This window comes from Symphalangus syndactylus, chromosome X (genome assembly GCF_028878055.3).
Source record: "Symphalangus syndactylus isolate Jambi chromosome X, NHGRI_mSymSyn1-v2.1_pri, whole genome shotgun sequence".
In the NCBI taxonomy this organism is placed as follows: domain Eukaryota; kingdom Metazoa; phylum Chordata; class Mammalia; order Primates; family Hylobatidae; genus Symphalangus; species Symphalangus syndactylus.
Window position 1 is genome coordinate 24,312,701 of NC_072447.2, and position 896,750 is coordinate 25,209,450.

At 39.4% G+C, this 896,750-nt stretch overlaps 2 protein-coding genes and 1 non-coding gene across 10 annotated transcripts; 2 read left to right on the forward strand and 1 right to left on the reverse strand.

Moving 5' to 3' along the window:
• Positions 1-200,006: 200,006 nt before the first annotated feature.
• Positions 200,007-873,083, reverse strand: MID1 (midline 1). Of its 8 annotated transcripts, XM_063634953.1 has the most exons (13): positions 872,794-873,083; positions 868,845-868,934; positions 855,497-855,661; positions 819,653-819,751; positions 330,265-330,980; positions 285,503-285,598; positions 257,619-257,726; positions 243,606-243,754; positions 235,772-235,899; positions 230,846-230,989; positions 220,394-220,555; positions 209,328-209,535; positions 200,007-204,160 (listed from the first exon to the last, which is right to left on the reverse strand). In XM_063634953.1, exons 5-13 carry the CDS (start codon positions 330,922-330,924, stop codon positions 203,812-203,814), a joined length of 2,004 nt encoding a protein of 667 aa, XP_063491023.1. In that variant the 5' UTR covers positions 330,925-330,980; positions 819,653-819,751; positions 855,497-855,661; positions 868,845-868,934; positions 872,794-873,083; the 3' UTR covers positions 200,007-203,811. The 8 variants fall into 8 exon arrangements, with proteins under 8 accessions (XP_063491023.1, XP_055122898.1, XP_055122900.1 ...); XM_055266923.1 differs by lacking the exons at positions 819,653-819,751; positions 855,497-855,661; positions 868,845-868,934; positions 872,794-873,083 and adding an exon at positions 443,491-443,765; XM_055266925.2 differs by lacking the exons at positions 819,653-819,751; positions 855,497-855,661; positions 868,845-868,934; positions 872,794-873,083 and adding an exon at positions 384,220-384,685 and having other exon boundaries at positions 330,379-330,980.
• Positions 345,874-345,976, forward strand: LOC129476532 (U6 spliceosomal RNA). The gene has a single exon (XR_008654970.1). It is a non-coding gene; the product is annotated as a U6 spliceosomal RNA (small nuclear RNA).
• A 100-nt stretch (positions 873,084-873,183) lies between the features above and the next one.
• HCCS (holocytochrome c synthase) lies at positions 873,184-884,793 on the forward strand. Its single transcript, XM_055266926.2, has 7 exons — positions 873,184-873,427; positions 873,817-873,958; positions 876,598-876,749; positions 879,000-879,148; positions 880,235-880,354; positions 882,633-882,719; positions 883,338-884,793. Exons 2-7 carry the CDS (start codon positions 873,859-873,861, stop codon positions 883,534-883,536), a joined length of 807 nt encoding a protein of 268 aa, XP_055122901.1. The 5' UTR covers positions 873,184-873,427; positions 873,817-873,858; the 3' UTR covers positions 883,537-884,793.
• The last annotated feature ends 11,957 nt before the right edge of the window (positions 884,794-896,750 follow it).

Here is an 896,750-nt window from a genome sequence, read left to right on the forward strand (position 1 = left end):
AGCACTTGGTTGAGATGAACATTCTTGTGTGATTAAATGAGCCCCCTTCTGCTTGGAGCCAAAGCCACATTCCTTGCTTCGGTTTTATCCCAGGTGCTCCTTTTTAATTCCATTTTGTATTCAACTGTGCAGCCACCCCCTTCCCGGAGAGGGCTGGGCCCCTAATCACTACAGTGCTGTTACCACTGCAGCTGGGACTTCAAAGTCCCCAGAAGTCATATTGTAACGTGAGCTCCAAATCGTCCCTGAGATGAACACAGAGAGGCATCATCAGTCAAAACTCATCAAGGGGAAGGGATACCTCTGTGTGGCATGTGGGTGACGGAATTCAGCCTCCCCCTCCACAGCATTGCCATTCCCGATCTGAAAACCACACCAACATATACATAATTCAAGGCTGTGCACTGATTGCCCAGAGCGAGGGGACAGAAATGTATGCCCGGGAAAGAATGTTTGTTTCAAGCAAACGTTCACAGCACCAGCTGCCAATGGGGGAAGACAGGCAGAGGGGGCTCCTGCAGACAGACATGGGAAAGTACAAACGATGATTACAGGCTCCGAAAAGGAGCTGTTGTTGGGGGAAATCACAGCATCTGATTTGGGTTTTGCTTTTGTAATTACTGGACTCAGAGAATGTAACTGCAAAGCACATGCTGTTTCCAAAATGGGTGGGACCATGTGAGCTCAGGATGGCTTCAAATCTGCACTTTGACATTCAAGTTTAACTCCAGGAGTTAACAAGAGCAGGCCCTGCTTTACATAGTAGCTTCATTGGAAGTTCCAAAGCTCAGTCCCTGGAAGCAGGTGGGGTAACTTGTGATTCTATTTTATTTCTTTAGCCTGGAGCCAATATAGAATATTGATTTCTAATGTGGGAATTCTGAAGAGGGAAAAACTAGGGTTGACTTTTTTTGGGGGGTCAAACCTATGAGTTTCTCAAGGCCGAAGAGCTGTGTCTCCATTATCTTTCTTCAGTGTCAGTTCTAGTATGTCGTATATTGATGATAAACAATATAATGTATGCTTTTGAACAATGGATAAATGCTGAAAACCTGTTCTTTAGCTGTGACCTTTTAGAATAAATCAGGAAAATAACCCTGGCAGAGTTTTCTGGAGACATGGAGCATTTCCCCAAAAGAGACCCATCTGCCATTGTGTGAAATGTCACATAAAACACTAGGTGTCAAAAGAAAACAGTAATCGGCTTGGTGTTTCATGGCCTGAGAGGAGCTGCTTAGTTCAGACACCCTGAGCTTCCAAAGAATGAATATAAAAGTGGAATCTGAAGACACTGTGTGCCCCGGTGTATCTTTGATCAAACTGAACCTGCAAAGAAGTGTGGCAGGCTCTAAAAGCTGTGGTGACTAACCGCTCAGGAAACCCATCCCAGTGACTTTACTGAACATGTCACATCAAAGGGGAAAAGTGCCCCACTGACTGGAAAGTTCTTTTGGTATTCAATGTTGAGAGAGAATAGAAATGAGATAAAATTTCAGTATTTCTGAATTTGGTTAATAGATTCTCTCTCTCTTCCAAATATAAGAACTTTAAGTGATTCTGTTGACTTAGTAGAAAAATATCCAAAGGGCACATCTAATAATGAAGTCTAAGGGGAATGAAAATATAAGACTATAGATAAGAGAGTATCGTAATCTTTAGAGAAGTAGTTCAAAAATTTTTTTCAGCTGTGACATCCAAGATGATGTCCAGACACTGAGACGGGTAGACCCTGGCTTTGTAGGCACATCCCAGGACACTATCTGCAACTTGACTCTGAGGGAGCTAAGAATATGCCACCCCAAAATATGCTGCTCTGGCATATTGACTATTTTTAATTAAAGGAACTTAACAACAGAAAAATCAGGTGCAAGAAGTTCACTCTGATCATTTTGTTTCTTAAAAGCAGGAGATTAAATTCTCATGTGAAAGACATCCTACTTACACAAAAAGAAAAAACAGTCTTATCAAGGATGGGAAGTTGAAACTGACAGAATTCCATACAGACCTTGTTACAATAACTCTTATCTTTTTAGCCTCCCCACATAATGTAGTTGCTTTTTTCACAACTTAACTATTCCCTGTCTGATTCAGTATGTAAGTGACTGACTTGTAACTGCTTCTTTGGGCCTTCATAACCTTATGAGGGCTCCTGTGCTACGTAAAACTTGGCATTAAATGAATCTGTATGCTTTTCTCCTGTTGAGCTGTCTTATTGCAATTTAATAATCAGGCCCAGCAGGGACCCTAGCTGCTCTGGGCCAGAGGGCTAAGCTCTCTTATTTTCTCTCTCCTCCCTTCCGAGGGCCTGGCTCCATTCCACCACTCCTTCTATGCTTGAGATAGAAAATGCCATTTCCCTCCAGTCTGTGCCAGCCAAAGTGTCCCCAGTCACCTTGGATTGTCACATTCTTCAGAGGGAAGCAACTACAAGTTAAATCAGTCCCTGTTTGCTAAAACCCGTCACTTCTTACAAGTTGTGTTGATGGGGCCATTCATTAAAACTTCAGCCTCACTCATTTGGGCTAAGAGAGCTGGGAGGGGCAGGTCAAAAACTGTGTCTTGCCAAAGGAACATTTCTTTAGCTGGTATCTGATTTAGCATCATAACACCTCTGGCCACCATTGTTTATAGAGGTGAAGTCAGGTGAAAGTGATCTATTGAAGGGCTTTAACTTTGGCATAAGACTGACATAGTTTTGAATCCAGGCTCTGCTACTTCCTAGCTGTGTAACCCTGGGCAAATCGTTTAACCCCTCTAAGCTTTGATTTTCTCATCTATAAAATATGGTAATTCGTCTACCCATACAAACTTGTTGGGCACAGCAGATGGCAGAGCATGAATGCCCAAAAATGTGATTGTAGCAGAGATAGCTGATGCTCACCAAATCTGTGTTCTCCTTTTCTTCATGGGTCCACAGCTGGACTATATTTCCCAGCTCCCTTGGCAGTTAGGTGTGGTCAATACTGGTTCTAGCCAATGGAATGTAAGCAGGAGTGAAGCCTGGAGAGCCCATGAGCAATCCCCTGCAGTCTTCCTCTCTGCTGGTCCGGAATGGAGATGACCCAGTATGACCTTGGAAGCCATGTGTTGAAGATGGCAGCTCTGCTGTCAGCCTGGGCCTCTGTGGAAGAGGACTTCCCAGTGACTTCTTTACCTGCCCAGTACTGTCTTGTGAATAAGAAACAAAGCTCTGTGGTACTGAGCCATTTTCCACTTTGGGGTCAATCTGATAAACAGATAGTGTACCCAGACTATGCAGTTATTACCACTATAAATTCCTAGAATGCTGGGTAGTGGCATGATGAAGCTAGCTTGTACCAGCTCTCAAGAGCTGATGGTTACATTTGCAGGCATTTTATGGGCCAGTTGATGTCATATTCCTACCTTGAAATCAGCCATGGTGGAAATGTTTACATCACAGAAATTGGCAAATACTGTGAACCAGTCTTTCCTCCTCTCCCTCATTGGAGCATTTACTAGCACACTACCGACTAAGAATATATCTTTTTCCTCTTTGCCTTATCCCAAAGCCTCATAACCTAGTGCATTACATATTTGAATAGCTCAAAAAGTGTTTGTGGCTACGACTCAAGACCAGGCTTGAATAAATTGAAAGAGGAGACATTGTGAAAGGATGAAAGCTAATACTTAGGGTTAGATAGGGCATATGGTGAAGGGGGAAGAACAGTCTAATCTTTGCCTTTCTGAAATAGGAATATCTGGGGCTAAGGATAGATTTTAGTGTGTTGGGTCTCTTTGTGATTCAGGCCTTTAACCTCTTTTATCTCCCCTGTCTGGACTGGTTGTCACTGCTCCATGAGCAAGTGGATGTCTTCCAAAGTACAGTGATTCTCCCCTCACTCCCAAGCACTCCATAATGACAGGCACTGGAGAAAGTGTTTTATCCCCTTCATGTTCCTCTAAGGGAGGCTGCGGCCAGTACAGAGGGGGCTGTCTCAGTCTGGGTTCCCCTAACAGCAGAATCCCCTCTCTCGGGGTATTCAAGTGCAAGTCATTTATTTGGAAGGTGACGCCAGGAAACAGCATGGCAGAGTGGGGAAGAGGTGAAACAGAGAAGGAAAGGCAACCAACAAAGTGTGCTTTCTTCAGCAAATTGCTGCTGCTGTTGGCTGCTGGAGACAGTTTAGAACATGTGTCTCAGAGTTATCACTGCAGAAAGGAAGAAGGGTACCGGGGTATTTATTAGCTCTCTTGAGTCAGTGTGGCGCCATCTGCCTGAGATGCTCATAACCTGTCCAGACAACCAGACTGTCTCTGTTCTTTCATTACCTAGCCCCTGAGAATCTCTTTACTCCACCAAGACTTCCTTGCTTCACCAGAGGTGAGCTGACTCCTTTATTCAGACCTCTCAGTATGGATGTCACGTGTATTCTCTTAGCTGCCCTTGGCCCTGACTCTGATAATATATTCACCCTGACCTCTGTATGCCTTCAGTGCCCTTCAGTGCATTCATGGATAAGAAGAATGCTTTGAATCACAGTCTCAAAAATGACAGAACTGGAGGGTTCTTCTCTTACCATCCAACATGATTCTGACCATCCTGGATTAGATAGACACTTCGCCAGGATTTCTGCACTGTGGTAGACACAAAAATCACCCCCAAGGATGTTTACATCCGAATCCCTGGAACCTGTGAATATGTTACCCTACATGGCAAAAGGACTTTGAAGATGTGATGAAGTTAAGGACCTTGAGATTGGGAGGTGATCCTGGGTGGACCAAGTGGGCCAATGTGATCATGAGGATCCTTAGAAGAAAGAGGCAGGAGGGTCCAAGTCAGAGAAGGAGACGTAACAATGGAAATAGACTAGAGTGATGTGGAGCCATGAGCCAAGAAACGTGGGAAGCTTCTAAAAGCTAGAAAAAGTGAGGAACAGATTGCTCCTCTAAAGTCCCAAGAGAGAATGCAGTTGTACCAACACTTTGGTTTTTAACTCGTAAGATCCATTCAGACTTCTGCCTTCTGGAACTATGAGATAATAAATCTGTGATGTTTTAAGCCACTAAATTTGTGGTAATTTGTTACAGCAGTGATACGAAACTAATACAACCACTATTCACATTTTTAAAAATTACATATTTTTGACTTGTGTTTTGGAGATCCAGTGTCATTGTGATGTTTAGCTGTCCTTTTAGCTTTCAGAAATCAGCTTTGGGGACTATTGTAACCAAATCAAGGTCAGGGTTGGCTACTCTCTGAGGCTTTCTGTCATGAATCTGCTGGCGGCCTCTCAGGGCAGAGACCCTGACCTCGCATGTAGGTAGGTTATCTATTGCTGGGAGTGAGATCTGTGTTGATGGCATTTGCTGATTGTAGTTCAGTTATTTCTGGATTAACTTCTGCTTTTGATTACCCACGCTATTTTTTTGTGTGGATAATCCTTTATCCAAATAATCAAAAATTCAATGCCAAAACATGTTCCATTTTGGGGCACTTGGAATCCAAAGGTTTTGTAGCTCTGTTCCTCTGGTAGTGCCTTCAAAGCAGAAATATTTTATGTTCTCACCAGATTGGTTGGCTAATTCATGAATGTTCTTCATTCTGGGTAATAATAGCAAATATTTCCTGAACACTTTACTATGCCAGTCAAACTGTAGGCTGAGGCTGTTTGATATTCATTACATTTTGAATACTCGCTCTAAGCTGAGCACACCGTGGCTACCCCCATTTTACAGATGAGAACATGAGGGCTGGAAAGGTTTTGTGGCTTGAGAATGCTCACACAGCTAGTGCAAGGCAGAGCTCTGCTCTGAAGCCAGGCAGCCTGATTCTCAAGCTCACACTTCTACCCAGCAACAACACTGCTACACTCTTTTTGGAAGTGGCCCAAGTTCACTCCCAGAAACAGAGGTAAAGTTAACATCTTGCTTTAACTGGTAGTGGAAGAGGCCAAGAGTCAGGAGGCAAAAGCAATGCCTTTGTTGCACTTTCTCCATGACACACGCTTGTGTGACGGGAGGGACTCCCGGTCCGCGTGATGGTCACTAGTTTCCTTTCTATTTCTAGGACATTGGTCTCACCTCCTACCTCGCAAAGAAGTGAAGACAATAATTCTCTTAATGTTTTGTGATCAAAATGGATTAAAAAGGGTTCCTGCTGTGTCTAGTGGTGGTTTACAGAGAATGTCTGTGTCAACAAAATGTCTGAGTCAACAAAAAAGAAAGTTCCTGGTCGTTTCTGCATTTCAACTCCCTCAGTTTGGTTACATTTCCCATCTGCCTCACATGTCAATGGTATTCACCTGCTGTTCACTTTGTAGGCTGGCTGGGCAGCCTTCACAGAGCTCCAGAATTCCTTCCTTTCAGATTGGAGGGCATAGTGCTCACACAGTGGTTCTCAGCCAGGAGCGATTTTGTTCCTCAGGGGACATTTGGCAATATCTGGAGACATTTTTGATTGTCACAACTGGGGTAGGACGCGACTGGTATCTAGTAGGTTGTATTCGTTTCCTGATGTTGTTGTATGTATCAAACTACCACAAACTTGGTGGCTTAAAACAACAGAAATTTATTCTCTCACAATTCTGGAGGCCAGAAATCTGAAAAGAAGATATCAGCAGGGTTGGTCCCTTTAGAATCCTTTCTGTGCCTCTCTCCTAGGTCTGGCTGGTCACTCACAGTCATTGACATTCCATGGCTTATAGCAGCAGCACTCCAGTCTCTGTCTCTGACTCCACACGGCCTTCCCCTCTGTGTCTTTGCATCTCAAATCATCCTCTCATTTCTCTTACATGGACACCTGCATTGGATTTAGGACCCACCCTAAATCCAGCATAATCTCATCCTGAGGTCCTTAACTTGATGACATCTGCAAAGACATGCTATTTCCAAATAAGGTTACATTCACAGGTACTGGGGTTTAGGTCTTGGAAGTATCTTTTCAGAGGACACTATTCAATCTACTACATGAGTAGAGGCCAGGGAGGCTGAGATACATCTGACAGCACAGGACAGCCCTCTCACAAAGAGGCTGAGAAACTCGGCATGAGTGAGAAATTTGATTGCCACAGAGAATACCTTTCTCTGTACTTCAAGCCCTTCAGCCAGCTGTGGTGTGCAGTGTGACACAGTGCGGGCAATGCAGTCAGATGCCAGCTATTACCTCCTGTTTTTTCAAGTGTGAACAATCATTTCCAATGAGTAGAGGCCATTTGTGCCCAGTAGGTGGCATTCAAATACCCCACATAACCAAGCCTGGTGTGCGGATGACACAACAAGTAAGAAATGAATGCAACTTGCAGAAGTTTGTGGATTCAGTTATATAAATCTATAGTTTGCATCTTTCTCTTAAATGCATGTTATGAACCTCTGATTTCCCAACATAGGCCCTCAGGGCTTTCTCCTTCTCCAGCCTCTTCCTCACCTTAATGATTACTCTATTTGGATCCAGTGTTTTATGGGAATTGATACCAAGGGTCCTGAACTTTTCCTGCAAAGAGCCAGATGGTAAATATTTTAGGCTTTGCAGGCCAAAAGGCAAAACTGAGAATACCATGTGAATTCTGAGATAACAAGAGAGAGAAGTCCTGTGGCTTCCTGCCCCATTTGATTAGGGTGGCTGGTCCTGGGTGGCAGGCAGCTTTCTGCCCAGGTGTGTTCTACTGCAGACTTTCTCTAGGGGAAAAGTGACAGCCCTTTGAATCTGAACCATAGGCTCTGGGAGGAAGGGGGAGGGCCTGGAGCTGGGGAATGATCGCTACCATGATCTGTTTTGCTCTCTGCCCTGGTGACATCCTGGTGCACTTTTCTCTCCTCTTGGAGAGCTGGGCCATCTGAACTTGGGCAGCTGACTGGAGGGTCCTGGACTGCTTGATGCCCAGCAGTTGCCCACAGCAGGGACCTCACTGTGTAGATGGTGTCCAGTGTGGGCCCTGATCAGTGCCACTGGCCTGGGAGGCAGGTTATGGGAACAGAGGGGGAAATAGGGGGCAGAGGGTGATGCTCTGGCTGGTCTCCCCACTCACAGTGGCAGCTTGCTCCATCAAGGTCTGTGGGCCACACAAACCCAGGTGGTGGGATGGATTTGGCCCACGGGCCATAATTTGCCAGCCTCTGGTTTGATTGTATGGCAGATACTCAATTAGTCCTTTTCGGCTTGAGAAACTGTATAACTCATTTGCAAATGTTGCAAATGAGTTGAAAGCAGTAAGAACCATTTGACACCTCTGTGCTAAGCTAGTCCACAGGTTTTTTTTTAATTTACATATTAATACGTCAAGGCTTAGAAAAATGGGCACTGCCAAGCTTCTCTTTGCAAATTAACATGCAGGCCAAAGAGATATCCAAGATCAGGGAGCTGAAACGAATGTTTTTGCCCTTTGCATCTTGAAGTTTAGCTCCTCTACTCTTCCACACCCCCAACCATCTTACTGGAGTACACAATCCTGCAAAATGCAAAAGCACCAGGGATCCGATTCTATTTATTCTTGTGATACATAGTTCAGTTTTGGCCAACTAATGTTTTGGGAACAGTGACCAATGAATTTATCTTGTCTTTTATGATATAATCTTCAAAGACAAATATTAGAAGCGGTATGTTTAGAAAGAATTAAAAGAGCAGTGAACTCCAACATCCAAAGTTTCAAATGTCGTGACTGTGTGCTGCCTGTGCTGTCTGGCATTTGCAATATGGATGCTTTGCTTAAGACAAAATGCTTTCCTAGTCAAAGCCCCAGAAAATTGTCTGCTATCACAGTATTGACTGCTGTCTGTCAGCAAGTATTTTTTCCTTGCTTAGAAACTTCATCAAAATGCCTTCTCAAAAACCAGCTGTCACCTCCCCTTCTATTCAGCTAACCTTACACTGTATCCTCCTCGGGATGCACACTTACTAATCCTCTTGAAGCCAAGTTAGACCAGGTTTGTGGGACGTCAGCTCTTGCCCTCTCCCTTTGGAAATTCCTCCTGATGCAATTTGAGCTGAAGACATTTCCAGAGTCCTTCATTGTGCACAAATTCCAAATGAAATAGATTTCAGGTCTATCGCTCTGCCATGGAAGTAATCAATAGCCACCAGAAACGGATATTTTTAATGAAGAAATGGAAAATATAGGACAAAAAATGAGAGATTTGAGTCTAGGAGAGGGCAGAAAATGAGTTTTAGGCTCCGAAACCGTGTTCCTGCCTCAGTCAAAAATAGCCTTTAGTGATCTGATTGGCACTGACAAAAGAGCTATCTCAGAGGGAAGATTCATGCCTATCGTGTGGCTGACGATGCTGAAATGGCTCTCTTGCACCTCCAGATCCAGATTCTTGCCAATGCCCAGACAGATGGGGGTCCCTGTGTGAGGAAAGGAGCACTCAGTGTGGGTCCTGCTACCTCCTGAATCCTTTTCCACCTTCTGTGGCACCTGCTATTTTGCTGCTGAGGTTTCTTCTGGGCCTATATGACATGCCCGTAATTTTGAGGTAATTGACAATGAGCAATGCCCTCCTCCTACCCATAAATATGGGCTTGCAGGGCTCCAGCCTTGCCTTCTCATCTGTACAAGCTCTGTCTGCTACCTTAGCCAGGGTCTTGGTTTTGACCATCCCTCCCCAGTCTCTGACCTTGGTCTGTCTCCAGAACTCCAGATTGCCTTCTTTAACTTCCTGTTTGTATGCAGCTGAAGATCCCTCAGGCACTTCAAACTCAGTGTGCCATTTACAAGAGACACACTTTAGATTCAAAGCCACCGAAAGGTTGAAAGATTTCATATCTGGAGGCGATTTGGCATCTCCAAGATTTGGCATCCCCATACCTGTGGGATGAGATGGATGAGGAGGAGTCAATTATGATACTTCATCTTACTAGAGCTAACTGGGAGGGTAGAGGGATGTTGGAAAGGTAGAAGTGGTGGTGGACCGTGATGGAGGTATGATGGCGACTAAGAAGAGGAATATGGAGTTGTGTTGATAAGTTCTTTTTTGGTTGCAAATCACAAAGACTTAAATTAGCTTAAACACACATGCACACTCCAAACCACCCCTCCCCCCCCCCACACACCCCAAACGAAAAAAAAAACTTTATAACTTTGTTGGCTCAAGGAACTAGGAAGTCCAAAGAAGTAGTTTGAAGAACAGCTGGATCCAGGTATTCAAACAGTGCTGTCATAGACTGGGTTCCCCCATCAAGGAGGCTGAGACAAAGGCTTGTGTGAGGGTAGTTTATTTGGGAGCAGCATGGGAAAGGGAATGCAAGAGACCTAAGAGAAGGATGCAAAAATGAGTTGGCTGGCACCATGGGAAACTGGAGCTCAATGCCATATGGGATCTTCAGGAGAGCCTTATGGAACCCATCTCAGGACTGCCCTTCTTGGAGACAAAGGGGGAAGCATTTATTCATCAGCTCTGTCCCTCATTCATCAAGTGTGACCCCCAGGGTATTGATACCCCTCATATGGATGGGTTGCACAGGTGAGTGCTTAGCTAGTTCCACAGGTGTCTTATGAGAGAGAAGCTGCAGAGTAGAAAATGAACTCATAGCAGTCTCAGAGGAGTCTCAGGGTGGAAAACACTGTCAGGTTGCACCTGCATGAGGCTGGTCAAAGCCTACATGGAACTGGTGTCAGTAGCAGTGGGTGGAGTCAGGGCAGAGGCCAAGAGGATTTGAAGTGGCCCATAGGTGTCTTATCCGTAACCAGCAGGTCTCTATTTTCTTGTCTCTTGTTCCATCTCTTGATTCTGCTTGCCTCAGCCTGATTCTTAGATAGGTATATCCACATGGTGACAAGACATCCCCAAGAAGCTCCAAGTTATATGGTCCTTAGAGTTACTGCAGAGAAAGAGACCTTGGCCACCCCATGCCTAATGTTCAAAATTGATTGGGATTGACCTATCCTGGGGTGTGTGCTCAGTCTGTGACCAGGAAAGAAAGGGGGTCTTGACTCCTTGCCCTGTTAGAATTACATGAATTTGAGAGTGGACCTACTTCCCAGTGGAAGGGTGGCTGGTCACGGCAGACGTGAAGATGTGATGCTCAGATCCTTTCTCAAGCTTCAAGAAAAAATCTTGCTGCTAAGCTTTGAGGAGTGCATTTCATTCACTCTATTAGCTTTAGAGCCAAGGACATGCACTTCTTAGAGCAGTCGCTGGCCAAGGACTGAACAAGACAATAAAGGCTCTAGCCATTTCTGCCCAATGTGAGACTCCTCTAAGGGTAATCTTTACTCTAGAGCTCCCTGTTGGGTTGATGGAGAAGTTGCCAGGTGAACGTCACAGTCTGGAAGCTTCCTCTGCCCAATTCTTCCTCAGGTGTTACTCTCCAACATACATGTTGCATTTCTAACTCCATCTCTGTGCGTGCTTCTTGGAGAACCCAGCTGACACACGGGCAGATGAAGAAATAACCAATGTTCTCTCAAGAGATGAGGTAACTTGGAAGATGAAGGGAGGAGGAATGAGAAAATCCCAAGTTCTGAGTGGGTACAGCAAAAGGCTTCCAATACTCTCTTCTCTGGCACTTCTCCTCAGAACCACTTCCAAAAATGGCCTATGTACAGCACTGAAAATGGCCCTGGAAATAAAAGGCAGACCTGGCACTTGAAATCTAGGCCTTCAGGTTTTGATATCATACCAGCTGCAGGGCCTGCACTGCACTGTTGTAAGACAGTGGGCTGCATATAGACAGGGAGATAAATACAGACAGTACATGCTCTCAGGGCAAGCCATATGCGGGCAAGGCTGCTTCTCCTTGCAGAGGCATTGACTCTGCGTAGAACCTCATGTAGAATCACATGGATTCCCAAAACCACTTTCCATACGAGTTGCCTTCTGCCAGCAGGCACATGAGGGAAGAGAATGGAACTGCTTTGTGTGTAGGTTGGCCCTGCTAAGTTGCTGAAATTCACCGTCTGAGAAAGAGTCAAGAAACATGTTAACCTAGACTCAAATGTTCTCATTTCTCTGAGACTACTCTGTCTAATGTGTCTCCAAACACCTGGTTCGTGCATCATTGGCCTTGGGTTTACAAATTGGAGTGAGTTTTATAGGAAGGTGGCACATAAAATTATAGGTCTATAAACGGCCATAGTAAGTCATCCAAGTAAAAGGCTTAAATTCCAAGTCATATGGTATGAAGAAACTGAGCTGAAATTCTGTTATTTTCACTGGCAGGAAAACAAAAATGCACAAAATCCTTATTCTTCTGAGTGTACAGGAATCAGAATGCATTCCCATGGTGACTTCTTGTGCCCTACATGCAAGGGAGCAAAACAGAAGTTCTAGTTCACCAATCTGACTTCTAATCTCTGAGATTTGATGTGAATACAAATAATGGTTTTCTGTGGTACCTTCAGAGTGTGCATCACCGGTTGTGTCATAAAATTTTTCTTGTGGTCCTAAGGGAGAAATTTAAGGCAAACGCTATTAGGATCATTTTTGTAGCTGGACAGATTTAACAAGCAAAGGGTTATGTGATTGCTACTTTGTAGTTGAAGGAATTGGGTTCCTTCTGTGCCCATTCCTGTTAAATCACAAGTGACAACAAAGGTGAATGACTTTAGTTTATATAAGTTGTATTGATCTTGGTAAGATCAAGCATTATACCAGCATCATCTTAGGCAGGTCTGGAAAGTGATTATCAACTATTCAATTATGCTACATTCTTAAGCAAGGTGATTTTTAAAAAATTTTATTTTTCATTCTGGGGTACATGTGCAGGATGTACAGGTTTGTTACATGGGTAAATGTGTGCCATCGTGGTTTGCTGCACCTATCAACCCATCACCTAGGTATTAAGCCCACCATGTATTAGCTATTTTTCCTAATGTTCTCCATCCCCACTACCCCACACTGCAACCAGCCCCAGTGTGTGTTGTTCCCCTCCCTGTGTCCATGTGTTCTCATTTTTCAGCCCCCACTTATAAGTCAACATCCCTTCATGTTAAAAACTCTCAATAAACTAGGTATTGAAGGAAAATACCTCAAACTAATAAGAGCCATTAATGACAAACCCACAGCCAATATCATACTGAATGGACAAAAGCTGGAAGCATTCCCCTTGAAAACCGGCACAAGACAAGGATGCCCTCTCTCACCACTCCTATTCAACGTAGTATTGGAATTTCTGCCCAGGGCAATCAGGCAAGAGAAAGAAATGTATTCAAATAGAAAGAGAGGAAGTCAAATTTTCTCTGTTTGCAGACGACATGATCCTATATCTAGAAACCCCCATCGTCTCAGCCCAAAAGCTTGTTAAACTCATAAGCAACTTCAGCAAAGTCTCAGGATACAAAATCAATGTGCAGAAGTCACAAGCATTCCTATACACCAACAACAGGCAAGCAGAGAACCAAATCATGAATGTATTTATTTCTTTAGAGGTAGAATTTCCCCTTGGCTGCGAGAGAGTGCAGGTGCATTCAGGGAAGAAGTCTTTACTGGTACAGTCAGAGAGATGGGAGTTGAGATGAGGCAGTGAACTGACTGTTCAGGCAGTGGAGGAGGTGTTGCTAAGTTTTGGGTTTTCAAGAACAGAAATCCAAGTTGAATGATCTCATCAGACATATTGGGCTGTTGGGAATCGACTCAAGCTAGTTAAACACCTAAAAGACTAAGGGATAACATAGGACACAAATGCAAGCACTACCTGTATGTGGCTGGGGTATTTGTGCCAACCACTCTGAAGCTTTCTGTCCTGGTGTCCAGGCATCCAGGGAATGGGCTTAGAAATGAGAAGACTTGGTGGGTAGCGAGAAATTAGAATTGAGGCTGGTGGATGGTCCCAAGGATTACTCGGTTCAGGTCATGGCAACTCTGGTAAATCATACAACTCTCTCAATAGTATTTATCTCTAAGGAATAAGAGTTTTCATATTAGTCAGATTCAGCACCTGCCTCTTTCCTGGATAGACATTTTCCCGATCTTCAGATAGATTAGTATATCCCACATATTAAAAATAGCCTTTTTTAAAAAGAAATAATGTAACACCATGGAATAGTTTATAATCACTTTCCAGACCTACCTCTCCAGGATAATGATGGTGTAATTCTGGATTTTACCAAGATCAGGGATAACTCCCTCTCCTTGATAGTCCTGACTATGTCATTGGTTTCTGAAAGTTTTGGGATGGGCATTTCAAAATACCAAGAGATAGGCAAACACAAGAGGAGTTTTTCTATAATTGATTCTATTTTTCCTATGAGATAGTATCAAGTAATAATCACATATGAATGAAATTGGGTTTTTAAGTCCTCTATTGGTGAGATTTTTCTTTATCTTTCAAATGTTGGAGCTGGGGGTGCCATTCCAAGATGGGGGTGCAGGCAAATGGAGGTGTGCCAGTAGCCAAGCTTGGCTGGCACATGGCTTTGTTTCACCTGGGGCAGAAATGATGGCAACTGGTGATATCTGTTGTACATAACTCTCATCATGGGAAGCACTGAAGGACAGGCTTTCTCTCCCTTTTCTCTAATAACATCATTAACATAGCAAATTATAATTTTGGAACAGGGGAAGTTTTATCTCAGTAATTTTATACTTCTATTTCCAGTTTTTTTTCCTTTCTGCAGCATGTCTAAATTATATTCTGGGTTGAAACAAGAGTCTTGTAGCACCTTGCGATAATGCCAAAAGTGTCAGTTTAGGAATCCTTTCTTTCCCAGGACAAGGAAAAATGGACACACTGTCAGTGACCTGACCTAGAGCCCCATGCCTGTTAATCTCTAGATTAGCCAATGATTTTCCAGAGCAATACATTGTTCGTGGAGTTCTGGATATCTCCCAGACTCTTTTGTCATCCATTTACACACACACGCACTCCTGACTTCCTGGTTTCATTCATGATATGTGAATGCTGCCTGTCTAATTTTCTGAAAGTAGTCTTATTTCCTTTATAAGGCAAAAGTGGTTAATATTCGTCAAGCTTACAATATGTTCCCCTAAATTTCCCAGCTTCCTTTGAAGTTAAGAGGAGGTCATCTGACAACTTCTACTGAATGAATTCTGTGAAGAAATGGCATATGTTATGTATGGTCCAAAGAAGTGTAGAACTGGTGTGCCTCTTCTATCTTTCTTTTTCAACCATGGCAACCTGAGAATTCACATATTGAGATGGCAGTTTCACCAGATGGAGGAGATTTGGATCCCTGAGTCACCAGATGGAGGCAAGCTCTGGCCAACTTGCATTGGAGTTCACGTAAGTAAGAAATAAACTTATGTTGTGCTAAGCCTTTGAGATTTTTGTTACTGCAGCATAGCCAATCTTATGCTAACTGAACCTTATTTCCACATTCCTATAAAAATACAGTCTTCTCTATGAACTGATTACAGATATAAAAGATTTGGAGATCTCAGACTCAAATATCTGAAGTATCAGAATAGGCTAGGTGGAGAAACATTCTGGCCAGCTTCCTTTAGGACTCAAACTAAACAAGTAAGCAAAAACAAAAGCAAATACAAACCTAAGTTTTCTGCTCAAATAATCTCCTCTTCCAAACTACTCAGGATCCTAGAAGTTATGTGGTTTGTCAATGCAGAACTGAAGAACACTATTGCACTATCTCTTCAGGAATGTTAAGTTATTTACAAGATGGGTCAGAGTTGGCCTGAAGGTGTTAAAGAGTGTCCTTGGTGGGGTAGGGATGGAGGGCTCTATGGAAAATTGTGCATTCTCCAAAGTTTTCTATATTCCTGTCCTTTACCTTCTGGCATTCGTTCTATAGGTAATGGGCTAGACTTGATTATCTGATAGGCAGACTATGCACACACACACACACAAATCATTCTGGGGGGAATTAAATATTTTGAAAAAACAAACCAACAGTCATGAGAAAAATCAGGACTTTGTCGGACTTCCTTATATTTTGGGGATAGGGCTCAGTATTGTTTTTATTTAGGCTGACATTAAGAAAGGGGGTTAGATGTGGATGAACTTTCTGCAATATCTTTCAGAGCTTAACGGCTCTAAAGCTCTTCATAGGAGCCTGCTCAGATATTTCTTCAGAGTTGTATCTTCTATCCAATTCTTCTCAAATGGCTGCTAATAAGCATTAAATACAAATTAAGCATTGTTTAGAAATAGCAGAGGGTGTTTACATTTTAGAAAGGTAGGGATGGGTTGGTAAGAGTTTGTGGCAGAGTCTAACTAGTTGATTACCAAACTGATTTTCTTTTTTTCTGGGACATACAACTTGACTACATTTCCCAGAATTCGTTACAGTTAAGTGGAGAATGCGTTGTACACCATCTCCAGGCCTGGTCCATCAATAGTCTCCATGTGATTCTCCATATCTTTCTCTTTCCTTGAGGGATGACCTAATGCAGAGCACCTAGTGGAGGAGGCCCCAGGGATTTAGAGCCATGTAGATGGGAGGAGCCTGGGTCTTTGAATGATTGTGTGGACCGGAGCCTACCTGATAGCCTGCATTAAACTGATACGTATGAGAAAAAAACAACCGAGAGTTGGGAGTTGTTTGCTGCGGTGGTTAAGCTACCCTGACTAATACAGACCTCTTAGCTAATCATAGTTTATTCTTTCCTAAGAAATGTGCACTGTATGAAGCAGTTTTTTAGGTGCCCTAAACACCTCTGCTAAAGCTGCAGGATTTGAGGGTTACCACAGAGGGTTATCTGTGGAGAATTTTCAGATGCGTCCTTCCAAAAGTGGTATTGATTATTCCTCTTGCCTGACAACATGGTAACAAATTTTTGCCTCTCTTATGTAACCTGTCACACAATATTTAAATTATTGTTAATGGTGTAACTTGACAACCTTATGCAAAAAGGGGGATTTATTTCATACTAGGAAGTGGTCTCCAAAGATGGTTGCCACCAATTCCTGTCTTCCATGTATGGGCATGTGGCTGAACCAACCAAGGAACAGAGTCTATTTCCTCTCCCCTGGAATCTAGACTGGCCTAATGACTTGCTTTGACCAACAGAATATGGAGAATATGACATTCTGGGACTTCTGAGCACAAGCCTTAAGTGGAGTGGTTGCTTTGACAGCATCCCTCTACAAGACAGCTGACACTTAAGAATTCTGACTATCCTGAGACTACCACACTGTGAGAAACCCAAACCAACCACGTGGAGTGCCCACATGGGGAAGCACTTACACACCAGACGTGAGTACAGTCTTCCCTTTTTTTTTTTTTTTTTTTTTTTTTTTTTTTTTTTGAGACAGAGTCTCACTCCATTGCCCAGGCTGGAGTGCAGTGGTGTAATCTTGGCTCACTGTAACCTCTATCTCCTGCATTTAAGCAATTCTCCGGCCTCAGCCTCCTGACTAGCTGAGATTACAGGCATGTGCCACCATGCCCAGCTAATTTTTGTATTTTTAGTAGAGACACGGTTTCACCATGTTGGCCAGGCTGGTCTCCAAACTCCTGACCTCAAATGATCCACCCACTTTGGCCTCCCAAAGTGCTGGGATTACAGGCATGAGCCACCTGAATGAAGTGAGCAGCCATGAGTGAAGCTTTTTTGAACCTTCTCACCCAGCCCAGACACGAGCTGAATATAGCTGAGTGGGTGGCTCTAGTCAAAGCAAAATAGATCAAAAGAACCATCCAGCTGAGTCAACTCACAGAATCATGAGAAAAATACATTGTTGCTAGTTTAAGCCACTATGTTTTGGAGTGGTTATACAGCAACAGATAACTGAAACAGGAGGGATTCTAGGTGTGAAGTTTTGATTGATTAGGAAAAGAATTGTAGTTTCCCTTGGGATTGTTCATTGTTATATTTTAAGTCATGAAGGCAGAAACGTGGCTTTCAAAGAGGTCTGAGAAAGGCCATTGTGCTTGGATGACTGCAGTGGCCACCTTCCCATGCTTATGCTTGGCTCAGGTGAATATTTGTTCAACAAAAGTTTTATTATTATTATTATTGTTTTTAGATGGTGTCTTGCTCTGTTGCCCAGGCTAGAGTGCAATGGCACAATCTCAGCTCACTGCAACCTCCGTCTCCCAGGTTTAAGCAATTCTGCCTCAGCCTCCTGAGTAGCTGGGACTATAGGCACATGCCACCACGCCCAGCTAATTTTTGTATTTTTAGTAGAGATGGCATTTCACCATGTTGGCCAGGCTGATCCAACAAAAGTTTTTTGAGTGAAAGTGATTATTCATTTACCTCTCATTTTCTATCTTAGTAGGGGAATGATCATATGTTGCCTGCGTACAGAACAGTGCCTCAATAAGGGAGCAGGTTTTAAATAAACCTTTAAAAGGTTTATTGACTAAGTTAATGCTGGGCATGGTGGCGGAGACCTCATCCTTTGAGGGAATGAGTAAGTCATGAGGAGCCCTTGGCTTACCCCAAATATCTCACCTAAAGGTCACCTAAATGTCTCACCTAAAGGAAGTGGCTACATGAAGAAAGCTTCGGTGCACCTCAAGAGTTGCAGTAAATCAATAAATATACCACTATGCAATGCAAAAGGGAATTCAGTTGCCACTCAATAGAAAGAAAGAAATTCCTTATCATTAGACCAGAAACCATTATCTGAGGATAAAGATCAATCAAATTGCATTTGAAACACTCTTTGTATTGCTCTTAGAAAGTGTTCTTTTCTTGAGAAATGATTTAGCACTCACTATTGACAACATGATAACCCCTGAGAACAAATAGCAGAGATGGCTCTGCACTAGGAAAAGCAAATGTGAAATGGAGCATACCTGGACAGAAATAAACCCAGTGGAGACAAAATATGCAAGGGCTGTTACTTATCTGTTTTGGCCCACATTCTGGGTATGGCTATTTTGATTTCATTAGCCAGGTAGAGGTAAATCATATATCAATTTATGACATAGCCGGAGGAGTTCTTTAACTTGGAACTTTGTGAAAATAAAAGGATCAGCTGAGAAGAGATGAATCATGCTTTGGAAAGAGAACTATATCCATTTAAATGTTAAGTTGAATAAATCTTTACCACAAACTTTAAAGAATATACTGCAGGGTTCTGTTCCAGTTACTCCTTTTTAAGTAGCTGATAAGAACTTTCAGTTTGTTTGACCAAGGGACCCAGGGTGTTGAATTCAGGGTTTGCTTATCATCCATCCAGCCATTCACCCATCTCCCGTCTATCTGTTTATCCATTTGTCCATTTGTATGAACATTTGCTATTTTCCTGGTGCTGTGTGTGCTGTGCCATTGGTGATATTAACAAGCTGGTAATACAGAGTGTGACTAATGGTTTTCATGTGGGAGCCCATTGTAGCATCACTTTGCTCCTCTTCTGACTGAACTCCAAACTGTTTTCGACCCATTCCATTTCATATCAAGCATGGAAACTTTCTTGCTTGAAGACCCAGTCTATCATTTTGTAGAATCCTATTGGTTTTTTGTTTGTTTGTTTTGCTTTTACAATTGACCAAAGTTTGCTTGAAACACAAAACCTTTAACACTGTGTTGTTAAGGGTGTTTGATCCCTCTGATATGCTCAAATACTGGAAGTTTGTTTCGCTCCTTAATTTGATATAACCTGATGTTAAACGAGACATTTCTTGTTTCCCATTTCAACTGAGGCCTCAAGACTTGAGAATACATCGCAAGTCTCCACGTTCTAGGGAGAAGGGTTGGGTTAGGCCATCTGTGCTGTCATAAAGAAATACCTGAGACTGGGTAATTTATAAAGAAAAGAGATTTAATTGGCTCACGGTTCTGTAGGCTGTACAGAAAGCATGGCACCGGCATCTGCTGGGCTTCTGATGAGGCCTCAGGGAACTTTTACTCATGTGTTACGTGGCATTCGAGGAAACAAGAAAGAGAGGAAGAGGAGCCAGCCTCCCTTAAACAATCAACTGTCGTGTGAACTAACTGAGCAAGAACTCACTCATCACCAAGGGGATGGCACTAAGCTATTCATGAGGGACCCACCCCCATGACCCAAACAGCTCCCACCAAGCCCCACCTCGAACATTAGAGATTCGGAGGGGACAAGCATCTAAAACATATCAGGGATAGATCATGTATGTAGGATAAGGTAAGAGATTATATTTGTCCAGGGGCCTTTAGCCTATCACTCACCTCAAAGGTGTGTGAGGGCAGCTGAGGGTTGATTGAAGAAACTCGAGGCTGTATGGGAAGTGTCAGTAGAAACACATTATCCAGTTATAGCCATGGGACCAGAGGAGAGCTTAGAGTGAAAGTCCATGGAAAATCTGGGCAAATGACCTTCAGAGTTTGGAGGACACAGAGACTACTCTCTGACACCTGCCTGGACATGTCTAAAGTCTGGAGGTTGGCAACTTCTGTGAGGACAGAGAGGAGAGAGAGGGTTGCCATAGGGGCGGCTTGAGGTTTGAATGCTCATCCTGGCAAAGAGGCCGACTTCCAAGGGGTGTACTGGGTACTCAAGGAGGGACCCCTCTCAAGAATACTGCTTGCGGCCTGGTGCGGTGGCTCATGCCTATAACTCCAGCACTTTTGGAGGCTGAGGCGGGCGGATCACTGGAGGTCAGGAGTTTGAGACCAGCCTGGCCAACAACAGTGAAACCCCGTCTCCACTAAAAATACAAAAATTAGCTGGGCATGGGGGGCACGCCTCTGTAGTCCCAGCTACTACTCGGGAGGCTGAGGCAGGAGAATCACTTGAACCCAGGAGGCAGAGTTTGCAGTGAGCCAAGACTGCACCACTGCACTCCAGCCTGGGCGACAGAGTGAGACTCCATCTTAAAAAAAAAAAAAAATACTGCTTACTGCTTGCTTGGGAGAGATGGTCCAGGTAGAAGGAAGCTGCAAGGGGCAATAACCAGGAGTACAGGTGACAAGTGGCCTCTGGAGACTGCATTCTTGAAGCAGAGGAGAGAGAAGAGGGAAGTTCCCAAAGGAGGGTGGGTGTTATGGTCTGAATGTGACCCCAACAATTTATATGTTGAAACTTAGTCACCAATGCAATAGTATTAAGAGGTGGGACCTTTAGGAGGTGATTAAGTTATGAGAGTGGAGACCTCACAGATGAGATTACCACCTTATAAAAGAGTTTGAGGGGATCAGTCTGTTCCTTCTGTCCCTTTGGCCACATGAGGACAACATTCATCCCGTCTGTAGGAAGCAACGTTTATGGTGCCATCTGGCAAACAGAGACCAGACCCTCACCGAATACCAAATCTGCTGGCACCTTGATTTCGGACTTTTCAGTCTCCAGAACTGTAAGAAATACATTTCTGTTCTTTACCAATGATCCAGTCTCAGGTATTTTGTTATAGCAGCCTGAATGAACTAAGACAATGGGTCACTGAAAAACACAACAAAGCATTCTGCAAGAGAGAGTCAGCTTTTGTGCATCTGCAACACCACCAGATTACAAGCACACAGTCAAGTAAGGCCTTTCCCCCCCACCCCACAGCTCTGCTCCTAGCCACTTTGGAGTAGCCAGAGGCAGCATAATGCGTAGGGGACTAGGAGTAGAAGAATAAAGTGGAATTAGAGGAGGGTAGTTTTGCTTTTAGGCTATACTGGGCTACTGGATCTGCAGATTCATTGGTGGAAACACATAAAGTTGTTTCTCAGCTTGGACCCTACCAAATGCAGCTCATTCAATATATTGGGCATATCAGGAATGGTTTTTATGATCCTATTACTCTTTGTCTTAATTTGAGTGGTCTGCTAGCCTCTGTCTGCTGAGTTCTTTGCTGCAATTGGTATTTAATGTGGAGTAGGGATGGGAGATGTATGTTAAGTTCTTTCATTGGAGAGAGTGGGCCAAATTCTGTGTTAGAAATGGATTTAACTATTGGGTGTCATGACATGTCCTCTGGCATCCTTCAATATCCTTTCCTGAGCAAGGTAGGTGACAGGTTGCTTTCCTTTAGCCATTTCATGGCCAACATTTAGGAGGCTTCATGGCCTTTGAGAAAGGCCAGGATATCTGATATCTTAGAAATGGAAAGATTTAGAGGAAACTGGATTATGTGTGGAATCTCATAGTGGAAACCAAGGCAATAATGATAAAGACTCAAGCTAAGGTTGTCGCAGGGTGGAAAAATAATTGGGGATGGATTTGGGGAAGCAGTCTCCCATTTCACTTAGTGCCAGTACTATCCATCTCCTGACCACATCTCTGTCCTTGGAACCATCCTGAACTATTAATACTTCCATATAACTTCATATTCTATTATGTCAAAAAGATTTGATTTATGCCTGAAATGCCTCTCAAATCTTCCTCCTTATTTCCAGTTTCCACTGTTTCTGATGAACTTCACTACTGTTTGCCCTTCCTTTCCAGATAGTTTCCTAACTGGGCACTCTGCTTCCTGCTTCTTTCTTCAGGCCACACTCTGCATTGGAGCTAATCCTTCTAAGAATCTTTCTAAAATGTCAGAGCTGAAGATTGTGGCCTGAGCAAAAGTATTTGGGCCCACTGTGTTAGGCAGAATGTCTCCCTTCCCCCATACCTATGCCTTAATCCCTGAAACCTGTGAGTATGTTACATTACATGCCAAAAAGAACTTTGCAGACATAATTAATGTTATGGACCTTAAACTAGGGAGAGTATTCCGTATTATCCAGGTGGGTCCAATCTAATCATGAGTCCTTAAAAGCAGACAACTTTCCTAGGCTAGATAGAGGTGGGGAGATGTGGCAGAAGAAGAAATTGGAGAGATTCAAAGCTTAAGAGGGACTTAACTCAGGGTTGTAGGAGGGGGCCACAAGGAAAGCACTAAAAGGAATGTGGGCAACAGTTAAAACAGGACCCCGAGCCAACAGCCCACAAGGAAATGAGGACCTTTGTCCTACACCCATAAGGACCTTAACTTGGCCAACAACCTGAATAAGCTCAGAAGCAGATTCATCCTCAGAGCCTTCAGAAAGGAATGCAGTCCTGCCACACCTTGGCTTTGGTCTTGTGAGACCCTAAGCTGAAGACCTGTTGGGCTACATTGTGCCAAAGCTTCTGACATGCAGAACTATAAGCTAATAAATACTTGGAATTATAAGCCACCAAATTTGTGGCTATTTGTTACAGTGGCAGTAGAAAGCTAATACACCTACTCATCTCAACCAAAGGGGATAAACAGAGAAGGATTGGGAGGTTGGGGGGTGCTTATCAAAGGAGGAACTATTTCAACAAATATCTGGGAGCTCTAAAGCAGAACCTGCAAAGCCAGTTGGCAGATGAAAGAGAACAGAGGTGCTACATCCCAGACTCTCCTGTGAAAGTTGCAATGGAGGTGGGAGTCAAATTGTGTCTCACAAACCTGAAGCGACTTTTGGGCTCAAGCATGCAGGTAAAAGAGTGGGAGCAAGAAGTGAGGTTCAAATAAAGGGGACTCACTGAAGCAGAACCTCTCACCTTCACTTGGCCGAAGCAGCCTGGTTAGTACTTACATCCGGGTGCAACAATGAAAATTCTCTAAAGAAAGTGAGCTCAGCATCTCACAGTATCTATGGCTCATCCAGCGGGTGTTCACACCGTGATCATTACAAGGGGGCATCACAAGTGGGGTCCAGCAGGCAGGGGAGAGTGTAATTGGGCAAAATATTCATCTTCCAGAATAGGGTGTCAATATCTATCCCGTCTAGTTGATAAGACAACAGAGTATGAGCTTGTCCTCATTTCCCTCCAGCCCTTAAACCCCCACCCGAACCCTAGCCCAGGAGCTTAGTGCTGTTCTCAGTTGGAATGTCGCCTTTCTGACATTTTTCGATGAGCTATTATTTAGAGTTTTGGTGAGAAATCACAGAACAACTAAAAACAAGAGATTGCCTCCAGGGGCAAGAATGAGGCGGGGGCGGGTAGCAGCAGGGCTAAAGACACTGCTTTTCATTTCATAAGTCCTCACTATTTGACTTTTCATCGCTTAAAATTATTACATTGATGAAAAAGATCAAGTTATTTATAATAACCGCAGAGCTTGTCTGAATCATTTTCGTTTTAAAAATCCCGCAGTCCTCACCACCAATCCTGGGAGCGTCAGTCTCATGGGTCTGTTACCTTGGTGTGGAATGATTTTCTGTTTTCTTTGCTTAGGAAAACCAGATGGAGTTCTTATAGACCAGGTCAACTGTCATCACCCCTATGAAGCCCTCCATGACCCTTGGCACTTAATTAGACTGTTCACGTAGTACACAGTTTCCACATTTGCATGTACATTTCCATTGCTATTTTGTGAGTTTCTTGAAATATATGGCAGTGTCTATTTCATAGTTGAATCCCCATTCTCTGACACAGTGCTGAGTGTTAGGAGAGGCACAATAATCCTTTGCAAACAAGTAGTTGAATATTGCCCTTTGTGACTTTTCCTATCTTATTTTATTTTAATCACAATTTTACCTCCGTCTGATCCTGACATTTAAGCTCTGGTCTCTCTTGATCTGAGGGGGCTTTGAAGTTCATTTTAACCAGATTTCGCCTGAGGAAATGTATTTCAGCAATGGAGGACTTCGTTATCCCGTGTGACTTGCCCCAGGCCCCTAATCCCTCTGGAGATAGTACTAGTTCTTCATGAACACAAACAAGGAATTTTAATGCACATTCAACCGGAAGGCTTTATCAACCTTTGTCCTTTTACTTGCCAAAATAACAGAGCATTTACTGTAGGAAATAAAATTTTAAAAGCTTGCAAAATTAAAAAATAGATTATGACTTGTGCTAAAGTCTTCATTTCCGTATAAGATCGAAAATTAATAAATGCACATATTCAATTTTTCCTTCTTCTACCTTACAAAAGTGTTGAGGCAGCCTGCAAGAAATCAGAACTATCTCTGAGACATTATGATGACCAGTGTGAAAGAACAAGGACTTAGCAACAGAGAATCATCCACCACAAGCTTTATTCCGGTTGTTTGTTCTCATTGTGCATTTAAAATGTGCCTCCATATTCAAAAAATAAATTCACTTCTAATTTTTCTGGACTCTACTTATTGCATAAAGTGAGACACACCTGTAGACAATAAAAAGGGAAACAGACTCTCTTTGCTGACCAGGCAATCAAACACGTGTTCAGTGGAAACCACAAGAAAGAAAAAACCTGCTTGCTTTCTGGGTGGGAAAATAATGAGTCATATACTTGTGATAAATAGAATTATCAATTCATAAATTCCAAGTAATAGGTTTTCACTTGTCAGGGACGAATGACCCATTCTTTTACTTATGGGAAATAGCACTACCCAGCTCCTAGTATGTGCAGCTGCCACCTTAGATTTTGGCATCTGCTGGTCTTTGACCACGTTTAATGAATGAGTTCTGCTTATTTTGATGCTGCCTCCAAACGGAAGGAATAGTAACACCTTATACCAACAGCTGTGGGGGTCGATGTCTTCTTTTTCAAGGGAGGAATGGGCTCCAAATACATTCTCTTTTTTGGCAAAATTTGTTCACGATAAGCCACCAGTAGCCTGATAACAGACTGCCTGACCTTCTCAGAATAGAAAAGGTCATCACAGCCTGCGTATCCCAAAGCTGAGCTAGGCACAGCCTTTCACAATTAGAAAGGTAGGTCTTTTTCTCTCTCCATTCTCTCTGTAGGATATGAACCATGTCCCAGGCCACTGTTTGAGGCCTCAGCTTCAGAGATGAAAATACTTAATGGTGTTGGGTCCACTGATTACTCATCCAAGGAGTTTATTTCGGCCTTAGAATACATGAAAGTTTGTCATACGAACTTTCTTTGCCTATATTTTCCATAGGAAATGAATGATCAAACAGACAAATGTGATATCATAAAATTAATGCACCTTAAAAAAAGAAACCTATGTACGTAGATTCTTAGCTAATACTTGTTATAAGTAACTTTCTTTGTGCCTATATAACCTACAAGCTCATTCTTTCAGTCACTCTTTCTGTGCTGATTAATGTTTTCAGCTCATGAACCATGTGCATTTCCCCTACCTCCTGTTTCCTGTATATTAACATCCCCATACAGATATTGGACATGCTGGCTCCAAGTTTCATCTCCAGCCTGGAACTTCCATTACAGTAAATCCTCACTTAACATTGTCGATAGGTTCTTGGAAAGTGCGATTTTACCTGAAATTACATACAACAGCAGGTCCTTGAATAACATCATTTTCTTCAATGTTGTTTAGTTATAGAGGTGAGAAAAAAAATTGGTTTCATTATACTAACCTGGTGTGGGAACTGGTGTGCTAGCTATGTCTTTTAGACAAACATAGACCTGGAAAGTCTTTATCTAGAAGGCTGGACAGGACTTTTAAGTGTGAAAGCTAGAGAGGTGATGGACAGGAGTGAACTGGCAGGAGACCAGAGTTCTAATTCTTACTCTAGTAATTGCTAAATTTGTGACCTTGGACAATTGACTTAAAACTATCTAGCCTCAACTTCTTCCTCCATAAAAGGAAAGGATTGGCTCAGTGTTCCCAATGAGCCCATCAGTTCTATGATTCTGGTCTCTAGACCTGCACTTATCTATAGTCACCTAAACTAGAGGGTCTAATTCTCTGGAACTTTGCAGTTGTGACTCATGGTTACTGCCTCTGTTTTTGTTTGTTTGTTTTGTTTTGTCTTTTGAGACAGGGTCTCACTCTGTCGCCCAGGCTGGAGTGCAGTGGTGTGATCATGGCTCACTGCATCCTCAACTTCCTGGGCTCGGGTGATCTTCCCACCTCATCCTCTCAAGTAGCTGGGACTAGAGGCATGCACCACTATGCCCAGCTAATTTTTTGTATTTTTTTTTTTTTAATAGAAACGGGGTTTTGCCATGTTCCCCAGGCTGACCTCAAAGTTTTGGGCTTAAGCAGTCCTCCTGCCTTGGCCTCCCAAGGTGTTGAGATTACAGATGTGAGCCACCGCATCAGGCTGGTTGCTGCCTCATACTTATTTCACAAAATTAGTCATTCCTAATGAACTTCAGATCTGTGCCAAATCTCTCTCCCATCTCTATTTTTATTTTCTAAATACTTTTCTTCTAATTGACTCATTTTTTACAGCTTAATATTGAATCATTTCATTACAATAAAGGGATACATGGGTTAGTATTTATGGTAGCAGAAATAACTATAGTGGAAAAACCTAACCATTACCCAGGGGAAGTAACCCAGAATTATTGCTGCAAAGGCTCAGACAAGTAGACCCTCTAGTCTGGGTGATCACTTGTTAATGCAAATCCAGAAACCATTTCAGCAACACTCTCCTTCAAAAATTAAGGAGAAATAGAAATATTTTCAGATAAACTGTGAGAATTCATTGATAGCTGGCCTAAACTACAAGAAATGATAATAGGAGTTCTTTACACTGAAGGGAAATGACACTAGATTACAACTTGGATCTTTAAGAAAGAATGAAGATCAGTTCCCAGTGTGTTAGCTGATGTTGCAGCTATTTCTTTTAGACAGGTATAGGGCTAGAATGTGGCACAGGGAGCAATGTCTGGGACACTATGATGTTGTATAAGGCAGTCAGCAGCTATATTGAGGTGCTTTTCTACAATGTTGATTTTTCCCAGAGACCATATCTAGAACAGCAACCTAAATGCAACCTAAACTAGAGTCGCCATCCAATTTTCCATGATCTGTCTTTTTACCCATCACAATGCAGAGTTTAGTGGAGATGGATAGGAATTCCCATCCTGCATCTTTCAAGTCTCCAATGGTGCTTCCAATCAGTATGATTGCCCTGGGCTTGTGGTGTTGGTCATAATTGCCTTTCTTGCTATGGAGGGAGGACTCTGGAATCTTCCATTTCCCTTCCTACCATAGGTTGGGAGCAAAGTTGGCATTTTGCCTGTTGCCGAGCATACACTCAGGATTTGGGATAATTAAGCTCAGGGTGGGCTTGGGGTTCCACTGAGCTTGCCATTATGTTGGCACAGATCAAATTCTGTTTAACTTCTTATCCCCGTTAAGCCCCAACTCTGACTAATAGGCAACAGAAACACTCTGGTTACCTAGAAATCACTTTTGGCTCAGCATCCAGAAGGGGTTCAAATGCTGGCCACCAAAGGAAAAATATCCCAAACATCTGCTGCTTTCCTTAATATTACGTTCTTATTTATCTCTTCAATGATTATTTTCCTTGTCACGTATTTAGGTCTTACCCCCTACTCTGAGAGCTCTTCATGAGAAGACCCATGTACTTTTTGAATATATTGTGTAACCCTGGATCAGACTTTTACAGAAGCCCCACACATACCTATGATCGAAGCTGCATAGAGAGTTGAGGTTTCATCTGGTGATTCAAATCCAATGCCACTACCTTTGACCATTATTCTAAGTGAAGTAACTCAGGAATGGAAAACTAAACATATATTCTCACTCATCAGTGGGAGCTAAGCTATGAGGACGCAAAGGCATAAGAATGATACAATGGACTTTGGAGACTCAGAGGAAAGGGTGGGAAAGAGTGAGGGATAAAAGACTACACATTGGACACAGTAAACACTGGTTGGGTGATGGGTGCACCAAAATCTCAGAAATCACCACTAAAGAACTTATTCATGTAACCAAACACCTCCTGTTCCCCCAAAAACCTATTGAAATTTTAAAAATCCTTTAAAAATCCAATGCCTCCACCTTTACGAAGTTGGGTGATATGAATAGTATTTTACATTGTTGTACTAGGAACCCAAACCACCCCTGGGATGATGTCTATCTACTCAGAGTTCTCTAAAATGAACTTTTGCTGACAAAGAACCCATCTCCCGGGTGAAATGTAAAAAGAATACAATGACTGTTCCCATTGTCTTTTGGTGGCATTTATAAAGCCCCCACCTGTGGGAACTTAGTACTAAATGTCATACAAAGCAATGTGAAAAGGCACAGACCCTGTTCTCTAAGAGTTATAATTGAAAACGGACCTCTGCATTGACCCTGTTGGCCATGCTAGATGCTGCCTCCAAAAAGTTTCTCTCTGGTCCATGACTCTTAGTGGTAACGCCATTTACACATGGGAAGGAATCAAGTCTGTCTTCTTCCACAAAGCCCTGAGCTTCTGTGATTTCAGCCCCAGCAAAAAGATCTCTAGAGGAATAGGCTGGTGGATGACACACCCCGAATCTCTTCACCCTGACCGAGTTGCTTCTTCCCTCTGGGATTCTCTTACCTGATTTCTATACCCGCTACCATCCTGCTTTCCTTAGAAAAAAAAACGCTAGCTTGCTGTGGACATCCATCCCTTCCTTGGTTCTGATTGACAGAGATGAGAAAGGCTTTACTTTGAATACATTTAATTGTAATAAAGAAATAAGAGAAAAACCAGAATTGCAATTCAGAAAGACTTGACTAACTCCCAAAAGAGCTAAAATTATGTGAAGACAAAAATACATGTATGATAACAACACAGGTTAGCAAGACTAGCTAACTCCTGTATAACCACTGCCTTCCATACCTTATCTTTTGTTATCCATAACAAGCTCCTTTCAATCATACCTGAGTTTATACTAATGAGACGACTTATAGGGCAGGAGGGCTAAACAGCTTCGGGATGAGGCTAGTTGACAGAAAAGCTAATCACATGACTAGAGAGTTAGAACTCTCTGCTGCATCCCCAACCGCTGGTTGGGGAAGAGGATCTGGAGATTCAATTCAATCACCAATAGCCAATGAGTGCGTCAATAGTGCTTACATGAAACCTCAGTAAAAACTGGACAATGAGGTTTGGGGGAACTTCCTGGTCAGTGAATACATCAATGTACTGGGAGGGTGGCATGCCCATCTTTCTGGGAACAGAGGCTTCTGTGCTCAGGGTCCTTCCAGACCTCGCTCAATATACCTCTTTACCTGGCTGTTTGTACCCTTTTTAATAAACTGTTGTAACTATAGCACTTTCCTGAGTTTTGCGAGTCATCTTAGTGAATTATCAAACCCACGTGGGGAGTGAGTCATGGGAACTCCTGAATTTGTAATTGGCTGGGCAGAAGTGCAGGGAGCCTGGTGACCCCATTTGTGGCTAGCGTCTGAAGTGAGAGCAGTCATGTGGGACTGAGCTCTTTACCTGTGGGGTCTATGCTAACTCCAGATAGTTAGTGTCTGAATTGAATTAAATGGTGGGAAACCCAGTTCGTGCTGGATAGTTGATTGTTGTAAAAATGACATAGTGGTTGACAGGACCATTGGGACGTTCAAAATGAAATCTTTTTCTTTTGGTGAAAGCCTAACTGTGGTTACTTATACACCAAAGGTATAGCAAGTCTTTAACAACGATCGTCAAACTGGATGGAACACTGAGGAAACTGTAAGATATTGACTGGGTGCACTGGCTCACGCCTGTAATCTTAGCATTTTGGGAGGCAGAGGTGGGTGGATCGCTTGAGCTCAGGAGTTCGAGAACAGCCTGGGCAGCATGGCAAAACCCCGGCTGCAAAAAAAAAAAAAAATTAACTTGGCGTGGTGGCACGTGCCTGTAGTCCCACCTCAGCTACTTGGGAGCTACTGTAGTCCTCAGCCTCAGCTACTCAGGCGACTGAAGTGGGAGGATTGCTTGAGTCTGGGAGGTCGAAGTTGCACTGAGCCATGATTGTGCCACTGTACTCAGGCCTGGGTGACAGAGTGAGACCCTGTCTCAAAAGATAAAAAAGGGGAAGCTTGTAGGATATTGGTAGAGCATCATTATGTCATTGAATTCGATGCATAATTGTGCATACATAGACAGAAACATTAGTTCTTCTGATTTCACAGATGAACCAATTGTTGCAACAACTGATTAAAGTGGATTAATTCCCTGGTGGGGTACATCCTGTAAATCTATCACAAAAAGGTTCTGTGGCAAAATAATATTCTATTTTCCTTAAAATATCCTAAATATTCAGACAAATTGGTAAGCATGGCCACTTTTGAATGTGGCAGTGTTGTTATAGAAATAAAAGAAATAGTTGTGGGTGGCGGGGGAGAAAGGTACCCTTCCCTTTGGTGGGTGTTCTCTGAGGGAGAACATCTTCAGGCCCAGTGGACTGTGGTCTGCACATAACCTGCAGCATGTAGCACATCTCAATGAGATACAAGTTTTTAACACGGGACTCTATCAGGGGCTGGTTTTGGCCCCTGTGGTCTGGGGACTCTTGACTGAGATAAGAAGGCTGCTATTATTTCTGGTGTATTGGTTTCCTACCACTGCTCTAACAGCTCACCACAAACTTAGTGGCATGAAACAGCACAAGTCCATTATCTTATAGTTTTGGAGGTCAGAAGTCTGAAAATGGGACTAAACAGGACTAAAAGCAAGGCGTCAGCAGGCATGGTTCCTTCTGGAGGCTGTAGAGGACAATCTCTTTATTGTCTTCTCCAGCTTCCTTGGCTCATGGCCCTGTTCTAGCCAGAAAAGGCATTGCTCCAAACTCTCCGTCATCACATCTCCTCTTACTCTCCTGCTCTGCTTTCCCAGTATAAGGACCCTTGTGATTATATTGGGTCACCCAGATAATGAGGATAATTTCCACATCTCAAGATCCTTAAGTAAGTCACATCTGTAATCCCATTTGCCATCTGTATTAGTCAGGGGTTTCTGGGGAAACAGAATTAGTAGAGTGAGTGTGTGTGTGTGTGTGTGTGTGTGTGTGTGTATGAAGATTTATATATTATATATGTATATGTATTATATTGGCTCATGAAATTATGGAGATTGAGAAGTCCCATGATGTGCTATCTGCAAGTTGGAGAACCAGGAAAGCTGGTGGTCTAACTCAGCCCAAGTCCAAAGGTCTGAGAACCAGGAGCTCTAATGTCCAAGGGCAGGAGAAAATGGACCAGAGTTCCATCATGAACTCTCATCCATCACATAGTACCCAGTTCAAGATGAGAGTGAAAGAATTTGCCCTTTCTCTACCTTTTTGTTCAATTTGGGCCCTCAACAGGGTATTCCTTCCTTTTCCTTCCTTTATTCCCCTCACTTCCCTCCTTCCTTTTCTCCTCCTCCTCCTTTGTCTCTTTTCCTCATCTTTTTTCTTCCCTTCTTCCTTCTCTTTTCTCCCTCCCTCCCTCCTTCCCTCCTTCCTTTTCATAAACATTCAGTGAGTGCCCTTAAAAGTCTTCAGTCCACCCACCCCAAATCAGTGCAAATATTTTAGAATAGTTAACTCTTAAAGCTGGGGCAATGAAAAGTCAGGCAAAGTCCGTGTTGTCAACTTTACCCTTTTGTAACATGACCAAGTGGCAGGGGATGAGCTGGGCTAAGAATCTGACATCCTGAAAGAGTACTTATCCCTCCACCCACAGCTCTTTGTCTTTGAACCTTTATTCATCTCTTTCTGTACTGGTTAGAATGGGATAGTAATATTATTTTTTAGGTGGTTGTTAGGGAACAATGTAAAATTCTTAGTAAAAGATGCTGCTGTTGTTTGCCTCAGGCAAAATCTGACCAAGACCTCCCCTTAAACATTGAGAAGACAGAGTAAAGAGTAAAAGTGACTATAAGGGAGTAAGTGTGGCTTTATTTTATCATTATACTTGACCCCCTGGAAGTACCAAGATGGCCTGGCATGAAGAGGTACTAGCACTGCCAGGCCCTTTCTAGCAATTACAGGCCTGGTGTTTGTGAGCTCCAACTGGCCCCATACAGATGGCTGCTTGGCATCTGCTGTGAATGTGCACACAGGCTTTTAGCGGCACACCCTGTTCGATCTGTGTTTGGAATATGATTTCTGTCGCCAGTCTGTCTGCTTGGTACTATGTGACTTTATGAAAAGCAAAATGAAAACTCCCATTGCTTGAAAAATCACCACCCAGATATGGTGTTTTTTTTTTTTCTGACAGATTAGCTAGAAAAAGGTTTGGTATTAAAGAGAAATAATATGAATAGGACCATTGGACCCTGTAATATCAGTGGCCGCCATCCTCAATAGCAGTGACATTTGAGGAGGCTCTGCTGTTTGATCTTTTTTCTTCCAGCTTATATTGACTTTTAAAGCCCACCCTACATCTGAAAATGCCAATGGCAAGAAAATGTGACATTAACCTGAAGGTTATAAAATTGAAAGCAGTTCATTAAAAAAAAAATGGGGGGAGGATGCATTTGTTGTGTTTTCTTGAGATTCTCTTCTGAAAAGCTGAAGTTTAGAGATTGTATAGAGGTGTGCAAAGCACCTATGGATTTCAGGTGAAGGAAATAGTCAAGTTGATTAATAACCCTGCCTCATGAGTGGAGAAAGGTCGGGGGTGGGGGGGGGAGGGGGGCTTGTTATAAATGTAGATCTAAGTCTCTGTCCTTGAGGGTTACAACTCAGTGGGCTTGGGATTGGGCTTGGGAAATTGTATTTTTAAAGCTCCCTGGTGGTTCTTTAGTTTAGCTAGATTTAATACATACTAGACCACACAAGGACGTGTGATCCCCTGGGACAAAGCTAAATATTTTTGGCCAAATATCATTGATTGGCAGTTAAACTGGATCAAGAAGGCAGTGAGTTTTTGGAGAAAAGTTAGTGATTCCAGAGAAAAGAAAGCAGCTAGCAATTCTTGAATACGTATTATGGGTCAGTTACTGTTCTAAGTGCTTTACAGAGATTAATCCTCAGCATTTATTTACTTGTTTACTTATTTCTAGCAAATAAAGAAACCGATACTTACAAAGCTTCTACAACTTGCCAAAGTCATATAGTGACAAGTATTGGAATGATGGCTTGACCCCAAGTGTGTATAACTCCACAGTTCAAAGTCTAAGGGAAAAAGAAAGAAGGTGCTCCCCTCCCAAAAGATACACAATTTTGCTTTGGAAGGAGTTAGATTTATTTACACACAACTTCTGCAAGGGACTGACAAAAGAACATAAAATTAGTTTGAGTTGCCATTAAAATTCTTATTATGTTTGGGAGGATGAATCTTCTTATCTGTGGTCCAGACAAGTTTACTCGTAGGGAAAAATTATAATCAGATATTAAACATCTGTGTGATTGATTTTGTTTGGTTGACACCAGAGGCCAGTGTGTTTATTTTTTGGGTATAGCTTTAAATGTAATAAATTGATGTTTTAAATATAATAAGAGCTGTATAATTTTATTTTGCTTTGTTAGCTTATGCTAGCCCAATAAAATCTGACAATTGAACAAAAGACTCTCCTTGGGGTGATATTTTAATTGTCATAAAAATGTCATATAGATTAAGGGGCCAGCTGAGCCCTTATAGTTTCTCAGGGACTAGAGAAATCATTAAGAAATGCATATGTTATTTCCAAGGTAAAATACTGGCCGAGTCCTGCCATAATTTTTTTTAAATGTGAATTTGCCAAACATAAAGCCCTGAATTTTCCTAATTCTCAGAAATCATCTTCCAAAAGGCCTACATGTGGCTGCATTGCCTCCTAGATTCTATCCCAGCAGAAAGCACCTCCCTCCATGGATGTACTTCTCCTGGGCAAGTCCTTGCCATGGTTCCAGCTCCCTCCAGGCTGCCCCAGCTCCTGGGCTCGGGCTGTACCAACTCCTCACTTTGATCCTCCAGTCCTAAAGAAGGAATGACTTTCTACTAAAGCTCAGACCTTGTCTTAGTCTGTTTTGCATGGCTATAAAGGAATACCCGAGGCTGGGTAATTTATAAAGAGGTTTATTTGGCTCACAGATCTGCAGGCAGTTCTGCAAGAAGTGGCAACAGCATCAGCTTCTGGTAAGGACCTCAGGAAGCTTCCATTCATGGCAGAAGAGGAAGGGGAGCAGGCATCACATGGTGAGACAGGAGGAAAGAGTGAGGGGGGAGGTAGGTGCCAGGCTCCTTTTAGCAATCAGATCTTGGAGGAACTAATAGAGCAAGGACTCACTCATCACCATGAGGACAGCACCAAGCCGTTCATGAGGGATCCGCTCCCATGACCCCAACAACTTCCACCAGACCCCACCTCTAACATTGAGGATCAAATTTCAACGTGAGATTTGGAGGGGACAAACATCCAAACCATATCAGACCCATTCCCCAACCTTCCTTGCTCTGCTCTGACCCCTACAGACTACATTTCCCAGGCTCCCCTGCCCACTGGCTTCCAGTTAGTTTCAACCAATGGGAAACCAGATTAGACACTGGAGGGTGGGAGAAATGCCAGGGTAATTCTCTTCTTTCTTCTGCTTCACTTTCTTGTGTTCTTTTGACTTTACTGTGGTAGAGATATCCCCAAATACCGGTTGACTCTGCAGGATGTTCCCTGATTTGCTTTCTTGTCCTCCTCTTTCCTTTAATTTCCAAAATCTTGAAAGAGCTAATGTTTGACTGTTTTTCCTTCCTTACCAGCCACACTGCTAGATAATACTCTTATTGAATGTGCACTGAGCAGAATTCTCATCAACCTCCTTGTCACCCAACTGTAGGATATTTCCTCAGATTTCCAAAGTGTTCCACAATGTCAACTACCTTCTCCTTCCTAAAATTTCTCCTTTCATTTCTCCTGATTCTCCTATATCTGTGATAATTCCTCTATGGCAGTGGCTCTTCATTTACTGCTTCAGGTTGTCTCTGGAGCACTGACCACTTCTCTAAACATTCTGCAATGCAGAATGTATCTCACACTCGTTTTCTTTAAAACTGAGTCTACTGGCTCATGAGGCCAGCTAATTGGTCTAACTTAGTCTCTGCTGAAACCCAGCACCAGATAGAGAAGGCATTTAGTAAATATTTTGTTGAATGAATTAATGAAATGGTTATATATGCATAAGATTATGAGAATGTTCATGCAGTAATAAATATACAGTGCTTAGCAAAAAGACAGGTGGCCATGGAATACACACCTTTGAGAATGTTTAAGTTAAAATCTAATGACTTGAATGTTTATGGTTTCATTAACATTTAGAACAGTAAATTTTTTTTTTTTTTTTTTTTTTTTTGAGACGGAGTCTTGCTCTGTCGCCCAGGCTGGAGTGCAGTGGCACAATCTCGGCTCGCTGCAAGCTCCGCCTCCCGGGTTCACGCCATTCTCCTGCCTCAGCCTCTCCGAGTAGCTGGGACTACAGGCGCCCGCCACCATGCCCGGCTAATTTTTTTTGTATTTTTAGTAGAGACGGGGTTTCACCGTGGTCTCGATCTCCTGACCTCGTGATCCGCCCGCCTTGGCCTCCCAAAGTGCTGGGATTACAAGCGTGAGCCACCGTGCCCGGCTAAAATTTTTAATATATTGTCAAACGTTTCCCATTTATGATGTGCCTAATTACTTGTGTGAAAAGATTTAAACTCAACAGGCTCTCTGCAAATTCTGCCTTCCTTCCAATAACTTACTTTTGGTTTCTAACATCTGCTCCCAGTGACTTAGTCTCTCATCATGGGTCTGCTAGCCTTTTCTTCACCACCTGGCCCCAACTGTCCGTCCCTTCATATGGCTTCTAGTCAAATACTTGCTTATGTCCTGGCACTCTTAGACATGCACGTGTGCACCTACATTTCAGACTCATAGCCTTCTGTTCAGAAGCCATGCATATGGCAGGCAGATATCCTTTTCATCAGGATCAGGTTCAATGCCATTGTTGCATAAAGTTCACTGGATGATACTCTGGTTTCCTGGTCACTGATATCGGCCTCTCCATTTTAATGAAATCACATTCAGCCAAGTTAGGATTCTCTTTAGCAGGTGGGGCCAGGAGGAATCGGAATAAAGGAAATGCTCAGGTAATTCTTCAACTCCTATACCTTAAGTAGTAGAATAAATGCCTTCACTAAATTCTTAGCTTATTAAGTGCCTGGAGTAACAATTTGCGTCGTGTTTCTCAATAATAATCACAAACATCATAATAACTGATAATGTCTATTCTGGACATCCTGGGGCAGGCCCTCCCTTGACATAGCCCTGTGAGGGAGAAAAAAAGGAAAAACTGGCTGTATTCCTCCTCCTACTCTCTCTTTTCTTGGCTTTTGGCATTCCATTTTTTAAAATAATTTTCAGTTTTATAGTTTTTCATTTTGGAATAGTTTAAAACTTACATGAAGTTGCAAAAATAGTGCAGAGAGTTCCTGTGTACCCTTCACTGAACTTTCCACAATTGTAATATCTTACATAAAGATAGTGCATTGACAAGACCAGGAAATTAACACTGGTACTAATAATGCATTCGTGTGTGTGTGTGTGTGTGTGTATTTCTATGAAATTTCATCCCGTGTAGATTCAAGTGAGCATCACAATCAGAATACAGAACAGAATTGTTGGAACAGAATTGTTCCATCACCACAAGGAAACTCCTTCATGTTACTCTTTAATAGTCACACTCTCCTTGCAACTCTAACTCTTTGCCACTGCCGATCTGTTCTCCCTCACTATAATTTTGTATATAACAACTTCAAGGTGGTTATATAAGTGGAATCATGTATGTGACCTTTTGTGATTAGCTTTTACACTCAGCATACCCTTGAGATCTATCCAAGTTTTGTGCATCAATAGTTTGTTATGTTTTTCATCCTTTATTAAAAGAGACTTTCTTGAAGAGTGCCCTGACTGCAGTGTTCTGATTTCAGCCAATTGTTGCTCATTTCTTCAACATGTAATGAATGGGTAGATTCCTGTTTATGCAAGGTCAGCTATGGGGCAATATGGGATCTAGGAGGCTTGTCTTTGTAAAAACCTTCTGGTTTTGGTCAACCTTTCACTTTTCACCCAAAGTGTATAGTCTCCCTTCAGCACCTCATCTTTTGTTACCCTTGGTTTCCTGCTATCTCGCTCTCTCTTAGCCCCTGAGATTAGGGTCCATGATAAGGACTTAGGTGCAGGTTTTTTGCGAGGTGACTACAGGAAGCAGGAGTGAGAGAGGAGGGAGAGGGAGGAAATGAGGGTGGATAAACTAATAGTACATTAATGAGGGGGTTACAGCTGTGCAAAACTGGGGCTTGGTTCCACCAGGGACTCAGAAGGAACTGTATAGAACATGTCTCAGAATTGCTGCTCTGGAGCATGGGAGCGGGAGGCATGTACTTACTAACTCCCATCCCTTCTTAGTTAAAGGTTGTTTCAAGCACATTGACCCCTGGCACTTCTAGGCAGTGCCCGCACAGTGACCTCCTGGTTCTGCAGAGAAAACTTGGAGCAAACCAAATGGAGAGACCTAGTGTGAGGCTAAGATGAGAGCCCAGCAGTATGCTTGGGAGCTGGCCACCGCCAAGTCACAAAAGTCAGATCCGGGCTGAGGAAATGTGTACAATGTCCTTGGATGGCAAGAACTCTCACTATCTGACAAGTCAACTCCTTTGCTTTGTGTGAGGGTAACTGGTCCTGATTTCCACATTCTTGGACAGCCAGCCCAGGATCTCTCAAGAGGTTCTCTTTTTGCTTACACAGTTAACTGACTCTCCTGCTTTCTAGAGTTGTTCGTGTAACTTACATTGTCAGGCGAACGTGATAACCACTACACTACGGAAACCATGCAACTTACTTTGAAGGCTTATACTTATTCGAATGAATTTTATCTATGTAATTAATCCAGATCTGTTATTAACCCTGAGTAACTTCAAATAATTTAAATAATTATATATTTTTAAAACAAGTTCAGTCCTTAGAGTTCTGAATCACTCCTTCTTTCTCACCCGAGAACTCCAAGTTCTACTCCTTAGACTCTAGCTCATTCTTCTGCATTCTAAAAGGGATCCCTGTACTGATCCCAATGTCTTAACCAAGTTCCCAAACTCTTATTTTACTACAAGAGTCTTTCAGCTTTTTGCATGTGCTACCTTGGGTTACTTCTTAGGGTTTATGTGTTTATCTGCCTCCTCCATTAACCTCCGTGATGTTGGCCTTGGAGTTTTAATCTCTTTGTATCCTGGTCTACTAGCACAGAACTTGACATATAGTTAGCGTCAATAAATGTTTGCAGCTGATATTGGAGATGGTGGCAGCAGTTCAACTGTAAAGGAGGTTTCCCACTTAGCCCTTCAGGGATATAAGAGTGGGTCCTAATTTGGTTCTGGTGGAGCAGTTTTAGGAGGTCTGCTGCCTGGCAATGTGAGATGTGGGAGATTACAATCAGTCATGCCCATGTGTCCAGCCTGGCTTGCCTCTGGTGGCTGGGAAGCTGGGTCATGTGGCTTTGGGGACAAATGTCTTGTCAGTGAAAGGGAGGCAGAATGATATATAGAAAAGAGCAGGGGTATGGAAGCCAATTTTGATCTTAGATAAGTGACTTTACGGAAGTTGCACTAGCAGTCTTACACTGGGAAAAGCCTAACTAGCTCACGGGGTTGGTATGAGGCAGGAATGACTAAGGAGAGAAAGGCAGGTCCTATTGTAGCCAGGGGTCCTTGCTTCTCCTAGGCTTCATTTGTGGCCCTGTTGATAGGCATCTTCTAGACATCCACCTGGCTATCTGGCTATTATGCTTTCCATGTTTGTTTCTTTTTATAAAAATGTTATTAAAAATGGACTAGTCCACTGTTTCAGTAATCTCTTGCTGTGTAACACACTAGCCCAAACCTTAGAACCTTGAAACAGTAACAATTTATTATTTCTCACAATTTCATGGGTCAGGAATTTGGGCAGGGCTCAGATGAATGGCTCTTCTGTTTCATGTGTATCAGATAGGGTCATTTATTTGGTTGTATCACCTGGCGGTGGGCTGGGCCAGAACATCCAAGAAAGGTTTGCTTATATTTTGAGGGCCACAGTCTTCCTCTACTAGGTCAATTAGTCTCTCTCTCTCTCTCCATCTCTCTTTCTCCTTTAATTTCTTTGTCTCTATAGAGGTAGTTTGGTTTTCCTTGAAACATGGTGTAAGGGGTTCGGCTCTTTCTAATCTGGGCAGTGAGACTTCTAACACAGTGGCTTATTTTCAGGAGAAAGGTGGAAATGAAAACTGTCAGTATTAAGTCCTGGGCTCAGAAGTCCCACAACGTGTCTTCCACCACATGCCAAAACAAAGCACAAGTCCAGCCCAGATTCGAGGGAAGGGGAAATAGACTCATCTCTCACTTGGAGGTGGGGCAGGCACATCTGGGGTGGAAAGAACCACTGGGAGCCCTCTCTGGAGACTAGTTAGCCCATGCATCCAATTAGTCCGGCTAGCAGGGGTGGGCTTGACTCAGGAGAGGGTAACACCAGACTGTCCAGGGAACAGCAGTGTGGCCTGGCTTCACAGAGCTACCTGCCATTTTCTGGAGAATTTTGAGTCAAAAACAGAGACAGAGAGAGAGAGAGAGAGAAAGGGAGAAAGAAATAGAGCAAAGCTGAAAAAGAGAGGATCTGTGAGGAAGAGTAGGAGCCATGAGAAGCCACAAGCAAGATGGAGGCATGGGGCCACAGACATGCAGGGAAAAGGGGAGATTCTGGGAGAGATAGATCATGATGCATGTGAGAGAGGCAGAGCGAGAGAGAGTTCTAGTCCCTAAAACTGCCTGGAGGCTTTCAGATTCCAGAGTTAATTCCAATCAGCCCATGTGTATTATACCCCCTTTTACTTGAAATAACCAAGTATGTTTCTTTTCTTTATTTCAGACAAAATGATTCAAGAAATGAATTTCGCAGTACCACATCTGCCACCTCCTGATTTGTGGTAGGTTATTTCTGTGGTTCAATTTTCCTATCTGCAAATGAGAATAACTTTACCTATGTCATATGGTTGTTTTGAGTATTAAATGACTTATATTACAAGGATTAATATATGTGCAAGCCCCTGGAACAATGCCTGGCATGTGGTAAACACCTTATAAGTAATTGTTAAATAAAAAATAAGGTAATGTTTAGAAGTCTTGGGTTGAGAGAACACATGAAGATTCTGCTTTGGAAAGCAAATAAAAGTTTATAGGGGAAAATACATGATTTTCTTCTGTAATCAAGGTAAATCAGTCCTACCATGCTGTTATTGAGTGTCACTGAACTAAAAACATACATCCTGAAAAATCTGGAGCCAAGGTGTCTACCAGGGTAGACGAAACTATGGACATAGTAAATCACAGAGACTGAGGAGTCTTGATCCTTATCAGGAATGCAGAGCTTCTTTGAGCTTGCTATGCTCTTTTTCCATCCTTTTTCTTCTTGCTCATTTCTCCCCTTCCCAAGATAACCCAATTTATAGAATTGCCTCAATATGTGCCGGTTGACATGACATTCTGAGTGGAGGAGAGTGCCAGAGAGACCCAGTTGTAACCTGTTGATTTATGGTCAGCCTGCTCCACTGTTACTTTCTGATTTAACATCAAAAGAATGGATTATGAATGCAATCATGCTGGGCAAACAAATATACTGTTGCAAATGACTTTGCAGAATTTTAAAAATTCTGTCCATGTATAAAATGAGCTAAAAGTGGCTCTTGGTGTAATCATTCAAATACCTTTGGACTCTTGCACCATATGTTCCCTACATTTTCTTTTATCATATGTGATTGTATATTATAATACACAGCAATTCCAAAGGCGAACCAGATGGCTGTGTGTTTCTTAGTTCAGGATTCTTAGGCAGAAGGGAAGAGGGAATCTGGGGCTATATTTGGTTCTGATGAAACTGACAGGCTACCCGAAGTGATAATCAGAGGTATTTAAGGAAGGCTCCCATTTACGATAAAGAGTTTAAGTGCTCAATCACGTCTGAATGTGTCTTTAATGGGCATATCTTTAAAAAACTGATTTAATGTATTCCTTTACATCTGCTCAAGTTGAATACGTGGAGACAAGCAATATTTTAAACTAGTTATTTTTTCAAAAAATACACGTTTCAGAAAAAGCAAATAATTTCTTGGAAAGACAGTTCAAAATATGGCCACTCTTCGGCTCTTGCTTCCTTATTGTTTAGGCTGCTAGACAATTATTTACTGAATAAAAAAAGAGTGGGCTAAGTCAGCAAGAAGGAAGCAGGGAGAGAGGTGACTAGTTTTCTGAATGCAATTGATGGGTTCTCGCACAAGTTGCTTATGTTGTGCCTTCAGCTTCACAGGGGTGAAAACATTTTGTCCTTAAGATTGAGATGGGACAATCACAATTATGTGCAGTAGCCACACAAATTGCACAACATATGTTTCTTGTCTAATTTGCTCTGCAACAGTGTAAAACCAGATGAAAATTTCAAAATGAAAAACAAAAATAAACACAATCTATGAACACGTTGGTGGACTAAACTGATGGTGCTATAGTCAGGTGATATCTGCATGCCAGCCATAGGTATACCTCCCATCCCAACATGTGTTCATATTGAAATGTATGCAGTGAAGAATTTTGAAAATTGAAAATTTGAAAACTCTTGAAAATTGATGATGGTCTCAGTACTCCGGGGGTGAAATACAGATGTGAAAAAAAAAGCACACAACTCTTCAAAAAAAATTCTATTGCTGGGAATTAGAAGAGCTAGGATTTGAACACCAGACTCTGGCAACAATGGCTGTTAAGATGTGCTCTGTGCAGAGCCCCTGCTCTCTTCTCACCACCCTTCAATATCAGAGTTTGCTGGAATTCCTTCCACAGCCCATTTTGTGTCTTGCTCTGCTCCCCGTCTTGGAGATCTCAACCATACTCCTGCTTCCTCTACCACCTGGGTTATTTGCATTCTCTCCCCTAGGACTCCCTCTGATACTCCAAACTGAGTCACCCAGTCTCTTCCAGAAAGCTCCATTTCCAGTCCCATATACACATCCAACTCAAAATGACCCAAACTGGACCCACTCTTTCCCCTTGAATGTCTTTCTTTGCTGATGGCCTTGTTATTTGTTTCATGCTGCAAGAATATTTTTTCAAAAGTAGAATTCTGATCATGGTGTTGCCTTAGTTAAATTCCTCAGGAGAGTCCCATGATGTTCAAACATCACAGCAGGGCCGAGGAGACCCCTCATCGTCTCCTGCACACTTGTCTTTCCTTTCTTCCCTCCATAGGGATCTGGTGAGCTATTTGACATCTTTGCAGTTCCTCAAATATAGCTTACATGTTCACACTTATTTTCACATTTCCTCAAGAGAGAAGTTCCTTCTTTCTCTTCTCCTCTAGTCATTTGTTAAGAACCTTGCATGTCCCGGCATTTTTTATCCCCTTGTTCCAGGTTGTGAGTTCTCATGTCCAGTTGGCAGCACCAGGTGAAGTTGTAACAAGGGAACCATATCCCCAGATGAAGAACACACAGAGACTGATCCTCCTTTGCTCTCACTGGGAGGAAGGTGGGTGGTGAGGTGGGGGTGGTGAGGCAGGGGAAGGGAGTGTCAGCAGAACAGGAGGCAGCAGGGGATGGTGACCACGTTGGGGAACCAGCAGTGGGGCAGGGGCTCTGAGGTTCCATGGACAGAAGAATGGAGGAAGGATCAAGGGTCAGGGAGTGATCTATTTGCCACAGGGCTGTGACCAACCACACCACCCAGCCCTTTCCCTACTTTTTTAAGGTCAACATTTGGTGAGGGCTTTAATGAGCCTGGATTCCGTGCCAAGTACTTCCCTGGAACTGCTCCATTTAATTTTCACAACAATCCTAGGGGTTAGGTACTCATATTCATCCTATATTTGCTAATTTATTTATTTTTGAGATATAATTCACATTCTATAAAAATCACCATTTTAAACTGTACAATTCAGTGTTTTTTAGTATATTCACAAGATTGTCCAACCATCATCACTACCTAATTCTAGAATACTTTTATCACCCTCCACCCAAAAACCTCCATATCCATTAGCAGTCACTCCCCCAGCCCCTGGCAGCCACTGATCTACTGTTTGTCTCTGTAATTCTAGACATATGTATAAATGGAATTACATGATATATAGTCTTTTGTGTCTGGCTTCTTTCACTTAGCATAATGTTTTTGTGGTTCATGTATGTTGTAGCCTATGTTGGGCACTTTGTTTCTTTTAATGTCTAAATAATATTCTAACATATGGATAGACTACATTTTTTTTATGCATTCATCCCTTGATGGACATCGGAGTTGTTTCCACCTTTTGGCTATTGTGAATAGAGCTGCTATGAGCCCTATTTTGTAGGCAAAGAGACTGAGGCTCAGAGAATGTCTCAGTTAGTTCAGGCTGCTACAACAGAATACCATAGACTGGGTGGATTAAACAATAGGAATGTATTTCTCAAAGTTCTGGAGGCTGAAAAGTTCAAAGTGCCAACAGATCTGGTGCCTGGTGAGGGCTCACTTCCTGGATTGCAGATGATTGTCTTCTGGTTGTGTCCTCACATGGCAGAGAGCACTGAGTGGAAGCAAGCTCTCTGGGGACTCTAACAGGGCACTAATCCCATTCATGGGGGCTCCACCCTCGTGACCTCATCTAGTCATAATCACCTCCCAAAGGCCCTACCTCCTAATACTACAGTGGGGGCTTGGGCTTCAACATATGAATTTGGCAGCGGGGGGGGGGTGGGGGGACACAAACATTCAATCCATAACAGATATTGATTAAAACACAATAATTAAAAGCATTGCTTTTTGAAACAAACAGACCTAGATTCAAAACTTAGCTTCTCCACTTCCTAGCCTGTGACTTTGGACCCATTATTCATCTTCTTTAACTTCTATAGTCAATATAAAGACAGTACTTGAGCGTTTAGGTTGGCATGAATACTCTTTATAGTTCACATAAAGGAGTGCTTTCTACATATTAGGACTTTCATGAAGAGTAATGATGGGACCCTCTGCACTTGGCCCTTCATAGGTGCCCAATAACTAATTTTGAATGAACAAATGAATACAAAAGCATGATTTGAATTCGGATTTGGTCATTTATCAACTATGTGACCTTGAACAAGTTACTCATCTGCAAAATTGGGGGATAGTAGTTGCTGTAGTTGTACTAGATGAAATTAAGTGCAAGATCTAGTAGAGTTCCCAGAACGTGATAAAGGCTCAGTAAATACGAGTTCTTTACCTTCATCCAACTCAGTATTTCCTCTTTTATTACAATGCAACATACAGCTTAACCCCACAACTAGGCTTTCAACTGTACATTTATAGTTACCAATAAATTTTCACTTTTGACTTAATAATATTACTCTTCTATATTATTAGGGAAAGAAAAGTATAGCATTAAGGATATAATTTGGGAGCTCCTTATTTGAGTAAACACACAATGTGTTTATGAAACACTTTTGCTTTCAGCTGAATCTTTATTTTTAGCATTTTTGTTAAGGCAAACTTAGCTAAAGTCAATAATATAAAATTAAAGGCATCAAAACATTCCACTTTTGCAGGAAAGCCTAAATGTAAATTGATTATCTGGTGTTCTCAAGGTCTCTGCTTAGTGAGAGAGGCCAAATCTTAATGGAAAAGTCACTACGATGGGCTCCGTTCATTTGGCAAGGAATGAAAAGTAGGTCAGGGGTCGGGGCAGGGTGAAGGAAAATGTCTTTGAAAGAACTCATCAGATGTCACTCAGGGATTATTAATTTACTGAAAAGTATACCTTTGGCCTGGGGATTTACTAAAGTTAGAATGTGCTGGATGTTTCCTTTGAACTCTGCATCCAGGCATCCAGAGGAATGCTGGCTCACTTCTGTGCTGCGACCTCACAAACCTGGCCTGTGTTATCAGCCAGCTCCGGCCTGTTGCAGGTTTTTTTCTATACCTGATGATGATGACATGATTCTGCTCAGACTCCTCAGTAATGTCAGGGTCTCAAAGATGAGGGGAAAAGAAAAAAACGATGGCCTTCATGGTATTTTGGTATTCTGCTGCTGTTACTGGATCATTAGAGTTCTTAAGTCCAAGGAGATGAATGCTACAAAAACTATTTAGCACCTGGTGAGAAATGAGACATGCAGTGTGGGAAGAGGGTGAGAGGGTGTTATGGCAGATTACTTAGCAGCAATATAATATAGTAGGAAATTTTCACCACCATGTGCTACTAGCTTTGATAAATCTCATACTGGTTTGCCCATCTTTTCTATTCTCCTGCAACTGGTTTATAGGTATATTTTTATGCTAGGCTAGTTTAAAGTGTCAATTGGTTTGCATTTATCCACGTAGGCACTTTAAGAAATTGTTGCAAATTCAGAGAGACAGAAAGGAGAATGGTGGTTGCCTGGCTTTGGGACAGGCAGAATGGGGATTCGTTGTTTAATGGTTATAGAGTTTCAGTTTTATAAGATGAAAAGAGTTCTGGAGATGGATGATGGTGATAGTTGCACAACAACGTGAATGTACTAAGTGCTACTGAACTCTACACTTAAAAATGATTAAGATGAGAAATTCTAAGTTATGTGTATTTTACCACAATTGAAAATAATTTTTAAAATTATGCTGCCAATCCTAAAGCTATTAAAAATGTTAAGTTCAAATGCACCAGTTTGGGAATGAAGTGCATTTCTCAGATGCTATTTATTACTATTTCTGCCACGTATATCATTTTAAAACACAAGTTACATAAGAATGCATGTATTTTCTTTTGCAATGATATAATTATACTTGTGTGAAAAGTGAATGCAGGATTTTTACATTAATGGAAGATTGGTAAAATTTTTATTGGATATTCATACCAGAGATATCTAGTTGATACAACTAGCCAAAAAATGTTTAGCGGGTTCCACAGAAAATTAATTTATCTGATCAGCTGAAAATAAGTTTAGCAGAATGTGCTATGACACAGTCATTATTCTTGATGGCACAGCTGGTCACCTTTAGCCCTTGATGTTTCAACAAACCATTTAGAGAAGACCTAAGGAAAGTGGTTCTCAAGTGTAGCCCTAGACCACAGCATCAGCATCAGCATCACTTGGGAACTTGCTAGAAACAGCGTTATTGTTTTTTGTTTGTTTGTTTGTTTGAGACAGAGTCTTACTCTGTCACCCAGGCTGGAGTGCAGTGGCATGATCTTGGCCCACTGCAACCTCCACCTCCTGGGTTCCAGCAATTTTTGTCAGCCTCCCGAGTAGCTGGGATTACAGGCATGCGCCACGATGCCCGGCTAATTTTTGTATTTTTAGTAGAGACGAGGTTTCACAATGTTGGCCAGGCTGGTCTCAAACTCCTGACCTCAAGTGATCCGCCCGCCTTGGCCTCCCAGAGTGCTGGGATTACAGGCATGAGCCACCGTGCCTGACCTAGAAACACAAATTCTTGAGGTCCATCCCAGACCTTCTAAATCAGAAACTCTGGGGATGGGGCCCAGAAATCTGTGTTTTAACAAGCCTGCCAAGTGTTTCTGATGCATGCGGAAGTTTGATAATCAGTTATCTAAGAAAAGAGTAGGAAATCTATAGCGATCTAAGTTTTTTCTTCCGATACCTTATGGTGAGATTAAAAAGACATCTGCACCAAGCTTGCAGAATGAGAGCTTGGTAGACAGAGAAAACCCAAAATAACTGAAAAACCATTAATCTTTGAAATGGTATATCAGAACCGAACATGATAAAATGATATCATGTTGTAGGAAAAATCTTACAATTCTGATCCTAGAGTGATTCAGAAGAATCTTTAATCCAGAGTGCAAAGGAGATCCAGAACAAAATGTAGATGTTTTTACTGAAGAGGAAAGTAGTGTTTAAGTGTAGGAATAATTAAATATTATGGTGGTTAATCTAAAAAGATTTTAGGCCTTGCTAAGGCAGTTGAAGGGTGATTTTCAGGTACTATTGGGTGCAGTTGTGATGTATGCCACCCTTCTAAAGGAGAGTTGCAAATGGTTTAGTTTTTTTGTGGGGCCAGCCCCAGATCCTAGTCCAAAGTACTGAATGGTTGAGGTCTTAAGAATAATTACGAAGAATTAAGGAGCACCAACCACACTCTCAGCCTTGACCCACCAGAAGGATGATAGCGATTAGAGGGCATTTCCGAGTAAGGTTAGAACATGGTATATTGTTAAAATGAAACTCAAGACACCAGGGTTTCCGACACTGCTAAGGTATGCTATGTACTTAGGCTTTCATTATATTCTTTCTAGTACCTTCTATATAAAGTTAGACTAACACGAAATCACCTTAGCAGCCCTTCCTGGCCCCAGGGTTCAATGTACCTCCTTGCCCTGTAGTCTCCCAGTATTTCACATATATGTTTGTCTTTGCACCTTAGTAAATGGCCAAATTTTGTTCATAAATCTGAATCACTCCTGAGAGACTTAAACCCTTCAAGACTAGGAAATTCTCGTCTGTCAGCATCCAGGTTTGCATCTAACACACTAAAAGGCTTCAATAAATGTTGTTGAAAGAAAAGAGTTGATTAGGTTTGGCTCTGTGTCCCCACCCAAATCTCATGTTGAATTGTAATCCCCAATGTTGGGGGAGAGACCTGGTGGGAGGTGATTGGATCATGGGGGGGTGGATTTTCCCTTTTCTTTTCTCATGATAGTGAGTGAGTTCTCATGAGATCTGGTTGTTTGAAAGTGGGTAGCACTTCCCCCTTCAATCTCTTTCTTCCTCCTTCTCTCGCTATGTAAGACATGCTTGTTTCCCCTTTGCCTTCTGCCATGATTGTAAATTGTAAATTTCCTGAGGCCTCCCCAGAAGCAGATGCCTGTGCAGCCTGAAGAACCATGAGTCTATTGAACCTCTTTTCTTTATAAATTACCCAGTCTCAGGTATGTCTTTATAGCAGTGTGAGAATGGACAGGAGTGAATGCATACAGGCTAAAGACTGAGATTAGGGATTAGGATTTTAGAGAAACTGTATGAGGTAATGAGTTTTCATGATGTAAAATAATTTTTAAAAACTTAGAGACTGTGTAGTAGAAATCTTTTGGGAATTTGTGTAGGTCATAAACTATACTCTCCCTTTAAGAACTGTCCAGAAGATTGCAAACATCCATCACTGCTGTGTCCCCAGCATCCAGTCTAGTAGACACTTAATGCGTATTTGTTGAAAGATTGGATCTGTGGATGATCCTCTGGAAAGCCTTGATTATGACATGTTACCATGCCCACTGTGGCTAAAATGGATTAGATCAGGATTGTACACATGACCCAAACTGAGCCAATGCGATTCTCTTCTGAGAACTTAAATTGGCACTGAAAGACAGTTAGTTGGAGTCTGAGTGTTCTTGAAATGATAACACTTAAGTGGATGATCTTTAAGGTTAGATGCCACATGAAGAAGCAGAAAAAGCCAATCAATGGGTATGCAATGTATGCACACATGCAGACACATGCACACAGCCTTTTAAAATTTTGTTTTACCTCCTTTCCGGTTCTTGTTCCCATTCCCTCCCTGAGGTCCAACTTAATTTCTCCCCTTGGTTCTATGAGACACCCTGCAAATACCCCTTCTGCCTAAACCAGCTTAGTTGATTTTTGCTGCATGCAACCTTGCTGCATGCAACCAAAAACTATTAACAAATATACTATCACCATAATTCATTTTCCTTCCTTAGACATTTCAACATTTCTAAGATTTAAAAATCACCCCAGTAAATACTTGTGTTAATTTGAATTGATTTCTATTTCCTTGGACTTCAGCTATTTTGAAATGCCTACTTGGCCTCCTTCCATCTTTTGAAAAGCAAAGCAAAACAGAAAGAACCACAAGCCACTAGCTGATGTGCACTCTTAAGATCTGTGTATAAATTATGCCTTTGAAACACTTGGAATCTTCCTGGGGAACCATTTCCCAGCAGGGGAAGAAAAACTAACAAGTTTCAGAAGTAAACTGGAAATATTACTCATTGCTATGGAAAAGTGCAGCTTTGTAGTAACCAAAGAAGTAAAAACAAATGAATTATCTTTAATGGCAGGATGCATAGTAGTCAAGAATGGGGACCTGGGTCCAGATGACCTGTTTATATGTTACAATCCCCCAACTGGAGGGTACACATTGTAAAACTAGTGTCTGGGTCTTCTCTTTGCCCCCCTTTGCTCTCAGAGGAGGGTATCACTTTAGAAGGTATTCCTTAGATGTTTTTTGAACAAAGACTGAATGATGAAAGAAAGGATAGTGATGAAGTTTGGAGATCAGACTCAGGGAAACTGCCTGGTTCTAGCACTCCTATCTGTGTGACCTTGGGTGTGTTACTTAACTTGTCCTTATCTTGGTTTCTATAACTCTAAAACGAGGATGGTAGTAGAGCTTTTTTTTATATAGTGCTGGTGTGAGTATTAAATGAGTTAATTTATGCAAAACATAGAATTCAATGCATGCAAAGGAGAAGGCAGGCAGTAAATGTTTTAAAATCATTATGTTAAGAGAATAGCTTTTCACTGTTGTGTTTCCTCTGCTTTTAAATTTTATAAAAATGTTGGAAGGAAGAGAATTAGGGACATTTGGCCTGTAAAATAAAGATATTAAAGAAATATATCCCTGTGTAAGGTACAGTAAAAATGTATTGACTTGTTCCCCCCAAAAATGAAATTTTAAGGGAGAATATCAATATAAACCTGACGTGCAACACAGAATTTTAGACCTTAAAAACATCAAAACTTATGTGGCTCATGGGATGGGCCACGTAAGAGGTAAGTTTGGGTGCAAATATTAGATCCTCCATTTTACAGCCAGAAAGCTTAATTAGTTTCTTTGGCTCAAGGGGATCAGCCCAGGTTGGACTCATCCTGGTAGTTGTAGTGGGAGGTATTGGTCTGAAGTCAAATCAACCAGGGTCCTCTCCTCATGCTTCACTCTTGCCATACATGGTGCAAATCTAAGGATCACTCCCTACCTTCCCCATGAGTCCCTGAATAATGTGCCAGGAAATACTGCTTTTTGTGGTCCTCCTCCTCATCATCAAACAATTGAATTATTCCATCTTGAATTGATTCTTCATCTTAAATTACTTTCAGTCCTTTTTGCTGCAGATAGTTATGTATTTGTGGCTCCTTGGGCAGCTTGTCTCAGTGTAAATGGGCTCCTTTATCTCTGTTAGGGTCGCCCTTTACTCCGTATGTCATCTTTTGAATGTCTTTCCGAGGATTTGACTGAGAATGCTCATTCTGTTGGCACAAACACATGGTTATATGATGACAAGGAGGCAGGGCTGACTGGCAAGATGATTATAATGACTGTTACTGTCTAGTCTGGGAAGGCTGGCTCATCGGGACAGTGTGCTAATAAAAGTAAGATTGTAGATTTAGAACCCACATCAGCCAGATTACTCTACTCTGTTCTATTTGTTCTTTTTCAAACAATGTCCTGAGGAAATGGGACAGATAAAAAGTCAATTTAGCGTTGGAGAAGGAAATAATACGTCTAAAATATAGGGGTATGTTGCGGGAAAAGTTTCCCTGAGACAACATCATTAATTTGCAGCCTATGTCACTTTCCTCAGCACATCCAAATGGTTCGTCTGAACTAAGCACTTTAAGACTTGGCTCTTACAAATCCAGTAAATAATACTATTCATTGGTATGGGAACAAATTACAGAAGCAGAGTTGATATGATGAGCCAGCCATGGCGTCTCCTTATCCTGATCCCAGAGTGGACATGTAACATTGTATCTGTATAATGTGGATGATACCAGTTGGGAGATAATTCTCCGTGACTACTTTCATGTTTCTACATGGTTCAGGTTTTCTATGCAAAGGCCTTGGAAACTAGAGCTTGTGTTTCCCTAAAGTTTGAGCCATTCGCTTACATTCGGGGTGGTGAAGCTAGAGACCTTCCCCTACCCCATAATGGGTGAGATTGCTTAATGAGTCATCTTTCTCCCTTTTTGGAGGGGACGATGGGCAGAAGTGCCAGCAGGAGATAGATATCAGCTTCAGATCTCCTAATTGTTGGGTTACAGGTAACATGTGGTGTTTGTTCCATTGCCCCGTGGGGATTAGGGCTTGGGGAATTGGTGCTAAGATTACTATGGCTGTTTTTGTCCTAGTTAATAGATTGTCTGTTCTCTAATCCAGAAAGCCTCTTGCCTCCCATCAGAACAAGACAGATAAGATCTCAGACTCTTCCGTTTCTGACTTAATATGTACTGAATGGAGTTGTTATGGGTGTTTGATCATATAGGCATGGAGGAGCTAAAAGTTTTAGTTTGCTCTTACCTTTCCCAATGATAAACTAATAGGAGCTAACCATTGTTAAGTTTTATTATGGGGCAGACATCGTGTTAAGTATTTTCCATGCACTTTCTTATTTAATTCTCAAAACAACATTAGGAGTCAAGTAAACCACTGTGCGGATTTTGTTTTTTTGAATGAGGACACTAAGGCTCAGAGAGTTGAATTGTTCAGAGCCACAAGGGCTTGTCAGTGGCAAAGCAGGAATTCAACTCAGTCCCTGAGAAAGCAGCATCTAAATCCCTAACCACTTATACTTTCATGCTCCTAGGATGCAATCTCTGATTTTCCCATAGATTTGTAGAACATGACCCTGTAAACATAAGGTTACAAAAGAACGATTCGAGCCATTTGATGCTACCTTATTTAATAATTTATTTGCTCTTGTGCACATGGGTATTTCCTTATTTAGAGTCTAATCTATGAAGTTAATGGGGGTGAAACTACATCAGAATTGCCATCTGCCAGCCTCCCTACTGCAGTATGACATTAACATGGTAATGGCTGATTCCCAATAGGGAGTCTGTTAAAAATTATCCAGGACCTTCGCAAAGCCACCAGCACTCCTGACTGACCATTGTGATCTTGGAAATCTACTTATTCCAACAAAATATTATAATAAGCCCTCTACATTTGAGGATTAGGAAAAACTGTTTCAAATGGCTTAGTTAAAAGCTGAGAGGGAGAGAGAAAGGGAGAAAAAAAGGGATAAGGAAAGAAAACAAAAGAAAAAAGAACATGGGCAGAGTGTGGGAGGGAGTAGCAAGAAAGGAAAGAGGGGGAGGAAGCTGATGGAGCAAGGTAACAGGGCTGGTCAAAGTTGGTATTGATTGAGGATTTAAGGAAATGGACCAGGGGACAGCAAATTAGAAATACATAATGCATAGAGAATGCACCTTCTGGACCAGTCCTAGATCTAAGATCCCACAGAAAGCCTGGAATCCACAAGTTTACTTTTAGTGCTAGAGAAGTTTTCATGAAACTCTGCAGAAAGGCCTGGGAAATTTTCTTTCTTTTTTTTTTTAATGAGAAAATTTTTTTAATTTAATGAAATACATTTAAAGAAAATGAAAGTAAATGGAGCAATATACCATGTTTATAGACTGGAAGACTCAATATAATAAAGATATAAGTTATCTCAAAATTGCTTTATAGATTCAAAGAAATTCCAATCAAATTTCTGAAAAGTTTTTTTAGAATTTGTCAAGCTAATTTTAAAATTTGTATGAAATCATCAAAGCGTTCATGTAAAGAGAATAGCAAAGCGGGGCTACTTGCCTTACCAGATAACAAGAATTATTCTAAAGCTCTTGTAATCAAGACAGTACAATATTGCTGCAATGACAGACAAATCTCCCACAATAAAGAACTCAAGAGCCAGGCCCTATTCTTTCCATTCTATCCACCTGGAATTTCTATTATCTGGATTGGAAATGATGAATATATCTTTCACATTAACTAATATTTCTTTCCATATATTTGCCCTTTTATATCACATTTGGGAGTATTCTTCAACTTGACCTTCTGGCTTGATAATCTGCTCAAATGAACACATTTGTCATATATATCTATATATGAATATATAGATATATATATAAATGAACACATTTGAGGAGCATATTATCATTAGAGGAACTAATTCACTGAGGTTTTGTGTTTGTTTTTGTCTTTTTTTTAAATTAGTGTACTTTAAGTTTTAGGGTACATGTGCACAATGTGCAGGTTTGTTACATATGTATCCATGTGCCATGTTGGTGGGCTGCACCCATTAACTCGTCATTTAGCATTAGGTGTTTCTCTTAATGCTATCCCTCCCCCCTCCCCCCAACCCACAACAGTCCCCAGAGTGTGATGTTCCCCTTCCTGTGTCCATGTGTTCTCATTGTTCAATTCCCACCTATGAGTGAGAACATGTGGTGTTTGGTTTTTTCTCCTTGTGATAGTTTACTGAGAATGATGATTTCCAGTTTCATCCATGTCCCTACAAACGACATGAACTCATCCTTTTTTATGGCTGCATAGTATTCCATGGTGTATATGTGCCACATTTTCTTAATCCAGTCTATCGTTGTTGGACATTTGGCTTGGTTCCAAGTCTTTGTTATTGTGAATAGTGCCGCAATAAACATACGTGTGCATGTGTCTTTATAGCAGCATGATTTATAGTCCTTTGGGTATATACCCAGTAATGGGAAGGCTGGGTCAAACGGTATTTCTAGTTCTAGATCCCTGAGGCATCGCCACACTGACTTCCACAATGGTTGAACTAGTTTACAGTCCCACCAACAGTGTAAAAGTGTTCCTATTTCTCCACATCCTCTCCAGCACCTGTTGTTTCCTGACTTTTTAATGATGGCCATTCTAACTGGTGTGAGATGGTATCTCATTGTGGTTTTGATTTGCATTTCTCTGATGGCCAGTGATGATGAGCATTTTTTCATGTGTCTTTTGGCTGCATAAATGTCTTCTTTTGAGAAATGTCTGTCCATGTCCTTCGCCCACTTTTTGATGGGTTTTTTTTTCTTGTAAATTTGAGTTCATTGTAGATTCTGCATATTAGCCCTTTGTCAGATGAGTAGGTTGCACAAATGTTCTCCCATTCTGTAGGTTGCCTGTTCACTCTGATGGTAGTTTCTTTTGCTGTGCCAGAAGCTCTTTAGTTTAACTAGATCCCATTTGTCAATTTTGGCTTTTGTTGCCGTTGCTTTTGGTGTTTTAGACATGAAGTCCTTGCCCATGCCTATGTCCTGAATGGTAATTCCTAGGTTTTCTTCTAGGGTTTTTATGGTTTTAGGTCTAACATGTAAGTCTTTAATCCATCTTGAATTAATTTTTGTATAAGGTGTAAGGAAGGGATCCAGTTTCAGCTTTCTACATATGGCTAGCCAGTTTTCCCAGCACCACTTATTAAATAGGGAATCCTTTCCCCATTTCTTGTTTTTGTCAGGTTTGTCAAAGATCAGATAGTTGTAGATATGCGGCGTTATTTCTGAGGGCTCTGTTCTGTTCCATTGATCTATATCTCTATTTTGGTACCAGTACCATTCTGCTTTGGTTACTGCAGCCTTGTAGTATAGTTTGAAGTCAGGTAGCATGATGCCTCCAGCTTTGTTCTTTTGGCTGAGGATTGACTTGGCGATGTGGGCTCTCTTTTGGTTCCATATGAACTTTAAAGTAGTTTTTTCCAATTGTGTGAAGAAAGTCATTGGTAGCTTGATGGGGATGGCATTGAATCTATAAATTACCTTGGACAGTATGGCCATTTTCATGATATTGATTCTTCCAACCCATGAGCATGGAATATTCTTCCATTGGTTTGTATCCACTTTTATTTCATTGAGCAGTGGTTTGTAGTTCTCCTTGAAGAGGTCCTTTATATCCCTTGTAAGTTGGATTCCTAGGTATTTTATTCTCTTTGAAGCAATTGTGAATGGGAGTTCACTCATGATTTGGCTCTCTGTTTGTTTGTTATTGGTGTACAAGAATGCTTGTGATTTTTGTACATTGATTTTGTATCCTGAGACTTTGCTGAAGTTGCTTATCAGCTTAAGGGGATTTTGGGCTGAGATGATGGGGTTTTCTAGATATACAATCATGTCATCTGCAAACAGGGACAATTTGACTTCCTCTTTTCCTAATTGAATACCCTTTATTTCCTTCTCCTGCCTAATTGCCCTGGCCAGAACTTCCAACACTATGTTGAATAGGAATGGTGAGAGAGGGCATCCCTGTCCTGTGTCAGTTTTCAAAGGGAATGCTTCCAGTTTTTGCCCATTCAGTATGATATTGGCTGTGGGTTTGTCATAGAGAGCTCTTATTATTTTGAGATACGTCCCATCAATACCTAATTTATTGAGAGTTTTTAGCATGAAGGGTTGTTGAATTTTGTCAAAGGCCTTTTCTGCATCTATTGAGATAATCATGTGGTTTTTGTCTTTGGTTCTGTTTATATGCTGGATTACGTTTATTGATTTGCGCATGTTGAACCAGCCTTGCATCCCAGGGATGAAGCCCACTTGATCATGGTGGATAAGCTTTTTGATGTGCTGCTGGATTCGGTTTGCCAGTATTTTATTGAGGATTTTTGCATCAATGTTCATCAGGGATATTGGTCTAAAATTCTGTCTTTTGGTTGTGTCTCTGCCAGGCTTTGGTATCAGGATGATGCTGCCCTCATGAAATGAGTTAGGGAGGATTCCCGCTTTTTCTATTGATTGGAATAGTTTCAGAAGGAATGGTACCAGTTCGTCTTTGTACCTCTGGTAGAATTCGGCTGTGAATCCATCTGGTCCTGGACTCTTTTTGGTTGGTAAGCTATTGATTATTGCCACAATTTCAGAACCTGTTATTGGTCTATTCAGAGATTCAACTTCTTCCTGGTTTAGTCTTGGGAGGGTGTATGTGTCAAGGAATTTATCCATTTCTTCTAGATTTTCTAGTTTATTTGCATAGAGGTGTTTGTAGTATTCTTTGATGGTAGTTTGTATTTCTGTGGGATCGGTGGTGATATCTCCTTTTTCATTTTTTATTGCATCTATTTGATTCTTCTCTCTTTTCTTCTTTATTAGTCTTGCTAGCGGTCTATCCATTTTGTTGATCTTTTCAAAAAACCAGCTCCTGGATTCATTAATTTTTTGAAGGGTTTTTTGTGTCTCCATTTCCTTCAGTTCTGCTCTGATTTTAGTTATTTCTAGCCTTCTGCTAGCTTTTGAATGTGTTTGCTCTTGCTTTTCTAGTTCTTTTAATTGTGATGTTAGGGTGTCAATTTTGGATCTTTCCTGCTTTCTCTTGTGGGCATTTAGTGCTATAAATTTCCCTCTACACACTGCTTTGAATGTGTCCCAGAGATTCTGATATGTTGTGTCTTTGTTCTCGTTGGTTTCAAAGAACATCTTTATTTCCGCCTTTATTTTGTTATGTACCCAGTAGTCGTGCAGGAGCAGGTTGTTCAGTTTCCATGTAGTTGAGCGGTTTTGAGTGAGTTTCTTAATCCTGAGTTCTAGTTTGATTGCACTGTGGTCTGAGAGACAGTTTGTTATAATTTCTGTTCTTTTACATTTGCTGAGGAGAGCTTTACTTCCAACTATGTGGTCAATTTTGGAATAGGTGTGGTGTGGTGCTGAAAAAAATGTATATTCTGTTGATTTGGGGTGGAGAGTTCTGTAGATGTCTATTAGGTCCACTTTGTGCAGAGCTGAGTTCAATTCCTGGATATCCTTGTTAACTTTCTGTCTCATTGATCTGTCTAATGTTGACAGTGGGGTGTTAAAGTCTCCCATTATTATTGTGTGGGAGTTTAAGTCCCTCTGTAGGTCACTCAGTACTTGCTTTATGAATCTGGCTGCTCCTGTATTGGGTGCATATATATTTAGGATAGTTAGCTCTTCTTGTTGAATTGATCCCTTTACCATTATGTAATGGCCTTCTTTATCTCTTTTGATCTTTGTTGGTTTAAAGTGTGTTTTATCAGAGACTAGGATTGCAACCCCTGCCTTTTTTGGTTTTCCATTTGCTTGGTAGATCTTCCTCCATCCTTTTATTTTGAGTCTGTGTGTGTCTCTGCACTTGAGATGGGTCTCCTGAATGCAGCACACTGATGGGTCTTGACTCTTTATTCAATTTGCCAGTCTGTGTCTTTTAATTGGAGCATTTAGTCCATTTACATTTAAAGTTAATATTGTTATGTGTGAATTTGATCCTGTCGTTATGATGTTAGCTGGTTATTTTGCTCGTTAGTTGATGCAGTTTCTTCCTAGCCTCGATGGTCTTTACAATTTGGCATGATTTTGCAGTGGCTGGTACTGGTTGTTCCTTTCCATGTTTAGTGCTTCCTTCAGGAGCTCTTTTAGGGCAGGCCTGGTGGTGACAAAATCTCTCAGCATTTGCTTGTCTGTAAAGTATTTTATTTCTCCTTCACTTATGAAGCTTAGTTTGGCTGGATATGAAATTCTGGATTGAAAATTCTTTAAGAATGTTGAATATTGGCCCCCACTCTCTTCTGGCTTGTAGAGTTTCTGCCAAGAGATTTGCTGTTAGTGTGATGGGCTTCCTTTTGTGGGTAACCCGACCTTTCTCTCTGGCTGCTCTTAACATTTTTTCCTTCTTTTCAACTTTGGTGAATCTGACAATTATGTGTCTTGGAGTTGCTCTTCTCGAGGAGTATCTTTGTGGCGTTCTCTGTATTTCCTGAATCTGAATGTTGGCCTGCCTTGCTAGATTGGGGAAGTTCTGGATATTATCCTGCAGTGTTTTCCAACTTGGTTCCATTCTCCCCATCACTTTCAGGTACACCAGTCAGACATAGATTTGGTCTTTTCACATAGTCCCATTTTTCTTGGAGGCTTTGTTAGTTTCTTTTTATTCTTTTTTCTCTAGACTTCCCTTCTCACTTCATTTCATTCATTTCGTCTTCCATCACTGATACCCTTTCTTCCAGTTGATCGCAGCTGCTCCTGAGGCTTCTGCATTCTTCACGTAGTTCTCGAGCCTTGGCTTTCAGCTCCGTCAGCTCCTTTAAGCACTTCTGTGTATTGGTTATTATAGTCATACATTTGTCTAATTCTTTTTCAAAGTTTTTAACTTCTTTGACTTTGGTTTGAATTTCCTCCTGTAGCTCGGAGTAGTTTGATCGTCTGAAGCCTTCTTCTCTCAAGTCGTCAGAGTCATTCTCCATCCAGCTTTGTTCCGTTGCTGGTGAGGAACTGCATTTCTTTGGAGGAGGAGAAGTGCTCTGCTTTTTAGAGTTTCCAGTTTTTCTGCTCTGTTTTTCCCCCATCTTTGTGGTTTTATCTACTTTTGGTCTTTGATGATGGTGATGTACAGATGGGTTTTTGGTGTGGATGTCCTTTCTGTTTGTTAGTTTTCCTTCTACCAGACAGGACCCTCAGCTGCAGGTCTATTGGAATTTGCTAGAGGTCCACTCCAGACCCTCTTTGCCTGGGTGTCAGCAGTGGTGGCTGCAGAACAGTGGATTTTCGTGAACCACGAATGCTGCTGCCTGATCGTTCCTCTGGAAGTTTGGTCTCAGAGGAGTATCCGGCCATGTAAGGTGTCAGTCTGCCCCTACTTGGGGGTGCCTCCCAGTTAGGCTGCTCGGGGGTCAGGGACCCACTTGAGGAGGCAGTCTGCCTGTTCTCAGATGTCCAGCTGCGTGCTGGGAGAACCACTACTCTCTTCAAAGCTGTCAGACAGGGACATGTAAGTCTGCAGAGGTTACTGCTGTCTTTTTGTTTTTCTGTGCCCTGCCCCCAGAGGTGGAGCCTACAGAGGCAGGTAGGCCTCCTTGAGCTGTGGTGGGCTCCACCCAGTTCGAGCTTCCTGGCTGCTTTGTTTACCTAATCAAGCCTGGGCAATGGCAGGCACCCCTCCCCCAGCCTTGCTGCCACCTTGCAGTTTAATCTCAGATTGCTGTGCTAGCAATCAGTGAGACTCCGTGGGTGTAGGACCCTCCAAGCCAGATGCGGGATATGATCTCCTGGTGTGCCGTTTTTTAAGCCCGTTGGAAAAGCACAGTATTAGGGTGGGAGTGACCCGATTTTCCAGGTGCCATCTATCACCCCTTTATTTGACTAGGAAAGGGAACTCCCTGACCCCTTGCGCTTCCTGAGTGAGGCAATGCCTCGCCCTGCTTTGGCTCGCACACGGTGCGCTGCACCCACTGTCCTGCGCCCACTGTCTGGCACTCCCTAGTGAGATGAACCTGGTACCTCAGATGGAAATGCAGAAATCACCCGTCTTCTGCATCGCTCACGCTGGGAGCTGTAGACCAGAGCTGTTCCTATTTGGCCATCTTGGAAATTTTCTTTTAGGATCACATCTACGCTAAAGAAATCAGCAAGGTGTTTTCCATAGCACTAGGTAGGACTTCTAGACTTCTAATTTTCCAGATTATTCTTCTGTCAAATAACAGCCGATATAAAGAAAAAATTAGAGGGAGAAAATACCACTATTAGGGAAAGAAAAGTAGGTAGAAAGTTCTTGAAAAATAGCCAAAGCAAAGAAAGACACTGTGAGTGATTGGGAGTTATAGGGAACTTTTGAAATTTGAGTTTCAAAAAAAATACTACCTGAAAAAGTAGCTCCTTCTCCTCCCCCCCTCCTCTCCTCCTCCTCCCCCCCCTCCTCCTCCTCTTCCTCCTTCTGTCCTCCTCCTCCTCCCTCTCCCTCTCCTTCTCTTTCTCCTTCTTCTTCTCTTCTTCTTTCTTTCTTTCTTTCTTCTCCTTCTCCCTCTTCTTCTCTTTCTTTTTTCTTCCTCCTCTTTTTTTTGCATTTCTGTATTGCCTTGGAGATCAGGAACAGTAGGGAGCTGCTAGACCAAGTTCTCTGTCTCTCTGAGACCTTACAAGTTTTGAGGGAATCCGCTCTGTCAGATATCTCACCTGAATTGCAAACAAGAGATTTTGCAGATGATTATAGACATCTAAAACTCCAGGTTGTATTTACATGGGATCTTTGTTTTAAGAAACATTAATTTGCATATGTAACAAAATAGAATAAGGCTGTGTTGGTGTTTGCTACACATTTCTCCAATACATCATCACATTTTCCAAACTGTCAAGGTACAGATGGGTAAGAACTTCCTACCCTTGTCCAAAAGGAGAAGTATGAGACATCCCAATTTATGTTTCTAGGGCTTTCAGTGAGAAATGCTGGATCACATCAGATTTCTTCAATGTATTCATTTCCTACTGCAGCTGTAACAAAATACCACAAACTTAGTGGCTTAATGTAATACAAATTTATCTTATAGTTCTGGATGTCAGAAGTCTAAAATAGATCCACAGGGCTGCATTTCTTCTAAGGTTCTAGGGGAGAATATGTTTCTTTGCCTTTTCCAGCTTCTGGATGTTGCCCACATTTCTTGGCTCATAGCCCCTTCCTTCATCTTCAAAGCCAGCAGTGTAGCAACGTCTCTCCTCTGGAACTCCGCTTCTATCATTATATTCTCTCTCTCTCTCCCTCCCTCCCTCCCTCTCTCACTGTCTCCCTCCCTCCCTCGCTCCCTGTCTCTCTCCCTCCCTCCCTGCCTCTCTCCCTCTCTCCCTCTCTCCCTCTCCCTCTTTCTCTCTTTCTTCACCCCCCTCTCTAATAAGAACCCCATGTGATTATATTGAACTCACTTGAATAATTCAGGGTGATTCTCTCATCTCAAAACCCTTAACTCAATCACATTTGTAAAGTCTCTTTTACCATGTCAGGTAAAATAGTCACAGATTTGGGGGATTAGGAGATGAACATCTCTGGAGTCATCATTCAGCTTATCAAATGCAGTCTTATGTGAGGGTGATATGTTAAAATGCAAGTTATATGAATACATTTTCCATTAAAAAACACATATGTATTAATATTTCATATATTTGATGTAAAAATATGTATTCTCTTTAGCACTTACTATAGCTGTTTTAATGTCATTTGAGTTTTGGTTCTCCAGCTGAAAGGCATGGAATATGTAGTCCAGAAAACAGAGGTGCTGCTGTATTTTTCTTATTTCTTGACTTGTAATTTATTAGCTAAGAAATTCTTCTCAGGCCACATGCCTGGATAAAAGAATAGTGGCAGGGTCCTTAGTTCTCAATATTGATCTATAGATATCTAGATACTGACATACAGATATTCAAATATTGATGTACAGATGTAGACTTTGTTCTAAATATTGACATATATCTAGATATTGGCATACAGAGATTTCAATAACAGTAAAAATACAACACCTATCTATAAGATCACCAATTCTGCTTGGAATTGGACTGGGTATTTTTCATACATTATCTCATTTATTTTTATTATTGTTATTTTTTGAGACAGAGTGTCACTCTGTCCCCCAGGCTGGAGTACAGTGGTGGGATCTCTGCTCACTGCAACCTCTGCCTCCTGGGTTCAATCAATTCTTGTGCCTCAGCCTCCTGAGTAGCTGGGATTACAGGAGTGAGCCACCACACCTAGCTAAGTTTTGTATTTTTAGTAGAGACAGAGTTTCACGATGTTGGCCAGGCTGGTCTTGAACTCCTGACCGCAGGTGATCTGCCCACCTCAGCCTCCCAAAGTGCTGGAATTACAGGTATGAGCCACTGCACCTGGCTCATTTATTATTTACCAGAATTATCTGAGGCCGGTATACATACCTTGATTTTACATATGGGGCAACTGAGGATAAGAAAGAATAAGTAACTTGCTCAAAGTAAAAAAATGATTGTAGTTAGTTGCAATCTCAAGAGAAAGACCTACTGTTCTTTCAGAAAGGGGAATGTGGAGACTCCTCCCCAGTCATATGCAGACACAAATTAGTGTTCTTTAATTTGGCTGAGTTTTTCAGGACACAGGCAAAATCTCTGAATGGGAGTTAACCAGTTGCATTTTGAAAATATGAAGCATCTGAGTCAGGCACAGTGGCTCACGCCTGTGATTCCAGCACTTTGGGAGGCCGAGGCAGGCAGATGGCTTGAGCCCGGGAGTTTGAGACCAGCCTGGGCAATGTGGCAAAACCCCATCTCTACAAAAAATACAAAATTAGCTGGATGTGGTGGCACATGCCTGTAGTCCCAACTATTTGGAAGGCTGAGGTGGGAGGATCACCTGAGCTTGGAAAGTTGAGGTTGCAGTGAGCTGAAATCGCACCACTGCACTCCAACCTGGGCGACAGAGCAAGACCCTGTCAAGAAGAAGGAGAAGGAGAAGGAGATCTATATGAACATTAGATACTTCAAACATAGTTCATCTTTGTTACTCCCCAGTCTTCCCTCCTCCCCTCTTTGTTTTATTTTAGTTTATTATTTTATTTTATTTTTGAGTTGGCTCAGTTCTTGTAGTTGAAATGGTTTGACAGTCATTATTGTTGTGTGAATTTGCTGTTTGATTTTATTGTTTCCTCAGTTCTCACAAATGATGGTAACCTCTCCTTGTTGCCTTCCTCTTTTTTTTAACCTACTGAAAAAAGCTGTCTCCCTGAACATCATGCCACTGGCCAGATTAAACATACTGATATGAAAGAAATAACTTGAAGGCCACACCACTTGAGTGAGAGTAAACAGTGGTGAGTGGGGGCTCCACTAGTTAGCCTCAGGGGCTGAGTTGATGGTCTTTGGTATTATTCAACTCAAATCCAAGGGATCATCAATAATGATGATGATAAAATAGCCTCAATAATAGGGTAGAAAATTGATTGAGACCTTTTGGATGAGTAGCTTTCAAAGCCCCAGGAAAATTAACTGATAGTCCCTAGGGGAGTGCCTCCTATGGAGAGCAATTCTGAAAGAAATTTGCAGACTTCTATTTAGACTGGCTGCCTGGGGAGGAAGGGAAGGAGCAATGAGAGGCAGGAGAGGGAAGGTGGAGAGGTGAAGTAGGGGTGATACTTCAAAGGGAAATCCTTAGGTTTCAAATCAACATTCCAAAGTTATCACAAACAGGTTTGTGTGTTTGCAAAAGAGTCTTCCTTCCTGGGGCTTCCTTCAAGTGCACCCTTGTTTGACCTTCTGCATATTTGTATATTTTCTCTAATTTCATTTAAAATATAACTCAAGGTGGGTTAAGAGAGTCCACACATCATTCCCCTTTCACTTCCAGAGAGCAGCTCTTAGTCCAAGTCATCAAGAGAGCTGAGGCCCTGTGATCTGTCCTATTGCCTTTGTCTGGAGACCAGGCCAAAAACTTGTAATGAATATTCAAATACTAATTTATGTTCTTGTTTATCTTGTACAAAAACACAAAACAGTGCATCCTTCTAGGTTCTTTTCCTGACATTGTAGAGAAGTGAAAAGAACATTGGACTTGGAGTCGAAAGATGTGGGTCTAACACTTGACACTCTACTTGTTAGTCCTGGGACCTCTGTGAACCTCAGTGTTCTCATTTATAAAATGGGGAAAATAATGTCTACTAGGAAGCATTATTATGAAAATCAAATGCAATTGTGCTTGTGAAGGCTTTTGACAAATTATTTAGTGCAATGCAGATATAAGTATTTATTGTTGCATCAGAAAGGAAGCAGACAGTTTTGGAGACTTACAAAATTTAAAGGAATTAGCGTGGAGAAAGTCCCTGAGATAACAAAGAACCACAAATATATAGGGAACAATAGGAAACCATAAATTGTTTTAGAGCTTTAAAGAACCTTAGGAACATCCCTCAAGTTACAGATAAGGAGTTTGAGGCACTACATTTTACCAGGTCCAACACTTCATAGGTCTAGAAGTCAGGTCTTCTATTTCCCAATTCAATGCTTGTTCTGTAGTAAAACAGAGTTCCAAAGGATTAATAAAGGGCCCCTTACGCTGTCCTTTTCAAAATGTCTACACATGGTCATATATGCAAACCCCCAAATAAACAACTGTTTGAAGTAAAACCTTGGAAAAAGAAAAGAGCTAAAGGTTATACACTCAGAGTGCATTCCTAACAAATGGCAATCAATAGATTAGCTCATTAAGCAAATTTTACTTGCACTGTAGCTTTAATTACAGCACTATGTTGAAATTGTATAACCTCCTATGAAGCACACAAGAAAATAATCATTAGCATTAGATAACATTCTTACAGGAGACACAGTTCTTAAAGGACTCACAAACTAAGGAGTTTGTGATGTGAGTTTGTGAGTAATGAAGAGAGAAGAGACATGTACTTCAATTACACAAAGTTCTGAAGCTTGATTGTGTATAGGTTGGATAAGGGAGGGATGCTTTCTTGAGGGGTTGTGGGAAAAGCAACATGGTGGAGATAGTATTTAAGAGGGTCTTGGAGGAAAGACAGGGCTTTCATGATTGGAGCTGAGTGGTAGCAGTGGTCCATCTGTTCAGGAGGAAGAGTTGCCTGGCTGGGGAAGACAAGCAGAGTGGCTGGGCTGGATCACTGGGTTTTTATTGGGGCGTTCTGGGAGATAAGAAAAATAAATATGACAAATCAAAGCATATTCCATAAAGCATTCCTGATGTGTGAACCACATCTAAAATAATTTCTATCATCACTATTCATATTTGCTATTATGAAGTAAAAGTCCTCTAGAAAATGTGTACTATGAATGTAATGGACTGTGACAGCCACAGATTTTGAGCACTTGGCATGTTTGCCCATCTTCCTTTTTCTGGATCCTTTACAAATCTCTTCTCTTCTGTATGATGCTAGTGGGGCTCTTTGTCACTCAAAGGGGAAGTAACATATACCAAGTTTGACCAGCCATGGTACATTACACTAGACATGGTGATTGGTTCAGAGAGGAGCATGGGGACCACACCGGACCAATCAGAGTCATTTTCAACCAGAAGTCTTAGGAATGAGCAGCGTTTGCCCTTGAGTTTGCTAGAACAGGAGGAGGTAAATCTTGACTGGCATGTGGGAGTTACAAAGACTCTCTCCTTCAACAAAATTTAGTTCGGCTCCTCTGAGCCCTCTTCTCAACCAAACCTTGACCTTGGGCTTTTGTGCCTTTTCTGTCCTTGCTGGGCCTGCATTGCCCAATCTTAGCAAGAATCCTGCTAAGTCAGTTTGGCAAGAATCCCTCCACCTTTGATATCTAATCATTCTTGGTATCTGATCAAGTTCTTTAACCCCCACCATTGATGTATAAGTCCTTGATCTGCCTTTAGCAAGAATCCTGTTAGGTTGCTTTAGCAAGTATCTCCCTACCTTTGATGTCTTTTCTAAGTTATTTTTCCATTCACTCACCTCCTCACCCTGCTCCTTGGCTATAAATCTCTACTTATCCTTGTTTACTGGAGTTGAGTCCAATCTCTGTCCTATTGCAGTAGAGTTGACCCTTACTGCAATAGTCTTGAATAAAATCTTCCTTGCCATTTTAACAAGCATAGTGATAAATTTGTTCTTTAACAGAGTGTAGGGTCCCCTCAGTTCCCCCACTTTCTTTCTGTGTCCTGGCTGAAAATCAGAGTGCCTTGACTGCTCTGTGACCCAGGCAGCTGCAGGTTTTTCCCATAGGCTTGAACTCAAACTGGGGCCTTGAAAATTCCCAGGCACAGGTGTGTGATGTTCCCCTTCCTGTGTCCAGGTGTTCTCATTGTTCAATTCCCACCTGTGAGTGAGAACATGTGGTATTTGCTTTTTTTGTCCCTGTGATAGTTTGCTGAGAATGATGGTTTCCAGCTTCATCCTAATGTAAATGACGAGTTAATGGGTGCAGCACACCAACATGGCACATGTACACGTATGTAACAAACCTGCACGTTGTGCACATATACCCTAGAACTTAAAGTATAATAAAAAAAGAAATTGACCGTGATGTCATCACATATATCTGTTGTATTTAAATTTCAAGATTTCATCTATAAATGGATTAAACACTATACTTAAAAAAAAAAAAGAAAGAAAAAAGAAAGAAAATTCCCAGGCACCGATAAAGGTATCTAGGCTGTTTCCCAAAACACTGAAAGAAACTGGCCCTGGCCCTGAGCCAAATTCCTTAAACCCTGACCCCCTCACTGCCAACCTACCCATGTAGAACATCCTTTTCCCCACGCTGTCCATCATGAGGATATGCTGCAGCACTCTGTATGCAAGTTCCCCTAATGAATGCTTTGGGTGGCTCACCCTGGCATTTAGTGCTTCTTTCTTTGGCATTCCAACCGGCCCCATCTCAGGATGGTTTGAGGGACTCCCTGTGGGAACTCCCCTGCCACTGCTTTTGGGGCGATCCAGTGCATTCAGCAGATTAAACACAGGAGCTAACAGAACTCAGCAGTGCTGAAAGATGGGGAGCCAGGTAAATGACCATATTTGAGACCCTGTGCCCAAAAGCCAGATGCATCTAGGACTTTCTAGTTATGTGAGCCACTTGTCTCCTTTTTAATTAGCCTAGATAGTATTGGGTTTCTTTCACTTGTCATTGAAAACGTTTCAATAAATATAACAAATTTTCATTGCTCCAGGAAACTAGACACAGAAAATTGGCCAAGGTAGTATCAAAGACAGAAATCCAAGAATGTCCAGATTTCCTCAGGCTCTCCTCCAATGGCAATGGGAATAACAGTTGGTATTTCTTATGAGTATTTTGTTCTTTCAAAAAATTAACATTTTAAAAACATTTGTTGGAAGACAGATACTGAGCTACATGGTTTTACATAGGCCACTTTATTTAATCCTGCCTTTCACAGAAGTCCTTATTTTACCTAATACATAGATAAGGCACTGAAGTCCAATGTGCTTTAATGAACATTGGACTGTGTGCCTTCAAATTCAAACCACAGGTTCTTTCCTCCACACTTCTCTAAATATCCTTTGACAAGGAATTTTTTTACTTAGTTTCTTTTTTCCCTTTGTTAAAAATTGGGGTGAAAATTTACAATTGCAGCCATTCTACATTGTTTCTTGATTAGTTTCTTCAAACTCATGCAAATATGATAGAAAAGAATGAAACAATCTTAAATTTATCATACTTAATTTCTGTCCTTCCTTTAGTAACAATAAAATGTATACCTAATAAAGTGAAAGGAGGCCTTAATGGGCCAGAGACATTACACACTCCCTAGAAAGCTCTGTGATGTTCCTAGGATTTTACTGCTTGATTGCATTGAAGTGAGAGCCCTAAGTGTAGACATTTGCACAGCACAGGGACAATATTCCACAGCCCTCTCGTGAAGGCACTTTTACTAACTTTCAAACTGGATAAGCAAAGTTTCTATGAGGGTTTTCTTTAGCCAATAACTGTTGTGAATATCTTTGAATCCTAAAGGCATAAGTTTCACAATTGGATACCAAAATTATGTTTCCAATCTTAAACCTGAATAAAGTTACTTACTTTTTAAAATTTATTTTAATTAATTGATTAATATTTTTGAGAAAGTGTCTTACTGTGTTGCCCAGACTGGTCTCAAACTCCTGGGCTCAAGTGATCCTCCTGCCTCAGTCTTCTGAGTAGCTGGGACTACAGGCACAGGCCACCATGCCCAGCACTTATTTTTAATCTGTCTGTGTTTTAAAAACTGTGTGTATCTAATTCATTTTTTCTTTGAGCCAATATATCTTTAAAAATAATTTTCATATGTTTCCTCTAGAAGAAAAAATCCAGATTCATATCTGTTACCTTATAAGGAAGCCATGCCCTTCATAAGTAATGTCTACACAAAAAGCACTATCTGGCATTGTTATTAGCATTGCCAGATAGTTTGTTTGATTTGGGACTGTGAGTGACACATTGTTTAGATGGTTGCATAGCTTGTTAAACTTCTGATGAGGTCTTCCAGTTCATTCTAGAGGGGTCAAACACAGCATTTTGCATAGTACCCTGCATATCTTATACACTCAATAAATGAACCATTGTAATCCAGTCTATTGTGGCTTTGGATGTCTCACTTTCAGTTGGAGCAGAAAACAGGATAGAGAAAAGGTGAATGACAAAGAGATACATCATAGAGACTTACACTGTGATTATAGTCTTACAATATAATTTCAAGTACATAGTATCACAAAATCTGGCAACATTAACTCATCTGTGGCATTGAGTGGGTTGTTATTTACAATTGTTTCTCTTTTCTTGAAAAACAAAGCAATACAAATCAAAACAATACTGCCCATTGCAGGCTTTTGCAAACATGAATATTTTCCAGTAATAACATAGTGTTAAAGTTTCAAATCATGGAAATATAATATTCAAAATAGTTTACATCTCTCTTTTCCCCATCCTTCCCCTCTACCCCCATTTCATCCTTTACAAAATAAAAAAAAACATAAAAGCATATGTCAAGCATGTTTCAGTATGTGTCAATTTTAGGGACAAACCCAGGGTCCATTAATCACTTCAATATGCATTTCCAACATGAAACAACAACCAAATTCCATCTCTTCCTTTTACAAATAGGCAATTTTTAGAGCAGTTTTAGTTTCACAGTGGAAACTGAGCACAAGATACAGAGTTCCCATATAACTTTTGCCCCCATACATGTACAGCTTCCCCAACTAGCAACATCCCCCACTAGAGTGAAACATTTGTTACAATGGATAAATCTACACTGACACATCATTATAACCTAAAGTCCATATATAGTTTACATCAGGGTTCATTCTTTGTGTTGTATATTCTATGGATTTTGACAAATGTATAATGACATGTATCTACGATTATAGTATCACACAGAATAGTTTCACTGCCCTAAAAGTCCTCTGTGCTCCCCATATTCATTTCCTCTCTCCTGCCCCTGGCAGATTTTTTTTTTTTTTTTTAACTGTCCCCATAGTTTTGCCTTTTCCGCAGTGTCATACAGTTGGAGCAAATTCCCCTATAAAGTAACTCAGACCATCAATATTAAATACAATTGTTTACGAATATCTATAAAACCAAAAATCCTTTATGTTTCTCTGCTCCCTAATGTTATAATCATATACTGGATAGGTCAACCACTTTGCGGGAGTTAAATCTTGAATTCTCACTTCTGCTTCCAAAATTGAGACATAATTAGTTTATAAATGAATGCCTAGGTCAGGAATATAAGTTTTTTTAATAAGAGAAAAATCAGTTAATGTTGTTAATTAGAAGAAATATGTAATCATGTCAATAGATGCCTAAAAGGCATTTAATAAAATTCAATATTCATGATTTTAAAATCTTGATAAACAAGGAATAGAAGAAAACTTTTTTAATGTTTCATGAAGAATATTTACAAGTAAATTACAGCAAATTTCACACTTAATGATGACATATTAAATGTATTCCTTTAAAAATCATGTGTACGAGAAGAATTTCTTACTGTCAGTAGTTCTATTCATCATTATATTATTATAGGAATTGGAAAGAAAGAAAAAAGAACTCTCATTATTCATAGATAATATGATTATCTATGTAGAAAACTCCAGATCATTTGCAAATAAAGTTTTACAATTGCTGAATACAAAATAAGCACACAAAATTAACTGTGTGTCTTTTTACCAGTAACACACAGAGGATAGAAGAAAAGGAACAATTATAATAGCATCATAATTTTAAAGTATTTAGGAATGATTTCCACAGAGCTATATGGAAATAATTACAAAGCTTTACTGAATATCATTAAAGAACATTAATAAAATGGAGTATCACACAATATCCATAGATGTGAACACTTAATTATCTCTTGCTGCATAACCAGTTACCCCAAACTTAGTGTTTAAAACAACAAGCATTTATTAACTCACAGTTTCTGCAGGTCAGGTATTCAAGAGAAGCTTAGTTATATGGTTCTGTTCATGGTCTTTTGTGAGGTTGCAATCAAGATGTCAGCTGAGGATGTGGTGACCTGAAAGCTTGACTGGGGTTAGTGGATCTACTTCCAAGCTTACTTACACTGCTGTCTGCAGGAGACTTCAGTTCCTGACTGGCTGTTGGCTGGAGGCATCAGTTCCTCAAAACATAGGTCTTTCCATATGGCAACTTGACAGTTGGCTTCCTCCAGAATCAATGATCCAAAAGAGAAAGTCTCAAAGTCATACATCATCATTTATGCTTTTTCTAACTGTTAAAAACAAGTCACTAAGTCAAGCTCACACTCAAGGGGAGGAGAATTAGTCTCCATCCTTTAAAGGAAATATCAAAGAGTTTTTGGACGTATTTTAAACTACCACAACACTCAATATTATAAAAATATCAGTTGTCTACCAATTTATCCATAGATTCAATGACTCTCAATAAAAAGCTTAATGGATATAGTCTAAAACTTGACAAACTGATTGTTTATATAGAAGTACAAATGGTCAAGAATAGCCCATACAGTCTTGTCCAAAGAAGAACATGATGGGAGAACTTGCCTTTCTAGAAATTCAGAGTATTCTATAGCTCTAATAATTAAGACTGTGACATAGTGCCTAGAGATAAAGAAGTTCACTAGGTTAACACAAGATATAGAGCCACACATCTGGAAATCTGATTTCTGGAACAGGTAGCATTGCAAATCAATAGGGAAAAGGTACACTTTTCAATAAATGATTTGGTGACAATTTTTTATCCATATGTAAAAAATTACATACAAGTTGCTTATAAATGGATGATAAATCTAAATGAAAAAAGCAGAGTATAAGACTTGTAGAATGTAATATAGGAAAATAATTTATTTTTTTAAGAGAAAGGCATGAATATCTTTTATCTGTATACTCAAAATCTAGCACAGGGAGGGCAGAGATGAGAACATCTCTACATTGTATCACATTGAAAAGGTATTATTCATGATCATACAAGAAAAGGTAAAGACAATTTGATATGCATACATTCAGTATTTTTGTTCTTCCCCTGTGGTTCTATACCTTTTAGTGAGATCTCTAAGAACTCCAGGATGAAATTTAAGATTTGTTTGTTTTAACAATTGGGAACAGTCAAGGAGATCTATTTTTCTCTAATACTAAGTGGATGATTAAGAGTTGTAGAATAAAGAGTGGGTTTTGAAAAGTTCTACACATTATAAATAGATAAAGCTTTAAAATAGAAATTTCTCAATTATGCATTTCAGAAGGTAGGATCCTCTTAGGTCCTTAAAGGACATGTGGATTTCTTAAATAAGACATAAAATGTACAAATGATTAAGGAGAAGATTGATAAACATGCCTTCTTTTATTAATAAATTAAGAACTTTTATTTACCAAAAAACATCATAGACTTCCACTTTAAGCCATACTAATTTTCAAACTGGGCAAGCAAGGTTTCTGTTTTGTGAGGATTTTCTTTAACCAAAAAATATGTTGACGCAGTGCAACTGCGATCAACTTGCTTTCTCACCTTAAACAACTACAAAACTGGACAAAATATAGGAAAACAACCATTTTTATCCATTGGACAATAGGTGTAAAGTTGTAATCCATAAAAAGAAGAGAAATAAACAAGATGGGTTCTATGATTACTGTGGCTTTCTACCTGGAGTCACTTTCTGGAATGTCACACAGTATCGGGGAACTCAAGTAGATCACGGCAGTCTCTATAAATTGAGGAAACAGAGATCAGAGTTAAGGAAGATTGGGCAGCTAAAATTTGCAGAGCAGAGTACTGAAGAGGAGAGAACTATGCAGAGACCAAGTTCTAGAAATACCCATGGACTCCTCGAAGTTTTGGCTCAACTGCATACATGTAGGATGAGATTCCACAAGAACCACTACTAGAGAGTGGTAAGCTGAACAATTCTCAGAGTTCGCACGGGGCTGACCAACGTGAGTGGAGAGACCTCACAAAACACGTGGGTATTCAGTAGAGATCCAAAAGTGCTGAGGATGTGATTGAGACCTCTTCTTAGTAGTAGATAAAAACTGGCCCTAGACAAACCTAAACCCACCATAACAAAATTTAAAACCAAGCCTCAAAAGCATCGAACAGATTAACATATAACCACATGCTAAATAAAAACTCAACATTCTTTAAAAGAAGACAACAAAATCCAGAAAACAATGTAAAACTCATAATGTCTGGGATCTATTACAAAATTATAAAAAATGCAAATAACATTTAAATATGACCCATAATCAGGCAAAAACTCAGTTCATAGATACAAGCCCCAAAATGACAGAGATGATGTAATAAGCAGAAGACAAGGACTTTAAAACATAGTTATTATAAATATGGTGAGCAATTTAATAATGAACATAATGAGAAAAATGGAAGATATAACAAGAACCAAATTGAACTTCCATAGAAGAAAAATATGATTTCAAAATTCTCTTGAAGGGCTTAATAGCAGGTTAGACACTGCAGAGGAAAATATCAGAGAACCTGAAGACATAGCAATAAAACCATTCAAACTACAGCACACAGAGAAAAAAGGGCTGAAAAAAGAAAATGGAACTTCAGTGACCAGTGGGACAATATTAAATAGTCTAGCATATGGACAGTTGGAGTCCCAGAAAGAGAGGGAGGCAGGAAAAATACTGGAAGAAATAATGGCCCCAAATTTTCTGTATTTAATGAAAACTATATATTCAAAGAATCTCAACAAAACCCAACCCAGGGGAAACACAAAGGAAATCATATCAACGCATATCATAATCGACTTTCTGAAAACCAGTAATAAAGAAAAAATTAAAGAAGCAGGTAGGGCAAAAAGACATGTTATATATACGAAACGTTGTAAGAATAACTGCTGACCCTCTCAATACAAACAATAGAAGCCAGAAGAAAAGGCACATCTTACAGGGTTTAAAGAAAAATTGGTCAATCTAGAATTCTATATTAATGAAAATATACTTCAAAAAAGTGAAATGATAATCTTTCAGACAAACAAAAGCTGAGAGAATTTGTTGCCAGCAAGTCTGCCCTACAAGAAATCTTAAAGGATGTTCTTCAGGCTGAAGAAAAATAATACCAGATGGAAATGTGGATCTACACAAAAGAATGAACAGCACAGGGTGTGGTGAATATTTGTGTAAATACAAAATATGCTTTCTCCTTTGAAAGAAAAAAAAACCACAGTTCTGTAACAGATAATTGACTGTTTAAAGAAAAAAAAAGTAATGTATTGCAAGTCAAGTTGTCTCCTACATAGAAATAAGATGTATGGCAGCATCAGCCAAAGAACAGGAAGGGGGACCCAGAAGGCTCCTGTTTGAATGTTGGCACACTATCTGTTAAGTGCCTTGATGGTATTTAAAGTGGAGTGGGACAAGTTAAAGATGCGTATTACAAACCCTAGAATAACCACTAAAAAACTAAAACAGAGGAATGACTAATAAGCTCATTGTGGAGATAAAGTGAGGCAGGAAAAGAAAAAAAATAACAAATTGAGACAAATAGAAAATAAATAGAAATCTAGTTAGATCTAAACCCAACCATATTTATGATCCCATTAAGTGAAACGGTCTAAATATTCCAATTAAAAGGCAGAGATTGCCAGACTAGATAAGAGATGCACTTTAAATATATTATAAAGACAGGATTTTAACATGAAAGGTGCAAAAGCTGCCACACAGTGTGTGAAATAAAAACCCAAAATTTGGGAGAAGATACTTGCACCTCAAGTAATTGAAGAAGGATTATTGTCCAGTGTATAAAAATAACTCCTATAAATGAATAAGAAAGAGGTAAATAATCCAATAGAAACAAAAGACAAAAGATTTATGGAAGAACTTCACAGAAGAAAAACCAACCAACATATGAACATATGCCAACTGTATCATAATCGGGAAGTACAAATTAATCTAGGACAGAACAATTTTAATTTAATATATACCTACAAGATTTTAAGAAGTGGAGCAATAATGCACTTCTGCACTGTTGGTGGCGCTGTAAATTTGATCATTTTCTTGGGAAAATATGTTTGCATTATCTGAAAAACTTGAAGATACACATGCTCTATGACTCAGAAGTTCCATCCTAAAGTACAAACCCTTGAGAGACTCTTGGGCTTTGTATATCAAGAGACATGAACATGAATTAAAAAGCAGTATATTTATAACAACAATAAAACTGGTTACAACCTAAACATCCATCAACATTGCACAGATAAATAAAGTTGCAATATATTCACATAATAGGAGACTATACTACAATAAAAATTAATGAAGTAAAACTATACTCAACAGCATACATGAATTTTAGGAACGTAGTATTAACAAAAGTAAATTGTAGAGTCATACAGTTAGGATGATTGTGTTTAATTTTCAAGAAATTCCTCTCATACATGACTCTCATACAATTATGGGAGGAATGTGTAGAAGGAAAAATTATTCAATTCACAAAAGAGAACCAGCAGGATGGCAAAGCTGCTTGAAAGACCATTTGAGGAACAGAGATTTATGTAGTCGGGAGAAGGCTGAAATGCATTTGCAAAGTTAAGAGACAAACCTGGTTATATCCCACAGGGAATAAAATAATAATCTGTGGGGTTATATTCTTTACCCAGCAGAAATACATTTCATCTATGCTGGAAAAAAAATGTGCAGTTCAATATGTAACTTTCCAGAGTCTGGGCCCTGGTCAATAGTAGATAAAGAGAATTATAGTCATCTAGAGAATTTAATGCTCCTTGGTTAGCCTGTTGGGTAATGTTGCAGTACGGCATTGAAAGGACACAAGGTCAGTTGTAAGTTGTGTGTATATTTTTCTTAACAGTTAAGTTTATAAGAGTTTCAAAAAACTTAAAACCAAACAATATTTTTACAAATACAAGTGATAAAAACTACAAGCAAGAAATGAGAAACACAAAATTCAGAATAGGATTTAACTCTAGAGCAGTGGTTCTCAACTAGGGGTGATTTTGGTTCCTGTGGACATTTGGCAATGTCTGGAGACCTTTTTGGTTGTTACTACTGGGGGAGAGGGTGCTACTGACATCTAGTGGGTATGACATCTAGTAGCCAGGGATGACGCTGATGAACATTTGACAACGCACAGGACAGCCCGTACAGCAAAGAATTATCTGGTCTCAAAGATTAGTAGTGCTGAGGTTAAGAAACCTCGAGAAAGGGAGTGAATTTAGGGTGAGGCACATAGGGAACAAAATAATGGTAACATTCATTTTCTGAAATTGATTCAGTGATGCAAACACATGAATATATTTTGAAATGATTTAAAAAACGTAGTTTTTTAAAATTTCTACTCAATAATTAATAAACACAATAAAGAAAAAAATGGGACTGGATGAGGTGGTTCACGCCTGTAATCTCAGCACTTTGGGAGGCCAACGTGGGAGGACTGCTTGAGCCCAGAAGTTTGAGACTAGCCTGGACAACATAGAGACCCCATCTCCACAAAAAATACAGAAATTAGCAAGGTGTGGTGGCACATGCCTGTAGTCCCAGCTACTCGGTAGGCTGAGGTGAGAGGATTGCTTGAGCCCAGGAGGTCAAGGCTGTAATGAGCTTTGTTCATGCCATTGCACTTCAGCTTGGGTGACACAGTAAGAACCTGTCTCAAATAAATAAGAAAATGTTGGGTCAACAGAACTGTGGACTCCTTGGACATGCAGGTTGGGGATGAACTTTCTGTTTCGAGCAATTGGATAAATGGTGGTACCTTTTAAGGCTACACTTTTTTTCCTAAAAGAAAAGCCTGCCCAGAACCTATTTCTAGACACTTAGCATTTTATTGAGATGGAAAAACAGCTCTTCACAATTAGAAATATTGTGAAGATGACCGTAAATGCAGACTGCATTTGTGAACTACGACAAACCTACTAACTTTGAGATTTGTGAGTCAATGTCGTTTTAAATCCTGCTGGCCATGAGTCACTGTTTCACCTTCTCTTGGGGAGAGTCAAAAGAGTAAATCCAGCAGTGAGGCCGAGACCTTTTAGCACTGGAAACATCAAATGAGCAGAGGCCCCCAAGATGTCACAGCTCAGGCGCCTGTTAGCTGACTTCAGTGCCCTCCCGGAGCTAGCTGGCAGCATGAGTCAGCGTCAACTAGAGGATGGAGGCAGGTGAAAGCAATTCCCAGTAAGCCCAAAGCCCAGACCAATCAGATTCTCCAGCGGGTGGGCCTAGGGCATTTCTAGCTTCATTCTGAACTCCCACATAAGTTCGTGGTTACCCTGGGCTTTAAATGAATGAAAATCAAGTTTTCTGTGATTACAAACAAATGCTATATTTGGTGCCACAGTTGCAGAGAGCTGAAGGTCTGCTATGTGTATCTTATACTGGAATGAACCGGAGGAGACAGAATGAGATATGGAATTTAGGGAAACATGTGATCTTTTTTACTTTTGGATTATGCTCTGATTTTCCCCTTAACAGTGTAGTTGAATTTTCACACATGATAACAATAATTTTCCTAGCAGCAGATGGGGCCTTTTATGAAAGGGGTTTGTACCTTATTTTATCTTTCATATGTCTAAAAATTATACATAAAAACCACAAATGTGAGCAGCTCATCTAAACTCTGCCAACCCTTCGTGTTTTTAAACAGCCAACCCGGAGGCAGTGGGACTAGTCAAGTCTCAGAAATGTGTGATGACCCTCATTACAGAAATTTGAAATGCTGTCCAATCTCAACCCAAAATTTTTTTGGGGAAAAAGTCTGCCCAATGCTAGGTTTGGGCACAGCAGGATGATAAATGCTGTGAGTCCAAAGGCCAAGCCAACAGCAGCTCAACAAATGTGGAGCTCGCTCAGGGTTCATTCCATTTAAAACATGTGCCATATTTGAAAATGGGATCCCTACCTGAGTACACGCCCCTGGTAAAGATAACAGCTGTGGCCTTCATCTAATAGGATTGTTTTCCTGGATTTCAGCAGAGTTTTGAAAGTCTAAAAGTATAAAAGATGAAAAAGAGGGAAAGATCCCTTTCGGAAGTAGCCATCATGCTTGGGAAAATTCTTGGGTCACAGAATGGCAGAGACTGAAGAGTTTTCTACCCTGAATTTGAAGGACAGGAATGTATGTAATGAAAGACTGGGTATTAAAAGAATTCTGTCCTACCCGTTAAGTCCCTGTGTGATCCTGAAATTTTCTCCTCCTTGCTCTTGATCCACTTTCCTATTTTGTGAGTTAAGTGTTTCAGACCCGTAATCTCTGGGGTCCCTTCCATCTGTAGCACTCCATGATTCTAACAGCTAATGAAGTTTCATCTGCCAGAACATTCTTTCTTCTCCCACTTTGCTTGCGTTTTAGGGTTCATATGAAGCTATAAAAATTGTATCTATAAGGCTTACTGCCTATAAATTTTGCTGTTAACCCAATATGTGTGAAGTAGCTCAAATGAATTTTGGCGAATTTTGGCAAATTTTGGTGTGGGTCGTTGGACCTCAGAGATGGGAAGTGGTGATGGAAATGGAAGAAATGAAGGGAGATTTAGCCCCTTCTTTGGGTTTGTTTAAAGGCCAGTCAGTACAAAGAGAAAATGATGGATGAATAGGACAGATCTTACCCAGACTTCACAGAGAAAGACACGACTGGGCATGTACTTGGTGCTGGGCAGAGGACAGCAAAACCACTCCATGAATGTCTGGTTTGTGGGAAGCGAGTATGGCTGAAATTTATCATTGTCCAGTTGTATTGCTTGTCTATTGCTGTGTTTGTGTCTTGTGGCATGGCTTAACTGGGTCCTCTGCAAGGCTGTATCAGATTGGTGGCCAGGGAGGTTGGCGCCTCCCAGCTGCAGGTGGGGGCTCTTCCCAGCTCATTCAGGTTGTTGGCAGCATGCAGTTCCTAGCAAGTTGTTGAGCTGAGGGCCCCAGTTTCTCCCAGGCTGATGGCCACTTAGCCACATGGTTCTGTCCACAGGCAACTCACAACATGGCAGCTTGCTTTTTCAAAGCTAGCAAAGAGAGAGGGAGATGCCAAGGAGAGGGGCGCTCTGTCAGATACAGGTAATCATGTCCCTCCTATCACCTTTGCCATAATGAATCTAACCACTCTGTAAGAGGCAAGTTGCAAGTCCTAACCTACACTCAATCAGAGGGAGTTACACAAGAGCGTGGACACTGGGGTCGAGGCAGGGGGGCACGAGGAGCCACACTAGAGCCCGTCTGTCACACCAGCTACTCCCAGGGTGGTCCCTGATAATTAATTATGTAATCAAGCCACTAATCCACTAAACAGACATCCACTGGGCATTTATCATAGATTGGCCCTGTGCTGGGTGCTAGAGCACACGAAGAAAAAGAGCCATGGTCCCTGTTGCAGGAGTACCCAGATGAGGGGGGGTGCCAGCTTCCTCCCACACTTCAGTTCTGCTGTTCTGTGGGCGAACGGGGTGACATTGCAGCTGCAGCTGTGCTGAGCCTGTGTTTGTCACTCCCCTCCGCTCGGGACTGCTAGGCTGGCTGGGAGCTCCTCAGCCTTCAGAGTGTGCTGTCTCAATGACCTCCAAAGCTCGCAGCTCCTCCTTTTGGTCACCTGTTGGCCGGGCTGTCCCTGCTCGGCCCTGACTCACTTCCCAGGAGCCAGAGGGCCCTCCCCGGAGTCCATCCAGCTGCCTTCTCAGAGCTCTTTTCCAGAACCTCTGCTGGCGCGGTGGGTCAGGCTGCAGGGTGGGGATGCTGCATGTTCCCCGAGGTTTCTCTAGACCCAATCCATCCACCTTTGCAAGTAATTCACACCCCTTCTCACAAGATGTGGAATCGGAGATGATTCATGTGAAGGTGATTTTGAGGAAAAACCTATAGGTCAGGGGAGACATGGGACTAGGTTGTGGGGATTAGTGAGGGTGCGGCATCAAACCAAGCCCCATGGAGGGAAGCTCTGGAGATAGAGGAGTTATATTCAGGGCAAGGGACCTGGGGACATTAATTAATTGCCCAATTTCACATATTGCTCTAACACTGTATTTAAATTTCCCCTTTGTATGAGCTCTAACTTAGTCTTTAGAATTTAGATTGAGAACAGGTTTGTCAGTCTCATCACTATTGACATTTGGGGCCAAATCATTCTCTGTGGTGAGGGTCATCCTGTGCACTGCAGGATGTTTAGCAGCATCCCTGGGATCCACAAACAAGATGCAAGGAGCACCCCCCTTCTAGCTGTGACAACCAAAAATGTTTCCGGACATTGCCAAATGTCCCCGCGGGGGCTGGGGTTGGGGACAAAATTGCGTCTGGTTGAGGACCACTGCTTTAGACTGAAAACCCTGCCAAACCTGGACTCCATGTTTCTTGCATGGCACTGCAAGTGATCAGGAAGGGGCAAGCATTGCAGGTTTCCCATCTCCACTATTGAACTAGAAACTTCTTGAGGGTACACCTTGTCTGCCCCAAATAGTGCCCATACTGGTTGCAAAAAAGGTAAAAAATTAAAGGAAACCCCTTCCTATCAAATACAATTTTAATCAGAATCATCTAGTCGGTGATATTATACATCTAGATGCCTTAGATGCTTGTTGAGTACCAGTTTCTGCAACAAAAGAGAGAAGGCTCCACCCCACACAAGTCTCCACTGGTTACTAAAAGCGAAGAGTCCACCGCCTGTCTCCAGAAATAGTAAATGATGAGATCTTGAAGGAAGAGAATCGACTACCTATTTATTCACAACCTGAAACAACATGAATTGAAAGATAACCCAGGTGGAGACCTTTTCAACTGCTGTCTATAAACATTATCATTTTTACTGTGGTTGCTCTCCCTCTTCCCGTCGTGTATACCCTCTGCAAATAGAAAAAGGAGAGGTTGAAACTTCTCCCTCCCTCCCTTCCTTTCTTCCTCTTCCTCTTCACCCACCCCCCCACACACTTCTTCCTTTTCCTTTGATTCTGTTTTGCTGAATTATATATTTAAATCTTTGCCCATAGAATGAATGCTAAGGTCACAGATAGGTTCAGGAAACTAAAACAGAATGAAACTTTACCCACTGGATGAAGGTGGGTGGTGGGCAGGAAGCCACTATTAGTGAAATACCTGTGTGATAGAATTGACTTAGTCAGTTTCAGCCCTGACAAACCAACCCCTCAAATGCATCCATGAAGTGATGAATTTTCATTAGAAGCGTTTGGGAATGGTAGTGGAGATTCGTTAATGTAACTCTTAGTTCTATTATCTTTTTGAATGCCTCCCTGGATTTCAGAATAATTATAAAAGAAAATGAAGGCTTGAAAGAGGCAAAACAGTTTCAGAGTCCTGTGTAATCCCCTCAGTAACATCACTAGGCAAAGGGTATGCAGGCAACATGAAGAATGGGCCACATTTATGTTCCATGGCTATCTGGGCTCGGGTGTCTCCACATCGAGGTTCTCAGAGCATCCAGTTCCCCTTGGGGCACAGATCTGGGTTTCCTCTCCCCTGTGTTTCACATGTTGTGCTTCTTTTTACGTATCTTTAGTAGCCACCTGTGAAAAAGATGTCAGAGGATTTTATTTACATATTTCCAAATCATTCCCAGCAAGGGCTTCCTCTGCCTCCACCCAGGAAATGGAGTTTGCTGAATTTTTCACTTTTCGAATTTGACTCTGTGGATTACAAACATTAGTGTTGCTTCAGTTTCTCTTGCTAGAAAATACAGAATCTGTTTCTTTTTGTAAATTGTGTTTACAAAATGTTTTAGAATTTCTGACTAAGCGAAACTAAATTGTGAAAAGATCAGTTTCCAAAGTGTTTCACCTGGCGTTGAACTAGATGTTAGTGCATCATTTATTTATTGCTGCAGAAAGTCTTTGAAATTTTTTATTTGAAAAGTCCTTTGAAAAAAATTGTTAAGGTTCTGATATAAGTCAGGCATCATACCCAACACTGTGAGTTCAAAGATGTGTACAACAGTGCCCCTGCCCTGTAGTATTTTGTCATCTACTGGGGGAGTCAGAAATATAAATATCCTTTAGAATTATAAGGAGCTTGAAGGCAGGGACTAGCGCCTAAGAGCTCAATCAATGCCCGTTAAGTATCACTAGAATGATGTTAAAAATCAGGCTTGAATAATAAAAAAATGCCAAATATAATGAAACTGCCAAAATAACCATAGAAAGTTTAGAAAATAAACCTTGATGAAACATACAGGAGATAAACAGATGGAAGACAGGAATGTTGAAAACTCTCAGATATTTACTTCATCAAGGCACAGAATTGGACCTAATGTAAGTTTTAGCTCCTGCTGAAAGTTCCGTTGGCATCCCTAGTTGAAGGTTGAATTATCTGAATTATGATTCTGGTCATCTTCACTGATCAAATGAAAAGCCAGTTTTTCATTTGGAATAGATTAGTAGCCTCAAACATGAATTGATTGGAACACCACAGTCAATAATGCAGCGACTGCATTCACAATGACAGCCATTTAGTGCCCTTGTGAAAGTAATAAGGATTTGTTTCCACCACCTATCAGCCTGACTCGGCAGTGAACCCAACCCTAAATTAACTACTCCTCTCATGAAACGAAATGCCAGTGTCTCCCTCTCTGCTATTTTGGTTGTATATCCTTAGTCTTTCATCACTTGGTGAAATTACTGTAGTATTCATGGCTAGCATGCGGAACATCACAGTTTCTGCAGTTCTTATTTCTAGAACCTTGTCCTTCCCACAACTTTAATAAGGCCCAACATTTGTATGCTTTTTAGCATATCTTCTTGGATATACTCAAAAAAGGCAGAGCCGTGTATTTAGAGACTCGAGTCCCTAACTTTGCAAGCAAATAGAAACCAGTTTCCTAAAGATCAAGAAAAGTGAATCCCTTTTCTTTTTTTTCTTTCTTGGAAGTTACATTTTATAAATGGTTTAGCCAGATGCGCTTTAAATTAATAGCACACTTGTGAAAAGTCTTTTCCGTGGAAGCAGATTTCATTACCACCAAATGGCACTAGAGTTTCTTTTTTCCTGAAGTCTGCATAACCTAATTTGTGAAGAGTCAGTTGTGGAGGTGCAGGGTGGGGTGGGATGGCATATGCTTTGCCCTGGGCCTGGCTCAGGGCTGCCATTCGAGAGCAGTCTTCCTCATGTCAAGCTGGTACTGGAGAATCCAGACTGGATACCAATTCAAACTTGCATTGTCCCGTGCTGTGACCTCAAGTTGATTCTGGAAGGGTGCTTTTTACTTCGTGTTCAAGCTCCTTTAGTCTCATTTCTGGACATCCAGTTGTACTTGTCTCTTCCAGGCAATCTTTAAGGTAAACACCTGGTGTTTTATTTTAAGAGCTACAACCTGAGCCCTCTTAATCAGTCTCCGCATTTGGGCTTGCAGCTGGAAAGCATGTTCACTCATGCTGCATTTTTACCATACAGGAAATCCTCCAGGGGATGCTGGGTACATGTGGTACCTTTGAAGTACCACCAGCAATTTTCTCTTTCCTACTTTTCCTCTGTGTTTTGTTACATTATTTTAATTGATGTACTTTGTCTGATGTATTGTATTAAGAGAGCTTGAAGGATGATGTGTTTAGCACACAGTGTCTATTATGATTAAGTTTATTTGCAGAAACACAACACCTACATTATGACTCTGCTCACTACCCCTGGAGCTGGGTTACAATGACGCAAAAAACAATGCTTTACCATGCAGGAAAATCACTCAGACACCCCATATCTCATGTTCCTGCCCCAGAGCTGGAAATTTATAACTCAAATTTGTTTCAAATTTTAAAACTCCATTATTTAAGGCATGTATTTCCTCCCTTTATGGGTCCTGTATGTCTAGGCAAGCCTTTGATGATACAAATTTCTGTGTACATTCATATACAAATGTAGTTTGTGAGTGAAATCAGACTTATTATTTATTGACAGAAGGGCTCCATTGTGCTAATAAAACTGACTTAATTAGCACGTAATTTAAGTCCAACAAAGGTAGAGACAAATATCAATCCTGCTAACGTGCATTTCTGTCAGTTTAAATTTCATTTAATGGTAAGTCCTTGAAACTTAAAAACACTGATATTTTCCTTTCTTCTTTATAGCTGCATCATGCTTGGAAATAAGAAATGTCCAAAGACAACAGCATGATTCTCTCTGCCTTGTAACTTGCTTCAGAGAAGAAAAATGAGAAAGATCCCCTTACTTTGCCAATAATATTTAAGTCCAACCAATTCACAAGGTCTCTGGAAGGAATCTTAAGAATAAAAACACAACATTTATTTAAAACCACCAGGTTGCCAGGTGCGGTGGCTCACGCCTGTAATCCCAGCACTTTGGGAGGCCGAGGCGGGCAGATCACGAGGTCAGGAGATCGAGACCATCCTGGCTAACATGGTGAAACCCCGTCTCTACTAAAAATACAAAAAATTAGCCGGGCGGGGTGGCGGGTGCCTGTAGTCCCAGCTACTCGGGAGGCTGAGGCAGGAGAATGGTGTGAACCCCGGGGGGTGGAGTCTGCAGTGAGCCGAGATCGCACCACCGCACTCCAGCCTGGGTGAAAGAGCGAGACTCCTTCTCAAAAAAAAAAAAAAAAAAAAAAAAAAAAATTAGCCAGGCGTGGTGGCATGTGCCTGTAATCCTAGCTACCCTGGAGGCTGAGGCAGGAGAATCGCTTGAACCTGGCAGGCAGAGGTTGCAGTGAGCCGAGATTGCAGCACTGCACTCCAGCCTGGGTGACAGAACAGACTCCATCTCAAAAAATAAATAAATAAATAAAACCACCAGATTTTCTTGTCATATATATACATACTGGAATACTAGTCAGCCATAAAAAGAATGAGATCCTGTCATTTGCAGCAACATGGATGGAAATGGAGATCCTTATGTTAAGTGAAATAAACCAGGCACAGAAAGACAAATATTACATGTTCCCACTCATATGTGGGGACTAAAAGAATGGATCTCATGGAGGTAGAGAGTAGAATCGTGATTACCAGAGGTTAGGAAAGGAAGAGGGGAGAGAGGATTAAGAGAAGTTGGTTAAGGGGTACAAAAATACAGTTAGAAGGAAGAAGTTCTAGTATTTGGTAGCACAGTAGGGAAATTACTGTTAACAATAATTTATTGTATGTTTCAAAATAGCTGGAAGACAAGATTTATAATGCTCCCAACACAAAGAAAAAGATAAATGTTTGAGGGATGGATATCCCAATTACCCTGATTTGATCATTACACATTGTATACAGGTTTCAAAATACTACAGGTGCTCCCAAAATATGTATAACTATTATATATTAACATTTTAAAAACCACCAATTTTTTTACTTGAGGGAGAACAGCAAAGAGGCACAGCCTCAAATACTATTTTAGAAATAATGCCTGCAGAAGTGGATAAAAATAATTATGTATTTTCTGGCCATTTTGAGCCTTTCTTTGGGAATTTCTGAGTTGCTTTTTATTGTACAAGTGAGACATTGCTCTTAAAAAAACTTCCTCCTTCACATTTTTTCCTTTGATATTTAAATTGTGCTTAAATGAACCTAGAAACATACATTTCTCCATAAAAGCTCCAAATAATGAATTTGTGATGATCTTCTCTCTGCTTAAGTGGTCAGGGAAGCTCTGACCTTTGAAAAGGTGGAATAGTTTTTTGTGTGTTAAGTGAAGCACAAGCAAGAGACTCAATAAGCCAATTTACGTTTGATTTGATCTCAAGCATGTCAGAGTTGATTTATCCAACCCAGATTACAGTGAGAAAGAGGCAGAGAATTGCTGAGTTTGAAACAAATAAGAGTTGTTTTCAGGATGAATAGTGCCTACAAAATCCATAAAGAATTCTTAGATACATTTTCAGTGTAATGAATGAGATTCGGGAATTCAGTGCCATAGGCTGACATGAAGCATAGTTTGGACTACACAGCACAAAAGGTTCTGGAATTCACGAGGTAAATGTTTTATGTTTACTGAGCTCAAAATGGCTACTTCCTAGTTTCTGTTCTAATAATAGGTGCATCTAGCTCCATCTTTTAGGATTTTAAATCTACACATTTAAGAGGAATAGTAGTCCTGTGAGAAAACTTAAGTTGCTTGATTTACAACTTAATTTTTTATTACTCTTGTTTTAAAATAAATTTTATTGTGTATATTTAAGGTATACAGCATGATGTTATGGAATACATAGATAGCAAAAAGATTACTACAGTGAAGCAAATTAACTTCACATATCTATCAAATCACATCGTTACCTTTTTTCATTTTTATTTTTGTGGCAAGAGCAGCTAAAATCTACTTATTTCTTATGAATCCCAAAGTCAGTATAATTTTATGCCACGTAGTCCTCATGTTGTGTGTTAGATCTCCAGATTTGTTCATCCTACATACCTGCTCCTTCCGATCCTCTGACCTCCATCTCCCTATTCCCACCCCTGCTTAACTCCTGATTTACAGCTATCAAAAGGAATCCTCTGCTGCATTATTTACTATAAAACCTAAGTCCACTTAGGATCTGATGAGTCATTTGTTGCCTTTTTTCACTGGGGACCCTTCTCTGCAGCCCAGAATGAATCATCTCTTGGGCCCCACGGGTCCTCACAGCCCCTCACTTCACGGCTGCCTCAGCCTACCCTTCTGCTTAGGTGTCAGGAAGCAGGACCATTCCATGGACATCTGAGAACATAAACTGCCAAAGCTGTTGGTTGTAGGTCTGAGTGTGTCCAGGAACTGTCACAAGAGCAAAATAAGGAATCTTACGGAGTCAGGGTTACTGGTGGAGACAGGGTTTGCAGGAAGGAAGCCAACCCTGGTTTTGTTGTTGCTGGCAGCCCCTTTCCTTCACCTGCCCTCTGCTGCTTCATTGACCCTGGCAACTTGTCCAGGATGCTATGATTGAGAGATGGTGCCACAGAGGGTCTGAATCAATAGCTTCTCAAGCATGCTGGTTATTTTTTTTATCAGTAAGTTTGTCTCTGTTCAAAACTATTGTAAAGCTGAAGTGCTTTTGTTCTGCTAAAGAGATACAAGTCTATTCCTGATTTCACCAAGGACAATTCAGTTTTTCAATAATTTTAATGAAGACTTTAGTTTATTGAAAGATACTTATTAAATAACTGAAAGATGAGCTTTTATTATAACTTTCAGCCTGGTTCTACAACCAACAGATTAGTTGAAATGAGGCTGAATTAACTTATCTTCTTTTTCCAGGGGAATTTGGAGTCAAGGAAAGGCTCATTTCTGCAGGGGTATGGTGGAGAAAATGCAGGGAATAATTGGTTCCATTCATTTTTAAATTCCTTATAAGACCATGCGGAATTAATTCATATTCAAAGAGAATTGAACAAAGTCTAAGAGAAAGCCATTATGTTTTCACAGACTTTTTTCTTGGGGAAGAGCTAACTCTTTTTTTATTATTATACTTTAAGTTCTAGGGTACATGTGCACAACGTGCAGGTTAGTTACATATGTATCCATGTGCCATGTTGGTGTGCTGCGCCCATTAACTCGTCATTTACATTAGGTGTATCTCCTAATGCTATCCCTCCCCCCTCCCCCCACCCCACAACAGTCCTCAGTGTGTGATGTTCCCCTTCCTGCGTCCATGTGTTCTCATTGTTCAATTCCCACCTATGAGTGAGAACATGTGGTGTTTGGTTTTTTGTCCTTGTGATAGTTTGCTGAGAATGATGGTTTCCAGCTTCCTCCATGTCCCTACAAAGGACATGAACTCATCATTTCTTATGGCTGCATAGTATTCCATGGTGTATATGTGCCACATTTTCTTAATCCAGTCTATCGTTGTTGGACATTTGGGTTGGTTCCAGGTCTTTGTTATTGTGAATAGTGCAGCAGTAAACATATGTGTGCATGTGTCTTTATAGCAGCATGATTTATAGTCCTTTGGGTATATACCCAGTAATGGGATGGCTGGGTCAAATGGTATTTCTAGTTCTAGATCCCTGAGGAATCACCACACTGACTTCCACAATGGTTGAACTAGTTTACAGTCCCACCAACAGTATAAAAGTGTTCCTATTTCTCCACATCCTCTCCAGCACCTGTTGTTTCCTGACTTTTGAATGATCGCCATTCTAACTGGTGTGAGATGGTATCTCATTGTGGTTTTGATTTGCATTTCTCTGATGGCCAGTGATGATGAGCATTTTTTCATGTGTCTTTTGGCTGCATACATGTCTTCTTTTGAGAAATGTCTGTTCATATCCTTTGCCCACTTTTTGATGGGGTTGTTTGTTTTTTCTTGTAAATTTGAGTTCATCGTAGATTCCGGATATTAGCCCTTTGTCAGATGAGTAGGTTGCAGAAATTTTCTCCCATTCTGTAGGTTGCCTGTTCACTCTGATGATAGTTTCTTTTGCTGCGCAGAAGCTCTTTAGTTTAATGCGATCCCATTTGTCAATTTTGGCTTTTGTTGCCATTGCTTTTGGTGTTTTAGACATGAAGTCCTTGCCCATGCCTATGTCCTGAATGGAATTGCCTAGGTTTTCCTCTAGGGTTTTTATGGTTTTAGGTCTAACATGTAAGTCTTTAATCCATCTTGAATTAATTTTTGTATAAGGTGTAAGGAAGGGATCCAGTTTCAGCTTTCTATATATGGCTAGCCAGTTTTCCCAGCACCATTTATTAAATAGGGAATCCTTTCCCCATTGCTTGTTTTTGTCAGGTTTGTCAAAGATCAGATAGTTGTAGATATGTGGCATTATTTCTGAGGGCTCTGTTCTGTTCCATTGGTCTATATCTCTGTTGTGGTACCAGTACCATGCTGTTTTGGTTACTGTAGCCTTGTACTCTTGAGCAGTGATGGGCAGAGTTTTTCATAGAAAGTTCATTTGTCAGAATTTCATATATCACACAGGAATCTCCAAGCCCGGTGAGAAAGTTCACCATCTCAGAACTCACATATTTTGTCTTAGGAATGCAACTCATACAAACATGTGTATATATGTGATGTTCAAGTATATTTAGGTCCGTGGTTCTCAATTGTGACTGTGTATCAGAATCACTTCTAGGAATGATTGATTTTGAATAGTATTGGTTATGCTTCAATAACAAATGGTACCCAAATCTCATGACTTACTACAACAAAGACTTAGTTCTTCCTCACAATGTGGATTTATTGTGGATTACCTGTGGCTCTGCTCCATCTTATGTTCACTGTGACACCAAGGTGACAGAGTAGCCTCTAGCTGGAGCATTGCTGGTTGTCATGGCATGGAGAAGAGAAGAGTCTGGCTGACTGCTAGTTGACTCTCACCACCACTGCTCAGTTTCACTGGCCAGGGCAAGTTACAGGGTGCAGCTTAATGGTGGGGCTGAGAGGTCTGATTCTCCACTCCCACCCCTGCCCACCAGCAGCAGTGAATCTTTGTGAATAAAATGCCTTGGTTGACTTCTTACTAAGTGGGAATCTTGGGATGGGACCTGGGGAATGGTATTTTTTAAATTTATCTGGCAAGTATGATGAGTAGGCAAGGTGGGGAAACACTAACTTACGTGAGAAAAGTCTACATTAGGTCATTGCAGGGATCATTATCAGTTTTTACATTTGTTATCAAAAACATCAGATTATGTATATTTTATTTTTATATATTATTAAATAATTAGGAGAATTAGGGGTTTTGCAAGGGTTTTTTTTAAGTTTCAAGTATCTTTTTATGATAAGACACTCTTAATTTGTAAGTATAAAATAATTCAATATTGACATTTGCTTAATGGAACATTGTGATTTATTTGAAGATAAGAACACCCTCTGGTGATAAAGTATGAAATATCCACGGGTAATGGATGGGATCAGTATATGAGTAAAACAGTTCTAATCCATGAAGGTTCTGCCTGGGCAGCCATTTGGCCTTGCCCTCTGACTGTCTGTTTGGGCTCAGTGCTAACTTTGTAGTGACATTTGCATCTCCTGTGTGGGTGAAGTAAATCAACTGTGCTTGCTCATGTGTTTGTAGCTATTGAGTGTTGGGTATTGTGAGCTAATTGTCCACAGATTAATTCCATGTGGATACTCATTGCAGGCATACAACCATAGGAGCCACACTAGTACAATGGAAGGAACCCTGGATGCAAGTTAAAATGTACTTCCTGGATCAACCCTAAATATCCATAACACTTTATTGGGCTGTCTCTTATGACAGTCTTCTCTTTTGCTCTGTATATTAGATATTTATGCAGACAAATATTACACCATACAGTGGATATGGGGGCAGACTCCCCAGTATCCGTTTTACCCCATTCCATTGTGTAGGAGCTATTTGGTTGGCAGCATCAACTCCACTCCAAGCTTCAATGTGAGGGCTCTACTGGCATAAACCAATCCTGACCCCATGGCTTCCATGATTGGTGTAGGTAACCCATACCTAAGTCAATCAGATCATGGTCATCCCTAGCTACAGAGGTTCATTCTGGAGCTGTCCCACCAGAATGAAGCTGAAACTACTTTTGCTGATATTCCAGGAACTCGCCCCCCACCCCCTGCCTTGTGTAGTGTGGGGTTATATCTATGAAACCTGGAATTCTATAACCATTTTCCCAACATGCTAGAAATGAGCCTTAGGATAACGTTGACCCTGCAGAAAGCGGAGTGAAGGGGCTGAAAGAAACTAGGCACCATGATTGAGCCACCCTGGAGCTTCTACTACCTCTGGAATTTGTAGAAATTTGTTGATAAATCCCCTTTATTGCTTAAGCCACTTTGAGGTGCTTTTTCTGTCACTTGTTACTGTTACCAGAAGAGGCCTGAAAACATACACTGTTAGCTCCTTGAGCACAAGCTACGAGGTTTTGATCTGTTTTTTGGTCCTATGCTTAACACAGACCTACTATGTGTCTTTATACTAAGTAGGTCTTTATTGAATAACTAAATCCCAAATCATGGTCTTATATGGCACTAAAGATTAATTCATTGCATATGTAAATAGTATAGAACTGTGAGTGTTTTCCACCATTCACCTGAATCACATATGCTTGGTTTGTGGTGTGCCTGAGAGCCAAAAGAGCTGCTCAGCGACTCCAGAAGAGTCCCAGGAATAGACCGTTGCCTATTTTCTGTTGCCAGCCACTCCTCTTTGAAGATGGTTTATTGGATTCTGATGTACATGAACTGCTCAGTGACTCTCCCAAGAATAGATGGTGGCCTGTGCTGTTGGATCCGTTACTGGACATCACTTTTTTGAGGATGGTTGGTTGAATTGTGGTGAAAATGAGTTGTCAATGTGTCCTGAAGCATGTTTGCCCCACCTACTTGGTGAAGTTGGTGATTTGAGAGGATCAGAACTTTCTTTCACAACTTTGTCAGCTTCAGAAACGTTGGCCTTTTGCTCGTGGTTCCAAAGCAAACATGAAGGTGCTCTGTTAACTTTCTTCTGCTAATTGCACATACCTGGAGCCAGTGGATGCCGAGACTGGCACTTGTTCACCTGTCTTCTTATTTTGCTATGAGACACAATAGGTGTGAGGAGCAGTAATTAGTCCTTGAATCACATACATCAGGCTGTTTTTGGACCTGAAGCCTTTGGTGGGGGAAGGAAGGTAGGGAGAAGGATTGGAAAGGCCCTTAGGCAATATTGACTCTGGGCCCTTAATCTGATAAATCCATAAACTAATGCCTAGAAAAATGAAATATTTTTCCCCAAATGACTACAGAGCTAATACTTCTACAGCTTATGCTCACACGTGTTCTCATTCTTTAGCTACTCCCTTTAGGAAATGCCATATACTGAGAGCGCTTCAACCCAAGGGTACTATTGTTCCTTATCTGAACTACTGTAATGAGCTCCCAACCTCTGGCCCCATGTCTACCATGCTGTCCCTATTTTTATACCAGAGTCTGAGGGAGATCAATACGCCTTCCTTTGAAAGTCTTTTCCTGGTGCTAGCATCCTGAACACTATAGCCAACCCATGTAGCCCATCCTGGACCAATTAATTGATCAACCTTTTCTTTTTTTCTGAGACTAATTAGGTCCCATGGGTTCAAATACCAAGATAAGGGATGCTATCCACTTCTGTGTACTATTTCTCATTTTTTTCTGTCATCCCATTTAATGGTGAGGTCAGTCATTCTCAAATAATCACTTAGCTCTCCTCAAAGTCCCAAGTTATTGATATGATTATAAATATCCTCATATTTATAAGATACCAAGCATAGATATCTTGGCCTGATGAATCTGACTGATTTTTATAACAGGATAATTGGCGCCCAGAGGGCTCATGGAGAATAAACAAAATGTGGCTTTATCTAAGCTTATGTCTGTTTGCGAACATTCATGTTCCATGTAGTATAAACCAACAGTTCCCAACTTGGGATGACGTTAGGAGTCTGGAGACATTTTTTATTGTCATACTGTGTAGGAGGTGCTAGTGTCACCTAGTAAGATCTAAGAGGCCAGGGTTGCTGTTAAACATCTTACAATGTAGAGGGCCACCACCCACAACAAAGAATTGTCTAGCTCAAAATGTCAACAGTGCCAAGGTTCATAAACCTTGGTATAAACCATATGATTTTTATGTTAGCAGGCTGTAGCATAGTATATAAGCAGTTATTTTCTTTTCATGGTGTTACCAATGTGAATAAGTGGATTCTTTCATTTCAGTCAACTTATTTGGCAGGAAATAGAAGTCTACATGCTAGTAGGAGGAGAGAAATATAGAAAAAGTAGAGCGAAGATAAAATGTATAATTTATAGAAGATGAAAATAATAATTAAATTATGGACCTTGCAATCCCTTCTCCATGTAAATTAAAGCAATCAGTTGTTCCAAGAAGCTGTTCCTGGAGGATAAAGGGAGAACACTGTCAACAGCATTGGGCTCATGATTTTTAACTTAACCTGAAGCACAGAATGGCCACAAGCAAGTGTATCCTCAAAATCGATGAAAAAAATCTTCAAGTTAAATGCACCATAGCTGAAAAATAAGAGCATTATGTAGGAAAATATGTTTGTGATACTTTTATTTTTGAAGCTCCTGTAAGACTTCTATATGCAGTAATCATAACCTCTATTTGAGGGCTTCCTGAACACAGCAACTCATAGCTGTGCTCTAGATATTTCTGGAGGTACTTTTATGGGTTAGAAAAAGAGAAAAATGCGACTGAACACAGACAAGCAGAAAGAACATGGGAGAGTAGTGGAATGAAAGGGCAAAGACTGGGAAGATGGCTGGACAGAAAGAAACAGAGATGTTATTGCTGGACTGTGCAGGTGACAGAAGTGTGGGATTGCCCCAAGATCCCAAGATGAGTCCCTTAGGGGAAGTGAGCAGCAGGGGATGACGGCACTGAAGAGAGGCCATGAAGCAGACAGTAGGAAAGTGGGAGATCCAGCAGCCTGGGGAGGCATTCATCATCTTGCAGGACACTGAAGGCTTCTGCAGCTCAGACAACGACAGGCATGCCACCCATAAGGCGCCCTTCCCGCTGAAACCAATGTGGCTTTGTTAGTGTCAGAAAGCTGTGCTTTCAGGAGCTCCTAAAGAAGGCATGGGGAGTGGGAGAAGCCTGAAGTGGACAGGACTGGAGTCCTTGCTCTCATGCAGGACTCCAGTTGAACGACATGAGTTATGAGCGCTGTGAACACAAGTGACTTAGTGTAGCTGATCAGCATACTGACACTTTCAGAAATACTCAGCTCTTTCTTTTTCCCTTTTTGTCATTTGTATCTCTTCTTTTGTAATATGATATTTTTTGAGTTTAACATTGGAGGCCCTCATTTTAAAGCCACGTAAGACATCTTTATTCCTGGTAGAGGTTTTTGGCACGTGACAGGTATTGAGTGAAGGAAAGCCCATCATTATCCATTAACTTCTTATTGGGAATTAATTCATCACCTTAGAGCACACTTCATAATCAGACTGGGGAGTCATGAGTATTGGAAGAGAGTTTCTTTCAGTGAAGCCAGGATATAAAACGTACCAGGTACTTAAGATGAAAAACTAAATCAGAGTGGTCTCTACCCTCCAGAATCTAGCAGTAGTCACAGATTTTGAACAATATTTGCAGTGTCAAGCAAATAAACATTCTCATTTTGTCCATTGCCTTCCAGAGAATCAAGACATGTTGGAATTTCTAATTGTGTTGAAGAGCAAATATAAGCAAAATTTAAAATAAGGCTGGGGTGTGTGAATAGGCCTGGAGGCTTTGCGTTTCTCATAGCATTTGCTGCAACTCTTGTGATGTGATAAAATATTTTGTGTCTTCAAACACCCTCGCACCATGAATCAGTGTGTAAATTGGAACAGCCTTTAGGGAGGACAATTTGGCATAGGTGTCAGAAGTTTTAAAAGCATTCTTATCATTTGAAACACTGATTGCTCATCTAGGAATTCAAGCCAAAGAAACAAATATGTACATACACAAAGGTATATCATCAAATAATGTCATTGAAGCACTGAAAATTTGGAAGACACAATTCAAAGGTCTAGAAAATAGGCTAAATTGGATAAATAAATTATGGAACCTCATTAGATGAAATGCCAGGTCATAAAAACAAACAAATGTGCTTTCAAAGATTATTTAATGATATGGGGCACCTTTCATGATACTTTTAGTGAAGCCATAGCTTATAAAATGGTACACTCAGTAAGTTCCAGTTTTTGTGTAAAAATCAGAGGCCACAACATATGCACAAATGAGTGATTACTGGTGCTTCTCTCCAGGTGGTAGAATGTTTCTTTTTTTGTACTTTCGTATATTCTGCAATTTTTTCATTAACATGAGTTAATTAGGTAATTAGAAAAAATTCTTTCAAAACTCAACTTTGCCTCTTTGCTTTTGTTATAAGATTCACAAGTTAGAACAGTCTCCTGTCCATTTTAGAGGCCATGGGATAAGGTAAAGAATTCTATGAGGACATCAGTTACTGTATCAACAGCTCAGCAACATAGGTACTATCATTATCTCTATTTTACAGATGAGGATGTTTAACTTAGAGAACGTAAGTAATTTTACCATCACACATAGCAAAAAAGGGGGGCAGAGTTGGGACTCCAAGCTGAGTCTACAGAGCCAGGTATACAATACCCAACTCATACTCTACTTCACAAAGTGAGTTTTAAAATATGGGCAGACCTTGTCTTATTGCACTTCACTTTATCACATTTTACAGATAACGGGTTTTTTTTTTTTTTTTTTTTTTTTTTTTTTTTTTTTTTTTTTTTTACAAATTGAAGGTTTGTGGCAACCCTGCGTCCTTCAAGTCTATCAGCACCATTTTTCCGATAGCATGCACTTACTTTATGTCCCTGTGTCACATTTTGGTAATTCTCACAATGTTTCAAACTTTTTCATTGTTACTATATCTATTTTGGTGATCTATGATCAGTCTCTTTGATGCTACTATTATAACTGTTGTGTCACATAGGACAGCAAATTTTTAAATGTTGTGTGTTCTAACTGCTCCACCAACCAGCCGTTTTCTTATCTTTCTCCTTGGGCCTCCGTATTACCTGAGACACAACAATATTGAAATCAAGCCAATTAATAACCCTAAAATGTCCTCTAAGTGTTCAAATGAAAGAAAGAATCACATGTCCCTTACTCTAAATCAAAAGCTAGAAATGATTATGCTTAGTAAGGAAAGTATGTCAAAAGCCAAGATAGGCCAAAAACTAGGCCTCTTGTGTCAGTTAACCAAGCTGAAAATGAAGGAAAAAAAAAAAACAAAACTACTTCAGGGACAATTAAAAGTGCTACTCCAGCAAATGCATGAATAAGAAAGCAAAACAGCCCTATTACTCATGTGGAGATAGTTTGAATGGTTTGGATAGAAGATCAAACCAGCCACAACGTTCCCTTAAGCCAAAGCCTAATCCTGAGCAAGACCTTAACTCACTTCAATTCTATAAAGATCGAGAGAGGTAGGAAGCTGCAGAAGAAAAGTTTGAAGCTAGGAGGGGTTGGTTTGTGAGGTTTAAGGAAAGAAGCTGTCTCCATAACATAAAAGTGCAAGGTGAGGCAGCAAGTGCTGATGGAGAAGCTACAGCAAGTTATCTGAAAGACCTTGCAAAAATCACTGATGAAAGTGGCTACACTACAACAGATTTTCAGTGTAGATGAAATGAGTTTATATTGGAGGAAGATGCTATCTAGGACTTTCATAGCTAGAGAGGATGCCTGGCTTCATAGCTAGAGTCAATGCTTGGCTTCAAAGGATAGGCTGACTCTCTTGTTAGAGTCTAATGCAACTGGTGACTTTAAGTTGAAGCCAATGCTCATTTATCATTCTGAAAATCTTAGGGCCCTTAAGAATGATGCTAAATCTACTCTGTCTGTGCTCTATAAATGGAACAAAAAGCCTGAATGACAGTACATCTGTTTAGAGCATAGGGCATAGTTTACTGAATATTTTAAGCCTACTTTTGAGACCTACTGCTCAGAAAAAAGATTCCTTTTGAAATATTACTGCCCATTGACAATGCACCTGGTCACCCAAGAGCTCTGATGGAGATCTATAAAGAGATTAATGTTGTTTTCATGCTTGCTAACACAACGTGCATTCTCCAGCTCATGGATCAAGGAGTCGTTTCATTCGTAAAGTCTTATCATTTAAGAAATATATTTCATAAGGCTATAGCTGCCATAGATAGTGATTCCTCTGATGGATCTGAGCAAAGTCGATGGAAAGTCTTTTGGAAAGGATTCGCCATTCTAGATGCCATTAAGAACATTTGTGATTAATGGAAGGAGGTCAAAATATCCACATTAACACGAGTTTGGAAAAAGTTGATTCCAGCCCTCATGGATAACTTTGAGGGGCTCAACACTTTGGTGGAGGAAGTAATTGCAGATGTGGTGGAAATAGCAAAAGAACTAGAATTGGAAGTGGAGCCTGAAGATGTGACTGAATTGTGGCAAACTCATGATCAAACTTTCATGTATGAGGACTTTCTTCTTATGGATGAGCAAAGAAAGTGATTTCTTGAGATGGAAACTACTCCTGGTGAAGATGCTATGAAAATTGTGAAAATGACAACAAAAAATTTAAATTATTACAAAAACTTAGTTGCCAAAGTAGTGGCAAGGTTTAAGAAGACTGACTTCAATTTTGAAAAAAGTTTTACTGTGGGTAAAATGCTATCAAATTATACTGGACGCAGAGAAATATTTTGTAAAAGGAAGAGACAATCAACGTGGTGAACTTTATTGTCTTGTTTTAATAAATTGCCTCAGACACCACAACCTTCAGCAACCACCATCCTGAGCAGTCAGCAGCCATCAGCATGCAGGCAAGACCCTCCACCAGCAAAAAGATTACAACTCACTAAAGGCTCAAACGTTAGCATTTTTTAGCAATAAAGTAGTTTTGATTAAAGTATGTTTTTTTAGACATAATGCTGTTGCACACTTAATAGACTACAGTATAGTACAAACATAATTTTTATGTGCACTGAGAAACCAAAAAATTTGTGTGACTCCTTGCTTCATTGTGGTGGTTTGGAGCTGAACCCACAATGTCTCTGAGGAATGCCTGTATGAACTTTCTAATCCCAATGAACATGGGATGTGTCTTAATAAATGCAGTGAAAGAATATTAACCATGAAAACAAGCTCTTGAATTTGAAGACAAGCCTTCACAAGTCAGTTAATCCAGCCCTGCAGTGAAACACGCAATCCATCTTGCTGCCCGAAGTTGTTTCTGTGCAATATGAAAAGTGGAACTAGAAATTTTGGTTGTCTGCTATTTAGTATAGAGTGTTTTGTACTCTGTGATGGTTCAGAAGTTTCCTGCTTTGGTCCTGTCAACTTACCCAGGCTGGCAAAACATAGCCTTCTACCAACTGATGTGATGTTGACTAGATTTGTAGCTAAAAAAAACCCTTAAAACCTTTCTACATCTTCTCAAGGCCCATTGCAACAAATGCTACTTATCAAAAATTTGCTAAAGATAAGGGTTTAGAAAACCACCAATTTTTTTTTATTTTTTATTTTTTATTATTATACTTTAGGTTTTAGGGTACATGTGCACAATGTGCAGGTTTGTTACATATGTATCCATGTGCCATGTTGGTTTGCTGCACCCATTAACTCGTCATTTAGCATTAGGTATATCTCCTAATGCTGTCCCTCCCCCCTCCCCCCACCGCACAACAGTCCCCGGAGTGTGATGTTCCCCTTCCTGTGTCCATGAGTTCTCATTGTTCAATTCCCACCTATGAGTGAGAACATGCGTTGTTTGGTTTTTTGTCCTTGCGATAGTTTACTGAGAATGATGCTTTCCAGTTTCGTCCATGTCCCTGCAAAGGACATGAACTCATCATTTTTTATGGCTGCATAGTATTCCATGGTGTATATGTGCCACATTTTCTTAATCCAGTCTATCGTTGTTGGACATTTGGGTTGGTTCCAAGTCTTTGCTATTGTGAATAGTGCTGCAATAAACATACGTGTGCATGTGTCTTTCTAGCAGCATGATTTATAGTCCTTTGGGTATATACCCAGTAATGGGATGGCTGGGTCAAATGGTATTTCTAGTTCTAGATCCCTGAGGCATTGCCACACTGACTTCCACAGTGGTTGAACTAGTTTCCAGTCCCACCAACAGTGTAAAAGTGTTCCTATTTCTCCACATCCTCTCCAGCACCTGTTGTTTCCTGACTTTTTAATGATGGCCATTCTAACTGGTGTGAGATGGTATCTCACTGTGGTTTTGATTTGCATTTCTCTGATGGCCAGTGATGATGAGCATTTTTTCATGTGTTTTTTGGCTGTATAAATGTCTTCTTTTGAGAAGTGTCTGTTCATGTCCTTCGCCCACTTTTTGATGTGGTTGTTTGTTTTTTTCTTGTAAATTTGTTTGAGTTCATTGTAGATTCTGGATATTAGCCCTTTGTCAGATGAGTAGGTTGCAAAAATTTTCTCCCATTCTGTAGGTTGCCTGTTCACTCTGATGGTAGTTTCTTTTGCTGTGCAGAAGCTCTTTAGTTTAATGAGATCCCATTTGTCAATTTTGGCTTTTGTTGCCATTGCTTTTGGTGTTTTAGACATGAAGTCCTTGCCCACGCCTATGTCCTGAATGATATTGCCTAAGTTTTCTTGTAGGCTTTTAATGGTTTTAGGTCTAACATTTAAGTCTTTAATCCATCTTGAATTAATTTTTGTATAAGGTGTAAGGAAGGGATCCAGTTTCAGCTTTCTACATATGGCTAGCCAGTTTTCCCAGCACCATTTATTAAATAGGGAATCCCTTCCCCATTTCTTGTTTTTGTCAGGTTTGTCAAAGATCAGATAGTTGTAGAAATGTGGCATCACTTCTGAGGGCTCTGTTCTGTTCCATTGATCTATGTCTCTGTTGTGGTACCAGTACCATGCTGTTTTGGTTACTGTAGCCTTGTAGTATAGTTTGAAGTCAGGTAGCGTGATGCCTCCAGCTTTGTTCTTTTGGCTTAGGATTGACTTGGCAATGCAGGCTCTTTTTTGGTTCCATATGAACTTTAAAGTAGTTTTTTCCAATTCTGTGAAGAAAGTCATTGGTAACTTGATGGGGATGGCATTGAATCTATAAATTACCTTGGGCAGTATGGCCATTTTCATGATATTGATTCTACCAACCCATGAGCATGGAATGTTCTTCCGTTTGTTTGTATCCTCTTTTATTTCATTGAGCAGTGGTTTGTAGTTCTCCTTGAAGAGGTCCTTCACATCCCTTGTAAGTTGGATTCCTAGGTATTTTATTCTCTTTGAAGCAATTGTGAATGGGAGTTCACTCATGATTTGGCTCTCTGTTTGTCTGTTATTGGTGTACAAGAATGCTTGTGATTTTTGTACATTAATTTTGTATCCTGAGACTTTGCTGAAGTTGCTAATCAGCTTAAGGAGATTTTGGGCTGAGATGATGGGGTTTTCTAGATATACAATCATGTCATCTGCAAACAGGGACAATTTGACTTCCTCTTTTCCTAATTGAATACCCTTTATTTCCTTCTCCTGCCTGATTGCTCTGGCCAGAACTTCCAGCACTATGTTGAATAGGAGTGGTGAGAGAGGGCATCCCTGTCTTGTGCCAGTTTTCAAAGGGAATGCTTCCAGTTTTTGCCCATTCAGTATGATATTGGCTGTGGGTTTGTCATAGATAGCTCTTATTATTTTGAGATATGTCCCATCAATACCTAATTTATTGAGAGTTTTTAGCATGAAAGGTTGTTGAATTTTGTCAAAGGCCTTTTCTGCATCTATTGAGATAATCATGTGGTTTTTGTCTTTGGTTCTGTTTATATGCTGGACTACATTTATTGATTTGCATATGTTGAACCAGTCTTGCATCCCAGGGATGAAGCCCACTTGATCATGGTGTATAAGCTTTTTGATGTGCTGCTGGATTTGGTTTGCCAGTATTTTATTGAGGATTTTTGCATCAATGTTCATCAAGGATATTGGTCTGAAATTCTCTTTTTTGGTTATGTCTCTGCCAGGCTTTGGTATCAGGACGACGTTGGCTTCATAAAACGTGTTAGGGAGGATTCCCTCTTTTTCTATCAATTGGAATAGTTTCAGAAGGAATGGTACCAGTTCCTCCTTGTACCTCTGGTAGAATTCGGCTGTGAATCTGTCAGGTCCTGGACTCTTTTTGGTTGGTAAGCTATTGATTATTGCCACAATTTCAGAGCCTCTTATTGGTCTATTCAGAGATTCAACTTCTTCCTGGTTTAGTCTTGGGAGGGTGTATTTGTCGAGGAATTTATCCATTTCTTCTAGATTTTCTAGTTTATTTGCATAGAGGTGTTTGTAGTATTCTCTGATGGTAGATTGTATTTCTGTGGGATCGGTGGTGATATCCCCTTTTTCATTTTTTATTGCATCTATTTGATTCTTCTCTCTTTTCTTCTTAGTCTTGCTAGCGGTCTATCAATTTTGTTGATCTTTTCGAAAAACCAGCTCCTGGATTCATTAATTTTTTGAAGGGTTTTTTGTGTCTCTATTTCCTTCAGTTCTGCTCTGATTTTAGTTATTTCTAGCCTTCTGCTAGCTTTTGAATGTGTTTGCTCTTGCTTTTCTAGTTCTTTCAATTGTGATGTTAGGTTGTCAATTTTGGATCTTTCCTGCTTTCTCTTGTGGGCATGTAGTGGTATAAATTTCCCTCTACACACTGCTTTGAATGTGTCCCAGAGATTCTGGTATGTTGTGTCTTTGTTCTCGTTGGTTTCAAAGAACATCTTTATTTCTGCCTTCATTTCATTATGTACCCAATAGTCATTCAGGAGCAGGTTGTTCAGTTTCCATGTAGTTGAGCGGTTTTGAGTGAGTTTCTTAATCCTGAGTTCTAGTTTGATTGCACTGTGGTCTGAGAGACAGTTTGTTATAATTTCTGTTCTTTTACATTTGCTGAGGAGAGCTTTACTTCCAACTATGTGGTCAATTTTGGAATAGGTGTGGTGTGATGCTGAAAAAAATGTATATTCTGTTGATTTGGGGTGGAGAGTACTGTAGATGTCTATTAGGTCCACTTTGTGCAGAGCTGAGTTCAATTCCTGGATATCCTTGTTAACTTTCTGTCTCGTTGATCTGTCTAATGTTGACAGTGGGGTGTTAAAATCTCCCATTATTATTGTGTGGGAGTTTAAGTCCCTTTGTAGGTCACTCAGGACTTGCTTTATGAATCTGGGTGCTCCTGTGTTGGGTGCATATATATTTAGGATAGTTAGCTCTTCTTGTTGAATTGATCCCTTTACCATTATGTAATGGCCTTCTTTGTCTCTTTTGATCTTTGTTGGTTTAAAGTCTATTTTATCAGAGACTAGGATTGCAACCCCTGCCTTTTTTGGTTTTCCATTTGCTTGATAGATCTTCCTCCATCCCTTTATTTTGAGTCTATGTGTGTCTCTGCACTTGAGATGGGTTTCCTGAATACAGCACACTGATGGGTCCTGACTCCTTATCCAGTTTGCCAGTCTGTGTCTTTTGATTGGAGCATTTAGTCCATTTACATTTAAAGTTAATATTGTTATGTGTGAATCTGATCCTGTCATTATGATGTTAGTTGGTTATTTTGCTCGTTAGTTGATGCAGTTTCTTCCTAGCCTCGATGGTCTTTACAATTTGGCATGTTTTTGCAGTGGCTGGTACCAGTTGTTCCTTTCCATGTTTAGTGCTTCCTTCAGGAGCTCTTTTAGGGCAGGCCTGGTGGTGACAAAATCACTCAGTGTTTGCTTGTCTGTAAAGTATTTTATTTCTCCTTCACTTATGAAGCTTAGTTTGGCTGGATATGAAATTCTGGGTTGAAAATTCTTTTCTTTAAGAATGTTGAATATCGGCCCCCACTCTCTTCTGGCTTGTAGAGTTTCTGCCAAGAGATCCGCTGTTAGTCTGATGGGCTTCCCTTTGTGGGTAACCCGACCTTTCTGTCTGGCTGCCCTTAACATTTTTTCCTTCATTTCAACTTTGGTGAATCTGACAATTATGTGTCTTGGAGTTGCTCTTCTCGAGGAGTATCTTTGTGGCGTTCTCCGTATTTCCTGAATCTGAATGTTGCCCTGCCTTGCTAGATTGGGGAAGTTCTCCTGGATAATATCTTGCAGAGTGTTTTCCAACTTGGTTCCATTCTCCCCGTCATTTTCAGGTACACCAATCAGACGTAGGTTTGGTCTTTTCACATAGTCCCAAATTTCTTGGAGGCTTTGTTCATTTCTTTTTATTCTTTTTTCTCTAAACTTCCCTTCTCGCTTCATTTCATTCATTTCATCTTCCATCAGCGATACCCTTTCTTCCAGTTGATCGCATCTGCTACCGAGGCTTCTGCAGTCTTGGCGTAGTTCTCGATACTTGGCTTTCAGCTCCATCAGCTCCTTTAAGCCCTTCTCTCCATTGGTTATTCTAGTTATCCATTCATCTAATTTTTTTTTCAAAGTTTTTGACTTCTTTGCTATTGTTTTGAATTTCCTCCTGTAGCTCAGAGTAGTTTGATCGTCTGAAGCCTTCTTCTCTCAACTTGTCAAAGTCATTCTCCATCCAGCTTTGTTCCGTTGCTGGTGAGGAACTGCGTTCCTTTGGAGGAGGAGAGGTGCTCTGCGTTTTAGAGTTCCCGTTTTTCCCCCATCTTTGTGGTTTTATCTACTTTCGGTCTTTGATGATGGTGGTGTACAGATGGGTTTTTGGTGTGGATGTCCTTTCTGTTTGTTAGTTTTCCTTCTACCAGACAGGACCCTCAGCTGCAGGTCTGTTGGAGTTTACTAGAGGTCCACTCCAGACCCTGTTTGGCTGGGTGACAGCAGCGGTGGCTGCAGAACAGCGGATTTTCATGAGACCACAAATTCAGCTGTCTGATAGTTCCTCTGGAAGTTTTGTCTCAGAGGAGTACCCGGCTGGGTGAGGTGTCAGTCTGTCCCTACTGGGGGGTGCCTCCCAGTTAGGCTGCTCTGGGGTCAGGGACCCACTTTAGGAGGCAGTCTGTCCATTCTCAGATCTCCAGCTGCGTGCTGGGAGAACCACTACTCTCTTCAAAGCTGTCAGTGAGACAGGGACATTTAAGTCTGCAGAGGTTCCTGCTGAATTTTTGTTTATCTGTGCCCTGCCCCCAGAGGTGGAGCCTACAGAGGCAGGCAGGCCTCCTTGAGCTGTGGTGGGCTCCACCCAGTTCGAGCTTCCTGGCTGCTTTGTTTACCTAAGCAAGCTTGGGCAATTGCGGACGCCCCTCCCCCAGCCTCGCTGCTGCCTTGCAGTTTGATCTCAGACTGCTGTGCTAGCAATCAGCGAGACTCCGTGGGCATAGGACCCTCTGAGCCAGGTGCGGGACACAATCTCCTAGTGTGCCGTTTTCCAGGCCCATTGGAAAAGCGCAGTATTAGGGTGGGACTGACCTGATTTTCCAGGTGCCGTCTGTTACCCCTTTCTTTGACTAGGAAAGGGAACTCCCAGACCCCTAGCACTTTCCGAGTGAGGCAATGCCTCGCCCTGCTTTGGCTCACGCACAGTGCCCTTCACCGACTGTCCTGCACCCACTGTTTGGCACTCCCTAGTGAGATGAAATCGGTACCTCAAACAGAAATGCAGAAATCACCCGTCTTCTGTGTCGCTCAGGCTGGGAGCTGTAGTCCGTAGCTGCTCATATTTGGCCATCTTTGCTCCACCCCCCAGAAAACCACCAATTTTTATATTGCACAAAACAAAGGATGAAGGTGGAGTCTTTGAAGATATTATAAAACTGCTGCCTAATATTCATGCATAGAGCTGCTGCTGTTTGTGAAGATTTTAAAAATAAAAACGTAGCACAACTAAAAGGAAAATTTCATAGCTACACCAAAACCTAGGCTTAACAAAAAAAACAATAAACAAAACAAAACAATAAACACATTTTCTTCCAACACAGCCAAACATGGCAATTTTTTTTTTTTTTTTTTTTTGTACAGAGTCTCGCCCTGTTACCCAGGCTGGAGTGCTGTGGCACGATCTCAGCTCACTGCAAACTCTGCCTCCTTGGTTCAAGTGATTCTCATGCTTCAGCCTCCTGAACAGCCGGGATTACAAGCATGTGCCATCATGCCTGACTAATTTTTATGTTTTTAGTAGAGAGGGGGTTTCACCATGTTGCCCAGGCTGGTCTCGAACTCCTGGCCTCAAGTAATCCACCCTCCTTGACCTCCGAAAGTGCTGGGATTACAGGAATGAGCCACCACACCCGGCCCAAATATGGTGATTTTTGTATGCCATATTTGCACTTGGAGATTTTTAGAATGGAAACTAAAGATATGGCTTTCAAAGGAAAGCCTTCTGGCCCAGCAGGTATTAACACTTTATTTATGGGATTTTTGCCTAATCTCCTCCATGGGCCAAACTGCAAAGTGTTTTTTGTCTCCTGTCTCTGAATAATATGCAAACCCCCTTTTTATTTCATTTTTTGTGGTTTGTTTATAGTAAACTCTACAACTGGTAACAATTTCTCCCCATGCCCATGACCATTACCAGCATCTGAATACATACACGTGAGTGCTAATTGGAGTCCAACTGGGTTCCCTGATAAACAGACTGTAAGACAAGGGTTTGGGAGCAAGTATTTATTTGGGAGGTGGCCTCAAGATGCTGGTGGGGTGAGGGGAAGTGAGATAGAGAAGGGAAGGCAAAGCATTGTTGAATATAGTGTTTGATATCAAGTAGATTATCACTGTAATAAACTGGTTTAATTCTGCTGGGCACCCCGAAAATCTGGATAAAGCATGTGCTTCAGAGTCATCCCATCTCAAGAATGAGGGAGCTGAGGTATTGATACTCCAACTCCCATCAGTCATTGATTGAGGGTAGTTCGTAAAGAATATAAATTCCCAGCTTGCCCCAATTGTTATTGCTGCCCCAATAGCAACACTATCTCTGGCAGCCACAGAATGTGCTCAGGCAAAAAGCAATGCAGGTGCTGGCTCTTGGGGGTTGGCTGGCATGTGCTGATGTAATAGGAGTGAGGGGATATGAGTGGGACACTGACAGCTTCTGCTACAGACTCATTTAATAGGAGTGAGGGGATATGAGTGGGACACTGACAGACAGCTTCTGCTACAGACTCATTCATCAAATTAGTATTTGGATCCAAAATATATTTTCTCTCACTGCTCTCTGAAGCTAGGTAGCATACCTAGAAAATTTGGGAGGCTATTTAAAAGAGGGTAAAGTGGTAGTGTCACATTTGACAGTAATTTTTTTCCTCTAGAAATGTTGAGGAGAGGTATATCCTATGACTGATCAATTCTCTCCTAGCCTAAAGAAAGTGTCCCATATGTGCACACAGAGACAAGTACCAAATTTTTATTGCAGCATTTTTTGCAATGGGGAAAAAATGGAAACAACCATATGTCCTGTAATAGAAAAAGTTAAATGCAAAAAGGAAGGTGTTGAATGATGGATCCAGCATATCGTGTATATCATGTTTAAAGCATGCAAAACAGTATTATATATTGTTTATGCATATCTACACATGTTGTGAAAGCACAAGGCATTAATAAGAGTGATCAATGCCAAATTCTGCAAGGCAGTTACCTCTCAGAAGGAAGGGGAAGCAGATGGGATGAGGAAAGAGAGACACAGGGACCTTGAACTGCATCCAAAATTATTTATTTTTTAGAACAATTATTTGGAGCAAATATGGCAAAAGTTTTAAATGTGACAATTTTTTGGTGGGTTGATGGATGATGTTCTTTAGAACATGCTCTGCACTTTTCTGTATTTCTGAAACATCTCATACTAAAACAGGAAAAAGTAAAAACACAAAAATATAGGTTTTTTAGCATTTATATTTTTGCCATTTTTTTGAAGACAAAATTAGGTAACAGAGTGATGGAATTTGGACTTTTCCCTGCAATGGAATTGAAGTCTGAATTTTGAGCTTTGTGGTTTCAATTTTGAATTTTCTAGTTTTAAATTTGAATTCTAATGTTGTGCATACTGTGTGATTGCATTCACTTACAACCTAATTATTTCCTTTCCCTCTCTGGATTTTTGAACCAAGAAATGGAGCTGGTTCAGCAAGGTGTCCGGGACTGCTATCTAGTAGTGTGTTTCTAGTCGAAGCTGTCAGTCAGTAGCACCAAACATAAAACACAGGGCCCAGGCAAGAGAAGGAGAGAGAATTGCTGCTGTTGAAGACTTTGATTCTGGAATTTTGTATGTTTGAGTGTACACCAAATTCCTGTCAAAACACAACCATCTGTGACATTCCAAATTTCTGGGTGAAAAGCAATAATACAAAGAGCCAGTGGATTTGTTATTAGTCACCTGACCAGGTCAGGAGATAGATCACATGGATGATAAATCAGCACTAGCTCACCCAGTCTTTCTTGGACAACCTGGCTTCCAGATTTCTCCATACTCCCTCTCTGCTTGGGGTGAGAACAGCCTTAGGCAAAACCAAGAAGAAAGCAAAGTTTGTCATCCTTGGCTTGCCCTCTTCAGCACTTCCGTGTAAGGTCAACCACAAGCTGACAAACCCTTTTAAAAGATCGACACTATATCACATGGTTTCAAATGCAAAACGTACAAAAGGGTGTACAATGAGAAGTCTCCCTTTCAGCTTCCTTCTGCAAGTACTCAGGTCCCCATCCTAGAGGCAGTCGACATTGACGGAATATTTTATGTACCATTCCAAAAATATGTTAAGGCTACACAAATGAATATATGAATGTGTATTTAAAAAAAACCAGAGAATAATATGTGCATGGTTCAATAGCTTATGTTTTTCCATTGATTATATATCATAGATATTGTATCATACAAGTATATTAAAACTTTCTCATTTGTAAATATAATGTATAATATTATATCGTATGGAGGTACTGTAAGTTATTTAAATAGTTCCTTCCTAATAGGCATGTAAGTTATTTCAAATATTTGGCTATTACAAGTAATGTTGCCATGAATAAGATTCACATGTGCTAGTATTTGTAGAGTATTCGTAGAATAAATTCTCAAAAATAGAATTTCTGGGTCAAAAGGTATATGTATTTATAATTGTGACAGAAATGGCTGGATTGCTCCATAAAAGTGGAACCATTTTATACCCCCACCAGCAATGTGTGGGAGCACTTGTTTTCCCAAGTCTCATCAACAGCCTATTATCAAACTTATATTTGCTGAATTAATACATGAGAAATGGCATCTCAATGTGCATTTAATTTGCATTTCTCTTATTACCTTTTCAATTGAAAGTCATTTTTGACATGGGAAATCTGCTTTCAAGGGTACTAGAAGTTCTAAAAAGCCTGTTGGTGTAACACATCCAGATTTTGGATAAATTATAACATTGTTTTTTAATGCAATTTCTGGTCTGCAGTAAAGGGAAATAAAATTATAGAAGCAAACTGGTAATAATAATAATAACGATGAAAACAAGAGTGATGAGACCAGGGAAGTGGGCAGGAAGCAAACAGAAGTTTTAGAGTTATCTTGGGCATGAATGCCACTATTATGGTGGGGAGGGCTGGGTGGGAAGAGAAAATTGAATAGCAAACCACAGGCTTCTTGAAAATGAGGGTGTTGGCTCAGAGACTCCTGCATTGAGCCAGGCCCCTGGGGACAGGTTTTGGGTTAAAAATAACATTGATGATAATATTAATAAAGATAATGACAATAATGACTATAATGAGGTCTTCCTTGTTAATCTGCAACCACAGACTTGGTATCACTTAGATTCTGGTGTTCAAACTTATACTAGTCCTAAATGTGGATAAATTAAATTAAAGTAGTTTCAGATTAGTAGCTCCTAAGAGTTTATCAGAGGTAAATACAAATATTTGCTAAAGGAAATAGCAATTATGAGCTCATGATAAAAAAATTACTAAACACATAAGGCAACAAGCCAATATGAGTGAGTCAGCAAAACAATAACTAGAAGTTGTTGACTTCTAAGACTGAAGATGTTAGAATTAACAGATAAAGACTATGCAAGGGCTTTATGTCTATAAAATGTTTAAAGATGGAATAACAATGAGCAAGGAGCAGGAGATAATTAAAAAAAATACCTAGGCAGATTTTAAAAATAACCAAATCAAACTCTTAGGAATAAAAAATCATTGAAATTAAAAACTGTGTATGCATACATAGGTAGTAAAACTATAAAGAAAAGCAAGGAAGAGATTGCAGGATATGTCAGGGAAGTGGTTCATATAGTGAGGAAAGAGCAAGAGTGTGAATGAGTAGTGATAAGTGGAGATTTCTGAGTATTTGTAATGTCTTAATTCTTGACCTGGGTGGAGGTTGTGCAGATGTTTGATTTATGGTTACTTAATTTGCAGAATGTTATCTGTCAGAAACTTTTCTGCATATATGTTGTATTTCACAATAAAAATGATTAAAGTAAATGATGTATGTTTTAAACAGCATCCACATAGGTGAAGAAATAATTAAATAAAGACATAAAGAAATCACCCAGAATGAAGCAATGGGTGACAAAGAGCTGGAAAATATGAGAGATTGAAGAAGCAGGGAAGATAGAGAAGGTCTAATGTACATCTAATTGAAGTTCCATAAGGAGAGAACAGAGGAGAGGAAATATTTGTACAGATACTGGCTGAGATTAACCAGAACTGGTGAAAATCATGAACTCACAGATGGAGGAAACACCATGTATACCAAGAATGAGAAATAAAAAGAAATCTGCACATAGACATATAGTTGTAAAGCTGCAGCCCATGAGAGAAGACATTTTCCTCAAAGGAATGGGAGTCAGATGATGGGGAATATCTTTTAAAAAGTTGCCAGAAAACAACTCTCAACCTAGAATTGTGTTCCCAGCAAAAGTATACTTCTAGAACTACTGAGAATTATTGGAACTTCTAAAGGGTTTGTTTTAGGATGAAGAAAAATGAATTCAGAAGAAACGTTTGAGATGCAAGAACAAATGGTGATTATATAAACTTTAAAAATTATATATATGCTCATAAAAGCATATGGAAATATAAACGAACATTATCCTTATAAATTAACAATACATTGATAAAAATATTATCTAAAAAATCTTCAGAAAAGTAGTGTGGCAAGTGGGAAGAAATGATTCGAGTTCTAAGGTCTTTGAATTTGTTAAGAAAAGAGTTTAGATATTTATTAATTTTATACTTTGTTTAGTATGCCTGGTATATTTTTGTGGCTTTAACGTCTAAGTCAGTAGAAGAGAAAATAAAATAAATCAAACAACCTATAAAAACCCCAAATACCCACAACTCAATGGAACCAAAAGATAGCAAAAAAAAAAAAAAAAGAAAGAAAAAAATCAGATAAACATAAACTGAAGAAACAAACAGTGTAAGAACAGATTGTAAAATCACGGCACTCATCTAAAACATAAGAATACAGAAAGAAAAAGAATGGAGAACAATTTTCAAGCCAAATGACAATTCAAAAAAAGCTGGAGCATATTAATAACTGATACTAATATCAGAAAAAGTAGATACTATTACAAAATGTATATAGAGGGTATATATGAAATGACAAAAGCTTTAATTAACAAGAGATGTATAACAGTTCTGAACTTACATATACTTAGTAAAATAGTTTGAGTTTTGTTTCATACTTTGAAAGCTCTTTGACACTCTCAGACCCCAAAAATTACCTTGTGGTTTCTTCTAGTACTTTTATTTTTTAAATATATGTATAATGTAACCATGAAAGTATATATACATATTTCATTTATTTATCTGATACTCATCCTTGTATGACGGATGAGTTATGGAAACTTTTGTATTTTTATTTTTCCCTGATTTTTAACCTGTTACACCACACCCAATTTATCAACTAATTCATAGTTTTTTCATTGATTTGAGATGTCAATTTTATGAGATACTGAAATCCCTGGGTATATCTGGGTCTGAACTTTCTATTTTGGCTCACTTATCTTTTTATATTTCCATACTCCACCCTGTTGAAAGTGCTGTGGTTTTATCTTTATTTTTTGATTTAGAGATGTTTTCTTTATTTATGGTTTTATTTTATTTATGCATTTCAGATAACAAAGAATTATTGCCATCTAATTAATGCATCTGGGTAGTTGTAATCAGTGGTCACTAACATAGTATAAGGACAGACATTATGTACATCCTAATGGAAGTCTACAACACCACTTGTCAATTACTCTCACCATAAAAATGAAAAATGAAAGTGAATCTTATCAAGCCACTAGATCCAACTATTAATTTCTTAAAAATACAGGGGACAGAAGAATATGTTAATAGATAAAGCAGAGATGCATTTAACAAAACAAGTGTTGTGGTTTTATAATATATCTTAGGGCTGGTCTTCCTTTATTTTTCTATTTTTTTTTCAAGAAGTTTTCTGGCTATTTTTTTCTCATTTAGTTTTCCATATCAACTTTAGCTCTTCTATTTAAAAATATTGACATTTTCATTGGGGATGTTGTATACTTTTGGTTTAATTCAGGGCAGCCTGACTTCTTTAGTCTTCCATTCAACAAGTATTCATTATACACTTACTATGTGTCTGTGATGTTCTAAGTGGAGAGATAGAGCAGAGAACAAAACAGCCAAAAAAAAAAAAAAAATGTGCTGCTCCTGAGGACTTTACATTTTAGGTGGGCAAAAGGCAATAAACAAGAAAAATGAAGGACAAATATATAGTATGTTAGGTGGTAATAGGTGTTAAGGAGAAAATTGAAGCCAAGACTGGTCATTAGGAGTTGGGGGATGGGGGGTGGGAATTGGCTGTAATTTTAGGAAAAGTGGCCAGAGGAGGCCTCAGTATGAAGGTCCACTGGAGAAAGATCTGAAGGATTGAGGGAGCAGGCCATGTGGATATTTGGAAAGAGAATTCCAGGCAGAGAGAACAGCTGGTGGAAAGTTCTGGAGCCCTTGTATCTCTGGATCATCCAACTGACAACAAGGAGGCATTGTGGCTGGAGCAGAACAAACAAGGCCAAGTGTGGTGGAGATGATGCAGAGAGGTAACAGGAGCTGGAGCATTCAGAGACTGGTAGGCCATTCTAAGGACTCTGGGGCTTATTATGAATGAGATAGAAGGCTTTGTTGGGAGGGGCTTAAGGAGAGAACTGATATGATCTGACTTTGGCTCTAAAGGATCCTTTGGCTGCCATTTTGGGAATATTATAGAAGGAAAGGGAGACGAGGTGTGAGTGGAGGAGTGGGCAGGCCTATTAGAAGGCTATGAATACAATCTAGCCACAAGAGGATGGTGGTATGTTTCAGGACAATAGTAGCAACAGAAGTGAGGGAAAAGTGGTCAGTCTGTGTATATGAGAATTGACCAAATTGGCTGATGAATTGAAAGCAGGGTGTGAAAGACAGAGAGGAGTCAAACATAACTAAGATTTTTAGCCTAAACAACTGCATTAATAGAGCTGCCATTTACTGAGATGGGAAAGATCATAGAAGAGAGATGATTTGCGTTGAAGGATCAGAAGTTTGTTTTGGATATGTAAAGTCTGACTTGCCTATTACAAACAAGTGGTACTGTCTTGTTAGCAGTTGAATAGAAGATTCCAGAGCCCAGGGAGTTATACATTTGGTGGTTAGCAGCATATATATGCTATTTAAAGACATGAGACTCAATGAGGTCAACAAATTAGTGAATGTAGATAGAAGAGGTATTAGGACTAAGCCCTGGGGTGCTCCAAAGTCAAGAGGTGGGGATGGGGATAAGGAGGAACACAGAAGACTTGGAAGGTGCAAACAGTGCAGTCAGGGTAAGAGGTAACAATGTTGCGGTTTGTTGAAAGTCAAGTGAAGAAAGTGTTTCATGGAGGAAGAAGTGGTCAGCCATGTTGGATACTGCTGATAGGTCAAGTTAAACAAGTACTGAGGTTTGATCATTGGATTTAGCAAAATGGTGATCAAGGGTGATCTTGCAGAGGAGTAAGATCATGGAGGGGCTTAATTGGAATAGGTTTAAGAGAGAATGTAAGGAGACACTAGGACAGATCTTCGAGGTAGCTGCCATTGACAGTTACCTGACAAACTTATCCCTCTGATGCAGTCCCAATTCCCATGTGACTTAGGAAAGGATGACCCTCTCTAAGAGGTAAATCCTGATTGGCCTAAATTAGTAGCTCTCAATCAGGGATGATTCTGCTCCCCAGGGGACATTGGGCAATGTCTGAAGACATTTGGGGTTGTCACAACTGGGGTGTGTGTGTGTGTGCACACACGCATGCATGTGCACACTATTGGCATCTAGTGGGTGGAGATCAGGGATGCTGCTAAACATCCTATAATGCAAAGGCATCCCCTCACCACAAAGAATTATCTAGCCCAAAATGTCAATAGTGCTGAGGCTAGAAACCCTGGTCTAAATTAGTCATTGTGGTTACATTTTCCTTGCTAATGATTAATCTAAATATTGATATGACTCAATTTGGCCAATGAAATAATAACTCTGCTGAGGAGTTTCTGAGAATTATTCCTTAGCTCTTAGAGATATAAGGAATAAATGGTGCCTCTTCTTCGGATAGACACAGTCAAATTGGATATCATGCTTGAACCACAGTAACCTTCCTGCTACCTGTCTGAGATGAAGCAACACCTGGGAATGGCAGAGTTTCTGGCACTTTGAAACCAAAGTATCTGAATTGATTTAACCTCCAACCTAAAAAGGCTGCTTTAGATAACATAGGAAGGTTATTTGAGTCACATCTCTTAGACAGGAATTTAATAGCCAGGTTATCTATTTAAAATCTGCCATAAGGAAGGAAGTTACATCATATTTTTGAGAATGTGTTAAGAATGACTTACTACTATATGCAAAGACTCAAGTTTCATGGTTCAAGTGCCTACTTGAACACCACTACTGCTGTCCCCTCAAATTAGAATTGAAATTTCTTTTTAACTCTCCAGTATTACCTAGCACAGCGCTGGGGAGGTAATTGATACATATTTACTCATTAGAAGTTAGACAGCTTATCTAGATTGGTTATTTTAAAACTTTTGCAATTAGTAGTTGGGTAGAGCGAATCAATTATCTAAAGCTGGAGAGACAAAATAGGAAACATAACTATAATAGAGATGGAGTATAGTCAGGGTACTCAGTTCCAGATAACAGACTATACTTCCATAGTAGCAGACAGAGATTTATCACAGGCAGTAGTGTTCTGGTAAATGTTTATCAGCTCTCAAAAAAATTCCTGATTTAGGCTGGGCACGATGGCTCACTGTGTAATCCCAGCACTTTGGGAGGCCGAAGTGGGTGGATCATTTGAGGCCAGGAGTTTGAGACCAGCCTGGTCAACATGGTGAGACCCTGTCTCTACTAAAAATACAAAAAATAACTGGGCATGGTGGTGTGTGTGCCTGTAGTCCTGGCTACTCTGGAAGCTGAGGCAGGAGAATCGCTTGAACCCAGGAGGTGGAGGTTACAGTGAGTCAAGATTGTGCCATTGCACTCCAGCCTGGGTGACAGAGTGAGACTCTGTCTCAAAAAAAAAAAATCCTGATTTGTAGCATTTTCCAGTTTTCGTGGTGTAAATATACTTCCTTCACGGCAGATTTCAGGCTACCAATATTATGTCACTGATGAGGAATTAGAAAGAGATGCACAAAATTGGCTTTCATAAGCTGGTGTGAGTCCGCTCCAGCAAATCACTGATTACAGGGTATTAGTTAGCTCTCAGAATCCAGAGGACCAGGGATGCTTTAGCTACATAGACAGGTATAATACAAGGAGACAGGGACCACTGATCCAACAGTGTTCTAGAAGAAATTTCCACCCTTCCCTCACAGCCTGTTCATCAATACCCATGTTGCTAAGGTTCGAATGGAGTAACTTCCTAGAAGTTAGCCAAGAAGAACCAAAAGTTTCCACCAAACAATTCTAATATCCTACACATGTCAATCAAATCACGTTTCTTTTTGCTACCTTCCAAAATCTTGGGCTAATCGATCTGTTTGGCAGAATCCTGGGTCCCATGCAAAATGCAAAGAATCTGAAAAAACATTCAAGTTTCCAGCCTTTTTATTACAGAAAATCATGCTGAAAGTCAAATGGAATGAGCATTGGAGAGATGATTTTCCGTACCTCCTTTGTATAGTAAGAAATGGTGATGCAGGGTAGGCAAGCCCCAAACTGGGGCTTAGCCTAGGAGGGTTCTTGGTTTTGCTCAGGAAAGAATCCAAGAGTGAGTGAGCTGGTGGTAGAAGAAAACTTTATTGAGGCAGCAGTGTTACAGCTCCATAACTGCTCCTGCAGAGCAGGGCTGCCCCATGGGCAGTGTGCTGAGACTAGCAGCTCAGAGGCAGCTCTGCAGTCATATTTATATCCACTTTTAATTACATGCAAATTAAGGGGCAGATTATGCAGAAATTTCTAGAAAAAGGGTGGCGACTCCTGAGTCATTGGGTCATTGCCATGGAAAGGGGTAGTAACTTTAGGGTGTCACCATGGCAATGGTAAACTGACATGGCACACTGGTGGGCATGTCTTATGGAAAGGTACTTCTGCCCCCTCTCTGTTTTAGCTAGTCCTCAATTTGGTCCAGTGTCCAATTCCCACCTCCAGAGTCGAGTCTTACCTCCTACCTCAGTGAGAGGAGGGCAAATCAGAATAATAAAGGAAAAGCAGATGCTAACAAGCTGAAAACTAGCCCAGCGTGTGTGTGTGTGTGTGTGTGTGTGTGTAGGGGTGATATTTAAAATGTAAGCCACTTTAAACTAATTTAGTAATTGTCAGATATAAATATATCCTACAAAAGAATTGCAATGTGACCAGGAAAATTTTGGGCACTTTATACAGATAATTATGTGTGAACAGGAACAAACTATGGCATGCGAGTTAGGAAAGGATGAGGAGAGTAGACAGGGAGATGCCAATTCATCTCAAAAATGGGTCAGTTGGTCTAGTGACCAATTTGACTACTGGTGTAATCGCTTCAAATTTATATTTTCATTGATGTGTATTGATTACTGTAGGGGATATGTATCATAGCTGTGGTTACCCATGATCTTTTTAAGAGCATTTCTGTACTTGGGGAAATTCACAGGTCATGAGTCCTCAGCAGAACAACCTATTGTTTCTGGTTGCCTAGGACCGAGGGTTGTCCTGGGATATGGTACTTTAATATTGCTAAAACTAGGCAAGTCCTGGCCAAATTGGGATAAGTCGATCACCCTAGATTTTGCCTGCTAGGTGTAGAATCAGAGCTCAAATTTCCAAGCTCTTTTGCTGCTAGGATGTGGCATGTAACCAAGTCTCTGCTGTTTAGAATCAAAAAGCTGCCCCAGACCTCAGTTCAAAGCTGAGCTAGGAAGGAAAGACACTGCAGTGAGCTTCCATGTTGCCAACAGGGATAGCAGTCCAGCTGGCTGCCTTTCAGGGCAGGGAGCAGTGGCTGCAAGTTAGAGTCCCTGATGCAGAAGAGCTGGAGGCTAGAAGCGCTATCATTTGTAATCAGGCTGAGGTCCTGGCACCTGGGGCTTGCTGGTGGCAGCAGTAAGGCAGAAGTGGCTTCTCCCCCCGCCCCCAAATCAGGCTAATTTTGCTGCATGGTTTTGGCATTTTTCCTGGAAGTGATGCCTTGGATTTATTTCTCCAGCCCTCCCAATGATTGTGGAGCTACTGAATATCTTTCAATAAATCCCTTTCCTGCTTAAACTTGTCAGAGAATGGATCCCATTGTTTGCCAGTCAGAATCCTAACCAATAAAATAAAATTGGAGTATTTCATATATGGGTGATGGATATAGCTCCTTTTAAGTATATGATTTTTAACTGCCTTTTTCTATTAAAAACATCTTTTGATAGCTATTTGCAAGGAGAGGACAGTCAAACTGCTTAAGGGAGATTTTGTCTTAATTTCGTGTTCCTAATATATCTTCATCAAATTTCTGGCACTGCAATTATGATTCTTCATGCTTCTTTTGTTCTTGTTTTTGTTTTTTTTTTTTTTTTGGCTTTTTGACATCCTTGTGCCCCATTGGGTTTACTAAGCAAATAGGTGTATTCTGCAAAGATCCAGTGAGAAAATGTGGCAAATATATGTGTGTTTATTTTCATTGCTCTGTTTTTTTCACTTGTTATATATTAACTTTTTAATATCACTCAAAAAGTTTTTTCTCTTGTTTTCCTAAATTGCAAGACAAATTTTTGTTATTTTCTAAATAAACTTTTTATTTTGAAATAATTTTCTATATACAGAAAAGTTGCCAAGGTGGACACAGTGGCTCATGCCTGTAATCCCAGCACTTTGGGAGGCCGAGGGGGGTGGATCACTTGAGGCCAGGAGTTCCAGACCAGCCTGGGCAACATGACGAAACCTTGTCTCTACTAAAAATACAAAAAATTAGCTGGACATGGTGGTGTGCGCCTATAGTCCCAGCTACTCGGGAGGCTGAGGTAGGAGAATCACTTAAACTTGGGAGGCAGAGGTTGCAGTAAACTGAGATTGTGCCAGTGCACTCTAGCCCAGTTGACAGAGCAAGACTCTGTCTCAAAAAAAAAAAAAAATTTGCCAAGATAGTACAGAGTTCCCATATACTTCATCCAGCCTCCCCTAATGTGAATACCTTACATAATCATGGCATTGCTCTTAATTTCTCATAACACCTAAATTATAAAGAAATATTGGATCTTAAAATATCATGTACTATCAATAATTGGAGAATATCTTCTCATAAATAGAGGGTATTTGTATTTTAACAACAATAGTTTTCTTTATTCTTTGCATCCAATCTTACTATTTATTTTGACATGGAAGCACCTGCTGCCTGCAGCCTTCGCTCCATGTAGAACTCATTCTGGCCTTGCTGTTTCTTGTTGACGTGTGTCAAAATTTAGATGTACTTGGATGGTGTGTGAAGATCATAGCTAAAATATGAAGAGCCAATCAAAGGTACAGTTTGTTGGAGGTAGCCCCTAGTGAACATAACCCCAACATTTCAACACCTAGTTCACACAGCCTGGGGAAAGGAGGAGGGCTTGGCAACAAAGGCTAGATGTCTAATCCCCCTGGACTCATACTATACCATAGCATGGAGATTCTCCAATGTCATTGTACACATGAGACACTCTTGTTCAAATGCAGATCCTGATTTAGCAGGTTTTGGGTGGAACCTGCGTTTCTAATAGGCACCCACTGATGCTTGTACTGCTGGTCCATAGACCACCCTTTGAGTCGCAAGGTCATGGAGACGATTTCATTGGCCATGATGCGGCTATCATAAATGGTATTAAAGGAGCCATCTTTGCCACAGTTGGTGCTAATCCAAAGGCCAGAATCAAAGGAAAATTCAAAGTGACACTGTTCTTTCTTGTAATACAGGTTTGCATCACTGGCTTCTGTATTTCTTTTGATATCTTGTCACCTTTGTTATATTCTATTGGTTAGAAGCAAATTACAGCTTTCACTCACACTCAAAGGGAAGGGATTATACCAGGGTGGGACTCCTTGAGGGCCACCTTGGGGTGTGTCTGCCACAAGACTATATGAACAGTCTCTGAAATTAAATATTACAAAACATCTAATACATTTAGATAACCAATTATGATAATTTAAGTTTAGTCTCTAAGATCCTGGAGAGGAAGTAAACTAAAATTTATGAAACACTTACCACGGGACTTGGTCTTAGAAGATATTGGAAACATTTACGGTTTTTTTGAACTTCAGAGTTGAAAACACCCTCCATAGTCACACATTACATCAAGGATAACACTTGGAATAGAGTGAGTTATTTTGAATTGTGACCTAAGTTGACATTTCATAGAAGACTTTCGTGTAGTTTGATAATACTTTGTGGCCAATTGTGTAAGGAGTACATGACCATGTCCTAGTAGAGCAGATAAGAATAGGGCATTGGGGGATATTTATAAATTAAATCACTTCTCAATGTAGTATAAAGACTTGATCTTACTACTGTTTTAGAATTTTCAAGCCAGATTGAAAGTTTGGCTTGAAATGGAAACTGCTACCCATGATATAAAAACACAACTTCAGTTTAGGAACAAAACAACTATTTTACATCAGAGCGGCTATAATTTGTGAGTGTGTGTTTATGCACAATTTATTTTAAAGGAGCAAAATTTTAAAACCACATGCAACATTTCTATATTTTGTAAGCTATTAAAGTCCCAACTGAGGAAACCAGAATCTATTAAGGAAAAGAACTCAAATGGCACAAAACATGCTGAAGATTACAGTTCTTCCGAATTCATACCTGTGGAGTCTCTCTCCTACCTGGGTATAGGAGAATATTTTCAGACTGTAAACTCCTTGACTGCTATGAGAGTTGAGAATTGTGCTTGAGGGTAACTTTAGTGTAATAATTAATTGAACTGGATAATCACAAAAGAGTCTGTGTGAATTCATGATTCCCAGGGAATTGGTAGGCCTCTGACCATGGGCTGCTGGTGAGGGGGTTGCCCCTTAGAGATTTTCCACTCTGCCAAGGAGACCTCTGAGCAGTGTGCATGTTATTTATAGGAAAAGAGCTGTAAGGGGAGGGGGGAAGACCAGCTTCTTTTCCCTGCTCTATGTTAAAAGCCCACAGCAGGTTTCTCTCTCTGAATAGGACATACCCTACATTCTAATCTATTAGATAATTAAGCTGATGATTAGTTATAATACTACTACTATAATTTAATACAGTGGTGTGTTGGTTTCCTATTGCTGCTTAACAACTTACCACCAATTTACCAGCTTAAAACAACACATATTTATTTTCTCACAGTTTTTTTAGGCCAGAAGTCTGGGCACAGCTGAGCTGGGTCCTCTGCTCAGGGTCTCACAAACTTGCAATCAAGGTGCCAGTGAGGTTGTTGCATTCTCATCAGATGCTCGGCTGGGGAACATTCTGCTTCCAAGTTTCCTCAGGTTGTTGGTGGAATTCATTTCCTTGTGGCTGTAGGACTGAGGTCTCCAGCATCTTCCTGGTTGTTGGCTAGAGGCTGCCCTAAGGTCCTGGAGGCTGCTGGCAGTTCCTGGCCATGTGGTTCTTTCCATAGGTGGTTCATGACATGACTGTTTGCTTATTCAAGGCTGGCAGGAAAGTCTCTCCAGTCCAGTAAGATGGAATCTTATCTATTGGAATCACAGAAGTGCTATCTTGTTACCTTTGCCATATTCTATTGATTAGAAGCAAACTACAGCTTTCACTCGCACTGAAAGGGAGGAGGTTATACCAGGGTGGGACTCCTTGGGGGCTACCTTAGGGTGTGTCCACCACAAGTAATGAGAAATAGAGGCAAAAGCTGGGACACTGCATTGCTGTTTTTGTTTGAATCCTTCTGCTTCATTCCACATCCCCTCCACACAGTGCCTCATTCACCTTTGAGTGCCGGGCTCATAACAGAGGTGTAGTGCCGGACTCATAACAGAGGTGTAGAGCTGGAATCATAACAGAAGTGTAATGCTGGGCTCATAACAGAGGTATGTAATGCATGGAGGGACAGCGATCCTTCTGGAATAGGCTTCCTTTTGCTCCCCTCTCTGAGAGGTGATGTTGGAGGCAAACGGGAGAGAGTAAAAGAGAAAACACTTTTCTTGTGCTGCCTCCCAAATAAAACCCCAAATAATGACATTATCTATAAAGTTATAAGAAAACTTCAAAATCATAAGAAAAATATAAATCTCACTGTTTCCATCACATGACTGGGGGGAATCATTCTATTAGCGTCTGAAGAGTTTTTAAAAAATTATTATGAACAATATTTTTTAATTAACTTGAATCAAGAACTCAGTGAACATGGTGGTGACTTTTGGTAGTTTTGTGCCATTTTTGAAAATTCGTTCATCAATGTAGCTTTTAGATGCCACCATGGCCACAGCATGGAAAGTGAGGCAGTCCAGCATATAGTAGTAGAGACTGTCCACTGTAAACCCCAGGAGTGCTGTTTACAAAACCACACTGTCTGTCCCTCCCCTGGTTATTATTCCTAGTAAGAATATTGTGCATATTAATGGGGGGACATTTAACACAAAATTCCAACTGAGCTTTGGGGTCACCCTTAGAAGTTTTTGGGGCAGGTATGTTATCCTAACCCTACAGATGAGGAAACTGAGGCTGAAAAGTTTATATAACTTGCCTGGTGTCTAATAGTGTAAGGATCAGGGCCAGGGCTGGGACCCAAGACCAAGGATTTTCCTGCAAAAATCCCACTTTACTCTTTATAGAGCTGGGCTTTTGTTTTGTTTTGACTTGTCCTGTCCACAGCTCTTCTTCAAATAAATCAAGGTCATCCACACAGCCCGTGAAGGTGGTTCCCCCTACAGGTGTCAAAAGTTCTCACCCTGTGATATGGTTTGGCTGTGTCCCCACTCAAATCTCATCTTGAATTGTAGTTCCCATGATCTTAACGTGTTGTGGGAGGGACCTGGTGGGAAGTGATTTAATCATGGGAATGGTTACCCTCATGCTGTTCTCGGGATAGTAAGTAAGTTCTCAGGAGATCTGATGGTTTCATAGGGGGCTTCTCCTCTTTTTGCTCAGCACTTCTTGCTGCCACCATGTGAAGAAGGATGTGTTTGTTACCCCTTCTGCCATGATTGTAAGTTTCCTGAGGCCTCCTTAGCCATGCTGAACTGTGAGTCAATTAAACCTCTGTCCTTTATAAATTACCCAGTCACGGGTATGTCTTTATTAGGAGCATGAGAATGGACTAATACATCCTGTTAGAAATTCTTCAGCCAACCCTAATCTACAAAACAGTGGTTAGAAAACTGCATTGCCCTCTAGCATTCAAGCGTGTGGTTCTACATGCCCATTAAATGGTGACTTGTTGACCTTTGGGTGTCTGGCTCATAACAGCTGGGTGGACAATAATCTTTCTAGAATGGGCTTCCCTTTGCTCCCCTTTCAAAAGGACACTGAGCTTAGAATTTGCCAGCTACCTGGCATCTTGAGCAGAATTCATGCTTTTTCAGTTCAGCAAACATTTATTGGGCCCAGTGTTTTAATCGCTGAGCTAAGGGAAAGCTAAGGAAATGAGGGCTTTTTAAATCCTGTCATCAGGGGATTTTAAGTTGCCTTCTCAATTTCCTAGAGTATGATCATGCTGTCCCCAGTACCATAATGATTCCATGCTGGACACATGATTAATTCTGTTACTAGTGGCAGGCTCCACTGTATCTTCAGGGAACGTATTTTTCTTTTTGGCTCTTGCCAGTCAAATGTGGTTAAAGAATCAATGATGGGAATTTAAGAGAGTTTTTTTTAAAAAAAAACACATTAGGAGAGAAAAATATTTGGTCAGCTTTTCAAAGTGGAAATAACCATGGGGAAAAGTGCTGTAGCAGGTATTTCCTTTGATTTTTTTTTTTTTTTGAACTTATACTGCATATGTACTTTAGAAGTAGAACCAGAAAGGAAATGTGAATGGAAATTCTTTATCTAGGGTTTATCACATGAATATGAAAAGAATGACAAAAATTATCAATAGGTTGACTGCTGCTCTCTTGAAATATTTGCAGTTTTCATTTGATTATCATTGTTAGTCTGATATAATTGTATTTAATAGCTGGCAAGATCTTCACTGAGTATAATTACCCATTGTTCCAGCATGATCTGTTAGATTTTTGTTCAGCAAATATTCTTTCCCCTTGCCCCTTTACCCCAACACCTCTGTAGAAAGATATTTCTCTACCCTATTGGGTTTGGCCATGTGATCAGCTTGGACCAATGGAATGAGGGTAGAAGAGATGTCTTAGTTCTGAGGCTAAGTCTTCAGAAGATCAACTCTCTGGGAGCTTCTGACTTCTGCCGTGAGACATATGCCCAGGTAGTTGCCACTCCTTCAGTCTAAGTCTCAGAATAAGATGTATGCAGCACACTTGGATTCAACCTGCCATCTGAAGCAGAAGCCATGAGCAAGCCATGAATAAGAAAGAACCGATTGTCATTGCATATGATGCCACTAAGCTTTCATGTCAGCATATTTCATAGCTAATGTAACACACCTAGTGATAGCATGCCCACAGATGTTACAAGAAAACAGTGATTAATCTTCTCCAGTACTTCTTAGTCTTGAGCTCCCTTTAGAGTCACCTGGAAGATTTGTGAAACACAGATTCCTGGGTCCAACCCCAGAGATTCTAAGTCGATTGGTCTGGGTTGGGATCCCCCCCAATTTGCATTTGTAACAAGTTTCTTGGTGCTGCTGGTGCTGCTGGTCCAAGGACCCACTTTGAGAACCACTGATAGAAATCACTGGATACTAATGGGATTAACCATTTTCAGCAGATGTGCTGCACAGATAGAAATGATTGAGCTCTTTAGATATAGCTACTTTTTGATGTGATATGAGCTGAGAACAGAACCAACTTCTTAGAGGAAATAGACTACAATGGAGAGAATACAAATAGTACTGGTGGTAGAGTGGTGGAGTGAGAGAATCTTGTAAAAATGGATTTTGGCCTCTGAAGGAGTGGAATACAAGGCTCTGAACACAATAATCTAGGGGAGTAGTCCATACAGACCCAGGCACTAAGAGGCTAGAAGGGGGTGGTGGTACTTCGACTGGTATTTTAGTCTTGTTAACAAAACTTTTATTTATGTTCTAGTCTGGAGACATGGAAGATAGGATTGGAAAACTTGGGCTTATTGGGTCGCTTTTAAAATATACAATAAAGACCATGAACATGGGCATCTTTAGCATGAAAAACGAACAACTTAAGGAATCATCTGGAAGTTTTCAAACATCTGCAGACTTGGCCTCATGTTGATTTGCCTGAAAACAATAAGCATGTAATTGGAAATGGGAAGAGACAAGTCTAAAACATTAACTGTTGGATCGTCTTGCGCATTCTGCTGTCAGTGTAGATGAGGTCCCAGCGGCCTGATGCTGACGTATTTATTGATACAATGAGAGGCAGGAAGCTGATCACAGCTTGGCCAGGCACAATTCCCAGGAAAAGGAGTAATGAAATCAGATCACTTATTTGTAAAGTGCATCCAGCTTTGAATTACATGGATTCCCCTGATAGCCTAAATTAGTTATATAAAATAGAAGATTTTATAGAAATCACTTGATAGGTAGATGGTCAATTTGAGTTTTGAATTAATATTAGCCTTATTCGTATTTACCAATAACCTATTTTGAAAGCAGCCATCACTGATCCAACTTAAACCCCCATCTCCTGAACTCTAGAACATTGCATCTCAAACTTTGCAGCATGTTAGATGTCCAGGCCACACTCCAGACCAAGTTCATTAGAATCTCTGGGGGCAGGACCCAGGCATTGGGATTTTTTACATCTTCCCAGCAGATTGCAAGAAGTAGCCTTGTTGGGGTACCAGTACTTAACTTGCTATTCAGAGTGGTGCTTGCATTGGCAGTGTTGGCATCTACTGGGAGTTGGTTAGAAATGCAGTCTCAGGCTGGGCGTGGTGGCTCACGCCTGTAATCCTACCCACTTTGGGAGGCCAAAGCGGGCGGATCACCTGAGGTTGGGAGTTTGAGACCAGCCTGACCAACATGGAGTAGCCTCGTCTCTACTAAACATACAAAATTAGCCGGGCGTGGTGGCTCATGCCTGTAATCCCAGCTACTCGGGAGGCTGAGGTAAGAGAATTGCTTGAGCCTGGGAGGGGGAGGTTGCAGTGAGCTGAGATCACGCCACTGCACTCCAGCCTGGGCAACAAGAGTGAAATTCCGTCTCAAAAATAAATAAATAAAATTGAGAAAAGCAGTCTCAAGCTCCTCCCTGGACCTACTGAGTCAGAATCTACTTTGTAACTAGGTCGCAGGTGATTTACTTGCACATTAAAGTATGGATAGAAGTCACACAGGACAGCGGCAGGTTTCCATCCACCATGGGCCCCAGATCTGTGGACCCTTTCCTAACTTCTAAGCAAAGTGGATCTCTGTACCTGGCAAAAAGCAGAGCACTGATTCTCTTGCCCGTCCTGTCTCCTCTCTCCGTTTACTGAGAGAAGATTGGAATTTTTCAAAGGAACAGAAAGAAAGAAAGAGGAGAGGAAGAGGGAAGGGTGGAGAGAATGAGAGGAATGGCCACCAATACATATTTCTTTCTTCTTTTTTTTTTTTTTTGAGACGGAGTCTCACTCTGTCACCCAGGCTGGAGTGCAGTGGCACAATCTTGGCTCACTGCAACCTCTGCCTCCCGGGTTCAAGCATTTCTCCTGCCTCAGCCTCCCAAGTAGCTGGGACTACAGGCCCATGCCACCAAGCAAGGCTAATTTTTGTATTTTTAGTAGAGACGGGGTTTCACCATGTTGGGCAGGCTGGCCTTGAACTCCTGACCTCAAGTGATCCACCCGCCTTGGCCTTCCAAAGTGCTGGGATTGCAGGCATGAGCCACCGCACCCAGCTACCAATACATATTTCTTATTCTAACTTAAAACATGCCACATCAAGTCTTGGCCAACAGAGATCACAGGGAAACTCCAGTTCCTTTCTACCATTTCAAAAACCAGGAGAAAATTAATCTGCAGGTGGTGTTTCTTCTACCTCAGGGGTTGGCAACCTTTTTTTATAAAGGGCCAGATAGTAAATACTTTTGTCTTTGTGGCCATATGGTCTCTGTCACAACTATTCAACTTTGCCATTGTAGCATGAAAACAGCTGTAGACAATACTCAAAAGAATGGGCATGGCTGTGTTTCAATACAATTTTTTTTCAAAGACAGGCAGTGATTCTACTGCTAGGTATATTCTGAAAAGAATTGAAAACAGGTACTCAGCCTAATCTTTGTACACAAATGCTCATGGCAGCGCTATTCACAATAGCCAAAAAGTATAAATAACCTAAATCCATGAATAAATGAATGAATGAATGAATGAATAAACAAATTATGATATATCCATGCAATGGAATATTATTTGGTCATAAAAAGGAATAAAGTACTGATCCATGCTAAAATATGGATGAACCTCAAAATCATTACGCTAAGTTGAAGAAGCCAGATGTTAAAGGTCATATATTGTATGATTCCATTTATATGAAATATCCAGAATAGGTAAATCCATAGAACGACAGATTGGTGGTTGTCAGGAGCTAGGGGGAGGGGAATGGAGAGTAACAGCTCATAGCTATGGAGTTTTCCTTTGGGGTGATGAAAATGTTTTGAAACTAGATAGAGATGGTTGCACAACACTGTGAATGTAATAAATACCACTGAATTGTTCACTTCAAAATGGTTCCTTTTATATTATGTAAATTATACTACAATAAAAAAAAAACTTAACAAAGCAAAACAAAACCAGGCAGCTGCTAGATTTGACCCAGGGAGTCTTAGTTTGCTGACTCCTGCTGTCCTCCATTCAGACCCTGCTTGATGGTTGATAGACTCTCCAGCTCCACTAAGATCCTGTTTCCAAGTCTTCTCTGTTAGCAGACATTGTATAGCCACATGCTCAAACTCTACCCAGTTGCTCTCATTTCATCTCTATAGCTGCATGTACTCCCTTGGGTCCTGGCCTGGTTCTGACTCTCCAAGTTGGGAAGGAGGCTCCACATCTACTCTAAAGCATCTTCCATTGTGCCTTGTAGGCTTTGGAACTGACCTTGCAGCAGCCTCCCTTCTCTCCATGGGCTCTTCATGCCTTAAGCACCTTCCCTAGCTAGTGTGAGACTTGGCACCTCTCTTTGGTTAAGCTCAGCATCTTCACCCCGGCTAGCTTTTAGGCTTTGAATCTGCCACTTGATGACAGACAGACAATACATCCTAATTCTCTTGGGATCAGCACTGTCATAAACTGACTTCCTACGTTTTTTATGACAAGGGGGCTCTAACTTAGTTCTTGTTTCTTCTCCAAGGAATGTTAGTTCATAGGTTGATCTCAAGCTCTATTGATGCTTGGCCTACACCAAGCACAGTGAATGGCCCAAGACTATCCTATGTAAAAATGATGAGTCTGCTGAAGTAAAGGGTAAGAGATCCAAGCCTTAGTATCAGCCCTGCTAATTCTACTTTTGTGATCTTTGTGCATCATGTAACACCAGGCCTGAATTTTTTTTTTTTTTTTTTTGTCACGAAGAGCACCTGACTCTCATGTATTTCTTCTGTTGGCACCCGAATTAAATTGGTTATACAGTAATAACTGTATAAATGGTAAAACTTGACACTAATAGAAGTATTATCAACTAAAGAATTACTTCAGGAAAGTAATTTATGGTTTTATATTAAGATTATATTCTACATATCAGGAAAGTAATTTATGGTTTTATATTAAGATTATAGTCTACATATACTAATAATAGACATACTTACTAAACTCAAGAGCAATGTCCTTCTCCCTGTATTAGTTAGGATAACACTTTAGGCTATGTTGTGCCAACAAATAAACCTTGAAATATTAGTGACAACACGATAACATTTTCTTATGTCACAGACTGATGCAGATCAGGACACTCTACCAAATGATGACTCAGGGATCTGAAATAGTTCCATCTTGGTTTTTCACCTGGAACATAATCTAAATCTTAGATTGTTGTAGTGACAAAACCCCAGTGAATTATGCCTCCTTTTAAATTCCTTCTCCCATCACCTTTTCTAGTCTCCTCCACATGGATTCTTTTTACTAGAATCTATTCCTCTACCTCATGAAGAGCCCTAGCTAGTCTGCTGGAGGATGAGACTGTATGGAGTAGAGATAAACCCTCCTAAGTTCTGAGGCCCTCTTGATCAACCCGCTCTTTAGTCAATCCCAGCTTAATACAGCCACATGAATAATCCCAAACAAAATCTATGGAAGAATTGCCCAGCTGAGCCCTTCTCAAAGTGCTAAACTGCAGAATCACAAGCAAATAAAATACTGTTGGCCCCTGAACAACATAGGTTGAATTGCTCAGGTCCACTTATACACTGATTTTTTTTCAACCAAACATGGATTGAAAATACAGTATTTGAGGGATGTGAACCTTCCTATAGGGAGGGCCAATGTTTTGTATAGGCAGATTCTGCAGTGCTGGCTGAGGTCTTGATTATGTGGGGATTTGGGTATATATGGGGTTCCTGGAACCAATCCCTTGTGTATACCAAGACATTAACTATATTTGTTTTTGTTTTAAGCCACTAATTTTTAGAGTGGTTATTATGCAACAGAGATGGACTTACAGACACAGCCTCCAAGAATTTTTATATTCCTAGCAAGGAAGAGAAGGTTAAAGGGTTTCATGAGATATTTTTAAGGACTAGAAGGAAAGTAGCTTCCGGCACTACTTATCGGATTCTATCAGCCAGAACTTAGTTATATGGCCCCATTTAACTGCAAGGGAGGCTGGGAAATGTAGACTTCTTATATGCCCAGGAAGAAGATATAGTGTGGTGAACCCTGCATTAGTCTCTGCTGTACATCCATACTACCTACCATAGCTGCTCATATCTCCTTTTCTCCATGTCAGCATCTTACAGCCAACCCCCATGTGTAAATAAGCAGAAAGAAGAAACAGGCCACATTCAATTCATTTTAGGTTGATCTTTTGTTATGAGGCTGATAACCAGAATATCATAAAAGCCAATTCTCTGAGAAGAGGAGGAGTCATTTGGTGAGATGAGAAGAGATTACAGAGATGGAGAGGGGACTGTGATGATGTGCTCCAAAAGCTATTTAATAAAACTCCTTCCCTTGAGGTGTACCATTATATTCAATTCAAAACAAAACAACTAATATTTGTCAAACATTTGTTAAGAGGATGGAGCCAACTTTGATACACCAGAACAAACAGAACTATGTAAGACAGGTCCTGCTTTTCAAGAATGTTTTACTCTGGTATGAAGATAAGACACATATATGAATAATTGTAACACAAAATAGAGTTTGAGAAATTACATGAGACAAGCACACAGTATTTGGAAGGTGGTGGGGGCCAAAATACAGAACTATGGTGTAGTTGCATGAGTCAATCAGAAAAGGCTTAATAAAAGGTGTCATATTCAGGTGAGTCCTGATGACATCTGCTAAACATAATGACAGATAAGTTGTAAGCGTTAAGGTACTGGGGACCATAGCTGGGACCTCTCTGGATTTCCCAGGAGAACATAGTAGAGACAGAGCACAATCTGGCTTGGGGTTGTTACTTTGCTGATCCAATGATGCCCCTCAGCATCATTGGAGGAGGTGATGCAGTATCTCCAGCCCAACTCCAAGGCGTAAGTAATTAGCAGCATGCCATAGATTCATCCCTATCTACCATATAACCTGTTTTCATAGCCCTCCCCAACTCTGTCACTCTAACAACTCACATCCTGCATCCTGCCATAAGTTGAGGGGTTGCATCTATGAAGATTGGAAGGGTAAGCCTCCAAATGATAATTTTACTCTCAATTCAACAGTTATTGAGGGTCTTCTTTGGGCTCTTGGAAATGAGATATATGCATTACCTCTCCGTTTTTACAAAACAGTGCCCCAAAAGGATCCTGACATTCCTGCCAATTTGTCTTGGAGGATAACATTTGGATTCATATGTTTCCTATATAATAACCACCAAGAATATACACATTCTAAGAGTCTTATCTCAAATGTTTAAAGAAGATCATTCTGAGCACAGGAAGTCAATAGAGCCTTAAATATAACAGGATGTAGGATGCTTTAGGGAGCAAATTAATCATCACAAGAGGACTGACCCAAAGAGATAGAAGGAAAGAAGAATCTTGATCACATACTTTTGAGATTTCTACTTTACGTTAAGCTAGGTGCCCCCAGTTCTGATTGATTATCTTTTTTGCACCTCTCCAATATTTCTCAGCCTCTTAGTCCCGTTTCTAGTGCCCAAGTCAGGAATTAGAATAGAATTTGGAGGTTATCACCTAATTGTACCCTCAATGTTGCTGTGGTGGTTTCATCACTCATCACTAAGAGAATCTTGGAATCTGAATCCAATTTTCCTGTTACAAACCAGGAGAAGTTGTTACTGGTGTCTTTATGGCTTTCTGGACATGTTTTCATAGGCCCTGAGGATGTTAGCTTACTTTAATGTAAAAATACTTGTTAGTTTGTTCCTCACTCACTCATCTGGGCCATGGAGAGAAGATGGGAGAACCACAGGGCTAGAAGGGGATGTTGTCCACTCTCTTAGCCAAGTGACCATTTCTTCAAAAAAAAAATCCAGGTGTCCCATATGGGCCAGAAGAGCAGCTCAGTTTGGAAATGAGTAGCTGGTGGTAGGCAGACCCAGCCTATTTCTACCTGGCTTCATCTCCTGATGAGATGCAGAGGAATACCATCCAGCCTCCCAGTTCAACTGCCACCATCTTTGGAAGAGGAGACCCTCAACTCCCTCATGCCCATGCATCCCCTAGGATTTTCTGAGAATCCCCAAAGATTCTCAGAATCTTTGCATGCAACCACATACAACCACAAGGCAGTCTATCTGCTGCAGTCCCCATGGGCGTTTCCAATTTTTCCTCTTTGGCTCTGCATCTAACTTACTCATTCATTGCTCAGAAAGCCACTGGAGACATTTTATAGCTGGTATGACCCCATTTGCAGAGGCTTGTGTCTATACCACCAAAGGTATGATCTCCAGGTGCTTCCCAAACTTCAAATTCTCTAGAGTTGGGTTTATTCAGATGTGAGGAGAAGGGATAAAATTATAGATTTTTAAGGCCAAAGGAAGCCTTAATTCGGTTCAATTCACAGCAAGGAAATTTAATGAAGTTCAATAATGTGGACTAAATGGGTGTTAGAAGATATAGGCAGGAATAAGACCCTTAAATTCCCCTTACATGGGTGTGCCTGCCCAAGGGCTTGCCTAGCTGACTGCCTGTGAATGGTGCTGCTGAGCTTTCCTTGTCATTTTTTCCTTTGGGAGGTGGAGCATGATGATGTTGGTTCTCTTCCCATAAGTGGCACAATGCGACAGCACTGAGGAATCACAGTCTCATTTCTTGACCAAGGCATCTTGCTTATATTAATTTCAAAGCCTCATGAGGTCAGTGTCGAAAATTCTCCAAAAAAAAAAAAAAAATCAGTTAACCAGACCTGGCATTTCCTAATATTCGTATCAGGAAATACTAATAGAAATAAATCTGTACAAAATTGCTCTCCACTCAACACCAAAGCTTCTATCTTAATAATTATTATACCATTCAGTTTTTCCATTGACTTCCTGCCCACCTTCCCGACAACCTTAAAATAATACTTCTTGGTTCCTGTAGTAAGAGAAAATTTTATTTTATTTGCAAAAGTGACAGACACATAGACATATTTACTGTAAACTATTTTAAAAGTTTTTTAATTCAGATAAAACAATGCACAGGAAACATATTCACTGAAGAGCTGAAGTCAACACATTGAAGAGAAACATTTTGAAAGAGGCTGGTTTGAGGTTCAGATTACAGACTTGTTGCCTGTGGTTTGAAGTTCTAAGATGGAAAACTGAAGGCCCCTATGCTTTCACATGTCATGATTTCTCCATCATTATTATAATTTATTATCGTATTAAAATACTAACAGAAAAAATAAAGCCTTTTTTCTGGATAGTGAAGCCCTGCCCATCCTGGTCCCACAGCACAGCTGCTGGTGCAAGGCTGAGGAGATAAAGGAGATTAGCCTGTCACTTCAGGAAAACAGTCCATGGACACACAGAGAATGGATAATGTTAGCATCTTTTCTAAACAGTTTGCATCAAAGAACATCCATTGGGAAGGAAGGATGAAAATGATTACTACTGGAAGCCAATTTAATTTTATTTAGTTTGCTTGTAATGGAGAGGGGTTGTTTGAAAAAGGAGGTTTAAAGGAAAAAAGGTGGTAAAATTATAGAAAGACTAAGCTGAAAAAGAACTTGCCGAGGTTTAGCAAATTTCCTTAATTTAATCCATGTTCAACTCAATTGAATAAAATCAACAAACATTCACTAAGTCTACTATATATCAGCCCTGGGGATGCAATGATAAATAAGACCCAGTTTGCCTTCAAATTTCTCAGTCCTTGGGGGAAGAGACTCAACCTGGAAATCTGAAGTGACTTATATAAGTTTTACAGCTAGTCAGTGGTAAAAGCCAAACTAATGTCCCAGCCTCATGACTCTTGGTTCAGCAATCTGACACCCAAACTATGTTTTTTTATAGCAAGTCAGAGACAAACACTGGTAAACTCATCCAAGTATTCAGATATTTCATCTATGCAATGCTTAAAAGAAACCCGCTAAATGTTCTTCAAGATATTAAATATGAGAGGTGAGATTCTACAAAAAGGGAGAAGGATGAAGGTAATAACAATACCTAAAAAGTTTTGTAGATTTAGACATTGGTGTCAGTTGTATGTGATAATCACTGAATTTCCTGACTTGAAGGAATTATAGTCTCAGTAATAGTTACAGTAATTATAACAGTAAACATCATATAAGGAGATAATACTTCTTGTGTGCATACTATATATCAGTGACTATAGTAAAAGGAATGACTTAAATCATTTAAGTTTAAAAATAAAACAATAAGGTGTTATAATTATGTCCATGTAAGAATTAGCTCTAGCCACACTTCATGTTGCATAACAAATCTTCCCAAAACATGATGGCTCATAACAGCTGTTTATTATGGCTCTTAAGTGTTTGGTCAGGCAGTGGTTCTGCTGATCTTGGCCAGGCTTGCTTATGCATCTGCAGTCAGCTACCTGGGCAGTAGATGTAGGATGGCCTCATCTGGGGTGACTCTACTACATGTAGGCCCTCCTCCATATATCTCTTACATCCCTCCAGCAGGCTAGCTCAGACATTTTGCCTTGCAGAGGGAGGAATGCAAGAACAAGCAATAGGACAAGAAAAAATACACAAGTACTTTTTAAGCCCACTACATCCTGCTTTCTCAAAGTCAAGGGAAGAATTGGGATGATCATTGCATCATCTACCACAGAGGTTAAGTAACTTATTCTTTTAGTTAGGATTTGGGTTAGACTATGTGTAATAGAAGTCCAAAATAACAGTGGAATATTACTATACCATATAGTAGTCCACAGGTAGGCAGTCCAGTCTTATATGCTTGCTGTGCTCGAAAAATCCTCCAAGTGCCTGGGCCCTTTTTGTCTCATTGCTCTGCCTTGCTCTCAAGTGGTGTTCTCATCTGCATGGCCTAAGATTGGCCATAACTCCAACCACGTTCCAAAGCAAAGATGGAGATCAGGGAGGGAATAAAAGCATGCACCTCATCTTCCTTAAGAACATGAGTAGAAATCTCAGAATTTCCACTTCTGGTGATGTGAACTAGGTAATAAGGACCAATCCTCCCAATAATGCAGCTTAAAAAGCTATTTGGATTATTTTTAAAATCTTCTAAAAAGATCAAAGAGCTAATAAGATACTAAGCAATTATTGGGCTGGCTGACATCTTAGACAGGCTGGGAACCCAGAAAAAAATGAGCAAAGACTTGAAACTGCCTTTGCCTTAAGGGCGTCTTCAGCTGAGATGTTTAGCTGTCTTTTGGTGACCCCAAGGGATTAGGGGAATAAATATATAAATCCTCTTTAGGCTGGAATCCAAAGGACTGTGCCCTAGAAGTAAAGGTAAACTGAAAGTAAACTAACTCTTGCATCACCTGAATCCCTGCTTTGTAAAAATCTGATTTTCCATCAGAAAATATCAAATCTGAAACTTGGATCAAGATGGTACTAAACTGCAAGCACTAGTCTCAGACACTTAACAGACATGAACATAACTAAGAAAATGTCACCTTAGTCTTCAAATTATTTCTATAAATAATATTTCTAATATTATGTCCAGGACACAATCAAAGGCAACTGGACACACAAGTAGACAAGACCATACAAGCAAGAACCAACAAAAACAACAGACAATAGAAATAGACCTGCAGACTATAATGATTAGAATACTCAGATACAGACTGCAAAACAACAAAGATCACCAATGTTGTAGAATATAAAAACAAATTTTAAGTAAATTGGCAGGGAACTGGAAAATATAAAACTTGACACAAATTTTGTAAAAGTGCCAAATAGAAATTTTTGATTTGAAAAATATAACAATAGAAAATAACAAAATTAACAGCAGATTCAGACTAAGCTAAAAGAAATAGTTCAAAACGAAGCACAGAAAGCCAAATAATAAAATATTTAGAATGGCAGGGAGACAGAGATAGTGATAAAGTTTAATATCTGTTTAATTGGAATCTCAGAAATAGAAAAGAGAAAGAGAGATTGGGAGATAAGAAATTCTGAAGAGATGAAGGCTGAGAAGTTTTCAGAAATGATTAAAGACATTAATACACAGAAGCCACTGGATTCCAAGCAAGTTAAAAAAAATCCACATATAAATACACCCTACTAAATATCAGAAAAAATCATATTACTTTTGTTGTCATTGGCCAGATCTTGGTCATGTAGGTGCAACTACCTGCAGGAGAAGTTGGGAAATGTAGTTTTTATTCTATGATTTATTCAGAGCTATATGCACCCACAAATATTGAGAATGTTATTACCATAAGTGAGAAGTGAAGCAGTGACATTGACATTGATAACTTTCTAAGGTCACACAACTAATAAGTGGCAGATTGGATATTTGAGTCATCATGGCCTGACTCCACAGCTTGTGCTGTCAGCCACTATGCTATACGTGTGTGTAGAAGACTATGTGTGGTCCAAGGTTCAAGTTTTCAACCATTGATCAGAAATTACCATAGTGTATTGATTAAGCAAAAAGTTTATATAAAGCACATTAGCAACAAGATAACCACACCAGGGTCATAAAAACACTAGCTCATGCTAGTAGAAAGCTATTTCTTCTCAAACATTTTAATGTTGTTTGTGGTCATTAAGAATACACTACTACCAATCACACAAGGTCTGAAAGTGCACAATAGGCTGGAAACATGCCAATTTCAGGAGGGTTAAATTTGCATTGATAACTTTAGGCATTTGATTAATTTCTACAGGTGCAGTGAACAAGCTTTTAGTCTCTTCACGAGTTAACTTTTTAGGCTGCAAAATGAAAGTTCCAAGAATGGAAGTAGTAGGAGAAGGGATGAAAAATTGATTCTTGTTTTTCAACATCTAAAGCCTTTTTTTTTTTTTTTTCCCAAATGTGACCTCAGGTGCATACCAAATAGAATTGGGCATTTTGTTAAGTAGCTCTAAGCCAGGGCCCATAGAAAACCTATGGCCCATGGGCCAAATCCCTCTTGCCATCTATTAATATTTTTGTTAATAAAGTTTTATTGGTGCACAACCACAGCTCTTCATTTATATATTTTCTATGTCTTCTTTTGCCCTAAAGTGGAAGAATTGAGAAATTGTGACAGAAACCACAGGACTTACAAAACCTAAAGTACTGACTTTCTGGTCCTTCTCAGAAAAAAAGTTGGCTGATCCCTGCTCTAAGCCAATGGTGATTTCAGCATACTGGGAAAGATAAATTCATCTTCATATTCAGCCTCATTATGAAGGAATATATGAGGTCTCTTATCTCCTCTTGGCCTTCTTTATTTTCAGGTGGGATATTTTTTAGTATGTGAAACCACCTCATGTTTAGTGAACCCCATGAGTTGAACTTGACAATTTTGGATGTGGTTTTTAATAAAAAAGCATTTCATAAACTCTCAGTTTCTAGTTTGCTTATTTTTTATTGAATTAAATCATTTTCAAATTTAATTTGGTCAAGCAGCTTGATAAGTGTAGGCAAAACAAAACTTTCCTATACAACAAGAACTCGGTCCCCTAAAAGGTCTTTTGGTATAGGTTTCTCAAAAGAAAGGGTGTCATTTTCTCTGCAAGGGATGATTGAACACCAAAGATATGTTTTTCTAAGGTCAGACCATAAGGAATCATAAAATCAATATTGCTAACATTTATGGATTTGATCTCCTTCGTTTTTGGCAATACACGACTTCTTGATTTTTTGAAAGAGGTTTACAAAATGGTGCAGAAAGCTTCTGGGACATGAATAAAATATAGATTTTTTTTATAATTTTAGTGTAAACAAATTCCAAACATATGGATTAGATTTCCTTTTAAAAATAAAGGGTTTTAGTATTTAATGGGAAAAGCGATTTGCAAAATATGCTTTGGATTTTGTCAAAACCAAATCATTCAAAATGTGCAATTAACTCTAAATGAAACCAAATTCAACTGTCCCTGGTTTAAATGACTGAAAAAGACATCTCTCATTGCTGTTCATGCCTTTTGCTTCCCAAGTCTCGAAAGGGAAGTCAGAATGTGCTGTGAAATGTACTGTTCTCCATAAAGTCATGCAGCAAAATGTAGTTTTGCAGAAGAGTGTTTCCCGGGGGAATATGTGTGACCTTCTCAAGTGTAAATCTATTTTGACTAGTTATGATGTTAAGAAGAATTATAGAGAGGAACTGACGTGTTTCCTGGTATGGAATCAAGTTGTTAATTTCTACTGGCTATGAAATACTTATTTTTGTCCTGAGAACTAAATAATCTGACAAAAGCCTTCTACATGTTAATGACCTTTTGTATTTGTAATGAGAGCAGTACAGTGGTAATAAATGCACCATTAAAAAATACATTAGGTTTTTTAAGGTTTTCTCTTAGATCACATTCATTTGCAGAAACAAACATTGCTGTTTTAAAACCAAGTGGGACTGACTAACTAATTGTTAGGATTATACACCAAGGAATACTTTCCTAGTTGCAATTTCCAGTTTTTCTCAGTCGTAGAAATCAAACTGATTGTGGAGTAGGCACAAACCCAGACTGGGAGCCTTGTATCAATGAGTCTGTGTTCTGCTCTTAAAATAATACATGGGCCTCCTTAGTGGAAACATAAAATTATGAATTAGGAGTGTTTTGGAATATGCAAGTAATTCTCATGTGAATTTAAATTTTAAATGAAAGTTATGTAAGGAGAAGATCTATAAGCCATTTGCAAAGAATTGAAGATGGTAATTGAAGAGTACATTATAGTGATGCAAATAAATTTTTAGTTCTGGCAGAACGGGGAAACAAAAGGGCATTATTTAAATATTGAAATCTAGGAGCATAATTAGAACAGATGCAAGCCCACTATATACACAGAAGAAAAAACAATATAAATAAATACTTGTGACAGAGAGGAGGAAAATGATAGAAAAATAAAAAGAGGGAAATAAATGAACACTGCTTGTTTCCCTGCCAGCCTTGTATAACATATTAAAGCATTCATTTTATTGTCTCTCAAGGCATTTCATTTTTCAAAGAACCATCCAGGAATGGGGAATTTTATATTTTTGTATCAATTTCTCCAACTCATGCCACAAAAAGGGCACGATAATAGCAAAACATGTAAATCTGGCATCTCAAAGGTCAATTCTTTCATGTTTCAATAACATTCTTATTGTATTAGCACTTTTAGATTAGCACTTTTAAGAATTCTTTAACAATGCTAGACGTCAATTTTTAAATTGCATGTTTCTTACAAACATCACCCAAGTCCATTAATATTTAGGTTTTGTATTTTCAGTTCTCATCCAAACTGATCTAAATGCAAAACCTACACTCTCGACAGAACAAGGGGCAATAATCACCACTGTTCCTTGTGAATCAAAAGCTTTTGCAGTTCAAGGGATTGGTCCCAGCAGTCACATCATTATTTCTTGAGTTGCCCATTATGTGGTTAAAATTTACATAAATATTAGGCATACTCAGTCCCTTCCCTGTGGCTTTTCCAGAAGGACCACATTCCTGTATATTTATAAGCCGCTTTCAAAGCTTCTTGTTACAACTCGCAGAAAGGAGAAAGAAATATAAAGAAGTCTTAGATTTATATAAATCAGTGCTGTGTTAACAGAATCTTAGGAAGATTTCATAAGTTCATAACCGAACTCTAGAAGGCAGTTGGGATGACAGTAGCCTTCTCTATCTCTCTTTCTGGAAAATATTGTAGATTTTCCCCCTCTCTGGTCATTATATACTTCTTCCCTTCTGCCTTTACTTTTGGGAGTTACTTTCCCTCCTGACATGACACCTTGCCACCTTCCATCAGAGCTCTCTACTTCTCTAACTTTGCCTCTTAAACTTCCCTCTTGGTTTCCCTCTGTTTTCATTTTATCAGGACTCACTGCTTATTTCTGCTGCCTAGTTTATTCCTCCAGTTCTGCTGCTTGCAGAGGTATCAACAAAAAAGTTCACTAAACTGCTTCCATTTCTTCTTGGGCCCACAAGAAGACTCTTGGGTGGAGCAGGCCATGGGATGATGTCTGCATGATGGATTTGTGGTCATGGTGCTGTAGCCCCTTCCAGACCTGGCCTCTTGAAAGTCCTACAACATCTTCTACCTCCACCCTCACTTCATGTATAGACCAGTTAGAGAGGATTCAGCAGTGTGGCTCAAGGCTCTCCAGGATTCTGAGGCTGTAGAAGTTAGTGGAACCACAAAATAGAAGGAGCCTGGTTGAAAGAGATCTGGCCAGGAGAGCTATGTGATGAGGACATCTGCACTGGACTCTGTGTCTGCACAAAAACCTTGACTGTGTTAAGCCACTGAGATTTCAGGCTGTTTGTTCTAACAGTTTGCTGCACTATCGCAGTCATCTCTCTATGACTTTCAAGACTCTTCTCAATAATCATCTCCTCCATGGAGCCTTCCTTCCAATGGGCTTCCACAGCACCTTGGTTTACTATAAGGGTACACAATTTATTCAATCCTATGAGTTGAAACAAATCTTTTACCTCTTGCTCTCCTACCTTGAAGATAGCAACTTTGTATTCTAGCGCTCACTGCTGTGTCTGGCACAGAACAAAAAGATGCTCAGCAAATCTCAATGGATTTCCTCCCTTCCTGAAAACAATGCATCACACATGGGAGAATTTCAGGCCCTGTAGCCCTTGGGGATGGAGGGGGTTTGGGTGATAATTGAAGGGGTGTGTGTGTGTGTGTGTGTGTATGTGGTGGGGTGGTCAGCCGTGTGTGTGTGTGTGTGTGTGAGTGTGATGGGGTGGTCAGCCATGTGTCCCTCAATATAATCACCTTCTCTTTATTACACAAGGAATACTTTGTCATCATTCACTTTCTAGAGAGTATAAAGGCAAGTTTATGTAATAGAATGACTGTGCTTACATAATAATTCATTCAACAAGTATTTATCTTTGCTCAGGCACTGTTCTTGATACTAAGGGAAAAGGAGTGAAGATGACAGACTAGATCCCTGTCCTCTAGGGCTGGCTTCCTGGGTAAACAACTCAATGGTGGGATTTTACTATGATTATGAGGCTTTGCTCCCATTTCTGCAATACCTTGCCCACCTCATTTGTTTCTCAGATATGTGTTTCGATTCTGTTCTTGCTCTAGATTCCTTGGTTTCTCTCCCTTTGGATGGGAATTCTTAACTGAGGCAATATGACCCAACAGCAAACATTTGGCAATGATTAGAGACACTTTTGGTTGTAGCGAGTGAGGAAAGGGGTGCTTCTGGATGCTGCTACACTTCTTACAAAGCATGGGGCATCCCCTCTGCCTGTTCCAGTCCCTTCAGCCTGGAGGAGAGCCAGGGCTCTTCACCACTGACTGGAAAGTCATCCTTTGGGTTCTAAAGAACTGCCTTCTAGGCAGTGCCACCAACAAGACCATTCCGTTCTGGGCAGCCAAATAGTGATTTCTTTTTATGGTGCTTCTTGATTCTTTAATACACACCTTAGCCCGGCAGCAAAGGATAGGACCACATATGAGTTATACTGTCTTAGTCTCTTTTGTGTTGCTATAAAAGAATATCTGAGACTGGGTTATTTATAAATAAAAGAGGTTTATTTAGCTCACAATCCCACATACTGAGAAGTTCAAGGGCATGGCTCTGGCTTCTGGTAAGGGCTTTGTTTTTTGTTTTTTGTTTTTTTTTTTTTTCAGTGTCACAACATGACAGAGAAGGTCAAAAAGGAATTAGACATGTACAAAAAGGGGAAAACCTGATGGGTGTCCTGGCTTTATGATGACCCATTCTCCTGGGAATTAGTTCATACCCATGAGAACTAATCCAGCCTTAGGAGAATGAGAACTCACTCACCATTTTGAGACTGGCACCAAGCCGTTCATGAGGGATCCACCCCTATGACCCAAATACTTCCCATGAGGCCCAGCTTCCAACACCACTACACTGGGGATCAAATTTTAACATGACTTTTAGTGGGGACAAACAAACCATATCCAAACTATAGCATATACTTAACCCTCCATCCTAGCTCACAACATCTAGAACAATGGACCTTTGGGTACCCATTTCTAGACAGAAAGCCAATCACAAACACACAGAGAGAGTGGCAAGAAAAAGTATTCACTTTTTAAATGAGTGGCTTTGTAGTTAAGGTTATTAGATAAAATGCAGACCCCCACTTAAATTTGAATTTCACATAAACAATAAATAGTTTTCTAGTGTATGTCCCATTTAATTGTAGGATGCTAGCAATGCTATAAGGCAATACTTGAGACATATGTTGTAAGTTGTTCATTATTAGAAATTATTATCCATTATTAGAAATTCAAATTTAACTGGACATCCTGTTTTTGTTGTTGTCATTTTTGAGTGTGTGGTTTTGTTTGTTTGTTTCTTGGCTAAATCTGGCAACTCTATTTTCCATACATTCAAGGTAGCATCAGATATGCATCTCTGAGTTCCTTCTCCCTCTGGTGGCTCCTTCCCACTTTTCTCTTCCTTGCCTATGACTTCCTCACCACTCCTTTGAAAACAAGTGCAAACTGTTGCCTTGCATCACTCTCAGACACTCCCCTGAGTAACTCTAACACATTTTTAAAAACCTCTTTCCACCAAAAGTAGATAAGAATGAGGAGTGGTTGTGAGGTAGGCATTGGAAACCTTATTCTGAAAAACACTACATTAGGAAAATGAAATGGATTGAAACTGAATGCAAACATGTTACTATTTGAATCAAACCTGATTCTTAGAAAGTTCTGTTCTACAACAAATATGAATAAGAAAATAATTGAATTCTTCATGCCATTCCTTTGTATATAAAACTGTCCTGGGGCATGCAGTATCTGACTTAATTTACTAATTGAATTATATAATTTTTCAAAAATATGAACTCAAAGAATGTGGGAGAAATAAGTGTGGACAAAAAGATGGGAAAAAGAAATCTGGGGAAAGTAAAAATTTTTATAGCAAAAAAGAAGTCTTGAGCAGTAAATGCCGCAAAGAAAGCTTGGTACTGTACTTGAAGGGAATTATTTGTAAGAAGTATAAAATGAATTTAGAGGAATCTGCAATGTTTTTCTTTCAAATGAATGTAAATAGGTCATTGCATTCAATAAATGTTTGTTGAACTGAATTAAAGAGTCTCCATCTTCAAGGAGGATTAAAAAAAGAAATTTCAACAAAACTTTAAGGAACATTTAAAAGAGGAAAAACAATACAGGTGGAAAAATTAAATTATAAGACTTGTGCAACCCCTGTAACTAGACAATGAACTGTAGCAGATATAATACCGGCAATAGGGGAGGGTATCTTTGAATAGGTACAAGCAATTAGTATTAGATGTTGAGAATAAAAAGAGATTGGAGGGAAGCTGCCAAGCATGTCTTCATGAAAGATTTGGGACTAGAGTTGAGCCTAGAAGGATGGACAAGAAGAAGAAGGGCATTTTGGATAAGAAAGCCACACTTGCAGTGGGACAAAGATGGGATTTTGCTACAGTGGTGAGACTAGGCAAATTGTCATGGGAGGTTTAGACAAGAGAACAATCAGGTGAAATTTAAAGATAAATAAGGGGCAGACTGTGAATGCACTAGATCCCAAGGCTAAAACTTAGGGCTACTTATCACTTAAACACAGATTCAGACCAGGTTGGAATGTTTGACACCCACTGAAAAAAAAACAATTTTTTAAAAACAAATGACTTCCTCAAATCAGTCCCAGATAAGATGGGAAACAAGATGATATGGGATTTGGGGGAACCCAGAGAGGCAGAATTGGCTTGTTAATGGCAGCTGTTTCAACAATTAAAATTAAGTTCAGCACAATGATTCAATTTAGTTTAACAAAATCATGTCTTACATTTCATCTTTTAATAGTTTCCACTCCTCCAGTGAGCCAGGAGAGTTTGGTTTTGGTATAAATCACTGCCAATCTTGTTTAGTCAACATTAAGATAACAAACCAGAAGGAGAATGGCCACTCTTGCTGTCCTGATAAAATAATCAAGTGCCTAATGACTTAATCTCAAGCAACTGGAAGAAGGAGGACACAGCTGACTCATCCATTGAAATTGATAATTTTTATTGTTGGGCTAAACCTTTCCCAAATAGGTCAACAACATTTTGAAATCTCATTAAAACAAACAAAATCCCTCTTTCAGTTAACTCCATCTCTCTGAAAGTTTTGTTTTATAAAAAGGCTGTTTTATTGTACAGGTGAATTTTATTCTATAGATGCTTGCTCCGGAACAGAGGAACCCCCCTGTCTTCGTTGTCTGTTAGAGACAAAGGACCGCTGCTGACACAGTGATCTATTATGCAGCAATGGATTAGAGCCGGTATTCTCTAGTCACAGGTGTTTTCACAGAGGCAAGGTTTTTGGGCTAAAGGCATCTTTGTTCTCAGATTTACCTTCTGGGTTCCTTTAAAGAAAACCTGCTTTATGAAACAAAATAAAAGCAAAGACATTGGCAGATAAGGGTCTGATACCATCTTCAGAACCATGAAATGACTAGAGTAGGAAAAATGGGATACATTATTTTGATCGTCACCAAAGGATTTGAGCTTTGGCTAAGAGTTCTTTGTCTACTTTTTTGGGCGAATTTGGGGAAAACCAAAGTCCCTTGGTTCTTATATTTCCATCACTGTTTGAAATGTTCAGATGCAAAGGCTCATTCTCTCAGATAAATGATAGAATGGCTTTAGGTGGCCAAGCCCCATGTGCTGAGCTGCAGGCAAGGGTGGAGCTGAGGAATCAATGACAAATGATTCTATCAGTAAAGTTCAAGACAGTGTGACATTCTTTTTGTGGTGGACTCAATATATTAATAGAACTTCTTGTTGTTTTGTTGTTGGTGGTGGTGTTCCTGGGGGTGGAATGCAATTTAGAGCTCTGTTTGAAAAAGTTGTCTTCAACTTGCTCAAAAATAGATCAGGAAGATTAAGAAGAGAAACAGAATGTAAATCTACACATACAAAGAGCAATAAAAATGAAACCCGTCATCTTTACTGTGATATTGTGAAATATACATTTGGCCTTTGTTTTGTTTCCTTACAGCTCTTAAAACCCTAAAAATCTCCAGCGTGATGAGTGTCTTTTGTAGGCTAATTAGCTGACTGATGGCTGGGGTCCCCTAAATAGCTTCAGGCTGGGGGCTGGTCACAGGAAAGGTCAGCATGACTAGAGGGTTGGATGGAACTTTCAGCCCCACCCCTCAACCTGGGAGGATGTAGGAGCAGTAGGAGGGAGAGGGGCTGAAGTTGAGTTGATTACCAATGCCCAACGATTTAATCAATCATGCCAACATAATAAATCTTCCATAAAAATCCAAAAGGACTGGCTCAGGCAAGGTAAGCGAACACATCTACATGCTGGAAGGGTGGCACACCCCAACTCCATGGGGACAGAACCCTTTCAGACCTTGCCCTATGTATCTCTTCATCTGGCTATTCGTCTGTGTCCTTTATTAATAAACTGGTAAACGTAACTAGTAGTTCCTTGAGTTCTGTGAGCTGTTCTAGCAAATTAATCAAGCCCAAGGAAGGGGTTATGGGAGCCTCCATTTATAGCTGGTAGGTCAAAAGTCCACGCTACAACCTGTGTGTGCTACTGGCATCTGAAGTGGGGGACAATTTTGTGGAACTGTGGGATCTGATGCTATCTCTAGGAAGATCATGTCAAAATTGAATCAAATTAGAGGATACCTAACTGGTGTCCATTGGAGATTTGGCTGAAAAATTGCTTTGAGTGTGGGGTAAGAAAACCCCATACTTCTGGTGTCAGAAGTGCTGACTGACTATGTGAGAGTGCAGAGAGGGAAGAACACTTTGTTTTTTCCTATATTACTACATTTACAAATGTAACTAATCTCTTTGCAGAGTTGGATTCTATTTTTTTCCATTAGAAAAAAAAGGAAAACCCAAATTTTTGAAAAAGTTATTTTTTCTGAAATAAAAGAAAATAGTCAAAAGAGAACATTTCAACTTAATATGATGGAATTGATATTCTGGAATTTCCAAGGCTAGAACACAAGAAGCCTTGCCAAGTCGTCTTAAAACTCTTGCTCTGAGGGAAGAATGCCACCATGTGAGGGAGCCCAAGCTAGCCACATGGGGAAACTGCATGGAGAGAGATGCCTGACCAACCCCAGCAATCCCAGCCATCCCATACACCACACATGTGACTGCAAAGGCTTCAGATGACCCCAGCCTCAAGATCACCAGACAACTACCATCTGAGACTCTGAGCAAGAACCATCAGCTGAACCTAGTCCATCCACAGAACCACAGGGATAATAATACATGCTTTTAAACCCACTAAGTGTTGGAGTGGTTTTTCATGCAGCAATAGAAAATCGGAGCAGTCCTTGAAAATAACTTCAAAACATGGACTTGATGGTAACCAGAGAAGGTGATACAGAGGTGGCCGCGAGGCACAGCTTTGCTTCCAGACTTCCTGGAGTTGACTCTATGGGTTCAAATCCTGACCCCACCACATTTGGTAATTAGTTGCCCTCTCAAAACATCAGCTTCCTTGTGGGGTGGGGGTAGGGGGGAGGGATAGCATTAGGAGATATAACTAATGTTAAATGACGAGTTAATGGGTGCAGCACACCAACATGGCACATGTATACATATGTAACAAACCTGCACGTTGTGCACATGTACCCTAAAACTTAAAGTATAATAAAAACAAAACAAAACAAAAAACAAATATCAGCTTCTTATTTGTAAAGTGTGATCATGATAATAATAGTCTCTCTTTGAATGGTGGTTGTGAGGTGCAAAGAAATTCATGTAGAGTGGCTAACGTGGCTTGTTAAAGGGTAAGCACTAAATACATTTCATGTGTTTTTATTTTTAACTAAACTGGCCCATAGAAAGTCAAAGGCTTTGGAGGGAAAACAATTTGTTTACTTATTTAGATAAGAGGTTTCTTTTATTTATTTATTTATTTATTTATTTATTTTTTTGAGATGGAGTCTCGCTGTCGCCCAGGCTGGAGTGCAGTGGCGCAATCTCGGCTCACTGCAAGCTCCGCCTCCCGGGTTCGCGCCATTCTCCCGCCTCAGCCTCTCCGAGTAGCTGGGACTACAGGCGCCCGCCACCACGCCCGGCTAATTTTTTGTATTTTTAGTAGAGACGGGGTTTCACCGTGGTGTCGATCTCCTGACCTCGTGATCCGCCCGCCTCGGCCTCCCAAAGTGCTGGGATTACAAGCGTGAGCCACCGCGCCCGGCCGATAAGAGGTTTCTATATTTGGACAATTCATTCTGGTGTTTCCAGTGGGCTGACAGACGTTGTAAAAGAATCACCTCTGCCGGGCGCGGTGGCTCACGCCTGTAATCCCAGCACTTTGGGAGGCCGAGGCGGGCGGATCACGAGGTCAGGAGATCGAGACCATCCTGGCTAACACAGTGAAACCCCGTCTCTACTAAGAATACAAAAAATTAGCCGGGCGAGGTGGCGGGCGCCTGTAGTCCCAGCTACTCTGGAGGCTGAGGCAGGAGAATGGCGTGAACCCCGGGGGGGCGGATCCTGCAGTGAGCCGAGATCGCGCCACTGCACTCCAGCCTGGGCGACAGCAAGACTCTGTCTCAAAAAAAAAAAAAAAAAAAAGAATCACCTCTAAGATGGAAAACGTGGAAAAGGAGCAAGCACATCCAAAGACCATTTTTGGGAAATGATGTACTCTGCCTTACATGGATGAAAAGCTTAATGTTTCTTCTAAAAACCGACCAACAGAGAAGCAAATACAGAAATGAGTCTTAAGGCATCTGTGGCAAAGTTAACTCCACTGGGTGCTGGATAATGTATACTGTACGTTCCCGGAATGGTGCTGCCTAGAAAATTTATTATGTGTAACATTTAATAAAGGGAAGAGCTTAACAAAACACCCTGGAGACCTGCGTTCTAATTGAGTATCTGCTTTGATGTCTGACTCAGGGCAAGTCAGTAGAGCTCTGTCTCTTATTTCTAACTACTATAAAACAGAATTATGAGCACATTTGGAGCACCCCCAGACACTAAAAAATAAAGGTGGGTGGGCAGAGCATCTGAAAACATGGATACATAAAAGAGAATGGCCAGAAGGTATGCATGATAATGCTGTTAGCATCAGGACAATGTAGAGTCCCTCTGGGCTTTCAGCAGGGGCAGACTGGGGAAAGAACATGATGATGTCCTAGAGGCATGGACACCTTTCCAGCCTGTCACTTAGTGATATCAGAATGTTCATATCTGCAGAATGAAGTGATATATATGGTATATGCTGTATGATTCATATACCACATAAATGGCATATACCATATGGTCCATACACCATATCCAGGCATATGGACACTGGGGTATCATTTAGAAAACTCCAATTGAAATCATACCAACCTGGCTCTGATCAAATTCAAGCCTTTCAAATCATTGGAGCCTGTGGTTGACACCTTCTATATGTCTTTGAAAATTCACTCTGTAATAATGAGAAGGTGTCAACTGCAGAGACCATTAGTCATGTTTCACAGGGAGGGGTCCCTTCCACTTTGACACAACTGTCATTCTGAACATGGGAAATGTTTACTTTTCTCTAGTATTTGTATTTAGATTCTTATCTTCTATCTCTTGGTTTGTTGTCTAAGTCACCTTGTTAGCATCATAAGTCTTCCCAAGTTTGGCACATTCTTTTGTAGAGTTCTAAGAAGCACCCCTCTGCCGAAAGCATATGTGAATTTAGAGGACCCCAGATCAGCTGATGTGGAGCTGGAGTAAATAAAAGGCACTTTCATTTAAATATCTTATGGAGAAAGTCATTGGAACCCCAAGTGGCCTCCGAGACTATTAAATAAACCCAGAAACTGGAAGGTCACCGAAGGCAGGTCTAAGTGCTTTGTGTTGTTCACTGCAGAAACTCCAGCACCCAGGATAGTGCCCGGCATACAGTATCTGCTCCATTAATACTTGTTGAAAGGATGGTGACTTAAGATGTGTTAGGCCAGAGAAGCAGCAGTTTGGTGGCAGGTGGAGATGTTAAGGATGTGTGAACATCCAAGGATCTTATTTCAGAAACAACAAAGGACCAAAGAAGACAAGACAGGAGCTTCCATAGGGTCTCTGCCTTGGCCTTTGGGATAGGGAAGGGAGACCCTAAAGCAAAGAAATTATGTGGACAGACTCCTGGGGAACTGCCTGGTAAAAGTTCTGGTGTTTTGAAAAGAGAGTTTCAACCTGAAGTAAGGAAAGAAAGAGTATTGCTTCTTCTGAAAAAGGAGCAGTTCCCAGGATGACCTTGGGTGTGGGAGCCCATGACCGCCCATGACTGATATATGTTACACTGAGCCCAGTGGAAAAACAAGACCCATCTGAGACTCCACAGAGCAGTAAAGGAATCTTTGTTTCCTAAATGATTGACTTAGAATGCAAGCTAGGAATGAAGTTACTAATAAGAGAAGACAGGCAGAGGACCTTATTGTTGGGCCACACTTGTTTGGGATTGCAGAACCTTATCATGCAAAAAGTGTGAGGCTCTTTATATGGGTTTCAAAATACCATCACCACATCAGATGCTCAATAAACTGTGATAATGTAAATCAGTTACCTAATGGTCTAGTCTAAGAGTTGGCAAACTTTTTCTGTAAAGGCTCAGGTTGTACATATTTTCAGCTTTATGGGCTTCACAGTCTCTGTTGTCACTGCTCAACTCTGCATTGCAGCATGAAAGCAACCATTGATGACACATAAAAGAATTAAGCGAGGCTGTGTTCCAATAAAATTTTATTTATAAAAACAGACAGTGGCCCAGATTTAGTCTATGGGCTGGAGTTCGCTGACCTGTGGTCTAGACTCTTGCTATTCAAAGGGTGCTCCATGGACCAGTTGTTCTAACATCATCTGGGAGCTTCTTAGAAATGCAGAAACCCAAACTGGGCATGGTGGCTCACACCTGTAATCCCAGCATTTTGGGAGGCCGAGGTGGGTGGATCCCTTGAGGTCAGGAGTTTGAGACCAGCCTGGCCAACAAGGCGAAACCCTGTCTCTACTAACCATACGAAAATTAGCTGGGTATGGTGGTGCACACCTGTAGTCCCAGCTACTTAGGGGGCTGAGGCACGAGAATTGCTTGAACCGGGGAGGCAGAAGTTGCAGTGAGCTGAGATGGTGCCACTGCACTCCAGCCTGGACGACAGAATGTCAAAAAAAAAAAGAAAAGAGAAAAAGTAATGCAGAATCTCAGATCTCCTGAACTGAATCTGCATTCGAACAGGACCCAGATGATGCATGGGCACATTAAAGTTTGAGCTGCACTGAGCTGAATAGCGTAGGGTTTCATAAGGAAATGATTCCATTTTCCTCCCATCAGGTCCCTCAAATCTACTGTGGTGGGTCTATTTTTCCCATCCTTGTCCCATTGGATCTTCAACAAGCCCCTATTTTTTGTTGTTGTTGTTTCTCCTGGGCATTAGAAATGTCTCATTTTTAGCTATTAATAAGTCCAGTCCAATCTACACTGATATTTTTATATTAAATGCAATTCAAAGGTTCTCAGCTTTCCCATTGCTTAGCTGCATCTTGTGGAAACCTCAGTGAAGCAAAGGGGCAGGGTCTGTTTTCCTCATTTCCATCTTCTACCTTTCTCCTCTCCGGTGGCCTGCAGCTTCTGCCTCCTCCACAGCAGCCAGCTGTATGAAGGAGAGATCAGGGAGCAAAGCTTTCTATTTGTCTTGTGCTTTTACAGGCTAGGGTGTGGGCCCCTTTGGGGCAGCTGTCCAAAAGCTGGCTCTTTCTCATGTGGGATGCTCCCGTGGGATGTGAGGTATCAGACTCCTGTGGGACATCAGAATCTTCTCAGCTTCCCAACTCCAGCCATGCTCTCTCTAGCTTCCCTCTGACCACATGTCCCTCATGAATATTTTGTGTTGAGGTCACCTGGCTCTGGCAGGCATGTCTTTAGGCAGGTCACACTAGCCCAGCCACCTTCAGCATTACTCTCTTAGCCTCAGACAAAGTCAGCCCCTTTACCTGGCAAGCTTTGGTGGTGTGGGCTGTGACGATCCCAGCTTCTGACTTCTCTTGGCCATCATTGGTAAGAGCAGCCAGTACTTCATCTTTAAACTTGCTCAGACAAGAGTCAGGCCCCAGTCTCTGTGGCCCAATGCTGGGACACGGGGAGGATCAGAGGTCCCTGAGGCTGTCTTGTACCCCTGCAGGAGGTAGAGGAAGCACTCAACACTCTCCTGAAAAGGAGGAGAACAAACTCACGACCGTTGTTTCCTCTGTTCATGCCAACCTCTTTCCTCTGTGCCCGGGCTCCCCTCGTATACAGACAGCTAGTAAGTGATGAGTCAGGGTCACAGAGTCAATTTCAAGTCACTTAGCAAATCTTTCATGGAGAGTCTAGTGTCATCTATTGTCTTTAGCTTTGGGTCCCAGCCAAAGTTCCAGACACAGAAATTCCTATACAACAGCTGGTTAAAGTAAATTCACTCCAGTCGCTTTATGCTTAGGAGAACTTTGGCACATAGTTAAGTGACTGGCATAGGTTCACTCGACTAGTAAGGGGAGAGCTGAAGATCTAAACCCCTGACTCCAAGGCTGGGCTCTTCCCCTTCCAAAGCTTATCTTACAGACAATTTCTTCCAATCTTTCTGATTGCTTCAAAGAAGCAAACGAAGCCAGAGTTAAAACTGAAGTTACTTGATTTTCATCTAAGTAACTTTGCCATTACACCACCTTTCTACTTTTTGTGGAGCACAAGATCGAGCAACTCTACAGCAATCAGATAAATAAGAGGGAAATTTTAAAATTCAATCACTTAGGAAAATTCTGCCTTTTACATATTTTCTGCATTGAGAAACCAGGGCTAAATTGACAGGAAAAAACATTCGCTGTACGAAAGAAGCAAGTCTCCGAACAGAGTATGTTAAATGAACCCAGCTTTGTTTTAAAAATATACTCACATGCATATAAAAGTGCCTGGAATAGTACATCATGTGTTACCAGTTCTCGTTGGTTTCTAGGAGGTAGTTTATAAGCTTTTCTATATTTTGACCTATTTCATGTTCTTCCATAGCGTTGGAGGTTTATTCTAATGCTCGTGATTTTTATAATATGGAATAAGGCACATATTTATTTTGACAAAATATAGAAAGGAAAGCTATTTGTTTTTAGCTTTTGTTCCTATCAATTTTCCATTATGCATAATTTCAGTGTCAATTTATAAAAGGGAGAGCAATAACCAGCCTTCAGAATTTTGGTAAGTCCTCCTGTTACCTGGAATCTATAGAAAAAGACAACTGTGAATTTGATGAAATATGATTTTCAGGGAAATGGATGATTTCAGAAAAAATGATTTACCAGAAACAAACAGCAGCAACAAAAAAACACAACACTTCAGAGAGAAAAAGTCCTTGGTGTGTTTAGGTAATTTAGTGTTTGTGTTGATTCTGTGATTGGCAGCAGTTTAGGATTAGAATCTTCTATGTATAAAATGAAGCAGGCAGAAGTGTGACCTGCCTTCACCTTTGATCTGCAGAGGTCAAAGTTTAGACTAGGAGGTTTGTTGATTCTCCTGCAGTATTTATTTCTTGGTTTCCTGATGGCCAGTTTGAAAACCACGAACTCAGCCACAAACCCACAAACTCGATTCAAACTGCCATACTGAATGCTTTTAGGTGATCATTCAGCTTGGTCGCTATAATCCCGAGATGGGTGAATGCATCTCCTCCACAAAGCTGCTACTGCTAGCACTCAACCTCCCGTCCAAATAGGAAGTGGTTTCCCTTTCCTTTAGGATTCCTCTTCACACACGTGGCTATTTATTTGTGTGTCTTACCTCCCCTGTGATGTAAACTTGAGTTTAATGACTATGTGTTATTAATTACTGGATTCTCCAAATAGCACAGGATCTGGCATAAAACACACACTCAGTAGCCTTTCTTTAGCAATGTAGTTACTATTTTTCTGCCAGCCATGCAGGCACACAGTTTAGACAGTTGTATGGTTCCACAGGCTTGATTCAAAAAGCAGCACTCCCCTCCCCATCTCCCCACAGCTTGTTTTCTATTGCCCACAGGCCACTCCCTTAACTGACTATTTTGAAATCCATCTTCATGCTTCTAGGTAACATGCTTATATCACCACTTCCTAATTTTCCCCTTTGTGCATTATCCATCAGCTTCCCATTTTGAAGGTTGAGGATAGGGCTCTCTTCATGTCACCATCTCACTGCCCCCACCGCCCACACGTATACCTCCTGTCCTCCCATCCTCGAAATATAGTCATTCTGTAACTATGGTCAGATCACCATTCAGACTATATGATCGTGAGAAGGCAATGCTGTTGACAATCGAGCCCGCCCAACTGTTCATTCTCTCTGGAGATGGAAATGGTCTTTTTGTTTTCCTAGTTGGCTTAGTTTTCTATGCACGTATCAGATGTGTTCTCAAACACTACCCTGGCTACCTGTCTCTCTTCTCATCATATTCAAACACATTGGGAGTTCTATCCATTTCATCTTCTTGGGAAAATCTCTCCCAAAGCTTCAGCCAGCTTTGTCCCTCCGCCACCCTGATGTATCCCTTCCTCAATGTTGTGATTTTCTCAGCCCCTGGCCCTGGATCTCCTATTTCCTCTCCTTCTTTCCCATTTACTCTTTGTTAGGTAGAGTGCATCCCCGATTGATTCCTGGGAATAAGTGCATGGGTTGTAAATTTTTTGAAACATCACATGGCTGAAAATGTCTTTGCTATTTATCCATAGCTTTGTCTTGGTATGGGATGCCATGCTGGCTGTCATTTCCTTTAGAAATTTGAAGGCATTACTTTAGTTTCTTTTAGCTCTGCTGTTGCTATTGAAACATCCAATGCCATTCTGATTCCTGATCCTTTGAATGGAATTTTTCCCCCCTCCCACCTTCACTCTGAATACTTTGATGATCTTCTGTTTTTTTGTTTTTTGACACGGAGTTTCACTCTGTCCCCAGGCTGAAGTGCAGTGGCACCATCTCGGCTCACTGCAACCTCCGCCACCTCCCAGGTTCAAGCAATTCTCCTGCCTCAGCCTCCCCAGTAGCTGGGACTACAAGTATGCACCACCACGCCCAGCTAATTTTTGTATTTTTAGTAGAGACGAGGTTTCACCATGTTGGCCAGGATGGTCTCAATCTCTTGACCTCGTGATCCACCCGCCTTGGCCTCCCAAAGTGCTGGGATTACAGGCATGAGCCACTGCGCCTGGCCGATGATCTTCTCTTGGTGCTTAATGGTCTTGCATTTCATGATGAGATATCTTTGTGTGTATCTGTGGTCAAGCGTTGTACTAGATGAACTGTGGGGAACGCTTTCAAATTGAAAAACCATGCCTCTCATTTCTGGGAAATTTTCTTGGATTACTTATTTGATAATTTCCAACTCCCTGTTTTAACTGCTCTATACTTTGCAACCCCTGTTTTTTGAATTTTGTGTCTCTGGACTGTCCTTTCCCTTAAAAATATTTTTTTCTTCTCCTATTTTCCTTATCTTTATCTTTCAAGGCTACCTCATGACAGATTTCCTCAACTATCCTTCCAATACATCAAGTCTTTCATTTCTGCTATTACATTTTTAATTCCTAATGGCTGTTATTTTTATTCTCCAAGTGTTCCCTTTTTCACAGCATCTATCCTTATTTCATGCGTGTGATATCATCTGTTATTTCTCCAAGGATATTAGTATCTTTTGAACTTTTCTTCTTGCATAGCATCTTTTTGCTCCAAATTGCTTTTGTAAAGTTCTCTTTTATAGTACATGTCACCTCCCCACCTCCCTCACACGTTTGGCGATCCTTGAGTGCTTGTGTGTAAGAATGGGGCACTAAAACTGACAGGAAGCTCTAAACACATGGGTGGAGTAGTTTTCTGTGGGCTTCCCTTTAGAGAGATATGGTTGGCCTGTTTCATTGGGAGCCTTCTGATGTCAGTCTCTTAGATGTATTTCTCTCAAGCTGGTAGGATTCCTCCGAGAGGACTCCCACCCTCCTATCTGGTAGAAGTATGCTAAGGTACCAGCATTGTGGGAGCTGAGTGGAGGAAGCTGGCAGAAGTAGTGTTGGTGTCTCAGTATGTACAAGACATGTATTTATTAATTTCACTCTTTTCAATATGGAATCCTCTCCCTAACCTAGAGTTTCTGAACCTTAGCACTACTGACCTTTTGGACAGCATGACAGTTGTGTGTGGCTGTGCTGTGCATCATTAGGATGCTACCAATATCCCTGGCCCCTACCCACTAGATGCCAGTAGCATTCATTACCCCACTTATGACAGCCAAAAATGTCTCCAGACATTGGCAAATGTTCCCTGTGGGGCAAACTCACCCTGGGTGGAGAAGCACTGCCCTAACTCCACCGTGTGTTTCCAAGACGAGAGGCTCTCTGTTTGTCCCTTTCCTAAGAATAAACATCTGTTTCTCTTCTGGGTTTGGTGGACATGAGATCTTTAGTTGCTCAGAGGACCTGGAGACTTAACTGTTTCTTCAATAAATATTCCACTAACCCTTCTATTGTTAGATCCCCATTTGCACTCCCCCTCTCCCCGCCACGCAGTACCTGGGCCAATCAATTCCTGAGCCTCTGGAGGTTCCATAATACTAGGTTTTTCCTTGGCTTTCTCCATTGCTGACTGAGGTTCCTGCTTTCTTGGGCCTGCTAAATCAATTAGCATATCCATCTGCTCACCAGCTGCTGAAATTTTGTTCTTATTATCTCCTCTCTTTTTCTTTGTTGTCCTGAATTTCTGCCTTTTGTTTTGCAAATGTCTTTACAGTCATGGGAGTTAAGTAAGGGATTTCAGGAAAGGTAAGAGTACACATGTGTATTCTAATTCACTGTCTTTAATGGGAAGTGGAGTCTATCATTTTCAAGTTGTAGAAATGTAGTCTATAATATAATTTTTTAGGGAGGAGGCAGCAGGGAGAGAGAGCTGTCCTGTTTAAGGATTCCTCCAACAGGAAGGAGCAGTGGCTACTAATTGCATTCAGCCCACCATGTTTAAGTGCTAGTGCTGACTCAAAGGATATATATTGAAGGAATGGATGAATGAATGTTGGTTATTTTGCATAATAGTTTTGTACTAGCTTAAGTAATTTAAAGTCAGCCTATTAAATACTCCCAAGATCACCCAGTGTGTCATGTTTCCACCAAATTATGCGAACAGCATACAAAGCACTTAAAAGTGGAGTAGAGACAGAGAAAACACCAATTACTTGGCTTCCACTTTGCCTCCCTGATAGGACTCTTTAATACATGAACTTCTCTTTCCTTTAGAATGTGGCTTAGAATGGTGTGGTACTAATCCCTTCATGTGTTCCATAATTGGGTTTTGAGGGTCTGTCCTCATCTTTCCTGTCTGAGAAAAGCAGAGAAGAACTGGGTCTCAGGAGAACATGTGAATATAGTGGATGTGACACATCAATTCCAGTTGCATTGGCTTCAGACCTTTCCTTGCTCTCCATGCCCCACCCCCACCTCCTGTCTATTCCAAAGACGGTAGGGAGTTTTTCACTGGCCCCTCCCTTCCACAGCTCCAGATTCTGTCCTCTCATTGGTTTATTTTCCCTTCAGGCCAGGCAGTGGGTAGAAGGATGGGTCTTTTTACTGTGGCTCAGCTGCTTTATCTAACTCAGGGAAACAAAACCAGCAAATCAGAGCAGTCTTCTGACTAGCTTATACTGACTGGTACAAATTTATCACTGATGTGGGATACACTTTACTGCCAAAACACGCTCACTGCCTGAATCTTAAATATGATTACTTTGACTTCTTAACCTCTCTTCTTCCAAAAAAGAGAATCAAAATAATACTTTGTAGGAAAATTGCTGATACAGACTTTCTTCATCCTTTGAGATTAGATCATCCCAAACAGAACTTTGAGTAGCCTCCTATTAATCTTTTTGTACAATATATCTCACATGATTGTGGCTTAAGTAATGTAAATATTATGGGAGTTGTTAGTGCCAAATATTATGAAAGTTATTTCTAATATTAGAATATTAGAAATTTCTAATTCCCTTCTTTCCTGGCATGCCATAGAATTTCACTCCTCTGACTTCTCTGAAGGTAGGTATAGACAGATGATTTGCATTGGTTTTAAAAAAAAGTGAGGAGATGCTTTGAGTCAGTGTGTAACTTAGCATTTACCCTTGCCTGCCTGTCCAAATGGATCGTCCATCAGCCTGATATCTTGAGTGACTGCAATGAGAACACACCCTTGCAAACTTATTTTGAACATGTAATATGAATGAGAATGAAATTTTTGTTGGGTGAAGCACTGAGATTTGGAGTGTATTTGTTACTGTAGCATAATCTAGCATTTGCTGACTAATACAAACTTGATTTTTGATGGAGACTGTATAATTCAGAAATGTTCATAATATTTTACAGTGAAATAGGTATGTTGTGTGCATGTGTGTGTAAGACATAGAAGCAAAACTTTGCTTGAAGTGGGATTAGGAGTCTGGAGTCCTAGCTTGGCCTCTCCTTCCTTCCTGTGGACTGCTGAAATACCTTATCACAATCTTATTGGAAGACAGTTTGAAAGCCATTACCAAAGACTCCCAAGCTAATATCAAGAAAATTTTACAATTAAGAGTTTGATTCTTCCTTTTATTATATAGCAGCAATGTGAAAAATCTGTTCCACAACCACTAAATAATAAGATAAAACTAATTATAATCAGGCAAAGGGAATAAAAACTAAAGCAATGAGAGTCTTTTCCCAGTGAATATATCATAATCACATGCACATGGGTTAAGTATGAAGACAGAGCATGCGTTTGCTTTTCCATGTGAAGCAGAGCTTTGAGAATGGGACTGAATATCAGCATAGGAACCAGGAGACGTCGTGGTAGCTTGTCCTACCCTGGGTCTGCTTTTGTCTTCTCTTCCTCACCTAATTCCTCATCTCAATGTCAGCCCTGCTGTCAGTTCAGTGATTACACTTTAGTCAAAGCTACAGGTTCCAGTGCTTTCAAGCATCCTTAAATGTTATGGTGTCCTAATCCTTTGAAAATCTGAATTAAACCATGGACTCTAGGAAAAAAAAAAAAAAAAAAAAAAAAAAAAACAGATCTACATGCTTAAAATATGCATCAAGTTGCAAGGATTTCAAGACCTGCCTGAATCCCAGCTTAAGAAACCTTGATCAAATGGTTTTTCAAATTTACAGAATGAATTTGGCCTCTGCATTTGGTCAAGATGTGTATGAAATAAGAACACTATAGTAAGTAGTTTCACATACTGGTTAATATTTCAAGGGCATCTCAAAAAGTAGAAATTTTTAATTCCTTTTTTTATTGTGGTAAAAGATACATAGCATAAAATTTACCATTTTGACAATTTTTTAGTTGTGTAGTTCAGTGGCTTTAAGTACATTCACGTTTTTGTGTAATCATCACCACCATCCATCTCTAGAACATTTTTCAGCTTTCCAAACTGAAACTCTGTATCCATTAAGTAATAACTTTCCATTCTCCCTTCCCTCTAGTCCCTGACAACCACCATTCTACTTTCTGTGTTTATGGATTTAATGATTCTCAGTAACTCATATAAGTGGAATTATACAATATTTGTCCTTTTGTGACTGGCTTATTTCACTTAGCATAATGTCTTCAAGGTTCATCTATATGTAGCATGTGCCAGAATTTCCTTTCTTTTTAAGGCTGAATAATATTCCATTGAGTATATATACCATATTTTGTTTACCCATTCATTTGAGCTGCTCCCACCTTGTGGCTATTGCGAATATTGCTGCTATAAACACAAGTGTACAAATATTTGTTCAAGTCATGCTTTCAATTCTTTTGTGTGTATACTTAGAAGTGGACTTCTGGAATATATGGTAATTCTATTTTTGGTTTTTAAGGCTCTACCATACTGATTTCCATAGCGGCTGCATCATTTTACATTTCTATCAGCAGTGCACAAGGGTTCCAATTTCTCCACATCCTTGCCAACACTTGTTATTTTCTGTTTTTCTTCTTTTTAAGTAATAGTCATCCTAATGGGTATGATGCGGTATCTCATTGTGGTTTTGATTTGCATTTCCCTAATTATTAACGATGTTGAATCTCTTTTCACGTGTTTATTGGCCATTTATATATCTTCTTTTGAGAACTGTCTATTCAAGTCCTTTGCCCATTGTATTAGGCCATTCTTGCATTGCTATAAAGAAATACCTGAGACTGGGTAATTTATACTTAGAATTGGCTCATGGTTCCTCAGGCTGTACAGGAAGCATGATGCTGGCATCTGCTAGGCTTCTGGGGAGGCCTTAGGCAACTTACAATAATGGCAGAAGGTGAAGGGGTAGTTGGCACTTCACATGGTGGGAGCAGGAGGAAGAGAAAGAGTGAGGAGGTGCCACACACTTATAAACCACAGATCTCAGGAGAACTCTATCATGAGAACAGCACCAAAGAGAAGATTCTAAACCATTCATGATGGATCCACTCCATCCAATCACCTCCCACCAGGCCCCACCTCCAACATTTGGGATTATAATTCCACATGAGATTTAGACAGGAGCACAAATCCAAACAGAATCACCCATTTTAAAGTGGGTTGTGTTTGTTTTTAGTTGTTTTACTTGTAGGAGTTCTGAATATATTCTGGATATCAACCTCTTATCAGATATATGATATGCAAATGTTTTCTCCCATTCTATGGGTTGCCTTTTCACTCTGTTGATAGTGCCCTTTGATGGGCAAAAGTTTTCAAATTTTTCCATGGTCCAAATTATGGGTTTTTTTCTTTGGTTGCCTGTGCTTTTGGTGTCATATTCGAGAAATCATTGCCAAACTTAATGTCAAGGAGCTTTTCCTCTGTGTTTTCTTCTAAGAGTTTTATAGTTTTAGCTCTTATGTTTACAGATATTTTATCTATTTTTAGTTAATTTTTGTACATGCTGTAAGGTAAGGGTCCAATTTAATCTTTTTGGATGTGAATATCCAGTTTTCCCAAAACCGTTTGTTGAAAAGACTCTCCTTTCTCCATTAAATGGCCTTGGCACCCTTGTTAGAAGTCACTTGACCATATATATAAGGGTTTATATTTCTGGGATCTCTATTCTATTCCATTAGCCTGTATGTCGATCTTTATGTCAGTACCACACTGTTTTGATTACTGCAGTTTTGCAATAAGTTTTGAAATCAGGAATTGTGAGACCTCCAACTTTGTTCTTTTTCAAGTTTGTTTTGACTATCCAGAATTCCTTGAGATTCCATATTAATTTTAGAGTGAATTTTTCTACTTCTGCAAAAAATTTGTTAGGATCTCAATAGTATTTGCATTGAATATGTGGTCATTTTGGAGAGAGCATCTTAACAATATTGTCTTCCAATCCAGAAACATGAGATGTTTTTCCACGTATCTGTGGCCTATTTTTTTTCTGCAATGTTTTGTAGTTTTTTTTTTTTTTTTTTTTTTGACAGGGTCTTGCTCAGTTGCCCAGGCTGGAGTGCAGTGGCACGATCTCGGCTCACTGCAAGCTCCGCCTCCTGAGTTCATGCCATTCTCCTACCTCAGCCTCCCGAGTAGCTGGGACTACAGGTGCCGCCACCACGCCTGGCTAATTTTTTTTTTTTGTATTTTTTAGTAGAGACGGGGTTTCACCATGTTAGCTAGGATGGTCTCGATCTCCTGACCTTGTGATCTGCCCACCTTGGCCTCCCAAAGTGCTAGGATTACAGGCGTGAGCCACCGCGCCTGGCCCAATGTTTTGTAGTTTTTAGTGGAGAAGTTTTTTACTTCCTCAGTTCAGTTTATTCCTAAGTATTTTGTTATTTTTATGCTAATGTAAATAGAATTGTTTTCTTCATTTCCATTTTGGATTGTTCATTGTTAGTGTATAGAAACACAACTGGTTTTTTATGTGCTGATTTTGTGTGTGTGGAATCTTTAGGGTTTTCTATATACAAGATCATGTCATTTGTGAACAGATAATTTTACTTCTTGCTTTCCAAATTGGATGCCTGTTATTCCTTTTTCTTGCCTAATTCCTCTGACTAGGACTTTCAGTCATGTGTTAAATAGAAGGGGCAAAAGCTAGCATCCTTACCTTGTTTCTAATCCTAAAGGAAAAGTTTTCAGTCTTTCACCATTGAGTGTGATATTAGCTGTGGGTTTTTAATATATGGCCTTTATTATGTTAAAGTAGTTTCCTTCTCCTTTTAGTCTGTTGAACATTCTTGTGATAAAAGTGTGTTGAATTTTATCACATGATTTTTCTGCATCAATTAAGATAATCGTGTAGTTTTTTTTCATTATTTTATTATGATGTGTTACATTGATTCAGTTCTCTTCTTAAAACAGGGTTAAAATATTCTCACATAAAATCCAGGCTAAAGGAAGCTTTGATGTGTTGTCTCATTGTTCTATGTGAACCTAGACAAGGCCTCTCCATTCTTCTTTCTAAGAAGTCCTCTGGATTTCTTACACTTCTACCTTTTGCTTCTCACTTTCCTTGTGGGCTCCTCATGAAAATATATTTTCAAGTATAAAAATATTTGCCTCTTGGAAAATATGTAAATCCGCAACCCTAGAATCATAGATGGCTAAGACTGAAAATGGCTTCAGAGTTCATTTGGTTCACTTGTCACAAAAACAGAGAACTTGCTTTGTTTTAAAAAAATGTGCTAATGAAGTATATTTCAACAGTCCAGGTTTCATTTCTCATTACATAATTTAATGTAATGAGGTTTGATACATGCATATAAACAGGGAGAAAAGTGATTACATATAGGACTGGCTATGAGTAGATCAGAAACTATTTCACTTCAACTGGAATATGTCTTCTTCCCAGTGTTACTCTTATGAAATCCATCTGACTAGTTTTATACATCAGTATGCTAAATGAAAAAAATGCAGTTTACCAAAAATATTTCACTTACATCATCTCATTGAGTCCTTCAAACAACCCAGTGAAGTAGATATTATAATTCCCAACAGACACATACAGGTCAAAAGAGTGATTATAGGCCAGGCATGGTGGCTCATGCCTGCAGTACCAATGTTTTGGGAGGCTGGAGAGGGAAGATCACTTGGAGTTTGAGACCAGCCTGGGCAACATAGCTAGATCTTGTCTCTGCAAAAAAAAAAGAAAATTAGCCAGGAGTGGTGGCATACACTTGTAGTCCTAGCTACTTGAGAGGCTGAGGTGGGAGGATCATGCTTATAGGACCAGGAGTTCAAGGCTTCAGTGAGCTATGATCAGGCCGCTACACTCCAACCTGGGTGACAGAGAAAGACTCTGTTTCTTTAAAAAAAAAAAAAAAAAAAAGTGATTACAAAATGATAGTCAAAAAGACGTGGAGAATTCTAGAGAGAAGGAATACATGATTGCAGTTTGAGAAAGGAGTTAAAAGTTTAAGTTGTTAGATGCAAGCAAAAGTTGTAAAAGGATTTATTAGTATTAATATTAAAATGGTAATAACCATATAAAGTCATGGTCTTAAATAGAAAATTATTTCCATTTATGCAGCCAACAGACACGTGAAAAAATGCTCGTCATCACTGGCCATCAGAGAAATGCAAATCAAAACCACAATGAGATACCATCTCACACCAGTTAGAATGGCGATCATTAAAAAGTCAGGAAATGATGGGTGCTGGAGAGGATGTGGAGAAATAGGAACACTTTTATACTGTCGGTGGGAGTGTAAACTAGTTCAACCATTGTGGAAGACAGTATGGCGTTTCCTCAAGAATCTAGAACTAGAAATACCATTTGACCCAGCCATCCTATTACTGGGTATATACCCAAAGGATTATAAATCATGCTACTATAAAGACACACGCACATGTATGTTTATCGTGGCACTATTCACAATAGCAAAGACTTGGAACCAACCCAAATGTCCATCAATGATAGACCGGATTAAGAAAATGTGGCAGATATACACCATGGAATACTATGCAGCCATAAAAAAGGATGAGTTCATGTCCTTTGTAGAAACATGGATGGAGCTGGAAACCATCATTCTGAGCAAACTATCACAAGGACAGAAAACCAAACACCGCATGTTCTCACTCATAGGTGGGAACTGAAAAATGAGAACACTTGGACACAGGGTGGGGAACATCACACACCGGGGCCTGTCCTGGGGTGGGGGGAGGGGGGAGGGGGGAGGGATAGCGTTAGGAGAAATACTTAATGTAAATGACGAGTTAACGGGTGCAGCACACCAACATGGCACATGTATACATATGTAACAAATCTGTACGTTGAAAAAAAAAAAAGAAAAAAATTTTTTCCAGTTCTGTTACTAAAGTGACCTGGAAGCCAACTGCTAGTACACAGGTAGAAATCTTTAATACGTGCTCCCAAAGCCCAGATTTAGGCTTCTAATCTATTGTCCATTAAAAGAGCTTTTTTTTTTTTTTTTTTTTTTTTTTAAGACAGGGTCTCACTCTGTTGCTTAGGCTGGAGTGCAGTTGCACAATCATGGCTCACTGCAGTCTCCATTTCCAGGGCTCAAGTGATCCTCCTGCCTTAGCTTCCTGAGTAGCTGGGACTACAGGCACATGCCACTATGCCTGGCTAAGTTTTGTAGAGATGGGATCTCACCATGCTGCCCAGAATGGTCTCGAAATCCTGGGCTCAAGCGATCTGCCTGCCTTGGTCTCCCAAAGTGCCAGGATTACAGGAGTGAGCCACCCTGCCTGGGCTTCTTTTTTTTTTTTTTTGAAAAGAGCTTTTTTTGGGTGAATATTGGATTTTATATCTGAATGCTGGATGAAAGAGATAGTTTGCAAATGAGCTGCTGATATGCTATGAGTTGCCCCATTTCTCATCAAGAAAATCGAAATAAACTGCGATTTTATTTATGGTGGCAGAACCAGGACGATGTTGCCAGAATGAAGAAGGAATGGGCTATGTGGAGATTGTCTGGAGGGAAAAATAAGATGGGTATGAAACATTAGTTTTTACTAGAAAGTTAAGTCTGAGTCCTTGATGAATACTAAAAAAGAGAACAATTAATATAAAGCATGGAAGAGGAAATCATAATGAAAAAATAGATGATCAGAATAGGAAATGTTTCATTCTATCTTTATTATATGAGGCAATATTCATTTTCAAAGGCATTGTATACTTGTATTAAGCATGTGCTTATTTATATAATATCATTTATGTCTTTTTCCCCTATCTCTTGTAGAGAAGGCTAGCTATAGGTAACTGTAAATAAGCCAACTATTTCCAGAAAAAGTTAGAGCTAGACCAAGATTGATTCACTCTGATGGCCATGTTCAATAATCACATAGAGAATCTAAAAACCAAAAACTAAAAAACATAGAATATACAAACATTTAGGATTTAATGCTGACCTCATGCTTATAGGATCAGGCTTAATAATAAGAGATGGTCTTTGAAGTATTGGAAACAATAGGAAATAATGTATTTTGCATTTAGACGGCAACTATTATTATTGCTTACCAGTGATTAAGAGATCTAGATGACCAATCCCATTTGCTCTACAAGAATTGATTATTGGGATCAGCTATTATAGTTGGTACAAAGAAGCTCTAGGACAGGAGTAGGTTCATCCAGCATTCAGGACAAGATGGAGAAATGAAAATCTCTGAAAACAAAGCTGATGAAAATAAAAAATGGAAAAGACTGGTAAAGCCAAAGAGATAGCTTGCAAATGAGCTGCCGATATGCTATGAGTTGCCCCAACTCTCATCAAGAAAATTAAAATAAACTGCGATTTTATTTATGGTGGCGGAACCAGGACGATGTTGCCAGGATGAGGAAGGGAGGGGTTATGTGGAGATTGTCTATTAAAATTGTAAGGATTTTGCCTTCATGTCATCGGTACTTTTGGGATGAGATGATGTTCTTACCACCCGTCAGACATGCTTCTTCAGGAAAGGTCAAGACCTGGACCTCAGGGAAGGCACTGTAAGAAGGTGTGTACACCTTCTCAGCTGCAAAAGCTGTTCTCTCTCTGAATAAACAGAGAGTCCCACCTTTCTTTGAGGAATATCCACACTACCCTCTCCCCCAAAGCAACAGGGATTTACTCTAGCAGGGAACCTCACTGGAAGCAGAAGAATCAGAATTTCCTGGGGACAAATGTACCATGTCAAAGTCCCCCAAATGATTCTGACCCCCATCCTACTTGGGAGATGCTAACTTTCCAGGTTGTGAATCACACTTCTCACCAACTTAATTGCAAGGGCTTTAACTTTCACAACAGTAAAAGTAATACTCCATGAAACAGCACAGAGTATCTGGTTTCCAAAAGAAACTTGTTATATGAACCCAAAGTTAAAGAATTTAAAACAGGGACATGATGATTTAAATGATTAAAGTGGGCTAATGAAATCATCTTACAGGCTACATGCCAAAGTTCCTAGTTTTTTGGTGTAGATCAAACAATTCCACCAAATTCAGTTAAACTACTGAAGGACATTACTATTGCCAATAAAAATATAATAGTTGAGAAAGATTTTGCATTTTATTAATCTGAGTTTTAAGAAAAATGTGTGGGATGCCAGTAATTCAAAGCAGCAAACTTTTATTTTTTCTGTAATGTGCCTCGGCTAGCCATGAAGAATACATTTTATGTCTTGCGTCAATTACAGTTGACTCCTGTGGCTGTGCTGGGCAGGATGCTCAGACCCACTCTCACTCAGGGAAAGGGGGCTTTAATCAACTGAAGTAGTCTGCCCTTGGCACCAGCACACATTCCCACACCATACTAGGAATTCCTTTCTGTGAAGCGATTAGAAATTACACTCCTTATGCTTGAATAGCTTTTAGTCTGGTTTGGGAATTAAGACCCAAAGAGGTGAGAAAATAGAGCATTTCTCAGGCAATATAGACACTTCCATCAAGCTCTTCTGTGCTCCTCTTGTGGGACTAATTGCTCCTTTCTTGTTACTGCCATGAGCATTTTATGAGCACTGTTACATGGCTACTGCCTTTGTTATTGTTCTTACTTGGTTACCGCTCCCCTGTTAGTTTGCAACACCCTTGAGGGCAGTGACTGCACTCCATTGCTCCAGCTCCATTGCCGTCAGCCCTCAGCACCCTGGTCTGTGCCTCATGAGCTGAGGGGCCCTCCCTGACGAGGGGATGAGCATATGAAGGGGGTTAAAGGAAATCAGGTAAGTGGGGTGGAGATACCAGGCTTTGCTCTCAGCTAACTAGGCCCCCCTTGTTCCCACCCCTAAGTCCCCAGTTTTCTGGGCTTATGTCTACAGCCTTCCCATTGAGTCTATCAGTAAGCAACACTTGGCAACTTTCAAATAAATTCCTCTTCTCTTTAAGTTCCCTGACTTGAGTTTGAGTTGCCTGGGACATTCTTCTACAAAGACTTAGCTTTTTCCTCCGTTCATACCTCTGCTCCCATTACCCACTTCCCTTATGACATGGCATGATAGGAGGTGCAGAATGGAAAGAGCTGATGCAGATTCCCAGAGTGCAGGATTTCCAGTCGGTTGGCTCTGGCATCAAATTCAAGCTCTGCCACCTACTGTATGACTTTGGGCAAGTGATTTGTCCTTGTGGGCACCCAGTTAGCCAGGATGAAGTGGATGCAATGTCTACCTCTGGAAATAGCTACGAGGGTCAAGGCAGTTGATATATCCTAGGCATACAGCTCGGGCGACACTTACTATCCAGCTTCCCTATTCCTCATTTAGCAGTCATTGCCATGTGCATCTTGTATATTGTGACCATTTATATCTTTTATTATTTATCTTCTTATATACTGATGCCTTATTTCCCTCCCTGCAGGGAAAAAGCTTGAGGCCCCCATCCTCACTCCACCCCAGCCTTTGCAAAGTTCTATCCATAGTAGGTGGGTGCTCAGTGTGTACATACGTATGTATGTATATGTTTATATATATTGATTGATTGTCAGCTCGTGGTGTATATTCACAGCCATAGAGTGGGCTCATTTTGCTTTATTCATTGACATCCTGCTGCCTGCTGCCCGCTGCCCATGGTCTTGTTGACTGGCCAGGTTTGCTGTCCCACTCCGGGAGGGCTTCTAGGTATACCACTGGACAGAGTAGGATGGATTTCAGGGTTTTCCTGGTACATATGCTTGCGGACTGATTCTGGAAAGTGTCAATGTCTTCCAGCCAAAGACCTCTAAGAACATATCTGTAGTTGAACAACTTGAATTTCTTACTTGTAGTGAGGGAGTACACACACCTTGGGGACCAGTGGAACATTTAGGGAAGAGGGTGCTAGAAAAGACTTACTGTGCAGAAAAGAGCTAACATAGCAAGCCTGAGACTGCTACCCTTTCAAAGGCCTGCTTGCTAGGTTGGCCCTTGGCCCATTTCTGGGAAGCTGGATTTGGGGAATGTTCCCACCATTCCCTAACTCATAAGAGCAGCCCACTGTGCCTAAAGTGTCTGTACAAACAATATGGTCTATGCTAACACCTGCTTTCCTTCCGGAAGTCTGGTATTTTGGTTTGTGCTAGGCAGAAAGCATCTGTGGAGTCATCCCCCAATAAAACACAGGCACTGAGTCTCCAATGACCTTCCCTGATAACAGTATTTCACACTATTGTCACAACTTGATGCTGCAGGAATTAAGCACATCTTATGCGACTCTGCTGGGAGCTTGGGCCTGGTTTCCTTCGAAAATCACCCCACGTACCTTTTCCCTTTGCTGATTTTGCTGTGTATTCTTTCACAGTAATAAGTCTTAGCTGTGAGTCTGCCAATACGCTGAATCTTCTGATACCACTGGCACATTTATAAGATGTGAGCTTACCTTAGGTGACTTTGGGGAGGATGTAAGGGTGTGAGACTTTGCTCTGGATCCCATCATCTCAAGGAGCAGTGGTAATTCTATAATTGGGTATCTCAATAAATCTTATCTAGGAGGAGGGGAGATTAGAACAAGGACTAGAACAAGGCCAAAGCTGTAATTGGTAAAGAAGCAGCAGTCACTTACATTAGCTGGGGTGGGGAGATATTGTGTATTTTGTGGCTCGAAGAATGTTCTTGTTTTGTTTATGTTCAGACATGATTACGGAGGAGTCTTGCTTCGTCGTGGTCACAGAGTGGCCTTGTTTGAGGTTGATGCTTGGTGAAAATATTCACATTCAACAGAACACCCAGGCCCAACTGTGAGGGCCCATCAGCTCTGCAATGTTGGCGGTTGCTTTTCTCTTTCTCACCAGTAATGCATTCTCAGATTGTCTCGTCTTTGATGTCACAGCTTTCACTTATACGGAAAAGTTTCTCCATAATGGTTTCAGTTTCTCAAGCCTTTATAATTATAGCAGACTTCCAATTTCCTGTATCCATTGAGCGAAAATCCTTCCTGGTGGAGACCAAGTTATTGGAGGAGGCCTAGGAGGCCTAACCCATAGGACAGAGATCAAATGATTTTATTCTTTTTTTTTTTTTTTTTGAGACGGAGTTTTGCTCTTGTTGCCCAGGCTGGAGTGCAATGGCGCGATCTCGGCTCACTGCAACCTCCACCTCCCAGATTCAAGCGATTCTCCTGCCTCAGCCTTCCCAAGTAGTTGGGATTATAGGCATGCGCCACCAAGCCCGGCTAATTTTGTATTTTTAGTAGAGATGGGGTTTCTCCGTGTGGGTCAGGCTGGTCTCGAACTCCCGACATCAGGTGATCCGCCCACCTCGGCCTCCCAAAGTGCTGGGATTATAGGCGTGAGCCACTGCGCCCGGCCTTATTCTTTGTAATAACTGCTAACCAGTGTACTGCTTTCCCCCTGACAGTGGGCTCTCCAAATATTCATTTCAACCTAATTTCATGACTTTTGTCACTGGCATTTATTTTAGCAGTCTCTTGTTGGCTGAGAAGATATAGTTGTATGCACTGAGGCAGCACTGTCCAAGTCTGTTCACAGCTCTCCTTCCCTGCAGCCCAAGGTTAAGATTGTGGCCCTCACGACCACCTCAGGCAGCTAATTGCAATCTTTTGACTGCAGCCTGCAGCTCTAACAGCATCAGTCACTCCGATAAGCATTGCCTCTTTGCCCTTTGCCCTGGGTAAGCCTGCAACTCTAATGCCAATTAATTCCCAGCAACACCAGTTCAGGTGCTGATAGGCACAGGTGGGATCCATCTTTCAAGCCTATCAGGAGCTGTTCCCTCTCTCTCTGTCCATCTGAATATTTCACCCCTCCCCAGGGCTCCCCTTTCTACTCCTGGAACCTGAGCGGGGAGGGCTGAAGGTCTAGTAGCTAAGAAATTATTCCACCTAGGAATAGAATGTTCAGCTCCCATCTTGCAGGCAGTTGTGAGAGATTTCTGCAGGGAGCACTTCTCCTTGGCTTTCAGAATAAATCTGGTCTAGAGGCCCCACCCCTTGCTGGAGAGAGAAGAGTAGCTTGTCTTTAAACCTACATCCCTGAGAATGATCTCTTTGACATCTTCGGGAATTAGGGGATGTTATGCTCATTCTGTTAGCAGAGCCCCACTCAGTGTGTTCCCTGAGTTGGTGACCCTCTGAGCTTAGCCTAGGAGAACCTCATGCCTTTCCAGGCAGTGGGTCCTAACTTCCAGTTCTGGAGAAGGATCCCACTCAGCACTTCACAACACTAATTCTAATTTCATCAGTCAGCAATAATGGAGGACAACATCTTCTTATTAGGAAACTGTTGAGAATTGTGGCAAAGCTTCTGAACTTGCACTGTCCAAAATAGTAGCCACTGGCCCTTGTGGCTGTTGAGCCTTTTGAAACATGACCAGTCTACATTGAAATGTGCTGTCATTGTAAAATACATATCACATTCCAAAGACTTAGTCTAAATAAAGAACATAAAAATCTCAATAATTTCTATATCAATTCTTTGCTCAAATGATAACATTTTTGATACATTGGGTTAAATAACATATTATCGAAATGAATTCTGCTTGTTTCTTTTTAATATTTTTTAAGGCTGCTACTAGAAAGTTTAATGTTAACTATATGACTCACATTATATTTCTATTGGACAGGGCTATTCTAGACCAGGGGTTGAAGAACTATGGCCAACTTAGGCCCATCCATCTTGAGGACTGTTTGTGTAAATAAAGTTTTATTGGAACACAGCCACACCATTTGATTACATATTGCTTGTGATGGCTTTTGTTCTACAATGGCCAAGCTGAGTAGTTGAGACAGAGAAGCCTGGGGAACCCAAAATATTTATTATCTGGTCCTTTGCAAACAAGTTTTGTTGGTCTCTCTTCTAGACTATCAAATAAAATGTATTTTTTTTTTTTTTTTTGAGACACAGTCTTGCTCTGTTGCCCAGGCTGGAGTGCAGTGACGGGATCTCGGCTGACTGCAACCTCCATCTCCCGGGTTCAGGAGATTCTCCTGCCTCAGCCTCCTGAGTAGCTGGGACTACAGGTGCATGCCACCAGGCCCAGCTAACTTTTGAATTTTTAGTAGAGACAGGATTTCACCATGTTGGCCAGATTGCTCTCAAACTCCTAACCTCAGGTGATCCACCTGCCTCAGCCTCCCAAAGTGCTGGGATTACAGGTGTGAGCCACTGTGTCCGGCCTAAAATATGTACTTTAAACTTATGAAACTTATTGAATACTTATTGTTCAATATTAAATATATATTATAGCATTTTAATTAGTAGAAAATGAATGCATTTAGGCCAATCCTATATTAAGCTGGGTAATTGTCATAACACCTTGCTGCTCAAATTAGTGAGTAGCAGAGAATTTCCCTATGAGTTTTATCATGCCAGTATCCTTCTGAGAGTTTGTGCTCACTTCCTCATTGATTGTCCCTGCCACACAGTGCAGTTAATGCCCACCCATGAATTAAGGACCGAACCTGGGGAAAATTGGATTACTACTTTCATATATGTGTCAGTGACTAGAGGGCTCTACATCAAGATAAATTGCCACTGCGGGTGAGCAATAGCCATGATGATTAAATGGAAATGCTTGTCTCAGCCTCAAATCACAGGCTGAAGATATACACTGAAATTACAGTTACACAGAAAACAGTGTTCTTTCAGAATGGAGAATGGAACCTTCCGCATGAGAATCGTATCTAATAACATGTGGTCTCCTTTCTTGAACTCGTGTGGCGGAGCCAGTTGGCGCAAATGATTATACTCTTCATTTCCCTACTGACCTTTCATCTTTTTTATTCTTGTCAATTTTCATTGTGAAGCATTACCGTGTTGGTGGGGGTGTGTATGTCACGAAAGCACGTTCTGCACCACACTAAAAATTATGGCCACAAAACCTCTTTAAATTACACCCTAATAGTATTTCTTTCGAAGTCGTTATGAATTTTGGTTCTTCCTAACCTTTGCCACTGGGGATCAAATAGCACAGCTCAACGTTTCCGTTGCTGCATTTTATAATGGTGGTAATGTAAGAATTTACTGGGGACTTTATATACAGAGACAAAAGCATGCCACTTTACGAAGCTATTAAACACCATGAATTTTCCCACATGAGAGATCAAGCTTATTGTATTTCTCAAGTATCCCAGCAGTTTCCCCCACAGCCCAGCTCCATTGTGTGAGATGGTGTGGTTGGCTCAGCCACTCTCTATCCCAAGGTTGTTAGCATCTTGACTGCAACCCAGCGATATCACGAAGGCATAGCCGCAGAGACAACACTCCGTTCTATCACCACGGCTTGTTACTGCAGGACACCTGGCCTCTAAGCAGGAAAGGTTATGATATTCCCTTTTGACAATGGAAGCTTTTCAAGGGGCCAACAATGCATTTTTTTTATAGCAGAGATTAAAGTTAAAAACATGACAAGCAGAGAGCAGTCTGCTTTTGTGTGCAGACATCCAGACATTTTTAGCCAAAGAAGGCAATAAGCCGCGCGATAAAAATTCTAGCTTGAAACTCCCAGGGTTCTCCAATTAGATGCTTATCTTTTCTTTTATGGCTGAGGCTTTAAGACAAAATTTCTAATGGGGAAAATATGGTTTCACTACTGAAATGCATTTGCTATGGAAATGGCAGGGTGCTGAAACATACAAGGCAAATGATTAACATGAAAAATAAATAAGATACCTTTATGTTTATAAGATCTTAAAATTCAGAATGATACTCTTTCCATTTAGGGCGAGCAGTGGTACTCATTAAGGCTCTCTTTGGGGCTAATTTAGTTATTAAAATCAATTGTATTTTATGGAAATAACCAAAACATTTCTTAGATTTGAGGGTTTGTGTTTTAAAAAAATTAAGAGTTCACTGAATCTGGAGGTATTTATTGTGTGGTTTTAGTCACTGATATAACTCCAAAAATATGTGAAGCTGCCTATGAGATATAAATCATCCGACTGCCAAATGTCCTCATTTCTTCTGCAATTGGAAGAAGAAGTAAGTTTATTTCTAATGGCGGGCTAGTGGGTATAGTAGTCACTGTGGTGACATCAGGACATCCATGTGGAAACTGCAGCGTGCAGTAGCATCTAAATAAATATAAAAAGTGGTATATTGGTTGCGTACGATTAAATCACAATTGGGCAGAGAATCCTGATCTGTTGGATGGACAGTTCACCAAAGGCATGAAGATTTTGTTTCTAATTCACCAAGGTTTACAAAGCACAAGAGTCCACCCAGCGACCTCTGACGCATCGTGTGCTTTTCATTTATTTTCATGATTCCCCAGAGACCTGGGCCCATTCCATTGTGAGCCCGTAGGAAAAGTAATCACATACTGGGAATATTCAACAGTTTTGATTTTGTAGCCCTCGTCCACATAAATTTTCCTTGGGACTCTGAGTTCACAGTCAAGTCCAGTGGGAATGCCTTTAAGCCAGGGAAAGTGAATGCAGCCCTGCTGGTGCTCAGATCTGGAAGGAGTCATAGGACCTGCTGGGTAGAAATGGCTTCTACTGACTTATATTTGCTGACAGGATGCTGTCAGGGGAATCAAGGTGCTGTCGGAAGGACAGACTTGGTGAAGGGGAAATACAAGACATTTTAAGGTCCATCTCCTGAAAAAATAAAAAAGAGTGAAATGATGGAGGACTTGACCCAATCCTCCGGCACTATTCAGGCTGCACATATTTTCAGCATCTGTCATAAAGGCTCACAGTGCTATGAGGAACTCGAAGTTTAATGGTGTGTAAAATTTTTTTTAACTCTCTTGTTGCCTCTTAGCTGCTCCTCGCAAATGTGGAAAAGCTTTTTTTTTCTTTTTCTTTTTTGCATTTAGTTTTAGAAGCACAAAGAGGAAAATACAAAGCACTAACCGCCTTGAGTGAAATGCGCTGAGAATTTTATACTCAGGAAAACATCCAAATGCCAACTCTGCTTGGCTTGTGGAAATTTCCGGACCCCAGGTGCCCAGGGCCGTGATACTAATTTTCTTTTGGCTGCTCAGACTGCCCTACCTTGTCTACCTATTGTTGTTTAGGATCCCAAATCACTGATTCTCTCCTTTTCAAAGCTCTCCAAAGTATCTGGTCACTGTTTGGTGGAGGAAATCAATGTTGAATTCAGCCCTCAGTCACTCACTCAGCCATGCTTGGGAATGTGGGGAATTCTATTCAAGGAGTAATGAGTAGAAAATAATTTTTAATTTCAGAAAGAATCCCAGGTATCTCTACACTGTGGATATATGAATACTGTATAATTTACGAGGTGCTGGCAAATATACTACATTACACAGTACAATTTCATGCAATCCATGGAGCTCCAAATGCCCTTTAGAGTGTTTGAAGCCAACATTACAAATACAATTTTAAATAGAGGATAACTAAATGGGTGTTGTTATTCTGTTCAGAGTCTGCTAACGAATTCTCAAGAATGTCGCATGAATTGGTTGTCAAGGTAATGTCTGGGAAGGTGGCAGAAACTGTCACTAAGCCAAGTGGAAAAATTAAACCCTCTCTCCGTCATATTCCAGGAATCCTCAAGCAAAAAGAAATTCCTAGACACCTCTCAGAGCCTTTTGTGTCCTCCTTTCTTTCATCCCTCAATCCTCTTTTCCATTTCCCCATAGATGACCAAACAAAATAGAATGTTCCCCAAGAAAACTCATTTAAAGAAGTTGAGTTCAGGGTCAGTCTTATTTTATTTTATTTTTTTCCATCTATGGATCTTTCTTTTAGTTTATACCCTCCAGGCTGATTCAAATTAGAAGAGTATTTTCGACTCTACAGAGGACACATGGTGGAATAACCTAAATTGGAAATGCATGTTTCATGATAACAGACATTTCCACTCTTGCTGGGCATTTCCAATTGCTGTAAAGCACCTCTGTGACATGAACTAATCCACAGAACCTCTGGAGACTCAGCAGAGAAACTGAGGCCATGAAAGTGATTACAGGGCCATTAAGCATAAATGGTGGAAAAGAAATTACATTTGAATTTTTTCATGTTCTGCTCTCATACAAATTACATAAGACAATGGAAAGAAAAGACCATCTGGGTTTAGATTTCATAAAACGAGACTCACATCTGCTTTGGTATGTCATATAAATATTCCTTCATTAGAGAGTTCAGTCTATGAAACACTTTTGGTCAAAAAAGCATTTTAAGAAAAAAGAGGGGGAGACTGCTTTTCATGGATGCTGATTATTTTCAAATCCTCAGTCCTAAATATCAACCGGCAAACACCTCAGAGGATTTTTTTTTAACATTTCATAAAACAAGAGTATTTTAATAGAGCAAGAATAAAAAATAGTGGGACATTTTATCTTTAAGCAAAGAAAATTCTTCCTTAGAAAAGATAGTTGCCAATCTAATTCAACATTTATATCTTTCTTTCAAGCTTTCATTTTTTTTATTATTATACTTTGTTTTAGGGTACATGTGCACAACTTGCAGGTTTGTTACATATGAATACATGTGCCATGTTGGTGTGCTGCACCCATCAACCCGTCATCTAACATTAGGTATATCTCCCAATGCTATCCCTCCCCCTCCCCCCACCCCACAACAGGCCCCAGTGTGTGATGTTCCCCTTCCTGCGTCCATGTGTTCTCACTGTTCAATTCCCACCTATGAGTGAGAACATGCAGTGTTTGGTTTTTTGTCCTTGAGATAGTTTGCTGAGAATGATGGTTTCCAGCTTCATCCATGTCCCTACAAAGGACATGGACTCATCATTTCTTTTTTTTTTTTTTTTTTTTTTTTTGAGACGGAGTCTCTGTCGCCCAGGCTGGAGTGCAGTGGCGCAATCTCGGCTCACTGCAAGCTCCGCCTCCCGGGTTCACGCCATTCTCCTGCGTCAGCCTCTCCGAGTAGCTGGGACTACAGGCGCCAGCCACCACGCCCGGCTAATTTTTTGTATTTTTAGTACAGATGGGGTTTCACCGTGGTCTCGATCTCCTGACCTCGTGATCCGCCTGCCTCGGCCTCCCAAAGTGCTGGGATTACAAGCGTGAGCCACCGCGCCCAGTCAAGGGACTCATCATTTCTTATGGCTGCATAGTATGTCATGGTGTATATGTGCCACATTTTCTTAATCCAGTGTATCATTGATGGACATTTGAGTTGGTTCCAAGTCTTTGCTATTGTGAATAGTGCCACAATAAACATACGTGTGCATGTGTCTTTATAGCAGCATGATTTATAATCGTTTGGGTATATGCCCAGTAATGGGATTGCTGGGTCAAATGGTATTTCTAGTTCTAGGTCCCTGAGGAATCCCCACACTGACTTCCACAATGGTTGAACTAATTTACAGTCCCACCAACAGTGTAAAAATGTTCCTATTTCTCCACATCATCTCCTGCACCTGGTGTTTCCTGACTTTTGAATGACCGCCATTCTAACTGGTGTGAGATGGTATCTCATTGTGGTTTTGATTTGCATTTCTCTGATGGCCAGTGATGATGAGCATTTTTTCATGTGTCTTTTGGCTGCATAAATGTCTTCTTTTGAGAAGTGTCTGTTCATATCCTTTGCCCACTTTTTGATGGGGTTGTTTGTTTTTTTCTTGTAAATTTGTTTGAGTTCATTGTAGATTCTGGATATTAGCCCTTTGTCAGATTTTATACAGAGGATTTTATGTAGCTTTATTTTCAGAAATTAAAATATCTTAGGCTGTGTCTACTGTGCCAAGTAATGTACATTGCTTTTTTATTTGTTAAATGGGAGATTTGGTACTTTTTTTAAAATCAAAAATAAGATATTTTGTGTTCAGCTCAGCATTTAAAAAGGGCTGGGTATGGAAAGATGCACATTTGGTCTCATCATACTTGATGAATGTTTCCAGCTCTATTGAATTATTTAGCTCTCCAGCAACCTCTTTTGCCTCCTCCTTTTATCACATGCTATCTCTTGGCTCCATCTACTTTGTGTTGGTTTCACCTCAAAATTCACGTGATAGCAAGATTGTGGCAGCAGGTTCAGACTATGCACGCTCTTAGGTTCAAGCCCACAGGGAAGAGTAAGAAGTGCCTTTTCAGAATCTTATTGATGCTGAATGGGTAATATGCCTATCCTGGATCTAATCACCAATCACAAAGCCTGGGGAATGTGGTATTCTGATTGGCTGAGGCCTAAACACATGCCCCACTCCTGAATCAGGGGAGTCAGTCCCACCCGAAGCTTACAGGCCAAGAGTTAAGGAGGATTGGTCCCTGTAGTAGATAGTTTCTAAGATGGCCCCTAGAAATCCATGCCTCCTGGTATTTATGCTTTTGTGTAATCCCCTCCCCTTGAGTGTGTGCTGGGCCTAGTGACTCATTTCTAACCAATGGAATACAGCAGAGATGATGGGATTAGGTCACATGAGATAGTGACTTCCATCTTGCTAGCAGACTCTCTTTATTACCTTCTTCGTTGGCACATTTTGATGAAGCAAGCTGCCATACTGCAGAGACCCACATGGCCAGGAACTGAGGGTGGTCTTCAGCCAATAGCCATGGAGGAAAGGAGATCCCTATTATAACCACTCTCAAAAAACTGAATCCTGGGAATAGTCATCTAGGTGAGCTTGGAAGCAGATCCTTCGTCAGCCAAGACTTCAGATGAGACCCCAGCCAAGGCTGGTCACTTGATTACAGACTTATGACAGAACATGAAGCAGTGAATCTGGCCAAGCCATGCCCAGACTCCTGACTCGAAGAAACTGTGCATTAATAAATGTATATTGTTTTATGTTGGGATGTTTGTGGTAGTTTGTCATGCAGCAATAGATAACTAATACAGTGCCTCATGAAAATTTGGGGGTACAGCGTAGTTGAAGTGTGGGCAGCAAAAACAACAGCTGCCCACAATAGCACATTGTAGGCATGAGTTAATGAATCCTTCCAACAACCCTATGAGGTGAGGAACAATTGCTTTCCCCTCATTTTTTAAAGATGAGAAGACTAAAGCACAGAGAAATTAAATAACCAGCTCAAAATTACACAGTGAGTCAAAATAGCACTATGAAAATGAGAATGGAGAGGGTAGAATGGGCTATTGGCAGAGCAAATTTTAACCTTAAGTGGTGTGAAATATGATTGCTTCCTAGTCTCTGCATAGTTAAAATTATACTCAGAGAATTTATTTCCAATTTTGGAGATTTTAAGTGCCACACTAAACAGGAGCCTTCTCCATGCAAACTGCTAATCCTTCCAAGCAGCCACACAAGGAGTCTTAAGAATCAACTAAACTTATTGGCCCCAAACTGTCAGGAATAACAAGTCATTGTCACCCGCTGTCAGCCCTGCCTTTCTTCCCCAGCCTACTCGTGAGGCTGCCACAATATGTTCTTTCCAGAGATGTTTCTGGACCAGCCCTAATCAGGATCGAGACTGTCTCATCAATCTCAAGTCCACTAGTGAAGGGCTCTGGAACCAGTTTTGCTTTCCTTGCCCCGGGTCTTCCATGCCAGGTATGGGCCATTAACATGATACAGTGCCTCTGTCACAGCTGTCCCTGCCCCCTCTTCTCCTGCGACGTTAACACTGCCTGCTTGCCTGCCACTGCTGGTTTTCCTGCCACGAACTGCATTTTCCTGACCAGGCAGGGTCCCTGGAAGACAATACATTTGCAAAGAATTGAAAGCTCTCCCCTTCAGGGATGTAATAAAGCAATCCAAGCGTAGGGAAAAGGTTGGGCCAGGTGGATTTTAAGGGCTCTTCCCATCTTGAGAAGCTGTACTTGTCTGTTTGCTTATCTTGCTCTGTCTTGTATTACAGTAGTTTTCATTCTTATTTTATTTCTTCTTTTAGATTGTGACCTTTCTGAGGTCCATGACTTCATGTATCTGGCGCATAAATATTTTTAATTTTAAAAAATATATCATGCTTACTGCTTTGATATTTCTTATTGTGGAGATGGAAATGAATTTAGGGAAAAAGACATTCTGAAGAGAAGTAAGTAATCTCAGAAATAAAAATAGCTTTTTATTTTTAGAAAAAATGTTTCCTTTTCATGTTGTTCTTTTATATTTATCCTTTATGATTCACTCAATAAGCACAGAATTGTAATGACCTGTGCTGTAACTAATAATGATGTATGTTTTTTGTTTCAGGTAAAAACAAACCATCTCACAAAAAAAGGCAAAAGTGTCCATTAATACTGCTGATTATTTATAGCACATTTTGGAGGTCCTACCAAAGATTAGAGACATATTACTTATTTTTATTTTATTTTTATTTATTTATTTTTATTTATTTATTTATTTTTTTGAGATAGAGTCTCGCTGTTGCCCAGGCTGGAGTGCAGTGGTGCGATCTCGGCTCATTGCGGGCTCCGCCCCCCGGGGTTCACCCCATTCTCCTGCCTCAGCCTCCCGAGTAGCTGGGACTACAGGTGCCCGCCATCTCGCCCGGCTAATTTTTTGTATTTTTAGTAGAGACGGGGTTTCACTGTGTTAGCCAGGATGGTCTCGATCTCCTGACCTCGTGATCCGCCCGCCTCGGCCTCCCAAAGTGCTGGGATTACAGGCGTGAGCCACTGCGCCCGGCCTTAGTTTTATTTTTAACATAATGATTGAAATTTTTCACACTGCTTAGCAGAATGGAATGACCCCAGATATTATTTCTTAATATAGAGCAAGGGTTGACAAACTACAGCCCCTAGGCCAAACTTGGGCCACTGCTTATATCTGTAAATAAAGTTTTATTGAAACACCGCCATGTCCATTTGTTTACATATTGCCTATTGTTGCTTTTGCACTACAATAGCAGCATTGAGTAATTGTGACAGAGACCATATAGTCAGACAAGCCAAAAATATTTTTTTGGCCTTCTACAGAAAGCATTTGCTGACCTCTGACAGAGTGTAAACACCGCCCCTTAACTTGAAGGGCAGTTAATAATGTCTAAGCTTTGATTTGGTTCTATGATGCTAATCTCCTTTTGAGCAATAAGCAATTGGTAGTTTTTTAGTGCGTTTTTATGATACCTTCCTGTAAAGAATTTTCAGTCTGTTTGCCTATGGATATGCATATCTGGTACAAGGCTCATAAGCTCTTTTTCCAAACTCAGAGAGGTTAATTGGCCTTCATAAAGTTGCACATACAAATGGTAGAGAGCCCAGAGGAGACCTCGGGTTCACAATTGCAAAGTCATGCTACTTGTGATGGTGATTTGTGTTTGCAGTTGTGATTTCTACCTTGTGCAAAAACCACTGTAAAAGGAATATATTTAGTCAACCACCTGGTTGTCTGTTAACCAGTTAACCTGAATAATACCAATACCAACATCCACGTTAATGCCAAGCAATCACATTTCCAGACAAATGAATCTTTCAAAATGCAATACAAGTGTCATCTAGTCCATGAGGCCTTTCCTAAGTGACTAAGTGAGAATGACACTTCTGCTTTGTACCTCCAGTGTGTCTCTCTCCTAGACCTAGGAGACAGGCTCCTGGGCCTCAAGCTCCAAGGGTCCTCCTCTGTCCACACCTCTCCCCAGGCTCAGGATTCTGTTGGGCTAAGTAGATGAGGAGCCCCCTTCTAGAACATACCCCTTGTAACCTAGACCTAAGAATTCACTGCCCAAATGTCCTAAGCCCACTTCTGAGCCTACTTGGATTCTTCCTGATGTACCTTGTCTATTCAAGGGTGGGGGACAGGCTGTGCTGCTGTGCATACTCCCAGGCCTGAGAGTGGCCCAAGGGGGTGGCAGTTTGCAGAATATTTAGAGTTCAGATGGCATTTGGCTATGCAAGACAAGGTATCCATTCTTATGTGTCTGAGGCCCCTTGTAGTTTGTGATGGAGCTGGGGACAGGAAGAGAAGGGGCTATGCTCTGGACAGGCATCTATTTAAACTCTTGCCTAGGCCCTGCAAACTTATCATGTCACTTAACCATTCTTGCTCTATCTGATTTACAAGCAGTCTTCTGGCTAAACTGAACTCCTGGAATGCAATGTTTTACATGTATGGTACCTGCACAGTGGCTGGGACATTGTGGGTGCTCAGTAGATACTCAAGCACTGAAAGAACAATACCACTGTGTCCATACCAAAGGGAAAGTCAGCGTTCCTTGTTACTAATACTGCCTAACAAACCACCCCAAATTTAGTGCTGTAAAGCAACCCTTTTTTATGTTCTCAATTCTTTGGGCCAAGAATTTGGAAAGAGCACAGTGGAATGGCTTATCCATGCTCCACAGTGTCTAGGGCTCAGCTGGGAAGATTCAAAGGCTGGGGGGTTTTGGGCGGGATGGTGGTGACTCCACAGCTGAGGCTAGAATCATCTAGAGCCTCTCTCACTCATACATCTGGCAGGTGATTCTGGCTGGGACCAAAATACTACATGCAGCCTCTCTCTGTGGCTGCTTGGGCTTCCTCACAGCATGGTGTCTGGGTTCCAAGAGTTACTTTCCTTAAAATAACCAGGCTTGGAAATCACTGCAGTCACAAGCCCACTGAAGTTCAACATGAAGGAATGCAGACTCCCACCTTTTGATGGGAGAAGAGCCTAAGACACATTTTAAGAAGTGCATGTGGGGTAGGAAATATAGTTGTGGTCATCTTTACAAAAACAGAATCTGCCACAGTTAGGTAGATATGCTTTTAGAAAAATCAACACACTACCTTGACCTGTGGGGAGGGAGAGAAAGCTTTTTCAAATAAAGCAAAACAGGAAAGAAATCTACTTTTACTGCGTTTTTGATCAGAGATATTATGAGGAACCTATTGTAAAAAGTATGGATTGCCTCTATGAGGTGAGAGGTCTAAAAATGTGCTCCATTTAAAATAATGATTAGGGGCTTGCAATGGTTTCTTTCTCACTGAGTGGTTGATCGTTTCATTGCATTCACCATGTCCCAGTGGTTTAGAGTTACTTCTATATGAAGTACTAAAATAGCTTTTCAAAACTAAGACAGAAAGTTTCATGCTCTAATGAACTAATATAGTAAAATGTCGATATTATTAACTGAAAAAAGTAGCAGAAAAATGTTTGAGTTGAACTCAGCTGTGAAAGTTCTTTTCTTTGGGAAAGTACTTGTATTGAATAATGCTTAATTTGACTTTATCAAGAAATACAGTCATCACCACTAACACAGAGAAAATGTGTCACAAACAAGGAAACACTGTATGCAAGGATCCCATAAATTTGTTCAAATGATTTAAGTTTTGGGTACATAAACAAAATACAATGTTATAGGAAATCTTAAGAAATTTGAAAATGTATATGTTTTGAAAATAACAAAGTGAATTCAAAGAGAAGGAACAATATGAATTGGTGGAGGCCACTCAGACACACGGTTGCAAAAATCCAAACAGGGTAGCTTCCCACAGTTTCTTAAAATGTTTTATCTAATATGCTTTTATAGGTTCTGAAAGTTGTCTCTCTTAAGAAACTGGAGATGTGTGCTTCCAAGGCAGGATCAGAAGCGATTTTGAGTGGTATCTTCCGGGATCTCCCACAAAGCTTTTCTTTGTATACTTCATCCTTCTTCCAACTCCACCCACTTGGAAGTTAAGCAGCAATGGAGTCCTTGCTTCTCTCTCCTTTTGGGTCTCAGAGTGGGACTGACTCTTAATTCCAGAGCATCTAATCTCCTCCAAGATACCTTTCTACGAATGGAACTTTTAGGTCTTTTCTGACAACCACTAGCCTGCCAGGGTCCTCAGGTGAATAAGCAGAGCAAGTTTACCTTGGAGGTTAAGCACACAACAAAATCAATGAAGAGTACCGTCCAGTTGTGTTAGCCCAGAGGTTTTCAAATCCACTCCACAGAACATCTTTAATGCCCACTTGTGGAGAGGAAAGGGGCCATGGCAGATGGAGTTCTGTGTACCTAGCCAAATTTTAATCAGAATGGCTCTGGGTTTATCTGTTCATGGATCAGGCTTCCTCACTAGCTTTAATGTGAAGAACTTTTGAAAGTTAGCAAAGCACGGCCGGGCGCGGTGGCTCACGCTTGTAATCCCAGCACTTTGGGAGGCCGAGGCGGGAGGATCATGAGGTCAGGAGATCGAGACCGCAGTGAAACCCCGTCTCTACTAAAAATACAAAAAATTAGCCAGGCGTGGTGGCGGGCGCCTGTAGTCCCAGCTACTCAGAGAGGCTGAGGCAGGAGAATGGCGTGAACCCGGGAGGCGGAGCTTGCAGTGAGCCGAGATTGCGCCACTGCACTCCAGCCTGGGCGACAGAGCGAGACTCTGTCTCAAAAAAAAAACAAAAAAAAACAAAGTTAGCAAAGCACTCCACATTTTATGGTTCATTTCCACTTTCACCTCAGTTGATCCTCATAATACTAGTGTTACAGAAGGGCTTCTAAACATCCTCAAATAATTTAAAGAAAGCTCATTTGAGTTCCTCATCTCCCACCCATGGTTTAGCCTAGTTAAGAATTTTTTAACACCAAGAACCATAATAATGATGATAATAATAATAATAACCAAAAGAGGTTAATTGCTGCTGGGATAATGTTGCCAGATGCTCCAGATCTCCTGCCTTTGGTCCCAAAGTAGAAGATTCTCAGGATTTGAACATTCATTTTACTAAGTTATTTAAAATTATTTCATTGTTTAATTATGAAAAATATATAGATGAATATATCTCAAGTTAATGACACATTTTGACTGTGACTTGGTTCTGATTAGAGTCTCACTATTTTGCTTGTTTTATGAGTCAGTTGGGGAAAGAGACAGGCAAGAAGCATCGAGAAGGTCACATTGAATCTCAACATGTCAACTAATGAAGAACTTATTTATCTGAACAAGAAATCTGTGGAATGTGGCAGTCCCATCCTTTGACTGGGACTCTGTTCTTTTATGCTATTCTCCCTAATGCTTTTTCAAGCTAGCTCTTTGTTAATTCCTCTATGTCAAGGCAATCAGTTTATTGCACAGGAGAAAAGAGAATTTATATGTCATTATTGCAACTACTTTGTCTTAATGTGGCTGGCGGGCTGTCTCTAATATGGCCCCCAATGACCCTCACTTCCTGATACTCATGCTATTGTGTAATCCTTTCTTCTTCAGTGTGGGCTGCAATAGTCACTTGCTTCTAATCAATATAATGTGACAAAGATGATGGGAAGTCACTTCCATGATTAAGTTTCAACATGTTGTAGTCTTCAATTTGCTAGCCAGATAGGGGTAGGTGATAAATGTTTGTGTATATCTCAATCAGTTCAGGCTGCTATAACAGAATACCATAGATTGGGTGGCTTACACAACAAGAATTTATTTCTTGCAGTTCTGGAGGCTGGGAAGTCCAAGATAAGTTACCAGCATGGTTGGGTTCTGGTGAGGGCCGACTTCCTGGTCTGCAGATGCCTCCCTTCTTGCTGTTTCCTCATATAGTAAAGAGCAGAGAGAGAGGAAGCAAGCTCTCTCCTGCCTCTTCCTGTAAGTGCACTAATCTCATCATGAGGACTCCACCCTCATGACCTAATTACCTCCCAAAGGCCCCATCTCCACATAGCATCACATTGGGGATTCAGTTTTCAACATATAAGTTTTTGGAAACACAAATATTCAGTCCATAGCAGTGTGGCCTGCCAGATCATCCTAGAATACATCTAATCTGGGGCTCAGGTTTGCATTAGTTTGGGCAGCATAATTGTTACAACAAAATGTCCCATGATGTATATTGGGTCTAATGCAATAGAAGCTTATTTCTTGATCATGAAACAGTATTGGGTAAAAGAAAAGGTTGGCAATCCTTCCTGCCTCATACATTCAGGGGCCCAGAATGACAGAAAATCTGCCATCTTAAATGCAGAACTTCTGAGGTTGCTCTGGGAAGAGGGGAGGGGGTCATCTTTATTCCAGCCAGCTGGAAGGGGAAGAGAACATAGAGTTCCATATAGAAGATTTATAGGCCAGGCCTGGAGGCGGGGTACAATCCTTCTGCTCATATTCCATTGGCCCTATCTCAGTCAACTGACCACATTCTAACCATTAAGGGATGCTTGGAAAAGTACCCTTTGGCTGAGTGGCCACTTCTTAGTGACAACTCTATACTAAGGTGGCAGGCATAAGAATTTTTGGTTCACAGCTACACTTTCTGCCACACTACTTCTGGGAAACTGAACACTTTGCAGTGGGGTAGCCAGGCTAGCATTTAAATGTGACCTGAAAAGTTCTAAGCCCATCAGCAAGGTCTATTATTTCCCAACCTTGTCACCAATACCTCTGTTCTTGCTTCTTCCACTCAAGAACCATCCAACCAAATCTTGGCCACCACCCATGAATCAGTGTTGGAACCAATTCAGGTCATCCATCTTCCCAGGAAAATGGGGAAATGAGATGTCCCACTTGACTGCACATTGAAGGGATGTCTTTTCTCCACTGTCCCTCAGGGCCTCCTGCCATTGGGACTGTAACACCCAGCAATCTGCATCAAACTAGTGCTGGCATATCTCTTATAGACCCACCCTTGATTTTTCCCTCATCAGTGTCACTTCCTTGTTCTCAAACCATTTCTTCCTCTGGTTTCCTTGGATACCACATTTTCCTCATTCCTCAATCCTTTCTCTTTAGGTGATGAGTGATACATTTCTCCTTACATATTTATGACTTCCAATTTTTTATCATTAGCCTTAATTTTTCTTTTGAGCTAAAAACTATAGACTTGACACTTTCAGGTCCTTGCCAATGGGCAGCCCAAATTTGACATGGCCTCCTCAATGATGCCATTCCTGACTACCCATTTACATTAGCCAACTTCTCTCACCTTTTGTCAAATATCCACTTTTATATTTATCACTGTCTGATGTTACCTGTCCACTTATTTGTTTGGTTGTTTATCATCTATACTAAGTATATATACTTCATAGTGCTAAGACTTTGTCTACTTTGTGCAGAGCCTAGCACAGTGCCTGAACAATAGGATGTGCCCCCATAGATATTTATCAAATGAATACATGAAAACTTCATTGTAGGGAGCTCTCCTTGAAGTCACAGGTACGGGTTGAGGGACACGAAGGTGTAAGTAGCAGACATGTGAGTTAGGTGGAGCTGGAAATTACTTTTCCACCAAGACCATTCACAGCAAGGGAAAGTTCATTGCCCATAAGGTTACTAGAGTTCTATCTGATCAGGGGACAGTGTTGAGGCAGGCAAAACCCAACAGATGTTCAGTCAAGTTTGTAATTATTATATAGGAAAAAAATAGAGTATTGAGTCTCTCTATCCCTAGATCAGTGTGGGCAAAATTTTTTCGGTAAAAGGCCAGGCAGTGAATATTTTAGAACCTGTGGGCCACATGGTCTCTGTTGTAACTACTGAACTCTGCCCTTGTAGCAGGAGAGTAGCCATAGATAATATGTAAGCAAATGGGTGTGGCTGTGTTCCGATAAAGCTTCCTTTATAGAAACTGAAATTTGAATTTCATATAATTTTCACATGTCACCATGTATTATTGTTAAGATTTTTTCCAACCATTTAAAAATGTGAAAGTCATTCTGAGCTATTTACATTAGAAAAACAGGCAATGGGCTGGATCTGGCCCAAGGGCCATAGTTTGCTGACCCCTAACCTAGAGTGTCAGAAAACTCAGCCTTGTATATGTTGGGGGTTTTTCCTAGCTCTCATGGCCACTTTATAAATGATGTTGCTTAAAACATTTTCATGCAGTCCTTGAGCTTGAGTCTCCAGCAGTGTTTTGGGTTAGAGGAGGCAATAGGAAGAGAGTCTCCCAGCCCTAAATGGTTAACGTTTATATTGCAACATAAATTATCATTTGCTCCAGATTGCCTGTGGTATCCATGTAGAATGATTAATGTCAAAATGATAAAATGATGCAGTCTCTTGAATTTGATTCCAGCTGTTCCCGTCTTTGATATGATTTGCGAATGACATTTGTATTTTTCACTGGTGATTAGTTAATGCTGGAAAGGACGGCCAGATGATAGCTGTCTAGAATTCTAAAGCCAAAGATTTACTTGGCTGGAAAACTGTTCAATAGAATATCGTTACAATATTTACCACAAATTCATTTAGCATTTGTCATTAGAAGGTGCTTAGCATCCAGATAACAGCCTATAGTTTGAAGAATTTTTTAAACCATTTGATTATACTATGATTACAGAATGCTGGCAACCAAAAAAGACTTCTTTCTACATGATGCATTGCTCCTGTGTAGCACACCAGTGAACTCTTAAAGAACTGATTCATTTTTTTCTGAGAGCCCTTCATTGACTTGTTCACGACTAGAGGAAAACATAGCTGTGCATCACATAGTTTGGATGTCAAGTGTCAAAAGTTCCTGGGTTTAGCTGATGATGATAGCAGTGACCATTTACTGAGCTACTTACGATGTGCCAGCTGCTAAACTATTTTACACTCATTTTGTCTTCACACCAGTGCTTTTAAACATTATATTACATTGTCAGAATATTCGTCCACCCACCAAGTCATTCTAAGGGCAGGTAGTCAGTCTGTGGTCTATTGTTCTCTCTGCATTTTCTTGGCTTCTTAGACTGTGGTTCTCTGTGAATAAGGATGGGGTCAGTTTAATTCAGAGTTTCTTAACTTCAGCACTATTGACATCTAGGATTAGGTCATTCTGTATTGTGGGGCCATCCTGTGCACTGTAGGATGTTTAGCAGCATCCGTGGCCTCTACCCACTAGATGCCTGTAGCAACCTCATGCACCCTCCTCCAACCCGGTTATGACAACCAAAAATGTCTCCAGACACTGCCGATGTCCCCTAGGAAAGAAAATCACCCCAAGGTGAGAACCACTGGTTTCACTCAATCTGCCCAGTGCAGCATTCGAGCATAAGAAATTGTCCCTGGGGCTCAGCTTTCTATTTTCACATCCTCAGTGTGACCAACTAGAGATGAGTTTCTGTTTACTTCGGGAATTAGGATGTAAGCTGCATCTAATTTATTATGAATTCTGCTTCATGGAAAATAGACTTCATTATGATGTTGGCAACAATAACTGGATTCTCTACTCTGGATTCTAATTAGTATTTTAAAAATATCATTTTTGGGATAAAAATAAAAAGCAGATTATGTGGGACTCTCTCTCTCCCCATCTCTGTCTGGGTTGACATCTTCATAGCCTTGAGGTAAATAAATCAGTGTTTTCTCTGCATATGGAATCATGGGCATATTTTTTGTTTTCCTTTGTGCTATTCTTTATTTTCGAAACTTTCTGCAATAAATATATATCATTTTTTAAATCAGAAAAATCCTTGTAAAAATTGAGACACTAATCCACACTTAGATTTCTAGAAGATATTAGTAATTTCTTTGGACAATATGAGACTCTGCTTTCTAATTAGAACACTAGTGCAATTGTAGCTCCAACAATGATGAGACTTCTTAGGGAGAACTTGAGTGGTGGACATAGGAAAATAATATGTTATTTAATCAGGAAAATAAAATTAGAGCAATGTCTTGAAGATTTGAAATGCCAGGGACCTGCAAAAAAAAAAAAATCCCATCGCCAGTTTTGATTTATATAATATTTTCATTAAAGAACAGTGGAGGACAGGAACAGCAGTTGCTTTGAATTCCATGCTATTTGGGATCAGCAATAGTGGATTAACAAGGTTTTACTACATTTCAGATGTTCCTCGATGACTGATTGTCGACATTCATATCTACATATGCTTACCAGTCTCTGGGGGCACAAGCTCTTTGAAACAGAGGCAGGTCTTTTATTGATTCTGCACAAGAGCAGACCACACTGGAGAAGCCCTAATACATTGGCAGAATATTTAGACCATTGATATCAGCGTGCAGACTATTTACCTCAGAATCCCAAGGCCAAGGTGGAAACAGTCTGGGAGCAATGCCTACAAAGGCTTTTTTATGACTAGCCCCTAGCAAGCACACAGCTTTCCCAATCGGCAAAGGCACTTGGCTCCAGCTTGTCATTAAAATGTGGGCATGGTCTCAGGCCTGGATCCGGGAAAGCAGCCACTGTCCTGGTCCATGAGCAGACTTCCATGAGCAGAGCAAGAAACCCTGGCTGCAAGTCCCCTAGAAGCCGAGAATGTCGTCTCCTGAGTGGCCCCAACACCAGTTCCTGTGTGGAGAAGTGGGAGAAGCTTTCAGACTGAGGCCTGCAGAAGCAAAATTCCCCAATTCCCAGCCAGAGAACATAATCTTGAAGTAGAAAAACAAATGAAATTTATACAAACTGAATCTAACAATTCCTTTTCCTCATTGGAAAGGAAATGGTTGGGTGAAGATTTTGGATGAACACTACACAGGGCCATGACTCCTTTCTTCTTATAGCAGAGGCCGGAGTAACGGGGTCAGAAGGTTCAGCTTTTTGGTCCCTCTGATTGGCAGCCTTCTCCTTGGGGCTCCGTGCACCATCATGAGAGGCTTCGTTTGGTTCTTAAATTTTGTTCAGCTTCTGGTTCTTTGACCAATAGAAGCAATTGGATTTCTTAACCAGAATTAAATTGTTAAGTCCCTTATTGCACAAGGGAGGAAACGTTCTCAAGTAATTTTCATTCAGATGAAATGGGGGTAAACTGGTCTTGAAATAGTTAGAAGGAAAGAATTAAAATAGTAACTCTATTCCCAGGTATGTTTTTCTCCCGTAGGAAACAGTGGTTTAAAGTTTATGGAGCAGGTTAATGAGTTGGAGAGCCTTGCCTTTTGGCCCATGTCCTAAAATAAGACTTTTAAACACACTTCAAAAATATACAGCACTTCTCATTAATGGCAAATAAAGAATTGAGTCTTGAATCAGGATGTAAAGGCAGAATGATTCATATAGTATTATGTAGCAAAAATGAGGTTTTTCAGAAATGAAAAATTTCATTCATTAAATGATTCCTGGAATGCTATGGGCATTTATTTTGCTTTTCTTTTTTTCTTTGTGCTCTTTGATATTTTTCAAACAACAACAAGCTCAGAGATGCTCAGGTTTTCCAGTCATACACAGATATCTTCAATAAATATGTATTCGTTGACTAGAGAAAATGAACTAAGTTGGAAAGTTGAAAAATTGATGTAATAGAAAGAAGACCTCATTTCAAGAAGTGGAGAGTTGTCTTCAAAAGTCTGTAGAAAAGGAAAAAAAAAATTTTTTTGTTTTGGCTTTACTTGAAGGCAGTGGGATGGATTTGGAGGACTTTTAAGCTTGTTCTTTTATGCTGGTTTTGTTTATCTTTTGTGGCTCCAAAGCAGAAAACTTTGTTCTCTTTCCTACTATTAAGCTAATGGGACTGTGTATAACTGGAAAACCTGAGCATCTCTGAGCTTGTTGTTTTCTCTTGATGTCAGTTTTTACTCAACTGTATCTCTTGTATCACCTGAACCAGCATATCCATTCATTTGTCCCACATAAGATGCTGCATGTCAGAAGAGCTACTAATCTGTGGGTTTTATGGTGACATACAAGAGTGGGTTAGGCTAAACGTCAGTTGTATAAATTCTTTAGAGCTTGGAACCAATCTTAATAGTATAAAATACAAATGCAACATTGATGCCCCTTCCGTCCCTCATTTTCTTTTTTCCTTTCATCATATTTTCTTGCTTCAATCCCTCCTCTCTTTCTCCCTCTGCCTTTCCCATCCTTTCCTTACTTCGTTCTTTCCTTCCTTCCTTTTTTTTTTTCCCTCCTCCCTTCTTCCTTTCCTTTTTTAGAAAACATTCACTGAAGACATACAACAAACTAGGGACTCTGTTAGGCACCAGAGATATTAAAAAGTAATAATTAAGCACGATCCCTACCCTCAGGGAGCTTACGCACTAAAGGGAAAAAAATCCCTTAAGGGAAGACAACAATTTGTGAATTTGTCTGAACTGTTCAAGGGAGGGAGGAAGGAAGAAAGAAAAGAGAAGATATGAGAGCTATACTTGGGGGCTACCATAGTTTTTTAAAAAAATAGTCCCCTCCCATATTCTACGAAGAATGGGTCTCCAGCGATTAGCAAACACATAAGTATTCTCTCAAGTTAGCCTTGGGAAGAGGAGCTTCATGGCAATAATGAAAGCAGTATTAATAAAATCATTCTTAACATCAGAGCACTAGTGTGACAGAGGTGGCCATGACCAGAGGCAGTGTCTCACCTCAAGGTCTAATTTGAGAGGTGGCAGCACCTGTATTTCCTGCACTGCAAGAAAGTTAAAAAATAATCTGTGCAGTGCAAAGAAATATCTTGAGAAATTTAAGTAAGCTCTTTTTAGATATTTTCTTTCCTAATATTAAGCTAATGGGACTGTGTATAACTGGAAAAGCTGAGCATCTTTGGGCTCGATGTTATTTTCTCTTGAAAATAACACATATTTTATCAATTAAATGTAAATTTAATTAATTCAATGTAAATTTAATTAATTCAATGTAAATTTAATTAATTAATTCAATGTAAATTTAATTAAATGTAAATTTAATTATTTCAATGTTAATTTAATTCATTAAGTCAATGTAAATTAATTTAATTTGTTAAGTCAACGTAAATTTAATTAATTTATTAAATCAATGTAATTTTAATTTAATTTATTAATTTAATGTAAATGTAAAATTAACAACATTGTCTTTTAAAAATAATACAATTTCAACTCCAATCTTTCTCTTTTCACATTAATAATACTTTTAAAATATTGTAAGCAATTATACCAAAAGATTCCTGTATCTGAATTGCATATATGCCTAGAATCAGGTATTTTGCTTGTTGGTGGTCTCCAGATGCTGGAGGTGTTTCTTATTCCCACAGCCCTGCCTCCCTCTTGCCTGACCTTACTGATAGCGCTCTGGGGAAACCCAGAATGTGGACCCAGTGAGTTGGACAATGGCTACGTCATCAACAAACATCCAACAAGTGACCCAGTGGCCTGGAAGCAGAGGAAAGGATAGAAAATTGGTAGGAAGGTGGCATGAGAAGATTCTGTGGAGAAGGAAGTTTCTATCATACTGGCAGGAAGAATGAAGTGGTCATCTAGGCCAGGGGTTGAGCTCTCACACGGGAGCCATGTGCAGTGTCTGGAGACACATTTCGTTGTCACGCTGGGACAGAGATGCTCTTGGCATCTAGTGCGTAGTGCTCAGGGATGCTGCTAAACTTCCTACAATGCACAAGACAGGTCCCCACAACAAAGAATGATCCAGCTTCAAATGTCCATAGTGCTGAGGTAGAGAAATCTTGCTTTATAAAAGAGACAGAAAAGCCTGAGCGATGATGAAAATAGGGGGTCTGAAGACTTTGTCCTCAGAAGTAGAGGTGAGGAAGACAAGGCATGTTCACCAGATCCTGGCTTTCTTGTCCTGCATGTCCACGAAAGTAGAAGATTGTGCTTGGCAATCTCATTAAACCCCAAATGCATAAGCAAACAAAGTCCGTAATATCCTGCCTAAATTGAAAATGAAAACTTGACACCTAGACTGTAATTAGCAAGAATGAACAACTTCCTCATTTCCCCAAATTCAGCAGGGCATTTTAACACTCAGTCATCTCATTTCCTTCCAGAGCTGTAAAGGTGTCATGATTTCAGTCTCCCTGCAGTAGAATTTCTCTGTAACACAGAGCCTGGCCATTCCACTTTGGGGATGTTTTTGACGGCTGTGTCCAACGGCATTAAGGAAAATTGTTCACATTTGTGTCTTAGATGCTGTCGTGAGCTGTATTGATTTTCCTCCAGCCAGAGCTGTCCCTGAGGATTTCCTGGTTTTAAGGGCAAGCCCTGAGGAAGAATGAGCTACCTTTGAAAATCAGCCTTGCCCGCATGTGCAGTAGCTCTCTGAAGTCATTCATACAGATCCCAGAGTGCTGCTTGTGGGTTATTCCAGAAGTGTCTCTTCAGCCTGATTCCCCATGGGGAACAGGAGGCCTGTGGAGTTTCTCTCTGGCTGTTCTCCATGCCTGGGGCATTTCCCATGCCACTACCTGTGAGGACAGTTGTACTCAGCAAATGTTAGCATTGCTCGAGCAAGTCCACTAAGAAAAGATTAACTTGGAAATGGTAAGAATACATGTATTTCAGGGCCTAGAAATGGAACCCAGGAGAGGGAGCAGGCAGCTTTATGTTTTTGGCATCAAATCCCGTGGCATTGCTTAATGAGGACTGCCTTTCCAATGGGATTAAGGGCTTGGGCTCTGCAGGCTGGTTGGCCCCAGTGAGCTCCAAGGTTGAGGGCTCATGCACCGGTACTTGTGCTTCCAGTCAATCATTTGAAGGCTTCAAACATACCCTTGACAGCAACCTTCTCCATTTCAGGATGTCAGGAGTGCCAGGTCTGAATGCAGGGAGGAAGCAAGAGGCAACTGTTAACAGATGCTGTGATTTGGCCACGCTCCCTCCTTTCTCTGCCTACACCCGATTCTCCAGGGCCCCAGGGTCAGAAGCCTTGATTGAGCTCATAGTTCCAAGTTGACAGCTGGAGGTTTATTCTTATCTGTATCTCTTGCTGCTTCTCAATCTGGCCTCACCAAGATGGATTCACCCTAAGGCCTGACCTGGGGATTTAAACCCAAAATATTCATCTCTGTCATCCTCTGCATTAACTTATTTATTGGGTGCTGACTACAGACTCCCCAAAACGGTGGGCTCACCAGACCACTACACAGCCAACTCCATTTGGATAGGCCTGCTTCCACATTTCTAACTCTGGACTCTGTCTTCCTCACTTGACCCTGTCTTCTCTCACTCTCATTCTTTTGGGGATGAAAGAAAATGGGAATAGAAGGGAATCATACTTTATTTGGAAAATGGATAAAACCTAATATAATTGAGGTTGAAGAGCAATAAAGTGAAAGCTAAAATATGCAGAATCATTGTCTTATTTAGAGACACTTGTTGTCTATGTTTTAAAAATTGCTCATCAGGGTTTACATTCTATCACTCCAGGTGAAAGACTTATAGCAGAGCCAGATGATTTTTCCTCCTTTAATTAGAAAAATACGTGCCCTTTGTAACTAATGCAACAACCAAAGATGTGAAAGGAAGACTTAACAATCCACACAGCCCCCCTTCCTACTGCACATCGAAAACCATTGTTAAGAGCTTTGTGGATGTCCTCCACTGCTTTCTCCACATTCATGTAAAAATAGACAAATACAAGTAACTACATTTATTAGTTATATGTTGCTGCATTAGAAATTATCCAAACTTACTGGCTTAACACAACACATATTTATTATCTCATGGTTTCTGTGGGCCAGGCATCTGGGCACAGTTTAGCTGATCTTCTGCTCAAGGTCTCACAAAGCTGCCATCAAGGTGTCAGCTGGGCTGCATTCTCATGTGAGGCCCAACTGGGGAAGAATCTACTTGCAAGCTCACTCAGGTTGTTGGCAGAATTTGTTTTCTTGTGGCTGCAGAAATGCGTTTCTTGCTTGCTGTTGGCTGGAGGTCACTTCAGGTTTCAGAGGCCACTGAGTTTGCTGTCACATGGCTTTCACAATATGGCCACTTTCTTCTTCAAGTCCAGCAATGAGAGTCTCTCTAGTGTGTGCTACCAAGGTGGAGTTTTATATAAATATATCATGATGTAATATCACAAGAGTAGCATTCCATACCCTTTGCCATATTCTACTGGTTAGAAGGAAGTTGCAGGGCCTGCCCACACTCAGGAGGGGGGGTGTTATACAAGGGTGTGAACACCAGGAGGTAGGGATCATGGGGCCCTCCTAGTTTCTAGCCACCACAGCATCCCAGGTGATTCTTGTGTACAAGAGCTGTCTGCAACACTATATAGGGGGTTCTTGGTCATTGCTGTTTGCATTTTTACTCATGGCATTATACCAGTGATGAAGCCTGCAGCTTGCTTTTATTACTTTTTGTTTTTTTTTTGAGGTGGAGTCTCGCTCTGTCGCCCAGGCTGGAGTGCAGTGGTGCGATCTTGGCTCACTGCAAGCTCCACCTCCTGGGTTCACGCCACTCTCCTGCCTCAGCCTCCCAAGTAGCCGGGACTACAGGAACCCACCACCATGCCCAGCTAATTTTTTTTCTGTTTTTTAGTAGAGACGGGGTTTCACCGTGTTAGCCGGGATGGTCTGGATCTCCTGACCTCGTGATCCGCCTGCCTCGGCCTCCCAAAGTGGCTTTTATGACTTTTTAACAGATGTGTAAAGAGTTTGTGGTTCCACATAAATGACAATGTAACTAACCTTTCCGGGGTTGATTTACATTCAGATTGTTTCCAGTTGTTGCCACTGTAGTTGATTATCTTTTTACATAGGTCCTTAATAAGTGGTACTTTCTAGCAGGTATTGGAATACTATGGTCTGTGGACCAAATCTGGCTTGTTACCTGTTTTTGTGCAGCGTGAGTGCTAAGAATAGTTTTTGCATTGTTAGCAGGTTGTAAAAAAATAAATAAATAAAAAAGCAGAAGAAAAATATGTGACAGAGACTATATGTGGTCCTCATCGCCTAAAATATTTACTATTTAGCCCTTTACAGAAAAATTTGCCAATTTATGTCCTATGGAATAGGTTTCAACAGAGTGAGAATATCTTATGCAGTTTGCAATTTTTTTTTTTTTTTAACAGAGTTTCACTCTTGTTGCCCAAGCTGGAGTGCAGTGACGCAATCTTGGCTCACTGCATCCTCTGCCTCCTGGGTTCAAGCGATTCTCCTGCCTCAGCCTCCTGCATAGCTGGGATTACAGGCGCGCGCCACCATGGCTGGCTAATTTTTTGTATTTTTAGTAGAAGTGGGGTTTCACCATGTTAGCCAGGCTGGTCTCGAACTCTTGACCTCAGGTGATCTGCCCGCCTTGGCCTCCCAAAGTGCTGGGATAACAGGTGTGAGCCACCGCGCCCGGCCAGCAGTTTGCAAATTTAATAAACATTACCAGATTACTTTCCCAAAATACCGTAGCAAGTCATGCTCTCCCAGGAAAGTGTTGAGTGTCCAGAGTCTTGATGAATGATGGATATTATTGTTCCTTTTCATTTCAATTAATCTGGTGGATGGCAAATTACATGTTCTATTGTTTCTATTTGAATTTTTAGAACTAGAGAGATTGAACGTTTTTTCAAACATTTATTGTTTTTTTTATAATTTTCTCTTCTTGACATGTATATTCATTCTGTTCCTTCTTTGCTCATTTTTGACTGGATTATTTTTTCCTACATTGCATAAATATGTACTAAGGGTTAATATCGACCGGGCTCAAGTGACCAGGCTCCAAATTTAGCAGCGAATGTACTCTGAAAGCCTTTTAATCATTTTGTAAGAACTCTTATAATAGAATGGATACTAATCCCAAGGAATGGTTCTATATTTTACTTGATTAGTAGTCAAACATATCCAACTTTTCCTATTTAGGAAACTCTCCCCTGTCCCTTATTTATGCACACTTTCTTCTAAAATTTATTTTACTTTTTAAAATGATTTGACTGATCTACTTGATGATTCTTGTACCATTGCCCCACTATTTTAAAAAGAGGGTCTTTCCAATACATGTTAAAATATCATATGGCAAGTTCTCCCTCTTTGCTCTCTTTTTTGGTTATTATTGACTCCTCTTAGGAATTTAATTTTCTAAATGAACCTTAAAATCACTTTAGTTATTCTCACATATGAGTATAATTTTGAATCTTGCTTTTTATCTGTTCTTTAGATTATTCCATTTGTTTCATTAACAGTAACCTATAGAACAATGTTGAATGGTACTGATAAAACTGAGCATTGCTTGTTTCACCCCTGATATGAAAGAAAATCATGCTTGCTATTGACTTGTACAAGTAAGGTCTGTTTTCTCCAAATAATTTCCATTATTCCTATTTAAATAAAATTTTTATTATAAGTGGTTGTTGAAATTTATCAGATTTCTTTTGGAAAGTCTATTAATATTTTATATATTTTTCTTTTTTTAAAAAAGTAATTATGTTGATAGGTTTCCTACTATTGGAATATCCTTCCATGCCTAGAATCAACCCTACCTGGTAATGGTGCTTTTATCTCTCTCTTTTTCTCTCTCTCTCAATCATTTTAAAATAATGCTGGACCTAATTTGCTAATGATGAAATTGCTATACGGATTTCTGGTTGCATCTTTGTCAGGGTTTAGAATAAAGCTTATGCCAGATTCATAAAGTTCATTGGGAATTTTTTGTATTTTGTGTCTTTTGAAACTATTTAAATACATAGCAAGCACCTGTTTTTTTAAATGCTTGCTGGAATTTAGCTCTAAGACTATTATGGCCTGATGTTTAACTGTTAGATCATTGCCAATTTTTCAATATCATCTATGATTATTGTTTTACTTTTTTCATATTTTCTACTCTTTTTCTGGCCAATTTTGGTAATTCATATCTTGCCAGTAAATTATAATTTCCCTTTAAATACTTTCGCTTTTCAATTGTCATTGAGTCGCACAATGTCCTCTTTATAGAAAACTTCCATTTCTATGGTTATATACCCATTTTCATTCCTGACAAAAAATATAGAATATTTTTCTTGAGAGGAACTCATCTATTTTATTTTTAGTTTTTAAAAGTCAAGATTATTGAGGTATACTTTATATACGGTAAAATTTGCCTTTTTAAGAACACAATTCAGTGAGTTTTGGCAAATGCGTACAGTTGTGTAACTACCACTACAATGAAGATAACATTTCTGACACCCTCAAAAGTTCCCTTAGGCCCTTTTGTAATGAACCACTAGCCCCACTGGCAGCCCCTGGCAATCACTGATCTATTCTGTGTCTCCATAATTTTGCTTTTTGCAGGATGACATGTAAATGGAATTATAGAGGATGTGGATTTTACTTAGCATAATGTGTTTGAGTTCAGACACATATGAGTAGTATCTTCCTTTTTATTGCTTTACTTGTGTCTTTATTTATTTGATGTAAGACTTTCTATGTTATCTAATTTTTTCTGTTTTTGAGACAGAGTCTCACTCTGTCGCCCAGGCTGGAGTGCAATGGCGCTATCCCGGCTCACAGCAACCTCTGCCTCCCAGGTTGAAGTGATTCTTCTGCCTTAGCCTCCCGAGTAGCTGGGTTTACAGGCATGAGCCACCACATCCAGCTAATTTTTGTATTTTTAGTAGAGATGGTGTTTGACTATGTTGCCAAGGCTGGTCTCAAACTCCCAACCTCAGGTGATCTGCCTGCCTTGGCCTCCCAAAGTTCTGGGATTACAGGCATGAGCCACTGCACCCGGCCCGTGTTATCTATTTCTTATCGAGTGAGCTTGGCAGTTTGTATCTTTTTTTCTTTTTTGAGACGGAGTCTCGCTCTGTTGCCCAGGCTGGAGTGCAATGGCGTGATCTCGGCTCACTGCAGTCTCGGCTCACTTGAACCTGCCTCCCGGGTTCAAGCGATTCTCCTGCCTCAGCCTCCTGAGTAGCTGGGATTACAGGCACGTGCTACCATGCCCGGCTAATTTTTGTATTTTTAGTAGAGACGGGGTTTCACCATGTTGGTCAGGCTGGTCTCGAACTCCTGACCTTGTGATCCACCCACCTCGGCCTCTGAAAGGGCTGGGATTACAGGAGTGAGCCACCGCGCCCGGCTTGCCGTTTGTATCTTTCAAGAAACTTGTCCATTCATCTAAGTTGTCAAGATTTTAATATTGTCTTATTATCTTTTTAATGTCTATAGGATTTCTTGAGCAGTTCTCTCATATCTGCTATTGTTAATTTTTGTTTCCTTTCCTTTTCTTCCTGTTAGTCTCTCTAGAAGATTATCAATTATATTGAGATTTTCAAAACTCAGATTTTTTATGACACTGATTTTCTCTATTTTTAAAAATTCAATTGATTTCTGCACTTACTCTTAATATTTCCCTCCCTCTGCTTGCTTTGCTTTTAATTTTCTCTTCTTTTTGTAATCACTTATGGTGGAGGCTTAGACAATTGAAGCACTTCTTTTTCTTCAATAGGATCATTTAATGTGCCAATTTAACTGCATCCTGTACAATTTGACATGTTGTATTTTAATTTTTGTTCAATTCAAAATGTTTTCTAATTTCCATTCTGACTTCTTTTATGACCCAGGGGTTATTTAGAAATTTTTTTTATTTCCAAATATTTGGGGATTTACATATATCTTCACATTATTGATTTCTAATTTAATTCTATTGTCATTAAGGTGTATACTTAGTACAATTTCAAATTTTTAAACATTTGTAGAGCTTTGTTCTATGGCCCAGAATATAGTCTAACTTTCTGAATATTCAATGATTACTTAAAAAGAAAGTATTCTGCAGTTATCTATAATGTTAATCAGGTCAAGTTTGTTGGAAATGTGGGTCACTTCCTGATGATATTTTTGTCTACTTGCCTTATTGATTACTAAGTGAAGAATGTTGACATCTCCAACCATGACTGTGGATTTATCCTTTCTTCTTCTTCTGTTTCTCCTCCTCCTCCTCCTCCTCCTTCTTCTTCTTCCTCTTCTTCTTCCACTTCCTCTTCCTCTTCTTCTTCCCCTTCTCCTCCTCCTCCTCCTCCTCCTTTTTGACATTGACTCCCCTCTGTTGTCTAGGCTGGAGTGCAGTGGCACAATCTCTGCTCACTGCAACCTCCACCTCCTGGGTTCAAGCGATTCTCATGCCTCAGCCTCCTGAGTAGCTGGGATTACAGGTGCCTGCCACCACACCTGGCTAATTTTTGTATTTTTGGTAGGGGTGGGGTTTTACCATCTTGGCCAGGCTGGTCTCGAACTCCTGACCTCAAATGATCTACCCACTCTGGCCTCCCAAAGTACTGGGATTACAGACATGAGCCACTGTGCCCAATCTATTTTTTCAAATCTATCTTTTTTTGCTTCATGAATTCTGAAGGTGGCTCAGTCCATTTTATGCTGCTATAACAAAATATTTGAGGCTGGGTAATTTATAAAGAATAGGAATTTATTGGCTTACAATTGTGGAAGCTGGGACATCCATGATCTGGAGGCTGTCATCTGGTGAGGACATTCTTGCTATGTTATCACATAGTGGAAGGCATGCGCACATAGGTGCACACATGTGAGCGAAAGAGAGAGAGAAGGAGGGAGAAAGAAGGGGACTGAACTCACCCTTTAATAACAGACCTACTTCCGTGGTAATGGCATCAATCCATTCATGAGGGAGGAGCCCTTGTGGTCTAATCATCTCTCATTAAGTCCCACCTCCCAATACTGTTGTATTTGAGATTCAGTTTCCAACATATGCTTTTTGCAGGACACATTCAAACCATAGCACAAGGTCTGTTTTTAGATGCATACACTTCAGAGTTGATAGCTTTTCTTGGTGAATTGACCTCTTTATTATGTGATGTCTCTCTTTATCCCTGGAAATGTCCCTTTTTTGGAAGCTTACTTTGCTCTTCGTATAGCCACTCCAGCTTTCTTTTAATTAGTGTTTGGATATTATATCTTTTTCTATCCTATTACTTTTAACCCATCTATGCCTTCATTATTTAAATTGAGTTTCTTATATATTGCAAATAGCCTGGAGTTGTTCTTGAGTTACTGGATCTTTGGGAAATGTGGATGTGACTAGTTCATTTAAAGGGGCTGAAAAGCAGTAACCCTGGGAACATGGTTAACAGATTCTGAAGTGATGAAGGACACAGAAACTGGCCCATGCAAAGAAGCAGGGCAATAGCATTGAGTCGGTAATCTGAGATAGGCATTGAGTGGAGTTCCAAGTAGAAATCCACTGCTGCCTGGAAAATCCAGAGATCACCCTGGAAATCAAGTCAGAAGGAGTTCAAGGCCAGAGAACCAAGCTACTGAGGGGAATTAAGGAGGTTGAGATTGTGATACTGCAATGCAGAATAGGGAGTTTGTTTTCTGGAAAACTGGGTGGAGCTACCAATGAGGTAGGGCACTTCTCCAAGACAAAAGCAGATAGTGATACCTTAGAGCCCACCTTATTTGCATGTGAATTATCTTAAAGTGTAGGGTGAGCTGAGCCAGCAAGTAGGAATTTTGTAAGTGCAATTTCCAACTTAGAATTTAGTGACAGAAGCCAGGCAGGAGATGATAAAATACACTAATGGGCAGGTTTACTTGCCCAAATTCAAGGATTTATCTTTATCAGATGACCTGCAGCCACTATAAAGAGAGGACAGAATTTGCTGGAAGGTAGATGTTCTAGCTTTTATTTTAATATTATTTTTTATTTTGTAAAATATAGGATTGCTGCAAACACGGAGCACTTTTTATAAACACAAGTCTTTTAAAAAGAGAATGGTGGATGCTGTGGGCTTAAGAGAAGGTCACACATAAAACTCATTCATGAGAAATTAGAATTTCACTCTAAATTTTTATAGACCATCTACTATATGGCAAATATTGGGCTATGCCAGTCCTGGTCTAAAATTTCAGGGATATTACAGTCTAATGGGGGGAAATAAACAGAAACGGTAAACAAAATATATACAAATGCTAGGTTGCAACAGTGACAACACTATGAAGGGAGGCATAGTTTGCTTTTTAGATCGATATTAGGGGAATTTGGCTTAGGCAGAGAGATCAGGAAATGGTGGTTGAGAGGCCATCTGAAATATTGGCCTTAGTTAGGAAGGTGAGGGAAGAGTGGTCCAAGTGGAGGTTTGTGGCTGACCAGAACATGGCTACAACAGCCAGTGTGGCCAGAGTGCAGGGGAAAAGAGGAGAATGGTCCAAGATGATGCTGAGGAGATATGCAAGCACAAGACCATGGAGGGGCTTATCAGCACCATGGAAGAGTTTCATGGAAGGTAGGTCAGAAACTTGGAAGGACTTTTAGTCAGTGTATGGGGGTTGGGAGTGGGATGAAAATGATGGAACGAGTGTTCCGAAGTGTGCATGATGTGATATAATTCAGAGATTACCTTGGCTGCTCTGGGAGAGGAATTAAAGGAGAAGATGTAGTGTAGATTACAGGTAGACCAGTTAACAGGTTGTTTCATCTATTTAATCTGTAGATGTGTGACATGTGAAAGCTCATACTTGGAGGTTGAGTGCAGAAGTAGAGAGAACTCGGCCAGTTAAAGAGATATTTAAGAAATAAAATCAACAGGACTTGGTGATGGACTGGACATGGAGGGTGAGGGAGACATCAGACCTGAACCTTTGGTTTTTGGTTCATGAACATGATTGGCCAGGACGAGGTTTTAAGAAGAGATCATGAATGCAGTTTGGATATGTTGAACTTGAGACGGACTTTAGGCACCCAAAACTGATTACTGCAAAAAATAGGTCAATGTGTAGGGCTGAGCTTAGTGGAGAAACCAGACCTAGAGATTTGAATTTGGGAGGCTTCTGCACAAAATGGTGATTGAGTGATGGCGTGAATGGCATTGCCTAAGGAAAGATTTAAAAAGCACGAAATGGTCAACACCTCAAAAGCTGCTGTATGTCAAGATGAGGCCAACAAAACATCTATTAGAATACATATTGATGTAGATGCCATTTTTATTTCAGTGAGCACTATTTTGGTTGAGTGAAGACACTGAACTCCCAGTAGAGTGTGGGGGAGTCGATTCTTCACAACGACGGGTGAGAATCAGAAGCAGCGGGTCTGAACAGCCCTTTGAGAAGCTTGACAGAGAAGAGAAGGTAAGGGAGGGCAGTAGTTGGAGGGAAAATAAGATTGGTGAAGAGGTAAGATAAGCATTATTATTTGAAATGCTTTAGTGAAAATGAACAGCTTTTAATGAACATAATAAAAATTGAGCTTCAAGAATAAATAGACTGTGCAAAAGAACCAGTGTTCATTAAATCATTTTTCTTTGCTACTCCTTAATTGGTAATTGGTTTTCGGCCATGACATATTTGTTCATTAATTGCTCTGCTTCCTATTTAATCATGCTTTAATGATTCTCTTAGGAGAACATGGCTGAAAAAGGCCCAAAGAGAGACCCTAATTCCTTTCCATAAATTGCCCATTACTAAGATAGAACAATTACAAGAAAGGTTGTTCTATAAGTCCTTAACTCCATTTTTATTTTACATTTTTGAATGTGCATTCCATAGTGAGCATGGTACTCAGGAAAAGGGATTTTTTTAGTCCCACCTCTCCCTTTTTGTCCTCCTATTATAATTGTGAGCAATTGCCTTCTTCAACATATTTCACTTGTGTATTTTTTTTTTAAAGGCAAGATGTGGGCTACCCTGTGGAGTGTATGACATGCCCTTCAAGTTGACTTTGAAAGGTAATTAATTATGGTAGTGTCTGTTCTGTTTCAAAAGTTCAAATTAAATATCCTTCAAAACTCTTATCGAAGGGAATATATTTTACACACCTGTCACTTGTGAGAAATGCTGATTTGAGTCAAAATTAGGAAGGAGGTAAAGCTAACCATTAGAATGCTGGCACACCCACCCCGGTCTGTTGAACGAACCCATCTTCTAATACCCATTGAGTGGCCCTGTCTTAAGCACTCCATTACTACTTTTCCAGGAGTTCTGTGATTTCACAGAATTTATGGTAAGTCATTGTTGAAAGGACCTTTAAGAGCTTACAGAGGCCCAGACAAGAAGGGACACGGCTGGGCCCTCAGTGTGTAAGGGGATAGTTAGAGAATGCCCTGAGGGCTTTGAGCTGCCAGTCCAGTACTCTGTCCACTACAGTAGGGGTCGGCAAACTACAGTCCACAGGCCAAATCCAGCTCAATGCCTGTTTTTGTAAATAAAGCTTTATTGGAACACAACCACACCCCTTCATTGACATATCCTTTATGGCTGCCTTTTGTCTATAGCCACAGAATTGAGTAGTAAGTAGTTCAGTATTTGCCATAGAGATAGTATGGGCTGCAAACTTGAAGTATTCACTATTTGACCCTTTATAGAAAAAAATGCTGAGCCCTGTGACTTGCATTGGCTGCCAATCCTGGTTGCACTTCAGAATTGCTAAAAGAAAAAAAAAAAAAAGGAAAGAAAAGTACAGGCTGCTGAGCCATGCTCTTGACCTTCTCATCCCTAATCTTTCAGGATGGGATCCAGGAATCCTCATTTGCAGAAAACACGGTTTAAATGCTCAGTCACGTTAAGAATCACTGCATTACATCCTGCTCTCTCTAAAGCACATTGCCTTGAAAACACATCTCAGGTGGTAAGTGCCTTTCTATATGGGCTATGAGACTGGAAGCAGCTCCCCAGGGCAGTGCTTCACACACTTTCACTAGTATCAAAATCCCCTGGGGTGACTCCACCCCAAAGATTCTGATCAGCAGGTCTCGGGGGAGGCAGGAGAACTGGCATTTCTAACAAGCTCGCAGGTGATGCAGACGCTGCAGATTCCTGGACCACACTTTGCATAGCGCTGACGAAGACCAAAGGCTTGCATATCTAGTGAGAGAAAGTCAGGTCCATGGGATGGGGTTGGGGATATATGTATGGACCAATTGCTAGGATTGTCCTAGATCACACTGTAAAGACTCCCAGTGCTCTGTTCAAATAATCATTGCTCTTCTCTTCCTCACCCCATCTATAAGACTTGAAATCAAGCAAACCTTGTTCTGGGTTTCCACTTCTATACAGGCTTTCTTTTATTGTGTTTTAAAAATTCCCTGGAGAATATTTTGAGTGTTGTAAAAGAATTGTATTTTGAATAGGGAAAGGCAAATGGTGGATGAGAGACAGTAAAAGAAAGTGAATTATATGTCATGAAGTAGTATGAATAAACGGTAGATGTTGAATAAATATTTGTCAACATCATAACTGCAAAAACACAAAATGATGAAAAGGCAACAGAGACAGGCAGAGACAGAGGGTCTTGGTGCCACAAAAATGATTTTATTTTGAACCAGAAAGCAACAGCAATCAAGACAATAGTCAGGGCCAAGGGCTTGGCAGTGTGACTTAAGTACCGGGCATTGAATTTGTCTAGGGGCAAGGAGTGACATAAAGAGAATCAACTTTTCATGTCCAAGCCAAGCTCATACAGATGATGATATTTATCAGTGATTCCCATTTACACAGGCTTGGATTGCTTTTCAGATATCAGATTTTTGTAACTATTTTATAAATATTTTTAAAGGTGAAGGAGCCACCGGAGTGTAGGTGAATTGGTGCCCCTCCCCTTTTCTTTTTGGGTGTATCAAGCATATAATCAATCAATGACAGAAAAGTGAAAGGTTTTTATGAGAGTTTTGCATTAAAAGAAAACCAGCGATCAAGTTTCTACACTGCAGCACTGTTGATATTTGAGCAAGACAACTCTTTGTGGTCGGGGGCTGCGCTTGCACTGTAGGATGTTTAACGGCGTCCATGACCTCTATGCACTAGATGCTGGTAGCTTCCCTTCCCCGGCTGCGACAACCAAAAGTTGCCATTGCATTGCCAAATGTCTCCTGGGGGGCAAAATCGAGCCCTGGTTGAGAAGCGCTGTTTTCAAAAACATCCTCCTGCCCCCATCAGTCTTGGTGTGCTTTTTACCATTCTATTAAGGTAGACCAGATCGTCAACTTCCCAACACCAAATGCACATGTATGCCAGCATATATGCGTGTCTCTTTGCAGGTATCATCTGCATGTTACTGGAGCTGAGATGGAATTCCACGGTCACTGGAGGACGTTAGTTCAGTTCCTCAGCAAGTTTAAGGTCAGTATATCAGTACCGTAATAAAAAAGCCTGTCTGTATTCAAGCTGTTTCTTTTCCTCCAGCAGAAACCATCGTCAATGCAGTCAGTTTTTGAAGTCACTTTCTTTTAAAGCTGGAAAGAATCTTCACCCAGGCCCGCCCTCATCTTAATCCACCATTTAGAGTCCTACTTGAATGACACCGCCAGCAACTTTCAACTTTGGATCCAGATTTCTTTATTCGTATCCACCAGGAAGAGAGGTACCATGTTTCTGAGTTCTTTTATGAGCACTCGCTACGTAATTTGCCAGGCCCAGTGCAAAGTGGAAATGCAGGCCCCTTGTTCAAAAATTATTAAGAATTTCAAGACAGCAACAGCAGAGCTTAGGGCCCTTCTGAACTCCTGGGCTCTGGGCATACCCATGACACCAGACCTGGCAGTCTTGGTTGGTGCTGCATTGATTTTGTTGTATTAATTTAATTGGCACTGCCATCTCTTTTGCCCCTGTATTGCAGTGTTTCCTGTGGTGAGGACCTCAAATAATAAAATACTGTGACCTCAATCAGTTTAAAGAGAATGCAAAATTACACTGCAGCAAATTTTTACAGCATACATTTTTTAGACTTTCAAAAAAAATTCACACGGGAATCTTTTCTACATCATTATAGTAATTAAACACGGTGGCCTTTCACCATATACATATTTTCCTGTAAATATGACAACCTGGAACTAGTAACTGCTACTATCCACAATGCTTTTAAGTTAGCCAAGAGTGAGACTTCCACAACAAAATTATGACATAATCTCTCATGTCCTTATAAAAATAGCCAAAACATACCCTAAATGGCTTACTGTGAAAATTTGAGTAGTAACTTCTTAATATTGAAAAACATTATTTTCATGGAAATATTGTCCTTCTACTAAGTGTTTTATGTTAACATCATAAGGCAAACTGTAGCATTTATTGGTACCTGGAGACCATGATTTTAAAAACTCAGAAGCTGAGTTTTAGACCCTTTTATTTAGAACCTGTTAGTGTACAAAGTGCATTAAAATATCCATTATCCAGTTACCCAAAATGTGTGTAAAAATTACTGAGACAACCCTTTCAGTTTATTCAGAGAAGGCAAACACACATTGCTTTTATATTGTAATAAAAAGAAAAACCTATAAGGTTTCCAGAGAAAGATTAATTGTTTTTTCCATTGAGGTGTCCATCTTTTAGATGTGAAATTGTCTTAGGTATCTATCAAAATATTCATCTGGGTATAAATAATATAGTAAATATATAGAATCTATCTGTTAAGAAAAAGGAGAGTGTCTGCTAGGGAAGAGGATGGAAGGACCCAGGAAGCTGGCTTGGCCTCCCTTGAAATCCAGATTTGCAATCACATGAGCTTTGGCCACGTGATGCTGAAACAATGAGTTCATTGACTTATTTCAGGGAGGCAGTTGGTTGATTTGGTTAAAAACAAAATAACTAAAAACAATGTCTAAATCCACTAGTCTGTTCAGTCAAAATGGCTGACCCAGTATCCCAGGTAAATATTTTAGCAATTGAAACCATTTATAGCGGTCATGCCCTTCATTAAACTAGAACCAATGCCAGAGTTCTGGTCCAAGAACTGCTCAAGAAAGCCTTAATTCATGGACCATTCCAACGCATCAGATTGGCATGCAAAGAATCCCAGCTGACATTTTATAAGCAGGTTCCTGAATAACGAGTTTGAATTTTTTTTTTTTTTTTTTGGTCTTACAACTCTATTGTAAACTATACTAGACTATAGAGGGACTTCTGCATCTTTCAAGATGTGTTTAATAAAGGTCTGTTTATAATAACTTTTGAGGCATGTATCTAGTAAATAGTACTTTATACAATGTCCCTTGTCATTACCGACTCATAAATATTAAGTGTTTTTCAGTGACTTATGTTTGGATGTGGTAGTGGTGATCAGGGCCATGTGCTGATGTCCTGGAGAGCAAAATCAATCCAAAGTGGTGCTGCTATTTGTGACAGAACATGTTTATTTACTCAGCCCCAGAGACAAAAGGAAAATTGATATGGGGGAGGGGGAGATAGGAGAACTATTAAATGTGTGAAGAAATTTCACAGGTCTAAAGGAACTATTAAAAGGAAGGATAAAGTAGATTCTATACGATAAAACAGAATCCTACCTCTGATAAAAGACAAATCAGCCTGCATTTTTGAATAATCAATAGGATTCAAAATGACTATTTTCAATTGCAATCTCATTCTTAATGTTCTTCAGAACCCTTAACCCTGAGAGAAACAGGGCAAAATGTGGCCAAAAGGATTCAGAACCTTTCTTTCCAACATTATCCCATCAGCTATCAGAAGGCAAAGATTTAGCCACGGCAAGGTCCGAGGTCCAAAATCAATTCTTTTCATTCTCTGTCTTGCTCTCCATTTTAGTTGATCTGATACAACTTTTCGACATCACTATTAAAACACTTCAAATTAAACCAGAGTAAGAAAGCCTGTTTCCTCCCCTACTAGGTTCAAACACATCCTGTTATGCACCATCGAGGTGAGAAGACCTACCATGGGATCATTATGAGATATTAGGTAAGAAGGTGAATAACATACAAAACTACAAAAGTTTTTTTTGTTTGTTTTTTTTGCAAGCCCATAGATTGTGATGAAATAGTTGTAAATAGCTGATAAACTTATGGGCCTCTTAATGTGCAAAACCAAGTACTTCCTAAAAGTTGTAATCCTGATTATGTTTCTCTTATAAATAATCTATAGATTTTCCTCTAAATACAAAAAAATTAAAGAAATTATTAAAGCCCGTACTTAATACAAGACACAGTAAAAGGAGAGGAATCTCTTGTTTTGAGCCCTATCTGAGCCGATTTCTGGACACTTTTGGTGAGATTTCATTACACTCATGAAGCCTGTGCTTTCTCAGTCCCCTAAATAGTGGCCTGAACCTTATTGTTCCCCAGAAAGCAGCTCCATGTGGCCAGGTGCTCACGGCAGCTGCTCTGTGCAGTCCAAATGGTCTGGGATAGGAAGCCCAGTGATAATCGTCATACACTTGTTCCACACGGTGAAGGTGGGGCAAACAGGCTGGGCAAATGCGACGTCGAAGGTGTAGAGGTGGATGGAGTTCAAAGCATCATAAAAGGCGATAGAGCCGTTATCATAGTCCAGCAGGATCCCCACGCGCCGGAGGTGGGGGGCAGGCTCAATGGGGATTTCCTTGCTATTGTGTCTCACCACCCAGTTATTGTTGCAGCGGCAGAGCGCCCAGGAAGCAGAGTTCTTCCCAATCCATTCATGCTTCGGGGCTGATTTATAAGCAAGACCAATGGCATACCTGCAGAAACAAAACAGCAACAACAAAAACAATGAGCCATGTTGCACATGCACGTTAAATCCGTTCTGTGGTCTTTTATAACCCCTCAGGGGTTATAAAAACATGATCATTTGTTGTCCCCGTTCATTTTCTTTAAGTGAAAGCTTGGCAAGAACCCCAACATCTGTGTTCATCTCCTTCCCTCCCAAACATATAGTGGGTGGAAAGAAGCGTCGTACTTACCCACATTTCTGTTTTCAGCTCAAACACTACAGAGAATTTGAACTTTGCGTTTTGCTCTTTTTTTCACTCATAAAAATCTACACGATGAATTCGCTAGACCAGTGCTGACCAAAAGAATTTTCTTCAATGATTGAGATGTTCTCCTCTCCTCGATATGATAACCACAAGCCACATATGGCTACCGGGCACTTTAGTTGCAGCTGGTGAGACTGAGGAACTGAACTTTAAATTTATTTAATTTTCATTAAGTTAAATAATTTAAATAGCTGCATGTGGCTCATAGCTACCATACTGGACAGCACAACCCTAGACTTCTCCTTTTGACCTTCTTTTAATTTTTCACTTAACACCATGTCTGTCATTTTCTGATTCTGAATGCACTTTGCCAAGGGCAAGCACAGAAGATGATTCCCATTTGCGGGGATAAGTCCTTTGTCATTACTCAGCCCCAGTTTTCTCATGTATACCACAGGGACAATGAGAGTCTCTGTCTTGCAGTGTTATTTTAAGGAGTAAAGGAGAGAATACATGTTAAGTCCTAGGCACAGGACCTGGCATGTAATATTCAGTAACTGCTATTTTATTATTATTGCCTGATGGCACATATTAACAATAAGTACCAGAATCAGAATTTGAACTTAGGATGACTCAAAACCCACAAACATGAACTACATTCTACAATGCCATCTGTAACCAGAAATTGTGCAGTTCATCACTGCCAAGAGCCTTTCTGATTATATTTCCTACTATACTGGAAAAAAAAATTCTGAACGTGTTTGAGCAGACGGATCTTCTGGTTACTCTAAATGTTCTCTCGCTGCTCAAAAAAATCCAAAGAATGCTTTCTACAATGTTCTAAGCTTCTTAATCTCTTTTTACCCCTCTGAGGCGTGCCTCTGTAATATTCATCGTATTTCAGTTAGTTATTAAGATAAACAAAACCCATCACTCTTAATAAAGAGTAAATGACTCACAGTTGAACTTTTAATATGTTACAGCAGAAACCAGTCTAATTGGATATTAACATATGGTACCTTACCCAATGCAGAGAGAAATATTTCATGGGTCTTTAATAAAATGACATTCTTTAAAAAAATCATACTGGACTTAAAATACAATCACTTTAAGAGTGGTGTGTTTAAAAAGAAAATTAACATAACATGCCATCACTAAATCCAAAAGAAGGATGAATTGATAATCTGCCAAGCCCAGTGTGCAGGCCTGTCTGTCATCAATGTTGCATCCTCTCTTCCCTCCCGTCCATCCTCTCCTGCTTATGAGGAGAATCCAAGTTGCATTTCCCAGAATCTCCTATCCTGTAGGAGTCTGGGTCAGGCTCTGCTATTGCGATGCCTTTGCACAAGATCCAGAAGTGCTTAGAGGCGGGGAAACACTCTTTCCTGATGGCAGACAGTAGACGTGCAGTTGGTGGAAGCTTCTAGATGAGCACCTGAGTACACCTGCCTTGTGCTGTGGGCAACTTTGCAGCAGCTACAGTTCATCACGACTCCGTGAACTAGGGCAGCAGACTCCCTGACTTCATGCCCCAGCCCTTCCAGGGTCCTGTAAGCTTCTGGCTCCCTTCTTCTGTGGAGTGCATCAGGGGTCTCAAATGTCATCTGTTCATTTGATACACTGATGATATGGTTTGGCTGTGTCCCCACCAAATCTCATCTTGAATTCCCACATGTTGTGGGAGGGACCCGGTGGGAGGAAATTGAATCATGGGGGCAGGTCCTTTCAGTGTTGTTCTCGTGATAGTGAATAAGTCTCACAAGATCTGATGGTTTTAAAAAGGGGGAGTTTCCCTGCACAAGCTCTCTTTTTGCCTGCTGCCATCCATGTAAGACGTGACTTGTTCCTCCTTGCCTTCTGCCATGATTGAGGGCTTTCCCAGCCACATGGAACTGTAAGTCCATTATAAACCTCTTTTGCAAATTGCCCGGTCTTGGTTATGCCTTTATCAGCAGCATGAAAACAGACTAATACATACATTTTGGAAAGGTTTTCATTTTGCAATTGTCAGTATCTCCCACCCCCCAAAATGTTCTGTATACCCCAGTGAATAGCGTTTCCATTTTTCAGACAATTTGGAACCTGCATTTGCATCACAAAATCACCACATCTGTATTGTTTCCTTCTTGTTGTGGCACAGCATTTTTATTTTTTATTACTTTGATGTTTATTTCCCATTTGAACCTTAACTGAACCCTATGAAATAGCTGTGGCAGGTATGGCTGACTACATGTGGCAAATAGAAACAGAAGATTAAAATTGGGAGCAAAATCCAGAGTTGTATGCTGCCCCCACCCCTTCTGGTCTAATAATTTTTGCATGAACCTGTTATTACTCGTTTAGTTAACACCATTTCATAAAACACCGAGTGCACATTGGCATTAGAGAGTAAGAAAATAACTAAGTGTATAGTCCATTAAGCAAAGGAAAATACCATTATAGTATCATTAATCTGTGAAACTAGGTACATATTTCCATTGAGCTTGAAAGGTGCAGGCAGAATGTAATGTTCCATTAAGTTACGCAGTGAGACACGGAGAATTCAAAGTATAAAAATTATGTCTCTCAGAGCAATGTTAACATGCCCCATTGCACAGATCATAATGTACACATCAATTTAAAGTCCAGACTATATTTCATAAGCAAATATATGTCATTAGCTGTTGCAAATCAAGATGTCACAGGCATTTAATTGTAGGGGGTGCCCCTTCCTTGCTAATACCCCCCAGGAAATGTAAAGAGACTTTCTACATGAAGATTTTTCTGAAATTGACACGGTCAGGTTTGTAAAGATTAATTGTGTAGCAATTAATTTTAGAATTTCTTTTCCCCCTCATGAGTTAGTTTTGACATCTGGAGGGTGTTTTCAAGGTAATGCTGATCTGTGTTTATATAACTGAAGTGGTCTGATGGAATTTTGCAAATTATTCATCAATGGCAATGAGATCATAATGATCAGGTTTCATTTATCATAAATAATTATTAATAGAGTAATAATCATTTAGACCCTGGATTCTATCCCAGATTAATACAGCACATTAATTAACTAGAAACATTTGCTTTTTTGTACCTGCATCCATTGTGTTTTCCTTTGTGCTTTAATTTTGCCCCACTGCAGCTAAACATTGCAAATGCCAATCTAGCCCAGAGCCTAGTGGGGTGAAGGATTTGTTCTCCATCCTCTGGCAGGATGTTGGAACAGAAAAAGCTTCTAGGCAAAGAGAATTATGAGGATAACAACAAAGGAAAACCTACTCGCTCAACCAATATAGTATGTACCATTATTGGGAAAGACGGTAAGCTTACGATTCACTTCTTAGATTTTTGGCTAATTTCTACCTGCAATATAAGGGACTCAGACATGTCACATTATTTGCATAGGTTTGAATTGAAAGGTTTTTTTAATATATAAATAAGTGTTTTATCATGCTTATATTGAAAGAAACACTGTTATACTCACCATCTTCAGGCTATGCAATTTTGAATGTTGATTTTATTTTTTAAAGCAAGGATTCAGCTATCACTCATTAAGTACACTATCATAAACCCTAGAGAGTAATTATAGCATTTCAAAAATATACCACCCTTTTGTGAATAGCAGCATAGCATGGTGGTTAAGAGCAGGGAACAGCAAACTACTACCCAGGGGCCAACTCTGGCCCTCTGCCTGTTTTTATAAATGAAGTTTTACTGGAACGCAGCCATGTTCATTTGTGTAGGTGTTGTCTGTGGCTGCTTTCCCACTACAACAGAAGAGTCGAGTATTAGTGACAAAAATCATTTGGCGTGCAAAACCAGAAATATTGAATCTCTGGCCCTTTACAGATAATGTTTGTGGACTGCTGGTTAAGAGCCTGACCCTTGACTGCAGACTTGCTGACTCTGCCACCTGTGAGCTTTGTAACCCTGTGATCTTCAGCATATACCTCAGTCACCTCATCCGTAAAGTGGATAATATTAGCACCTACCTTTGTAGGGATGTGAGGCTGAATAAATGAGTTGACATCTGTAAAATGCTTAGACTAGTGCCTGGCACATACTTGCACCATATAAGGGCTTGTTAAATAAAAATAAAATAGCTCCCTTTTTGATCAATAGCAAGCAGGCATTTGTGAGACAGACGGTCAAAAGGGTGCAGTTTGTGGCTGTGGATTAGGCAAGGTTAACTTTGTGAGGTTAACTAATTCCAATGTAATTGTGTCCTGACCTTTGCCCTTATTCTTAGAGAACTCAGTGGGCTAAAGTCACTGGGCTGGATCTAACAGGCCTTTTGAAATTATTCCCAGCCTATGATCACTGCTTCACCCCCACCATTCAGCCCTTAGCTATTTGCACTAATTGGTCCAGTCTAGAACCATAAAACATACAAGGCAACAGAAATTAGTTTTGTATAATGATGAAGAGTGACGTTTTAAAGTAGGGAATGGCAAACTTTTTCTTGAAAGGACCAGAAAGTAAATATTTTTGGCTTCGTAGACCATATGATTCTCTATTAACTACTCGACTCTGCTGTTGTGGCTGAAAGGCAGCCATGGACTATATGTAAAAAAATGGACCTGGCTGTATTCCCATAAAACTTTATTTGCAAAACCAGGTAGCAGGCCAGGTTTGGCTCATGGGCTGTGGTTTGCTGACCCATGTTTCATGACATGAAAGAGCAGTGTTAGCATGGTATAGCTCTTCCAATGACCAGAGCTCTATAATCTTGAACAGAGAACCCACAGATGTGGTTATTAGTAATATATGGTGGTTGTTTGAATCTGCTGAGTTTGGGGGTGTTTGTTATGCAGCATTATCCTAGCAATAGCTGACTAATACAACTTTTCTGCATTTTATTCTTTAAGATGCATTTCAGTATGGGTTGACTCTCTAAGTACAGAGTGAGATGTGCCTTTTTATAACTGCAGGACAATAGATATAAGTTGCCTACCATGTGCTTCCACTTATGACCACTTCCCAATAATGCCGGCCACTATCAATAAACACATTTCCAGCTACTCCATAGCTCCCCTGGCTGGTGAAGCGTTCAGGTGTGTGACTCTTCTTGGATGATGACTCATCACGTTCTACTGTCAAGTTATCATGGGACACCTTCAGTTTTCGATGAGCAGATTTGGGGTCCAGTTTAAATGGTTGGCCTGAAAACAAGTTCACAAAACAGAAAAAGGAAGAGGAAGAGGATTGTTTATTTTATCATAACCAATAGCATATTTTCAAAATCAGATTTAAAAGACAGGAACAAGCCAGCCCTCCCTGAGTCATGCCTCCTATCACAAAGTGGTATCTTACATTTTAATAGTAATTTAAACGTTACAAGCAACTTTCAAAGATATTTGCTTGCAAAGTTTTCATAATATTCAAAAGACAATAGAGAGTAGCAACTCTGTGTAAAGTATAGTACACAGTAAGAGCGAATAAGAACATGTTCCTGCCTTCATAAGCTTTCATAAGGTAGGGATCCAGTGGTGGCATGCCAACTATTCAACAACAGCATGGACAAGGCTTAGCCAGAAAACATAGTGTGAGCTAGCTTCATGGATTCCAGGTGTACACAAGCAGCACAGGTACTGTCAGGCCTCTGAGCCCAAGCTAAGCCATCATATCATCCCCTGTGACCTGCATGTACACATCCAGATGGCCGGTTCCTGCCTTAACTGATGACATTCCACCACAAAAGAAGTGAAAATGACCTGTTCCTGCCTTAACTGATGACATTGTCTTGTGAAATTCCTTCTCCTGGCTCATCCTGGCTCAAAAAGCTCCCCCACTGAGCACCTTGCGACCCCCACTCTGCCAGCCAGAGAACAACCCCCCTTTGACTGTAATTTTCCTTTACCTACCCAAATCCTATAAAACAGCCCCACCCCTATCTCCCTTCGCTGACTCTCTTTTCAGACTCAGCCCACCTGCACCAAGGTGAAATAGCCATGTTGCTCACACAAAGCCTATTTGGTGGTCTCTTCACATGGACGCGAGTGAAATTTGGTGCCGTGACTCGGATTGGGGGACCTCCCTTGGGAGATCAATCCCCTAACCTCCTGCTCTTTGCTCCGTGACAAAGATCCACCTACAATCTCAGGTCCTCAGACCAACCAGCCCAAGAAACATATCACCAATTTCAAATCCGGTAAGCGGCCTCTTTTTACTCTCTTCTCCAACCTCCCTCACTATCCCTCAACCTCTTTCTCCTTTCAATCTTGGTGCCACACTTCAATCTCTCCCTTCTCTTAATTTCAATTCCTTTCATTTTCTGGTAGAGACAAAGGAGACACATTTTATCCGTGGACCCAAAACTCCAGTGCCAGTCACGGACTGGGAAGGCAGCCTTCCCTTGGTGTTTAATCATTGCAGGGACACCTCTCTGATTATTCACCCATGTTTCAAAGGTGTCAGACCACGCAGGGATGCCTGCCTTGGTCCTTCACCCTTAGCCGCAAGTCCCGCTTTTCTGGGGGAGGGGCAAATACCCCAACCCCTTCTCTCCGTGTCTCTACCCCTTCTCTGGGGGAGGGGCAAGTACCCCTCAACCCCTTCTCCTTCACCCTTAGCGGCAAGTCCCGCTTTTCGGGGGGAGGGGAAAGTACCCCTCAACCCCTTCTCCTTCACCCTTAGCGGCAAGTCCCGCTTTTCGGGGGGAGGGGCAAGTACCCCTCAACCCCTTCTCCTTCACCCTTAGCGGCAAGTCCCACTTTTCGGGGGGAGGGGCAAGTACCCCTCAACCCCTTCTCCTTCACCCTTAGCTGCAAGTCCCGCTTTTCCAGGGGGCAAGAACCCCCAATCCCTTATTTCTGTGCCCCAACCCCTTCTTTGCTTTTCTGGAGGGCAAGAACCCCCCCCCCCACCCCTTCTCCGTGTCTCTACTCTTTTCTCTGGGCTTGCCTCCTTCACTATGGGCAAGCTTCCACCTTCCATTCCTCCTCCTTCTCCCTTAGCCTCTGTTCTTAAGAACTTAAAACCTCTCAACTCTCACCTGACCTAAAATCTAAGCATCTTATTTTCTTCTGCAATGCCGCTTGACCCCAATACAAACTTGACAGTAGTTCCAAATGGCCGGAAAACGGCACTTTCAATTTTTCCATCCTATAAAATCTAAATAATTAATTCTTGTCGTAAAAAGGGCAAATGGTCTGAGGTGCCTGACGTCCAGGCATTCTTTTACACATCGGTCCCTCTCTAGTCTCTCTTCCCAATGCAACTTATCCCAAATCTTCTTTCCCTCCCACCTGTCCCCTCAGTCCCAACCCCAAGTGTTGCTGAGTCTTTCTAATCTTCCTAATCTTCCTTTTCTACAGACCCACCAGACCTCTCCCCTCCTCCCCAGGCTGAGCTAGGTCCCAACTCTTCCTCAGCCTCCACTCCTCCAACCCTATAATCCTTTTATCACTGCCCCTCCTCACACCCGGTCCAGCTTACAGTTTGTTTCATTCCGTGACTAGCCCTCCCCCACCTGCCCAGCAATTTACTCTTAAAAAGGTGGCTGGAGCTAAAGGCATGGTCAAGGTTAATGCTCCTTTTTCTTTATCCCAAATCAGATAGTGTTTAGGCTCTTTTTCATCAAATATAAAAACTCAGCCCAGTTCATGGCTCGCTCGGCAGCAACCCTGAGACGCTTTACAGCCCTAGACCCTAAAAGGTCAAAAGGCCGTCTTATTCTCAATATACATTTTATTACCCAATCTGCTCCTGACATTAAATAAAACTCCAAAAATTAAATAATTCCAGCCCTCAAACCCCCAACAGGATTTAATTAACCTCGCCTTCAAGGTGTACAATAATAGAAAAAAGTTGCAATTCCTTGCCTCCACTGTGAGACAAACCCCAGCCACATCTCCAGCACACAAGAACTTCCAAACGCCTGAACTGCAGCAGCCAGGCTTTCCTCCAGAACCTCCTCCCCCCAGGAGCTTGCTACAAGTGCCAGAAATCTGGCCACCAGGCCAAGGAATGCCTGCAGCCCAGGATTCCTCCTAAGCCGCGTGCCATCTGTGCGGGACCCCACTGGAAATCGGACTGTCCAACTTACCTGGCAGCCACTCCCAGAGTCCCTGGACCCCACTGGAAATCGGACTGTCCAACTTACCTGGCAGCCACTCCCAGAGTCCCTGGAACTCTGGCCCAAGGCTCTCTGACTCCTTCCCAGAACTTCTTGGCTTAGCAGCTGAAGACTGACACTGCCCAATTGCCTCGGAAGCCCCCTAGACCAACACGGATGCCAAGCTTTGGGTAACTCACACAGTGGAAGGTAAGTCCATCCCCTTCTTAATCAATATGGAGGCTACCCACTCCATATTACCTTATTTTCAAGGGCCTGTTTCCCTTTGCCTCCATAACTGTTGTGGGTATTGACGGCCAGGCTTCTAAACCTCTTAAAACTCCCCAACTCTAGTGCCAACTTAGACATTACTCTTTTAAGCACTCTTTTTTAGTTATCCCCACTTGCCCAGTTCCCTTATTAGGCCAAGATATTTTAAGCAAATTATCTGCTTCCCTGACTATTCCTGGACTACAGCCATATCTCATTACCACCCTTCTCCCCAACGCAAAGCCTCCTTCGCGTCTTCCTCTCGTATCCCCCCACCTTAACCCACAAGTATGGGACATCTCTACTCCTTCCCTGGCAACCGATCACATGCCCATTACCATCCCATTAAAACCTAATCACCCTTACCCCACTCAATGCCAATATCCCATCCCACAGCATGCTTTGAAAGGATTAAAGCCTGTTATCACTCGCCTGCTACAGCATGGCCTTTTAAAGCCTATAAACTCTCCTTACCATTCCCCCATTTTACCTGTCCTAAAACCAGACAAGGCTTACAAGTTAGTTCAGAATCTGTGCCTTATCAATCAACCAAATTGTTTTCCCTATCCACCCTGTGGTGCCAAACCCATATACTCCCCTATCCTCAATACCTCCCTCTACTACCCATTATTCTGATCTGGATCTCAGACATGCTTTCTTTACTGTCAGGCCTCTGAGCCCAAGCCAAGCCATTGCATCCCCTGTGACTTGCATGTATACATCCAGATGGCCTGAAGTAACTGAAGATCGACAAAAGAAGTAAAAATAGCCTTAACTGATGACATTCCACCATTGTGATTTGTTTCTGCCCCACCCTAACTGATCAATGTACTTTGTAATCTCCCCACCCCGAGAATGTACTTTGTGAGATCCACCCCCTGCCCCCAAAACATTGCTCCAACTCCACCGCTTATCCCCAAACCCATAAGAACTAAAGATAATCCACCACCCTTTGCTGACTCTCTTTTCGGACTCAGCCCACCTGCACCCAGGTGAAATAAACAGCCATGTTGCTCACACAAAGCCTGTTTGGTGCTCTCTTCACACGGACGCGCATGAAATTTACTATTCCTTTGCACTCGTCATCCCAGCCTCTCTTCGCTTTCACTTTGACCCTGACACGCATTAGGCTCAGCAAATTACCTGGGCTGTACTGCCACAAGTCTTCACAGACAGCCTCCATTACTTCAGTCAAGCCCAAATTTCATCCTCATCTCACCCATTAGGCTCAGCAAATTACCTGGGCTGTACTGCCACAAGGCTTCACAGACAGCCCCATTACTTCAGTCAAGCCCAAATTTCATCCTCATCTGTTACCTATCTCAGCATAATTCTCATAAAAACACACGTGCTCTCCCTGCTGATCGTGTTTGATGATTAATCTTCCAAACCTCAATCCCTTACAAAACAACTCCTTTCCTTCCTAGGCATGGTTAGTTCGGTCAGAATTCTTACACAAGAGCCAAGACCACACCCTGTAGCCTTTCTTTCTGTCCAAACAACTTGACCTTACTGTTTTAGCCTATCCCTCATGTCTCCGTGCAGTGGCTGCCGCTGCTTTAATACTTTTAGAGGCCCTAAAAATCACAAACTATGCTCAACTCACTCTCTACATTTCTCATAACTTCCAAAGTTATTTTCTTCTTCATACCTGACGCATATACTTTCTGCTCCCCAGCTCCTTCAGCTGTACTCGTTCTCGAACAATTACCATTGTTCCTGGCCCGGACCTCAATCTGGCCTCCCACATTATTCCTGATACCACACCTGACCCCCAAGACTGTATCTCTCTGATCCACCTGACATTCACCCCATTTCCCCATATTTCCTTCTTTCCTGTTCCTCACCCTGATCACGCTTGATTTACTGATGGCAGTTCCACCAGGCCTAATCGCCACACACCAGCAAAGGCAGGCTATGCTATAGTACAAGCCACTAGCCCGCCTCTTAGAACCTCTCATTTCCTTTCCATCGTGGAAATCTATCCTCAAGGAAATAACTTCTCAGTGTTCCATCTGCTATTCTACTACTCCTCAGGGATTCTTCAGGCCCCCTCCCTTCCCTACACATCAAGCTCGAGGATTTGCCCCCACCCAGGACTGGCAAATTAGCTTTACTCAACATGCCCCGTGTCAGGAAACTAAAATACCTCTTAGTCTAGGTAGACACTTTCACTGGATGGGTACATGCCTTTCCTACAGGGTCTGAGATGGCCACTGCAGTCATTTCTTCCCTTCTGTCAGACATAATTCCTCAGTTTAGCCTTCCCACCTCTATACAGTCTGATAACAGAGCAGCCTTTATTAGTCAAATCAGCCAAGCAATTTTTCAGGCTCTTAATATTCAGTGAAACCTTTATATCCCTTACGGTCCTCCGTCTTCAGGAAAAGTAGAACGGACTAAAGGTCTTTTAAAAACACACCTCACCAAGCTCAGCCACCAACAACTTAAAAAGGACAATACTTTTACCACTTTCACTTCTCAGAAGTCAGACCTGTCCTCAGAATGCTACAAGGTACAGCCCATTTAAGCTCCCGTATAGACGCTCCTTTTTATTAGGCCCCAGTCTCATTCCAGACACCAGACCAACTTAGACTGTGCCCCCAAAAAACTTGTCATCTCTACTATCTTCTGTCTAGTCATACTCCTATTCACCGTTCTCAACTACTCATACATGCCCTGCTCTTGTTTACACTGACAGTTTACACTGTTTCTCCAAGCCAGCACAGCTGATATCTCCTAGTACTATCCCCAAACTGCCACTCTTAACTCTTGAAGGAAATAAATAATTTTTGCTGGCAGGACTATGCTGAATCTCCTTAGGCACTCTCTAATCAGATGTCCTGAGTCGTCCCAATTCTTAGACCTTTAAACCTGTTTTTCTCCTTCTCTTATTCCGTTTAGTTTTTCAATTCATACAAAACTGTATCCAGGCCATCACCAATAATTCTAAATGACAAATGTTTCTTCTAACAACCCCGCAATATCATCCCTTACCACAAAATCTTCCTTCAGTTTAATCTCTCCACTCTAGGTTCCCACGCTGCCCCTAATCCCGCTAGAAGCAGCCCTGAGAAACATCGCCCATTCTCTCGCCATACCATCCCCCAAAATTTTCGCCATCCCAACACTTTACCACTATTTTGTTTTATTTTTCTTATTAATATAAGAAGACAGGAATGTCAGGCCTCTGAGCCCAAGCTAAGCCATCATATCATCCCCTGTGACCTGCATGTACACATCCAGATGGCCGGTTTCTGCCTTAACTGATGACATTCCACCACAAAAGAAGTGAAAATGGCCTGTTCCTGCCTTAACTGATGACATTGTCTTGTGAAATTCCTTCTCCTGGCTCATCCTGGCTCAAAAAGCTCCCCCACTGAGCACCTTGCGACCCCCACTCTGCCAGCCAGAGAACAACCCCCCTTTGACTGTAATTTTCCTTTACCTACCCAAATCCTATAAAACAGCCCCACCCCTATCTCCCTTCGCTGACTCTCTTTTCGGACTCAGCCCACCTGCACCCAGGTGAAATAAACAGCCATGTTGCTCACACAAAGCCTGTTTGGTGGTCTCTTCACATGGACACGAGTGAAAGGTACATACTGGCTGGATAGCATCCTGAAAAGGAGGAATGAGTGAAGACTCCATTTTCAACCACTGCAGTGTTCTATTCCAGCATAAGATGCATTCATGCTCAATATACTTCAGACCAGAAACCAAACAAATCAAGATCTTAGGTCTTAACATATAGAATATTCTAGAAGTTTATATTATTCTGAGATTATTAAAAATTAAAGCATTACTCTTAGGAATTTAGGATGAGAATACAATTTTCAGTCCACAAAATTAGGAAAAAATGTGATAGTAATGCCTGGGTTTTCTACTCATGAAATTATTTATATATAATAAGGCCTTCTCTATTCCATTGCTCATATTTGTATGTTTAAGATTTAAGTATTAAAAAATCTTGGCAGAGTCACACCTGGACATTTTGTCATAGTTGTTACTTGACAATTCAATATTGGTTTGGAGTACTGCCTGTCATTCAACACTGCATTGGGTACAAGGCATTTAAAGGCAGGAAATGAGTTACAACCTGATGCAAATGCCATGGTGTCCAAACTCCACAGCCACTGTTGCAGTTGGCAGGTTCTTTCTGCCCAGTATACAGCTCTCAATCAATCACAGGAAAAGGTTTGGTAAATTCAACTGTGGCAATACACGATGCTGGGTGAGAAACTGACCCAGTGAGTGAGTATAGGACAGTGTGTTGTCACATGTGGGTAGGCCAAAGGATTTCCAGTTGCCTCTTGGATACAAACACAACACCAGCATCTCTAAAATCCTTCCTTTTTAGGTCAGGGACCAGCATACTTTTTCTGCAAAGGGCCTGACAGTAAATATTTTTGGCTATGCAGGCCAGGCCATGTGGTCTCTTTTGTGACTATTCAACTCTTCTCCTATAGTGAGGAGGCAGCCACAGACAATAGGTAAATGAATGGGCGTGGCTATATGCTAATAAAACTTTATTTACAAAATCAGGCAGCCAGATTTGGCCCTTGAGCTATAGTTAGCTGGCTTTTGTTTTAGAAATCTATTTCTGTACATATCAAAGAAAAGCTTAGGCTGGGCTGGTGGCTCATGCCTGTAATGCCTGCACTTTGAGAGGCCAAGGCAGCTGGATCACCTGAGGTCAGGAGTTCAAGACCAGCTTGGCCAACATGGTAAAACCCCATCTCTACTAAAAATACAAAAATTAGCGGGGTGTGGTGGCAGACACCTGTAATTCCAGCTACTCGGGAGGCTGAGGCATGAGTATCACTTGAACCCGGGAGGCAGAGGTTGCAATGAGCCAAGATCGTGCCACTGCGCTCCAGCCTGGGCAACAGAGCAAGACACTGTCTCAAAAAAATAACAATAAAAAAGAAAAGAAAAGCTTTAAAGGGGGAGCAGAGAAAACCCTCAAGTGCTGAGCAGGGATTGGACATTCTCAGAGGCCGTAAGATCTACTGGATTACATGTGTAGTTTAAATTTTGACTTGTAAAAAAAAGTCCTTAGGAATGATCATGCTAGCGACTATCAAACTAGGAACTAAGACAAGAAGAGTATGAAGAGAGTTTTCCTTAAAATATTTCAACTTTTAAAGGTGGAAGGTAGAATATGGATTAAAAATGATACAATACTAATGGGCAGAGCAGGAAGAAATTCCTTAATGGCGCCCATCATGTTCAATGAAGGCCAAGTTCTGCTAGGCCTCCTTCCAGTGAGATATATCAGAATGTCAGAGCCATTGGAAAGACCGGCCTTGTGATGGTGAGATACTGCCTCAAACATCCTGCCGGCCTTGGCTCACACCCTCACCCACCCATGTGTGCAGCAGAATCATGCAATCTTGGTGAGCAAATTCTGCCTGTGCCTCAGATGTGTTTCCCAAATAAACCACTACCTACTCTGCCCAAATTCAAGGCTTTTGCTTCAGTGAAGACAAATTAGTTCAAGAAAGAGATTAATAGCTTACTTTACTAAATAATTCAATTCATTATAATATTTGTATGGGACACGACTCATATTCAGGCCGTTGTTTACTTATATGGACAACTCTTTCAATAATCTTTTGATACTGTGCCCAGCAGCCAGTCTTCCTTCCTTGTAATCCACTCACCACATCATAGTGCAAGAGAGCTTTATTTCATGGAAATTTTCATCCTGCCTGTTTTATTTAAACTCTTCAATCTCTCCGCCAATCATTGGTATACAAAGAAACTCCCTGGTGTGGCCCAGGAGGCTTTCACAATCTGTTCTTGTCTCCAGCTTCCTGGCTCACCTATCCTCCCAACCTAAGACACACTTTAATCACACGGATCAATTTTCTGTTCCATAAATATATTCTCCTTGTCTCCGGGCTTTTGCCTATGCTCTTCCTTCTGCATAGAACACTGTGTCCTCACATCCCCTGCTCCTAACCTATCTTGGAAAGCCTCTCAAGGTTGTGCTGGGGCACCCTGGCTTTGTCAACTTAGAACCTCTCATGGTTATTCCAGTCAGAGATTTCACACATTGAATGTTAATTAGGATTAATGTGCTTTATTCCCCAATAGTCTATGACCTTTTTGAGAGAAGCACACCTTAGGGAGTTGAAGATATTCATAATATCCTTGGCATCTTGCACAGCATCCCAAACACACTTGGTGCTCAAACTTATCTTTTGAAGGAACAAATATTTACATGTTCGAATGCAAATCAAATAATGCTCATCTAAGTGTGCACAGGTATTGTGCCATTTGTTGTATGACTGTAAAGAAACATATCATCATGTTATATTTTCTTATGTACTTAGAATTACTTTGAGATGGTCTTTTTGACAACTCATAACAACCCTCAAGTTGTTAAAATATTCCCATTTTAAAAGTGAAGGAACGCTAAATGCATTGTGGGATCCTGGATTGGGTCTTGGAATAGGAAAAGAACATTAGTGGAAAGCTGCTAAAATCGGAATAAAGTCTGGAGTTTAGTTATGAGTAATGCATCAATGTTAATTTCTTAGTTATGCTAACTGTACCAAGGTTACATAAGATGTTAATATTTGGGCAAACTGGGTTAAGGGTGTACAGAACTCTCTGTATTATCTATGGATTTCCTATAAATCTACAGCTATTCCAAAATAAAAAGTCTATTTAAAAATATGAAGAAACTAGTCATATAGCTATATGGGTACCAAGTGGGAAAGCCACAGTTTTCTCATTCTTAATTCAGTGCGCTCTTTACATCCCTTGTTCTTCCTCTAGGATCCAACACATTCCTCTAGGATACAACTCTTGCGCTGAGAAATAAGGATATAGGTTAAATGAGGGTTCCCCTTGAAAAGCACTTAATTGTTCCTGTTGACTGCCTGGCAACCTCACAACATGGCGCCATACCAACATACTCCAATTTGCTTTCTCTTGGGAGGTCTTATGCAAATAAACACCATGTTACATAACATAATATTCCTAGATCAAAAAGATGTAAAGAAAGAAGAGAGGATAAAACAAAACACATGTGGACAGAGACAGAGAGAGGGAGATAACAGTATCATGAGACACACATAGGCCAGATCATTCTCTGTGACGCGCACTGTCCTGTGTATTGGGGATGTTTCCCATCGTCCCTGGCCTCTACTCACTACATGCCGGTAGCATCCACCCCAGATGTAACAACTAAAAACCTCTTCCAGATATTACTAAATGTCCTGGTAGGGTGGGGTGGAGGGGGAGGAAGAAGTGTCCCTGTTTGAGAACCACAGACTCCGACTGTTTTCTAGAATAAAAGAAAGAATTTCTGAAGAGTGATTAGTTGGCTATTCTGCTATGAAAAATAACACTATTCACCATTTACAGAGCCCCTACTGTGTGTCAGGTCTTATATATACATCTTCTACTTCTCACAAGAATGCCTCCAGGAATATTTATTTAAAAAATGAGAAGACTCAAGTGCAGAGAGAGTAATGGCCTCACGGCTGTGAAGGAATAGAATCAGTTTTGGAACCTAGAGGTATCTGATGCAAATTCCATTATTCCACACTGGCTTTTTACTTGTTTTCGGGGGCTGTCAATGATACCCAAGACAGAGAAAAGGAAAAGAAAGGGGGACAGAGGCAGCTGAAAGAAGAGCAGATAAGACATGACAGCTCTGTTGAGTTCACAGCACTTACTGTTTGTCTTCAACTTCCCAGGCTCACTGCTGCGGCTGCCCGCCTGGTTGATAGCCTTGACCATGAAGATGTACTTGGTGCCGCTCTGCAGACCGTGCACCGTGTAGTGGTTCTGCTTGATGTTGGGTACTATCATCCAGCTATCAGCCGAATTACACAGACCTGCAAAGCCAATCAGACATGGTGCAGTTCTTTGGCACAAGCGGAGCAATGATTACATAATTTTAGGTTGAATAATTTCCATTTATTTGAATAGAGTTGGTAAGCGAAGTGCTTTGTCCTGGTAGTCATGTACGAAAAACTGACTTCACTAACATAGATGTGGCAGATTGCATTTTTGCCTCCAAAATTCTCCCTGCCCTGTATATCCGGGCCCAAATGACTTTGCAGGTGCTCCTTCTAAAGAGGTGCAATATATTTCCCTGTCACGTGGCTTTGAATTTGGTCAAGTGACTTGCTTTGGTCAATAGGATGAGGCTGAAATGACAATGTGCTAGTTGCAAGAGTAGGCATGACAAAACCTTGAGGGTTTCTGTTGACCCTTTGTGTCTGCCGCTGCTCTGGAGAAAATATTCCTAGGATACTCTGTTTATCCCAACAGGATGAGACAGGGAACAGCTTTACCATGCAGCCAACACCCAGCCAGTGCAGGAGTGAACCAAGCAGAGATCAGCCAACCCCAACCGACCTCCAACAGGGAAGCTAAGAAATGATCATCAGGATGGTTTCTGATCCTGTATTAGTGTGGCTGTAACTAACTGATGTAGGAGACCTATTCCTAAGAGAACTCTGGAGCAGCAACACCTCTGGGCAGCTCAGGGTCCGGTGCAGATCTTGGGAAAGCATCCACAGGGATTTCTGACCAGCTGCATCCCTAGGATGACTGGTTTCAGAGTGGAGTGGGGCTGTTGCTCTGGCTGCATCCTGCAGGATGTGGGTTGAGGAGCAGACCGAGGATTTATGACGCTTGGAAGAATATGTAGGAAAAAGAAGCCCATTTTGTTTTGCAGCTGGTTGATGGCTGAAAACATCTCTTTGGTATCAGGTCCAACTCCCCTCTCTCCTTTTTCCACCCATCAATCTCCACTCCAATAGAACCTTTTTCCAAACCCCTGGTGACCAGGCTGTCAAGAAGTTTCCTGACTCTGTTGAATTTCCTTCAGTGGTCCCTGGGAGAGGGCTGGGCCCCCTCCACTTCCAGAGGACTCCAAAGCCACCACCCCACTCCTCTTCCAATTAATTTGCAAGTCAAAGGGTTAGTTCCTTTGATCTTGAGGCAACTTATACTTTACCAGATTCTCAAGAAGCAGTCTCTTAATCTTTTTTTGGTCTCAGCTCTTTGATAATCTAATAAAATCTTTCTGTAGAAAGAAATTCACAAATGCATATACACACCAAACCACAAATATTTGCATAGAATTTCAAGGTAGTCACAGGCTCCCGAAACCTGTCTTTGAATCTTACTGAATACTTTCTCCATCTTTTGAGTTAAAAATTATTCATGGTATTGTCACAGTTAAAAAAAAACTTGAAAGTATTTTGCCAATTGTGAAAATTCACCTTATATGATTTCCATCTTGGGTGCATAGTATTTTCAAGTACACATCAGTGAATTAAATATATATATATATATGTATGTATGTATATATCTAAAGAGATACACACACACTCACACACACACACACACACACACACACACACATATATTTGGTCTTGTGAATTTTCTGTTGCCTCTTTTTTTTTTTTTTTCTACCTGCAAACATTTTCGCCAGTGGACTGCCAGATTTGAAAAAGCCAGCTTGAAGCAAGAATGTAATTTAGGACTCATAGAAAGGTTTGAGTGTGTGTGTGTTTATATTTGGAGATTCAGCAGAGCAATAAGAGGCACAATCCATCCCTCCTCCCCAAATTTATTTTCTCTAATTCTTAGCCCTCTGTTTTCCTACCAATTCTCATTTGTATAAGATGCAGGAAAACATCCACAAATAGTTTAGTAACATGGGAATCTCCTTACTGTATATCCCTTCTGATCTTCCTTCACCTTACCTTTTCCTTGAACATAGCTATAATAAACTCCATACTTCTGGATAATGCCACAGCCAAATATTAGATTTTGATCCAGTCAAAGAAGGGTCATTTTGAACTCTGAGTTCTGGGCCCCAAGAGGCCTATAACTCTCTTTAGGTACTTAATATTATTACAATAGTAATAAAACAAAAAATTAGCTTTTCTATTATGTAGGATAGTGTACTCATATTCCTAGATCTTTGTCAATGGCAGTCGGCCACAAATGAGAACAATTAAGGCGTTCAGTAGATTCAAATGAGAATCGTATCAATTTCACTGCTTTTATACTGTTCTTGTTTAATTGAATATGTTACAATAAAATGACTATTGTGGTCAAAGAAAGCAAGTGTAAAAATGTTTCAATAAACTTTACATCACTGTACAACCCAAAAGCTGGGTTTAATGTGGTGGGGGAACGCTTTCAGCAACATCATAAAGCAGATGTCTGAAATTGCTGAAAACTGTAACTTGGCCTAAAATCCAAAGTCTTAACCCAACAAAGATTTTATGTTTCAGAAACCTTTTCCAAACAAAAAGGGACTCTGACTATCCTAATTATTTTGAAGAAGTCCCTATTTTTTTCCTTGAAAATTAAAAGAACAAAATGTTTATGAAGTAGTAAAATTTCATTGGTTAGCTGTATACTGGGACAATCTACTTTCATGAATACTAACAACTATTACTGTTTAGGTTTACCTTTATGTTATTATTATTGCCAAGATAATAATTGAGAAGTTGATTAAAAATGCCAGGAAAGCAACATTGACAATTTTCTTTTGGGGCTGGAGTAAGTGGGGTGACTTGGAGTGCACCATTACCAGTGTTGGTCTTACGCCAGCACCACCTAACTTCTTGCATATGGCACTGAGTTTGCTTAAGCAAGACTTCTCTGCCTTGACACCCCACTGTGTTAGGACTCTTGACCAGGTTTTATTCATCTCTTTATGAAACACCCACACAACCATCCTGATTGAAACTTCACTTTTCTCCAAACTCATTTTCAATCATCTTTGAGGGTGTTCCAACATTCACCTCCTCCGACTCAGTTTAAAATAACAATGGAGCTTGGAAAATAATTTGTCCACAATGAAACCTAATTGAGTTTTTTGATTTTATACATTTTTTTTCATTCACAATGGGTTAGAAGTATTTCCCTACATAATGTGGCTCATTATAAGATCCTAATTACATCTGGGATTTCAGAGCCTTGTATGGCAACTGTCATCTTGCCACAAAAAATTACGTGTAAAAATGTCACATGATGTGGACAGTCTTAGGAGAGGCTGCACACTGGTTTCTAACATCCTTTGTCTCTTCCAACAGACTGGACAGAAGTGAACATTCCTTTCCTTCTCCTCTGTAAAAATAGTATATGTTTAATAACTTTCATGAATGTTTTCTAAGTGACTACAATAAATTAAAAACAGATAACTACTTAGCCATTAAGGCTTGAAAAAAATGCAGCTTTTGATTTCTGCTAAGAATAGGCTGCTGGGGAAAGGACCCAATTTAAGATTTAAAATGAAGCATCAAAAGTAGTTTTAGAAAAAACGTGGCAAACGTTATAAAATTAAATAAATATCTAGTTATTGATAAGCAATTCATTAACATCTATAGTCATAACTCTATTAATAAAAATTAAAAATAAAAATTAATGTCATTACTTTTGCATTTGAATGTATGTATTTCATTAGTGAAGGCCTTTTCGTAAGATTGAAAAAGCTCCATAGATATTATCTAAGTCTCCTTCACTAACGCCAGTTGAAGGCAATTAACTACAATTTATTAGGATGAGTGAAGGAACCATGACCTAGAGACAGTAAAAGATTTTCTAGTGACATAAGGAGCTACAGCCAGGTTTTGAGCACTGTATCTTCTCATTTTCAGTAGAGTTTTACCATTAGATCTTGTCACGCAATACAACATCTGCAAAGGATACTTCTCCAAATAATAGGACAGATTATTTAACAACATTCAAGGAAAGCCTTTCACATAATGATTGTGTAAAAAGCTATCATGTAGATAATCCTGGAAAATTGCAAATTGCAATTATGGGGCGAGTACAGTCTGTATTTTTGTGGGAATAATAACTTTGAATATCTATGTGCTACTACTGTGGCAAATACAAGACTAAGGTGTTTACTTTTATTATCTCAACCATGTGAAGTTAAAACACTATCCCTTCTTACAGATGAGGAAACGGATTTGGAGGACATTAAATAATTTGCTCAAGACTGCAGAGCTAGTGAGGTCCAAAGTCAAGATTGAAATCCAGGTCTCCCTTGGTCACTACAAATGTGAAAAATATTTAAGAAGAAAATAATTTGAAAATGTTTGCATCTTGGTTAGCTTTTTATCTGAATGAATTCTTTCTTTGTCGCAAATTGATCCTGTAGGCATTAGGACTTCACTATTCTGGTTTAATGGGCATCAAGGGAGGAACACATCCTGATACAAACAACCCGGTGAGAGTATCCCAGTTTGGTCAGCACCAGCAGTTTCACTGTTTTTCTTTTTTTTTTTTTTTTGAGACAGAGTCTTGCTCTGTGTCCCAGCTGGAGTGCAGTGGCATGATCTCAGCTCACTGCAACATCCGCCTCCTGGGTTCAAGCAATTTTCTGCCTCAGCCTCCGAGTAGCTGGGATTACAGGCGTCCGCCACCACGCCCAGCTAATTTTTTTGTATTTTTAGTAGAGACAGGGTTTCACCATCTCGGCCAGGCTGGTCTTGAACTCCTGACCTTGTGATCCACCCGCCTCGGCCTCCCAAAGTGCTGGGATTACAGGCGTGAGCCACCGTGCCCGGCCAGTTTCACTGTTTTTCTTCCATCCTGGGAGAATGGGCCTTTCTGGTATCTATGCATTAAAGGCTGATAATCTTCACTAAAGCCATTTGCATTTCTTTTCTTATGGCAACTGGTTTCTGGGAACAAAACATCTCTGGAATCACCCAACAAAAAGTTCTGAGTTCATTATACTCAGTAGTTTTGCTCTTGTTGAATTTTTTTATGCATGACCTTTTTGCATCATCTATTCTGTTAATGCATCATGTTTGGTATTATTTTTGATGCAAATAGCACAGAAATCAAGTTGGTCACAGTTTAGCCAAGTGAGAAACCCTAAGTTTCAAGCAATAAATATCTTCCTTTCATTTTGGGGATGAGGTGAAGCTCTGGTATTGAGTTAGGGCCTTTTGGCCCCAATTCCTTGCTCCTTCCTTGTAATTTTGCAGGTCTTTGCATCCTCACTCTGGGCTCACCCAGGGGACTTCTTTGACAAACCTCATGTTAGCTAATGTGACACAGACAGGGGCTTAAAAAGAATGTGTGTAATTGGGCCTGCCCTTACTCCTTCATCTCTGCAATCAGGGGGAGAGCAGACTTGAGCTGTATCGTAGGAGGATGAGAGAGATGTGCAGCAGTCAGGTTGCCACAGTTATCAGTCTGCCATGTGAGGGAGCCAAGATCAGCAGGGCTTCCTAGTTGACACTCAGTTGACTCCAGATGCATAAGCAATAAGTTGTTGTTGAATTCTACTTAGGCCCTGTGGTTGTTGGCTATTCAGCAAAAGCCAACGGACACAGAGCCCGTCAGTCAAGGCCAAGGCTACATGTACTCCCAAAATGCCCATGACGATTTGATTTAAGAAATTTCAGGAGAGGGCTGGGTGCAGTGGCTCATGCCTGTAATCCCAACACTTTGGGAGGCCAAGGGGGGTGGATCACTTGAGGCCAGGAATTGAGAACAGCCTGGCCAACATGGCAAAATCCCATCTCTACTAAAAATACAAAAATTAGCCAGGCGTGGTAGCACATGCTTGTAATCCCAGCTACTCAGGAGGCTGAGGCAGGAGAATCATTTGAACTCCGGGGGTGGAGGTTGTAGTGAGCCGAGATTGTGACACTGCACTCCAGCCTGGGCAGCAGAGCAAGACTGTCTGAAATACATATATATAGATATGAAAGAATAAAAGAAAAAAAAGAAATTTCAGGAGAGACATAACCATCTGAGGAAGACATGCCCTAGGATGGTCCCCAGGATTCCAACTCCCTGGTATTCATAACTGTGTAATATTCTCTCCTTAGTGTAAACAGGACCTGTCACCTGCTTCTAACCAACAGAATATGGCAAAGGACAAAGGTCTATCACTTTTATTACTCCTGTGCTTATATTACATTATATGACAAAGGCGAAGGCAAAGGGAGTTTACAGATATAATTAAGGTCCCTAATTATTTGATTTGGAGCTAATCAAATGGCAGATTATTCTGGGTGGGTCTGACTAATCAAGTGAGTCCTTTAAAGACAGGTTTGGAGGTGACAGATTTGAAGTAGCAGACTCTCTCCCTTGCTGGTCTTGACGAAGCAAGCTGCCATGAATTCCACAACCACAATGAAACAAATTTGTCAACAAATGGAGGGAGCTAAGAAGTAGATCCTTCCTTAGTTGAGTCTCCAGATGAATGCAGCCCAGCCAACACCTTAATTTCAGACTGTGACCCCCTAAGAAGAAGACCCAGCTCAACTATGCCAGAATCCTAACCCATGGAAACTGAAATAATAAGTGGGTATTGTTTTAAACTGCTAAGTTTTTGGAAATTTGTTTCACAGCAATAGAAAACTGTTAGCACTTTTCCTGAATCAGACGAAAATGATTTGAGAGAAATATAGCATTTCTCACATGGGCCAAGAACCACTCTTTTGGTATAAAATGACTCCAAATGTTTTCTTTTTCTGGTTAGACTATTCACTCATCAACAGACGTTGGTTCTATCAGTCCTCTCTGTATTTTCAGAGAACCTTCCCTTGGTGTTTTACAATGAATCATCACTCCATTTTCTACCTGCTCTTCTCAGACCTTCACATGCTTCTTTTCTCTTACCTTGGAATTTCTGATCATCTTTTGAATTTCATCTTCTTAAAGTTTGATACAATCCCCGGTTCAGTTTATCCCAAATATGCTAGTGATATTAATCACAAAATATTGAGAAAACAATTCCTTAAGTGAAGACAAAATACATTAATTATATTCCCCCCTTTTTGTTGTGTTTTTCCTTCCATGCTACATAGTATAGTAGTGTGTGTGGATCAGTGTGTTATGGTCCCAGTATTTAGCATGTAATCATGTAGATATTATACATTTACCTTGTTTTAAATTAGGGTTTCTCAACTTCGACACTACTGACATTTTGGGCCAGATAGTTCTCTGTTGTTGGGGGATTTCTTGTGCATTGTGGGAGATTTCCCATCTTTCCTCACTTCTACCCACTAGATGCCAATAGCACCCTCCTCCCAGGTTTTGAGAACCAAAAGTCTCTAGAGACATTGTCAAATGTCCCTTAGGGGGCAAAACTGCCCCTGGTGAGAATCACTGCTTATATGAAGGAGTGACTATTTAGTATGATATTAGCGATCATAGATTAACTTGTGTTTCAGGTTTATGGTGAAGCACAATCAAGGTTTAAAATTTTACTAGACTTTAATTCCATGTTATGTTTATGGTATATGTAGCCAAGATCAGTGAAATATAAGCTCATACAGCTGGAAAAATGCATTTAAAATCATGTCATTTCTCTGAAGGGCAATTTGGCAATGTCAAGTAAAATTAAATGCAAATAATCTTTTCCTAGAAATCGCACCTCAAGAGATTATACTACAGATATAATTCCCCGTGTGTGGAAGGAGAGATATTCAAGGATATCTTGAACATCCTTGGGGATATTGGGGCATTGTTTGTAAGGGCCAAAGATTGGAAACAAGCTAAATACACATCTATAGAAGATGAGATAAATAAATTAGAGCATATCTTTAAATAGGAATATGATACTGCCTCAAAAAGGAATGAGGCAGTTCTTTCTTTGTGCTGAAATGGAATGACATCCCAGACATAATATTTATTGAAAAAAACAAGGTAAAGCATTGTGTATGATATGCACATATAGAAAAATATTTTAGAGAATTAGTATTTCTTTATGATTTGCAGTAGGGCATATAGTCAGGAATGAGGAATGATACCAGAAGAATTCAAAATCCTAGAAGGAGAGCAAAATGTTACTAAACCATTGCTATACAGTCCTTCTCCGACTTGCCCCAAAAAGCACTTCAAATATCTGAGGACAGTGATGATTTTTTCCCAGGGAAATGGGCCAGACGCAGAGAAGCCTTCCTGGAATTATCTTTTCCTTTCCATCTCTGTTGCTGGTGCCATTTGCAGGTCCTGGCTGTTTCTGCCTCAGTGAATTACTATGAAACTTCCCAGCTGATGTCTCTGCTTCTAGTCCTGCCCTGTTCCTCTCCACTCTCCACAGTGCTCCTGAGTCACCTTCTAATTATACCTGTGATTACACTACTGTCCTGCATGACTCTCAAGCCCTCTGCAATCTAGCTCTTGCCTGTGAATTAGGATTAGGTGACGGAGGATTAAGGATTAAGAACATGTGCTTTTTGGAGCTAGGCCACTATAGGTTTGAGCCCTGGTTCTATTTCTCTATCTTCATTTCTCACTGTCGCCCTTTCCTCACTTACCAGCCAGGCTTAATTAGGCAAGACCTCCCAATATGCCCTGCTACGTTACATCTTGATAGGTTTGCTTATGATGACATAGCTGTCCGGTACAGCCTTAACTTGCTAAAATGCACCCGCTTTTTTGCAAGACTTAGTTTCACCACAACTTCCCCCAAGACATTTTTGTCCCACTCACCATTTCTGACCTTTCTATATTCCCTACTGACTCAGGCAGCTTGCCAGAGCTGTTCTTAACATTTCATGACTTTCTCCACTTTCATTTAAAAATTACACATTCTTGGTAAATGGCAAGATTTTAATAAAAGCTTCCAAGGCAGGCCAATTATAGGGTAGAAGGTGAGGGAGTTGAGGAGACAAAGTTGGAGAAATTGGGGAGAGTGGATATAAGGAAGGTAGGGGGAGCCATTTGTTGGTATGGGTCATTTATACTTTAGTCCCTTAGAACTTGGTGTATTTCTGCATCACTCTTTTAATTAATCCTAAATCAAATTTCTATGTTAAGCATCGTATGACTCAGAATTACTTGTGCTAGGAAAGAACAGTTTGTAGTTAAGAGAGAAAAGGTTTATATAATAAAAGCACATTAAATTGATATGAATTTATTCAAAACATCTCTTTGTTGAAACATGATTGCTATTCTATTCTGTTCTATTTTGACATACTGTATTTTTCTTTGTTAAAAAGTTTCAAACTTGCTCCCGTGAAAAACCATGTCTTCTGGTCCATTGCCATTTGCCCAGTTCAATTTGAATAACTCTGTGGGTTGGAGGACTGCTTCTTCTATTATCATCTCTGTGGCCTGCTACTACTGCTATTTGAAATCACCAAGTTATCTCTGATGCCAGATATCAAATAGGCCTCAGTGAGAGCGGGCACCTCTAATGTTTCAGGTAAGGTTGGAAATTCTTCCCAGGTGGGGCCAGTTACTAACATTTTAAGTGATGGGCCCAAGCTCTTCTCTGAATGGGACCAGGTATTTAACATTCTTCGGCTATTTATTTTATTAAATCCTTTCTTTTAAAATATGTGAAGTAACACTCAGGAAAGTACATAAAACTAAATGTATGATAAAATGACTAAAGCATGTAACTTTCACCTAGAAATTGCCATTAACCCCAAGAACCCCCGTATATTTCTTTCCAGTGGTGCCATTTTCCCTTTAATCCTGGAGGTAGCCATCATCCTGACGTTTTATATTTATTTTTTTGAGACAGCATTCTCACTCTGTTGCCCAGGCTGGAGTGCTGTAGTGTGATCTCTGCCCACTGCAACCTCTGCTTCTTGGGCTCAAGCCATCCCCCTGCCTCAGCCTCCTGAGTAGTTGGGACTACAGGTGTGTGTCACCACACTCCGCTAATTTTTGTATTTTTTTTGTATTTTTTGTAGAGATGGGGTTTCACCAGGTTGCCCAGGGTTTATAGTTTTAACACCTATGAGTGCTTCTAGAAGCAAAATAGTTTATTTTGATCTTTAAGTTATGAACCTATATGTGGATTAATACTATATATATATTTGTTTCTATATATATATATTTGTTTCTATATATATATCTATGTATCTATATATATATATTTGTTTCTATATATATATCTATGTATCTATATATATATATTTGTTTCTGGCTTCTTTCCCTTAACATCCATGTGGTTTGCTAGAGGTCATTAATTTTCATCAATATTTAGCCAGCTGTTTTTACTACTATAGTACAAGTGAGTGCTATCACTTTCTTGTTCAAGAAAGACAAGTCAATAAATATTGTGTGTTCTTTCCTTCCTTGTCTTCCTTTGATGTTTAAATTCAGGAATGCAATCAATCTGAAGAAAGCCACCAAAGACAGAAATAAATAGGCCATGAGATACTCACTAACGACGTTGGCTTGTCCGGTGAATATGGTGTACTGGAGCTCGTAGGAGACCACACTGAACTCATCATCGGAGGTCCAATGCACAGTGATGGTGTCATACGAAGCTGTGCAGAGCTCTTCTCTAATTGTGGGAGGGTTGGGAGCTGTGGGGGTCAAGAATGCTTATCAGTGAAAAAGCACACACAACTGGGATACCATTTCGGAGGAGATGTTTGACAGTTAAGCAGGTCTTTCTCAATAGGTCCATCAGGACTACTATCCTAGAGATGGTGACCCCAATCTAAAGAATATTTGATTGGCTGGTTATTGCTTTTGTTTTTAATAAGGAGTGTGACTAGAGTCAGCCAGTATAGACTTTCTGTGTTTATCATGAGATCATGAGAGTATGTTTGGGAGGTTAAACAAATAATACTTTCTTGTGCATGAAGGAAAACTTGTCAAATAAAAAGTAAACCAGATAAAGTTTCATAGTTGCATTCACTTTGGGAGGTTGGCTAACTTTTTCAGTAAAGGCCTTGGTAGTAAATGTTTCCAGCTTTGTGGGCCATACGGTCTCTGTTGCAACTAGTCAACTCTGCCATTGTAGCATGAAAACAGTCACAACTTATATATGTGGGCATGGCCAGGTTCCAATAAAACTTTATTTACAAATATAGGTGGAGGGTCAGATTTGGGCTGCAACCCAAAGTTCACCAACCCCTGACCTATTAATACGTGGTGCCAGATACTTATATATTTAGGCACCCAATTGAAAAAATACTTATGTTTGTTATCCTACAAAAAATCAGCCACATAATTGTTTGAATTTTTCTTTCATTAGATGTTTTGATGACTTATATCAAAAAAGAACTTATTAGTCCAGCCCTATTTTCTTCTCATTTCTCAACTCATGTGATATTTCACATTCAGAAGACCATGATTAATAGTTAATCATATCTAAAAGGTACATTTTCCTTCCCCAAGGAAAAAACTTTTTTTTGGCATTTGGTTAATTTATCATTGTAGAAGGCTGCTGTTTTATTTCTTTAACACATTCTGGAGCAGAGAAGTCTAAGTCCTACCAAAATAATGAGTTTAAAATGACTTCTACTGAATTGATTTCAGTAACTGGTTTTATGAGAAGAGTATGTGAGCAAGGAAAATATGAGAAAATGAGTGCTTTGCATCGTAAACAATATTTTAGAGGGAGGGGTTGGCAAACTGTGACTGTGGGCCAAGTCTGGCCCACTGCCTGTTTTTGTAAATAAAGTTTTATTGGAACACAGCCAGATTCATTCATTTACGTATTGTCTATGGCTGCTTTGGAGCAACAGCAAAGTTGAGTAGTTGTGGCCATATGGACTGCAAAGCCTAAAGTGTCTACTATCTGGTGGTTTGCAGTCAAAGTTTGCTGACCTCTGGTTTAGAGAATTGATCCAGGGCCTTTACTTCCACTCTTCTATCCACTAGAATCGAATTTCAAAAAGAGAAACATATCTGTACTCTACAAACTAAGAGCAACCTTTGCTTATACTCTTTCAGAGGTCTGTCCTGCTCTAAATTATGATTAGAACTGATGAGTCCTAAGCAAACCCAAAGAGGAAGAAAAGTTTATAAAAACTGTAAATTTAAACTCTGCCTTAGTAGTCTTCACTTTGCTTTTTGAATATACCTCTAGGACAAGTATCACAGAAGCAAGTCTACGGTATTAAGTCAATTAGCTTAGCTTTATCTATTGGTTCTGAATTCCAGAAACATTGTTGAGCACCTCCAACGTGACAGGCATGACATTAAATTGTGCATTAAGACAGAAGGGTTCTACATAACCTTTAAAGCATTCTTTCTTGAATATGTATTTGTACATCTGTCTCCTGAAGTACTCACATGTGAGATTTAGTGTCATGTGGTATGACTTGGATGTGCATGAATCAGTGACACCAATCAGGATATGCATTCCATGGAGGAGGTCCAGCTGCATCGTAAAATGTGCTTATTATTGTCTGTGTGGTCCCTGTTGGTGTGGGATCACTCCTGCATGGACCAGTGAAGACATACTTACTCTCTCACAATTTAAACAGTTCATTGAATTATTTCTCCATCAACCATTGTAGAAAAATTTTGTTCTTTCTACATTGCAATATACGATTACATAGAAAGAAAACGTATGTTCAAAATAGGCAAGTAGCTGTGAGACACAAGGTAGTAGCCATAATCAGGAAGAAACTGTCACCTCTACGGGTTATTAACTTGACATAACACTTAGAGGCACGTCATAAGAAAAAAAAAAAATCTTGTTTTTACAATGAGACAGGCTAACCTTATTTTGACTGCAAACCCAATGAGTTTGTCCTGAGAAGTCAATACTCAATTTAGTGTAAATGAGAACAGCAGCATGCTGCCAATTTCAATAGTCATGGAATCAGTACCAGAAGTGTTATTTTCTTGTCTCTGTCACAAACACCACCCAAGGAATGGTGGGCTGATACTCCACAAACACTTCATTTCCTGCTTACAAATGTCATAAACTATTTGGACTTGGCAGTATCAGCCAAGCATCATATGTTATGGTCAGGATCGATGTTATGTCTAGAAATGGACTGAATTTGTATTTGGGGTTGACAGCTCAGAAGACATAATAGCAGGTACCCCATATGGCCTTTAGTTTGAAATAAACAGCCATCGGGATGAAATATGGTGTACGTTACAATTCAGTCTAAACTACTTTCACAATTTCCCCTTTAATCAATACTTTTGCTTCCTATAGAGATTAAAATGGGCATATGTTGTTGAAATACTATGAAATAATTATCGGGAAATGGCAAGGGCACATTCTTGTCAATAAGACTGATTCTGGGCAGAATGGCCATGTGCCTAGGCAAATACTTAATTTTCTAGTCTTTTCTGTCCTTGGACATGACCTTGTAACACAGATACAGCCCACCAGACGTAAGTGGAAGTTTGCTAGGTGGGTCTTCTGATCAAGCTTTTCGTTTTTCTGATAAACAAACTTCGTTGGCAGAGCATTTTGTCCATCGTTTCCCCTCCACCCCTTTCTTTTTGCCTTGAGCTTGAGCATAACACTCGGAGGTGGAGTAGTCATGTTGTGATCACGTGGCAAAAAGGCAACACAATGAAGGCGGCAGAGGAGGAAAAAAGAAAGAGCCTGGGGTCTGAGGTCATCACTGAACCACTGCCCAGCCCTAGAACACAGGCTTCTCTTCTGTGACTGTAATACAAACACTCCATGATGGTTTTATTCACTTGCTAGTTGGATTTTTTGTTGCTTGCAACTAAACTCATTCCCAAATGATATAAGAAAAAGGAGATTTTTAACAGGATGCCATTGTGAAAAACAGCTTAGCTGGAGTAGTCTAGACCTGCACTGTTCAATACCATAGCCACGAGCTCCATGTGGTGGTTTAAATTTCAATTAAATTTAGTTGAAGTTAAATAAAAGTAAAAATTCACTAGCCACATTTCGAGTTTTCAATAGCCCCATGTGTGATGCAGCTAACACTGGATAGTACAGATATAGAACATATCTATCATTAAAGAAAGTTTTATTGGATAGTGTCAGTTTAAATAAATCTCAGAGTTAAAAGCTTAAATAGGAGGGCATTATGTACACAAGTATTTGAAACCAAGTTTAGTTCCGTACGGTAAATGCTTTTTTAGTCAATTTCTTTCTTCCTTAATAGGAGTGGTATGTTTGAAAGAGAGACTTACATAAGATAAGAAGTTTGTGGAATGCCTGCCTTGCTTGACAATGCAGAAAGGCTAAAAACAGCACATTGGGTCCTTGCAAAGAAAAAATGCTCATCTTCTGGGTACAATGCTCCCTGAATATAGAACTCCTGGCCTTCTATCCACAGACTGTAAAAACAAACATCACACAATGTTCCCTTTCTCCTGCTCCACCTTGTTCAATCGCTTTCTCACAAACATGTACACACAAAATTGGAACTGAGAAGCTCATGTCACGCTAAGTTAGAGATGTGGTCTCTTGAAGGCTGTATGTCTTAAGTGCAGCGCACATCTGGCTTCACTGTGTACACTGTGCTTTCCTGAAGTCACAGGCACTGGTGGCTTTGGCTAACACAAATAAGGTTGTCTAAACAGTCCAAGTTCTACCAGTGAATGTTCTCAGTTCCTGCTTTAGAAGTTGACAGCAAAGAAAAGTTTAGAAGCATGCTTAGGAATAGGAGTGGCCTGAGGTTTTTGTTGTTTTGTTGTTGTTTTTGTTTTTTAAGCTCAACCAAGGGAGAAACAAAACAAAACAAAACACCGACCAGGAAGCACACTGAAACACAGCACTAGGAATTCCAATGTAAATTTGTGACCTTTGCCATGGTGACGTTTTGCCAAGATAAAATTCAGTCTTTTACTAGAAAGAGCAGAAGTTTTTGGAGTTTGTACAGGTCCCGGCCAAATTCTAACTCTGTCATTCCCTAGTTATCTGATTTCCAGCAAGACGGCTGATCTCTGTCATTTGCAAAATGGGGATTATAAAGCTTTACCTCAACTCGATGTTGTGCAAATTAAAACAAGATCACAAATACGAGGAGATGAAGCAGCACAGACAACCAATCAGTTAGCTGCCAATTTTTTCTCTGCTAATGTATTGTGAGTTGCTTACTACTATGATATGAGAAATACCAAAGAGAGATACTATTTTTAGCACCCACACCTTGAGAGTGAGGGAAACAGTGGTAAGTATGCTTTTAATGATTGAGATTCGCCTTTTTCTTCTGTCCCCAGTTTAGTAATGGGCTGTGTTGTTTTGATTAAAAACAAAGGGCAATGCACAGAAATTGTTTTTGGAAATATTAGTGCCATTCCTAGGTCAAAAGCCCATTCCTCTGGATATTGGGGAATAACTGATCTGGTGGCAAAGTGTTTATATCACTAAATGTGCACAATATTAAAGAGAACATAAAAGACAATACCTGTAAGGTAATCCAGACATTCTAGCAGTTTCTTCTCTCGGGAAAAATCTAAGGCAAAGGTGTCAAATGTGTCATTGAGGTTGATTTCAGGAATTAGAACCTGGGAGGATGCAGTTGCCATGGAGACTCTGTAATGCAAACAAAACAATGTTTTAGAAATGTCAAGATGACTTTCAACATCACTGCATAGAAATGAAAAAAAAAGGAAAAGAAATATCTCTTAAAAAGTGCTTTTTTACACATGAGTTTTAAGAGGCATCTCAAAATGTCACAACACAGTAACATAAAACAAATGAATGCAAGCTTTAAAAAAAAGTGAAGGAATTGGAGAAAACAACAGAATGGCTTGCCCTCTTCCTTTTTACTATCGGGAAAAAAAATTCCCTGTGAAAGCAAAAGAATATTCATATTTCATGTTGCTGTGTATTTAACAATCTGGCCTGGTCACATCTAACCCCAGCAAGAAGCGCGTAGCTCCAGGCATTTCTTCACACATCTGTCTGGGAAACTGTTTGTTCCTTTCAGACACAACCCTGCTCCACTTCAAAGGAGAGTCTCCAAAATTTCAAACTGCATAAAAGGCAAAGTGAATATTAAAAAAGAATGTTTCCAGATATTGGATTAGTTTAATCAATTACTAGCCTCTCTCTAAAATAAACGTTAAAAAGGGAGTTTTTTGTCTGGCTCATTTTCTTTCTCTTTGTATTCATTTTCTTGTACCATATTCCCAGCAGATGCTGTGGAAAATATTCATGAGCTTCCTCACAAATTCCCCCAGTGGATACTCTATTTCTCTTCTTCATTTAGGTTTTCTGGTTAGAGTTCTCATGTACAAACTAAAAAGCAAGGCACTGGTGTGTCTCAATCTCCTTCTATGTACTCTCAGGTTGATTTGGAAGGTTCAGTTATTAATAATGAACACTTTGATTCAAAAATGCAAGTGATTCTCTTAAAAACAAGAGAATTGTGGCATGAAGCATACCATTTCTGAGCATATCAAATGATGCTGGACTAGTAATCTTGTTGAGTTTGGTATTTCGTTAAGTTCCATAAACAACACTCTTAAGAGCTATTATATGCGGAGTACTGCGTAGGATGCTGGGAATTTTTGAGCAAAGAAACAACCTTGAAACAATTTAGTACTAAATCTAGTTACTTATTTTCTAATTAAGAAAATTGATGCTCATTTACACGAGGCCACAAAGCTAGCTGGCAGCAGCAAGGAGGAGAATTTCAGATCTGTACTTTTCTATTTCATCTAGAAAAATTTCAGGCCAGTTACTCCAAGGGTTATATGATGTCCTTTTGAGTCTCTTAATGGCTCTTAAAGCTTTGGATTTACAAATGTAATATATCTTGGCTCTAAAAATTACATCTGTGGGTATATCTATACAACGGAATATTATTCAGTCATAAAAAGGGATGAAACACTGACACATGCTACAATGTGGATAAAGCCTAAAAACATTATGCTCTGTGAAAGAAGCTATCAAAAAGGCCACGTATTGTATGATCCATTTATATGAAATGTCCAAAAAAGGCAAAACTTCATAAAGACAGGGAGTAGACTGATGGCTGCTAGGGGCTAAGAGGGGAGGGGAGATGGGGAGTAACTGCTTAATGAGTATAAGGCTTACTTTTGGTATGATGGAAGTGTTTTGGAACTTGATAGAGGTGGTGGCTACGCAACAATGTGAATGTTCTAAATGCCACTGAATCATGCATTTAGAAGCAGAGTCTCACTATGTTGCCCAGGTTGGTCTTGAACTCCTGGGCCCAAGCGATCACCCTTTGGGAGGCCTTGGCCTCCCAAAGTGCTGGGATTACAGGTATGAGCCACCACACCCAGCCTTAAAATGGTTAATTTTATGTTGTGTAAATTTCACCCATCTAAAAAAGAATATACATGTAAAATGCTCAAAATTCGTAGAAACAGTTTCTATAGTTATATTTCTGGCAGATTTTCAGTGTTGTACAGGAGGGAAGGAGAGAGGCTAATCAACGATGTCATAAATGTAACGATACCGGGATTGAAAGATGCAAGTGAAGAGGTATAAGCTCTGGAAACAAGAGTTTCAAGTGTTTGAATGAGGGTAGAGAATCTAACTGCATCTCCTGACCCTTTCACCAAGAAGTAGTGAATAGCAGAGTTGAGTGCTTTTGTTGACTAAATATTGCACCCTGGGGGATTGGGCTAATTATTGTTACCAACAGCTGCTAATTTAGACTGATGGATATGGAGATGGTTGCTAGGCATTTTTGATTGATGGTCAAGTTATACTTTAAAAATGCTTTCCTTATGACCCATGAACACAAAAAGTCCTTAAACTTCATAGAGGTCCTAGGATTATTCTCAACAAATATTTATGAAGCCCTTAAACTATGCTACACACCAAAGAGCCCAGAATATATGTATCGATGCAGAAAAGTTAAGAGAAATGCTAAGGTGCCATTTGAACTCTTAAAAGATATTGCAAAGTGAAACACCAATTAATTCTCTGTCATAATGTCTGGCAGGGAGAACTGTTCTGAGCTACTGGGAAACAAGCACCAAACTTGCAATTGCATTTCCCTGGCTCTAGCAGTTTCCCTGCCCACTGGCGGAAACCTCTTTATTCAGGCTCATCCAAAATAGATTTTGTTCCCAAGTTTCTCCTGGTTCCATGGTCTATAAACAATTAAACAAAACATTTTAAATCGAGTGACACTGTTAATAATGTCTACCATCTTGATGGTAGGAACTTTGTTACATGGGAACCAAAAGGATCAAAGTTCCTAGCCTGGGAGGCAAAGGCTGACAGCAAGAATCAGTGGAGATTACTGCAGCTTTTAACATCTACACATTTGTTTTTTGATGGAAGGAAAGATACTTATCTTTGGCTACAACTTCAAATTCCTAATTGGAGTGACAGGCAAGGGGAAATCTGCCAAATTCAACATTTTAGGCCATGTTTTTATTTCCCAAATCCTTATTGCCCATCTTCTGGCCTTTTGGATAAGTTGCCAAAATCCACTAGGGCTGTTAGTGCTATGCCACTTTCTCAACTTCTTGGTTTACGGCCATGTCTGGGACACATGGGGCCAGTTTTCCAGAAGGTGGACGTGTCTAGAGCTATGCTGCTCACAAGGCTTCTGCCAAACAATGTGCATCACCAAAGTAAAACCCAGTGAGGCCTCACAGTAACAAGATAGGTTTACTTTGGTCAGCCCAGGAATTGCCAAGCACATTTGGTCTTGAAAACGTGCAGTTATCTTAATGCCCATGAACACCCTGCAGACACACTTCCAAAACCACTTATCAGATATGCTCTAATTCTTAGAACCAAGCAACATCTTTTCAGAATTGACAACTGGAGTTCTTGGCTTTGTATTCTGGAAAAGATCCCTGAACTGCCTATTGTAGTGAGGAACAGAAGGATCACCTTGAGGAGTCTGAGAACCTCCCAGGTGCTTTGAACAATAGGTACTATTCAGAGGGAATTTCCTTTTTATCACCTTCTTGATACAGAAAAGTTACTGCTACAAGTGATTTTAATTCTAGATTCTTCATAAGCAGACCAACTTTCTTATGCCTGGACTTAGTGAATAGCTTTGCTTATTTAACATAATGCTATAAAGGTGCATATACAATCACACCAAAGACCTATCTACTAGTGTAGCTTGAGAATATAGTACATTATACATTTGCATTCATCTAGTGAGTGGGAAGGAAGAGAACTAGTATTTGTTGCATGTTCATCTTGTGACAGAAACTAGGCTAATGTTTTTACTACATTATTGCATTTTATCCCCACAATAACCATCTTAGGTAGGAATAATTGGTCCTATTTTACAGATTTATGGATCCATTCATTCATTCACTCATTCATTCATGTCAGGCAGCTTGCAATGTGCTGGGGCTATAATGGTAAAAACAAGGTGGCTAGGGTACCTGCCTACTTGGAGTATATGAGCAAAATTAGCCAATGTTAATGCTATCTATAATTACTAAGCAATTAGCACAGAGCCAAACAATCGGTTCCAAAGCAAAAGCATCTCCTACAATGTAAAGCTTGAGGCTCTCTCCCCTTTTGGAGTTGTTTGATGTTTCTGAAATGAAAAAAAAAAATTTACAGTTTTGATTCAGCTTGTAGGAGGACATATCCACTTTAAGTCACTTAACAATGCAGAAAATCTCATCTGTCTCACTGCAAGAATGCCTGCAGGATTAAAAGTTTGTTCTGGGCTCCACACCTGAATTGAAGAATAAAGATTGTTTGGAAGTGTACAGGAGCCAAAGCCCAAGGCAGGCACAATAGGAGACAGAAAAAAGAAGTCATGTCCTAGAGAAGAATGTTAAGTGACAGGTTGATGAATAGGAGCAGGTAGACAGAGAGTAGCATTGGAAAAAAGACACACAAGGCGGGCTAGACTGACATGTTGAAACGTGAAAACAGAAATCCAACTAACACTCATGGAGTAGCTATAATGCTAATGATCTGTTCTTAGGAACTTAAAGCAATGTTATCACGACAGTGACAGCTATTCTGAAACCAATTTTTTTAAGTAATTTTTTATTAGTAAAAACAATTCTTTTGTGGGTACATAGTAGGTGTATATATTTATGGAGTACATGAGATATTTTGATACAGGCATGCAATGTGAAATAAGCACATCACAGAGAATAAGGTATCAATCCCCTCAAGCATTTATCCTTTGGGTTACAAACAATCCAGTTACATTTTTAAGTTTTTTTTTTTTTTAAACATACGATTAAGTTATTGACTATAGTCACCCTATTGTGCTACCAAACAGTAGGTCTTATTCATTCTTTCTTTTTTCCCATTAACCATCCCTACCCACCCCCCACTCCCACAACCCCCTACTACATTTCCCAGCCTCTGGTAACCATCCTTCTACTCTCTATGTCCATGAGTTCAATTGTTTTGATTTTTAGATTCCACAAATAAGTGACAGCATGCAATGTTTGTCTTTCTGTGCCTGGCTTAGTTCACTTAATGATCTGCAGTTCCATCCATGTTGTTGCAAATAACTAGATCTCATCCTTTTTTATGGTTGACTAGTACTCCATTGTGTATATGTACCACATTTTCTTTATTCATTCATCTGTTGATGGACACTTAGGTTGCTTCCAAATCTTAGCTATTGTAAAAGTGCTGCAATATCAGGAGTGAAGATATCTCTTCTATATACTGATTTCGTTTCTTTTGGGTATGTACCTAGCAGTAGGACTGCTGGATTATATGACAGCTTAATTTTTGGATTTTCGAGGAACCTGCAAACTGTTTCTGAACCCAATTTTCTAAGTAGAAAATAGCTCAAAGACCCATAGTTAAAAAGTGGCAGTGCTAGGATTGGAACCCAGGTCTGCCAACTTCTAGTCTAAGCCCAGTATCCTTTTTCTATATCCTAGCTGCTGGAAGGATAGAAAGGCTCAGGAATTAGCCAAGGGGATTGACAAATAGTGATGGAAGGAGAGGGGATTGCAGAAACAGAGACAAGGCTCTTGGCAAATTTTTACAGACTCTGTGAATTCAAACCTGACAGAAGCACATTCTTTGTAGAAAGAGAAATCAAAGTCATGTTCCTGCTCTTGATGAGTTGGGCTTGTTATAGACAGAGCTGAATGGGAGCAGATACGTCCCACTGGAACTGAGGGAGATTGTATGTGGGCATTCCCACACCTGTGCTATACTTCAGATGCATATCTTCTTTCAGCAATAACTGTTATGGGGTCACATCATCTCTGGTCACTAGGTAAGAATTTACTCATGTGACACTTGGTCGAATCTTCAGGGATTGATGAAGAATGCAGTTCATAATAGCCATTTCATCTGGACACCTCAAAGTTCACAGATGGAGAAAAGTACTCTTGGATTCCGGTTGGAAACCGTGACCTAAGTGTAAACGCTATCTACTAGTGTCCTGGGTACACTGGAGTATTAGTGCTATTTGCAGTTTTTAACTTTAAACTGGGCCACTGGATATGGCCCAGGGAAAATAAACATTTGGAACCAAGGAGTCAGGAGGAAAGAAATGGGCCTCTCAGAGTAAGGAGGAGAGCATCTTAAGTACATAACAGGGATGATAGCCAGCTGTTATCCATGCCTTTTAGAAGAGATAAGTATCTAATCAGCTACAAAAGGAATTTTCCTCAAATATAAGAAATAATACAGTCAAGCTGGTTGGATAGTAGACCAGAGTTGTAAAAACACCATACATTACTCTTTAAGAAGAGTGAAAATGGAGATGTCAATGACTACCTCCTCTATGCGATATTTTGAGAATTAACACAAGTTTCCGAAACAAGCAAGCACTCAATAAATGTTAGTTTCCTTTCTCTTTCTTTGAATGCATTTGAGTCATAAGATGGCGAGTATTTTTTTTCCCTAGGCCAGGGGTTGGCAAAATATGGTCTACTGCCTGTTTTTGTAATGGTTTTATTGGCACACAGCCACACCCATTTGTTTCTATATTATCTATGGCTGCTTTACAGCTAGCTACAATGGCAGAGTTGAGTAGCTGTGACCAAGACCTTACAACCTGCAAAGTGGAAAAAATATTTACTTGATGATCCTTTATAGAAACAGTCTGCTGATCTCTGCTCTAGGATGAAGATCAGCATGGATGAGCTCTCTGGGGTCTTCTAGAGATAGGATTCTATTATTGCTTTGGATAAAGGGCAGTTGACTCTGAAAATTAGAATGAATGAAGTCAAGGCCATTATCATCAGTGAGAGATGTCATTTATGTGGCATTGGCTGTACCTGGCCCAGCCTAGTGCTTCTCTTTGTTTTTTCATTTATTTATTTTTTTTGGAGAGAGAGTCTCACTCTGTCGCCCAGGCTGAAGTGCAGTGGCACGATCTCGGCTCACTGCAACCTCCACCTCCCAGGTTCACGCCATTCTCCTGCCTCAGCCTCCCGAGTAGCTGGGATTACAGGTGCCTGCCACCACGCCTAGCTAATTTTTGTATTTTTTTTTTTTTAGTAGGGACCGGGTTTCACCATGTTAGTCAGGCTGGTCTCGAACTCCTGACCTCAGGTGATCCACCCGCCTTGGCCTCCCAAAGTGCTGGGATTACAGGTGTGAGCCACCGTGCCCAGCTAGTGCTTTTCTTTGGATCCACTAGAATTGCTATAGGTGTTTGTGTCAGTGAAGATGAGCAATTTTTATACCAGTCAAGCATGTGTGCTGAAGAAATACTTATCCTTGCCAGGTTTACTGCTGAGCCAACCATTCAGATAACATCACGTTAAAGCTCCCGACCTGAGAATAAAGAGTATTTTAAAAGAAGGCCGTATGAGGTTGACAGTTTGGTCCTTGCTCTCCTGCAGCAGTTGGCCTTGACCTTTTCAGGTGAGGCCAAGCTCCTCAACCAAACGAAAATGGGCCTAACAGAGAACAACACATGTGTGCTTTTAAAAGAAATAGATGAGCCCTGTGATGGAAGATTCCCTTTAATGTTTTTGCCTTCATTTTGACTCTTTGTTATCAAGTGTACGATAACATCACATCGGAGAGTCACAATAAATGCTGGTTTTGTGCCACCAGAAGCTCCCCCTTGTCCAAAAACAGGTTGATTTTATTCTTTCTAACTGGTGGACTCTTGTTTCAAAGGCCTTGAACTCCAGACTCCAGGCTGTTACTGAAAGGGCTTTCACATGTCAAAAGGAAGCATCTTTAGCTGGAACAAAACAGCTCGAAGCCTCTATTCTCTCTGGTACTGAGCCTTGAAAATGAAAATAAAAGCAAGGCGAGGGCAAGACCAACCAATCACACCGCAGATACCAGAGCCTAGCAGCCGAGAAGTTCCCAGGGGCCCCTGCACTCACCTCTCGGTGATATTCTTAGCAGTCTGTAGGAAACGCGCATGATCATTCTCCTTCAGAGAGTGTTCCGCTTGGGAGATGAGTGATGCCGACCGCTCAATGCACTGTTTGCAGTTTGCAATCTGCTGAGCCAGTTTGCGAAGCCTCATCACCTTGAACAAAAGAGGCATGGAGAGAGATGGTTACATGGGTGGTCTTCCTTAATGAATAGGCATCAGGCTGGATCCTTCATTTTGTTGTGTTATCCTTCCATAAAAGTTCAAAAAGTAGGCATCAAAAAGAGATATATCAAAATATGGAAAGCTCCGTTATGGGACTCTGGTTTAGATATTCTTTATCTCATTGGAGAAGCGTTGCTAATTCGTTTTATGAGGAAACACTGAATTGTGAATTGCTTCCCTGTTGATGGGAAAAAAAGGTGTTGCCCAGTGGCAACTTACAAAGGGTCACCAGACCTCTTCCCTGGACTATTCCACACAATGACTGCAAGACTGAGGGAATCCTGGAACTTTCTCTATCTCAGGTTTATCTTCTTTTCATCAAGAAGATAAAACATCTTTATAGGTGGTGAATCGATGGTTTAAATGAAAGCCATTTTCTAAAAAGTTTTTTTTTTTGCAATTCATGTAATAAAATCGAGAATGAAAAGCATTAGGTGTTACTATTTCCCACACTACCTAAAACTCATGTGTTAAATTAATAGAAAGGGAGCATTTTTCCCATTGATTAATATTTTTCCTGTTGAGCAGATGAGAGAAAGCCAAAAAAAGCACAGCTGGGCCATTTCCCCTCACTGGGAACGTCATTTCCAGGCACTTTGTGCTTACTTGATAACTAGGAACTATTTTGATAAGCATTTCCCAGTTGGGATAAAAACGCATGATTGCTTCACAGCCTCCATTCCAATTCCTGATTCTGTCTTGCTTGAAAATGTCCCTCAAACGTAATTGACCATAACCTCCGGGGCAGGCCAAGATAAGTCCAAGGTAACCCACTTGACCGTTCGCTCTGGTGTTTGAAATGTGCTGTGAGATGAAGTCCTCTGGCCAGAAGCCAAGTTAAAATTAGACAGCTAATTGGAATTGCCGTGTGCCTACTGCCCCCAACCACACACCCAGGGACAGGTTTCGGCCGGCTTTATGATAATTCTGGAATGGAAAATGGTCCTGGGTGAAAGGGTACGGAGGAGGCCAGTTAATCTGTCTTACAGACAAGGCTGGCTCAAGGCTCTCTCCAGAATTCCTGCTAATTCTAAGAAATTCCTTCTTTCTCCAAGTCGTCATTATCATCCCTGTATAACTCTAATCTAAGAAAAGGAAGGAAAGAGATGTCAGAACTTGAGGCCTCTAAGGAACATCCAATTCCAAGTGTGTACTATAAGCAAACAAAGGAAATTCATACTGAATTAGAGGCAGCAGGCACAAGATTTCAGGCAAGGGTGAGAAAAATTCCTGAAAGAGTCAGAGAATGAAATGTCAAAACTTTAGGGCAAATAATATATGATTGTGAGCCTGGTAAAAGACTTAATGCATTACAATTATAGTTACTGTCCCCAGTGGATTAATTGTATTCATTAGTGGAATAAAATAACACTTATTTTACACCAAATAGAATTTAGCCTCTGGCATAATTCTATCTGGAGGCAAAGCTAAGGAAGGCATCCAGTGCAGCGCAGGATATTAGAACATGTTCATAGAAACTGTCAGAGGAAGGAAAATTCCAGAAGGAAAACGAATTTATAGTCCATAGAACAAACCAAGTGAACGGAATATTTAATCACACAGCATAAAGAATCATTTAAATTACATGGCAGAATTGCAGATGTTTAATACAATTCCAACAAAAGAAAATAAGGTCAAAATATTCCTTTAGAATAACGTCTTGACAACTACTTATCCTTTAGATATGCCTATTAAAGACCACACATTTCAAATGCGATGATGCTTGAACTCCAGTTTCTTCTTTTCTTTTTCTATCATGATATTGAACATTAAAAGTGACATAACAGGAAAAAGAATAAAAGAACCCTAAATCATGCAAAAATTAAAGCAAGACAAAATGAGAGTCTCCTGTGAAAATATTGGAATGTTCTACAGAGAACAATTTTGGGCATTAATTTTAGTTATAGGTTAGTGTACAATTTCATCTGATACACCTGATTTAAGTTTTGCAAACCTAGTGTGTAAAAGAATCAGCTGGGGATCATTTTGAAGAAAAACAGTAGATGTTTGGGTCTACTCTCCAATATTTGAGTTAAGGAGTTGTAATTCGCAGAGTAGGAGGAATTTGCATTTCAATAAGCAACAAGTGTTTTTAAGCCTGCAGGTGATGAATCATTAGGACAGTCAGGACTAGCCTTTAAAAAACCAAATAGAAGAGGAGAAAAGCAAATAGCAGAGTGCATTCCTGGTAGAAAAGGCAAGTTGGGTTTTGTAAAACCTTTTGTGTGTGTGCATGCATGCACGCTGTATTGTGATGTCATATGTATTTCTTACTGTGGGTTACAGTAAAAAAAAAGAAAAAAGAAAAACACTGCTCTAAGTTAGGTGTTCATAGGCTGTGATCTGTGGGCCAAATCAGCATACAGCCTGTTTGTGTAAATAAAGCTTTATTGGCACACTGCCATACTCATTGGTTACACATAATCTATGGCTGCCTTCTTGCTACAATGTTGTGCAGAAGTGAGTTGCTGCAACAGAGACCGTATGGCAAAGCCTAAAATATTTGTTATGTGGCCCTTGACAGAAAAGTCTGCTGACCCCTGGCTTAAATGATTATAGTCAGATGGCCCTGATTTGCAGCACACTCTGAAACACTGTCCTACTTGTCACAGCACTTCAAACTGAGACACCCAGCATGGAGCGAAGTACTTAGTTTTCCATTAGACAACACTTTTTAATGCATTATTTTTAAAAGCTGACAAGGTGAATAAAATTTGATGTTTAAAACATATTAGATACTGACACATAAGATTCTGTATATGTCTGCCTTGATGCTACAGGGGAAATGTTTTCCAGTCAACTCTTCATTTTTCCTTTGGGAAGTGAGATTACCACATTGTAACTTTTGGAATTTACTCCGTACTAGTCATGGAAATAGTTTGCCTGCTGGAATCTCCTTTTAGCAGGGACACAGGCCTGTTTATATCATTTTATTTGCTGTTTATTATACCTTACACATTCTTTTAAAAGCCGCTTTATTTTGCTTGAATTTTAAACACTTATTTTTATATAAATGCTTTTTACATGTATGTAGGATACACACCCCAAAACAACTGGGTCCAAACAATGCATCCTCAATTCACACAAGTATCCTGAAGATGAGGCCTGTTCTCACCATCTCTTTAAGGCCATGGAGAGCTCAACATTTAGTCCAAGTTAATTTTCTTAAACTTTTAAGATTTAGTGTACATAAAAGGCAGTGAAGAAAAGAGACCCTTATTTTGTTGAGCTTTGGCCTTCAGAAGTCTACCGTAGATCTCCGTGTCTGAACATTAAATGAATGAACTCAATCTGGAGTTAACTCTTTGTGTGTTGACATGAAACTTATCCCCAACTACTGAAAAAAAGAAGAAAATTCTTTCCCAGGGAGCCTCATGGCTTAAGACTCTCCAGTCCATCCACCTATAAAGGCTGTCGAGTTAATTTGTTTCAGAGAATGTACAATGGTCCAAGAGCAGGAATCATCAGTAGGTACTAATGCATAATAATATCACCTGCTTGGTGACCTCATCGATTGCAGAATTTGAGGTGAGTTTGACAGCTGAGTGACTAGTGTCAGAGATAGAAAGGGGCAAAATAAGGCAGTTGATGAAACTCACTTTTGTGGTCTCCACAATTCTGCCTGGTTCTTGCTCTACCTGCCCACTTCCAATTGCTTGTCAGAAGGCCCCACCATCCCTTCTTTAGACTCAATGCCCTCAGTTGCCACTGCCACCCTGGGGTGCAGGGACCCAAGTCCCCCAGTGAACCCCAAGTCCACACTTGCCCTCCCTGTCTGGCACCTCAGATTTCCACGGGTTGGCATTCACACCCTTCCTCTTAAAAACAGGCCTCTGACACAATATGCCCTGGCTAGGGACTTGAGTCACTGTGAGTTTCAGGGTTTGGAATCAACTAGTCCTTGGTCATGTGCCAAAGTACTAACTCAAGAGAAAATGAGTGGGGGCCCTCATCTTTCCCAAGTAACATCTGCTTTCTAAGATTGCCTTCTGAGATAATGTTGCTGAGCAAATGTATACTTTTTAAAAAGTGAAGCATTCCATACATACAAAAAATTTAAGAATATAGTGAACTGTCCTGTACATAGTACCAGGTTTACAAAATCTCAGTATTTTCATCATATGAGCTTCAGAGTTTTCAAAAGGAAGTAAAAAAAGATTTTTTTTGAGACAGGGTCTTGCTCTGTCACCCAGGCTGGAGTGTGGTAGCATGATTACGGATCACTGCAGCTTTGACCTTCCAGGCTCAAGCAATCCTCCCACCTCAGCCTCCTAACTAACTGAGACCACAGGCACATGCCACTACACCTGGCTAATTTTTATTTTCATTTTTATTTTTTGTAGTGATGGGGAACCACTATGTTGCCCAGGCTGGTCTCAAACTCCTGGGCTCAAGTGATCCTCTCGCCTTGGCATCCCAAAGTGCTGGGATTATAGGCGTGAGCCACCACACCTGGTGGTAAAATATTATTGATAGCATTAAAGACCCTGTGTGGCACTTTATAATCTCATGTCTCTCTCCAGAAGAAAAGACCCTCTTGAATTTAGAGCTGATCACTCCCAAACATGTTTATGTACACATACCTAAACAATGTATGGGATTTTTTGGTAGTTTATTAAATTTTATATAATGCTTATCATTACATACAAATAATTATAAAACTTGCTTCTGTTTTTGTGATTTGTCCATGCTAATACATATCACCCTAGTTCATTAATTTTAATTTCTGAAGACTTTTTCATTATATAATACACAATTTATATGTGTAATAAACAGCTGAATTGAGATAGAATTTACATATCATAAACAGTACATACTTAAAGTGCAAATTTGATAATTTTTCAAATATGTATGCACCCATGAAACAGTCACCACAGTCAAGATAATAAACATATATATCATGCCCCACAATTTCCTCCTGCCCCTTTGTAATTAACTGTGCCCATCCTTTCCTGTCATCTCATCCCTAAAAGCACTCATTGATTTGCTTTTTGTCACTGTAGATTAGTAGAAAGTGCCGTTTCTTGAATTTCATATGAATCTACTCATACAGAATATACTACTTTCTGTCTGATTTCTTTCATGCACCCTAATTATACTGAGATCCATCCATGTTGTTGCATTGTAACTAGGGTAACTAGTTCATTCCTTTTTATTGCCAAAGAGTATTTCATTGTATGATTATGACACGAATTGTTTACCCATTCATCTGGGTGAACATTTGGGCCATTTCCAGTTTGGGGCTATTACAAGTAAAATTAACACGAAATTTCACCTACAGGTCTTTTTTTTTTTTTTTTTTTTTTTTTTTTTTTTTTTGATAGGGTCTAACTCTATCACCCAGGCTGGAGTATAGTGGCACCATTTCAGCTCACTGCAACCTCTGCTTCTTGGGCTCAGGCGATTCTCCAGCCTCAGCCTCCTGTGCAGCTGGGATTACAGGAGTGAGCCACCAACACCTGGCTAATTTTTGCATTTTTTGTAGAGACAGGGTTTCACCATGTTGCCTAGGCTGGTCTCAAACTCCTGAGCTCAAAGCAATCCACCTGCCTCGGCCTCCCAAAGTGCTGGGATTACAGGTGTGAGCCACCGTGCCCAGTCTCACCTACAAGTTTTGTATGGGCATAGCTTTCCTTTCTCTTGGTAAATACCTAAATGGCTGGATCATATGGTAAGTGTATGCTTACTTAAGAAACTGCCAGCTTTCCAGCGTATACTACTTTAATTCCCACCACCAGCAGTTTGTGAGAGCTCTAGTTCCTTCACATTCTTGCCAACACTTGGTATGTGCCATCTTTTGAATTTTAATTATTCTAGTAGGTAGGAAGCAGTATCTCATCGAAATTTATTTTGCATTTCATTAATGACTAATGATACTGAACCATCTTTTCATGTGCTTATTTACCATCTGTGATGGTTAATACTGAGTGCCAACTTGATTGGATTGAAGGATGCAAGTATTGATCCTGGGTGTGTCTGTGAGGGTGTCGCCAAAGGACATTAACACTTGAGTCAGTGGGCTGGGGAAGGCAGACCCACCCTTAATCGGGTGGGCACCATCTAATCAGCTGCCTGCGAATATAAGCAGGCAGAAAAACATGAAAAGGCAAGACTGGCTTAGCCTCCCAGTCTACATCTTTCTCCCATGCTGGATGCTTCCTGCCCTCAAACATCAGACTCCAAGTTCTTCAGTTTTGAGACTTGGACTGGCTCTCCTTGCTCCTCTAGCTTGCAGACGGCCTACTGTGGGACCTTGTGATTGTGTAAGTTAATACTTAATAAACTCCTCTCTCTCTCTCTCTATATATATATCCTATTAGTTCTGTTGCTCTAGAGAACCCTAAGTAATACACCATCCACACCTCTTCTTTGGTAAAGTATTCAAATCTTTTATGCATTTTGGTGAAAGGCTTGTTTTCTTTTTTTTTTTTTTTTTTTTTTTTTGAGACAGAGTCTTGCTCTGTCACCCAGGCTGGAGTGCAGTGGCGCGATCTTGGCTCACTGCAAGCTCCGCCTCCCGGGTTCACGCCATTCTCCTGCCTCAGCCTCTCCGAGTAGCTGGGACTACAGGCGCCCGCCACCACGCCCGGCTAATTTTTTGTATTTTTGGTAGAGACGGGGTTTCACCGTGGTCTCGATCTCCTGACCTCGTGATCCGCCCGCCTCGGCCTCCCAAAGTGCTGGGAGCTTGTTTTCTTATTAATGAGTTTTGAGAATTTGTTATATATTCTGGATACAATCCTTTATTAAAATAAATAATTTGTAAATATTTTCTCCTAGTTTGTGGTTGGTCTTTTCAGTCTCTTAACAGCGCATTTTGAAGAGGTTTTTAATTTTGATGAAACCCAACATGTAAGTATTTTCTTTTATGGATAACGCTTTCGTCATTTGTATGTAAAGAATCTTTGCCTAACCCAAGGTCAAGATCTCCTCCACGTTTTCTTCTAGAAGTTTTACAGCTTTTACCTTTTACATTTAGATATATAATCAATTTTGAGTTAAGTCTTGTATATAATGTGAAATATGGATCAAACTTCATATTCTTACATACAGATATCCAATTGCTCCAGCACCAGTAACTAAAAAGACAATCCTCCCTCCACTGAAATTGCCTTTGCATCTTTGTTGAAAATCACTTGTCCATATATGTATGAATCTACTTCTTAAGTCTTTTTGTTGATCCTTTGATCTATTTGTCTATCTTTATGCAAATACCACATTATATTGATTTCTGAAGCCTTATAATAAATCTTGAAATCAGCTGATGTTAGTTCTCCAACTTTGTTATCATTTTCAAAGTTGTTTTTTTTTTTTGTTTTTTTTTTTTTTTTTGAGACAGAGTCTCTCTCTGTCGCCCAGGCTGGAGTGCAGTGGCGCAATCTCGGCTCACTGCAAGCTCCGCCTCCCCGGTTCACGCCATTCTCCTGTCTCAGCCTCCTGAGTAGCTGGGACTACAGGCGCCCGCCACCATGCCTGGCTTATTTTTTGTATTTTTAGTAGAGATGGGGTTTCACCGTGTTAGCCAGGATGGTCTCGATCTCTTGACCTCGTGATCCGCCCGCCTCGGCTTCCCAAAGTGCTGGGATTACAGGCGTGAGCCACCGCACCCGGCCTATTTTTCAAAGTTTTAAATGATTATGCTATATATATCCTTTGTATTCTAGCATGAACTTTAGAATCAGCTTGTCAATTTCTACAAAATAACCTGCTGGAATTTTCATTGAGATTATGTTGAATCTACAGGTTGATGTGGAAAGAACAGAAATCATAACCGTTCTGAGTCTTTACCCCATAACATGATACATAGCTTCATTTTTTAGTCATCTTTAATTTCTCTCAGCAATATTTTGTAGTTTTCAAGGTCTTTCAAGTCTCACCCATCTTTTGTTAGATTTATCACTAAGTATTTCAAATTTGTGAGGCTGTTTTAAATGGAATTTCTTTTTTTTAATTTCAATTTTCAATTGTTACTAATATATTGAAATGAAATTGATTTTCGTATTGTGATCCTATTCTATGTCAAATGTTTCAGTCTTTGCTTTATGGTTCTTTTTTTAAAAATTGTTTGGTCTAAAAAAAAATCCCTCCTACTCTGGGATCATATGTATGTTTCCTGTTAATGTGGTTCTGTTAACAGATATTCTGTAGTTGAGCCATCCTTGTATTATAGGAATAAAGGCTATTTTGATGTGTTTAATAAAACACTGATGGATTACATTTTCTCATATTAAAAAAATATTTTTGTGTCTATATTCATGAGTGATATTTTCTCACTCTAGATTTTTTAATGTTGTATGTATTTGGTATCAAGATCATACACTCTACATAAAATGTCTTCTATTTTCTGAAGTAGTTTATATGAGAATGAGATTATTAGTTCCTGGAACTTCTGTTAAAGTAAGCTATAGAATTGTAGGGGGCTGGTGCCATTTTGGGGCAGAAATGCAAGTTGAGGGACATTTTCAGTGACTTATTAAATGTCTTCTGCTTTTACATTTTTGGTTTATTCAAGTTTTCTACTACTTCTTTACCTAAGTTTTCAAATTATTGGCAGGAAGACATTTACACAATTTTCTTATGTTTAAAAAAGTCTGTATTGTAGTTATGATATATTTGTTTATGGGGACCCACACTCTTTTTTCCTTCATCAACCTTAACTACAGATTGGTCTTTTAAATGATTTTTTACAAGTAAAACTCCTCCTGATTAAGGGCTGGCAAACTTTTCCTGTAGAGGACCAGATAGTCAATATTTTAGGCTTTGAAGACCACATACTATCTCTGTCACACATATATTGTTTGTTTTTCTTTATTATTTTTTTAACAACCTTTTAAAAATGGGGGAAAAGGCACTTTTTTTACTCACAGATGTTTCAAAATCAGGCTGCGAGTTGTTCTTTGCTGACAGCTGTTCTTGTTTGTTTCCTGTTTTTCTTTCATTTACTTTTCTTCCTTTATTTCTTTCCTCTGCTTTCACTGGGTTTATCCTGTTGTGCTTTTTCTAGCTTTATTTGAAAGCTAATTTTTTACTTTTAGTATTATCTTTTTTTGGGGTGGGGGGACAGGGTCTCGCCGTGTTGCCCAGGCTGGTCTTGAACTCCTAGACTCAAGCAATCCTCCTGCCTCGGCCTCCCAAAGTGTTGGGACTACAGGTGTGAGCTACTGTGCCCAGCCTCTTTTTCAAAAGAATTAAAGCCTGTAAGTTTGCCTTCAGATACTTTTTTGCTGCTTACTACTTATGATATAGTTCTTTTACTGTGGTTTACTTCTACATTTAAAAAATATTACTGTGAAAATATATTTATATATGAATAGATTTTAGTGTCCAAAAACTATAGAAACTATTATTTTATTGTTGATAATATCTAATGAGACACAGTGTGTGGTCTTAGAGGCAGGGTTCTATGGTATTCAGTTTTTGAAATTTGCTGAAATACTTGCTTTCAACCAAGTGCATGATTATTATTTTAAAAATGCCCCATGTGTAGGTTTTCATATATACTTTCCTATCTTTTAAGTTCAAACTCAGTCGGCATTTGCCAAACTTTAATGTCACTCAGACATAAAAGAATGCCTTTTATGGCATTCCCAAGGTGGCGACCAAAACTCAGTTTCCAAATTTCCACTGCAGCTGAGTTTTCTTTCTAATTTCAATATCTATATTTTTCCCTCCAAAACCGCTAATTTGTTGCTTTCCTATCTATTTTTTGTATTTCATTTCCTTGTTTTGTGGCTTCACTTTTTTTGCTCTTTTGAAAGAGAAGTTATTCCTTCATTTCTTTCTTTGAACATCTTAAGACTACTTCTTTCAATGTCTTTTTCTGATTTTCCTATAAAATTAATTTTATCTGGGGTAAGATAATGTTGTCTGCTGATTTTGCTGGCTGCATGTTTAGAAATTTAAGATTTCTTTATATGCTTTGAAATTAAACTTACGGTTTCAGTTTTAAAGGGACGTAATTTATAATTCTTTCCTCTCTCACCCTCCTTGCTCAGCCTACCCTACTCTGATAGTTTTCCAGTTGCCTTCACCTGGCCCTTGAGGTCATTATTCAGGAGTCCTATCCTTATCTCTGTGCTCCTGTTCTGTGTGGGTATCAGAAACAGTGTGAACAGGGCCGGGCGCGGTGGCTCACGCTTGTAATCCCAGCACTTTGGGAGGCCGAGGCGGGTGGATCACGAGGTCAGGAGATCGAGACCACGGTGAAACCCCGTCTCTACTAAAAATACAGAAAAATTAGCCGGGCGTGGTGGCGGGCGCCTGTAGTCCCAGCTACTCGGAGAGGCTGAGGCGGGAGAATGGCGTGAACCCGGGAGGCGGAGCTTGCAGTGAGCCGAGATTGTACCACTGCACTCCAGCCTGGGCGACAGAGCGAGACTCCATCTCAAAAAAAAAAAAAAAAAAAAAGAAACACTGTGAACATAGGCTTCAAGCTAACAATGTGACTTTGCTAAAAGCTATGATACGAGGGAAAGGTTGGCAATAATTTTTTTTTTTTTTTTTTTTTTGAGACAGAGTCTCGCTCTGTCGCCCAGGCTGGAGTGCAGTGGCGCAGTCTCGGCTCACTGCAAGCTCCGCCTCCGAGGTTCACGCCATTCTCCCGCCTCAGCCTCTCCGAGTAGCTGGGACTACAGGTGCCCGCCACCACGCCCAGCTAATTTTTTGTATTTTTAGTGGAGACGGGGTTTCACCGTGGTCTCGATCTCCTGACCTCATGATCCGCCCGCCTCGGCCTCCCAAAGTGCTGGGATTACAAGCGTGAGCCACCGCGCCCGGCCAGCAATAATTTTTAACTGAAGCATGAAGCCTTCTGTAGCCCATGGCATTAAATAATGAGCCTGATTTCCATTCCCCATCCCATCTGGAGCACTTCTAGGTCCTTTCCCCAAAGCTTCAAGAACTATTTATCCACAGGAGCTGAAGCCGAAGCTACTTTGGCCTCTTCCAGACCAAATCCCAGTAGCCTGTATCCTCAGCCACAGTCATGGCTTTTCAGTTTTGTCTCATTTCTGGACTGTGGAGATGTTTATCTTGTTTTTGGTCCAGGTATATGTCTTTGCTTTTGCATTTTATTAAGTTCTTTATTACTGACATGTATTTGGGGTAGAACGAGTGCACCAAAGCATAAACTCCATGCATCACTATGGCTGGAACTTGGGGACACCTGCACTACTCTGATCTAGCTCATGAGAGAAACCCTGGTGGTGGGAAGTCCAAGCTAAGTAAGAGAAGGGAAGGCAAGCTAGCCAGCAAGTTGTGGTGGAGTGCCCTTGCAGGCTGAATAAGGACCCTCAATGCTGCCCACATCCTAATCTCAGGAATCTTTGAATATGTTACTTACATGGCAAAAGGGACTTTACAGACATGATTAAGGATCATGAGATGGGGATGTTACCCTGAATTATCCAGGTAATCCCCATGTAGTCACAAGGGTCCTTATAAGAGGAAGGCAGGAAGGCCTGTGTCAGAGAAGACGTGAGGATGGGAGGAGAGGTCAGACTGATGCAAAGAAACCATGAGCCAAAAAACGCAGGCTACCTGTAAGAGCTAGAAAAGGCAAGAAAAAATGGATTTTCCCCTAAAGCTTCCAGAAAGAAACAGCACTGCCAAAACCTTGACTGTCGATTTTGTTTAACCCAGTGAGATTGATGTTTGGATTTCCGAATTTCAGCACACTGAGATAATAAATCCGTGTTGTCTCAAGCCACCAAGTTTACGGTAATTTGTTATGGCAGCAATAAGAAACTAATAAGAGTAAGGTGCAAAGCCTCAATTAGAGAGGAAGAGGAAGTGCTTTTTTAAAAAAATTTATTTATTTATTTATTTATTTTTTACTTTGAGATCTATTGCATGGCACGGTGAAAACAGCAAATAAATAATAATGTATTATACAGTTCAAAATCACTAAGCAAGTAAATTTCAAATGTTCTCACCACAAAAAAAGGCTTTGAGATGATGGATATGTTAATTAGCTTGATTTAGTTATTCCATATATCATCCATAAATTATAACATCACTTTGCATCCCATAAATATATATAACTGTTTGTCAATTTAAAATTAACAATGAAAATAAACTAATATGTGTATTGAGAGCTAATCTCTGCATGCAACCATGTAAAGATAGCAAATTACCTTCTGTATGCATATGAATAATTAATTGTGACTGTACTTCAGGTGGCCATGTGTCTGAGAACCTGGAATATTTCTAGAATTAAGGGATGTGCACCTGTGATGCACGATGAAAGATGATGGAAGATGACATATATCCTGTAAGGATTCCAGATGGACACTCAGTGCTCTTCTAAATTGGACAATTCATATGTGGGGAAAAGTAGCTTTTCAGCACATGTGAGTCCTTGGCCAGGGAATAATTTCATGTTAATCTGTTAATCTACTATACCAGCGTCAATAACTATTTGATTTCACTATTTTTTCAGATCATTTTAATAATTTATGTGCATAAATATTTTGTAATCTATATAGACAAAGTAATCTAAAACATTGTACAATATTAGAAGTACCTGTTAAATTTTGTGGAAAACAGAGAAAACCACATACATTAGCCATGCTTATCTCTGTGTTTCACTTAAAACTTGCTAGTATGTTTTAACTATACATATTTTGTTTTAAAGTACAGCTATGAACAATAATATAGAAATATATGAATTTATTGGATCATAAATAAGCACTTCTATTTTTAAAAATCCATAGAAAAATTATCCTTGGCCAGGCATAGTAGCTCGTGCCTGTCATCTCAGCATTTTAGGAGGAGGAGGCAGGTGGCTTGCTTGAGCCCAGGAGTTCGAGACCAGCCTAGGCAACATGGCGAAACCCTGTCTCTACAAAAAATATAAAAACTAGCCAGGTGTGGTGGCCCATGCCTGTAGTCCCAGTTACTCGGGAGGCTAAGGCAGGAGGATTGTTTGAGCCCGGGAGGAGGCAGTTGCAGTGAGCCATGATCGTGCCACTGCACTCCAGCCTCAGTGACAGATAAAGACTCTCTCAAAAAAAAAAAAAAAAGAAAAAAGAAAGAAAAATTATCCTTGAATGTGGCAGAGAATTGGGTAAAATTAAAAGGATCATAAGTATTTCAATAAAAACATGACTAATTTTAAAATAGAATAAACTGATGGATTATAAAGTGACCAACAGTTTGTGAATGACTTTTGAATAAGAAAATGGCTATAAAGAATGTATGTCAATTTCTCTTAAAAATATAGTTTGCTGTAAAACAATAGGAAATTAAAGCATAGAAACATTAGAAAAGAAGTACTATTACTATATCCACAAAGGAGTATATGGTATAGTGAAACCCCAGGGGTTTTGGGACCATGAAGTTATACCTGTATACATTTCCTCAAAAACATGGGAAAGTACTTCATAATTTCTATAAATAAAGTCAGATTCATTTTTAATTTACATAATGCTATGCTAGTTGCTAGGATATCACAATGAATACAAAATGAACTCTGCCTCCACAGAACCCACCTTCTCATAGACAAGTGAGATAGAAAACAATGGCCATGATAGACAAGACCATTATGCTACCTCCTGGTGCTGGGCAGTGGAGCAGCCCTTGTATCACAGGTCTTCACAGGAGACCATAGTACAAAGAAAAGGATGGAGAAAAAACTGCCAAGCAAAGGCCTTTTAACTAAGTCTTAAAGACTTAAGAGGGAATTATAGAATGTATAGAAAAAGAGGGTTCTCAACATTTCCAAAGTCCCTAGAGTGTATTAGTATTTATTTTCCCCTGGTAGAGAATATGAAATCTTCTGCCCTAGAAATCATACCTTCCCTTCTTTGATCTTGGTTCCAATAATTTGTCGTCTTTGCTGAATGATCTCAATGAGAAGATCACACTCCTCTGTCAATTTGGCTTCTTGACGTGATGCATTGACCTACAGGATAAGTACAATGGTTAAGTGTTAATTTGGCCTTTGTTTTCAGTTAAGTGCTATTTTTAATGTATACTAGGATGTTTCTAGTAATCTCTGAAAAGATATTTTAAATGTTAACTCTTTGTCCGATTACGTAAGGATGGCAAATATAGGACTTACATGGCCACTTCCTAATTTGCATCCTTGGAAAACATTATTATCCAATGACCGCAGTCTTTTCTACCAAGCCAGACTCAGCTGCAGAATCTTTAACATAACATGTACATAGCCATTACCAATTAGTTGGAAAATGATGTGTCATGTGAAATATATTTGCAATTCCTGCTTTTATATTTTAAAAAAGTATCAAATTTGTCCTGTTAAACATGTAAGTTAAAATGTAAGTTAAAAATGTAAGTTAAAAAAAACAACCAATATTATTCTTTTATGGAGGACAGATTACTATCAATCTCTTTTACACAAATTTTCCATAAGCAATGTAGCAAGCCTGTATCACATTTATTTAACATTTCTCTTAAATACAAACATCAATTTTGTATCTAATCACTATAAAACATAAAAAGCACAAAAAGATGGTTCAATAGTTTATTAATCTTTTGACATAATTTAAAATTATACTCCTCGTATACTTCTGAAAGATCAAGGTTCTACAATGAAAGCATACCATTCATGTGGAAAGGTGGATCATTACAGAGTGACTTGTATTTGAAGTTTTTGTGACTTGTATGCAAGGGAGGCTTACAATTAGCTCATTCTTGGCAACTAGGCCTGGGAAATACTCTGCACATGCTATTTCCTCCATCTCATGACAATTCTGAAATGCTTATTCACAAACAGAAACCCAGAAACCACAGCTGTGAGAGATGGAGATAGCAGGCATGAAGTTTATTATTTTAACACAGCCGCAGGAGAAGTTGCAATGTTACAAAGAATGACAATGGCATTGATTATTCTAGCATATCTCAGGGAGGAGACATGGCCCAGTCCCTAGCCTTTTTGATTTGGAAGGCTTTAATTGGAGTAATTTCATTCTCTATGAATGAGATAAACTGGAAGTAGGGTCATGAGTTCAAGATAAAAATCCACTGATGGCTGTTCACAGAAACCATGTCCTGTTTCCAGAGGCCCAGGATTCCTTGAATTTTATTCCTGATCATTGTTCAGACAGAACATAGAGACTACTCAAGACATCTTATTGAGAAGATGATGGTCATTGGCCATTTGCCGTAAACCATGAGATTATGTCCTACATCAGTTTAGCAGACAGAGTTATTTGCTAAGTTTTTGTTTAATGAACAAAGAGAAAAATTAAAAATGCATTGACTGAGAAGTACAAATGTGGAACTCAGGCTAATATTTCAAGGAGGATAATCATTAGGCTTCATTTCTCTTATTGTTATTTTTATGTCATCATTTCTACTTCCCCTTGAGGTTTCTCAAATAAATTTAGCTATTGACATATTTACTTGAAACTTATACTCAGTAAATTTCTTTTGTTTCCTTTTGACCTCAAACTGAATTTAATAACTGACTACAACTGAGTTATGAAAAGGATGGGACCATATTGATAACACGAGCACATTATGATGGAGGAAATAAAATTTCTAGAAAGTAGCACTGACAAATCTTCTTTGCTTGACCAAACTTTAGTCTTGAACTTTCTCCTGGGCCCTTCTGTGCACTGTCTTGTAAACCAGTTTTAGCAAGAACCCTGCTGAGTTGGTTTAGCCAGAATCCTCCATCTCCATATCTGATCACTCTCAGTATCTGATTGGGTTCTTCATCCTTCACCATGCCCCAGGGGATGTCTGATCAACTTGGCCTACCTTCAGCAAGAATCCTTTTAGGTCAGTTTAACCAGACTCCCCCTTGCCCCTGATGTTTCCTCTTAGTAATTTTCCATCCACTTACCATCACCCTGCTCCTTGGCTGTAAATCCCCACTGGTCCACGTGACATTAGGAGTTGAGTCCCATTCTATACTGAGGTCTCTTTCCCCTTATTACAATAGTCCTGAATAAAATCTGTTTTTATAGCTTTAACTACTGTCCAGCTCTAGTTTTTCTTTCACAGACCCCACATTTGAAAATTATCTACTAGAATAAACCCAAAGAGCTAAGTTGTACTTGAGAATACGAGGTAAATCTGATAGAATGTAAGCTCCATATGGGCAGGGATCTTCAGCTGTTGTTTTAAATAAGGTATCTATCCCAAGCACCTGGTGCCATGTCTGGCACAAAATAGGCATTCAAAAAATATTTGTCGAATAAATAAATAGGGAAAATGACCTTCCAAGAAGAGACAGGGCAAAAACGTAATGGAGCAAGTAGTTATCACTAGTAATCACTCAATATGCAGGTAATGGATTGGTTTCCAAGGACTGTGTAGACACAAAATTATGTCCTAAGGATTGTTTTATTTGAGGGGGAGGGAGGAAGGGAGTTGATTTTTTTTGAGACAGGGTCTTGCTCTTGCTCTGTCACTCAGGCTGGAGTGCACTGGTGCCATCACAGCTCACTGCATCCTCGACCTCTCAGGCTCAAGCAATCCTCCCCCTTCAGTCTCCTGAGTAGCTGGGACTATAGGCATATGCCATGACTCCCGGCTAAATTTTTTAAAAATGTATTTTTTTGTAGAGACGAGGTCTTGCTATATTGCCCAGGCTAGTCTCAAACTCCCGGGCTTAAGTGATCCTCCCACCTTGGCCTCTTAAAACTGCTGGGATTACAAGAGTGTGCCACAGCACCTGGCCAGGAATTGATTTTTTAAAACTGCCTTATTGGAATATTTCACATATCATAAAATTTGTCCATTTAAAATGTGCAGTTTTGTGGTTTTTCGTGTATTCACAGATGATTTCATGTGCAATTGTCATCACAATCTAAGCCTAGAACATTTTCAGTGCCCAGAAAAGAAACCCATAATGTGTGCAGTCACTCTACATTTTCCCTACCTGCCCCAGCTCCAGCCCGAGGCAACCACTGGTCTACTTTCTGTCTCTTTATGGATTTGCCTGTTCTGGACGTTTCATATAAATGGAATCAAATAATACATAATCTTTTTTGTTTGGCTTCTTTCACTTAGCATAATGTTTTCAAGGTTCATCTATGTGGTAGCATTTATCAGTACTTCATTCCTTTCTATGCCAAATAATATTTCATTGTATGAATAGGCCACTTTTTGTTTCTCTCTTAATAGATGCATACTGATGTTTCTAGTTTTTGTTCACTATAAATAATATTGATATGAACATTCATGTACAAGTTTTTGTGTGCCCATATATATTCATTTTTCTTTGATATAGGGGTAGAATTGCTGGGTCACATAACTGTGTTTAATGTTTTAAGGAACTGCCTAGCTATTGTTCAAAGTGGCTGCATTATTTTATATTCCCATCAGAAATACATGAGGGTTCCAATTTCTCCACATCCTTGTTAATGCTTGTTATTGTATGTCTTTTTAATTTTATTCATCCTAGTGGGTGTGAAGTGGTATCTCATTGTGGTTTTGACTTACATTTTCCTGATGGCTAATGATGTTGACCATCTTTTCATGAACTTACTGGACATCTGTGTATCTACGTTGGAGATATGACTATTCAGATCTTTTGCTCCTTTTGTAATTGGGTCATTGTCTTTTAATTAATAGACTGTATTATTTCTTTACATATTCAGAATACAAGTCCCTTATCAAATATGTGATTTGCAAATATTACCTTCTGTTCTGTGGGTTATCTTTGCATTTTCTTTATGATACCCTTTAAAGCACAAAACATTTTTAAATTTTAATGAAGTTCAATTTATCTACTTTTCTATTGTTACTTGTGCTTTTGTTGTCGTACCTAAGAAACCATTGCCTATCCCAAGGTCATGGAGACTTACTGTTCTGTTTTCCTCTATAAGTTTTATATTTTATATTTAGGTCTATGAGCCATTTTGAGGTCAGTTTTGTGTATGTTGTGTGGGTAGGCTTCTAACTTTATTCTTCTGCTTATGGATAGCCAGTTGTCTCAGCACAATTTTTTGAAAGACTATTCTTTCTTTCACTGAAGTGTCTGAGAACCTTTGTCGAAAATCAATTGACCACATTGTGAGGTCCTCAAATTTTAATATTGTCACTAACATATTCCACACTTCAAGCTCTTCTGGCTTTGACTAAGTCCAGTGAGAACCCACTGCTAATTCTAGAGTAGGGGCTGTGAAATGAAATGTGGTGTGTAACATACCCACATGGTGACATTAGGAAAATCTTAGGCTATCTCCATTTGTGAGTTTTCCTATTTTGTAAAATGAGCTGAATAATATCTGCTGTCTCAGCCATGTGGAATTATTGTGGTGAATACACGAAATAATATATGAAGAAACACCTAAACTTATGAAGCCATTGACAAATCTGAGGTACTGTTGTCTGCATTGAGAAGGGATTTTGTAAACAGATTATGATTTAGTTTAGGGTCCATTCACTCTCACAATCATTGGGAGTTGAGTTACCGCATGGTAGAAAAAGTATCCCAGTTGCCATTGTAATATGGGGCTCAATTTAATCCAAATTTTGACTATTTGATTTACACAATGGATAGGTTTGCTTTACCAAAAAAGTGGGCTGAAATCTTCTTTGTTGAGGCAAATGTGTTTTGAGAAAACTGATATCAAAATCACCATCACCCCAAAATGTAAATTCCTAGAAATTTGGGAACAGGATCTATTCATTTTAGGCCAAGTATTTTTCCTAGATCTTTCAGAGAATACAGATGTAGCTTTCCTTTTGAAAGCAGGGAAGTTGAATCTTGTTTTCTACTTTGATGAATTTCCAAATTCTTGTAACTCTAGTATTCTTATATTCCAAAAGATACAATAAAACAAGTTAAATACTATTCTATATTTCAAAAATTTTTCTACTACAATGAAGTTTTCCACAGTTTTGCTGTTTCATGTGTCACTTAAACAAAGAATTAACGATTTGATTGGACTTTCTCATTAATTTCTATTAGTTCAAATATGGCAGGGTTTATTGGTTACTTGCAGTTATGTTCTGGTGTTTCTAGTTCCCAGGTTTGGTTTGGAAGCTAGCAGCTCCTGGTTATGATTTTTGCTTTCATCTCTGATTCACATCTTTTGATTCAGAAATCATTGTGGCTGACGGAAGTGCTCTGAGGGCCAATCTAAGGATGCAGAAAACAAGTTCAAACTCTTCTTTCCAGTACTCACACTTCCACTTTTGTGCCATCTGTCTCCTCCTTGGCCCCTAAACTAAGGGCAAGAGTGAGATGAAGATAATTAGGAATGATGTCCAGTGGTGGATAATTACTGTCTCCTGCCTTTGGACCACACTGGAAATGGAGCACTTGACTTCTCAGGACGAAATACAGCTTAAAATTAGGCCTTCCTGGCCGGGCGCGGTGGCTCATGCCTGTAATCCCAGCACTTTGGGAGGCCGAGGCAGGTGGGTCACGAGGTCAGGAGATTGAAACCATCTTGGCCAATATGATGAAACCGCATCTCTACTAAAAATACAAAAATTAGCTGGGTGTGGTGGCACATGCCTATAATCCCAGCTACTCGGGAGGCAGAGGCCGGAGAATCGCTTGAACCCAGGAGTCGGAGGTTACAGTGAGCTGAGATCTCAGGCCAGGCTCCTCAATACTATGGTTTTTTCTCACCTCAAGTACACTCATGAGCAAATATCACATTAGCCTACCAGTATGAGAAACTCAGTCACTTTCACCTCATCTCATTTTTGGCCTCACCCATCTGCTCAGCACATACCTTCTCTACATCTAGAGTCACAGTTTTCTTTCGCATCTTGAAATGCATCTTCTCCCCATCAGTCTTGCCTGTAGGGAGTTGCTGACCCATTTTCTCCTATTCCTAGGGTAATATTGCTGCTTCTCTCTGACAACGACTTTCTGATCCTTTACAGTCTGATGAAAGAGATATTACAAAATTGAATAATGATGTGAACGTAGAAGCAAAACAATCATATCTGGCCTGCCTAGTCCTGAGATGGAATTCAGCATTGAGGGTCACTCGGCTTCATTAATGCTCATATCTGGCACCAGTAATCAGTTGCCGTCCCATGTAAGTTGCAACTGGGTGCGCGGTTTACCTTCCCTTTCTAGAAATGCAGTTACGCATAATCATTCCCCAGATTAGTTAATGATGACATAAATGGATTAGCTATTTTCTCAAGAGCACTTGGTTAGCAACGCCCAAAGTCTCCCTGCTACGTTTTATGGTGTAATAGTGTTACAGTGTTTTGAGGAATGGGTGGGGTAAAGAGGACAATTATTTTTTTCCTTGTCATATATGTATAAACATTAAAGGGATTTAGTTACATACATATACTAGAAATTGGACTAGGTGTCTGTGAAATGTTCTTTAGCAGTCTGTAAGTGGTTTTTAAGTATTATTTCTAAAAACTGGCTCTTTTAATTTGACTTGTATTCAACTACAAAATGAGATGTTCAGTGCAGAGTATAAACATCATTAGATTTCAGACATGTGTGGGCTTAAAATCTTCAGAAATATTTGGAACTCTTAGGATGGAGCATCAGTGAAGGAAAAAAAATATCTGGCCAGTTCTCACAGGTGAAATTGAACTAGCACGCATTTTAGAAACCTTCATTTTCTCATTTTGCAGTGCTTTACTGAAATAAGTTAGCCATCCATAGACTTTCAGAATACAGCCTTATAATTCCTCTTGTGAAAATGACACACTGACTTGATATATCACTTCTTATTCGTACACAGACGGAAACACTGAAGTAAGCTTGGGACAGGATAACCCCAATGTGTTGGAGACAGGATATTCTATTTCTGGGTGTTGAGAAGAGGGTTGCTGCATTGCACAAATCCAGAGGCTACTATTCACTTTGAATTCCGCAAGAATGGTAGACCCCTTGAGTTGTGCCTCTCTCACCCTGGCCCACCATTACTGCACTCTTGAAACTGCACCATCAAACCGTGACCCCTTTAGTTTAAGATTCTGAACCTTGCCATCTTTGAAACCATTACCAAGGAGTTGGGAGTTTAAAAGACAAATGTCTACTTTACAAGTTTGCCTAGATTCGGCCTCACGGCAAAAACGAAAGCTGTTTCATGCCACAGTGAATAAATGTGACCTTCCATTCCAAGGTCACAAATTAAGGTGACCTTAAGAAAGGCTGAAACATTTTTATACATGATGCTAGGTTGACGTTCTTGTTATTGTTTAGACTCAAAAGGACTTTTCTCTATAACTATGTAATTTTGAGTCTGCATCCAAATTTGAAGGGGTTAGTGATACTACATAATGTGGCATAACCATCCCATCTCACTCCAAAGGAAAAACATTGGAGGAATTAATTCCAATTTGCCCAAGGCCAAAGCAACTGAAACACAACAGAACTTTATATAAGCTGATATTTGGCCTGTGGATGAGGGTACAGGGAGAAAATTGTATGCAAGTGGGCTCTACACCCCGCTGTGTACCACTGACCAGGTGCAAAAAGAAATATGATGATATGAGGGTGCTTTGGGTTTTATTGCCAAAGACAGCTGTGATGAACATTCCAGAATCTGGGGCAAAAGTTAGACAGAGCTGCCAGAGGAACAATGAAAGGGATTCTAATACTTCAGTCTGTATATAAAACTGAGCCAAGGAGAATTGAGTAACAGCAGACAATATTACTGTAATTGATATGTTTATATGTAATCTTCACCCTGAAACTCTTTCACACCAAACACTTGTGGACCTGGCTCAAGTGAATGAGAGAGAGAGAATGGCCTGGCTTCTGAGGGCTCTGTCTTTGGAGGACAAACCAGAGTACAGGACAGTATTTTTAATGTTTAATGTGTTAACATTTTTGATCAAACCTTTTTAAACTCCAAGAAAGGCTTTTCAGAAAAATTAAAAATGGAATCCTTTCATAAAGTGTTTTTGGTGGGAAGTAATAGTAGTGATATAGTGATACAACTAGAAGCTACATGTAATCCAGGCTTTAGCATAGTGACATGGTGGAAAATTATTTGGACCAGAGGAGATCAATTATACATATTGATTATCCAGACAGGAATGTGCTATGGGACTAAAAAAATAGCTCCGAGGAACCTCATGATAAGTCCTCTTTTCTTGAGGTTTCTAAGATTATGAAGCTTGAGTGCTGGACAAGGTAGCAAGACACCATCAAAAATGGCAACACACTGTGGTGAGTAGAGCAATTAAATTCTTCCTTATAAATGAAACACAACTGTAATAAGGCAATAAAACTGCCTAGCAAAAAATGCCATTGCTAATGCTTAAAACGTTGAAACTTCACATAAAGGCGTTTTACTTCCAACAGTAGCATACAGAACGTGGCCATTCACGATGTTGTTGATGTCGCTGTTAGTTTTTCAGTAAAGCAAAATCTTCAAACAGGTAAAATAATTTAGAGGGAGCAAGGGCTGATGGAGGCAGTGGCTTGGGGCTCAGGGACTTGAGGAAGTCTTCCTGGGATTGAAACACCAGGTTTTTATTGCTTACTAGTTGTATGTTATTGGGCATTTACTTCAACTATCTACATCTCAAGTTCCCTACCTGCATAATGAGGAAAATAACATTTGTTACCTGGCAGACCAGGTGCGATGCTGCTAAACATCCTACAACACATAAGACAGCCCCCACAACAGTGAAAGGTCCATCCCCAAATCCCACTAGTGTCAAGATTGAGAACCCCTGGGTTAGACTGTGGTGAGAACTAAATGAGTGAATGCATGAAAAGCCCTTGACAAATGCTTGCCATGTAGTAATTACTACATAAATGTGAACGATCACTATTGCTAACAAACTCTTTTTATCTGGAATGTCCATAGAGAATTAAAACGAGAGGTTCTAGGACCAGTCGGCCTGTGCTGGTTACCTGAGGACTTTCTAGCATGAATCAAAACTTTGATGCATCTACATCATCAAAATAATAGCTTTGGAAGCTGTAACATGAGGCTTAACTCCAGAATTTTTGAAGCTACTTTTAAATCCCAACTGGGTTCCTTGAAGGCTGCTTCCTGATGCAATTGGATGGGGGAAGAAGAAGGGTAGAGAACATTCTTCTGTGGTACAGAGCAGGAGTTGGGAAACTTTTTTTTTTTTTGTAAAAGCCTAGATAGTAATTATTTTAGCATTGTGGGCCAGACGGTCTCTGTTGCAGCTACTCAACTCTGCTGTTGTAGTGTGAAAGCAGCCATAGACAATATGGATGCAAATGGACGTGGCTGTGTTACAATAAAACTTTACTTACAAAATAGTCAGATTTAGCATGAGCGTCACAGTTTGCTGACCTCTGGCATAAAGGAAAAATCATGGACTTTATATTCAAAGGACTGCAGGTATGAAAAATATGTTGAATTTCTGTGAGAATATTTCCTCATTTGCATACTTTTGATGAAAATATCTGTAAACAATCTGGTACATAGTAGATGCTCAATAAATATTAGTTTTCTTCTTTTAAGGCATGAACAGCTACAAGTACTGAATTAATGGAATTTCAATTTGAAAATGACAACATACTTGCGGTATGGTTTTTACTTTCCCCATGATGTCCTGCTGACTTCTGTCACAATTATAATAAATGTTACTCCTTCTGTAATGTTTTTCCTAGGCTATACTCAACTGACTTCAATCTTATATTCTTGGCATCAATATCACAGCCTTTTCTTTTTGTGTTTAATGGTAACTTTGTTAGAAGCAGTTCCAAAATGAAGAAGCAGAATGGAAGGGGTTGCTCATAATTCATTGAAAAACAATAAACTCCTCCCTTCCTTTCTCTTATTAATTACACACTTTATAAAACAAATGCTTCACACCCTTCCGTTTGGGCTGGGCACACTGAATGAAAAGAAATCTACTTAACCTGCCATGGGTGTTTGTCTCTATCACGTCTTTTTTGTAAAGTTTCTGAAAAGTAGCGATTTCTATTAAATAATTTTCAACAAATGTGTTTGGCATTTGACATTGTGGTCAGAGGGTAAACAATAACTTTTAGCAGATGACCATTAATGGGGTGCCAGGAAAGATGGAGGTGACGTGTTTCAGGGAAGGGAAGTTATTTCTAATGGAAAGAGGAAACCTCTACTCTATGACTTTACCTTAATCACTTTCAATCTTACATGTTATTTCTCGTTAACTGACATTCCTTTTAGTTGTTGTGCCATTATTCCTGAAAAGTGAAGTACTGGAAAAATACTGAGTTGGACCCCTTTTCGGGCTTCAGTTACTCAGGTATAGAAGCCATCTGCTCCTGCAAAGTTCTGGAAAACAAAGATTGGGTTTCTGCTCTTTGGTATTCCGTACAGTGAGTGAAATACACATGATGACGTCACTGATAGAACTTAACTGGGAGGTACAACTGGAAAATGTTCAGCTTTGTTCTGCCTTCATGATGCACCCACAAGTGATATCTATGAAATATCTTGCCCTGTTGTTGTCATTCTAGAATATCAGGAGAAGTGAGTAGATTGATTTTTAAATATCTTTGATGTCCAGTGATTCATATGTACGTTTATTCAAATACAATGAAAGAGACTTGAGTTTAGAGAAATTGAACATGTGAGCTATAGCCATGACTAGAAAAAGAGACTTGTGCTATCATTTCATTTTAGACATGGTTGGCAGTTGTATCCTCCCCGAGAAGGATATGAGACAAGAATGGATGGTCAAATTGTTTCCAGAAAACACCAGTACCGGGTAGGAAGTGAAACAGGGACAACTATGAAGGCAGTAAAGTGTGACTTACCAAGACCACCTTGGGCAACTGGAGAGTAATCCCATTGGGCAATTCTGGGAAACAGTATAGAACACTCCAGCTAATAAGGAAGAAGCAGAGTATTTATGTAACATCTCCCATCAGGAGCTGGTTGAAAGCTGTTGGGGGAAGGTAGGCATTAACTTCCCTTTGGAATTAGTTGGTCCTGGGAGGGGCAGAAAAAGCTCCCAGGCCAAGGAGATAGGACCTGTGAGTGCTATATGGGTATGGCCTTGACAGCTGTAGGCAGGAGCTCTTACACTAGAGGAGACTACAATATAACCATTTTGAGCTCTCATGGAGGACAGAGAGAGCTGGCATCACAGTCATCCAATTTTTCAGTTCCAATGACTTATGACTAACTGTGGGGCTAAACAGAATTTGCATCGGACAGTGCTTTCTGTACTAGCCTTGGTCATTCCTGACTTCAGGGCCACAATCTACCTACAAGCATTCATTTGCAACTGACTGTAAGTGGGTCTAAGTTTGAGCAACGGTAGGCAAAGTTCCCTGAAAAAGAAAACACATGACATCTAGCGTGTCAGACTAAAATGTATATTTCCTTATCTAGTGACCCCTAACGTCCATCATTTCAACTCACTGTGAAATTATTATTGTCTTTCTGGAACAATGGTTTGAGAACTTGAAGCCTCTGCAGTAAACTTGACTTTTTTAAAGCTTGAATTAAGGATTATTTGGAGAAGTGTCCCTCTCTCTCCCCACTCCCTTTTTTTCCTCCCCACTCCCCGCCCCCATCTCTCGCTCTTTATACATTATCATTAAGGTCAACTATATTTCTATCAACAAACCTGACAGATGTTGCCATCTAACCTTCCTACCTGGGAAACAGAATGGTCTGTTGAGGTTTGTCAGGATCGGGGTCGGGGTTGTGGGAAGGGAGAGGGCAGCCTGCCAGGTAATGGAAACACTGCTTGCTTTAATTTTATTGCCAACAACAAAGCCTTCTTACTGTTTAACAGAACCCTTCAAGGCAGGCCTCATTGGCATAGTTCTAATTTTTTCGAGACCACAAACAAGAGGAATTCTTTAGGGCCACTTCATGAAAAGCAGAAGGAAAAAATAGTTTATTCCGCAAAAATTAAAGCAATCCTTTGTTTCAGTAGCCAGTGCCTGATTTCAGGTTGGCATCTGTATGTGTCCTCTCTACAGGGGCATTTGTTGGCATTGTTTGCATGGGCACCCACTCTTTCATTCAGATTAATTGGAGGTTATGCCCAACATATGAAAGAACTGGACAGAAACCATCTTTTTCTGGCATATCATCCCTTTGGCATCAATACTTTCAGATAATATGCTAAAAGAAGAAATGTTTTGCATCAAAAACAAAGAAGCAAACACTCTCCTCTGGCAAAACCTATTTATAAAACTGGGAACCACACACATCTTCATTCAGTGCTTGTTTTGATTCTGCCAGCAAACTAAACCTTCTATGCAGTCCTTGCTTCTCAGCAGCAAGTTTTACTTCTCTCTCCATTTAAAGTATAGGTGACCAAAGTTTCTGGTTTCCAGAGATCTTTGCAACAGTGTTAGTAGCTAAGGAATGAAAGTGAGAGGAGATGAGGTCATTCTTGTTATTCCATGAATGAGGAAGATGCTATCAGTGTACAGGGATCATCTATGAAGCAAATCTTAGGGATTTGTTGAGTGCCCACAATGTGCAAAGCACCATGCTAAGACCTGTGGTAGAAACAGAACTTGGCCTGCTAGAAAGAATGACTTCACTAGAGAACAAGCAGCAAACATGCCAAGTGCACACATAATTAACTGCTAAACCATGGGCTACAGAAGTTCTACAGCTGTGTGGTCCAATATGGCCACCACTAGCCACTTGTGGTTTTGAGCACTTGAAATATGGTTAATCTGAATTGAGATGTGCTGTGAATATGAAATGCATACATTAATCATTTTTACATTGATTACATGTTGACATGATAACATTTTAAATATATTGGGTCAAATAAAATGTATTAGTACAATTAATTTACCTGATTATTTTTACTTAAAAAATGTGATTACTTGAAAATTTTTCAATTACATATGTGGCTCACATTACACAGTACTTTGATTGGATGATGTGACTCTAGAGAGTTTGAGAAATGAGGCAATTACTGTGTGAGTAGCTGAGGAAGGTTTCATGCCAAATATGAAGGAGGAACTGGTCTTTGGAGATCAGAGTAGGCAAGACAGAGTTAGGAAACCCAGGGGTGAGGAAGATGAGAAAAGGCATCAGGGAAGAGAGGCAAAAGAACATTTTTGCAAGACAGAGGAAATTAAAATTCTATTTCAACAACATGCAGGGTACAGTGGGCATGCATCTTGAACTGGTTATCTGGGAATGGGGAGACAGAAATACCGAAGCCAGTTATATCTTACTGTCCCTTGTGAAAAGGCTTTTGGGGGCCATTTGCAGAGAGCTAGCCATGACTGAGCTCCCATAGAGTCTGGCTAAAACAAAACAGCAAATTGAGGAGTTTAACTTGGGAGTGGGGAGTTCTTCCTTGACCCCCACCTTTTTCTGATTGACTCCCTTTGTATCCTGGTCTTAGTAGGCCTTCAGCATTGATCTTTAAAGCTATCCATGCTTACTTGCTTTCCTGGAGTTTTCTTCTGAAATGGTAGTGGGGCTGGTAAAAGTTACAATGGCAGTAGAAGGGCAGGCAGGAAGGACATTGGAGAGCTGTACAATAGGGGCTTTCACAAAAGGACAGTGAAGAGCAAAGCTAATCTGATCTGGAAGAGAAAAGGAAAGATCACAGCATTTAGATGTCTTTTGGTTGCTAATTTTGAAGTTGTGAGTTTGTGAGTGTGTGTGTGTGTGTGTGTTTGGGAATCATGAGAGACTGATACTGAAAATGTTTTCCTGTTAAGTCATTTTCAGACCTAGGTTGATTAGCCATCTTACATGTGTGGAATTATTATTTATAAGTGTTTTCCCAAGCCTGATTCAAAGTGACTATCTAACTATTTTTTTCTTTTGCAAACCAGAAAAGGTAGAGAAGGTATCCTAGAGAATAAAAGGAAAGGTACAGGTTTATAATAAGGGGGAAGGAAAGACCCACCTTGATCTCTATTCAGGGCTCAGCAACACCCCTGATGGACAGCTCTCCCATTTTTGACTTCCCTTTGTCAACTCCATCCTCTTAGCCCTACCTGGGTGGCAGAGCCCTCAGGCTGGGAGGGAGCTCCTTGTGTGCACTAGCATTACTGATCCTCCAGGGATTTGTGGCTACTGAGGTTTGCTGTCATAGAAACACTGTCCTGTGTACAGTCTTCTCAAGAAGGGTCCTTTCTGCCCTTCAAGGTGTGAGCTTATCAGACATGCTGATCTATGCAAATGAGCTAGTGCTACAAGGAGGACAGAAGGATGATGTAGTTGGCCTCTAGAGGTGTTCCACTCACTCATCAATAGTCAAGTGCTGCATGCTAAATGCAGCATACTAGGAAGACTGTCCTATTTCCCCAGGAGTCCAACCAACTAGGAGAAGGAATAGACACAGACTTACAGACTATCAAGATTTTTGTTCAAGAACTGCATCTATGTCAACAATTCACTATGTAATTTCCCTTAAGCTTTTAAGTTCAAATTATGATTTCATTATTCTATTCATACATCTAATAAATTTTATGAAACCAAGAATAATCACTCTCAGGGGGTCCTTGAATCAATGTTTGATTAACTCAAGTTGAATAGACTCAACTCCATTAAACAATCAATTCTGTCTATAAATTAGCTGATTAAGTTCCTACACACATATTTTTAAATTGCGGTAAAATTTACATGCAAGGAAATGCATAGATCTTAAGGGACAGTTTAATGGATTTTGATAACCAACAGCTCAATCAAGAGATAAAACATTTCTATCACCCCAGAAAGTACCCTCGAGCCCCTCTTCAGGTCAATCCTCACCCCTATGAGGAATCATTGTTCAGATTACTCCTGTAACACTTTAAACTGCATTTATCAATTTAACACATTCGATTTACTTTATAAGCACTTCAAATGCCTACCAAGATAAAATTGAAACCCTAACACATTATACCTTCCCAAGTCCTTAAGTAGCTCTTATAAATCTAAAAAACTAAACTTAAAAAATATGCTGAAACCCGGGCCGGGCATGGTGGCTCATGCCTGTAATCCCAGCACTTTGGGAGGCCAAGGTGGGCAGATCACGAGGTCAGGAGATCGAGACCATCCTGGCCAACTTGGGGAAGTCCTGGTCTCTACTAAAAATACAAAAACTAGCTGGGCATGGGGGCGCACACTTGTAATCGCAGCTACTTGGGAGGCTGAGACAGGAGAATCGCTTGAACCCGGGAGGCGGAGGTTGCAGTGAGCCAAGATCATGCCACTGCACTCCAGCCTGGCAACAGAGCTAGACTCTGTCTCCAAAAAAAAAAAAAAAAAAAAAAAAAAAAAAAAAAAAAAAAAAACCTAAGGTTTTTTGAACATTGCAATATTGCTTTGAAACCTAAACTATCTTACAGATCCAACTTAAAATAACAGTTCTAAAAGAAATTACATGTTAGGCTGGGCGTGGTCGCTCATGCCTGTAATCCCAGCACTTTGGGAGGCCAAGGCGGGCAGATCACTTGAGGTCAGGAGTTCGTGACCAGGCTGGCCAACATGGTGAAACCCCATCTCTACTAAAAATACAAAAATTAGCTGGGCATGGTGGTGGGCACCTGTGATCCCAGCCACTCAGGAGGCTGAGACAGGAGAATCACTTGAACCCCAGGAGGTAGAGGTTGCAGTGAGCTGAGATGACACCAGTGCACTCCAGCCTGGGTGACAGAGCAAGACTCCATCTCAAAAAAAAAAAAAAAAAATTACATGTTTCAAATTAGCATTTCAAAGCAAATCTGTCAAATTTCTGTAATATGTCATATTATCTTAAATGCTACGAACTATTAACATACAAATATTTCAGTCTCAAGTTATAATATACACATTTTTTTAAGTTCAGGGTCTCTGTCTCTGTCACTCAGGCTGTAGTCCAGTGGTACAATCATAGATCATTGTAACCTCCAACTTCTTCTGGGTTCCAGTGATCCTCCTGCTTCAGACTCCTGAGTAGCTAGGACTACAGGCGAGAACCTCCACTCACAGTTGGTTAATTAATTAATTAATTATTTAGTAGAGACAGGGTCTTGTTATGTTGCCCAGGTTGGTTCCAAACTCTTGGCCTCAAACAATCCTCCCACCTTGGCCTCCCAAAGTGCTGGGATTACAGGTGTGAGTCACTGTACCCAGCCATAACCCAAAATATTGATTTTATGCTACAGGTTGAGTATCCCTTATCCTAAATGCTTAGAACCAGAAGTGTTTTGGATTTTGGAATATTTGCACATACATAATGAGATATCTTGGGGATAGGACCCAAGTCTGACCACTAAATTCACTTACGTTCCACATACACCTTATACACATAAGCTGGAAGGTAATTTTATGCAATATTTTCAATAATTTTGTGCATGAAACAAAGTTTGTGTTAAGTACTTGTGTGTGGAATTTTCCTCTTCTCGCGTCATGTCAGTGCTGAAAAAGTTGTGGATTTTAGAGCATTTCGGATTTTGGATTTTCAAATTAGGGTGGCTCAGCCAGTATTATTTAGTTCTTCATCTTTATACACGAATCTCAAACTTCCCGGGAAGGAGGGAAAAAAGGAATTTACTTATTTACTAAAGGAAACAAATTTATCATCTCAAAGAAGTTGAGGTTAGAGGGTCAACGGTTAATAATAAAAGATTTTAGAACATTCATAAGACCTGAAGACTCACTGATTGTACTGGCACTGCAGATGTACACTCGCTGAGCCTTTGTTATGGTGGGTTTAACAGGGTTTCCAATTACCTATCTGATAAGATGTTTCTTGTAATGAGAATTCCCCTGGGAATCTAACTTTCTAATCACCTGGTTTGGGTTCAGTAACCACTCCAGTTACTTATTACTTGGTTAAATTCAACCCATTTCTTTTTTTTTTTTTTTTTTTGAGACAGAGTCTTGCTCTGTCGCCCAGGCTGGAGTGCAGTGGCGTGATCTCAGCTCACTGCAGCCTCCACATCCCGGGTTCAAGCAATTCTCCTGCCTCAGCCTCCTGAGTAGCTGAGATTACAGGTGCCTGCCACCGTGCCCAGCTAATTTTTTTGTATTTTTGGTAGAGACGGGGTTTCACCATGTTGGTCAGGCTGGTCTGGAACCCCTGACCTCGTGATCCACCCGCCTTGGCCTCCCAAAGTGCTGGGATTATAGGCGTGAGCCACTGTGGCCGGCTCAACCCATTTCTTTACTGGCTGATTCTTGTTATATCTGGCTTCAAGCCATGTATCTATAGTTATGTGAATGATGTTTACGTCAAAAGACTATTGGGATAATTAAATCAGGAAGTGACAGTAAGAGCTGGTCAGTGGTCATAATTGCTTGTAGTGCATATCTACATAAGTCCTATCACTTTTTCTTTCTTTACACTACAGTCTGTATGTTGCTGTGAAACTGGAACAGACCTATGCAATAATGCTCCCCTTCCAACATCTGCAAAGATGGACAAGGCACCACCTTCTCAATCCTATGGAAATTGACAGAAGGCTTCCTTGAATGAACTTATCAATCTCAATACCAAGCTTGCCTTGTCAGAGAATTAGACCACTATGATAGTTTTCATGACTTTACATATATGAACTTGATGTTATATCTAGTGAAAATACTTTTAAAAGCATAGTAAAAGCTCTATCATAAATTCCTAGGCCAAGAAGTTACCTCACTTGGTTGTAAAAATCTTTATTTGTGTTGCTCCTCACTGAGCGCCTTGTACATTCCATGGTAGCCTCGGGCGTTTTAAATAGCTGAATTTAAAATTTCATATTTCTATTTCAAACAAAAATAACCAGTACTACAACTGTCTTCTTGTTAACGGACATTTTATATGCATGACTCAATTATTTTGCTGTGGAATTTCAAAATTAGAACAAAGCTCTTCATTTTTTCCTACAACATTTAATTTAGCAAATTAAAAATAGAAGTCAACGGAATCAGGTAAAAAATGATATGTCCGGCTTCTTTCATAATCTGTAATTATTTTATACACAGAGATAATTTCAGCTTGATTGTCATTAGAAGACAATTTTATGTTCATTTATTGAGAAAAATAAACTAGATATTAGACCCAGGAGTAAAAGGTTGGTTCAGTAACAAAATGGTGGATTGATTGTTAGGATTATTCTTGTTTCTGAATGTCATGAATGGGAGCAATAAGGGAACCAAACCTTTTACTTGAGAGTTACCTTCTCACCTGCAATCATTCCATTCCCCTCTGACTCTTTCACCTGAAACCATCCAGCTAAGACCATCTCATATAAAAGTTGAGTTAGAACTAAAAATGGCCATTTTATTTTATTTTATTTTATTTTACGAGACAGAGTCTGGATCTCTTGCCCAGGCTGGAGTGCAATGGCATGATCTCAGCTCACTGCAATCTCTGCCTCCCAGGTTCAAGTGATTCTCCTGCCTCAGCCTCTCGAGTAGCTGGGATTACAGGCGCCTGCCACCGTACCCAGCTAATTTTTGTATTTTAAATAGAGATGGGGGTTTTACCATGTTGGCCAGGCTGGTCTCGAACTCCTGACCTCAGGTGATCCACCCACCTTGGCCTCCCAAAGTGCTGGGATTATAGGCGTGAGCCACTGTGCCTGGCCAACAATGGCTATTTTAAAAAATGTATCACAACCTGTTCCTATTATTTTTTATATCATGCCAGAAACATCTCTGCTGCTTTAGTCAATCACGCATGTAAATATTTTCAGGCAAAGAAGGTTGTGTGTGGAATACTGTAATGGAGACAGGATAAGGAATTCTTGTATTGTGTGGAGGGAGCACAATAAGATATATCAGAAAAAAGCACACTTTGTCTCTAACTTCCTAATGCTCAGCCTTTGGGCCTTCAATTAAGGCCTATCACTTCACATTTAGGTAATTAACCTTGGAAATCTGCACTACCAAATTCAAACATTAGAGGGTTTGTCTTCAGAGGCACGTACAAGTGTTCATACTCCAATGTGAGCCACTAGGTAGGATTCTGTATATGATGCAATAGGTCATACCACCCAAACTAGAAAGATTAGCAGATGATGAAAGGTTTGGATAATGTTTTATATAAAGTTTCAAAACTGAAACTTGGGAATGTCATTCTAAAAGTAATACCAGCTTACTAAGCCTTATATTCATTTATTCATAAGATTAATCTCATTCCAAAATACTCAAAGATTTTTGCTATCTTCTCATTACTCCTCATGAATATGCCCAAGAAAGAAACAGGATCCAATGCCTGTTATGAATCCAATTTTTCTAAGTCAAGGGCACTGAATCCAAAGGGAGACATTCAAATATGTGTTAGATACTTTAATAATTAAATTTAACCTCTACCAAGAAAAACTACATTTGCTTCATGAGTTGTCAATTTTAGTAAACTTGGTAGAGTAAACTATTTCAACTGTTTTACTATTGCATATGAACAGACATTATTCATATGCAATAGTAAAAAAAAATCTTCTCTAGAGATGATAAATTTCTGTGCAGACCAACAGTTCTTTTCTCCTTTGTCATGGGAATCCTAAGACGTGAACTTGGGAAATCAACCATTATTATAGTGGCTCGTCATAATCCAGTTTCTGAAAGCCACCATATTTGCACTATCACATTATCATAATTCTAGAGCCTATTACATGGAGAGCCAGAGCTGACTGTGGGTTGTATGATGTGGTTTAATTAGGCCCAGAATCTGACTCTAATTATACCTTGAAAGCGTTCTCACAGGGGATCAGATCGGGTGGGAATCTGACCCTCATCTGCAAGTGAAAATGGATTATAACTTTGGACATTCATGTCGGCCCCCAGCAGGATATACTTCATCCAAGATCAGACACACGTTCACAAGACACAAATAGCTTGTTTGGTGTTTGCATGCTGGTCTTCATCCAATGACTCCGGATGAAGCCATTCCCAAGTTTTCTATGGAAGAGAATGCTTTGGCATTACAAAACTGCACAACAAAATTAAACAAATGGTTCATCTTTCTTTTTAACCCAGTGATTTTTCATTATTTCAAAGTTTACAAATGAATGCTTTTAGGGCTTGGTGAATTACTGGAAAAGTCTTCTACAGACTCCCATCTGTTTTGCCAAGTGATTTTCTACAATTTCTTACAAGGTACATATCACCCAAGTAACACCTCACTCTCATCCTTTTCAATTTACGAAACTCATCATCTGAGCAGAAATCTAATTAAACAGCCTTAATTCCTCCACAAGAACCTTGTCACTTTACATGACAACTAGCACTGGAGAAACTCAGAGAAAGCCGTATGAGAGCAAACTTTCCATTAAAATAAAACAACAACAAAAATAGATTAAAAACTTAGTGAGAAAAATAATGGCAAAAAGAATTTTAAGAAGTGATTACAAACAAGGCAAGATAAACCAAAGGGGCCAATGCTGGAACTTAGAAGGGAATGTTGGATTAGAAAATGCCCTTCTAGGATGACCTTGGGCAAGAATGGTAAGGACTGCTGAGCCTTTATCCTCTTGAAACCATTATGGCAATTGGCCACCCTTTCCCAGTTGTTCTTGGCCATCACCTTTAGAGTCACAGTCACCTATCATTCCCAAAATGAACATCTATTAAGTGTCAAGGTGTTGTATTTGCTGTAAAAGAACTTGATTATCAGAATGTGCAGAAAATTTGGTACATATCAGTGATTCCAAGTGTTTGCTTAGCTAATAAACTATGTCTTCTGATTTTTCAAAGAAAATGGGAAGAGGAATGTGATGAAGAGATATAGTCCTTATCTGACCTAGAAAAGTTAAGTTCTGCAGGTGACCCAAATTTTGATCATTTCTCATAAGCTTGTCTTTCACTACATATATAATTAACTCCAAACTTGTCTAGTGTAACTACAAACTCATCCATTCTACCTTATTTCTCTCCTGAAGAAAACAAAACAGAGTGGTTGAAAACCCATTAGTTTTTACAGTCCTAGACAAACATTTCTTAGGAGTCTACCTGAAGTTGCTCTTTCTTTTTTTTTTGTTTTTTTTGTTTTTGTTTTTTGAGAAGGAGTCTCGCTCTGTCCCCCAGGCTGGAGTGCAGTGGCGCGATCTCAGCTCACTGCAAGCTCCGCCTCCCGGGTTCACGCCATTCTCCTGCCTCAGCCTCCCGAGTAGTTGGGACTACAGGCGCCTGCCACCACGCCCGGCTAATTTTTTGTATTTTTAGTAGAGACAGGGTTTCACCGTGTTAGCCAGGATGGTCTCGATCTCCTAACCTCGGGATCTGCCCACCTGGGCCTCCCAAAGTGCTGGGGTTACAGGCGTGAGCCACTGCGCCTGGCCTGAAGTTGCTCTTTCAATGTCTTTGCCTCCTGAGTCCCAAACTGTCTTGGCCTTCATACTCTGCTCTCGTGTGTGTGTGTGTGTGTGTGTGTGTGTGTGTTTTAAGAGACAGGGTCTCACTCTGTCACCCAGGCTGGAGTGCAGTTGCACTCCATGGGTCACTGTAGCCTTGACCTCCCAGGCTCAAGCAATCCTCCAGTCTTGGCCTCCTTTGTTACTGGGATTACAGGCACACACCACCACGCCCATCTAGTTTTTTTATTTTTTGTAGAGACGAGGTCTCACTATATTGCCCAGGCTGTTATTGAATCCTTGGGCTCAAGTAATCCTCCTGCCTTGGCCTCCCAAACTATGCTGGGATTACAGGCATGAGCCACAGCATGCCATTCTCTGTTCTCCACCGTTTTAAAAATATTTGGCACTTACAATCAAAAAGCCATTATTTGCTTACCCTCATTTAAAAAACAAGTTATGAAAACAATGTGGCGGGGGTGGGTAGAGTTGGGTGGCTGAAGGGGAACCTTCAAACTGTTTTCCATTCTGAAGAAAAGCAGAGGTAAATCCCTGGGAAGAGATGTGGACTTATAAGGATGTGGCATTTCCTCATGGGTCGTGGGAAGGAATTCATTGATTTAATTTACAACAATTAGGAGGTGCCTCTGTGCTGTGAGTTTTTTTAGCTCCAGCTGGCATGGGAATTATTTTCCCGGGGAATGCTCATACCCAAATACAAGGACACCTTCAGGAAGAGGAAAGGGAAGAAGTACCATCTAGGAACCAAGGATGTGAACCAGGAAATTCTTTTCCACTGCACTGATTTAAAAGAATAGCATTCTGGTGCCTAACAAACTCCATGGCCTTTTTGGAGTTTCCTAGTGCTGTGAAGGTTTCCCTTGGACATGAGATTGTTTTGCATGACAATATCCATATTATTTTCTCAATAACCAAAAATGTCATTTCCTGAAAAGAGTTAGAAATGCCAGTTGTCACTGTGAAACTCACACAGGTCTATGTGTTCCTTGAACCCTCACTAAACCTTGAAAACCCAAAGTACAAATTCAGATGCAATATGAAAGCCTTTCCAGCTCTCATCTCTCCCAAACTAGTTCCTACAGATCCTTCCTTCTTCCACACTTTCCATTTTTCCAGAATGAACTACTTGCTTTCTGTACATACACTCCCCGTCTTTCTATCCCCATGCCTTTATTTGCCTGGCAAGCAGTGCTGTCCCCCTGCTTCCATAAACTCAAATGTTACCTACCCTTGAAGGCAGGCTCAGATCTTGCGCTGCCTTCCCCAGTCCCCAGCTAGAAATAATTTCCTGCTTCTCTGAAAGTTTGAAGTAGATAATCCACACCTTCTTTATGGTAATTATGGCTTTCTACTTTATTTTGTGTTATAAGTGCTCTTCTGTCTTAGTGAAGATAGTAAACTTCCTGTGGGCAGGGTCCTTTGGCACCTAACACAGTGCAACACACACACACAGTGGGTACCCCATCCGCACTACCAAAATGAACAAACTAGAAAGACACTGTAACAAATTAAAGTAACTGTCCACAGGCAAAAATGTACATCGCCTCCCAGAAGTATTTGTTTAGCAAACACTGCTCCTAGACCAACAGTCTCTAGAACAGAAAGTCATGTTAAGCAAAATTATCCAAAACTTGGAAAAAAGAGAAAGAGAAGACTGTGAGCCCTTCCAGAGTCCCAAGAGAGCATATTCCATGAAGTCAGCCTAAGTCAGGGTCATCTGACTCTCCAGATTGGGATGTAACAGAGTCTGACTTTCTATTTACTAGTAGTTAGGGCTTAGACTCTGCAAAGTTAGATGTTAACTTAGAGAAACCCAGTAATATGCAACTTATTTTGTCCAAATGTTTCAGGTTTATTGCCCTGTAGGTCACTAACCAGTTTTGTATCCAAATTAGCTATGCTAGTCTGGCATTCTTTTCCCCCTACTACCCCCTTCCCCACATTTATATGTATCCGTTTCTGGCATCCTCCTTGGAAGCAGCTTTATCATCTTGCTGGTTCCTTCATTAAGAAGTTAAAAAAATCTTTGATGTGGACTAATTCAATCATTATATGAGAATTGGGTGTTCAACTTTTAAAAATTATACTTTCAGAATACTAATAATTAGGAATAAAAACAAATGTAAAAATAGGTACTGTAAGTATCATTATTTTGTACTCATAATTTTTTTAAATTTTTATCTAGAATAAATTTCCCAAATACCAAATTTACTCACCCATAAACATGTGTTTCCATTCCCAAGGATTTATACAAAAACAACAGAGAAAAGAATGAATATTCTTTATTCCTTGTTTAGAATTACTTCTAATGGCATGTATGTGTCTATTTGCAAGTCTGCTACAATCAATTCAGTAATAGCTTTACTTGAAAAGCCTGTATTGCAACTAAAATTATATCTGATCTATTAAAACTAAAATCTCCTTGTAAATTTCTTCAATTTATCTATCATTTGAAATTACTGAACATCTTAGAATGTAATTTTACATCATGTTAGGATGAATAGCATCTTGTAAATTCAAGCCATAATAATATTGCATTAGGAGCAATGCATTTATTCTGAAATCACAACAGGTCATAATGGAAACCAGACATTAATGCTTTAAGGAGTAACTAGCTGAAATTGAATGAAATAATCACCCAATCCATAAAACATTTATAAGATTTACCATAAAGCTCAGGTAATTTTTTTTTTTTTTTTTTACTGAAGAGAAATAATTCTTTCTTACTGTCCTAAACATCAAATGCCATCATATCATAAAAATAAAATATGGCACACAGATTATTCCATTTTGTTCATCCATTTATTCATATAATACATATTAACTTTACCCTATAATAATGAAAACGTTATGCTTGTTCACTATTATTTCCAATGTTGTTTAATCAACAAGGCTCAACATGTTCTCTGGCAAGACGCTTGACAAAAGAGAATCCAGTCTAAGCAGAGGGTTCAAAAGGTCTGGATTCTGCAACACAACTGCTGCCACTGCTGCTGCCTTCACACTCTCAACTTCATCTCAACATGATGAAACACTGATTCTACGCTGACAATCATGTAGCTTTTAAAGCAAGACGGTCTACTAAGTAAACCAATGAGCTCACTGGACAATCCTAATCTGCTCTCTCACCTATGTTTTACTCTAATTCCTCCTTTTCTTTCCTTTTGTATGCCTTTCCCTCTTCCACCTATCATAACCTCCATCAGCACCTCAAATGATGAACAGCTGGAGTAGATGGCTTAGGTAGGAGATGAGAACATCCCTAATTTCTATCTCCCTGGATATTGTCTTTGGAAAACACAACAAATTTGGAGTTGGAAAAAGTTGCTAACTCATGTGTTTCTCTTAGTAACCAGTTTTACATTTCTGATCACAAGGGGAGCACTTGTAAGTAAAAGCACAGACTTTACAAACACAAAGTATTTTAAGCCTTCCACCAAAGCACCAGTGTTTGCATAGTAGACACGCTTTTACACTGATAGGATCTTTCTGAAAGCAATCTTTGCTAATTTCTGCTATGCTGAGGAATGTATCACTGACAAACACCAGTGTGTTGCATAAATAAGCGGACACCTCAATACCTAGGGTACCGAAAAATAATAGTTTTGAAATCTGTAAGAACTGGCTCAAGTCCTGACTCTTCCACAAAGTTTCAGAAAAATTGTACTCACATTTTTTTCTCTTTTAATCCCCCCTTCTCAAACCATACTCCATCTAATCTAAGATACCAGCAACTGTCTCATCTATATTTTGTGCGCCAGGAGGAACAAACAAATGTTGCCCATTAAACTGTCTCACCATTCATTTAAGTTGCAGCTCAATTTCAGCAATATTAGTCTGTAAAAAAATGCTAATCTTAGAATCCATAAATGCAATATTCTACTAGCTGAGCACCTGATTGGCTACTCTACTATTCTTTAAATATGTTGTTCTATGTGTGTACATTGTTCTCTAACATATTGTAATCATTATTACTTGCTACACTGTGCATCTACTGACAGTTATAGGCACATAGGAGGCTATAAACTTATAATTACTGCTTAGACGATCAAAGGGACTTGAAGGAACTCTTACTGCAAAAATGGAGTTAGTGTCAAAAATTTTAAATGCATGCTCAAAATAATTTGCTTCCCCAACTTTAGATATTTTGGGGGAGCTGAACTTGCGAGCATTCAAATAGTGTTCAAAATTTGCCATTTGGAGAGTCATCATGCAAATTCATCTAAAACAAATTCCCTGAGCTCCTACTGTGTGAAAATCATTGCATTAGAGTCTATGAGATACAAAGACAAATTAGATTTGATTCCCATCCTCTAAGACTTCACATTCTGGTTGGAAAAATGGAACTGGTATATGAAAGAATGATAAAGCCATGAGAAGATTATTACTATTCTTGCATTGCTATAAAGAAATACCGGAGACTGGGTAATTTACAAAGAAAAGGGGTTTAATTGGTTCACAGGTGCTGCAGGCTGTACAGGAAGCATGGCACCAGGCATGTGCTCGGCTTCTGATGAGGCCTCAGGAAGCTTTTACACATGGTAGAAGGCAAAGCCAGAACTGGCACGTCACATGGCGAAATTAGGAGCAAGAGAGAGAGTGTGTGTGGGAGGGGGGCGGGCGGCAGTGGCGGGGGGAGTGTCATACACTTTTAAACAACCAGATCTTGTGAGAACTCACTCATTATCATGGAGTCAGCACCAAGCCATGAGGGATCTGCCCCCATGACCCAAACACCTCCCACCAAGCCCCACCTCCAGCATTGGGGATTACAATTCGACATGAGATTGGGGTGGGGACATCTCTCCTTTCTCTGAATCACATACACGGTATCATAAAATGTTATGTGATTCAGAGAAAGGAGCGATGACTCTGGACCAGGGAACCAGAGAAACATTCACAACTGAAGTGCCCCTTGACTTAGGACTTGGAGGATACACAGGAAGCATTCTGACAAATAGACATGGGTTAGAGGAATGGGCCTACCAGTCAGAGGGAACTGCTTGGTTAAGGGCCAGAAGGCTTAAAAGTGTAGTGAATGGCAATTGTTTAGTTTCAGTTCATGGGGTGGGGTGGTAAAAAGACAGTTTGGGAGAAGATGCAAGAGGACTTTGAAAATCACATAAAGGAAGTGGCATCTATTTTTTCCTTATGCAGTGTAGTCATTGTAGGTTCTGCTGTTGTTGCAATTGTGGTTTATTTCATGGAAACACATCTGACAACTAAGATGCATTAATATACACCTGCAGTGGGTTAAATTGTGTCTGCAAAAAGGTATGTTCAAGTCCTAACCCCTGGTACCTGTAAATGGGACCTTATTTGAAAATAGAGTCTTTGTTTTTTCTTTGAGACAAGGTCTCACTCTGTCGCCTAGGCTGGAATGCAGTGGTGCAATCTCAGCTCACTGCAGCCTCGATTTCCCAGGCTTAGGTGATCCTCCCACCTCAGCCTCCCAAGTAGCTGGGACCACAGGTGTGTTCTCCCACACCTGGCCAATTTTTTGTATTTTTTAGTAGAGATGGGTTTTCGCCATGTTGCCCAGGCTGGTCTCCTGAGCTCAAGCGATCCTCCTGCCTTAGCCTCCTGAAGTGCTGGGATTACAGGGTGTGAGCCACCATGCCTGGCCTGAAAATAGAGTCTTCACAGATGTAATCAAGTTAAAGTGAGGTAAGGCTGGAGTAGGGTGGGCTCTTTATAACAATAAGGAAATTTGGACACAAATTCGAGACACAGCAGGAGAATGTGATAACGGAGGAAGAGTTTAGAGCACTGTAGCTGCAAGCCAAAGAACTCCAAGAATTGCCTGCAACTACCAGAAAATGGGAAGAGGCAAGGAAAGATCCTCCCCTAGAACCTTTGGAGGGAGCATGGCCCTGCCCAAATCTTGATTTCAGACTTCTAGCTTCCAAAACTGAGAGGATAAATTAGTCTTGTTTTATACTTTCCCAGTTTGTGGTAATTTGTTATGGCAGCCCTAGTACATTAATACAATATCTTTTTTTTTTTTTTTGAGACAGAGTCTTGATCTGTTGCCCAGACTGAAGTGCAATGGTGCGATCTCAGCTCACTGCAAGCTCCACCTCCTGGGTTCACACCATTCTCCTGCCTCAGCCTCCCAAGTAGCTGGGACTACAGGTGCCCACCACCATGCCCAGCTAATTTTTTATATTTTTAGTAGAGACGGGGTTTCGCCGTGTTAGCCAGGATGGTCGCTATCTCCTGACCTCGTGATCTGCCCGCCTCGGCCTCCCAAAGTGCTGGGGTTACAGGCATGAGCCACCACGCCTGGCCTACAATACCTTTTTTGACTATTCTTTGTAAGGGCAATTAAAATCTACAACATTAGGACTGCTATGTAATGCTAGATCAGCGAAAGCTGTAATGGGAATGGGAAGCAGCCGTGGATGGGAGAGATTCTCTGAAGTTCTAATTCCTTTTAATTTCCTCCATCTTTTATTTTGGCTTTTGCAAAATATTTAATTTTAAGAAAGATTCTTGTTTTAAAATTATAAAGCATGAGGGTATCAAAACCTTGATCTGGCAGTTTTCATATGAAACATACCATACAGAAATACAGAGATACTCACTTCAACATGTTGACAGGTTTGGATGAGTTTAGCCAAAAGGGTCTCCAGTTCTGTGTTCCTCTTAATAAGGTTGGTGAGGTTACTCTCTAAGTTTTGCTGTTCAAAAAAGAAAAAAGAGGAAAAACATTATTCTGCATATTTTTATACTTCAGATATACAAAATTACTCATACTGAGGAAAAACTGATACATTTTTCAGAAACCTTAGTGAAATCAACATAATTTCAAGTATTTATAGATTTAAACTGGATTTTCAAAAGTTGCATTTAAAAGAACCTTTTAGACACACTCAGACTTTATTCTTTTTGTTTCTGCTTCTTGCACTAACTCAGGGATACTTAACAGAATAATTAGTTATAGGTTATCTCTAAGTCACGACCTAGGGAGAAAGGAGGTAATTGGATTTCTATCCCTTTACTTGAATCAGAGCTGGCAATAATATAAGGAATATATTCCCACATCAAATCAACTACCATTGGATTTTTCAGATTTATCCTTTTATGGGCAGGCTGAGGCTAATCCCTTGGAGGAAGGTTTGAATTGTTTAGCTCTTGCTGACAATAAGGTCATTTATAGACATTTATGATAAGTCCTCGTCACACACACATTTGGTCAGTTGTAGTGGAGTTGACTCTCTGTATCCACTGGGTTCCACATACCTGGATTCAACTAATTGCAGATCAAAAATATTGGAAAAAAATGGATGACTGCATCTGTACTGAACATGTACAGACTTTTTTCTTGTCCTTATTCCCTAAACAATAGAATATATCTACTATTTACACAGTATTTACATTGTAATAGGTAATATAAGTTATCTAGAAATGATTTAAAGTATGCAGGAGGACGTGATTAGGTTATATGCAAATAACAGGCCATTTTATATCAGGGACTTGAGCATCCATGATTTTAGTATCTATGAGAGACCCTGAAATTAATCCTTTATGGATACCAACAAACAATTGTACCTTTTATTGTTCATGCTTCTATTCTTTGTCCATCAATGCCAGATCAAATTTCTTTGAACACTATATTTACCACTCATTATCCCGCATAAGACTCTAGAATTATTCCCTATTCCTTTAGAGCATCAAACTTAAAGTTCTCTGGAATGACTATTTAATCCTATTTTCAAACACAATAACTCTCTGTTCTGGGTAAGACTCACTAAGATTTCTCTGTTCCTTCTCATTCACATGCTCTTGATTGCCAGGGGTGTCCAATCTTTTGGCTTCCCTGGGCCACGCTGGAAGAAGAACTGTCTTGGGCCACACATAAAATAACTAACACTAATGACAGCTAATGAGCTAAAAAAAAAAAATCACAAAACAATCTCATAATGTTTTAAGAAAGTTTATGAATTTGTGTTGGGCTGCATTCAAAGTGCTTCTGGGCTGCAGGTGGCCTTGCAGGCCACGTGTTGGACAAGCTTGATTTACACAATTCATTCATTTACTTATGTGTTCCTACCATTCATTCATTTACTTATGTGTTCCTACCATTCATTCATTTACTTATGTGTTCCTACCATTCATTCATTTACTTATGTGTTCACACAACAAGTACTTATGAAGCTTCTACAATATGCCAGACTCTGAAAGAGACAGTGGGGAAATCAAATAAAAATATTAACATCTACTCCCTGTCCACAAGGAAATAGATGACTGTACAAACTGGGAGAAAGATGCTGCAAACAAGAGAAGGGCAAGAGTTGATGGCTGCCGGTTAAAGGTTTCCAAGAGGGCCAAGTCTTGCAGCTGAGGCTTGAAGGATGTCCAGGGGTTTTTTGTTGCACAACAGTGGAAACTTCTTGGAAAGAAAGAAGTGAGCATGTGGAAGAATCTTCCATGGGCAGGGAATAGAACAATGTCGTATGCCAACATCAGAGAGGCTGAGAGGGCAAAAGATTAGGGAAAGTGTGTTTTAGCATCTAGACAGTTCCACAAGTATGGCAAAGATATGGAACAACAGGACATTTCATGGAAAAGAAAACAGACCTCAAATTTATAATGCCATCTGAGAAAGAGGATTTAGAAAGAGTTTGAGGGATTTTGAAAACTAACAAGTTCATAAAGGTGTTAATATTTCATTATGCTGTAAAATTTATGAAAATTTTATCTCATTCTACTTCCCTAAATTTTTTATTTAGAAAAGTATATTAGGCCGGGTGCGGTGGCTCACGCTTGTAATCTCAGCACTTTGGGAGGCCGAGGTGGGCGGATCACGAGGTCAGGAGATCGAGACCACGGTGAAACCCCGTCTCTACTAAAAAAATACAGAAAAATTTGCCGGGCGTGGTGGCAGGCGCCTGTAGTCCCAGCTACTCGGAGAGGCTGAGGCAGGAGAATGGCGTGAACCTGGGAGGCGGAGCTTGCAGTGAGCCGAGATCGCGCCACTGCACTCCAGCCTGGGTGACAGAGCGAGACTCCGTCTCAAAAAAAAATAAAATAAATAAATAAAATAGAAAAGTATATTAAGGAAAAGAACCACTTTTATCTAAGGCTTAAAATGCATATGTCAAAAGCAGAACTTTCTGGTTATTTTTAAAACAAGTTAAACTTATTAATCTGGTTTTATCCTATTGACTGTTTTTAAAATTTTTTAATGAATGCATTTTCATTTCTAGTAGGTTCTTTATCACATCTCCCTTTTCTTATTGAATTTCTGTCTGTTCCTATTACAAAAACACAATTCTCTTCTCCATAATCTCAAGACAACTAAACTTACTTATTCTTAAGCTCTTTTGAGAAAAGGCAATTCTGTATTTCCCTTTGCCTGTTGAATATTTCTCAAGGATCTGATTTTATCTTTGTCCTGTAATTTTTGTCTGACAGCTCATACAATGTAAACTTTGTTCCCTGTGCTGTGATTTGGGGATTGACATAGCCCAGCCAGATGAGAAGCATATTCTGAGGTTAGGGTATGAGGTTGTTTTCCCAAAGAGGACGCTCCCACAAGGCACTCGTGTGCAACAGAGGCACAGATCCTAGTTTGACTCAGTGCCTCTGCTTCCTTCCATGAGAGTTCTGTGTCTGGCTTCAATTCCAGAGAAGATGTCAGGTTCCCTTTGAGTCCAGTCTATGCATGGGGGTCTTGGCCTCCAGGTGTACAAGGCTCTTGCCACATGTAATGTTTACTTCCCTATGTGTCCACTGAAGTCACCATTGCCCCATGTCATCTCCACTTCTTGGGAGTAGCCCAGTGTCAGTCTTCCCTCACACTTTCTTTCATTTCCGGTCCTTGGAGGCTTTCCATATATGTTTACGCTTGGTTATGTATTCATTAAAATACATTTTAAAATATTTTATCTGTAATTCTCATGTGTTCAAAATTCAGAGGAAGGCTTTGTGCACATTTCATCTGGACTGGAAAACCAACAAGAAACCTTCAATTCTGTCTTGGAAACACTCAAAACATTTCAAATATGACAATTTTAAAGGGGAAAAATAACTTTTTCACTTAAAGAATGGGATACAAGAGGCTGAAGAGTCAGAGAATGAACTAGACACAGTGATTTATGTACAACTTGATCTTATGCTTGCATCAAAGAAAAACTTGCTTTTAACAACAACAACAAAAGCCAAAGGTTTTTTTTTATTGTTTGGATTAAATGAATCGCAACTGCTAATCGCTTTATGGTCAGAGACTAGACAATGATTTTGAAGCATCCCATTCTTCAATGTCCTTGATATAGACATAACTATTATAAGGTATATTTGTCAACTTTTTTGGTATGTTAATACTAGGGGATACTTTTCTTTTTGGCTGACCCTTCACAGCAGGAAATTTCTAGGGAAACACATCATCTAACTGTTTACAGTTCAATTGTCATAAGTATGACTTTTCTAAAGCTAGTCAGCAAAAGAGGGCCAAAGAAATGCAATCCAACACATTGAGATTTTACAAACATCTGCTTGCTTCCCCCTCCCTTTATTAAGTATACATCATGCATCAAATCTGTTTTTAATCAACTAATACATAGACTAAAGCCTGTGGTTTAAACACATTGACCTATCCAGATCCTTTGGGGTTATTCAAATTTAAATAGTACAAGTGTTACTGAAGTCTGCAAAGAATTACCGAGTCAGTTAGAAGCATAATAAAGGGAAATTAAGCTGGGAGAGAGACTTGTTTCCAAGTGGTACCAAAGGGGCTGACAAAACTTTTGAAGGGAACCTGGGTAATGGGAAGATAACAAAATCCAGTCCTTAATGAGCCATGCACCCATAAGCTTCCACTACAGGGACTTCTCTGAAGATTTTCTGGAAATTAACTCTATCACTAACATCCTGTGTGGTAGTGGTCAGCAGGCTCCATAATCTCTTGATTTTGACTGTGATTTGTGCAAAACAGAGATCATACTTTTCCATATAAAAGTCATGGGATTAAGCAGATATCAGTTTCTACACTGCCCTATGGATATCTAAAAAAATTCTACAGAGCACAAGAAAAATTGGTTTTAGTTCCCTGTTCTCACCTTGAAAACATCAATATATTGACATCTCCTTACTCAAGCCAAGTTTTGTACAAATCCAAGGAGTCAGGCATGAGTGACCACATATGCAGAGGGAGGAGACTGGGGCTACCATCCCAGCTGGACTCTCTTGGGCAAATGACTGGATGTGTCTTGGGCTCAGTTTTCCCATCCATAATGTATGGATAATGATAAATCTACCTATCTATACTACTGTTAAGATCAAATGAGAAAATGAACGCACTCATCAGAGAACTACATGAATGTCTGTTGAAATTATGAATTGTAAGATGGAACATTTAGTTTGGACACAGTTCCAGACACTAGAAGGGCCCAACCCTGTGCCTCTGGCAGGCACCATTCTCCAGCTTGCTCATGGCTTTTTCCTGCAAGCACCTGTGCCTTTTCACCCCAGGGCCTTACCCGGCTTCAGGCAAGGCAGGTGCTGGGGAGAGTAAGAAGAAGCTGATGCTCCTAGGAGCAGCCCTGAAGTGGCAATTACTGGCAGTTGGTGGATACGCAGCCCAGCTTTTTCACCTCCTGGGTGGAACCACTCTGAGCCTCTGTCTACAAGGGGGAGGCAGCACGTGGGTCCACAGCAACAACCTGCTCATTAACCCTCTTTCCTCTTCATTCTCTTCCCTGTTTGCATCCCCTCTCCCTCCAGGTGCTTCCTGGATCACCTCCCAATTCAAATTCTGAGTCACAGTCTGCTTCTGGGAGAACTCATCTACGATCATCTCCATAGACCACCTAACCCATTTTTGCGTATGCCTTTCTGTGAAGAAGAGCCAAATCAGAAAATATTTTATTGCTTTAGAAAGACATTTGCAAATACAGCAGGTTTTCTCTCTTCCCCCATCTTTCCTCTTTCTGCTTTTTCTAGAGGTTACATATCCTCCAAATTCCAGGCTGTAGATCAGCAGTATCAATAGAAACCTAATGTGAGCCACAAATGTGAGTCACATTTCAAATTTTTCTAGTAGTCACATTAAAAAAATAGAACCAAGAAAAGTTAATTTTAGTAAAATTGTCATTTCCACCTGCAATCAATATTTGAAAACTGATGAGATATTTTACATTTTTTTCTTTCTTTTTACTAAGTCTTTGGAATCTGGTATGTTTTACACTTATGACACATCTCAACTCCAACCAGCCCCATTTCAAACACTTGGGAGCTACATCTGGCCTAGAACAGGGGGTGGCAAACTTGCTATAAAAGATCATGTAGTAAATATTTTAGGCTTTATTGGCCATATGTTCTTGGACACAATGACTCAATTCTGCTGCTGTTTTAGCATGAAAGCAGCCATAGATAACATGTAAATGAGTGGGTAGGACTGTGTTCAATGAAACTTTATTTACCAAAACAAGTGGTGAGTGAGATTTGACCCACAACTGTTGTTTGCCACGCCCCCAGTCTAGAAGGTAAAAATCAAAATGATAATATTGTCTGGGCCACTGATAAACATCTGCTTCTGTTAAACACTAACATTTGTCCCAAACTTTTTGTGTAAGTCTGAAATAGATGCCACTCAATGAACCTCTAGGAAGAATTCTTTCTCTACAAGATGCTAAGAGCACTTTCACTTATGGCCAGAGAGCTTAGCTTGACAGAACCCACAATAATCTGAAGAAAATTAAACAGCATTTTGCCTCGTAGATATTCTAATTTAAGGAGCATAATGGTTAAGTACACAGAACCTGGTGCCAGTCTGCCTGGTTTGAAGTCCTAGCTCTGAGACCTTCAACAAGTTCTTAACCTCTGTGCCTCAGTTTCCTCATGGGGCTGTCAAGATTATTAGAGGAGGAGATACGTGCAAGCCCTAGGAAGAGCACCTGGCTCACGATGTGTTGTATCGGTGCTGGTTAAATAAAATAAAAAACTTGTTTTTCAAGTTTAGAGTTTAGACTGATTTTAAAAAAAAGCTTAATTTGTAACACTCACACCACAACCAAATTAAAAGCATGCCCATACAGTTAATAAAATATTTAAACCACCACCAAATTAAAAGCATGCCCACACACTGCATAAATTATTTCTTCTGTAGATTTTCAATTTAGTAGTACATAGCTACAAGAATATATTTCCCCCTAAGATTACATTTTCCAAAAACACTGATTCCAATTTGCTCAGCTTTCTCATGACGTGATTATTGTCAGAATTCCCATCTGGACTGCGGGTCCCTGTTTTAGACTAAGTGTACATATTTCTAAAATGTGCAATGTCCTAAATCTCAATTAATGCTAATGCTACTATTTGTTGTCATCTCGTCCATGAAGCTCTTCTCATCTGTTAGTTTGAATGGGTAACTCCCTTTCCTTTCACGGTATTACTCATACCTCTTTTCCTCTACTTTCCCCACTCCTGTGCTGTGCTCCTGCCATTGTGAACAAGCTGTTTTATGGATCCAGGCTTGTTTCTGGGTCTGAGCCTGGGCGCAGTCTCGTCCCTTCGCCTGGAATGCATGTGCATAGCAGAAAATTCTACCAGCAAAAAGAGAGTATAATAAAGTGATAGTATGTATTGAGTACTTGCTGTATACCCATCATTGCTTAGTCCCTTCCCACTGTACACACTTAAATATTCAATGATATTTCCAATTAGCATGGAAAACTGAATATTCATTGCACAACCCTTCTGAAATCCAATGTAGTAAATCAACTAATTAGTTAATTTAACAACTAGTATAGATTGTTGAGACAATGTCTTCTCTCAGCTTTGCTAAACAATAGAAAGAAGTCTTCCACGCTTTCAGGCTTTTCTCATTGGTACCATTGAGTCTGACCCCAAGAAGAGGGCCTTGAGAGTTTAGAAGAATTTTTGAGGAATGTTATATAACACTGTCCAGACCACAGGATTCCTGTGAAGGCAAATATAACATTATCAAACAAATTTTTACAAACCAGGATTTATAAAAATAGAAAGATGATATAGCAATTATCACTAACACATCAACTTCAAGTTCCATCTAAACCCAAAGTCAAGTTGCTCCCAGCCTTAATTCATTACCTTTTCCCCAAGTGATATTTTCATAGTGCTCTTATTCTGTGAGGTTTTAGTAAATGTGTTACGACTTGGTGGCATTCAATACTACTCTCCCACCACTACCACCAAAAAAAAGAAATACAAATAATTCAAAATGGTCCTTATAAAAGGCAAGGATACCAGTGGGCAGATTTAGCTTCTTAATATGAAGCCAAGGATTGGGTATAGGTCACATTTGTGGAAGGCAAAGTTATCAAACGTGTTGCTTAAAGAATGAGGCTTCCTTACCTACTTTATGGAAAAAGGGTGATTAATTTTTCTTACCAGTTTTATTTTTAATGCACACATTTTGGATGCATCTTCACAGAGCCACAGTCAACCTCCTTCATGTTAGGTAGTTTTTAGTAAGGCTTATTTGAGCTGATAATTGAACAATTCATGTTGGGACAGCTGATTTTACACCAATCTGAATATGAGCCTTTAGGCATGGATAGGGACACCAGCAGAGAATAGTAAATCCAACTTAACAGATGAGCTTTGTACTTCTACAGACAGTGATACCCAATCAAATAGCAAGGGAAGCAGACAAATGCCCCTAATTTTAGCCTTCGGAGACCTGAACCTAAGAGTCAGGTTGCAGGGAATTAATGACTTGTCATTGAGCACTACTATTAAAATGTATGCTTGAAACAGGAGATTTCAGTAATTCCTTTTGGGTTTGCCCAGGACTTAAAGAATGCTTGTTCTTATTCCGAAGTCAATACTTCAGAATGTCTTTAAAGTATAATATTAGGTCTGGATACCTTTCAAGGCAAACACAGATCTGGCTTGTTTCATTCCATAATATTCAGAGTGACATTCAGCAACTGTGTTCGGAGCCCTCTGGCACCCAGCACCACCACTCCAGCGTGATCAGGATATGGACACGTCAAGTGCCACAACCCATACATTTCTTCTAAGGAACTTTAATCACAATAGTTAATATGAAAACACACCTATATTAACACATGCCACTTGTATAAAAGCATAAATTCTTTATATGTAACCAAATTTTAAAGATGTTTTAATTACACTGCAGGAATCTGAGACTATCTTCAGGTTCGACTCGACAGACCGCAAATACATGTAATTTAGGTTGTTTTAATTTTTTAATGCATTTTTTTCATTGGTTATAATAGCTACCATTTCCAAATGCCCTGGCAAGACAGGCCGCCGAGGGAACTTCAAAAACCTAATAAAATACAATCTGCATATAAATTTAAGTCTAGTATTCCATGGACTACAATTTAAGTCATTTTGATATGTGATACAGTATTTACCTTGTCAGGTTTTATTTGAAATTTCTATATTAACACCACATAATCTGTTCCATATATTTATAAATTCCATCATTAGGAGTTCAGTGTTTATTTTTCTAACCTGGTAGTCAATAACATACAGAGAACAACTTTTAAATACTGTGTATGGTCTAGAAGAGCTTTTATTTTAATGGAGATAAATAGATATCTTAGTATAGTCCTATTCATTTAGTTATAATTTTAGCAGATCCAAAGACGACTAGTTATTTCCAGGTATTAGAGATGTGAATGGCCTTTTTTATTCACTCCTCCTCCCCAGCCCCATTTCTGCCTATAATAAGAGAGGTGAGCAAATGACCAATAAATACATTTGTTGGTTTTGAGAATGGATATCACATGAAGCTGTATTACTAGAATCCTTTCAAATTCTCTAACTTAAAAACAATGATCTCAGTTGCAAAATTTATGCCTGCAGAAAAATGCTTCTAAGAATAAGTCTATAACTTTTATCAGCAGGACATAAAGGAAGCATTTTGTAAGACTATAACACAGCTAGAAGAGCTGTGGATGGTCCAATTGGGCAACTCTCTGGCTGCCCTCTCTGCTCATTTGCCCCTGTTCAACTTCTGAATCCTTCTCAACACAGTACTCTGGGCTGCCATAGCAATATCAAAAGAGGCAACAGGCAGGGCACTGTGGTTCATGCCTGTAATCCCAACACTTTGGGATACCAAGGTGGGAGGATTGCTTTAAATCAGGAGTTCAAGACCAGCCTGGGCAACATAGTGAGACCCCCATCTCTACAAAAACGTTTTTAAAAATTAAAAATTAATATTAAGCCAAGGATTGGGTACAGGTTAAATTTGTAGACTACAGCTGGTGCACATCTGTAATCCCAGTTACTCAGGAGGCTGAGGAGGGAGGATTGCTTGAGCCTGGGAGTTCAACACTTCAGTGAGTTATGATTGCACCACTGGACTCCAGCCTGGGGGACAGAAAGAGGCCCTGTCTCTTAAAATAAATAAATAAATAAATAAATAAATAAATAAATAAATAAATAAAACAAAAGGGGCAATCTACTTGCCAGTTAAGAATTACATGGTGAGGAGAATATTGTAAAACAAACTAATAGTAGTTAATTATTTTTGCTCAAGTGAAAACTTTCAAATCAGGAAGATATTCAATGTCCTAAACCAGAGGTTAGCAAACTATGGTTGGTCCACTGGTCAAATCTTGCCTGCTGCCTGTTTTTGTGTGGCTTGCTAGCTAAGAATGGTTTTTTTTTTTTTTTTTTTTGAGACAGAGTTTCGCTCTTGTTGCCCAGGCTGGAGTGCAATGCGGCGATCTCGGCTCACTGCAACCTCCGCCTCCTGGGTTCAAGCGATTTTTCTGCCTCAGCCTCCCAAGTAGCTGGGATTACAGGCATGTGCCACCATGCCCAGCAAATTTTCGTATTTTTTAGCAGAGAAGGGGTTTCTCCATGTTGCTCAGGCTGGTCTCGAATTCCCAACCACAGGTGATCCACCCGCCTCGGCCTCCCAAAGTGCTGGGATTACAGGTGTGAGCCACCGTGCCCGCCCTTATTTTTGCATTTTTAAATAATTTTTTTTAAATAAAAAGAATAACATTTTGTGACACATGAAAAGTATACAAAACTCACATTTCTGTAGCCATAAAGTATTGTTTACTGTTGCTTTCACAGTACAATGAGAAAGTTGAGGACTTGTACCTACAAAGACCAAAATATCTGCTATCTGGCCATTTGCAGAAAATTGTTTTCCTTATTTAAAAAACAACCTTCTCTTTTTAATAATGAAACAAAGAAAGAAAGAAAGAAAGAAAGAAAGAAAGAAAGAAAGAAAGAAAGAAAGAAAAGAAATCCCTTCTATCCATGTGGATGGTAAAAAAAAAAAAAAAAAGTCCAAATACTTTTTAATTAATTTATACATAACATTTTTTTTCTGTTGCTCCAAGCCATTTTAAAATTTCAATAAAATTCAATTAACTTAACATTTTCAACACCTACTATGGGAGTGTAGGAGGATGCCTCAAATTCCAATCCTTCAGGTACTCAAAATTCTAAAGACTCTTTTTGTTAACCACCAAAATAAATTTTAACTCAGAAAAAAAATTATAGGTAAGATGCCTTAAATTATGGATAAAACGCAATGATTGAATAAATTCCTGTTTTATTTGTGTCTTTTGTCCAGGAAAGCAGGAGCTTCAAACTGAGGAAGAGTAAGAAATGACAATCTTCAATTGGATCAAGGTTGCTATGGCAAAAACATGGTCAAAAGTGAGTAAGGAAGGCACAGCACGAGGATTAGTTAGTTCCCACCACTCTGCAAATAAATATATAAAGCATTGAGTTTTAAGTGCCGACTGGATATTGAATTACTCATTGATTGCTATCTCCCTCAATTCTATTTTCCTGGTCTTTTTTTTTTTCCTCATTCATAAAATACACCTTAAAAGGCAGGCAGGGAGGGTGTAGAGCACTGGATAATTAATGTCTATAAAATCCCCTGATATTGATGGATGTCATACATGTTGTCTGTATAGGCCCCTTCAAGCTTTACTTCCTCCATCACTCAGGGATTGAATAATTTTGATCTTATCCCCTTTCTTCCAACCTAAGCAGATGATAACATTGCCAGATACTCACTAATGAACATGTTCTGGTCTTCCTACTTCAACAGGGTTTTAACTGATACCATCAAACATTTTTACCAGACCTGAATGTCAAATAGTCTCATAGTGGATGCTTAGCCTTGGATGGATGAAAATACATTTTTGTTTTTCAGATACTGTGGGAAAACCAAATCTTTTTCTAAGCCAGCACCACACATTCTGCAGGTACTTCATGTCAGTTAAACTGAATATATTAAACATATTTGAAGCTAAAATAGTTGAAAGTCTTTGATCTAATAATTTTGAATAGATAAGTATGATTTCCCTTTTTTCTATAGGAATTTATCTTCTGAATTTTTTAGGTTTTAGAGGAAAATGCCCTTTTCTGGACCAGCTGCTGAAAATGATTATTAAAATTCAATACACGATCAGCTTTGTTCTTGAATTTATGGCATTCACAGGAAAGGTTCGTAGCTTTCACAATACTCATATCCCCATATGTGTGGTACAAAAAAATATTTAAGGCCAAGGGAGGTTACACTCTTTGGCTCAAAAAATAGATTAAAATTCCATTCCATCCAAAGTGGGTATGATCTGTTAGGAATTTACAAAATCAATATTATGTAAGAGAATTCCCCATTTGGGACATCCTACAGAATCAAAGAAGTATATGAAAGCATGCCATTGTTTTTCAGCTCTGAACCTTCAAAAACAGACCCTTGCCTAAGTTTTGAAGTTTGAATCTCAAATTCTTAAAATTCATTGCATCCTTTGTCCCTGACTTCATCATCTTTACTCAGCCATTTCCTCAACCTTTAGTAGGACCGACACTGCCTTTGTCTATTCAAGATGATTTTGATTGAGTTGAAAGAAATGTGGAAATCATGGAAGGAAAGAAGATGAGGAGTGTCTAACTAGGGGAGTAGTTCCCATTCTGGCCTACACATGGCAATCACCTGGATCTATCCACCCTTCCCAACCAGAGAGTATAAATAACTTCGCCTGAGTGAGGTCCAGGGAGTAGGATTTGTGAAAGCTACCCAGGAGATTCCAACGTGCATCCAAGTTCGAGAACCATTGCTCAAAATGGAGAAACAGGTTCTGTGATACAGTGAAGGAAAATCAATAATTTATTCAATTTACTACTTTTATACTTTAGGATTTATTCAGAATGAAAATATATTTGTAATTCAGCTTATATGCATATAACAAGTACAGGAATAAAATTATATATAGATGTATGTAGAAGTATAAATTTATGTGATTGTATCATAGAAAATCTCAGGAACTTTATTAAAACAGTGCTTAGCAGGGAAACACTGATTGTTGCTGTTAAGGAATTTAGAGGACTTTTTATACTTGAAAATATAAGGGAATGCTTTCTTGCATTCGAGTATTCCCAGTGCCTAAAAAGAACTACTGAATGGTCACTTCAATTTCTAATTTGCCAAAGCATTTGTATACAAATTTGGTCTGTTGATCTTAACAGTAGTTACTTTCACCAGAAACACAACAGAAGTGTACTACAGATGTTTATCATTCAACAATATTTTAACACATTAACTTAAATATTTAGGAAAAACATTAAAAAAAATCTGATGACAAAAGAATAGATTTACTGCTCTACTCACTTTCAAAGGTCAACTCAGGCAAGAGCATTGCCCTGAAGCCTTGTGTAGTCTAAAAGGTAAATTGCAAAATATTCCCAATATTTGGAAACCAAAGTAATAAAGTATTCTGAGGCTGGGCATGGTGACACACACCTGTCCCAGCACTTTGGGAGGCCAAGGCTGGAGGATCACTTGAATCCAGGAGTTTGAGACCAGCCTGGGCAACATAGGGAGACCCTGTCTCAAAAAAAAAAAAAAAAATTAAAAATTAGCTGGGCGTGGTGGCATGCACCTGTAGTCCCAGCAACTCCAGAGGCTGAGGCAGGAGGATCGCCTGAGTAGGTCGAGGCTGCAGTGAGCCACGATCGTGCCACTGCACTCCAGCCTGGGCGACAGAGGGAGACACTGCCTCAAACAAAACAAAACAAAACAAAAACAAAGAAAACCACACCTAGTATTCTGCTTCTTTGATTGATGGCCACCTGCCTGAAAAAAAAAAAAAAAAAAAAAAAAAGATTTTCTGGAAAGTGATTTAATTTGCTGTGTTCTACAAAAAATATTTACTAAGGCATTTTCCCAATAGCATTCATTTGTTTATACATGACTAAAGACAATTTATGGGTCACTGTATTTTGGAAGTGAACTAGCTCTCAGTTCCCTGAACTATATTTGAGTTTACATATACAATGTGTTGCTAAAGCAGAAGTCAAATGATAAATGATACTTTCAAAAACTTTTAAAAACCAAGCCATTTGCTTTTAATCCAGTGAGAGAAAACTGTCCGATACTCAGAAGTGGAAGGAGACTTGCCAGTTATAACAATTACAAATTGCAAAGTCTCATCTTTTCTGTAGAATCTAGAAAGTAGACCAGGAGTTCTCAAAATGTAGCTTGGCCCAGCCACAGCAGTCACCTGGGGAGCCAGTTAAAAATACAAATTGTTGGGCACCTTCCCCTGGGAAAACAGAAAGAGAGGAAAAGCTAAGTAGGAAGTAAGCAATTGCTCTGCTTCTCTCCCCACCTTCCCTTTCTTGTGGACACTTTGTTATCTTATTACTTACTAAGGCTTTGTAATCAGGTCCCATTCTTGGGCCTTTCCCGAGTTCCTTCAGTCTCTACTGCGGAACAGGAAGCAGAACTGAAGAGAGTGCTAGAGAAGGTGTAAGGGGGTTATGAGCCAATGTCATGCCACACAGAAGGTTCAGGCATGGATGCTGCACCTTGATCAGCTGTGCTTTTTAACCCATCTGACTGGCAGTTCTAAATTGCTTTTTCTAATAAAAATGAAGATAGAACTCAGATGTTCACAATATGCCCTCTCTCACACACACACACACAAAAAACAGTCATGCTGAAGTTGCTCCCAGTGTATTCTTGATTACTTATAAATGTTGTTCTTAAAAAAAAAATTAAGTGGTGTTGAAAGGGGGAGAGGGCAACCAGCCAGCAGAGGATCCAGACTCATCTGCTTATGATGAAAAAATAATGCCCCCCCAACCACTGGTTGGAGTCAGTGTACCTCTTCAAAATTCAAAATTCAGCTTGACAGAAAATACATAAAACTGAAAACAAACACATTAAACTTTGCTCTCAGGACTTTTTAGTGTGACTTTTATAATTTGATTTCCAAATGTCTGTGACCTTGGTCCATCACTGTGATAGGACACTCTGGGGAGGCAGTGTCATATGACATCAGACAGCTCAATAATTAAATGGTGATAGTAAATCATAAAGAGGACTTTTGGCCTTCCACAACTGTTATCTTTCTCCAGTGTGCTGTTTTTATTTGAATAAAGTGTCACTGATACAGGTAATGAAAAAATTTTCAAATCGAATGCATTTACTATAATTAAAGGCAGACTTTAGCACTGTGCAATTTTGACTGCAAATGAGTTTTCCACCAGAACATGTTCTATCCAAACAATTATAATAAAACAGTGGCTTCATATGTACATATTCCATCAGCAACAGCATTCTTTTTCCACAGCTTTAACTCCATCCTCTGTCCTGACACGACTCAGATTTTGATCTCAGATCTCAACTCCGACCTAAGCTTTAGTCTCTCACTATCAGCTCAATACCAACTTTCAGCTTTGCTGGTCCCCTGTTATTTTAAACTCAACTTTCTTAAATGCATCATGTGTTCCTTTGAAATTTCTCCCCACCTTCCCTTTATTTATTTATTTATTTTTATTGAGACAGTGTCTCACTTTGTCACCCAGGCTGGAGTACTGCGGTGTGATCTCAGCTCACTGCAGCCTTGACCTCCCAGGTTGAAGCAATCCTCCTGCCTCAGTCCCCCAAGTAGCTGGGACTATAGGTATGTGCCACCACGCCAGTCTAATTTTTGCATTTTTGGTAGAGACGAGGTTTCGCCATGTTGCCCAGGCTGGTCTTGAACTCCTGGGCTCAAGCAACCCGCCCACCTTGGCCTCCCAAAGTGCTAGGATTACAGGCATGAGCCACCATGCCCGGCCTTCATCTTTACAAAAGATATTACTATGCTCTTCATGTCTTCTATCTAATCATTCTCTAAAGATTTTGGGGAGTTGTTTTTTTAAAAGACTCCTTGACCTCAATTTTCCCTTTTCTTCCCAAGGTTTCCATTCTAACAATCTTCCATGAATCACTGGTTTTCATTCCTCTAATTTTTGTCCAGTTGGGTCCACACATGGCCGTCAATGTAATCTTCCCAGTAAGCTTACATCACTCTCAAAACTCCAAAATTTTTCAACTCTTAAAGGATCAAGTTCAAACTCCTGAGTTGGCGTGCAAAGTCATCAAAACTATAGGTTTAAAACTTTCCCAGTAGAAGGCAGCTATAATTACCACCACCTTGCAAAATGAACATTCAACTTCAGCAAAACTGGATTCCTTTTTGGCCAATAAGTGCCATGTCTACTGCTCCTTCCAAGCTCTCAGTTACGTCTTTCTACTGAACTAGTATTTTGTTGTTGTTGTTCCCCCACAACATCTCAGCATCTAGCGGGTTGGCTGTGCAAATAGAGGCATTGATGAATGTTTGCTCAATAACAGTACATAAATAATATTAATGCAACCAAAGATTTCCTGACTATAACAGAAGTCATATGAAGCCAAATCTTAATTCCATTTCAAAATTGGATAGAGTTAAATCAAAACTGGATAGAGTTAAATCATATGGTTCTGAAGACATCAATGCATATTTAAGACATCAAGCCATAGTTAACTGTATTATAAAAACACTTTGATTAAATTAGTTTCAGAAATTGCTCTCTGGCCAAGGAGCTATCTGCTTCACAATGGACCATGCAATAAATCTTAGACTACATGTGCTGACAGGTATAAGATGATTTATTGAATTGCAGGATGAGGAATTGTGAAGCATTACTAAGAAATACACACTTTCTTCCAATGCAACATTATTTTACTTAACAAAATTTAGGAGGAAACTGTACTATCAAGATAATAGCAAACACTTCCCAAACATCTCTAACTCTACATATTAAAAATAATCCAAGAATGAAATCATTAGATCGTGCGGCTGGCTCTAGATCAGACAGATTACTTAATAATGATCCATCTCCCTATAATAAAGCTCACCTCTGTTAATAATCAGAGAATTTATACTACCTGTGACCTTCAATATTGCTTCAATCATGTGCTAGCCCTAGGATTTTTAATCTTTTATTTGATTTTTCTTTGCAATGTTATTCTATTTTACATAATGATGACTAAAGAGATTGAGACTTCACTATAAATTGAGATTCTTAAAATAGAGCTGCTTCTGAATTCAAAACAACAAGAACAAAACCAAACAAACAAAAGAAGAAACTGAGCCACATATGTAACTATCTCTTCATGATTAAAGTTGATTATAATGATCTCCTGAATTTTACCATTTAACTGGTTTTTGAGAATTAACACTGTTTACAGCTATAGTTTCCTCAATAGCCAAAAAAAAATCAAACCTCTCTTTTCTTTTCTTTTCTTTTCTTTTCTTCTTTTCTTTTCTTTTCTTTCTGTTCTTTGAGACAGAGTCTCATTCTGTCACCCAGGCTGGAGTACAGTGGTGTGGTTACAGTTCACTGCAGCCTCCACCTCCCTGGCTCAAGTGATCCTTCCACCTCAGCCTCCTGAGTAGCTGGGACCACAGGTAGGTGCCACCATGCCTGGCTAATTTTTGTGGAGGACACCTGGGTTGGGTGCAGTGTTTCACGCCTGTAATCCTAGCACTTTGGGAGGTGGAGGCGGGCAGATGGCTTGAGGTCAGGAGTTCGAGACCAGCCTGGCCAACATGGTGAAACCCCATCTCTACTAAAAATATAAAAGTTAGCTGGCTGTGATTGCACATGCCTGTGATCCCAGCTACTCAGGAGGCTGAGGCACGAGAATCGCTTGAACCTTGGAGGCAGAGGTTGCAGTGAGCCAAGATTGTGCTACTGCACTCCAGACTGGGTGACACAGTGAGACTCCATCTCAAAAAAGAAAAAGAAAAAAGGATCGTGGAAGACTTGTGGATACTGCCTGCAGGCCTTTAGATAGTATATCCCAGGGCCTTTACAATGTTTCAAGATCTGGGAAATTTCCATATTCTTCCTAACACCAAGTACTTAACAAGGCTAAATAATTCTGCCTGTGACTTTAATCTGTTTCCTGGGCTGTTAGTATTCCACACAAATAATTCTAGTTGTTACCTGCAGAATGTCCTGAGGTTCATAGTAAGAAGTTCACGACTAAACTAGTTTAATTATAAAGCCTGATGCATTGCTTCAAAGTGAGAGTCAGTCTGTCTTTGATTGTCTGAGACCCAGTATTTCATCCGTGGAGTCACAGATCACAAAGGTCTATTATTCCAATTTAGATGGTTCCATCTAAGTTGGATGTGCACCGTGCATAATGATGATCTCATCCAAATAGCCAATTTGGTGAAAATTAAATCGACTAGTGCCAATGTTCTCTAGTAACACATACTGAGATTCTCCCTGCCTTTTCTGACACTTAGACAATTTAGGGCAGAAAAGACTCATGAATTCCCTTAGAAGGAAAGCATCCTTAGGACAAGACCCAGGTTGCTCTCCCTCCCCACTGGATTCAAAGTACCGAACACAGTATCTGCTGCATAGTAGTCTCAACAAATATTTGCTAAAGAAATGGGCAGGTAGACGGGTGAGTAGATGGTTAAGGGTTCCTACAGAGTTTGAGAAAACAATTTGGCACTTTGGTTCCAAATCCTGGGAATGAACTGAGAGTGCAGAGTGCTCTCAAATTTCAGAGCTATGCGGGTGCTGCCAGAGAGTTGAAAGTTTTTCCAGTTCTCTTGAATGGGCACTCAGGTTCTCTTGAGATCTGTCTGGAAGAGTCCAGTTACTTGTCATACTGACATTCTACAGAAGGTACCAAATGCAATAGGCCTAAGCTATCTCCTTCTCTGCTAAAAATCACAATTCTCTCCCGTACATGAGCCGAAAAGAAAGGCCTCACTCTCAGGGCTACCTCTACTGTTTGCCTGGAAAGATGCCGTCACATGTTAGCAGGTGAAATTAGCAGACACTTACTTATTTTTGGATTACAGGTAAACAGAAATCACTAGTTCAGGTGCCAGTAATAGGTCCCCCTGCCCTCCCACCACCCCCCAGTAACTCACAGCTGGTGACTATAACTTCTCCATATCTGAAATCACTAACTTTAAAATGAATATCTGAATAAAATATTATTCAATGTACTCCGAGGCAGGCTATATGCACACCATCTCTTTTGATATTACATATAATTGATATATCATATATCAATTACATATATCAAGACCGAAAAACACAAGGTTGTTGATTGACAAGCATTTTCTTTCCTCCAGTACTGAAGTACAATAGAGGTTTTTTAAATGAAAACTCTACTAAAGTAGTTTCAAATTCTTTGCACTTTGTAGTAGAGAAAAAGTATTTCCTAACACATAAGGCTGGAATTGTAGTTTAGCATCCATTTCAAGCAGCTCTCTAGAAATGTAAAAAGGAAATTGCAAAAACGAGTTCAAATCACAAAATATAAAAATCCCAGTGTGAATTTTCTTAACAACCATGTGCAATTAAGAGACAAATAGAGGAAGGGTGGGAGGGTGAGGGCTTCAAAGGATAAGCACTTTACGCTGAAGTCTTTGGGGACCTCCATTGCTAGGCATCTCTACTGGATTTTCCAGGACTCTGGTTCATTTATTTCCAGACAGCTATTTTACCATACTTAAGAGTCAAATAAATCATGGGAGTTTTACCCCCATTAACGGAACTTAGCGTGGACAGCATTCTAATGGCATAGAATGGAATCTGGCAAAATCAACGGCCATTTAAAATGGTTAACAAATCTGGATAATATCAATTAAATCATTCATAGAATTTTAACCTAAATTAAACATTACCAATGTACACATAAGAAGCATGTTAAAACAAAACAAAACATCCCTCAACTCTATACATCACAAGTATTAATGTGTTTTGCAGACTTTTTAAGGCTGGGATGAATCCAACTTGACCATGTGTAGGCTGTCTTTGGCAATCATATGATTTTCCAAAACAATTATAAAAATAAAAGAAACATTTGCTCATTGCCACTAGTGTATATAGTGTCTCCATAGGGTAATTTGTGTTGCTGGACTAAATGCTCTGAACCTTTAAAAAAAACGTATAGTTCACGACTTAGCAAGGTCTGCCAGTTGTAAGAAATGTGGAAGTCATAATGAGGACTGGAAGGGGAACTTAAGACCCAATTAATGTGGTAATTAATGTCAGAAATAGTGTCTAAACAAAAAGGTGAAGAAAAAAGGGGTGGACTTGAACCTTTACTGTTCTAAATACTTTCTTTTTTTATTATTATTTTACATGTTTAGAATAAAAAGTAAAATGTAAAAAATGACCATAGATTTAATATACTACCCAGATTTACTGGATAGTAACTTACTAATGACAAAGGTATCTTTGTGCTAATCTTAGTGTCTTCCCATCCCTGACTAGGATCAATAAATGTTTGCTGAATTGAATTGGAGTACACACTGACATTAGGTTGGCAGGAGTAATGGAACATTACAAAGATATGGCAATCAGGTCACATTAGAAGGCAGCATCATAATTATATTTGAGTTTACTTTTATTTTGGATGAAAAAAGAATTTCTAATGTAATTCCATTCCAGTTCATTATGTGGAAGTCTTAATTCAATGACTACATACCAAACACATAATAATTCTTCATCACGACACACTCCCTGGTATATAAGTGCTCACAATAATATCCATGTAACAAAGGCTACATACATTGAACCAATTTGAAGTGTGTTAGGTATATGTCAGCTTTGAAAGATCAAATATTGACCATGAGATAAATCTCAACACCCTTGACAATATTCGACTTTGGAAAAATAATTTTCACAGCCACACAAGTACAGCACTGGGAATGTACTCAGGCTCTCCTATCCACGATGGCCCTATCATTCTCCTTAAGTTACTCGTGGGTTTATCTGATTCCAAAACACTTGGTCATTCTCCTATTCCTGCTAGAAAGGTGGGCTACAGTGAGGTAACAACTCATTTGTTTAGAACTGGATAAAGTGACTTCTTTTTCCACAATCCTCCTTGTTTGGCAGTAGAAATAATAGTAGGAGTCATAATAGTAACAATGATAATAGCAGCAGTTTAGTAGTAGCAGCAGCTGTAGTAGTAGTAGTAACAATAGCAGCTACCATTTATTGAACGCATACTACATGCCCAGTATTCTGCATATTTTATCTCTAGTCCTCTTAATAATGTGATAAGGAATGTATGATTACCCTGATTTCTAGTGATGGAGAGATGAACTCAGAGCTGGGTGTGGTGGCTCACATCTGTAATCCAAGCACTTTGGGGGGCTGAGGCGGGTGGATCACCTGAGCTCAGGAGTTTGAGACCAGCCTGGCCAACATGGTGAAACCACGTCTCTACTAAAAATAGAAAAATTAGCTGGGCATGGTGGTGCACATCTGTAATCCCAGCCACTCAGGAGGCTGAAGCAGGAGAATCACTGGAACCTGGGAAGCAAAGGCTGCAGTGAGCTGAGATTATGCCATTGCACTCCAGACTGGGTGACAGAGCGAGACTCTGTTTAAAAAAAAAAAAAAAAAAATTAGCCAGGTGTGTTGGTGTGCACCTGTAATCCCAGCTACCAGGGAGGCTGAGGCAGGAGAATCGCTTGAACCCAGGAGGCAGAGGTTGCAGTGAGCTGAGATCGTGCCACTGCACTCCAGCCTGGGCAACAGAGTGAGATTCTGTCTCAAAAATACAAACAAACAAACAAACAAAATGCACTCAGGCTGTTTCGCAGGGTTACACAGCTAGTGATGCCAGTGCTGGGCCTCCAAACCAGTTCCATTTGATTTCAAAGCCTGTTCTCCCCACACACCATTTGACTTCTGGAGCAAATTTATGTCTTGCTTCTTATGGCATCATTCTTTAATAAGTCAACTCATTTCATTCATTTTTTTTCATCCCTTGTAACATCTCCGGAAAATGCCTGTTATGATTGTTGCACTGGTTTTACAGATTGAGATGCCAAAGACTTAGTGCATCAAAGGGAAAGTTGGGATTTCCCAGGTTACACTTAAGGGTGAAAAAAAACAGTGAGATTTGTTATCTAAGTGATACTGGTTAGAACCAAAGGGATTTGAAATCTTAGTAAACACTAAATGCACAATGTGGAAGGCCTCTTCTGAGGAGGGGAAACAAAAAGCATGCTTGGAATTTCTTACCAGGACTTAATTAAAATACCTTAATTTGGGAAATGTTTTTCTACAATGAATTGAAATCCTTACCAGAAGGCTTTTCAGAAGAAGGGAAATATTGCTACATTTTAATATATAACTCACTCTAAATAAAACCAGCTCTGAGTCATTGACCTAATTTAGTTTCACAAACAGTATTAGGACTGCATCTAATTTAAGGGTAGAAATATATACAGTATTCCATGTCAGCATCCCTTTAATACCACAGGGTTCTCCCAAACTCTTATTATGGGATAATTCTTATCTAGCTCTCTACCAATTATAGGGAGATTTATAGCCTGGCGAAAGTTTTGATTCAAATTTGTAAGGAAAGGCTAATAGATGAGCTCAGATCAGGTGAAAAATGTTGCTGTCCTATATAGTAAAAATGCAACATAATTATGAATTCTAATTTGTGGAAACATAGGCTGTTTCCTTTCAAAGCTAAGTGTTTTGTTTGTTTGTTTGTTTGTTTGTTTTCCTGAGACAGAGTCTTGCTGTCTCGCCTAGGCTGGAGTGCAGTGGTGTGATCTTGGCTCACTGCAACATCCACCTACCAGGTTCAAGTGATTCTCCTGTCTCAGCCTCTCTAGTAGCTGGGACTACAGGCACAGGTACATACCACCATGCTGGGTAATTTTTGTATTTTTAGTAGAGACGAGGTTTCGCCACGTTGACCAGGCTGGTCTCGAACTCCTGACCTCAGGTGATTTGCCCACCTTGGCCTCCCAAAGTGCTGAGATTACAGGCACGAGCCACCACACCCGGCCTCAAAGCTAAGTTTTAAATTACATGTGTACACCTTGACTTACTTCAGAATTTCAACAAGAAAAAATATCTGGATAGAAGTGTTTTTGTAAAACCCAAAGTAAAGAACATTATGGGAAATTTCAGCCTTTCTTTCTTTAGGTGCGGGATCTTGAACGCAGATGAACGAGACTTTAAACATATTGTAGGTTATCATGATCCAGGATGACAAACTCTGAAGGTATTTTTGGGAGCCTGTGTCTTTTGTCCTGCATAATCGACATAAGAAGATAAAACATTGTTCTTCACCCTTTTCCCACTCCACAGTCATATTTTCCTTTAGCACATCCAGTAACCCCTTTGCCTGTGAAAAGGATGAAAGAAAAAATTGTACCAATACTCAGGTTACAAAATTAAAAGGGAGGGAAACATTCCTGGTAAACATCTTCAAAATGGTTTGTTTGCTTGTGGTGGTATGATGATTGCTTCTGAATGAAGGAGAAGGAGAAAGAGCAGGAGGAGGAGGCGGCAGAAACATACCTATTTGAAAGCCCAATAACAAGCTAGTGGTTTGTTTTATTGCTTTTTTAAAACTTTTATTTATCAGTTCATAGTAGTCAGGATTCTCATGCTTATTTTATCTTCATTTTTTTTCTTCTTTAGCTCTATGCAGTGTTGGCTGCTGCAGTAGACGAATAATAGATTTGAATAAGCTATAAGACATAGTTTAGATTTTCACTGCTTTTTTTTTTTAGGATATTGCCAATGTATTTTAAATGGAACTCTCACACAATAGAACATCCTACAGGGATTTCCTATGGTAGTTTAAGACTTTACAAGACAAATGGCTGGGCCCCATGAGGTTGCCTCCTTCATCCTGCCATGGGCATTTTGGGCATGCTTGAAATGTTCTAGCATTACACTCTCTGATTGTTGCCTTTTACTGCATGGAGTTTATTATTTAGAAAAAAAGTTTTTAATATTTTAAGGTAAAAATTATTTCCTGTGCAACAACAGCAAAAACACACACAAACAATATTTAGAAGCTGTAAAATGAAGAACAGTTGATTCAATTTTGAAAGAACAAAAGATGTTCTGAAATGCTTTGGTTTGGTTCCATGAAAATTCTTTGAATTTCAGCCATTTATAAATCATCGTTCAGTAAGTCAACGGCATTTAATGACCACATGATAGATTTATATATTTTTATATATCTTCTTTATAGCTGTTTTCTCAGTGATACTGTGAAACAAACAAACCTATTTTTATAGCACTTTTTTTTATGCCTGTTGCCTGTCCTATAAAGACAATCTCAAGTGTAGAACTTCCCTGGATAAAGATGAGTTCAACCTTCAGCAGTTGTCTTATCACCTAACACTCCCTGTCAGAAGAAACACTTGGTATTAACTCATATCACTCATCTTCTAGAACACTCCTTGGGAACACTTTATTTCATAAAATCCCTTAGGGCTATATAACTCTCAACAGTACTAGAAAATGACTCCCTGCTGAGACTCAAGAATCAAGGATTAAGCCAGTAGTGAAGTTTTACTAGGGTGGAGTGAGCAAACTTAGGTATTGCTGTCCTCACATATGTGGGAGAGATAAAATCATCCTCCAGTCTATTCCTCCCTCTTGCATTTTTCCTACCCATAGACACTTCCTTGATGAAGACAGAACATGCAGCCTAGGCTACGTTATGCCAAAGGGTAGAATAATAGTAATAGTACTACAGGGAATAATTTGTCATCATTGAAAGTTTTGGGGGCCAGATACAGTGGTTCACGCCTATAATCCCAGCACTTTGGGAGGTTGAAGTGGGAAGATCGCTTGAGCCCAGAAGTTTGAGACCAGCCCGAGCAACATGGCAAAATCCCATCTCTACAAAAAAAAACCAAAAATCAGCTGGGCATGGTGGCACATGCCTGTAGTTCCAGCTACTCTGGAGGCTGAGCCAGGGAGGTCGAGGCTGCAGTGAGCCATGATTGCACTCCTGCACTCTAGCCTGGGAGACAGAGCAAGATGTTGTCTCAAAAAAGAAGGAGGCCGGGCACAGTGGCTTATGCCTGTAATCCCAGAGCTTTGGGAGGCCAAGGCAGGCGGATCACCTGAGGTCGGGAGTTTGAGACCAGCCTGACCAACATGGAGAAACACTGTCTCTACTAAAAATACAAAATTAGCCAGCATGGTGGCACATGCCTGTAATCCCAGCTACTTGGGAAGGCTGAGGCAGGAAAATCACTTGAACCCAGGAGGCAGAGGTTGCGGTGAGCCGAGATCACATCATTGCACTTCAGCCTGGGAAACAAGAGCGAGACTCTGTCTCAAAAAAAAAAAAAGGAAGGAAAGAAGGGAGGGAGGGAAAAGAAAGAAAGGAAGAGAAAGAAAGAAGGAAGGAAAGAGAAAAGAAAAGAAAGAAAAAAGAAAAGAAAAAACTAATGAACAAACCAGGCATTCTACTCAATCCTTTAAAGCACAATCTCATATATTCTCAAATAAGCCATGAAAAGCAGTTATTGCTGAACCCACTTTATAATTTGGGAACTCAAATTTAAAGATGTTCAGAAACCTCCCCAGAGTCAAGCTTATCTGAGCAGAGAGAAAATTCAAATTAAGGTTGGTAGGACTGCAAATCACCTCTAACCAAATATGATTAAGGAAACCTTAATAATGCCAGGAGGATCACTGCAGAAAGCTTCAGAGAAAAACCGTTCACTGCAACCGCATTTGCCAGTACCTTCTAAAAGTTGTAAGGCCATGATCACACATATCATAGAACTAGGCAAGAACAGAAAAAAATAGCATGACTTAAGTGTACAATTATGAAAATGACCTGTTGTTATTATGCATATTTTAATTAGTATGGGAAGCCCTCATAAGTTATGATTACTATTATTTATGTGGCCAAATTGATTACTGGATTATTTTAAGCTACCACTGTGTCTTCCATGTCCCCTCTCAAAGGCCCCTCTCCATGAGGCTCCTCTCTATGCAGTTATCATCTCTATGATACCCCTCTCTATGATGTTATTCTCTATGATTTCCCTCTATGGTGCCCCTCTCTATAATGCCCCTTTCAATAACTCCAGTTCAATGATGGCATCATACAGAGGGATGTCAATTTGTGAAAAACAAATTGATTTTGTTTTTCCATCGCTAGTGTTTGTTTATCCCCTCAGGGAAATCATGTATTGAACACCATTTTATAATTGTAAATAAGACAGTTTTGTTTTTTCAGGACAGGAAGCACTTTTATTGAATGTGTTATTTAGATAACTTTAGATAACTTTCTCTGAAAAACATAGATACGAAGTAACTGCCAAATAGAGATAAATTAATCTCCAAGGAAAATGACCAGATCCAGTGGCTTTTTAACGTTTCAGGAACCCTATTTTTATGAGTGTACTTTGGAAGAAAGGCTATACAAACAGTGAAAAATACCCAAAGTGTCATAAGTACCAAACACATAACTCTCCACATTAATTGTGATGGCTTTCTTTCCACTTCTTCAGCCTTAGTCCATGCTGTTTCCCAAGGACTCGTAGGAAGCATCTCTAGCTATTAGATATAATTCATATTCAAATTTACTCAGATGTATTCAAAAGAAATCTGAGATAAAATATCTCCCCATGAGTCATCAGCACAATAAGGAAGAATTAAGAGATTTTCAACTGATTCCTTTACTGGGTGAAAAGAAAATCAGATCTCCATTTTTCTTAGCTGATTTTTTTTTTCTTGCTTGCTTTGGTGGTCTGATCATGCTGTCTCATTTTCTGACTTTTTAGCTGAAAAAATTTCTTGGATAGGAATATTATTGTCTGGATTATTACTTTAGTAAAACACATATACTGTGATTATTACTTTAAATTTGGTAAATACCATCAAAATGCAGACCTCTCATAAAGATACAGATAATGAAAATTTCTGTGCTCTAGACTATGAGTACCTATGCTAAGATATTTGCCTTAACTTATATAAAGGTATTTATTATTTAATCTCTACAGAAATTGGGTATGTTATAGACACTGCTTCAAACAGGAAAACTGCATCTAGTAGAAGGAAGATCATTTGTTGAAAGTTAGTCTATCTGTGGCCTAGCATATGGGTTTCTACTAACCAACTGTGAGATCTAAACCAGGGGTTGGCAAACTATGGCCCATGGGCCAAGTCCGGCCAGTCACCTGTTTTTATAGAGTTTCATTGGCAGCCTGCCACTTCCATTTGTTTCTGAATTGCCTATGGCTGCTTTTGAGCAGTTCCCACAGAAATCATATGGCCTGCAATGCCAGAAAGATTTAGTAGCTAGTCCTTTACGGTGTTTGCTGACTTCTGCCTTTATGAATTAATCTGACCCTCAGTTTACTCATTGTAACTGAGGGACTGGAAAAGAATAAACTTTTTCCACCAAGTTTGCACGTTAGAATCACTTGGGGTAGTTCTGGGGAAACCCCAATGCCTGAGCTGCACCCCAGAAGATCTTGTCCCATTGGGCTGGGCTCCTGCCCAAGGTAATCCCTGTGCAGCCAGGTTGAGAACCACTGGACTAGGTATGCGTGATGGCCCTTCGGGCTCAGCGCTTTCATGACATGAACTTCTTGTGAAATAAGTAGTACCTTCCAGCAGGAACAAACGCTTGGAAATTATGACTGAATAAATTCAGTCTCAGCAATGAAGACTCACATCTGATTTATGCTATTCCAAGTCTCTGACTTGAGGAGTTTAGAATCCACAGTTTTGCAAGGATAAAGACGCAATGCTATATAAACATAAATGGTTCCTTTGGAAGACCAACGTAAAATAGACTAACAGATTTAATGAGTTAACTTTTGATCTATGGAAATAATTCACTTTTAATAATATCACAATTAAAACTATTATACATCAAATATAAGCCATTTGGGCGAAAATCTCAGCTGCCAGCCTGTTCTCTGCAGACTCCCCACTTGGAGGAAAGCCTCAGGCTCTCCTGTCTCTGACACAGATGGCTACACCTGGAAGGTAGTCCTGAAAATGAGCTGCAAACACTAGGAAATCTGGGGGATAGCAGATAATATCAAATACACCTAAATCATGTTTTGGGAAGGGATTAAAGAATATTTCATAAGCCTTTGGAGTTTTAAATACTGTTGAAACAGCCTGAAGGCTGGCATGTGCGGGTCCAGACTGCTCAGAGTTGGGCTGGGGGCATGGGTGAGAGAAGCCCGCTGTGCACAGAACTCTGGGGCTGCTTCCAGGCTGCCAGGCTGCGAGGCTGCCACTCAGGGCATCTGCAGATGGCGGGAGGGGAGCTCTGCAATGTCTCAGCTCTCTACATCTCAAAATAGATTTGGTTTGGGGGTCACACAAACAAGTAAATGTCTGTAAGAGTAAAATTGAGCATTTCTCTTATGTCATTAACAAAGATGCTTTGCTTCGACTCAGGGTATCGCAGCTTTGGCACCACTGACATTTGGGGCTGGATGATTATGTTTGGGGGGCTGTCCTGTGCATTCAGGATGTTTAGCAGCACCCCTGGCCTTGACCCATTGTGCGCCAGTGGCAGCCCCTTCCTCTCCCAAGTTTCAAAAACTAAGCAATTGTATATTGCTGAGTTTACCCTGTGGTCCTCGTGATACCTTACCATCCTGTCTCACAGTGGAATTAAACTCTATTCTGAGGCAGTAGGGAACAAAATATACACACAAAATATATACAGTCGTCCCGAGGTACCTGTAGGGGATTCGTTCCAGGACCCCTGTGAATACCAAAATCCACAGATGCTCAGGTCCCTTATATAAAATGGCATAGTATTTGCATATAACCTATGTATATCCTCCCATATACTTTATCTCCAGATGAATTATAATACCTAATACAATGTAAAAACTTAGTAAATAGTTGTTACATTGTATTGTTTAGAGATTTTTTAAAAGTCTATACATGTTCAGTAAAAACAAATGCAACCATTTATTTATTTTTAATATTTTCAGTCCTCGGGTGGTAGAATACACAGATGTGAAATTCACAGATATGGAGGGCCGATTGTATGTGTACATGGTATTATTTTATCCTATCCTTTGTGAATCACAAATATTTGATCACTGCTGCCTGAATTAAAGTTTTAAAAATTCAAATGGTCTCTTTATAAGATTTTCTTGAAAGAAATCGAGAAGAAACTTGTAGATTCAGAAAGGAGTGCAGAGACCTGAAAGGCATTATTTTGCTTGACTATGTATTTAAAATTTGAAAGAATGGCTGGTGGGCTAGGATTTTCCTTTTTTTTTAATCTGATGGGCAACTTCTACCTACACAATACAAATTATTACAGGCTTTTTCAACTTGTTTCAACAACTATTTACTACTGATAAAATACCTTGTAGCTTTTCAGAATGCTCTTGTCATTGAAAAATGAGTAATCAGATATAAAAGAACACAAAATACAGTCACTGGGCTTGAGAAATTGAAACACGATTAGGGAGGGAAGACTTATGCCCAAAGTATGTTTATTTTTAAATTTTTAATGTTTTAGAGACAGGGTCTTTCTCTGTCATCCAGGCTGGAGTGTAGTGGTGTGATCACGGCTCACTGTAGCCTCCAACTCTGGGCTCAAGCAATCCTCCTGCCTCAGCCTCCAGAGTAGCTGGGACCATAGGCGTGTGCCATCATGCCTGGAATTTTTTTTTTTTTTTAATTTTTTGTAGAGACAAGGTTTCACTATGTTGCCCAGGCTGGTGTTGAACTCCTGGGCTCAAGCAATTCTCCTGCCTCAGCCTCCTGAAGTTCTGGGATTACAAACATAAGCCACTGCACCTGGCCCAAAGAATATTAAATAATACACAAACAGCATGTAATTATGAAGGAGTGGTAAAAAAATAGGGAATGTCGGAGATTAATTTTATTAAAAGTTAAATTAGAGTAGTCCTCCATGAGATTTGAGTTGGTCCTTTAAGAATAATCAAGAGTTGGTAGAGCAAGAGCTGGAAGGATTGAGGATTCACTTACATAAACTGTATTGTTTGACTTTGTATAAGAACATATACGGTCATCCTTCAATATCTACAGGGGGTTGGTTTCAGGACCCTCCCACAGATACCAAAAATCCATGGATGCTCAACTCTCTGATATAAAATGGTGTAATATTTGCATATAACCTACCCATATCCTGCAATACTTTAAATCATCTCTAGGTTACTTATAATAATTAATACAATAATTAACTAATAATACAATTAATAAATAGTCGTTATACTTTTTTATTTGTTTTTAATTATTTTTTAATTGTTTTATTTTTCAAATATTTTTGATTTATGATTGGTTGAATCCTCAGATGCAGAACCCACAAATATGGAGGGCCAACTGCATTGTCCATATAACTACAGAAAAGGCTTAAAATTTAGAATAACGGGGTAAAGACAGAGGCATTCAAGCAATAACAATAGTAACGGAAAGAGGAACCACTATCCTTTGTCCAGGGCTTCCTAGGGGCCAAGCATTATGGAGTTATTACTGAATTATTACCTCTGTTTTACTGATGAGGAATTGAGGCTTGAAAAGTTAGTTTTGTTTTTTTTCCCTTAAGTTCGCACAATTCTAAAATGGCAAGGCCAGGACACAAGTTGAAATCAGACTCTAAACCTGTCTCAGATCTGCTGAATCTTATAAATGGTGGCTCATCATGTAATCCCAGTACTTTGGGAGGCCTAGGTGGGCAGATCACCTGAGGTCAGGAGTTTGAGACCAGCCTGGCCAACCTGGCGAAATCCAGTCTCTACTAAAAATACAAAAATTAGCCAGGCGTGGTGGTGCATGCCTGTAATCCCAGCTACTCAGGAGCCTGAGGCAGGAGAATCACTTGAATGTGGGAGGTGGAGGTTGCAGTGAGCCGAGATCAAGCCACTGGACTCCGGCCTGGGCTATGCAGTGAGACTCTGTCTAAAAAAGAAATTAAAAAAATATATATATATATGTATACACACACACATATATATATGTATGAACCCTGAGTGGCTTTGTGCACAACCATGTTTGAGATATCTTTGTTCTAGAAACCAATTTAAATCTACAATTCTGACTGATTAGCGATCCTAGAAAGAGGAATGAATAACAGATCAAAAAGTTTTATTATTGACTAACACATGGTGACCATTTTTATATGTATCCGTGCTTTGGCATGAATAACTAAATACGAGTATTAACTCATTTTGGTCTCTTAAGAAATCTGAAAGGTTGATCTCATAGACCAAGACTATAAATTTACATTTTTAGCCAGGGTAAATAAATAATCACATTTCAAGTGATGAAATGATTTTAGGGATCATCAGAGATTCATTCATTTATGTTAACACTTAGGTACAGAGAAACTATTGAGTATTGGATAATTCAATATTGCTGTAAGCAAATAAAATGATTCCATATGGATTTCCATATTTCAACTTTGTATTTTTACTTCTTTATTTCTATTAGAGTGGAAACTAGCTCATCTTCAATCATAGTCACCACTTCAAAGGGAACTTCTTTGCTCAGTCCAGGGAGCCTGTGTGTCAAAAGTGAAGGCAAAAATACTTGCTCTCTCCATACTCAAACTCTCTTTCTTTCTCGCTAATTTTTTAAGGGTGCTATGTTTGGACCATAGTTGTTTCTGCTTTAATCATAGGTGACGATTAGTCAAGGGCAAAATGGGGTCCCTGGGTCTGAGCTCCAAAACGTAGTCATCTGACTATAGTTATGCTTTTGAATTTTCCATGGCCTCATGTTCTGCATTGTTAAAGATGGTTCCTATTTACCCAGCTGCTCCCATCCACTAAATGCTAGGCTAGACACTTGGACCTATATTATCTCATTTAATCCTTCCAAGATCCCTAATGAGCAGGTATTATCATTCCCATATTTTTGCAGGAGATACGTGGTTGTTCCAAGGATCAAATAATACTTGAAAGTGCTTTGCAAACTGTCAATCTGGAGATTTACAAATGCTAGTTATTATTCTTGGTAATTGCTGGTTCTTGGTGTTTGATCAACAAACACCCTTGAACCACATCTCAAAACAACTTAAAGCAGCATCTTGACAGATTACTCCACCTTCCTGTACTACCACTCAGCCCTGACCTACAAGACAGTTTTCTAGAAGTATGGAGGCAGCCCCATGGCCTTGCCTAATATGTTATCAGATGAACGTTTTATTGATACATAATATTTGTACATATTTATGGGGTACATGTGATATTTTGTTACATGCATAGAATCTGTAATGATCGAATCAGGGTATTTAGAATGAAAGAGCTACTGGAACCAGTTAACAAGCTGGACACTACAAATAAGTGAGGCCCTTGTTTGCTGGGACCCTCTAGAGCTTAAATCAGCAATCCAGAGGCAAAAATAGCATCTCCCTCCAAGCTCCTTAAGTGAAGTGCGTACGGCTTCCCCATGTCTCCTAGATCTTTCAGACTCACTCACACAGGCCATACTCAGTGTGTGAGTCTAAACGCCTGCCCATTTCACTCTTCTTGGCTTTGAATCTGACCATGTCAACCAAGAGAGACTGAGCTCTAAACAGCTGTGTCAAGGGTCAAAGAAGGGGGAAATAAACACTCTACTAGGTCAGGATATTCATCCTAACACCTAAGTTGGTAAAAATTCCATAACAGATAAAGCAAACCCACCAGCTGGCTTGGTTAACACAATAGCACTTCCGCAAGTTTGCTCCTATAATATCTTCCTAGGGATGGATCCTTTCAAAGTGGAAATGACATAAACTGCTTGTGAGCCTGGATATTTATCTGACCTATTAGCCCTGTTCAGGAAGGAAATGGAGACCTCTGAGGAAAGCACGTGAGAAGGGCTAGCAGTCCAGCCCGTGAACAGTAGACCTTTCATAAGAAAGCATCCAGCCGGCTTTTTTCACGGATTGGAGTCTTCATATTTTGCCCTTACTTGCAATTCCAAAGGACTGAACAGTGTGAATGTCACTGTTTGTTCTCTGTAAATGTTGCTTTTTATTGAAATGTATTTTCACTTAAGCTTTTGGAATTAGGCAATTTCTAGATATCAACACCAAAGTCAGTGGTTTTTTATTATTATGCACATTAAAAATTATCTCATTGATTGAGCTCCATGGAGCTCTTTTCATATCCTGTCTATATATTCTTATTACATGTTATAATGAGCTCTAGACCATGGAAGCAATGACTTATCTTTGTTATTCATTTCTGCGTTCCCAGAATTTACTCAGTGTTTATCTCATAGTAGCTACATAAAATATTCCCTGAGTAAACAAATAAGGTTTTTTCTTTCTTTTTTTTTTTTTAAAAAGCAGGATCTGATAAAGCAGATAGGGAAAAGAATATTTATAAAGGCACAAAAGGAATAGAAGCTGCTCATGATTTCCATATTGTTTCAGTAATAAGAACCTAGTCTATCCCAATGTAAATAAAAACCATATTTTCCGGATTTCCCCCTCAATAAATAGCAAAAGAGATATAAGGAAGGAGGCAGACGATGATACCGCTATTCTAGGCACTCTGCACAACTGGCACAGAAGAGAGAACAGAGAACAAAACACCCCAGGGCCCCTACAATGGAGGGGTTGGAAGCTACCTTCTTCTACAACTCCTTCACTTCAGCGCTTTCCTCCTCCTCCAGTCCCAGTCGATATTGAAGTTCCTCCCTCTTCCTATTCTAAGAGAGACAGCTGCTAACACACAGCCCAGGGCCAACTTGCTTCATCATTTACTCACATACCAAAGGTAGCCCTACAAAAAAAGAAAGCTAGCCCCCTGAGCTCGTCTGACTAGTCTAGGCTTCCTGTGTATCATGTCACCCACCTTTTCCTCATCTGTCTAGATGTGTATAAATGTGACAGCCATAGTATAAACCCAAATGCCAGCTTTTCTTTTCTTGGAAACAGCTGTAGGTGCTCTGATGGCACCTGTGGTGCTGATCCAATCAGATTAATCAGAAACATGAAAGAGCCGCTCCCCTCCGCCCCTGCCACCCTCATCCCCAGACTTCAAATTGGGCCTTGTTTTTAAAGCCATTTCTTTCAATTCACCACTCACTGCTTCATAAAAGTCCATTTTACTACTTAGCTTGGTTTAGAAAGGACAAATCAAAGTTTCCACCCAATTATAATTCTCTCCAGAGTTGTTCAAAGTTTCCCATGTCAGCCAGAAACACATATCAACCCTATAACCACTGAGTAATTTATGATACTGTCAAGAAATCCATGATTGGATTATACCAGTGAAGGTTTTATTGTAACAGTAAATGACCAGATAAAATAATACCTCGTGTACATCCAACACTTACTATGTGCCAGTCACCATGCTCGGCACTTTATAAGCATTTTCCTTTTTGATGTGACACACAAAATGTGTTTTCCTTTGTCAGCTTAAAGGCCATACCTCATGGGTACGCAACAATGTTGTGTCATACCCAAAAGTCCAGAACATAAAGTGCTTAAGTTTTGAATGGATTTTTGCAATTGCATTTGTGTCAGATTTTTCCAGAATGTTTATGCCACATACTGAAAATAAATTAAATCTTTAGCCACATTCACTTTCTCAGACTACTCATGCCCACTTTATGGCAATGTCAAAAAATTTACCAGTCTAACACTTCTCAAAAGAAGACATTTATGCAGCCAAAAAACACATGAAAAAATGCTCATCATCACTGGCCATCAGACAAATGCAAATCAAAACCACAGTGAGATACCATCTCACACCAGTTAGAATGGCCATCATTAAAAAGTCAAGAAACAACAGGCACTGGAGAGGATGTGGAGAAATAGGAACACTTTTACACTGTTGGTGGGACTGTAAACTAGTTCAACCATTGTGGAAGTCAGTGTGGCGATGCCTCAGGGATCTAGAACTAGAAATACCATTTGACCCAGCCATCCCATTACTGGGTATATACCCAAAGGACTATAAATCATGCTGCTATAAAGACACATGTACACGTATGTTTATTGCGGCACTATTCACAATAGCAAAGACTTGGAACCAACCCAAACGTCCAACAATGATAGACTGGATTAAGCAAATGCGGCACATATACCCCATGGAATACTATGCAGCCATAAAAAATGATGAGTTCACGTCCTTTGTAGGGACATGGATGAAGCTGGAAACCATCATTCTCAGTAAACTATCACAAGGACAAAAAACCAAACACCGCATGTTCTCACTCATAGGTGGGAATCGAACAATGAGAACACATGGACACAGGAAGGGGAACATCACACTCTGGGGACTGTTGTGGGTTGGGGGGAGCGGGGAGGGATAGCATTAGGAGATACACCTAATGCTAAATGACGAGTTAATGGGTGCAGCACACCAACATGGCATATGGATACATATGTAACAAACCTGCACATTGTGCACGTGTACCCTAAAACTTAAAGTACAATAATAAAAACAAAACAAAACAAAAAAAATTTACCAGTCTAAGAATAATCTATATATTAAGACATTCAGGAAAACAATTATCCTAAGAAGGGAATTAGTGAGCCCATTAAGTTGCAACCACAATTCCTCTGTTTCCTCATTGACATCACTGTCCTAACTCTGCTTTCTGTTGCAGTGTCCCCGAGGTTGTCTGGGTCCACGTACATGAACACAGCTCCAGGCATGAAGTTTGGCCCTTCAAGACAACCAAATCTACACTGGCTCAGCTACAGAAAACGTCAGCATGGGAGCATCTTCTAGGCAACTTATTTTGGTGGCCCTGGAGGCATCATTCCAAAGCCACAGCTCTGCAATAATTCCCAGATAGCACGGTAAGGCATCATCCTACACCCATGATGCTGGTTTATTGCCAGGCCAAGTGGGCGTTTAAAAATTATCGTAAAATCATTGTGTTTACTCCTGAAAACCTCAGAAGAGACCTCAGAAATTTCAGAACCACTCAAAAGGCAATCTGCCTGTGCTGGCTGGCACTGTTAACCACTGTAGGAAGTAGTAGGAAAGACACAAAACTGGACAGCAGGGAACTGTGCTCTAGTCCTAGTTCAGAGTCACTAACCCACTAGGTCATCACGGAAAACTTCTTTTACTACTCTCAGCCCTACTTTCCTCATCTGCAGAATGAGGATGGAATGACATGAGCTCCAAGGTTGCTTCTGGCTCTAAAACATTATTTTGGTTTATAGTGGGCATTCGGAGGTTTGAACAGCATTCTCCTTATTGTGAATCAAAAAGCCAGAAGAAATAACCATGCATTGTCCCCACTGTGTCTTACTGCACTAGAAAAGCAGGAAAAGAATCACATTTGTGCCTGTACCTAAGAGCCAATCAGCAACGACATTTCCTATTTCTTCCTAGTTTTAAGGGGCAAGACCTTGAATCTCACACTTTTACATGTTTCTGTTGACAGGGTGGTGGTTTTTGACCTGTGATACTACTTCTTTTTGCCAATTAAAAAAGAGACCACAAAATCTAAAGTAATGTGAATGTCTCTTCCCCCTTTTATTTCTTCCATGAACACAGTAACCCTATCCATTCTTATATTCTCACATGAAATTTATTTCAGAAAATACACATTAACCTCTCTAAAAAAGAAAAAAAAAAAACTTCACTATTACTCTATAGAAAATAGTAAAAATGGCCTAAACCCTTAACCTTGCATTTAAAGACTTTCAAGACCTTCCCTCTAGGTGACTCTTCCAACATCCTCTTTCCTGGCTTCCCAGTTGGCACCCTGTGCTCTAGCTAGGATTGTCTAAAATTCCAAAGCTGTCTTGCCTATTCCTGCCGACAGGTCTCTGCTGGTCTCACTCCCGCAGAGCACCTCACTCTTCTTTGATGCATAATCTACAGATCTGTCAAAGCAGCTTAAATCCCACCACCCTGAAGCAAGGTTTATTGTCTACTCAAAAGCAGATTCATCTCTTCCTCCTCCGAATCCCAAAACACTCGTCTAATGCATCAATTCTGCACATGTCCATCAACAAGTGTTTATTAATTGTCACGTCTCTGCCCTTTGGCAGGTGCTTTGGAAACAAAACTACAAAACGCATTAAAGCAACAATATATACTCTTATCTCACATATACATAATACAAGGCAGTGGTTAAAAAATATTTGGCAGTCAGTCTACATCCAATGTCCACACACTTAACCATTACACATCCTGCCTCCTAGTTTCTAACAGTAGTTCTGACATGTGTTGCAGGCTTTCTGTAGGCCAGGCACAATGCTAAGGCACATGAAACACTTTATTTTGCTCTCCCAATTTTCTGTGAAAGTAAGTACTATACATTAGCCCTGTTTTATAGACGAGTAAAATATAGCACAAGAATGTTAACAAGGTGCCCAAGAATTACGTTTACACAGCCACATGATGAAGAGGTACCATGTGTACTTGTTTGTGCATTTTTCGAACTCTCTGAGCTTCCCAAGAATGATTCCAACAATAATAAATCACTAGGCAATAATACATTGCTCTCTGCAGGTGAAGGAGTTGAGAGAGGACTCATCCAGAAAATAGACAGGTGAGGAGGAGGAAAAGGAAGCTGCCTTGAGTTTCCCATTAAGAACATATGCCTGGAGATGCTTTCTTTTATTCCATCTATCATAAATATCCTTGTACCAAACTAACAAAATTAAAATATAGTTTTAATGTATTTTACAAATATTTGGAAATCTTATTTTAATCACATGGAAACTATTAAAAATATATATTGCAACACATTGCATACACGTTTGGAAATATCAGACTGTATCTCATAAAATGCACAATTATTAAGTGTCCAACTAAAAATAAAAGGAAAAAAATATGTGTCTATATTGCAGACTAAACAAATGCTGCCATGAAATTAGTACAAACAGAATTGCATATTGGAGTCGGTTGGAACTGGTGAAACTCCATATAATTACAACATTTTAGAAGACATGTGTCTGAGTTATTCACATACCACATGGTGAAACATCATATAGTGTGTCTGTATTTTAGATTAAAATCAACTGGGAATTATTGTGAACAAGTTCGAAAAACTATATAGGGTTACACAAAGAACATCATACATGGTAAAAAGTTAAAAAGGAATGACTGATAACAGGGATTTTACAGACATCTAGTAAATTCAATATTGTTTTCTAATACAAGGCTTGGAAATGGTAGGTGCAGTGGTCCCTTTTCTGGGAAGCCTTTCTCCATCTCTCAGGACTGGGGTCAGTACCTTTGTTTTGGGTGCAATGTGCTTCCCGCCACCATCAACAGAGAAAGTATTTAGTAGCTGTTGGAATGCCCTACTAGACTATAAGCTCCATGAAGGCAGGGACTGTTACTGTTCATATTATCTTAATTAATAAAACACATATTAATTTTTTATGACCTCTCAAAAAACCTGTATTAACTTTCATTGTGGGTTTTTTTTTTTTTTTTTTTTTGAGACAGGGTCTTGCTGTGTCACCCAGGTTGGAGTGTAGTGGTGTCATCACTGCTCACTGCAGCCCTGATCTCCCAGGCTCAGTGATCCTCTCACCTCAGCCTCCAGAGTAACTGGAACCACACGTACATGCCACCATGCCCAGCTGAATTTTTATTTTTATTTTTATGTTGTCCAAGCTGGTCTCAAACAACCGAGCTCAAGCAATGCTCCTTTTTGGCCTCCCAAAGTGCTAGGATTACAGGTGTGAGCCCCCATGCCCAGCCATATTGTTCTTAATAACATAGGTTCAAAAGGCCTAAAGCAAGCAAAATGACAGAACTATGAAGAGGACTTGAAAATTTCACTCTCGGCAAAAAAAGAAGCTAGAAGCATTCCCTTTGAAAACTGGCACAAGACAAGGATGCCCTCTCTCACCACTCCTATTCAACACAGTATTGGAAATTCTGGCCAGGGCAATCAGGCAAGAGAAAGAAATGATGGGTATTCGAATAGGAGAGAGGAAGTCAAATCGTTTCTATTTGCATATGACATGATTGTATATTTAGAAAACCCCATCGTCTCGGCCCCAAAGCTCCTTAAGCTGATCAGCAACTTCAGCAAAGTCTCAGGATACAAAATCAATGTACAAAAATCACGAGCATTCCTATACACCAATAATCGACAAGGAGAGAGCCAAATCATGAGTGAACTCCCACTCACAATTGCTACAAAGAGAATAAAATACCTAGGAATACAACTTACAAGGGATGTGAAGGACCTCTTCAAGGAGAACTACAAACAACTGCTCAAGGAAATAAGAGATGACACAAACAAATGGAAAAAAATTCCATGCTCATGGATAGGAAGAATCAATATCGTGAAAATGGCCATACTGCCCAAAGTAACTTATAGATTCAATGCTATCCCCATCAAGCTACCATTGACTTTCTTCACAGAATTAGAAAAGCTACTTTAAATTTAACATGGAACCAAAAAAGAGCCCATATAGCCAAGACAATCCTAAGCAAAACGAACAAAGCTGGAGGCATCACACTACCTGACTTCAAACTATACAAGGCTACAGTAACCAAAAACAGCAGGGTACTGGTACCAAAACAGATATATAGACCAACGGAACAGAACAGAGACCTCAGAAATAACACCACACATCTACAACCATCTGATCTTTGACAAACTTGACAAAAACAAGCAATGGAGAAAGGATTCCCTATTTAATAAATGGTGCTGGGAAAACTGGCTAGCCATATGCAGAAAAAAGAAACTGAACCCCTTCATTAAATCTTATACAAAAATTAACTCACGATGGATTAAAGACTTAAATGTACAAACCCAAACCATAAAAACCCTAGAAGAAAACCTAGGCAATACCATTCAAGACATAGGCATGGGCAAAGACTTCATGACTAAAACATCAAAAGCAATTGCAAGAAAAGCCAAAATTGACAAATGGGATCTAATCAAACTAAAGAGCTTCTGCACAGCAAAAGAAATTATCATCAGAGTGAACAGGCAACCTACAGAATGGGAGAAAATTTTTGCAAGCTACCCATCTGACAAAGGTCTAATATCCAGAATCTACAAGGAACTTAAACAAATTTACAAGGAGAAAACAACCCCATCAAAAAGTCGGCAAAGGATATGAATAGACACTTCTCAAAAGAAGACATTTATGTGGCCAACAAACATGAAAAAAAGCTCATCATCACTGGTCATTAGGGAAATGCAAATCAAAACCACAATGAGATACCATCGCATGCCAGTTAGAATGGCAATTATTAAAAAGTCAGGAAACAACAGATGCTGGCGAGGCTGTGGAGAAATAGTAATGTTTTTACACTGTTAGTGGTTGTAAATTAGTTCAACCATTGTGGAAGACAGTGTGGCAATTCCTCAAAAATCTAGAACCAGAAATACCATTTGATCCAGCAATCCCATTACTGGGTAGATACTGAAAGGATTATAAAGCATTCTGCTATAAAGACACACGCACACATATGTTTATTGCAGCACTATTTACAATAGCAAAGACTTGGAACCAACCCAAATGGCCATCAATGATAGACTGGATAAAGAAAATGTGGCACATATACACCATGGAATACTATGCGGGCCTGAAAAACAATGAGTTCATGTCCTTTGCAAGGACATGGACGAAGCTGGAATCCATCATTCTCAGCAAACTAACACAGAAACAGAAAACCAAACACCGCATGATCTCTCTCATAAGTGGAAGTTGAACAATGAGAACACATGGACACAGGGAAGGGAACATCACACACTGGGGCCTGTCGGGGGTGTGGGGCAAGGGGAGGGAGAGCATTAGGACAAATACCTAATGCATTTGGGGTGTAAAACCTAGATGATGGGTTGATAGGTGCAGCAAACCATCATGGCACATGTATACTTATGTAATAAATCTGCACATGTATCCCAGAACTTAAAGTTAAAAAAAAAAAAGAAAATTTCACTCTCTGAGTGGAAGGCCTAAGTGCACCTCTCTTAGTTATTAATTGATTACACAGACTGAAAACATTAACGAGCTTATGGAAATTTTGAAGATACAATAAACTTATTCTAATATTTATTAAAGGATACTGCATCCATAAGTGAGACCATATGCAATTGTCTTGAGCCCTGATCTTAAGGCATTTAAACTAGAAATCAATAAACAGAAAGACACATTTTAAAAAATACACATATTTGTAACTTCAAAAAAAAACCCTTCAAGGTAAGACTCTTCCCACAAAAAATATACCAAGTCCAAAGTTGACTTGTATCCATCTACCAAACATTCAAGGAATAGATAAAATATTTTGAGTGATGGGAATATAGTTATTATTGCTATGTTTGTTGTCATCTCTTGCCTGCAGAATGAAATATCCCTAATGAAAATACTGGTCACTTGAATTTGTCTCCAACTTAGATTCAGGAAGATTAGAATATTAAATAAATAAATAAATGCATGTGTGTATTTGTATATGCAAATATGTGTGTGCATCACACACCATAGCACTAGAACCTGCACTATGCCTGCTACTGGTTTTCAAGAAGAAACAAGTTATAGAAATTATAATAAAAAAAAAGTCTAGCTCAGTATACACTTACAACTTTCCTAGTTGCAAACTGGGAAAGATTTTTCAAACATAGAACCTTACAATCTATAAATTAAACCCAAGAATGAAATCTCATGTCTTCACTTCCAGATAAAAAGTGCTACATAGAAATGCTGAGCTTTAATTTGAACTTTTAAATCAAACTATTAAAAAATTACAATGGGATGATCCGTTGAAACATGCATTATACAAACAAACTTCGTCAGCCAGCCTTTAGAATAAGAATAGCAAAACAATAGTTTGGAACTTCAGCTTCAGCTAATTTGAAGGGGCTATGCTGAAACTGAAAGGCAAGGAAAGGTCAGTTTTTTTCAATTTGTATATTTTTATATGTATAATCAGAGAAAAGAAACAAGAGCCCCAGTCTTGTATGTTGGAACAGAAAAAGAGGAACTACTGCATTTTAATTCCTTGAAAACTCTGGAATGCATTAATTATATTAAATTCTCTTATATGTTATGTAGTTCACAAATCAAATTTTTCCTCTAAGTTTGAAGGACTGAGAGGCTTCTTAAAATTCAATTAAAATGATGTAAAGAAATATCCACAGTATGGATACGCTCCACTTAGAGATCTTTGCCCTTGGCAGGAAAACTTTTCTCTTTTTATCTTAGTAGAGTTTAGGAAATGCTATCTTAATTTTCTCTTTGCTTCAATATTTCATGAGTGCCTCTCAATGCATAGTCTCCGAAAGCGTTAGATTACTGACATGATGCTATTTTACATGATGTGAATGATTTTATTTGTACGAGTTCAACATGTTGGAATTTTTATCTTTTTTTCTTTTACACTTAGAAAAAGATTGTAATGTACAAAATGATATTCTGATTTTTTATATAAACACACATCTCTTATACTGAGATCTAATGAGTAAAATATGTCCCCCAAAGTTTAGCATTATTGCAAGAAATTATTCTTCATAATAATTGCAGAATTCCCTTCTTCATATAATGAACTTGTACTGACAGAAGGACAAAAATGTTTCCAAAGACACCAGGGTCCTTACATATGCAAATTAATAAAGCAAATCTATTGTCTTATCAATGAAAGCATCCTCAAATTCCTCCATGCTTTATCTATGTTCCCACATCATCACAAATCTACATCTATATGAGATCCTAGAGCTACAGAAAAATGCATGTTCAGAGTATATTTCAGACCAAAGTAGTAATTAACAGAAATATACTTCCTTGGTTTTGGTCCTCTTGGTATGCTATTACTTCCTTCAAAAATCAACATTTATATTGTGCTTAGGTTTTAAATAAAACAAGGATGTACATATGTTCATAAGTATGTGATAACTGAAATATCAGACATCCAAATGTCATAATTGTTATTATTTTTAAAGTTCTAACATAAGTGGCATGTTTTAAAACAAACATGCTATGTTGGTAAGTTATTTGTTCAAATGCTCATAAGTATATCTTGTTGAACGGCTGTAAATGGGTTTTGGTGCACTGGATGCTGTTTATATGCTTACATTTCTGTAACTAGGAAATAAAAAGAAACCACATCATTAAATGTCAGGCCCTCCATTTGACAGTACAGCAACCGATAGGCCACTGGCTCAATTAAAGTGTGCAGGGCTCGTAACTGAAGAGTTTCGTTTTTATCACAAAGAAGGCTAGAGCATGACGGACTTCTTCATAAATTTGGAGATGTTATGTAAATATTTAATAACTCTGCTGTGGTACTGAGCAGAACTTGACCACAAGATTTAAATAAATATCAAGCCTAGGAGTTGTTAAATATTGAACACCATTATGATTGTGGTGTTTTAACACACAATCATTAAAAGGTAATGCAAATCCAATCAAAGGAACATTTTTGATAAAGAAACAAAGATCTGGCATGTTTACATTTTGGAAAACAAAAATCAAACATCTCTGTTCAGTTATCCTAAATACTCTCCCTTCAGCTCCACCACCAACAAAAAAAGGGGTAAAAAAAAAAAAAAGATTACCTTGATTTGTAAAAATTAATAGCCTTATCAATTTCTGCAGAATTTGCTCTGGAGGCACAGCTCATACAGGCATTGCCTTTGCTATGATTACCTTTGGTGGTACTTTTCTCCGGTGCTGCCATGCACTGTTCTGGAAAGCCTGTCAGCGGCTGTCTTCTGTTGTCTGTGTCACCTGAGTCCTGGTGCTTGACTTCCTCTACATGGTTTAAAGATGGATTTGCACCAGTAATTCTTTGGATACTTGAAGTGAAACATGCTGCCCAGGTGATGCTTTTGTTGCCCAAGTGACATTGAGAAGCAGGAATTCACTTCAGCATGTCGGCTTCCCTCAACATGTCAAGAAATAGCAAAACCAAATCCCAGATGTGGTCCGTTAATCCCACTGTCACAAAATAAACTATGTGGTCCCAGTAAACACAACCACCCATTAGTGCTAAGGAGAGGTGATAGAAACCATTTGTTAAAGGTGACACTGTTTTCTAAGTGATAACACTCTTTTGATCATGTGATTCATTTTGTTTGCTCAACAACATGGTATGTGTTTTTCCTGAGAGGAAGGACTTCAATATACATTTACTCAGAGCTTTTAATTTATACTTCCTTTCTTTTAATTGGTGATCTAAAATTAGCTGATGAACATAGTATCTCACCCAAACTCTCTCAGCTGAGTTTTCAATAATTAGACCCACCGTTGCCTGAAATTGAACAAACATCTGGAGACTTGGCTTACTATTTCTTCCCTGGTGCTTTCTATCCATACTTAGAGAGTGATTTTTTTTTTTTTTTTTGAGAGAGAGTCTCGCTCTTTCGCCCAGGCTGGAGTGCAGTGGTGCGATCTTGGGTCACTGCAACATCCACCCCCCAGGGTCAAGTGATTCTCCTGCCTCAGTCTCCCGAGTAGCTGAGATTACAGGCACCCACCACCGCACCCAGCTAATTTTTGTATTTTTAGTAGAGATGGGGTTCCGCCATGTTGGCCAGGATGGTTTTGAACTCCTGACCTCAAGTGATTCACTCGCCTTGGCCTCCCAAAGTGCTGGGATTACGGGCATGAGCCACCATGCCCTGCCTAGAAAGTGATCCTTTTATTTCACATATAGTCATATTAATTATTATCCCCCAAGCTGGAGTTAGGTTAATAATTTCATGTAAAAAATGAAGTTCAAATAGTCTTGACTGTAACCTTACTGAATAAAGAGCCTACACGAAAAGGAATTCTTTCATGAAACCTGAGATTGTCAGAGCACTGCATTTCACCAATACACTGGATATCGTTTACACAAGGAATAAAAGGTTACATGTCCTCTAAAATCCCACATTTGCTACAGACATTCTTCCCTCTATTCTTTTGTTTGTGCAGTAACTAGATACAGGTACAATGAGAGTGAATTAGTTTTCCCAGATGAGTGAGAAAAGTAAATGTTCCCCAAATGCCCAAAGCCAGATTTTATCTGTCATTCTCTCTCTCTCTCTCTCTCTCTCTTTCTTTCTCTCTCTCAGAGAGAGGCAGCACTCTCTTTGGAAGAACTGTAAGGATTGAAAATGATCCAGAAAAACTGCACGATTGAAAATGATCCAGATTTTTAGAATTTGCCCTCACCTTGACAACGCTAAAATTACAAGCAGCAGTCAACTTTTACAAGATACCCTTATTGTGTAACATTTATAGGCTGCCAAAAACATGCTAAAACTAATCAGATAACAAAGGTGAGGAGAAAACCTTCACCTGCCATGTAGCTAGCAGTGAATACACTTTTTATTTCCATGACATTTTCTGGCAGAAAGGGGTTGGCTTAAGGCGGATCGGACTAACCTTCAATTTGTCATAGCGCTCACTCAAAGCTGCCACCTGATGATCGCGGTGCCGCCCAACCAGTTTACACAAGGCACAGATTAACTGGTCATCGGTCACACAGTACATATTCACCTTCTCATCCTCATGCTCCAAGCACATCAGCCCCCGGATGTGAGAGTCCGGAATTGGCTCAATCAGACGATGGCCTGTAAAGGGCTTCTTATTCGGGTGAGTGGCTTTCAGGCACTCGTCACAGTAGGATACTTCGCAAGTGACACAGGTCTTCACAGCGTCCTGGGCAGGATCCTGGTCACAAAACTGGCAGAGGACTTTCTCGGCGGAGGTCATGGTGTTGGCGTCAAAGGCCCGCTCCCGACGGGTCTCGCTGGGAGAGTTGGGCCCGCTCACTGATGCTTTCTGGAACCTGTCGATGATGTTCTGTAAGGTGACGTTGCGCTTGAGCCCGTCTAGACCTCGCTGGCTGAGGGTGATGACATGCCGGCAGGTGGGGCACTGGAAGGCAGTGATGGACTCCACGGACTCGTTGGTGGCACAGTGTGACACTAGGATGCGGTGGGCGCAGTTGAAGCAGAGGCTGTGTGCGCAGGGCAGTAGAAGAGGGTCCTCAAAGAGCTCCAGACAAATAGGGCAGGTCAGTTCTGACTCCAGTGTTTCCATCTTCAGGCAAAGCTCTCTTGTGTCATCAGCAAAACCCAAGGAAGCTGATCAGCTATCTGGAAACAAGAATGTAAGATTTGATTAGGCACAGGGAGGTCAACCATAGGGGGGTGTCAGCTTTGAATGCATCTCAGAATAATTCCAAACACAGGTCATGAAAGGGTAAGTGTGTGTACATTCCAAATAATTCTCTTTCTATTCACTGGGGAAAAAAGGAGGAAAAAGCATCCTGAGCCATCATATACCAGTTAACATTTTCTCAAAGTTCAGTAACTGAAAATTTGCAATTTTTTTTTTTTGCAATTTTGTTTTCTAAAAGGCCTCATTCAAAACTAGAAAGTAATTGAAACTGTAATTTCCATAATTTGTATTTAATCAGAATAATCTTATTGTGTCAGAGTCAGGTTTAACCTCGCACAGAAAATTAAAATGTAGAAATATTCATCAATAAACTGGAGTCTTTTATAAATTTGAATTTATAAACTTACATATTAATGTATATGAGATTTAAGGACTTTTACTTTGCAATACCAAACCAGGTTTCAGAACAGTAGGAAGGCAGTAACTATAGAAATGGGCATGAAATGTACATGAAATCAAATGTGGAGATTTCAGCAGAGATGATCATGTTTAAGTGTGGGATGTCATTTTCCAAAATATATTCCTGAGAAAAAACATTGACTTTCACAAAGATGATTGTGATAGAGGCAATATTTTTGGCATGTGTTCATTATGCTTCTGAATAATTCTATTGTTTAATCCGGCAGTGGGATGTTGGTAGGCAGAACGAAGCGGAGAAAAATATCTGGGGGCTTTTTCAGTGGCAGCAGTACCTATGACTAATACTTAGAGCAACAATTTAGTTAATTAGAACAAGGATTTCAGTGGTTATCATATTCATGTGATAAGTTATGTTATGACAATGATAACGATTACAGTTGAGAAAGCAATTTAAGGAGGCTTACAAAACTGCTGAGGGACCCTTTTGGCCAAAAAACTCCCATCACGGGCTTGTCACTGTTGCAGCAACAGGCCAGGCTGGCAGGAGGTCCAGCCTCACACTCAGAGCTGTGTTGGCCTGGGTACGACCTCTGCTAGCTTTGTTGCTCCCCTCCAGGCCACCCGAGGGTGGCCCAGCTGCCTGCTCCCCTCGCCATAAAGACCTGAGTGCTTTTGTGAACTCTCGTCTGCTTTCCCATCAAAAAGAGTAGTAGAAAGAATTCTACACAAACCCCAGTTCATTAAGGGTGAAGAGGCCTCATGCTCATTAGCAGGCCTGGGAACCAAGCCACTTTGAACCTTCTCCCTTTCAAGACCATTAGCAGAGGTCTGCAGACCAGTGATGGGAATATTAGATGTAGCCCATTGCAGGCTGTGGGAGAACAGTGCAGTTCACCCAGTGGTCGGGAGGTTCAAATCACCCACGGGGGTGGTGGGGAGAGCATTCTCAGCCGGATTTACGGGAAGGCTTCACATCCAAAGCTATGTTTAGTGATTCTGACAATCATTTGTATTCACACCTTTGACAATCATTTGTATTCACACCTCCGCTTATTTACAAAATTCACAGCTTCTAGAATGCCCTGACCCCTTCTGAAATAGCATCCCTCAGAAATACCATATGGTGCTTTGGTGAAATTAATGCTCATCTTGCTACCAACTGAATGGTAACTGATCATTAAAAGTATAAAGTATGTCCTGAGCCTGTTAAAAATTAAACAGCTACTGGCTTCATAAAAGCCTGGTATCTTAAAAAATCTTCAACCATTCACTAGCATTTATTACATAGGAAAGAATAAAAGAGCAACTGTGACTTGAAATATTAAAGCTTGTACATCTTTCTACAACCTGCAATGGAAACCCTAGGGTTGCTGTTGTAAGAAACATACCATCCCCACTTGGTCTGTCACCTCTTCCTACAGATGGCTCAGAAGAAATGGAAAGGGTTTTAACTACTAATAATCATTTTGGTTAATCATAGAAAAAATGTAGAATTATCTTTAAATCAAAGTTCTTCTACCTTCTCATCAGAAGCACATAAATTAAAGGAAAAATGTAGCCCTTTTGGTCTGCTTTGTTCTCAGATAAAACAAGAATGTCTACCAATGAATCTCAATAGAAGGATGAGCATCAAATTATGTCTGGAGAGCTATGATGACTGTATTTTTAATGCAGGTGCCAGGATTCCATCCCAGAGAGGTGTGATGAGAATTTCTAGAAAGGATTCCACTGGGGAGACCTCAGTGGAAATACTGACATTTTATTCATTCCTTCAACAGATGTTTACTGTGTGCCAGGCACTGAGTTAGATGAAGAAGCCAGAATCTGGGGTTCACATCACCTCATCTCTATTATCATGGGCCAAGCCAGTATCATCTCTTATGTGGACTATCATAAGACCTTTCTAAATGATCTCTTGGCTTCTGTTCACTCCTGCCCTTTCCCCTATAGTCTATCCTCCACTCAGAAGCCAGAGAGCCTGTTGTTAAAACATGACAGAACATGCATCTCCTCTTGCTCTGCCCTGTAAGGGCTTCCCATTTCACCCAGAGAGAAATTCACCAGAATAAACCAGCCCTAGAAAACACAGACTCAGACAGTGAGCTCACTTCCTCCCACGCTACCCACTCCTTTCTCTGCTCTGGGCACATGGCCTTGTTCTCACTCCTCAAACATGCCAAGCATATCAATCCCCTGCTCGCCCCTGCAAGGTCTTCAAAATCCACATGACTCTCTGCTCCAGTGTCAATTTCTCTCTGAACCCACATAAAACCAATTCCCCTTCTACCACTATACCACCTACCCATCGTGGCAATTCTTCCCCCATCTCGGTTTATTTTTCTTTATAATATTTATCACTGACATATTCTTCTAGTTTGTTTATTGCTCCTTCTGTCCCCACTGTCCTCAACACTAGAATATAAGCTCTGTGAAAGCAGAGATTTTGCTTTGCTCTTTGAAGAACGTACCACCAACACCTAGAACAGCACCCAGCACACAAAAGGACTCAAACATTCATTGATTCCATTCAATGTACTGACTTTTCAGCTAAAACCAAAAAGAATCAAACATAGCCCTCGACTTTAAGGATCTCTCAATATATTTGAACAGAGGTCAACAAACTTTTTCTATAAAGGGTAAAATAGTAGACATTTTTGGCTTTGTGGGCCAAAGGGGCCCTGTTGCAACTACTCAATCTACCACTGTAGTGCAAAAGCAATCAATCAGACACAATACATAAAGGAATGAGTACGGCTGTGTTCCAACATAACCATATTTAGAAAAACAGGTCACAGGCCAGCATTAGCCTGCACATCTTATTTTCTTTTATTGCCATAGCACCTGGCATAGTGCTTTATGCAAGTGTCTACACTGTAAATGGTTAATTGTATTAGGTGAAGACAAAATACTCAGATGTGATAAGTGAAGTTCAGCCAATTTTTTAAATCTTTTGCCTATATGCTACCAAAAAGGAAGGGGTTTTGGTTTGATATCTATAGTGCATCCCACTTTTTCCACTTTTACCCAGATTTTACAATGGTATAGATATTTTTGTTAAATGACTCCACAGTATCTTATTTGTACTCATTCCATTCCTTCTTCTAAAAGAAACTTAGTATGGTTTATTTTCTAGCTTTCTTTAAAATATCTTTTTGGAGAAATTAAAATGCCATTCATTCCTCTTTTTTTTTGCCATTGATTCTTTCACCAAATACTTAAGTTCATCTATGTACTTGGTCCTGAGACAAGTACTGGTAACACCTGGCCCCTGTCTCCATGATCTTATGGTTCATTCCGAGATAGAAAATATGAACAAGGCCAGGTGTGGTGGCTCATGCCTGTAATCCCAGTACTTTGGGAGGCTGAAGTGAGATGATCACTTGATCCCAGGAGTTTGAGACCAGCCTGGGCAACATAGTGAGACCCTATCTCTACCAAAAAATAAAAATAAAAAAATTAGCCAGGAGTGGTGGCACATGTCTGTGGTCCCAGCTACTTGGGAGGCTGAGGCTTGAGCCTGGAAGGCTGAGGCTGCAATGAACCGTGATCATGCCAATGCACTACAGCCTGGGCAACAGAGTGAGCCCATATTGAGAAAAAAAAATGAACAAGGTGTAATGCAACATAAAAAAGATGCATGCCAAAGACAGGGAATAATCAACTCTACATAGGGGGAGAGGAGACAGGGAGAAGCTTCCTGAAGGAGGTAAAGTATGAAGTGGGTTTTAAAAGATGAGCAGGGATTCACCAAGCAGATAGTGGTACATGGGTGGGAATTTTATGCAAAATGTTATCTTTCTTTTGACACGCACACTCTCTCTCTCTCTCTATGTGTGTGTGTATATATATATATATATAAAATACACACACACATACACACACACACATATATATATATATATATAGCTTATATTGTTATTTATATCATAAATAACAATATCAGGCCGGGCATGGTGGCTCACACCTGTAATCCCAGCACTTTGGGAGGCCAAGGTGGGTGAATCACTTGAGGTCAGGAGTTCGAGACTAGCCTGGCCAACATGGTGAAACCCCATCTCCACTAAAAATACAAAAAATTAGCTGGGTGTGGTGGCGTGCACCTGTGATTCCAGCTACTCAGGAGGCTGAGGCAGGAGAATCACTTGAATCCAGGAGGCAGAGCTTTGCAGTGAGCTGAAATCGTGCCACTGCACTCCAGCCTGGGCAACAGAGCAAGACTCTGTCTCAAAACAAAACAAAACAAACAAACAATAAAAAAAAACCCAATATCATAAAACAGCGGCTTTTGCCTTTTCTTAACTGCCATAATGTAATTTCCATGCCTCAAAAAAAAAAAAAAAAAGCTGCTTCATTTTTACTTCAATAAAAGGAAATCACACATGCATATTGTTGTCAGGAAATCCTATAGCTTAACATTTTTGTGAATGGGCAGATTGGTCCTCATTGAGAAGGGGATCTAGATAATCTTGAGAGTCCCTTGCAACAAACTGGGAATGGCAACAAATCACAGCTCACACCTCTGCCTGTCCATGGTTTAGACATCTAGAACAGAGCACAGAATAATGAATGAAAGGGGAGAGAGCTGGACAGGTGACGGGATAATCTAAGACATTCTGCAGTTCTGCTACTTATTAGCTGTCTGCGTATCCATGGGTGAGTGTCCACAGATGTTCCCTACAGTCCCTCTAGCACTCACTCTAATCACTCCCCTAGGCAGGAGAGTCTTTAGTGACAGATTACAGTGAAGCCCCACATTGTGGGAGGCATTGGATACATCTTTTGAAGAAACTTTCTTATAGATTCAAGACTTATGAGGAAAGTACTTCTTTAAAACGGAAAATTAATAAATAGATGTTTTGATGGAAAATAATGATGTAAATGTTTTCACACCTCCCTCTTCTTCCTTTCCTTTCCTCTCTCATGATGTGTATCTTAGTCCATTTTGCATTGCTATAACAGAATACCTGAGGCTGGGCGATTTATAAACAAAAGAGGTTTATTTAGCTCGTGGCTCCACAGGCTGGGAAGTACAAGAAGCATGGTACTGGCATCTGCTCAAGAGAAGGAACTTTGCTTTATAACAACTCCACCCTCATGGGAACTAATCCACTCCTGTGAGAACCAATCTAGTCTCCATGAGAGCAAGAACTGACTACCTCAAGAAGGGCATCAAGCAATTTGTGAAGGATCCATCCCCATGACCCAGACATCTCCCACTAGGCCCCACCTCCCAATGCCACCACATTGGGGATTACATTTCAACATGAGTTTTGGTGGGGACAAACAAACCACATCACTGAATGCCACTGAAGTTGTACTTTTCTAGTTTTCCTCTGTCTAACCACTGCTGACTTCTACCTCTTGCTAATCAAAGCCTAAGTGTTTTCTGATCGTCTATGGTTCCTTTGATAGGGCCATCCAGTTGTTTGTCTCATGTACTGCCTCTCTGAGAATGACTGCTAGGCTTGGTCGAGAACCCCTTTCTGGAACCCAGTTTAGCACTGACAGTTCTTTGCTTCATGTACTGCAATTGCCTCAGACTTGGAATGCACATCATGTGGGATTTATCCTCTTCCCTCATGAGCCTGTCTTTGTCTTCTCTACAGGGCTCCTGGTGTCTCCTCACTCACAGCGCTTCCACCCTCCTGGTCACCAGACAGCAGATACCACGGTTTCTACTCCTCCCTCTTTGGGGGAGGCACAATTATGGTCCCCAAAGATGTCCACAGCCTCCTCCTCAGAGCTTGTGAATATTTTAGGTTATAGAGCAAAGGGGACTGATTGTTGCCGATATAATTAAGATTGCTAAGCAGCTGACCTTGAGATGGGGAGAGTAACATGGATCATCTAGGTGGACCCAAAGGAATCACGAGGCTCTTTAAATGTGGAAGTGGCAGGAATAAGAGTCAGAATCAGAATTATGAGATATCACAAAGACTCGACCAGCCACGCCTGGCCTTGAAGATGGAGGAAGCGGCCACAAGCCAAGGAATACAGGCTAGAAGCTGGAAAAGGCAAGGAAATGAATTCTCCCCAAGGGCCCCCAAAAGGAATACAGCCCTAAAGATACCTTACTCTTAGCCCAGTGAGACCTGTGTCAGACTTCTGACTCTAGAAATGTAAGATAATGAATTTGCATTGTTTAACACCATCAGGTTTGTGCTAACTTGTTACAGCATCCATTAGAATAAGGAGATCGCCCATCATCAGCACATCATCCATAATTTTTATCCCAAATTTCCCTTAATGGAGGCATTGACATTTTTAATCAGAAGGTAAACCCACCTCTCAATGCTTTCCTACAAGTATTCTAGGTTATGTCTGCATACTCCACGAAATACAATTATTTTTCTAATTTGGAGTATATTAAAAAGAACATGCAATTCTATCAATTCTATCAATAATTTTACTTTCAGCCCCTCACTTTGTACAACTCTAAAGCCTTCACTACCAGGGAAATTAGTGAGTCATCAGACCAAGGAATAAATTTGTATGCCAACACTGGGTGGCCTGTGATTAATTGTTAATACCAGGTGGCTGTCAGCCACTGCCCAGATGATTCCCAGGGCACTTCCTCTAGTTCTTTTCCAAATATCCTCTGGACTATAGAGACTAAGTTTATTGTTAAATTTACCAAAACATAACTGAGATGACAAACACACTGTTAAAACTGCACGATGTTACAGCAAGCCACACGAAAATGGTTTCAGAACAGGAAGCTCCTATAAGTATTTCAAACAACAAAAAGCATTGAAAATGTACAAATGAATTATTTGAGAGTCCTAAATTTCAGAAACGAAATCAAGTCAATTTACTTGATTGTCCACTCCTCTTAACCCCTATTCACCTGGGTGATTAGATTTAGTTGACTATTGCTGTTTGGATTTTTGCTATGAGATTATCCTTATTATAGAACTATAGGTGAAATATTTTTTAAAGACTGCAGAATGATGTTTCTATCTTGGACCAGCAGAAATACAGACTTTCAGAGGACTCAAAACTACTGAAGTGTGAAACACTGGAAATCAACCTGAGTTTGGGAGGCAGATTGCAATGGGGACCCAACCCAGAAGGGACTTGCTCTCATCTTAAATAAGCATAATTTCTCAACTCAAAAACTTTCTAAAACAAACTCAATAAAAACTGGCTGCTACATCCAAGATGAATTCATCATAGGGTATTTTGAATAACATAATACAAGCACTCAGCATCTGCATATTCAATTATGCAGTTTAGTATTTGACTTTGAGTGATAAAGACCACCGAATAAAGACACTACCCAAATGTTACTTTACTGATTAGTACTCTGGCCAATTTGAGAAGCAGGTGGGTTAGTAAAGGCACAGTAAAACAGGGCCATGAACTGATGGAAAAAGGGGAGAAGGGGATCCAGCTGGATTTAACTGCATTCTGAAAGACCGGAAATTGATAGCATAGTGTAGGTTGTTTCAGTACAAATGCAAAGTGGTTCTTAAAAACAACAGTATAAATAATACGTCAAGTAAGAACAGGTGAAAAAAGGTGATCCAGTAACATTTTATAGGTAAAGAATGTTACTCTGAACTATCACTGCATTTAGCCTCCAAATATCAGCACACTCCAATTCATTTGCTCAACCAGTAACAGACAACTAAGAATTTCTGCCAAGCAAATTGTAGCGGACCAGAGGGACTGTTTGAAAAAAAAAATGTGACAAGCAGATGAGCACTGAGATGCTAGCCTCAAGTTTTAAAATAATAAATACAATAGATATTTTGAATAACTTGACATTTCTTCTTTAAGAAGTGCTGAAATTATTGTTGTTATTATTATTTTTTTACCTCATACCTGAAGTGAGAACCAGGGAAGACTTTTAATTTCACCAAACACCCACCTGGTGGAATTCATGCAAATCAAATTAGACTGTTAACCAAATCTTTTCTGTACTTTCACATCTGCCTATAACATGCGTATTCTTAGTAATTGGATCTCTAGGACATTCTTTAAAATAATCACATACTCGCCTGACCATGCAACCTGATTAATAATGAATGAACATTCCTGAAAAGAATCACTTCGAAGCATGGCAGATGTCTGTGGGGATATGAAGGCTTTAATGATCAAAATTAAGGGGAAATGGAAGCTGGGTCACACTGTCTGGTTATTTTAATTGAAACCTAGTCTTCCAAATTTACTTAACAGAATACTTAAACACTCCTTCTCGAGGTTCATTTATACAAGCAGACAAGCACAAAGACAAATGGCAATGCAAAAGAACAACCCAGATTCCTGGAGGAACAACCACCCTGTCCTGTTCTGTCCTAATAGTGCAGAAAGCCCCTCAACAGTTTCAGAAATCCAATTTGTTCAATTGAAAGACTGATAAACAGGTTAAAAACAGGAACTAGTACATTGGTCCTTAATAGTTCTTTGAGCACCTCTCTAGATTCTGACAAACAGATCACCTTGAATACCCACCAATGGACTGCACACTAGTTCTTTTTGAAGAAACATCGCCGTAGGCAGAGGATGGGGACCCACGAAATGATAGACAGGCCACCGAGACCAGACGGTGGGTGGCAGGCAGTGCTGGAGCGGTCCTGTGTGTCTGTGAGTGCGTCAACAGTGAAACACAACAGGAAAATCGGTCCAACAATTCCAGGAAGGCCAGCTCCACCTCATCCACTCCGCCAGGGTTGCCCGAGTTGAAGAATCAACTGCCTTTTCCACGGCCCCCGCCACAACTTCCCTATCCTCTGGCCTACTCAATGTTCAACTGAACCCAAATGGAAAGGTAGCTCAGGTCAGCTCAACACCCACTGCCTGGTCCAAAAAAATGATGACTTGGCAACGGGATCTGTACTCTCACATTCCTTACAGGGACCAGCAGCAGCTTGGCCAAATGAGACAGTATCCTGTGGCAGAAGGCTGAATGCTAGCTTTCCATGCCACCAACAGGAGCCGTCCTGCCCAGCTCCTGGGGCTGGGAACAGGCACTAGACTCATTTGCCTTTGGGGCCTTTCAGTATCCTACTGAGCACATGATCACATTATGTTCTGGATGCTGGCTTGTTCATTTAAAAAAAAAATATACACATTATTTTGTGCCTTTATCTTCTGAATTAATGTATAATATCTGGAAGAAGTTTTCTTCAAAGTTACATCAGGAAGAACAATCTCCAGTACAGACACAAAGAACAGTCATTTATTTCTTCCAAAAATAGTGACCTAAATAGCAATCTATCATCCTGATAAACAATTTAAAATATATGTATAAAATATACATATATATATATACACACACACAGGTTTCACATACACAGTATGCATATATTATGTACAAACATATATAAAAACATCATGTGTGTACATATATATTTAATATTGCATACATGGTATATATATAACAGCAAATCTGTGATGGGTGTCCAAAATTTCAGTCTCCAGAATGGCAAAGAAAGGGTGAACTGAGAATGGAAAGTAATCTTTTAAAATTTGATTGACTAAAGGAGGAAGGGGAAGTAGTCTTCCTAAAAGCAAAAAAAAAAAAAAAAAAAAAGTCCTGCACTGCAGTTCTTTGAAGGATATTGCTTATCACTATGCAAGACAAGAAACTGCAAGTAAAGTAAATCATCAGGAAAGTGTTTAAAAAAAGAATCTTGCACAATTCAATTCATAATCCAGACATTTGGACTCCACCAAAGGTGTTTAAGGAACATTCATGATAAAGGGGAAGCAGAGGCAAGAACTGCTTCCTCGGGCTGCCCAGTCTGCACGTCTCAACGTCTACTTTATTACCATTGCAACACTTCACAGTAAATCAAAGCATGCTTCACATGTTAGGACATAAAAATGCAAACATAGATTTTTTTGGCTTATGTCTCTCCAAATTATAACTTCATTTGTCTTTTAACAATGAATAAAAGGATTACTCAATTTCACATATAGATGACTTCCTTAAGAAGTTCTCATTGTCCTCAGAAGAGACACACATAGATCATCAAGTAGAATTCTAAAGAACTTTTCATCAAGACATGGCTTTTGTTAAAACAACACTTAAATTGTCAAAATTCTACAGACCTAACTTTTCCCTATTTTGGCACTGTAGTGGAAAATTAGCCTGAACATCTGAAGTTGAAACATCAGGAAAGAAATATTTACTCCACCCCTCAAGAGAAAATGATAAACAACAAAAAAAATTATAATCTTCTAAAGGGCATAATCTGACAACTTGCAGATGAATTTTCCCACTATCTGAATGTCTCAGACATTTCATGTCTTTTACAGTTTAAGAAATAAAGCATTTAGTTTTAAAGGCACACAGAACCTATTTTACATTACATTGAAAATGACCGATGTTTTCCAGGTCTATGAAAGAATTTGGTTCTGAAGGCAATGATAGCAGACTGGACAGAGAGGAAGAGGGTGAGAGATGGCCACACCTAGTCTCCTGGCACAAGTCTAAATCAACCCTCCTGGTGAACGGACCAACAGCGTGGTGGTAGCAGAAATGGAAGTCACTAATTTCTGTGAAACCAGCCACAGATGAAAAGCATTTAACACTGCCGTCCCTGAATGCTTTCTCAAATGTATTTATAGTTTGATAGGCATTTCTATATATATATATTCATATAACTATGTCTGTATAAAGTCCTATATATGTCCATAATGGAATTAGTTTTTGTAGTTATATATAATGTGTACGTATACACAAGTACACATATACATATACAAAAGCACCTTTTCAGAATTATTTGAGACTGGTTAGAATTCACTCTTCACAAACCCCTCAGTTATAGCATCCCTTCTGCATTACAGAAACATTCTTTCCTCAATGCAAAAACAGAAACCTGTAGATAATGTTTATTTAAAAACAACAACTGCCTGCTCATATCTGCAAAACGTCACCTGGAAATGAGCAAAATGACACAAGTGATCTATTCTCTGAAAGACCAGTCAAGTGGGATTTTTGCAGCAAGTATAATAGATTGTGCCCTGGAGAAAAGCTTGCCACTTGGGGAAACTTTTTCTTACTTTATTTATATAATACTCTCCTAGAAGGCAGAGAAAGTACACACCCTCCCCTTCCCAATTATTACCAGCCAGGAGCAAAATAGTTATTGATGATGGCCAATGCGACATTTCACAATTGTTCTCTGAACACTGGAAAGCTTAAGTTCAAAGACAAGAACAAATACTAGTCTCGTGACTCATGGAGGTAATGACGATCTTATAGAGTAACTGATTCCCATTGTGTGAGCAGACTGGAAATTCTCTCAAATATGATGGCTCCTTTTCTCAAAGAAAATCGCTTTTTCCCTCAACTTCAAAGTCAGCCACACACAAAAACCTTTTGCTCACAATACCCTGAAGCTACCTCGTGATCTTAAAAAGTAAGGAAAATGAACCCTTATTCACAACTCCTGGTTAACTATTACGAATAACATTTCCCCTGATCACTGAAGCTCTGCAGTCAGGGGAAGAAGTCTTTTTTTTTTTTTAAAGGCAACAGAAAGAGGAGTGACTCTTTTGTTCTGAATGTTATTGTAAAGCACCACATGAAAGAAGAGGAATGATGGGAACATGGCAATGAAAAGGACAACAGCGCTGACAAATGAAAACAGGATATTAAGAACAGTGTCGGGACTGTGTGTCTGTACAGAACAAAGCCAGGAGCCTTCTCGGAGAAATTCAAGCAAAAATACTCTTAACACATTTACATGCTAATGGATGAACTGTAGTTTCTCCAGGTGGCACAGATCTTTTAAGTCTGGGACAATAAAATTAGGTTATCATTAAAACACATACACACACACACACACACACTGTAAAGTGTCATAAAATTAAAACTGCTTTCAAATCACATTCAATCACACCACCCCCCCTCTTCAACCAGTGATCTGCTTCTGGAAATTTCTAGATCTATGTTTTTCTCTTTGCAAACTAAGATACTGGTTCTGTCAAATAACTGAGCTAACTTAGTATATAGCCCCAAGGAAAGTGAATTTTTTACAAAAAGAAAAACAATTTTCTCTCCATTCACAGCACACTCTTACACTTTAAATATAACTTTTCAATAGAGCTTTGAAGAACTCCCAGGAAAACTATGCAATGTGTACTGCGTTGAGAAACAATTACGGCAACTAAGTGGCTAACATTAACATAGTATACCAGTTTTGCCAAGTCATGGTGGTAATATCTTAAACTTTTCTTCTGACGCAAATTCCACAAAAGCTGCTAGTATGATGGTACATTTAATAAAACATTATCATAGCTTATTGGACTTATCACATAAGAATTATTATTGTAGTCTCTAAAGAGGTTCAAAAAAGTAAAAAATATGTCTGATTTTGCGTTCCATTAAAAATTTCAGTCTTTTTTTTTTTTCTCTTTTCTATGTTCTGCCACTATTCTCCTTTTCCCCCCTTCCTGATCAGTCCTTTCTATTGTCAGATGAGTGATGAGCTGATGTGCTTTCTTCTTTACTAAAGCATTTCATCCAGCTTTCCCTCTGGCATGCTTTCAGAAAACTTTGGGCTAAGCCCTGAGCTCAAGTGTGCCCAAGTGTTCTTGGTCTAGTTTTGGGCTGACACTGTCAATGTGGTGTCCCGTAAAAAAAAAAAAAAAAAAAAAAAAAAAACACGTAGAGGTCGGGCTCAGTGGCTCATGTCTGTAATCCCAGCACATTGGGAGGCCAAGGCAGGCGGATCGCCTGAGGTCAGGAGTTCGAGACCAGCCTGGCCAGCATAGTGAAACCTCATCTCTAGTAAAAATACAAAAATTAGCTGGTCATGGTGGGGGGTGCCCGTAATCCCAGCTACTCGGGAGGCTGAGGCAAGAGAATCACTTGAACCTGGGAGGCAGAGGTTGCAGTGAGCCGAGATTGCGCCACTGCACTCCAGCCTGGGTGACAGAGTAAAAAAACTCAGTCATACAAAACAAAACAAAAAACAAACAAACAAACAAAAATATGTAGTACCTTGAAGCCAGATAACCTGAGTTCAAATCCTGGCTCTGCCATTTCCTTGCAAAGGCAGATTGGAGCCAGGTACTGTACATATCTTATACTCACAGATGCTCTTCCTATCTTCTACACAGTTTCCTTATCTGAGAGCAATCTTAAGGGTCCTTTGAGGATTAGTGAGGTGAACCTTTTAAAATGCCTGACAAAATTCTCACTCTTCTGGAAGGACAGGGTGGTAGGGGATGGGGGTTGGGGTCCTTCTTCCTTTCTTGTCCTGAATCGCCTCTTCCCACTCTTCTTTGAATAAATTCATTATCTGTGTTTTTTACCAGAAACCTCTTCATACCATTTTTGCAAGCAAGAAGGATATAAATCCATTTATTCAATAACATTCACGGAGCATCTTATGTGAACAAACAGTGTGTGAATGTGAAATGAACTAGCATTTTTATTCTTAATACTAATGACTTATCTTCACATTGGCAATTTCATCTATTTCCTACACTATGACATACCTCTGTTCATTACCACTGATCTCCCAGCATGAACTTGGGGCTTCACTTCTGCTTCCCACTGAAGGTCACCCTGTCCCATATGCATTCTTTGTCAGAATTTTTTATTTTGCAGGAAATAAGGGACCCTGGCATGGATGGAGCATGTGAAACTATCAAGAACAGTGAAATGTTTCAGATTTTTGCTATTTGCCAGTTTCTTTTCATGAATGCTGGCAGAAGACACCTGAATCAAAGAAAAAGGCTTATGTGTTTCATGTTCTGTTGGTTCCCCTTGTCCTCAAAGTCCTATGGAGCATCCTAGGTCCATGTTTGCACACTCGGGAGATTTGCATCATACCTAAGCAACCCCAAGCTTAGGGAATCTGAATCTTTTATAATGGACTGCAAGTTAGCCTGCCCAACTTTTGCCCTGGAGGAAGACGTTGTCTTTAATATAATGAACAACAAACAAAACTGCCTTCTCCTCTGGCGCGAGATACTACCTCTATCTCCCAAGACTGTTTGCTATACAAACATCCTGGGAAATAGTCTGGAATAAAAGCATTCAGTGCTCCAGCTCACAAGAGGTACAAAAAGGTGATAGATCCATGGAAAATTATTTCCTAATAGACACAACTCCTATCTCCTCCTGGGGATATGGCCAATAGTTGTTACTAGAAATCAGATCATCACTGGACTTTCTAGCAGTTACCACAGAGGCAGAATTTCATTTGGCATTGAATGACCCTTGCATCATAGAAGACTAGAGGTAAAAGGAGCCTGCAAGAAAGTGATGAGAACTTCCTTACCAACAGCTCCAAGTTCCTTATCCAACCACCCTCTGACATCAGCTGTTGTACCAGGAAAATTGGCAGAAAGCAGGTAAGCCTCACCCATAGATTTTGCTCAAATAAACAGAGCCCTTAATGTCCTTCATAGTCCCAAAACAGCTTGGGTCTGGTCTGCAACTTCAGCTCTTCACTCTGAACCTAAGCTAATTTAAAGAGTCTGATGCTTGTTTCAGCAGCACATAGACTAAAACTGGAATGATACAAAGAAGATTAGCATGGCCCCAACGCAAGGATGACAAATTCATGAAGCATTCTATAATTTTTTATTATTAAAAGAAATTAATAAAATAAAAGAGTTTGGAAGAGTAAGCTAATTTTGTTACTTTTATGACATTGGAAATCCTATATGTATATCCATTTGGCTTTCTTTAAGCATTAAAAAAAATTAGAACTACTTCTTTTGGAGTAAAACCAGAAGAGTCATTTCTTTCATTACTCTTTCCTTCCACTGGTATTTTTTGAGGTCATTCTGTGTGCCAGGAGCTGCTCTAGGCAGCAGCAAATTGGCGGTAAATATGAGTGCAAAGGCCTGCCCTTGGAGAGCTTACATTTTAATAAAGGAAATAAAAAAATAAAAGGTTTTTAAAAACACAAACATTTCAAAGACTCATACATAAAATGAAAGAAATAAAAAGGATGACATGATAGAAGGTAGATGGGTGGTGCAAATCTACGTTAGCTAAGGTGATATTACTACTCATATTCGTGCTGGCTTTCTTGACATTTTGGCTTTTTCCCTGCCAATAAACAAGCAAAGAGTATCTGAATTTCAGTATAAAACTTGCTGGTGTTTGGTCAGAGAGTTGTGATCTAATTTTTCAAGTTGTTAAATGTTTAGTTTCAGATTGCCTCAAGGATAGAGTTCTTTTTCAAGGGCATAAAAATCCAACTTTTACTATTTCTTACAGGAAAATGCAATGTGATGAATTATTGTAAAGTAGTGACATCTTTATTTATTTTAGCAATAAAATTTTGAAAGAGAAAAGCCATGAAAACTTAGTGGGCCAAAAAAGCAGGAACCATGATGTTTTAGTCCATTTTGTGCTGCTATAACAGAATTCTTGAGACTAAGTAATTTATAAAGAACAGCGATTTAGGCCGGGCACGGTGGCTCACGCCTGTAATCCCAGAACTTTGGGAGGCTGAGGCAGGTGGATCATGACATTAGGAGTTCAAGACCAGCCTCACCAAGATGGTGAAACCCCGTCTCTACTAAAAATACAAAAATTAGCTGGGCATGGTGGCAGACGCCTGTAATCCCAGCTACTGGGGAGGCTGAGGCAGGAGAATTGCTTGAACCCAGATGGCAGAGATTGCAGTGAGCAGAGATTGCGCCACTGCACTCCAGCCTGGGTGACAGACTGAGACTCCATCTAAAAAAAAAAAAAAAGAACAGAGAGCAGGTTAGGGCCTGGTCTCTTTGTTTCCAAGATGGCACCTTGAAGGCTGTGTCCTCTGGAAGGGAGGAATGCTATGTCCTCACATGACAAAAGAGCAGGAGAGGAAGAACCCACTTCCACAAACCCTTTTAATAGCAGCATTAATCCATTCATAAGGGCTTTATCATTAAGCCCCACATCCCAGTACTGCTGCATTGGGGATTAAGTTTCCAACAAATGAATTTTGGGAGACACGTTCAAACCATAGCATATGGTATTCAGAATTACCTGAATATCTTAAGTGTTTGATTCTAGGATGTTAACTCAAAGTTGAAAATAACCATGGATGTACAGTTAAGGTTATAGGGATGGACAGGAAGGAAATGAATAGAGACATTGGAAGAGGCATTGGTTTTGTCAGTACTTACTCACCAGCTTTTGCACCACTAGAAGAGGAAATTTCAGGAAGGAAAGGAAGAAAATGAGGGAAGAGTGCTGGGGGAAATAAACATATGTGACTACAGCTTTATGACCAGTGAGCACCAAAGATGAGTTAAGACTAGATCCCATTGGCTGACAGCCAATGTTTTTTGACATGTCATAATGTCATTTGACAATGACAATAGTATCAAAAAGCATCTCAAAATAAATACATTCACTGGCTAGGTAAAATTGCAACAGCAGCTGGATCATGATTTTTAGAGCCCATCACTTTAAGAAAGGGTTAGAAGGAAAATAATCACAGAGGCAATTGTGTAGCAGGACGAGCCACAGACAAAACTCCTCAGACACCGAGTTAAAGAAGGAAGGGGTTTATTCGGCTGGGGGCATCGGCAAGACTCCTGTCTCAAGAGCCGAGCTTTGTGAATGGGCAATTCCCGTCCCTTTTAAGGGCTCATAACTCTAAGGGGGGTCCGCGTGAGAGGGTTGTGATCGATTGAGCAAGCAGGGGGTACATGACAGGGGCTGTATGAATCAGTGGTTAGAGTGAAATAAAACAGACTGGGAAGTTTTACAATGTCTTCCTATAATCTATAGATAACATCAGTTGCTAGGTCAGGGGTGGAATTTTTACTACCAGGCTTAGGTCAGGCAGGCCCAGGCCTGGTTTCAGGTCTGGTTCCTTGGTTTCGGGTCTAGTTCCTAGGCACCGGGCTACCTGCCTTTAGTTTTGCTTCTCTTTCCTTTTCTGAGTATAAACAATATAAAACAATATGAGAGGGTCTGTCTCTCTTCTCTCATTTCCCCCCTTTGAGACTCTCACTTTTTATTAGTGGGAGTTCTCACTCTTATTTTTGCTACTTATGTCTTCCTGTGCAATAGATTGATAATGATTCATATAGTACACTTGTGCTGATACATAACATGAAGTGACACTGAGAGACTGGGCTATATGCTCGGCTAATTGCAAAAACAAATTTCCTGTTTTTCCTGGAATTTCTGGTACTGGCCCATTCAGTTCATCATAGAAGGTTTGAAATACTGGCTCAGGCCGGGCACGGTGGCTCAAGCCTGTAATCCTAGCACTTTGGGAGGCCGAGGTGGGTGGATCACGAGGTCAGGAGTTCAAGACCATCCTGGCCAACATAGTGAAACCCTGTCTCTACTAAAAATACAAAAAAATTAGCAGGGCGTGGTGGTGGGCGCCTGTAGTCCCAGCTACTCGGGAGGCTGAGGCAGGAGAATGGTGTGAACCCGGGAGGCAGAGCTTGCAGTGAGCCGAGATGGTGCCACTGCACTCCAGCCTGGGCGACAGAGCCAGACTCTGACTAAAAAAAAAAAAAAAGAAAAAAAAAGAAATACTGGCTCAGGAGACCGTTTATAAACTTTTCCTCAAACCACGATATTTATTTGAAGATCCAGTCCAGCTCCATCAATTTTTAGGGTTACATGTTCCTCTTTTTTCTAGCGAGGATTAAGGGGGTTGGTTATTACTAGTTCCAAGGGGTTACACTGACCACTGGTACAGGAACGGCCACTTTTCCCTTGCTGAAGGTGGACAGGATTTTTTCATTTTTTTTTTTTTATCCAAGTAGCCTAAATGACACAAAACCAGTATGCACATTTATTTTTACACAGTCTTAATTTATAATAAATGTACTTATTTTCTGCCATGTAGCCTCTTTCTTAAGAGAACCACATCCTATTTTTAAGTTATTATTATCAATGACAGCACGGGCATCGAATTTCAAGGTGACTTGTTTGGGCACTTCTTTTTTTGTTTTGTTTTGTTTTGGCTAACACTTTACTCGTATCGTTTATGAGCCTCCACCAGTCTTCAGTCCTTAATCTTATTTTAAAAACTGTGGTCATGGGAGGCTCAGATGGGTCATAACACACATCAGGTTGGTCATTTCCTGGGCTACATACCTTGTATAGAGTAACATTATACAAACAAGTTTTTTTTAGAGTTCCAGTACACTTATAATAACTGTAAAATAATAGGACTGTAGCAACCTTTTGTCCTACTTCAGTGACTTGATGTATACACTGGGAACAGCCCTCAGTCTGAGGAAGGTCAGTTGAAGTCCTTACTGTACAAGTCCAAATTTTAAGGAAAATGAGTTCCGCGATGAGTTTCCTCATGTTTCGGCCATGCGTGGACCAGTTAGCTGCTGGGTGTGACTGAAGCAGGACTTGTCGTCTTCTTCAGAGTCACTTTGTAAGGGTTGGCGAAGCTGCTCCTATCCACGTACAGCTCTCAGTCTACTGATGTTTAAGGATGGTCTTGGAGGTTGGGCCCACTAGAATAAACTGAGTCTAATACCTCTACACAGTTATGTTTAACTGGGCTCTCTGATACCAGGAGTAAGGTGGCTGGGTTTAGGGTGTTGCAAACTTCAATTGTTATGCAGGGATTTTCACGGAGCAAGCTTTGGTATCTAGTTAGTCTAGCATTCATTAGCTAATGATGTCCTTTGGTATTTATTAAAGTCACCACAGCATGGGGGGACTTTATGTTTAGGTTTTACCTAAGAGTTAGCTTATCTGCTTTTTGTGCTAACAGGGCTGTTGCTGCTAGGGCCCTTAGACATGGGGGCCAGCCTTTAGAAACCCCGTCTAGTTGTTTTGAGAGATAAGCCACTGGCCTTGGCCAGGGCCTTACAGTCTAGGTTAAAACTCTAACTGCCATTGTTTTCTTTTTCTGACACATAGGGTGTAAAGGGTTTTGTTAGGTCAGGTAGCCCCAGGGCTGGGGCCGACATGAGTTTTTCTTTTAACTCATGAAAAGCTTGCTGCTGTTGGTTGCAATAGACGTAGTTTACTAATCTACATTTTTATTAACTGTCATCTACCAAAATATTGACTTAAATCCTGTAACTATTTGATTTCAAGCTTTACATTGATCTGGTATTCCTCATGGGACTCCAGTTGCGTCTAAATGGACGAGAGAGTCGAAAGATCTATAAGGGGCTTCTCTCGCTTTACAATGTCTTATTTTTTATCCTGCTGGTTGATGAAATGCCAGGGTGAAAGGGATAGCCAATTGGACTAAAGTATAAGTGCCACTCCAGTTATTCGGCAGAGTGCCCAGTAAAGGTCCACCACGATACCACCACACATCTGCTTGAGGATGAACAAGGGCTGACTGATTGATAAGCTCTTGAAAATTCTTAAGCTCATCACATCCCTTCAGGTCTCCAAGGAATGCTAAGTTTCCTCCCTGTCGTGAGAGACAACGAAGTGAACTTAAATGTTGGGAGATGGAGGCTGGATGGCCCTCGGGGGCTGACCCACAGGGTGCCGGACTTTGGGATATAGCAGAGAGAGCTTGGCATGACTTATTACTCCAGACTGTAGAATCCTGGAAAAGAGCTACCATGCAGCCCATGCCTGGTGGACTGGAGGACCACCTTAGTGGAAGGGGGACAATCAGGGCCTCTGGCCTGCCATGTGCACAAGCATAACAATTGCTTTTGTTTAACGTGCAGATGGAATATTTGATCCATTCCAACCAGGCATTTGCATCTTGGTATGCTGTCTTAATTGCCAAAGTTTGTTTTAAGTTTTTAACTTTTATGATATTCTAGTAAAATGAATGTTTCCTTTAGCACCTATTTTTATTAGTTTTAGACCAAAGGAAGCCAAATACCATTTTATATTTAACAATGCTTTCTGTATGATTTTTATACTAGATAAGCTAAATTTTACCTTTATATTAGTGTGTTATTAATGTTAAACTTAATTTTAATAAAACCTTGTAGACATATTTATCTAATTTTTAATGTTTGACCATAAGCAAGATTTTATAGACTCTCTTTAACCTTTTATAATTTTTGTTAAAGAGCAGGTTGGTGCTTTAAGAAAAACCTGCTGCATTTTTATTTTAATGTCCAGTTCACAGAAAAACTGGATGATACCTTTTTAACTTTAGCTAATATGTTTACACACAGAATTTACTTTACAATTAACATTTCAAAACTTGCTTAAACTTTCAAAACAATAATTTTTTTAACCTTTTAATGTAGGTAAAAATCCACATTCTTATGCCTCCTTATAATCCTTTTACCAAAAGTATATTGTACTTTTCTTATACACCTTGCACATAAACTGTTTCTTCAATAGTACTCAGTACTTTCAAATTATACAACATTTTTTGCATAAATTTTTTTTTTCCCCTTTAGCAAAGCAGCTGCCGCTACAGATTAAATGCATCTGGGCCATTCGCGGGTTACTGGGTTAAGGATTTTTGATAGGAAGGCCTCAGTGCTTTCGGGATACTCCCTTGTTGACACTGACAACAAAGTGGTATTAGAGTGTTACAGGGTTACTGAGAATACCTTTAATTATTAATTATAGGTTTTAAATTTACCTTGGCTTTTAAAGGAACAGGGTATACTGTTTTTTTTTAACTACTTGTATAATTTCTCTTTCTCTTTTTCTTTCTCTCTTTGACTTTCTGTCTTTCTCTCTCTCTCTGACTTTCCTTTTGCCTCTGTCTCTTCCTCTCTTTCTGCCTCTCTCTTTCTGTCTGCTGGTCTTTCCTTGCCTCTGCCAGCCACTTATGCTGCTGTTCTCTTAACTACTATAGGGGGGAAGGGGATCTAAAACCAGCTGTAACTGTCTCTGTACGGAAACTGGTCTGGGTGCCTTGGCTTACAGGCTACCTTGTACCATACCTTTGAAACAAGGGACCTGTCTAGGCTTCCTTCTGATGGCCAAGCCACCTCTAATGCTTGCCAGTCTATTTCACACAAAGTTTTAAGTTCTCCTGGTGTCACAGTACTCCATAGTCTTCCTTAAATCCTTTCTTGAAATTTTTCAACATAGTTCCTAGTAGGGTGGGCTTATTTGTGCCTGACGCATGCTTCTTCGAGACAAAACACCACGCTCATACCACACGCACACCACAAAACACAGAACAGGTAAAGAGGACACACACACACTTTTGCAGTTTACACCAAACCAGAATCAAAACCAAAATTAGAGTATCCAGAAATCCAAGCCAGGTCAAAACCAAAACTAAGCAATCCAAGCAATCCAAGTATCAAGCAATCCAAGTCAAGTCAAAAACAAAAACCAAAGTGCTGGTACTGGCACACCGTGGGTGATCAGGCCATGCTTCCACTCAAATGGAGTAGGCAAGTTCCTACTCAAATGGAGTAGGCAAGTTCCCAAGACCAGTCCTATCAAGCAATTCAAACCAAGTCAAAACCAAAACCAACACCAAAGTGCTGATAAAGGCACGCCGTGGGTGATCACTCAAATGGAGTGGGCAAGTTCCAAACACTAGTCTTACCAAGCTTAGATGTCTGGACTCCAAGTGCCAGTTCCTTCCCAGTGTTCAGCCACTGCATTGATCCTCCACGGGGGTCTGCCACACACAGCTCTGGCGAGGCGTCCCACTGGGGCAAATGCCTACCTGGGAGCGCTCTCAGGATCCGCGTCGCTCTGGCTGGTTGGAGTCCCCCGCAGGGATGTTCCACAGGGCAGGCTAAAGCCGCCTAAGGAGCTGCCTCGACCGTCTGTTAATCACCTCGCTTCCCGGTCAGGGAACCAAGAAATGTAGCAAGACAAGTCACAGACAAAAGTCCTCAGACACCGAATTAAAGAAGGAAGGGGTTTATTCAGCTGGGGGCATCGGCAAGACTCCTGTCTCAAGAGCCAAGCTCCCCGAGTGAGCAATTCCTGTCCCTTTTAAGGGCTCACAACTCTAAGGGGGGTCTGCGTGAGAGGGTCGTGATCGATTGAGCAAGCAGGGGGTATGTGACAGGGGCTGCATGCACTGGTGGTTAGAGTGAAACAGAATAGACTGGGAAGTTTTACAATGTCTTTCTATAATCTATAGATAACATCAGTTGCTAGGTCAGGGGTGGAATTTTAACTACCAGGCTTAGGTCAGGCAGGCCCAGGCCTGGTTTCAGGTCTGGTTCCTTGGTTTTGGGTCTGGTTCCTAGGCGCAGGGCTACCTGCCTTTAGTTTTGCTTCTTTCCTTTTCTGAGTATAAAACAATATGAGAGGTTCTGTCTCTCTTCTCCCAGTTGTAGGAGAATAAAGTTGCTATTGTAGCTACAGCAGAGACCAAGAGAAGAGCTTGGGAAGTCTGGGTGGTGGGTGCCCTGTGCCACTCTTCCACAGTGAAGCAAATAAGGTTTGTGGGAGGACAGGGTCGCAGTGTTCCAGGGGAGGGTTATAAAGCAAGTAGTCTTCTGAGGGTGAGTTATTCTCAACCCAAAGACTTTTTGGCCTAAAAACCAAGATTTAGATTTAAACTGTTTATTTGGAGACTTGAGAATTCTGCCCAAAATATATGTAAAAAAAAAAAAAAAAAGTACTCTATATAAGAACAAATCCCATAAATGCTATGAAGCTCCTAATGGCTTTTAAAACATATTCTCAAGGCAGGCTAAAGTCTGAGAGATTCTTCTTATATTATCAAAGTATGCTTCTTTGTTATCTTTGAGATAAATTATAAATGTAATTTGTAAAACACGAATACAAGGCATGAGTTTGGAGTTAATATCAAAAGGTATGACCTTCGGGACTGAAGAGCTTTTTGTTGTTATTTTGCTTTGCATCTTGTTTGTTTATTTAAAATTTAAAGGAAAAAAGTTTCATTTTAAACAATTCAATTCTCATTGAAATGCATTTTAAGTGTGAGTTTCATCCTGTACATTTTATCCATTGAATCAAATTAGACAAGAAGCTGGCTTTTAAACATTAAAAAAAGGCAAAATTAAAAGAACTCAGTACTTAAGATGCAATCTAGGGCTTAAAAATTCACTTACAAAAAAAATCTAGCTTTAAGAACAGTGAGCTTTCAAGGTGGCTAAGCTATATTAAAGTGAAGTTATACTTATTTTTACTATAAATATGAATTCTAATTGGAGAAAGTATCACATAACTATATGAGAACACATTTCATTTTTGAAAAAACAAATCTGAATGCCTGATTTGTCATCTTCATGGTAAAGATATGTCAGTTGTCTCTTTTACGTAGCTCCGTTAGCTTGTCCTTATATAAGTCAACGGGGTCTCTTGATTCAGGGCATAGTTCCGAACAATTCTGCCAGTTGTGTAAATCTATTCTTTCCATTCCAAACTCCAAGTGACTCTTTCTCTTTGAAACACATGCAAATACTTAGTTTCACAACTTTAGTCATTTTCATCCTTAGAATACAGACTGGGAAATTGCACACTCCTGGGGTGCTGGGCAAAGGGTGCCAGACGATGGCAAGGATGCTGGTGACTTCACCGAAGGGAGCTTTGTTGTGCCAGAGCCACTGCCAGCTACCCTCCTCCAAGCACCGACTGCCAAAACATCACAGTCCAAAGAGGGGTGCTCTGTTCTCCCTTCCCACCTCCCCCGCTTCATCTCCCTGCCTATCAGCTTCCAGAAGCAATTCTTTGCATGGGTGCTTCTTCATCCTGATCCTGACTGGCAGCTCCAAGGATTAAACTCAGGTCCTTTGGAGCAGTCGCTTTATGCACATTAGCCCCCTGGGGTGTTGAACTCCAAAACCTCTATTTTTTCCCCCGGGTCTACCCTGTATCTCACAAAACCCTAGTTAGCCACTGTGGTACACAGTCTTTCTTCCATTCCAGGCTATCAAAAGAAAACAAAACAAAACAACAGACCTTACAACAATATGATGGATATGGTAATGATCGAGGGTCTTTAGGGTAGTGGGTAAATTCCAAGTTCTTTCATAACTGAGACTTGGGAACTCATTTTCTTCTTTATCATTAAGACTTCACATTTTCATCAGCAGAATCTTGCTTACAATAGCACAAATGATAATTTGGCTGAATGAAAATGGCTTGTGGTGTGTGTGTGTGTGTGTGTGTCCATTAAAAAAAGTTCCTCAAAACTGCTGAATGAAAATCAAGACCAGTGTCTTCTTAATCAAACAAAATTTCCTGCTTAGGGACTGCATTAAAAAAAAAAAAAAAAAGACCATCTGGCCTCTCTCTGCTATTTGAGGGGTTTTTTCTCCTCCTCACTTCCTGGTTATCTTTAGCAAAACATTATCATTTCTCGTATAAATTGTTTTTACCACAGTGCATTTCCTTCTGTGCATTACTTTAATAAATGGGATAGAAAGCATCGCTCCATTTCTTGAAAAATACTTTTCAGCGCTAAATGGCAGGTTTAAAGGGGGAAAAAATGAAAAATGTGCTTAAAAAAAGGAAGATGGAAGTCAAATCACAGTGAGGGCATTAACTACTCATGTTTCTTTAAATACTTCTGCCAAGGCAAGCTCTTTTTCATATATATATATATATATATATATACACACACACACACATGTATAGGTGTATATATGTGTATATATACACATATATACACATATACGTGTATATATGTATATGTATATATGTATATAGGTATATATGTGTATATGTGTACATATGTATATATGTATCTATGTATATGTATATATGTATATATTATATATGTGTATATATGTATATATGTATATGTATATATGTATATAGGTATATATGTGTATATGTGTACATATGTATATATGTATCTATGTATATGTATATATGTATATATGTATATATGTATATATGTGTATATATGTATATATGTATATGTATATATGTGTATATGTGTATATATGTATATATGTATATGTATATATGTATATACGTATATACACACATATATATGTATATACGTATATACACACATATATATGTATATGTATCTATACACATATACATGTATATATATAGAGAGAGTAATAATTAAAATCCAAAAATGAAAAGCCACCCTACGCACCCTACCCTACTCATTTAAGGTGAAAACTATGCTAAACACCCTCCAAGAAATAAGTCTGAAATGGAATTAATTTCCACGTGGGAACAAAGATGACAATAAAAATACAATCAAATCTCAATTAACTGAAATTCTTTGGAAATGAGAGAGTACTGGTTAATTTAATTTTCTGGTTAACTGAACCCCAGATAGAAAACTTAAAAAAAAACCTAATTGAAACATTTCTACAATGCTTGAGTCTACTTTACTTGCATAACTACAAATCACATATTGGATCTAATTGAAAGGTTTGAGGTAATTTCAAATCTTATTTTTCCTTGAGATCATCATTAAAAAGACCTTTTTTCATTTGATCATAAATAGAGATGATGTAGGAGATTGACTTGAATGTATAATTGTATCCATGATCATGGATTTTTACAGTAATCCATAATATCACCTTCTTCCTTGTATTTCACAAATCTTTAGGAGAAGTATAATGTAGAAAACTTGTGGTTAATAAAGGTTTGATATTTTAGCAAAGTTCAGGTAAGCTGAGGTTTTTGTGCATTTACACGCTAAACAAAATGACAAAGATTCCTGCTTTTCTCACTACTGTTCAGTAACAGTAAAAAATGAATGATAATTTTAATATAGTACTTCCGATCAATTTTGTTAGCACAAACTAAAGACTGTGGAATACTTTGAGAAATATATAAACTAACTAAGAAAGCACTAGTGTTTAGTTTCCCAGTGGAACATAATGGCAGCTCAAGACTGGTCCCAAATGTCCTCCTTCCATGGTGCAGTCACGACCAGTCCAGCTTGGGCTCCCCATTCCAATTTCCCACAGAAATGTATACTGTGCCACCTGAGTTACCAAATAATGACACCATATTGAATCAAATTATTGCCCAACAAAAAGAGACCTCTAGTCTCACATTTTAGCGTTCCACCCTTTGATGAAGGTTATTGTAGAAGAAGCTCCTGTATTGGGTAGGAGATTGGGAAAATGTTAGCTAAGATCACTTCCAGCTCTACAATTCCAAATAGCTTGCATTGTATGAGGGAAGATAAGGATAAGACTGGGACTCATGTACTCTCTTTGAATACCCACACACTCTCACACTCTGTCTCTCTACCTCTGTCTCTGTCCCTCTGACACACACACACACACACACACACACACACACACACCACTTTTTCTTCTGGGGAGAGGAAGACATCACCAAGCCCTCATCCCCCAAAGCAATACTAGGCAAATTTATTTTGAAATATTTTATATGCCAAGAACTCTGACAGCTACTGAGCACACAGTAGGGTTTCATAAGTATTTCCATAAAGGACTGAATGAAGCTGAGGAGATCCGCCATCTCTCACTTATGGGCCTACAAAAGATATTCTTATAGGGAGAAAAGATCAATGATGTCAGATTTAGCCATGGTACTGGTGTTTGTGCCGATGACTATTTTGAAAATAGTACAGTTGTTACACACTAAAAATAGGACTCTATTGTAAGGCATAGATATGTGTGTATATATATATTTATGTATTAATATTATCAACCAGTATGTCTTGGGCACAAATGTGTGAAGAATATTTTGAGGATACATGTATTGAATATATATTTTAGATCTCAATCTGTAACTCAGTTTAGACCTTGCGAAGACAAAATCAGTGGGTCCTTATTTTTGTTCACTTTGTCCTTCTATCTGTACTGTCTTCTCTCAGTATCTTTTCACCAAGCCTTGCCCTGAAGAACGATAATGACAGCAAAACATAGGCACTTTTTCTTTCTAAGAACCCTTCAAGGGATATTATAAACTTAATGTCTTGGGGAATTCTGCAGAGACTTTCCAAACCGGTATACTCAAAATCAGTGTCAAGGCCCTGAGGGTGATTGGGCCCCAACTTCTGTCACCACAGTGATTTCCAGGTTGATTGGGTGCACTTGACATCCTTGGGTCAAGGGTATGGACAAGCAGCCCTGTGCCATATAGAACCACCAAACACTCTTCCAGCCCATAGAAGCAGCATCGGAAAGTACCGCGGATTATTACCTGCTGACTCTGTGTGAAGTTGTCCTTCCAATAAATACTTATTTTCCTTAGAAAAGGGCAACAAGGTCTCATGATACATTACTTAGGTAACTGTTATACCCTAATAGAGTAGCATGCTTGTATTAATTCTTCACCATACAAGACAAAGAATATATATAAAATTTGGTGGCTTAATGGAAATAATATTTATTTAGGGAGTGACAAATTCTAGGCAAAATAAAGAAAGCATCAATATTCCTAACACCCAAATGGTTGACATGTGATGCAATTTACATAAGGCTTCCTTTGAATTTCATTTTTTGGAGCTTTCCTTCATATATCCATAACTGGCATTTAAAAAAATATCTACAATATGCCAGGCACTTTATACAAATTGGGTCTAATCCCTACCCAATCCCTAAATAGTAGGTATCATTTTCCCCCTTCTGCAGATGAGGAAACTGAGACACAGAGTTAAAGCATCTTCTCCAGGGCCACACAACTGGCACATGGCAGAGACCAGTTTAGAATCTGGGTTTTTCTGACTCTTAAAGATCTCTTTCTGGAAGTGAAATTACTATGTCGAAGACACATCCGCATATTCGTGTTTATTGCAGCACTCTTCACAATAGTCAAGATATGGAATCAGCCTAAGTGCCCATCTACGGACAAAAGGATAAAGAAAATATATTTCTTTATGGGGATGATTAGGACAATGGAATACTATTCAGCCATAAAAAGGATGAAATCCTGTCATTTTTGGCAACATGGATGAGCCTGGAGGACATTATGTTAGGTGGAATAAGTCAGGCACAGAAGACAATTACTACATGTAACAAGACTGCGCATTTACCCCTTGAATCTAAAATAAAAATTTAAATTACAAATAAAAGAAAATAAATTTTAAAAACATTAAAAAAGATAAATACCACATGATCTCACTCATATGTGGAATCTAAAGAAGTCAATTTCATAGCGGTAGAGAGTAGAATAGTGGTTCCCAGAGGCTGCTGAGGGTATGGGGGAGGGGAGGAATGGGTAGAGATTGGTCAATAGGTACACAAAGTTAGACAAGAAGAGTAAGTTTTGATGTGCTATCACACAGTAGGGTGACTACAGCAAATAACAATGTAATCTATATTCAAGACAGCTGGAAGAGAATATTTTGACTGTTGTCACCACAAAGAAATAATAAATGTTTAAAATGATGGATATGGTAATTACCCCGATTTGATAATTACACTGTGTATCCACGTACTGAAACATCACATTGTACCCCATAAATATGTACAATTATTAGGTGTCAATTATAAGTACAAATTTTTTTTTAAAAAAATTTCTTTCCTCAGCAACATATTGCTGCTACAGCCTCAAGGAATTGGAAATTTTTGATATACGAATATGAATAAAATGTGGACGCTATAGATTCTGGCAGTATTTCAACTACTTCTAAACTTTAATTTTGAAAAGATGAATAGTTAAGCATTGGTCATGTGTTCTTCACCAGGAGCTATTCAGAAATTTCACAGGCTAAACCCTCCCAGTTCTGTCTTAGAAGGACTGACATCTGGATCATATTGGCAAGGGGGTGCTTTAAACATAAGGGAAAATTAGGAGAAAGACCTAAGACTGGATTACTTTCACGAGTTCACTCACCGATATCCGCCCAAGTACTGTCTTTTTTCTTGTAACTAGCTTGTCATCCATTCTTTCTACTCAGTGAACAATGGCTTGTGACCTCACAGTTAGCGAGTTCACAGGAGAAATATATCAGTTATAATTAATGTTTACTAGAATAAATGTAAACATTTTAAAACATACAAGAGTTCCAAGCACATGTGATTTCCATTTTATTTTATGAAACATTAAAAATCCACTTGTCCACCCCATTAATTATAACCTGCTCCCAGCCCTGACCTGTATATAATTCCTCCTGACATAAATTGGAACAAGGTGCTCAGAATGGAAGCAGCCTACATCCCAACTGGGCTACAAAATGTCAAGTTCCCAAACCTCTCAAAAGTGTAACCTGACATTTTGCTAAGATTAGAGACAGTTTATGAATTTAAAAAGAGGGCTTAAGGACTCACCACAGTTAAACCTACAGTAACTCCTGAAATATCCAAAGTAAATAGGACTAAGGGAGCCCTGGGGACACCAAAACCCTGTTAGAAGAGAAGGAACAGTCTTTAGTGGGTGGTATTTCTTTGCAGAAAATCATGTACATGCATTCAACCAGAATTAAGAAGAATGCAACAATAAACTTTGAGGCTTGAAGCCCTTTAGAGATCTAAAGGAGTCATGAATGGGCCATGTGAAATATTTCTCCTTTTGCTACATGTGAATGATTGAATTTATACTGCCCATTAATCCTAAATGTTGAAGGCAAAAAAAAAAAAAAGAGAGAGAGAATGGCTAACTTTTTAAATAGTATTCTTCTTGACATGAATATAATATGTATTTATTATACATATGTATAATATATATTGGTGAATATTTATAACATTCCCAAAGAGCAAAACACCTACAGAAGGATCTAACCACAAAGAAGCAACATTCCACAGGTTGATCTTTCTAGTCATTTTCTATACCTCTTAGCCACAAAAATGGGATCAGACTTTACATTTTGTTTTGCAAGTTGTTATTTTAAATATAATATATTGGGTGATTTTTCATGTTTAGAGACTCTTCTAACTTTTCAAGATTAATTTTAAGTACCTTTTAGTACAACTAAAGTATTACAGCCACCTTCCAAATCAAATAGACTATATAAGCTGAAGATTTACTAAATATTAAAATGATAGCAATTTTTCCCCATTATAACACGCACTGTCAATAGGGGCAATATTGCCCCCAAGAGGGAGAAAACTAGTACTCAGAGGCAAAAAACAAACAAACAAACAAACAACAACAAACCTTACTCTTTTTATGCACAAAGCACAGATTTATGTATAATAGATATATATTTATATCTATTTATATTTATATCTATATTTATATATTTATGTATAATAGATATATGCTATATTTGTGGTATTAAAATTTCATGCAAGGAGCAATTAGCAAAAAAGGTTTCAACAGGCTCCTTGCGACAGGGGGTTGAAAATGAAAATAGGTTGTAAACACTGCACTACAGCATCAGACTTGTAAAAAGTGGTCTTCATATTGCTAGAATTCAGAAGATGATTTTTTCCATTTTAAATTTATCAACCTTGAATAAATTTTTAACTCATTTCTTAGTTGCAGAAACCAAGGTTCCAAGAAGCAGATTTTTGGAGAGTTAATGTTTTGTGATATCCCCATGGTCAGCGCACGTGATATCTGCCACGTTCTTACTAAAGACTCCTTGGGGTCTGGGTTAGGAGGCACATGTTGAGCGAGAGGATGTTTTGAGGGCAGATGAACACATCATCTCAGAAAGGGCTAGGGCCTACTAAGTCTGCATCTCAACATTTATCAGCTCTTGCTCTGTGCTGCCCTCTTGTGATGTCTGGGCCTCCAGTATGCCTTGATCTCAAAACTTTCAGTTGCCCTAAATTGATGGACCACCTGCCCTCCAGTGCTTCTTGGCACCAACACCAGGAGATGGTCAAGGAAAGAAGAGAACACCAAAAGAAGCAGATTTCCTTAGAGGAAGAAGCCAGTGTCAGAAGAGGAAGAAAAAGTCACAAAACTTCCCTTTGGCCCTTTAACCCTAGGAGAGGGTGGGCCAATTTTCCACAAAGCTGCTGTTATTACAGGCCACACAGCTCACCAAGGGAGCAAGACAGGAGCTGAGATTCTTCATCACCTTCTGTGGTAGGCAGACTTTCTAAAATGGCAGCCCAAAGATGTCCACCTGAATCCCTGGAACTTGTGAATGTGACATCACTCCTTGGATTGTGTTGTGTTACAGAGCACAGTTGATGTTAGAAAGGGAGATGATGCAGGTGGGCCTGACCTAATCACATGAAGCCTTAACTGCTGAGAACGTTTCCTGACTGATGAAAGAGGAATTTAGAGAGATCGTATGTGTGTGAAGGACTCAATGTGCTGTTGCTTTGAGGTTGGAGATGGCCACTTAAGAAGGAATGCAGATGTCCCTTAGAAAGAGTGGACCACAGCTTATAGCTATCGAGGAGTTCAGTCTTACAGCTGCCAGAAAGTGAATTCTGCCAACAACCAGAGCGAGCTTGGCAGCAAATTCTTCCCTAGGGCCTCCAGATAAGAGCTTCGTCTGGCCAACAGCTCGATTTCAGTCTTGTGAGACCCTGAGCAGAGAACACAGCTGGGCCACCCAGACTTGCAACCTACAGAACCACGAGCTAATAAATGGGTGTTGGTTTAATCTGTACATTTGTGCTAATTTGCTATGCAGCAATAGTAAATGAACACACCTTCCCTTCTCTATGACCATCCTGATGGGGGGCATCTTGGCAATGTCTGTCTCCTAGATCACAGATTCTGGTGAGTGACAATCAGTTCAAATACAGTATCCAATCCCGGGCCTCTGACTGACTTCTTAACCCTTCAAGAATCCACACTAAGTCTTGACAGACAAGTCCTAGCTCTTGACCTCTGCTCTGACCAATTGTCCCTTAGGAAGATTTTAATCACCTTCCGCTTAATGATCAATTTCTCAGGGCTCTCCGCTTTCACACCCTCTACCACCTGGCTTATTTAGTGCTTAGCACCTTCTCTAAGTCAAACATCCATCTGGTTGTCTTTTACCTGCTTAGAACCTTTCTTTCTACATCTAGAACATGTTCATTCTGCCTCTTCAAATCTCCAATGCCCTTATTTTCCTATAATGGGCTGCTCAAAGATTATGTAAGAAGAAAAGTGAAAGTCTGAAAACTCTTCCATGTGTTAATTTTCCTGAATTTTCTATAGGGGAAACAGAAACAGTGATGATATGCCATGATCATATGCTATGGTGGAAAGAGAAGGAAAAGGATTAAGACATGGTTGAATGTGAAACTTTCCCAGTATTTTATCACCTCTGCATGTTTTTAAATTTTTCCAGGCCTCACGCTCCTCATTTGTAAAAGAATAATAGTAATACTTAACTCATAGAGCTGCAAGGAAGAATGAAAATGGTAAAGACCCATGTAACAGAAATCAGCACGCACAAACACTTAAATATCACTGTGAGAAGAATTGAGGTGGTTGTTTGTATAAAATACTTTCAATTTTTCAGAGGCTGTAGCTTTGTAAATAATCTTTTTATCTCTTCTATTATCATAAGAACAAAGCCATTGTCACCCTTCCTTAAGGCAGACTTTAGCCTTGACAATTATTGTATAACATGGAAACAATGATTTGACATTAGAATGCTGTATCCATTACTCTGAGAATAAAGAAAGTGAGTTTTAGGATTAGGAATAAAGTTCTTCAGTTGCCACATTTGTTAGGATATTTCTGGGTTTTCTGTAAAGTTGAGTAAACCCTAAGCCCCATGAAGGCAGGGCCCATGCTTAATTCATCCTGAGCATCTACAGGGTTTGGTTGAAAACTGTGTCCTCAGTAAGTGCTTACCCACTTATTCATTTATTTATGCATTGAAAAATCAGTTAAAGAGTAAAATTTAGCTGGGCACAGTGGCACGCCTGTAGTCTCAGCATTTTGGGTGGCTGAGGTGGGAGGATTGCTTGAGCCTAGGAGTTCAAGGCCAGCCTGAGCAACATAGTGAGACCCCATCTCAACAAGGAAAAAAAAAAAAAGAGTAAAATTTTTGCTGAAAACTGTGGTGAGCTCAACATTTTATTTTTCTGAATTCTCCTTATGTTCCTAGTGAACATTTATAACTTTAATTTTTCTTCTAATTAATAAATCTTAATACTTCTCTGATAGAACCAAAGGGGATATTTGGATACTTGGGGGTTGGGGAGGGTGGGACATATGCTCCCCAAAATCTCCAAGTTCTTCAGCTTCTGACTTGTGCTCCAACCTGAAAATAAACCCAGAAAGTGTCATATAAAATGGCCAACTATTTCCAACTGTTTTCTTCCTTTTGTATTTCCAGCTCATTACCCAGGATGCATTTCCAGTGTCCTAGTGGCCCTGTCTTACACCAACTGTTGCTTCCTGCTTCTGAACATCAGGGACTTTAAATTCCAGATTTAAGAGACTTGAGTGTTGAAGAGCTTTTCTCTTTCTGTAAATTACTTGTCATTAAAATAACAAAGGATGCACTCATTAGTCAAATTAAAGATCATCTAACTGGAAGTGTGTCAAATGCAGATAAAGTATAAAGAAGCATTGTTGATAGTTTTTTTTAAAATGTGGACTTAATGAATAACTTTGCTGTTAAAATTCAGCAGCCAAGGGCAATGAAAAATTCCCATGGCTTTAAAATTCACAGCTTTGGCAGACTTCTTAATGGACAAAGTTCAAGAGATTCATAGCTTCCCTAACTTAAAATAAAAATCCCCAAACCACACAAGGTAGCATTATTATACTCTGAATACTCTTTAGAAAAGGTCTTATTAGCTGATTCTTCATAATTATTTGCTAAAAAAGTTGAGTGTTATAATTTAGCCTCTCACTAGCTTAGCCTTTGGACATAATGTAGCATTACTGCTTTAAGTTGTATACTGGCTTAAGGTAAGTAACGTGCTTCACAACAACCTGCTGATTAGTAGAGTCCCTTTCTAAGTCATTACCCTAGAGCAGGGTTCTGCAAACTATAGACCACAGGCTGCCTATGTACCAAATCCAGGCCTCTGCCTGTTTTTGTGTGGCCCACAAGCTAAGAATGGTTCTTACATTTTTAAGTGGTTGAAAAAAAATTGTTTAAATATTATTTTGTGACTTGTGAAAATTATGTGAAATTCAAATTTCAGTGTCTATAAATAAAGCTTTTTTGGAACACAGTTACCTCCAATTGCTTTATATAGTCTATCTATGTCAAGCTGAGGGGTTTGGACAGAGACTGCATGGCCACAAAACCCAAAATATTTACTGTCTGGTCCTTTATGAACAAGGGTGCTGACCCCTGGCCTAGATTCATGCTCTATGAGAACGGTACAAATAGCTTGGCACTTTCTCCCCTAATAGTGTGGGGTTGTCCATAGATCCTGGTAGTCACATGATCCTGCTCTGACTACTGCCCTTGTCACATATGCACACAGACATATACATACACACACATGTACGTGTGCACACACACTTTTTTTTTTCTTCCAATTATTGGGAATGGGGAAGAAGGAGAATGACTAATAGCCAAGCCTACCCCTGTTCCCTAGGGTTGTGGGAATATTCTGCTTGTTCCCTTTGGCGACATGGAATTGGAGTTTTGCTTTTTTGTTGTTGTTGTTGTTGTTGTTGTTGTTGTTGTTGTTTTTGAGGCGGAGTCTCGCTCTGTCGCCCAGGCTGGAGTGCAGTGGCACGATCTCGACTCACTGCAAGCTCCGCCTCCCAGGTTCACGCCCATTCTCCTGCCTCAGCCTCCCGAGTAGCTGGGACTACAGGCGCCCACCACCATGCCTGGCTAATTTTTTGTAATTTTAGTACAGACAGGGTTTCACCATGTTAGCTGGGATGGTCTCGATCTCCTGACCTTGTGATCCGCCCGCCTCAGCCTCCCGAAGTGCGGAATTGGAGTATTTTAATCTGGGATAAAATCTTTGTAACAATTAAGCAAATGGTTTCTGACTTTTTTTTTTATACCACCAATGACCACTTTAAAAAAAATTTTAAATGCTTGGATGCTATGCTTATCATTTTTAAAAACAGCTTTATTGAGATACAATTCGCACATTACAAACATCCACTTCAAGTATATAATTCAGTGGGTTTTAGTATATTCAGAGTTTTGCAACCATCACCACTACTTAATTCCAGAGCATTTTTATCATCCCCAAAAGAAACCCCATACCCATTAGCACTCACTCCGCATTCTCCCCTCCCCTATCCCCTGGCAACCACGAATCTAGTTCCTGGATCTATGAATTTGCCTCTTCTGGACATTTTATATAAATAGATCATACAATATGTGGCCCTTTGTGACTGGCTTCTCTTACTTGGCATAACATTTTTTTTAAAAAACCTTTTCAACTTTTAACTTCATAAATCCTCAGGTTTGGAAGTATTTGATAAAACAATCATTGAAAAAGTAATTGTACAATATCTTCTGGGTTTTTCAAAACGCTGAAAAAAGCCCACAAACTTTTCTTACTGTCCCTAGGGATGCCTATGAGTCTGGGTAATGCCATGTAAGGCATCACTCTGCCACCACATGCTCATTCTGTCATTTACTAAGCAAATATTTACAGAGCACCTGGTATATGCCAAGTGCTTCTCGAGGTGTGGAACAAGACATGCCTCTGAGTTTCAGATCTAAGCTCTTTGTAACCTTCCTTTTCATTAGGCACTGGCTTGTTTTGCCAACCTGTAAACAGCATATTGCCAACACACTGTGCCTACCTATATATTTTCCAGACTTTTAGTGTTTTATATAAAAATGAAAAATGATATCATTTCTTAAATTATTAAAAATGATTTAAGTTGCCTTCAACTTTCCAAGTACCTGGAAAAAGCTCCTGAATCCTCATCCCCTTCTTTTCCTACTTATCTGCCCACATTTTTGTCTTTTCTTCCATCTTAGAACCCCTTTTCTCTTTGATTAATATCCTAAATCCTTTAGCACATGACAATAAGATATTGCAAATAGCCATGGGTTATCAGACAAGCAAAGAAACAAAATTCACACTTTGGTCATTCATGACTTTTTTTCTTAGTATCTAGCTAGATGTCTGTCATCATTGCTATTGCTCACTCACCAGCAAAGGTTCAGAATTTCTATTCCAGAGGTAAACTAGGCAAAGTCTCTACAATCCAGGCAGAGAGAGCTTAAAATTGTGGCATTAAGGTCACTGTGTATTAGAAACTGAATGGTATCTCTTTCCTCTAATCTGGTGAGTCTCTCTTATGAACAGTTCTTTTAAATGCTGGACATTTGTACTTACTAACATGGCTTGATCCTAAAGATAGAGTCCAAATCAAGCACATCTGAGCATATTTAACCTGGAAAAAATGTCCCCAAAAGGCCACGTTAGCTTTGTCTTTGAAGAGCTGTCAGAGAACAGAGTAACTGCACGTGTTCTGTGTTGTAGAGAGGGGGCCAAACAGGGGTAAAAGCTATAGGGAGAGAGACAAATATTTCATCTAGGGACAAACTTTGTCACTGCAAATGATGTCCCTCCTTGGAGTGAGCCTCCTGAAGATCCCCTGTTGTGCTAGCATTCCTGGGGGCCATTAGAAAGGGGTTGCTGGTGATATGATAGGAATTCAACCAGGATAAGGTTTGAGACCAAAGATCTTTAACTCCCATTGATGTAGATTCTGTGGCAAGGGTGATGTTAAGGAACCCGGCTGAGGAGAATTTTGGCTTAAAGCAGCTAGAATGGTTCAATCCCAAAGATTGGTGCACTTTTGTAAGTGAAAGAGATGATGTCTTAATGCCAACGGTAACATACTTTTTAAAGCATTTATGCAGCAATTTAACAAATGAAAAGGAAAGCATTAGTTAACATTTATAGCTAAATGTTGGAGATTTTCAACCTGTCCAGATATTCAATATTATATTCCTTAAAAAAAAAATATTTGAGCCAAAGGCTAAAAATAGTCTTTTGAAATATATATATTTCAAAATACATAGACACACATGCATAAATAATTAGTCTTTAAATATAGATTCTTAAAATGTATTATATGCCTGAATGCTGGATCATTAGACAAGAGCGGCATGAGAAAACCCGAAATTTAAAAACACAGGCAGTATGTACTTTTTACAAGAAAATAATGAGCCACAGGGAGGAACCTATCTTGACATTAATTATGAAGAACATAATACTTTAAAATCTAGTAGGACTTCATTGCCTTAGACTAGAATTAATCAGAAGTTCTCTTCATTTCTTGAAATTATGTTTTCTTGGTTCAAAGTTATAAATCTCAAAGCTGTATGGTTTGAAAAGCTTTTAGAAGGCTTTGTTGTCAGAAAAAAAATGGATTGCCTCTGCTATATACATTTTTAAGGCTGACAATTAAATATTTTCTCATATTGAATATGCTATCTTATGTTATAACTTGAAGGGCTCTGATGAGATTTAGTACCAGCTAGAGTATCTGAAAATCCCTACCATTTCAGTTATGACATTCCATTACATGGAAGTGCCATTTTATCCCAAATAACCAAGGTTACATTTTAAAATTTTACTTTCCATTAATTAATTCAGCAATGCACATATGCACCAGATAGGTAAGTTTTGTGCTAGTCATTGAGGAAAATTCAAACCATCCACTGTACAAGTTTCAAAGACTTATTCACGGAGTTGTTTAACAGGATTGCCAAAAAATTGAAGTCTATTTTTTTCTCTACTGACATTTTATGTACTTGCTAATCTGCCTGTCGGCTCAATCTGCAGCTTTTGAGAATGCTCAGCTGCTGTTATAACCTCAGCACATCAACTCTAATTTGTAAGAAGATACTGTAACCTTAAAAGGTCACCTTAGATATTCCTTGCACATATTGGAAGAAAGGCAAAGATGAGCATGACTGGGGATTAAAGTGACATTATTAGGTTTATCCTAAGAATAACATGGCTTCTTTAAAATATAGAGTTTGTCAGGCAATTTTGGAAATTAGAGATATGTTCTTTGGGGTTCTGGCAACTCTTTGCTATATAACTCCAAAAATTAATTAACCTCTTGGTCTATAGAGAACATAAGGGCTCTGTAGGAAAGGGAAGTGTGCATGATGTTACTACATCACAGACTTTAAATGAAGTCACCAGGAGAATGCATGCAGTTATAATGTTATCACTTCATAGAGACTTTCTGGAGGAACATAAATTATATGAAGAAAATTTGTACTATTTCCTCTAAGAAGGGTGATTTTAGCCTACACAAGTAATTTGTATTTTCACTTTAGAAGTTAAAATTCCTCTATGTAATCCTATAAACAAAGGAGGATCATTTTCCTGGCTCTTGTGGCTATAATGTTTCTTCCTCCAATGTCTTCTCTCAACATAATCTACTAAACCCTTTGGGCATTTTTAAAACGCACACTTTCAAAGTATTTTTGAGTATTATTTGTCATGCTATGAAACTAATACATTTTTTAAAAAGTATCCTATTATTTTGGGGATCAGTCGGCATTTCAGTGTATTTTTTCTTCATAAATTTTCTTATTAAACTCATATACTTACAAGAGGCTTTGCTGTATTGAAGTGTCGCTTGAGTTTAGTAGGCTGGGATCATAAATGCATAGAAAAGAATGAGAATACTTCAAGGTGCACCTTCCTCTAGAAATAGTGATACCTCCGGTCACTTTATAAATCTCTATTCCTGAGAAAGGAATGCCTCGTTCTGAATTGGCTTAGCGTTCCTGGGAGATTCATATTCCAGTACAACTCAATGGCGTATTTTACTGTCAGAGCCATAGATAACAGTGAGTTCATGATAACTATATCCAAATCTTCCAAATGTAACAACTTAAAGAAGGAAAACTAAAAGCAGAATTTAAATTGCACAACTGATACAGGAATATTTTATTTTTACATGAGGTTATAATTTATTCTTTTTCAGGTAATTTGTAATTTATATATAAATATAAGATACATATTTTAATTCTAATACAGATAAGAATATGCAACTTAACAGTATTTCAAACAATAACTATTTTCACCTTATTTTAATTCTAAAGTAGAAATATATTTATATATCAAATGTAATAAATACAAAATATTATTTATCAAGTAGGGTAAATTTATAAAGTTAAAAAATACATAACATTTTCTATAATTTATATAATAAAATAATTATTGTTGCTATGTAGACATAATTTAAATTATAAAACACTATCATATTTTCTTTTGCCTGTTTTGCAATTCTTTAAATGTCTTTTAAAACCTATTAGAATTCAAAGATAAACACATTGAATCAGAGGAAGATCCAGGAATTGTGCCAATTTCTCTATAAAATTCTCTATGCATATGGAGATATATCCTATTTTATGAGGTATTTTATTACCTATTAAATTTTATATCTGTTAAAATAATCATGATATCTAATATAAGTGATAAAACATCGTTACAAAGTAAAACAAAACCAGGTGTGCATGAAGTTTTCTTTTCAATTATGTGTGCTCGATTTGTGTTTTATTTTATTTTGTTTTGTTTTGTTTTGTTTTGTTTTTGAGACAAGGTCCCAGGCTGGAGTGCAGTGGCGCCATCTTAGCTCACTGCAGAACTGACCTCCCAGACTCAAGCGATCCTCCCATCTCAGCCTCCCAAGTAGCTGGGACTACAGGTTTGCACCACCAGGCCTGGCTAACTTTTTATTTGTTTTGTAGAGATGGGGTCTCAGTATATTGCCCAGGCTGGTCTCAAACTCCCTGGCTCAAGCAGTCCTCCCACCTTGGCCTCCCAAAGTGCTGGAGTTACAGGCGTGAACCACAACAGTGCCAGATCCAGTTTGTATTTTAAAGCATTGAGTATAAGCTCTTTAAGAAACAAAGGCTGATATCGTTCTCTGTTAACCACTAATCTTCAGCCATAACTTGCAGAAACAAATTTAGAGATTGGTAGTTATCAGAAGTGAACAGGTGGGCACCAAAACCTGATCCCCGCTGGTAAGGAGATTCTTATCAAGTTTCAGCAAACCCAGTGAGGTAACCTGAAGCCTTAGATTCTCCTTCTCTTCTGCCTACCCCAGTGATTCTCAAAGGGAGGTTTATTTTGCCCCCAGTAGGCATTTTGCAATGTGCTGAGACATTTTTAGTTGTCACACTTTGGGGGCATGGGAGTGTTACTGGCATCCAGTGGCTTAAGGCCAGGGATACAGCTAAAGATCCTACAGTGCACAGGACAGCCCCACAAATAATTATGAAGCCCCAAATATCAATAGTGCCAAAGTTGAGAAATCCTGACCTGGGAGAATCTAGACCGGATGTTGGGGAACATTTGGGATTGATGCCCACAGAGCCAGGGTATGTATGTCTCTGTATATGTATGTTTGTAGATTTACACACATCTACATGTATATTGACAATGAAGACAGATCATGCCCCTATTTAACTTATGCAAATGCAAAGGCAATGGAATATGTTGGAAAAGGGGGGAGAAATTTAAATAGTCTTAGCAATTTTTCCTGATACCTAATGTGTCTATTCCTAAAGTGAAGTTAGGTGTTGGGGCATGCATCTGCCATGTCTTGAGCAAGTATCAATTCTCTGGGTGTCTCAGAGTATAAATTGAAGCCCAGTCTAATGTTCAGATATATTTTGCACAACACAGTTTCTTTTTTGCTCTCAATATTTCAGTTAAGGTTCAACCAAAAATGCAGCAATCATAGATATTTTTGACAATTCAGTCATGTACCAAGATAGGCCCATATTACGTGTGAGAATTTTACCTGGGAGGTATTGAACACACCCAAACTGGATTATGAAGTATCTCCTGCACTTTTTAAAAACCAATACAAATAAGACACCACTACACACCTACCAGAATGGCTAAAATGAAAACAGGGACAACATCAAATGCTGGGGAGGATGCAGAGAAAGCTGGGTCACTGATACATTTCTGCTGGGGATGGAAAATGATTCAGCCACTCTGCAATACGCTTTGGCAGTTTCTTACAAAACTGAATGTATACTTGCCATATGACCCAGCAATTGCACTCCTGGGCATTTATCCCAGAGAAATGGAAACTTACAGTCACACAAAATCCTGCACACAAATGCTCATAGCAACTTTGTTTGTAATAGCTCCAAAGTAGAAACAACCCAAATGTCCTTAAACAAGTTGATGATTAAACTGTCATATATCCACACCAAGGAACATTACTCAGCAATAAAAAGGAAAAAACGACTGATACATGCAACAACTTGAATAAACCTCTAGAAAATTAAGTGAGCGGGAAAAAAGGTCAATCTCAAAAAATTGCATACTGTATGATTACGTTTATATTATATTCTTGAAGTAGCACAATTATAGAGATGGAGAACAGATGATTACCGGTTTCTGGGGGTTAGGGATGGGGCAAGGGGTGGGTAAAGGGTGCAGACCGCCCAGTATATTTTTTGCAACTTCCTATGGATCTGTAATTATTTCAAAATACAATTTTTAAAATTATGTTTCTGTAATAACAGAGCCCTGGGAAACAAGATCACCCAAATGGTCTCATTCACAGTGGTAGAGTTGGTCAGTGTTATATTCTCAGCCCTCAGTAGTGGCAACCCTTAGCACCATGCCCTCTAAAATGCATTTTTTTCCATTTCTACCTTTTGTATTTACTGCTGTGTTTACTTTTTTGTTTTAAAGACAGAAATACATAAACATGAGTATAAGTCCAATTTTATTTCTAGGTATAGCTGTAAGTATAAGGTGTGTAACATTGTAAAAGAGTTTAATTGTTGTAAAGAATAAGATAAACGAAGGGAAAAAATGCTTTTCTGGATTATAATATGAAAGGTAGTGATAAGTGATCATGTCCATTTAATACTATTTGGTGTTGTTTTAGCATATTAGGATAATTTGTCCTAAAAGGGTATATTTTTAGCAACAAATTAGTTTTCTTACATTACAGGGATATTTATACATACACATGCACACATGCATACACACACACGCATACACACACACACACACCCATTTGTCTAAAGAGATGCTTTTGAATCATTACAGCCATTTCAGACATTATTCCACCGTGTGTACATATGTGTATATTTACATGCCTCTGTGTGGGTGGATGTGTATTCATTCAGAGGGTAAGAGGTAGAAATGTCCACAAAACCCAGCCTTCTCTGAAACCTTAAGTTTGTATCTAAAAAAAGAGAAGTTAACCTAACATTTTAAGTGCCTAGCATGTAACCAATACTCTGTTAAGTGCTTTATATACCATTTATATATATAATCCTTCATTTAGTGATTATTCTATAAACCCTGTGAGTTGTCCACATCATTTCAATTTTACAGGTGAGGAAACTTGGGAAGTTTAAGGAATCAACCCAAGGTCACAGAGTTAAGATGTGGCATGTTAGGGTCTTTACTCTAGGGTCTCTGATACTGTGTTTCTAAGTCTACTGCCTGGAGTGATTCTCTTACTAAATAGTAGTTTTATTATTGTCAAAAAAAAAACATCAAACATCATTGTACTAGACCTGGCATTTTCTTTTCTTTTCTTTTCTTTTTGTTTTGTTTTCTTTCTTTTTTTTTTTTTTTTGAGACGGAGTCTCGCTTTGTCGCCCAGGCTGGAGTGCAGTGGCGCAATCTCGGCTCACTGCAAGCTCCGCCTCCCAGGTTCACGCCCATTCTCCTGCCTCAGCCTCCCGAGTAGCTGGGACTACAGGCGCCTGCCACCATGCCCGGCTAATTTTTTTGTATTTTTAGTAGAGACGGGGTTTCACCGTGTTAGCCAGGATGGTCTTGTTGTCCTGACCTCGTGATCCGCCCGCCTCAGCTTCCCAAAGTGCTGGGATTACAGGCGTGAGCCACCGCGCCCGGCCTTCTTGTTTTTCTAAACAGAGGATATGAGCAGACATTGCACAAGAAATGCAAATAGACCTTCAACACATGCAAAGATACTCAACGTCACTCAGAAGAGAATGCAAAGCTACACAGAGATGCTGCTTTTCAGATATCAGATAGGCAAAGGTGCACAAGTTGGACACTGCTCTCTATTGATGAGGCTCTGGGGCAGTGCTCTCACACAGGCTGGTTAGACACTGTTATTTATTTATCAAAATTAGAAACTGTATTTGCCCTTTGGCCCAGCAATCCCACTTCTGGGGATTTTTAATACAGATACATCCACCCCATACAAACTGATGAACACAACGTTTTTCAGTGCACATTGCTTTAATGGCAAAAGATTGGACACACTCCACGTGACTAGTAGGGGAAGGGTCAAATCAATTATGGTACATTGTCATAGTGCGATGATACGCAGTTTTGTTTTGTTTTTAAAGAGGAAGCTCTGTGTGGACTGTTATAGAAAGATCTCTAGGGTATACTGTAAAGCAGAAAAAAGCCAGGGTGAAGAATAATGTATGTGAAAGGCCACTATTTGTGTAAGAGGAGGGAAATATATTTACATTTGCCTACGATAATCAGAAAAATTGCTGTAGAAATTGATATCATAACAGGAGACACATGGTATACTATAATTCACAACTTTGGGCAGCTTGGGAATGATGATGTTTACATACCAATTAGGGACTCAAGAAATCCTATAAAGTTTTTCTTCAGGATCCTAGTATTCAAATTAGCATGAGGATCAGACATGGAATATAATCTCTGAGGTGAATGTTTCAAACAATGTTTGAAGCTCCCTGGGATCACACAATTAGGAGTTGTGCCTATCCCAATTACTTTCATAGTGTTTCTTTAAATGATCCAATGCTAATCAACAATTTACCTGGTTAAAATTTAGTTGGTTGGGTTATGCTTTGAAGAGGACACTCCCTTCTTATGTTTTCTGCACTCAGGCAGGAGACTTGTAAAGGAGCTAACAACAAAGGGATTTTTAACCTTCAAAGCCTTAATTAGAAAATAAGAGCAAATGGTACATTTTTAAAGAGGAACCAGGAATACATATTCTTGTGGGCTTTTGCCTGATTACATTTGTTAATAAGGAATGCCAAAACATGTGCACCAAAAAGCGTTCAAGGTCTTTTGGTAGTAAATTATACTTGTAAATTTGATGTAAGTTGATCACTTGAAGAACTCACACTCTTTGAAGATTAGAATTCATAAATGTATGAAAGAATTAAATGGTTCTTTCCTCTAGTGATATAAAGTATTAAATGACAGAAAAAAATGTGTTCGAAATCAACTGAGGAAATAATTCATTTTGAAAAGTACTCAATAAAAATGTTAAATAGGAAAAATATGCTAAGCCCGTTTCTGCTGGATGAAGAAGTAAAGCAGAAACATGAAAAGGGCAAATTTAAGGATGATGGGCTGGGAAATATCCCGTCAGCCTCACAGTTTTACTTTTTGTTATTCAACTATGGCAGTTCTGGGCCCAGTAATCTATTCCATCCCCATAAGACAAAGAAAAAAAGACTAATTCTGATCAGCAGAAAACTGGATGGCCTCTAGGAACCTTCAAGAGGGCAGTAGCTCCCGATCAAGGAGAAATGAATGCCTTTGAAGGGGCATCTTAGATTGTTTTGTTAATACATAAAATCCTCTCTTTTTATCATGCAGAAGTCTCATTTCAAAAGGAAAATGCAAGTCAATGAGGATTAGTTTGGCTCCTCAGAGGTCAGAACTAAATATACAAAACTAATAATATGACACTGAAATAAACAAGAATGTGGAATTGCTCATCCGAAGGGATGATGTAACTAATATTGACATAATTTCCAAGCAGAAAAGCAAAACTAGGTCAAAGCACGATGGCCTAACATAATAAGCATTTTTGTTTCCAGATTTTTACCATGTAGGCTGTGTCTGCAGGCATTAATGTCTTCTGTTATCAATGTTCGGGGTTGTCACAAACAATTCATGTCTTATCACTCTTTGTTAGTTAAACCAAAACAATGTAGTTTATATGTGAACCATTCAATTCTGACAGCTGAAATGTTAGAAAGAGGAGAAATATTCAGAAAGTGTCTCTTCCAGACTGAGAAGCATCAAGCAATAAATATTCATTATCTAATAGTCTATCATGTTTTTATCTACTCAGAAAGTCATACCCCTCTCAATTAATTATTATGACTGTTTTCCCTCTTTTACTCAGAGCCGTACAAAAAGGGCAGCATCAATCTCATTAGGATTTCACTTTAAACATTGACCACTGAAAAGGAACTCAACTGAATCACTCACCAAACAGCCAATTTTTCTCTACCACTTTCCCCATCTTATGTTGACTAAAAGAAGTCACGCTTTCCTCTCTCTTCTATTTGTTCCATTTTACCTTCCTGCACTATTTCCTCAAAGCACAGCTGATTAATTCATGGGCTAAATGACTCATCTCATTCCCCAAACTTTCTTTTATATAAATATAATCCTCCTAGTTTTTACTGTCTGACATTTTCATTCTTAACTAAAATCAGAGCAAAGAATATATACATAAAAGAAGCACAAAACCCAAATATAAGATCATTTAACTATTTGGATTTTTTGGATAGTATTTTCCACTAAAGATGATGCAGTCTTTCCTGAGTTGCCTCATTATAAACCATCATTCCATTCAAATTGCCTTGGAATTTATTAGCATATTGAATTATAGCACATGACCTGAAAACATCCAAATTATATCTTAGTAGAAGGCATGTGGTACAGTCACAAAAGAGAATGAGATGGGGAGTCTAGAAGACTTAGCTTCTAGGTGTAGAACCTAAGTCTCCCTCATACCTTGCTCCCAGATGGAGGGTAAAGTGTTTCTTGTGCTAAATGTCAACCCAGAAATGCTAAACTTTAACTGGTATTCTTAGTCTGGATTCCTAATGTATTTCGTACAGAAGACTTGATCCTATGTAAGTAAATAAATCTCTATTAATAATATTTGGTGGTGCCGTCCATCTATATATTGCTTTATTTGGCCATTCATCTACTTATTATTAACTCAGCAGGGCATTCAATGAATTCCATTTTCCCAGTAACAACCCCCTTCCTCCGAATTGTTTGGGGAAGACCACTTCTAAATACACACAACCAAAGCAACACTCCAAAACTTGACATAGGACAGATAACACAGACTACCGCATAGACCCTTTGGTAATATATTAGTCCTGCTGTTTCCATAAACCATTAAATGTCCCTGAAATTTCTATTTTGTCATTTTAACTATAACTCCTGGTCTGTTACACCTACCAGCAATGAAAATGCTTTGTCCAGCACAAATCTTGAACTTCACTATGAAAAATGTGGCCACCATCTACATGGAGAAGGCTTCGGCCTTCTCTCAGACACGCTATCTCAGTTGTGGAGTAACCTTGGGCATGCCACTCACCTGCAAAATTAAACAACTGCACATGGACCTAAGGCCTAAATTATCAGGCTGGGTTCAATGAGAGAAAGCAGCAGATTCTATCTTGGCGATTAGGCTTTGAGCTATTGGAGGGCATAACCCATTTCGTAATCATTTCTGCAGAACAATCAAACAGAGGATAAGCCAAGCTGCTTACCATGTTTTGGGTTGTGTTCTTGCCCAGAACACAACTGAATGGAATATATATATTCTATATATATATATACTCTCTCTATATATATTCTATATATATATACTCTATATATATTCTATATATATATACTCTATATATATTCTATATATATATACTCTATATATATTCTATATATATATACTCTATATATATTCTATATATATATATACTCTATATATACACTCTATATATAGAGAGAGAGACTATGTGTATATAAATGGACTATATATATATATATATAAAACCATATACATATAGGTCAGTAATCATAACCTATGTTAATTTTCTCTACTACTGATCTATTTAGTCCATGCTGTTTCCTGGACCTTTCTAATGCCCTTTCTTCTTTATATCCCTTCTGAGCACTCACAGAATTAATATATGTTAAGGAACATTTTCCATTCTCTTTTTTACTAAAATTCATCCAGCATGCACCTGTAGAACACTTAATGATTCCTATTGTATGCCAGACACTGGGCTTGGGTCTGGGGATTCAAAGGTAATTAAGATGTGACTCTTGCTCTGGAGTAACTCAGTCCTAAGATAAGCAGACAAACGAGTAGAAATATATACACCAACTCAAATACTCGTGTGGATAAGAGGATGCTACAGCTATTTTCTTTCCATTTATTCTAATCCAAGTAGACAGTGCTCAGCATACAAAGAGCATACTTACAAACAACCCAAACCCACAAACGCCATAATTCCCTCTCAACTGGGGGCCTGTGGCTCCCTGGCTGTTACTCATAAAGACCCTAGTGGGCCCAGAAGTTCAGGCAGGATGCTGAGAAGGAACAAATAAAGAGGTCTGACCCACGCGTAGACACACCAGCAAGTTCTGTCTGCCAAAGGCATGGCCCTGCCCCCAAATATTGTCCCTGAAAGGAAAGTCATGTGTTTTGTAGCTCCAGGCTCCACTGATTGAAATTTCCCCAATTAAAGATTCATCCTAAGGGTTAAAGGGCTAAGAGTCATGAGCTTTGGCTCGCCCATATTACTTCTCTCCTGCCATGTGGTAGAGACCACTGACTAGAGGAAACAGGAGAGTGGTTTGGAGGTGGGGAAGGGAAGGGTGGGAAGATGAACAATTATGAATTCACTATATATTAGGACAGGCCTGGGGGAGATGCCCCAGTGAGACCAGAAGACATCAGAAGGATGGAGAAAGAAAGGTGAAAACTAGTATGAACTTCATATTTCAAATATTGCCATGACTGGCCTATTACCAAAAGTATGACAATTCTTTCTCCTTCTGTTTCCATCCTGTATAACACAGTGGCATGTCCTCAAAACTCAGAACTCGATCTCACATTAATCAGATTGATTATTTTTCGCTGGAAAATGCTCTGGGTTTCAAACAACAAACTCCTAAAACATAATGTATTCCTAGATTGGGGACTACCTATGAGTTACTTTTCTCTATTGAGAAAAATAAATTACTATTTAATAATTATGAGAAATCTGCTTTATGTAAGAAGTCATAAATTTCTACAAATGGACATGTGGGCTAAAAATCAACTAAATTTCACAATTACAAATCACTTCTCAAGTCTCCTAAGTTCAGTAAGGTTTTGGATACCATCAATTTTTCAAGTGGATCCCTACCCATACAAATATAGATATTAATGAGCAGCCATTTTGACCATGGAAAAACCTACATTGTGCTACTGGTACAATAAATTGTACACCAGATCAAAAGTTCTTTGAGGGCAGGGACCTTACCAAAGTCATGTTTGGAACCCAGAAAGTGCCCCGGCACATTAATAATAACGTATAATGTGGCTGAATATATTGATTATGTGAGTGCTCAGTAAATGTCATTGAATGATATAAGAAAGGAAGGACAGCCTTTATATTATATTCATCATAAACACTGGACTGAATATAAGACCTTCAACATCCACTTGTACTACAAATGATCAGCACCTCTTCCATGTTTACTCAGAACATCTCTTTCATAGCACAAAGCAGGTTAAGTTATTTTCTTTGGTCTGGTTTGTTTTTTCAGGAAAGTCCCCTCTTGGCATTTTGTTCTGCGCCTCAATTTTCTGTGCTCCTACTACCACCTGACCTCCTGGAGGCCATTAACCATCCTGATCTTGTGTCAATGGAATATTTTCCTCCAGAGGGGGAAAAATATTTCGGATCCAGATGGCTCCCTAATATTGTGTCCTTTTTAGTTTAAAGAAACTTTTATAACATGCCAGCTCATAAAACCGGGCAAACAAGTTTCTAGAACAAAACCCCTGAGCTCACTTTTGTGTGAAATCAAAGGAGTTGATAATGAGCCAGAATCTTCCCCATAAACTGCCTTATATGTAAACGGAGATTAGATTGCTGTTTGACCTGGCTTTATCGTCCTTTCTTTAATCACAGCGTATTTGATATTCTCTTCCTTGAATGAACTCATTTTCATAGTAGCTTTGGTCACAAGATTAAAGAATCGCTAGCTAATTGTTTCAAATAAGCAGAGCAATTCTCTCTGACTCTGCCTCTGGCTCCCTGCAGTGAAGTCCGCTGCCTGATCTGCCGACCACGGGAACTTCAAGCCTGACCCCTGCAGGTAGATAACTGAAATGCACACCTCCAATCCGATCCCGGTCTTTCAAAGTCCCATCAAGTTCTGAAAATAAAAACGTTCATACTTAGGACAATAGGGATATTGATGATATTTATATGACATATTGTACTTCCTTTTCATTGTATAAATTGCTTTTGGAAAGTAGCAACCACTTGTTTAAAAAGAATTAAATTACGTCTGCAAGATACTCTGGTGCGGTTAGCCATTACTTCTTTTTGCCTATCGAGAAAAATCCAAATGATTTGATTGAACTGGGATCCTCAAATCATGCGGGTTAAAAATGTCCTGATTTGCCCCTACCTTTTTCTAACCAAACAAATTACTCTTTGTCCAGTAACCAAATCCCCCCCTTTCACCAACACACAGCCCAGGTTGCCATAGCTACCTTGGATGTCTATTTACCACACAAACGATCAAAGCCAGGAGACATCCACATATGCATTTAGCCTTAAAACTTGCTGGAATGTCTGTGGATAACATGCAACTACCAATTAACGGATTTGCTTGTAGCCTATGCGGTCTACAGCCAAGCGAACTAAAAACATGACTCAAAAAAATTATTTCAAAATGACCAACAAGGATCTTTAAGCTGACAGCAAGTCTTATGATTATAACACTTGCTGAAAGAGAGACAGCAGAGAAGAAATTAAAATTTTAACATATGTTGAAGACATTGAGCTCTATAAACCATGTGCAAAAACTTAAAACATCTGTTGAAAGGGAACATTTCTCAGATGCATATTTAAAATTCCGGTTAGTTACTGTATCTTTCTATTAGATTTCATAAAAGCTGCCTGATCTCAATGTTGGGAGAAATGAGAACAGAACTGCCTTTTGAACTGTTAAGAGTCTGGACTTTCAAATGAAGGAAACCATACAACATACTTGGGACACAATATACTTGCCAGTTACAGAATGATAAGAAAAAGAATGCTGTAAGAGAGATTCTGTTTGAAACCCTAGAATGCCATTTGAGATCCTAAATCTGCACAGGTAGTCTTTCTGGGTGGGTGAGTATTCATCCCCAGACTTGCCCCTAACTTGCTGTGTCTCTTTATACTTAACCTTTCTCTGCCTTCGTCTCACCATTTGTTCAATGAGGATCAAATTGCCACCTCGTTCTCTCCTGGGGATGTGGCAGAGAATAAATAGATCGTGTTTGTAAAGGACTTTCTAATCCTCAGAGGAAAGATTAATACGAAGACTTTCATTATTAAGCCAGATGTCCTTGGGCATTTTAATTCCAATCTAAAGAATGCAGAACGTGCTAATCAAACAGATTCATGGCTTCCTTGAAACAGCAGCATCCTGGCCTTGCAAGAATTTAGCAGCTATGTGACTTATTTTGTTTTAGTAGATCAGAAATACATCATGCACCTTCTTCCCTTAGAGTCTTTTTCTAAAGTTATCAGGATGTTAAAAACACAAAATATGTCTAGTAGGCAATTTTGCCTAGAGAATCTGATTTTTCCCCCAGCTCAAGAATGAACTATTTGTTCTTCTTGTGTGTAGGGACAATGGGTGGCTTGCCATGTGGGGAGGATATTTGCAGTTGCGGGAATGCCACAGGCAAACCTGTTGTTTTTGGCCAGGCTTCTAGAACAGGTGGCCATGCTTTTCCTTTTGCCTGGGAACAGAGCAAATTCCTTCTCAAGGAAGGTTCATAAAAGTTTCCCGTTTATGATCAGAGTGCAGAGACAGGTTGGCACATATTTTAAAATTACTTCCTGATCAAGGTGAGTCAGATTTACACTTTTCTTTGGCCTAACTCAGCCGTGGCCTTAGGAACCCTCAAAGAATACTATCCTTCTACACCTGAAGTGGTGGCTTCAGGAGTGTTCCTTTTCTGCCAACCTGGCAGAAGCCCAAACCCCTCTGAATCTTATAGCTAGGCAAACAGCCTTCTAATTCTGGGGGCAATTTCTGGCTACCCAGAATTTCTGGCTATCAGTGGCAGGCAGGGGTCTCTTCTGGGCTGCCACACCAGTATACAACACTTGTGCAGCCCTAGGGACAGATCACTCATCAGCAAAGAGATCGAATTTCATTGCTGAGCTGATGACACACAGGTCTGTTTGATAGTTAACCCTGTAAACCCAGCTGGAGCTGCCGGGCTGCGATGACAAATTGGCAGGTGGGTTCGATTCACCCTGCCTGGATGCAACAGTCAGGTTTCCCCAACAGAAACTCAAATAAAGTAGGGATTAACCCATGCCCATAACACCGCCATCTCATTCCTCCCTACATTCTTGTTCTGACTGCAGTGGAACAACATGCTAGATTCTGGAAACTGTCCTCGTTCTTTGGATGAACAATGATCCTGTCTCTCTCCTTCATCTCCTCCCCTGTTCCATCCCACCCTCTTTTCAAGTTCTGAACAGGCCAAAAAAATTAGTAGACATACATAGCTGTGAGATGAAAAGTTGTCCATTCATTAACTAAGGAGTTCACTACATGTGTACTTGTGCCCCTAAAACTTCAATACTGGGCTGTTTTTCAACTTCACGTAAATGCCACAACAAACTAGGCATGGGAAAAACCATCCCAAGCTGGGGGAACAAGCCCTAGGCATAAGGCACGGAGACTGCCATGGTTCCTGAGGAATTGTGTGGGAACAGGGATTCTGGAAATTGAGCTCAGACACCACCGAGGAGAGGACAGGTGGCTCTGCACAGGATCAAATAACTTCTTTGTTCCAGCTAAGGACCTTTGTCAAGAATGTTTTGCGTTCCTCTTTTTCCTTTTCAATCCTTTCCAATTACCCTTCTCCTTCCTTTTCCTCATCCCACTTTAGTAGACATTAAAAGTATGAGGTTGGACTGTGAGTTTGCAGAACTTAAAGAAAACGAGCGTCCGCCCCACAGTCCCTAGCAAGGCAAGGGCAATTCATTGCAAGCACACGGCACTTGCTCCTCCACAAGTGTTTTTCTGCACTCACTGAAACTTGCTAAGCCTGCTTGCTGAGCGAACAAGCGAGGGGGCAAGAAGGCGGAGGGTTTGCGCTGACCATTCGACCATTCGAAGGGGGCTCTGCTTCATCTCCCAAGGCTGTGGGAAAGGGACAGAAAGTTCGAAACCCCTCCCCTGCGCTCTTAAATGGAAAGCTCACTTCCCCCAAAGTGTGCAGGGTGGCGAGCACCCAATCCACTTAGAAGAAAAAGTGAAGAGCTTTTCCGGTTGCGATACAGATGCTAACTTTCCCACCCAGATTTATTCAGAGCTGGTAAAAGCGATAGCATTCCTCTTGAAATCTCTGCCCTTCCAGCCTATTGGCATGTTTTTCCAGCCTTGTTTTCTCCTTACATGAGTATTGTTCTTGATATTTAAATATTGACATAAAATTCTTCCATAACTTTGATTGAGTTGTAAATCACACCCTCTCCTTGGCTTCCTACATCCACTTTTTCTTTCCTTTTCTTGCTTAACAGCAAAGCTATAAACCTCTTCCTGGACTGATAAGGAATTTTATCATCATGCCCCAGAGCCACGGAAGAAGCTGTTGGTTTAGAATTCTTTTCAAAGATTTAAGTAATCCCCGAGCCCTTTCTCCGCTCACTACTTTCAGGGCTGCCTTCTCACGTCCAGAAGCAATACAGTTTCCAAACTGCTAGAACAGAAAAACAAATTTGCATTTTTCTGGAAGGACCGTCTGTGCTCATTTCAAGCTGGTTCCGCCTTCTCCGCCAGAAACACAGTAAGTGCTCAGAATGCGAAACCAAAATGAGATAAGAGGCCCCGTGAAATTCTTTTTCAGGACATTCAGCTGTCTTTCTTCTAGCCCAAAGCATAGGGTAGAGGCACTAAAAGCTCGAGATACATCCTGCACGATACATTCCAGCGGCCGCAAACTGGAATTGATTTACATATATTCTACAAACTGCTTGTAAGCCCTTTACAACGACTGCCTGACATCAACCACAATTAGAGGCAAAAGTGGGGGCGGGTGGCGAGGACCAGACCGGGGTGGCCCAGGTAAAATGTGCTTCTTTGGTTGTCTTAGGAAAATGCAGCCCCGTCTTTCCGCCAAACGCATCGACTATGGCCAGCCGCCTGCTAACCGAGCAAGCTCTCCGGAGTAACAGGTCGCAGGGGTCCCGGGCGGCGCCCGCTCCCTCCGCCGCCAGCGCAGCCGCCTGAGCTTACCTGCCTCATGTTTAGAATCCCATGACCCATCCGGCAGGGAGCGAGCTGCATCGGAGCCCGCGCCGCAGTCTTCAGAGCGGAAACACCGAACCCGACAGGAGCCCGCAAGACAAAAGCAACTCGGCGAAATCTACGGGCAGCAAAGAGCACGTTTTCGTCCTCTTTTTCTTTGATCTGTTGCTACACGCACTCTGCCCGAGACAATGTCAAGTTTCTCAACCTTTTCTCCCGCAGCCTATGAAAAGTCGGTCGTAGGGAAGCGAGGACCGCCTGGCTCCTATTTCAAATCAGTTCTCAGAGACGTTGTAGGTGGCTGGCTTGGGCCGCGGAGGAGCTTCGCCAATCAGAAGCAAGGGGGTGGGTCCTGGAAGCCAGAAAGGCTGCCTCCGCGAGGATTAGCGGAGCTTTCAGGATTCAAATGACTGGAAGCAGCTGGAAACAATGTCCAAAGCTCCAAAAGTAAAGGATGAGTTCTATTCTTATCTAACAGCTCTAGTTCTGCTAAAAGCTTAACTAGCTAAGGGCCTTAAATCCTTGCATTTTAAAAGCTCCCTAACAGCATTAAAACATTTGGAAGGTACAAAATTATTTCAGCCAGAAAAGTTCAACACTCAGGACCCAAGGGTATTTTTAAAAGGATATCTTGCACTGAAGCCCTACTTTTGCAAAAGACTGGAAAGAAAACCAAATTGTTATGAGTAACACCTTAACTAAAACGAACAATCCAGAAAGGAGGGTGTTACCTACCTCATCTCCATATAGATTAACTATATTCAATTTAAGAAAAATAAATCTTAATGGAACGTGCACACAATTTTTTTGAAATGCAGCAAATGAACAAGAATCTTTACCTACTGAGGGCCCGAGGCATAATTTCAAATAACACTATTGTCATAGAACAATACACACTGACATTTTGTTCAGAAAAAAAAAATTTAGTAAGTGCATCCACCTTTCTCTATGGTTTGGCTTCCCTACAGGGTTGATCTGTTGAACTTATTAACAGGGACAAGCTGGACATCACCTTGGCAGGATTGCAGGAGAGCTGGAGAAGTAGTTGGCTTCTTAGAAACAAACTCAGACTCAAAAAATATTTCCAAAGTTTGCTTTCTTAACTCCATATAAGGAATAACTTTTTTCAACTTTTAGCCAACATGATTTTAATGTAAATCTACCTTCTGGATTTCAAGAAAGTGCAAGTTGAGCAAAGAGTACTTTGTGTAGAACCAGTGACATATTTTCCCCCAAGAAATGACCACAATTTTGTGACAACAATTCAATAAAGATTTTAAATGTTTTGGTACCAGAGGAAAAAAAATACTTAGCAAATAATGCATTGGTGGCTTCAGGAGTGTCATCTGCATGGGTTCAATACATGTGAGCTCTGCCCAGTTCTATGAAAATTTGGTGGTCCGATAACTGGGCCTGGAAGCCCATAACGCTAGCCCCCTGCCTGAGTAGCCTAAGGAGCCACCTAGTGACACAAACTGACTTCAGTCCACTTCTTGTACTTTTCCTTGAGAGCCCTTCATATGATGGAGTTCAGGGTTTCTCAATCTCAGCACTATTAACATTTTGGGCAGGATAATTCTTTGTCGTGAGGGCTGTCCTGTGCACTGTAAGATGTGTAGCAGCATCCCTGGATTCTGCACACTAGATGCCAGTAGCACCCCACAATCGTGATGACCAATAATGTCTCCAGACATTACCAAATGTCTCCTGGGTGATGAAATCACGCTTTGAAAGGGTGGTTCTCAAACTTGAGAGTGCAAGGAAACCTCTGGGGAGATTGTTAAAAATGCAAATCTCCAGGCCCCTGTACCAAAATAATCTGATTCAGTAGGTTTGCTGAGGAGCCTGAGAATCAGGATTTTATCCCACTGACAAAGGACTCTGATTTACTTTGAGAAATATTGCATCTATCCCTGCCCTAGGTATGCCCCAGCCACAGGACACAGGAAGCTACCCAGGGCTCCTGCCATTAAATACCACTGGAGCTTAATCCCATGGCACATCTGTTTATCACCTTCAGTAGAAGCTGCAACTGCGTCTGCCTTCTGCTTTCATCACCTCAAAGGTAAATATGAGCTGGGATTTCCTCTCTCAAGGACTGAGCCCTTTTAATGTTCTTTCCATTTTTATTCTCCTTTGACTCACTCACCAACTATCCGACAATCTCAAATGTCACCACTCATTCGTGGTTTCCCCAAATGCCCCAAGAAAAATTAATCCCTTCCATCTTCTATGCCCTTAAAGCAAAATACCCTTATAAAAGAGGTTTCAGAGAGCCTATTTGCCCCTTCTGCCATGTGAGGACACAGCAACAAGGAGCCACTGATGAAGCAGAGAGCCCTCACCAGACACCAAATCTGCTGGCACCTTGATCTTGGATTTACCTGCCTCCAGAACTACGAGCAATAATTGTCTGTTGTTTATAAATGACCCAGTCTAAGGTACAGTATTTTGTTATAGCAGCCTGAACTAACACAGTGCCATAAAATATGCTGCCTCCATGTTTCAGAAAACCTCTAAAAAAAATGAAAGGTGGGGATACACAAAGTCTGCTTTTTCATTTACAAATAAACAAATGGAAATTTTTAAAATTCTGAATGAAATAAATGGTCCTTTGGAGGATGTTCATTGAGTGAGGATTTGATCCACCTATTAGAAACAGTGAGGCCTGGTGCGGTGGCTCACGCCTGTAATCCTGGAACTTTTGAAGGCCAAGGAGGGCAGATGATCGCTTGAGCTCAGGAGTTTGAGACCAGCCTGAGCAACATGGTGAAACCCTGTCTCTACAAAAAAAAAAAAAAGAAAAAATAGCTGGGCATGGTGGTGTGTGCCTGTAGTCTCAGGTACTTGGGGGGCTAAGACAGGAGGATCACTTGAACCCAGGAGGTCGAGGCTGCAGTGAGCCTAGGTTGTGCCACTGCACTCCAGCCTGGGCGACAAAAAAGACCCTGAAAAAAAGAAAAAAAATAAAGAAAAGAAAAGAAAGAGAGAAAGAAAGAAAGAAGAAAGGAAGGAAGGAAGGGAAAAAGAAAAGAAAGAAAGGTGAAGTGAGTAAATGAGCTTGCTCTACCAAACGAACAGATGTTCTGTTCCCAAATCTGTGATTAAACATGTTTGCAAATGTTAGCTGAAGGGATGTTGGAAGTTTTGAAAGCTCTTCTTCAAAAAAAGCAGCCTAGTTGATAATCTTGTTAGTTATGTGCGGGTTTGGTTATTAACAGAACTTGTAGCAAACCTAACGTAGGTTCCGGGTGGCTAGTCCTGGACAGGCAGCGCTACTCAGACATGGACAGGCATTGGTGTGGCGCCCTTGGACGATACCTAACAGTATTTGTGCCACCTCTCTCAGTGATCTCATAGATCAAAGAACATGGAGTGAATGTTTGTGTAAGTAAAAAATGGCTGAATATCAGCAATTTCACATAGGTTATTTTAATGTGTGTCAGGACATATCAAAAGTTAATGAAAATCAAGCTGAAGTTGTCTATGCAGCCACCTGGACAGTGCCCAGTACAAGTGCACAGACTTTGAGAGCTATGAAAAGAGCATGTTTATTCTCCCTCAGAGGTTTCAGAAATCCAGTTGTTTTATTATGGGGACAGAGAGAAATTTAAGGAATACTGTGTTCGAAGTGATTAGTAAAGGTAATTTAAGTTGACAACAACATGAGTCCCCACTTAGAAAAAAAAAATCTCATCTCTAATTCTTATAGAAAGTCACAAAAAGAGAAACAAGTTTCTACTCCCTGTGTACAGGTACTCCTTAAATTAGTTTCTTTTGGTTGGTTAAGGGAAACAATGTGGCATACCACAAGGATGGGCCAAATAAGACTTGGAGTCAGTTTTCTGTGCTGACTTGGTCACTAACTGGCTAATAGACCTCAGATAAGCCAAATGATACCTCTAAGCCCAAGATTTCTCAGGGGACAATTGCACAGCTTGAATAAATTCATATATTGGGAAGTGTGCCCAGTGCGATCGCTATTGCTTGTTGTGTAAATGTGTTGGATGACCAACAGTGGAAAGAAGGGAAAAAAATCTATGTAGTCAGAAATGTACCCTAAGCTTGTTGTTTCCTCACTAGAAAATTAAGGAATCAAAGCAAATCATGTCATTTTTAATGTTAATTAAACCTTACTATTTAATAATTCTATGCTTTTAAAGGTGAAATATTTTAACAGCATCTAGTTTGTCTTAAGATTAAATATAGCAGATTCTTCATTATCTGCCCTTGAGTAATCTGGTAAATGGTTTATGCATGAATCTTTAAGATTTTAATTTTATTTCATTTAACCTTATTACTTTTTAAAAAATTTTTTGAAACAGGGTCTCACTCTGCTGCCTAGGCTGGAGTGCAGTGGCATAATCTTGGCTCACTGCAGCCTCAACCGTCTGGACTCAAGTGATTCTCCCACCTCAGCCTCCTGAGTAGCTGGCACCACAGCTGGCTAATTTTTTTTACTATTTGTAGAGATGGGGGTCTTGCTATGTTGCCCAGGCTGGTCTTGAACTCCTGGGCTCAAGTGATCCTCCTGCTTCAGCCGCCAAAAATGGTTTATGCATGAATTTACCAAGGGCTTGTTATATCCTCCTCCTGTGGTCAAAATCTCCACTCCCAATTGAACTTTCTGCTTCATTTCAATACAATAATATCATACTTCCCAAGAATAATTCTTCAATTTTTGTCATTTATTTTTTACTATAATTTTGTATTTAAATTTGAAGAGGAAGATTATTTAAAGTAATTATTTTTTTAAGTGATTGCCTGTATCAGTCAGGGCTCTCCAGAGAAACATAAAACAGGCTTATATAACTGTTGGGTCTGGCAAGTCGGACATCCATGGGGCAAGCTGGCAGGTGTGGACTCTGTAGACTTGAGGCAGAATTTCTCCTTCCTCAGGGAAACCTTGATTTTGCTGTAAAGGCTTTAATGAATGGGGTGTGGCCTACCTACATTATCAAGGATAATCTCCTTTATTGAAGTCAACTGATTGTAGATATTCACCATATATGTTCAATATACCTTCATGGCAACACCTTGATTAACATTTGGTTGAATAAGTGGGTACTACAGCCTAGCCAAGTTAACACATAAACCATCACAAGGCCCATGCCCAAACATTTGTATATCCATTGCAACAACAAGCACAGAGTATATGGTCAGTCAATAAATGTTTACTGAGTTGTTGTGACTAATAATAATATTAATAATTTTAAAAATCTCCATTAGTAGAAGGCCGTCTTCTTTATCAATAATGAAATTTTGCTAATCGATTTATTATGTACTTATCAACTGCAATGCTGGAAGAGCTCTGTTTTACTTAATTTTGAGATTAAATGATTTCTAGCTGACAGTTCTTTACCAAGTCATACTATCAATCATATGTCAGAATATAATGCAATTGTTTTCATACCAAGGCTCAACATTTTTGCATCCCATGTACTCTTTCTTTGGAAACCACTCAAAGATGTGTTTTAGCAAAATGAGAGTGTTAAACTAAGAAAGATAAGCCAATGGGACCCAGAAAATACAGGAACCAACATAAAAAGAAGTAAGGAAAGTCCAGGATAATAACTACATAATTATCATGCAGTTGTGTGCAGTATCTTAGAAAGGCCCCATCTAAATTGTAGCAGGAGGATGGAGGACTCCTGGAGTTAGGACTCTGGGGGAAAAATGATACTATAGGTAACATTTGAGGGCAAATAGGTACACATAAATATAAGCAATAGGTGAGGCTATTATTAACTCCAGGCAAAACAAAAGAATGCACAAAAAAAGGAAGCATTGTTATAGAACAGTCCTTAACTTGGCAGTGATTTCTGATATAGATATTATGGCAGAGACTGTAGCCAATCCAGTATTCATCTTCCCTTTGCCTCTTTTCAAGAGAACCTCAATTTACTTGGGGCAGAAATGTGCCCAGCTGAAGAACATTTCCCAGCCCCCTTTGCAGGTATAGGAGATCATATGAAACCATTATTATTCTTCTTATTATTATTATTGTTATTAGAGACTAGGTCTCGCTGTGTTGCCCAGGCTGGAGTGCAGTGGCTAGTCACAGGCACGCTCATATTGCACTACAGCCTCAAACTCCTGGGCTCAAGCCATCCTCCTGCCTCAGCCTCCCAAGTAGCTGGGACTACAAGCTCATACCACCATGTCTGGTAGGCCTATGAAATTTTAATAGAAGCTGCTATGTGCTATGTAGGGCTTTTGGGAAAGCTATTTAAAGGGAACACACACTGTTTGCTCTTTGCCCTTCCTGGATTTCTCCACCAGGAATGTTTGCAATGTCTGAGGGACTGGGGCCTTTCTGCAACAATGATGAGGACAGAACACCTAGTAAAGCTGGATAACAGAAAAGATAGAAGGATCTTGGATTTCTGATGACATCTTGGAGCCTCCAAATGAGCCCTAAGCTTCATGTTCTATGAAAAAATAAATTGCTAATTTGTTTGAGCCAATGTTTTGGGATCTGTGTTACTAGGTGAACATAATTCCTGACACCATTATATTGGAAGAATGTGGTATTGGGATGAGGAGGGCTAATTCCTTTTTGATCATATGTAGAATGTTAAGAATAATATCTAAAATTCATAAACCAGAAAAGAGCAGTAAAGGCATATTATGGGAAATATGGAGATACATACCAGAGGAGATACTTGCCAGTTGAAAGTGATTGTCCCTAGGGTGGAGTGGGATGGGACAGAGATTACTGTTTTTCATTGAGTCTTTCATACATTTGTATGTTGAACATGTATTACTTTGATAAAATTAAAATTAGTTTAAAATAAACAAAAAGATACTCTCTGGTTATAAAATCAATTTCTTGTCCTTAAAGTCACTTCCTGTGAACTAGCAGTGTTTTATTATCATCTGGCCCATAGATGACCAAAGAGTCATGGTAGAGCTTCAGAGAAATTACATGCCTAATGGCCCATTCTGAACCCCAAGTGTAATGTGATCATGTCATACACATATGACTTGATTGGCATTTCCTGTTTCCACCATTTCAGCTTTAATTTGTTCAAGGTTTATGGTTGTTTTGCCACATGTAACCAGAGATACATATAGACGGTTCTGATCCAAATTGTTTTGGACATTCTATTAGATCTCCAGGAGTGAATATTCTATATCCAAGATACCTTAATAATTCATCAGAGTAATGAAAAACCACCTTTTGTTCTTATTCCTAATTGGTATCATTCTTGATTTAAATCCATTTTTTTGTGGGTTTTTGTATGACTAGGAATAGCGGGTTACTGTCCTTCATATTTAACCATTTTACTTCTTATTCTTTTATCTCACTTTCCTTACATGCGAGAAAGATTAGTCCCTCAAACTTTTAATATTTTAATGCACAAAGCTGATATTTAAATTAGTCTTAGAGATTAAAAATATTAACTTTTATGAATCAGATCTCTTTTTTTGTATGTTAGAAACAAGCAAATCAGGCTGGATCATTGATAAGCATGTGGACATAAGGAGGTGAATAAAAATTTTAATCAAAAGAAGCTTTGAACAGGATTTGCGCTCCTTGCTTACAAAAAGTCAATGCTTTATCTTTTAGACTGGTACTTAAATGAACAGAAAGATTGCCAGGATGGTTGTGTTATTTCTCATTGGTGAAAATCCTCTCCCACTTCACACACACCTGGATCTAAGATGGTAGTAAAGATAAAAACTACTTAGGAATCATGGTTTATGTGTGTCTTTCCTTTGTTACACACAGATCATGGTGTTTTTTTTTAAACATTTTTAATGGCCAAGGAAATAATATTTACCCTTATTTCCTTATAACTAGGTAACTTGTCGTAAGTTTTTTTTTTATGTTGAGAACCACTTATGAAAATCGACACATACTGAGATAGGCTTTCTTATATTATTCCCCTGATGCAAAATAAACATATTTAGTCATGGCAAGAAAAAAATGCAAACATGGGTATCAGTGCCTCAGCTTTTCCCATATTTATTAAAGAAATCTAAATGTCTGAGAAACTGCATTCAAATGAGGCTTCATTTTATTTCTCCTTTAATTTACAAAAGGAAGGGCTTATATTGCCTGTCTACATTATCTTATAAATAGCAATGCTATTTAATATTATTTTAATGTGAGTGATTTAAATAGTATCATACAATGAACAAAATAACTATTCTTTTTCATAGCATTATTTAAGTTGTACCACAATGCCCTAGTGATATTTGTCCTAAACTATATCTGTGTGGGAAAAAAGATAATTTTGTTATGGTCATCTTTAGAAACCAACCAATTCGCAGATAGGTGGACTTTTCTTCAACTGGGCAAATTAATTTAGCCCAATTAAGGGAATTCAAAACCAGCTGATACACCACACACTGAGAGGTCTAATGAGATAAAAATACGAGTACCTACATTAGAGAGATGCACAATACAATATAATATGATATGATATAACCCACCAGGATGTATTTGTGCTGAATTAAAAGGCATGCAATTGAAAAACTCTTGTATCTATCATGGACCAGTTATATACATCAGGCCCTTTTTGGACATGCAGGAAGTGTACAGTTGGTATATGGGTCATCAGAATCCATCTCTCAAACTCGAGAACCCATACTCTTTCCAGCATGTGGCACTGGCACCCTAGTTCAGATGCAGGTCCCCTTTGGAATGAGGCTCAAAACGCAGTATGCCCATGACTCATCACAAACACTCCTTCACTTCCTGTGCCTCAATGGGGGTGATGGGACTTACCACTTAGATGGTTCTAAAATCTCCAACCACAATCTACCTCCAAAAGTCTCTCATATTGCACCTTCAAGATGAGTCAGGAATTTGCCATTACATTTGGAAGCAAACTGAAGCACTTTAATGTTTTTTTTTTAGACAATCTTGCTCTGTCGTCCAGGCTGTTGTGCAGTGGCGTGATCTCGGCTCACTGCAACCTCTGCTTCCTGAGTTCAAGCTATTCTCCAGCCTCAGCCACTCAAATGGCTGGGATTACAGGTGAGTGCCACCATGCCTGGCTTTTTTTTTTTTTTTTTTGTATTTTTAGTAGAAACAGGGTCTCGCCATATTGGCCAGGCTGGTCTCAAACTCCTGGCCTCAAGTGATCCACCAGTCTTGGCCTCCCAAAGTGCTGGGATTACAGGCGTGAGCCACTGAGCCTGGCCAGCACTGTAATGATTTTTAATCACCTTAAATGGTTCTCCAAATTTGGGCTGTGTTCATCCAATCAACCATAGGTAGGAAAAAACAATGCATTTGTCTGTTAAGGGAGTAGCCCTCATGGAAAAAGATGTTGGTATTGTGCTATGCAGAGGAGGATTTGGATTTTAGGGCTCTTTCTCTAGGACTGTGAATGAGGTTTTCCTTTTCCATTCAGAATTGCTGAATGATGTTCCTAGTGGAATACATTTGTGTGATTCATTTCCACAGTTAGGAATGCAGCCTTAGAGCACTTTTCTTTATTCGGAGCTAATTGGTGCATCAATGTTCTAGCCATCGATTTCATTAGCAACATATAGATAGATATCTGTACATCTCTATGAATTGATTTTCATCACTCCCAGGGAATCCAAAGATCTCAAGCATAGAGACAAGTGCTTCGTATAAGAAAAAGAATCGGAGAGACTCTCATGCCTTAACCATATGCTAACAAAGATGGTATACCTTCTTTATGCCAGAACGGTTATAGGTATTCAGTAAGTATTTATGGACTACAGCTATAACACCCTGAACATGCCTGATCATGTCAGTAAGTATTTATTGGGTGTCTACTATGTGCCAGGCATTGTTCTAGGTGCTGACGATACAGACAGGTACAAATAGGTTAAGTGCTGCTGTCATGAGCATGCCTTCTAGTGAAGGGAGATAGACAAACACATCAACAAATAAGTAGAAAGTAGGTCTGATGGTGATTGGGGCTATTGTACGTGGAGTAAGGAGTGTCAATGGGATGAGGAGTTTCTATATTTTATAGGGTGATATTTTAGCAAAGTCCTAAGGAAGTGAGGAAGCAAGACTTTCAACTACAGTGATGGATGGGAGCAGAGTTATCCAGGCAGAGGAAACAGTGATTGCAGAAGCTGTGAGGCCAGGGCGAACTCAACCAACACAGGAAGCCTATGTAGGTTGGAGAAGAGGGAGTAAGCACTACAGTAGTAGGAGCTGAAGTCTCAGGAATGTGTCTGAGTGTGTGTGTGTGGGGGGGGCAGTGGTTGTGGGTGGGTGTTGGTGAGGCAGTGTTTGCAGATCCTGTAGGGTCTAGTAGATCACCAGAAGGATCTTGGGTTTTCCTTGGAGTGAGATGGGAAGGTTTCAGAGCTCAGGAGTGACAATATCCAATTGATATTATAGAGCTCAGTCTGACTGCTAGACAGAGAGCAGCCTGCAAGGCAGGAGATGTTAAGAGATGATGGTGGATTGGGACAGGGGTGGCACTGGAAGTGGGGTGACTTGGGGAGTTCCTGGATAGATTTTGATGGTACAATGAGTGTGGCTTGCTGATGGACTGTATGTGTCAGATAAAGAGCAGAAACGAGGTTTCCAGGTTCTTTCCTGGGACAGCTGGGAGAATGAAGTCACTATTTACTGAGATGGGGACGACTGCAGGAGGAGCAGTTGATGGGAGGGACCACAACCTTGCTTCAGTGTCCTGTGGGAGGGGCAGTTTGGAGGCTTTGTAAAATCATCCAGATAACAAGAAGGTCGAGGGATATTTGGATCATGCCCAAAAGTTTATACTATACATGGAAAAAATTGAACATAAATACTTAATTTATTATTCCCAATCAATGCAGTATAGCACTGTGGCTGGCAGCACTGATGCTGGAACAGCCTTAGTCCAAATATCAATCCTGTCACTTAATAGTTGTGATAACTTGACCCATCTGCTTAATATCCCTCAAAGTTGTTGTGAGAATTGAGGTGATTTGTTTAAAAATAATAATGTTATTTAACATTTATTGAATGCTTATTAGAAGCCAGACACTATTGTGAGCACGTTTAATCTTCCTTCACCCTATGAGAAAAGGTACTAATATTGTCCCCATTTTCCAGAGGAGAAAACTGAGGCACAGAGAGGCAAAGTAACTTGCCAAGGTCACACAGCTAGGAGGCCATAGATACTAGTTTGTGCACTCAGGCTGCCCAGTTCCTGAAAACATGCCCTTAACCATAGAACTATGAGGAGAACACAGCACATAGTAAAAACTCAAAAATAGTAGCTTGTATTATGATTAGGTAACTCATAAAACAAAAACGTCAAAGAGTCAGTTGTATGTTTAGATGACTCCATTTGTAATCATTGCATGACTCAGTTTCTATTGTGCATTGCTTTCTCCAGCTCTATTTCGGGTACGTAGCCCATATTCTTCCTTCCTTGATATGATAAAGTCTTTGCTGAGAAAATCAGAACAAAATATTTATCATTTGAAAGTTCGCCTTAAAAATGCCCAAGGCACAGGAATCCTTAAGAGTCATAAAATCCATCACAAGCATGGAGACTTTTTTTTTCTGTCATTAATGTCATTTAGGACTGTAACATATTTACCTACGTCCCAGATACGGAACAGGAAGCAATTGTTCAGACACACTTCTAAGTAGCTCCAGGGCAGGCAACAATGTCTGACATTAGCTCTCCATATTTGTCTTTCCTTTGAATCATAGAGCTCACCCTTCAGCCCCAAAGTGCTTTCAGATGGGACCTTACTGAGCATCTGCACCTTATTTCTTTCAATTACACTTGCATTGGCTGGCCTAATGAGTTTCCAAAGCTAGTTTTCATTTTATTTAGGGCATGTTTTCAGATGTGTTAAATTAATTGGTGCTAAATAAAAGATAACCTGACCCCTGAAGCTTCTAGCAAATACATTCCATTACCAAATGTACTATTTTAACCTTCATATGTCTAAAAAAACAAACGTAAATGAGCTATGCTGTACCTGTTTCTTCTTGTTGTGTATCTTGGGCAAGTCACTTAAACTCTCTGAGCTACAGTTCCCTTATTTGTACAATAGAACCATTAGTTGCTTTGGCTGCCCATTGAAATCACCTGGAAGAGATTTAAAAGATATGGGTGCCTGAGTCCCACCCCCCAGAAAGTCTGATTTAATTGACCTGGGCTGGGCCTTGGAGCAGAGAGTTTTTAAAAGCTACCTTAGGGAATTTTGATGAGTAGCCAAGGTTGAGAACCACAGGTCTAGATCAGAGGTTCTCAAATTGGACTGGGCATCAGAACCCCCTAGAGGGCTTGTTAAAACACAGGTTGCAGGGCCCCACCCCAGAGTTTCTGATTCAGCAGTCTGGGGTGGGGCCTAGAAATTTGCATTTCTGACAAGTTCCCAGGTAGGGCCGATGCTGTTGGTTTTGGAAATGCTTCTCTATATCAGAGGTTGGCAAACTCAGGTACTCCAGCCCAAGCCTGCCCACCACCTGTTTTTGTATGGTCCACGAGTTAAGAATTTTTTTTTAACATTTTCAAATAGTTGAAAGAATCAAAAGAATTATATTTCATGACATATGAAAAGTATGTGAAATTAAAATTTCAGTGCCCATAGATAAAGTTTTATTGGAATGCAGCCACACCCATTCAGTCTACCATTAAACCAAGTGTGGGACCTCACGTAACTGCACAGGTTGTATGCCCAAGAAGCTGGCCCTGACTGACATTGACTAAGCTCCAAGCTTGATGTGTTTACCTCCTGAAGGGGATCAGAATATGCCAACCCCAAACATGCCTCTTTGGCATAATAATTATTTTGAGCTAAAGTCAAATGAAAATCAACAGCTGTCGGAAGAGTTCTCTGCCCTCCCTCTATCTGCCTAAAAGCAGAACATACATTTCCCTTTGAAGAAGGTGCCCCCTGTACCAGAGAGAGAAGAGTGACTTTTATCATTGAAGATGGGGAGTTGATACCAAGAAGAGTTTGTATAAATAGACCTTAGTCCTTATTGTTCATTAGTTCCTCTATATATTTCCTAGTCATTTTCCCATAATTTATTATCCCTTGAAGCCCAAACCCTCTTTCCTTTCTTAAAAGGGTATGTTAAAAGCCCCTGAGTCCAGCTGCTTCTTTGTGTTTTGCTCGTTTTGTGTGAACTCTTGTGTATGTGCTTTTTTTTTTCTTTTTTTGAGACAAGCTCTCTCTCTGTTGCCCAGGCTAGAGTGCAGTGACGTGATTATGGCTCACTGCAGCCTCAATCAAACTCCCAGGCCCAAGCAATCCTCCTACCTCAGCCTCCAGAGTAGCTGAGACTACAGGTGCATACCACCATGACTGGCTCATTTTTAAATTTTTTTTGTAGAGGCGGGGTCTCCCTATGCTGCTCAGGCTGGTCTCAAACTCCTGGGCTCAGGCGATCCTCCCGCCTTGGCCTCCCAAAGTGCTGGAATTATAGGCTGGAGCTTCCAAACACAGCCTTGTGCATGTAAATATTGATTAAAATTGTGTACCTTTTCTCCTGTTAATCTATCTTTTGTTAGTTTAGTTTGCAGGCCCCCAGGGACTGAACAGAAGAAGGTAGATGAAAAGATTTCCTCCCCAATACTCCTTGCCTAAGAAATGTGAGACATTGTTATTTGCAGGCTCTTCACCTGACTGTTAGTCATCCCCCATTTCCCCCTCCCCCACAGCCCACATCACATGACATAACTGCACGAAAGGCCACTCCATTAGACAGAGAGAGAGTCTCTTGGAAACAGATGACTTAAGTCAGATGACCTCACAATAGAAGGATTGTGGGTTATTACAAGACCCTGTGCCCTTTCTGGTAACAAATATCCATGAAAGGACCATCAAAGATGCATATAGAGCAAAAATTGCAGAATAATACCTACTGTGTATGCTAAATGAAAACTCTAAGAAAAAAAATGATAGGCACGCCGTGGGCAGGAAGAACAAGATGGTCGATATTTGTTTCTAAATATCTGAAACCCAAAGTTATTCCATGGTATTTTAATAAAAGTCCCATATGTAAGAATCTTTTGGTAATAAGAAAGATATGAAAACATATTTTACTGGAAATAAGCATATAAGTTGTAAAGTTTTTTAAAAGCCCCTTCTCCTGAATCATGCCTCTAGTTAAATTTAAATCCAAGTAATATCATCCAGTTAACTAATATGGTTTTATCTCTGATTCTCTGGAAAGATGTGTATCCTTCCTGGTAACTATTCCCTTAACAAAGAGGTTGCTATGGATACATTTTTTTTTTTAATTGAGTGCTGGCATTTTAAAGCCTATGCAATTTAGTGCACTATATCTGGCCAGAGGGTTATACTAATTTAAGTGCCTGTCTTTAATGCTAGCAATTTTTATCTTAATACAGTTGCTTCATGCATTTGACGTGCCGTGTTCAAGAGTGTAAGAGATGGCGTGGGTGTTCTTTAAGGAAAAGCAAGTAAGACGAATATCGTACAACCCACCTAACTGCAATTGAATCAGTGGATGCTTCACTCGCCTGGAATTCGTCTGTTCTTGGTGTGTTTAATAATGAGTCATGCGATACATCTGCAAGGCAATGGGGCCACCTCCCAGGGCCCGGGGCCACGTTATGATTTTCTGCGCCTGAGTCCCCCGTCTTTGTTCAGACAGGTTGCTAATGCATCCCGCGAAGCTGACCTAATGCTACTTCAGTGGGTCTATTTTTCTCCTGTGGCTCAGCTTGAATGTGATATTCAGGAAGTCGACTGTCAGGCATGCAAATTGAGAGAAAAATATGCCACATTAAATCATGATGGTTTAATAAGGTATTACTCATGGGCAAATGGCTTCTGGTACTCTCCTTAGTAGGGGCAAGTTGAAAAGCATAACCTGCCCCAGAGAAGAGATCTAGCAATTTCATTGTCATTCTATCTTTGTCAAGGCATTTAGTGAAATATGCTCCAATTGACATACTATAGCTGCCAGTATTCTACCTGAAAATATAAACCAACATGTATCCTACTTTAGTCACCAATATTAAGAATCTTTACCGTTATGATTATACTTGAGGTGAAATACCAAACATTTCAAATGCTTCTAATGACAGTTCCACTCTACGAATATGATACCAAACACTTAGGAATGTTTCATGGTATCTCAAGAATTTCTTTTCAGAGCAAAAAGAAATCTTTACATTTCCATCTTTTACTGCAAATAGAAATTAATAAAATAAGTATTCATTTTCCTTGCAACTCAATTGATTTTTCTGTAATCTGTAGAAAATGAAGCATGTTTTCTACATGCCTTCTATAAGAATGCATACATTTAAATTATACCTTTTCCAATCAGACATGGAATTTTACTAAGAACAAAAAAGAGTAAGTCTAGAATGAAAGAATTGTCATGCTAAAATTCTCCAGGTCATTTACACATTGATTACTTTGTCTGCTGCAAAACCATTAATTTAGTATTTGCCATGACTTTAGAACTTAAGTTCTTTACATAGTAACTTATTTTCATAAATATGGAAGTATAATAATTAGGGTGGTGTATGTAACAATAACATAAAAACACTTATTTTTGATGGCAGGTCATTGTCTTTCACAGTCATGTCTTCACTCATGAAGATTGAAAGCAATGTCACATGAAGAAACCGGTTTCATTCTTCAGTTAACAATTTAAATCAGTGCTTAGTTGTCCCAGACTACAAAATATATTAGAAGCAACAAAACCATTTTTAATCCTTCTTACCTAACTATAGATACTCCATTTAATTTTGGATTTGCTTTGTTAGATAAAGACTTAAAGGAGAAAGGCAAAGATTTAAAAACATAAAACAGAGGGAACAGCATGAAAGCAACTATAAAATGCTGGCAAAATGTGGAAGAATAGAAACCATGTGGAAGTAAGTATTGTGGAATAAAGATTTAAAACCCTTCAGAAATGTTCTTTGAAAATCCAGGAACACAGAGGGGAAAAATGAAGAAAAATTAGCCAGTGCCAGTAAGAAAGCACTTTCTCTTTCCACCCTGACCAATTTTCTTTTATTTAAAAGAAACAGAACAAGATTAAGAGTTTAAAAATAGAGAGGAGGGCAAAACAGTAATCTGCAGTTTTTTTCTTCTTTCAGCGGTTCCTCTTTAACTATAATTAATCATCTTCTCCAAACAGCAGACCACCAGGGAACTGCATTGAGGAAGGAAAATTCAAAGCAATGGAAACAAAATCAGTCCTTACAGGTTTCGCCATTGGGATTTGGACCCGGAGTGAAAAGAGGATAATGGTCTCAGAGCAGCCTCTGGTGGCTGAATGTCAAAAGCTCAAGAAGTCAGAGGCCACCTTACTGGTGTTCTCTTGACCTCCACTCTCCACGGTCTTAAGATTTTGTGCAAAGGAAGTTACTATTTAAACGACTTCAAGGCACTAGTTCAGAATTGATTAGGTTGGAATTGAAGTGAATTCATCAGTTTCAAGGGCAATCACAGATGGACTGTGGATTTGATGCTGACAAACTGGGCCATTCCAACAATGGGGATATATATATATATATATATATACACATATATATATGTATATATACACATATATATGTATATATACACATATATATGTATATATATATATATCTATATACCAGTGGTGACTGACACCTGAAATTCTAATTTTTAAGCAATGTGAATATTTTGATTCTTAAAACGCTGTGTGTGTGTGTGTGTGTGTGTGTGTACGTGTGCACAGAGATCTGTCCATTAGAAGCATTTGGGCTGCATTTTCTTGTCACAGCTTTCCCAGCTGTACAACATCTGTTTAGGACAGAGGCCTATAAATTCCATCTGGTATGTTCCCCATTAAGCCATCTCATCTGGGAAGTTTCCAAGGGGCCCTTTTCAAAATCTTGAGTCTTATAATCTAACCTGTATCAAACATCATGTCCAAAAGAGTGCTGCAATCTTCAGCTCCCTTTTTATGAGCATATCACATTTACACATCAGGTTAGAATGTTTTGTTCAAAAACAGATATTCTGTGTTCACCAAAAAAAAACTTGAAGGTTTCAAACACAGTGAGGGTAAGTTTGTGAATACTCAAACACATATTTTAAATTGGTTTCAATAGGAGTCTGCTTTATTTATTTTTTTTTTTAGTAATTAACCAGCAGTTCTCTGGGCCTGCCAGAAGCGATGGAATTTTGTTAGGGACCACATGGACCCTACAAAAGATCTATGGTATCAGGAGTTCAAGACCAGCCTGACCAACATGGTGAAATTCCATCTCTACTAAAAATACAAAAATTAGCCAGGTATGGTGGCGCATGCCTGTAATCCCAGCTACTCAGGAGGCTGAGGCAGGAGAATCACTTGAACCTGGGAGGCGGAGGTTGCAGTGAGCCGAGATTGCACCACTGTACTCCAGCCTGGGTGACAGAGCAAGACTCTATCTAAAAAAAAGAAAGAAAGAAAGAAAGAAAGACCTATAGTAACTTGTGTGTACAATGTTGAATTTATAGAGCCCACTTCTTATTCACAAGGAAGTATCCTGGTTCAATCAAATGTCAACATTAGAATGATCTGGGCTCCTAATTAATGCCTGAAAAAGAGACAGCAGCTATTTAGAAGTACAAGGAATTAATAGTAATGTACAAATGAACTTCTTAGTCTGGACAAATGTGCCATCATTAGGTAAGCTGTTCACAACAGGGGAGGCTGGGGGAAAGGCATGCAGGAACTCTCTGTACTACCTTTGCAACTTTCTGTAAATCTTAAAATGTTCCAAAATCAAGAGTTTCTTTTTTAAAAAAAAAGTACAGAGAGTAATATCAGCAAATACACTCGGGAAGTGGGAAAAGATGGACAAAGTTATCTGGCAGAAGAAAAGTTTAATAACAGTAGGATATTGGCCTTGTCATCCAAGATGGCCAAATAGGAACAGCTCCAGTCTGCAGCTCCCAGCATATTCCAACTGAGGTACGAGGTTCATCTCGCTGGGGCTTGTCAGACAGTGGGTGCAGCCCATGGGGCAGGGCGGGGCATCGCCTCACCCGGGAAGCGCAAGGGGTTGGGGAATTCCCTTTCCTAGCAAAGGGAAGCCGTGACAGACAGCAACTGGAAAATTGGGACACTCCCACCCTAATACTGTGCTTTTCCAATGGCCTTAGCAAACGGCACACCAGGAGATTATATCCTGTGCCTGGCTTGGAGGGTCCCACACCCACAGAGCCTGGCTCACTGCTAGCACAGCAATCTGAGATCGAACTGCAAGGTGGCAGCGAGGTGGGGGGAGGGGCGTCCACCATTGCTGAGGCTTGAGAAGGTAAACAAAGCTACCAGGAAGCTCAAACTGGGTGGAGCCCACTGCAGCTCAAGGAGGCCTGCCTGCCTCTGTAGACTCCACCTCTGGGGGCAGGGCATAGCTGAACAAAAGGCAGCAGAAACTTCTGCAGACTTAAATGTCCCTGTCTGACAGCTTTGAAGAGAGTAGTGCTTCTCCCAGCATGGAGTTTGAGATCTGAGAACAGACAGACTGCCTCCTCAAGTGGGTCCCTGACCCCCGAGTAGCCTAACTGGGAGACACTTCCCAGTAGGGGCCAACTGACACCTCATACAGCTGGGTGCCCCTCTGAGACAAAGCTTCCAGAGGAAGGATCAGATAGCAACATTTGCCATTCTGCAATATTTGCTGTTCTGCAGCCTCTGCTGGTGATACCCAGGCAAACAGGGTATGGAGTGGACCTCCAGCAAACTCCAGCAGACCTGCAGCTGAGGGTCATGACTGTTAGAAGGAAAACTAACAAACAGAAAGGACATCCACACCAAAACCCCATCTGTACATCACCATCATCAAAGACCAAAGGTAGATAAAACCACAAAGATGGGGAGAAACCAGAGCGGAAAAGCTGAAAATTCTAAAAATCAGCATGCGTCTTCTCCTCCAAAGGAACACAGCTCCTCACCAGCAACGGAACAAAGCTAGACAGAGAATGACTTTGACGAGTTGAGAGAAGAAGGCTTCAGACGATCTGTAATAACAAACTTCTCCGAGCTAAAGGAGGATGTTCGAACCCATCGCAAAGAAGCTAAAAACCTTGCAAAAAGATGAGACGAACGGCTAACTAGAATAAACAGTGTAGAGAAGTCCTTAAATGACCTGATTTAGCTGAAAACCATGGCACGAGAACTACGTGATGCATGCACAAGCTTCAGTAGCCGATTTGATCAAGTGGAAGAAAGAGTATCAGTGATTGAAGATCAAATGAATGAAATGAAGCGATAAGTGAACTTTAGAGAAAAAAGAGTAAAAAGAAACGAACAAAGCCTCCAAGAATTATGGCATTATGTGAAAAGACGAAATCTACGTCTGATTGGTGTACCTGAAAGTGACGGGGAGAATGGAACCAAGTTGGAAAACACTCTTCAGGATATTATCCAGAAGAACTTCCCCAACATAGTGAGGCAGGCCAACATTCAAATTCAGGAAATACAGAGAATGCCACAAAGATACTCCTTGAGAAGAGCAATTTCAAGATACATAGTTGTCAGATTCACCAAGGTCGAAATGAAGAAAAAATTTTAAGGGCAGCCAGAGAGAAAGGTCGGGTTACCTCCAAAGGGAAGCCCATCAGACTAACAGCGGATCTCTTGGCAGAAACTCTACAAGCCAGAAGAGAGTGGGGGCCAATATTCAACATTCTTAAAGAAAAGAATTTTCAACCCAGAATTTCATATCCAGCCAAACTAAGCTTCATAAGTGAAGGAGAAATAAAATACTTTACAGACAAACAAATGTGGAGAGATTTTGTCACCACCAGGCCTGCCCTAAAACATCTCCTGAAGGAAGCACTAAACATGGAAAGGAACAACTGGTACCAGCCACAGCAAAAACATGCCAAATTGTAAAGACCATCAATGCTAGGAAGAAACTGCATCAACTAACGAGCAAAATAACCAGCTAATATCATTATGACAGGATCAAATTCACACATAACAATATTAACCTTAAATGTAAATGGGCTAAATGCTCCAATTAAAAGACACAGACTGGCAAATTGGATAAAGAGTCAAGATGCATCAGTGTGCTGTATTCAGGACACCCATCTCACATGCAGAGACACACACAGGCTCAAAATAAAGGGATGGAAGAAGATCTACCAAGCAAATGGAAATAAAAAACAAAAAAGCAGGGAATACAATCCTAGTCTCTGATAAAACAGACTTTAAACCAACAAAGATCAAAAGAGACAAAGAAGGCCATTACAGAATGGTAAAGGGATCAATTCAACAAGCAGAGCTAACTATCTTAAATATATATGCACCCAATACAGGAGCATCCAGATTCATAAAGCAAGTCCTTAGAGACCTATAAAGAGACTTAGACTCCCACACAATAATAATGGGAGACTTGAACACCCCCCTGCCAACATTAGACAGATCAACGAGACAGAAAGTTACCAAGGATATCCAGGAATTGAACTCAGCTCTGCACCAAGCGGACCTAATAGACATCTACAGAACTCTCCACCCCAAATCAACAGAATATACATTCTTCTCAGCACCACACCACACTTATTCCAAAATTGACCACATAGCTGGAAGTAAAGCACTCCTCAGCAAATGTAAAAAACAGAAATTATAACAAACTGTCTCTCAGACCACAGTGCAATCAAACTAGAACTCAGGATGAACAAACTCACTCAAAACCACTCAACTGCATGGAAACTGAACAACCTGCTCCTGAATGACTACTGGGTACATAACAAAATGAAGGCAGACATAAAGATGTTCTTTGAAACCAATGAGAACAAAGACATAACATACCAGAATCTCTGGGACACATTTAAGCAGTGTGTAGAGGGAAATTTATAGCACTAAATGCCCACAAGAGAAAGCAGGAAAGATCTAAAATTGACACCCCAACATCACAATTAAAAGAACTAGAGAAGCAAGAGCAAACACATTCAAAAGCTAGCAGAAGGCAAGAAATAACTAAGATCAGAGCAGAACTGAAGGAGATAGAGACACAAAAAGACTCTTCAAAAAATCAATGAATCCAGAAGGTGGTTTTTTGAGAAGATCAACAAAATTGATAGATTGCTAGCAAGATTAATAAAGAAGAAAAGAGAGAAGAATCAAATAGACACAATAAAAAATGATAAAGGGGATATCACCACCGATCCCACAGAAATACAAACTACCGTCAGAGAATACTATAAACACCTCTACACAAATAAACTAGAAAATCTAGAAGAAATGGATAAATTCCTGGACACACATATCCTCCCAAGACTAAACCAGGAAGAAGTTGAATCCCTGAATAGACCAATGACAGGTTCTGAAATTGAGGCAATAAATAGCCTACCAACCAAAAAAGGCCAGGACCATACAGATTCACAGCCAAATTCTACCAGAGGTACAAAGAGGAGATAGTACCATTCCTTCTGAAACTATTCCAATCAATAGAAAAAGAGGGAATCCTCCCTAGTTCATTTTATGAGGCCAACATCATCCTGATACCAAAGCCTGGCAGAGACACAACAAAAAAAGAGAATTTCAGACCAATATCCCTCATGAACATCGATGCAAAAATCCTCAATAAAATACTGGCAAACCAAATCCAGCAGCACATCAAAAAGTTTATCCACCATAATCAAGTTGGCTTCATCCCTGGGATGCAAGGCTGGTTCAACATACACAAATCAGTAAACGTAATCCATCATATAAAGAGAACCAAAGACAAAAACCACATGATTATCTCAATAGATGCAGAAAAGGCCTTTGACAAAATTCAACAGCCCTTCATGCTAAAAACTCTCAATAAATTAGGTATTGATGGAATGTATCTCAAAATAATAAGAGCTATTTATGACAAACTCACAGCCAATACCATACTGAATAGGCAAAAGCTGGAAGCGTTCCCTTTGAAAACTGGCACAAGACAGGGATGCCCTCTCTCACCGCTCTTATTTAACACAGTGTTGGAAGTTCTGGCCAGGGCAATCAGGCAAGAGAAAGAAATAAAGCGTATTCAATTAGGAAAAGAGGAAGTCAAATTGTCCCTGTTTGCAGATGACATGATTGTATATCTAGAAAACCCCATCATCTCAGCCCAAAATCTCCTTAAGCTGATAAGCAACTTCAGCAAAGTCTCAGTATACAAAATCAATGTGCAAAAATCACAAGCATTCCTATACAGCAATAACAGACAGAGAGCCAAATCATGAGTGAACTCCCATTCACAATTGCGTCAAGGAGAATAAAATACCTAGGAATCCAACTTACAAGGGATGTGAAGGACCTCTTCAAGGAGAACTACAAACCACTGCTCAATGAAATAAAAGAGGACACAAACAAATGGAAGAACATTCCATGCTCATGGATAGGAAGAATCAATATTGTGAAAATGGCCGTACTACCCAAGGTAATTTATAGACTCAATGCCATCCCCATCAAGTTACCAATGACTTTCTTCATAGAATTGGAAAAAACTACTTTAAAGATCGTATGGAACCAAAAATGAGCCCACATTGCTAAGACAATCCTAAGCCAACAGAACAAAGCTGGAGGCATCACGCTACCTGACTTCAAACTATACTACAAGGCTACAGTAACCAAAACAGCATGGTACTGGTACCAAAACAGAGATATAGACCAATGGAACAGGACAGAGCCCTTGGAAATAATACTACACATCTACAACCATCTGATCTTTGACAAACCTGACAAAAACAAGAAATGGGGAAAAGATTCCCTATTTAATAAATGGTGTTGGGAAAGCTGGCTAGCCATATGTAGAAAGCTGAAACTGGATCCCTTCCTTACACCTTATACAAAAATTAATTCAAGATGGATTAAAGACTTAAATGTAAGACCTAAAACCATAAAAACCCTAGAAGAAAACCCAGGCAATACCATTCAGGACATAGGCATGGGCAGGGACTTCATGACTAAAACACCAAAAGCAATGGCAACAAAAGCCAAAATTGAAAAATGGGATCTAATGAAACTAAAGAGCTTCTGCACAGCAAAAGAAACTACCATCAGAGTGAACAGACAACCTACAGAATGGGAGAAAATTTTTACAATCTACCCATCTGACAAAGGGCTAATATCCAGAATCTACAAAGAACTTAAACAAATTTACAAGAAAAAATCAAACAACCCCATCAAAAAGTGGGCAAAGGATATGAACAGACACTTCTCAAAAGAAGATATTTATGCAGCCAAAAGACACATGAAAAAAGGCTCATCATCACTGGCCATCAGAGAAATGCAAATCAAAACCACAATGAGATACCATCTCACACCAGTTAGAATGGCGATTGTTAAAAAGTCAGGAAACAACAGGTGCTGGAGAGGATGTGGAGAAATAGGAACACTTTTACACTGTTGGTGGAACTGTAAACTAGTTCAACCATTGTGGAAGTTCAACCAGTGTGGCGATTCCTCAGGGATCTAGAACTAGAAATACCATTTGACCCAGCCATCCCATTACTGGGTATATACCCAAAGGACTATAAATCATGCTGCTATAAAGACACATGCACACGTATGTTTATTGCGGCACTATTCACAATAACAAAGACTTGGAACCAACCCAAATGTCCAACAACGATAGACTGGATTAAGAAAATGTGGCACATATACACCATAGAATACTATGCAGCCATAAAAAATGATGAGTTCATGTCCTTTGTAGGGACAAGGATGAAGCTAGAAACCATCATTCTGAGCAAACTATCACAAGGACAGAAAACCAAACACCTCATGTTCTCACTTATAGGTGGGAATTGAACAATGAGAACACTTGGACACAGGGTGGGGAACATCACACACAGGGGCCTGTTGTGGGGTTGGTGGAGGGAGGAGGGATAGCATTAGGAGATATACCTAATGTAAATAATGAGTTAATGGGTGCAGCACACCAACCTGGCACATGTATACATATGTAACAAACCTGCACGTTGTGCACATGTACCCTAGAACTTAAAGTATAATAATAATAATAAAAAAAGTAGGTTATTAATCACTGTTGTTTGTTACGTACCAGGCACTTAACTACGCACCTTAACTATAGAAACTAAATTAAATGGTGCCCTTTAAATGCATTAATAAAGGAATATTATTACCTGCTCTCATTAAAAAAAAAAAAAAAACCAATTCATAAGAAAAAAAAATCCAGAAGTGTGGTGCTTAAATTTCAGTAGGAGACCTTCGTTCCTCCTTCCTCTCAGCCATCTCCCTATTTTATCCATCCCTAGGATCTTTGGCCCCCCCAAACCCTATCTTTATTGGTTCCCACCATGACATTTCTTTTTCATTAGTCATATGTTTGAGTATCAGAATAATTATTCCGATACTCAAATATTTGAATTTTGAGATCATTACAAATATTATTTTTTCATATGAAAAAGCAAGGGGCAGTTGATGTGCTGATGGCAACACAAGAATCCTAGTTAGAACAGACCTCAGTCTGGCCATGAAGTTCCATTGTGAATTCTCTGGACTTGATCAGTTCTTTAGCACTTTTCAAGCAACCTAATTAGTATCTCAGCTATTCTTAGCTCCAGAACAGGGTCCAAAGTTCCCATGATGACAGTCATGTGGCAAAATTTCCAAGTGTGACACAAAAACGTTACTCCTTTTCAAACTCAGAAAGTGTAAGAAGCACAGATTACAAGCAGAAAGAGTACGTATCCAAAGCCCAGTTTCGTTTTAAACCTCTCTTGTCTTCTTTTTAATTGCACTGGGACTTTTACTGATCCTGTTCTTTCTTGCATTTGCTGCTTTGTCATTGCCATGATTGAAGTCAGACATCTTTTGAACTTCTTCCTAAATGTTGTGGGTGCGACAGCATGGCACTTTGTTCTCAAGCTTTTCTACCATAGTGGTAGTACAGTAAGTTGAGCTGAGGCAGAGCAACGTGGCTGAAAGTCCAAGTGAACAGGGGGTCAGGAGGGCTCTCTTCAATTTTCTCTGTCACCAGCATCCTTTGTGTCCTGGGGCAACCTATGTAACTTCTCAGGGTCTCGAAGTCCTGAGGCAGGTAGTGTTAAAAGAAAAACTTTAGCAGAGCTGAATTAAATTTAAGAGTTTAATGGAGCAAAGGATGATTCTCAAATCAGGTAGCCTCCTGATGGTCAGAGACTCCCGTGCAGCCACATGGTAGAAGATTTATGGACAGAAAAAGGAAAGTGATGTACAGAAAACAGAAATGACGTACAGAAACAGCTGAATTGGTTACAGCTCAGTGTTTGTCTTATTTGAACATAGTTTGAACAGTTGGTCACCTTTGATTGGCCAAAACTTAGTGATTGGCACAAGAGTAGACTATAGTCTCTTTACAACTCCTTTTAGGTATTGTTCATGATATACAGAGAAACCTTTAGGTTGAGCTTAAAATATGTAAGAAGGCAGCTTTAGGCTAAACTTGATTTAACAGTAGTGAGGGGCTGGGCTTTGTGCAGATAAACCACTAGGGTTTACTAAGCACCCTATTGGATACCTCTTAAGTACCACATCAAGGCTTCTAGTTGCCACTTCTTCCTCCAGCCACTGCTGTGGTGACAGTTTCTATGTTAGCTTTAACCAGTTTCCACTGGGTGCAGTCTGACAGTGTCTTTCCCCTGGTTGTACCAAGGACCTCTTGATTCCTACCTTGAGGCTTTTCTGACAGGGCAAAGGAAACCCATCCCTCAGCTCTCCTGGATTGGCAACCCAGCTGTACAGGGAGTTGACTTTCATGGGGCCACCCAAGATGGATGGGCCACAGGAGCCTCTTTTCCCTCAGAACGGGGGAGTTCTGAGACAGATTTGATAAGCTCCTCAGAACACTCCCTGGGATGAACCTCAGTTGTCCATAGGAGAAGCCAAGTTGGTAATGCCCTTGTCTGGGCTTTACAGCTGTGTTTTACTCTCCTCGCCACCACACCCTGAACCACCTCCCATACAAACTTCCTCTAAGGAAGCCTTGCTTCAAGATCTGCTGTGGGCAGACACAGGCTAAGACAAGCACCTACTCCATATCAGACATCTTCATCCTTTCCTGCTTTAAATGTTGATGGGAGTGCAATTGCTTGCTGGCAGAGTTCAGTTCTGCCCAGTGGTCCTTGTAATAAGAACAGACTGGGAAGAAGCTGAGTGGCCAGGATAACTGAAAATTACTTCCAGCTTTTTGCCTGACTTCAAGAGGCCACCGGGTATAAGACTCTGTAATAGTCCCAGCGTATATTTGGCTATATCACACAGCAACCTAATATAAGTGGAAAGGAGGTATAACAGAGAGTAATTTAAACAGAAATAGGCTAATGAGAAAGGCCCCAAAACTGTTCTTCTCTCTTTCCACCCCCTGATGTTAAGGAAAACCATAGGGGAAGGAAATTTTCGGCTCCATTTCTGCTCAATACGGAAGTTTTAATGTTCTGGAGAAAAATGTCTGAGAAGCACATTTTTGCATGTTGCCCCAAATGAGGGAAGTGTGCCATTTCTCCCTTTAGAACACAGCCAAGGGACATTAATAATGGTTAGGGGGAAAAAGAGTATTCTTTGTCAATTAGGTTTGGAAAATAAGTTAAGTGATCTCTTTTATAAAATAAATGGCAAATTTTCTCTGAGCCTTGAAAATATTAACATATATTGTGATTCTTTGAGAGGGAGGCTGAGAAAACAGCATTTACCTAATTGATTTTTCGAACTAACCATTTTTCGACAGGCCATTTTGCAGAAAAAGAAGGTGTGAAACAGGAATTTTTCTAATTATATCAGAGAAATGAAAAGAAGGCTGTCTTTTTTTGCTTGATTTGAACAATATCTTAATTGGAGGATGCAATAGGTAAACACTCAAGGCTACTTCTCTCACTATGATCCTGATATAGTACTTGTGCATAAGATATACAAATGACCAAATCTTTGTATGGTGAATTAGGGTATATATGGCATTGCTCCATCTCACCCACACCTCTCAAGCTACACAACCATCCAGGAGGTAGGTGTAACAGGAACCTTTACTCTTTGATAGAGAAAACAGTTCAGTGTTCACCTATATTTAAGTGATAGAGGAGGCAGAGCCAGGAAATCAGATCTATGTCTTCCAGCTCCCGATCCAGCATTGTTACCACCACCACATCTATATTTTGACATTTTTATTAGTTTGTTTATTTAGCATCCCATTCTATAGAAGGGGCATTGCTTTTTATTTCTAGTTGTGATTTGATCTTTCCCCAATACTACTCCCACAAAATGAAATATATGAAGTTGAGAAGGGTCAACATCACTGCTGGAAAACTTATTAAGAGTATTGTGTGCCTTTCAACTGTAACTTCAAATGGAGAATTAGACTCTAGAAGGGTTGACATTAAAGGGTGCTAAAAATTAAAAATAAAAAACCCTGAAAAAATAACATGACATTTTGAAAATGGAAGAATAAAAGGCATATTCTGCTCACAGTGCCACAAATAAGTAAGTTATCTATTTGGGGGTTAGTAGTGGGCTTGAGATGTACCTGATTCCACGTGTCCCTAGCATGTAGTGAGCCCACTCAGAACAATACCAGCCCTTTGTGTGGGAAAGCATGGAAAATGCAGTCATCGCCATTCAAGTGTGGTTTAGGGTGAAATCTCTGAGCGTCAGAATATCACATACATAGGTAAAAGAAGAGCAGAACTACCACAAATTACCCAGAATAAGAATTTTTCATTTCTCAATTTAGGCATTTCCTCCAGGTATCAAAATTAAATTTTGCTTTCATCTTATACACATCACTGTATGACTACCATCTTTATGAAAAAGGAATACACAAAATTCCTCAATAATCTCCAGCCACAGGCTCCAACTGTTCCAGTTCTGACTTTTTAAAACCATCACCTCTGGCAGAAAAATATGAGATTCCACTGCCATAAATCCAGTTTTCACAGATTTCATATATGTACACATGAACACCAGCAGTAAGAAAGATTTCCACGAAGCTTTCCTCTATTTGTATATTTTAGTATGTATTTTCGTAGCTATGGTGTTGTTACAATGCCCCAGTGACTGTGAACTTGGATAAGTCTTGCTGAGGATGGCAGGGTGGGAAACAGAGACACATCAGGATTCTTGATGACGTTATTATGCCAAAGAAGTAATCAACCGTGGAACTGTGTTGGAATTTGTGTGTCTCTCTTTGTGTGCGTGTGTGTGTGTGTTTTAAGGAAATCTGTGTTGTTAAAGCCACTATAATCAACTAACTAAAACATGCAATCCAAAACTCTGCATTATGATACTTTGAAATATTTTTTAATGCATTCACAGGCCAAACAATATTGTGAGAAAGCAAATTTATTTCAGACCAATAAAAGAATAAGATGAGTGATGTCAGGAGAGAAAAACTCCTTAACATATATAATCTTCCATTTCTTCATTTGCTAAATAGAATCTAAGATATATCTACCTCATTGAGATCGTAAGTCCATAGTAAGGATTCATTATTTGACTATTTTATTTTGCATTAGAAAGTGTGGCAGAGACAATGTTATAGGTCCAGTAACTCCTGTTACATTTTGTTTTTCTTCCTGGGCACACGGGAAGACCATTATTTCCCAGCTTCCCATGTTGTTACGCTGTGATCATGTGACTGAGATCTGAGCTGTGGGAAAAAGTGATGAAAGCCACATGTGGCCTGGTTTTTATTACTGTTGCACATGATCCTCTGCCTTCTTTCCTGGTGTCATGTTACTATTACATTTGAATATGAAGGTCTGACCACTACAAGCAGGAGATCAAGCCTTCATATTGGCCACTAGATAGACATTGAGTAGTTTTATTTTATTAAAATATTGAAGATTTCCTTAAGTTCACAACTTTGTTCATGCTTTTTCACACATGCTTCTTGCTTTCCCTTTAAAAAGGAAATATAAATTAATAATTAGGAAAGCTAGCTCAAAACCTATATTAAAATAAGTATGGGGAAATGGCTTTAAAATATCAGATAAAGTTTACAAAAATCCATGGGCAAATTTTCTCCATAGAAGCAAAGCAGCTACTCCTAGCAGTACAAATGAGGCCCCTCTAAGTAGGTGCATGTAAGTGGGTATTATACATGCCTAAACATCTACTAAAGAGAAGCCCATTAAGAAAATGATGTCTGGAGGCACCTACATTTTTTTCCGCTTTTTCAAGTACAGCCTAGACATCTTATCTTCTCCTGCAGCTTTTAACACAATCTCTGCATTTCCATTCCATCTGACAGGGCTGGTTGAAGGGAAGATGTGAGAAAATGCTGAAGGAGAAATCTACCTCTCCTTCTAATTGGATCACATTACAACATGTGAGCAAGTAAAATGTGTGTGCCCACTAACGTCAGCATGGTTTTCGTTTTGTGAATCATATCATGTTTATAGCAACCTCTTCTTTTTGTAAGCAGGCACAATAACAGAATTGCAATTTGTATCCATCTAAGTAAGAAAATAAGCAATGAAAATCATTTCTATAAAAGAAACCTAGGAGATAAGGAAGTCTCTAGCGTTTTTCAAAGGACCCTAGCTACCATTATAATTTTTAATGTGAACTGTGCAATGTGGAATACTGTTGATTTGGCATGGGGAATGATCTTCAAACTTCAGTTTGTTGAAAAATAATGTATGTACTCATTTGAATTCTGATCTTATATTTCACTTAAAACAGTGCTCACATATGAATTTATTGATTTTGGCATAGCTTAAGTTTGAAAATATTAATTTTTGAACACTTAACGTGTCAATCTGACTGTAATATTTAAAAGAAAAAGTCTTGTTCAGTAATCGTATGTACTTTATAACTTTAAAAAATATATGAAAATAAACTGATAGGTTGTAGATAAGAACACAGAAACTGTATTCATATTTAAGATAAGATTATGAAAACAAAAGAGTTCAAAGAAAATTCACAGGAGACATATAACTCCTATCACTTGGGAATAAAAAGCCATATCTCTCTGTTGATAACGGAACCTTAGTGGAAAGTTTTGAAAAGTACTGTTCAAATTATTTGGTCAGGTCACTTATCTCTAGCTTGATTTTAACCTTGGAGCACAAGGAACTTCCCCAAAATATGGCTCCCTGGTATAATGAGTATTTTGAAGTAAAGGCCTTTAGAAATCAACAGATAAAAGAAGAGAGCTCCCCGCCATCTACCTAAGGATTGGACAGACCCAGCAAGAAGAACAATTACTTCTCCCTCCCTGCAACTTGCCCCTTCCATCTCTGAATCCTCTATCTCTCCCAAAGCACAGGCTGAAGTTGTCCTCTAAAGTTCCAGCCTAAAGTCCGGACCTAACAAAGAAGAAAACAATTACCTCTGGTCCCTTCCCTGAGTTTTCATTATTGCAGGAAGGAAGGCTGAAGTCTATTAACAAACCTGGACAGACTTTGTCACAAACCATTGTCTGCTCTGCAGGCCCAACAAACTTTGTCCCAGACCATTGTATGTTCTTCAAGCCCACTGAATCTCCCTAAAAATAATTTACCAATCCCTAAAATCATCCACACTTCCCCATCTCCCGCCCTCCTAAGAAGCAGGGTGTATAAGCATCTGTACCCTGTTGGGATATTGGGCATTCAGTCTGTGATTGTCCCCCTGCCCACGGTAGTAATACATTTATATGGCTTTTCTCTTAATCTCCCTTTTTGTGAGTTGATTTTTCAACAAACTTTCCAAGGGCGAAGGGAAAGCTTTCCCTTCGCCCCTACAACCTTGAGAGTTTCATGTCTAAGTGGATGTTCTTCAACACATCCAGGGACAGAAAACTCATTCTCTCTCTTGCAATCCCCTTCTACAGCTGGACAGCTCTAAAAGTTAGTAGATGTGTTAGTCAGGGTAAGTGAATCTAGCTGCACAAGAAAAGATCTCCCAAATCTACATGGCTTGATACAATAAAGGTTTATTTAATGTTCATATCACAATGCACCAGGCAGTTCTGTTCAGCTGGCTCTTTTCGCAGATCTTGGCTTCTTTCACCTACCGTCTTACAGGACCTCGGAGTCCTCCCCAGGACCCTCTGCATCTGACCAGCAGCAGGGGAACAGAGAATGTGTGGAAGAGCTCAGAGGGGTCTTTAGAGGTCAGGACTGGAAGTAGCATATACTAAGCTCACCCATACTTTATTGGCTTGACTGACATAGGCACATGGCCCCACTTAGATAGCAAGGGGTTAAAATATATAGACTATCAGGGTACCCAAGATGGAGATGAGTTCACAGATGTTGGAGAGTACTAGCAGTGTCTGTTATGGAAAACTGTCCTTCCATTGGGCTAAGGTGTTTCTTGCAGTAGTTTCTACCTACAGAACCCAGCTTAACTTTGGGTCACATTGACCAAGTTTAATTCTGCTTTCATATGACAGCCCCACAGATATTTGAAGACAGTCATTATGCCTCTAAGTCCACTTGCTTCTGGGCTATTCATCCAATTAGTCAACTTGTTCTCATATCATCAGTTTTCACACCCCCTCATGATTTGTTTGTTTGTTTTTTGAGACCGGGTCTCGCTCTGTTGTCCAGGCTGGAGTGCACTGGCACAATAATGGCTCACTGCAGCCTCCACCTTCTGGGTTCAAGCGATCCTCCCATCTCAGCCTCCTGAGTAGCTGGGGCTATAGGCACATGTGACCACATCCAGCTAATTAAAAATTTTTTTTCAGTAAAGGCGGGGTCCCACCATGTTGCCCAGGTTAGTCTTGCTCTCCTGGGCTCAAGTAATCCTCCCACTTCTGCCTCCCAATGTGCTGGGATTACAGGCGTGAGCCACTGTGACAGGTCATTTTTTGTTTTCCTAAGCTCCAATTGCTTTATAGTTTGAATGAAAACTGAATGAGATACTCCAGTAGTGATCCCAGCTTGAGATATTGTAAATTTATAACTACAAATTACCATATTAGGTTCTGTTAATTCATATTGAACTTACTTCTTCTAATTGATTTAGCTAATTTGGCTGCTAAGCTACATTTTCTTCCTTTTTGCACTTAGTTTATTACTGGAAGTCTTGATATTTTCTTCATTTCATTTTGTTGAATTTGAATACCATAACTAGCTGAATTATAATACTTCGGCTCGTGTCTGTCCCATCTCTGTCCCTGTAAACAGATGTGACCATACCTAAAAGAGAGGGCATTTAGGACCACCAGATGCTCAGATCAGAATCTTTGTAGTTATCCATGTTTTTTTGTTGTTGTTGTTGTTTTTTCTGTCTCTCAAATCCAGCATCCAATCTATAAGAAAATCCTGTTGACTTCACCTTGAAAACACCCAGAATCTGATAGCCTCTCTTCCTGTCCTTCTGCTTCATCTTTTGATTGCATTACTGCTGGAGCCTCTTCTGGGTGCCTGCTCCTACCTTGCATTCCCCTGCACTCCTTCCCAGCCTATTTCAAAGCTGTCATTCTTTTGAACTCTTCTGCTCAAGACTCTTCATTGGCTCCAGTTTCACAAGAGTAAAAGACAAAGTCCACGCAATGCTCCCAAAGCTCTAAGAGGCTGTCCTTGCTGTGACCTAGTCCTCTCCCAGTTGCCCCTGACTCCCGCTGCCCTCACCACTCTGAGGCTCCGTCAGTTCTTCACAGACACCACAGGCTACCATCTCAGGCCTCTGCACTTGCTGTTCTTTCTGCCCATAGTTCTTGCCTCCAGGATGTCAGCATGATTTGCACGCTTAGTTTCTTCAGGTGTCTGCTCAATTCTTACCTTTCCCAAAAGGCCTTCCTAGACATCTTACATGAAAGGGTAACCTCCTTGCTCCTCTCCTTTGTGGAGAGCCTTGGTTCCTGTATATCCTGCTTTATTTGTATTTGCAGCACCCCTCACTAGCTGACACTGATTGGTTTATTGTCCAGCTCCCTCCATTAGAATATAAGCTGAACAAGGGCAGGGACTCATTTAATTGACTTTTGTGGCCTCAGCATCCAGAATAGCACTAGATGTGCTGTTGGTGCTCAATAAAGATTGGCTGAAGAAGGCACAGATGCTTTACTGTCCCCAGCTTCCTGCTTCCCCCGGCTTCATACACTTCCCCATAGCTTCCTATGCTCTTTGCACAGACAGATCATCCCCTGGTTCCTAAGTTTGTATTTCAAAGTATCAGCTGCTTTCCTAGCTTTATGTATTATCCTTCAAATGTGTAGATTAATGAGTAAAATGTAGCTTCATTAAGGCATGAACTAGTTGAGACTCTAAGTTAACTTGGGCAAAACCAGTTCAGCAATTCCCATGTCTTGTCTTGTATTTCTGCCTCTCAACTTAGAAATCAACTCTGGTGCAGTAACCAAAGTTCTCTCCAAGACAGCATTGTCCACACTGGGTGTTGTTAATGCTAAAATCATCCACAGCACGTTTCTCAGAAAACATCTGCTTTTAATAATTGGGGATGAGGTCTGTGCCTCCTTAAACTTTCCTATACATCATTGGTCAAAAAGGTAGAAATAAAAACCTGTATTTCTTAAAACAAGGAAAACATTGCTTTTCTAATGAAAACTCAAAGAGTTGAAATATGAAAAATAAAAATCCCCTCAAATTTGAAACATAACAAAATTTAATTATTTTGTTGATGGAGGTTAAAAAACATTGATAAGTTTTATGGCCTTTTGCCAAAATCTATCATCACTTTTGGAAAACAAAACTCTTCCCAGCAATACCTTTAAAGGCTGTGCTTCACAGGAATGCAAAAGAAAATTGCCAAAAGATTACATTGTATAATTTGTCCCTGCCAAGCATTCTACTTGAATAACAGAAAATTCTACCAAGATTTTAATAGAACTGTTCTTTAGCTTCAGTTAACTAAACCCCTCTGTGAAACATTAGAAAGATCTATGCATCATTTCTATGGTTATTCAGACAACAAATATTTATAGGCAGCTTGCTTTATACACAGGATTTGAAAAGAGAAGATTTTTCACAGCAGAGATAGTTCTGGCAAAGATGGAATGCCAGCTGGGTCAACTGAATCTTTAACTAGGGCATCTAGATATAGAGATACTAATATAGTTATAGTTATATGTAAATATAGCAGCAAGCAAAATAAATTTGGTCTTATTCTATAAGTTTATTCATGTACTTCCTCTACCTTGAGAATATAATTTAAATATTACAGAAAACACTTCTGTCCTGAGAAGAACTTTCCCTCCAAATAGCATTAGCTAGTTTTGCTTTCCCTGGTAATTCAGTTATTCATTCAAGAACAATTTATGGCAGTGATCCCCCAACCATTTTGGCTCCAGGGACCAGTTTCTTGGAAGACAATTTTTCCATGAATCCGGGATGGGTGGGGGGAGGGTGATCTCAGGATGAAACTGTTCCACTTCAGATCATCAAGCGTTAGATTACTATAAGGAGTGGGCAACCTAGATCCCTCGCATGCACAGTTCACAATAGGGTTTGCGCTCCTATGAGAGTCTAATGCCACCGCTGATCTGACAAGAGACAGAGCTCAGGCGATAATGCTCACTCACTTGCCACTCACCTCCTATTGTGTAGCCTGGTTCCTAACAAGCCATAGACTGGGACTGGTACTAATCCATGGCCTGGGGGCTTGGGGGCCCCTGATTTATGGGACTCCCACACATGCCAGAGTGGGCAAGGCACTGGAGATGTGAAAATGAACAAAACCCTCAAAAACCCACAGTGCAGTGGGGACTGGAGGGACAAAGGGTGGCAATAGGAGCATGTGCTACAGAAAACTCAGCCTGATTCATTCATTAATTCCACAAATATTGATTGCCTGCTGCATACACTGGTCTACATGCTTGAGACACATCAGTGCAATAAACTGACAAAAAACTCTGCCTTTGATGTGCTTGCATAGCAGGATATAAAAACGATAGACAAGAAACACAACGAACAAGGAAATTACAGAATATCTTAGAGGATAAGCCCTATGGGGAAATAAATCAAATTTTCCTTCAAGTTGGACAGTGGAAGAATGGATATGCAAGACCTCAAAAAAGTTGCCTTCCATGTAACATTTTCCAATATGTGTTCCAGAAAAAAATGAAAGAGAAAACCAAGAAAGAGAAAAAATGGAATCTAGGAAACACAAGAACTAAGCCAGAGAAAGGCAAAGAAAACATGGGAGGAACAGTTCTTCCCCCTTCCTCTCCCATCATCTGGGTTGAATATGAGCCACCAGTATCATCCCCCAGTATGCAAGCCAAGCCAATAAGCTTTAGTTGCAGGATTTTCTAAATTGGGCAGGACAGAAGAGAGTACTTTCCTCTCAGGTTATGATGCAGTGAGGATGTGATCCCAAGAGCTAAAAGTGACCCGGAGCTCCTGCCTTGTGAAGACAGCTCACCCATGAGACTGAAGTTGGTAGACAGAAAGAATAGAAACAGGAAGAAGCAGAGAGGTCATTCTACCATTGTATTCCTGTTTCTGTGCAGCTTCAACTGCCCTCTGATAGTAGATCACATGAATTGGTCAAAAATTATGTCAACAAGTGAAATCTACCTGGGTGTGGCCACATGACTCTTATTGGTCAATGGGACATTAGCAAACATGAAGCAAGCAGAGGCTAAAAAGTGTTTGTGGTTTGGGGCTTGTGCTCGCTGGCAGCTGGGAACCTTTCATTAACATATAAAGTGGGCCAGACTGGCCACCTGGAGGATGAGAGACGAAGTGGAGCAGCGATTGATCATGTAGATCATGTAGAAGCATCTCAGCTGGTGTTTTCTAGATCCACCAGCCCTCTCATCACCTGCCAGCTGACTGCAGACACATGAGTGAGACCAAGTGAGCCAAGCAGAAGAATTGCCAAGCTGAATCCAGCTAATTGCTGACCCACAGAATCATGGCTAAAGATTGTTGTTTTAAGCCACTAAATTTTATGATGGTTTGTTATGCAGCGCTGGATAACTGATACACTCTACACACACACATGCACATACTACACACACTTTCTATTTTTTCTTAAAGTAAAACAATTTTTTGCCATTTACAATCAAAAGAAGTTCTAACTAAAATCATAGAGCTTCTTGTGCTTGTGTCATTGACTTGGTGCCCTGTTCATTAATTTAGTTATTCTGTGACTTGAACTATGCCCCTGAATTCCAAGCTTCTCCTTCCAATCTCAATGTTGACATTATCCACCTGTGCTTTGTCCAGGATAAAGACACTACCGTTTGTGAATAAACAAACTACAAAAGAACCTTCTCCTCCCTCCTCTTCATGCCCACACCTGTCAGGTTGGCCCCCTTCCTATGGCCTTTTGCCAAGGGTCTGTACCTGCCACTTCCTGTTGGCTCTTTTCAATGCCAACAGCTTGACAATGTGACTCTCCATCTGTCACTAATTGCTGGACCTACTGTCATCCCTCTTCACTTGTCTGTGTAGATTTCACTCCCTCCTGCAAATAGGAGAGCTATCCACCTGCCAAATGCCAACAGTCAGTTTCCAGCCTAGATTTGAACCCTTTCTGGCCTATTCTGTTTCATTAGATTCAGATTCCCATACCCTTACTCTTCCAGTTTATCCTCTGTCTGGGTTAGAACTGGGTCTGGGAAGGTAAGTGAATCTCTTTAAGCTCTCATATTCAGATGACAAATCACATACAGTAGAAGTAGATGGTGATTTAAAAAAAAAAAAAAAGCCATGGGAAAACTATTCTCTTCCTCGTGGAAGAATATTGACAAGGCTCTTGCAGGGACCCGTGGAGTCTGTTTATTGCCTTTGGGGTTGTAGACAATGAAATTGATTCTCAATATCAACCAGATAGGTCAATTCTCTGCTCATATTCCCTTAGGCCTTTCCATTTCTATGCCCAGTAGCCTGACATCCAACTGCCAGTCTCTACGATTTTTTTGCCAGAGAGTTTTCTCTGGTGCTGGAGCCAGCTTTGCTTGCATATGGCAGCCCAGAAGTGCTGGAGAATTAATGTCTCCCACTTCTACCCCTGTGCAGTCCTCATGCAGTGACTGGCCAGAATTGGTGTATTAATACCCCCGCTCCCTTGTCCCTCAGATACGATATCTCTGAGGAGTATGTTTTCCACTGGATCTCAGAGTTCTCCAATAAGATTAAGCTTCAGTGCCCATAGTGGTAACTTACCTGATAACCCATTCTTTATTGGTTTTCCTCTCTTCCTTGTCTCTCTCCTCCAAATAAATTACATGCCCTTGAAATTTTGTCTCAAGGTCTGCATCCAAGAGAACCCAAACCAAGACAATAATCCACCCAGTAACTGAATACTCTATAGGACAGAAGCTGGATCTGTGGAGGTGGTAACAATTTAAAAGGAAAAACAGCATAATAATATGATGATGATCAGAACCAGCCACTTAGATGGTGAACAAAATCGGTGTTGCTACCAGGCCCCATCTGCCCTCTATCTTAGTCTTGGATGACCTTCCTGATAGTAGAGTATGTGAACCAAGGATGAATATAAGGGAAATTTTTGGTTATAACCTGATTAATCCATAACATGGGCATCGGTCACTTTGCCCAATATCCATAGGGCAATAAACTTGTGGAATTTAATTTTTTGTAATGTGGGACTATTTGAACATTATTTTACAGATTTTTATGGGAGAATGATACTCTGATATGGTTCTTCGTCTAAAAGCAAAGTACAACTTAAAAGATAACCAGCGGGAGTTCCAATAGCTATGTTCAAATATTTATGAAACATTGACTTTTGGGTTGTAGGCTAAAGCACAGAGTTTAAATTGGTTAGTTCTATTGCCAAATGCCTTCAGACTTCATTGACTTTTTTGGAATTAGTACAGAAGCAGAGATTAGATCCAAAACTTTTACAGAGATTCTGTGTGGTCCAGAAAATTATGAGTCTTTGCTTGTACATAGAAATTAAATATTACACATGTTTACTCTCCATCTTTTGAGACAGTGAGCAATTGAGGCGTCTGAACTGATTGAAGAAAGACCTCTCTATAAATATACGACTTATTATTCTTCTACCAAAGAGTGGAAAAATTCTTAATAGTTCTGAATGATGAACTTTCTTAAAAAATTGGGAATTTTGGCATCTGGGAGGCAATGCTAACCATTTGAATAGGGCTTCCTTTACTTTCAGTCAGCATTGCAGTCATTGCTTTGTCAAGGGTTCTGAGATCCCTCAAGCATGAAAGGAAGGATAAGGAATCAAATCCTTTCTCTACTTAATAGGGAATGTCTCAGAAGTGCCTCAAAATTAGCTTTGGCTCAGCTTAATGAAATTTCCCCATTGTTGAGCAGCGGCCCACGAAATCCGCAGCATTACAATGGCAGTCCTTCGACTGTAAAAAAAAAAAAAAAAAAAAAGCCTTGAAAATTACAGAACATACAAAAATAAAGATTTTTATTTCTCTTCCCCAGGTTCACAGAAAGAACTGAACCTGCTCAGCCTTTTGAGTAGGCTAAATATTAGAGGCACTCCAACTCAGGAGGACATGTTTTACTCTCACAATTTAATGCATAAAATGCCTATGATAGAAGACCCGAAGTTTCTGCAATGAAACTCACCAGCCCTGCTGCCCTCAGGAAATCATTTTAGAGGACAGCAGAGCAACCAAGAGACATGAGAGGGAGCTACTCCTCGCTGGTGTCGCTGAAGTTTCTCCAGTGGGGTCTTATTCAGAAGGCCTTTCTCTTGAGACTTCTCCCCAGCTCTGGTTAAATTAATTTGGCTTTACTGGACTGAGATAAGAGACTTATAATTGCTTCTCTATCCCCCTTCCTTTTCACTTTGCACCCACACACAATCTTTGTGTTTTCAAAACTCCTTAAATTATCACTATAATATACGACATCAATTTCTTTATATTAACATGTGCATAAAAATTGACACTCAGTGCTCACCTTTCATCACTCACTATCCACTCATCTCCCTTTGCCTGAACAAGGGTGCATCCAAACTTACAGTCTTTGGAGCACAAATCAATGTAGTAATGTAGCCAACAAAGGATCTCCTGATTCAAATGATACCAATGTCAAATGCTGCTGTGTGTAAATAATTAATTGTGTTTTCACTGGTGAGTCCAGTTTGATCTTTCATTGCTTGGCGACCCCTGGGGTCTGTGACTCCCTGAGAAGCAGGAACATTTAGGATTTTTTATTACCAGCTCATCACTAATTTATAGATTACTATGGAGTCAGGTGCACAGATTCAGAGTATCATCTATCACTATAGGCAGCTCCAGTGTTAAGGGATGGCTACGTCCCAGAAATCAACAAAGAGGAACAGATGAGGAAAGGGGGCAACATGGCACATATGCCGCAGAAGGCACATCTTTCAGAAACACAAACATATCAAGGTAAACAATTTCCTTCTCACTGAGCCAGACAAACTATAAAGTGCTCTAACTATCTCCTAAAGGTAAAACACCAGTGTATGTTACATAGCCAAATATAATTCAACTGTTATCACTTATCATTAAAATTATTTATGTTTTTCTTCTCTTCTATGCTGTCTTAGGTGAAAGTTTCACTAGAACAACTCTTTCAGATTCAAACTTGTGGAAAGTGCTATTGCTTAAAAAAGGGGGGTGGGGGAGGATGGGTACTTTCTTAACGGGAAAATTGTGTCTTGCCAGAAAATGACCTTGAAATAGGAGGGAGGTATTGGAGTTTAATCACAGCTTTGATAACATATGTGCTGTGTCTTTTGGACAATGCCATTGAGTGTGGGGTTCATGTCCTTATGATTGTCTAAAGTGTGTCACAGTACATGCACATGTTGTGATGGAAAGAAGCAAAATGTACAAACACTAAAAGGGCCATTTATTACAGACCTTCAAAGAAACCAACAATGACTGTGGGATGTATGTTGCATTCCTGAGTTTTACATGATTTTCTGGATAGCATTAACAGTTTTCTGAGAATGTTCTCAAGAATTCCATTTCTATCACAGCCATGTATGTATTCCCACCCTCTGACCTCACAGTTGTGTCTCTCCCAACTTCTCCCCAAAGCTGGTTCTCATAGAGCAAAGGAAAGATGGGCTGTGCAAATAAAACCTAAACCCAATGGAATTTGAAACAAGTCCTAGTAGGATAAAGAAATCTCTGAACATATTCATAAGGAATGTTTCTTTAGGGAACTTTTCTGTTTCAGGGACACCACCGAGGCTGTGCCACATTCTGAAACTGTTGCTATGGCAAAGCGTCTTGTGTTATTGACGATGGAGCACATTGTTGTGTTTAAGTCATGTAAATGATCAGGACACAAAGGAAGCTGCCCACAGCAGCCCCTGCTCAATCACCACAGCGCTGGGGCCTTTCCCCCTTGACACATGCCATTTACACGGCATGGGAAGGCATTTCTTTCAGAAAGCCTCACTCCCTGGGTGCTGTGAACTGTTCTTTGGAGACATTTATGAGATCTCCACATCTTTCAGAATTGATTCTGCAGGGGAAAAAGAATACACAATGACAAAGCCCTTTCTTTTGTTTTAAGGCCAGGATATTTCTATAGATATTTTGCATTTTCTACCTATTAGCACATTTTTTTTTTCCAGGCTGCTGGTCTTGTCTAATATTTCAACTTTCTATCAGTTTTTGTCATTTAGAGTCAAACTATGAGAGTTTCTCCTTTGTTTCCCACTTATAGCTCAAATATGTGTTTTTAATTAAGTATTTTCCACAGCATCAATTCACACTGATTAGACATAATTACAGAAAATATGCAGAATACATTTTAATAATGCCTGTCACCTCTGAGGGAACAATGAGGATCTAATTTAATGATCTAAGTGTTGTTTGAAAGCGACACAGTTTTTAAAAATAGTACTATATATTTGGAAGTGGAGCTTATTAGTATTTTTAGATACAAATGTAAGCCGAAATGAACTATTATTCAGGTTTCAATGCATGTAATTAAAAAAAAACACTTAGGGCAACACTTGTTTACATAAAGAATCAAATTATACCCTTTAATAATAAAAGCTTGATCCAACTGTGACACTTGAGACTTGAAATGATGTGATAATTTGTAGTCCAATTTCTAAGGGAAATTTTGCCACTATGAAAATCTATTTTTGATAGTACTGTGTCAAAGTCAACGTACTGGTTTTGACATTAGTGTGGTTATGAAAGATGTTATCATTGGGGGAAGCCACATGAATGGTACGGGGGAACTCTCTGCATTAGTTTTGCAACCTCTTGTGTGTCTCCAACTATTTCTTTTTTTTTTTTTTTTGAGACGGAGTCTCGTTCTGTTGCCCAGGCTGGAGTGCAGTGGTGCGATTTTGGCTCACTGCAAACTCCGACTTCTGGGTTCACGCCATTCCCCTGCATCAGCCTTCCGAGTAGCTGGGACTACAGGCACCCACCACCACACCCGGCTAATTTTTTGTATATTTAGCAGAGACAGGGTTTCCACCGTGTTAGCCAGGATGGTCTCAATCTCCTGACCTCGCGATCCACCCACCTCGGCCTCCCAAAGTGCTGGGATTACAGGCATGAGCCACCGCACCTGGCATTGGGTCTCCAACTATTTCATAATAAAAAAAGTTATATCAAAAATCTATTTTTCATACCTAATAAAAATATATTTTTCCTACTTGTAGAAGAATATGCTGTCTCAGTAGAGCTTAGAATATTACTATTACAGAACCATATGACATTACTCTCAAAATTTGTCTTGGCATCTGGAGTCAAAGGAATTTTGGACAATGAGTTAACTTTCTCAAAGAAAATCTCTTTACCCCGAATTTTCAACTTGCTCAGAAAATAATTCTGTAAACAGTTATGAATGAGAAATCTACTTACTTTTACTGTTTCAGATGCTCTTCTAGAAGTTATTAAAACGGTATTTACAATTCTCATAAATCTGGAGGCATAATTGGATCTCATTTCCTTTGCCTTTTTTGCTCTTTTTAAAAACTCTTTTCGCTGGGTGCAGTGGCTCACGCCTGTAATCCCAGCACTTTGGGAGGCCGAGGTGGGCGGATCACCTGAGGTCAGGAGTTTGAGACCAGCCTGACCAACAGGGAGAAACTCCATCTCTACTAAAAATACAAAATTAGCCGGGCATGGTGGCGCATGCCTGTAATCCCAGCTACTCAGGAGGCTGAGGCAGAAGAATCGCTTGAACCGGGGGGCGGGCAGAGGTTGTGGTGAGCCGAGATCACACCATTGCACTCCAGCCTGGGCAACAAAAGCCAAACACTATCTCAAAACAAACAAACAAACAAACAAACAAACAAACAAACAAACACATACACACACAAAACAAGCAAACGAACAAAAACCCTCTTTTAACTCCATAGTTAAAACCATAGTTTTGCATTCCTAGCTGTCATGAGTGAAGCTGAGATTTAAAAAAGTAATACAGGACTATCACAAGCCAAAGTTACATCTAACATAAATGTCCATTCATATTTCATTTGGCTGTGATTGTGTATTTGTGGCAGGTATATGGGTGTGTAGGGAGGATGCATGTGCACTCATACAATGTTAGGATCAACAGGACCATAGGAATCTCCTAATTCAAGCTCAATATTAAGATATTCAATATACATAGGTTCGATATTTGTAATATATACTGCTGATTGTGCAATAATTCTTCACATTCCCATGGCCTTCTTTAAGAGGCCATCATAGCACACATCTAATTTTATCCTAACATAATTCTATGAGCTTGCTAGAGGGCATTATTATTATTCTACTGAGAAAATGGGCAGCTAATTCCAAAGAGGTCCAGCTTTGGCTCAGTCTTACACGGCATGCGAATGGTGAGGTTGAGGATTAAAATCCAGATTCCACATCCTTGCTCAGAGTACTTCATTCTGGCCCACAATCTCTAAAGCTACAACTGTCTAAATACAAACGAACAAACAAAAAACAAACAAAAACACAAATGTAGCATAACCATGCATATCCATACAACCGGAGAGTATTCAGCTCTAAAAAGTATTATTCAGCTGCCGATACATGCTACATCATGCTCAGTGAAAGAAGGCAGTCACAGAGGGTCACATATTGTAGGATTCCATTTATGTGAAATGTCCCGAATAGGCAAATTCATAGAGATAGAAAGTCAATTAGTGGTTGCAAGGGGCTAGAGGTGAAGGGTAGGGGGAAAGGAAGTGACTGCTAATGGGCACAGCATTTCTTTTATTGGGGAGATAAAGCTGTTCTAAAATTAGATGGTGGTGATGGTTGTAGGACACTGGGAATATACTTTAAAACATTAAATTGTCCACATTAGATGGGTACATTGTGTGGTATGTGAATTGTATCTCAACTAAACTTTAAAAACAAAAGAAAAGAAAAGAGAAAGGAGTTATGATACAGAGCCAAGTGTTCCTAGGTCACTCACAAAATGCTTTTAATTGTTACAGTTTAAAAAGAATTAACTAACTCCTATTATCATTTTAATAGAACTCTCCCTCCAACATGCACTGTTTCAGATATTATACAACACAGTGTAGACAGTGTATTTAGACAGTTGTAGCTTTAGAGATTGTGGGCCAGAATGAAGTACTCTGAGCAACGATGTGGAATCTGGGTTTTAATCCTCAACCTCACCATTCACATGCCGTGTAAGACTGAGCCAAAGCTGGACCTCTTTGGAGGTCCCATTTTCTCAGTAGAATAATAATAATGCCCTCTAGCAAGCTCATAGAATTATGTTAGGATAAAATTAGATGTGTGCTATGATGGCCTTTTAAATGCGGCCAGGGGAATGTAAAGAATTATTGCACAATCAGCAGTATATATTATAAATATTGAACCTATGTATATTGAATATGTTAATATTGAGCTTGAATTAGGAGATTCCTGTGGTCCTCTTGATCCTAACATTGTATGAGTGCACATGCATCCTCCCTACACACCCATATACCTACCACAAATACACAATCACAGCCAAATGAAATATGAACGGACATTTATATTAGATGTAACTCTGGTTTGTGATAGTCCTATATTACTTTTTTAAATCTCGGCTTCACTCATGACAGCTAGGAATGCAAAACTATGGTTTTAACTATGGAGTTAAAAGAGGGTTTTTGTTTGTTTGCTTGTTTTGTGTGTGTATGTGGTTTGTTGTTTTTTTTTTTTTTTTTTTTGAGACAGTGTTTGGCTCTTGTTGCCCAGGCTGGAGTGCAATGGTGTGATCTCGGCTCACCGCAACCTCCACCTCCCAGGTTCAAGCGATTCTCCTGCCTCAGCCTCCCGAGAAGCTAGGATTACAGGCAGGTACCACCATGTCCAGCTATTTTTTTTTTTTTTTTGTATTTTTAGTAGAGATGGTGGTTTCACCATGTTGGCCAGGCTGGTCTCAAACTCCTGACCTCAAATGATCTACCTGCCTCGGCCTCCCAAAGTGCTGGGATTATAGGCATGAGCCACCACGCCCAGCAATATGCTACGTTTTATTTATCGATTCATCCATTGATAAACATTTGGGCTGTTTCCACTTTTTGGCTATTGTAAATAATGCTGCTATGAACATTCATATACATGTTGTTGTGTGAACATACGTTTTCATTTCTTTTGGATATATACCTAGAAGTACACTTGTTGGATCATATGGTAACCCTATGTTTAACTTTTTGAGGAACTGCCAAACCATTTCCAAAGTGACTGCACCATATTTCATTTCCACTAATAATCCCTTTCTTAACTTGAGCCGGTAAAGCCTCTGTGATGGCTCCTGGTAGTTACTAAACTAACCTTCAAAGTCCTTCCTTGCACACACTTCTGGGTCTGGTCAGGTGAAAAGTAGGAGAGTGTATTTGCCTCACATGATTTCAGAAAAGCCATCAGAAATTAGAATGGGAAACAAGGAGATTAAGGATATGCATATTAATTAAACATCTAGAATGTAAGTTATTTATTGGTGAGGAAATTTAAAACTTTAAGTTGCATCAAATACACACACACAATTCAAGCGGCCATACAAAAACAAAAAACAAACCAAATCAACCAACCAGTCAAACACAGACCCCCAACATCATCCTTGGCATTTGATCTTCCATCCGTAGCCCCTGAAGTAGTGCAACAATATGAGATATTTGAATCATTTTTGTAGTTCTTAATAGCAAGAGATATTTTTGGCTATGAAGACATCTAGGTCAAAGCCCTCATACCTGCTTCTTGCTCACAGATGTACAACTATTTCAAAAAAATCTCCAAAGCCATATGAATAAACCTTTTATAATCTTAAGGATTCTTAAGCCTCTAGACAGAGATTGATACAGACCCTGGCTTTTAAAGCAAGCTGGGACACCTTCTGGAATTCAAAACACATGCTTGGCCCCTGACAAATCAAGCTGGAGTCTGCAGGTGAATTCAGCTGGTTCTTTTACACACGAACCTCTCGACACTCTGACTAGCTCTTTTTGTGTGGCCAGAAAGGTCTTGAGGCTTCGAGGCTGCAAACAGTTCCTGACCTGTTACTGCTAGACTCAAATAGCCACCCCCTTTTTTTTTTTGAGACAGATTCTTTCTTTGTCGCCCAGGCTGGAGTGTAGTGGTGCAATCCTAGCTCACTGCAGCCTTGATCTCCTGGGCTCAAGCAATCCTCCCACCTCAGTCTCCAGAGTAGATGGGACTGCAGGCACACGCCACCACACCCAGCTAATTTTCTTATTTTCTGTAGAGATGAGGTCTCGCCATGTTGCTCGGGCTGGTCTCAAACTCCTGGGCTCAAGTGATCCACCCACTTCGGCATCCCAAAGTGCCCAGATTATAGGCGTGAGCCACCCCGCCTGGCCAAGTAGCCATTTTCACTTCTTTGCCCTGATGTTTATTATATCCATCAGTCAGCACTTTTGACTTGCTTTTTTCTGTGACACACATGACCTGATTTCAGCTAGGTCAGTACAAGGCCAAAAAGGAAAATTGTTTGGGAATGTTTCCCTTATTCCATTGTCTCTTCCCTATGACCAGACACATTTTCTGTATGGGGAACAATCTCAAGCAGGGGATGGCTGGAAAGTGTTGAGTGAAAATGCAAGACACAATGAGAGAGAAAGAATAAGTAAAAATAAAAAAAGAGAGAGAGGAAGGAGTGAAACAGGGAAAGGCTATGTCATAAGACAAAGGTCAAAGTGGGAAAGAGTGGCAGAGAACAGGGAAAGCAGAGAGAAGAATCTTGAGATGAAGGTGTTTGCAAGTGATAATCTCCTGGGATCTTCTCAGTCCCTACTGAGGTCTTTCCCCTAGGATCGTGCAATAATTTATTGAGGTCTTTCCCCTAGGATTGTGCAATAATTTATTGGTAATGCTCAAATTGAATTTGCAAATGACTTCAAACCTTAGCAGGAGATACTGGTAGTTTATAGCTTTGCAAATTGAAATTGAAACTCAAAGTGCCCTTGATAAACTGCAAAAAAGAAAAAAAAAGCAAATAGAAGAAATCCCCTCTAGATTATGCAATAGCACACCAAATGAGTTTTTTGAAAAATGGAAGACGAATAAGTGAAACTAGCCAGCTAACTAACAGCAGGCACTGATTCTAGAAGTAAATTGGATATGGAGGTACACTCAAATGTTGGTATTTATCCTGAGGAAATCTGGCCATTCAAATGATTTCAAAGATACTCGGCCTAGTTCTGAGCACAATTAAAGGGGGTGTGGGGAACTTGGAAAGAGTTCAGAGGAAAACCACAAAGATCAAAGAGGTGAAGAAAAGGGAGCTGAGAGGAAAGTCGAGGAGCTGGAAAAATCCAACCTGAAGAAGAGAAGGTAAAGGAGATAATTTAATTATGGTCCTCAGCTATAAGACGAGCTTTTCATAGGTGGCTACCTGTTCTGTGTTTCTACTATGGATGGACAGAAAGGCAGGGGGCTTAAATATGCAATATGGGGGATGTCAGTTAGGTATAAGGAATTTCCTGACATGAAAGCTGGTAAATGATGAAATGGGCTCCTGATCATGGACAGGAATAAGGAATATTCTTCTTACAAAATAGGTAAAATTCTCACAGGTTTGGAATGGTTTATAGATCTTGCTACCTAGAGTTGGGGGTGGGACAGGGGAGTGGGTATACTCTAACATTCTAGAAGAACAGATTCTGGTACCTTGATTTTGCTTCAGACTTGTGTATGCACCACTCGCCTGGCCCAATGTCTCACATTTCCCCGGCTTTACACAAAATGTCCTCCCTGGCATACCACTTTGAGATATAATCATCTCCTCTGTGAAAAAGAGCACTGGAAAATATGTTTGGAAGAGCTGGAATTTGTTGAAGGAAAATAGCTAAACAAGACCTACACGAGTGGGGGTGGGGTAAAGGCACCTCGGAGTGCATGCTGGGATTAGGGCTAATTAAGATGTTGACTGAATCTATGCTAATCATGTCCCACCAGACTCTGCTGGATTAGTATGTAAATTGGTAAACTCTGTTCTGAAATTGCCCTACCAGCTGAGGTCTAATTACTGACTAGACATAACAAATAATAATGGGATTTGTATTTTAGGATGTTTAATTATGGAAATATATGTCTGGAAAAAATACCAGCTGTACTGCACAAAAAGAGAATTCATAATGTTTTACTAAAGGTTTATGAAATTTTACACCTTTAATGAGAGCACCAGGAACAGGGGTGTGTGGGGGGAGTCTTTTCGGAGACCTAGCATTTGTGAAGGGGGACCAGAATCGCAATGATTAATTCGCTGCTTGAATAATTTCCCCAAAGCTCAAAGACTGATTGTTTCATTGCCGATACACAGCATCTTGTGAGCTTTTAGTTGTATCACCCAAAGAACTGGAACTCATCCGTGAAGAATAACCAAGATGCCATGGATTTAACTCAACTACTCCATAGCATGCATTCAAATGGAATTAAAAGCAACAGGACAACAATAGTTGTAGGAAAGTAAGCCCCTAAAACAATTTTTCTTCACTGAATTTACTCCATGATATTGAAATCATTAAATTTATAAATCAGAAAATGGTTAGTCCAGTCCTGAAGCAAAGGCATGTATTGCATGGTTTTAGAGAAAAGCAGCTTGAGCTCTAGAATTCACTGAATAGGCATCTTGGGACAGAAACTCCTTTGCAACCATTTATTACATCATTCTGTGACCCACCCTTTCCAAAAAGTAACATACAAAGAGTTATAAACAGAGTTTTGGTAGAGCTGTAATAGCTGCCTGTATTTGCCTGCCATAGTGCTATTACTCACATAATTTTAAAGGCTTATGGGTGATCATTAAATCTTTATTAGGTTTTACATTATGAAATAAATTATTCATGTCGTTCTAATACATACTGGTATCTTTACAGCCCTTCTGCCCACATTTGGATAAACAAATCCTATTTGCATATCATTTTTATTTTAATTTAAGACAATTTTGTTGTGAAAATATAAGGCTTAAATGCCTATTATGTTCCAATTATGTTCCAATTTCCCACACTTTTCTTGGTTCTATACAGTACTTTACAAATAAGGTGAAGTTCACATAATTTAAAAAGACGGATGATTTCCTTTTACTTAGAAGTTTTAGAATGTTTGCTCTTGCTGTTATATGGCAAGGCAATAGATATTATCAAATAAAATTTAGTGAGCAAGTTTGTGTTTGCAGTAGCTTCACGCCTCTGTACATTTGAAGTTACACATGTATATGGAAATTAAATTTGTTGATCACTTTAACAAATTCGTGAATTAGCAAAAATAAAGCACTAATTTTTCTTTGTGGTACAGAACTATAGGGAAAAATAATACAGTATTACTTTGATGTAAGGATATCTAACCTTTGTACCGGAAAGTCATTGAATAAAATAATTTTTCATTAAGGGCTTATGCTATTAGTCTTTGCAGATCTTATCAGCATATTGATAACTGTATTTATTTAGGTTTCAATAGTAGATTTTAGTTTCTTGTTTCATTAGTCTTAGAAATCTAGGACACATTTGATTCCCTGATGGTGGATGAGTAAATCTGAGCAAACTTTCCCTTTCAATATGATAGTCAGTTCTCACCTTCAAGCATTGCCATTAAGCTTGCATGATGTCATCCTGTAGGCAATGTATCACTAAAAACATTATTTTAAATGCTATTTTCCCATGCCCCAAGGCACCTGTCAGTAATTATATGTTATTTTCTATTAAAACTAATTGTGACCCACTCTCAGCATTGAACCCAGGGTCAGATACTCCGGTATAATAATTCTAGCTTTGTCCTCTTCTTGTCATGAGTATTGGGTGAAGTCAGAGTGGGGTGAGAACATTTAGAAGGTTCACAGAAAGCGTTTCACCAACACATAGGTAAGCAGTGTGTAAGCCTGAACAGATGTCACCTTGAATGTAAATCTTTCAGGGATTGGGTAGACAGCTATGGGATAAATCTCATATTTTTTGCAAGTCTCACTTTGAAGCAAATTATACAATTCCAGAGAGTGATCTTTTCAACAAATATACTTTGAAATCCCCTCTCTATCTTTAAGGCAAGCTGTAGATTATCTTGATAAATAGCAATATTGATTTTAGCATAGAAATAATTGCCCCAAAATATACCTACCATTGGTCATGGCGATATAACCAAACTCTCCTAGTTTGCTGTTCCAAATGAAGAAATTTGGAGTCCTTCCTCAGTGGCTTTGAATATCTGTCTTAGCTAAGTAGGTTAAAGGACATGGGAGCAAGTCTTCCGGGCTGAGACAGAAGACAGGAGTTCAAGTCTGGCTGAGCCATTCTCTGAGATTCTCCTTCTTCCACTGTAAAGAGGGTCTTTCCTAACAAGAATTGCAAGGAACAAATGGAATAAAATGTGTGCCTTTCACATAGTAGATACCAAATAATTGTTTGTTAAATACATGTCTAGTAGGAAAGGTTAAATATGAATCTTTCTGTTACACAAATTAAAAAGCAAACTTAAATGGCAAGGTCTCATATCTTCCTGGTGATCTGGCTATAAAAGAATAAAAACCATGCTGTTTTGGTTACTGTAGCCTTGTAGTATAGTTTAAAGTCAGGTAGCGTGATGCCTCCAGCTTTGTTCTTTTGGCTTAGGATTGACTTGGCGATGCGGGCTCTTTTTTGGTTCCAGATGAACTTTAAAGTAGTTTTTTCCAATTCTTTGAAGAAAGTCATTGGTAGCTTGATGGGGATGGCATTGAATCTATAAATTACCTTGGGCAGTATGGCCATTTTCACGATATTGATTCTTCCAACCCATGAGCATGGAATGTTCTTCCATTTGTTTGTATCCTCTTTTATTTCATTGAGCAGTGGTTTGTAGTTGTCCTTGAAGAGGTCCTTCACATCCCTGGTAAGTTGGATTCCTAGGTATTTTATTCTCTTTGAAGCAATTGTGAATGGGAGTTCACTCATGATTTGGCTCTCTGTTTGTCTGTTATTGGTGTACAAGAATGCTTGTGATTTTTGTACATTGATTTTGTATCCTGAGACTTTGCTGAAGTTGCTAATCAGCTTAAGGAGATTTTGGGCTGAGACAATGGGGTTTTCTAGATATACAATCATGTCATCTGCAAACAGGGACAATTTGACTTCCTCTTTTCCTTATTGAATACCCTTTATTTCCTTCTCCTGCCTGATTGCTCTGGCCAGAACTTCCAGCACTATGTTGAATAGGAGCGGTGAGAGGGGGCATCCCTGTCTTGTGCCAGTTTTCAGAGGGAATGCTTCCAGTTTTTGCCCATTCAGTATGATATTGGCTGTGGGTTTGTCATAGATAGCTCTTATTATTTTGAGATACGTCTCATCAATACCTAATTTATTGAGAGTTTTTAGCATGAAGGGCTGTTGAATTTTGTCAAAGGCCTTTTCTGCATCTATTGAGATAATCATGTGGTTTTTGTCTTTGGTTCTGTTTATATGCTGGATTACATTTATTGATTTGCGTATGTTGAACCAGCCTTGCATCCCAGGGATGAAGCCCACTTGATTATGGTGGATAAGCTTTTTGATGTGCTGCTGGATTCGGTACTGGTACCACAACAGAGACATAGATCAATGGAACAGAACAGAGCCCTCAGAAATGATGCCGCATATCTACAACTATCTGATCTTTGACAAACCTGACAAAAACAAGAAATGGGGAAAGGATTCCCTGTTTAATAAATCGTGCTGGGAAAACTGGCTAGCCATATGTAGAAAGCTGAAACTGGATCCCTTCCTTACACCTTATACAAAAATTAATTCAAGATGGATTAAAGACTTAAATGTTAGACCTAAAACCATTAAAATCCTACAAGAAAACCTAGGCAATACCATTCAGGACATAGGCGTGGGCAAGGACTTCATGTCTAAAACACCAAAAGCAATGGCAACAAAAGCCCAAATTGACAAATGGGATCTAATTAAACTAAAGAGCTTCTGCACAGCAAAAGAAACTACCATCAGAGTGAACAGGCAACCTACAGAATGGGAGAAACTTTTTGCAACCTACTCATCTGACAAAGGGCTAATATCCAGAATCTACAATGAACTCAAACAAATTTACAAGAAAAAAACAAACAACCCCATCAAAAAGTGGGCAAAGGACATGAACAGACACTTCTCAAAAGAAGACATTTATGCAGCCAAAAAACACATGAAGAAATGCTCATCATCACTGGCCATCAGAGAAATGCAAATCAAAACCACAATGAGATACCATCTCACACCAGTTAGAATGGCCATCATTAAAAAAGCAGGATACAACAGGTGCTGGAGAGGATGTGGAGAAATAGGAACACTTTTACACTGTTGGTGGGACTGTAAACTAGTTCAACCATTGTGGAAGTCAGTGTGGCAATGCCTCAGGGATCTAGAACTAGAAATACCATTTGACCCAGCCATCCCATTACTGGGTATATAACCAAAGGATTATAAATCATGCTGCTATAAAGACACATGCACACGTATGTTTATGGCGGCACTATTCACAATAGCAAAGAGTTGGAACCAACCCAAATGTCCAACAACGATAGACTGGATTAAGAAAATGTGGCACATATACACCATGGAATACTATGCAGCCATAAAAAATGATGAGTTCATGTCCTTTGTAGGGACATGGATGAAACTGGAAAACATCATTCTAAGTAAACTATCGCAAGGACAAAAAACCAAACACCGCATGTTCTCACTCATAGGTGGGAATTGAACAATGAGAACTCATGGACACAGGAAGGGGAACATCACACTCCGGGGACTGTTGTGGGGTCGGGGGAGGGGGGAGGGACAGCATTAGGAGATATACCCAATGCTAAATGACGAGTTAATGGGTGCAGGAAATCAACATGGCACATGGATACATATGTAACAAACCTGCACATTGTGCACATGTACCCTAAAACCTAAAGTATAATAATAAAAAAAAAAGAATAAAAACCACATTCCTTTCAGTAATATCTCTTGGTAAGAAATTTATTACCTAATGATTACTACAGTGCTTTTTAAAGCCCATAAGTAGTCTATAATTCCATATTATAGCTTCTACAAAGATACAGAATATTGAAGAAAATAAAAGAGAATGTAAAAAAATAAGTTTACATGTATCTTTCTTGGCATGATTTTCTTTTAAAGACCCACCTATATTGAATGATACTGAAATCTTCACACACCCAGGGCAGCTCCACCCAACAACTAGGCAATGATAACGATAATGAAGAACAACTACATCAAGGTATCAAGACCTTACAAAATGTAAGCATCATTTTAGGATTCCTACGGCATTTAAAAATTTTATTCAAAGGGAGCTCTGTCCCAACATTCTTTAAACACACACATAGCAGAGTGAGAGACCTTGGGATTCAAATTTCACCCTGCCATTATTTTATAGTGTTGGAAACGGCAGAATGCAAGTGCATAACACATTAAGTCATTCAATGAATGTACACAATGGCTCTGCATCCCATCATCTTGACCTTATTGCCCTGTTCTTTCCCACTCTCTTTTAGAAAAGAACTATGCTCTCACTTCGTATTTATCCAGAGGGCCTTGGAACTATTTAATTTTTGGTCATCTATTTTTTATGATTGCAATATGGTTTTCTCAGTGCGGTTATAAATTCTTAGAGAGCAGGGAAATAAGAACTTTCTCCAATTTTGCCCTGATGTCCAGGCTAATGCTCCATATAAATGTTTTATTTTGTCATGGATCACACCCTACTGATAGCCAGGAGTTACAGGAATGTGCCTCAGAAAAATTCACAGTTCATCTTGAGAGCAGTAATTGCTAACCCCGTGGTTCACTCCCGCCCCCACTAAATGTACAGGTAGCTCTCATACTAAATATCTCACAAAATTATAATTGGTTGTTAAGCAAGGCAGTAGAGTGTAAGAATTAAAACCACAGATTCCGGAGCCAGACTACTTGACTTCAACTGCCCTCTCTCTCCTTACAAATTGCATGATGTTGGGCAAATCACATAAGGTCTCCTTGCTTCAGTTTCTTCATCAGAAAACTGAGATGATAGTGTTACTAGTGTCTACCAAAGAGGGTTGATATGAAAATTAAATGTAGTGTGCTTGGAAGAAGCTAAAGTACTCAGTGAATATGAGTTATTCCTATTATTATTACTGGTGTCTTCACAGATGGGCTTTTAGCTTCTTAGGAGAAAAGGTGTTTCTGGCCGGTGTTCTATCCCCAGGTCCTAGTGCAGCATACACACATCTTCTCAGAGTCCCCCATCCTCTCTACGCCCCCATCATCTACCTGAGATATCCAAGTCACAAACCTCTTCGTCTCAGCTGTCCTGCCAATGCACTGTCCTTAGTATTTCTCAAACTTCTTGTCCTTTTCTCTACAGATTCTATCAGAAGTCATGTTCTCGACCTCTCTCTCCTGCATTCCAATAGGCAGCCTAGTTGGGCCTCCATCTCCATAGGGCTCTCTCAGTGAGCTTTCTAACATGGAAACCTGATCATTTTCATTTCACCTCTCCATTGAAATATTTCCATGGCTCCCTACTGCCTACAAGATCATGGCATAAATACATATCAAGTCAATATAAAGAAATTTGTGTCCGGGCATAGTCGCTCACACCTGTAACCCTAGCACTTTGGGAGGCTGTGGCAGGTGGACCGCTTGAGCCCAGGAGTTCCAGACCAGCCTAGGCAACATGGTGAAACCCCATCTCTACAAAAAATACAAAAATTAGCTGAGCGTGGTGGTGCATGCCTATAGTCCCAGCTACTCAGAAGGCTGAGGTGGGAGGATCACTTGACCACAGGAAGTTGAGGCTGCAGTGAGCCATGTTTGCACCACTGCACTCCAGTCCGGGTGACAGAGCGAGACCCTGTCTCAAAAAAAAAAAAATTTTGAAAGAAGATGTGGCAGTCAGAACAATGCTCCCCACCAAAGATGTCCACATTCTAATCTCCCAAACTTTTGTATGTGTTATGTTACGTGGCAAAACGGACCTTGCAGATGTGGCTAAGGATGTTTAACCACATCCTTCGACATCCTTCAATATGGTTAGATCTAAGGATGCGAGATGGGAAGATTTCCATGGGGTCACCTGGTGGCCCCTGTGTAATTGCACAGGTCCTTACAGTGGAAAGAGGGAGGCAGAAGAGTCAGAGAAGGCAATGTGACGAATGAAGGAGAGTCAGAAACATGCAGCGCCATGAGCCAAGCAGTGCCAGAAGCCTCTTGAAGTTGGAAAAGCAGGGAACAGATTCTTGTCTAGAGCCTTCAGAGGGAATGCAGGCCTGCTGATACCTTGATTTTAGATCCATTTTGTGCTTCAGACCTCCAGGAATGTAATAAAATAAATTTGTGTTGTTTAATTTTTTTTGAGATGGGCAGGCTAGAGTGCAGTGGCATGATTATAGCTCATTGCAGCCTCAAACTCCTGGCCTCAAAGGATCCTCCCTCCTTAGCATCCCAAGTAGTTGGGACCACAGGATATGCTACCACACCCAGTTAACTTTTTATTTTTTTGCAGAGGAGGAGTTTCTCTATGTTTCCCAAGCTGGTCTTGAACTCCTAGGCTCAAGTGATCCTCCTGCCTCAGCCTCCCAATGTGCTGGGATTACAAGTATGAGCCACTGCGCCTGGCCGTGTTGTTTAAATTTTTAATAATTTGTGGTAATTTATTACAGCAGCCATCGGAAACTAGTACACAAGGCAATTGGATAGATAGTGCTGACTAAATAATTGTGTTGCAGTAAATGAATGACTATACTATGAGAGTACCAGACTAATGCGCTGATATATTTAGAATTCTTTTTATTAATGATGTGTTATGATTTTCTTTCTCTCAACCAGTAACTTCAGGTGGGGGTAAGGGATGCATTTTTCTACAACTCCACCCTGTCTTCTGCTCACCTGCTGGGGGCAGAAAGTGAGGCTGAGTGGGTATAGAAACCAGACCTTTATACAAGCAGATCTCTATACAAACAAATATGTCACAGTGTACATGCAGACCGGGGCTCCCTACTGGATACCTGGTGGAAACCAGGGCAGGCATGGCCAGAAACCAAACTAAACCAACTCTGTAATTTCTCTTAACTGAGCAAATCTAAAATACTGTATTCTGTATTTTAACCTAATATGATGTTTCAAAAGCCATTTTTACACGTAAATACATATGGTGCCTGTCCAATCCATAGTTATATGTGTTGGCTCTCTGATCATAAAGGAAGACAGGGAACAGGCAGAAGCTGTCAAGGGAGATTCTCTGGAAGCATTAAGGTAAGCTATAGTGAGTTCTCAATTGATACGAGATCTGGGAAGAAAGACACAGATGGTAAGAGAGCAATATAGAAGTGTGCTAAAAAGTGCTTTTGTGGAGCAGGGAACAGATTTGGGTTTGCTACCTTAGTAGTGTGGCATGATTTTATTCTTAAGTTCTCTGGTCCTTCATTCCCTCATCTTTAAAATGGGCCCGATAATACCTATTTTGCAGTATTGTTGAGAAGAGTAAATGATAACACGCTTGTAAAGGGGCCAGGGCAGTGTCTGGTATACGGTGGATTCAGGACACGTTCATTTCTTTCCCATGATTCTTTTTTCTTATTGACATTATTGCAAAGTATGTGTATTATTATGATACATCAAAACATTTAACAAAAGTCATCTAACAGAAAAAACTAATACATCAAGAAAAAAATGAGAAGGAACAGTAATTTATAAGCTCTAAAGATTAAGGATGCTGGAATGTTTTGTTCTGTATTTTCCCAATTTGCACAATGGCAAGGTTAATTCACGAGAAACCTTTCTTTTGAATTATTTAAATGCCCAGTGATGAGAATAACACATAGTGGGTCTTGTGCAATGTGAGAGGATTATTGATTAAGTCAGCTCACAGGTTCCAAGTAGCCAGTAATATATTTTAATGTATCAATAATTCAGAAGAATTAGAGTTTTTCGTTGTTGCTGAAACCACATTCACAACTAAACCACGGGAGCTGGCAAACAATTGTTAGAACAGCACGAGTTGGTCTTTCCCTTCTAGCCTTGGTTGCCTCTGCAATAAACTCCACAAAACATAGCTTTCATCTCTAACAGCAAACGTGCGCCGTATTAGTGACACCCAAGCACTCAATAAATATATACCAGATGAATGCAAACCTCATAAGGCAGTAGTGAAAAATGGCCAAAGTATTTCAGAAGATCAACCTGGAAAGAAAATCAATTCTAATAAACTCGACGCTCTCAGGCTCAAATATAATAATGAAGGTAAATAGTCTTTATAACCAGAATGAGCATGGGGCGGAGAATAGTGAATAATGTTAATCAAAACCTGAAAACTTCACAGTTCACAGATAAATTGATTAACTGTTATCTCACACTCAGGACTCCCAAATTGACTGCCAGCATTCCGTAAACAATTCCTAAAGGCAAAGGTAACACCGTTTGGTTGAATTAGCATTTTCAGTTGAGAAAAGAATAAAAAACTGAAATTGAAAGGGAATTGACTTTCATTTTTTGGCAAAGGCTATCTCAGGCAAATAATTATTTCATTTTAAAAGAAAAAGCATATATTTTTTCAGGCTTTCATATCAATCTGCATGCAAAGAAACTGTACTTAAATAGTTTATAACCTGTAGTTGAAACCTATAGTTTATAACCTATAGTTTAAATAACCTGGTTGTTATTAATGAAATAAATGGCATGCATTTTCAATTTTTGAATATTCTAATAATCACATCATGTTAAGACTGTAGAATTAAGTAAACTAAAGTAACAGTTGCAGACTTGAATAATTTGTGTTGAATCATTTTACTTGATCAGTGTTTTCATGATGGGCAGATTCAACCGAAATGATAATAAGAGTATTGGCATATGTTAAGTTTAGAAACGAAACATCCATCATCAGAACTTTGCATTTAGCAATGCTTCTAGTTTTATTTTAATGAGGAGGGAAAAATGCAGAGAGCCCCCTAAATTAGGCAGCACTCAAATTTTCTCAGGGCAAAAACAACAACAAAGATTAGCACCCTGTCTTGGGGATGGGGGAGGGGTGCGCAGAGTTTTTAGGAATTTGGTTCTCAGCTATGAGGAAAGGCTTCTGGACTTGTCCATCACAGAAACAACAGCTGTCTGCCACTTCTCTCTTCTTCACACCGCCCCCAACTCCAAACACGCCTCTCAGAAGGACTTTTGTAGCTTGCTTAAGGGATAATTTGCTTCAGAATGAATCAATATATTTCTAAACTCTTCAGGCTCAAGTTTGCCAGGATATGATAAAAGGATATATTTATATGTGTGTGCATACATATAAATTTTAAATATATAAGTAATATAAATAATGTATTCTATATATATCTTCACACAAATATGAAAGTCAGCTCTAGAAATAACAGAATGGAATTAGGGAGTAAGAAGCAACATTTGCCCAAGAAGGCTTGTGTGCATGAGCTGATTCTTTGAAAATGTTGAAGGAAACGTGTACCTATTCTTTCTGACTCTAGGGCAGCTTCCTCATTTCTTCTTTCCAATTAGAACTCCTCTGCATACAGATAAAGAATATAAAGTTCTTCAAGTTCCATTTTCCTCACTTGAGTGTGAATACTCTCCCCTCCTTTCACAGTGTCTTGAACTTGCGCTAGGTACTACTTGAATTTTTAACAGTGGCTTGGATCTGAACAGCTCTTGTTACAAAACAGGTGATACATACAATGGCAAAAATACATTCTCACAGGAAACAGACAATTGAACAATTTCCAGAAGGACCAGGTTTTTCTCTCACTCTCCTGAAGTTGTACCTCCCAAACTAATCAAATTGAGATAGAAATGCTTTAAAGATCCGAGTATCTGATAGATAAGTGCATTCCTCTATAGGGGTATAGTTTCTGCGTGGGCATGCGTTTTGCTTAAGTCAGTTGCTCAGAAGTGATGCTAATCAAGTTTGGGAAAAGTAAAATTGTTCTGTGGCTACCAGCCCTTTGTACCAGAAACAGCGCCGTCCTCATACACCAGACAGAGACGATGCAGGATGTCCGCAGATTCACTAACCAACTTCCCTCCCTTCTGACCCCTGCGCTTCAGTAAAGCAATTACAGTAGCATCCCAGAGCAGTAGAGAATAAAATGAGCCTTACCAGTTTCTCCTAGCGTGGACGAAAGGAAACAACCCCTCAGCTGCTCTAGGCCAGGCAACTGGGTCTCAGACTTACTTGACTGAGGGGACTCTGAAATCTGAAGTCTTCCTTCCCTCTGTTTGATTTCTTCCCAGCAACCTCTCCCAGGATTTTTCTCACAAAGCACTCCCCTATTCTCTAATCCTCTCACAAGGAAAACCAGCACACACACCAAATGACTTCTGCAGAAGCGCCTCTCCTGGGGAGCGAGGAGGGGAGGGGATGGAAGGGGGCTGTTTGCTGGCATTCATTCCTGCCAGGCGAATCCTCAGGGAGTCATGGATCCCAGCCCTCTGGACTCCTCATCGACTGGAATACGATAGGTCATGGCGAGGCACAGAGGTGTGCATTTGCTTCTTCCTATATTTCCAAACCCTGGTCACTGTCCCTCAGGGATGGGAGAGGGGACACCTCAGCTTCAAACTTCATCTGAGTCTTAGGACCCTTTATACTCCCTCCCATAACAGAGTAATTCCAAAGAGGTTATGTAGAAATCAGCTAGACGCTTCCCAAATCTATCTGGCACCTCATTTTAAGAGCCCTTGACAATTTATAGCAGCTGCTTGTTTTTAACTCATCCAGAGATGAAAATAGATTGAAAACATCAAGAAAAGGTGGAATATCATATATGAAAAAGTGATCGATATGTACTATCAAACATCTGGAAAATTACTGTCTTTATGAAAATTCATTTTAAAAAAAATCATGTTTTTAAAATACCAAATAAAATTGCTAAGTTGTAAGGCGTGACCTTCTTTTTTTAAGATATGGATTTTACCTTATCTTCCCAGGACAGGATTTGCACTTGCATTTGAAAATAATATTCACACTTTATAAATTCAAATCCTCTTCTAACTTAAGACAAATACCTTACATATATTCCAGATATGCTATAATCAATCTGGAATTCCCACTTACCCCTCCAGTTTTTAAAAAGAAGACTTACCTTTTTATTACGTCATTTAAAACCCTGAAACCAATAAACCACAGTGGAGACAAGCAGATGGCAGACTTCTACATTTTGCAATGAGGGCTGTTTGCCTTGGAGTCATTATTTCTAAGGAGACGCTGCTGTGCTTGTGCCTGTGTTCGGCAGCATGCCATTTGGGGCTTTGAAACAAAATGAATCAGCTTCACGCCACCAGCTCCACTACATACGAACACTTCAGAATACCCAAACTGGGGCATGCTGCCTCTTTCGTAGTGACCCTGCATAGAATCAGAGGTGACGGTTTGATGGATGAGTTCCCAAGAGACAATGCAATCTGTGACATCACAGTTCTGGCCGCACCCCCCACCCCAGGCCCCTGTCCTGCCTCTCCTCTCCAGAAAAAAAAAATTGCCTCTGTTTGGTGACAATGCCATCTCAATAGCAAAAATGAGTCTGAGGTGCATAGCAAATGCTATAACTTACCTGTCTTTCTTAACTTCAGTTTTCTGATTCCCCTTTGCTGGAGTAATGGGAGTAGGATGAGATGAACATACTAGGCAGAGAATTCAGACAAAACCAAACAAAAGCACAGAACTCAATATTCTAAAAAGTTTGTAACCTGATAGCAGAATAATAATCTTCAAAAGGAGCACTGCTAAACACTAGCTCAACGATACTAATATCTTTGTTATACGCAATTTAAGACATTTTGCCATAAAATTATATGTAAGCAACTACACAAATATTTCAAGTGTCTATATCATGAGTTTCAGCCTTACTAGAACTCGTTTAGTATCATAATTTTCTTGATATAAAATAGTTTCCTTTCCCTCCTTTTCCTTGGCCATTTTGCTCTATTCTCAGTTGTTCTCTGTACCAGTACCTGCCACCGGTCTTAACATTTAAAATAATACCTGGATAATCCATTTGAATTTTGGATACAAACTTACTTGTAAATAAAAGCTCTAATATCTTTCTGACTCTCACCATCACCTCTATCTTTTTCACCTACTTTCATCTCAGATGTCCAGTACAAAGAGTAAAAAATCTAGAAGATATTTATGTCTGTATCTATAGCTACACCTATATGTCTCTATGATCAATAAATGTATCTACATAAAAGTTTTAAAAACCTTTTCCATGGCAAAATAAAACAGCATATATCAAGTCAAAAGAAATAATGAACTGGGACAGAGGGCCCATCTCCTTCATGTTTAATGAATGCCTAAACTTGGAAAAGAAAAAAACCTACTACCCAAAAGAAAAACGGGCAAAGGTTATGAAACAAAAGGAGACATATAACTGGTCTTTAAATGCATGGAAAGGTGTTCTTTCTCACTTGCAATAAAATCAATGTAAATTAAAACTACACCGAAGTATAATTTATTGCCTGTCAGAGTGGACTAAATTCAAAGGTTTGGCTCATACACCATTGATGAGGTTCTGGGGAAATGGGCACTTTTATAGGTTGCTGCTGGGAGTATAATATACCACCACCAATCTGGGGTTGGGGGAGAGATTTGGCAATCTAACAAATTTATAGATGCATGGACCCTTCCTCCCAGCAATCCCACTTCTAGGCACCTATTCTACACAATCACCAGAGAAAGCAAGAAATGTCGTATTTTCAAGCAATACAAAGAAATCACACAAATGGGCAGCAGTAGATTGACTAATCTGTGGCATATCTATATAGTGAAGTACTATGCAACGGCAAAATGGAATATCAGATCTCTATGTGCTGATATAGACAGATGCCCAGGCAATGAAAACAAAGTGCTGAAGAGGGCATGGGGCTGAGGGAAATGAGAGAGGTGCAGTGGGAGGATGAAAAGTCTATATATGCATAGGCTTGTATTTGCAAAAACAGGAACTCTAGAAGGATCAGTAAGAATCTAACAAAGATAGTTTCTTATAGGGGAAGGGAAGGATTGTGGTTAAAACGGCAGAAATAGACATGAGATTCCTGTATGTTTACTCATCCTCTTATGTCAGGGGTGGGCAAACTATCGTCTGAGGGCCAAATCGATCCTTTGCCTGCTGGTATAAATAAAGGTGTATTAGTACACAGCCATGCCCGTTCATTCGAGTATTGTCCATGGCTGTGTTTGTGCAACAATGGCACTGTTGAGTAGTTGCAATATTGAACTGCTTGGTCCACAGAGCTGAAAATGTTTACTCTCTGGCCCTTTCCACAAAAAGTTTGTTGACCCCTATTGCTGTGTAATGAGTTTCAGTCTAAGTCAAGAGACAAACTGAAAAGGATGGGATAGACTTCCGTGGTTTCTACTTTAAAAGATCTTAAGTTGAGTCCTGGCTGTCTCTGCCTCGTTACTTAGCTTTCTTGGACTTGCTTTCTTCACCTACAAAGTGATGAAGGTAATGCTGACCCCTTGGTTTTGTTATGAAGATTAAATGAAACGATGAAAACAAATGTGAAAGCACCTTGTGAACTACTATACAAACCTCAGATATTATTATTATTACTATTCTTTATGAGAAGGTGACAGGTAATACATACAGGTAATTAGTAAAGAATTAGAATAGCCATGGCACTTGAAAACTTTGCAGCACTTAATGCAAAAGCATTACCTTGAAACTTGCCTCTACATTTTAAAGCAACAATTGTATCAGCTATGGTCACATGGTAACTCAGCTCTTCCTATTCTCCACAACCAGTTAAGCCATTGTATCTGCTCATCTGACAACATTGATTCAGAGTGTAAAACCCTACTCAGGGCAAGGTCTTCAGACTGCAGTAGAATTATTTAGCCTTCAGAGAGCTCAAGAAAAATTTCTAGGCTTGAAGATACGTATCTTTACGTTCTCGAAGTTAAAATTCATCAGATAAAGTTATCTTACCATGAAGAGGGGTATATTAGTGACCAAGGGTATTTGGGAACCATCTGGGGATTATATTTGACAAATATGGAAGCAGACTTCAGTAAGACTTTCACCCTCAAAATTCGTGTTTGCATAATCACTTTAAAAAATTTAAATGTTTGAATGTATTATCTATAAGTTAAAAGCCAGAACTTCTTTATGATAGAATTACCAGTTTTGTGGGTTTTTTTTTTTTTTCTATACTCAGTGATCTTTACTTTTCAGTCATGGAATTTGTAGTGATTGATTTTGCCATAGCATTTTAGGTTTGACCATTTTTAAGTCATACATATTTGTGAACTACTAAACTACGTTAAATCGAACTGCCAAAAGCTCACATCAAAGTCCCTTAAAATATTCATATCCTTTGGCCTGCACTTCTACTTCTGGGAAATAATATTGAGGAAATAAGGTGGCTGGGCACGGTGGCTCACGCCTACAATCCTAGCACTTTGAGAGGCTAAGGTGAGCCGGCTGCTTGAGCTCAGGAGTTCAAGATCAGTCTAGGCAACATGGTGAAACCTCGTCACTACCAAAAATAAAAATAAAAAAAATTCACTGGGCGTGGTGGCACGGCCTGTATTCAGCAGGCTGAGGTGGGAGGATGGCTTGAGCCCAGGAGGTGGAGGTTGCAGTGAGCTGAGATTGTGCCACTGCACTTCAGCCTAGGTGACAGAGCCAGACCCTGTCTCAATAATAATAATAATAATAATAATAATAATGCTACACACACTATTGTGTTCACAGATGTATATATATGTGACATTTGTATTAAAGGCAACAACAACAGCAACATCAAAACACTTTGTGACAATAAAAATGTCTAAAATTAAGGAATTGGTTACAAAAATTGTGGTATGGTCATTCAAAGGCCTATCGCTAGTCCTGTTATCTACTGCTGCATAACAAACCACCTGGACACCTAGTGGCTTAAAGCAAGCCACGTGTATTTTGCTCACAAGTCTGTGATTTTGGAAGGGCTCAGTGGGTACAGCCACCTCTGCCCTATTTGGCACCAGCTGCTGTGGCTCGAAGGCTAGAGGCTGCAGTCATCTGGAGACTCGCTCATTGCGTGGCTGACAGTTGATGCTGGTTGTTGCCTGAGACCTCAGTGGGAGCTCTCAGCTGGAACATATATATACAGTTTCTCCATGTGGCTTGGGCTCCCTCACAACATGCTGTCTGGGTTCCAAGGGTGAATGTTCTAAGAGGAGGCTAGGCAGAAGTTGTATCACCTTTTACAATCTCTCTTGGAAATCACATGGTGTTACTTCTGCTGGACTGAGGCAGTCATAAAACTTCATGTTCAAGGTAAGGGGCCATATATTCTACCTCTTGGTGGGGCATGGTGAGGTTCAGAAAGTATGGGGGGTGGTGAGTGGAAAGGTTGCTGTTGTCATTTTGGAGAGTCCAATCACTTGTAATTATACAGTCATTAAAATCATATAGCACATCCAAATTTATTCACATGAAAGGACATTGAAATGATGGTGAATGCTGAGTTGGCAGTGTAGCTATGGTGTCATTCAGTAGAAATAACACTGGCACTTAACAGACACTCAATAAACATTTGTTGAATAAACCTTTGTGTAAAAACAAATAATATATTTTGTTTGTGCCTATAGCGAAAACATTCTGTGAGAAGCTACATCAAAATGTTAATACTAGTTGGGCACAGTGGCTCCTGCCTGTAATACCAGCACTTTGGGGGGTGGAGGTGGGAGGATCGCTTGAGCCCAGGAGTTCAAAACCAGCCTAAGCAACATAGTGAGACCCCATCTCAAAAAAATGTTAATATTGGTTATATTTCTGTGATGGGATTGCAATTTAACTTTTATAAGATAGTGAGTTTATAATATTCTTATAATAAACGTGCATAGAAAATTAAACTGTATTTCAAAATGAACCTCAGAGGACAATAACCTGAGTTGATTGTCAGACAGTTTGACCTAATTTCTTTTCTTTTCCTTTCTTTTTATCTTTTTTTTTTTTTGTAGATAATTGAAACCTAATTATTATGCTCCCTGGCAAAGCACTTTTTCTTTTTTCTGCTTGTGGGAAGAATTTATTGTTCAGCTATCTGTAAGCATTTAATTGCTGCAAAGTATTTAAGGGATGTAAAAATAAAAATTTTATTTTTCATTTGTGTAACACAAGAGCACCAGCAACATAAAATGCATTAAAAAAGATAGCTCATTAAAATAAATATAATTTGACTCCAAATTAGTCATACCTCAGTGAGAATAATAAATAAACTCACATTTAAATCAGTGAATTAGCAGGATATAGTTCAATGGAGACAAGGATATCAGAAAAGAAAAAGCGTGGTGTTCATGTAATGTTCTATGCTGTACTCTCACTACCTTTTCCCTGATCATTAATATTTAAAAAAAATATATTAAAATACAACTTATTTTTGGAAGTAAAATTGGTAACTTCTCATATAACAATACTTTGAAAGTGCTTCTTAACCAGCTTCTAGAAGTTATATATGGACAAATTTGAATGTCAGATTACCTCTCTGGTAAGAGAGCAATCCATAGGCAAAGGGTCAAATCTGGGGCATTGGGTGGAAGCTGATTAAACACACTGTCCTGAAATAATGAGAGTCATTTGTGTGAAACTAGAAGGAGAGTATAGCTTTAACTGAACTTACAGACCAGTTTAACAGTAATCAACTTGTAGTCAACTTTGGCATACTGTGCTCAATTGTAGTCATTTTCTCTTCCTTGATCTCACCTGAAATCTCTAATACCTTACGTGAGAGCTGTTATTTCAACCCTTGAAAGGTCACTCTTCTGAAAGAATGCTTGGATGAACTCAGCCCTGATTCTCTAGAAATAAAAAGTTTCACTTCAAACGTTTCTATCAACTCTTAATGACAGAATCATTAACATCTGGCCTGGCATGGTGGCTCACACCTGTAATCCCAGCACTTTGGGAGGCTAAAGCAGGAGGATCACTTGAGGCCAGGAATTTGATACCAGCCTGGCAATATAGTGAGCCCTGTCTCTACAAAAAAATTAAAAAATTAGCTGAGTGTGGCATGCATCTGTAGTCGTAGCTACTCGGGAGGCTAAGGTGGGAGGATCGCTTGAGCTCAGGAGGTCAAGGCTGCAGTGAGGTATGATCATGCTGCTGCACTCTAGCCCAGGCAGCACAGTGAGAACTTGATTAAAAAGAAAAAAGAAAAAGAAAAAGAATGAATAACATCCCAAATAAACACCGTACCTCTTGTTTCTGGAAGCTACTGTCTTTGGTCCTCCTCTTTGGATTTGGACCTTCTCTCATTATTCAATTAAATATTACATGCACAGAGACATAAACACACATAGTAGACTTGATTCATCTAAAGAGTCAATCACTCAATTTAAAACTTTCTCTCTCACAAGCAAGTACTCTGTGATTTAACATGTGCTTGTAGGAGTTGACGACTAAGTTCCAGCCATTCTGGAAGGGCAGGAGATGATCTGCAGAGAAGGAATTGCACGTCATCTTTTTTTTTTTTTTTTGAGGCAGGGTCTCAGGCTGGAGTACAGTGGCACGATGTTGGCTCACTGCGACCTCTGCCTCCCTGGTTTGAGCAATTCTCCTGCCTCAGCCTCATGAGTAGCTGGGACTACAGGCATGTGCCACGACATCTGGCTACTTTTTCTATTTTTAGTAGAGACGAGGTTTCACCATGTTGGCCAGGCTGGTCTCAAACTCCTGACCTCAAGTGATCCACTCGCCTCAGCCTCCCAAAGTGCTGGGATTACAGGTGTGAGCCACCGTGCCTGGCAGCACTTCATCCTTTTAAAAAGATTTTGTTTCGTTTTGGCTTTTTGTTTGTTTGTTTGTAAGTTAACTGCTTTAAGTAATAAATGCTCAATGTAGAAAATGTGGATATTAAAAGATCTATCTAAGAATAAAAATCACCCATAACTAAAAAATGAAGTGACAGTCACTATTAACACTTTGATACACATACAGGCAGATAGACATAAAATTCAACTAGTTGGGTGTATAGTGGAGGTGTATATATTTTTAAATTGTGCCTCTTTCTTCTTTCTTTCTTTCTTTCTTTTTCTTTTTCTTTTTCTTTCTTTTTCTTTCTTTCTTTCTCTCTTTCTTTCTTTCTCTCTTTCTCTCTTTCTCTCTTTTCTTTTTTTTTCTTTCTCTTTCTTTGGTTTCTTTTTTTTTTTTTGAAATGGAGTCTCTCTCTCTGTCACCCAGGCTGGAGTGCAGTGGTGTGATCTCCGCTCACTGCAACCTCCACCTCCCAAGTTTAAGTGATTCTCCTGCCTCAGCCTCCTGAGCAGCTGGGACTACAGGCGTGTGCCACCATGCCGGCTATTTTTTTTGTTTTTGTATTTTTTTTAGTAGAGACGGGGTTTCACCCTGTTAACCAGGATGGTCTCGATCTCTTGACCTCGTGATCTGCCCACCTCAGCCTCCCAAAGTGCTGGGATTACAGGCGTGAGCCACCACGCCCGGCCAATTCTGTCTTTTTCTAAGTGTCATTACTTTGGAATCTGTAACAACTTTATTGAGGTAAAATGTGCATATTATAAAATTCACCTATTTAAAATGACTTTTAGTAAATTTGACAAGTTATGTAGCCATCATCAAAATTCAGGTTTTTAACACCCAGTAAGACCTCTTATGCCTATTTATAGTTAATTCCTGTTCCCACCCCAAGCCCCAGGCAACTCCTTCCTGTCTCTATAGATCTGTTTTTCTGGACATTTCATATAAGTGGAATCATAGTCTTTTGTGTTTGCCTTCTTTTACTAAATAAAGTGTTTTTGAACTTCATGTTGTAACATGTATCATTACTCCTTTAGTGTTTATTGCTACATAGTATTCTATTATATACATATGCCACAACTTCTATCTTTTTAAAAGTAAATATGTCATGAATATTTTATGTTATTAAAAAATTTCATGTAAATTCCCATTTCAATGGCCATAATAGTTCATTATACTATAAATTATTAATTTTTTCTATTGCTGTATATTTACTATTGTTGGGACTCAGAAAACAATACCCCAAAATGAAGGCCTCAGAAGCAACAGTTTCTCTCTGACCTTCTCCTTCCCTTCTGTCTCTCAGTCACATTCTCCCTTGATGCTAGCCATAGAAACTAGAATCCTTTTTCCCCAAGGCGGATCATAGAAACCAGAACTGCTTTTCCCCAAAGCCAGCCATAAAATCTAAAAATATCACTCTAACTTTCCCTCCACCTTATCTGTGTAAAAACTGGCCACAACGAAATTCCCTGACATACCTTGTTTCACTGTAGGTCATAACACCCCCCTTCCAGAGAGGGTCTTGCCTTACACCCAGAAGGAAGGAACGCTGCTCAGAGAGGCCAAGAAGAATCTAGACAGACAGGCCTTGCTGGGTTTCCACACTCAGTCCATTAGCTTTAGATGAGGCCCTTTTTGTCCAACCCTGTTTCTACACGCTGTCCATGCTTTGTTGAACCTAAGCATAAAAATGGATAATTTCCCCTGTATCTTTGGGCCTTCCTTCTGAAGGCTCCTATTTGTACACATTAAATACATTTGTGTGCCTTTTCTCCAATTAATCTGTCTTTTGTGAGTTGATTTTTTCAGTGAAACTTCAGGGGACCCCTCGGCCCCTACACCCCACACACTCGTACACACACACACACACACACACACACGCACACTCACCCCTACCTGTGTAGTACAAGATGGAAAGAAATAGGGTGGGATGCAGAGACACAAATCCAAAATTAGGTTTCTATCCAGTGGACCAGTGGATGAGAAGGTTTGTGTTTAACAAGGATGTGTCTGTGCCTCTTGCAGTTTCATGAGAATGTGAGCCATCTGGGAATCTGGTTAATGTGAAGACTCTGATCCTGTGGGTCTGGGGCATTGGGATGTGAGTCACTATCATCACCATGGCTCAGAGTCTGTGAACTTGAGAGCTGATGGTGGTGCTGACCATCCTTCTGGGGAAGGGGGTTTGGTGTCACCATCAACTCTTAAGGCTCGGGTGTGCTGGCTGGGCAGGGGGCTGTGTCTAAGGGGTTCAGGGTCAATGGATTAGGTTCCACCTTCTTCATCTCTTATATTCCCAAGAGGCTAGGCTTCATCATCACCAATATCTTCTGTATAGATCTAGTGTTGGTCAACATGGATGACTCACTTCCAGGTTTACTGAGACCAGCAGCTTCCCACATACATTGACTACCTTTCTTATGCCCACAACATGGCCCCCACAGATGTAAAACTATGATCAAATAAAATTGTTTGCCTTTTCTCCTATTAATCTGCCTCTTGTCTGAAATTTTCAGCAAACCTCCACAGGGCAAGGGTAAAGCTTTCCCTTAGTCCCGACACTATTATAAACAATACTTTGTTGTTGCAGATTGAGTTCTCCAGAAACACATGCTGAGGTGGAATTTGGGGTGAAGACACTTACTAGAGATCCACATCAGTAAAGAGAAATGGGAAGAAGCAAGATTGGGCACAGAAAGCAGCCAAACTGCAATCCAGGCCCTACAAATCCTTGGACAACCTGGCTGAGAGCTCTGGAACAAGCGTTGCCGATCAGAATTGTCTCATGTGGGATATAGATGGTTGTGTTTTTATGTCCCTGTCTTTCTCAGGCATCAGATGCAGGCTGCTCTGGGAAGCAGGGGACATTGGGTGAAGTGACTCTCTGTAATTGTGCAGCCTCTGAGCTGTGACCTTATGGGGGGAGGTGTCTGTGGACCCCATTCCAGGAGTGAGATAGCAAGTCCTTCCTTGGAAGGGGATCTTGGCAGTGCATCTTTGTGTTTGCCCAACCCTTGGAATTGCCCATCTAATATCCACTGTTACCTTTATTTTGACTAACAGAACACCCAAATTTCATTTGCAGCTCCGGTGTTTTATATATTCTCTGCCCTGACCTCCTTCAAAGGTAGGAAGGACCAAGTAACGTAGTTGGGCCAAATAGACAGAGCCATAAATTTCTAGATAATATTATCTAGACAAGATAATTTTATCATTAAAAAAGACAAAACCTCCCAAGGATGAGTCTTTTGTCTCTTAAATTTCTCCCTTTTTCCTGCCTGGAACTTGAGACTATGAAGACAAAAGTCAGCCTAAAGAAGGCAGGGCAAGAAGCTACCTGGGTGATTTTCTCAAACAACTGTATCGGCTTGGGACTGCCAAATGCCTGGCTTCTTCTTGCATGAGAACAATACCCCCCATCTCCACCTTCACCTCCTTTTGTTCAATTCAGTATGGTAGGGTTTCTGTTACATGCAGCCAAATGTAGTCCTGTCTGGAACAGTATGTTAGATATGTTAGCATATACAGTAGATGTGCATTTGTGATTATTTCTTTCAGATTGAGTCCAAGTGAGAATGGTGAGTCAAAATATTTTTAAAGTTCTTTGTGCCTATTGCAAAAGCTTTATAGCAGGGTTTTACATATTTTATTTTAATCAGTAGGACATGAGATTTTCTTCCTGAATTATGCCAACATTAAACATTTTTTAAAAAGACAGGGTCTTGTTCTGTCACCCAGTCTGGAGTGCAGTGGTGTGATCATGGCTTGCTGCAGCCTTGACCTCCCGGGCTCAAGCAATCCTCTCACCTCAGCTTTCTGAGTAGCTGAGACCACAGGTGCTTGCCACTATGTCTAGCTACTTTTTTTTCTATTTTTTGTAGAGATGGGGTCTCCTTATGTTGCCCATGCTGGTCTTGAACTCCTGGACTCAAGCGATCCTCCTCCCGTCGGTTCCCCAGAGTGCTAGGATTACAGGCATGAGCCACTGCTCCCAGCCAATATTTTTTTTTCTTTTTGAGATGAGATCTTGCTATATGGACTAGGCTGGTCTCAAACTTTTGGCCTTAAGTGATCTTCCTACCTCAGCCTCCTAAGTAGCTGGGATTACGGGTGTGAGGCATGTGCTGGCTAAACATTTTTTAAATCTCTTTTATTAGGAGAAAGAGGATAGAATCATATTGTATTCTTAAATGTATACATTTTGATAATTTATGAGGTTATAAAATGTTTTTATTTCCTTTTCTCTAAATTATCTATTCAAAAGTCTTTTTTCCCATTTTTGTAACCAGCATTTTGGTACTTTTCTTATTAGTTTGAGCTCTTTATATAAGGATATTACTTCTGTCCTCTTTCTGACAAATATTTTCCTCCTTTTTGTTGCTTGCCTTTTAATTTCATTCTTACTACTTTTTATCTTTCAGAAGGCAGAAAATTATGTTCACAAACATAGCATCAACTATTTTGTTATTTTGTCTACTGTACTCACATCTAGACCGTCCTTCCATATTTAGTGACCAAAGAAATGTACAAATCAATTTTGTCTTTTTAAAATAATTTTGCTTTTTTTCACTTGATTATTGAATTCATCTTTAATTAGTTTGTGGCATGAGGTGAGATTCAATTTTTTTTCTCAAACAGCCAATTTTCTTCATACCCATATGTTGAGTAATCTGATGGTATATGTTAAATTCATATACTGTATTATAGGAGAGACAATGCCATATGTTAAGCAAATCCCTGTCTCTTTCCCACCTTGGCACATATGAATTGAGAAAAGAAAAAGTTCAGAACAGTCTGAGCTACGTGAGGTCTGCAAAATTTATCAGGCCATACATTGTTCTTTGTATCACAAAAATACCTATCCTCTGGCTTTTTTCTGAAAAAGCTTGTTAACCCCTGGTCTAGTCTGTATTTATTTCTCTATCTTATTTGGTGGATGGATGTTGAGTATCCAGCAGAGGATTTTGAGGATCTAGCAGGATACAGAGCCACTAGATGGAGGGAATGTGTGCCCCATTTGACAGAATGGAACAAAGTTCCCTAATGACCTCACTGAACTGTGATGAGATTATGTTACACCACTGAGGTATTCAGACTTTACATGTGTTAATTATCTGTATCTGTATTAGTTCGTTCTCACACTGCTATGAAGAACAACCTGAGACTGGGTAATTTACAAAGAAAGGAGGTTTAATTGACTCACAGTTCTGCATGGCTGGAGAGGCCTCAGGAAACTTACGATCATGGTGTAAGGCAAAGGGGAAGCAAGCACCTTCATCACATGTTGGAGAAGGAGAGAGAGAGGGCAAAGGGGGAAGTGCCACACTTTAAAACCATCAGATCTCATAAAAACTCACTTACTATCACAAGAACAGCACAGGGGAAATCCGCCCCATGATCCACCTCACCTCCCACCAGCTCCCTCCCCTGACATGTGGGGATTACAATTTGACATGAGATTTGGGTGGGGACATAAAGCCAAACCATATCAAAATCTATATCTATGTATATTTATACCTACATTTATATCTATACCTACACCAAAACTTATGTCCACACCTATATATCCATATCTATACCTAAATCTCTATCTACCTGTCTAGTCTTTTTTTCTGGGCTTTGTATTCTAGTCTTGTGATATCACCATGTTTCAAATGTTGTAGATTTTTTTTTTTTTTTACCTCTTCCCCTCCCCTTCCAAATGTAGATTTACAGCGCCTCTTCATGTGGTAGGGCCAATTTCCTTCTCCTTACACTTTTTTTTCCCACTTTTATTGGCTGTGCTTTCATGTCAATTCTTTTGGCCTAACTTTAGGATCATTTTGTCAATATCTGGAAAGAATTTCATTGAAATTGCTTCCAAAGAATTTAATTAGAGAATTGGGCTAAATCCTAAAAGACAAGTAGTCTTTATAGACAGAGAAAATAACATGTGTAAAAACTTGGAGTGTCCAGAAAACAGGAAATTTGGAGTGCTTGTTAACTCTTGGATTCATGTCTAAGGAGTGACAGGAAATGAGGCGCAGGGTGGGTGGGAGGCAACTATGACAATAACAACAACAATGACAACCCTCAGTTAGACTTTCAGCTAACTGTAATCAAGATGCTGAGAGTTGTTCAAGCATTACCTCAGTTAATCCTTCCCAAATGTCTACGAAGTCAACACGATTTGCAACTCCATTTGACAAAGGAGACTTAGGCTTTGAGGTGTTAAGTAGCTGGCTAGAGATCTCTTGGCTAGCAAGTAGTAGAGTCAATATTACAATTCAATTCAGCCTGACTTCAAAAAGCAGTATTTCCAAACCGGGCTAAAACGATTCCAATGCATCATGTATGCAAAAACAAGCTATTGAAAGATTATAAGAAGAGAATCATAAGAAGAGATTTGCACTTTGTGACAATAAGGCTGTTAGCGTTATCCTTCTAAAATACGAATTCAAGAAACTAGGTATAATGGTGGCTACTTTAGCAACATCATATTCCTACTGCTTGTATAATTGAAATCTTAATGACCAGTGCTCACCACCGACTTCAGTCCTAAAGTATGTGGTTACCAAGCATTCAGTCAGGCTTCCCCCTCAAACCACTTACTACATTTGATGGGAAGTCTATTCTTTGGGTTCAGGTCCTGTGTGATCTTGGGTGAATCACTGTACCTCTTGGTGCCTCAGTTTCCTCACCTGCATACTCAGAGGGAGGGACTAGAGATCTGTAAGGCAGTTTTCCCAAGTACTGCTCCATGTCAAAGGATTCCCTGGTCTAAATTGAAATGGGCAAAATAAGAACCATATACAGAGTTGTTCTTGGGAGGCAATTTATTCAATGGAAAGGACTCTCTTTTATTCTGAGATTGTACCAGTTACACTTTTGTGTTGTTAGGCATTCTTTTTAGTGCTTTGAAATGATGGTGATAGTGGATGCCATCTCTATTTGTGATGGCTTTTACTGGAATCCGTACCACTGTCTCCTTGTGATTTAACTCACAGGCCCAGGATCCTCAGGAGTGTGGGAACTATATTCTGGCAGTCTTCTAACACAATATTTTAGCTCAGTGCTGTCTAATAGAAAAAATGTGAGCCATATACAGCATTTCAAATTTTCTAGTGGCCACATTATAAAAGTAGGAAGAAACATGAAATTAATTTTAATAGTGTATTTTATTTTATTTAACTCAATATATATCCATAATACAATAATTCCGACATGTAGTCAATATAAAAATCTTTCATGGACCAGGTGCGGTGGCTCACACCTGTAATCCCAGCACTTTGGGAGGCCGAGGCGGGCAGATCACCTGAGGTCAGGAGTTCGAGACCTATTGTGGGAAGTCAGGGACACCGAACGCAGGGACCAGCTAGAGCCGAGGCAGAAGAACATAAATTGTGAAGATTTCATGGACACTTACCAGTTCCCAAAATTAATACTTTTATAATTTATTATGCCTGTCTTTACTGCAGTCTCTGAACATAAATTGTGAAGATTTCATGGACATTTATCCCTTTCCCAATCAATACTCTTATAATTTCTTATGCCTGTCTTTACTTTAATCTCTTAATCCTGTTATCTTCGTAAGCTGAGAATGTATGTCACCTCAAGATCATTATTGTACAAATTGATTGTAAAATATGTGTGTTTAAACAATATGAAATCAGTGGACCCTGAAAAAGAACAGAATAACAGCGATTTTCAGGGAACAAGGAAAGATAACCATAAGGTCTGGCTGCCTGCAGGGTCAGGCAGAATAGAGCCATATTTTTCTTCTCGCAGAAAGCCTATAGATGGATGTGTGAGGAGGAGAAATATTGCTGAATTCTTTTCCCAGCAAAGAATATTAATAATTGATACCCTTGGAAAGGAATGCATTCCTGGGGGGAGGTCTATGAATGGCCGCTCTGGGAGTGTCTGTCTTATGCTGTTGAGATAAGGACTGAAATACATCCTGGTCTCCTGCAGTACCCTCAGGCTTGCTAGGATTGGGAAATTCCATCCTGGTATATTCTAGTCAGACTGGTTGTCTGCCCTCAAACCCTGTTTCCTGTTAAGATGTTTATCAAGACAATGTGTGCACAGCGGGACATGGACCCTCATCAGTAATTCTAATTTTGCCCTTGCATTGTGATTTTTTATTGCCCTTCGAAGCATGTGATCTTTGTGACTTACTCCCTGTTCTTACACTCCCCCTCCCCTTTCAAAATCCCTAATAAAAACTTGCTGGTTTTGCGGCTTGAGGTCGCCATCACGGTCCTACCAATATGTGATGGCACCCCTGGAGGCCCAGCTGTAAAATTCTTCTCTTTGTACTCTTTCTCTTTATTTCTCAGACCAGCCAATACTTAGGGAAAATAGAAAAGAATATATCTTGAAATACTGGTGGCTGGTTCCCCCGATAGAGACCAGCCTGGCCAACATGGTGAAACCCCATCTCTACTAAAAATACAAAAAAAATTAGCCGGGTGTGGTGGTGGGTGTCTATAATCCCAGCTACTTGGGAGACTGAGGCATGAGAATTGCTTGAACCTGGGAGGCAGAGGCTGCAGAGAGCCGAGACCATGCCATTGAACTCCAGCCCAGGCAACAAGAATGAAACTCCATCTCAAAAAAAAAAAAATTATTCATGAGGTACTTTACATTCTTTTTTTGTAGTAAGTCTTTGAAATCTGGTGTGTATTTCACACTTACAGCATGTATCACATTGAATTCACTATATTTAACATACCTCATAGTTATGTGTAGCTAGTGGCTACCATATTGAACAGGTCAAGTCTAGAATTATAATTCAGAAAACAGTGTAGCTTCAGGCATCTTATGGTGGTTTTTACATGGCTCACCTTCAACATGGTTTTTCCCAGAGCTTCATATTTCTTTCCCCCTCAGTCTTTAGTTGAATGAGACAAAAGGATAGTTCGAGGGTAACTAATCAACACTTCTTCCCCAATGATGAGTAGAAACTGAATTCACTATTCCTTCCCACCAACTCTTCCTCCAGCCTGACTTCCTTATCTCTAACGATCCTGTTTCAAGTAGTTTACATATTTCATTATTTTCCTGCCCTTAAATTTCTATGATGCCCCCTCTGATCGATTTGTTTATAAAAAATAAATTTTGTAAGAAGGATGCAGTAAGTTTGACTAAACACAAAATATACTCTAACTAATTTAAGGTGTTTTAAGTTTTTTTTTTTGAGATGAGGGCTGGCTCTGTTGCCCAGGATAGAGTGCAGTGGTATGATCATGGTTCACTGCAGCCTCAACCTCTTGGGCTCAAGTGATCCTCCTACCCCAGACTTCCAAGTAGCTAGGACCAGGTGTGCACCACTGCACTTGGTTAATTTTTTTTTTTTGGAGACAGGGTCTCACTGTGTTGCCCAGGCCTGTCTTGAACTCGTGGGCTCAAGTAATTCTCCCGCCTCAGCTTCCCAAAGTGCTGGGATTATAAGCGTAAGCCACTGCACCTGGCCCTTAACTTTCACATTATTATTTTTTGACATCCAGAGGAATCCTTTAAAATAGGGATGATGGATATTAACAGTTCTAGCTTTGGAGAAAGAAATTTATATTCAGAGAGGCTAAATGACTATCAAATATACACAGCTTGAGTACATCTATTTTTAGGATTAGACATGTTGATATTTAAAATCTGAATGAGTATTACCATGTATGTATGTGTATGTGCTTATATTTGGTTGATTCCTTCCACAAATATTTATCAAGTATCTATTATGTGCTAGTCTACTGTTCTAGATGATGACTTCACACTAATAAACAGAAAGTCAGAGCTATTCCTGCCTTCCCAGAAGTTATAGTTTATTTGGAAAAACAGATACTAAACTTGCAAGGGCAGTGAAGTGAATGAGTACTATGGAATGGGAGGTACAAGTAGCATGAGAGAATGAAGTAGCAAAACCTAACCTCTTCTATGGTTCCTTGGGGACTCACTGAGAACCCAAGAGTTGGCATAAAGATTATTTTAACCTGAAGTCATTTGAGAGTCAACAGATGCAAAAAGAAGTCTTTGTGGAGCTTCCTTTTTCTGACTGAAAGCAGAAACTTCTGAGTAATGAGGACTGCCACAGATTCTTTCTTTGGGGCAGCCTCTACTCCCAGGAGAGAGACAAAGAGCAAACCTACCATAAATTCCCTCTCTGGGGGAGTTTCATGGCCACGAAGAAGATGGAAACACCAATCTCACTTATATAAACAAACATTATCACAAACTTTCTTATCTCCTGTTGGTTTTCCTAAAAAGCCGTTTGTTTCTTTTAAAGAAGCCTATTTGTTCTTTCCATAGAAGCCTTTTCTCCACTCTTCATTTCCCCTAACAAGCTAGGTATATAAGCCCCAAATTCTAACCACCCCTCTGAGTTATATGTCACTGAGCACTCCTGCATGCACAATGCATGTGTAGATAAATTCTGTCTCTTCTGTTGGTAATCTGTTTTGTCAGTTTAAATTTGCAAGTCCCCAGGCACCAAACCTAAGAGTGTAGGGGAAAAGTTTTTCCTCTCCAACCAATTTTTTTCCAGAGGAATCAACTTTTGCAAAAGGTAAGTCGGAATTAGCCTAGTTGGGTGGGAGGGATGGTGGAGAAAGTGTTCCAGGAAAACACTTGTACAAAACCAAGAAATAAGAGAGGTGAACACTTGGGGCAAAGGACTTGAGAGACATTCACCAGTGCTGGATTGTGAATTTTACAAAGCACGGTGAAAAAACAGATGGAGTTGAAAAACGCCTTTGCAAAAATTATAACAGTGTGAAAATTATGACACTAAGAGAAATCTGACATAATTGACTCCATCTTGCCCTTAAACTGCCCTTGGTCCTCCAAATGGCCCTTGGTCATTCCTGGGCTTGGGCCAAGCTACCTTTGGGAGAAACTTAGTTTATAGTTTAAATGATAATAGCCCCTCCCCAAAATGAAACTGCCCTTGTAAAACTAATGAAAGGCCACCAGGTTAGGACGATGAGGGGGGCCTGAAGTCTGCTAAGATGTAGAGTAGTTAAATGATTACCAGCCATTATTTGGGGGGGCCACAAGATTTGCAACTTCCCCAATTATTCCTGTAATTAACATTACTATTATAGAACCTAAGATTGGCCCTTTTCCTTTTTGAGACAGGTTCTCACTCTGTTGCTCAGGCGGCAGTGCAGTGGTGCAGTCATGGTTCACTGCAGCTGCCACCTCCTGGGCTCAAGCAATCCTTCTACCTCAGCCTCCCGAGTAGCTGGGACTATAGGCACACACCACCATGCCCAGTGAATTTTTCTGTATTTTTTGTAGAGCGGGGTTTTCACCATGTTGCCCAGGCTGGTCTCAAATTCCTGGGCTCAAGCGACCCGCCTGCCTTGGCCTCCCAAAGTGCTGAGATTATAGGTGTGAGCCACCATGCCCAACCTAAGATTGGCCTTTTGAGGTATCTTTTCAGGCTTTTGCATTTCTGACTATTGAATGCCCATCTTCCACATCCTCATGATTGCATTCACAGCCCATCAGCAGCACCTATACCCTAGCCCCCTGCCCACCAAAGTATCTTTGAAAAACCCTAGCCTCTAAATTTTCAGGGAGTTTGATTTGAGTAATAACTCCATTTCCCACATGGTGTGGTTGGTCTTGTCAATTAAACTCTTTCTTTACTGCAATGCCATAGTCTCAGTGGACTGATTTTTGTCTGTGCAGCAGGCAAGAAGAACCCATCAGGCAATTACAGAGTTGGAGGAATAGCCAGGGGCTAGACTGTGCTGTCCAGTACAGTAGCTGCCAGCTCCATGTAGCTATTGATCATTTGAAATGCAGTGAGTCTGAATTGAGAAGGGATGTAAATATAAAAATACACAGTATGAAAAAAAGCAAAATATCTCCTTAGTAAATTTTTAAATATTGATTATGTTATAGTAGGTGGTTAGTCAGACAGAAGCAGGGCAGGAGAGCCCCCCGCTACACACACAATAAGGAATGTCAGGCAACCATCAGGTGATGGTCAGGTGGTTGTTAACTGTCTCTCTAAAATAATAATTGGTTATACCCAGTGCCAGGGAAAGACAGCCTCCCAATACATAGAAAACACCTAAAACTGGTCATCAGCAGCTTCCTGATAAGATCTCAGGAGTTGGGCGAGTGGGCTCAAGCATGCACACTAAGAGGAAAAATGGCAGAATTTAACTGGTATATGACCTTCGTCTAGGATCACTCGACTAGAAAAGGGAAAAATGCCTCAAGTGAGCATGTGCATCACTTCAGTAAACATACTATGCATGCAGCAACTACCAAATGCCAGCAGGCCTCTGTGCATGTGGACAGCCCTCCCCAAGGGAAGAAGCAGGGGAGAAGAGATGCAACACTGAAGCATGCCAATATATAAAACCCCAAGTCAAAGGTCAAACAATGTACTTGAATCTCTCAAGTCACCCGCTTTGCCCTCTTCCAAGTGTACTTTACTTCCTTTCATTCCTGCTCTAAAACATCTTGATAAACTTTCACTCCTGCTCTACAACTCGCCTCAGTCTCTCACACTGCCGTATGCCCCCTTGGTCTAAGTCTTTTTTCTGAGGAGGCAAGAATTGAGGTTGCTGCAGACCCATACGGATTCATTGCTGCTGACAATTACATGTTGAAATGATAATAACTTGAATATATTGGGTTAAATAAAATATATTATGACAATTAATTTTAATTGTTTTAATGTTGCTACCTGAAAAACTTTAATACATATGTGGCTGGCATTATATTTCTATTGGACGGCACTGCTCTAGACCAAGAAGCAACTGGAAAGCTAAGTTAGGACTTGTTTGTAGAACAATGACGTATCCAAAAATAACATTAACTATAAGTGGTCCCTATCAACAATTTTCACCCAACTATATCCTGGCTAATGATCACCTTGTTTGGAACAAACAGGAGGCTGACCTTGTCCATAATCTCTGTTTTTAAAAAGTCATTACTAGTGCAATTCCAATCTCAGTAAGAAATCTTTACTTTCTTATACATTGGCTACCCTCCTGCCTCCATTTCAAGAGGCATAGGGTGTAGGAACACCTCTAGGACTCCAATACCATTTCTCCAACTTATGAAAAGGTTGAGAGATTGGAGATTCCTTTAATTCAGAAATATACCAGGTGGTTTTGCTTTTTAGTTACAAAAATCTGCTACTCCCTCCAAGAAGCAGAAACAAAGCATTTGCAGGGCTACTCTCAGTGGGTGAAAATGCTGACTGTATTCTACAAAAGGACACCACTGCCAGCTCTTAATGGCTCTTTAATGATCCGTCCAAGGATCAACATTGAAAGGACTGGATCTCAGAATGCCTCAGAGGGTGTTCCCCAAATTCATATTAGTCCAAACAAAACCAAAAGAAATATTGAGAGAAACCAAAAGAAGCTTGGAACAGGGCAATTGAGGGATGAGAATTGTCTCTGAATTAGCAGGAATCTTCAGAATAAGGAGAGAAGATGATTTATTCATGATTGCCTGTGTGCATTCATCACAGATGACTTTTTCCCATGAAAAATCTGCTCTAATGAGGCTAATAAAAAAAAGCTCAAATATCTTTACTCATGATTCAGTGTGGTTGCTTAAAAGCACATATGACTTTTACGAATTGATTGAAGGTTTTGGTCTCTTTCTAAATATCTGGCATGGTGTCTGCGGGTGTCCTGCCAGTGGTGGTTTGTTTTTGGAGCCGTGGTTGGGCAGCAGGGGGTGGCTGTGCGCTGACATGTGGTGTATGGTGATTGAAAACAGGGTTTCTCCATGACAGCATCATAGACATTTTGGACTGTCCTGTGCATTATAGAATGTTCAGCAGCATCCCTAGCCTCTACCCACCAGATGCCAGCAGCATCCCCCACATCTCAGTTGTGACAATCAAAAATTGTCTCTAGAATTTGCCTAATGTCCCCTGGGGGAAAGAATCACCCCCACTCTCACTCTGTTGAGAACCACTGATGTAACCCCTTGAAATATAGTATGTAGAGAGGCATAGACTTCAAAGTATTGATGTGGGTTTCCCCAATTATTTCTTATTCCTCAGTGCTATGATGCATATCTTTATTTGTGTTTCTAAAATATTTCTAGTAAGTTGGACAATGATGGAGAAAGCATGTTTTCCACTGAGCCATGACCTCATCAGGCAGGCTGAGATTTGAGCCATGGTCTGGAGGGACCATTTACTCTGGTCACATGTTGACATTCTGATGTGGTAACACCTGTCCGCCATCCCTGCAACCATCCAGAAGAAACAGAGAAATGAAATAGCCTCATAACACCAACTTGTGTTCACCCTTGAATTAAATGTAAGTGATGATCTGCCTTAGTTTTTAAAAAACGGATCTCATTTAAATGCGCAGCTTATGTCTTATATACATAGTTATGTCTTATGCACAGCTAATATCTTATGCACAGCTTATGTCTTATGCACATGGTTCTGGGCCGCCAGTTCACATTTCATAGTAAGGTAGGCTGAATTTATATGGGCATGCTATTCTGAATGTTGTACTAAAGGTGATTCAGGAAGGGTAATGGAGCACCATTTTATAGCCAGGGAATCAATATCCTCAGTGCTCCCATTTCTCACTTGTACAATCATTACCCCATTGAAAGGTATCAGAATATGCCACCACAAAATATGCTACTTTTCCATAAGGATTATTTTGAGCTGAAGGCAATTGAGAAACAGCAGATGCAAAAAAAGAAGAAGAAGAAAAAAAAAACACCACAGTTTCCTACTTCCTCCTTCCTCGTAAAGGCAGGGAATGCAGGGAATACATTTTTCTTTGTGAAAGTGTCCCCTCTCCTTTTTTCTTGTACCAGAAAGAGGAGACAGCTTCTATTACTGGAGATTACAAGAATTTAAATCTGCATAAACAAATAAACCTTACTAAAATAACCCTTGTCTTCCATTAGTTTCCTCCATATATCTACCTTCCTACAATGTATTGCCCCTAGCAGCCCCAAACCCTTTCCTTGGACTTGTTAATTTTTCATACATTTATTTCCCTTTGCTAAAATGGTATATAAGGCCCTGGCTCTGACTACTTCTTTAGGGTTTTCACTTCATTTCTGTGAGACCCCCAATGCTCATATGAAAGAAACTGCATTTTCCTTTTAATCTTTTTTTTTTTTTTTTCAAGTTTAGTTTGCAAGGCCCTGGTCACTGAATCTAAGAGGTTAGAGGAAAAATGATTTTTCCCTTGTCAACATGATGTTGGCCCTGGGAAGGGGCCACCAAGGTGGATGCACAACAGACTAAACTGACAAAACGTGCTGCACTTGTGCAAATAAATGGGACTGGTATCTCCTATCTAGGGAAAACTTTATAAACATTTTTATTCCACCATCTGGCCTCAGCACTTTTAACCATCATTAAATAACTAAATCTCTGGGCAGCTCTCCCTTTATTTTCTATAAGGAGTTGTACTTTTGAGAAACCATTCCATTGTAAACTGAAGGCTGCAGTTTGGAGCTTTGACCCTGTAAAGTTTGTTTGGAGGCTCACATTGGACTCATCACTTGTTTTCTCTGGTCCTGTATTGATAGAAGGGGCTGATCTTTCCCTGGAGCACTTACTTGAGCTTGCCCCTTTTTCCTGAGTAATTATGTTGTACTTCTTGCTGGTGTCACCCTTAGTCTCTGTGAGGCAAAATAAATTTCTGGACATCACAGAGTCTACAAATTAAGTCAGATAATCACAAATACAGTCTTCAAATATGTTAAAGAACTGCCTAGATCTTTTTACCATGTGCAGTTTTTAGATAGACACTTGTATGTAGATTAGGAAAAGTGGCTAGCTCAACACTTTTATTTTTTTTTTTAAGATGGAGTTTCACTCTTGTTGCCCAGGTTGGAGTACAATGGGGCGATCTCGGCTCACTGCAACCTCCGCCTCCTGGGTTCAAGTGATTTTCCTGCCTCAGCCACCCAAATAGCTGGGATTACAGACATGTGCCACCACGCCGGCTAATTTTGTATTTTTAGTAGAGATGAGGTTTCTCCATGTTGGTCAGGCTGGTCTCGAACTCCCGACCTCAGGTAATCTGCCTGCCTTGGCTTCCCAAAGTGCTGAGATTACAGGCGTGAGCCACCACACCCGGCTAGCTCAATAGTTTCAACAAAGTTTTACTGTAATATATTTGGAAGGTAAAGTTATCCTGCAACATAGCAAAAACCTGTTATAATTTTCCTTATATTTAATGTATTTTATATCTTATGGACCGTATAAAATATGAGTATAGAAGATAGGGTAGCCAGGCATGATGCCTCATGCCTGTAGTTTCAACATTTTGGGAGGCAGAGGTGGGAGAATCACTTGAGCCCAGGAGTTCAAGACCAGCCTAGGCAACATGGTGAATCCCTAACTCTACAAAAAATACAAAAATTAGCCGGGCATGGTGGCATGCACCTCTAGTCCCAGCTACTCAGGAGGCTGAGGTGGGAGGATCACCTGAGCTCTGGGAGGTCGAGGCTACAGTGAGCTATCATGGCACCAGTGCACTCCAGCCTGGGCAACACAGTGAGACCCTGTCTCAAAAAAAGGAAAAAGAAGATGATAGAATAAAAAGAAGTTTCCAAAAAGTTCTTTACATTTAGGAGAGCATGACTTCAAATGATAGATTAAGGGGCACAATCTTATGTAATACTGGGGCAGAGAAAAGGGGAAGCAGCTTTAAGACATCTTAGGAAAAAAACTAAATTTGCCTTCAATAAATACAATTAAAGGAGAATCAAATTTTTGACTGTTTGGAAAAAAGACCAGGTCTCTCCTACTCTATGATGATGTGGAGTCTACATGTGCAATAATAATGTTCTTTTGTGACATCGTGGGAAAAATGAATTTGGAGACTTTAGCATTACTTTTAAAAATGCCATCTACAAACAAACTATGTTGAATTATGAAGACAAAAAGCCATTTATTTTGGTAACTAAAGAGCAGCTTACAAGCCTGGACACAAACCATTGAGAATGTAGTGATGAAAAACTTACTTACTTTTTTGTTGTTTTTAAATGTAAAATCCAGAACAGGCAAACCATCAAGCTGGAAAAAGAAATTAATATAACCTCACAGGCAAGAGGAAAAGTAAATACTCACTCTAAAGCAGCCGCTGTTGATGCAAGCAAAGGTTACAGCAACATGGCTGTTTTCTAACAAAGTGTGAATCCCATTAGTGCTGAAGTGTTATCCCTTCCTTAGTTCTTACATCTCAACCAGAACAGATTTAGGATTTTACTTCCACCTGCATCTCAAGGCTGATAAATAGGACCCATGAAGATGTGCAAAAGTGGTGAAGCCATTCAAAAAACTTTGACATATACACAATAGACAGTGGCCAAAGTCTGCTCAAACACCCCTTTAGCATGCTTGGAAGGACAAAATAGGGAGTTGGCCTCTCCCAGTTTCCCAGCTTCCCCTGCGACCCCCATTGTCTCTTCCCAAATACACAATGATGCCATTCCATGGCTGGTAAATGAGAAATGGAGCACTTGGAAAAGTTTCTTTGGGAAGCTCAGAATTTAAACTTTGTTCTATTTAAAGAAGAAGGTGGAATTAGAGGAGATGCGGCAGCAGTTAAAAAGAGTAAAACATCTGGAAGTTATCAACACTTGCTTATTTGTGTGCTCAATACCAAGGTGATATACTAATTTTAATATTGTAGTCAATTGGACATTGGTTGTTTATTATAGCAGCTTATATGCAAATACTTGTATTCATTTTTCCCTGGATCAAAATCTGTCAAGTATGTCTCCTAAGCCAGATTGAGTCATTGAGCAGAACCAAATAAAATCACAAAATAAAGTCACCTAATCTCATAAAGAAAACTCCAATGTAAGAAAAGCTCATACCTTGGCAAAGATTTTCAACGTGGTTGCAATCAAGTCATTTTCCAATTGCATAAGTAAATAACATTGACCACAAGAAATATTCTGCCAGAAGTACATAGTTGCTACGATTTTTAAAAATGAAAGGTGTAAAGCTAAGTGTTCAAATTCAAAATTATTGCAATCATGTTTCTGCACTGAATGCGTGCAGTGCACATATAAGATAATTATGCCACTCTGCATTTAACACAAAGAATATTTCTATCTTAAGGAAAAAGTGTCTAATTCCCAACTGCACAGAGCTGTACCAACTTGCCAAGAATAAGGAAATACAAAATCCACTGGAAATAACATTTGGTTGTTCACATTAGCATTGAAGACGACTGTGGTTTTGAAATTTCCCTTTTTTTAATTACAGTGAGTAAACTATTTTGCCAACTGTCTTTGGGCAGCTCAATTTTCATCCTAGCTCACTGGCCTGAAAATGAAGCTGTCAAGAGGCCTAGGTTGAATTTGTTTTTGTGAGAAGAATGTTTAGTATAGTATGTCTTCAAAAATCGTGGAGAATCTGTTCAGAAAGATTTATCTTCTTTAAACTGAGTCTGATGAATAGTTTTATTATACAAAGTGAAGAAGATCTATGTGAAAAATTCCTTAAAAAATTTAAATCACATAGACACCAAAATATATTTTAGTTACCTTATTTGTCTTTAATTACACATCCTTATCAGAATCTATGAGCAAGTTGAATAAATATCACTGTGTTTTTTGAAGGCAAACTCACATTTGCACCAATACAAATTATTTTTCAATGTTCATTTAACCACCAGGAGAGTTAGTTGATAGTTATCAAAAACTCTATTGGACAGTTTACTCTTTTCTACAAATAATTAACATTATGGACTAAATGTTTGTGTCTTCCCCAAATTCATATGTTGAAGCCTTAACCCCCAATCGGGTTGTATTGGAGTTGGGGCTTTTATGAAGTAATTAAGGTTAAATGAAGCCATAAGGGTGAGGCTCTGATCCAACAGGATTAGTTTTCTTATAAGAAGAGACACCAGAGAGCTTGTTCTCTCTCCACGAGGACACACTGTGGAAAGGTCATGTGAGGCTGCAGAGAGCCAGGAAGTGAGTTCTCACCAGAAATGGAATCTGTGGACACCTTGATCTTGGACTTTCCAGCCTCCAGAACTGTGAAAAAAATGTCTGCTGTTTAAGCCATCCAGTCTGTAGTATTTTGTTATGGTAGTCCAAGATGACTAATACAATGAACAACATAATTTATTACTAGAGACATATTTTAGTTATTAACTTGTCACTAAGTTAGGGTTTCAGGAGCAAACAAAAAGTATGCCAAGATTCAAGAAGAAAAAGTAACCAAAAATCATGCCATCAGCACCTTTAATCTTTAAGTATTATTACTTTTTCTTACTAAAATGGTACAGTTTGCAAAATTCACACAATTAAATGTGGTATTTAGCTACCAACTTATACATTTCACTAAGTAACTGCAAAATATAAGCAGATAGTTGTTAAGTTCATTATATCAGGCTGGGTGCAGTGGCTTATGCCTGTAATCCCAGTACTTAGGGAGGCTGAGGTGGGAGGACCGCCTGAGGCCACGAGTTCGAGACCAGCCTGGCCAACGTAGTGAAACCCCGTCACTACTAAAAATACAAAAAATTAGCCGGGTGTGGTGGTGCGCACCCATAGTCCCAGCTACTCGGGAGGCTGAGGCAGGAGAATCGCTTGAACCCAGGAGGTGGAGGTTGCAGTGAGCCGAGATCATGTCATTGGACTCCAGCCTGGGCGACAGAGTGAGAGTCTGTTTAAAAAAAAGTTTATTATATCTAAAGACAGATTTTTAGCCCTTGAAGGCAATGTTTAATACATTCTTTTTGTACACAAAAATAAAGGCAATAGAGAATTCATAAACAAAGTAAGATGTGATTGAAGAATTTTAGAGGTGCTTTGAATCCTTTTTTCAATATAATTTTCTCATTTTAAAAACAAGAAAGACCAAATAGTGGTTGAAAAAGTTCAAAATAGTTCCTATTTCTTTGAAAATCAATACATACTGACTAATGCCAATTCCGTTTCATCTCCAGTGTCTGATGAATGAAATGAGGTTTATCCTAATATAATAAATACCTAAAACAAATCTATTGCTAAAACATCTCTTGGAGAGTTGTTATAACACAACTTTTGTTGATAGACTAGTTATTGCCTATTGTACCAAAACTATATGATGTTAGTTTTATAGGAAAAGAAGATGTAAGTGAATGTTTTAAAACCAATGAATAATGAAGTACTTAGCCCAATCCCTCTCCCTACCCAGTGCCTTGTCCAATAGGCAAAATAACCTGTCAGTCACCTTACTTTTTAAAGTGGTTATAAAGTCTTCCTATTTATACTTTACTGCTTCTACTTAATTGTGACATTTTAAAGGTACATTTAGCTTTAAGCTTCACTTATTATGTCATTAGCAGGTCAAGGTTTTCTTATGACTTTTTATCCTGAAGAAAAACACAGTTTAACGAGAGCTCAGGGACTACTGTGTTGCTACTGTGTGGTGATTGTTAGTAACACATCAAAGGGAATAGCCATATTCAAAATGGCCTCCCACTCCTCTTGTCACCAGTAGCTCTGCCTCCCAGCCTTTATGGGCCCCCAGACTCTTCTGAATGTTGTTGTGGTTTGCTTTTTTGAAGCCAGCAAAACTCCATCGAGCTGGTATATCATGTGAAATAACAGCAAAAGTTACAACAAAATCCAAATGTCATTTCATCAACAAATATTATGGTATTATTGTAAAAGGAGATGAGTCAAGAAATATATATATGTATATATATATATACACACACACACATATATATATATATATATATATAGAGAGAGAGAGAGAGAGAGAGAGATGGAGTCTCGCTCTGTCACCCAGGCTGGAGTGCAGTGGTGGGATCTAGGCTCACTCCAACCTCTGCCTCCCGGGTTTAAGCATTTCTCTGTCTCAGCCTCTCAAGTAGCTGGGATCACAAGCGCATGCCACCAGGCCCAGCTAATTTTTGTATTTTTAGTAGAGACAGGGTTTCACCATATTGGCCAGGCTGGTCTTGAACTCCTGACCTCGTGATCCACCTGCCTTGGCCTCCCAAAGTGCTGGGATTACAGGCACGAGCCACCACACCTGGCCGAGACAACAAATATTAAACTCAAAGAATGACAGTGAAAGAAAGAAATAAGAAGATAACAATCACCTAGCCTTTTTTCTTTTATGATTTTATTTTGTTCTGATTCTCAAAACATTGTTACATTTAATTTGCTAAACCTTGTTAAGCAGTAGGTGGCTATTGGATAAACTTTAATAGGAAATTTGAGACTTTATTAAATCCCTTTGTTGCTATGAAGTCAATGTAAGTTTTATGGTATTCTGGGATTAACTTTTTGCATCTTAAAAATAGAGACAACTATGAAAACTGTATCTAGGTGAGTGAACTTGATTTCTCCCAGTATGCCTACTGCAGTTTCTACCTCCAAAAGTCTGCATCATCTTGAGCAGGTTGCTTGATATCTCTAAAACCCAGTTTCACATTTTGTTTCAAAAGTCCTACTCCGTAAATATTGTTGAGAAGATTAAATGAGACCATGCGCATCTTTAATTCTGTGCCTGGTACATGATAAAAACCCAGGAAACATTGGTTCCTTTCTTCTTAGTAATAATAAAAGAATATTTATTGAGGCTGTCAGCCACTACACTGAGCATTCTACATGCTTCATCACATTTAACCTTACAACAGCTCCATAAAGTTGGCACTTATTATCCCCAACTTACAAATGACAAGACTGAGGCCTAGAAAGACGGAGTCACTTGCTTAAGAATGCATTTGAGCTAAGCTGTAGAGCTAAGGTTTTAACTCCAAATCCTGCCTTACCTATTGGCTAAGTATAGCCCCACTGGCCAATCTGCTAATTAGGGGGGGCTCAGTCCACTTATTCATTGAACAAATATTATTGGGTACATACTATGTTTTAGGTACTTTATGAATTGCTGAAGATGCAATGATGAGTAAAGCAAACATGACTTTCATCCTCATGGAACTCACAACCTAGCCCAGGGTTTTTCAACTTTGGTGCTATTGACATTTGGGGCTGGACAATTCCTTGTTATGGGGACTGCTGTCCTATGCATTGTAGGATGTTTAGCAGCATCTCTGGTTTCCACCCACTAGATGTTAAGAGCAAGACCTTCCCCACCCCAAGTTGTGACAATAAAAAATGTCTCCAGACATTGTCAAATGCTCCTGGGGAAGGGGTGGGAGGGGGTGTGAAATGAGAACCACTGCTTAATATTGTGAATACAATATTAAATATTAAGAGGTTTGTGCCTAAAAAATTAGGGAACCTCTACTCAGCCTGGGGAAGCAAGGGAAATCTAGGGTCTCTTGTAAAATAGTGTCTTTCTAGAAAAGTAAAAATAATCATAGTTGATATGGTTTGGCTGTGTCCCTACCCAAATCTCATGTTGAATTGTAGCTCCCATAATCCCCACATGTCATGGGAGGGACCTGGTGGGAGGAAATTGAATCATGGGGGTAGTTACACCCATGCTGCTGTTCTTGTGATAGTGAATTCTCGCGAGATCTGATGGTTTTATAAGGCGTTTTCCCCCCTTTTGCTTGGCACTTCTCATTGCTGCCACCAGGTGAAGAAGGATGTGTTTGCCTCCCTTTCCACCATGATTGTAAGTTTCCTGAGGCCTCCCCCAGCTATGCTGAACTGTGAGTCAATTAAACCTCTTTCCTTTATAAATTACCCTGTCTTGAGTATGTCTTTATTAGCAGCATGAGAATGAACTAATACAATAGTCATATACCATAATGTAGAGTCTGACATACAACTACCACCTCACAAAAAGATTTCACATTATTTTATTGAAAACTTTCCTGAAACTATCTCTAGTTTAGAAAAGGAAGCCAATCAAATTTGCTCGATAGAAATATGTTTTATAGTCAACTTATCCAAAACAGGGTGTACCATGCATTACTATGTTTTCAAAAGAAAATCAAGGACTATAAAGACATAGTGACTCATAATTGGGTCTAACTATAGCATTATAATTGTGTAGGTGAGGAAAGTATGCAATTTGAGAAGGCCAGAATCAAGGTCTTGCTAGGTTCAATATGTCCAGGTTTATCATAGTGTTTTCAGGTTGATGATGTTGTTACTTCTGGCAGGTTAACTCTTGTGATCTAAAATTTACACAACAAAAATTTTATTTCTAGTTCATGCAATAGTCCCACATGGATGATCCTGGTTTTTCAGGTCTTCTGAGAGGCTTCCCTCCACACAGCAACTCAGAGACCTGAACTTCAACAATCTTATGGCTCTGCCTTCCTTTAGGTACTTGGAGTTCTTGCCTTCACCGCGGAAGAGGAAGAAAGAATATGGGGACTACAGTGGAATTTTTACAGACCATGACTAGAATTCTGATATTCCATTGGTTTAAAACTCAGTCACATGACTACCACTAAATGCAAGGGAGGCTGGAAAATAGAGTCCAGATGTGTGTCTAGAAGAGAAGGGAGAACTGTTTGGTGAACATCCAGCTATACTTTGCCAATATGATCAAAATCACTTTCATTGCCAAAAAGCCATACCTTATCTAATTTTTAGATTTATAAAATCAGAAATATTCTGTGAGGACAAATGAAAGATATATAACTTACATTCTTCCCAAAGACCTTGTGCTATGTATGTATCTGATACCTGGAGAATAATACACTATGCTAATTTATAGCTCCGTTATGAATAGACACATTTTTAATCCGTGGCAGACATGATGTAGTCAATCTGTTATCATTCGTTAGAGAAAGGAGAATGTGCTTTGCAGTCCAGAGTTCATGTCCCCCAGCACTGGGGTAATATTTTCTTTTGCTCTCAATGTGTGAATTATTAAAAATAAGCTAGCTACAATGTCATCATTTTTGATTATATCAAAAAAGAAGGCAGAGACAGGGCTGCTTCCAATCTGTGAAGTTATTTAGCATTTAATATTCCCTTCGGGAAATCAATATGATTTGGGGGAGATTATTTATATACCACTAGTCAAGTGTGGTTTAAATAAATGCACCGTGTTGGTAGAGCCATGTGAATGAAAATCAGCTAAAAGGAAAATGGTTAGTAAAAATTATCTGGTCATTTTCCTGATATAGATGACTGTATTAGGTTCTGTTTTTCTGGTATTTGTTCAAATCATAAAAATGAATGTCTGGGCACTGTATACCACACATTAACATTTATTAGTTATTTAAAATGTATATTCTATGACACTTATTTTATTTTGGGGAAGTGAAATATGGGCTGGTAGTTCAGACAGGTATATATAATTCATGACGTTTTAACCAGTTAAGTAAAAAAGAATTAACTGAATGGTAACAAAATAACTCCTGCTGTTAAGCAGTCAGGGTGCATTCTGCATAGTTCAGGATACAAATCAATTCCTTCCAGGCTTGATGGAAGTTCAGAGCAGAGGAGGATGGTTACCAGGGCAAAAAGAAAAGGGGAAATGAAGGGGCAAAAAGAAAAGGGGAAATGAGGGAAGTCTAGGGTCTCTAAGCTAAGCCACACATTGGTTAGCTTCTCCTTAGGCCACTTCACTGGAATTCTGACTCCTATTAAACAGAAATTCCTGGGAGAGACAAGACAAGAGTGCAACTAAAGAGATGGACTCTTCCAAAGCAACCTTGAGGGTGTATGGGGAGTGAAAGCCTGCAAGCCTCGCTTGAAACAGAGGGTCAACACTGGCTTTCGTTTTCTCTATTTAGCTGGTTCTCAGAAACAATAGGTATGTCCTGCTTTAAACAACTAGAGCATGAAACCAGAGGAATACATTATTTGGTTATTACCAGATTTACAAAGGGATTCCACTCCTTATCCAGACATTCACTATAAAATGAATGTCTAGTGAATTTTCCCTGGAGCCAACAAAAAACATTTTGGCTTACAAAAATTATTTTCACATATTTAGGTTGAACCATATGGAATTGTGGATATCTGATCATTTGTGACTAGCAAAAATGGCAATTTCTTAAGGTTAACCTTAAGATCTAGCTTTCTAGGAACATATCCTTTGTATAAAGTAAGATGTGTCCTGCTGAGAAACCTTACAATACATCTGATGGGGAGACATTTTAATGGTGTAAAATAATTCAAAGGGTATTATTTCAAGGTTCAAAAATCTCCAGTGTTCTGACTTCCAACTCTCTTTGGTATGAGTGCTCAGGAAGTTTTTAACCTAAAAGCTGACATTGTCCATTCATTAAGTGATTGTGCCAATTTGCAACAACAGCAATAACCAAAAAGGTAGATCAGCCATTGGCTTCAAAAAAGAACAAGAAGTTGTTGGCTGATGGTATCTTTCCTTTTCCACTGTTAGAAATATCATGTGTGCAATGAACTGCATGGTTGTTATTATAGAGTTCCGGGTCTTTTAATATCTGGGAGAGACAGAACAGCAGGCTTCAGGCGGGTTAGGTGAGTTTTGCCCTTTCTGGCTCATTTGTCTAAGAAAGAATTTGGTGACTTGACAAGTTTCTAGAAGTAGATGAATATTACTTGAGTGAATGCAGCCAGAGGCAGTTAGCAAATTCTGACCACCATCATAGTTGTCACCCACTGAAATTGAAACTTGAGTCCAAATTTATACAAGTGGATTCACTTACATGGTACAGAATTCACATGCTATTTATTAACTATCACTGGGTCCTTTTTTCTGAACCCTGTACATTTTTGGATGGCATGATATTTTGGTAGTTGTAATCCTCTTGTGACAGGTTCTAAGAGCCAGTTAAAACTTTCTTGTTTTGTTCTAACTCAGTATACCCAGCTTTAATTGCAATGACGATTTTGATTCAAAAGACAAACTTCAGGAAAGGAAGTGAAAAAGTCAGCAAGTCTGGAGAAGGTTGGAAGAGGGAGTGGGTGTAGGATGTGGGGAGAGAGAAAGACAGCAGATTCTTCTTCTTTTTTAAAGGAATTATTCACTTCTAAATGAGACAGCTCATTTTAACTGCCCCGAATTTATGGGTCTAACCATTGGGGGAAGATTATGTGTCTGGGGTTGTCTGGGGAAAGAAGCTACCTGGCGGTCCAACATTCACGGTCAATTGTTATTACAGGTGTGGGAACTTGTTGCTGGCAATGAGAGAATTCCTAGGGCAGGAAATTCAGATGGGGGGTTGTTTCATTGATGGGGTGGTCGGGAGGCAGCCAAAGCCCTATGCCAGTAATGGGTTTAGGTAGCTACTGGAGCTAGTATTTTCTGCTCTGTAGTTTAGAAGGATGCCACAATCCATCATTTCTCTATAGAAATGCATGGCCTATTTCATGTATCCATTGACTTTATTTTGCCCAGCGGTTACACTCAAATAACAATATTTGAGTGTAATATTTTCTTTATAGACAAATTAGCTTATACTGGGTTATAGTAATTAATAAGCTACATATATTACATAATCACATAATCAATAAGTTACATAAATTAATAAGTACATATATATTATATATATATGGATGGAGAAATTACTTTTTAAAAATCTTGTACCTATTTGTAATCCCACCAACCAAATGAGAGTTATTAGCTTGTTTTGAGAGATTCTAGTCAGGCCACTCTTACTTTGAAGGAGACCAGGGTATATTCCCCACATTCTTTCCTTCTTTCCTTTCTTCCTTTATCCCTCCCTCTTGCTGACAAACATTGACTGATCACATTCAAACACTGGACACAAAGTCTTCAATCACATTAGTCAGCATGTGTGGGAGAGTAAAAATTTCATATGTTCTCTTATTTTGTCTTCTTACATAATCCATATAAATATCATAGAAAATTCCAAAATGCTGACTTTCAATCCCCTTTTCCCAGATGCTTTTCACATCTGGAAGTCACACAAATTCTTGTGTCAGACCATGCTCCTCAATTTTGCTCTGGAAATATTGTCACCATAACTGTGGGAGGCAGAAACCGGCCATGTCTTTTCTTTAGCCTGACTGCTGCACTCATTAAATGGCTCTTCATCTTTTCTCCTCCTCAATGATGGTACTATGGTGCCTCCTCTCCACATCCCCACCCCCCAGCCTCAGGTTTAGGCAGTGAAGAGACAAGAGTGCATGGGTTATGCAGTGGAACCTTTTAGTACTCTTCCTCCCTTACTTCAGACTCTGTACTGTATTAATGAGCTATTGTCATGGTGCTTTAAGAAGCCAGGATGAACAACGGCCTTCTTGTCAAGGAAAGTGACAGTCAATTAAAGAAGGTTTTCTGTATTGTTTTAAGTAGGAAAGCCTCCAAATAGCTTTTCAATTAGTGAGAGGAACTTCAGAGCTCACCCTTGTTCCAGGATACTCTGACAAGTTTCAAATTATTAATGGACCTCTTTCAGGCATCTGTAACTTTTGGGCTTTTATAGTGTCTACTAAAGTCAAGCAAACTGCTTCAAAAATTATAAGTTAATAAAACACATTGAGGTGTATATGACATGAAACATGATTAAAACACTCCCGGCCATACTGACCCCATATACAATAGGAACAGTTTAGGAATTCTGGCTATGCCTCTTTCAAGTAGCACGAAGTAAAATTACACTGTATTTCAATTGTGGTTTTCATCTCTTTTCATGATTTTCCCCTCTTAGTAAAAAAGAGAAGGAGCAAATATTAGGATCATCAAGTTGATGAATTAAAGAATCAAGATGCAATAGGCAGTGTATGAAGGTTTGTGACCAACTGTTGAAAGCGAAGCTCAAGTGCATTATAGTGGCATGTTCTTACGAATGTATCTTCTAATGCTTTTCTGTATTTTAGTGACCTGTGAATGATTTATTGCAGTGGGTCTCAACAAGGGGTTATTTTTTCCCTGCAAAGGACATCTGGCAATGTCTAGAACATTTTTGGTTACAAGTCAGTGGGAGAAGAGTGTTACTGGCATCCAGTGGGTAGAGGACAGAAATGCTGCTACACAATATGCACGACAGCCTCCCACGCTAAAGAATTACCGGCCCCAATTATCGATAATGCCAAGGTTGAGAAACTCTGATTTATGTACTTCCAATTCAGTTTGTTGGATTCAAAGTTCATATTTAAATAATTATTTCAAGCATTATCAGCAGTGACAGTTAAAAGTAGGTAGTCCGACATGAGTAGGGTAGGAGAGGGTCCCCTTTACCCCCAGGAATGTCAGGTGACCATCAGGTGATGGTCAGGCAGTTGTTAACTGTCTCTCTAAAATGATAACTGGTCACAACTGGCAGCGGGGAAAGAGAGTCTCCCAATAGATAGAAAACACCTGAGGCTGATGATCAGCGCTTCCCGATAAGATCTCAGGAGTTGGACAAGTGGGCTCAAGCATGTACAATAAGAGGCAAAATGGTGGAGTTTAATGGGTATATGACCTTCTTTTAGGAATGCGGGACTGGTAAGGGAAGAACACCTCAAGTGAGCATGTGCATGACTTCAGCAAACACACTGCGTATATGGCCCCTCCTAAGCGCTGGCAGGTCACTGTGCATGCAGACAGCCCACTCCAAGGGAAGAATCAGAGGAGAAGAAATACAAACGCTGGAAACAAGCCAATGTATAAAACCCCAAGTCAAGGGCCAAATGGGGCACTTGGATCTCTCGAGTACCCACTTGGTCCTCTTCCAAGTGTACTTTGCTTCCTTTCATTCCTGCTCTAAAATCTTTAAACTTTCACTCCTGCTCTCAAAATGTGGTTCTCTCAGCAGGAGCATCACCTGGGAAATTGTTAGAAATACAGATTCTGGAGCCCCACTCCAGACATACAGAATCAGAAACTCTAGGGTATGTTCAGTGTGCTTTATTTATTATTTATTTTCTTTCTTTCTTTTTTATTTTTTGAGATGGAGTCTTGCTCTGTTGCCCAGGCTGGAGTGCAGTGGCGTGATCTCGGCTCACCATAACCTCTGCCTCCCAGGTTCAAGCAATTCTCCTGCCTCAGCCTCCTGAGTAGCTGGGATTAAAGGCACGTGCCACCACACCCGGCTAATTTTTGTATTTTTAGTAGAGACTGGGGTTTCACTATGTTGGCCAGGCTGGTCTCGATCTCCTGACCTTGTGATCCACCCACCTTGGCCTCTCAAAGTGCTGGGATTACAGGTGTGAGCCACCGCACCCGGCCAGCAATCTGTGATTTAACAAGTCATCTAGGTGATGCTAATGCATGCTCAAGTTTGAGAACCATGCCCGGCCTAGTTCACTGTGCTTTAAATCTTCCAGGTGATGCTGATAACATGCCCAAGTTCAAAACCACTGCTTTAGCTAAAAAGTGGTAGAGAGATAGAGAGGGACACAGAGAAATAGAGAAGGAGATTTTTTTTTTTGAGACAGGGTCTGGCTCTCTGGTCCAGGTTAGAGTGCAGTGGCACCATCATGGGTCACTGCAGCCTAGACCTCCAGCGGTCAGGCGATCCTCCCACCTCAGCCTCCCAAGTAGCTGGAAGTACAGGTATGTACTACCAGGCCCAGCTAATTTTTTTAAAAAATTTTTGTAGAGACAGGGTTTTGCCATGTTGCCCAGGCTGGTCTCAAACTCCTGGGCTCAAGCAATCCTCTCACCTTGGCCTCCCAAAGTGCAGGGATTACAGGTGTGAGCCACTGTGCCTGAAAGAGAATTTTTAAAGGAAGTTCTAGGTTTGCACTACTCAGCAATAAACCAAGATAACCCTTTAACCTCAACAACTTTAATTAAAGATCTAAAGTTTGGGTTGGAGTTTCACCTTGAGTCTCACAGATGTGTAGAGTTCAAGCCCACTAGTTGAGATGGTCCAAAGAGGCTCAGAACCTAAGTGTTGTCATGTAGTAAGTGCCAGGCCAGGGAGAGATGGGGCACCCTCTCTTGATGAAGTACTCTGGGCACGTTTACTCTTTTCACGATAAAGAGGGCCGTAGTTAATTCTTCCTATCACCTCCAAACTTATCTCAATCTCAAGCTTTGAAGAAACATAATCATGTATGTCAGCATTTACGTGCCCTATGACAGTGGGACTGAGAACACGGAAGAAAGCAAATGTCCTGTTTCCAGTTACCATTGCAGCACCATTAAAGCACCTCTGCTTTAATCATCCATTCTTCGACTGTATTCAGAACACTTGGAATTTTACACTCTGGCAGAATTCCCTTTTACAGGCTCCACAGCAAGATGCTTTTCCTTTGCATGTTCAAAAAACTATTCTTAAAAGAAAACAAAAATACAATTGAAAGGTGGGGAGAAAGTCTTCTTTGTGCTGGTCATTTGGAACACAAACAATCAGAAATGTTCATTAGCATGCCAGCAGCCCAGGCCCCTGCAAGAAGCATGCTTTCCTGGAGGCACAGCTTAGAGCGAAGCCTGGGTTAAAGTTGAGTGGGAGAGAGTATGGAGGACCCTCAATTCCAAAGGGAGCCCTAAATCCTGTGGCTGTTGAGCCTGGAAACTTATATAGCTCACTGTGGCCTGTGTGCCAAAATCAAGAACTCCTAAAAGATTCACCTTTGACAGTTGCTGATCTTGTGTAGCACTAGCAGAGCCTCTTTAAAATTCATGTGAGATCTACTTTGTTAATCGAATCTGGAACATTCTAATATGGTTTGCATTTCAACTGTATTAGCAGTATTGCTTATTTAACTGTAGCTCATGCTTACTGACAGCCATGGATAAAAGTAAGTCACACGTAGCATGCCAATCATCTCATTTGATAATACTGCAAACATAACGAAAAGAGAATGAAAATGAAGCAACGTCTGGTAGGGCTTGAAAATATTTTATATCCAAGGAGACTGCCAAAATGTTAACATAAGGGAACAATATCATCAGACAAAAGAAAAAAATAACTACTAAAGCAACTAGTGACAATATGTAGAATGTCAAGATTTGTTTAAAAAAATAAAATTCTACCGCTAACATATGACAATTTCAAAAAGTGTTTATTGTTCTAATTTCACTCCAATCAAGGCATAATATTTCCTTTTGTATACTGTACATATTGCAGTTTTTTAAAGAAATAATTTAATTGGCATGCAATAGAAAGTTATTCTCTTCTTAAAAATGAAGTTGGGAGGGTGGAGCCAAGATGGTCGAATAGGAACAGCTCCAGTCTACAGCTCCCAGTGTGAGCGACACAGAAGACGAATGATTTCTGCATTTCCAACTGAGGTACCAGGTGCATCTCAATGGGGATTGTTGGACAGTGGGTGCAGGACAGTGGGTGCAGTGCACCGAGGCTGAGCCAAAGCAGGCCGAGGCATTGCCTCACCTGGGAAGCGCAAGGGGTTGGGGAATACCCTTTCCTAGCCAAGGAAAGGGGTGATGGATGGCACCTGGAAAATCAGGTTACTCCCACCCTAATACTGCACTTTTCTGATGGTCTTAGCAAATGGCACACCAGGAGATTATATCCCACACCTGGCTCAGAGGGTCCTGCGCCCACGGAGCCTCACTCATTGCTAGCACAGCAGTCTGAGATCAAACTGCAAGGCGGCAGCGAGGCTGGGGGAGGGGTGCCCGCCATTGCCGAGGCTTGAGTAGGTAAACAAAGCGGCCAGGAAGCTTGAACTGGGTGGAGCCCATCACAGCTCAAGGAGGCCTGCCTGCCTCTGTAGACTCCACCTCTGGGGGCAGGGCATAGCCAAACAAAAGGCAGCAGAAACCTCTGCAGACTTAAATGTCCCTGTCTGACAGCTTTGAAGAGAGTAGTGGTTCTCCCAGCACGCAGCTGGAGATCTGAGAATGGACAGACTGCCTCCTCAAGTGGGTCCCTGACCCCTGAGTAGCCTAACTGGGAGGCACCGCCCAGTAGGGGCAGACTGACACCTCGCACGGCTGGGTACTCCTCTGAGACAAAACTTCCAGAGGAACGATCAGGCAGCAACATTTGCTGTTCACCAATATCCACTGCTCTGTAGCCTCTGCTGCTGATACCCACGCAAACAGGGTCTGGAGTGGACCTCTGGCAAACTCCAACAGACCTGCAGCTGAGGGTCCTGACTATTAGAAGGAAAACTAACAAACAGAAAGGATATCCACACCAAAACCCCATCTGTATGTCACCATCATCAAAGACTCACGATAGATAAAACCACAAAGATGGGGAAAAACAGAGCAGAAAAACTGAAAAATCTAAAAATCAAGTGCCTTTCCTCCTCCAAAGGAATGCAGCTCCTCACCAGCAATGGAAAAAAGCTGGACGGAGAATGATTTTGAGAAGAAGGCTTCAGATGATCAGACTACTCCGAGCTAAAGGAGGAAGTTTGAACCCATGGCAAAGAAGTTAAAAACCTTGAAAAAAGATTAGACGAATGGCAAACTAGAATAACCAATGCAGAGAAGTCCTTAAAGGACCTGATGGAGCTGAAAACCATGGCATGAGAGCTATGTGACGAATGCACAAGCTTCAGTAACCGATTCGATCGACTGGAAGAAAGAGAATCAGTGATGGAAGATCAAATGAATGAAATGAAGTGAGAAGAGAAGTTTAGAGAGAAAAGAATAAAAAGAAACGAACAAAGCCTCCAAGAAATATGGGACTATGTGAAAAGACCAAATCTACATCTGATTGGTATACCTGAAAGTGACAGGGAGAATGGAACCAAGTGGGAAAATGCTCTGCAGGACATTATCTAGGAGAACTTCCCCAATCTAGCAAGGCAGGCCAACATTCAAATTCAGGGAATACAGAGAATGCCACAAAGATACTCCTTGAGAAGAGCAACTCCAAGACAAATAATAGTCAGATTCACCAAAGTTGAAATGAAGGAAAAAATGTTAAGGGCAGCCAGACAGAAAGGTCGGGTTACCTCCAAAGGGAAGCTCATCAGACTAACAGCTGATCTCTCAGCAGAAACTCTACAAGCCAGAAGAGAGTGGGGGCCAATATTCAACATTCTTAAAGAAAACAATTTTCAACCCAGAATTTCATATCCAGCCAAACTAAGCTTCATAAGTGAAGGAGAAATAAAATACTTTACAGAAAAGCAAATGCAGAGAGATTTTGTCATCACCAGGCCTGTCCTAAAAGAGCTCCTGAAGGAAGCACTAAACATGGAAAGGAACAACTGGTACCAGCCGCTGCAAAAACATGCCAAATTGTAATGACCATCAAGGCTAGGAAGAAACTGCATCAACTATTGAGCAAAATAACCAGCTAACATCATAGTGACAGGATCAAATTCACACATAACAATATTAACCTTAAATGTAAATGGGCTAAATGCTCCAATTAAAAGGCACAGACTGGCAAATTGGATAAAGAGTCAAGACCCATTTTCTGAATACATTCAGGAAATCCATCTCATGTGCGGAGACACACATAGGCTCAAAATAAAGGGATGGAGGAAGATCTATCAAGCAAATGGAAAACCAAAAAAGGCAGGGTTTGCAATCCTATTCTCTGATAAAACAGACTTTAAACCAACAAAGATCAAAAGAGACAAAGAAGGCCATTACATAATGGTAAAGGGATCAATTCAACAAGAAGAGCTAACTATCCTAAATTTATATGCACCCAACACAGCAGCACCCAGATTCATAAAGCAAGTCCTTAGAGACCTACAAAGAGACTTAGACTCCCACACAATAATAATGGGAGACTTGAACACCCCACTGCCATCATTAGACAGATCAACAAGACAGAACGTTAACAAGGATATCCAGGAATTGAACTCAGCTCTGCACCAAGCAGACCTAATAGACATCTACAGAACTCTCCACCCCAAATCAACAGAATATACATTCTTCTCAGCACCACACCACACTTATTCCAAAATTGACCACATAGTTGGAAGTAAAGCACTCCTCAGCAAATGTAAAAGAACAGAAATTATAACAAACTGTCTCTCAGACCACAGTGCAATCAAACTAGAACTCAGGATTAAGAAACTCACTCAAAACCGCTCAACTACATGGAAACTGAACAACCTGCTCCTGAATGACTACTGGGTACATAACAAAATAAAGGCAGAAATAAAGATGTTCTTTGAAACCAACGAGAACAAAGACACAATGTGCCAGAATCTCTGGGACACATTTAAAGCAGTGTGTAGAGGGAAATTTATAGCACTAAATGCCCACAAGAGAAAGCAGGAAAGATCTAAAATTGACACCCTAACATCACAATTAAAAGAACTAGAGAAGCAAGAGCAAACACATTCAAAAGCTAGCAGAAAGCAAGAAATAACTAAGATCAGAGCAGAACTGAAAGAAATGGAGACACAAAAAACCCTTCAAAAAATCAATGAATCCAGGAGCTGGTTTTTTGAGAAGATCAACAAAATTGATAGACTGCTAGCAAGACTAATAAAGAAGAAAAGAGAGAAGAATCAAATAGACGCAATAAAAAATGATAAAGGGGATATCACCACTGATCCCGCAGAAATACAAACTACCATCAGAGAATACTATAAACACCTCTATGCGAATAAACTAGAAAATCTAGAACAAATGGATAAATTCCTTGACACATACACTCTCCGAAGACTAAACCAGGAAGAAGTTGAATCCCTGAATAGACCAATAACAGGCTCTGAAATTGAGGCAATAATTAATAGCTTATCAACCAAAAAAAGTCCAGGACCAGATGGATTCACAGCCGAATTCTACCAGAGGTACAAGGAGGAGCTGGTACCATTCCTTCTGAAACTATTCCAATCAATAGAAAAAGAGGGAATCCTCCCTAACTCATTTCATGAGGCCAGTATCATCCTGATACCAAAGCCTGGCAGAGACACAACAAAAAAAGGGAATTTTAGACCAATATCCCTGATGAACATCGATGCAAAAATCCTCAATAAAATACTGGCAAACCGAATCCAGCAGCACATCAAAAATCTTATCCACCATGATCAAGTGGGCTTCATCCCTGGGATGCAAGGCAGGTTCAACATACGCAAATCAATAAATGCAATCCAGCATATAAACAGAACCAAAGACAAAAACCACATGATTATCTCAATAGATGCAGAAAAGGCCTTTGACAAAATTCAACAGCCCTTCACGCTAAAAACTCTCAATAAATTAGGTATTGATGGGACGTATCTCAAAATAATAAGAGCTATCTATGACAAACCCACAGCCAATATCAGACTGAATGGGCAAAAACTGGAAGCATTCCCTTTGAAAACTGGCACAAGACAGGGATGCCCTCTCTCACCACTCCTATTCAACATAGTGTTGGAAGTTCTGGCCAGGGCAATCAGGCAGGAGAAAGAAATAAACGGTATTCAATTAGGAAAAGAGGAAGTCAAATTGTCCCTGTTTGCAGATGACATGGTTGTATATCTAGAAAACCCCATCGTCTCAGCCCAAAATCTCCTTAAGCTGATAAGCAACTTCAGCAAAGTCTCAGGATACAAAATCAACATGCGGAAATCACAAGCATTCTTATACGCCAATAACAGACAAACAGAGAGCCAAATCAGAGCGAACTCCCATTCACAATTGCTTCAAAGAGAATAAAATACCTAGGAATCCAACTTACAAGGGATGTGAAGGACCTCTTCAAGGAGAACTACAAACCACTGCTCAATGAAATAAAAGAGGATACAAACAAATGGAAGAACATTCCATGCTCATGGGTAGGAAGAATCAATATCGTGAAAATGGCCATACTGCCCAAGGTAATTTATAGATTCAATGCCATCCCCATCAAGCTACCAATGACTTTCTTCACAGAATTGGAAAAAACTACTTTCAAGTTCATATGGAACCAAAAAAGAGCCTGCATTGCCAAGTCAATCCTAAGCCAAAAGAACAAAGCTGGAGGCATCATGCTACCTTACTTCAAACTATACTGCAAGGCTACGGTAACCAAAACAGTATGGTACTGGTACCAAAACAGAGATATAGACCAATGGAACAGAACAGAGCCCTCAGAAATAATGCCACATATCTACAACTATGTGATCTTTGACAAATCTGACAAAAACAAGAAATAGGGAAAGGATTCCCTATTTAATAAATGGTGCTGGGAAAACTGGCTAGCCATATGTAGAAAGCTGAAACTGGATCCCTTCCTTACATCTTATACTAAAATTAATTCAAGATGGATTAAAGATTTAAATGTTAGACCTAAAACCATAAAAACCCTAGAAGAAAACCTAGGTAATACCATTCAGGACATAGGCATGGGCAAGGACTTCATGTCTAAAACACCAAAAGCAATGGCAGCAAAAGTCAAAATTGACAAATGGGATCTAATTAAACTAAAGCGCTTCTGTACAGCAAAGGAAATTACCATCAGAGTGAACAGGCAACCTACAGAATGGGAGAAAATTTTTGCAATCTACTCACCTGACAAAGGGCTAACATCCAGAATCTACAATGAACTCAAACAAATTTACAAGAAAAAAACAAAGAACCCCATCAAAAGGTGGGCAAAGGATATGAACAGACACTTCTCAAAAGAAGACATTTATGCAGCCAAAAGACACATGAAAAAATGCTCATCATCACTGGCCATCAGAGAAATGCAAATCAAAACCACAATGAGATACCATCTCACACCAGTTAGAATGGCAATCATTCAAAAGTCAGGAAACAACAGGTGCTGGAGAGGATGTGGAGAAATAGGAACACTTTTACACTGTTGGTGGGACTGTAAACTAGTTCAACCATTGTGGAAGTCAGTGTGGCGATTCCTCAGGGATCTAGAACTAGAAATACCATTTGACCCAGCCTTCCCATTACTGGGTATATACCCAAAGGATTATAGATCATGCTGCTATAAAGACACATGCACACGTATGTTTATTGTGGCATTATTCACAATAGCAAAGACTTGGAACCAACCCAAATGTCCATCAATGATAGACTGGATTAAGAAAATGTGGCCCATATACACCATGGAATACTATGCAGCCACAAAAAATGATAAGTTCATGTCCTTTGTAGGGACATGGATGAAGCTGGAAACCATCATTCTCAGGAAACTATCGTAAGGACAAAAAACCAAACACCACATGTTCTCACTCATAGGTGGGAACTGAACAATGAGAACACATGGACACAGGAAGGGGAACATCATACACCAGGGCCTGTTGTGGGGTGGGGGGAGGGGGGAGGGAAAGCATTAGGCGATATACCTAATATTAAATGAGGAGTTAATGGGTGCAGCATGCCAACATGACACATGTATACATATGTAACAAACCGGCACGTGGTGCACATGTACCCTAGAACTTAAAGTATAATAATAAGAAAAAAAGAAAAATAAATAAATAAAAATGAAGTTGGGTGTTAAGGGGTTTTCTTGCGTTAAATAGAATATTTTCCATACATATGTGTGTATGTGAATAGATATATTTCTCTGTATGTAATCAGAACTAGAGGTCAGCTTTCTCTAGTGTGAATGAAAGAGTAATTAATACAATACCATATCCTTTGGGTCCTTTGGATTCCAAAGGACTCCTTTGGAATCCAAAGGACCAAAGAAGCTGAGGAATAACAGATTTAAGAGGTTTGGATGTTTGAAAGTCAGAGATAAATTCATATAAAGTGTAATCTTGTGGGTTTCTCACTTATCAGATCTAAAGACACAGCATTCTTTGCTAATGTTTCAGTAACATTCAACTATCAATAAGTATTTTCTATGGTCATTCTGCACCGAAAACACAGAATCAAATTTCTCCCACCTACAGTACAATCTGGAATGTGAGGATTGTGGGGGCAAAAAACTTCCTTAACTAATGATGCTAGCAAAAACCAATAATTGTTTTCTCGGGCAAAGGGGATTTAAATATAAAAAAAGAAAAATCTTTCTGAAAATTAAAGCTAAATCATTAGTTTTGCACTCAATAAAGAAGAATGCAGCCGAGCATGGTGGCTTGTGCCTATAATCCCAGATATTCGAGAGGCTGAGGTGGGAAGATCACTTGAGTCCAGGAGTTTAAGACCAGGCTGGGCAACATAGCGAGATTACTGTCACTACACAAAGAGAAGAAAAGAAAGAAGACGACGACCTCCTTCTGCAGGGTACAGGCTTGCTTTTTGGGAGATTATGTGTAGAAATGTTTCCAAACTGCCACCAACATAGTTCTTGGGCCATCTCCTTATATCTCTGAATGAATGTGTGATTAGAAAAAGCATGTTTATGTTATCCTATGCCAAGTATAATTTTAAAAGCAAGCATATGGCTGCACAAAAAATCACTTAATAGATGATGCTACTTATCCAGAGGTTGGGAGACAGGAGACATAAATTTCTCTAAAGCTCCTTCTAGTTCTAACATTTTCTTTTTCTGTGTAAAGCAATCTCCCCCACTACCTTATTCTACTGGTGTGCATGTTGATATTATAAATATATGGCAAATTATTGAAATTTGAGTCTCAAAAATTCATCTAAGGATGTGTGATGTGCCTGGATATTTAGCAATGCTGGCTACTTACTTGTTATAAATCATCTAGAGATATTGCATCTTTAAATAGTCCACAAGGGCACAAATGACCATTCCAGTGGGGGAAAGCAAAAATCTAAGACAAATAGGAATTAGTCAATTGTTTTTCCCCAACCAAACCGGTGATGAAAGCTACAACAAATACCTTCCCTGGTTGAGAAACATCCCGTCATTTAAATTGCTGGGTTAATGAATATCGGCCTTCAAGAGGAAAATTGAAATGTATTTTATCACACACTAGTTTATGGATGTGTCTGTGTATGTATATCACCAGAAATTTCTGAGATGACTGAAGAACTAGCTCAGGAAATGGACAACAACAAAGGGAGACGAGGCCATCAGAAACCCAAGCCAAACCACGTCCTGAAATTTAAGATTCCGGGCAGAATCCTCTGTTGCAATTGCTGACACTGGGAGCCCCGGTCAGAACTGCAGAAGCTGCTGCCTCTAGAAAGCTTAAGTATCTTTTTCTTGCTAGGTTTGTTATTATTACTATTTTTTCTTATCAGAGAGATTGTGTGTCCTGGTTGAGAATTTAAAGAACCTCTTTGCTGAAGTTATGGGTACGTGCAGTACCGATGGAGGTATAATGGTGCCCTCTGCTGGGAAGAGTCAGTAATGCTGCCCAGTTAGTTTTCTACTGGGCCTGAAGTAATTTTAGGTGCTGGTGGAGGGATGTCAAGGGTGTTTTTGGAACAAAAAGTTCCGAGAAGTACACTGCAAAAAAGTAGTTACAAAACCCCAAACCACATGAAATTAGCTTGATTCTGAGTTGACAGTGGAATCTGAAACCAGCTGTATTTCATCCTAAAATGTTAGCGCTATAAACCCTTCATCGAACCTGGAGACAATTATTTTCTCACTATCTGGACAAGACCACATTTCCAGCGGCTGAATTTTTCCAGGGCCGACTTTGCCTTCCCATTTTCCTTTTGTAGAGCTCCCCTCTTGCAGACTTGCATAAACAAGCCTCACTCACGAATGAAAGATGCTATGAGGCTGAGCCCCCATATGACATTCTGTAATTTTGCTATTAAGAATCATAAGAGGAATTTGTCACAAAAAGTACACATCACATTGACATGCCTTGGCTCCTTAGAAATGCATAGTAAGGCCAAATATCGATTTTTAAAATGTCATTTCAGGAAGTTCAGGAAAACTGCACTATTTCACTAAAGGTGTACTTTCTTATTTTTGAGACGGAGTCTCGCTCTGTCGCCCAGGCTGGGGTGAAGTGGCACTATCTCGGCTCACTGCAAGCTCCGCCTCCCGGGTTCACGCCATTCTCCTGCCTCAGCCTCCCGAGTAGCTGGGACTACAGGCGCCCGCCACCGCGCCTGGCTAATTTTTTTATATTTTTAGTAGAGACGGGGTTTCACCGTGGTCTCGATCTCCTGACCTCGTGATCCGCCTGCCTCGGCCTCCCAAAGTGCTGGGATTACAGGCATGAGCCACAGCGCCCGGCTAAATATGTAGTTTCTTTACTTCATTTACCAGTTCTGGATCTGCGGCCGAAATATTTAAACCATCTGCAACTTAAAGTAGCTAAAAAATAACTAAAGGGCAGTAAAAGGAGACTGTAGCCATGTATTGCATGCTAATTGCACTTCTAGTCAAAAGCATACTGTTGGCTGGACCATCTTCAGGGGCGTCTACTACCCTGTAAGATATTAGGGAAACATCTGTTTATTGTTATTCATTTATTTTGTTGAGACAGAGTCTCTCTCTGTTGCCCAGGCTGGAGTGCAGTGGCATTATCTCGGCTCACTGCAGCCTCAACCTACCGGTTCAAGCATCAGCCACGTCAGCTTCTCGAGTAGCTGGGGCTATAGGCACGCACAACCACACCTGGTAATTTTTTGTATTTTGTAGAGACGGGGTTTCGCCTTGTTGCCCAGGCTGGTCTCAAACTCCTGGGCTCAAATGATCTATCTGGCTCAGCCTCCCAAAGTGTTGGAATTACGGGTGTGAGCCATTGGGCCTCAGCATGTTGTTTTTGAGTGTTGTCAGAGTAAGATGCTGGGCTTTCCAGGGAAGCCAGTGATGTCTATCTAAAGTATGATGTTCATCTCAAAGGAGCTTATAATCTAAGAAAGGAGAGAAGACATGTATGGGAATGATGAGAATTGATTATAGCATATGCAGCTGACTATAGTAATTCAATAAAAGAGACCTGGATTCTCTGTAGTTTAGAGGATGAGGGCAAGATCTTTCCCAGCCGGGAAAAACTCTAAATGCCTCTTGGATGGGGTGTCACTTGAGCTGGGACTTTCAAATAGATTTTTAAGTACTTATTTCTCTTTTGAAAAATAGAAAGACAAATAAAATAAACAGATGAGCTTTTCCTTTTTGCCATCTGACCCACCTTGTGGTTTTACTGTTTTATCTTAGTTACCTTGGTTGATTTTGAGGTTTTAATCATAGGATTCCAATGCTCTTTTACTCATCATGGAGAAAACAATTTGTTTGGGGATTGATTTGTACACTGTATTGTGCAATACTTTAGAGCCTAAAGAATGAGGGCGAATTTTTAAAAATTGGGGACAGGTTCAATTTGTGTGTCTGTCTGCAAGCCTCATTCAAGATGTCAGATGAAACCTGTGGGGGTATTAGCTTTCTAAAGGAGTTGTTCCATTATGTTCTAGCCTTATAGTTATTAGTTCAGAACAATGGGTCTGAACTCCAAACCTGTAGCACTGCACATTTCCCTGCAAAGAGGGACAATTATGTCATTGGAATACAGAAGAAAACAGCACTTTTTTCTCCTCCCAGGAATGATGTCACTGTGAGACTGAGAGTAGCAAATTCCTATCTAGAAATCCAACTGTGTTCACTTCAGAGCACTAAAGAAGCTCAGTGAATAAAATCAGGTGCCAGTCAAAAGCTATACTTCTTTGTACCCCTAGGTGAAGATTGCATCTCTCAATTTCCCCAAGGGCTTTCCCAGTAAACACTCCCCTTAAAAGATTCGGTTTTGATGAAAGAAAAGAGAACACAATAGTATTCTCTAAGATACGATGTAAAAATTATAAATATATTTTTCTCAAGGGGAAAAACTGCATGTAACCATTTTTAAAATTGATTTTTAAAAGATATTGGCCATGTTACATATTCCATATTAAAAGATTAGTAAATTAAAAAAATCTGTGTACATTACTGAACATAACCACAATACATACTTAGGGTCAATATGCTTAGAAAAAAGGCCTGGCACGGTGGCTCACACCTGTAATCCCAGCACTTTGGGAGGCCAAAGCAGGTGGATCACTTGAGGTTAGGAGTTTGAGACCAGCCTGGCCAACATGGTGAAACCCTGTCTCTACTGAAAATACAAAAATTAGTTGGGCGTGGTGGGGTGCGCCTGTAATCCCAGCTACTTGGGAGGCTGAGGCAGGAGAATCACATGAACCCAGGAGGCAGAGGCTGCAGTGAGCTGAGATTGTGCCACTGCAGTAGAGCCTAGGCTACAGAGTCAGATTCTGTCTTAAAAAAAAAAAAAAGAATGAAAAAGAACTTGTTGCACAAAAGAAATAATACAGACAATAAACTTGACTGAGTACCCAAATATGTTTTCTTTCCTTCACTGTCTCATAGTTGCTCTGAAGATGTTTTATATTTCTTTTTTTTTTTTTTTTTTTTTTTGAGACGGAGTCTCGCTCTGTCGCCCAGGCTGGAGTGCAGTGGCGCAATCTCGGCTCACTGCAAGCTCCGCCCCCCGGGTTCACGCCATTCTCCTGCCTCAGCCTCTCCGAGTAGCTGGGACTACAGGCGCCCGCCACCACGCCCGGCTAATTTTTTGTATTTTTAGTAGAGACGGGGTTTCATCGTGGTCTCGATCTCCTGACCTCGTGATCCGCCCGCCTCGGCCTCCCAAAGTGCTGGGATTACAAGCGTGAGCCACCGCGCCTGGCCTGTTCTATATTTCTTGACCTAAGCCTCCTCAATTCTAATGGAACAAGGTAGAAGTTTTTTTTCTTTTAAAAGCCACTATGTATTTTAAGCATCTGATGGTAGATAAGGCTGTATAAGTAAGGCATATAGTAAATTATACGTTCTGAGATTTTTCTTTTAGCCTTATTTTATCTAAGCCAGATTTCTCACTGGATATTTACATCAGACCCAGTAAGTAGACACACTCTGGATATCAACTAAGTAGGATTTGTCATTCTTTACAAATTGATAAATTTGGCACACTCTGTATGATATAATTAACAACAATTTCTTTTATTATTTTCAGAAGCTAATCATCTAATTCTCTGTGAGGACAAAGCAGTAAACATTTAATCTAAATTATTTACATGTGCTTTGTGAGAAAATCAAAATAGAAAAGGAGGCATTTCTGACGGTACAGGTTTTATGACTCAGGTTAAGATAAAAGGTTGGGGATTTTAGGTATTCAGTCTGTAGCATAAAATTTAGTTGAGTGTTTCTTTCTCTGAGAAAAAAAAAAAACAGAATAAGAGATACATCTGACTAAAAATTATAGCCAGTGCTGGTTGAATGAAACTACTGTCTGGCAGAATTTATGAGAGCAAAATAAAATTGCATAAGTGACCGTTGGCTTTAGAAAAGGATGGCATAACAGAACCAAGTCCAAGAACAGCAGGGTTTACCTTTGCCCTCATTTCCCATCTTAAGAACTGTGGTGGTATCACGTGTTTCCAACTTGAGCGTCCTGGTCCTTGTAACCACTATACTTCAGCATTCTGGCAACTCGCTGACCCACATTTTTGGTGGCCAAACCGTGGTTAGTGTGGGCCAAGGAGCCATGAACTGCTGACTAAACTCTTTCTGAAGCTTGTGGCTACACAGGAATCAGTGGGCAAAGATTGCATTCCTCTTTTCTGCTGTGGCGTATGACAAAGTGGGACTGGGAAGGGCTACAGTTAGCAAATATTCCAAGACTACTTTCTTGATTCAGATGGAATGCTCTGAAGAGCTGAAGCAAAGAACAAAGTCTGCAGTCAAATCTCCATTTATGTAATGTCTCTGTTATGTGGCAGAATGAAGACCCATGCTGTTTCTATCTCATCATTATGATTTTTATTTTTTTGAGACGGAGTTTCACTCTTGTTGCCCAGGCTGGAGTGCAATGGCACAATCTCAGCTCACTACAACCTCCACCTCCCGGGTTCAAGTGATTCTCTTGCCTCAGCCTCCCAAGTAGCTGGGACCACAGGCGCCTGCTACCATGCTTGGCTAATTTTTGTATTTTCTTTCAGTAGAGACGGAGTTTCACCATGTTGGCCAGGCTGGCCTCAAACTCCTAACCTCAGGTGATCCTCCTGCCTCAGCCTTCCAAAGTGCTGGGATGACAGGCGTGAGCCACTGTGCCCAGCCTCATCATTATGATTTTTAAATTCTTCCATTTGAATTACAAAGGATTAGTTCATCAGAGCTATGTATAGATGCAAATTAAATGAAAAATTTGTCTTAACTCTGCTAAATTAGAGGGAACTTTGCAATTTTTTTTCAAGACTTGAGAGAATCATCATTCTAACATCCAAAGCAGTGATTCTCAAAGTGTGGTCCCTGAACCAGCAGTAGCAGCAGGAGGGGAGGGAGAGGGAGAAAGGATGCATAGAAATGCAGATTCTCAGACTCTAACTGACTTCTACTGAATCTGAGCTCTGAGGCCAGCAACCTGTATTTTAATAAGCCTTCCATGGGATGCTCTTGAATGCTCAATTTGAGAACCAGTGATCTAAAGAACCCTTGCAGGGGTGACTTCTGTGAGAATAAGCAGTGCTGGCCTTTCCTGGGAAATGTGCAGCTTGCTATGTGTTACCAGGGACACTTCAACTTTGTATTTTGCCCATGAAATCGTAACACTCTAGTTTAGTTGAAGAAAATAAGTGATCTGCTACCTCAAATTCTATTATTTGACTTGTTCAAACTTGAATTCTGAAATATTTTCTTAAAACCCCAAAGCACAAAATATGATTTGCATTGCTGAGTGGTTCTTTGGACCATCTTCTGCACATGGTAACTGGTTTCTGTGTAAGTGAAGTGTTTCTGTGTAAGTGAAGTGTTTATTGTCTCCTAGAAATAAATATTTCATAGGCTCAAAGAATTTTAGAGGTGGATGGATCTTTAAAACTCATCAACTTTTTTTTTCCCCCAGGAAAAAACGTAGGCTGCAATATGGCACCTACAAGAGTTTAGGCAGAAAGATCTTCCTGAGTTCCATGGGAGTGGGTGGCCAGCTGCTGAGCTGTGACTTCCTCTGTTGGAATCTGAAAGCAGGAGCCCATCTTCATCTCTTCCCCCTCCTTCCACATCACACTTCTTGGAACAGTGTTGACATAGTTCAATAAACGTTTATTGTTAAATAATACGAAATCAAATGTGTGCTCCTTTTCCCCCTGCTCCTGCAGGAGGGAAAAAGGCATTTTGTTCCAGTCTGCCAGAGGGATGAGTGAGAATGAAAAATAATGTTTGCTTCTATTATATTAATAGGCTACTTTTTAAAAACTACTAAGCTAGTAGCCTGTGAGCCTAAAAAATGGCTTCCCTTCACAAGAAGAGCAGGACAACAAATGGAAATTATCAGGAATGAGATCTGTTGGAAAGGCTATTTGGAGATGTTTGTGCAGGACATGCTTATTACTATGTCTGGCCCAAGTCAATTTTATTTAGCACCATAAAAACAGAGTTAGCTTATGATATTTTAAGCATCTTAAACAAAGCAAGATTTATGCTATTGGGCGTGACTTTGGGCCTTCCCCTCTACCCGGTTTTCCACAGGTCTGGAAAGGCAAGAAACTGTTTCTTTATGCATTGCGAGTGTAAAGTAGGAAGCCTCTGCCTTCCCCCTTCTAATATCACCAGCAATGAATAGGCAGCGTGTTTCCCATAATTCAGCAATAACTGGGCTATTATTCTTTAATGCTTCAGTTTATTAATGTAACCACTGTGTCATTCCTACCATGCCCGTGTAATTAAATTACCCAACAGACATTTGATAGGAACTTCTCAATCCCCACAAAAGCCCAGAATTTCTATGCCCCTTTGTGAGTCCCTAATGAATGGGTGGCACAGACACTTCTGTCATCCGTGCTCACTCACTGTCCTTTCCTGACTGCTCTCCTGTGTCATAGGGGCTTGCTCCTGCAGACAAACTGGGATCCATTCTAAAGGAGAGGGTCACATTTCCAACAACAGCTAATGCAAGGCATGCTATCACCTTCCTCTCTCTTTGTCCTGCTAAAGCAGAGGCTGACCAAATTAAATTCCAAAACCGTGTCTGCCATGGTAAATCAATGGTGCATTCTTAAACCTTGGCTACCAAATGCTAATCCTTACTTAAGTCATGATTCTAAAGGGAAAATACACTGAAAATTTGCTCAAAAATTAAAGCAATCACATGCCTATCCAAATATATCATTCTATGACTTTCTGAAAAGCAAAAAAAATACACTTACAAATTAAATATTTAATCCTTTAATTTTATAAATGAAGCTATAATAATGAAGCCTCATCCAGATGGTACTCGAATCCATCTTGGAAAAAGGCATCTGTGATTATTAATAAAATAATGGACTTTTCTAAACCACTCAACTGGTCATTTTAAAATGCTAATTTCAAAGCAGTACTCCCTATTAATGTTATAGAACTTAGACATGAACTCATTAAATTAATCAAAATAGATTTTAAAGTAGGACTTCTTTCATTTCTGGGAATGGTACTTTAGAGACTCTAGATGTTTCTAAAGATTTAAAAATTCTTGGCCGGGCACAGTGGCTCACGCCTGTAATCCCAGCAGTTTGGGAGGCTGAGGCGGGCAGATCACAAGGTCAGGATATCTAAACCATCCTGGCTAACACGGTGAAACCTCGTCTCTACTAAAAATACAAAAAATTAGCCAGGTGTGGTGGCGGGCACCTGTAGTCCCAGCTACTCCGAAGGCTAAGGTGAGAGAATGGCGTGAACCCGGGAGGCAGAGGTTGCAGTGAGCCGAGATAGTGCCACTGCACTCCAGCCTGGGCAACAGGCGAGACTCCATCTCAAAAAAAAAAAAAAAAAAAAAAGAATAAATAAATAAATAAACAAATAACATTCTTATATTTTACAGTTAACACAATATAATACAATTAACCTAGTAGATGTATTTGTTATGTAGAGTACAGATTTGAATGCAAATCTGGATGCCCAATTTTTGAATATTTAAATTACATGATCTGTATATGACAAGAAGAATATGGGGATATGTAAGTGTATCGAAACAAAAATCAAGATCTAATTTTAAAAGCTATTTGCTTTTATAAGAAAAAAAGCATCAAATCAAAGTATGTGATGCCCAGATCAAGAAGATTGAAAATGCTTCTGACAAACTAACATTGTATTTTTAAAATTTGTATAAATTTAAGAGGTACAAGTTTAGTTTTGGATATATTGTGTAGTGGTGAAGTCTGGGCTTTTAGTGTAACTATCACTCAAATAGTACCCCATCACTCAAATCGTACCTCAACTAACCTTTCAGATCAGATACTTCTTTTTTTTTTTTTTTTTTTTGAGACAGAGTCTTGCTCTGTCGCCCAGGCTGGAGTGCAGTGGCGAGATCTCGGCTCACTGCAAGCTCTGCCTCCCGGGTTCATGCCCTTCTCCTGCCTCAGCCTCCCGAGTAGCTGGGACCACAGGCACCCGCCACCACGCACGACTAATTTTTTGTATTTTTTTAGTAGAGACAGGGTTTCACCGTTTTAGCCAGGATGGTCTCGATCTCCTGACCTCGTGATCCGCCCACGTTGGCCTCCCAAAGTGCTGGGATTACAGGTGTGAGCCACTGCGCCCATCAAGATCAGATACTTTCAAGAAGAAATCACATCTTATTGGAAATTAGATAATTTAAATCTGACTAAAATCAGAATCACAATTTATAATTATTACTATCCCTTAATATGGAAATTTGTGTTATCTATATATGATTAAAATAACTTTAATGTATATAATGTCTCAAGCTCACAGCAGCACAGAAAAAATAATTGAGTTTAAATCTTGAAAATATTTGAGATGAAAAGAATATTTGTAATTATTTGTGACTGTCTGTTATTCTCCCAAGAAAGCAATAAAGGGGTAAAAATCATCTAAAACAGAGGGGACACATGGAAAACAAATTGCCAAGCAGTAGGTCTAATCCTAAGAATGCCAACGATTACATTAAATATAAAGAAACTAAGCACTCCAGTGAAAAGGCAGAGAGTGTCAGACTGGATAAAAAGCAAAGTGAAGCAAAATAAAACCTAATTTTGCACTGTGTACAAGAGATGGACTTAAAGTATAAAGATAAAAATAGGTTAAATAAAAGAAGATAGAAAAAGGTATATCATGCAAATACCCAGCGTAAGAAAATTAGCAGGCTGTATTAATGTCAAGTAAGGTAGTCAATGAACATTGGCAGAAACAAATCACAAGGGAAATTAGAAAATACTTTGAACTGAATGAAAAAGAAAGCTCAGTATATCAAAATTTGTGAGATGTAGCTTAAAGCACTTCTTAGAGGGAAATTTGTAGAGTTAAATGATTATAAAAGAAGCAAAGTTTAAAATCAATGATCTAAGTTTACACCTTAGGTAGCTAATTTAAAAAGACTAAATTAGGGCTGAGCGCGGTGGCTCATGCCTGTAATCCTAGCACTTTGGGAGGCCCGAAGCAGGCAGATCACCTGAGGTCTGGAGTTCACAACCAGCCTGGCCAACATGGCGAAACACCGTCTCTACTAAAAATACAAAAATTAGCTGGGCTTGGTGGCACATGCCTGTAATCCCAGCTACTCAAGAGGCTGAGGCAGGAGAATCGCTTGAATCTGGGAAGTGGAGTTTGCAGTGAGCCGAGATAGTGCCACTGCACTCTGCACTCTGTCCTGGGCGACAGAGCGAGAATCTATCTCAAAAAAAAAAAAACATTCAACATCCACTCAATGATATAAAACTCTCTGTAAATTAGGAATTGAAGGCAATTTTAACAACCTAGGAAAGGATATCTGTGGAAAACCTACAGCTCACATCATACTTTATTATGAGATATTGAATACTTTCTTCCAAGGTCAGGAACAAGGCAAGAATGTCTGCTCTAACCACTGCTGTTCAACATTATATACCATAGTCAGTGCAATAAAGCAAGAAAAATAAGTGACAAATAAAAAGACTTAAAAGGAAATAAGCTTAACCTTTTTAAAAACAATTGCGTAATTGTTTATGTGAAAAATTCTAAGGCATCTACTAAATAATTACACTATTAATGACATTTTAACACATCAGCATGCAGGATTAACATAAAAATCATTTGTATTTCTATATTATTGTAGCAGCATGAAATACTGGATAATTGATTTAACTAAAGATATGCAAAATGTAGATTGAAAACCATAAAATATTGCTGAGAGAAATTTTAAAAGGTAAAAATAAATGGAGGAATACACCATGATTAGGGATTATAAAATTCAATATTGCTAAAATGTCAATTCTCTCCTAATTGATCTATAGAGTCAATACAACTTCAATTAAAAGCTTTACAAGTTGTTTTGTAGAAACTGACAAGTTGATTCCAACATTTATGTGAAAATGCAAAAGAATTAGAACAGCCAAACAATCCTTAATAGAATAACAAAGTTAAAGAACCCATCCTACTCTATTTAAAAACTAACTATAACATGACAGTAGCTGACACCATTTATTTTTGGCTTAAGGACGGATTGAGACCAAGGAAACAAAATAGAGAGTCCAGAAATACATTTTCACATACATGGTAAGTTGATTTTCTTTTTTTTCTTTCTTTCTTTCTTTTTTTTTTTGAGATGGAGTCTCGCTTATTGCCCAGGCTGGAGTGCAGTGGCGCAATCTCGGCTCACTGCAAATTCCGCCTCCTGGGTTCACGCCATTCTCCTGCCTCAGCCTCCCGAGTAGCTGGGACTACAGGCGCCCGCCACTGCGCCCAGCTATTTTTTGTATTTTTAGTAGAGACAGGGTTTCACCGTGTTAGCCAGGATGGTCTCGACCTCCTGACCTCGTGATCCGCCCACCTCGGCCTCCCAAAGTGCTGGGATTACAGGCGTGAGCCACCGCGCCCGGTCGGTAAGTTGATTTTCAACAAAGAGGCCAAGGTAACTAAATGGGGAAAAGAATCATCATTTCAATAAATGGTGCTAGAATAACTAGATAATCATTTGAGAAAAAAATGAACCCTGACCTCTACCTCACACTACACATAGTCATTAATTTGAGATAGATCATAAACCTAAACTTAAAAGCAAAAACTAGAAAACTTCTAGAAAAAATCAGAGGCAAACAGCTCACAACCATAGGACAGGAAAATTTTTTTTAGAGAGGGTACAAAAAGTAATAAACATAAAAGAAAAAATAAAAATTGTATTTATTATAAATTCAAAAGTTCTGCTTATCAAAATACACTTGAAAAATGAAAAGGCAAGCTATACATTGAAAAGAATATTGGGAAGAATATCATACACACACAGACATACACACACATATATCTGACACAGGGCTTGGATATAGAATATATAAAGTACCCTTAAAATTCAATAATTAGAAGACAACTCAATAAAAATGAGCAAACATGTGAACAGAAACTTCTTAATGGAAGGCATATGAATTACCAATAAGCACAGGGAAATGTAAACTAAAACCACAGAAAATACCATTTCATATTCACTGGAATAGCAAAAATTAAAAGGACTGTTATCACCAAATGTTGGTGAGGATGTGGAGCAACCAAAATAAGTTGCATACATTGTTGGTGAGAGTGTAAAATGGTACAAGTAGATTGGAAAATGGTTTTGTAGTTTCTGCTGTATTCAAATGCATACCTATGCTGTGATCTAGAAATTCCACTCCTAGGTATTTACCTAAATGAAGTAAAAGTATATGTCCTCACGAAGATTTGTATACAAATGTGTAGAGTAGCTTTATTCATAATAGCCCCAAACTGTATAGTGCCCAAATGTCCATCAAAAGATGAATGTAAAAGACATGTGCACGCGAATGTTCTTTGCAGCATTATTCACAATAGCAAAGACATGGAATCATTTTAAATCCCCATCAATGGTAGATTGGATAAAGAAAATGTGGTACATACACACCATGGAATACTATGCAGGTATAAAAAAGAATGAGATCATGTATTTTGCGGGAACATGGATGGAGCTGTAGGCTATTATTCTTAGCAACTAACGCAGGAACAGAAAACCAAATACCACATGTTCTCACTTATAAGTGGGAGCTAAATGATGAGAACTCATGAACATAAAGAAGGAAACAATAGATACTGGGGTCCACTTGAGGGGGAAGGGTGGGAGGAGGGAGAGGAGCAGAAAAGATAACTATTGGGTATTGGGCTTAATACCTGGGTGATGAAATAATATGTACAACAACCCCCCATGACACGTGTTTGCCTATGTAACAAACCTTCGCATATACCCCTGAATCTAAAATAAAAGTTAAAAAAAAAAAAGGTGAGTGGCTAACCCAGTTGTGGTAGTTTCATGTAACAGAATACTATTGCGCCATAAAAAGGAGGAAGCAACAGGTTCAGGCAACAACATAGGTGAATCTCAAAATATCACACCAAGCCAAAGATGCTAGACACGAAGAGTAGATAGGTATGAGTCCATGTCTATGGTGGTGAAAGTGAGAAGGGAGGGACACAAAGAAAGTTTTCTGGGGTTATAACAATGTCTTAGTGGTTGGGGCTGTCGGTACATGGGCATATGCATTCTTTAGAACCATAAAATTGTGCACTTAGGATCTGTGCATTTCATCTTATGTCAATTTTCCCTCAATATGTTTTGGTGATTCCTAGACTGTTCTTCTGAGCTCAGGGGTGGCTTTGGCTGCATCTTTCTCATAGTGATGAATTGTCAGTCACTGCCTGGTTGTTTGAAATTCAACAGAGCAAGCTCAGGAATCAATTGCTAACAAAAGTGACTTCCCTTCGGTATCTCTTCTCTCCTATTTTCTACCAAGAGTCCATTAGACATAATAGGGATTTTTATTTTTTTATTTTTTGAGATGGAGTTTCACTCTTGTTGCCCAGGCTGGAGTGCAATGGCACAATCTTGGCTCACCGCAACCTCCACCTCTCGGGTTCAAGCAATTTTCCTGCCTCAGCCTCCTGAGTAGTTGGGATTATAGGCATGCACCACTATGTGCGGCTAATTTTGTATTTTTAGTAGAGATGGGGTTTCTCCATGTTGGCCAGGCTGGTCTCAAACTCCTGACCTCAGGTGATCCGTCTGCCTCAGCCTCCCAAAGTGCTGGGATTACAGGCGTGAGCCACCGTGCCTGGCCTATAGGGATTTTTAAACACACTACACAGTAAGGTGGTAGCCTTTAACCCAACGTAGTTTCTCTTTCTTAATTTGTTCTTGTTGTTTGTGTCATATACCTTTTTTATTATACTAAAAGAAAATCTTTTAACTGTTTTCTCTAAACAAGGTTAGGGAATTTTTGTTGAATTTTATGTATAAGTGAGTATCAAGTTGAAGTTTTGTTTAAATTTCTTATTCTTCGAACTTCAAAATATTCTGCCTTTAAAAACAAAGAATCCTTGCATATACTTCTATATATGTATTTTTATTTATTTTTTTATTTTGAGACAGGGTCTTGCTCTGTCATCCAGGCTGGGGTGCAATGGTATGATCATGGCTCACTGCAGCCTCAGCCTCCTAAGCTCAAGTGATCCTCCCCTCTCAGCCTCCTGAGTAGCTGGGACTACAGGCATGTGCCACCACATCCTGGTTAAGTTTCTAAAATCTTTCCCCCTGCCTCGGTCTCCCAAAGTGCTGGGATTACAGGCATTAGCCACTACACTAGCCTATATAGTTATTTATAATTTTGAAGGTACATTGTCAGAGTGTGTTAACTTCTAACATTTTCCTAGCCTCTACCATGGAGTAATATTGTATATTAATTCAAATCAGTTGTCAAAGAGTTAGTTATGATATCTTTAATCTAAAATTGTTATTTTTTTTTCCTGCCTTAGCCTCCCCAGTAGCTGGGACTACCGGCGCCTGCCACCATGCCCGGCTAATTTTTTGTATTTTTTAGTAGATACGGGGTTTCACCGTGTTAGCCAGGATGGTCTCGATCTCCTGACCTCGTGATCCGCCCGCCTCAGCCTCCCAAAGTGCTGGGATTACAGGCGTAAGTAAAATTGTTATCTTTAACTACTGTTCTCACACTGAGTTTGAAATCTGAGGGTTTCGGGGGAGTGGATGGGAGGGGTTGTTTTTGAAGCAACACTTCACGGTATCTCTATTATTGAGATTTTCTTTGCAAAAAGCAAAGAAACATTTTGTCCAGGATGTTCATATGCCGTTTTTTTGTTGTTGTTCAATACTGAAGCTCCCCTGCCTCAAAGAGACTCAAACATATGGCTGTTTATACTTGTCTGGGTCTGATGATGAGGGGAGTGTTATTTTCAAGGTCACTAGGCTGTCTTCAGCCCTTGGATACATGGCAGACATTGGAAGAGACATGTTGACATGTAGACTTAGTCCATTCATGACGAGAACTTACAAACTTCTAGATTGTGAGTTTTCTTGCTTTTGCTAGGCCTACCTTCATTTCCTTATACTAACTAAAGGATTCTTTGAGCTATGTCTTATTGCCTTTTTCACTTATTTGTGAGAGCTACTTTTAATGAAAGTGCTTAAGTCTAACTTAACCTAAACCAAGAGGTGGCACAGTATCTTTAAATAAAATCAGAAATGCTCAAATTCCTCATTTTTTATCCCTAACCATGGTTCATGATAATGTCCTAAACCTTCTCTTTATGTAATTAGATATTTATATACAACCACAGGCTTTTGAGGATTTGTATGTGTATGTGCACAATATAGATTCACATTTATAGTTTATATATATAAGATATATTTTTGTGGAAGTACATTTATAGAGTTATTGTATTTACATTTGTGTGTGTGTGTGTGTGTGTGTATTCTCACACAAATACATATGCACATTCTTATAAAAACCCTTTGTATTTTCTCTCAAGGTTTGGGAAATAGTCTTAGAATATTGCTTTTCATTCTCAACCAAGAAGTTAGATGGAGCTAATGAAAACCTTACTTTGATCCCTTCAAAAATATGCTTAGGAACAAACATAAGCTCCAAGGATGAGAGTGATTTGACAAATTTTCTCAATTCTTGCAAAATTGATTTCTGCAGAACCAAGCCTATGCATCAAATATATACACCAGGTCCCTGAAAAACAAGGCACTATTATGTTCAAGGGATGCTAGCAAAGACTCAGTACTTTGTATCCTCAAATCTCCTTCCCTTTGGATGGATCTGGCTGCCCAAGTTACCACGTTTGATTCATAGATTTGGGCCAACCCCATACTGAAACATGCCGGCCGTGGCCAATGCCAGAGCCTGGAAGAGCAAATATCACAGAAGGTCCATGTCACAGTTTCAGAAATGGCACCACCGTAGTATTCACTACATAGTATGCATAATGGGAATGCACGAGACAGGTGGGAAAGTGAGGGAGAAAAGAAGAAAGTGAAAGGGAGTTGGGGGGAGAGGACAAAGAAAGAAGGCAGGGTAGAGAAGGAAAGAGAAGAGAGAAGAAGGGGGATAGAGTGGAGGGAACAGTGTCAGAGAGGAGGGAGGAAAGTGAAGGCTGGAGAAGAAAAAGGAGGGAAAGGGTTGGCAAAAAGATGGGAGAAGAGAGATGCAAAAAAGCAGAAGTAGAAATGGACCAGAGAGACAGAAATAAAATTAAGAGAGGGATGGGGAGACAAGGATACTCTTAAAGAAGAGGAAGATGGAAAAAGAGGAAGAGAGTTGCAGAATGACAGAGACCAAGGGGGGATAGAAAAGATGAGAAAGAAGGAGGCTGTGCGCATCTGTGTGAACCCTGCTAGCAGCTTAGCCAGTGGCCCAGGGCAGCATCCCAGAGCAGCATTGGCATGGCCAGTACTGTGAATCTGGGTACCCCTGTCATCAGTCCCGGGGGCTGGTCCTCTCGAGAAATGCAAATCTCAGAGGACCAGGCTCAGACAGTTATGGGTCATCCCCCTAATCACCTGGCTGCCTTTCTGATCTCTGCACAAGCGCCCTCTTGCACCCTTGATGAATTGTAAAAAAAAATTATGTTTTCTTTCTTCCGTTAGGGCTCAGGTTTCCAGAAGAAGGAACAAACACATAACAGGAAATGCTCCAGTAAAGCCAAGGAGGGCGTGGGTGGAAAGTAGAGGTTGTAATCCTGAAGCAGAGCCACCCACAGCAGTTCTCACTGCCTTTCCTAAGGTCACAGTCACACCATCTCCTTTTGGTAAACAGAAGGAGGTCCCGCCCAGGAAGGAGTAAGACCCAGTCATGAAAAACAAATGACAACAGCTCTGAGATCAGGACTCTTCGTCTGGGGTCTCTTTCCTCTAGGCAGCCTGTGGGCATTTCAACTAGAATTATCAGGTTTAGCAAATACACATACAGATGCCCACTTCAATTTGAATTTTAGATAAATCATGAATAAATTTTTAGTAGAAGAAATACTGTTTTAGGATAAGTATATCCCATGCAAAGAGAGGAAGGGAGAAATTCTAAAAAGAGGGGGTAAAATAAGAAGGGGGAGGAGAGACAGAGTGGCAGAGACAAACAAATGCAATCTCTGGGACATACTGATACTACAGTTATTTGTTTATCTGAAACACAAACTGAACTTGGTGTCCTATAGTTTATCTGGCAGACATAGTTTCAGGTCTATTTTTCCCCCTAAGTTATTTTTCTAACTTATTTTTACTAATTTCATTATTTCATCCACCCTTTTTCTATCTATTGGTTAATGGTGGATACTAGGATTTCATCCTCACAGCATAGCAATTTTCTACTAAAAGCAAAAAAAAAAAAAGAAAGAAAGAACGAAAGAAAGAAAGAAAAAACCCTAAACTCTCGTCCTGTGTACCAAGGTTTATTTTGTTTTATTTTGCTTTCATACTAGCACCTTCCTTGATTCAAGCGATATTTTGTTAGGAGGAAAAGTATAACATTTGCTTCTTTGAATAACAGAAAACCTGGTGTGTGTTGAGAAGCGGGTCAATTGGTTGAATAAATTGTTGAGTGAAGATCCAGAGAGCAGAAAGAAGATTGGGGAAGGGCAGTTGGGGAGATGAGATGGCACAATTAGATATGCTGTTCCTGTGTGTGTCCTGTGTGTGGGTGGCATGGATCCCCTGTCTCTGAAAGCATTTGAAAGGAGCTATATCACTGCCTTCCTTGAGGAATGGTAAGTAAGAAGTGAGAACAAATTATCTCTAAGATCCCATCTAACTTAAACCTTTTTCTGGTATTGATTTTAAAAATAGGCCTATGTGTATTAAGAGCCTTTTCTCTAGTCCAGTGGAAAAATTCTATCATAGAGCTTCATCATTTTGTAGAATGTCTCCTATCTGCTCTCAGAAGGAATTAGCACAAGAAACTAGGGAATGAAAGAAAATGATTAAGCTAAAATTTTATACTTTCCAGCAAATATTCTCATAGAATATCAGGGCACTATCTGGGCTTTGGAATGATTCAATCATCTCTTGGTGAAGTGCCAATGGGTTGGGTGGAATGTGGAGGTTACAATAGGATAAAATTATGGAAATGTATCAATGGAAGAGTGAAAATGTAAAGTGATGAAGATTTTAAAAATAACTGGGAAAAGAGTGTCCTGACACCATGGAGAAACAGAAAACCAATTCGATCTGAATGGGGCATTGTTTAAGGTGAAGTGTAATGTGTGCTGTCCACCCTCTCCAAAATGTAGACTCTCTCTTGTGAGCATGTAGCCACAACATTTTAGAACTCAGAAAAGAATTAGCCAGAGGCTAGGCCTTAGAGAATGGGCTGCATCTGTTTTGAACACTTTCAATGCCCCAAGTGTAGGCATTGACCTCCTGTCAGACAGGGCTCCAAACTGCAACCCAAGAAGATATATTGATCTAGAAAATGTTTATACAAGTGTTTATATATGTGAAAATAAATCTTCTGTTCCCTTGGCACGTAAGTTAAAGATATTCTAGAACCATAGCACCATCACATTTTTTTTTTCTTTTTCTTTTTTGCGAACTAGGATGCAATACAGCATCTGGGGAAAGATAAATGAAGAAAATCCAATACATGAACAGATGTTACTTTACATTTACGTGGTACTTCAGACTCTACATATGACTTGGGGTTGGCTACATGTCCACATGGAATTTTCCCAACATTGCTATGAGGTAGGAATATTAATAACATTTTTCAGATAAGGAAACAGGAACTCAAGAAGTGAAGATCCAGCCAGGGACCAGCATCAGGGGTTCCGATGTTAAAGTTCCATGCTTTTCTCACTCCACCAGAGGTGGCTTGGTGATGCCATATGACTGACAGAAAGTAAACTGATCTTTACAACCTTAAGTTGTCCCCAGACAAGTTACAGAGCCTAATGAAAAGGGGAAAGAATTGCAACACAGTGATTAATTACTGAGTTGTGGCGTCAAATCCCTGCTCCATCATTCACTTGCAGTATGACTTTGGACCAGTTTCTTTCCTTTCTCAGCCTTAGTTTTTTTTGAAATGTAAAACGAGTTTAATAATAATATTTTCTTCAAGGCTGTTGTGAGGATTGAATATATTCATATATATAAAGTTCTTATTATAGGCAATTCCCCACCTGCACTTATTATTATTATTGTATCAAGGCGTGGATTCTAACTCTTCTTCAGTGTTAACTTGCACATTAGTCTAGGATGTTGCTTGTGGGCTTTCGTTTGTAAGCTTGCTCTAAGAGATCAGGCACTTTGAAAAAAAAAAGGATTAAGAACTTCACCAAAAAGTAATTTATCTTAAAGTCTAGCCATTTATAGAACCCATTTGAGAAGTGGGTAAAAGGATCAGAAATCAAGTGTGACATGTGGAACCAAGCATATTAGCAACTGATGTAGCTTGGCTTGCAGGAAATGTGCAAAAAAGAGAAAATTTTCATTGTGATCGTGCAAAGGAGTATCTGTGCTTTGTCAACATCAATTTCGTGTAATGCCTTTACATTTCTAAAGCCCAGGAGATAACCTTGGACTATTAAAGCTAGGATTTTGCTGATAGGACATTAGAAGATGAAGCATTTCATGACGCTGTTATTTAATTTGGAGAGAAAAGATAGACTTTGGAAATAAATTAAGACTACCACTTTCAACACTAAGAGGGTCAGAGCAAGGAGAAATTCTGGAAATGTTTTAAGATCGTGAGAGGCTTATACACCAGGGATCTGTGTGCAGACAGGAAGTGCAGATCAAGACAGTAGCCTTGGGCTCTCAGCTGAACCCTGAATTAAGTAAGTGATAACAACATAAGGGCATGCTTTCTTTTCATTCACCTCTTTTTTTTTTTAATACATTCTTTCCTTCTTAGGTTAAAAGAAAGAAGATTTCAGTCTTTGAAAACAATCTTTTTTTTTCCACTTATTAAGAACCTAGAGGAGAAAAGCAATTGTCCCATGCCTGTCCACTGGGGAAAGGAGACAACTGTTCATAATTTGCTGAGCTTGCAGCAGGAACACCATAAAATTAAACCAAGTAGAAGACTAATTCCACTGTTGGGGACGGGGAAACATTGTAGTAAAGAAGCAACTTGTAAACTTGTAAAATGAGTCATATAAAGTGATGTCTCAAGAAAAATAACTAGTGATATGTAATTTAGGAAATGTAGATGCTTTGTCATTCTAAGAAAATTACTTTATGAACAATGATACTCAAGGTCACAGTTGAGTGGCATGTCTGGAGGTATAAGTGGCTAAAACTAGCTGTACTTAAAGTAATAAAAAAGTATATTATGTTTCTATAAAGCTCTTGGTAATAAAAGTCAGTAGGAATAAGCAAACCTAGGAAACATTTTGAAATAAGAGTAATTTGATATGGAGACCTCAATTTTCCAACTCAGGTCCTTTTTCTCCTTTTCTATTCATGTTGCTACCATAGCCCCTCCCTCGCCCCACCTCTCCCTTTGGCTCAATGCCCTCATATTCCTTCTGCCTTCTGTATTCATTAATTCCCAATCTCAGATAGGAGTCTGAAACTCCAGCACCTAGAGTTATAAAAACTGACATGAGATGATCATATTTTACCTTCCCATTTCCAGAATTACGTTTTAATAAAGATCAAAGATTCATGCTAAAGTAATGATTTCACATGGCATTCAGGATTGTGGCCAGAAAGTGGGAATATGGAGGAAAGGCAGTTTGAGGAAGATAGGATCAATAAAAGGGTCTTAATGAAAACAAACTACATTGAAAAAAAATCCCTTTTCTACATATTTGCACCAAGGGTACTATGTGCTTACTTCAGAAGGTAGAATTTAGCCCTTCTAACAACCAACCAAGTGAAACCTGCTTTTCTCAAACAGCAAAGAAAGACAATTCTCTGCAATATCTTATTATGTTTTTTCTTTGTTAGTATCTTAAAAACACTTTAAATGGTAAAAGAGAAAATGCTTGTGGTTTAAACATCCAGAGGGCAAGATACTTTATCCTCAACTTTTTGATTTCTTCAAATACTTACAAATTATTCTCAGTAGAAAAATTAGACTCATTTTCTTCACAAGTCTGTGAGACAGACTACATAACATCCTAACATAAGTGGCCCTGTTGCATTTCAAATATCCAGTCATTGGTTCAATTGGTTGATTTTGGCAGTCTCCATGACTAATGCATTAACTCCAACCTATCAAATGAACTAAAACCAAGTGTGTTTGAATATTTGGTCTACAGATAAGCCTACTGGGGGCATTCAAACAAATGAGATAGACTCAACTTTTCTGGTTCTTTCAGACTACATTCAGGGGAAAGGTTGCACAACAGCTTATTAGAGCCAAGTCAAAAACATCCATGTCAAAAGTCTTCCTTTAAACAATATGCTATCTTTGCATTTTGCTAAATTTTGTTACTTGAAATTAAAAGCTTATTAGAAGCAAGTCTTCCCTGCAAACTGACATATTCAATTACAGTCATCTGTTCTAGAGAACAGACTGCGTCTAGACAGAAGAATACCACTGTGGCTTAGAAGGAACACGATGCGTTACAGCGGCTGATTCTTGGGCTGGGTGGCTGTTTTTATGATCTGCGTTGGGAACACCATGTGATAAACTATTTTGCAGCTTCCCAAATGTGTATAGGTATGAACAACCTCAATGGCTATAGCTATAAACAAAACAAGATTGAATTATGGCAATGTGGTGATGATGGGGGAAAACACATCAGCCAAAGATAAATACGAAACAGCGGCATTAAAAATGCAAAATAAAAGCAAACAAACAAAACCAGATTAATACAAATTAAAGCCAAGAGTCTACGCTTCATGGGATAAAGAATTCTAGCCTTTGTTCCATGTTCCAGGATCTTAACAACTGTGTTTAGGGCAGGGAGTGTGGAGTTATTTATTCACATGTACATGGAATGGGAACAAGCAGTTGGCTGCTTATAAGAATTAAGCATCTGTCTTGGGAAGCTTCCTCTAAAACAGAGCTGTACTGAGTGCATACCATATGAAAGCAAATAGGCTAGGGGAATGCTGTTACAGAAATTTGTAAGAAAGCAGTCTTCACGTTTTTAAATGTTTAGGCTTAAATGCATGTCTAGCCTTTCAGCAAGCTACAACGCAGTAGAGATGTTTGATCTTAAGAAGAATCTCAGTTTAAATCAATTTCCTTAAAGATGAGTTTACACATGCTATAAATCACACATGCTTTGCAAAGCTATTGCCAGTATGTAAGAAAAGGATTCTGCTCCACCCCCACCCTGCACCCCACCAACCCTTGAAATCGGTCATCATTTTGAGACTGAAAATGCAATCATTGTCAATTTTCTGGTTTCCATGGCTTAGAAATCTGAGAAGGCAGGGGTTCATTTCTTACTAAATTTGCCCCCTAGGTTAGAGAAGGAAGACGCAAATGAAAGGAGAGGACATGGCTCATGGTGGTTGCTAAGAAACATGCAACTGAACACAGGCTGCCCCTTAATAATGGCCAGAGGGGGTGTGAGCTGTGATAACATCGGCCATGATAGCTCTGCCTCCTGGCCCAGCAGGGGCTACTGCTGTGGGTAAAATGAAAAGGAAGGCAGTCTTGTTAGGGAAAATGTAAGAAGACCTGGAAAGGGAAATGAAAGCCTGAGGCCCTTCCCACACTGAGATGGTGCTACAGGTGCCCTGAGGGAAAAGGCATGCTTTGTGTTATTTTCTACTAGTAACGAAGGTGGATGGGATTAGGAATGATTCATATGCTGCTACTTGCTCACCAGGTAGCTGACAGCTCTTCTTTGAAAGACCTGGGTCCTGTGAATTAATTTATCAGGACTCAATGAGTCAACCCCTGTTCTTGACTTAATGAGCCTCAACAAAAGAAGAAAGGGACCTTAGCTCTGACCAAGTGAGCTAACTAGCCCCAAATAGCTATAATATAGACATATTATGCCACTGACATGATCAGCACAGCCCAGAAGTCCACAGTGCAGCCTCTGGGGTCTGGGTGCAAGTCCTAATCTTTCTAGTTGGTGACCTTGGGTGAGTTACATACACTCCTTAAGCCTTGGAGTCCTCATTGTGTTTAATAGGGGCAGAATAATATAACCTACATGCATGCTTATTTTCAGCCTGACGCCACTTCTCCCTGTCTACTAGCAACAGACTCCCCTCTCTTAATTTTAGGGAAATCCCTAGCAAACATATATTTCCAGAGGGGGTTGCCAGTGAGAATCCGAACACTCCCGCTAAAACCCACTCCACTTCAGCTACAGTAATTGGTCCAATGGGTGACAATGACTCAGGCCAGGCTGATCAGAATGCTGCCATTGGGATTTAAAAACTAGATTGGAATAAAAGTTCAAGTATGACCAGGGGAAACACTTTTTTCCCAGTGGTGAAGCTGCTAGAGCTACTGTTAACCACATTTCCTATCAGTGGATAAAGCTGGACTACAGAGGAAGAGAATGACAGTGACAAGTAAAGACATGCAAAAATGGAAGAATGAAACTCTTAAGGTCATTTGAATACCTGACTCCACCTCACAAAGATCTAGAGGATATGTAGATGAGAAAATGCATGTAAATGCAGTACAGTGCCTGGTACAGAGGATTTAATAAATGTTTAAATTATTACTATTGAGTGGGGAAGAATCATTCTTCCTCTCTCATGCTTGGATGAAAAAATTCTTGGAAGAGCTGCTTCTCCCCACCTCATTTGTTAACTAAGCCCCACAGAAAGTGGCATGCCCAGGATGCAGGAAAGAGGGCACAGTGTGACTGCAGAGTGGTGATCTGCAGCCGAGCGGCATTGCTGACAAGCAGACATCACCCTATCCTACCATCTGACTCACAGAAGTAAGTTGCTTCGATTGCCTAGATGTTCCAGCCTCCAAATGGCCTCATTCTTGGCAGTAAAGAATTCCAAGTTTTCACCAAATTAAATGCAAACAGTAAAAAGAGAAGGGCTCAACAGAAGCATTACAAAGACGAGGCTCTGGCCCTGCTTCTGCCACTTGTAAGTTAAAGGCAGAGCATTATGTTTGTAGCAACCCTTTAAGAAGTGGTAGAAATGGAGTTTTCCATGTGTGTTTACAGCGCTTTTGAGAAGATCACATCTTTTGACATGTGTGAACTGTAGAACCCTTGAGAATGTATGAAGGATTGTTATTATTTTCCTAGAGGGGCAGAGAAGAATTGGTGTTGTGACTGGGGTCATTTCTACACATGTAAAGAAGGGGGTTGAATCAAAGATTTAGCCCATCAATTAACATATTGAGCATCTTCGGTGTGTTACACTGGGTTGTGTTACAACCACTGTTCTTGTGATGTTCAGAGTCTGTTCACCGAAACAGACCCAGAGATGAGAACTAAGAGAGCAATGAAATCCCAGAAGAAGAAACAATGACTTAAGTCTGGGAGGGGGCCAGGGAAGGAGACACGAAAGAGCTAATATTTGATACGGGTTTTGACTGTTCACTGGGTAGAGAAGAGGAGGCATTCCTGAGCAGAGATAATTATGCTCAAGGAGTCAAGGTGGTGGGAAAGTGCAGAGTATGCTTGGGAAGAGCCAGAGAGACAACGTGGATTGTGACTGAAACACAAGATGTATTGACGTAGCAGCCTTAACCTTCTTCTGGAACAGACATAGCTAAGGGCTGTTGTACTCCTCGAGATCTCAATACAATTGACTCGATACCTTATGGCCACACCCACTACCAATTTTTAGGCTTGTGCAAACCCAAAACCAAGATTTCTGGGAAATTCCAGTGGGTTACTATTTCCAAGGTTGTTCAGCTCTCTGGATCACCCACATTTGACCATTGCCTTTTTGATTTTTGCCTGAAATTCTGCACCTTCAATTTCTATCCCAACAAAATCATTCACATACCTTAACTCATATTGCTGAGTTTAGGAGTCTTCTGAAGATTTTGGTCTGTCAAATTGCAGCCTTTCACCATTTTCCTAGCCACACACCCTGGTTTCCCATTATGGACTCCTTTGGGAATCCAAATTATTCTTTTCTGTATGAGGAGGAGAAGAATTATCTTCTGTCCATCTAGGGGCAAAACCTGTCCCTCCACTTGTCTCATGCCCAGTGGTTTAGAAATGGATTTTTGTTGTTTGAAAAGGCATTTTGGATCTCACAGTCCACTTTACTTTAATAAGTATTATTATTATATATACATTACTATTATAATATATATTATTATGTATATTACTATTAGAAAGTAGCTTATTAAAAATACTTCTCTAATAAGAATTCTGATACCTACAAAGGTAATCACAAGTTTTCCATCACTCCACAGACAAGACAAAATTTACTAAATGAAAATAGTGTGAGTTGCTATGGAGAAGGTGAGAGGTGATGGAAAGACGAAATGGCTTGGGAGAGAGTCATGGTTGCACAGCCAACGCTGTTGATACCCAGCTACACAGAGGCAGGGGAGCCATTGAAGGCTTGGAACTTAGGAGTTTGGCGTTCAATTCATGTGTTAGTGGGGTCAGCATGAAGACAAGTTGAAGACTGGATGTGATGGGGGAGAGACTAGACGATGGAAGAGCAGTCTGAGGCCATCATAATAGTTGAGGACAGAATTGATGAGGATTAGCATGACAGTGAGAGCTCATGCCGTGGCAGCTGGAAAATGAGTTCTATAGTAATCTATGAGTCAGAGGATTCAAAAACATTCACAGCTCATTTTCAATTCAAATATTTGTGAATTTCAAGAGAGAGCAACCCTTCCAAAGTTACAGCCTCATGTGCTCATTTAAGTGATACACACATCTTCTTAATCAGGGGAAGGGATATGAGTAATAAACTTAATCAATGACTGGTGATTTTTGAAATCAATTTTGAATATTATTTGGCGTTTTAATTTTTTAGAAGTCTATTTGGTTTGACTATTTGAGACAGTCACTAAAACTTTCTTAGGTCTTTTTGTGATCTCAAATTCATCTTTGTCATAGCCTATTAATTTACTGCAGACATAACTTTCCATTTACCTAATAAATGACAATCTGTGTTGTGTGTTTTTAAAAATTTTCTCCTATGCCTTGAACTCATTTCTGAATGGAAGTCTTCCCATCTCATTAACTTCCCTGTTGTGTGTATTTAGAATCCAATCATTATGTATTCCTTCTTTCCAACCCCAAATTTGTGAAAATTCTTTTGTGAAAAGACATGCTTATGCATTTAAGATTGCACACGCCTTCTAAAAATTCGTCACATAATATCTATGCTCCTTCAAAACTATAAGCTACAAACACTAGGTCTGATCATACAGGGGAAATAAGAGGGACTTCTCTTTCTTTCTTTCTTTCTTTCTTTCTTTCTTTCTTTCTTTCTTTCTTTCTTTCTTTCTTTCTTTCTTTCTTTTTCTAGGCATGTCAATTTTCAAGCTTCTGGGATCCATTTAGTGAGCTGGAGATGATAATGGTTCATGAGATGCTAGCAGCCCAAATCATTAGGAGCTTATATAGTCTTGCTGTCCCGGGACTAATATATTTTTGTTGACAACTGGCTCTAGCTTCTCCCACCCAGCTGGCCTTTCTCCTGTTTATTGTCCCTGGGGCCTCCCTCCAAGCAACCCTACTGTTCTCAGGCCCCAGCCTATCTAGCAGGCTGTCATGATGCTCAGACACAGAGTCAGCAGCAGCAGGGCTAGGTTCAATTCCCAGCACTCTTACACAGGATAGAGAACAATTAAATGTGAAAACTCACCTTTGATTTATTAGGTATACTTTGTGGAGTCTGAAATGAAACAAGTCGAGATAGTTCAAGTCTATATTGCTCGCATTAAAGATTTATATACAATTCCAACCAACTCAGGAAAAGGTCTGAGCTATAGATAAGTGCATATTTATAGGTTGTTGATGTCTTTGCATTGAGGTAAACTTTTCTCTTAAGTTACATGAATTAACTGTAATGTTAGGTAGTCATCACCTGAGAAATTTATTGTTATGAATTAATCCGACCCCGAAAGCTAGTGGGAACTATAATCATTATGATAAAGTGATTGAATGGAAGACAAAATAGGGTTCAGGGAGATGTAAAACTAATTTCAAGGTTATCAATATATGCATTGGTGATTGTGTAGCATGTATGCAATGTCATCCCAAAGAAGAATAACTTAATCTACTGTGTGCAGTAGATAATGGGTTGTAAGCTAAGCAGGGGTCTGACCTCTAGTACTTTAAACCCCATTAATTAAATCTGTGCCAGGGAAACCTAGGAAAGCATGTTAGTATCATAGATGGGGGGACACACACAGATGCTGTCATAAGGCAAGATAGTCTTTGGTACTGCTATTTTAAGGATCCCTTCTTTCTACTGCTTCTCTGCAGCCAGCTCTGGAATGATGTATATTTCTCATTTCTTCACGGTATATTATTTCTAGAAGGTTCTAAGGCCATCCTTGTGCATAGCTGCACTGCATAGTGTGGAGTGCTTTGTACATCTTAATTGCCAGAAATGCCTTTGTTAATAGTCCACTATCTCCCTATCCTCTCTTCCAACATTGTCTGAAATTTCCATCAAGGAGGTTCTTCCCTGATATTTGACAAGACCTGAAAGAGTTTTGTTTCCAAGACACTCATAAACTGCAGACACTACATGGAAGAGTAAGGCACAAATGGGCCAAGCAGAGATGTCATCACTAGAAAGGAGTGAGCCTGAGGAGAAGACCAGCACGTTGCTGCTCAAAATATAGCCCATGGACCAACAGCGTCAGCATCTCCTGGGAGCTTGGTAGAAACACAGAACCTCAAGCCCCACCCTGCTGAGTCAGAGCATACCTTTTAACAGGATGGTTTATGTGCACAAGAAATTTAGTACTCACCTTGAAGAAAGAGGTACAGCACTGTTAGGAACACAGATGGCCAGGCCAAGATGACCCAAGAGATGATTGAAGGTTGTATTAGGCTGCTTTTGCATTGCTATAAAGAAATACCTGAGGCTGGGTAACTTATAAAGAAAAGAGGTTTGATTGGCTCGTGGTCCTGCAGGCTGTACAGAAAGCATGGTGCCGATGTCTGTTCAGCCTCTTGAGTGGCTTCAGGAAGCTTACAGTCATATGGAAAGCAAAGGGGAAGAAGCACGTCACTTGGCTAAAGCAGGAGTGAGAGTGAGAGAGTGAGAAAGAGGGAGAGGCAGGGAGATGCCACACACTTTTCAACAGTCAGCTCTTGAGAGAAGTCACTATCGCAAGGACAGCACCAAAGGGATGGTGCTAAACCATTCATGAGAAATCCACCCTCACGATCCAGTTGCCTCCAACCAGTCCCCACCTCCAATACTGGAGATCACAATCCAACATGAGATTTGGGCAGGGACACATATCCAAACTATATCAAAGACAAACAAGCTATTTTGCCAAAGACTCTTCTGGAGCAATATTCTACCCACTGGTTCCCAAAGCAGTTTGACCATCTGATTCATTGCTTACAACCACACATTTCAAGATCACACCCCGGAGATTCATATTTCACTGATCTGAGGAGGGGCCCAAGAACCTCCATTTTAAGCAAGCACCTGGGTGATTTTCCTGTAACTGGCTGGTATTTGAATCTTCTACAGATTCAGCTAGCTACTCTTCAGCCTCCTGAGTTGTCACAGAAGTTTTCAGTCCTCTGTGAGATTAGAAAAAAAAGACCTTGATATACAAAAATCAGAAGGAGATGAGTCATGGAAGGAACTGTTGCTGGTTCTAAGCCACCATTATGAATTCCTGGCCATCCCAGGCATGGTGGCTCATGCCTGTAATCCCAGCCCTCTCGGAGGCTGAGGCAGGCGGATCACTTGAGGTCAGGAGTTTGAGATCAGCCTAGCCAACATGGTGAAACCCGTCTCTACTAAAAATACAAAAATTAGCTGGGCATGGTGGGATGTGCCTGTAATCCCAGCTACTTGGGAGGCTGAGGCATGAGAATTGCTGGAACCCGGGAGGAGGAGGTTGCAGTGAGCTGAGATCACGCCACTGCACTCTAGCCTGGGTGATGGAGTGAGACTCTGTCTCAAAAAATAAAAAATAAAAATAAAATAAAATAAATTCCTGGCCATCAATATCAGGATGTGGTTGCTGAGTAATCTAGCAACATTCTCAAATCTATGGCCATTTTCAGACTTGCTATCCACGAAAATCTGAAGTTATAGACGTACATTTGGTGTTGCCCTGACTAGAGTAATCCAAGACAGCTGATGAGGTGTGAGTCTTTATTTAGAAGCATATTTGTGAACACATATTTGTTGAGGGGAAAATAAAACGATTTAGAATGTGGGGTGGGCAGAGGGTTGTGTCCTCAGTATCACAATAGTGCTTGATCCTGTTGTTGTGATCATATCAGAAAATTATAAAAATATCTGGCCGGTTCTGGTGGCTCATTCCTATAATCCCAGCACTTTGGGAGGCTGAGACAGGTGGATCGCTTGGGGTCAGGAGTTCGAAACCAGCTTGGCCAACATGGCAAAACCCCGTCTCTACAAAAAATACAAAAACTAGCTGGGTGTGTTGGAGCACCCCAGTAATTCCAGCTACTCAGGAGGCTGAGGTGGGAGAATGGCTTGAACCTAGGAGGCAGAGATTGCAGTGAGCCAAGATTGTACCACTGCACTCCAGTCTGGGTGACAGAACAAGACTCCATCTCAAAAAAAAAAAAAAAGAAAGAAAAAAGAAAATTATAAAATACCAATGTAGGGTACATTGTTTCACTTAGATATTTCCTAAAACAAGGGTCTTGGCCAGGCATGGTGGCTCATGCCTGTAATCCTAACACTTTGGGAGGTCAAGGCAGGCAGGTCACTTGCACGCAGGAGTTCAAGACCAGCCTGGGCAACATGACAAAACCCTGTCTGTATGAAAAAATACAAAAATTAGCTGGGCATGCCTGTGGTCCCAGCTACTCAGGAGGCTGACGTGGGAGGATCGCTTGAGCCCAAGAGGTTGAGCCTTCAGTGAGCTAAGATCATGCCACTGCACTACAGCCTGGGTGACAGAGGAGACCTTGTCAACAACAACAATAACAACACCAATCAACCAAACCACAAAAGGGTCTTTATTGTCTGAAATAAAAAGGAAATTTCAAGCCCCATTTTTGGTCAACTGTCAGCATTTGCCCTGTTTGGCCCCTCTTAAGGCTTCAGAAGAAACACCCACTGATATGGTTTAGATATTGTCCCCTCCAAATCTCATGCTGAAATGTGATCCCCAATGTTGGAGGGGCCCAGTGGGAGGTGGAACATGTGGGTGGATCACTCAAGAATGGCTTAGCACTATCCCGTTGGTGATAAGTGACTCCTTGCTCAGTTAGTTCACATGAGATCTGGTTGTTTAAAAGAGTCTGGGACCTCCCCCTTCTCTCTCTTGCTCCCTCTCTTGCCATGTGACATGCCTGCTCTCCCTTCCTCTTCCACCATGACTGTAAGCTTCCTCAGGCCCTCACTGGAAGCAGATGCTGGCACCATGCTTCCTGTACAGCCTGCAGAACCATGAGCCTAAATACATTTATTTTCCCTATAAATTACCTAGTCTCAGGTATTCCTTTAGAGCAATGCAAACAGACTAACATGCTCACCTTTCCACAGTGTCCACTCCTCTCCTCAAGTCATAGGAAGCCAGGGAGCTTCTCTTGTAAGGAAACTTGCTTCACATGCCAGCAGAGTTTGGAAATAGTTTTCTTTACTCCAAAGATGCCAGGGTAAGAAGTATAGTGCAGGGAGCAAGCATGCGAATTCTTGTGTCAGTCTACCTACTTCGAATCCTACTCGATTCTTAAAAGCTATGACACCTTAGGCAGGTTACCCAGAGTTCCTGTGCCTCACATTGGTACCTAAAAAATGGGATAATCCTAATACCTGTGTCACAGAACTGTTGAGAGGATTAAATGAGAAAATGCAGGGCCATCTTTCTGGTAGATAAAGCATTGTCAATCTGGTAGATAGCCCCAAATAGTCTCTTTGCCTAGAATCCTGCAAGAGCCCATGGAAGCCAACTGCCTAGATACCGTCTTTCTTGGCCTCCTTAGTTTCCAGATTTCTCCATCCCCTGCATGGAAACTGGTACTCAAGGGTGATGTTGCTCTGTAGTGTAGCCTATTAGGTGAAGACAGGTTTTTCTGCCTCTCTTGCTTACCTCATCTCTCAGAGTCTTGACCCAACTATGGTTTTCTCTTAAAAAAATTCTTGAAATGACTTTTCTAATTTCAGGTTATAACACATCTGAAATTAACTTGCCCAGTTATAACGCATCTGAAATTCTAAAGGCCCTTCCCCTCCCTGTCGTGCAAATCCCCTTCCATCTAGTCTCTGACCTAAAACCAGTTGAGATGGACCCTCCTCCTCCGGAAGTCCTGCCTCTTTCTGAAGGTAGGGTGCCTGCTGAATCTGGTCCCTGTGGCCCTGTTTGCTCAAATGGCTTCTGCAGTTTTAAGGGGAAGTGGGAATAAGACATGTGAAAAGGGGAGGGTGGAAACTGAAATCTTAAAAGACAAAACAAATAAGCGCTGAGCCCCCAGCTTGCACATGTAAATCCATGGGAATCAAAGGCTTGCAGAACGGTGGCAGTAGTTGGCTGTCTAACTGGGAGGATGAACGGTATGCTATGTGCTGATTTGGCTGAAAAGAATGTCTTCCCTAGTAGGCAAATTATTGATTATAAACTGTTATGATTCCTTCGGAGCCATTGTGGCCAACCATATTATTCCATCTGCCTTAAATGCCTGCTGTGTTCCCATGCCAAAACCCTTATGAAATTTCCACTGGAAAAAAAAAAGCAGTAGCAAATTCAGGTCTCAGTGCTCATATATAATTTCAGATTTCATTAATAGTTATTAAATATATGCCCTGAGGAAGGATAAAGTTCCTCATATGAATGGAAAGAGAATTGAATTTATAAATAAGGTGACTCTGTTTTCAAGGACTGTTCATTAGACACATCCAGTGCACACTTGAAAAAAAAAACATTTAAATGAAAGGTGTTTAAAATCTCACAGGATAAAAAGCAATGCAATGTTAGGAAAAGATAGGCTTGCGCAAAAAAATTTAAAAAATGACTAAGTCGGAAACATTTCTCTCTGCCTGGAGTTTGAAAATGAACTTTGGGGAAAATTCAAAAAAGTAGTAAAATATTTTTATATCGTGTCCCCAAAATATCCACATCTAGAAAATAGTGATGCATGTATTGGTAGGTGGCAAACTGGATGCTAAAAGCATGTTGAAAATTGGTATTAATCTTTTTTAAAAGCTACAATTATAAAAATACTAAAATAGGCTATTTAAGTAATTTTGACTAAGCGAAGCCCTTTGAAGTTTTAGGCTACTAAGCCACATAACCTGGACAATATCTTCTGTAGTGGGAGTTGTCAAAAGTCCAAGTAAAAAATTCAAATCCTTTTCAGACCCGTCACAAATCTCCTGAAAAGCTGTACAAATGGTGTAGTTCTAGCTTAATGTGAATAAGGAGATAGACAAGGTTTGAAAGAGATATTTAAGTTGGCAAAAGTTCAGAAGAACAGAGTGGTTGGTTTAGTTTTTGTTTTTGTTTTGTTATGAGGGCAAATAAAATATTTGCCTGAATGCTGAATTCCTAAAGAGAGATATTGTTGAACTGAAGACATTTTTGGATCAGGTGAGTTCTCTGTTATTTCCACTGAACTGTCTTATTAGAAAAGAATAGACAAGAGAGTTGTTTTTTTTTTTGTCGTCTGTTAGCCTGCTGGTACATCAGCTGCCACCAGAGATAAAACGTACAGAATACCTTCAGACGTTGTGGGTTCAAATGTTAGCTTTCTCACTGAAAAATGTACTCTGCTATATTTTATAGGAAAAAATGCCGTTGTAAATAACCTTAACATAACTGTTGAAGCAATGAAGACAATTTTTCTATTTGAATTTTATCTCGTAAGTCCCCCTGAAATGAAATTTTATCTTTTAAAATAAACACTTCCCAAACAGAGAGAGACTGAGATCAATTAAGCCTTCCCTCCTGCTTTATCTTGTTTTCATTTCCCGAGTGAGCGAGGTGCACTGTATGATGGCGATGTGATTAGCCGGGTGTGTGGGACCAGAGGGCCATTTTCTATGGCCCTGCAATCTCCATGATCAGTCTAGGGTCTAGGGAACATTTCCCTTGGAAAGTTCACATTGTCTCAAGTGAAAAGTCTCGTTATTCAAAAACAGTAATTATTTAGTTGCAAAATATATTAAACATAATTATTTTTATTGTTTTGCTAGGTAGCTAAATTCAAAGTTGTCACCAAACATATGAAAATGCTGGGTTTTATATTACCCTTAAAATATGTTTTCGTATAAGTTTGATTCTAAGATATGTGATTTTTACCAGTCTGTTGCTCATATCAACAGTCCAACTCCAGAGAACTTGCAGGAAAAGTCTGAAAAAGTAATCCTACAGTGACATTGATATAAGGGGATAAGCATGAAAACGTTAGCGTAAATCCTATTTAGCTAGTTATAAGTTGGACTGTGGTTGAAGTTTGCTTGTAGATTGATGATTTAAACAGAGGTGCTTTGGAAAAATAAGCAAAATCCAAATTCAAATATGTCCCCCGTTAAGACATAGAGCAGTAAAAGTGATTCATGGAGAAGATTGCAGAAAACAAAAATCTACCTCCCTCCCTAGAACAGTAACAAAAGTAGAAAAACTGAAGAATATTGAAACATTTTCATTTTCCAGTATATAGATTTTTTTGTTGTTGTTGTTCAAGAGTTGCTGACGGGAGATAGTAACTAAACTGGCAACGAGAATGGAAAAATGAATTGTAAAAACCAAACAAACTAAATGTCAGATGATGCTTTCATGTAGCAAAGGGAGTTATCTGTCATTTCTCAAGAAGCATAAGAAAAAGAACCGATTTACCCCCTACTTTATGGCAAAGACATTTGGTAAAATGCAGACTACAGCATGGCTAAAACAGAATCTCACCATCCCCCAAGCCAGGGGTCGTTATCGACAGCATAAAAGCTCAGGTGGCAGCTGTGGAATTCCAGATGAACTAAGAAATGTGGAGCGAGCCAACCTAGTTCAGCGGGAAAGAATGTCAACAATTTCCCCATGGACGCCTGGGAGCCTGTTGTGAGCACATCTCTTTATAGTCTTCAGAGAAACAGAGGCACATGAAGAAAAGCCTGGGGAACTGAGAAAGAGTTCCGAAAGTTTAGAATGTCAGAGATGGCCCACTGAAGTAAAGAAATATGAGAACAAAATTGAGGTGGGGAAACTGGTGGAAAGGAGACAGTTTGCTTCTGTTTTCTGTTGCTAAATGCTTTCCTGTGCTTGCCCGCCCACATGCTTACAACTTATAAGGAAGCAAGAAAAGAAGCTGCACTTTGCAAAAAATATCTAATGAATAGAATTCTACTCCGTGATGTGAATCTATCACTAATTTTCTTGGTGACATGACACCACCTTAAGAAATGAAATGAACAAGATATCCAGGACATAATCACATTTCTCTGTATATGCACACATACAGCTTCAAATGGACATGCAAAATTAAGAGCATATAGCATACGGCCACTTAGGACATTTCTATAGTCCATATAAATTAAGCTCCTTTGGAAAGAGAAAAAAATCCCATGCTACTTATTTATGCAAGTGTTTTCAAATAAGTTTCTCTATTTGATAAGTGTAATGTAATCATACACAAGCGAGCAGTGAAACTAGAAATAAAGACATTGCATGTTAGGAGCAAAGTAGGCAATTTCATAAGGAGCTTTTAATTCTCAGAGCATTTTGAATGGATTATTTGAATTGATTTTATCTAAATAATATGCTAAATCACAGTGAACAAAGACAAGTACAATTGCGTAGGGCGTGTGGACTTGTAGCATTTCCAAGCAGGGAGGACCTTTGGGAGTCTCCAGTCCAACTCCCTCACTTCACAGACATTCCTACCACGTGAAGTCACACACGCAAGCTGGGGTCAAGGCTATGTGTCCAGTCACTTATGTATGCATCAGAAGGGGGAGATAGACACACACTCAAACACACAGAGAAAGAACATGAAAAACAATGCAGCATGCCCTTGTGGCAATGTACTCTACTGGAAGAAAACATACAGGTTTCGCAGAGAAGAGGGATTCATCAGATATAAAGTCAGGCCTTTATGTTGTGGGCTGAAAGCTCAGGTGGCATATATAGATTTCCAGATAAGCTAAAAATGACAAGTGTGCGAAATTCACTTGCAAAGGCTGCCAGCACTTTCCCGGGCATTGGACCCAAGTTGCATGTTACCTCTCTGTCGTCCTAAGAAATTGAAGGTGCTCTCACCATGTTTGAAAACCCCCAAAATTAAAATCACCTCTACGACATGAATACCAGGAGCACCAGGTCTCAGTCTCCATAGCATTTTCATTGCTCCCTGCATGCACCCAGACGTCTTAGAATGGTGCTCCTTGAACTTGGGCATCAGCCTCAGCTGGAGGGCTTGCTAAAACAGATTGTTGGGTTTGACCCTATCAGAATTTCTGACTCAGTAAGTCTGGGTGGGGCTTGAGAATCTGCATTTCTAACAAGTGTCCAGGTTGTGCTGCTGCTGGTGCAAGGATCACACTTGGATCCAGCACACTGCACTAGCACAGTTTAGGTTTGCTGAAATTGGATTACCGAGTTGACAGATGAAAATGGTTCTCTTTTATTGGACCACATAATGGATGTGTGCATCTGTCACGTGCAGATGAAAGTGGTGGCAAAATGTGAAATTTCTAGCATTGCCATCAGGAAAATATTGACAAGCATCATTAGGAAACTTTTCCAAAGGGGGGTTTAAATGATCTCCATGTGCAAGATCAATGGGATGGAACATCTTTTGAAAAGTTGTCTCATCAATGAAAACTAAAATGAATACTTGCTGCAACTGCTGAGGTTTATGCATGCAGTTCCAAGAAGTATGGAGAATTTTTAAGTCATTTTTTTGGATTAAATTAAGTATTTCTGAAACTATCTCATTAGAAAAGAACTTTTTCATTATTGAAACTCTACATCTGAACTCTTACTTTTTAAAGTATTACACAGTTTAAGCTGGATGTTCTTTTTCTTGGGTTTTACTTTTCAACAGGAAATGGAACTCTATCGAAATAAGGAAATAAATGTTCTGCTTACATGTGCTATTCTGAACAATGTAGTTATTTATAAAAGGGGGTTTCTATTTTTACTAACTCAATATGTACCAGAAAAAATTAATAATTTAAATACAGATTTGAAGACAACTCAAAATTTTATTAATCCTAATAATGGTTTTAAACCATACTAATGTACATCAATTGGTCTCATAAGTCACTTTATTTATTTATTTATTTATTTATTTATTTATTTATTTATTTATTTTTGACACAGGGTCTTACTCTGTCACCCAGGCTGGAGTGCAGTGGCATGATCTCGGCTTTGCAGCCTCCACCTCCCAGGCTCAAGTTATCCTTCCGCCTCAGCCTCCCAAGTAGCTGGGACTACAGGCATATGCCAGCATGCCCTGCTTTTTTTTTTTTTTTTTTTGTATTTTTTGTAGAGATGGGGTTTTGCCATGTTGCCCAGGCTCATCTGGAACTCCTGAGCTCAAGCGATCTGCCCGTCTCAGCCTCCCAAAGTACTGGGATTTCAGGTGTGAGCTACTGCACCTGGCCTCATAATTCACTTTATATTTTGCATTAAAACTAGTTTATCTATCAAGACAGATAGAAAGTGTCCCTGTTCTAAATAGGTTTATTTGTTCTCCTTATTACCCTCATCTGAATCTGTAGGCCACTGACAAAGAGTTTTTTCAGGTCTCCAAATGACTCCATGTTTTCTTGAAACCAGTCTTTAAATAGTACTCTTTCTTTTCTTTTCTTTTCTTTTCTTTTCTTTTCTTTTTTTTTGAGATGGAGTTCCTCTCTGTCGCCCAGGCTGGAGTGCAGTGGCGTGATCTTGGCTCACTGCAAGCTCCGCCTCCCGGGTTCATGCCATTCTCCTGCCTCAGCCTCCTGAGTAGCTGGGACTACAGTTGCCTGCCACCACGCCCAGCTGATTTTTTTTGTATTTTTAGTAGAGACGGGGTTTCACCAGTACAGAGATGGTCTCGATCTCCTGACCTCGTGATCTGCCCGCCTCAGCCTCCCAAAGTGCTGGGATTACAGGCTTGAGCCGCCGCGCCCGGCCTTTAAATAGTACTTTTTCTGTGTTGCTCTCCCCCAAATGTAACTAAAAGGGATTTAATGTCTTGTTTGTAAGCTTCAAGAAAAGCTGCAAAAATTTAAAGAATGCAAATTAGAAATTATATCAATTTAACAAGCAAATGAAGCAAACAATTTAAAATCTGAACACAGTTTATTGCTTTTTCACCGGCAGGCAAATGATTATGTTCCCACAATGTAACCTTTCCTATTTTGAGTCTTTTATCCTGTAAAACACTAATTCCTTTATCAGGAGGTCCCAAATAGAAAATACTCCTTTTTCAATGGACATTGACAACACGCATGTATGCTATTCTTATTACGCACTGATGAAGGTATAGCTGAAATCATGCCATCTTGCTAGTAATTTCACGTTGGAGATTTGTAATAAGATATTGCCATAGAATGAGACTTTTGAAGACATTTAGTCCTAAGCTAGTGCTGTTACTCAATTTTGCATAACAGTTTCACATTTGAAGGAGACCAAGGAAATGCTGGCGACACAGGGCTGAGGCACAACTTTGATGTGGGGCCTCTTGGTAGTGGGCCAAGTGGTTCTAATTATTTTCAGAACTTTCTCCTGCAGTGGAAAGGAGTTGGAAGGAGGATCACATAGGCGCACAAATCTGGTTCCCAAAGTGAAGTGAGATGAGAAACGCTTCTGGTGATCTATGCCAGTGACTGGTGAGATAACCTTCCTTCCTTCCCCTTTGTGATGCCACTTTCAGCAGGATGCTTCTTCCTCTGCTCACCTGGAGCGCCTGTGACTTCTCTCTCCCTAGGGGATGGGGAGGGAGTGCCCTGAGGTTTCTTCACTGCCTCCCTGGTCTTCCTCTGACCCCACCCTCCGCCACTCCCTCAACCCCATTTGTTTCTTAGCCACCTCTGTCATTTACATCACTGTGTTGCCTGCCCCATACAGGAATCTGCACCCATTTCATTTGCACAAGTTCCCATTCTCAACTCCTCTTTTCAGGGACAATTCAGCACTCAAGTTCTCTAGCGTAAGAAATGCCTGTGTGGCTTGTAAAGCACAATTTACAAACAGATACAAAAAATTTTCTAAGTGAGTGAATTCAGTTGCTTGATATATTAGGCAAGAAGGGGCCAAATGGGAATCTGGGTTGGAGTTGTCCTCTGACTCCTGAGGACACTGATCTTCTCCTAGCGGACTCTCTCGCATAGTCACTGCTAGCTTTGCACAAGCCTCTCTTCCAGGTACACACAAACTTTGTTGATGAAATCCTCATACCGTTCTGAGAAGCATTTTTTCCAACCAATCTGATTTTGGAGTTGAACACATTGCATCGAGTCGATCACAAATTACATCTGTGATAGATCAATGCTCAGTGCCTGACAATGGCCTGGATAGTCAGTCAAGGGCAGGTGAAGGCTTTCACTCGGGGGGAAGTAAGAGAGCATACTGCCTTTTATAAATCTACAATTGTGCCATTTCTGCAATGGTTACTGCATATACTGCTCACGTTTCTCTTTTCATTCTTCAGCTGGTTTGCTTAATTGAATCCCCCCTCTCTAAAGATAGAAGAATGTAATATCACTTATATTCTTTATTCCAAAACTGTAAAATGCCTTTTATTTTCTTGGCTATGTCTCAGATAGCAAAGAAAATGAAAATTTTACATTTCCTTTTTATACTGTCCCCACAAACATCTCATAAACATGCTTTTGCATAGGTATAACTTGGGAGGGGAAGTATTAATATGGAGTTGTCTTTGTCTTATCAAAAAACAAAACAAGGTCGGGGTGCAGTGGCTCTTGCCTGTAATCCTAGCACTTTGGGAGGCAGAAGTTGGAGGCCAGGAGTTTGAGACCAGCCTGGGCAACATAGGGAAACCCCATCTCTACCAAAAATAAAAAATTAGCTGGATGTTATGGTGCCTGCCTGTAGTCCCAGTTACTCAGGATGCTGAGGCAGGAGGATTGCTTGAGCCTAGGAGTTCCATGCTGCAGTGAGCTATGATTACACCATGTCACTGCACTCTAGCCTGAACAACACAGCAAAACCCTGCCTCTAAAAACAAAACAAAACAAAACAAAAACAAAACAGAAAAACCCCATCATTGCTGTAGTGTCTGTTAATCATTGTGACAAGTCCATAACTGTCTTGCTTGCTCTTCCAGCTGGGTAGAATCTATAGAATATTTAAACAAATCCATACTTCCTGCCTTGAAATGAATTGTCTAAGCTTTGCTATCATGTTATTTTCTATGCTATTACTTTATTTTCTATTAATGACTGTATGCGTGCCTTAGAACAGCGGGAAGTTATTATCTTATCACACAGCTGATATCAACCATTATCTCTCACTCAGAACAACAGACAGCAAGGAGATGATTCCTTTTACCATAATGTAAGGCTAATAACACATTAAAGTAAATTGTTGAGAGTCTAACTATGTAGATCCCATGTTCAGCTCCTTCATTTTACACACACACACACACACACACACACACTTCTGTGCACTAACGAATTTTCTATAGGTGAAGAATATGCTGCTTTCCTCAAATGTTTATGCCTTTTTAAAATTTAATCAATGATGCAGTATTCAACTGGGTACCAATAAAGTTTTGTTCTCTGACCAAGTACACTGGAGTGCTGGAAGATTGGCCCTAATCCTTCACCTCTCCCTGTATCTCAGCCCTTTGCCACAGTACACTGTGGGCAGGGTGTACTTCTTTGCCCCTTGTCTTGGTCACATGACTTGTTTTGGCCCATGGAATGAAGCAGAAGTGACAGTGTACCCATCCTAAACCAAGGCTTCAAGAGGTCTTATGTGTTTTCACTTGTTCTCTTTCAAATCTGCTATTGCCATAAGAAGGACATGCCTGGGCTAGCCTGTATACAAAGAGGAGGATGACAAAGACTTAGAGTAAAGCTCTCCCCATGCCAAGCCCAGGTTAGCCAACACCCAGTTGATTGGTAGACTTGGGAGACATAATAAGCGATAGTTTTTCTAAGCCACTATGTATGAAGGTGGTTTGTTATGGAGAATTAGGTAACTGATATATCATTAAGTCGCCATCAGGTGGGTTTGGTTTACAGCACTGATTGGTAGTGGTTCATTTCATTAGCTTAGTCTTAAATTTGATATAACGATACATTAATATTACCCAGTATAATCTTAGGAGAATTATAATAGAAATAGATTGGCTTTAATTTCCTACAGTCAGATGACTCTATATTTATAGAGAGGAAAAATTCCCTTATCTTTCAGAACTTCGATGTTTGCACATCTGTAAAACAATAATTACAATACTTATCTTGAAAGGTAGGAATCCACGGATAAAGTATGTGATCTACCCAGCATATGGCAGAACAACAAATAAATGTTAGCTATTATTTTTATTCAGTACAATCTGTGAGAGAAAGTCTATTAATACTTGGGTCATTATTTGTATTCCTTTTTCTTTTACTTCTTTTAATGTTTTGCTCATTTTCTTCCGGTTTTACTTATATAACTCTTCTCTTTTCCTTGCCTTCTGAAAAATTCAAGTATAAAGTCTACCATTCTTTTTGCCCACGGTCCAAAAGGATGATTTACCAAAAATGGAAAGACCCACTGAGCTATTTATACTGCTCTGGACACAAGTTTCATCTTATGGACACATTTCCAAACACAAACACAAAGTTTGTTGTTGTTGTTGTGCGTGTGTGTGTGTGTGTGTTTTTTTTTCAATATCGGCTCATTGCAGCCTCCACCTCCTGGGCTCAAGTGATCCTCCCACCTCAGCCCCCCAAGTAGGTGGGACCACAGGCACATGCCACTACACCTGGCTAATTTTTTGTATTTTTTGTAGAGACGAGGTTTTGCCATGTTGCCCAGGCTGGTCTCAAACTCCTGAGCTCAAGTGATCTGCCCGCCTTGGCCTCCCAAAGTACTAAGATTACAGGTGTGAGCCACTGTGCCTGGCCTCTAAACACAAAGTACTTTTGAAAGAAAATCAAGCAGAGCAGATCACTAAACGTATTCCTTAAATATGTTCTCTTCCCTCCCCTATCCTCCATAAAATCCCACAAATAAGTATCAGATATAAGTGAGATGCTTCCTAATTTTAACCCATGATCCACTGTGTAGGAAGCAATGACAATAGCAAGACGTTTACTTTCCTTTATGTTGTAGCCACAGAAGTGATCTTAGTTTAGATAGGCTTGTCAAATGATTTTGCCAAGAGTGGGCAAACTTTTTCTGAAAATGGTCAGATAGTACATATTTTCCGCTTTGTGGGCCACATGGTCTCTGTCCCAAATATGCAACTCTTCCATTGTAACATGCAAGCAACCATAGACAGTATGTATAGAAATTTACATGGCTGTGTTTTTTTGGCCCTTTTTATTTATTTATTTATTTATTTATTTATTTATTTATTTATTTTTATTATACTTTAAGTTCTAGGTACATGTGCACAACGTGCAGGTTTGTTACATATGTATACATGTGCCATGTTGGTGTGCTGCACCCATTAACTCATTATTTACATTAGGTATATCTCCTAATGCTATCCCTCCCCCCTCCCCGCACCCCACAACAGGCCCCAGTGTGTGATGTTCCCCATCCTGTGTCCAAGTGTTCTCATTGTTCAATTCCCACCTATGAGTGAGAACATGCGGTGTTTGGTTTTCTGTCCTTGCGATAGTTTGCTCAGAATGATGGTTTCCAGCTTCATCTATGTCCCTACAAAGGACATGAACTCATCCTTTCTTATGGCTGCATAGTATTCCATAGTGTATATGTGCCACATTTTCTTAATCCAGTCTATCATTGATGAACATTTGGGTTGGTTCCAAGTCTTTGCTATTGTGAATAGTGCCACAATAAACATACATGTGCATGTGTCTTTATAGCAGCATGATTTATAATCCTTTGGGTATATACCCAGTAATGGGATGGCTGGGTCAAATGGTATTTCTAGTTCTAGATCCTTGAGGAATCGCCACACTGTCTTCCACAATGGTTGAACTAGTTTACAGTCCCACCAACAGTGTAAAAGTGTTCCTATTTCTCCACATCCTCTCCAGCACCTGTTGTTTCCTGACTTTTTTTTTTTTTTTTTTTGAGACAGAGTCTTGCTCTTTCACCCAGGCTGGAGTGCAGTGGCGCAATCTCGGCTCACTGCAGGCTCCGCCCCCCGGGGATCACGCCATTCTCCCGCCTCAGCCTCCCGCGTAGCTGGGACTACAGGCGCCCGCCACCTCGCCCAGCTAATTTTTTTTTTTTTTTTTGTATTTTTAGTAGAGACGGGGTTTCATCTTGTTAGCCAGGATGGTCTCGATCTCCTGACCTTGTGATCTACCCGCCTCGGCCTCCCAAAGTGCTGGGATTACAGGCGTGAGCCACCGCGCCCAGCCGTTTCCTGACTTTTTAATGATTGCCATTCTAATTGATGTGAGATGATATCTCATTGTGGTTTTGATTTGCATTTCTCTGACAGCCAGTGATGATGAGCATTTTTTCATGTGTCTGTTGGCTGCATAAATGTCTTCTTTTGAGAAATGTCTGCTCATAACCTTCGCCCACTTTTTGATGGGGTTGTTTGTTCTTTTTCTTGCAAATTTGTTTGAGTTCATTGTAGATTCTGGATATTAGCCCTTTGTCAGATGGGTAGATTGTAAACATTTTCTCCCATTCTGTAGGTTGCCTGTTCACTCTGATGGTAGTTTCTTTTGCTGTGCAGAAGCTCTTTAGTTTAATTAGATCCCATTTGTCAATTTTGGCTTTTGTTGCCATTGCTTTTGGTGTTTTAGTCATGAAGTCCTTGCCCATGCCTATGTCCTGGATGGTATTACCTAGGTTTTCTTCTAGGGTTTTTATGGTTTTAGGTCTTACATTTAAGTCTTTAATCCATCTTGAATTAATTTTTATATAAGGTGTAAGGAAGGGATCCAGTTTCAGCTTTCTACGTACGACTAGTCACATGGCTGTTTTCTATAATTCACAGACAGCTGGTATAAACAATAAACTCTAAGACAAAAATAATGATGATATTAATATAAAATTAGCCACACTAAAGTTCAAATATGTTCCTAATATAATATTTACATTGCATGTAAATATCTCTTGGGTTTATCTTTTAAACCTTAGCATTTTTTTTAAAGTTCTGTGTATGATAATCAAAGGTTAGATTTTATTTATTGTATCTATCCTTATGCTGTAAAGTTTCTCAACATTTACAGAACAGAATTTCTTAGCACAAATTCAGCCTGGCAGGCTGGTTTAATTTAATTTCTGTCTAATTGTTCTCTGTAGGACTTTGATTCTGTTATTTCTACATATGTCAACATCGAGCCTATGTGGCACCCATGTAATGGTATTTCCACCTATTTGCATGCTATGCCATCCTATTTTGTTGGTGACCATATTGGACAATACATTTTTTGCTTTCTAAATAGTAATCAACAGGAATATCAATGGTAATATACATTTTTCCCACGGACTTTTATGTAGAACCTCTCCTTGGCTTCTGAAAGCTTATAATGAAGGCATACTTGTACACCATTTTTATTTAGCCCTCATCATGTTAACAGGCTCTCACACAAACCCAACAATTACTGTGGTTCACTCTTGTGGAGACTGGCTAACTAACATGCTCGGCCCATAAGAAAAATATTAGGGAAAGGAACGCACATTCTCTGGGTTCACACTCACCCAGCTGCCCAGACATGCTAAATAAGTATTCATGTGCGAGCTCAGTTTGGTGTGCAGATGTTGGAGAACGGTTTGTGAAGACCTCCATGATAGCATCAAGCCTGCTGCAGAGTGAATTAGCTCAAGATGAATTTTTTCCAGGTTTTCATCATTAAAAAGGTTTCATTTACCAAGATGGGTTTCAGCAATCTCACAGTGTGACATTGATTTTATCATGTAATTTAATCTGCACTTAATTTCAAAGGGTGGTATTCAGAGATAAAGCTAGACTTCGCAGTATATTCCTCTTGTGAGGCGAAATGCAGGTTCCTTCTGTCTTCCAGAAGAAATGATTTATCATGTAGCATGCGAATGATCAAGCCATGGGATTTCCTTTCATCTCTTAGCTTGTCTGTATTCATAGTTTTTAAGGCTCTTTTCTTTTACTGCCCATATTTTTATTATTTTTGGTTTTAAACCATTATAGCCAAAAATGTTGCCAATGTGGACTTTTTAAAAATTCTAGTTTATCACTGTTAATGTAAAGAGTGAGTCAAAAAATTCATGTGAAACTGGAGTCCTGGTTTGAACAATAAGCATGTGCAGAAACATCACTGTTTTTAAAAGCTCACTTCCCAATACCATATGAAAATAAACGGATGCTTTTAAAAGCAGAATTTGTGTAACAATTGTTAATAAAAAGCTAAAAGCTGACACAAAACTCTTTCATCTAGGAAGTATGCTGTCTAATATCATGGATGCTAAAAGACAGAAAGAAAGAAAGAAAAAAGAAAGAAAAAGAAAAGAAAGAAGAAAGAAAGAAAGAAAAAGCAAAGAAAGAAAGAAAGAAAGAAAGAAAGAAAGAAAGAAAGAAAGAAAGAAAGAAAACCAAAACCAAAATGAAGCTCAAATCTCAGAAGCAGAACCTCTTGCCTTAGGGTCTGAGCAGGGAGAATACACTCAAACACCCAAGGGGAGACAGGCAGGGTGCAGCCCTGAGGGTACTGATGGGACATAAGAAAAAGACCAACAATCATGCCACAAAGGCCCCATCAGCTCTGCCTCTGTCTTGGGCAGACAGTTGGTCATCTCAAGCTCACCAGGAGCAAAATTTTTGTCGCAACTGGAGAGGGTGTGCTACCATCATTTAGTGGGTAGAGGATATGTAGGGGACTACTACAGATCCTGCAACCTACAATGCACAGGATAATCGCCAAGCCTGGCCTGGAGGGTGGGGCTGGGGGTGGTGGTCTATGGTGAACTGGAGAGCACAAGCCTCCCTATAGGAGCAACATATCCAAGGTTCCAGCTGATGTGGTCATGTGGGAATGTTCTATGCAGACACAGAACCAAACCAAACAAGGACTTGAGATTTCTTCAGAATACAATGGGATGACTTCAAATTATATTTAAAGGCAGATGAGAAGAATCAAAGTTTCTTAAGATATTTTGCCAGAAACACAATAAGAAGAAAGCTGACTTATTTCAACCCAAATCAGATTAAAGAACTGGGTAGGGCTGGGCATGGTGGCTGTCACCTGTAATCCCAGCATTTTGGGAGGCAGAAGTTGGAGGATCATTTGAGGCCAGGTCCTTGAGACCAGCCTGGGCAACACGGTGAAACCTCGTCTCCACAAAAAGTATAAAACTTAGCCGGGTGTGTAGCATGCTCCTGAGTCAGGAGGCTGAGGCGGGAGGACTGCTTGAGCCCAGCAGGTCAAGGCTGCAGTGAGCTATGATCGTGCTGCTGCACTCCAGCCTGGATGACAGAGCAAGACCCTGTCTCAAAAAGAAAAAAAAAATAGTTGGATAAATAATTGGATTTGGACTCACATGTTGACACAGTGATGCTAAAACAAAGATGTCCTTTGGGGCTCAGGGCACACAACCTGGGTGAGAGCAGCCTCTATGTCCCACATTTTAGGTTAAGCATCTAACCCATAAGGCTCCATGTTCGCATCCTCAGTCAGCCTGTAATGGAAATTCAGTGGAGGCAATAAATGAATTTCATAGGGCTAACTCTTTTGTTTTAAATTTAGAAAGACATTTAGTAATCATAGGGACAAACTGAGTATGTGATTGAAAACACTTTTAATGTTTAAGAGATTTTGGCACATTAGAAAATGGGCATATTCATTCAGTCAAATATTTGTCAAATGATTAAATGTATTAGCCTTTTGATTTCTTTCTTTCCCTTCCTTCCTTCCTTCCTTCCTTCCTTCCTTCCTTCCTTCCTTCCTTCCTTCCTTCCTTCCTTCCTTCTTTTTTTTTTTTGATGGAGTCTTGCTCCACCAGGCTGGAGTGCAATGGTGCGGTCTTGGCTCACTGCAAGCTCCGCCTCCCAGGTTCATGCCATTCTCCTGCCTCACCTCTCAAGTAGCTGGGACTACAGGTGCCCGCCACCATGCCCAGCTAATTTTTTGTATTTTTAGCAGAGACACGGGGTTTTACTGTGTTAGCCAGCATGGTCTCCATCTCGTGACCTCGTGATCCACCCACCTCGGCCTCCCAAAGTGCTGGGATTACAGGCATGAGCCACTGCGCCTGGCCTTGATTTCAATTTTAAATGTGAAATTGATTTTAGGCTTGTGATTGTAAGTTGAAAAATATAACAGGATTTTACTGTTTGGTAAATAATACTGGACTCTTTAAGTGACCTTTCAATTCTCTCAATAAGTATGAATATTTAAAACACTTAATAAGCTAGACAACTTAACAGTTTAAATGGCAAAATCTAAATATTTAAGAGTTTTAATGGTAATAAATTGAAATATTTAATGTTTAAATAGTAATGAAATTAAGTATACACATTTATTGAATAAATAAATGTATTTACTAGATTTATAAAAATTGTTTACGTTTCTAGAAAGAGTTTGCTTGTGTGGGTTGTACGTTTGCCCAGCTAGATAGATACTTGAATGGTTAAACAGAAAACTGAATATATTGACCTTATAAATGTACACTAACATGTATAAAGAATTTTTGCTAATTAAGTTTATAAATGAGAGCAATTGTTTGAATTTAAATTGTTCAGTTCAAATTTAAGTCTAATCAAAACCCTCTGTGAAACGAGTTGTTTTTATTATATATAAAAGATACTGGTATTATTAATATAAGCAGGAAAATAAGACTTTTTTTAAAGTTGAACTTAAAAGCTTGAGGAAAATCTCGATTTTATAATCATAAATTAATACAGATTTAAAGGCTATATAACTGTAAATAGCCCTTTCTAAATAAAAAAAAAGAACAAGAAAATAAGAATGCCAGTCTTAGACATTTAAACAATTATGAATAACAGCTAAATTTGTCTTTTGGCAATCAAGAAATAATGTTCTCATTAAACAAAGGTGATGTGTCAGAAAGGCGTGTCACTTTTAACATGCAGGAGGATATTGAGGATATAGAATCAGTCCCTACCTTATCATCTTGTGTCATTGGTTCCAAAGTCACATGATTTCTGGAGCCAACTCTGCATACCTCATTTACCTCTAGGACAAAGGACTTTATGGCTCTGGGCAGATAAGACAATGGGGGCTCAGTTACCATTCAACAAAATACAAGAATATTAGTTCTGAAAGGACTCTCACTCTCCTCCTCACTTCTAGAGAAAGAACCCTTTCCCCAGTGGTGAAATGGCCAGGACTGGTCCTTGGGGGCAGTGTTAACTCTCCATCCAGGGCATAAACTTTAGAGGACCTTTCCAGCAGGGTTATTTATATATTCTTCCCCTTCTGTTAGTTTCTTAGGGTATATTCCACCATATTTGCCAGTTTTTACATAACAACGGCTCCAAACCTCCATGAATTCCTTTTCTGTTTGAGCAAATGAGTAATGGGGTGCCACAAAACAAAGTATATGGAGACAACAAACTTCTGAGAACTGTCCAACAGTGATGTGTGAATGGGTGTGCACACATGTAGGAGGGGACATGAAAGTGTGGAATCTACTTTTTTTGTCTAATTTTCTATCGTTCATAAAAACTTGAAAATGATACCAAGACTATGCTACACAATATCATGACATGCAATTGTTAAAAGAGGCGTATTACTTTACTTTTTTCTTTCCTGCTCTGCCTATTTAGAAAATGTATCCAAATAACCCATGATGGCACATTATAACAGCCAGAATTGATAGTCAGATAGCTCTTAGGCTAGTAAGCTGAAAATAAGAGCTAAACCTCTTTATCCTACCGCCTTAAAACAAAACTAAACAAAACAAAAAAACCCCAAACAAAAAAAAAGCCCAGTAGAATCTCTATGTGGCAGTAAACCATATAGTGCCATCTACTGGCTGTTTACTAATACGTGTTATTCAATCAGGGCCACCAAACAAAGGCATTAGATGGGAGACAAGGGAGAAGCAAGCTCTGTCCTCACTCTTTCCTCTGTGCCTTGAGACTGTTGTATGCCCTCGGAAACACAGAGATGGCAAAGCTCCTTCTATGAGAAGGCGTTTCCCATTTCCACTGGGACCCATTTTTTTCTTTCTTTTCTTCAAAGAAGCACACAAGAACTGAAAAATACCTTCAATTTGGCTTGGCCATCAACAAACACATTTCTAAGCAAACAAAGATTACGTTTAACTCCCTCATTTTCTTTTCCCACTCCTGTTCTTTTCAATAAGAAGATTAACTAAAGCTGGCCAACAAATCAAGGCAAGTATCTGGAGACTTTGAATCCTGCACTGAGGCTTCATACCGCCTGGACAGAAGGAGGCAAGGATAATTGAGTGACGACTACTTTAGCACGAAGTATGCTGTTTGTTTCTACTTGTTGGTTTCATGTTTCAATTCATTGTGGCATCAGGGCAAACGGATTTTTGTGTAAGCTCTTAGCTGAGATGATACTGCTGAGCTTTTGACTGTCCTGCCATTTCCTTCCATGAATTGGCAGGAAAAATATTTATATTTTAATCAAATACAAATACACATGAAACAGTCTTTTTAGGAGTTTCTTTTCCTGTGTAATGAAGTGAAATGAGGGGAAACGCTGAACTGACTAATCAGATTCACCACTCCAAAGAAGCTCAAATGTCATCTCTATGGCAACATATCAGCCAGGGTCCGCCCTCATCTCTTCCCTCAGACTGCAAACTGCACGTTGCCATTGCTATATGAATTAATGTGGAGAACACACTAAAAACAGTGAGATTTGGCTTATGAAGAAGGATCTTAACACATGTAACACTCTATCCTGTTTTTAATTTTCTTTCTTCAAATTGAATTAGTCTTTGAGGACCTGCTTCACACAATGGCTTCACTCACTGGCTCCTCACTCTGTGCTTTCAGAGGGATGCCAAGTTGTTGAGCCCTTTGTTCTGGGAGGTGTCTGAGATCATTTGCACTTTGGACCCCAAATTGGGCAAATCTCAGAGAGGTGATGCAATGCAGAAGGTGAGTCCGGTGTATATACCAGGGAACTAATTTTACCATCTTAAGAAGGCATGCAAAAGTTTATTCATTGGAAGATCACCTATTGAAAAATGTTACAGTTTTCTGACTAAACTTATCAAGGCTAGTGTTTATGTAGGTAGTCAATTAGTTTTAAGACCCAGGAGAAATGTCCTTTCATCAATCATGTGCCTCATATTCGTGTTCCTTATGAGGGAAATTAATCTGCACAGCTCCTCTAAATCCTTCATTTTATTATAATTATTTATTTTTATCTGTTCTTAAAATTGTGGAAAGTGGCTCAGAACTATCTTCCTTAATATTCTTTTTATACTTGGCTGGGTGCAGTGGCTCACGCCTATAATCCCAGCACTTTGGGAGGCCGAGGCGGGCGGATCACGAGGTCAGGAGATCGAGACCATCCTGGCTAACATGGTGAAACCCCGTCTCTACTAAAAATACAAAAAAAAATTAGCCGGGCGTGGTGGCGGGCGCCTGTAGTCCCAGCTACTCAGGAGGCTGAGGCAGGAGAATGGCGTGAACCCGGGGGGCAGAGCCTGCAGTGAGCCGAGATTGCGCCACTGCACTCCAGCCTGGGCGACAGCGAGACTCCGTCTCAAAAAAAAAAAAAAAAAAAAAAAGATTCTTTTTATACTTGAAAGCCTTAGAGTAGGATTTCTACCTAGCTTTCAGGCAAGGAAGCCAATTGGACAAAAGCAAATATTCCAAGAAGCCAAATTCACTGAGTCTATCTATTGTAGGTTTAATTGTTTTAAGTGGAATGTTGTATTTTAGTGACTAATATATATTTTCTCAAAATTAGGTAAACTAAGAGTAGCAGAAGAATCCTAAAAATGCTAAAAGTCTGGCAAAAGAGAAGTATAAACTTCTCATATGGAAAACTATTTTTGCATCCCCCCAAGTTGGTATATATATGTAACAGGATTTTTTCAATTTCTTCTGTTGCTGTCTGGATGATTTTAAATGACGCTTTCTATTTTTTCACATTTATCAATTTTTTTTTTGATGGAGTTTCATTCTTGTTGCCCAGGCTGGAGTGCAGTGGTGCAATCTCAGCTTACTGCAACCTCCACCTCCCAGGTTCAAGCAATTCTCCCGCCTCAGCCTCTCTAGTAGCTGAGATTACAGGCGCCTGACACCATGCCTGGCTAATTTTTTTTTTTTTTTTTGTATTTTTAGTAGAGATGGGTTTTCACCATGTTGGCCAGGCTGGTCTTGAACTCCTGACCTCAGGTGATCCGCCTGCCTGGGCCTCCCAAAGTGCTGGGATTACAGGCATAAGCCACCGCGCCCGGCCACATTTATCTATTTTTAATTGATTATTAGTCATTTCCTAGTATATTAAGCAATCCAAAAATTTTAAAACTTAAATGTTTAAATGAAATAAAAATTGCTGGTGGGAATGTATAATACAACCACTATGGAGATTCCTTAAAGAACTAAAAGTAGAACTACCATTTGATCCAGCAATCCCACTGCTGGGTATCTACCCAGAGGAAAAGAAGTCATTATACGAAAAAGATACTTGCACACGCATGTTTATAGCAGCACAATTCGCAATTGCAAAAATGTGGAACCAACCCAAATGGCCATCAATCAAGTAGTGGATAAATAAAGTGTGGGGTGTGTGTGTATATGTGTATATATATAAATATGTATATATGTGTGTGTGTGTATATATATTTCATCATATATATGATGGACTACTACTCAGACATAAAAAGGAATGAATTAATGGCATTTGCAGCAACCTGGATGATATTGAAGACCATTATTGTAAGTGAAGTAACTTGGGAATGGAAAACCAAGCACTGTATGCTCTCACTCATAAATGGGAGCTAAGCTATGAGGATCGAAAAGCATAAGAATGACACAGTGGACTTTGGGGACTCAGGGGGAAAGGGTGGGAAGGGGGCGAGGGATAAAAGACTACAAATTGGGTGCAGGGTATACTGCTTGGGTGATGGGTGCACTGAAACCTCAGAAACCACCACTTGAGAACTTACTCATGTAACTAAATACCACCCGTTCCCTGAATAACCCATGGAAATAAAAAAAATTTAAAAAATGAAAAAAAAATTAAATAGAAATTAAACTAAACTTAAATAAGTGCAAGTAAAATTTTAAATACAAATTCAAAAATAGATCAAATAAATAAGAATTTAAATAACAATTGAGTTAAAATTTAAATTAAATATTTAAATTTAAATTCAAAAGCAAAAAGCAACAAATTGCTAAAATAATTCCATCATATGATTTGATTATATATCTGTACATATATGTATAAATAAAAAATACATATGTATCATACATGTGTAGGTGAGACATATTGAATGATTTGACATGAGAGGTAAAATCATATAAAGTAGTGAAAAGGGAGTTTGGAAGGCCAGAAGGGACATATGAAGGGTTAAATGAGTGGTAGCTCATCTTTAAAATATATTAACTATAAATATGTAATTGGACTTGAAGGATTAAAAAAACAAATTGGTTAAAGCTTCTAAAAATGCTGAAAGATAACTGTAAATGAAAGTACATTAAAATATTTTAAAAATTTAGTTTAAACTGAAAAGTAATTCAGATATTATGATTATTGATAATGAAATATGTAGTTCTAAATGTATTTAATGTGCTTTATTAATTATTAAATAGATTGTATAGGAAATGCACATGTAACCTATTATCAGATACTAAGGTGGAATAGTTCTGTTAAAGCTGTTTAAATAGTCCTTGGAACACTCTAAATGCCATTTAAAAAATAAATCAGAAAATTTATGTATTGCCTTTGATGAATTAACAGAGCCATTATGTGTGTGTGCATATGTGAGTTTGTGTGTTTCAAATCTGGCTATTTCTTACCTCTCTTCCCTTAACCATTGTGTTCTGACCAATGAAGAGAAGAGCAGATTTAGAATTTTCCATTTTAGTGCTATAATTCTGTTAATGCAGCCCCTGTTTGGTTCCCAAGTGACATGTGTCTTATCTTAGCTTTCGTTCCACTGATACTGCCACATATTTTTCACTAGACCTAATGTTAATCAAACTTTCTCTGATTCTGCTGTTGTGCAGCTGATCTTTTTTTGAACTTAAGTACTAGATTTTTCCCCTGGTTACATTTTATCTTGTTTTGTAAATTATGTTGTATTATTTGTTATGTATTAGTTAAGTCTGCTCTGCTTTATTGGAAACCTCTTGTCAAATCAAGGATGTGGCTTCTACCTTAGTCCACTGCAAAAATAAATAAAAAAGAAGAGTCAAGTTGATATAGGCCATAAGCAGGTCCAGCTCACATACAGGCCAAGAGTAGAGGTTTAAGTTTGTTGGTTGGAACAGGGAACACATGTTGCATGAAATGCAAATAATAAAGGAGATACAGAACTCCAAGAGTGATTATTAATGTACACTCTGGAACCTCCACATCTAAATGAGCATTCGTCTTTGGGAAGATCCATCTTGGAAGCTTAAATGTAAGTTCTAATTAAGCTAAACTTGCTCAAGAGTTTCAGAGTCACTCTTAAAAGTTCCTTCAGAAGGAGGAACAGAAGTAACAAGAAAGAAGAGGTCTTAGAGGTGCCAATTTGAGGAGATATTAAGTTTCCCAAAGAGGCTATTGAAGTTCCAAATTACCCTCAGCAAAATTGTACCAACAAGAAGGTGGACAGAGTTGGTGGAGCATATAGTCAGCAGGGGTTCAAGAAAGGGGGCTCAGTCAATTGAGAAACTCCCAAGGGAGATGAAGGATCAGATAAAGAAAACAGAGAGACTTCACAAAGTGCCAGAAAAAAATTTTCAGCCCAGGTAGTCAGGAAGTAAATTCCTACTCAAAAGAAACAGCCATGAAAAATCTTCCAGTCCTGCAGGTACCTTTCTAACAAAGAAGCCCAGACCTCTAACCCAGCTTCTGCTTGTCTGGGACTCTAACCTAACTTCTTACAGAGAAACATAGGATCCTGACCCTATGCTTAACAAATAACTCATATCTAATAAGTATTGATTATGCTAACCAAACTGATATGGCACTTGTATTCCCACGCCACTACACAGAGGTGCCGTAGTATATCCTAATATATATTTTATAGATGATTATTTTAAAAAGTTCCTTCACAGCCAGCTTACAAGTAACAATAAAATTAGCCTTTGCTGTGAGAAAATAAAAAGCAAAATTGTGAAAAACAGCAAAATAAAATATATCAGGAATACTTTCTAAAATTAATGTACCTTGAGTTCTGGTACTCCAGGAAAAGCAGCTTTCATCAAAATAAAATATGGAGGTAATCAAAGTCTTTCGTCAAATTCTGAAGGGGGATTCTAAGCACTTTCAAGAGTTTTCAAGATTGGCATTCTTGGCTTTTTATTATATCTAAGTCCACTTCAAATCTCAATAGCATTTATTTTCTTTGATAAAGTGCTTCTAACTCCTCTTCTGTTTGATGTGGATAATCTTAAAGTTTTTCTCCAGTTCTAGAATGCTTTGTTTTGTAATAAGAAGCAAATTATATAATCAGTGGGTTTTTTGGAGATCCTGAACGGCATTGGGCAGTAAAGCAAGGGATGAGTATGGGAGTGAGGAGAATGAAAAAGAGGGAGGAGGGATAAAGGAGGGGTGAGGGAGGAGGGGGAGGGGAGATGGAGGGGGAGAGGGCGCAAGAGTGTGCACAAATAAAGGTTTTTTATTAAAAGTCACCAGAAGGGAGTTGGAAATGAAAAAGAATGAAGAAGAGAATGGGATTGGAAAGGATGCATATGAGAAGCAAATGTCTCTAATTAACTGGGCTGCAAGAAGGGTTAATTGGGTGGGAAGGGAAAAGCAAGGCGGATTGGAAAGAAAGGGGAAGATGGGCCAAGAAACCTCGCATTAGACACTGCTCCACATTAGACACCAAAGACCAAACAACTCAGATGAGTTTTAGCTGCTTCTTGGCATTGGAGAGAAGAGGGGAAAGGAAACAGTGGGTATCCATGTATTTTTATGTACTGGTCAAATCCAATGTTCATTAATTGAGTCATGAATGCATTATTTGTTTTCAGATATCACATTGAGAAACCTCATAATGGAAGCATATCATTAAGCATTATAAAATAGAATAACACAGACATTAATGAAGCCCCTGCATCCGACAGAGATATTGTAAGATTCTTTCCACCTGTCAAGGGATTGTAACAAATAGGACCCTACAAGCTAGCCTTGGCCTTCCTGAAGACCAGCAATCTTATGGATTCTTTGTTGTGGGTAATGAGACCCAAGAATGTCAGCATATATATTAAGGTTGATTGAAAACCAGGTGACCTCAGGGAGACAGGCATTTCTTTTGCTAATTTAATCAGCAATAGTTTCAAAGGCTTTTAAACCTCAGGCTCCTACACAAACAGCTCCTGCTAGGTAGATAACGGAGGGAGCCTGTTCTCTTTTGAATACTTAGCCATGAATTACAAGCATCAGTTGGACAGAAGAGATTGAATTCCTATAGGTACTACCCAGATCATAAAAAGGTATTAAGGCTTGCCCTCTATTCCTGCGCCATCAGCATGAAGAGAGGTTTCTAAAAGTCTTAACCCACAAAAAAAGCAATTCACCATTTTGTTCAAAGCAAAATCATAACCATAAATTGCTCTTATGTAGCAGTTTGTGCCTTTTTGTCTGTTTGATCTTGAGAATACCACTATTCTGTTTGATCTTGATAATATTCCAAGGTAGGGGCAGGCAATTTTCTAAAATAAAGTCATGAAATTTTAAAACATTAAGTGGTTAATCTAAGGTCATTCTGAGCAAGTTAGTTACAGAATCCAGACAGAGTGTAGAAGGCTTGATGCCTATTCCAGTATTCAAGACAGTCAGAATATCCAATGTCAGGCTTCTCGTCAGAATTAAATTTTTATTTCATTTTATTTGAATTAAGTTCTTGCAACAGGGATGAAAAAAGGCATCCAATTCAACCACACACAATTATTGCTCACCTAAAGTGTTCTAAATGCTACTTTGGGGTTACCTTACAATAAACTAGACACAGTCCTTAACTTTAAGTTTATCGTCCAGACTGAGAGATAAGAAAACAGAAGAAGAGGTCAGGTGTGGTGCCTCATGTCTGTAATCCTAGCACTTTGGGAGGCTCAGGTGGGATGATCACTTGAGTCCTGAGTTCAAGACCAGCCTGGGCAACATGGCGAGACCCTGTGTCTACAAAAAATTTAAAAACTAGCTGGGCATGGTGGTGCACTCCTGTAGTCCCAGGCTGGGCGACAGTGCATGACCCAGTTTCTAAAAAAATTTTAAAAATAAAAAAAAGAAAACAGGAAAATAAACAGTTAAATGAGTTAAGTTTTCCAGGTGGAGAATGTGGCAACTGGTATACCAGCTTATTTGCTTACTTCCAATGATTTACTCTCTTTCTATATATATTAAGCAGCTACTATATGCCATGTACTGTACTCCTCTGTGCTGGGAATGCATAGATGGAAAGGTACATGATTCCTTCTCTCTAAAATCTCTAGGAAATAAATACATATGGAAATAGCCAAAGGCTTTGCAATGAGGTTATTTCTAGGGCAAAGAAATGTACACACAAAGAGCAACAGGATCACAGAGAAAGCAGCTGTCAAGTCTACCTGGGGAGTGAGGCAAGCTTTCACTGAGGAGAAATCTGCCTGGAGAAGTTACATACTTATTTTATTTGTTTGTTTATTTATTTATTTATTTATTTGAGACGAGTCTCTCTGTCGCCCAGGCTGGAGTGCAGTGGAGCTATTGTGGCTCACTGCAAGCTCCGCCTCCCGGGTTCACGCCATTCTCCTGCCTCAGCCTCCTGAGTAGCTGGAACTACAGGCGCCCGCCACCACGCCCGGCTAATTTTTTTGTATTTTTAGTAGAGACGGGGTTTCACTGTATTAGCCAGGACGGTCTCGATCTCCTGACCTCGTGATCCGCCCGCCTCGGCCTCCCAAAGTGCTGGGATTACAGGCTTGAGCCACCACGCTCAGCCTTTTTTTTATATATATATATCCTTATTCTATAATCTCTTTTCTTTCTTTCTTTCTTTTTTTTTTTTTATGGAGTTTCACTCTTGTTGCCCAGGCCGGAGTGCGGTGGCGCGATCTCGGCTCACTGCAACCTCCACCTCCCAGGTTCAAGTGATTCTCCTGCCTCAGCCTCCTGAGTAGCTGGGATTACATGCGTGTGCCACCATGCCTGGCTAATTTTTGTATTTTTAGTAGAGACGGGGTTTCACCATGTTGGTCAGGCTGGTGTTGAACTCCCGACCTCGTGATCCACCTGCCTCAGCTTCCCAAATCTTTCTTTTTTTTTTTTTTTTTTAACTTTTTCAACTTTTTTTGGTTAAAAATGAAGACGAACATGCACGTTAGCCTAGGCCTACACAGGGTTAGGAACGTCAATATCACTGTCTTACACGTTTACATCTTGTTCCGCTGGAAGGTCTTCAGAGGCGATAATATGCGTGGTGCTGTCATCTCCTATGATAATGTCTTCTTCCGAAATACCTCCTGAAGGACCTGCCTAAAGCTGTTTTACAGTTAACTTTTTTTTCTTTAATAAGTAGAAGGTGTATACTTTAAAATAAAAAGCATAGTATAATAAATACATAAACTGGTAACATAATTTCTTATTATCATTATGAAGTATTAGGTACTGTACATAATTATATGTGCTAGACTTCTATATGACTGGCAGTACAGCAGGTTTGTTTAACCCAGCATCACCACAGACATGTGAGGAATGTGTTGAGCTATGACATTATGGCAGCCATGAGGTCAGTAGGTGATAGGAATTTTTCAGCTCCATTATAATCTTATGGGACCACCATTGTATATGTGGTCCATTGTTGACCAAAAAGTCATTATATGGTGCATGACATATATATGATATATATATAAATATCTGTTTGTTTGTCTCTTGTTAATGTGTCTCTTGTAACAGGGTCCCAGCCTGGAATCGAAAAGAGTAGAAGGAAAAGGGATTTCTTCCTCTTCCCTACATTACCTTAAATGGCAAAAAGGTCTTTGCAGATGTAATTAAGTTAAGGCTCTTGAGATAGAAAGATGATCCTGGATTATTCAGGCGGGCCCAATGTCATCACAAAGGTATTTTAAGGGTGAGGCAGGAAGGTCAGGAGTAGAGAAAGAGATATAATGACAGAAGCAGTAGTTAGAGAGATTTAAAGACACCTTAGTGTTGGTCTTGAAGATGGAGGAAGGGACCAAGAACCAAGGAATACAGGTGACCACTAGAAGCTGGAAAAGGCCAGGAAACAGATTCTCCCCTAGAGCCTCCAGAAGGAAGGCAATAATGCCAAGCCATTTTGGATCTCTTGTTATGTTTTAAGCCACTAAATTTGTATTAATCTGTAACAGTGTCAATAGGAAACTAATACAAGAGCAAACAGAGAAATAAATAATTAAGTTTTACGTGTTGAGTTTGAGTGCCTCTCCAAACTAGAGTAAAACATATTGAATTGAGACTGTGCAGCACAAAGGTCACGGCAGATGCCAAGGGGATGGAAGGGGTTATCACCTTCCATCTAGTTCTAGCAAGAACTAGAAAGCAGCTGGGGTCACACCCTGGAAAACAGCAACTTTAAATAATTTCACAAAGGAAAATAGTAAGCAAAAGAAATGAGAAAGAGCAGTCCAAGAGGTGGAAGGAATTTTTAATTTTTTTTAGACAAGGTCTCACTCTGTCACCCAGGCTGGAGTAGTGTGATCATGGCTCTCTGCAGCCTCAACCTCCCAGGCTTGGTGGATCCTCTCACCTCAGCTTCCTGAGTAGCTGGGACTACAGGCATGCACTATCACACCTGGATAACTTTTTGTAGAGAGGAGATGTCCCCGTGTTGTCCAGGTTGGTTTTGAACTCCTGGACTCAAGTAATTCTCCTGCCTTGGCCTCCCAAAGTGCTGGGATTACAGGCATGAACCACCACGCCTGGCCAGGTAGGAAACTTTGAGAAGGCCATATAATAAAAACCTGGGTGAGGTAGATAGAAAGGAATTGTCAGAAAAGTTAAGTCTATTTCGAGGTCAGTTGGGAAAATCTCAGAGAAGAGGACATTGGATTGGACAATATGGCAGGTTTTCAATAATGTGGGCAAAAGTAGCTCCAGTAAAGCTGTGGGATGAAAGCCAGATAAGGCAGAAGAGTGAATGGAAGGTGGGGTAAGTGGAGACAATGACAGTCCATAATTTCTAGAATGCAACCAGACTTCTCTTGAAAGCTGGGTGAGCAACAGGGCTAAAGCTGGAAGGATTGAGGAAGAGGTATATGAGTACTTGCTTGTTTGCTTATTTTGGAAGTTGGAGGTTATTGGAGCATGTTGTAGGCTGAGGGGTAAAGATAGTAAAATGTGAGGATCAAGACTGGGCTCTTGGGAAGCCTCAATTTTAAGAGCAACAATTTCTAGAGAGTCCTATTTTTCTTTTCTTTGTTTTTTTGAGATGGAGTCTTGCTCTGTTGCCCAGGCTGGAGGGCAGTGGTGTGATCTTGGCTCACTGCATCCTCTGCCTCCCAGGTTCCCAGGTTCAAGCAATTCTCTTGCCTCAGCCTCCTGAGTAGCTGGGACTACAGGCGCACGCCACCACGCCCAGCTAACTTTTGTATTTTTAGTAGATACGGGGTTTCACCATGTTGGCCAGGCCGGTCTCGAACTCCTGACCTCAGGTGATCTGCCTGTGTCAGCCTCCCAAAGTGCCAGGATTATAGGCGTGAGACACCATGCCAGGCCAGAGAGCCCTTCTTTATTCATGTATTCATAACATGCCAGAGAGCCCTTCTTTATTCATGTATTCATAACATGAGCCCAGCTCCTAATAGTCTTTCGAGTGTCCATTAGCTGAGAAAATTAGATATCCTCTCCATCCTGTGGCTTTCACAATTTATCTCATTAATTTCTATCCATCACCAGGGCTCTGATGGTGGGAGGGGTGTGGAGGTGTGGAGAATTGAAAGCAGGGATTGTATTTGTATACACTGCAGGCAGCATCAGAAATAAGTAAAAAGCTTAATCTAGGCACTTAGTCCTAAATAGAGAGATAAATCTTTTAAATTGTTTTGGGAGTTAAGCTAAACTCATTGTTGAAACATTAATTTCAGCCAGGAGTATATTTTTAAATAGAGTTGGGGAGAAGCAATGACTCCAACCAGAGTCAAAGAAACACAGATGAAAGAAGTGACAATGAATTTCTGAGTTCCTTTACACCAGACTGTGTGTTTACAGCCGCGGTCCCCAAACTTTTTGGCACCAGGGACCAGTTTTGTGGAAGACAATTTTTCCATAGATGTGGTGGTAGGGGGATGGTTTCAGGATGAAACTGTTCCACCTCAGATCATCAGGCATTAGTTAGATTCTCATAAGGAGTGCACACCCTAGATCTCTCTTGTGCGCAGTTCACAATAGGGTTCACACTTCTATGAAAATCTAATGCTGCAGCTGACCTGACAGGAGGCAGGGATCAAGCGGTAATGCTTGGTGGCCTGCCATTCACATCCTGCTGTGTGGCCCAGTTCCTAACAGGCCATGGACCAGTACCGGAGGTTGGGGACCCCTGGTTTACAGTTTAAGCTGAGAATTAAGAATTGAAATGACTTAAATAAGTCAAGGGGAAAAAGAGAATCATGCTTTTGCCTGAGTTAATCAAAATGACATTCTAAAATATCAAATCTCCTTTAGTTTGTGAACATATGGGTTTTCAGTGATGGAAATGAACAATGAATGCACTTTCCACTTTTAAAAAAGTGTAGGGAGTAAGAGTTATATACGAAAATAAAATCTCCTTTCCTAGTTTCATGGGAATTTGCCTCAAACACCTAGGGAAGTGATATCCCCAGAGTATACCTTGTGATGTGCAGGCTCCTTGAAAATAATATTCTCAAGATGGCAACCTCAAAGAAAGAGGGCTCACATTGCTGTTTGTAGGTTTAAATTTGATAAATGTGTTATGGATATTGAACACGAAAGAAAAACAGCAAATTCTTTTTAGTGACTCGAGAATATTTCTCAGAGTCTTTCTAGTGCATCATATGACATTAATTCATTGTTGCTGAAGTCCCCAAATATTCTATAACTCTTGTCAAGTTCAAAGGTAATTTCAAACCCACATTTGCTTTTGTGGGTTTAAAATAGTAGCTCTCTAATGACTTCTATCACTACACCTCTACATGTAAAGAAGTGGTATTTAGGATGATCTTTTGGATCATTGGTAATACATTCCAATATGTTTGATTAGTGTTATTAGTCGTTCTTGGAGATATGATTTTCCATATGTAAAGCAATAGTACATTTTCAAAATATCAAAAGATTAAGTTGTTCTATAAAGCTCCAAAGGTGTTTTAAGAAGTCTGGACCACTTCTGTATCTGCAAGTAGTATAGTACTTTTCCTAATACAGTACATTGGACGGCTCGAAAATCATTTATCTTTGCCATTTTAAATGTCCATCTCACATGCAAATAATCTGTGTATGAGTCACTCACCCATCAGGATGCTTTTTTGTGTGTGCAACAATGACTTATAAAGTACACCTCTGAAATGCAAGTCCACACAGATGAATGAAGCATAAATTCAACCTCAGGGAAAACAAAAGAATTTGCATCTGCACCTCAGTGTAAAGTGATTCAGGTGCTTCTTGAATTTCATATTTTGGTTAATGCCATTGCCACCTTTTCAATTGCTCAGGATCGAAACCTCCAAGTCATCATGACATCTCTTTTCTTCCTCACACCCCACATCCAATTAGCTGCCCAATCCTGTTGATTCTATGACCTCAATGTGTTTGGCATCTGACCCTTCCTGTCTGCCGCCCTTAGTTCCTTCTGCCTGGATTTTGTCATGGCCTTGGAATTGGTCTCCCTGGCTTGGGCAGCATCCTTTCTTCATTACTTCTCTCCATTGCCACCTTGTTTCTCTTCCTACGATTTAGATTACATCATTTTCTTCCTCAAAAGATGCGAAGAATTGCTATTACCAACAGCATGAAGTGCAGGATCCTTGAGCCGATATTCAGATTACAACAGTGTAGCCCATGGGCCAGTGTGGTCAGTGAACCCCTTGGTATGGTTCATGATGGAGATACACAGAGAAATAGGGCGTAGTCATTAAGAAACTTTCCTAGGCATTCTTTTCTTTTTTTCCCACATTTGTTCTGATTATATTATTGAGATGTAATTATGCAGCTGTTGAATCTAGTAATATAGTTTTAAAATTTTGTAGCTTTTAAAATAATTTTTTATACTTTTTCTAGTAATTTACTTTTACTGCTGAAAAATACATGTATCAGTATATGATCAATCAAAAATTTAAAACAGTAATCATTTGGGAAGCACTGTTCAAAGTGTGGCCCTGCCTGGCAGCATCAACATCACTTAGGAGCTTGTTAGACAAGCAGAATTGCAAGTTCTACCCCAGAACTACATACACAGAATTTCTGGGGGTAGGTCCCAGCACTTGGTGTTTTAACAAGCTCTCCAGGTGCACGCTAAAGTTTGAGATACACTGATTAACAATCTTTCTACTACTCCTTGGACACTCCCTAGCCCCTGATGGGTATCAAGCACTTGAAATGTTGCTAGCGTGACTGAGAAACTGATTTTTTAGCTGTATTTAATTTAATTCAAATCTGAATAGCCATATTGGACAGCTAGTGGCCGGCCATACTGGACAGTACAGTAATGGGAGTTCTGCTCCCATGACTATATTCTTAAATAGACAGCCACAGTGTCATCTTGGTGCCGTATTTCAAGATTTTCAGTTTATCTAGGAATATTTGTTCTCCCATCCCCGCACTTTCATACCAGTCTATTAAATTTATCCATTTTTAAATGTAAATCTCTATTTTCACCTCTTCCAAGAAGACCTGCAGGACCATCCTTATTTAAATTTACTTTCCTCCTTGTTTTTCTCATCACCTTTTTTTCTAATTCTCTTATAGAACTTATTATGCTCTTCTTTGTACCTAAGTTACTTGGGGATGAGTTTGCCCTCCCCCAGATGGAGAGCTGTTGGCTTAATTGTCCTTTTATCACGCAACAGCATCTAGCTGGTACTTTGCAAGTGTGAGACACTCAACAACCATGTAATTGAATTAAATGTACAGGAAACCAGAAAGAAAAGTCCTCAACACCAACAATACATCCTAGTGTTCTTAGAAGTTGAGACAGATCAGAATGTTAACATACACAATTTAGTTTGGAATAGGAAAAATGTTAAAGCTATGGTGAAACATTTGTCACAGGATCAAAACACATTGTTATAAAAATAAACACAGTGCCTGCTTCATCATTTCTTTAGCAGCAGGAAAGCATTTTCCTTTGGCAATCCTCTACCTCCATGAGAATTGTTCCTTAACTAAATGTGAGATTAAAAACAGACTTGTAGCTCTTTTTTTTTTTTTTGAAAAAATGGCACTCCTATTGGCAGAAAGATATTCTTGCTGATATAAAAGCAGTTTTCCCATCAATTTGATGAAAAATTTTCGACCTCAAAATAGATCAATATTTTGCTACAAATAAAAAATATTTATTTTTATATAAAAAGAATAAAATACAATTCATTCTGCTTTATTTCAGAGTTCTCTACTTTATCCTGTTTTTACATAGCTATAAAATTAAAATACATGAAAGTAACCACACCAAACCAAACATTAAGGTGGTTAATAATTAAGTATATTCTGCCATCAATGTAATAAACCTCATTAGATTTTTATAGGGATTACATACCCACACTGACTCACAAATACAGCACTCCAAAGAACTTACACTTCACAATGCCTTCACACAAAAGTGAATGGGAAACGTATGTTACTTTCCAACAATGGGCAATGGCAGCATTCATATGAGATTTGAAAACCTGAATGTCAAATACAATTGACGGTTTTCTATGCGCCTTTCATTATGGGAACTCACCAACTAACATCAATGCCAACTCCTCTTACAAGTTGTACTTTCTTTTCTTTTCTTTCTTTTTCTTTTTTTTTTTTTTTTTTTGAGACAGAGTCTGCTCTGTCAGTCAGGATGGAGTGCAGTGGGACAACCTCGGCTCACTGCAACCTCCGCCTCCTGGGCTCAAGCAATTCTCCTGCCTCAGCCTCCTGAGTAGCTGGGATTACAGGCGCATGCCACCACGCCTGGCTAATTTTTGTATTTTTAGTAGAGACGGGGTTTCACCATATTGACCAGGCTGGTGTTGAACTCCTGACCTCAGGTAATCCGCCCGCCTCGGCCTCCCAAATTGCTGGGATTACAGGTGTAAGCCACTGCACCCGGCCTACAAGTTCTATTTTCAAAATTTTTAGATTGTCTGATAGTGCCATTGTGAAAAACACAAGTGTATTGATGGGACGTATCTCAAAATAATAAGAGCTATCTATGACAAACCCACAGCCAATATCATACTGAATGGGCAAAAACTGGAAGCATTCCCTTTGAAAACTGGCACAAGACAGGGAATACCCTCTCTCACCACTCCTATTCAACATAGTGTTGGAAGTTCTGGCCACGGTGGTCAGGCAGAAGAAGGAAATAAAGGGTATTCAATTAGGAAAAGAGGAAGTCAAATTGTCCCTGTTTGCAGATGACATGACTGTATATCTAGAAAACCCCATTGTCTCAGCCCAAAATCTCCTTAAGCTGATAAGCAACTTCAGCAAAGTCTCAGGATACAAAATCAATGTGCAGAAATCACAAGCATTCTTATACACCAATAACAGACAAACAGAGAGCCAAATCACGAGTGAACTCCCATTCACAATTGCTTCAAAGAAAATAAAATACCTAGGAATCCAACTTACAAGGGATGCGAAGGACCTCTTCAAGGAGAACTACAAACCACTGCTCAATGAAATAAAAGAGGATACAAACAAATGGAAGAACATTCCATGCTCATGGGTTGGAAGAATCAATATCGTGAAAATGGCCATACTGCCCAAGGTAATTTATAGATTCAATGCCATCCCCATCAAGTTACCAATGACTTTCTTCACAGAATTGGAAAAAACTACTTTCAAGTTCATATGGAACCAAAAAAGAGCCTGCATTGCCAAGTCAATCCTAAGACAGAAGAACAAAGCTGGAGGCATCACGCTACCTGACTTCAAACTATACTACAAGGCTACAGTAACCAAAACAGCAGGGTACTGGTACCAAAACAGAGATATAGACCAATGGAACAGAACAGAGCCCTCAGAAATAATGCCACATATCTACAACTATCTGATCTTTGACAAACCTGACAAAAACAAGAAATGGGGAAAGGATTCCCTATTTAATAAATGGTGCCGGGAAAACTGGCTAGCCATATGTAGAAAGCTGAAACTGGATCCCTTCCTTACACCTTATACAAACATTAATTCAAAATAGATTAAAGACTTAAATGTTAGACCTAAAACCATAAAAACCCTAGAAGAAAACCTAGGCAATACCATTCAGGACATAGGCATGGGCAAGGACTTCATGTCTAAAACACCAAAAGCAATGGCAACAAAAGCCAAAATTGACAAATGGGATCTAATTAAACTAAAGAGCTTCTGCACAGCAAAAGAAACTACCATCAGAGTGTACAGGCAACCTACAGAATGGGAGAAAATTTTTGCAATCTACTCACCTGACAAAGGGCTAATATCCAGAATCTACAATGAACTCAAACAAATTTACAAGAAAAAAACAACCCCATCAACAAGCGGGCAAAGGATATGAACAGACACTTTCTCAAAAGAAGACATTCATGCAGCCAAAAGACACATGAAAAAATGCTCATCATCACTGGCCATCAGAGAAATGCAAATCAAAACCACAATGAGATACCATCTCACACCAGTTAGAATGGCAATCATTAAAAAGTCAGGAAACAACAGATGCTGGAGAGGACGTGGAGAAATAGGAACAGTTTTACACTGTTAGTGGGACTGTAAACTAGTTCAACCATTGTGGAAGACAGTGTGGCGATTCCTCAAGAATCTAGAACTAGAAATACCATTTGACCCAGTCAACCCATTACTGGTATATACCCAAAGGATTATAAATCATGCTGCTATAAAGACACATGCACACATATGTTTATTGCAGCACTATTCACAATAGCAAAGACTTGGAACCAACCCAAATGTCCAACAATGATAGACTGGATTAAAAAAATGTGGCCCATATACACCATGGAATACTATGCAGCCATAAAAAAGGATGAGTTCATGTCCTTTATAGGGACATGGATGAAGCTGGAAACCATCATTCTCAGCAAACTATCACAAGGACAAAAAACCAAACACCGCATATTCTCACTCATAGGTAGGAATTGAACAATGAGAACACATGGACACAGGAAGGGGAACGTCACACACCAGGGCCTGTTGTGGGGTGGGGGGAGGGGGAGGGATCGCATTAGGAGATACACCTAATGTTAAATGACAAGTTAATGGGTGCAGCACACCAACATGGCACATGTGGCACATGTATACATATGTAGCTAACCTGCACGCTGTGCACATGTACCTTAAAACTTAAAATAAAAAAAAAAAGAAAAATACAAGTGTAATTCAACAAGCTCCCAGAGTCCACACAACACATTTGATGTTCTCAAACTGTTCTAAGACAGTAGGAAAAGATACAGGTTTATTGTGGACAGTTAACTTAGACAAGGAATAGGCTGGTAAGTCTAAAAAGAGACACTATATCTCAATAATCTACCATTTATTAGAACATGGTGGCAAAATTTTTTAAGACTGAAAAAAGATACCACAGTAGAAAATATATAATCCTAGTTATGTTAAAAATGAATGTATGTTAAAGCATAGAAAATTAACTGAAACACCAAACTGTTAAAACTGGTTTCCCTTGAGTGAGTAGTAATAGTGGGGGTAATGAGGGATCTATTTTTTTAAATGAATCTACTTTATATATATTTTTAAATTTGAATCTTGTATAATAAGAATGTTTCCATGTACTACTTGCATAACCAAAAGAATTATTTTAAGAAAATTAAAACCACTCTCTTTTCTTTTGTTTTTTCTTTTTTTCTTTTCTTTTCTCTTTTCTCTTTCCTCCCCTCCCCTCCCCTCCCCTCTCCTCTCCTCTTCTCTTCTCTTCTCTTCTCTTCTCTTCTCTTCTCTTCTCTTCTCTTCTCTTCTCTTCTCTTGTTTTCTTTTCCTTCTTTTCTTTTTAAAATAGAGACAAGATCTCACTATATTGCCCAGGCTGGTCTCCTGGGCTCAAACAATCCTCTTGGCTAAGCCTCCCAAAGTGCTGGGATTACAGGTGTAAGCCACTGCACCCGGCCCAAAAACCACTTCTATCTAAAGAAAGGCAAAAAACCACTTTTCTTCCTACAAGGAATTTCCCCCCCTAAAATGTAGTATAAATGCAAGTTAAACAATTTAAAAAATAAACAACTTTTTAAGGAAAACATAAAAATCAAACAGGACTCCCTAATGACCTCTGATTAACTCTTATTAATGATAATAAATGTTGATATAATACTTTACAGTTTAGAATTTGTCCTTTACATTCATTATCACAGTTCTTAATTTAATGGTGAAATAGGTACTACCATCGTCATTTTACAGATGAGGAAACTGAAATTCAGGCATGTTATACTTTTTGGCTGATATCACCCAGGTTGCCAGAATTTGATCCAAATTTTGGTTCAAAAGCTCAGATGTCAGCTGTCACATTTCCTCAATTCAAGGAGATACAGATCAGAGAAACTGATTAGCTGAATCTTACTAGAGAAGTTAATCGAGACAATTAATGACTTTGTAAAGTTTAATGGATTTATTTAAATTATGTATAAAATAGTAATATTTTATACAGCTTGGAAAGTCTCTAATAACTTCCCTCCATACTCTTTCTAGTGATCTTATCCTTAATTAGAGTAATCACCAGTGAGAGAATGACTTAAGTTTCCTTGAATCCTAATCCCATGTTCATGGTTGTGTCACCTTTAAGATTTATTTATTGTTCATTCACTTTTCCTGCAAATATGTATTGATCTCCTAATATGTTGCTTATTGTGTTCATAGCAAATGCAGTCAGGGAAAAGAATGAAGCACCATCTCTGTTTTCAGGGAATTTCAAATCCCTGGGAAAATAGGTGCAAAATAATAAACCCATGTGGCAAAAAGATCAACACCATTGTATGTGCCAAACTGCAGTGGTTCCCAACTGGGCTGGGGGTGGGGGACTGTGCCAACCAGGGATTTTCAGCAATACCTGGAGACATTTTGGTTGTCATAGTTTGGGGGGTGGATGTTACTGGCATGTAATGGGTAGAGGCTAGGAATGCTGCTAAACACCTAGAGGGCAAAGGACAGCCCACAACAGAGAATTACCAGGCCCCAAATGCCAGTAGTGCCAAGGTTTAGAAATTATTTGCTAAGGATATCATCCTTTCCAGATTTTAAATAAAGAAGTTCAGTCAGATGTGGTGGCTTACACCTGTAATCTCAGTATTTTGGGAGGCCGAGGCGGGAGGATCACTCGAGTCCAGGAGTTTGAGACCAGCCTGGGCAACATGGTGAAACCTTGTCTCTACCAAAAAAAAAAAAAAAAAGCAAAAAGCAAAAAACAAACAAACAAACAAACAAACACAAAACAAACAAACAAACAAAAATCAGCCAGGTGTGGTGGTGCGTGCCTGTGGTCCCAGCTATTCGGGAGGCTGAGGTGGGAGGATTGCCTCAGCCTTAGAGATCACAGCTGCAGTGAGCCGTAATTGCGCTACTGCACTCCAGCCTGGGTGACAGAGCAAGACCCTGTATAAATAAATAAATAAATAAATAAATAAATAAATAAATAAATAAATAAAGTTTATGCTGCTAAACTACAGAGGAATTTACAATTCTATGACAATGAATAGATTAAAAATGTAAGTAATCTACTCTTGAATAAATGCTCTTATCTTATTTCACATCTGTCAGTGAAATTAAGACAAAGTGCAGTCATGTACCACATAACAACGTTTTGATCATTGAGGGACTGCATATATGACATGTTCCCATAAGATTATAATACAGCTGCCCTTTACAGGTGTACCATTTTTAATCTTACATACCATATTTGTACTGTATGTGTTCTATGTTTAGATACACAAATATCATTGTGTTACAGTTGCCTGCAGTATTCAGTACAGTCACATGCTGTGCAGGTTTGTATCCTAGGAGCAATAGGCTCTACCATACAGCCTAGGTGTGTAGCAGGCTGCACCATCTAGGTTTGTGTTAAGTTCACTCTATGTTCGCACAATCATAGAATTGCCTAACGATGCATTTCTCAGAACGTAGTCTCGTCGTTAAGTGACACATGACTGTGCAATCTTTCTGGAAGTGGCCTAATAATACCTAAGTAGGTAGGGTGGGGGATTCCACATTATAGGGGAACGAGGTCATCATTCTTCTGCCCCACCCTTGACTGAGCCCTCACTGTCTCTTTCTCTCCAGACTGCTGCACACCAGGATCAGATTGTCTCCTGTTCAACCCTCTTTAACAGATCCCCACTGCTCTGGGGATAACAATCAAACTTGCTTCAACAACTACAAGGCATGGATGACCTGGACCCTGCCTACCTCATCCTCTCACCTTGTTCACCCTGCCTTAGCCACAATGATCCCCAAATCATTTTCCCTTCACAGAGATTCCACACAGTCTGTTCCCTCTAACTGGAAATATCCTCCCCCCACCACTAAACTCTTACGTTTTGTATCATGACCTAAATATCACACCCCAAAAAGGCTTTTCTTAACTTTCCATTTCCTTTCCTGCTCTGCTTTCTTTTTTTTCCTTTTCTTTTGAGATGGGGTCTCACTCTGTCGCCCAGGCAGTAGTGCAGTGGCTCAGTCACATCTCAACCTCCCAGACTTAGCCTCCCAAGTAGCTGGGACTATGGGTCCCACCACGCCCAGCTAATTTTTTTTAATTTTTAATTTTTTGTAGAGATGGGGTCTCACTGTTTCCCAGGCCATGCTCTGCTTCCTTATCCATTTTCCACCCCTCTCTCCCCTGCTGTGTGCCCCATCCCTATGTGCCAGTGTGACTCCAGCACCCTTGCTGGCTGGCTCTGGGTTGGGTTTGGCCATTAGGCAGCACTGGTAAAAAATCTGAAGGCTGCAGGTAATGGACATCCAGGTATTTTCATCCCCTTTCCTACTTGGGTGCCATTCTGGGAGTGAGTTCCTCCCACTAGTACCAGAACTCCAGCTCTCAGTAAGCCCTGGTGCCACATTCTGTTCCCTTGTTCCTACAGCTGATGCAAGTCTCTGGGCAAGTCAGCATCTCTCCTGTGTTCCCTTAACACTGCCCCACCTCTGAAAGTAGCCCCTTCATCAACAAATTTTCATTCGAACCATCTAAACTGAATTTTCTTTTCCAGTCAACACCCTAACATCCACATTCCTCAATCTAAATCAGTTTTTCTTCATATAGATTCTTCCACAACACCAAATCATTTTCCCTCTGAGCTCTTATCATATTTTATAAATGTATATATGTGTGTTTGTATTTTGATTCTTTGTGTAGTATCTGTCACCTGACCTGGCACAATTTTGTGTATTTTACAGGGAACATAGTTGTTTTGCTAATGACAGTTGAATGGATGGATGAAAGGGTAGGCAATATCCTTGCTGAAGATAGACATCGGAATCTTTCATAAAATAAATTATTGTTTAAAAGCAATGTTAATATAAGGAAGTTATGAGTGAATAAAACAGCATATATGAAGGAAAATTCTTGAAGTTTTAAGTGCATGCATGCAGGCATTCAACTGACATTTGTTCAGCACCTTGTGAGTACCACACTCTTCATCAGGCATTGGGAGCACAGACAGGAAAAGAAAACAGTCTCTTTCCTCAAAGGCTCAAAGACTGGTGGGGAAGATGAGAATGTAAAGAGCATGGGGCACATGGGAAACATGAGCCAGGGCTACAAGGAGGTCAATACAGAGGTTGCTATCAAAGGGGAAAGGTTTACAAGGGAGGCATCTGGAAATAGAAAAAATTAAACAAGACCATGTTTCAAGTTTGTTTAGAAAACACAATGGTTAATATGACCATAAAGTCTTTGTTGCCCCTCAAATTTGAAGAGGAAAGGAAGGAAGCAGCATCCAAGCCAAATAGGTTGCTTTGAGGTAACGTCTCAGCCCAGATAAAAGGGGGCAGTTGGCACTGGCAGAAAAGCACAAGAGGCAATAACAAAAATTGACTGGTGTTTACTACAAGACTCCAGACATGTGCGTCCTGATCATAACGGGAGCCCAAGTGGGACAATCACCGAAGCCTGTAGCTGGAGCTCCTGGAACCCAGCAATTTCTGAGTTTAGGAAGGTTTAAGTAATTTATCCACCATCAAGTTTCATACACATGCATGTGTCATTGGGTGGTATGCATGTGTGTGTGTGTGCGTGTGTGTGTGTGCTTACAATATGACATTTGCAATACTTCAGGTAACAGTTACATTTACCAACAGTCTTGGAATATTAAAAATATTCTAACTTTTTTTCATTGAAATAATATTTTTACCCTCTCTTATAGAGGAAAAGTGCTATTTTAACAAATGCTTTCATCATCTTCATGGTTCTGTCCGTGAGTTGCCCCAGCCCAGAGAAGTCAGGATGAGACACAAATCATTCTGATTAAAACCAAATAAACACTGAGGTCCTATCCTCAGTCAGACATTAGACCAGGGATCAGCAAACTTGTTATAAATATTTTAAGCTTTGTGAGCCATATGATCTCTGTTGCGACAAGTCAACATTATTGTTTTAATGTAAAACCAGACATAGACAATATGTAAATGAATGGGGATGGCCATGTTCCAATAAAACTTTGGTTACAAAAATAGGTGGCAAGTCAGATTTGGACTGTGGGTATACAAGAATATTATAGTTGTAAGATCCAATAAGGTAATGAGAATAAATCAATAAACTCTGACTGACCGAACACATATTCTCCCTTGTGATAAAATAAAACATATTGGTAGAATGTTCTACTTACTATAACTACTATGCAAACAAATTCCTATTTTGAAATATATAAATAAATATATAGCTCAAAAATAGGAGCTAATTACAACATGAATGAACCTTGAAAACATGCTAAATGGAAGAAGCCAGATGGAAAAGGCCACATATTGTATGATTCCATCTATATGAAATGTCCAGAAGAGGCAAATCCATAGAGACAACAAGCAGCTTAGTGGTTGCCAGGGGCTGTAGGGAGGGGGAAGTGGGGAGTGATTGCTGATGGGCACAGAATTTCTTTATAGGGTGAAGAAAATGTTCTGAATTAATTAGTGGTGATAGTTGCAGAACTCTGTGAATATACTAGACAACCACTGAATTGTACACTTTGAAAGGATGAATTTGTGGTATGTGAATTACATCTCAATTAAAAAAAAGGAGGAAGACATTCTCATACGATTTGGCACTATCTTTCTGGAAGGCAGTTTGAAGCAGTGCATATTAAAAGTCCTACAAATGTGGGAAGTAAGAGAGAAATAGGAGCTAAGAAGATTTGGAAACTGAAGAGCAGCTGAAAAATAAATTATTTCAGCAACTGCAATAGCTCCATATACATCAATTCGAATACAAAATGGGTTCTATTATGTCTTGAGAGCAACTAAAAGGTAATATTTTGCCTTCCCATATCTGTGGAAAATAGTCATGGACACCTGATCTGCTTATATGAGTTAACAACAGATTTGCTTGGACATCAAATGATTATTGCTGGGTGTGGACTAGGAGCTTTTCATACATTGCTGATCTTTGCCACAGTTCTTCAGATTATGCATTATAAAGCCCATTTTACAGATGAGCAAACTGATTGGCAAAGGCCATGCATCCCTTCTGATCTCAGGGATCTCATGTGGATGGTGCTTCTAGCAGGAGGAGGATATCAGCCTGCACCTCACTCCTTGGACATTCCTCAGCTGTTTTCTGGTCCCTGAAAGGGCATTGCAAATGAGGCCCTGCAAGCAAGTTCACAATGTCACCATCCCAATTTCAGCCATAGCCTCCCAACTGTCTCCCTGCTCCCTCTCCTGCCCACATTTGCCAGAGAGATCTATTTAAAACTGAAATCAGCCCATGCCCCTCCCCTTCTTAAAAAGCCAAGCTACTAACCCCTGTTTAGAAGGGCTTAGAGGCCCCAGCTCCATTGGCTATCACATGGGCCGTATCTTGCCCTTGCCCTTTCTGCACCAGCCTATGGGCCTTCTTGTCCATCAAGCCTTGGAGGAGCATCCTAGCTCATGCCTCTGCCTGGCATGCCCTTCACATGGCTGACTTGTCATTCAGGTCACCTCCACAGAGACTGTCCTTGTCTACTGTTCTAAAGTAGCCACAATTCACTCTATTTTAATCCTTTGTAAAGCTCTGACCATCTGATATTCTTCCTTCCATCCCATCCTCCCTTCCTCTTCTCTTCTTTTCTCCTCCCCTTCTTGCCTTGCTCCCTTTCTCCTTCTCTCGCTCCCTCCTTCCCTGCCACTTCTCTGTCCACTAGAATAGAAGCTGTATGAGAACATGAACTCTGGGCTGTTCACCTGCCCCTGGCCCATTATAGGCACTCAAATATTTGTTGAAAGAATTAATGAATGCTGATGAAACTTGGCAAAGGTCCTGTGTTTTGCTAAATGATGAAAGATATAAATCCCACAGCACATAGTCTTGGCTCTGCAGAAGGGTAACAATAAATGAGACTAATGACCACAAACTTCAGAAGGCCCTAACCCATACCGACCATTTACAACTGTCCCCACCCCCAAGGTTCCATGTCTGAGACAAGTTTCAGCCTGAAGTGAGTTTTTATTACCTACTCATAAACCCCTGAATCATGTGGTTTACAGGGCAAGTGCTAATGCAGTCATAATTATATTGGTGTGAACACATTGTCATAGAAATGTAGCAAACATAGACACAGGCATTTAAGAGAAACCAGCTGCTCACAACACAAGATCAACCATCACATAGAAACCAGTCAGCAAGCACAGAGCTAAGGAACTTGAACTGAGTGACTGAAGGTGACACACCCTATAAATCACAAAGTGTGATGACAGTTTGCACCAGCACCTCAGAGCAACCAATACTGCCCGGAGCACTATGCATTTTGAGGAAATCTATAATTAAGACATGGATACTACCTTCCCCAAATGGTGACTGCCATTCTTTTTCTGTTTAATTAACCCAAGCACAAAATAAATGTTAACTTCAGTTTGTGGACGATTTCCTTTCTTTTCTCTTTGGAAGCAGATCAAGGAACAAGAAAGGACATGACTGCATTATAAATTCATTACTTACCTAGGGTGTTTTTTTCCTTTTTAATCTCTAAAATAACAGTTGATCCATTAAGAGACTGGAAAGTGAAAAATGTCAAGCTTCTGACCTTTTCTTAATTTACACATATACTGAGCCAACGAAAACATATCCACACCCCATCTCCCCATAATTAGTACTTTCTATGGACTCAGTGATGACTCCAGAGCAGGATTTCTCAGCCTAGGCACTATTCTCATATTGGATCAGATAATTCTCTGTGTCTGGGCTGTCCTGTGCATTGTAGGATGTTGAGCAGTATTATCGCTGGCCTCCACCCACACTGGATGCCAGGAGCATCGCACCTTCTCCCCCTAAGCTGTGAGAATCAAAAATGCCTGCAGATATTGCAAAATGTCCCTTGGGAAGAAAAACCACCTCAGGTTGAAAACCACTGTTCAAAACATTGTGATATGAAAAACTAAGAAAAAAGATCAGGTTATACTCTAATTATTTTTGTATTTCAACATATTCTGCCACGTTTTATTTCTTGGACACTATAAACTTATCAACCCAGAATGGAAACTTATTGTCCTTTTAGCATTTGTTGCTGTGTTTGAGTGGTGGATGTTGCTCAGTGTCTTGCTAAAATGCCACAAGGCCAGGATTGCTCTTGTAGGACGACTCCCTGACATTCATTATAGAATTTTGTGCTTTCATCTAGCATTGCATGCCAAGATTACACTTCTTTAAAAAACAACCAGGGCCCATAAATAATTGCCTCTGAGACTCGGCATTATTTTCAGTTGGTGGAGCAATCTTACAACTGGTTTCAAACCAGACATTTAAAGATCATAATATTTGTATGAAGAGTTCTTTAAAGAGAAAGAAGAGAGCTGGTTTTAGTTTGAAACCAATGAAAAAACAAGTCGTTTGTCTCTGCCTTTCGCTAAAATAACTAACTTTAATGACAATGTATTTAGAATAGCAAAAGCAAGAGCAGAACTAGCCCTGGCATTGGCCTTAGAAGATTTTACAACTCTGAAAAGGCCATTAATCAGCAAACAATCTATAAAGACAACCTAAAAAAATGTGTTCCAACTGCCTCATTCCCTTGCCTTGGTTATAATCCAAGAGCAAATCCTCCAAGTCTAAATCTCGCGACTCATAAAACTTCTTATCTGCCTTTACTTGGTACAGGCCAGCAACCAAATCTCTATACACTGTTTTTCCCATGGAAGAATGAGGCTGTAAGTTTGCTCACCAAGAGGCACTTGGTGGGAAGAAAGAATAAGCAAGAAATCTGCCATAAATCTTCATCAGCCTTCTTGTGTAAAGCTGACATGGATTTAGAAAAAGTTTGTTCTTCATAAACTTTATTATTTGCCCAGGAATAATTTTATTCTAATTGAAAAAGTGCATTTTAAAAGCTGTCAACAATTGTGCATGAATTTTTGACATTGTACAGGAAGCTGGTCAATGTGACACACTTGTATGGCATAGTCACAGTATAATGTGATTTTGTTTGCTTTCAAAATTTTCTTGTATGGTATTTTACGGTTACTGATTTTACGCCAGATACGTATTTGGCATGAATGGCATAATTTTTTTAAGGGCTGTTTACAGAAAGAAGAAAATTCAGTTTTTTTTCTTTTTTGTTCAGTTTTTTTTTTTAATGATTTTTTTGTTCTGATGGGTTAATGAAGTGCTTTGTGTAAGCCCCACATTTTTGTTTGGGCCAAAGAGGAAAACAGTCACCATAGTCCATCAATCCGATTTGTGGTTTTGCTTTATACCCTCTATTAGTAGCTTGCACCTTGTGATCTATTTAACATCTTGCCTTTCTTATTAACAAAACCCAAACTAGGCCTTGTTCAGGGTGATTGGCCAGAAAGAATATGCTTCATCAGAGACGGTAGGTGGGTACCTAGCATTCTTCTCTAAGAACAATATGGTTCACCACAAGTGTGGAGGGTGGAGTGTGTGGAAAGTCTGGGTCCCCCTTTCTATGCTTGAAGGGGCCTTTTGAGGTTTTATTAATGAGAATTTAAACACACTTCTTTTCTATATATCTCCCATCAACGAATTCAACAATTGCTTGGGGGGCAGGTTGACATTACGAACTTAGTTTAGGAGAAGGTGTCTAAATGCTTCCAAATAACCTTCATGTGATTTCTAAAATAATTGATCATAAATAATGAGTATCTTATAGTTATAAGTCAGGAAGATTAATGATTTGAATACTTCTTGAATAAAGCGTGGTGTTGTCTCTACCCCCTGACCTTGGGCCCCCATTTAAACAAAGATACATCTATCAACATACTCTTTTTGCAAAAATTTGGGTGCTGATTTTAAAGTGACCTAATATAAATTAATCCATTCAAAGTACTACATATTGAATGTCTGGGAAAGCCAGATATTTACCATATTCTGTCTTTTATTTTCAGATGTAAAATAGTTCAAAAGCTAATTATTTAAAAAGTATGGGGCTAAAAGTCATATTTAGAGTGGGGCCTAATAAATTGGGCCTGTCCAGCAGAGCAGTCCTCTTCAATTTTGCCTAACCACTCACAGAGCAATTCACCAGAGTTTAACAATTCATTCAGAATCTTCAGTGTTGATATCACCTCCGTTTGCATAAAGAACCAATTGACTATCTCCACCAGAATAGAAATTCTACAATGAATGCCAGTATGTGCATTACAACGAATGCCAGTATGTGCATTATTTTATTCAGTCCTCTGCTCACCTTACAAGGAAAGCAGGTGCAACGTCTCCCATTTTACCGAGAGGTTAAGTGATTTGCTGGAGTCATGCAGCCAGCAAGGGGCTGAAGCAGACCTTGAAGCCAGCCCTGTCCCATCACATAGTCGGTGCTCCTCCCACTCCACCTAGAAGAGCAAGTCACCATCACAAGATGGAAGGCTGCTGGCTGCCATTGTGAGGTCACAGAGAATGGAACTACTGAAATTAGACCCAGGAATTGTTGAATAGAACTTTCCATGCCCTGATGTCAAAGTAGATGTATACATGATAGTTACTAAGGCATTAAGGAAATCATGAGTCAATAGTAGTGCTTGTTACCAAATACAGTTGGTAACAAGTTGTCTCCATGAGACAAGCAAACATGAAAAACCCATGTTCGATGCATTGTTACTCCTTAAAAATCTCCCCAGTGCAGTCCAGTCAATCCTGTTTTCTTCTCCAGACTTTGCCCATCAGCTGTTCTTTATTATCTCTGTTCTTTAAATGAACAGAGAGCAGGCACTGAGTAGGGGGCTGGCTTTGAAAGTGACTTCAAGTACAGTCACAGAGCTGCAAACTCAGCTGCTGCTGTTCTGAAACAGTTACTCCATTTTGTTATCAATGCTTAGACCACAGCGGGCATGGCAGGTTGCTGCATTTGCAGTGGGGCATTGCTGATGGGGCCTTGCAAACTGTGTCTGTGACCTGTAGGGTTTCTCATGTTCTCTTTTCAGAGCAATTATTCTCCAAAGCTCCACTCCCCAAAATGTGTCCCTGCAGGATTCCTCTCTCTGCTCTGTTCCTCACTAGGTTCATATCTTTTCTATAGTACTTGTCACATTGCATTAAAACATCTTTTGACTACTCTGCCTTGTCCACGTGACTGGGAGCCTATCAAAAGCAGATATGTTGCTCATTATTTTGGATTGCCTAAGGGTCTGGCAACTGTGTCTGGCATGTATTGATGCTCCCCCTCCTCTCTCCTAGTTTGCTTTATATCCTATGAAATGTCTCACCAGAATCCTTTAAATGTTATTGATTCAAGTCTCTACCCAGTTTTGTGACAGAAATTTAGCACTTTGATCTCTCATCCCATTTTGCTTCTGTTATTAAATTTATTTTTCCATGAATTTCTACTTCAAGTCAGAAAGATGAAGAAGAAAAATTCTGGGCTGTGAAGTCACTAGCCAGCTGTGTGGCAATGGGCATCTTTACCCACTCTGAGCTCATCAGTCCCCTCCTTTATATTTCTAAGGAGAGGGAGTGGGAGGAGAAGAGAAGGTAGGAAAGAAAAGAAGGAAAGGAAGGAGAAAAAGAAAGCAAGAGCATCTGTATTGTATGGTTGTTGTAGGAATTTTAGAGACTGTCTTTTGTAAGCACCATCATTTAACAGGCATTTATTAGATGATAGCTATCCATTTTTGTGTTTCTCAGTCTATCCTGGGGCCAAATAGAAGACACACCACATATTTGGGTAAGAGAAGATGGATCTTTGATTCTTTGTCACCATGATGGTATTTGTGGGTGAATTTTTTTTCTTCTTCATGTTGACTGTCATTGGAATTTTTATGTATAGAGTAAATTCTTATTATGTCTAGTTATTGTTGGTGTTATAATCAACCTTCTAAAATGTCTAATATTAGAAAGCAGCACGGAGTTGAGGGCATCAGATCAACACTCATTTCAGGGACAACCTTTTTCATCCCCCCTCACCTGGCAGGCCACCAGTGCTAATATTACTGGTACGTGGCTGGTGCTACTTTGGTTTCTGCAGATAGCTCAGACATGAATTTCACTTGTCCTTTTTCCTTTTTTTTTCACCTCAAGCAAATAATTGACAAGCAGGCTAGAATGTCTTTTAATCACATAATGGTCCTCAAAAATTGTTTTAAAGGAAGTAGTACTGAGTTTAGACAAAGTAATCAATTACTGTGTAGTACACAGAATGTAATGAGGGACAACAAATACTTTAGAGTTGGAAGGCAACTTAGATTTCTATTTGTGCACATAGGCCATGGCACGAGGATAGCAGAAAAATCTTATGACACTATAAGGCCAGATCTGAGTCCTTTGGTTTATTTTATGAAAATATCATGATTGGAAACCATGAATCATGTAATGAATGCTGGGCTAATCATTGTGTGGTTCTGGTGTGATATTACAAAAATCATGACAACTTAACATATTTCTAGAACTTCCAGGAGATTTATGACAAGGTTGAGATACCTAACAGGCTGATCTCAATGTAGCCTTAAGGGAGGTGAAGGGATATTAACGTGCAGTAGACACTCACACCCACCATGTGGGAGACCAAAAGGTACTTTTCCTATATACTTACAACTGCTAGGCAAAGCCAGTATTTTTATTCCCATATTTCCCAAAGAAGAAATTTCCCAAAGGAGACCTAAAGAAGTCAAAAAACTTACCCCAAACTAGACTTATTAGAAGTAGCCAAGCTGGGATTTAAACTCATTTCTGGCTCTAGAAATATTTTTTATTTACTAGTCTTTTTTTTTTATTAACAAGACACAAAATTCCCTAATTCTACTACCCTTCAGACCACTATAAATGCTGTGGTAGATATCTCCAAGATGGCACCAAATGGTCCCTGCCTCCTTAGTATTCACAACTTGGTATTTCCCTCCCCTTAAGTAACTTGCTTCTAACTTACAGGACATGGCAACATTGAGGGGAATTCATTTCCATAATTCATCAAAAGATATTGTGACATTCATCTTACTAGCAGACTCTCACCCTAGCTGGCTGTGATAAAGCAAGCTGGCATGTTGGAGAGGCCCACATGGCAAGGAATTGAGGGTGGTCTCTGGGCGACAGTCAGTGAGGAAATAGAGCCCTCAGCCCAACAGCCCCCAGCGAACTGAGTCTGCCAACAATCACATGAGTAAGCTTGTAAGCACGTTATTCCCCAGTCGGGTCTCCAGATGAGATCCTAGGTTTATTGGATATCCAGATCACAGCCTAGTGAGACCCTGATCAGAAGACACAGTTAAGCTGTGACCAGATTCCTTACCCACAAAACCTGAGAGATAATAAATGTGTGATATTTTAAGCCTCTAAGTTCTGGGACAATTCATTTTGCAGCAGTAGACAACTAATAAAAGGACCCCACAAAAAGGCAATTGGCTTGCCACATGTAGCCACCAGTGTGAGACCCATGGAAGATAATGATGCTAGTTTTCGAGGTGACAGATACCTCAACTCTCCCACTATATCATATGCAGAAAATTGGCTAAAAACAATACAAGTGAACACACTGTTCCCTGGGCCTAATTCCTTTGCTAATTTCTGTGTTAGATGCATAAAACAGAGAGAGTGCAACCACCAGGCAGAGAAACAGTGAGCTAATACGTAGATATAATAAATTAATATAAATGAACAAAGAACAAGTACATACTGAGTGACAGGAGTTTTAGAAATAATTTGATTTAGCCAGGCTGGGGTTAGAGAGAATTCCAGCCTAAATAGAGATGTAAAACTAGAAGATGACTGAGTTATTCCCTCAGGAACCATTCTGGTATTCTGGCTGGTTAGGGGAGCTCTATTTGACTTAGCTACATCATCAGGAATAGTTCTTTGAGTTAGAAAGTTTCTATTTTTACAGTGCTTTTATTTTTTGATGAATGGATAGTCAGGACTCAGATTCAAAAAAAAAAATTCTGGCCCAATTACATTAGTAGTACAAGAAATTATGTTATTTCCCTTGGCTTTAAAAAGTACTCAAAGCTTATGTGGAAGTAAAAAAAAAAATACTTCTATTTGTTTGATTTTCTTTCTTTCTTCATTTACGGATTGACCTTTGTGTTCAATATCAATTTCATTATATAAATATTAGATAGAAATGACACTGTTTGACAATTTCCACACTAATAGAAATCACAGCTTTAAACTTCATAAACAAAATATAGAGATTTATAACTTTCTGTTCTGAGGTCCATACTTATTCACTATACTAAGTGAGGTCTCATCAGCACTATTTCTCAGTAATCACAATGCAGCCTTTGGGGTTAAGTAGCCCTGAGTTTGGGAATTCTGGTCAATTTACTTACTCACCAGGTAGCCTTAACCTTCCTGACTCTCTGTTTTATAATCTATAAATGGGGATAAATATAAAGTCCTTCAAAAATAAAAAAAAATGGGAAAAGGACTCCATAGTCAATAAATAGTGCTGAGACAGCCGGCTAGCCATATGCAAAAGAATGAAACTGGACTCCTACCTTTCACCATACACAAAAATTAACTCAAGATGGAAAAAAGATTTAAATGTAAGACCTCAAACTCTACAAATTATATAAGAAAACCTAGGAAATAACCTTTTTGACATCAGCTTTGGCAAATAATTTATGGCTAAGTCTTCAAAAGCAATTGCAACAAAAACAAAAATTGACAAGTGGGACTTCATTAAACTAAAGAGCTTCTGTATAGCAAAAGAAACTATCAACCGAGGCCAGCGTGGTGGCTTATGCTTGTAATCCCAACACTTTGGGAGGCCGAGGTGTTTCAGATCACAAGGTCAGGAGATTGAGACCATCCTGGCCAACATGGTGAAACCCCGTCTCTACTAAAACACAAAAAATTAGCCAGGCATGGTGGTGCACGCCTGTAGTCCCAGCTACTTGGGAGGCTGAGGCAGGGAAATCGCTTGAACCCGGGAGGTGGAGGTGACAGTAAGCCGAGTTCACGCCACTGCACTCCAGCCTGGCGAAAGAGCAAGACTCCCTCTCAAAAAATAAAAACAAAACAAAACAAACAAACAAACAAAAACTATCAACCGAGTAAACAAAGTTACAAAATTGGAGAAAATATTCACAAACTATGCATCTGGCAAAGGCCTAATATCCAGAATCCATAAGGAACCTAAACAACTGAACATGTAAAAAAACAAATAACCCCATCAAAACATGGACAAAAGACTTGAACAGACACTTCTGAAAAGAAGACATACAAGCGGCCAACAAACGTGAAAAAATGCTCCATCAGAGAAATGCAAATCAAAACCACAATAAGATATCATCTCACACCAGTCAGAATGGCTATTATTAAAAAGTCAAAAAACAACAGATACTGGCAAGGCTGCAGAGAAAAGGGGATGTTTATAAACTGTTGGTTGTTGGTGGGAGTGTAAATTAGTTCAGCTACTGTGGAAAGCAGTTTAGAGATTTTTCAAAGTATTTAACAGAGAACTACCATTTGACCCAGCAATCCCATTACTGGTTATATATCCCAGGGAAAGAAAACCATCCTACAAAAAAGACACGTGGAAATGTACGTTCATCACAGCATTATTCACAATAGCAAAGACATAGTATAAACCTAGATGCCTATCAATGGTGGACTGGATAAAGAAAATGTGGTACATTTACACCATGAAATACTATGCAGCCACAAAAATGAATGGAATTATGTCCTTTGCAGCAACATGGATGCAGCTGGAGGCCATCACCCTAAGTTAATTAACACAGGAACAGAAAACCAAATACCACATGTTCTCACTTATAAATGGGAGCTAAACATTGGGTTCACATATACATAAATATGGGAACAATAGACACTGGGTACTATTATAGGGGAGAGAGAGGGATGGGGGCAAGGGCTGAAAATATCCCTGCTGGATACTATGCTCATTATCTGAATGATGGGATCATTTGTACCCCAAATCTCAGTGTCACACAATAAACCCACACAACGAACCTGCACATGTACTCCCTGAATCAAAAAGTTGAAATTATAAAAATAAAAAATAAAAATAAAACAACCATAGATATTTTAGGAAGCAAAAATATAAATAAATATAAAGTCCTTGAGATAGAGATGTATACATAAAGTGACATAAGTAAGATGCTTATATTATGCTTCATACATAATAGCTGTTACTATCTTTTTTTTTTTTTTTTTTTGAGACAGAGTCTTGCTCTGTCGCCCAGGCTGGAGTGCAGAGGCCCGATCTTGGCTCACTGAAACCTCCACCTCCCAGGTTCGAGGGATTCTCCTACCTCAGCCTCCCAAGTAGCTGGGATTTCAGGCATGCACCACCACGCCCGGCTAATTTTTGTATTTTTAGTAGAGACGGGGTTTCATCATGTTGGTCAGGCTGGTCTTGAACTCATGACCTTGTGATCCACCTGCCTCAGCCTCCCAAAGTGCTGGGATTACAGGCGTGAGCCACCATGCCCAGCCAGCTTTTACTATATTTTCAAGATTTTGGTACTGCCTTTAGTTTTCTGTAGTTTGAATATGATATGGCTAGGTGTAGACTTTTGGTATTTATTCTGCTTCATGTTCTCTGAACTTCCTGGATTTGTGGTTTGGTTCCTGTTATTAGTTTTGGAAAATTCTCAGTCATTATTATTTCAAATATTCAAGTTTTTTTTCTACTCCTTTCTTTATTCTTCTTCTAGTATTCCCATTATGTGTATGTTATACCTTTTGTGTTTGTAATTGTCTCACTGTTCTTCAATATTCTGTTCCTTTTTTTAATTCTCTTTTTCGGTTTGCATTTCCATTTGGGAAGTTTCTATTGGCATATCTTTCACCTCATGGATTCTCTCCTTGGCCATGTACAGTCTGTGGATGAACCCATCAAAGACATTCTTCATTTCTGTAACAGTGTTTGTGGCTTCTATAATAGCATTTCCTTTTGATTCTTTCTTAGAATGTCCATTTCTCTGTTTACATTATCCATCTTTTCTTGCACATCGACTATTTTTTCTAACAGAACCTTTAGCATATTAATCATAGTTAGTTTAAATTCCCAGTCTGATAATTTCAAAAATCTCTACCATATCTGAATCTGGTTCTAATGCTTGCTTTATCTCTTCATATTGTAGTTTTTCTTGCCTTTTAGAATGCCTTCTAATTTTTTTGTTGAAAGCTGGGCATGATGTATTGGGTAATAGAAACTGAGGTACATAAATAAAACCTTAGTGTGAAGTTTTATGTTGATCTGGCTAGGAGTTATGCATGTTTACTGTTTGCTGTAGCTGTAGGTGTCACAGGCTTAGATTTCCTCAATTATCTTTGTCCTCCCCTCACCCACTGTATCTTTATGTTTCCCTAGAAACTCCTTCTTAAATTGAGTTTGAGTACTTCAGTTATTTTGCTTGTAATTCACTGTCATTATACAGGAGCACTGTTGATGTGGTTATAGGATGTAGAGGGAGGGGAAGCATTCTATAATCCTATGATTGGGTCTTAATCTTTTATTATGCTTGTGCCCCTGGGCTGTGACCTTCACAAGTGACTCTCAGCTTTTATTTTTCCTCTTAGATGAGACAGGAAAGCTAGACAGGGCTGGAATAAGATAATTTTTCTTCTACCAAGTCAGATAAGGCTCTGCTAAATTCTTTTCCCTTGTTATTGATTCTTTCTTTTGTAAACAATGCTCTGGGCTTATTTCAAAATGGTTACTTTCATATTTCCAAAGCGTTACTTTTCCTTCTTGCTCTGGCCAAGCACTAGGTAAATTTTTTCTAATCTTCACTATGAGAACCTTGTGGGGGGAATCCTAGAGGTAAAACCCATGAAAATGTTGGGATCCCACTGAAATTAGGCTCCCAGTAGTTTTTAACTACTTACTAAAGCTAGTCCACACTTAGTCACCAGAAATTCATCGAAGTTACTATTTAAGTGTTCCTACTGCTATTAGGCCCAATATGGCTTCTGCTTCAGGTAAACTGATCTATATTCTCTGGATTTGCTTGCCTGTCCAGTTTCTGGGGTGGCAGTTTGTACTATGACCTCAATTCTCTGAAGGATCTAAGGCAAGTCATTGGTTTTCAGTTTGTTCTGCCTTTTTCTTGTTAAGAGGGCAGGATTGATGACTGCCATGCTCTTTACATTTTGGAATGAAAACCAGATGTTTCTGATGTTATTATATTTTAAATTTATGAATAAGTTACACTCTTCTCAACTAGAAAGATCTATAAATCTAGAGTTATACAGCTCCAGTTGTCCAAATGTGTTTCTATCATGGCACTTAAGTTTTTCACATTATCAGTCAGATATTATTGTATGAAACAATTTAGAAACATATAAATAACTGCTGCTTTCTGGTAACTACGAACATTACTACAGTTCATTTGCAAATATTCCTTTCAAGTAATTGAATGGCAACTGATGAGCTAAAATAAGAAAGTAAAATTTCCTCAAATTAAAGGGAAGATGGGGAGGGAATTATTTTCCTATTCATAATTAAAAAAAAAACATTTAATTAGAATACTCATTTAAAACATTAGTTCTGAAGGCTGGGTGCGGTAGCTCACGCCTGTAATCCCAGCACTTTGGGAGGCCAAGGTGAGTGGATCACCTGAGGTCAGGAGTTTGAGACTAGCCTGGCCAACATGGCGAAACCCCGTCTCTGTTAAAAATACAAAAAATTAGCTGGGCGTGGTGACAGGCACCTGTAATCCCAGCTACTCGGAGGCTGAGGCAGGAGAATTGCTTGAACCTGGGAGGCGGAGGTTGCAGTGACTGGAGATCATGCCATTGCACTCTGGCCTGGGCGACAGAGCAAGACTCTGTTTCAAAAAAAAAAAAATTAGTTCTGGGAACTCTTAAATAAAGACAGTGACAAATAGCATATTGGTTTTCTGTTGCTGCACAACAAATTTAGCAAAATAAAACACTTCTATTAGCTCACAGTTCTGTAGGCTTGAAGTCTGGATAGGCTCAACTGGGTTCTATGCTGAGGGTTTCACAAGGCTGAAATTAAAATACTGGTCATCCTGGGCTCCTACCTGGAGGCTCTGGGAAGGAATCCACTTCCAAGATCACTCAGGTTGTTGACTGAATTTAGCTCCTTGAGTTGTAGGACTGAGGTCTTCATTTCCTTGCTTCTGTTTGTGGAGGGTTGCTCAGCCCCTACAGGTTGCTTTTCCATCCTTGCAGATGACCCCTTCCATTTTCAAAGCCAGAAATGGTACATCAAATCTTTCTCATGCTTTGAATCTCTATGACTTCCCCTTCTGCCATCAGCCAGAAAATGTTCTCTGCTTTTATGGGCTCATGAGACCAGATGGTGTCTACCCAGATAATCTCCCTATTTTAAGGTCAACTGTGCTGTATACCTTAACATAATTATGGGAGTACTACCTCATAACATTCCAAGGTTCCAGGGATTCAGGTGGAACATCTTTGGAGGGACATCCTAGAACTTCTGCCTACTACCAGTGGGTATCCAGGTCTCTTAGGATAGGGAGAGGCCAGAAACATTCAGCACATTGGACACTTTAACAAGAACTAGGCTACTTCAGTCTGCAGAACAGACAAAAGGGGTAACAGATTCTACATTCTTCAAAGGCTGCATGTAGAAGAAATGCTTATACACGCATCCACTCCACAAACAAGATTGGGTTCCTGTCAGGTGCCAACACATGTGTCAGATGTTGGAAATACAAAGATGAATAAGACCCATTTCCGTTCTCAGGGAGCTCACAATCTCATGTCCAGACAGGAGAGGCTGAGGTGAAAGCCTCTAAGATGTCCTTGTCTGATAGACTTCTCTAGGATGATCCTATGCTGTCCTTCTCTGTGATTAAATGATATCTGATAACCATTGAATCTCCTCCTATGATGTCCCTCTCTGTAATGGTCCTTTATGATGTCCCTTTGTATGATGCCCTTATCTGTGATGAGCTGATGATGCATTTAATCTGTGATGCCTCTGTCTATGCTGTCCCTCTCTATGGCACTTGTCTCTCTAGCACCCCTCTCTGTGGTGCTCTTCGTTATGGCACTCCTTTCTATGGCAACCCCTCTCTATGGTGCCTCTGTCTCTGGTGCCTCTCTCTATGGTGCTCCTCTCTATGGCACCCCTCTCTATGGTACACCTCCCTATGGTGCTCCTTTTAATTATATCTATTTCTAGGAAACCATCCTCTAAGAGGCTGGGTTTAAGAAGTTCCTCTCTGACTGACAAAAACAAGAAATGGGGAAAGGATTCCCTATTTAATAAGTGGTGCTGGGAAAACTGGCTAGCCATATGTAGAAAGCTGAAACTGGATCCCTTCCTTACACCTTATACAAAAATTAATTCAAGATGGATTAAAGACTTAAATGTAAGACCTAAAGCCATAAAAACCCTAGAAGAAAACCTAGGCAATACCATTCAGGACATAGGCATGGGCAAGGACTTCATGTCTAAAACACCAAAAGCAATGGCAACAAAAGCCAAAATTGACAAATGGGATCTTATGAAACTAAAGAGCTTCTGCACAGCAAAAGAAACTACCATCAGAGTGTACAGGCAACCTACAGAATGGGAGAAAATTTTTGCAATCTACTCACCTAACAAAGGGCTAATATCCAGAATCTACAATGAACTCAAACAAATTTACAAGAAAAAAACAAACAACCCCAACAACAAGTGGGGAAAGGATATGAACAGACACTTCTCAAAAGAAGACATTTATGCAGCCAACAGACACATGAAAAAATGCTCATCATCACTGGCCATCAGAGAAATGCAAATCAAAACCACAATGAGATACCATCTCACATCAGTTAGAATGGCGATCATTCAAAAGTCAGGAAACAACAGGTGCAGGAGAGGATGTGGAGAAATAGGAACAATTTTACACTGTTGGTGGGACTGTAAGCTAGTTCAACCATTGTGGAAGACAGTGTGGCGATTCCTCAAGGATCTAGAACTAGAAATACCATTTGACCCAGCCATCCCATTGCTGGGTATATACCCAAAGGATTATAAATCATGCTGCTATAAAGACACATGCACACGTATGTTTATTGCGTCACTATTCACAATAGCAAAGACTTGGAACCAACCCAAATGTCCATCAATGATAGACTGGATTAAGAAAATGTGGCACATACACACCATGGAATACTATGCAGCCAAAGAAAGGATGAGTTCATGTCCTTTGTAGGGACATGGATGAAGCTGGAGACCATCATTCTGAGCAAACTATCGCAAGGACAGAAAACCAAACACCACTCATTCATAGGTGGGAACTGAACAATGAGAACACTTGGAGACAGGAAGGGGAACATCACACACCGGGGCCTGTTGTGGGGTGGGGGGAGGGGGAGGGATAGCATTAGGAGATATACTTAATGTAATGTTAATGGGTGCAGCACACCAACATGGCACATGTATACATATGGAACAAACCTGCACGTTGTGCGCATGTACCCTAGAACTTAAAGTATAATAATAATAAAAAAATAAAAATAAAATAAAATATAATAAAAAAGAAGCTCCTTTCTGAGAAGCCACTCTTTTTTTTAAGTATTTTTAAAGTTGTGGTAAAATATTCATAACGTAAAATTTACCATTTAGCCCTTTTAAAGTGTACAATTCAATGACATTATGTACATTCACAATTTTGTATAACCATAATTAGGTACTTCTGGAAGTTTCTCGTCATCCCAAACAGAAACTGTATTCATTAGATAAGAACTTCCCATTCTTCCTTCCCCCAGCTCCTGGCAATCTCTGTTCTACTTTTTATCTCTATGAATTTGCCTATTCTAGGGACCTTTTATAAGTGGAATCGTACAGTATTTGTCCTTTTCTGTCTGGCTTCTTTCAGTTAGCATAATGTCTTCAAGTTTTATAGCATGTTATAGCATGTGTCAAACTTTCACTTCTTTTAAAGGTCCTAAATAAAATTCCATTGGATGGGTATATCTCATTTTATTTATCCATTTATATGTCAGTGGACACTTGGGTTGCTTTCACTTTTTGGCTATTGTGAATAATGCTGCTGTGAACACTGGTGTACAAGTGTATGCTTGTGTCCCTGCTCCCTGCTTTCTATTCTTTTGGGTGTATACCTAGGAGTGGAATTGCTGGACTATCTGGTAATTTTATATTTAAATTTTGAAGAACCATAAAACTGTTTTCCACAGTGGCTGTACCATTTTATATTCCCACCATCAATGCATAGGGTTCCAATTCCTCCATGTCCTCACCAATGCTTGCTGTTTTCTGTGTGTGTGTGTGTGTGTGTGTGTGTGTGTGTGTTTGATAATAGCCATGCCAATGGGTGTGAAGAGGTAGCTCATTGTGGGCTTATTTGGAAGCCACCCTTTAAGATGCTTTTCTCTATGACGTTCCTGTCTATGATGTACTGCTCTGTGACACCCCTCTTTGATATCCCTATTATTATTTTTTTATAATACCGACCCTCTCTATAGTGTTCCTGTCTGTGGTGCTCCTCTCTATTATGCCCCTCTCTACAATTCCCTTTGTGCCCTCTGCATTTTTTCCTCCTGTATGGTCCCCCTATCAGTAGAATGAGCTATCCTTCTGGGGATGATCTCCTTTTCCTGGGGGCATTCAAACAAAGGCAAGATGGCCAGCAGTCAGGGTTGCTGTTAAAGAGATTTCTGAGGTCACTTATGACTCTAGCTTATGACAACAATGTCATCATCTTTTCAGTGTGGCTTTGAGTTGTTCTTCCAGCATCTGAGATGTATTTGTACTGACTCGTTCAGACACCTTCTGTATCTGTCCTTCTTCATGGCCAGTGGCATAGTCCATGAAAAAATTACTGAGTGCTGTTTGGATTGCTGCCTTTGACTGCGTAATTTGGTTTTACACTCATTTTTGCTTTTTTATTAACCATCACTTTTTATAGTAGTTGCTATGGGCCAAAGACTGTTGTAAGCACTGCATAAATACTAACATATTGACTCCATTTAATTCCTGTTTTACGGATGAGGAATTGAAACCAGAGAAGGTGAGACACTTCTGTCTGCTAACACAGTGTGTGAGTGGAGAACCTGGGATTTAAACTCAGGTTGTCTGGCTCTCAAGCACTGAGTTGAAAGGTCAATAAATGTTTTTTGAAGATTGACCATATGCTGGGTACAAGACAAAGATACAGTTCTTGTGCTTATTAAGCAGTCAGGTCCAGAGGAAGAGAGAAATGTTCATTGATAGTGATTCTGATGCTCAGGATTCATGAAGGTGAGTGGTGAGAAATATGGCTGAGAAGGTAGACAAGAGCTAGATGGAGAAGAAGAGCCTTGCCAGGATTGGACTTTAGAATCATGTAAGATCAGACTAGGACTGATCTGTGATGAAATTTCCAACAAGCTGTAGTGAAATGAAGAAAATGTAGGCAATTTAATACATTTTTTCATAAAGCTAAATTAATTTACTATAAAAGGCTGTCCTTTTTCCCAAGATTACACCTTTCTTATATTTTTTGATGGCAAAATATCCATTCTTTTGATATTTTGGAGGTAAGAAGGTTTTTTTTGTTATGTCATTATGGTTAATTTAAAGTTGGCAACCCATATTAACTTCTGCCATTAAAAAATAACATTAGTCCCTGAAATTTGAAAATCTGGGAATCAATGCCATAAGAAATATCAGAACAAAGCAATACAAAATATCAGTGAGAGGTCAAGTACAGTAAAAGCTAAAGTGCTGAATAGATTTGGCAATGAGGAGGTCATCAGCCACATTATTTGGGGGCAGTTTTGGCAGGGTGATGCGGCGGGAGGCAGGCTATGGTGGGAATGCATAAGTCTCATTTATCTCTAGGCAACAAAACTTGGGTGGTCACACAGAAAAAATATGTATTGGCTCATTACATGTATGTGCTTATGTTCTGCTGGTTGATAGGCTGCCACATATTTAAGACAGCTGGAAAAGAAAGAGAAATGACAAAGAAACTAATTTAAGCCAAGGTTGTTAAGCAAAAAGATTGACAGACTCTAAAATTACCCACTCAACCTGATGAAAAAAGTATTCATCACTTTTCCTCTCTCTCTTTCTCTCTCCCGTGGTCCCTCTCTCTCTTTCAGTCATGCCAATATCCTCCTAGATCAGAAACTAGATGAACACCAGCATCCTAAAAATCTAAGCATCTCTATGAGGGATCAAAGTTATGTTCAGGGACACATGCCTTCACCAGCATTCGAGTCATTCCATTCTTGCTCTGCCTGGCCCAGATTGAGGAAGACATCTGAGACTGGATTTTATGTCCATTCCAGAGAGTGTACAGCATGAAATACTGTCTTTCCGGCTGCCAGTCTGACTTGGCCTGAGAGAAGTTGGGTGAGAAGCATGCCCATGTCTCCACCGAACCAATGTGGAGAGTTAATCACAAGTTAGGGCACTTTGGATTGAACGTTCATCTATGATGAACTGGCAAGCCACTCTCCCTGTGTGTTTCACCTTCAGACTGTATGATTTCAGTGCAAAGGTTGTCTTAGAACCCGAAGACCCAGAAACATTTTGAAACCTGAATTGGCCTATTCTCGGAGACTAGTGCTGAGTCTATTGGGATAACATCAATCTGCAGGTTTTTCCCAGCACTGAAGACATAGTTCATCCTATAATTGGAAAATAATTTGATTTATATTCCATTGTTTCAGAGCCTCCACTCAGGTCTCTCGGAGGAGAGGTCTAGGCAGCAGGGAGATGGTCTAGTTTTGAAAAAAAAAATGCTCCATAGACACTTACGGAGAAAGTGCAAAAATGGAGCCTGAGTGATGTTTATGAAAGAATTCCAATGCCTCTTTGTAGATTCCCGAGTTAGATTGAGGGATGTGAAGCATGGAGAGTCCAGACACAAAAACAGTGTAATGATTGGCCTCCCATCCTGGAACTTGCATTTGCTGGGTCCTGCCTACTACATGCCAGGCACTTGACATAGGAGTTCATTACATCCTCTCAATGCCACTGCAAATGGGTATAATTATCTCTATTTTTCTAAAGAAGAGTAAACAAAGTCCAGAAAGATAGGTAACTTGGCCCAGGTCACATAGCTGGCAAATACCCAAGTGATAATTTGAACCTGAACCCAAGTCTGCCTCACTCTGAGACCACATCCTTTCCTGTGCTCCAAAGGCTGAGCTTGTAAAGTGTGATCGATGCCTCTGCTAGAAGTGCAGAGTATACAAGCAGAACAACCCAAGACAGGTGCTATTGATTCAGGCAGTGATACTCAGGGCGTTTTCCTGTGGAGTTTATGCTGGACCTACTAGCATCATTTTCCTCATTTTTTCAGGGAATGCCTGGAAACCAAGATAATTGCTCATCAGAACTACCTTAGGAAACCCAAGTGGCAACGGGGTACCCTCTTAACCTAGAAAATTCTGGGAAATTATCCCTCTCATGCAGAGGTCGGCAAACTTTTTCTCTAAAGTGTCAGGTAGTCAATGTTTTCGGCTTCATGAGTCAGAAAAATCTGTCGCAACTACTCAACTCTGCTGTTGTAGCTCAAAAGCTGCTGCAGACAATAATTTATAAATGAATGAGTGTGGCTGTGTTCCAATAAACCTTTAAGGTCACTCAAGATTGAATTCTGTATAATTTTCACTTGTCACAAAATGTTATTTTTTTCTAAAAATTTTTTCAAATTTAAACATGTAAAAACCATTCTTAGCACGCAGGCCATACAAAAGAGGTGGGTAGTGTGGATTTAGCCTGCAGGCCATAGTTTGCCAATCCCTGCTCCAGAGGATCATATTTTATTTTATTTTTCCCCATATGTTAGATGGTTTACTCTCAGAAGGTTTACAAAAGTAGACAAGAATATCTGCTGATAATTAATTAGTGAAAAACTACTGAATATAGCTTGACATTTTAAATCCTATTAACACCAATTTTTGGCCACCAGGATGACTCACAGTAAACAAAATTCCTTATTACTTTTTTTTAAAAAAACGTTCTTTTAATTGAAATTTCAATTGAAATAATTGTAGATTCATACACACTTGCAAGGAATAATACATAGAGACCCCTTGCACCCTTCACCCAGGTTCCCCCTATGGTAACATTTTGCAAAATGATCTACCAATTTTGTCCAGATTTCTTCAGTTTTGCTTGTACTGGTGTGTGTGTGTGTGTGCGCGTGCGTGCACGTGTGTGTGTGCGCATGCATGCACATATTTAGTTATATCACTGCAAAGATCCCTGTGTTGCCCTTTCATAACTATATCCACCTCCCTCCTGCCCCCCTATCCCTAGCTCCTGGCAACTACTAATCTGTTCTTTATTTCTAAAATTTGGTCATTTCAAGAATGCTACACAAAAGGAATCATACAGTATGTAACTTTTTGACATTGACTTTTCATTCAGAACATTCCCCTGGAGATTCATCCAGGTTGTTGCATGTATCAGTAGTTAATTCCTTTTTATTCCTGCATAGCATTCCATGGTAAAGATTACCACTGTTGGTTTAATCCTTCATTTGCTGAAGGACATTTGGATTGTTTCTAGTTTCAGGCTAATATGAATAAAGCATCTCTGAATGTTTGTGTGCAGGTTTTTGTGTGAACATTTCATGTCCCTGGGATAAATGCCCAAAAGTGCAATTTCTGGTCTATATGGTAATTTCATATTTATTACTTTTTAAATATTCCCTTTGCGCATATTTTAAAATATGCCTTTTTAACATTACCACAAAAACACACCCTGTGACAAATGACACCGTGGTAACAGCTCTTTAAGAATTCCCTGCCATCTTGCATTCTCATTTTATAGACACAGAAACTCTACATTAGAGAACTTAACTGACCCCAAAGGGTCAGTCATAAGTCACAGAATGGTCAGTGCAAGCTAAGCCAGAACAAGAAATCACTTCTTCCTTGTCTTCCATTAGTGCTCACATCTAAACATGCTGCACCAGTGAAATTACAGACAGAAGCAGCCAACGACATGGTGTTTCTCATTATGCAAGAAAGAAAATGGTTTACTTGGCTCTTAGGGATGTCATGAGCTCACATCTCCTAGCTATAGCCTTCCTCGATGGAGTCTTTTGTGGCTTCTTCACTCAAAACTTGAGACTGCCTCACAGCATGGGCAAGTGATGAGGAATAGCAAAGTGCAAACATGCAAACAATGTTTAATATTTCTCCAGTGTGACTACGGGAACTGGAAACCCTAAAGCTCTGTGACACTTTTCATCAGGCCCCTGGGGGTTATGCAGCTGTGTGGTTAACAAGTTGACTATACTGATCAGAGAGGGTTGAACTAGTATTGATAAATTACAATTCCTCAAATCTAGAGCCTTTCCTGACACGTTTCCTAAATGGTCCAAAGAAGAGTTTATTTCATTTCTACATTAGACTTAGCAATTGGTTTCTTCAGTCTACTGGCCATGACCAAGAAGTGCAGGAATCCTACCATCTTTCACTCCCTCCTCAGAATCTAGGAGCCATTACAACAATCCGTCCATATCTTTAACCAGTGCTGCAGAGGGAGGTCTGTGGACCAGCAGCATCAGCATCACCTGCTAACTTGTTAGATGTGCAGACTCTCAGGCTTCATCCTCAGAATGGTTGAATGAATTTCTGTGACTGAGGCCCACCAATCTGCTTCTTTCCTAGCTCTCACTCAGAGGTTCTGAAGCTCACTAAGCCACTTTAGAACTAATTTCAAGTATACAACAGAAATGTAAGTCATAGCTTTTAAATAAATAGATTAATAATAATAATAATAATAATAATAATAAAAGCTTAACCAACAAAATAGTTCCAGCCCCTTTCTGTCAATTACACAGTCTTTATGAGGCCAATATTGATATAAACATAAACCAGAGTTGTTATTTCTGACATTCAGCAGATTGTAACTTTCTTCATGCATGCACTGTTTAAGTTGTTTCTAATGAAAATGCTCAGTTTGTGCTTCTACTTAGCACCTATTTAAAATTCTTTATCAAACTGTAATTTCCTCGAAGGCAGGAAACGTATGTCTCCATAGCCTAATAAATAGGTGTCTAATAAATGGTCGTTTAACAAATGAATGGATTGTGTTTTATATTACAGTTGCTTTGCCCTCCACTAAACAGTGCACTTACAGGTTGGAGAAGATGAGGGTTTTGTTTGTGCTGGGTTCTCGAAGATTTTCTCACTATCCCTAAGTATGCAGCTGACTTCTCTGAATACAATAGGTTCACAAAAGTTGTTGGATGCACAACAACAACCAACTAAATTTCACCTTTAGTGTTACTGCATAGACTCCAAATAATTTTACCATGGACATTATTTCCATGTACATGTGGGAAAAATTAATTTAGTATGTGCCATTTTGAATATTGTTTAAGAAACATCATTATCTATAAAATGGAACTTGAGAGCATGTTTGGGAGGTTTGTGGGTGAACGAAGGTACCTGTGACAGATGTACCTCCTTTCAAAAGGGTTTGTCATGGAACAATGAAGGCGAAAAGAGGCAGTGATACTCAGCCAGGTGAGCCAGTGGACCCCAGCATTTTTACTGAAATTTTCTAATTAAGAAACCAAATTACACAGGCTCACTAGATGATCCAAATTCCGACATTCAGGTAGGATATTTCAAGCCCTTTGATGTTGAACTTTTAGGTTTATCTGCCTTGTTAGTTATTCTCTATGAATGATAGTATCTGGCACTTTCACAGAAAGGTGGAAATGACAAATAAGCACCTTTGAAGGATCAGATATGTGTGAAGGAAAAACACAGTGTCTGTGCTCAAGAATCTAAGATAACTTAGCAAGGATGATCTGTGCTCTTTAATTTTTACGTATCCCATATGAAGGATGGGAAATGCTAAGTGTTTTCCTCAGTGGTCTTAATTATAAAACATTACAGAGGGATACAAGTTTTATAATCTACCTTTCAGTAAAACAAATAAATAAATCATTTGTCTGTGCTTTGGAATCTAAGAGGAACATAAAGCAAAATCAGATATGTTTATGATAGGTAGACTTCAGCAATGAAGTAGGAGTTTGGAAAACTCCTACAATCAACCCTAGGATGACTTCAACGGATGACTTCAATGTGATTTTCTTTTCTTTCTCTCTTTCTTCCTTTCTTTCTTTCTTTCTTTCTTTCTTTCTTTCTTTCTTTCTTTCTTTCTTTCTTTCTCTTTCTTCTTTCTTTCTTTCTTCTTCTTCTTCTTTTTTTTTTTTGACAGAGTCTTACTTCGTCATCCAGGCTGGAGTGCAGTGGTGTGATCTTGGCTCACTGCTACCTCTGCCTCCTGGGTTAAAGTGATTCTCGTGCTTCAGCCGCCTGAGTAGCTGGGAATACAGGCGTGCGCCACCACGCCTGGCTATTTTTGTACTTTTAGTAGAGATGGGGTTTCGCCATGTTGGCCAGGCTGGTCTCGAACTCCTGACCTCAGGTGATCCGCCCACCTCGGCCTCCCAAAGTGCTGGGATAACAGGCATGAGTCACTGCACCTGGCCAACATGATTTTCTTTTCCATCAAAATGACATTTCCTTGAGAATGACAAGAAGAGAAAATGGCTACGAATATTAATTTCTTTCATTCTATATTGCTGCCATTTTTGTATATTTATAAGAATAAGACTTTGTTGTTGATTAGGGTTTTTGCTCTATTGAAATAACATCTTCAGGACGTATATATTTCTTAAATGACTAACATATTTCTGATCCAAGAGGACATACAAAACTGGACTGAGTATAACATTATCTTCCAAATAAATTTTAACTTTGTGTTTAATTTGTTTAAGCATTTTTCACAGAATTTGTCTTCAGACAAAACTCTTAAAAGTTAGTTTTGAGTCAACACATGTTACAATGGTTGCCTGAAATCACTAAATATTTTAGTACTGTTAATTCAAATTCATTTGAGCAGTATTTCACATGCAAAGCTTCAGACTCATCCAGTCTCAGAATGATTCTTTGAAGGCATAAAGCTGTCAGTTGTGAATTAAATGGACAAGGTGATGGAAAGTAAATGTCTACCTTCAACTCTGGCAGGTCATTGTTTCCACATGCTATCAGTGTTTTTCATTAGCTGTATTAACAGAGACATCTTAAGTCCTGCCTAAGTCCACAGGCCTCTGAAGGAAGTCTAAACAACTTTGAGTGATTTGGAGTGGAAGCAGTACTAAGCAACAAATTCAAAACCCTTTTGGTGGGCACCCTCTCCCCTAGAGGTGGTGTGTTTTGCCAGATTTGTCCTTCAGAATGACAGTTCCATGGTTCACAGGTTTATCAAATACTAAGCCATCACCCTCAAAGAGCTTGGAGGGGATGATATTAGCCAGCATTTATTGAGTGCTTCCTCTGTTCAGAATACTACACATACTTCTTCTAATTTAGTCTTATCAAATGACTCCGGGAGGCAGGTGGTGAAAGAAACCAAGGTTAGGAAGTTAAGTGTTAGGAATAGGAAGTCCAGCTAACAAGTGACACAGTAGAGATTCTAAGTTAGGTCTGTGTAGCTCAAAAGTTTATCCTCCTAACCTCTGTGCCATTCTGCAGGTCATCACAGGGCATTCAATAGCTAGTGATGGTGGCCATGGCAAATTGAGGGGTGTGAAAACCAGAGTTCTTTTCTACACCTTTCCTTAGCTGGGATGGGAAGCAACACACATACACATTGATTTTATTTTGGTTTATTTATGAGGGGATAATTTGTATTGTGTGTACATGTGTACACATTCTTTCTCTCTCCCTCCCTCCCTCTTTCTGTGTGTGTCTCTCTTTCTCTCTGTGCATATGCATGAGAAAGACAGAGACAGTGAGAGACAGAGAGAGAGAGAGAGAAATAATACTTAGAAGTATTGAAAGTTTGAAGACCACTCATCTAGTCTCTTCAACTAATTAAATGAAATTAATTTGTATTGTAACTTATCTCCCTTATGCATACCCATCTATTTGTAACTTGAGAAATACTATATTCTTAATTGTTGCATTACAATTGTTAAATTTATTGCAACCGAAGACATCACGTTTCTCTATTGCATATTTTTATCTCCCCAGTCATGAGACAGTGGATGTTCTTTATCCTCACCTCCCCCTAATTGTTTCCCTTTGGTACACACTCTTTCCTTCCTTCAATTTTCATACGTTCAATAGTCAGGACTCAGAGAGAGCAAGAAACAAATAGATGTTATGTGGAATAAAACCATTACTTCCTGACACCTCCATATTTGTTCTTTCTGGTCTCTTGGAGTCTCCCAATTAGTTCTTGTCTTAATTTTCTGGCAAATTTCAGGAGCCCCCACAATCTTCAAATTATCATCTTCCAATATTCTTCTCTTGGGAATTCCCTGGAAACTTCCTGCCAATATGCAATCCTAGGACCTGAGTAAGAGCCATATTTTATTGACTATGAGAGTAATCTTCCAGATGGCTTATTTTGTAACATTCCGCAAGTTATAGGACTCAGTAATGTATAGGCATGTCCCCCCAAGCCTTTCTAATCAGTGGGCTAAGGAGAGCCATTGTTCTATTCATTATACCATATGCCAATCCCTTCTCAAATCTGGGATCATAATTGATGGGTTTTCTTTTTTCCATAGGTCAAGCTTTTGTTTCATGGCTCTCATGTTCTTGAGCAGCCCCATTGGCCTCAATCCCTTACTTACCCTAACAGTAAGATAATATCACCCATCAAGGAGTCCTAAAATGCAGTCCATTGAAATTAAAGTGATAGTCTTTGCTGTCCTAAAGCTTATCTGTGCTGTTCACATGCACAGCATGGAGGGCAAATGGATTGTTCAGCAGCTTGCCAGAGAGAGATAAATAAGCAGTGAAGGAAAGAGCAGACCCTGGCAGGGCAAACCAAACTGGGCAAATCCATAAAGCTACAGCCAGTGAGCAAACAACAGCAGTCTTATATTCAGTCACTGGAAATGTGAAGTTTCTTTTGACCTAATGTGTTAATGTGAACCTATGATTCACACAGTCCCGAAAGACAACAAATTTTGCAGCAGGCCTAGGAACTTTTGTTATAATGTCGTCTATGGAAAATATCAGGAAAGCAGAAAATATGATCTTTATAATTTTTGTGTACCTACAGGGCCAATTATCTATTAAACAATCATATAGAGTGATCACTTCAGGGAAACACTAAAAGAGACTTTAAAAATAGTCAGTAGATTCCAATGATTTACATCATAAAGAAACAGACCATCTTAAGTAACACATGGACAATAAAAGCAAGCAGATGTTTGCATTCTAACCAGGGCACTAATGGAGGTGCTGTGGCATTGTATCAAAGTAAAGTTTGCCATCTTCAGAATTGCCCACTGGAGTTTTAAATACAGCTGTATAACTTTGAGTCAACAACTGGTAAGCATTCCCCGACCACTCTGAGCATCATTCTTTGCTGCAGGTAAGAATTAATAATTCATCACTAACACACCGTGTCAAACTCATTTTCTGAAATGGGCCTGAAATGTGTGATTGACTATAACATGAAAATTTGCCATAAAAACAATTCCTCGGGTTGCTGAATTGTAAACATAAGTTATTATGAGCAAAATCACAGTAAAAATAAATGAGCAAGACCAAACTCACAAGAGACTGGATTTGAAATTTCACGTGCAAGCTGTAAGCCTGGCAGTTACCAAGTCAAGCGTTGGGTACTCTGTAAAGCTTGACAGTAGGAATGGATCCAGATACTACGGCCTTTTACCTTTTCTTCTGCAGAAATTTAAAGCATTTTTATAAATATTAAGCCAGATACTGCTCATTCAATAAATGACTCCTGGAAGTATAGAAGACATTTGGGGGGATTAACTCTTTAGGCCACCAAGCTATCATTCACTGCCTAAGAATAATCTTTATTAAGGTAGGGAGAGCCAACCTTTTCTGGAACACCTCACAGCCTAGAAGCCCCAGATTCTTGCTACTCAAGCCTTTTCAAGTGGGGACATTTAAAAAGAAAATTGCACTTGCACTACTATTGCGGAATAGGACTAACTACAAAGATTAAAACAGCCTTGTCATCTTCAGGGGTTAGTTTCACTGAGAAGAACCCTACTGGGACACTAGTACTAAGTCACTCACCCCTTGGCTGGCTGTTTTGGCATGTGGACTAACAACACTCCCTTTGTCTTATTCTTGCTTTCTTCTAATTGCCCACTTTGATTTTTGTGACGTTTGCTCCTCCTTTCGTAAAGATACCTAAAGAACAATATATTTTTCGCACGCACCAGCTCAAACACAATGCCCGTGTTTGTCTCATTTCTTATTTTTTGATTTGTTAATGTTTACTTTTCATTTCTTACTTTCTTCTTTATTTATCCTTTTTGCTGATTTCTTTAACTTGCAAGCATTTCCCCATAAACATATTTCTCACCCTTTCTTTTGTTTTCTTCCTTTCTCTCTCTTTCTCTTTCAGTCTCCAGTATTTTCTAGCAATTTGTGGCTTGCCTCTTCTTGATCCCTTAGTCCTGCACCTGTTTGTTTGCTGGGCTTTTGTTCATATATGGGGGATGGGCTTGGCTGGAGAAGGCAGTAGGTTTTTGTTGCTTTGGGACCTCCCTTCCTCTAACATCTCTTGCTGATCTTTTTTTTTTCTCATTTTTTTCTTTCCTTTTCTCTCCTGACCTCTCTGGTCTTCCACTTATCTTGTAAATCATTATACTTGATCTTAAAAAATTATGGCATTTTCACAGTAACCAAAACAGCATGGTACTTGTACAAAAACAGACACATAGACCAATGGAACAGAATAGAGAACTCAGAAATAAGGCCACACACCTGCAATCATCTGATCTTTGACAAACCTGACAAAAACAAGCAATGGGGAAAGGATTTTCTATTTAATAAATGGTGCTGGGAGAACTGGCTAGCCATATGCAGAACACTGAAACTGGACTCCTTCCTTATACCTTATACAAAAATCAACTCAAGATGTATTAAAGACTTAAATGTAAATCTCAAAACTATAAAAACTCTAGAAGAAAATCTAGGCAATACCATTCAGGAAATAGGCACAGGCAAAGATTTCATGATGAAGATGACAAAAGCAATTGCAACAAAAGCAAAAGTTGACAAATGACATCTAATTAAAGAGCTTCTGCACAGCAAAAGAAACTGTCATCAGAGTGAATAGAGAGCCTACAGAATAAGAGAAGATTTTTTTCATTCTGTCCATCCTACAAAGGTCTAATATCTAGAGTCTACAAGGAACTTAAACAAATTTAGAAGACAAAAACAAAGTAAGCAAAGGACATGAATAGACACTTCTCAAAAGAAGACATACATGCAGCCAACAAACATATGAAAAAAAGCTCAACATCACTGATCAACAGAGAAATGCATATTAAAACCATAATGAGATATCATCTCATGCCAGTCAGAATGGCAACTATTAAAAAGTCAAAGAACAACAGATGCTGGTGAGGTTGTAGAGAAAAAGGAACACTTTTACACTGTTGGTAGGAGTGTAAATTAGTTCAACCATCGTGGAAGACAGTGTGGCAATTCCTCAAAGATCTAGGGGCAGAAATACCATTTTAGCCAGCAATTCCACTACTGGGTATACAACCAAAGGAATATAAATAATTCTGTTATAAAGATACATGCACGCTTATGTTCATTGCAGCACTATTCACAATAGCAAAGACATGGAATCAACCCAAATGCCCATCAATGATAGACTGGATAAAGAAAATGTGGTGCATATACACCATGGAATACTATGCAGCCATAAAAAGGAATGAGATCATGTCCTTTGCAGGGACATGGATGGAGCTGGCAGCCATTATCCTCAGCAAACTAATGCAGGAACAGAAAACCAAACACTGCATGTTCTCACTTACACATGCGAGCTGAATGATGAGAACACATGGACACACTGGGGGGGAACAACACACACTGGGGCCTGTTGGGGAGGTGGGGGGATGGAGAGCATCCAGAAGAATAGCTAATGCATGCTGGGCTTAATACCTAGGTGATGGGTTGATCTGTGTAGCAAACCATCACAGAACGTGTTTACCTATGTAACAAACCTGCACATCCTGCACATGTACCCCTGAACTTCAAATAAAAGTTAAAGATTAAAAAAGAGTATGACATTTTATTTTCTTACATCTTTCATCTAACTTCAAAAAAAGTAAAAAATAATTAAAGCTTACCTTCCTTAAAATAGAAAAACGTTCCAATGGACACATACAGTTGTGTGCGTGTGTGTATGTGTGCGTGTGTATAATACATATATAATATATATAAATAAAATGTAGATAGAAATGTATGTAAATATGAACAGTGTTGCTTTATCATTGATAGTGACCCTAGTAAATAAAACAAGAACTGGTTGTACTAACACCAATACATGGAAATAATCTACTAGAACTACACAAGCCATGAAATGGTCTTGGAAGCATCAATACAGGTTAATTCTTTTATTTTGGAATATAGCAATATGCACATTTCATTGGACTCATTAGTATTATGTATTTAAATTTAAATTTAACATTGATCAATAGCAATAAATTATATACAACACACACACATATACATAACCTATTATTTTATTCACAGAAGGCAGGTCATTTATAAATAAACTTTTGCATAGTCTAAAACTCATATATTGATTTATGCTACCAAAATACAGCCTGGGTAAGCAGAGAAACAAACAAACCAAATAGACAAATATATACAAAATAGGCTGTTTTAGAGATAACACAGGGCAGATTTTATTAACTAATTTATGACTTACGGACTGTTGGCAGAGGCCTTCCTCCTCCCTAATTTCAGTATTTCTGAACAGGAAAAACAGACCAGAAGGCTTGATGGTGTGCAAAGCTCACATCTTTATCTCTGCAAGAGCTTTATTTGGGGGTCTGGAAACAGAAATTCCCACCATTTTTCATTGATTGTAATGTTTGATATGTTTTCTCTTTGCTGGGACCTTCACTCTGGATCATTCTGCCAGGTTCCTTCACTATCTTCAAACTATCAGCAAATGATTTATTGGTAGGTAACTATATTCATGGACAAAGTGAACTCATTTTCTGGTTTGACACTATAGCTCTCGCTTCCTTCTATTGCACTGTGACTCCAAAAACACCCAGGCTTGCAGCAACTACTACTGCACATACTAATCAGAAGTTTCTATGAAGTGCTCCTGCTTTGAACTCAGCAAAGCCACAGCCAAGTGGGTCCTTATGAAGTGAAAATGGCAGTCCCTTTGGGACATACTATTCAGATTTAAAATGGACTTTAAAAAAATTGCACTTCTGTCTTGAAATCCATTTGTGCTAACATGGGTCATGTAGAGGAAAAATTATGAAGGCAGGGAAAGTAGTGGAAAGAGAAAGGTCTTTACATGGCTAGGACTTTTTTTTTTTTCAGATAACAGCTTCCACTCCACTTCCATCCTCACCCCTCCCATACACCCAAATCCCAATCTGGGTGCATACAGTAAAATCTTAAATATGCACAATGAGAAGCAAGTGCAATCTAGTTATCTGAAAGTTCATACAAACGCTTCTCAATCTTCCACCCAAACATTACACAAGTGAAATGACAAAATGGGTTGCCTCCCACTCTCTCCCACACGTTTTTCTATAGGAACATAAGCGTTTAGATAACTGAATAGGATCTTGATGGGAAATTTAAGCTTCTTAAGAATTCAGTGAAAGATAAATGTGGTTTTATTAATACATACATACACCCAAACTGTAGACATACAGTTCAGTTCTAAAATAAAGAGACTTACATAATGCGTGCCAAGAACAAAGGGAAAGACAAGGAACAAGGCAAGAAGATATAAATTTTGGTAATGACTTAGATCCTATAATGCAACACCTGCACAAAGGGAAGCTAATACCTTGATTCGACAAGGTTTAACCTCCTCCTCCCCCTCACCTGCCCATTCCAAGGTTTTCCTAACCCTGTGGCTGCAGCTTTCACTGCCTAATGACTCCCCTTAATGGGAGAATATTTGGAAGCCAGAAAGGAATTCGCTGAGGTCACTCAAGGGTAGTGGAATTACACATGTCATATAAAATGCTCTTGCTAAATTGATGCTAGAAAAACGGAATGGCAAAACCTTCACCCAAAACCTATTGGGAATGTGAAGTTAATGGAGTGTGCTCATCTGTTAGTGCAAACTCTCGGGTTACAATTTTCTAAATCCTATAGTCCTCTTACAAATGATGAGGGATCTCAGCTGAGAAAAGCAATGTAGCTTATTCCTATTTGGGATCCCTTAATCCAGGTTGAGGGGAGGGGTAAGGGGGTTGGAATGAAATAGAAAGAATTCGCCAGACAACTGAAGTTAATAGCTGTCCTGTACATTATCAACAAGGAGAAAACTTCACTTAGGTAAACTTACAGAGTGTTGAGATCTTGGCTGTCAAGACCCTCACATCCCACCCCAGGAAGTTATTGAAAATAGCTCTTCTCCCTCCAGGCTTTGTTGCTGGTGAATTTGTGGGTTATAATAGTAACTCACATGTAGGACATTTGACCATGTATGAAGTGATTTTCATTCATGTAGACCTCATTTGATTGTCCCAAAAATTCTTGAGGTGAGTGTTTATGACCTAATTTTTAAAGATGAGGAAACTGAGATTCAGAGAAACTTAGCATCACACAGCTACTAAATGGATGAGCTAAGACTTGAACCCACACCATGACTTTCCGCCTCAAAGCTCATGCATTTTTCCACTCAATCAGGTTACTCCCTTCCACCAAACCAGGCCAACTTTCATTGTCCCCTACACCACTATCCTTCTAAATATGTGAACCAAATTCCTGAGAGTCTGTTTTTACACCTCCTGGTCCCTCATCATCTCCCTTGCCCCACGCATCATCCACTCCTTTCGATTTCACCTCTCTAAAATAGAAATGAAATCCATCCACTTCTCTTCATCTCTACCGCCACGATATTAGTACAAGCAGACATTATTTTTGCATTCCAAGGCTCCTGTTTTGTTCACCTACATTGACTCTGATGGCCCTCCAATCTGATCTACTATGTTGATGCAAAAGTAATCATGGTTTTTGTAATTACTTTTAACTGCAAAAAGCGCGATTACTTTTGCAACAACCTAATATTTTCCAGGTTGCTGCCAATGTGAACTTTTCAAAAGACCAATGTCATCCCTTGCTGAAAACTCCCTCATAGAGTCTGGCCATTTCCTACCCTTGAAAACACACTGTCTCAAGTCCTTTCTGTCTAACTCTCAGCTCAAGCAATCCTTTCTCAGAGAAATTTTCTCTGCCTTTCTCTGCCTTCCTCTGTAGCAGATCAGCTACATTCTCCTAGTACAATCTCATGGCAACATATACCTCCATTTTATAGCTTTTATTCCAGGTGTACCTTTACTCATGTCTGTGTGATATTTCATCAATGTTTGTCTCCTACACTTGACTGTTATTTACTTGAATGCAGGTTCCACTTTAGCCTTAGCACACAGGATGATGCCTAGTTCAGAGAAAGCATTTGACAAATATTATTGAACAAATATAGAGCTTTTCTTTCTTCTTTTTCTCTTTTTCCTTCCCTCTCTCCATTCCTCTACTCTCATCCTTCTCCCTTTCCTTGTCCCATCTTCATGGGACTTTGCTCTCTTACTTAGTCTTAATTGGAAAGAAATCCATGACAAAGGAATAAATACAGCAACTACAAATGTTGTTCTCCCTAAAGTCATTTGATTTCAACTAGGAGAGTCTTGATGCCTTAAAAGACAACAAAATCATTCTCTAATGCTGATGTTTTAGTCATTCTCATGAGATGGGGAAGATACACCCTATTTCATGAGTTCTCTGGGGAAATTCTTTCCCAGTTTAACCCAACCGATATTGGGAGGTATCTTACATTTGTTGCTGCTCAGGCTGCAGTTGTGATACAATTGTCAATGCCTGCCCATGAACTCTCTTGATCATAGCAGTTCTTACTGTTGTCAGTTCATTTGAGCTATAGGTATTATTTTAAAACAAGCCTTGCCTGTTAGGAGAAGAGAAGTTGCACACCTGGTAAAACCACTCAAAGAAAAAGGAAGGAGGAAAGATTCCCGCCCCCCACCACCCCCACCCCGCCCGCCAGCCAGAGAGAGAGAGAGAGAGAGAGAGATTGAGAGAGAGATCCTCTCAAGGCTCAGGTGGTACTGGGGCAGAAAGTTGTCCGGACAGATACCCAGGAGACCTATGGACCCCACCAATCATGCTGGTTCTTAATGCATTTGTAGGCATATGTTTAAAGTGTTAAGTAATTAGCTCACTGAGATGTGTAGTAACTTGATGGGCATTCCTTGGGTTATGAATGGACAACTGCATTCTCTTGTAGGCCCATTTGTGGAAAGAATATAGTCTTGATCGTCACCTTCTAGTAGAAATGCAGAGAAAGAAGCTCTTTATTTAAAAATGCTGCATTTTGGCCCAAAGCATGTTGGCATGGTGCAGAAAAGCACAGATACAACGACTCGGTTGAAAAGTTAAAGCTTCTTAGAAGTTTATCTCACCTATATCTTCCATTTTACTTATGCACAGGGGGAGACATGATTTTTAAATAATCAGTCTAAATAATAGTCAGCCAATAACTCTCTGTTAGAGAGTTATTTCTCTCTAAAAGAGAATAACTCTCTGTTAGAGAGTTATCTCAATAAATTTAGCATAAAATATTTAAATGCCAAGAAAACATTGTGTTACAGATTAATTGGAAGAATTTTTTCTTTCTTAGCGTTGAATATTATAATCTTATAATCGATCATATATGAGATTCAATAAAAATAAGTCAGAAATAGGGAGCCATTTGATCTACACTTTGATAAAGCTGCCCTGCTTCCTCATTACACAAACACCATATGGCCCCCACTTGCCTTAGCAAAGAGTGAACTCTTGCCAAGACATGTTAGCGCATGGGATACATTCTCTCCACATCTTGGACGCCACATCAGATTAAATGTTACATTCTGCTGGGGTAGGGTGTTGGTGGATGGGGAATTAGAGAAAGAGACTGGGGTCTGAGGGTAATCTAGGGGGGCAAGTGGCTTTTATCAATCAATCTGCTAGCCCAGCTCCTCCCACCATTGCTGGTGAAAAAGATTTCAAGCTGTTAAATTAATAAGTATGAAGTGAGTATTTTTCGCTTTATAAAATGCGGTACTTTTGAGAAAACACCTTAAAAGGGGGAAATCTACATTGAGAAGATGTAGATCGCTACAGAAGAAAGAAGTCCTTAGAACAAGGGTGTCAAACACAAAAACCTAAAAGGGACAAACAGGTAACACCAATAAGCAGAGGACATGGTGTAAGACATTAGAAGGTATATCATGCTTCATTGAAACACAAATTTTAAATCATTGAGTGGGAAAAATTACATAAGGGCCACCAGTGTGCATCTGCTTCTACTTCTTCAACCCCTGAATTGTTTACTTGACGATGTGCCTAACTTATCTCCACCCATTTCAGATCCAGCCAATATTTACTGATTGGCCTCATGCCCAGCATTGTGCCAGGTGCGTTCACAGACATGACCATTTTCAATACTCGTAACCATCCAATGAAGTGTGTATTTATGTCTCCATCGATAGATGAGGAAATTGAATCCCTGAGAAGTTTAAAATGTCTTGGCCAAACCCACCATTCATTGCTCTGGAAGAAACTTGGGAAACGCTACCATTCTTTTGTTTCTTAACATTGAGCCAAGGATATCAGTTCGAGTAAACTTGTTATCTGTGCTCCGGTAGTTTATATGCTGTTTTGTTCCCCCAAGGCAATACATGATGAGTGTGTCAGTACAGATATAAATAACTGCACAATTAGATACTCAGGGGGAGAAATAATTTTGGTTAAAATAATCAAGGCCTCTGTTGCAGAACAATAGCTATAAATAATTCAGCCTTTTCTGGCTCAGGCTCTTTGACTAAAATTCCAATTCTGTCACGTGTTAAAACTCAAACTGTCAATTTGAGGAGGTTCTGCTTAATTTCATTTTTGTCTCAAGTTTGGACAAGTGAAGAGCAACTCACAAGAGAGTGTGAGTATACTCAACTCACACACAGAACCATTCTTTATGCAGCTTCAGCTATTATGTACCATGCATTTCTGAAAATGCTATATTCCCCAAAGCACAGCAATCCATTTTTATTTTCTTTTAAAATAAAAATAACATTAAATGAACCATTGACATTAATATTTATAGTAACTCAATGTCTTTGAAAGGTTCATTCACAGAAGATTCCCTTATATGTGATTGCAAGCAATTAATTTAAAAATGGAAATGTACTTTTACATTTAACTAGAAGTCATAGTCCTGACTATCACTTCACCAGCTAACCTTTCCTCAAATATAAATATATTTAAAATTGGTTTTACTAATGCCCTAGGTACTTGGAAAATCTTACTGGTGCAAACTCATTATTAATTCATAATCCCCAATTCTAAGCCTTATACGTATGATCTTAGAAGTAATGGCAGCTGCTCTTGCCTACTTTATAAGAATTGTTACCAAAACATGTACGTTAATAATTTCCAGTGATTACAAGCCATTATAAAAGCTCTCAAGTTACCTAGTACTCTGGAAATAGCTCTTCTCCATGTGGCACCCCAGGAATACTTAACAACCCCAAAGAGAGTGGTTTTGAAAATTACATTAACAAAATATAAACTGGCATCATCCAACTCTCAGTTATTTATAGATGCTCTGCAGGGACAATCAAGTGGTCTTTCCTCTATAAGCACACCAAGTTTATTGGCATCTACCTGGCATTATCTGACATGGAAATCATCTGGTCAGTGAAAACATGAATATCTTGACTTATCAGTTACTTGTTCATTGCCCACCAGTGTTTTGTGGCCACCAGTTGGGAAGCTCTGATTTAGAGAACGATTAGCAAAAGAGTGAGTGATCAAGTAAGTTTGCAGCAAATCATGTTTCACATCCTGCACCATTCAGGTAATGAGATTTCTCTTTGCAGAAATGCTATCCATTGCATGAAGACTTGGTTTAAATTCATCTGTCTCTTATATACCCGTTTTTCCTCCAGAGTACTTAGCATAGGACTTCAAAAGGCACTCAATAAATATTTGCTGAATGAATGTAACAGGAATTAATAACACAAAAAATGTTTTTGAAAGATAATTGATGTCAAATGGTAGGCAGAGGAAGCCAGAGAAAGTTCACCAGTGATAGAAATGCTGTGTACAAATCTGGTACAGTGCCCAAGAAAAGGATTTGCATTTAACAAATAACCTTTAAAGCCAGGTTCTTTTATGTCCATCGCCCCTGGACTAAGCCATATTAGTGGTGGGAGAATCCCAGCCAAACAAACCCTGATAGCAGTTTGAGAAAGGGAAGTATAAGCAATAACCAAATGTTAGAAAGGATTCCATGAAGCACTTTGCCATCAGTTGTTCAGGAAACCTCAAAGAATAGAATAGCACACACACACATACACACACAATAGAACACATCATTAAATTATTTATAAAATAAAGAGGACAAACTGGATAACATGCAGAGGGCCTTAACACTCTCACGATTGCATGAAAGGTGATAAACATTACAATATTTTTCTTTTCATTGAGCCCTCAGGCCCAAGTTAATACAGTGTTGGGGTATTCTGACTGGTTTGATCAATATTCTGGGCCTAGATTGTCAAAGGCAGTTTCCTAACTTTAACACATCATGACAGAGAAATTGATGCAATCTGCACCATATATGGAGGTAAACTGAGGAAGCTATGTGATCCAGAAATAACCTTCCACAGATCAGCTCAGGCCAGCCACAGCCTGATGGCCCATGTGCCAAGAGGGGTCAACAACCGGGTGTGTCTGCAACCCACTCATCATTTACCAGTGCTCCGTGGGCCATCCATTGAGAAGCTTTATTTTAAAGAATGTTTCCCAGAATGATCAGCCTAGAAACGAGCCATCAAGTAAGTTTGCAGCAAACCCTACTTCATATGGTGCACACTATACTTCTTTCAGGGAGTCAAAATATGTATTAGTAAATGAACATATTAAGGCTCTGAGAAGACCTATTTCCCATTGTTTGTTTGTTTTTGTCCAGTATTTTCCAACCTCTTTTAACCAGGGCACCTACTAACATCTTGCAGATCTACGGAGGCTGCCGATTGGCTAAACCCTCCATGCAAGCACAAAGTACTGTGACTCGAAAAGGGTCAATGCAACAGTATAGGTCCTAACTGTCTTTAATTGGAGGATTAGTTCAGACACTGGAAAAACTTTAATCTTTAAGAAGGAATCCTCCTGGAACTTTGTTAACACTAAAGTGTTAAATACCATAAACAATATTATTATCCCCAAACAGGCTGCTGAGGAGCCGGGGATGAGTAGATTCTAGCCGTGAGACTCCCAGTCATCTGCAGTAATTCATATGCCACTGGCAAGGATAATTCTAAACATCAGATCCAAAAACCCTATGCATACACCGCCCCCTTGCCCTCCTTACCCCAGGAGACTTATCTGTCTTTCTGGTTATATATTCCCTTGGCTGTTAGTGTAATTAGTGTATAATAACTATGTACATATCAACTCACAGGAAAAACGGCAGACGTGCTGGCTGATTTGGCTTGGGGCCATCTCATCGGCAGGGTGAGACAACCTGGTATTAAACCATCTGTTATTAACTGTATATTCTAAAATAGTGTTTTGTGTCTCCCGGGTTGCTGACTCCCATTGACAGCAACAGAATGTCAAGACTCATCTTTTTCTGAGCAGCACTGAGGAGATAAACTTTAAAACATTTGCATTGTCCCTTCTGTTCTGCTGCTTGTGCTATTAAGAATTTTATTTACTAAAATGTCTATTGCATTATACACGGTGCTTTTCTATGTTTCATTCTCACAGAGGTGAACAAGTTTCATTTAAATTGTGTCTTTGTGAAAGTTATGCTTTCTAGAGTCAAAGATCCTAGAGAAAATTAGCCATAGCTTTTGTCCTTATGACTAGGCAGTTGCCAATGCCTGTTTGAAATCAATAATCTCACTAGGGAATGGACTATGACTTGCATTTTTAAAAAACCTGGTCATTTTCTCAAATGTCCTTGTTTGCACTGATTACTTTTCTTTAAATTAACTTAAGCAATTAATTTAATAATATCAGAAATCTGAAATTGAGTCTTTGTGCCACTTGTTGCAGTTAGTAGCACAAACCTGCTCCCCAAACTCAGGATTAAGTCTGTATATGACAGAAAACAACAGTATTCCTTTGAAAGACGAGCAGTCAAATCATTCAACACAATTATCCAAGTTAATTCAACTCAAAAAACCACATCACCATGAAAAAATAAAAATAAATTTTTTACCTGATTCCAAATCACTTTTGACAGCTATAAAAAATTGACTTTCTTTGCAAAAGTTTTACCTATGCCCCAGAACTCAGTTGAAACAATTTTTTTCCTTTCCCAGTTGTCTCTTATAATTGGCTGTTCCCAAGTATAACTAAAATTTCCCTGCAAGTCTGTTAAACACTTTCACATTTCCATGTTTAATTACATTCAGATTGAGATTTTTGTACACATATAGAATATAGCCAGATTTTAACTCAATTGACCACAATACCTTTGACATAAAGCCTTTATTCACCGTTCTCGCCATATATATAAATAGACATATGCTCCTTGTCAAAACGCAAGAGCGAGTTTCTTTACATTGTCTAGAACAAAGAGGCCAGCTCGGCTTCTATTTTTCCTCAGTGTCTCAGAAGGTGTCCTTTATTACATATGCAGGATGCAAGGATTTTGCTGCTGCGTGAATGAAAAATGATACCTTCAGACTGCCTTTTTAGTGACAAATTATGCTTTTGCAGACCATCACACTGCCTGTGGTTTTAAGAACCCCATTTAGATTTACTATCACTTCCTTGGGGACTCAGCCTTCCTCACAAAGCACCCCAAGGCTAATTTCCACTGTTTTAGAGTGTAACAAAGATGAGAAAGTTTGCTCATCACGATAGTATAAAAACGCTTGCCTAGGAAAAACACTCTCTGGAATGTCTAAAGTGCTAAAAATCATTGCCTCTGTGGATTTTTGGTGTGCAAAACAGGCAGAAAAAGTTGTCTGGAGGTATTCGCGAAGCATTGTATTTGTTCAGGAAGGAGCTGTGGGGTTAGAGGCTGAGCAACGCCTCTTACTTTGCTTCCTGGGTGAGAGCATACAGGCGTGCCACTTAGCAGAAGCAAGCAGAGAGAGAGTGGTAAGACTCACCAGCTTCCCCATTTTTCCCAGGACGGGGGTTTTTGTTCCTCAGTTCTGATCTGGAAGAGACAAACCTGTAGGTCCTTCAAGCAGGCTGGTCTGGGGCAAGTGCCGGCTCTTTGCCTGGGATCAGCTGAATGGCTGGGGCGTTCAGGAAGCTTGCTCTGTCCAGCTCGGAATCACTCCCCCTCTCCAGGGTGTGTGCTTACACGCCTCCCAGTCAGCGCAAAAATCCGCCAAACTCAGGTCAGCCTAACAGGTTTCCTTATATAGGTAAACATGAATTGCATTCCTGGTGAAAGAAGTTAACTAGGAATCCTGGTAACCTGGTTAACTCTATACACACCAGAATGGCTCAGAGTCGGTCAGCCTGCGTAGGGGTTTGGTTGCAGTACAAAGGGATTTGTGCAATTTAATTAAAATCATCTTTATCCTGGCAGTCTGTAAAATTGGCCCTTGTAGTGTAACTGTGAGTCAACAGCTAGTATTTTATATCATGGGCTGTGACTAGCCTCATATTATCTGAAGGCATTGTAGGGGAAAAAAGTGTAACATTTTATAAGTTGTCTTTCATGTTTTTAAAACCAGGGTAATTGAACTTGAGATTATTTTCAAAGAAGTGAATAGAACATGTGACAGAAAGAGAATGTGAATAAACCTCCATCAAATAAGGCTCAAATGCCTTATTTGAGCATAGTAACGAATAGTTATTCAACTTTCCCAGGCCTTTGGTAGATAATGCAATACAATCATTTTGCGTTTTCTCCCTTTACAATGCAGTAATTGCTACTGTATTTTTTGATGGGCAAAATGACAGATAATGACATCTATTCCAGTAACAACCCTCCTAAGCCCACATGCTGATGTGTTATTTGATGGTTTCAGGAAAGAAATCTAAGACTTGCGAATTTGCATACTTGTATGTAAACATTTTTAAACAACTTCCTCGATTTAAGAAGATAAGAAAATAAATCTTTAAAAGAACTCTATAGCTCTTCCCCTTACATTTTATCTACTACTTAGTAAAGTAATAATTTTAAAAAATTCTAGCCAATTCCACTGAAGACAATATGGAGACTTGAGACTTTCCTATGTACTAGAGATGAAGATTGTCTGCTAAAAAGGACCTATCTCAAAACGAAACACTTGTTTTTATTTCGTCCATGGGTTGACTGCTCCTTGAGTAGTGACAACCTTATTAAAAATAGCTCAAGGCTTTTTTAGGTCTCTGCTTAGGACAGGCAAGAGAATGAATCTTCAGATGCCACCCAAGTGAGCACCAACACAAACCAATGTCAAAAAGTTTCTGCTGAGATGAGTAAGGAACAAAAATTGCACTGCCAGGAAGGGTAACTATTTTTGAATAGCAATTTCCACTGGGCAAAACTTTTGCATACAACTTCTCTTCTTATCTCTGCAGGAACACTGTGAAGTGTGTAGTATTTCCTCTTCACAATAATAAAGTTGGCTTACAGAGATAAAGTGATTGGTCCAAAGTCTTATGATCAGTTTTTGGCAAATCCAAAACCCCAGATAAAGAATTTAACTCCAATAGCATTTCCCAAAATAGAATCAACTTTAAGAGACAGAAGAACATTAAAATGGCAATTTTCCATGTTCAAATATAATTTTTAATAATCATATGTCCAGAGAATTTAAATGCAATATACAAACTTATTAAAATACTTTTTATAAAGTCATAACTTACTGCTAACATGACTCCCTTTAAATGTCTCCAGAAAGATCATAAAATGAGATAGAGAGTGTATTTTTATTGAATATAAATTTGGGTTATAAAATATTATGAAAATATAACTTGGCAAATATTGCACACATTTTTCTGTTCACAGTATTCACATCTCTATTGTATCAAGTTAAGATTCATCCTGATTCCTCCACTGGAAGGAATATCAGTGTTTTCTACTTACTCGGTTTTCATTAATCTTAAATGAAACTGTACCATGCTAGGTAAATGGCTTTCACTAATATAGTCCATTTATGATCTGCACTCTTTGTGTCCTCATAATTCCCACTGAAGCAAGTTCTATTTATGTAGAAACTTTAGACTTTATTAACATGTTGTTGCAAGACAAAGAATGCATTTTTTTTCCCAGGGCAGGCTAAACCTCTAAATGTCTTAAGCTGGCCTCCAAATTTGTTCTTACAATTCTTCTTTTTTTCTTTTTCGTTTTTTTTTTGAGATGGAGTCTTGCTCTGTCATTCAGGCTGGAGTGCAGTGGCACGATCTTGGCTTACCGCCACCTCTGCCTCCTAGGGTCAAGCAATTCTCCTGCCTCAGCCTCCCGAGTAGCTGGAATTACAAGCACCTGCCACAACGCCCAGCTACTTTTTGTATTTTTAGTAGAGATGGAGTTTCACCATGTTGGCCAGGCTGGTCTCAAACTCCTGACCTCAGGTGTTCCTCCCGCCTCGGCCTACCAAAGTGCTGGGATGACAGGCATGAGCCACTGTGCCTGGCCTGTTCTTACAATTCTAAGCAAACAATCATTTAGGCTTTAAACACAAAATATCATAGGTTATAATTGTTGAATTGGAAGGTCAAAATGAAATTTGGATCTCAAAGTAGTATATTTCAAAGAGGAAATACAACCCTCTGCTAAATCCATTTTAGAGGCCTCAAGAAATGGTTTGGGAAAGTCTGGATCACTGAAGAAGCATGAATTCAACCTAACCATAGAGGACCCCAGTGAAAGAGTACTTACAGCTAAATAATTACACCATGCCAAAAAAATAGCACTTATGGGAAACTAAATAAAATACAAGACCTATTTGAAGGGGAGAAAATATCATTGCGGTTTAAAGAAAACATCAGGGGATAGAGTTTAGAAATTCCTAATGATATATAACTAGTGAGTAGTTGAGCTACAATTTAAAACACACTCCATCAGACTTCAGAAAGCTCACTATTTCTATGCACCCCGAGTGTACCACAGTAGCCAAAAAAGAGCAGATGCCTTAGAGTCCAAAGATATTTAAATTCCAGTTCCATCTCTTGGATGTGTGACCTTGGATACATAATGTTTCTGAGCTTCACCTGCCAGTGGAAGTGAAAATGGCTCAACATACTAGATTACTGAAAGTACCTAAGGAGTTGTCATTTCGATCATTCTTCATATATCTATTGACGTTTCTTATGGTCCTGGCATTCTGCTACATCCTAGGAGTAAAGCCATAAACAAGCTTGGCATGTTCCTCACCCTCATGGAGCTTACAGTCTTACAGAAAAGACTGTGTATATTTATATTATGGGATGTGAAAATCTAATTTTTCCTAAATTTCTCACAACACAAGAATGTGTAATTGAAGTTCCATATAAATATAGCAATATTAATAAATGAATGATGTCCAAGCGACAGCTTTCACTGTAGTTAGTGCAAGTTACTCTTACTAACCTGAGGTGGACCTTACCATGATTAGACTGGGTAGACCTGGGCTGAGCCAAATCAGATAAATACTGGGGAAAAGCAAAACTTGATGCATCAGCCATATCATGACAATGTCCTTTTATCTAACAACTGAGGAAGACAATTACATGCAACTTGAAAGCATCTTGAAGATGCTCAGGAAGCTGGATGGACAATGGAGTGATTTTTATTATTCATTCTGCACATAAAGAAGTGATGGAAAAGCATAAGAAAAATTTCCTAAATATTGAATTCAGTTATCAGATACCCAATCTATTGTTAATTCACTCTGTGCAAGAAACATTTAATTGGTACATACTATGAATGAGGTTCTGTGAAGGATAGACATAGAAAAAGATACACGGAGATAAAGAATGATCCCGGGCTTTAATAAAGCTTTCTAGAAAAAATGTTCCAATGTTCAGTAGCTGTATCAGTCAGAATAAATAAAGATATGCTCTGGCAACAAGCAAGCTCCAAATCTCAGTGGCTTAAAACAACAAAAGTGAATCTGTCACTCATGCTGCATGTTTACATAGGCCAACAGGGAGGGTGCACCTATCCATAGCCACTCAGGAACCCAGGCTGCTGAAGGTTCTTTTTAACATGTAGTTTCACTGTTGCTGACACAGGAAACAGGGATTTGGTGAATTGTGCTGGATTTTCAAAACTTTACCCCATAAGTGATCGTTAAATGTCCACTAGCCTCTTGTTGGCCAAAGCGATTCCTCTGGCTCTGCTTAACTTCAAAGAAAGAGAGGAGAATCAAGATACATGACAAATGATTACATAACAGCTATGACAAATCAGCCAGCTGAACAAGAGTAACATTTTGGCTAAGTTAATTTTATTTCACCAATTTATTCAGTAGCACCTGTGTGGAAAGCACTATAAAAGGGCCTTACAGTCAATTTGAGTACCTTACTCTTCCGGGCCACTTATAATGTCAAGAGAGAGAGCAAGGTTCTGCAAAGTCTAGCCAAAGTGGGCTGTCCAGGACATCCTTTCTAAATATTACTATTTCCCTCAAGATTCCACCAGAACCACTGATAATCTTTGCGTCCACCTTTAGGTCTCTGCTCTTAGGGAAATTGGATCTAATCAGTCATTTCTGAACTTAAAATGCCAGTCATTATGCCATAAGGGGTATTGAGTCTGCCTGCTTAATTGACCCTTTCTATTAGTGACTTGGGTGATGAAATAAAAGACAAGTTGATTTAATTTGCAGACAGTGCCAAATTGGATAACTAACATCTCAGAGGATTCTATTATAATTCAAAATGACCTTGAAGAGTAGGATTAAAATGACATTAAGAAAGGAGCTTATGTTCAACAGAGATAAATAGAGGGTTGGAATTAAAGGTATAGAAAATGTATGTTAGAAGAAAACAACTATATTGAGGTAACATTAGCCTGCAAGTTGAATACAGGCTGGCAGTTTAGCACTTTTACTTACAAAGGCTCTTGGGATATATTTAAAAATATGGTGGTCTTAATCTTGGATGCACGGGAAAATAGGCACTTCGGAGAATACTGCTTCATTGGGGATCCACATTTTAAGAAATAAGAAATCAGAGCACATTCAGAAGTGAAAAAAAGAATTTTCCTAAAGACTAAGTGCTCTAGATCAGGGGTCAGCAAACTTTTTCTGCAAAGGGCCAGAGAGTAAATATTTTCAACTTTGCCAGCCATTATGTCTTTGTTGCAACTACTCAACTCTGCTGTTGTGATCCAAAGCACCCATAAACAATGCATACATGAATGGGCATGGCTGTATTCCAATAAAACTTTATCAAACTGGACAGCTGACTTGGGCCATACTTTGCAGACTCTTGCTCTCTACATTATACAAAGTGTCTCAGAATGGTAAGGGACTCAAACTGACTGAAACTGCCTAGAAGGCAGGAAAGGCCTTATTTTGGCCATTTTCCTATTGCTCAGATTCCTTTAATATTGTTTCCACACAGGTGCTAGTGAATAAAGTAGGGAATTAAGTTAAATTAAATTAACAAAAAATGTTAATACACCAGTCTCCTTATTAAATATTCCAAAAGAATTGGAATATGTACCTCTTGAAAATGTCATGGAAATAAATCCAAAATATAATTTACCATCTCAATTTTTCAAATATTTCTCAACTATATTATCTTTTTGGGAAAGATATTAATGATTAAATATATATAATAGAACCTAGAGAATAATTACAGTAATGAAATTAAAGGGAAGAAAAGTCACAATACTAGCCAAGGTCAATAAAGCAAATATTGCCTTCATTAAACATAGGTAAAAAAGAAAACGAGGAAAGGTTAGGTCAATTCTGTAATGTCACCAAGCTAGTGGTGATGGAGAAGAAATTAGGACCCAGGTTCCTGGTGTTCACAGTCCTAGATTATGATAAACCCAAAGTACATAGGAGCTGGGACAAAGAAGCACACAGGAATGCAATGCCTGGAGGTATTCGTTAGAAAAGTGAGGACGAATGGAGTAAAACACAGTATCATAGCCCGTACATGGAAGTCCTGTGGTGTGTCTTTTGGATTGCCTCAAGGAAAGCCCAGCACTCTATATGCCATTTCTCCTTCCCTTCCCCAGGTGTTCCCATAGCCTTACATTCTCCAGTCCAATCTGGTTTGCAGCTAATCCCATAGCATCTCCCTGCTTAGATAAAGCTCAGAAAGCTGAAGCATAGTTATGGGTGAGTTGGTCCAAATGCTCCTGAATCTTGATTCCGACCACTTCTTACCAGCACCTCCACCCCATCCTAGTCCAAGATAGCATTGGCTCCTGCCTAGCCAAGTTTCTTAACCTCAACCGTGTTAGAATGGATCATTCTCTGTTGTGGGGGTTGCTGTCCTGTGCATTGTAGTATGTTTAGCAGCATCCCTGGTCTCTACCCACTAGATGACAATCCAGTTGCACCCCCACCCAAAGTCAAGACAACCAAAAGTTATCTTCAGACATTGCCCAGTGTCCCCTAGTGGTCAAAATTGACTCTGAGTGAGAACTTCTGAACTAGATTGTTACAATAGCTTTTTAATTGTCTTCCCTACTTCTGCTTTTGCCCTTCTACAGTCTATTCTTCACAGAGCTGCCAAAGTCACCTTTAAAAACTATTTATCATGTGACACATACACACACACACACACACACACACACCATGGAATACTGCCCAGCCATAAAAAGGAAAGAAATAATGGCATTCACAGCAGCCTGGATGGAGTTGGAGACTATTATTCTAAGTGAAGTAACTCAGAAATGGAAAACCAGACATCGTATGTTCTCACTCATAAGTGGGAGCTAAGCTATGAGGACACAAAGGCATAAGAATGATACAATGTACTCTGGGGACTCGATGGGGAAGGATGGGAGGAAAAGTGAGGGATAAAAGAGTACACATCAAGTACAGTGTACACTTCTTGGGTGATGGGTGCACCACAATCTCAGAAATCACCACTAAAGAACTCATTCATGTAACCAAACACCACCTGTTCCCCAAAAACCTATTGAAATAAAAATAAATAAATAAATATTTATTAGATCATGCTACTTCTTTGCTTAAAACCTTGAGTGGTATCCTCCTACAATTAGAATGTAATCTAGTTTTCTTACCATTGCCCAGAGAGCTCCCCATAATCTGACCTCTGCTAGCCCCTCCAAACTAATCTCATAGCACTGTGTCCAGCTGCCGCCTTCTTTCTCTTTCTCCAACATACCCATTTTGTTCAGACCTCAGGACCTTTGCACATGCCCTTCCCACTGCTTGAAATGCTCTCCCTGGTGTGGTAGGTAGAATCATTACCTCCCAAAGTTGTCCATATTCTAATCCCTGGACCCTGTGAATATGTAATGTTACATGGCAATGGTAAATTAAGGTTGTAGATGGAATTAAGGTTGCTAAAAAACTGACTTCATAAGAAGATTATACTGGATTATCTGTGGGGGCCCAATGTCATCACAAGGTTGTTATAATGTGGAAGTGGTGTGGAGGGGGCAGAAGAATCAGTTTCAGAGTGATGTGATATGAGAAAGACTCCAGCAGACATTGCTGGCTTTGAAGATAGAGGAAGGGGCCATGATCTAAGGAATGTGGATAGCCTTTAGAAACTGGTAAACAAAAGGGATCAGAATCTCTCCTGGAACCTCCAGAAAAAACATAGCCCTGCTAACAGCTTGATTTTAGCTCAGTTAGGCTTGTGTTAGACTTTGACCCCCGAAACAGTAAGAAAATAAATTGGGCCTGTTTTAGGCCACCAAGTTTGTGACAATTTGTTACAGCAGCCATAGAAAACGAATATACCTGCCATCTTCACTGCTAGTGCCTCAGTCCTCAGAGTTTATGCAAACATCTTCTCTGGTAAGAGGCTGCCCATGACAGCCATGACTGACATTGCTGTCCTCGCCATCCATCCCACCTGCAGTAGTTCCACATCACTTTACCCATTTCATTTCCTTCATAGCTCTTATCACTATCTGGCACTAACAGAGTTCATTCATTGCCAAACAAAAACAAAACCGAACCGCCAAATTTCATGTGGATGAAAAGTAGAAAACAATGACAAACTTGAAAAACAAAACAAATGTGGCAGTCATTTTATATGCCTTGGATCAGGAATGTTGGAGAAAGAACCAGGTTTGGATTAAGTAAAGAACATTTATGTTGGATGAAAAGAAATTTTTGACGGTAGTTGGAGTAATTGCACAATGAAACAGGCTGCCAAGGAGGGCCACGGAGGCCTAGATTGTGGCAACACTCACAAAAGAGATTAGATAACTCAAGTCAGGAGAATAAGTGGAGCTCAGCCTACAGCATTTACTTGATGACCTGCTTGTTCTTTCTCCAGCTTGAAAATGTATGTAGCACAAAGCAATGAATCACAGGACAACATCTGCATGTAATTGCATTTCTGTTCCAATAATAAATGTTTCAACTGCTATGCTATTTACGAAAGCTGTTATCATAAAGAGCCAAGTGGGGGAAATTCGAAACACAAATGCTTATCTTAAGAAATCTTTCCTTTGCAATTCAGTGTGCAAGTACCCAAACACCAAATTTGCTTTAGTATCTGAATTGTCCTGAGGAGTTTATTTTTGAAATTCTCTTTTACAGTGATTTTTAGGTGTTTGAGTCCTTGCAAAAGCTCTTCATGTCATGGTTTTCTTAACATCTTTTGAAACCAAAGAGGAGCAAAGGCCAGAAATTGTTCATATTTCCCTCACAGACCTATTATCTGTATTTTGGACTCATTGTCAGCCTTGGAGAGAAGGTATTTTGTACCTTTTTAGGGAAGAGTGTTAGTTCTCAAAACAAAAGACTAGCATTACAGATTTTCCCCCTTTCTCCACAAAAAAGGCAAAATCTCCAAAAAGGGATTTTTGGCCTTTAATTACTAGCAAAATGCCAACATAGTTTAAAATAATTAACAATAATGTAGAAGAAATAGGAAGTAAAAGAAATTCTTACTCCCTCAGGTCAGCCTTGTTTCCCTCATCTCCCTGCAGTGGCCAATACGTTTTCTGTATGAGTGGCATAAGAAAGGCTGACTTATCTGCACAACATTCTCAAAGCCACCAGTGCCATCGGCACAGGCTAGCAATTATTTTGGCCTTTTACACTTAGCTTTGAGTGAATGCGCATTCTGCAAAATAAAGCAAGTTGAATTTTTAAACGGTTCGCTTTACTTTGCATCTTTGAATTGTGTCTGTCAGCAATGTAAAACTCACTGCTTTGGGTAAAGCATGAAAACTCATCAAGATACAGAGAAAATAAAACAAATCTTCCAAATGGCTGCCTCTTTCCATTTGGCTAGGCCAAATGGCCTAAGATGATGTCGTTGGGCGTTTCTTATTTAATGAGATGGCAAATAACCACGTGGTCAAAAAATCTTCAAAGAGCAATGAAAATGAACAATTTTCCAATAATAATTCCAAAGCACCACCCCATTTCCCAAGGTCTGTAATTCTTAACTCTTACATGCATACTTCTCACTTCATTAGCACTGTTTAAAATATCAGAGTTGAATATCAAAACCAAATGAAAACTTAGAATGGTCTTTTAGGAAGATGAAAATATATCGCAGTTTTCCAAAGTTATTTTCAATGAACTTTGCCAAATTGATAACAGTGGTTGGACTCTCAAATGGTTTAGCACCTAGGCAGCCTACAATTTCTGTTTCCCACTCATGGACTCTGCTTGATCCATGGTATAGATGAGGATGGAGACAGACATAGAGATATTCATTCAACAAATAATACTGGGTAAATTCTATGTGTCAGAGAAACATTCATATATTAGAGTAGATAACAGCAGCTTACTTAAAGGTTGAAAGAGTTTAAAATTTATGTTTTAGTGAAACATAGAAAACATTCCACTTTCTCATTTTTTTTTTTTTTTTTTTGGTTGAGACAAGCTCCAACTGTGTTACCCACACTGGTGTGAGTGCAGTGGTACGATCACGGCTTACTGCAGCCTTGACCTCCCAGACTCAAGCGATCATCCCACCTCAGCCTCTTTAGTAGCTGGGGATACAGTTGTGTGCTAATACCTCCTGCTAAGTTTTGTACTTTCGGTAGAGACGGGGTTTTGCCATGTTGCCCAGGCTGGTCTTGAACTCCTGAGCTCAAGTGATCTGCCTGCCCTGCCTTCCCAAAGTGCTAGGATTACAGCATGAACCACTGTGCCAGCCTCATTTTAAAATTAAAAACAATATGCATTTAGTGATACTAAAAAACAAGAACACATCACCAGTGATAAGTGATGTTGGTAGCATACACCCTTGTTAGATGCAATGAGAAGGGCCCTTCATCGCCAGTTTTTTTTTCTCTCAAACCCATACCCTCAGTTTAATCATGTGAAAACAACAGATTAACCTACATTGGAGGGAAATTCTACAAAATACCTGACTAGTCCTCCTCAAAACTGTCAAAGTCTTGAAAATGAAAAGAAGACAAAGAAACTGTCACATTTCAGGGGGAGCCTAAGGAGACATGATAACTAAATGCAATGTGGTACCTTTGATGAGATCTTGGAACAGAAAAAGGACATTTGTGTGCTGGGCACGGTGGCTCATGTCTATAATCCCAGCACTTCATCTCTACAAAAAATACAAAAATTAGCTGGGCATGGTGGCATATGCCTATAGTCCCAGCTACTGGAGAGGCTGAGGTGGGAGAATGCCTTGAGCCCAGGAGGTAGAGGCTGCAGTGAGCTGTGATGGTGCTACTGCACTCCAGCCTGGGAGACAAAGTGACACTTTGTCTCACACACACACACAAAAAAAAAAAAGAAAGAAAGAAAAGAAAAGAAAGAAAGGAAAGAAGGAAGAAAAAGAAAGAAAGAGAGGGCATTTGTGGAAAAACTGGAGAAATCCAAATAAAGTCTGGAGTTTTTAATGTAATGTATTGAAGTTCTATCTTAATGTGACCAATGTACCACATAATGTAAGTTAAGGGTAGTCAATTGAAGGTATACAGGATCTCTCTGTATTCTCTTTGTAACTTTTTCATTAACCTAAAGTTATTCAAAAATTAAAAGGTTATTTAAAAAAAAAAAACCACAAGAACAATCAAACAGTATACCAAGTTAGTTTTACCTTGTGGCAAGAGAAAGAAAAATAAGATGGAGAAAAGATACATTGAAAGCAAGGACAGAGGCACAGAGACAGGGACCTGCAGAGGAACAGACAGATACAGAAATAGACTGGAGGTTTCCAGGAAGGTGTTAGAGCTCAATGGCCTTGTTATGTGACTCTGCTATTATCTCAGGCTATAGAAATCAGAGAGAAGGATAATTCTTTAAAAGAAATGAGAAACTTGACATAGGTTGGAAACATACACTAGAGTATAGAAACTTTTCTGCCTTTTTCTATTTTAAAATGTTAGGTATTTTTTTCTATGTGATTTGGAAGGGTTTGCACATGTGTAAATGAATAGCTTTGGGTTAGCAAGTTTTTCAGGAGCCTTTGCAAAGACTGACCACCAAGCTTTTGACACTGAAAGCTGTCGTGTGCTATGGAGTTGTTATTTGAGAAACCCGTATTGTCTAGTGTCCCAATGGCAGAAGGACACATTTAGAATTGGCCTTGATTTCTTCCTAATAGACACTTCTGTTTAGAAATCAACCTAGTTTTTGGTCTACCTTGGAATAGATATAATGGGAAGCAAATTAAAAATTGTTTAAAAAATCTGTAAGGTTTAGTTTAAGTTTCCACAGTGGTACATATAAAATCTTCAGAGGGTCTCCTCTTCAAAGGAGTCCCAGTATTTCACAGAAGATTCCCTGATCATTGAACCCCACGGTTAACTGCAATTAACATATGCTAGGCGTTTCTGCAGACCAGTGTGTACTCACTTACATTTTCTACGGTGTTTTCGAAAAAGGAACTTGAAACACTATTAACTATATATCAGGATAGTCTAGACAAGGTTAAGTGTGAGGTATGAACAGCCAATCAAAGGTATTTGATTAGTGTGTGCCCTGAGTCAGTCCAAATATGTACTTCATGGATGGGATACTTATACCCAGGTCTCAAAATCTTTTATTGATATTTATCAGAGAATCCACATACTATATTACATGAAAGAAGTCACTATTTAGAAACTGATTGAGATTTTGATAATGGTTGTTGGGTTGGAATTGGGAAAGTAGGGAGATAGATCTGGAAGACATCTCAGGGGGGATGCATATTTCCTCTTGAATGAGTTTCATATCTTAAATGTGAAGTTCTCATGAGCTTGTATTTACACTTTAATGTGGCAAATTACATAAACTCTTCAATAACAGCCAAAGGTCTAAAGTGCCCTCTTAGATTTGTTTTCCTTTTCCACTGAAACAGCATACCAAATCTGAATCTGATTAAGCCTGCTGAATTTGTTATCAGTGCTAGGAACCATGTATTCTGTTCAGAAAATTAACTTCACCTAGAAATGCATGTTTTGGTGGTTTTACGCTCCCCCACCCCGCCCCCAAAAAAGCAAGCTGGTTAGAAAGGCAATAAATCCTGGGAGAAGCCAAACTTCATTTTTCCTGATAAAGAATTGGGTTTGCACATAGGCTGAAAACAGGGCTGAAATTCTGAGTTTTGAAGACACATAATGACTTTAGGTTAAGTTAAGCTGGTTATTTTCTATCACAGTGTTTGACACTTAGACCACATCTAGCTTTATTTTTATGCATCTATTTATCTATCATCTATCCATGCATATCTATCATTTAACTATCTCAAATTTTCCCAACCTCAGCACTACTGACCTTTTGGATAATTCTTTGTTGTGTGTGTGTGTGTGTGTGCGCGAGGGGGTGGGGGCTGCCCTGTGTACCGTAGGATGCTAAGCAGCATCCCTGGGCTCTCACTACTACCCACTAGATGCTGATAGCATTCATTACCTATGGTAGTATATATAATAATAAACTATAATAATATGTAATAAATACATATTCTCTAGGGCAGAATATGCCTTCTACCTATTATCCTTGGTGGCAACCAACTTTTTCTGTGAACACTGCTTTCAGATACTGCTTAGAATATGTCATAAATTAACAGACAACATTTAATTGTTTTACTGAATTAAGTTAGTAAATCCATAGCAGATCATAATAATCTCAAAACTAAAGTTTGTTTGATATAAGAACTAGGATTTTTTGAGGGAGAAATGGGATTTTCTTGAATTAAAAAATGTTTTCTTTAAATATCAACAGTCAGAGCCCCAGCTGATTTAGAAATTTTAAAAAATGGACCAACAAGATTTGGTTTCTGAAAGCAAACAGAGTTGTGCTATATGTCCCATATGGAAGACTGGGAAGAGATAGCTTTGTGGGATGCCCTGCCCCTACAGGGGGCAGCCAGAGCAGAGCAGAAATGAAGAAAAGGTCTTAGCTGGCTGGCTCCAAGTTTTCCTTGGCTACTCTTCGATGAGAAGGCAATTGGAGGTGTTCATGTGTCACCATAAGTGGTGTGGATAGAGTGGTTGGAACTTGAGAGCTGGGAACCTGCTAAAAGGTGTGTGTAGTGTTACTCTAGACAAAGGGTCCCATCCCAGAGGCTGCTATGAGTGGGACATTTCAGTCTGGGGCCAGTGAAAGGATGAGGCTGAATTGCAGGGCCTGGGTGGGAAACAAATTAGCAGGGATGAAGATCAAGTGTGTTGTCTAGTCCACCTCTACCCATGTTTTGCCAATGAAATAGCCTTCCCTCACTGCCTCCCCACACTCAGACCACCCTTCCTAGGATAACTGCAGAGGTCAGTAGAAGAGAAATTCTCAAGTTGGCTGGATTTAAGCTCTGAATGAACCACACTTTGAACCAGAAGTGACCTTTTTCATTGAATTAACAAAGAATTCTTATGCTAAGTGGAAACAGTGGCTTCAACTGAGTTTAGTTATAGAGAAATAATGTATTTTTGCACCTTAATGATGTGACTATAAGTTTTAAACTTCCTACAAGTATAGAACTTATTAAAATAGCTAAGTCCAAAAATGTTGAAGAATAACATATTCAAAAGATGACTCACATTTGTATAGTTATATCCTCAGCACCCAAAAGAGTACTTGGCACACTGGAAGTTTTCAAAACATTTTGTTGAATGAAGGCACAAATACTAAGGAGAGGCCATTGAGAGCAGTTAGTAAAAGTGTAGATTCCAGAACCAGATAACCTGTCTTTAAATTTTCTCTCCACCACTCACTTTATGATTTGGAGCAAGTCACTCAATGCTTCTGAGCCTTAGTTTCTTCACTTGTAAGAAGAACGGAATCATGCCTGTCTCTAGGATAACTGTGGGGATAAAATAAAAAACTATATATAAGATGTTCATCCCAGTGGCTTGCACACAGTAGGTCCTCAATCATTATCATCTAAAGTAAATCACGGCAGGTTTTTAAGAACACATAACTGGTATCATTTCAATCTAAACTTCAATTTTAAGCAAAACCATAATGAGCACAACTTGGGTCACTTTCTTACAATCAAAATCTGTGGGTTTATATTTTCATGATGTATCAGACCCCTCTATACCACAACTGCCATGTCATGAGTAGAACACAGACATTAGACTCAGAAGTTGACAAATGACCCTGGGCAGGCCATTAAAACTTGTTAAGGCTCCTGATTCCATCATCTTGTGAAAAGGGAAGGATATTAATTTTTACTTCTTAGGTTTTTTCTGAGGATGAAATGAGTTCAGGTAGAGCAAGTGCCTTACAATAAACTTTTGTTAGGCATTTGTTTTAATGCCCCTGAAGACTGGCTTCCATGGCCAATTGCTTCAAATTCAGTAGCAAAATTTATTTTTTCCTGTGCTTGACTCAAGAGCATATATGTGAAAGTCTGTTGACAAGAGTAAAACATTACAACAATGGAGGTGGCAGTGTGTACCCTATCCCTTCCAAGTAATTCTTCTACCCTGTCTCTCTTCAAACAGAAGCTAGGTACACTTGAAAATATTGAACTCCCTTTTAACACTAGCAATTATTTAAGGGCCCCCAGGCCACCTACTCTCAGGAGGAAGACAGAGTGGAGACCAGCATCAGCCTAAAGTCAGGATTGAACAGTCTGTCAGAGCTGCCTTTGTTGACCTTGCCTTATGGAGTTTTGTCTAACTCCGTAAACTTGGTTTACTTGACTATTCCATCTTGTGTTGGGTGACGTCTATGAACATGATCCCTGGTTTAAGTGACCTCCGTGGCCTCATTTGCTCACTTTCTCATTCACTCACTCATTCCTTCAGTGATGAACTATATTCAAATTGTAGTTAATCAGTGATACTGAGTCTTGTGGAAGGTTAAAGGATGATTCAGGAATTCACTGTGCCTTTACACATCTCAGACCCTGAAGGGGAAGGAAGAAAATAATTACACACAGATAACTAATGCTACAAATGTATTAAATTTATATGCCTGCTTGTACTACTAATATTTAATTATATATATGTATGCGTGGTGTACAAGTGTATATATGTAATACAGATGATAAATGACATAAGAAGAATCCAACTTAGATGTTTTTAGAATTTGATGAAAAAAGATGACAGATAAGGGGCTCATGCAAATCTTTGTTGAAGGGCATGTGAGGTGGTTTTTGGGCACAGATAATATTTGGGCATAAGGAGAGAGTGCCAATTCAATTATTCATTTTATAAAAATTTGTTAAACTGCACATATATGCTTAACTTAAAATAATGTTGACAGACACTTTAATCATCACGTTTCTTAAGTTTGCACTACATTCTCTGCTCCTCTGACCATTCCAAAATGTGGTATCTGAAATATATATTTTAATTAGGCTAACAAAATTATTTTGTCAAACCACTTCTAACAATAATTGGGATGTACTGATGAAATGGAAAACCGGGATTGGGATTCATCCATCTAAGTCATCTAAGACCCCAAAACTAAGATAATTTTCTCAGAGAAATAGAATCTATAGCTCTCTCTCTGCGTTCCTTGACTCACTCAGTATTTTTCTTTTAACATAGGGATAATATTGTTTGTCTCCCTGAATTGTGTGGCTATTATGGGAGTTTTTAGGGCAATTTGTTTAAGTACTTTAATGAGCCCAGTGTATTTGAAATAAGTTCAGAAGATCGTTCTTCCATGGGCAGGCTGACCAAGGGTTCTGAGACCAGTTCCTCCAACACAGCATAAGGGATCTTAGCAGAATCTACCCAATGGGTGGAAGGTGAACTCCTCACCCACAGTCCCTTGAGGGAAACTGACAACTAGATTGGTGAATGACTGAATGGCTTGTAGGGCTAGGGATGGTTGTGAGAAGGACAGAGAAGGAGAGGCAGAGTGAAATATAGAAGAAAGGAAGTCCAGGTACCAAGTGGAGAAAATGTTTCATTGACAAGCAGCCTTGGAAAGTAAGAGATTAGGAATCAGGGACTTACAGGTTAAGCCTAAATGTGGGGATTTGTATATTCTAGTTATGTTTCAAAATCAATTTATAATAAGTGACACAAACTAAACAGAACCATTAAAATAAGGATAAAAGAGTAAGAACAACATAATAAACCAAGAGAAGCAGTTGCTTAGAAAACAAGTACAGCAGAGTCATTAGAACTGAACACAATGATTAGCTCCAGGAGCCATGGGAGCCAAGGCAGGAAGAAAAACAAGACTAATTACATAGTTTGCATGATACAGGTAAAGAGGAAACCATTTTACTAGCACAAAGAGATAGATATTTTAGCCAGGCACGATGGTCCACGTCTGTAGTCCTAGCTACTCAGGAGGCTAAGGTGGAAGGATCATTGAACCCAAGGCTTCAAGTCCAAGTTGGGTAATATAGTGAGACCCTGTCTTTAAAAAAAAATTTAAAAATATAGGTATTTTATTCAAGGGGTCGTGTGGTAGGCAGAAGAATGCCTTCCCCCTTCCCCTAAGATGTCCTAACCACCAGATCTGTGAATGTTTCCTCACTTGACAAAAGGGACTTTGCAAATATTATCAAGTTAAGGATCTCGAGATGGAGAGATGATCTTAAATTATCATGGTGGGCCCAGTGTAATCACAAGAGTCTTTGTATGGGAAAGAAATAGGCAGGAGGGTCAGAGTCAGAGAAGGAGACGTGATGATAGAAGCAGATGATTGCTGGAAGGGGACCATGAGCCAGGCAATGCGGGCAGCCTCTAAAAGCTGAGAAAGGCAAGAAAACAGATTGTTCCCTAGAGCCTCCAGAAAGAATCAGCCCTGCTGAAACCTTAATTTTAGCCTAGTGAGAACCATTTTCAGAATTCTGACCTCCAGAATTATCAGATAATAAATTTATGTTGTTTTAAGCCACTAGATTTGTGATACTTTGTTATAGCAGCAAGAGAAAACAAATATAGATCTGTTTTATAATAGACTGAGAAAAAAATCACTAAAATATAACTTAGATCACTTCTGTTGGGACTAAAAATAATATGGCTGATTTATGTAATGTTCTGGCAAGGCTGTCTAGATGTAAGAATCCAGGTACATGAGAATCATCTGAAGAGATGGTGAACAATTCAGATCCCCAAGTCCTTCTCCAGTTCTGCTAAACAGATTCTGTGGCTAGGACCCAGGAATCTGGATTTTTAACAAGCATGTGTAATAGCTATTATTGCTGCATACAAGTTACCACCAATGTAATAGCTTGAAACACATAAATTTATTATTTCAGTTTCTGTGGGTCAGAAATCTAGACACACCTTAGCTGGTTCCTCTGCTTCAGGATCTTATAAGGCTACAGTTAAGTAGCCAGTTGGGGCTAGAGTCTCATCTGAAGGTTTAGCTGGGGAAGGATCTCCTACTAAGCTCATTCATGTTGTTGGTAGAATTTAGTTATTTAAGTGCTTTTTTCCTCTTTTTAATTTTTTTATTTTTCCATAAGTTATTGGGGTACAGGTGGTATTTGGTTACATGAGTAATTTCTTAAGTATTGATTTGTGAGACTTTGGTGCACCTATCACCTGAGCAGTATACACTGCACCATATTTGTTGTCTTTTACCCCTCTTATTTCAATGCTTTTTGACTGAGGGCCTAGGTTCCTGGCTGGCTATTGGTTGGAGACTGTCTTTAGTTCTTTATCAGGTGAGTCTCTCCAACATGGTAGCTTGCCTTATCAAAGCCAGCAAGAGAGATTCTACTAGCAAGATAGGGCTTACAATCTTAGTAATGTAATCAGGGAAGTGTATTCCATTATCTTTGCTGTATTCTATTGGTTAGAAGCAAGTTATAGATCCCATTCACATTCAAAGGAATGGATTACACAATGGCGAGAACACTAGGAGGAGGAGATCAATGGGAATCATTATCCGGGATGCTGTTAGGTTGCTTCTAATTGACCTAACAGCATCCCAGATGATTTTTGTGTATGACCAAGTTGTGAAGTACTAACTTAGGAGAATAATTAATAGAAGGAATCAACCATTCCAGCTGGGTTTTTGACAGGAAATGGATTTGAAACAATTCAAGACTGTGGGCTCTGGTGATGTCTCTGCTGTGTCCTTTTCATAACAGACGCTGTAAGTTAGCATAGTGGCTGGAACTTGGAGATAGCCATTATCACTACTTTCAGTCCCCTCTCTGCTACCAGTCAATTGCTCAGTATCCCCAAGCTGACCTCTACATCTCAGGGGAGCTGGTTTGTGGGAAAAGTGGGTAGGAAAGAGGGAGGGTAAATTGGCATGGTAAGAGTGAGTCTCTTTGGAATTCATGAGTTCTGATTATTTTTAGTTTCTTCTCAAAAAATGTAAATTTTGCCCTATCACAATATAAAGAGAATCCATTTCACAATTTACCCAGCTGATTTTAAATACTATCCTATTTCAAGCTCCATCACATTTTCCTCAGATATTGAAATGCTATTCTGGCAGAAACATTGGCATGTACTTGCCAAGCCCTCCTGGGCACAACACTAAACATTTTCCAGCCCCTTGCAGTTAAGTGAGGCCAGGGAATGGAGTCAGCTTGTGGCAAGTGGCCTGGCTGCTGAAGCTTCCCTCATAGTCCTTGAAACTCTCTCTTCACTCATCCTTGGCTGGATGTTTGAGAACACAGAAAAGGCCTCTGAGGCCCTCGTGATGGCATAGGACTAAAGGAGTCTCTGGACTGAAGGAGCCTGGGGCCCCAGGCAACTATGTGGACTTCTCCTCCACTCTTGTTGGCCAACTGCACAGGAGTGAAATGTGAGCAAGAAATGAACAACTGTGCTGTGAAGTCACTGTTCATTACAGCAGCTGACATTACCCTAAGTAAGAGTTGTATTGTTTTCTTCTGCAGAATGGAAGTCACATGCTTGGTGTAGAGGGACATGAAATAGAATAGTTCATAGGGGTGATGCATATTCCCTTTGTGTTCTTTCTCTCTAAACTATACATTAGCATGGATCATTCTAGATGTCAATTCTCTATCTGTGGAAATTGAGCTCTTTCTCAGTGAGTCTGTATGACAGGCTAGGCCCACTATTCTGACTCAGACACTGATTCTAAGGGGATGGCTTGCCCTGAATTGCCACACTCCCACCAATCTAAATTGAAATAATGACCACCTGCTGACAACCTGTGCCCCACCCCACTAGACTAGAGAGTCTTCGTCCTGATGTCAGCCTGGTCCAAGCATAGGTTGGTTACGCTCTTTAGACATCCTGTAGTGGAACGCTGGCTTCCACTTGAGAGTTCAGGGACTATTCAGACATTGTCTTATTTCTACATTAATACACTAACCTGTGCCGTTAAGGTACCAGCCTGTCTTTTGCAAGACCCCAACACTTTCGTTTTTAAAAGGGAAAAAAATGTCATTTAATATGTGTGAGGCCCTGTGCTCATCATACATCATGTTTTATGTACTTTTATTTAAATGTCTGGGGTAAGGTATGTGGATTATGTTGACATGCGCTGATGAGAAAAACGAATCTCAGAGTAGTAAGCTTCCACACAGCTAATATGTGGGGAGAACTGGAATTAGGAGGCAAATCTAATTCCAAAGGCAATACTATTAAATTGTGTGTGCGTGTGTGTATAATGAATATATTTAAAAACACATAGAAATATACATGTGCATTGAATAGTATTTAAACCATGTATACATATGTATGTATAACGAATAGGCTTTAAACCATAAGTGCATGAGAGCTGAAGAGAATTTAAACCATATATATTTATGTGTGTGCTGTATGCATATAATAATAGACAGTCAACAATGTTTATACATACTTGTGTATGTGCATTTAATAGAATGTAAACCATATATGTATGTATATGTGTATGCATTGAATAGGATTTAAACTATGTATTTGTGTGCATGTGTGTGTGTGTAAGGAACAGAGTTTTCAAGGAGGATATATTGATTTGGCCAAGGACACAAAGCCAGTGACAGAGGTGGAAACCTATTCTGGCTTCACAAATCTATGAAAGTTGGTCTTCTCGAAGTTCTAGATGTTAACTTCTTTCAGGGGAGCTTCTTAATAATTTCAGAACATATTTGAAATGTTTTGCAAAGGGCTAGAAATATACACCTTCCACATCATGCAAATAGAAAAAGCCAACAGACTATATAAGATGAGGTTGTGCTGTGGTTTATAAAATAATATTAATAATTATTTCTAGAATTCATTATAATGCTGTATTTGAAATGCCTGCTTTTAAAAAAATACATGCCATCTCATATAACAAATTCAGAGTCTGTGGGATTTATGCAACAATAATATTTTAAAGTACAGTTCTTAAGGTTTTTTATATAGTTTAAAAATATCATCTTTAACTTGGCATGCATGTGTATATATATATATATGAAGCTTTGGAATATCATCTTTTAAACCAGCTATAAAAAATTTGGTAAAAATAGTCAGGACTTAGGCAGAAAATTTTCTTAGCTGCTATTCAATTAATGATAACTTATTTACTGAATGAATGAATGAATGAATTACTGATATGAGAATGCACACTATTAAACCTGTATGATAATTAAGGCTATGAAGTATATACCATGGATTTTCTCGAGTAAAACTAAAACCAGATAAATCACACAACACCATTTTCCACACATATGAGGTGATTGTTAGGTTACACAATGTCACATCAGTTAACTGACGATAAAAATCTTGGCAGTTTGGTTGATATTACGAATTAAATTCTGTATGGGTCATGGTTGCATATTTCCCAGTTTAGGGGGTACAATAATGAGGTCTTGATTTGACTTTTAATTTTCTAAACAACACTTTGGTTACATTTCTAGAATTTCGTTATACTGATGTCGTATCACAAGCCCCTCATGCTCTTGGCTGTGTAACAGGATTTCTCAACCTTGGCATTATTGACATTTGGAGCGGGATCATTCCTTGCTGAGCAGCATCCCTGGCCTCTATCCACTAGATGCCAGTAGTCTCTGCCTTAATTGTGACAACTAAAAACGTCTCCATTCATTGCCACGTGTCCCCTGGGGGGTCCAATCACCCCTAGTGTAGAACCACTAGCGTAGAAAATGCAGGAGCACATTTGAGAGATCAGGGCCTTCAGCAGGGAGCTGTAACCCACAATCTGGACTCCGTTGCAGCTTTCAACTTTTATCTCGGTGAGATTCAGGATGTTGACTTTCCTTTTGACTCTTAGTTGGCTCTGGGCCTCTTCTTTAGAAGGTATCCTGAAACTAACCAACGACCTTGTCCAATTTCTCCATCCAGTTTAAATTCTGGCCATGTAGCTAGAACTGTTTTCCTCCATCAGAATAACTAAAGTTTAAAGTTCAATTCTCACTAAACTCTCTTGGGATCTAGCAGAGTTACTTCAAAAAGAATGTGCTCTTATATAGGCTACTTTTAAAATTATTTAGACAGGAACAGATATTAAACTTCATGCATTTCACTTTGCTGACATCTGACAGCTATTAAAAAATAATCTGACGAGCATACATGTTTACATGTGTCTTCTTTCTCAACAGAATTTCTCAAGTAAACAATCTCTTTTGTCTATACTTAGATGAAGTTTTAATAATATTTCATTAAGATCTCCATAAAATTTGCAGCAATATTTAAGTTTTATTTTCATTACTATTGGAATCAATCATTTTTCCTCAGGAAAAATTAGGCTTCCACAAACACCCTACTGTTTAAGAAAAGCAGTTAATTACAAACACTAAAGATTAGTGTTTCAGCCCAGAGTTAAAATGAAGAACCTCTCTTATCCTTTGAAACAAATAGAGTCTACTCCTGAATTTGCTACCAAAAATGTATTTTCACCGATGCTCCCTGTTAGTTAAATTATGTCTGAAATTCCATAAAGTAAATGCATTATGCTATAAATGGGCAGTCATCATTTAAACAAAGGAATATAAGTAATTATGCCTCTACACAAAAAGAAGAGTTCTCCAAGTCACTCTCAAGTGCTTCCTCACTGTGATTCAAGTTTCTGTAAGTTCCTGTGTCCAAATTTTCAAATGTTGTTGTCGACAAAGTCCTCTCAACATAACATTCTATGCTTATCTACTCTTGGTAATTTCCTAATAGGTTTATTTGGAACCAAGATGTGTTATTTCAAGCTTCAAGGTCTTCAAACCCAGCATGAGAAATCTGGGTTGGCTCCCATCTGCCTCTTAATTCTTTTCTCTTAATAACAATCCAGTAATCCAATTTTAGCTTGCATTCAACTCAGTGCTCTATCAGGAGGTACGGAATTCAGTTTGCTCATTTGATTCCCAAGTGCCCGGGCTAAAAATATGTCTTGTTATTGTCAAAGAAAACAATGCGATTTGAAGACTTATAAGGAATTAAAAGGATAAGAAAGAAAATGAGGCTCTATTAAGTTTAATATGTCATCTCTCAGTTTTCTTTATTTAAAGGGCAACAGAATATGACTGTTTTCAATACAAAATATTGAAAGTAGAACTTAAAACAACTTTCATAAATAAGGAATTTTCTCAGGTGCCCCATGGATGACTTTGAAGGGTACAGGAATAGCATATGACACGACCGAGAGGATGTGTCGATCAGCAGTTGATGCAAAAGCTTCCTTCTTGCCACCCCAACTTGCCTGTGTTATTAAGCCTCACAGCTAAACTATATTAGAGTGTTGGCAAAAATGTTTCCTCTCTATAAAAAGTTGTTAGCTTAGATTGTTGGCTCACGATATTTTAACCAGAAGGAATATCTCGCTTTAAATCAAGTGTCCCAGGTCTCAGTTTAAAATTGGTGATGTATTGAGAACATTTCTTAGGGACAGAACTCCACTATATCTGCCTACCAGGTGGCAGAAATGTAAGTACACAGAGTAAATTTTATATCAGAAAGGCAGATAATTCTGACACAGGCAGACAGAGAGAAAAGCTGCCAAAATAGAGCAGGGAAGAAACAATACCTTAAGAGTGCTCCCCTTTTTACTGTTCCCTAGACGTGTCTCGCCCCCGTCCCAAATTCTTAAAAGTCACCCTACAATTCAGAGCTCCAAGCTCAGACTTCTCATGTTTTTGTTGTGGCTTCTGACCTTTCAGCTGCCCCACTGATAACCTAGCATAAGATAGATTAACTAACCATATGCTGAAAGGTTCGACCATCCCTTGGGGGATATCAAACTACATGGAGAACTCTATGTCCTGGCAGGGGAAACACAGTCTAACCCAATTTTCTTACCACTGCATGCATTTCACGGGCCTGGGAAAAATGGATCTTCTTACTTGTTTTACCAAACTCCATCAAAACAAGACTAGGTGTCGCCCAAACAACTAATCAGAGCCTGGATTTTATTGTGGCTCGAGGGGAAAGCAGAAAGATCATTGACATTTTCTTGGCTCTAAAGCTACCTTAGGGGAACCTTGCAACCCAGACGTTCCTCAAGGGATACCAAATATCACTGTACTTGATGTGGAAAAGCATATTCACTCAAGAACCCAGATATTTTTATTCTTGTTTTGGAAAATTGATTGACAAATATGAAGACAGTCATATTTGACATAAATATCATGGTACACTTGTTCTTAGTGCCTTCTTAAAGTTTAGTACAAAATATTGAGCTAATTCTCAAAGCCTCCCTTCTGATGCCAGAAAATATTTCTGCAAGAATTCTATGCATTATCATCAGCAGAGTGCCGCTGCTCAATCTGAAGTCATTGCCTGCTGGAATAACCTCTCTTCCAAAGCTGGAGATGTGTCTTCCAACAAAACAAACATCCAACAGCAGAATGGCAAGGAACCACAGCCCTTCTCTCAAAGCCTCTTGGTCAAGGTGGGAAATATTTTAGTGATTATTAACAAACACAAGTGGCATTACCAGTTTCAATCACTTCTTTACTTTTCATCTCTATTGCCCTTTCTTTGGTTCAAGCTACCATCCTGTCTTCCTACAGTACTACAACAGCCTTTTTGTTTTTGTTTGGTTTTTGTTTTGGTAAAGGTTGTTGGGGTGTGATTTATATATCATAAAGTTTACGCCCTCTATGTGTACATTTCAATGATTTTTAGTAAATTCACTGACTTATACAACCATCACCTTAATCCAGTTTTGGAACATTTGCATACCTTCAAAGAGATTTCTCATGTCCATTTACAGTTAATCTCCACTTCTCACTTCCTCAGGCTGCAAGCAGTCACTAATCTACTTTCTGTCTCTCTAGATTTGCCTTTTTGGGTATTTCATATAAATAGAATCACATAATATGTGACCTTTTGTGACTGGCTTTTTTTCATGTAACATAATGTTTTTAAGGTTCATCCATGTTACAGCATGAATCAGTACTTCATTCCTCTTTATGCCTGAATAATACTCCATTGTATGGATGGACCACATTTTATTTAACAATTTACCCACTGATGGACATTTGGGGTTGTTTTCATTTTTTGGCTATTATGACTAATGTCGGTGTGAACACACACACACAAATCTTTTCTGTGTTTCACTTTAGGATTAGAATTGCTGGGTCATGTAGATTTATGTGTCACAGTCTCTGAACTCTTCTACTTGCCTGACATCTGGGCCCACTTCAAGACCTTCTCCTTACTATGGCTAGAATGGTCTCTTTTTTTCTTGCTGAAATGTCTTTATTCCTAAAGTATGATCTTTCATGTTTCTTTTTTTAAAAATTATTTTAATGGCCACATAATAATTATATATATGTATTGGGGTACAGAGTGATATTTTGATGCATGTGACTGTCCTGATTTTTTTATTACACATTGTAAAATGATCTTTTGAAACTGAAAATTCACGTGTTATTTTGCCTGGTTAAAAATGCTCCAGGGGCTTCCCATTGTCTTCGAGTTGAAATCAAAACTTTGCAACACTGTTTGTGGGGCCTTGTATGATCTGTTTTCATTCTGCAGCCTCTAATCTTATTCCTCCATTTCACCTGGCTCCTTAACCCTCTCTATATCAATCAGACTAAATTTTAGTTTTCGGTACAGACTGTGCTCTTTTAAGGCCTTATCTTGGGCTGTTCCTCCTATCTAGAAATCTCCTTCCCTTTAGGGTAGTGGTTAAAAGGGCAGCTCTGGAGTTAGACACCTGAATTCACCAATTAAAAGCCATATGATTTTGGGCAAGTCATGTCTCTGTATGTCAAATTCCACATCTGTAAATCGAGGATTAATAACAGATCTTGACTCATAGGGTCCTTGGAAGGGTGAAATGTGTTACAATGTGCAAAGCGCTTTAAACAGTCTTCAATAAAAGTTAGCGATGGCCAGTGAATTCTTCATTTTTTTTTTTTTTTGGCTTAGATTTAACTTTCTTCTAGAAGCTTTCACTGACCTCTTAAGTATGGACTAGCTCCTTTAAGTGTTTCCATAATACTCTGTTTTTGTTGTATCATATTGTTATTGCCAGTTTACTTATCTGTCTTCTCCTGGTAGTCTCTGAGTTTTGTAAGGCAAACCAGAGTACTTCCAACTTCAGCATCTAACAGAGAGCATGGCTCACAATAAATGCTCATTAAAATATTTGCTAAATTGAAAAAAACTGTGTTAGATAGTCTCTGTGTTCCATTCATTCCCACCCACCTTCACCCAGTTGTCTCTCTCAGAGAGACCTACATGGACTGTATCATCTAGAATACATACCAGCTGTGGTAAGTAGTTTGGTTGGGTTTGGCCAAGCGGAAGCTCTGGCAAGAGATAGATGAGTGGGTGGAGGAAGAGGTCATGGTAATTACCCTTTCCACTTCCTCCCTGCTGTGGTTCTGCCAGTGACTGCATTCTGCTATAGCTATGGCTCCTGTTAAGACATCCTACTTCCAGAGCTCTAGCTCTTTCTGGTGCCATTATGGACATTCCCTTCTCTTGCCCACTCAGACCTGGGGGTGGCAGCTGCAGCTTCCCGTTATTGCTAACCCCATGGTGCTCTACCATTCCTCATCAGTCTTTTAGCCCTGCCCAACCATCTGTAAAAAGTTCACTATTCTCTCTCCATGTAAACTCATTTGAGTGTGCCATCTGCTTTCTTTTGAGACCCTGAATAATAACAATGACTGAGCATAACCATTCCTGCTAGGGGTCTCAGGTGGCAGAGAGTGGGGGTACTCTTTGGTGTGTTTTGTTGGGGAGATAGTGGTGGGGTAGAATATGATTTCACTATTAAATAGCTTGCAATGTTTACAGTTCTTATTTTTATGTGAATATACGTCACTTGCCATATGCCAGGATGTGTTATTGCCAATGGTTTCCATATGGATAGTTCATAAAGCATTTTACTGTTGGATCATTCTTTCCGGTGCACTCTGTAGTGAAGACTGGGTAGCAGTGCTTGACTTGATTAATAGAAAATCATAGTCCACCAAGTGCTAAGTCTCTTCAAGTATTACAGTTCTTTCCAGTTCCAGCTGATGGTACATTTCTTAGGCTATTATTTCTAGTTCTATTTGAGAAACAATGCTGGATATGTGAGCCCCTAATTTTCATTACAGAAATAGGTTTCAGACAGCCAAGCATCAGACTCTGAAACCAGGAAAGACATATAGATTCAAAGACCACCTCCTGGATATCTTTGTCTCTTGTGTTAGTCTGTTGACGTATATCAAGCACACACTCCTTACAGAGCCTGATCCTATTTGCTTAGTTTCTAAGAGACAGGAGGCTTGAACTGACCCTTCAGGTGTTTTATGATATAACTATTGCTTTGTGTCAAACAGGTGTCTTCTTGCATATGAACTTAGAGTTATAAACAGCACACACAAGGACTTGGCATTATTATCCAGTTTGCATAATTTAAAATGATTCTTTGATTAGTAAAGCTCAGATTTCAAGAGTTCTAACTAGATTACTTTGTAGCCATTAAACTGTGTCTGGAGCTAAATGTGAGAGGCTATACTGAGGAATTGATGGGTTTTTAAAAGTACATATTCTAAAATTATGGTTATATTTGTTTCCTATAGCTGTTGTAAGAAGTTACCACAAATTTAGTGGCTTAAAAAAAGCAAATTTATTATTTTATATTTATGGAGGTCACAAGTTCAAATGGATGTCACTGGGCTAAAATCAATATCTCAGCAGGGCTGTGCTCTTTCAGGAAGTACTAGGGGATAATCAGTTTCCTCGGCTCTTCCAGCTGCTTGGAGCTGCCCACATTCCTTGGCTCATGGCCCCTTCCTCCATCTTCAAAGCCAGCAATGCTGGTTGAGTCTTTCTCACACTGCATCACTTTGACACTTCTTCCATCCTCATACTGCTGCCTCTGACTATCTTGTCTCCCTCTTTCACTTACAAGGACCCTTTTAATTATACCGTGCCAACCTGGGTAATCCAGAATAATTTCCTCATCTCAAAATCCCTAACTAAATCACATCTTCAAAGTCCTTTTTGCCATGTAAAGTAACATAATCATAAGTTCCAGAGATTAGGATGAGAGGCCTTTATTTGGGCCTACTCCAATCTTTGGGGGCCATTATTCTACCTACCACACCTATTAAATAATTGTTTAAAAATTTAAAAACCTTTGTCTTTGCTGTTATAAATAATTAAAAATGATGGAAATAAAAACTAAAAACTAAAACGTATTCTAAGGGTGTTTTCAATTTTCTCCTGAGGCCATAAGAAAACTGAGAAACATTCTGTTACCTTGATGTCTTTAAATGGAAATAAACACAAGCACTTCAAAGGGCTTAAATTTTTTGAATTTAAAATGGTTAATACAGGTAAAATTACTGAAGTAGAGAATGTGTTCAAAAATAGTCCTATATTCATTGCATACCATTTTTAAAATACATATTATTTTCCCTAAGTTAAGAAAAAGGAATATTTCAGTAGTAATGATTATAACTGTTTAGGTTTCAGATGTCATTTTGTGATTTGGAAAGCTCTATGAAATAATTTCATAGTTCATATCATCTCATCTTCAAAATTAATAAAGAGGAAACACATTTTTTTAGCCTATATGTAATTTTTACTTAAGTTGCTTTGGGTTTGGCTCTTTACAAGATAGGAACTAGAAAAATTTTTGGTTTCTGTGGTGGAAGCTAGGAATTGTCCCCCTAATTCACAAGCCAACTATGATGTATGATTATTCATTTCAGCAACTGAGAAGATAATTGGAAAGTTTGAAGATAGCCAGGTTGTACTTCTTAGCACCATAAAGTGTCATTGCCATGCCACTGTACTGAGGACAATGAAGTAAATGGCCAGCCAACAAAACTTACAGTAATCAAAAAGATAACTACCTGCCAGGTCAAGGAACAGGCGTGACACAGACAGATAAGGCATCTGCTTTTGTGGTACTTACATTCTAATGGGGAATGAGAGAGAAATAATACACCAATAGGAAGGTGAGCCAATATACAAACAATGTAAATCCAGAGAATGGGAAATGTTATGGGTGATAGTGATATGCTAGACTGTGTCTGTGCCAGAGGGGAGGCTACTGTAAGGGAAAATATCTCTGGGGAGGGGACATTTGAGCTGTCTTTTGATGATAAACAGCACATCCTGTAAGTCCTTAAGAACCCAAATCCCTGATCTCCAAAGTGGAGTATGTGCACTACCAAAGGCAAGCAAGATAATCTATTGGAGTTTAGGGAAAAAAGATGAGAACTTCTGTTTGTATTTATTTTTACTTAGAAAACAAGAAAGAAATTAAACTTTGCTAACACAGGGGAGGAAAAGATTTCCATCACTAGGTTTGTGGCCACTTTTCTATGACAAAAAACTAGATTATTAACAAGAAAAAAACATAGAAATTTATTTAATATAAGTTTTATGTAACACAGGGGCCTTCAGAAATGAAGGCTCAGAATAGGTAACCTTGCATATTTGCATACTTAAGATTGATAAAGAATGGACAGTCATGGAGAAATATGATTGGAGGACAAAAGGATATGATCTAATAGTTATAAACTGGGGGGAATTTAGCAAGACTTGTCTGTTCAGATTTTTCTCTGCATCCCTGTGTCTTCAGATAAAAGGATGTTCCTTTCCTTCAGGTATAGTTTCTTTCCTACAGGGAGGAAACCTCTCGCACTAGGGTCTTACAACTTGCTTCAGGGGAGAACGGTGAAGGGAAGATGACCGTGTCCTCCCTGTTTCTGCGGTTTTTCCAAATGTCAAGGTGCCATATTTTGGGGTAGTGTGTCCTGAACCCCATCACTAATATTTACATTTTTACATTGAAACCCTATATGTGGCCCATGTATCAGATAGTCACCCCCACTCTGGAGTATTGCAATGTATTGTACTGTTATATTATCTAATTTTAACTTGAATAACCCTCACATAATGGACCAATGGGTTTGAAATTTTTCTATAAGGAAGCCACAGGTTGAGGAAGTACTACTATTGCAATCTTAAGTCAGTGATAAGAAAATGTCAGAAGCAACTCTTTTCCCACTCCAAGTAGGCCATCATCAGCCACATTATGACTCTTTATTCAGAGTCAAAGATAACTCAGCCACAAATATTTAACATTATCAAAATATTCACATACAGCATGTATTAATAACTACTTCCATTCTATACAAACTGTACCCTAAGAGGGAATTGTGCCTTCCCACAGGATAATGTTATCACGGTGAGCAGCACGTTTCAAAATATTATCTATTTACTTCATGTTTATTCTGTTATGTATGTTTTATAAGACATAACATGTATTGGTTTCTGGTTCATGTGTGTAATTTATAAATATATATATATATATTTAGACTACATGTGCATTTATTGTTACTTCTACACATGCATAATCAAATATACTTTTCAATCGTTGCTCTAAACTATTTGATAGCTACAGCCCTTGTCAAAGACTGTCAGCAACTATATATAGGGCAACCTATCTCTGAATTCTGAAACTGATTTTCAAAGATGGTGTGAAGTTTTCAGAATAATTAAGGTGCCAAGAATCACATAATCCAACAGAATCTAGGTGAAGTGGCAATTTCCTGGTGCTTTGGAAGGTACATTCTAATTCCAACTAGAAGCTTCAAGGCATCTGTGCCAATCCCTGAGGCAATGCTGTAATTTCTGTGTCTTTGGTTCATATATGGCGAGGGTCAAGATTTCTCTGCATATTTGTCCCCCAAAAATAGAGTTCCATGAGTCAATACAGGTCCCATCGTCAGCAAATTTTCTGTGAGCGTGTGTGTATGTGTGCTTGCATGCACGCACAAACATACACCAAAGTGACACCAACCAGTCTTCCCTTGGGCTCCTTGTGATTTCATCAAACGCCTTTGAGGTGTTTTGATATTTGTCTTATTTTAACATTGGATAAACTATTTTATATAAAAGTGGTTGTTAACTTTCTTTGGTCTATAGCCAAGAAAAGCTAGAATGCTTACTGTGAATGTATTTATAATTAAGGGTTAAATGTATTTTAAAGTATGTGCGTGTGTTTTACTCTAAGTGGCATTGATGAAATAATTTTCAATTTTGTTTGTCCTTAAGTATAGGCATTCAATGCAGCAAATTTTCAGCTGCTTTCATGTTATCAATTGTCTGTGGTAAATTGCAACTGGTAATATTTAAGATTTCCTGGTGACTAGATTGGGATGCATTTCTCTTTCCCAGGAGAAAAGGGAGCTGCAAAGGTGCCTTAAGGTTTCCATGTCCTATATCTCACATTTATCAAAGTAATAACTGTCCTAACGAAAGGATTTTTCTCCTGCTCCCTTTGTCCCCTCTTCAGCTAGGCACACACTTCTACTTCTAAGAACCCAGACTAACTCATCCCAGAAACACGAGCAGGGTAGAGTTACTGAAGACTCAGCCAGTCATCAGCATTTTCAGAGATTTGGTGCATTTCATTCCCATTGTTCATCTACATCTATACCATGCCATTCTTTGAAGTGTAATGCCACATAAAGAATTTTCATAAAAGCATATTGTATAGGCAAATATATGTGTGCTCAGATAATGTGTCCAATCTTTCTGAGGAGACAGATAAATTTACGGGAGTGTTCTAAGGAAGTCACTGCTTCAGGCATTTATCTGTAGTGGTGTTGGTGTTGGTAATGGTGTGTGCGTGTGTGTGTGTGTGTGTGTGTGGGGGGGGGTGCATGCATGTTGGCAGAGGTTGAAGGAATAGGCTTTCATAGAAAACCATCTTTTCCATACTGTGGGAAAGAAGATAGGTTGGAAGCCACTTAAATTACTAATCAAATACTACCTGATGGTCCATACCAGGCACATGAAACTTATGAAAGTGGCTTGAATGATCCAAGAAAACTGTATATTTGGACCTGATTATTTGTTCCCTGGAAAATCTTTTCTATCCCTTTATTTTTACCAAATGCCAGAATCTAAAGGTAGATTCTGGATCGAAGGTTCAGGGAATCTATGAGTTCCAAATCTATTTTAATAAAAACATTTCCAGTTCTGAGCAACTCGGGGATCAGTGACAAGCTAGCCCGTATCTGGGTGAGGCAGTCAGTGCAGAGAGGCAGCTGGCAGATTTCATCAGCAGTGGGAAGGAAAGGGTGGGGATGGAGCCTCATGATCAGTTTGGTCTCTTCTTTCTTCTCTCTAGAGACCCACTTAATCATTTCAATCTTTCCATATCAAGGTCCTAGTAAATTTTTCTTTGGAGAGGAAGACTTCCTAGGAAGTTTCCAAAACCTGATGTCCTAAACTAAAAACACAGAAACTCAAGCCCCCTACCAACCTCTTATCATCACAATAAACATGTACAATAGGATGGTTTAATTTATTTTACATGTGGAAGATTTTATTAAGTTTAAAGTAGATGGGTACACAGTTCTTTCATGCAGCTGTAGTTTATGATGAGGGTAACCCAAAACACATGACCACATGATAAAATAATGTAATGGAGTGCTTCAAGAATTCTGAGTGGACAGAAGGTTGGAAAGCAATCCTTTATGTAAATAAGAGCTGGTCTCACATAATGGTAGATGCTTGTAGGTCTAAAATCCAAAGAAACATGCACTTTCCCCCAGGATGTCATTTTCAGCATAATAAACATGACTTCAAATGCTTTTATACAAATATTGTCACATGAAAAGCCTGAAGGTCTGTCATCCTCCAACACCATCTATTTGGACAAAATTTAAACCTAGAAATCATTGGAGGGGCTGTTTTTTATGAAGGTAAATTGTAAATTCAAGAAAGATTCCAGCATTTCTCTTCTTGATCTTCTGTTAGGTCATTGACCAACTCACTTCCTTCTGATGTTAGTCCAACTGGAGGAAACTTCCTAGATAACTTTTGCAGGTGTCTCATGTTCCTGAAGCTCACTGACTTTTTTTTTTTGGCTAGTCTAGATGCACATCTTCAGGCCCTTCAGACAGGAAAAACATGCAGCACTGTCCCCTCTATCATGACCAGGGACCTGTTCCAGCACTTAGGAAACCTTTGCAGAATGTTCTTTTTTTGCTCACAAGTATAATCCCCTCACAATGCACAAAATACTAAGAGATAAAAATGCCATTTTGGAAAATATTTTGGATGGCATGCACACGAATTTAACTAAGCATGAAATCATGTAGTTTACTAGGAAGAGGAGATGCTGTTGAGTTAGGAGGCTTGATTCATGGTCCTCACCCTGCCATTCATCAGCTGGTGCAACTTGGGCAAGTCACTTGACCTCTGCAAGCCTCCTGATCCTCCTAATCTTAAAAGGGACCAAGAATATCTACCCTACCTACTCACAGGGTACTTGTAAGAATTGGATTACTTGAATTACTTATTGATATACAATGATTGCATACTGTGTTGAAGAAAGAGCAAAGAGTTACTGAGTTACTTCTTAGGGAATATTTGGTAAAACGAGTTCATTTTTCCGGATGAGTGATCTGAGGCATAGAGAAGAGAAGAACTCAACATTTCTCATGGTTACACAGTGGATGTATGTTTAAGATACAGAACAGTAACACAAACAATTGTTTGGACTGTGTACTCACTCAGTATAATATTTTCCATGATATCTATGTGGAACCGGTTTATAGAACATGACAAGAGTATTTTTTCTCCAAACCTCTGCCTTCAAATATTTTCTGTCTGGCTGCCAGTTTCTTCTCCAAAGATATCCCAGGCAGATCCTTCCATTGATTGCTTATTTTCGATTTGAAATTGACCAGCTCAGTCCATTATAAAACTTTGGTCCCATATTCAGCTTAGTAGGAACTCCTCCTCTGGGCTCCCAGTGCTAGGCCTTGGCTTGAAGGATTTTAGATAGGGAGAGGGCTTTTTCCACTTCTTTCACAGTGTCCTCTTCCAGGTTCTTTCTTTTTATTTAGTGTAAGGGCTTAAGGAGAAGGAACAGGGTTGGGGGTGCCTGGGGGCAGACAACTCTGATAAAATAGGTACCTTTGTAGTCAACTCTCTGTTGACTACTGCTGCTCTTCCCCAGAGGCCCTGTGCATACATAAACAAAATGCCTGCTCTGTCATGCAGCTCATGGAAGTATTTTCCCAGAAGTCCCTTGGGATGGGTCCTTTCACTACACAGCTCTCAAATGTGAAAGATGTACCTCAGTTTGACCCCACTTCAAAGACTGGCTTTGGTGGTGGACCACACAACCTCTTGCTGCCAGGGACCCCTCACCCAATAGGCAGCCATCATGGGTGGGGCAATAGCCCAAACCCAAGTACATTTCTTCATGTCCATTGGACTCACGGGAAACCCAAACATCCTGGACACATCCAGAGTTTGTGCTCATTGGTCTCTTTCTTCTTCTCCCTCTCCAGTGATTGTCCTGCCCCCACATCCAGAGAAGAAACAAGCAAATCTGTTATGTAAGCAAATAGCTAACTGTGGAATAACATTCCACCCTCCATCACTGAATCTTTCTCATCACTTGAATTAAAATGTAGGTGCTCTCTGATGATTCTCCAGTGCATTTCCAGACTTCTGCTTGTAAAGGTTGAGGAAGTTGGTGAGGAGATTGCAGCTGTTTGGGACCTACCAACTCTCATCAGTTCTGCAGAGTTTGTGAATAGAGTCTGGGAACACAAGATGCTTGTTATTTTCACCCTGGCGTCTTTATCTGCTCAAATGTGCTGTTCAGTCCTGCTGGTGAGTTTTTTATTTTGGTTATTGTACTTTTCAACCTCAGAATATCTATTTGGCTTTTTTCCAATAATTCCCATCCTTTCATTAAATGTTCTCTATTTAGTGAGACTTTGGTTCTTTAAACATGGTTTCTTTTAATGCTTTGAATATATGCAAAATCACTGATTCAAAGTCATTGTCTAGTGAGGCTCAAATCTGGGCTTCCTCAGGTACAGACAGTTTCTGTTGACTGCTTCCCATCTCCACCCCCACCACAGTGTATGGGCCACACTTTATTATTTCTTTGTGTGTCCATAATTTTTTGTTGAAAACTAGATATTTGAAATAATATAACATGACAACTCGAAATCAGATTCTTTCCCTTCTCTAGGATTTGTTGTTATTGCTACTTGTTGTTTTGTTGTTCGTTTAGTGACTTTCCTGAACTAATTATGTACAGTCTGTATTCTTTGTCATGCATGAACACTAGTCTTTGCTCAGATTAGTGGTCAGCTAATAACTAGACAAATTTTTTTAATGTCTGGAATTAATAAGTCTTCCAGTCTTTGCTGAGGGGTATTTTGTGCATGTTGGGTCACACCTTCAACACTCAGCAAAGCAGCTTACAACTTGGCCTTAGCCTTTACTTCCTGCCTGCACAGAGCCCCAAGATTAGACAGAGGTGAGAACTTGGTGCCTTCTTAGGTCTTTTTTGAGCATGTTCACAGCCCTGGGTATGCACACAGCCTTACACATGTGTGTAGCTGTCCAGATTCTCAGAAATACGTCAGAGTCTTTAAAATCTCTCTACGTACATCTCATTCTCTAACTTTTTCTTTTAAGCTTTTTTGGTTAGCCTATTATTTGCCCTAACTGTTATCTACTTCCTGAGTTAGCTGAGATGTTTAACAATCACCTCTAATTGTTTTAGACAAACACTCCAGGGAAAATGCTATTTGCACTGTGTGAGCTCTGAGTCAGGTCAAATAAAGACAGTCTCGTGAGTGGGGCCTTCCAGGGAAACATCAGATAGGTCAAGTAGACAGTTCTATGGGAATGAAGCTCTGAGGCAGATCTAACTCTGATCTTTCCCCTCCAGTGGCTGCTAAGCTGCTGATTTTCACCACGATTATGGACTGTTGGTTTTCAAGGCTACCACAAACATGGGGGGCAAGGATAGAAATAGCACAAATTAAGATGCCACAAGTCTTGCTTTTCTTACTCAGATGCAGTCATTTTTTTTGAATAAATGCTTTCTGGATTCCTGCAAGTTTTTTGGTTAATTTCCATAGTTCTGAAAAGTTGATTCTGAAGATGTTTTGCTAGTGTTCTCACTTCTCCTATAAAGGAGAGAGTTTTTGGAAGTCTTTCCTTTCACTGCCATTCAGTTTGACCTTGGGGTCTTTAGCAGTAACTCTGACACAAGAGAAATGGACTTCTTCAACAGCCTGTACATACACTAAGCACATCTCTGTCTTCACTCAGTTATTTAAAAGCAAACAATCCTCTTTACCTTCATTCATGTGGTCATTTTGGGATAGCAGCTTGTGGTCATAGGTAACAAATAATATTGCTTGGCAATTTTACTTTCATATCATATTTATACTTCTGTAGTCAACTACTATAATAGTTCTAAACTATGGTTTTCACACTATATTAAACTTGTCACTCTTGGAAATGGCATCATCTTGCATTTGGAGACAGATCTACACTTGATCAGTGTTTTCTTGTGGATCTGCCCTAAGTAGTCTCTGGATCCCCTAATGATCATAATGAAATCAAGGTCTTGGTGTAGCATCTTTAACCTTACTGCTGTCTACACTCCCTCTAGGATTTCTGAGTTTTCAGTCTAACTGATATACACAATACATATCATTGGTTCTGGTTCCCCTACACATGTTTATTTCCCATGCATTTCCTTCTTGTAGTTTGGCAGAGTATGAGGAAAGGAATAGAGCTCTATGTCAACCTGTGGGTCTAATCTAAGTGTTCTAGGAATATCAAAGTTCTTGTAAGGATTGCTCTCTTAGCCAAAAACTTAGCCCAAGATACAAACCTTTAGGAGATCCTAGAGATGACTCCAGGTGAAGAGATCAGATGGGCTGCCATGCCATAGCATTCCAGCTCACCATTCTTCTTCACTGCCTTTGCTTTCATTCTGGTGGTAGGGGCTACTCCTGTTTACCCATATCTAGACTTCTTATTTCCTGGAATTATGGGAGGACATACACTTAACCAATCCCCTTGCCACTGGACAGAGGGATGTGACTAGTAATGGCCAATAGGCTGTGGGCAGAAGTAACTTGCATCATTTCCCAATTGGGAAACTTTATTGCCATTGTGAGACCTCACAGCACTCTTCCCACTGATGTTATGACCAGTGATGTTGCATATGTAGTTATTTCTATTAGCCCAGGTCCCAGAGGCAGGATAACATAGAATAACATCCTTCATGGGCATCTGCTATTTATGAGGCATAATACAAAAATAAACTTCATTGTGTTATGTGACTAAGATTTTGGTGTTGACCGTTAGTGCAGCTTAACCTGCACTAATCTGACTTGTCTCATGACTTTAAGCTTGGCTCACCTATGGTCCTCTGGTTTGACCACCTGCATGATTTTGATCACATACGTCACATTCATCAGCATCTTTGTGCTTATTTGATGCTTAGTGAAGGAAGGCAAAAGCCTCATATTTTTTTTCTCTCTGAGTCTCACATTAATATATAAAGCTATGAGCAAACCAAATTTTACTGTCATTTTCTTTCTCTCTCTCTCAAAGGAGGTTTATTTAACATAGACTCAACTAGCTAAAATTTAACTTATAAGAATATATACATACTCAGAGTTCCTATGCCTCTTTATAACTTGAGCAAACCACTGTCGTCTTGGGTTTCCTTTTGCTACTCCATAAAGCAAAGACAAGAGTGATATTTCCAAAGTGGCTATGATAATGTGTGTGTTGGGGGGTTGGGTATAACTAAGAGGATGTTAGGGAAAATGTTGTATATTTTGCATAAAGTTCTGGAGTGAAAAAGGCACTGCATAACTTCCCAAGATGGCCAAATAGGAACAGCTCCAGTCTGCAGCTCCCTGCGTGATTGAGGCAGAAGACGGGTGATTTCTGCATTTCCAACTGAGGTACCTGGTTCATCTCATTGGGACAGGTTGGACAGTGGGTGCAGCCCATGGAGGGTGAGGTGAAGCAGGGTGGGGTGTCACCTCACCCGGGAAGCTCAAGGGGTCGGGGGATTTCCCTTTCCTAGCCAAGGGAAGCCGTGACAGACTACCTGGAAAAACGGAACACTCCTGCCCAAATACTGTGCTTTTCTCAAGGTCTTAGCAACTGGCAGACAAGGTGATTCTCTCCCGTGCCTGGCTCAGTGGCTCCCATGCCCATGGAGCCTTGCTCACTGCTAGCGCAGCAGTCCGAGATCGATCTGCGAGATGGCAGCCTGGCTAGGGGAGGGGCGTCCGCCACTGCTGAGGCTTGAGTAGGTAAACAAAGCAGCTGGGAAGCTCGAACTGGGCAGAGCCCACTGCAGCTCAACAAGGCCTACTGCCTATAGACTCCACCTCTGTGGGCAGGGCATAGCTGAACAAAAGGCAGCAACTTCTGCAGACTTAAACGTCCCTGTCTGACAGCTCTGAAGAGAGCAGTGGTTCTCCCAGCATGGTGTTTGAACTCTGAGAATGGACAGACTGCCTCCTCAAGTGGGTCCCTAAACCCCGTGTAGCCTAACTGGGAGACACCTCCCAGTAGGGGCCGACAGACACCTCATATAGGCGGCTGCCACTCTGGGATAAAGCTTCCAGAGGAAGGATCAGGCAGCAATATTTGCTGCTCTGCAGCCTGCACTGGTGATACCCAGGCAAACAGGGTCTGGAGTGGAACTCCAGCAAACTCCAACAGACCTGCAGCTGAGGGACCTGACTGTTAGAAGGAAAACTAACAAACGAAAAGGGATAGCATCAATTTCAACAAAAACGTCATCTACACCAAAACCCCATCTGTAGGTCACCAACGTCAAAGACCAAAGGTAGATAAAATCACAAAGATGGGGAGAAACCAGAGCAGAGAAGCTGAAAATTCTAAAAATCAGAGCACCTCTTCTCCTGCAAAGGATCACAGCTCCTCGCCAGCAATGGAACAAAGCTGGATGGAGAATGACTTTGATGAGCTGACAGAAGTAGGCTTCAGAAGGTCGGTAATAACAAACTTCTCTGAACTAAAGAAGGATGTTCGAAACAATTGTAAGGAAGCTAAAAACCTTGGAAAAAGATTAGAGGAATGGCTAACTAGAATAAACAGTATAGAGAAGCCCTTAAATGACCTGATGGAGCTGAAAACCATGGCATGAGAACTTCGTGACGCATGCACAAGCTTCAATAGCTGATTCCATCAAGTGGATGAAAGGCTATCAGTGGTTGAAGATCAAATTAATGAAATAAAGTGGGAAGACAAGGTTAGAGGAAACAGAGTAAAAAGAAACGAATAAAGCCTCCAAGAAATATGGGACTATGTGAAAAGACATAATCTGCATCTGATTGGTGTACCTGAAATTGATGGGGAGAATGGAACCAAGCTGGAAAACACTCTTCAGGATATTATCCAGGAGAACTTCCCCAACATAGCAAGGCAGGCCAACATTCAAATTCAGGAAATACAGAGAACACCAAAAAGATACTCCTCGAGAAGGGCAACCCCAAGATACATAATTGTCAGATTCACCAAGGTTGAAATGAAGGAAAAAGTGTTAAGGGCAGCCAGAGAGAAAGGTCAGGTTACCCACAAAGGGAAGCCCATCAGACTAACAGCGGATCTCTCAGCAGAAACCCTACAAGCCAGAAGAGAGTGGGGGCCAATATTCAACATTCTTAAAGAAAAGAATTTTCAACCCAGAATTTCATATCCAGCCAAACTAAGCTTCATAAATGAAGGAGAAATAAAATCCTTTACAGACAAGCAAATGCTGAGAGATTTTGTCACCACCAGGCCTGCCTTACGAGAGTTCCTGAAGGAAGCACTAAACATGGAAAGAAACAACCGGTACCAGCCACTGGAAAAATAGGCCAAATTGTAAAGACCATTGATGCTATGAAGAAAGTGCATCAATTAATGGGCAAAATAACCAGCAAACATCATAATGACAGGATCAAATTCACACATAACAATATCAACCTTAAATGTAAATGGGCTAAATGCTCCAATTAAAAGACACAGACTGGCAAATTGGATAGAGTCAAGACCCATCAGTGTGCTGTATTCAGGAGACCCATTTCACATGCAGAGACACACATAGGCTCAAAATAAAGGGATGGAGGAAGATCTACCAAGCAAATGGAAAGCACACAAAAAAACAGGGGTTGCAATCCCAGTCTCTGATAAAACAGACTTTAAACCAATAAAGATCAAAAGAGACAAAGAAGGCCATTACATAATGGTAAAGGAATCAATTTGACAAGAAGAGCTAACTATCCTAAATATATATGCACCCAATACAGGAACACCCAGATTCATAAAGTAAGTCCTTAGAGACCTACAAAGAGACTTAGACTCCCACACAATAATAATGGGAGACTTTAACACCCTACTGTCAATATTAGACAGATCAATGAGACAGAAGGTTAACAAGGATATCCGGGACCTGAATTCAGCTCTGCAACCAGCAGACCTAATAGACATCTACAGAACTCTCCACCCCAAATCAATAGAATATACATTCTTCTCAGCACCACATCACACTTATTCTAAAATTGACCACATAATTGGAAATAAAGCACTCCTCAGCAAATGTAAAAGAACAGAGATCACAACAAACTGTCTCTCAGACCACAGTGCAATCAAATTAGAACTCAAGATTAAGAAACTCATTCAAAACCGCACAACTACAGGGAAACTGAACAACCTGCTCCTGAATGACTACTGGGTAATTAACGAAATGAAGGCAGAAATAAAGAAGTTATTTGAAACCAATGGTAACAAAGACACAATGTACCATAATCTCTGGGACACATTTAAAGCAGTGTGTAGAGGGAAATTTACAGCACTAAATGCTCACAAGAGAAAGCAGGAAAGATCTAATACTGACACCCTAACATCACAATTAAAAGAACTAGAGAAGCAACAGCAAACACATTCAAAAGCTGGCAGAAGGCAAGAAATAACTAAGATCAGAGCAGAACTGATAGAGATAAAAGAGACACAAAAAATCCTCCTAAAAATCAATGAATCTAGGAGCTGTTTTGCTTTAAAAGATCAACAAAATTGATAGACTGCTAGCAAGACTAATAAAGAAGAAAAGAGAGAAGAATCAAATAGACAAAATAAAAAATGATAAAGGGGATATCACCACCAATCCCACAGAAATACAAACTACCAACAGAGAATACTATAAACACCTCTACGCAAATAAACTAGAAAATCTAGAAGAAATGGATAAATTCCTGGACACATACACCCTCCCAAGACTAAACTAGGAAGAAGTTGAATCTCTGAATAGACCAATAACAGGCTCTGAAATTGAGGCAATAATTAATAGCCTACCAATCAAAAAAATGTCCAGGACCAGACGGATTCACAGCTGAATTCTACCAGAGGTACAAAGAGGAGCTGGTACCATTCCTTCTGAAACTATTCCAATCAATAGAAAAAGAGGGAATCCTCCCTAACTCATTTTATGAGGCCAGCATCATCCTGATACCAAAGCCTGGCAGAGACACAACAAAAAAAGAGAATTTTAGACCAATATCCCTGATGAATATCGGTGCAAAAATCCTCAATAAAATACTGGCAAACCAAATCTAGCAGCATGTCAAAAAGCTCATCCAACACGATCAAGTCAGCTTCATCCCTGGGATGCAAGGCTGGTTCAACATACACAAGTCAATAAATTTAATCTAGCATATAAAGAGAACCAATGACAAAAACCACATGATTATCTCCATAGATGCAGAAAAGGCCTTTGACAAAATTCAACAGCCCTTCATGCTAAAAACTCTCAATAAACTAGGTATTGATGGAATGTATCTCAAAATAATAAGAGCTATTTATGACAAACCCACAGCCAATATCATACTGAATGGGCAAAAACTGGAAGCACTCCCTTTGAAAACCGATACAAGAAAGGACACCCTCTCTCAGGACAGAAAACCAAACACTGCATGTTCTCACTCATAGGTGGGAATTGAACAATGAGATGACTTGGACACAGGGTGGGGAACATCACACACCGGGGCCTGTTGGGGGGTGGGGGGCTGGGGGAGAAATAGCATTAGGAGATATACCTAATGTAAATGATGAATTGATGGGTGCAGCAAACCAACATGGCACATGTATACCTATGTATCAAACCTGCACGTTGTGCACATGTACCCTAGAACTTAAAGTATAATTAAAAAAAAAAAAAGAAAAGCACTCCATTCAAAGGAGTGGTCTGGAGAACTATAGACCTTTGGAAGGTGGTGGAATCTGTTTTCTATTTTCTGACATTTATTACATGCTAAAGCTGTTTGGATGCTCACTCTCCATTGAGATATTTGGCCCCAGCAGTAGGTAGTGAAACATGGACTTGCTACACTTACTTACTGATTTAAGAATAGCAGCTAATCCAGTAAAAAGAGGATAATTCTTATATCAGCCTGAGATGGTAATAAAATATTGTGTTTCTGCAAATTCTAAATGATTTAATTTTTAACATTTTATTATTTTGTTTATAAAGAAATGGCTACCTTTTATTAAAATAGTAATATATTTATGCAATGTTACAATAATAATTGCTGTAGTTAGAAAATTTGTCCCTCCCAAAACTCATGTTGAAACTTAACTCCCAACATGGCAGTGTTGATAGGTGGGGCTTTTAAGAGATGATTGGGTTACAAGGGCTCTGCCCTCATGAATGGATTAGTTCATTCATGAATTAATGGATTTAAGGGTTAACTGATTAATAGGTTTTTGTGGGAATGGGGCTGGTGGCTTTATAAGAAGAGGAAGACAGGCCTGAGCTACCATGCTCAGTCACCTTGCCATGTGACTTTATAAACAATCAAATGTGTCCTCTTGAAGTATGCCTTGGGACTCTGCAGAGTCCCCACCAGCAAGAAGGCCCTCACCAGATGTGTCTACTCAACCTGGAACTTCTCAACCTCCATAACTGTAAGAAATAAGTTCCTTTATAAAAAAATAAATTACCCAGTTTCAGATATTTTGTTATAAGCAACAGAAAGTGGACTAAGATAATAATTAAGCTTATAAAGGATATGCAGGGATAACTACATTTCATTTCCTCTCCAGGCATCCAGGTTCTGGTCCTCTCAGAAGCAATCCTTACTACCATTACACATTATATGCATATACAAGTATAATATATGATACATACAATGTTTAAAACCTACCCTTCCCATATTTATGAACATAAATTGGAGAGAATGTGCACAGTATTCTTGACCTTGCTTACTTAACCTTGATTTTTTAAACTTCACAATGTTATCTTGGTCATTGCTCCTCTTTAGTCTATATAGATTTATCCATTCTTTCTAATGGCTAAATAATATTTCATTGTACATTTGGGACCTGGCTTATGGTTGAGATGGCCAAGCTGAAAAGTTGTAGGTGGGTCTGACTCAAAATTATAGTATGCATGATACTTATTTTGATAGCAGAGTTATGCCACATTAACAAACAATCCCCAGATGACAGACATTTGTGCTTTTTTCAGTCTGAGGCAGACAATGCCATGAAGATCTTGCTCTACCTTTGTATACATGTGCAAGTATATCTAAAGAATAGGCCTGGCACGGTGGCTCATGCCTGTAAACCCAGCACTTTAGAAAGCTGAGGTGGGTGTATCACTTGAAGTCAGGAGTTCGAGACCAGTCTGGCCAACATGGTGAAACCTCGTCTCTACTCAAAATACAAAAAAAAAAAAAAAAAAAAGCTGGGTGTAGTGGCGCATGCCTGTAGTCGCAGCTACTAGGGAGGCTGAGGCAGGAGGATGGCTTGAACCTGGGAGGTGGAGGTTGCAATGAGCTGAGATCACGCCACTGCACTCCAGCCTTGGTGACAGAGAACAACTCCATCTCAAAAAATAGATAAATAAAAATAAAATAAAGTCTTAGCAATCAAGTGCTGAAATAAAAGGTATGTATATTTTTGTTTACTTTGAATAAACATTATATACAATCAAATGCATCCTCTTTAAGTGTGCAGTTTGTGTATGTCCATGTTACCATCGACACAATTCAGATATAGAATATTTGTGTTTTAATAGGCTTTATAATTACTTAGGTATGGTAAAGGCTGACAGAGCAGGAAATGACTGTCATTCAAAAGACAGTTTATTATACTCACAGTTTCCAAGAGAGGCAGTACACTTCACACTACTGGGGAGTCACCTGGGGAATCACTGAGGGTAAGGTAATGAAGCCAGTGGGCAAGAGAAAGAGGAACTGTGGGCCTAAGTCTTTATCATGGTTTCTGCAGGAAGCATAAGGGAGGATACATGACCTTTGGTTGTTAGAGAAGTGAATGTAGACTCTGGATTGGTTGGTTTGTATTTAAAGTGACTTAGGTATTTCACGGGGTTGTCCAGAGCAAGGTGTGTTCGGCATATGCATGCAGGGCAGATGTTAAAGCATCAAATTTGCAGATGGTAGAAACATGGTTAATACAAATTCCATCAACACAGACGTTCCCTCACAACTGTTTGCAGAAAATCCCTCCCCAAACCCTGGCTCTAGGTAGCCACGTACTTGCTTTTTATCAACATAGTTTTGCTTGTTCTAGAATTTTACAAATGGGATCATACAGTGTGCGCACTTTTGTGCCTGGCTTCTGTTTCTCAGGAGAGTTTTGAAATTCATTCATGTTGTTTTGTTATCAATAGTTTATTTTTTATTGCTGAGTAGTATTCCATTGTATGAATATAACACGATGTGTTAATCCATTCATCTTGGATAGACATTTGAATTCTTTCTTGTTGTGGGCTATTACAAATATTGCTGCTACAAACATTCTTGAAAATATCTTTTGGGGCCACAGGTGTACATTTCTCTTAGGAAAACACCCAGGTGTGTAATTTCTGGGTGTGTGTTTAACTTTGTAATAAACTGCCAAATGGTTTTACAAAGTGATCATGCCATTTTATACGAGAGTTGCTCCAAATCTTTTCCAATACATGATATGGTCAGTTGGGACGTAGATTTTGATAAATATTGTGCTCCAAATGTGTATCAGATGCAACGTTGTTGGTTGTTTAAACCAACATCTGTTCCCACCCCCTTTCTTTCTTGCCTCTCTGCATTAAGCTAACACATTCTCAGTCTCCCCTGCATCTATGAGTGTTCAATTATATCACAGTTTCAGCCAGGAGGGTATAAACCAAAGTCTGCTGGGACCTATCTAGGTAAGCTTTTATTTACCTAATACAGGAAGAGATGTGTCAGCACTACTTCCTCTCTCCCTCCTTGCTCCTTACTGACTTGAATGCAGACATGGTTCCTGGTGTTGTGGTATGCGTCTTGCCACAGTGAGAGGGAAAGGCCAAGAGAACCACAAGAGATGATGGAAGCACTGAGCCACCAAAACAGAAGCCACCTACCTTTAAACTTCTAATTAGATGAGAAAAGTAAACCTGAACTTATTTAAGCCATTGTGCCCTAGGTACTCTCTTACTTGTAGAATATCAGACTAACATTTTTTCATGTGTTTGTCATTCATAAAGAATACAAAAGGGAGTCAACAGTTGGTACCTCTATTGCATGGTTTTCATCTTTAGTATTTTGTTCTTTTAATATACACTTACTTAATTATGACTGAATTTGGAACTTAATTTGCTTAAAAGCTATTCATTGTCTTTCCTGTTATATGCCTGTATACATCTTTCGGATATTGATTCATAAAAATTCTTTATATCTCAATAAACTCAGCTCTTCATCTGTCATATTTTTCATTTGTCTCTCAACTTTGTGTAGGTAGGTTTTTTGCTAATCAGAAATTTTTAGTTTTTATATAACATGCTTTAAAATGAGATGTCCTGTATTCAAATGTTGTTTTTGCTCTTTACTAGTTCTGATTCAGGGACTTTCCTACACTCATTTATCTATCATTAATATGGTGGGAAATCCTAGGGTTCCTTTGAGGATAAAATGAGTTAATACATACACGACATTACATTATTTTCTGCATATAATGAGCATGCAAATATGAGCTTCCACTGTTATAATTTACAATTATGCTATTTACCTCATTATTAGGATTCAAGTTGTTTCCTTTTATGTCTTTTAGAGTTTAAGTCTTGCTTGGAAATCTGTTTTAACTATAAAATTATGTTTTTAAAAAATCATCTTTTGAAATATTTCTTTTATGATTTTTAAGAAAAATTTTGTTGCAGTTAAAGAACAGAGTTGTAAATGGCAAACGGCAAAAGAGTAAAGGGTTTTTCTTTGGATGGTACACTAAGGGATAGATATTAAAAATACTTTTATCTGACATTTTTGTAGATGGTTGGAATAGCATACAAAGACACAAGACTCTAGGCTTTCCAGTGACTGAGGAACTTACTTGGGTAGCAGATGTGAGTGCAAAAGGTGTTGGAAAATATCTGCTGTTTGATTGATAGGTTCTTATAAAATGAAATGAGGTATATGTGGTACTGAGTTGAGCATGGGAAGGAAAGCATGCCCTGGATATCCTCCCAGGTAGCAACACCCTCTAGGAACCAAATAGGGGAAAAGCCTAAGACAGATGATATAATTAGAGTATCAGCAACTATTTGCAAAGTGCTATGCTTATTATTTTGTAAATATGTATTAAGAGGAAAGGCCAGTGCAATCAGAGTGTTCTGGACTCAAGTCCCAGCTACTCTACACCCTGTGTTAGATGACCTTGGGGGAGCTAACTGCCCTCAATAAACTTCAATGTTTTTTCTATTAAATGGGATAAACATGAGTTCCTATGTCATCAGGTGATTGTGATGATTGAACAAGATCATGCAGTGCACTTAGCACAGCAACTCTTCTAGTACACACTAAGCACCCAAGAAATGTTACCTGTAATTATTATCTAGACAACACCATTAGGTAGGTATTATCACGCTCATTTTGTGGATGAGGACAGTGCTGTCCAGAGAGCTTAATTAGTTTTCTCAAGTTTATCCAGCTAGTAAGTTATGCTGGGATTTGAACCCAGGTCTATCTGACTCCAAACCCTACGATCTTATTTATCAAAGTACTTTATGCCTTACTGATTATATGCCTTCTCAGTTCATTGGTATGCACAGTATTTAGATAATCTTCCTAAGAGAAATCATACCTGAAGTCACAGAGAAGACACTTTCTTCATTTTTTCTTTGTGAAAATGTGGCTCCCCTACGGCTTCATCTATAGGTTATAAACAGGTACATGGATCATCCTTCTATGAGAAATCATATCTAAAGCACTAAAAACACTGGCTTTCTTCAGTTTATGGAAAGGCTCTATTCTTATTTCCAATCTTTTCTAAAAATGTGGCTCCTCTATCACTCCATCTGTAGTATACATACAGATACGTGGTAGGTCCAAGTTGGTCTCCCAAGATCAAATTGTGTCTCCCTTTTGGTGGTCTCTACTAAAACAATTTGTTTTAGTTTATGAAATCTTTCAATGCCATTATCAATTGAGCTTAAAATGTTATCAAAAATTTAAATTATTATTAACACAAAAATCTAAGAACTATGGACAATCTACTTAGTGTGGGCTTATCTTTCCCTCAATGCCTATACAAGGGTGGGAATTTCACTTTTTTAACCTACATTAAATTAGAATTTTACAGTACATGCCAGACAAAAATCAGCATTTTTCTCAATCCTATTTCCATTTTAGACTGTAATTTTGCATTGGCTTACATTTTAATAAAGTTGGCATTTTTACCTCTTCCACATCTGGAACATTTCCAATTGGCTTTTTCACATTGTGAACTGAAATAGTAATTCAGTTGTACCGAATTTGCTTTTAGGAATAAATCACCACTTTTGCAATTTTCTCCTTTATGATTTACTGATTTTCAAGATGTGCCAGGAAATACAGAAATATAGGTATACATATATTGTGTACATGTATATATGTACTATATATGTGTATACATACGCACAACTGAAGTTAAGCAAGAGTTGCATGCATAGTTGAACTTACTGTTAATTTGATTTATTCATATAGAATAGCTCTGAGGAGTGAGAAGCTGAATAAAAGCAAATTTAAGACAGAGAACAAAATATATATATGTAGATTGTTGAGAACACAATTGTTTCCATCCCTTCACTGCTTCTGGAAAATAAGTATTATTTCAATTTGTTCAATATTTAAATTTAAGAAGAATATATTCTGTTAAATCAGTAACTCTGGTAAATCCACTAGATACCCTATATCAATGTGACTCTTAAATGTTTGAAATAATATGACAGCAATTCAAGAAGTCTAAAGGGTCCTACCTTTGAAAATAAAGGGGAATGTAATTTGCCTGTCAAGAATAGCCACTCCGCCATTTTGTTTGAGGGTGAGAGCATGGTAGGGTGACCAACCATTCCATTTGCTTGGGATTGGGGAGGTTCCCAAGCTGTGGGCCTTTCAGTGCCCAGGATTTTCCTGGGCAAATCACAATGAGTTGGCTAGCATACAGCTGGGAAACCTGTCATGGGTGTTACAAATTGCACCCATCTGGATTTGGTATTGGAACACGTGACTGTCCTTCAAGTGCCCAGAACCAAGATCATCCCTGGAAATATTCACAGTGTCTAGATGGAGGAAAAAATCCTGAAACCACAATAAAATCTTAAATGTTTTAAAAGGCTATAATGAAGGCCTTTTGTAGTTTGATTTCTCCAGAATAGTCAGGATGTTGATATAAACAAAACATTTTCTAAAATTCAATTAAAGAAAACCAACTCTCCATAAGATAAGTGTCAAGTCTAAAATGAACATCAACTTAGTGGTTTTGCCATGAGGGAAAGAGATGTTTATATATGGTGAAAATGCAATATTATGTTAAGAAGGCAATTTAGAAAGTAGCTTCTTTTATTATCATAAGCATTGAGTTCTCCAAGATAATAGGATGCCCATTTTACATGAAAAAGTCACCAGCAGCTAATATTCTAGTGGCAAGTTCCAAAAAAACTATACTTGAATCTGCCACTGTTGCCTACATTCAGCTATGTCCAGAATTGGGGACCATATTGAAATGCATCTTGTGTAAAGCAAAGACCTCTGAAAATAAGATATTTATGCTCGCAGATAAAATATTAAGTGCTTTTAAAATGACTAGACACCTCTCTTATCTCTTGTTTACAATTGGCCATTGTGAACAAGTTCTCAACCAGAACACTGGTTGAGGAAAGCATTCTGGTTGAGAACTTTTCCATTGACTTTTGAGTTGATTACACTGCTAGACAATATGCACAGATGAAAGACAAGAGGGGCTTGGCTTAACTTTCTCCTTTTCATTCTGTAAGACGAGTCAGGGTATAACTCAGATGTCAGCTGAGCCATGCTTTCCCTTTTGATTGTCATTAAGTTGGTTGGTATCTCCATCCCAATTACAGTGGAGGTCCTCCATGGATTCATGGAGGTAGGTGGGGCTTGGGTTTCTTCTAGTTGTATCTGACTCAAATTTCTGCTTCTGATGAATTAGATTAGTGTCTCGATCACCTCACCTTACTGAGTTTATCATCTTTGGTGACCACAGGCTTGTGCCACTCAAATCTCCCTTTACAAGAACTTGCTGTCAGGAGTATGGTTAGCAGACAGCCACCAGCTCTTGTGCATACAGCTCCCCTGTGGCATTTATGCCCTGAGGTCACTCCCAGCCAATGACTGAGCACAGCAGAGAACTAGAGACAGACCCCTGTCTGATGTGGATTCCTCTAATGGGCAAGCTTTGTTCAGGGGCTCCCCATTAGCCAGGCCAAGATGTTCTTGGAGCTGCACTGCAGGTTAGGAGTTTTCTGTCCCAATCTTCCTTCCTTTCTTCTTTCCCCTCACAGGTGTCAGAGTTGCATCATGGATTAACGACTCTCCCTGACACCTCCTGCTTATCTTTCATTGACACTTTCTCCATCTGCATATATGCTTCTTACCGGAGCCAAACTGACACATAGTTTTTTCTTACTGACCTATGCTAGACACCAATCAAAGTACCAATGACACAAAGTTCTATGTATAGCAGTTTTTCATTGAAGGTTGGAGGCAAAGGATAGCGTTCACCCTGTTATACACCAAATGATATGAAACTTAATCTTTAGCATTTCTGCCTTAAAATACTTTGCTCACCCCCCAATCTTGGAATTTCTCATCAACTGTCTTTCCATAGGCTCCAACTTCTTGTCATGTCTTTCACATTCCCAGCCTTGTATCATTTCTATGATCTCCATTCTGCACTCAATATTTGCTGCGCCCCCTAGATTCTTGTTAACATTTAAGCCATTGTGATATCATCTGCCACAGCTCAAGAAGCCTATTTTCTTTATCTTCCTAAAACTGTCAGGCCAGGGTAAAAAATGACATTTTTTCAAACCCTATTGTGCATTATTAAGGATAAAGAACCATAAGTCTCATGTTTACAGATGAAAAACGGACATAATTTCCATAACTCTATCTAACCAGGAAGTATTTCTTCATTCTATGAAGCCGTAAGAAAAAAAAAAGAAAGAAAAAAACATTAAATTGGGTTAAACCAATGGTATTGTGGTAATAATTTTATACATTTGATTCTGGCATTACATGAAGATGAAGCATTTCTCTATTTCTTATGATCAACATAATTTTAACTCAATGTGCATTCTTTCATTCAACATTTATTTTTAATGCTACCTGTGTGCCCAATGCAGAATTTGTTTTTAAAATAGTAAATCCTTTGTTTGCAAATATAATTTCTTATATTTATTTCTTAGACACCAGTATATGTAAGACAATGAAAGACACCTTACAACATTTCCATAAATACTTATACAAAATTTGAAAAATTGTGTGTTTACGGCAACACTTTTTGCTTGTTGGACATTTGGTTCAATGGTTTCCTTAACTGTTTCTTATTTTCTATGATTTTTACCATAGACAAATGCTTCTTCCACTCAGGCAGGAAGTTGGTTGTGTTTTAAATAAATAAATAAATGCAGACATATATGTGACCATTTTACAAATTTATATGTTTATTTTTTGCATTTTTTTGTGTATGTATGTATTTCCTTCTGAAAGCATACTTGGCCATAATTATGAAAGAAGTACATTACTGGAGACCACAGTCTCTGTGTTGAATATTCCTTTTGCAAAACTTTCTTACCTATGACTCCTGGAAGGAAGAAGCACAGAACGGCAGTGATGCTAGCCTCATATTTCTAATGATGCTTGTCTCCCTGGTACTTGGGAGGTAGGATGCATTGTGAAAAAACATTCTTCAACCAGAATAGTTTGGGCTACAAAAAGCAGTAGAGCATGGGATACTGACCATTTTCAGCGAATGAAATTTGGAAGGAGGATTTCAGAAGTATTCTGGACAAGTTGCCCAGTGCCTCAGTCCAGTGTTTAAATGCCAGTGGTGTTTAAAGTGAGACTGTTTGGAAGTCTAAAAGCCTCACATTCAAATTTCATTGCAAAGGGAGCATTCTTAAGTCACATGCAAAAAATATTACGTTTAGGTTCTGAATTATCTGTGTCTAAGCCCCTCTACATTCCACAGTTAACAAAGATTGAACAGAAGTAACATTTCTGCCCTTATCCTCCTCTCACTGCATTATTTATTATCACTTGAAGCAATATGATGCTGCTAATCCTATGACTGTACAGCCTGACTTGTCCCTTGGGAAATACTCCCAGGGCTAGAGTCTGCTAAGGCTAGGCTAGTCTTAATAATCTACAATTGGCAAGTCATTTGTTTGAGATATCAACCAAGATGAGCCAAAACACAGCAGAGATTTCTGACCATCAGTCAGTAAGAAAGAGAAGGGAATGCTCAAAGAAATTCTCAAGAGGAAAAATGGCTCAATGAATGGCCATGGACTCAAGTCCCATAACCTCTCCACATCTCAGTATCCTCCTTTGTATAACGGTAGAGTTACACTGGAAAATTCTGGTGTCCTTTTAGTTCTAAAAGTCTATGAATTGAAGTATATGTATGTATTTTTTGAATGACATCAGTGCTTTATCAAACTCTAAATCTGACAGAGCATCCTTTTTTTTTTTTTTTCTGAGACAGAGTCTTGCTCTGTTGCCCAGGCTGGAGTGCAGTGCTATGATCTCTGCCCACTGCAACCCCTGCCTCCCAGGAGCGATTCTCCTGCTTCAGGCTCCCGAGTAGCTGGGATTACAGGCACATGCCGCCATACCCGACTAATTTTTGTATTTTTAGTAGAGACGGGGTTTCACCATGTTGGCCAGGCTGGTCTCTAACTCCTGACCTTGTGATCCGCCCCAACCTCCCAAAGTGCTGGGATTACAGGTGTGAGCCACCGTGCTCAGCCCTGACAGAGCATCCTTCAAAGGTGCACCCCTTGTGTTTTGTTTCACTAGTTTCACCACGTTAAAAAAGAAAATATTTCATTTAGAAACCAACTAGTAAGCATAAAATTAAAAACATGGTGGAGGTTGTCAGTAGATATCCATGTATGTGTCAAAAGGTGGTGAAAGGGATTGTCCAATTTGTTAACACCTCATTTTTGGATCAGCCCCTCCATAAATACCTTTCTCAAATCTCAGAAAGAACAAGAACAGAATATATGTAAGCTGGGCTTACTGAATGAGTCCAAAGCCTTGTCGAAAGATATAAAGCTTTGAAACCATAGATTCTCAGTAAGTGACACTAAAATGTATTCCAACCCTGCAGTCTGCCATTTAAAGGAAGCAGTTCTTATTATATCCTGGGTTTACTTATTTGTTTGTTTTATTTTGTTTCAATTTTACTGAAGTTTGATCACATCTGGCAAATGTCTATACAGTAGAGGTGAGAGGGAAAGAGATAGAATGGGAATAAGGAAATAAACTTGCCATAGGAGGAGGGGGAGTTCCAGAAATATTTTCTACACAAGTTTCCATAATAAGCCAATGGTAATAAGGTCTTACCACATGCCAGGCACTGGGTGAGGCCTACAAGGCACCATGCTAGATGGACATCAAAGAGAGAGGGATGAAACACAGCCACTTGGCAGACGCGTCTGAGTTAAAAACCCTTTTGCACGGGCTTGAGAGAGGCTGTTGTCCCCTGGAGAGGCTTTGGCATGGCCAGAAGAAAACATCAAAGACACTCCAGACTTCAAATCCCCTCCAAGGGTGCAATCAGCGGGACAGGAAATGGGAAAGTCATTCTAGAAGGGATTTGGAAGGGAAGGGGCTTATCCACGGATGCCCCTTACCCTGCACATGAGCTCTCACCGTGTGTACAGTTAACAGACATGATATGGTGAACAGCTTGGCACCCAGTCAGTAGCAAGTCTTACCCTAGCCCCCGACCAAGAAGCTGTGGGGATAAGGCGACACAAGGAAAGATAACGCAATAAGGATGTTTTGTTGTCTTCATGGTCGACTTAATAGTTTGAAAGGATACTATAGAACAGGGAAGCTTGCATTCTAAAACAGCAGAAGCACAAATAAATAACCAAAGATAAAAGTCCAAAGACCAAAGTCAACCAAAAGAAAATGAACAAATAGGGTTTGCCTGAAATAATATCTGGCATGCTAAACTAAAATTCCTGGTAACCCAGCAGGGTTGCTTCATGCTTATAGTACCCCAATATGACCAAGGAACCAAAAGTTGCCAACAAACACAAGGAAAGGCTTTTAATTCCATGTCACTGGGAAATAATGACAGACTATGAAATCTGTCCATGTGCAGAGCCCAAACAAGACTGAAATTTCACATGCGGCCTGCCATTGAAGTGGGACCATAAAAATGAAGTCAGCCAAGTTTTTTTTTTTTTTTTTTTTAAAGACAGAGCTCCTACAAAAACAAGGAATAGAAACTTCCTTGAAGAGATAGGAATGTGCAAGCAAATGTATGGGATACTGTGGATGTATATTGGTTGATTAAACCAAATAACACACACCACATAGGTACATATGCGTACACACACACACACACACACACACACACATATTTGAAGTTGAGCAAAGCTGAGATTTTTAAAGTAAAGCTGCAGCAAGTGATACATTTTTTAATGAGTTCCCAAGCCTGGTAATCTTCTCTGCCACATGCCTAGTTAGCGAGGACCCATGTATGCAGCTTGATAGCTGTGTAGCATAATGGTCAAGCTTGGAGTTTCTGGAGTGAAACCTTCTGGCCTTAGATAGCAGCTTCACTACCAACTATCAGTGTGACTTAGAAAAGGTCCTGGACCAGACCTCAGACAACATGGGCATAATAGCAGTACTTACCATATATGGCTGTTGTAGGTATAAAGTGAGATAATACATGTAAAGCACTGGACTGAACCCTAGCACATATTACGGACTCAATAGATATTCACTATTAATATCATAAATTTATCATAAGCTCTGTGCCTCATATCCCTTTGTAGTATGCATAGCAACTAACAAAGAGTAAAAATAGTATTTATTAAATACCTGTTGTTTGATTTACAAATTAGGACTCTATTGTTTGTTTGATTTCCTAAGTCCCACAACAAAATTGTTTTCTTTTCTTTTTTCCTATGTGGTTATTTTCATCAGTTATTTTAAAAAATGTTTCTTTTTCAGTGTAGTCAGTTTTAAAAATTCATCTTTTTAGAACAAAGTAAACACCTGTTCCTTGTCATCAGTATTAAATCCCATAAATAATCCTTCTGGAGCCCAGCACAATATTAGCACCTTAGAATAATGTTCCTCACGATATCTCCAAGAAGCATATTCTTCATATGTCCCTATTTTTAAAAATACCATATTAAAGTTAATTTAAAAATGCTGAATTAAACAATGTTAATCAGGCATGCAGGACTTACCAGTCATAACAATGCTAATGTGTGCTGTGGATCTCTAAGAGATGAATATAAAATGAAATGCTGTGTTCCAACAGGTTACTTGTCCACACAATTCCTTTTTCATGGAATTACCTCTCTCACAGAGCTATGACCCTCATACAACAGTAATGCTCTGTGGTAGGCACTTTGGGACATTCTATGTTCAAGGGATGACCTGAAATCTACTGATTTTATCCTGGAAAGTGGGGGTCACCATCTCATGAGAACACAGTCACTTTTCTACTCAGGTGGTCTGCATATAAAACAATGATAGCTACAAAACATCAGTATCCTGATCCCCAGGGCTGATTCTGATGATTTTACTAGATGGAATGGTGTTTTTTTTTTTCACTTGTGCTACTCCCTGTGTAGGTTCCTCCTGCACCTATAAGCTCAGAAATATCAAATTCTTAAAAAGATGAATGTAGTACTGGTTTCGGTCAAGGGCATCACTTATTCTGGCTGTGCGTTATGCTGAACACATCATCAGTGGATACTGCAAGATAACACAACCTTCATTTGTATCATGCTTTCCATAGTCATTTAAGCCTGCATTGCAATTTAGTTTCTTGATTAGTGTTTCCTAAACTTTAGGATCATAATAATCACCAATGGAACTTGGGAAAAATCATGATTCTTGAGTTCCACCAGCCCTGCAGTCTCCAGTTGGAAGGCCATATGTTTTGAAATGCTCTCCTAGTGAGGCTTATGATCAAGCATCTTTTGCAAATTCAAACTTGGCTACATATTACATGTTTTATTTTTTTTCCAAATACCAGAATTCTAAACAAAACCCACTGCATCAGAATCTCCAAAGGTGGAATGGGTATCTGTATTTTTAAATGTCTAAGAGATTCAGTCAGTCTTTGAGGGGAGCCACAGCTCTACACCATACGCCAGAGATGTACTGACAGCTAGGGATGAAATTGGAAACCAGCTTCTCCAATTTGAAGTCTCAGGTTTCTTTTATTGGACCACTTAATACTGGTCATGAGGTACTGACCAGCATGGCACCCTAAACGGGAGGAGCCCAAATACATACTAAATGAGTAAGGAAGGAATGTCAAAAGTAATACCTGAAAATAAATACTTTTAAATGAAAATAGGCTGAGTTGAGAGCAGGGAATTCATCCAAAATTTCCCCATGTGGTTTGACCAATAGGCTCTTCTTGAGAAGATGTGATCATTCCATTTTACCTTCCAGTATTTTCTACAGTGGAAAATAGCTCCATAGGTTTTCTTCAGGACATGAGATACCTCCCCAAACATTATCAGGCAGTTTTCTGACTAGTGATATGTTTTCCCAGTGTATTTTCATTTCTGTTTTGTCCCCCCAACCATGAGCCTGAATATATATAGAACAAGCTCTCCACGGGGAGACATGGCCTTCTGAGTGGGAAATGTGTGAGCCCTGTTGTAAAGGAGGAGACTCATCACCAGCTATTAGACTCTGGACACCTCATACTAGAAAGAAGAGGCAATCTCAACACAGCTACAAAACTAGCTAATCATACTGTCAGCCCTGAGAAACTCTTATTTGCAGAATTAGCACAAATGGCAGAAGGAAGTGAAAAAGAATTAAAAGAGAACTTCTGGAACTAATTTTATTAACATGATTCCTACAACAAGACACCTCTCAGGAATCAAGACGTAATTTCTTTTGTGAAAAGATTTTCTATATTTCTATAGGTTTCTGGGGGAACAGGTGGTATTTGGTTACATGAGTAAGTTCTTTGGTGGTGATTTGTGAGATTTTGGTGCACCCATCACCTGAGCAGTACACACTGAACCCAACTTGTTGTCTCTTATCCCTCACCCCCTTAAGATGCAATTTCTTTATAACAGTTTATCTTTCCTGGGAGATAAATTTTAGACTTACAGAAGAGTTTCAAAGATAGTACAGAGAGTTCTCATATATCCTTCACCTAGCTTTCCCTATCCTTCACATCTTATATAACCATCAAAATTTTATTAAAACTAAGAAATTGATTTTAGCTTAATACCATTAACCAAAGTACAGGATTTATTAATATTTCATCAGTTTTCCCACTGATGGAAAAGAAATCCTGTCCCTTGAGAGGTTTTTAAATCAAGACATGCCTTTTATTGTTGTTGTTGCAGGCATCCAGTGAGGATTCCACATTGCATTAACTTGTCACATTTCCTTCGTCTCCTCTGTTCTGTGAGTTTCTCTTTCTTTCCTTGTCTTTCAGGACTTTGACACTTTTGAGGAGTACTGGTTACTTCTTTTGTAGAATGTCGTTCAATTTGTGTTTGTCTGATGTTTTCTCATGATTTAGACTGAGGTTTCACATTTGGGGAAATAATACTCCTAGATCACCTAGCTAAGCTGGTGTCTGCCAGAATTCTCTACAATAAACTTACTATTTTCTCTTTGTAATTATTAAATATGTTGGGAGAGATACTATCTAAACAAATATCCTGTTATTGCCTAGACTATCACCCACTCATTTTAACATTCATTGGTGGATTTTTCCTGAGACAGTTACCACTATAGTTTACTAATTCTATTTTTGAACTACTCAATTTAGAAGTGCTATTTTTTTATTTCCATCATTCTTTTTACTTTTATTCATTGGAATTCATCTGTAAGGTACAGTTGTTGCCTCTCCTCCATTTAAGACAAAATATTGAAAGGATAGAAACAGGGTATATAATTTGAGGTAGACTGGTAGAACAGCATGCATAGTTGATTGGATCTTCAGAATATGATACTAGACCACCATCCACTGAGAGTATTCTACTCTAAAGACAAGCAAAACATGTACAGGGCTGGGCACAGTTGCTCACGCCTGTAATCCCAGCACTTTGGGAGGCCGAGGCAGGTGGATCACTTGAGGTCAGAATTTCGAGACCAGCGTGTCCAACATGGTGAAACTCTGTCTCCACTAAAAACAAAATTAGCCAGGCATGGTGGCATGCAGCTGTAATCCCAGATACTTGGGAGGCTGAGGCAGGAGAACTGCTTGAACCCAGGAGGTGGAGGTTGTAGTGAGCCGAGATCGTGCACTGCACTCCAGCCTGGGTGAAAGAGTGAGACTCTGTCTCAAAGAAAAAAAAAAACCAACAACAAAAAAAACCATTCACAGGATGTGAAAAGTTCTGGAGTTTAAACCTAAACTCCAGGTTTAGGATGGAGCAGGGTGGAGATGATGCTGGTGGTGTCCATCTGAAGAAGATGAAACACTAGCCAGGAACAAAAGTATTTCTGAGGTTCAGAGAGTATAAAGGCAGAAAAGGCTGAACAGGTGAGTGGCAATTGATGCTTGGTTATAAAACCAGTCAATATCAAAAGAATCCAAGCAAAAGGTGGCAGGGCCAGTGACAAAATTCCATACGGAAAATATGCCAAAATCTCGTGGGGCTTAAGACTGAACACAGAGGACTTTGCATGACAGCAGGGAATCCAGGCAAACGTAATAGACCCAGAAAACAAAAAGATTAGCTGGTATCATCAGAATTGTTCTCTGTGAATGGCAGAAAGAAAATATTTTAGGTTTTATAGGCTGTATAGTCTCTGTTCAACAACTCAGCTCTGCTGCTATTACATGAACATGCCCATATACATTATGTAAAGGAATGGCCATGGCAAAATTTGACTTGCAGTAGTAGCCAGAGCACAATTTGAGCACTATATAATTTACCTCTTGATCAGTCCTGTCTTGACTTAAAAACTTCCCAAGGGGCAGAGAACTAAAAAAATGACTATAGTCACTTAAAATGAGGCATAACAATTTTACGAATTCTTGCTAATGAGAGGGTCTTTGAGTTACTTTAGTTATTGTTTTTATCTAGACAGAGGGGTAAGCATTACTTTGGAACTTAATCAAGTTAGTTATTTATAATACGTTTCCCCAAATTAGATACATTACACACTTTTATTTGGTGGTTAGAGTTTAGAAGTACATTATGTTGAAGTTTCTTGAAATTTTTTTGCACCAATTGAATACAAGTCACTGTTATTATTAAATGACCTCTTAACTTGAAATTTTATGATATGAGTAATTTGAACCAAGTTCTTGCCTTAAATTATTTCAGTAAGTTGAAATAAAGGAAATGCTAACATTCTCTCCATCCTTTGATTCATCTCTGGCCTGGTGTTTTGTTTAACGTTCTCCTTAAACATTATACCTTTGAAATATAAGCTTTTAAAACATAATAGTGACTAAATAGAGGAGGATGAACCAGGGGAGAACTTCAAATCATTTCATTCTAGGAGGGTTAAAATATATAGAAAATGTTAAACTAATCCTTTTGGGAGTGAGATATCAATTCTATTTTCCTTGTACCCTCTGGGCTTTTCTTGAATCTTTGAAATCCTTTCCCTATAACTGGAATCTCTGTGAAAATATTTCTGTATATTTATTCTCAAGTACCATAAAAACACTTTAGAATTCTTTGTTAACTTAATTTTATGATATTTTACAATTTTGACAGCCTTGGAACTTAAATAGACACAAATATAATGCAAGATAGACAAAATGCATGACCATTCATCTGGGAGATGAATAAAAAGAAAAAATTACCTTTCAATATTTTCAATTTCCATAATGTTCTATTAGTTCCCTGGAAATTTAATTTCAAACACATGTCACACTTTACAGATTTAATGTGAAGTAAAGGAATAAATTTCAGTAAAATATCAAAAAGATTTTAAATTTCATTAGACTGAATATTGGTATAAGACATACAGGATTCATGTCACAATCTACTATTTTGTAACATTGGAATTGAAATATTATGCAAATTATTTTTCATCTAAGAATTTTTTCAGCAATTTGCTTTTACCTTGTGAAAAAAATAATAGTTTCACACCCCCAAACCAGTAGACAGACTATAGAATCATTTGGGTTTTAGGGCTATAGAAATTCCAATTATTATATTCATGCTTTCCTTTGGGTATAAATTAAGTAGGCCATGGGACAGTTTTGTAGAATGACCACAGCTTTACCAACCTTATGGTTCAGTAGATGTGGTTGTAAGATATGGGTTCACTGAAAAATATTCACCACTAAGCAATTTGAGGACTCCATTCTGAGGTTTTGATTTAAAAACCTGGAATTTCCAATAGAAAATGGGTAGATTTACCATCATATTGGTCTTGAGATACAGAAATATTCAGTTGTGTCACATAAGCAACAATGTGAATCAGGAGTATTTCAAATTGCAATATTTTTACAAATCTACAAGTCATGAGCTGAGAAAGGTTTCCAGCACATGCAATGACTCCTATTTCAGTTTCTTTTTGTTGACCTCAAGATATTCTGGGGATTTTCTTGGTGTATAAATTAGAAGCCTTCATGGGAGGCATTCACTCTGAAAGATTACCTCAATATTTGAGAAAATTATTTGAACAGTGTATTCTCTGATTAGTAAAATATGTGCATTTTCGAGTAAATGTGGTATTATTGAAGTGTTCTAAGATTTTAGAGGAAATATCACAGCTACAATCATTTCCTGGGCTGTGGATTTGAATAACATTATCCATATGTACATTGAGAAATTTCATAAAATCCTGAAATGCACAGGAACCAAGTAAGTACCTAGACATCCATGAGAACAGAGACAAAGGAGCTTCAGAAACACATTAGTCAACCTCATGCTTCAAAGGTTCGAGTTAATAAAAAATTGAGTTAGACCAGCAGTACTACTTTCATCTAGATCAAAACTTCCCACTCTAATTCCTTGACTGTGAGAGGAAAGTGTATTTCCAGATTTTTCTTTGTAAAATAAAAGAAAATCTGAAAAATGCTGACATACTTCCCCAATGGTTTTAGAACTTGTGAAACTCATTATGAAACTCGTTGAGTTACAATCTAACATTTCCATAAAACGGGAAAGGCTGATGAAATTAACAAGCTAAAACGTTGCAAGGGAAACCCACCTCTACAATAAGGCAGGATTGCAGTATTGATCCTCAATGAGTGCTGTTTCCCCACCTGGGGGATAATTCCTAGTTGGTGGAATACTTAGTCCCCTTTTTTTTTTTTTTGAGATGGAGTCTCGCTCTGTTGCCCCGGCTGGAGGGCAGTGGCGTGATCTCTGCTCACTGCAAGCTCTGTCTCCTGGGTTCACACCATTCTCCTGCCTCAGCCTCCCGAGTAGCTGGGACTACAGGTGCCCGCCACCACACCTGGCTAATTTTTTGTATTTTTAGTAGAGGCGAGGTTTCACTGTGTTAGCCAGGATGGTCTCGATCTCCTGACTTCTTGATCCGCCCGCCTCGGCCTCCCAAAGTGCTGGGATTACAGGCGTGAGCCACTGCGCCCGGCCCCTCGGAGCCTTTTAAGCTGTTCCAGCTTCTCACTTACTTTCCCATGGAATATTCAGAGTATCACTTACGGTTTTATTAGTCAGAACTCTTTGGTTGCTCAATCACAAAAATATTTATTTTCAAACGTCCCTGTTTACTTGTAGTGTCCTTGAAAATGACCACACAAAACCTCACTGAAGTCACTCATATAGATAAATGAAGACCAGGAAGAATAAAATTACTGCTTCAATTGCCTATGAAGTTGTCTGTTTTCTCTCACTAGATTATAATCTCTGTGATGGTAGGGACATTAAGCATTTATCCTTCAGGGTGTCATCAACACTAGTATGGTAGTTTGTACATAATATAGGAGCTCAATAAACATTTTAGTTTGATTGATTACATCTGGGGTTATTAGCCCCTACACAGTGTGTTTCCTCTACTTATTATCAATTAAACTTCACAATGACTTTTCCAGTTAGGCAATATTATCCTAATTTGCTAAAGTTCCAAGGTAACATCATAGGAAAGCAAAATAACTGGCATGAGAACTCAGGGTTTCTTAGTCCAGATTTATTATTTCCACTCCCCATCAGCTGCCTGAGAAAGTATTCAATGGACAGTAGTAGTTTCAAAATCTTTTCTCATTCCACAAAATAAAGGATAATAACTAGATTTTTAAAAGTATAAATACCTAATATAAGAATCCTTTCTTGACCACAGAAAAGGAAGGGTTTTGAAATCCATTATTCCTTTCAACTTTGAAGGAACAGAAAATTCTTCAGTTAATTATTTAGAGAAAAGACTTCCCAATCCCCAATCCAATATTTTCCTAATCACATTCCTAGTTGGAACATAGGCACTGAGTTTGGAACCTGAAGCTTATTTCCTGTCTAAAATTGTTTTCATTCATTGTATGTGAACATTTGTTTTTTACTGCAAAGTTGTTTACAAAGTTGAGCTGCTGGAATACATTTCTTTTAATGAACAAAAGAGTGATGGAATATTTAGCTGGAAGGAATTCACGGAGTTGCATGCAACTTGAAAATCGTTTTAAGGTTTAAAAGTTGTAATGTAGGCTTTCTAGTCCAAAGTGGAGGAATATAGAAGTAAAAAATTTTTAATAAAAGAATTGAATAACTCAGAAAAGGAAGTTTGACCATCTCTTCAAACTAAACAGAACTTGCTTTCATCTAAAAGAATGTTTCATTCAATAAACATTAATGAATATAAAATCCTTGCTACATGCCAGGCATCAGGATACAAAGTTCATTAACATTGATCCTACCCATAACATAAAAGATCAATAATTTCATATCTTCATAAAAAATGGCAAACGACTGTTATTCCAAAGGCAATTCATATAAGTGAGAGCAAATATTCAGAACCCCAACAATTAGAACAATAATATCAACACATAAGGCTGAGATCAGCTGCATATACAAGCCACCTTGAAGACAAAAACCTGGTACTTGGTCTATAGAATATGTGAATCAAAAGAAAGTATTCCTTTTCTTAATCAGTGAAACTTCAGTCTTTTTACTTAAATCAAGATATAATTCACGCACCATAAAATCTGCCATTTTCAAGTGAATGATTCAGTGCCTTTTAGTATACTTATAGAGTTGTGCAATTGTCACAACTATCTAATTCAATTTTCATCACCTGAATTAGAAACTCTGTACCCTCTAAGCTGTCACTAGCTGTTCCCTCCTTCCCCTAGTCCCTGGGAACCACACATCTGCTCTTGGTCTCTAAGGATTGTCTATTCTGGACATTTCATATCAATGTAATCATACAATATGTAGTCTTTTGTGATGGACTCATTTTACTTAGCATAATGCTTTGAGTTTCATCTATGTTGTAGCAGGAATCAGTACTTCTTCCCTCTTTATAGTTGAAAAATATGCCATTGGGTGGATGGACTACATTTTAATCATTCATCAGTTGATGGCATCTGCATTGTTTATATTTTTGGCTATTATAAATAATGTTAATATGAACATTTGTGTACAAGTTTTTGTGTGAACATGTTTCTTTGATAGGATTAGCTTAGAAAAAAGAAAAGTAAGAGTGAAAAAGGCAGCTAACACAGTGCCAAAGACAGCAAATGGCCTATTATAAATCCACAAATCAGGATTCTGATATTCCCTAATTATTCTGAAGATAAGTCACTATGTCCTTTGCTACAGGACATATTCATGGGCCCCAAACCAGGCATACTAAATTTGAAATTCCAGGGAAGTAGGGTGAAAATCTCTATATTTAAACAAGCCTCCCAAGTGATTCTAATCATTAGCCAAGTTCAGGGAACACTGGTTTAGTCTTTGCAACTCAAAGTTGATTCCTGAGAATCTCTAGCACTGCATCTCCTGGAAGCTTGTTAAAAATGGAGAGTCTCAAGCCCCACTCCAAACCTATTGAATCAGAATCTCATTTTAACAAGATCCCCAGGTGAAAGGACTCCTTATTCAATAAATGGTGCTGGGATAGCTGGCCAGCCATAAGCAGATGAATGAAACTGGACCACTACTTTTCACCATATACAAAATTAGCTCAAGATGGATTAAAAACTTAAATATAAGACCTAAAACTATAAGAACCCTGGAAAATACCATTCTGGACATGGGCCTGGGGAATGAATTTATAACTAAGTCCTCAAAAACAGTTGCAACAAAAACAAAAATTGCCAAGTGGGACCTAATTAAACTGAAGAGCTGCACAGCAAAAGAAACTATCAACAGAGTAGATAGACAACCTACAAAATAGGAGAAAATATTTGCAAACTGTGCATGTGACAAAGGTCTAATATCCAGAACCTATAAGGAACTTAAACAATTGAAAGAGTAAAAAATAAATAACCCCATCAAAAAATGGGCAAAATACATGAACAGACACTTCTGAAAAGAAGACATACAGGCATCCAACGAACATGAAAAAATGCTCCACATCACTCATCAACAGAGAAATGCAAATCAAAACCACAATGAGATACCATCTCACACCAGTCAGAATGGCTATGAGAAAAAGTAAAAAAACAACAGACACTGGCAAGGCTGTAGAGAAAAGGGGAGGTTTAAACACTGTTGGTGGGAATGTAAATTAGTTCAGCCACCATGGAAAGCAGTTTGGAGACTTCTCAGAGAACTCAACACAGAACTACCATTTGACCCAGCAATCCCATTACTGAGTATATACTCAAAGGAAAATAAACCATTCTACCAAAAAGACACATGTACTTTTATGTTCACTTTGGCACTATCCACAATAGCAAAGACATGGAATTGACAACCTAAGTGCCCATCAGTGGTGGACTGGATAAAGAAAATGTAGTCCATATATACCATAAAATACTATGCAGCGATAAAAAAGAATGATATCATGTCCTTTGCAGCAACATGGATGCAGCTGGAGGCCATTATCCTAAGTGAATTAACATAGGAAAATATCTTAAGTGAATTAATATAAGATTCCCAACCCTAGTTGCGTATTAGATTTTACCTGGAGTGCTTTTTAAGAAATATGATCCCTGTGTCCCACCCCAGACCAATTAAAGCAGAATCTCTTAGGAGTTGGAGGTTGGGCGTCAGTATTCCATTTGATTATTTTAGGTCCCAGGTGGGTTTAATGTGCAGCCAGGGTTAAGACACCTAGGAAGTCGTGATCCCTCTCTGGCAGCGGTCCCCAACCTTTTTGGCAAGAAGAACCGGTTTCCTGGAAGACAATTTTCTTTTCCACGGATTTGGGGGTGGATTTCAGGATGAAACTGTTCCCCCTCAGATCACCAGGCATTAGATTCTCATAAGGGGTGCACAACCTAGATCCCTCACATGCTCAGTTCACAATAGCGTTTGTGCTCCTATAAGAATCTAATGCTGCTGATCTGACAGTAGGCTGAGCTCAGGAGGTAAGCCTGCCGCTCACCTCCTGCTGTGCGGCCCTGTACCAGCCTGCCGCCTTGCTGCCTTGGGGTTGGGGATCCCTGCTCTAAGGTAAGGCTAGGAGATGAGTCCAAGAAGAATACTACGTTGTCACACAGACTTTCCCACTGCAATATAGACATAAAATTTCATATACTTTATCCTTTAGTCCCACTACTTTCGAAAAGGGAAAAGGGAAGGGAAGGAGGAAGGGGAAAGGGAAGGGAGAAGGGAGAAAGCGAGTGAGAAGGGAAGGAAAAGAAAAAAGGAAGGGAAAAGGAAGGGGAAAGGAAAAAGGAAAGGAAAGGAGGGAAGCAAGGAGGGAGGGAGGGAAGGAGATATAAGAGAAGAAAAAAGTGTTATAATATGCTACATAAGAACCTTATAGTTTGAATCAATTGCAACAATTTTTATTGGAGCATATAAAAAATTTCCCAGTTAAGTTTTAAAAAATTCTGTTAGGGTATCATTTACATACAGGGAAATGAATCCTTTTTGCGTATTGTTCTGAATTTTGACAAACACATAAGCTTGTGTAACCACCATGGCAATCAAGGCACAGCAATTCCTTCACTCCCAAAAATTTCACTCATGCTGACTCTGTAGTTAGCTCTTCTTTCCACCCAAAGACAACCACTGACCACTTTTCTGTCTCTACAATTTTGCCTTTTCAGAATGTCAAATAAGTGGAATATTGATTCTGGCTTTTTTCACATAGCATAATGAATTTCAGATTCATCCATGTTGTTTCATGTATCTGTAGTCTGTTCCTTTTATTGTTGAATACTATCCCATTGAATGGAAATGCCACTGTTTGTTTATTCACTCACCAATTGCATGTTTGTGTAGTTTCACACCAATCAATGTTTGGGTAGTTTCTAGTTTTTGGCAATTATAAATAAAGCCACTATAAACATTCACATACAGGTTTTTGTGCGAATATACATTTTAATTTATCTTGGGTTATTACCTAGGAGTAGGACTGTAGCATTGTATGACAATTCTGTGTTTAACTTTATAAGAAATTGCTATGCTTTTTTCAAACAGACCCCAATGTTTTGGCTTCTCATCAGCAATATATGAGAGTTCCAGTTATTTTGCGTACTTGTCAACATTTAATACTGCCAGGCTTTCTGGTTTGTTTCTTTTAGTTTTAGCCATTCTGTGTAGTGATATCACATTGCAGTCCCTTTAAGTTTTGATGTCCTAAATTATCCTCGACCATATTTTTTTAACCTTGTTTTTTAAAATCTAGCAGGTAACCTGTTTTGTTGTTATTGTTTTTTCCCAGCATTAAAAAAAGACTTGTACAGAATTAGACAGAAGAGTATAATAAATCTGTGTGAACTGATCACCTAGCTTCAGTGGTTGTCAGTATTTGCCATTTCTTTTCATCAGTCACCACTATCAATTTTGTTTCTGGAGTCCTTTAAAGCAAATTTCATACTTTATTTCATTAGTTAATATTTCAATATGAATCCCTTGAGGAACTTCAAAAATAAAGCAAAGGTAATCACATATAACAAAATTAGCAATAATTCTTTAATATCGCCTAATAATCAGTCTATTTTCAAATATCCTCAATTGCCTCAAGCATGTCTTTTAAAAAATTTCTTTGTTTAAATTTAATTTGCTTATGATATGAAGTGGAAGCTATAAAATCCAAGGTCCTACTTTTTTTTCAAATGATTGTGGTTCCACTCAATTTTCAGAAATAGTTTGAAGTCAGTTCAGATTTTACTGAGCTATAGTTTATCTATTCAAATTATGTTTTTGTTATACAACAGCAATTGGGAATTATAAGGCAGATATTAAGAACACTGAATTGGCATATCATTTAACTGACAGATCAAAACAGTTAAAAGATGCCTGCCACTAATGGACAGTACAGCCAATTGATTCTGTTGGCAGTGAATATATGGGTTGGCATTACCAGCCCAGGGTAGTGGGGAGAGGACAAATGGGTGGTAGGGGAATGGGAAGGGATTCTTTATTTGGCCAACAGACAGAAGGGCTCACTTCTCTCATCTGGCATTGTTACAAATAAGGTTTGTTCATAGTGGGCCCCTAGCACAACCATGGAATTGATAAAACACTATCAAGAGGTGTGTGTGTCACCGGGGACTGTTGTGGGGTGGGGGGAGGGGGGAGGGATAGCATTAGGAGATATACCTAATGCTAAATGACGAGTCAATGGGTGCAGCACATCAACATGGCACATGTATACATATGTAACAAACCTGCATGTTGTGCACAGTACCCTAAAACTTAAAGTATAATAAAAAAAATCCAAAATATTGGGGTAAAAAAAAAAGAGGTGTGTGTGTGTGTGTGTGTGTATGTATGTTTGTGTTGTCCCAGAGGTTTCATCCAAATACAATTTTGGCTTTATTTTGTTTAAAAGATTTTTTTCTTTCATTCACTTTAGTTAATAAATAGACAAGACTTTATTGTGAATTTGTTCTATTATTGCTTTTATCTTTTTAAAATGTGGTTTAGTTCACAGCCAAGTCATATAAAAGTAATTAATATTTAGATTGGAAGATCAGCATCTTGGTGATTACTGTTTTGATTTTTTTAAGTATACGGTTCAGTTTAAATTCCAGATTGGAACAGGCTTTTTCTTCAATCCAAACCTATATAGATTCCTACAGCCTTGAGTTCTTTTTCAACATTTGCACAAATGTATTTGCTTGCTCTATTACCATTTAGTACAGATAAGAAGGTTCAAGTAAATGTAACCTGCACAATAAGAATATAATCGCTGTTTAAAATCAAACTTCAGAGCAGGTCAACATGGCATAATCTCCTGTATAAATGATCTGTAATTCGCCTCTCCAGATAGTCATCTTGGCCCTGGAGTGGTTTAAAAGATAGTAGCTGCCAAAAATCATTAACCATTAAACAAAGCTTTGCTCTTCTTTTATGTGGCAGGAACAAAGGTACACTTTTAAATCTGTGTCTGAAAAATGCATTGGTTTTGAATTCAATTCACTCTACAACCCTTGCTTTTGGGATCCAGGAGGAACCTTTCCAAAAAGGGTTTTTGGTTTGTTTTTTTGTTTTGCCTTCATGGAGTGACCTGAGCCAAGGTATGTGGGTTTTATTTCCGGGGGCAAAGTTGACATAAAGAAAACTTGGAAAACCCAAGGGAGGCTTGAAAGGACTGTGTATTACACTGGAATGTATTCCATCAATTGTCAGAGTACTTAAGAACACTGAGTCATCATGGGGAATGTCCCCTTCATGAAGGCAACAATGGGTTTGCATTATGGAGAATATTCACCTCTCCTATTGAACCATAGTGCAATTTGGCAGTCCACACATTTGCCTTTCATGGTAGCTAAAAAGTAAACATTCATATTTATGTTCTATTTCATAAAATTAGACCACTATATTGCTTCCAACTTCAAAGAATTCTGTAGTTTCACTTTCAAGGCAACTCTGGAAGTCAGTATTTTAAGCACTAGGGGACTTGAGATGCATACACAACCAGCCTCTTATGGATTCAATTGGTCACCATTAGAACCTGAAGATCTAAGTTTCTACTTAGTTGTCTGTGCTCATGGTAGGTTTCTCCCAGGACATTTCTTTCATGGTTACATTTGGTTTCTGCCAAATTCTTCTTTTGAGATTTAGAATGTCTTTTTAGACCTTTACCAATGGAAGGAAAATGCCAGGTATTTCATTAGCATAATGGACCTATATGCCAAAGCCAATGAAATTATCATGTTACTTACCAAATTCCTTAGATCATACATGTTGGCAAAGTAATCACTTCCTTCCACCTATTAGATTTGTTGTTTTTAATGCCAGATGAGAGAAACAAAGACACTTGAAGTGATCTTTTATAACCAAGTGACTTGCTACTGTGAACATTTAGGGTTAGGCAATTCTTTGTTGGGAGTGGGGACTGTCTTGTGCATTGTAGAATGCTTACCAGCATCCCTGAACTCTACCCACTGTTCCAGCAGAAACCCCCTCTCAAGTCATGACAACCACACGTTTTCAAACATTGCCAGCTATGCCATCGGGAGCAAAACTGCCCCCTGTTGAGAACGAGTTTTATAAACAGCAAGACAGGTATTCATCTACAGTCTTTTGAATTATTTATTAATTAATACATTCCACAGTTGGCTCCTGTGTAAGGGGTGGTGCTAGACATGAGGGACTATTGGATATGATCCTTGCACAAGGCTTGTTTTCACAGAGCTTATGAGTTAGCCTAGGAAGCTCACAATCTAACCTCATTCTTAACATCTCCCTGGCAAGAGTCATGAATCGGGTCAGTATAGGATAGGACCCATTTGTAAACTCACACCTTGCATTGGCTCATGACCTGCCTATTTGACCCTGAATCCCCAAACCAGAGCACCTGTGTAGCCTCAGTGGGCACCCAAACAGGGTGATTCCATTCTCTTTTGAACTCTTCCAGGGTATTAGAGTTGTGTCATTGATTATCTACTGCCCATTTTATAGACATTGTGTACAGTTCATCATTTTCTTATTTTTAATGATTAGCACCCTCTGTTAAGATGGATTTGGCTGGCTGCCTGGATGAATGGTTCGGTTGATTATTTTGGAGCATCTTGGCAGCCAAACTAAAGAGTTTGGAGACAATTTCTTTTAGTATGGGAATGACATGACTGATTACTTAGTAATATCCACATGTCATGGTGCTGGGAAGATTTGGAGAGGGGAAAACATGAAGCCAAAGGGATAATAAAATGATTTTATATTCCTCCTATGGATCAGTAAAGTACAGTAGCAGAAGAGCAGCAATGTCAATGAGGAACAAAGGAGCAAAAAGAAGAGCCATTTCAAAGAAAAAAATAAATAATATTTTGGAAGAGGAAATGATCATTACAGAGAAATTGAGTCAAAGGACTCAAGTTCAGTGTGTGTAGATATGAAAATGTGGTTTCTCCATTAAATACAAATATAGGTGTTGAGATGAATAAAGGATATCCTGACATACCGAGGCCATCATTCTTCATGTAACTTTCCTCATTTGAAAGGAACATTCTTATGAATTTTCTATTCTTACATTAAGTCTAGCTGTAAACTAAGAGCAACCAAACAGGAGGTAGGATGATTCACTTTTTGAACAATATCATATGTAAACAATTCTGTAAAAAGCAATGCAAAATGGATACAAGAGGCCTGAAATCAGAATCAATAAATCTGGGCTCCCCAGATGACGTAAGTGAAGCCTCACATGGCATTATTCACCACTCAGTTCACCTCACCACATTTCTTCTTCCCCTATGTGAAAAAAGTGGCTGACAAGTGAAGCTTTCCTTAAATTGTAGTATTTTTAGAAATGCCAATTATATTAATGATATCCTCCTTATTAGTAATCTCCAAGTAGTTATATAATGTGCAGAATCATCTCAAGCACTAATTTTAAAGTAAATGAATATTGAGTGTCTCATATATGTCAGACCACTTTTCTGGGCACTGAGAATAAAGGGGTTTATAAAATAAAGTCCTTGTTCTTTTCCTCTTGGAGTTTACATTCTAATAGAGGAGACAGACAATAAACATATAAAGAAAAGAATATGCAATAAATCACGTGGTAGCAAGTCCAATGAAGACAACTATTGCACTATAATAGGATTGAAAGTGATTGAGGTGTTATTTTTGATCAGTGAAGTGACATGTGAGGAGACTAGAAGGAAAGCAGGAAGCAGGGTATGCAATATACTAGAGAAGACTATTCTGAGCAAAGGAAACAGCAGGTGCAATGGTCCTGGAAAGGAGGAGTGCTTGGCCCCTTAGGGAAACATCAGTGAGGCCAGGTGGCTGGAGCAGAATGAGTGACAGGGGAAGGAGAGGAAGTCAAAAGAGAATAAGAGCCAGTTTATTAAGGGCTTTGTAGACCATGGAAAGGACTTCAGGATTTTCTCCCCAAATGTGACGGGAAGAAATTGAGAGTGTTTTGAGTATACGATGACATAATCTGATTCAGAGTTTCCAGCAGTGGTTCTCAACCAGGAATAATTTTTGCACCCAGTGTACATTGGGGAATGAATGTCTGGAGACATTTTGGTTATCACAGCTGGGGAGAAGTGCTCCTGGTCTCCAGTGAGCAGAAATTAGTGGTGCTGTTAAACATCCTACAATGCAAAGGACAACCCCCTTCTCTTACCACTGCCCATTCCCACCACCAACACACACAGCAAAGAATTTTCTGTGCCAAAATGTCAACAGTGCCTGTTTACAAGATATCTCTACCATTGTGAAGAGAACAGACTGTGGTGGGGCCAGGGTAAAAGCGGGGTAAAAGTAGGAGTCAACTGCATTAGACTCAGGTGTCAGGGGTAGAGACTGGAAAGTGGTCAGATTGGGGATACACTGTGAAGACCACATTAATAGAATTTGTAGATAAATTTAAGTATAAGAGATGACTCAAGAATGACTCCAAGTTTTCTGGCATGAACTACTGAGTTGAGGAATTTAGGAAGAGTAGCCAGTTTGGGAAGATATCAAAAATTCATTTTCGAACATGTTAACCTTGAGAACTTGTTAGCTATCTAAGTGTAGATCTCAAGTAGCCATCTATAAATATAAATCTTAGAAATGTGAATCTAAAGTTACATGTTTGGCTGCAAATATAAAGTTGAGAGTGGTATTGCACAGGATTCTTAATTGCAGACAACAAAATCCATTCTAGCCAGTTTAAATCAAAAGGGGATGTTACACAGTTCCAATAATCTCTAAATAGGATGGAACAAGACCTGATGTTATTTGGTCAGAAACAATACAGCCAGGGTACACATCCAACCACACCATAGGAAAGTTCTGGTAAAAACACCACTGTTGCTACTATCCACTATGACTTTAGGGACTGGAAATTGGAGATGTACTCAATTTGCCTCAGACCAAGCAGGTGTCTTAGCCTTCGTGCTAGATAATCCTATCTCTCCTAGTTACAATTGTGCCCAAATCTTGCACCTGTACATTTGATGTCACATGTCTCCATTCTAGCTATTAGAAAAACGTACAGTTTTAGCTTTGCAGTTTCTGTAATATTGGAAGGCGAACTAGAGCAGTTTGGAATGAGTGTTGAATAAGTCAACTTGCTCTCTATCTGCCTCAAGAAGCCACTGGCATATAGATGGAATTTACAGTTAGGGTGTTTGATAAGGCCACGTGGGGAGAGAAGAACATTTAGTGGGATGAGCTCTTAGGCATCCCAACACTTGGATGTCCGGTAAGGAGACTGAAAAGAATCATGTAGTGACAGGAATGAGAACCAGGAAATTGTGATATCCTAGAAGCCAAACCAGGAGAGTGTTTCAAGGAATAAGTGATCAACTGTATTGAATGGTGCTGTCAGATCAATTATGGGCAGATAACCAGTAGATTTGAAAACACTGAGGTTATTCATAGTCTGACAAGAGACATTTCAGTGGAGTGATGGGGACAAAAGCCTGATTAGAATGGGTGCAGGAGAGATTGGGAGAGGGTGAAGTGGAGACAGTGAGTATAAAAGAGACAGAGATATAGTCCTGAAAGTTGGAGGGGGAAATGGGGCTAAAGAAAGGTCTTTTTTTCAAATGGAAAATATTTAAAAATTAAATATTAAAAGAAAGGCATAACAGCCACATTTTAAAGCAATCCAGCCAAGTTCTATATTTTAAATTCTCTTTCACAGAAATTGGTTTATGTCTTGGTCTTTGCCAATATGTGCTTTTAAGCATTGATCCTAATCATTTAGAAAGCCTCCATGGGGAATGCCAAGGGATTTCTGATGAGCAGCTCATTGCCCTCTGAGCCTTTTATATATATACACACACACATATATACATATATATGTATACATATGTATAAAATACATGTATATATACATACATGTATATATATGTATAATAAATCATTGCCAAGATCATCCTTTCACAACTGAGATCTCTGATCTTGTTCAAGCTTTTCCTAAAACACTTCATTTTTCTCTACTTTTAACAAACGAGCTTCATTAGAAAATACTACCCTTTGTTATCCATAAGAGGAGTTCACTTTAGAAAGTGGTAGAATATGAAGATCTTGCTGTAACAATATATCTCTCTTCATCTGCTGAAGCACAGCTACTATGAAAACATAATGAGTAACTGCTTCCATTCAACACTCCCAGCTCTCCCTAAAGGGAACATGTCTGAAGAATTAAGTGATTTGGTCACCTTTAATACATTTTCATTTCTATTATACGCTCTTAACAATTCAAATGACACTTTTCTCCATTTAAGTCTTCCACTGGGCATCTCTATCTTTTCACAAACTGTTTTTAGTTATTATCATTGTATTGTCTATGGAGATTAGGTTTGCTGCTATGACAAATCAGGGGAGATTTTAAAGGATAACATTAATTTGACAATTTTAGGAGTATTTATTCATATCTTTAAATATCAAAAGGATTAGAACAGTCATTTGGTTTTTTCCTTATATATTTTATATGTTAACTTTTTGTCAGATATGTGGTTTGAAAATATTTTCTCCCATTATGTAAACTGCCTTTTAATTTTGTTGACTGTTTCCTTTGCTGTGCAGAAGCTTTTTAATTTGATGTAGTCCCACTTGTTTATTTTTGCTTTTGTTGCTTGTGCTTTTGGTGTCATATCCAAAAAACTAATTGCTAAAATCAATGTTAGGGAGCTTTTTCCCTGTTTTGTTTTCTAGGAATTCTATGGTTTCAGGTTTTACATTGAAGTAAACAACTTTTATGAATGGTGAAAAATAGGAACCCAATTTTGTTCTTTTGCATGTGAATATTTAGTTCCCCACCACCATTTATTAGAAAGACTATCCTTTTCCCATTGTGTATTCTTGGCACTCTTGCCAAATATTAATTGACCATGTATGTACAGGCTTATTTCTGGGCTCTCTATTCTTTTCCAGGGGTCTATGGGTCTATTTTCATGCCAGTACCATACTGTTTTGATTATTAAAGCTTTGTAATATAGTTTGAATTAGGAAGTGTGATGCCTCCTGCTTTCTTCTTCTTTCTCAAGATTGCCTTGGCTATTCTGGGTCTTTTGTGGTTCCATAGGAATTTTAGGATTTTTTTTTCTATTTCTGTGAAAAATGCCAATGGAATGTTTTTAGAGGTTGCAATGAGTCTAAAGATCACTTTGGGTACTATGGTTATTTTAACAATACTAATTCTTCTGATCTATGAGCACAGGATATCTTTCCATTTTTTGTGTGTCTTCAGTTTCTTTCATCAATGTGTTATAGTTTTCAGTGTACAGATCTTTCATCTCTTTGGTTAAATTTATTCCTAAGTATTTTATTGTCTTTGATGCTATTATAAATAGGATTGTTTTCTTTCTTTTTTAGATAATTCATTGTTAATGAATAAAAATGCAACTAATATTTTGTATGTTGATTTTGTATTCTGCAACTTTATTGAATTCATTTATTAGTTGTAACAGTTTTTCTGGTGGAGTCTTTAGGGTTCTCTTGATATAAGACTGTGTCATCTTCAAACAGAGAAAATGTTACTTTTTCTGATTGGGATGTCTTTTATTTCAATTCTTTTCAGTTTGCTGAGGTTTATTTTATGGCCCAGAATATGGTCTGTTTAAATTCAATGTTCATCACACTTAGTGAATATTCATATGTTTCACTACAGAAATAGTCATATGATTTATTTCTTGGGGCTTCCCTAGTCTTTAATGTGGGTGACACACAGTATATGTAGCATATAATATTCTTAAAATTTGAAAAACTGTGAATTCTGAAATACATCTTATTTCAGGGATTTGGGATACGAAATTCTTGGTTATATTATCATCTTTGTGATCTAGAATAAGTTTATATTATTTTTAGATTATCACTGACAAGAAAACAAATAAATTTTAAAATTTCATAGAAGGACTTGCAGACTCAAAAGAATATTTCCATAGACCATGGGGTCTGTGGTTCCCAGCTAAAAAACTTAGCAGTGATGAATTTACAGTATAATAGTGTTGAGTTTTCTTTGGCTCTAGCTGCTTTCTCAGCAAAGATCTTTGAAATGCTAAACTATCTGACAGGCAAATTTGGCTGGCACTTTTGCTTTGGATTTTCTTGGATGTGATCAGAATTGCCAAAGGTAATTGCATTGCTTTTCTGTGATGAGTGCCGCAGATTGCAAGGAAATCACTGAGGAGAAAGAGATGAACAGTTCATGACAAATATCAACCCCATTTTAGATCATAGCTATCTTGCTTATTGAAATCCGATAATTATCAATTGGAACTAAGAAAATTTGTTATTGAAACAAAGAAGGTTGGCAGTTTTAGAAGAAATTCTAATGCCATTCCTAAATCTGTGGTAATGAGCTGGAGGCAAATAATATATTCAAGGGTCCTTAAAATTGCAAGCTTTAGCCCAGAATTAAATAAATAATGCCAATCTTTATTTAAAAATATTATTTAGTGAAAATGGTCAAGAGGCCCCAGTTGTGGTTGGGCGTGGTGGCTCGTGCCTGTAATCCCAGCACTTTGGGAGGCCGAGGAGGGTGGATCACTTGAGGTCAGGAGTTCGAGACCAGCCTGGCCAACATGGTGAAACCCCGCCTCTACTAAAAAAAATACAAAAAAAGAAAATGAGCCTGGCGTATTTATGTGTGCCTGTAATCTCATCTACTCGAGAGGCTGAGGCAGGAAAATCACTTGAACGCGGGAGGTGAAGGATGCAGTGAGCCCAGATTGTGCCACTGCCCTCCAGCCTGGGCGACAGAACGAGACTCCGTCTCAAAAAAAAAGAGGGCTCTGTTGTGTAGGATGAGGGGGAAAGACTCAAGATCAGCTACAAAAGTTAAACCGTTAAATTCAATGGACACTGTATAGGCCAGCCAAACCTTTGGGCAAGAGAAAGACAATACAGGGAGAAAAAACAGGCAAAGCTGTGACATGATTTGCATTCTTTAAACATAAGCATTCAAGGAATCAAGAGAATCATGGGAAATTGACTAGATATTGTAAACGTTGATGCCACAACTGCTCTGCACATTTTGCACTCCTGGTTGCCCAGGAACTAAGACCTCTGCCTTATTTCAATCACATTATAGAGAAATTCATGTGCTAAAGAGAAGAACAGTAATTGGGGGTAGAGCAGTACATCATCTGGTTGGCTCCACCTTGATAAAGTCTTGAACAGCAACTTGGATTTGATGTCATTAAATAGAACAATATTAAAAGTTACTTTTAATTGGCTGCTACTGTGTTACTTCCCCTCTGGACTCTGGGTGGATTCCATGTTAAGTAATAAAAGTGATGTGATTATTCATTCCAGTTGAATGTCACGGTCTGCTCTTGGATACCTGCTCGAAAGGAAAAGTCCAGGAAGCTGAGACTTAGGACTGGAAACAGATGGATGAGCCATCTCACAGTGCCCTGTGCAGGCTAGAGAGTGAATGTCACTGCCTCTACTGCTGGGATGAACCTCCCTCTCCACCCTGGGGCTGCGGAAAGGTGGCACACGGAAAGTTAGTAGGCTCTACATAGCATTCTTGACAAAGCACTTATTTTTCACTTATATGTCACCTAGATATTTAAAAAACCCAAAGAGCAGATCAGAGCTTTTGAGGAACCCATTACTAAACACAACCCTCGGTCAGGGATGTTACCTAGAAAATCCTATTCTGATTCCACTCCCATTTCAAATTTAGGAAACATACCTGCTGGTCTGCCTCAGTCTCCTCTGTATCTGAAATCAACTTCAGAGGCAGAATGGAGATTTGGTTAGGTAAATGGTGGGTATCCATAGCATTCTTTGAAGAGACAAAAAGGCCAAGTCAGGGCTTCAGGCAGTCATGAGTAGAATTCTTACACCCCATGAAAAATCAAGCTGTGCATGATTCTGTTCCAGCACTGGCTACTCTTGGTTACATTAAGTGGCTACTTCCAGTGAACGCAAAGTTCAGCCTCCCAAACTGAACTGTGTACCTGAATACTCTGGGAAGGTATCCTTATTTTATTTTCCTTCAAAACCCTATAGCCTGCTGGCCAGGTGAAGTAAGAAAACATATGGTCTTTAGTTATTTAGTGCTTACCTCCAAGACTAAGAGGAGAGTGAGGAGTGAAGATTTCTTGGCTGTCTCCGATGCTTTCCTTTAATCTTACTTTATTTGCTAAGAGCTAATAAAAAATCTGAAGTGCTTAACTCTCAAGTGTTGCTTTTCTTCTGGGCATTGGTATTTGATTTGTCTCTTGGCCTAAACTCCCTCCCTCTTTTTACCACCAAATGGGCGATTGTGAACATCCTTTTTAAGGCTGTGCTCATTCTCTTTTCTTTGATATATTTTTCAGCTTCTTAAAGTTTATGTCTTTTTCCACTCTTATTCAAAAATTTAAGCTACAATCATATTGGATTTATACAAAATAATTTAATTATAAAAGTAATAGTCTATTTTTGGAAAAGACGAGAAAATCATTTATAATTTTACTGTCCAATTGCAATAGCTCTTGATTTATTCTCTTTTAATATGTGTTGTATTTTCCATAGTGACAGAGTGTGCATAGAATTCCGCTCCAAATGTCTTTCACCCCGTATTATCCTATCAATGTGATTTCATGTTCACTAATTCTGCTTTGTAATAATTAGGTTGCTTATTCCACCGAGTGACATTGCCTCAATTTACTTAACCATCCTTTTCTCAGTGGGACATTTGGATTGAAAATATCTGCTTTTAAGGCTGTATTAACACTGACAGGAGTTTTGTAAAGCAATCAGACCTGCACAAAATAAATACATAAAACCTAATAATGTGTGAGTCTTTGGATATGAAAATGATAAGTTACAAAAACTTCGTGACAAATAACAAGAACAACTCTCCTTGGTTATTTTCAAGACATACTTACAACTGTAGATTGGGAAAGTGAGCATATGTATGATAATACTTAAGAATGAGTATCAGCATTCTTAAAAAAAAAAGTATCGCTAATACAATCATTCATAACCATGGAGTCAATTTGCTGCCATATCTTTTCTGCAACTTACCCGTGAAAATGTGACTTGATATTTCCAACCTCCAGGTCAAACTAATTATATCTATATCAAAATCTTCAATGTTTGTACAAGACAAGCATTTATTTCCTCATCAATTACATAGTAAGTAGCCTTTTAAATACCTTTCCATATTCTAATATTTACACATTCTAATTTTTTTCAGAGAAAATTAGAAAATTGACTTTTTCTTCTAGAAGGCTTGTATTTATCTGTAGACACTAAAAATGGAAACTAACAGCCTAATAAACCTGACTGCATTATTACTATCAAGCCTAATCACCTTGTCCTGTGATAATCAGGAAATTGTAAAATAGACAAAAACATGCTCTTCATGCTTTGTTAATTAGTGACTACACTATCTCTTTTTAAATAAATAGTGCCTCTTAATCTGGATATCGATCCTTTTTCTTTTTAAAATTCATTTGCTAATGAAATACTTGAAATATACAGAAATCCTAGAGATTCTTGATGCAATTATCTCCTAGTCAAACACATTTTACCAATACCAAAACCGTTTAATAATCTTACAAGATCATTACTTTTTTTCTTACCCAATCTTTTAGTATCTCTTTTTTTCCATTTAAATATATTTTTCATAAATTCTTCTCTACTTTATATACCTGTTTTGTTTTGGTAATTGGCCTTTCTCTGGATATATATTTTTTACTGTCTCAAACTATTTAAAAATAGTTTGGGTCACTTTATGTGTTTCTCTTGTGGGCAGCATATGGGTACATTCAATTTTTAATCCAATCTGATAATCTCCATGTTTAATGGTTTTATTAATCTTTTTGTGTATATTTTTACTGACATGATAAAGTTATTCATGCTGTCTTTTTTCCTTTTTCTTTATTATCTTTTGATTTGCTACTATTTTTATTTTCCTTTTCTAACATCTGTGGGATGAATCACTTTTTAATCTATTCTTCTTTTAATAAGATAAGGTTTGCATTTGTATTACTTTAGTGGTTATTCATACATGTTAGCGTACACAGCAAGTTTAAATTTATCTAACAGCTTTAAGGTTATTTGGTAGTCCCACCCTCCCCCAGGACATAGCAAGAGCTATAATGCTTTAAATAGCCATAGAAACTTCCCATTCTCTTGTTATTCATTTCTATAATTTTACTCTTATCTCTTTCAAAAAAACATTTTTTATCAGAGTTATTTATGTTTATTTACATATTTTATTAATTTTAGGCTCCCAATTGCTTCTTGTACCCCACATTTTCTTCTGGGTTTCCATTTCTTCATTCAGAAGCCCCTCACTCGTTGTAACTTTAGTGAGTGTCTCTGGCTTTGAGTAACCGAAAATGTCTTGTCTTTGCTTTTGCTTTAGAATGATAGTTAACTGGGTATAAAATCTTGTGTTGGCATTTACCATCAACATTTTGAGGTTATTAATCCATTATATTCTGGCATTCATTTCCAATTACAAAGAAATGCACTGGGAATATAACCAACAGGGTTCAGTTCTCTGTCTTTTCTCTCTGGCAGCTCTTAAGATATTTTGTATGTTACCCTTAATGTTCTGTAGTTTCATTACAAGTGTCTAGGTGTGGATTTATTTCCATTTATCCTCCTTGGTACTTGGGGCATTCTTTTAAATTGAAGACTCATGTCTTTCTCCAATTTAGATATTTTCCAGCTATAATAACAGTCATTTCCTCCATTCTTGGTGCCCCACTTCTCTGATGCCACTCCAACACAGTCAAAGTGGTGGTTTGGGGCATCTCATTACAGCCTGGCCAGGATGGAAGTCTAAGCTCTGCACTCTGCCTTTGCTGGCTGGGGTAGAGGTACAGCTGCAATTTGTTCTTTTTTTTTTTTTTTTTTTTTTTTGTGGAGTTTGGCTGGAGTAGAGTGGTTAGTGTTTAAACGTTCTTTATATTACCAGTTGCCCTTTCCCTGGTTTTTGGTTAGAGAGATCTGGCTTTTCTCAGGTTTTTTTTTGTTTTGTTTTGTTTTTTGTCTGTACCTATTGGCATTTCTAGGTATGCAGTCTGGAATATATGATGCAAAAAGAAAACCTCAGGTCCCAAGGTCCCTAGCTGGTCTACCTTCTTTTCTCCACCTTTCAGAGGCTTGTTATATTTGTTTTATGTTTAATGTTCAGGATTTTTCGTGGTACTTAGCTGGAAAAATAGGAAAAAGCATGTCTACTTCATCTTCCTAGAAGCAAAGCCTATGTATTTTAAAGTATTTGTCAGACTCCTCTATAAATTAGTTTTTAAGTAGGAAGAACTTAAATAATGATTTAATTATCAATATTTTTGCTATGTTCCTCACATTAGATTTCTTTGCCTGTTTTTGTATTTTGGTTTACAAGCGCCTTTTGAGAAAGACGTTTTGCTTTATTTTTCTCTCTCTCTTTCAATGATCCCTTGTCTTTTTCTAGTCATTTCATTATTTCTTTCTCAAGACACTAGACTTCAATTCTAGAACCAGGTTTAAAAAGTAATTCAGGGTCCTGGCTTTTTTTTTGGTGAGCTACAGTTATCACAGATCTGAACCCCAAGGCATTTGATGACCTAGCTAAGTTCCTAGTGGATCAGCTATCTCTGAGTTCTTCCATTGGTTTGGCCTGTAGGTAACTGTGAACTCAGTGAGTGGCAGCAGATTTTTCAGTCTGTTTTCACTGGTGAGGAAAGAGGAAGCCCCACTTCAGCCCTAGCTTTAAGCAGTGAGTTTGGCCCAGTGCATCCGAAGTGGAGATGGAGAACCAGGGGGCATGTCAGTCTCTCTTACTTTGAAGCCCAACTGTCTTCTGTTAGACTCAGGTTCTGAGAGGCTGCTGGGTTTTGCATTTCTGTTATTCTTTTTTTGGGCCACAGCAATATGTTGGCCAGGATGGTCTCGATCTCTTGACCTCATGATCCGCCCTCCTTTGCCTCCCTAAGTGTTAGGGATTACAGGTGTGAGCCACCATGCCTGGCCTATCACAAGCTTTTAAAATATTTTTGATATCTCATTACTATGTGTTGGGAGCAGAAACTGTGCACCAAAACATGAACTTGCTGGGCTATCTTAATGGAAAATCTAAATTTTACTTAAACACCTTTGGAGACACTTGGGGGGAGTAGTTTATATAAGATAACAAGCTGCAAAACCTCACATTAGCTCAGATTAGGTTAATTTCATTAAAGAACCAGTTTTTAGTTAACATCATCTATTTATTAGCAATTTGGACATATAATTATGTAGTTTTCTTATATCCCCCTTCACATCAACCCATCATCCAAGTAACTTTGTGTTAAATTGTTATTCAGTATTATTGGGTGAATATAAGCCAAATGTATACTATCACTAAATTTTCTTCTAACCTTCTATTCCCCTAGTGCTGATAACTGTCTCATTTTCCTGGGCATAGTTATCTTTTTATCTATAGCTAATTCTTCCCATATCTTATTATGGGTAATAGAGGTTTCCATGTGGTCAAATATCTCAGTTCATTTATCAGTTACCTTTTTCTCCTTTCTGACTTCCTTCCTAGTACTCTCCATCTTCATGTCCATTAAGGCCAATTACTTTCTTGGACTTCTGACAGTTGTCTTCTGGAAACTTCTCTTTGCCATCAATCTGGGGATTCCCTTTTCCTCTTTCCTGTGTCAGATCTCCTTTCTAAGGACCTCACTACTTCTTTCTGGATTTACTGTGGTGTGGCTCATGCTCTAGAGACTTCCTAAGAAAAGATACATGAGAGATACCTTTTAAAAAAATCTTTGTTTTACTTTCACTCTCAATGAGTAGGTTGGCTGATATAGCATTCTAGGTTGAAAATTATTTTCACATAGAATTTTTTGAAGTCATTGATCTATTTTCTTCTAGCTACTAGAGTTGGTAAGTCAAATACATTTTTTATTCCTGATCTTTCATATGGGATCTGATTTTTCTCTCTGGAATATTTTATGATATTCTCCTAATCATCTGTATTTGGCAGTTTCGCAATTGTGTGCCATAATGTGGGTTTTTTAAATTTTTTGAATTATGCTCTCAGGAGGTCTTTTTAATCTTGAGACTCAGGTACTTGAGTTCTGGAAATCCCTCTTGAATTATGTGGCAGAACAGCTAAACTCCTCATTGGAATTTAGTTTTTCTCCTTCCAGAGTCTACCCCCAACCCCTGTTCTCCTTACATCCAGGTAGGCCAGATGATAAGTTCTCACCAATAATAGAAGTGACATCTGGGCTAAGGCATTGCAGAGGTAGGTGGCTTACTCTACTCTCTTTCTTCCCATTTGCCAGATGGATGCAGCAAATGTCAAGGTGCTAGCATGGTAGAGCCACAAGGTAGAAGGATCATGGGTCCCTTAGTCATCACAAGGAGACAAGTAACCATGGGCATTCATCTGTTACGTGAGTGAGAAAAGTACTTTAATTTGTGAAGCCACTGATGTTTAAAGGTTTGTTATAGTAGTCGGTGTTCCCTGACTGATATATTTTTTTGAAATATCCTACCAACAGCTTTCTCTGTTCCCAAATTTCTGCAATGTTGATCAGTGAGATATTTGACTTCTTAGATTAATCTTCTAATTTCTTACATTTTCTCACATCCTATCCATCTCTTTGGTCTTTTTTCCCCACTTTCAGTGAGTTTGATTTGATAACTTCTTTCAACTATCTTATTGAAAAACTTTGGAGGGGAGATGGAGAGGGAGAGAGCTATCATATTTTTTTTAATTTCCAAGAATATTTTCTTTGATTCTTCTTTTATAGTATATTTTATAGTATATAGTTCATGTTCAATTAACTCAATATTCTTCTTATCTCTGAGGATAACAATTATAGCTTTAAATTATTTCCTGATTTTTATATCACTTATTTCCTTTTTGTATGTGTATGGGAAGCTATTTCACAATGTCTTAATGATACAGGGCTGCCATACTTCTTTAGATTGAAGTACTAGAAGTCTGACTGAAAGCTCCATGTGGGTCAGGGAGCAACTAGTGAGCTTCCTGTAAAACAGTTGCATGGGCCACTGGCTTCTTCACTGGATGAGCTCCAATTATGAGTCATGAATTCTCCACTTGGCCCTGATTTTCTGAGAACAATACAGGGACAGGAGATTGGGTGGGAGTGGAGAGTGGGGTTCCCATCATTTTCTATGTATACTTGCACTTCACCCTTACCTTCACCTTAACATGTGCCAGGTATCACCCCCAGTCCCAAGTCTCTCTAGTTCAATCTATGCATGGAATAAGACTTCTAGCCTTATTACAAGGACTGGGAAGAAATAACTGCCCGATATGAAAACTAAGGCTGGGTTATGGAGGCAGAGCAAGATCGGTTGACTGGGATCTTCCACACTCCCAGAGCTTTATAGGTCAAGTGGTGTCTTAGTAATTCCTTTAGCCAAGATGTGGGCAACACAGGAGAAATAGTAAGTGGAGCATGGTTTGAGGTTCTAGCTAATTGGCTTTTTTATAGGGTAGAAGGACCCCAGTAACAAGAAACGAGAGATAATCTGGATTGCCAGGGTATCTGACTTTGGAGTTGATTTGGAAAGTCATACCCAGAAACAGAAGTGAGTGACTGAGGACAGTGAGACAGGGAAAGGAGAAAAAGCCAGAAAACAGTGAAAATAGTGAGTTATTAAGTTGGTAAATAGTGTGGGCAACTGGGGCTCAAGCTCGATGAGTGCCATCTGGGGAACTAGTAGAATAGATCTCAGAATTGTTACATCAAACTAAATGGAAGTAAAGTCATTTATCTATTGACTCTCATTGCGTCTCATTGGTTACTCTTGGGGCATCAGCATCCCCCTCATACTTCAGGGGAGTGGCTGTTCAAGGCCTAAAGGGTCTCCCTCTGCTTTGGAGAAAGTCCTGAGCAACAAAGCAACAAGATGCCAAGACTGAGATATGACATGTTGGCAGTATGCATGGAATGTCCATCCCAGATGCAGGAAGATCAGTTAGGTAAGGGCACATAGTGAAAGATACCACGAGTGTCTGCGACACAGGGTGGTGGAAGGAGGTGACACAAGTGACTAAACAGAAAAGCACCTGCCTAGTTCAAGGGGGTCAAAGTCAGAGAGTTCAAGCAGAGATCCTCCAAGGGGCCCTCAAAAAAGGCTCACATGACAAAAGACCAGCTTTATACATCCGCCAAGCATAAAGAAAATGAAGGCAACTCAGAAGGGACCAACTCCGTTCCCTTTCCCTTCCGTTTCCCACTCCTCCTTATGCCCAAACTCTTGAGTGGTCTGCCCAACATGCTAGGGGGTTGGAGAAGAGGAGAAACCCAAGTTCATGCCCATTTCTTCACTGGAGGATTCAAGTCTGGGAAAAGGATAAAGTGCTGCCTTTAAATCAAGCTTTCTGTTTTCATCTATATCTTAGATTGGACAATGATCTGAGAGCTGAGACTATTTGCAACTGTCTATAAGCATAAAAACTACATGTTACCTAAGAAAGAACAGAAATTTTTTCATCTTGGGGTAGGGTACACTCAACCCTTCCAAATAAAAGTTTTATCAGGAATGTAGCAGATAAGAAATAAAGTTACATTTTGATTGTGGCATTGGCTGTGCTTATTTTACCTACATGTATCTTTTCTTATTTTCCAGGGTAGACCATATTTTCCAAAATGAAAAAGGTGATGAAGGATATGGCAGGCAGAAAGCTTGGCTTGAGGCTATGAGAATGAATTCAAATTCCTTACCTCTGCTCGTAAGGCTCAGTGTGGTCCTGAGCCTACTTATCCCTCCTAGTCATGTAACACTCTCTTCTTCAAATTCTATGCTTCAGCCACAGGGAGAACCCTTCACTTCTGACAGAGCACCAACATGTAGTTCCTCCCCTATCCTCCACATTGTTGTTCTCTCTCCACTCTCCCACCTCCTCTGTTTTCTCTTATGCTCACCTAACTTACTATTCACTAGATCTCAAATTTTGCCTTCTTCAGGAAGAACTTCAAGCACTCAAGTTCAAGGCACTCCTTGTGCTCCATCTCTCCTAGCACCTTATCACTACTATATTTACTTGTTCACTTTGTGATGTACTTCTTGCCCATACCCACTATCACAATCTCTGTAAGAGATGGTCTGTCTGGCTCTTGCCTGCATCCCCAGAAGTTAGTACAGTGTCTGGCATACAGTGGGAAATTACTGTCAAATGAATTAATTTGTGTATTTACATAAAACGTCTGATAAATGTACATAAATCAAGCCACAGATTTTAAAAAATAAGCTTTACTATAAATAATAAAATGAAAAGATATAGGAACTATCCTGGAAAATTCAGGATTTATATTGGCTATATATAGTGAGTATATATCTCATAAGAGAGTGTTTCTCAAAGTGTTGTCTCTGGATCAGCAGCTTGTTAGAAATGCAAATTATCAGCAGGAAAACCCACCCTACCTCACTCAAAACTCAGAAACTCTGGGAGAGGGCCCAGCATCTGTGTTTAATAAGCCCTTTGGGGCATGCTCAAGTTTGAGAACCACTGCCCCAATATTTGAAATGCCCCTCCCTGCAAAGAGCTTAAGTCATATTTTAAAGGAGATGGTGTGTCTATTAAACATCCCTGAAAGTTGAGATCTGTATGTTCTCCTTCTCCTTGATGTCATTCAAGTTAACCATCCAAACTAAAGACTGTCCAACACAGTCCATTACGAGAGGACTCAGCTGGAAAGGATTACAAATGAGCACTACTGTCAATATCTACAAACGGTCTCCAGGTGTGTGCATCTGGCATGCCTGGCTAGGAAATCACTGGATTACTTGCTTCATTTAGTTCTGCATTTTAACAGTCTGACATATTAAACTTCATGGCTGGATTTTTAATCAGATGGGCTGATCTCTGTACCTATCTTGGCATGACAATTTACTTTGTGGGAGAGTTGAATTAGCAAAGGTGTTAAGCCTCAGGTTTGGCCAAGGGGAGAGGAAGTGACATTTAAAATGTATGACCATTCCATATGGGACTTAAGATCAAAGCCTCCTGTTGGATAAGGACAGTGAAGAGCCATATAGAAATCATCCAGAACCTTCAGTGGGTATTTACTGATTCCTTCACCTGAGGAAGTTGTATATTATTAAATCCCTTTCAAGTTCAGGGAGACAGGAAGTCTTGTATCCTGGGTTAGATTCTATTTTATCCATGAGGATCACCAATAGGACCAATGGGAAAGACCTAAGACATAGGAAGGAAAATACATTTTTAAATGTAGTGAAACGACAACAGCAAAAACAAAAAACCAAGAAGAGCACAAAGAAAGAAAAAAAGAGTGAAGATTTGTCAATTAGGGTTAACAAAAAACACATAATAAACAAATGAAAAATGCCAGACACTACGTAGAGAAGGAAAAAAAAGAGAAGAATAAAAATGCCAGCCATCTTAGGTAGTAATGGCTGTCTACTTGTCCTTTAGAATTGCTCTGTCCAAGAAGGAAACTGCTAGTCATATGAGGCTACTTATATTAAAATCAATTAAAATTACATAAAATTAAAAATTCAGTTTCTCCATTACACAAGACACATTTCAATTGTTCTATAGCCACACGTCGTTACCATATTGAACAGCACAGATTAGAACACTCCCATCATCATAGACAGTTGGATTGGACAGTGCTCCTACAGAATTTACTTTAAGATCAAACTTGTACTTTTCCCTGTCTTTCCAGGGGTATCTAAATCCACACAATATGGAAAACTAAAAGGTTAATGTCCAGGGATGCAAGTAATTTTGCTTTGCTGATGAATTAGAATTTTCCCTGAAATTCAGTGCAAACATGGTCTAGTTTGTTTATCTACACATCTCTCAAGCATATATTCAACACAATTCAACACATCAAATGTTAACTTGGATGCCTGCTCTGGGCAAGACACTACCCTGAGCACCACCCGAAGAGTAAAGATACATAGAAGATAGTCCCTGTTTTCCAGGGACATATTTGACAGAGCATGTAAGACTAGGACATAATTATAACACAAGATAAGAAAAATAGGTACATTGGGAGGGATATAAAATAAGGTGTGGGTCTTTAGTCTTGCTGTGCATATAATTGCCTTGTTAAAAATACAGATGTTTCAGCATCATCCCCAGACAGGTGTATTTGTTGGCTCTGAGAGAAGCTTCCAGCATCAAGCATGTACCTTCTTTATGGATGCAGATATCTGTAAGATGGCTGGTGAGTTTAAGGAGGTGGGGCAGTACAAGGGAATGGGCATTGGTGTGGAGGTCAAGAGAAAAAGGATTTACAAACTGGCTTTGGCACAGATATTTGTGTGCCGTTGATCAAACCACTTCAGCGACTTAACTAGTGACTATGGTCAAAATGGCTAATTACGACTCATGTTTGAATCTTTAAATGTCAAAAGAACAATTTAAATTCTTAAGTAATAAAATGAACTCAGGAATTAGTGAGATCTAAATGGAATAAAAGGGAAACCAAGTCCTGAAGTCACCAGAATTACTCAAGGGACTTAAGCCAAACCAGAAGACAATATAGACAATCCTTTGGGGACAGACGAGTAACCTATGATACTTATCAAGTTATTAATTAATATAGGTAGATCAGCAAACCTTAAGGGAAGAGCACACTCTTTATAGATAAATAGAACACATTTGGAATACAGGGAAGCATTCCTGGGGATACAATACATAAAGCTGAGAGTAGCTGGTAAAATTATGTACACAGATGCTGCATTTATCAGGTGACAAATGAGCAACTTTCTGACCACACATTGCCCATAGATATCTCCTAGCCCATTCCTTGGCAGTAATGACTTTCACATCAATGGCTGATTGACTTGGGCCAGCGTGATGGGCACCCCTCCTGTGGCTGAGCAAAACCAGAAAAATCAATATTAAGTTTGTGGTTGACTTCAATCACACTGTAGCCTAAAAAGCACATAAGTATTTAAATTTTAACTTTTTCATCCTCATCCTTGGTTTCTTTCTTGTCCATCTATCCTAGGATATTGCAAATACTTCCTTCCTCCCTCCTTTTATTTCTCCTCTCCTCCTCCTCCTCCTTCAAGATTGGAGATGAAGGGGTTTGCTGTTTCTTAACTGGATATAGCAGATAAAGAACAAGAATATTGGCTCACTCAAAATTGCCCTAATTTCCTTCATTTTAACATATTTCTTCACCACCACCAGAATGCCTTCTCTAATGACAAACAATTTCCTGCTATACCATATTTCAAGACTTTAATCCTTGTGAATGGCCATGCAAATGTTAGATTTGTAAGTCATAAGCAGTTTTCTAAGGAATTTTTAATTGAGTTTCATTGGACATGCAGGCTAAAATGCAATTTCTGGCTTTTATTACACACCAAAAGTCTGTCTTTCAAATACATCATCAAAGGAAAATTGGGGTGCAATACATAGCAGATAAGAGGCAAGACCATCATATAAGACCATACTGGTTGTACATTGCACAACTACAGGAAAAGTCATTCATAAAGTCTTTGATGTGAATAGTGTTCCCTGGAGTTGTACAGTGTACAACCTGCTCAACTGCTCATGACAGACATAAGAGTAAGATTTCTATATAATTATCATAGGTTATTTGTTCACGTAATTAAGTGTTTATTGGGTGCTGATCATATGTCAGGCTCTGTGCTAGATCCTGGTGAGCTAAAGTAATGAAGTCTCTGTCCTCATGGAGTTAATATGACATTAGGAGGGTCAAAGAATTAAGGAAGCATTCATGATGAAAGCACGTTAGGTACTATAATACAAGAATTATAGGGTGACATGGAGCACAGAGAAGGGAGCCCCTTTGGGAATGGGTAAGGGGAGATTCCTAAAGCAATTGACATTGTTTTGAAATATTAGAAATAAACAGGAATTAGATAAGCCAAATGCGCAATATGATTGGAATGGAGAGGGGGAAGGGGATGCTGAGGAGGGAACATTCCAGAAAGACTGTTATGCATGAAAAGAACTAAATGATGTGTGATGTGCTGAGTCATCAGCTACTTCCTGATGCCAGTTTTATTGGAGCCAAATGTGCTTGCTGTATTAGTGCTCATGGCAGAGCCAAGCCATGGGTCATGCTTGGAGAAGATGTTATCTCTAGGCAGTCACATGGACAACTGTACTTTGCACCTGCTTGGTGACACTTGTATGTAATCTTATGTTTTGCTCCAAAGTAAATGGGGTACTTTACTCCCCACTCAACTGTGGGAGCTCATTAAGAACAGAGTATGTCTTAGTTTCCAATGTCCTTTATGCTATCTTTGCATGTGGCAGGTGTCCAATAAATAGTGATAGAAAATAATTAAACCATCATCTAACAAGATAAACCAGCATAAGATAAGGACTTGGGATTCTTTTTTCCTTTTTCCAACCTTTCAATTAAGTGAAACCAACATAGACATATAAGCTGGGAATATTTTGAGCCTGGTTTTTCTGATTTCAATTGTGTTGTTAGTGAACACATCCTGATATTTTAATATGACAGAAAAGGACATTTAAACAAATAATGATATTTGCAGCCAAAGATTCATGATCTCATGTTTTGATTCCAATCTTATAAACACTTGAAAGTAGCTTTATAGGTATCTTGGGCTAAGACACCTCTGAGAGAGCATATAGTTCTTGTGCAGTCATTGGAAGAAAACACAGTATCCTGTTCCAATAAAAGTTTCAGACACGGCAGTAAATCAGGCTTGTCTTCCAGAATGCAACATTAGGCCATTGGTTTGGGCATAACATTTGGTAATATCATTGAGACACTGAAGGTGTTCACCATAACCCACATATATCTGCAGTTCTAAGGGCAGCTTTATGTTGAAGCCAGAACATGAAGATGGCATGCAGTTTTCTGTTTTTTTTTGTTTTTTTTTTTTACCTCATATGGTGAAGACCATAGAGACTACCAGCCAGTAACCCATCGACAGGATTAACCTTTGCCTTGACACCAGGGGAGTGACTTTTCTCAAAGCTCACAAAATATCTTTGCATCTCCACTGATAAGTTTGCAATGACAGTGGGGAAAGTTCTCAAGTTATTTCACTCAGCTTAAAAATTTTTAAGAAGTCTGATTGCAAAAATGCTCATTGACCTTTCAATTACACTACTCCTTTCTCTTATTAGTGACAGTGTTGCCAGCAGCAGTGAGGATGAGTGACCTAAAAAATGTGGGCTTTCATAATTCGGTCGATATTTTCAGCTTGCATTTAGGAGATTTTACTTCCAATTTTCTCCTGGCTTTTGCACCGCTTTAATTTCTTACAAGCTCTGGTTCCAGAATAGCTATGCCAAATTTGGTCATCCATGACGACAGCGGCATAAGTTATAGAAATATTGGGCTCCAGATTTCTTTGGAGAACAAATTCAGATTTAATGCTGCCAATACCCTATATTTCTTGGGAGAAATATGTGAAAATCTTTGGTTTCACTTACAGGAATACTCAAGGAAATGAATAAACTTGCCCATTTAAGAGCTTTACACTTACTGTATAGTCTCAATGCTTTAAATTCTGATGATCTTGGATTACATTGGGCTATTTCAACACTTAATTTTTCATGGTTTCTTGAGGCTTTCAAAAAAACAAATATACTTTTCAGGTACAAATAATTGATATGTTACAACATTGATATAAGTATCTTTATAATTGAGCATCTTTCTATATTTGCTTTGCGCATAGCTGTCCAGTGAATTTTTTGAAAAGAATGAATAGTTCTATAAATATTTCTCTATATCCATCAGCCAAAATATGTTAAGGCCAGACTGTCACCTAGATAATTTTAAAACAGCATACTTCCAATTGTAAAATGCAGTTCAGACCACTCATCATTTTCAGTCTTTTGGCCTCTCTCTGGTCCACAGGTCTATGTTCTTATAGGCCAGCCCAGCTCCTAGGAATAGTCAGGTTGATCACAGTATTCAGTGACTGTGGCTACAGAAAACAGGGGCTAGAATATCCCAGTGGAGTGTCTAACAACTGGAAGGAGCATGTTGACAAGCAATCCCAGGAGCAGGCAGACAAGAGATTTCAGGAAGCTTCTTCCTTGAGCTGGTGGGGAGCAAGAAAATACAGCCGTCCACCATTGTAGGAAAACTAGAAGGGATGAAGACGGTACAGCCCTAAGGAGGCTGAGCTGATTCTGATTTACTGAGATTCAGACTGAACTCAAGAGATGAGCCAGTATGCTACAAATTGAGGTGGCTGTCCTGGGAACAAAGAAGAACTTCAGTTATATGACCCAGGGGCAAGATCAGAGCCAAAATGGCAGCCAGGACGGCATGAGAGGATATTCTGGGTATTAAACCAGAATTCCTTAAATCCCCCCAACAAAGATAAAGGTTGGGTCTAGAAACTAGCTTGAGATTAAAGTAAACTGACTGTGCCAGGGTGCCTTCAGTGGTGGCTGTTTTCACACTGCTTTAAGAAGCACCTGAGACTGGGTCATTTATAAAGAAAAGTAGGTTCAATGGACTCATAGTTCACATGGCTGGGAGGCCTCAGAAAACTTACAATCATGATGGAAGGGGAAGCAAGGCATGTTTTACATGGTGGCAGGAGAAAGAGAGAGGAAGTAGTACACCTTTAAACCATCAGATCACATGAGAACTCATTCACTATCACGAAAACAGGACGGGGGAAACTGCCCCCATGATCCAATCACCTCCCACCAGGTCCCTCCCTCAACATGTGGGGATTACAGTTCGAGATGAGATTTGGGTGGGGGCATAAAGGCCAACCATATCAGTGGCCCTGTTTTCCAGGCCATATGAATGTTTGCCCCACGCTGCAGGGCCCTCAATAGCTCCATTTTCTCCCGCAGCTGAGCCGTTGTACTTTCTACAAAAAGTCTTTCTTCATGACTGAAGGTTCAATCTTGTGCTAGTTTCTAGACCCAACCTTTATCTTTGTTGGGGGGATTTAAGGAATTCTGGTTTAATACCCAGAATATCCTCTCATGCCGTCCTGGCTGCCATTTTGGCTCTGATCTTGCCCCTGGGTCATATAACTGGAGTTCTTCTTTGTTCCCAGGACAGCCACCTCAATTTGTAGCATACTGGCTCATCTCTTGAGTTCAGTCTGAATCTCAGTAAATCAGAATCAGCTCAGCCTCCTTAGGGCTGTACCGTCTTCATCCCTTCTAGTTTTCCTACAATGGTGGAGGGCTGTATTTTCTTGCTCCCCACCAGCTCAGGGAAGAACCTTCCTGAAATCTTTTGCCTGCCTGCTCCTGGGATTGCTTGTCAACATGCTCCTTCCAGTTGTTAGACACTCCACTGGGATATTCTAGCCCCTGTTTTCTGTAGCCACAGTGGCTGGATACCGAGATCTATCTGTGTATTAGTTCATATTCTCTAAGAAGCGGATGCCAAGACAAGATGAAGTGTGCAAGTATTTCATTAGTGGACATGCCTACATGAAAGGAACTAGGAGGGAAATGGAGTAGGCCAGGAGAGCATTCAGTTTGTGATGCAAATTGACTTCAAGTGAAGGAGAGAGGAGGAAAAGATGGAAGCTCCTAGACTGTCCTTCTGGCTTAGGAAGGTTTGGGAAAGCCACCAAGGGCATCTTAGCCAAAGTCACCCATCAAAGAGGTACTGTGTCTCTTAGGAAAGGACCTGCCTTAGAACCCCCTCAGCCCCAATCACATTTAGCCATTGGTAGAGAACAGCCTGTGGGAAAGGGGCCTTGGCACATACCCACTGATAGATTTCAGAGTGCACTAGATGGAGTTTCAGTCAATTACATCCCCTGTAGTCACAGGTGTGCCAGGTGCATGCTCATGACCTTCACAACTTGTCATTTGGACTTTCTTCCAGCACCCGAAGCTGGGTCTGTACCCCAAGGTGCTAGTCTCACTCTACAAACATGCTGTTTTACCTTCAGGTCCCAGTCTCTCCTAGCCTGTTTTATCCGGCTGGAATCAACAGCCAGCCACGTCGGGCCTTATCATGAGTAGTGTTTTCAAGTGTGAATTCCTTCCTGGCATTTCTCCAGAAATTTATACGGACTTCTAAAACCCAAATTCCAAGAAAAATTCATTGAAACATTGAGGGAATGAGAAAAAATGTTATAATTCTCCTTGAAAAGTTAAAACTGAGCAATCAACATAAAGACATAACTGGTTTGATGGAAGCCACTGACAAAAAGTCAAAAGAGCAGGAAACTCTGACATGGAGTCAAAGATCAAGGTTGGAATTTCCAGAACCATGACAGGAGTACAGAACAGTGGTCATGAGCTAATCAGTCAGCCTTTCTTGCAGCTGTTGCCATGTTATATGTGTGTGTTTGTTGCAGATAAAGTAAATATTAATAAGTTTATATGCATAGCGTACTTCATACAAATCATATCATTGCTCTTCCAAAAACAATAACAAGTTTTTGAAGCAAAATAAGTCCTTTAACTGGCAGTTTCCACATACGACTCTGGGAAGTGATGTTAATTTTATTAGGAGATCTTAATGTGAGGTTATTCGTATATTACCCAATAATATTTGTCAGCATTTTTCAGTGTTTGTATATTTGTTATAAAACATAATTCTTGGTAAAAAAAATAGTAAGCTGAAAATTCCTTATTTATTACATCATTTTAATGTCCATAATAATAAGATATGAAGAATGGTGGAAGTATTTAAAGAATAACATATGACTTAGAATAATTTGTGAAATTTCCAAGAATTCCAATATCTCATTCCAAGTCTTGAAGACTAGAAATACTGTGAGATAAAGCTTGGGAATTCTCCAGGATTGATTAGAGAAATGATGATGACTAAAATGAGACTGCTGTTTTCACTTTTATCCAATCAGAACTCAATCCCCTTAGCCAATCTAAACTTTAATCTCAGTGCTGTGAGCCTAATTTAACTGCTTCTTCAGAATAAGGAAAATAATTACACCATGCAAATTTCAATTGTGAATTTTCCCAACTTAGGAAAAGATCAATAGTTTTAAATATTTGTCCTCTATAGGGCTTGGCAACAACATGGCTAAAAATAAAAGTGATATTACAACTAAAAAGAAAAACACACCACTATAGCCATGCTATTGCTGCAGAAATTTTCATATACTTGACCTCTGATTAACATATCATCTCTCTAAAGAGCTATTCTCAATTTTACTCCAGTGTCTTAGTCTGTGCAGGCTGCCATAACAAAATACCATGGACTAAGTGGCTTAAACAACATAAGTTTATTTCTCACAGCTCTAGAGGTTGGGGAGTTCAACATCAAGGCACTGGCCAGTAGGGTTCCTGGTGTCTCTCTGCGGTCCTTTCTTATAACATCACTAATTTCATAATTAGGGCCCTACTCTCATGACCTCACCTAACCCTAATTATTTCCCAAGGACGCCATCTCAAATACCACCCTGTTGGGTTGTAGGGCTTCAACATGAGAACCTGGGGTGGAGGACACAAACATTTGGTTCATAACATCTGACATGGCTTTCTTGAGACCAGAACCAGCTCATGAAAAGAGTCCAATCAGGTAAGCATAACTGGGCAGTTCCTACCACTTCTCCTTGGTGCTCCTTATTCTCCCAGTTACCAGTCCCTTAGGGTCCTCATGGGGGCCTCTCTCTGGGATTTGGGGAGCAACTGAAGGGGGCAGCACATTACCATGTACAGAGGGCAGACCATGTGCAGGGGCTTCACAAACATCATCAACTTTCACCCTTCCAGCATCCCTGCTGGGAGCACCTCTTCCATTTTCAGAAGAGAGACATTTGGCGTTGAACCAGTTTCAATAATTCATATGCCCATGTCACAGAAAGAGTAAGGACTAGAGCTAGTCTTTTCTTAAAGATACAATTCAGATATTAGAGAATTCACCCTTTCAAAGTATACAGTTCAGTGGTTTTTAGTATATTCATAACATGCAAAACCATCACCCCTATCAAATTTCAGAACATTTATATCACCCCTAAAAGAAATCCCATACCCTTTAGCAGTCACTCCTCATTCTTCCCTTTCCTTGGCCGCCGGCAACCACTTGTTTATCTTCTGTTTCCATGGACTTGCTTATTTTAGACATTTCATATAAATAGAGTCATACACGTTTTTTGTTATCTGGCTTCTTTCACTTAACATAAACATTTTCAAGGGTCATCTGTGTTGTAGCATGAATCCCTACTTCATTCCTGTTTATGGCTTAATAATATTCCATTGTATGGATATACCACTTTTAATTATCCATTTACCAATTGATAAACATTTGGGTTGTTTCCACCATTTTGGCTTTTATGAATAATGCTGTTATGAACATTCATGTACAAGTTTTTGTACTGACATATGTTTTCCTTTCCCTTGGCTATATACCTTAGGAGTTTAATTGCTGGGTCATATGGTAACTCTATGTTTAACTTTCTGGAGAACTTCCAACAGACCTAGTTTTGAACCAAAATATGTCTATGTTCTTTCCACCACATCAAGCAGTTATCACAACTTCCCTCAGTCTTTGTTGCACATTCTAAGCACTTGGAGACCTTTGAAAAGACCCTGAAGCCCAGGTGTACCCTATGCAAGCAATTCTGATTTAATTGGTCTAAGGTGGGGCTTAGACACTGGTGTTTGTTCCTACCGGGAAGCCAAGGTGGAGAATCATAGCATTCCACTTTATGCATTCCAGATCTATGGACCTTTCAACTGAGGTCAGTCTCCCTGCTGTTGATAAAGGGAAATAACAGGCTAAACCACTCCGGCAAGGTGTTGCCCCTTTCTTGGCCACATCATATTTTAACAGAGTAAAGATGCATATGTCTTTGAGCATTAGATTTGCCTTTGAAGCATGGTGAGGCTATGGTAGGCCGGCAGGCCCCTTGGTGCCTAGTGTGCATCCATGAAGGTAAGGGCCCATTACTTTTCCTGACGTCTGGGATAACATTATTGTCTGTGAACCTTGCAATAACCCTCTGAGATAGTGATTGTCATGATCCCCATTTTGTAGATGAAAATGCTAAAGCTTGGAGAGTTTGAACCCCTTGCCCAAGGTCCTCAAGCGGTGGAGCTGGAATTCAAACCGCAGGCATCCAACTCCAGAGTCCTCAGTCATAACTGATCTGTGATATTGACTCTATTCTAATAAACAACTTTAACAAAATCTGTGATATTGACTCTCTTCTAATAAACAACTTTAACTTTATCCATCTTAATTACTGAAAAAATAATCACCAAACATAGTACTCTATATGACCAAAACCAAAATGAAACACTCTGGTGAGAAATGAACCAAAGACTTTGAAATCTGGCTAACGGCATTAAGAAAACAAGTTCAGATGTTCTGTCTTCCAAACTTATGTTGGGAACCTGACCCTAGAGTACAAGATATATTTTCCTTGTCCCCATGATGGACATATTTAATGATTCTTTTCTGGTCTGAGAATGGGGATTCTGATAATGCACCAACATAATTACATCATCCTGAGTCTGGGAGGACTTTTGAAGATTGAAAAGCTTACTAAAAGTTTACCAGCACAGTGCAGCCTAAGCTGCCATCTCCTTCCACCGACCAAACCATATCAGTTTCAAAACCATCTCTTTCAGTAGCCTCTGGTTTTATTTAATTTACTGCATTTGGAATTTGATAAGTTCCTGGCTAGCTTTCACATTCTTTTGCATCCTAGTAATTCACATATTATCTTTCAGCTTTCAATTCTTCGAATCTTCTAGTTACTCCTAGAGAAAAACTGCTTTAGTGTTTTATCCATTTAATGCCTCAAAAACGTAGTCAAACATGGGGATATATATTCTTACCCCAAAATGTCTCTGTGGTCTAGGAACTCCTCAATGTCCAACATTTTGGGAGGTCCACTTTTTTGTGCACACCCCCCACTGAGGATCTACAGATGAAAGAGTGCCCCCACCCTATAGGAGCTCACATTTTTGTGGGACGAACAGACAACAGCCAGTTAAAAAATAATACAGGCATTCCAATAGAGGTATGGTATGTGGTGCTGCCCAAACTCATGATTGAAGAAGCTTGCACAGACTGTGGAGGCCAAGGAATACATTTTTTTGGAGGCTGTGGGCCATGATGAGTAAACAGGGACAACTGCATCCCAGGAGGGGGGAGGGCATCCCCAAAGCATCATCTGTGAAAGTAGATGTGATCTGAGCACAGACTGTGGGACATGGAATGAAGAGATATAAAATGGCTAATCCATATATAGTCTTACTACTTGCCACTCATAGTTCTTCCTGCTTAATAACTGCTTGTTAATCCTCACAACTCCTGGGATATAGGTACTACTATTTAGAGATGAGGAAATGAAGGCAGAGAGAGGTCACAGTGCCCAGTAAGGTATAAAGCTAGGATGCAAACCCAGGCAGCCTGGAGCCAGAGTACACAGTTTAATTCTACCAGGCAGGTATGCAGAGCATGCATGAGATCATGACTGATTCTGCCAGTTCATTCCATTCATTCATTCACTTGTTCATTCATTCATTCAACATATATTCATGGAATGCTACTATATGGCAGGGATGGTAATAGACTTGAGGATAAAACAGACAAGTCCCTTGAATTCTATCCTTAAGCCAATGGTGTGGGCAGGGCAATGGGCAGGCTGCCATTTGACTAAGATACAAATGGAATAATAAGACATGGGCCCTGCCTTTTGGGTGCTCAAGGTCTAACAAGACAGAATGCTATAAGAACAGGAAACATTCCATTAAAAAATTGGTTCAATATTATGGAAAGAAAATTTAGACTGAGCATTGAACCTAACAAAAATTAATCTTAAAATGAGTAAGTGAGCAAAGATTGGTAAAGAATAGGTTATTACGCAAATGGGAAAAAGTTGGAGATAGCTGATACCAATTGAAAGGGAATGCAACTTGATATGAAGAGTGAAATGCAGCAGAGGCAGGACAAGCTTACAGGGTTGGCAAATGCCACCTGGAGGCACCATGAACATGACTTGGTTCTCTATCAAAATCCTTCAGGGTCCAGGCGCCTGTAATCCCAACACTTTGGGAGGCAGGGGCGGGAGGACTGCTCGAGCCCAGGAGTTCAAGGCCAGCCTGGGCAATATAGAGACCCCATCTCTACAAAAAAAAAAAAATTAGCCAGATGTGGTGGTGCATATCTGTAGTCCTGGTTACTTGAGAGGCTGAGGTGGGAAGATCACTTAAACCCAGGGGTTGGAGGCTGCAGCGAGCTATGATCACGCCACTGCACTCCAGCCTGAGTGGTAGAGCAAGACCTTGTCTCTAAAAACACAAAAACAAGAGCCCACAAAATACATCAAGACTTCTCTTGGAATGTTCAAGGATGTTGCCAGCACATAGTAGCACCTGGAAGCCAGCTTCAAAAAGCTCTCTGGCTGACCAAGAGAAGAACTAAAGGAAGATAGTTGCAAATTCTTCCAAGAACATACCCAATTCATACACTCTGGCCTTAATGACTTTGGCAGACTGGGCACAAAACACATGACCCATCAGCTCCTGACTGACTGACTTGCCCCAGTGTGAACCCCCACACCTCCACTCACCTCCCCTACCTCTTTCAAAACTCCCAGTGACAGGAGAGAGGAAACTACTGGGCTCAGAACATTTTTTCTTAAAAATCTTTCCAAAGTTCCTTTTTAAACCGAAGCAGGGACAACACTTCAGGAAACTCTTTCCAAAGCAGATTTTTCTGCTTGACCAAAGGTATAATTTTTCCTCCAGGAAGTTAAGGCACCTCATGCTGGTGTAATAGAGTTTCCCTGGGAAGAAGTCGCTGCCCCCTGGGTGGCCATTGCTGTTGAAAAATTAAACACAGATGTTTGGCGGGTTGCCTCCCCATGCATCCCACTCTTTGTGTGTTTCCTCTTAGAGAGATGGGAGCAGATTCAGGACATCCCTGACATGCTGGGCCTACGTACTCATCAACACGTCCATGCAATTTGCTGTTATACAAACCTCTGAAACTAATTGGTCATCCAGTGAATCCATTGGGCACCACCATACTGGTTGTCCCTTCTCTCAACCATCGTCCCAGCCAATGAACACAGCAGTATGCCCCTTCTTATTTGAGGAATTATGAAAAAGCTTACAAATTTGTGAAATGCAGATTTTAAAGCTATGTTCTTATTTACTCTTTTGGGAAATAAATGCCAATTATTTTAACCTTTCATATGAAGGGGAAATGAAAAGGTGAAGGTTGTTTCCCCAACATGGTGCTATTAAGTGAGGATAATGGATATTGACTTGTTAGTGCAGCCATCAATTAATAGTAATTTTTGAAAAATTATGAGCGGAAATAAGAATAGATTAAACTTTTAAATCTCACCTTTACAAATATCCTACTAAGTCTTCTATCTTAAAATAAAAACATATTTATTCCTGCCCCTCTCAAGTTAGTCCATCCTTTATTTCCTGTCATTTACAACAAAACTTGTGAAAAATTATCTGGACTCCCTGAAGCCAATTTTTCTTTTCCCATGCATTTTACGCTACTTCAATTTATTTATCTCACTATAAAACTCATTTACATGAAAATCTCCCAAACACAAAACAAATCAGCTCTGTTTTTCAGCTAATTTCATTTTCTTTCCAGTCCTCCACTCCCTAATTTTAGGACCATGCTGTAATCAGGCTTGTGCATCAGTGCAAGCTGGCTTCCTGTATTAGCTCATTGCGATGCTCTTCCTTGGTGGGTCCTTAAACAGGCCAATAAAATCATAGTAAAAGCACTGTCTACAACTTCATTCTGCAGCACAAATATTAATCTATTGTCAGTTATTATTTGCAGGCAGCAGTATTTTCTAGTATCAACAAATGTGTCCAAATCTGGTACAATGCCAAAAAACTCATCATGACACACAATTAAAATACTGTGTTTCCACCCATTTTAGTCAGGGCCCATAAATAGAGTTATGTGTACATATGTGTGCTGTGTACCCTTTAAGTACACAAATGTCACTTAGTCATCTTGCACTTCTATAATTGTGCTCACTGAATGTGTTGCTTCCTTAATAATAACTGTAGGCTAGGGTGATTGATTGATTTGCAAGTGTATTCACTCTCCAATAGTAAACCCTGCAAGCAACTTTTGAGTAATTATGGGGTAGGGAGGGAATAAGTCAAAACTTTAAAATCAGCTTCAAAACATGCAGTTATTTCTCCTATCTCCCAATTTTTCTCCAGATAGTGACACATTTCTCAACTTCCTTTTACAAGGAGACTCCTTCCAAGTGTTGTTTCTATTTCCTCTTTCCACTTTCCTGCCTCCCAGTCTTGTGAACCTCTCCTCTTTTCAGGCCATTGCAGCCACCAAAGCTGTTTTAATGAAGGATCACTAGTTACTTCAACATTACTTCATCTAACATTTGTTGTCAGTCCACATCAGGTGTGGCTCATGGGCAGCATTTTACAAAGCTCATCAATGTCCCTGAAACACTTTCTAGGCTGGGTGTGGTGGCTCACACCTATAATCTCAGCACTTTGGGAGGCTGATGCAGGAGGATCACTTGAGGCCAGGAGTTTGAGACCAGTCTGGCCAACATGGTGAAACCCTGTCTCTACTAAATACACAAAAATTAGCCAGACGTGGTGGCATGTGCCTGTAATCCCAGCTACTTGAGAGGCTGAGGTATGAGAATTGCTTGAGCCTGAGAGGACAAGACTGCATTGAGCTGGGATCACGCCATTGCACTCCAGCCTGAGTGACAGAGCAAGATTGTCTAAAACAAACAAACAAACAAACAGGGAAGAAAGAAAAAGAAGAAACATTTCCTATTCTTGACTGTCAGGATATGCACAGGAAAACCATCTTGGTTTCCGTTCTGCTCCTATGTTTCTCCTGAGCCTGCTTCACTGGTCCCTTCTCCTCTTCCTTTCTTGTTCCCTTTTTTTCTTTCAAATTAAGGTGAAATTCACATAACACAAAAGAAACCATTTCAAAGTGAACAATTATACGGCATTTAGTACATCCACAATGTTGTCCAGCCACCCACCTCTATCTAGTTTGAAAACAATGTTATCACTCCAAGAGGAGATCCTGTATCCATAAAAAGGTCACTCAACATTCTCTCCTCCACCTAACCCCTGGTAACCACTAATCTGCTTTCTGTTTCTATGGATTTTATTATTCTGGTTATTCATATAAATAGAATATGTATTTATGTGAATACATATTCATATAATAGAATATGGACCACCCAGGTCCACACTACTGTTACTCTTTTCTGGATTATCGCAATGGTCCCCTGACTGGTTTCTCTGCTTCTGCTAAGGTTGGGTTATAAAACACAAAAAGACACACACAGACACACACACACACACACACACACACACACAAACCCCAACATCAACTCCTCAGGACTCTGTCTTTTTGGATGTTTTCACAAACTGTTAGCCTGCTTCTGATTATAAAAGATTTCATATGTCTTTTGTGTCTGGCTTCTTTCACTTAGCACAAGGTTTTCAAGGTACATCCATGTTGTCCTATGTGTCAGTACTTCATTCCTTTATGAATGAAGACTATTCTACTGTACAGATAGGCCATAATTTGTTTCATCTGTTGATAGACATCTGGGTTGTTTACTTTTGTGCTATTTTGCCCCTGACTTGTTAATATCAGCATGCTCTGGGGCTTAGTCCTCCCACCTCTTCTGTTTTCCTTTCCATGTCAGTCTTTAGTGGATCTATTCCAGTTGCATGATTTTATGTGATATCTGAATGCTGTACATCTCCAGCTCAGACCTCTCTCCCAGTTAAATATACTCTTATATTTAACTGCCTGCTCAGCATCCATTGTTGGGTGTTTAATAAGCATGTCAAATGCAACACGTCCAAAATGATACTTTTTACATTTTCCCACCTACCATTTACTACCAATCCTGCTTCTTCCAGTCTTCCCCATCTCAGTTAATGACAACTTCATCCATCTGTATGCTTTGGCCAAAGTACTTAGAGAGACCCTTGATTCGTCCTGTATTCACATTTGATCCATTAGCAAATCCTATCACCTGCTCTCATCACCTTCACTTGGACCACCCAGGTCCACACTACCGTTACTCTTTTCTGGATTATCATAATGGTCCCCTGACTGGTTTCTCTGCTTCTGCCAAGGTTGGGTTATAAAACACAAAAAGACACACACACACACACACACACACAGACCCCAATATCAACTCCTCAGGACTCTGTCTTTTTGGATGTTTTCACAAACTGTTAGCCTGCTTCTGATTATAAAAGATTTCTCAGGCAAAAGCATTATGACCTTCAAGGAGAAGCTGAAATGTATCCATTATCAGCCGGCAAGAATACTCTCAGATGAAATAAATATGGAAGAAATGACTTTAATTTATTTACTCTCAAATGTGCTTGTTTTCTGGCTTTATTTTCCTTGTTTCCAATTCTTAAGGAAAAAAAATCAACATAAATTAAGTTCCTTAGGTCTGTTCCAAGGGAAAGGAACAAATTCTTCTTTTTGCAACTTCGATAGTAATCTTCCTCCATCCATTTTAATATATGGACTAACTTCTAACCCCTGTCCAGCTTCTATTCCACGTATGTGAATTGGCTCCATGTTGTCTAAGTATTTAAAAGGACAGTAAATTAACTCTACTGAACATACTCACAGAGGTCAGCATAGCAGCACCAAAAACTTAAATCAGGGTTCATTTAGCCGCAAACTATTTTTTTCTTGTCGAACGTATAATTACACCACTATTATTTTCAAGAAAACAAAATTGTGATATAATATCATTGCCAACTTATCTTTCCATAAGGCAGTGATTTTCAACTTGGGGCTATTTTGTCTCCCAGGGCACATCTGGCAATAGCTAGACACGTTTTTGGTTGTTGCATGGTGATGGAGGATTGCTAATGGCATCTAGTGGGTAGACGCCAGGGATGCTTCTAAACCTCCTACAGTGCAAAGGGCAGTCTCCCATCACAAAGAACTACCTGGCCCAAAATATCACAAGTGTCAAGTTTTAGAAACTTAGCTTTGAAGTTACAACACTCATTACTCCATGGGGCCATGGGAGATAAGTTCAGTTTTAAAAGATTTACATTTTATAAATAAACTTCCGGTTTTCAGACTTTTGATGTCTTTCATTGAAGGCATAGCTTTTACATTTTCATCTTGGATAATGTTATATAAATTAACATATGTCATCTTTAAAGTCACCTATGTAGCACTAAACTGACTTTTGGAACTACTATGAGAAAAATTAATTTCCTGAAACACTGATCTGGCACCAGACACCCTGGAGATGAATAGAAAAGCATGAAGCATAGTCCATTGCATATAGTGTGTGTGGGAAATATCTGGTGATGTCTTGACTCCAGTTCAGGATGTGTTTGAAATACAAGTTTCTGGATGGTTTGTTAGTGTCTACATGTATCAACCTGATACAGTATTCAAATCCTTTTGGGGTCTAATAGGGTCCCACAATTTCTACAAATGAATGTGGTGACTTAGAATGCTTTTATTTCAAAACATTCAAATCAATCTCTCCCTATTACATGTATAAACATAGGTATAGGTATAGGTATAACCCTGTAACCACTGAGGCCACATCAAATTAAAAATCTCACATCTATTGTGTTCTCTACTTTAAGAGGTTAACTAAAACATTAGCTTCCCAGAATGTGGATAGTTAATGGACTTTAATGAAGATCTAGTGCAACCACTCCTTTTTATTACAAATGAGGAAAGAGAGGATCCCAGAGGATATGAGACTTTTCCAAGGCTGCAGAGCTGGTTATTGGCCAATCCTGGACAAGAGCTCCTCTTCTGTTAAAATATTCTGGGATTATTCCAACAAGCTAATCTTTCTTTGTTTAACTTATTTGGAATCAAACTTTCCATAACTGCTGCATAAAGTTGTGTTGGCTAATTTATTGTGAGTCTATAAACTTGGTATAAGTCCCTGAAACAAGTTACTTATTCCCATCCTTTTGTCTGAAATGAAAATCTTCCACTAGGCACACAGCACAATGCTCTCTTCTCTGAGGTGAGCTGAAAAGTATTATATAATTCAGGCTTTATAAGTGCAATGTGTGATACATAATACTTAATATATAATATGGTACAGTTAATGATTTTTTTCTCATAATGGCTTTTGAGGAATTATACCACTTTTAGAACAATACTTTCTTCCCAGAATATCAATTTTTTCACCCCAAAACACACTAAACTAAAAGAAGTGATATGTCAACATTATTAATTTAGACAAAGATATCTTCACCAATTTACTTGACACAACAATTTTTAGTAAGAGAATATAGTAATATGAAACAAGTTTTATGTCTACTGTGCTTGAACGAACTCAAAGGATTTTGCTTGGTTTTTAAGCTAAGCAAGAAGGATAAACTGGTTGATGGCTGTTGGCCACATGTGCCATTTCCACATTTTTAAGACACACCTTAATGTTGCCCCCAAAGTATATATTTCTTTCTGCACTATAACTATTTGTAAGTGTATTCTGAATATAATGCAACCATGAGCCCCAAAAGATTGGGAAGTTGGGAAAGAAAATGAGTCACAAAAAAATGACTCAACAAATCTTCATAACATTTATATTTATAGGTATAAAATCTACTTATGTATTTATCTATTTAGTATTAATTTAATCTAATTAGTGAACTTTTTTATTTCATGGTTTTCAGTAATGAATTACTGTTGTTAAGCAAAGAATAAAGCTGAAAATGATTTGGGATTTTTATCATAAAGCCAAGTACTCAAGCACTCTCTACAGTTATAACTCTACAGGTTGCCGCTCCCTGTTCCCTACTAGAATTAATTATTAAAACATTTGATTCCAGATCTTTTATTCTCTTTGCATATCTTCTCTTTTTATCTTTTCCTACAAGCTAGATACCACAGTATTGTAACAGACACTTCAAAAATGCCTGGAGTCAGGCATGTGACTTTATTAGGAGGCTCTGGCTGGAGCTTTTTGCAATGAAAACTAAATAATTCTGCATTTAAATGGAAATGAAAATATTTCATCCTGAATTATCTTTACGAGATGATTTCAGCTTTAACATATGAAAATAGCAGTTGAGATTGTTATCTGTGAATTTCTCAGGAGCTCCATTTTCGGACTATGTGGTCTATTTTAAACACACCATATGGATTATGTACTCTAAGAACTACTCTCGACTAAAAAAAAAAAAAAAAAAAAAAAAAACAACTTTGCAAACACAAACCACCCAGCTCTAAAGTCCCAGCTGGCACTTCTGTTACCCATAAGTGCTCTCTTCTGTTTATGTTTCTTACACCCACATGTATATGTGTTTGCAGTTGGAATCCTTCACCCTTGTCTCTTAAAAATTCCTTGAGCAGCAAGGTGACTGCGAGTGAGATTTTGCTCCATTTCTTGTAGCACGAACAAGGCCAACACTGCAGGCAGACAGCTGGTGAGAGAACACATGGTCCAGAATCTTCTCCTCCTCCTCTTCCATCTAAATTTGCTTGTCTTGTGTTCCATTCCCTTGAGGCTCAACTCTCTGCTCTCATTGATGCCACCCAGTCTGATGAACCAGCATTTCCCAAAGATGTGTGTTTTACCAGCTGTTAGCAAGAGTCCCATGAAATGATGGGTTCCACGGTTAAAAGCATAGGAAGTCAGAACTTCTCAAAACCTTTTATGCCCAGGACTTTCCATGCTATTGTTCATTATAAATATATTAGATGGGATAGCAAAGTACAGATTTTAAAAAAATGTTTAAATATTTTCATATTTTTCCTCTGAGTGTCCTATAGAAAGAATAGAGGATAGAACTCATTTTGGGAAATACTGCTAATGTTAACGGCATAAAGGAACTTTTTAAGATCTAATACTATATCCCAGTGGCATGGGTCTCAAGTAGGACAGGCAGGCTGCAGGGGAAGCTATTTTTAAATAAGCAGAGGTATTGGCACATATCAGGGCCCACCACACAAGTGGTTGCCAGTTTCAGTCTGATAATAGAGTTCCCTGTGACATAGTCACATTGTCACACATCCAGGAGTGACAGCAATGATTTCAGGGATAATGAACTACACAAGAGCAATGCAGAAAGTAGACAGAAATTTTAACTGCACTTTTCAGGGTTTATGAATTACAAATAGTAGCAATCCTTTCGTCTTCCACTACACAATGATTACCTTAAGTATGGCAATCAGGTTGTTCCTTGATGTTGCCCTGGGCTCGACTAGGTACAGGGTCTGGCACATGTGTGCACTCCATAAATATTTGCAGAATCATTCATTGAAGCAGTGATTACCAGATTTGGTCATTCAGCTCAGTTTTTATCTTTCTAACTTCTCTACAATTCCAAACACCTTTTCACATATGATCATGGGAATCTGTAGATATGGAAACCAGAGAGGACGTCTAGTCTGCTATTTGTCATCAGTCTGAAAGCTATATCTATCAGATGAATGACAGCTCCCCTATCTTTACAAACCCCAGTAAAAGAGGCTTCAAATCTTCCTTATTACCTTGTTTGAGTTGAATTACACTCACTACTAGGAAACTCAATCTCAATCACACCTTCTATCTTATGCAAGCATTCAAAAGGCACTGGACAGATGGTGGCCATTTCCCTGGATGTATCAAGTCCAACCATAACCCTTTGTCAAAAGCACCAAAGAACAATATTTTTCTTGATGCATGATCAGATGAAGGACGTTCTCTGGAATCTAATTTCCATTCCTACCTTTTAAAAAATACACATACACATACACATATACACACATGCATATAGCTGTGTGTATGAGAGTGTATATATATGTAAGTATGTGTGCTAATATCATCACTTGGCTAATCATGTAGGTTCAAGATTTTAGCCATTTTCATATCCTCCTCCTTCTGTGAACTTTGCTCATTTAATTAACCACTGAATTGGGTTCATACTGCTTCTGAAATGATGTTCGTGCCCATTGGATCATCTCCAAATTACTACTACTAGTTCAGCCTTCTTTCTCTTTCATTTAGACTATGCAGTAGGCTTCAAACTGGTAGAGAGATGTTTCCAAACTCCCCATCCAGTACTGTATTTGTATGGCAACTTATAACTGCTAAAATGTCTTCTAATATATTATTTTATGCACATGACAATTTTGTGGACTAGGCAGTGTGGCCTCTGTGTGCAGATGAGGTCGTGGTGAACAACAGTAAACAATTAGCTCAGTGTCCCACTGCTATTAATTTATGTGTCAACAAATCACCTCTTTTCCCCTCCTCTTTTTTCCCCATAGACCTTAGGTATTTTTTTTTTATTATAGTTTAAGCTCTAGGGTACATGTGCACAACGTGCAGGTTTGTTACATATGTATACATGTGCCATGTTGGTGTGCTGCCCCCATTAACTCGTCATTTACATTAGGTATATCTCCTAATGCTATCCCTCCTCCCTCCTCCCACCCTACAACAGGCCCTGGTGTGTGATGTTCCCCTTCCTGTGTCCAAGTGTTCTCACTGTTTAATTCCCACCTATGAGTGAGAACATGCGGTGTTTGGTTTTTTGTCCTTGCGATAGTTTGCTCAGAATGATGGTTTCCAGCTTCGTCCATGTCCCTACAAAGGACATGAACTCATCATTTTTTATGGCTGCATAGTATTCCATGGTGTATACGGGCCACATTTTCTTAATCCAGTCTATCATTGATGGACATTTGGTTGGTTCCAAGTCTTTGCTATTGTGAATAGTGCTGCAATAAATATACCTGTGCATGTGTCTTTATAGCAGCATGGTTTATAATCCTTTGAGCATATACCCAGTAATGGGATGGCTGAGTCAAATGGTATTTCTAGTTCTAGATCCTTGAGGAATCACCACACTGACTTCCACAATGGTTGAACTAGTTTACAGTCCCACCAACAGTATAAAAGTGTTCCTATTTCTCCACATCCTCTCCAGCACCTGTTGTTTCCTGACTTTTGAATGATCGCCATTCTAACTGGTGTGAGATGGTATCTCATTGTGATTTTGATTTGCATTTCTTTGATGGCCAGTGATGAAGAGCATTTTTTCATGTCTGTTGGCTGCATAAATGTCTTCTTTTGAGAAGTGTCTGTTCATATCCTTCAACCACTTGTTGATGGGTTTGTTTGTATTTTTCTTGTAAATTTGTTTGAGTTCTTTGTAGATTCTGGATATTAGCCCTTTGTCAGATGAGTAGACTGCAAAAATTTTCTCCCATTCTGTAGGTTGCCTGTTCACTCAGATGGTAGCTTCTTTTGCTGTGCAGAAGCTCTTTAGTTTAATTAGATCCCATTTGTCAATTTTTGGCTTTTGTTGCCATTGCTTTTGGTGTTTTAGACATGAAGTCCTTGCCCATGCCTATGTCCTGAATGGTATTGCCTAGGTTTTCTTCTAGGGTTTTTATGGTTTTAGGTCTAACATTTAAGTCTTTAATCCATCTTGAATTAATTTTTGTATAAGGTGTAAAGAAGGGATCCAGTTTCAGCTTTCTCCATATGGCTAGCCAGTTTTCCCAGTACCATTTATTAAACAGGGAATCCTTTCTCTATTTCTTGTTTTTGTCAGGTTTGTCAAGATCAGAGGGTTGTAGATGTGTGGTATTATTTCTGAGGGCTCTGTTCTGTTCCATTGGTCTATATCTCTGTTTTGGTACCAGTACCATGCTGTTTTGGTTACTGTAGCCTTGTAGTATAGTTTGAAGTCAGGTAGCATGATGCCTCCAGCTTTGTTCTTTTGGCTTAGGATTGTCTTGGCAATGTGGGCTCTTTTTTGGTTCCATATGAACTTTAAAGTGACTTTAGGTATTTTTTTAAGTAAGTTGTTAATGACTGCTAAACAAGAATGTATTAAGTGGGAAAAGCCAAAATTTGTCTTTATATATAATTTTAAAAGTTATTAACCATCAAAACATTAAAATAAATATTTATGTAAAGTTAAATAATTCTACTTAAAATTAATTAATTTATACTATGAAAAATTATGTAATTTCTAAAATTCCTATGGGCATGTGAAAAGCCATATATGGCCATGAAAGGATTCTGTTATTTCCTAATTGTTGTAGTTTGTAGGTCTGACCAAGTAGAACTACATGTGGTGTGCAGACCCTGCATTTGTCCATTCTTTACTCCCAGCATAGGATGACTCTTTCCAGTATCTCCAATTTGCCAAATCCTGTACACCCTCCAAGTCCCAGTTAGTATGCCATTCCCCTCCCCTACCCACTGACCCATAAGGCCTTGTCTGTTACCTTAGGTTGTTGTTTAAAACTCTCTTAGGGAATTCAACAAATCCTAGCCTAAATCATAGTTATCTAGGTACACATTCTCCATCCTTACAGAATCATTCATTCATTCACTGATTCAACAAATAACCTTTCAGCATTGCTACCATGCCATTCTGGGCCCTGAAAACAAAGGGAGTGAGAAGAAATAAATTCTGTCTTAAGAGTGCCATCTTGTGCAAGCAGCTGCTGTCTTTGTTATATCACATGTATGAGTGAATAGTGCTGCTGTGTCCTGTCCAGCAAATCTGACTGCAGACCTCAGTTTACTGAGGCTGTTTATTCTACTGCCTCTCTAGTGTAGCCTGAGACTGTAAATTTATCAGAAAGAATTCAGCATTTCAGCCTTGCATTTAGTATCTAACAGCTAACTGCACTTCAAACAGAATGGCACTTCTTTTGAAAAAGAAGTATCCCTTACATGAGCCCAGCATTCCATGAACCAACGAACGAAAGTGTTGTTTAAACATTCTATTTCTCCCTGAATTCTTCTCTAATTATGCAGCTCAGGGTAGTAACAATAGTAAGGAAATCTGATACAGCCAGAGTTCTTTTCCACTAACAAACTTTTAGACCTTCTTGTTTATGTTTATATTTACATTCATATATGAGAGTGAGTTAATTTTACAAAATACTCTGAGTTCAGTGGGAGTGAGAAGTGTCCATGGCATCCTTGAGCAATTGGGGACAATTGTTTGAGTGCTTGGTGCTAACTGTAACTGTCAGTTCATCATTTATATAACAAACTCTTATGAAGATGTCTTTCCACAGCCAGCATAAACCAATATGCTAACACTGGAGCAAAGGAAAAAAACTTTCAGTAGACTTTGTAAATTACAGATTCCATCACTATTTTATGGGTTGGCCACTTCTTTCAAAGTAGGATTTGATACAGCTTACAAGTTAGTATATAAATTCCGAATAAAAATAGGAAATTGAGGTCATGGAATGAAGTAGAAAGAAAATGTACACTGGCACATTTGATGGCACTAAACAAGTTTAACTCTGAGCTTCTTGCTGGCAGGGGCAAAAAGAGAAAAATGACGAGTAACTGAGATATCATTAGCAGAATGGACAACACATATGAATGTTCTCCTTGGCTAACCCCCTCAGTTGGAGATTAGATGGTAGTTTCCTCATCTTTACCTCTCAGTTTGCTAAACTGGATCTTCCTTTCCAAGTGGAAGTGTGGGCTCCATTAAGTTTTACCAAGTTTCCTCTGTAATCGAAGACAGTATTGTGTTTACAGCTAATAACTGGGATGGCTGCCTTTTCGCCTGACCCTGGTAATTCATTCTTCAGAGAACAGCTAGAGTAATCTCTCACAAACAGACATCAAAGCAGGTCTGTCACATACCCACCATCCTCCCAAGACTTTCCATCACACTTAGCATAAGTCCAGACTCAGACTCCTATGCCTAACCCAGAGGTCTCCAACCTTTTTGGCACCAGGGACCAGTTTCATGGAAGACCATTTTTCCAGGGACCAGAGAGGGGGTATGATTCTTGCGCATTACATTTATTGTGCACTTTATTTCTATTATTATAACATTATAATACATAATGAAATAAGTATACAACTCACCATAATGTAGAATCAGTGAGCGCCCTGAGCTTGTTTTTCTGCAACTAAATGGTCTCAGCTGGGGGTGATAGGAGACAGCGACAGATCATTAGGTATTAGATTCTCATAAGGAGCGTGCAACCCAGATCCTTCACATGCACAGTTCACAATAGGGTTCACACTCCTATTAGAATCTGATCCAGCCACTGATCTGACAGGAGGCAGAGCTCAGGCGGTAATGCAAGCAATGGGGAATGGCTGTAAATACAGATGAAGCTTCCTTCACTCACCTGCCCACCATTCACCTCCTGCTGTGTGGCCGGGTTCCTAACAGGCCAGGAACCAGTACTGGTCCATGGCCCAGGGATTGGGGACCCCTGCTCTAACCCACATGACCCTACAAGATCTGAACACTGCCTCAGCTTCCAACTCCCTTTCCCTCTCTCAATTCTACTTTAAGCACTGTGATCATCTATTTCTGGAATACAGCAGGCTTATTTACTCCTCTGGGTCTTAGCACTTGCTCCTCCCTCTGCCTCAAAAGCTCTTCCCTGGATTTTCACATGGTTTGCTCTTTCATGCATCCAGAAATAATGCAAATGTTAAATTCTCCAGAGGTGCTTTCCTGATGACCACAAAACCAGTCTGAACATCACATTTTATCACATTACCGGGTCTTATTTTCTTCACCACACTTAGCATCTGAAGTAATCTTGATGCCTGTCTCCATTTGCTTGTTTGTCTGTGTCATCACTAGCATGTAAACCCACAAGAGAAGTTGTGCATGACGTGTGGTGGTGATGAAGAAATCATTAATGAAAGATATATTATAAATGGATTTTATTATTAAAATGTATAAAATGAAAGAGAAATACAAATATATCATAGTTATTTCCTTTCCCAAACCATCTGGTTAATGTCTACATCAGTGAATTCACTTAATACATGGGTTGGCAATTTTTTTTCTGTAAAGGACCACTAAATAAATATTTTAGGCTTGGTGGGCCATATGGTCTCTGTCTCAATTACTCAACTCTGTGCTTGTAGCACAAAAGTAGCAATACATAATACATAAACAAATGGGTGTGCCTGTATCAATAAAACTTTATTTTAAAAAATAAGCAGCCATTGGATTTGGCCCTTAGGCCACAGTTTACCAAATGCTAATATAGCATGTAGATCACAGTTAGCATCAAGAAAATCAGAGTTGCTGTTAAAAGTAAAAACAAACAAAAAAAATCAATGTTAAAAAGAATCCAGAACACTGGAGCAAAAATTCATATGTATAAAAAATGAAACAATAATAAGAATAATAAAAGAAAAACCAAATAGCAGCAATGCCAATGTCCATATCCTGGTTTAGGCCACACTCCCGAGCTTCACTCCATGACTGTGAAAAGATGATCCTCTCTCTAGAATATGCTGATGAGATCATACTTGGAAAAATGTAGACAGGTCCAGGCACTTCATTTAGGAGAAAATGGAAAAAAATGTCCAAAAACATTGGAAAGCCTTCCTAGTCACTGGAGTGCATTCAGAAGCATGCAGCCAGAAAGGCAGCTTGGGAAGCGAACAGTTGCAGAATGATTAAAAAGGCCGCAGGCTATGAAACAGGGTGGAATAAAGGAAGACTACAGGGGACACGTGAAAGCATTTATGCAAGAATGCTGCACAAGCTGCAGAAAGAGGTATGTGCTGTTCATTCTATCTGAAGATTTGAAAACATAAAATAGAATGAAATTTGGAGAACACATATTGGATCCAAATTTTCCTACCAGAGTTTAGAAAAAAATATTAATATCTCTTCTTTTAAAGTCTCTTCCAGTGATTCTAGAAAATGTTTCCAAGAATATATTTACATTTATTTAGCACTTCACAGTTTTTAAGGTACATTTGGACACTCCATTCCAATTTGATCATTGAGGCAGGCAAGAAAAATTATACTATCCCTGTTTTGTAGATGAAGGAATGAAGGAACAGAAGTTCAGAGATGTGAACTGGGTTGGCTAGTAAGTAATTGGGTAAAGGGCATAAGCTTTGGAGCCATGTAGATCTGAGTAAAATTCTAGCTTAAGTCATTGGGCTTATTACTACTTAAGACAGAACTTTCTCTGAACACCTACATCTTCATGGACTCAAAGAATGTTACACTTGGGAAATTTCTGGCTTGACATGAGATATACCTGAAGTACATTTAAAAAAAAAATGTAGCTATTCTTGAGCTTCACCCAGACCAATTAAATAAAAATTTCTGGGAGTAGGACTCAGACATCAGCAATATTTAAGTATGCCAAGGTACCACCAAAGTTGAGAATCACTGATCTAGTACAAGGTTGGCAAATGTTTTCTGCAAAGGGCCAGATACTAAATATTTTAGTCTGCTGACCATTCAGTCTCTGCCACAACTACTCAACTGTACTGTTCCATGGCAAAAGCAGCCTTAGACAGTATATAAACAAATGGGCATGGCTGTGTTCCAATAAAATTTTATTTACAAAAGCAGGCAATGGGCCAGATTTGGCCCAAGGGCCATAGTTTACCAACTCCTGATCTAGTAGAAGATTTCTATGGAAAGAGACGTCTGGAGATGTTAAAGACCTCATCATTCATCAATAACAAAGTCAAGGACAGGATTCTGCTGTTCTGCCCACTGGCCTGCTGTGGTCCCACTACCAGCTGTCTCTCTGTCTTGGACATGCTGTGCTTTATTCTCAACAAGCTTAAAACATTGCTCCAGAATAACATATCAATCATTTAATGGGAAGAGGGCTGCCTTTAGACAGAGAGAGCCATGGTTTTCAGTCCCAGCTCTGCCACTCATTAGCAGAAGCAGTTCCCTCAAACCCTCTGTGTCTGAGTGCCTTCATTAATAACCCAGATATGAGATTCCCCGCAGAGAATTTCTATGTGGGTTAAATGAGGATGAAATGGCCTGGCACCACAGTTGGCACATGGTAATTGCCTGATACTGACCCCACCACGTGCAGACTTTTATTATTTTAAGATGTGCTCTTTTACACTTCTTGTAAAATATTGGAAAAAACTGAAGTCTTAGGAAAAGATATATATTTTACTAAAATTTACTCTCACAATCAGAGAGGAGAAGTAACATATTAAAAAGGGGATCAAAAGAGGGGTAAAGGAGATATGTGAAGAAGCTCCCCAAAGAGATTCTGATGGCCATGCCCAACCTTACCACCAACTGAGAATCACCAGCCTAGAGTCTGAATAGTCTTCCAGCATCCCAGAAGTTGAAACGAGATGAAGAGAGTGCAAAGATTATATATATTTTAATCAGATATATGAGAAATGTGGTGTGGGTTTGTTTACTCCATCCTCCTAGGCTTGGTGGCTTAAATATGAATCTAAATACCATAATTCATTATTTTTCATTAAATATAGGAGACATGTTAGTCAAAGTGTGAATTCAGGATTTAGCTGACATGACAAAATTGATTTATACTGATATTCGTGAATTTACTGACTTTTTAAAATACCCTAGGGTGGTCATCAAGCTACCTATCTTTCCACTGAGGTTTAGAAGATTTCTATGTCACATATTCTAAAAGATTGGGATACTAATTCCTATGAGCAGGAATTGTTGGTTGACTGTACAACATCCATTTCCTTCCTTGCTTGCTAAGGGATCCCTATATCATTCAAAGATTTCTTGCTCCTAGGCCATCATGTGTTTCACGTGAGGGAGTCTGAACCTATCCTCAGCTCTACCTGTGGACCTGATTGATGTAGAAATAATCTATGTCTTCTCACTTGTGATTGGATAGAAAATGGGTATGTGACCTTATTCTGGCCAATGAGAGATGAGAGGAAGTCACACAGGACTTCCAGGACAGGTTTTCTAATTCTTTTGAGAGGGCAACAGAAGAGACTGTCTCTCTTCTTTCTTTGGAAAGCATTGTTTCTGTAGGCGATGCCAAGATCCATCATCTTGCCTAAAGTTAATCTGATAATAAAGGTGGCCGTGGGGCAAGTGGTATCAAGAACTTGGATCTTTGTTGACATCATTATGTCGTGGAATCAACCACCCTGAACACGCTCCATCTATGGATGTTTCTTTATGTGAGTTAATAACTATCCTTCTGGTTCAAGTCAATTTGATTGAGAATGTCTCGGTTCCAAAAGCATGCTCCTGAAGCCAAAATACGGCATGGAATAGCATATTTGCTACATTTGGTAACCTGAGGCTTCACAAGGAATGCAAGTAGTCTGGCATTTTGAAGATTTTAGAGGAGACATGTTCTTTATTAACAAATTTCTACAGACAAATCTCACAGCTGGATGGCAATATACCAGAAGTAATACCATTAATCTTTAGGGAAAGCAATGTCTTTGGAGTTCAGACCACTTGAATGCACGCATATTTGCCAATCTTGTACACAACTCAAAATTTTGGTTTTAATTCATCATTTCAAAGTACAATCAAATGTTCACCAGAGCAACCAAATGAGAAAAACTTAAATTTATGGCTTCAAAATAGTATAGGTTATAAATTATTTCTCTTAGCTCAGCATTTGAACTTCCTGTACTCATTCATCCCATAAATACTTATTGAGCTCCTATTATGTGCTAGGTGTACGGAATACAGAAATAAAAAGGGCAAAAATCAATCCTTTAAGGGAATCAGAGGCTATCAGAGTCCTGTACAGTAAATCTTTCTGCAATGATGGAAATGTTCTATATCTGTACTGTGCAGTACAGTAGCCATAGCCACCTGTGGCTAAAGACTATTTAAAATGTTGCTATTGCAACTTAAGAACAGAATGTTTAACTGAATTTAATTTTAATTAATTTAAATATAAATAGTCACATGTACCTAGTGGTTTCCATATTGGATAGTACAGTCTAGATGGTAACGCAGACAAGAAAATCAAAGGTGATTATATACTATGATCTGTACCACAAAAAGAGATGCACCTGGCTCTAAAAAGTAGGAATCCAGGGGAACAGTGCCTAAGTAATTCAGCCTGGGGCTAGAGGGCAGGATAAGAAAATACATCCAAGGAAAGCGGACCCTTGAACCAAGTCCTAAAGGACAAAGAGAAGTTAATCACTGAATCCACTTTCTGTCTCTATGACAGTAAAGATTTATATTTGCATATTCTAGTATGTCATGAAATCAGCATATTCATTGTATGTATACATTGGAGCTTTCCTGAATCACTTACTCCACATTTGATCCAGAAGGATTTCTACTTGACATTTTATGTTAAGTACAAAATATTTTATGTTAATACAAAAACACTCATGTGTCAGTTTGAATAGGATATCTACAAACTTGCTTTTGAGCACAAGCTACCAAAAGAATTTTATCTGATCCCACTCTATGCATGTTTTCCTCTTTCATCTATTCTAAATAGTGGTTTTCAGGTTACCATTCAAAATACATATCTGAAAAAGTAAACCTCCAGTTATATAAATAGTATGTGTATGGAGATTCATTTTTCTTTCTGTTGCTTATAGTTCACTGAGAGAGTCATTTATGACTCTTGAGCTCTTTCTGAAGCCGTGAGGCGCACTTGTCTCTGGAGCAGAACTGAGTGCTCAACTCTGTGAATTGATTCCAGGTCCTATCATACCCTGCATGGTTCCTAAGCACAACATGCTGTCTCTCCCGAAGGAGAGGAGCTGGGAAAATCTGCGTCTCTGAGTACAGTTGGCTCTAGAAGATTAACAGGTGAGGAGTGAAGAGGACAAATGCAGGCAGGGGTATTGCTGTGGAGCAGAATCACCAAGAGGCCTGGACAATGAGGAAATGGAGAGGTAATTGGATCTCAGGTGATAACAACAGAATGGACAGGTTTGGGGCATAGGTGAGGAGAAAATGAGAGCGCTGCCGGGTTGGAAACACATTGAATACTGGAAGGCAAAGATGATCAAGGCTTTAAAGTAGGTGACTGAACAAACAATATAATAATTTGTGTAAAAAATGTGGAGGATGGCTTGGCTTCTTTTGGGAGTTAGGTGGGGTTCTGTTGGATTTGAGGAGTAGTGGGGTATGGAAAACACAAATTCGGAGGTCAGTGATGCCACATTTAGAGAGATTACTGAGGGGGTAAGGCAGATGGGAAGGAGAGCAAAGTAAGGGGCAATAGACTAGACAGGGAGCAACCACACACAAGAACTAATGTGCTTGGAGGTTCTCAGGTCCTGGAAGAGGCTGTGAAGCCCAGATTAAGGTATTGAATGAGACAGTCAGGACAGAAAGAGACCTGGAGTGGGGATAGATTGGGAACCACAGGTCTGTGATTCACAATAAACAATGGAGAACATGTCCCAAGAGTGCCTTGCTCCGGGAGAGGAAATATGATGCCATGGTTAAGATCCCGGCCTCTGCCACCATTTAACCTGTTTTGGAATTCTATCTCTGTGACTTCTGGGCTGTGTGACCTTGGACAAATCACGTTGTCTTCCTGTGCCTCAGTTTCCTTCTTTCTAAAACAGCAATAGCAACAGTGCCTTGTGTGTCATTGTGAGGATTAAGTGAGTTAATATATGTAGTACATGGGAGAGGTGGAAGAAGGGAAATGGTCTTTCCGAGCTGGAGATCTTGAAGTTTGGAAAGCTTTGATTACTAATAGTGGTGGCAGGGACAGGTATCAGGGGTGAGGTGAAAATGGAGGCCCAGGAAGTGCTGGAGATTGAGGAACTGGCAGATTAGTGTGTTAGGAATAACCTCAACATAAATGTTAAAGGAGAGCAAGCATAAAAAAGAGCAGAAGGAAGACTAAGTTTTTCTTGACAGCATTTGAAATTTTAATATTAGCAGATATTACTGATCAAATATGCTAGCCTCTATGGTTGGCAGTTTATGCTCCTTTACCTCATTTTCTGCTCATGACAACTCTGCAAAGTCAATGTTTTCTGCCTTTTCAGAAAAAAGAAATTGAGACTGAAGTGGTTTATGTACAATGCCAAAGCTCCCACACGTAGCGCATGGAAAAGGAGCCCCTAGAACCTGGGCTTTTCTAACTACAGCTATGTCATTGGAGGAAAGAGAATAGCTCAGCTCTCCAAATTGCAGTAATTGTTGAGCTAAGATGATGACGTCAAGGGGAAGGTAAGGAAGAATGCAGAAAAGATGAGTCTGCAAGACTGAAGGCTATTCAACATTGTAATCTGTATTTGCAAACCTAAAAGAGAACCAATCAGTTTGCATCAGTTCTTTTGGGTTCAATGCAGTTACCCACTGAACTGAGGAAGCTCTTTTCTTTTCTTTTTTCTTTTCTTTTCTTTCTTTCTTTATTTTTTTGTTGGAGAATAGCATTATCATTCAGATTGGTTTGAGTGTCTGACAATGTTTTATGTAGTCTTCTTATTTCCAAGCCTGAAAAGTTATTCCCCATGTAATAGTTCCACATTCCTTTTGGAATGTGTAGCATGATATCCCTCCCTCCCTCCTAGCAGCTTGTCTTCTATGATATATGCCATTTCATCCCTTTAGCAATTGGAAAATGTATTTCTAGAAGCCAGTCTCTTGGCAATTGGTGCATTATTTTTCCATTAAAGAGAATATCCATGCGTTCACTAAGAATTGCAGGTTTAAAGTGTTTGGTAATAATTGCTGGTTGTTTGTCAAGCAGAATTTCTGTCTGAACATGAAAATACAACATGAATATGATTTGCAACCATTCCACAGGGTTCCTAATTTCCTCCAGCAACACAGAGTTATTTTTCTTCATGCTTAAAATCCACTACAGGTGCTTAGTGCATTTGGTCTCCTTTGGAGGTACATGTTCTAAGTTTGACACAGGAAAAAGTCGAAAATGTTCTAACCAAGTAATCCCCCCATTCCACAATCTTTTAACTCTGATTTATTCCAAAGCTGAAAGTATTCATCACTAGTTGAGCTAAAATAAACTAACTCTTATGACATATAATTAAATTACTGGCAGAAACAAAATCTAAAATTCCTCCACAGTACTTCACATAAACATCAGCAGAATAATTGAGTTGAGGTAAAATATTTTGTTGAAAGGCCAAAAAATGTCACCTGAAGGAATTTGTTTCCCTAATCTCTGATGTTGTTTAATTTTCTTCATAATTACCAAAAACTTCACTTTCATGTAAAATCCTCTTTTCTTTTAGCTATTCTTTACCTCACTTCTCTTTCTATGTCTTTACCAGAAACTGGGAATAAAAACATTAGAAAAATGTTTACACTTTTAGCTAACTGATAGTCTCTCCAGATCTGGCTAAAAGATATTATGCATATACTCAGTATTCACAATTTCTAAGTTTAAATTCTAGAAAGGGGAAGTGTTACATTTCTGTTTTGTCCATCTGAGTTTTCTTTTCAGTTGACCCAAGAACAGACTCGATTATCCTCAAGACTTTGTAACCAGGGCACGTTAATTTGGGGAGAATAGTGATTTCTCTTTTCCTAATTAAATAGCCCTAGAGAGAGGGCCAAAAATTGCGTATTAGAAGCAGCTGTGGAGTAAGGCACTCATGGAGAAGAATGAAAGGGGCAAGTGAATATAGCACCTTCAACTGAAATATCCAGGTGCATTCGCATTGGGACTGATCAGGGAAACAACTACCCACAGAGAATGAACAAAAGCAGGGTAGGGTGACGGCCCTCCCAGGATTGACACGGAGCCAAGGGAACCCCCACCCCCAACCAAGGGAAGCAGTGAGTGATTGTGCAACCCTGGGAAACCACCACTTCTCCCAGGGATGTTTGCAACCCGTGGATCAGGAGATCCCCTCATGATCCCCTGCCATTAAGGCCTTGGGTCCAACACAAAGAGCTGTATGGAGTCTCAGCAGGGCAACTGCTCAGGAATGCACAGAGATCCAGGAACTTTACATACTCTGGGCCCAGGATCCCCAACAAACATGTCTGCAACTCAGGCAAGGCAAGAGGTCCATACATATCCCTAGGAAGGGGACTGAATCCAAGGAGTTGAGCAGCATCAGTCTGCAGACTCCACTTCCACTGCCCCTCTAAGACCCACTGGCTTGGAATTCCAGCCTGCTACTGGCAACAGGGTGAAGCCTGTCTGAGATGTGACAGTTCCCTCAGTGGGAGGGGCAGACCACCATCTCTACTGTTTGGTAGACTCAGCCATTCCAGCCTGTGGGTTTTGGAGAGTCTAAGCTGACAGAGGCAAAGGCAGTTCCCCAGCATGACATGGCTGTTTTGTCGAGCATAGCCAGACTGCTTCTTTCAGTGGGACCCTGGTCCACTCCTCCTCTGAGGTGGGTCCTCCCAGCCAGGGCATCCGGCCATCCCTGCCCATGTTCTAAAGCAGACAGAGTTCTCACTTCACCCTGGGACCGAGTGCCCAAGCAGTAGGGCAGGGTGCCACCTCAGCTGTTTGGGCATCTCATCCGGTCCAGCCTTTGGGCCTTGGAGAGCCAAAACTGATCAGGTGCTGAAGGGATCCCCAACACAGCACAGTTGCTCTACCAAAAAAGCACCCAGACTGCTTCAAGTGGGTCCCTGATCCTATTCCTCTTGACTGGGTGAGACCTCCCAACAGGGGTCTCCAGTCACCTCCTACAAGTACATTTGGGCTGGCAACAGGTCAGTACCCCTGGGATGGAGCTTCCAGAGGAAGGGGCAGGCTGCCATGTTTGCTGTTTTGCAGCCTTCACTGGTGATACTTCCAAGTATGGGAAAAACCAAGGTATGGGAAAAACCAAGGTAACTAGGGTCTGGAGTGGACCCCCAGCAAACCACAGCAGCCCTATGGAAGAGTGGCCAGACTGTTAAAAGAAAATCAAACAAGCAGGAAAACAACAGCAACAACCCATAAAAACTCCATCCAAAGGTCAGCAACCTCAAAGATAAAAGGTAGATAAGGCCACAAAGATGAGGAAGAATCAACCCCAAAGCACTGAAAATTCAAAAGCCAGAGTGCCTCTTTTCCTTCAAATGACCACAACACCTTTCCAGCAAGCGCTCAGAATTGGGCTGAGGCTGAGATGGCTGAAATGACAGAAGTAGGCTTCAGAATGTGGAAAAATCAAACTTCACTGACCTAAAGAAGCGTGCTGTAAGCCAATGCAAAGAAGCTAAGAATCATGATAAAACAGTGTAGGAGCTGACAGCCAAATAGCCAGTTTAGAGAGGAGCATAACCAACATGATAGAGCTGAAAAACACACTACAAGAACTTCACAATGTAATCACAAGTATTAATAGTAGAATAGACCAAGCAGAGGAAAGAATCTCAGAGCTTGAAGACTATCTTTCTGAAATAAGACAGTCAGACAAGAATAGAGAAAAAAAGAATGAAAAGGAATGAACAAAACCTCTGAGAAATACTGGATTATGTAGAGACCAAATCTATGACTGATTGGAGTACCTGAAAGAGACAGGGAGAATGGAACCAATTTGGAAAACATACTTCAGGATATCATCTAGGAGAATTTCCCCAACCTAGCAAGACAGGCCAACATTCAAAGTCAGGAAATGCAAAGAACCCCAGTAAGATACTCCACGAGAAGATGAAGACACATAATCATCAGATTTTCCAATGTCGAAATGGAAGAAAAAATTCTAAGGGCAGTCAGAAAGAAAGGCCAGGTCACCTACAAAGGGAATCCTATCAGACTTACAGCAAAATTCTCAGTGGAAACCCTACTAGCCAGAAGAGATTGGGGGCCAATATTCAACATTCTTAAAGGAAAGAATTTCCAACCCAGAATTTCATATCTGGCCAAACTAAGCTTCATAAGCAAAGGAGAAATAAGATCCTTTCCAGACAAGAAAATGCTGAGGGAATTTGTTACCACCAGACCTGCCTTACAAGAGATCCTGAAGGAAGCACTAACTATGAAAAAGAAAAACCTTTACCAGCCACTGCGAAAACACACTGAAGTACACAGACCAGGGACACTATGAAGCAACCACATAAACAAGTCTGCAAAATAACCAGCCAGCATCATGATGAGAGGACCAAATTCACACACAACGATACTAACCTTAAATGTAAATGGACTAAATGCCCCAATTAAAAGACACAGAATGGCAAGCTGGATAAAGAACCAAGACCCATCAGTATGCTGTCTTCAAGAGACCCATCTCACATGCAAAGATACACATAGGCTCAAAATAAAGGGATAGAGGAAAACTCACCAAGCGAATGGAAAACAGAAAAAAGCAGGGGTTGCAATCCTAGATTCTGACAAAACAGACTTTAAACCAACAAAGATCAAAAAAGACAAAGAAGGGTATTACATAATGGTAAAGGGTTCAATTCAACAAGAAGAGCTAACTATCCTAAATATATATGCACCCAATATAGGAACACCCAGATTCATAAAACAAGTTCTTAGAGATTTTTCAAAGAGACTTAGACTCCCACACAATAATAGTGGGAGACTTTAACATCCCACAATATTAGACAGATCATCAAGGCAAAAAATTAACAAAGATATTCAGGACCTGAACTCAGCTCAGGATCAAGTGGACCTGATAAATATCTACAGAACTCTCCATCCAAAAACAACAGAATATACATTCTTCTCATCACCACAGAGCACTTACTCTAAAATTGATCATATAGTTGGAAGTAAAACACTCCTCAGCAAATGCAAAAGAACTGAAATCATAACAAACAGTCTCTTGGATCACAACGCAATTAAATTAGAACTCAAGATTAAGAAATTCACTCAAAATCACACAAGTATATGGAAATTGAACAACCTGCTCCTGAATGACTTTTGGGTAAATAATGAAATGAAGGCAAAAATCAAGAAGTTATTTGAAACTAATGAGAAAAAAGATACAATATACCAGAATCTCTGGGACACAGCTAACACAGTGTTAAGAGGGAAATTTATAGCACTAAATATCCACATCAAAAAGCTAGAAAGATCTCAAGTTAGCAACCTAACATCACAACTAAAAGAATTAGAGAGCCAGCAAACAAACCCCAAAGCTAGCAGAAGACAAGAAATAACCAAAATCAGAGCTGAAGTGAAGGAGATAGAGACATGAAAAACCCTTCCAAAAAATCAATCAATCCAGGAGCTGGTTTTTTGAAAAAAATTAATAAAACAGATAGACCACTAGCTAGACTAATACAGAAGAAAAGAGAGAAGATTCAAATAAACACACTCAGAAATCACTGATTTCTGACTCCACAGAAATACAAACCGCCATCAGAGAATACTATAAACACTTCTGTGCACATAAACTAGAAAATTTACAAGGAAGGAATGGATAAATTCCTGGACACATACATTTTCTCAAGACTGAACTAGGAAGAAATTGAATCCCTGAATAGACCAATAACGAGTTCTGAAACTGAGGCAGTAATAAATAGCCTACCAACCAAAAAAAAAAAAAAAAAAAGCCACCACCAAATGGATTCACAGCTGAATTCTACTAGAGATACAAAGAAGAGCTGGTACCATTCCTACTGAAACCATTTAAAAAAAAACTGAAAAGGAGGGACTGCTCCCTAACTCATTCTATGAGGCCAAATCCTGGCATAGATACAACAAAAAAAGAAAACTCCAGGCCAATGTCCTTGATAAACATTGATACAAAAATTCTGCACAAAATGCTGACAAACCAAGTCCAGAAGCAGATCAAAAAGCTTATCCACCACAGTAAAGTAGGCTTCATCCCTGGGATGCAAGGCTGGTTCAACATATATAAATCAATAAATGTAATTCATCACATAACTGCAGACAAAAACCATATTATTATCACAATAGATGCAGAAAAAGGCCTTTGATAAAATTCAACATCCCTTCATGTTAAAAACTCTCAATAAACTAGGTATTGAAGGAACATACCTCAAAATAATAAGAGCCATATATCACAAACCCACAAATGATATCATACTGAATGGGCAAAAACTGGAATCATTCCCCTTGAAAACTGGCACAAGACAAGGTTGCCCACTCTCACCATTCCCATTCAACATAGTATTTGAAGTCCTGGCCAGGACAATCATGCAAGAGAAAGAAATAAATCATATTCGAATAGGACGAGAGGAAGTCAAACTATCTTTGTTTGCAGATGACATGATCCTATACCTAGAAAACCCCATCATCTCAGCCCAAAAGCTTCTTAAGCTGATAAGCAAATTCAGCAAATTCTCAGAATACAAAATCAATGTGCAAAAATTGCTAGCATTCTTATACACTAACAGGCAATCTGAGAACCAAATCACAAATGAACTCCCATTCACAATTGACACAAAAAGAATAAAATACCTGGGAATATAGCTAACAAGTGAAGTGAAGGACCTATTCAAGGAGAACTACAAACCACTGTTCAAAGAAATCAGAGATGACACAAACAAATGGAAAAACATTCCACGTTCATGGACAGGAAGAATCAATATTGTGAAAATGTACATACTGCCCAACGCAATTTATAGATTCAATGCTATTCCCATAAAACTGACATTGACATTCTTCACAAAATTAGAAAAAACTATTTTAAAATTTATATGGAACAAAAAAGAGAGCCCAAATATTCAAGCAATCCTAAGCAAAAAGAGCAAAGCTAGAGACATCATGCTACCTGACTTCAAACTATATTACAGGGCTACAGTAACCAAAACAGTGTGGCACTGCTATAAGAAAAGACACATAGACCAATGGAACAGAATAGAGAACCCAGAAAGAAGACTGCATATCTACAACCATCTGATCTTTGACAAACCTGACAAAAACAAGTAATGGGGAAAAGATCCCCTATTTAATAAATGGTGCTGGGAGAACTGGCTAGCCACATGCATAAAATTAAAACTGGAACCCTTCCTTACACCATACACAAAAATCAACTGAAGATGGATTAAAGTCTTAAATGTAAAACCCACAACTATAAAAAATCTAGAGGAAAACCTAGGCAATACCATTCAGGACATAGGCACAGGCAAGATTTCATGACAAAGACAACAAAAGCAATTGAAACAAAAGCAAAAATTGACAAATGGGATATAATTAAACTAAAGAGCTTCTGCACGGAAAAAGAAACTATCAACAGAGTAAACAGACAACCTATACAATAGGAGAAAATTTTTGCAAACTATCCATCTGACAAAGGTCTAATGTCCAGCATCTATACGAAACTGAAACAAATTAACAAGAGGAAAACCAAACAACCCCATTAAAAGTGGGCAAAGGATATGAACAGACACTTCTCAAAAGAAGACCTATATGCAGCCAACAATCATATGAAAAAAGCTCAACATCACAGATCATTAGAGAAATGCAAATCAAAACCTCAATGAGATACCATCTCACACCAGTCAGAATAGCTATTACTTAAAAGTCAAGAACAACAGATGCTGGCGAGGTTGTGGAGAAAAAGGAATGCTTTTATAATGTTGATGGGAGTGTAAATTAGTTCAGCCATTTTGGAAGACAGTGTGGCAATTCCTCAAAGACCTAGAGGCAGAAATACCATTCGACCCAGCAATCCTATTACTGGGTATATACTCAAAGGAATATAAATCATTCTATTATAAAGATACATGCACGTGTATGTCCATTGCAGCACTGCTTACAATAGCAAAGACATGGAATCAACCTAAACGCCCATCAATGATAGACTGGATAAAAAAAAATTGTTACATATACACAATGGAGTACCATGCAGCCATAAAAATGAATGAGATCATGTCCTTTGTAGGGACATGGATAGACCTGGAGGCTATTATCCTTAGCAAACTAACACAGGAACAGAAAACCAAACACTGTGTGTTCTCACTTATAAGTGGTAGCTGAATGATGAGAACACATGGACACATGGTGGGGGGCAGAGAGGAACAACACAAACTAGGGCCTGTTGGAGGGTGGGAGGAGGAAGAGCATCAGAAAGAATAGCTGTTGGATGCTGGCTTAACACCTGGGTGATGGGATGATCTGTGCAGCAAACCACCATGGCACATAGCTACCTATGTAACAAACCTGCACATCCTGCACATGTACCCCTGAACTTAAAATCAAAGTTGGAAATAAAAATAAATAGCCCTGAGGAACACACTGCCCACCTGGCCCCCCCACTCCCCCACACACATATGCTACTCAATCACTCTGTACTTTAACCCATTCAGGAACTTGTTAAGATGACTTCAGCTTTGTTTTGCTTGGGAGTTTGTCCTTTCTGTCACTTGAAATTTCAAAATGATATGGTCATTTCAGAAGCCAAAATTGCAGTGTCCACACCACATGGAATATTTGTAGGCCAGCACTTTCAGGATTCACCACAATATGAAGTCAACACAATGGTGGTTTACAAGGCAATAAATTTTTCCTTCAAGGTTTCGTGGTACCATTTTCATATTAACTTCTAAGTTTGAAAAATTCTCTTAACCACCTCCTCCCTTTTCCTGTCGAACACCAATTTTTAAATTACCTGGTGGTTTAATAAACTTCTCTTATTTTTCCACACTCTCTTCAACTGTGCTAGTATTTTTCAGGCTACTTTTCTTTCTAAATGCAGGGGGCAGGGGGAAAAAAACAAAAAACTGGACTGGAATTGGAAATGTGGGATTGGCTTCAACTCTGTCATTCATTAGCCATGTGACCTGTGACTGGTCCTGTGATGCCCCTGAGCCTAGTGGGCTCATCTATAAAACAATGATACAAATACCTACACAAATGGAGGATTCAAAGATATAGTAGTTTGTGAAGAAGCTTTGTAAGTGCCAAGAGGCTACACGTAAGTAATTTTTATTCAGAGGCATCTCTGTGACATAAATTATCTGGCAAAAGAATGCATTGGCTTTCTTCTTCTCCCACTAGGAAGAAAGAGCACTGTCTCAGGTATCAGCACTCACTGCTGTAATTTCAAATGTCTTCCCACTCTCAATTCCAGAAAACTCTCCTTCTCACATTTCAGAACTATCCCAGGCCTGCTCTCAAGAAGGTAACTCTACTCCTACTATTTTTGCAGCCCATAGTCTACTGATAACATATCCATATGCCTTCATATTCTCTAATGTCTCTGCCCCTTGCCTTATCCTCAAGGCTCTACCTCCCTTCCCAGCCTTTCCAAAGGAAGTTTGATTGCTCCTTCTCACACTTCCCATGACTTGGGGATGGGATTAGAATGACTAGGAGGAGATGGAATAGTCCCTACTTTCTTCTATAGCTTTTAGGTTCCTGCCCCAACATCAATATGCTATAATGTTCCTAGTTTGTGTGTGTGTGTGTGGGGGGGGGGTTGTTTTCTTTTGTTTTGTTTTGTTGAGACAGGGTCTTTCTCTGTCACCCAAACTGGAGCACAGTGGTGTGATCATGGGTCACTGCAGCCTTGACCTCCCAGACTCAAGTGATCCTCCCATCTTAGCTTCCTGAGTAGCCAGGACCACAGGTGCATACCAAAATGCCCAGCTAATTTTGTAATTTTTTTGTAGAGATGGGGTCTCATTATATCGCCCAAGTTGGTCTCAAACTCCTGGGCTCAAGAGATCCTCCTGTCTTGGCCTCCCAAAGTAATGGGATTATAGGCATGAGCACTGAGCCTGGCTCTGTTCCCAGGTTTTAAGACTTTTATCATATACTTACACATCTCTCCTTTGCCATTTATTGTTGTTCCATTCTGAGACACATTGCCAGGTCTTTTAAGACACTAGGCACCCACTGCCATCTTTCTTTTCAAAGACATCATCCTCCAAGGCACTGAGAACCCTACTGATGCCCCTTCTGACACCACAGTTCACAGATCCTTGTCCTTCAGTGCACTAAGAACTCATCTCTTTGGTACTTCCCCTCTAAGGAAGCATTACAATATACTTGACCATTTCATGTGACTAAGATCTCACACCGTGAGATCCCTCTAATAGACTACAACCTCCTGAAATTCCCATGCTTTCAAATCCTAATTCCTGCTGCATCTCCTTCCTCATGATGGCATCCACTTCCTGGATCCCTCCCTAGTTGTCTAGTGATTGCCAACTGTGGTCCAATGAATAGTGACCCTCCCAAAGGTTTCCACGTCTTAATCCCTAGAACCTGTGAATATGTTACCTTACATGGCAAAAGGGATTTGCAGATGTTATTAAGTTTAGGATCTTGAGATGAGGTGATTTTCCAGGAGCCCAAAGTAATCACAAGGATTCTTATAAGAGGGAGGCAGGAGGATCAAAGTCACACAAGGTGATATAAGGATGGAAGCAAAGACTGGAGTATGCAGCTGTGAACCAAAGAAAGTCAGCAGCCTTTAAAGCTGGGAAAGGCAGGAAAGATTCACCCTGGGAAAGTAGGGGTGACCTAGCACTGACACCTTGATTTCAACCCAGTGAAACTCATTTTGGATTTCTGGCCTCTAGAACTCTAAGATAGTAAGTGCTGTATAAGCCATCAAGTAGGTGGTAATTTGTTACAGCAGCCATAGGAAACTAATATACATACATAGCTGAGTGGCCTCTTGACTCAGTTCTGAAAGAGCCAATGGTCAATAATTTGTTTTTCCCTTCACCCTAGAATTCCTCTTGCCAATTCCCAACTGACTTCTATTACAATTATGGAACTTTTCATTCCTACACATCTGTTTTTGAGTGATGTTAGAGCAGATCTTAAACTAATTAGGATCATTTATAAATTACTGAATTATATAAATCTTCTTTTTCCTTGAAGATTTCTCACCAGTGGCTCAGTAGCAGATGCTGAAAATATTTCTACTCTGCCTGGGTTACCAAATCCACCTCCACCCACTTCAATCTTCAATGAACCCACCTTCTCTGACAAAACTGAGATAATCTATAACCTTTCAACTTTTCTTCTATCTTTTTTTAGAACTGTTTTTAAAAATATAATTTGTTTTTTCTTTTTAATTGATATATAATAGTTGTACATGTTTTTAGGGTACACATGATATTTTGGTAGATGTACACAAAATAGTTAGAAGATGGGAATGTTCCCAACACAAAGAAAAGATAAATGTTTGAGGTATAGATATTCCAATTACCCTGATTTGATCATTACACATTGTATACATGTATCAAAATATCACATACACCTCTTCTGCTTTTTTATTTATTTATTTATTTATTTATTTATTTTTTTATTATACTTTAGGGTTTTAGGGTACATGTGCACAATGTGCAGGTTTGTTACATATGTATCCATGTGCCATGTTGATTTCCTGCACCCATTAACTCGTCATTTAGCATTAGGTGTATCTCCTAATGCTGTCCCTCCCCCCTCCCCCCACCCCACAACAGTCCCCGGAGCGTGATGTTCCCCTTCCTGTGTCCATGAGTTCTCATTGTTCAATTCCCACCTATGAGTGAGAACATGCGGTGTTTGGTTTTTTGTCCTTGGGATAGTTTACTGAGAATGATGTTTTCCAGTTTCATCCATGTCCCTACAAAGGACATGAACTCATCATTTTTTATGGCTGCATAGTATTCCATGGTGTATATGTGCCACATTTTCTTAATCCAGTCTATCGTTGTTGGACATTTGGGTTGGTTCCAACTCTTTGCTATTGTGAATAGTGCCGCAATAAACATACGTGTGCATGTGTCTTTATAGCAGCATGATTTATAGTCCTTTGGGTATATACCCAGTAATGGGATGGCTGGGTCAAATGGTATTTCTAGTTCTAGATCCCTGAGGAATCGCCACACTGACTTCCACAATGGTTGAACTAGTTTACAGTGCCACCAACAGTGTAAAAGTGTTCCTATTTCTCCACATCCTCTCCAGCACCTGTTGTTTCCTGATTTTTTAATGATGGCCATTCTAACTGGTGTGAGATGGTATCTCACTGTGGTTTTGATTTGCATTTCTCTGATGGCCAGTGATGAGGAGCATTTCTTCATGTGTTTTTTGGCTGCATAAATGTCTTCTTTTGAGAAGTGTCTGTTCATGTCCTCTGCCCACTTTTTGATGGGGTTGTTTGTTTTTTTCTTGTAAATTTGTTTGAGTTCATTGTAGATTCTGGATATTAGCCCTTTGTCAGATGAGTAGGTTGCAAAAATTTTCTCCCATTGTGTAGGTTGCCTGTTCACTCTGATGATAGTTTCTTTTGCTGTGCAGAAGCTCTTTAGTTTAATGAGATCCCATTTGTCAATTTTGGCTTTTGTTGCCATTGCTTTTGGTGTTTTAGACATGAAGTCCTTGCCCACGCCTATGTCCTGAATGGTATTGCCTAGGTTTTCTTGTAGGATTTTAATGGTTTTAGGTCTAACATATAAGTCTTTAATCCATCTTGAATTAATTTTTGTATAAGGTGTAAGGAAGGGATCCAGTTGCAGCTTTCTACATATGGCTAGCCAGTTTTCCCAGCACCATTTATTAAATAGGGAATCCTTTCCCCATTTCTTGTTTTTGTCAGGTTTGTCAAAGATCAGATAGTTGTAGCTATGCAGCATCATTTCTGAGGGCTCTGTTCTGTTCCATTGATCTATGACTCTGTTGTGGTACCAGTACCATGCTGTCTTGGTTACTGTAGCCTTGTAGTATAGTTTAAAGTCAGGTAGTGTGATGCCTCCAGCTTTGTTCTTTTGGCTTAGGATTGACTTGGCAATGCAGGCTCTTTTTTGGTTCCATATGAACTTTAAAGTAGTTTTTTCCAATTCTGTGAAGAAAGTCATTGGTAGCTTGATGGGGATGGCATTGAATCTATAAATTACCTTGGGCAGTATGGCCATTTTCACGATATTGATTCTTCCAACCCATGAGCATGGAATGTTCTTCCATTTGTTTGTATCCTCTTTTATTTCATTGAGCAGTGGTTTGTAGTTCTCCTTGAAGAGGTCCTTCACATCCCTTGTAAGTTGGATTCCTAGGTATTTTATTCTCTTTGAAGCAATTGTGAATGGGAGTTCACTCATGATTTGGCTCTCTAAAGCCTCCAAGAAATTTGGGACTATGTGAAAAGACCAAACCTACGTCTGATTGGTGTATCTGAAAATGATGGGGAGAATGGAACCAAGTTGGAAAACACTCTGCAAGATATTATCCAGGAGAACTTCCCCAATCTAGCAAGGCAGGCCAGCATTCAGATTCAGGAAATACAGAGAACGCCACAAAGATACTCCTCGAGAAGGGCAACTCCAAGACACATAATTGTCAGATTCACCAAAGTTGAAATGAAGGAAAAAATGTTAAGGGCAGCCAGACAGAAAGGTCGGGTTACCCACAAAGGGAAGCCCATCAGACTAACAGCTGATCTCTCAGCAGAAACTCTACAAGCCAGAAGAGAGTGGGGGCCGATATTCAACATTCTTAAAGAAAAGAATTTTCAACCCAGAATTTCCTATCCCGCCAAACTAAGCTTCATAAGTGAAGGAGAAATAAAATACTTTACAGACAAGCAAACGCTGAGTGATTTTGTCACCACCAGGCCTGCCCTAAAAGAGCTCCTGAAGGAAGCACTAAACATGGAAAGGAACAACCGGTACCAGCCCCTGCAAAAACATGCCAAATTGTAAAGACCATCGAGGCTAGGAAGAAACTATAGCAACTAACAAGCAAAATAACCAACTAACATCATAATGACAGGATCAGATTCACACATAACAATATTCACGTTAAATGTAAATGGGCTAAATGCTCCAATCAAAAGACACAGACTGGCAAACTGGATAAGGAGTCAGGACCCATCAGTGTGCTGTATTCAGGAAACCCATCTCACGTGCAGAGACACACATAGACTCAAAATAAAGGGATGGAGGAAGATCTATCAAGCAAATGGAAAACAAAAAAAGGCAGGGGTTGCAATCCTAGTCTCTGATAAAATAGACTTTAAACCAACAAAGATCAAAAGAGACAAAGAAGGCCATTACATAATGGTAAAGGGATCAATTCAACAAGAAGAGCTAACTATCCTAAATATATATGCACCCAACACAGGAGCACCCAGATTCATAAAGCAAGTCCTCAGTGACCTACAAGGGGACTTAAACTCCCACACAATAATAATGGGAGATTTTAACACCCCACTGTCAGCATTAGACAGATCAACGAGACAGAAAGTTAACAAGGATATCCAGGAATTGAACTCAGCTCTACATAAAGTGGACCTAATAGACATCTACAGAACTCTCCACCCCAAATCAACAGAATATACATTTTTTTCAGCACCACACCACACCTATTCCAAAATTGACCACATAGTTGGAAGTAAAGCTCTCCTCAGCAAATGTAAAAGAACAGAGATTATAACAAACTGTCTCTCAGACCACAGTGCAATCAAACTAGAACTCAGGATTAAGAAACTCAGTCAAAACCGCTCAACTACATGGAAACTGAACAACCTGCTCCTGAATGACTATTGGGTACATAATGAAATGAAGGCAGAAATAAAGATGTTCTTTGAAACCAACGAGAACAAAGACACAACATACCAGAATCTCTGGGACACGTTCAAAGCAGTGTGTAGAGGGAAATTTATAGCACTAAATGCCCACAAGAGAAAGCAGGAAAGATCCAAAATTGACACCCTAACATCACAATTAAAAGAACTAGAAAAGCAAGAGCAAACACATTCAAAAGCTAGCAGAAGGCTAGAAATAACTAAAGTCAGAGCAGAACTGAAGGAAATAGAGACACAAAAAACCCTTCAAAAAATTAATGAATCCAGGAGCTGGTTTTTTGAAAAGATCAACAAAATTGATGGACCGCTAGCAAGACTAATATAGAAGAAAAGAGAGAAGAATCAAATAGATGCAATAAAAAACGAAAAAGGGGATATTACCACCGATCCCACAGAAATACAATCTACCATCAGAGAATACTACAAACACCTCTATGCAAATAAACTAGAAAATCTAGAAGAAATGGATAAATTCCTCGACAAATACACCCTCCCAAGACTAAACCAGGAAGAAGTTGAATCTCTGAATAGACCAATAACAGGTTCTGAAATTGTGGCAATAATCAATAGCTTACCAACCAAAAAGAGTCCAGGACCTGATGGATTCACAGCTGAATTCTACCAGAGGTACAAGGAGGAACTGGTACCATTCCTTCTGAAACTATTCCAATTGATAGAAAAAGAGGGAATCCTCCCTAACACATTTTACGAAGCCAGCATCGTCCTGATACCAAAACCTGGCAGAGACATAACCAAAAAAGAGAATTTCAGACCAATATCCTTGATGAACATTGATGCAAAAATCCTCAATAAAATACTGGCAAACCGAATCCAGCAGCACATCAAAAAGCTTATCCACCATGATCAAGTGGGCTTCATCCCTGGGATGCAAGGCTGGTTCAACATACGCAAATCAATAAATGTAATCCAGCATATAAACAGAACCAAAGACAAAAACCACATGATTATCTCAATAGATGCAGAAAAGGCCTTTGACAAAATTCAACAACCCTTCATGCTAAAAACTCTCAATAAATTAGGTATTGATGGGACGTATCTCAAAATAATAAGAGCTATCTACAACAAACCCACAGCCAATATCATACTGAATGGGCAAAAACTGGAAGCATTCCCTCTGAAAACTGGCACAAGACAAGGATGCCCTCTCTCACCGCTCCTATTCAACATAGTGCTGGAAGTTCTGGCCAGAGCAATCAGGCAGGAGAAGGAAATAAAGGGTATTCAATTAGGAAAAGAGGAAGTCAAATTGTCCCTGTTTGCAGATGACATGATTGTATATCTAGAAAACCCCATTGTCTCAGCCCAAAATCTCCTTAAGCTGATTAGCAACTTCAGCAAAGTCTCAGGATACAAAATTAATGTACAAAAATCACAAGCATTCTTGTACACCTCTTCTGCTTTTAACTGCCTCTTTTCTTCCCTCTTGTCTCAAATTCAGTGCCCTTTTTCCTTCTCAGCTCTATGTACGTCCTTTCCATATCCCCTAGATCCCATGCCATTCTGCATCTTCCTGGGTCTCACACCATCTATTAGCTTCAATCACTGGGGTGCATAAGAAGGAGTCTTGTGCACTGGGAGCTCCACTCCCAGGTTCAGGGAAGCACTACCTAAGCCATCCAAGATAAAAATCATTCTCAAGTTGTTTCCTAAGATCTCCAAAGCTAGATCCATAGCTTGTTTCTTTTTTACCATATTTTCTTGCCTTAAATATAAAGACTTTCTCAAGTTGAAGAGAGCATTCTATTGTTCTGCCATTTGGAGACAGACACACAGGAAAAATAATAGACACAATGACATTAATAGGAATTCTCTAAGATCATGTGGATTGCAGATATTCTATACCATTGTCTCCACAAACATAAAATGACCCGTTTGTTTTGTTTTGTTTTGGAAATTAGAGTCACTCTTCCCATGATACTTAAAGAACTGTGCCTTTTGTGTAATAGACACTCACTAAATATTATTGAATTAAGTATTCAAAACAGCTCATTGAAATGGACATTTTTCATGAGCTGCATCATCACGGGCTTTGGACTCTTAACCCATACAGCTAGATTTGCCTTCAGGTAAGAATCTCTCCATCTCTGTCCCCATAAATTTGTTACAAAATAATATTTTCATCAGTGTATAACCTTTACCATGTGGCTTCCCACTGTGAAAACAGAATTATGTGCTTTTTACTGCTGACACTAATATATGCTTGTTATAGGCTTCAAAAATGTCATGTAATAGTTCCAAAAATTTTCGCTGGCAATTGAAGCCCATGGATAAAGAGAAAGAAGCATAAAAGGGAACAGTTGTGTATATATAGATATGTGTGTGTATATATATATATACATAATAACTGACATTATGTTGATGTTAAAGATGTCAACATTTTTGGGGAAAAATATTGCTTATTTTAAAATGTCTAACATTATTCTAGCCAAATAAATAAAGAACCAAGCTCTTGCAGAAATATAATCCTTTTGAAAAAGGTATAGATTTTTTCATATAGCTATTTTATTTTTGCTTAAATTAATTGCATGTGTATGTAAAGCACACAGACCTATATTTAAAAAGTATATTACATATATTAACCTTCTCAAAATTTATATTTTCAATCTGTGAATTTACATATATATGAAATACATAAACCATTTCAATGATAGTACCAGAATACATTTTAAATTCCAATTTATGAAAATATCGTGAAGAAATTATGAAGCCATTTAAATAAGAAAAGCAATATGGAGTACTGAGAAGAAAGTACATGTTTGAGCTAATCCAACCTGGATTTGAACCTTTATCACTCACCGTGTATTATTTCATAAGTTCAATCCCATTAATACCAAAAATTACATATAATAACATTGTAATTCTCATCTTCCTTGATGTTATGGAGCTTAAATGAGTCACAGCCTTTCCAAAAACATGGATTTCTTTTCTTCCTTCTGTTTAAGAACTGTATCTAATTTTTCCCCCAAGAGTGCCCAACACAATGCTTTAAACAAAGTAGATATTCAATAAATGTTTACTAAGTCAATCAATGTCTTGCAAATCACTTGGCAATGCACATTATCTATTTTCCTCCACACTGAGAAAAATACCTTCACAGATAAATCAAGTTAATCATTTCCCTTAACCTAAGAACTACACCTCAATTTCTTTCAAAGAACCTTACATTTTGAGTCTCTATGAGTTTCTTGTAAATTATCTGTCTTCTATGGGGCTTGGCAATCAAGTGGCTAAAAAGAAAAGAGATGCCAAAATTTAAGGAAAAGGAAAACACATGATTTTAGCCATGGTATTGCTTCAGAAGGTTTTATACACTTGACCTTTGATAAACATGTTATTTCTCCCAACAGCTATTCCTGATTTTACTCCAAGGTGGCTTTCCCAAGACCAGAACCAGCTCATGAAGAAAGAGCCCAATCAGGAAAGGGTGGTTAGACTCTAATCACCCTGGGCAGTCCCTGCCTCTTCTCCTTGGTGCTCCTCATTCCCCTGCAGGTACCAACCAGTCCTTTAGCATCCTTATGGGGTCCCTCTCTAGGATTTGGGGAGTGAGCGAAAGAGTCAGCACATCCCAATTTATAGAGGGCAGACCATGTGCAGGGGCTTCACAAACATCATCAACTTTCACCCTTCCAGCATTCCTGCTGGGAGCCCCTCCTTCATTTTCAGAAGAGAGTCATTTGGGGTTCAACCAGTTTCAATAAATCATTTGCCCACGTCACAGAAAAAGGAAGGATTAGACCTAGTTTTCTTTTTCTTAAGATATATCATATATCATACAACTTGCCCTTTTAAACTATACAGTTCAGTGGTTTTTGGTACATTCATGATGTTGTGCAACTATCACCACTGTCTAATTTGAGAACACTTTTATCCCTCTAAAAGTAAACCCCATACCTTTTAGCAGTTACTCCTTACAACACCCCACCCTCAGTCTTAGGCAACCACTACTTTCTGTCTGTATGGATTTACCTATTCTGTACTTTTTATATAAATGGAATTTCATATTGTTTTTGTAAAAGAAAGGAGTAAACTAGGATATATTTTATATATGTATAAAGAACCTATAGAAAGATATTTTAGTCTGTTTGGGCTGCTAAAACCAAATACCTTAGACTGGGTAATTTATAAATAATAGAAATTTATTTCTCACAATTCTCAAGGTTAGGAAGTCTCAGATCAAGGCACTGGCTGATTGGTGTCTGATGAAGGCCTGCTTACTGGTTCATAGACAAGGCCTTCTCGCTCTGTCCTCACATGGTGAAAGGGGTGAGGGAGCTCCCTCGGGTCTCTTTTATAAGAGCACCAATCCCATTCATGAGGCTACGCCCTCATGACCTAATCACCTCTCAAAGTCCCCACCTTCAAATACCATCACATTGGTATTAAGTTTAAATATATGAATTTTGGAGGTACACAAATATTCAGTTTATAGCAATGACGGAAGGGGAAACTGAAGAAATTCCAAGGGTAAGAGGGGCTCAACCCACCACTGTCGGCAGGGGCCAGGGGAAAGCAAGAGAAAGAATGTAGGCAGCTGCTGGGAGCAGAGTGGTCTGACTGACAGCCAGCAAGGAAACAGGGACCTCAAGCCTACAACTGCAAGGAATTGAATTGGCTAACAACGCCAAAGAACTTGGAAGTGGATTTTTCTCAGAGTCTCCTGAGGAGAGCCTAGTTGGCTGACACATTGATTTCAGCCTTGTGAGCCCCTGAGCAGAGAAACCAGCCAAGCCTACTCGACTTCTGACTTACAGAGCAGTGAGATTTTGTGTTGTTTTAAGTTGCTACATTTGTGGTAATATGTTGCAGCAGCAATAGGAAACTAATACGCACCTAGCTGTATTATTTGTCTTCTTACTATAACTAAAGATCGAAAGCTAGTGGAAAACCAAACAGACCATGCTAAGATAATTGAAAGTAAGGCTAGTTTCCCAGTGACATAACTTACCCAGTCAAAAGGTTATGGTAGTTTTTAAATTTTGTTTTGCGCACCTATGCTTAATAATTTTAGTCTGAAAATTGTAATTTTGACAAAAATCTCCAGGGAAGCAAATCTTTGTAGTAAAACTTGAATGGCAGGCTTATTAACCCAATGTTCTCTGTCTCCTAAATCTAGAGCCTTCCCTTAATACTAAAATTCCAGGATATAAACATGGTTTCTTTCATTCTTAAGAAGTTGGTTAACAACATGCCCCGGTGTGTGATGTTCCCCTTCCTGTGTCCATGTGTTCTCATTGTTCAATTCCCACATACAAGTGAGAACATGTGGTGTTTGGTTTTGTTGTGGGGTGGGGGGAAGGGGGACGGATAGCATTGGGAGATATACATAATGTTAAATGACGAGTTAATGGGTGCAGCACACCAACATGGCACATGTATGCATATGTGACTAGCCTGCACATTGTGCACATGTACCCTAAAACTTAAAGTATAATAATAAAAAAAGTTGGTTAAAACTGATAAAAATTAAATTGATAGACTCTAAAGAGACAGACACTTGGCTTAAAGGAGAATGTTTGCCTTGTCTATTTGAAATGTCTAAAGGTTAACTCTGCACTTTATTTAACCTTTAACCATACAGTTTTTCCTTTTGGTATTGGGTATGTTCCAGAGCTTTTCTAAAGGAGTTTAATGTTATTACATGGGGAAAATGGTCAAATAAGTGGTCTTTAATACAGAATTAAGATGAAAGTTCTAAGAACACCATTTCTCTTATTATAATTTAGCTCTATATGGCTAAGTACTTTGTGTGAAAACAAAAACATTTCAAAATTGACTACATTCTATGAGAAAAAGCAGAAATATTTTTCCTACCTAATTTGTTGGAAAAGCTTAATTAATTAATGTTGAGAAAAACCCTACGAATTAATCTAGTTGTTGGGTAAAATCTACTTATTTTTAACATCATCTCTCCTCTTCTAAGATCTGTGTCCACCTCTTGCTACCCACTGCTGATCAATATTTATTTCAGTAGTTCTCAACCAGGGGAGATTTTGCCTCCTAGGACACATTTGGCAATGACTGGAGATGTTTCTGACTGTCACAACTGGGGGTGTGCTAGTCAATCTAGTGGGTAGAGGCCAGGGGTGCTGCTGAGCTTCATACAATGCACAGGACAGCCCCTTCTACAGATAATTGTCCAGCTCCCAAATGACAATAGTGCCAAGTTTGAAAAATTCTGGTTTAGATGGATCTAGAGAGGTGGGTCAGTAATGAATAACGATATGGGGTTCTCCATTTAGGACAATTAATGAAAGCTGTGTTAGTACAGGGTTGTTGTGAGAGAGGGAGAGGGATAGGGAGAGAAAGAGGTTTGACAAATGTCTATATTAAACTATATTAAAGTAACAGAAAGAGGGACCAAAAGTAGAGGCAAAAACCAAGTGATCAGAGAAATAGGAAGATAAGGATAACAGAGTGTCACAAAAATAAGGAGGGAGACGATTCTAAGGAAGACTTGGTCAGCAAGGTTGAATGCTATGGAGCAGGAGTGTTGAATGAGCACTAAGGGAACACCATGACTTTCATACTAGGATATTATGGGTGACCTCTGAAATATAAGCTTTAAGTGAACAGTGAATTTTGGGGAAGAGTTCAAGGCTTGAAGGAATAGGAACAGATGCTGGTTTTTTTTTTTATTTCTGTTTGTTTGTTTTATTGCCTTTTTAAGACAGAAAAAAATTGAGAATGTGGTTATGCTGACAAAACCACCACCAGGCAGGATAAAAAACACCATTGTACTAAAAATTATCCTCTGAAATAATTAGCATTTCAATAAAAATTTTAATTTTTTTCACAATTTCAAGCAATCACATTTAAAGAGGCATATAACATATACGACATTTAAAGGGAGATATGAACTATCTTGTGAAAAACGAGACATAATTCAATACAAAGAAGATACTCTTCCCTCCTTGTTCTTCTTATAACTAGTTGTAAAGTCCAGTTTATGCAACATACAACAAATGAAAGTTAATTGGATCTAAACAATTAGTCAACTGGGGTGAAGGGAATGCAAAGAGGAGAGCATTGGTTATAATGCTCTCTGGCATGATGACAACCAGTTGGTAAACCAATTTGGTTTTTGCACTTTTCAGCTGATTTTTTCTGAATAGTATAGAGAGGTTAACTCTGATTTTCCCATTTGAAACCTAAATGGATTTGACATCAAAACTATTTCTTTAAGTAAACCATAAAAATAATCTATTCAACTGTCTGCCTCCTTCATGCTGGGCTGCTGGTTGCCATGCTGGACTGTGAACTGTCATGCCAGGCTTGAAAAGCCGTTACTTCACATAAAACCCAGGCCTGCCCCCATGGTCCCACATAGCTCTTGATGGGCATGCTCTGTGGCTCCTTGGATCAGGCCTGAGAGCTGGAAAGTCACTATGGAGCAGCAGACAGAGTCAATCAAACGAGAATTTCCTTTGGGCAAGTGCAACTACAGGAAACAATAATAAACTTCAGATTTCTGGGAGGGATTCTTCTTGTCCAGTCTCTTAAAAACAGAAAGCTTTTCTCAAACCCTTAAGAGAATTTAGTTCCAGCTTTCTTTCAGCTTTGGGTTGGAGAGAATGTAGCTGAGTAATAACTAAAAAGTATAATGCATTCACTGTCTTCAAAGCCTCTGCCATACCATTTTAGGGGTAGAACTGAAGCCGAATGCCATATGCATTTCGGCCCCTGTGAGTTGGTTAGCTTTGCCCTGTGTCACAGTATCTCATCCCAAGTCAGTTTATATGAAGGGTTGTGGATAGAACATCATATTCTTTGTAACTACCGGAAAATAAAGACGCCCTCTTTCTGATGTGAGTCCTATAGCGTCTTGCATGAAAAAGAGAACATTATATTATTCTTGGTGATGAGAATAGATGCTACCTAGAATATGCTCACCTATACAATTCGATTTCCAATTCATTAGTACGTGAGCTGGCTACCCTGCCATGTTCTCCCACTGGTTCTGCAAGTCCACAACCCTCAATCTGTCCATCCCCCTCTTCCCCTTTCATGACTTTGGCATGACACACACTTATGTCTCTCTAACTCCTCCCCATCTACCACCTTGTCCAACACTTCAGAGCAGCACCACAGGATCTTGGCATTTAAGTTGTGAAAAGTCACCAGGCCTAACTGTATCAATGGCCCTACTGAATGCTCATACAAAGAAATTACAGTTTAGTGTGAAAAACCCCATTGCCTTTGTAAACGCTGTGATAACACTCATTACATCAGAACAGAACCAAAGAAAGAAGCTTAGATTTAATCTGTTTTAATCTCAGTTATTTCCTAATATAAAAGACTGTGGGCATTTTCACATTCTTTGGAAGGATTAGCGAAGGCCAAAATGAATAACAAATTGACATTTCTGAAGTTCTGGAAGAGCCAAAAGCAATACAAAAGGAAGGCAGACAGATCAAATTTCTGAACAGAATTATTTTTCTTAGCAGAGTTTAAAAGTTAACATTAGGAACAAATGTTAAACAGCTCTGCACAGTTATTTTTCTTTACCTGGAACACATTTTGCCAAACAGTTTAACTGACAATTTAGAAAGACACATCCTCATGTTATAGAGACAAAGAAACTTCATCTATGTGACAGGCATAATAAGAGATTTTTTTAGAGTAATGTGTATAACAATTTTTACATGCCTCTAGTCATTTTATTGTCTGAAATATTCCAGAACTAATGCTGCCATTTTTTTTTAGTGAAGAGTATGTTGGTTCCCATCAAATCGTTGAATATTTGTGTTAAAAGAGATCTAAAGAAAAGTAATCTACTTCAGCTTTTCATTTTATAAATGAGGAAAGTCAGGCTGAGAAAGAGTACCCAAGCATCCAGTGTCATAAAATCACAGATCTATGACAGTTCAGGCCTAGGATCCTGGTTTTCTGATGACTCATCCAATGATCTTTTCATTTATCTTTGTCCTTTTCCTCAAGAAGATTATATTTTATCATTATATAGTATTAACTTGCTCTATTATAACCACATTCCAATTTGCTTTGATATATCTTGAATCAAAATAGCAAAAACAAATTGACTCTTGTGGCTCTACTTGTCTCAATGCCCCACAAAGTTACTGAGAAATGCTGTGAGGGTTGGATCCATCCCAGCCCTTGGATATAGATATATTCACATCTAACAGAATTGTGAAATGAAAAGATTCCTAAGATATTAGTTCTATGATAGGATTCTAAATCCTAACACATTCTGCCTTCCCTCTTAGTCCTAGACATAGGGTTTAGTCCAAACCAGGGTTTCTCAACCTTACCACTATTGACTTTTAGGGTCAGATAATTTTTGTAGGTATCAACCTGTGCCTTGCAGGGTGTTTAGCAGCATCCCTGGATTCTACCTACTAGATGCCAGCAGCACCCCACCCCTAAATTGTGACAACCAAAAATGTCTCCAGAAATTGCCAGAAGTCTCCTGGGGTGGGGGTACAAAATCATCTCAAACTGAGGATCATTAGTCTAAACCCTTTAGCACTTACATAAACCTTGACACGAAATAGGAGCAAAGCAGAGATGAAAAGTGGGATACAAAGGAACTTACTGGCACCTTTGACTATGAACCTTCTTCTTTGGCTCTAAAGCCAATTAAATGTTTTGGTGAAAAAAAAGGAAAGTTGTTTTAATCAGCCATATACCTTTCCTCACTCCCACCACACTTTTGCCTTAAAGTATGTTTTTGTTGCCATGAAAACAGAGCCGGCCTGTTTGTAATTATATTATTCTGCAGCAAATTTCAGAAAGTGCCAATTGGTACACTTCCAACCTCAAATTCTCTCCCTCTTCTTCTCCCTTCCCTAGCCAGGAGTTTAGGGAGGGGGAAGGAATGAGAGAAGAATGCCTAGTATCCTCAGCTCTGACCTCCTAATGCCTGCACTCAGCATAAATCTCTCAGGTCTCCAGGACCTGGCAACCAAACCTTCCAACACGGCCCTGTCTCTGACTGAACTTCATTTGCTCAGCATTTTCACCCAAGACCACAGAACTTTGATAAGAGTTAGTCAAGAATCAATGATGGTGAAGAAAGGGAAGGGAGAGGTAAGACAAGTAGAGCCATGAGAATCAATTTGTTCTTGCTATTTTGAGTGCAGATACATCAAAGTAAATTGGAATGTGGTTACACTGGAGCAAGTTAATACTATACAATGATAAATATCCATTCTTTTTTCAATTTTTATTTTTGTTTTTATTTTAAGTTCCTGGGTACATGTGCAGGATGTGCAGGTTTGTTACATAGGTAAATGTGTGCCATGGTGGTTTGCTGCACCTATCAACCCATCACCTAGCAAAAATACCCATTCTTAATGAAAATGAGTTATGGTATTATTTTATTCATAGCCTGTGTTACTTCTCTGAATATGTCAGTAATAAACATGTTGTAGAAATTTAATAGAAATATCTAATAGGTGTGGTTATAAACATGCTGTAGAAATTTAATAGAAATATATAATAGATGTGGTTCTTACATAATTTCTTCTCTGGCCTTTTACAGCTTGAGATGTAATTTACATACAATAAATTGTTCAAATCTAAACTGTAAAGCTCTATAAATTTTTGCATATGTATATATTCATGCAACTGCTTCCCAGATGAAGATATAGAACATTTTCATTATAGAAACCTTCTCCTGTTTCCATCTAGTTAGTACCCACCCTTACCTCCCAGGGCAAGCCATATTGTGATTTCTACCAATGAAAGAATAGCTTTGTCTGTTTTCTTATCCCATAAATTAAATTGTACAATATGTACTCTTTGTGCCTTTTGAGGCACATGTTGAAGAACATGAGAAACATGTTGAGTTTCTAAGGTTCACTCAATGAGTTTTGTGTGCCAATGGTTTGTTCTTTTTTGTTGCTATGTAGTATTCCTCCATCCAAATAAAACACAGACTCCTGTTGATGGATATTTGTACCTGTGTATATGTATGTGTCTATATGGACTATTATGAATAAAAATGCACAGAAAATGGAGTGTACTAGTCTTTGTGTGGATATATGCACTTGTTTATCTTGGGTATATAACTAAGAATAAAATTCTAATACTAAAAATGGAAAATATTAATCATCAAATTGAATTTTTTATATTGCTATAAAGACTTGAAGGACACAGTGATCTTCTCCCATTTATTTTACACAAAGGGAAAGTAGATAAACCTTTTAAATAATTAATCAGGAAAATATATTAAGGCAGATGAAGACATAGAACACCTGACAGTAAGGTGAATATAGAATTTTTCATGAAACTGGGAGACTTTCTGAGTGAAAGGGGCATAATCAATATTTATATAGGGACTGTTTAACCTGGACTTTGCTGAGAATACTGGATTTTATGGCCACTTATGCTAATTCTGACTGAGAAGATGGAAACTAGGCCAGATATCTAATGCCAACTTCAGAATTAACTCCCTTTTTGACCTTGGTCAACGTGTGTAATCCTTTGTCCTTTAATCATGGCATTGGTCAGAATATTCTCCGCTGAAATTTTATAAAGACTCCATAAATGGCAAGTCATAAATCATAAACCTCAAAGCCAATAAAGCTGTCCTGCAAGGATTGAGAGCTGGAATGCAGACTTCCAGGGATAAGATGTATGCTTTCAAGAGCCTGGTTGTACCCACTTCTAAAGTGCCACTCAATTAATTTATGAGGTTCTCTCTTCTCTTTCATTTACTTTTCCAGTTGTGACTTAAAATAAGTTTCAGCTAGCCACATATGCTCTATGTTATTTCACTGAAAAGACGTGAACTGCAAATTACATCAGTGGTTGCAACACATTTGGCAATATCTTTCTTCTTCATGCTTCAGTCAACTAGACTTACTGTGTGATGAGAATCCCAGAGGCCCAGTGCGACAGTCCCTGAAATTTTCACTAAGTCAAATACCATGAAATAGTTTCATCGAGCTGACACTTGACATTGGGTGAAAGGGGGTTGGCATTACCTCATCAAAGTTGATGTTCTTAGGCTCACATGGGACAACAATGCTTTATTTCTACCATGTTTAGAAGTTTTAAGGCAACAGAAGACAATAACCACAAAACAGCAATGCCATTTGAAAAGGAGGGGCTGCCAGTTTTCGCAGGCATTTAAAACCACGTTTGTCAAAAACAAAAAGCGAAAAGATAGAAAATAGGTCTCTTGCAAGGGAAATAATGTATACTGGCTACCTTTAGAATGTCCCCAGAGTCACTGGATTGAAATAATTAGTTGCAAAGAGAGAATAAATTTAGGTAAAATAATGATAATCTGATATTAAGGACATTGTGTTTCCTACTATAGAAAAACAGCCATTCCAAGCGAATTCATTGGGAGTCATAACCTGTTACAAAATCACAAGTTAGAACAAGGACTAAAAATATAGTATAAAATCAGAAACTAAAATACTATTTATAACACGAATTCTTTTTTATTTACTTTAAAAAAATTATGGATACATAATAGTTGTACATATTTATGGGGTACCTGTACCCCATAAATTTTTATATGTATAACCATACATGTAATAGTTTTGGTACAAGCATATAATGTATAAAGATCAGATCAGAGTAATTGGGATAGCCATCATCTCAAGAATTTGTGTTAGGAATATCCAATTCCATTATTTTAGTTATTTTGAAATATAAAGTCAGTTATTGTTAACTATCAGCACCCTATTGTGCTACTGAACACTAGATCTTATTCTTTCTATGTAACTGTATTTTTGTACCCATTAACCATCCTGTCTTTAATCCCTCTCATCCAGAACAATGAATTCTTTGTGGATAAATTTTTGTTTTATAAAATCATCATTATCTTACTGCTAAGTTAATATTTACAAAGTATAAAACATTTTCACTGAGTCTATACCTTCTAGATTTCAAATACAAAAATGTAACCACATTAGTTAATTTTAAAATATATATTATATTTTACATAAACATATATATTTTTAAGTTTTTAAAAATCCACGTCTATTTCTAAATCTGAATACAAACACATACATACACCATACACAGTCTTCTTCCTACCTTTTGAGAGTCACTACCTTCTGAAAAAAGCCCTTCCTAATGTAAATTTTCATAAGTAAAAGACAAAATCACCATTAATATCAAATGGCAAAGTTTTTATACATTTCTGATGCCCAAATTAAACCTATTTATGCTAAAGCAACACCAAGTCACACTAAAATGAACCCAATAATGTCAATATTTATCACAAGTTGTTATAACACAACATAACAAGGAAATAGTCCTTTAATTCATCACTAACATGGTTACCTATCTGTATATGTTCCATTCTTTCCTAGCAGTTATGTATCATGCATATCATGCATGTAAGCCTGTGACCATAACACATGCATTTGACCATCAATGTTTAAGTAATTGTACTTTTAGTTAAAAAATAAAAAAACCGAAACTATCAGTGATAACAATGCAAATGCACTGAGATCATCACTATTCCAAACCAGCAAACCAGGAGTTCTCTTGGAGGAAGAGATGGCAAGAAGCACCAACTGCTTCGTGCCTGTTCCATGAAACATTGGCCATCTATTTTCTTTGGGCCAACCAATGAGCATTAAAATGCCCTTCCACCTGTCCTCTACCAAGCCCAGTCATCAGGACTGGGTCATTCTTCTCTACTGTTCTTTAAAGACAGCCAAGTGGACACAGGAGTGCTATCTGCAGAGTTCGGTGAGGAACTGATCAAAGATAAGGTGACTTTTGAAGCTGTCCCATATTAAGAGGTGTCCAGATAAGACAACAGAGTAGAGGAACAAAAATATACCATTTCAGTTAGAGCAAAAGTATCTTTATCTGTGTTTGTGTTAAACACATATGCGGCCATGTGTGCCGTGATGCATCTAATCACAGTTGGCAAAGTGTTGCTTAGTAGTTTGCTGAGCTAAGAGACTTGGTGTCACTGGGAGATAGTAAAGCCAACATAAAGAGTGTAATGCTTCCTTTGAGAAAGAGAATTCATCTCATCCCAATGAGTCTCTCCTTTTGCTTAGGATGCCCAAACTCCAAGGAAGGAGTGGAAAGCAGAGAAAAGATAAGGGAGACAGGAAACCAGAACAAGGGAGACACAGTAACCTGAGACAAAAAGTTAAAATCTATCGAGGATCGAATTAGAGAGTTGCAGGTATGGACAGGGCCTCAGATACTTGCCACTCTAACCATCTTTCCCACTCCGAAGGAAGCAGGAAAAAGAGCACTGGGGCATCAACCAGTCCTGCCTAGAGACTCCTCCCATCCACCCTCAGGGCCGCCATTTTCACCCGGGCTCTGTCTAGAGCCCAGGTGGCCTGCTCAACTCAGCTCACTTTGTACATGAGTCTCTGCATCCTCTCTGAAAAAAGTCAGGTGCTGGTCTGTTGAATGTGGCTATAGAAAGTAATGAGGAAGTATTCATGGAGATGACCAGATAAGTGGAGCCTTCTTAAGAGGAGCTGCCTTAGGACTGGAATCCTGTAATCTGTGGTTTTCAGTCAGGGGCAATTCTGACCCCTGGGCAACCTTGAGTAATGTCTGGAGACATTTCTAGTTGTCACAACTCAGGGTAAGGGAGGATGCTACTGGCTTCTAGTGAATAGAGGCCAGGGACGCTGTTAACATCCTAAAACGAACAACGCAGCTGCCACAGCCAAGAATTATGTGCCTCCAAATGTCACTAGTATTGTGGCTGAGAAAGTCTGGACTAAAAGAAGCCAACCCTAAAGGTCAGCTTGGTGATGCAGGAGCAGCCAGATTACATGGCTAAGAGGGACATAGTTGGACAGAGTCAGACGTGGGACATCTCTGGGCTTCAGAAGGACTTCTAACTCAAGCTGATGAACAAATGAGAAGTCAGAATTGTGTTGCTGAAACGTCAGAAGTTTCAAAGTCAGAATCAAGATTCCAGCAATTACTTGATATTTCCCAGTCTTAATTTTTTCATCTGTAAGACTGGGATCCTAACATTGCTCCACAGGAATTTGCTAAGACTAAAGAAGATATTGAACATGAAGAACTTCTCACCAGTGATTGGCAAGTAATAGGCACTTCACAAAAAGCACTTCTCTTCCCTTTTCTTGCTCTAGGTAACCTCTGGAATGAACATTACAGAGATAGAGCAAGGAAGTGGATGGTTAGATCTTTTCCCCACAGCCCGACATTTTCAGAGCTCCTTGATCTTCCTTCCCTTTGTAATTTTTTCTTTCTACCCCACCACCTTCTAAGAACTGAAATTTCCCATCCATCAGTGATCACATACTCAGGCAAGGGCTTGAGGTGTAACTTTTTTCACCTTGTGACTCATGAAGATACAGTAGGGTGATCTCACCAGGAACCTATGCACATAAGAGACTAAAGAACCTCATAGAAAATCCTGGAAGAATAAAAAGTCAACAGGAAAAGAGTGTTTCAAGGACAACAGGTAAACTTTGAAAGAAAGGGGTCATTCTAAGCACAGCATAAGCCTCATCATGAATTCACCCTGAATCTCTGGACAAGGAAACATTAAAAAATACCTACTAAGAACCAAAATTGTTTCTGCAAAATTTCTAAGGGCCACTGAAAGCACAAATATTATTGGATTTATAACTATGAGGGAGAAGCTAGCATTGGTGGAGACTTTGCTTATGAGGGCTGCCCACTTTATTCTGACAACCAAGTTGGTGATATGGTGGCCTCTATCCACCTCTATTCACCTTGACAGAATGCACTGGTTGCAACTGTAGCAGCAATGCTCTTGAGAGACATCTGCAGTGGAAGTATTCCCTTCCATTGCAGACAGAAGCAATCAAATTCCTCCCCACAGAGACTCAAAGGAGGGGAAGAAAGAGGTGGTGTATTAGTCCATTTTCACACTGCTATAAAGAACTACCTGAGACTAGGTAATTTATGAAGAAAAGAGGTTTAATTGACTCACAGTTCCACAGGCTGTACAGGAGGCACAGCTGGGGAGGCCTCAGAAAAATTACAATCATGGTAAAAGGGCAAAGGGGAAGCAAGCACATCTTCACATGGCAGCAGGAAAGAGAGAGAGTAAAAGGGGAGATGCTACGCACTTTCAAACAAGCAAATCTCGTGAGAACTCTATCATGAGACAGCACTAGGGGGATGGTGCTAAGCCATTAGAAACCACCCCCGTGATCCAATTACCTTCCACCAGGCCCCACTTCCAACCTCAGGAATTACAATTCAACGTGAGATTTGAGTGGGGACACAGAACCAAACCATATCAGGTGGTGTGCATTCCTGCAGCATGGGAGGACACACAGAGTACCATGGGCACATCCCCTGGATATCCCCAAGACTATGGAGGGACAACTTGAGCAGTGGAGGCAGAGCAGCCAGAGAAACACTTTTGGGGGTTGCCACTTGGCATTCTTTTCTTATTTGAACAGTTATGGCACAAGTTACAGTATAAGAGTAAACCATTATTCTCTCAGAACACCCAGTGGGTCTGCTTTCCTGTTGCTAAAAATCCTAACACCAGGTTTCAGCAGTAACAATAAGATGTTCACTGTGTCCCTGGGGCCATGCAAATAGTGCAGAGCCTCAACTTAAGCTCACAAACCTTTGACAGGCCAGACCCACTATAGCATGTGATGGTGTTATGGGTAGCGGGAGGGAAATTACTGCTCTTATAACTTAGCTGATCCTCAATTGATGCTTCTAAGTTGCTGTTTCCTCACTTCCCCCACTAAAATTAATACATTAAGTCCAGATCTTTCTGCTTAGGGTAAGGAAAAGTAAAGCTAAGGCTGCTCGACTTGCCTTACGGTATGCTGTGAGACAAACGAGAGTCCAGGGTCCCTTGCTCACCTTGACCGTCACTGCCTGGCCCTTGGAATCTATACAGTGTACATAAAGATCTGAGGGAAAAAAATCCTGGCTCTCTGTGATATTTTAGAGGAATGCAAAAAATTAGACCTAAGGCATTTGCATTGAAACTCTTACATTCCATTATATCTGAAGCTCTTTTGCTGGTTCTTTATGTCTTTGTGGACAGGATGCTAATCTTAAATCAAGATTGTAAATGAAACAATTTTAAATATATGCATGTTTAAAAGATTTTAGAGATTAAGAATCATTTGTAAAATTAGATTTTACACATTTGATTTAAGAACATGTATTGAATGTTAGCCCCCAAGTCCCCAAATCCATTCATTTGTAGGTACTAAAGGCTCCCAAGAGGTGAGTTGATTCTAGCCCAAGACCAATTAATCCTGACTCTAAACATTATATGTATATTTTTATTGAGTGCTTCCTATATGTTGGGGTACTGGGTAAAAAGCTGTTTGAGCACTGTATCTCATATGTCTGCAATATTTCCCTCTTCACTGTGGGGAAGAAATGTTTCACTCTTCTCTTAATTTTCATATATATGTGTATATATATATATGCATCTGTATCACACGTCCCTCTTAATTCTCTTATATGTGAATAAATACATATATTTATATGTGTATATATGTGTATATATGTGTGACAACACACACATGCATTTATATATACATAAAGATAAATGGTACCTAAAGTATGGCGTCAGTGTTCACCCCAGCTCATTGATTCCCATCGGTTTGTAGGGCCAATGTCAAGTTTTTCATGAAAACAAAAATTTCTGAACTTTTAATTTAAATATCCTCATTATGGTCTGAATTATGTCTCCCCTAAATTCATATGTTGAAGTCCTAACCCCAGTATCTTAGAATGTGACTGTATTTGGAGATAGGGCCTTTAAAGAGTTAATTAAGGTAAAATGAGGCTGGTAGGGAGAGCTCTATTCCAATCTGACCAGTGTCCTTATAAGAGAATCTTTGGGACACAAAGAGACACACCAAGGATGCATGCATACAGACAAAAGACCATGTGAGGACACAGCGAGTAGGTGGCCATCTGCAAGCCAAAGACAGAGGAATCAGAAGAAACCAACCCTGCCGACACCTTGATTTCACACCTCTGGCCCCCAGAACTGTGAGAAAATAAATTTCTGTTGTTTGAGCTACCTAGTCTGTGGCATTTTGGTATGGTAGTTCTAGAAAATGAATACGCTCTCGTTTTTGAAAATTCAGGTTTTTAACCGCACTGTGTAGGTCAAACAAAAACATAACTAAAATGAAGAATGAACTCTCATACATAATGGGAGTGTGCATAAATTGTTTCAGTCTCTATGGAGGGTAACTTGGAAATATCTATCAAAATTAAAAATGATTATTTTTGAGTCAGATATTCCATTCCTAAAATATTTATCCTGCAGAAATATTCTCGTGTGTGAAGTAATGTGTTCAATATTTGTTGCATCATTTCAATACAGCAAACCATATACATGCCCACTGATATGGGACTACTAAGTAAATTATAGCACACCTATACAATAGAATTCTGTGTAGTTATTTTTTAAATGAGGCAGCTCTATATAGAATTATTTTACAGATAGAGTGCCAAGTTAAAAAGTTTCAGAACTGTGTGTGTGTGTGTGTGTGTGTGTGGGTGTGTGTGTGTATAACCATTTGTGTGAAACAATGTGTAATGTGTTTCAAAATGGCCCCTCAAACTGGGATGTGAAATAGAAAAAAAAAATCTGATGCTGAAGTCAGGATTTTTGACCATGACCTTGAGGCATTTATTAGAGACACCACACCTATACCCAACCAAGATCTCTCAGCCCATTTCCAGATGGGCACTCAAATTTCTCAGTGCGGTTGGAGCCCTGCCCTACACAGCTAAGACAAGCTGTGATCATCAGACTTCATGACTTCTCTTTCCCTGGGCAGGCTTCTACTCTGGCCTTTCCTGGCCCCTCCCTGCTTTGCCACTAAACACTGCCTAAGATACAGACAGCCTACCCAGAATGAACTCTCCCGTTGTGATGTCTCTTTGGGTGTCAACAAATGGGCTACTACTGTCTCCCTCTTTTGAACAAAGGCTCTCTATGGCCTGGTTAGAGCATTTAGCTTAGGTGGCAAGAGTATTCCATGGAGCACAAGAACCTCATTATTTATATGATCAACTAAATCTTACAAAGGCTGCATACAGTTGCATACTCACAAGCACATTAGCATATAAAGACTCTGAAGTCTCCGTGGTGCAGAAAAGTGGTTGCCCTTTTTCATCCCACAGTTGCCCAACATTATTTAACTAATGAATCTTCCCTCTTTGTTGCACATCTATGCATATCATGTAAAACTAGTATTTCCTAGTGTGTAACACACTTGAGAAAATCTCTTCTAACCCAAGCCCAGCTTCCATTCTTTTCTCCAGCTTGCTCTTTATAGAAGAGACTCCAATTACCTTCCCAAACAAACAAGGCTCCAAGGATTACAGCTAACAACAAGAATAAAACAACAACAACAACAAAAATAAGACTAAATAGGAGAGGGAGAGAAACCCAATAAAGAGGTAAAATTTAAAATTAGATGTCAAATTTTATAATTTGATGGTTCTATTTATTTCTGATTAAGAAAAGAAACCTGATCATGGAAAGTTATAAATTAGAAACCAGGAGGCAAGCAGGCAGGATAATAGACAGGAATGTTGAAGGTCACAGCAGGCAATGGGTCATAAATCAGGAGCCAAGAGAACACAAACACCTGAGAGGAGGTCAAGGTCAATGGTTCTACTCTGGATAGCTCATCAGGAACCATTAAAAAGCCATGGGAGTGAGATGGCTATAGATTCTTACCCAACAGATGATTAAAAGATTACTAATTTAGGTTTGATTGGCCTGAATTCTCAACAGCCAATACGTTTATGCATGTTGTACATCTAATGGAGCACCATGAAGATGGCTGACATTGTAGATTTATATGTTTATTGACATAATTCTGGCAGACTTTTTCTAACAAAATGTTTATATATTTTTTGTTTGTTCACTTGTTTGTTTTTTGAAATCGAGTCTTGCTCTGTCACCAGGCTAGAGAGTGCAGTAGTGCGATCTTGGCTCACTGCAACTTCTGCCTCCCAGATTCAAACGACTCTCCTGCCTCAGCCTCCTGAGTATCTGGGACAACAGGTACGTGCCACAAGTCCCCCCCAAAAAATTTTTGTATTTTTAGTAGAAACGGAGTTTCACCATGTTGGCCAGGATGGTCTCGATCTCTTGACCTCGTGATCCGCCTGCCTTGGCCTCCCAAAGTGCTGGGATTATAGGCATGAGCTACTGCACCACGCCCAAAATGTTTATAACAATATAGAAACACATTATATTTCTAACTCATGCAAAGGTGCCTTATGAGCAAGCAACAATCTTGCCCCAAGGTCTGCCTGGTCTCTGGAAGGCCATGGAGGTAATGGCAGGACGGCAGCTCTTGAAATCAGATGACCTGCATTCTATACCCAGCACCATTGAGACCATTTAAGGTTTGAATGTCCTCATCAGCAAAATGAAATCTGTTTCTAGATGATGTTTCAGTTACATGAATATATTAGATTCTTTCTCACCTCTGATTTTTTTACATATGCTATTGCTTCTACTTGGAATGCTTGTCCTTCACTCATCCCCAGGCTGGCCCTCCACATTCTTCAAGTCTCTGCATAAATGTCAAATCTTCCAGAATACTTTCTCTTCTACCTTGGTTAGACCCCCTACTCAAGGCTTCCATCAGCCATCCTCCACCCACCATCAAATATTATCATAATTATTTATTTCACTGTTTGTCTTTCTCACTAGACTTTAAATACCTATGGACAGAAAACATCTCTCTCTCTCATTCAGGGCTGTGTCTCCACTACCAAGCACACAGTAGAAACTCAATAAAAATTTGTTACATGAAGACATGAACAATGTTGAAATTTATATGGAAACTAATAAGTCTTTTTTTAACTTTTAAGTTCAGGGGTACATGTGCAGGTTGGTTACACAGGTAAACTTGTGTCATGGGGGTTATACAGATTATTTCATCACCGAGGTATTCTCATTTTTTAAGAGAATTTTTCCGTATCTAGTATGCCACTTGGTTTGTCAAAGTTAGCCAAATTCACTTGTCTCCTACTTAAGAAAGTTAATTACTGAATCCTGATTTCTTATCTCTGCACAGTTTTATAAAACTAAAGTGCTATATAGGCACAAATATATCCTTATAAAGTTGTGTATGTTTTAAGCACATGAAAACTAATTTCTACTTCGGTTGTAGCAACTAAAATGGAATGGAGTTGTTTTATTAACAAACACCCTTCCTCCCAATTTATTTAGTAAATTCAAATTAATTAGGACTATTTTACTTTAAAAGAGTGGACTCTTGGTGTTAAAAGTGGGGGTGGTGGTGAGGGAAGTTCTGTTATTATTGATATGGAAATATCTTGATCATTTGCTCAGGGAAGGAAATCAAGATAAAGAACACCAGAAGTGTGATTTGCATGACCCCATCCCCCAGTCTCCCAGAGGATTTTTGTCTTTGGCAGTGATGTTTTGGAAGGCCAAAAATGATCCTCTGATACTAAAAAGGAGTAGAAAGATGAGACCAACTGGATCTTATTGCGAAAAGGGGCAGCATTTGAAGGAGGTGGCATATACCCCTACAGGAGGAAGAATTTACTCCCTGGGAGGTAAGATTCTCAGCACCTGCAGATGTTTAACAGCACAGACTGTGAAGCTCGACTGCCTGGGTTCAAATCCTAGCTCTACCCTATTATCTGGGGAACTTTGTATGTTACTTAATGGCGTGATGTCAAGCTCACTCATCTGCAAAAATAGGGATAGTTATGGCAACTACATTACAGGGTTGTCATACAGGTAAAATGAATTATTGCATTCAGGAGACTAGAAAAATGACTACCATAATAAGTTCTCAATACTCATATATGTCAAGTTGGACTTTTATTATGTTTAGCTCTATATTCGTGGGCAGGGACTGAGAGACAATTGCTTTTGTAAGATACGGAGTACACTCCAGCCTAGCCTGAGGAAATTGGCAAAAACTGAAATGGCAAAATTCCTTTGGGTAGGGGAGCCCAAAAGAGCTGAGGTCACTTAGAGGCCAGACTATAATCGCTTGAGATTCTCCAAATTCTCTGACTTTGGTGTAGGCAGTGGTAGCAAGGGAGAAGACAGAAGGCAGGTGAAGACACCAGTTAATGCAGTAAGGGTGGCAGAACTGGGAAACAAAAGCAGCCAAGAAGCAGAGATGGGAAATGCCTGGAGAAGATGATCACTAGACTCTCCAGTCAAATGTTTGCTAGGCTCTCCTTTTTAGGTGCATTCTGGAGAACAGCATAACAAACTGCCTCATGGTATAGGAGGCATCTAGAGTCCAAAGCCTGTATAATTGTTCCTCAGTTTTTTCTCAACAGGGAAAATCCCATTAGATAATTCCAAAGTTTCTAAGCACCCAGCCTATTTAATGGTGCCCCCGGAGTTGTGTAACACAGATATGCTGAGCTGAGAGATCATAAATTATGTTTCTCCATCTATAAGTAATTTGTTAGCCTATTATTTCCACCTTATAATTCTGTACCATTTCCTTTCACTACATAAAAGAAACTAATTTACATCTGTAACTAATTTTTGCATTTATTTATGTATTTATTTAGAGACAGAGTCTCACTCGGTTGCCCAGGCTGGAGTGCAGTGGCACCATCTTGGCTCACTGCAACCTCTGCCTCCTCAATTCAAGCAATTCTCCTGCCTTGGCCTCCCAAGTAGCTGGAACTACGGGTGCATACCACCACACTCAGTTAATTTTTGTATTTTTAGTGAGACAGGGTTTCACCATGTTGGCCAGGCTGGTCTTGAAAACCTGACCTCAAGTGATCTACCTGCCTCGGCCTCCCAAAGTGCTGAGATTACAGGCGTGAGCCACTGTGCCTGGTCAATATTTTCATTTAGAGACTACTGATTCATCACTAAGTTGTCAGGAGTGGTATGTGGTGTGTGTGTGTGCGCGTGTGTGTGTGTGTGTGTGTGTATGTGTATTAGCCTCTTTTAAGAGGTTATTTAGAAGAGGAAGACATAATTATTCACTTCATTTATAAGAGTTGGTCTATTACAAGTTGGTTGTTCCTTTCACAAAGCATTCGTGACATTGTTAGAACTTGTCATTAAGTCCCTTGGCAGAGGGCTCTACCTCTAATCTTTGCCCAGCACAAGCTTCTTACTCTCCTATTTTCTCACCCATCTCACACACTGCAACTGAAAATTGTGGCTGGGCTTGCATATATAATTAGAGTTGTGCTTCTTTGCCAGGTGGTTTCTTCCTCCTCTACTAATTAGTCTAGTTTTCCCTTTAAGGCACGTAGGAATTATCAGTTAAGTCAAATGAAAACAATAGGCTGGGTGATGTCAGTTTTTGAAACTGTTGATTACTTTCCATATTATATCATATGGCCATGAGGATTACTCTGCACTTATGGGTAAACTATTCAGCTACTCATTAGCTCAATCCAGACACATCGAGGCTTGTCCTGGTTTAACTAACTTTTAAGCCATGTGACACAGGAAAAACGAATTCTTCTTCAAGAGTTAAACTGACTTTCATGCTAAGACTGTCCTTTCCTGATAGCATTTGTAGTCATTTTTCTCACAACCCATCAGTTTCAAGACAAGGATTTGGAAGAAAAAGCAACAAAAATAATAGTGCTTGGATATCTCTTAAGAAGCTAGGGCCATATTTTGCAAATATATTATTGTCCATTTTTCAAGCATCCTAACGAGATGTGATAGACTCAGAAGCTTCCCAGTAGTAGCACAGGCTGTTCCAACACTTTCAACGTACTGAATCCAGAGGTTTATGGTTACCCTAGCACAAGGAATAGCAGCTTCAGATGTTGGCCATGGGGCAATTGTTACTCCTACTCCCATCTCTGGGGGTTCTCGAAAACTGTGGTCCCAGAACCAGCAGCATCAGTATAACCTATAAACTTGTTAGATATGCACATTTTTATGGCTCACTCCAGACACAATGAATCAGAAACTCTGTGGGTGGAAGTCAGCAATCTGAATCTTAACAAATTGTCTGGGTGACGCTGATACATCTCTATCACATGGAGCCCCACTGCCAACCGTAAGGCGAAGTAGATATGGGCCAAGCAGGTCTGTACAGGTTTTGGTGAAATCCTTAAAGCTCATAGTGTTACCATGAGTCTTAGATCACAGAAAACACAGTGTTAGAATCATTGTTACTTCTATGCAGAAAAGGAAGAAGGAAAAAAATGCGCCAATTTCCTGGTAAATTTCCCCAACGGTTTTAACAATCTTTACCATATGCAGAGTATAATGTTCTCAAAGATTAAATACCACTCTTGAGACTTAAAGAAAAGAGAATGGAAGACCATACTTGGGAAAAGAAATCTCTCTCCTGCTATGGGAGAAATATAACACTTATTATTAGGTAATTCAAAAATCTGTTGCATTGGTTTCTAAGACAAAGAGAACTTCTTAGACAGAGTCGCCAAGATGAATGAGAATACCTTTCCATAGTGACTTTTTCAGTGTTGACACACAACTTCTAACAAGAAATGTTCCTAAAGAGTTTAATCTAATTACTAAAGTTCTCTTTACTCCTGTCATAAAGGAAGGGGAGGGGAGTTCAGGTGAAGTTGCCTTGAAATCGGAGTCCCAGACTCTTACACATTCCTTACATGCATGGCATTCATGAGACCATCAGGAGACCACCCGTAAAGACAGACAAAAGAAGATGGACTGGAGGCAGCACAAATAGTAATTATCAAAGCCATTGCCAAGTGGTTATCCCATGGAAACACATTTCTGTATAGTCAGTAAGTGGCAGTAATGATAACTGAGGGCATGCCAGCCAATAGAAGAGCATGAACAGAACAAGATTCTTCCTGACCTTATCAGCAAGAGAGGACTTTGAGGGAATGGAGATGCCTGGGCACTGAGGTCACCAGCACTGAAGAGGCCACCCCACCATGTCCTCATCCTGTGTGAATCCAATTGCTTACTTGGATTAGCTTTGACACTTTACAATAGACGCTTAGAGGAAATCAAAATAATTTAGCATGCTAAGTGAAATTATACGACCAGGACTAACCAGGTAATTTAATGTAGAGGCACAGCCGCTTTGTTCATTAGCATTGGCCTTGGTCAAATTATGGAATCTCTCATTGCTTCAGTGACCTCATGAGTCCAGTGGGAATATTATTGCCAACACTACTAGAAGACTCTTGAGAGAAATGGATAAAAAGGGTTGGGTTCTGTTGTATTGTACTCCACAATTTTGCATGTATTTTATTTGTATTTTGATGAACAAATTAGAAATAGCCCATATTCCAAGCCATTCTCACTGGAATCAAGTGAGGAAATCACTAAACCAGTAGCCAAGTATCATATTTTGCCTAACATTGAATGTTTAAAAAAGACCAGTGAAATGCTCCTATTAACAGCAGAGTTCTTCATTCAGTGTGTGTGTGTGTGTGTGTGTGTGTGTGTGTGTGTGTGTGTGTGTAGAAAGAGTACTTTAAGCCAACTAAAAGGCTAGATTGTCAACAGAGCCTAGGAGTCTGAGAAGTTTGAGATAAGCGATGGTGATATAAACATCATTAGCACTGAGTCTTTTAGAATACATATTCTATAGCTCTCCAGCAAACCAAGTCCTCACATGAGGAAGTCACTGAGGCAGCAGGTAGATGCCATGGTCCTGGTCATCAAGGTGGCCCTACATTCACTTTTGCTTGCTAATGGCATCTCTTTGGGCCAGCTCTGAACCTCTCCCTAAGCAACATCTGTCCTTCAGGCTTAGCCAGCTAGAGTAGCTATGCCACGGCCTAAGGGCAGGGCAATTAAGATTCATTATGTCACATCAAGAGAAGAATTCCAAATACTGGGCCCTCCACCAACAATGCAGCATCCTCACCCTCCCACTTCAAGCCCTGAAATGTTTTCAGTAAAAATAACTTTAGCTAATCATAACTGCTAGGAAGGATAGAGATAATCTCAGTGAGGTCACAATGAGCTAAAAATAAGTCTTTTGAGATCAAAGAGTTACACTAAGAAGGAGACAGAAAATTCAGGATATAATAACTAATCTTATATCCTTCTGCTTTTTCTGAACCTCAGTTGGGGCTTGGATGCTGGGATGCTGGGATGAAGGTGTTTGTCCCAAGGCCAAGCCGTATGCTGAATCAATTCCTAGTTCTACACAGAAAAGAAGTATCATTTTAGTCTCAGATAAATTAATAGTATGCAGCTAAATAACTCAAAACAGAAAAGTCATCATAGTGACAGAGTTGTAAAAGCCAGTTGCAGGAAATTGCACAAAATAAGCAGAATAAATATTACTGGAATGAATTGGATGTTTTATGCAACAACCACCTGACACTCCAACTTTCTTTCAAATTTCACTTTTCCTCCCCTCTCTTTTTTGCCAGATGAATGTACTTCCAGCTGGACTTAAGAGAAGCAACGGTGTCAAACAACGACTCATTAAGAAATACACACCTGTCATAAACGCAAGACCCTCTCAGGGGATATATTGAATTGCGTTCCCTGCTTCCTATGAAAAGGTGCAATGAAAAAAAAAAAACAAATTAACTATCAACTACCAGATGTTTCTAGCATCTCTATTAGTTTGGGAAAGATGAAACAATTGCTGCATTGTACAGATGTGTAATTCACATAAGTATTTTGGATGTGGGAGGAAGGTTCAACTAAATGTGTCTTGAGAATAATTGATCTTTTCTTTTTGGCATTGCTTCAAAATAACAGGAAGAAATCTCCTCCTCTCCTTGAATTGACACATTTTTTTACCAACACTAAGAATAAACGAACATATATTTAAAGGTGCAAGCACATGGATATGCATTTTTCAGTCTGACTTTGCTTCACTGCATCAATTATAATTATCTTGAACTTTCTGGTGACACTCATACATGCACGTTTCATGATTTGAAAGCTTTCTAGTTATAGAAAGTTCTAAGTACTGTAAATCCCATTCTCCAAATAATAAGAATGGAGTCTGGTGAGGAGAGGTTGTGTGGTCAATGGTACAGAGAAGGACAGAGCTAAAACTATTAGAGCCTGTGCTCTATAACTATTAAGAGACAATATATACAAAATGTTTGAGTTACTCTTGTCCTCAAAATCAATGCTCGATGTTCTAGTATATGGAGAAGTCATCAATATGTGCTATTCAAGAAAAGGGTCAGGAGTACATAGTGGCAACAGCCTCAACTTCTGCCTATGGTTCCACATTATTGCATCTCCCAAGTGAATGGGCTTTGGCTTCAGCCCCTTGTCATCTCAGTGCCATAGGAGAGCTAAAGAAGGGAAAGCAGAGGGGGAATGCCATTTTATGTCATGGAGTACAGGGCTCACAAACAGGCCTTAGCTCAACATGCCAAATCTGATGGATTTTCTCTAGTGGCTGTCCAGGCTCTAACTGGAAAAGGATTCTGAGGTTGTATCTGGGCTTAGGCAGGAAGAGAACTGAAATCTATTAGCAACATTTGTCAGTACTTTGGAAGGAGATGCTATCAGCTCATGAGGAATTTTCCAACTTGGGGCCATGTAACAGTTAAAAGCGTGGACTTTGAGGCCAAACCGACCTAGGTTCAAATACCATAGCTATACTACCTACAATCTCTGTCACACTGGGAAATTTACTTAACCTCCCTAAGATTCGATTTTATCCTCTCTCAAGTAGGGATAACTAATATTATCCAAAAGAGCTGATATAAAGATTAAATAAAATAATGTATGGAAAGCATCTTGCTGATTTCATGACATAGAGTAAAAGCTACCAGAATGACAACTGCGGCTATGATAGTCATAGTATACCTAGCCATAGTAGTAGCAGTAGCAGAAGTATCAGCACTAAGGTAATAGTATCAGCAGCAACAGTCTCATAGTTATGGTAACAGTAGTAACAGTGGTAATATTAGTACAAAAGTAAGGACAGGCCTGATTTTTTTTTCTGGTATGGATTAGACATGAAAATTATGAGAGAGAGAGAGAGAGAGACAGAGAGAGAGAGAGACAGAGAGTGCACCATGTTCTGATTAGCTAAGTAAACTGGAATCAGAAGCCACCTCTGGAGCTTATAGTCCACAGGTAGGTAATCATCATTCAGTTGAGATGACTCCCTCAGCCCCAGAGGTTTGCTTTTCTCTCTTGGTGCTCTCAGTAGTGTGGCATGTGCCATATCTATTGTACTGAAACTGTGCTGACACTCCTGAGGTGAAGGGTATAGCTTGAGCTCTCCAAGAAAGAGATGAGGCAATGACGTGTGGTCAGGTATTACTGAAAATATTTCAAAGGCAAAGAAAACAGAAATGGAGGGATAGCTACTGTCCCTTGAGCCAATTCATCATCCCACTGGTACTGGCCCTTATGATCCTGCTTTTTGAGTGGCACCTAACGGTGAGTTATCATGTGTCTTGAAGAGTTGAGAGAACGTGTGATGAGTAAGAAAAAGGGAGTTCGGGAGCAGTTCAATGTTGAGAACACAGCTGGTGACTATGTTCCCTTTGGATTCTGGAGCCACTAAGTGTAACAGAGTGGGTTTCAGAGAATCAAAGATCATGGATGTTTTACAAAGGCTCTGTGCTTCAGTTAAAAGACGGTTCAATTTGTTAGAGAAATAATGGCCAGCTTCACACCAATAGTGGAAAAAGAACAAATTCAGGAGGAGGAGTTTAAAAGAATTTTAAAGAGCACTGCCAGTGGAATAATAAAGGAAGAGCAGCTATAGATCATAGATTTTTATTCCTGGAATAAACCTTTGAGATCATTTAATCCAACATCATTATTTACAGATTAATAAATGCACATCTTGTGAATAACAGGCATGCGGAAAGAGCTTTTAAAATCAGGAGTTATTGTACTAAAGAGAGAGAAGGAATCCAGAAATGGACACGCAGACTTTGGAGTCATCTAAGTACAAGTAGTAATTGTACTCATCTATGATGATACAGAGGGAAGAGATCCATTTCAGCTTCCAAGCAAAACATATAGAGAGTGACACACCCATAATGAAGTGGCCAAATGGATAGCACCCAAACATAGATAACTATATGGTCCAAACAATGTGAATAAATAGAGGAAATTAGATGGCTGTATTTCACATTTTTTGGCGTATCAAGTGAACTTTAATTACTTTTTGCTCCTGGGATAAATTTTTCTAACTCTCTAAGATTCTTAAGGAAAGGAAGGAGATTCAAAATTTGCAGTATTTTTGGGAGGCTGAGGTAGGCAGATCACTTGAGGCCAGGAGTTGAAGACCAGCCTAGCCAACATGGTGAATCCACTCTACTAAAAATACAAAAATTAGCCAGGTGTGGTGACGCACACCTGTAGTCCCAGCTACTTGGGGCATGAAAATTGCTTGAACCCAGGAGGCAGAGGTTGCAGTGAGCTGAGATCCCGCCACTGCACTCCAGCTTGGGCAACAGAGCGAGACTCGGTCTCAAAAATAAATAAATAATAAATAAATATTTTTTAAAAATTGCACAATGTGATACCATTTCGCTAAAACATATAAATACGTAAAGAAAAAGGAGTATAAGAAAGGTTAAAAAGGTCTAGTGGTGAACCAAATACTTATGATTATATTACAGAATGCAAAAATAATCATTCTTGAAAGCAAAGCTAAATGAGTTAAAATAGTATTTAATATTAAACAATATGGATCTACAGTGACAAATAATTCCAACAAAAATCATAAGATGGGTCTACAAGAGGGAGGAATGAAAAAGAAGCTAATGACCTCAATTTAGATGGGATTCAAATAATTGCATTTATTTTGTGACACTGATAGAGATATACAGGTTGTGCATATTCTGTAATTTAACAGTGAAATCATAATAAAAAATACATTCAGTGTTTCTAGAGACAAAGCAGCCCAAAAAATAACTAGTAGTAGCTATGAGCACTGACTACTAATGTATCAGGTACTTTTAAAACATTTATTCCTACAACCCTCTCAATAACCCTACCCAATGGGTACTATTTTTATCCCTATTTTTCAAGTTTTAAAAATGAGGATATTTAGGCACAAAGAATTTAAGAGCTTCTGATTCTTGAAATATTGAAATGGAACCCATGCCCACCTAGGCATATGCTTGAGCTTATGGTCTTAACCAATATTCTACACATGGATCAAAAGATGAAAACCAGTAAGAATACTAGGAAGCTGTTTAAAAAAAATAAATGAAGACATCAGAAGATAAAATATATTAGTATGAAAATAAACAGATTTGTTAAACTCATTTAAAAATATTTTAGCAATAGAATTATATATTATTTAGAAGAGATAATATATAGAACAAAATGTTCAGAAGTATTAAAAATAAAAGGATGGCAAATAAGTATCAGGAAATTGAAAGAAAAAATAGAAAGCATTAAATGCAGATTGCAATAAATAAAAAATATAGCAACACTACACTAATCAAAGGTATAATCCACAATAAAATATAATAGTCAAGCAATGCTGTCCAATAGAACTTTCTATGACAATGGAAATGTTCTATACTTGTTCAGTCCAAAATGGTAGCTACTAGGCACATGGGGTTTTTGAGCACTGGAAATTCAACTAGAGTATCATATAAACTGAATTTAAAATTTTATTTAATTCTAATTAATTTAAATGTAAAAAGTCACATGTGGTGAGTGCCTACCATAATGGACAGTGTATGTCTAGGTCTCTGTAGAAATATATATGAAGTAATGTTGCTATAATTAAACAGAGTTTAAGAGAAGCATATTTCAGTGTTTTATTATAAAACAATTCTGAAATATTCAATAGGCCAAAACCAAATACAATGTAGAGAAATTGAATAATTTAATTGCTAAAGTTACTTAATAGTTACATATAGAACTTTGCCTCAAGGAATGTGTATTCACATTCAAGGATGTTTACAAATTATCACCCGCAAATAGCCTATTTTTAGATTTCCCCAAAGTAGACATTTTACCAGCTACAATGTAATGACTTAGAAATTTACAACAAAATTTTAGGCAAATATACACCAACAAAAAAAAAAACAAATTGGAAATTTTAGAAGCATTAATCTAAATTTGTGCACATATATAATGTAAATAAGCTCTACAATTAAAGACAATTACAACATATCAAGATAAACAGGTTGTGGCAAAATTATACACAAAGGTAACTTCATAACATTTTATTGAAATTAATCAATAAAATAGTGGAAATAAATGAGTTAAGTCACTTACTAACAGAACAAGATTATAAGAAAAGTCAAGAAAGGAAATAATAAAGAAAAAAGGCAACATTAATGAATTGGAAAATAGAACAAAGTAATAATTTCAAAACCAAATACCTGAGAAATTGAAAGATTAAAAAAAATACAGGAAAATCCTCAGTATAGTTTTAGGAAATAAAACTGAGAAATATCAAACACCAAAATGTAGAAATGAGAAAGGGAATATAAAAAACAGTCACAGAGGCCGGGTGCGGTGGCTCACACCTGTAATTCCAGCAGTTTCGGAGGCCAAGGCGGACGGATTACCTGAGGTCCAGAGTTCAAGACCAGCGTGGCCAACATGGTGAAACTCCATCTCTACTAAAAATACAAAAATTAGCCAGGCATGGCGGCGGGTGCCTGTAATCCCAGCTACTCAGGAGGCTGAGGCAAAAGAATCACCTAAGCCCAGGAGGCAGAGGTTACAGTGAGCAGAGATCACGCCACTGCACTACAGCCTGGGCAACAGAGTGAGTCTCTGTCTCAAAAAAAAAAAAAAAAAAAAAAAAAAAAAGCAGTCATAGAGATGCTTTTAAAAATAAAACCATTAAAATCCTACAAGAAAACCTAGGCAATACCATTCAGGACATAGGCATGGGCAAGGACTTCATGTCTAAAACACCAAAAGCAATGGCAACAAAAGCCAAAATTGACAAATGGGATCTAATTAAACTAAAGAGCTTCTGCACAGCAAGAGAAACTACCATCAGAGTGAACAGGCAACCTACAGAATGGGAGAAAATTTTTGCAACCTACTCATCTGACAAAGGGCTAATATCCAGAATCTACAATGAACTCAAACAAATTTACAAGAAAAAAACAAACAACCCCATCAAAAAGTGGGCAGAGGACATGAACAGACACTTCTCAAAAGAAGACATTTATGCAGCCAAAAAACACGTGAAGAAATGCTCATCATCACTGGCCATCAGAGAAATGCAAATCAAAACCACAATGAGATACCATCTCATACCAGTTAGAATGGCCATCATTAAAAAAGCAGGAAACAACAGGTGCTGGAGAGGATGTGGAGAAATAGGAACACTTTTACACTGTTGGTGGGACTGTAAACTAGTTCAACCATTGTGGAAGTCAGTGTGGCGATTCCTCAGGGATCTAGAACTAGAAATACCATTTGACCCAGCCATCCCATTACTGGGTATATACCCAAAGGACTATAAATCATGCTGCTATAAAGACACATGCACACGTATGTTTATTGCGGCACTATTCACAATAGCAAAGAGTTGGAACCAACCCAAATGTCCAACAACGATAGACTAGATTAAGAAAATGTGGCACATATACACCATGGAATACTATGCAGCCATAAAAAATGATGAGTTCGTGTCCTTTGTAGGGACATGGATGAAACTGGAAAACATCATTCTCAGTAAACTATCGCAAGGACAAAAAACCAAACACCGCATGTTCTCACTCATAGGTGGGAATTGAACAATGAGAACTCATGGACACAGGAAGGGGAACATCACACTCCGGGGACTGTTGTGGGGTGGGGGTAGGGGGGAGGGACAGCATTAGGAGATATACCTAATGCTAAATGACGAGTTAATGGGTGCAGGAAATCAACATGGCACATGGATACATATGTAACAAACCTGCACATTGTGCACATGTACCCTAAAACCTAAAGTATAATAAAAAAAATTATTATAATCATATGCTAATACATTTTGAAATCTGACTAAATGGATTATTTCTAGCAAAGTAAAAGTTACCAACACTACTTGAGAAGAAATAAGAAAACTTCTGGTTATAACAGTAACTTCTAAAACTATGATTATTACAAATTATCTCCAAAAAATCCACCATGTCCATAGAGCTTTACAGATGAGTTCTATCAAGTTTTCAAGAGACAGAATACTGTTGCTCTAGAAACATTTCAGACCATGAGAAATGTAGAAATGTAAGATTGATTAAAAATCTGACAAGGAAAGATTACAGAAAAAATGATAGACTAAGCTATTCTTAAATTCATAGGCAAAAATCAACATTGAATTGAAGCAAATCAAGACTATTAAGACAGCTGCTGAGGCCAGGCGTGGTGGCTCACTCCTGTTAATCCCAGCACTTTGGGAGGCCGAGGCAGGGGGATTGCTTGAGCCCGGGAGTTCAAGACTAGCCTGGGCAACACAGTGAGACCTCCTCACTACTAAAAAGTTAAAAAAGTAGCCAGGCATGGTGACACACACCTGTAGTTCTAGCTACTCATCAGGTTGAGGTGGAAGGACCACTTGACTCTAGAAGGTGGAGGCTGCATTGAGCCATGTTCATGCCATTGCACTCCAGCCTGGGCAACAGAGTGAGACCCTGTCTCAAAAAAAAAAAAAACAAAAACCACTGAACGATCTGCTGTATATTGAAAAATGACACACCTTGGAAACATAAAATTTACCTAGGATTTAGTACTAGAAATTTTACTACTTTGATTAAGCACTTGAATATGTCAAAGGAGAAAAATATTATTTCAAGTAGATACTAAATGAACATTTGTGTACAAAAGATTTGAAAAGACACTTCAAAAGTAAAATATACAGATAGCAATAAAAACCCCATAAAAAGGTGCTTGACATCACTAGTCATTAAGGAAATGCTAATTAAAATTACAATGTGACACAACTACACACCTGTTAAAATAACTAAATTTTAAAAATTAACCATACCAGGTGTTGGTGGTGAGAATGCAGAGAAACTGGAACTCTCACAGACTACTGGTGGGTGTATAAAATGGCACAACCACTTTGGAAAACAATTTGGCAGGTCCTTTAAAAGTTAATTACACATCTCCCATACACTCCAACCATTTCAAGAGAAAAGAAAGTATATATCCATAACAAAGACTTACACATAAATTATCAACCCAGTTTGCAATAGTCCAAAACTGGAACCAGCTCAAATGTACATTAGTGGTTGGATAGATAAACAAATTGTGGCATATCCATACAATGGAATACTATTCAGCAATTAGAAGGAGTTAATTACTTATATAAGCAACCATATAGGTGAACCCAAAATAATTATCCCGAAAGAAGCCAGACTAAAAGAGAGTACACACTGTATAATTCAATTTATATGAAATTCTAGAAATTACAAACTAGTCTATAATGACAGAAAGCATGTCAGTGGTTGCTTGGGGATAGGAGACAGAGAGGGGCTAGAGGGAGGGGTTGAAAAACACAAGGTAACTTTTGGAGGTGATGAGTATATTCATTATGTTGATTTTAATGATAATTTCACAGGTGTATACATATGTCAAAAGTTACCTAATTATACAGTTTAACTGTGTGTACTTCATTGTGTGTCAATTGTACCTTTTAACAAAAGGGTGGAAGTAAAAGAATAAAAAAAGATTTAACAGAAGCAGTCTGAAAGAACACTAGCACACACTAGCTAGAATAGACTTGACAGCAAAAGAGATTTCAAGGTAAAGAGGATCTTCATAAAGTGGTAAATAAAAATTCACCAGGAATATGTAAAGATCCCAGATGTGTGTGCATTCAACAGAGTAGCCTCAAAATATATAAAGCAATAAATGGAAAGTACTACTAGGAGAAACTGTGGAAATGATACTCAAAGTAATAGAAAGGAAGATGACTCTCTCAGAAATCAAGTATATAGCAAGGAAATAGAAGACTGTGACAACACAATTAACAAACCTTAATTAATTGAAACAGAAAATTTCTGCACCCACCTAAGACAATTGAGCTTATTTTCAAATATTCATGGAACATTTACAATAATGACCATGTAATAGTTCACGAAGAATATCTCAACACCAAAGAACTAATATTATACAGCCCATGTTTTCTAATCACAATTCAGTAACATACAGCTAAAAAATCATATTTAAATAATAATAAAAATACAGTAGGGATCTAAAAATCACACATCGAGTTTCCAATCACGCATATCAGCCTAGATACACACATGTTCACCTCTATACCTTCCCCAAACACTATTAAAATTACAGGGATATAAAAAGGCCAAAACTCACAAAGATAAAGAACTAGGGGGAAAAAAGCCACAGCCACTATATTTTGGAAGCAGAAATAGAGATGAAATTTACAATGGTAATAAGAAAAACCCCAAAGCAGGACGATTCATACCATAGAACTCCGGAATCACTCAGGAATTAGAACCACTGGTAACCTTTAAAATTGGGTTACAGGTAAAATTGAAAATAGCACAATTAGCTGCATTTTAAAAAACAGTTAGGGGCCGGGCGCGGTGGCTCACGCTTGTAATCCCAGCACTTTGGGAGGCTGAGGCGGGCAGATCACGAGGTCAGGAGATCGAGACCACGGTGAAACCCTGTCTCTACTAAAAATACAAAAAAATTAGCCGGGCGTGGTGGCCGGCGCCTGTAGTCCCAGCTACTTGGAGAGGCTGAGGCAGGAGAATGGCGTGAACCCGGGAGGCGGAGCTTGCAGTGAGCCGAGATTGCGCCACTGCACTCCAGCCTGGGCGACAGAGCAAGACTCCGTCTCAAGAAAAAAAAAAAGCAGTTAGGGACATGTATCTCTTCCCTAACTCAAATAATCTGGAAACTGTTCCCATTTCAGTAAAAGTCTGCAGACCTATTCTCCGGCAGTGATGAATCAAAGGCACCCTGGACTTGTAGCTGGTCAGAGAAAAGGGTGCTGCACTGTAGACAGAACAATAAAGTAAAAATCTACTGCCTGATGAGTGAGATCCCACTGAGAAGCCAGCATTAAATATCCCAAGAAGGAGACGGAAAACTTTTCCCTGGGAAACTCAGCTCAAAGAGAAGGCTCAAAGCTACTGAGATTTGTATCCCCCACCTTATCCAGATAACTCATTCCAGTGATCCTGCATTAAAGTCCACACTCTATAAGGCCCTCCTCCCCCAACACCCACACAGGAATCCAGAGCTATCAATTAGCTCTTTTTTACATGCTGGAAGCAAAGGATCCTCAGACCTTCGAGAAAGCCTCTAATGTGAGTGACAGGTGAATACCAAAGAGGAATTGAAGAAAATAGAAGTAAATCAGTGAGAAGATACTTCAAAAAACTATAATATCATCCAAGAGATAAAAAAGATATGGCATTCAGGAAAGTAGAACAGGGTTTTATTTTTAAAAAGAAAGAAATAAAAATCAGATCACAGAAATTAAAATCATGATAACAGTAATTAAAATTTAGGAGAAGGATTAGAAATTTAGAAGAAGGATTAGAAGTTGACAATCTTGACCAAAAATTAAAACAAACAATTGGGAAAACTAGAGAGGAAGAGAAAAACATTAGAAAATAAGTTTAAGAGGTCTAAAATCCAAATTATTAGAAATTTCAGAAAGAGAGCAGAGAATAGTGTAGGGAGAAAAGTATATAAGAAATAATACAGGGCAACCCGCTCGGGTCCCCTTCCACACTGTGGAAGCTTTGTTCTTTCGCTCTTTGCAATAAATCTTGCTACTGCTCAAAAAAAAAAAAAAAAAAAAAAAAAAAAGAAAGAAAGAGAAAAAGAAATAATACAAAAATAAATTTCCTAAAATTTAAGAAATTTCCAGATTAAAAATTCCTGTCAAGTACCCAACACTACAGAGTCCTTCAGTCAGGTTAAGGACTACTCTGTTTTATTATATGGCTACAACACAGTGTACCATTAATAGTTAACTATATTCCAGCGAAAAATACAGAGAGATATTCCTGTCAAGGAGCATCAAGATACATGAGGAAAGCAGCCCAGAGCATCTTTGTATCATTATAGGATCAACTTCCCTATGTCACCACGAGGAAATACTCATAGAAATGTCCTGCCATATAATAAAAAAAGGACAAATACCATACGATTTCACTCATATGAGGTACTTACGGTATTCAAAATCATAGAGATAGAAAGTGGAATGGTGGCTGCCAAAACCTTGCTGGGAGGAAAGAAGGACAAGTTGTGTTTAATGGGTACAGAGTTTCAGTTTTGCCAGATGACAAAAGTTCTGGAAATGGATGGGGATGGTGGTTGCACAACGATGCAAATGTATTTAATGCGACTACACTGTACACTTAAAATGATTAAAATAGTAAATTTTGTTACACGTATTTTACCACAATTAAAAAACATTAAATAAGGTATTTGGGAGTTATTGGGAAGCAAAACATTCAAAATTTTTTCTTTTGTAAAATAAGGAAAGAAAGTATGAAAGAACACTTTTATTTAACATTCTCAACTGCATATATACTGATGTGCACACACATAAAAACATAATGTGTATATAGCATTTTTCACTCAATATTTAACTTTGTTATTTCATACTGACCCCAAATTCATAGGTGTTTATGCAGATAATCACATGACTACATATAGTAACTCACACTGTAATTTTACTAAAAATGGCTTTATGTTCATGGGTGGTTATACTTAACCTAGCATCTTTTGTCTTATAATTATACGGCTTAAAATAAATGATTAATGTGCAGACATTAAAAACGAAAAACAGAAATATAGCTGGGTGGTCAGACAAGCTTTGCATTATTTAAAGAAAATGTTCCAGAATGGTAAATTTATAATAGCATATGTTCAGAATACAAAACAATGAAAAAGTATCCCCCCTTTATAGTTTTCTGCTGACAAACATCTCTTCTTATCTCTCTCTTCTCCTATTATCCTCTTATCGGGTTAGAAACAAACTTTGAAAACTTATCTTCTACTCTATCACAGCTTTGAATGAGGATCAGTATTACATCATACTATTTATAGCCTCTAAGCAGGGAGATTTTCTGAGCTCGCTGATAACTTAGGTCTGCTTGAACTATCTTCTTCTCTTAAGTAATCAAAGCTCTTTCTTTCTTTCCCACTTTGCATTTAGTGGAAAAAGAAACAGTTGAAATCTATGTTTTAGGTTCAAATTATTTTTTAATGTACTCATTGAAGAAACATTTTAAAGTAGATTAACGCTAAAAACAATAGTCTTGTATACCATATGAAACCATGTATGTGCCATTCTAGAAAAGGAAAAACTTTCGTGACAAAAAAAGATCAGTAGCAGTTGTCTGGGGTCAGGGGTGAGAAGAGGGGATTCACTGTGAAAGGCCATAAGGGAACTTCTTAAAAAAAAATTCAATAGTTTTAGTAGTACAAGTGCTTTTTGGTTACATGGATAAATTGCACAATGATGAAGTCTGGGCTTTACTGTACACCTATCACCTGAAGAGTGTACATTGTACCCAATAGGTAATTTTTCATCCCTCACATGGAACTTCTCGATTGAGGTGCTGGTAAACAATTGTACACAAAACCACAATGTATCACACTGTACACTAAAAATGGGTAAATTTTATTGTGTATAAATAATATCTTAATTTTAAGAATTGCTTTGTTAAAAAAATACCAACCCTGTAGTCTCACTACTGAAACACAATCACTATTAATACATTGGTGTGTTTTCCAACACCGTTTCTCACAGACACTTATTTCTTCATTTGTAAACATAATTTGGATGATATAGTTTTTTGTAGCTTGTTTTTATAACAATTTATTGTAAGCACTTGTTATATTACATGGTCTTGGAAAATAATCATTTTCAATGGCTACCTAATATTCAATCAAGTAACAGGAATTACTGAATGGTCAAAACTATTTAACCACTTGTCTATTGATAGCCACATTGGTTGTCACCAATTATTTAGTTACATAACTGTTACTGAGAAAAAGATTTTGTGCACGAAGTTTTTTTTCTTTAAGCTTCAAAATTCAGAAGTATTTTTAGGATATATTTCCAGAAGTACAATATTGAGCCAAAGGGTACAAACATTTTTTTTTTTTTTTGAGACGGAGTCTCGCTCCATCACCAGGATGGAGTGCAGTGGTGCAATCTCGGCTCACTGCAACCTCCGCTTCCCAGGTTCAAACAATTCTCCTGCCTCAGCCTCCCGAGTAGCTGGGATTACAGGTGCCTGCCACCACGCCCAGCTAATTTTTCTATTTTTAGTAGAGACAGGGTTTCACCATGTTGATCAGGCTGGTCTCAATCTCGTGACCTCATGATCCACCCGCCTCAACCTCCCAAAGTGCTGGGATTACAGGCATGAGCCACTGTGCCCGGCCAGGTATAAACATTTTTTAGGGCTCTTGCCAAACTCTAGATTCTTGCCAAAAAAGCCATACTAATTTACACTGCTTCCAGCAACGCTTAATGACCTTGTCACCTCCCCAGAATTGGATATATTATTTTTTTAATTTTAAAGACTTCCTAATGACCTCTCCCCACAGCCTTTCAGCCATAATTACCTCCTCCATTTTTGTGTGTGTGTGTGTGTCAAGCTTTTAACAACTTTTCCTTTTTTGGTCCCTTTCATTCCTCATTTTCTCTTCCTTCTTCCCTCCTCTCATCTACCAGGTTCCCTTACCTCTCCCACTGGTTTCTACTATAATTGATGTTTTTCTTCCTTATTGAGTGGAAAACCTCCACTGTAATATAAATTGGGAAGGAAGGTGTTGCTTTGACCAAAACAGAACTTAAGGCATGAAAAAACCCAAAACAAAACAGCTCTTCCCTGGAACATAGCATGGCCAGAGAAACCAAAAGCATTTCAAAAACCAAACTGGAGTGTCAGAGACCAGATATTGAAGACTGTCTTAGGGAGAGGGAGTCTGGGAGGGCAGAGCACTCAAGGAGACAGATGTGAAAGCTGTCAAACTTCCTGACTACATTCCTACATCAGGGGATAATGCTTGGAGGACAGCAAACCTTAGTCTGATGGTTATATCTTCCCAGATGTAGAGACACAGGTTCTGACTGTGTCAGGGTCCATGGCCCCTGGACCTTTATATTGAGGCACCTGACCTGCTCTCAGGGTTGCATGGCCCCTTGATAACAGAGGGAAGTGTTAAGGGCAACATGAGTTTGTGTTGTGGGAAGTCAGGGACCCCAAACGGAGGGACCAGCTGAAGCCACGGCAGAAGAACATAAATTGTGAAGATTTCATGGACATTTATTAGTTCCCCAAATTAATACTTTTATAATTTCTTACACCTGTCTTTACTGCAATCTCTGAACATAAATTGTGAAGATTTCATGGACATTTATCACTTCCCCAATCAATATTCTTGTGATTTCCTATGCCTGTCTTTACTTTAATCTCTTAATCCTGTCATCTTCATAAGCTGAGGATGTATGTCGCCTCAGGACCCTGTGATGATTGTGTTAACTGCACAAATTGTTTAAACAATATGAAATCTAGGCACCTTAAGAACAGGATAACAGCAATTTTCAGGGAACAAGGGAGATAACCTTAAAGCCTGGCTGCCTGTGGACTGGGCAGGACAGAGCCATATTTCTCTTATTATTGAAAACAGGTAAGAGTAATATCACTGAATTCTTTCCCCAGTAAGGAATATTAATAATTAACAGCCCTGGGAAAAGAATGCATTCCCAGGGGGGGCTCTAAAATGGCCGTCCTGGGAGTATCTGCCTTATGCAGATGTAGATAGGGATGAAACACACTCTAGTCTCCTGCAGCGCCCCCAGGCTTGCTAGGATTAGGAAATACCAGCCTGGCGAATTCTAGTCAGACCAGTTCTCTGCTCTTGAACCCTGACAATGCATGCACAGTGGGACATGGAAGTTCATTAGTGATTCTAGTTTCGCCCTGACCTTCTGCCTTGTGATCTTTTGTTGCCCTTGAAGCATGTGATCTCTGTGACCCACACCCTATTCATGCACTCCCTCCCCTTTGAAAATTGCTAATAAAAACTTGCTGGTTTTACAGCTCAGGGGGCATCACAGAACCTGCCGACATGTGATATCTCCCTCAGACACCCAGCTTTAAAATTTCTCTCTTTTGTACTCTTTCCCTTTATTTCTCAGACTGGCCGACACTTAGGGAAGATAGAAAAGGACCCACGTTGAATTATCAGGGGTGGGTTCCCCAGATAAGTCTGTGAAGGATTCAAGGTATCCCAGCATGGTGTAGTGAAAGGAACATGGACCTTTGAGGCAGACAGACCAGGTCTGACTTTGTAGTTCACCACTTACTAGTTCTTACACATGTTACTTAGCTTCTCTGAACCTCTGTTTCCTCATCTGTGAAATATATTATCATTTCCTTTCTTAAATATTTCCTTTAAACAGCAAAAACCTGGGGACATAAGAGTAATCTGGCCCTAGTGGAACAAGCACACAATAATCAGCTGAAAGAATAAATAAATTCATAAATTTCCTTCCCCAGTTTGGACTCTAGGGTTAGTTATTTCACTGGCTCTCCTGAAAACCTTCAATTTGTCCATTATGCCCACTTCTGTCAACCTCCAACCCATAGTAGTCATTTGCTTTCACCATTCCTAAGTTTGTACTGAAGGCTGATAAAAAAATTACACGAATGTTGTTGGTTACCATTATAAACGTATTTGTGATCCAGGGTATTTCTGTTTGCAATTCACTGGATATGTCACCATGAAAAATGCCAGGTAAATATAAGATGAAAAGGCATGGGATTTGATATTGATGGTGAATTCTTATACCAGCAATTAGAGTGCAGGGCTCTTTCCCCTTTGGATCTAGAAGTGGGCAGGAAGAAGAGTATAGAGATGATTCCAGGTAGGATGGGACAAAATGGTAACAGCACATTAAAGGAACTGAGAATAATTCTTACTCCTGGAGAAATCTTTCACAAGGTTGAGAACTGTTGTGTGTCTGTAGAAGAATCTGGGGAATCCAATATTCAAAAATCACAGATGAGGAATTGATGAACTCAAGAGTTAAATATCTAGGAGTAGGGACTAAGCCAACTCTAGTTTTTTAAGCTGTTGCCAATGCTGAAAGTCATTGAAGGATTGTGAACAAAATTTCCTAGTTAGAAATCATAATTGTTAACTTCTGAAAAGAAAGGTTTCTGTACATGTGCCAAATGTTTCCATTCATGTGAACATATAAATTTGAATGTTGTTATGTGGATCACCTGTTGAAAGCTCAAACTAAGGTGTCTGGACTGTCAGTATTATGCTCTTTTGGTTGCCTTACCAGAAATCCTTGAGGGTAATAATTACCTAAGGAAATTTTTCATGCTGTCTGCAGTGATTTATCACAAGGAATTGTTTGGTGGTTTTACCACTTAGAAATCTACAAAGGAAATGAAGACTGTTCACTTTCTGTAGAAAACCTAACCCATGTACTTAATGCTTACTCTATTATATTTATTTTATGTACATTATACCCTCTTCTAAAACCTTGAACATAGGGGTTTCAAGATGAATTAGTGGCAGTACCCACTGAACACAGTTAACATTCTGATGTATGCTATGTGGAATATTCCAGTGAAAGGAAAATATTTTTAAAGGTAATAGCAGGACCTTCCTGTTAAGATGAAGTAAAATAAGACATTAATTTCCAACAGTAGAAGACTCAAGTCTGCTTGAGTGTCGCTTCTAGTTTTCCTTCTACATCTTTGATGATCCTTTCCCAGTTTTCCGTCTTTTATACTGATTTCTTTCTGTCCTCTTAAAATTACACCTCCCCAGCCCCTATCCAGATCTCTGCTCCTTTTCTCCCTACATACTCTCCCTTGTTTATTATATCTATGCCCATGACTCCAACTACCACTTAATTACTAATGATTTTGAATTTTTTTTTTTTGAGACAGAGTCTCGCTCTGTCGCCCAGGCTGGAGTGCAGTGACGCAATCTCTGCTCACTGCAAGCTCCGCCTCCCGGGTTCACGCCACTCTCCTGCCTCAGCCTCTCCGAGTAGCTGGGACTACAGGTGCCCGCCACCACGCCCGGCTAATTTTTTTATATTTTTAGTAGAGACGGGGTTTCACCGTGGTCTCGATCTCCTGACCTCGTGATCCGCCCGCCTCGGCCTCCCAAAGTGCTGGGATTACAAGCGTGAGCCACCGCGCCTGGCCGATTTTGAATTTTATCTAGAACATTGACTGCTCTATAAAATCCCAGATGTGTATTCCCAACTATTTCCTTCAAGTACTTAACATTTGATGTCTAAAATTAACTTATCCTCTCCCATTCACTTCAGGACTTGCCTTTTCCACTGTAATTCCCATCTCAATAACTTTCATTACTATTCACCTAATAATGTAAATTGGAAAACTTGAGTTATCCCTATTTTCCTTCCTCATGACCCATTGCTTTTTTTGTTTGTTTTTGGAGACAGAGTCTTGCTCTATCACCCAGGCTGGAGTGCAGTGGCATGATCTCGACTCTGCAACCTCTGCCTCCCAGGTTCAAGTAATTCTCATGCCTCAGCCTCCTGAGTAGCTGGGATTACAGGCATCTGCCACCACACCCAGCAATTTTTGTATTTTTAGTAGAGATGGGGTTTTGCAATGTTGCCGAGGGTGGTCTTGAACTCCTGAGCTCAGGCAATCCACCTGCTTTGGCCTCCCAAAATGTTAGGATTACAGGTGTGAGCCACTGTGCCCAGCCCCATTACTTTCAATGTCATAAAGTCCTACTGATTGTCCTCTCTAGAGATCTCACAGATACACCTGCCAACCCCCCCTCACTCCCCCACCACATCTTCACTGTGACCATCTCATTAGGGCCTCATTATTTTTCACATGGACTATGGTAACAGCTTTCAAACTGGTCTTCCCACTATGAGCAATTCTTCATTCATGCCTCCTCACAATACCACCAGGGTTCTTGCTTGAAAATAGAGACATCAAAATGTCTGTCAGTCTTTCAATTAAAATTTTCCCAAAGGTTCCCCATTGCTTATGGAGTAAAGTCTAGATAATTTAGAACTATATCCTAGTTTGTCCCCAAATCTGATATTAACTTTTCTTAATCTCATCTCCCTATATTACTCCCTACCTACCAATGGTCATGTCAAAACCATCCCTATCACACTCTAAACTTAGCCTACTTCCTTAATTTCTTCTTTTCTTTGCACCTCCTCTTCTTTCTGCCTTGGCCAAACCATAAATACCTACACATTTCTATCAGTCGAGGTCCTCAAGTCCAAACTATGCTCATTCTAGCAAAAGGACATTTATTATAGGATACTGGTAGTTCACAAAACATATTGAGTGGTATAAAGAAGCTTACAGCTTCCAGAAGAGTCAGGGACTTTTGTGTACTCAGATGCCAAGAACAATACCCAAATACCCTAGCCTCCTCTTTGTGACTCAACATCACAGATTTCCCCACCCCTGCATTGCTCACACTAAAGCTCTACTTCTGTCTCCAAAAGGCAAACCCACACACCTACCACTTCCATTGCTCACCTATATATCAATGTCTCCTGTTTACCCCTTTGACTGCTGGAATCCAGGTAATGGGCAAGTGTTTAGCTCCAAGTGAGTCTGGTGAAGAAAGGTTTTTGCCTTCTATATTGGGGATGCAAGAAGTTTCCCAACCATTACAAGAGTGTTTAAAGGCTCTAGGCAGCTAGAGAATCTGGCAACTACCCACAACATCCTTCCTCTTTGATGGCCAGATTTATATTTCCCTTCCAAAACTAATCATCAGATTCCTTCAGGCAATTGGCTCTCAATCTCATGAGGCATACCACTGCCATGGCCCTCAGCATGCTGTACTGGAATTATATATTTGCATTTCCCTCACTTATAAATTCCAAAAAATCCTTGAGCATCATGGGTATGCCTGATCTTTCTTTACATTATTCTCTTCTCCTTATTTAACATATAGCCAATGTCTGGCAGATGGCAAGCACTTAATAAATGTTCTTTTTGGAAAAATGAGTAAAAATTGGAGTTATAACTCAAATGTTCTTTATCTGCAAATATTTTAGTGATATGCCTTTAGCTGAATTCTTTTACTTAATATTCCCAATTCAAGGGAAGATTTTAAACTCTGCTGCAATAATATAGCATTTTAATACACAAAGTGTTTAACCAATACTAAAACCCTTTTAAATAGTATGTAGTTTTCTAATATGCCCTAGCAAAGCTGGAACTCTAGCATGAGTGTTACCAAAGCTTAACAAAACACAAGCAATTTGAATTCAGGATTCCATGATGTCATTAACAAAGATGTGACTTTGAAATGGAAACAGAACAGTGGGAAAGATTTCTGAGAGGAGACCTCAACTGTAAAAGTCATTTTAAATGAATTCTATTTGTTTCGTTAATAATCATGGGATTTGCATTGATGTTACATTGCCTTTATTTTAAAGCAGTCTCCATGGATCTGCTGACAGCTTCATGAGCTGACAGTGACAACAGTCTATGTCCAATGAAAAGAAATGGGCAAGTAGGGAGTACGTATTTTTATAAGTGAACATAAAGAGAACAATGAATATGCAAGCTCCCTTTCTATCTTTGAAATATATATGCTTAGCTTTTTGAAAGAAAATTTGGTCATTCAGAGCCAATTCAAGGTATTTAATGTCCAACTTTGATAACCATTTAGTCTAAATTGTGAATCCATTAGTTCTGTGAGAAAAACAATCCACAGAGAGCCTGAATGGTCTCTCCCTTCCCCTGTTCCCTAAGTTGTGGCCCTAATTCCATGGCTCTACAGTCTTGTAGAGTAGACAATGTATGTGAGGGATGAGGGGTGGTGTACGGGAGGCATAACACAACAAATACCAAATATATTAGAAAACACTTGCTTGAAAAATGTGCATCTCAGATCCACCTTGATCATTGAGAATAAAGGAAAAAACAAAGTCAATTTTTATATTCAAATCCACTCTTCTCCGTACATTTTTAAAGATGAAAACAAAAGAAAACGAGAAACTCAACACTGAGCCAAGATCATTCATTCTCTCTCAAGTAACAAAACTTCTTTAATATGAAAGGAAAACCATACGAACTTCCCTATCCTAAATGCACTTACTGTATTCATGAGCTTTTCATTAAAGAGAAGAAAGAATCTAGTTCAAATTCCTACAATACTATATTTATCATCACAGGCACTATACAGGGCTAGTGTAAACATACTGAGAGCATTTCAGTTACAATATAGATAATCTGCTTTCCAATTATGACAGCTCAGTTTAATTTCATGGTAGACTTGGCCAGTGAGGAAGGATGGACAGGCATTCATCCGTAGTCCTGATACAGTTCTTGGCTTAATTTCACCAATATACAGGGTGAGCTATGAGGAACCATTAATTAAAGTCCAAAAGACCATGTGGAAGATGGATGTTTATTCAATGAAATGACTATTTTCTCAGCCTGTTTCCACACTGTGTGAATAAGGATTTTCCATCAAATGAAGAAAAGAGAACATTTCAGAAATGTCTGTGCTTCTAAACATTAGGCTGAAATTCAAACACTTCTCCTAGTAAATTCTGACAGTGTTTATACATGTTTTTAATCTAATCGTTTATATATTCTTTTTTCTTCTAAAATAATTAATCTGTTAATGCTTGTAGCTTTGGCAAATAGCAGAATTGTGTTTTTACAGCCTGGTTGCCCCAGCCTATACATAGTTGTTACTACTGTTTTCCTACAATACTTCAGCACTAGATTTCTCTTCCTCACCCTTTCATCCGCATCCTTCCTTGCTCTATTTTTCTTCCTCTTTCTCTTTCCCTCTCTTCTGTTCTTCTACCTTTCTCCATTATCTATTATCGTAATATAGAATTGAGATGTTTTTATTTATGAAATATCTTGCACCTTAAATAAAGTGGAAACCATGATAATACTAACGACATTGGGTTCTTGTGAGGATTAAATAATATACATAAAATGCTTAGAACAATGCTAAAGAGAGATGAAGTTATGTAAGGATAAGTTAGCAAGAATTATCTTGATTTTTGGTAGTTATTAAATAGCATTTTATAATCCTTGTTATTAATTTAGAAGTGAATGTGTAAACAATGGTTTTTCATCTATTGAGGACAGCAACAAATGCTCTACCCTAAACCCCAGAAAACTGCCTATATACACAACATTTTGCACATTACTTCAGAGCTCTCATCGATATCTTTCATCCCTCTATTGACTCCTTTGTTGCCCGTAAACCTTACTTAAGAAACTCTGCTCCATAGAGAAGAAGTTTTCCTACCCTGACTAGTACCAGATTACACAAATGAAAAACAAGCTATGTGCTTAGAACACTACCAAGCGGGTGGGAGACAGGGAAGAGGAGGGAAAGAGAGGGCTCTTTGAAAAAAAATTGGTTGTTGATACTTCTAAAAATAAATAAAGTATTTACCATGGGGAAAAAAGTAAGACAATGTGGTATGTTTTTGTACTTCTTTCAGGGTTTGGCATTATTTTATTTTGCATTACATTGGAGGAGTTCATTTTTTTAGGTGTCAGTGCCATGATCCATCCATATCCTGCCTGAAGACTGAAAATGGTGTGGTCAAGTGGAAACAGCAGAGATTCTGGAAGCAAGAGAACTGGAATTTGTGTTTGGATTCTCTTTTTTCACTTCCTTGCTTTGGGCAAGGCACTACATCTCTCAGAACCCTTGCTTCCTTGGCTCTCTGAGGGTAAGATCACCTACCTCTTATGCTTATTGGGGAGGATACAAGATCAATGTGGTAAGGTGCTTAATGGTTATAGGTTCCCTTGACTTTGTTTTTTCAACAGTAAAATTGTGCTGAATAAATAGATCATGGTGAAGCATGTTGCTCACATTATTTCAATGGCGATTTTAGAGACTGTCACTCCATGATTTCTGTGCATTATTGATCATGAGTGACAGATTTTGTATTTTTTTAACTGCAAAATTTGAAATTAGAAACATTATCATAGCATACTGTTGCTATTCTGAGAATTGAGACATCCTTAAACAACAGAAGGAAATTGTCCATGTGATTATTTTCTTTTATTTTATAGGGGAAGATATGGAGAAAAAAAGGCTGAGAATAGGACAAGAATGAAAAGGCAAAACTGCAATTTCACATAAATTCCTTCTGCTTATGCCATTTGCAGTAATTAATGTACTGTAAATAGGACAATTTTTCGTATTTTATAAATGAATTTTCACTGTGAGGAAAAAGTGCCATTTCCTTTACTTCCCATTCACATCTTGTGCCAAAAGTGCACTTATTATTATTATTATTATTCTGTACTTTTAAATATTTCTACACAATTTATCAATCAAATATCCACCCAGAAACCCTAAATATTGAGGTGGATATCTCTGAAAACAATTTTCAGAATTCCTTTCCTTTTGAACGTCCATCCCACCAGGCATGAGGATTAAAGGCAGATATTTGGGTATCATGTGATTCTCCTTTGGGAGATAATGACACACATGCAGAGGTTGAACAATGTAAATAGGCTAACATCTTGGAAAATCATCCCAAAAAAATTGTGTATAAAGATTTAAAGATTTCTTCTCTTTCTTTTTTCCTTTCTAACCTTGATGATTACTGTACTTATCTTTTCTTATTTCCCCAGTCTCCCTTTGACAAAACCAAAGACGATACTTGGTTTTCTAATTTCCCTATCTGAAGCATCCTATATGAGATATACAAGTTTCGTTCTCCTTTTCTTCTTGTGGTGGGAAGAAAGCTCATACTTTTCATTTGAGACACTGAATCTAACTAACAATAACATTTATATGAAATGCCACCTATTCCATCAATAAGCATTATTGAAGATCTACTATATGCACCAACATTAGGCACTAGGGGCACAAATATATGTTAGATATAATTAGTGTCCTTTACACATGAACTAAGATGAGACACAAATGTTTAAATAAGTTTTATAACAGGAATACACTCTTTAACACAGGCATGCACTCAGGAGTTTGCTGACACAGAATGACATGATGAATTCTGCCTAGAAGAAAGGGGTATGAGAGATATGATCTCAGAAAGCTAAGATGTGGAAAAGAATCTTAAAAGGCGAGGGAAGACTAGATCATTGGAAACACCCCTCCAATGAGGGACAAACTGGACAAGTTGTTTAAAACAACTTGTTGAGAAAAGCTGGAAAAGCTGTTTAAAACAGCTGCTTTAAGGCATTGAACTGCTAACAAGGGATTAAACAACTTTAACTTCAAGGAACTGGGAGCAGACAGAACTGCAGAGAGGTAAGCCTGCCATTTGGGTGTTCCTTCTCCTTTAGAGACATTTGTCAAGCCCAAATGAGGGAACAAAGAAGCTGAGAAGTTGAGCAAAATGTCTGACAGTTTCCTAAGTCTGGGAGAACAAAATTGGGAGTCCAGGATCACCAAAGAAAGTGAGAGCCTACTAACCATGCAAGGCTGTGGAGTGGGACCTTGAGGAGTTGCAGAGGAAGAGTAAAGGTAAGTTGGAAAAACATTATTCCTCCCAGGGACTCCAATCCAAGTGCCAGACACATGGTGATATGCAATAAATGATTGTTGAACAATTGATTAAATGATCACATCTGTGAATCAAGGGAGTGATGGCCCCTCTTTTGCCAGCTGCCCCATCAGAGAGCACACAATAGCTGGATGGCTAAGTGGCAGAAGGCAAGTTGGCACCAAGTGCCAAAAGAATGTGAAACCATAGAGTCAGGGTTCTGAGGTAGGAGGAATTAGGCAACAAGAGAAAGAGAGTGGAAGGGACATACAGCTAAGACCGGGATATACAGCTAAGACCATCATCTCTAGCCAACTCTGTTCCATTTGGAAAACAGGAGAGAGAGTGGGGATAGAGAGAGAAAAGTGTGTGTGTGGAAAGAGAGAGAGAGATGGGGAGAGGGAGGGAGAGATGGGTAGAGGACAGGAAGAGTAGGGGGGATGGTGGTAGACCAGAACTTAGTTAAGAAACAGGGCAAACTTCATTATATTAGATATCAGTCATAGTTTTCTACACTTGTACAGAAAATTTATTCCTGAAATCCACTACAATATTAACTATTAATATCAATTTCAATTTGCACCACACTGGAACTAGTTTCATTTTAACTATGGTCTGTGGAGATCTCGATTTCTCTTGATTTCTAATCCTACTCTAGATCCCCATTATTTAAGGGCTTGAATCTCCAAATTAAACTGTTTTCTTACCTGACTGAAATTGTTTTCCTTCCTTGTTAAAACTGTTTTCCACGTTCTAAAAACTAAAGGTTTCATGTTAACCACTCAGAAGTGAGAGTTGTTCAAATCTGTGCGTGATTTTTTGAAAAATTAGAGTTGTGAGTGAACAAAGGCCAAGTTTCCATTTCGCAGCTGAATGATAAATGAGGTGAACCTAGGATAGCTTTTATAAAAAAGCAAAATAAAGATTTGTCTTTCTCTTCCTCTCATGCTTAGAATAAGCTGACTGCCCTAAAAAGCATATTTGTTCGAAGAGCAAATCTGGTCTTATTGAACTGTTCTCTGTGGGTGCCACATGTTTACAAATATCCTTATCCTAAATTTCTTCCTTTTCTCTCAAGCTAATATCCTGTATGGTGTGCATTAATGCAAAATTGTTTAAAGGGTGAAAAATCAAAAGTCAGGAAATGCCTAGTTAAGGATCTTAAGAACAGTGAGAACTTGGCCACATTGCATACCCTGGGCAAATTATGACACAGTTTTTTACCACATGAACAGAACTGTATTGAAGGTATAAATTTAACAAGGAAAACAGGAATAGAAAAATTACATTCAGGCCACAACACTCATGTAATTAGGGTGTGGAAGTTTTGGAATTTCCTGACAACTTTTCGAAAGTTTGGTCTTTGCACAGAAATATTGTGGTAACATAGTTTTTGCATTTAATTTCCACGAGTTTACAAGAGAAGAAAGCATTCTAGAGAAATCCTCAATTTAGCAGTTCCTAAGCCCAATGTTCTTAATTCATGTATCTTTAAAGAACTGCAATGGAACAAAACCAAACAAAGCAAAAGATTAATATGTCTTTACAGGCTTTCATTCTTTACATTGCATTGAGATTTTTTTCCTGAGCAATGATGAACATATTGCTAAAGTGAAGTTTTAAGTTTGTCATTTGGAAATGTGAAAGCATAGGCATTTGTGCTTTAAAAAAATTTTATTTTGAGGAAAAAATAAATGGTTAAAGGCTAGTGAAGAAGAATCTGAACTGAGGAACCCTCATTCTTTCTCATTTTCTTTCCCAGCCAAAGGCTTAATGGCTGAAGAATTAAGTTTACACAAGGTTAACTCTTCAGTATGCTTTCTCGCTCTATATGTGCAAATAATAATCACATGTAGCAATGTGGTCTCCTAGATAAGGTCAGACGAATTCATTTGCATCTTCTGAGAATTAAAAGTCAGTGGCTATTTAAACACAATTTTCCTATCAACTTTCCAAAGAAGTTGTAGATTTCCAACAAAATTATTTGTGACATTCTTATATTTTATTTTATTATTATTATACTTTAAGTTTTAGGGTACATGTGCACAATGTGCAGGTTTGTTACATATATATACATGTGCCATGTTGGTGTGCTGCACCCATTAACTCATCATTTAGCATTAGGTATATCTCCTAATGCTGTCCCTCCCCCCTACCCCCACCCCACAACAGTCCCCAGAGTGTGATGTTCCCCTTCCTGTGTCCATGTGTTCTCATTCTTCAATTCCCACCTTTGAGTCAGAACATGTGGTGTTTGGTGTTTTGTCCTTGTGATAGATTACTGAGAATGATGATTTCCAGTTTCATCCATGTCCCTACAAAGGACATGAACTCATCATTTTTTATGGCTGCATAGTATTCCATGGTGTATATGTGCCACATTTTCTTAATCCAGTCTATCGTTGTTGGACATTTGGCTTGGTTCCAATTCTTTGCTATTGTGAATAGTGCCACAATAAACATACATGTGCATGTATCTTTATAGCAGCATGATTTATAGTCCTTTGGGTATATACCCAGTAATGGGATGGCTGGGTCAAATGGTATTTCTAGTTCTAGATCCCTGAGGCATTGCCACACTGACTTCCACAATGGTTGAACTAGTTTACAGTCCCACCAACAGTGTAAAAGTGTTCCTATTTCTCCACATCCTCTCCAGCACCTGTTGTTTCCTGACTTTTGAATGATGGCCATTCTAACTGGTGTGAGATGGTATCTCATTGTGGTTTTGATTTGCATTTCTCTGATGGCCAGTGATGATGAGCGTTTTTTCATGTGTCTTTTGGCTGCACAAATGTCTTCTTTTGAGAAATGTCTGTTCATGTCCTTTGCCCACTTTTTGATGGGGTTGTTTGTTTTTTTCCTGTAAATTTATTTGAGTTCATTGTAGATTCTGGATATTAGCCCTTTGTCAGATGAGTAGGTTGCGAAAATTTTCTCCCATTCTGTAGGTTGCCTGTTCACTCTGATGGTAGTTTCTTTTGCTGTGCAGAAGCGCTTTAGTTTAATTAGATCCCATTTGTCAATTTTGGCTTTTGTTGCCATTGCTTTTGGTGTTTTAGACATGAAGTCCTTGCCCATGCCTATGTCCTGAATGGTAATGCCTAGGTTTTCTTCTAGGGTTTTTATGGTTTTAGGTCAACATGTAAGTCTTTAATCCATCTTGAATTAATTTTTGTACAAGGTGTAAGGAAGGGATCCAGTTTCAGCTTTCTACATATGGCTAGCCAGTTTTCCCAGCACCATTTATTAAATAGGGAATCCTTTCCCCATTGCTTGTTTTTGTCAGGTTTGTCAAAGATCAGATAGTTGTAGATATGCAGTGTTATTTCTGAGGGCTCTTTCTGTTCCATTAATCTATATCTCTGTTTTGGTACCAGTACCATGCTGTTTTGGTTACTGTAGCCTTGTAGCATAGTTTGAAGTCAGGTAGCATGATGCCTCCAGATTTGTTCTTTTGGCTTAGGATTGACTTGGAGATGCGGGCTCTTTTTTGGTTCCATATGAACTTTAAAGTAGTTTTTTCCAATTCTGTGAAGAAAGTCATTGGTAGCTTGATGGGGATGGCATTGAATCTATAAAGTACCTTGGGCAGTATGGCCATTTTCACGATATTGATTCTTCCAATCCATAAGCATGGAATGTTCTTCCATTTGTTTGTATCCTCTTTTATTTCATTGAGCAGTGGTTTGTAGTTCTCCTTGAAGAGGTCCTTCACCTCCCTTGTAAGTTGGATTCCTAGGTATTTTATTCTCTTTGAAGCAATTGTGAATGGGAGTTCACTCATGATTTGGCTCTCCGTTTGTCTGTTATTGGTGTATAAGAAGGCTTGTGATTTTTGTACATTGATTTTGTATCCTGAGACTTTGCTGAAGTTGCTTATCAGCTTAAGGAGATTTTGGGCTGAGACAATGGGGTTTTCTAGATATACAATCATGTCATCTGCAAACAGGGACAATTTGACTTCCTCTTTTCCTAATTGAATACCCTTTATTTCTTTCTCCTGCCTAATTGCCCTGGCCAGAACTTCCAACAATATGTTGAATAGGAGTGGTGAAAGAGGGCATCCCTGTCTTGTGCCAGTTTTCAAAGGGAATGCTTCCAGTTTTTGCCCATTCAGTATGATATTGTCTGTGGGTTTGTTATAAATAGCTCTTATTATTTTGAGATATGTCCCATCAATACCTAATTTATTGAGAGTTTTTAGCATGAAGGGCTGTTGAATTTTGTCAAAGGCCTTTTCTGCATCTATTGAGATAATCATGTGGTTTTTGTCTTTGGTTCTGTTTATATGCTGGATTACGTTTATCGATTTGCGCATGTTGAACCAGCCTTGCATCCCAGGGATGAAACCCACTTGATCATGGTGGATAACCTTTTTGATGTGCTGCTGGATTTGGTTTGCCAGTATTTTATTGAGGATTTTTGCATTGATGTTCATCAGGGATATTGGTCTAAAATTCTCTTTTTTTGTTGTGTCTCTGCCAGGCTTTGGTATTAGGATGATGCTGGCCTCATGAAATGAGTTAGGGAGGATTCCCTCTTTTTCTATTGATTGGAATAGTTTCAGAAGGAATGTACCAGCTCCTCCTTGTACCTCTGGTAGAATTCGGCTGTGAATCCATCTGGTCCTGGACTTTTTTTGGTTGGTAGGCTATTAATTATTGCCTCAATTTCAGAGCCTGTTATTGGTCTATTCAGAGATTCAACTTCTTCCTGGTTTAGTCTTGGGAGGGTGTATGTGTCCAGGAATTTATCCATTTCTTCTCAATTTTCTAGCTTATTTGCATAGAGGTGTTTATAGTATTCTCTGATGGTAGTTTGTATTTCTGTGGGATTGGTGGTGATATCCCCTTTATCATTTTTTATTGTATCTATTTGATTCTTCTCACTTTTCTTCTTTATTAGTCCTGCTAGCGGTCTATCAATTTTGTTGATCTTTTCAAAAAACCAGCTCCTGGATTCCTTGATTTTTTGAAGGGTTTTTTGTGTCTCTATTTTCTTCAGTTCTGCTCTGATCTTAGTTATTTCTTGCCTTCTGCTAGTTTTTGAATTTGTTTGCTCTTGCCCCTCTAGTTCTTTTAATTGTGATGTTAGGATGCCAATTTTAGATCTTTCCTGCTTTCTCTTGTGGGCATTTAGTGCTATAAATTTCCCTCTACACACTGCTTTGAATGTGTCCCAGAGATTCTGGTATGTGTGTCTTTGTTCTCATTGGTTTGAAAGAACATCTTCATTTCTGCCTTCATTTCGTTATGTACCCAGTAGTCATTCAGGAGCAGGTTGTTCAGTTTCCATGTAGTTGAGCGGTTTTGAGTGAGTTTCTTAATCCTGAGTTCTAGTTTGATTGCACTGTGGTCTGAGAGACAGTTTGTTATAATTTCTGTTCTTTTACATTTGCTGAGGAGTGCTTTATTTCCAATTATGTGGTCAATTTTGGAATAAGTGCGGTGTGGTTCTGAGAAGAAAGTATATTCCGTTGATTTGGGGTGGAGAGTTCTGTAGATGTCTATTAGGTCCGCTTGGTGCAGAGCTGAGTTCAATTCCTGGATGTCCTTGTTAACGTTCTGTCTTGTTGATCTGTCTAATGTTGACAGTGGGGTGTTAAAGTCTCCCATTATTATTGTGTGGGAGTCTAAGTCTCTTTGTAGATCTCTAAGGACTTGCTTTATGAATCTGGGTGCTCCTGTATTGGGTGCATATATATTTAGGATAGTTAGCTCTTCTTGTGGAATTGATCCCTTTACCATTCTGTAATGGCCTTCTTTGTCTCTTTTGATCTTTGTTGGTTTAAAGTCTGTTTTATCAGAGACTAGGATTGCAACCCCTGCCTTTTTTTGTTTTCCATTTGCTTGGTAGATCTTCTTCCATCCCTTTATTTTGAGCCTATGTGTGTCTCTGCACATGAGATGCCTCTCCTGAATACAGCACACTGATGGGTCTTAACTCTTTATACAATTTGCCAGTCTGTGTCTTTTAATTGGGGCATTTAGCCCATTTACATTTAAGGTTAATATTGTTATGTGTGAATTTGATCCTGTCATTATGATGTTAGCTGGTTATTTTGCTCATTAGTTGATGCAGTTTCTTCCTAGCCTCGATGGTCTTTACAATTTGGCATGTTTTTGCAGTGGCTGGTACTGGTTGTTCCTTTCCATGTTTAGTGCTTCCTTCAGGAGATCTTTTAGGGCAGGCCTGGTGGTGACAAAATCTCTCAGCATTTGCTTGTCTGTAAACGATTTTATTTCTTCTTTACTTATGAAATTCTGGGTTGAAAATTCTTTTCTTTAAGAATGCTGAATATTGCCCCCCACTCTCTTCTGGCTTGTAGAGTTTCTGCCAAGAGATCAGCTGTTAGTCTGATGGGCTTCCCTTTGTTGGTAACCCGACCTTTCTCTCTGGCTGCCATTAACATTTTTTCCTTCATTGTTGATCTGTCTAATATTGACAGTGCGGGAGTCTAAGTCTCTTTGTAGGTCTCTAAGGACTTGCTTTATGAATCTGGGTGCTCCTCCATTGGGTGCATATATATTTGGGACAGTTAGCTCTTCTTCTTGCATTGATCCCTTTACCATTATGTAACACCTTTCTTTGACTTTTTTGATCTTTGTAGGTTTCAAGACTGTTTTATCAGAGACTAGGATTGCAACCCCTGCTTTTTTTGGCTTTCCATTTGCCTTATTTTGAGGCTTTATTTTCATCCCTTTTTTTTGAGCCTATGTATGTCTTTGCATGTGAGATGGGTCTCCTGAGTACAGCACACTGATGGGTCTTGACTCTTTATCCAATTTGCAGTCTGTGTCTTTTAACTGGGGCATTTAGCCCGTTTACATTTAAGGTTAATATTTTTATGTGTGAATTTGATCCCGTCATGATGATGCTAGCTGGTTATTTTGCCCATTAGTTGATGCAGTTTCTTCATAGTGTCAACAGTCTTTACAATTTGGTATGTTTTTGCAGTGGCTAGTACTGATTTTTCCTTTCTATATTTAGTGCTTCCTTCAGGAACTCTTCTAAGGCCAGGCCTGGTGGTGACAAAATCTCTCAGCATTTGCTTGTCTGGAAAGGATTTTATTTCTCCTTTGCTTATGAAGCTTAGTTTGGCTAGATATGAAATTCTGGGTTGAAAATTCTTTTTTTAAAGAATGTTGAATATTGGCCCCCACTCTCTTCTGGCTTGTAGGGTTTATGCCGAGAGATCCACTGTTAGTCTGATGGGCTTCCCTTTGTGGGTAACCTGACCTTTCTCTCTGGCTGCCCTTAACATTTTTTCCTTCATTTCAACCTTGGCGAATCTGGCGATTATGTGCCTTGGGGTTGCTCTTCTCGAGGAGTATCTTTGTGGTACTCTCTGTATTTCCTGAATTTGAATGTTGGCCTGTCTTGCTAGGTTGAGGAAGTTCTCCTGGAGAATATTCTGAAGAGTGTTTTCCAACTTAGTTCCATTCTCCCCATCAATTTCAGGTACACCAATCAGATGTAGATTTGGTCTTTTCACATAGTCCCATATTTCTTGGAGGCTTTGTTTTTCCTTTTCATTCTTTCTAATCTTGTCTTCATGCTTTATTTCATTAAGTTGATCTTCAATCTCTGATATCCTTTCTTCCACTTGATTGGTTCGACTATTGATATTTGTGTATGCTTCACAAAGTTCTCGTGCTGTGTTTTTCAGCTCCATCAGGTCATTTATGTTCTTCTCTAAACTGGTTATTCTAGTTAGCAATTCCTCTAACCTTTTTTCAAGGTTCTTAGCTTCCTTGCATTGGGTTAGAACATGTTCCTTTAGCTCGGAGGAGTTTGTTATTATGCATCTTCTGAAGCATACTTCTGTCAATTTGTCAAACTCATTCTCCATCCAGTTTTGTTCCCTTGTTGGTGAGGAGTTGTGATCCTTTGGAGGAGAAGAGGCATTCTGGTTTTTGGAATTTTCAGCCTTTTTGTGCTGGCTTTTCCTCATCTTCATGGATTTATCTACCTTTGGTCTTTGATGTTGGTGACCTTCGGATGGGGTTTCTGTGTGGACATCCTTTTTGTTGATATTCATGTTATTCCTTTCTGTTTGTTAGTTTTCCTTCTAATAGTCAGGCTCCTCTGCTGCAGGTCTGCTGGAGTTTGCTGGAGGTCCATTCCACACCCTGTTTGCCTGGGTATCACCAGCAGAGGCTGCAGAACAGCAAAGATTGTTGTCTGTTCCATCCTCTGGAAGCTTCGTCCCAGAAGGGCACCCACCAGATGCCAGCTGGAGCTCTCCTTTATGAGGTTAACCCCTGCTGGGAGGTGTCTCCCAGTCAGGAGGTAAGGGGGTCAGGGACCCACTTGAGGAGGCAGCCTGTCTCTTAGCAGAGCTTGAGTGCTGTGCTGGGAGATCCACTGCTCTCTTCAGAGCTGGCAGGCAGGAACGTTTAAGTCTGCTGAAGCTGCACCCACAGCCGCCCCTCCCCCAGGTGCTCTGTCCCAGGGAGACAAGAGTTTTATCTATAAGCCCCTGACTGGGGCTGCTGCCTTTCTTTCAGAGATGCCCTGACCAGAGAGGAGGAGCCTAGAGAGGCAGTCTGGCTACAGTGGCTTTGCTGATCTGCAGTGGGCTCTGCCCAATTTGAACTTCCTGGTGGCTTTGTTTACACTGTGTGGGGAAAACTGCCTACTCAAGCCTCAGTAATGGTGGATGCCCCTCCCCCCACTAAGTTTGAGTGTCCCAGGTCAACTTCAGACTGCTGTGCTGGCAGTGAGAATTTCAAGCCAGTGGATCTTAGCTTGCTGGGCTCCATAGGAGTGGGATCCACTGAGCTAGACCACTTGGATCCCTGGCTTCAGCCCCCTTTCCAGGGGAGTGAATGGTTCTGTCCCCCTGGCGTTCCAGGTGCCACTGCGGTATGAAAAATAACTCCTGCAGCTAGCTTGGTGTATGCCCAAATGGCCACCCAGTTTTGTGCTTAAAACCCAGAGCCCTGGTGGTATAGGCACCTGAGGGAATCTCCCGGTCTGTGGGTTGCAAAGATGGTAGGAAAAGTGTAGTATCTGGGCTGGAATGCACCGTCCCTCACAGCACAGTCCCTCACAGCTTCCCTTGGCTAGGGGAGGGAGTTCCCCAACCTCTTGCACTTCCCAGGTGAGGCAACGCCCCACTCTGCTTCTGCTCACCCTCCATAGGCTGCACCCACTGTCTAACCAGTCCCAATGAGATGAGCCGGGTACCTCTGTGGGAAATGCAGAAATCACCCGCCTTCTGTGTTGATCTCGCTGGGAGCTGCAGACCGGAGCTGTTCCTATTCAGCCATCTTGCCCAGCATCAAAACTTTTACTTGGTTAAAGTTAGAATTTTATTCTTAAATTTATTAAACAATAATATTAATGCTTATTATTAATGGCAGTTCTTTTTCCTGAATAGCAATGGTATCAGCAGCTAATGCTTATTGACTTCTTACATTGTGCTAAGCCCTTTGCTTATTTATCTCATGTAAGCTACTCAAAAATCCCATGCTGGAGATGTTATTACTATCTCCATTTTACTGAAATGGAGATAGCTGTTTAACAGGGTTTAGGAACTCACATAGTAAGTGTGAGTAATGGTAAAAAGTACACCCTGCTGATGTACACTGAATTCTGTCACCAGCAGGTGAATACTACTCAACAGAAAATATGAAAACAACTACAACATATCTTCTACATGATCTAGCTCAATTCCAGCATCTGGAGAGTGAAAAGTGTGAGAAAAATGAATTTAGATTCCAGCTATTCCAAATGAGAAGTTGATCGTTGAAGAAACAAACACTGAAATGTTTGATCTTTCATCAGGGAGTGTCAATATATTACAAATATTTTAATGTTACTCTAAGGAACAAAAGAGAAAACAGAAATAATCCCTTCACCCCATGATGTGCTAAAAATTGAGAAATGGAAGCTTTTGTTTATTTGGTCAGGTTACCTCCTGAAGGTCATTTTGTAAGGGAAACGTTTGTGATTGGGAAAAGGAAATTCTTATTTTCTTTTGTGGCCTTTATTCACACATGAAATAAGTGAATTGAATTTTACAGTTTATAATCTTGTTCACTTATAAACAGCCAATAAGTGGGAGGTATTTGAAAATACAATTAAATGAAAACATCATCTCACGAACTATTATGTGTCTTTAATCTACTGAACTTTCAATTCTTTGCTTTAAATTTATTTTCATTTTTGTCCAAGTTATACATTCACATATTTTAAAGAGTCAAGTACTTTCACAAGGTTTCAATAAAAAGCAAAAGTTACCTGCTTCATCCACTCAAATGTTTCCCTTCCCAGAGGCACCATGATAGACATATACTGCAATTTCTGAATTTTTTGTTCTAGTCATTGTCTATCACTCCTAGTATGAAAGATGAAGATTTTGCTTTTGCAAAATCTCACCCCACTCGTACTCCTACATATATTTCTCATCTTCATCCTCCCACTGTATTTATCATGTGATTTTGCTTAGACCATCATTTGGTTTTTACATCATACTGACTTTGTAAATCCTATTTATAACTAAGTTGCCTTATATACTATGACTATTTTTTCTGCAGCATTCTGTTTTTCTTAAAGTTAGCAATGATCTGGTGTTTGATTGCTTAGCTTTGTGTGTACTTACTACTAATACATTTCCCAATTATCCTCAAGTTGTATGTATCTCTCAGGACATTAGGACAATTTTATATCTCTGGATAAATCCCTCCAGAGTCTGAGCTGCTTCAGTCTGGATTGTTTGCCATCTACACCTGCATTAATTATTTACTGCCACAAACTTGGTGGGTTAAAATAGCACACATTTATTATTTCAGACTTTCCATGGGTTAGGAGTCCAGGCACAGCACAGCTGAGTTCCCTGTTTGGGATCTCACTGGATTGAAATCAAGGTATTGGTTAGGGCTGAATTCTCATCTGAGGTTCAGGGTCCTCTTCCAAGCTCATGTCACTCTTGGCAGGATTCAGTTCCTTGTAGATATGGGACTGAGGCCGTTGGCTTCTACAGACCACCCACCATTCCCTGACATGTGGTCCTCACCACATAAATGGCTGTCTGCTTCTTTAAGGTGAGCAGGAGAGAATCTCTGATGTTTCAAATCTCTTTGACTCCTTCCCTCTATGATTTCTAGACCATTTTTAAAAGGCTCATCTAGTTAGGTAAGACTTCACCCAGGACAATCTCCCTATTGATTAACTTAAAGTCAACTGATTAGGGACTTTAATAACATCTGAAAACCTCTTCATTTTCACCATATAACATAATCACAGGAGTAATATCTCATCATATTCACAGATCCTGCACACACTCATGTGAGGGGATTCTACAGGGCACATATATCAAGGGGTGGAAATCTTGTGGGTCATCGTAGAATTCTGCTTACCATTACACCTAATAACTGGAAGCCACCCAGAACTCTCCATTCATTATCATCACAGAGATTCCCTTAGCCTTTCTCTTGAATTGAATTTCCTGTTTTCTGGACTTTTTGTCTTTTTTTTTCTCTTGGTTCATTCCATAAATTTCTAGAAGCACATCTTCAAACAGCTTCCTGAAAAGGGGCTACATGAGAAGTTTTGTTCTTTAGACACTGAATATGGAGTTCTTGAAGTTATTTTTCCTCAGAATTTTTAGTGTGTTGTTGCTGCATTGCCTTCTAGCTTCCACTATTGTTATTGATAAGTCTGATGTCTTCTTATACTTGACACTTTGTATGAAACCTGTTTTGTTTTCTCCCTGAGACTTTATATTGTCCATTATCTGTCCCCAGCTTTGTGAAATTCCTCGATAATGTGCCTTGGATTTGGTCTACTTTATCCATTGTTCTGGGTGCTCAGTGACATCCCTTTCTATCAGGACATTCATGTTCTTCATAGATTCTGGAAATTTTATTTTGAATTATTTTATTAGTGATTTGCTTTTATCTATTTTCACTATCCTCTATTCATAGAACTTCAATTATTCTTTTTTTTTTTCTTTTGACGGAGTCTTGCTCTGTCACCCAGGCTGGAGTGCAGTGGCGCTATCGTGGCTCACTGCAACCTCTGCCTCCTGGGTTCATGCCATTCTCCTGCCTCAGCCTCCTGAGTAGCTGGGACTACAGGTGCCCACCACCACGCCGGGCTAATTTTTTTGTATTTTTGTTAGAGACGGGGTTTCACCATGTTAGCCAGGATGGTCTCCATCTCCTGACCTCGTGATCCACCTGCCTCAGCCTCCCAAAGTGCTGGGATTACAGGCGTGAGCCACCGTGCCTGGCCAGAACTTCAATTATTCTAGAACATTCTAGATAAGTCTCTATTTTTAAAAATATTATCTATTTTCTTCTCTTCCTTCTAATCTTTCTGGGAGATTCTCTTGATTTTATCTTCCAATATATATTTTTTGATTTTTTATGTTTTTTGAGATGGAGTCTTGCTCTGTTGCCCAGGCTGGAGCGCAGTGGCACCATCTCGGCTCACTGCAACCTCTACCTCCTGGGTTAAAGTGACTGTCATGCCTCAGCCTCCCAAGTAGTTGGGATTACAGGCACCTGCCACACGCCCAGCTAATTTTTATATTTTTAGTAGAGATGGGATTTCACCATGTTGGCCAGGCTGGTCTCAAACTCCTGACCTCAGTGATCTACCTGCCTCAGCCTCCCAAAGTGCTGGGATTACAGGTGTGAGACACTGTGCCCAGGGTATCTTCCAATAGTTTATGCAATCATATTGTCTATTTCTAAGGTTTCATGTTCGCTGGATATTTGTTTTATGGTACTACTTCTTCATAGATTCATATTCTCTAGGGATATTAATACTAGTTATTATTAAGTTTTTCTTTCTATTTTCATTGGCATTTAAAGTGAGGTGGGTTTTTTTTTTCAAAAACGTCTGGCAGTCCTTGGCTGTCTGCTCATATTTAAGAGTGAGGCAGGCACTAAAAAGAAGGCTGGGAGTTCATGGCAGGGGGAGTGCTTCTCAATGGTGCTCTTTTCTCTAGGATAATATTTGGAAAACTTTTTATTTGAGTGTCTTGTGCTTATTTCTCTTGGAAGATAGGTTTCTCAAACAAGATGCATTTGACCCCCTCCACAGAAGGGGGAGAATGTTTTAGAATAGTTGAAATTCTATGAATAGAGGATAGAGAAAATAGAAGGAAATCAGTAGTAAAATATTTCAATATAAAATTTCTAGAATTTAAGAAGAACATATATATATCTGGCTGCCAACATTACTGAGCTATACGAGGGAAGATGGCTAGAGATCTTAGGTCCTATACATAAGGTTTATCTTAGTCCCCATGTTTTCTGTTTGGTATCTCTGTTTTAGTTGTACCTGGTATTGCCTAATTCAAAGATCATCTGTTTATCATCCTTAGAGAATAAACTTCAAGTCTCCTGCCAGAATGGGGGACGGATATTTGTTCAGATGTATAAATTTGGAATGGAGATATGAGGGACTAAATTTTTAAACAGTCTTTCAACTGATTATTCCACCTGCCAAATCCTGCTTTTTTGTAGGAGTCTGCAATGTACATTAGGTTATTTTTCCCCTTTTCCAACTTCCAGATTAGGATTCAGCTTTCTCATGTCTGTTAAATCATTTATCCCCTACCATCTGTCCACCAACTTCCAAAATTGTGTCACTGTTGTCTCCTATCTCATATTTTGTTCTCATGTATTTATATCTTCTGTAAATGTTCCTTTATTCTCATTTAGTGGGATTCTGGGAGGGAGAGGAGCTAAGTGTATGTTCAATCTACCATTTTTAACTATTCATATGCAAGACAATACTCATCAAAGCCCCAGTGAGTTTTTTGAAAGGAACATCACCAGATGATTTGAAAGCCTGCCTGAAGGAATACACTTGCGAGAAAGCCAAGAAATTTCTGGGAGAATATATAATGGGATTTTCCCCTACAAGATATCAAAATGTATTTTAAATATATAGTCACTAAAATGGAATCATATTGGTGATTACAGACAGATTAATGGAACAAAAACACAGCAGACCAAAGACATTCTTATATGATCACACCATATTTCAAATTAGTAAGAAAAGAATTAACCAGGTAACTAATCAGCTGATAAATGATTTCAGAACAAATGACTAACAATTTTTCAATATATACATATAACATCAGAATAAAGTTTGGGGATCTGGTCTCCTTCCTAGGGTCTAACAAGAGTCCCAGGGGATGACAAAAACTCCAAGAGTGTCTTTCAGTGTGTGACTGTAACTATGCCATTTTTCTTTGCTCTGGCTCTTGTGGTCCTCCTGAAGGCAGCTGGCTTTTCTGACTCAATCCCTCCACTACACACACATGCACATGCATATACACATGTGCATGTATACCTCCTCCTCCCCCAGCAGATCATGACAGCCTTAACTGCAGTTTCCAAGGTCACTGAGCTTAGTATTTGGTTGCCAGCCTTATCAGAGGTCCTGCCTCTTCCCCAAAGCCAGATTGAGAGCAGGGCAACATCTCCACTGCTCTCACAACTCCCTACCCTTATCTACTGGGATTAGAAATCCTATTCCTGGTGGACTAGACTGCCACCTCACTGCTTGAACCCTCTGAGCCTTGATCTTATTCACCCTGTCTGGAAATAATGGCCTCTTATCTGTCCTTGAAGCAAAAAGCTATCCACACCTCCAGAAGAGGAAGCCCTGGTGTTACAGTTATCTCATCCTGATTAACAAATCACGCCCAAACTTTTCACCTTAAGCAATGACATTTTTTTTTGCTCAAGAATTTGCAATTTGGGGCTGCTCAAAGGCCGAGGTCTAGGATATAAAATCATCTAGAGGCTAGTTTGCTAACATTTCTGGTGGCTAACGCTGGCTGCCAGCTGGGGGTCTCAGCTAGTGCTGTTAGTCAGAGCACACATGGTCTCTTCATGTAGTTGAGGCTTACTTAGAGCATGGTGCCTGGGTCTCAAGGGTAAGTATGCCAAAGAGGGAGAGCCAGGTACAGCCATATTGCTTTATAGGACCTAGCCTTGGAAGTCATGCAGCATCACTTCCACTCCATTCTATTTGTTGACCAGTCTCAAAGTTCCACTCAGGTTCAAGGGAGAACAAATAGATTCCACCTCTTGATGGGAGAGTGGCATGGTTCTGGAGGAACACGTAGGACTGGATAGATTGCTGCAGCCATTTTTAGAAAATATCACCTGCCACACCTGGCTCACTATATTAAAAAGAAAAGGAAGAAACTGAACAAAATTGAGAAAAAAATCTATAGAAAGAATCAACGAAACCAAAAGTTTGTTTTTTGAAAGGATAAACAAGATTGATAGACTACTAGCTAGATGATTAACAAAGAAAAAAAGAAAATCCAAATAAGCACATCAGAAATGACAAAAGTAACATTATAACTGACCCCATAGAAATACAAAAGATCCTCGGAGACTATTATGAAGACTTCTATGCACACAAACTAGAAAAGCTAGAGGGAATTGATAAATTCCTGGAAAAACACAATCCCCCAAATTTGAATCAGGAAGAAAGTGAAACCCTAAATATATCTATATCAAGTTCCAAAATTGAATCAATAATAAAAAAGCATATTAATCAAAAAAAGCCCCTGACCAGATGGATTCAAAGCTGAATTCTATCAGATGTACAAAGAAGAGCTGGTACTAATCGTACTGAAACTATTCCAAAAATAGTTACCGATCACTAACTCATTCTACAAAGCCAGCATCACACTGATACCAAAACCTGGCAAGGACACAACAAAAAAAGAAAACAAACGGCCAATATCCCTGACGAACATAGGTGCAAAAATCCTCAACAAAATACTAGCAAACTGAATCCAACAATGCATGAAAAAATTAATTCACCATGATCAAGTAGGCTAAATCCCTGGGATGCAAGTTTGGTTCAACATATGCAAATCAATAAATGTCAGTCACCACATAACAGATTTAAAAACAAAACCCATATGATCATCTCAATAAATGTGGTAAAAGCTTTTTATAAAATCCAACACACCTTCATGATAAAAATCTTCAAGAAACTAGGCATAGAAGCAACATAACTCAAAATAATAAGAGCTATCTATGACAAACACACAGCTAACTTCATACTGAATGGGCAGAAATGGAACATTCCCCTTGAGAACTGGAGCAAGATGAGAATGCCCATTCCCACCACATCTATTCAACATAATACTGAAAATGCTATGCAGAGCAATTAGGCAAGAGAAAGAAAAAAAAGGCATCTAAACAGGAAAAGAAGCAAGCTATCTCTCTTCACAGATGATATGATTCGATACCTAGAAAACTCGAATGACTCTGTCAAAAGGCTCCTGGAACTGATAAACAACTTCAGTAAAGCTTCAAGATATAAAATTAATGTACAAAAATCAGTAACATTTCTATATACCAATAACGTTCAAGCTAAATGCCAGATCAAGAATGCAATCTTATTTACAATAGCCACACAAAAATAAAATACCTAGGAATACATCTAACCAAGGAAGTGAAAGATCTCTACAAGGAGAACTACAAAACACTGCTAAAAGAAATAACAGATGACAGAAACAAATGGAAAAACATTTCATGCTCATGGATTGGAAGAATCAATATCACTTAGATGGCCATACTGCCCAAAGCATACTATATTCAACACTATTCCTATGAAGCTAGCAATGTCATTTTTCACAGAACTAGAAAAAAACTATTCTTAAATTCATATGGAACTACAAAAAGCCTGAATAGCCAAAGCAATCCTAAGCAAAACGACCAGCATCAGATTACGCGACTTCAAATTGTACTATAAGGCTACAGTAACCCAAACAGCATACTACTCTACAAAAATGGACACAGACTAATGGAACAGAATAGTGAATCCAGTTGTAACACACCTAGAGCCATCCAATCTTTGACAAAGTCAAGAAAAATAAGGAATGGGAAAAGGACTCCCTACTCAATAAATAGTGCTGGGATAGCTGGCTAGCCACGTGCAGATGAATGAAACTGGATCTGTACTTTTCACTATATACAAAAACTAACTCAAGATGGGTTAAAGATTTAAATATAAGACCTCAGACTATAAGAATCCTAGAAGAAAACCTAGGAAACACCATTCTGGACATGGGCATTGGGAAAGAATTTATGACTAGGTTCTGAAAAGCAATTACAGCAAAAACAAGAATTGACAAATGGGACCTAATTAAACTAAAGAACTTCAGTACATGAAGATAAACTATCAACAGAGTAAACAGACAACCTACAGAATGGGAGAAAATATTTGCAAAGTATGCATCTGACAAAAGTCTAATATCCCGAATCTATACGGAACTTAAACAATTGAACATGCAAAAAACAAATAACCCATCAAAAATGGGTAAAATACATGAACAAACACTTATCAAAAGAAGACATACCAGCTGCCAACATACATATAAAGAAAGGCTGCATATCACTGATCATTAGAGAAATGCAAGTCAAAACCACAATGAGATACCATCTCACACAAGTCACAATGGCTATTACTAAAAAGTCAAAAAAACAGCCAATGATGGCAAGGCTGCAGAGAAAAGGGAACACCTATAGACTGTTGATGGGAATGTAATTAGTTCAGCCACTGTGGAAAGCAGTTTGGAGATTTCTCAAATAACTTATGACAGAACTGCCTTTCAACCCAGGAATCCCATTATTGGACATATATCCAAAAGAAGACAAATTGTTCTACCAAAAAGACACTTGCACTCGCTTGCTTGTCACAGTACTATTCACAACATCAAAGATATGGAATCAATCTAGTTGTCCATCAATGGTGGACTGGATAAAGAGAATGTGGTACATATTGTGGGAAAGAGAGTTTCTGGGGTGCCAGTTGAGTTGGTCTCCCCTGTGTGAGACACCCATGGGAAGCCATGGGCGGCCTCTGAGGAGAAAAGTCTCCTTATTGCCTTCATGTCTTTATGCCCCAAGAGCATAACCGCTCAGCGGCATTCCACAGGTTGCTCAGGGAGGTAACACTCCCTTGAAGCTGTGGAGTACAATCAAACATCTTGGCTCCTCCTGAAACCCGCTCCCACCCATTTCAGTCCTGATAAGTTAAAGATCTTAAGTAGTTTAGACACACGCCTTTGCTCAAGGAAATTCAAAGAAACCGCCACTGCTATACATCTTATTGAATAACTCACAAGTTCTCCTTCGCTCATTAATCCTTTTCCTCATCCCTTCCTCCCCCTCCCATCTGCCCTAAGAACAAAGAGCATGTAAACCAATAAATTGGGCGGAGCCCGAGAGCTCTGGGCCATGAGCAAGCCTCAGACGCTCCGGTCCCCTGGACCCGCCTTTTAAATGCTTATTCTGTCTCTTTCTAACTCCTTTGTCTCCGCCAGACTCGGGGTACCCGCTGCGTGGTGTGGGGCTGGTTTCCCCAACACATATATGTCACAGAATACTACACAGCCATAAAAAGAACAAAATTATGTCCTTTGCAGCAACATGGATGAAGCTGAGGCCATTATCTTAAGCAAATTAATGCAGGAACAGAAAACCATATAGTGCATGTTCTCACTTATCAGTGGGAACTAAACATTGGGTACTCATGAACATAAAGATGGTAACAATAGAAACTGGGGACTACTAGGTGGGGAGGAAGGGAGGGATCAAAGGTTGAAAAACTAACTGTTGGGTACTGTGCTCGCTACCTGGGTGACAGGATCATTTGTACTCCAACCCTCAGCATTATGCAGTATACCCAGGTAACAAACCTGCACATGTACCCCGTGAAACTAAAATAAAAGTTGGAAAAACAGAAGAGGAAGAAAAAATGTTTCCTTTGTTTTTGTGCATTAAAAGCCTATAGGCAAGAAAATATACAGTTAATTTCTCAATTAGGCTACCCTGCCCATCTGGTTTCATGGTTGAGAGACAAATGCTAATGAATCCTTTGGTACATCAATTAACTCTGCTTTGCTTCAAGGTCATGGATTAGGTCTCTACATCGAGTCAGTCACCTTGAAAACAAATAATACTGTGAACAAGGACAACCAGACATCCCTCACACCCCGCCAAATAGAATGTCTTGGTGTAAATCCTTTCCTACTGGCAAATGATCTACTAAAGAGACATCTTCTGTGCCTAAAAATGGGCAGCCCATAAACATTTACAGTGATAGGAGTAGGAAATTATTTTCTTTTTTCTTTTCAAATAAATCATTTGCACATTACCACTCTATTGAACTCATTTACAGAAAACAAGATCACGTTTTTGTTTTTGTTTTGTTTTGTTTAATGAGGAACAAACCATGTTACTGTTAAAATGCAACATTATTTGTCTTGGCAACTACATTTGGATAAATCTTTATGGAGGCTCTATTGTTTGGTTTTCTATCATTGCTATACTTTTTAAAAATGTGCTCGTGAACGGTTAGCAATTGCCTATCACAGTGAACTTTTCCTTTAGGAATTGGGGATTTCTGACACACAGAACTGCATTTCCTTTATATTGTGTTACAAATACTTGATAATTCAAACCAAATTCCAGGTTAGTCTTAGTAAAAGACATGCCCAACAAATGGCTAGTCTCTAAAATTCATAGGTGATATACTTTCATCTGGAGTTGGTAGAGGAAGATGTAAGAGCAAATCTTGCATGAAGAATGGTTTAGAGAAAGCTTGATTTAGTTGTATCCTTTCTTGTTCCAAATAACATTTAAACTAAGTAAGCAAGCTTTGTACAATCTACTAAGGATTTTTCTTAAGAAATGAGTCAGAAAATAATTTGCTAATAACTTCAAATATATTGTGAACAAGAAACATGGCTCATTTAATTCCCAGATCTTACTTTGAAAAATGGAATTTCCTGAGAGACTTGTTAGAAATATAGATTCCTAGGGCTACCTTTAAGAATTTGAGTAAGTCTGGGGTGACACTCCAGAATCTGCATTTTAAACAATGCCCCCATGTGAAACGGATACAACTGGACCTACTAACCTACATAAAATTTTATTTTTAGTTTTTAGCAATTTAATAGAAAACTCCTACACTATGTAAAGCAAGTATTAACTCATTAAATCCTCATAACTAACTAATAATGTAGGGATATTGTTCCCAGTCTACAGATGACAAAGCTAAACCACAGAGAGGTCAAGTAACTTATCCAAGGGCCCACAGCTGAACCCAGGCAATCTGGCTCCAGAGTCTGTGTTTGGTTGACTTTTAAGAGACTTAATCACACATAGATAAAAATAAACTATAGAAAATTAAATCAGCATGTCGAGAAGAACAAAAATAAAATATATAAAATCACTGAACTGAAGGATCAAAAACCAAAAGTCTGGAGGTTGTCAGCTTCCCTCTTTCTCAGACCTTTGTAGCTGGAGTTACATAGACTCAATGCTACCAAATTTCTGAGACGAAGTGTCCAGAGAGTATCAAGTGGTACCACCAAGTCTTACCAAAAGTGCTACTCAATTGTTGGCCATTACAATTCCCATAATTCCCATTGTAGCAATCATCCTTATCCTTTGAATTCTCCACTGGGACTGCCTGGAGCTCTTCTGTGATCCACACTTGGCTGGCATTGTCCTAGCCATTGACACCTCTTGCCAACTTTGTCCCTGAGTGGTGGGTGTCATTTCCCATAATCCCATAACTACTGCCTGGGGTCCTTCTCTAAGAGACTCATTATCTACCACCACAAAGTCTGTCCTTCTAGTGTCTAATACTCTGACCCTGCAGCCAGACTACATTCCTCTGGCCACAACCATGGTCCAGAACCAAACCCACATCTTTTTTAGACTTGACATCCTCAACCTCACACTAGCCCAATGCCTCAGAGCACTCAAATTCAGGAATAAGTTACACTGTTCCACAAGGATGCTTTATGGGGGTATTCCACACCCGAATATCTGGAATATGTTGATATCTAACTGTACTTACTTGTTATCAGATCTAACACGACCCTTTCCTTCTCTGAAAATGAAAAAAGCCAAAATGAAACTTTAAATTTTTAAATTTACATATAAATAATTTATGATGCCTTTGAATTAGACATTTTCAACTTTTGCCTTAAATAGATGGGGTCTGTCAGATCCCATAATTTGGTTTCAGAAGTTTAACTTCATGAATTGACTTTATATGAAATATTTATAAACATTAGAGATGTGGTATAGAAGACAGACTCATTAAGGTGCTTTTTTTTTTTTTTAGCTCATCAAGAGGTGCTTTAGGAAACTAGGACTCGTTCTTAGCTGCACATGGAATATGAAAAGGTATAAGGCTAAATGTTTTATTCCTCGACATGTGGGTCATATATAATCAATTTGATACTGTGTTTCCTTGGTTTTATTGCTTAATTGTATTTATATATCATGGAAGGCAGCAGAAAGAAAACATGTCAATTAGCCATTCTCACAAAAAAAAAATTTGAAGAGAAAGATGATCTGTCAAGGTACCATGGTATGGTGGAAAATATTATTGTCAATGGAGTCAGAGATATCAGGGCAAAAATTCAAGTTTGCAAATTCGAAAGTTTTTAGCTTTTCAGAACCAAGTACAAGTTAATGACCTTATTGCCGTACTATAAATAATTCCCAGTAGAGAAGCTGGCAAATAGGCCTCACTGAAGAAAGTTAACTGGTTTCTTAAAACTGTGCTTTGAACCATAGAAAAAAATGGGAGCAGGTACATACGGACCCTACCATGTGCCTTTTCCAAATGTCTAAATTTTGTATTACGTTATTATATTAAGTTATTTGGGGATCTAATAAGCTGCATTGGGTCATTTTAGTATTTGAGATAGTGTTAGGCGAGCAAAAGGGAGGGTAATTGTGCTGTGGATGTGAAATGAAAGGGTCAGATCAAGTCATCTCTCATTTGCTGGTATACTCCATCAAGAGGTTAGGAGATAACAAGTTGCCATGGGTGTGAATCTCCAATTGAACCAATTAACTCCACCTAATTCAGAGCCTCAGATGTGGGTAATGGAAGTATAGCAGAAATACTGAACTGATTACATTGAAGAGGTCACCAAGGGAAGACTGCAGGGGAAAATTTATCCTGCAGGCAGAAATCCACAACAAAAACAAGGAACCTGATGACAAGTGGACCTGGAAGACTCAAGTTCTTACAGTAATTTTGAGTTTTAAGTTCTCCCTCAAGCTCATGACTTTTCATTTCATTTAAGTCTACTCAAGTAACTGAGGTTTTGTAAAAGGTCACCAGTGAAACCTTGGTCACCAAACTCAAAAGCTTTGTTTCAATACTTTTCCTCTCTCAATTCAGCGGGGCTTGCCTCTGCTAGACACGTCTTCCTTCAGAAGCATTCCCTTGATCCTAGGACAAGTTTTTACTGTAAGTTCCCACTTCCTTTTTTGTCCCCTTCTTACTTGTTTTATTACCTTCTTTTCACCTCTTCAGGTTTCTAAATGAGGGCACATCTCACAGCTTAGTTTTTGGCTCTCTTTTATTAATATTTACTAGCTTTTAGTTAGTACATTTACACCTTTGGCTGCTACTTTTCTATTTCAAACCTTGATTAACTCTGAAGCATAGTTGAAATTTCTAAACTCCTTATACACATCTCTAACAGATGTCCCACTGGCTCCTGAAACTTTGCATCCTGCCTGTATTAGTTGGTTCTCATACTGTTATAAAGAACTACCTAAGACTGGGTAATTTATAAAGAAAAAACGTTTAATTGACTCACGGTTCTGTGGACTGTACAGGCTTCTGCTTCTGGGGAGGCCTCAGGAAACTTACAATCATAAGAGAAGACAAGGGAAGCAAGCACCTTCTTCACATGGAGGCAGGAAAGAGAGCAAAGGGGGAAGTGCCACACATTTTTAAACCATCATATCTCGTGAGAACTCAGTCACTATCATAAGAACAGCAAGGGGGGAAACATCCTCATGATCCAATCACCTCCCACGAGGCCCCTCCTCCAATTTGACGTGAGATTTGAGCAAGAATACAAATCCAAATCATATCACTGCCACTGTTCTTACATTCTCTAACCCATGCTCCCAAATTCCCTAACACAGCTCCTCTCACTCAAGTTGCCCAGGTTCCCAAACTTGGAATCACCTGGGACGTTGCCTTGTTTTTCACTCTCTTACCTTAAGAGGTGCTAATTACTATAGATTCTGCCCACCAAAATCATCTAGGTCTGTGCCATTCATCTGATCCTTCCACAGACGCTCTGTGTCAACATTACGTCATGCCTGGAGCTAACACATCCCAAGAGAAATACAGGCCAAATGTACTGGGAGTCCAGGGGAGATTATTAATTCTTAAATGGATCATCCATGTATCTGTTCCAGATGATAAAAGGCAAAATACACTGAATGATTACCAATCCAAGGAAAGTCACCCAAAAGTGTACCGAAAGACTAAAACGAATGTTGTGTCTTAAACAGAAGCTAATTGTTGTAGAAAGAATGATATTTACAAATAACAGGGCTCTTTTAAAAACAGACAAAGCAAAAGTTTCTTCCCTCCCCTAATCAGTCAATGGATGGTAATGATATGATGGCAACATAAGAACGTAAATCCGTTTTTCCAGGTGGTTTTTATGGACCTTCTGAATCAGAATCATCTGGGGTAGCTGTTAAAATGCTGTTTCCCAGGTTTCATCCTGTACTCTTCTTTTGTAGTGCCCTGGGACATCCTTTTAAAACAAGTTATCCCTATGATTCTTATGTACATTAAAGTTTAAAAGCCACTAAAAAATAAGCAAGAGAAAAGGTCAATTACATCAAAATATGATAAATTACATTTTTTTATACTTGTCTCTAGTTTTCACACTTTATAGTTATATCAGAAAAAATAATGAGTAATTTTAAAGTTTCTAGTCTCTCTCTGGATTTTCACTACATATATCAGGGAATAACTCACAGATAAGTTCTTTTAAATAATTAAGAAGATTCTGTAAAAGGAGAAGATATTTGAAACAGAACTTTTCCATACATTTTCAAAACTACTATTAAACTCAAGAGTGACCTAAATAATGTTTTTTTAATTGAAAAAGTTTTTAAAATTCCAGATGTGTAGGAAAAAGATAATAAATTTATGATACTATTGTTCTTTTTTCAAAACTCAAGTTCTCTTGCTAATTGTTAAGGATACTGATTTATTTGAAACACAACATGTTTCTGATTCATAACAACATCTGTATTATTTTACATTTTTATTGGCAACTTTCACTGTACCCTGGTGATTTCTAGAAATCCTCATACTTCCCTGCTGGTAAAAGTTTCCAAAAAATAATAAACAAATGATTATTAACTCTTGATATTTTTATTCTATGACCATGTACTTTATAAGAAGCGCTTGAAAAAGTGGAGCTATTAACTTTAGGGAAAATAGGGTCCATATACCAGATCTCAATTGCAGGGATATTTTGTTAGGTAGACAGACCATCAAGAGTAGACAGTAAAACACCCACCACAAGTGTATTATTCCCAAGAAAGAGTGTCAGCATTTGGACTTCCTTCCGTTAGCACTGAACACACTCCTAACTTTTCACCTCATGAAAGGAATGTCCCCTGCTCATAGCGAAGTTGCCATCATGGCCAGTATTGCTTTTTGCGCAAGTGTCTAGCCCAGTGGTTCTCAACTGGGGGTGTTTTGAGCCCCCAGGTGACATTTTATAATATCTAGATATATGTTTAATTGTCACATCTTGGGAAAGCTACTGACATCTAGTGGGTGGAGCCCAGGGATGCTGCTAAACATCCTACAAAGCATGGGACAGCCTCCCACGAAAAAGAAATTTAAAGTTCAAAATGTTAATAGTGCCAAGGTTGAGAAACCCTGGGCTGAACTCAGAGTTCCATAAATTAGTGCCTATTTCCATAAATTTTTAGGTCTGTCAGTTCCTGCTTCCTGACTTTCTACCCTAATCATCTGAAGCTTCAGAGTTTTTCATATCACCATATTAATGGTGACTGATCTTTTTGATACCTCTCTTGACCCATATCCTCACCCCGATCCTTGACCTAACCCTGTCCATCAGGCAGTTTTGATCCTTCTTTATCATCTGAAACCTCTATTCAGATTATTTGTCATAAAATTGTCTGTCCCTCTCTCACACAAGAATAATCTTCTTGAGTGTGAGAACTCTTAACTTAGTCTCCCTAGCATCCATCATGGTGCCTCAAACATAACAGGTGCTCAATGAATACTTGTCAAACTAATGAAATAAGACTTGCATTGTACCAAACACTGATGATGATTCACATAACATAAAACATAACCATTTCCTTCAAGTACCTACATTTTTGGGTGAAGGTACACACCAGAAAAGATAGCTAGCACTGTAAAACAGTGCTTAATGAGTAACAGACATATAATTCAGACAATAATTACTATAAAAGATTTCTGGTGAGTGTGAGTTCCCTTAAAATGCAGGGAAGCAGAGAGTGCCTCATCGAATCAAAAATTGAAATATACTTGAAAGGATGAGGATGCTTCGTATAAGCTAGGAAATGTGGGGAGGCCATTCCAGCGTGGTGAGATAAGGGAGGAAAGTAGAGCATGAGCAAAGCTTCTCTTTGTAGAAGAATTTTGCCACATAGAACCATGGCATCTAAAAGCATGTTCATGGGGTCCTCTTTTGTACTTCTCATATAGTATTCCAAGAAGGGGGAGCATGCAGAAAAGCAGTGGTGGAAACCTAGATGTCATCCATTACCCTAGATCACACTCCCTCCCTGGAAGGAGCTCATATCTAGTGACTGTCAAATAGAGAGGGATCCAAAAGCCTGGACCCCTTGCCTCAAGGCAGCACAAGTTTGAAGAGCCATCCCAGTGCTAAAGCTTCCTGACCCATGACCATTTTAACTCCTCCCTCTGTCTCATCCTTCCGTCCACTGAGCATTCTCCAATAAATTACTTGCATGCAAATTTCCATCTTAGAGTCTGTTTCCTAGAGAACCCAACTGAAGGCCACAGGATGGGAAAAACAACCTATGCTGATGGCAGTTAGAAAGCTTGTGGCCTGACAGCTTTTAAAACTGTCCCTCTTGCACACTCAGCAGTTCAGGCCATTGTAAGTAGGTAAGGAGTAACTGGTCAACCTTTTCGCTTACTCTACAGTATCTCACTTCACTCCCCACTGACCCCTCATATCCCTAGGAATTTTCCCCACCCACCCTTTAACAAGACCTTCTCTGAAAGCCTTCATCATAGGGGCTAAATGACTGATGATACTTTATTCTCACCTAACAGGAATTAAGGTTGTCATTCAACCTTGATTCAAACTCGATCAAAGAATCAGCTTGCCATTAGAGACTACTTGGGGAACATGAGGGACCTTTATGGTGCCATACCACAGTGAACTATATGGTATCAGGGACAATGCTATGAACTCACCAAACCCCATTTTCTTTTTTGTCCTCCTAGGAGAACAAAACATGTCCTCAATGTTATAGATTTCCCAGCCTTCTCTGTGATGCAACTAGGCCATATGACTGAATTCTGAGACCCACATAATGTGGGTAGAAGTGATGCCTGCCACTTCTAGGCCTGTTCCCTTACCGCCTCCCCACCCCTGACCCCCTATACACAATTCTTCTTGCTCCTCTTTACTTTTTCTACCATTTGTTTGTAGTTAATCCAGTTGAATCCTAAGGTCTCAGGGCATGGAGCCATAACATGAATGGAGCCTGAGCCCCTGAATGGCTGAATGCAATAGAGCCTTTCTCTACACTATATCAACCATGCTTGGGCTATGCCAGAGATATTTTCATGTCACCTGGATCCTAGAAAATTCAGGAAAAAAAAAGACTTCTTTGCCATTATAGGTATAGCAAGTGGAGATAACGTAATCAAAGGCATAATCACTTACAAACCAACAAACAACTGGCATCCTATATTTAGCTATGGAAGATATAAATGGATCATGTAATTATATTCACCCATACATATTACACACCATTGCTTGAGTGTTAATGTGCTTAAATTTTGTTTCAAAAACAAAATATCCTACTGTCATGCTCTGAGTAAACAGATTCTTAGCAAAATTAATGAACAATGCCTGAAAAGAGAAAACTTGAGGAAAATGAACCAAAATTTTCCCTGAAAAGTGAAAAACAGGAAAAGATATAAGGTTGGTTGGATAAATATAGAAATTACACAACCTAGAAATTTAAGAAGTGTGTTATTTTAAAGGCCAAAATAAACAAAGCATGATGTATATTAACTCACTATTACCATGCTTTCTAGATGTCTATAGTCCATACTTGGAAAAGAAAATAGCCAAGTGAAAACAGGATGACTTGCTTTTCTCTTTTAAGCAATTATTCTTTTCTGTGGATGGATTTAGCTATGCTTCAATTCTCTGGAGGGACTCTATTTAAAAAAAAAAACAATTTATATTGTTATACTTGAAACTATCTTCACAAAGGGCTCAAATTTGAAGTAGTAGAAAACTTTGGTTTCAAACCTATAAATGCAACTAATTTTATTCTATTTTAAATTTTATTCTCAAGGAGCACATTGCATATTTTAAGTCATTCTGGAAGGAGGTTTCCAAAAATCTTTCTGTTCATAGGAGAATTTGCTAAACAGCAACACTTTCAGCCACTCACTAATATCTGAGCACCTCCTACACTCATTAGTGATTCAATCCACTGTGTGTTCGTGTGTGTGTGTGTGTGTGTGTGTGTGTGTGTATGTGTTTCTCATCATTTTGCTGCATTGGAGGCAGTTTTATGCCTCCAATTTTTAATTTTTAATTTTTTTGCATATATAGTAGGTGTATATATTTATGGGGTACATAAGTCATTTTGATATAGGCATACAATGTGTAATAATTACATCTGGGTAAATGGAGTATGCATCACCTCAAGCATTTATCCTTTCTTTGTGTTACAAACAGTGCAATTATACTATTTTAGTTATTTTTAAATGTACAATATATTATTGTTGACTGTAGTCACCCTGTTGTGTTATCAAATACTAGATCTTATTCCTTCTAACCATATTTTTATACCTATTAATCTTCCCCTACTTGCCCCTCCACCCACACACCCACCCACTTACCCACTCACTACCCTTCCCAGCCTCTGGTAACCATCATTCTACTCTCTATCTTCATGAATTCAATGGTTTCAATTTCCAGCTTTCACAAGTAATTGAGAGCATGAGTTTGTCTTTCTGTGCCTGGCTTATTTCACTTGAACATAATGACCTTCAATTCCATCCACGTTGTTGCAAATGACAGGATCGCATTCATTTTCATAGCTGAAGAGTAGTCTATTGTGTATATGTGCCACATTTTCTTTATTTACTCGACTGTTGATGGACACTTAGGTTGCTTCCAAATCTTGGCTATTGTAAACAGTGCTGCAATAAACATGGGAGCATAGATATCTCTTTGATATACTGATTTCCCTTCTTTGGGGGTACATACCCAGTAGTGGGATTGCTGGATCATATGGTAGCTCTATTTTTAGTTTTCTGAGGAACCTACAAACTGTTCTCCATAGTGGTTGTACTAATTTACATTCCCACCAACAGTGTATGAGGGTTCCCCTTTCTCCACATTCTCACCAGCATTTGTTACTACCTTACTTTTGGATAAAAACCATTTTACATGGGGTGGGAGGATATCTCATTGTAGTTTTGATTTGCATTTCTGTGATGATCAATGATGTTGGGCACCTTTTCATATACCTGTTTGCCATTTGCGTGTCATCTTTTGAGAAATGGCTCTTTAAATATTTTGACCATATAGAGTTGTGTGAGCTCCTTATATATTCTGGTTATTAATCCCTTGTTAGATGGATTGTTTGCAAATATTTTCTCCCATTCTGTGGGTTGTCGTCTCCTCAATTTATCAATTGTTTCCTTTGCTGTGCAGAAGGTTTTTGACTTGATGTGATCTCATTTGTCCATTTTTGCTTTGGTTGCTTGTGCTTGTGGTGTATTACTCGAGAAATTTTTAGCCAGACCAATGTCCTGGAGAGTTTCCCCAGTGTTTTCTTTTTTATTCTTATTTGCTTTTTTCTTTTAAGAATTCTACATGCAGGATGACCCCCAACATTTTCTTGTAGTAGTTTCATAGTTTGAAATCTTAGATTTAAGTCTTTAATCCAATTTGATTTGATTTTTGTATATGATGAGAGATAGGAATCAAGTTTCATTCTCTTGCATATGGATATCCAGTTTTCCCAGCACCATTTATTGAAGAGACTCTCCTTTCTCCAAGGCATATTCTTAGCACCTTTTTCAAAAATGAGTGCACTGTAGGTGTATGTATTTGGTTCTATGTTCTCTAATCTGTTCAATTGGCCTATGTGTCTGTTTTTATGCCAGTACCATACTGTTTTGGTTACTATAGCTCTGTAGTATAATTTGAAGTCAGGTAATGTGATTCCTCCAGTTTTGTTCTTTTTGTTCAGGATAGCTTTGGCTATTCCGGGTCTTTTGTGGTTCCATATAAATTTTAGGATTGTTTCTCCTATTTCTGTGAAGAATGTCATTGGTATTTTGATAGAGATTGCATTGAATCTGTAGATTTCTTTGGATAATATGGACATTTTAACAATATTGATTCTTCTAATCCATGAAGGTGGAGTATTTTTCCATTTTTTGTGTCCTTTTCAATTTCTTTCATGAGTATTTTGTAGTTTTCATTGTAGATATCTTTTACTTCTTTGGTTAATTCCTAAGTATTTTACGTTATTAGTGACTATTGTAAATGGGATTACTTTTTAATTTCTTTTTCAGATTGTTCACTGTTGGCATTTAGAAATGCTATTGATTTTTGTATGTTGATCTTGTATTTTGCAACTGTACTGAATTTATCAGTTCTAATAATTTTTGGTTGAGTCTTTAGGTTTTTCCAAATATAAGATCATATTATCAGCAAACAATGATAATTTGACTTTTTCCTTTCCAGTTTTGATGCCCTTTATTTCTTTCGCTTCTCTAATTGCCCCAGCGAGAACTTCCAGTACGATGTTGAATAACAGCAGTGAACTGGGTATCCTTGTCATGTTCCAGATCTTAGACGAAAGACTATTAGTTTTTCTCCATTAAGTATGATACTAGCTACGGGCTTTTATTATATCGAGGTATGTTCATTCTATACTTAGTTTTTTGAGAGTCATGAAGGGATATTGAATTTTATCAAATGTTTTTTTCAGCATCAATTGAAACAGTCATATGGTTTTTGTCCTTCATTCTGTTGATATGATGTATCACATTGATTGATTTGAATATGTTGAGCCATCTTTGCATCCCCAGGGTAAATACCACCCGGTCATGATGAATGATCTTTTTAAGGTATGGTTGAATTTCATTTGCTAGTATTTTGTTGAGGATTTTTGCATCAATATTCATCAGAGATATTGGCCTGTAGTTTTCTCTTTTTGATGGGTCCTTGTCTGACTTTAGTATCAGAGTAATATTGGTCTGATATAATGAGTTTGGACATATTCCTCCTCTATTTTTTGAAATAGTTTGTGTAGGGTTGATAATAGTTCTTCTTTAAATGTTTTGTGGAATTTAGCAGTGAAGCTATTGAGTCTTGGACTTTCCTTTACTGGGAGACATTTTGTTATGGCTTCAATATAGTTACTTGTTATTGGTCAGTTCAGGTTTTTTATTTCATCATGGTTCCACTTTGGTAGTTTGTATGTGTCTAGGAACTTACCCATTTCCTCTACATTTTCCAATTTATTGGCATATAGTTGCTCATAGTAGCCACTAATGATCCTTTGAATTTCTGTGGTATCAGTTGTAATATCTCTTTTTTCATCTCTGATTTTATTTTCTCCCTTTCTTTGTTCACTAGTCTGGCTAAAAGTCTGTCAATTGTGTTTATCCTTTCAAAAAATCAACTTTGTATTTTGTCATTCTTTTATATTGTTTTCTTCATTTTGAATTCGTTTATTTCTGTTCTGATTTTTATTATTCCTTTTCTTGTACTAATTTGGGGTCTGGTTTGTTTTTGCTTTTTTAGTTCTTTAAAATGCATTACTAGGTTATTTATTTGAAGTTTTTCTTCTTTTTTGATGTAGGCATTTATAGCTATAAATTTCCCTCTTACTACTGGTTTTGCTCTATACCATAGGTTTTGCCATGTTGTCTTTCCATTATCATTTGTTTCAAAAATATTTTCAATTTTCTTCTTAATTCCTTCATTGACCCACTAATCATTCAGGAGCATATTGTTTAATTCCCATGTGTTTGTGTAATTTCCAAAATTCCTCTTTTTGTTGATTTCTAGTTTTATTCCATTGAGGTCAGAGAAGATGCTTGATATTACTTCAGTTTTGTTGAATGTTTTAAGACTTGTTTTGTGACCTAACATATGGTTTATCCTTGAGAATGATCCATGTGCCAAAGAAAAGAATGTTTATTCTGCAGCCTTTGGATGAAAAGTTCTGTAAATATCTGTTAGGTCCATTTGGTCTATAGTGCAGATTAAATCTGGTATTTCTTTGCTTAGTTTCTGTCTGGATGATAAGTCCAATGCTGAAAATGGGGTGTTGATGTTTCCGGATCTTTTATTGGGTTCTATCTCTGTCTTTAGTTCTAGTAATATTTGCTTTATATATCTGGATGCTCCAGACTTGGGTGCACATATATTTACAATCATTATATCTTGTTGCTAGATTGACCCCTTTATCATTACATGAGGACCTTCTTTGTCTCTTTTTATAGTTTTTTCTTGAAATCTATATTGTCCAATATAAGTATAGCTCCTCTTGCTCTTTTTTGGTTTTCACTGACATGGAATATCTTTTTCCATCCCTTTATTTTCAGTCTATGTGTATCTTTACAGGTGAAGTGTGTTTCTCATAGGCAACAGATAATGGGATCTTGTTTCTTCATCCTGCCCAGGGCAGTTCCAGTAATGCTGTCCAAGAGCTAAGGCCTGGACTCAGGGACCCCAAGAGCCTGCTTGTTGCTCTACTGCAAGGTGGCCAAGCTGGTACCTAAGGTGCAAAACAAAGTCCCCTTTACTTGGAGTCTTTCCCTGTAGCCACCACAGCTGGGAACGTGCTAGGTCACACCTACATTCAGCACATTGCAGTGCCCAAGGCCCACAGTGTACTACCTGATGGTCACTTTGGGTTATTCATGTCCCAAGGCTCTTTAGTCAGCAGGTAATAAATCCTGCCAGCACTTTGTCCTTCCCTTCAAGGCAGCTGGTTCACTTTTGGCCCCAAGTGTGTCTAGAAATGTTGTCTGTGTACCAGGGCCTGGAACGGGGTCCTCACGACTCTGCCCAGTGCCCTATCCTACTGTGGTTGAACCAGTATCTAAGATGTAAGACAAAGTTCTCTTTACTCTTCACTCTCCTCCCCTTAAGCAAAAGGAAGGGGACACTTTCATTGCTGCAAGCTTCACTGCCTGGGTTTTGAGGAAAAGTGGTGTAAGCAATCCTTTAGCTATCCTAGCTGGTATCTCCCTAGGTCATGTGCCACCCTAGTCCTCCAGCTCTGAGCCCAGCCCAGCGCTAAGAGTTGCCTAGGAATTGCAGGCCTTGTGCCCTAGACTGCTATCAAGTTTACCTAGGACCCCAGAGCACTTTGGCCTGATGTGGCAAGACTTGCCGAGAAACTTGAGTTCAGACCAATAGAATGGGAAATTCCCCTCTGGCTAGGTCTAGTCCAAACGCTCCCTCCGTGCACAGGCAATGGCTGAGCCCAACATGGCTTTGCTCTCTGCTATGACAAGGCAGCACTGAGTTCAATGTAAAGTCCCCCAGTCACTGTGCTCTCCCTCCCCCAAGAGCACAGACTCTGCACTGCACAGCCACTGGCAGAAGATGGGAGAGTGGTGGCATTGGTGATCCAAGACTGTCTCTCTGACCCTCTTCAATGCCTCTTTCAATGATATGAAGTCAAAACCAGGTACTGTGATTGCCCACTTGATTTTTTGGTTCTTGCAATGGTTCTTTTCTGTGTGCAGATAGTTGTTAAAATTTGATGTTTCTGGTGGGGTACAAACCATGTAGACTACGATTCTGCCATCTTGCTCCACCCCCTCTGAGTTCTCATTACTCATTATTGGCCTTTTCAGGTTTTAGATTTTTTCATGGTTCAATGTTGCTAGGTTCTATGTGTCTAGGAATTTATCCAGTTCTCCTAGGTTTTTCAATTTACTGACATATACTTGCTCATAGCAACCTCTATGAGAAATTTAACCTTAAATTTCTGTGGGATAAGTTGTAATGTCTCCTTTTTCATCTCTGATTTTATTTCTTTGGGTATTATCCATTTTTTTTTTAGTCTGGCTAAAGGTTTGTCAATTTTGTTTATCTTCACAAAAAGCCAACTTTTTATTCCGTTGATCTTTTGCATTGTTACTTCATTTCAATTTCACTTATCTCCGCTCCGCTCTTTATTATTTCCTTTTCTTCTACTAATTGTGGGTTTGCTTTGCACTGCTTTTCCCACTCTTCCCAATCTCTCCCTGTGGCTGTCACTGCCCCAGGCCTGTGGCAAATACTACCTGACTACTGCCAATGTTCATTCAAGGTCCAAGGGCCCTTCAGTCAGCTTGTGGTGAATGCTGCTAGGCCTGGGACTCTCCCTTCAAGGCAGTGGGCTCACCTCTGGCCCAGGACAGATCTAGAAATGCCATCCAAAAGCCAAGGCCTGGAACTGGTGACTCCATGAGCTCCCACTGTGTCCAAGCTTGTACCTAGGCTGCAAAACAAAGTCTCCTTTACTATTCCCTCTCCTTTTCTCAAAAAGAAAGAGTCCCTCTCCACAGTCAACTCAGCTGGTAATGTGCCTGGTTACACCTAAAGCCAGTACTTCTCTGAGTCCCTCCCAAAGCCGACAGCAAATACTGCCTGGGTACTGCTGCTGATTATTTGAGGCCCAATGGCTCTTTAGTCAGCAGGTGATTAATCCTGCCTGGACTGGGTCCTTCTCTTCAAGGCCCAGGGTGTATCTAGAAGTGTTGTCTTGGAGGTAGGTCCTGGAATGAGGGCTTCAGGACTCTGCCTGGTGCCCTATCCTTCTGTGGCTGTGCTGGTATCCAAGTTGCACGATAAAGTCCTCTTTACTCTTCCCTCTCCTCTCTTCAAGTAGAAGGAAGGAATGTCTTCCAGATTTGCAGGCTGCACTGCCTGGGTTTGGGGATGAGGTGGTATAAGCACTCCCTTGGCCACCCCAGCTGGTGTCTCACTAAGCCATGTGTCCCCCTCCAAGGCCACTGGCTCTGAGCCCAGCACACCACCAGGACTTGCACAGGAATTGACCTCCTGTGGCCTAGACTGCCTTTCAAGTTTATTTAAAACCCCAGAGCACTTTAGCCTGCAGTGGTGAGGCTTGCCACAACTAAGGTCCCAGTTGCTGGGATGGGTAGTTCCCCTCTGGCTAGGGCTGGTCTAAATGCTCAATCCATGAACCACTCTGGTAGGGCAGCACAGAATTCCAATGCAAAGTCCCATGATCACCATGTTCTCCTTCCCCCGAGTGCACAGATTCTCTTTCCGTGCCACGCAGTTGCTGCTGAGGGATGCAGGAGGAGTGGTGTTAGCAATTCAAGACTGTCTCTTCTACCCTCTTCTGTGCCTCTTTCAATGATTTGAAGTTAAAACTAGGTACTGTGACCACTCACTTGATTTTTGGTTCTTACGAAGGTGCATTTTTTGTGTGGACAGTTGTCCAGTTTTGTGTTCCTACAGGAAGGACAATCAGTGGAGGCTTCTATTCAGTCATCTTGCTCTGCTTCCTCTTTTATGTGTCTTTTTAGTTGGAATCCTACACTGCCTCAGGGCAAAAAATGCACTAGATAGGCTAAGACACAATGAGTGGATATTCAAGCAGCTATACATATAAACTTAAGTTTATATTTCTGGTAGTATATATTTATGCCCTGTAAACAAAACATTTTGATAAATTCTATTTCTCTTAATTTATATAAAAATGCAAAAAATATGATGCATTTATAACTGCAGCATCATCAAGTATATTTCTGACTGAAGATGACTTTGAGTTTAAGTAGGTATCAATGAGAACCAAATCCAACGCATACAATTTTACACATCTAACGATTAGAAAGATTGTCCATAGACAGGCTTCTGGCTACATACATTTCAAATCTTGCTTTTCCTCCACTACTTGCATACTTTGGTGACAAGTAACATGGGGCACACTCAGGTCACAATACAATCTCTGGTCTCGTGCATTGGGTCACAACACAGGGTGGCTCAGCACCGTGGACAGTATTCCTGGAAGCCTTTCCTACAGCAGAGCAACTAGTCATAACACACACAGAAGGGACTGGTAATCAAAAAGTATATTCCACCAATGAACTGTGCGGGTGTCAAAGTGCATGTTCCTGCTGGGAATTTTAAATCTGTATCTTTCATCTATGAGTAACGATAATTGAAAGTTATTTTATATCCCCAACTTAACTTTCCCTTAGTTAGATCCCCCAAAAGGCCACAGCTGCTCAAACATCTCTCATTTTGAAGGGAAGTGTGATGGAGGGGCTTTTGAAAGGGGAAGGGAAAACAGTCTTAGTCAACTGTGTTAAATTATCTCACTTTTTCAAGTTTTACAGAAAAAAATATGAAGACATCCCCAGGGCTCCTCACAGCATTCTGGAAGGAACTCATCCAGTAGTGGGTCCTCAGGCTTAAGCTTCATCAGCTTCAGGGTGTTCCTACTTCTACATATGGGTTTTCTTTATTTCCTGACAAAACCTTTGTATTATGGAAATTTTCAAACATATACAGAAGTCATGATGATATATAATTACTCACCATATACTTATTACTCAGTTTCAACAACTATCATCTCAGGGCCCTTCCTATTTCCTCCACGACCCTGTCCACTCTTCCCTTCCCTCCCCACACCACAATTATTTTGAAACAAACTCTACACTTACATTTCACCTACAATTATTTCTCTACATACACGTTTAGGTTTATATTTCTTATACGGGGTTTTATGCCAAATCTATCAGTGGCCATAATTAAAATGAATGTTTTGACTTTTACAAGAATTATATTTATTTCTACTATTTTCATAACAGGAACCAAATCTATTCAACACTACTCACTTTTAACATTTACAATAAAGATGAGGGCTCACTTTGACAGCACACACACAATAAAGATGAGATTTCATTTGAACTGACAATGACCTTTATTTTCACAATAGAGCTGTGAATAAACTTCTGTTCCATGAACCCCCATGTGTTTTATTTTTATGGCTAATAATAGTCATTAATCAATCATCACACATATATACATACAAATCACACAGAAAGACACATGTAATTTTTCTTCCTGTATCTCACTTCTCTAGCCTAAACTGAACTAGAGTCTTCAATTATGGGTAAAAGTCTGTAAAAAAGGCATTAGAGAAAGAAATAAGAAAAACACAAAAAAGTCATCTAACCTATTAATAGTTAAAGGAACTCAGGCCACATCCCACCCCACACATGTGCAGATTTTTATATCACAGTTTGTTTGTTATTATATCACCATCATTACATGTCATGCCATTTTCATATATCATAAAGGATGCATAAAATAAAAATATTTTAAAATCTAATTACTAGCATTTTAGTCAAAGTTGAGAGAAGGAATTTAAGTTGGTACCTTTAGTTCAAGGAGAAATTTATATGATTTCACTATTCTCACTAGTAAAATAAAGCCCGTTGGGACACATTGCCTTAGGGAATTTCCCTTTAGAACCATAAAGGCTCCAACACGAGAAAAAAAATAGTATTTTAATATGTTAGACAGCATTGGTATGTGCTTTGGCTCAGGAATTGCTCTGATATTGAAGAGTTGTGATAAATTCCTTCGTAATTTGAGAGTATACCCTAGGCTTGAATCCAAGAATTCTGGGGTAAACAAGACAAGCATGGTCCCTACCTTCTCAGAACTTATGATCTACGGAAACAGACCACTATGCGAGGAAGCACAATAAAATGTGGCACTTACTACAGCAGAGTGATTACAGGGACTTTGGTAGTGCAGAGTAAAGGAGATGAATCAGGGGTGACCCAGGAAGTGATTAAGGTGATGAAGCTGAGACTCAGGGTATTATTGTTGAGATTTCATTTTATTGAAAGGATAGCTCTGTGCAGAGGGGAGGAGAGATGAGAGGAGACAATGTCAGGGCAGGGAGAACAGGTAGAAGACTACTGCCATGAGTATGGGCAAGGGAAGGTGGCACCCCACACCAGGGCAGTGGCAAGGAAAATGGGAAGAAGTGGACAGATTCAAGAGCCATTTCAGAGTTAACATCCATGAAGTTTAGTGACGGATTAGTAGGAGTGGGAAGAAAACCGGGAATACTGGATATATGTCCTAGAAGGGAAAGTGGCAATTTTTGTTGTGTGAAGTTGGACAAGGAGTTCAGCTATTTGACTTGTAGATTCCTATTTCAGTTGATTCTCCAGAGACAGACAAACATCTCAAAGTAGAGCTTAGCACTGCACTTCATGAAATTTTGAAGAATGTGTGCAAGTGGTGTAATTACTGTTATAATTTAATGGGGCTGCTTTGTGCCTTGAAAGCTAGGAAGCAAGCATGCCTTTGTGTGTTCAAAATGCTAATTGAATTATCTCTGACTTTAGTTTATGTTCCTTAAGTACAAACTCTTAAGTCAGGCCAAAGGGATCACAGCTATGTTGTACCATACTTAACTACCTTTTTTATAAGCAAGGATTTTTATTCCAAAAATAAACAGAGGCATACAGACATAAACCTATAAAGTATGTGGGCTGGTACTTTAAAGAACTATGTATTTGCACAAGGACCAGGAGAGCTTTCTTAAAAGGGACCAGGTCCTGGGAATTCTCTCTAAAAGTGATTTATTTCTGTCAACATTCTTCTTCAATTTAAACATACGCATTCACATATATTTAAATTCCTCCAGACATTTGAGTTTAAAGTTTTACTCCTGATCTACTGAGTAAACACCTTTAGCAAATAGGCAATAAATTAAGTGAAGGCAGCTTTCTTTTTGAATATACCTTTCTCATACAAATCTCCATCTAAACACCTAAAGATTATTTGATAATATTTATTTCAAAATATTTCCTATATTTATATATGTATTGTGTGTGTATATATATATATAATATATATATTACAAACGATGGAAATGTCTAAGATTTGCTGGTTTTTTTTCTCACAGAAGAGTTTTCTTCAGCTTTATGACAATGTAGATTTCAAACTTTATAGATGTATTTATAGAATCATTTTCAACAAACATTTGTTAAACACCTACTCTATATAGGTGGATGTGCTAGCGTATGTCAATGTGTATCATTACCATAATAAGTCAATTGTCAAAAAAATCAGACAACTTAACTGACAATAATATTAAACAACCTCATGGCCACAAATGGAAACAGACTTAGGTGAACACTTTCTACCTTTCTAGTTTATTTAGAGGACAACTAAGAACAAAAACAATCATTTACAAAGCTTGTTCCCACACCAGTTAGAATGGCCATCATTAAAAAGTCAGGAAACAACAGGTGCTGGAGAGGATGTGGAGAAATAGGAACACTTTTACACTATGGGTGGGACTGTAAACTAGTTCAACCATTGTGGAAGTCAGTGTGGCAATTCCTCAGGGATCGAGAACTAGAAATACCATTTGACCCAGCCATCCCATTACTGGGTATATACCCAAAGGATTATAAATCATGCTGCTATAAAGACACATGCACACGTATATTTATTACGGCACTATTCACAATAGCAAAGACTTGGAACCAACGCAAATGTCCAACAACGATAGACTGGATTAAGAAAATGTGACACATATACACCATGGAATACTATGCAGCCATAAAAAAGGATGAGTTCATGTCCTTTGTAGGGACATGGATGAAGTTGGAAACCATCATTCTCAGCAAACTATCACAAGGACAAAAAACCAAACACCGCATGTTCTCACTCATAGGTGGGAATTGAACAATGAGAACACATGGACACAGGAAGGGGAACATCACACACCAGGGCCTGTTGTGGGGTGGGGGGAGCGGGGAGGGATAGCATTAGGAGATATACCTAATGTTAAATGACGCGTTAATGGGTGCAGCACACCAACATGGCACATGTATACATATGTAACTAACCTGCATGTTGTGCACATGTACCCTAAAACTTAAAAGTATAATAAAAACAAGATTAAAAAAAGCTTGTTCCCTAGTGAATCATAACAGGAATCGTCCATTCTACAGCCCTGACAATACATTTTCCATAAAATTCTGATAGTCATCTTCAACAAAAAGATATTGTACATGGCCAGTGGCACAAGTCAAGTTATTTCACATCCCAGGTTATTACTGAGTGCCCAGAAAGTCTTTACATTATTTATATTTTCTGTAAAATAATATTTAGTTCCCAGTAGGAGGTAATTTTGCATTAAATGATGTAACAGCACTTTGGAATATATATCCTATTAGTGTGTATCATATTAGTACATTATCCCTAATACAAAAATCTCATCTGTTAGTTTAATGGAAAGCTTTACTTTCTCCTCACTTATAACATACAGAAAGACATGTTGAACCAGTTAGTTATGTCAATACATGTCTGTTAAGCTGAATTCCAAAAGGACTGGAAGAATTTCTTAAAATGCTCTGCTTACACTGCTGCTGCATTAACATCGCTGACCCTATTAAAAACATACATGGACAGTTCTGTATTTGTAACATTTTGTATGATTTAAATGACAAGGTACCATAAAAGGGAGCCAAAATAGGTGTTTTGATGTTTCAGAAGTGATTCTCTGGGGCAGAGTGAGAGTGATTGTCCAGTTAATTTGAAAGTGATTGCCCTTTAAACCTGGGTTGGGAGATCATCATCATCCAGAATAGAGTGAATTTTTTTGTGTAGTTGTTCTTCAAACCTTGAGGTGCCAAGGAATCTTGCTGGTGTGAAGACTGATTCATAAAAGCAGAAATCGCTCCGAGATGTGGTGAACTTGACCTCGTGATTTGACCTTTCAGTCAAACAGCCCACCATACAACAAACAGCTGTCCCAATAACACAGCACTTTGGCTCTCCCTTTACTACTCAATGAAATGTCATAGAGAGAACTTCTTACCTAGTTCCAAGGTTTGTTCCTCGGTTCCTGCTTCATCCCTGCCTTCACTCAGCTTCAAACATTTGGTCTCCACTTTGTCTTCTGCTTCCAGTCCCGCACCTGCACTTTGGGAGATTTGGACACTTAGATTTTTGGCACCTTGTCTTAGATATGGTTTGAACTCACTCTGGTACCCATGAATCTGGCTACCTCTCCACTCAAACTCTGGTGTCCAGGAGTTCTCTGCCTGACTAGTGTATCCATCAGACTCAACCCTGCCCAGACAGAGCAGAACAAACAGTCTGGCCTTTATCCTGTGAAGGTACTTTATCAGTCAATCAGGAGAGGCTTGGGGATACTTCTGTGACCAACAGCTCCAAACTCTTCTGCAGTCTAAAGCAAAGGTTTATGTTTGGCTTATTCTATGGACCCACCATGAGCCAGCTGTGACTCTGCTCCAAATCACCCTCACTTACAGGCTCCTCTTTTTGGAACTTCACTGGTCACATAACATGAGGAAGAAAGCATATTGTATTGCAAACCAGTTCTTAAAGACTTGCCCACAAGCAAATTGCATTGCAAACCAGTTCTTAAAGACTTGCCCAGAAGTGATACATTTCCAGTCACAATTAATTGGCCAATGCATCACATAGGCATGCTTCATGTCAGGAGGCACAAAAGATCCCACCTAAAGACAGGAGAACCAAAGATATTGCTGAATAATATTAACTTCTACTGTTACCAGAAAGGGGTCCTGATCTAGACCCCAAGAGAGGGTTCTTGGATCTTGTGCAAGAAAGGATTCGGGGTGAATCCATAGAGTAAAGTGAAAGCAAGTTTATTAGAGAAATAAAGAAACAAAAGAATGCTTACTTCTTAGGCAGAGCAGCCCTGAGGGTTGCTGGTTGGCTATTTTTATGGTTATTTCTTGATTGTATGCTAAACAAGGAGTGGATTATTCATGAGTTTTCCAGGAAAGGGGTGGGGAATTCCTGGAACTAAGAGTTCCTCCCCTTTTTAGACTACATAAGGTAACTTCCAAGCATTGCTATGGCATTTGTGAACTGTAATGGTGCTGGTAGGAGTGTCTTGTAGCACGCTAATGCAATATAATTAACATATAATGAGCAGTGAGGATGACCAGAGGCCATTTTCATTGCCATCTTGGTTTTGGTGGGTTTTGGCTGGCTTCTTTACTGTATCCTGTTTTATCAGCAGGGTCTTTGTGACCTGTATCTAGTGATACCAGTTCTGCCAATCTCCTATCTCGTCCTGTGACTAAGAATGCCTAAGGTCCTGAGAATGCAGCCCACTGGGTCTCAGCCTTATTTTACCCAGCCCCTATTCAAGATGGAGCCACTCTGGTTTGAACGCCTCTGACACTACCACAGGTACCAATTTTTAAGCCAAAATTTTCCAACCTTTTGTTCATGGAACTGAAATAGACCACAGTATTGGTTTCTTAGATCTGTTAACTCTCATGAAAACCCAAAGAAAGCTTTAACTTAATGTTTAATTAGGACATAAGAGGGATTGACTGAGAAGAAATAAATTCTTCCTAGAAAAACTTCTCCTCCTGGAACAACAGTCATTTGTAGCAATATATTAATAATGACAGCTAATGTTACATTTATCAGGCATTTGCTATGTACCAAGTATACTTTTAAGCACTTTATATATATTAACTCTTTTAATCATCCAGCAATCCCATGATGTAAGTACTCTTTTGATTCTTGTTTTATAAACAAGGAAACTAAGTCACAGTGATGTTTAGTAATGTGCTCAGGGTCAACAGCTATCATGGTTTACTGGTTGCTAATTTAACCTTTAAATTATCAGCATAAATGTATAATGTGGTTGGTTCTTCTGATAACTCCACTCTACACTGGGTCATTGTGAACATCTTGGCTTGTTATTTTTAAAGCAATGTCTTTCTCCAGGCTTCAGTAGACAACATTTCTGGCACATTTCAAGAAGGAATGGACTGAGTAAAAATGTGTAGGACTTCCACTTCTGGCTAGAATGTAGAAAGTCACAAGACAGCATCATTCTCACCTTAACCACCAAAAAAAGCCTGATGAGCTACAAAATCAAAGTTTTATGAAATTCACCAGAGAGTGGAGGAGGCAAAGAAACATAAATCAACATGGTTCCAGAAAACAGTGAGCCTCTCACAGGTGAGAAGATGGCCCTAATTGTTTTCAATCTGAGCAAAATGATGGGTGGAGAAGAAATCCACCATGGAAGAGAACAAGGAGAAACTAGGCAAAATTTTAACGAAAGTTTAATGGTCACATGTGGTCTGGTGTGATAAATGAGAATGCTAGGGAGCTCAGCCACAGGGTCTGCACTGACCCATCAAATCATTCCCATAGGCTGTCACCAAATGCTCAGGGTATTGTGCCAAAGGCTGTGTGTTGGACTGTTTTTGCATTGCTATAAAGAAATACCCAAGACTGAATAATTTATAAGAAAAAGGGGTTTAATTGGCTCATGGTTCTGCAGGCTATACAGGAAACATAATGGTATCTGCTTCTGGGGTGGCCTCAGGAAGTTTACAATCATGGCAGAAGGCAAAGGGTGAGCAGGCACATCACATGGCCAGAGCAGAAGCAAGAGAGTGATGAGAGAGATGCCACACACTTGTAAACGACCAGATCTCACAAGAAGTCACTCACTATTGTGATGACAGTACCAAGAGGATGGTGATAAACCATTCATGAGCAATCCGCCCCCATGATCCAATCACCTCCCACCAGGCCCCATCTCCAACACTGGAGATTATAATTCAACATGAGATTTGGGTGGGGACAACATCCAAACTATATCAAGCTGGGATAGGTAGAAAAAAGATATACCCGTGAGATAAATGAGGACTTTCCTAAGTGCAAGGCAGCCATGTCCATAAACAGAATTGAAAACTCCAGAAAGCACATCTGAGGCACTCTGGGCTCTGAGGTACTGAAGGCATGGGTAAGTTGAGAGAAATCTATCTGTGATACTCCCACAAGTCAACAACAGAAAGACAACCCAATCAAAATGGGCAAAAGAGTTACTCAAACAGATACATCACAAAAGAAGATTGTATGAAAGACAAATAAGTACACAAAATAGTGGCCAATATCTTCAGTTACCAGATAAATGCAAATTAAACCAAAATGTAAAAGACCGACAACATCAAATATTGGTGAGAACAGGAAGCAACTCTTGTGCATTTCTATTTACAGTGTAGGCTTGGCACAGTGGCTCATGCCTATAATCCTAGCACTTTGGGAGGCTGAGGCAGGAGGAACACTTGAGCCTAGGAGTTCCAGGCTGCAGTTCCAGGGCAACACAGCAAGATCCTTCTCTAAAAAAATAATTTAAAAAGCCCACTAATTAAAAATGTTAAAATTCTAAGTCAGAGTATGAAATAGTACAACCAATTTGAAGAACTGTTTGGCAGTTTCTAATAGTTAAACAAACATGTGCCCTAAGACCCAGCAATTCCACTCCTAGGCAACTACTGTAGCTGAATGAAAATGCACGTTCATGAAAAGACTTATTTACTAATGATCAAAACAGTCTTATGCATAATATCTCACAACTGGAGATTACCTATATGCTCACCTATGTGTAAGTGGATAAAACTTTGTTCATACAATTGAATACTATTCAGCAATAAAAAATATAAATTACTCATACACCCCCAAAGATGGATATTTCTCAGAAACATTATGCTGAGTGAAAGAAGTCAAACAGAAGAGTATATATGTAAGAATCCATTTATATGAAGTTCTAGAACTGCCAAAATAATATATGATGATAGAAATTAAAACAGTAATTGAAGTGACCCAAAAGGGGCCAAGAGACACTTCTGGTGTGGCAGAAATGTTATTTGGTTTCGGATGGTTAGTACATACAAGTTTTCAAAACTTAACTGAAACAAAGTTTTGTGCAATTTATTGAAGCATAATTATACCTCGGTTTTTAACTGTACATGGTCAAATATCGTTATTTCAGAATATTGAGAATGAGTCAGCTCCAAATTCTGTCCATGATACAAGAGTTAAAAGCTAGGTCCTGCAAGCCACCCAAGGTCAATATTTTTAAAATCATACTACTTTTCTTATTCATAGCATTTAATGGACATCTACAGACAAGACAGGGCTTGCTATAAAAAGGGCACAATCCCATACTTAATGAGTGATCTTTTCCTTTTATCTGTCTCTAGCCAGTGTTATCTCATGTTGATTCACCCAAAACCTGCTGATGTGTCACTGCTATAATCTCTCAGTGTCAGCCTATAATTGTTTAGGGTCAGCCTTTAATTCACTGGGGATTCCCACTCTAACCAGGCAGAGCTTATCAACTGTATGGCTGGTGAGAGCTCTACCATTAACTGCTGGACTGTTTCATTATTGCCACTTCTGATCTCAAGTTCTCTATACAAGTCTGTGCAAACACTTTCCTGTGAGGGTCCTTTGAAGTACTCCAAACTGACTACAGGTGACTGTAAGTGAGAAAAAGAACATCTCCTAGTCTTAACACTGCCTAAAATAGCACTTCTCACACTTTAATGTGCATACAAATCACCAAGGAATCTTGTTAAAATTAAGATCCTGATTCAGTAGGTCTGGAGTAGAGCCCAAGGTTCTGCATTTCCAAAAAGCTCACAGGTAATGGGGCAATGCTGTTCTATGGGCCACATTTTGAGTTGTGAGGACCAAGTATTCTTTTCTCTATGGTTATGTTCTCTGTTTCTAGAAATCGCTTCTCTCCATGTGTGGATTTGCAATCCGGGCTTTGATATTCGACAGCTTTAGGCTCAAATGTGCAAGCGAGGGTTCCAGCAGTGGACAGAGGATAGCTTTTGGATTTCAAAATAAACATTTGGACAGGCATTCTAGTTTTCACGTATTCACTCACAATGAATTCATCTCCCTCAATGCACTCCCATCATCAATCTGGAGGATTTTCATTGACCAGCAGCTCCTGCAGGACAGGTAGCAGATCTTTCAGAATCATCTAAGACCAGAGCAGTGGGCCACATGCAGGAGCCTCACCAACACTTCAGCTCATGCTTCAGCAGGAACACCCTGTCTGATCGCCAGGGAAGGAGGAATGTAGGTCAGGGAGTCCCTCTCTGGGATGGGCCAGAGCCTGCTTCAATAATCAGGTGGGGGGAAAGGGCTTCTTTTCCCAGTGGTTCTGCTGGATGCAACGTTGCTCCTCAGGCAAACATAAAGGAAAACAGATTTTGCCCCAAAGTGACCTTTGGGCAATAGCATTACAAGAGATGGTAAGATTACAGTGACAGTATTATATCTGACATCCCATAGGGACATATTTTGAAAGTCTTAAATCTTTAAATAAATATTTAAGATGATAAAAATGTTATCTCTGTGCAAGAGTTCCAGACTTTATTTTTTTAAAATGTACTTGAATCATTGAATCTAAGCAATTCAGAATATTCATAAATCCCCCAACCATTTTCTTAAGGATTTAATCTATCATTTAGAATGAAACTTTATATTTAAAACAGGCAATATCAGTGCTTAATGTGGTGTGATACACACATGAGTTATTTCAACTGATCAGGTTTATTGTTAATTGGTTCAGTGGCATTAATCCTCAGGCATGCAAATACTTTGTCAAAGAAACACAAACAACTAAAATTCATAGGCACATAAATGACAGCAAAAGAAGAACTCTTCAAATTGTTCATAGTTTGGCTAGTTTAACAGGATGAACTAGTCATGGTATGATGAAGATTAGGAGTTCCAAACTTTGCATAGCCTGCTTAAAATGTAAAAATAAATTCTAAGTGAAGGCAGCCAGGTAAGTGCTTCCATTAAGGTACAGGGATCCATCCATTCACAGAGATCTGGAGATTTATTAGGAAATAGGGACTTCAAGGTGCTCAGCTGGGATACCTAGTACTCAGCAAGACAGTTACATAAACATGAACCAATAGTCAAGTATTTATTTTATTTTCACTGCTTGTCATCCCTTCTAGAAGTCTTCCTTTGCCATCCTAGGGCATTTTATGACAGTGGTTCAAGGCACTACTCAACATTTAACTGGGACTAGTCCAATATGTTGGTGGTGATCATAAAATGCATACTCTCAGGCAAGGCAAATTTTCCTAACATGGGTTTAGCTAAAGAATCATAACTTTTCTCCACACTCAAAATGAGCAGTAATAAAAGCTGAAGGTCATCAGACATCTGAGGATAAGCAGAGATAAATTATTATAGAAAAGCACTGGGTTCTTTTGCAATATAGTATCATTACCATCATCACTGTCATCATCACCATTATTGCTACCATCATATACAATTGATAGTACAATAAACGGGAGAAGTTGTATTAAAAATAATTTTGGTAATAACTATTAAATCTTTACAATTCATATACCATTTGAGTCAGCAATTTCTCTCCAAAATATCTATCCTGAAGAAATACACATGCAAAAAAAAGCATGGAAAAGCTTAATATTATAAAATGTCAATCCTTGCCAATGAAAGTCCAGTGAAAGTCCAAATAGGATTTATTTTGGGCAAATTGGCAAACGGACTCTAAAATTTACATAGAAATATTGTTTAAAACAAGGAAAAACGGCAAACTCTCTAAGCAATTTTGAAGACAAATTCATTTAACAAATGTTTATCAAGTGCCTATTATGTACCAAGTATTGCTTTAGCCAAAGGGATAATTAAATAAAACTTTGGTATGCACCTATGATCGAGCACTAGGCTGAATATAATAAGAAAATATTTATATAGAAAAGAATTTATATAGAAAAGAAAATAATATAAAAGTACACTTAATAGATGTGAAAAAATGTGCAAGACATGCTGTGATATTAAAAAATCAGTACAATATATGCAAAAATGCTATTTTTAAAAAATTTATCTTGATCTGAGCATATAAATACATAAATGCACAGAAAATAACTAGTAAAACACGTTATTAACAGGAGATGGATGATTACTTCTGGAGAGAAAAGTGGAATTGAGTTGAGTCATGGAAAGCTTTGGTTTTGTGTAATATGTGGATTTTTACCAGAAGAATGTACTTATCATATGTGTACCTGAAATATATCGGGCTACCTGAAAAGCACTGATATAACATTCCTTGGGACAATCTGGCCTAGAATAAACTGCACTTAATATGATGTTTTCAAAAACTTTCATATCATTGCTAGTTGTTTTTCTAGGAGTTTAAATTCTGTAGGCTGATTGTAGACAAAGTTTATTTATTTAATTATCTAGTGGTGGAGGGGGTCACTGAAAAGTAACTATAATTTTTTAAAGACTTATTTTAGAGTAGTTCTAGATTCACAGCAAATTAAGAAGAAGATACAGAGATTATCCATATACCCCTGCAAAATGTATTTTTATTGGAAGAAAAGGCAGGAGGGCAGATAGGTTAGAGAGAGCACAAACTCAGATGATGTTTACCATCAGTCAAACTTGGATTCTAATCTTTATTCTGGTGCCTGGTAAACATGTGTACCCTCAGAATGTACTCTTTTAGTAGAAAATAATAGGACACCTAACAAAATATGGCTTAAACAACAGAGATTTGTTAACTCACACAACCAAAAATCCAGAAATAGAACAGTGCCAGGCAGGGCAATCTCAACTGCTCTCCCTTGACTTTTTCTTCATGGTTGCAAGGTGGCTGCTGTGGTTCCAAACAAATACTGCATCCTCACAAGACAGCAGTCCAATGTAAGACGGAATGAGGATTTTTATTTATGCAAGTCTTTACTTAATCAGAAAGAATACATTTTCCCAACAGCATCCACAAATTTCCCCTTACATTTAGTTGGCCAGAACCAGGTCACATGGCCACATTCAAATCAATTACTGGAAAAGAGGAGGAATACCATGTTTGACTTAAACCCAATCATATTCCATACCCTGCGGCTGGGCCCTCTTTCCTGAACACAGAACTACGTGATACCTGCAGTAAATCTGGATTCCTCTGTTAACAAAAGAAGAAAAAAAAGAAATCACCATTGAACACCCAAACAACCACATTTGCTACAATAAGTAATTAAAGATTCAGTTTGTTCATCTGTAAATTGGACCAAATGACCTATTCTCATAATTGCTTGAAACACTGAGATTGCATATGTAAAGCACTTGGCTTATACTAGCTGTCTGATGAATGCCAGTTTTCTCTCTCCACCTTCTTCCTCAATAATTCTAACATTATTTCAATAAGGAGCAATTATTACAACAGGAGGAGGAAGAGTGAAGGAGCTCAGAATTGGGATTCTCTACACCCAAACAGACAGATTATCCTGGAGCAGTGGTTCTCAAACTTGACTGTAGACCCCAACACCTGGTGAACCTGTTAAATTACAGATTCCTGGGCCCCATCCCCAGTAGGTCTAGGGTGGACTCTGAGAATCTGCATTTCTAACAAGCTCCAGGGTGATGCTGATGATGTTGTTCAGGACAACTCTTCACAAGCCACTGCCCCGTAGTGAGGCATGAGCCATGCGCCATGAGCATGAATGTTGGCGTCAGTTGTTCTCTGAATCCCCATCAGCAAACTCAGGGCCAACCCCAGCCAAGGACACTGGGGAGCAGAGTGTGAAATGTATGACATTTCTGAATAGTTTCAGATTATTTCCAGGCTGCAAAACTTCAGACTGAAAGACTTTATTTGGGGATAGGCCCCTTCAGGTAAGTTTGAAAGAAGAGGAAGGCCACCTACCAACACAAGCCAGCTACATAGTCGCTCACCTGCCAACTTCCCAACAAAGGGAGAATAAAATAACAAACACTCAAATTCTAAATGCCTTTAAGGGTTTACAAGTATTTCAAGCAAATTATCCTTCCTTCTTTAATGCCTGAAAAAAACATTTAAGCAGAGACCCCAAGAATTTAGGGCTCTTTTGCTTCTTTGCCAAAGGACAGTTCTCCTTGATTGGGCTCTGCACAAAATCCAAGAGTGGAGCCCCAGACAAACTGGCTAGACGAGCCTGCTCTCAATTGCTTTGCCAACAATGGACCAAAGAACTGGATTAGCAAAAAAATTCTTTCTGTAATTTGATGCAACAGATTTTTCAAAACAATATTTTAATTTGCATACCAAGCCAAATTCCCTCTCAGAGGAGAGATAGAATGCATTCCATTGTGTAAGACAATACTCATTCATTCCCACGCAATGATGTCAGTGCTCAGCAAGCAATGCTCTCTCTGCAATTCTATTTCTTGCCTTTAAGTTTCTATTATAAAATTTTAACCACTTCAGAATCATGCAAGATACTGCAAATCTTTGTTATTGTTTTTGCAAAACCAAAAGAGACAAGGCTGTCACCAACTGCCTCACGCACAATTATTTAATCACTTTTTCCTCTTGGTATGAATAGGATTTCTGAAATCCATCTTCACCTCCCAGGACTTTCTTCTGATAGGAATACTGATTTGGACAGTTTACTTTTGCCAGCTTTTAATGTTCAGGGAGCAGTCTCACTGTTTGCTGAAATGATAGGAGGCATTTCAGGGTTGTAAGGCTGAACCTTGGTAGGAATTTTGAGGTTAATGGGAAACACACTGGGCATTTTCTTAGGGGAAATACTCTGGCACAGGGAAGATTAAAGACAAAATGCATTCTAACACATAAATGATATAAAATGGCGGGAAGTAGCATAGCATAGCAGGGAGATTTTGGCAAGAGTTTGTTCATATGATTATATGAAAAAGATACCAAGTTAAAAAAACACAATATTCCCTCTCTCTCTCTGTCTCTCTGTCTCTTTCTCTCTCCCCCCCTACAAACCTGCCTGCCTGCCTATTTTTTGGGGGTTTTATTTTAGACTCAGAGAATACATGTGCAGGTTTGTTACCTGGGTATATTGCGTGATGCTGAGGCTCAGGGTACAAATGATTCTGTCACCCCAGATACTAAGCGTAGTACCTGATATGGTTTGGTTCTGTGTCCCCACCCAAATCTCACCTTGAATTATAGTCCCCATACTCTCCATGTGTCAAGAGCAGGACCAGGTAGAGGTAATTGAATCATGGGGATGGTTTCCCCATGCTGTTCTCATGATAATGAGTGAGTCTCACATCTGATGATTTTATAGGTGCCTGGCATTTCCCCTGCTTGCACTTATTCTCTCTCCTGCCGCCCTGTGAAGAGGTACTTTCCACCATGATCGTAAGTTTCCTAAGGCCTCCCCAGCCATTCGGAACTGTGAGTCAATTAAACTCTTTCCTCTGTAAATTACCCAGTCTTGAGTATTTCTTCATAGCAGTGTGAGAAAGGACTAATACAGTACCAGTAGTTAGTTTTTCAACCCTTTCCCCATTCCCTCCCTCCCCTCTCTAGTAATTCCCAGTTTATATCCATGAATACCCCATGTTTAGCTCCCACTTATAAGTGAGAACATGTGATATTTAGTTTTCTGCTCCTGCATTAATTTGCTTAGAATAAACTGTCTACCTATTACATATCCCAAAATTTTAATATTAAAGAAAAAACTGAATTTCTATTTGAACTCCAACTGTGTACTACTTCTTTTAATTGTGAAAAGCTTGAAAAATATAGAACAGTGAAGAAAAGAAAATAATACAGTATCAACCAGCCAAAATTATCAACTGCTCACATCTATTCAATATAACTTAGCTATTTTTAAAATAAAAAAGAGCAGTAAATTTTTTTTTTTTTTTTTTTTTTTGAAACGGAGTCTTGCTCTGTCACCCAGGCTGGAGTGCAGTGGTGCAATCTCGGCTCACAAAGAGCAGTATAATTTTTAAAAACCCTTGATTTTTTTTTTTGTGCCCCATTTGCCTTTTCCTTATTTAACTTGTTGGGTACTCTTCCAGTACACAGGTTTTAAATTTTATTTCATATACATCTTAATCCCATAATATATCCCAAAACAATACATAATATAGTCTTATATGTTTTCTAATATCTACATAAATGCTAGTGCAAATAGTATTTATGATACTGAAACTTTATTTTTTTCATTCAGTGTTATACTTTTTAGTCCATCTTTTTTGATACATATAAATCTAGGTTATTTTTAATGATGGCATAACATTCCATTCTATGACTACACTACAGTTTATCTTTTAGTCAGCTAATGAAACCTTCAGCTGTTTTCCATTTTTCACCATTATAAACAGTACTACAATGAACAGTATTGTCCGTGTTTCCTAGGCACTAGGGCAAGAGGTTTTCTTGGGACTATATTAAGGACAGAACTGCTTGGTCGGAACATCTGCATGTTTTCAGCTGTGCTAGATATTATCAAAATGCTCTCCAGAGAGGTGATAGCAATTGGTATTCCAATTGGCAGCACTGACAGTTTCTGTTTTCCCTAATTCTTGTCAAAACTCTATCTTTTTAAAATTATTCCATTCACCCAAGGGTCCCTGGTAAACAACCAAGATGAGTTTTCTACCCACACCTGGGATGACACTGCAGCAAATGTCTCTTCCTCTGCTCCCCACCCCCAGCATAGAAACAGAGTGTCTCTTTTGAGTAGAGAACTGCTTTCCCACACAGTGGGGTTATTAGTCATGAAGCTCTGAAGGAGCTTCTATGTACAGTGATTGATCCAAGGGTTGGCATCAGAACATGGCCAATCAGACTTTCTCTTTTCGGGTTAATATGTGCAATGGGAGAGAAAATACCTGCCTTCTTTAAAGAACTGTAGGAGTGAGGACCAAGTTGTTTTTGCTCACCTAAGGATGAAGCCATAGAGAGGAAAAAGGAATCAAGATTATAGAAATTCCACCCCTTGGTATATGCCCAATTGAATTGAAAACAGAAACTCAAACAGTTATTTGTACACCAATGTCCACTTCAGCATTATTCACAATAGCCAAAAGATGGAAACAACCCAAATATCTATCTACCAATGGATGAATAAACAAAATGTGGTATAGATATATAATGAAATATTACTCCACCATAAAATGAAATAAAGTACCGATTCATGCTACAACATGGATGAACCTTAAAAACATTATGCTAAGTGAAATAAGCCATACTCAAAAAGACAAATATTGTATAATTCCACTTATATGAAATATCTAGAATAGGCAAATGCATAATGACAGAAAGTACATTAGAGGTTGCCAGGGGCTTGGGGAGGGGGGAGTTGGGAAGTTAATGCTTAATGTGTATGCAGTTTCTATTTGGTATGATGGAAAAGATTTCGAAACAAATAGTCATGATGGTTTCATAACATTGCTAATGTAATTAATGCCATTGGATTATATACTTAAAAATGATTAAAATAGCATTTCATGTTATATGTATATATTTTATCACAAAAAAACATTTAAAAAGGCACAAGATTACTGAAAATTTAAAAAGGAAAAAAGATTAGATGGATAGATAGATATACAGACAAACAGAAAGACACATATGTATATCTCCTTACCACACCATTTGACTCCCTGGATCATACCATGCCTGAAGTCTGCACTAATTCTTTTGACTTTTAGTTACATAAACCAATACATTTTACTTTTAAATCTATTTTGAATTGTCTGGCACTAGAAACTTAAATAATTCTGGATCCTATTATTTTAGGCATAATAGTGTACAGTTAGGAAGGAAAAGGATATATCTTGACATCTGTTTAGATTCTAAAAATTTTATTTAAACCCCTGATATTAGCAGAAAATCAACCAAATCTTATTCTAGTCGTGTGTGTGTGTGTGTGTGTGTGTGTGTGTGTGTGTGTTAGCAGAAGCTGGTAATAGCTCAGATAAACATGATTTCATAAGTTCATTTAGCTGCTTGTTACAGGTCTAGCCCAACCATAGTTTTTCCAGATACATTTCTCCTCTGGTTAATGGGCTAAAAAGAATTAAGTGACAAACTGAAGAGGATAAAGGAGAAGAGAGTCCACAAGGATGAGAAGATGAACAGTAAAAGTGATTATTTTATTCTGCTACCAAACAGAAAATGAAATGATGCAAAATTCTAAGGCAAAAATAATTCTCATATTTTAAGCATTTGTATTGACCTGGAGAGTGGGTGCTCCCTTTCCAAAAGTCACCATCTCTTTTAGAAGATACCAGGAGTCTCCTCCTTTTTTATAAAGGCAACTAATCATTATTCTCCTGATGTCACCTGTCCTTTATAGTAAAGAAATTGACAAGGCCTCAGTGGAAAAAAAAAGAAGGGGCAAGGAAAGGAAGGAAGGGAGGAAGAGAACACCTCCTTGATTTTTATTTTCCTTTAGTTTGACGTTTCTGTCTTCACATAAGTATAGCAACAGACAACATAAATATAGATAGAACAAAATAATTAAGGATTCACAAAACTAGATAGGTAATTTTTGCCTTGAATGAATTATTGAAAACAAAAACAATTATACTTTGAATCTAACAATTTTTTCTTTTCAGAAATTACACATACAGCAACTGGCAGACTGGCTTGCAATCTTGGTCATGATATGATAGAATGAAGCAAAAAATAAAATAAATAAATTTGCAAAGAAATAAGCTGTAGCCTTAAAAGTATTATTTATTGTAGAATTTCCTTAAGGACTTAAATATGAGTGGTGAACAACAAAGTTGTAAGAGATCCCAAAATAATTGAGTGTTATAAAAATCGCAGAAATGCAACAGTCTTCAGGACAGGCAAGAAAGAGAGAATGGATTTGTGTGTATGGAGTAGGGAGAGAGATGCAAATTGGCAGATGCTAGTGACTCCAATAGGCAAAATCTGATAGTTAATAATAGGTTAGATTTTTTTATAAGTGTTTCCACAATGGCCAGGTTTCAGAAATGCAAATTCAGAAGGAAATTCGGTAAAATACAATAAAAACAAATTATTTGTTCAACATGAAAAGAAAAATGCAAAGAGAAGAAATATTGCAACATTATGAAAGTTGAAACATTATTTTTCCCCAAATTTCTTTTTTTTTTTTTTTTTGGCTCTGAAATAGCTCCATAAGGACTGAAGGAAGGGGGAGGAAAAAGGAAGCAGGGGATCTCATTGAAAAACAAACAGGGTTTCCAAAATTCATTTGCTTCTCTTCATCCAGTTTAGTCCTTTTTCCCTCTCTTTAAATGCTTACATGGATGCTTTTTCTGCCTGGTATTCATAAGCAAGAGATTTTGAAATATGTAGCTTCATACCAATAACAGGGTGGGGTGGGACACCACACAAAGGAGCTTGCCTTCCAAATAAAAGCACAAGGAACTGCCTCTTGAAACCTGTAACATTTCCAACTCTGGGCAGGCACAGCTGGCTTCACGTGTCAGTGCTAGGTAAGACCTTCCAAAAGAAAGCAACATGAATAGACTACAATGTATAGTCCATATCTTTTTATAACACAATTGAAAATATTAGCTGATTTTTCCACTTCTGACATTGCGTGGGTTTTCAGTATGCTTTACCTTCATGGTAGCTAGTTCAGTTGAATGAATAATGCCATAGTTAGACAGAAAAATTATTCAGCAGAAAGGAGGGACAAGTAGGGGATAGGAGGGATAACTGACATGGAAAGTCATTTGATATTCCCAGTTAAGCTTCAGAATTGGGGTTTTGAGGATAATTCCAAACAAAATCCAGATATTGGTTTGGAAAGTGTTTCTTTAATCTGTGTTCTGCTTCTGTGGCACTGCAATGAATGATATCCCAAAATTATAAATGCTTTCTTCAAACCAAATTTCCTGTGAATTGGCAACAATCAAAGTTTAATTGGAGACAATGCAATTAATGTTGAGAAGGATATATTTGCTCTGAAACTTCTGGAGGAAAACCTATTCTGGTTTGGTAAAATAAAATGTGAACCACAGTCATAAATGATTCATCCTACAAGGTAGTTCTATGATACATTTGAGGGCTCATTTAAATACTGACATTTTCCCTTGTAATATTAGGCTATAATAATTAAATGTGTTTCAGGGAGTTGGATTCCTTATCTAACATCCATTTTAATTCAAAGTCACGGTCTTAATTTCCTTTGCACAGCTCTGAATTGAGGTAGGAGGTGGGACTTGACTTTGGAGATGGGGCTCTCAGACCCCAGATGAAATTGAGGACTAGCTAAAACAGGGACGGGGTGGAAGCAGCTTTCCACAAGACATGCCCACAGTGTGCCACATCAGCTTACCATTGCCATGGCAACACCCAGTTGTTACCACCCCCTTCCATGGCAATAACCCAATGACCTGGAAGTTACCACCCTTTTTCTAGAAATTTCTGCATAATCTGCCCCTTATTTTGCATATAATTAAAAGTGGGTATAAATATGACTACAGAACTGCCTCCAAGCTGCTACTCTGGGCACACTGCCTATGGGATGGCCCTGCTCTGCAAGAAGCAGTACCTCTGCTGCTGCTGTATGCTTCAGCTTCAATAAAAGTTACTGTCTAACACGACTGGTTCACCCTTGAATTCTTTCCTGGACATAGCCAAGAACCCTCCTAGGCTAAGCCCCAATTTGGGGTCTCACCTACCCTGCATCATCACCTCATTTTCTCTTCGTTTAAGCAGATAGGTTACTGCTTCTATTCACTGGCTCACTATTTAGAAGCAGAGAATGATGAAATTGTTGCATATGTACATCAATGACTATCATTTGTTAAACAGGCACTCTAGCTGCTTTGTATATTACCTAATTTAATCCTCAAGGCAGTGTTTTCATTGTCATTTCAGAGAGAAAAAAACAAGTTTCTGAGGTATTGAAAAACTTGACTGAGGCTAGATTCAAACCCAGAACTAATACCACCACAGTTTTCACTGCACACAATTTTCACTGTGCTATGCTATCTCCAACTGAAAGAAGTTGGCAATGCCATCATAAAGGGGACTATGTGAAACTACCAACTAAATGTTCATTGAGGATGAATAGAACAAGCTATATCAGATTAAAGATTTTTTCTAAAATTTTACCTACAAGAGCTTTAAAAAATATTCTAGAACTATAACCCCCCTTAATCCTAAATCACTAATATTAGTTATCTACATTTAAACTATTGGAGGTTTAATTTTTAATATCCTAATTAAGTGCTTATTAGTATTTTTAGAAATATAGTATTTACTACTTAATAAAATTAATAAAAATGGAAAGTATAAGCAAACTTTAAGTTTTCAATAAAATACTTATATTGGACCTGAAGAATATTTCCTACAAGAAATCGAACACAGTCTTGTCATCATCCTTGTGCCTGTTTTCCTCTTCTGAGAAGACCTGGTAATTTATAACAGGACAATATTGAGAAACAGAGGAGGAGAAGCAGTTGTGTTTAACCTGAGAATAAATTAGCACACTCCTGCCACCACTGTCTAGCAGCCCTGCTGGTGTCCAGGAGAGGTGCTGGGAATATTTCAGATGCACTGCCTAATGTGGTGAAATTGTATCTCCAACTCATAAATGCTAAATTAGCTACCTCATCTCTCTTTCTGGTATTTAACAGGGGAGAAAAGTGAAAACAAGGTGTCCTTAGATCAGACTTGGGAAAAAAAGAGGAGGACTTGTTCACCAACTTAAGAATCTGAAAAAAAAGTATATTTCTTTTTATTGAATAGGGTGATATAAATATATCTACAAATAAACATTTTTATGTGATTGAAATATTAGCTATCACCAGACTACAATGAGGTATCTTTTTTTTTTTTTTTTTTTTTTTTTGAGATGGAGTCTCGCTGTCTCCCAGGCTGGAGTGCAGTGGCGCAATCTCGGCTCACTGCAAGCTCCGCCTCCTGGGTTTACGCCATTCTCCTGCCTCAGCCTCCCCGAGTAACTGGGACTACAGGCGCCCGCCACCGCGCCCAGCTAATTTTTTTGTATTTTTAGTAGAGACGGGGTTTCACCGTGGTCTCGATCTCCTGACCTCATGATCCGCCTGCCTCGGCCTCCCAAAGTGCTGGGATTACAAGCATGAGTCACCGCGCCCGGCCACAATGAGGTATCTTCTTAGCAGACAGTAACACATATTTGAAACAAGGTCCACAAATGCCATTGTGATTTTCATAATTCTAATAATGAAGTTCTGTTCTATCTTGTATGTTTCCCCAAATGATAGCCCCAAAAGATAATTTGTAACAACATATAGAGCTTACAGTATGCAAATTAAAGTGGAATAATATTCAAGCACCTTTTCCATGTAAGTCCAAACCCATCCCTCCATATTTTCTTGTGTATGATTGAAATGATCTTATTAGATCTTAAGAACATAAAATAAGGTAAAGTGTGATTATCATAGGAAGCATATAATATTAAGGTATATACATTTTAAAATAATATTCTGATTCCTCCAAAATCCCACAATTTTGTTAACAGTCTGGTATACATTTTTCTACATCCCTCTCTACATCTTTCTCAGGCCCATTGTAACATGTACCTACATTAAAAAAAAAACTTTTTACAAACTTTAAAAAAATAGGACTCTATTACTCTACAATTTGCTTCTATCATTTACCAAAAAATCTTTGATATATTTCTGATTAATACATGAAAGGATTAATTATATTTTAATGGTTACCTAACGCTTCACAGTATGAATAAACAATAATTTATTAAAATGTTCATACTTTTATAGGCACTTTGGCCATTTCTAGTAATAAACTTCTATGAACAATAATTTCTAGTAATTTCTTCCATAAATAGTGCTACAATAAATATCCCTTGTTCTATATATACATCTATTTGTAATTTTATTTCTGTAGAAATAAGTCTCCAAATTAGGAGTATTGGGTAAAAGTATATGTCCATTTTAAAATTAATAGATACTGCCAAAAATCAATAGCGATTTATGCTTGGCTTAATGTGGATACAAATGTTCACATATAGAAATATTTATAGATATGTGCATATGCATGGCTTACTTTGCAAACATATATTTCCTAGCTCTGCCAGATGAAAGAGCCTACTAGTAAAAAGCCAATTTAGCACCCAGATCTTGGTTTCTAATATCATTCTCAAACAAAAGAAACCAGGGAGTTTTGGAGAGATGGCTAAGACTAAAGCTGGTGCAGGAAACACACAAAATGAGCCTGGCGCATCTTGTAGTGCTAGAAGTAAAGAAGTACTAAAAAAACAAACAATCACAATCATGAGAGTATGCCAAAGGGACACAGGAGCCAAGTGAAGGAGCTCCAAATGGCCACAGGCAGGACAATTTGAGCAACAAAATAAATAAAGCAGCATTGGATTATAACCTGAGTTCAAAATAAATATCCATGAGTCCAAACTGTTATGAATAAATAATTGAATATAATCCAAGCAGTATTGGATTATAACCCAAAGTATAAAATAAATATCCATGAGTCCATACTGATATAAATAAATAATTGAATAAATAAATACATGGGAGAACAGAAAAATTTACATGTAGAAGAATTCCAAATAATTCACATAGATCTTCTGCCCCCGGGGGGTAGAAGATAATTTCCTACTCCTTAAATATGATCTATGCATAGTAACTTCCTTCCAAAGAAAGTAGTATGGAAAGGGCCAAAAAAAAAAGAATAACTTAGCAGTGGAGAAACCTAACAAACATTACTCAGCCAGGTGATCAAGCTCAATATCCACCCTACAAAGTCACATTGGTAGTATGTGCCACTGATATAACGTGATGAGAAGGGTATGTCACTTCTGTGGTCTTTCTCCCAATAACCCACAGCCCCAGCTAATTATGAGAAACCTCCAGATGAATCCTAACTGAGGGAAATTCTACAAAATACCTGTCAAGTTCATCAAAAACAAGGGAAGTCTGAAAAACCGTCACAGCCAAGAGGAGGCCAAAGAGACATGATAACTAAATACAATGGGGTATCTTGGATGAGATCTTAGGTCATAAAAAGGACATTAGGTAAAGATTAAAGAAATGTAATAAACAATGGGTTTTAGTTTTAATGCTTCAATATTGATTTGTTACTTTTGAAAAGAATACCATGCTAATGTCAGATGTTAATATTAGGGGAAACTGGGTGCAGAGTATATGGAAACTCTCTCTGTACTATCTTTGTAACCTTTCTGTAAATGTAAAAGTATTGTAAAATAATAGTTTTATTATTTTAAATAACAGTAGTTTTAAAAACACCAACTAAAGTGGAAATTTAAAGAAAAATATAATAGCAATGAAAACTATAAAATACTTCAAAATACATTTTTAAAAGCAGGTACAGAGCCTACACGAAGGAAACCATAAAATTACATTAAAATAATTAAAACAAGATTTTCTACAGGAAGAATTCCTTTCTGGGAAGACTTAAGGTCACAAAAAAGCCAATCTACTGGTTTAATACTATTTCCATAAAAGTCCAAGCAAAGTTATTTAGAATGTGGGACTTTTTTTTTTCTTGATGGAGGGTTGGGAGGTTGAATCAGATCAAAACTGATTGTAAAATTTCATGAAAATTGCAAGAAAATCTTAAAATGTAATAATGAAGATTTGCCTAATAATGTTTTAAAACATATAATAAAGTTACTATAATGAAAGAGTGTGGCATTAACATGACAAAAGATAAAAGAGATGAGTATAACAGAATGGAAAATCCAGAAAAGAGATCCAAATATATATAGTATGTGTATATACACACACATATGCATGTGCACGCACACACACACACAAACACATACATATATATGAATTTAATGTCTGTTAAAGCAGTCATACCAATTCAAAAGGAAAGGAATGGATGATGCATTTGGAAGAGAGAGAAGAAAGGAGGTAAATAGAGCACTACAAGCCAAACTCAAAAGCCAAAGTGCATATAGCATTTTGAAAGGATTGAAGGCATTTGAACAAGAGCACAGGGAGCAGTTTGGGATTAGGGAAAGCAGATAGAAGTATCTTTGGAGAAGGCTAAAATGCCAGCTTGTGTTTAGGCTTTATCCAATAGTGAAAGGACCACTAAGGAAAGATTTGATTGAGACACAGAGTTGGGAATGGGAGGAGTAGAAGACTATTTATTGAGTACTGAGTGTGTCTTAGGTTCCGGGAAATTGACATAGGAGGTCATTTACTCCTCATTACAACTGTGTGAGCTTGGTAGTTTTCAATTAGTAATTTGCTGTTGTTCTTGTTAGCATTCATCCCACTGTTTTATTATTTGTGGTAATACTTACATTGTTACTTTGAAATATTTTCTTCATTTTTAAATGTAGAGACAAGAAGTAATCATGCTAACAGTTTTACGTAAAAAGATTTTCCACATAAGAGAACAAAGTTATGATTATAAAACAAAAGAAGAAAAAAAAAAGTACTGTTCACTTGCGTTGGAAATGTTAATATGAGCTCACAGGTTTAAAAATACGTACTTTCTGGCTCTGTCAACTAAAATGACCTAGGAACAACACCATTCTGATAGAAATAAGTCCAAGTCCCTAGATTTTGGCCTCTAATTTCATTTCCCCACTGAAAGGTACTAGTGTTCCTTGGAGAGATGGCCAACTCAAAGTCTGGTGTAGTGGAAGAGAAGATGCAAGATGAGCCTGTGACACCACGTAGTGCCAGAAATCAAGGAAGATTTCAAAGATAAATAGGGTTATTTCAGAAGGAAACTAGGACCAGCTTAAAGAGGCTCCTACTAATCTATGATGAAAACATGAGCATCGATATAAAGACACATGCACACGTATGTTTATTGTGGCACTATTTGCACACTCCTCTCTTGTAGGTCTGGCTCTGTGCCCCTGGGGGCTGACCTAAATGGACTTTGTGAATGAGCCTTCCAATGGGGGGTCTCAGGATAGTATCAGAGAAAGTGAAGAGATTCAGTTTGAAGTAGGAATTCCCCCAGTGTTGTACTGCAAAGTGATCTTGGTCAGGTTCTGTTAGCTGAAGGTCACAGCCTAGTCAGGTAGCCCTCTTGACTCAGCTCTCCTTGTGTCTGGGTCCTGGAAGCTGATCTCTCCTCTCCACCCTTCTGGAATGGGATGCCAGCAGTGTCCACTCACTAGCTTATGGGTAGCGTATCTACACTTGAGGTTTTCACACCTCTGTAACTAGACCCTTTACTAAAGTCTTTTCAGATTACTCAACATGAATGTGCCATTGGTTATACAAGCAGTTTAAAAACTTCTAACTCATACTGTAGTGAGATGGATTTGTACTCTCCAGGATGGCTGCCTTCTTGAGGCAGGTACGCAAGCTTTCACGGGGTCCCTTTGGGCCATCCTGACCACAACACCTGTAACGTGACACGGCCTTTTGTCTGACTCACTTTTCCCAGTCCCCTCTTAGCATCTGCCCCAGCATTGCACACAATTGCCTCCTAATGCTGAGGTCCCCGTGCCTAGGGTGATGGACATTCAGATGTGTCATCTTGATCCCTCTTCAAGGAAAGCCTTGTTGTGCTGAGAGTGCTGCAGGCAGACAACTCTCAGCTGGCAGCAACTTGGCAGCAGAGGGCTGCCACAGCCAAGGTCACATCCTTCCCAGGGTGGCCTGTACCCAATGGCCACTGGTCAAAGCAAAGGTATAAAATTCCTGTCATTTGGCCCAAGTGCGACCATTATGATGGGCCATTTTACTCCAGAACTCTCCATGGAAATGGCCAAAGCTGACTCTGGGCCTGCACTGAAGCTCAGCTTCCCTCTCTGCAAATCCCGCTTTCTTCCCCTCCTTTTCCCAGGTGTTGACCCCAAGGGTCATGTGCACACTAAACTATTGGACATGCGCACACTAAACTCCTTCTCATGGTGTACTTACTAGAGAAACCAACTTGCAACACCTTGCTATAAGATTCCTGTTAAAAACAACCCTGGGCCAATATTCCCATCACAAGCGCCACAGCTGGTCTCTGGAATCCATGCAACTTTGGAGGGAAGGCAGTTCCCTTCCAAATGGAGTCCCCTCCCCTCTACCATAGGCCACTCAGGGTTCCTCAGATGAGTCAGGCACCAGCACTCTGGGCTCTCCAGTTTCAAGGCACAGACCTCACGTTTCAGTGTAGGTTGCACAGATGCTCCTCTTACTAGGATTGGGGCTAGAGGTAGGAGTTTCCTTGCCTTCATTCTTGGGAGTAAGAAATGGGACTCTCAGTGCCACTTCTTCCAAGGAAATCCCTCTACCAAACACCTCTTTCCTCTGTCCCCTTGACCCTTTTATCTGTCAGGTCATTGAGTCTTCTACTCAGGTTTTCCATGGTCTACTTAGAATTACTGTCCTGGTGGTCTCTTGGAGTGTGATGTTCATTGTCTTCATTCCCCAGCCAAAACTGACCCTGGACGAGTCCCTCCTTTTAACATGTTACATTATGGAAATGTTTGAATATGGCAAGAATACCTTTTGGAAGAACTCTAGCAGAGGTCTCTAAGTAGGAAAACGGGTGGCTGGGGGAGAGGGATGGGATTGAGACATACTTTTCACTCCCTTTTGTCTTCTGGGATTTTGTGCCATGTACATGCATGTTATATGTGTTAGGTTGAACTTTACGGAAATACAATTTTTGACAATTTTTTGGTCAAAGTTTTCTTATAACTTGTCTATACTCAGCATAGTCAAGTGTAAGAAACCACAGGTGAACTATTTGGTGTTTCTCCTACCATCAGATTATAATCATTTCATGTGGCCTAAGCTGTTACCTCTTCCTCTCAAACCTGGACCTCACTATATAATTTTCCTACTTACATCTTATACACTCTAAGATTGCCTTTAGAAGCAGAATATAAACAGGATGTAATCTAAGGAAGATAGTCACATTCCCATTCTGTCCCACCCTACATCCAAGGTCCCAGTATATCGCCCTCCTTCAAAACTCCGCTGAAATGCCAACTTCACCCTCAAGTCATTTCTGTATTTCTTTTCACTGCTTCCAGCTCACTGAGGAAAGATTGACCATTTCATTGTGCAGGTACTTATCAGAAAGGATCTCGTATGCAGTATTATCCTCATGCATAGGCAAATCTTTTTCCTTTATTAGACTATTCACTTTTAAGGAAAATATACAAGTCTTTATATCCCAAATGAGAACAGTGCCAGGATCAGAACAATAGACGATTGCTGAATGAACAAATGACTTTGTTATAAAAGCTGTCATTATTTTATAACATAAATAAGTTCAGCAAACCTTTTATGCTGGACACTCCTTATTCCAGTATGAATAAAATATTCTCTCTAAATGTGCAGTGGGACACAACTGTGGAATCATTAGCTTATGCTGACTCACTCAATGGTCCATATATGATAGATGGCTTGGATACACAGTCCTAGCACACAGAAACATACTCTTTCTGAAAACATGCCTCAACAAAGAAGGGTAGCCAGTAAGACCCTGGCTCCTACAGACGATAATTCTGTTACGCTTCATAGCCTCCAAATTTCTATCTTGCTTCTAAGTGATGAGGAATTTCAAGTCTCCAAGGAGAACAAATAACATGAGAAAACTTTGTCAGGAAACTGCAGGCCCCTGGGGCCAGAGTTTAGAAAACACTTACGCAGGTGAGACTGTTTTCAAGAAGTTTCGACTATATAAATTCCTCTTTGTCAGAGTAACCACATATTAGTCCAAGACAGTTATTATATTTTCTTATTATAAGCATGCACTGTTTTCTGCATCTGGTGCATTTGCCAAATTGTAGATTTATTCCTATTTCTATGCATCTGTGAAAAGAATGTGTGTTCCATCTCATCAGGGAGTTACTTGAAGTCACAGGTTGCTAATTCCAAATGAATAGAAACAGTGATTAATCTGGGAGATATGGGCTCACCACTATTCATGTAACAGATGTCCATTATGATGAGTTATACATTTGTTCCATGTTTACACTAGAATACAAAAAAAGAGGATTCAACTATTTTGTAAAAAAAGAAAAAGAAAGAAAGAAAGATAGATAGATTAAAGAAAAAGGTGGATGTGGGAAGGTAGGGAATTAAAAAAATACTTGAAAATGTTTATTCAGGTGCCAGGTTAGATGCCACAGAGACATACAGTATGTCTGGAGGGTGGCAGGTAAAAAGCTGAGGGGAGGTAGAGAGCTAGGGGAGAGAGAGAGGGAAGTGGGGCTCAATGTTCCTGGCTTCATTTCAGGGTGTGGAGATTAACTCAGTCAATCTCACTTGGCTGACAGAAGCACTAATGCCAAAACCGGCAATTTCATCAGCATCAGTTACACAGAAGATGGGATTTCAGAGGAAAGCACGAGAAAAGGGAGAATGATGTATGTGATTTTATTCAAATAATTAAAAACAAAGTTGGCAGTCTATCTTCCTGTCAAGAAGAATAAATATCAGACGATGGAGTTGGAAGAAGTGCAAGCAGCTTCCTCTGCTCCATATTAACTTTGCTCCAATACAAACTTTAGAGTTGACTCTTCACACAAACAAAAATCCTTTTCAAATGATTCTCCTATGTGTTTTTTCAGTTACTCTGTGCAGCAAGAGGACATGAGCCAGAGGTAAGTGTGGAGGAGGGTACCGGACTGAGCCACACTCAAGCTGTTAGTTTGAGTGAGAGCCACAAATACTACTTCTCTATAGCTGAGCAAAAGAAAGGATTCTAGAAATTTCCTTTCTCTCCTTATTTTCATCCTGTCCTCATAAGCACAGGAATCAAAGCAGGGCCTGGCCCATAGTAGGAACTGCATCGATAAGTAGATGGATATATATATAGATAGATAGATAGATAGATAGATAGATAGATAGATAATAAATATATAACGCATATATTTAAACATGGATTAAATTAACATGGGTTGGACTTAACTAATGACATGTGCACATGGATGGATAATATTTATTAATGAATTTATTATCTTATATACTATATTTGCAGGCTAACTGAATTATAGCAGAAGCAGCGTCATAACTGAAAGTTCAAGAATCCCTTCTGAATGTCATAACATGGCTGCTATGTGTTCTAAATTATACCTTTCCAGAGTTTCTTTTTTATTAATTTTATTAATAAAAAATAAAAATTTGACTAGATTCACTAAAGGGTATTGCTCATAAAACATTTTAATAATCATTTCTCTATATTTCCAGTAAACTATTAAATTGCTTTTTAACTACTTCCAAAACATTGAATTTAAGATGCAAAATGCTTCACTTTTACATCGAAACCTTTCTTTTTATTATTTAATGATTACAACAGAAATGAGTAATCCTCTCTGCATTTGTAACATGCACAAGTCCAATTAGAGAGCAGAACTATTCTTCAGAAAGGTCCTAAATTGATTGGACTGCTGGGAGCCATACAAGGCAACAACAATATACATATCAACCTTAGGCAATGCAGGAAGGGAAACACTGCAAAGGTAATCAGATGATTATGGAGGAATTCAGCTACTTAAAAATGGCACATTGTTGTCCAGATTGGAAGTGTGAGTGCTCTGAGCCTGTTAAAAGGTTCTTTCAGGCATCCAAAACCTCTTTGCCAAAAAATTAATAATTTTATTTAGTCTAATCCCACCAAGTTAGCCAAGTTAATGAAGACACAGAAAGACTCAATTTTTGAAGGAGGTGGGAATTCGGATAATACAAATGTCAGCAGACATTTTCTGTAAAGGGCCACATAGAAAATATTTTTGGCTTTGTGTACCATTTGGTCTCTGTCACAATCACTCAACTTTGCCATTGTAGTGAATGCATCCATGGACAACATGCAAATAAATGGGCAAAGTTGTGTCCCAATAAAATTTTGTTTATAAAAGCAAGTGGGCAAGCTGGATTTGTTTCACAGGCCATAGTTTGCTGACTCCTGGAATATTATGTAGATGGCTCTCCAAAACAGACTGAAGCCTAAGAAAAGACGCAGATCTCAAGGTCAAGTTGAAAATTATAGTGTTTTTAAGTTCCTTGTATTTTAAAATGTGCTTAGCAGTATCTTTACTTCTTGTATAGATCTTATGGTGTTTGCCTTCCAATAGAATTTTCCTTAAATGCATATTTTAGATGTGCATGTCTTTTATCAAATTATCTGCATAAGCTTGAATTCAGTAAAAAAAAAAAAAGAAAATCATTTTAAGCATTCCAGGAATAAAGAAATTACTACAAGTATTAGTCACATGAACATTGGAATACCTGTGGTATTAGGGTCAAGAAAGTTTTGACCAACGATCAGAGCATCAGACACTGAATATTTTAGCCTGGCACACCAAAGTGGGTGGTTAGCAAAAGCTTGACGGAAAACTGCTCCCACTTGCAAGAATATCTGAGAAACCTTTCACTAACTGTTTCAGTTTGCACCAGCAGAGTATCTTGTTCTCATGCACTCCCTGCAAAGTCACTCTAAGTCTTCTGCCTGCCTACCATGTAGCTGCAACCACCCCAAGCATAATAGCTTTTGTTTATCTTTCAACCCTCCAAAAAATAGATTATGTTACTCTCTCTGGCAAACTAACTCAAGAATGTACAGGGAAGGGGACAGAAAATATACAGCACTCTACTTCTCTCCTGCAATGCAGACGAGCTCTTAGAAGAAAATGGTAGTGATACCTACTTGGCAATGGACCATCCACCACAGTTTGCCCCTTTGTCAATGCAGCAGCCATACACACCCTTCTTACCCATTTTTAACTTCCATATAAAGTAAACCACATAATGTTTCTGTCCTACTTGATGCAACTATTCTTCATACATCCAAAACCCACTCACACTTTCCCCCAAAGTGAAGCCACAAAGTTCTATTTGTTATTTTATCCATAACTGGTTGATCTTTATTTGCCTTCTAGGTCAGTCACAATAGCTGTTTATCCCGTAATTTAAATATTGAAATATGGGCTTAACTCACCCCTTATATTCTATGACAGACAGAGGAATGGAGGACACATTTCATTAATATGTACAGATATATTCATATCAAATAAGGAAGAAAATATACCTATTACAATCTGCATTTCTACAACTGATCACATGGCCCTTGTTAGTATCTACAACTTTATTTTTCTACTACTCATGGGGATCTTAGACACCCAGAACAGTCAAATGAGGTCATTGTCCACCCTGAAGGCCAAGTTGGGATTTGCAATTCTCCAGTCATCACCAGGTGATGTGTGATAGTCCAGTTCAGGTCTCCCTAACTGCCGGGGCACCTAAGAGAGCCCAATGCCTCACCTGCTCAAGTAACCCACTTCTGGGCAGTTTCCTGGCTCCAAGCAGGCAAAGGGCCTACAGTCGGAAGTTCCAAGGAGGGGAACAGATCCACTCATGCTTCTGTATTCTCATATACACTCCTTTCACCTGTGACTCTCATTTTTTAACCTCTAAATTTGGTCCCTGGTCCACTTGAGTGGTATAAAGTCTAACTCTTTCTCTCCCACTCGCTGTGAAATCCAATAGATTTTACAGAGAATATCTTCATTCAAATTGCACCTAAAAGGCATGTATTAACTCTCTTTGATCTAAGCTGGATAGTGGAGTTAATTACAGGCTGGGGTTCATGGATTTAGATTCTGCATGAACACATTTTGCTTTGTACAAAGAAAAAGCCTATTTCAGGACTTCAAAGACTAACTCCTCCTGGCCAGCCAGTTCTCAATGTGTGCTGGTGGTCAAGGGCAAGGATAGTTTGTGTGATATTTCAGTGCAATCCCTCCCTCATTCCTAAGAAACCAAAACAGAAAACTTTTCCCTTAATGATAGACTTAATGGGCAAGAGATAATGAGATTCTTCTTTATTTAAAAAAAATGGTCAAAATGTTAGTATCATCTGAATAAGCTTAGTCAATAAAACTCCCCAAATACCCAGGATAGAATGCCCATTTCGAAATTATCTCCCCATCCCACATGCAGGTGTACACACACACACACACACACACACACACACACACACACTTTTTTCTTAACCTCAATGCAATAAAGATCTGGGGATATTGAGTATCAAGATCTTTGGAATGTCAGAGTAAGGCATCAGAATTCTTATTTGCATGAGGACTTTCTAGAGGTCAGTGTTCCTCTTACTCTCTTAATGATAAGAAGCGTCAATGACACTTGTTAAAAATACAGCTTCTCAAGTGCCTCTCCTGGAAATTCTAACTCAGTGGAAGGGAGCTATGCTCCGTCCCTGGGAAAGCTTTAGAAAAAATACAGATCTCTAGGTCCCCAACCCAGACACACTGAACCTGAATTTCTAGGAATGGGCCCAGGAAACTGTGGTTGTAAGAAGTTCCTTGGGATATTAAATGAAAATTAGTCAGCTTTGGGGTTTGCTAGGAGAAATAGTCAAGACTTTAGGACTGATTGTCAGATTCTAAGACTAAGGTTTTTTTGTTGTTGTTGTTTTGTTTTTGTTTTGTTTTGTTTCGTTTTGCTTCAGACGGGGTTTTGCTCTTGTCGCCAGGCTTGCAGTGGCAAGATCTTGGCTCACGACAACCTCTGCCTCCCAAGTCCAAGCAATTCTCCTGCCTCAGCCTCCCGAGTAGCTGGGACTATAGGCACGCACCACTACGCCTGGCTAATTTTTTGTATTTTTTAGTAGAGACGGCGTTTTACCATGTTTTGGACAGGCTGATCTTGAACTCCTGACCTCAGGTGATCCGCCTGCTTCAGCCTCCCAAAGTGCTGGGATTACAGGCGTGAGCCACAGCACCTGACCCAGATTCTAAGACTAAGATTCTTAAACAAAGAGTCTTAAAGCCAGAGTCAATCTCAAGGGAAGGTTGATGTATGTTTCTGAGCAAACAGGAAATTATCACAAAGTAAAAAGATGGAGAAAATGCATTGGCCCACCAAGGTTCACTCTCCTTGCTTTTTGAAAAAAAAAAAAAAAAAAAAAAAAAAAAAATATATATATATATATATATATATATCTTCTGCCTTTCTCCAAACCGGCTGCAGTCCTATTTGAACATTCAAGCAGTTAAATAAGACTTTAAACACTTCCCTTTAATTAATTAGCAAATTATTTCCTTCTCCTCAAGATGTCACTTTCAATTTTAAACAAGACATATGCCGTTTTTCTCTTGACATTTTAAGTTTTTCAAATTTCAGAAAATGTTCAATAATAGCAAAATAAACAACCATATACCTAAATTCACCAATTGCTCATATTTTGCCACATTTGCTTTGTTCTCTCTCTCTCTCTCTCTCTCCGAGCGTAAGATGAAGCTGATCTCACAGTATTTCATCCCTAAATTCTTCAGCATACATCTCTTATGAACAAGATATTATCTTACTATCCTACTAAACCACAACACCAATATCACACTGAGAAATTTAATATTGATAAAATAACATTACTTAATGTTATTTTAAGTATTTTATGTTATTTAAATGTTAAACATTTAAATGTTACTTAAGATAACATTATTTAATATACAATCCACATTTATTCTTCATATTCACTGAATCATGTACTTCATTACTGCTTTCAAAAAATCATCCAAGATCCAATAAAGGATTACCTATTGCATTTAGTACACCAAGAGAGGGAATCTTAGAGGTCATCTTAGTATTCTGCCTACCACAAATGAGCTTATTACTCCTTGGTAATACTCTGTTATGAAGTCTACTGTGTTTGATATTAAGATAGCCACTGCAGCTTTCTTTTGATTAGTCTTGTTTCTTTCCATCCACTTTTATCTATTTCCATCTTTATATTTAAAGTTAGATAATTGTAGGCAGCATGTAGTTGAATCTTGCTTTTCTATCCAATCTGATAATCTCTGCATTTAAATTGAAATGTTTAGGCCATTTATATTGCAAGTGATTATTAATATGATTAGACTTAAGCATATCATCTTGCTGTTTTCTATTTGTCCCATCTGTTCTTTGTTCTCTTTTTCCTCTTCCTTTGCCAACTTTTCAATTAATTATTTATTGTGGTTCTATTTTATCTCCTCTGTTAACATACTCATTAAAATCCTTTGTTTTGTTATTTTGGTCACTGATTTAGGTTTCATAGTGTACATCTTTAACTTATGACAGTCTAACTTCAAGTTTTTTTTTTTTAGAAACTTTTATTTTAGGTTCGGGGTACATGTGAAGGTTTGTTACATAGGTAAACTCATGTCATGGGGTTTATTGTACATATTATTTCATCACCCAGGTATTAAGCCCAGTACCCAATAGTTATCTTTTCTGCTCCTCTCTCTCCTCCCACCCTCCACTCTCAAGTAGGCCTCAGTATCTGATGTTTCTTTCTTTGTGCTCGTAAGTTTTCACCATTTAGCTACCACTTATAAGTGAGAATATATGGAATTTGGTTTTCTGTTCCTGCATTAGTTTGCTAAGGATAGTAGCCTCCAGCTCCATCCATGTTCCTGCAAAAGACATGATCTCATTTTTTATGGCTGCATAGTATTCCATGGTGTATATGTACCGCATTTTCTTTTTCCAATCTGTCATTGATTGGCATTTATGTTGATTTCATGTCTTTACTATTGCGAATAGTGCTGCAATGAACATTAATGTGCATGTGTCTTCATGGTAGAATGATTTATATTACACTGGGTATATACCCAGTAATGGGATTGCTATGTTGAATGGTAGTTCTGCTTTTAGCTCCTTGAGAAATCACCATGCTGCTTTCCACAATGGTTGAACTAATTTACACTCCCACCAACAGTTTATAAATGTTCCCTGTTCTCTGCAACCTCACCAGCCTCTGTTATTTTTTGACTTTTTAATAACAGCCATTCTGACTGGTGTAAGATGGTATCTCATTGTGGTTTTTACTGCATTTCTCTAATGATCAGTAATACTGAGCTTTTTTTCATATGCATGTTGACTGCATGTATGTCTTCTTTAGAAAAGTATCACAGAAAGAATGAAACACCTAAGAATACAGCTAACCAGGGAGGTGAAAGATGTCTACAATGAGAACTATAAAACACTGCTCAAAGAAATCAGAGATGACACAAGCAAATGGAAAAACACCCCATGCTCATGGATAGGAACAATCAATGTCATTAAAATGGCCAAACTGCCCAAAGCAGTTTACAGATTCAATGCTATTCTTGTCAAGCTACCAATGACATTCTTCACAGAACTAGAAAAAACTATTTTAAAATTCATATGGAACTGAAAAAGAGCCGAATAGCCAAGGCAATCATAAGCAAAAAGAACAAAGCTGGAGGCATCACGTTACCTGACTTCAAACTATACTACAGGGCCACAGTAGCCAAAACAGCATGGTACTGGTACGAAAACAAGCACATAGACCAATGGAACAGAATAGAGAAACCAGAAATAAGGCCACACACCTACTACCATCTGATCTTTGACAAAGCTGACAAAAACAAGCAATGGGGAAAAGACTCTATTCAATAAATGGTGCTGGGGTAACCAACTAGCCATATGCAGAAGATTGAAGCTGGACCCCTTCCTTATACCACATACAAAAATCAACTCAAGATGGATTAAAGACTTAAATGTAAAACCCAAAACTTTAAAACCTCTGGAAAATAACCTAGGCAATACCATCCTGGACATAAGAATGGGCAAAGATTTCATGACAAAGACACCAAAAGCAATCACAACAAAAGCAAAAATTGGTAAGTGGGATCTAATTAAACTTAAGAGCTTCTGTACAGCAAAATAAACAAACAATAGAGTAATGAAACAACCTACAGAGTGGGAGAAAATATTTGCAAACTATGCACGTGACCAAGGTCTAATATCCAGCATCTATAATGAACTTAAATTTTTAAAAGAAAAACAAACAACCCCATTAAAAAGTGGGCAAAATGGTGATTATTACACCATTTCTTATATAGCAGAAGAAGCTTCCAATTGTATATTTCTATTTCTCCCCCTCCCAATCTTTGTGCTACTGTTACCATACATTTACTTCTACCTATGTTATAATATGCATATGACAGGATTATTATTTTTTTAATTATACTTTAAGTTCTGGGATACATGTGCAGAATGTGCAGGTTTGTTACATAGGTATACATGTGCCATGGTGGTTTGCTGCACCCATCAACCCGTCGTCTACATTAGGTATTTCTCCTAATGCTATCCCTCCCCTTGCCCTAAATACTAACTGACAGGCCCCAGTGTGTGACGTTCCCCTCCCTGTGCCCATATGTTCTCATTGTTCAACTCCCACTTATGAATGAGAATATGTGGTGTTTGGTTTTCTGTTCCTGTGTTAATTTGCTGAGAATGATGGTTTCCAGGGTTATTATTTTTATTTAAGCATTCAATTATCTCTTAAAGAAATTTAATAGTAAGAAAAAACTCTTGTATATTTATCACATGTAGTGACCATTTTGAATGCATTCTTTCCCTTTGTGTAGATATAATCCATTTGGTATCAGTTTCCTTGTGCCTGATTTTTTTTTAACTTTTCTCATAGTGTGGGGCAGCTGGTGGCAAATTCTTTCAGACTTTGATGTCTAAAAGTCTTTCACCTTTATTTTTGAAAAATAGCCTCATTGGGTATAGAATTCTAGGTTGACAGGTTTTTTTTTTCGTTTGTTTGCTTGTTTGTTTTGTCTACCCACCCCTGGTATTTTGAAGATGCAAATCCATTGTCTTCTTGATTGCATTGTTTCCAGTGAGAAATCTGCTGTTATCTTTATCTTTGTTCCTCTGTATGCAATGTATCTTTAGTGTCTTTATTTCTGTGGATGCTTTTATGACTTTTTCTTCATCAGAGGTTTAGTTAAATTTGATTATGATGTGTCTTAGTGTCATTTTCCTCTTTTTTATGCTTCAGGTTTATTGACCTACTTAGATATGTGAGTTCATAGTTTTATATTTTTGGCTATTGTATTGAAATTTTTTCCTATAATCCCTCTTCCCCCTTCAGGGAATCCAATTGCACATATATCTTAGGCTGTGTGAAGTTATCACACAGATCACTGATGTGCTGTTCATTTAAACAATTTTTCTGTTTGTTTTATTTTGGATAGCTTTTATTGACATATCTTCACATTCACTAACCTTTTCTTCTACAATGTCTACTCTGTCACTATTCCCATGTGGTCTACTTTGTCTCCAACATTGCAGTTTTGGTCTCTAGAAGTTTGAATTGGGTCTTTTCTATATCTTCCATGTCTCTACCTAACTTTTTGATCCATTTGGGTCTTGCTCTTAAGATTTGTTAAGCGGGGCCAGAGCTGTGTTTAGAACTAATTATTCTTCCATTACTGAGGCAAGATCCTTCTGAGTTTACCATCTAATGCTTCATGAATTATGAGGTTTTCTAAGTCTTGCTGGTGGAATAGGCACTATTCCCATGCCAGTGAGAGTGCTGCATATCACTCCCTGTAATCCTTTCAGGTCATTATTTCTCTGGTTCTGGGTAGCATCCTCACATGAATACACTGTCAGTACTGTGATGGATTCTGCAGGTATCCAGAGTCCTATCTCTGGGCAGCTCTCTCCTCCCTGGTACTCTTTTCTGTGAATTCTAGCCTTCTTGTTCTCCCTGGACTCTCAGCTCCACCTCCTCATATCATGGAGTTCATCAAGCTCCACCGACCCCTTTCCCCAGCTTGATAGTCTGGAAATTCTCTCAAGGCAGTAAGCTTGGGAAATCATAGAGTTCACATCGTTTATCATCTCTCAAGGACCACTGTCCTTCATTAGCTGATATCAGTGTCTTGAAAATCACTACTTCATATATTTTGTGTAGTTTTTTTTGTTGTTATTTCAGGTAAGTGGGTAAATCTGGACCTTGTTATTCTATACTAGTCTGAAGTACAAGTCCATGATTTTTAGTTTTGTTCTGTTTGTTTTGTTTTAAACAATAAATAAATTAGGTCAATCTCTGGGACCTTCACTATACAACATTGTTTTAACCTACTTTATTATACCCCCTATTTTAGAAAACCATGCCAACAAACACATTTCAAATGTTGATTAGTCAGAAGTTTCACAAAGTTAGGTGGTTCTTTCCTTAATTAATCAGAAGAGTAAATTTTTCTTGTAATAACTCACACAAAATCCATGCTGATTTATAAACAATATCATCATAAAGCTAATATCAAATACAAATAAATCATAGATAGCCTAACTATTGAAACATTTTAGACACTTATCAAAGAATTGGAATACTATAAATCAGCTCAATATTCAGAATCTGCAGAGTCAACATTCTAGCTCCCACATGATTCTTTTGGTGTCTGTTTATTTAGAACACAGGCTGAATTCACTATGAACAGCTTCAAATTGAAAAGGTGAGAGTTAAGTACATTTCAGTGTTTGTAGTTTTTTCCTTCTCAGCTTTCTTCCATCAAGGCTCTTCAGATCGTTGCTGTCAAAGTCTGTCTCCCTCCTTCATTTTTTAGCCTTGTTATAGTCTATCTTCGGCATAACTATATCCTGTTATAGTCTATCTTTGGCACAACTTCTAACTCTGAGTCCTTTACCCACCATTAGTTGGGGTCTGGTTTGCTTGCAAAGAATGCATCATTCCACTATTGTAAGCATGTATGTACATGTAAACAAAACAGAACAAAATCCTTGATAGGACAAATCTCACTGCAACTGATACCATCATAATAAAAATTTTCATATAATAAAGGTTTTTCAATCTCAAATACTGATTCCATTTATTTTAAGCAATGTTGAATACACACACACACACACACACAAAGAATTTTATAGGACAGATAAAAATGGCTTTCAACTGGTATAAGACAGTGGGTTAAAGTATCAGAAGGACCTGGGTTCCACTTTTGCTCTACCCTTATTGTGATTCCCTTATCATGTTATTTAACATCTCTAAGCATCAACTTCCTCATTGGTAAAATGTACACAATTATAATTTTATCAAGAAAAATTATCTAAAAGTTGAATAAGGTTAAAAGAGTGTGTCATGACGTTTCAAAATTTTACCAGAGCACTGACTGGTGCTAAAAGTTACTTCATTATCTAGGGAATGTACCTGTGTTTGACTTTCTATTTTCTATTTGATTAGAATTTAGATGATCTGAAGTTACATTAATTCATAAATTTCTATCCAATAGAAAAGATAATATCAAATACTGTGGTTTTATTGCTTTGAAGGATATTAACCAGTTTTAAATGCAGCCTCAAAATCTTATTCAACACTTTTTTTCTCCCTCAAAATGTCTATAAATACCAGATTCCTCAAAATGTTCTTGGAATTAGTTTAATCTTGTAATGGTTCCAATCATTAATGAGTTAAATGACTGTTTGGAATGTTTTCATTCCGTATTTATACGACATTCATGTTTTTAAATTGTTAAAAATTATACTTTAACCGTACTTATATAATAAGGTTGTTACGATAATTAAATAAAAATAATACAAAGTAATTAATAAGGCCCTGACACATTTTAATCGATGAATGTTAGCTATTGTTATTATCTATTATTAAATGAGGTTTGGTCCACAAGAAATAAAAAATATATTATATGCCAAACTTCACCTATAGATACCCATGAGGTTAAAACAAAATAAATAAAACAAAGAGAATATTGATTTCCTTTGGGACTTTTGAGTCTTCCAGTGTCTAGCCCAAGGAATCAAGCTTTTGAATCAGTAGCCATTTTCATGGATGATGCCGGGACTTATATTTATTGGGATACATAATCATAAACAGAATAAATATTCTGTCTCATAGAGAAAAAGAAATATAATTTTCCCACTTCACATGACTGATAATAGATAAAATAGCTAAAAATTGATTAAAGTAAGAATTAATATTTTTCCTTTAAATCCTGCCTTGATATACCCAACTGCTATCTTTCATTTTATTTCCTTTAATTTTAATGAGTTATCCCCTGATTTTTTTCCAAAAGTTTTTTTTTATTCTTTTGTTTTTGTTTTGTTTTGTTTTGTTTTTTGTTTTTTTTTTTTTTTGGAGACAGAGTCCTGCTCAGTCGCCGAGGCTAGAGTGCAGTGGCATGATCTCGGCTCACTGAAACCTCCACCTCCCAGGCTCAAGCCATTCTCCTTCCTCAACCTCCCAAGTAGCTGGGATTACAGGAGGCCGCCACCACACCCAACTAATTTTGGTATTTTTAGTAGAGACAGGGTTTCACCATGTTGGCCAGGCTGGTCTTGAACTCCTCACCTCAAGTGATCTGCCCGTCTTGGCCTCCCAAAATCCTGGGATCATAGGTGTGAGCCTCCACGCCCGGCCTTTCCAAAAGTTTTGAATAGCTATATCTTTCACTTCTTCGTGTGATTTCAACAACTGCTAAATACAGTGGTGGCTTCCCTCCAAAAAAATTGTCCCCTAAAAGAAAGTAAAAAATAAGAGGGATGCATGATCAATTTCTCCAATTTCATTATGATTTTGGTTCCTGTTTATGCTCGAATAACTTTCTCAGATTATAAATCCTCAAAAAGAACTCAGTCAATTTTAGGTTTTGGGGGTTTGTTTTAGATACTGGCCCAGGAGTTAAATCAGCTTTGGCTCAGAGGAACCAATTGAATTGAATCAACTGAATAATTGAATAAACATTGAAACAGCACTCCAGAAGCAATTCCTATCCATACTGATATCTAAAGAACAATGAAAAAGCATCTATAGAAAGAAATACAAGTACTGGAGCTAAAAATTTCCACATACAAATGAAACTGGGATTTACACTGCACTGTACACAAAACCAGAGCCTGGGTCATCAAATACTTTTTAAATACCTTTAAACATTGAAACACAATGCAGGAACCTACTTAATCATTTTAAAAAGCAAATAAATGAATATAGAGACCTACATCAAGGTTAAACATTCAGCTGTTGTTCAGTTCCAGTGAACCAAAGAAGTGTACACTGAATTTAAAATAAAATGAAGACACATAATATATGAGGTACTGAAGTGCTCTTTACATTTGCAGAGCTAGCTTATGCTTCCAGACAAGTTCAGACATACATGTACATGGATACACACCATATTTGTGTATATGCACATGCATTTATACATATGTGTAATATATGTATATATATTCACACACACACATTTCCTAACCAAAAAGGAACGGCTTATTGTTTTCATGTTGAGCCTTTGAAATAAGACATTAGCACTGAGCAAGTGGAGAAATCAGAGTGGAAGTAGCCATCATTCAACATTACTCCCAGATCCTTGCTACTCAAAATGTTGTCCCTGGCTCAGCAGCAACAGTATCACCTGGCAGCTAGTTAGAAATGAGGAACCTCATGCTCCACTCCACACTTCTCAGAACAGAACCTAAGTTTTTACCAGATTGCCTAATTTATGTGCCCAAATTAAAGTTTGAGAAGTGCTGCCCTGGATATGTGCTGTCTATTACCAAAGTTACTAGTCACATGTATCTGTTCAGCTATTGAAATGTACTTATTGAGACTGAGAGATTGCATTTTAAAAATTTAATTAATTAAAATTTAAAAACTCATACTCAATTCAGTTATTGGAATACTTTTCAATATGTTTGGAACAACTTAGGTACATGAATCTAAATACAGATAAGTATTTCTGGTGAAAATATAGCATCCAAATTAAGAAGTACTGTAAGCATAAAATACACACCAGATTTCAAAGACTTAGTATAAAAACATTTACGTAAAACACGTCATTGAAAATTTTATGATTACAGGTTAAAATGATAAAATTTCAGATATGTTGGGTTACATTAAATATGTTCTTAAAATTCATGTGCTTGTCTTTTACTTTTCAAATGTGACTACTAGGAAACTGCAGCTCACATTCTATTTCTACTGGACAGCATTCCTTTCGATCCATGGCTCTCAAATGTAAAATTAGTGCCTGGCTCCCACTCCCAGATATTCTGGTAAAATTGGTCTGGGGTTGAACTGAGCATTGGGATTTTTAAACTCTCCCTGGTGATTCCATTGAGCTTCCAAAGTTTGAGAACCACTACCCTGGATTAATAACAGATTCATTAATTCTGACTGATAAATAATGGCCTCATAAAGTCCTTATATCTTTTGGGAACTCCCATCATTCTTCAACTAAAATATAGAGCTGGGAAAGTAGTACCATTTCTTAAGTAAAGATCAAAAGGCTGGAAGTTTGGGTGATATTATTCTCCTTCAACTTCAGGCAGAGTTAAATATACCCAACCAGATGAAAATCAATGTTTTTCAATATCTTCAGAAACTGGCCACCAGTTATTTCAGCAGTTCATTTCTATATCTAATGTAGTGGATCTCAGACTTCTGTGCGTTTAGAATAATCTCCTGGATAGTTTGTTCAAAAGCAGATTGCTGGGCCTTAGTGAGTCACAGGAGTTCTGTGGTAGGGTGACCAAGTGTCCTGATTTGCCTGGGACTTTTCTGGGAATTGCTCAGTCCTGGGCAAAGAGGGGCAGTGGATCACCCTAACCCAGGGAAGTGCATTACTAACAAGCAGTCCAGGTTACTTCTGAGCACAGTTTGAGAACTACTTCTAGAAACACAGGTTCTCAAATACTTTTTCAGTGATACTCTTTTTGGATTAACCAACGCAACCAACTAGGAACACAACCAACGAAGTTATACAAATAACCAGTTCAGCAAACAACTGATTGTGGAAATTGTTCTAATCTAATTAAGCATGTCATCAAATTGCTTTAAAGTATATGAAAGAACTATAAAGAGATCACCCTGATAGCCTTGATGAGAATAATTCCATTGTCAGAAATTTAGCAGATTGAGACCAGGGAGGCAAAGTAAGTATGTGGCTTGAAGTCATGTCAACACTGAGTTTGAATCACGGCTTCTGCCATTTGCTAGCTGTGTAACTTTCAGGAAGTTCCTTAACCTCTCTGGATCTCAGTGTTTTCATCTGTAAAAGATGAATAATTAATACTTACACTGAAGGTTAAGGATGAGAATGAGAAATAATGCACTACATCAGACGAATCCCAGCTGAGGGACATTCTACAACATACCTGACCAGCATTCTTCAAAGCTGTCAAGGTCATCAAAAAGAGGGAAAGTCTGAGAAATTTTCACAGCCAAGAAAAGCCCAAAGAGACATGATAATCAAATGTAATATGGCATCCTAGATGAGATCCTGAACCAGAAAATGTATATTAGATAAAAACTAAGGAAATCTGAATAAATCTTGGGTGTTGGTTAATATTATTGTATCAAAATTGGTTTATGGCTTGTGACAAATATACCATACTAATATAAGATGTTAATAAAAGAACAAAATGGGGGTAGCGTGAATGGAAACTCTCTGTATATCTTTGTGACTTTTCTATAAATCTAAAACTATTCTGAATTTAAAAGCTTACTACCCCCAAAAAAGTGCCTAGCATAGCAGTGTCCAGGCCAGAAGTACACAGTTAACAATTGTTGTTACAAATTTTGTGAATTGTACATTAGAAATGATACTAACAAGAAGAACATCATCTTGATTCAACATCTTTAGGAGGAACTATGAGCTTGAAACACTTGGACATCAGAGTTGGGAGAAGAGGACAAAAGGCAAGATGAATGGGCATGAAGACCCCTAACCATGTTACTTCTGATTGGCTTTCTTTCTGGCATTATTCAAATTCTGCACTTATTTTATTCATTCATCTGTTCTCTGCTTTGAGCCCAACCTCTCCTACCTCTGCCCTAGAATATAAGCTCCTTGGAGGCAAAGACTTTGTCTTTGTCACTTCTTTATCCACCATACCCAGCACAGCACCTAACATAGCATGGAAATTTTATCTGAATTTACTACACTGAATGAAACGATTCCATTGGCCATCAAAGGGCAGAGGCAAACACTGGACTGGAGCCAGAGTCTTTTTATACATGTTTTCTTCTCCTAGCTTCCTTGTAGCTCCCTACCTTCCAAAAAAAGAAAAGCAAACAAATACCAACCCCACTCTACTGACCAAGTAATTTACTATAGGGAAAGAAAAAACTTCAACATTTGGGTCCAGATTTGCTCTCTTACGTTCCAGCTTACATTTGCAAATATGAGTGACATGGCTGAAACAGAAATGTCTTGGTAATTACTTGTGCTATATCACACCTCGTGTTTTCTACTAAGTTTAAGCCTCACAAAAATTTTGTTACATAAGCAGGGCAGATGTTTTTACCTCCACTATAACAAGAGATACAAAATATAAAGCTTTATATAAAACAGACATAAATTTTTTATATGAAAAGATTATTTTTATAAAAAGATGTTTTTAAAAAAGAAGGAATTTAAGGTGGCATCATCGTTTACCCAGCTAATTCACAGGGGATTATATTATTCTGATGGAGCTGCCATAAAAAAATCCCACAGACAGTGGTTTAAAAAACAGACATGTATTTTTTCACAGTTCTGGAGGCTGAAAATCCAAGATCAAGGTGCAAGTAGGGTTGGTTTCTGGTGAGCCCTCTTTCCTCAGATCACTGTGCTCTCCATGGTCCTTTGGGTGTGGAGAGGGCGAGTTACAAGCCCTGGTGTCTATTCCTCTTATAAGGACACTAGTCCTATCAGATTAGGGCCCCACTCTTAATGACCTGATTTGACCTTAATTACCTCTTTAAAGGCCCTATCTCCGATACAGTCACATTAAGGGTGAGGCCTTTCAACTTATGAATTTGGGGGAACACAATCCAGCCTATCACCAGAATGTTCTCTGACAACGGGAAGAAGGGTTAACAGGATGAGCAAGGAGGAGCTAACACTTATTGAACAGGGAGGAACTAACCATTAAACCAGGGGTCAGAAAACTATGGCCTTTGGGACAAAGTTGAGGGCCACCTTCAGGTTGTAAATAAACTTTCATTGGAGCACAGCCACATCCATTCATTTACACATTGTCTGTGGCTGCTTTCATGTAGAGTTCAGTAGTTGCCATGGAGTCTATGGCCTACAAAGCCCAAAATATTTACTCTCTGGCCCTTCACAGAATACATGTTCTGACTCCTGAGTTAGATCAATATACGAGTATTCATTTTCTCCATGACATAATGCCATAAAGTCAGTGTTCCTGTCACTTCACCAGTGAAGCAGTGGAGGCTCTGAGAGATGACGTGATATCCACATCACACAGCTGACAGTCAGAGATCCCAGAGTTGGAGCTCTATGACTCCAAAGGGTGCCCTTTCCAGGGCACCTCACCTCTGGGCCCAGGGCTTTTCTCCTAGGCTCGGAATGGTGTGTGGATATGGCTGCCAGCCTGTGGCGTAGGTAAGTCATCCCATCTGTACAATGGCTTCCTACAATCCTCTCAGCCTCGAAAATCAAGAGCAATTGTCATTCAGACCAGAATGTCCCACCGTTTCCATTCACACCTTATCAGCAGTTGACTACAGCTATTTTTGGTCCTTGGTTTCTTGAAATTTTATTTTGTTTTTGTTTATGTGTTATGCTGGGGCATGTGTTTTATATGACTAAGATTGACATAGAAAGCAGATCATTTGCATTAGGGAGCCTTGCAAATAATATGTAGACCTTAAGAGGTTTCTAGGGATAATTTTGGGACTTTTAGCCCCAAATGCAATTGTTGGTCCTTTTCATTATTAAACAGAATGTTTCCTTTTCATTTCAGCATTCAGTATTGAACTCCTGGTGCTTTCCTTATTGTAGGAATAAAAGAAGCATGTGAATACAACTCAGGTTCCTCTTTATGGGCATTTGTCAATAGAAAACAGTTCCAAGATCCTCTCTGAATTAGTAGAGGCATTTCCCAAACTATTTACACAAGAATCCAGAGCTTTTTCATTAGGCCTATGTTAGAATCTAAGGAAGCAAAACAGCAATTGGGATTAATTTTACTATTGGCTAATGGATCACTTCCTGTTTCCAGCTTGTTGATCTTCCTGTCCATACAGATAAATGATTTGCCTGGAGATTCATGCTGCTTTTGTCTGTTCAGCATCATTTCCTCTGAGGAACATCCTCTCCCCCATTTCAGGTGGTCCCAGGTGGGCTGTCAATCACAACACACCAGACCTAGCCAATCATATTGCCTCACCTCCCCAGACACAGTAATTGATCCAGGGGAAAGAATGTGACCCAGTCAGAGCAAATTCCCCCAAATGTTAAAGAAGTTAGGAGAGAGGCCTTCACACTAAGTGGCATCAGGCCAAGAGATGGAGGCAGAATGACTGGATCCAGCCCTTCCTGAGGCTTTACCCACCCCGGACTTCCTAAGAGTGTGATCCCAAAATTTCTTTTTCTCCTTAAGTTAACTCAAGCTGGACTTCTCACTCAAAATCCAAAATGTCCTCACTAATATAACATGCTTCCAGGTTTTCTGAGTGTCCCTCAGAAACATGTGTCAGCAAGTTCCAGAGGACATAGGGCACTGAGCGTTGGGATCCATGGGTCCTTATCCTAGCTGCAATCTTAGAGCCCTTAGGTCATCCCTATGCCAAGTTGGAGGGCTTTTGAAATGGAGAGCCTATTACACAGGGGATGCAACATGATTTCATGGATATATTTATGTCTTATGCACAAAAGTGCATTCTAGACTTGCTTTTTAAGTTCCATATCTCTTTGTCCTCTTTGGCCCTTCCTGGAGTGGAAGCAGGACAAATTCTTGTGCTGATGACACTTTTTTTTTTTTTTTGAGATGGAGTCTCGCTGTGTCACCCAGGCTGGAGTACAGAGGTGCTATCTCAGCTCACTGCAACCTCCACGCCCTGGGTTCAAGCGATTCTCCTACCTCAGCCTCCCGAGTAGCTGGGATTACAGGTGCATGCCACCATGCTTGGCTAATTTTTTTTTTTTTTTTTTTTTTTTTAGTAGAGATGGGGTTTCACCATTTTGCCCAGGCTGATCTTGAACTCCTGACCTCAGGTGATCTGCCCACCTCAGCCTCCCAAAGTGCTGGGATTGCAGGCATGAGCCACCACACCCAGTTGCTGATGACACTTTATTGGCAATCTTGAGAGGGAAAAAAAGACCAACTAGAACTAGCAACGGGACCCCTAACATTGATATTGCCTGATGACTGGGCTGGTCAAAGTCTAGTGCCAGGATCCCTATCCTACCAGTGGTTCCAGACACCACCGAGGGAATCTGGAAGGAGAAATAAAGCCCACAACACGCCACCAAGTAGCTTCAATATTACTCTTGCAGTGAAGATACTTTTTTTTCTCCTTTGTTTTCCATAGGGTGCTTTTCTAAACCTGTCCAAACTCCCTCTCACTAGATTCCTTAACTGTCACTTAAAGTGTTATCTATGACTCAGAATTTCCTAAGATAAACTCTATAACCTCCCTCCTTTCCTCAGGAAAGTTGCCAACTGAGGCCTAACCACACCAAAACTCTGATCCAAGTGGCTGTGAGATGTCTGAATGCTGTTTAAACTGTGCACTTACATGTGTTTGCAGGTAGTGATAAATAAGAACTCTTCTTTGTTGTCGTGCTTATTCACAGTTTAACTTGGTTTCCTCTGCTTCAGACAGAAGGGAACTGAAGTAAATTCTTAAGACATACAAGGAAAGAAAGTTCTTTGCGCTGAAGGCGGTTCGCCAAGGTGCTAATTCCATCTTTGGTAGGTTTCTCCCAGGACTGTGTTCCTCATCCAGGAATTTCCCTAAGCTTGATGGTTCACACGTCCAAATTCCAGCTTTGAATAAATAAACCAACTAAAGTGCTCAGTTGCCTCAGGGATTAGCAGAGCAGTTCACGAACTTCCATCGCCCCCTAGTGGCAATTAGTTGGATCTTTTTGTTAGGGATTTTCTTATGCTTAAAATTTAGGTTATCATTCTCCCTTCCAAAGTTGTTTAAGTTTTTGTTTGTTTCTTTGTTTGTTTAATTATCACACTGAAGATTATAAAGTCTTTGTGTGGAGGTATGTTGGTAATGTCAAATTAATGGCTTCTGGGTCACCGGGTCATAGACGGATAAGATGTAGTACCTGCTTTCATGGTTCTAAGTAAAAGACTGATCTTCAACCTGGTCTCTATTCTGAGGCTCCATCCTGAGAGAAGGTGAAAATAAGCAGCACTAAATCACTAAATCCAGAAAGGACTCTCAGTGGGTGGCATCAAGGTAACCTAGAGAGCCAGTTAGCCTTGGTTGCATATAGATGAGAACTCAGCCACCCACAGTGATGGTATCTACTCTGAAAACAAGATATAGACTATGTGAGATTCCATAAAAAAAAAGCAGAAACTGTGTTGAGGGAGAAAGCTTATATACATATGAAATAGCCAAGGAACACTTTTCTAGCATAATAAGTTCATAAATTCATGTAACATACAGTCAATGATTTTTGATAGATAGCATAAAGTACTTCACCTTGTTTTATAGAAAAGGAAGAAGTGGAATTTAGGAAAGTTCAGACTGAAGAGGCTTATCTTCAACTCAAAAGGGGGAAGGTTCTTGCCTCCCTGCCCACAGTGGAGTTAGTACTTAAGCTTATTTTTCAGATCATAGTAAATTCCTTTGGTTCACCACCTGCCATGCTCCACTCCCACACCCCTTTTAAATTTAACACCAGGTTTGTAGTCCTTTAAATAATACTGACCCAGCTCTAAATTCCTACACACCAAACAGTCCTGCCAATGCTAAATCCTGAGTGGAAGTGTTTGTCCTTCAGCTTCCTTTACTCAGAATTTGTCTCCTTTCCAGCCAGAACATTCTCCTTCCCTGGCCATCCCTCTCCCCTTGGCTTTGGAAGGCAAACTTTACCTAATCTGTTTTATTTAAGAATCCTAAATCTTAGTGGTTTAAGGGCCTCAATATTAGTACACACAAGCACACATATATAAATTTAAGAACACAGAATGTTTTATTATCAGCTCATTGTATTTTGTATAATATTTGTTTAATAAATTCACCCTTAAAGGACACGCCTCTGTCAATTAGGCCTGGCCTCCCCATCTCCTGGACCCCAAGGTCTTATTCACTTGAATCTCCCAGTCCATGTCCATGGAATATCAAGTTTCCCTGAGTTATATGTTACTCCTCAGGGACTTAGGCTCCCATGGTCACTTCTGCCTCTGGACTCCTTTCTCTGCTTGTGCTGGCTCAGTTTACACTGACCTAGAGGGGAAACTCTGCCCCTTTATCATCTTCTATGAAAACCCATTCACTAAATTACTTGCTGATTTTGTAAAACACTCATAACAAAATAGAGACATATGGATACTTCCTAAACATGACAAAAAACTTTATGCCAATCTAAAAGTTCGCAAAATGCTTAATGGATAAACACTAGACACCTTTCCACAAAAATTAAGAATGTCTACTGCCACTTTCATTTAACGTTTTGCTGGAAAGTCTTAGCCTATGCAGGAGAAAGAAATTAGAGGCATTAGGCCAGGCGCAGGGGCTCACGCCTATAATCCCAGCACTTTGAGAGGCCGAGGTGGGCGGATCGCCTGAGGTCAGGAGTTCGAGACCAGCCTGGCCAACATGGTGAAACCCCATCTCTACTTAAAAAAAAAAAAAAATTAGCTGGGCATGGTGGCAGGCGCCTGTAATCCCACCTACTTGGGAGGCTGAGGTAGGAGGATCACTTGAACTTGGGAGGTGGAGGTTGCGGCGAGCCAAGATCATGCCATTGCACTCCAGCCTGGGCAACAAGAGCGAGACATCGTCTCAAAAAAAAAAAAAAAAAAAGAAAAGAAAAGAAATTAGAGGCATTAAAGTTGAACGGGAGGAAGTAAAATCATTATTAGTTGAGATTATATGAAATAATCCCCGGAAAATCCAAAATAAACACACAAACATTAAGACTAAAGATAAGAGAATCCAAAACATAGGAGATTATAAAATGGATGTAGTCATTGGAGCTTGTCTTTAGTCCATTTTGTGTTACTACAACAAAATACCTGAGGCTGGGTAGTTTATAAAGAAAAGAGGTTTGTTTGGCTTACAGTTCTACAGGCTATTCAAGAAGCATGGAACCGGCATGTTCTCAGCTTCTGGTGAGGGCTTTCATGTTGAGTCAGCAGAGAAGGTCAAAGGCAAACCAGGCACATGTGAAGACAGAGTAAACATGAGGGGGATCCTCACTTTGTAACAATCCTGCTCTTGCTGGAACCAATCCATTCCTCTAAGAATTAATCCAGTCTCGCAAGAGTGAGAACCCACTACCATAAGAAAGTCACCAAGTCATTCATGAAGGATTTACCCCTTGACCCAGGCATCTTCCATTAGGCCCCAGCTCCCAGCACTGCCACACTGGGGATCAAATTTCAAAATTAGCTTTGATGGGGACAAACAAGTCATATTCATACCATAGCACAGCTATACCTTATTCCTTTCACCAGGATAAGTTTCAAATATATAAATGGTTTAAAGGAAAAAGTGTAATTTTTTTAACTGAAGAAACTTGGGAGAATTTAGGACTTAAAATATTTTTAATTATGCCACAACATCCAGAAATCATAGAAGATTATAAAATTAAGATCCATAAAAACTACTCAAAGCAAAACTTAGCAGAAGCAAAAACAAAAAAAGATAATTTTAGAAAATATTCCAACTTCATAGTGTAGAAGAAAGGTTAATTTCCTTATAAAGAATGTCTACAAATCAATTTAAAAAAAAGCAATACACTGTGTTGATGAAGGTGTGGAAAAACAGGCATTCTCATCCACTCCTGAGGGAAGCTACAAGGGGTACAACCACCTATCCCGGGTCATTTAGAAGTTACTATCAAAGTTTTAAAAGCACATTCCCTTTGACCCAGTCGTTTTAATTCTAGGTATTACAAAGATATGCTCACACAGTGTGAGAAATGATGTAAGCACAATATTACTCATTGTAGTATTGTTGTAATAGGAAAGTATTGGAAATAACATAAATTTAGTTCATTAGTAAGGGACCAGTTACATAAACTGTATTAATCTATATGATGGAATAGTGTACATGTCCTAAATAAAAACAAAATGGAACACTGTATGTACTGATATGAAAATTCACATTTTAATTCTTGAATCTGTTAAATAAAAAGACGGATATGGAAAACCTCCAAGATATTTTAGGTGAAGAACAACAGTTAAATCCCTATATAAAGTATGCTACTACTTGTGTTTTAAAAATGGGGTCCCTCAAAGCACATTTCTTGGAAAACTGCATTTCATGTGGTGGTGGTAGAGAATGGTTTGTCAACTTGTCTTTTGCGGGTTTAATCTTTCAATCCCACTTTACAATGAGTCCAAACCACTCAAAGAGCCTTCCCTTCCTTCCTTTAAAGCCACTCATGCCTTGCCTTATTGATTTTCCTTCCATTACTCCTATTTTCTCCAAGTCATTAATTCACAATGCTTGGAATAAGAAACTAATACTGCCAAGGAGGAAGGAATTTAGGTTGGCTAGTGAAGCATTCTCTTCCTAATAGGAAAGCCAAACTAAAGTCGCGAAGTTCTTTGGTAAATTTGGAATGAGAGCAAAGAAAACCAAAGCCTTGAAGGATTTTACCATCCATTCTTATGGCTTAACATCCAACCAAACCTGATAACTTACATTTCCTTATCTGCAACCAGCTCTTTCCTGAGTTCTAATTCTGTGTTCTGAACTGCTTCTTGGATTTCACTGCCTAGATAACCATTATCATCTCAAGTGCAATGTGTCTAACCTGAACCCATCTTGCCCCTAACCCTAAATATTTCTCAAAATCAGCAGCCATTTTTTTACTCCTCTCTTATTTACTTCACCTTAGCTTTTTCTTTATGCAGTAAGGTGGTAATTTCAGACAACTGTAATCTACAATGCTTCTCCTTTTTAAAAGAATAATACGTCAGAAGGGCTTTGGTTATGGGCTTAGTTTATGCTTTAAAAATTGGAGGGCAAATCCAATACGCACTGGAAATTTCATTAACATAACCCCGTGGTTTCCCCATTTCTCTCTACCATTGGTAACCAAATCCACTACTAATTATTTTCATAGGGAAGAAAACATGAAATTCCTCACTCCTCTAGGCAAGACTATACTGATATCTCCTCCCCAGAGCAATGTTCACTTCACCCATTCTTACCAGTGCTATTCCCATCTTTTTCGGCACATCATGTTAAATCTAGTGACTCATAAAGGCCCACTTGTGGCAACAACTGGATCAGCAACTTAATCATAATAACTTCAATAATAATAACAGTTTTCATCACTCAAAAATAGCGAGTCTGACCCCCATTTCTGCTTCTGAATGACTGTGTGTGTTGGTTTGGGGTAGAAAGAAGGGGCAATGAGTTAAATAGTCCCAGTGTAGTTACATAATGCACACTACATGCCAGTATGTTTGCATGTGTGTATATATACATATATTGAGCAAGCGGAGAAAGTAGAAGCCCATGCTCTAGCTGCCAGGTATCAAGGAGAGGAAGTTTCTGGCCTTTGGTTTTCCAAGAATAGGGTCTCTCCACTTTAATATTATTGACATTTGGGGCCAGATAATTCTTTGTTACTAGAGTTGGCCTTTGCATTGTAGGATGCTTAGCAGAATGCCAGACTTCTATCCACTTGATTTCAGTAGCAACCACTACCTTCAGTGTGACAACCAAAAATGTCTCCAGATATTGTCAAATACCCCCAGGATAGGGACAGCAAAATCAGCTCTAGTTGAGAAGCACTGCCATAGAGGGAATCAGGGCCCTGTATCCTATCAAATCTCATATCTGCTGAATTTCCCAGCATGAGAAGAGGCTGGGCAACCTCCCTGTTGGCATTCATCAAAGAATAGCCTTAAGTTTTCCGAATTGACCTAATTGCAGACCCATTAGTGCCCACTCAGACCACCTTGGCAGGTATCAAGGAAAGTCCAGCCTTAAATAAGTACAGCTATAAATTAAAGAAACTTTCTCAAAAAGCAATGCCCTGCATACATCTGGAGACATGAAACCAGGGTTCCTATAAGAAACTGGGAGTGATTCGTCATATAAGGTAGTCATCCACAATCAGTGAATTAATTAATTCAATTTTTCTTTTGAGACAGAGTCTCACTCTGTCACCCAAGCTGGAGTGCAATGGCATGGTCTCGGCTCACTGAAACCTCTGCCTCCCGAGTTCAAGCGATGCTCCCGCCTCAGCCTCCCAAGTAGCTGGGGCTACAGGTGTGTGCCACCACACCCAGCTAATTGTTGTATTTTTAGTAGAGATGGGGTTTCACTATGTTGGCCAGGCTGGTCTTGAACTCCTGACCTCATGATCTGTCCGCCTTGGCCTCCCAAAGTGCTGAGATTACAGGCGTGAGCCACTGTGCCTGGCCAATTAATTCAATTTTTAGAGGTCTATGTGAAGAAACCCTCGACTCTCATCAAAACACAAAAATGCTTGGGACTTACCAACTAGTAATAATATATCCTCTAAAGTTATTACAATGGTTGTGAGAATATTAAACAGAATGATAACCTCTGGCCATCTCTAATTTTATTGGCAATAAATCCCTTTAAGGAAAAGTAGTGTTTATTTCCAAGAGCAAGAGGTAACCCTGGCCTTTGATGTAGACATGGTCCCTCTGAGTACACATGTGATGAATGCTGTCAGACTCCATGGAACACAGACCTATGGTGGGGGGGGTCTCCTGGCTATGTCTTAGGAACTTACCTTCATTCATTTAGGCCTTAGCAAAGATCACCGTCTATGAAGTTCATGGGCAGTGCTGGCATAGAACCAAGTGAAGGTCTCCAGGCATAACTACAAAGTGGTGAAGAGCAAAGTTGAGAAAAACAAGCTATCTCTATTATCAGATCAAATAATTCTTCCTTTTAAAAACATTTCCATGGCTTCACATTTCAATTAAAAGAAAATGTAACTTCCTCCTCATGGCCTACGGCATGATCCAGCCCCAACATCACCTCCTACTATTCTGCCCCCAACTCATTCTGTGTGGGCCACACTGGTCTTTCCCTGTTCCTTCTGATCTCAGAACATTTTACCATGGAATTCTCATTGTCTGGACCACTCTTTGCATTGATCTTCACATGGCTGGGTCCTTCTCAACATTCAGGTCTCAGCTAAACGTCACCCTTCTCAGAGAGGTCTTTGCTGACAACCATATCTGAGAAGGTATCCTGAGCTCTCAATCTGTATCGTGCACACTGATCATCTGGGGATCATGTTACAAGATAGACTTTGACTCAGTGGTTCTGGGGAGGGACTTGAAATTCTGCATTTCTAACAAGCTCCCGAGGAATACAAACTTTCTGCTCCACAGATCATCTACCCACAGGGGTGGGTAGACCCCCATGCCTCAATCTTTGTCACACTACCTGTGTCATTTAATTGGTGGCTTTTATCAGGATCTTAAATTATTTATTTATCTGTTTGTGTTGGATTGTTTGTTGTCCAATCTATTCATTTACTAGAATGTAAATTCCCTGAGAGCAAGGAGTCTGTCTAGCACTTTTAAATTCTCAGCACTTCCCACAGTACCTGACACATCATAGGTGCTCCATAAATATTGTTGAATGAGTGATGTTGTTCATGATTCATTGACTCTGTGATCCCTTCCAGTGTCTGCTTCTGACTGCTTCAGTGAGCACTCAATTATACAACAGAAACTACACTGTAATGATAGGGCAGTGCTACTCAAGTGCCAGTCCAGAAACTGCTAGGTATTGACCAATGCTGAATTAAGAATCTTATACTATAATATAAATCTGCTATGCCACTAAGCACAATTTTATCTGAGATGAGACATTTTTCATAGTAAGACTTTCTGGATGAAGCAAGCAATGCTTTGTCTTGCCTTGTGGTAAAAGCTCCTCATCTCATATTAGAATGGTAACAGTGTGTGAACTGGTCCCCACTGGCAGGACACATTTTGAGTTGTGCTGATATAGGGGATATAAAGCCAAATAAGATCTATTTTTTAACTTCAGAAAATCCATACATAGGTAAGAGAATTACACATTCAAATACATAAGTGCAAATCTTTTGTCAAGTGCTATAATACGGAATTAAGTGGAAGAACTCAGGAATTGTAGAAAAAACAAAGAATTGGTCTTTTGTGCTTCCCCTTAGTCACACCTTTCCTGACACCTGCTCTCATTATAACCACAAACCCTCCCACCATACCCCTTCCTCCTGATCACATACCACTCATCTGGGCCATGTTCTTCCCCTTGGGCCCTGAAACACTGAAGTTACAGGACCAGGCTTGGGTCTTCTGAGAAATTGTGAAAGGGAACTGAGAATTGTGGTAGAGAACAGAAAATGATAGGAGAGATAGGGAATTATGGGAGAAGGGAGAATTGCAGGAGAGAATAAAGTATCATGAGAGAACAGAGAATTGTGAGAGACAATGTGGAATTGGGAGACAGACTAGGGAGCTGCGAAAGAGAACAGAATATTGTTTAATAACGGAGAAGTGCAAGAGTGGAGAATTGTGAGAGACAGCAAAGAATTGTAGGAGATACGAGGAATTATGGGAAAGATAAGGAATTATGGGAAAGAACAGAGACTTGTAGGTGAGACAGGGAATTGTGGGAGATAATAAAGAATGGGGGAAGACATCAGGAATTGTAGGAAAAAACAGAGAATTGTGGGAGTCACACAAAATTGTGGACACACAGGGAATTGTGGGAGAGAAGGGAGAATTATGAAACAGAAGGGATTATTGTGGGAGAGACGGGAAATTGTGTAAGAGAACAGAGTATTGTGAGAGAACAGAATTATGAGGGAGACTAATGAGTTAGAGGAGAGACTACAGAATTGCAAATGAGGATGGAGTATTTTAGGAGAATGGAGGACTGTGAGTGAAAGTGAAGAATTATCAGAGAGAAGAAAGAATTAGGAGAGAGATGTGGAATTATGAGAAAGACAGGAAATTGTAGCATATAAAACAGAATTGTGGGAGAGAGCAGAATTGTGGGAGAGACATAGATTTGTGGAGAGGACAGCACAAAGAATTGTGGGAGAGACACAAGATTGTGGGAGAGAATAAAAAATTGTGGAAGAGACACAAAATTGTGGGAGAAAAGGGACACGTGGGATAGAAAATTGTGAATGGGAATATTGTGAGAAAACAGAATTATGAGAGAGAATGGGAGTTAGGGGAGAGACTGGGGAATTCTGAACAATCATGGAGTATTTTGAGAGAATGGAGAATTGTAAGAGTGGAGAATTCTGTGAAAGAACAAAGAATTGTGGGGGAGATGGGGAATTATAGGAAAGACAGGAAATTGTAGCATAGAATACAGAATTATGGTTGAGATAAGGAATTGTGGGAGAGAACAGAGAATTGTGAGAGGAAACCAAAAATTGTGGGAAGAAACATGGAATTATGGGAGACACAGGGAATTGTGGGAGAACAGAGAACTCAGGGAGAGACAGGAAACTGGGGTAGAGAACAGAGAGTTCTGGGAGATACAGGGAACCATGGGAGAGAATACAGTGTTGTGGGAGAGACGGAATAATTATGAGAATGAAGGGAGAATTGTGGGAGAAAGGAAATCATGAAAAAGAATATTGTGAAAGAACAGAATTATAAGAGATAATGGGTAATTATGGGAGAGACTGGGGAATAAGAACAGAGTATTGTGAATGAACAGAACATTGTGGAAATGAATAATTTTGAGGAACTGTGAGAGACAGAGTCATAGGGAATGATGGAAAAGACAGAGAACTGTGGGAAATAGAATTTTGAGAGATACAAGAATTTGTAGGAAAGGCTTGCTGGGAAACCCAGCAATTTGTGGGAAAAACAATAGAATTACGGGCAAGACCGGGAATTGTGGGACAGAAAAGTGAATTGTGGGAGACACAGGGAATCGTGGGAGAAACAAGAGAATTGTGAGCAAGACAAGGAATTGTGGGACAGAAAAATGAATTGTGGGAAGGAATAGAATTTTGGGAGTGACATGGGATTGTGGGAGAAATAAGGAATTGTGGGAGAGACAGAAGATTGTGGAAAGAACTGAGAATTGTGGGAGACAGAATTGTGGGTAACAAAACAGAATTGCGGGAGTGAAAGGGAATTGTGGGAGGGACAAAAGAATTGTGGGTAAAGAGAGAAGTTGAGCTGTGATAGTTGAAATGGAATCCTTGGGCTACCCTGTAGGCAGTTCTGATGCTGGGATGGCCCTTCTGAGTTGTCCCCTTTGGGGCTAGGGGCCTGGACTTATGTGCCCTTGCAGAGACCCTCATAGGATGCAGACCGTCCCCAAGGAGGGAATGTGATTTTGTGTGAGGCAATTCTCTTAGGCAGAGGACAATTCCTGGAGACTCAGCTGAAAGCTGTGAGCCCCCAACACTTCCTGCACCAGGGGGCATCTGGACGTATTTCACAGAGCCGCTATAGTTATATGGAAAGATATATGTTTCTTTATTAACACTTTAAGTAACAAGATAAAATTACCTTAATTTCAAATTAGTGGATGGATGATATTTTGAGACAGGCACAACAACCATATGTGACATAATTCATCTGTAATGTTTATTAGTGCCACATACAGCTAATAGTACTAGGATTTATTGCCTACATTCCTGATGGAAGAAAATGCTAAATTTCTGTTGGAGGTAAATGAAAATACAGACATTCAAAATCACATACCCAGTTAAGAAGAACTTAGCAGTCAGAACACTGTCTTGTTCACTTTTGGATCTCCACCACCAAAGTTACAGGCACCTACTAACGTTTCTTGAATCATTGCTACAATTAAAACTGATGGGATAAGATTTTAAAAAAAAACCAGAAATTTAAAAACTCCTCCAAAGCACTCCCTCTGCCGTATAAAGCATACATAGCAGAGCTCGTCACTCTAGGGAAGCCTCTGGACCAGACAACCTTCCCCGCCACCGCCGGCATTTTGAAAAACGCTCCTGGCCTGGAGGGGCGGGCCCAGAGAGCGGCCCCCGCAGCGGTTACAGGCCGAGGCGAGGAGGGGACGGAACCCGCTCTCCGTGATTGACGGAAAATATTACTCTTCAGCCCGCCTCCCGCGTGCCCGGAAGTCCCGCCTTCTAAAAAGGAAGTAGGGGTGCGTGAGAACGCCGGCGGTGATCGCGGCGACAGCGGTGACCGAGCGAGAGGAAGGCGGCGGCGGCGGGAAGTCACTGCTGCTCTGGGTTCGGGTTGGCGACTGAAGGCGGTACCGGCCTCCCGGAACAGCCCGGGGCGGGGGCTTAGGTGCAGAAGGGCAGGCTGGCCGCTGCCGGTTTGGTCTGGGGACCGCGGCCTGGAGCAGGTGGGCAAGCGCCGGGACGGTGTGGGGAAGACACTTGGCAGCTCCTCGACCTCTGGTGTCCCTTCGTTTCTTCGAATTCCTATTCATGCGCCGCACCCTTCCCGGGCCCTCAGGCCTGTACCTCCTGGCTGTGACGTGGTTTCTCAGCGACTGCCTCACCTCAGTCCCAAAATCCTCACTGCCTTAGATACGTGCCCCCAGAGGTTGGCCTAGGTTTCACAGTATTTCTCTTAAGGGGGCAATATATTAAAGCTGTCCCTCGAAGTTAGTACCCTGCCTGGTAGATGCCCATGGGCTGACAAAGAGGAGGAACAAGGGTTGACCAGATTAGGACTAATGAGAGAATAGTCTGAGTCCAGAGACATTAATCTGTCTCTTTGTTTTGGCAGGTGGAAATTTAAAATTGTTTGGAGTCAACACTGTTTCCAACCATGGGTTTGTCTCCATCTGCTCCTGCTGTTGCAGTTCAGGCCTCAAATGCTTCAGCGTCCCCACCTTCAGGATGCCCGATGCATGAAGGGAAAATGAAAGGTAATCGGCCCTTTGCCTAGAAAATAAAAACAAAAGATAATTCACGGCTGGGCGTGGTGGTTCACGCCTGTGATAGCACTTTGGGAGGCCGAGGTGGGTGGACTGCTTGAGCTCAGGAGTTCGAGACCAGTCTGGGCAACATAGCAAAAACCTGCCTCTACAAAAAAATACAAACATTAGCCAGACATGGTGGTGGGTGCCCGTAGTACCAGCGACTTTGGAGGTTGAGGTGGGCAGATCGCCTGGGAGGCCGAGGTTGCAGTGAGCCAAGATTGTGCCACTGCACTCCGGCCTGGGTGACAGAGTGAGACTGTGTCTTAAAAAAAATCTTGAAAGGCTGTAAAGGAAGAGGCAGTGTAGTATGCTGCTGAGGCTGGTAGGCATGGGAGTCAGGCACCCTGGGTCTGGTCCTTATTTTGCGTCTTATTGAGGTTTGTGACTCTAAACAAGTTAACTCTGTTAGCCTCAGTCTGTCATCTGTAAGATGAAGATATAATAATGTTTCACAGGCCTGTCATGATGATTGCATGAGAACGTAGTGAGTACTCTAAACCAGCCCCAACTTCCCAAAGTTTACTTGTGCCTACGTCAGTGGTTCTTAACTGGAAGGGGGCAATCCCTCCTTCCCACAGGGGACATTTGCCAATACCTGGAGGCATTTTTGGTTGTCACAACTGAGAGGAAAGTGAATAGAGGGCAGGAGTGCTCCTAAACATCCTACAATGTACAGAACAGCCCACCAATAAAGAATCAGCTGGCCCCAAATATCAAGAGGGCCAAGGTTGAGAAACCTTAGTCTAGATCTAGCTGTCTTGATAAATAACCTTTGCTCGTATAGCCATTTCAGTATTCTCATATATAAACGTAAGCCATCACCTAACGGGCTTGCTGTCCATTCTTTAGATAAGAAAATGAAAATGGAAAAGCTGTCTTTCGTTTTTAATTCATTCATGTCTACTTTAGATTGTTTATATTAAAGTGTGGCTTGAATCAGTAAGTCGTGGAGGGCAGAAGCAACATGGTGTGCTTACTGAGTACTAATGCTTGCGCTGTTATTCATTTCTTCAGTCAGCCAGCCTATTCTGAGAGGTCACTGCCCATTCTGTACCAAGCACTGCTTGGTTTTGTTTGTTTCTGCACGAGAGAATAACATCATACAAAATGGAGCTTTGCCTGATGGAGCTTACATTCTCATCTTCATAAGCTATGTGGTCCGTTTTCTTCCTATTTTATAGTCAAGGAAACTAAGACTTGGAGTAACTGATGCTCCAAGTCACATAGTAAGTGGCAAAGCCAGCAAAAGTTCTGTGACCTTGGACAAGGACAGACTGTTCTTCTGGGGTTTCTTTGTACAGGAAGAATTGAGACAGATCAGCCAAAGCAGGTGTGCTCCTGTTCTGAGTGTCTTCAGGGAGATCCTAGAACCCTTACTTTGGTTTTATTTCATTTGCTGTATATCTTGGAGAGCTGCCAGACTTTTACATTAATAAAGAATGTGGGTGTCTATAGGCGATCGAAGGGGCTACTGGTTATATGATGTGAAAAGTTGAAATGTTATTTTCTTGGTAAAACCCAGCTGGGATCCATGACTTGGAAAGGATTGGTGCTTTCAGTGGTAGAGAGGAAAGGCATAGCAAGTCTTCCATCACCCCTAAAGTGGGCAGTGGCACAGGGCACCAGGAAATGAGGGCTTGGGAGGACAGGTGCAGGGAAGGAAGTGAAAGCAAACTCATCTTCTTCATGTGTATTGCTGTAGTTGCTGCTGCTGCCTGAGGCCAAGATTGCATTACATGAGCAGCTGTCTTCTGTGTCGCAGCTCTCCAAGTGCCTGCTCATTCTCTGAACAAGTTTCCCAGTCCCCCACTAATTGGGATCAGCGTCCTGGGTCTTTGGGCATAGCCCTTGCTATTGCTCATCTCATTAGGCTCAGACCTTCCTTCGTAATGGGCATCTTGATCCTGTATGGGTTGCGGAATATTTTCTTTATTGTCTGCCTTTTCCTGTTAAACTTGCTGTTGACTGATGGGAATAGGCCCTAGGCCACGTGGTTTTCCTATGCCTTGTTTCAGTCTTGAGACAAAGCAGAGTGGCATTCAGATTTTTTTGCAGTAGCCTCTGTGATGTCTCCTGTGTTCATTTTCTCTTCCCGTTCCTTGTACCTGAGATAATACATCAGTAATGAAAGCCTGGATTGCAACTGTGTCCTGATTGGGTCTGGGCTTCTCTGGAACTAGGGAATGGAAAGTCAAGGAGATCCTGTGAAATGTGGCTGGTCCCCACTTAGGTTCCTCTAACAGCTCCCCAGCTGCTCATCCAGCCAGGTTACTCAAACCATGGCACAGATAACACATGCTCTTGCAACTGCCAAGGTTTTTTGGCTTATTTTTGCTGGGGGTGTGACACAATTAGAGAATGGGTACTCATTTTTCTTTCAAAGGAAATGTAAATTTTAGAACCTTCTCATCTTTAGGATTTTGGAATGTTAGCTAGTTCAGTTCTTGGTAGATTTAAACAGAAGAAACCTGGCTTTTCCTATGGTGTTAATCATTGGTCAGAAATTCAGCTCTTTAGTGCTCCAATTGAGAGAGTTAGATGTCCTGCCTTCATGGTGACACCATTTTTATACTTGATAATTTCAGGCTGTCCAGTGAGTACAGAGCCATCTGGCCCAACCTGTGAGAAGAAAACATACTCTGTGCCTGCCCACCAGGAACGCGCCTATGAGTACGTGGAGTGTCCCATTAGGGGCACGGCGGCTGAGAATAAGGAGAACCTAGATCCTTCAAATCTGGTAATCCACACTCATCTTTTCTTTCTGGAGCTTTTTTTGCAGGGTTGCTTGTACAGACTCCCAAGACAAGTTGCAAATGGCTAGGATGAATTCTTCTGTCCTTTGAAAACAGAGAAGTTAGATATTCCATCTACAGTGAAAATCTAGAATGTGTTAGTAAGTGTAGTTTCAGGGAGTGCCTGGGAAAAAAACCAGAGTGATTATGAGGAGCCAGCATAGTTGTACTGGGAGTAAGCCATACCAAATAAATATTTTCTTCTGGGACAGTTACTAGGTGGTAGATGGGAAATTCTGTAAGAACCATAGCTAGAGTTAGTTAAGGTATCTTTGGTCTGGGGAAACTTTGTAGACACATTACATGATTGGGGAACTTCTTCAGGTACAATAGGGTGCCAGCCTGCCCGAGTCACTAGGGTGGTTCACTGTCGTGTGACTGCCAGCAAATTTAATGCAAGGTTGATGTGACATCACTACATTTTGTGATAAACAACATCAGAAATTGTGGTCTAAAGTTTGGAATCATGTTTTAACGGGAGGCGCAGGCATATACTTTAGAGGGCCATGGGATTATCAAGAATAGAAATTTTAGCGAACCAGACAGCATGTAAAGAAACTAGAAATACTTAGCCTGGAAAAGAAAGGGCATGGGGGATACAATAGCAGCGTCCACCTCAGGAATCAACAAACTATGGCCCACTGCCTGTTTTTGAAAATAAAGTTTTGGACAATGCACCAAGATTATCTTGCACATAGGCCTTCAAATATTTACACCAGAGGTCATTGGAAACTGCTATAAAGGGCTAGGTAGTAAATATGTTTGATTCTGTGGGCCATAGGGTCTCTGTCACACTACCCAGTTCTGCTGCTGCTGCTTTCTCTGTAGCATGAAAGCAGCAACAGGCAGCATTATCCGAAGCCCCTGGCAGACCACTGGCCTAGATGATCTCTAATAGGTGAGTGGTTCAGAACATGGGCCTTTTGGAATCTTACAGACCTAGACACTTACTCCATGGGATCATGATATGTAGTGAGAATGTGAATAACAGCTAACTTTTCTTGTGGTCACTTTTTAAAAATTTTTTATTCAAGGCTAGCCAACTGAAGCAGTGGGAGAGGAGAAAGAACAAAGAAATCTGTAACTGGTTGTGATCAATTAGTCGTAAACACTACTGTACTCAGACCAGCCTCTTTTGGTCACTTTTCTAGCGTTTAAGCTAAGCACCCTACATTCTCCCCTTTAATCCTCATAACAACTCTGTGCAGCCAGTATTCTTAGTGTCCCCATTTCAGAGCTAAAGATACTGAGAGTGAAGGAGTCATTCATCCCACATCACCAGCTAGGAAGTGGCAGAGCCAAAACTGAATCCTTATCCACCTCAGACCCGTGCTCTTAAACACACTGTGGTGATAATGCAGGTAGAATACTCTCCAGTGCCTACTACACATGGCCGTTCTTGCTGTCGGTATTCTGAGGGCCTTGTTGTGATGGAGACTTTTAATTAATGTTTACTAGGAAATCCTTTATACTTCTAACACAGAAAGTTCAGGGCCAGTCATTCCCAACCTTGGGTGAGTTTGCCCCTCAGGCAAATATCCTGCTAAACATACTGCAGTGCTTAGACAGACCACCATAACTAAAAATTGTCCAGCTCCAAATGTCAATAGTGCCACGGATGAGAGACCCTGGCTAAGGCTAAGTGCTAGCATAATAGTATTGGTGACCCACATGTCTGGGAGAAGGGATTCTTCCCACCTTCTGACCTCGCAGCATTGAGATGCAAAGACTCATCTGTAATATATTTTGCCTAAGGGATGAAGCATAAGCAGAAACCTAAAAAATCTGAGAATATTTTTTTAAAAAGCAGTGCTGTACATGTATGCTATGAGAGTTTTCCCCAGAGAATGAATAGTCATTTTTGAAAAGCTTGTCATAAAATTTTTAGAAATGCCTGAAGATCGTGGCATTAGTTTTTACTTCTTATTCCTTGGTGACGTTACTTCTAAATTTGTTCAAAGGAGAAAGAGGCCAAAAATTTAACCATATTTGGGAACTTAATCAATGAAGAAACACAACTTCAGTAATATGACTCTTCCAAACAGTCAGATTATCTGAGAAGTCTGAAATTTTGATGTCACTGATTTAATAAGTAATCTGTGCTTTTTGTGTGATGTATTGCTTTCCAGGAAGTAGTTAATTATATTGCCTTTTACTTTATATCCTATAGAAGCAAATCTGTTTATTTTATTTAGATGCCACCACCCAATCAAACACCAGCTCCAGATCAGCCGTTTGCATTGTCTACTGTCAGAGAAGAGTCATCCATTCCCAGAGCAGATTCAGAGAAAAAGTGGGTTTACCCTTCCGAGCAGATGTTCTGGAATGCAATGTTAAAGAAAGGGTGAGTGAACATATTTAAGATAAAAATTTGCTTGTCAGAATATCCAAGAGTTATATGCTAAAGCGATTTTTTACCTTCAAAACAATATAGTACATTTTTATGTATTAATCAGTTTATAATCACCTGATTTTTTTCACACCTGTCAGAATGTAAGTGCAAGGCCAGTGTATTAAATCAGGGTTCTCAAGAGAAACAGAACCAATAGGATATGTGCAGGGGGGGCAGGAGACAAGGAAGGCAGGAAGATATTTATTGTAGGGAATTGACTTACACAATTATATAAAGCTGAGGAGTCCCAAGATCTGCAGTCAGCAAGCTGGAGACCCAGGAGAGCCAGTGGCACACTTCTGGTCTGAAAGCCAGCAGTCTCAAGATGCGAGAAGAACTGATGTTTCAGTTTAAGTCCAAAGGCAGGAAAAGCCCAATGTCCCAGCTCAAGCACTCATGCAGAAGGCCTTCCCCCTTACTTATGGAAGGGTCAGCCTTTTTGTCATTCAGGTCTGCAACTGATCGGATGTGACCCACCCACACGGAGTGGGGAGGGCAGTCTGCTTCACTTAGCCTACCAATCAGAATGTTACTCACATTCAAAAACACCCTCACAGACACACCCAGCATAATGTTTGACCAAATGTCTGGGCATCCTGTGGCATAGGCAGGTTGACACATAAAATTAACCATCACAGCTAGTAATAGGTTTTTTAAAAAACTGAAAACATTATTAGATAAAATGTTTAGAAAAAGTTAGGGGATCATTGATCAGTGGTACTATCTGAACAAATGTCACCTTAAAAATAGATGATTTTGTAAGTCTGGTTTACTGTGACTCAGTAAAATGAGACTAAGGTGAACCTTTTATATTTGTTTTCAATGCTTCTATAGTAGCTTTTGGATTTATAGTGCTGCTCCATGATCATGGGTAAATCTGGAAAATGAGCCTTAGATCTGTTAAATTCAGAGAAAATGAGCATTCTTAGTTCTTTCTCAAAGGGGAATGTTGAATAAATCATCTTATGAAAATATGTGGATTAATTTTATGGCATTATCAGGAACAGTTGTCAAATTTTACCAGATGTTCTTTCCTAGGTGGAAGTGGAAGGATGAGGATATCAGTCAGAAGGATATGTATAATATCATTAGAATTCACAATCAGAATAACGAGCAGGCTTGGAAGGAGATTTTGAAGTGGGAAGCCCTTCATGCTGCGTAAGTATGTTTGAGATCTTAAATCTTTCAAGCATCTTTCTTATTTCGTATCAGCTTTCTAGAGTTTTAACATTCAAATCATTTGTTCTAATAAAACATTTTATGTAGCAGGCATGGCTCAATGACAATTGTTGCATGACAGGCCACCCTTCTTAGTTGAAAAATAGCAACCATTTTATTAGGCTTGTGGATTCAGTGGGTCTGGAGTACGCCAAGGACAGGGCAAGGATGGCTTGTCTCTGTTCCTTGATGTCTGGGGCCTCAGCTGCGAAGACTCAGTGGTCAGGATGGCTTCCGAGCCATGGGCTAGAGTCTTCTGACGGCCGGCTCGTTTACTCCTCTGGTGAGTGGTACTGGCTTTTGGCCAGAACACCTCCCCATGGCCTCTGTATATGGCTGTTTCGGCTTCGTCATATGGTGGCTAGGTTCCAATAGCTAGAGTTCCAAAAAGCATCTCTATCTCCTTTTCTGACCTAGCCTGGGAAGTCCCAAAGTGTCAGGAGCCTGCCCAGATTCAAGGAGAAGGGGCAGAGACCCTGACTCTCAGCAGAAGGAGCATCACAGCCCTTCGAAAGCAGAGCATGTGGGAAGGGAGATGCTAAAATGCCATCTGCCCCAAGGGAGGTGGGAAAGACATTTTTGTTCCCTCAGTAGCATTTATTGAATCCCCATTAGGACCAAACACAAAGAGATGTCTTAACTCAGAGCCCCTTTTCTCAAGGAGAATAGGTAAATGCAGCTGTGTGTGTTAAAGGAGATAGGACTTCAGTCTGTTGAGTAGTGGTTCTCACACTGCAGCATGCATCAGGATCATGGGGAAGGTTTGTTAAAACCCAGCATGCTGGGTCCCATCCGCAGGATGTCTGACTTAGTCTGTTTCGGGTGGTGCCTAGACTGGGTGTATCTAGAGCACTGCATATGCTGCTGGTTTGAGCCAGATTATGTCATAAACAGTGGTTTTAAATTCATTGCACAATGTGATTAATTTCTTGGCTAAAGTCCACTTAATGATTTTTTAAGGTGTTTTGTTTGTTTTTAATATTTGCACTCTGAAGTTCATTGGTTGCACTCCCTGGCTGTCATAGGCTGGGCCTCAGGCTTGGGGTGAGTGTATATGAGAGGGGAACAACTGCAACCATGCTGCCCTCAGTAATCTCTGGCCTGAGAGGAGCCACAAGTGTTTGCAGTGACCTACTTTGAAAGTGTGTTCTAATTAAGACCACCTGCTAATTACTTGTGTGATTATGGAGCAAAGAGAAGAGAGAGGAGGGAATTTCATTTTGTCAGTTTCAATTCCTTCTCCAGTTATTTTCTGTCAAAATTAAGTAGACCATTTAAAAACTCATGCTATGATCTCCAGAAGAAAGTTTTGCCTAGATTGGGTTTACCTTTTTGCCTGTGACCCTCTTGAGAAGAGATGTTAAGGAGAGGAGTAGTTCCTAAAAGGAGAAGAAAAGTAACTCATAAGTCCTCAAATAGAAGTCCTTTATACTTTGGAAATTTTTCTCCCTCCCACTTACTTAGACACCTATCTTGTTATCCATGGGAGCAGCTAACAATATAGGTGGCCTCCTGACTTGGCCACCACTCCCTCTGTCTCGGTAACAGCTGTCTGTCCAGCCTGTAGGTGGGCTGTGAACTCCACGAGGACAGGGCTCAGAGGGTCTTGTTGGCACTGTTATACCCTGGTGCCCACAGAGGGCTGGTACCTAGAGAGTCCTCAGTAGGGGTCTGCAGGTAGAGGGAGTGCGTTTGCCAGCTAGGACTCTGCCACCCTTCATCTTACGTGTAGTTATTAAGGAGCTGGTCCAACATTAATTACCATGCATTTCTAGGGATTAATCCATCATTTTCTTTTCTTCATAAAGGCTGTTCATTGGTTTGAAATAAGAGTATAGGATTTTCTTGTTTGTCTAAAAAACCCAGGTGCTCTGTGCCAAAAAGAAGCATGATGCACAATACTTGAGGCTGTTTTTTTTTTTTAATGTGCCTTTCCTCCTCCACCAAATGGAAAGGCCCTATTTCCTGACTCCTGCAAAGTGCAGTGTAGATATCCAGAAGGAAGGGGAGGCAATGGAACACACCCAGTCCAGAAGGAAAGAGGAACATTTTTAACAAATAGGCACTTGTTTGAATTATTTTAGAACTTACCTTTCTCTGTAAATGTTATGTGAAACATATACAGGAAAAAAATGTATATTACTAAAAAATTAGAACATCATCTTTGTCAAAGAAAAGAAAATATTTTAACAGACTTTTCTTATTTGGGGAATTCTAGAGAGTGTCCTTGTGGTCCATCATTGATCCGGTTTGGAGGGAAAGCGAAAGAGTATTCACCAAGGGCACGAATTCGTTCCTGGATGGGGTGAGTGTCAGCACAGAAGTGTTGTTTCACCATCCTCAGGTTAGGGTCAACTTTCTCTTCATACCAGAACCAGTCTAAGAATTGCAGTGCCATCTTGCAAAACGTAATCCTTATTCAACTGTAGATTTCTTTCTCTCCCTGAGGTTTGCCCATTAATGGGCAGATTTATTAGGGTGTAGTAGATTGCTTCCTATTTATCATAGGGTTGAATGGAGTTATTGTCCATGTTCTTGGATCTGCCCTCTTACTCTTCCCGTGATCTGTGTCTTTGGGTTTATGCACTTAGCCATCCTGCCTTTCTTTTCTAGCATACTTGAGATTTTTTGCTCACACCTGCATTTCTGCAGTATCTCAGCTGACCTCCCTGGCTTAGGTCTCTTCCCCATTGACCTTATTCCTTTGTAGACAGATGAGCTGTCATCTGATACGGACTTATCACAGTTCTTCAGTGCCATCTTCCCTTAGTGCTGTTCACTGTGTGATTCTTCGAGTCTGACTTCCCCAGTTAGGTGTTTGGGAGCAGGTGTTTGCATGTGCTTCTTGAGCTTTCTCATGGCTTAAACTGGGACTGAATGTATTGCAAGCATTTTAACACTCAGTGGCATGTTTTTATTCCAGATATGAGTTGCCTTTTGATAGGCACGATTGGATCATAAACCGTTGCGGGACAGAAGTTAGATATGTGATTGATTATTATGATGGTGGTGAAGTCAACAAGGACTACCAGTTCACCATCCTGGACGTCCGTCCTGCCTTAGATTCACTTTCGGCAGTATGGGACAGAATGAAAGTCGCTTGGTGGCGTTGGACCTCGTAAAGCACTGTTTGAGATGGAAAAATATAAACTATTTTTTTCTGAGAGATACATTAAACTATTTTCCCCAAATTGAATTGCACTCATGATGTAATGGGAACTTCAAGTGGGTAATAACACTTTTTCCTTCACTTAACGAAGGATACTATGCACTGTTCACTTTTGAGTTGCGTTGTACCTTGCAGTTTATAGCAGATCATTTTGTTTTCTTCCTACTTAGCTTAAGTGGGAAGCAGTCCCTCAGTTTTTCCTTTACCTGCAGTATTGCCTGTGTATTTCATCTCGAAAAGCCTGAACAACCTCTGAAAATGAGCTTTTAAAAAGTGATGAAAGTTGCTTTTTTTCCTTACTATTTTCTCAGGAATACTCCAGAGATGTAAAGCCTGAGAGTCCATGGTGATGCTCAAGAGCTTTCATCTGGCCAAATATTTTAACTAAAACTGTTCATTATAAATAGGTGATTATACCTTTTTTAAAAAAGTTACCATTATTTCTAAAGCCCCTGTGGTATGATTGTGACCTTTAACAAAATGCAAAGGTATACACTGGAAAAGTAGTCAGCAAAATTCTCTCCAAATTCTGATTTATATGAATTCCTTGGACTGGATAGAGTACTTTCAACTATACCTTCCTTTGGAACATACCTTTTAAAAAATGTTCCCTTTTAAATCCTGTTATTCTAATACGTAACTCTGCTCCCAACAAACAGATCTCCTCATTATCCTTGGCGTTTGACATGTTATTCCAACTTCGAATCTCATTGCTTCCTTTGCTGGCAGCCTCCACCCTTCCCCTCATCAGTTGGCCTAATCCAAACCTTGAAAGCTGGCTTAAGTCCCAGTATCAGTGATGGTCCCCCTCTAAAACACGATTTTATATTTGGCTGAATGTTAAAATTCACAAGATGAGCATTTTTTTCCCAGATGGAGAACGCTTCAACTCAGTCTAGATTTTTTTTGTTTGTTTTAAGGAGGCTCTAAGTTTGCCATTGAAACTTTTTGTACCAGCAATCCATAAACTGGTTGTTCTATTTATAGCAGCATGTTACAAATGACTGCTGTTTTTTTTTTAACTGTCCATGCTATTAAATAATTTATCCTGAATGCTGTAGTGTTAAATTAGTGGATGAAATTGGCAGTCTGTGGGTGATTAATTTGATATGGATTTGTCAGTTTTGTGTGGAGTTTAAGAAATACAACAGCCTTAAACTCTACATTTCAAAATACTTGTATATTTTAAAATAAAGCTGATTAGTTCACAGGTTTTGAAAATTTTTTGGAGTAATTTTACACTTAACGATTGTTTCTTCAGACATATTATCTTTATAAAACCCATGCTTTATCGTAGAGTGATTTATAATCCAGCACACATATGTTTATTGCAGCACCGTTCACAATAGCAAAGACTTGGAACCAACCCAAATGCCCATCATTGATAGACTGGATAAAGAAAATGTGGCACATATATACTGTAGAATACTATGCAGCCATAAAAAGGATGAGTTCATGTCCTTTGCAGGGACATAGATGAAGCTGGAAACTATCATTCTCAGCAAACTAACACAAGAACAGAAAATCAAACACCACATGTTCTCACAAGTGGGGGTTGAACAATGAGAATACATGGACACAGGGAAGGGAACATCACACACTGGGGCCTGTTGGGGGTGGGGGGTAGGGGGCTAGGGGAGGGATAGCATTAGGAGAAATACCTAATATAGATGACGGGTTGATGGCTGCAGCAAACCAGCATGGCATATGTATACCTATGTAACAAAACTGCACGTTCTGCATATGTACCCCAGAATTTAAAGTATAATAATTAAAAAGCAATGCTATAGTCTCCCTACTCCAAGCAGCCACTTTTTCATCTACTAATCACTTTTTTTTTTTTTGAGATGGGAGTCTCGCTCTGTCGCCCAGACTGAAGTTCAGTGGCACAATCTCAGCTCACTGCAACCTCCACCTCCCGAGTTCAAGCGATTCTCCTGCCTCAGCCTCCCGAGTAGCTGGGATTACAGGTGCATGCCACCACGCCTGGCTAAATTTTTGTATTTTTAGTAGAGACAGGGCTTCACCGTGTCGGTCAGGCTGGTCTTGAACGCCTGACCTCGTGATCCACCCGCCTTGACCTCCCAAAGTGCTGGGATTACAGGCGTGAGCCACCGCACCCGGCCCTAATCACATATTTTTAAACTGTAGAGGAAAATAATTACTGTTGGCATTTTTGGAGGGGGTCTTAAGTGCTATCGAATATGTGTGGGATAAGACATTCTTATGAAAGACAAAACACTGTAACTGGAAACAAAAAGTATGCCAAAGGCAGGATTCACCTGTTTTATAGGACTACAGTAAACAAGCTTTAAACTCAAGCAAACTTGATGACAAGATCAACAGTTTTATACATTGCTTTACTACTACTAGAAAAAACCATGGCTTCCTAGATTGTCACAGCTGCTTTGTGTCTAGATTACGCTTGACTGGGTCCAGGGGTCAATACTGATAGGAGTTTTTGCGTACAGCTTGAAACTCATTTAGGATATTCTCTGGAGTTTTAAACTAAGTCTTGTGTCTGTGGAAATAGCACTATTCAGAATCAGAACAAATTACTGAACATCAGGCTAAGTATTGGCAGACAAGCTGGGGCTACAAATGGATTGCATATTAACATTTAGTATTCCTGTGAGTTCACTGGCTAACAAAATGTTTATGTCCCCTTTGTGCATCATATAAGGAATACAGAATTGCAAAAGGTATAACCCTGATATGGTTTGGCTGTGGCCCCACCCAAATCTCACCTTGAATTGTAATAATCCCCACGTGTCAAGGGCAGGGCAAGGTGGAGATAATTGAATCATGGGGGCAGTTTCCCCTATACTGTTCTCCTGGTAGTGAATAAGTCTCAGGAGATCTGATGGTTCTTTAAATGGGAGTTCCCCGCACAAGTTCTTTTTGCCTGCTGCCACGTAAGACATCCCTTTGCTCTTCCTTCACCTTCCGCCATGATTGTGAGGCCTCTCCAGCCATGTGGAACTGTGAGTCCATTAAGCTTCTTTCCTTTATAAATTACCCAGTCTTGGGCATGTCCTTATTGGCAGCATGGGAACAGACTAATTCCCCTACTTGCAGGGAACTCACAATCTTATGGACAGTCTATAGATGAAATGGTGGTAAATGCTAGAACTCCAATTTAAGGAACACATTGTGGTAATACACAGCGTGAGAATTGACATAAGTATTTTTGGATATTTAGAGATAGTTATCAGTTTCTTTACTGAGTCATCATTATGGTTTATCTTCTCTCAGAGATTGCTTCTTAGGGAAAGTGAAGCAAGGCACATTTCCTGTCTCACCTTTGCAGTGACTGTCAGAATTGTATGACCTGTCATTTGTGTCACCAGGCTTGAGGCTGTGTGTGTGATGATTACAAATGTGTGTCCTGGAGGCAGAGTCCTTGCCCTGCCCTTTACTTGCTGTGTGATCTTAATGTCTCTGGGCCTCAGCTTTCTCGGCTATGAAATGAGAGTAATAGAACCAACTTATTAGAGTTGTTTTGCAGGTACTTTGAGGTGATGCCTAAAAGCACTAAGAACAGAGCCTGTGGGTGGAAATGTTCAGCAAATATTAGCTATCACCTCATGATCAACAATGGCAAGGAGAGAAATCAAAGTGCTGAGATATAATCTACGTCTCTCATCCTCTGGCCTTATTCCCCTCCCCCCTCCGCCGCCAGGAGAATCAGTTTAGAGGGGTAACAGCAGGCTTTAATCCCCATTTTGATCAATTTTAAGGATTACCAGGTGTTTGGGTGCTTGCTCTAAGAAAGCTCATGTTATTTAAAATCATCAAATGGAAAAAGAACAGGTTACAGCCTTTGATCTTTCAAAAAATATCAGGGTAACAAATTAGGTACTTGATATGCAAGTCCCACTTGACAAAAATAAATATTAAGACAGAGACCCAAGCTGGAGTGCACTGGCATGATCTCGGCTCAATGCAACCCTCCTGGGTTCAAGCGATTCTCGTGCCTCAGCCTCCTGAGAAGCTGGGATTACAGGTGCCTACCACCACACTCGGTTAATTTTTTTTGTATTTTTAGTAGAGATGGGGTTTCACCATGTTGGTCAGGCTGGTCTTGAACTTCTGACTTCAAGTGATCCGCCTACCTCGGCCTCCGAAAGTGCTGCGATTCTTGTGCTTCTTAATCTAAAATATAGCTCATTGTAATGTCCTTTGGATCACAAGGTTATCCCCCTCTGTGAAAATATATTACATATCCAGATTCAAAACATATTACAAGGTTATGTTTACTGCAAAGAAAAAGGTATCAAAAATTATTTCAAAAGCCATGTATATTCCTTGTAACTTAAGGTAACATTTAAAAAATTATATAATTTGGGGGGCATACAGTATATCAAAATGAAGCATATGAATTATGCCTTGCTCCATTCATGACAAATAATGTCACATGTTTTCATTTATAAGTGGGAGCTAAATGATAAGAACACAGAGGGGAACAGCACACACTGGGGCCTATTGGAGGGTGGAGGATGGGAGGAGGGAGAGGCTTAGGAAAAACAGCTAATGGGTACTAGGCTTCATACCTGGGTGACAAAAGAATCTGTACAACAAACCCCCATGACACAAGTTTACCTATGTAACAAGTGTGCACATGTGCCCCTGAACTTTAAAAAGAAAAACATTTACTGCTGCAGTAGAGATTGTCACTACCTTCAGTAAAATTTCATGCCTTTGGTGTAAGTGGTAAAGTGTCTATTTCATGCTTGTGCACTCTCTAGTTTGGAAGAAAAAGCTGACAACACTTTCTGCAAATGATTCAACCTGAGGTTTATACATCACATGGCAAGTATTCTAATGTTTTTGTGGAATCATACCAGATGCTGGAGCAAACATTATAGTTCCTAAGACTGGTTTAGGGAATGAGGCATGTGCATATGGGTGCTATCTTGTATTTATAATTAGCTTTTTATTGATGCTTTTACACACCCAAGGTCATATGTAATAGGGGCACAGAAATAATACATCTTGAGTGGTGTAACAGAGGAATTGTGAGACAAGTCTTCACAATCGTAGTCGAGTGAAGTCCTAAAGAACAATGAAAAGTTACTATTTTGGAAGTCACTATTTTGGAGCTCTGTGCAGAATCATCATTTAAACACTTTGCTATTCCTTCTACATTTGGGATAACAATGTGACTAATTCCCATGCCCCTTCAATGGTTTGCTATAGAATATTATCAGGATGCTTTTGGCTTCTAGTAACTGAATCCCTGCTTGAACTCACAGCTAGAAGCGCAGAGGTTGGGTGTACACTTCGTTGATCCTGCTTCTCTGGACTCCCTTTCCTTCCATGTTCAATTTTAACTTCATCCATGTAGGGCTGGTTCCTTTCATCAGCGTCAATGCTTCCTAGTTGCTTTGAGATCCTTATTTATGGTCAGTAGATATGAGGTGGGGTGGGACCCGGTCATCTACCACAACCATGGGAAATAAGGTTTCTCTTCAGTCTAATCGGGCCAATTCAGCACTGGGCCTGTGTCCTACCACCCCTCCCATTTTATGTTCCTGTGCGTGCTTCATGCTTAGATTAGCTCAGACAAATCATCAGGAGGACATGTAGTGACCACAAGAGGATTCCTTCACTGCTGATTTAAAATCCCATTCTTAGACATCATTTCATTAAGGTCTTTTTCCTTCATTTGAACCTTTAAAAAATTTTTTTTTCTGAGACAGAGCCTCACTGCAGTGCCCAGTCTGGAGTGCAGTGGTGGGATCTTGACTCACTGCAGCCTCCATCTCCCAGGTTCAAGTGATCTTCCCATCTCAGCCTACTTAGTAGCTGGGACCACAGGCACATGCCACCACGCCCAGCTAATTTTTATATTTTTTGTAGAGACAGCATTTCACCATGTTGCCCAGGCTGGTCTTGAACTCCTGAACTCAAGTGATCTGCCTGCCTCAGCTTCCCAAAGTGCTGAGATTATAGGCTGAGGCCACCAAGCCCAGCCTGAGCCCTTTTCTTAGGCCAGGGTTTTAAATCTGGAGGTGGTGGCTAACATTATGGCGTAAAACAAGATTTGAGAGCTTTGTTTCTGCACTGATTCCCTGTGTTAAGCTGGGAGATTTGAGACAAGCCACGTTAGGTCTGTAAGTCTCAATTTCCTGAAATTATCTTAAAGGCTCCTCTCATAACAAAATGTTTATGTGGCCTCATATTAGGGTGGACTGAATTATGTCATCTTTCAGGTTGAGAATCTTTAAGTTAAGGGAAAACAATGTGGTTTGAAACCCTATTTCAAACTAGTTTTTATATAAACTACATCAGTATACATACTCTTAAAAGACCTACACTTAAGCTAATTCCAAGTTAACCAGTATTTTCCTTTTCCTCTATAAAATGTGCTGGCTTGGAAACAATTCAAACATTCACCAATTAGTAAATGGATAAATACATTTTGGTATATCCATGCAATGGAATATTATTCACCCATAAAAATAAATGAAGTACTGATAAATGCTACAATATGATGAACCCTAAAAACATTGTGCTCAAAGAGGCCAGAAGCAAAAGGCCACCTTTCATATGATTCCATTTATTTGAAACTCTCAGAATAGGCAAATTTATAGGGGCAGAAAGCAGATTCGTGGTTGTCGGGGCTGGTGGAGGAGGAATGGGGAGTGACTGCTAATGGACGTGGGAGTTTCTTTTGGGGGTGATTAAAAAATGCTCTAAAATTGATGGTTGCACAACTCTGTGACCATACTAGAAACCATTGAACTGTATACTTTAAATGAGTGAATTGTGTGGTTTGTAATTATAGCTGTTTTTAAAAATGAAAAAGAAATAAAAACGTGCTTGTTGATCCCTACAGCTAGCAGGTCCCCACTCTGCTCCTCCTAGTTGAGCAGTCAGCTTAGCGTGAGCCAGTAACGTAATTATTTCAATTAACCAAAATAACAGACAATGCAATGTAAATGCATAAGCCAAGTATATAAAGACTAATGAATGATAAGGAAGGGTTTAAAGGAGAATCCCAAAAAATGTTGCCATGAAACTGGAAGGGGTTTAGAAAATATCATAAAAATCAGAATAATTCTTCACTCACTGCTTTGTAGTCATTTCTTAAATTTGCTGTTAAAAAAAAAAAAAACAAAAACCTGGAACTGGAAGAATAGATGATGCACGGTGGATGAACCACATCCACCCTGCATCAGTAAGAAGGATGAAGTGGCACTGCTGACCCACCACACCCAGAGATGCAAAAGGCCTTGGCTCCATGTTGAAAGATTAGTAAATGATGTACATTTATAGCTTTCAGGTAAAATGTAACATGTGATCATTTTATGATTTCTAGTTTCAGCTGGATTTTTTTTTAAAGTATGATTTGACATTGTTCAGGCCAAGCATTGCCTTAGAACAGCATTTTGGATCTTGCTGCCTTTCCCCTTCCACCTCTCTCCCTTTTGTCATTTCCCTAGCAAGATGCTTTTCAAGCTTTTGTGTACTATGTATCAGAATCCCCTAGAGGGCTTGTTAAAACGCAGATGGCTGGGCCCCCACCCAGAATTCCTGATCCTGTAGGCCTGGGGCGGCTGAGAATTCCTGTTTCTAACGAGCTCCCAGGAGATGCTGATGCTGCTGGGCCAGGGGGCCCAATTTGAGCTTCACTTTCCTCTGGCATCTTTTGAATCCTTTGAGCTTCCACCCACTGCCATCTTTGTGATGCATTTACAGTTGCCTCATAGTCACATAGCCGTGGGTCGAAGTTCCCATGCAGAAGATGCAAAAGCAAATCTTAAATGTAAATGCCGCTTCCCCAATTTTGCTTATTTTCCATTTCTTCTTTAAGTCCTCCTGCTCCCCTCACTTCTGAATGTTGCCTGATTACACCTTTGTTTTGCTTTAATAATGAAAAGCTTTCCTCTGAAAGTTCATTTCTTCACACTACTTCTGTAGGTGGTGATAGTGGGGGTAGGAAGACAATGGGATGAAGACAACAGCCTCCCAGACTGGGTAACAGAAGGTCCCTCTTAGTGTGCGCTGCTTCTGTGAGAATTGTGGTCTCAAAAGATGCTTTCTTGGTAGCACTCACTGGAGCAAGAGAGGTGCTCTGGCTGATTCCTGCTACTTGACCTTTGGTCAACACATTAGTTTGCCGTGGCTGCCATAACAAAGTGCCATAAATGTAGTAGCATAAGCAACCGAAGTTTATTCTCTCACACTTCTTGAGGACAGAAGTCCAAGATCAAGGTGTCAGCAGGGCCATGCTCCCTCTGAAGGCTCTAGGGAAGGATCTGTTCCAGGCCTCTCTCCCAGCTTCTGGGATTTCTTTCGCATGGGGCAGCATAACTCCAATCTTCATATGGTGTTTTCCACGTGTGTGTGTGTGTCTGTGTGTATGTGTGTGTGTGTGTGTGTCTGTGTCTGTCTCTGTGCCCTAACATCCCCTTGATTTTTAGGACGCCAGCCATATTGGATTAGGGCCCACCCTAATGACCTCATCTTAACTTGATCATCTGCAAAGACTCAATTTCCAAATAAGATCACATTCACAAATACTGGGGGCTAGGACTTCCACATCTTCGGGGGGAATACAATTCCACCCTTAACACTCACATTTTCAGAATGACTGCGAAGAAATTCATCCAGGGTCAGGTCAGCTCATTTATCTGGTACCTGTCACTGCTGAATTGCTCCACTTGTGCTCACTTGCACACTTTGCTGGGCCATGACATTGCAAACAAGTGTGGTTTGGCCCCCGTATTGGCAAAAGGGTGAACCCAGAAAGCTTCACCCTTTTGCGAAGCTCAATGTGCTCCTGGCCCTTCCCCAGACTGCATAAGCAGCTCATGTATGCCTCTGATGGAAGTCTCTTGGTGAGAGAAGAGGGGGAGGGCAAGACAATTGTCTGATCCCCTGCAAAGCATCAGGAATGAAAAAGAGCCAAGTGGCTCATCTGTCCCAATGTTCCTTTCATGATTGACTTTCCCCAGCAGATCCTGGGCCCAGACCCTTGGTGTCTGACCAAGTAAAGGGATTTGACTAGAAGAAGACACTGAACACTGACCTTCTATGTTTCTTTCCTGCAGGAAAAAGCCTGTTTCTAATCCCTTCTCTAATTCATTTACCTTCTAAGGAAATGAAGTCATCTCCTTTGTGCAAAAACAAGAAACAGCTTTGGCCTTCCCCTACTGGACATTTGAAGGTTCTGTTCTCCTTTTCATTCATTGTCCAACATTATATTTGATCTTCGAACTAACAGACAAATGGCTTAGTCTGTTAGGGCTGCTATAACAAAACACCATAAACTGGGAGGCTCATAAGCAACAGAAATGTGTGTCTCACATTTCTGGAGCCTGGAAGTCCAAGTTCAAAGCACTGACAGATTTGGTACCTGGTGAGGGCTTCCTGCTTCATAGATGTTGCCTTCTCACTGAGTCCTCACGTGGCAGAAGGGGCGAAGGAGCTGGAGCCTCTTTTGAAGAGCATTAATCCCATTCATGAGGGCTCTACTCTCATTACCTCATCACCTCCCAGAGTTCCCACGTCCTAATACCATCACCTTCGGGGTTAGGTTTCAATATATGGATTTTGAGGGGACACCAACATTCAGACTCTAGCAGTAAGAGAAGCACACACTAAAAGATAATGCCAGAGAAACAGTGACTCAGAAATAAGAATACAAAAAAATATGATGGCAGAAATAGAAACACAGGAAGAAAAGTATGGAAGGAAATAAGTGGAACGGGTTTTGCATATCATAAACATTGCTCATATTCCCTGGGATAGAGCAAGGTACAATTTTACCTTATTTTACATTTTGGAATTATGTTCCAATGGAAAAGAGCTCTGTGGAGGAGTTAGGAACTTCGTAAAATGTCCTCAGGCAAAAGGCCCTTTAACCTCCTTGGGCCTCAGGTGGCTCACCTGTACTATGAGGGGCTTCCTGTTCTGAAACTGGGTCCTTCTCTTTATCTAGCAAAGAATGTGACCAGATATGCCTACATCATTTGCAAGTTCCAGTGGAAAATGAAAATGTGGGGCCGCTTGTTCTAAAGTATGAAAATTCCAAGATGGCACTGACAGAGCATTCAAATAAGTGCTGGGCTCCTCCAAGCATGGGGTCCTCTGTGACTGCAAAGGAAACCAGCCCTAATTGTGACCACACAATCCCTGATTTCTGCCAAGTTCTTTCTAAGGTGTTTGCTTCACTTCCAGAGACTGTCTTTCCTGTTTGGGGTTTAACTTCAAAATCCAAGCAGCATTTTGTGCTGTGGTCATTTCTCTGACTTTTCACCCTGGGACAGACAGACGGATGGATGGATGGATGGATGGATGGATGGATGGATGGATGGATTGATTGATTGATTTATCTATTGATAAATTTATGCAACGATTTAAGGTTTGCCTACCAGACACCAGCCACTGGCACATTTGCTGGATTTGTGGGACTTGACAGCATCTGCTGCCCTTCTCGCAGTACAGTTTACAAGAGTGACCATTTTATTAGCTATCTTTGAAGGCAGATTTGAACTTGTCTTATCTGTCTTTCTAATGGGCTTGGAAGCCAGTAGGCCGCTGGTAAATATTGACTAGATAAGTTATTGGATGAATCCATCAACCAACCAATTGACCTAATAAAGTCATTGCATGGCTATTATAGCTGTATGAGCCAAAGGAAAATCTAAAGATAATGCTAAACTAATTAAGTGCAAGGTGTCAAATTAATAAATATGTAAATTGAATATTCTTAAGTATAATTCAACCAGGAGAGTTCAGTGACTAAATCACACCCATTTTTCCCTGTGGTTTCGCTATCTAAAACTTTTCCAAAAAAAACCCTCTTTAGACCTTTTTAAATTTCAGCTTTAATTTCCCTTACTTCAGTAGGAAATGGGCAGGGAACCCAGAGCCCTTCAATGTTCCCCTGAAGCTGTGGATCATCCCGGAGGCAGGAGCCCTCCCCAGGGGATGGTCCAGCTGAGCCCTCTTCTTTATAAGAGATACCCAGCGGCTCCAATAAATAACCACAGAACTTTGTTCATAGACTCTGCATTGTACAAACAGCAGGTGGCACAGTTGGATGGCCTGTGACCAAATCCTGGTTCTGCACCTTCTAGATGTATGGCTTTGGGCAACTCATTTAATGTCACTTTGAGCCAATTGTGCCCTCTGGAAGATGAGGGGGTTAAATGAGTGAAAGTGCACAAAACACTGAGACTAGAGCAGAAGTTGTTAGTAAATGTTAGTTACTACTACTGCATTTCACAGCAAGCTTCCCAATTTTTGTTTCTAAAATGGTCTCACATAGGATACCAATTACACTGCCATTTGTTGAATATTTGTTACGTGGCTAGTGCTGCTCTAGGTATTGTTTCATATAATCCTCAGAAGAATCCTGGGAGTTTGATGTTTTTATGCTCCAACTATTCTGATAAAATGGAGAGTCTGCAGATTAAAGCAACTTTCTTGAGGTTACCCAGCTGATAAATGGGAAAGACAGCAATCAAACCTTGTTCTTCTGGATGCTGAGGCCCATATCTTGAAACATCCTTGTGTTTTTGATCACTAAGTATCTATTGCATGCTTACCAGGGAGCATAGAACTATACATTTACTTACATCATTTACCATTCAAATTTTCATCTTAAGAATGGAAAGCCACCCACTTTCTCTGTCCCATACAGCACAGAGCTGAGGTGGTACGTCTCTGCAAGGGGGGGCTGGTTGAGAGACCATGTCTCTGTGCTTGCCATCAGCTTCTCCTCAGACTGTCTCCTCCTTCCTTCAAAAATCTATTTTTATTTGGAAAATATATCACTATCTCTGCATTTTCCACGTGGATTATTGGATGAATCTACCAATATTGGATGAATACAAGTTGACAGACATGTATTTTTCCTCTACTCCATGGTAAGCTGCTTGGTCGTATTTACACGCATACATTCAGCAAAATTTTATCAAATGCCAACTGTGTGTCAGGTACCCCAGTTCTGAGGGTGCAGAAAAGAAATACATGGTCCCCACCCTCAGGGACAGAGAGGAAACAACCTCCATATAAAAGAATAAGACAGTAACTGTAATGCACAGCAATGCTTGCTCACACTGCCACGTAGCAAAGGGCCAGAATAAGCTCTGTAGAATCATGTTTGTAGGAAGGGAAGGTTTGAGCTGATTTTGCAAGGAAAATAGCTTCCAATTGTATAGGAAAAGCAGGGAAGGGCATTTGATACCCTTGGAACAAAAATGCAAAAATGTGCTCTGCACATGGGAATGAGGTTTTCTGTACATGGCCAGAGTATGGGGTGCCATGCTTGGGAGAGATAAGAGGCAGAGGTAGATGAGACCAGATCGCGGAGTATGTTGATGTTATGGTGGGGTATGGACTTTGTCCTGTATATCTGGGAGCAGGAGGGCATCAATGGTTTTTCAGCAGTGATGGGCCTCTGACACAATGTGTGCTTCAGAACTATAAACTGTGGCAGTATGGAGGAGGGATGGGAGGCCAGAGATGGAAGGGCCCACTCTGAGTGGGGTGCAAACAGTAAACACATGCACAGTAGGGCAACAAGAGGGGGATCACAGGCCGGGCTTCCGGTGGGGAGCAGGAAGCGGTGATCTGCATAAAGATGGGAGTGGTGGCTGGTGAGAACATGGCTTACTGGTCCTTCAGGATGGTTGAGGCATCCAGGGACATTCAGCGAGAATGTCAAGCAGGTCATTGGGGAATGGGTGGGGTATTAAGGTTGGAGATTAGGGTTGCCAGATTTAGCAAATAGGTGCTAGGTTCAACTTGAATGTCAGATAAACAACAAATCCCTTTTTAATGTATGTCCCATGCAATATGTGTGATAAAGAATAATTTTTTGAGCATAATTATGTCTCAGGTATTGCATGGGAATACTGATACTAATACATGATCAGTTGTTTATCTGACATTCAAATTGAACTGGGTGTCCTGTATCTTATTTGGCTACCCTACTTGAGAGATGCCAAGGTCAAGTGTCCTGGATCCCCCATGCCACCTTTCCCCACCCTGCCGAGTCATAGAATGGCCTGTGTCCAAGATATGGGACTTTTTTGTTTTTTCCTAAACTCGGAACATTCCTGGGGAAACTGGGATGAGTTGGTCACCCTAAGCTGAAAAGATACTGGTTGAATTGAACTTAGAGATGCTTCTGGTCCTTTGGTGACCTCT

Excerpts from the sequence above, each read along its gene's own strand:
- MID1 (XM_063634953.1), bottom strand. The coding sequence starts at position 330,924 with ATGGAAACACTGGAGTCAGAACTGACCTGCCCTATTTGTCTGGAGCTC. Across the intron at positions 209,536-220,393 it reads TGGGAAGTTGAAGACAAACA|GCCAACCATTTAAACTGGAC; the intron begins GTAAGTGCTGTG and ends ACTTGTTTTCAG. Across the intron at positions 204,161-209,327 it reads GTCATAAGTGGAAGCACATG|GTATGCCATTGGTCTTGCTT; the intron begins GTAGGCAACTTA and ends TTGTTTCTGCAG.
- HCCS (XM_055266926.2), top strand. The coding sequence starts at position 873,859 with ATGGGTTTGTCTCCATCTGCTCCTGCTGTTGCAGTTCAGGCCTCAAAT. Across the intron at positions 876,750-878,999 it reads ACCTAGATCCTTCAAATCTG|ATGCCACCACCCAATCAAAC; the intron begins GTAATCCACACT and ends TATTTTATTTAG. Across the intron at positions 879,149-880,234 it reads AATGCAATGTTAAAGAAAGG|GTGGAAGTGGAAGGATGAGG; the intron begins GTGAGTGAACAT and ends GTTCTTTCCTAG.